The 1,153,433-nt window shown below is 44.4% G+C and overlaps 1 long non-coding RNA gene across 1 annotated transcript; it reads left to right on the top strand.

Moving 5' to 3' along the window:
- The first annotated feature begins 566,627 nt into the window (after window positions 1-566,627).
- On the top strand, window positions 566,628-1,146,247 carry LOC137217938 (uncharacterized). Its single transcript, XR_010940337.1, has 3 exons — window positions 566,628-566,692; window positions 664,609-664,694; window positions 1,146,166-1,146,247. It is a non-coding gene; the product is annotated as an uncharacterized lncRNA (long non-coding RNA).
- Window positions 1,146,248-1,153,433: the final 7,186 nt, after the last annotated feature.

Here is a 1,153,433-nt window from a genome sequence, read left to right as displayed (position 1 = left end):
CATGGTGGATCATACTCTGGGTTCCACATGCATGTTTTAGCTGAAGGAAGAATCCCTTAAACCTGGAGAGTTGAGAACCATGGAATGGGTACCATGCAATATGACTTCAAAGGGTCTGCATTTGCTCACCGAACCTCACCAATCCTATCACTGCTGCGTTTATGCCGCTGTACACACGCTGGATTCTCTTTCGGAGCCATATAAATCCATAGGTTTTAAGATTCTTACTAGTCAGGTATATTCTTAGGCGTTTAATATGGGGTGTTGAGTCCACTTCGTTGAGCAAGCAGTAGCTCTTGTCTATTACATATGTGGCTTATGGAAAGGTATCTGTGTTAATTTCAATCTCTGGTTTTATGCAGCACCCCAACTCACCTTTCCCCTTAAGCAAGCATAAGTTGGTTTTCTACATTTGAGACCCTATTCTGTTTTGTAATTCAGTTCCTGTGTAGCCAAGTTTACATTCCGTGTATTAGTGATACCTTATGATGTTTCTTTTTCTGTGTGACTTATTTTACTTAGAATCATCGTACCTGAATCCACTCATTATGATGCTACTGGCCTGATGACATAGATTTCATTGCTGAGTGATATTTCATTGTACGTAAGTACCACAACTTCTTTATCCATTTTTCGTTTTCTGCGATATTGAACTTGTATCGTAAATGAGGTTCTTGTAAACAGAGCTGTCCCAAACTTTGGGGTGGCTGTGTCTTTTTGATTTTAATTTCCCTAATCTATAGGACCAAAAATGGAAGTGCCTTAGGCTCTGTTGCTTTGTTTTTCAGATGTTTCAGGAAACACCATACACTTCTCCAGAGTGGCTGTTGGCAATTTACATCCCGCCCATCAGCCTAAGTAGGCTCCCAGTTCTCCATGGTCTGTCCTGACTTTCTGGATTTTACACTTTTTTCAGATGGCCCTTTTGACCGGGGGGCAGTGAGACTTCATTGTAGTGCAGATTTCCTTTGCAAGCTTGCTTGGTTGGCCAGAAAGGGCGTATGCGTTTTTTCCTGAATATATTCAGGAAAAAACGCATACGTCCTTTTTGGCCAAGTGCATCATTGTGGACGTTCTGCCTCTTTTCCTATGCTTTTCATGCAATTCCAGTCTACCTCCTGAAATCGGTTTCCTGCAATTCTGCCCCGCTTTCAAGTCCTCTTGGCAGCCTTACTTCAATATATTTTTGGACGATAGCTGTCATTTATAACTCTGCAGGTTTGTGAATTACAGTGCCCCTGAGCTTCTTTCTTCAACTCGCTTTCTTGTGAGCTGGCCGCAACACCGCAGGATTGCTTCAGGCCCTAGTGTGGTTTCGGCATGGCTCGCTGAGCCTTTGGTTAATTCCTCTTCCTGGTGGGAAATGAGAGTTAAATTTGCCCGTCCAGACACCTCCAGCTAGTCTGTCATTGGTTCTCCCTATTCCTGTTAATTTTCCACAGAAATTGCAAACTGGGCCAAACAGGAGGTTAAAGGCACTGACTCTCCAAGTGGGGAGAGTGTTAGTAAAGCGTCTGGAATGTTGCACCCGAGTACCAGGGGACGGAAACTGAGACACATATGAACACGTTTCCCGATCACACGGTGGATCATCCTCTGGGTTCCACATGCATGTTTTAGCTGAAGGAAGAATCCCTTACCTGGAGAGTTGAGACGCATGGAATGGGTACCATGCAATATGACTTCAAAGGGTCTGCATTTGCTCACCGAACCTCACCAATCCTATCACTGCTGCGTTTATGCTGCTGTACACACGCTTGATTCTCTTTCGGAGACATATAAATCCATAGGCTTTAAGATTCTTACTAGTCAGGTATATTCTTAGGCGTTTAATATGGGGTGTTGAGTCCACTTCGTTGAGCAAGCAGTAGCTCTTGTCTATTACATATTTGACTTATGGAAATGTATCTGTGCTAATTTCAATCTCTGGTTTTATGCAGCACCCCAACTCACCTTTCCCCTTAAGCAAGCATAAGTTGGTTTTCTACATTTGAGACCCTATTCTGTTTTGTAATTCAGTTCCTGTGTAGCCAAGTTTACATTCCGTGTATTAGTGATATCTTATGATGTTTCTTTTTCTGTGTGACTTATTTCACTTAGAATCATCGTACCTGAATCCACTCATTATGCTGCTACGGGCCTGATGACATAGATTTCATTGCTGAGTGATATTGCATTGTACGTAAGTACCACAACTTCTTTATCCATTTTTCCCTTTCTGCGATATTGAACTTGTACCGTAAATGAGGTTCTTGTAAACAGAGCCGTCCCAAACTTTGGGGTGGCTGTGTCTTTTTGATTTTAATTTCCCTAATCTATAGGACCATGAGTGTAAGTGCCCTAGGCTCTGTTGCTTTGTTTTTTAGATGTTTCAGGAAACACCATACACTTCTCCAGAGTGGCTGTTGGCAATTTACATCCCGCCCATCAGCATAACAAGGCTCCCAGTTCTCCATGGCCTGTCCTGCCTTTCTGGATTTTACACTTTTTTTAGATGGCCCTTTTGACCGGGGGGCAGTGAGACTTCATTGTAGTGCAGATTTCCTTTGCAAGCTTGCTTGGTTGGCCAAAAAGGGCGTATGCGTTTTTTCCTGAATATATTCAGGAATATATTCAGGAAAAAACGCATACGTCCTTTTTGGCCAAGTGCATCATTGTGGACGTTCTGCCTCTTTTCCTATGCTTTACATGCAATTCCAGTCTACCTCCTGAAATCGGTTTCCTGCAATTCTGCCCCGCTTTCAAGTCCTCTTGGCAGCCTTACTTCAATATATTTTTGGACGATAGCTGTCATTTATAACTCTGCAGGTTTGTGAATTACAGTGCCCCTGAGCTCCTTTCTTCAACTCGCTTTCTTGTGAGCTGGCCACAACACCGCAGGATTGCTTCAGGCCCTAGTGTGGTTCCAGCATGGCTCGCTGAGCCTTTGGTTAATTCCTCTTCCTGGTGGGAAATGAGAGTTAAATTTGCCCGTCCAGACACCTCCAGCTAGTCTCTCATTGGTTCTCCCTATTCCTGTTCATTTTCCACAGAAATTGCAAACTGGGCCAAACAGGAGGTTAAAGGCACTGACTCTCCAAGTGGGGAGAGTGTTAGTAAAGCGTCTGGAATGTTGCATCCGAGTACCAGGGGACGAAAACTGAGACACATTTGAACACGTTTCCCGATCACACGGTGGATCATACTCTGGGTTCCACATGCATGTTTTAGCTGAAGGAAGAATCCCTTAAACCTGGAGAGTTGAGACCCATGGAATGGGTACCATGCAATATGACTTCAAAGGGTCTGCATTTGCTCACCGAACCTCACCAATCCTATCACTGCTGCGTTTATGCCGCTGTACACACGCTGGATTCTCTTTCGGAGCCATATAAATCCATAGGTTTTAAGATTCTTACTAGTCAGGTATATTCTTAGGCGTTTAATATGGGGTGTTGAGTCCACTTCGTTGAGCAAGCAGTAGCTCTTGTCTATTACATATTTGGCTTATGGAAAGGTATCAGTGCTAATTTCAATCTCTGGTTTTATGCAGCACCCCAACTCACCTTTCCCCTTAAGCAAGCATAAGTTGGTTTTCTACATTTGAGACCCTATTCTGTTTTGTAATTCAGTTCCTGTGTAGCCAAGTTTACATTCCGTGTATTAGTGATACCTTATGATGTTTCTTTTTCTGTGTGACTTATTTCACTTAGAATCATCGTACCTGAATCCACTCATTATGCTGCTACTGGCCTGATGACATAGATTTCATTGCTGAGTGATATTGCATTGTACGTAAGTACCACAACTTCTTGATCCATTTTTCGCTTTCTGCGATATTGAACTTGTACCATAAACGAGGTTCTTGTAAACAGAGCCGACCCAAATTTTGGGGTGGCTGTGTCTTTTTGATTTTAATTTCCCTAAGCTATAGGACCATAAGTGGAAGTGCCCTAGGCTCTGTTGCTTTGTTTTTTAGATGCTTAAGGAAACACCATACACTTCTCCAGAGCGGCTGTTGGCAATTTACATCCCGCCCATCAGAATAAGAAGGCTCCCAGTTCTCCATGGCCTGTCTTGCCTTTCTGGATTTTACAGGTTTTTCAGATGGCCCTTTTGACCGGGGGGCAGTGAGACTTCATTGTAGTGCAGATTTCCTTTGCAAGCTTGCTTGGTTGGCCAAAAAGGGCTTATGCGTTTTTTCCTGAATATATTCAGGAAAAAACGCATAAGCCCTTTTTGGCCAAGTGCATCATTGTGGACGTTCTGCCTCTTTTCCTATGCTTTACATGCAATTCCAGTCTACCTCCTGAAGTCGGTTTACTGCAATTCTGCCCTGCTTTCAAGTCCTCTTGGCAGCCTTACTTCAATATATTTTTGGACGATAGCTGTCATTTATAACTCTGCAGGTTTGTGAATTACAGTGCCCCTGAGCTTCTTTCTTCAACTCGCTTTCTTGTGAGCTGGCCGCAACACCGCAGGATTGCTTCAAGCCTTAATGTAGTTTCGGCATGGCTCGCTGAGCCTTTGGTTAATTCCTCTTCCTGGTGGGAAATGAGAGTTAAATTTGCCCGTCCAGACACCTCCAGCTAGTCTGTCATTGGTTCTCCCTATTCCTGTTAATTTTCCACAGAAATTGCAAACTGGGCCAAACAGGAGGTTAAAGGCACTGACTCTCCAAGTGGGGAGAGTGTTAGTAAAGCGTCTGGAATGTTGCACCCGAGTACCAGGGGACGAAAACTGAGACACATTTGAACACGTTTCCCGATCACACGGTGGATCATACTCTGGGTTCCACATGCATGTTTTAGCTGAAGGAAGAATCCCTTACCTGGAGAGTTGAGACGCATGGAATGGGTACCATGCAATATGACTTCAAATGGTCTGCATTTGCTCACCGAACCTCACCAATCCTATCACTGCTGTGTTTATGCCGCTGTACACACGCTTGATTCTCTTTCGGAGACATATAAATCCATAGGCTTTAAGATTCTTACTAGTCAGGTATATTCTTAGGCATTTAATATGGGGTGTTGAGTCCACTTCGTTTAGCAAGCAGTAGCTCTTGTCTATTACATATTTGACTTATGGAAATGTATCTGTGCTAATTTAAATCTCTGGTTTTATGCAGCACCCCAACTCACCTTTCCCCTTAAGCAAGCATAAGTTGGTTTTCTGCATTTGAGACCCTATTCTGTTTTGTAATTCAGTTCCTGTGTAGCCAAGTTTACATTCCGTGTATTAGTGATACCTCATGATGTTTCTTTTTCTGTGTGACTTATTTTACTTAGAATCATCGTACCTGAATTCACTCATTATGCTGCTACTGGCCTGATGACATAGATTTCATTGCTGAGTGATATTGCATTGTACGTAAGTACCACAACTTCTTTATCCATTTTTCGCTTTCTGCGATATTGTACTTGTACCGTAAATGAGGTTCTTGTAAACAGAGCCGTCCCAAACTTTGGGGTGGCTGTGTCTTTTTGATTTTAATTTCCCTAAGCTATAGGACCATAAGTGGAAGTGCCCTAGGCTCTGTTGCTTTGTTTTTTAGATGTTTCAGGAAACACCATACACTTCTCCAGAGTGGCTGTTGGCAATTTACATCATGCCCATCAGCATAACAAGGCTCCCAGTTCTCCATGGCCTGTCCTGCCTTTCTGGATTTTACACTTTTTTCAGATGGCCCTTTTGACCGGGGGGCAGTGAGACTTCATTGTAGTGCAGATTTCCTTTGCAAGCTTGCTTGGTTGGCCAAAAAGGGCGTATGCGTTTTTTCCTGAATATATTCAGGAAAAAACGCATACGCCCTTTTTGGCCAAGTGCATCATTGTGGACGTTCTGCCTCTTTTCCTATGCTTTACATGCAATTCCATTCTACCTCCTGAAATCGGTTTACTGCAATTCTGCCCTCCTTTCAAGTCCTCTTGGCAGCCTTACTTCAATATATTTTTGGACGATAGCTGTCATTTATAACTCTGCAGGTTTGTGAATTACAGAGCCCCTGAGCTCCTTTCTTCAACTCGCTTTCTTGTGAGCTGGCCGCAACAGCGCAGGATTGCTTCAGGCCCTAGTGTGGTTCCAGCATGGCACGCTGAGCCTTTGGTTAATTCCTCTTCCTGGTGGGAAATGAGAGTTAAATTTACCCATCCAGACACCTCCAGCTAGTCTCTCGTTGGTTCTCCCTATTCCTGATCATTTTCCGCAGAAATTGCAAACTGGGTCAAACAGGAGGTTTAAGGCACTGATTCTCCAAGTGGGGAGAGTGTTAGTAAAGCGTCTGGAATGTTGCACCCGAGTACCAGGGGACGAAAACTGAGACACATTTGAACATGTTTCCCGATCACACGGTGGATCATACTCTGGGTTCCACATGCATGTTTTAGCTGAAGGAAGAATCCCTTAAACCTGGAGAGTTGAGAACCATGGAATGGGTACCATGCAATATGACTTCAAAGGGTATGCATTTGCTCACCGAACCTCACCAATCCTATCACTGCTGCGTTTATGCCGCTGTACACATGCTTGATTCTCTTTCGGAGACATATAAATCCATAGGTTTTAAGATTCTTACTAGTCAGGTATATTCTTAGGCTTTTAATATGGGGTGTTGAGTCCACTTCGTTGAGCAAGCAGTAGCTCTTGTCTATTACATATTTGGCTTATGGAAAGGTATCTGTGTTAATTTCAATCTCTGGTTTTATGCAGCACCCCAACTCACCTTTCCCCTTAAGCAAGCATTAGTTGGTTTTCTGCATTTGAGACCGTGTTCTGTTTTCTAATTCACTTCCTGTGTAGCCAAGCTGACATTCCGTGTATTAGTGATATCTTATGATGTTTCTTTTTCTGTGTGACTTATTTCACTTAGAATCATCGTACCTGAATCCACTCATTATCCTGCTATGGGCCTGATGACATAGATTTCATTGCTGAGTGATATTGCATTGTACGTTCGTACCACAACTTCTTTATCCATTTTTCGCTTTCTCTGATATTGAACTTGTACCGTAAATGAGGTTCTTGTAAACAGAGCCGTCCCAAATTTTGTGGTGGCTGTGTCTGTTTGATTTTAATTTCCCTAAGCTATAGGACCATAAGTGGAAGTACCCTAGGCTCTGTTGCTTTGTTTTTTAGATGTTTCAGGAAACACCATACACTTCTGCAGAGTGGCTGTTGGCAATTTACATCCCGCCCATCAGCCTAACTAGGCTCCCAGTTCTCCATGGCCTGTCCTGCCTTTCTGGATTTTACACTTTTTTTCAGATGGCCCTTTTGACCGGGGGGCAGTGAGACTTCATTGTAGTGCAGATTTCCTCTGCAAGCTTGCTTGGTTGGCCAAAAAGTGCGTATGTGTTTTTTCCTGAATATATTCAGGAAAAAACGTATACGCCCTTTTTGGCCAAGTGCATCATTGTGGACGTTCTGACTCTTTTCCTATGCTTTACATGCAATTCCAGTCTACCTCCTGAAATCGGTTTCCTGCAATTCTGCCCCACTTTCAAGTCCTCTTGGAAGCCTTACTTCAATATATTTTTGGACCATAGCTGTCATTTAGAACTCTGCAGGTTTGTGAATTACAGTGCCCCTGAGCTCCTTTCTTCAACTCGCTTTCTCGTGAGCTGGCCGCAACAGTGCAGGATTGCTTCAGGCTCTAGTTTGGTACTGGCGTGGCACGCTGAGCCTTTGGTTAATTCCTCTTCCTGGTGGGAAATGAGAGTTAAATTTGCCCGTCCAGACACCTCCAGCTAGTCTCTCATTGGTTCTCCCTATTCCTGTGCATTTTCCGCAGAAATTGCAAACTGTGCCAAAAAGGAGGTTAAAGGCACTGACTCTCCAAGTGGGGAGAGTGTTAGTAAAGCGTCTGGAATGTTGCACCCGAGTACCAGGGGTCGAAAACTGAGACACATTTGAACACGTTTCCCGATCACACGGTGGATCATACTCTGGGTTCCACATGCATGTTTTAGCTGAAGGAAGAATCCCTTAAACCTGGAGAGTTGAGAACCATGGAATGGGTACCATGCAATATGACTTCAAAGGGTCTGCATTTGCTCACCGAACCTCAACAATCCTTTCTCTGCTGTGTTTATGCCGCTGTACACACGCTTGATTCTCTTTCAGAGACATATAAATCCATAGGTTTTAAGATTCTTACTAGTCAGGTATATTCTTAGGCGTTTAATATGGGGTGTTGAGTCCACTTCGTTGAGCAAGCAGTAGCTCTTTTCTATTACATATTTGGCTTATGGAAAGGTATCTGTGCTAATTTCAATCTCTGGTTTTATGCAGCACCCCAACTCACCTTTCCCCTTAAGCAAGCATAAGTTGGTGTTCTACATTTGAGACCCTATTCTGTTTTGTAATTCAGTTCCTGTGTAGCCAAGTTTACATTCCGTGTATTAGTGATATCTTATGATGTTTCTTTTTCTGTGTGACTTATTTCACTTAGAATCATCGTACCTGAATCCACTCATTATGCTGCTACTGGCCTGATGACATAGATTTCATTGCTGAGTGATATTGCATTGTACGTAAGTACCACAACTTCTTTATCCATTTTTTGCTTTCTGCGATATTGAACTTGTACCGTAAACGAGGTTCTTGTAAACAGAGCTGTCCCAAACTTTGGGGTGGCTGTGTCTTTATTTTAATTTCCCTAAGCTATAGGACCATAAGTGGAAGTGCCCTAGGCTCTGTTGCTTTGTTTTTTAGATGTTTCAGGAAACACCATACACTTCTCCAGAGTGGCTGTTGGCAATTTACATCCCGCCCTTCAGCATAAGAAGGCTCCCAGTTCTCCATGGCCTGTCCTGCCTTTCTGGATTTTACACATTTTTCAGATGGCCCTTTTGACCGGGGGGCAGTGAGACTTCATTGTAGTGCAGATTTCCTTTGCAAGCTTGCTTGGTTGGCCAAAAAGGGCGTATGCGTTTTTTCCTGAATATATTCAGGGAAAAACGCATACGCCCTTTTTGGCCAAGTGCATCATTGTGGACGTTCTGCCTCTTTTCGTATGCTTTACATGCAATTCCAGTCTACCTCCTGAAATCGGTTTCCTGCAATTCTGCCCCGCTTTCAAGTCCTCTTGGCAGCCTTACTTCAATATATTTTTGGACGATAGCTGTCATTTACAACTCTGCAGGTGTGTGAATTACAGGGCCCCTGAGCTCCTTTATTCAACTCGCTTTCTTGTGAGCTGGCCACAACACCGCAGGATTGCTTCAGGCCCTAGTGTGGTTCCGGCATGGCTCGCTGAGCCTTTGGTTAATTCCTCTTCTTGGTGGGAAATGAGAGTTAAATTTACCCGTCCAGACACCTCCAGCTAGTCTCTCATTGGTTCTCCCTATTCCTGTTAATTTTCCACAGAAATTGCAAACTGGGCCAAACAGGAGGTTAAAGGCACTGACTCTCCAAGTGGGGAGAGTGTTAGTAAAGCGTCTGGAATGTTGCACCCGAGTACCAGGGGACGAAAACTGAGACACATTTGAACACGTTTCCCGATCACACGGTGGATCATCCTCTGGGTTCCACATGCATGTTTTAGCTGAAGGAAGAATCCCTTAAACCTGGAGAGTTGAGACCCATGGAATGGGTACCATGCAATACGACTTCAAAGGGTCTGCATTTGCTCACCGAACCTCACCAATCCTATCACTGCTGCGTTTATGCCGCTGTACACACGCTTGATTCTCCTTCGGAGACATATAAATCCATAGGTTTTAAGATTCTTACTAGTCAGGTATATTCTTAGGCGTTTAATATGGGGTGTTGAGTCCACTTCGTTGAGCAAGCAGTAGCTCTTGTCTATTACATATTTGGCTTATGGAAAGGTATCTGTGCTAATTTCAATCTCTGGTTTTATGCAGCACCACAACTCACCTTTCCCCTTAAGCAAGCATAAGTTGGTTTTCTACATTTGAGACCCTATTCTGTTTTGTAATTCAGTTCCTGTGTAGCCAAGTTTACATTCCGTGTATTAGTGATATCTTATGATGTTTCTTTTTCTGTGTGACTTATTTCACTTAGAATCATCGTACCTGAATCCACTCATTATGCTGCTACTGGCCTGATGACATAGATTTCATTGCTGAGTGATATTGCATTGTACGTAAGTACCACAACTTCTTTATCCATTTTTTGCTTTCTGCGATATTGAACTTGTACCGTAAATGAGGTTCTTGTAAACAGAGCTGTCCCAAACTTTGGGGTGGCTGTGTCTTTATTTTAATTTCCCTAAGCTATAGGACCATAAGTGGAAGTGCCCTAGGCTCTGTTGCTTTGTTTTTTAGATGTTTCAGGAAACACCATACACTTCTCCAGAGTGGCTGTTGGCAATTTACATCACGCCCATCAGCATAACAAGGCTTCCAGTTCTCCATGGCCTGTCCTGCCTTTCTGGATTTTACACTTTTTTCAGATGGCCCTTTTGACCGGGGGGCAGTGAGACTTCATTGTAGTGCAGATTTCCTTTGCAAGCTTGCTTGCTTGGCCAAAAAGGGCGTATGCGTTTTTTCCTGAATATATTCAGGAAAAAACGCATACGCCGTTTTTGGCCAAGTGCATCATTGTGGACGTTCTGCCTCTTTTCCTATGCTTTACATGCAATTCCAGTCTACCTCCTGAAATCGGTTTCCTGCAATTCTGCCCCGCTTTCAAGTCCTCTTGGCAGCCTTACTTCAATATATTTTTGGACGATAGCTGTCATTTACAACTCTGCAGGTGTGTGAATTACAGGGCCCCTGAGCTCCTTTCTTCAACTCGCTTTCTTGTGAGCTGGCCGCAACACCGCAGGATTGCTTCAGGCCCTAGTGTGGTTCCGGCATGGCTTGCTGAGCCTTTGGTTAATTCCTCTTCCTGGTGGGAAATGAGAGTTAAATTTGCCCGTCCAGACACCTCCAGCTAGTCTCTCATTGGTTCTCCCTATTCCTGTTCATTTTCCGCAGAAATTGCAAACTGGGCCAAACAGGAGGTTAAAGGCACTGACTCTCCAAGTGGGGAGAGTGTTAGTAAAGCATCTGGAATGTTGCACCCGAGTACCAGGGGACGAAAACTGAGACACATTTGAACACGTTTCCCTATCACACGGTGGATCATACTCTGGGTTCCACATGCATGTTTTAGCTGAAGGAAGAATCACTTAAACCTGGAGAGTTGAGAACCATGGAATGGGTACCATGCAATATGACTTCAAAGGGTCTGCATTTGCTCACCGAACCTCACCAATCCTATCACTGTTGCTTTTATGTCACTGTACACACGCTGGATTATCTTTTGGAGACATATAAATCCATACGTTTTAAGATTCTTACTAGTCAGGTGTATTCTTAGGCTTTTAATATGGGGTGTTGAGTCCACTTCGTTGAGCAAGGAGTAGTTCTTGTCTATTACATATTTGGCTTATGGAAAGGTATCTGTGTTAATTTCAATCTCTGGTTTTATGCAGCACCCCAACTCACCTTCCCCTTAAGCAAGCATAAGTTGGTTTTCTACATTTGAGACCCTATTCTGTTTTGTAATTCAGTTCCTGTGTAGCCAAGTTTACATTCCGTGTATTAGTGATACCTTATGATGTTTCTTTTTCTGTGTGACTTATTTCACTTAGAATCATTGTACCTGAATCCACTCATTATGCTGCTACTGGCCTGATGACATAGATTTCATTGCTGAGTGATATTGCATTGTACGTAAGTACCACAACTTCTTTATCCATTTTTTGCTTTCTGCGATATTGAACTTGTACCGTAAACGAGGTTCTTGTAAACAGAGCTGTCCCAAACTTTGGGGTGGCTGTGTCTTTATTTTAATTTCCCTAAGCTATAGGACCATAAGTGGAAGTGCCCTAGGCTCTGTTGCTTTGTTTTTTAGATGTTTCAGGAAACACCATACACTTCTCCAGAGTGGCTGTTGGCAATTTACATCACGCCCATCAGCATAACAAGGCTCCCAGTTCTCCATGGCCTGTCCTGCCTTTCTGGATTTTACACTTTTTTCAGATGGCCCTTTTGACCGGGGGGCAGTGAGACTTCATTGTAGTGCAGATTTCCTTTGCAAGCTTGCTTGGTTGGCCAAAAAGGGCGTATGCGTTTTTTCCTGAATATATTCAGGAAAAAACGCATACGCCCTTTTTGGCCAAGTGCATCATTGTGGACGTTCTGCCTCTTTTCCTATGCTTTACATGCAATTCCAGTCTACCTCCTGAAATCGGTTTCCTGCAATTCTGCCCCGCTTTCAAGTCCTCTTGGCAGCCTTACTTCAATATATTTTTGGACGATAGCTGTCATTTACAACTCTGCAGGTGTGTGAATTACAGGGCCCCTGAGCTCCTTTCTTCAACTCGCTTTCTTGTGAGCTGGCCGCAACACCGCAGGATTGCTTCAGGCCCTAGTGTGGTTCCGGCATGGCTCACTGAGCCTTTGGTTAATTCCTCTTCCTGGTGGGAAATGAGAGTTAAATTTACCCGTCCAGACACCTCCAGCTAGTCTCTCATTGGTTCTCCCTATTCCTGTTCATTTTCCGCAGAAATTGCAAACTGGGCCAAACAGGAGGTTAAAGGCACTGACTCTCCAGGTGGGGAGAGTGTTAGTAAAGCGTCTGGAATGTTGCACCCGAGTACCAGGGGACGAAAACTGAGACACATTTGAACACGTTTCCCGATCACACGGTGGATCATCCTCTGGGTTCCACATGCATGTTTTAGCTGAAGGAAGAATCCCTTAAACCTGGAGAGTTGAGACCCATGGAATGGGTACCATGCAATACGACTTCAAAGGGTCTGCATTTGCTCACCGAACCTCACCAATCCTATCACTTCTGCGTTTATGCCGCTGTACACATGCTTGATTCTCTTTAGGAGACATATAAATCCATAGGTTTTAAGATTCTTACTAGTCAGGTATATTCTTAGGCGTTTAATATGGGGTGTTGAGTCCACTTCGTTGAGCAAGCAGTAGCTCTTGTCTATTACATATTTGGCTTATGGAAAGGTATCTGTGCTAATTTCAATCTCTGGTTTTATGCAGCACCACAACTCACCTTTCCCCTTAAGCAAGCATAAGTTGGTTTTCTACATTTGAGACCCTATTCTGTTTTGTAATTCAGTTCCTGTGTAGCCAAGTTTACATTCCGTGTATTAGTGATATCTTATGATGTTTCTTTTTCTGTGTGACTTATTTCACTTAGAATCATCGTACCTGAATCCACTCATTATGCTGCTACTGGCCTGATGACATAGATTTCATTGCTGAGTGATATTGCATTGTACGTAAGTACCACAACTTCTTTATCCATTTTTTGCTTTCTGCGATATTGAACTTGTACCGTAAACGAGGTTCTTGTAAACAGAGCTGTCCCAAACTTTGGGGTGGCTGTGTCTTTATTTTAATTTCCCTAAGCTATAGGACCATAAGTGGAAGTGCCCTAGGCTCTGTTGCTTTGTTTTTTAGATGTTTCAGGAAACACCATACACTTCTCCAGAGTGGCTGTTGGCAATTTACATCCCGCCCTTCAGCATAAGAAGGCTCCCAGTTCTCCATGGCCTGTCCTGCCTTTCTGGATTTTACACATTTTTCAGATGGCCCTTTTGACCGGGGGGCAGTGAGACTTCATTGTAGTGCAGATTTCCTTTGCAAGCTTGCTTGGTTGGCCAAAAAGGGCGTATGCGTTTTTTCCTGAATATATTCAGGGAAAAACGCATACGCCCTTTTTGGCCAAGTGCATCATTGTGGACGTTCTGCCTCTTTTCGTATGCTTTACATGCAATTCCAGTCTACCTCCTGAAATCGGTTTCCTGCAATTCTGCCCCGCTTTCAAGTCCTCTTGGCAGCCTTACTTCAATATATTTTTGGACGATAGCTGTCATTTACAACTCTGCAGGTGTGTGAATTACAGGGCCCCTGAGCTCCTTTATTCAACTCGCTTTCTTGTGAGCTGGCCACAACACCGCAGGATTGCTTCAGGCCCTAGTGTGGTTCCGGCATGGCTCGCTGAGCCTTTGGTTAATTCCTCTTCTTGGTGGGAAATGAGAGTTAAATTTACCCGTCCAGACACCTCCAGCTAGTCTCTCATTGGTTCTCCCTATTCCTGTTCATTTTCCGCAGAAATTGCAAACTGGGCCAAACAGGAGGTTAAAGGCACTGACTCTCCAAGTGGGGAGAGTGTTAGTAAAGCGTCTGGAATGTTGCACCCGAGTACCAGGGGACGAAAACTGAGACACATTTGAACACGTTTCCCGATCACACGGTGGATCATCCTCTGGGTTCCACATGCATGTTTTAGCTGAAGGAAGAATCCCTTAAACCTGGAGAGTTGAGACCCATGGAATGGGTACCATGCAATACGACTTCAAAGGGTCTGCATTTGCTCACCGAACCTCACCAATCCTATCACTGCTGCGTTTATGCCGCTGTACACACGTTTGATTCTCCTTCGGAGACATATAAATCCATAGGTTTTAAGATTCTTACTAGTCAGGTATATTCTTAGGCGTTTAATATGGGGTGTTGAGTCCACTTCGTTGAGCAAGCAGTAGCTCTTGTCTATTACATATTTGGCTTATGGAAAGGTATCTGTGCTAATTTCAATCTCTGGTTTTATGCAGCACCACAACTCACCTTTCCCCTTAAGCAAGCATAAGTTGGTTTTCTACATTTGAGACCCTATTCTGTTTTGTAATTCAGTTCCTGTGTAGCCAAGTTTACATTCCGTGTATTAGTGATATCTTATGATGTTTCTTTTTCTGTGTGACTTATTTCACTTAGAATCATCGTACCTGAATCCACTCATTATGCTGCTACTGGCCTGATGACATAGATTTCATTGCTGAGTGATATTGCATTGTACGTAAGTACCACAACTTCTTTATCCATTTTTCGCTTTCTGCGATATTGAACTTGTACCGTAAACGAGGTTCTTGTAAACAGAGCTGTCCCAAACTTTGGGGTGGCTGTGTCTTTATTTTAATTTCCCTAAGCTATAGGACCATAAGTGGAAGTGCCCTAGGCTCTGTTGCTTTGTTTTTTAGATGTTTCAGGAAACACCATACACTTCTCCAGAGTGGCTGTTGGCAATTTACATCACGCCCATCAGCATAAGAAGGCTCCCAGTTCTCCATGGCCTGTCCTGCCTTTCTGGATTTTACACTTTTTTCAGATGGCCCTTTTGACCGGGGGGCAGTGAGACTTCATTGTAGTGCAGATTTCCTTTGCAAGCTTGCTTGGTTGGCCAAAAAGGGCGTATGCGTTTCTTCCTGAATATATTCAGGAAAAAACGCATACGCCCTTTTTGGCCAAGTGCATCATTGTGGACGTTCTGCCTCTTTTCGTATGCTTTACATGCAATTCCAGTCTACCTCCTGAAATCGGTTTCCTGCAATTCTGCCCCGCTTTCAAGTCCTCTTGGCAGCCTTACTTCAATATATTTTTGGACGATAGCTGTCATTTACAACTCTGCAGGTGTGTGAATTACAGGGCCCCTGAGCTCCTTTCTTCAACTCGCTTTCTTGTGAGCTGGCCGCAACACCGCAGGATTGCTTCAGGCCCTAGTGTGGTTCCGGCATGGCTCGCTGAGCCTTTGGTTAATTCCTCTTCTTGGTGGGAATTGAGAGTTAAATTTACCCGTCCAGACACCTCCAGCTAGTCTCTCATTGGTTCTCCCTATTCCTGTTCATTTTCCGCAGAAATTGCAAACTGGGCCAAACAGGAGGTTAAAGGCACTGACTCTCCAAGTGGGGAGAGTGTTAGTAAAGCGTCTGGAATGTTGCACCCGAGTACCAGGGGACGAAAACTGAGACACATTTGAACACGTTTCCCGATCACACGATGGATCATACTCTGGGTTCCACATGCATGTTTTAGCTGAAGGAAGAATCCCTTAAACCTGGAGAGTTGAGACCCATGGAATGGGTACCATGCAATACGACTTCAAAGGGTCTGCATTTGCTCACCGAACCTCACCAATCCTATCACTGCTGCGTTTATTCCGCTGTACACATGCTTGATTCTCTTTCGGAGACATATAAATCCATAGGTTTTAAGATTCTTACTAGTCAGGTATATTCTTAGGCATTTAATATGGGGTGTTGAGTCCACTTCGTTGAGCAAGCAGTAGCTCTTGTCTATTATATATTTGGCTTATGGAAAGGTATCTGTGCTAATTTCAATCTCTGGTTTTATGCAGCACCACAACTCACCTTTCCCCTTAAGCAAGCATAAGTTGGTTTTCTACATTTGAGACCCTATTCTGTTTTGTAATTCAGTTCCTGTGTAGCCAAGTTTACATTCCGTGTATTAGTGATATCTTATGATGTTTCTTTTTCTGTGTGACTTATTTCACTTAGAATCATCGTACCTGAATCCACTCATTATGCTGCTACTGGCCTGATGACATAGATTTCATTGCTGAGTGATATTGCATTGTACGTAAGTACCACAACTTCTTTATCCATTTTTTGCTTTCTGCGATATTGAACTTGTACCGTAAATGAGGTTCTTGTAAACAGAGCTGTCCCAAACTTTGGGGTGGCTGTGTCTTTATTTTAATTTCCCTAAGCTATAGGACCATAAGTGGAAGTGCCCTAGGCTCTGTTGCTTTGTTTTTTAGATGTTTCAGGAAACACCATACACTTCTCCAGAGTGGCTGTTGGCAATTTACATCACGCCCATCAGCATAACAAGGCTTCCAGTTCTCCATGGCCTGTCCTGCCTTTCTGGATTTTACACTTTTTTCAGATGGCCCTTTTGACCGGGGGGCAGTGAGACTTCATTGTAGTGCAGATTTCCTTTGCAAGCTTGCTTGCTTGGCCAAAAAGGGCGTATGCGTTTTTTCCTGAATATATTCAGGAAAAAACGCATACGCCGTTTTTGGCCAAGTGCATCATTGTGGACGTTCTGCCTCTTTTCCTATGCTTTACATGCAATTCCAGTCTACCTCCTGAAATCGGTTTCCTGCAATTCTGTCCCGCTTTCAAGTCCTCTTGGCAGCCTTACTTCAATATATTTTTGGACGATAGCTGTCATTTACAACTCTGCAGGTGTGTGAATTACAGGGCCCCTGAGCTCCTTTCTTCAACTCGCTTTCTTGTGAGCTGGCCGCAACACCGCAGGATTGCTTCAGGCCCTAGTGTGGTTCCGGCATGGCTCGCTGAGCCTTTGGTTAATTCCTCTTCCTGGTGGGAAATGAGAGTTAAATTTGCCCGTCCAGACACCTCCAGCTAGTCTCTCATTGGTTCTCCCTATTCCTGTTCATTTTCCGCAGAAATTGCAAACTGGGCCAAACAGGAGGTTAAAGGCACTGACTCTCCAAGTGGGGAGAGTGTTAGTAAAGCATCTGGAATGTTGCACCCGAGTACCAGGGGACGAAAACTGAGACACATTTGAACACGTTTCCCTATCACACGGTGCGTCATACTCTGGGTTCCACATGCATGTTTTAGCTGAAGGAAGAATCCTTTAAACCTGGAGAGTTGAGAACCATGGAATGGGTACCATGCAATATGACTTCAAAGGGTCTGCATTTGCTCACCGAACCTCACCAATCCTATCACTGTTGCTTTTATGTCACTGTACACACGCTGGATTATCTTTTGGAGACATATAAATCCATACGTTTTAAGATTCTTACTAGTCAGGTGTATTCTTAGGCTTTTAATATGGGGTGTTGAGTCCACTTCGTTGAGCAAGGAGTAGTTCTTGTCTATTACATATTTGGCTTATGGAAAGGTATCTGTGTTAATTTCAATCTCTGGTTTTATGCAGCACCCCAACTCACCTTCCCCTTAAGCAAGCATAAGTTGGTTTTCTACATTTGAGACCCTATTCTGTTTTGTAATTCAGTTCCTGTGTAGCCAAGTTTACATTCCGTGTATTAGTGATATCTTATGATGTTTCTTTTTCTGTGTGACTTATTTCACTTAGAATCATCGTACCTGAATCCACTCATTATGCTGCTACTGGCCTGATGACATAGATTTCATTGCTGAGTGATATTGCATTGTACGTAAGTACCACAACTTCTTTATCCATTTTTTGCTTTCTGCGATATTGAACTTGTACCGTAAACGAGGTTCTTGTAAACAGAGCTGTCCCAAACTTTGGGGTGGCTGTGTCTTTATTTTAATTTCCCTAAGCTATAGGACCATAAGTGGAAGTGCCCTAGGCTCTGTTGCTTTGTTTTTTAGATGTTTCAGGAAACACCATACACTTCTCCAGAGTGGCTGTTGGCAATTTACATCCCGCCCTTCAGCATAAGAAGGCTCCCAGTTCTCCATGGCCTGTCCTGCCTTTCTGGATTTTACACATTTTTCAGATGGCCCTTTTGACCGGGGGGCAGTGAGACTTCATTGTAGTGCAGATTTCCTTTGCAAGCTTGCTTGGTTGGCCAAAAAGGGCGTATGCGTTTTTTCCTGAATATATTCAGGAAAAAACGCATACGCCCTTTTTGGCCAAGTGCATCATTGTGGACGTTCTGCCTCTTTTCCTATGCTTTACATGCAATTCCAGTCTACCTCCTGAAATCGGTTTCCTGCAATTCTGCCCCGCTTTCAAGTCCTCTTGGCAGCCTTACTTCAATATATTTTTGGACGATAGCTGTCATTTATAACTCTGCAGGTGTGTGAATTACAGGGCCCCTGAGCTCCTTTCTTCAACTCGCTTTCTTGTGAGCTGGCCGCAACACCGCAGGATTGCTTCAGGCCCTAGTGTGGTTCCGGCATGGCTCGCTGAGCCTTTGGTTAATTCCTCTTCCTGTTGGGAAATGAGAGTGAAATTTGCCCGTCCAGACACCTCCAGCTAGTCTCTCATTAGTTCTCCCTATTCCTGTTCATTTTCCGCAGAAATTGCAAACTGGGCCAAACAGGAGGTTAAAGGCACTGACTCTCCAAGTGGGGAGAGTGTTAGTAAAGCGTCTGGAATGTTGCACCCGAGTACCAGGGGATGAAAACTGAGACACATATGAACACGTTTCCCGATCACACGGTGGATCATCCTCTGGGTTCCACATGCATGTTTTAGCTGAAGGAAGAATCCCTTAAACCTGGAGAGTTGAGAACCATGGAATGGGTACCATGCAATATGACTTCAAAGGGTCTGCATTTGCTCACCGAACCTCACCAATCCTATCACTGCTGCGTTTATGCCGCTGTACACACGCTTGATTCTCCGTCGGAGACATATAAATCCATAGGTTTTAAGATTCTTACTAGTCAGGTATATTTTTAGGCGGTTAATATGGGGTGTTGAGTCCACTTCGTTGAGCAAGCAGTAGCTCTTGTCTATTACATATTTGGCTTATGGAAAGGTATCTGTGCTAATTTCAATCTCTGGTTTTATGCAGCACCCCAACTCACCTTTCCCCTTAAGCAAGCATAAGTTGGTTTTCTACATTTGAGACCCTATTCTGTTTTGTAATTCAGTTCCTGTGTAGGCAAGTTTACATTCCGTGTATTAGTGATATCTTATGATGTTTCTTTTTCTGTGTGACTTATTTCACTTAGAATCATCGTACCTGAATCCACTCATTATGCTGCTACTGGCCTGATGACATAGATTTCATTGCTGAGTGATATTGCATTGTACGTAAGTACCACAACTTCTTTATCCATTTTTCGCTTTCTGCGATATTGAACTTGTACCGGAAACGAGGTTCCTGTAAACAGAGCCGTCCCAAACTTACTGGTGGCTGTGTCTTTTTGATTTTAATTTCCCTAATATATAGGACCATAAGTGGAAGTGCCCTAGGCTCTGTTGCTTTGTTTTTTAGATGTTTCAGGAAACACCATACACTTCTCCAGAGTGGCTGTTGGCAATTTACATCCCGCCCTTCAGCATAAGAAGGCTCCCAGTTCTCCATGGCCTGTCCTGCCTTTCTGGATTTTACACATTTTTCAGATGGCCCTTTTGACCGGGGGGCAGTGAGACTTCATTGTAGTGCAGATTTCCTTTGCAAGCTTGCTTGGTTGGCCAAAAAGGGCGTATGCGTTTTTTCCTGAATATATTCAGGAAAAAACGCATACGCCCTTTTTGGCCAAGTGCATCATTGTGGACGTTCTGCCTCTTTTCCTATGCTTTACATGCAATTCCAGTCTACCTCCTGAAATCGGTTTCCTGCAATTCTGCCCCGCTTTCAAGTCCTCTTGGCAGCCTTACTTCAATATATTTTTGGACGATAGCTGTCATTTAGAACTCTCCAGGTGTGTGAATTACAGGGCCCCTGAGCTCCTTTCTTCAACTCGCTTTCTTGTGAGCTGGCCGCAACACTGCAGGATTGCTTCAGGCCCTAGTGTGGTTCCGGCATGGCTCGCTGAGCCTTTGGTTAATTCCTCTTCCTGTTGGGAAATGAGAGTGAAATTTGCCCGTCCAGACACCTCCAGCTAGTCTCTCATTAGTTCTCCCTATTCCTGTTCATTTTCCGCAGAAATTGCAAACTGGGCCAAACAGGAGGTTAAAGGCACTGACTCTCCAAGTGGGGAGAGTGTTAGTAAAGCGTCTGGAATGTTGCACCCGAGTACCAGGGGACGAAAACTGAGACACATTTGAACACGTTTCCCGATCACACGGTGGATCATCCTCTGGGTTCCACATGCATGTTTTAGCTGAAGGAAGAATCCCTTAAACCTGGAGAGTTGAGAACCATGGAATGGGTACCATGCAATATGACTTCAAAGGGTCTGCATTTGCTCACCGAACCTCACCAATCCTATCACTGCTGCGTTTATGCCGCTGTACACACGCTTGATTCTCTTTCGAAGACATATAAATCCATAGGTTTTAAGATTCTTACTACTCAGGTATATTCTTAGGCGTTTAATATGGGGTGTTGAGTCCACTTCGTTGAGCAAGCAGTAGCTCTTGGCTATTACATATTTGGCTTATGGAAAGGTATCTGTGCTAATTTCAATCTCTGGTTTTATGCAGCACCCCAACTCACCTTTCCCCTTAAGCAAGCATAAGTTGGTTTTCTACATTTGAGACCGTATTCTGTTTTGTAATTCAGTTCCTGTGTAGCCAAGTTTACATTCCGTGTATTAGTGATATCTTATGATGTTTCTTTTTCTGTGTGACATATTTCACTTAGAATCATCGTACCTGAATCCACTCATTATGCTGCTATGGGCCTGATGACAGAGATTTCATTGCTGAGTGATATTGCATTGTACGTAAGTACCACAACTTCTTTATCCATTTTTCGCTTTCTGCGATATTGAACTTGTACCGGAAACGAGGTTCTTGTAAACAGAGCCGTCCCAAACTTTGGGGTTGCTGTGTCTTTTTGATTTTAATTTCCCTAAGCTATAGGACCATAAGTGGAAGTGCCCTAGGCTCTGTTGCTTTGTTTCTTAGATGTTTCAGGAAACACCATATACTTCTCCAGAGTGGCTGTTGGCAATTTACATCACGCCCATCAGCATAACAAGGCTCCCAGTTCTCCATGGCCTGTCCTGCCTTTCTGGATTTTACACTTTTTTCAGATGGCCCTTTTGACCGGGGGGCAGTGAGACTTCATTGTAGTGCAGATTTCCTTTGCAAGCTTGCTTGGTTGGCCAAAAAGGGCGTATGCGTTTTTTCCTGAATATATTCAGGAAAAAACGCATATGCCCTTTTTGGCCAACTGCATTATTGTGGACGTTCTGCCTCTTTTCCTATGCTTTACATGCAATTCCAGTCTACCTCCTGAAATCGGTTTCCTGCAATTCTGCCCCGCTTTCAAGTCGTCTTGGCAGCCTTACTTCAATATATTTTTGGACGATAGCTGTCATTTACAACTCTGCAGGTGTGTGAATTACAGGGCCCCTGAGCTCCTTTCTTCAACTCGCTTTCTTGTGAGCTGGCCGCAACACCGCAGGATTGCTTCAGGCCCTAGTGTGGTTCCGGCATGGCTCGCTGAGCCTTTGGTTAATTCCTCTTCCTGGTGGGAAATGAGAGTTAAATTTGCCCGTCCAGACACCTCCAGCTAGTCTCTCATTGGTTCTCCCTATTCCTGTTCATTTTCCACAGAAATTGCAAACTGGGCCAAACAGGAGGTTAAAGGCACTGACTCTCCAAGTGGGGAGAGTGTTAGTAAAGCGTCTGGAATGTTGCACCCGAGTACCAGGGGACGAAAACTGAGACACATTTGAACACGTTTCCCGATCACACGGTGGATCATACTCTGGGTTCCACATGCATGTTTTAGCTGAAGGAAGAATCCCTTAAACCTGGAGAGTTGAGAACCATGGAATGGGTACCATGCAATATGACTTCAAAGGGTCTGCATTTGCTCACCGAACCTCACCAATCCTATCACTGCTGCGTTTATGCCGCTGTACACACGCTGGATTCTCTTTCGGAGACATATAAATCCATAGGTTTTAAGATTCTTACTAGTCAGGTATATTCTTAGGCGTTTAATATGGGGTGTTGAGTCCACTTCGTTGAGCAAGCAGTAGCTCTTGTCTATTACATATTTGGCTTATGGAAAGGTATCTGTGTTAATTTCAATCTCTGGTTTTATGCAGCACCCCAACTCACCTTTCCCCTTAAGCAAGCATAAGTTGGTTTTCTACATTTGAGACCCTATTCTGTTTTGTAATTCAGTTCCTGTGTAGCCAAGTTTACATTCCGTGTATTAGTGATACCTTATGATGTTTCTTTTTCTGTGTGACTTATTTCACTTAGAATCATCGTACCTGAATCCACTCATTATGCTGCTACTGGCCTGATGACATAGATTTCATTGCTGAGTGATATTGCATTGTACGTAAGTACCACAACTTCTTTATCCATTTTTCGCTTTCTGCGATATTGAACTTGTATCGTAAATGAGGTTCTTGTAAACAGAGCTGTCCCAAACTTTGGGGTGGCTGTGTCTTTTTGATTTTAATTTCCCTAATCTATAGGACCAAAAATGGAAGTGCCCTAGGCTCTGATGCTTTGTTTTTCAGATGTTTCAGGAAACACCATACACTACTCCAGAGTGGCTGTTGGCAATTTACATCCCGCCCATCAGCCTAAGTAGGCTCCCAGTTCTCCATGGTCTGTCCTGCCTTTCTGGATTTTACACTTTTTTCAGATGGCCCTTTTGACCGGGGGGCAGTGAGACTTCATTGTAGTGCAGATTTCCTTTGCAAGCTTGCTTGGTTGGCCAAAAAGGGCGTATGTGTTTTTTCCTGAATATATTCAGGAAAAAACGCATACGCCCTTTTTGGCTAAGTGCATCATTGTGGACGGTCTGCCTCTTTTCTTATGCTTTACATGCAATTCCAGTCTACTTCCTGAAAATGGTTTCCTGCAATTCTGCCCCGCTTTCAAGTCCTCTTGGCAGCCTTACTTCAATATATTTTTGGACGATAGCTGTCATTTAGAACTCTGAAGGTTTGTGAATTACAGTGCCCCTGAGCTACTTTCTTCAACTCGCTTTCTTGTGAGCTGGCCGCAACACCGCAGGATTGCTTCAGGCCCTAGTGTGGTTCCGGCACGGCTCGGTGAGCCTTTGGTTAATTCCATTTCCTGGTGGGAAATGAGAGTAAAATTTGCCCGTCCAGACACCTCCAGCTAGTCTCTCATTGGTTCTCCCTATTCCTGTTCATTTTCCGCAGAAATTGCAAACTGGGCCAAACAGGATTCTAAAGGCACTGACTATCCAAGTGGGGAGAGTGTTAGTAAAGCATCTGGAATGTTGCACCCGAGTACCAGGGGACGAAAACTGAGACACATTTGAACACGTTTCCCGATCACACGGTGGATCATACTCTGGGTTCCACATGCATGTTTTAGCTGAAGGAAGAATCCCTTAAACCTGGAGAGTTGAGAACCATGGAATGGGTACCATGCAATATGACTTCAAAGGGTCTGCATTTGCTCACCGAACCTCACCAATCCTATCACTGCTGCGTTTATGCCGCTGTACACACGCTGGATTCTCTTTCGGAGACATATAAATCCATAGGTTTTAAGATTCTTACTAGTCAGGTATATTCTTAGGCGTTTAATATGGGGTGTTGAGTCCACTTCGTTGAGCAAGCAGTAGCTCTTGGCTATTACATATTTGGCTTATGGAAAGGTATCTGTGCTAATTTCAATCTCTGGTTTTATGCAGCACCCCAACTCACCTTTCCCCTTAAGCAAGCATAAGTTGGTTTTCTACATTTGAGACCCTATTCTGTTTTGTAATTCAGTTCCTGTGTAGCCAAGTTTACATTCCGTGTATTAGTGATATCTTATGATGTTTCTTTTTCTGTGTGACTTATTTCACTTAGAATCATCGTACCTGAATCCACTCATTATGCTGCTACTGGCCTGATGACATAGATTTCATTGCTGAGTGGTATTGCATTGTACGTAAGTACCACAACTTCTTTATCCATTTTTCGATTTCTGCAATATTGAACTTGTACCGTAAATGAGGTTCTTGTAAACAGAGCCGTCCCAAACTGTGGGGTGGCTGTGTCTTTTTGATTTTAATTTCCCTAATCTATAGGACCATAAGTGGAAGTGCCCTAGGCTCTGTTGCTTTGTTTTTTAGATATTTCAGGAAACACCATACACTTCTCCAGAGTGGCTGTTGGCAATTTACATCCCGCCCATCAGCATAAGAAGGCTCCCAGTTCTCCATGGCCTGTACTGCCTTTCTGGATTTTACACTTTTTTCAGATGGCCCTTTTGACCGGGGGGCAGTGAGACTTCATTGTAGTGCAGATTTCCTTTGCAAGCTTGCTTGGTTGGCCAAAAAGGGCTTATGCGTTTTTTCCTGAATATATTCAGGAAAAAACGCATAAGCCCTTTTTGGCCAAGTGCATCATTGTGGACGGTCTGCCTCTTTTCTTATGCTTTACATGCAATTCCAGTCTACCTCCTGAAATCGGTTTCCTGCAATTCTGCCCCGCTTTCAAGTCCTCTTGGCAGCCTTACTTCAATATATTTTTGGACGATAGCTGTCATTTAGAACTCTGAAGGTTTGTGAATTACAGTGCCCCTGAGCTCCTTTCTTCAACTCGCTTTCTTGTGAGCTGGCCGCAACACCGCAGGATTGCTTCAGGCCCTAGTGTGGTTCCGGCACGGCTCGGTGAGCCTTTGGTTAATTCCATTTCCTGGTGGGAAATGAGAGTAAAATTTGCCCGTCCAGACACCTCCAGCTAGTCTCTCATTGGTTCTCCCTATTCCTGTTCATTTTCCGCAGAAATTGCAAACTGGGCCCAACAGCAGGTTAAAGGCACTGACTCTCCAAGTGGGGAGAGTGTTAGTAAAGCGTCTGGAATGTTGCACCCGAGTACCAGGGGACGAAAACTGAGACACATATGAACATGTTTCCCGATCACACGGTGGATCATACTCTGGGTTCCACATGCATGTTTTAGCTGAAGGAAGAATCCCTTACCTGGAGAGTTGAGACGCATGGAATGGGTACCATGCAATATGACTTCAAAGGGTCTGCATTTGCTCACCGAACCTCACCAATCCTATCACTGCTGCGTTTATGCCGCTGTACACACGCTGGATTCTCTTTCAGAGACATATAAATCCATAGGTTTTAAGATTCTTACTAGTCAGGTATATTCTTAGGCGTTTAATATGGGGTGTTGAGTCCACTTCGTTGAGCAAGCAGTAGCTCTTGTCTATTACATATTTGGCTTATGGAAAGGTATCTGTGTTAATTTCAATCTCTGGTTTTATGCAGCACCCCAACTCACCTTTCCCCTTAAGCAAGCATAAGTTGGTTTTCTACATTTGAGACCCTATTCTGTTTTGTAATTCAGTTCCTCTGTAGCCAAGTTTACATTCCGTGTATTAGTGATATCTTATGATGTTTCTTTTTCTGTGTGACTTATTTCACTTAGAATCATCGTACCTGAATCCACTCATTATGCTGCTACTGGCCTGATGACATAGATTTCATTGCTGAGTGGTATTGCATTGTACGTAAGTACCACACCTTCTTTATCCATTTTTCGCTTTCTGCAATATTGAACTTGTACCGTAAATGAGGTTCTTGTAAACAGAGCCGTCCCAAACTCTGGGGTGGCTGGGTCTTTTTGATTTTAATTTCCCTAATCTATAGGACCATAAGTGGAAGTGCCCTAGGCTCTGTTGCTTTGTTTTTTAGATGTTTCAGGAAACACCATACACTTCTCCAGAGTGGCTGTTGGCAATTTACATCCCGCCCATCAGCATAAGAAGGCTCCCAGTTCTCCATGGCCTGTACTGCCTTTCTGGATTTTACACTTTTTTCAGATGGCCCTTTTGACCGAGGGGCAGTGAGACTTCATTGTAGTGCAGATTTCCTTTGCAAGCTTGCTTGGTTGGCCAAAAAGGGCGTATGCGTTTTTTCCTGAATATATTCAGGAAAAAACGCATACGTCCTTTTTGGCCAAGTGCATCATTGTGGACGTTCTGCCTCTTTTCCTATGCTTTTCATGCAATTCCAGTCTACCTCCTGAAATCGGTTTCCTGCAATTCTGCCCCGCTTTCAAGTCCTCTTGGCAGCCTTACTTCAATATATTTTTGGATGATAGCTGTCATTTATAACTCTGCAGGTTTGTGAATTACAGTGCCCCTGAGCTTCTTTCTTCAACTCGCTTTCTTGTGAGCTGGCCGCAACACCGCAGGATTGCTTCAGGCCCTAGTGTGGTTCCGGCATGGCTCGCTGAGCCTTTGGTTAATTCCTCTTCCTGTTGGGAAATGAGAGTTAAATTTGCCCGTCCAGACACCTCCAGCTAGTCTCTCATTGGTTCTCCCTATTCCTGTTAATTTTCCACAGAAATTGCAAACTGGGCCGAACAGGAGGTTAAAGGCACTGACTCTCCAAGTGGGGAGAGTGTTAGTAAAGCATCTGGAATGTTGCACCCGAGTACCAGGGGACGAAAACTGAGACACATATGAACATGTTTCCCGATCACACGGTGGATCATACTCTGGGTTCCACATGCATGTTTTAGCTGAAGGAAGAATCCCTTACCTGGAGAGTTGAGACGCATGGAATGGGTACCATGCAATATGACTTCAAAGGGTCTGCATTTGCTCACCGAACCTCACCAATCCTATCACTGCTGCGTTTATGCCGCTGTACACACGCTGGATTCTCTTTCGGAGACATATAAATCCATAGGTTTTAAGATTCTTACTAGTCAGGTATATTCTTAGGCGTTTAATATGGGGTGTTGAGTCCACTTCGTTGAGCAAGCAGTAGCTCTTGTCTATTACATATTTGGCTTATGGAAAGGTATCTGTGCTAATTTCAATCTCTGGTTTTATGCAGCACCCCAACTCACCTTTCCCCTTAAGCAAGCATAAGTTGGTTTTCTACATTTGAGACCCTATTCTGTTTTGTAATTCAGTTCCTGTGTAGCCAAGTTTACATTCCATGTATTAGTGATACCTTATGATGTTTCTTTTTCTGTGTGACTTATTTCACTTAGAATCATCGTACCTGAATCCACTCATTATGCTGCTACTGGCCTGATGACATAGATTTCATTGTTGAGTGATATTGCAGTGTACGTAAGTACCACAACTTCTTTATCCATTTTTCGCTTTCTGCGATATTGAACTTGTACCATAAACGAGGTTCTTGTAAACAGAGCCAACCCAAACTTTGGGGTGGCTGTGTCTTTTTGATTTTAATTTCCCTAAGCTATAGGACCATAAGTGGAAGTGCCCTAGGCTCTGTTGCTTTGTTTTTTAGATGTTGAAGGAAACACCATACACTTCTCCAGAGTGGCTGTTGGCAATTTACATCCCGCCCATCAGCATAAGAAGGCTCCCAGTTCTCCATGGCCTGTCCTGCCTTTCTGGATTTTACAGGTTTTTCAGATGGCCCTTTTGACCGGGGGGCAGTGAGACTTCATTGTAGTGCAGATTTCCTTTGCAAGCTTGCTTGGTTGGCCAAAAAGGGCTTATGCGTTTTTTCCTGAATATATTCAGGAAAAAACGCATAAGCCCTTTTTGGCCAAGTGCATCATTGTGGACGTTCTGCCTCTTTTCCTATGCTTTTCATGCAATTCCAGTCTACCTCCTGAAATCGGTTTACTGCAATTCTGCCCTGCTTTCAAGTCCTCTTGGCAGCCTTACTTCAATATATTTTTGGACGATAGCTGTCATTTATAACTCTGAAGGTTTGTGAATTACAGTGCCCCTGAGCTCCTTTTTTCAACTGGCTTTCTTGTGAGCTGGCCAAAACACCGCAGGATTGCTTCAGGTCCTAGTGTGGTTCCGGCATGGCTCGCTGAGCCTTTGGTTAATTCCTCTTCCTGGTGGGAAATGAGAGTTAAATTTGCCCGTCCAGACTCCTCCAGCTAGTCTCTCATTGGTTCTCCCTATTCCTGTTCATTTTCCGCAGAATTTGCAAACTGGGCCAAACAGGAGGTTAAAGGCACTGACTCTCCAAGTGGGGAGAGTGTTAGTAAAGCATCTGGAATGTTGCACCCGAGAACCAGGGGATGAAAACTGAGACACATTTGAACACGTTTCCCGATCACACGGTGGATCATACTCTGGGTTCCACATGCATGTTTTAGCTGAAGGAAGAATCCCTTAAACCTGGAGAGTTGAGACCCATGGAATGGGTACCATGCAATATGACTTCAAAGGGTCTGCATTTGCTCACCGAACCTCACCAATCCTATCACTGCTGCGTTTATGCCGCTGTACACACGCTTGATTCTCTTTCGGAGACATATAAATCCATAGGCTTTAAGATTCTTACTAGTCAGGTATATTCTTAGGCATTTAATATGGGGTGTTGAGTCCACTTCATTGAGCAAGCAGTAGCTCTTGTCTATTACATATTTGGCTTATGGAAAGGTATCTGTGCTAATTTCAATCTCTGGTTTTATGCAGCACCCCAACTCACCTTTCCCCTTAAGCAAGCATAAGTTGGTTTTCTACATTTGAGACCCTATTCTGTTTTGTAATTCAGTTCCTGTGTAGCCAAGTTTACATTCCGTGTATTAGTGATACCTTATGATGTTTCTTTTTCTGTGTGACTTATTTCACTTAGAATCATCGTACCTGAATCCACTCATTATGCTGCTACTGGCCTGATGACATAGATTTCATTGCTGAGTGATATTGCATTGTACGTAAGTACCACAACTTCTTTATCCATTTTTCGCTTTCTGCGATATTGAACTTGTACCGTAAACGAGGTTCTTGTAAACAGAGCTGTCCCAAACTTTGGGGTGGCTGTGTCTTTATTTTAATTTCCCTAAGCTATAGGACCATAAGTGGAAGTGCCCTAGGCTCTGTTGCTTTGTTTTTTAGATGTTTCAGGAAACACCATACACTTCTCCAGAGTGGCTGTTGGCAATTTACATCCCGCCCATCAGCATAACAAGGCTCCCAGTTCTCCATGGCCTGTCCTGCCTTTCTGGATTTTACACTTTTTTCAGATGGCCCTTTTGACCGGGGGGCAGTGAGACTTCATTGTAGTGCAGATTTCCTTTGCAAGCTTGCTTGGTTGGCCAAAAAGGGCGTATGCGTTTTTTTCCTGAATATATTCAGGAAAAAACGCATACGCACTTTTTGGCCAAGTGCATCATTGTGGACGGTCTGCCTCTTTTCTTATGCTTTACATGCAATTCCAGTCTACCTCCTGAAAAGTGTTTCCTGCAATTCTGCCCCGCTTTCAAGTCCTCTTGGCAGCCTTACTTCAATATATTTTTGGACGATAGCTGTCATTTAGAACTCTGAAGGTTTGTGAATTACAGTGCCCCTGAGCTTCTTTCTTCAACTCGCTTTCTTGTGAGCTGGCTGCAACACCGCAGGATTGCTTCAGGCCCAAGTGTGGTTCCGGCACGGCTCGCTGAGCCTTTGGTTAATTCCTCTTCCTGGTGGGAAATGAGAGTAAAATTTCCCCGTCCAGACACCTCCAGCTAGTCTCTCATTGGTTCTCCCTATTCCTGTTCATTTTCCGCAGAAATTGCAAACTGGGCCAAACAGGAGTTTAGAGGCACTGACTCTCCAAGTGGGGAGAGTGTTAGTAAAGCATCTGGAATGTTGCACCCGAGTACCAGGGGACGAAAACTGAGACACATTTGAACACGTTTCCCGATCACATGGTGGATCATACTCTGGGTTCCACATGCATGTTTTAGCTGAAGGAAGAATCCCTTAAACCTGGAGAGTTGAGAACCATGGAATGGGTACCATGCAATATGACTTCAAAGGGTCTGCATTTGCTCACCGAACCTCACCAATCCTATCACTGCTGCGTTTATGCCGCTGTACACACGCTGGATTCTCTTTCGGAGACATATAAATCCATAGGTTTTAAGATTCTTACTAGTCAGGTATATTCTTAGGCGTTTAATATGGGGTGTTGAGTCCACTTCGTTGAGCAAGCAGTAGCTCTTGTCTATTACATATTTGGCTTATGGAAAGGTATCTGTGCTAATTTCAATCTCTGGTTTTATGCAGCACCCCAACTCACCTTTCCCCTTAAGCAAGCATAAGTTGGTTTTCTACATTTGAGAACCTATTCTGTTTTGTAATTCAGTTCCTGTGTAGCCAAGTTTACATTCCGTGTATTAGTGATATCTTATGATGTTTCTTTTTCTGTGTGACATATTTCACTTAGAGTCATCGTACCTGAATCCACTCATTATGCTGCTACTGGCCTGATGACATAGATTTCATTGCTGAGTGGTATTGCATTGTACGTAAGTACCACAACTTCTTTATCCATTTTTCGCTTTCTGCAATATTGAACTTGTACCGTAAATGAGGTTCTTGTAAACAGAGCCGTCCCAAACTCTGGGGTGGCTGTGTCTTTTTGATTTTAATTTCCCTAATCTATAGGACCATAAGTGGAAGTGCCCTAGGCTCTGTTGCTTTGTTTTTTAGATGTTTCAGGAAACACCATACACTTCTCCAGAGTGGCTGTTGGCAATTTACATCCCGCCCATCAGCATAAGAAGGCTCCCAGTTCTCCATGGCCTGTCCTGCCTTTCTGGATTTTACACTTTTTTCAGATGTCCCTTTTGACCGGCGGGCAGTGAGACTTCATTGTAGTGCAGATTTCCTTTGCAAGCTTGCTTGGTTGGCCAAAAAGGGCGTATGCGTTTTTTCCTGAATATATTCAGGAAAAAACGCATACGCCCTTTTTGGCCAAGTGCATCATTGTGGACGTTCTGCCTCTTTTCCTATGCTTTTCATGCAATTCCAGTCTACCTCCTGAAATCGGTTTCCTGCAATTCTGCCCCGCTTTCAAGTCCTCTTGGCAGCCTTACTTCAATATATTTTTGGATGATAGCTGTCATTTATAACTCTGCAGGTTTGTGAATTACAGTGCCCCTGAGCTTCTTTCTTCAACTCGCTTTCTTGTGAGCTGGCCGCAACACCGCAGGATTGCTTCAGGCCCTAGTGTGGTTTGGGCATGGCTCGCTGAGCCTTTGGTTAATTCCTCTTCCTGGTGGGAAATGAGAGTTAAATTTGCCCGTCCAGACACCTCCAGGTAGTCTGTCATTGGTTCTCCCTATTCCTGTTAATTTTCCACAGAAATTGCAAACTGGGCCAAACAGGAGGTTAAAGGCACTGACTCTCCAAGTGGGGAGAGTGTTAGTAAAGCATCTGGAATGTTGCACCCGAGTACCAGGGGACGAAAACTGAGACACATTTGAACACGTTTCCCAATCACACGGTGGATCATACGCTGGGTTCCACATGCATGTTTTAGCTGAAGGAAGAATCCCTTAAACCTGGAGAGTTGAGACCCATGGAATGGGTACCATGCAATATGACTTCAAAGGGTCTGCATTTGCTCACCGAACCTCACCAATCCTATCACTGCTGCGTTTATGCCGCTGTTCACACGCTGGATTCTCTTTCGGAGACATATAAATCCATAGGTTTTAAGATTCTTACTAGTCAGGTATATTCTTAGGCGTTTAATATGGGGTGTTGAGTCCACTTCGTTGAGCAAGCAGTAGCTCTTGTCTATTACATATTTGGCTTATGGAAAGGTATCTGTGCTAATTTCAATCTCTGGTTTTATGCAGCACCCCAACTCACCTTTCCCCTTAAGCAAGCATAAGTTGGTTTTCTACATTTGAGACCCTATTCTGTTTTGTAATTCAGTTCCTGTGTAGCCAAGTTTACATTCCGTGTATTAGTGATACCTTATGATGTTTCTTTTTCTGTGTGACTTATTTCACTTAGAATCATCGTACCTGAATCCACTCATTATGCTGCTACTGGCCTGATGACATAGATTTCATTGCTGAGTGATATTGCATTGTACGTAAGTACCACAACTTCTTTATCCATTTTTCGCTTTCTGCGATATTGAACTTGTATCGTAAATGAGGTTCTTGTAAACAGAGCTGTCAGAAACTTTGGGGTGGCTGTGTCTTTTTGATTTTAATTTCCCTAATCTATAGGACCAAAAATGGAAGTGCCCTAGGCTCTGTTGCTTTGTTTTTCAGATGTTTCAGGAAACACCATACACTTCTCCAGGGTGGCTGTTGGCAATTTACATCCCGCTCATCAGCCTAAATAGGCTCCCAGTTCTCCATGGTCTGTCCTGCCTTTCTGGATTTTACACTTTTTTCAGATGGCCCTTTTGACCGGGGGGCAGTGAGACTTCATTGTAGTGCAGATTTCCTTTGCAAGCTTGCTTGGTTGGCCAAAAAGGGCGTATGCGTTTTTTCCTGAATATATTCAGGAAAAAACGCATACGCCCTTTTTGGCCAAGGGCATCATTGTGGTCGGTCTGCCTCTTTTCTTATGCTTTACATGCAATTCCAGTCTACCTCCTGAAAACGGTTTCCTGCAATTCTGACCCGCTTTCAAGTCCTCTTGGCAGCCTTACTTCAATATATTTTTGGACGATAGCTGTCATTTAGAACTCTGAAGGTTTGTGAATTACAGTGCCCCTGAGCTACTTTCTTCAACTCGCTTTCTTTCGAGCTGGCCGAAACACCGCAGGATTGCTTCAGGCCCTAGTGTGGTTCCGGCACGGCTCGCTGAGCCTTTGGTTAATTCCTCTTCCTGGTGGGAAATGAGAGTAAAATTTGCCCGTCCAGACACCTCCAGCTAGTCTCTCATTGTTTCTCCCTATTCCTGTTCATTTTCCGCAGAAATTGCAAACTGGGCCAAACAGGAGTTTAAAGGCACTGACTCTCCAAGTGGGGAGAGTGTTAGTAAAGCATCTGGAATGTTGCACCCGAGTACCAGGGGACGAAAACTGAGACACATTTGAACACGTTTCCCGATCACACGGTGGATCATACTCTGGGTTCCACATGCATGTTTTAGCTGAAGGAAGAATCCCTTACCTGGAGAGTTGAGACGCATGGAATGGGTACCATGCAATATGACTTCAAAGGGTCTGCATTTGCTCACCGAACCTCACCAATCCTATCACTGCTGCGTTTATGCCGCTGTACACACGCTTGATTCTCTTTCGGAGACATATAAATCCATAGGCTTTAAGATTCTTACTAGTCAGGTATATTCTTAGGCGTTTAATATGTGGTGTTGAGTCCACTTCGTTGAGCAAGCAGTAGCTCTTGTCTATTACATATTTGGCTTATGGAAAGGTATCTGTGCTAATTTCAATCTCTGGTTTTATGCAGCACCCCAACTCACCTTTCCCCTTAAGCAAGCATAAGTTGGTTTTCTACATTTGAGACCCTATTCTGTTTTGTAATTCATTTCCTGTGTATCCAAGTTTACATTCCGTGCATTAGTGATACCTTATGATGTTTCTTTTTCTGTGTGACTTATTTTACTTAGAATCATCATACCTGAATTCACTCATTATGCTGCTACTGGCCTGATGACATAGATTTCATTGCTGAGTGATATTGCATTGTACGTAAGTACCACAACTTCTTTATCCATTATTTGCTTTCTGTGATATTGAACTTGTACCATAAATGAGGTTCTTGTAAACATAGCCGTCCCAAACTTTGGGGTGGCTGTGTCTTTTTGATTTTAATTTCCCTAATCTATAGGACCATAAGTGGAAGTGCCCTAGGCTCTGTTGCTTTGTTTTTTAGATGTTTCAGGAAACACCATACACTTCTCCAGAGTGGCTGTTGGCAATTTACATCCCGCCCATCAGCATAACAAGGCTCCCAGTTCTCCATGGCCTGTCCTGCCTTTCTGGATTTTACACTTTTTTCAGATGGCCCTTTTGACCGGGGGTAGTGAGACTTCATTGTAGTGCAGATTTCCTTTGCAAGCTTGCTTGGTTGGCCAAAAAGGGCGTATGTGTTTTTTCCTGAATATATTCAGGAATATATTCAGGAAAAAACGCATACGCCCTTTTTGGCCAAGTGCATCATTGTGGACGTTCTGCCTCTTTTCCTATGCTTTACATGCAATTCCAGTCTACCTCCTGAAATCGGTTTCCTGCAATTCTGCCCTGCTTTCAAGTCCTCTTGCCAGCCTTACTTCAATATATTTTTGGATGATAGCTGTCATTTATAACTCTGCAGGTTTGTGAATGACAGTGCCCCTGAGCTCCTTTCTTCAACTCGCTTTCTTGTGAGCTGGCCGCAACACCGCAGGATTGCTTCAGGCCCTAGTGTGGTTCCGGCATGGCTCGCTGAGCCTTTGGTTAATTCCTCTTCCTGGTGGGAAATGAGAGTTAAATTTGCCCGTCCAGACACCTCCAGCTAGTCTCTCATTGGTTCTCCCTATTCCTGTTCATTTTCCGCAGAAATTGCAAACTGGGCCAAACAGGAGGTTAAAGGCACTGACTCTCCAAGTGGGGAGAGTGTTAGTAAAGCGTCTGGAATGTTGCACCCGAGAACCAGGGGACGAAAACTGAGACACATTGGAACACGTTTCCCGATCACACGGTGGATCATACTCTGGATTCCACATGCATGTTTTAGCTGAAGGAAGAATCCCTTAAACCTGGAGAGTTGAGAACCATGGAATGGGTACCATGCAATATGACTTCAAAGGGTCTGCATTTGCTCACCGAACCTCACCAATCCTATCACTGCTGCGTTTATGCCGCTGTACACACGCTGGATTCTCTTTCGGAGACATATAAATCCATAGGTTTTAAGATTCTTACTAGTCAGGTATATTCTTAGGCGTTTAATATGGGGTGTTGAGTCCACTTCGTTGAGCAAGCAGTAGCTCTTGTCTATTACATATTTGGCTTATGGAAAGCTTTCTGTGCTAATTTCAATCTCTGGTTTTATGCAGCACCCCAACTCACCTTTCCCCTTAAGCAAGCATAAGTTGGTTTTCTACATTTGAGACCCTATTCTGTTTTGTAATTCAGTTCCTGTGTAGCCAAGTTTACATTCCGTGTATTAGTGATACCTTATGATGTTTCCTTTTCTGTGTGACTTATTTCACTTAGAATCATCGTACCTGAATCCACTCATTATGCTGCTACTGGCCTGATGACATAGATTTCATTGCTGAGTGATATTGCATTGTACGTAAGTACCGCAACTTCTTTATCCATTTTTCGCTTTCTGCGATATTGAACTTGTACCGTAAACGAGGTTCTTGTAAACATAGTCATCCCAAACTTTGGGGTGGCTGTGTCTTTTTGATTTTAATTTCCCTAATCTATAGGACCATAAGTGGAAGTGCCCTAGGCTCTGTTGCTTTGGTTTTTTAGATGTTTCAGGAAACACCATACACTTCTCCTGAGTGGCTGTTGGCAATTTACATCCCGCCCATCAGCATAACAAGGCTCCCAGTTCTCCATGGCCTGTCCTGCCTTTCTGGAGTTTACACTTTTTTCAGATGGCCCTTTTGACCGGGGGGCAGTGAGACTTCATTGTAGTGCAGATTTCCTTTGCAAGCTTGCTTGGTTGGCCAGAAAGGGCGTATGCGTTTTTTCCTGAATATATTCAGGAAAAAACGCATACGCCCTTTTTGGCCAAGTGCATCATTGTGGACGTTCTGCCTCTTTTCCTATGCTTTACATGCAATTCCAGTCTACCTCCTGAAATCGGTTTCCTGCAATTCTGCCCCGCTTTCAAGTCCTCTTGGCAGCCTTACTTCAATATATTTTTGGACAATAGCTGTCATTTATAACTCTGAAGCTTTGTGAATTACAGTGCCCCTGAGCTCCTTTTTTCAACTGGCTTTTTTGTGAGCTGGCCGCAACACCGCAGGATTGCTTCAGGCCCTAGTGTGGTTCCGGCATGGCTCGCTGAGCCTTTGGTTAATTCCTCTTCCTGGTGGGAAATGAGAGTTAAATTTGCCCCTCCAGACACCTCCAGCTAGTCTCTCATTGGTTCTCCCTATTCCTGTTCATTTTCCGCAGAAATTGCAAACTGGGCCAAACAGGAGGTTAAAGGCACTGACTCTCCAAGTGGGGAGAGTGTTAGTAAAGCGTCTGGAATGTTGCACCCGAGTACCAGGGGACGAAAACTGAGACACATTTGAACACGTTTCCCGATCACACGGTGGATCATACTCTGGGTTCCACATGCATGTTTTAGCTGAAGGAAGAATCCCTTAAACCTGGAGAGTTGAGAACCATGGAATGGGTACCATGCAATATGACTTCAAAGGGTCTGCATTTGCTCACCGAACCTCACCAATGCTATCACTGCTGCGTTTATGCCGCTGTACACACGCTGGATTCTCTTTCAGAGACATATAAATCCATAGGTTTTAAGATTCTTACTAGTCAGGTATATTCTTAGGCGTTTAATATGGGGTGTTGAGTCCACTTCGTTGAGGAAGCAGTAGCTCTTGTCTATTACATATTTGACTTATGGAAAGGTATCTGTGCTAATTTCAATCTCTGGTTTTATGCAGCACCCCAACTCACCTTTCCCCTTAAGCAAGCATAAGTTGGTTTTCTACATTTGAGACCCTATTCTGTTTTGTAATTCAGTTCCTGTGTAGCCAAGTTTACATTCCGTGTATTAGTGATACCTTATGATGTTTCTTTTTCTGTGTGACTTATTTTACTTAGAATCATCGTACCTGAATTCACTCATTATGCTGCTACGGGCCTGATGACATAGATTTCTTTGCTGAGTGATATTGCATTGTACGTAAGTACCACAACTTCTTTATCCATTTTTCGCTTTCTGCGATATTGAACTTGTACCGTAAATGAGGTTCTTGTAAACATAGCCGTCCCAAACTTTGGGTTGGCTGTGTCTTTTTGATTTTAATTTCCCTAATCTATAGGACCATAAGTGGAAGTGCCCTAGGCTCTGTTGCTTTGTTTTTTAGATGTTTCAGGAAACACCATACACTTCTCCAGAGTGGCTTTTGGCAATTTACATCCCGCCCACCAGCATAAGAAGGCTCCCAGTTCTCCATGGCCTGTCCTGCCTTTCTGGATTTTACACTTTTTTCAGATGGCCCTTTTGACCGGGGGGCAGTGAGACTTCATTGTAGTGCAGATTTCCTTTGCAAGCTTGCTTGGTTGGCCAAAAAGGGCGTATGCATTTTTTCCTGAATATATTCAGGAAAAAACGCATACGCCCTTTTTGGCCAAGTGCATCATTGTGGAAGTTCTGCCTCTTTTCCTATGCTTTACATCCAATTCCAGTCTACCTCCTGAAATCGGTTTCCTGCAATTCTTCCCCGCTTTCAAGTCCTCTTGGCAGCCTTACTTCAATATATTTTTGGACGATAGCTGTCATTTATAACTCTGCAGGTTTGTGAATTACAGTGCCCCTGAGCTCCTTTCTTCAACTCGCTTTCTTGTGAGCTGGCCACAACAGCGCAGGATTGCTTCAGGCCCTAGTGTGGTTCCGGCATGGCTCGCTGAGCCTTTGGTTAATTCCTCTTCCTGGTGGGAAATGAGAGTTAAATTTGCCTGTCCAGACACCTCCAGCTAGTCTCTCATTGGTTCTCCCTATTCCTGTTCATTTTCCACAAAAATTGCAAACTGGGCCAAACAGGAGGTTAAAGGCACTGACTCTCCAAGTGGGGAGAGTGTTAGTAAAGCGTCTGGAATGTTGCACCCGAGTACCAGGGGACGAAAACTGAGACACATTTGAACACGTTTCCCGATCACACGGTGGATCATACTCTGGGTTCCACATGCATGTTTTAGCTGAAGGAAGAATCCCTTAAACCTGGAGAGTTGAGACCCATGGAATGGGTACCATGCAATATGACTTCAAAGGGTCTGCATTTGCTCACCGAACCTCACCAATCCTATCACTGCTACATTTATGCCGCTGTACACACGCTGGATTCTCTTTCGGAGACATATAAATCCATAGGTTTTAAGATTCTTACTAGTCAGGTATATTCTTAGGCGTTTAATATGGGGTGTTGAGTCCACTTCGTTGAGCAAGCAGTAGCTCTTGTCTATTACATATTTGGCTTATGGAAAGGTATCTGTGTTAATTTCAATCTCTGGTTTTATGCAGCACCCCAACTCACCTTTCCCCTTAAGCAAGCATAAGTTGGTTTTCTACATTTGAGACCCTATTCTGTTTTGTAATTCAGTTCCTGTGTAGCCAAGTTTACATTCCGTGTATTAGTGATACCTTATGATGTTTCTTTTTCTGTGTAACTTATTTCACTTAGAATCATCGTACCTGAATCCACTCATTATGCTGCTACTGGCCTGATGACATAGATTTCATTGCTGAGTGATATTGCATTTTACGTAAGTACCACAACTTCTTTATCCATTTTTCGCTTTCTGCGATATTGAACTTGTACCGTAAATGAGGTTCTTGTAAACAGAGCCGTCCCAAACTTTGGGGTGGCTGTGTCTTTTTGATTTTAATTTCCCTAATATATAGGACCAAAAATGGAAGTGCCCTAGGCTCTGTTGCTTTGTTTTTCAGATGTTTCAGGAAACACCATACACTTCTCCAGAGTGGCAGTTGGCAATTTACATCCCGCCCATCAGCCTAAGTAGGCTCCCAGTTCTCCATGGTCTGTCCTGCCTTTCTGGATTTTACACTTTTTTCAGATGGCCCTTTTGACCGGGGGGCAGTGAGACTTCATTGTAGTGCAGATTTCCTTTGCAAGCTTGCTTGGTTGGCCAAAAAGGGCGTATGCGTTTTTTCCTGAATATATTCAGGATAAAACGCATACGCCCTTTTTGGCCAAGTGCATCATTGTGGACGTTCTGCCTCTTTTCCTATGCTTTACATGCAATTCCAGTCTACCTCCTGAAAACGGTTTCCTGCAATTCTGCCCCGCTTTCAAGTCCTCTTGGCAGCCTTACTTCAATATATTTTTGGACGATAGCTGTCATTTACAACTCTGAAGGTTTGTGAATTACAGTGCCCCTGAGCTCCTTTCTTCAACTCGCTTTCTTGTGAGCTGGCCGCAACACCGCAGGATTGCTTCAAGCCCTAGTGTAGTTTCGGCATGGCTCGCTGAGCCTTTGGTTAATTGCTCTTCCTGGTGGGAAATGAGAGTTAAATTTGCCCGTCCAGACACCTCCAGCTAGTCTCTCATTGGTTCTCCCTATTCCTGTTAATTTTCCACAGAAATTGCAAACTGGGCCAAACAGGAGGTTAAAGGCACTGACTCTCCAAGTGGGGAGAGTGTTAGTAAAGCGTCTGGAATGTTGCACCCGAGTACCAGGGGACGAAAACTGAGACACATATGAACACGTTTCCCGATCACACGGTGGATCATACTCTGGGTTCCACATGCATGTTTTAGCTGAAGGAAGAATCCCTTACCTGGAGAGTTGAGACGCATGGAATGGGTACCATGCAATATGACTTCAAAGGGTCTGCATTTGCTCACCGAACCTCAACAATCCTATCACTGCTGCGTTTATGAAGCTGTAAACACGCTTGGTTCTCTTTTGGAGACATATAAATCCATAAGCTTTAAGATTCTTACTAGTCAGGTATATTCTTAGGCGTTTAATATGGGGTGTTGAGTCCACTTCGTTGAGCAAGCAGTAGCTCTTGTCTATTACATATTTGGCTTATGGAAAGGTATCTATGCTAATTTCAATCTCTGGTTTTATGCAGCACCCCAACTCACCTTTCCCCTTAAGCAAGCATAAGTTGGTTTTCTACATTTGAGACCCTATTCTGTTTTGTAATTCAGTTCCTGTGTAGGCAAGTTTACATTCCGTGTATTAGTGATATCTTATGATGTTTCTTTTTCTGTGTGACTTATTTCACTTAGAATCATCGTACCTGAATCCACTCATTATGCTGCTACTGGCCTGATGACATAGATTTCATTGCTGAGTGGTATTGCATTGTACGTAAGTACCACAACTTCTTTATCCATTTTTCGCTTTCTGCAATATTGAACTTGTACCGTAAATGAGGTTCTTGTAAACAGAGCCGTCCCAAACTTTGGGGTGGCTGTGTCTTTTTGATTTTAATTTCCCTAATCTATAGGACCATAAGTGGAAGTGCCCTAGGCTCTGTTGCTTTGTTTTTTAGATGTTTCAGGAAACACCATACACTTCTCCAGAGTGGCTGTTGGCAATTTACATCCCGCCCATCAGCATAACAAGGCTCCCAGTTCTCCATGGCCTGTCCTGCCTTTCTGGATTTTACACTTTTTTCAGATGGCCCTTTTGACCGGGGGGCAGTGAGACTTCATTGTAGTGCAGATTTCCTTTGCAAGCTTGCTTGGTTGGCCAAAAAGGGCGTATGCGTTTTTTCCTGAATATATTCAGGAATATATTCAGGAAAAAACGCATACGCCCTTTTTGGCCAAGTGCATCATTGTGGACGTTCTGCCTCTTTTCCTATGCTTTACATGCAATTCCAGTATACCTCCTGAAATCGGTTTCCTGCAATTCTTCCCCGCTTTCAAGTCCTCTTGGCAGCCTTACTTCAATATATTTTTGGACGATAGCTGTCATTTATAACTCTGAAGGTTTGTGAATTACAGTGCCCCTGAGCTCCTTTTTTCAACTGGCTTTCTTGTGAGCTGGCCGCAACACCGCAGGATTGCTTCAGGCCCTAGTGTGGTTCCGGCATGGCTCGCTGAGCCTTTGGTTAATTCCTCTTCCTGGTGGGAAATGAGAGTTAAATTTGCCCGTTCAGACACCTCCAGCTAGTCTCTCATTGGTTCTCCCTATTCCTGTTCATTTTCCGCAGAAATTGCACACTGGGCCAAACAGGAGGTTAAAGGCACTGACTCTCCAAGTGGGGAGAGTGTTAGTAAAGCGTCTGGAATGTTGCACCCGAGTACCAGGGGACGAAAACTGAGACACATTTGAACACGTTTCCCGATCACATGGTGGATCATACTCTGGGTTCCACATGCATGTTTTAGCTGAAGGAAGAATCCCTTAAACCTGGAGAGTTGAGACGCATGGAATGGGTACCATGCAATATGACTTCAAAGGGTCTGCATTTGCTCACCGAACCTCACCAATCCTATCACTGCTGCGTTTATGCCGCTGTACACACGCTGGATTCTCTTTCGGAGACATATAAATCCATAGGTTTTAAGATTCTTACTAGTCAGGTATATTCTTAGGCGTTTAATATGGGGTGTTGAGTCCACTTCGTTGAGCAAGCAGTAGCTCTTGTCTATTACATATTTGACTTATGGAAAGGTATCTATGCTAATTTCAATCTCTGGTTTTATGCAGCACCCCAACTCACCTTTCCCCTTAAGCAAGCATAAGTTGGTTTTCTACATTTGAGACCCTATTCTGTTTTGTAATTCAGTTCCTGTGTAGCCAAGTTTACATTCCGTGTATTAGTGATACCTTATGATGTTTCTTTTTCTGTTTGACTTATTTTACTTAGAATCATCGTACCTGAATCCATTCATTATGCTGCTACTGGCCTGATGACATAGATTTCATTGCTGAGTGATATTGCATTGTACGTAAGTACCACAAATTCTTTATCCATTTTTCGCTTTCTGCGATATTGAACTTGTACCGTAAATGAGGTTCTTGTAAACATAGCCGTCCCAAACTTTGGGGTGGCTGTGTCTTTTTGATTTTAATTTCCCTAATCTATAGGACCATAAGTGGAAGTGCCCTAGGCTCTGTTGCTTTGGTTTTTTAGATGTTTCAGGAAACACCATACACTTCTCCAGAGTGGCTGTTGGCAATTTACATCCCGCCCATCAGCATAACAAGGCTCCCAGTTCTCCATGGCCTGTCCTGCCTTTCTGGATTTTACACTTTTTTCAGATGGCCCTTTTGACCTGGGGGCAGTGAGACTTCATTGTAGTGCAGATTTCCTTTGCAAGCTTGCTTGGTTGGCCAAAAAGGGCGTATGCGTTTTTTCCTGAATATATTCAGGAAAAAACGCATACGCCCTTTTTGGCCAAGTGCATCATTGTGGACGTTCTGCCTCTTTTCCTATGCTTTACATGCAATTCCACTCTACCTCCTGAAATCGGTTTCCTGCAATTCTGCCCCACTTTCAAGTCCTCTTGGCAGCCTTACTTCAATATATTTTTGGACGATAGCTGTCATTTATAACTCTGAAGCTTTGTGAATTACAGTGCCCTTGAGCTCCTTTTTTCAACTGGCTTTCTTGTGAGCTGGCCGCAACACCGCAGGATTGCTTCAGGCCCTAGTGTGGTTCCGGCATGGCTCGCTGAGCCTTTGGTTAATTCCTCTTCCTGGTGGGAAATGAGAGTTAAATTTGCCCGTCCAGACACCTCCAGCTAGTCTGTCATTGGTTCTCCCTATTCCTGTTAATTTTCCGCAGAAATTGCAAACTGGGCCAAACAGGAGGTTAAAGGCACTGACTCTCCAAGTGGGGAGAGTGTTAGTAAAGTGTCTGGAATGTTGCACCCGAGTACCAGGGGACGAAAACTGAGACACATTTGAACACGTTTCCCGATCACACGGTGGATCATACTCTGGGTTCCACATGCATGTTTTAGCTGAAGGAAGAATCCCTTAAACCTGGAGAGTTGAGAACCATGGAATGGGTACCATGCAATATGACTTCAAAGGGTCTGCATTTGCTCACCGAACCTCACCAATCCTATCACTGCTGCGTTTATGCCGCTGTACACACGCTGGATTCTCTTTCAGAGACATATAAATCCATAGGTTTTAAGATTCTTACTAGTCAGGTATATTCTTAGGCGTTTAATATGGGGTGTTGAGTCCACTTCGTTGAGGAAGCAGTAGCTCTTGTCTATTACATATTTGACTTATGGAAAGGTATCTGTGTTAATTTCAATCTCTGGTTTTATGCAGCACCCCAACTCACCTTTCCCCTTAAGCAAGCATAAGTTGGTTTTCTACATTTGAGACCCTATTCTGTTTTGTAATTCAGTTCCTGTGTAGCCAAGTTTACATTCCGTGTATTAGTGATACCTTATGATGTTTCTTTTTCTGTGTGACTTATTTTACTTAGAATCATCGTACCTGAATTCACTCATTATGCTGCTACTGGCCTGATGACATAGATTTCATTGCTGAGTGATATTGCATTGTACGTAAGTACCACAACTTCTTTATCCATTTTTCGCTTTCTGCAATATTGAACTTGTACCGTAAATGAGGTTCTTGTAAACAGAGCCGTCCCAAACTTTGGGGTGGCTGTGTCTTTTTGATTTTAATTTCCCTAATATATAGGACCAAAAATGGAAGTGCCCTAGGCTCTGTTGCTTTGTTTTTCAGATGTTTCAGGAAACACCATACACTTCTCCAGAGTGGCAGTTGGCAATTTACTTCCCGCCCATCAGCCTAAGTAGGCTCCCAGTTCTCCATGGTCTGTCCTGCCTTTCTGGATTTTACACTTTTTTCAGATGGCCCTTTTGACCGGGGTGCAGTGAGACTTCATTGTAGTGCAGATTTCCTTTGCAAGCTTGCTTGCTTGGCCAAAAAGGGCGTATGCGTTTTTTCCTGAATATATTCAGGATAAAACGCATACGCCCTTTTTGGCCAAGTGCATCATTGTGGACGTTCTGCCTCTTTTCCTATGCTTTACATGCAATTCCAGTCTACCTCCTGAAAACGGTTTCCTGCAATTCTGCCCCGCTTTCAAGTCCTCTTGGCAGCCTTACTTCAATATATTTTTGGACGATAGCTGTCATTTACAACTCTGAAGGTTTGTGAATTACAGTGCCCCTGAGCTTCTTTCTTCAACTCGCTTTCTTGTGAGCTGGCCGCAACACCGCAGGATTGCTTCAGGCCCTAGTGTTGTTCCGGCACGGCTCGCTGAGCCTTTGGTTAATTCCTCTTTCTGGTGGGAAATGAGAGTAAAATTTGCCCGTCCAGACACCTCCAGCTAGCCTCTCATTGGTTCTCCCTATTCCTGTTCATTTTCCGCAGAAATTGCAAACTGGACCAAACAGGAGTTTAAAGGCACTGACTCTCCAAGTGGGGAGAGTGTTAGTAAAGCATCTGGAATGTTGCACCCGAGTACCAGGGGACGAAAACTGAGACACATTTGAACACGTTTCCCGATCACACGGTGGATCATACTCTGGGTTCCACATGCATGTTTTAGCTGAAGGAAGAATCCCTTAAACCTGGAGAGTTGAGAACCGTGGAATGGGTACCATGCAATATGACTTCAAAGGGTCTGCATTTGCTCACCGAACCTCAACAATCCTATCACTGCTGCGTTTATGCCGCTGTACACACGCTTGATTCTCTTTTGGAGACATATAAATCCATAGGTTTTAAGATTCTTACTAGTCAGGTATATTCTTAGGCGTTTAATATGGGGTGTTGAGTCCACTTCGTTGAGCAAGCAGTAGCTCTTGTCTATTACATATTTGGCTTATGGAAAGGTATCTGTGCTAATTTCAATCTCTGGTTTTATGCAGCACCCCAACTCACCTTTCCCCTTAAGCAAGCATAAGTTGGTTTTCTACATTTGAGACCCTCTTCTGTTTTGTAATTCAGTTCCTGTGTAGGCAAGTTTACATTCCGTGTATTAGTGATATCTTATGATGTTTCTTTTTCTGTGTGACTTATTTCACTTAGAATCATCGTACCTGAATTCACTCATTATGCTGCTACTGGCCTGATGACATAGATTTCATTGCTGAGTGGTATTGCATTGTACGTAAGTACCACAACTTCTTTATCCATTTTTCGCTTTCTGCAATATTGAACTTGTACCGTAAATGAGGTTCTTGTAAACCGAGCCGTCCCAAACTTTGGGGTGGCTGTGTCTTTTTGATTTTAATTTCCCTAATCTATAGGGCCATAAGTGGAAGTGCCCTAGGCTCTGTTGCTTTGTTTTTTAGATGTTTCAGGAAACACCATACACTTCTCCAGAGTGGCTGTTGGCAATTTACATCCCGCCCATCAGCATAAGAAGGCTCCCAGTTCTCCATGGCCTGTCCTGCCTTTCTGGATTTTACACTCTTTTCAGATGGCCCTTTTGACCCGGGGGCAGTGAGACTTCATTGTAGTGCAGATTTCCTTTGCAAGCTTGCTTGGTTGGCCAAAAAGGGCGTATGCGTTTTTTCCTGAATATATTCAGGATAAAACGCATACGCCCTTTTTGGCCAAGTGCATCATTGTGGACGTTCTGCCTCTTTTCCTATGCTTTTCATGCAATTCCAGTCTACCTCCTGAAATCGGTTTCCTGCAATTCTGCCCCGCTTTCAAGTCCTCTTGGCAGCCTTACTTCAATATATTTTTGGATGATAGCTGTCATTTATAACTCTGCAGGTTTGTGAATTACAGTGCCCCTGAGCTTCTTTCTTCAACTCGCTTTCTTGTGAGCTGGCCGCAACACCGCAGGATTGCTTCAAGCCCTAGTGTAGTTTCGGCATGGCTCGCTGAGCCTTTGGTTAATTCCTCTTCCTGGTGGGAAATGAGAGTTAAATTTGCCCGTCCAGACACCTCCAGCTAGTCTCTCATTGGTTCTCCCTATTCCTGTTAATTTTCCACAGAAATTGCAAACTGGGCCAAACAGGAGGTTAAAGGCACTGACTCTCCAAGTGGGGAGAGTGTTAGTAAAGCGTCTGGAATGTTGCACCCGAGTACCAGGGGACGAAAACTGAGACACATATGAACACGTTTCCCGATCACACGGTGGATCATACTCTGGGTTCCACATGCATGTTTTAGCTGAAGGAAGAATCCCTTACCTGGAGAGTTGAGACGCATGGAATGGGTACCATGCAATATGACTTCAAAGGGTCTGCATTTGCTCACCGAACCTCACCAATCCTATCACTGCTGCGTTTATGCCGCTGTACACATGCTTGATTCTCTTTCGGAGACATATAAATCCATAGGCTTTAAGATTCTTACTAGTCAGGTATATTCTTAGGCGTTTAATATGGGGTGTTGAGTCCACTTCGTTGAGCAAGCAGTAGCTCTTGTCTATTACATATTTGGCTTATGGAAAGGTATCTGTGCTAATTTCAATCTCTGGTTTTATGCAGCACCCCAACTCACCTTTCCCCTTAAGCAAGCATAAGTTGGTTTTCTACATTTGAGACCCTATTCTGTTTTGTAATTCAGTTCCTGTGTAGGCAAGTTTACATTCCGTGTATTAGTGATATCTTATGATGTTTCTTTTTCTGTGTGACTTATTTCACTTAGAATCATCGTACCTGAATCCACTCATTATGCTGCTACTGGCCTGATGACATAGATTTCATTGCTGAGTGGTATTGCATTGTACGTAAGTACCACAACTTCTTTATCCATTTTTCGCTTTCTGCAATATTGAACTTGTACCGTAAATGAGGTTCTTGTAAACAGAGCCGTCCCAAACTTTGGGGTGGCTTTGTCTTTTTGATTTTAATTTCCCTAATCTATAGGACCATAAGTGGAAGTGCCCTAGGCTCTGTTGCTTTGTTTTTTAGATGTTTCAGGAAACACCATACACTTCTCCAGAGTGGCTGTTGGCAATTTACATCCCGCCCATCAGCATAAGAAGGCTCCCAGTTCTCCATGGCCTGTCCTGCCTTTCTGGATTTTACACTTTTTTCAGATGGCCCTTTTGACCGGGGGGCTGTGAGACTTCATTGTAGTGCAGATTTCCTTTGCAAGCTTGCTTGGTTGGCCAAAAAGGGCGTATGCGTTTTTTCCTGAATATATTCAGGAATATATTCAGGAAAAAACGCATACGCCCTTTTTGGCCAAGTGCATCATTGTGGACGTTCTGCCTCTTTTCCTATGCTTTACATGCAATTCCAGTCTACCTCCTGAAATCGGTTTCCTGCAATTCTTCCCCGCTTTCAAGTCCTCTTGGCAGCCTTACTTCAATATATTTTTGGACGATAGCTGTCATTTATAACTCTGCAGTTTTGTGAATTACAGTGCCCCTGAGCTCCTTTTTTCAACTGGCTTTTTTGTGAGCTGGCCGCAACACCGCAGGATTGCTTCAGGCCCTAGTGTGGTTCCGGCATGGCTCGCTGAGCCTTTGGTTAATTCCTCTTCCTGGTGGGAAATGAGAGTTAAATTTGCCCGTCCAGACACCTCCAGCTAGTCTCTCATTGGTTCTCCCTATTCCTGTTCATTTTCCGCAGAAATTGCAAACTGGGCCAAACAGCAGGTTAAAGGCCCTGACTCTCCAAGTGGGGAGAGTGTTAGTAAAGCGTCTGGAATGTTGCACCCGAGTACCAGGGGACGAAAACTGAGACACATTTGAACACGTTTCCCGATCACACGGTGGATCATACTCTGGGTTCCACATGCATGTTTTAGCTGAAGGAAGAATCCCTTAAACCTGGAGAGTTGAGAACCATGGAATGGGTACCATGCAATATGACTTCAAAGGGTCTGCATTTGCTCACCGAACCTCACCAATCCTATCACTGCTGCGTTTATGCCGCTGTACACACGCTTGATTCTCTTTTGGAGACATATAAATCCATAAGCTTTAAGATTCTTACTAGTCAGGTATATTCTTAGGCGTTTAATATGGGGTGTTGAGTCCACTTCGTTGAGCAAGCAGTAGCTCTTGTCTATTACATATTTGGCTTATGGAAAGGTATCTGTGCTAATTTCAATCTCTGGTTTTATGCAGCACCCCAACTCACCTTTCCCCTTAAGCAAGCATAAGTTGGTTTTCTACATTTGAGACCCTATTCTCTTTTGTAATTCAGTTCCTGTGTAGGCAAGTTTACATTCCGTGTATTAGTGATATCTTATGATGTTTCTTTTTCTGTGTGACTTATTTCACTTAGAATCATCGTACCTGAATCCACTCATTATGCTGCTACTGGCCTGATGACATAGATTTCATTGCTGAGTGGTATTGCATTGTACGTAAGTACCACACCTTCTTTATCCATTTTTCGCTTTCTGCAATATTGAACTTGTACCGTAAATGAGGTTCTTGTAAACAGAGCCGTCCCAAACTTTGGGGTGGCTGTGTCTTTTTGATTTTAATTTCCCTAATCTATAGGACCATAAGTGGAAGTGCCCTAGGCTCTGTTGCTTTGTTTTTTAGATGTTTCAGGAAACACCATACACTTCTCCAGAGTGGCTGTTGGCAATTTACATCCCGCCCATCAGCATAAGAAGGCTCCCAGTTCTCCATGGCCTGTCCTGCCTTTCTGGATTTTACACTCTTTTCAGATGGCCCTTTTGACCCGGGGGCAGTGAGACTTCATTGTAGTGCAGATTTCCTTTGCAAGCTTGCTTGGTTGGCCAAAAAGGGCGTATGCGTTTTTTCCTGAATATATTCAGGATAAAACGCATACGCCCTTTTTGGCCAAGTGCATCATTGTGGACGTTCTGCCTCTTTTCCTATGCTTTTCATGCAATTCCAGTCTACCTCCTGAAATCGGTTTCCTGCAATTCTGCCCCGCTTTCAAGTCCTCTTGGCAGCCTTACTTCAATATATTTTTGGATGATAGCTGTCATTTATAACTCTGCAGGTTTGTGAATTACAGTGCCCCTGAGCTTCTTTCTTCAACTCGCTTTCTTGTGAGCTGGCCGCAACACCGCAGGATTGCTTCAAGCCCTAGTGTAGTTTCGGCATGGCTCGCTGAGCCTTTGGTTAATTCCTCTTCCTGGTGGGAAATGAGAGTTAAATTTGCCCGTCCAGACACCTCCAGCTAGTCTCTCATTGGTTCTCCCTATTCCTGTTAATTTTCCACAGAAATTGCAAACTGGGCCAAACAGGAGGTTAAAGGCACTGACTCTCCAAGTGGGGAGAGTGTTAGTAAAGCGTCTGGAATGTTGCACCCGAGTACCAGGGGACGAAAACTGAGACACATATGAACACGTTTCCCGATCACACGGTGGATCATACTCTGGGTTCCACATGCATGTTTTAGCTGAAGGAAGAATCCCTTACCTGGAGAGTTGAGACGCATGGAATGGGTACCATGCAATATGACTTCAAAGGGTCTGCATTTGCTCACCGAACCTCACCAATCCTATCACTGCTGCGTTTATGCCGCTGTACACATGCTTGATTCTCTTTCGGAGACATATAAATCCATAGGCTTTAAGATTCTTACTAGTCAGGTATATTCTTAGGCGTTTAATATGGGGTGTTGAGTCCACTTCGTTGAGCAAGCAGTAGCTCTTGTCTATTACATATTTGGCTTATGGAAAGGTATCTGTGCTAATTTCAATCTCTGGTTTTATGCAGCACCCCAACTCACCTTTCCCCTTAAGCAAGCATAAGTTGGTTTTCTACATTTGAGACCCTATTCTGTTTTGTAATTCAGTTCCTGTGTAGGCAAGTTTACATTCCGTGTATTAGTGATATCTTATGATGTTTCTTTTTCTGTGTGACTTATTTCACTTAGAATCATCGTACCTGAATCCACTCATTATGCTGCTACTGGCCTGATGACATAGATTTCATTGCTGAGTGGTATTGCATTGTACGTAAGTACCACAACTTCTTTATCCATTTTTCGCTTTCTGCAATATTGAACTTGTACCGTAAATGAGGTTCTTGTAAACAGAGCCGTCCCAAACTTTGGGGTGGCTTTGTCTTTTTGATTTTAATTTCCCTAATCTATAGGACCATAAGTGGAAGTGCCCTAGGCTCTGTTGCTTTGTTTTTTAGATGTTTCAGGAAACACCATACACTTCTCCAGAGTGGCTGTTGGCAATTTACATCCCGCCCATCAGCATAAGAAGGCTCCCAGTTCTCCATGGCCTGTCCTGCCTTTCTGGATTTTACACTTTTTTCAGATGGCCCTTTTGACCGGGGGGCTGTGAGACTTCATTGTAGTGCAGATTTCCTTTGCAAGCTTGCTTGGTTGGCCAAAAAGGGCGTATGCGTTTTTTCCTGAATATATTCAGGAATATATTCAGGAAAAAACGCATACGCCCTTTTTGGCCAAGTGCATCATTGTGGACGTTCTGCCTCTTTTCCTATGCTTTACATGCAATTCCAGTCTACCTCCTGAAATCGGTTTCCTGCAATTCTTCCCCGCTTTCAAGTCCTCTTGGCAGCCTTACTTCAATATATTTTTGGACGATAGCTGTCATTTATAACTCTGCAGTTTTGTGAATTACAGTGCCCCTGAGCTCCTTTTTTCAACTGGCTTTTTTGTGAGCTGGCCGCAACACCGCAGGATTGCTTCAGGCCCTAGTGTGGTTCCGGCATGGCTCGCTGAGCCTTTGGTTAATTCCTCTTCCTGGTGGGAAATGAGAGTTAAATTTGCCCGTCCAGACACCTCCAGCTAGTCTCTCATTGGTTCTCCCTATTCCTGTTCATTTTCCGCAGAAATTGCAAACTGGGCCAAACAGCAGGTTAAAGGCCCTGACTCTCCAAGTGGGGAGAGTGTTAGTAAAGCGTCTGGAATGTTGCACCCGAGTACCAGGGGACGAAAACTGAGACACATTTGAACACGTTTCCCGATCACACGGTGGATCATACTCTGGGTTCCACATGCATGTTTTAGCTGAAGGAAGAATCCCTTAAACCTGGAGAGTTGAGAACCATGGAATGGGTACCATGCAATATGACTTCAAAGGGTCTGCATTTGCTCACCGAACCTCACCAATCCTATCACTGCTGCGTTTATGCCGCTGTACACACGCTTGATTCTCTTTTGGAGACATATAAATCCATAAGCTTTAAGATTCTTACTAGTCAGGTATATTCTTAGGCGTTTAATATGGGGTGTTGAGTCCACTTCGTTGAGCAAGCAGTAGCTCTTGTCTATTACATATTTGGCTTATGGAAAGGTATCTGTGCTAATTTCAATCTCTGGTTTTATGCAGCACCCCAACTCACCTTTCCCCTTAAGCAAGCATAAGTTGGTTTTCTACATTTGAGACCCTATTCTCTTTTGTAATTCAGTTCCTGTGTAGGCAAGTTTACATTCCGTGTATTAGTGATATCTTATGATGTTTCTTTTTCTGTGTGACTTATTTCACTTAGAATCATCGTACCTGAATCCACTCATTATGCTGCTACTGGCCTGATGACATAGATTTCATTGCTGAGTGGTATTGCATTGTACGTAAGTACCACACCTTCTTTATCCATTTTTCGCTTTCTGCAATATTGAACTTGTACCGTAAATGAGGTTCTTGTAAACAGAGCCGTCCCAAACTTTGGGGTGGCTGTGTCTTTTTGATTTTAATTTCCCTAATCTATAGGACCATAAGTGGAAGTGCCCTAGGCTCTGTTGCTTTGTTTTTTAGATGTTTCAGGAAACACCATACACTTCTGCAGAGTGGCTGTTGGCAATTTACATCCCGCCCATCAGCCTAACTAGGCTCCCAGTTCTCCATAGCCTGTCCTGCCTTTCTGGATTTTACACTTTTTTCAGATGGCCCTTTTGACCGGGGGGCAGTGAGACTTCATTGTAGTGCAGATTTCCTTTGCAAGCTTGCTTGGTTGGCCAAAAAGGGTGTATGCGTTTTTTCCTGAATATATTCAGGAATATATTCAGGAAAAAACGCATACGCCCTTTTTGGCCAAGTGCATCATTGTGGACGTTCTGCCTCTTTTCCTATGCTTTACATGCAATTCCAGTCTACCTCCTGAAATCGGTTTCCTGCAATTCTGCCCCGCTTTCAAGTCCTCTTGGCAGCCTTACTTCAATATATTTTTGGACGATAGCTGTCATTTATAACTCTGAAGGTTTGTGAATTACAGTGCCCCTGAGCTCCTTTTTTCAACTGGCTTTCTTGTGAGCTGGCCGCAACACCGCAGGATTGCTTCAGGCCCTAGTGTGGTTCCGGCATGGCTCGCTGAGCCTTTGGTTAATTCCTCTTCCTGGTGGGAAATGAGAGTTAAATTTGCCCGTTCAGACACCTCCAGCTAGTCTCTCATTGGTTCTCCCTATTCCTGTTCATTTTCCGCAGAAATTGCACACTGGGCCAAACAGGAGGTTAAAGGCACTGACTCTCCAAGTGGGGAGAGTGTTAGTAAAGCGTCTGGAATGTTGCACCCGAGTACCAGGGGACGAAAACTGAGACACATTTGAACACGTTTCCCGATCACATGGTGGATCATACTCTGGGTTCCACATGCATGTTTTAGCTGAAGGAAGAATCCCTTAAACCTGGAGAGTTGAGACGCATGGAATGGGTACCATGCAATATGACTTCAAAGGGTCTGCATTTGCTCACCGAACCTCACCAATCCTATCACTGCTGCGTTTATGCCGCTGTACACACGCTGGATTCTCTTTCGGAGACATATAAATCCATAGGTTTTAAGATTCTTACTAGTCAGGTATATTCTTAGGCGTTTAATATGGGGTGTTGAGTCCACTTCGTTGAGCAAGCAGTAGCTCTTGTCTATTACATATTTGACTTATGGAAAGGTATCTATGCTAATTTCAATCTCTGGTTTTATGCAGCACCCCAACTCACCTTTCCCCTTAAGCAAGCATAAGTTGGTTTTCTACATTTGAGACCCTATTCTGTTTTGTAATTCAGTTCCTGTGTAGCCAAGTTTACATTCCGTGTATTAGTGATACCTTATGATGTTTCTTTTTCTGTTTGACTTATTTCTCTTAGAATCATCGCACCTAAATCCACTCATTATGCTGCTACTGGCCTGATGACATAGATTTCATTGCTGAGTGATATTGCATTGTACGTAAGTACCACAAATTCTTTATCCATTTTTCGCTTTCTGCGATATTGAACTTGTACCGTAAATGAGGTTCTTGTAAACATAGCCGTCCCAAACTTTGGGGTGGCTGTGTCTTTTTGATTTTAATTTCCCTAATATATAGGACCATAAGTGGAAGTGCCCTAGGCTCTGTTGCTTTGGTTTTTTAGATGTTTCAGGAAACACCATACACTTCTCCAGAGTGGCTGTTGGCAATTTACATCCCGCCCATCAGCATAACAAGGCTCCCAGTTCTCCATGGCCTGTCCTGCCTTTCTGGATTTTACACTTTTTTCAGATGGCCCTTTTGACCGGGGGGCAGTGAGACTTCATTGTAGTGCAGATTTCCTTTGCAAGCTTGCTTGGTTGGCCAAAAAGGGCGTATGCGTTTTTTCCTGAATATATTCAGGAAAAAACGCATACGCCCTTTTTGGCCAAGTGCATCATTGTGGACGTTCTGCCTCTTTTCCTATGCTTTACATGCAATTCCACTCTACCTCCTGAAATCGGTTTCCTGCAATTCTGCCCCGCTTTCAAGTCCTCTTGGCAGCCTTACTTCAATATATTTTTGGACGATAGCTGTCATTTATAACTCTGAAGGTTTGTGAATTACAGTGCCCCTGAGCTCCTTTTTTCAACTGGCTTTCTTGTGAGCTGGCCGCAACACCGCAGGATTGCTTCAGGCCCTAGTGTGGTTCCGGCATGGCTCGCTGAGCCTTTGGTTAATTCCTCTTCCTGGTGGGAAATGAGAGTTAAATTTGCCCGTCCAGACACCTCCAGCTAGTCTCTCATTGGTTCTCCCTATTCCTGTTAATTTTCCACAGAAATTGCAAACTGGGCCAAACAGGAGGTTAAAGGCACTATCTCTCCAAGTGGGGAGAGTGTTAGTAAAGCATCTGGAATGTTGCACCCGAGTACCAGGGGACGAAAACTGAGACACATTTGAACACGTTTCCCGATCACACGGTGGATCATACTCTGGGTTCCACATGCATGTTTTAGCTGAAGGAAGAATCCCTTAAACCTGGAGAGTTGAGAACCATGGAATGGGTACCATGCAATATGACTTCAAAGGGTCTGCATTTGCTCACCGAACCTCACCAATCCTATCACTGCTGCGTTTATGCCGCTGTACACACGCTTGATTCTCTTTCGTAGACATATCAATCCATAGGTTTTAAGATTCTTACTAGTCAGGTATATTCTTAGCCGTTTAATATGTGGTGTTGAGTCCACTTCGTTGAGCAAGCAGTAGCTCTTGTCTATTACATATTTGGCTTATGGAAAGGTATCTGTGGTAATTTCAATCTCTGGTTTTATGCAGCACCCCAACTCACCTTTCCCCTTAAGCAAGCATAAGTTGGTTTTCTACATTTGAGACCCTATTCTGTTTTGTAATTCAGTTCCTGTGTAGGCAAGTTTACATTCCGTGTATTAGTGATATCTTATGATGTTTCTTTTTCTGTGTGACTTATTTCACTTAGAATCATCGTACCTGAATCCACTCATTATGCTGCTACTGGCCTGATGACATAGATTTCATTGCTGAGTGATATTGCATTGTACGTAAGTACCACAACTTCTTTATCCATTTTTCGCTTTCTGCGATATTGAACTTGTACCGTAAATGAGGTTCTTGTAAACAGAGCCGTCCCAAACTTTGGGGTGGCTGTGTCTTTTTGATTTTAATTTCCCTAATCTATAGGACCATAAGTGGAAGTGCCCTAGGCTCTGTTGCTTTGTTTTTTAGATGTTTCAGGAAACACCATACACTTCTCCAGAGTGGCTGTTGGAAAATTACATCCCGCCCATCAGTCTAACTAGTCTCCCAGTTCTCCATGGCCTGTCCTGCCTTTCTGGATTTTACACTTTTTTCAGATGGCCCTTTTGACCGGGGGGCAGTGAGACTTCATTGTAGTGCAGATTTCCTTTGCAAGCTTGCTTGGTTGGCCAAAAAGGGCGTATGCGTTTTTTCCTGAATATATTCAGGAATATATTCAGGAAAAAACGCATACGCACTTTTTGGCCAAGTGCATCATTGTGGACGTTCTGCCTCTTTTCCTATGCTTTACATGCAATTCCAGTCTACCTCCTGAAATCGGTTTCCTGCAATTCTTCCCCGCTTTCAAGTCCTCTTGGCAGCCTTACTTCAATATATTTTTGGACGATAGCTGTCATTTATAACTCTGAAGGTTTGTAAATTACAGTGCCCCTGAGCTCCTTTTTTCAACTGGCTTTCTTGTGAGCTGGCCGCAACACCGCAGGATTGCTTCAGGCCCTAGTGTGGTTCCGGCATGGCTCGCTGAGCCTTTGGTTAATTCCTCTTCCTGGTGGGAAATGAGAGTTAAATTTGCCCGTCCAGACACCTCCAGCTAGTCTCTCATTGGTTCTCCCTATTCCTGTTCATTTTCCGCAGAAATTGCACACTGGGCCAAACAGGAGTATAAAGGTGCTGACTCTCCAAGTGGGGAGAGTGTTAGTAAAGCATCTGGAATGTTGCACCCGAGTACCAGGGGACGAAAACTGAGACACATTTGAACACGTTTCCCGATCACACGGTGGATCATACTCTGGGTTCCACATGCATGTTTTAGCTGAAAGAAGAATCCCTTAAACCTGGAGAGTTGAGAACCATGGAATGGGTACCATGCAATATGACTTCAAAGGGTCTGCATTTGCTCACCGAACCTCACCAATCCTATCACTGCTGCGTTTATGCCGCTGTACACACGCTGGATTCTCTTTCGGAGACATATAAATCCATAGGTTTTAAGATTCTTACTAGTCAGGTATATTCTTAGGCGTTTAATATGGGGTGTTGAGTCCACTTCGTTGAGCAAGCAGTAGCTCTTGTCTATTACATATTTGGCTTATGGAAAGGTATCTGTGCTAATTTCAATCTCTGGTTTTATGCAGCACCCGAACTCACCTTTCCCCTTAAGCAAGCATAAGTTGGTTTTCTACATTTGAGACCCTATTCTGTTTTGTAATTCAGTTCCTGTGTAGCCAAGTTTACATTCCGTGTATTAGTGATACCTTATGATGTTTCTTTTTCTGTGTGACTTATTTCACTTAGAATCTTCGTACCTGAATCCACTCATTATGCTGCTACTGGCCTGATGACATAGATTTCATTGCTGAGTGATATTGCATTGTACGTAAGTACCACAACTTCTTTATCCATTTTTCGCTTTCTGCGATATTGAACTTGTATCGTAAATGAGGTTCTTGTAAACAGAGCTGTCCCAAACTTTGGGGTGGCTGTGTCTTTTTGATTTTAATTTCCCTAATCTATAGGACTAAAAATGGAAGTGCCCTAGGCTCTGTTGCTTTGTTTTTCAGATGTTTCAGGAAACACCATACACTTCTCCAGAGTGGTTGTTGGCAATTTACATCCCACTCATCAGCCTAAGTAGGCTCCCAGTTCTCCATGGTCTGTCCTGCCTTTCTGGATTTTACACATTTTTCAGATGGCCGTTTTGACCGGGGGGCAGTGAGACTTCATTGTAGTGCAGATTTCCTTTGCAAGCTTGCTTGGTTGGCCAAAAAGGGCGTATGCGTTTTTTCCTGAATATATTCAGGAAAAAACGCATACGCACTTTTTGGCCAAGTGCATCATTGTGGACGGTCTGCCTCTTTTCTTATGCTTTACATGCAATTCCAGTCTACCTCCTGAAAACGGTTTCCTGCAATTCTGCCCCGCTTTCAAGTCCTCTTGGCAGCCTTACTTCAATATATTTTTGGACGATAGCTGTCATTTAGAACTCTGAAGGTTTGTGAATTACAGTGCCCCTGAGCTACTTTCTTCAACTCGCTTTCTTGTGAGCTGGCCGCAACACCGCAGGATTGCTTCAGGCCCTAGTGTGGTTCCGGCACGGCTCGCTGAGCCTTTGGTTAATTCCTCTTCCTGGTGGGAAATGAGAGTAAAATTTGCCCGTCCAGACACCTCCAGCTAGTCTCTCATTGGTTCTCCCTATTCCTGTTCATTTTCCGCAGAAATTGCAAACTGGGCCAAACAGGAGGATAAAGGCGCTGACTCTCCAAGTGGGGAGAGTGATAGTAAAGCGTCTGGAATGTTGCACCCGAGTACCAGGGGACGAAAACTGAGACAGATTTGAACACGTTTCCCGATCTCACGGTGGATCATATTCTGGGTTCCACATGCATGTTTTAGCTGAAGGAAGAATCCCTTAAACCTGGAGAGTTGAGAACCATGGAATGGGTACCATGCAATATGACTTCAAAGGGTCTGCATTTGCTCACCGAACCTCACCAATCCTATCACTGCTGCGTTTATGTCACTGTACACACGCTGTATTCTCTTTCGGAGACATATAAATCCATAGGTTTTAAGATTCTTACTAGTCAGGTATATTCGTAGGCGTTTAATATGTGGTGTTGAGTCCACTTCGTTGAGCAAGCAGTAGCTCTTGTCTATTACATATTTGACTTATGGAAATGTATCTGTGCCAATTTCAATCTCTGGTTTTATGCAGCACCCCAACTCACCTTTCCCCTTAAGCAAGCATAAGTTAGTTTTCTACATTTGAGACCCTATTCTGTTTTGTAATTCATTTCCTGTGTATCCAAGTTTACATTCCGTGTATTAGTGATACCTTATGATGTTTCTTTTTCTGTGTGACTTATTTTACTTAGAATCATCGTACCTGAATTCACTCATTATGCTGCTACTGGCCTGATGACATAGATTTCATTGCTGAGTGATATTGCATTGTACGTAAGTACCACAACTTCTTTATCCATTTTTCGCTTTCTGCAATATTGAACTTGTACCGTAAATGAGGTTCTTGTAAACAGAGCTGTCCCAAACTTTGGGGTGGCTGTGTCTTTTTGATTTTAATTTCCCTAATCTATAGGACCATAAGTGGAAGTGCCCTAGGCTCTGTTGCTTTGTTTTTTAGATGTTTCAGGAAACACCATACACTTCTCCAGAGTGGCTGTTGGCAATTAACATCCCGCCCATCAGCATAACAAGGCTCCCAGTTCTCCATGGCCTGTCCTGCCTTTCTGGATTTTACACTTTTTTCAGATGGCCCTTTTGACCGGGGGGCAGTGAGACTTCATTGTAGTGCAGATTTCCTTTGCAAGCTTGCTTGGTTGGCCAAAAAGGGCGTATGCGTTTCTTCCTGAATATATTCAGGAAAAAACGCATACGCCCTTTTTGGCCAAGTGCATCATTGTGGACGTTCTGCCTCTTTTCCTATGCTTTACATGCAATTCCAGTCTACCTCCTGAAATCGGTTTCCTGCAATTCTGCCCCGCTTTCAAGTCCTCTTGGCAGCCTTACTTCAATATATTTTTGGACGATAGCTGTCATTTATAACTCTGAAGGTTTGTGAATTACAGTGCCCCTGAGCTCCTTTTTTCAACTGGCTTTCTTGTGAGCTGGCCGCAACACCGCAGGATTGCTTCAGGCCCTAGTGTGGTTCCGGCATGGCTCGCTGAGCCTTTGGTTAATTCCTCTTCCTGGTGGGAAATGAGAGTTAAATTTGCCCGTTCAGACACCTCCAGCTAGTCTCTCATTGGTTCTCCCTATTCCTGTTCATTTTCCGCAGAAATTGCACACTGGGCCAAACAGGAGGTTAAAGGCACTGACTCTCCAAGTGGGGAGAGTGTTAGTAAAGCGTCTGGAATGTTGCACCCGAGTACCAGGGGACGAAAACTGAGACACATTTGAACACGTTTCCCGATCACATGGTGGATCATACTCTGGGTTCCACATGCATGTTTTAGCTGAAGGAAGAATCCCTTAAACCTGGAGAGTTGAGACGCATGGAATGGGTACCATGCAATATGACTTCAAAGGGTCTGCATTTGCTCACCGAACCTCACCAATCCTATCACTGCTGCGTTTATGCCGCTGTACACACGCTGGATTCTCTTTCGGAGACATATAAATCCATAGGTTTTAAGATTCTTACTAGTCAGGTATATTCTTAGGCATTTAATATGGGGTGTTGAGTCCACTTCGTTGAGCAAGCAGTAGCTCTTGTCTATTACATATTTGACTTATGGAAAGGTATCTATGCTAATTTCAATCTCTGGTTTTATGCAGCACCCCAACTCACCTTTCCCCTTAAGCAAGCATAAGTTGGTTTTCTACATTTGAGACCCTATTCTGTTTTGTAATTCAGTTCCTGTGTAGCCAAGTTTACATTCCGTGTATTAGTGATACCTTATGATGTTTCTTTTTCTGTTTGACTTATTTCTCTTAGAATCATCGCACCTAAATCCACTCATTATGCTGCTACTGGCCTGATGACATAGATTTCATTGCTGAGTGATATTGCATTGTACGTAAGTACCACAAATTCTTTATCCATTTTTCGCTTTCTGCGATATTGAACTTGTACCGTAAATGAGGTTCTTGTAAACATAGCCGTCCCAAACTTTGGGGTGGCTGTGTCTTTTTGATTTTAATTTCCCTAATATATAGGACCATAAGTGGAAGTGCCCTAGGCTCTGTTGCTTTGGTTTTTTAGATGTTTCAGGAAACACCATACACTTCTCCAGAGTGGCTGTTGGCAATTTACATCCCGCCCATCAGCATAACAAGGCTCCCAGTTCTCCATGGCCTGTCCTGCCTTTCTGGATTTTACACTTTTTTCAGATGGCCCTTTTGACCGGGGGGCAGTGAGACTTCATTGTAGTGCAGATTTCCTTTGCAAGCTTGCTTGGTTGGCCAAAAAGGGCGTATGCGTTTTTTCCTGAATATATTCAGGAAAAAACGCATACGCCCTTTTTGGCCAAGTGCATCATTGTGGACGTTCTGCCTCTTTTCCTATGCTTTACATGCAATTCCACTCTACCTCCTGAAATCGGTTTCCTGCAATTCTGCCCCGCTTTCAAGTCCTCTTGGCAGCCTTACTTCAATATATTTTTGGACGATAGCTGTCATTTATAACTCTGAAGCTTTGTGAATTACAGTGCCCTTGAGCTCCTTTTTTCAACTGGCTTTCTTGTGAGCTGGCCGCCACACCGCAGGATTGCTTCAGGCCCTAGTGTGGTTCCGGCATGGCTCGCTGAGCCTTTGGTTAATTCCTCTTCCTGGTGGGAAATGAGAGTTAAATTTGCCCGTCCAGACACCTCCAGCTAGTCTCTCATTGGTTCTCCCTATTCCTGTTAATTTTCCACAGAAATTGCAAACTGGGCCAAACAGGAGGTTAAAGGCACTATCTCTCCAAGTGGGGAGAGTGTTAGTAAAGCATCTGGAATGTTGCACCCGAGTACCAGGGGACGAAAACTGAGACACATTTGAACACGTTTCCCGATCACACGGTGGATCATACTCTGGGTTCCACATGCATGTTTTAGCTGAAGGAAGAATCCCTTAAACCTGGAGAGTTGAGAACCATGGAATGGGTACCATGCAATATGACTTCAAAGGGTCTGCATTTGCTCACCGAACCTCACCAATCCTATCACTGCTGCGTTTATGCCGCTGTACACACGCTTGATTCTCTTTCGTAGACATATCAATCCATAGGTTTTAAGATTCTTACTAGTCAGGTATATTCTTAGGCGTTTAATATGTGGTGTTGAGTCCACTTCGTTGAGCAAGCAGTAGCTCTTGTCTATTACATATTTGGCTTATGGAAAGGTATCTGTGGTAATTTCAATCTCTGGTTTTATGCAGCACCCCAACTCACCTTTCCCCTTAAGCAAGCATAAGTTGGTTTTCTACATTTGAGACCCTATTCTGTTTTGTAATTCAGTTCCTGTGTAGGCAAGTTTACATTCCGTGTATTAGTGATATCTTATGATGTTTCTTTTTCTGTGTGACTTATTTCACTTAGAATCATCGTACCTGAATCCACTCATTATGCTGCTACTGGCCTGATGACATAGATTTCATTGCTGAGTGATATTGCATTGTACGTAAGTACCACAACTTCTTTATCCATTTTTCGCTTTCTGCGATATTGAACTTGTACCGTAAATGAGGTTCTTGTAAACAGAGCCGTCCCAAACTTTGGGGTGGCTGTGTCTTTTTGATTTTAATTTCCCTAATCTATAGGACCATAAGTGGAAGTGCCCTAGGCTCTGTTGCTTTGTTTTTTAGATGTTTCAGGAAACACCATACACTTCTCCAGAGTGGCTGTTGGAAAATTACATCCCGCCCATCAGTCTAACTAGTCTCCCAGTTCTCCATGGCCTGTCCTGCCTTTCTGGATTTTACACTTTTTTCAGATGGCCCTTTTGACCGGGGGGCAGTGAGACTTCATTGTAGTGCAGATTTCCTTTGCAAGCTTGCTTGGTTGGCCAAAAAGGGCGTATGCGTTTTTTCCTGAATATATTCAGGAATATATTCAGGAAAAAACGCATACGCACTTTTTGGCCAAGTGCATCATTGTGGACGTTCTGCCTCTTTTCCTATGCTTTACATGCAATTCCAGTCTACCTCCTGAAATCGGTTTCCTGCAATTCTTCCCCGCTTTCAAGTCCTCTTGGCAGCCTTACTTCAATATATTTTTGGACGATAGCTGTCATTTATAACTCTGAAGGTTTGTAAATTACAGTGCCCCTGAGCTCCTTTTTTCAACTGGCTTTCTTGTGAGCTGGCCGCAACACCGCAGGATTGCTTCAGGCCCTAGTGTGGTTCCGGCATGGCTCGCTGAGCCTTTGGTTAATTCCTCTTCCTGGTGGGAAATGAGAGTTAAATTTGCCCGTCCAGACACCTCCAGCTAGTCTCTCATTGGTTCTCCCTATTCCTGTTCATTTTCCGCAGAAATTGCACACTGGGCCAAACAGGAGTATAAAGGTGCTGACTCTCCAAGTGGGGAGAGTGTTAGTAAAGCATCTGGAATGTTGCACCCGAGTACCAGGGGACGAAAACTGAGACACATTTGAACACGTTTCCCGATCACACGGTGGATCATACTCTGGGTTCCACATGCATGTTTTAGCTGAAAGAAGAATCCCTTAAACCTGGAGAGTTGAGAACCATGGAATGGGTACCATGCAATATGACTTCAAAGGGTCTGCATTTGCTCACCGAACCTCACCAATCCTATCACTGCTGCGTTTATGCCGCTGTACACACGCTGGATTCTCTTTCGGAGACATATAAATCCATAGGTTTTAAGATTCTTACTAGTCAGGTATATTCTTAGGCGTTTAATATGGGGTGTTGAGTCCACTTCGTTGAGCAAGCAGTAGCTCTTGTCTATTACATATTTGGCTTATGGAAAGGTATCTGTGCTAATTTCAATCTCTGGTTTTATGCAGCACCCGAACTCACCTTTCCCCTTAAGCAAGCATAAGTTGGTTTTCTACATTTGAGACCCTATTCTGTTTTGTAATTCAGTTCCTGTGTAGCCAAGTTTACATTCCGTGTATTAGTGATACCTTATGATGTTTCTTTTTCTGTGTGACTTATTTCACTTAGAATCTTCGTACCTGAATCCACTCATTATGCTGCTACTGGCCTGATGACATAGATTTCATTGCTGAGTGATATTGCATTGTACGTAAGTACCACAACTTCTTTATCCATTTTTCGCTTTCTGCGATATTGAACTTGTATCGTAAATGAGGTTCTTGTAAACAGAGCTGTCCCAAACTTTGGGGTGGCTGTGTCTTTTTGATTTTAATTTCCCTAATCTATAGGACTAAAAATGGAAGTGCCCTAGGCTCTGTTGCTTTGTTTTTCAGATGTTTCAGGAAACACCATACACTTCTCCAGAGTGGCTGTTGGCAATTTACATCCCACTCATCAGCCTAAGTAGGCTCCCAGTTCTCCATGGTCTGTCCTGCCTTTCTGGATTTTACACATTTTTCAGATGGCCGTTTTGACCGGGGGGCAGTGAGACTTCATTGTAGTGCAGATTTCCTTTGCAAGCTTGCTTGGTTGGCCAAAAAGGGCGTATGCGTTTTTTCCTGAATATATTCAGGAAAAAACGCATACGCACTTTTTGGCCAAGTGCATCATTGTGGACGGTCTGCCTCTTTTCTTATGCTTTACATGCAATTCCAGTCTACCTCCTGAAAACGGTTTCCTGCAATTCTGCCCCGCTTTCAAGTCCTCTTGGCAGCCTTACTTCAATATATTTTTGGACGATAGCTGTCATTTAGAACTCTGAAGGTTTGTGAATTACAGTGCCCCTGAGCTACTTTCTTCAACTCGCTTTCTTGTGAGCTGGCCGCAACACCGCAGGATTGCTTCAGGCCCTAGTGTGGTTCCGGCACGGCTCGCTGAGCCTTTGGTTAATTCCTCTTCCTGGTGGGAAATGAGAGTAAAATTTGCCCGTCCAGACACCTCCAGCTAGTCTCTCATTGGTTCTCCCTATTCCTGTTCATTTTCCGCAGAAATTGCAAACTGGGCCAAACAGGAGGATAAAGGCGCTGACTCTCCAAGTGGGGAGAGTGATAGTAAAGCGTCTGGAATGTTGCACCCGAGTACCAGGGGACGAAAACTGAGACAGATTTGAACACGTTTCCCGATCTCACGGTGGATCATATTCTGGGTTCCACATGCATGTTTTAGCTGAAGGAAGAATCCCTTAAACCTGGAGAGTTGAGAACCATGGAATGGGTACCATGCAATATGACTTCAAAGGGTCTGCATTTGCTCACCGAACCTCACCAATCCTATCACTGCTGCGTTTATGTCACTGTACACACGCTGTATTCTCTTTCGGAGACATATAAATCCATAGGTTTTAAGATTCTTACTAGTCAGGTATATTCGTAGGCGTTTAATATGTGGTGTTGAGTCCACTTCGTTGAGCAAGCAGTAGCTCTTGTCTATTACATATTTGACTTATGGAAATGTATCTGTGCCAATTTCAATCTCTGGTTTTATGCAGCACCCCAACTCACCTTTCCCCTTAAGCAAGCATAAGTTAGTTTTCTACATTTGAGACCCTATTCTGTTTTGTAATTCATTTCCTGTGTATCCAAGTTTACATTCCGTGTATTAGTGATACCTTATGATGTTTCTTTTTCTGTGTGACTTATTTTACTTAGAATCATCGTACCTGAATTCACTCATTATGCTGCTACTGGCCTGATGACATAGATTTCATTGCTGAGTGATATTGCATTGTACGTAAGTACCACAACTTCTTTATCCATTTTTCGCTTTCTGCAATATTGAACTTGTACCGTAAATGAGGTTCTTGTAAACAGAGCTGTCCCAAACTTTGGGGTGGCTGTGTCTTTTTGATTTTAATTTCCCTAATCTATAAGACCATAAGTGGAAGTGCCCTAGGCTCTGTTGCTTTGTTTTTTAGATGTTTCAGGAAACACCATACACTTCTCCAGAGTGGCTGTTGGCAATTAACATCCCGCCCATCAGCATAACAAGGCTCCCAGTTCTCCATGGCCTGTCCTGCCTTTCTGGATTTTACACTTTTTTCAGATGGCCCTTTTGACCGGGGGGCAGTGAGACTTCATTGTAGTGCAGATTTCCTTTGCAAGCTTGCTTGGTTGGCCAAAAAGGGCGTATGCGTTTCTTCCTGAATATATTCAGGAAAAAACGCATACGCCCTTTTTGGCCAAGTGCATCATTGTGGACGTTCTGCCTCTTTTCCTATGCTTTACATGCAATTCCAGTCTACCTCCTGAAATCGGTTTCCTGCAATTCTGCCCCGCTTTCAAGTCCTCTTGGCAGCCTTACTTCAATATATTTTTGGACGATAGCTGTCATTTAAAACTCTGCAGGTTTGTGAATTACAGTGTCCCTGAGCTCCTTTCTTCAACTCGCTTTCTTGTGAGCTGGCCACAACCCCGCAGTATTGCTTCAGGCCCTAGTGTGGTTCTGGCATGGCTCGCTGAGCCTTTGGTTAATTCGTCTTCCTGGTGGGAAATGAGAGTTAAATTTGCCCGTCCAGACACCTCCAGCTAGTCTCTCATTGGTTCTCCCTATTCCTGTTCATTTTCCGCAGAAATTGCAAACTGGGCCAAACAGGAGGTTAAAGGCACTGACTCTCCAAGTGGGGAGAGTGTTAGTAAAGCGTCTGGAATGTTGCACCCAAGTACCAGGGGACGAAAACTGAGACACATTTGAACACGTTTCCCGATCACACGGTGGATCATACTCTGGGTTCCACATGCATGTTTTAGCTGAAGGAAGAATCCCTTAAACCTGGAGAGTTGAGAACCATGGAATGGGTACCATGCAATATGACTTCAAAGGGTCTGCATTTGCTCACCGAACCTCAACAATCCTATCACTGCTGCGTTTATGTCGCTGTAAACACGCTTGGTTCTCTTTCGGAGACATATAAATCCATAGGTTTTAAGATTCTTACTAGTCAGGTATATTCTTAGGCGTTTAATATGGGGTGTTGAGTCCACTTCGTTGAGCAAGCAGTAGCTCTTGTCTATTACATATTTGGCTTATGGAAAGGTATCTGTGTTAATTTCAATCTCTGGTTTTATGCAGCACCCCAACTCACCTTTCCCCTTAAGCAAGCATAAGTTGGTTTTCTACATTTGAGACCCTATTCTGTTTTGTAATTCAGTTCCTGTGTAGCCAAGTTTACATTCCGTGTATTAGTGATATCTTATGATGTTTCTTTTTCTGTGTGACATATTTCACTTAGAATCATCGTACCTGAATCCACTCATTATGCTGCTATGAGCCTGATGACAGAGATTTCATTGCTGAGTGATATTGCATTGTACGTTAGTACCACAACTTCTTTATCCATTTTTCGCTTTCTGCGATATTGAACTTGTACCGTAAACGAGGTTCTTGTAAACAGAGCCGTCCCAAACTTTGGGGTGGCTGTGTCTTTTTGATTTTAATTTCCCTAAGCTATAGGACCATAAGTGGAAGTGCCCTAGGCTCTGTTGCTTTGTTTTTTAGATGTTTCAGGAAACACCATACACTTCTCCAGAGTGGCTGTTGGCAATTTACATCCCGCCCATCAGCATAAGAAGGCTCCCAGTTCTCCATGGCCTGTCCTGCCTTTCTGGATATTACACTTTTTTCAGATGGCCCTTTTGACCGGGGGGCAGTGAGACTTCATTGTAGTGCAGATTTCCTTTGCAAGCTTGCTTGGTTGGCCAAAAAGGGCGTATGCGTTTTTTTCTGAATATATTCAGGAAAAAACGCATACGCCCTTTTTGGCCAAGTGCATCATTGTGGACGTTCTGCCTCTTTTCCTATGCTTTACATGCAATTCCAGTCTACCTCCTGAAATCGGTTTCCTGCAATTCTGCCCCGCTTTCAAGTCCTCTTGGCAGCCTTACTTCAATATATTTTTGGACGATAGCTGTCATTTATAACTCTGCAGGTTTGTGAATTACAGGGCCCCTGAGCTTCTTTCTTCAACTCGCATTCTTGTGAGCTGGCCGCAACACCGCAGGATTGCTTCAGGCCCTAGTGTGGTTCTGGCATGGCTCGCTGAGCCTTTGGTTAATTCCTCTTCCTGGCGGGAAATGAGAGTTCAATTTACCCGTCCAGACACCTCCAGCTAGTCTCTCATTGGTTCTCCCTATTCCTGTTCATTTTCTGCAGAAATTGCAAACTGGGCCAAACAGGAGGTTAAAGGCACTGACTCTCCAAGTGGGGATAGTCTTAGTAAAGCTTCTGGAATGTTGCACCCAAGTACCAGGGGACGAAAACTGAGACACATTTGAACACGTTTCCCGATCACACGGTGGATCATACTCTGGGTTCCACATGCATGTTTTAGCTGAAGGAAGAATCCCTTAAACCTGGAGAGTTGAGAACCATAGAATGGGTACCATGCAATATGACTTCAAAGGGTCTGCATTTGCTCACCAAACCTCACCAATCCTATCACTGCTGCGTTTATGCCGCTGTACACACGCTTGATTCTCTTTCGGAGACATATAAATCCATTGGTTTTAAATTCTTACTAGTCAGGTATATTCTTAGGCGTTTCATATGGGGTGTTGAGTCCACTTCGTTGAGCAAGCAGTAGCTCTTGTCTATTACATATTTGGCTTATGGAAAGGTATCTGTGCTAATTTCAATCTCCGGTTTTATGCAGCACCCCAACTCACCTTTCCCCTTAAACAAGCATAAGTTGGTTTTCTACATTTGAGACCCTATTCTGTTTTGTAATTCAGTTCCTGTGTAGCCAAGTTTACATTCCGTGTATTAGTGATATCTTATGATGTTTCTTTTTCTGTGTGACTTATTTCACTTAGAATCATCGTACCTGAATCCACTCATTATGCTGCTACTGGCCTGATGACATAGATTTCATTGCTGAGTGATATTGCATTGTACGTAAGTACCACAACTTCTTTATCCATTTTTCGCTTTCTGCGATATTGAACTTGTACCGTAAACGAGTTTCTTGTAAACAGAGCCATCCCAAATTTTGGGATGGCTGTGTCTTTTTGATTGTAATTTCCCTAAGCTATAGGACCATAAGTGGAAGTGCCCTAGACTCTGTTGCTTTGTTTTTTAGATGTTTCAGGAAACACCATACACTTCTCCAGAGTGGCTGTTGGCAATTAACATCCCGCCCATCAGCATAAGAAGGCTCCCAGTTCTCCATGGCCTGTCCTGCTTTTCTGGATTTTACACTTTTTTCAGATGGCCCTTTTGACCGGGGGGCAGTGAGACTTCATTGTAGTGCAGATTTCCTTTGCAAGCTTGCTTGGTTGGCCAAAAAGGGCGTATGCGTTTTTTCCTGAATATATTCAGGAATATATTCAGGAAAAAACGCATACGCCCTTTTTGGCCAAGTGCATCATTGTGGACGTTCTGCCTCTTTTCCTATGCTTTACATGCAATTCCAGTCTACCTCCTGAAATCGGTTTCCTGCAATTCTGCCCCGCTTTCAAGTCCTCTTGGCAGCCTTACTTCAATATATTTTTGGACGATAGCTGTCATTTATAACTCTGCAGGTTTGTGAATTACAGTGCCCCTGAGCTCCTTTCTTCAACTCGCTTTCTTGTGAGCTGGCCGCAACTCCGCAGGATTGCTTCAGGCCCTAGTGTGGTTCTGGCATGGCTCGCTGAGCCTTTGGTTAATTCCTCTTCCTGGTGGGAAATGAGAGTTAAATTTGCCCGTCCAGACACCTCCAGCTAGTCTCTCATTGGTTCTCCCTATTCCTGTTCATTTTCCGCAGAAATTGCAAACTGGGCCCAACAGCAGGTTAAAGGCACTGACTCTCCAAGTGGGGAGAGTGTTAGTAAAGCGTCTGGAATGTTGCACCCGAGTACCAGGAGACGAAAACTGAGACACATTTGAACACGTTTCCCGATCACACACTGGAACATACTCTGGGTTCCACATGCATGTTTTAGCTGAAGGAAGAATCCCTTAAACCTGGAGAGTTGAGACCCGTGGAATGGGTACCATGCAATATGACTTCACAGGGTCTGCATTTGCTCACCGAACCTCACCAATCCTATCACTGCTGCGTTTATGCCACTGTACACACGCTTGATTCTCTTTCGGAGACATATAAATCCATTGGTTTTAAGATTCTTACTAGTCAGGTATATTCTTAGGCGTTTGATATGGGGTGTTGAGTCCACATCGTTGAGCAAGGAGTAGCTCTTTTCTATTACATATTTAGCTTATGGAAAGGTATCTGTGTTAATTTCAATCTCTGGTTTTATGCAGCACCCCAACTCACCTTTCCCCTTAAGCAAGCATAAGTTGTTTTTCTACATTTGAGACCCTATTCTGTTTTGTAATTCAGTTCCTGTGTAGCCAAGTTTACCTTCCGTGTATTAGTGATATCTTATGATGTTTCTTTTTCTGTGTGACTTATTTCACTTAGAATCATCGTACCTGAATCCACTCATTATGCTGCTAATGGCCTGATGACATAGATTTCATTGCTGAGTGATATTGCATTGTACGTAAGTACCACAACTTCTTTATCCATTTTTCGCTTTCTGCGATATTGAACTTGTACCGTAAACGAGGTTCTTGTAAACAGAGCCGTCCCAAACTTTGGGGTGGCTGTTTCTTTTTGATTTTAATTTCCCTAAGCTATAGGACCATAAGTAGAAGTGCCCTAGGCTCTGTTTCTTTGTTTTTTAGATGTTTCAGGAAACACCATACACTTCTCCAGAGTAGCTGTTGGCAATTTACATCCCGCCCCTCAGCATAACAAGGCTCCCAGTTGTCCATGGCCTGTCCTGCCTTGTAGGATTTTACACTTTTTTCAGATGGCCCTTTTGACAGGGGGGCAGTGAGACTTCATTGTAGTGCAGATATCCTTTGCAAGCTTGCTTGGTTGGCCAAAAAGGGCGTATGCGTTTTTTCCTGAATATATTCAGGAAAAAACGCATACGCCCTTTTTGGCCAAGTGCATCATTGTGGACGTTCTGCCTCTTTTCCTATGCTTTACATGCAATTCCAGTCTACCTCCTGAAATCGGTTTCCTGCAATTCTTCCCCGCTTTCAAGTCCTCTTGGCAGCCTTACTTCAATATATTTTTGGACGATAGCTGTCATTTATAACTCTGCAGGTTTGTGAATTACAGTGCCCCTGAGCTCCTTTCTTCAACTCGCTTTCTTGTGAGCTGGCCGCAACACCGCAGGATTGCTTCAGGCCCTAGTGTGGTTCCGGCATGGCTCGCTGAGCCTTTGGTTAATTCCTCTTCCTGGTGGGAAATGAGAGTTAAATTTGCCCGTCCAGACACCTCCAGCTAGTCTCTCATTGGTTCTCCCTATTCCTGTTCATTTTCCACAAAAATTGCAAACTGGGCCAAACAGGAGGTTAAAGGCACTGACTCTCCAAGTGGGGAGAGTGTTAGTAAAGCATCTGGAATGTTGCATCCGAGTACCAGGGGACGAAAACTGAGACACATTTGAACATGTTTCCCGATCACATGGTGGATCATACTCTGGGTTCCACATGCATGTTTTAGCTGAAGGAAGAATCCCTTAAACCTGGAGAGTTGAGACCCATGGAATGGGTACCATGCAATATGACTTCAAAGGGTCTGCATTTGCTCACCGAACCTCACCAATTCTATCACTGCTGCGTTTATGCCCTGTACACACGCTGGATTCTCTTTCGGAGACATATAAATCCATAGGTTTTAAGATTCTTACTAGTCAGGTATATACTTAGGCGTTTAATATGGGGTTTTGAGTCCACTTAGTTGAGCAAGCAGTAGCTCTTGTCTATTACATATTTGGCTTATGGAAAGGTATCTGTGTTAATTTCAATCTCTGGTTTTATGCAGCACCCCAACTCACCTTTCCCCTTAAGCAAGCATAAGTTGGTTTTCTACATTTGAGACCCTATTCTGTTTTGTAATTCAGTTCCTGTGTAGCCAACTTTACATTCCGTGTATTAGTGATACCTTATGATGTTTCTTTTTCTGTGTGACTTATTTTACTTAGAATCATCGTACCTGAATCCATTCATTATGCTGCTACTGGCCTGATGACATAGATTTCATTGCTGAGTGATATTGCATTGTACGTAAGTACCACAACTTCTTTATCCATTTTTCGCTTTCTGCGATATTGAACTTGTACCGTAAATGAGGTTCTTGTAAACAGAGCCGTCCCAAACTTTGTGGTGGCTGTGTCTTTTTGATTTTAATTTCCCTAATCTATAGGACCATAAGTGGAAGTGCCCTAGGCTCTGTTGCTTTGTTTTTTAGATGTTTCAGGAAACACCATACACTTCTCCAGAGTGGCTTTTGGCAATTTACATCCCACCCATCAGCATAAGAAGGCTCCCAGTTCTCCATGGCCTGTCCTGCCTTTCTGGATTTTACACTTTTTTCAGATGGCCCTTTTGACCGGGGGGCAGTGAGACTTCATTGTAGTGCAGATTTCCTTTGCAAGCTTGCTTGGTTGGCCAAAAAGGGCGTATGCGTTTTTTCCTGAATATATTCAGGAATATATTCAGGAAAAAACGCATACGCCCTTTTTGGCCAAGTGCATCATTGTGGACGTTCTGCCTCTTTTCCTATGCTTTACATGCAATTCCAGTCTACCTCCTGAAATCGGTTTCCTGCAATTCTGCCCCGCTTTCAAGTCCTCTTGGCAGCCTTACTTCAATATATTTTTGGACGATAGCTGTCATTTATAACTCTGGAGGTTTGTGAATTACAGTGCCCCTGAGCTCCTTTCTTCAACTCGCTTTCTTGTGAGCTGGCCGCAACTCCGCAGGATTGCTTCAGGCCCTAGTGTGGTTCTGGCATGGCTCGCTGAGCCTTTGGTTAATTCCTCTTCCTGGTGGGAAATGAGAGTTAAATTTGCCCGTCCAGACACCTCCAGCTAGTCTCTCATTGGTTCTCCCTATTCCTGTTCATTTTCCGCAGAAATTGCAAACTGGGCCCAACAGCAGGTTAAAGGCACTGACTCTCCAAGTGGGGAGAGTGTTAGTAAAGCGTCTGGAATGTTGCACCCGAGTACCAGGGGACGAAAACTGAGACACATTTGAACACGTTTCCCGATCACACACTGGAACATACTCTGGGTTCCACATGCATGTTTTAGCTGAAGGAAGAATCCCTTAAACCTGGAGAGTTGAGACCCATGGAATGGGTACCATGCAATATGACTTCACAGGGTCTGCATTTGCTCACCGAACCTCACCAATCCTATCACTGCTGCGTTTATGCCACTGTACACACGCTTGATTCTCTTTCGGAGACATATAAATCCATTGGTTTTAAGATTCTTACTAGTCAGGTATATTCTTAGGCGTTTAATATGGGGTGTTGAGTCCACATCGTTGAGCAAGGAGTAGCTCTTGTCTATTACATATTTAGCTTATGGAAAGGTATCTGTGTTAATTTCAATCTCTGGTTTTATGCAGCACCCCAACTCACCTTTCCCCTTAAGCAAGTATAAGTTGGTTTTCTACATTTGAGACCCTATTCTGTTTTGTAATTCAGTTCCTGTGTAGCCAAGTTTACCTTCCGTGTATTAGTGATATCTTATGATGTTTCTTTTTCTGTGTGACTTATTTCACTTAGAATCATCGTACCTGAATCCACTCATTATGCTGCTACTGGCCTGATGACATAGATTTCATTGCTGAGTGATATTGCATTGTACGTAAGTACCACAACTTCTTTATCCATTTTTCGCTTTCTGTGATATTGAACTTGTACCGTAAACGAGGTTCTTGTAAACAGAGCCGTCCCAAACTTTGGGGTGGCTGTTTCTTTTTGATTTTAATTTCCCTAAGCTATAGGACCATAAGTAGAAGTGCCCTAGGCTCTGTTTCTTTGTTTTTTAGATGTTTCAGGAAACACCATACACTTCTCCAGAGTGGTTCTTGGCAATTTACATCCCGCCCCTCAGCATAACAAGGCTCCCAGTTCTCCATGGCCTGTCCTGCCTTTCAGGATTTTACACTTTTTTCAGATGGCCCTTTTGACAGGGGGACAGTGAGACTTCATTGTAGTGCACATATCCTTTGCAAGCTTGCTTGGTTGGCCAAAAAGGGCGTATGCGTTTTTTCCTGAATATATTCAGGAAAAAACGCATACGCCCTTTTTGGCCAAGTGCATCATTGTGGACGTTCTGCCTCTTTTCCTATGCTTTACATGCAATTCCAGTCTACCTCCTGAAATCGGTTTCCTGCAATTCTTCCCCGCTTTCAAGTCCTCTTGGCAGCCTTACTTCAATATATTTTTGGACGATAGCTGTCATTTATAACTCTGCAGGTTTGTGAATTACAGTGCCCCTGAGCTCCTTTCTTCAACTCGCTTTCTTGTGAGCTGGCCGCAACACCGCAGGATTGCTTCAGGCCCTAGTGTGGTTCCGGCATGGCTCGCTGAGCCTTTGGTTAATTCCTCTTCCTGGTGGGAAATGAGAGTTAAATTTGCCCGTCCAGACACCTCCAGCTAGTCTCTCATTGTTTCTCCCTATTCCTGTTCATTTTCCGCAGAAATTGCAAACTGGGCCAAACAGGAGTTTAAAGGCACTGACTCTCCAAGTGGGGAGAGTGTTAGTAAAGCGTCTGGAATGTTGCACCCGAGTACCAGGGGACGAAAACTGAGACACATTTGAACACGTTTCCCGATCACACGTTGGATCATACTCTGGGTTCCACATGCATGTTTTAGCTGAAGGAAGAATCCCTTAAACCTAGAGAGTTGAGAACCATGGAATGGGTACCATGCAATATGACTTCAAACGGTCTTCATTTGCTCACCGAACCTCACCAATCCTTTCACTGCTGCCTTTATGCCGCTGTACACACGCTGGATTCTCTTTCGGAGACATATAAATCCATAGGTTTTAAGATTCTTACTAGTCAGGTATATTCTTAGGCGTTTAACATGGGGTGTTGAGTCCACTTCGTTGAGCAAGGAGTAGCTCTGGTCTATTACATATTTGTCTTATAGAAAGTTATCTGTGTTAATTTCAATCTCTGGTTTTATGCAGCACCCCAACTCACCTTTCCCCTTAAGCAAGCATAAGTTGGTTTTCTACATTTGAGACCCTGTTCTGTTTTGTAATTCAGTTCCTGTGTAGCCAAGCTTACATTCCGTGTATTAGTGATATCTTACGATGTTTCTTTTTCTGTGTGACTTATTTCACTTAGAATCATCGTACCTGAATCCACTCATTATGCTGCTACTGGCCTGATGACATAGATTTCATTGCTGAGTGATATTGCATTGTACGTAAGTACCACAACTTCTTTATCCATTTTTCGCTTTCTGCGATATTGAACTTGTATCGTAAATGAGGTTCATGTAAACAGAGCCCTCTCGAACTTTGGGGTGGCTGTGTCTTTTTGATTTTAATTTCCCTAAGCTATAGGACCATAAGTGGAAGTGCCCTAGGCTCTGGTGCTTTGTTTTTTAGATGTTTCAGGAAACACCATACACTACTCCAGAGTGGCTGTTGGCAATTTACATCATGCCCATCAGCATAACAAGGCTCCCAGTTCTCCATGGCCTGTCCTGCCTTTCTGGATTTTACACTTTCTTCAGATAGCCCTTTTGACCGGGGGGCAGTGAGACTTCATTGTAGTGCAGATTTCCTTTGCAAGCTTGCTTGGTTGGCCAAAAAGGGCGTATGCGTTTTTTCCTGAATATATTCAGGAAAAAACGCATACGCCCTTTTTGGCCAAGTGCATCATTGTGGACGTTCTGCCTCTTTTCCTATGCTTTACATGCAATTCCAGTCTACCTCCTGAAATCGGTTTCCTGCAATTCTGCCCCGCTTTCAAGTCCTCTTGGCAGCCTTACTTCAATATATTTTTGGACGATAGCTGTCATTTATAACTCTGCAGGTTTGTGAATTACAGTGCCCCTGAGCTCCTTTCTTCAACTCGCTTTCTTGTGAGCTGGCCGCAACTCTGCAGGATTGCTTCAGGCCCTAGTGTGTTTCTGGCATGGCTCGCTGAGCCTTTGGTTAATTCCTCTTCCTGGTGGGAAATGAGAGTTAAATTTGCCCGTCCAGACACCTCCAGCTAGTCTCTCATTGGTTCTCCCTATTCCTGTACATTTTCCGCAGAAATTGCAAACTGGGCCCAACAGCAGGTTAAAGGCACTGACTCTCCAAGTGGGGAGAGTGTTAGTAAAGCGTCTGGAATGTTGCACCCGAGTACCAGGGGACGAAAACTGAGACACATTTGAACACGTTTCCCGATCACACGGTGGATCATACTCTGGGTTCCACATGCATGTTTTAGCTGAAGGAAGAATCCCTTAAACCTGGAGAGTTGAGACCCATGGAATGGGTACCATGCAATATGACTTCACAGGGTCTGCATTTGCTCACCGAACCTCACCAATCCTATCACTGCTGCGTTTATGCCACTGTACACACGCTTGATTCTCTTTCGGAGACATATAAATCCATAGGTTTTAAGATTCTTACTAGTCAGGTATATTCTTAGGCGTTTAATATGGGGTGTTGAGTCCACATCGTTGAGCAAGGAGTAGCTCTTGTCTATTACATATTTAGCTTATGGAAAGGTATCTGTGTTAATTTCAATCTCTGGTTTTATGCAGCACCCCAACTCACCTTTCCCCTTAAGCAAGCATAAGTTGGTTTTCTACATTTGAGACCCTATTCTGTTTTGTAATTCAGTTCCTGTGTAGCCAAGTTTACCTTCCGTGTATTAGTGATATCTTATGATGTTTCTTTTTCTGTGTGACTTATTTCACTTAGAATCATTGTACCTGAATCCACTCATTATGCTGCTACTGGCCTGATGACATAGATTTCATTGCTGAGTGATATTGCATTGTACGTAAGTACCACAACTTCTTTATCCATTTTTCGCTTTCTGCGATATTGAACTTGTACCGTAAACGAGGTTCTTGTAAACAGAGCCGTCCCAAACTTTGGGGTGGCTGTTTCTTTTTGATTTTAATTTCCCTAAGCTATAGGACCATAAGTAGAAGTGCCCTAGGCTCTGTTTCTTTGTTTTTTAGATGTTTCAGGAAACACCATACACTTCTCCAGAGTGGTTCTTGGCAATTTACATCCCGCCCCTCAGCATAACAAGGCTCCCAGTTCTCCATGGCCTGTCCTGCCTTTCAGGATTTTACACTTTTTTCAGATGGCCCTTTTGACAGGGGGGCAGTGAGACTTCATTGTAGTGCAGATATCCTTTGCAAGCTTGCTTGGTTGGCCAAAAAGGGCGTATGCATTTTTTCCTGAATATATTCAGGAAAGAACGCATACGCCCTTTTTGGCCAAGTGCATCATTGTGGACGTTCTGCCTCTTTTCCTATGCTTTACATGCAATTCCAGTCTACCTCCTGAAATCGGTTTCCTGCAATTCTTCCCCGCTTTCAAGTCCTCTTGGCAGCCTTACTTCAATATATTTTTGGACGATAGCTGTCATTTATAACTCTGCAGGTTTGTGAATTACAGTGCCCCTGAGCTCCTTTCTTCAACTCGCTTTCTTGTGAGCTGGCCACAACACCGCAGGATTGCTTCAGGCCCTAGTGTGGTTCCGGCATGGCTCGCTGAGCCTTTGGTTAATTCCTCTTCCTGGTGGGAAATGAGAGTTAAATTTGCCCGTCCAGACACCTCCAGCTAGTCTCTCATTGGTTCTCCCTATTCCTGTTCATTTTCCACAAAAATTTCAAACTGGGCCAAACAGGAGGTTAAAGGCACTGACTCTCCAAGTGGGGAGAGTGTTAGTAAAGCATCTGGAATGTTGCATCCGAGTTCCAGGGGACGAAAACTGAGACACATTTGAACACGTTTCCCGATCACATGGTGGATCATACTCTGGGTTCCACATGCATGTTTTAGCTGAAGGAAGAATCCCTTAAACCTGGAGAGTTGAGAACCATGGAATGGGTACCATGCAATATGACTTCAAAGGGTCTGCATTTGCTCACCGAACCTCACCAATCCTATCACTGCTGCGTTTATGCCGCTGTACACACGCTGGATTCTCTTTCGGAGACATATAAATCCATAGGTTTTAAGATTCTTACTAGTTAGGTATATTCTTAGGCGTTTAATATGGGGTGTTGAGTCCACTTCGTTGAGCAAGCAGTAGCTCTTGTCTATTACATATTTGGCTTATGGAAAGGTATCTGTGTTAATTTCAATCTCTGGTTTTATGCAGCACCCCAACTCACCTTTCCCCTTAAGCAAGCATAAGTTGGTTTTCTACATTTGAGACCCTATTCTGTTTTGTAATTCAGTTCCTGTGTAGCCAAGTTTACATTCCGTGTATTAGTGATACCTTATGATGTTTCTTTTTCTGTGTGACTTATTTCACTTAGAATCATCGTACCTGAATCCACTCATTATGATGCTACTGGCCTGATGACATAGATTTCATTGCTGAGTGATATTTCATTGTACGTAAGTACCACAACTTCTTTATCCATTTTTCGCTTTCTGCGATATTGAACTTGTATCGTAAATGAGGTTCTTGTAAACAGAGCTGTCCCAAACTTTGGGGTGGCTGTGTCTTTTTGATTTTAATTTCCCTAAGCTATAGGACCAAAAATGGAAGTGCCCTAGGCTCTGTTGCTTTGTTTTTCAGATGTTTCAGGAAACACCATACACTTCTCCAGAGTGGCTGTTGGCAATTTACATCATGCCCATCAGCATAACAAGGCTCCCAGTTCTCCATGGCCTGTCCTGCCTTTATGGATTTTACACTTTTTTCAGATGGCCCTTTTGACCGGGGGGCAGTGAGACTTCATTGTAGTGCAGATTTCCTTTGCAAGCTTGCTTGGTTGGCCAGAAAGGGCGTATGCGTTTTTTCCTGAATATATTCAGGAAAAAACGCCTACGCCCTTTTTGGCCAAGTGCATCATTGTGGACGTTCTGCCTCTTTTCCTATGCTTTACATGCAATTCCAGTCTACCTCCTGAAATCGGTTTCCTGCAATTCTGCCCCGCTTTCAAGTCCTCTTGGCAGCCTTACTTCAATATATTTTTGGACGATAGCTGTCATTTAGAACTCTGCAGGTGTGTGAATTACAGGGACCCTGAGCTCCTTTCTTCAACTCGTTTTCTTGTGAGCTGGCCGCAACACCGCAGGATTGCTTCAGGCCCTAGTGTGGTTCCGGCATGGCTCGCTGAGCCTTTGGTTAATTCCTCTTCTTGGTGGGAAATGAGAGTTAAATTTACCTGTCCAGACACCTCCAGCTAGTCTCTCATTGGTTCTCCCTATTCCTGTTCATTTTCCGCAGAAATTGCAAACTGGGCCAAACAGGAGGTTAAAGGCACTGACTCTCCAAGTGGGGAGAGTGTTAGTAAAGCATCTGGAATGTTGCACCCGAGTATCAGGGGACGAAAACTGAGACACATTAGAACACGTTTCCCGATCACACGGTAGATCATCCTCTGGGTTCCACATGCATGTTTTAGCTGAAGGAAGAATCCCTTAAACCTGGAGAGTTGAGACCCATGGAATGGGTACCATGCAATATGACTTCAAAGTGTCTGCATTTGCTCACTGAACCTCACCAATCCTATCACTGTTGCGTTTATGCCGCTGTACACATGCTTGATTCTCTTTCGGAGACATATAAATCCATAGGTTTTAAGTTTCTTACTAGTCAAGTATATTCTTAGGCGTTTAATATGGGGTGTTGTGTCCACTTCGTTGAGCAAGCAGTAGCTCTTGGCTATTACATATTTGGCTTATGGAAAGGTATCTGTGCTAATTTCAATCTCTGGTTTTATGCAGCACCCCAACTCACCTTTCCCCTTAAGCAAGCATAAGTTGGTTTTCTACATTTGAGACCCTATTCTGTTTTGTAATTCAGTTCTTGTGTAGCCAACTTTACATTCCGTGTATTAGTGATATCTTATGATGTTTCTTTTTCTGTGTGACTTATTTCACTTAGAATCATCGTACCTGAATCCACTCATTATGCTGCTATGGGCCTGATGACAGAGATTTCATTGCTGAGTGATATTGCATTGTACGTTAGTACCACAACTTCTTTATCCATTTTTCGCTTTCTGCGATATTGAACTTGTTCCGGAAATGAGGTCCTTGTAAACAGAGCCGTCCCAAACTTTGGGGTGGCTGTGTCTTTTTGATTTTAATTTCCCTAAGCTATAGGACCATAAGTGGAAGTGCCCTAGGCTCTGTTGCTTTGTTTTTTAGATATTTCAGGAAACACCATACACTTCTCCAGAGTGGCTGTTGGCAATTTACATCACGCCCATCAGCATAACAAGGCTCCCAGTTCTCCATGGCCTGTCCTGCCTTTCTGGATTTTACTCTTTTTTCAGATGGCCCTTTTGACCGGGGGGCAGTGAGACTTCATTGTAGTGCAGATTTCCTTTGCAAGCTTGCTTGGTTGGCCAAAAAGGGCGTATGCGTTTTTTCCTGAATATATTCAGGAAAAAACGCATACGCCCTTTTTGGCCAAGTGCATCATTGTGGACGTTCTGCCTCTTTTCCTATGCTTTACATGCAATTCCAGTCTACCTCCTGAAATCGGTTTCCTGCAATTCTGCCCTGCTTTCAAGTCCTCTTGGCAGCCTTACTTCAATATATTTTTGGACGATAGCTGTCATTTATAACTCTGCAGGTGTGTGAATTACAGGGCCCCTGAGCTCCTTTCTTCAACTCGCTTTCTTGTGAGCTGGCCGCAACACCGCAGGATTGCTTCAGGCCCTAGTGTGGTTCCGGCATGGCTCGCTGAGCCTTTGGTTAATTCCTCTTCCTGGTGGGAAATGAGAGTTAAGTTTGCCCGTCCAGACTCCTCCAGCTAGTCTCTCATTGGTTCTCCCTATTCCTGTTCATTTTCCACAAAAATTGCAAACTGGGCCAAACAGGAGGTTAAAGGCACTGACTCTCCAAGTGGGGAGAGTGTTAGTAAAGCGTCTGGAATGTTGCACCCGAGTACCAGGGGACGAAAACTGAGACACATTTGAACACGTTTCCCGATCACACGGTGGATCATCCTCTGGGTTCCACATGCATGTTTTAGCTGAAGGAAGAATCCCTTAAACGTGGAGAGTTGAGACCCATGGAATGGGTCCCATGCAATATGACTTCAAAGGGTCTGCATTTGCTCACCGAACCTCACCAATCCTATCACTGCTGCGTTTATGCCGCTGTACACATGCTTGATTCTCTTTCGGAGACATATAAATCCATAGGTTTTAAGATTCTTACTAGTCAAGTATATTCTTAGGCGTTTAATATGGGGTGTTGAGTCCACTTCGTTGAGCAAGCAGTAGCTCTTGGCTATTACATATTTGGCTTATGGAAAGGTATCTGTGCTAATTTCAATCTCTGGTTTTATGCAGCACCCCAACTCACCTTTCCCCTTAAGCAAGCATAAGTTGGTTTTCTACATTTGAGACCCTATTCTGTTTTGTAATTCAGTTCCTGTGTAGCCAAGTTTACATTCCGTGTATTAGTGATATCTTATGATGTTTCTTTTTCTGTGTGACTTATTTCACTTAGAATCATCGTACCTGAATCCACTCATTATGCTGCTATGGGCCTGATGACAGAGATTTCATTGCTGAGTGATATTGCATTGTACGTTAGTACCACAACTTCTTTATCCATTTTTCGCTTTCTGCGATATTGAACTTGTACCGGAAACGAGGTTCTTGTAAACAGAGCCGTCCCAAACCTTGGGGTGGCTGTGTCTTTTTGATTTTAATTTCCCTAAGCTATAGGACCATAAGTGGAAGTGCCCTAGGCTCTGTTGCTTTGTTTTTTAGATGTTTCAGGAAACACCATACACTTCTCCAGAGTGGCTGTTGGCAATTTACATCACGCCCATCAGCATAACAAGGCTCCCAGTTCTCCATGGCCGGTACTGCCTTTCTGGATTTTACACTTTTTTCAGATGTCCCTTTTGACCGGGGGGCAGTGAGACTTCATTGTAGTGCAGATTTCCTTTGCAAGCTTGCTTGGTTGGCCAAAAAGGGCGTATGCGTTTTTTCCTGAATATATTCAGGAAAAAACGCATACGCCCTTTTTGGCCAAGTGCATCATTGTGGACGTTCTGCCTCTTTTCCTATGCTTTACATGCAATTCCAGTCTACCTCCTGAAATCGGTTTCCTGTAATTCTGCCCCGCTTTCAAGTCCTCTTGGCAGCCTTACTTCAATATATTTTTGGACGATAGCTGTCATTTAGAACTCTGCAGGTGTATGAATTACAGGGCCCCTGAGCTCCTTTCTTCAACTCGCTTTCTTGTGAGCTGGCCACAACACCGCAGGATTGCTTCAGGCCCTAGTGTGGTTCCGGCATGGCTCGCTGAGCCTTTGGTTAATTCCTCTTCCTGGTGGGAAATGAGAGTTAAATTTGCCCGTCCAGACTCCTCCAGCTAGTCTCTCATTGGTTCTCCCTATTCCTGTTCATTTTCCGCAGAAATTGCAAACTGGGCCAAACAGGAGGTTAAAGGCACTGACTCTCCAAGTGGGGAGAGTGTTAGTAAAGCATCTGGAATGTGGCACCCGAGTACCAGGGGACGAAAACTGAGACACATTTGAACACGTTTCCCGATCACACGGTGGATCATACTCTGGGTTCCACATGCATGTTTTAGCTGAAGGAAGAATCCCTTACACCTGGAGAGTTGAGACCCATGGAATGGGTACCATGCAATATGACTTCAAAGGGTCTGCGTTTGCTCACCGAACCTCACCAATCCTATCACTGCTGAGTTTATGCCACTGTACACATGCTGGTTTCTCTTTTGGAGACATATAAATCCATAGGTTTTAAGATTCTTACTAGTCAGGTATATTTTTAGGCGGTTAATATGGGGTGTTGAGTCCACTTCGTTGAGCAAGCAGTAGCTCTTGTCTATTACATATTTGGCTTATGGAAAGGTATCTGTGCTAATTTCAATCTCTGGTTTTATGCAGCACCCCAACTCACCTTTCCCCTTAAGCAAGCATAAGTTGGTTTTCTACATTTGAGACCCTATTCTGTTTTGTAATTCAGTTCCTGTGTAGCCAAGTTTACATTCCGTGTATTAGTGATATCTTATGATGTTTCTTTTTCTGTGTGACTTATTTCACTTAGAATCATCGTACCTGAATCCACTCATTATGCTGCTACGGGCATGATGACATAGATTTCATTGCTGAATGATATTGCATTGTACGTAAGTCCCACAACTTCTTTATCCATTTTTCGCTTTCTGCGATATTGAACTTGTACCGGAAACGAGGTTCTTGTAAACAGAGCCGTCCCAAACTTTGGGGTGGCTGTGTCTTTTTGATTTTAATTTCCCTAATCTATAGGACCATAAGTGGAAGTGCCCTAGGCTCTGTTGCTTTGTTTCTTAGATGTTTCAGGAAACACCATACACTTCTCCAGAGTGGCTGTTGGCAATTTACATCACGCCCATCAGCATAACAAGGCTCCCAGTTCTCCATGGCCTGTCCTGCCTTTCTGGATTTTACACTTTTTTCTGATGGCCCTTTTGACCGGGGGGCAGTGAGACTTCATTGTAGTGCAGATTTCCTTTGCAAGCTTGCTTGGTTGGCCAAAAAGGGCGTATGCGTTTTTTCCTGAATATATTCAGGAAAAAACGCATACGCCCTTTTTGGCCAAGTGCATCATTGTGGACGTTCTGCCTCTTTTCCTATGCTTTACATGCAATTCCAGTCTACCTCCTGAAATCGGTTTCCTGCAATTCTGCCCCGCTTTCAAGTCCTCTTGGCAGCCTTACTTCAATATATTTTTGGACGATAGCTGTCATTTACAACTCTGCAGGTGTGTGAATTACAGGGCCCCTGAGCTCCTTTCTTCAACTCGCTTTCTTGTGAGCTGGCCGCAACACCGCAGGATTGCTTCAGGCCCTAGTGTGGTTCCGGCATGGCTCGCTGAGCCTTTGGTTAATTCCTCTTCCTGGTGGGAAATGAGAGTTAAATTTGCCCGTCCAGACTCCTCCAGCTAGTCTCTCATTAGTTCTCCCTATTCCTGTTCATTTTCCGCAGAATTAGCAAACTGGGCCAAACAGGAGGTTAAAGGCACTGACTCTCCAAGTGGGGAGAGTGTTAGTAAAGCGTCTGGAATGTTGCACCCGAGTACCAGGGGACGAAAACTGAGACACATTTGAACACGTTTCCCGATCACACGGTGGATCATACTCTGGGTTCCACATGCATGTTTTAGCTGAAGGAAGAATCCCTTAAACCTGGAGAGTTGAGAACCATGGAATGGGTACCATGCAATATGACTTCAAAGGGTCTGCATTTGCTCACCGAACCTCACCAATCCTATCACTGCTGCGTTTATGCCACTGTAAACATGCTTGATTCTCTTTTGGAGACATATAAATCCATAGGTTTTAAGATTCTTACTAGTCAGGTATATTTTTAGGCGGTTAATATGGGGTGTTGAGTCCACTTCGTTGAGCAAGCAGTAGCTCTTGTCTATTACATATTTGGCTTATGGAAAGGTATCTGTGCTAATTTCAATCTCTGGTTTTATGCAGCACCCCAACTCACCTTTCCCCTTAAGCAAGCATAAGTTGGTTTTCTACATTTGAGACCCTATTCTGTTTTGTAATTCAGTTCCTGTGTAGCCAAGTTTACATTCCGTGTATTAGTGATATCTTATGATGTTTCTTTTTCTGTGTGACTTATTTCACTTAGAATCATCGTACCTGAATCCACTCATTATGCTGCTACGGGCATGATGACATAGATTTCATTGCTGAATGATATTGCATTGTACGTAAGTCCCACAACTTCTTTATCCATTTTTCGCTTTCTGCGATATTGAACTTGTACCGGAAACGAGGTTCCTGTAAACAGAGCCGTCCCAAACTTACTGGTGGCTGTGTCTTTTTGATTTTAATTTCCCTAATATATAGGACCATAAGTGGAAGTGCCCTAGGCTCTGTTGCTTTGTTTTTTAGATGTTTCAGGAAACACCATACACTTCTCCAGAGTGGCTGTTGGCAATTTACATCACGCCCATCAGCATAACAAGGCTCCCAGTTCTCCATGGCCTGTCCTGCCTTTCTGGATTTTACACTTTTTTCAGATGGCCCTTTTGACCGGGGGGCAGTGAGACTTCATTGTAGTGCAGATTTCCTTTGCAAGCTTGCTTGGTTGGCCAAAAAGGGCGTATGCGTTTTTTCCTGAATATATTCAGGAAAAAACGCATACGCCCTTTTTGGCCAAGTGCATCATTGTGGACGTTCTGCCTCTTTTCCTATGCTTTACATGCAATTCCAGTCTACCTCCTGAAATCGGTTTCCTGCAATTCTGCCCCGCTTTCAAGTCCTCTTGGCAGCCTTACTTCAATATATTTTTGGACGATAGCTGTCATTTACAACTCTGCAGGTGTGTGAATTACAGGGCCCTTGAGCTCCTTTCTTCAACTCGCTTTCTTGTGAGCTGGCCGCAACACCGCAGGATTGCTTCAGGCCCTAGTGTGGTTCCGGCATGGCTCGCTGAGCCTTTGGTTAATTCCTCTTCCTGTTGGGAAATGAGAGTTAAATTTGCCCGTCCAGACACCTCCAGCTTGTCTCTCATTAGTTCTCCCTATTCCTGTTCATTTTCCGCAGAAATTGCAAACTGGGCCAAACAGGAGGTTAAAGGCACTGACTCTCCAAGTGGGGAGAGTGTTAGTAAAGCGTCTGGAATGTTGCACCCGAGTACCAGGGGACGAAAACTGAGACACATTTGAACACGTTTCCCGATCACACGGTGGATCATCCTCTGGGTTCCACATGCATGTTTTAGCTGAAGGAAGAATCCCTTAAACCTGGAGAGTTGAGAACCATGGAATGGGTACCATGCAATATGACTTCAAAGGGTCTGCATTTGCTCACCGAACCTCACCAATCCTATCACTGCTGCGTTTATGCCGCTGTACACACGCTTGATTCTCTTTCGAAGACATATAAATCAATAGGTTTTAAGATTCTTACTAGTCAGGTATATTCTTAGGCGTTTAATATGGGGTGTTGAGTCCACTTCGTTGAGCAAGCAGTAGCTCTTGTCTATTACATATTTGGCTTATGGAAAGGTATCTGTGCTAATTTCAATCTCTGGTTTTATGCAGCACCACAACTCACCTTTCCCCTTAAGCAAGCATAAGTTGGTTTTCTACATTTGAGACCCTATTCTGTTTTGTAATTCAGTTCCTGTGTAGCCAAGTTTACATTCCGTGTATTAGTGATATCTTATGATGTTTCTTTTTCTGTGTGACTTATTTCACTTAGAATCATCGTACCTGAATCCACTCATTATGCTGCTATGGGCCTGATGACAGAGATTTCATTGCTGAGTGATATTGCATTGTACGTAAGTACCACAACTTCTTTATCCATTTTTCGCTTTCTGCGATATTGAACTTGTACCGGAAACGAGGTTCTTGTAAACAGAGCCGTCCCAAACTTTGGGGTTGCTGTGTCTTTTTGATTTTAATTTCCCTAAGCTATAGGACCATAAGTGGAAGTGCCCTAGGCTCTGTTGCTTTGTTTTTTAGATGTTTCAGGAAACACCATACACTTCTCCAGAGTGGCTGTTGGCAATTTACATCACGCCCATCAGCATAACAAGGCTCCCAGTTCTCCATGGCCTGTCCTGCCTTTCTGGATTTTACACGTTTTTCAGATGGCCCGTTTGACCGGAGGGCAGTGAGACTTCATTGTAGTGCAGATTTCCTTTGCAAGCTTGCTTGGTTGGCCAAAAAGGGCGTATGCGTTTTTTCCTGAATATATTCAGGAAAAAACGCATACGCCCTTTCTGGCCAAGTGCATCATTGTGGACGTTCTGCCTCTTTTCCTATGCTTTACATGCAATTCCAGTCTACCTCCTGAAATCGGTTTCCTGCAATTCTGCCCCGCTTTCAAGTCGTCTTGGCAGCCTTACTTCAATATATTTTTGGACGATAGCTGTCATTTACAACTCTGCAGCTGTGTGAATTACAGGGCCCCTGAGCTCCTTTCTTCAACTCGCTTTCTTGTGAGCTGGCCACAACACCGCAGGATTGCTTCAGCCCCTAGTGTGGTTCCAGCATGGCTCGCTGAGCCTTTGGTTAATTCCTCTTCCTGGTGGGAAATGAGAGTTAAATTTGCCCGTCCAGACACCTCCAGCTAGTCTCTCATTGGTTCTCCCTATTCCTGTTCATTTTCCGCAGAAATTGCAAACTGGGCCAAACAGGAGGTTAAAGGCACTGACTCTCCAAGTGGGGAGAGTGTTAGTAAAGCGTCTGGAATGTTGCACCCGAGTACCAGGGGACGAAACCTGAGACACATTTGAACACATTTCCCGATCACACGGTGGATCATCCTCTGGGTTCCACATGCATGTTTTAGCTGAAGGAAGAATCCCTTAAACCTGGAGAGTTGAGAACCATGGAATGGGTACCATGCAATATGACTTCAAAGGGTCTGCATTTGCTCACCGAACCTCACCAATCCTATCACTGCTGCATTTATGCCGCTGTACACATGCTTGATTTTGTTTCGGAGACATATAAATCCATAGGTTTTAAGATTCTTACTAGTCAAGTATATTCTTAGGCGTTTAATATGGGGTGTTGAGTCCACTTCGTTGAGCAAGCAGTAGCTCTTGGCTATTACATATTTGGCTTATGGAAAGGTATCTGTGGTAATTTCAATCTCTGGTTTTATGCAGCACCCCAACTCACCTTTCCCCTTAAGCAAGCATAAGTTGGTTTTCTACATTTGAGACCCTATTCTGTTTTGTAATTCAGTTCCTGTGTAGCCAAGTTTACATTCCGTCTATTAGTGATATCTTATGATGTTTCTTTTTCTGTGTGACTTATTTCACTTAGAATCATCGTACCTGAATCCACTCATTATGCTGCTAAGGGCCTGATTACATAGATTTCATTGCTGAGTGTTATTGCATTGTACGTAAGTACCTCAACTTCTTTATCCATTTCTCGCTTTCTGCGATATTGAACTTGTACCGTAAACGAGGTTCTTGTAAACAGAGCCGTCCAAAACTTTGGGGTTGCTGTGTCTTTTTGATTTTAATTTCCCTAAGCTATAGGACCATAAGTGGAAGTGCCCTAGGCTCTGTTGCTTTGTTTTTTAGATGTTTCAGGAAACACCATACACTTCTCCAGAGTGGCTGTTGGCAATTTACATCACGCCCATCAGCATAACAAGGCTCCCAGTTCTCCATGGCCTGTCCTGCCTTTCTGGATTTTACACTTTTTTCAGATGGCCCTTTTGACCGGGGGGCAGTGAGACTTCATTGTAGTGCAGATTTCCTTTGCAAGCTTGCTTGGTTGGCCAAAAAGGGCGTATGCGTTTTTTCCTGAATATATTCAGGAAAAAACGCATACGCCCTTTTTGGCCAAGTGCATCATTGTGGACGTTCTGCCTCTTTTCCTATGCTTTACATGCAATTCCAGTCTACCTCCTGAAATCGGTTTCCTGCAATTCTGCCCCGCTTTCAAGTCCTTTTGGCAGCCTTACTTCAATATATTTTTGGACGATAGCTGTCATTTAGAACTCTGCAGGTTTGTGAATTACAGGGCCCCTGAGCTCCTTTCTTCAACTCGCTTTCTTGTGAGCTGGCCACAACACCGCAGGATTGCTTCAGGCCCTAGTGTGGTTCCGGCATGGCTCGCTGAGCCTTTGGTTAATTCCTCTTCCTGGTGGGAAATGAGAGTTAAATTTGCCCGTCCAGACTCCTCCAGCTAGTCTCTCATTGGTTCTCCCTATTCCTGTTCATTTTCCGCAGAAATTGCAAACTGGGCCAAACAGGAGGTTAAAGGCACTGACTCTCCAAGTGGGGAGAGTGTTAGTAAAGCGTCTGGAATGTTGCACCCGAGTACCAGGGGACGAAAACTGAGACACATTTGAACACGTTTCCCGATCACACGGTGGATCATACTCTGGGTTCCACATGCATGTTTTAGCTGAAGGAAGAATCCCTTAAACGTGGAGAGTTGAGACCCATGGAATGGGTACCATGCAATATGACTTCAAAGGGTCTGCATTTGCTCACCGAACCTCACCAATCCTATCACTGCTGCGTTTATGCCGCTGTACACATGCTTGATTCTCTTTCGGAGACATATAAATCCATAGGTTTTAAGATTCTTACTAGTCAAGTACATTCTTAGGCGTTTAATATGGGGTGTTGAGTCCACTTCGTTGAGCAAGCAGTAGCTCTTGGCTATTACATATTTGGCTTATGGAAAGGTATCTGTGCTAATTTCAATCTCTGGTTTTATGCAGTACCCCAACTCACCTTTCCCCTTAAGCAAGCATAAGTTGGTTTTCTACATTTGAGACCCTATTCTGTTTTGTAATTCAGTTCCTGTGTAGCCAAGTTTACATTCCGTGTATTAGTGATATCTTATGATGTTTCTTTTTCTGTGTGACTTATTTCACTTAGAATCATCGTACCTGAATCCACTCATTATGCTGCTACTGGCCTGATGACATAGATTTCATTGCTGAGTGATATTGCATTGTACGTAAGTACCACAACTTCTTTATCCATTTTTTGCTTTCTGTGATATTGAACTTGTACCGTAAACAAGGTTCTTGTAAACAGAGCTGACCCAAACTTTGGGGTGGCTGTGTCTTTTTGATTTCAATTTCCCTAAGCTATAGGACCATAAGTGGAAGTGCCCTAGGCTCTGTTGCTTTGTTTTTTAGATGTTTCAGGAAACACCATACACTTCTCCAGAGTGGCTGTTGGCAATTTACATCACGCCCATCAGCATAACAAGGCTCCCAGTTCTCCATGGCCTGTCCTGCCTTTCTGGATTTTACACGTTTTTCAGATGGCCCGTTTGACCGGGGGGCAGTGAGACTTCATTGTAGTGCAGATTTCCTTTGCAAGCTTGCTTGGTTGGCCAAAAAGGGCGTATGCGTTTTTTCCTGAATATATTCAGGAAAAAACGCATACGCCCTTTCTGGCCAAGTGCATCATTGTGGACGTTCTGCCTCTTTTCCTATGCTTTACATGCAATTCCAGTCTACCTCCTGAAATCGGTTTCCTGCAATTCTGCCCCGCTTTCAAGTCGTCTTGGCAGCCTTACTTCAATATATTTTTAGACGATAGCTGTCATTTACAACTCTGCAGCTGTGTGAATTACAGGGCCCCTGAGCTCCTTTCTTCAACTCGCTTTCTTGTGAGCTGGCCACAACACCGCAGGATTGCTTCAGCCCCTAGTGTGGTTCCAGCATGGCTCGCTGAGCCTTTGGTTAATTCCTCTTCCTGGTGGGAAATGAGAGTTAAATTTGCCCGTCCAGACACCTCCAGCTAGTCTCTCATTGGTTCTCCCTATTCCTGTTCATTTTCCGCAGAAATTGCAAACTGGGCCAAACAGGAGGTTAAAGGCACTGACTCTCCAAGTGGGGAGAGTGTTAGTAAAGCGTCTGGAATGTTGCACCCGAGTACCAGGGGACGAAACCTGAGACACATTTGAACACATTTCCCGATCACACGGTGGATCATCCTCTGGGTTCCACATGCATGTTTTAGCTGAAGGAAGAATCCCTTAAACCTGGAGAGTTGAGAACCATGGAATGGGTACCATGCAATATGACTTCAAAGGGTCTGCATTTGCTCACCGAACCTCACCAATCCTATCACTGCTGCATTTATGCCGCTGTACACATGCTTGATTCTGTTTCGGAGACATATAAATCCATAGGTTTTAAGATTCTTACTAGTCAAGTATATTCTTAGGCGTTTAATATGGGGTGTTGAGTCCACTTCGTTGAGCAAGCAGTAGCTCTTGGCTATTACATATTTGGCTTATGGAAAGGTATCTGTGGTAATTTCAATCTCTGGTTTTATGCAGCACCCCAACTCACCTTTCCCCTTAAGCAAGCATAAGTTGGTTTTCTACATTTGAGACCCTATTCTGTTTTGTAATTCAGTTCCTGTGTAGCCAAGTTTACATTCCGTCTATTAGTGATATCTTATGATGTTTCTTTTTCTGTGTGACTTATTTCACTTAGAATCATCGTACCTGAATCCACTCATTATGCTGCTAAGGGCCTGATTACATAGATTTCATTGCTGAGTGTTATTGCATTGTACGTAAGTACCTCAACTTCTTTATCCATTTCTCGCTTTCTGCGATATTGAACTTGTACCGTAAACGAGGTTCTTGTAAACAGAGCCGTCCAAAACTTTGGGGTTGCTGTGTCTTTTTGATTTTAATTTCCCTAAGCTATAGGACCATAAGTGGAAGTGCCCTAGGCTCTGTTGCTTTGTTTTTTAGATGTTTCAGGAAACACCATACACTTCTCCAGAGTGGCTGTTGGCAATTTACATCACGCCCATCAGCATAACAAGGCTCCCAGTTCTCCATGGCCTGTCCTGCCTTTCTGGATTTTACACTTTTTTCAGATGGCCCTTTTGACCGGGGGGCAGTGAGACTTCATTGTAGTGCAGATTTCCTTTGCAAGCTTGCTTGGTTGGCCAAAAAGGGCGTATGCGTTTTTTCCTGAATATATTCAGGAAAAAACGCATACGCCCTTTTTGGCCAAGTGCATCATTGTGGACGTTCTGCCTCTTTTCCTATGCTTTACATGCAATTCCAGTCTACCTCCTGAAATCGGTTTCCTGCAATTCTGCCCCGCTTTCAAGTCCTTTTGGCAGCCTTACTTCAATATATTTTTGGACGATAGCTGTCATTTAGAACTCTGCAGGTTTGTGAATTACAGGGCCCCTGAGCTCCTTTCTTCAACTCGCTTTCTTGTGAGCTGGCCACAACACCGCAGGATTGCTTCAGGCCCTAGTGTGGTTCCGGCATGGCTCGCTGAGCCTTTGGTTAATTCCTCTTCCTGGTGGGAAATGAGAGTTAAATTTGCCCGTCCAGACTCCTCCAGCTAGTCTCTCATTGGTTCTCCCTATTCCTGTTCATTTTCCGCAGAAATTGCAAACTGGGCCAAACAGGAGGTTAAAGGCACTGACTCTCCAAGTGGGGAGAGTGTTAGTAAAGCGTCTGGAATGTTGCACCCGAGTACCAGGGGACGAAAACTGAGACACATTTGAACACGTTTCCCGATCACACGGTGGATCATACTCTGGGTTCCACATGCATGTTTTAGCTGAAGGAAGAATCCCTTAAACGTGGAGAGTTGAGACCCATGGAATGGGTACCATGCAATATGACTTCAAAGGGTCTGCATTTGCTCACCGAACCTCACCAATCCTATCACTGCTGCGTTTATGCCGCTGTACACATGCTTGATTCTCTTTCGGAGACATATAAATCCATAGGTTTTAAGATTCTTACTAGTCAAGTACATTCTTAGGCGTTTAATATGGGGTGTTGAGTCCACTTCGTTGAGCAAGCAGTAGCTCTTGGCTATTACATATTTGGCTTATGGAAAGGTATCTGTGCTAATTTCAATCTCTGGTTTTATGCAGCACCCCAACTCACCTTTCCCCTTAAGCAAGCATAAGTTGGTTTTCTACATTTGAGACCCTATTCTGTTTTGTAATTCAGTTCTTGTGTAGCCAAGTTTACATTCCGTGTATTAGTGATATCTTATGATGTTTCTTTTTCTGTGTGACTTATTTCACTTAGAATCATCGTACCTGAATCCACTCATTATGCTGCTACTGGCCTGATGACATAGATTTCATTGCTGAGTGATATTGCATTGTACGTAAGTACCACAACTTCTTTATCCATTTTTTGCTTTCTGTGATATTGAACTTGTACCGTAAACAAGGTTCTTGTAAACAGAGCTGACCCAAACTTTGGGGTGGCTGTGTCTTTTTGATTTCAATTTCCCTAAGCTATAGGACCATAAGTGGAAGTGCCCTAGGCTCTGTTGCTTTGTTTTTTAGATGTTTCAGGAAACACCATACACTTCTCCAGAGTGGCTGTTGGCAATTTACATCACGCCCATCAGCATAACAAGGCTCCCAGTTCTCCATGGCCTGTCCTGCCTTTCTGGATTTTACACTTTTTTCAGATATCCCTTTTGACCGGAGGGCAGTGAGACTTCATTGTAGTGCAGATATCATTTGCAAGCTTGCTTGGTTGGCCAAAAAGGGCGTATGCGTTTTTTCCTGAATATATTCAGGAAAAAACGCATACGCCCTTTTTGGCCAAGTGCATCATTGTGGACGTTCTGCCTCTTTTCGTATGCTTTACATGCAATTCCAGTCTACCTCCTGAAATCGCTTTCCTGCAATTCTGCCCCGCTTTCAAGTCCTCTTGGCAGCCTTACTTCAATATATTTTTGGACGATAGCTGTCATTTATAACTCTGCAGGTTTGTGAATTACAGTGCCCCTGAGCTCCTTTCTTCAATTCGCTTTCTAGTGAGCTGGCCGCAACACCGCAGGATTGCTTCAGGCCTTAGTGTGGTTCCGGCATGGCACGCTTAGCCTTTGGTTAATTCCACTTCCTACTGGGAAATGAGAGTTAAATTTGACCATCCAGACACCTCCAGCTAGTCTCTCATTGGTTCTCCCTATTCCTGTTCATTTTCCGCAGAAATTGCAAACTGCGCCAAACAGGAGGTTAAAGGCACTGACTCTCCAAGTGGGGAGAGTGTTCGTAAAGGGTCTGGAATGTTGCACCCGAGTACCAGGGGTCGAAAACTGAGACAAATTTGAACACGTTTCCCGATCACACGGTGGATCATACTCTGGGTTCCACATGCATGTTTTAGCTGAAGGAAGAATCCCTTAAACCTGGAGAGTTGAGACGCATGGAATGTGTACCATGCAATATGACTTCAAAGGGTCTGCATTTGCTCACCGAACCTCACCAATCCTATCACTGCTGCGTTTATTCCCCTGTACACATGCTTGATTCTCTTTCGGAGACATATAAATCCATAGGTTTTAAGATTCTTACTAGTCAGGTATATTCTTAGGCGTTTAATATGGGGTGTTGGGTCCACTTTGTTGAGCCAGGAGTAGCTCTTGTCTATTACATATTTGGCTTATGGAAAGGTATCTGTGTTAATTTCAATCTCTGGTTTTATGCAGCACCCCACCTCACCTTTCCCCTTAAGCAAGCATAAGTTGGTTTTCTACATTTGAGACCCTATTCTGTTTTGTAATTCAGTTCCTGTGTAGCCAAGTTTACATTCCGTGTATTAGTGATATCTTATGATGTTTCTTTTTCTGTGTGACTTATTTCACTTAGAATCATCGTAGCTGAATCCACTCATTATGCTGCTACGGGCCTGATGACATAGATTTCATTGCTGAGTGATATTGCATTGTACGTAAGTACCACAACTTCTTTATCCATTTTTCGCTTCTGCGATATTGAACTTGTACCGCAAACGAGGTTCTTGTAAACAGAGCCGTCCCAAACTTTGGGGTGGCTGTGTCTTTTTGATTTTAATTTCCCTAAGCTATAGGACCATAAGTAGAAGTGCCCTAGGCTCTGTTGCTTTGTTTTTTAGATGTTTCAGGAAACAGCATACACTTCTCCAGAGTGGCTGTTGGCAATTTACATCCCACCCATCAGCATAAGAAGGCTCCCAGTTCTCCATGGCCTGTCCTGCCTTTCTGGATTTTACAATTTTTTCAGATGGCCCTTTTGACCGTGGAGCAGTGAGACTTCATTGTAGTGCAGATTTCCTTTGCAAGCTTGCTTGGTTGGCCAAAAAGGGCGTATGCGTTTTTTCCTGAATATATTCAGGAAAAAACGCATACGAACTTTTTGGCCAAGTGCATCATTGTGGACGTTCTGCCTCTTTTCCTATGCTTTACATGCAATTCCAGTCTACCTCCTGAAATCGGTTTCCTGCAATTCTGCCCCACTTTCAAGTCGTCTTGACAGCGTTACTTTAATATATTTTTGGACGATAGCTGTCATTTAGAACTCTGCAGGTTTGTGAATTACAGGGCCCCTGAGCTCCTTTCTTCAACTCGCTTTCTTGTGAGCTGGCCCCAACACCGCAGGATTGCTTCAGGCCCTAGTGTGGTACCGGCATGGCACGCTGAGCCTTTGGTTAATTCCTCTTCCTGGTGGTAAATGAGAGTTAAATTTGCCCGTCCAGACACCTCCAGCTAGTCTCTCATTGGTTCTCCCTATTCCTGTTCATTTTCCGCAGAATTTGCAAACTGGGCCAAACAGGAGGTTAAAGGCACTGACTCTCCAAGTGGTGAGAGTGTTAGTAAAGCATCTGGAATGTGGCACCCGAGTACCAGGGGACGAAAACTGAGACACATTTGAACAGGTTTCCCGATCACACGCTGGATCATACTCTGGGTTCCACATGCATGTTTTAGCTGAAGGAAGAATCCCTTAAACCTGGAGAGTTGAGACCCATGGAACGGGTACCATGCAATATGACTTCAAAGAGTCTGCATTTGCTAACCGAACATCAGCAATCCTATCACTGCTGCGTTCATGCCGCTGTACACACTCTTGATTCGCTTTCGGAGACATATAAATCCATAGGTTTTAAGATTCTTACTAGTCAGGTATATTCTTAGGCGTTTAATATGTGGTGTTGTGTGTCCCTCGTTGAGCAAGGAGTAGCTCTTGTCTATTACATATTTGGCTTATGAAAAGGTATCTGTGTTAATCTCAATCTCTGGTTTTATGCAGCACCCCAACTCACCTTTCCCCTTAAGCAAGCATAAGTTGGTTTTCTACATTTGAGACCCTATTCTGTTTTGTAATTCAGTTCCTGTGTAGCCATGTTTACATTCCGTGTATTAGTGATACCTTATGATGTTTCTTTTTCTGTGTGACTTAAATCACTTAGAATCATCGTACCTGAATCCACTCATTATGATTCTACGGGCCTGATGACATAGATTTCATTGCTGAGTGATATTGCATTGTACGTAAGTTCCACAACTTCTTTATCCATTTTTCGCTTTCTGAGATATTGAACTTGTATCGTAAATGAGGTTCTTGTAAAGAGAGCCATCCCAAACCTTGGGGTGGCTGTGTCTTTTTGATTTTAATTTCCCTAAGCTATAAGATCATAAGTAGAAGTGCCCTAGGCTCTGTTGCTTTGTTTTATAGATGTTTCAGGAAACACCATACACTTCTCCAGAGTGACTGTTGGCAATTTACATCCCGCCCATCAGCATAACAAGGCTCCCAGTTCTCCATGGCCTGTCCTGCCTTTCTGGATTTTACACTTTTTTCAGATGGCCCTTTTGAACTGGGAGCAGTGAGAGTTCATTGTAGTGCAGATTTCCATTGCAAGCTTGCTTGGTTGGCCAAAAAGGACGTATGCGTTTTTTCCTGAATATATTCAGGAAAAAACGCATACGCCCTTTTTGGCTAAGTGCATCATTGTGGACGTTCTGCCTCTTTTCCTAGGCTTTACATGCAATTCCCCTCTGCCTCCTGAAATTGGTTTCCTACAATTCTGCCTCGCTTTCAAGTCCTCTTGGCAGCCTTACTTCAATATATTTTTGGACGATAGCTGTCATTTATAACTCTGCAGGTTTGTGAAATACAGTGCCCCTGAGCTCATTTCTTCAACTCGCTTTCTTGTGAGCTGGCCGCAACACCGCAGGATTGCTTCAGGCCCTAGTGTGGTTCCGGCACGGCACGCTGAGCCTTTGGTTAATTCCTCTTCCTGGTGGGCAATGAGAGTTAAATTTGCCCATCCAGACACCTCCAGCTAGTCTCTCATTGGTTCTCCCTATTCCTGTTCATCTTACGCAGAAATTTCAAACTGGGCCAAACAGGAGGTTAAAGGCACTGACTCTCCAAGTGGGGAGAGTGTTAGGAAAGCGTCTGGAATGTTGCACCCGAGTACCAGGGGACGAAAACTGAGACACATTTGAACACGTTTCCCGATCACACGGTGGATCATACTCGGGGTTCCACATACATGTTTTAGCTGAAGGAAGAATACCTTAAACCTGGAGAGTTGAGACCCATGGAATGTGTACCATGCAATATGACTTGAAAGGGTCTGCATTTGCTCACCGAACCTCACCAATCCTATCACTGCTGCGTTTATGCCGCTGTGCACACGCTTGATTCTCTTTTGGAGACATATCAATCCATAGGTTTTAAGATTCTTACTAGTCAGGTATATTCTTAGGCGTTTAATATGGGGTGTTGAGTCCACTTCGTTGAGCAAGCAGTAGCTCTTGTCTATTACATATTTGGCTTATGGAAAGGTATCTGTGCTAATTTCAATCTCTGGTTTTATGCAGCACCCCAACTCACCTTTCCCCTTAAGCAAGTATAAGTTGGTTATCGACATTTGAGACCCTATTCTGTTTTGTAATTCAGTTCCTGTGTAGCCAAGTTTACATTCCGTGTATTAGTGATACTTTATGATGTTTCTTTTTCTCTGTGACTTATTTCACTTAGAATCATTGTACCTGAATCCACTCATTATGCTGCTACTGGCCTGATGACATAGATTTCATTGCTGAGTGATATTGCATTGTACGTAAGTACCACAACTACTTTATCCATTTTTCGCTTTCTGCGATATTGAACTTGTACCGTAAACGAGGTTCTTGTAAACAGAGCCGTCCCAAACTTTGGGGTGGCTGTGTCTTTTTGATTTTAATTTCCCTAAGCTATAGGACCATAAGTGGAAGTGCCCTAGGCTCTGTTGCTTTGTTTTTTAGATGTTTCAGGAAACACCATACACTTCTCCAGAGTGGCTGTTGGCAATTTACATCACGCCCATCAGCATAAGAAGGCTCCCAGTTCTCCATGGCCTGTCCTGCCTTTCTGGATTTTACACTTTTTTCAGATAGCCCTTTTGACCGGGGGGCAGTGAGACTTCATTGTAGTGCAGATTTCCTTTGCAAGCTTCCTTGGTTGGCCAAAAAGGGCGTATGCGTTTTTTCCTGAATATATTCAGGATAAAACGCATACGCCCTTTTGGCCAAGTGCATCATTGTGGACGTTCTGCCTCTTTTCCTATGCTTTACATGCAATTCCTGTCTACCTCCTGAAATCGGTTTCCTGCAATTCTGCCCCACATTCAAGTCCTCTTGGCAGCCTTACTTCAATATATTTTTGGACGATAGCTGTCATTTATAACTCTGCAGGTTTGTGAATTACAGTGCCCCTGAGCTTCTTTCTTCAACTCGCTTTCTTGTGAGCTGGCCGCAACACCGCAGGATTGCTTCAGGCCCTAGTGTGGTTTCGGCATGGCTCGCTGAGCCTTTGGTTAATTCGTCTTCCTGGTGGGAAATGAGAGTTAAATTTGCCCGTCCAGACACCTCCAGCTAGTCTCTCATTGGTTCTCCCTATTCCTGTTCATTTTCCGCAGAAATTGCACACTGGGCCAAACAGGAGTATAAAGGCGCTGACTCTCCAAGTGGGGAGAGTGTTAGTAAAGCATCTGGAATGTTGCACCCGAGTACCAGGGGACGAAAACTGAGACACATTTGAACACGTTTCCCGATCACACGGTGGATCATACTCTGGGTTCCACATGCATGTTTTAGCTGAAGGAAGAATCCCTTAAACCTGGAGAGTTGAGAACCATGGAATGGGTACCATGCAATATGACTTCAAAGGGTCTGCATTTGCTCACCGAACCTCACCAATCCTATCACTGCTGCGTTTATGCCGCTGTACACACGCTGGATTCTCTTTCGGAGACATATAAATCCATAGGTTTTAAGATTCTTACTAGTCAGGTATATTCTTAGACGTTTAATATGGGGTGTTGAGTCCACTTCGTTGAGCAAGCAGTAGCTCTTGTCTATTACATATTTGGCTTATGGAAAGGTATCTGTGCTAATTTCAATCTCTGGTTTTATGCAGCACCCCAACTCACCTTTCCCCTTAAGCAAGCATAAGTTGGTTTTCTACATTTGAGACCCTATTCTGTTTTGTAATTCAGTTCCTGTGTAGCCAAGTTTACATTCCGTGTATTAGTGATACCTTATGATGTTTCTTTTTCTGTGTGACTTATTTCACTTAGAATCATCGTACCTGAATCCACTCATTATGCTGCTACTGGCCTGATGACATAGATTTCATTGCTGAGTGATATTGCATTGTACGTAAGTACCACAACTTCTTTATCCATTTTTCGCTTTCTGCGATATTGAACTTGTATAGTAAATGAGGTTCTTGTAAACAGAGCTGTCCCAAACTTTGGGGTGGCTGTGTCTTTTTGATTTTAATTTCCCTAATCTATAGGACCAAAAATGGAAGTGCCCTAGGCTCTGTTGCTTTGTTTTTCAGATGTTTCAGGAAACACCATACACTTCTCCAGAGTGGCTGTTGGCAATTTACATCCCGCCCATCAGCCTAAGTAGGCTCCCAGTTCTCCATGGTCTGTCCTGCCTTTCTGGATTTTACACTTTTTTCAGATGGCCCTTTTGACCGGGGGGCAGTGAGACTTCATTGTAGTGCAGATTTCCTTTGCAAGCTTGCTTGGTTGGCCAAAAAGGGCGTATGCGTTTTTTCCTGAATATATTCAGGAGAAAACGCATACGCCCTTTTTGGCCAAGTGCATCATTGTGGACGGTCTGCCTCTTTTCTTATGCTTTACATGCAATTCCAGTCTACCTCCTGAAAACGGTTTCCTGCAATTCTGCCCCGCTTTCAAGTCCTCTTGGCAGCCTTACTTCAATATATTTTTGGACGATAGCTGTCATTTAGAACTCTGAAGGTTTGTGAATTACAGTGCCCCTGAGCTACTTTCTTCAACTCGCTTTCTTGTGAGCTGGCCGCAACACCGCAGGATTGCTTCAGGCCCTAGTGTGGTTCCGGCACGGCTCGGTGAGCCTTTGGTTAATTCCATTTCCTGGTGGGAAATGAGAGTAAAATTTGCCCATCCAGACACCTCCAGCTAGTCTCTCATTGGTTCTCCCTATTCCTGTTCATTTTCCGCAGAAATTGCAAACTGGGCCAAACAGGAGGTTAAAGGCACTGACTCTCCAAGTGGGGAGAGTGTTAGTAAAGCATCTGGAATGTTGCACCCGAGTACCAGGGGACGAAAACTGAGACACATTTGAACACGTTTCCCGATCACACGGTGGATCATCCTCTGGGTTCCACATGCATGTTTTAGCTGAAGGAAGAATCCCTTAAACCTGGAGAGTTGAGAACCATGGAATGGGTACCATGCAATATGACTTCAAAGGGTCTGCATTTGCTCACCGAACCTCACCAATCCTATCACTGCTGCGTTTATGCCGCTGTACACACGCTTGATTCTCTTTCGGAGACATATAAATCAATAGGTTTTAAGATTCTTACTAGTCAGGTATATTCTTAGGCGTTTAATATGGGGTGTTGAGTCCACTTCGTTGAGCAAGCAGTAGCTCTTGTCTATTACATATTTGGCTTATGGAAAGGTATCTGTGCTAATTTCAATCTCTGGTTTTATGCAGCACCACAACTCACCTTTCCCCTTAAGCAAGCATAAGTTGGTTTTCTACATTTGAGACCCTATTCTGTTTTGTAATTCAGTTCCTGTGTAGCCAAGTTTACATTCCGTGTATTAGTGATATCTTATGATGTTTCTTTTTCTGTGTGACTTATTTCACTTAGAATCATCGTACCTGAATCCACTCATTATGCTGCTACTGGCCTGATGACATAGATTTCATTGCTGAGTGATATTGCATTGTACGTAAGTACCACAACTTCTTTATCCATTTTTTGCTTTCTGCGATATTGAACTTGTACCGTAAACGAGGTTCTTGTAAACAGAGCTGTCCCAAACTTTGGGGTGGCTGTGTCTTTATTTTAATTTCCCTAAGCTATAGGACCATAAGTGGAAGTGCCCTAGGCTCTGTTGCTTTGTTTTTTAGATGTTTCAGGAAACACCATACACTTCTCCAGAGTGGCTGTTGGCAATTTACATCACGCCCATCAGCATAAGAAGGCTCCCAGTTCTCCATGGCCTGTCCTGCCTTTCTGGATTTTACACTTTTTTCAGATGGCCCTTTTGACCGGGGGGCAGTGAGACTTCATTGTAGTGCAGATTTCCTTTGCAAGCTTGCTTGGTTGGCCAAAAAGGGCGTATGCGTTTTTTCCTGAATATATTCAGGAAAAAACGCATACGCCCTTTTTGGCCAAGTGCATCATTGTGGACGTTCTGCCTCTTTTCGTATGCTTTACATGCAATTCCAGTCTACCTCCTGAAATCGGTTTCCTGCAATTCTGCCCCACATTCAAGTCCTCTTGGCAGCCTTACTTCAATATATTTTTGGACGATAGCTGTCATTTATAACTCTGCAGGTTTGTGAATTACAGTGCCCCTGAGCTTCTTTCTTCAACTCGCTTTCTTGTGAGCTGGCCGCAACACCGCAGGATTGCTTCAGGCCCTAGTGTGGTTTCGGCATGGCTCGCTGAGCCTTTGGTTAATTCGTCTTCCTGGTGGGAAATGAGAGTTAAATTTGCCCGTCCAGACACCTCCAGCTAGTCTCTCATTGGTTCTCCCTATTCCTGTTCATTTTCCGCAGAAATTGCACACTGGGCCAAACAGGAGTATAAAGGCGCTGACTCTCCAAGTGGGGAGAGTGTTAGTAAAGCATCTGGAATGTTGCACCCGAGTACCAGGGGACGAAAACTGAGACACATTTGAACACGTTTCCCGATCACACGGTGGATCATACTCTGGGTTCCACATGCATGTTTTAGCTGAAGGAAGAATCCCTTAAACCTGGAGAGTTGAGAACCATGGAATGGGTACCATGCAATATGACTTCAAAGGGTCTGCATTTGCTCACCGAACCTCACCAATCCTATCACTGCTGCGTTTATGCCGCTGTACACACGCTGGATTCTCTTTCGGAGACATATAAATCCATAGGTTTTAAGATTCTTACTAGTCAGGTATATTCTTAGACGTTTAATATGGGGTGTTGAGTCCACTTCGTTGAGCAAGCAGTAGCTCTTGTCTATTACATATTTGGCTTATGGAAAGGTATCTGTGCTAATTTCAATCTCTGGTTTTATGCAGCACCCCAACTCACCTTTCCCCTTAAGCAAGCATAAGTTGGTTTTCTACATTTGAGACCCTATTCTGTTTTGTAATTCAGTTCCTGTGTAGCCAAGTTTACATTCCGTGTATTAGTGATACCTTATGATGTTTCTTTTTCTGTGTGACTTATTTCACTTAGAATCATCGTACCTGAATCCACTCATTATGCTGCTACTGGCCTGATGACATAGATTTCATTGCTGAGTGATATTGCATTGTACGTAAGTACCACAACTTCTTTATCCATTTTTCGCTTTCTGCGATATTGAACTTGTATAGTAAATGAGGTTCTTGTAAACAGAGCTGTCCCAAACTTTGGGGTGGCTGTGTCTTTTTGATTTTAATTTCCCTAATCTATAGGACCAAAAATGGAAGTGCCCTAGGCTCTGTTGCTTTGTTTTTCAGATGTTTCAGGAAACACCATACACTTCTCCAGAGTGGCTGTTGGCAATTTACATCCCGCCCATCAGCCTAAGTAGGCTCCCAGTTCTCCATGGTCTGTCCTGCCTTTCTGGATTTTACACTTTTTTCAGATGGCCCTTTTGACCGGGGGGCAGTGAGACTTCATTGTAGTGCAGATTTCCTTTGCAAGCTTGCTTGGTTGGCCAAAAAGGGCGTATGCGTTTTTTCCTGAATATATTCAGGAGAAAACGCATACGCCCTTTTTGGCCAAGTGCATCATTGTGGACGGTCTGCCTCTTTTCTTATGCTTTACATGCAATTCCAGTCTACCTCCTGAAAACGGTTTCCTGCAATTCTGCCCCGCTTTCAAGTCCTCTTGGCAGCCTTACTTCAATATATTTTTGGACGATAGCTGTCATTTAGAACTCTGAAGGTTTGTGAATTACAGTGCCCCTGAGCTACTTTCTTCAACTCGCTTTCTTGTGAGCTGGCCGCAACACCGCAGGATTGCTTCAGGCCCTAGTGTGGTTCTGGCACGGCTCGGTGAGCCTTTGGTTAATTCCATTTCCTGGTGGGAAATGAGAGTAAAATTTGCCCATCCAGACACCTCCAGCTAGTCTCTCATTGGTTCTCCCTATTCCTGTTCATTTTCCGCAGAAATTGCAAACTGGGCCAAACAGGAGGTTAAAGGCACTGACTCTCCAAGTGGGGAGAGTGTTAGTAAAGCATCTGGAATGTTGCACCCGAGTACCAGGGGACGAAAACTGAGACACATTTGAACACGTTTCCCGATCACATGGTGGATCATACTCTGGGTTCCACATGCATGTTTTAGCTGAAGGAAGAATCCCTTAAACCTGGAGAGTTGAGAACCATGGAATGGGTACCATGCAATATGACTTCAAAGGGTCTGCATTTGCTCACCGAACCTCACCAATCCTATCACTGCTGCGTTTATGCCGCTGTACACACGCTTGATTCTCTTTCGGAGACATATAAATCAATAGGTTTTAAGATTCTTACTAGTCAGGTATATTCTTAGGCGTTTAATATGGGGTGTTGAGTCCACTTCGTTGAGCAAGCAGTAGCTCTTGTCTATTACATATTTGGCTTATGGAAAGGTATCTGTGCTAATTTCAATCTCTGGTTTTATGCAGCACCACAACTCACCTTTCCCCTTAAGCAAGCATAAGTTGGTTTTCTACATTTGAGACCCTATTCTGTTTTGTAATTCAGTTCCTGTGTAGCCAAGTTTACATTCCGTGTATTAGTGATATCTTATGATGTTTCTTTTTCTGTGTGACTTATTTCACTTAGAATCATCGTACCTGAATCCACTCATTATGCTGCTACTGGCCTGATGACATAGATTTCATTGCTGAGTGATATTGCATTGTACGTAAGTACCACAACTTCTTTATCCATTTTTTGCTTTCTGCGATATTGAACTTGTACCGTAAACGAGGTTCTTGTAAACAGAGCTGTCCCAAACTTTGGGGTGGCTGTGTCTTTATTTTAATTTCCCTAAGCTATAGGACCATAAGTGGAAGTGCCCTAGGCTCTGTTGCTTTGTTTTTTAGATGTTTCAGGAAACACCATACACTTCTCCAGAGTGGCTGTTGGCAATTTACATCACGCCCATCAGCATAAGAAGGCTCCCAGTTCTCCATGGCCTGTCCTGCCTTTCTGGATTTTACACTTTTTTCAGATGGCCCTTTTGACCGGGGGGCAGTGAGACTTCATTGTAGTGCAGATTTCCTTTGCAAGCTTGCTTGGTTGGCCAAAAAGGGCGTATGCGTTTTTTCCTGAATATATTCAGGAAAAAACGCATACGCCCTTTTTGGCCAAGTGCATCATTGTGGACGTTCTGCCTCTTTTCGTATGCTTTACATGCAATTCCAGTCTACCTCCTGAAATCGGTTTCCTGCAATTCTGCCCCACATTCAAGTCCTCTTGGCAGCCTTACTTCAATATATTTTTGGACGATAGCTGTCATTTATAACTCTGCAGGTTTGTGAATTACAGTGCCCCTGAGCTTCTTTCTTCAACTCGCTTTCTTGTGAGCTGGCCGCAACACCGCAGGATTGCTTCAGGCCCTAGTGTGGTTTCGGCATGGCTCGCTGAGCCTTTGGTTAATTCGTCTTCCTGGTGGGAAATGAGAGTTAAATTTGCCCGTCCAGACACCTCCAGCTAGTCTCTCATTGGTTCTCCCTATTCCTGTTCATTTTCCGCAGAAATTGCACACTGGGCCAAACAGGAGTATAAAGGCGCTGACTCTCCAAGTGGGGAGAGTGTTAGTAAAGCATCTGGAATGTTGCACCCGAGTACCAGGGGACGAAAACTGAGACACATTTGAACACGTTTCCCGATCACACGGTGGATCATACTCTGGGTTCCACATGCATGTTTTAGCTGAAGGAAGAATCCCTTAAACCTGGAGAGTTGAGAACCATGGAATGGGTACCATGCAATATGACTTCAAAGGGTCTGCATTTGCTCACCGAACCTCACCAATCCTATCACTGCTGCGTTTATGCCGCTGTACACACGCTGGATTCTCTTTCGGAGACATATAAATCCATAGGTTTTAAGATTCTTACTAGTCAGGTATATTCTTAGACGTTTAATATGGGGTGTTGAGTCCACTTCGTTGAGCAAGCAGTAGCTCTTGTCTATTACATATTTGGCTTATGGAAAGGTATCTGTGCTAATTTCAATCTCTGGTTTTATGCAGCACCCCAACTCACCTTTCCCCTTAAGCAAGCATAAGTTGGTTTTCTACATTTGAGACCCTATTCTGTTTTGTAATTCAGTTCCTGTGTAGCCAAGTTTACATTCCGTGTATTAGTGATACCTTATGATGTTTCTTTTTCTGTGTGACTTATTTCACTTAGAATCATCGTACCTGAATCCACTCATTATGCTGCTACTGGCCTGATGACATAGATTTCATTGCTGAGTGATATTGCATTGTACGTAAGTACCACAACTTCTTTATCCATTTTTCGCTTTCTGCGATATTGAACTTGTATAGTAAATGAGGTTCTTGTAAACAGAGCTGTCCCAAACTTTGGGGTGGCTGTGTCTTTTTGATTTTAATTTCCCTAATCTATAGGACCAAAAATGGAAGTGCCCTAGGCTCTGTTGCTTTGTTTTTCAGATGTTTCAGGAAACACCATACACTTCTCCAGAGTGGCTGTTGGCAATTTACATCCCGCCCATCAGCCTAAGTAGGCTCCCAGTTCTCCATGGTCTGTCCTGCCTTTCTGGATTTTACACTTTTTTCAGATGGCCCTTTTGACCGGGGGGCAGTGAGACTTCATTGTAGTGCAGATTTCCTTTGCAAGCTTGCTTGGTTGGCCAAAAAGGGCGTATGCGTTTTTTCCTGAATATATTCAGGAGAAAACGCATACGCCCTTTTTGGCCAAGTGCATCATTGTGGACGGTCTGCCTCTTTTCTTATGCTTTACATGCAATTCCAGTCTACCTCCTGAAAACGGTTTCCTGCAATTCTGCCCCGCTTTCAAGTCCTCTTGGCAGCCTTACTTCAATATATTTTTGGACGATAGCTGTCATTTAGAACTCTGAAGGTTTGTGAATTACAGTGCCCCTGAGCTACTTTCTTCAACTCGCTTTCTTGTGAGCTGGCCGCAACACCGCAGGATTGCTTCAGGCCCTAGTGTGGTTCCGGCACGGCTCGGTGAGCCTTTGGTTAATTCCATTTCCTGGTGGGAAATGAGAGTAAAATTTGCCCATCCAGACACCTCCAGCTAGTCTCTCATTGGTTCTCCCTATTCCTGTTCATTTTCCGCAGAAATTGCAAACTGGGCCAAACAGGAGGTTAAAGGCACTGACTCTCCAAGTGGGGAGAGTGTTAGTAAAGCATCTGGAATGTTGCACCCGAGTACCAGGGGACGAAAACTGAGACACATTTGAACACGTTTCCCGATCACACGGTGGATCATCCTCTGGGTTCCACATGCATGTTTTAGCTGAAGGAAGAATCCCTTAAACCTGGAGAGTTGAGAACCATGGAATGGGTACCATGCAATATGACTTCAAAGGGTCTGCATTTGCTCACCGAACCTCACCAATCCTATCACTGCTGCGTTTATGCCGCTGTACACACGCTTGATTCTCTTTCGGAGACATATAAATCAATAGGTTTTAAGATTCTTACTAGTCAGGTATATTCTTAGGCGTTTAATATGGGGTGTTGAGTCCACTTCGTTGAGCAAGCAGTAGCTCTTGTCTATTACATATTTGGCTTATGGAAAGGTATCTGTGCTAATTTCAATCTCTGGTTTTATGCAGCACCACAACTCACCTTTCCCCTTAAGCAAGCATAAGTTGATTTTCTACATTTGAGACCCTATTCTGTTTTGTAATTCAGTTCCTGTGTAGCCAAGTTTACATTCCGTGTATTAGTGATATCTTATGATGTTTCTTTTTCTGTGTGACTTATTTCACTTAGAATCATCGTACCTGAATCCACTCATTATGCTGCTACTGGCCTGATGACATAGATTTCATTGCTGAGTGATATTGCATTGTACGTAAGTACCACAACTTCTTTATCCATTTTTTGCTTTCTGCGATATTGAACTTGTACCGAAAACGAGGTTCTTGTAAACAGAGCTGTCCCAAACTTTGGGGTGGCTGTGTCTTTATTTTAATTTCCCTAAGCTATAGGACCATAAGTGGAAGTGCCCTAGGCTCTGTTGCTTTGTTTTTTAGATGTTTCAGGAAACACCATACACTTCTCCAGAGTGGCTGTTGGCAATTTACATCACGCCCATCAGCATAAGAAGGCTCCCAGTTCTCCATGGCCTGTCCTGCCTTTCTGGATTTTACACTTTTTTCAGATGGCCCTTTTGACCGGGGGGCAGTGAGACTTCATTGTAGTGCAGATTTCCTTTGCAAGCTTGCTTGGTTGGCCAAAAAGGGCGTATGCGTTTTTTACTGAATATATTCAGGAAAAAACGCATACGCCCTTTTTGGCCAAGTGCATCATTGTGGACGTTCTGCCTCTTTTCGTATGCTTTACATGCAATTCCAGTCTACCTCCTGAAATCGGTTTCCTGCAATTCTGCCCCGCTTTCAAGTCCTCTTGGCAGCCTTACTTCAATATATTTTTGGACGATAGCTGTCATTTAGAACTCTGAAGGTTTGTGAATTACAGTGTCCCTGAGCTACTTTCTTCAACTCGCTTTCTTGTGAGCTGGCCGCAACACCGCAGGATTGCTTCAGGCCCTAGTGTGGTTCCGGCACGGCTCGGTGAGCCTTTGGTTAATTCCATTTCCTGGTGTGAAATGAGAGTAAAATTTGCCCGTCCAGACACCTCCAGCTAGTCTCTCATTGGTTCTCCCTATTCCTGTTCATTTTCCGCAGAAATTGCAAACTGGGCCAAACAGGAGTTTAAAGTCACTGACTCTCCAAGTGGGGAGAGTGTTAGTAAAGCATCTGGAATGTTGCACCCGAGTACCAGGGGACGAAAACTGAGACACATTTGAACACGTTTCCCGATCACACGGTGGATCATCCTCTGGGTTCCACATGCATGTTTTAGCTGAAGGAAGAATCCCTTAAACCTGGAGAGTTGAGAACCATGGAATGGGTACCATGCAATATGACTTCAAAGGGTCTGCATTTGCTCACCGAACCTCACCAATCCTATCACTGCTGCGTTTATGCCGCTGTACACACGCTTGATTCTCTTTCGGAGACATATAAATCAATAGGTTTTAAGATTCTTACTAGTCAGGTATATTCTTAGGCGTTTAATATGGGGTGTTGAGTCCACTTCGTTGAGCAAGCAGTAGCTCTTGTCTATTACATATTTGGCTTATGGAAAGGTATCTGTGCTAATTTCAATCTCTGGTTTTATGCAGCACCACAACTCACCTTTCCCCTTAAGCAAGCATAAGTTGGTTTTCTACATTTGAGACCCTATTCTGTTTTGTAATTCAGTTCCTGTGTAGCCAAGTTTACATTCCGTGTATTAGTGATATCTTATGATGTTTCTTTTTCTGTGTGACTTATTTCACTTAGAATCATCGTACCTGAATCCACTCATTATGCTGCTACTGGCCTGATGACATAGATTTCATTGCTGAGTGATATTGCATTGTACGTAAGTACCACAACTTCTTTATCCATTTTTTGCTTTCTGCGATATTGAACTTGTACCGTAAACGAGGTTCTTGTAAACAGAGCTGTCCCAAACTTTGGGGTGGCTGTGTCTTTATTTTAATTTCCCTAAGCTATAGGACCATAAGTGGAAGTGCCCTAGGCTCTGTTGCTTTGTTTTTTAGATGTTTCAGGAAACACCATACACTTCTCCAGAGTGGCTGTTGGCAATTTACATCACGCCCATCAGCATAAGAAGGCTCCCAGTTCTCCATGGCCTGTCCTGCCTTTCTGGATTTTACACTTTTTTCAGATGGCCCTTTTGACCGGGGGGCAGTGAGACTTCATTGTAGTGCAGATTTCCTTTGCAAGCTTGCTTGGTTGGCCAAAAAGGGCGTATGCGTTTTTTCCTGAATATATTCAGGAAAAAACGCATACGCCCTTTTTGGCCAAGTGCATCATTGTGGACGTTCTGCCTCTTTTCGTATGCTTTACATGCAATTCCAGTCTACCTCCTGAAATCGGTTTCCTGCAATTCTGCCCCGCTTTCAAGTCCTCTTGGCAGCCTTACTTCAATATATTTTTGGACGATAGCTGTCATTTAGAACTCTGAAGGTTTGTGAATTACAGTGTCCCTGAGCTACTTTCTTCAACTCGCTTTCTTGTGAGCTGGCCGCAACACCGCAGGATTGCTTCAGGCCCTAGTGTGGTTCCGGCACGGCTCGGTGAGCCTTTGGTTAATTCCATTTCCTGGTGGGAAATGAGAGTAAAATTTGCCCGTCCAGACACCTCCAGCTAGTCTCTCATTGGTTCTCCCTATTCCTGTTCATTTTCCGCAGAAATTGCAAACTGGGCCAAACAGGAGTTTAAAGGCACTGACTCTCCAAGTGGGGAGAGTGTTAGTAAAGCATCTGGAATGTTGCACCCGAGTACCAGGGGACGAAAACTGAGACACATTTGAACACGTTTCCCGATCACACGGTGGATCATCCTCTGGGTTCCACATGCATGTTTTAGCTGAAGGAAGAATCCCTTAAACCTGGAGAGTTGAGAACCATGGAATGGGTACCATGCAATATGACTTCAAAGGGTCTGCATTTGCTCACCGAACCTCACCAATCCTATCACTGCTGCGTTTATGCCGCTGTACACACGCTTGATTCTCTTTCGGAGACATATAAATCAATAGGTTTTAAGATTCTTACTAGTCAGGTATATTCTTAGGCGTTTAATATGGGGTGTTGAGTCCACTTCGTTGAGCAAGCAGTAGCTCTTGTCTATTACATATTTGGCTTATGGAAAGGTATCTGTGCTAATTTCAATCTCTGGTTTTATGCAGCACCACAACTCACCTTTCCCCTTAAGCAAGCATAAGTTGGTTTTCTACATTTGAGACCCTATTCTGTTTTGTAATTCAGTTCCTGTGTAGCCAAGTTTACATTCCGTGTATTAGTGATATCTTATGATGTTTCTTTTTCTGTGTGACTTATTTCACTTAGAATCATCGTACCTGAATCCACTCATTATGCTGCTACTGGCCTGATGACATAGATTTCATTGCTGAGTGATATTGCATTGTACGTAAGTACCACAACTTCTTTATCCATTTTTTGCTTTCTGCGATATTGAACTTGTACCGTAAATGAGGTTCTTGTAAACAGAGCTGTCCCAAACTTTGGGGTGGCTGTGTCTTTATTTTAATTTCCCTAAGCTATAGGACCATAAGTGGAAGTGCCCTAGGCTCTGTTGCTTTGTTTTTTAGATGTTTCAGGAAACACCATACACTTCTCCAGAGTGGCTGTTGGCAATTTACATCACGCCCATCAGCATAAGAAGGCTCCCAGTTCTCCATGGCCTGTCCTGCCTTTCTGGATTTTACACTTTTTTCAGATGGCCCTTTTGACCGGGGGGCAGTGAGACTTCATTGTAGTGCAGATTTCCTTTGCAAGCTTGCTTGGTTGGCCAAAAAGGGCGTATGCGTTTTTTCCTGAATATATTCAGGAAAAAACGCATACGCCCTTTTTGGCCAAGTGCATCATTGTGGACGTTCTGCCTCTTTTCGTATGCTTTATATGTAATTCCAGTCTACCTCCTGAAATCGGTTTCCTGCAATTCTGCCCCGCTTTCAAGTCCTCTTGGCAGCCTTACTTCAATATATTTTTGGACGATAGCTGTCATTTAGAACTCTGAAGGTTTGTGAATTACAGTGCCCCTGAGCTACTTTCTTCAACTCGCTTTCTTGTGAGCTGGCCGCAACACCGCAGGATTGCTTCAGGCCCTAGTGTGGTTCCGGCACGGCTCGGTGAGCCTTTGGTTAATTCCATTTCCTGGTGGGAAATGAGAGTAAAATTTGCCCGTCCAGACACCTCCAGCTAGTCTCTCATTGGTTCTCCCTATTCCTGTTCATTTTCCGCAGAAATTGCAAACTGGGCCAAACAGGAGTTTAAAGGCACTGACTCTCCAAGTGGGGAGAGTGTTAGTAAAGCATCTGGAATGTTGCACCCGAGTACCAGGGGACGAAAACTGAGACACATTTGAACACGTTTCCCGATCACACGGTGGATCATCCTCTGGGTTCCACATGCATGTTTTAGCTGAAGGAAGAATCCCTTAAACCTGGAGAGTTGAGAACCATGGAATGGGTACCATGCAATATGACTTCAAAGGGTCTGCATTTGCTCACCGAACCTCACCAATCCTATCACTGCTGCGTTTATGCCGCTGTACACACGCTTGATTCTCTTTCGGAGACATATAAATCAATAGGTTTTAAGATTCTTACTAGTCAGGTATATTCTTAGGCGTTTAATATGGGGTGTTGAGTCCACTTCGTTGAGCAAGCAGTAGCTCTTGTCTATTACATATTTGGCTTATGGAAAGGTATCTGTGCTAATTTCAATCTCTGGTTTTATGCAGCACCACAACTCACCTTTCCCCTTAAGCAAGCATAAGTTGGTTTTCTACATTTGAGACCCTATTCTGTTTTGTAATTCAGTTCCTGTGTAGCCAAGTTTACATTCCGTGTATTAGTGATATCTTATGATGTTTCTTTTTCTGTGTGACTTATTTCACTTAGAATCATCGTACCTGAATCCACTCATTATGCTGCTACTGGCCTGATGACATAGATTTCATTGCTGAGTGATATTGCATTGTACGTAAGTACCACAACTTCTTTATCCATTTTTTGCTTTCTGCGATATTGAACTTGTACCGTAAACGAGGTTCTTGTAAACAGAGCTGTCCCAAACTTTGGGGTGGCTGTGTCTTTATTTTAATTTCCCTAAGCTATAGGACCATAAGTGGAAGTGCCCTAGGCTCTGTTGCTTTGTTTTTTAGATGTTTCAGGAAACACCATACACTTCTCCAGAGTGGCTGTTGGCAATTTACATCACGCCCATCAGCATAACAAGGCTCCCAGTTCTCCATGGCCTGTCCTGCCTTTCTGGATTTTACACTTTTTTCAGATGGCCCTTTTGACCGGGGGGCAGTGAGACTTCATTGTAGTGCAGATTTCCTTTGCAAGCTTGCTTGGTTGGCCAAAAAGGGCGTATGCGTTTTTTCCTGAATATATTCAGGAAAAAACGCATACGCCCTTTTTGGCCAAGTGCATCATTGTGGACGTTCTGCCTCTTTTCGTATGCTTTACATGCAATTCCAGTCTACCTCCTGAAATCGGTTTCCTGCAATTCTGCCCCGCTTTCAAGTCCTCTTGGCAGCCTTACTTCAATATATTTTTGGACGATAGCTGTCATTTATAACTCTGCAGGTGTGTGAATTACAGGGCCCCTGAGCTCCTTTCTTCAACTCGCTTTCTTGTGAGCTGGCCGCAACACCGCAGGATTGCTTCAGGCCCTAGTGTGGTTCCGGCACGGCTCGGTGAGCCTTTGGTTAATTCCATTTCCTGGTGGGAAATGAGAGTAAAATTTGCCCGTCCAGACACCTCCAGCTAGTCTCTCATTGGTTCTCCCTATTCCTGTTCATTTTCCGCAGAAATTGCAAACTGGGCCAAACAGGAGTTTAAAGGCACTGACTCTCCAAGTGGGGAGAGTGTTAGTAAAGCATCTGGAATGTTGCACCCGAGTACCAGGGGACGAAAACTGAGACACATTTGAACACGTTTCCCGATCACACGGTGGATCATCCTCTGGGTTCCACATGCATGTTTTAGCTGAAGGAAGAATCCCTTAAACCTGGAGAGTTGAGAACCATGGAATGGGTACCATGCAATATGACTTCAAAGGGTCTGCATTTGCTCACCGAACCTCACCAATCCTATCACTGCTGCGTTTATGCCGCTGTACACACGCTTGATTCTCTTTCGGAGACATATAAATCAATAGGTTTTAAGATTCTTACTAGTCAGGTATATTCTTAGGCGTTTAATATGGGGTGTTGAGTCCACTTCGTTGAGCAAGCAGTAGCTCTTGTCTATTACATATTTGGCTTATGGAAAGGTATCTGTGCTAATTTCAATCTCTGGTTTTATGCAGCACCACAACTCACCTTTCCCCTTAAGCAAGCATAAGTTGGTTTTCTACATTTGAGACCCTATTCTGTTTTGTAATTCAGTTCCTGTGTAGCCAAGTTTACATTCCGTGTATTAGTGATATCTTATGATGTTTCTTTTTCTGTGTGACTTATTTCACTTAGAATCATCGTACCTGAATCCACTCATTATGCTGCTACTGGCCTGATGACATAGATTTCATTGCTGAGTGATATTGCATTGTACGTAAGTACCACAACTTCTTTATCCATTTTTTGCTTTCTGCGATATTGAACTTGTACCGTAAACGAGGTTCTTGTAAACAGAGCTGTCCCAAACTTTGGGGTGGCTGTGTCTTTATTTTAATTTCCCTAAGCTATAGGACCATAAGTGGAAGTGCCCTAGGCTCTGTTGCTTTGTTTTTTAGATGTTTCAGGAAACACCATACACTTCTCCAGAGTTGCTGTTGGCAATTTACATCACGCCCATCAGCATAACAAGGCTCCCAGTTCTCCATGGCCTGTCCTGCCTTTCTGGATTTTACACTTTTTTCAGATGGCCCTTTTGACCGGGGGGCAGTGAGACTTCATTGTAGTGCAGATTTCCTTTGCAAGCTTGCTTGGTTGGCCAAAAAGGGCGTATGCGTTTTTTCCTGAATATATTCAGGGAAAAACGCATACGCCCTTTTTGGCCAAGTGCATCATTGTGGACGTTCTGCCTCTTTTCGTATGCTTTACATGCAATTCCAGTCTACCTCCTGAAATCGGTTTCCTGCAATTCTGCCCCGCTTTCAAGTCCTCTTGGCAGCCTTACTTCAATATATTTTTGGACGATAGCTGTCATTTACAACTCTGCAGGTGTGTGAATTACAGGGCCCCTGAGCTCCTTTATTCAACTCGCTTTCTTGTGAGCTGGCCACAACACCGCAGGATTGCTTCAGGCCCTAGTGTGGTTCCGGCATGGCTCGCTGAGCCTTTGGTTAATTCCTCTTCTTGGTGGGAAATGAGAGTTAAATTTACCCGTCCAGACACCTCCAGCTAGTCTCTCATTGGTTCTCCCTATTCCTGTTCATTTTCCGCAGAAATTGCAAACTGGGCCAAACAGGAGGTTAAAGGCACTGACTCTCCAAGTGGGGAGAGTGTTAGTAAAGCATCTGGAATGTTGCACCCGAGTACCAGGGGACGAAAACTGAGACACATTTGAACACGTTTCCCGATCACACGGTGGATCATACTCTGGGTTCCACATGCATGTTTTAGCTGAAGGAAGAATCCCTTAAACCTGGAGAGTTGAGACCCATGGAATGGGTACCATGCAATACGACTTCAAAGGGTCTGCATTTGCTCACCGAACCTCACCAATCCTATCACTGCTGCGTTTATGCCGCTGTACACACGCTGGATTCTCTTTCGGAGACATATAAATCCATAGGTTTTAAGATTCTTACTAGTCAGGTATATTCTTAGACGTTTAATATGGGGTGTTGAGTCCACTTCGTTGAGCAAGCAGTAGCTCTTGTCTATTACATATTTGGCTTATGGAAAGGTATCTGTGCTAATTTCAATCTCTGGTTTTATGCAGCACCCCAACTCACCTTTCCCCTTAAGCAAGCATAAGTTGGTTTTCTACATTTGAGACCCTATTCTGTTTTGTAATTCAGTTCCTGTGTAGCCAAGTTTACATTCCGTGTATTAGTGATACCTTATGATGTTTCTTTTTCTGTGTGACTTATTTCACTTAGAATCATCGTACCTGAATCCACTCATTATGCTGCTACTGGCCTGATGACATAGATTTCATTGCTGAGTGATATTGCATTGTACGTAAGTACCACAACTTCTTTATCCATTTTTCGCTTTCTGCGATATTGAACTTGTATAGTAAATGAGGTTCTTGTAAACAGAGCTGTCCCAAACTTTGGGGTGGCTGTGTCTTTTTGATTTTAATTTCCCTAATCTATAGGACCAAAAATGGAAGTGCCCTAGGCTCTGTTGCTTTGTTTTTCAGATGTTTCAGGAAACACCATACACTTCTCCAGAGTGGCTGTTGGCAATTTACATCCCGCCCATCAGCCTAAGTAGGCTCCCAGTTCTCCATGGTCTGTCCTGCCTTTCTGGATTTTACACTTTTTTCAGATGGCCCTTTTGACCGGGGGGCAGTGAGACTTCATTGTAGTGCAGATTTCCTTTGCAAGCTTGCTTGGTTGGCCAAAAAGGGCGTATGCGTTTTTTCCTGAATATATTCAGGAGAAAACGCATACGCCCTTTTTGGCCAAGTGCATCATTGTGGACGGTCTGCCTCTTTTCTTATGCTTTACATGCAATTCCAGTCTACCTCCTGAAAACGGTTTCCTGCAATTCTGCCCCGCTTTCAAGTCCTCTTGGCAGCCTTACTTCAATATATTTTTGGACGATAGCTGTCATTTAGAACTCTGAAGGTTTGTGAATTACAGTGCCCCTGAGCTACTTTCTTCAACTCGCTTTCTTGTGAGCTGGCCGCAACACCGCAGGATTGCTTCAGGCCCTAGTGTGGTTCCGGCACGGCTCGGTGAGCCTTTGGTTAATTCCATTTCCTGGTGGGAAATGAGAGTAAAATTTGCCCATCCAGACACCTCCAGCTAGTCTCTCATTGGTTCTCCCTATTCCTGTTCATTTTCCGCAGAAATTGCAAACTGGGCCAAACAGGAGGTTAAAGGCACTGACTCTCCAAGTGGGGAGAGTGTTAGTAAAGCATCTGGAATGTTGCACCCGAGTACCAGGGGACGAAAACTGAGACACATTTGAACACGTTTCCCGATCACACGGTGGATCATCCTCTGGGTTCCACATGCATGTTTTAGCTGAAGGAAGAATCCCTTAAACCTGGAGAGTTGAGAACCATGGAATGGGTACCATGCAATATGACTTCAAAGGGTCTGCATTTGCTCACCGAACCTCACCAATCCTATCACTGCTGCGTTTATGCCGCTGTACACACGCTTGATTCTCTTTCGGAGACATATAAATCAATAGGTTTTAAGATTCTTACTAGTCAGGTATATTCTTAGGCGTTTAATATGGGGTGTTGAGTCCACTTCGTTGAGCAAGCAGTAGCTCTTGTCTATTACATATTTGGCTTATGGAAAGGTATCTGTGCTAATTTCAATCTCTGGTTTTATGCAGCACCACAACTCACCTTTCCCCTTAAGCAAGCATAAGTTGATTTTCTACATTTGAGACCCTATTCTGTTTTGTAATTCAGTTCCTGTGTAGCCAAGTTTACATTCCGTGTATTAGTGATATCTTATGATGTTTCTTTTTCTGTGTGACTTATTTCACTTAGAATCATCGTACCTGAATCCACTCATTATGCTGCTACTGGCCTGATGACATAGATTTCATTGCTGAGTGATATTGCATTGTACGTAAGTACCACAACTTCTTTATCCATTTTTTGCTTTCTGCGATATTGAACTTGTACCGAAAACGAGGTTCTTGTAAACAGAGCTGTCCCAAACTTTGGGGTGGCTGTGTCTTTATTTTAATTTCCCTAAGCTATAGGACCATAAGTGGAAGTGCCCTAGGCTCTGTTGCTTTGTTTTTTAGATGTTTCAGGAAACACCATACACTTCTCCAGAGTGGCTGTTGGCAATTTACATCACGCCCATCAGCATAAGAAGGCTCCCAGTTCTCCATGGCCTGTCCTGCCTTTCTGGATTTTACACTTTTTTCAGATGGCCCTTTTGACCGGGGGGCAGTGAGACTTCATTGTAGTGCAGATTTCCTTTGCAAGCTTGCTTGGTTGGCCAAAAAGGGCGTATGCGTTTTTTACTGAATATATTCAGGAAAAAACGCATACGCCCTTTTTGGCCAAGTGCATCATTGTGGACGTTCTGCCTCTTTTCGTATGCTTTACATGCAATTCCAGTCTACCTCCTGAAATCGGTTTCCTGCAATTCTGCCCCGCTTTCAAGTCCTCTTGGCAGCCTTACTTCAATATATTTTTGGACGATAGCTGTCATTTAGAACTCTGAAGGTTTGTGAATTACAGTGTCCCTGAGCTACTTTCTTCAACTCGCTTTCTTGTGAGCTGGCCGCAACACCGCAGGATTGCTTCAGGCCCTAGTGTGGTTCCGGCACGGCTCGGTGAGCCTTTGGTTAATTCCATTTCCTGGTGTGAAATGAGAGTAAAATTTGCCCGTCCAGACACCTCCAGCTAGTCTCTCATTGGTTCTCCCTATTCCTGTTCATTTTCCGCAGAAATTGCAAACTGGGCCAAACAGGAGTTTAAAGTCACTGACTCTCCAAGTGGAGAGAGTGTTAGTAAAGCATCTGGAATGTTGCACCCGAGTACCAGGGGACGAAAACTGAGACACATTTGAACACGTTTCCCGATCACACGGTGGATCATCCTCTGGGTTCCACATGCATGTTTTAGCTGAAGGAAGAATCCCTTAAACCTGGAGAGTTGAGAACCATGGAATGGGTACCATGCAATATGACTTCAAAGGGTCTGCATTTGCTCACCGAACCTCACCAATCCTATCACTGCTGCGTTTATGCCGCTGTACACACGCTTGATTCTCTTTCGGAGACATATAAATCAATAGGTTTTAAGATTCTTACTAGTCAGGTATATTCTTAGGCGTTTAATATGGGGTGTTGAGTCCACTTCGTTGAGCAAGCAGTAGCTCTTGTCTATTACATATTTGGCTTATGGAAAGGTATCTGTGCTAATTTCAATCTCTGGTTTTATGCAGCACCACAACTCACCTTTCCCCTTAAGCAAGCATAAGTTGGTTTTCTACATTTGAGACCCTATTCTGTTTTGTAATTCAGTTCCTGTGTAGCCAAGTTTACATTCCGTGTATTAGTGATATCTTATGATGTTTCTTTTTCTGTGTGACTTATTTCACTTAGAATCATCGTACCTGAATCCACTCATTATGCTGCTACTGGCCTGATGACATAGATTTCATTGCTGAGTGATATTGCATTGTACGTAAGTACCACAACTTCTTTATCCATTTTTTGCTTTCTGCGATATTGAACTTGTACCGTAAACGAGGTTCTTGTAAACAGAGCTGTCCCAAACTTTGGGGTGGCTGTGTCTTTATTTTAATTTCCCTAAGCTATAGGACCATAAGTGGAAGTGCCCTAGGCTCTGTTGCTTTGTTTTTTAGATGTTTCAGGAAACACCATACACTTCTCCAGAGTGGCTGTTGGCAATTTACATCACGCCCATCAGCATAAGAAGGCTCCCAGTTCTCCATGGCCTGTCCTGCCTTTCTGGATTTTACACTTTTTTCAGATGGCCCTTTTGACCGGGGGGCAGTGAGACTTCATTGTAGTGCAGATTTCCTTTGCAAGCTTGCTTGGTTGGCCAAAAAGGGCGTATGCGTTTTTTCCTGAATATATTCAGGAAAAAACGCATACGCCCTTTTTGGCCAAGTGCATCATTGTGGACGTTCTGCCTCTTTTCGTATGCTTTACATGCAATTCCAGTCTACCTCCTGAAATCGGTTTCCTGCAATTCTGCCCCGCTTTCAAGTCCTCTTGGCAGCCTTACTTCAATATATTTTTGGACGATAGCTGTCATTTAGAACTCTGAAGGTTTGTGAATTACAGTGTCCCTGAGCTACTTTCTTCAACTCGCTTTCTTGTGAGCTGGCCGCAACACCGCAGGATTGCTTCAGGCCCTAGTGTGGTTCCGGCACGGCTCGGTGAGCCTTTGGTTAATTCCATTTCCTGGTGGGAAATGAGAGTAAAATTTGCCCGTCCAGACACCTCCAGCTAGTCTCTCATTGGTTCTCCCTATTCCTGTTCATTTTCCGCAGAAATTGCAAACTGGGCCAAACAGGAGTTTAAAGGCACTGACTCTCCAAGTGGGGAGAGTGTTAGTAAAGCATCTGGAATGTTGCACCCGAGTACCAGGGGACGAAAACTGAGACACATTTGAACACGTTTCCCGATCACACGGTGGATCATCCTCTGGGTTCCACATGCATGTTTTAGCTGAAGGAAGAATCCCTTAAACCTGGAGAGTTGAGAACCATGGAATGGGTACCATGCAATATGACTTCAAAGGGTCTGCATTTGCTCACCGAACCTCACCAATCCTATCACTGCTGCGTTTATGCCGCTGTACACACGCTTGATTCTCTTTCGGAGACATATAAATCAATAGGTTTTAAGATTCTTACTAGTCAGGTATATTCTTAGGCGTTTAATATGGGGTGTTGAGTCCACTTCGTTGAGCAAGCAGTAGCTCTTGTCTATTACATATTTGGCTTATGGAAAGGTATCTGTGCTAATTTCAATCTCTGGTTTTATGCAGCACCACAACTCACCTTTCCCCTTAAGCAAGCATAAGTTGGTTTTCTACATTTGAGACCCTATTCTGTTTTGTAATTCAGTTCCTGTGTAGCCAAGTTTACATTCCGTGTATTAGTGATATCTTATGATGTTTCTTTTTCTGTGTGACTTATTTCACTTAGAATCATCGTACCTGAATCCACTCATTATGCTGCTACTGGCCTGATGACATAGATTTCATTGCTGAGTGATATTGCATTGTACGTAAGTACCACAACTTCTTTATCCATTTTTTGCTTTCTGCGATATTGAACTTGTACCGTAAATGAGGTTCTTGTAAACAGAGCTGTCCCAAACTTTGGGGTGGCTGTGTCTTTATTTTAATTTCCCTAAGCTATAGGACCATAAGTGGAAGTGCCCTAGGCTCTGTTGCTTTGTTTTTTAGATGTTTCAGGAAACACCATACACTTCTCCAGAGTGGCTGTTGGCAATTTACATCACGCCCATCAGCATAAGAAGGCTCCCAGTTCTCCATGGCCTGTCCTGCCTTTCTGGATTTTACACTTTTTTCAGATGGCCCTTTTGACCGGGGGGCAGTGAGACTTCATTGTAGTGCAGATTTCCTTTGCAAGCTTGCTTGGTTGGCCAAAAAGGGCGTATGCGTTTTTTCCTGAATATATTCAGGAAAAAACGCATACGCCCTTTTTGGCCAAGTGCATCATTGTGGACGTTCTGCCTCTTTTCGTATGCTTTATATGTAATTCCAGTCTACCTCCTGAAATCGGTTTCCTGCAATTCTGCCCCGCTTTCAAGTCCTCTTGGCAGCCTTACTTCAATATATTTTTGGACGATAGCTGTCATTTAGAACTCTGAAGGTTTGTGAATTACAGTGCCCCTGAGCTACTTTCTTCAACTCGCTTTCTTGTGAGCTGGCCGCAACACCGCAGGATTGCTTCAGGCCCTAGTGTGGTTCCGGCACGGCTCGGTGAGCCTTTGGTTAATTCCATTTCCTGGTGGGAAATGAGAGTAAAATTTGCCCGTCCAGACACCTCCAGCTAGTCTCTCATTGGTTCTCCCTATTCCTGTTCATTTTCCGCAGAAATTGCAAACTGGGCCAAACAGGAGTTTAAAGGCACTGACTCTCCAAGTGGGGAGAGTGTTAGTAAAGCATCTGGAATGTTGCACCCGAGTACCAGGGGACGAAAACTGAGACACATTTGAACACGTTTCCCGATCACACGGTGGATCATCCTCTGGGTTCCACATGCATGTTTTAGCTGAAGGAAGAATCCCTTAAACCTGGAGAGTTGAGAACCATGGAATGGGTACCATGCAATATGACTTCAAAGGGTCTGCATTTGCTCACCGAACCTCACCAATCCTATCACTGCTGCGTTTATGCCGCTGTACACACGCTTGATTCTCTTTCGGAGACATATAAATCAATAGGTTTTAAGATTCTTACTAGTCAGGTATATTCTTAGGCGTTTAATATGGGGTGTTGAGTCCACTTCGTTGAGCAAGCAGTAGCTCTTGTCTATTACATATTTGGCTTATGGAAAGGTATCTGTGCTAATTTCAATCTCTGGTTTTATGCAGCACCACAACTCACCTTTCCCCTTAAGCAAGCATAAGTTGGTTTTCTACATTTGAGACCCTATTCTGTTTTGTAATTCAGTTCCTGTGTAGCCAAGTTTACATTCCGTGTATTAGTGATATCTTATGATGTTTCTTTTTCTGTGTGACTTATTTCACTTAGAATCATCGTACCTGAATCCACTCATTATGCTGCTACTGGCCTGATGACATAGATTTCATTGCTGAGTGATATTGCATTGTACGTAAGTACCACAACTTCTTTATCCATTTTTTGCTTTCTGCGATATTGAACTTGTACCGTAAACGAGGTTCTTGTAAACAGAGCTGTCCCAAACTTTGGGGTGGCTGTGTCTTTATTTTAATTTCCCTAAGCTATAGGACCATAAGTGGAAGTGCCCTAGGCTCTGTTGCTTTGTTTTTTAGATGTTTCAGGAAACACCATACACTTCTCCAGAGTGGCTGTTGGCAATTTACATCACGCCCATCAGCATAACAAGGCTCCCAGTTCTCCATGGCCTGTCCTGCCTTTCTGGATTTTACACTTTTTTCAGATGGCCCTTTTGACCGGGGGGCAGTGAGACTTCATTGTAGTGCAGATTTCCTTTGCAAGCTTGCTTGGTTGGCCAAAAAGGGCGTATGCGTTTTTTCCTGAATATATTCAGGAAAAAACGCATACGCCCTTTTTGGCCAAGTGCATCATTGTGGACGTTCTGCCTCTTTTCGTATGCTTTACATGCAATTCCAGTCTACCTCCTGAAATCGGTTTCCTGCAATTCTGCCCCGCTTTCAAGTCCTCTTGGCAGCCTTACTTCAATATATTTTTGGACGATAGCTGTCATTTATAACTCTGCAGGTGTGTGAATTACAGGGCCCCTGAGCTCCTTTCTTCAACTCGCTTTCTTGTGAGCTGGCCGCAACACCGCAGGATTGCTTCAGGCCCTAGTGTGGTTCCGGCACGGCTCGGTGAGCCTTTGGTTAATTCCATTTCCTGGTGGGAAATGAGAGTAAAATTTGCCCGTCCAGACACCTCCAGCTAGTCTCTCATTGGTTCTCCCTATTCCTGTTCATTTTCTGCAGAAATTGCAAACTGGGCCAAACAGGAGTTTAAAGGCACTGACTCTCCAAGTGGGGAGAGTGTTAGTAAAGCATCTGGAATGTTGCACCCGAGTACCAGGGGACGAAAACTGAGACACATTTGAACACGTTTCCCGATCACACGGTGGATCATCCTCTGGGTTCCACATGCATGTTTTAGCTGAAGGAAGAATCCCTTAAACCTGGAGAGTTGAGAACCATGGAATGGGTACCATGCAATATGACTTCAAAGGGTCTGCATTTGCTCACCGAACCTCACCAATCCTATCACTGCTGCGTTTATGCCGCTGTACACACGCTTGATTCTCTTTCGGAGACATATAAATCAATAGGTTTTAAGATTCTTACTAGTCAGGTATATTCTTAGGCGTTTAATATGGGGTGTTGAGTCCACTTCGTTGAGCAAGCAGTAGCTCTTGTCTATTACATATTTGGCTTATGGAAAGGTATCTGTGCTAATTTCAATCTCTGGTTTTATGCAGCACCACAACTCACCTTTCCCCTTAAGCAAGCATAAGTTGGTTTTCTACATTTGAGACCCTATTCTGTTTTGTAATTCAGTTCCTGTGTAGCCAAGTTTACATTCCGTGTATTAGTGATATCTTATGATGTTTCTTTTTCTGTGTGACTTATTTCACTTAGAATCATCGTACCTGAATCCACTCATTATGCTGCTACTGGCCTGATGACATAGATTTCATTGCTGAGTGATATTGCATTGTACGTAAGTACCACAACTTCTTTATCCATTTTTTGCTTTCTGCGATATTGAACTTGTACCGTAAACGAGGTTCTTGTAAACAGAGCTGTCCCAAACTTTGGGGTGGCTGTGTCTTTATTTTAATTTCCCTAAGCTATAGGACCATAAGTGGAAGTGCCCTAGGCTCTGTTGCTTTGTTTTTTAGATGTTTCAGGAAACACCATACACTTCTCCAGAGTTGCTGTTGGCAATTTACATCACGCCCATCAGCATAACAAGGCTCCCAGTTCTCCATGGCCTGTCCTGCCTTTCTGGATTTTACACTTTTTTCAGATGGCCCTTTTGACCGGGGGGCAGTGAGACTTCATTGTAGTGCAGATTTCCTTTGCAAGCTTGCTTGGTTGGCCAAAAAGGGCGTATGCGTTTTTTCCTGAATATATTCAGGGAAAAACGCATACGCCCTTTTTGGCCAAGTGCATCATTGTGGACGTTCTGCCTCTTTTCGTATGCTTTACATGCAATTCCAGTCTACCTCCTGAAATCGGTTTCCTGCAATTCTGCCCCGCTTTCAAGTCCTCTTGGCAGCCTTACTTCAATATATTTTTGGACGATAGCTGTCATTTACAACTCTGCAGGTGTGTGAATTACAGGGCCCCTGAGCTCCTTTATTCAACTCGCTTTCTTGTGAGCTGGCCACAACACCGCAGGATTGCTTCAGGCCCTAGTGTGGTTCCGGCATGGCTCGCTGAGCCTTTGGTTAATTCCTCTTCTTGGTGGGAAATGAGAGTTAAATTTACCCGTCCAGACACCTCCAGCTAGTCTCTCATTGGTTCTCCCTATTCCTGTTCATTTTCCGCAGAAATTGCAAACTGGGCCAAACAGGAGGTTAAAGGCACTGACTCTCCAAGTGGGGAGAGTGTTAGTAAAGCATCTGGAATGTTGCACCCGAGTACCAGGGGACGAAAACTGAGACACATTTGAACACGTTTCCCGATCACACGGTGGATCATACTCTGGGTTCCACATGCATGTTTTAGCTGAAGGAAGAATCCCTTAAACCTGGAGAGTTGAGACCCATGGAATGGGTACCATGCAATACGACTTCAAAGGGTCTGCATTTGCTCACCGAACCTCACCAATCCTATCACTGCTGCGTTTATTCCACTGTACACATGCTTGATTCTCTTTCGGAGACATATAAATCCATAGGTTTTAAGATTCTTACTAGTCAGGTATATTCTTAGGCATTTAATATGGGGTGTTGAGTCCACTTCGTTGAGCAAGCAGTAGCTCTTGTCTATTACATATTTGGCTTATGGAAAGGTATCAGTGCTAATTTCAATCTCTGGTTTTATGCAGCACCACAACTCACCTTTCCCCTTAAGCAAGCATAAGTTGGTTTTCTACATTTGAGACCCTATTCTGTTTTGTAATTCAGTTCCTGTGTAGCCAAGTTTACATTCCGTGTATTAGTGATATCTTATGATGTTTCTATTTCTGTGTGACTTATTTCACTTAGAATCATCGTACCTGAATCCACTCATTATGCTGCTACTGGCCTGATGACATAGATTTCATTGCTGAGTGATATTGCATTGTACGTAAGTACCACAACTTCTTTATCCATTTTTTGCTTTCTGCGATATTGAACTTGTACCGTAAATGAGGTTCTTGTAAACAGAGCTGTCCCAAACTTTGGGGTGGCTGTGTCTTTATTTTAATTTCCCTAAGCTATAGGACCATAAGTGGAAGTGCCCTAGGCTCTGTTGCTTTGTTTTTTAGATGTTTCAGGAAACACCATACACTTCTCCAGAGTGGCTCTTGGCAATTTACATCACGCCCATCAGCATAACAAGGCTCCCAGTTCTCCACGGCCTGTCCTGCCTTTCTGGATTTTACACTTTTTTCAGATGGCCCTTTTGACCGGGGGGCAGTGAGACTTCATTGTAGTGCAGATTTCCTTTGCAAGCTTGCTTGCTTGGCCAAAAAGGGCGTATGCGTTTTTTCCTGAATATATTCAGGAAAAAACGCATACGCCGTTTTTGGCCAAGTGCATCATTGTGGACGTTCTGCCTCTTTTCCTATGCTTTACATGCAATTCCAGTCTACCTCCTGAAATCGGTTTCCTGCAATTCTGCCCCGCTTTCAAGTCCTCTTGGCAGCCTTACTTCAATATATTTTTGGACGATAGCTGTCATTTACAACTCTGCAGGTGTGTGAATTACAGGGCCCCTGAGCTCCTTTCTTCAACTCGCTTTCTTGTGAGCTGGCCGCAACACCGCAGGATTGCTTCAGGCCCTAGTGTGGTTCCGGCATGGCTCGCTGAGCCTTTGGTTAATTCCTCTTCCTGGTGGGAAATGAGAGTTAAATTTGCCCGTCCAGACACCTCCAGCTAGTCTCTCATTGGTTCTCCCTATTCCTGTTCATTTTCCGCAGAAATTGCAAACTGGGCCAAACAGGAGGTTAAAGGCACTGACTCTCCAAGTGGGGAGAGTGTTAGTAAAGCATCTGGAATGTTGCACCCGAGTACCAGGGGACGAAAACTGAGACACATTTGAACACGTTTCCCTATCACACGGTGGATCATACTCTGGGTTCCACATGCATGTTTTAGCTGAAGGAAGAATCACTTAAACCTGGAGAGTTGAGAACCATGGAATGGGTACCATGCAATATGACTTCAAAGGGTCTGCATTTGCTCACCGAACCTCACCAATCCTATCACTGTTGCTTTTATGTCACTGTACACACGCTGGATTATCTTTTGGAGACATATAAATCCATACGTTTTAAGATTCTTACTAGTCAGGTGTATTCTTAGGCTTTTAATATGGGGTGTTGAGTCCACTTCGTTGAGCAAGGAGTAGTTCTTGTCTATTACATATTTGGCTTATGGAAAGGTATCTGTGTTAATTTCAATCTCTGGTTTTATGCAGCACCCCAACTCACCTTCCCCTTAAGCAAGCATAAGTTGGTTTTCTACATTTGAGACCCTATTCTGTTTTGTAATTCAGTTCCTGTGTAGCCAAGTTTACATTCCGTGTATTAGTGATATCTTATGATGTTTCTTTTTCTGTGTGACTTATTTCACTTAGAATCATCGTACCTGAATCCACTCATTATGCTGCTACTGGCCTGATGACATAGATTTCATTGCTGAGTGATATTGCATTGTACGTAAGTACCACAACTTCTTTATCCATTTTTCGCTTTCTGCGATATTGAACTTGTACCGTAAACGAGGTTCTTGTAAACAGAGCTGTCCCAAACTTTGGGGTGGCTGTGTCTTTATTTTAATTTCCCTAAGCTATAGGACCATAAGTGGAAGTGCCCTAGGCTCTGTTGCTTTGTTTTTTAGATGTTTCAGGAAACACCATACACTTCTCCAGAGTGGCTGTTGGCAATTTACATCACGCCCATCAGCATAAGAAGGCTCCCAGTTCTCCATGGCCTGTCCTGCCTTTCTGGATTTTACACTTTTTTCAGATGGCCCTTTTGACCGGGGGGCAGTGAGACTTCATTGTAGTGCAGATTTCCTTTGCAAGCTTGCTTGGTTGGCCAAAAAGGGCGTATGCGTTTTTTCCTGAATATATTCAGGAAAAAACACATACGCCCTTTTTGGCCAAGTGCATCATTGTGGACGTTCTGCCTCTTTTCGTATGCTTTACATGCAATTCCAGTCTACCTCCTGAAATCGGTTTCCTGCAATTCTGCCCCGCTTTCAAGTCCTCTTGGCAGCCTTACTTCAATATATTTTTGGACGATAGCTGTCATTTAGAACTCTGCAGGTGTGTGAATTACAGGGCCCCTGAGCTCCTTTCTTCAACTCGCTTTCTTGTGAGCTGGCCGCAACACCGCAGGATTGCTTCAGGCCCTAGTGTGGTTCCGGCATGGCTCGCTGAGCCTTTGGTTAATTCCTCTTCTTGGTGGGAATTGAGAGTTAAATTTACCCGTCCAGACACCTCCAGCTAGTCTCTCATTGGTTCTCCCTATTCCTGTTCATTTTCCGCAGAAATTGCAAACTGGGCCAAACAGGAGGTTAAAGGCACTGACTCTCCAAGTGGGGAGAGTGTTAGTAAAGCGTCTGGAATGTTGCACCCGAGTACCAGGGGACGAAAACTGAGACACATTTGAACACGTTTCCGAATCACACGGTGGATCATACTCTGGGTTCCACATGCATGTTTTAGCTGAAGGAAGAATCCCTTAAACCTGGAGAGTTGAGACCCATGGAATGGGTACCATGCAATACGACTTCAAAGGGTCTGCATTTGCTCACCGAACCTCACCAATCCTATCACTGCTGCGTTTATGCCGCTGTACACATGCTTGATTCTCTTTCGGAGACATATAAATCCATAGGCTTTAAGATTCTTACTAGTCAGGTATATTCTTAGGCGTTTAATATGGGGTGTTGAGTCCACTTCATTGAGCAAGCAGTAGCTCTTGTCTATTACATATTTGGCTTATGGAAAGGTATCTGTGCTAATTTCAATCTCTGGTTTTATGCAGCACCCCAACTCACCTTTCCCCTTAAGCAAGCATATGTTGGTTTTCTACATTTGAGACCCTATTCTGTTTTGTAATTCAGTTCCTGTGTAGGCAAGTTTACATTCCGTGTATTAGTGATATCTTATGATGTTTCTTTTTCTGTGTGACTTATTTCACTTAGAATCATCGTACCTGAATCCACTCATTATGCTGCTACTGGCCTGATGACATAGATTTCATTGCTGAGTGGTATTGCATTGTACGTAAGTACCACAACTTCTTTATCCATTTTTCGCTTTCTGCGATATTGAACTTGTACCGTAAATGAGGTTCTTGTAAACAGAGCCGTTCCAAACTTTGGGGTGGCTGTGTCTTTTTGATTTTAATTTCCCTAATCTATAGGACCATAAGTGGAAGTGCCCTAGGCTCTGTTGCTTTGTTTTTTAGATGTTTCAGGAAACACCATACACTTCTCCAGAGTGGCTGTTGGCAATTTACATCCCGCCCATCAGCATAAGAAGGCTCCCAGTTCTCCATGGCCTGTCCTGCCTTTCTGGATTTTACACTTTTTTCAGATGGCCCTTTTGACCGGGGGGCTGTGAGACTTCATTGTAGTGAAGATTTCCTTTGCAAGCTTGCTTGGTTGGCCAAAAAGGGCGTATGCGTTTTTTCCTGAATATATTCAGGAATATATTCAGGAAAAAACGCATACGCCCTTTTTGGCCAAGTGCATCATTGTGGACGTTCTGCCTCTTTTCCTATGCTTTACATGCAATTCCAGTCTACCTCCTGAAATCGGGTTCCTGCAATTCTTCCCCGCTTTCAAGTCCTCTTGGCAGCCTTACTTCAATATATTTTTGGACGATAGCTGTCATTTATAACTCTGCAGTTTTGTGAATTACAGTGCCCCTGAGCTCCTTTTTTCAACTGGCTTTTTTGTGAGCTGGCCGCAACACCGCAGGATTGCTTCAGGCCCTAGTGTGGTTCCGGCATGGCTCGCTGAGCCTTTGGTTAATTCCTCTTCCTGGTGGGAAATGAGAGTTAAATTTGCCCGTCCAGACACCTCCAGCTAGTCTCTCATTGGTTCTCCCTATTCCTGTTCATTTTCCGCAGAAATTGCAAACTGGGCCAAACAGCAGGTTAAAGGCCCTGACTCTCCAAGTGGGGAGAGTGTTAGTAAAGCGTCTGGAATGTTGCACCCGAGTACCAGGGGACGAAAACTGAGACACATTTGAACACGTTTCCCGATCACACGGTGGATCATCCTCTGGGTTCCACATGCATGTTTTAGCTGAAGGAAGAATCCCTTAAACCTGGAGAGTTGAGAACCATGGAATGGGTACCATGCAATATGACTTCAAAGGGTCTGCATTTGCTCACCGAACCTCACCAATCCTATCACTGCTGCGTTTATGCCGCTGTACACACGCTTGATTCTCTTTTGGAGACATATAAATCCATAAGCTTTAAGATTCTTACTAGTCAGGTATATTCTTAGGCGTTTAATATGGGGTGTTGAGTCCACTTCGTTGAGCAAGCAGTAGCTCTTGTCTATTACATATTTGGCTTATGGAAAGGTATCTATGCTAATTTCAATCTCTGGTTTTATGCAGCACCCCAACTCACCTTTCCCCTTAAGCAAGCATAAGTTGGTTTTCTACATTTGAGACCCTATTCTGTTTTGTAATTCAGTTCCTGTGTAGGCAAGTTTACATTCCGTGTATTAGTGATATCTTATGATGTTTCTTTTTCTGTGTGACTTATTTCACTTAGAATCATCGTACCTGAATCCACTCATTATGCTGCTACTGGCCTGATGACATAGATTTCATTGCTGAGTGGTATTGCATTGTACGTAAGTACCACAACTTCTTTATCCATTTTTCGCTTTCTGCAATATTGAACTTGTACCGTAAATGAGGTTCTTGTAAACATAGCCGTCCCAAACTTTGGGGTGGCTGTGTCTTTTTGATTTTAATTTCCCTAATCTATAGGACCATAAGTGGAAGTGCCCTAGGCTCTGTTGCTTTGTTTTTTAGATGTTTCAGGAAACACCATACACTTCTCCAGAGTGGCTGTTGGCAATTTACATCCCGCCCATCAGCATAACAAGGCTCCCAGTTCTCCATGGCCTGTCCTGCCTTTCTGGATTTTACACTTTTTTCAGATGGCCCTTTTGACCGGGGGGCAGTGAGACTTCATTGTAGTGCAGATTTCCTTTGCAAGCTTGCTTGGTTGGCCAAAAAGGGCGTATGCGTTTTTTCCTGAATATATTCAGGAATATATTCAGGAAAAAACGCATACGCCCTTTTTGGCCAAGTGCATCATTGTGGACGTTCTGCCTCTTTTCCTATGCTTTACATGCAATTCCAGTCTACCTCCTGAAATCGGTTTCCTGCAATTCTTCCCCGCTTTCAAGTCCTCTTGGCAGCCTTGCTTCAATATATTTTTGGACGATAGCTGTCATTTATAACTCTGAAGGTTTGTGAATTACAGTGCCCCTGAGCTCCTTTTTTCAACTGGCTTTCTTGTGAGCTGGCCGCAACACCGCAGGATTGCTTCAGGCCCTAGTGTGGTTCCGGCATGGCTCGCTGAGCCTTTGGTTAATTCCTCTTCCTGGTGGGAAATGAGAGTTAAATTTGCCCGTCCAGACACCTCCAGCTAGTCTCTCATTGGTTCTCCCTATTCCTGTTCATTTTCCGCAGAAATTGCAAACTGGGCCAAACAGCAGGTTAAAGGCCCTGACTCTCCAAGTGGGGAGAGTGTTAGTAAAGCGTCTGGAATGTTGCACCCGAGTACCAGGGGACGAAAACTGAGACACATTTGAACACGTTTCCCGATCACATGGTGGATCATACTCTGGGTTCCACATGCATGTTTTAGCTGAAGGAAGAATCCCTTAAACCTGGAGAGTTGAGACGCATGGAATGGGTACCATGCAATATGACTTCAAAGGGTCTGCATTTGCTCACCGAACCTCACCAATCCTATCACTGCTGCGTTTATGCCGCTGTACACACGCTGGATTCTCTTTCGGAGACATATAAATCCATAGGTTTTAAGATTCTTACTAGTCAGGTATATTCTTAGGCGTTTAATATGGGGTGTTGAGTCCACTTCGTTGAGCAAGCAGTAGCTCTTGTCTATTACATATTTGACTTATGGAAAGGTATCTATGCTAATTTCAATCTCTGGTTTTATGCAGCACCCCAACTCACCTTTCCCCTTAAGCAAGCATAAGTTGGTTTTCTACATTTGAGACCCTATTCTGTTTTGTAATTCAGTTCCTGTGTAGCCAAGTTTACATTCCGTGTATTAGTGATACCTTATGATGTTTCTTTTTCTGTTTGACTTATTTTACTTAGAATCATCGTACCTGAATCCATTCATTATGCTGCTACTGGCCTGATGACATAGATTTCATTGCTGAGTGATATTGCATTGTACGTAAGTACCACAAATTCTTTATCCATTTTTCGCTTTCTGCGATATTGAACTTGTACCGTAAATGAGGTTCTTGTAAACATAGCCGTCCCAAACTTTGGGGTGGCTGTGTCTTTTTGATTTTAATTTCCCTAATATATAGGACCATAAGTGGAAGTGCCCTAGGCTCTGTTGCTTTGGTTTTTTAGATGTTTCAGGAAACACCATACACTTCTCCAGAGTGGCTGTTGGCAATTTACATCCCGCCCATCAGCATAACAAGGCTCCCAGTTCTCCATGGCCTGTCCTGCCTTTCTGGATTTTACACTTTTTTCAGATGGCCCTTTTGACCTGGGGGCAGTGAGACTTCATTGTAGTGCAGATTTCCTTTGCAAGCTTGCTTGGTTGGCCAAAAAGGGCGTATGCGTTTTTTCCTGAATATATTCAGGAAAAAACGCATACGCCCTTTTTGGCCAAGTGCATCATTGTGGACGTTCTGCCTCTTTTCCTATGCTTTACATGCAATTCCACTCTACCTCCTGAAATCGGTTTCCTGCAATTCTGCCCCGCTTTCAAGTCCTCTTGGCAGCCTTACTTCAATATATTTTTGGACGATAGCTGTCATTTATAACTCTGAAGCTTTGTGAATTACAGTGCCCTTGAGCTCCTTTTTTCAACTGGCTTTCTTGTGAGCTGGCCGCAACACCGCAGGATTGCTTCAGGCCCTAGTGTGGTTCCGGCATGGCTCGCTGAGCCTTTGGTTAATTCCTCTTCCTGGTGGGAAATGAGAGTTAAATTTGCCCGTCCAGACACCTCCAGCTAGTCTGTCATTGGTTCTCCCTATTCCTGTTAATTTTCCGCAGAAATTGCAAACTGGGCCAAACAGGAGGTTAAAGGCACTGACTCTCCAAGTGGGGAGAGTGTTAGTAAAGTGTCTGGAATGTTGCACCCGAGTACCAGGGGACGAAAACTGAGACACATTTGAACACGTTTCCCGATCACACGGTGGATCATACTCTGGGTTCCACATGCATGTTTTAGCTGAAGGAAGAATCCCTTAAACCTGGAGAGTTGAGAACCATGGAATGGGTACCATGCAATATGACTTCAAAGGGTCTGCATTTGCTCACCGAACCTCACCAATCCTATCACTGCTGCGTTTATGCCGCTGTACACACGCTGGATTCTCTTTCAGAGACATATAAATCCATAGGTTTTAAGATTCTTACTAGTCAGGTATATTCTTAGGCGTTTAATATGGGGTGTTGAGTCCACTTCGTTGAGGAAGCAGTAGCTCTTGTCTATTACATATTTGACTTATGGAAAGGTATCTGTGTTAATTTCAATCTCTGGTTTTATGCAGCACCCCAACTCACCTTTCCCCTTAAGCAAGCATAAGTTGGTTTTCTACATTTGAGACCCTATTCTGTTTTGTAATTCAGTTCCTGTGTAGCCAAGTTTACATTCCGTGTATTAGTGATACCTTATGATGTTTCTTTTTCTGTGTGACTTATTTTACTTAGAATCATCGTACCTGAATTCACTCATTATGCTGCTACTGGCCTGATGACATAGATTTCATTGCTGAGTGATATTGCATTGTACGTAAGTACCACAACTTCTTTATCCATTTTTCGCTTTCTGCGATATTGAACTTGTACCGTAAATGAGGTTCTTGTAAACAGAGCCGTCCCAAACTTTGGGGTGGCTGTGTCTTTTTGATTTTAATTTCCCTAATCTATAGGACCATAAGTGGAAGTGCCCTAGGCTCTGTTGCTTTGTTTTTTAGATGTTTCAGGAAACACCATACACTTCTCCAGAGTGGCTGTTGGCAATTTACATCCCGCCCATCAGCATAAGAAGGCTCCCAGTTCTCCAAGGCCTGTCCTGCCTTTCTGGATTTTACACTTTTTTCAGATGGCCCTTTTGACCGGGGGGCAGTGAGACTTCATTGTAGTGCAGATTTCCTTTGCAAGCTTGCTTGGTTGGCCAAAAAGGGCGTATGCGTTTTTTCCTGAATATATTCAGGAAAAAACGCATACGCCCTTTTTGGCCAAGTGCATCATTGTGGAAGTTCTGCCTCTTTTCCTATGCTTTACATCCAATTCCAGTCTACCTCCTGAAATCGGTTTCCTGCAATTCTTCCCCGCTTTCAAGTCCTCTTGGCAGCCTTACTTCAATATATTTTTGGACGATAGCTGTCATTTATAACTCTGCAGGTTTGTGAATTACAGTGCCCCTGAGCTCCTTTCTTCAACTCGCTTTCTTGTGAGCTGGCCACAACAGCGAAGGATTGCTTCAGGCCCTAGTGTGGTTCCGGCATGGCTCGCTGAGCCTTTGGTTAATTCCTCTTCCTGGTGGGAAATGAGAGTTAAATTTGCCCGTCCAGACACCTCCAGCTAGTCTCTAATTGGTTCTCCCTATTCCTGTTCATTTTCCACAAAAATTGCAAACTGGGCCAAACAGGAGGTTAAAGGCACTGACTCTCCAAGTGGGGAGAGTGTTAGTAAAGCGTCTGGAATGTTGCACCCGAGTACCAGGGGACGAAAACTGAGACACATTTGAACACGTTTCCCGATCACACGGTGGATCATACTCTGGGTTCCACATGCATGTTTTAGCTGAAGGAAGAATCCCTTAAACCTGGAGAGTTGAGACCCATGGAATGGGTACCATGCAATATGACTTCAAAGGGTCTGCATTTGCTCACCGAACCTCACCAATCCTATCACTGCTGCATTTATGCCGCTGTACACACGCTGGATTCTCTTTCGGAGACATATAAATCCATAGGTTTTAAGATTCTTACTAGTCAGGTATATTCTTAGGCGTTTAATATGGGGTGTTGAGTCCACTTCGTTGAGCAAGCAGTAGCTCTTGTCTATTACATATTTGGCTTATGGAAAGGTATCTGTGTTAATTTCAATCTCTGGTTTTATGCAGCACCCCAACTCACCTTTCCCCTTAAGCAAGCATAAGTTGGTTTTCTACATTTGAGACCCTATTCTGTTTTGTAATTCAGTTCCTGTGTAGCCAAGTTTACATTCCGTGTATTAGTGATACCTTATGATGTTTCTTTTTCTGTGTAACTTATTTCACTTAGAATCATCGTACCTGAATCCACTCATTATGCTGCTACTGGCCTGATGACATAGATTTCATTGCTGAGTGATATTGCATTGTACGTAAGTACCACAACTTCTTTATCCATTTTTCGCTTTCTGCGATATTGAACTTGTACCGTAAACGAGGTTCTTGTAAACAGAGCCGTCCCAAACTTTGGGGTGGCTGTGTCTTTTTGATTTTAATTTCCCTAATATATAGGACCAAAAATGGAAGTGCCCTAGGCTCTGTTGCTTTGTTTTTCAGATGTTTCAGGAAACACCATACACTTCTCCAGAGTGGCAGTTGGCAATTTACATCCCGCCCATCAGCCTAAGTAGGCTCCCAGTTCTCCATGGTCTGTCCTGCCTTTCTGGATTTTACACTTTTTTCAGATGGCCCTTTTGACCGGGGGGCAGTGAGACTTCATTGTAGTGCAGATTTCCTTTGCAAGCTTGCTTGGTTGGCCAAAAAGGGCGTATGCGTTTTTTCCTGAATATATTCAGGATAAAACGCATACGCCCTTTTTGGCCAAGTGCATCATTGTGGACGTTCTGTCTCTTTTCCTATGCTTTACATGCAATTCCAGTCTACCTCCTGAAAACGGTTTCCTGCAATTCTGCCCCGCTTTCAAGTCCTCTTGGCAGCCTTACTTCAATATATTTTTGGACGATAGCTGTCATTTACAACTCTGAAGGTTTGTGAATTACAGTGCCCCTGAGCTTCTTTCTTCAACTCGCTTTCTTGTGAGCTGGCCGCAACACCGCAGGATTGCTTCAGGCCCTAGTGTTGTTCCGGCACAGCTCGCTGAGCCTTTGGTTAATTCCTCTTTCTGGTGGGAAATGAGAGTAAAATTTGCCCGTCCAGACACCTCCAGCTAGCCTCTCATTGGTTCTCCCTATTCCTGTTCATTTTCCGCAGAAATTGCAAACTGGACCAAACAGGAGTTTAAAGGCACTGACTCTCCAAGTGGGGAGAGTGTTAGTAAAGCATCTGGAATGTTGCACCCGAGTACCAGGGGACGAAAACTGTGACACATTTGAACACGTTTCCCGATCACACGGTGGATCATACTCTGGGTTCCACATGCATGTTTTAGCTGAAGGAAGAATCCCTTAAACCTGGAGAGTTGAGAACCGTGGAATGGGTACCATGCAATATGACTTCAAAGGGTCTGCATTTGCTCACCGAACCTCAACAATCCTATCACTGCTGCGTTTATGCCGCTGTACACACGCTTGATTCTCTTTTGGAGACATATAAATCCATAGGTTTTAAGATTCTTACTAGTCAGGTATATTCTTAGGCGTTTAATATGGGGTGTTGAGTCCACTTCGTTGAGCAAGCAGTAGCTCTTGTCTATTACATATTTGGCTTATGGAAAGGTATCTGTGCTAATTTCAATCTCTGGTTTTATGCAGCACCCCAACTCACCTTTCCCCTTAAGCAAGCATAAGTTGGTTTTCTACATTTGAGACCCTCTTCTGTTTTGTAATTCAGTTCCTGTGTAGGCAAGTTTACATTCCGTGTATTAGTGATATCTTATGATGTTTCTTTTTCTGTGTGACTTATTTCACTTAGAATCATCGTACCTGAATTCACTCATTATGCTGCTACTGGCCTGATGACATAGATTTCATTGCTGAGTGGTATTGCATTGTACGTAAGTACCACAACTTCTTTATCCATTTTTCGCTTTCTGCAATATTGAACTTGTACCGTAAATGAGGTTCTTGTAAACCGAGCCGTCCCAAACTTTGGGGTGGCTGTGTCTTTTTGATTTTAATTTCCCTAATCTATAGGGCCATAAGTGGAAGTGCCCTAGGCTCTGTTGCTTTGTTTTTTAGATGTTTCAGGAAACACCATACACTTCTCCAGAGTGGCTGTTGGCAATTTACATCCCGCCCATCAGCATAAGAAGGCTCCCAGTTCTCCATGGCCTGTCCTGCCTTTCTGGATTTTACACTCTTTTCAGATGGCCCTTTTGACCCGGGGGCAGTGAGACTTCATTGTAGTGCAGATTTCCTTTGCAAGCTTGCTTGGTTGGCCAAAAAGGGCGTATGCGTTTTTTCCTGAATATATTCAGGATAAAACGCATACGCCCTTTTTGGCCAAGTGCATCATTGTGGACGTTCTGCCTCTTTTCCTATGCTTTTCATGCAATTCCAGTCTACCTCCTGAAATCGGTTTCCTGCAATTCTGCCCCGCTTTCAAGTCCTCTTGGCAGCCTTACTTCAATATATTTTTGGATGATAGCTGTCATTTATAACTCTGCAGGTTTGTGAATTACAGTGCCCCTGAGCTTCTTTCTTCAACTCGCTTTCTTGTGAGCTGGCCGCAACACCGCAGGATTGCTTCAAGCCCTAGTGTAGTTTCGGCATGGCTCGCTGAGCCTTTGGTTAATTCCTCTTCCTGGTGGGAAATGAGAGTTAAATTTGCCCGTCCAGACACCTCCAGCTAGTCTCTCATTGGTTCTCCCTATTCCTGTTAATTTTCCACAGAAATTGCAAACTGGGCCAAACAGGAGGTTAAAGGCACTGACTCTCCAAGTGGGGAGAGTGTTAGTAAAGCGTCTGGAATGTTGCACCCGAGTACCAGGGGACGAAAACTGAGACACATATGAACACGTTTCCCGATCACACGGTGGATCATACTCTGGGTTCCACATGCATGTTTTAGCTGAAGGAAGAATCCCTTACCTGGAGAGTTGAGACGCATGGAATGGGTACCATGCAATATGACTTCAAAGGGTCTGCATTTGCTCACCGAACCTCACCAATCCTATCACTGCTGCGTTTATGCCGCTGTACACATGCTTGATTCTCTTTCGGAGACATATAAATCCATAGGCTTTAAGATTCTTACTAGTCAGGTATATTCTTAGGCGTTTAATATGGGGTGTTGAGTCCACTTCGTTGAGCAAGCAGTAGCTCTTGTCTATTACATATTTGGCTTATGGAAAGGTATCTGTGCTAATTTCAATCTCTGGTTTTATGCAGCACCCCAACTCACCTTTCCCCTTAAGCAAGCATAAGTTGGTTTTCTACATTTGAGACCCTATTCTGTTTTGTAATTCAGTTCCTGTGTAGGCAAGTTTACATTCCGTGTATTAGTGATATCTTATGATGTTTCTTTTTCTGTGTGACTTATTTCACTTAGAATCATCGTACCTGAATCCACTCATTATGCTGCTACTGGCCTGATGACATAGATTTCATTGCTGAGTGGTATTGCATTGTACGTAAGTACCACATCTTCTTTATCCATTTTTCGCTTTCTGCAATATTGAACTTGTACCGTAAATGAGGTTCTTGTAAACAGAGCCGTCCCAAACTTTGGGGTGGCTGTGTCTTTTTGATTTTAATTTCCCTAATCTATAGGACCATAAGTGGAAGTGCCCTAGGCTCTGTTGCTTTGTTTTTTAGATGTTTCAGGAAACACCATACACTTCTCCAGAGTGGCTGTTGGCAATTTACATCCCGCCCATCAGCATAAGAAGGCTCCCAGTTCTCCATGGCCTGTCCTGCCTTTCTGGATTTTACACTTTTTTCAGATGGCCCTTTTGACCGGGGGGCTGTGAGACTTCATTGTAGTGCAGATTTCCTTTGCAAGCTTGCTTGGTTGGCCAAAAAGGGCGTATGCGTTTTTTCCTGAATATATTCAGGAATATATTCAGGAAAAAACGCATACGCCCTTTTTGGCCAAGTGCATCATTGTGGACGTTCTGCCTCTTTTCCTATGCTTTACATGCAATTCCAGTCTACCTCCTGAAATCGGTTTCCTGCAATTCTTCCCCGCTTTCAAGTCCTCTTGGCAGCCTTACTTCAATATATTTTTGGACGATAGCTGTCATTTATAACTCTGCAGTTTTGTGAATTACAGTGCCCCTGAGCTCCTTTTTTCAACTGGCTTTTTTGTGAGCTGGCCGCAACACCGCAGGATTGCTTCAGGCCCTAGTGTGGTTCCGGCATGGCTCGCTGAGCCTTTGGTTAATTCCTCTTCCTGGTGGGAAATGAGAGTTAAATTTACCCGTCCAGACACCTCCAGCTAGTCTCTCATTGGTTCTCCCTATTCCTGTTCATTTTCCGCAGAAATTGCAAACTGGGCCAAACAGCAGGTTAAAGGCCCTGACTCTCCAAGTGGGGAGAGTGTTAGTAAAGCGTCTGGAATGTTGCACCCGAGTACCAGGGGACGAAAACTGAGACACATTTGAACACGTTTCCCGATCACACGGTGGATCATACTCTGGGTTCCACATGCATGTTTTAGCTGAAGGAAGAATCCCTTAAACCTGGAGAGTTGAGAACCATGGAATGGGTACCATGCAATATGACTTCAAAGGGTCTGCATTTGCTCACCGAACCTCACCAATCCTATCACTGCTGCGTTTATGCCGCTGTACACACGCTTGATTCTCTTTTGGAGACATATAAATCCATAAGCTTTAAGATTCTTACTAGTCAGGTATATTCTTAGGCGTTTAATATGGGGTGTTGAGTCCACTTCGTTGAGCAAGCAGTAGCTCTTGTCTATTACATATTTGGCTTATGGAAAGGTATCTGTGCTAATTTCAATCTCTGGTTTTATGCAGCACCCCAACTCACCTTTCCCCTTAAGCAAGCATAAGTTGGTTTTCTACATTTGAGACCCTATTCTGTTTTGTAATTCAGTTCCTGTGTAGGCAAGTTTACATTCCGTGTATTAGTGATACCTTATGATGTTTCTTTTTCTGTGTGACTTATTTCACTTAGAATCTTCGTACCTGAATCCACTCATTATGCTGCTACTGGCCTGATGACATAGATTTCATTGCTGAGTGATATTGCATTGTACGTAAGTACCACAACTTCTTTATCCATTTTTCGCTTTCTGCGATATTGAACTTGTATCGTAAATGAGGTTCTTGTAAACAGAGCTGTCCCAAACTTTGGGGTGGCTGTGTCTTTTTGATTTTAATTTCCCTAATCTATAGGACTAAAAATGGAAGTGCCCTAGGCTCTGTTGCTTTGTTTTTCAGATGTTTCAGGAAACACCATACACTTCTCCAGAGTGGCTGTTGGCAATTTACATCCCACTCATCAGCCTAAGTAGGCTCCCAGTTCTCCATGGTCTGTCCTGCCTTTCTGGATTTTACACATTTTTCAGATGGCCGTTTTGACCGGGGGGCAGTGAGACTTCATTGTAGTGCAGATTTCCTTTGCAAGCTTGCTTGGTTGGCCAAAAAGGGCGTATGCGTTTTTTCCTGAATATATTCAGGAAAAAACGCATACGCCCTTTTTGGCCAAGTGCATCATTGTGGACGTTCTGCCTCTTTTCCTATGCTTTACATGCAATTCCAGTCTACCTCCTGAAATCGGTTTCCTGCAATTCTTCCCCACTTTCAAGTCCTCTTGGCAGCCTTACTTCAATATATTTTTGGACGATAGCTGTCATTTATAACTCTGCAGGTTTGTGAATTACAGTGCCCCTGAGCTCCTTTCTTCAACTCGCTTTCTTGTGAGCTGGCCGCAACACCGCAGGATTGCTTCAGGCCCTAGTGTGGTTCCGGCATGGCTCGCTGAGCCTTTGGTTAATTCCTCTTCCTGGTGGGAAATGAGAGTTAAATTTGCCCGTCCAGACACCTCCAGCTAGTCTCTCATTGGTTCTCCCTATTCCTGTTCATTTTCCACAAAAATTGCAAACTGGGCCAAACAGGAGGTTAAAGGCACTGACTCTCCAAGTGGGGAGAGTGTTAGTAAAGCATCTGGAATGTTGCATCCGAGTACCAGGGGACGAAAACTGAGACACATTTGAACACGTTTCCCGATCACATGGTGGATCATACTCTGGGTTCCACATGCATGTTTTAGCTGAAGGAAGAATCCCTTAAACCTGGAGAGTTGAGACCCATGGAATGGGTACCATGCAATATGACTTCAAAGGGTCTGCATTTGCTCACCGAACCTCACCAATCCTATCACTGCTGCGTTTATGCCCTGTACACACGCTGGATTCTCTTTCGGAGACATATAAATCCATAGGTTTTAAGATTCTTACTAGTCAGGTATATACTTAGTCGTTTAATATGGGGTTTTGAGTCCACTTCGTTGAGCAAGCAGTAGCTCTTGTCTATTACATATTTGGCTTATGGAAAGGTATCTGTGTTAATTTCAATCTCTGGTTTTATGCAGCACCCCAACTCACCTTTCCCCTTAAGCAAGCATAAGTTGGTTTTCTACATTTGAGACCCTATTCTGTTTTGTAATTCAGTTCCTGTGTAGCCAACTTTACATTCCGTGTATTAGTGATACCTTATGATGTTTCTTTTTCTGTGTGACTTATTTTACTTAGAATCATCGTACCTGAATCCATTCATTATGCTGCTACTGGCCTGATGACATAGATTTCATTGCTGAGTGATATTGCATTGTACGTAAGTACCACAACTTCTTTATCCATTTTTCGCTTTCTGCGATATTGAACTTGTACCGTAAATGAGGTTCTTGTAAACAGAGCCGTCCCAAACTTTGTGGTGGCTGTGTCTTTTTGATTTTAATTTCCCTAATCTATAGGACCATAAGTGGAAGTGCCCTAGGCTCTGTTGCTTTGTTTTTTAGATGTTTCAGGAAACACCATACACTTCTCCAGAGTGGCTTTTGGCAATTTACATCCCACCCATCAGCATAAGAAGGCTCACAGTTCTCCATGGCCTGTCCTGCCTTTCTGGATTTTACACTTTTTTCAGATGGCCCTTTTGACCGGGGGGCAGTGAGACTTCATTGTAGTGCAGATTTCCTTTGCAAGCTTGCTTGGTTGGCCAAAAAGGGCGTATGCGTTTTTTCCTGAATATATTCAGGAATATATTCAGGAAAAAACGCATACGCCCTTTTTGGCCAAGTGCATCATTGTGGACGTTCTGCCTCTTTTCCTATGCTTTACATGCAATTCCAGTCTACCTCCTGAAATCGGTTTCCTGCAATTCTGCCCCGCTTTCAAGTCCTCTTGGCAGCCTTACTTCAATATATTTTTGGACGATAGCTGTCATTTATAACTCTGCAGGTTTGTGAATTACAGTGCCCCTGAGCTCCTTTCTTCAACTCGCTTTCTTGTGAGCTGGCCGCAACTCCGCAGGATTGCTTCAGGCCCTAGTGTGGTTCTGGCATGGCTCGCTGAGCCTTTGGTTAATTCCTCTTCCTGGTGGGAAATGAGAGTTAAATTTGCCCGTCCAGACACCTCCAGCTAGTCTCTCATTGGTTCTCCCTATTCCTGTTCATTTTCCGCAGAAATTGCAAACTGGGCCCAACAGCAGGTTAAAGGCACTGACTCTCCAAGTGGGGAGAGTGTTAGTAAAGCGTCTGGAATGTTGCACCCGAGTACCAGGGGACGAAAACTGAGACACATTTGAACACGTTTCCCGATCACACACTGGAACATACTCTGGGTTCCACATGCATGTTTTAGCTGAAGGAAGAATCCCTTAAACCTGGAGAGTTGAGACCCATGGAATGGGTACCATGCAATATGACTTCACAGGGTCTGCATTTGCTCACCGAACCTCACCAATCCTATCACTGCTGCGTTTATGCCACTGTACACACGCTTGATTCTCTTTCGGAGACATATAAATCCATTGGTTTTAAGATTCTTACTAGTCAGGTATATTCTTAGGCGTTTAATATGGGGTGTTGAGTCCACATCGTTGAGCAAGGAGTAGCTCTTTTCTATTACATATTTAGCTTATGGAAAGGTATCTGTGTTAATTTCAATCTCTGGTTTTATGCAGCACCCCAACTCACCTTTCCCCTTAAGCAAGCATAAGTTGTTTTTCTACATTTGAGACCCTATTCTGTTTTGTAATTCAGTTCCTGTGTAGCCAAGTTTACCTTCCGTGTATTAGTGATATCTTATGATGTTTCTTTTTCTGTGTGACTTATTTCACTTAGAATCATCGTACCTGAATCCACTCATTATGCTGCTACTGGCCTGATGACATAGATTTCATTGCTGAGTGATATTGCATTGTACGTAAGTACCACAACTTCTTTATCCATTTTTCGCTTTCTGCGATATTGAACTTGTACCGTAAACGAGGTTCTTGTAAACAGAGCCGTCCCAAACTTTGGGGTGGCTGTTTCTTTTTGATTTTAATTTCCCTAAGCTATAGGACCATAAGTAGAAGTGCCCTAGGCTCTGTTTCTTTGTTTTTTAGATGTTTCAGGAAACACCATACACTTCTCCAGAGTGGCTGTTGGCAATTTACATCCCGCCCCTCAGCATAACAAGGCTCCCAGTTCTCCATGGCCTGTCCTGCCTTGTAGGATTTTACACTTTTTTCAGATGGCCCTTTTGACAGGGGGGCAGTGAGACTTCATTGTAGTGCAGATATCCTTTGCAAGCTTGCTTGGTTGGCCAAAAAGGGCGTATGCGTTTTTTCCTGAATATATTCAGGAAAAAACGCATACGCCCTTTTTGGCCAAGTGCATCATTGTGGACGTTCTGCCTCTTTTCCTATGCTTTACATGCAATTCCAGTCTACCTCCTGAAATCGGTTTCCTGCAATTCTTCCCCGCTTTCAAGTCCTCTTGGCAGCCTTACTTCAATATATTTTTGGACGATAGCTGTCATTTATAACTCTGCAGGTTTGTGAATTACAGTGCCCCTGAGCTCCTTTCTTCAACTCGCTTTCTTGTGAGCTGGCCGCAACACCGCAGGATTGCTTCAGGCCCTAGTGTGGTTCCGGCATGGCTCGCTGAGCCTTTGGTTAATTCCTCTTCCTGGTGGGAAATGAGAGTTAAATTTGCCCGTCCAGACACCTCCAGCTAGTCTCTCATTGGTTCTCCCTATTCCTGTTCATTTTCCACAAAAATTGCAAACTGGGCCAAACAGGAGGTTAAAGGCACTGACTCTCCAAGTGGGGAGAGTGTTAGTAAAGCATCTGGAATGTTGCATCCGAGTACCAGGGGACGAAAACTGAGACACATTTGAACACGTTTCCCGATCACATGGTGGATCATACTCTGGGTTCCACATGCATGTTTTAGCTGAAGGAAGAATCCCTTAAACCTGGAGAGTTGAGACCCATGGAATGGGTACCATGCAATATGACTTCAAAGGGTCTGCATTTGCTCACCGAACCTCACCAATCCTATCACTGCTGCGTTTATGCCCTGTACACATGCTGGATTCTCTTTCGGAGACATATAAATCCATAGGTTTTAAGATTCTTACTAGTCAGGTATATACTTAGGCGTTTAATATGGGGTTTTGAGTCCACTTAGTTGAGCAAGCAGTAGCTCTTGTCTATTACATATTTGGCTTATGGAAAGGTATCTGTGTTAATTTCAATCTCTGGTTTTATGCAGCACCCCAACTCACCTTTCCCCTTAAGCAAGCATAAGTTGGTTTTCTACATTTGAGACCCTATTCTGTTTTGTAATTCAGTTCCTGTGTAGCCAACTTTACATTCCGTGTATTAGTGATACCTTATGATGTTTCTTTTTCTGTGTGACTTATTTTACTTAGAATCATCGTACCTGAATCCATTCATTATGCTGCTACTGGCCTGATGACATAGATTTCATTGCTGAGTGATATTGCATTGTACGTAAGTACCACAACTTCTTTATCCATTTTTCGCTTTCTGCGATATTGAACTTGTACCGTAAATGAGGTTCTTGTAAACAGAGCCGTCCCAAACTTTGTGGTGGCTGTGTCTTTTTGATTTTAATTTCCCTAATCTATAGGACCATAAGTGGAAGTGCCCTAGGCTCTGTTGCTTTGTTTTTTAGATGTTTCAGGAAACACCATACACTTCTCCAGAGTGGCTTTTGGCAATTTACATCCCACCCATCAGCATAAGAAGGCTCCCAGTTCTCCATGGCCTGTCCTGCCTTTCTGGATTTTACACTTTTTTCAGATGGCCCTTTTGACCGGGGGGCAGTGAGACTTCATTGTAGTGCAGATTTCCTTTGCAAGCTTGCTTGGTTGGCCAAAAAGGGCGTATGCGTTTTTTCCTGAATATATTCAGGAATATATTCAGGAAAAAACGCATACGCCCTTTTTGGCCAAGTGCATCATTGTGGACGTTCTGCCTCTTTTCCTATGCTTTACATCCAATTCCAGTCTACCTCCTGAAATCGGTTTCCTGCAATTCTGCCCCGCTTTCAAGTCCTCTTGGCAGCCTTACTTCAATATATTTTTGGACGATAGCTGTCATTTATAACTCTGCAGGTTTGTGAATTACAGTGCCCCTGAGCTCCTTTCTTCAACTCGCTTTCTTGTGAGCTGGCCGCAACTCCGCAGGATTGCTTCAGGCCCTAGTGTGGTTCTGGCATGGCTCGCTGAGCCTTTGGTTAATTCCTCTTCCTGGTGGGAAATGAGAGTTAAATTTGCCCGTCCAGACACCTCCAGCTAGTCTCTCATTGGTTCTCCCTATTCCTGTTCATTTTCCGCAGAAATTGCAAACTGGGCCCAACAGCAGGTTAAAGGCACTGACTCTCCAAGTGGGGAGAGTGTTAGTAAAGCGTCTGGAATGTTGCACCCGAGTACCAGGGGACGAAAACTGAGACACATTTGAACACGTTTCCCGATCACACACTGGAACATACTCTGGGTTCCACATGCATGTTTTAGCTGAAGGAAGAATCCCTTAAACCTGGAGAGTTGAGACCCATGGAATGGGTACCATGCAATATGACTTCACAGGGTCTGCATTTGCTCACCGAACCTCACCAATCCTATCACTGCTGCGTTTATGCCACTGTACACACGCTTGATTCTCTTTCGGAGACATATAAATCCATTGGTTTTAAGATTCTTACTAGTCAGGTATATTCTTAGGCGTTTAATATGGGGTGTTGAGTCCACATCGTTGAGCAAGGAGTAGCTCTTGTCTATTACATATTTAGCTTATGGAAAGGTATCTGTGTTAATTTCAATCTCTGGTTTTATGCAGCACCCCAACTCACCTTTCCCCTTAAGCAAGCATAATTTGGTTTTCTACATTTGAGACCCTATTCTGTTTTGTAATTCAGTTCCTGTGTAGCCAAGTTTACCTTCCGTGTATTAGTGATATCTTATGATGTTTCTTTTTCTGTGTGACTTATTTCACTTAGAATCATCGTACCTGAATCCACTCATTATGCTGCTACTGGCCTGATGACATAGATTTCATTGCTGAGTGATATTGCATTGTACGTAAGTACCACAACTTCTTTATCCATTTTTCGCTTTCTGTGATATTGAACTTGTACCGTAAACGAGGTTCTTGTAAACAGAGCCGTCCCAAACTTTGGGGTGGCTGTTTCTTTTTGATTTTAATTTCCCTAAGCTATAGGACCATAAGTAGAAGTGCCCTAGGCTCTGTTTCTTTGTTTTTTAGATGTTTCAGGAAACACCATACACTTCTCCAGAGTGGTTCTTGGCAATTTACATCCCGCCCCTCAGCATAACAAGGCTCCCAGTTCTCCATGGCCTGTCCTGCCTTTCAGGATTTTACACTTTTTTCAGATGGCCCTTTTGACAGGGGGACAGTGAGACTTCATTGTAGTGCAGATATCCTTTGCAAGCTTGCTTGGTTGGCCAAAAAGGGCGTATGCGTTTTTTCCTGAATATATTCAGGAAAAAACGCATACGCCCTTTTTGGCCAAGTGCATCATTGTGGACGTTCTGCCTCTTTTCCTATGCTTTACATGCAATTCCAGTCTACCTCCTGAAATCGGTTTCCTGCAATTCTTCCCCGCTTTCAAGTCCTCTTGGCAGCCTTACTTCAATATATTTTTGGACGATAGCTGTCATTTATAACTCTGCAGGTTTGTGAATTACAGTGCCCCTGAGCTCCTTTCTTCAACTCGCTTTCTTGTGAGCTGGCCGCAACACCGCAGGATTGCTTCAGGCCCTAGTGTGGTTCCGGCATGGCTCGCTGAGCCTTTGGTTAATTCCTCTTCCTGGTGGGAAATGAGAGTTAAATTTGCCCGTCCAGACACCTCCAGCTAGTCTCTCATTGTTTCTCCCTATTCCTGTTCATTTTCCGCAGAAATTGCAAACTGGGCCAAACAGGAGTTTAAAGGCACTGACTCTCCAAGTGGGGAGAGTGTTAGTAAAGCGTCTGGAATGTTGCACCCGAGTACCAGGGGACGAAAACTGAGACACATTTGAACACGTTTCCCGATCACACGTTGCATCATACTCTGGGTTCCACATGCATGTTTTAGCTGAAGGAAGAATCCCTTAAACCTAGAGAGTTGAGAACCATGGAATGGGTACCATGCAATATGACTTCAAACGGTCTTCATTTGCTCACCGAACCTCACCAATCCTTTCACTGCTGCCTTTATGCCGCTGTACACACGCTGGATTCTCTTTCAGAGACATATAAATCCATAGGTTTTAAGATTCTTACTAGTCAGGTATATTCTTAGGCGTTTAACATGGGGTGTTGAGTCCACTTCGTTGAGCAAGGAGTAGCTCTGGTCTATTACATATTTGTCTTATAGAAAGTTATCTGTGTTAATTTCAATCTCTGGTTTTATGCAGCACCCCAACTCACCTTTCCCCTTAAGCAAGCATAAGTTGGTTTTCTACATTTGAGACCCTGTTCTGTTTTGTAATTCAGTTCCTGTGTAGCCAAGCTTACATTCCGTGTATTAGTGATATCTTACGATGTTTCTTTTTCTGTGTGACTTATTTCACTTAGAATCATCGTACCTGAATCCACTCATTATGCTGCTACTGGCCTGATGACATAGATTTCATTGCTGAGTGATATTGCATTGTACGTAAGTACCACAACTTCTTTATCCATTTTTCGCTTTCTGCGATATTGAACTTGTACCGTAAACGAGGTTCATGTAAACAGAGCCCTCTCGAACTTTGGGGTGGCTGTGTCTTTTTGATTTTAATTTCCCTAAGCTATAGGACCATAAGTGGAAGTGCCCTAGGCTCTGGTTCTTTGTTTTTTAGATGTTTCAGGAAACACCATACACTACTCCAGAGTGGCTGTTGGCAATTTACATCATGCCCATCAGCATAACAAGGCTCCCAGTTCTCCATGGCCTGTCCTGCCTTTCTGGATTTTACACTTTCTTCAGATAGCCCTTTTGACCGGGGGGCAGTGAGACTTCATTGTAGTGCAGATTTCCTTTGCAAGCTTGCTTGGTTGGCCAAAAAGGGCGTATGCGTTTTTTCCTGAATATATTCAGGAAAAAACGCATACGCCCTTTTTGGCCAAGTGCATCATTGTGGACGTTCTGCCTCTTTTCCTATGCTTTACATCCAATTCCAGTCTACCTCCTGAAATCGGTTTCCTGCAATTCTGCCCCGCTTTCAAGTCCTCTTGGCAGCCTTACTTCAATATATTTTTGGACGATAGCTGTCATTTATAACTCTGCAGGTTTGTGAATTACAGTGCCCCTGAGCTCCTTTCTTCAACTCGCTTTCTTGTGAGCTGGCCGCAACTCCGCAGGATTGCTTCAGGCCCTAGTGTGGTTCTGGCATGGCTCGCTGAGCCTTTGGTTAATTCCTCTTCCTGGTGGGAAATGAGAGTTAAATTTGCCCGTCCAGACACCTCCAGCTAGTCTCTCATTGGTTCTCCCTATTCCTGTTCATTTTCCGCAGAAATTGCAAACTGGGCCCAACAGCAGGTTAAAGGCACTGACTCTCCAAGTGGGGAGAGTGTTAGTAAAGCGTCTGGAATGTTGCACCCGAGTACCAGGGGACGAAAACTGAGACACATTTGAACACGTTTCCCGATCACACGGTGGATCATACTCTGGGTTCCACATGCATGTTTTAGCTGAAGGAAGAATCCCTTAAACCTGGAGAGTTGAGACCCATGGAATGGGTACCATGCAATATGACTTCACAGGGTCTGCATTTGCTCACCGAACCTCACCAATCCTATCACTGCTGCGTTTATGCCACTGTACACACGCTTGATTCTCTTTCGGAGACATATAAATCCATTGGTTTTAAGATTCTTACTAGTCAGGTATATTCTTAGGCGTTTAATATGGGGTGTTGAGTCCACATCGTTGAGCAAGGAGTAGCTCTTTTCTATTACATATTTAGCTTATGGAAAGGTATCTGTGTTAATTTCAATCTCTGGTTTTATGCAGCACCCCAACTCACCTTTCCCCTTAAGCAAGCATAAGTTGTTTTTCTACATTTGAGACCCTATTCTGTTTTGTAATTCAGTTCCTGTGTAGCCAAGTTTACCTTCCGTGTATTAGTGATATCTTATGATGTTTCTTTTTCTGTGTGACTTATTTCACTTAGAATCATCGTACCTGAATCCACTCATTATGCTGCTACTGGCCTGATGACATAGATTTCATTGCTGAGTGATATTGCATTGTACGTAAGTACCACAACTTCTTTATCCATTTTTCGCTTTCTGCGATATTGAACTTGTACCGTAAACGAGGTTCTTGTAAACAGAGCCGTCCCAAACTTTGGGGTGGCTGTTTCTTTTTGATTTTAATTTCCCTAAGCTATAGGACCATAAGTAGAAGTGCCCTAGGCTCTGTTTCTTTGTTTTTTAGATGTTTCAGGAAACACCATACACTTCTCCAGAGTGGCTGTTGGCAATTTACATCCCGCCCCTCAGCATAACAAGGCTCCCAGTTCTCCATGGCCTGTCCTGCCTTGTAGGATTTTACACTTTTTTCAGATGGCCCTTTTGACAGGGGGGCAGTGAGACTTCATTGTAGTGCAGATATCCTTTGCAAGCTTGCTTGGTTGGCCAAAAAGGGCGTATGCGTTTTTTCCTGAATATATTCAGGAAAAAACGCATACGCCCTTTTTGGCCAAGTGCATCATTGTGGACGTTCTGCCTCTTTTCCTATGCTTTACATGCAATTCCAGTCTACCTCCTGAAATCGGTTTCCTGCAATTCTTCCCCGCTTTCAAGTCCTCTTGGCAGCCTTACTTCAATATATTTTTGGACGATAGCTGTCATTTATAACTCTGCAGGTTTGTGAATTACAGTGCCCCTGAGCTCCTTTCTTCAACTCGCTTTCTTGTGAGCTGGCCGCAACACCGCAGGATTGCTTCAGGCCCTAGTGTGGTTCCGGCATGGCTCGCTGAGCCTTTGGTTAATTCCTCCTCCTGGTGGGAAATGAGAGTTAAATTTGCCCGTCCAGACACCTCCAGCTAGTCTCTCATTGGTTCTCCCTATTCCTGTTCATTTTCCACAAAAATTGCAAACTGGGCCAAACAGGAGGTTAAAGGCACTGACTCTCCAAGTGGGGAGAGTGTTAGTAAAGCATCTGGAATGTTGCATCCGAGTACCAGGGGACGAAAACTGAGACACATTTGAACACGTTTCCCGATCACATGGTGGATCATACTCTGGGTTCCACATGCATGTTTTAGCTGAAGGAAGAATCCCTTAAACCTGGAGAGTTGAGACCCATGGAATGGGTACCATGCAATATGACTTCAAAGGGTCTGCATTTGCTCACCGAACCTCACCAATCCTATCACTGCTGCGTTTATGCCCTGTACACACGCTGGATTCTCTTTCGGAGACATATAAATCCATAGGTTTTAAGATTCTTACTAGTCAGGTATATACTTAGGCGTTTAATATGGGGTTTTGAGTCCACTTAGTTGAGCAAGCAGTAGCTCTTGTCTATTACATATTTGGCTTATGGAAAGGTATCTGTGTTAATTTCAATCTCTGGTTTTATGCAGCACCCCAACTCACCTTTCCCCTTAAGCAAGCATAAGTTGGTTTTCTACATTTGAGACCCTATTCTGTTTTGTAATTCAGTTCCTGTGTAGCCAACTTTACATTCCGTGTATTAGTGATACCTTATGATGTTTCTTTTTCTGTGTGACTTATTTCACTTAGAATCTTCGTACCTGAATCCACTCATTATGCTGCTACTGGCCTGATGACATAGATTTCATTGCTGAGTGATATTGCATTGTACGTAAGTACCACAACTTCTTTATCCATTTTTCGCTTTCTGCGATATTGAACTTGTACCGTAAACGAGGTTCTTGTAAACAGAGCCGTCCCAAACTTTGGGGTGGCTGTTTCTTTTTGATTTTAATTTCCCTAAGCTATAGGACCATAAGTAGAAGTGCCCTAGGCTCTGTTTCTTTGTTTTTTAGATGTTTCAGGAAACACCATACACTTCTCCAGAGTGGCTGTTGGCAATTTACATCCCGCCCCTCAGCATAACAAGGCTCCCAGTTCTCCATGGCCTGTCCTGCCTTGTAGGATTTTACACTTTTTTCAGATGGCCCTTTTGACAGGGGGGCAGTGAGACTTCATTGTAGTGCAGATATCCTTTGCAAGCTTGCTTGGTTGGCCAAAAAGGGCGTATGCGTTTTTTCCTGAATATATTCAGGAAAAAACGCATACGCCCTTTTTGGCCAAGTGCATCATTGTGGACGTTCTGCCTCTTTTCCTATGCTTTACATGCAATTCCAGTCTACCTCCTGAAATCGGTTTCCTGCAATTCTTCCCCGCTTTCAAGTCCTCTTGGCAGCCTTACTTCAATATATTTTTGGACGATAGCTGTCATTTATAACTCTGCAGGTTTGTGAATTACAGTGCCCCTGAGCTCCTTTCTTCAACTCGCTTTCTTGTGAGCTGGCCGCAACACCGCAGGATTGCTTCAGGCCCTAGTGTGGTTCCGGCATGGCTCGCTGAGCCTTTGGTTAATTCCTCTTCCTGGTGGGAAATGAGAGTTAAATTTGCCCGTCCAGACACCTCCAGCTAGTCTCTCATTGGTTCTCCCTATTCCTGTTCATTTTCCACAAAAATTGCAAACTGGGCCAAACAGGAGGTTAAAGGCACTGACTCTCCAAGTGGGGAGAGTGTTAGTAAAGCATCTGGAATGTTGCATCCGAGTACCAGGGGACGAAAACTGAGACACATTTGAACACGTTTCCCGATCACATGGTGGATCATACTCTGGGTTCCACATGCATGTTTTAGCTGAAGGAAGAATCCCTTAAACCTGGAGAGTTGAGACCCATGGAATGGGTACCATGCAATATGACTTCAAAGGGTCTGCATTTGCTCACCGAACCTCACCAATCCTATCACTGCTGCGTTTATGCCCTGTACACACGCTGGATTCTCTTTCGGAGACATATAAATCCATAGGTTTTAAGATTCTTACTAGTCAGGTATATACTTAGGCGTTTAATATGGGGTTTTGAGTCCACTTAGTTGAGCAAGCAGTAGCTCTTGTCTATTACATATTTGGCTTATGGAAAGGTATCTGTGTTAATTTCAATCTCTGGTTTTATGCAGCACCCCAACTCACCTTTCCCCTTAAGCAAGCATAAGTTGGTTTTCTACATTTGAGACCCTATTCTGTTTTGTAATTCAGTTCCTGTGTAGCCAACTTTACATTCCGTGTATTAGTGATACCTTATGATGTTTCTTTTTCTGTGTGACTTATTTTACTTAGAATCATCGTACCTGAATCCATTCATTATGCTGCTACTGGCCTGATGACATAGATTTCATTGCTGAGTGATATTGCATTGTACGTAAGTACCACAACTTCTTTATCCATTTTTCGCTTTCTGCGATATTGAACTTGTACCGTAAATGAGGTTCTTGTAAACAGAGCCGTCCCAAACTTTGTGGTGGCTGTGTCTTTTTGATTTTAATTTCCCTAATCTATAGGACCATAAGTGGAAGTGCCCTAGGCTCTGTTGCTTTGTTTTTTAGATGTTTCAGGAAACACCATACACTTCTCCAGAGTGGCTTTTGGCAATTTACATCCCACCCATCAGCATAAGAAGGCTGCCAGTTCTCCATGGCCTGTCCTGCCTTTCTGGATTTTACACTTTTTTCAGATGGCCCTTTTGACCGGGGGGCAGTGAGACTTCATTGTAGTGCAGATTTCCTTTGCAAGCTTGCTTGGTTGGCCAAAAAGGGCGTATGCGTTTTTTCCTGAATATATTCAGGAATATATTCAGGAAAAAACGCATACGCCCTTTTTGGCCAAGTGCATCATTGTGGACGTTCTGCCTCTTTTCCTATGCTTTACATGCAATTCCAGTCTACCTCCTGAAATCGGTTTCCTGCAATTCTGCCCCGCTTTCAAGTCCTCTTGGCAGCCTTACTTCAATATATTTTTGGACGATAGCTGTCATTTATAACTCTGCAGGTTTGTGAATTACAGTGCCCCTGAGCTCCTTTCTTCAACTCGCTTTCTTGTGAGCTGGCCGCAACTCCGCAGGATTGCTTCAGGCCCTAGTGTGGTTCTGGCATGGCTCGCTGAGCCTTTGGTTAATTCCTCTTCCTGGTGGGAAATGAGAGTTAAATTTGCCCGTCCAGACACCTCCAGCTAGTCTCTCATTGGTTCTCCCTATTCCTGTTCATTTTCCGCAGAAATTGCAAACTGGGCCCAACAGCAGGTTAAAGGCACTGACTCTCCAAGTGGGGAGAGTGTTAGTAAAGCGTCTGGAATGTTGCACCCGAGTACCAGGGGACGAAAACTGAGACACATTTGAACACGTTTCCCGATCACACACTGGAACATACTCTGGGTTCCACATGCATGTTTTAGCTGAAGGAAGAATCCCTTAAACCTGGAGAGTTGAGACCCATGGAATGGGTACCATGCAATATGACTTCACAGGGTCTGCATTTGCTCACCGAACCTCACCAATCCTATCACTGCTGCGTTTATGCCACTGTACACACGCTTGATTCTCTTTCGGAGACATATAAATCCATTGGTTTTAAGATTCTTACTAGTCAGGTATATTCTTAGGCGTTTAATATGGGGTGTTGAGTCCACATCGTTGAGCAAGGAGTAGCTCTTGTCTATTACATATTTAGCTTATGGAAAGGTATCTGTGTTAATTTCAATCTCTGGTTTTATGCAGCACCCCAACTCACCTTTCCCCTTAAGCAAGCATAATTTGGTTTTCTACATTTGAGACCCTATTCTGTTTTGTAATTCAGTTCCTGTGTAGCCAAGTTTACCTTCCGTGTATTAGTGATATCTTATGATGTTTCTTTTTCTGTGTGACTTATTTCACTTAGAATCATCGTACCTGAATCCACTCATTATGCTGCTACTGGCCTGATGACATAGATTTCATTGCTGAGTGATATTGCATTGTACGTAAGTACCACAACTTCTTTATCCATTTTTCGCTTTCTGTGATATTGAACTTGTACCGTAAACGAGGTTCTTGTAAACAGAGCCGTCCCAAACTTTGGGGTGGCTGTTTCTTTTTGATTTTAATTTCCCTAAGCTATAGGACCATAAGTAGAAGTGCCCTAGGCTCTGTTTCTTTGTTTTTTAGATGTTTCAGGAAACACCATACACTTCTCCAGAGTGGTTCTTGGCAATTTACATCCCGCCCCTCAGCATAACAAGGCTCCCAGTTCTCCATGGCCTGTCCTGACTTTCAGGATTTTACACTTTTTTCAGATGGCCCTTTTGACAGGGGGACAGTGAGACTTCATTGTAGTGCAGATATCCTTTGCAAGCTTGCTTGGTTGGCCAAAAAGGGCGTATGCGTTTTTTCCTGAATATATTCAGGAAAAAACGCATACGCCCTTTTTGGCCAAGTGCATCATTGTGGACGTTCTGCCTCTTTTCCTATGCTTTACATGCAATTCCAGTCTACCTCCTGAAATCGGTTTCCTGCAATTCTTCCCCGCTTTCAAGTCCTCTTGGCAGCCTTACTTCAATATATTTTTGGACGATAGCTGTCATTTATAACTCTGCAGGTTTGTGAATTACAGTGCCCCTGAGCTCCTTTCTTCAACTCGCTTTCTTGTGAGCTGGCCGCAACACCGCAGGATTGCTTCAGGCCCTAGTGTGGTTCCGGCATGGCTCGCTGAGCCTTTGGTTAATTCCTCTTCCTGGTGGGAAATGAGAGTTAAATTTGCCCGTCCAGACACCTCCAGCTAGTCTCTCATTGTTTCTCCCTATTCCTGTTCATTTTCCGCAGAAATTGCAAACTGGGCCAAACAGGAGTTTAAAGGCACTGACTCTCCAAGTGGGGAGAGTGTTAGTAAAGCGTCTGGAATGTTGCACCCGAGTACCAGGGGACGAAAACTGAGACACATTTGAACACGTTTCCCGATCACACGTTGGATCATACTCTGGGTTCCACATGCATGTTTTAGCTGAAGGAAGAATCCCTTAAACCTAGAGAGTTGAGAACCATGGAATGGGTACCATGCAATATGACTTCAAACGGTCTTCATTTGCTCACCGAACCTCACCAATCCTTTCACTGCTGCCTTTATGCCGCTGTACACACGCTGGATTCTCTTTCGGAGACATATAAATCCATAGGTTTTAAGATTCTTACTAGTCAGGTATATTCTTAGGCGTTTAACATGGGGTGTTGAGTCCACTTCGTTGAGCAAGGAGTAGCTCTGGTCTATTACATATTTGTCTTATAGAAAGTTATCTGTGTTAATTTCAATCTCTGGTTTTATGCAGCACCCCAACTCACCTTTCCCCTTAAGCAAGCATAAGTTGGTTTTCTACATTTGAGACCCTGTTCTGTTTTGTAATTCAGTTCCTGTGTAGCCAAGCTTACATTCCGTGTATTAGTGATATCTTACGATGTTTCTTTTTCTGTGTGACTTATTTCACTTAGAATCATCGTACCTGAATCCACTCATTATGCTGCTACTGGCCTGATGACATAGATTTCATTGCTGAGTGATATTGCATTGTACGTAAGTACCACAACTTCTTTATCCATTTTTCGCTTTCTGCGATATTGAACTTGTACCGTAAACGAGGTTCATGTAAACAGAGCCCTCTCGAACTTTGGGGTGGCTGTGTCTTTTTGATTTTAATTTCCCTAAGCTATAGGACCATAAGTGGAAGTGCCCTAGGCTCTGGTTCTTTGTTTTTTAGATGTTTCAGGAAACACCATACACTACTCCAGAGTGGCTGTTGGCAATTTACATCATGCCCATCAGCATAACAAGGCTCCCAGTTCTCCATGGCCTGTCCTGCCTTTCTGGATTTTACACTTTCTTCAGATAGCCCTTTTGACCGGGGGGCAGTGAGACTTCATTGTAGTGCAGATTTCCTTTGCAAGCTTGCTTGGTTGGCCAAAAAGGGCGTATGCGTTTTTTCCTGAATATATTCAGGAAAAAACGCATACGCCCTTTTTGGCCAAGTGCATCATTGTGGACGTTCTGCCTCTTTTCCTATGCTTTACATCCAATTCCAGTCTACCTCCTGAAATCGGTTTCCTGCAATTCTGCCCCGCTTTCAAGTCCTCTTGGCAGCCTTACTTCAATATATTTTTGGACGATAGCTGTCATTTATAACTCTGCAGCTTTGTGAATTACAGTGCCCCTGAGCTCCTTTCTTCAACTCGCTTTCTTGTGAGCTGGCCGCAACTCTGCAGGATTGCTTCAGGCCCTAGTGTGTTTCTGGCATGGCTCGCTGAGCCTTTGGTTAATTCCTCTTCCTGGTGGGAAATGAGAGTTAAATTTGCCCGTCCAGACACCTCCAGCTAGTCTCTCATTGGTTCTCCCTATTCCTGTTCATTTTCCGCAGAAATTGCAAACTGGGCCCAACAGCAGGTTAAAGGCACTGACTCTCCAAGTGGGGAGAGTGTTAGTAAAGCGTCTGGAATGTTGCACCCGAGTACCAGGGGACGAAAACTGAGACACATTTGAACACGTTTCCCGATCACACGGTGGATCATACTCTGGGTTCCACATGCATGTTTTAGCTGAAGGAAGAATCCCTTAAACCTGGAGAGTTGAGACCCATGGAATGGGTACCATGCAATATGACTTCACAGGGTCTGCATTTGCTCACCGAACCTCACCAATCCTATCACTGCTGCGTTTATGCCACTGTACACACGCTTGATTCTCTTTCGGAGACATATAAATCCATAGGTTTTAAGATTCTTACTAGTCAGGTATATTCTTAGGCGTTTAATATGGGGTGTTGAGTCCACATCGTTGAGCAAGGAGTAGCTCTTGTCTATTACATATTTAGCTTATGGAAAGGTATCTGTGTTAATTTCAATCTCTGGTTTTATGCAGCACCCCAACTCACCTTTCCCCTTAAGCAAGCATAAGTTGGTTTTCTACATTTGAGACCCTATTCTGTTTTGTAATTCAGTTCCTGTGTAGCCAAGTTTACCTTCCGTGTATTAGTGATATCTTATGATGTTTCTTTTTCTGTGTGACTTATTTCACTTAGAATCATTGTACCTGAATCCACTCATTATGCTGCTACTGGCCTGATGACATAGATTTCATTGCTGAGTGATATTGCATTGTACGTAAGTACCACAACTTCTTTATCCATTTTTCGCTTTCTGCGATATTGAACTTGTACCGTAAACGAGGTTCTTGTAAACAGAGCCGTCCCAAACTTTGGGGTGGCTGTTTCTTTTTGATTTTAATTTCCCTAAGCTATAGGACCATAAGTAGAAGTGCCCTAGGCTCTGTTTCTTTGTTTTTTAGATGTTTCAGGAAACACCATACACTTCTCCAGAGTGGTTCTTGGCAATTTACATCCCGCCCCTCAGCATAACAAGGCTCCCAGTTCTCCATGGCCTGTCCTGCCTTTCAGGATTTTACACTTTTTTCAGATGGCCCTTTTGACAGGGGGGCAGTGAGACTTCATTGTAGTGCAGATATCCTTTGCAAGCTTGCTTGGTTGGCCAAAAAGGGCGTATGCATTTTTTCCTGAATATATTCAGGAAAGAACGCATACGCCCTTTTTGGCCAAGTGCATCATTGTGGACGTTCTGCCTCTTTTCCTATGCTTTACATGCAATTCCAGTCTACCTCCTGAAATCGGTTTCCTGCAATTCTGCCCCGCTTTCAAGTCCTCTTGGCAGCCTTACTTCAATATATTTTTGGACGATAGCTGTCATTTATAACTCTGAAGGTTTGTGAATTACAGTGCCCCTGAGCTCCTTTCTTCAACTCGCTTTCTTGTGAGCTGGCCACAACACCGCAGGATTGCTTCAGGCCCTAGTGTGGTTCCGGCATGGCTCGCTGATCCTTTGGTTAATTCCTCTTCCTGGTGGGAAATGAGAGTTAAATTTGCCCGTCCAGACACCTCCAGCTAGTCTCTCATTGGTTCTCCCTATTCCTGTTCATTTTCCACAAAAATTGCAAACTGGGCCAAACAGGAGGTTAAAGGCACTGACTCTCCAAGTGGGGAGAGTGTTAGTAAAGCATCTGGAATGTTGCATCCGAGTACCAGGGGACGAAAACTGAGACACATTTGAACACGTTTCCCGATCACATGGTGGATCATACTCTGGGTTCCACATGCATGTTTTAGCTGAAGGAAGAATCCCTTAAACCTGGAGAGTTGAGACCCATGGAATGGGTACCATGCAATATGACTTCAAAGGGTCTGCATTTGCTCACCGAAGCTCACCAATCCTATCACTGCTGCGTTTATGCCCTGTACACACGCTGGATTCTCTTTCGGAGACATATAAATCCATAGGTTTTAAGATTCTTACTAGTCAGGTATATACTTAGGCGTTTAATATGGGGTTTTGAGTCCACTTAGTTGAGCAAGCAGTAGCTCTTGTCTATTATATATTTGGCTTATGGAAAGGTATCTGTGGTAATTTCAATCTCTGGTTTTATGCAGCACCCCAACTCACCTTTCCCCTTAAGCAAGCATAAGTTGGTTTTCTACATTTGAGACCCTATTCTGTTTTGTAATTCAGTTCCTGTGTAGCCAAGTTTACATTCCGTGTATTAGTGATACCTTATGATGTTTCTTTTTCTGTGTGAATTATTTCACTTAGAATCATCGTACCTGAATCCACTCATTATGCTGCTACTGGCCTGATGACATAGATTTCATTGCTGAGTGATATTGCATTGTACGTAAGTACCACAACTTCTTTATCCATTTTTCACTTTCTGCGATATTGAACTTGTACCGTAAACGAGGTTCTTGTAAACAAAGCCGTCCCAAACTTTGGGGTGGCTGTGTCTTTTTGATTTTAATTTCCCTAATCTATAGGACCAAAAATGAAGTGCCCTAGGCTCTGTTGCTTTGTTTCTCAGATGTTTCAGGAAACACCATACACTTCTCCAGAGTGGCTGTTGGCAATTTACATCCCGCCCATCAGCCTAAGTAGGCTCCCAGTTTTCCATGGTCTGTCCTGCCTTTCTGGATTTTACACTTTTTTCAGATGGCCCTTTTGACCGGGGGGCAGTGAGATTTCATTGTAGTGCAGATTTCCTTTGCAAGCTTGCTTGGTTGGCCAAAAAGGGCGTATGCGTTTTTTTCTGAATATATTCAGGAAAAAACGCATATGCCCTTTTTGGCCAAGTGCATCATTGTGGACGTTCTGCCTCTTTTCCTATGCTTTACATGCAATTCCAGTGTACCTCCTGAAAACGGTTTCCTGCAATTCTGCCCCGCTTTCAAGTCCTCTTGGCAGCCTAACTTCAATATATTTTTGGACGATAGCTGTCATTTAGAACTCTGAAGGTTTGTGAATTACAGTGCCCCTGAGCTACTTTCTTCAACTCGCTTTCTTGTGAGCTGTCCGCAACACCGCAGGATTGCTTCAGGCCCTAGTGTGGTTCCGGCATGGCTCGCTGAGCCTTTGGTTAATTCCTCTTCCTGGTGGGAAATAAGAGTTAAATTTGCCCGTCCAGACACCTCCAGCTAGTCTCTCATTGGTTCTCCCTATTCCTGTTCATTTTCCACAGAAATTGCAAACTGGGCCAAACAGGAGGTTAAAGGCACTGACTCTGCAGGTGGGGAGAGTGTTAGTAAAGCGTCTGGAATGTTGCACCCGAGTACCAGGGGATGAAAACTGAGACACATTTGAACACGTTTCCCGATCACACGGTGGATCATACTCTGGGTTCCACATGCATGTTTTAGCTGAATGAAGAATCCCTTAAACCTGGAGAGTTGAGACCTATGGAATGGGTACCATGCAATATGACTTCAAAGGGTCTGCATTTGCTCACCGAACCTCACCAATCCTATCACTGCTGCGTTTATGCTGCTGAACACAAGCTTGATTCTCTTTCGGAGATATATAAATCCATAGGTTTTAAGATTCTTACTAGTCAGGTATATTCTTAGGCGTTTAATATGGGGTGTTGAGTCCACTTCGTTGAGCAAGCAGTAGCTCTTGTCTATTACATATTTGGCTTATGGAAAGGTATCTGTGCTAATTTCAATCTCTGGTTTTATGCAGCACCCCAACTCACCTTTCCCCTTAATCAAGCATAAGTTGGTTTTCTACATTTGAGACCCTATTCTGTTTTGTAATTCAGTTCCTGTGTAGCCAAGTTTACATTCCGTGTATTAGTGATATCTTATGATGTTTCTTTTTCTGTGTGACTTATTTCACTTAGAATCATCGTACCTGAATCCACTCATTATGCTGCTACTGGCCTGATGACATAGATTTCATTGCTGAGTGATATTGCATTGTACGTAAATACCACAACTTCTTTATCCATTTTTCGCTTTCTGTGATATTGAACTTGTACCGTAAACGAGGTTCTTGTAAACAGAGCCGTTCCAAACTTTGGGGTGGCTGTGTCTTTTTGATTTTAATTTCCCTAATCTATAGGACCATAAGTGGAAGTGCCCTAGGCTCTGTTGCTTTGTTTTTTAGATATTTCAGGAAACACCATACACTTCTGCAGAGTGGCTGTTGCCAATTTACATCCCGCCCATCAGTCTAACTAGGCTCCCAGTTCTCCATGGCCTGTCCTGCCTTTCTGGATTTTACACTTTTTTCAGATGGCCCTTTTGACCGGGGGGCAGTGAGACTTCATTGTAGTGCAGATTTCCTTTGCAAGCTTGCTTGGTTGGCCAAAAAGGGCGTATGCGTTTTTTCCTGAATATATTCAGGAAAAAACGCATACGCCCTTTTTGGCCAAGTGCATCATTGTGGACGTTCTGCCTCTTTTCCTATGCTTTACATGCAATTCCAGTCTACCTCCTGAAATCGGTTTCCTGCAATTCTGCCCCGCTTTCAAGTCCTCTTGGCAGCCTTACTTCAATATATTTTTGGACGATAGCTGTCATTTATAACTCTGCAGGTTTGTGAATTACAGTGCCCCTGAGCTCCTTTCTTCAACTCGCTTTCTTGTGAGCTGGCCGCAACTCTGCAGGATTGCTTCAGGCCCTAGTGTGTTTCTGGCATGGCTCGCTGAGCCTTTGGTTAATTCCTCTTCCTGGTGGGAAATGAGAGTTAAATTTGCCCGTCCAGACACCTCCAGCTAGTCTCTCATTGGTTCTCCCTATTCCTGTTCATTTTCCGCAGAAATTGCAAACTGGGCCCAACAGCAGGTTAAAGGCACTGACTCTCCAAGTGGGGAGAGTGTTAGTAAAGCGTCTGGAATGTTGCACCCGAGTACCAGGGGATGAAAACTGAGACACATTTGAACACGTTTCCCGATCACACGGTGGATCATACTCTGGGTTCCACATGCATGTTTTAGCTGAATGAAGAATCCCTTAAACCTGGAGAGTTGAGACCTATGGAATGGGTACCATGCAATATGACTTCAAAGGGTCTGCATTTGCTCACCGAACCTCACCAATCCTATCACTGCTGCGTTTATGCTGCTGAACACAAGCTTGATTCTCTTTCGGAGATATATAAATCCATAGGTTTTAAGATTCTTACTAGTCAGGTATATTCTTAGGCGTTTAATATGGGGTGTTGAGTCCACTTCGTTGAGCAAGCAGTAGCTCTTGTCTATTACATATTTGGCTTATGGAAAGGTATCTGTGCTAATTTCAATCTCTGGTTTTATGCAGCACCCCAACTCACCTTTCCCCTTAATCAAGCATAAGTTGGTTTTCTACATTTGAGACCCTATTCTGTTTTGTAATTCAGTTCCTGTGTAGCCAAGTTTACATTCCGTGTATTAGTGATATCTTATGATGTTTCTTTTTCTGTGTGACTTATTTCACTTAGAATCATCGTACCTGAATCCACTCATTATGCTGCTACTGGCCTGATGACATAGATTTCATTGCTGAGTGATATTGCATTGTACGTAAATACCACAACTTCTTTATCCATTTTTCGCTTTCTGTGATATTGAACTTGTACCGTAAACGAGGTTCTTGTAAACAGAGCCGTTCCAAACTTTGGGGTGGCTGTGTCTTTTTGATTTTAATTTCCCTAATCTATAGGACCATAAGTGGAAGTGCCCTAGGCTCTGTTGCTTTGTTTTTTAGATGTTTCAGGAAACACCATACACTTCTGCAGAGTGGCTGTTGCCAATTTACATCCCGCCCATCAGTCTAACTAGGCTCCCAGTTCTCCATGGCCTGTCCTGCCTTTCTGGATTTTACACTTTTTTCAGATGGCCCTTTTGACCGGGGGGCAGTGAGACTTCATTGTAGTGCAGATTTCCTTTGCAAGCTTGCTTGGTTGGCCAAAAAGGGCGTATGCGTTTTTTCCTGAATATATTCAGGAAAAAACGCATACGTACTTTTTGGCCAAGTGCATCATTGTGGACGTTCTGCCTCTTTTCCTATGCTTTACATGCAATTCCTGTCTACCTCCTGAAATCGGTTTCCTGCAATTCTGCCCCGCTTTCAAGTCCTCTTGGCAGCCTTACTTCAATATATTTTTGGACGATAGCTGTCATTTATAACTCTGCAGGTTTGTGAATGACAGTGCCCCTGAGCTCCTTTCTTCAACTCGCTTTCTTGTGAGCTGGCCGCAACACCGCAAGATTGATTCAGGCCCTAGTGTGGTTCCGGCATGGCTCGCTGAGCCTTTGGTTAATTCCTCTTCCTGGTGGGAAATGAGAGTTAAATTTGCCCGTCCAGACACCTCCAGCTAGTCTCTCATTGGTTCTCCCTATTCCTGTTCATTTTCCACAGAAATTGCAAACTGGGCCAAACAGGAGGTTAAAGGCACTGACTCTCCAAGTGGGGAGAATGTTAGTAAAGCATCTGGAATGTTGCACCCGAGTACCAGGGGACGAAAACTGAGACACATTTGAACACATTTCCCGATCACACGGTGGATCATACTCTGGGTTCCACATGCATGTTTTAGCTGAAGGAAGAATCCCTTAAACCTGGAGAGTTGAGAACCATGGAATGGTTACCATGCAATATGACTTCCAAGGGTCTGCATTTGCTCACCGAACCTCACCAATCCTATCACTGCTGCGTTTATGTCGCTGTACACACGCTTGGTTCTCTTTCGGAGACATATCAATCCATAGGTTTTAAGATTCTTACTAGTCAGGTATATTCTTAGGCGTTTAATATGGAGTGTTGAGTCCACTTTGTTGAGCAAGCAGTAGCTCTTGTCTATTACATATTTGGCTTATGGAAAGGTATCTGTGCTAATTTCAATCTCTGGTTTTATGCAGCACCCCAACTCACCTTTCCCCTTAAGCAAGCATAAGTTGGTTTTCTACATTTGAGACCCTATTCTGTTTTGTAATTCAGTTCCTGTGTAGCCAAGTTTACATTCCGTGTATTAGTGATACCTTATGATGTTTCTTTTTCTGTGGGACTTATTTCACTTAGAATCATCGTACCTGAATCCACTCATTATGCTGCTACTGGCCTGATGACATAGATTACATTGCTGAGTGATATTGCATTGTACGTAAGTACCACAACTTCTTTATCCATTTTTCGCTTTCTGCGATATTGAACTTGTACCGTAACCGAGGTTCTTGTAAACAGAGCCGTCCCAAACTTTGTGGTGGCTGTGTCTTTTTGATTTTAATTTCCCTAATCTATAGGACCATAAGTGGAAGTTCCCTAGGCTCTGTTGCTTTGTTTTTTAGATGTTTCAGGAAACGCCATACACTTCTCCAGAGTGGCTGTTGGCAATTTACATCCCACCCATCAGCCTAAGTAGGCTCCCAGTTCTCCATGGTCTGTCCTGCCTTTCTGGATTTTACACTTTTTTCAGATGGCCCTTTTGACCGGGGGGCAGTGAGACTTCATTGTAGTGCAGATTTCCTTTGCAAGCTTGCTTGGTTGGCCAAAAAGGGCGTATGCGTTTTTTCCTGAATATATTCAGGAAAAAAAGAATACGCCCTTTTTGGCCAAGTGCATCATTGTGGACGTTCTGCCTCTTTTCCTATGCTTTACATGCAATTCCAGTCTACCTTCTGAAATCGGTTTCCTGCAATTCTGCCCCGCTTTCAAGTCCTCTTGGCAGCCTTACTTCAATATATTTTTAGACGATAGCTGTCATTTATAACTCTGCAGGTTTGTGAATTACAGTGCCCCTGAGCTCCTTTCTTCAACTCGTTTTCTTGTGAGCTGGCCGCAACACCGCAGGATTGCTTCAGGCCCTAGTGTGGTTCTGGCACGGCAGGCTGAGCCTTTTGTTAATTCCTCTTCCTGGTGGGAAATGAGAGTAAAATTTGCCCGTCCAGACACCTCCAGCTAGTCTCTCATTGGTTCTCCCTCTTCCTGTTCATTTTCCGAAGAAATTGCAAACTGGGCCAAACAGGAGGTTAAAGGCACTGACTCTCCAAGTGGGGAGAGTGTTAGTAAAGCATCTGGAATGTTGCACCCGAGTACCAGGGGACGAAAACTGAGACACATTTGAACACGTTTCCCGATCACACGGTGGATCATACTCTGGGTTCCACATTCCTGTTTTAGCTGAAGGAAGAATCCCTTAAACCTGGAGAGTTGAGACCCATGGAATGGGTACCATGCAATATGACTTCAAAGGGTCTGCATTTGCTCACCGAACCTCACCAATCCTATCACTGCTGCGTTTATGCCGCTGTACACACGCTTGATTCTCTTTCATAGACATATCAATCCATAGGTTTTAAGATAATTACTAGTCAGGTATATTTTTAGGCGTTTAATATGGGGTGTTGAGTCCACTTAGTTGAGCAAGCAGTAGCTCTTGTCTATTACATATTTGGCTTATGGAAAGGTATCTGTGCTAATTTCCATCTCTGGTTTTATGCAGCACCCCAACTCACCTTTCCCCTTAAGCAAGCATAAGTTGGTTTTCTACATTCGAGACCCTATTCTGTTTTGTAATTCAGTTCCTGTGTAGGCAAGTTTACATTCCGTGTATTAGTGATATCTTATGATGTTTCTTTTTCTGTGGGACTTATTTCACTTAGAATCATCGTACCTGAATCCACTCATTATGCTGCTACTGGCCTGATGACATAGATTTCATTGCTGAGTGATATTGCATTGTACGTAAGTACCACAACTGCTTTATCCATTTTTCGCTTTCTGCAATATTGAACTTGTACCATAAACGAGGTTCTTGTAAACAGAGCCATCCCAAACTTTGGGGTGGCTGTGTCTTTTTGATTTTAATTTCCCTAATCTATAGGACCATAAGTGGAAGTCCCCTAGGCTCTGTTGCTTTGTTTTTTAGATGTTTCAAGAAACGCCATACACTTCTCCAGAGTGGCTGTTGGCAATTTACATCCCGCCCATCAGTCTAACTAGGCTCCCAGTTCTCCATGGCCTGTCCTGCCTTTCTGGATTTTACACTTTTTTCAGATGGCCCTTTTGACCGGGGGGCAGTGAGACTTCATTGTAGTGCAGATTTCCTTTGCAAGCTTGCTTGGTTGACCAAAAAGGACGTATGCGTTTTTTCCTGAATATATTCAGGAAAAAACGCATACGTCCTTTTTGGCCAAGTGCATCATTGTGGACGTTCTGCCTCTTTTCCTATGCTTTACATGCAATTCCAGTCTACCTCCTGAAATCGGTTTCCTGCAATTCTGCCCCGCTTTCAAGTCCTCTTGGCAGCCTTACTTCAATATATTTTTGGACGATAGCTGTCATTTATAACTCTGCAGGTTTGTGAATTACAGTGCCCCTGAGCTCCTTTCTTCAACTCGCTTTCTTGTGAGCTGGCCGCAACTCTGCAGGATTGCTTCAGGCCCTAGTGTGTTTCTGGCATGGCTCGCTGAGCCTTTGGTTAATTCCTCTTCCTGGTGGGAAATGAGAGTTAAATTTGCCCGTCCAGACACCTCCAGCTAGTCTCTCATTGGTTCTCCCTATTCCTGTTCATTTTCCGCAGAAATTGCAAACTGGGCCCAACAGCAGGTTAAAGGCACTGACTCTCCAAGTGGGGAGAGTGTTAGTAAAGCGTCTGGAATGTTGCACCCGAGTACCAGGGGATGAAAACTGAGACACATTTGAACACGTTTCCCGATCACACGGTGGATCATACTCTGGGTTCCACATGCATGTTTTAGCTGAATGAAGAATCCCTTAAACCTGGAGAGTTGAGACCTATGGAATGGGTACCATGCAATATGACTTCAAAGGGTCTGCATTTGCTCACCGAACCTCACCAATCCTATCACTGCTGCGTTTATGCTGCTGAACACAAGCTTGATTCTCTTTCGGAGATATATAAATCCATAGGTTTTAAGATTCTTACTAGTCAGGTATATTCTTAGGCGTTTAATATGGGGTGTTGAGTCCACTTCGTTGAGCAAGCAGTAGCTCTTGTCTATTACATATTTGGCTTATGGAAAGGTATCTGTGCTAATTTCAATCTCTGGTTTTATGCAGCACCCCAACTCACCTTTCCCCTTAATCAAGCATAAGTTGGTTTTCTACATTTGAGACCCTATTCTGTTTTGTAATTCAGTTCCTGTGTAGCCAAGTTTACATTCCGTGTATTAGTGATATCTTATGATGTTTCTTTTTCTGTGTGACTTATTTCACTTAGAATCATCGTACCTGAATCCACTCATTATGCTGCTACTGGCCTGATGACATAGATTTCATTGCTGAGTGATATTGCATTGTACGTAAATACCACAACTTCTTTATCCATTTTTCGCTTTCTGTGATATTGAACTTGTACCGTAAACGAGGTTCTTGTAAACAGAGCCGTTCCAAACTTTGGGGTGGCTGTGTCTTTTTGATTTTAATTTCCCTAATCTATAGGACCATAAGTGGAAGTGCCCTAGGCTCTGTTGCTTTGTTTTTTAGATGTTTCAGGAAACACCATACACTTCTGCAGAGTGGCTGTTGCCAATTTACATCCCGCCCATCAGTCTAACTAGGCTCCCAGTTCTCCATGGCCTGTCCTGCCTTTCTGGATTTTACACTTTTTTCAGATGGCCCTTTTGACCGGGGGGCAGTGAGACTTCATTGTAGTGCAGATTTCCTTTGCAAGCTTGCTTGGTTGGCCAAAAAGGGCGTATGCGTTTTTTCCTGAATATATTCAGGAAAAAACGCATACGTACTTTTTGGCCAAGTGCATCATTGTGGACGTTCTGCCTCTTTTCCTATGCTTTACATGCAATTCCTGTCTACCTCCTGAAATCGGTTTCCTGCAATTCTGCCCCGCTTTCAAGTCCTCTTGGCAGCCTTACTTCAATATATTTTTGGACGATAGCTGTCATTTATAACTCTGCAGGTTTGTGAATGACAGTGCCCCTGAGCTCCTTTCTTCAACTCGCTTTCTTGTGAGCTGGCCGCAACACCGCAAGATTGATTCAGGCCCTAGTGTGGTTCCGGCATGGCTCGCTGAGCCTTTGGTTAATTCCTCTTCCTGGTGGGAAATGAGAGTTAAATTTGCCCGTCCAGACACCTCCAGCTAGTCTCTCATTGGTTCTCCCTATTCCTGTTCATTTTCCACAGAAATTGCAAACTGGGCCAAACAGGAGGTTAAAGGCACTGACTCTCCAAGTGGGGAGAATGTTAGTAAAGCATCTGGAATGTTGCACCCGAGTACCAGGGGACGAAAACTGAGACACATTTGAACACGTTTCCCGATCACACGGTGGATCATACTCTGGGTTCCACATGCATGTTTTAGCTGAAGGAAGAATCCCTTAAACCTGGAGAGTTGAGAACCATGGAATGGTTACCATGCAATATGACTTCCAAGGGTCTGCATTTGCTCACCGAACCTCACCAATCCTATCACTGCTGCGTTTATGCCGCTGTACACACGCTTGGTTCTCTTTCGGAGACATATCAATCCATAGGTTTTAAGATTCTTACTAGTCAGGTATATTCTTAGGCGTTTAATATGGAGTGTTGAGTCCACTTTGTTGAGCAAGCAGTAGCTCTTGTCTATTACATATTTGGCTTATGGAAAGGTATCTGTGCTAATTTCAATCTCTGGTTTTATGCAGCACCCCAACTCACCTTTCCCCTTAAGCAAGCATAAGTTGGTTTTCTACATTTGAGACCCTATTCTGTTTTGTAATTCAGTTCCTGTGTAGCCAAGTTTACATTCCGTGTATTAGTGATACCTTATGATGTTTCTTTTTCTGTGGGACTTATTTCACTTAGAATCATCGTACCTGAATCCACTCATTATGCTGCTACTGGCCTGATGACATAGATTACATTGCTGAGTGATATTGCATTGTACGTAAGTACCACAACTTCTTTATCCATTTTTCGCTTTCTGCGATATTGAACTTGTACCGTAACCGAGGTTCTTGTAAACAGAGCCGTCCCAAACTTTGTGGTGGCTGTGTCTTTTTGATTTTAATTTCCCTAATCTATAGGACCATAAGTGGAAGTTCCCTAGGCTCTGTTGCTTTGTTTTTTAGATGTTTCAGGAAACGCCATACACTTCTCCAGAGTGGCTGTTGGCAATTTACATCCCACCCATCAGCCTAAGTAGGCTCCCAGTTCTCCATGGTCTGTCCTGCCTTTCTGGATTTTACACTTTTTTCAGATGGCCCTTTTGACCGGGGGGCAGTGAGACTTCATTGTAGTGCAGATTTCCTTTGCAAGCTTGCTTGGTTGGCCAAAAAGGGCGTATGCGTTTTTTCCTGAATATATTCAGGAAAAAAAGAATACGCCCTTTTTGGCCAAGTGCATCATTGTGGACGTTCTGCCTCTTTTCCTATGCTTTACATGCAATTCCAGTCTACCTTCTGAAATCGGTTTCCTGCAATTCTGCCCCGCTTTCAAGTCCTCTTGGCAGCCTTACTTCAATATATTTTTAGACGATAGCTGTCATTTATAACTCTGCAGGTTTGTGAATTACAGTGCCCCTGAGCTCCTTTCTTCAACTCGTTTTCTTGTGAGCTGGCCGCAACACCGCAGGATTGCTTCAGGCCCTAGTGTGGTTCTGGCACGGCAGGCTGAGCCTTTTGTTAATTCCTCTTCCTGGTGGGAAATGAGAGTAAAATTTGCCCGTCCAGACACCTCCAGCTAGTCTCTCATTGGTTCTCCCTCTTCCTGTTCATTTTCCGAAGAAATTGCAAACTGGGCCAAACAGGAGGTTAAAGGCACTGACTCTCCAAGTGGGGAGAGTGTTAGTAAAGCATCTGGAATGTTGCACCCGAGTACCAGGGGACGAAAACTGAGACACATTTGAACACGTTTCCCGATCACACGGTGGATCATACTCTGGGTTCCACATTCCTGTTTTAGCTGAAGGAAGAATCCCTTAAACCTGGAGAGTTGAGACCCATGGAATGGGTACCATGCAATATGACTTCAAAGGGTCTGCATTTGCTCACCGAACCTCACCAATCCTATCACTGCTGCGTTTATGCCGCTGTACACACGCTTGATTCTCTTTCATAGACATATCAATCCATAGGTTTTAAGATACTTACTAGTCAGGTATATTTTTAGGCGTTTAATATGGGGTGTTGAGTCCACTTAGTTGAGCAAGCAGTAGCTCTTGTCTATTACATATTTGGCTTATGGAAAGGTATCTGTGCTAATTTCCATCTCTGGTTTTATGCAGCACCCCAACTCACCTTTCCCCTTAAGCAAGCATAAGTTGGTTTTCTACATTCGAGACCCTATTCTGTTTTGTAATTCAGTTCCTGTGTAGGCAAGTTTACATTCCGTGTATTAGTGATATCTTATGATGTTTCTTTTTCTGTGGGACTTATTTCACTTAGAATCATCGTACCTGAATCCACTCATTATGCTGCTACTGGCCTGATGACATAGATTTCATTGCTGAGTGATATTGCATTGTACGTAAGTACCACAACTGCTTTATCCATTTTTCGCTTTCTGCAATATTGAACTTGTACCATAAACGAGGTTCTTGTAAACAGAGCCATCCCAAACTTTGGGGTGGCTGTGTCTTTTTGATTTTAATTTCCCTAATCTATAGGACCATAAGTGGAAGTCCCCTAGGCTCTGTTGCTTTGTTTTTTAGATGTTTCAAGAAACGCCATACACTTCTCCAGAGTGGCTGTTGGCAATTTACATCCCGCCCATCAGTCTAACTAGGCTCCCAGTTCTCCATGGCCTGTCCTGCCTTTCTGGATTTTACACTTTTTTCAGATGGCCCTTTTGACCGGGGGGCAGTGAGACTTCATTGTAGTGCAGATTTCCTTTGCAAGCTTGCTTGGTTGACCAAAAAGGACGTATGCGTTTTTTCCTGAATATATTCAGGAAAAAACGCATACGTCCTTTTTGGCCAAGTGCATCATTGTGGACGTTCTGCCTCTTTTCCTATGCTTTACATGCAATTCCAGTCTACCTCCTGAAATCGGTTTCCTGCAATTCTGCCCCGCTTTCAAGTCCTCTTGGCAGCCTTACTTCAATATATTTTTGGACGATAGCTGTCATTTATAACTCTGCAGGTTTGTGAATTACAGTGCCCCTGAGCTCCTTTCTTCAACTCGCTTTCTTGTGAGCTGGCCGCAACACCAAAGGATTGCTTCAGGCCCTAGTGTAGTTTCGGCATGGCTCGCTGAGCCTTTGGTTATTTCCTCTTCCTGTTGGGAAATGAGAGTTAAATTTGCCCGTCCAGACACCTCCAGCTAGTCTCTCATTGGTTCTCCCTATTCCTGTTCATTTTCCGCAGAAATTGCAAACTGGGCCAAACAGGAGGTTAAAGGCACTGATTCTCCAAGTGGGGAGAGTGTTAGTAAAGTGTCTGGAATGTTGCACCCGAGTACCAGGGGATGAAATCTGAGACACATTTGAAAACGTTTCTCGATCACACGGTGGATCATACTCTGGGTTCCACATGCATGTTTTAGCTGAAGGAAGAATCCCTTAAACCTGGAGAGTTGAGAACCATGGAATGGGTACCATGCAATATGACTTCCAAGGGTCTGCATTTGCTCACCGAACCTCACCAATCCTATCACTGCTGCGTTTATGCCGCTGTACACACGCTTGATTCTCTTTCGGAGACATATAAATCCATAGGCTTTAAGATTCTTACTAGTCAGGTATATTCTTAGGCGTTTAATATGGGGTGTTGAGTCCTCTTCGTTGAGCAAGCAGTAGCTCTTGTCTATTACATATTTGGCTTATGGAAAGGTATCTGTGCTAATTTCAATCTCTGGTTTTATGCAGCACCCCAACTCACCTTTCCCCTTAAGCAAGCATAAGTTGGTTTTCTACATTTGAGACCCTATTCTGTTTTGTAATTCAGTTCCTGTGTAGGCAAGTTTACATTCCGTGTATTAGTGATATCTTATGATGTTTCTTTTTCTGTGTGACTTATTTCACTTAGAATCATCGTACCTGAATCCACTCATTATGCTGCTACTGGCCTGATGACATAGATTTCATTGCTGAGTGGTATTGCATTGTACGTAAGTACCACAACTTCTTTATCCATTTTTCGCTTTCTGCGATATTGAACTTGTACCGTAAATGAGGTTCTTGTAAACAGAGCCGTCCCAAACTTTGGGGTGGCTGTGTCTTTTTGATTTTAATTTCCCTAATCTATAGGACCATAAGTGGAAGTGCCCTAGGCTCTGTTGCTTTGTTTTTTAGATGTTTCAGGAAACACCATACACTTCTCCAGAGTGGCTGTTGGCAATTTACATCCCGCCCATCAGCATAAGAAGGCTCCCAGTTCTCCATGGCCTGTCCTGCCTTTCTGGATTTTACAGTTTTTTCAGATGGCCCTTTTTAACCGGGGGGCAGTGAGACTTCATTGTAGTGCAGATTTCCTTTGCAAGCTTGCTTGGTTGGCCAAAAAGGGCGTATGCGTTTTTTCCTGAATATATTCAGGAAAAAACGCATACGCCCTTTTTGGCCAAGTGCATCATTGTGGACGTTCTGCCTCTTTTCCTATGCTTTACATGCAATTCCAGTCTACCTCCTGAAATCGGTTTCCTGCAATTCTGCCCCACTTTCAAGTCCTCTTGGCAGCCTTACTTCAATATATTTTTGGACGATAGCTGTCATTTATAACTCTGCAGGTTTGTGAATTACAGTGCCCCTGAGCTCCTTTCTTCAACTCGCTTTCTTGTGAGCTGGCCGCATCACCGCAGGATTGCTTCAGGCCTTAGTGTGGTTCCAGCATGGCTCGCTGAGCCTTTGGTTAATTCCTCTTCCTGGAGGGAAATGACAGTTAAATTTGCCCGTCCAGACACCTCCAGGTAGTCTCTCATTGGTTCTCCCTATTCCTGTTCATTTTCCGCAGAAATTGCAAACTGGGCCAAACAGGAGGTTAAAGGCACCTACTCTCCAAGTGGGGAGCGTGTTAGTAAAGTGTCTGGAATGTTGCACCCGAGTACCAGGGGACGAAATCTGAGACACATTTGAACACGTTTCCCGATCACACGGTGAATCATACTCTGGGTTCCACATGCATGTTTTAGCTGAAGGAAGAATCCCTTAAACCTGGAGAGTTGAGAACCATGGAATGGGTACCATGCAATATGACTTCCAAGGGTCTGCATTTGCTCACCGAACCTCACCAATCCTATCACTGCTGCGTTTATGCCGCTGTACACACGCTTGGTTCTCTTTCGGAGACATATCAATCCATAGGTTTTAAGATTCTTACTAGTCAGGTATATTCTTAGGCGTTTAATATGGGGTGTTGAGTCCACTTCGTTGAGCAAGGAGTAGCTCTTGTCTATTACATATTTGGCTTATGGAAAGGTATCTGTGCTAATTTCAATCTCTGGTTTTCTGCAGCACCCCAACTCACCTTTCCCCTTAAGCAAGCATAAGTTGGTTTTCTACATTTGAGACCCTATTCTGTTTTGTAATTCAGTTCCTGTGTAGCCAAGTTTACAATCCGTGTGTTAGTGATATCTGACGATGTTTCTTTTTCTGTGTGACTTATTTCACTTAGAATCATCGTACCTGAATCCACTCATTATGCTGCTACTGGCCTGAGGACATAGATTTCATTGCTGAGTGATATTGCATTGTACGTAAGTACCACAACTTCTTTATCCATTTTTCGCTTTCTGCGATATTGAACTTGAATCGTAAACGAGGTTCTTGTAAACAGAGCCATTCCAAAGTTTGGGGTGGCTGTGTCTTTTTGATTTTAATTTCCCTAATCTATAGGACCAAAAATGGAAGTGCCCTAGGCTCTGTTGCTTTGTTTTTCAGATGTTTCAGGAAACACCATACACTTCTCCAGAGTGGCTGTTGGCAATTTACATCCCGCCCATCAGCCTAAGTAGGTTCCCAGTTCTCCATGGTCTGTCCTGCCTTTCTGGATTTTACACTTTTTTCAGATGGCCCTTTTGACCGGGGGGCAGTGAGACTTCATTGTAGTGCAGATTTCCTTTGCAAGCCTGCTTGGTTGGCCAAAAAGGGCGTATGCGTTTTTTCCTGAATATATTCAGGAAAAAACGCATACGCCCTTTTTGGCCAAGTGCATCATTGTGGACGTTCTGCCTCTTTTCCTAAGCTTTACATGCAATTCCAGTCTACCTCCGGAAATCGGTTTCCTGCAATTCTGCCCCGCTTTCAAGTCCTCTTGGCAGCCTTACTTCAATATATTTTTGGACGATAGCTGTCATTTATAACTCTGCAGCTTTGTGAATTACAGTGCCCCTGAGCTCCTTTCTTCAACTCGCTTTCTTGTGAGCTGGCCGCAACACCGCAGGATTGCTTCAGGCCCTAGGGTGGTTCCGGCATGGCTCGCTGAGCCTTTGGTTAATTCCTCTTCCTGGTGGGAAATGAGAGTTAAATTTGCCCGTCCAGACACCTCCAGCTAGTCTCTCATTGGTTCTCCCAATTCCTGTTCATTTTCCGCAGAAATTGCAAACTGGGCCAAACAGGAGGTTAAAGGCACTGACTCTCCAAGTGGGGAGAGTGTTAGTAAAGCGTCTGGAATGTTGCACCCGAGTACCAGGGGACGAAAACTGAGACACATATGAACACGTTTCCCGATCACACGGTGGATCATACTCTGGGTTCCACATGCATGTTTTAGCTGAAGGAAGAATCCCTTACCTGGACAGTTGAGACGCATGGAATGGGTACCATGCAATATGACTTCAAAGGGTGTGCATTTGCTCATCGATCCTCACCAATCCTATCACTGCTGCGTTTATGTCGCTGTACACACGCTGGATTCTCTTTCGGAGAAATATAAATCCATAGGCTTTAAGATTCTTACTAGTCAGGTATATTCTTAGGCGTTTAATATGGAGTGTTGAGTCCAGTTCGTTGAGCAAGCAGTAGCTCTTGTCTATTACATATTTGGCTTATGGAAAGGTATCTGTGCTAATTTCAATCTCTGGTTTTATGCAGCACCCCAACTCACCTTTCCCCTTAAGCAAGCATAAGTTGGTTTTCTACATTTGAGACCCTATTCTGTTTTGTAATTCAGTTCCTGTGTAGGCAAGTTTACATTCCGTGTATTAGTGATATCTTATGATGTTTCTTTTTCTGTGTGACTTATTTCACTTAGAATCATCGTACCTGAATCCACTCATTATGCTGCTACTGGCCTGATGACATAGATTTCATTGCTGAGTGGTATTGCATTGTACGTAAGTACCACAACTTCTTTATCCATTTTTCGCTTTCTGCGATATTGAACTTGTACCGTAAATGAGGTTCTTGTAAACAGAGCCGTCCCAAACTTTGGGGTGGCTGTGTCTTTTTGATTTTAATTTCCCTAATCTATAGGACCATAAGTGGAAGCGCCCTAGGCTCTGTTGCTTTGTTTTTTAGATGTTTCAGGAAACACCATACACTTCTCCAGAGTGGCTGTTGGCAATTTACATCCCGCCCATCAGCATAAGAAGGCTCCCAGTTCTCCATGGCCTGTCCTGCCTTTCTGGATTTTACAGTTTTTTCAGATGGCCCTTTTGACCGGGGGGCAGTGAGACTTCATTGTAGTGCAGATTTCCTTTGCAAGCTTGCTTGGTTGGCCAAAAAGGGCGTATGCGTTTTTTCCTGAATATATTCAGGAATATATTCAGGAAAAAACGCATACGACCTTTTTGGCCAAGTGCATCATTGTGGACGTTCTGCCTCTTTTCCTATGCTTTACATGCAGTTCCAGTCTACCTCCTTAAATCGGTTTCCTGCAATTCTGCCCCGCTTTCAAGTCCGCTTGGCAGCCTTACTTCAATATATTTTTGGACGATAGCTGTCATTTATAACTCTGAAGGTTTGTGAATTACAGTGCCCCTGAGCTCCTTTTTTCAACTGGCTTTCTTGTGAGCTGGCCGCAACACCGCAGGATTGCTTCAGGCCCTAGTGTGGTTCCGGCATGGCTCGCTGAGCCTTTGGTTAATTCCTCTTCCTGGTGGGAAATGAGAGTTAAATTTGCCCGTCCAGACACCCCCAGCTAGTCTCTTATTGGTTCTCCCTATTCCTGTTCATTTTCCGCAGAAATTGCAAACTGGGCCAAACAGGAGGTTAAAGGCACTGACTCTCCAAGTGGGGAGAGTGTTAGTAAAGCGTCTGGAATGTTGCACCCGAGAACCAGGGGACGAAAACTGAGACACATTTGAACACGTTTCCCGATCACACGGTGGATCATACTCTGGGTTCCACATGCATGTTTTAGCTGAAGGAAGAATCCCTTAAACCTGGAGAGTTGAGACCCATGGAATGGGTACCATGCAATATGACTTCAAAGGGTCTGCATTTGCTCACCGAACCTCACCAATCCTATCACTGCTGCGTTTATGCCCTGTACACACGCTGGATTCTCTTTCGGAGACATATAAATCCATAGGTTTTAAGATTCTTACTAGTCAGGTATATTCTTAGGCGTTTAATATGGGGTGTTGAGTCCACTTCGTTGAGCAAGCAGTAGCTCTTGTCTATTACATATTTGGCTTATGGAAAGGTATCTGTGTTAATTTCAATCTCTGGTTTTATGCAGCACCCCAACTCACCTTTCCCCTTAAGCAAGCATAAGTTGGTTTTCTACATTTGAGACCCTATTCTGTTTTGTAATTCAGTTCCTGTGTAGCCAAGTTTACATTCCGTGTATTAGTGATACCTTATGATGTTTCTTTTTCTGTGTGACTTATTTTACTTAGAATCATCGTACCTGAATCCATTCATTATGCTGCTACTGGCCTGATGACATAGATTTCATTGCTGAGTGATATTGCATTGTACGTAAGTTCCACAACTTCTTTATCCATTTTTCGCTTTCTGCGATATTGAACTTGTACCGTAAATGAGGTTCTTGTAAACATAGCCATCCCAAACTTTGTGGTGGCTGTGTCTTTTTGATTTTAATTTCCCTAATCTATAGGACCATAAGTGGAAGTGCCCTAGGCTCTGTTGCTTTGGTTTTTTAGATGTTTCAGGAAACACCATACACTTCTCAAGAGTGGCTGTTGGCAATTTACATCCCGCCCATCAGCATAAGAAGGCTCCCAGTTCTCCATGGCCTGTCCTGCCTTTCTGGATTTTACACTTTTTTCAGATGGCTCTTTTGACCGGGGGGCAGTGAGACTTCATTGTAGTGCAGATTTCCTTTGCAAGCTTGCTTGGTTGGCCAAAAAGGGCGTATGCGTTTTTTCCTGGATATATTCAGGAAAAAACGCATACTCCCTTTTGGGCCAACTACATCATTGTCGAAATTCTGCCGCTTTTCATGTACTTTAAGGACGAGTCCAATCTATCTCTTGAAATCTGTTTCTTGCAATTCTGTCTTGCATTCCGATCCTCTTCTTTGCCTTACCTCAACATATTTTTGGACGTTAGTTTTCATTTATAACTCTGCAGGTTTGTGAATTGCAGTGACCCTGAGCTCCATTTTTTAAGTTGCTCTTTTGTGAGCTGGCCTCAAAGCCGCAGGATTGCTTCAGGCCCTATTTTGGCTCCGGCGAGGCGGGCTGAGCCTTTTTTTAATTCTTACTCTTAATGGGAAATTAGAGTGACATGTGCCCGTCCAAACCCCTACAACTATTCTCTCATTGGTTCCCCCTCTTCCCGTTCATCCTCCTCACAATTTGCAAAATGTGTGAAACAGAAGTTTAAATGTGCTGATTCTCTAAGTGGGGAGATTCTAAGTAACGTGGCTGGAATGATGAACAGGAGCACCAGGAGAGGATAAATGAGGTGCATTTTAGACACATCTCCCGATCACATGGTGTTTTCCATGCATGTTTTCCATGCATGTTTTAGCTGTAGGAAGATTCCTTGAACCTGCAGATTTGGGACCCATTGAATGGGTACCAGGTAGTATTACTTTAAAGGGTGTGCATTTCCTCACCCAACCTCACATTTCTCTTAGCGCGAACAGTTTCCAGCCTTATGTCTCATCCTGCTGTGGGTCTAGATGTGTTCAATCCATGTTGCATCACCGTCCCTGAGGAAAAGTTGTAAGAGGTTTTCTCTGTCTCTCTGTCGTTTATTTTTTTCAATTTATTACTATATTGGTTACAACTGATTTTCAAAGCTCTGTTTCTTGCTGCTGTACATCCACTTGATTCACGTACAGAGAGACATCAATAAATTCTTTTTCAGATTCTTACCAGTCATAGATATTCTTTTCCGGTGACTTGAGTGTGCTGAGTGCAGTTCTTTTAGCTACCGTGTAGGCCTTGTTGATTATCAGTTTGGTATTTGGAATGGTATCTTTGCTAATTTCAACCTCCTGGATGATGCCTCACCCCTCCCCACCTTTCCCGTTTAGCAGCCTTACGCGTGTTTTCTACATATTTGACTATGTTTTTGTTTTGTAATTTATTTCATGTGTAGCCATTTTGGATTCCACCTTTAAGTGATATCTTATGATATGTGTCTTTTTCTTTTTGAATTATGTCACTTAGAATGATCATACGTAACTCCTCCGGAGTTGTTACAACTGGCCATATTTCATTGATTTCCAGGCTGAGTAATATTCCACTCTACATAAGTACCACATCTCTATCCATTTTTTCCCTCCAGAGACATTTAAGTTATATCCTAGTCGAGGATCTTTTAAACAGAGAGGCAGTAAACATTGGGGTGCCTGTGTCCTCTCGATTTTTGTTTTTCCCAAGATATACGCCCATGAGTGCAAGTGCCCTATGCTCTGTAGCTCATTTTTTAGATGCTTTAGTAAACACAATACACTTCTCCAGAATGGCCGTTGGCAATATACATTTCCACTATAAGCCTCACAGGGCTCCCTCTTCTCCTTGCCCTGTCCTGCATTTCTGGTGTTTACACTTTATGAGGATGGCTTTTCTGACTGATGCGAAGTGATATCTTTTGTAGTATTGATTTCCAGTGCCCACCTGTTTGGTTGGCTAAAAAAGTGTATGCCCTTTTCTTGAATATATACAGAAAAAAACGCATACAGCCTTTTTGGCCAACTGCAATGTTGGCAATGTTCAGCCCCTTTTCTTGTGCTTAATGGCGAGTCCTTTCTACCTCCTCAAATCCCTTTCCTGCCATTCTCCCTTGCTTACCAATCCTTTTCTTTGACTTTCCTCAAGACATTTTTCAGTGATAGATATTTTCAACTCTGCAGTTTCGTGAATTTTACTGCCCCTGAGTTCCATTGTTCAACTTGTGTTTATGGGAACTGGCCACAAAGCAGTGGGATTTCCTCAAGCCCTATACTGTTTCCATGGGCAACCCTAGCCTTTGGTCAATTCGTCTTCCTGATTGGAAATTAGAGTGACATGTGCCTGTCTGAACACCTAGGACTTGTCTCTCATTGTTCCTCATCCTTCCGCTTCATCCTCTGGGCAAATTCCAAACTGTACGCAACAGGATGTTGACAGTGCTGACATCTCCAAGTGGGGAGACTGTTAGTAAAGACGCTGGAGGGGTGAACCCGAGCACCAGGAGATGAGGAGATGAGATGCCTTTTCCAAATTCTTCCCGATCAGACGGTATACCATCCTCTGGGTGTGACAGACATGTTTTAGCAGTAGGAAGGGTCCCATTCATGTAAGGAGAACACCAGGGCTTTTTCAAAATCAGTGTCTCCCCGAAACCCAAACTGGGGAAATTTTTAAGCTACGGCTACACATATGTTCATTAAGGGCCTTGGGAAGTAGGCAGAGTCCAAACTTTAGATGATTGAAGTCTTCAGGGTCAGAAGCACTCACCACCGGCTTCCCTTAGGTTACACTTTAACTGTCATTGATAGATGATGTCAATAAAAATATCTATTCTTTTTCCGATTATTTCCCCTTATAGGTTATTGCAAAATATTGAGTGTAGTTCCCTGTGCTATACAGTAGTTCCTTGTTGATGATCTATTTTATACATAGCAGTGTGTATGTTTTAATTCCAAACTGTTAATTTATCCCTCCTCCCACCTTTCCCCTTTGGTAATAATAAATTATAAGATTTTATACTTCTCAGAAATGGGGGAGCTGAAAGAGAGGTATCATTTTCAATGGAAAAGCATTTAAAACAAGATTGAAGCTTTAACCAAGATTATTAGATGTACATCCTTGGAAAGAAATCACTTCATTTCTCTAATATTGACCTGACAAATAAGACAAACCTTTTCACTGAACTTGCTTATAATAAAGTGATGGAAATATCAAATGGAAGTGTTAGAAACATCTTATTTTACCCGAGCCTTATAAACTGTTCTATGTTAACTACAGTTTGGCTCACACATCTGTTCATTGAAGTTACAGTAGTCTCAATTTCTGTTACTGATCCTCCAGAGTGGACCCCAACAAGTGTCCCCCTGCCCAGTGTCATTGGGGCCAACAGATCGAGACTGAGTTTGGTTCACAAGCAAAGGAAACTTTATATTTTGATCAGAGAATGGAGAGGTGAGAGCATGCACTACCCCGTGGGCTGTGGGCTGGGCTGCTGTGTAGAGATCCTGTCAGAGTCAGTGGGAGGGAGGGGGCGGAGCTCTCGAGGGCCGGGTTGGCTGCAGCTCAGGCTCTATATCTCGGAGTCTGCACTGGGCCCCAGGAGCTGAGGTGTCGACCCAGCCATTCTGCACTAGGAAATCTGGTCTGAAGTGCCGGGTGTGGAACCTCTGTATGCGGGACCCTAGGAGCACGTGAAATTAGACAAAGCACAAAGGATAAAAAAGGTCAGACTTGACTTTATTGCCCAGATTCTATTTTTATCTCCCAGGGATTTTTAATGGGCTTTGCTGGGGACAAACCCCTCCTCTGCCTTTTGTCCCATTCCTCATTCTTGGAGTGCTGAGGGTGCAGACCCTTCTTCTGTAACTGCTGAGTGCTGAGTTGGGAGCCCTCATACCAGGGGACGAGGGTCAGAACTTCTCCCCAGCAGCCTCCAGGTGACGTTGATTGGCCCCAGGACCCCTGCCTCCCTGCTCGTCCGCCTGAGCACCAGCATTGGAAGTGTTATAGATTCTAATGACCTTTAAGGGTCCAGGAAAGAGATGTGCAGAGACGCTGTGGGGGCCGGTTTCACCCCGCCCCACATTTGTTCGGCCACCTTAGGCTGACCGTTTCTGCCAGCCTAGATGCTCTGACCAGTAGTCTGCTCTTTCTTCAATTAGGTCCCTGAATTAATGTAAAAACAGCACCAGGTGTCAGAGCCCTGCCCGCTCAACTCCCAGACAGTCCAGGGTCAGTGGTGATCAAGGACCATGATGGCCACTGAGTCAACAGCCTTTTGAAGTAAACAGGAGTCCAGCCGGTCTTATTGGCCACCATCATCACGGTGTCTGTAGGCTTTTCTATGGTGACAGTGTGATATACGGTTCCCCCGCCAAGATTATTAGCTCCCCTCCGGGTGCAGTAAGTCCTGCAAGCAGTAGTCTACTCCTTCGGGACACACTATTGTTGTTTTATGAGAGAAACTCCAGGTCAAGTGATGTTCACACGAGTCGTCATGGTGCCCTGCTGCCCCCGGTTATCTCTCTGGATGTTGGAGTTGGAGGGCCTCCTCACTCGAGGTCGGTGTGCCCACGGAGCGAACCCTGCAACTTCAGGGCATGGTTGGTGATTAGGATCACCACGTGGGGTCCTTTTCCCTTAGGAGGGAGGTGGCCTTTTGGGCTGCTGATTTCCAGGTTTTTAGATACCGCCAGTATCTTGGCCAGATGTGGCAGTGGGCCAAGCCCCTTGGTGACTGTAGTTTATCCTACCTGGATGGCATTCTTGCGTTGTTCCATTTCAAGTGGTCCCAGTTTTTGCACTAATTCTCCAATGGCGATTCACCTTTCACCGGGAATGGAAAGGTCAAAGGGTTTAGCTCAATTAGGGAGTTCCAGGGCAAGGGTCTGAATTGACTGCTCTTTCCATTCTTGAAAGGCCACTTCTGGATTCTGTTCAAAAGGATCATCATCTTTTCCTTTCAGTGTTTCATATAGAGGCCCAGCTAGTAGACTGTAGTTAGGGATCCAGAAGCAGCAAACCCTGGCCTCCCCAGGAACCCCTAAGCTGTCTTCTCGTTTTAGAAAGGGGTAAGGCTGCAAATGGTTTCTTCCCTTTCCTGGGATGGGCTTCTCCGACCTTGTGTGAGAATGAAGCCCAGGCAGGTCACCGCAGTCTGTGATATTTGAGCTTTTTCTTGGACAACTTCTATCCTTTATTGGCTTGGTAGTTCAGAGGCCTCCTTAGTAGGGCTGGCGATCAGAATGTCGTCTGCATATTGAAGGAGGGTTTCCTTTTCCAGAGGTAGAACTTTTCGGTCTTTAGCTAAGCTTTCCCCAAAGATGGTGTGGGGATTTTTGAACCCTTGGGGCAAGACGGCCCGGAAGTATTGTTTTAGTTGTATGTTGAGTCCTGCCACTCACAAGCCAAAATTTCTTGTGACTCTGGGACTAATGGAATACAAAAGAAGGCATCATTGAAGACTAATACAGAATACCATGTCCTGGTGGTTGGTAGAATGACCAGCAGGGTGTAGGAATTAGGAGCAACTGGAGGTATATCCTCGGTGGCTTCACTGACTGTCCTGACATCCTTTACCAGGTCCCCAGCAGCCCATGGAGCTCTCGTGGTCAGGCCAATCCCAGGATATGGAGCTCTCCTGGGCAGGTACCCCACCCCCAACCCAGCCCACGGGGCTCTCGTGGTCAGGCCCCTCCCAGGATACAGAGCTACCCTTGCAGGTACCGTGGCAGGGCTGGGCACACAGGAACCGTGCACATAGCCCTCATTGAAGAGCACCCCCAGCTCACCTGTCGCTCAGAGCTGACACAGAGCACCTCAGAGCAGGACTTGAACTAACAAACAGCAGCTCCGACAGGTCTGTGACCCTGGGCATCACTCTGTGTGGCCTCCCTCCACCTGGTCTTCCAGAGACTTCCACTGCACCCGGGGCACCAGGCCTCTGTCTCCAACCACCACCCACCCCTCCTCTCCCTGACTCCTGGGTTCCTCTCATTAGGAGAGGGTTTTCTTGAAGTTGTCTCCCACTCATGGGCCAGATAAAATGATTAGAAAACAAGCCAAAGCTGCAGCCCCTTGTCTATCCTGACTCTCAGGAGCCCACACCTGTTCCTTGGACCTGGCCGGTTCAGCAAGTTCCATTTTCTGCAACTGTGAGCCCCTGAGGGGTGACCATTGGCTGACCTGGGCAGCCTTACGGTGCCGGCCAGCCCTCCCCAGGTGTGCCTGGGTTGAGATCAATATAAATACCACTCCAGGCAGCAAGAGCCCCTGCAGCTGTGTCTGACGCCATTTTCTCTGCCCTGTCAGCAGTCTCGGGGCTGGGCTGGTGGGAGGGAGTGAGAGGCCACGGCTTTGTGGGTGGCCCAGTGTGAGTGGGGCTCTGCTGGACTTTCTGCAGCAGTTGCCAGGCTGCCACCTGCTAAAGAAGAGGATGTGTCACCCATACCTGCTGCTGGAATTGCTCCCTGGGCAGAGGTGAGGAAGGAAAAAAGCAGTGGGGGCAGGGACAGGACGGGTATCTCAGGCAGGGAAATGGAAATCTTCCAGAAGAGCACCCAGGGCCAGGACCATCCTGGCTGGCCTGCAGGCACCAAGTCAGCTGGCATGCTGTCACTCGTGTGGCTCCATGGCCCTTCCTCTAGGCTTTCAAGTCCTTGTATATATTCAGGTGTTTTACCTGGGAAGGGTGGGAACAGTTCAGCAGCAACTGGCCTGGGGCTCAGCTCACGTTTACTCACAGATGCCTCGGCACGGTGCCCCAGCTTTGCAATGAGGACGCTTGTTGTGTGGGGGCTGCTGGCTGAATGGGAGACGATTCCCCACCACTGACCAACTTCAGAATTGTTTACAACTGGAGCAAGTGCCCTGATACGGTTTTCCTCTGAGTAACTGGTGGGTTCTGTTTTTTTTTTCTCTTTTTTGTTTTTGGTTCAAGGTAGATTTTATTCCTCTTTTTTGTATTTACAGATATAAGCATGGAAATAATTTATTCATATAAATACATGTATGTGAAGGGAATAATTGTTTTTTCTGTTTTATTTTTTAAATTTTATTTCTTTTTAATTTTGAATTTTATTTTATATTTTTATACAGCAGGTTCTTATTGGTTATCTATTTTATACATATAAATGTTTACATGCCAATCCCAATCTCTCAACTCCTCCCACCACCACCACCCCCAAGAGCTTTCCCCCCTTGTTGTCCATACGATTGTTGTCTACATCTGTTGCTCTATTTATGCCTTGCAAAACGGTTAATCTGTACAGTTTTTCTAGGTTCCACATATATGCATGAATATACAAGATTTGTTTTTCTCTTTCTGACTTACTTCACTCTGTATGACAGTCTCTAGATCCATCGACGTCTCTACAAATGACCCAATTTCATTCCTTTCATGGCTTAGTAATATTCCATTTTATATATGTACCACATCTTTATGCATTCGTCTGTCTGTGGGCATTTAGGTTGCTTCCATTACCTCGATATTGTAAATAGTGATGCAATGAACATTACGGTGAATGTCTCTTTTTGATTTATGGTTTTGTCTGGGTATATGTCCAGTACTGGGATTGCTGTATCATATGGTAATTCTATTATTAGTTTCTTAAGAAACTCCATATTGTTCTCCATAGTGACTGTATCAATTTATATTCCCAACAATAGTGGAAGAGGCTTCCTTTTCTCCACACCCTTTCCAGCATTTGTTGTTTGTAGATTTTCAGATGATGCCCATTCTAACAGGTGTGAGGTGATACCTCATTGTTGAGTCCATTTCGATGAACAAGGGGTAGGTCTTGTCTATTACATATTTGGCTTATGGAACGGTATCTGTGCTAATTTCAAACTCTGGTTTTATGCAGCACCCCAACTCACCTTTCCCCTTAAGCAAGCATAAGTTGGTTTTCTAAACTTGAGACCCTGTTCTGTTTTGTAATTCAGTTCATGTGTAGCCAAGTTTACATTCCGTGCATTAGTGATACCTTATGATGTTTCTTTTTCTGTGTTACTTATTTCACTTAGAATCACCGTGCCTCAATCCACTCATTATGCTGGTACAGGCATGGTGACACAGATTTCATTGCTGAGTGATATTGCATTGTACATAAGTACCACAACTTCTTTATCCAGTTTTTGCTCTCTGTGATATTGAACTTGGACCGTAAACGAGGTTCTTGTAAACAGAGCCGTCCCAAATTTTGGGGTGGCTGTGTCTTTTTGATTTTAATTTCCCTAAGCTATAGGACCATAAGTGGAAATGCCCTAGACTCTGTTGCTTTGTTTTTCAGATGTATCAGGAAACACCATACACTTCTCCAGAGTGGCTGTTGGCAATTTACATCCCGCCCATCAGCATAACAAGGCTCCTTTTTCCCCATGGCCTGTCTTGCCTTCCTGGATTTTACACTTTTTTCAGATGGCCCTTTAGACCGGGGGGAAGTGACACTTCATAGTAGTTCGGATTTCCATTGCAAGCTTGCTTGGTTTGCCAAAAAGGGCGTATGTGTTTTTTCCTGAATATATTCAGGAACAAACTCATACGCCCTTTTTTTGCCAAGTGCATCATTGTCGATGTTCTGCCTCTTTTCCTATGCTTTAAATGCAAATCCAGTCTACCTCCTGAAATCGGTTTCCTGAAATTCTGCCCCGCTTTCAAGTCCTCTTGGCAGCCTTACTTCAATATATTTTTGGACGTTATCTGTCATTTATAACTCTGCAGGTTTGTGAATTACAGGGCCCCTGAGCTCCTTTCTTCAACTCGCTTTCTTGTGAGCTGGCCGCAAACCCGCAAGACTGCTTCAGGCCCTAATCTGCTTCTGGCAGGGCACGCTGAGCCTTTGGTTAATTCCTCTTCCTGGTGGGAAATGAGTGTTAAATATGCCCGTCCAGACACCTACCTCACTCTCAACCCCTTGGTGATGTGGGTCCTCTGGTTTGTGGCCACCTTTGCTGGGTTCCTCACCTTTCGATGATGTGGCCCCACTAGTGTGAGGACACTCCTGCCTGGTTCTCATCTACGTGGTTATGTGGACCCCCTGGTGAGAGTCTGTTCCTGGCTGTGTTCCTCACCCTTCTGTGAGGGAGGTCACTGCTGATAGGTCACTCCTGCATGGCTGGCACACATTGCCTTGGTGAAGTCAGCCATGTGGTGGCAGTAGGAGCGTGCTGAGGATCTCCTCCCCTCGGTGATGAGGGCCCTCTTGCGTCAGGCCCTAACTGCTGGGCTCACCAACTTTTCTTAGTGAGCCCAATGATGCTTGGGCACTCCTCTTAGGATCCCATCTCGATGGGGATGTGGGCCTTCTGCTCTGAAGTCCCAACGGCTGGGTTGTTCACATTTTCATGATGTGGGCTCTCTGGTGTTAGTTCACAGAGGCCTGGATCCCATAGCCTCTGTGCTCTTGGCCACCTGTTGGGAGGTTCCAACTGCTGGATTCCTCACTTTTTTAATTTTTTGGGTCTTCTGTTGTGAGGATCCTCCTGCCTGCCTCACTCCCAGCCCCTTCGTGATGTGTGTCGTCTGGTCTGAGGCCACATGTGCTGGGTTCCTCACCTTTCGATGATGTGGGACCAATGGTCTTAGGAGACTCCTGCCTGGTTCACATCCCCTTGGTGATGTGGGCCCTCTGTTGAGAGTCTGATCCTGGCTGGGTTCCTCACCCATCTGTGAGGTGGGCCGTCTGCTGTGAGGTCACTCCTGCCTGGCTTGCTCACCTCGCCTTGTGGACATGAGCCCTCTGGTGGCACTTGGAGCCTGCTGGGAGCCTCCTCCCCTCGGTGATGAGGGCCCTCTGGCGTCAGGCCCTAACTGCTGGTCTCCCCACATTTTGTGATGTACGCCCAGTGGTGCGAGGACACTCCAGCCAGGTTCACCTCCCCATTGGGATGTGGGCCTTCTGCTCTGAGGTACCAACGCCTGGGTTGCTCACAGTTTCATGATGTGGGCTCTCTGCTATTAGTTCACTCCTGCCTGCATCCCATAGCTTCTGTGCTCTCGGCCACCTGCTGGGAGGTTCCAACTGCTGGATTCCTCACCTTTCTTATTCTTTGGGCCCTCTGTTTTTAGGCTACTCCTGCCTGCCTCACTCCCATTCCCTTTGTGATATGTGTCCTCTGATTTGAGGCCACATGTGCTGGGTTCCGCACCTTTCGATGATGTGGCCCCACTGGAGGGAAGACAGTCCTGACTGGTTCCCATCCCCTTGCTGATGTGGGCCCTCAGGTGAGAGTCTGATCCTGGCTGGGTTCCCCACCCGTCTGTGAGGTGGCCCCTCTGCTGTGAGGTCATTCATGCCTGTCTGGCACACGTCACCTTGGCGACGTGGGCCCTCTGGTGGCAGTTGGAGTGTGCTGGGATCCTCCTCCCCTCAGTGATGAGGGCCCTCTTGCCTTAGGCCATAACTGCTGGGCTCCCCACATTTTCTGATGTGTGCCAAGTGAGTGAGGACACTCTTGCCAGGTTCCCATTCCCATGGGGATATGGGCCTTCTGCTCTGAGGTCAAAACGGCTGGCTTGCTCACAGTACCATGATGTGGGCCCTCTGCTGTGAGTTCACTCCGGCAAGGATCCCTTATCATCGGTGCTCTGAGCCGCCTGCTGGGAGGTTCCAACTGCTGGATTCCTCAACTTTTTTATTCTATGTGCCCTCTGTTGTGAGGCTCCTCCTGCCTGCCTCACTGCCAGCCCCTTGGTGATGACTGTCCTATGGCTTGAGGCCACATGTGCTGCGTTCCTCACCTTTCGATGATGTGGCCCCACTCGTGTGAGGACACTCCTGCCTGGTTCCCATCCCCTTGGTGAGGTGGGCCCTCTGGCGAGAGTCTAATCCTGGCTGGGTTCCTCAACGTTCTGTGAGGTAGGCCCTCTGCTGTGAGGTCACTCCTGCCTGGCTGGCACACGTCACCTTGGAGACGTGAGCCCTCTGGTGGCAGTTGGAGCGTGCAGGGTGCCTCCTCCTCTCGGTGATGACGGCCCTCTGGCATCAGGCCCTAAATGGTGGGCTCCCCACATTTTCTGATGTGCGCCCAGTGGTGCGAGGACACTCCAGCCAGGTTCCCATTCCCATGGGGATGTGGGCCTTCTGCGCTGAGGTCCCAACACCTGGGTTGCTCACAGTTTTATGATGTGGGCCCTCTGCTGTGAGTTCACTGCGGCCTGGATCCCATAGCCTCGGTGTTCTGAGCCGCCTGCTGGAAGGTCTAAATGCTGGAATCCTCACGTTTTTTATATTATGTGCCCTGTGTTGTGAGGCTACTCCTGCCTGCCTCACTCCAAGGCCCTTGGTGATGTGGGTCCTCTGGTTTGAGGACACATGTGCTGGGTTCCTCACCTTAAGATGATGAGGCCCCACTGGTGTGAGGATAATCCTGACTGGTTCCCATCCCCTTTGTGATGTGGGCCCTCTGGTGAGAGTCTGATCCTGGCTGGGTTCCTCACCCATCTGTGAGGTGGGCCCTCTACTATCAGGTAACTCTTGCCTGGCTTGCTCACCTCGCCTTGTTAACATGAGCCCTCTGGTGGCACTTGGACCCTGCTGGGAGCCTCCTCACCTCTGTGATGAGGGCCCTCTGACGTCAGGCCCTAACTGCTGGGCTCCCCAACTTTTCTTAGTGAGCCCAGTGATGCTCGGGCACTCCTCTTAGGTTCCCATCTCCATGGGGATGTGGGCCTTCTGCTCTGAGGTTCCAACGGCTGGGTTGATCACAATTTCATGATGTGGGCTCTCTGGTGTTAGTTCACTGTGGCCTGGATCCCATAGCCTCTGTGCTCTTGGCCGCCTGCTGGGAGGTTCCAACTGCTGGATTCCTCACTTTTTTAATTTTTTAGGCCCTCTGTTGTGAGGATCCTCCTGCCTGCCTCACTCCCAGCCCCTTCGTGATGTGTGTCGTCTGGTTTGAGGCCACATGTGCTGGGTTCCTCACCTTTCGATGATGTGGGACCAATGGTCTTAGGAGACTCCTGCCTGGTTCACATCCCCTTGGTGATGTGGGCCCTCTGTTGAGAGTCTGATCCTGGCTGGGTTCCTCACCCTTCTGTGAGGTGGGCCGTCTGCTGTGAGGTCACTCCTGCTTGGCTTGCTCACCTCGCCTTGTGGACATGAGCCTTCGGTGGCACTTGGAGCCTGCTGGGAGCCTCCTCCCCTTGGTGATGAGGGCCCTCTGGCGTCAGGCCCTAACTGCTGGTCTCCCCACATTTTGTGATGTGTGCCCAGTGGTTCGAAGACACTCTATCCAGGTTCACATCCCCATTGGGATGTGGGTCTTCTGCTCTGAAGTCCCAACGGCTGGGTTGTTCACAGTTTCATGATGTGGGCTCTCTGCTGTTAGTTCACTCTGGCCTGGATGCCATAGCCTCTGTGCTCTGGGCCGCCTGCTGGGAGGTTCCAACTGCTCGATTCCTCAACTTTTGTATTCTATGGGTCCTGTGTTGCGATGCTCCTCCTGCCTGCCTCACTCGCAACCCCTTCGTGATGTGGGTCCTCTGGTTTGAGGCCACATGTGCTGGGTTCCGCAACTTTCAATGATGTGGCCCCACTGGTGTGAGGACACTCCTGCCTGGTTCCCATCCCCTTGGTGATGTGGGCCTTCTGGTGACAGTCTTATCCTGGCTGGGTTCCTCACTCTTCTGTGAGGTAGGCCCTCTGCTGTGAGGTCAATCCTGCCTGACTTGCACACATCACCTTGGCGACGTGGGCCCTCTGTTGGCACATGGAACCTGCTGGGAGCCTCCTGCCCTCGGTGATGACGGCCCTCTAGCATCAGGCCATAACTGCTGGGCTCCCCACGTTTTCTGATGTGAGCCCAGTGATGCCAGGACACTCCTGTCAGGTTCCCATCCCCATGGGGATGTGGGCTTTCTGCTCTGAGGTCCCAACGCCTGGGTTGCTCACAGTTTCATGATGTGGGCTCTCTGGTGTTAGTTCACTCCTGCCTGCATCCCATAGCTTCTGTGCTCTCGGCCGCCTGCTGGGAGGTTCCAAATGCTGGATTCCTCACCTTTTTTATTCTTTGGGCCCTCTGTATTTAGGCTACTCCTACCTGCCTCACTCCCATCCCCTTTGTGATGTATGTCCTCTGATATGAGGCCACATGTGCTGGGTTCCTCACCTTTCGATGATGTGGCCCCACTGGTGGGAGGACAGTCCTGACTGGTTTCCATCCCCTTGGTGTTGTGGGCCCTCTGGCGAGAGTCTCATCCTGCCTCGGTTCCTCACCCTTCTGTGAGATAGGCCCTCTGCTGTGAGGTCACTACTGCCTGGCTGACGCATGCCTCCTTGTAGACGTGGGCCCTCTGTTGGCAGTTGGAACCTGCTGGGAGTCTCCTCCCCTCAGTTATGAGGGCCCCCTGGCGTCAGGCCCTAACTGCTGGGCTCCTAACATTTTCTGATATGTGCTAAGTGGTGCGAGGCCACTCCTGCCAGGTTCCCATCCCAATGGGGATGTGGGCCTTCTGTTCTGAGGTCCCAACGGCTGGGCTGCTCACAGGTTCATGATGTGGGCCGTCTGTTGTGAGTTCACTGCGGCCTGGATCTCATAGCCTCGGTGCTCTGGGCCACTTGCTGGGAGGTTCCAACTGCTGGATTCCTCAACTTTTATATTCTATGGACCCTGTGTTGTGAGGCTGGTCCTGCCAGCCTCGTTCCGAACCCCTTAGTGATGTGGTTCCTCTGGTTTGAGGCTACATGTGCTGGGATCCTCACCTTTCGATGATGTTGTCCCACTGGTTTGGGGACACTCCTGCCTTGTTCCCATCCCCTTGGTGATGTGGACCCTCTGGTGAGAGTCTGATCCTGGCTGTGTTCCTCACCCTTCTGTGAGGTGGGCCCTCTGCTGTGAGGTCACTCCTCACCTTTCTTATTTTTGGGCCCTCTTTTGTGAGGCTCCTCCTGCCTGCCTCACTCCCAGCCCCTTGATGATGGGTGTCCTATGGTTTGAAGCCACATGTTCTGGGTTCCTCAGCTTTAGATGATGTGGCCCTACTCATGTGAGGACACTCCTGCCTGGTTCGAATCCATTTGGTGATGTGGGCCCTCTGGTGCGAGTGTGATCCTGACTGGGTTCATCACACTTCTCTGAGGTGGGCCCTCTGCTGTGAGGTCATTCGTGCCTGGTTGGCACACATCACCTTGGCGACGTCAGCCCTCTGGTGGCAGTTGGAGCCTGCTGGGAGCCTCCTTCCCTTGGTGATGAGGGTCCTCTGGCGTCAGGCCCTAACTGCTGGTCTCCCAAAATTTTCTGATACGTTCTCAGTGGTGCGAGGACACTCCTACCAGATTTATATCCCCATGGGGATGTGGGCCTCCTGCTCTGAGGTCCCAATGGCTGGGTTGCTCAGTTTCATGACATGGGCCCTCTTCTGTGAGTTCACTGTGGCCTGGATCCCATAGCCTCGGTGCTCTGGGCCGCCTGCTGGGAGGTTCCAACTGCTGGATTCCTCACTTTTTTGTTCTATGGGCCCAGTGTTGTGAGGCTACTCCTGCCTGCCTCACTCCGAGGCCCTTGGTGATGTGGGTCCTCTGGTTTGAGGACACATGTGCTGAGTACCTCACCTTTCGATGATGTGGCCCCACTGGTGTGAAGACACTCCTGCCTGGTTCCCATCCCCTTGGTGATGTGGGCCCTCTGGTGAGAGTCTGATGTTGGCTGATTTTCTCACCCTTCTGTGAGCTGGGACCTCTGCTGTGAGGTAACTCCTGCCTGGCTTGCTCACGTTGCCTTGACAACGTGAGCCTTCAGGTGGCAGTTGGAGCCTGCTGGGAATCTCCTCCCCTCGGTTATGAGAGCTCTGGATAAAACACATATGCCCTCTTTTGCCAAGTGCATTATTTTCCAAGTTCTGTCTCTTTTCCTATGCTTTAAGAGCGACTCCCGTGTACCTTCTGAAATCGGTTTCCAGCAATTCTGCACCGTTTTCAAGTCCTCTTCGCAGCCTTACTTCAGTATAATTTTGGATGATACCTGTCATTTATAACTCTGCAGGTTGTGAATTACAGTGCCCCTGAGCTCCTTTCTTCAACACACTTTCTTGTGAGCTGGCCGCAACACCGCAGGATTGCTTCAGGCCCTAGTGTGGTTCCGGCATGGCTCGCTGAGCGTTTGGTTAATTCCTCTTCCTGGTGGGAAATGAGAGTTAAATTTGCCCGTCCAGACTCCTCCAGCTAGTCTCTCATTGGTTCTCCCTATTCCTGTTCATTTTACGCAGAAATTGCAAACTGGGCCAAACAGGAGGTTAAAGGCACTGACTCTGCAAGTGGGGAGAGTGTTAGTAAAGCGTCTGGAATGTTGCACCCGAGTACCAGGGGACGAAAACTGAGACACATTTGAACACGTTTCCCGATCACACGGTGGATCATACTCTGGGTTCCACATGCATGTTTTAGCTGAAGGAAGAATCCCTTAAACCTGGAGAGTTGAGAACCATGGAATGGGTACCATGCAATATGACTTCAAAGGGTCTGCATTTGCTCACCGAACCTCACCAATCCTATCACTGCTGCGTTTATGCCGCTGTACACACGCTTGATTCTCTTTCGGAGACATATAAATCCATAGGTTTTAAGATTCTTACTAGTCAGGTATATTCTTAGGCATTTAATATGGGGTGTTGAGTCTACTTCGTTGAGCAAGCAGTAGCTCTTGTCTATTACATATTTGTCTTATGGAAAGGTATCTGTGCTAATTTCAATCTCTGGTTTTATGCAGCACCCCAACTCACCTTTCCCCTTAAGCAAGCATAAGTTGGTTTTCTACATTTGAGACCCTATTCTGTTTTGTAATTCAGTTCCTGTGTAGCCAAGTTTACATTCCGTGTATTAGTGATACCTTATGATGTTTCTTTTTCTGTGTGACTTATTTCACTTAGAATCATCGTACCTGAATCCACTCATTATGCTGCTACTGGCCTGATGACATAGATTTCATTGCTGAGTGATATTGCATTGTACGTAAGTACCACAACTTCTTTATCCATTTTTCGCTTTCTGCGATATTGAACTTGTACCGTAAACGAGGTTCTTGTAAACAGAGCCATCCCAAACTTTGGGGTGGCTGTGTCTTTTTGATTTTAATTTCCCTAATCTATAGGACCATAAGTGGAAGTGCCCTAGGCTCTGTTGCTTTGTTTTTTAGATGTTTCAGGAAACACCATACACTTCTCCAGAGTGGCTGTTGGCAATTTACATCCCGCCCATCAGCATAAGAAGGCTCCCAGTTCTCCATGGCCTGTCCTGCCTTTCTAGATTTTACAATTTTTTCAGAATGCCCTTTTGACCGGGGGCAGTGAGACTTCATTGTAGTGCAGATTTCCTTTGCAAGCTTGCTTGGTTGGCCAAAAAGGGCGTATGCGTTTTTTCCTGAATATATTCAGGAAAAAACTCATACGCCCTTTTTGGCCAAGTGCAACATTGTGGACGTTCTGCCTCTTTTCCTATGCTTTACATGCAATTCCAGTCTACCTCCTGAAATCGGTTTCCTGCAATTCTGCCCCGCTTTCAAGTCCTCTTGGCAGCCTTACTTCAATATATTTTTGGATGATAGCTGTCATTTATAACTCTGCAGGTTTGTGAATTACAGGGCCCCTTAGCTCTTTCTTCAACTCGCTTTCTTGTGAGCTGGCCGCAACACCGCAGGATTGCTTCAGGCCCTAGTGTGGTTCCAGCATGGCTCGCTGAGCCTTTGGTTAATTCCTCTTCCTGGTGGGAAATGAGAGTTAAATTTGCCCGTCCAGACACCTCCAGCTAGTCTCTCATTGGTTCTCCCTATTCCTGTTCATTTTCTGCAGAAATTGCAAACTAGGCCAACCAGGAGGTTAAAGGCACTGACTCTCCAAGTGGGGAGAGTGTTAGTAAAGCGTCTGGAATGTTGCACCCGAGTACCAGGGGACGAAAACTGAGACACATTTGAACACGTTTCCCGATCACACGGTGGATCATACTCTGGGTTCCACATGCATGTTTTAGGTGAAGGAAGAATCCCTTAAACCTGGAGAGTTGAGAACCATGGAATGGGTACCATGCAATATGACTTCAAACGGTCTTCATTTGCTCACAGAACCTCACCAATACTTTCACTGCTGCCTTTATGCCGCTGTACACACACTTGATTCTCTTTCGGAGACATATAAATCCATAGGTTTTTTAAGATTCTTACTAGTCAGGTATATTCTTAGGCGTTTAATATGGGGTGTTGAGTCCACTTCGTTGAGCAAGCAGTAGCTTGTCTATAACATATTTAGCTTATGGAAAGGTATCTGTGCTAATTTCAATCTCTGGTATTATGCAGCACCCCAACTCACCTTTCCCCTTAAGCAAGCATATGTTGGTTTTCTACATTTGAGACCCTATTCTGTTTTGTAATTCAGTTCCTGTGTAGCCAAGTTTACATTCCGTGTATTAGTGATATCTTATGATGTTTCTTTTTCTGTGTGACTTATTTCACTTAGAATCATCGTACCTGAATCCACTCATTATGCTGCTACTGGCCTGATGACATAGATTTCATTGCTGAGTGATATTGCATTGTACGTAAGTACCATAACTTCTTTATCCATTTTTCGCTTTCTGCGATATTGAACTTGTACCGTAAACGAGGTTCATGTAAACAGAGCCCTCTCAAACTTTGGGGTGGCTGTGACTTTTTGATTTTAATTTCCCTAAGCTATAGGACCATAAGTGGAAGTGCCCTAGGCTCTGGTGCTTTGTTTTTCAGATGTTTCAGGAAACACCATACACTACTCCAGAGTGGCTGTTGGCAATTTACATCACGCCCATCAGCATAACAAGGCTCCCAGTTCTCCATGGCCTGTCCTGCCTTTCTGGATTTTACACTTTTTTCAGATAGCCCTTTTGACCGGGGGGCAGTGAGACTTCATTGTAGTGCAGATTTCCTTTGCAATCTTGCTTGGTTGGCCAAAAAGGGCGTATGCGTTTTTTCCTGAATATATTCCGGAAAAAACGCATACGCACTTTTTGGCCAAGTGCATCATTGTGGACGTTCTGCCTCTTTTCCTATGCTTTACATGCAATTCCAGTCTACCTCCTGAAATCGGTTTCCTGCAATTCTGCCCCGTTTTCAAGTCCTCTTGGCAGCCTTACTTCAATATATTTTTGGATGATAGCTGTCATTTATAACTCTGCAGGTGTGTGAATTACAGGGCCCCTGAGCTCCTTTCTTCAACTTGCTTTTTTGTGAGCTGGCCGCAACACCGCAGGATTGCTTCAGGCCCTAGTGTGGTTCCGGCATGGCTCGCTGAGCCTTTGGTTAATTCCTCCTCCTGGTGGGAAATGAGAGTTAAATTTACCCGGCCAGACACCTCCAGGTAGTCTCTCATTGGTTCTCCCTATTCCTGTTCATTTTCCGCAGAAATTGCCAACTGGGCCAAACAGGAGGTTAAAGGCACTGACTCTCCAAGTGGGGAGAGTGTTAGTAAAGCATCTGGAATGTTGCACCCGAGTACCAGTGGACGAAAACTGAGACACATTTGAACACGTTTCCCGATCACACGGTGGATCATACTCTGGGTTCCACATGCATGTTTTAGCTGAAGGAAGAATACCTTAAACCTGGAGAGTTGAGACCCATGGAATGGGTACCATGCAATATGAATTCAAAGGGTCTGCATTTGCTCACCGAACCTCACCATTCCTATCACTGCTGCGTTTATGCCGCTGTACACACGCTTGATTCTCTTTCGGAGACATATCAATCCATAGGTTTTAAGATTCTTACTAGTCAGGTATATTCTTAGGCGTTTAATATGGGGTGTTGAGTCCACTTCGTTGAGCAAGCAGTAGCTCTTGTCTATTACGTATTTGGCTTATGGAAAGGTATCTGTGCTAATTTCAATCTCTGGTTTTATGCAGCACCCCAACTCACCTTTCCCCTTAAGCAAGCATAAGTTGGTTTTCTACATTTGAGACCCTATTCTGTTTTGTAATTCAGTTCCTGTGTAGCCAAGTTTACCTTCCGTGTATTAGTGATATCTTATGATGCTTCCTTTTCTGTGTGACTTATTTCACTTAGAATCATCGTACCTGAATCCACTCATTATGCTGCTACGGGCCTGATGGCATAGATTTAATTGCTGAGTGATATTGCATTGTACGTAAGGACCACAACTTCTTTATCCATTTTTCGCTTTCTGCGATATTGAACTTGTACCGTAAACGAGGTTCTTGTAAACAGAGCCGTTCCAAACTTTGGGGTGGCTGTGTCTTTTTGATTTTAATTTCCCTAATCTATAGGACCATAAGTGGAAGTGCCCTAGGCTCTGTTGCTTTGTTTTTTAGATGTTTCAGGAAACACCATACACTTCTCCAGAGTGGCTGTTGGCAATTTACATCCCGCCCCTCAGCATAACAAGGCTCCCAGTTCTCCATGGCCTGTCCTGCCTTTCAGGATTTTACACTTTTTTCAGATGGCCCTTTTGACCGGGGGGCAGTGGGACTTCATTGTAGTGCAGATATCCTTTGCAAGCTTGCTTGGTTGGCCAAAAAGGGCGTATGCGTTTTTTCCTGAATATATTCAGGAAAAAACGCATACGCCCTTTTTGGCCAAGTGCATCATTGTGGACGTTCTGCCTCTTTTCCTATGCTTTACATGGAATTCCAGTCTACCTCCTGAAATCGGTTTCCTGCAATTCTGCCCCGCTTTAAGTCCTCTTGGCAGCCTTACTTCAATATATTTGTGGACGATAGCTGTCATTTATAACTCTGCAGGTTTGTGAATTACAGTGCCCCTGAGCTCCTTTCTTCAACTCGCTTTCTTGTGAGCTGGCCGCAACACCGCAGGATTGCTTCAGGCCCTAGTGTGGTTCCGGCATGGCTCGCTGAGCCTTTGGTTAATTCCTCTTCATGATGGGAAATGAGAGTTAAATTTGCCCGTCCAGACACCTCCAGCTAGTCTCTCATTGGTTCTCCCTATTCCTGTTCATTTTCCGGAGAAATTGCCAACTGGGCCAAACAGGCGGTTAAAGGCACTGACTCTCCAAGTGGGGAGAGTGTTAGTAAAGCGTCTGGAATGTTGCACCCGAGTACCAGGGGACGAAAACTGAGACACATTGGAACACGTTTCCCGATCACACGGTGGATCATACTCTGGGTTCCACATGCATGTTTTAGCTGAAGGAAGAATCCCTTAAACCTGGAGAGTTGAGAACCATGGAATGGGTACCATGCAATATGACTTCAAAGGGTCTGCATTTGCTCACCGAACCTCACCAATCCTTTCTCTGCTGCGTTTATGCCGCTGTACACACGCTTGATTCTCTTTCGGAGACATATAAATCATAGGTTTTTTAAGATTCTTACTAGTCAGGTATATTCTTAGACGTTTAATATGGGGTGTTGAGTCCACTTCGTTGAGCAAGCAGTAGCTTGTCTATAACATATTTAGCTTATGGAAAGGTATCTGTGCTAATTTCAATCTCTGGTATTATGCAGCACCCCAACTCACCTTTCCCCTTTAGCAAGCATAAGTTGGTTTTCTACATTTGAGACCCTATTTTGTTTTGTAATTCAGTTCCTGTGTAGCCAAGTTTACATTCCGTGTATTAGTGATATCTTATGATGTTTCTTTTTCTGTGTGACTTATTTCACTTAGAATCATCGTACCTGAATCCACTCATTATGCTGCTACTGGCCTGATGACATAGATTTCATTGCTGAGTGATATTGCATTGTACGTAAGTACCATAACTTCTTTATCCATTTTTCGCTTTCTGCGATATTGAACTTGTACCGTAAACGAGGTTCATGTAAACAGAGCCCTCTCAAACTTTGGGGTGGCTGTGACTTTTTGATTTTAATTTCCCTAAGCTATAGGACCATAAGTGGAAGTGCCCTAGGCTCTGGTGCTTTGTTTTTTAGATGTTTCAGGAAACACCATACACTACTCCAGAGTGGCTGTTGGCAATTTACATCACGCCCATCAGCATAACAAGGCTCCCAGTTCTCCATGGCCTGTCCTGCCTTTCTGGATTTTACACTTTTTTCAGATAGCCCTTTTGACCGGGGGGCAGTGAGACTTCATTGTAGTGCAGATTTCCTTTGCAATCTTGCTTGGTTGGCCAAAAAGGGCGTATGCGTTTTTTCCTGAATATATTCCGGAAAAAACGCATACGCACTTTTTGGCCAAGTGCATCATTGTGGACGTTCTGCCTCTTTTCCTATGCTTTACATGCAATTCCAGTCTACCTCCTGAAATCGGTTTCCTGCAATTCTGCCCCGTTTTCAAGTCCTCTTGGCAGCCTTACTTCAATATATTTTTGGATGATAGCTGTCATTTATAACTCTGCAGGTGTGTGAATTACAGGGCCCCTGAGCTCCTTTCTTCAACTTGCTTTTTTGTGAGCTGGCCGCAACACCGCAGGATTGCTTCAGGCCCTAGTGTGGTTCTGGCATGGCTCGCTGAGCCTTTGGTTAATTCCTCCTCCTGGTGGGAAATGAGAGTTAAATTTACCCGGCCAGACACCTCCAGCTAGTCTCTCATTGGTTCTCCCTATTCCTGTTCATTTTCCGCAGAAATTGCCAACTGGGCCAAACAGGAGGTTAAAGGCACTGACTCTCCAAGTGGGGAGAGTGTTAGTAAAGCATCTGGAATGTTGCACCCGAGTACCAGTGGACGAAAACTGAGACACATTTGAACACGTTTCCCGATCACACGGTGGATCATACTCTGGGTTCCACATGCATGTTTTAGCTGAAGGAAGAATACCTTAAACCTGGAGAGTTGAGACCCATGGAATGGGTACCATGCAATATGAATTCAAAGGGTCTGCATTTGCTCACCGAACCTCACCATTCCTATCACTGCTGCGTTTATGCCGCTGTACACACGCTTGATTCTCTTTCGGAGACATATCAATCCATAGGTTTTAAGATTCTTACTAGTCAGGTATATTCTTAGGCGTTTAATATGGGGTGTTGAGTCCACTTCGTTGAGCAAGCAGTAGCTCTTGTCTATTACGTATTTGGCTTATGGAAAGGTATCTGTGCTAATTTCAATCTCTGGTTTTATGCAGCACCCCAACTCACCTTTCCCCTTAAGCAAGCATAAGTTGGTTTTCTACATTTGAGACCCTATTCTGTTTTGTAATTCAGTTCCTGTGTAGCCAAGTTTACCTTCCGTGTATTAGTGATATCTTATGATGCTTCTTTTTCTGTGTGACTTATTTCACTTAGAATCATCGTACCTGAATCCACTCATTATGCTGCTACGGGCCTGATGGCATAGATTTAATTGCTGAGTGATATTGCATTGTACGTAAGGACCACAACTTCTTTATCCATTTTTCGCTTTCTGCGATATTGAACTTGTACCGTAAACGAGGTTCTTGTAAACAGAGCCGTTCCAAACTTTGGGGTGGCTGTGTCTTTTTGATTTTAATTTCCCTAATCTATAGGACCATAAGTGGAAGTGCCCTAGGCTCTGTTGCTTTGTTTTTTAGATGTTTCAGGAAACACCATACACTTCTCCAGAGTGGCTGTTGGCAATTTACATCCCGCCCCTCAGCATAACAAGGCTCCCAGTTCTCCATGGCCTGTCCTGCCTTTCAGGATTTTACACTTTTTTCAGATGGCCCTTTTGACCGGGGGGCAGTGGGACTTCATTGTAGTGAAGATATCCTTTGCAAGCTTGCTTGGTTGGCCAAAAAGGGCGTATGCGTTTTTTCCTGAATATATTCAGGAAAAAACGCATACGCCCTTTTTGGCCAAGTGCATCATTGTGGACGTTCTGCCTCTTTTCCTATGCTTTACATGGAATTCCAGTCTACCTCCTGAAATCGGTTTCCTGCAATTCTGCCCCGCTTTAAGTCCTCTTGGCAGCCTTACTTCAATATATTTGTGGACGATAGCTGTCATTTATAACTCTGCAGGTTTGTGAATTACAGTGCCCCTGAGCTCCTTTCTTCAACTCGCTTTCTTGTGAGCTGGCCGCAACACCGCAGGATTGCTTCAGGCCCTAGTGTGGTTCCGGCATGGCTCGCTGAGCCTTTGGTTAATTCCTCTTCATGATGGGAAATGAGAGTTAAATTTGCCCGTCCAGACACCTCCAGCTAGTCTCTCATTGGTTCTCCCTATTCCTGTTCATTTTCCGGAGAAATTGCCAACTGGGCCAAACAGGCGGTTAAAGGCACTGACTCTCCAAGTGGGGAGAGTGTTAGTAAAGCGTCTGGAATGTTGCACCCGAGTACCAGGGGACGAAAACTGAGACACATTGGAACACGTTTCCCGATCACACGGTGGATCATACTCTGGGTTCCACATGCATGTTTTAGCTGAAGGAAGAATCCCTTAAACCTGGAGAGTTGAGAACCATGGAATGGGTACCATGCAATATGACTTCAAAGGGTCTGCATTTGCTCACCGAACCTCACCAATCCTTTCTCTGCTGCGTTTATGCCGCTGTACACACGCTTGATTCTCTTTCGGAGACATATAAATCATAGGTTTTTTAAGATTCTTACTAGTCAGGTATATTCTTAGACGTTTAATATGGGGTGTTGAGTCCACTTCGTTGAGCAAGCAGTAGCTTGTCTATAACATATTTAGCTTATGGAAAGGTATCTGTGCTAATTTCAATCTCTGGTATTATGCAGCACCCCAACTCACCTTTCCCCTTAAGCAAGCATAAGTTGGTTTTCTACATTTGAGACCCTATTCTGTTTTGTAATTCAGTTCCTGTGTAGCCAAGTTTACATTCCGTGTATTAGTGATATCTTATGATGTTTCTTTTTCTGTGTGACTTATTTCACTTAGAATCATCGTACCTGAATCCACTCATTATGCTGCTACTGGCCTGATGACATAGATTTCATTGCTGAGTGATATTGCATTGTACGTAAGTACCACAACTTCTTTATCCATTTTTCGCTTTCTGCGATATTGAACTTGTACCGTAAACGAGGTTCATGTAAACAGAGCCCTCTCAAACTTTGGGGTGGCTGTGACTTTTTGATTTTAATTTCCCTAAGCTATAGGACCATAAGTGGAAGTGCCCTAGGCTCTGGTGCTTTGTTTTTTAGATGTTTCAGGAAACACCATACACTTCTCCAGAGTGGCTGTTGGCAATTTACATCACGCCCATCAGCATAACAAGGCTCCCAGTTCTCCATGGCCTGTCCTGCCTTTCTGGATTTTACACTTTTTCAGATAGCCCTTTTGACCGGGGGGCAGTGAGACTTCATTGTAGTGCAGATTTCCTTTGCAATCTTGCTTGGTTGGCCAAAAAGGGCGTATGCGTTTTTTCCTGAATATATTCCGGAAAAAACGCATACGCCCTTTTTGGCCAAGTGCATCATTGTGGACGTTCTGCCTCTTTTCCTATGCTTTACATGCAATTCCAGTCTACCTCCTGAAATCGGTTTCCTGGAATTCTGCCCCGTTTTCAAGTCCTCTTGGCAGCCTTACTTCAATATATTTTTGGATGATAGCTGTCATTTATAACTCTGCAGGTGTGTGAATTACAGGGCCCCTGAGCTCCTTTCTTCAACTTGCTTTTTTGTGAGCTGGCCGCAACACCGCAGGACTGCTTCAGGCCCTAGTGTGGTTCCGGCATGGCTCGCTGAGCCTTTGGTTAATTCCTCCTCCTGGTGGGAAATGAGAGTTAAATTTACCCGGCCAGACACCTCCAGCTAGTCTCTCATTGGTTCTCCCTATTCCTGTTCATTTTCCGCAGAAATTGCCAACTGGGCCAAACAGGAGGTTAAAGGCACTGACTCTCCAAGTGGGGAGAGTGTTAGTAAAGCATCTGGAATGTTGCACCCGAGTACCAGGGGACGAAAACTGAGACACATTTGAACACGTTTCCCGATCACACGGTGGATCATACTCTGGGTTCCACATGCATGTTTTAGCTGAAGGAAGAATACCTTAAACCTGGAGAGTTGAGACCCATGGAATGGGTACCATGCAATATGAATTCAAAGGGTCTGCATTTGCTCACCGAACCTCACCATTCCTATCACTGCTGCGTTTATGCCGCTGTACACATGCTTGATTCTCTTTCGGAGACATATAAATCCATAGGTTTTAAGATTCTTACTAGTCAGGTATATTCTTAGGCGTTTAATATGGGGTGTTGAGTCCACTTCGTTGAGCAAGCAGTAGCTCTTGTCTATTACGTATTTGGCTTATGGAAAGGTATCTGTGCTAATTTCAATCTCTGGTTTTATGCAGCACCCCAACTCACCTTTCCCCTTAAGCAAGCATAAGTTGGTTTTCTACATTTGAGACCCTATTCTGTTTTGTAATTCAGTTCCTGTGTAGCCAAGTTTACCTTCCGTGTATTAGTGATATCTTATGATGCTTCTTTTTCTGTGTGACTTATTTCACTTAGAATCATCGTACCTGAATCCACTCATTATGCTGCTACGGGCCTGATGGCATAGATTTAATTGCTGAGTGATATTGCATTGTACGTAAGGACCACAACTTCTTTATCCATTTTTCACTTTCTGCGATATTGAACTTGTACCGTAAACGAGGTTCTTGTAAACAGAACCGTCCCAAATTTTGGGGTGGCTGTTTCTTTTTGATTTTAATTTCCCTAAGCTATAGGACCATAAGTAGAAGTGCCCTAGGCTCTGTTTCTTTGTTTTTTAGATGTTTCAGGAAACACCATACACTTCTCCAGAGTGGCTGTTGGCAATTTACATCCCGCCCCTCAGCATAACAAGGCTCCCAGTTCTCCATGGCCTGTCCTGCCTTTCAGGATTTTACACTTTTTTCAGATGGCCCTTTTGACCGGGGGGCAGTGAGACTTCATTGTAGTGCAGATATCCTTTGCAAGATTGCTTGGTTGGCCAAAAAGGGCGTATGCGTTTTTTCCTGAATATATTCAGGAAAAAACGCATACACCCTTTTTGGCCAAGTGCATCATTGTGGACGTTCTGCCTCTTTTCCTATGCTTTACATGGAATTCCAGTCTACCTCCTGAAATCGGTTTCCTGCAATTCTGCCCCGCTTTAAGTCCTCTTGGCAGCCTTACTTCAATATATTTGTGGACGATAGCTGTCATTTATAACTCTGCAGGTTTGTGAATTACAGTGCCCCTGAGCTCCTTTCTTCAACTCGCTTTCTTGTGAGCTGGCCGCAACACCGCAGGATTGCTTCAGGCCCTAGTGTGGTTCCGGCATGGCTCTCTGAGCCTTTGGTTAATTCCTATTCATGATGGGAAATGAGAGTTAAATTTGCCCGTCCAGACACCTCCAGCTAGTCTCTCATTGGTTCTCCCTATTCCTGTTCATTTTCCGGAGAAATTGCCAACTGGGCCAAACAGGCGGTTAAAGGTACTGACTCTCCAAGTGGGGAGAGTGTTAGTAAAGCGTCTGGAATGTTGCACCCGAGTACCAGGGGACGAAAACTGAGACACATTGGAACACGTTTCCCGATCACACGGTGGATCATACTCTGGGTTCCACATGCATGTTTTAGCTGAAGGAAGAATCCCTTAAACCTGGAGAGTTGAGAACCATGGAATGGGTACCATGCAATATGACTTCAAAGGGTCTGCATTTGCTCACCGAACCTCACCAATCCTTTCTCTGCTGCGTTTATGCCGCTGTACACACGCTTGATTCTCTTTCGGAGACATATAAATCCATAGGTTTTTTAAGATTCTTACTAGTCAGGTATATTCTTAGGCGTTTAATATGGGGTGTTGAGTCCACTTCGTTGAGCAAGCAGTAGCTTGTCTATAACATATTTAGCTTATGGAAAGGTATCTGTGCTAATTTCAATCTCTGGTATTATGCAGCACCCCAACTCACCTTTCCCCTTAAGCAAGCATATGTTGGTTTTCTACATTTGAGACCCTATTCTGTTTTGTAATTCAGTTCCTGTGTAGCCAAGTTTACATTCCGTGTATTAGTGATATCTTATGATGTTTCTTTTTCTGTGTGACTTATTTCACTTAGAATCATCGTACCTGAATCCACTCATTATGCTGCTACTGGCCTGATGACATAGATTTCATTGCTGAGTGATATTGCATTGTACGTAAGTACCACAACTTCTTTATCCATTTTTCGCTTTCTGCGATATTGAACTTGTACCGTAAACGAGGTTCATGTAAACAGAGCCCTCTCAAACTTTGGGGTGGCTGTGACTTTTTGATTTTAATTTCCCTAAGCTATAGGACCATAAGTGGAAGTGCCCTAGGCTCTGGTGCTTTGTTTTTTAGATGTTTCAGGAAACACCATACACTACTCCAGAGTGGCTGTTGGCAATTTACATCACGCCCATCAGCATAACAAGGCTCCCAGTTCTCCATGGCCTGTCCTGCCTTTCTGGATTTTACACTTTTTTCAGATAGCCCTTTTGACCGGGGGGCAGTGAGACTTCATTGTAGTGCAGATTTCCTTTGCAATCTTGCTTGGTTGGCCAAAAAGGGCGTATGCGTTTTTTCCTGAATATATTCCGGAAAAAACGCATACGCACTTTTTGGCCAAGTGCATCATTGTGGACGTTCTGCCTCTTTTCCTATGCTTTACATGCAATTCCAGTCTACCTCCTGAAATCGGTTTCCTGCAATTCTGCCCCGTTTTCAAGTCCTCTTGGCAGCCTTACTTCAATATATTTTTGGATGATAGCTGTCATTTATAACTCTGCAGGTGTGTGAATTACAGGGCCCCTGAGCTCCTTTCTTCAACTTGCTTTTTTGTGAGCTGGCCGCAACACCGCAGGATTGCTTCAGGCCCTAGTGTGGTTCCGGCATGGCTCGCTGAGCCTTTGGTTAATTCCTCTTCCTGGTGGGAAATGAGAGTTAAATTTGCCCGTCCAGACTCCTCCAGCTAGTCTCTCATTGGTTCTCCCTATTCCTGTTCATTTTCCGCAGAAATTTCAAACTGGGCCAAACAGGAGGTTAAAGGCACTGACTCTCCAAGTGGGGAGAGTGTTAGTAAAGCGTCTGGAATGTTGCACCCGAGTACCAGGGGACGAAAACTGAGACACATTTGAACACGTTTCCCGATCACACGGTGGATCATACTCTGGGTTCCACATGCATGTTTTAGCTGAAGGAAGAATCCCTTAAACCTGGAGAGTTGAGAACCATGGAATGGGTACCATGCAATATGACTTCAAAGGGTCTGCATTTGCTCACCGAACCTCACCACACCTATCACTGCTGCATTAATGCCGCTGTACACACGCTTGATTCTCTTTCGGAGACATATAAATCCATAGGTTTTAAGATTCTTACTAGTCAGGCACATTCTTAGGCGTTTAATATGGGGTGTTGTGTCCACTTCGTTCAGCAAGGAGTAGCTCTTGTCTATTATATATTTTTCTTATGGAAAGGTATCTGTGTTAATTTCAATCTCTGGTTTTATGCAGCACCCCAACTCACCTTTCCCCTTAAGCAAGCATAAGTTGGTTTTCTACATTTGAGACCCTATTCTGTTTTGTAATTCAGTTCCTATGTAGAGAAGTTTACATTCTGTGTATTAGTGATATCTTATGATGTTTCTTTTTCTGTGTGACTTATTTCACTTAGAATCATCGTACCTGAATCCACTCATTATGCTGCTACTGGCCTGATGACATAGATTTCATTGCTGAGTGATATTGCATTGTACGTAAGTACCACAACTTCTTTATCCATTTTTCGCCTTCTGCGATATTGAACTTGTACCGTAAACGAGGTTCTTGTAAACAGAGCCGTCCCAAACATTGGGTTGGCTGTGTCTTTTTGATTTTAATTTCCCTAAGCTATAGGACCATAAGTGGAAGTGCCCCAGGCTGTGTTGCTTTGTTTTTTAGATATTTCAGGAACCACCATACACTTCTCCTGAGTGGCTGTTGGCAATTTACATCACGCCCATTGGCATAACAAAACTCCCAGTTCTCCATGGCCTGTCCTGCCTTTCTGGATTTTACTCTTTTTTCAGATGGCCCTTTTGACCTGGGAGCAGTGAGTCTTCATTGTAGTGCAGATTTCCTTTGCAAGCTTGCTTGTTTGGCCAAAAAGGGCGTATGCATTTTTTCCTGAATATATTCAGGAAAAAACGCATACGCTCTTTTTGGCCAAGTGCATCATTGTGGACGTTCTGCCTCTTTTCCTATGCTTTACATGCAATTCCAGTCTACCTCCTGAAATTGGTTTCCTGCAATTCTGCCCCGCTTTCAAGTCCTCTTGGCAGCCTTACTTCAATATATTTTTGGATGATAGCTGTCATTTAGAACTCTGCAGGTGTGTGAATTACAGGGCCCCTGAGCTCCTTTCTTCAACTCGCTTTCTTGTGAGCTGGCCGCAACACCGCAGGATTGCTTCAGGCCCTAGTGTGGTTCCGGCATGGCTCGCTGAGCCTTTGGTTAATTCCTCTTCCTGGTGGGAAATGAGAGTTAAATTTGCCCGTCCAGACACCTCCAGCTAGTCTCTCATTCGTTCTGCCTATTCCTGTTCCTTTTCTGCAGAAATTGCAAACTGGGCCAAACAGGAGGTTAAAGGCACTGACTCTCCAAGTGGGGAGAGTGTTAGTAAAGCGTCTGGAATGTTGCACCCGAGTACCAGGGGATGAAAACTGAGACATATTTGAACACGTTTCCCGATCACACGTTGGATCATACTCTGGGTTCCACATGCATGTTTTAGCTGAAGGAAGAATCCCTTAAACCTGAAGAGTTGAGAACCATGAAATGGGAACCCTTCAATATGACTTCAAAGGGTCTGCATTTGCTCACCGAACCTCACCAATCCTATCACTGTTGCATTTATGCCACTGTACACATGCTTAATTCTCTTTCAGAGACATATAAATCCATAGGTTTGAAGATTCTTACTAGTCAGGTATATTCTTAGGCGTTTAATATGGGGTGTTGAGTCCACTTTGTTGAGCAAGCAGTAGCTCTTGCCTATTACATATTTGGCTTATGGAAAGGTATCTGTGCTAATTTCTATCTCTGGTTTTATGCAGCACCCCAACTCACCTTTCCCCTTAAGCAAGCATAAGTTGGTTTTCTACATTTGAGACCCTATTCTGTTTTGTAATTCAGTTCCTGTGTAACCAAGTTTACATTCCGTGTATTAGTGATATCTTTTGATGTTTCTTTTTCTGTGTGACTTATTTCACTTAGAATCATCGTACCTGAATCCACTCATTATGCTGCTACTGGCCTGATGACATACATTTCATTGCTGAGTGATATTGCATTGTACGTAAGTACCACAACTTCTTTATCCATTTTTCGCTTTCTGTGATATTGAACTTGTATTGTAAACGAAGTTCTTGTAAACGGAGCCGTCCCAAACATTGCTGTGGCTGTGTCTTTTTGATTTTAATTTCCCTAATCTATAGGACCATAAGTGGAAGTGCCTTAGGCTGTGTTGCTCTGTTTCTTAGATGTTTCAGGAAACACCATACACTTCTCCAGAGTGGCTGTTGGCAATTTACATCCCGCCCATCAGCATAACAAGGCTCCCAGTTCTCCTTGGCCTGTCCTGCCTTTCTGGATTTTACACTTTTTTCAGATGTCCCTTTTGACCGGGGGGCAGTGAGACTTTATTGTAGTGCAGATTTCCTTTGCAAGCTTGCTTGCTTGGCCAAAAAGGGCGTATGCGTTTTTTCCTGAGTATATTCAGGAAAAAACGCAGACGCCCTTTTTGGCCAAGTGCATCATTGTGGACGTTCTGCCTCTTTTCCTATGCTTTACATGCAATTCCAGTCTACCTCCTGAAATCGGTTTCCTGCAATTCTGCCCCGCTTTCAAGTCCTCTTGGCAGCCTTACTTCAATATATTTTTGGACGATAGCTGTCATTTAGAACTCTGCAGGTGTGTGAATTACAGTTCCCCTGAGCTCCTTTCTTCAACTCGCTTTCTTGTGAGCTGGCCGCAACACCGCAGGATTGCTTCAGGCCCTAGTGTGGTTCCGGCATGGCTCGCTGAGCCTTTCGATATTTCCTCTTCTTGGTGGGAAATGAGAGTTAAATTTGCCCGTCCATAACCCTCCAGCTAGTCTCTCATTTGTTCTCCCTATTCCTGTTCATTTTCCGCAGAAATTGCAAACTGGGCCAAACAGGAGGTTAAAGGCACTGACTCTCCAAGTGGGGGAGAGTGTTAGTAAAGCGTCTGGAATGTTGCACCCGATTACCAGGGGATGAAAACTGAGACACATTTGAACACGTTTCCGAATCACACGGTGGATCATACTCTGGGTTCCACATGCATGTTTTAGCTGAAGGAAGAATCCCTTAAACCTGGAGAGTTGAGAACCATGGAATGGGTACCATGCAATATGACTTCAAAGGGTCTGCATTTGCTCACCGAACCTCACCAATCCTATCACTGCTGCGTTTATGCCGCTGTAAACACGCTGGATTCTCTTTCGGAGACATATAAATCCATAGGTTTTAAGATTCTTACTAGTCAGGTATATTCTTAGGCGTTTAATATGTGGTGTTGAGTCCACTTCGTTGAGCAAGGAGTAGCTCTAGTCTATTACATATTTGGCTTATTGAACGGTATCTGTGCTCATTTCAATCTCTTGTTTTATGCAGCACACCAACTCACCTTTCCCCTTTAGCAAGCATAAGTTGGTTCTACATTTGAGACCCTGTTCTGTTTTGTAATTCATTTCCTGGGTAGCCAAGTTTACATTCCGTGTATTAGGGATATCTTATGATGTTTCTTTTTCTGTGTGACTTATTTCACTTAGAATCATCGTACCTGAATCCACTCATTATGCTGCTACGGGCCTGATGACATAGATTTCATTGCTGAATGATATTGCATTCTACGTATGTACCACAACTTCTTTATCCATTTTTTGCTTTCTACGATATTGAACTTGTACCGTAAACGAGGTTCTTGTAAACAGAGCCGTCCCAAACTTTGGGGTGGCTGTGTCTTTTTGATTTTAATTTCACTAAGCTATAGGACCATAAGTGGAAGTGCCCTAGGCTCTGTTGCTTTGTTTTTTAGATGTTTCAGGAAACACCATACACTTCTCCAGAGTGGCTGTTGGCAATTTACATCCTGCCCATAAGCACAAAAAGGCTCCCTGTTCTCCATGGCCTGTCCTGCCGTTCTGGATTTTACACTTTTTTCAGATGGCCCTTTTGACCGGGGGGCAGTGAGACTTCATTGTAGTGCAGATTTCCTTTGCAAGCTTGCTTGGTTGGCCAGAAAGGGCGTATGCGTTTCTTCCTGAATATATTCAGGAAGAAACGCATACGCCCTTTTTGGCCAAGTGCATCATTGTCGACGTTCTGAGTCTTTTCATATGTTTTCAATGCAGTTCCTGTCTACCTCTTGAAATCGGTTTCCTGCAATTCTGCCTTGCTGTCAGTGCCTCTTCATAGCCTTACCTCAATATACTTTTGGCAAATAGTTGGCCTTTATAACTCTGCAGGTTTTTGAATTGCAGTGGCCCTTAGCTCCATTTTTCAGCTCTTATTTTTGTGATCTTGCCTCATATCCACAGGATTTCTTCAGGCCCTATCCTTCTTCTGGGGCGCCTTGCTCTGCCTTTGGTTAATTCTTCTTCCTGATGTGAAATTAGAGTGACATGTGCCCATTGAAACCGCTACAGCTATTTTCTCACTGGTTCCCCCTATTCCCATTCATCCTCCGCACTAACTGCAGACTGTGCGATACCGGAACTTAAAGGCATTGACTCTCCATGTGGAGATGTTGTTAGTAAAGTGGCTGGAATGTTGATCCGGAGCCCCAGGAGAGGAAAATGAGGTGCGTTTTAGAAACCTTTCCCGATCATATGGTATACCATCTGCTGGATTCCCCATGCATGGTTTAGCTGTAGGAAGATTCCCTTCAACCTGGAGTGTTGGGACCCTTGGAATGAGTAGTATGAAGTATTGCATTAAACTTTCGGCAGTTGCTCACCAAAGCTCACCAATGCTCTCAGCCCCAAGTGTCCAGCCTTATGTCTTATCCAGCTGTGGGTTTATATGTGGTCATTCCAGGTTGCATCACAGCCCCTGAGCGAATTTTGTAAGAATTTTTCTCTCTTTCATTGTTTCTGCGTTTTGGTTTTAAAATTTATTTCTATAATGGGGTTTAGCTCATTTTCACTGCTGTGTTTGTGCCGCTCTGCACACACTTGATTCCCTTATGGAGATATATCAATACATGGGTTTTAAGATTCTTATTACTCAGATATATTTCTCTGCGGTGTATAGGGTGTGTTGAGGCCAGTTCATTGAGCAAGGTGTAGATCTTGTCTAATACCTATTTGGTTTATTGAACGGTATCTGTGCTAATTTCAAACTCTGGTTTTATGCATCACCCCACCTCTCCTTTCCCCTTAAGCTGACATAAGTGTGTTTTCTAAATGTGAGACACTGTTCTGTTTTGTAATTCATTTTTTGTGCAGCCATATTTATCCTCCCTCTATAAGTGATATCTTATGATATGTTTCTTTTTCTGTTTGACTTATTTCAAGTAGTATTATCGGACCTAAATCCACTCTTTATCCTTCTACTAGCCTTATTACATTGATTTCATGGTGAAGAGATATTCCATTGTACATAAGTACCACATTTTCTTTATCCATTGTTCTCTTTCCTGGGATATTTAAGGTGTACTGAAGTTGAGGTTCTTGTAAACAGAGTAGCCCTAAACTGTGGTGTGCTTGTGTCTTGTTGATTTTTAGACTTCCCTAGATATACTTCCATGATTGGAAGTGCCCTATGCTCTGTAGCTCTGTTTTTTAGATGATTTAGGAACCACCATACACTTCTCCAGAGTGGCTCTCGGCAGTTCACACACTGTCCATCAGCGTATAAAGGCTCCCTGTTCTCCATGGCCTGTCCTGCATTTCTGGTTTTTACAATTTTTTCGGATGGCCCTTTTGACCGGTGGGAAATGAGACTTCTTTGTTGTGCACATTTGCATTGCTTGCTTGCTTGGTTGCCCATAAAGTGCGTATGCGTTTTTTCCTGGATATATTCAGGAAAAAACGCATACTCCCTTTTGGGCCAACTACATCATTGTCGAAATTCTGCCGCTTTTCATGTACTTTAAGGACGAGTCCAATCTATCTCTTGAAATCTGTTTCTTGCAATTCTGTCTTGCATTCAGATCCTCTTCTTTGCCTTACCTCAACATATTTTTGGACGTTAGTTTTCATTTATAACTCTGCAGGTTTGTGAATTGCAGTGACCCTGAGCTCCATTTTTTAAGTTGCTCTTTTGTGAGCTGGCCTCAAAGCCGCAGGATTGCTTCAGGCCCTATTTTGGCTCTGGCGAGGCGGGCTGAGCCTTTTTTTAATTCTTACTCTTAATGGGAAATTAGAGTGACATGTGCCCGTCCAAACCCCTACAACTATTCTCTCATTGGTTCCCCCTCTTCCCGTTCATCCTCCTCACAATTTGCAAAATGTGTGAAACAGAAGTTTAAATGTGCTGATTCTCTAAGTGGGGAGATTCTAAGTAACGTGGCTGGAATGATGAACAGGAGCACCAGGAGAGGATAAATGAGGTGCATTTTAGACACATCTCCCGATCACATGGTGTTTTCCATGCATGTTTTCCATGCATGTTTTAGCTGTAGGAAGATTCCTTGAACCTGCAGATTTGGGACCCATTGAATGGGTACCAGGTAGTATTACTTTAAAGGGTGTGCATTTCCTCACCCAACCTCACATTTCTCTTAGCGCGAACAGTTTCCAGCCTTATGTCTCATCCTGCTGTGGGTCTAGATGTGTTCAATCCATGTTGCATCACCGTCCCTGAGGAAAAGTTGTAAGAGGTTTTCTCTGTCTCTCTGTCGTTTATTTTTTTCAATTTATTACTATATTGGTTACAACTGATTTTCAAAGCTCTGTTTCTTGCTGCTGTACATCCACTTGATTCACGTACAGAGAGACATCAATAAATTCTTTTTCAGATTCTTACCAGTCATAGATATTCTTTTCCGGTGACTTGAGTGTGCTGAGTGCAGTTCTTTTAGCTACCGTGTAGGCCTTGTTGATTATCAGTTTGGTATTTGGAATGGTATCTTTGCTAATTTCAACCTCCTGGATGATGCCTCACCCCTCCCCACCTTTCCCGTTTAGCAGCCTTACGCGTGTTTTCTACATATTTGACTATGTTTTTGTTTTGTAATTTATTTCATGTGTAGCCATTTTGGATTCCACCTTTAAGTGATATCTTATGATATGTGTCTTTTTCTTTTTGAATTATGTCACTTAGAATGATCATACGTAACTCCTCCGGAGTTGTTACAACTGGCCATATTTCATTGATTTCCAGGCTGAGTAATATTCCACTCTACATAAGTACCACATCTCTATCCATTTTTTCCCTCCAGAGACATTTAAGTTATATCCTAGTCGAGGATCTTTTAAACAGAGAGGCAGTAAACATTGGGGTGCCTGTGTCCTCTCGATTTTTGTTTTTCCCAAGATATACGCCCATGAGTGCAAGTGCCCTATGCTCTGTAGCTCATTTTTTAGATGCTTTAGTAAACACAATACACTTCTCCAGAATGGCCGTTGGCAATATACATTTCCACTATAAGCCTCACAGGGCTCCCTCTTCTCCTTGCCCTGTCCTGCATTTCTGGTGTTTACACTTTATGAGGATGGCTTTTCTGACTGATGCGAAGTGATATCTTTTGTAGTATTGATTTCCAGTGCCCACCTGTTTGGTTGGCTAAAAAAGTGTATGCCCTTTTCTTGAATATATACAGAAAAAAACGCATACAGCCTTTTTGGCCAACTGCAATGTTGGCAATGTTCAGCCCCTTTTCTTGTGCTTAATGGCGAGTCCTTTCTACCTCCTCAAATCCCTTTCCTGCCATTCTCCCTTGCTTACCAATCCTTTTCTTTGACTTTCCTCAAGACATTTTTCAGTGATAGATATTTTCAACTCTGCAGTTTCGTGAATTTTACTGCCCCTGAGTTCCATTGTTCAACTTGTGTTTATGGGAACTGGCCACAAAGCAGTGGGATTTCCTCAAGCCCTATACTGTTTCCATGGGCAACCCTAGCCTTTGGTCAATTCGTCTTCCTGATTGGAAATTAGAGTGACATGTGCCTGTCTGAACACCTAGGACTTGTCTCTCATTGTTCCTCATCCTTCCGCTTCATCCTCTGGGCAAATTCCAAACTGTACGCAACAGGATGTTGACAGTGCTGACATCTCCAAGTGGGGAGACTGTTAGTAAAGACGCTGGAGGGGTGAACCCGAGCACCAGGAGATGAGGAGATGAGATGCCTTTTCCAAATTCTTCCCGATCAGACGGTATACCATCCTCTGGGTGTGACAGACATGTTTTAGCAGTAGGAAGGGTCCCATTCATGTAAGGAGAACACCAGGGCTTTTTCAAAATCAGTGTCTCCCCGAAACCCAAACTGGGGAAATTTTTAAGCTACGGCTACACATATGTTCATTAAGGGCCTTGGGAAGTAGGCAGAGTCCAAACTTTAGATGATTGAAGTCTTCAGGGTCAGAAGCACTCACCACCGGCTTCCCTTAGGTTACACTTTAACTGTCATTGATAGATGATGTCAATAAAAATATCTATTCTTTTTCCGATTATTTCCCCTTATAGGTTATTGCAAAATATTGAGTGTAGTTCCCTGTGCTATACAGTAGTTCCTTGTTGATGATCTATTTTATACATAGCAGTGTGTATGTTTTAATTCCAAACTGTTAATTTATCCCTCCTCCCACCTTTCCCCTTTGGTAATAATAAATTATAAGATTTTATACTTCTCAGAAATGGGGGAGCTGAAAGAGAGGTATCATTTTCAATGGAAAAGCATTTAAAACAAGATTGAAGCTTTAACCAAGATTATTAGATGTACATCCTTGGAAAGAAATCACTTCATTTCTCTAATATTGACCTGACAAATAAGACAAACCTTTTCACTGAACTTGCTTATAATAAAGTGATGGAAATATCAAATGGAAGTGTTAGAAACATCTTATTTTACCCGAGCCTTATAAACTGTTCTATGTTAACTACAGTTTGGCTCACACATCTGTTCATTGAAGTTACAGTAGTCTCAATTTCTGTTACTGATCCTCCAGAGTGGACCCCAACAAGTGTCCCCCTGCCCAGTGTCATTGGGGCCAACAGATCGAGACTGAGTTTGGTTCACAAGCAAAGGAAACTTTATATTTTGATCAGAGAATGGAGAGGTGAGAGCATGCACTACCCCGTGGGCTGTGGGCTGGGCTGCTGTGTAGAGATCCTGTCAGAGTCAGTGGGAGGGAGGGGGCGGAGCTCTCGAGGGCCGGGTTGGCTGCAGCTCAGGCTCTATATCTCGGAGTCTGCACTGGGCCCCAGGAGCTGAGGTGTCGACCCAGCCATTCTGCACTAGGAAATCTGGTCTGAAGTGCCGGGTGTGGAACCTCTGTATGCGGGACCCTAGGAGCACGTGAAATTAGACAAAGCACAAAGGATAAAAAAGGTCAGACTTGACTTTATTGCCCAGATTCTATTTTTATCTCCCAGGGATTTTTAATGGGCTTTGCTGGGGACAAACCCCTCCTCTGCCTTTTGTCCCATTCCTCATTCTTGGAGTGCTGAGGGTGCAGACCCTTCTTCTGTAACTGCTGAGTGCTGAGTTGGGAGCCCTCATACCAGGGGACGAGGGTCAGAACTTCTCCCCAGCAGCCTCCAGGTGACGTTGATTGGCCCCAGGACCCCTGCCTCCCTGCTCGTCCGCCTGAGCACCAGCATTGGAAGTGTTATAGATTCTAATGACCTTTAAGGGTCCAGGAAAGAGATGTGCAGAGACGCTGTGGGGGCCGGTTTCACCCCGCCCCACATTTGTTCGGCCACCTTAGGCTGACCGTTTCTGCCAGCCTAGATGCTCTGACCAGTAGTCTGCTCTTTCTTCAATTAGGTCCCTGAATTAACGTAAAAACAGCACCAGGTGTCAGAGCCCTGCCCGCTCAACTCCCAGACAGTCCAGGGTCAGTGGTGATCAAGGACCATGATGGCCACTGAGTCAACAGCCTTTTGAAGTAAACAGGAGTCCAGCCGGTCTTATTGGCCACCATCATCACGGTGTCTGTAGGCTTTTCTATGGTGACAGTGTGATATACGGTTCCCCCGCCAAGATTATTAGCTCCCCTCCGGGTGCAGTAAGTCCTGCAAGCAGTAGTCTACTCCTTCGGGACACACTATTGTTGTTTTATGAGAGAAACTCCAGGTCAAGTGATGTTCACACGAGTCGTCATGGTGCCCTGCTGCCCCCGGTTATCTCTCTGGATGTTGGAGTTGGAGGGCCTCCTCACTCGAGGTCGGTGTGCCCACGGAGCGAACCCTGCAACTTCAGGGCATGGTTGGTGATTAGGATCACCACGTGGGGTCCTTTTCCCTTAGGAGGGAGGTGGCCTTTTGGGCTGCTGATTTCCAGGTTTTTAGATACCGCCAGTATCTTGGCCAGATGTGGCAGTGGGCCAAGCCCCTTGGTGACTGTAGTTTATCCTACCTGGATGGCATTCTTGCGTTGTTCCATTTCAAGTGGTCCCAGTTTTTGCACTAATTCTCCAATGGCGATTCACCTTTCACCGGGAATGGAAAGGTCAAAGGGTTTAGCTCAATTAGGGAGTTCCAGGGCAAGGGTCTGAATTGACTGCTCTTTCCATTCTTGAAAGGCCACTTCTGGATTCTGTTCAAAAGGATCATCATCTTTTCCTTTCAGTGTTTCATATAGAGGCCCAGCTAGTAGACTGTAGTTAGGGATCCAGAAGCAGCAAACCCTGGCCTCCCCAGGAACCCCTAAGCTGTCTTCTCGTTTTAGAAAGGGGTAAGGCTGCAAATGGTTTCTTCCCTTTCCTGGGATGGGCTTCTCCGACCTTGTGTGAGAATGAAGCCCAGGCAGGTCACCGCAGTCTGTGATATTTGAGCTTTTTCTTGGACAACTTCTATCCTTTATTGGCTTGGTAGTTCAGAGGCCTCCTTAGTAGGGCTGGCGATCAGAATGTCGTCTGCATATTGAAGGAGGGTTTCCTTTTCCAGAGGTAGAACTTTTCGGTCTTTAGCTAAGCTTTCCCCAAAGATGGTGTGGGGATTTTTGAACCCTTGGGGCAAGACGGCCCGGAAGTATTGTTTTAGTTGTATGTTGAGTCCTGCCACTCACAAGCCAAAATTTCTTGTGACTCTGGGACTAATGGAATACAAAAGAAGGCATCATTGAAGACTAATACAGAATACCATGTCCTGGTGGTTGGTAGAATGACCAGCAGGGTGTAGGAATTAGGAGCAACTGGAGGTATATCCTCGGTGGCTTCACTGACTGTCCTGACATCCTTTACCAGGTCCCCAGCAGCCCATGGAGCTCTCGTGGTCAGGCCAATCCCAGGATATGGAGCTCTCCTGGGCAGGTACCCCACCCCCAACCCAGCCCACGGGGCTCTCGTGGTCAGGCCCCTCCCAGGATACAGAGCTACCCTTGCAGGTACCGTGGCAGGGCTGGGCACACAGGAACCGTGCACATAGCCCTCATTGAAGAGCACCCCCAGCTCACCTGTCGCTCAGAGCTGACACAGAGCACCTCAGAGCAGGACTTGAACTAACAAACAGCAGCTCCGACAGGTCTGTGACCCTGGGCATCACTCTGTGTGGCCTCCCTCCACCTGGTCTTCCAGAGACTTCCACTGCACCCGGGGCACCAGGCCTCTGTCTCCAACCACCACCCACCCCTCCTCTCCCTGACTCCTGGGTTCCTCTCATTAGGAGAGGGTTTTCTTGAAGTTGTCTCCCACTCATGGGCCAGATAAAATGATTAGAAAACAAGCCAAAGCTGCAGCCCCTTGTCTATCCTGACTCTCAGGAGCCCACACCTGTTCCTTGGACCTGGCCGGTTCAGCAAGTTCCATTTTCTGCAACTGTGAGCCCCTGAGGGGTGACGATTGGCTGACCTGGGCAGCCTTACGGTGCCGGCCAGCCCTCCCCAGGTGTGCCTGGGTTGAGATCAATATAAATACCACTCCAGGCAGCAAGAGCCCCTGCAGCTGTGTCTGACGCCATTTTCTCTGCCCTGTCAGCAGTCTCGGGGCTGGGCTGGTGGGAGGGAGTGAGAGGCCACGGCTTTGTGGGTGGCCCAGTGTGAGTGGGGCTCTGCTGGACTTTCTGCAGCAGTTGCCAGGCTGCCACCTGCTAAAGAAGAGGATGTGTCACCCATACCTGCTGCTGGAATTGCTCCCTGGGCAGAGGTGAGGAAGGAAAAAAGCAGTGGGGGCAGGGACAGGACGGGTATCTCAGGCAGGGAAATGGAAATCTTCCAGAAGAGCACCCAGGGCCAGGACCATCCTGGCTGGCCTGCAGGCACCAAGTCAGCTGGCATGCTGTCACTCGTGTGGCTCCATGGCCCTTCCTCTAGGCTTTCAAGTCCTTGTATATATTCAGGTGTTTTACCTGGGAAGGGTGGGAACAGTTCAGCAGCAACTGGCCTGGGGCTCAGCTCACGTTTACTCACAGATGCCTCGGCACGGTGCCCCAGCTTTGCAATGAGGACGCTTGTTGTGTGGGGGCTGCTGGCTGAATGGGAGACGATTCCCCACCACTGACCAACTTCAGAATTGTTTACAACTGGAGCAAGTGCCCTGATACGGTTTTCCTCTGAGTAACTGGTGGGTTCTGTTTTTTTTTTCTCTTTTTTGTTTTTGGTTCAAGGTAGATTTTATTCCTCTTTTTTGTATTTACAGATATAAGCATGGAAATAATTTATTCATATAAATACATGTATGTGAAGGGAATAATTGTTTTTTCTGTTTTATTTTTTAAATTTTATTTCTTTTTAATTTTGAATTTTATTTTATATTTTTATACAGCAGGTTCTTATTGGTTATCTATTTTATACATATAAATGTTTACATGCCAATCCCAATCTCTCAACTCCTCCCACCACCACCACCCCCAAGAGCTTTCCCCCCTTGTTGTCCATAGGATTGTTGTCTACATCTGTTGCTCTATTTATGCCTTGCAAAACGGTTAATCTGTACAGTTTTTCTAGGTTCCACATATATGCATGAATATACAAGATTTGTTTTTCTCTTTCTGACTTACTTCACTCTGTATGACAGTCTCTAGATCCATCGACGTCTCTACAAATGACCCAATTTCATTCCTTTCATGGCTTAGTAATATTCCATTTTATATATGTACCACATCTTTATGCATTCGTCTGTCTGTGGGCATTTAGGTTGCTTCCATTACCTCGATATTGTAAATAGTGATGCAATGAACATTACGGTGAATGTCTCTTTTTGATTTATGGTTTTGTCTGGGTATATGTCCAGTACTGGGATTGCTGTATCATATGGTAATTCTATTATTAGTTTCTTAAGAAACTCCATATTGTTCTCCATAGTGACTGTATCAATTTATATTCCCAACAATAGTGGAAGAGGCTTCCTTTTCTCCACACCCTTTCCAGCATTTGTTGTTTGTAGATTTTCAGATGATGCCCATTCTAACAGGTGTGAGGTGATACCTCATTGTTGAGTCCATTTCGATGAACAAGGGGTAGGTCTTGTCTATTACATATTTGGCTTATGGAACGGTATCTGTGCTAATTTCAAACTCTGGTTTTATGCAGCACCCCAACTCACCTTTCCCCTTAAGCAAGCATAAGTTGGTTTTCTAAACTTGAGACCCTGTTCTGTTTTGTAATTCAGTTCATGTGTAGCCAAGTTTACATTCCGTGCATTAGTGATATCTTATGATGTTTCTTTTTCTGTGTTACTTATTTCACTTAGAATCACCGTGCCTCAATCCACTCATTATGCTGGTACAGGCATGGTGACACAGATTTCATTGCTGAGTGATATTGCATTGTACATAAGTACCACAACTTCTTTATCCAGTTTTTGCTCTCTGTGATATTGAACTTGGACCGTAAACGAGGTTCTTGTAAACAGAGCCGTCCCAAATTTTGGGGTGGCTGTGTCTTTTTGATTTTAATTTCCCTAAGCTATAGGACCATAAGTGGAAATGCCCTAGACTCTGTTGCTTTGTTTTTCAGATGTATCAGGAAACACCATACACTTCTCCAGAGTGGCTGTTGGCAATTTACATCCCGCCCATCAGCATAACAAGGCTCCTTTTTCCCCATGGCCTGTCTTGCCTTCCTGGATTTTACACTTTTTTCAGATGGCCCTTTAGACCGGGGGGAAGTGACACTTCATAGTAGTTCGGATTTCCATTGCAAGCTTGCTTGGTTTGCCAAAAAGGGCGTATGTGTTTTTTCCTGAATATATTCAGGAACAAACTCATACGCCCTTTTTTTGCCAAGTGCATCATTGTCGATGTTCTGCCTCTTTTCCTATGCTTTAAATGCAAATCCAGTCTACCTCCTGAAATCGGTTTCCTGAAATTCTGCCCCGCTTTCAAGTCCTCTTGGCAGCCTTACTTCAATATATTTTTGGACGTTATCTGTCATTTATAACTCTGCAGGTTTGTGAATTACAGGGCCCCTGAGCTCCTTTCTTCAACTCGCTTTCTTGTGAGCTGGCCGCAAACCCGCAAGACTGCTTCAGGCCCTAATCTGCTTCTGGCAGGGCACGCTGAGCCTTTGGTTAATTCCTCTTCCTGGTGGGAAATGAGTGTTAAATATGCCCGTCCAGACACCTACCTCACTCTCAACCCCTTGGTGATGTGGGTCCTCTGGTTTGTGGCCACCTTTGCTGGGTTCCTCACCTTTCGATGATGTGGCCCCACTAGTGTGAGGACACTCCTGCCTGGTTCTCATCTACGTGGTTATGTGGACCCCCTGGTGAGAGTCTGTTCCTGGCTGTGTTCCTCACCCTTCTGTGAGGGAGGTCACTGCTGATAGGTCACTCCTGCATGGCTGGCACACATTGCCTTGGTGAAGTCAGCCATGTGGTGGCAGTAGGAGCGTGCTGAGGATCTCCTCCCCTCGGTGATGAGGGCCCTCTTGCGTCAGGCCCTAACTGCTGGGCTCACCAACTTTTCTTAGTGAGCCCAATGATGCTTGGGCACTCCTCTTAGGATCCCATCTCGATGGGGATGTGGGCCTTCTGCTCTGAAGTCCCAACGGCTGGGTTGTTCACATTTTCATGATGTGGGCTCTCTGGTGTTAGTTCACAGAGGCCTGGATCCCATAGCCTCTGTGCTCTTGGCCACCTGTTGGGAGGTTCCAACTGCTGGATTCCTCACTTTTTTAATTTTTTGGGTCTTCTGTTGTGAGGATCCTCCTGCCTGCCTCACTCCCAGCCCCTTCGTGATGTGTGTCGTCTGGTCTGAGGCCACATGTGCTGGGTTCCTCACCTTTCGATGATGTGGGACCAATGGTCTTAGGAGACTCCTGCCTGGTTCACATCCCCTTGGTGATGTGGGCCCTCTGTTGAGAGTCTGATCCTGGCTGGGTTCCTCACCCATCTGTGAGGTGGGCCGTCTGCTGTGAGGTCACTCCTGCCTGGCTTGCTCACCTCGCCTTGTGGACATGAGCCCTCTGGTGGCACTTGGAGCCTGCTGGGAGCCTCCTCCCCTCGGTGATGAGGGCCCTCTGGCGTCAGGCCCTAACTGCTGGTCTCCCCACATTTTGTGATGTGCGCCCAGTGGTGCGAGGACACTCCAGCCAGGTTCACCTCCCCATTGGGATGTGGGCCTTCTGCTCTGAGGTACCAACGCCTGGGTTGCTCACAGTTTCATGATGTGGGCTCTCTGCTATTAGTTCACTCCTGCCTGCATCCCATAGCTTCTGTGCTCTCGGCCACCTGCTGGGAGGTTCCAACTGCTGGATTCCTCACCTTTCTTATTCTTTGGGCCCTCTGTTTTTAGGCTACTCCTGCCTGCCTCACTCCCATTCCCTTTGTGATATGTGTCCTCTGATTTGAGGCCACATGTGCTGGGTTCCGCACCTTTCGATGATGTGGCCCCACTGGAGGGAAGACAGTCCTGACTGGTTCCCATCCCCTTGCTGATGTGGGCCCTCAGGTGAGAGTCTGATCCTGGCTGGGTTCCCCACCCGTCTGTGAGGTGGCCCCTCTGCTGTGAGGTCATTCATGCCTGTCTGGCACACGTCACCTTGGCGACGTGGGCCCTCTGGTGGCAGTTGGAGTGTGCTGGGATCCTCCTCCCCTCAGTGATGAGGGCCCTCTTGCCTTAGGCCATAACTGCTGGGCTCCCCACATTTTCTGATGTGTGCCAAGTGAGTGAGGACACTCTTGCCAGGTTCCCATTCCCATGGGGATATGGGCCTTCTGCTCTGAGGTCAAAACGGCTGGCTTGCTCACAGTACCATGATGTGGGCCCTCTGCTGTGAGTTCACTCCGGCAAGGATCCCTTATCATCGGTGCTCTGAGCCGCCTGCTGGGAGGTTCCAACTGCTGGATTCCTCAACTTTTTTATTCTATGTGCCCTCTGTTGTGAGGCTCCTCCTGCCTGCCTCACTGCCAGCCCCTTGGTGATGACTGTCCTATGGCTTGAGGCCACATGTGCTGCGTTCCTCACCTTTCGATGATGTGGCCCCACTCGTGTGAGGACACTCCTGCCTGGTTCCCATCCCCTTGGTGAGGTGGGCCCTCTGGCGAGAGTCTAATCCTGGCTGGGTTCCTCAACGTTCTGTGAGGTAGGCCCTCTGCTGTGAGGTCACTCCTGCCTGGCTGGCACACGTCACCTTGGAGACGTGAGCCCTCTGGTGGCAGTTGGAGCGTGCAGGGTGCCTCCTCCTCTCGGTGATGACGGCCCTCTGGCATCAGGCCCTAAATGGTGGGCTCCCCACATTTTCTGATGTGCGCCCAGTGGTGCGAGGACACTCCAGCCAGGTTCCCATTCCCATGGGGATGTGGGCCTTCTGCGCTGAGGTCCCAACACCTGGGTTGCTCACAGTTTTATGATGTGGGCCCTCTGCTGTGAGTTCACCGCGGCCTGGATCCCATAGCCTCGGTGTTCTGAGCCGCCTGCTGGAAGGTCTAAATGCTGGAATCCTCACGTTTTTTATATTATGTGCCCTGTGTTGTGAGGCTACTCCTGCCTGCCTCACTCCAAGGCCCTTGGTGATGTGGGTCCTCTGGTTTGAGGACACATGTGCTGGGTTCCTCACCTTAAGATGATGAGGCCCCACTGGTGTGAGGATAATCCTGACTGGTTCCCATCCCCTTTGTGATGTGGGCCCTCTGGTGAGAGTCTGATCCTGGCTGGGTTCCTCACCCATCTGTGAGGTGGGCCCTCTACTATCAGGTAACTCTTGCCTGGCTTGCTCACCTCGCCTTGTTAACATGAGCCCTCTGGTGGCACTTGGACCCTGCTGGGAGCCTCCTCACCTCTGTGATGAGGGCCCTCTGACGTCAGGCCCTAACTGCTGGGCTCCCCAACTTTTCTTAGTGAGCCCAGTGATGCTCGGGCACTCCTCTTAGGTTCCCATCTCCATGGGGATGTGGGCCTTCTGCTCTGAGGTTCCAACGGCTGGGTTGATCACAATTTCATGATGTGGGCTCTCTGGTGTTAGTTCACTGTGGCCTGGATCCCATAGCCTCTGTGCTCTTGGCCGCCTGCTGGGAGGTTCCAACTGCTGGATTCCTCACTTTTTTAATTTTTTAGGCCCTCTGTTGTGAGGATCCTCCTGCCTGCCTCACTCCCAGCCCCTTCGTGATGTGTGTCGTCTGGTTTGAGGCCACATGTGCTGGGTTCCTCACCTTTCGATGATGTGGGACCAATGGTCTTAGGAGACTCCTGCCTGGTTCACATCCCCTTGGTGATGTGGGCCCTCTGTTGAGAGTCTGATCCTGGCTGGGTTCCTCACCCTTCTGTGAGGTGGGCCGTCTGCTGTGAGGTCACTCCTGCTTGGCTTGCTCACCTCGCCTTGTGGACATGAGCCTTCGGTGGCACTTGGAGCCTGCTGGGAGCCTCCTCCCCTTGGTGATGAGGGCCCTCTGGCGTCAGGCCCTAACTGCTGGTCTCCCCACATTTTGTGATGTGCGCCCAGTGGTTCGAAGACACTCTATCCAGGTTCACATCCCCATTGGGATGTGGGTCTTCTGCTCTGAAGTCCCAACGGCTGGGTTGTTCACAGTTTCATGATGTGGGCTCTCTGCTGTTAGTTCACTCTGGCCTGGATGCCATAGCCTCTGTGCTCTGGGCCGCCTGCTGGGAGGTTCCAACTGCTCGATTCCTCAACTTTTGTATTCTATGGGTCCTGTGTTGCGATGCTCCTCCTGCCTGCCTCACTCGCAACCCCTTCGTGATGTGGGTCCTCTGGTTTGAGGCCACATGTGCTGGGTTCCGCAACTTTCAATGATGTGGCCCCACTGGTGTGAGGACACTCCTGCCTGGTTCCCATCCCCTTGGTGATGTGGGCCTTCTGGTGACAGTCTTATCCTGGCTGGGTTCCTCACTCTTCTGTGAGGTAGGCCCTCTGCTGTGAGGTCAATCCTGCCTGACTTGCACACATCACCTTGGCGACGTGGGCCCTCTGTTGGCACATGGAACCTGCTGGGAGCCTCCTGCCCTCGGTGATGACGGCCCTCTAGCATCAGGCCATAACTGCTGGGCTCCCCACGTTTTCTGATGTGAGCCCAGTGATGCCAGGACACTCCTGTCAGGTTCCCATCCCCATGGGGATGTGGGCTTTCTGCTCTGAGGTCCCAACGCCTGGGTTGCTCACAGTTTCATGATGTGGGCTCTCTGGTGTTAGTTCACTCCTGCCTGCATCCCATAGCTTCTGTGCTCTCGGCCGCCTGCTGGGAGGTTCCAAATGCTGGATTCCTCACCTTTTTTATTCTTTGGGCCCTCTGTATTTAGGCTACTCCTACCTGCCTCACTCCCATCCCCTTTGTGATGTATGTCCTCTGATATGAGGCCACATGTGCTGGGTTCCTCACCTTTCGATGATGTGGCCCCACTGGTGGGAGGACAGTCCTGACTGGTTTCCATCCCCTTGGTGTTGTGGGCCCTCTGGCGAGAGTCTCATCCTGCCTCGGTTCCTCACCCTTCTGTGAGATAGGCCCTCTGCTGTGAGGTCACTACTGCCTGGCTGACGCATGCCTCCTTGTATACGTGGGCCCTCTGTTGGCAGTTGGAACCTGCTGGGAGTCTCCTCCCCTCAGTTATGAGGGCCCCCTGGCGTCAGGCCCTAACTGCTGGGCTCCTAACATTTTCTGATATGTGCTAAGTGGTGCGAGGCCACTCCTGCCAGGTTCCCATCCCAATGGGGATGTGGGCCTTCTGTTCTGAGGTCCCAACGGCTGGGCTGCTCACAGGTTCATGATGTGGGCCGTCTGTTGTGAGTTCACTGCGGCCTGGATCTCATAGCCTCGGTGCTCTGGGCCACTTGCTGGGAGGTTCCAACTGCTGGATTCCTCAACTTTTATATTCTATGGACCCTGTGTTGTGAGGCTGGTCCTGCCAGCCTCGTTCCGAACCCCTTAGTGATGTGGTTCCTCTGGTTTGAGGCTACATGTGCTGGGATCCTCACCTTTCGATGATGTTGTCCCACTGGTTTGGGGACACTCCTGCCTTGTTCCCATCCCCTTGGTGATGTGGACCCTCTGGTGAGAGTCTGATCCTGGCTGTGTTCCTCACCCTTCTGTGAGGTGGGCCCTCTGCTGTGAGGTCACTCCTCACCTTTCTTATTTTTGGGCCCTCTTTTGTGAGGCTCCTCCTGCCTGCCTCACTCCCAGCCCCTTGATGATGGGTGTCCTATGGTTTGAAGCCACATGTTCTGGGTTCCTCAGCTTTAGATGATGTGGCCCTACTCATGTGAGGACACTCCTGCCTGGTTCGAATCCATTTGGTGATGTGGGCCCTCTGGTGCGAGTGTGATCCTGACTGGGTTCATCACACTTCTCTGAGGTGGGCCCTCTGCTGTGAGGTCATTCGTGCCTGGTTGGCACACATCACCTTGGCGACGTCAGCCCTCTGGTGGCAGTTGGAGCCTGCTGGGAGCCTCCTTCCCTTGGTGATGAGGGTCCTCTGGCGTCAGGCCCTAACTGCTGGTCTCCCAAAATTTTCTGATACGTTCTCAGTGGTGCGAGGACACTCCTACCAGATTTATATCCCCATGGGGATGTGGGCCTCCTGCTCTGAGGTCCCAATGGCTGGGTTGCTCAGTTTCATGACATGGGCCCTCTTCTGTGAGTTCACTGTGGCCTGGATCCCATAGCCTCGGTGCTCTGGGCCGCCTGCTGGGAGGTTCCAACTGCTGGATTCCTCACTTTTTTGTTCTATGGGCCCAGTGTTGTGAGGCTACTCCTGCCTGCCTCACTCCGAGGCCCTTGGTGATGTGGGTCCTCTGGTTTGAGGACACATGTGCTGAGTACCTCACCTTTCGATGATGTGGCCCCACTGGTGTGAAGACACTCCTGCCTGGTTCCCATCCCCTTGGTGATGTGGGCCCTCTGGTGAGAGTCTGATGTTGGCTGATTTTCTCACCCTTCTGTGAGCTGGGACCTCTGCTGTGAGGTAACTCCTGCCTGGCTTGCTCACGTTGCCTTGACAACGTGAGCCTTCAGGTGGCAGTTGGAGCCTGCTGGGAATCTCCTCCCCTCGGTTATGAGAGCTCTGGATAAAACACATATGCCCTCTTTTGCCAAGTGCATTATTTTCCAAGTTCTGTCTCTTTTCCTATGCTTTAAGAGCGACTCCCGTGTACCTTCTGAAATCGGTTTCCAGCAATTCTGCACCGTTTTCAAGTCCTCTTCGCAGCCTTACTTCAGTATAATTTTGGATGATACCTGTCATTTATAACTCTGCAGGTTTGTGAATTACAGTGCCCCTGAGCTCCTTTCTTCAACACGCTTTCTAGTGAGCTGGCCGCAACACCGCAGGATTGCTTCAGGCCCTAGTGTGGTTCTGGCATGGCTCGCTGAGCGTTTGGTTAATTCCTCTTCCTGGTGGGAAATGAGAGTTAAATTTGCCTGTCCAGACTCCTCCAGCTAGTCTCTCATTGGTTCTCCCTATTCCTGTTCATTTTACGCAGAAATTGCAAACTGGGCCAAACAGGAGGTTAAAGGCACTGACTCTCCAAGTGGGGAGAGTGTTAGTAAAGCGTCTGGAATGTTGCACCCGAGTACCAGGGGACGAAAACTGAGACACATTTGAACACGTTTCCCGATCACACGGTGGATCATACTCTGGGTTCCACATGCATGTTTTAGCTGAAGGAAGAATCCCTTAAACCTGGAGAGTTGAGACCCATGGAATGGGTACCGTGCAATATGACATCAAACGGTCTTCATTTGCTCACAGAACCTCACCAATACTTTCACTGCTGCCTTTATGCCGCTGTACACACGCTTGATTCTCTTTCAGAGACATATAAATCCATAGGTTTTAAGATTCTTACTAGTCAGGTATATTCTTAGGCGTTTAATATGGGGTGTTGAGTCCACTTCGTTGAGCAAGGAGTAGCTCTTGTCTATTACATATTTGTCTTATGGAAAGGTATCTGTGTTAATTTCAATCTCTGGTTTTATGCAGCACCCCAACTCACCTTTCCCCTTAAGCAAGCATAAGTTGGTTTTCTACATTTGAGACCCTATTCTGTTTTGTAATTCAGTTCCTGTGTAGCCAAGCTTACATTCCGTGTATTAGTGATATCTTATGATGTTTCTTTTTCTGTGTGACTTATTTCACTTAGAATCATCGTACCTGAATTCACTCATTATCCTGCTATGGGCCTGATGATATAGATTTCATTTCTGAGTGATATTGCATTGTACGTTAGTACCACAACTTCTTTATCCATTTTTTGCTTTCTGTGATATTGAACTTGTACCGTAAATGAGGTTCCTGTAAACAGAGCCGACCCCAATTTTGGGGTGGCTGTGTCTTTTTGATTTTAATTTCCCTAAGCTATAAGACCATAAGTGGAAGTACACTAGGCTCTGTAGCTTTGTTTTTTAGATGTTTCAGGAAACACCATACACTTCTGCAGAGTGGCTGTTGGAAATTTACATCCCGCCCATCAGCCTAACTAGGCTCCCAGTTCTCCATGGCCTGTTCTGTCTTTCTGGGTTTTACACTTTTTTCAGATGGCCCTTCTGACCGTGGGGCTGTGAGACTTCATTGTAGTGCAGATTTCCTTTGCAAGCTTGCTTGGTTGGCCAAAAAGGGTGTATGCGTTTTTTCCTGAATATATTCAGGAAAAAACGCATACGCCCTTTTTGGCCAACTGCATCATTGTGGACGTTCTGCCTCTTTTCCTATGCTTTACATGCAATTCCAGTCTACCTCCTCAAATCGGTTTCCTGCAATTCTGCCCCGCTTTCAAGTCCTCTTGGCAGCCTTACTTCAATATATTTTTGGACGATAGCTGTCATTTATAACTCTGCAGGTTTGTGAATTACAGGGCCCCTGAGCTCCTTTCTTCAACTCGCTTTCTTGTGAGCTGGCCGCAACACCGCAGGATTGCTTCAGGCCCTAGTGTGGTTCTGGCATGGCTCGCTGAGCCTTTGGTTAATTCCTCTTCTTGGTGGGAAATGAGAGTTAAATTTACCCGTCCAGACATCTCCAGCTAGTCTCTCATTTGTTCTCCCTATTCCTGTTCATTTTCCGCAGAAATTGCAAACTGGGCCAAACAGGAGGTTAAAGGCACTGACTCTCCAAGTGGGGAGAGTGTTAGTAAAGCATCTGGAATGTTGCACCCGAGTACCAGGGGACGAAAACTGAGACACATTTGAACACGTTTCCCGATCACACGGTGGATCATACTCTGGGTTCCACATGCATGTTTTAGCGGAAGGAAGAATCCCTTAAACCTGGAGAGTTGAGAACCATGGAATGGGTACCATGCAATATGACTTCAAAGGGTCTGCATTTGCTCACCGAACCTCACCAATCCTATCACTGCTGCATTTATGCCGCTGTACACACGCTTGATTCTCTTTTGGAGACATATAAATCCATTGGTTTTAAGATTCTTACTAGTCAGGTATATTCTTAGGCGTTTAATATGGGGTGTTGAGTCCACTTCGTTGAGCAAGCAGTAGCTCTTGTCTATTACATATTTGGCTTATGGAAAGGTATCTGTGCTAATTTTAATCTCTGGTTTTATGCAGCACGCCAACTCACCTTTCCCCTTAAGAAAGCATAAGTTGGTTTTCTACATTTGAGACCCTATTCTGTTTTGTAATTCAGTTCCTGTCTAGCCAAGTTTACATTCCGTGTATTAGTGATATCTTATGATGTTTCTTTTTCTGTGTGACTTATTTCACTTAGAATCATCGTACCTGTATCCACTCATTATGCTGCTACTGGCCTGATGACATAGATTTCATTGCTGAGTGATATTGCATTGTACGTAAGTACCACAACTTCTTTATCCATTTTTCGCTTTCTGCGATATTGAACTTGTACCATAAACGAGGTTCTTGTAAACAGAGCCGTCCCAAACTTTGGGGTGGCTGTGTCTTTTTGATTTTAATTTCCCTAATCTATAGGACCATAAGTGGAAGTGCCCTAGGCTCTGTTGCTTTGTTTTTTAGATGTTTCAGGAAACACCATACACTTCTCCAGAGTGGCTGTTGGCAATTTACATCCCGCCTATCAGCATAAGAAGGCTCCCATTTCTCCATGGCCTGTCCTGCCTTTCTGGATTTTACACTTTTTTCAGATGTCCCTTTTGACCGCGGGGCAGTGAGACTTCATTGTAGTGCAGATTTCATTTGCAAGCTTGCTTGGTTGGCCAAAAAGGGCGTATGCGTTTTTTCCTGAATATATTCAGGAAAAAACGCATACGCCCTTTTTGGCCAAGTGCATCATTGTGGACGTTCTGCCTCTTTTCCTATGCTTTACATGCAATTCCAATCTACCTCCTGAAATCGGTTTCCTGCAATTCTGCCCCGCTTTCAAGTCCTCTTGGCACCCTTACTTCAATATATTTTTGGACGATAGCTGTCATTTATAACTCTGCAGGTGTGTGAATTACAGGGCCCCTGAGCTCCTTTCTTCAAGTCGCTTTCTTGTGAGCTGGCCGCAACACCGCAGGATTGCTTCAGGCCCTAGTGTGGTTCCGGCATGGCTCGCTGAGCCTTTGGTTAATTCCTCTTCTTGGTGGGAAATGAGAGTTAAATTTGTCCGTCCAGACACCTCCAGCTAGTCTCTCATTGGTTCTCCCTATTCCTGTTCATTTTCCGCAGAAATTGCAAACTGGGCCAAACAGGAGGTTAAAGGCACTGACTCTGCAAGTGGGGAGAGTGTTAGTAAAGCGTCTGGAATGTTGCACCCGAGTACCAGGGGACGAAATCTGAGACACATTTGAACACATTTCCCGATCACACGGTGGATCATACTCTGGGTTCCACATGCATGTTTTAGCTGAAGGAAGAATCCCTTAAACCTGGAGAGTTGAGAACCATGGAATGGGTACCATGCAGTATGACTTCAAAGGGTCTGCATTTGCTCACCGAACCTCACCAATCCTTTCACTGCTGCGTTTATGCCGCTGTACACACGCTTGATTCTCTTTCGGAGACATATAAATCCATAGGTTTTAAGATTCTTACTAGTCAGGTATATTCTTAGGCGTTTAATATGGGGTGTTGAGTCCACTTCGTTGAGCAGGGAGTAGCTCTTTTCTATTACATATTTGTCTTATGGAAAGGTATCTGTGCTAATTTCAATCTCTGGTTTTATGCAGCACCCCAACTCACCTTTCCCCTTAAGCAAGCATAAGTTGGTTTTCTACATTTGAGACCCTATTCTGTTTTGTAATTCAGTTCCTGTGTAGCCAAGTTTACATTCTGTGTATTAGTGATATCTTATGATGTTTCTTTTTCTGTGTGACTTATTTCACTTAGAATCATCGTACCTCAATCCACTCATTATGCTGCTACTGGCCTGATGACATAGATTTCATTGCTGAGTGATATTGCATTGTACGTAAGTACCACAACTTCTTTATCCATTTTTCGCTTTCTGCGATATTGAACTTGTACCGTAAACGAGGTTCTTGTAAACAGAGCCGTCCCAAACTTTGGGGTAGCTGTGTCTTTTTGATTTTAATTTCCCTAAGCTATAGCACCATAAGTGGAAGTGCCCTAGGCTCTGTTGCTTTGTTTTTTAGATGTTTCAGGAAACACCATACACTTCTCCAGAGTGGCTGTTGGCAATTTACATCACGCCCATTGGCATAACAAAACTCCCAGTTCTCCATGGCCTGTCCTGCCTTTCTGCATTTTACTCTTTTTTCAGATGGCCCTTTTGACCTGGGAGCAGTGAGACTTCATTGTAGTGCAGATTTCCTTTGCAAGCTTGCTTGTTTGGCCAAAAAGGGCGTATGCATTTTTTCCTGAAAATATTCAGGAAAAAACGCATACGCCCTTTTTGGCCAAGTGCATCATTGTGGACGTTCTGCCTCTTTTCCTATGCTTTACATGCAATTCCAGTCTACCTCCTGAAATTGGTTTCCTGCAATTCTGCCCCGCTTTCAAGTCCTCTTGGCAGCCTTACTTCAATATATTTTTGGACGATAGCTGTCATTTAGAACTCTGCAGGTTTGTGAATTACAGGGCCCCTGAGCTCCTTTCTTCAAGTCGCTTTCTTGTGAGCTGGCCGCAACACCGCAGGATTGCTTCAGGCCCTAGTGTGGTTCCGGCATGGCTCGCTGAGCCTTTGGTTAATTCCTCTTCCTGGTGGGAAATGAGAGTTAATTTTGCCCGTCCAGACACCTCCAGCTAGTCTCTCATTGGTTCTGCCTATTCCTGTTCCTTTTCTGCAGAAATTGCAAACTGGGCCAAACAGGAGGTTAAAGGCACTGACTCTCCAAGTGGGGAGAGTGTTAGTAAAGCGTCTGGAATGTTGCACCCGAGTACCAGGGGACGAAAACTGAGACACATTTGAACACGTTTCCCGATCACACGGTGGATTATACTCTGGGTTCCACATGCATGTTTTAGCTGAAGGAAGAATCCCTTAAACCTGGAGAGTTGAGAACCATGGAATGGGTACCATGCAATATGACTTCCAACGGTCTTCATTTGCTCACCGAACCTCACCAATCCTTTCACTGCTGCCTTTATGCCGCTGTACACACGCTTGATTCTCTTTCGGAGACATATAAATCCATAGGTTTTAAGATTCTTACTAGTCAGGTATATTCTTAGGCGTTTAATATGGGGTGTTGAGTCCGCTTCGTTGAGCAAGGAGTAGCTCTTGTCTATTACATATTTGTCTTATGGAAAGGTATCTGTGTTAATTTCAATCTCTGGTTTTCTGCAGCACCCCAACTCACCTTTCCCCTTAAGCAAGCATAAGTTGGTTTTCTACATTTGAGACCCTGTTCTGTTTTGTAATTCAGTTCCTGTGTAGCCAAGCTTACATTCCGTGTATTAGTGATATCTTATGATGTTTCTTTTTCTGTGTGACTTATTTCACTTAGAATCATCGTACCTGAATCCACTCATTATACTGCTATGAGCCTGATGATATAGATTTCATTGCTGAGTGATATTGCATTGTACATTAGTACCACAACTTCTTTATCCATTTTTCTCTTTCTGTGATATTGAACTTGTACCGTAAATGAGGTTCCTGTAAACAGAGCCGTCCCCAATTTTGGGGTGGCTGTGTCTTTTTGATTTTAATTTCCCTAAGCTATAGGACCATAAGTGGAAGTACCCAAGGCTCTGTTGCTTTGTTTTTTAGATGTTTCAGGAAACACCATACACTTCTGCAGAGTGGCTGTTGGCAATTTACATCCCGCCCATCAGCCTAACTAGGCTCCCAGTTCTCCATGACCTGTCCTGCCTTTCTGGATTTTACACTTTTTTCAGATGGCCCTTTTGACCGGGGGGCAGTGAGACTTCATTGTAGTGCAGATTTCCTTTGCAAGCTTGCTTGGGTGGCCAAAAAGGGCATATGCGTTTTTTCCTGAATATATTCAGGAAAAAACGCATACGCGCTTTTTGGCCAAGGGCATCATTGTGGACGTTCTGCCTCTTTTCCTATGCTTTACATGCAATTCCAGTCTACCTCCTGAAATCGGTTTCCTGCAATTCTGCCCCGCTTTCAAGTCCTCTTGGCACCCTTACTTCAATAGATTTTTGGACGATAGCTGTCATTTATATCTCTGCAGGTTTGTGAATTACAGTGCCCCTGAGCTCCTTTCTTCAACTCGCTTTCTTGTGAGCTGGCCGCAACACTGCAGGATTGCTTCAGGCCCTAGTGTGATACTGGCATGGCATGCTGAGCCTTTGGTTAATTCCTCTTCCTGTTGGGAAATGAGAGTTAAATTTGTCCTTCCAGACACCTCCAGCTAGTCTCTCATTGGTTCTCCCTATTCCTGTTCATTTTCGGCAGAAATTGCAAACTGGGCCCAACAGCAGATTAAAGGCACTGACTCTGCAAGTGGGAGAGTGTTAGTAAAGCGTCTGGAATGTTGCACCCGAGTACCAGGGGACGAAAACTGAGACACATTTGAACACGTTTCCCGATCACACGGTGGATCATACTCTGGGTTCCACATGCATGTTTTAGCTGAAGGAAGAATCCCTTAAACCTGGAGAGTTGAGAACCAATGAATGGGTACCATGCAATATGACTTCAAAGGGTCTTCATTTGCTCACCGAACCTCACCAATCCTATCACTGCTGCGTTTATGCCGCTGTACACACGCTTGATTCTCTTTCGGAGACATATAAATCCATAGGTTTTAAGATTCTTACTAGTCAGGTATATTCTTAGGCGTTTAATATGGGGTGTTGAGTCCACTTCGTTGAGCAGGGAGTAGCTCTTGTCTATTACATATTTGTCTTATGGAAAGGTATCTGTGCTAATTTCAATCTCTGGTTTTATGCAGCACCCCAACTCACCTTTCCCCTTAAGCAAGCATAAGTTGGTTTTCTACATTTGAGACCCTATTCTGTTTTGTAATTCAGTTCCTGTGTAGCCAAGTTTACATTCCGTGTATTAGTGATATCTTATGATGTTTCTTTTTCTGTGTGACTTATTTCACTTAGAATCATCGTACCTCAATCCACTCATTATGCTGCTACTGGCCTGATGACATAGATTTCTTTGCTGAGTGATATTGCATTGTACGTAAGTACAACAACTTCTTTATCCATTTTTCGCTTTCTGCGATATTGAACTTGTACCGTAAACGAGGTTCTTGTAAACAGAGCCGTCCCAAACTTTGGGGTGGCTGTGTCTTTTTTATTTTAATTTCCCTAATCTATAGCACCATAAGTGGAAGTGCCCTAGGCTCTGTTGCTTTGTTTTTTAGATGTTTCAGGAAACACCATACACTTCTCCAGAGTGGCTGTTGGCAATTTACATCACGCCCATTGGCATAACAAAACTCCCAGTTCTCCATGGCCTGTCCTGCATTTCTGGATTTTACTCTTTTTTCTGATGGCCCTTTTGACCGGGGGGCAGTGAGACTTCATTGTAGTGCAGATTTCCTTTGCAAGCTTGCTTGGTTGGCCAAAAAGTGCATATGCGTTTTTTCCTGAATATATTCAGGAAAAAACGCATACGCCCTTTTTGTCCAAGTGCATCATTGTGGACGTTCTGCCTCTTTTCCTATGCTTTACATGCAATTCCAGTCTACCTCCTGAAATCGGTTTCCTGCAATTCTGCCCCGCTTTCAAGTCCTCTTGGCACCCTTACTTCAATATATTTTTGGACGATAGCTGTCATTTATAACTCTGCAGGTGTGTGAATTACAGGGCCCCTGAGCTCCTTTCTTCAAGTCGCTTTCTTGTGAGCTGGCCGCAACACCGCAGGATTGCTTCAGGCCCTAGTGTGGTTCCGGCATGGCTCGCTGAGCCTTTGGTTAATTCCTCTTCTTGGTGGGAAATGAGAGTTAAATTTACCCGTGCAGACACCTCCAGCTAGTCTCTCATTGGTTCTCCCTATTCCTGTTCATTTTCCGCAGAAATTGCAAACTGGGCCAAACAGGAGGTTAAAGGCACTGACTCTGCAAGTGGGGAGAGTGTTAGTAAAGCGTCTGGAATGTTGCACCCGAGTACCAGGGGACGAAATCTGAGACACATTTGAACACATTTCCCGATCACACGGTGGATCATACTCTGGGTTCCACATGCATGTTTTAGCTGAAGGAAGAATCCCTTAAACCTGGAGAGTTGAGAACCATGGAATGGGTACCATGCAATATGACTTCAAAGGGTCTGCATTTGCTCACCGAACCTCACCAATCCTTTCACTGCTGCGTTTATGCCGCTGTACACACGCTTGATTCTCTTTCGGAGACATATAAATCCATAGGTTTTAAGATTCTTACTAGTCAGGTATATTCTTAGGCGTTTAATATGGGGTGTTGAGTCCACTTCGTTGAGCAGGGAGTAGCTCTTTTCTATTACATATTTGTCTTATGGAAAGGTATCTGTGCTAATTTCAATCTCTGGTTTTATGCAGCACCCCAACTCACCTTTCCCCTTAAGCAAGCATAAGTTGGTTTTCTACATTTGAGACCCTATTCTGTTTTGTAATTCAGTTCCTGTGTAGCCAAGTTTACATTCTGTGTATTAGTGATATCTTATGATGTTTCTTTTTCTGTGTGACTTATTTCACTTAGAATCATCGTACCTCAATCCACTCATTATGCTGCTACTGGCCTGATGACATAGATTTCATTGCTGAGTGATATTGCATTGTACGTAAGTACCACAACTTCTTTATCCATTTTTCGCTTTCTGCGATATTGAACTTGTACCGTAAACGAGGTTCTTGTAAACAGAGCCGTCCCAAACTTTGGGGTAGCTGTGTCTTTTTGATTTTAATTTCCCTAAGCTATAGCACCATAAGTGGAAGTGCCCTAGGCTCTGTTGCTTTGTTTTTTAGATGTTTCAGGAAACACCATACACTTCTCCAGAGTGGCTGTTGGCAATTTACATCACGCCCATTGGCATAACAAAACTCCCAGTTCTCCATGGCCTGTCCTGCCTTTCTGGATTTTACTCTTTTTTCAGATGGCCCTTTTGACCTGGGAGCAGTGAGACTTCATTGTAGTGCAGATTTCCTTTGCAAGCTTGCTTGTTTGGCCAAAAAGGGCGTATGCATTTTTTCCTGAAAATATTCAGGAAAAAACGCATACGCCCTTTTTGGCCAAGTGCATCATTGTGGACGTTCTGCCTCTTTTCCTATGCTTTACATGCAATTCCAGTCTACCTCCTGAAATTGGTTTCCTGCAATTCTGCCCCGCTTTCAAGTCCTCTTGGCAGCCTTACTTCAATATATTTTTGGACGATAGCTGTCATTTAGAACTCTGCAGGTTTGTGAATTACAGGGCCCCTGAGCTCCTTTCTTCAACTCGCTTTCTTGTGAGCTGGCCGCAACACCGCAGGATTGCTTCAGGCCCTAGTGTGGTTCCGGCATGGCTCGCTGAGCCTTTGGTTAATTCCTCTTCCTGGTGGGAAATGAGAGTTAATTTTGCCCGTCCAGACACCTCCAGCTAGTCTCTCATTGGTTCTGCCTATTCCTGTTCCTTTTCTGCAGAAATTGCAAACTGGGCCAAAGAGGAGGTTAAAGGCACTGACTCTCCAAGTGGGGAGAGTGTTAGTAAAGCGTCTGGAATGTTGCACCCGAGTACCAGGGGACGAAAACTGAGACACATTTGAACACGTTTCCCGATCACACGGTGGATTATACTCTGGGTTCCACATGCATGTTTTAGCTGAAGGAAGAATCCCTTAAACCTGGAGAGTTGAGAACCATGGAATGGGTACCATGCAATATGACTTCCAACGGTCTTCATTTGCTCACCGAACCTCACCAATCCTTTCACTGCTGCCTTTATGCCGCTGTACACACGCTTGATTCTCTTTCGGAGACATATAAATCCATAGGTTTTAAGATTCTTACTAGTCAGGTATATTCTTAGGCGTTTAATATGGGGTGTTGAGTCCGCTTCGTTGAGCAAGGAGTAGCTCTTGTCTATTACATATTTGTCTTATGGAAAGGTATCTGTGTTAATTTCAATCTCTGGTTTTCTGCAGCACCCCAACTCACCTTTCCCCTTAAGCAAGCATAAGTTGGTTTTCTACATTTGAGACCCTGTTCTGTTTTGTAATTCAGTTCCTGTGTAGCCAAGCTTACATTCCGTGTATTAGTGATATCTTATGATGTTTCTTTTTCTGTGTGACTTATTTCACTTAGAATCATCGTACCTGAATCCACTCATTATACTGCTATGAGCCTGATGATATAGATTTCATTGCTGAGTGATATTGCATTGTACATTAGTACCACAACTTCTTTATCCATTTTTCTCTTTCTGTGATATTGAACTTGTACCGTAAATGAGGTTCCTGTAAACAGAGCCGTCCCCAATTTTGGGGTGGCTGTGTCTTTTTGATTTTAATTTCCCTAAGCTATAGGACCATAAGTGGAAGTACCCAAGGCTCTGTTGCTTTGTTTTTTAGATGTTTCAGGAAACACCATACACTTCTCCAGAGTGGCTGTTGGCAATTTACATCCCGCCCATCAGCCTAACTAGGCTCCCAGTTCTCCATGACCTGTCCTGCCTTTCTGGATTTTACACTTTTTTCAGATGGCCCTTTTGACCGGGGGGCAGTGAGACTTCATTGTAGTGCAGATTTCCTTTGCAAGCTTGCTTGGGTGGCCAAAAAGGACGTATTCGTTTTTTCCTGAATATATTCAGGAAAAAACGCATACGCCCTTTTTGGCCAAGTGCATCATTGTGGACGTTCTGCCTCTTTTCCTATGCTTTACATGCAATTCCAGTCTACCTCCTGAAATCGGTTTCCTGCAATTCTGCCCCGCTTTCAAGTCCTCTTTGCACCCTTACTTCAATAGATTTTTGGACGATAGCTGTCATTTATATCTCTGCAGGTTTGTGAATTACAGTGCCCCTGAGCTCCTTTCTTCAACTCGCTTTCTTGTGAGCTGGCCGCAACACTGCAGGATTGCTTCAGGCCCTAGTGTGATACTGGCATGGCATGCTGAGCCTTTGGTTAATTCCTCTTCCTGTTGGGAAATGAGAGTTAAATTTGTCCTTCCAGACACCTCCAGCTAGTCTCTCATTGGTTCTCCCTATTCCTGTTCATTTTCCGCAGAAATTGCAAACTGGGCCCAACAGCAGATTAAAGGCACTGACTCTGCAAGTGGGGAGAGTGTTAGTAAAGCGTCTGGAATGTTGCACCCGAGTACCAGGGGACGAAAACTGAGACACATTTGAACACGTTTCCCGATCACACGGTGGATCATACTCTGGGTTCCACATGCATGTTTTAGCTGAAGGAAGAATCCCTTAAACCTGGAGAGTTGAGAACCAATGAATGGGTACCATGCAATATGACTTCAAAGGGTCTTCATTTGCTCACCGAACCTCACCAATCCTATCACTGCTGCGTTTATGCCGCTGTACACACGCTTGATTCTCTTTCGGAGACATATAAATCCATAGGTTTTAAGATTCTTACTAGTCAGGTATATTCTTAGGCGTTTAATATGGGGTGTTGAGTCCACTTCGTTGAGCAGGGAGTAGCTCTTGTCTATTACATATTTGTCTTATGGAAAGGTATCTGTGCTAATTTCAATCTCTGGTTTTATGCAGCACCCCAACTCACCTTTCCCCTTAAGCAAGCATAAGTTGGTTTTCTACATTTGAGACCCTATTCTGTTTTGTAATTCAGTTCCTGTGTAGCCAAGTTTACATTCTGTGTATTAGTGATATCTTATGATGTTTCTTTTTCTGTGTGACTTATTTCACTTAGAATCATCGTACCTCAATCCACTCATTATGCTGCTACTGGCCTGATGACATAGATTTCTTTGCTGAGTGATATTGCATTGTACGTAAGTACAACAACTTCTTTATCCATTTTTCGCTTTCTGCGATATTGAACTTGTACCGTAAACGAGGTTCTTGTAAACAGAGCCGTCCCAAACTTTGGGGTGGCTGTGTCTTTTTTATTTTAATTTCCCTAATCTATAGCACCATAAGTGGAAGTGCCCTAGGCTCTGTTGCTTTGTTTTTTAGATGTTTCAGGAAACACCATACACTTCTCCAGAGTGGCTGTTGGCAATTTACATCACGCCCATTGGCATAACAAAACTCCCAGTTCTCCATGGCCTGTCCTGCATTTCTGGATTTTACTCTTTTTTCTGATGGCCCTTTTTATCGGGGAGCAGTGAGACTTCATTGTAGTGCAGATTTCCTTTGCAAGCTTGCTTGGTTGGCCAAAAAGTGCATATGCGTTTTTTCCTGAATATATTCAGGAAAAAACGCATATGCCCTTTTTGTCCAAGTGCATCATTGTGGACGTTCTGCCTCTTTTCCTATGCTTTACATGCAATTCCAGTCTACCTCCTGAAATCGGTTTCCTGCATTTCTGCCCCACTTTCAAGTCCTCTTGGCAGCCTTACTTCAATATATTTTTGGACGATAGCTGTCATGTATAACTCTGCAGGTTTGTGAATTACAGGGCCCCTGAGCTCCTTTCTTCAACTCGCTTTCTTGTGAGCTGGTCGCAACACTGCAAGATTGCTTCAGGCCCTAGTGTGGTACCGGCATGGCACGCTGACCCTTTGGTTAATTCCTCTTCCTGGTGGGAAATGAGAGTTAAATTTGCCCGTCCAGACACCTCCAGCTAGCCTCTCATTGGTTCTCCCTATTCCTGTTAATTTTCCACAGAAATTGCAAACTGGGCCAAACAGTAGGTTAAAGGCACTGACTCTCCAAGTGGGGAGAGTGTTAGTAAAGCGTCTGTAATGTTGCACCCGAGTACCAGGGGACGAAAACTGAGACACATTTGAACACGTTTCCCGATCACACGTTGGATCATACTCTTGGTTCCACATGCATGTTTTAGCTGAAGGAAGAATCCCTTAAACCTGGAGAGTTGAGAACCATGGAATGGGTACCATGCAATATGACTTCAAAGGGTCTGCATTTGCTCACCGAACATCACCAACCCTTTCTCTGCTGCGTTTATGCCACTGTACACACACTTCCTTCTCTTTCGGAGACATATAAATCCATAGGTTTTAAGATTCTTACTAGTCAGGTATATTCTTAGGCGTTTAATATGGGGTGTTGAGTCCACTTCGTTGAGCAAGCAGTAGCTCTTGTCTATTACATATTTGGCTTATGGAAATGTATCTGTGCTAATTTCAATCTCTGGTTTTATGCAGCACCCCAACTCACCTTTCCCCTTAAGCAAGCATAAGTTGGTTTTCTAAATTTGAGACCCTATTCTGTTTTGTAATTCAGTTCCTGTGTAGCCAAGTTTACATTCCGTGTATTAGTGATATCTTATGATGTTTCTTTTTCTGTGTGACGTATTTCACTTAGAATCATCGTACCTGAATCCACTCATTATGCTGCTATGAGCCTGATGATATAGATTTCATTGCTGAGTGATATTGCATTGTACGTTAGTACCACAACTTCTTTATCCATTTTTCGCTTTCTGCGATATTGAACTTGTACCGGAAACGAGGTTCTTGTAAACAGAGCCGTCCCAAACTTTGGGGTGGCTGTGTCTTTTTAATTTTAATTTCCCTTAGCTATAGGACCATAAGTGCAAGTGCCCTAGGCTGTGTTGCTTTGTTTTTTAGATGTTTCAGGAAACACCATACACTTCTCCAGAGTGGCTGTTGGCAATTTACATCCCGCCCATCAGCATAAGAAGGCTCCCAGTTCTCCATGGCCTGTCCTGCCTTTCTGGATTTTACACTTTTTTCAGATGTCCCTTTTGACCGGGGGGCAGTGAGACTTCATTGTAGTGCAGATTTCCTTTGCAAGCTTGCTTGGTTGGCCAAAAAGGGCGTATGCGTTTTTTCCTGAATATATTCAGGAAAAAACGCATACGCCCTTTTTGGCCAAGTGCATCATTGTGGACGTTCTGCCTCTTTTCCTATGCTTTACATGCAATTCCAGTCTACCTCCTGAAATCGGTTTCCTGCAATTCTGCCCCGCTTTCAAGTCCTCTTGGCACCCTTACTTCAATATATTTTTGGACGATAGCTGTCATTTAGAACTCTGCAGGTGTGTGAATTACAGGGCCCCTGAGCTCCTTTCTTCAAGTCGCTTTCTTGTGAGCTGGCCGCAACACCGCAGGATTGCTTCAGGCCCTAGTGTGGTTCCGGCATGGCTCGCTGAGCCTTTGGTTAATTCCTCTTCTTGGTGGGAAATGAGAGTTAAATTTACCCGTGCAGACACCTCCAGCTAGTCTCTCATTGGTTCTGCCTATTCCTGTTCCTTTTCTGCAGAAATTGCAAACTGGGCCAAACAGGAGGTTAAAGGCACTGACTCTCCAAGTGGGGAGAGTGTTAGTAAAGCGTCTGGAATGTTGCACCCGAGTACCAGTGGACGAAAACTGAGACACATTTGAACACGTTTCCCGATCACACGGTGGATTATACTCTGGGTTCCACATGCATGTTTTAGCTGAAGGAAGAATCCCTTAAACCTGGAGAGTTGAGAACCATGGAATGGGTACCATGCAATATGACTTCAAAGGGTCTTCATTTGCTCACCGAACCTCACCAATCCTTTCACTGCTGCCTTTATGCCGCTGTACACACGCTTGATTCTCTTTCGGAGACATATAAATCCATAGGTTTTAAGATTCTTACTAGTCAGGTATATTCTTAGGCGTTTAATATGGGGTGTTGAGTCCGCTTCATTGAGCAAGGAGTAGCTCTTGTCTATTACATATTTGTCTTATGGAAAGGTATCTGTGCTAATTTCAATCTCTGGTTTTATGCAGCACCCCAACTCACCTTTCCCCTTAAGCAAGCATAAGTTGGTTTTCTACATTTGAGACCCTATTCTGTTTTGTAATTCAGTTCCTGTGTAGCCAAGTTTATATTCTGTGTATTAGTGATATCTTATGATGTTTCTTTTTCTGTGTGACTTATTTCACTTAGAATCATCGTACCTCAATCCACTCATTATGCAGCTACTGGCCTGATGACATAGATTTCTTTGCTGAGTGATATTGCATTGTACGTAAGTACAACAACTTCTTTATCCATTTTTCGCTTTCTGCGATATTGAACTTGTACCGTAAACGAGGTTCTTGTAAACAGAGCCGTCCCAAACTTTGGGGTGGCTGTGTCTTTTTGATTTTAATTTCCCTAAGCTATAGCACCATAAGTGGAAGTGCCCTAGGCTCTGTTGCTTTGTTTTTTAGATGTTTCAGGAAACACCATACACTTCTCCAGAGTGGCTGTTGGCAATTTACATCACGCCCATTGGCATAACAAAACTCCCAGTTCTCCATGGCCTGTCCTGCATTTCTGGATTTTACTCTTTTTGCAGATGGCCCTTTTTACCGGGGAGCAGTGAGACTTCATTGTAGTGCAGATTTCCTTTGCAAGCTTGCTTGGTTGGCCAAAAAGTGCATATGCGTTTTTTCCTGAATATATTCAGGAAAAAACGCATACGCCCTTTTTGGCCAAGTGCATCATTGTGGACGTTCTGCCTCTTTTCCTATGCTTTACATGCAATTCCAGTCTACCTCCTGAAATCGGTTTCCTGCAATTCTGCCCAAATTTCAAGTCCTCTTGGCAGCCTTACTTCAATATATTTTTGGACGATAGCTGTCATGTATAACTCTGCAGGTTTGTGAATTACAGGGCCCCTGAGCTCGTTTCTTCAACTCGCTTTCTTGTGAGCTGGTCGCAACACTGCAGGATTGCTTCAGGCCCTAGTGTGGTACCGGCATGGCACGCTGACCCTTTGGTTAATTCCTCTTCCTGGTGGGAAATGAGAGTTAAATTTGCCCGTCCAGACACCTCCAGCTAGCCTCTCATTGGTTCTCCCTATTCCTGTTAATTTTCCACAGAAATTGCAAACTGGGCCAAACAGTAGGTTAAAGGCACTGACTCTCCAAGTGGGGAGAGTGTTAGTAAAGCGTCTGGAATGTTGCACCCGAGTACCAGGGGACGAAAACTGAGACACATTTGAACACGTTTCCCGATCACACGTTGGATCATACTCTTGGTTCCACATGCATGTTTTAGCTGAAGGAAGAATCCCTTAAACCTGGAGAGTTGAGAACCATGGAATGGGTACCATGCAATATGACTTCAAAGGGTCTGCATTTGCTCACCGAACCTCACCAATCCTATCATTGCTGCGTTTATGCCGCTGTACACACGCTTGATTCTCTTTCGGAGACATATAAATCCATAGGTTTTAAGATTCTTACTAGTCAGGTATATTTTTAGGCGTTTAATATGGGGTGTTGAGTCCACTTCGTTGAGCAAGCAGTAGCTCTTGTCTATTACATAATTGGCTTATGGAAAGGTATCTGTGCTAATTTCAATCTCTGGTTTTATGCAGCACCCCAACTCACCTTTCCCCTTAAGCAAGCATAAGTTGGTTTTCTACATTTGAGACCCTATTCTGTTTTGTAATTCAGTTCCTGTGTAGGCAAGTTTACATTCCGTGTATTAGTGATATCTTATGATGTTTCTTTTTCTTTGTGACTTATTTCACTTAGAATCATCGTACCTGAATCCACTCATTATGCTGCTACTGGCCTGATGACATAGATTTCATTGCTGAGTGATATTGCATTGTACATTAGTACCACAACTTCTTTATCCATTTTTCGCTTTCTGTGATATTGAACTTTTACCGTAAACGAGGTTTTGTAAACAGAGCCGTCCCAAATTTTGGGGTGGCTGTGTCTTTTTGATTTTAATTTCCCTAAGCTATAGGACCATAAGTGGAAGTGCCCTAGGCTCTGTTGCTTTGTTTTTTAGATGTTTCAGGAAACACCATACACTTCTCCAGAGTGGCTGTTGGCAATTTACATCACGCCCATCAGCATAACAAGGCTCCCAGTTCTCCATGGACTGTCCTGCCTTTCTGGATTTTACACTTTTTTCAGATGGCCCTTTTGACCGGGGGGCAGTGAGACTTCATTGTAGTGTAGACTTCCTTTGCAAGCTTGCTTGGTTGGCCAAAAAGGGCGTATGCGTTTTTTCCTGAATATATTCAGGAAAAAACGCATACGCCCTTTTTGGCCAAGTGCATCATTGTGGACGTTCTGCCTCTTTTCCTATGCTTTACATGCAATTCCAGTCTACCTCCTGAAATCGGTTTCCTGCAATTCTGCCCCGCTTTCAAGTCCTCTTGGCACCCTTACTTCAATATATTTTTGGACGATAGCTGTCATGTATAACTCTGCAGGTGTGTGAATTACAGGGCCCCTGAGCTCCTTTCTTCAACTCGCTTTCTTGTGAGCTGGCCGCAACACCGCAGGATTGCTTCAGGCCCTAGTGTGGTTCCGGCATGGCTCGCTGAGCCTTTGGTTAATTCCTCTTCTTGGTGGGAAATGAGAGTTAAATTTACCCGGGCAGACACCTCCAGCTAGTCTCTCATTGGTTCTCCCTATTCCTGTTCATTTTCCGCAGAAATTGCAAACTGGGCCAAACAGGAGGTTAAAGGCACTGACTCTCCAAGTGGGGAGAGTGTTAGTAAAGCGTCTGGAATGTTGCACCCGAGTACCAGGGGACGAAAACTGAGACATATTTGAACACGTTTCCCGATCACACGGTGGATCATACTCTGGGTTCCACATGCATGTTTTAGCTGAAGGAAGAATCCCTTAAACCTGGAGAGTTGAGACCCATGGAATGGGTACCATGCAATATGACTTCAAAGGGTCTGCATTTGCTCACCGAACCTCACCAATCCTATCACTGCTGCGTTTATGCCGCTGTACACACGCTTGATTCTCTTTCGGAGACATATAAATCCATAGGTTTTAAGATTCTTACTAGTCAGGTATATTCTTAGGCGTTTAATATGGGGTGTTGAGTCCACTTCGTTGAGCAAGCAGTAGCTCTTGTCTATTACATATTTGGCTTATGGATAGGTATCTGTGCTAATTTCAATCTCTGGTTTTATGCAGCACCCCAACTCACCTTTCCCCTTAAGCAAGCATAAGTTGGTTTTCTACATTTGAGACCCTATTCTGTTTTGTAATTCAGTTCCTGTGTAGCCAAGTTTACATTCCGTGTATTAGTGATATCTTATGATGTTTCTTTTTCTGTGTGACATATTTCACTTAGAATCATCGTACCTAAATCCACTCATTATTCTGCTATGGGCCTGATGACATAGATTTCATTGCTGAGTGATATTGCATTGTACGTAAGTACCACAACTTCTTTATCCATTTTTCGCTTTCTGCGATATTGAACTTTTACCGTAAACAAGGTTCTTGTATACAGAGCCGTCCCAAACATTGGGGTGGCTGTGTCTTTTTGATTTTAATTTCCCTAAGCTATAGGACCATAAGTGGAAGTGCCCTAGGCTCTGTTGCTTTGTTTTTTAGATGTTTCAGGAAACACCATACACTTCTCCAGAGTGGCTGTTGGCAATTTGCATCACGCCCATCAGCATAACAAGGCTCCCAGTTCTCCATGGTCTGTCCTGCCTTTCTGGATTTTACACTTTTTTCAGATGGCCCTTTTGACCGGGGCGCAGTGAGACTTCATTGTAGTGCAGATTTCCTTTGCAAGCTTGCTTGGTTGGCCAAAAAGGGCATATGCGTTTTTTCCTGAATATATTCAGGAAAAAACGTATACGCCCTTTTTGGCCAAGGGCATCATTGTGGACGTTCTGCCTCTTTTCCTATGCTTTACATGCAATTCCAGTCTACCTCCTGAAATCGGTTTCCTGCAATTCTGCCCCGCTTTCAAGTCCTCTTGGCACCCTTACTTCAATATATTTTTGGACGATAGCTGTCATTTAGAACTCTGCAGGTGTGTGAATTACAGGGCCCCTGAGCTCCTTTCTTCAACTCGCTTTCTTGTGAGCTGGCCGCAACACCGCAGGATTGCTTCAGGCCCTAGTGTGGTTCCGGCATGGCTCGCTGAGCCTTTGGTTAATTCCTCTTCTTGGTGGGAAATGAGAGTTAAATTTACCCGGGCAGACACCTCCAGCTAGTCTCTCATTGGTTCTCCCTATTCCTGTTCATTTTCGGCAGAAATTGCAAACTGGGCCAAACAGGAGGTTAAAGGCACTGACTCACCAAGTGGGGAGAGTGTTAGTAAAGCGTCTGGAATGTTGCACCCGAGTACCAGGGGACGAAAACTGAGACACATTTGAACACGTTTCCCGATCACACGGTGGATCATCCTCTGGGTTCCACATGCATGTTTTAGCTGAAGGAAGAATCCCTTAAACCTGGAGAGTTGAGACCCATGGAATGGGTACCATGCAATATGACTTCAAAGGGTCTGCATGTGTTCACCGAACCTCACCAATCGTATCACTGTTGCTTTTATGCCGCTGTACACACGCTTGATTCTCTTTCGGAGACATATAAATCCATAGGTTTTAAGATTCTTACTAGTCAGGTATATTCTTAGGCCTTTAATATGGGGTGTTGAGTCCACTTCGTTGAGCAAGCAGTAGCTCTTGTCTATTACATATTTGGCTTATGGATAGGTATCTGTGCTAATTTCAATCTCTGGTTTTATGCAGCACCCCAACTCACCTTTCCCCTTAAGCAAGCATAAGTTGGTTTTCTACATTTGAGACCCTATTCTGTTTTGTAATTCAGTTCCTGTGTAGCCAAGTTTACATTCCGTGTATTAGTGATATCTTATGATGTTTCTTTTTCTGTGTGACGTATTTCACTTAGAATCATCGTACCTGAATCCACTCATTATGCTGCTACTGGCCTGATGACATAGATTTCATTGCTGAGTGATATTGCAGTGTACGTAAGTACCACAACTTCTTTATCCATTTTTCGCTTTCTGTGATATTGAACTTGTACCGTAAACGAGGTTCTTGTAAACAGAGCCATCCCAAACTTTGGGGTGGCTGTGTCTTTTTGATTTTAATTTCCCTAATCTATAGGACCATAAGTGGAAGTGCCGTAGGCTCTGTTGCTTTGTTTTTTAGATGTTTCAGGAAACACCATACACTTCTCCAGAGTGGCTGTTGGCAATTTACATCCCTCCCATCAGCATAACAAGGCTCCCAGTTCTCCATGGCCTGTCTTGCCTTTCTGGATTTTACACTTTTTTCAGATGGCCCTTTTGACCGGGGGGCAGTGAGACTTCATTGTAGTGCAGATTTCCTTTGCAAGCAAGCTTGGTTGGCCAAAAAGGGCGTATGCGTTTTTTCCTGAATATATTCAGGAAAAAACGCATACGCCCTTTTTGGCCAAGTGCATCATTGTGGACGTTCTGCCTCTTTTCCTATGCTTTACATGCAATTCCAGTCTACCTCCTGAAATCGGTTTCCTGCAATTCTGCCCCGCTTTCAAGTCCTCTTGGCAGCCTTACTTCAATATATTTTTGGACGATAGCTGTCATTTAGAACTCTGCAGGTGTGTGAATTACAGGGCCCCTGAGCTCCTTTCTTCAACTCGCTTTCTTGTGAGCTGGCCGCAACACCGCAGGATTGCTTCAGGCCCTAGTGTGGTTCCGGCATGGCTCGCTGAGCCTTTGGTTAATTCCTCTTCTTGGTGGCAAATGAGAGTTAAATTTACCCGTCCAGACACCTCCAGCTAGTCTCTCATTGGTTCTCCCTATTCCTGTTCATTTTCCGCAGAAATTGCAAACTGGGCCAAACAGGAGGTTAAAGGCACTGACTCTCCAAGTGGGGAGAGTGTTAGTAAAGCGTCTGGAATGTTGCACCCGAGTACCAGGGGACGAAAACTGAGACACATTTGAACACGTTTCCCGATCACACGGTGGATCATACTCTGGGTTCCACATGCATGTTTTAGCTGAAGGAAGAATCCCTTAAACCTGGAGAGTTGAGACCCATGGAAAGGGTACCATGCAATATGACTTCAAAGGGTCTGCATTTGCTCACCGAACCTCACCAATCCTATCACTGCTGCGTTTATGCCGCTGTACACACGCTTGATTCTCTTTCGGAGACATATAAATCCATAGGTTTTAAGATTCTTACTAGTCAGGTATATTCTTAGGCGTTTAATATGGGGTGTTGAGTCCACTTCGTTGAGCAAGCAGTAGCTCTTTTCTATTACGTATTTGGCTTATGGAAAGGTATCTGTGCTAATTTCAATCTCTGGTTTTATGCAGCACCTCAACTCACCTTTCCCCTTAAGCAAGCATAAGTTGGTTTTCTACATTTGAGACCCTATTCTGTTTTGTAATTCAGTTCCTGTGTAGCCAAGTTTACATTCCGTGTATTAGTGATATCTTATGATGTTTCTTTTTCTGTGTGACTTATTTCACTTAGAATCATCGTACCTGAATCCACTCATTATGCTGCTACTGGCCTGATGACATAGATTTCATTGCTGAGTGATATTGCATTGTACGTAAGTCCCACAACTTCTTTATCCATTTTTCGCTTTCTGCGATATTGAACTTGTACCGTAAACGAGGTTCTTGTAAACAGAGCCGTCCCAAACTTTGGGGTGGCTGTGTCTTTTTGATTTTAATTTCCCTAAGCTATAGGACCATAAGTGGAAGTGCCCTAGGCTCTGTTGCTTTGTTTTTTAGATGTTTCAGGAAACACCATACACTTCTCCAGAGTGGCTGTTGGCAATTTACATCACGCCCATCAGCATAACAAGGCTCCCAGTTCTCCATGGCCTGTCCTGCCTTTCTGGATTTTACACTTTTTTCAGATGGCCCTTTTGACCGGGGGGCAGTGAGACTTCATTGTAGTGCAGATTTCCTTTGCAAGCTTGCTTGGTTGGCCAAAAAGGGCGTATGCGTTTTTTCCTGAATATATTCAGGAAAAAACGCATATGCCCTTTTTGGCCAAGTGCATCATTGTGGACGTTCTGCCTCTTTTCCTATGCTTTACATGCAATTCCAGTCTACCTCCTGAAATCGGTTTCCTGCAATTCTGCCCCGCTTTCAAGTCCTCTTGGCAGCCTTACTTCAATATATTTTTGGACGATAGCTGTCATTTAGAACTCTGCAGGTGTGTGAATTACAGGGCCCCTGAGCTCCTTTCTTCAACTCGCTTTCTTGTGAGCTGGCCGCAACACCGCAGGATTGCTTCAGGCCCTAGTGTGGTTCCGGCATGGCTCGCTGAGCCTTTGGTTAATTCCTCTTCTTGGTGGGAATTGAGAGTTAAATTTACCCGTCCAGACACCTCCAGCTAGTCTCTCATTGGTTCTCCCTATTCCTGTTCATTTTCCGCAGAAATTGCAAACTGGGCCAAACAGGAGGTTAAAGGCACTGACTCTCCAAGTGGGGAGAGTGTTAGTAAAGCGTCTGGAATGTTGCACCCGAGTACCAGGGGACGAAAACTGAGACACATTTGAACACGTTTCCCGATCACACGGTGGATCATACTCTGGGTTCCACATGCATGTTTTAGCTGAAGGAAGAATCCCTTAAACCTGGAGAGTTGAGAACCATGGAATGGGTACCATGCAATATGACTACAAAGGGTCTGCATTTGCTCACCGAACCTCACCAATCCTATCACTGCTGCGTTTATCCCGCTGTACACATTCTTGATTCTCTTTCGGAGACATATAAATCCATAGGTTTTAAGATTCTTACTAGTCAGGTATATTCTTAGGCGTTTAATATGGGGTGTTGAGTCCACTTCGTTGAGAAAGCAGTACCTCTTGTCTATTACATATTTGGCTTATGGAAAGGTATCTGTGCTAATTTCAATCTCTGGTTTTGTGCAGCACCCCAACTCACCTTTCCCCTTAAGCAAGCATAAGTTGGTTTTCTACATTTGAGACCCTATTCTGTTTTGTAATTCAGTTCCTGTGTAGCCAAGTTTACATTCCATGTATTAGTGATATCTTATGATGTTTCTTTTTCTGTGTGACTTATTTCACTTAGAATCATCGTACCTGAATCCACTCATTATCCTGCTATGGGCCTGATGACATAGATTTCATTGCTGAGTGATATTGCATTGTACGTAAGTACCACAACTTCTTTATCCATTTTTCGCTTTCTGCGATATTGAACTTGTACCGTAAACGAGGTTCTTGTAAACAGAGCCGTCCCAAACTTTGGGGTGGCTGTGTCTTTTTGATTTTAATTTCCCTAAGCTATCGGACCATAAGTGGAAGTGCCCTAGGCTCTGTTGCTTTGTTTTTTAGATGTTTCAGGAAACACCATACACTTCTCCAGAGTGGCTGGTCGCAAATTACATCACGCCCATCAGCATAACAAGGCTCCCAGTTCTCCATGGCCTGTCCTGCCTTTCTGGATTTTACACTTTTTTCAGATGGCCCTTTTGACCGGGGGGCAGTGAGACTTCATTGTAGTGCAGATTTCCTTTTCAAGCTTGCTTGGTTGGCCAAAAAGGGCGTATGCGTTTTTTCCTGAATATATTCAGGAAAAAACGCATACGCCCTTTTTGGCCAAGTGCATCATTGTGGACGTTCTGCCTCTTTTCCTATGCTTTACATGCAATTCCAGTCTACCTCCTGAAATCGGTTTCCTGCAATTCTGCCCCGCTTTCAAGTCCTCTTGGCAGCCTTACTTCAATATATTTTTGGACGATAGCTGTCATTTAGAACTCTGCAGGTGTGTGAATTACAGGGCCCCTGAGCTCCTTTCTTCAACTCGCTTTCTTGTGAGCTGGCCGCAACACCGCAGGATTGCTTCAGGCCCTAGTGTGGTTCCGGCATGGCTCGCTGAGCCTTTGGTTAATTCCTCTTCTTGGTGGGAATTGAGAGTTAAATTTACCCGTCCAGACACCTCCAGCTAGTCTCTCATTGGTTCTCCCTATTCCTGTTCATTTTCCGCAGAAATTGCAAACTGGGCCAAACAGGAGGTTAAAGGCACTGACTCTCCAAGTGGGGAGAGTGTTAGTAAAGCGTCTGGAATGTTGCACCCGAGTACCAGGGGACGAAAACTGAGACACATTTGAACACGTTTCCCGATCACACGGTGGATCATACTCTGGGTTCCACATGCATGTTTTAGCTGAAGGAAGAATCCCTTAAACCTGGAGAGTTGAGAACCATGGAATGGGTACCATGCAATATGACTACAAAGGGTCTGCATTTGCTCACCGAACCTCACCAATCCTATCACTGCTGCGTTTATCCCGCTGTACACATGCTTGATTCTCTTTCGGAGACATATAAATCCATAGGTTTTAAGATTCTTACTAGTCAGGTATATTCTTAGGCGTTTAATATGGGGTGTTGAGTCCACTTCGTTGAGAAAGCAGTACCTCTTGTCTATTACATATTTGGCTTATGGAAAGGTATCTGTGCTAATTTCAATCTCTGGTTTTGTGCAGCACCCCAACTCACCTTTCCCCTTAAGCAAGCATAAGTTGGTTTTCTACATTTGAGACCCTATTCTGTTTTGTAATTCAGTTCCTGTGTAGCCAAGTTTACATTCCATGTATTAGTGATATCTTATGATGTTTCTTTTTCTGTGTGACTTATTTCACTTAGAATCATCGTACCTGAATCCACTCATTATCCTGCTATGGGCCTGATGACATAGATTTCATTGCTGAGTGATATTGCATTGTACGTAAGTACCACAACTTCTTTATCCATTTTTCGCTTTCTGCGATATTGAACTTGTACCGTAAACGAGGTTCTTGTAAACAGAGCCGTCCCAAACTTTGGGGTGGCTGTGTCTTTTTGATTTTAATTTCCCTAAGCTATCGGACCATAAGTGGAAGTGCCCTAGGCTCTGTTGCTTTGTTTTTTAGATGTTTCAGGAAACACCATACACTTCTCCAGAGTGGCTGGTCGCAAATTACATCACGCCCATCAGCATAACAAGGCTCCCAGTTCTCCATGGCCTGTCCTGCCTTTCTGGATTTTACACTTTTTTCAGATGGCCCTTTTGACCGGGGGGCAGTGAGACTTCATTGTAGTGCAGATTTCCTTTTCAAGCTTGCTTGGTTGGCCAAAAAGGGCGTATGCGTTTTTTCCTGAATATATTCAGGAAAAAACGCATACGCCCTTTTTGGCCAAGTGCATCATTGTGGACGTTCTGCCTCTTTTCCTATGCTTTACATGCAATTCCAGTCTACCTCCTGAAATCGGTTTCCTGCAATTCTGCCCCGCTTTCAAGTCCTCTTGGCAGCCTTACTTCAATATATTTTTGGACGATAGCTGTCATTTAGAACTCTGCAGGTGTGTGAATTACAGGGCCCCTGAGCTCCTTTCTTCAACTCGCTTTCTTGTGAGCTGGCCGCAACACCGCAGGATTGCTTCAGGCCCTAGTGTGGTTCCGGCATGGCTCGCTGAGCCTTTGGTTAATTCCTCTTCTTGGTGGGAATTGAGAGTTAAATTTACCCGTCCAGACACCTCCAGCTAGTCTCTCATTGGTTCTCCCTATTCCTGTTCATTTTCCGCAGAAATTGCAAACTGGGCCAAACAGGAGGTTAAAGGCACTGACTCTCCAAGTGGGGAGAGTGTTAGTAAAGCGTCTGGAATGTTGCACCCGAGTACCAGGGGACGAAAACTGAGACACATTTGAACACGTTTCCCGATCACACGGTGGATCATACTCTGGGTTCCACATGCATGTTTTAGCTGAAGGAAGAATCCCTTAAACCTGGAGAGTTGAGAACCTTGGAATGGGTACCATGCAATATGACTTCAAAGGGTCTGCATTTGCTCACCGAACCTCACCAATCCTATCACTGCTGCGTTTATGCCGCTGTACACATGCTTGATTCTCTTTCGGAGACATATAAATCCATAGGTTTTAAGATTCTTACTAGTCAGGTATATTCTTAGGCGTTTAATATGGGGTGTTGAGTCCACTTCGTTGAGAAAGCAGTAGCTCTTGTCTATTACATATTTGGCTTATGGAAAGGTATCTGTGCTAATTTCAATCTCTGGTTTTATGCAGCACCCCAACTCACCTTTCCCCTTAAGCAAGCATAAGTTGGTTTTCTACATTTGAGACCCTATTCTGTTTTGTAATTCAGTTCCTCTGTAGCCAAGTTTACATTCCATGTATTAGTGATATCTTATGATGTTTCTTTTTCTGTGTGACATATTTCACTTAGAGTCATCGTACCTGAATCCACTCATTATGCTGCTATGGGCCTGATGAAAGAGATTATATTGCTGAGTGATATTGCATTGTACGTTAGTACCACAACTTCTTTATCCACTTTTCGCTTTCTGCGATATTGAACTTTTACCGGAAACGAGGTTCTTGTAAACAGAGCCGTCCCAAACTTTGGGGTGGCTGTGTCTTTTTGATGTTAATTTCCCTAAGCTATAGGACCATAAGTGGAAGTGCCCTAGGCTCTGTTGCTTTGTTTTTTAGATGTTTCAGGAAACACCATACACTTCTCCAGAGTGGCTGTTGGCAATTTACATCACGCCCATCAGCATAACAAGGCTCCCAGTTCTCCATGGCCTGTCCTGCCTTTCTGGATTTTACACATTTTTCAGATGGCCCTTTTGACCGGGGGGCAGTGAGACTTCATTGTAGTGCAGATTTCCTTTGCAAGCTTGCTTGGTTGGCCAAAAAGGGCGTATGCGTTTTTTCCTGAATATATTCAGGAAAAAACGCATACGCCCTTTTTGGCCAAGTGCATCATTGTGGACGTTCTGCCTCTTTTCCAATGCTTTACATGCAATTCCAGTCTACCTCCTGAAATCGGTTTCCTGCAATTCTGCCCCGCTTTCAAGTCCTCTTGGCAACCTTACTTCAATATATTTTTGGACGATAGCTGTCATTTATAACTCTGCAGGTGTGTGAATTACAGGGACCCTGAGCTCCTTTCTTCAACTCGCTTTCTTGTGAGCTGGCCGCAACACCGCAGGATTGCTTCAGGCCCTAGTGTGGTTCCGGCATGGCTCGCTGAGCCTTTGGTTAATTCCTCTTCCTGGTGGGAAATGAGAGTTAAATTTGCCCGTCCAGACTCCTCCAGCTAGTCTCTCATTGGTTCTCCCTATTCCTGTTCATTTTCCGCAGAATTTGCAAACTGGGCCAAACAGGAGGTTAAAGGCACTGACTCTCCAAGTGGGGAGAGTGTTAGTAAAGCGTCTGGAATGTTGCACCCGAGTACCAGGGGACGAAAACTGAGACACATTTGAACACGTTTCCCGATCACACGGTGGATCATACTCTGGGTTCCACATGCATGTTTTAGCTGAAGGAAGAATCCCTTAAACCTGGAGAGTTGAGAACCATGGAATGGGTACCATGCAATATGACTTCAAAGGGTCTGCATTTGCTCACCGAACCTCACCAATCCTATCACTGCTGCGTTTATGCCGCTGTACACACGCTTGATTCTCCTTCGGAGACATATAAATCCATAGGTTTTAAGATTCTTACTAGTCAAGTATATTCTTAGGCGTTTAATATGGGGTGTTGAGTCCACTTCGTTGAGCAAGCAGTAGCTCTTGTCTATTACATATTTGGCTTATGGAAAGGTATCTGTGCTAATTTCCATCTCTGGTTTTATGCAGCACCCCAACTCACCTTTCCCCTTAAGCAAGCATAAGTTGGTTTTCTACATTTGAGACCCTATTCTGTTTTGTAATTCAGTTCCTGTGTAGCCAACTTTACATTCCGTGTATTAGTGATATCTTATGATGTTTCTTTTTCTGTGTGACATATTTCACTTAGAATCATCGTACCTGAATCCACTCATTATGCTGCTACGGGCATGATGACATAGATTTCATTGCTGAATGATATTGCATTGTACGTAAGTCCCACAACTTCTTTATCCATTTTTCGCTTTCTGCGATATTGAACTTGTACGGGAAACGAGGTTCTTGTAAACAGAGCCGTCCCAAACTTTGGGGTGGCTGTGTCTTTTTGATTTTAATTTCCCTAAGCTATAGGACCATAAGTGGAAGTGCCCTAGGCTCTGTTGCTTTGTTTTTTAGATGTTTCAGGAAACACCATACACTTCTCCAGAGTGGCTGTTGGCAATTTACATCACGCCCATCAGCATAACAAGGCTCCCAGTTCTCCATGGCCTGTCCTGCCTTTCTGGATTTTACTCTTTTTTCAGATGGCCCTTTTGACCGGGGGGCAGTGAGACTTCATTGTAGTGCAGATTTCCTTTGCAAGCTTGCTTGGTTGGCCAAAAAGGGCGTATGCGTTTTTTCCTGAATATATTCAGGAAAAAACGCATACGCCCTTTTTGGCCAAGTGCATCATTGTGGACGTTCTGCCTCTTTTCCTATGCTTTACATGCAATTCCAGTCTACCTCCTGAAATCGGTTTCCTGCAATTCTGCCCCGCTTTCAAGTCCTCTTGGCAGCCTTACTTCAATATATTTTTGGATGATTGCTGTCATTTAGAACTCTGCAGGTGTGTGAATTACAGGGCCCCTGAGCTCCTTTCTTCAACTCGCTTTCTTGTGAGCTGGCCGCAACACCGCAGGATTGCTTCAGGCCCTAGTGTGGTTCCGGCATGGCTCGCTGAGCCTTTGGTTAATTCCTCTTCTTGGTGGGAATTGAGAGTTAAATTTACCCGTCCAGACACCTCCAGCTAGTCTCTCATTGGTTCTCCCTATTCCTGTTCCTTTTCTGCAGAAATTGCAAACTGGGCCAAACAGGAGGTTAAAGGCACTGACTCTCCAAGTGGGGAGAGTGTTAGTAAAGCGTCTGGAATGTTGCACCCGAGTACCAGGGGACGAAAACTGAGACATATTTGAACACGTTTCCCGATCACACGGTGGAACATACTCGGGGTTCCACATGCATGTTTTAGCTGAAGAAAGAATCCCTTAAACCTGGAGAGTTGAGAACCATGGAATGGGTACCATGCAATATGACTTCAAAGGGTCTGCATTTGCTCACCGAACCTCACCAATCCTATCACTGCTGCATTTATGCCGCTGTACACATGCTTGATTCTCTTTTGGAGACATATAAATCCATAGGTTTTAAGATTCTTACTAGTCAGGTATATTCTTAGGCGTTTAATATGGGGTGTTGAGTCCACTTCGTTGAGAAAGCAATAGCTCTTGTCTGTTACATATTTGGCTTATGGAAAGGTATCTGTGCTAATTTCAATCTCTGGTTTTATGCAGCACCCCAACTCACCTTTCCCCTTAAGCAAGCATAAGTTGGTTTTCTACATTTGAGACCCTATTCTGTTTTGTAATTCAGTTCCTCTGTAGCCAAGTTTACATTCCATGTATTAGTGATATCTTATGATGTTTCTTTTTCTGTGTGACATATTTCACTTAGAATCATCGTACCTGAATCCACTCATTATGCTGCGATGGGCCTGATAAAAGAGATTTCATTGCTGAGTGATATTGCATTGTACGTAAGTACCACAACTTCTTTATCCACTTTTCGCTTTCTGCGATATTGAACTTTTACCGGAAACGAAGTTCTTGTAAACAGAGCCGTCCCAAACTTTGGGGTGGCTGTGTCTTTTTGATTTTAATTTCCCTAAGCTATAGGACCATAAGTGGAAGTGCCCTAGGCTCTGTTGCTTTGATTTTTAGATGTTTCAGGAAACACCATACACTTCTCCAGAGTGGCTGTTGGCAATTTACATCACGCCCATCAGCATAACAAGGCTCCCAGTTCTCCATGGCCTGTCCTGCCTTTCTGGATTTTACACATTTTTCAGATGGCCCTTTTGACCGGGGGGCAGTGAGACTTCATTGTAGTGCAGATTTCCTTTGCAAGCTTGCTTGGTTGGCCAAAAAGGGCGTATGCGTTTTTTCCTGAATATATTCAGGAAAAAACGCATACGCCCTTTTTGGCCAAGTGCATCATTGTGGACGTTCTGACTCTTTTCCAATGCTTTACATGCAATTCCAGTCTACCTCCTGAAATCGGTTTCCTGCAATTCTGCCCCGCTTTCAAGTCCTCTTGGCAACCTTACTTCAATATATTTTTGGACGATAGCTGTCATTTATAACTCTGCAGGTGTGTGAATTACAGGGACCCTGAGCTCCTTTCTTCAACTCGCTTTCTTGTGAGCTGGCCGCAACACCGCAGGATTGCTTCAGGCCCTAGTGTGGTTCCGGCATGGCTCGCTGAGCCTTTGGTTAATTCCTCTTCCTGGTGGGAAATGAGAGTTAAATTTGCCCGTCCAGACTCCTCCAGCTAGTCTCTCATTGGTTCTCCCTATTCCTGTTCATTTTCCGCAGAATTTGCAAACTGGGCCAAACAGGAGTTTAAAGGCACTGACTCTCCAAGTGGGGAGAGTGTTAGTAAAGCGTCTGGAATGTTGCACCCGAGTACCAGGGGAAGAAAACTGAGACACATTTGAACACGTTTCCCGATCACACGGTGGATCATACTCTGGGTTCCACATGCATGTTTTAGCTGAAGGAAGAATCCCTTAAACCTGGAGAGTTGAGAACCATGGAATGGGTACCATGCAATATGACTTCAAAGGGTCTGCATTTGCTCACCGAACCTCACCAATCCTATCACTGCTGCGTTTATGCCACTGTAAACATTCTTGATTCTCTTTCGGAGACATATAAATCCATAGGTTTTAAGATTCTTACTAGTCAGGTATATTTTTAGGCGTTTAATATGGGGTGTTGAGTCCACTTCGTTGAGAAAGCAGTAGCTCTTGTCTATTACATATTTGGCTTATGGAAAGGTATCTGTGCTAATTTCAATCTCTGGTTTTATGCAGCACCCCAACTCACCTTTCCCCTTAAGCAAGCATAAGTTGCTTTTTTGCATTTGAGACCCTGTTCTGTTTTGTAATTCAGTTCCTGTGTAGCCAACTTTACATTCCGTGTATTAGTGATATCTTATGATGTTTCTTTTTCGGTGTGACTTATTTCACTTAGAATCATCGTACCTGAATCCACTCATTATGCTGCTACGGGCATGATGACATAGATTTCATTGCTGAATGATATTGCATTGTACGTAAGTCCCACAACTTCTTTATCCATTTTTCGCTTTCTGCGATATTGAACTTGTACCGGAAACGAGGTTCTTGTAAACAGAGCCGTCCCAAACTTTGGGGTGGCTGTGTCTTTTTGATTTTAATTTCCCTAAGCTATAGGACCATAAGTGGAAGTGCCCTAGGCTCTGTTGCTTTGTTTTTTAGATGTTTCAGGAAACACCATACACTTCTCCAGAGTGGCTGTTGGCAATTAACATCCCGCCCATCAGCATAAGAAGGCTCCCAGTTCTCCATGGCCTGTCCTGCCTTTCTGGATTTTACTCTTTTTTCAGATGGCCCTTTTGACCGGGGGGCAGTGAGACTTCATTGTAGTGCAGATTTCCTTTGCAAGCTTGCTTGGTTGGCCAAAAAGGGCGTATGCGTTTTTTCCTGAATATATTCAGGAATATATTCAGGAAAAAACGCATACGCCCTTTTTGGCCAAGTGCATCATTGTGGACGTTCTGCCTCTTTTCCTATGCTTTACATGCAATTCCAGTCTACCTCCTGAAATCGGTTTCCTGCAATTCTGCCCCGCTTTCAAGTCCTCTTGGCAGCCTTACTTCAATATATTTTTGGACGATAGCTGTCATTTATAACTCTGCAGGTTTGTGAATTACAGTGCCCCTGAGCTCCTTTCTTCAACTCGCTTTCTTGTGAGCTGGCCGCAACTCCGCAGGATTGCTTCAGGCCCTAGTGTGGTTCTGGCATGGCTCGCTGAGCCTTTGGTTAATTCCTCTTCCTGGTGGGAAATGAGAGTTAAATTTGCCCGTCCAGACACCTCCAGCTAGTCTCTCATTGGTTCTCCCTATTCCTGTTCATTTTCCGCAGAAATTGCAAACTGGGCCCAACAGCAGGTTAAAGGCACTGACTCTCCAAGTGGGGAGAGTGTTAGTAAAGCGTCTGGAATGTTGCACCCGAGTACCAGGAGACGAAAACTGAGACACATTTGAACACGTTTCCCGATCACACACTGGAACATACTCTGGGTTCCACATGCATGTTTTAGCTGAAGGAAGAATCCCTTAAACCTGGAGAGTTGAGACCCATGGAATGGGTACCATGCAATATGACTTCACAGGGTCTGCATTTGCTCACCGAACCTCACCAATCCTATCACTGCTGCGTTTATGCCACTGTACACACGCTTGATTCTCTTTCGGAGACATATAAATCCATTGGTTTTAAGATTCTTACTAGTCAGGTATATTCTTAGGCGTTTGATATGGGGTGTTGAGTCCACATCGTTGAGCAAGGAGTAGCTCTTTTCTATTACATATTTAGCTTATGGAAAGGTATCTGTGTTAATTTCAATCTCTGGTTTTATGCAGCACCCCAACTCACCTTTCCCCTTAAGCAAGCATAAGTTGTTTTTCTACATTTGAGACCCTATTCTGTTTTGTAATTCAGTTCCTGTGTAGCCAAGTTTACCTTCCGTGTATTAGTGATATCTTATGATGTTTCTTTTTCTGTGTGACTTATTTCACTTAGAATCATCGTACCTGAATCCACTCATTATGCTGCTAATGGCCTGATGACATAGATTTCATTGCTGAGTGATATTGCATTGTACGTAAGTACCACAACTTCTTTATCCATTTTTCGCTTTCTGCGATATTGAACTTGTACCGTAAACGAGGTTCTTGTAAACAGAGCCGTCCCAAACTTTGGGGTGGCTGTTTCTTTTTGATTTTAATTTCCCTAAGCTATAGGACCATAAGTAGAAGTGCCCTAGGCTCTGTTTCTTTGTTTTTTAGATGTTTCAGGAAACACCATACACTTCTCCAGAGTAGCTGTTGGCAATTTACATCCCGCCCCTCAGCATAACAAGGCTCCCAGTTGTCCATGGCCTGTCCTGCCTTGTAGGATTTTACACTTTTTTCAGATGGCCCTTTTGACAGGGGGGCAGTGAGACTTCATTGTAGTGCAGATATCCTTTGCAAGCTTGCTTGGTTGGCCAAAAAGGGCGTATGCGTTTTTTCCTGAATATATTCAGGAAAAAACGCATACGCCCTTTTTGGCCAAGTGCATCATTGTGGACGTTCTGCCTCTTTTCCTATGCTTTACATGCAATTCCAGTCTACCTCCTGAAATCGGTTTCCTGCAATTCTTCCCCGCTTTCAAGTCCTCTTGGCAGCCTTACTTCAATATATTTTTGGACGATAGCTGTCATTTATAACTCTGCAGGTTTGTGAATTACAGTGCCCCTGAGCTCCTTTCTTCAACTCGCTTTCTTGTGAGCTGGCCGCAACACCGCAGGATTGCTTCAGGCCCTAGTGTGGTTCCGGCATGGCTCGCTGAGCCTTTGGTTAATTCCTCTTCCTGGTGGGAAATGAGAGTTAAATTTGCCCGTCCAGACACCTCCAGCTAGTCTCTCATTGGTTCTCCCTATTCCTGTTCATTTTCCACAAAAATTGCAAACTGGGCCAAACAGGAGGTTAAAGGCACTGACTCTCCAAGTGGGGAGAGTGTTAGTAAAGCATCTGGAATGTTGCATCCGAGTACCAGGGGACGAAAACTGAGACACATTTGAACACGTTTCCCGATCACATGGTGGATCATACTCTGGGTTCCACATGCATGTTTTAGCTGAAGGAAGAATCCCTTAAACCTGGAGAGTTGAGACCCATGGAATGGGTACCATGCAATATGACTTCAAAGGGTCTGCATTTGCTCACCGAACCTCACCAATCCTATCACTGCTGCGTTTATGCCCTGTACACACGCTGGATTCTCTTTCGGAGACATATAAATCCATAGGTTTTAAGATTCTTACTAGTCAGGTATATACTTAGGCGTTTAATATGGGGTTTTGAGTCCACTTAGTTGAGCAAGCAGTAGCTCTTGTCTATTACATATTTGGCTTATGGAAAGGTATCTGTGTTAATTTCAATCTCTGGTTTTATGCAGCACCCCAACTCACCTTTCCCCTTAAGCAAGCATAAGTTGGTTTTCTACATTTGAGACCCTATTCTGTTTTGTAATTCAGTTCCTGTGTAGCCAACTTTACATTCCGTGTATTAGTGATACCTTATGATGTTTCTTTTTCTGTGTGACTTATTTTACTTAGAATCATCGTACCTGAATCCATTCATTATGCTGCTACTGGCCTGATGACATAGATTTCATTGCTGAGTGATATTGCATTGTACGTAAGTACCACAACTTCTTTATCCATTTTTCGCTTTCTGCGATATTGAACTTGTACCGTAAATGAGGTTCTTGTAAACAGAGCCGTCCCAAACTTTGTGGTGGCTGTGTCTTTTTGATTTTAATTTCCCTAATCTATAGGACCATAAGTGGAAGTGCCCTAGGCTCTGTTGCTTTGTTTTTTAGATGTTTCAGGAAACACCATACACTTCTCCAGAGTGGCTTTTGGCAATTTACATCCCACCCATCAGCATAAGAAGGCTCCCAGTTCTCCATGGCCTGTCCTGCCTTTCTGGATTTTACACTTTTTTCAGATGGCCCTTTTGACCGGGGGGCAGTGAGACTTCATTGTAGTGCAGATTTCCTTTGCAAGCTTGCTTGGTTGGCCAAAAAGGGCGTATGCGTTTTTTCCTGAATATATTCAGGAATATATTCAGGAAAAAACGCATACGCCCTTTTTGGCCAAGTGCATCATTGTGGACGTTCTGCCTCTTTTCCTATGCTTTACATGCAATTCCAGTCTACCTCCTGAAATCGGTTTCCTGCAATTCTGCCCCGCTTTCAAGTCCTCTTGGCAGCCTTACTTCAATATATTTTTGGACGATAGCTGTCATTTATAACTCTGGAGGTTTGTGAATTACAGTGCCCCTGAGCTCCTTTCTTCAACTCGCTTTCTTGTGAGCTGGCCGCAACTCCGCAGGATTGCTTCAGGCCCTAGTGTGGTTCTGGCATGGCTCGCTGAGCCTTTGGTTAATTCCTCTTCCTGGTGGGAAATGAGAGTTAAATTTGCCCGTCCAGACACCTCCAGCTAGTCTCTCATTGGTTCTCCCTATTCCTGTTCATTTTCCGCAGAAATTGCAAACTGGGCCCAACAGCAGGTTAAAGGCACTGACTCTCCAAGTGGGGAGAGTGTTAGTAAAGCGTCTGGAATGTTGCACCCGAGTACCAGGGGACGAAAACTGAGACACATTTGAACACGTTTCCCGATCACACACTGGAACATACTCTGGGTTCCACATGCATGTTTTAGCTGAAGGAAGAATCCCTTAAACCTGGAGAGTTGAGACCCATGGAATGGGTACCATGCAATATGACTTCACAGGGTCTGCATTTGCTCACCGAACCTCACCAATCCTATCACTGCTGCGTTTATGCCACTGTACACACGCTTGATTCTCTTTCGGAGACATATAAATCCATTGGTTTTAAGATTCTTACTAGTCAGGTATATTCTTAGGCGTTTAATATGGGGTGTTGAGTCCACATCGTTGAGCAAGGAGTAGCTCTTGTCTATTACATATTTAGCTTATGGAAAGGTATCTGTGTTAATTTCAATCTCTGGTTTTATGCAGCACCCCAACTCACCTTTCCCCTTAAGCAAGTATAAGTTGGTTTTCTACATTTGAGACCCTATTCTGTTTTGTAATTCAGTTCCTGTGTAGCCAAGTTTACCTTCCGTGTATTAGTGATATCTTATGATGTTTCTTTTTCTGTGTGACTTATTTCACTTAGAATCATCGTACCTGAATCCACTCATTATGCTGCTACTGGCCTGATGACATAGATTTCATTGCTGAGTGATATTGCATTGTACGTAAGTACCACAACTTCTTTATCCATTTTTCGCTTTCTGTGATATTGAACTTGTACCGTAAACGAGGTTCTTGTAAACAGAGCCGTCCCAAACTTTGGGGTGGCTGTTTCTTTTTGATTTTAATTTCCCTAAGCTATAGGACCATAAGTAGAAGTGCCCTAGGCTCTGTTTCTTTGTTTTTTAGATGTTTCAGGAAACACCATACACTTCTCCAGAGTGGTTCTTGGCAATTTACATCCCGCCCCTCAGCATAACAAGGCTCCCAGTTCTCCATGGCCTGTCCTGCCTTTCAGGATTTTACACTTTTTTCAGATGGCCCTTTTGACAGGGGGACAGTGAGACTTCATTGTAGTGCACATATCCTTTGCAAGCTTGCTTGGTTGGCCAAAAAGGGCGTATGCGTTTTTTCCTGAATATATTCAGGAAAAAACGCATACGCCCTTTTTGGCCAAGTGCATCATTGTGGACGTTCTGCCTCTTTTCCTATGCTTTACATGCAATTCCAGTCTACCTCCTGAAATCGGTTTCCTGCAATTCTTCCCCGCTTTCAAGTCCTCTTGGCAGCCTTACTTCAATATATTTTTGGACGATAGCTGTCATTTATAACTCTGCAGGTTTGTGAATTACAGTGCCCCTGAGCTCCTTTCTTCAACTCGCTTTCTTGTGAGCTGGCCGCAACACCGCAGGATTGCTTCAGGCCCTAGTGTGGTTCCGGCATGGCTCGCTGAGCCTTTGGTTAATTCCTCTTCCTGGTGGGAAATGAGAGTTAAATTTGCCCGTCCAGACACCTCCAGCTAGTCTCTCATTGTTTCTCCCTATTCCTGTTCATTTTCCGCAGAAATTGCAAACTGGGCCAAACAGGAGTTTAAAGGCACTGACTCTCCAAGTGGGGAGAGTGTTAGTAAAGCGTCTGGAATGTTGCACCCGAGTACCAGGGGACGAAAACTGAGACACATTTGAACACGTTTCCCGATCACACGTTGGATCATACTCTGGGTTCCACATGCATGTTTTAGCTGAAGGAAGAATCCCTTAAACCTAGAGAGTTGAGAACCATGGAATGGGTACCATGCAATATGACTTCAAACGGTCTTCATTTGCTCACCGAACCTCACCAATCCTTTCACTGCTGCCTTTATGCCGCTGTACACACGCTGGATTCTCTTTCGGAGACATATAAATCCATAGGTTTTAAGATTCTTACTAGTCAGGTATATTCTTAGGCGTTTAACATGGGGTGTTGAGTCCACTTCGTTGAGCAAGGAGTAGCTCTGGTCTATTACATATTTGTCTTATAGAAAGTTATCTGTGTTAATTTCAATCTCTGGTTTTATGCAGCACCCCAACTCACCTTTCCCCTTAAGCAAGCATAAGTTGGTTTTCTACATTTGAGACCCTGTTCTGTTTTGTAATTCAGTTCCTGTGTAGCCAAGCTTACATTCCGTGTATTAGTGATATCTTACGATGTTTCTTTTTCTGTGTGACTTATTTCACTTAGAATCATCGTACCTGAATCCACTCATTATGCTGCTACTGGCCTGATGACATAGATTTCATTGCTGAGTGATATTGCATTGTACGTAAGTACCACAACTTCTTTATCCATTTTTCGCTTTCTGCGATATTGAACTTGTATCGTAAATGAGGTTCATGTAAACAGAGCCCTCTCGAACTTTGGGGTGGCTGTGTCTTTTTGATTTTAATTTCCCTAAGCTATAGGACCATAAGTGGAAGTGCCCTAGGCTCTGGTGCTTTGTTTTTTAGATGTTTCAGGAAACACCATACACTACTCCAGAGTGGCTGTTGGCAATTTACATCATGCCCATCAGCATAACAAGGCTCCCAGTTCTCCATGGCCTGTCCTGCCTTTCTGGATTTTACACTTTCTTCAGATAGCCCTTTTGACCGGGGGGCAGTGAGACTTCATTGTAGTGCAGATTTCCTTTGCAAGCTTGCTTGGTTGGCCAAAAAGGGCGTATGCGTTTTTTCCTGAATATATTCAGGAAAAAACGCATACGCCCTTTTTGGCCAAGTGCATCATTGTGGACGTTCTGCCTCTTTTCCTATGCTTTACATGCAATTCCAGTCTACCTCCTGAAATCGGTTTCCTGCAATTCTGCCCCGCTTTCAAGTCCTCTTGGCAGCCTTACTTCAATATATTTTTGGACGATAGCTGTCATTTATAACTCTGCAGGTTTGTGAATTACAGTGCCCCTGAGCTCCTTTCTTCAACTCGCTTTCTTGTGAGCTGGCCGCAACTCTGCAGGATTGCTTCAGGCCCTAGTGTGTTTCTGGCATGGCTCGCTGAGCCTTTGGTTAATTCCTCTTCCTGGTGGGAAATGAGAGTTAAATTTGCCCGTCCAGACACCTCCAGCTAGTCTCTCATTGGTTCTCCCTATTCCTGTACATTTTCCGCAGAAATTGCAAACTGGGCCCAACAGCAGGTTAAAGGCACTGACTCTCCAAGTGGGGAGAGTGTTAGTAAAGCGTCTGGAATGTTGCACCCGAGTACCAGGGGACGAAAACTGAGACACATTTGAACACGTTTCCCGATCACACGGTGGATCATACTCTGGGTTCCACATGCATGTTTTAGCTGAAGGAAGAATCCCTTAAACCTGGAGAGTTGAGACCCATGGAATGGGTACCATGCAATATGACTTCACAGGGTCTGCATTTGCTCACCGAACCTCACCAATCCTATCACTGCTGCGTTTATGCCACTGTACACACGCTTGATTCTCTTTCGGAGACATATAAATCCATAGGTTTTAAGATTCTTACTAGTCAGGTATATTCTTAGGCGTTTAATATGGGGTGTTGAGTCCACATCGTTGAGCAAGGAGTAGCTCTTGTCTATTACATATTTAGCTTATGGAAAGGTATCTGTGTTAATTTCAATCTCTGGTTTTATGCAGCACCCCAACTCACCTTTCCCCTTAAGCAAGCATAAGTTGGTTTTCTACATTTGAGACCCTATTCTGTTTTGTAATTCAGTTCCTGTGTAGCCAAGTTTACCTTCCGTGTATTAGTGATATCTTATGATGTTTCTTTTTCTGTGTGACTTATTTCACTTAGAATCATTGTACCTGAATCCACTCATTATGCTGCTACTGGCCTGATGACATAGATTTCATTGCTGAGTGATATTGCATTGTACGTAAGTACCACAACTTCTTTATCCATTTTTCGCTTTCTGCGATATTGAACTTGTACCGTAAACGAGGTTCTTGTAAACAGAGCCGTCCCAAACTTTGGGGTGGCTGTTTCTTTTTGATTTTAATTTCCCTAAGCTATAGGACCATAAGTAGAAGTGCCCTAGGCTCTGTTTCTTTGTTTTTTAGATGTTTCAGGAAACACCATACACTTCTCCAGAGTGGTTCTTGGCAATTTACATCCCGCCCCTCAGCATAACAAGGCTCCCAGTTCTCCATGGCCTGTCCTGCCTTTCAGGATTTTACACTTTTTTCAGATGGCCCTTTTGACAGGGGGGCAGTGAGACTTCATTGTAGTGCAGATATCCTTTGCAAGCTTGCTTGGTTGGCCAAAAAGGGCGTATGCATTTTTTCCTGAATATATTCAGGAAAGAACGCATACGCCCTTTTTGGCCAAGTGCATCATTGTGGACGTTCTGCCTCTTTTCCTATGCTTTACATGCAATTCCAGTCTACCTCCTGAAATCGGTTTCCTGCAATTCTTCCCCGCTTTCAAGTCCTCTTGGCAGCCTTACTTCAATATATTTTTGGACGATAGCTGTCATTTATAACTCTGCAGGTTTGTGAATTACAGTGCCCCTGAGCTCCTTTCTTCAACTCGCTTTCTTGTGAGCTGGCCACAACACTGCAGGATTGCTTCAGGCCCTAGTGTGGTTCCGGCATGGCTCGCTGAGCCTTTGGTTAATTCCTCTTCCTGGTGGGAAATGAGAGTTAAATTTGCCCGTCCAGACACCTCCAGCTAGTCTCTCATTGGTTCTCCCTATTCCTGTTCATTTTCCACAAAAATTTCAAACTGGGCCAAACAGGAGGTTAAAGGCACTGACTCTCCAAGTGGGGAGAGTGTTAGTAAAGCATCTGGAATGTTGCATCCGAGTTCCAGGGGACGAAAACTGAGACACATTTGAACACGTTTCCCGATCACATGGTGGATCATACTCTGGGTTCCACATGCATGTTTTAGCTGAAGGAAGAATCCCTTAAACCTGGAGAGTTGAGAACCATGGAATGGGTACCATGCAATATGACTTCAAAGGGTCTGCATTTGCTCACCGAACCTCACCAATCCTATCACTGCTGCGTTTATGCCGCTGTACACACGCTGGATTCTCTTTCGGAGACATATAAATCCATAGGTTTTAAGATTCTTACTAGTTAGGTATATTCTTAGGCGTTTAATATGGGGTGTTGAGTCCACTTCGTTGAGCAAGCAGTAGCTCTTGTCTATTACATATTTGGCTTATGGAAAGGTATCTGTGTTAATTTCAATCTCTGGTTTTATGCAGCACCCCAACTCACCTTTCCCCTTAAGCAAGCATAAGTTGGTTTTCTACATTTGAGACCCTATTCTGTTTTGTAATTCAGTTCCTGTGTAGCCAAGTTTACATTCCGTGTATTAGTGATACCTTATGATGTTTCTTTTTCTGTGTGACTTATTTCACTTAGAATCATCGTACCTGAATCCACTCATTATGATGCTACTGGCCTGATGACATAGATTTCATTGCTGAGTGATATTTCATTGTACGTAAGTACCACAACTTCTTTATCCATTTTTCGCTTTCTGCGATATTGAACTTGTATCGTAAATGAGGTTCTTGTAAACAGAGCTGTCCCAAACTTTGGGGTGGCTGTGTCTTTTTGATTTTAATTTCCCTAAGCTATAGGACCAAAAATGGAAGTGCCCTAGGCTCTGTTGCTTTGTTTTTCAGATGTTTCAGGAAACACCATACACTTCTCCAGAGTGGCTGTTGGCAATTTACATCATGCCCATCAGCATAACAAGGCTCCCAGTTCTCCATGGCCTGTCCTGCCTTTATGGATTTTACACTTTTTTCAGATGGCCCTTTTGACCGGGGGGCAGTGAGACTTCATTGTAGTGCAGATTTCCTTTGCAAGCTTGCTTGGTTGGCCAGAAAGGGCGTATGCGTTTTTTCCTGAATATATTCAGGAAAAAACGCCTACGCCCTTTTTGGCCAAGTGCATCATTGTGGACGTTCTGCCTCTTTTCCTATGCTTTACATGCAATTCCAGTCTACCTCCTGAAATCGGTTTCCTGCAATTCTGCCCCGCTTTCAAGTCCTCTTGGCAGCCTTACTTCAATATATTTTTGGACGATAGCTGTCATTTAGAACTCTGCAGGTGTGTGAATTACAGGGACCCTGAGCTCCTTTATTCAACTCGTTTTCTTGTGAGCTGGCCGCAACACCGCAGGATTGCTTCAGGCCCTAGTGTGGTTCCGGCATGGCTCGCTGAGCCTTTGGTTAATTCCTCTTCTTGGTGGGAAATGAGAGTTAAATTTACCTGTCCAGACACCTCCAGCTAGTCTCTCATTGGTTCTCCCTATTCCTGTTCATTTTCCACAAAAATTGCAAACTGGGCCAAACAGGAGGTTAAAGGCACTGACTCTCCAAGTGGGGAGAGTGTTAGTAAAGCGTCTGGAATGTTGCACCCGAGTACCAGGGGACGAAAACTGAGACACATTTGAACACGTTTCCCGATCACACGGTGGATCATCCTCTGGGTTCCACATGCATGTTTTAGCTGAAGGAAGAATCCCTTAAACGTGGAGAGTTGAGACCCATGGAATGGGTCCCATGCAATATGACTTCAAAGGGTCTGCATTTGCTCACCGAACCTCACCAATCCTATCACTGCTGCGTTTATGCCGCTGTACACATGCTTGATTCTCTTTCGGAGACATATAAATCCATAGGTTTTAAGATTCTTACTAGTCAAGTATATTCTTAGGCGTTTAATATGGGGTGTTGAGTCCACTTCGTTGAGCAAGCAGTAGCTCTTGGCTATTACATATTTGGCTTATGGAAAGGTATCTGTGCTAATTTCAATCTCTGGTTTTATGCAGCACCCCAACTCACCTTTCCCCTTAAGCAAGCATAAGTTGGTTTTCTACATTTGAGACCCTATTCTGTTTTGTAATTCAGTTCCTGTGTAGCCAAGTTTACATTCCGTGTATTAGTGATATCTTATGATGTTTCTTTTTCTGTGTGACTTATTTCACTTAGAATCATCGTACCTGAATCCACTCATTATGCTGCTATGGGCCTGATGACAGAGATTTCATTGCTGAGTGATATTGCATTGTACGTTAGTACCACAACTTCTTTATCCATTTTTCGCTTTCTGCGATATTGAACTTGTACCGGAAACGAGGTTCTTGTAAACAGAGCCGTCCCAAACCTTGGGGTGGCTGTGTCTTTTTGATTTTAATTTCCCTAAGCTATAGGACCATAAGTGGAAGTGCCCTAGGCTCTGTTGCTTTGTTTTTTAGATGTTTCAGGAAACACCATACACTTCTCCAGAGTGGCTGTTGGCAATTTACATCACGCCCATCAGCATAACAAGGCTCCCAGTTCTCCATGGCCGGTACTGCCTTTCTGGATTTTACACTTTTTTCAGATGTCCCTTTTGACCGGGGGGCAGTGAGACTTCATTGTAGTGCAGATTTCCTTTGCAAGCTTGCTTGGTTGGCCAAAAAGGGCGTATGCGTTTTTTCCTGAATATATTCAGGAAAAAACGCATACGCCCTTTTTGGCCAAGTGCATCATTGTGGACGTTCTGCCTCTTTTCCTATGCTTTACATGCAATTCCAGTCTACCTCCTGAAATCGGTTTCCTGTAATTCTGCCCCGCTTTCAAGTCCTCTTGGCAGCCTTACTTCAATATATTTTTGGACGATAGCTGTCATTTAGAACTCTGCAGGTGTATGAATTACAGGGCCCCTGAGCTCCTTTCTTCAACTCGCTTTCTTGTGAGCTGGCCACAACACCGCAGGATTGCTTCAGGCCCTAGTGTGGTTCCGGCATGGCTCGCTGAGCCTTTGGTTAATTCCTCTTCCTGGTGGGAAATGAGAGTTAAATTTGCCCGTCCAGACTCCTCCAGCTAGTCTCTCATTGGTTCTCCCTATTCCTGTTCATTTTCCGCAGAAATTGCAAACTGGGCCAAACAGGAGGTTAAAGGCACTGACTCTCCAAGTGGGGAGAGTGTTAGTAAAGCATCTGGAATGTGGCACCCGAGTACCAGGGGACGAAAACTGAGACACATTTGAACACGTTTCCCGATCACACGGTGGATCATACTCTGGGTTCCACATGCATGTTTTAGCTGAAGGAAGAATCCCTTACACCTGGAGAGTTGAGACCCATGGAATGGGTACCATGCAATATGACTTCAAAGGGTCTGCGTTTGCTCACCGAACCTCACCAATCCTATCACTGCTGAGTTTATGCCACTGTACACATGCTGGTTTCTCTTTTGGAGACATATAAATCCATAGGTTTTAAGATTCTTACTAGTCAGGTATATTTTTAGGCGGTTAATATGGGGTGTTGAGTCCACTTCGTTGAGCAAGCAGTAGCTCTTGTCTATTACATATTTGGCTTATGGAAAGGTATCTGTGCTAATTTCAATCTCTGGTTTTATGCAGCACCCCAACTCACCTTTCCCCTTAAGCAAGCATAAGTTGGTTTTCTACATTTGAGACCCTATTCTGTTTTGTAATTCAGTTCCTGTGTAGCCAAGTTTACATTCCGTGTATTAGTGATATCTTATGATGTTTCTTTTTCTGTGTGACTTATTTCACTTAGAATCATCGTACCTGAATCCACTCATTATGCTGCTACGGGCATGATGACATAGATTTCATTGCTGAATGATATTGCATTGTACGTAAGTCCCACAACTTCTTTATCCATTTTTCGCTTTCTGCGATATTGAACTTGTACCGGAAACGAGGTTCTTGTAAACAGAGCCGTCCCAAACTTTGGGGTGGCTGTGTCTTTTTGATTTTAATTTCCCTAATCTATAGGACCATAAGTGGAAGTGCCCTAGGCTCTGTTGCTTTGTTTCTTAGATGTTTCAGGAAACACCATACACTTCTCCAGAGTGGCTGTTGGCAATTTACATCACGCCCATCAGCATAACAAGGCTCCCAGTTCTCCATGGCCTGTCCTGCCTTTCTGGATTTTACACTTTTTTCTGATGGCCCTTTTGACCGGGGGGCAGTGAGACTTCATTGTAGTGCAGATTTCCTTTGCAAGCTTGCTTGGTTGGCCAAAAAGGGCGTATGCGTTTTTTCCTGAATATATTCAGGAAAAAACGCATACGCCCTTTTTGGCCAAGTGCATCATTGTGGACGTTCTGCCTCTTTTCCTATGCTTTACATGCAATTCCAGTCTACCTCCTGAAATCGGTTTCCTGCAATTCTGCCCCGCTTTCAAGTCCTCTTGGCAGCCTTACTTCAATATATTTTTGGACGATAGCTGTCATTTACAACTCTGCAGGTGTGTGAATTACAGGGCCCCTGAGCTCCTTTCTTCAACTCGCTTTCTTGTGAGCTGGCCGCAACACCGCAGGATTGCTTCAGGCCCTAGTGTGGTTCCGGCATGGCTCGCTGAGCCTTTGGTTAATTCCTCTTCCTGGTGGGAAATGAGAGTTAAATTTGCCCGTCCAGACTCCTCCAGCTAGTCTCTCATTAGTTCTCCCTATTCCTGTTCATTTTCCGCAGAATTAGCAAACTGGGCCAAACAGGAGGTTAAAGGCACTGACTCTCCAAGTGGGGAGAGTGTTAGTAAAGCGTCTGGAATGTTGCACCCGAGTACCAGGGGACGAAAACTGAGACACATTTGAACACGTTTCCCGATCACACGGTGGATCATACTCTGGGTTCCACATGCATGTTTTAGCTGAAGGAAGAATCCCTTAAACCTGGAGAGTTGAGAACCATGGAATGGGTACCATGCAATATGACTTCAAAGGGTCTGCATTTTCTCACCGAACCTCACCAATCCTATCACTGCTGCGTTTATGCCACTGTAAACATGCTTGATTCTCTTTTGGAGACATATAAATCCATAGGTTTTAAGATTCTTACTAGTCAGGTATATTTTTAGGCGGTTAATATGGGGTGTTGAGTCCACTTCGTTGAGCAAGCAGTAGCTCTTGTCTATTACATATTTGGCTTATGGAAAGGTATCTGTGCTAATTTCAATCTCTGGTTTTATGCAGCACCCCAACTCACCTTTCCCCTTAAGCAAGCATAAGTTGGTTTTCTACATTTGAGACCCTATTCTGTTTTGTAATTCAGTTCCTGTGTAGCCAAGTTTACATTCCGTGTATTAGTGATATCTTATGATGTTTCTTTTTCTGTGTGACTTATTTCACTTAGAATCATCGTACCTGAATCCACTCATTATGCTGCTACGGGCATGATGACATAGATTTCATTGCTGAATGATATTGCATTGTACGTAAGTCCCACAACTTCTTTATCCATTTTTCGCTTTCTGCGATATTGAACTTGTACCGGAAACGAGGTTCCTGTAAACAGAGCCGTCCCAAACTTACTGGTGGCTGTGTCTTTTTGATTTTAATTTCCCTAATATATAGGACCATAAGTGGAAGTGCCCTAGGCTCTGTTGCTTTGTTTTTTAGATGTTTCAGGAAACACCATACACTTCTCCAGAGTGGCTGTTGGCAATTTACATCACGCCCATCAGCATAACAAGGCTCCCAGTTCTCCATGGCCTGTCCTGCCTTTCTGGATTTTACACTTTTTTCAGATGGCCCTTTTGACCGGGGGGCAGTGAGACTTCATTGTAGTGCAGATTTCCTTTGCAAGCTTGCTTGGTTGGCCAAAAAGGGCGTATGCGTTTTTTCCTGAATATATTCAGGAAAAAACGCATACGCCCTTTTTGGCCAAGTGCATCATTGTGGACGTTCTGCCTCTTTTCCTATGCTTTACATGCAATTCCAGTCTACCTCCTGAAATCGGTTTCCTGCAATTCTGCCCCGCTTTCAAGTCCTCTTGGCAGCCTTACTTCAATATATTTTTGGACGATAGCTGTCATTTACAACTCTGCAGGTGTGTGAATTACAGGGCCCTTGAGCTCCTTTCTTCAACTCGCTTTCTTGTGAGCTGGCCGCAACACCGCAGGATTGCTTCAGGCCCTAGTGTGGTTCCGGCATGGCTCGCTGAGCCTTTGGTTAATTCCTCTTCCTGTTGGGAAATGAGAGTTAAATTTGCCCGTCCAGACACCTCCAGCTTGTCTCTCATTAGTTCTCCCTATTCCTGTTCATTTTCCGCAGAAATTGCAAACTGGGCCAAACAGGAGGTTAAAGGCACTGACTCTCCAAGTGGGGAGAGTGTTAGTAAAGCGTCTGGAATGTTGCACCCGAGTACCAGGGGACGAAAACTGAGACACATTTGAACACGTTTCCCGATCACACGGTGGATCATCCTCTGGGTTCCACATGCATGTTTTAGCTGAAGGAAGAATCCCTTAAACCTGGAGAGTTGAGAACCATGGAATGGGTACCATGCAATATGACTTCAAAGGGTCTGCATTTGCTCACCGAACCTCACCAATCCTATCACTGCTGCGTTTATGCCGCTGTACACACGCTTGATTCTCTTTCGAAGACATATAAATCAATAGGTTTTAAGATTCTTACTAGTCAGGTATATTCTTAGGCGTTTAATATGGGGTGTTGAGTCCACTTCGTTGAGCAAGCAGTAGCTCTTGTCTATTACATATTTGGCTTATGGAAAGGTATCTGTGCTAATTTCAATCTCTGGTTTTATGCAGCACCACAACTCACCTTTCCCCTTAAGCAAGCATAAGTTGGTTTTCTACATTTGAGACCCTATTCTGTTTTGTAATTCAGTTCCTGTGTAGCCAAGTTTACATTCCGTGTATTAGTGATATCTTATGATGTTTCTTTTTCTGTGTGACTTATTTCACTTAGAATCATCGTACCTGAATCCACTCATTATGCTGCTATGGGCCTGATGACAGAGATTTCATTGCTGAGTGATATTGCATTGTACGTAAGTACCACAACTTCTTTATCCATTTTTCGCTTTCTGCGATATTGAACTTGTACCGGAAACGAGGTTCTTGTAAACAGAGCCGTCCCAAACTTTGGGGTTGCTGTGTCTTTTTGATTTTAATTTCCCTAAGCTATAGGACCATAAGTGGAAGTGCCCTAGGCTCTGTTGCTTTGTTTTTTAGATGTTTCAGGAAACACCATACACTTCTCCAGAGTGGCTGTTGGCAATTTACATCACGCCCATCAGCATAACAAGGCTCCCAGTTCTCCATGGCCTGTCCTGCCTTTCTGGATTTTACACGTTTTTCAGATGGCCCGTTTGACCGGAGGGCAGTGAGACTTCATTGTAGTGCAGATTTCCTTTGCAAGCTTGCTTGGTTGGCCAAAAAGGGCGTATGCGTTTTTTCCTGAATATATTCAGGAAAAAACGCATACGCCCTTTCTGGCCAAGTGCATCATTGTGGACGTTCTGCCTCTTTTCCTATGCTTTACATGCAATTCCAGTCTACCTCCTGAAATCGGTTTCCTGCAATTCTGCCCCGCTTTCAAGTCGTCTTGGCAGCCTTACTTCAATATATTTTTGGACGATAGCTGTCATTTACAACTCTGCAGCTGTGTGAATTACAGGGCCCCTGAGCTCCTTTCTTCAACTCGCTTTCTTGTGAGCTGGCCACAACACCGCAGGATTGCTTCAGCCCCTAGTGTGGTTCCAGCATGGCTCGCTGAGCCTTTGGTTAATTCCTCTTCCTGGTGGGAAATGAGAGTTAAATTTGCCCGTCCAGACACCTCCAGCTAGTCTCTCATTGGTTCTCCCTATTCCTGTTCATTTTCCGCAGAAATTGCAAACTGGGCCAAACAGGAGGTTAAAGGCACTGACTCTCCAAGTGGGGAGAGTGTTAGTAAAGCGTCTGGAATGTTGCACCCGAGTACCAGGGGACGAAACCTGAGACACATTTGAACACATTTCCCGATCACACGGTGGATCATCCTCTGGGTTCCACATGCATGTTTTAGCTGAAGGAAGAATCCCTTAAACCTGGAGAGTTGAGAACCATGGAATGGGTACCATGCAATATGACTTCAAAGGGTCTGCATTTACTCACCGAACCTCACCAATCCTATCACTGCTGCATTTATGCCGCTGTACACATGCTTGATTCTGTTTCGGAGACATATAAATCCATAGGTTTTAAGATTCTTACTAGTCAAGTATATTCTTAGGCGTTTAATATGGGGTGTTGAGTCCACTTCGTTGAGCAAGCAGTAGCTCTTGGCTATTACATATTTGGCTTATGGAAAGGTATCTGTGGTAATTTCAATCTCTGGTTTTATGCAGCACCCCAACTCACCTTTCCCCTTAAGCAAGCATAAGTTGGTTTTCTACATTTGAGACCCTATTCTGTTTTGTAATTCAGTTCCTGTGTAGCCAAGTTTACATTCCGTCTATTAGTGATATCTTATGATGTTTCTTTTTCTGTGTGACTTATTTCACTTAGAATCATCGTACCTGAATCCACTCATTATGCTGCTAAGGGCCTGATTACATAGATTTCATTGCTGAGTGTTATTGCATTGTACGTAAGTACCTCAACTTCTTTATCCATTTCTCGCTTTCTGCGATATTGAACTTGTACCGTAAACGAGGTTCTTGTAAACAGAGCCGTCCAAAACTTTGGGGTTGCTGTGTCTTTTTGATTTTAATTTCCCTAAGCTATAGGACCATAAGTGGAAGTGCCCTAGGCTCTGTTGCTTTGTTTTTTAGATGTTTCAGGAAACACCATACACTTCTCCAGAGTGGCTGTTGGCAATTTACATCACGCCCATCAGCATAACAAGGCTCCCAGTTCTCCATGGCCTGTCCTGCCTTTCTGGATTTTACACTTTTTTCAGATGGCCCTTTTGACCGGGGGGCAGTGAGACTTCATTGTAGTGCAGATTTCCTTTGCAAGCTTGCTTGGTTGGCCAAAAAGGGCGTATGCGTTTTTTCCTGAATATATTCAGGAAAAAACGCATACGCCCTTTTTGGCCAAGTGCATCATTGTGGACGTTCTGCCTCTTTTCCTATGCTTTACATGCAATTCCAGTCTACCTCCTGAAATCGGTTTCCTGCAATTCTGCCCCGCTTTCAAGTCCTTTTGGCAGCCTTACTTCAATATATTTTTGGACGATAGCTGTCATTTAGAACTCTGCAGGTTTGTGAATTACAGGGCCCCTGAGCTCCTTTCTTCAACTCGCTTTCTTGTGAGCTGGCCACAACACCGCAGGATTGCTTCAGGCCCTAGTGTGGTTCCGGCATGGCTCGCTGAGCCTTTGGTTAATTCCTCTTCCTGGTGGGAAATGAGAGTTAAATTTGCCCGTCCAGACTCCTCCAGCTAGTCTCTCATTGGTTCTCCCTATTCCTGTTCATTTTCCGCAGAAATTGCAAACTGGGCCAAACAGGAGGTTAAAGGCACTGACTCTCCAAGTGGGGAGAGTGTTAGTAAAGCGTCTGGAATGTTGCACCCGAGTACCAGGGGACGAAAACTGAGACACATTTGAACACGTTTCCCGATCACACGGTGGATCATACTCTGGGTTCCACATGCATGTTTTAGCTGAAGGAAGAATCCCTTAAACGTGGAGAGTTGAGACCCATGGAATGGGTACCATGCAATATGACTTCAAAGGGTCTGCATTTGCTCACCGAACCTCACCAATCCTATCACTGCTGCGTTTATGCCGCTGTACACATGCTTGATTCTCTTTCGGAGACATATAAATCCATAGGTTTTAAGATTCTTACTAGTCAAGTACATTCTTAGGCGTTTAATATGGGGTGTTGAGTCCACTTCGTTGAGCAAGCAGTAGCTCTTGGCTATTACATATTTGGCTTATGGAAAGGTATCTGTGCTAATTTCAATCTCTGGTTTTATGCAGCACCCCAACTCACCTTTCCCCTTAAGCAAGCATAAGTTGGTTTTCTACATTTGAGACCCTATTCTGTTTTGTAATTCAGTTCCTGTGTAGCCAAGTTTACATTCCGTGTATTAGTGATATCTTATGATGTTTCTTTTTCTGTGTGACTTATTTCACTTAGAATCATCGTACCTGAATCCACTCATTATGCTGCTACTGGCCTGATGACATAGATTTCATTGCTGAGTGATATTGCATTGTACGTAAGTACCACAACTTCTTTATCCATTTTTTGCTTTCTGTGATATTGAACTTGTACCGTAAACAAGGTTCTTGTAAACAGAGCTGACCCAAACTTTGGGGTGGCTGTGTCTTTTTGATTTCAATTTCCCTAAGCTATAGGACCATAAGTGGAAGTGCCCTAGGCTCTGTTGCTTTGTTTTTTAGATGTTTCAGGAAACACCATACACTTCTCCAGAGTGGCTGTTGGCAATTTACATCACGCCCATCAGCATAACAAGGCTCCCAGTTCTCCATGGCCTGTCCTGCCTTTCTGGATTTTACACGTTTTTCAGATGGCCCGTTTGACCGGGGGGCAGTGAGACTTCATTGTAGTGCAGATTTCCTTTGCAAGCTTGCTTGGTTGGCCAAAAAGGGCGTATGCGTTTTTTCCTGAATATATTCAGGAAAAAACGCATACGCCCTTTCTGGCCAAGTGCATCATTGTGGACGTTCTGCCTCTTTTCCTATGCTTTACATGCAATTCCAGTCTACCTCCTGAAATCGGTTTCCTGCAATTCTGCCCCGCTTTCAAGTCGTCTTGGCAGCCTTACTTCAATATATTTTTGGACGATAGCTGTCATTTACAACTCTGCAGCTGTGTGAATTACAGGGCCCCTGAGCTCCTTTCTTCAACTCGCTTTCTTGTGAGCTGGCCACAACACCGCAGGATTGCTTCAGCCCCTAGTGTGGTTCCAGCATGGCTCGCTGAGCCTTTGGTTAATTCCTCTTCCTGGTGGGAAATGAGAGTTAAATTTGCCCGTCCAGACACCTCCAGCTAGTCTCTCATTGGTTCTCCCTATTCCTGTTCATTTTCCGCAGAAATTGCAAACTGGGCCAAACAGGAGGTTAAAGGCACTGACTCTCCAAGTGGGGAGAGTGTTAGTAAAGCGTCTGGAATGTTGCACCCGAGTACCAGGGGACGAAACCTGAGACACATTTGAACACATTTCCCGATCACACGGTGGATCATCCTCTGGGTTCCACATGCATGTTTTAGCTGAAGGAAGAATCCCTTAAACCTGGAGAGTTGAGAACCATGGAATGGGTACCATGCAATATGACTTCAAAGGGTCTGCATTTGCTCACCGAACCTCACCAATCCTATCACTGCTGCATTTATGCCGCTGTACACATGCTTGATTCTGTTTCGGAGACATATAAATCCATAGGTTTTAAGATTCTTACTAGTCAAGTATATTCTTAGGCGTTTAATATGGGGTGTTGAGTCCACTTCGTTGAGCAAGCAGTAGCTCTTGGCTATTACATATTTGGCTTATGGAAAGGTATCTGTGGTAATTTCAATCTCTGGTTTTATGCAGCACCCCAACTCACCTTTCCCCTTAAGCAAGCATAAGTTGGTTTTCTACATTTGAGACCCTATTCTGTTTTGTAATTCAGTTCCTGTGTAGCCAAGTTTACATTCCGTCTATTAGTGATATCTTATGATGTTTCTTTTTCTGTGTGACTTATTTCACTTAGAATCATCGTACCTGAATCCACTCATTATGCTGCTAAGGGCCTGATTACATAGATTTCATTGCTGAGTGTTATTGCATTGTACGTAAGTACCTCAACTTCTTTATCCATTTCTCGCTTTCTGCGATATTGAACTTGTACCGTAAACGAGGTTCTTGTAAACAGAGCCGTCCAAAACTTTGGGGTTGCTGTGTCTTTTTGATTTTAATTTCCCTAAGCTATAGGACCATAAGTGGAAGTGCCCTAGGCTCTGTTGCTTTGTTTTTTAGATGTTTCAGGAAACACCATACACTTCTCCAGAGTGGCTGTTGGCAATTTACATCACGCCCATCAGCATAACAAGGCTCCCAGTTCTCCATGGCCTGTCCTGCCTTTCTGGATTTTACACTTTTTTCAGATGGCCCTTTTGACCGGGGGGCAGTGAGACTTCATTGTAGTGCAGATTTCCTTTGCAAGCTTGCTTGGTTGGCCAAAAAGGGCGTATGCGTTTTTTCCTGAATATATTCAGGAAAAAACGCATACGCCCTTTTTGGCCAAGTGCATCATTGTGGACGTTCTGCCTCTTTTCCTATGCTTTACATGCAATTCCAGTCTACCTCCTGAAATCGGTTTCCTGCAATTCTGCCCCGCTTTCAAGTCCTTTTGGCAGCCTTACTTCAATATATTTTTGGACGATAGCTGTCATTTAGAACTCTGCAGGTTTGTGAATTACAGGGCCCCTGAGCTCCTTTCTTCAACTCGCTTTCTTGTGAGCTGGCCACAACACCGCAGGATTGCTTCAGGCCCTAGTGTGGTTCCGGCATGGCTCGCTGAGCCTTTGGTTAATTCCTCTTCCTGGTGGGAAATGAGAGTTAAATTTGCCCGTCCAGACTCCTCCAGCTAGTCTCTCATTGGTTCTCCCTATTCCTGTTCATTTTCCGCAGAAATTGCAAACTGGGCCAAACAGGAGGTTAAAGGCACTGACTCTCCAAGTGGGGAGAGTGTTAGTAAAGCGTCTGGAATGTTGCACCCGAGTACCAGGGGACGAAAACTGAGACACATTTGAACACGTTTCCCGATCACACGGTGGATCATACTCTGGGTTCCACATGCATGTTTTAGCTGAAGGAAGAATCCCTTAAACGTGGAGAGTTGAGACCCATGGAATGGGTACCATGCAATATGACTTCAAAGGGTCTGCATTTGCTCACCGAACCTCACCAATCCTATCACTGCTGCGTTTATGCCGCTGTACACATGCTTGATTCTCTTTCGGAGACATATAAATCCATAGGTTTTAAGATTCTTACTAGTCAAGTACATTCTTAGGCGTTTAATATGGGGTGTTGAGTCCACTTCGTTGAGCAAGCAGTAGCTCTTGGCTATTACATATTTGGCTTATGGAAAGGTATCTGTGCTAATTTCAATCTCTGGTTTTATGCAGCACCCCAACTCACCTTTCCCCTTAAGCAAGCATAAGTTGGTTTTCTACATTTGAGACCCTATTCTGTTTTGTAATTCAGTTCTTGTGTAGCCAAGTTTACATTCCGTGTATTAGTGATATCTTATGATGTTTCTTTTTCTGTGTGACTTATTTCACTTAGAATCATCGTACCTGAATCCACTCATTATGCTGCTACTGGCCTGATGACATAGATTTCATTGCTGAGTGATATTGCATTGTACGTAAGTACCACAACTTCTTTATCCATTTTTTGCTTTCTGTGATATTGAACTTGTACCGTAAACAAGGTTCTTGTAAACAGAGCTGACCCAAACTTTGGGGTGGCTGTGTCTTTTTGATTTCAATTTCCCTAAGCTATAGGACCATAAGTGGAAGTGCCCTAGGCTCTGTTGCTTTGTTTTTTAGATGTTTCAGGAAACACCATACACTTCTCCAGAGTGGCTGTTGGCAATTTACATCACGCCCATCAGCATAACAAGGCTCCCAGTTCTCCATGGCCTGTCCTGCCTTTCTGGATTTTACACTTTTTTCAGATATCCCTTTTGACCGGAGGGCAGTGAGACTTCATTGTAGTGCAGATATCATTTGCAAGCTTGCTTGGTTGGCCAAAAAGGGCGTATGCGTTTTTTCCTGAATATATTCAGGAAAAAACGCATACGCCCTTTTTGGCCAAGTGCATCATTGTGGACGTTCTGCCTCTTTTCGTATGCTTTACATGCAATTCCAGTCTACCTCCTGAAATCGGTTTCCTGCAATTCTGCCCCGCTTTCAAGTCCTCTTGGCAGCCTTACTTCAATATATTTTTGGACGATAGCTGTCATTTATAACTCTGCAGGTTTGTGAATTACAGTGCCCCTGAGCTCCTTTCTTCAATTCGCTTTCTAGTGAGCTGGCCGCAACACCGCAGGATTGCTTCAGGCCTTAGTGTGGTTCCGGCATGGCACGCTTAGCCTTTGGTTAATTCCACTTCCTACTGGGAAATGAGAGTTAAATTTGACCATCCAGACACCTCCAGCTAGTCTCTCATTGGTTCTCCCTATTCCTGTTCATTTTCCGCAGAAATTGCAAACTGCGCCAAACAGGAGGTTAAAGGCACTGACTCTCCAAGTGGGGAGAGTGTTCGTAAAGGGTCTGGAATGTTGCACCCGAGTACCAGGGGTCGAAAACTGAGACAAATTTGAACACGTTTCCCGATCACACGGTGGATCATACTCTGGGTTCCACATGCATGTTTTAGCTGAAGGAAGAATCCCTTAAACCTGGAGAGTTGAGACGCATGGAATGTGTACCATGCAATATGACTTCAAAGGGTCTGCATTTGCTCACCGAACCTCACCAATCCTATCACTGCTGCGTTTATTCCCCTGTACACATGCTTGATTCTCTTTCGGAGACATATAAATCCATAGGTTTTAAGATTCTTACTAGTCAGGTATATTCTTAGGCGTTTAATATGGGGTGTTGGGTCCACTTTGTTGAGCCAGGAGTAGCTCTTGTCTATTACATATTTGGCTTATGGAAAGGTATCTGTGTTAATTTCAATCTCTGGTTTTATGCAGCACCCCACCTCACCTTTCCCCTTAAGCAAGCATAAGTTGGTTTTCTACATTTGAGACCCTATTCTGTTTTGTAATTCAGTTCCTGTGTAGCCAAGTTTACATTCCGTGTATTAGTGATATCTTATGATGTTTCTTTTTCTGTGTGACTTATTTCACTTAGAATCATCGTAGCTGAATCCACTCATTATGCTGCTACGGGCCTGATGACATAGATTTCATTGCTGAGTGATATTGCATTGTACGTAAGTACCACAACTTCTTTATCCATTTTTCGCTTCTGCGATATTGAACTTGTACCGCAAACGAGGTTCTTGTAAACAGAGCCGTCCCAAACTTTGGGGTGGCTGTGTCTTTTTGATTTTAATTTCCCTAAGCTATAGGACCATAAGTAGAAGTGCCCTAGGCTCTGTTGCTTTGTTTTTTAGATGTTTCAGGAAACAGCATACACTTCTCCAGAGTGGCTGTTGGCAATTTACATCCCACCCATCAGCATAAGAAGGCTCCCAGTTCTCCATGGCCTGTCCTGCCTTTCTGGATTTTACAATTTTTTCAGATGGCCCTTTTGACCGTGGAGCAGTAAGACTTCATTGTAGTGCAGATTTCCTTTGCAAGCTTGCTTGGTTGGCCAAAAAGGGCGTATGCGTTTTTTCCTGAATATATTCAGGAAAAAACGCATACGAACTTTTTGGCCAAGTGCATCATTGTGGACGTTCTGCCTCTTTTCCTATGCTTTACATGCAATTCCAGTCTACCTCCTGAAATCGGTTTCCTGCAATTCTGCCCCACTTTCAAGTCGTCTTGACAGCGTTACTTTAATATATTTTTGGACGATAGCTGTCATTTAGAACTCTGCAGGTTTGTGAATTACAGGGCCCCTGAGCTCCTTTCTTCAACTCGCTTTCTTGTGAGCTGGCCCCAACACCGCAGGATTGCTTCAGGCCCTAGTGTGGTACCGGCATGGCACGCTGAGCCTTTGGTTAATTCCTCTTCCTGGTGGTAAATGAGAGTTAAATTTGCCCGTCCAGACACCTCCAGCTAGTCTCTCATTGGTTCTCCCTATTCCTGTTCATTTTCCGCAGAATTTGCAAACTGGGCCAAACAGGAGGTTAAAGGCACTGACTCTCCAAGTGGTGAGAGTGTTAGTAAAGCATCTGGAATGTGGCACCCGAGTACCAGGGGACGAAAACTGAGACACATTTGAACAGGTTTCCCGATCACACGCTGGATCATACTCTGGGTTCCACATGCATGTTTTAGCTGAAGGAAGAATCCCTTAAACCTGGAGAGTTGAGACCCATGGAACGGGTACCATGCAATATGACTTCAAAGAGTCTGCATTTGCTAACCGAACATCAGCAATCCTATCACTGCTGCGTTCATGCCGCTGTACACACTCTTGATTCGCTTTCGGAGACATATAAATCCATAGGTTTTAAGATTCTTACTAGTCAGGTATATTCTTAGGCGTTTAATATGTGGTGTTGTGTGTCCCTCGTTGAGCAAGGAGTAGCTCTTGTCTATTACATATTTGGCTTATGGAAAGGTATCTGTGTTAATTTCAATCTCTGGTTTTATGCAGCACCCCAACTCACCTTTCCCCTTAAGCAAGCATAAGTTGGTTTTCTACATTTGAGACCCTATTCTGTTTTGTAATTCAGTTCCTGTGTAGCCATGTTTACATTCCGTGTATTAGTGATACCTTATGATGTTTCTTTTTCTGTGTGACTTAAATCACTTAGAATCATCGTACCTGAATCCACTCATTATGATTCTACGGGCCTGATGACATAGATTTCATTGCTGAGTGATATTGCATTGTACGTAAGTTCCACAACTTCTTTATCCATTTTTCGCTTTCTGAGATATTGAACTTGTATCGTAAATGAGGTTCTTGTAAAGAGAGCCATCCCAAACCTTGGGGTGGCTGTGTCTTTTTGATTTTAATTTCCCTAAGCTATAAGATCATAAGTAGAAGTGCCCTAGGCTCTGTTGCTTTGTTTTATAGATGTTTCAGGAAACACCATACACTTCTCCAGAGTGACTGTTGGCAATTTACATCCCGCCCATCAGCATAACAAGGCTCCCAGTTCTCCATGGCCTGTCCTGCCTTTCTGGATTTTACACTTTTTTCAGATGGCCCTTTTGAACTGGGAGCAGTGAGAGTTCATTGTAGTGCAGATTTCCATTGCAAGCTTGCTTGGTTGGCCAAAAAGGACGTATGCGTTTTTTCCTGAATATATTCAGGAAAAAACGCATACGCCCTTTTTGGCTAAGTGCATCATTGTGGACGTTCTGCCTCTTTTCCTAGGCTTTACATGCAATTCCCCTCTGCCTCCTGAAATTGGTTTCCTACAATTCTGCCTCGCTTTCAAGTCCTCTTGGCAGCCTTACTTCAATATATTTTTGGACGATAGCTGTCATTTATAACTCTGCAGGTTTGTGAAATACAGTGCCCCTGAGCTCATTTCTTCAACTCGCTTTCTTGTGAGCTGGCCGCAACACCGCAGGATTGCTTCAGGCCCTAGTGTGGTTCCGGCACGGCACGCTGAGCCTTTGGTTAATTCCTCTTCCTGGTGGGCAATGAGAGTTAAATTTGCCCATCCAGACACCTCCAGCTAGTCTCTCATTGGTTCTCCCTATTCCTGTTCATCTTACGCAGAAATTTCAAACTGGGCCAAACAGGAGGTTAAAGGCACTGACTCTCCAAGTGGGGAGAGTGTTAGGAAAGCGTCTGGAATGTTGCACCCGAGTACCAGGGGACGAAAACTGAGACACATTTGAACACGTTTCCCGATCACACGGTGGATCATACTCGGGGTTCCACATACATGTTTTAGCTGAAGGAAGAATACCTTAAACCTGGAGAGTTGAGACCCATGGAATGTGTACCATGCAATATGACTTGAAAGGGTCTGCATTTGCTCACCGAACCTCACCAATCCTATCACTGCTGCGTTTATGCCGCTGTGCACACGCTTGATTCTCTTTTGGAGACATATCAATCCATAGGTTTTAAGATTCTTACTAGTCAGGTATATTCTTAGGCGTTTAATATGGGGTGTTGAGTCCACTTCGTTGAGCAAGCAGTAGCTCTTGTCTATTACATATTTGGCTTATGGAAAGGTATCTGTGCTAATTTCAATCTCTGGTTTTATGCAGCACCCCAACTCACCTTTCCCCTTAAGCAAGTATAAGTTGGTTATCGACATTTGAGACCCTATTCTGTTTTGTAATTCAGTTCCTGTGTAGCCAAGTTTACATTCCGTGTATTAGTGATACTTTATGATGTTTCTTTTTCTCTGTGACTTATTTCACTTAGAATCATTGTACCTGAATCCACTCATTATGCTGCTACTGGCCTGATGACATAGATTTCATTGCTGAGTGATATTGCATTGTACGTAAGTACCACAACTACTTTATCCATTTTTCGCTTTCTGCGATATTGAACTTGTACCGTAAACGAGGTTCTTGTAAACAGAGCCGTCCCAAACTTTGGGGTGGCTGTGTCTTTTTGATTTTAATTTCCCTAAGCTATAGGACCATAAGTGGAAGTGCCCTAGGCTCTGTTGCTTTGTTTTTTAGATGTTTCAGGAAACACCATACACTTCTCCAGAGTGGCTGTTGGCAATTTACATCACGCCCATCAGCATAAGAAGGCTCCCAGTTCTCCATGGCCTGTCCTGCCTTTCTGGATTTTACACTTTTTTCAGATAGCCCTTTTAACCGGGGGGCAGTGAGACTTCATTGTAGTGCAGATTTCCTTTGCAAGCTTCCTTGGTTGGCCAAAAAGGGCGTATGCGTTTTTTCCTGAATATATTCAGGATAAAACGCATACGCCCTTTTGGCCAAGTGCATCATTGTGGACGTTCTGCCTCTTTTCCTATGCTTTACATGCAATTCCTGTCTACCTCCTGAAATCGGTTTCCTGCAATTCTGCCCCACATTCAAGTCCTCTTGGCAGCCTTACTTCAATATATTTTTGGACGATAGCTGTCATTTATAACTCTGCAGGTTTGTGAATTACAGTGCCCCTGAGCTTCTTTCTTCAACTCGCTTTCTTGTGAGCTGGCCGCAACACCGCAGGATTGCTTCAGGCCCTAGTGTGGTTTCGGCATGGCTCGCTGAGCCTTTGGTTAATTCGTCTTCCTGGTGGGAAATGAGAGTTAAATTTGCCCGTCCAGACACCTCCAGCTAGTCTCTCATTGGTTCTCCCTATTCCTGTTCATTTTCCGCAGAAATTGCACACTGGGCCAAACAGGAGTATAAAGGCGCTGACTCTCCAAGTGGGGAGAGTGTTAGTAAAGCATCTGGAATGTTGCACCCGAGTACCAGGGGACGAAAACTGAGACACATTTGAACACGTTTCCCGATCACACGGTGGATCATACTCTGGGTTCCACATGCATGTTTTAGCTGAAGGAAGAATCCCTTAAACCTGGAGAGTTGAGAACCATGGAATGGGTACCATGCAATATGACTTCAAAGGGTCTGCATTTGCTCACCGAACCTCACCAATCCTATCACTGCTGCGTTTATGCCGCTGTACACACGCTGGATTCTCTTTCGGAGACATATAAATCCATAGGTTTTAAGATTCTTACTAGTCAGGTATATTCTTAGACGTTTAATATGGGGTGTTGAGTCCACTTCGTTGAGCAAGCAGTAGCTCTTGTCTATTACATATTTGGCTTATGGAAAGGTATCTGTGCTAATTTCAATCTCTGGTTTTATGCAGCACCCCAACTCACCTTTCCCCTTAAGCAAGCATAAGTTGGTTTTCTACATTTGAGACCCTATTCTGTTTTGTAATTCAGTTCCTGTGTAGCCAAGTTTACATTCCGTGTATTAGTGATACCTTATGATGTTTCTTTTTCTGTGTGACTTATTTCACTTAGAATCATCGTACCTGAATCCACTCATTATGCTGCTACTGGCCTGATGACATAGATTTCATTGCTGAGTGATATTGCATTGTACGTAAGTACCACAACTTCTTTATCCATTTTTCGCTTTCTGCGATATTGAACTTGTATAGTAAATGAGGTTCTTGTAAACAGAGCTGTCCCAAACTTTGGGGTGGCTGTGTCTTTTTGATTTTAATTTCCCTAATCTATAGGACCAAAAATGGAAGTGCCCTAGGCTCTGTTGCTTTGTTTTTCAGATGTTTCAGGAAACACCATACACTTCTCCAGAGTGGCTGTTGGCAATTTACATCCCGCCCATCAGCCTAAGTAGGCTCCCAGTTCTCCATGGTCTGTCCTGCCTTTCTGGATTTTACACTTTTTTCAGATGGCCCTTTTGACCGGGGGGCAGTGAGACTTCATTGTAGTGCAGATTTCCTTTGCAAGCTTGCTTGGTTGGCCAAAAAGGGCGTATGCGTTTTTTCCTGAATATATTCAGGAGAAAACGCATACGCCCTTTTTGGCCAAGTGCATCATTGTGGACGGTCTGCCTCTTTTCTTATGCTTTACATGCAATTCCAGTCTACCTCCTGAAAACGGTTTCCTGCAATTCTGCCCCGCTTTCAAGTCCTCTTGGCAGCCTTACTTCAATATATTTTTGGACGATAGCTGTCATTTAGAACTCTGAAGATTTGTGAATTACAGTGCCCCTGAGCTACTTTCTTCAACTCGCTTTCTTGTGAGCTGGCCGCAACACCGCAGGATTGCTTCAGGCCCTAGTGTGGTTCCGGCACGGCTCGGTGAGCCTTTGGTTAATTCCATTTCCTGGTGGGAAATGAGAGTAAAATTTGCCCATCCAGACACCTCCAGCTAGTCTCTCATTGGTTCTCCCTATTCCTGTTCATTTTCCGCAGAAATTGCAAACTGGGCCAAACAGGAGGTTAAAGGCACTGACTCTCCAAGTGGGGAGAGTGTTAGTAAAGCATCTGGAATGTTGCACCCGAGTACCAGGGGACGAAAACTGAGACACATTTGAACACGTTTCCCGATCACACGGTGGATCATCCTCTGGGTTCCACATGCATGTTTTAGCTGAAGGAAGAATCCCTTAAACCTGGAGAGTTGAGAACCATGGAATGGGTACCATGCAATATGACTTCAAAGGGTCTGCATTTGCTCACCGAACCTCACCAATCCTATCACTGCTGCGTTTATGCCGCTGTACACACGCTTGATTCTCTTTCGGAGACATATAAATCAATAGGTTTTAAGATTCTTACTAGTCAGGTATATTCTTAGGCGTTTAATATGGGGTGTTGAGTCCACTTCGTTGAGCAAGCAGTAGCTCTTGTCTATTACATATTTGGCTTATGGAAAGGTATCTGTGCTAATTTCAATCTCTGGTTTTATGCAGCACCACAACTCACCTTTCCCCTTAAGCAAGCATAAGTTGGTTTTCTACATTTGAGACCCTATTCTGTTTTGTAATTCAGTTCCTGTGTAGCCAAGTTTACATTCCGTGTATTAGTGATATCTTATGATGTTTCTTTTTCTGTGTGACTTATTTCACTTAGAATCATCGTACCTGAATCCACTCATTATGCTGCTACTGGCCTGATGACATAGATTTCATTGCTGAGTGATATTGCATTGTACGTAAGTACCACAACTTCTTTATCCATTTTTTGCTTTCTGCGATATTGAACTTGTACCGTAAACGAGGTTCTTGTAAACAGAGCTGTCCCAAACTTTGGGGTGGCTGTGTCTTTATTTTAATTTCCCTAAGCTATAGGACCATAAGTGGAAGTGCCCTAGGCTCTGTTGCTTTGTTTTTTAGATGTTTCAGGAAACACCATACACTTCTCCAGAGTGGCTGTTGGCAATTTACATCACGCCCATCAGCATAAGAAGGCTCCCAGTTCTCCATGGCCTGTCCTGCCTTTCTGGATTTTACACTTTTTTCAGATGGCCCTTTTGACCGGGGGGCAGTGAGACTTCATTGTAGTGCAGATTTCCTTTGCAAGCTTGCTTGGTTGGCCAAAAAGGGCGTATGCGTTTTTTCCTGAATATATTCAGGAAAAAACGCATACGCCCTTTTTGGCCAAGTGCATCATTGTGGACGTTCTGCCTCTTTTCGTATGCTTTACATGCAATTCCAGTCTACCTCCTGAAATCGGTTTCCTGCAATTCTGCCCCGCTTTCAAGTCCTCTTGGCAGCCTTACTTCAATATATTTTTGGACGATAGCTGTCATTTAGAACTCTGAAGGTTTGTGAATTACAGTGTCCCTGAGCTACTTTCTTCAACTCGCTTTCTTGTGAGCTGGCCGCAACACCGCAGGATTGCTTCAGGCCCTAGTGTGGTTCCGGCACGGCTCGGTGAGCCTTTGGTTAATTCCATTTCCTGGTGTGAAATGAGAGTAAAATTTGCCCGTCCAGACACCTCCAGCTAGTCTCTCATTGGTTCTCCCTATTCCTGTTCATTTTCCGCAGAAATTGCAAACTGGGCCAAACAGGAGTTTAAAGTCACTGACTCTCCAAGTGGGGAGAGTGTTAGTAAAGCATCTGGAATGTTGCACCCGAGTACCAGGGGACGAAAACTGAGACACATTTGAACACGTTTCCCGATCACACGGTGGATCATCCTCTGGGTTCCACATGCATGTTTTAGCTGAAGGAAGAATCCCTTAAACCTGGAGAGTTGAGAACCATGGAATGGGTACCATGCAATATGACTTCAAAGGGTCTGCATTTGCTCACCGAACCTCACCAATCCTATCACTGCTGCGTTTATGCCGCTGTACACACGCTTGATTCTCTTTCGGAGACATATAAATCAATAGGTTTTAAGATTCTTACTAGTCAGGTATATTCTTAGGCGTTTAATATGGGGTGTTGAGTCCACTTCGTTGAGCAAGCAGTAGCTCTTGTCTATTACATATTTGGCTTATGGAAAGGTATCTGTGCTAATTTCAATCTCTGGTTTTATGCAGCACCACAACTCACCTTTCCCCTTAAGCAAGCATAAGTTGGTTTTCTACATTTGAGACCCTATTCTGTTTTGTAATTCAGTTCCTGTGTAGCCAAGTTTACATTCCGTGTATTAGTGATATCTTATGATGTTTCTTTTTCTGTGTGACTTATTTCACTTAGAATCATCGTACCTGAATCCACTCATTATGCTGCTACTGGCCTGATGACATAGATTTCATTGCTGAGTGATATTGCATTGTACGTAAGTACCACAACTTCTTTATCCATTTTTTGCTTTCTGCGATATTGAACTTGTACCGTAAACGAGGTTCTTGTAAACAGAGCTGTCCCAAACTTTGGGGTGGCTGTGTCTTTATTTTAATTTCCCTAAGCTATAGGACCATAAGTGGAAGTGCCCTAGGCTCTGTTGCTTTGTTTTTTAGATGTTTCAGGAAACACCATACACTTCTCCAGAGTGGCTGTTGGCAATTTACATCACGCCCATCAGCATAAGAAGGCTCCCAGTTCTCCATGGCCTGTCCTGCCTTTCTGGATTTTACACTTTTTTCAGATGGCCCTTTTGACCGGGGGGCAGTGAGACTTCATTGTAGTGCAGATTTCCTTTGCAAGCTTGCTTGGTTGGCCAAAAAGGGCGTATGCGTTTTTTCCTGAATATATTCAGGAAAAAACGCATACGCCCTTTTTGGCCAAGTGCATCATTGTGGACGTTCTGCCTCTTTTCGTATGCTTTACATGCAATTCCAGTCTACCTCCTGAAATCGGTTTCCTGCAATTCTGCCCCGCTTTCAAGTCCTCTTGGCAGCCTTACTTCAATATATTTTTGGACGATAGCTGTCATTTAGAACTCTGAAGGTTTGTGAATTACAGTGTCCCTGAGCTACTTTCTTCAACTCGCTTTCTTGTGAGCTGGCCGCAACACCGCAGGATTGCTTCAGGCCCTAGTGTGGTTCCGGCACGGCTCGGTGAGCCTTTGGTTAATTCCATTTCCTGGTGGGAAATGAGAGTAAAATTTGCCCGTCCAGACACCTCCAGCTAGTCTCTCATTGGTTCTCCCTATTCCTGTTCATTTTCCGCAGAAATTGCAAACTGGGCCAAACAGGAGTTTAAAGGCACTGACTCTCCAAGTGGGGAGAGTGTTAGTAAAGCATCTGGAATGTTGCACCCGAGTACCAGGGGACGAAAACTGAGACACATTTGAACACGTTTCCCGATCACACGGTGGATCATCCTCTGGGTTCCACATGCATGTTTTAGCTGAAGGAAGAATCCCTTAAACCTGGAGAGTTGAGAACCATGGAATGGGTACCATGCAATATGACTTCAAAGGGTCTGCATTTGCTCACCGAACCTCACCAATCCTATCACTGCTGCGTTTATGCCGCTGTACACACGCTTGATTCTCTTTCGGAGACATATAAATCAATAGGTTTTAAGATTCTTACTAGTCAGGTATATTCTTAGGCGTTTAATATGGGGTGTTGAGTCCACTTCGTTGAGCAAGCAGTAGCTCTTGTCTATTACATATTTGGCTTATGGAAAGGTATCTGTGCTAATTTCAATCTCTGGTTTTATGCAGCACCACAACTCACCTTTCCCCTTAAGCAAGCATAAGTTGGTTTTCTACATTTGAGACCCTATTCTGTTTTGTAATTCAGTTCCTGTGTAGCCAAGTTTACATTCCGTGTATTAGTGATATCTTATGATGTTTCTTTTTCTGTGTGACTTATTTCACTTAGAATCATCGTACCTGAATCCACTCATTATGCTGCTACTGGCCTGATGACATAGATTTCATTGCTGAGTGATATTGCATTGTACGTAAGTACCACAACTTCTTTATCCATTTTTTGCTTTCTGCGATATTGAACTTGTACCGTAAACGAGGTTCTTGTAAACAGAGCTGTCCCAAACTTTGGGGTGGCTGTGTCTTTATTTTAATTTCCCTAAGCTATAGGACCATAAGTGGAAGTGCCCTAGGCTCTGTTGCTTTGTTTTTTAGATGTTTCAGGAAACACCATACACTTCTCCAGAGTGGCTGTTGGCAATTTACATCACGCCCATCAGCATAACAAGGCTCCCAGTTCTCCATGGCCTGTCCTGCCTTTCTGGATTTTACACTTTTTTCAGATGGCCCTTTTGACCGGGGGGCAGTGAGACTTCATTGTAGTGCAGATTTCCTTTGCAAGCTTGCTTGGTTGGCCAAAAAGGGCGTATGCGTTTTTTCCTGAATATATTCAGGAAAAAACGCATACGCCCTTTTTGGCCAAGTGCATCATTGTGGACGTTCTGCCTCTTTTCGTATGCTTTACATGCAATTCCAGTCTACCTCCTGAAATCGGTTTCCTGCAATTCTGCCCCGCTTTCAAGTCCTCTTGGCAGCCTTACTTCAATATATTTTTGGACGATAGCTGTCATTTATAACTCTGCAGGTGTGTGAATTACAGGGCCCCTGAGCTCCTTTCTTCAACTCGCTTTCTTGTGAGCTGGCCGCAACACCGCAGGATTGCTTCAGGCCCTAGTGTGGTTCCGGCACGGCTCGGTGAGCCTTTGGTTAATTCCATTTCCTGGTGGGAAATGAGAGTAAAATTTGCCCGTCCAGACACCTCCAGCTAGTCTCTCATTGGTTCTCCCTATTCCTGTTCATTTTCCGCAGAAATTGCAAACTGGGCCAAACAGGAGTTTAAAGGCACTGACTCTCCAAGTGGGGAGAGTGTTAGTAAAGCATCTGGAATGTTGCACCCGAGTACCAGGGGACGAAAACTGAGACACATTTGAACACGTTTCCCGATCACACGGTGGATCATCCTCTGGGTTCCACATGCATGTTTTAGCTGAAGGAAGAATCCCTTAAACCTGGAGAGTTGAGAACCATGGAATGGGTACCATGCAATATGACTTCAAAGGGTCTGCATTTGCTCACCGAACCTCACCAATCCTATCACTGCTGCGTTTATGCCGCTGTACACACGCTTGATTCTCTTTCGGAGACATATAAATCAATAGGTTTTAAGATTCTTACTAGTCAGGTATATTCTTAGGCGTTTAATATGGGGTGTTGAGTCCACTTCGTTGAGCAAGCAGTAGCTCTTGTCTATTACATATTTGGCTTATGGAAAGGTATCTGTGCTAATTTCAATCTCTGGTTTTATGCAGCACCACAACTCACCTTTCCCCTTAAGCAAGCATAAGTTGGTTTTCTACATTTGAGACCCTATTCTGTTTTGTAATTCAGTTCCTGTGTAGCCAAGTTTACATTCCGTGTATTAGTGATATCTTATGATGTTTCTTTTTCTGTGTGACTTATTTCACTTAGAATCATCGTACCTGAATCCACTCATTATGCTGCTACTGGCCTGATGACATAGATTTCATTGCTGAGTGATATTGCATTGTACGTAAGTACCACAACTTCTTTATCCATTTTTTGCTTTCTGCGATATTGAACTTGTACCGTAAACGAGGTTCTTGTAAACAGAGCTGTCCCAAACTTTGGGGTGGCTGTGTCTTTATTTTAATTTCCCTAAGCTATAGGACCATAAGTGGAAGTGCCCTAGGCTCTGTTGCTTTGTTTTTTAGATGTTTCAGGAAACACCATACACTTCTCCAGAGTGGCTGTTGGCAATTTACATCACGCCCATCAGCATAACAAGGCTCCCAGTTCTCCATGGCCTGTCCTGCCTTTCTGGATTTTACACTTTTTTCAGATGGCCCTTTTGACCGGGGGGCAGTGAGACTTCATTGTAGTGCAGATTTCCTTTGCAAGCTTGCTTGGTTGGCCAAAAAGGGCGTATGCGTTTTTTCCTGAATATATTCAGGGAAAAACGCATACGCCCTTTTTGGCCAAGTGCATCATTGTGGACGTTCTGCCTCTTTTCCTATGCTTTACATGCAATTCCAGTCTACCTCCTGAAATCGGTTTCCTGCAATTCTGCCCCGCTTTCAAGTCCTCTTGGCAGCCTTACTTCAATATATTTTTGGACGATAGCTGTCATTTACAACTCTGCAGGTGTGTGAATTACAGGGCCCCTGAGCTCCTTTATTCAACTCGCTTTCTTGTGAGCTGGCCGCAACACCGCAGGATTGCTTCAGGCCCTAGTGTGGTTCCGGCATGGCTCACTGAGCCTTTGGTTAATTCCTCTTCCTGGTGGGAAATGAGAGTTAAATTTACCCGTCCAGACACCTCCAGCTAGTCTCTCATTGGTTCTCCCTATTCCTGTTCATTTTCCGCAGAAATTGCAAACTGGGCCAAACAGGAGGTTAAAGGCACTGACTCTCCAGGTGGGGAGAGTGTTAGTAAAGCGTCTGGAATGTTGCACCCGAGTACCAGGGGACGAAAACTGAGACACATTTGAACACGTTTCCCGATCACACGGTGGATCATCCTCTGGGTTCCACATGCATGTTTTAGCTGAAGGAAGAATCCCTTAAACCTGGAGAGTTGAGACCCATGGAATGGGTACCATGCAATACGACTTCAAAGGGTCTGCATTTGCTCACCGAACCTCACCAATCCTATCAGTTCTGCGTTTATGCCGCTGTACACATGCTTGATTCTCTTTCGGAGACATATAAATCCATAGGTTTTAAGATTCTTACTAGTCAGGTATATTCTTAGGCGTTTAATATGGGGTGTTGAGTCCACTTCGTTGAGCAAGCAGTAGCTCTTGTCTATTACATATTTGGCTTATGGAAAGGTATCTGTGCTAATTTCAATCTCTGGTTTTATGCAGCACCACAACTCACCTTTCCCCTTAAGCAAGCATAAGTTGGTTTTCTACATTTGAGACCCTATTCTGTTTTGTAATTCAGTTCCTGTGTAGCCAAGTTTACATTCCGTGTATTAGTGATATCTTATGATGTTTCTTTTTCTGTGTGACTTATTTCACTTAGAATCATCGTACCTGAATCCACTCATTATGCTGCTACTGGCCTGATGACATAGATTTCATTGCTGAGTGATATTGCATTGTACGTAAGTACCACAACTTCTTTATCCATTTTTTGCTTTCTGCGATATTGAACTTGTACCGTAAACGAGGTTCTTGTAAACAGAGCTGTCCCAAACTTTGGGGTGGCTGTGTCTTTATTTTAATTTCCCTAAGCTATAGGACCATAAGTGGAAGTGCCCTAGGCTCTGTTGCTTTGTTTTTTAGATGTTTCAGGAAACACCATACACTTCTCCAGAGTTGCTGTTGGCAATTTACATCACGCCCATCAGCATAACAAGGCTCCCAGTTCTCCATGGCCTGTCCTGCCTTTCTGGATTTTACACTTTTTTCAGATGGCCCTTTTGACCGGGGGGCAGTGAGACTTCATTGTAGTGCAGATTTCCTTTGCAAGCTTGCTTGCTTGGCCAAAAAGGGCGTATGCGTTTTTTCCTGAATATATTCAGGGAAAAACGCATACGCCCTTTTTGGCCAAGTGCATCATTGTGGACGTTCTGCCTCTTTTCGTATGCTTTACATGCAATTCCAGTCTACCTCCTGAAATCGGTTTCCTGCAATTCTGCCCCGCTTTCAAGTCCTCTTGGCAGCCTTACTTCAATATATTTTTGGACGATAGCTGTCATTTACAACTCTGCAGGTGTGTGAATTACAGGGCCCCTGAGCTCCTTTATTCAACTCGCTTTCTTGTGAGCTGGCCACAACACCGCAGGATTGCTTCAGGCCCTAGTGTGGTTCCGGCATGGCTCGCTGAGCCTTTGGTTAATTCCTCTTCTTGGTGGGAAATGAGAGTTAAATTTACCCGTCCAGACACCTCCAGCTAGTCTCTCATTGGTTCTCCCTATTCCTGTTCATTTTCCGCAGAAATTGCAAACTGGGCCAAACAGGAGGTTAAAGGCACTGACTCTCCAAGTGGGGAGAGTGTTAGTAAAGCGTCTGGAATGTTGCACCCGAGTACCAGGGGACGAAAACTGAGACACATTTGAACACGTTTCCCGATCACACGGTGGATCATCCTCTGGGTTCCACATGCATGTTTTAGCTGAAGGAAGAATCCCTTAAACCTGGAGAGTTGAGACCCATGGAATGGGTACCATGCAATACGACTTCAAAGGGTCTGCATTTGCTCACCGAACCTCACCAATCCTATCACTGCTGCGTTTATGCCGCTGTACACACGCTTGATTCTCCTTCGGAGACATATAAATCCATAGGTTTTAAGATTCTTACTAGTCAGGTATATTCTTAGGCGTTTAATATGGGGTGTTGAGTCCACTTCGTTGAGCAAGCAGTAGCTCTTGTCTATTACATATTTGGCTTATGGAAAGGTATCTGTGCTAATTTCAATCTCTGGTTTTATGCAGCACCACAACTCACCTTTCCCCTTAAGCAAGCATAAGTTGGTTTTCTACATTTGAGACCCTATTCTGTTTTGTAATTCAGTTCCTGTGTAGCCAAGTTTACATTCCGTGTATTAGTGATATCTTATGATGTTTCTTTTTCTGTGTGACTTATTTCACTTAGAATCATCGTACCTGAATCCACTCATTATGCTGCTACTGGCCTGATGACATAGATTTCATTGCTGAGTGATATTGCATTGTACGTAAGTACCACAACTTCTTTATCCATTTTTCGCTTTCTGCGATATTGAACTTGTACCGTAAACGAGGTTCTTGTAAACAGAGCTGTCCCAAACTTTGGGGTGGCTGTGTCTTTATTTTAATTTCCCTAAGCTATAGGACCATAAGTGGAAGTGCCCTAGGCTGTGTTGCTTTGTTTTTTAGATGTTTCAGGAAACACCATACACTTCTCCAGAGTGGCTGTTGGCAATTTACATCACGCCCATCAGCATAAGAAGGCTCCCAGTTCTCCATGGCCTGTCCTGCCTTTCTGGATTTTACACTTTTTTCAGATGGCCCTTTTGACCGGGGGGCAGTGAGACTTCATTGTAGTGCAGATTTCCTTTGCAAGCTTGCTTGGTTGGCCAAAAAGGGCGTATGCGTTTTTTCCTGAATATATTCAGGAAAAAACGCATACGCCCTTTTTGGCCAAGTGCATCATTGTGGACGTTCTGCCTCTTTTCGTATGCTTTACATGCAATTCCAGTCTACCTCCTGAAATCGGTTTCCTGCAATTCTGCCCCGCTTTCAAGTCCTCTTGGCAGCCTTACTTCAATATATTTTTGGACGATAGCTGTCATTTATAACTCTGCAGGTGTGTGAATTACAGGGCCCCTGAGCTCCTTTCTTCAACTCGCTTTCTTGTGAGCTGGCCGCAACACCGCAGGATTGCTTCAGGCCCTAGTGTGGTTCCGGCACGGCTCGGTGAGCCTTTGGTTAATTCCATTTCCTGGTGGGAAATGAGAGTAAAATTTGCCCGTCCAGACACCTCCAGCTAGTCTCTCATTGGTTCTCCCTATTCCTGTTCATTTTCCGCAGAAATTGCAAACTGGGCCAAACAGGAGTTTAAAGGCACTGACTCTCCAAGTGGGGAGAGTGTTAGTAAAGCATCTGGAATGTTGCACCCGAGTACCAGGGGACGAAAACTGAGACACATTTGAACACGTTTCCCGATCACACGGTGGATCATCCTCTGGGTTCCACATGCATGTTTTAGCTGAAGGAAGAATCCCTTAAACCTGGAGAGTTGAGAACCATGGAATGGGTACCATGCAATATGACTTCAAAGGGTCTGCATTTGCTCACCGAACCTCACCAATCCTATCACTGCTGCGTTTATGCCGCTGTACACACGCTTGATTCTCTTTCGGAGACATATAAATCAATAGGTTTTAAGATTCTTACTAGTCAGGTATATTCTTAGGCGTTTAATATGGGGTGTTGAGTCCACTTCGTTGAGCAAGCAGTAGCTCTTGTCTATTACATATTTGGCTTATGGAAAGGTATCTGTGCTAATTTCAATCTCTGGTTTTATGCAGCACCACAACTCACCTTTCCCCTTAAGCAAGCATAAGTTGGTTTTCTACATTTGAGACCCTATTCTGTTTTGTAATTCAGTTCCTGTGTAGCCAAGTTTACATTCCGTGTATTAGTGATATCTTATGATGTTTCTTTTTCTGTGTGACTTATTTCACTTAGAATCATCGTACCTGAATCCACTCATTATGCTGCTACTGGCCTGATGACATAGATTTCATTGCTGAGTGATATTGCATTGTACGTAAGTACCACAACTTCTTTATCCATTTTTTGCTTTCTGCGATATTGAACTTGTACCGTAAACGAGGTTCTTGTAAACAGAGCTGTCCCAAACTTTGGGGTGGCTGTGTCTTTATTTTAATTTCCCTAAGCTATAGGACCATAAGTGGAAGTGCCCTAGGCTCTGTTGCTTTGTTTTTTAGATGTTTCAGGAAACACCATACACTTCTCCAGAGTGGCTGTTGGCAATTTACATCACGCCCATCAGCATAACAAGGCTCCCAGTTCTCCATGGCCTGTCCTGCCTTTCTGGATTTTACACTTTTTTCAGATGGCCCTTTTGACCGGGGGGCAGTGAGACTTCATTGTAGTGCAGATTTCCTTTGCAAGCTTGCTTGGTTGGCCAAAAAGGGCGTATGCGTTTTTTCCTGAATATATTCAGGAAAAAACGCATACGCCCTTTTTGGCCAAGTGCATCATTGTGGACGTTCTGCCTCTTTTCGTATGCTTTACATGCAATTCCAGTCTACCTCCTGAAATCGGTTTCCTGCAATTCTGCCCCGCTTTCAAGTCCTCTTGGCAGCCTTACTTCAATATATTTTTGGACGATAGCTGTCATTTATAACTCTGCAGGTGTGTGAATTACAGGGCCCCTGAGCTCCTTTCTTCAACTCGCTTTCTTGTGAGCTGGCCGCAACACCGCAGGATTGCTTCAGGCCCTAGTGTGGTTCCGGCACGGCTCGGTGAGCCTTTGGTTAATTCCATTTCCTGGTGGGAAATGAGAGTAAAATTTGCCCGTCCAGACACCTCCAGCTAGTCTCTCATTGGTTCTCCCTATTCCTGTTCATTTTCCGCAGAAATTGCAAACTGGGCCAAACAGGAGTTTAAAGGCACTGACTCTCCAAGTGGGGAGAGTGTTAGTAAAGCATCTGGAATGTTGCACCCGAGTACCAGGGGACGAAAACTGAGACACATTTGAACACGTTTCCCGATCACACGGTGGATCATCCTCTGGGTTCCACATGCATGTTTTAGCTGAAGGAAGAATCCCTTAAACCTGGAGAGTTGAGAACCATGGAATGGGTACCATGCAATATGACTTCAAAGGGTCTGCATTTGCTCACCGAACCTCACCAATCCTATCACTGCTGCGTTTATGCCGCTGTACACACGCTTGATTCTCTTTCGGAGACATATAAATCAATAGGTTTTAAGATTCTTACTAGTCAGGTATATTCTTAGGCGTTTAATATGGGGTGTTGAGTCCACTTCGTTGAGCAAGCAGTAGCTCTTGTCTATTACATATTTGGCTTATGGAAAGGTATCTGTGCTAATTTCAATCTCTGGTTTTATGCAGCACCACAACTCACCTTTCCCCTTAAGCAAGCATAAGTTGGTTTTCTACATTTGAGACCCTATTCTGTTTTGTAATTCAGTTCCTGTGTAGCCAAGTTTACATTCCGTGTATTAGTGATATCTTATGATGTTTCTTTTTCTGTGTGACTTATTTCACTTAGAATCATCGTACCTGAATCCACTCATTATGCTGCTACTGGCCTGATGACATAGATTTCATTGCTGAGTGATATTGCATTGTACGTAAGTACCACAACTTCTTTATCCATTTTTTGCTTTCTGCGATATTGAACTTGTACCGTAAACGAGGTTCTTGTAAACAGAGCTGTCCCAAACTTTGGGGTGGCTGTGTCTTTATTTTAATTTCCCTAAGCTATAGGACCATAAGTGGAAGTGCCCTAGGCTCTGTTGCTTTGTTTTTTAGATGTTTCAGGAAACACCATACACTTCTCCAGAGTGGCTGTTGGCAATTTACATCACGCCCATCAGCATAACAAGGCTCCCAGTTCTCCATGGCCTGTCCTGCCTTTCTGGATTTTACACTTTTTTCAGATGGCCCTTTTGACCGGGGGGCAGTGAGACTTCATTGTAGTGCAGATTTCCTTTGCAAGCTTGCTTGGTTGGCCAAAAAGGGCGTATGCGTTTTTTCCTGAATATATTCAGGGAAAAACGCATACGCCCTTTTTGGCCAAGTGCATCATTGTGGACGTTCTGCCTCTTTTCCTATGCTTTACATGCAATTCCAGTCTACCTCCTGAAATCGGTTTCCTGCAATTCTGCCCCGCTTTCAAGTCCTCTTGGCAGCCTTACTTCAATATATTTTTGGACGATAGCTGTCATTTACAACTCTGCAGGTGTGTGAATTACAGGGCCCCTGAGCTCCTTTATTCAACTCGCTTTCTTGTGAGCTGGCCGCAACACCGCAGGATTGCTTCAGGCCCTAGTGTGGTTCCGGCATGGCTCACTGAGCCTTTGGTTAATTCCTCTTCCTGGTGGGAAATGAGAGTTAAATTTACCCGTCCAGACACCTCCAGCTAGTCTCTCATTGGTTCTCCCTATTCCTGTTCATTTTCCGCAGAAATTGCAAACTGGGCCAAACAGGAGGTTAAAGGCACTGACTCTCCAGGTGGGGAGAGTGTTAGTAAAGCGTCTGGAATGTTGCACCCGAGTACCAGGGGACGAAAACTGAGACACATTTGAACACGTTTCCCGATCACACGGTGGATCATCCTCTGGGTTCCACATGCATGTTTTAGCTGAAGGAAGAATCCCTTAAACCTGGAGAGTTGAGACCCATGGAATGGGTACCATGCAATACGACTTCAAAGGGTCTGCATTTGCTCACCGAACCTCACCAATCCTATCAGTTCTGCGTTTATGCCGCTGTACACATGCTTGATTCTCTTTCGGAGACATATAAATCCATAGGTTTTAAGATTCTTACTAGTCAGGTATATTCTTAGGCGTTTAATATGGGGTGTTGAGTCCACTTCGTTGAGCAAGCAGTAGCTCTTGTCTATTACATATTTGGCTTATGGAAAGGTATCTGTGCTAATTTCAATCTCTGGTTTTATGCAGCACCACAACTCACCTTTCCCCTTAAGCAAGCATAAGTTGGTTTTCTACATTTGAGACCCTATTCTGTTTTGTAATTCAGTTCCTGTGTAGCCAAGTTTACATTCCGTGTATTAGTGATATCTTATGATGTTTCTTTTTCTGTGTGACTTATTTCACTTAGAATCATCGTACCTGAATCCACTCATTATGCTGCTACTGGCCTGATGACATAGATTTCATTGCTGAGTGATATTGCATTGTACGTAAGTACCACAACTTCTTTATCCATTTTTTGCTTTCTGCGATATTGAACTTGTACCGTAAACGAGGTTCTTGTAAACAGAGCTGTCCCAAACTTTGGGGTGGCTGTGTCTTTATTTTAATTTCCCTAAGCTATAGGACCATAAGTGGAAGTGCCCTAGGCTCTGTTGCTTTGTTTTTTAGATGTTTCAGGAAACACCATACACTTCTCCAGAGTTGCTGTTGGCAATTTACATCACGCCCATCAGCATAACAAGGCTCCCAGTTCTCCATGGCCTGTCCTGCCTTTCTGGATTTTACACTTTTTTCAGATGGCCCTTTTGACCGGGGGGCAGTGAGACTTCATTGTAGTGCAGATTTCCTTTGCAAGCTTGCTTGCTTGGCCAAAAAGGGCGTATGCGTTTTTTCCTGAATATATTCAGGGAAAAACGCATACGCCCTTTTTGGCCAAGTGCATCATTGTGGACGTTCTGCCTCTTTTCGTATGCTTTACATGCAATTCCAGTCTACCTCCTGAAATCGGTTTCCTGCAATTCTGCCCCGCTTTCAAGTCCTCTTGGCAGCCTTACTTCAATATATTTTTGGACGATAGCTGTCATTTACAACTCTGCAGGTGTGTGAATTACAGGGCCCCTGAGCTCCTTTATTCAACTCGCTTTCTTGTGAGCTGGCCACAACACCGCAGGATTGCTTCAGGCCCTAGTGTGGTTCCGGCATGGCTCGCTGAGCCTTTGGTTAATTCCTCTTCTTGGTGGGAAATGAGAGTTAAATTTACCCGTCCAGACACCTCCAGCTAGTCTCTCATTGGTTCTCCCTATTCCTGTTCATTTTCCGCAGAAATTGCAAACTGGGCCAAACAGGAGGTTAAAGGCACTGACTCTCCAAGTGGGGAGAGTGTTAGTAAAGCGTCTGGAATGTTGCACCCGAGTACCAGGGGACGAAAACTGAGACACATTTGAACACGTTTCCCGATCACACGGTGGATCATCCTCTGGGTTCCACATGCATGTTTTAGCTGAAGGAAGAATCCCTTAAACCTGGAGAGTTGAGACCCATGGAATGGGTACCATGCAATACGACTTCAAAGGGTCTGCATTTGCTCACCGAACCTCACCAATCCTATCACTGCTGCGTTTATGCCGCTGTACACACGCTTGATTCTCCTTCGGAGACATATAAATCCATAGGTTTTAAGATTCTTACTAGTCAGGTATATTCTTAGGCGTTTAATATGGGGTGTTGAGTCCACTTCGTTGAGCAAGCAGTAGCTCTTGTCTATTACATATTTGGCTTATGGAAAGGTATCTGTGCTAATTTCAATCTCTGGTTTTATGCAGCACCACAACTCACCTTTCCCCTTAAGCAAGCATAAGTTGGTTTTCTACATTTGAGACCCTATTCTGTTTTGTAATTCAGTTCCTGTGTAGCCAAGTTTACATTCCGTGTATTAGTGATATCTTATGATGTTTCTTTTTCTGTGTGACTTATTTCACTTAGAATCATCGTACCTGAATCCACTCATTATGCTGCTATGGGCCTGATGACATAGATTTCATTGCTGAGTGATATTGCATTGTACGTAAGTACCACAACTTCTTTATCCATTTTTCGCTTTCTGCGATATTGAACTTGTACCGTAAACGAGGTTCTTGTAAACAGAGCTGTCCCAAACTTTGGGGTGGCTGTGTCTTTATTTTAATTTCCCTAAGCTATAGGACCATAAGTGGAAGTGCCCTAGGCTGTGTTGCTTTGTTTTTTAGATGTTTCAGGAAACACCATACACTTCTCCAGAGTGGCTGTTGGCAATTTACATCACGCCCATCAGCATAAGAAGGCTCCCAGTTCTCCATGGCCTGTCCTGCCTTTCTGGATTTTACACTTTTTTCAGATGGCCCTTTTGACCGGGGGGCAGTGAGACTTCATTGTAGTGCAGATTTCCTTTGCAAGCTTGCTTGGTTGGCCAAAAAGGGCGTATGCGTTTTTTCCTGAATATATTCAGGAAAAAACACATACGCCCTTTTTGGCCAAGTGCATCATTGTGGACGTTCTGCCTCTTTTCGTATGCTTTACATGCAATTCCAGTCTACCTCCTGAAATCGGTTTCCTGCAATTCTGCCCCGCTTTCAAGTCCTCTTGGCAGCCTTACTTCAATATATTTTTGGACGATAGCTGTCATTTAGAACTCTGCAGGTGTGTGAATTACAGGGCCCCTGAGCTCCTTTCTTCAACTCGCTTTCTTGTGAGCTGGCCGCAACACCGCAGGATTGCTTCAGGCCCTAGTGTGGTTCCGGCATGGCTCGCTGAGCCTTTGGTTAATTCCTCTTCTTGGTGGGAATTGAGAGTTAAATTTACCCGTCCAGACACCTCCAGCTAGTCTCTCATTGGTTCTCCCTATTCCTGTTCATTTTCCGCAGAAATTGCAAACTGGGCCAAACAGGAGGTTAAAGGCACTGACTCTCCAAGTGGGGAGAGTGTTAGTAAAGCGTCTGGAATGTTGCACCCGAGTACCAGGGGACGAAAACTGAGACACATTTGAACACGTTTCCGAATCACACGGTGGATCATACTTTGGGTTCCACATGCATGTTTTAGCTGAAGGAAGAATCCCTTAAACCTGGAGAGTTGAGACCCATGGAATGGGTACCATGCAATACGACTTCAAAGGGTCTGCATTTGCTCACCGAACCTCACCAATCCTATCACTGCTGCGTTTATTCCGCTGTACACATGCTTGATTCTCTTTCGGAGACATATAAATCCATAGGTTTTAAGATTCTTACTAGTCAGGTATATTCTTAGGCATTTAATATGGGGTGTTGAGTCCACTTCGTTGAGCAAGCAGTAGCTCTTGTCTATTACATATTTGGCTTATGGAAAGGTATCTGTGCTAATTTCAATCTCTGGTTTTATGCAGCACCACAACTCACCTTTCCCCTTAAGCAAGCATAAGTTGGTTTTCTACATTTGAGACCCTATTCTGTTTTGTAATTCAGTTCCTGTGTAGCCAAGTTTACATTCCGTGTATTAGTGATATCTTATGATGTTTCTTTTTCTGTGTGACTTATTTCACTTAGAATCATCGTACCTGAATCCACTCATTATGCTGCTACTGGCCTGATGACATAGATTTCATTGCTGAGTGATATTGCATTGTACGTAAGTACCACAACTTCTTTATCCATTTTTTGCTTTCTGCGATATTGAACTTGTACCGTAAATGAGGTTCTTGTAAACAGAGCTGTCCCAAACTTTGGGGTGGCTGTGTCTTTATTTTAATTTCCCTAAGCTATAGGACCATAAGTGGAAGTGCCCTAGGCTCTGTTGCTTTGTTTTTTAGATGTTTCAGGAAACACCATACACTTCTCCAGAGTGGCTGTTGGCAATTTACATCACGCCCATCAGCATAACAAGGCTCCCAGTTCTCCATGGCCTGTACTGCCTTTCTGGATTTTACACTTTTTTCAGATGGCCCTTTTGACCAGGGGGCAGTGAGACTTCATTGTAGTGCAGATTTCCTTTGCAAGCTTGCTTGCTTGGCCAAAAAGGGCGTATGCGTTTTTTCCTGAATATATTCAGGAAAAAACGCATACGCCGTTTTTGGCCAAGTGCATCATTGTGGACGTTCTGCCTCTTTTCCTATGCTTTACATGCAATTCCAGTCTACCTCCTGAAATCGGTTTCCTGCAATTCTGCCCCGCTTTCAAGTCCTCTTGGCAGCCTTACTTCAATATATTTTTGGACGATAGCTGTCATTTACAACTCTGCAGGTGTGTGAATTACAGGGCCCCTGAGCTCCTTTCTTCAACTCGCTTTCTTGTGAGCTGGCCGCAACACCGCAGGATTGCTTCAGGCCCTAGTGTGGTTCCGGCATGGCTCGCTGAGCCTTTGGTTAATTCCTCTTCCTGGTGGGAAATGAGAGTTAAATTTGCCCGTCCAGACACCTCCAGCTAGTCTCTCATTGGTTCTCCCTATTCCTGTTCATTTTCCGCAGAAATTGCAAACTGGGCCAAACAGGAGGTTAAAGGCACTGACTCTCCAAGTGGGGAGAGTGTTAGTAAAGCATCTGGAATGTTGCACCCGAGTACCAGGGGACGAAAACTGAGACACATTTGAACACGTTTCCCTATCACACGGTGCGTCATACTCTGGGTTCCACATGCATGTTTTAGCTGAAGGAAGAATCACTTAAACCTGGAGAGTTGAGAACCATGGAATGGGTACCATGCAATATGACTTCAAAGGGTCTGCATTTGCTCACCGAACCTCACCAATCCTATCACTGTTGCTTTTATGTCACTGTACACACGCTGGATTATCTTTTGGAGACATATAAATCCATACGTTTTAAGATTCTTACTAGTCAGGTGTATTCTTAGGCTTTTAATATGGGGTGTTGAGTCCACTTCGTTGAGCAAGGAGTAGTTCTTGTCTATTACATATTTGGCTTATGGAAAGGTATCTGTGTTAATTTCAATCTCTGGTTTTATGCAGCACCCCAACTCACCTTCCCCTTAAGCAAGCATAAGTTGGTTTTCTACATTTGAGACCCTATTCTGTTTTGTAATTCAGTTCCTGTGTAGCCAAGTTTACATTCCGTGTATTAGTGATATCTTATGATGTTTCTTTTTCTGTGTGACTTATTTCACTTAGAATCATCGTACCTGAATCCACTCATTATGCTGCTATGGGCCTGATGACATAGATTTCATTGCTGAGTGATATTGCATTGTACGTAAGTACCACAACTTCTTTATCCATTTTTCGCTTTCTGCGATATTGAACTTGTACCGGAAACGAGGTTCTTGTAAACAGAGCCGTCCCAAACTTTGGGGTGGCTGTGTCTTTTTGATTTTAATTTCCCTAAGCTATAGGACCATAAGTGGAAGTGCCCTAGGCTCTGTTGCTTTGTTTTTTAGATGTTTCAGGAAACACCATACACTTCTCCAGAGTGGCTGTTGGCAATTTACATCACGCCCATCAGCATAACAAGGCTCCCAGTTCTCCATGGCCTGTCCTGCCTTTCTGGATTTTACACTTTTTTCAGATGGCCCTTTTGACCGGGGGGCAGTGAGACTTCATTGTAGTGCAGATTTCCTTTGCAAGCTTGCTTGGTTGGCCAAAAAGGGCGTATGCGTTTTTTCCTGAATATATTCAGGAAAAAACGCATATGCCCTTTTTGGCCAAGTGCATCATTGTGGACGTTCTGCCTCTTTTCCTATGCTTTACATGCAATTCCAGTCTACCTCCTGAAATCGGTTTCCTGCAATTCTGACCCGCTTTCAAGTCCTCTTGGCAGCCTTACTTCAATATATTTTTGGACGATAGCTGTCATTTACAACTCTGCAGGTGTGTGAATTACAGGGCCCCTGAGCTCCTTTCTTCAACTCGCTTTCTTGTGAGCTGGCCGCAACACCGCTGGATTGCTTCAGGCCCTAGTGTGGTTCCGGCATGGCTCGCTGAGCCTTTGGTTAATTCCTCTTCCTGGTGGGAAATGAGAGTTAAATTTGCCCGTCCAGACTCCTCCAGCTAGTCTCTCATTGGTTCTCCCTATTCCTGTTCATTTTCCGCAGAATTTGCAAACTGGGCCAAACAGGAGGTTAAAGGCACTGACTCTCCAAGTGGGGAGAGTGTTAGTAAAGCGTCTGGAATGTTGCACCCGAGTACCAGGGGACGAAAACTGAGACACATTTGAACACGTTTCCCGATCACACGGTGGATCATACTCTGGGTTCCACATGCATGTTTTAGCTGAAGGAAGAATCCCTTAAACCTGGAGAGTTGAGAACCATGGAATGGGTACCATGCAATATGACTTCAAAGGGTCTGCATTTGCTCACCGAACCTCACCAATCCTATCACTGCTGCGTTTATGCCACTGTAAACATGCTTGATTCTCTTTTGGAGACATATAAATCCATAGGTTTTAAGATTCTTACTAGTCAGGTATATTTTTAGGCGGTTAATATGGGGTGTTGAGTCCACTTCGTTGAGCAAGCAGTAGCTCTTATTACATATTTGGCTTATGGAAAGGTATCTGTGCTAATTTCAATCTCTGGTTTTATGCAGCACCCCAACTCACCTTTCCCCTTAAGCAAGCATAAGTTGGTTTTCTACATTTGAGACCCTATTCTGTTTTGTAATTCAGTTCCTGTGTAGCCAAGTTTACATTCCGTGTATTAGTGATATCTTATGATGTTTCTTTTTCTGTGTGACATATTTCACTTAGAATCATCGTACCTGAATCCACTCATTATGCTGCTACGGGCATGATGACATAGATTTCATTGCTGAATGATATTGCATTGTACGTAAGTCCCACAACTTCTTTATCCATTTTTCGCTTTCTGCGATATTGAACTTGTACCGGAAACGAGGTTCTTGTAAACAGAGCCGTCCCAAACTTTGGGGTGGCTGTGTCTTTTTGATTTTAATTTCCCTAAGCTATAGGACCATAAGTGGAAGTGCCCTAGGCTCTGTTGCTTTGTTTTTTAGATGTTTCAGGAAACACCATACACTTCTCCAGAGTGGCTGTTGGCAATTTACATCACGCCCATCAGCATAACAAGGCTCCCAGTTCTCCATGGCCTGTCCTGCCTTTCTGGATTTTACACTTTTTTCAGATGGCCCTTTTGACCGGGGGGCAGTGAGACTTCATTGTAGTGCAGATTTCCTTTGCAAGCTTGCTTGGTTGGCCAAAAAGGGCGTATGCGTTTTTTCCTGAATATATTCAGGAAAAAACGCATACGCCCTTTTTGGCCAAGTGCATCATTGTGGACGTTCTGCCTCTTTTCCTATGCTTTACATGCAATTCCAGTCTACCTCCTGAAATCGGTTTCCTGCAATTCTGCCCCGCTTTCAAGTCCTCTTGGCAGCCTTACTTCAATATATTTTTGGACGATAGCTGTCATTTAGAACTCTCCAGGTGTGTGAATTACAGGGCCCCTGAGCTCCTTTCTTCAACTCGCTTTCTTGTGAGCTGGCCGCAACACCGCAGGATTGCTTCAGGCCCTAGTGTGGTTCCGGCATGGCTCGCTGAGCCTTTGGTTAATTCCTCTTCCTGGTGGGAAATGAGAGTTAAATTTGCCCGTCCAGACTCCTCCAGCTAGTCTCTCATTGGTTCTCCCTATTCCTGTTCATTTTCCGCAGAATTTGCAAACTGGGCCAAACAGGAGGTTAAAGGCACTGACTCTCCAAGTGGGGAGAGTGTTAGTAAAGCGTCTGGAATGTTGCACCCGAGTACCAGGGGACGAAAACTGAGACACATTTGAACACGTTTCCCGATCACACGGTGGATCATACTCTGGGTTCCACATGCATGTTTTAGCTGAAGGAAGAATCCCTTAAACCTGGAGAGTTGAGAACCATGGAATGGGTACCATGCAATATGACTTCAAAGGGTCTGCATTTGCTCACCGAACCTCACCAATCCTATCACTGCTGCGTTTATGCCACTGTAAACATGCTTGATTCTCTTTTGGAGACATATAAATCCATAGGTTTTAAGATTCTTACTAGTCAGGTATATTTTTAGGCGGTTAATATGGGGTGTTGAGTCCACTTCGTTGAGCAAGCAGTAGCTCTTGTCTATTACATATTTGGCTTATGGAAAGGTATCTGTGCTAATTTCAATCTCTGGTTTTATGCAGCACCCCAACTCACCTTTCCCCTTAAGCAAGCATAAGTTGGTTTTCTACATTTGAGACCCTATTCTGTTTTGTAATTCAGTTCCTGTGTAGGCAAGTTTACATTCCGTGTATTAGTGATATCTTATGATGTTTCTTTTTCTGTGTGACTTATTTCACTTAGAATCATCGTACCTGAATCCACTCATTATGCTGCTACTGGCCTGATGACATAGATTTCATTGCTGAGTGATATTGCATTGTACGTAAGTACCACAACTTCTTTATCCATTTTTCGCTTTCTGAGATATTGAACTTGTACCGGAAACGAGGTTCCTGTAAACAGAGCCGTCCCAAACTTACTGGTGGCTGTGTCTTTTTGATTTTAATTTCCCTAATATATAGGACCATAAGTGGAAGTGCCCTAGGCTCTGTTGCTTTGTTTTTTAGATGTTTCAGGAAACACCATACACTTCTCCAGAGTGGCTGTTGGCAATTTACATCCCGCCCTTCAGCATAAGAAGGCTCCCAGTTCTCCATGGCCTGTCCTGCCTTTCTGGATTTTACACATTTTTCAGATGGCCCTTTTGACCGGAGGGCAGTGAGACTTCATTGTAGTGCAGATTTCCTTTGCAAGCTTGCTTGGTTGGCCAAAAAGGGCGTATGCGTTTTTTCCTGAATATATTCAGGAAAAAACGCATACGCCCTTTTTGGCCAAGTGTATCATTGTGGACGTTCTGCCTCTTTTCCTATGCTTTACATGCAATTCCAGTCTACCTCCTGAAATCGGTTTCCTGCAATTCTGCCCCGCTTTCAAGTCCTCTTGGCAGCCTTACTTCAATATATTTTTGGACGATAGCTGTCATTTACAACTCTGCAGGTGTGTGAATTACAGGGCCCCTGAGCTCCATTCTTCAACTCGCTTTCTTGTGAGCTGGCCGCAACACCGCAGGATTGCTTCAGGCTCTAGTGTGGTTCCGGCATGGCTCGGTGAGCCTTTGGTTAATTCCTCTTCTTGGTGGGAAATGAGAGTTAAATTTGCCCGTCCAGACACCTCCAGCTAGTCTCTCATTGGTTCTCCCTATTCCTGTTCATTTTCCGCAAAAATTGCAAACTGGGCCAAACAGGAGGTTAAAGGCACTGACTCTCCAAGTGGGGAGAGTGTTAGTAAAGCGTCTGGAATGTTGCACCCGAGTACCAGGGTGCGAAAACTGAGACACATTTGAACACGTTTCCCGATCACACGGTGGATCATACTCTGGGTTCCACATGCATGTTTTAGCTGAAGGAAGAATCCCTTAAACCTGGAGAGTTGAGAACCATGGAATGGGTACCATGCAATATGACTTCAAAGGGTCTGCATTTGCTCACCGAACCTCACCAATCCTATCACTGCTGCGTTTATGCCGCTGTACAAACGCTTGATTCTCCGTCGGAGACATATAAATCCATAGGTTTTAAGATTCTTACTAGTCAAGTATATTCTTAGGCGTTTAATATGGGGTGTTGAGTCCACTTCGTTGAGCAAGCAGTAGCTCTTGTCTATTACATATTTGGCTTATGGAAAGGTATCTGTGCTAATTTCCATCTCTGGTTTTATGCAGCACCCCAACTCACCTTTCCCCTTAAGCAAGCATAAGTTGGTTTTCTACATTTGAGACCCTATTCTGTTTTGTAATTCAGTTCCTGTGTAGCCAAGTTTACATTCCGTGTATTAGTGATATCTTATGATGTTTCTTTTTCTGTGTGACTTATTTCACTTAGAATCATCGTACCTGAATCCACTCATTATGCTGCTACGGGCATGATGACATAGATTTCATTGCTGAATGATATTGCATTGTATGTAAGTCCCACAACTTCTTTATCCATTTTTCGCTTTCTGCGATATTGAACTTGTACCGGAAACGAGGTTCTTTTAAACAGAGCTGTCCCAAACTTTGGGGTGGCTGTGTCTTTTTGATTTTAATTTCCCTAAGCTATAGGACCATAAGTGGAAGTGCCCTAGGCTCTGTTGCTTTGTTTTTTAGATGTTTCAGGAAACACCATACACTTCTCCAGAGTGGCTGTTGGCAATTTACATCACGCCCATCAGCATAACAAGGCTCCCAGTTCTCCATGGCCTGTCCTGCCTTTCTGGATTTTACACTTTTTTCAGATGGCCCTTTTGACCGGGGGGCAGTGAGACTTCATTGTAGTGCAGATTTCCTTTGCAAGCTTGCTTGGTTGGCCAAAAAGGGCGTATGCGTTTTTTCCTGAATATATTCAGGAAAAAACGCATACGCCCTTTTTGGCCAAGTGCATCATTGTGGACGTTCTGCCTCTTTTCCTATGCTTTACATGCAATTCCAGTCTACCTCCTGAAATCGGTTTCCTGCAATTCTGCCCCGCTTTCAAGTCCTCTTGGCAGCCTTACTTCAATATATTTTTGGACGATAGCTGTCATTTAGAACTCTGCAGGTGTGTGAATTACAGGGCCCCTGAGCTCCTTTCTTCAACTCGCTTTCTTGTGAGCTGGCCGCAACACCGCAGGATTGCTTCAGGCCCTAGTGTGGTTCCGGCATGGCTCGCTGAGCCTTTGGTTAATTCCTCTTCCTGGTGGGAAATGAGAGTTAAATTTGCCCGTCCAGACTCCTCCAGCTAGTCTCTCATTGGTTCTCCCTATTCCTGTTCATTTTCCGCAGAATTTGCAAACTGGGCCAAACAGGAGGTTAAAGGCACTGACTCTCCAAGTGGGGAGAGTGTTAGTAAAGCGTCTGGAATGTTGCACCCGAGTACCAGGGGATGAAAACTGAGACACATTTGAACACGTTTCCCGATCACACGGTGGATCATACTCTGGGTTCCACATGCATGTTTTAGCTGAAGGAAGAATCCCTTAAACCTGGAGAGTTGAGAACCATGGAATGGGTACCATGCAATATGACTTCAAAGGGTCTGCATTTGCTCACCGAACCTCACCAATCCTATCACTGCTGCGTTTATGCCACTGTAAACATGCTTGATTCTCTTTTGGAGACATATAAATCCATAGGTTTTAAGATTCTTACTAGTCAGGTATATTTTTAGGCGGTTAATATGGGGTGTTGAGTCCACTTCGTTGAGCAAGCAGTAGCTCTTGTCTATTACATATTTGGCTTATGGAAAGGTATCTGTGCTAATTTCAATCTCTGGTTTTATGCAGCACCCCAACTCACCTTTCCCCTTAAGCAAGCATAAGTTGGTTTTCTACATTTGAGACCCTATTCTGTTTTGTAATTCAGTTCCTGTGTAGCCAAGTTTACATTCCGTGTATTATTGATATCTTATGATGTTTCTTTTTCTGTGTGACTTATTTCACTTAGAATCATCGTACCTGAATCCACTCATTATGCTGCTACTGGCCTGATGACATAGATTTCATTGCTGAATGATATTGCATTGTACGTAAGTACCACAACTTCTTTATCCATTTTTCGCTTTCTGCGATATTGAACTTGTACCGGAAACGAGGTTCCTGTAAACAGAGCCGTCCCAAACTTACTGGTGGCTGTGTCTTTTTGATTTTAATTTCCCTAATATATAGGACCATAAGTGGAAGTGCCCTAGGCTCTGTTGCTTTGTTTTTTAGATGTTTCAGGAAACACCATACACTTCTCCAGAGTGGCTGTTGGCAATTTACATCCCGCCCTTCAGCATAAGAAGGCTCCCAGTTCTCCATGGCCTGTCCTGCCTTTCTGGATTTTACACATTTTTCAGATGGCCCTTTTGACCGGGGGGCAGTGAGACTTCATTGTAGTGCAGATTTCCTTTGCAAGCTTGCTTGGTTGGCCAAAAAGGGCGTATGCGTTTTTTCCTGAATATATTCAGGAAAAAACGCATACGCCATTTTTGGCCAAGTGCATCATTGTGGACGTTCTGCCTCTTTTCCTATGCTTTACATGCAATTCCAGTCTACCTCCTGAAATCGGTTTCCTGCAATTCTGCCCCGCTTTCAAGTCCTCTTGGCAGCCTTACTTCAATATATTTTTGGACGATAGCTGTCATTTAGAACTCTCCAGGTGTGTGAATTACAGGGCCCCTGAGCTCCTTTCTTCAACTCGCTTTCTTGTGAGCTGGCCGCAACACTGCAGGATTGCTTCAGGCCCTAGTGTGGTTCAGGCATGGCTCGCTGAGCCTTTGGTTAATTCCTCTTCCTGTTGGGAAATGAGAGTTAAATTTGCCCGTCCAGACACCTCCAGCTAGTCTCTCATTAGTTCTCCCTATTCCTGTTCATTTTCCGCAGAAATTGCAAACTGGGCCAAACAGGAGGTTAAAGGCACTGACTCTCCAAGTGGGGAGAGTGTTAGTAAAGCGTCTGGAATGTTGCACCCGAGTACCAGGGGACGAAAACTGAGACACATTTGAACACGTTTCCCGATCACACGGTGGATCATACTCTGGGTTCCACATGCATGTTTTAGCTGAAGGAAGAATCCCTTAAACCTGGAGAGTTGAGAACCATGGAATGGGTACCATGCAATATGACTTCAAAGGGTCTGCATTTGCTCACCGAACCTCACCAATCCTATCACTGCTGCGTTTATGCCACTGTAAACATGCTTGATTCTCTTTTGGAGACATATAAATCCATAGGTTTTAAGATTCTTACTAGTCAGGTATATTTTTAGGCGGTTAATATGGGGTGTTGAGTCCACTTCGTTGAGCAAGCAGTAGCTCTTGTCTATTACATATTTGGCTTATGGAAAGGTATCTGTGCTAATTTCAATCTCTGGTTTTATGCAGCACCCCAACTCACCTTTCCCCTTAAGCAAGCATAAGTTGGTTTTCTACATTTGAGACCCTATTCTGTTTTGTAATTCAGTTCCTGTGTAGCCAAGTTTACATTCCGTGTATTAGTGATATCTTATGATGTTTCTTTTTCTGTGTGACTTATTTCACTTAGAATCATCGTACCTGAATCCACTCATTATGCTGCTACTGGCCTGATGACATAGATTTCATTGCTGAGTGATATTGCATTGTACGTAAGTACCACAACTTCTTTATCCATTTTTCGCTTTCTGCGATATTGAAATTGTACCGGAAACGAGGTTCCTGTAAACAGAGCCGTCCCAAACTTTGGGGTTGCTGTGTCTTTTTGATTTTAATTTCCCTAATATATAGGACCATAAGTGGAAGTGCCCTAGGCTCTGTTGCTTTGTTTTTTAGATGTTTCAGGAAACACCATACACTTCTCCAGAGTGGCTGTTGGCAATTTACATAATGCCCATCAGCATAACAAGGCTCCCAGTTCTCCATGGCCTGTCCTGCCTTTCTGGATTTTACACTTTTTTCAGATGGCCCTTTTGATCGGGGGGCAGTGAGACTTCATTGTAGTGCAGATTTCCTTTGCAAGCTTGCTTGGTTGGCCAAAAAGGGCGTATGCGTTTTTTCCTGAATAAATTCAGAAAAAAACGCATACGCCCTTTTCGGCCAAGTGCATCATTGTGGACGTTCTGCCTCTTTTCCTATGCTTTACATGCAATTCCAGTCTACCTCCTGAAATCGGTTTCCTGCAATTCTGCCCCGCTTTCAAGTCCTCTTGGCAGCCTTACTTCAATATATTTTTGGACGATAGCTGTCATTTATAACTCTGCAGGTGTGTGAATTACAGGGCCCCTGAGCTCCTTTCTTCAACTCGCTTTCTTGTGAGCTGGCCGCAACACCGCAGGATTGCTTCAGGCCCTAGTGTGGTTCCGGCATGGCTCGCTGAGCCTTTGGTTAATTCCTCTTCTTGGTGGGAAATGAGAGTTAAATTTACCCGTCCAGACACCTCCAGCTAGTCTCTCATTGGTTCTCCCTATTCCTGTTCATTTTCCGCAGAAATTGCAAACTGGGCCAAACAGGAGGTGAAAGGCACTGACTCTCCAAGTGGGGAGAGTGTTAGTAAAGCTTCTGGAATGTTGCACCCGAGTACCAGGGGACGAAAACTGAGACACATTTGAACACGTTTCCCGATCACACGGTGGATCATCCTCTGGGTTCCACATGCATGTTTTAGCTGAAGGAAGAATCCCTTAAACCTGGAGAGTTGAGAACCATGGAATGGTTACCAGGCAATATGACTTCAAAGGGTCTGCATTTGCTCACCGAACCTCACCAAATCTATCAGTGCTGCGTTTATGCCACAGTACACATGCTTGATTCTCTTTCGGAGACATATAAATCCATAGGTTTTAAGATTCTTACTAGTCAAGTATATTCTTAGGCTTTTAATATGGGGTGTTGAGTCCACTTCGTTGAGCAAGCAGTAGCTCTTGGCTATTACATATTTGGCTTATGGAAAGGTATCTGTGCTAATTTCAATCTCTGGTTTTATGCAGCACCCCAACTCACCTTTCCCCTTAAGCAAGCATAAGTTGGTTTTCTACATTTGAGACCGTATTCTGTTTTGTAATTCAGTTCCTGTGTAGCCAAGTTTACATTCCGTGTATTAGTGATATCTTATGATGTTTCTTTTTCTGTGTGACATATTTCACTTAGAATCATCGTACCTGAATCCACTCATTATGCTGCTATGGGCCTGATGACAGAGATTTCATTGCTGAGTGATATTGCATTGTACGTAAGTACCACAACTTCTTTATCCATTTTTCGCTTTCTGCGATATTGAACTTGTACCGGAAACGAGGTTCTTGTAAACAGAGCCGTCCCAAACTTTGGGGTTGCTGTGTCTTTTTGATTTTAATTTCCCTAAGCTATAGGACCATAAGTGGAAGTGCCCTAGGCTCTGTTGCTTTGTTTCTTAGATGTTTCAGGAAACACCATATACTTCTCCAGAGTGGCTGTTGGCAATTTACATCACGCCCATCAGCATAACAAGGCTCCCAGTTCTCCATGGCCTGTCCTGCCTTTCTGGATTTTACACTTTTTTCAGATGGCCCTTTTGACCGGGGGGCAGTGAGACTTCATTGTAGTGCAGATTTCCTTTGCAAGCTTGCTTGGTTGGCCAAAAAGGGCGTATGCGTTTTTTCCTGAATATATTCAGGAAAAAACGCATACGCCCTTTTTGGCCAACTGCATTATTGTGGACGTTCTGCCTCTTTTCCTATGCTTTACATGCAATTCCAGTCTACCTCCTGAAATCGGTTTCCTGCAATTCTGCCCCGCTTTCAAGTCGTCTTGGCAGCCTTACTTCAATATATTTTTGGACGATAGCTGTCATTTACAACTCTGCAGGTGTGTGAATTACAGGGCCCCTGAGCTCCTTTCTTCAACTCGCTTTCTTGTGAGCTGGCCGCAACACCGCAGGATTGCTTCAGGCCCTAGTGTGGTTCCGGCATGGCTCGCTGAGCCTTTGGTTAATTCCTCTTCCTGGTGGGAAATGAGAGTTAAATTTGCCCGTCCAGACACCTCCAGCTAGTCTCTCATTGGTTCTCCCTATTCCTGTTCATTTTCCGCAGAAATTGCAAACTGGGCCAAACAGGAGGTTAAAGGCACTGACTCTCCAAGTGGGGAGAGTGTTAGTAAAGCGTCTGGAATGTTGCACCCGAGTACCAGGGGACGAAAACTGAGACACATTTGAACACGTTTCCCGATCACACGGTGGATCATACTCTGGGTTCCACATGCATGTTTTAGCTGAAGGAAGAATCCCTTAAACCTGGAGAGTTGAGAACCATGGAATGGGTACCATGCAATATGACTTCAAAGGGTCTGCATTTGCTCACCGAACCTCACCAATCCTATCACTGCTGCGTTTATGCCGCTGTACACATGCTTGATTCTCTTTCGGAGACATATAAATCCATAGGTTTTAAGATTCTTACTAGTCAAGTATATTCTTAGGCGTTTAATATGGGGTGTTGAGTCCACTTCGTTGAGCAAGCAGTAGCTCTTGGCTATTACATATTTGGCTTATGGAAAGGTATCTGTGGTAATTTCAATCTCTGGTTTTATGCAGCACCCCAACTCACCTTTCCCCTTAAGCAAGCATAAGTTGGTTTTCTACATTTGAGACCCTATTCTGTTTTGTAATTCAGTTCCTATGTAGCCAAGTTTACATTCCGTGTATTAGTGATATCTTATGATGTTTCTTTTTCTGTGTGACTTATTTCACTTAGAATCATCGTACCTGAATCCACTCATTATGCTGCTAAGGGCCTGATTACATAGATTTCATTGCTGAGTGTTATTGCATTGTACGTAAGTACCTCAACTTCTTTATCCATTTCTCGCTTTCTGCGATATTGAACTTGTACCATAAACGACGTTCTTGTAAACAGAGCCGTCCCAAACTTTGGGGTGGCTGTGTCTTTTTGATTTTAATTTCCCTAATCTATAGGACCATAAGTGGAAGTGCCCTAGGCTCTGTTGCTTTGTTTTTTAGATGTTTCAGGAAACACCATACACTTCTCCAGAGTGGCTGTTGGCAATTTACATCCCGCCCATCAGCATAAGAAGGCTCCCAGTTCTCCATGGCCTGTCCTGCCTTTCTGGATTTTACAGGTTTTTCAGATGGCCCTTTTGACCTGGGGGCAGTGAGACATCATTGTAGTGCAGATTTCCTTTGCAAGCTTGCTTGGTTGGCCAAAAAGGGCGTATGCGTTTTTTCCGGAATTTATTCAGGAAAAAACGCATACGCCCTTTATGGCCAAGTGCATCATTGTGGACGTTCTGCCACTTTTCCTATGCTTTACATGCAATTCCAGTCTACCTCCTGAAATCGGTTTCCTGCAATTCTTCCCCGCTTTCAAGTCCTCTTGGCAGCCTTGCTTCAATATATTTTTGGACGATAGCTGTCATTTATAACTCTGAAGGTTTGTGAATTACAGTGCCCCTGAGCTCCTTTTTTCAACTGGCTTTCTTGTGAGCTGGCCGCAACACCACAGGATTGCTTCAGGCCCTAGTGTGGTTCCAGCATGGCTCGCTGAGCCTTTGGTTAATTCCTCTTCCTGGTGGGAAATGAGAGTTAAATTTGCCCGTCCAGACACCTCCAGCTAGTCTCTCATTGGTTCTCCCTATTCCTGTTCATTTTCCGCAGAAATTGCACACTGGGCCAAACAGGAGTATAAAGGCGCTGACTCTCCAAGTGGGGAGAGTGTTAGTAAAGCATCTGGAATGTTGCACCCGAGTACCAGGGGACGAAAACTGAGACACATTTGAACACGTTTCCCGATCACACGGTGGATCATACTCTGGGTTCCACATGCATGTTTTAGCTGAAGGAAGAATCCCTTAAACCTGGAGAGTTGAGAACCATGGAATGGGTACCATGCAATATGACTTCAAAGGGTCTGCATTTGCTCACCGAACCTCACCAATCCTATCACTGCTGCGTTTATGCCGCTGTACACACGCTGGATTCTCTTTCGGAGACATATAAATCCATAGGTTTTAAGATTCTTACTAGTCAGGTATATTCTTAGGCGTTTAATATGGGGTGTTGAGTCCACTTCGTTGAGCAAGCAGTAGCTCTTGTCTATTACATATTTGGCTTATGGAAAGGTATCTGTGTTAATTTCAATCTCTGGTTTTATGCAGCACCCCAACTCACCTTTCCCCTTAAGCAAGCATAAGTTGGTTTTCTACATTTGAGACCCTATTCTGTTTTGTAATTCAGTTCCTGTGTAGCCAAGTTTACATTCCGTGTATTAGTGATACCTTATGATGTTTCTTTTTCTGTGTGACTTATTTCACTTAGAATCATCGTACCTGAATCCACTCATTATGCTGCTACTGGCCTGATGACATAGATTTCATTGCTGAGTGATATTGCATTGTACGTAAGTACCACAACTTCTTTATCCATTTTTCGCTTTCTGCGATATTGAACTTGTATCGTAAATGAGGTTCTTGTAAACAGAGCTGTCCCAAACTTTGGGGTGGCTGTGTCTTTTTGATTTTAATTTCCCTAATCTATAGGACCAAAAATGGAAGTGCCCTAGGCTCTGATGCTTTGTTTTTCAGATGTTTCAGGAAACACCATACACTACTCCAGAGTGGCTGTTGGCAATTTACATCCCGCCCATCAGCCTAAGTAGGCTCCCAGTTCTCCATGGTCTGTCCTGCCTTTCTGGATTTTACACTTTTTTCAGATGGCCCTTTTGACCGGGGGGCAGTGAGACTTCATTGTAGTGCAGATTTCCTTTGCAAGCTTGCTTGGTTGGCCAAAAAGGGCGTATGCGTTTTTTCCTGAATATATTCAGGAAAAAAAGAATACGTCCTTTTTGGCCAAGTGCATCATTGTGGACGTTCTGCCTCTTTTCTTATGCTTTACATGCAATTCCAGTCTACCTCCTGAAAATGGTTTCCTGCAATTCTGCCCCGCTTTCAAGTCCTCTTGGCAGCCTTACTTCAATATATTTTTGGACGATAGCTGTCATTTAGAACTCTGAAGGTTTGTGAATTACAGTGCCCCTGAGCTACTTTCTTCAACTCGCTTTCTTGTGAGCTGGCCGCAACACCGCAGGATTGCTTCAGGCCCTAGTGTGGTTCCGGCACGGCTCGGTGAGCCTTTGGTTAATTCCATTTCCTGGTGGGAAATGAGAGTAAAATTTGCCCGTCCAGACACCTCCAGCTAGTCTCTCATTGGTTCTCCCTATTCCTGTTCATTTTCCGCAGAAATTGCAAACTGGGCCAAACAGGATTCTAAAGGCACTGACTATCCAAGTGGGGAGAGTGTTAGTAAAGCATCTGGAATGTTGCACCCGAGTACCAGGGGACGAAAACTGAGACACATTTGAACACGTTTCCCGATCACACGGTGGATCATACTCTGGGTTCCACATGCATGTTTTAGCTGAAGGAAGAATCCCTTAAACCTGGAGAGTTGAGAACCATGGAATGGGTACCATGCAATATGACTTCAAAGGGTCTGCATTTGCTCACCGAACCTCACCAATCCTATCACTGCTGCGTTTATGCCGCTGTACACACGCTGGATTCTCTTTCGGAGACATATAAATCCATAGGTTTTAAGATTCTTACTAGTCAGGTATATTCTTAGGCGTTTAATATGGGGTGTTGAGTCCACTTCGTTGAGCAAGCAGTAGCTCTTGTCTATTACATATTTGGCTTATGGAAAGGTATCTGTGTTAATTTCAATCTCTGGTTTTATGCAGCACCCCAACTCACCTTTCCCCTTAAGCAAGCATAAGTTGGTTTTCTACATTTGAGACCCTATTCTGTTTTGTAATTCAGTTCCTGTGTAGCCAAGTTTACATTCCGTGTATTAGTGATATCTTATGATGTTTCTTTTTCTGTGTGACTTATTTCACTTAGAATCATCGTACCTGAATCCACTCATTATGCTGCTACTGGCCTGATGACATAGATTTCATTGCTGAGTGGTATTGCATTGTACGTAAGTACCACAACTTCTTTATCCATTTTTCGCTTTCTGCAATATTGAACTTGTACCGTAAATGAGGTTCTTGTAAACAGAGCCGTCCCAAACTGTGGGGTGGCTGTGTCTTTTTGATTTTAATTTCCCTAATCTATAGGACCATAAGTGGAAGTGCCCTAGGCTCTGTTGCTTTGTTTTTTAGATATTTCAGGAAACACCATACACTTCTCCAGAGTGGCTGTTGGCAATTTACATTCCGCCCATCAGCATAAGAAGGCTCCCAGTTCTCCATGGCCTGTACTGCCTTTCTGGATTTTACACTTTTTTCAGATGGCCCTTTTGACCGGGGGGCAGTGAGACTTCATTGTAGTGCAGATTTCCTTTGCAAGCTTGCTTGGTTGGCCAAAAAGGGCGTATGCGTTTTTTCCTGAATATATTCAGGAAAAAACGCATACGTCCTTTTTGGCCAAGTGCATCATTGTGGACGTTCTGCCTTTTTTCCTATGCTTTTCATGCAATTCCAGTCTACCTCCTGAAATCGGTTTCCTGCAATTCTGCCCCGCTTTCAAGTCCTCTTGGCAGCCTTACTTCAATATATTTTTGGATGATAGCTGTCATTTATAACTCTGCAGGTTTGTGAATTACAGTGCCCCTGAGCTTCTTTCTTCAACTCGCTTTCTTGTGAGCTGGCCGCAACACCGCAGGATTGCTTCAGGCCCTAGTGTGGTTCCGGCATGGCTCGCTGAGCCTTTGGTTAATTCCTCTTCCTGGTGGGAAATGAGAGTTAAATTTGCCCGTCCAGATACCTCTAGCTAGTCTGTCATTGGTTCTCCCTATTCCTGTTCATTTTCCACAGAAATTGCAAACTGGGCCAAACAGGAGGTTAAAGGCACTGACTCTCCAAGTGGGGAGAGTGTTAGTAAAGCGTCTGGAATGTTGCACCCGAGTACCAGGGGACGAAAACTGAGACACATTTGAACACGTTTCCCGATCACACGGTGGATCATACTCTGGGTTCCACATGCATGTTTTAGCTGAAGGAAGAATCCCTTAAACCTGGAGAGTTGAGAACCATGGAATGGGTACCATGCAATATGACTTCAAAGGGTCTGCATTTGCTCACCGAACCTCACCAATGCTATCACTGCTGCGTTTATGCCGCTGTACACACGCTGGATTCTCTTTCAGAGACATATAAATCCATAGGTTTTAAGATTCTTACTAGTCAGGTATATTCTTAGGCGTTTAATATGGGGTGTTGAGTCCACTTCGTTGAGGAAGCAGTAGCTCTTGTCTATTACATATTTGACTTATGGAAAGGTATCTGTGCTAATTTCAATCTCTGGTTTTATGCAGCACCCCAACTCACCTTTCCCCTTAAGCAAGCATAAGTTGGTTTTCTACATTTGAGACCCTATTCTGTTTTGTAATTCAGTTCCTGTGTAGCCAAGTTTACATTCCGTGTATTAGTGATACCTTATGATGTTTCTTTTTCTGTGTGACTTATTTTACTTAGAATCATCGTACCTGAATTCACTCATTATGCTGCTACTGGCCTGATGACATAGATTTCTTTGCTGAGTGATATTGCATTGTACGTAAGTACCACAACTTCTTTATCCATTTTTCGCTTTCTGCGATATTGAACTTGTACCGTAAATGAGGTTCTTCTAAACATAGCCGTCCCAAACTTTGGGTTGGCTGTGTCTTTTTGATTTTAATTTCCCTAATCTATAGGGCCATAAGTGGAAGTGCCCTAGGCTCTGTTGCTTTGTTTTTTAGATGTTTCAGGAAACACCATACACTTCTCCAGAGTGGCTTTTGGCAATTTACATCCCGCCCACCAGCATAAGAAGGCTCCCAGTTCTCCATGGCCTGTCCTGCCTTTCTGGATTTTACACTTTTTTCAGATGGCCCTTTTGACCGGGGGGCAGTGAGACTTCATTGTAGTGCAGATTTCCTTTGCAAGCTTGCTTGGTTGGCCAAAAAGGGTGTATGCGTTTTTTCCTGAATATATTCAGGAAAAAACGCATACGCCCTTTTTGGCCAAGTGCATCATTGTGGAAGTTCTGCCTCTTTTCCTATGCTTTACATCCAATTCCAGTCTACCTCCTGAAATCGGTTTCCTGCAATTCTTCCCCGCTTTCAAGTCCTCTTGGCAGCCTTACTTCAATATATTTTTGGACGATAGCTGTCATTTATAACTCTGCAGGTTTGTGAATTACAGTGCCCCTGAGCTCCTTTCTTCAACTCGCTTTCTTGTGAGCTGGCCACAACAGCGCAGGATTGCTTCAGGCCCTAGTGTGGTTCCGGCATGGCTCGCTGAGCCTTTGGTTAATTCCTCTTCCTGGTGGGAAATGAGAGTTAAATTTGCCCGTCCAGACACCTCCAGCTAGTCTCTCATTGGTTCTCCCTATTCCTGTTCATTTTCCACAAAAATTGCAAACTGGGCCAAACAGGAGGTTAAAGGCACTGACTCTCCAAGTGGGGAGAGTGTTAGTAAAGCGTCTGGAATGTTGCACCCGAGTACCAGGGGACGAAAACTGAGACACATTTGAACACGTTTCCCGATCACACGGTGGATCATACTCTGGGTTCCACATGCATGTTTTAGCTGAAGGAAGAATCCCTTAAACCTGGAGAGTTGAGACCCATGGAATGGGTACCATGCAATATGACTTCAAAGGGTCTGCATTTGCTCACCGAACCTCACCAATCCTATCACTGCTGCATTTATGCCGCTGTACACACGCTGGATTCTCTTTCGGAGACATATAAATCCATAGGTTTTAAGATTCTTACTAGTCAGGTATATTCTTAGGCGTTTAATATGGGGTGTTGAGTCCACTTCGTTGAGCAAGCAGTAGCTCTTGTCTATTACATATTTGGCTTATGGAAAGGTATCTGTGTTAATTTCAATCTCTGGTTTTATGCAGCACCCCAACTCACCTTTCCCCTTAAGCAAGCATAAGTTGGTTTTCTACATTTGAGACCCTATTCTGTTTTGTAATTCAGTTCCTGTGTAGCCAAGTTTACATTCCGTGTATTAGTGATACCTTATGATGTTTCTTTTTCTGTGTGACTTATTTCACTTAGAATCATCGTACCTGAATCCACTCATTATGCTGCTACTGGCCTGATGACATAGATTTCATTGCTGAGTGATATTGCATTGTACGTAAGTACCACAACTTCTTTATCCATTTTTCGCTTTCTGCGATATTGAACTTGTATCGTAAATGAGGTTCTTGTAAACAGAGCTGTCCCAAACTTTGGGGTGGCTGTGTCTTTTTGATTTTAATTTCCCTAATCTATAGGACCAAAAATGGAAGTGCCCTAGGCTCTGATGCTTTGTTTTTCAGATGTTTCAGGAAACACCATACACTACTCCAGAGTGGCTGTTGGCAATTTACATCCCGCCCATCAGCCTAAGTAGGCTCCCAGTTCTCCATGGTCTGTCCTGCCTTTCTGGATTTTACACTTTTTTCAGATGGCCCTTTTGACCGGGGGGCAGTGAGACTTCATTGTAGTGCAGATTTCCTTTGCAAGCTTGCTTGGTTGGCCAAAAAGGGCGTATGCGTTTTTTCCTGAATATATTCAGGAAAAAAAGAATACGTCCTTTTTGGCCAAGTGCATCATTGTGGACGTTCTGCCTCTTTTCTTATGCTTTACATGCAATTCCAGTCTACCTCCTGAAAATGGTTTCCTGCAATTCTGCCCCGCTTTCAAGTCCTCTTGGCAGCCTTACTTCAATATATTTTTGGACGATAGCTGTCATTTAGAACTCTGAAGGTTTGTGAATTACAGTGCCCCTGAGCTACTTTCTTCAACTCGCTTTCTTGTGAGCTGGCCGCAACACCGCAGGATTGCTTCAGGCCCTAGTGTGGTTCCGGCACGGCTCGGTGAGCCTTTGGTTAATTCCATTTCCTGGTGGGAAATGAGAGTAAAATTTGCCCGTCCAGACACCTCCAGCTAGTCTCTCATTGGTTCTCCCTATTCCTGTTCATTTTCCGCAGAAATTGCAAACTGGGCCAAACAGGATTCTAAAGGCACTGACTATCCAAGTGGGGAGAGTGTTAGTAAAGCATCTGGAATGTTGCACCCGAGTACCAGGGGACGAAAACTGAGACACATTTGAACACGTTTCCCGATAACACGGTGGATCATACTCTGGGTTCCACATGCATGTTTTAGCTGAAGGAAGAATCCCTTAAACCTGGAGAGTTGAGAACCATGGAATGGGTACCATGCAATATGACTTCAAAGGGTCTGCATTTGCTCACCGAACCTCACCAATCCTATCACTGCTGCGTTTATGCCGCTGTACACACGCTGGATTCTCTTTCGGAGACATATAAATCCATAGGTTTTAAGATTCTTACTAGTCAGGTATATTCTTAGGCGTTTAATATGGGGTGTTGAGTCCACTTCGTTGAGCAAGCAGTAGCTCTTGTCTATTACATATTTGGCTTATGGAAAGGTATCTGTGTTAATTTCAATCTCTGGTTTTATGCAGCACCCCAACTCACCTTTCCCCTTAAGCAAGCATAAGTTGGTTTTCTACATTTGAGACCCTATTCTGTTTTGTAATTCAGTTCCTGTGTAGCCAAGTTTACATTCCGTGTATTAGTGATATCTTATGATGTTTCTTTTTCTGTGTGACTTATTTCACTTAGAATCATCGTACCTGAATCCACTCATTATGCTGCTACTGGCCTGATGACATAGATTTCATTGCTGAGTGGTATTGCATTGTACGTAAGTACCACAACTTCTTTATCCATTTTTCGCTTTCTGCAATATTGAACTTGTACCGTAAATGAGGTTCTTGTAAACAGAGCCGTCCCAAACTGTGGGGTGGCTGTGTCTTTTTGATTTTAATTTCCCTAATCTATAGGACCATAAGTGGAAGTGCCCTAGGCTCTGTTGCTTTGTTTTTTAGATATTTCAGGAAACACCATACACTTCTCCAGAGTGGCTGTTGGCAATTTACATTCCGCCCATCAGCATAAGAAGGCTCCCAGTTCTCCATGGCCTGTACTGCCTTTCTGGATTTTACACTTTTTTCAGATGGCCCTTTTGACCGGGGGGCAGTGAGACTTCATTGTAGTGCAGATTTCCTTTGCAAGCTTGCTTGGTTGGCCAAAAAGGGCGTATGCGTTTTTTCCTGAATATATTCAGGAAAAAACGCATACGTCCTTTTTGGCCAAGTGCATCATTGTGGACGTTCTGCCTTTTTTCCTATGCTTTTCATGCAATTCCAGTCTACCTCCTGAAATCGGTTTCCTGCAATTCTGCCCCGCTTTCAAGTCCTCTTGGCAGCCTTACTTCAATATATTTTTGGATGATAGCTGTCATTTATAACTCTGCAGGTTTGTGAATTACAGTGCCCCTGAGCTTCTTTCTTCAACTCGCTTTCTTGTGAGCTGGCCGCAACACCGCAGGATTGCTTCAGGCCCTAGTGTGGTTCCGGCATGGCTCGCTGAGCCTTTGGTTAATTCCTCTTCCTGGTGGGAAATGAGAGTTAAATTTGCCCGTCCAGATACCTCCAGCTAGTCTGTCATTGGTTCTCCCTATTCCTGTTCATTTTCCACAGAAATTGCAAACTGGGCCAAACAGGAGGTTAAAGGCACTGACTCTCCAAGTGGGGAGAGTGTTAGTAAAGCGTCTGGAATGTTGCACCCGAGTACCAGGGGACGAAAACTGAGACACATTTGAACACGTTTCCCGATCACACGGTGGATCATACTCTGGGTTCCACATGCATGTTTTAGCTGAAGGAAGAATCCCTTAAACCTGGAGAGTTGAGAACCATGGAATGGGTACCATGCAATATGACTTCAAAGGGTCTGCATTTGCTCACCGAACCTCACCAATGCTATCACTGCTGCGTTTATGCCGCTGTACACACGCTGGATTCTCTTTCAGAGACATATAAATCCATAGGTTTTAAGATTCTTACTAGTCAGGTATATTCTTAGGCGTTTAATATGGGGTGTTGAGTCCACTTCGTTGAGGAAGCAGTAGCTCTTGTCTATTACATATTTGACTTATGGAAAGGTATCTGTGCTAATTTCAATCTCTGGTTTTATGCAGCACCCCAACTCACCTTTCCCCTTAAGCAAGCATAAGTTGGTTTTCTACATTTGAGACCCTATTCTGTTTTGTAATTCAGTTCCTGTGTAGCCAAGTTTACATTCCGTGTATTAGTGATACCTTATGATGTTTCTTTTTCTGTGTGACTTATTTTACTTAGAATCATCGTACCTGAATTCACTCATTATGCTGCTACTGGCCTGATGACATAGATTTCTTTGCTGAGTGATATTGCATTGTACGTAAGTACCACAACTTCTTTATCCATTTTTCGCTTTCTGCGATATTGAACTTGTACCGTAAATGAGGTTCTTCTAAACATAGCCGTCCCAAACTTTGGGTTGGCTGTGTCTTTTTGATTTTAATTTCCCTAATCTATAGGGCCATAAGTGGAAGTGCCCTAGGCTCTGTTGCTTTGTTTTTTAGATGTTTCAGGAAACACCATACACTTCTCCAGAGTGGCTTTTGGCAATTTACATCCCGCCCACCAGCATAAGAAGGCTCCCAGTTCTCCATGGCCTGTCCTGCCTTTCTGGATTTTACACTTTTTTCAGATGGCCCTTTTGACCGGGGGGCAGTGAGACTTCATTGTAGTGCAGATTTCCTTTGCAAGCTTGCTTGGTTGGCCAAAAAGGGTGTATGCGTTTTTTCCTGAATATATTCAGGAAAAAACGCATACGCCCTTTTTGGCCAAGTGCATCATTGTGGAAGTTCTGCCTCTTTTCCTATGCTTTACATCCAATTCCAGTCTACCTCCTGAAATCGGTTTCCTGCAATTCTTCCCCGCTTTCAAGTCCTCTTGGCAGCCTTACTTCAATATATTTTTGGACGATAGCTGTCATTTATAACTCTGCAGGTTTGTGAATTACAGTGCCCCTGAGCTCCTTTCTTCAACTCGCTTTCTTGTGAGCTGGCCACAACAGCGCAGGATTGCTTCAGGCCCTAGTGTGGTTCCGGCATGGCTCGCTGAGCCTTTGGTTAATTCCTCTTCCTGGTGGGAAATGAGAGTTAAATTTGCCCGTCCAGACACCTCCAGCTAGTCTCTCATTGGTTCTCCCTATTCCTGTTCATTTTCCACAAAAATTGCAAACTGGGCCAAACAGGAGGTTAAAGGCACTGACTCTCCAAGTGGGGAGAGTGTTAGTAAAGCGTCTGGAATGTTGCACCCGAGTACCAGGGGACGAAAACTGAGACACATTTGAACACGTTTCCCGATCACACGGTGGATCATACTCTGGGTTCCACATGCATGTTTTAGCTGAAGGAAGAATCCCTTAAACCTGGAGAGTTGAGACCCATGGAATGGGTACCATGCAATATGACTTCAAAGGGTCTGCATTTGCTCACCGAACCTCACCAATCCTATCACTGCTGCATTTATGCCGCTGTACACACGCTGGATTCTCTTTCGGAGACATATAAATCCATAGGTTTTAAGATTCTTACTAGTCAGGTATATTCTTAGGCGTTTAATATGGGGTGTTGAGTCCACTTCGTTGAGCAAGCAGTAGCTCTTGTCTATTACATATTTGGCTTATGGAAAGGTATCTGTGTTAATTTCAATCTCTGGTTTTATGCAGCACCCCAACTCACCTTTCCCCTTAAGCAAGCATAAGTTGGTTTTCTACATTTGAGACCCTATTCTGTTTTGTAATTCAGTTCCTGTGTAGCCAAGTTTACATTCCGTGTATTAGTGATACCTTATGATGTTTCTTTTTCTGTGTAACTTATTTCACTTAGAATCATCGTACCTGAATCCACTCATTATGCTGCTACTGGCCTGATGACATAGATTTCATTGCTGAGTGATATTGCATTGTACGTAAGTACCACAACTTCTTTATCCATTTTTCGCTTTCTGCGATATTGAACTTGTACCGTAAACGAGGTTCTTGTAAACAGAGCCGTCCCAAACTTTGGGGTGGCTGTGTCTTTTTGATTTTAATTTCCCTAATATATAGGACCAAAAATGGAAGTGCCCTAGGCTCTGTTGCTTTGTTTTTCAGATGTTTCAGGAAACACCATACACTTCTCCAGAGTGGCAGTTGGCAATTTACATCCCGCCCATCAGCCTAAGTAGGCTCCCAGTTCTCCATGGTCTGTCCTGCCTTTCTGGATTTTACACTTTTTTCAGATGGCCCTTTTGACCGGGGGGCAGTGAGACTTCATTGTAGTGCAGATTTCCTTTGCAAGCTTGCTTGGTTGGCCAAAAAGGGCGTATGCGTTTTTTCCTGAATATATTCAGGATAAAACGCATACGCCCTTTTTGGCCAAGTGCATCATTGTGGACGTTCTGCCTCTTTTCCTATGCTTTACATGCAATTCCAGTCTACCTCCTGAAAACGGTTTCCTGCAATTCTGCCCCGCTTTCAAGTCCTCTTGGCAGCCTTACTTCAATATATTTTTGGACGATAGCTGTCATTTACAACTCTGAAGGTTTGTGAATTACAGTGCCCCTGAGCTCCTTTCTTCAACTCGCTTTCTTGTGAGCTGGCCGCAACACCGCAGGATTGCTTCAAGCCCTAGTGTAGTTTCGGCATGGCTCGCTGAGCCTTTGGTTAATTGCTCTTCCTGGTGGGAAATGAGAGTTAAATTTGCCCGTCCAGACACCTCCAGCTAGTCTCTCATTGGTTCTCCCTATTCCTGTTAATTTTCCACAGAAATTGCAAACTGGGCCAAACAGGAGGTTAAAGGCACTGACTCTCCAAGTGGGGAGAGTGTTAGTAAAGCGTCTGGAATGTTGCACCCGAGTACCAGGGGACGAAAACTGAGACACATATGAACACGTTTCCCGATCACACGGTGGATCATACTCTGGGTTCCACATGCATGTTTTAGCTGAAGGAAGAATCCCTTACCTGGAGAGTTGAGACGCATGGAATGGGTACCATGCAATATGACTTCAAAGGGTCTGCATTTGCTCACCGAACCTCACCAATCCTATCACTGCTGCGTTTATGCCGCTGTACACATGCTTGATTCTCTTTCGGAGACATATAAATCCATAGGCTTTAAGATTCTTACTAGTCAGGTATATTCTTAGGCGTTTAATATGGGGTGTTGAGTCCACTTCATTGAGCAAGCAGTAGCTCTTGTCTATTACATATTTGGCTTATGGAAAGGTATCTGTGCTAATTTCAATCTCTGGTTTTATGCAGCACCCCAACTCACCTTTCCCCTTAAGCAAGCATATGTTGGTTTTCTACATTTGAGACCCTATTCTGTTTTGTAATTCAGTTCCTGTGTAGGCAAGTTTACATTCCGTGTATTAGTGATATGATGTTTCTTTTTCTGTGTGACTTATTTCACTTAGAATCATCGTACCTGAATCCACTCATTATGCTGCTACTGGCCTGATGACATAGATTTCATTGCTGAGTGGTATTGCATTGTACGTAAGTACCACAACTTCTTTATCCATTTTTCGCTTTCTGCGATATTGAACTTGTACCGTAAATGAGGTTCTTGTAAACAGAGCCGTTCCAAACTTTGGGGTGGCTGTGTCTTTTTGATTTTAATTTCCCTAATCTATAGGACCATAAGTGGAAGTGCCCTAGGCTCTGTTGCTTTGTTTTTTAGATGTTTCAGGAAACACCATACACTTCTCCAGAGTGGCTGTTGGCAATTTACATCCCGCCCATCAGCATAAGAAGGCTCCCAGTTCTCCATGGCCTGTCCTGCCTTTCTGGATTTTACACTTTTTTCAGATGGCCCTTTTGACCGGGGGGCTGTGAGACTTCATTGTAGTGAAGATTTCCTTTGCAAGCTTGCTTGGTTGGCCAAAAAGGGCGTATGCGTTTTTTCCTGAATATATTCAGGAATATATTCAGGAAAAAACGCATACGCCCTTTTTGGCCAAGTGCATCATTGTGGACGTTCTGCCTCTTTTCCTATGCTTTACATGCAATTCCAGTCTACCTCCTGAAATCGGGTTCCTGCAATTCTTCCCCGCTTTCAAGTCCTCTTGGCAGCCTTACTTCAATATATTTTTGGACGATAGCTGTCATTTACAACTCTGCAGGTGTGTGAATTACAGGGCCCCTGAGCTCCTTTCTTCAACTCGCTTTCTTGTGAGCTGGCCGCAACACCGCAGGATTGCTTCAGGCCCTAGTGTGGTTCTGGCATGGCTCACTGAGCCTTTGGTTAATTCCTCTTCCTGGTGGGAAATGAGAGTTAAATTTACCCGTCCAGACACCTCCAGCTAGTCTCTCATTGGTTCTCCCTATTCCTGTTCATTTTCCGCAGAAATTGCAAACTGGGCCAAACAGGAGGTTAAAGGCACTGACTCTCCAAGTGGGGAGAGTGTTAGTAAAGCGTCTGGAATGTTGCACCCGAGTACCAGGGGACGAAAACTGAGACACATTTGAACACGTTTCCCGATCACACGGTGGATCATCCTCTGGGTTCCACATGCATGTTTTAGCTGAAGGAAGAATCCCTTAAACCTGGAGAGTTGAGACCCATGGAATGGGTACCATGCAATACGACTTCAAAGGGTCTGCATTTGCTCACCGAACCTCACCAATCCTATCACTGCTGCGTTTATGCCGCTGTACACACGCTTGATTCTCCTTCGGAGACATATAAATCCATAGGTTTTAAGATTCTTACTAGTCAGGTATATTCTTAGGCGTTTAATATGGGGTGTTGAGTCCACTTCGTTGAGCAAGCAGTAGCTCTTGTCTATTACATATTTGGCTTATGGAAAGGTATCTGTGCTAATTTCAATCTCTGGTTTTATGCAGCACCACAACTCACCTTTCCCCTTAAGCAAGCATAAGTTGGTTTTCTACATTTGAGACCCTATTCTGTTTTGTAATTCAGTTCCTGTGTAGCCAAGTTTACATTCCGTGTATTAGTGATACCTTATGATGTTTCTTTTTCTGTGTGACTTATTTTACTTAGAATCATCGTACCTGAATTCACTCATTATGCTGCTACTGGCCTGATGACATAGATTTCTTTGCTGAGTGATATTGCATTGTACGTAAGTACCACAACTTCTTTATCCATTTTTCGCTTTCTGCGATATTGAACTTGTACCGTAAATGAGGTTCTTCTAAACATAGCCGTCCCAAACTTTGGGTTGGCTGTGTCTTTTTGATTTTAATTTCCCTAATCTATAGGGCCATAAGTGGAAGTGCCCTAGGCTCTGTTGCTTTGTTTTTTAGATGTTTCAGGAAACACCATACACTTCTCCAGAGTGGCTTTTGGCAATTTACATCCCGCCCACCAGCATAAGAAGGCTCCCAGTTCTCCATGGCCTGTCCTGCCTTTCTGGATTTTACACTTTTTTCAGATGGCCCTTTTGACCGGGGGGCAGTGAGACTTCATTGTAGTGCAGATTTCCTTTGCAAGCTTGCTTGGTTGGCCAAAAAGGGTGTATGCGTTTTTTCCTGAATATATTCAGGAAAAAACGCATACGCCCTTTTTGGCCAAGTGCATCATTGTGGAAGTTCTGCCTCTTTTCCTATGCTTTACATCCAATTCCAGTCTACCTCCTGAAATCGGTTTCCTGCAATTCTTCCCCGCTTTCAAGTCCTCTTGGCAGCCTTACTTCAATATATTTTTGGACGATAGCTGTCATTTATAACTCTGCAGGTTTGTGAATTACAGTGCCCCTGAGCTCCTTTCTTCAACTCGCTTTCTTGTGAGCTGGCCACAACAGCGCAGGATTGCTTCAGGCCCTAGTGTGGTTCCGGCATGGCTCGCTGAGCCTTTGGTTAATTCCTCTTCCTGGTGGGAAATGAGAGTTAAATTTGCCCGTCCAGACACCTCCAGCTAGTCTCTCATTGGTTCTCCCTATTCCTGTTCATTTTCCACAAAAATTGCAAACTGGGCCAAACAGGAGGTTAAAGGCACTGACTCTCCAAGTGGGGAGAGTGTTAGTAAAGCGTCTGGAATGTTGCACCCGAGTACCAGGGGACGAAAACTGAGACACATTTGAACACGTTTCCCGATCACACGGTGGATCATACTCTGGGTTCCACATGCATGTTTTAGCTGAAGGAAGAATCCCTTAAACCTGGAGAGTTGAGACCCATGGAATGGGTACCATGCAATATGACTTCAAAGGGTCTGCATTTGCTCACCGAACCTCACCAATCCTATCACTGCTGCATTTATGCCGCTGTACACACGCTGGATTCTCTTTCGGAGACATATAAATCCATAGGTTTTAAGATTCTTACTAGTCAGGTATATTCTTAGGCGTTTAATATGGGGTGTTGAGTCCACTTCGTTGAGCAAGCAGTAGCTCTTGTCTATTACATATTTGGCTTATGGAAAGGTATCTGTGTTAATTTCAATCTCTGGTTTTATGCAGCACCCCAACTCACCTTTCCCCTTAAGCAAGCATAAGTTGGTTTTCTACATTTGAGACCCTATTCTGTTTTGTAATTCAGTTCCTGTGTAGCCAAGTTTACATTCCGTGTATTAGTGATACCTTATGATGTTTCTTTTTCTGTGTAACTTATTTCACTTAGAATCATCGTACCTGAATCCACTCATTATGCTGCTACTGGCCTGATGACATAGATTTCATTGCTGAGTGATATTGCATTGTACGTAAGTACCACAACTTCTTTATCCATTTTTCGCTTTCTGCGATATTGAACTTGTACCGTAAACGAGGTTCTTGTAAACAGAGCCGTCCCAAACTTTGGGGTGGCTGTGTCTTTTTGATTTTAATTTCCCTAATATATAGGACCAAAAATGGAAGTGCCCTAGGCTCTGTTGCTTTGTTTTTCAGATGTTTCAGGAAACACCATACACTTCTCCAGAGTGGCAGTTGGCAATTTACATCCCGCCCATCAGCCTAAGTAGGCTCCCAGTTCTCCATGGTCTGTCCTGCCTTTCTGGATTTTACACTTTTTTCAGATGGCCCTTTTGACCGGGGGGCAGTGAGACTTCATTGTAGTGCAGATTTCCTTTGCAAGCTTGCTTGGTTGGCCAAAAAGGGCGTATGCGTTTTTTCCTGAATATATTCAGGATAAAACGCATACGCCCTTTTTGGCCAAGTGCATCATTGTGGACGTTCTGCCTCTTTTCCTATGCTTTACATGCAATTCCAGTCTACCTCCTGAAAACGGTTTCCTGCAATTCTGCCCCGCTTTCAAGTCCTCTTGGCAGCCTTACTTCAATATATTTTTGGACGATAGCTGTCATTTACAACTCTGAAGGTTTGTGAATTACAGTGCCCCTGAGCTCCTTTCTTCAACTCGCTTTCTTGTGAGCTGGCCGCAACACCGCAGGATTGCTTCAAGCCCTAGTGTAGTTTCGGCATGGCTCGCTGAGCCTTTGGTTAATTGCTCTTCCTGGTGGGAAATGAGAGTTAAATTTGCCCGTCCAGACACCTCCAGCTAGTCTCTCATTGGTTCTCCCTATTCCTGTTAATTTTCCACAGAAATTGCAAACTGGGCCAAACAGGAGGTTAAAGGCACTGACTCTCCAAGTGGGGAGAGTGTTAGTAAAGCGTCTGGAATGTTGCACCCGAGTACCAGGGGACGAAAACTGAGACACATATGAACACGTTTCCCGATCACACGGTGGATCATACTCTGGGTTCCACATGCATGTTTTAGCTGAAGGAAGAATCCCTTACCTGGAGAGTTGAGACGCATGGAATGGGTACCATGCAATATGACTTCAAAGGGTCTGCATTTGCTCACCGAACCTCACCAATCCTATCACTGCTGCGTTTATGCCGCTGTACACATGCTTGATTCTCTTTCGGAGACATATAAATCCATAGGCTTTAAGATTCTTACTAGTCAGGTATATTCTTAGGCGTTTAATATGGGGTGTTGAGTCCACTTCATTGAGCAAGCAGTAGCTCTTGTCTATTACATATTTGGCTTATGGAAAGGTATCTGTGCTAATTTCAATCTCTGGTTTTATGCAGCACCCCAACTCACCTTTCCCCTTAAGCAAGCATATGTTGGTTTTCTACATTTGAGACCCTATTCTGTTTTGTAATTCAGTTCCTGTGTAGGCAAGTTTACATTCCGTGTATTAGTGATATCTTATGATGTTTCTTTTTCTGTGTGACTTATTTCACTTAGAATCATCGTACCTGAATCCACTCATTATGCTGCTACTGGCCTGATGACATAGATTTCATTGCTGAGTGGTATTGCATTGTACGTAAGTACCACAACTTCTTTATCCATTTTTCGCTTTCTGCGATATTGAACTTGTACCGTAAATGAGGTTCTTGTAAACAGAGCCGTTCCAAACTTTGGGGTGGCTGTGTCTTTTTGATTTTAATTTCCCTAATCTATAGGACCATAAGTGGAAGTGCCCTAGGCTCTGTTGCTTTGTTTTTTAGATGTTTCAGGAAACACCATACACTTCTCCAGAGTGGCTGTTGGCAATTTACATCCCGCCCATCAGCATAAGAAGGCTCCCAGTTCTCCATGGCCTGTCCTGCCTTTCTGGATTTTACACTTTTTTCAGATGGCCCTTTTGACCGGGGGGCTGTGAGACTTCATTGTAGTGAAGATTTCCTTTGCAAGCTTGCTTGCTTGGCCAAAAAGGGCGTATGCGTTTTTTCCTGAATATATTCAGGAATATATTCAGGAAAAAACGCATACGCCCTTTTTGGCCAAGTGCATCATTGTGGACGTTCTGCCTCTTTTCCTATGCTTTACATGCAATTCCAGTCTACCTCCTGAAATCGGGTTCCTGCAATTCTTCCCCGCTTTCAAGTCCTCTTGGCAGCCTTACTTCAATATATTTTTGGACGATAGCTGTCATTTACAACTCTGCAGGTGTGTGAATTACAGGGCCCCTGAGCTCCTTTCTTCAACTCGCTTTCTTGTGAGCTGGCCGCAACACCGCAGGATTGCTTCAGGCCCTAGTGTGGTTCTGGCATGGCTCACTGAGCCTTTGGTTAATTCCTCTTCCTGGTGGGAAATGAGAGTTAAATTTACCCGTCCAGACACCTCCAGCTAGTCTCTCATTGGTTCTCCCTATTCCTGTTCATTTTCCGCAGAAATTGCAAACTGGGCCAAACAGGAGGTTAAAGGCACTGACTCTCCAAGTGGGGAGAGTGTTAGTAAAGCGTCTGGAATGTTGCACCCGAGTACCAGGGGACGAAAACTGAGACACATTTGAACACGTTTCCCGATCACACGGTGGATCATCCTCTGGGTTCCACATGCATGTTTTAGCTGAAGGAAGAATCCCTTAAACCTGGAGAGTTGAGACCCATGGAATGGGTACCATGCAATACGACTTCAAAGGGTCTGCATTTGCTCACCGAACCTCACCAATCCTATCACTGCTGCGTTTATGCCGCTGTACACACGCTTGATTCTCCTTCGGAGACATATAAATCCATAGGTTTTAAGATTCTTACTAGTCAGGTATATTCTTAGGCGTTTAATATGGGGTGTTGAGTCCACTTCGTTGAGCAAGCAGTAGCTCTTGTCTATTACATATTTGGCTTATGGAAAGGTATCTGTGCTAATTTCAATCTCTGGTTTTATGCAGCACCACAACTCACCTTTCCCCTTAAGCAAGCATAAGTTGGTTTTCTACATTTGAGACCCTATTCTGTTTTGTAATTCAGTTCCTGTGTAGCCAAGTTTACATTCCGTGTATTAGTGATATCTTATGATGTTTCTTTTTCTGTGTGACTTATTTCACTTAGAATCATCGTACCTGAATCCACTCATTATGCTGCTACTGGCCTGATGACATAGATTTCATTGCTGAGTGATATTGCATTGTACGTAAGTACCACAACTTCTTTATCCATTTTTCGCTTTCTGCGATATTGAAATTGTACCGTAAACGAGGTTCTTGTAAACAGAGCTGTCCCAAACTTTGGGGTGGCTGTGTCTTTATTTTAATTTCCCTAAGCTATAGGACCATAAGTGGAAGTGCCCTAGGCTCTGTTGCTTTGTTTTTTAGATGTTTCAGGAAACACCATACACTTCTCCAGAGTGGCTGTTGGCAATTTACATCACGCCCATCAGCATAAGAAGGCTCCCAGTTCTCCATGGCCTGTCCTGCCTTTCTGGATTTTACACTTTTTTCAGATGGCCCTTTTGACCGGGGGGCAGTGAGACTTCATTGTAGTGCAGATTTCCTTTGCAAGCTTGCTTGGTTGGCCAAAAAGGGCGTATGCGTTTTTTCCTGAATATATTCAGGAAAAAACGCATACGCCCTTTTTGGCCAAGTGCATCATTGTGGACGTTCTGCCTCTTTTCGTATGCTTTACATGCAATTCCAGTCTACCTCCTGAAATCAGTTTCCTGCAATTCTGCCCCGCTTTCAAGTCCTCTTGGCAGCCTTACTTCAATATATTTTTGGACGATAGCTGTCATTTAGAACTCTGCAGGTGTGTGAATTACAGGGCCCCTGAGCTCCTTTCTTCAACTCGCTTTCTTGTGAGCTGGCCGCAACACCGCAGGATTGCTTCAGGCCCTAGTGTGGTTCCGGCATGGCTCGCTGAGCCTTTGGTTAATTCCTCTTCTTGGTGGGAATTGAGAGTTAAATTTACCCGTCCAGACACCTCCAGCTAGTCTCTCATTGGTTCTCCCTATTCCTGTTCATTTTCCGCAGAAATTGCAAACTGGGCCAAACAGGAGGTTAAAGGCACTGACTCTCCAAGTGGGGAGAGTGTTAGTAAAGCGTCTGGAATGTTGCACCCGAGTACCAGGGGACGAAAACTGAGACACATTTGAACACGTTTCCCGATCACACGGTGGATCATACTCTGGGTTCCACATGCATGTTTTAGCTGAAGGAAGAATCCCTTAAACCTGGAGAGTTGAGACCCATGGAATGGGTACCATGCAATACGACTTCAAAGGGTCTGCATTTGCTCACCGAACCTCACCAATCCTATCACTGCTGCGTTTATTCCACTGTACACATGCTTGATTCTCTTTCGGAGACATATAAATCCATAGGTTTTAAGATTCTTACTAGTCAGGTATATTCTTAGGCATTTAATATGGGGTGTTGAGTCCACTTCGTTGAGCAAGCAGTAGCTCTTGTCTATTACATATTTGGCTTATGGAAAGGTATCTGTGCTAATTTCAATCTCTGGTTTTATGCAGCACCACAACTCACCTTTCCCCTTAAGCAAGCATAAGTTGGTTTTCTACATTTGAGACCCTATTCTGTTTTGTAATTCAGTTCCTGTGTAGCCAAGTTTACATTCCGTGTATTAGTGATATCTTATGATGTTTCTTTTTCTGTGTGACTTATTTCACTTAGAATCATCGTACCTGAATCCACTCATTATGCTGCTACTGGCCTGATGACATAGATTTCATTGCTGAGTGATATTGCATTGTACGTAAGTACCACAACTTCTTTATCCATTTTTTGCTTTCTGCGATATTGAACTTGTACCGTAAATGAGGTTCTTGTAAACAGAGCTGTCCCAAACTTTGGGGTGGCTGTGTCTTTATTTTAATTTCCCTAAGCTATAGGACCATAAGTTGAAGTGCCCTAGGCTCTGTTGCTTTGTTTTTTAGATGTTTCAGGAAACACCATACACTTCTCCAGAGTGGCTGTTGGCAATTTACATCACGCCCATCAGCATAACAAGGCTCCCAGTTCTCCATGGCCTGTCCTGCCTTTCTGGATTTTACACTTTTTTCAGATGGCCCTTTTGACCGGGGGGCAGTGAGACTTCATTGTAGTGCAGATTTCCTTTGCAAGCTTGCTTGGTTGGCCAAAAAGGGCGTATGCGTTTTTTCCTGAATATATTCAGGAAAAAACGCATATGCCCTTTTTGGCCAAGTGCATCATTGTGGACGTTCTGCCTCTTTTCCTATGCTTTACATGCAATTCCAGTCTACCTCCTGAAATCGGTTTCCTGCAATTCTGACCCGCTTTCAAGTCCTCTTGGCAGCCTTACTTCAATATATTTTTGGACGATAGCTGTCATTTACAACTCTGCAGGTGTGTGAATTACAGGGCCCCTGAGCTCCTTTCTTCAACTCGCTTTCTTGTGAGCTGGCCGCAACACCGCTGGATTGCTTCAGACCCTAGTGTGGTTCCGGCATGGCTCGCTGAGCCTTTGGTTAATTCCTCTTCCTGGTGGGAAATGAGAGTTAAATTTGCCCGTCCAGACTCCTCCAGCTAGTCTCTCATTGGTTCTCCCTATTCCTGTTCATTTTCCGCAGAATTTGCAAACTGGGCCAAACAGGAGGTTAAAGGCACTGACTCTCCAAGTGGGGAGAGTGTTAGTAAAGCGTCTGGAATGTTGCACCCGAGTACCAGGGGACGAAAACTGAGACACATTTGAACACGTTTCCCGATCACACGGTGGATCATACTCTGGGTTCCACATGCATGTTTTAGCTGAAGGAAGAATCCCTTAAACCTGGAGAGTTGAGAACCATGGAATGGGTACCATGCAATATGACTTCAAAGGGTCTGCATTTGCTCACCGAACCTCACCAATCCTATCACTGCTGCGTTTATGCCACTGTAAACATGCTTGATTCTCTTTTGGAGACATATAAATCCATAGGTTTTAAGATTCTTACTAGTCAGGTATATTTTTAGGCGGTTAATATGGGGTGTTGAGTCCACTTCGTTGAGCAAGCAGTAGCTCTTATTACATATTTGGCTTATGGAAAGGTATCTGTGCTAATTTCAATCTCTGGTTTTATGCAGCACCCCAACTCACCTTTCCCCTTAAGCAAGCATAAGTTGGTTTTCTACATTTGAGACCCTATTCTGTTTTGTAATTCAGTTCCTGTGTAGCCAAGTTTACATTCCGTGTATTAGTGATATCTTATGATGTTTCTTTTTCTGTGTGACATATTTCACTTAGAATCATCGTACCTGAATCCACTCATTATGCTGCTACGGGCATGATGACATAGATTTCATTGCTGAATGATATTGCATTGTACGTAAGTCCCACAACTTCTTTATCCATTTTTCGCTTTCTGCGATATTGAACTTGTACCGGAAACGAGGTTCTTGTAAACAGAGCCGTCCCAAACTTTGGGGTGGCTGTGTCTTTTTGATTTTAATTTCCCTAAGCTATAGGACCATAAGTGGAAGTGCCCTAGGCTCTGTTGCTTTGTTTTTTAGATGTTTCAGGAAACACCATACACTTCTCCAGAGTGGCTGTTGGCAATTTACATCACGCCCATCAGCATAACAAGGCTCCCAGTTCTCCATGGCCTGTCCTGCCTTTCTGGATTTTACACTTTTTTCAGATGGCCCTTTTGACCGGGGGGCAGTGAGACTTCATTGTAGTGCAGATTTCCTTTGCAAGCTTGCTTGGTTGGCCAAAAAGGGCGTATGCGTTTTTTCCTGAATATATTCAGGAAAAAACGCATACGCCCTTTTTGGCCAAGTGCATCATTGTGGACGTTCTGCCTCTTTTCCTATGCTTTACATGCAATTCCAGTCTACCTCCTGAAATCGGTTTCCTGCAATTCTGCCCCGCTTTCAAGTCCTCTTGGCAGCCTTACTTCAATATATTTTTGGACGATAGCTGTCATTTAGAACTCTGCAGGTGTGTGAATTACAGGGCCCCTGAGCTCCTTTCTTCAACTCGCTTTCTTGTGAGCTGGCCGCAACACTGCAGGATTGCTTCAGGCCCTAGTGTGGTTCCGGCATGGCTCGCTGAGCCTTTGGTTAATTCCTCTTCCTGGTGGGAAATGAGAGTTAAATTTGCCCGTCCAGACTCCTCCAGCTAGTCTCTCATTGGTTCTCCCTATTCCTGTTCATTTTCCGCAGAATTTGCAAACTGGGCCAAACAGGAGGTTAAAGGCACTGACTCTCCAAGTGGGGAGAGTGTTAGTAAAGCGTCTGGAATGTTGCACCCGAGTACCAGGGGACGAAAACTGAGACACATTTGAACACGTTTCCCGATCACACGGTGGATCATACTCTGGGTTCCACATGCATGTTTTAGCTGAAGGAAGAATCCCTTAAACCTGGAGAGTTGAGAACCATGGAATGGGTACCATGCAATATGACTTCAAAGGGTCTGCATTTGCTCACCGAACCTCACCAATCCTATCACTGCTGCGTTTATGCCACTGTAAACATGCTTGATTCTCTTTTGGAGACATATAAATCCATAGGTTTTAAGATTCTTACTAGTCAGGTATATTTTTAGGCGGTTAATATGGGGTGTTGAGTCCACTTCGTTGAGCAAGCAGTAGCTCTTGTCTATTACATATTTGGCTTATGGAAAGGTATCTGTGCTAATTTCAATCTCTGGTTTTATGCAGCACCCCAACTCACCTTTCCCCTTAAGCAAGCATAAGTTGGTTTTCTACATTTGAGACCCTATTCTGTTTTGTAATTCAGTTCCTGTGTAGGCAAGTTTACATTCCGTGTATTAGTGATATCTTATGATGTTTCTTTTTCTGTGTGACTTATTTCACTTAGAATCATCGTACCTGAATCCACTCATTATGCTGCTACTGGCCTGATGACATAGATTTCATTGCTGAGTGATATTGCATTGTACGTAAGTACCACAACTTCTTTATCCATTTTTCGCTTTCTGCGATATTGAACTTGTACCGGAAACGAGGTTCCTGTAAACAGAGCCGTCCCAAACTTACTGGTGGCTGTGTCTTTTTGATTTTAATTTCCCTAATATATAGGACCATAAGTGGAAGTGCCCTAGGCTCTGTTGCTTTGTTTTTTAGATGTTTCAGGAAACACCATACACTTCTCCAGAGTGGCTGTTGGCAATTTACATCCCGCCCTTCAGCATAAGAAGGCTCCCAGTTCTCCATGGCCTGTCCTGCCTTTCTGGATTTTACACATTTTTCAGATGGCCCTTTTGACCGGGGGGCAGTGAGACTTCATTGTAGTGCAGATTTCCTTTGCAAGCTTGCTTGGTTGGCCAAAAAGGGCGTATGCGTTTTTTCCTGAATATATTCAGGAAAAAACGCATACGCCCTTTTTGGCCAAGTGTATCATTGTGGACGTTCTGCCTCTTTTCCTATGCTTTACATGCAATTCCAGTCTACCTCCTGAAATCGGTTTCCTGCAATTCTGCCCCGCTTTCAAGTCCTCTTGGCAGCCTTACTTCAATATATTTTTGGACGATAGCTGTCATTTACAACTCTGCAGGTGTGTGAATTACAGGGCCCCTGAGCTCCTTTCTTCAACTCGCTTTCTTGTGAGCTGGCCGCAACACCGCAGGATTGCTTCAGGCTCTAGTGTGGTTCCGGCATGGCTCGCTGAGCCTTTGGTTAATTCCTCTTCTTGGTGGGAAATGAGAGTTAAATTTGCCCGTCCAGACACCTCCAGCTAGTCTCTCATTGGTTCTCCCTATTCCTGTTCATTTTCCGCAAAAATTGCAAACTGGGCCAAACAGGAGGTTAAAGGCACTGACTCTCCAAGTGGGGAGAGTGTTAGTAAAGCGTCTGGAATGTTGCACCCGAGTACCAGGGTGCGAAAACTGAGACACATTTGAACACGTTTCCCGATCACACGGTGGATCATACTCTGGGTTCCACATGCATGTTTTAGCTGAAGGAAGAATCCCTTAAACCTGGAGAGTTGAGAACCATGGAATGGGTACCATGCAATATGACTTTAAAGGGTCTGCATTTGCTCACCGAACCTCACCAATCCTATCACTGCTGCGTTTATGCCGCTGTACACACGCTTGATTCTCCGTCGGAGACATATAAATCCATAGGTTTTAAGATTCTTACTAGTCAAGTATATTCTTAGGCGTTTAATATGGGGTGTTGAGTCCACTTCGTTGAGCAAGCAGTAGCTCTTGTCTATTACATATTTGGCTTATGGAAAGGTATCTGTGCTAATTTCCATCTCTGGTTTTATGCAGCACCCCAACTCACCTTTCCCCTTAAGCAAGCATAAGTTGGTTTTCTACATTTGAGACCCTATTCTGTTTTGTAATTCAGTTCCTGTGTAGCCAAGTTTACATTCCGTGTATTAGTGATATCTTATGATGTTTCTTTTTCTGTGTGACTTATTTCACTTAGAATCATCGTACCTGAATCCACTCATTATGCTGCTACGGGCATGATGACATAGATTTCATTGCTGAATGATATTGCATTGTATGTAAGTCCCACAACTTCTTTATCCATTTTTCGCTTTCTGCGATATTGAACTTGTACCGGAAACGAGGTTCTTTTAAACAGAGCCGTCCCAAACTTTGGGGTGGCTGTGTCTTTTTGATTTTAATTTCCCTAAGCTATAGGACCATAAGTGGAAGTGCCCTAGGCTCTGTTGCTTTGTTTTTTAGATGTTTCAGGAAACACCATACACTTCTCCAGAGTGGCTGTTGGCAATTTACATCACGCCCATCAGCATAACAAGGCTCCCAGTTCTCCATGGCCTGTCCTGCCTTTCTGGATTTTACACTTTTTTCAGATGGCCCTTTTGACCGGGGGGCAGTGAGACTTCATTGTAGTGCAGATTTCCTTTGCAAGCTTGCTTGGTTGGCCAAAAAGGGCGTATGCGTTTTTTCCTGAATATATTCAGGAAAAAACGCATACGCCCTTTTTGGCCAAGTGCATCATTGTGGACGTTCTGCCTCTTTTCCTATGCTTTACATGCAATTCCAGTCTACCTCCTGAAATCGGTTTCCTGCAATTCTGCCCCGCTTTCAAGTCCTCTTGGCAGCCTTACTTCAATATATTTTTGGACGATAGCTGTCATTTAGAACTCTGCAGGTGTGTGAATTACAGGGCCCCTGAGCTCCTTTCTTCAACTCGCTTTCTTGTGAGCTGGCCGCAACACCGCAGGATTGCTTCAGGCCCTAGTGTGGTTCCGGCATGGCTCGCTGAGCCTTTGGTTAATTCCTCTTCCTGGTGGGAAATGAGAGTTAAATTTGCCCGTCCAGACTCCTCCAGCTAGTCTCTCATTGGTTCTCCCTATTCCTGTTCATTTTCCGCAGAATTTGCAAACTGGGCCAAACAGGAGGTTAAAGGCACTGACTCTCCAAGTGGGGAGAGTGTTAGTAAAGCGTCTGGAATGTTGCACCCGAGTACCAGGGGATGAAAACTGAGACACATTTGAACACGTTTCCCGATCACACGGTGGATCATACTCTGGGTTCCACATGCATGTTTTAGCTGAAGGAAGAATCCCTTAAACCTGGAGAGTTGAGAACCATGGAATGGGTACCATGCAATATGACTTCAAAGGGTCTGCATTTGCTCACCGAACCTCACCAATCCTATCACTGCTGCGTTTATGCCACTGTAAACATGCTTGATTCTCTTTTGGAGACATATAAATCCATAGGTTTTAAGATTCTTACTAGTCAGGTATATTTTTAGGCGGTTAATATGGGGTGTTGAGTCCACTTCGTTGAGCAAGCAGTAGCTCTTGTCTATTACATATTTGGCTTATGGAAAGGTATCTGTGCTAATTTCAATCTCTGGTTTTATGCAGCACCCCAACTCACCTTTCCCCTTAAGCAAGCATAAGTTGGTTTTCTACATTTGAGACCCTATTCTGTTTTGTAATTCAGTTCCTGTGTAGCCAAGTTTACATTCCGTGTATTATTGATATCTTATGATGTTTCTTTTTCTGTGTGACTTATTTCACTTAGAATCATCGTACCTGAATCCACTCATTATGCTGCTACTGGCCTGATGACATAGATTTCATTGCTGAGTGATATTGCATTGTACGTAAGTACCACAACTTCTTTATCCATTTTTCGCTTTCTGCGATATTGAACTTGTACCGGAAACGAGGTTCCTGTAAACAGAGCCGTCCCAAACTTACTGGTGGCTGTGTCTTTTTGATTTTAATTTCCCTAATATATAGGACCATAAGTGGAAGTGCCCTAGGCTCTGTTGCTTTGTTTTTTAGATGTTTCAGGAAACACCATACACTTCTCCAGAGTGGCTGTTGGCAATTTACATCCCGCCCTTCAGCATAAGAAGGCTCCCAGTTCTCCATGGCCTGTCCTGCCTTTCTGGATTTTACACATTTTTCAGATGGCCCTTTTGACCGGGGGGCAGTGAGACTTCATTGTAGTGCAGATTTCCTTTGCAAGCTTGCTTGGTTGGCCAAAAAGGGCGTATGCGTTTTTTCCTGAATATATTCAGGAAAAAACGCATACGCCATTTTTGGCCAAGTGCATCATTGTGGACGTTCTGCCTCTTTTCCTATGCTTTACATGCAATTCCAGTCTACCTCCTGAAATCGGTTTCCTGCAATTCTGCCCCGCTTTCAAGTCCTCTTGGCAGCCTTACTTCAATATATTTTTGGACGATAGCTGTCATTTAGAACTCTCCAGGTGTGTGAATTACAGGGCCCCTGAGCTCCTTTCTTCAACTCGCTTTCTTGTGAGCTGGCCGCAACACTGCAGGATTGCTTCAGGCCCTAGTGTGGTTCAGGCATGGCTCGCTGAGCCTTTGGTTAATTTCTCTTCCTGTTGGGAAATGAGAGTTAAATTTGCCCGTCCAGACACCTCCAGCTAGTCTCTCATTAGTTCTCCCTATTCCTGTTCATTTTCCGCAGAAATTGCAAACTGGGCCAAACAGGAGGTTAAAGGCACTGACTCTCCAAGTGGGGAGAGTGTTAGTAAAGCGTCTGGAATGTTGCACCCGAGTACCAGGGGACGAAAACTGAGACACATTTGAACACGTTTCCCGATCACACGGTGGATCATACTCTGGGTTCCACATGCATGTTTTAGCTGAAGGAAGAATCCCTTAAACCTGGAGAGTTGAGAACCATGGAATGGGTACCATGCAATATGACTTCAAAGGGTCTGCATTTGCTCACCGAACCTCACCAATCCTATCACTGCTGCGTTTATGCCACTGTAAACATGCTTGATTCTCTTTTGGAGACATATAAATCCATAGGTTTTAAGATTCTTACTAGTCAGGTATATTTTTAGGCGGTTAATATGGGGTGTTGAGTCCACTTCGTTGAGCAAGCAGTAGCTCTTGTCTATTACATATTTGGCTTATGGAAAGGTATCTGTGCTAATTTCAATCTCTGGTTTTATGCAGCACCCCAACTCACCTTTCCCCTTAAGCAAGCATAAGTTGGTTTTCTACATTTGAGACCCTATTCTGTTTTGTAATTCAGTTCCTGTGTAGCCAAGTTTACATTCCGTGTATTAGTGATATCTTATGATGTTTCTTTTTCTGTGTGACTTATTTCACTTAGAATCATCGTACCTGAATCCACTCATTATGCTGCTACTGGCCTGATGACATAGATTTCATTGCTGAGTGATATTGCATTGTACGTAAGTACCACAACTTCTTTATCCATTTTTCGCTTTCTGCGATATTGAACTTGTACCGGAAACGAGGTTCCTGTAAACAGAGCCGTCCCAAACTTACTGGTGGCTGTGTCTTTTTGATTTTATTTTCCCTAATATATAGGACCATAAGTGGAAGTGCCCTAGGCTCTGTTGCTTTGTTTTTTAGATGTTTCAGGAAACACCATACACTTCTCCAGAGTGGCTGTTGGCAATTTACATCCCGCCCTTCAGCAGAAGAAGGCTCCCAGTTCTCCATGGCCTGTCCTGCCTTTCTGGATTTTACAGTTTTTTCAGATGGCCCTTTTGTCCGGGGTGCAGTGAGACTTCATTGTAGTGCAGATTTCCTTTGCAAGCTTGCTTCGTTGGCCAAAAAGGGCGTATGCGTTTTTTCCTGAATATATTCAGGAAAAAACGCATACGCCCTTTTTGGCCAAGTGCATCATTGTGGACGTTCTGCCTCTTTTCCTATGCTTTACATGCAATTCCAGTCTACCTCCTGAAATCGGTTTCCTGCAATTCTGCCCCGCTTTCAAGTCCTCTTGGCAGCCTTACTTCAATATATTTTTGGACGATAGCTGTCATTTATAACTCTGCAGGTGTGTGAATTACAGGGCCCCTGAGCTCCTTTCTTCAACTCGCTTTCTTGTGAGCTGGCCGCAACACTGCAGGATTGCTTCAGGCCCTAGTGTGGTTCCGGCATGGCTCGCTGAGCCTTTGGTTAATTCCTCTTCCTGTTGGGAAATGAGAGTTAAATTTGCCCGTCCAGACACCTCCAGCTAGTCTCTCATTAGTTCTCCCTATTCCTGTTCATTTTCCGCAGAAATTGCAAACTGGGCCAAACAGGAGGTTAAAGGCACTGACTCTCCAAGTGGGGAGAGTGTTAGTAAAGCGTCTGGAATGTTGCACCCGAGTACCAGGGGACGAAAACTGAGACACATTTGAACACGTTTCCCGATCACACGGTGGATCATCCTCTGGGTTCCACATGCATGTTTTAGCTGAAGGAAGAATCCCTTAAACCTGGAGAGTTGAGAACCATGGAATGGGTACCATGCAATATGACTTCAAAGGGTCTGCATTTGCTCACCGAACCTCACCAATCCTATCACTGCTGCGTTTATGCCGCTGTACACACGCTTGATTCTCTTTCGAAGACATATAAATCCATAGGTTTTAAGATTCTTACTACTCAGGTATATTCTTAGGCGTTTAATATGGGGTGTTGAGTCCACTTCGTTGAGCAAGCAGTAGCTCTTGGCTATTACATATTTGGCTTATGGAAAGGTATCTGTGGTAATTTCAATCTCTGGTTTTATGCAGCACCCCAACTCACCTTTCCCCTTAAGCAAACATAAGTTGGTTTTCTACATTTGAGACCCTATTCTGTTTTGTAATTCAGTTCCTGTGTAGCCAAGTTTACATTCCGTGTATTAGTGATATCTTATGATGTTTCTTTTTCTGTGTGACATATTTCACTTAGAATCATCGTACCTGAATCCACTCATTATGCTGCTATGGGCCTGATGACAGAGATTTCATTGCTGAGTGATATTGCATTGTACGTAAGTACCACAACTTCTTTATCCATTTTTCGCTTTCTGCGATATTGAACTTGTACCGGAAACGAGGTTCTTGTAAACAGAGCCGTCCCAAACTTTGGGGTTGCTGTGTCTTTTTGATTTTAATTTCCCTAAGCTATAGGACCATAAGTGGAAGTGCCCTAGGCTCTGTTGCTTTGTTTCTTAGATGTTTCAGGAAACACCATATACTTCTCCAGAGTGGCTGTTGGCAATTTACATCACGCCCATCAGCATAACAAGGCTCCCAGTTCTCCATGGCCTGTCCTGCCTTTCTGGATTTTACACTTTTTTCAGATGGCCCTTTTGACCGGGGGGCAGTGAGACTTCATTGTAGTGCAGATTTCCTTTGCAAGCTTGCTTGGTTGGCCAAAAAGGGCGTATGCGTTTTTTCCTGAATATATTCAGGAAAAAACGCATACGCCCTTTTTGGCCAACTGCATTATTGTGGACGTTCTGCCTCTTTTCCTATGCTTTACATGCAATTCCAGTCTACCTCCTGAAATCGGTTTCCTGCAATTCTGCCCCGCTTTCAAGTCGTCTTGGCAGCCTTACTTCAATATATTTTTGGACGATAGCTGTCATTTACAACTCTGCAGGTGTGTGAATTACAGGGCCCCTGAGCTCCTTTCTTCAACTCGCTTTCTTGTGAGCTGGCCGCAACACCGCAGGATTGCTTCAGGCCCTAGTGTGGTTCCGGCATGGCTCGCTGAGCCTTTGGTTAATTCCTCTTCCTGGTGGGAAATGAGAGTTAAATTTGCCCGTCCAGACACCTCCAGCTAGTCTCTCATTGGTTCTCCCTATTCCTGTTCATTTTCCGCAGAAATTGCAAACTGGGCCAAACAGGAGGTTAAAGGCACTGACTCTCCAAGTGGGGAGAGTGTTAGTAAAGCGTCTGGAATGTTGCACCCGAGTACCAGGGGACGAAAACTGAGACACATTTGAACACGTTTCCCGATCACACGGTGGATCATACTCTGGGTTCCACATGCATGTTTTAGCTGAAGGAAGAATCCCTTAAACCTGGAGAGTTGAGAACCATGGAATGGGTACCATGCAATATGACTTCAAAGGGTCTGCATTTGCTCACCGAACCTCACCAATCCTATCACTGCTGCGTTTATGCCGCTGTACACATGCTTGATTCTCTTTCGGAGACATATAAATCCATAGGTTTTAAGATTCTTACTAGTCAAGTATATTCTTAGGCGTTTAATATGGGGTGTTGAGTCCACTTCGTTGAGCAAGCAGTAGCTCTTGGCTATTACATATTTGGCTTATGGAAAGGTATCTGTGGTAATTTCAATCTCTGGTTTTATGCAGCACCCCAACTCACCTTTCCCCTTAAGCAAGCATAAGTTGGTTTTCTACATTTGAGACCCTATTCTGTTTTGTAATTCAGTTCCTATGTAGCCAAGTTTACATTCCGTGTATTAGTGATATCTTATGATGTTTCTTTTTCTGTGTGACTTATTTCACTTAGAATCATCGTACCTGAATCCACTCATTATGCTGCTAAGGGCCTGATTACATAGATTTCATTGCTGAGTGTTATTGCATTGTACGTAAGTACCTCAACTTCTTTATCCATTTCTCGCTTTCTGCGATATTGAACTTGTACCATAAACGACGTTCTTGTAAACAGAGCCGTCCCAAACTTTGGGGTGGCTGTGTCTTTTTGATTTTAATTTCCCTAATCTATAGGACCATAAGTGGAAGTGCCCTAGGCTCTGTTGCTTTGTTTTTTAGATGTTTCAGGAAACACCATACACTTCTCCAGAGTGGCTGTTGGCAATTTACATCCCGCCCATCAGCATAAGAAGGCTCCCAGTTCTCCATGGCCTGTCCTGCCTTTCTGGATTTTACAGGTTTTTCAGATGGCCCTTTTGACCTGGGGGCAGTGAGACATCATTGTAGTGCAGATTTCCTTTGCAAGCTTGCTTGGTTGGCCAAAAAGGGCGTATGCGTTTTTTCCGGAATTTATTCAGGAAAAAACGCATACGCCCTTTATGGCCAAGTGCATCATTGTGGACGTTCTGCCACTTTTCCTATGCTTTACATGCAATTCCAGTCTACCTCCTGAAATCGGTTTCCTGCAATTCTTCCCCGCTTTCAAGTCCTCTTGGCAGCCTTGCTTCAATATATTTTTGGACGATAGCTGTCATTTATAACTCTGAAGGTTTGTGAATTACAGTGCCCCTGAGCTCCTTTTTTCAACTGGCTTTCTTGTGAGCTGGCCGCAACACCACAGGATTGCTTCAGGCCCTAGTGTGGTTCCAGCATGGCTCGCTGAGCCTTTGGTTAATTCCTCTTCCTGGTGGGAAATGAGAGTTAAATTTGCCCGTCCAGACACCTCCAGCTAGTCTCTCATTGGTTCTCCCTATTCCTGTTCATTTTCCGCAGAAATTGCACACTGGGCCAAACAGGAGGTTAAAGGCGCTGACTCTCCAAGTGGGGAGAGTGTTAGTAAAGCATCTGGAATGTTGCACCCGAGTACCAGGGGACGAAAACTGAGACACATTTGAACACGTTTCCCGATCACACGGTGGATCATACTCTGGGTTCCACATGCATGTTTTAGCTGAAGGAAGAATCCCTTAAACCTGGAGAGTTGAGAACCATGGAATGGGTACCATGCAATATGACTTCAAAGGGTCTGCATTTGCTCACCGAACCTCACCAATCCTATCACTGCTGCGTTTATGCCGCTGTACACACGCTGGATTCTCTTTCGGAGACATATAAATCCATAGGTTTTAAGATTCTTACTAGTCAGGTATATTCTTAGGCGTTTAATATGGGGTGTTGAGTCCACTTCGTTGAGCAAGCAGTAGCTCTTGTCTATTACATATTTGGCTTATGGAAAGGTATCTGTGTTAATTTCAATCTCTGGTTTTATGCAGCACCCCAACTCACCTTTCCCCTTAAGCAAGCATAAGTTGGTTTTCTACATTTGAGACCCTATTCTGTTTTGTAATTCAGTTCCTGTGTAGCCAAGTTTACATTCCGTGTATTAGTGATACCTTATGATGTTTCTTTTTCTGTGTGACTTATTTCACTTAGAATCATCGTACCTGAATCCACTCATTATGCTGCTACTGGCCTGATGACATAGATTTCATTGCTGAGTGATATTGCATTGTACGTAAGTACCACAACTTCTTTATCCATTTTTCGCTTTCTGCGATATTGAACTTGTATCGTAAATGAGGTTCTTGTAAACAGAGCTGTCCCAAACTTTGGGGTGGCTGTGTCTTTTTGATTTTAATTTCCCTAATCTATAGGACCAAAAATGGAAGTGCCCTAGGCTCTGATGCTTTGTTTTTCAGATGTTTCAGGAAACACCATACACTACTCCAGAGTGGCTGTTGGCAATTTACATCCCGCCCATCAGCCTAAGTAGGCTCCCAGTTCTCCATGGTCTGTCCTGCCTTTCTGGATTTTACACTTTTTTCAGATGGCCCTTTTGACCGGGGGGCAGTGAGACTTCATTGTAGTGCAGATTTCCTTTGCAAGCTTGCTTGGTTGGCCAAAAAGGGCGTATGTGTTTTTTCCTGAATATATTCAGGAAAAAACGCATACGCCCTTTTTGGCTAAGTGCATCATTGTGGACGGTCTGCCTCTTTTCTTATGCTTTACATGCAATTCCAGTCTACCTCCTGAAAATGGTTTCCTGCAATTCTGCCCCGCTTTCAAGTCCTCTTGGCAGCCTTACTTCAATATATTTTTGGACGATAGCTGTCATTTAGAACTCTGAAGGTTTGTGAATTACAGTGCCCCTGAGCTCCTTTCTTCAACTCGCTTTCTTGTGAGCTGGCCGCAACACCGCAGGATTGCTTCAGGCCCTAGTGTGGTTCCGGCACGGCTCGGTGAGCCTTTGGTTAATTCCATTTCCTGGTGGGAAATGAAAGTAAAATTTGCCCGTCCAGACACCTCCAGCTAGTCTCTCATTGGTTCTCCCTATTCCTGTTCATTTTCCGCAGAAATTGCAAACTGGGCCAAACAGGATTCTAAAGGCACTGACTATCCAAGTGGGGAGAGTGTTAGTAAAGCATCTGGAATGTTGCACCCGAGTACCAGGGGACGAAAACTGAGACACATTTGAACACGTTTCCCGATCACACGGTGGATCATACTCTGGGTTCCACATGCATGTTTTAGCTGAAGGAAGAATCCCTTAAACCTGGAGAGTTGAGAACCATGGAATGGGTACCATGCAATATGACTTCAAAGGGTCTGCATTTGCTCACCGAACCTCACCAATCCTATCACTGCTGCGTTTATGCCGCTGTACACACGCTGGATTCTCTTTCGGAGACATATAAATCCATAGGTTTTAAGATTCTTACTAGTCAGGTATATTCTTAGGCGTTTAATATGGGGTGTTGAGTCCACTTCGTTGAGCAAGCAGTAGCTCTTGTCTATTACATATTTGGCTTATGGAAAGGTATCTGTGTTAATTTCAATCTCTGGTTTTATGCAGCACCCCAACTCACCTTTCCCCTTAAGCAAGCATAAGTTGGTTTTCTACATTTGAGACCCTATTCTGTTTTGTAATTCAGTTCCTGTGTAGCCAAGTTTACATTCCGTGTATTAGTGATATCTTATGATGTTTCTTTTTCTGTGTGACTTATTTCACTTAGAATCATCGTACCTGAATCCACTCATTATGCTGCTACTGGCCTGATGACATAGATTTCATTGCTGAGTGGTATTGCATTGTACGTAAGTACCACAACTTCTTTATCCATTTTTCGCTTTCTGCAATATTGAACTTGTACCGTAAATGAGGTTCTTGTAAACAGAGCCGTCCCAAACTGTGGGGTGGCTGTGTCTTTTTGATTTTAATTTCCCTAATCTATAGGACCATAAGTGGAAGTGCCCTAGGCTCTGTTGCTTTGTTTTTTAGATATTTCAGGAAACACCATACACTTCTCCAGAGTGGCTGTTGGCAATTTACATTCCGCCCATCAGCATAAGAAGGCTCCCAGTTCTCCATGGCCTGTACTGCCTTTCTGGATTTTACACTTTTTTCAGATGGCCCTTTTGACCGGGGGGCAGTGAGACTTCATTGTAGTGCAGATTTCCTTTGCAAGCTTGCTTGGTTGGCCAAAAAGGGCGTATGCGTTTTTTCCTGAATATATTCAGGAAAAAACGCATACGTCCTTTTTGGCCAAGTGCATCATTGTGGACGTTCTGCCTTTTTTCCTATGCTTTTCATGCAATTCCAGTCTACCTCCTGAAATCGGTTTCCTGCAATTCTGCCCCGCTTTCAAGTCCTCTTGGCAGCCTTACTTCAATATATTTTTGGATGATAGCTGTCATTTATAACTCTGCAGGTTTGTGAATTACAGTGCCCCTGAGCTTCTTTCTTCAACTCGCTTTCTTGTGAGCTGGCCGCAACACCGCAGGATTGCTTCAGGCCCTAGTGTGGTTCCGGCATGGCTCGCTGAGCCTTTGGTTAATTCCTCTTCCTGGTGGGAAATGAGAGTTAAATTTGCCCGTCCAGATACCTCCAGCTAGTCTGTCATTGGTTCTCCCTATTCCTGTTCATTTTCCACAGAAATTGCAAACTGGGCCAAACAGGAGGTTAAAGGCACTGACTCTCCAAGTGGGGAGAGTGTTAGTAAAGCGTCTGGAATGTTGCACCCGAGTACCAGGGGACGAAAACTGAGACACATTTGAACACGTTTCCCGATCACACGGTGGATCATACTCTGGGTTCCACATGCATGTTTTAGCTGAAGGAAGAATCCCTTAAACCTGGAGAGTTGAGAACCATGGAATGGGTACCATGCAATATGACTTCAAAGGGTCTGCATTTGCTCACCGAACCTCACCAATGCTATCACTGCTGCGTTTATGCCGCTGTACACACGCTGGATTCTCTTTCAGAGACATATAAATCCATAGGTTTTAAGATTCTTACTAGTCAGGTATATTCTTAGGCGTTTAATATGGGGTGTTGAGTCCACTTCGTTGAGGAAGCAGTAGCTCTTGTCTATTACATATTTGACTTATGGAAAGGTATCTGTGCTAATTTCAATCTCTGGTTTTATGCAGCACCCCAACTCACCTTTCCCCTTAAGCAAGCATAAGTTGGTTTTCTACATTTGAGACCCTATTCTGTTTTGTAATTCAGTTCCTGTGTAGCCAAGTTTACATTCCGTGTATTAGTGATACCTTATGATGTTTCTTTTTCTGTGTGACTTATTTTACTTAGAATCATCGTACCTGAATTCACTCATTATGCTGCTACTGGCCTGATGACATAGATTTCTTTGCTGAGTGATATTGCATTGTACGTAAGTACCACAACTTCTTTATCCATTTTTCGCTTTCTGCGATATTGAACTTGTACCGTAAATGAGGTTCTTCTAAACATAGCCGTCCCAAACTTTGGGTTGGCTGTGTCTTTTTGATTTTAATTTCCCTAATCTATAGGGCCATAAGTGGAAGTGCCCTAGGCTCTGTTGCTTTGTTTTTTAGATGTTTCAGGAAACACCATACACTTCTCCAGAGTGGCTTTTGGCAATTTACATCCCGCCCACCAGCATAAGAAGGCTCCCAGTTCTCCATGGCCTGTCCTGCCTTTCTGGATTTTACACTTTTTTCAGATGGCCCTTTTGACCGGGGGGCAGTGAGACTTCATTGTAGTGCAGATTTCCTTTGCAAGCTTGCTTGGTTGGCCAAAAAGGGCGTATGCGTTTTTTCCTGAATATATTCAGGAAAAAACGCATACGCCCTTTTTGGCCAAGTGCATCATTGTGGAAGTTCTGCCTCTTTTCCTATGCTTTACATCCAATTCCAGTCTACCTCCTGAAATCGGTTTCCTGCAATTCTTCCCCGCTTTCAAGTCCTCTTGGCAGCCTTACTTCAATATATTTTTGGACGATAGCTGTCATTTATAACTCTGCAGGTTTGTGAATTACAGTGCCCCTGAGCTCCTTTCTTCAACTCGCTTTCTTGTGAGCTGGCCACAACAGCGCAGGATTGCTTCAGGCCCTAGTGTGGTTCCGGCATGGCTCGCTGAGCCTTTGGTTAATTCCTCTTCCTGGTGGGAAATGAGAGTTAAATTTGCCCGTCCAGACACCTCCAGCTAGTCTCTCATTGGTTCTCCCTATTCCTGTTCATTTTCCACAAAAATTGCAAACTGGGCCAAACAGGAGGTTAAAGGCACTGACTCTCCAAGTGGGGAGAGTGTTAGTAAAGCGTCTGGAATGTTGCACCCGAGTACCAGGGGACGAAAACTGAGACACATTTGAACACGTTTCCCGATCACACGGTGGATCATACTCTGGGTTCCACATGCATGTTTTAGCTGAAGGAAGAATCCCTTAAACCTGGAGAGTTGAGACCCATGGAATGGGTACCATGCAATATGACTTCAAAGGGTCTGCATTTGCTCACCGAACCTCACCAATCCTATCACTGCTGCATTTATGCCGCTGTACACACGCTGGATTCTCTTTCGGAGACATATAAATCCATAGGTTTTAAGATTCTTACTAGTCAGGTATATTCTTAGGCGTTTAATATGGGGTGTTGAGTCCACTTCGTTGAGCAAGCAGTAGCTCTTGTCTATTACATATTTGGCTTATGGAAAGGTATCTGTGTTAATTTCAATCTCTGGTTTTATGCAGCACCCCAACTCACCTTTCCCCTTAAGCAAGCATAAGTTGGTTTTCTACATTTGAGACCCTATTCTGTTTTGTAATTCAGTTCCTGTGTAGCCAAGTTTACATTCCGTGTATTAGTGATACCTTATGATGTTTCTTTTTCTGTGTAACTTATTTCACTTAGAATCATCGTACCTGAATCCACTCATTATGCTGCTACTGGCCTGATGACATAGATTTCATTGCTGAGTGATATTGCATTGTACGTAAGTACCACAACTTCTTTATCCATTTTTCGCTTTCTGCGATATTGAACTTGTACCGTAAACGAGGTTCTTGTAAACAGAGCCGTCCCAAACTTTGGGGTGGCTGTGTCTTTTTGATTTTAATTTCCCTAATATATAGGACCAAAAATGGAAGTGCCCTAGGCTCTGTTGCTTTGTTTTTCAGATGTTTCAGGAAACACCATACACTTCTCCAGAGTGGCAGTTGGCAATTTACATCCCGCCCATCAGCCTAAGTAGGCTCCCAGTTCTCCATGGTCTGTCCTGCCTTTCTGGATTTTACACTTTTTTCAGATGGCCCTTTTGACCGGGGGGCAGTGAGACTTCATTGTAGTGCAGATTTCCTTTGCAAGCTTGCTTGGTTGGCCAAAAAGGGCGTATGCGTTTTTTCCTGAATATATTCAGGATAAAACGCATACGCCCTTTTTGGCCAAGTGCATCATTGTGGACGTTCTGCCTCTTTTCCTATGCTTTACATGCAATTCCAGTCTACCTCCTGAAAACGGTTTCCTGCAATTCTGCCCCGCTTTCAAGTCCTCTTGGCAGCCTTACTTCAATATATTTTTGGACGATAGCTGTCATTTACAACTCTGAAGGTTTGTGAATTACAGTGCCCCTGAGCTCCTTTCTTCAACTCGCTTTCTTGTGAGCTGGCCGCAACACCGCAGGATTGCTTCAAGCCCTAGTGTAGTTTCGGCATGGCTCGCTGAGCCTTTGGTTAATTGCTCTTCCTGGTGGGAAATGAGAGTTAAATTTGCCCGTCCAGACACCTCCAGCTAGTCTCTCATTGGTTCTCCCTATTCCTGTTAATTTTCCACAGAAATTGCAAACTGGGCCAAACAGGAGGTTAAAGGCACTGACTCTCCAAGTGGGGAGAGTGTTAGTAAAGCGTCTGGAATGTTGCACCCGAGTACCAGGGGACGAAAACTGAGACACATATGAACACGTTTCCCGATCACACGGTGGATCATACTCTGGGTTCCACATGCATGTTTTAGCTGAAGGAAGAATCCCTTACCTGGAGAGTTGAGACGCATGGAATGGGTACCATGCAATATGACTTCAAAGGGTCTGCATTTGCTCACCGAACCTCACCAATCCTATCACTGCTGCGTTTATGCCGCTGTACACATGCTTGATTCTCTTTCGGAGACATATAAATCCATAGGCTTTAAGATTCTTACTAGTCAGGTATATTCTTAGGCGTTTAATATGGGGTGTTGAGTCCACTTCATTGAGCAAGCAGTAGCTCTTGTCTATTACATATTTGGCTTATGGAAAGGTATCTGTGCTAATTTCAATCTCTGGTTTTATGCAGCACCCCAACTCACCTTTCCCCTTAAGCAAGCATATGTTGGTTTTCTACATTTGAGACCCTATTCTGTTTTGTAATTCAGTTCCTGTGTAGGCAAGTTTACATTCCGTGTATTAGTGATATCTTATGATGTTTCTTTTTCTGTGTGACTTATTTCACTTAGAATCATCGTACCTGAATCCACTCATTATGCTGCTACTGGCCTGATGACATAGATTTCATTGCTGAGTGGTATTGCATTGTACGTAAGTACCACAACTTCTTTATCCATTTTTCGCTTTCTGCGATATTGAACTTGTACCGTAAATGAGGTTCTTGTAAACAGAGCCGTTCCAAACTTTGGGGTGGCTGTGTCTTTTTGATTTTAATTTCCCTAATCTATAGGACCATAAGTGGAAGTGCCCTAGGCTCTGTTGCTTTGTTTTTTAGATGTTTCAGGAAACACCATACACTTCTCCAGAGTGGCTGTTGGCAATTTACATCCCGCCCATCAGCATAAGAAGGCTCCCAGTTCTCCATGGCCTGTCCTGCCTTTCTGGATTTTACACTTTTTTCAGATGGCCCTTTTGACCGGGGGGCTGTGAGACTTCATTGTAGTGAAGATTTCCTTTGCAAGCTTGCTTGGTTGGCCAAAAAGGGCGTATGCGTTTTTTCCTGAATATATTCAGGAATATATTCAGGAAAAAACGCATACGCCCTTTTTGGCCAAGTGCATCATTGTGGACGTTCTGCCTCTTTTCCTATGCTTTACATGCAATTCCAGTCTACCTCCTGAAATCGGGTTCCTGCAATTCTTCCCCGCTTTCAAGTCCTCTTGGCAGCCTTACTTCAATATATTTTTGGACGATAGCTGTCATTTATAACTCTGCAGTTTTGTGAATTACAGTGCCCCTGAGCTCCTTTTTTCAACTGGCTTTTTTGTGAGCTGGCCGCAACACCGCAGGATTGCTTCAGGCCCTAGTGTGGTTCCGGCATGGCTCGCTGAGCCTTTGGTTAATTCCTCTTCCTGGTGGGAAATGAGAGTTAAATTTGCCCGTCCAGACACCTCCAGCTAGTCTCTCATTGGTTCTCCCTATTCCTGTTCATTTTCCGCAGAAATTGCAAACTGGGCCAAACAGCAGGTTAAAGGCCCTGACTCTCCAAGTGGGGAGAGTGTTAGTAAAGCGTCTGGAATGTTGCACCCGAGTACCAGGGGACGAAAACTGAGACACATTTGAACACGTTTCCCGATCACACGGTGGATCATCCTCTGGGTTCCACATGCATGTTTTAGCTGAAGGAAGAATCCCTTAAACCTGGAGAGTTGAGAACCATGGAATGGGTACCATGCAATATGACTTCAAAGGGTCTGCATTTGCTCACCGAACCTCACCAATCCTATCACTGCTGCGTTTATGCCGCTGTACACACGCTTGATTCTCTTTTGGAGACATATAAATCCATAAGCTTTAAGATTCTTACTAGTCAGGTATATTCTTAGGCGTTTAATATGGGGTGTTGAGTCCACTTCGTTGAGCAAGCAGTAGCTCTTGTCTATTACATATTTGGCTTATGGAAAGGTATCTATGCTAATTTCAATCTCTGGTTTTATGCAGCACCCCAACTCACCTTTCCCCTTAAGCAAGCATAAGTTGGTTTTCTACATTTGAGACCCTATTCTGTTTTGTAATTCAGTTCCTGTGTAGGCAAGTTTACATTCCGTGTATTAGTGATATCTTATGATGTTTCTTTTTCTGTGTGACTTATTTCACTTAGAATCATCGTACCTGAATCCACTCATTATGCTGCTACTGGCCTGATGACATAGATTTCATTGCTGAGTGGTATTGCATTGTACGTAAGTACCACAACTTCTTTATCCATTTTTCGCTTTCTGCAATATTGAACTTGTACCGTAAATGAGGTTCTTGTAAACATAGCCGTCCCAAACTTTGGGGTGGCTGTGTCTTTTTGATTTTAATTTCCCTAATCTATAGGACCATAAGTGGAAGTGCCCTAGGCTCTGTTGCTTTGTTTTTTAGATGTTTCAGGAAACACCATACACTTCTCCAGAGTGGCTGTTGGCAATTTACATCCCGCCCATCAGCATAACAAGGCTCCCAGTTCTCCATGGCCTGTCCTGCCTTTCTGGATTTTACACTTTTTTCAGATGGCCCTTTTGACCTGGGGGCAGTGAGACTTCATTGTAGTGCAGATTTCCTTTGCAAGCTTGCTTGGTTGGCCAAAAAGGGCGTATGCGTTTTTTCCTGAATATATTCAGGAAAAAACGCATACGCCCTTTTTGGCCAAGTGCATCATTGTGGACGTTCTGCCTCTTTTCCTATGCTTTACATGCAATTCCACTCTACCTCCTGAAATCGGTTTCCTGCAATTCTGCCCCGCTTTCAAGTCCTCTTGGCAGCCTTACTTCAATATATTTGTGGACGATAGCTGTCATTTATAACTCTGAAGCTTTGTGAATTACAGTGCCCTTGAGCTCCTTTTTTCAACTGGCTTTCTTGTGAGCTGGCCGCAACACCGCAGGATTGCTTCAGGCCCTAGTGTGGTTCCGGCATGGCTCGCTGAGCCTTTGGTTAATTCCTCTTCCTGGTGGGAAATGAGAGTTAAATTTGCCCGTCCAGACACCTCCAGCTAGTCTGTCATTGGTTCTCCCTATTCCTGTTAATTTTCCGCAGAAATTGCAAACTGGGCCAAACAGGAGGTTAAAGGCACTGACTCTCCAAGTGGGGAGAGTGTTAGTAAAGTGTCTGGAATGTTGCACCCGAGTACCAGGGGACGAAAACTGAGACACATTTGAACACGTTTCCCGATCACACGGTGGATCATACTCTGGGTTCCACATGCATGTTTTAGCTGAAGGAAGAATCCCTTAAACCTGGAGAGTTGAGAACCATGGAATGGGTACCATGCAATATGACTTCAAAGGGTCTGCATTTGCTCACCGAACCTCACCAATCCTATCACTACTGCGTTTATGCCGCTGTACACACGCTGGATTCTCTTTCAGAGACATATAAATCCATAGGTTTTAAGATTCTTACTAGTCAGGTATATTCTTAGGCGTTTAATATGGGGTGTTGAGTCCACTTCGTTGAGGAAGCAGTAGCTCTTGTCTATTACATATTTGACTTATGGAAAGGTATCTGTGTTAATTTCAATCTCTGGTTTTATGCAGCACCCCAACTCACCTTTCCCCTTAAGCAAGCATAAGTTGGTTTTCTACATTTGAGACCCTATTCTGTTTTGTAATTCAGTTCCTGTGTAGCCAAGTTTACATTCCGTGTATTAGTGATACCTTATGATGTTTCTTTTTCTGTGTGACTTATTTTACTTAGAATCATCGTACCTGAATTCACTCATTATGCTGCTACTGGCCTGATGACATAGATTTCATTGCTGAGTGATATTGCATTGTACGTAAGTACCACAACTTCTTTATCCATTTTTCGCTTTCTGCGATATTGAACTTGTACCGTAAATGAGGTTCTTGTAAACAGAGCCGTCCCAAACTTTGGGGTGGCTGTGTCTTTTTGATTTTAATTTCCCTAATCTATAGGACCATAAGTGGAAGTGCCCTAGGCTCTGTTGCTTTGTTTTTTAGATGTTTCAGGAAACACCATACACTTCTCCAGAGTGGCTGTTGGCAATTTACATCCCGCCCATCAGCATAAGAAGGCTCCCAGTTCTCCATGGCCTGTCCTGCCTTTCTGGATTTTACACTTTTTTCAGATGGCCCTTTTGACCGGGGGGCAGTGAGACTTCATTGTAGTGCAGATTTCCTTTGCAAGCTTGCTTGGTTGGCCAAAAAGGGCGTATGCGTTTTTTCCTGAATATATTCAGGAAAAAACGCATACGCCCTTTTTGGCCAAGTGCATCATTGTGGAAGTTCTGCCTCTTTTCCTATGCTTTACATCCAATTCCAGTCTACCTCCTGAAATCGGTTTCCTGCAATTCTTCCCCGCTTTCAAGTCCTCTTGGCAGCCTTACTTCAATATATTTTTGGACGATAGCTGTCATTTATAACTCTGCAGGTTTGTGAATTACAGTGCCCCTGAGCTCCTTTCTTCAACTCGCTTTCTTGTGAGCTGGCCACAACAGCGAAGGATTGCTTCAGGCCCTAGTGTGGTTCCGGCATGGCTCGCTGAGCCTTTGGTTAATTCCTCTTCCTGGTGGGAAATGAGAGTTAAATTTGCCCGTCCAGACACCTCCAGCTAGTCTCTAATTGGTTCTCCCTATTCCTGTTCATTTTCCACAAAAATTGCAAACTGGGCCAAACAGGAGGTTAAAGGCACTGACTCTCCAAGTGGGGAGAGTGTTAGTAAAGCGTCTGGAATGTTGCACCCGAGTACCAGGGGACGAAAACTGAGACACATTTGAACACGTTTCCCGATCACACGGTGGATCATACTCTGGGTTCCACATGCATGTTTTAGCTGAAGGAAGAATCCCTTAAACCTGGAGAGTTGAGACCCATGGAATGGGTACCATGCAATATGACTTCAAAGGGTCTGCATTTGCTCACCGAACCTCACCAATCCTATCACTGCTGCATTTATGCCGCTGTACACACGCTGGATTCTCTTTCGGAGACATATAAATCCATAGGTTTTAAGATTCTTACTAGTCAGGTATATTCTTAGGCGTTTAATATGGGGTGTTGAGTCCACTTCGTTGAGCAAGCAGTAGCTCTTGTCTATTACATATTTGGCTTATGGAAAGGTATCTGTGTTAATTTCAATCTCTGGTTTTATGCAGCACCCCAACTCACCTTTCCCCTTAAGCAAGCATAAGTTGGTTTTCTACATTTGAGACCCTATTCTGTTTTGTAATTCAGTTCCTGTGTAGCCAAGTTTACATTCCGTGTATTAGTGATACCTTATGATGTTTCTTTTTCTGTGTAACTTATTTCACTTAGAATCATCGTACCTGAATCCACTCATTATGCTGCTACTGGCCTGATGACATAGATTTCATTGCTGAGTGATATTGCATTGTACGTAAGTACCACAACTTCTTTATCCATTTTTCGCTTTCTGCGATATTGAACTTGTACCGTAAACGAGGTTCTTGTAAACAGAGCCGTCCCAAACTTTGGGGTGGCTGTGTCTTTTTGATTTTAATTTCCCTAATATATAGGACCAAAAATGGAAGTGCCCTAGGCTCTGTTGCTTTGTTTTTCAGATGTTTCAGGAAACACCATACACTTCTCCAGAGTGGCAGTTGGCAATTTACATCCCGCCCATCAGCCTAAGTAGGCTCCCAGTTCTCCATGGTCTGTCCTGCCTTTCTGGATTTTACACTTTTTTCAGATGGCCCTTTTGACCGGGGGGCAGTGAGACTTCATTGTAGTGCAGATTTCCTTTGCAAGCTTGCTTGGTTGGCCAAAAAGGGCGTATGCGTTTTTTCCTGAATATATTCAGGATAAAACGCATACGCCCTTTTTGGCCAAGTGCATCATTGTGGACGTTCTGCCTCTTTTCCTATGCTTTACATGCAATTCCAGTCTACCTCCTGAAAACGGTTTCCTGCAATTCTGCCCCGCTTTCAAGTCCTCTTGGCAGCCTTACTTCAATATATTTTTGGACGATAGCTGTCATTTACAACTCTGAAGGTTTGTGAATTACAGTGCCCCTGAGCTTCTTTCTTCAACTCGCTTTCTTGTGAGCTGGCCGCAACACCGCAGGATTGCTTCAGGCCCTAGTGTTGTTCCGGCACAGCTCGCTGAGCCTTTGGTTAATTCCTCTTTCTGGTGGGAAATGAGAGTAAAATTTGCCCGTCCAGACACCTCCAGCTAGCCTCTCATTGGTTCTCCCTATTCCTGTTCATTTTCCGCAGAAATTGCAAACTGGACCAAACAGGAGTTTAAAGGCACTGACTCTCCAAGTGGGGAGAGTGTTAGTAAAGCATCTGGAATGTTGCACCCGAGTACCAGGGGACGAAAACTGTGACACATTTGAACACGTTTCCCGATCACACGGTGGATCATACTCTGGGTTCCACATGCATGTTTTAGCTGAAGGAAGAATCCCTTAAACCTGGATAGTTGAGAACCGTGGAATGGGTACCATGCAATATGACTTCAAAGGGTCTGCATTTGCTCACCGAACCTCAACAATCCTATCACTGCTGCGTTTATGCCGCTGTACACACGCTTGATTCTCTTTTGGAGACATATAAATCCATAGGTTTTAAGATTCTTACTAGTCAGGTATATTCTTAGGCATTTAATATGGGGTGTTGAGTCCACTTCGTTGAGCAAGCAGTAGCTCTTGTCTATTACATATTTGGCTTATGGAAAGGTATCTGTGCTAATTTCAATCTCTGGTTTTATGCAGCACCCCAACTCACCTTTCCCCTTAAGCAAGCATAAGTTGGTTTTCTACATTTGAGACCCTCTTCTGTTTTGTACTTCAGTTCCTGTGTAGGCAAGTTTACATTCCGTGTATTAGTGATATCTTATGATGTTTCTTTTTCTGTGTGACTTATTTCACTTAGAATCATCGTACCTGAATTCACTCATTATGCTGCTACTGGCCTGATGACATAGATTTCATTGCTGAGTGGTATTGCATTGTACGTAAGTACCACAACTTCTTTATCCATTTTTCACTTTCTGCAATATTGAACTTGTACCGTAAATGAGGTTCTTGTAAACCGAGCCGTCCCAAACTTTGGGGTGGCTGTGTCTTTTTGATTTTAATTTCCCTAATCTATAGGGCCATAAGTGGAAGTGCCCTAGGCTCTGTTGCTTTGTTTTTTAGATGTTTCAGGAAACACCATACACTTCTCCAGAGTGGCTGTTGGCAATTTACATCCCGCCCATCAGCATAAGAAGGCTCCCAGTTCTCCATGGCCTGTCCTGCCTTTCTGGATTTTACACTCTTTTCAGATGGCCCTTTTGACCCGGGGGCAGTGAGACTTCATTGTAGTGCAGATTTCCTTTGCAAGCTTGCTTGGTTGGCCAAAAAGGGCGTATGCGTTTTTTCCTGAATATATTCAGGATAAAACGCATACGCCCTTTTTGGCCAAGTGCATCATTGTGGACGTTCTGCCTCTTTTCCTATGCTTTTCATGCAATTCCAGTCTACCTCCTGAAATCGGTTTCCTGCAATTCTGCCCCGCTTTCAAGTCCTCTTGGCAGCCTTACTTCAATATATTTTTGGATGATAGCTGTCATTTATAACTCTGCAGGTTTGTGAATTACAGTGCCCCTGAGCTTCTTTCTTCAACTCGCTTTCTTGTGAGCTGGCCGCAACACCGCAGGATTGCTTCAAGCCCTAGTGTAGTTTCGGCATGGCTCGCTGAGCCTTTGGTTAATTCCTCTTCCTGGTGGGAAATGAGAGTTAAATTTGCCCGTCCAGACACCTCCAGCTAGTCTCTCATTGGTTCTCCCTATTCCTGTTAATTTTCCACAGAAATTGCAAACTGGGCCAAACAGGAGGTTAAAGGCACTGACTCTCCAAGTGGGGAGAGTGTTAGTAAAGCGTCTGGAATGTTGCACCCGAGTACCAGGGGACGAAAACTGAGACACATATGAACACGTTTCCCGATCACACGGTGGATCATACTCTGGGTTCCACATGCATGTTTTAGCTGAAGGAAGAATCCCTTACCTGGAGAGTTGAGACGCATGGAATGGGTACCATGCAATATGACTTCAAAGGGTCTGCATTTGCTCACCGAACCTCACCAATCCTATCACTGCTGCGTTTATGCCGCTGTACACATGCTTGATTCTCTTTCGGAGACATATAAATCCATAGGCTTTAAGATTCTTACTAGTCAGGTATATTCTTAGGCGTTTAATATGGGGTGTTGAGTCCACTTCGTTGAGCAAGCAGTAGCTCTTGTCTATTACATATTTGGCTTATGGAAAGGTATCTGTGCTAATTTCAATCTCTGGTTTTATGCAGCACCCCAACTCACCTTTCCCCTTAAGCAAGCATAAGTTGGTTTTCTACATTTGAGACCCTATTCTGTTTTGTAATTCAGTTCCTGTGTAGGCAAGTTTACATTCCGTGTATTAGTGATATCTTATGATGTTTCTTTTTCTGTGTGACTTATTTCACTTAGAATCATCGTACCTGAATCCACTCATTATGCTGCTACTGGCCTGATGACATAGATTTCATTGCTGAGTGGTATTGCATTGTACGTAAGTACCACAACTTCTTTATCCATTTTTCGCTTTCTGCAATATTGAACTTGTACCGTAAATGAGGTTCTTGTAAACAGAGCCGTCCCAAACTTTGGGGTGGCTGTGTCTTTTTGATTTTAATTTCCCTAATCTATAGGACCATAAGTGGAAGTGCCCTAGGCTCTGTTGCTTTGTTTTTTAGATGTTTCAGGAAACACCATACACTTCTCCAGAGTGGCTGTTGGCAATTTACATCCCGCCCATCAGCATAAGAAGGCTCCCAGTTCTCCATGGCCTGTCCTGCCTTTCTGGATTTTACACTTTTTTCAGATGGCCCTTTTGACCGGGGGGCTGTGAGACTTCATTGTAGTGCAGATTTCCTTTGCAAGCTTGCTTGGTTGGCCAAAAAGGGCGTATGCGTTTTTTCCTGAATATATTCAGGAATATATTCAGGAAAAAACGCATACGCCCTTTTTGGCCAAGTGCATCATTGTGGACGTTCTGCCTCTTTTCCTATGCTTTACATGCAATTCCAGTCTACCTCCTGAAATCGGTTTCCTGCAATTCTTCCCCGCTTTCAAGTCCTCTTGGCAGCCTTACTTCAATATATTTTTGGACGATAGCTGTCATTTATAACTCTGCAGTTTTGTGAATTACAGTGCCCCTGAGCTCCTTTTTTCAACTGGCTTTTTTGTGAGCTGGCCGCAACACCGCAGGATTGCTTCAGGCCCTAGTGTGGTTCCGGCATGGCTCGCTGAGCCTTTGGTTAATTCCTCTTCCTGGTGGGAAATGAGAGTTAAATTTACCCGTCCAGACACCTCCAGCTAGTCTCTCATTGGTTCTCCCTATTCCTGTTCATTTTCCGCAGAAATTGCAAACTGGGCCAAACAGCAGGTTAAAGGCCCTGACTCTCCAAGTGGGGAGAGTGTTAGTAAAGCGTCTGGAATGTTGCACCCGAGTACCAGGGGACGAAAACTGAGACACATTTGAACACGTTTCCCGATCACACGGTGGATCATACTCTGGGTTCCACATGCATGTTTTAGCTGAAGGAAGAATCCCTTAAACCTGGAGAGTTGAGAACCATGGAATGGGTACCATGCAATATGACTTCAAAGGGTCTGCATTTGCTCACCGAACCTCACCAATCCTATCACTGCTGCGTTTATGCCGCTGTACACACGCTTGATTCTCTTTTGGAGACATATAAATCCATAAGCTTTAAGATTCTTACTAGTCAGGTATATTCTTAGGCGTTTAATATGGGGTGTTGAGTCCACTTCGTTGAGCAAGCAGTAGCTCTTGTCTATTACATATTTGGCTTATGGAAAGGTATCTGTGCTAATTTCAATCTCTGGTTTTATGCAGCACCCCAACTCACCTTTCCCCTTAAGCAAGCATAAGTTGGTTTTCTACATTTGAGACCCTATTCTGTTTTGTAATTCAGTTCCTGTGTAGGCAAGTTTACATTCCGTGTATTAGTGATACCTTATGATGTTTCTTTTTCTGTGTGACTTATTTCACTTAGAATCTTCGTACCTGAATCCACTCATTATGCTGCTACTGGCCTGATGACATAGATTTCATTGCTGAGTGATATTGCATTGTACGTAAGTACCACAACTTCTTTATCCATTTTTCGCTTTCTGCGATATTGAACTTGTATCGTAAATGAGGTTCTTGTAAACAGAGCTGTCCCAAACTTTGGGGTGGCTGTGTCTTTTTGATTTTAATTTCCCTAATCTATAGGACTAAAAATGGAAGTGCCCTAGGCTCTGTTGCTTTGTTTTTCAGATGTTTCAGGAAACACCATACACTTCTCCAGAGTGGCTGTTGGCAATTTACATCCCACTCATCAGCCTAAGTAGGCTCCCAGTTCTCCATGGTCTGTCCTGCCTTTCTGGATTTTACACATTTTTCAGATGGCCGTTTTGACCGGGGGGCAGTGAGACTTCATTGTAGTGCAGATTTCCTTTGCAAGCTTGCTTGGTTGGCCAAAAAGGGCGTATGCGTTTTTTCCTGAATATATTCAGGAAAAAACGCATACGCCCTTTTTGGCCAAGTGCATCATTGTGGACGTTCTGCCTCTTTTCCTATGCTTTACATGCAATTCCAGTCTACCTCCTGAAATCGGTTTCCTGCAATTCTTCCCCACTTTCAAGTCCTCTTGGCAGCCTTACTTCAATATATTTTTGGACGATAGCTGTCATTTATAACTCTGCAGGTTTGTGAATTACAGTGCCCCTGAGCTCCTTTCTTCAACTCGCTTTCTTGTGAGCTGGCCGCAACACCGCAGGATTGCTTCAGGCCCTAGTGTGGTTCCGGCATGGCTCGCTGAGCCTTTGGTTAATTCCTCTTCCTGGTGGGAAATGAGAGTTAAATTTGCCCGTCCAGACACCTCCAGCTAGTCTCTCATTGGTTCTCCCTATTCCTGTTCATTTTCCACAAAAATTGCAAACTGGGCCAAACAGGAGGTTAAAGGCACTGACTCTCCAAGTGGGGAGAGTGTTAGTAAAGCATCTGGAATGTTGCATCCGAGTACCAGGGGACGAAAACTGAGACACATTTGAACACGTTTCCCGATCACATGGTGGATCATACTCTGGGTTCCACATGCATGTTTTAGCTGAAGGAAGAATCCCTTAAACCTGGAGAGTTGAGACCCATGGAATGGGTACCATGCAATATGACTTCAAAGGGTCTGCATTTGCTCACCGAACCTCACCAATCCTATCACTGCTGCGTTTATGCCCTGTACACACGCTGGATTCTCTTTCGGAGACATATAAATCCATAGGTTTTAAGATTCTTACTAGTCAGGTATATACTTAGTCGTTTAATATGGGGTTTTGAGTCCACTTAGTTGAGCAAGCAGTAGCTCTTGTCTATTACATATTTGGCTTATGGAAAGGTATCTGTGTTAATTTCAATCTCTGGTTTTATGCAGCACCCCAACTCACCTTTCCCCTTAAGCAAGCATAAGTTGGTTTTCTACATTTGAGACCCTATTCTGTTTTGTAATTCAGTTCCTGTGTAGCCAACTTTACATTCCGTGTATTAGTGATACCTTATGATGTTTCTTTTTCTGTGTGACTTAGTTTACTTAGAATCATCGTACCTGAATCCATTCATTATGCTGCTACTGGCCTGATGACATAGATTTCATTGCTGAGTGATATTGCATTGTACGTAAGTACCACAACTTCTTTATCCATTTTTCGCTTTCTGCGATATTGAACTTGTACCGTAAATGAGGTTCTTGTAAACAGAGCCGTCCCAAACTTTGTGGTGGCTGTGTCTTTTTGATTTTAATTTCCCTAATCTATAGGACCATAAGTGGAAGTGCCCTAGGCTCTGTTGCTTTGTTTTTTAGATGTTTCAGGAAACACCATACACTTCTCCAGAGTGGCTGTTGGCAATTTACATCCCACCCATCAGCATAAGAAGGCTCACAGTTCTCCATGGCCTGTCCTGCCTTTCTGGATTTTACACTTTTTTCAGATGGCCCTTTTGACCGGGGGGCAGTGAGACTTCATTGTAGTGCAGATTTCCTTTGCAAGCTTGCTTGGTTGGCCAAAAAGGGCGTATGCGTTTTTTCCTGAATATATTCAGGAATATATTCAGGAAAAAACGCATACGCCCTTTTTGGCCAAGTGCATCATTGTGGACGTTCTGCCTCTTTTCCTATGCTTTACATGCAATTCCAGTCTACCTCCTGAAATCGGTTTCCTGCAATTCTGCCCCGCTTTCAAGTCCTCTTGGCAGCCTTACTTCAATATATTTTTGGACGATAGCTGTCATTTATAACTCTGCAGGTTTGTGAATTACAGTGCCCCTGAGCTCCTTTCTTCAACTCGCTTTCTTGTGAGCTGGCCGCAACTCCGCAGGATTGCTTCAGGCCCTAGTGTGGTTCTGGCATGGCTCGCTGAGCCTTTGGTTAATTCCTCTTCCTGGTGGGAAATGAGAGTTAAATTTGCCCGTCCAGACACCTCCAGCTAGTCTCTCATTGGTTCTCCCTATTCCTGTTCATTTTCCGCAGAAATTGCAAACTGGGCCCAACAGCAGGTTAAAGGCACTGACTCTCCAAGTGGGGAGAGTGTTAGTAAAGCGTCTGGAATGTTGCACCCGAGTACCAGGGGACGAAAACTGAGACACATTTGAACACGTTTCCCGATCACACACTGGAACATACTCTGGGTTCCACATGCATGTTTTAGCTGAAGGAAGAATCCCTTAAACCTGGAGAGTTGAGACCCATGGAATGGGTACCATGCAATATGACTTCACAGGGTCTGCATTTGCTCACCGAACCTCACCAATCCTATCACTGCTGCGTTTATGCCACTGTACACACGCTTGATTCTCTTTCGGAGACATATAAATCCATTGGTTTTAAGATTCTTACTAGTCAGGTATATTCTTAGGCGTTTAATATGGGGTGTTGAGTCCACATCGTTGAGCAAGGAGTAGCTCTTTTCTATTACATATTTAGCTTATGGAAAGGTATCTGTGTTAATTTCAATCTCTGGTTTTATGCAGCACCCCAACTCACCTTTCCCCTTAAGCAAGCATAAGTTGTTTTTCTACATTTGAGACCCTATTCTGTTTTGTAATTCAGTTCCTGTGTAGCCAAGTTTACCTTCCGTGTATTAGTGATATCTTATGATGTTTCTTTTTCTGTGTGACTTATTTCACTTAGAATCATCGTACCTGAATCCACTCATTATGCTGCTACTGGCCTGATGACATAGATTTCATTGCTGAGTGATATTGCATTGTACGTAAGTACCACAACTTCTTTATCCATTTTTCGCTTTCTGCGATATTGAACTTGTACCGTAAACGAGGTTCTTGTAAACAGAGCCGTCCCAAACTTTGGGGTGGCTGTTTCTTTTTGATTTTAATTTCCCTAAGCTATAGGACCATAAGTAGAAGTGCCCTAGGCTCTGTTTCTTTGTTTTTTAGATGTTTCAGGAAACACCATACACTTCTCCAGAGTGGCTGTTGGCAATTTACATCCCGCCCCTCAGCATAACAAGGCTCCCAGTTCTCCATGGCCTGTCCTGCCTTGTAGGATTTTACACTTTTTTCAGATGGCCCTTTTGACAGGGGGGCAGTGAGACTTCATTGTAGTGCAGATATCCTTTGCAAGCTTGCTTGGTTGGCCAAAAAGGGCGTATGCGTTTTTTCCTGAATATATTCAGGAAAAAACGCATACGCCCTTTTTGGCCAAGTGCATCATTGTGGACGTTCTGCCTCTTTTCCTATGCTTTACATGCAATTCCAGTCTACCTCCTGAAATCGGTTTCCTGCAATTCTTCCCCGCTTTCAAGTCCTCTTGGCAGCCTTACTTCAATATATTTTTGGACGATAGCTGTCATTTATAACTCTGCAGGTTTGTGAATTACAGTGCCCCTGAGCTCCTTTCTTCAACTCGCTTTCTTGTGAGCTGGCCGCAACACCGCAGGATTGCTTCAGGCCCTAGTGTGGTTCCGGCATGGCTCGCTGAGCCTTTGGTTAATTCCTCTTCCTGGTGGGAAATGAGAGTTAAATTTGCCCGTCCAGACACCTCCAGCTAGTCTCTCATTGGTTCTCCCTATTCCTGTTCATTTTCCACAAAAATTGCAAACTGGGCCAAACAGGAGGTTAAAGGCACTGACTCTCCAAGTGGGGAGAGTGTTAGTAAAGCATCTGGAATGTTGCATCCGAGTACCAGGGGACGAAAACTGAGACACATTTGAACACGTTTCCCGATCACATGGTGGATCATACTCTGGGTTCCACATGCATGTTTTAGCTGAAGGAAGAATCCCTTAAACCTGGAGAGTTGAGACCCATGGAATGGGTACCATGCAATATGACTTCAAAGGGTCTGCATTTGCTCACCGAACCTCACCAATCCTATCACTGCTGCGTTTATGCCCTGTACACACGCTGGATTCTCTTTCGGAGACATATAAATCCATAGGTTTTAAGATTCTTACTAGTCAGGTATATACTTAGGCGTTTAATATGGGGTTTTGAGTCCACTTAGTTGAGCAAGCAGTAGCTCTTGTCTATTACATATTTGGCTTATGGAAAGGTATCTGTGTTAATTTCAATCTCTGGTTTTATGCAGCACCCCAACTCACCTTTCCCCTTAAGCAAGCATAAGTTGGTTTTCTACATTTGAGACCCTATTCTGTTTTGTAATTCAGTTCCTGTGTAGCCAACTTTACATTCCGTGTATTAGTGATACCTTATGATGTTTCTTTTTCTGTGTGACTTATTTTACTTAGAATCATCGTACCTGAATCCATTCATTATGCTGCTACTGGCCTGATGACATAGATTTCATTGCTGAGTGATATTGCATTGTACGTAAGTACCACAACTTCTTTATCCATTTTTCGCTTTCTGCGATATTGAACTTGTACCGTAAATGAGGTTCTTGTAAACAGAGCCGTCCCAAACTTTGTGGTGGCTGTGTCTTTTTGATTTTAATTTCCCTAATCTATAGGACCATAAGTGGAAGTGCCCTAGGCTCTGTTGCTTTGTTTTTTAGATGTTTCAGGAAACACCATACACTTCTCCAGAGTGGCTTTTGGCAATTTACATCCCACCCATCAGCATAAGAAGGCTCCCAGTTCTCCATGGCCTGTCCTGCCTTTCTGGATTTTACACTTTTTTCAGATGGCCCTTTTGACCGGGGGGCAGTGAGACTTCATTGTAGTGCAGATTTCCTTTGCAAGCTTGCTTGGTTGGCCAAAAAGGGCGTATGCGTTTTTTCCTGAATATATTCAGGAATATATTCAGGAAAAAACGCATACGCCCTTTTTGGCCAAGTGCATCATTGTGGACGTTCTGCCTCTTTTCCTATGCTTTACATGCAATTCCAGTCTACCTCCTGAAATCGGTTTCCTGCAATTCTGCCCCGCTTTCAAGTCCTCTTGGCAGCCTTACTTCAATATATTTTTGGACGATAGCTGTCATTTATAACTCTGCAGGTTTGTGAATTACAGTGCCCCTGAGCTCCTTTCTTCAACTCGCTTTCTTGTGAGCTGGCCGCAACTCCGCAGGATTGCTTCAGGCCCTAGTGTGGTTCTGGCATGGCTCGCTGAGCCTTTGGTTAATTCCTCTTCCTGGTGGGAAATGAGAGTTAAATTTGCCCGTCCAGACACCTCCAGCTAGTCTCTCATTGGTTCTCCCTATTCCTGTTCATTTTCCGCAGAAATTGCAAACTGGGCCCAACAGCAGGTTAAAGGCACTGACTCTCCAAGTGGGGAGAGTGTTAGTAAAGCGTCTGGAATGTTGCACCCGAGTACCAGGGGACGAAAACTGAGACACATTTGAACACGTTTCCCGATCACACACTGGAACATACTCTGGGTTCCACATGCATGTTTTAGCTGAAGGAAGAATCCCTTAAACCTGGAGAGTTGAGACCCATGGAATGGGTACCATGCAATATGACTTCACAGGGTCTGCATTTGCTCACCGAACCTCACCAATCCTATCACTGCTGCGTTTATGCCACTGTACACACGCTTGATTCTCTTTCGGAGACATATAAATCCATTGGTTTTAAGATTCTTACTAGTCAGGTATATTCTTAGGCGTTTAATATGGGGTGTTGAGTCCACATCGTTGAGCAAGGAGTAGCTCTTGTCTATTACATATTTAGCTTATGGAAAGGTATCTGTGTTAATTTCAATCTCTGGTTTTATGCAGCACCCCAACTCACCTTTCCCCTTAAGCAAGCATAATTTGGTTTTCTACATTTGAGACCCTATTCTGTTTTGTAATTCAGTTCCTGTGTAGCCAAGTTTACCTTCCGTGTATTAGTGATATCTTATGATGTTTCTTTTTCTGTGTGACTTATTTCACTTAGAATCATCGTACCTGAATCCACTCATTATGCTGCTACTGGCCTGATGACATAGATTTCATTGCTGAGTGATATTGCATTGTACGTAAGTACCACAACTTCTTTATCCATTTTTCGCTTTCTGTGATATTGAACTTGTACCGTAAACGAGGTTCTTGTAAACAGAGCCGTCCCAAAGTTTGGGGTGGCTGTTTCTTTTTGATTTTAATTTCCCTAAGCTATAGGACCATAAGTAGAAGTGCCCTAGGCTCTGTTTCTTTGTTTTTTAGATGTTTCAGGAAACACCATACACTTCTCCAGAGTGGTTCTTGGCAATTTACATCCCGCCCCTCAGCATAACAAGGCTCCCAGTTCTCCATGGCCTGTCCTGCCTTTCAGGATTTTACACTTTTTTCAGATGGCCCTTTTGACAGGGGGACAGTGAGACTTCATTGTAGTGCAGATATCCTTTGCAAGCTTGCTTGGTTGGCCAAAAAGGGCGTATGCGTTTTTTCCTGAATATATTCAGGAAAAAACGCATACGCCCTTTTTGGCCAAGTGCATCATTGTGGACGTTCTGCCTCTTTTCCTATGCTTTACATGCAATTCCAGTCTACCTCCTGAAATCGGTTTCCTGCAATTCTTCCCCGCTTTCAAGTCCTCTTGGCAGCCTTACTTCAATATATTTTTGGACGATAGCTGTCATTTATAACTCTGCAGGTTTGTGAATTACAGTGCCCCTGAGCTCCTTTCTTCAACTCGCTTTCTTGTGAGCTGGCCGCAACACCGCAGGATTGCTTCAGGCCCTAGTGTGGTTCCGGCATGGCTCGCTGAGCCTTTGGTTAATTCCTCTTCCTGGTGGGAAATGAGAGTTAAATTTGCCCGTCCAGACACCTCCAGCTAGTCTCTCATTGTTTCTCCCTATTCCTGTTCATTTTCCGCAGAAATTGCAAACTGGGCCAAACAGGAGTTTAAAGGCACTGACTCTCCAAGTGGGGAGAGTGTTAGTAAAGCGTCTGGAATGTTGCACCCGAGTACCAGGGGACGAAAACTGAGACACATTTGAACACGTTTCCCGATCACACGTTGCATCATACTCTGGGTTCCACATGCATGTTTTAGCTGAAGGAAGAATCCCTTAAACCTAGAGAGTTGAGAACCATGGAATGGGTACCATGCAATATGACTTCAAACGGTCTTCATTTGCTCACCGAACCTCACCAATCCTTTCACTGCTGCCTTTATGCCGCTGTACACACGCTGGATTCTCTTTCGGAGACATATAAATCCATAGGTTTTAAGATTCTTACTAGTCAGGTATATTCTTAGGCGTTTAACATGGGGTGTTGAGTCCACTTCGTTGAGCAAGGAGTAGCTCTGGTCTATTACATATTTGTCTTATAGAAAGTTATCTGTGTTAATTTCAATCTCTGGTTTTATGCAGCACCCCAACTCACCTTTCCCCTTAAGCAAGCATAAGTTGGTTTTCTACATTTGAGACCCTGTTCTGTTTTGTAATTCAGTTCCTGTGTAGCCAAGCTTACATTCCGTGTATTAGTGATATCTTACGATGTTTCTTTTTCTGTGTGACTTATTTCACTTAGAATCATCGTACCTGAATCCACTCATTATGCTGCTACTGGCCTGATGACATAGATTTCATTGCTGAGTGATATTGCATTGTACGTAAGTACCACAACTTCTTTATCCATTTTTCGCTTTCTGCGATATTGAACTTGTACCGTAAACGAGGTTCATGTAAACAGAGCCCTCTCGAACTTTGGGGTGGCTGTGTCTTTTTGATTTTAATTTCCCTAAGCTATAGGACCATAAGTGGAAGTGCCCTAGGCTCTGGTTCTTTGTTTTTTAGATGTTTCAGGAAACACCATACACTACTCCAGAGTGGCTGTTGGCAATTTACATCATGCCCATCAGCATAACAAGGCTCCCAGTTCTCCATGGCCTGTCCTGCCTTTCTGGATTTTACACTTTCTTCAGATAGCCCTTTTGACCGGGGGGCAGTGAGACTTCATTGTAGTGCAGATTTCCTTTGCAAGCTTGCTTGGTTGGCCAAAAAGGGCGTATGCGTTTTTTCCTGAATATATTCAGGAAAAAACGCATACGCCCTTTTTGGCCAAGTGCATCATTGTGGACGTTCTGCCTCTTTTCCTATGCTTTACATGCAATTCCAGTCTACCTCCTGAAATCGGTTTCCTGCAATTCTGCCCCGCTTTCAAGTCCTCTTGGCAGCCTTACTTCAATATATTTTTGGACGATAGCTGTCATTTATAACTCTGCAGGTTTGTGAATTACAGTGCCCCTGAGCTCCTTTCTTCAACTCGCTTTCTTGTGAGCTGGCCGCAACTCCGCAGGATTGCTTCAGGCCCTAGTGTGGTTCTGGCATGGCTCGCTGAGCCTTTGGTTAATTCCTCTTCCTGGTGGGAAATGAGAGTTAAATTTGCCCGTCCAGACACCTCCAGCTAGTCTCTCATTGGTTCTCCCTATTCCTGTTCATTTTCCGCAGAAATTGCAAACTGGGCCCAACAGCAGGTTAAAGGCACTGACTCTCCAAGTGGGGAGAGTGTTAGTAAAGCGTCTGGAATGTTGCACCCGAGTACCAGGGGACGAAAACTGAGACACATTTGAACACGTTTCCCGATCACACACTGGAACATACTCTGGGTTCCACATGCATGTTTTAGCTGAAGGAAGAATCCCTTAAACCTGGAGAGTTGAGACCCATGGAATGGGTACCATGCAATATGACTTCACAGGGTCTGCATTTGCTCACCGAACCTCACCAATCCTATCACTGCTGCGTTTATGCCACTGTACACACGCTTGATTCTCTTTCGGAGACATATAAATCCATTGGTTTTAAGATTCTTACTAGTCAGGTATATTCTTAGGCGTTTAATATGGGGTGTTGAGTCCACATCGTTGAGCAAGGAGTAGCTCTTTTCTATTACATATTTAGCTTATGGAAAGGTATCTGTGTTAATTTCAATCTCTGGTTTTATGCAGCACCCCAACTCACCTTTCCCCTTAAGCAAGCATAAGTTGGTTTTCTACATTTGAGACCCTATTCTGTTTTGTAATTCAGTTCCTGTGTAGCCAAGTTTACCTTCCGTGTATTAGTGATATCTTATGATGTTTCTTTTTCTGTGTGACTTATTTCACTTAGAATCATCGTACCTGAATCCACTCATTATGCTGCTACTGGCCTGATGACATAGATTTCATTGCTGAGTGATATTGCATTGTACGTAAGTACCACAACTTCTTTATCCATTTTTCGCTTTCTGCGATATTGAACTTGTACCGTAAACGAGGTTCTTGTAAACAGAGCCGTCCCAAACTTTGGGGTGGCTGTTTCTTTTTGATTTTAATTTCCCTAAGCTATAGGACCATAAGTAGAAGTGCCCTAGGCTCTGTTTCTTTGTTTTTTAGATGTTTCAGGAAACACCATACACTTCTCCAGAGTGGCTGTTGGCAATTTACATCCCGCCCCTCAGCATAACAAGGCTCCCAGTTCTCCATGGCCTGTCCTGCCTTGTAGGATTTTACACTTTTTTCAGATGGCCCTTTTGACAGGGGGGCAGTGAGACTTCATTGTAGTGCAGATATCCTTTGCAAGCTTGCTTGGTTGGCCAAAAAGGGCGTATGCGTTTTTTCCTGAATATATTCAGGAAAAAACGCATACGCCCTTTTTGGCCAAGTGCATCATTGTGGACGTTCTGCCTCTTTTCCTATGCTTTACATGCAATTCCAGTCTACCTCCTGAAATCGGTTTCCTGCAATTCTTCCCCGCTTTCAAGTCCTCTTGGCAGCCTTACTTCAATATATTTTTGGACGATAGCTGTCATTTATAACTCTGCAGGTTTGTGAATTACAGTGCCCCTGAGCTCCTTTCTTCAACTCGCTTTCTTGTGAGCTGGCCGCAACACCGCAGGATTGCTTCAGGCCCTAGTGTGGTTCCGGCATGGCTCGCTGAGCCTTTGGTTAATTCCTCCTCCTGGTGGGAAATGAGAGTTAAATTTGCCCGTCCAGACACCTCCAGCTAGTCTCTCATTGGTTCTCCCTATTCCTGTTCATTTTCCACAAAAATTGCAAACTGGGCCAAACAGGAGGTTAAAGGCACTGACTCTCCAAGTGGGGAGAGTGTTAGTAAAGCATCTGGAATGTTGCATCCGAGTACCAGGGGACGAAAACTGAGACACATTTGAACACGTTTCCCGATCACATGGTGGATCATACTCTGGGTTCCACATGCATGTTTTAGCTGAAGGAAGAATCCCTTAAACCTGGAGAGTTGAGACCCATGGAATGGGTACCATGCAATATGACTTCAAAGGGTCTGCATTTGCACACCGAACCTCACCAATCCTATCACTGCTGCGTTTATGCCCTGTACACACGCTGGATTCTCTTTCGGAGACATATAAATCCATAGGTTTTAAGATTCTTACTAGTCAGGTATATACTTAGGCGTTTAATATGGGGTTTTGAGTCCACTTAGTTGAGCAAGCAGTAGCTCTTGTCTATTACATATTTGGCTTATGGAAAGGTATCTGTGTTAATTTCAATCTCTGGTTTTATGCAGCACCCCAACTCACCTTTCCCCTTAAGCAAGCATAAGTTGGTTTTCTACATTTGAGACCCTATTCTGTTTTGTAATTCAGTTCCTGTGTAGCCAACTTTACATTCCGTGTATTAGTGATACCTTATGATGTTTCTTTTTCTGTGTGACTTATTTCACTTAGAATCTTCGTACCTGAATCCACTCATTATGCTGCTACTGGCCTGATGACATAGATTTCATTGCTGAGTGATATTGCATTGTACGTAAGTACCACAACTTCTTTATCCATTTTTCGCTTTCTGCGATATTGAACTTGTACCGTAAACGAGGTTCTTGTAAACAGAGCCGTCCCAAACTTTGGGGTGGCTGTTTCTTTTTGATTTTAATTTCCCTAAGCTATAGGACCATAAGTAGAAGTGCCCTAGGCTCTGTTTCTTTGTTTTTTAGATGTTTCAGGAAACACCATACACTTCTCCAGAGTGGCTGTTGGCAATTTACATCCCGCCCCTCAGCATAACAAGGCTCCCAGTTCTCCATGGCCTGTCCTGCCTTTCAGGATTTTACACTTTTTTCAGATGGCCCTTTTGACAGGGGGACAGTGAGACTTCATTGTAGTGCAGATATCCTTTGCAAGCTTGCTTGGTTGGCCAAAAAGGGCGTATGCGTTTTTTCCTGAATATATTCAGGAAAAAACGCATACGCCCTTTTTGGCCAAGTGCATCATTGTGGACGTTCTGCCTCTTTTCCTATGCTTTACATGCAATTCCAGTCTACCTCCTGAAATCGGTTTCCTGCAATTCTTCCCCGCTTTCAAGTCCTCTTGGCAGCCTTACTTCAATATATTTTTGGACGATAGCTGTCATTTATAACTCTGCAGGTTTGTGAATTACAGTGCCCCTGAGCTCCTTTCTTCAACTCGCTTTCTTGTGAGCTGGCCGCAACACCGCAGGATTGCTTCAGGCCCTAGTGTGGTTCCGGCATGGCTCGCTGAGCCTTTGGTTAATTCCTCCTCCTGGTGGGAAATGAGAGTTAAATTTGCCCGTCCAGACACCTCCAGCTAGTCTCTCATTGGTTCTCCCTATTCCTGTTCATTTTCCACAAAAATTGCAAACTGGGCCAAACAGGAGGTTAAAGGCACTGACTCTCCAAGTGGGGAGAGTGTTAGTAAAGCATCTGGAATGTTGCATCCGAGTACCAGGGGACGAAAACTGAGACACATTTGAACACGTTTCCCGATCACATGGTGGATCATACTCTGGGTTCCACATGCATGTTTTAGCTGAAGGAAGAATCCCTTAAACCTGGAGAGTTGAGACCCATGGAATGGGTACCATGCAATATGACTTCAAAGGGTCTGCATTTGCTCACCGAACCTCACCAATCCTATCACTGCTGCGTTTATGCCCTGTACACACGCTGGATTCTCTTTCGGAGACATATAAATCCATAGGTTTTAAGATTCTTACTAGTCAGGTATATACTTAGGCGTTTAATATGGGGTTTTGAGTCCACTTAGTTGAGCAAGCAGTAGCTCTTGTCTATTACATATTTGGCTTATGGAAAGGTATGTGTGTTAATTTCAATCTCTGGTTTTATGCAGCACCCCAACTCACCTTTCCCCTTAAGCAAGCATAAGTTGGTTTTCTACATTTGAGACCCTATTCTGTTTTGTAATTCAGTTCCTGTGTAGCCAACTTTACATTCCGTGTATTAGTGATACCTTATGATGTTTCTTTTTCTGTGTGACTTATTTCACTTAGAATCTTCGTACCTGAATCCACTCATTATGCTGCTACTGGCCTGATGACATAGATTTCATTGCTGAGTGATATTGCATTGTACGTAAGTACCACAACTTCTTTATCCATTTTTCGCTTTCTGCGATATTGAACTTGTACCGTAAACGAGGTTCTTGTAAACAGAGCCGTCCCAAACTTTGGGGTGGCTGTTTCTTTTTGATTTTAATTTCCCTAAGCTATAGGACCATAAGTAGAAGTGCCCTAGGCTCTGTTTCTTTGTTTTTTAGATGTTTCAGGAAACACCATACACTTCTCCAGAGTGGCTGTTGGCAATTTACATCCCGCCCCTCAGCATAACAAGGCTCCCAGTTCTCCATGGCCTGTCCTGCCTTGTAGGATTTTACACTTTTATCAGATGGCCCTTTTGACAGGGGGGCAGTGAGACTTCATTGTAGTGCAGATATCCTTTGCAAGCTTGCTTGGTTGGCCAAAAAGGGCGTATGCGTTTTTTCCTGAATATATTCAGGAAAAAACGCATACGCCCTTTTTGGCCAAGTGCATCATTGTGGACGTTCTGCCTCTTTTCCTATGCTTTACATGCAATTCCAGTCTACCTCCTGAAATCGGTTTCCTGCAATTCTTCCCCGCTTTCAAGTCCTCTTGGCAGCCTTACTTCAATATATTTTTGGACGATAGCTGTCATTTATAACTCTGCAGGTTTGTGAATTACAGTGCCCCTGAGCTCCTTTCTTCAACTCGCTTTCTTGTGAGCTGGCCGCAACACCGCAGGATTGCTTCAGGCCCTAGTGTGGTTCCGGCATGGCTCGCTGAGCCTTTGGTTAATTCCTCTTCCTGGTGGGAAATGAGAGTTAAATTTGCCCGTCCAGACACCTCCAGCTAGTCTCTCATTGGTTCTCCCTATTCCTGTTCATTTTCCACAAAAATTGCAAACTGGGCCAAACAGGAGGTTAAAGGCACTGACTCTCCAAGTGGGGAGAGTGTTAGTAAAGCATCTGGAATGTTGCATCCGAGTACCAGGGGACGAAAACTGAGACACATTTGAACACGTTTCCCGATCACATGGTGGATCATACTCTGGGTTCCACATGCATGTTTTAGCTGAAGGAAGAATCCCTTAAACCTGGAGAGTTGAGACCCATGGAATGGGTACCATGCAATATGACTTCAAAGGGTCTGCATTTGCTCACCGAACCTCACCAATCCTATCACTGCTGCGTTTATGCCCTGTACACACGCTGGATTCTCTTTCGGAGACATATAAATCCATAGGTTTTAAGATTCTTACTAGTCAGGTATATACTTAGGCGTTTAATATGGGGTTTTGAGTCCACTTAGTTGAGCAAGCAGTAGCTCTTGTCTATTACATATTTGGCTTATGGAAAGGTATCTGTGTTAATTTCAATCTCTGGTTTTATGCAGCACCCCAACTCACCTTTCCCCTTAAGCAAGCATAAGTTGGTTTTCTACATTTGAGACCCTATTCTGTTTTGTAATTCAGTTCCTGTGTAGCCAACTTTACATTCCGTGTATTAGTGATACCTTATGATGTTTCTTTTTCTGTGTGACTTATTTTACTTAGAATCATCGTACCTGAATCCATTCATTATGCTGCTACTGGCCTGATGACATAGATTTCATTGCTGAGTGATATTGCATTGTACGTAAGTACCACAACTTCTTTATCCATTTTTCGCTTTCTGCGATATTGAACTTGTACCGTAAACGAGGTTCATGTAAACAGAGCCCTCTCGAACTTTGGGGTGGCTGTGTCTTTTTGATTTTAATTTCCCTAAGCTATAGGACCATAAGTGGAAGTGCCCTAGGCTCTGGTTCTTTGTTTTTTAGATGTTTCAGGAAACACCATACACTACTCCAGAGTGGCTGTTGGCAATTTACATCATGCCCATCAGCATAACAAGGCTCCCAGTTCTCCATGGCCTGTCCTGCCTTTCTGGATTTTACACTTTCTTCAGATAGCCCTTTTGACCGGGGGGCAGTGAGACTTCATTGTAGTGCAGATTTCCTTTGCAAGCTTGCTTGGTTGGCCAAAAAGGGCGTATGCGTTTTTTCCTGAATATATTCAGGAAAAAACGCATACGCCCTTTTTGGCCAAGTGCATCATTGTGGACGTTCTGCCTCTTTTCCTATGCTTTACATCCAATTCCAGTCTACCTCCTGAAATCGGTTTCCTGCAATTCTGCCCCGCTTTCAAGTCCTCTTGGCAGCCTTACTTCAATATATTTTTGGACGATAGCTGTCATTTATAACTCTGCAGGTTTGTGAATTACAGTGCCCCTGAGCTCCTTTCTTCAACTCGCTTTCTTGTGAGCTGGCCGCAACTCTGCAGGATTGCTTCAGGCCCTAGTGTGTTTCTGGCATGGCTCGCTGAGCCTTTGGTTAATTCCTCTTCCTGGTGGGAAATGAGAGTTAAATTTGCCCGTCCAGACACCTCCAGCTAGTCTCTCATTGGTTCTCCCTATTCCTGTTCATTTTCCGCAGAAATTGCAAACTGGGCCCAACAGCAGGTTAAAGGCACTGACTCTCCAAGTGGGGAGAGTGTTAGTAAAGCGTCTGGAATGTTGCACCCGAGTACCAGGGGACGAAAACTGAGACACATTTGAACACGTTTCCCGATCACACGGTGGATCATACTCTGGGTTCCACATGCATGTTTTAGCTGAAGGAAGAATCCCTTAAACCTGGAGAGTTGAGACCCATGGAATGGGTACCATGCAATATGACTTCACAGGGTCTGCATTTGCTCACCGAACCTCACCAATCCTATCACTGCTGCGTTTATGCCACTGTACACACGCTTGATTCTCTTTCGGAGACATATAAATCCATAGGTTTTAAGATTCTTACTAGTCAGGTATATTCTTAGGCGTTTAATATGGGGTGTTGAGTCCACATCGTTGAGCAAGGAGTAGCTCTTGTCTATTACATATTTAGCTTATGGAAAGGTATCTGTGTTAATTTCAATCTCTGGTTTTATGCAGCACCCCAACTCACCTTTCCCCTTAAGCAAGCATAAGTTGGTTTTCTACATTTGAGACCCTATTCTGTTTTGTAATTCAGTTCCTGTGTAGCCAAGTTTACCTTCCGTGTATTAGTGATATCTTATGATGTTTCTTTTTCTGTGTGACTTATTTCACTTAGAATCATTGTACCTGAATCCACTCATTATGCTGCTACTGGCCTGATGACATAGATTTCATTGCTGAGTGATATTGCATTGTACGTAAGTACCACAACTTCTTTATCCATTTTTCGCTTTCTGCGATATTGAACTTGTACCGTAAACGAGGTTCTTGTAAACAGAGCCGTCCCAAACTTTGGGGTGGCTGTTTCTTTTTGATTTTAATTTCCCTAAGCTATAGGACCATAAGTAGAAGTGCCCTAGGCTCTGTTTCTTTGTTTTTTAGATGTTTCAGGAAACACCATACACTTCTCCAGAGTGGTTCTTGGCAATTTACATCCCGCCCCTCAGCATAACAAGGCTCCCAGTTCTCCATGGCCTGTCCTGCCTTTCAGGATTTTACACTTTTTTCAGATGGCCCTTTTGACAGGGGGGCAGTGAGACTTCATTGTAGTGCAGATATCCTTTGCAAGCTTGCTTGGTTGGCCAAAAAGGGCGTATGCATTTTTTCCTGAATATATTCAGGAAAGAACGCATACGCCCTTTTTGGCCAAGTGCATCATTGTGGACGTTCTGCCTCTTTTCCTATGCTTTACATGCAATTCCAGTCTACCTCCTGAAATCGGTTTCCTGCAATTCTGCCCCGCTTTCAAGTCCTCTTGGCAGCCTTACTTCAATATATTTTTGGACGATAGCTGTCATTTATAACTCTGAAGGTTTGTGAATTACAGTGCCCCTGAGCTCCTTTCTTCAACTCGCTTTCTTGTGAGCTGGCCACAACACCGCAGGATTGCTTCAGGCCCTAGTGTGGTTCCGGCATGGCTCGCTGATCCTTTGGTTAATTCCTCTTCCTGGTGGGAAATGAGAGTTAAATTTGCCCGTCCAGACACCTCCAGCTAGTCTCTCATTGGTTCTCCCTATTCCTGTTCATTTTCCACAAAAATTGCAAACTGGGCCAAACAGGAGGTTAAAGGCACTGACTCTCCAAGTGGGGAGAGTGTTAGTAAAGCATCTGGAATGTTGCATCCGAGTTCCAGGGGACGAAAACTGAGACACATTTGAACACGTTTCCCGATCACATGGTGGATCATACTCTGGGTTCCACATGCATGTTTTAGCTGAAGGAAGAATCCCTTAAACCTGGAGAGTTGAGACCCATGGAATGGGTACCATGCAATATGACTTCAAAGGGTCTGCATTTGCTCACCGAAGCTCACCAATCCTATCACTGCTGCGTTTATGCCCTGTACACACGCTGGATTCTCTTTCGGAGACATATAAATCCATAGGTTTTAAGATTCTTACTAGTCAGGTATATACTTAGGCGTTTAATATGGGGTTTTGAGTCCACTTAGTTGAGCAAGCAGTAGCTCTTGTCTATTATATATTTGGCTTATGGAAAGGTATCTGTGGTAATTTCAATCTCTGGTTTTATGCAGCACCCCAACTCACCTTTCCCCTTAAGCAAGCATAAGTTGGTTTTCTACATTTGAGACCCTATTCTGTTTTGTAATTCAGTTCCTGTGTAGCCAAGTTTACATTCCGTGTATTAGTGATACCTTATGATGTTTCTTTTTCTGTGTGAATTATTTCACTTAGAATCATCGTACCTGAATCCACTCATTATGCTGCTACTGGCCTGATGACATAGATTTCATTGCTGAGTGATATTGCATTGTACGTAAGTACCACAACTTCTTTATCCATTTTTCACTTTCTGCGATATTGAACTTGTACCGTAAACGAGGTTCTTGTAAACAAAGCCGTCCCAAACTTTGGGGTGGCTGTGTCTTTTTGATTTTAATTTCCCTAATCTATAGGACCAAAAATGAAGTGCCCTAGGCTCTGTTGCTTTGTTTCTCAGATGTTTCAGGAAACACCATACACTTCTCCAGAGTGGCTGTTGGCAATTTACATCCCGCCCATCAGCCTAAGTAGGCTCCCAGTTTTCCATGGTCTGTCCTGCCTTTCTGGATTTTACACTTTTTTCAGATGGCCCTTTTGACCGGGGGGCAGTGAGATTTCATTGTAGTGCAGATTTCCTTTGCAAGCTTGCTTGGTTGGCCAAAAAGGGCGTATGCGTTTTTTTCTGAATATATTCAGGAAAAAACGCATATGCCCTTTTTGGCCAAGTGCATCATTGTGGACGTTCTGCCTCTTTTCCTATGCTTTACATGCAATTCCAGTGTACCTCCTGAAAACGGTTTCCTGCAATTCTGCCCCGCTTTCAAGTCCTCTTGGCAGCCTAACTTCAATATATTTTTGGACGATAGCTGTCATTTAGAACTCTGAAGGTTTGTGAATTACAGTGCCCCTGAGCTACTTTCTTCAACTCGCTTTCTTGTGAGCTGTCCGCAACACCGCAGGATTGCTTCAGGCCCTAGTGTGGTTCCGGCATGGCTCGCTGAGCCTTTGGTTAATTCCTCTTCCTGGTGGGAAATAAGAGTTAAATTTGCCCGTCCAGACACCTCCAGCTAGTCTCTCATTGGTTCTCCCTATTCCTGTTCATTTTCCACAGAAATTGCAAACTGGGCCAAACAGGAGGTTAAAGGCACTGACTCTGCAGGTCGGGAGAGTGTTAGTAAAGCGTCTGGAATGTTGCACCCGAGTACCAGGGGATGAAAACTGAGACACATTTGAACACGTTTCCCGATCACACGGTGGATCATACTCTGGGTTCCACATGCATGTTTTAGCTGAATGAAGAATCCCTTAAACCTGGAGAGTTGAGACCTATGGAATGGGTACCATGCAATATGACTTCAAAGGGTCTGCATTTGCTCACCGAACCTCACCAATCCTATCACTGCTGCGTTTATGCTGCTGAACACAAGCTTGATTCTCTTTCGGAGATATATAAATCCATAGGTTTTAAGATTCTTACTAGTCAGGTATATTCTTAGGCGTTTAATATGGGGTGTTGATTCCACTTCGTTGAGCAAGCAGTAGCTCTTGTCTATTACATATTTGGCTTATGGAAAGGTATCTGTGCTAATTTCAATCTCTGGTTTTATGCAGCACCCCAACTCACCTTTCCCCTTAATCAAGCATAAGTTGGTTTTCTACATTTGAGACCCTATTCTGTTTTGTAATTCAGTTCCTGTGTAGCCAAGTTTACATTCCGTGTATTAGTGATATCTTATGATGTTTCTTTTTCTGTGTGACTTATTTCACTTAGAATCATCGTACCTGAATCCACTCATTATGCTGCTACTGGCCTGATGACATAGATTTCATTGCTGAGTGATATTGCATTGTACGTAAATACCACAACTTCTTTATCCATTTTTCGCTTTCTGTGATATTGAACTTGTACCGTAAACGAGGTTCTTGTAAACAGAGCCGTTCCAAACTTTGGGGTGGCTGTGTCTTTTTGATTTTAATTTCCCTAATCTATAGGACCATAAGTGGAAGTGCCCTAGGCTCTGTTGCTTTGTTTTTTAGATGTTTCAGGAAACACCATACACTTCTGCAGAGTGGCTGTTGCCAATTTACATCCCGCCCATCAGTCTAACTAGGCTCCCAGTTCTCCATGGCCTGTCCTGCCTTTCTGGATTTTACACTTTTTTCAGATGGCCCTTTTGACCGGGGGGCAGTGAGACTTCATTGTAGTGCAGATTTCCTTTGCAAGCTTGCTTGGTTGGCCAAAAAGGGCGTATGCGTTTTTTCCTGAATATATTCAGGAAAAAACGCATACGCCCTTTTTGGCCAAGTGCATCATTGTGGACGTTCTGCCTCTTTTCCTATGCTTTACATGCAATTCCAGTCTACCTCCTGAAATCGGTTTCCTGCAATTCTGCCCCGCTTTCAAGTCCTCTTGGCAGCCTTACTTCAATATATTTTTGGACGATAGCTGTCATTTATAACTCTGCAGGTTTGTGAATTACAGTGCCCCTGAGCTCCTTTCTTCAACTCGCTTTCTTGTGAGCTGGCCGCAACTCTGCAGGATTGCTTCAGGCCCTAGTGTGTTTCTGGCATGGCTCGCGGAGCCTTTGGTTAATTCCTCTTCCTGGTGGGAAATGAGAGTTAAATTTGCCCGTCCAGACACCTCCAGCTAGTCTCTCATTGGTTCTCCCTATTCCTGTTCATTTTCCGCAGAAATTGCAAACTGGGCCCAACAGCAGGTTAAAGGCACTGACTCTCCAAGTGGGGAGAGTGTTAGTAAAGCGTCTGGAATGTTGCACCCGAGTACCAGGGGATGAAAACTGAGACACATTTGAACACGTTTCCCGATCACACGGTGGATCATACTCTGGGTTCCACATGCATGTTTTAGCTGAATGAAGAATCCCTTAAACCTGGAGAGTTGAGACCTATGGAATGGGTACCATGCAATATGACTTCAAAGGGTCTGCATTTGCTCACCGAACCTCACCAATCCTATCACTGCTGCGTTTATGCTGCTGAACACAAGCTTGATTCTCTTTCGGAGATATATAAATCCATAGGTTTTAAGATTCTTACTAGTCAGGTATATTCTTAGGCGTTTAATATGGGGTGTTGAGTCCACTTCGTTGAGCAAGCAGTAGCTCTTGTCTATTACATATTTGGCTTATGGAAAGGTATCTGTGCTAATTTCAATCTCTGGTTTTATGCAGCACCCCAACTCACCTTTCCCCTTAAGCAAGCATAAGTTGGTTTTCTACATTTGAGACCCTATTCTGTTTTGTAATTCAGTTCCTGTGTAGCCAAGTTTACATTCCGTGTATTAGTGATATCTTATGATGTTTCTTTTTCTGTGTGACTTATTTCACTTAGAATCATCGTACCTGAATCCACTCATTATGCTGCTACTGGCCTGATGACATAGATTTCATTGCTGAGTGATATTGCATTGTACGTAAATACCACAACTTCTTTATCCATTTTTCGCTTTCTGTGATATTGAACTTGTACCGTAAACGAGGTTCTTGTAAACAGAGCCGTTCCAAACTTTGGGGTGGCTGTGTCTTTTTGATTTTAATTTCCCTAATCTATAGGACCATAAGTGGAAGTGCCCTAGGCTCTGTTGCTTTGTTTTTTAGATGTTTCAGGAAACACCATACACTTCTGCAGAGTGGCTGTTGCCAATTTACATCCCGCCCATCAGTCTAACTAGGCTCCAGTTCTCCATGGCCTGTCCTGCCTTTCTGGATTTTACACTTTTTTCAGATGGCCCTTTTGACCGGGGGGCAGTGAGACTTCATTGTAGTGCAGATTTCCTTTGCAAGCTTGCTTGGTTGGCCAAAAAGGGCGTATGCGTTTTTTCCTGAATATATTCAGGAAAAAACGCATACGTACTTTTTGGCCAAGTGCATCATTGTGGACGTTCTGCCTCTTTTCCTATGCTTTACATGCAATTCCTGTCTACCTCCTGAAATCGGTTTCCTGCAATTCTGCCCCGCTTTCAAGTCCTCTTGGCAGCCTTACTTCAATATATTTTTGGACGATAGCTGTCATTTATAACTCTGCAGGTTTGTGAATGACAGTGCCCCTGAGCTCCTTTCTTCAACTCGCTTTCTTGTGAGCTGGCCGCAACACCGCAAGATTGATTCAGGCCCTAGTGTGGTTCCGGCATGGCTCGCTGAGCCTTTGGTTAATTCCTCTTCCTGGTGGGAAATGAGAGTTAAATTTGCCCGTCCAGACACCTCCAGCTAGTCTCTCATTGGTTCTCCCTATTCCTGTTCATTTTCCACAGAAATTGCAAACTGGGCCAAACAGGAGGTTAAAGGCACTGACTCTCCAAGTGGGGAGAATGTTAGTAAAGCATCTGGAATGTTGCACCCGAGTACCAGGGGACGAAAACTGAGACACATTTGAACACGTTTCCCGATCACACGGTGGATCATACTCTGGGTTCCACATGCATGTTTTAGCTGAAGGAAGAATCCCTTAAACCTGGAGAGTTGAGAACCATGGAATGGTTACCATGCAATATGACTTCCAAGGGTCTGCATTTGCTCACCGAACCTCACCAATCCTATCACTGCTGCGTTTATGTCGCTGTACACACGCTTGGTTCTCTTTCGGAGACATATCAATCCATAGGTTTTAAGATTCTTACTAGTCAGGTATATTCTTAGGCGTTTAATATGGAGTGTTGAGTCCACTTTGTTGAGCAAGCAGTAGCTCTTGTCTATTACATATTTGGCTTATGGAAAGGTATCTGTGCTAATTTCAATCTCTGGTTTTATGCAGCACCCCAACTCACCTTTCCCCTTAAGCAAGCATAAGTTGGTTTTCTACATTTGAGACCCTATTCTGTTTTGTAATTCAGTTCCTGTGTAGCCAAGTTTACATTCCGTGTATTAGTGATACCTTATGATGTTTCTTTTTCTGTGGGACTTATTTCACTTAGAATCATCGTACCTGAATCCACTCATTATGCTGCTACTGGCCTGATGACATAGATTACATTGCTGAGTGATATTGCATTGTACGTAAGTACCACAACTTCTTTATCCATTTTTCGCTTTCTGCGATATTGAACTTGTACCGTAACCGAGGTTCTTGTAAACAGAGCCGTCCCAAACTTTGTGGTGGCTGTGTCTTTTTGATTTTAATTTCCCTAATCTATAGGACCATAAGTGGAAGTTCCCTAGGCTCTGTTGCTTTGTTTTTTAGATGTTTCAGGAAACGCCATACACTTCTCCAGAGTGGCTGTTGGCAATTTACATCCCACCCATCAGCCTAAGTAGGCTCCCAGTTCTCCATGGTCTGTCCTGCCTTTCTGGATTTTACACTTTTTTCAGATGGCCCTTTTGACCGGGGGGCAGTGAGACTTCATTGTAGTGCAGATTTCCTTTGCAAGCTTGCTTGGTTGGCCAAAAAGGGCGTATGCGTTTTTTCCTGAATATATTCAGGAAAAAAAGAATACGCCCTTTTTGGCCAAGTGCATCATTGTGGACGTTCTGCCTCTTTTCCTATGCTTTACATGCAATTCCAGTCTACCTTCTGAAATCGGTTTCCTGCAATTCTGCCCCGCTTTCCAGTCCTCTTGGCAGCCTTACTTCAATATATTTTTAGACGATAGCTGTCATTTATAACTCTGCAGGTTTGTGAATTACAGTGCCCCTGAGCTCCTTTCTTCAACTCGTTTTCTTGTGAGCTGGCCGCAACACCGCAGGATTGCTTCAGGCCCTAGTGTAGTTCTGGCACGGCAGGCTGAGCCTTTTGTTAATTCCTCTTCCTGGTGGGAAATGAGAGTAAAATTTGCCCGTCCAGACACCTCCAGCTAGTCTCTCATTGGTTCTCCCTCTTCCTGTTCATTTTCCGAAGAAATTGCAAACTGGGCCAAACAGGAGGTTAAAGGCACTGACTCTCCAAGTGGGGAGAGTGTTAGTAAAGCATCTGGAATGTTGCACCCGAGTACCAGGGGACGAAAACTGAGACACATTTGAACACGTTTCCCGATCACACGGTGGATCATACTCTGGGTTCCACATTCCTGTTTTAGCTGAAGGAAGAATCCCTTAAACCTGGAGAGTTGAGACCCATGGAATGGGTACCATGCAATATGACTTCAAAGGGTCTGCATTTGCTCACCGAACCTCACCAATCCTATCACTGCTGCGTTTATGCCGCTGTACACACGCTTGATTCTCTTTCATAGACATATCAATCCATAGGTTTTAAGATACTTACTAGTCAGGTATATTTTTAGGCGTTTAATATGGGGTGTTGAGTCCACTTAGTTGAGCAAGCAGTAGCTCTTGTCTATTACATATTTGGCTTATGGAAAGGTATCTGTGCTAATTTCCATCTCTGGTTTTATGCAGCACCCCAACTCACCTTTCCCCTTAAGCAAGCATAAGTTGGTTTTCTACATTCGAGACCCTATTCTGTTTTGTAATTCAGTTCCTGTGTAGGCAAGTTTACATTCCGTGTATTAGTGATATCTTATGATGTTTCTTTTTCTGTGGGACTTATTTCACTTAGAATCATCGTACCTGAATCCACTCATTATGCTGCTACTGGCCTGATGACATAGATTTCATTGCTGAGTGATATTGCATTGTACGTAAGTACCACAACTGCTTTATCCATTTTTCGCTTTCTGCAATATTGAACTTGTACCATAAACGAGGTTCTTGTAAACAGAGCCATCCCAAACTTTGGGGTGGCTGTGTCTTTTTGATTTTAATTTCCCTAATCTATAGGACCATAAGTGGAAGTCCCCTAGGCTCTGTTGCTTTGTTTTTTAGATGTTTCAAGAAACGCCATACACTTCTCCAGAGTGGCTGTTGGCAATTTACATCCCGCCCATCAGTCTAACTAGGCTCCCAGTTCTCCATGGCCTGTCCTGCCTTTCTGGATTTTACACTTTTTTCAGATGGCCCTTTTGACCGGGGGGCAGTGAGACTTCATTGTAGTGCAGATTTCCTTTGCAAGCTTGCTTGGTTGACCAAAAAGGACGTATGCGTTTTTTCCTGAATATATTCAGGAAAAAACGCATACGTCCTTTTTGGCCAAGTGCATCATTGTGGACGTTCTGCCTCTTTTCCTATGCTTTACATGCAATTCCAGTCTACCTCCTGAAATCGGTTTCCTACAATTCTGCCCCGCTTTCAAGTCCTCTTGGCAGCCTTACTTCAATATATTTTTGGACGATAGCTGTCATTTATAACTCTGCAGGTTTGTGAATTACAGTGCCCCTGAGCTCCTTTCTTCAACTCGCTTTCTTGTGAGCTGGCCGCAACACCAAAGGATTGCTTCAGGCCCTAGTGTAGTTTCGGCATGGCTCGCTGAGCCTTTGGTTATTTCCTCTTCCTGTTGGGAAATGAGAGTTAAATTTGCCCGTCCAGACACCTCCAGCTAGTCTCTCATTGGTTCTCCCTATTCCTGTTCATTTTCCGCAGAAATTGCAAACTGGGCCAAACAGGAGGTTAAAGGCACTGATTCTCCAAGTGGGGAGAGTGTTAGTAAAGTGTCTGGAATGTTGCACCCGAGTACCAGGGGATGAAATCTGAGACACATTTGAACACGTTTCCCGATCACACGGTGGATCATACTCTGGGTTCCACATTCCTGTTTTAGCTGAAGGAAGAATCCCTTAAACCTGGAGAGTTGAGACCCATGGAATGGGTACCATGCAATATGACTTCAAAGGGTCTGCATTTGCTCACCGAACCTCACCAATCCTATCACTGCTGCGTTTATGCCGCTGTACACACGCTTGATTCTCTTTCGGAGACATATAAATCCATAGGCTTTAAGATTCTTACTAGTCAGGTATATTCTTAGGCGTTTAATATGGGGTGTTGAGTCCTCTTCGTTGAGCAAGCAGTAGCTCTTGTCTATTACATATTTGGCTTATGGAAAGGTATCTGTGCTAATTTCAATCTCTGGTTTTATGCAGCACCCCAACTCACCTTTCCCCTTAAGCAAGCATAAGTTGGTTTTCTACATTTGAGACCCTATTCTGTTTTGTAATTCAGTTCCTGTGTAGGCAAGTTTACATTCCGTGTATTAGTGATATCTTATGATGTTTCTTTTTCTGTGTGACTTATTTCACTTAGAATCATCGTACCTGAATCCACTCATTATGCTGCTACTGGCCTGATGACATAGATTTCATTGCTGAGTGGTATTGCATTGTACGTAAGTACCACAACTTCTTTATCCATTTTTCGCTTTCTGCGATATTGAACTTGTACCGTAAATGAGGTTCTTGTAAACAGAGCCGTCCCAAACTTTGGGGTGGCTGTGTCTTTTTGATTTTAATTTCCCTAATCTATAGGACCATAAGTGGAAGTGCCCTAGGCTCTGTTGCTTTGTTTTTTAGATGTTTCAGGAAACACCATACACTTCTCCAGAGTGGCTGTTGGCAATTTACATCCCGCCCATCAGCATAAGAAGGCTCCCAGTTCTCCATGGCCTGTCCTGCCTTTCTGGATTTTACAGTTTTTTCAGATGGCCCTTTTTAACCGGGGGGCAGTGAGACTTCATTGTAGTGCAGATTTCCTTTGCAAGCTTGCTTGGTTGGCCAAAAAGGGCGTATGCGTTTTTTCCTGAATATATTCAGGAAAAAACGCATACGCCCTTTTTGGCCAAGTGCATCATTGTGGACGTTCTGCCTCTTTTCCTATGCTTTACATGCAATTCCAGTCTACCTCCTGAAATCGGTTTCCTGCAATTCTGCCCCACTTTCAAGTCCTCTTGGCAGCCTTACTTCAATATATTTTTGGACGATAGCTGTCATTTATAACTCTGCAGGTTTGTGAATTACAGTGCCCCTGAGCTCCTTTCTTCAACTCGCTTTCTTGTGAGCTGGCCGCATCACCGCAGGATTGCTTCAGGCCTTAGTGTGGTTCCAGCATTGCTCGCTGAGCCTTTGGTTAATTCCTCTTCCTGGAGGGAAATGACAGTTAAATTTGCCCGTCCAGACACCTCCAGGTAGTCTCTCATTGGTTCTCCCTATTCCTGTTCATTTTCCGCAGAAATTGCAAACTGGGCCAAACAGGAGGTTAAAGGCACCTACTCTCCAAGTGGGGAGCGTGTTAGTAAAGTGTCTGGAATGTTGCACCCGAGTACCAGGGGACGAAATCTGAGACACATTTGAACACGTTTCCCGATCACACGGTGAATCATACTCTGGGTTCCACATGCATGTTTTAGCTGAAGGAAGAATCCCTTAAACCTGGAGAGTTGAGAACCATGGAATGGGTACCATGCAATATGACTTCCAAGGGTCTGCATTTGCTCACCGAACCTCACCAATCCTATCACTGCTGCGTTTATGCCGCTGTACACACGCTTGGTTCTCTTTCGGAGACATATAAATCCATAGGTTTTAAGATTCTTACTAGTCAGGTATATTCTTAGGCGTTTAATATGGGGTGTTGAGTCCACTTCGTTGAGCAAGGAGTAGCTCTTGTCTATTACATATTTGGCTTATGGAAAGGTATCTGTGCTAATTTCAATCTCTGGTTTTCTGCAGCACCCCAACTCACCTTTCCCCTTAAGCAAGCATAAGTTGGTTTTCTACATTTGAGACCCTATTCTGTTTTGTAATTCAGTTCCTGTGTAGCCAAGTTTACAATCCGTGTGTTAGTGATATCTGACGATGTTTCTTTTTCTGTGTGACTTATTTCACTTAGAATCATCGTACCTGAATCCACTCATTATGCTGCTACTGGCCTGAGGACATAGATTTCATTGCTGAGTGATATTGCATTGTACGTAAGTACCACAACTTCTTTATCCATTTTTCGCTTTCTGCGATATTGAACTTGAATCGTAAACGAGGTTCTTGTAAACAGAGCCATTCCAAAGTTTGGGGTGGCTGTGTCTTTTTGATTTTAATTTCCCTAATCTATAGGACCAAAAATGGAAGTGCCCTAGGCTCTGTTGCTTTGTTTTTCAGATGTTTCAGGAAACACCATACACTTCTCCAGAGTGGCTGTTGGCAATTTACATCCCGCCCATCAGCCTAAGTAGGTTCCCAGTTCTCCATGGTCTGTCCTGCCTTTCTGGATTTTACACTTTTTTCAGATGGCCCTTTTGACCGGGGGGCAGTGAGACTTCATTGTAGTGCAGATTTCCTTTGCAAGCCTGCTTGGTTGGCCAAAAAGGGCGTATGCGTTTTTTCCTGAATATATTCAGGAAAAAACGCATACGCCCTTTTTGGCCAAGTGCATCATTGTGGACGTTCTGCCTCTTTTCCTAAGCTTTACATGCAATTCCAGTCTACCTCCGGAAATCGGTTTCCTGCAATTCTGCCCCGCTTTCAAGTCCTCTTGGCAGCCTTACTTCAATATATTTTTGGACGATAGCTGTCATTTATAACTCTGCAGCTTTGTGAATTACAGTGCCCCTGAGCTCCTTTCTTCAACTCGCTTTCTTGTGAGCTGGCCGCAACACCGCAGGATTGCTTCAGGCCCTAGGGTGGTTCCGGCATGGCTCGCTGAGCCTTTGGTTAATTCCTCTTCCTGGTGGGAAATGAGAGTTAAATTTGCCCGTCCAGACACCTCCAGCTAGTCTCTCATTGGTTCTCCCAATTCCTGTTCATTTTCCGCAGAAATTGCAAACTGGGCCAAACAGGAGGTTAAAGGCACTGACTCTCCAAGTGGGGAGAGTGTTAGTAAAGCGTCTGGAATGTTGCACCCGAGTACCAGGGGACGAAAACTGAGACACATATGAACACGTTTCCCGATCACACGGTGGATCATACTCTGGGTTCCACATGCATGTTTTAGCTGAAGGAAGAATCCCTTACCTGGACAGTTGAGACGCATGGAATGGGTACCATGCAATATGACTTCAAAGGGTGTGCATTTGCTCATCGATCCTCACCAATCCTATCACTGCTGCGTTTATGTCGCTGTACACACGCTGGATTCTCTTTCGGAGACATATAAATCCATAGGCTTTAAGATTCTTACTAGTCAGGTATATTCTTAGGCGTTTAATATGGAGTGTTGAGTCCACTTCGTTGAGCAAGCAGTAGCTCTTGTCTATTACATATTTGGCTTATGGAAAGGTATCTGTGCTAATTTCAATCTCTGGTTTTATGCAGCACCCCAACTCACCTTTCCCCTTAAGCAAGCATAAGTTGGTTTTCTACATTTGAGACCCTATTCTGTTTTGTAATTCAGTTCCTGTGTAGGCAAGTTTACATTCCGTGTATTAGTGATATCTTATGATGTTTCTTTTTCTGTGTGACTTATTTCACTTAGAATCATCGTACCTGAATCCACTCATTATGCTGCTACTGGCCTGATGACATAGATTTCATTGCTGAGTGGTATTGCATTGTACGTAAGTACCACAACTTCTTTATCCATTTTTCGCTTTCTGCGATATTGAACTTGTACCGTAAATGAGGTTCTTGTAAACAGAGCCGTCCCAAACTTTGGGGTGGCTGTGTCTTTTTGATTTTAATTTCCCTAATCTATAGGACCATAAGTGGAAGCGCCCTAGGCTCTGTTGCTTTGTTTTTTAGATGTTTCAGGAAACACCATACACTTCTCCAGAGTGGCTGTTGGCAATTTACATCCCGCCCATCAGCATAAGAAGGCTCCCAGTTCTCCATGGCCTGTCCTGCCTTTCTGGATTTTACAGTTTTTTCAGATGGCCCTTTTGACCGGGGGGCAGTGAGACTTCATTGTAGTGCAGATTTCCTTTGCAAGCTTGCTTGGTTGGCCAAAAAGGGCGTATGCGTTTTTTCCTGAATATATTCAGGAATATATTCAGGAAAAAACGCATACGACCTTTTTGGCCAAGTGCATCATTGTGGACGTTCTGCCTCTTTTCCTATGCTTTACATGCAGTTCCAGTCTACCTCCTTAAATCGGTTTCCTGCAATTCTGCCCCGCTTTCAGGTCCGCTTGGCAGCCTTACTTCAATATATTTTTGGACGATAGCTGTCATTTATAACTCTGAAGGTTTGTGAATTACAGTGCCCCTGAGCTCCTTTTTTCAACTGGCTTTCTTGTGAGCTGGCCGCAACACCGCAGGATTGCTTCAGGCCCTAGTGTGGTTCCGGCATGGCTCGCTGAGCCTTTGGTTAATTCCTCTTCCTGGTGGGAAATGAGAGTTAAATTTGCCCGTCCAGACACCCCCAGCTAGTCTCTTATTGGTTCTCCCTATTCCTGTTCATTTTCCGCAGAAATTGCAAACTGGGCCAAACAGGAGGTTAAAGGCACTGACTCTCCAAGTGGGGAGAGTGTTAGTAAAGCGTCTGGAATGTTGCACCCGAGAACCAGGGGACGAAAACTGAGACACATTTGAACACGTTTCCCGATCACACGGTGGATCATACTCTGGGTTCCACATGCATGTTTTAGCTGAAGGAAGAATCCCTTAAACCTGGATAGTTGAGACCCATGGAATGGGTACCATGCAATATGACTTCAAAGGGTCTGCATTTGCTCACCGAACCTCACCAATCCTATCACTGCTGCGTTTATGCCCTGTACACACGCTGGATTCTCTTTCGGAGACATATAAATCCATAGGTTTTAAGATTCTTACTAGTCAGGTATATTCTTAGGCGTTTAATATGGGGTGTTGAGTCCACTTCGTTGAGCAAGCAGTAGCTCTTGTCTATTACATATTTGGCTTATGGAAAGGTATCTGTGTTAATTTCAATCTCTGGTTTTATGCAGCACCCCAACTCACCTTTCCCCTTAAGCAAGCATAAGTTGGTTTTCTACATTTGAGACCCTATTCTGTTTTGTAATTCAGTTCCTGTGTAGCCAAGTTTACATTCCGTGTATTAGTGATACCTTATGATGTTTCTTTTTCTGTGTGACTTATTTTACTTAGAATCATCGTACCTGAATCCATTCATTATGCTGCTACTGGCCTGATGACATAGATTTCATTGCTGAGTGATATTGCATTGTACGTAAGTTCCACAACTTCTTTATCCATTTTTCGCTTTCTGCGATATTGAACTTGTACCGTAAATGAGGTTCTTGTAAACATAGCCGTCCCAAACTTTGGGGTGGCTGTGTCTTTTTGATTTTAATTTCCCTAATCTATAGGACCATAAGTGAAAGTGCCCTAGGCTCTGTTGCTTTGGTTTTTTAGATGTTTCAGGAAACACCATACACTTCTCAAGAGTGGCTGTTGGCAATTTACATCCCGCCCATCAGCATAAGAAGGCTCCCAGTTCTCCATGGCCTGTCCTGCCTTTCTGGATTTTACACTTTTTTCAGATGGCTCTTTTGACCGGGGGGCAGTGAGACTTCATTGTAGTGCAGATTTCCTTTGCAAGCTTGCTTGGTTGGCCAAAAAGGGCGTATGCGTTTTTTCCTGGATATATTCAGGAAAAAACGCATACTCCCTTTTGGGCCAACTACATCATTGTCGAAATTCTGCCGCTTTTCATGTACTTTAAGGACGAGTCCAATCTATCTCTTGAAATCTGTTTCTTGCAATTCTGTCTTGCATTCCGATCCTCTTCTTTGCCTTACCTCAACATATTTTTGGACGTTAGTTTTCATTTATAACTCTGCAGGTTTGTGAATTGCAGTGACCCTGAGCTCCATTTTTTAAGTTGCTCTTTTGTGAGCTGGCCTCAAAGCCGCAGGATTGCTTCAGGCCCTATTTTGGCTCCGGCGAGGCGGGCTGAGCCTTTTTTTAATTCTTACTCTTAATGGGAAATTAGAGTGACATGTGCCCGTCCAAACCCCTACAACTATTCTCTCATTGGTTCCCCCTCTTCCCGTTCATCCTCCTCACAATTTGCAAAATGTGTGAAACAGAAGTTTAAATGTGCTGATTCTCTAAGTGGGGAGATTCTAAGTAACGTGGCTGGAATGATGAACAGGAGCACCAGGAGAGGATAAATGAGGTGCATTTTAGACACATCTCCCGATCACATGGTGTTTTCCATGCATGTTTTCCATGCATGTTTTAGCTGTAGGAAGATTCCTTGAACCTGCAGATTTGGGACCCATTGAATGGGTACCAGGTAGTATTACTTTAAAGGGTGTGCATTTCCTCACCCAACCTCACATTTCTCTTAGCGCGAACAGTTTCCAGCCTTATGTCTCATCCTGCTGTGGGTCTAGATGTGTTCAATCCATGTTGCATCACCGTCCCTGAGGAAAAGTTGTAAGAGGTTTTCTCTGTCTCTCTGTCGTTTATTTTTTTCAATTTATTACTATATTGGTTACAACTGATTTTCAAAGCTCTGTTTCTTGCTGCTGTACATCCACTTGATTCACGTACAGAGAGACATCAATAAATTCTTTTTCAGATTCTTACCAGTCATAGATATTCTTTTCCGGTGACTTGAGTGTGCTGAGTGCAGTTCTTTTAGCTACCGTGTAGGCCTTGTTGATTATCAGTTTGGTATTTGGAATGGTATCTTTGCTAATTTCAACCTCCTGGATGATGCCTCACCCCTCCCCACCTTTCCCGTTTAGCAGCCTTACGCGTGTTTTCTACATATTTGACTATGTTTTTGTTTTGTAATTTATTTCATGTGTAGCCATTTTGGATTCCACCTTTAAGTGATATCTTATGATATGTGTCTTTTTCTTTTTGAATTATGTCACTTAGAATGATCATACGTAACTCCTCCGGAGTTGTTACAACTGGCCATATTTCATTGATTTCCAGGCTGAGTAATATTCCACTCTACATAAGTACCACATCTCTATCCATTTTTTCCCTCCAGAGACATTTAAGTTATATCCTAGTCGAGGATCTTTTAAACAGAGAGGCAGTAAACATTGGGGTGCCTGTGTCCTCTCGATTTTTGTTTTTCCCAAGATATACGCCCATGAGTGCAAGTGCCCTATGCTCTGTAGCTCATTTTTTAGATGCTTTAGTAAACACAATACACTTCTCCAGAATGGCCGTTGGCAATATACATTTCCACTATAAGCCTCACAGGGCTCCCTCTTCTCCTTGCCCTGTCCTGCATTTCTGGTGTTTACACTTTATGAGGATGGCTTTTCTGACTGATGCGAAGTGATATCTTTTGTAGTATTGATTTCCAGTGCCCACCTGTTTGGTTGGCTAAAAAAGTGTATGCCCTTTTCTTGAATATATACAGAAAAAAACGCATACAGCCTTTTTGGCCAACTGCAATGTTGGCAATGTTCAGCCCCTTTTCTTGTGCTTAATGGCGAGTCCTTTCTACCTCCTCAAATCCCTTTCCTGCCATTCTCCCTTGCTTACCAATCCTTTTCTTTGACTTTCCTCAAGACATTTTTCAGTGATAGATATTTTCAACTCTGCAGTTTCGTGAATTTTACTGCCCCTGAGTTCCATTGTTCAACTTGTGTTTATGGGAACTGGCCACAAAGCAGTGGGATTTCCTCAAGCCCTATACTGTTTCCATGGGCAACCCTAGCCTTTGGTCAATTCGTCTTCCTGATTGGAAATTAGAGTGACATGTGCCTGTCTGAACACCTAGGACTTGTCTCTCATTGTTCCTCATCCTTCCGCTTCATCCTCTGGGCAAATTCCAAACTGTACGCAACAGGATGTTGACAGTGCTGACATCTCCAAGTGGGGAGACTGTTAGTAAAGACGCTGGAGGGGTGAACCCGAGCACCAGGAGATGAGGAGATGAGATGCCTTTTCCAAATTCTTCCCGATCAGACGGTATACCATCCTCTGGGTGTGACAGACATGTTTTAGCAGTAGGAAGGGTCCCATTCATGTAAGGAGAACACCAGGGCTTTTTCAAAATCAGTGTCTCCCCGAAACCCAAACTGGGGAAATTTTTAAGCTACGGCTACACATATGTTCATTAAGGGCCTTGGGAAGTAGGCAGAGTCCAAACTTTAGATGATTGAAGTCTTCAGGGTCAGAAGCACTCACCACCGGCTTCCCTTAGGTTACACTTTAACTGTCATTGATAGATGATGTCAATAAAAATATCTATTCTTTTTCCGATTATTTCCCCTTATAGGTTATTGCAAAATATTGAGTGTAGTTCCCTGTGCTATACAGTAGTTCCTTGTTGATGATCTATTTTATACATAGCAGTGTGTATGTTTTAATTCCAAACTGTTAATTTATCCCTCCTCCCACCTTTCCCCTTTGGTAATAATAAATTATAAGATTTTATACTTCTCAGAAATGGGGGAGCTGAAAGAGAGGTATCATTTTCAATGGAAAAGCATTTAAAACAAGATTGAAGCTTTAACCAAGATTATTAGATGTACATCCTTGGAAAGAAATCACTTCATTTCTCTAATATTGACCTGACAAATAAGACAAACCTTTTCACTGAACTTGCTTATAATAAAGTGATGGAAATATCAAATGGAAGTGTTAGAAACATCTTATTTTACCCGAGCCTTATAAACTGTTCTATGTTAACTACAGTTTGGCTCACACATCTGTTCATTGAAGTTACAGTAGTCTCAATTTCTGTTACTGATCCTCCAGAGTGGACCCCAACAAGTGTCCCCCTGCCCAGTGTCATTGGGGCCAACAGATCGAGACTGAGTTTGGTTCACAAGCAAAGGAAACTTTATATTTTGATCAGAGAATGGAGAGGTGAGAGCATGCACTACCCCGTGGGCTGTGGGCTGGGCTGCTGTGTAGAGATCCTGTCAGAGTCAGTGGGAGGGAGGGGGCGGAGCTCTCGAGGGCCGGGTTGGCTGCAGCTCAGGCTCTATATCTCGGAGTCTGCACTGGGCCCCAGGAGCTGAGGTGTCGACCCAGCCATTCTGCACTAGGAAATCTGGTCTGAAGTGCCGGGTGTGGAACCTCTGTATGCGGGACCCTAGGAGCACGTGAAATTAGACAAAGCACAAAGGATAAAAAAGGTCAGACTTGACTTTATTGCCCAGATTCTATTTTTATCTCCCAGGGATTTTTAATGGGCTTTGCTGGGGACAAACCCCTCCTCTGCCTTTTGTCCCATTCCTCATTCTTGGAGTGCTGAGGGTGCAGACCCTTCTTCTGTAACTGCTGAGTGCTGAGTTGGGAGCCCTCATACCAGGGGACGAGGGTCAGAACTTCTCCCCAGCAGCCTCCAGGTGACGTTGATTGGCCCCAGGACCCCTGCCTCCCTGCTCGTCCGCCTGAGCACCAGCATTGGAAGTGTTATAGATTCTAATGACCTTTAAGGGTCCAGGAAAGAGATGTGCAGAGACGCTGTGGGGGCCGGTTTCACCCCGCCCCACATTTGTTCGGCCACCTTAGGCTGACCGTTTCTGCCAGCCTAGATGCTCTGACCAGTAGTCTGCTCTTTCTTCAATTAGGTCCCTGAATTAATGTAAAAACAGCACCAGGTGTCAGAGCCCTGCCTGCTCAACTCCCAGACAGTCCAGGGTCAGTGGTGATCAAGGACCATGATGGCCACTGAGTCAACAGCCTTTTGAAGTAAACAGGAGTCCAGCCGGTCTTATTGGCCACCATCATCACGGTGTCTGTAGGCTTTTCTATGGTGACAGTGTGATATACGGTTCCCCCGCCAAGATTATTAGCTCCCCTCCGGGTGCAGTAAGTCCTGCAAGCAGTAGTCTACTCCTTCGGGACACACTATTGTTGTTTTATGAGAGAAACTCCAGGTCAAGTGATGTTCACACGAGTCGTCATGGTGCCCTGCTGCCCCCGGTTATCTCTCTGGATGTTGGAGTTGGAGGGCCTCCTCACTCGAGGTCGGTGTGCCCACGGAGCGAACCCTGCAACTTCAGGGCATGGTTGGTGATTAGGATCACCACGTGGGGTCCTTTTCCCTTAGGAGGGAGGTGGCCTTTTGGGCTGCTGATTTCCAGGTTTTTAGATACCGCCAGTATCTTGGCCAGATGTGGCAGTGGGCCAAGCCCCTTGGTGACTGTAGTTTATCCTACCTGGATGGCATTCTTGCGTTGTTCCATTTCAAGTGGTCCCAGTTTGTGCACTAATTCTCCAATGGCGATTCACCTTTCACCGGGAATGGAAAGGTCAAAGGGTTTAGCTCAATTAGGGAGTTCCAGGGCAAGGGTCTGAATTGACTGCTCTTTCCATTCTTGAAAGGCCACTTCTGGATTCTGTTCAAAAGGATCATCATCTTTTCCTTTCAGTGTTTCATATAGAGGCCCAGCTAGTAGACTGTAGTTAGGGATCCAGAAGCAGCAAACCCTGGCCTCCCCAGGAACCCCTAAGCTGTCTTCTCGTTTTAGAAAGGGGTAAGGCTGCAAATGGTTTCTTCCCTTTCCTGGGATGGGCTTCTCCGACCTTGTGTGAGAATGAAGCCCAGGCAGGTCACCGCAGTCTGTGATATTTGAGCTTTTTCTTGGACAACTTCTATCCTTTATTGGCTTGGTAGTTCAGAGGCCTCCTTAGTAGGGCTGGCGATCAGAATGTCGTCTGCATATTGAAGGAGGGTTTCCTTTTCCAGAGGTAGAACTTTTCGGTCTTTAGCTAAGCTTTCCCCAAAGATGGTGTGGGGATTTTTGAACCCTTGGGGCAAGACGGCCCGGAAGTATTGTTTTAGTTGTATGTTGAGTCCTGCCACTCACAAGCCAAAATTTCTTGTGACTCTGGGACTAATGGAATACAAAAGAAGGCATCATTGAAGACTAATACAGAATACCATGTCCTGGTGGTTGGTAGAATGACCAGCAGGGTGTAGGAATTAGGAGCAACTGGAGGTATATCCTCGGTGGCTTCACTGACTGTCCTGACATCCTTTACCAGGTCCCCAGCAGCCCATGGAGCTCTCGTGGTCAGGCCAATCCCAGGATATGGAGCTCTCCTGGGCAGGTACCCCACCCCCAACCCAGCCCACGGGGCTCTCGTGGTCAGGCCCCTCCCAGGATACAGAGCTACCCTTGCAGGTACCGTGGCAGGGCTGGGCACACAGGAACCGTGCACATAGCCCTCATTGAAGAGCACCCCCAGCTCACCTGTCGCTCAGAGCTGACACAGAGCACCTCAGAGCAGGACTTGAACTAACAAACAGCAGCTCCGACAGGTCTGTGACCCTGGGCATCACTCTGTGTGGCCTCCCTCCACCTGGTCTTCCAGAGACTTCCACTGCACCCGGGGCACCAGGCCTCTGTCTCCAACCACCACCCACCCCTCCTCTCCCTGACTCCTGGGTTCCTCTCATTAGGAGAGGGTTTTCTTGAAGTTGTCTCCCACTCATGGGCCAGATAAAATGATTAGAAAACAAGCCAAAGCTGCAGCCCCTTGTCTATCCTGACTCTCAGGAGCCCACACCTGTTCCTTGGACCTGGCCGGTTCAGCAAGTTCCATTTTCTGCAACTGTGAGCCCCTGAGGGGTGACCATTGGCTGACCTGGGCAGCCTTACGGTGCCGGCCAGCCCTCCCCAGGTGTGCCTGGGTTGAGATCAATATAAATACCACTCCAGGCAGCAAGAGCCCCTGCAGCTGTGTCTGACGCCATTTTCTCTGCCCTGTCAGCAGTCTCGGGGCTGGGCTGGTGGGAGGGAGTGAGAGGCCACGGCTTTGTGGGTGGCCCAGTGTGAGTGGGGCTCTGCTGGACTTTCTGCAGCAGTTGCCAGGCTGCCACCTGCTAAAGAAGAGGATGTGTCACCCATACCTGCTGCTGGAATTGCTCCCTGGGCAGAGGTGAGGAAGGAAAAAAGCAGTGGGGGCAGGGACAGGACGGGTATCTCAGGCAGGGAAATGGAAATCTTCCAGAAGAGCACCCAGGGCCAGGACCATCCTGGCTGGCCTGCAGGCACCAAGTCAGCTGGCATGCTGTCACTCGTGTGGCTCCATGGCCCTTCCTCTAGGCTTTCAAGTCCTTGTATATATTCAGGTGTTTTACCTGGGAAGGGTGGGAACAGTTCAGCAGCAACTGGCCTGGGGCTCAGCTCACGTTTACTCACAGATGCCTCGGCACGGTGCCCCAGCTTTGCAATGAGGACGCTTGTTGTGTGGGGGCTGCTGGCTGAATGGGAGACGATTCCCCACCACTGACCAACTTCAGAATTGTTTACAACTGGAGCAAGTGCCCTGATACGGTTTTCCTCTGAGTAACTGGTGGGTTCTGTTTTTTTTTTCTCTTTTTTGTTTTTGGTTCAAGGTAGATTTTATTCCTCTTTTTTGTATTTACAGATATAAGCATGGAAATAATTTATTCATATAAATACATGTATGTGAAGGGAATAATTGTTTTTTCTGTTTTATTTTTTAAATTTTATTTCTTTTTAATTTTGAATTTTATTTTATATTTTTATACAGCAGGTTCTTATTGGTTATCTATTTTATACATATAAATGTTTACATGCCAATCCCAATCTCTCAACTCCTCCCACCACCACCACCCCCAAGAGCTTTCCCCCCTTGTTGTCCATACGATTGTTGTCTACATCTGTTGCTCTATTTATGCCTTGCAAAACGGTTAATCTGTACAGTTTTTCTAGGTTCCACATATATGCATGAATATACAAGATTTGTTTTTCTCTTTCTGACTTACTTCACTCTGTATGACAGTCTCTAGATCCATCGACGTCTCTACAAATGACCCAATTTCATTCCTTTCATGGCTTAGTAATATTCCATTTTATATATGTACCACATCTTTATGCATTCGTCTGTCTGTGGGCATTTAGGTTGCTTCCATTACCTCGATATTGTAAATAGTGATGCAATGAACATTACGGTGAATGTCTCTTTTTGATTTATGGTTTTGTCTGGGTATATGTCCAGTACTGGGATTGCTGTATCATATGGTAATTCTATTATTAGTTTCTTAAGAAACTCCATATTGTTCTCCATAGTGACTGTATCAATTTATATTCCCAACAATAGTGGAAGAGGCTTCCTTTTCTCCACACCCTTTCCAGCATTTGTTGTTTGTAGATTTTCAGATGATGCCCATTCTAACAGGTGTGAGGTGATACCTCATTGTTGAGTCCATTTCGATGAACAAGGGGTAGGTCTTGTCTATTACATATTTGGCTTATGGAACGGTATCTGTGCTAATTTCAAACTCTGGTTTTATGCAGCACCCCAACTCACCTTTCCCCTTAAGCAAGCATAAGTTGGTTTTCTAAACTTGAGACCCTGTTCTGTTTTGTAATTCAGTTCATGTGTAGCCAAGTTTACATTCCGTGCATTAGTGATACCTTATGATGTTTCTTTTTCTGTGTTACTTATTTCACTTAGAATCACCGTGCCTCAATCCACTCATTATGCTGGTACAGGCATGGTGACACAGATTTCATTGCTGAGTGATATTGCATTGTACATAAGTACCACAACTTCTTTATCCAGTTTTTGCTCTCTGTGATATTGAACTTGGACCGTAAACGAGGTTCTTGTAAACAGAGCCGTCCCAAATTTTGGGGTGGCTGTGTCTTTTTGATTTTAATTTCCCTAAGCTATAGGACCATAAGTGGAAATGCCCTAGACTCTGTTGCTTTGTTTTTCAGATGTATCAGGAAACACCATACACTTCTCCAGAGTGGCTGTTGGCAATTTACATCCCGCCCATCAGCATAACAAGGCTCCTTTTTCCCCATGGCCTGTCTTGCCTTCCTGGATTTTACACTTTTTTCAGATGGCCCTTTAGACCGGGGGGAAGTGACACTTCATAGTAGTTCGGATTTCCATTGCAAGCTTGCTTGGTTTGCCAAAAAGGGCGTATGTGTTTTTTCCTGAATATATTCAGGAACAAACTCATACGCCCTTTTTTTGCCAAGTGCATCATTGTCGATGTTCTGCCTCTTTTCCTATGCTTTAAATGCAAATCCAGTCTACCTCCTGAAATCGGTTTCCTGAAATTCTGCCCCGCTTTCAAGTCCTCTTGGCAGCCTTACTTCAATATATTTTTGGACGTTATCTGTCATTTATAACTCTGCAGGTTTGTGAATTACAGGGCCCCTGAGCTCCTTTCTTCAACTCGCTTTCTTGTGAGCTGGCCGCAAACCCGCAAGACTGCTTCAGGCCCTAATCTGCTTCTGGCAGGGCACGCTGAGCCTTTGGTTAATTCCTCTTCCTGGTGGGAAATGAGTGTTAAATATGCCCGTCCAGACACCTACCTCACTCTCAACCCCTTGGTGATGTGGGTCCTCTGGTTTGTGGCCACCTTTGCTGGGTTCCTCACCTTTCGATGATGTGGCCCCACTAGTGTGAGGACACTCCTGCCTGGTTCTCATCTACGTGGTTATGTGGACCCCCTGGTGAGAGTCTGTTCCTGGCTGTGTTCCTCACCCTTCTGTGAGGGAGGTCACTGCTGATAGGTCACTCCTGCATGGCTGGCACACATTGCCTTGGTGAAGTCAGCCATGTGGTGGCAGTAGGAGCGTGCTGAGGATCTCCTCCCCTCGGTGATGAGGGCCCTCTTGCGTCAGGCCCTAACTGCTGGGCTCACCAACTTTTCTTAGTGAGCCCAATGATGCTTGGGCACTCCTCTTAGGATCCCATCTCGATGGGGATGTGGGCCTTCTGCTCTGAAGTCCCAACGGCTGGGTTGTTCACATTTTCATGATGTGGGCTCTCTGGTGTTAGTTCACAGAGGCCTGGATCCCATAGCCTCTGTGCTCTTGGCCACCTGTTGGGAGGTTCCAACTGCTGGATTCCTCACTTTTTTAATTTTTTGGGTCTTCTGTTGTGAGGATCCTCCTGCCTGCCTCACTCCCAGCCCCTTCGTGATGTGTGTCGTCTGGTCTGAGGCCACATGTGCTGGGTTCCTCACCTTTCGATGATGTGGGACCAATGGTCTTAGGAGACTCCTGCCTGGTTCACATCCCCTTGGTGATGTGGGCCCTCTGTTGAGAGTCTGATCCTGGCTGGGTTCCTCACCCATCTGTGAGGTGGGCCGTCTGCTGTGAGGTCACTCCTGCCTGGCTTGCTCACCTCGCCTTGTGGACATGAGCCCTCTGGTGGCACTTGGAGCCTGCTGGGAGCCTCCTCCCCTCGGTGATGAGGGCCCTCTGGCGTCAGGCCCTAACTGCTGGTCTCCCCACATTTTGTGATGTGCGCCCAGTGGTGCGAGGACACTCCAGCCAGGTTCACCTCCCCATTGGGATGTGGGCCTTCTGCTCTGAGGTACCAACGCCTGGGTTGCTCACAGTTTCATGATGTGGGCTCTCTGCTATTAGTTCACTCCTGCCTGCATCCCATAGCTTCTGTGCTCTCGGCCACCTGCTGGGAGGTTCCAACTGCTGGATTCCTCACCTTTCTTATTCTTTGGGCCCTCTGTTTTTAGGCTACTCCTGCCTGCCTCACTCCCATTCCCTTTGTGATATGTGTCCTCTGATTTGAGGCCACATGTGCTGGGTTCCGCACCTTTCGATGATGTGGCCCCACTGGAGGGAAGACAGTCCTGACTGGTTCCCATCCCCTTGCTGATGTGGGCCCTCAGGTGAGAGTCTGATCCTGGCTGGGTTCCCCACCCGTCTGTGAGGTGGCCCCTCTGCTGTGAGGTCATTCATGCCTGTCTGGCACACGTCACCTTGGCGACGTGGGCCCTCTGGTGGCAGTTGGAGTGTGCTGGGATCCTCCTCCCCTCAGTGATGAGGGCCCTCTTGCCTTAGGCCATAACTGCTGGGCTCCCCACATTTTCTGATGTGTGCCAAGTGAGTGAGGACACTCTTGCCAGGTTCCCATTCCCATGGGGATATGGGCCTTCTGCTCTGAGGTCAAAACGGCTGGCTTGCTCACAGTACCATGATGTGGGCCCTCTGCTGTGAGTTCACTCCGGCAAGGATCCCTTATCATCGGTGCTCTGAGCCGCCTGCTGGGAGGTTCCAACTGCTGGATTCCTCAACTTTTTTATTCTATGTGCCCTCTGTTGTGAGGCTCCTCCTGCCTGCCTCACTGCCAGCCCCTTGGTGATGACTGTCCTATGGCTTGAGGCCACATGTGCTGCGTTCCTCACCTTTCGATGATGTGGCCCCACTCGTGTGAGGACACTCCTGCCTGGTTCCCATCCCCTTGGTGAGGTGGGCCCTCTGGCGAGAGTCTAATCCTGGCTGGGTTCCTCAACGTTCTGTGAGGTAGGCCCTCTGCTGTGAGGTCACTCCTGCCTGGCTGGCACACGTCACCTTGGAGACGTGAGCCCTCTGGTGGCAGTTGGAGCGTGCAGGGTGCCTCCTCCTCTCGGTGATGACGGCCCTCTGGCATCAGGCCCTAAATGGTGGGCTCCCCACATTTTCTGATGTGCGCCCAGTGGTGCGAGGACACTCCAGCCAGGTTCCCATTCCCATGGGGATGTGGGCCTTCTGCGCTGAGGTCCCAACACCTGGGTTGCTCACAGTTTTATGATGTGGGCCCTCTGCTGTGAGTTCACTGCGGCCTGGATCCCATAGCCTCGGTGTTCTGAGCCGCCTGCTGGAAGGTCTAAATGCTGGAATCCTCACGTTTTTTATATTATGTGCCCTGTGTTGTGAGGCTACTCCTGCCTGCCTCACTCCAAGGCCCTTGGTGATGTGGGTCCTCTGGTTTGAGGACACATGTGCTGGGTTCCTCACCTTAAGATGATGAGGCCCCACTGGTGTGAGGATAATCCTGACTGGTTCCCATCCCCTTTGTGATGTGGGCCCTCTGGTGAGAGTCTGATCCTGGCTGGGTTCCTCACCCATCTGTGAGGTGGGCCCTCTACTATCAGGTAACTCTTGCCTGGCTTGCTCACCTCGCCTTGTTAACATGAGCCCTCTGGTGGCACTTGGACCCTGCTGGGAGCCTCCTCACCTCTGTGATGAGGGCCCTCTGACGTCAGGCCCTAACTGCTGGGCTCCCCAACTTTTCTTAGTGAGCCCAGTGATGCTCGGGCACTCCTCTTAGGTTCCCATCTCCATGGGGATGTGGGCCTTCTGCTCTGAGGTTCCAACGGCTGGGTTGATCACAATTTCATGATGTGGGCTCTCTGGTGTTAGTTCACTGTGGCCTGGATCCCATAGCCTCTGTGCTCTTGGCCGCCTGCTGGGAGGTTCCAACTGCTGGATTCCTCACTTTTTTAATTTTTTAGGCCCTCTGTTGTGAGGATCCTCCTGCCTGCCTCACTCCCAGCCCCTTCGTGATGTGTGTCGTCTGGTTTGAGGCCACATGTGCTGGGTTCCTCACCTTTCGATGATGTGGGACCAATGGTCTTAGGAGACTCCTGCCTGGTTCACATCCCCTTGGTGATGTGGGCCCTCTGTTGAGAGTCTGATCCTGGCTGGGTTCCTCACCCTTCTGTGAGGTGGGCCGTCTGCTGTGAGGTCACTCCTGCTTGGCTTGCTCACCTCGCCTTGTGGACATGAGCCTTCGGTGGCACTTGGAGCCTGCTGGGAGCCTCCTCCCCTTGGTGATGAGGGCCCTCTGGCGTCAGGCCCTAACTGCTGGTCTCCCCACATTTTGTGATGTGCGCCCAGTGGTTCGAAGACACTCTATCCAGGTTCACATCCCCATTGGGATGTGGGTCTTCTGCTCTGAAGTCCCAACGGCTGGGTTGTTCACAGTTTCATGATGTGGGCTCTCTGCTGTTAGTTCACTCTGGCCTGGATGCCATAGCCTCTGTGCTCTGGGCCGCCTGCTGGGAGGTTCCAACTGCTCGATTCCTCAACTTTTGTATTCTATGGGTCCTGTGTTGCGATGCTCCTCCTGCCTGCCTCACTCGCAACCCCTTCGTGATGTGGGTCCTCTGGTTTGAGGCCACATGTGCTGGGTTCCGCAACTTTCAATGATGTGGCCCCACTGGTGTGAGGACACTCCTGCCTGGTTCCCATCCCCTTGGTGATGTGGGCCTTCTGGTGACAGTCTTATCCTGGCTGGGTTCCTCACTCTTCTGTGAGGTAGGCCCTCTGCTGTGAGGTCAATCCTGCCTGACTTGCACACATCACCTTGGCGACGTGGGCCCTCTGTTGGCACATGGAACCTGCTGGGAGCCTCCTGCCCTCGGTGATGACGGCCCTCTAGCATCAGGCCATAACTGCTGGGCTCCCCACGTTTTCTGATGTGAGCCCAGTGATGCCAGGACACTCCTGTCAGGTTCCCATCCCCATGGGGATGTGGGCTTTCTGCTCTGAGGTCCCAACGCCTGGGTTGCTCACAGTTTCATGATGTGGGCTCTCTGGTGTTAGTTCACTCCTGCCTGCATCCCATAGCTTCTGTGCTCTCGGCCGCCTGCTGGGAGGTTCCAAATGCTGGATTCCTCACCTTTTTTATTCTTTGGGCCCTCTGTATTTAGGCTACTCCTACCTGCCTCACTCCCATCCCCTTTGTGATGTATGTCCTCTGATATGAGGCCACATGTGCTGGGTTCCTCACCTTTCGATGATGTGGCCCCACTGGTGGGAGGACAGTCCTGACTGGTTTCCATCCCCTTGGTGTTGTGGGCCCTCTGGCGAGAGTCTCATCCTGCCTCGGTTCCTCACCCTTCTGTGAGATAGGCCCTCTGCTGTGAGGTCACTACTGCCTGGCTGACGCATGCCTCCTTGTAGACGTGGGCCCTCTGTTGGCAGTTGGAACCTGCTGGGAGTCTCCTCCCCTCAGTTATGAGGGCCCCCTGGCGTCAGGCCCTAACTGCTGGGCTCCTAACATTTTCTGATATGTGCTAAGTGGTGCGAGGCCACTCCTGCCAGGTTCCCATCCCAATGGGGATGTGGGCCTTCTGTTCTGAGGTCCCAACGGCTGGGCTGCTCACAGGTTCATGATGTGGGCCGTCTGTTGTGAGTTCACTGCGGCCTGGATCTCATAGCCTCGGTGCTCTGGGCCACTTGCTGGGAGGTTCCAACTGCTGGATTCCTCAACTTTTATATTCTATGGACCCTGTGTTGTGAGGCTGGTCCTGCCAGCCTCGTTCCGAACCCCTTAGTGATGTGGTTCCTCTGGTTTGAGGCTACATGTGCTGGGATCCTCACCTTTCGATGATGTTGTCCCACTGGTTTGGGGACACTCCTGCCTTGTTCCCATCCCCTTGGTGATGTGGACCCTCTGGTGAGAGTCTGATCCTGGCTGTGTTCCTCACCCTTCTGTGAGGTGGGCCCTCTGCTGTGAGGTCACTCCTCACCTTTCTTATTTTTGGGCCCTCTTTTGTGAGGCTCCTCCTGCCTGCCTCACTCCCAGCCCCTTGATGATGGGTGTCCTATGGTTTGAAGCCACATGTTCTGGGTTCCTCAGCTTTAGATGATGTGGCCCTACTCATGTGAGGACACTCCTGCCTGGTTCGAATCCATTTGGTGATGTGGGCCCTCTGGTGCGAGTGTGATCCTGACTGGGTTCATCACACTTCTCTGAGGTGGGCCCTCTGCTGTGAGGTCATTCGTGCCTGGTTGGCACACATCACCTTGGCGACGTCAGCCCTCTGGTGGCAGTTGGAGCCTGCTGGGAGCCTCCTTCCCTTGGTGATGAGGGTCCTCTGGCGTCAGGCCCTAACTGCTGGTCTCCCAAAATTTTCTGATACGTTCTCAGTGGTGCGAGGACACTCCTACCAGATTTATATCCCCATGGGGATGTGGGCCTCCTGCTCTGAGGTCCCAATGGCTGGGTTGCTCAGTTTCATGACATGGGCCCTCTTCTGTGAGTTCACTGTGGCCTGGATCCCATAGCCTCGGTGCTCTGGGCCGCCTGCTGGGAGGTTCCAACTGCTGGATTCCTCACTTTTTTGTTCTATGGGCCCAGTGTTGTGAGGCTACTCCTGCCTGCCTCACTCCGAGGCCCTTGGTGATGTGGGTCCTCTGGTTTGAGGACACATGTGCTGAGTACCTCACCTTTCGATGATGTGGCCCCACTGGTGTGAAGACACTCCTGCCTGGTTCCCATCCCCTTGGTGATGTGGGCCCTCTGGTGAGAGTCTGATGTTGGCTGATTTTCTCACCCTTCTGTGAGCTGGGACCTCTGCTGTGAGGTAACTCCTGCCTGGCTTGCTCACGTTGCCTTGACAACGTGAGCCTTCAGGTGGCAGTTGGAGCCTGCTGGGAATCTCCTCCCCTCGGTTATGAGAGCTCTGGATAAAACACATATGCCCTCTTTTGCCAAGTGCATTATTTTCCAAGTTCTGTCTCTTTTCCTATGCTTTAAGAGCGACTCCCGTGTACCTTCTGAAATCGGTTTCCAGCAATTCTGCACCGTTTTCAAGTCCTCTTCGCAGCCTTACTTCAGTATAATTTTGGATGATACCTGTCATTTATAACTCTGCAGGTTGTGAATTACAGTGCCCCTGAGCTCCTTTCTTCAACACACTTTCTTGTGAGCTGGCCGCAACACCGCAGGATTGCTTCAGGCCCTAGTGTGGTTCCGGCATGGCTCGCTGAGCGTTTGGTTAATTCCTCTTCCTGGTGGGAAATGAGAGTTAAATTTGCCCGTCCAGACTCCTCCAGCTAGTCTCTCATTGGTTCTCCCTATTCCTGTTCATTTTACGCAGAAATTGCAAACTGGGCCAAACAGGAGGTTAAAGGCACTGACTCTGTAAGTGGGGAGAGTGTTAGTAAAGCGTCTGGAATGTTGCACCCGAGTACCAGGGGACGAAAACTGAGACACATTTGAACACGTTTCCCGATCACACGGTGGATCATACTCTGGGTTCCACATGCATGTTTTAGCTGAAGGAAGAATCCCTTAAACCTGGAGAGTTGAGAACCATGGAATGGGTACCATGCAATATGACTTCAAAGGGTCTGCATTTGCTCACCGAACCTCACCAATCCTATCACTGCTGCGTTTATGCCGCTGTACACACGCTTGATTCTCTTTCGGAGACATATAAATCCATAGGTTTTAAGATTCTTACTAGTCAGGTATATTCTTAGGCATTTAATATGGGGTGTTGAGTCTACTTCGTTGAGCAAGCAGTAGCTCTTGTCTATTACATATTTGTCTTATGGAAAGGTATCTGTGCTAATTTCAATCTCTGGTTTTATGCAGCACCCCAACTCACCTTTCCCCTTAAGCAAGCATAAGTTGGTTTTCTACATTTGAGACCCTATTCTGTTTTGTAATTCAGTTCCTGTGTAGCCAAGTTTACATTCCGTGTATTAGTGATACCTTATGATGTTTCTTTTTCTGTGTGACTTATTTCACTTAGAATCATCGTACCTGAATCCACTCATTATGCTGCTACTGGCCTGATGACATAGATTTCATTGCTGAGTGATATTGCATTGTACGTAAGTACCACAACTTCTTTATCCATTTTTCGCTTTCTGCGATATTGAACTTGTACCGTAAACGAGGTTCTTGTAAACAGAGCCATCCCAAACTTTGGGGTGGCTGTGTCTTTTTGATTTTAATTTCCCTAATCTATAGGACCATAAGTGGAAGTGCCCTAGGCTCTGTTGCTTTGTTTTTTAGATGTTTCAGGAAACACCATACACTTCTCCAGAGTGGCTGTTGGCAATTTACATCCCGCCCATCAGCATAAGAAGGCTCCCAGTTCTCCATGGCCTGTCCTGCCTTTCTAGATTTTACAATTTTTTCAGAATGCCCTTTTGACCGGGGGCAGTGAGACTTCATTGTAGTGCAGATTTCCTTTGCAAGCTTGCTTGGTTGGCCAAAAAGGGCGTATGCGTTTTTTCCTGAATATATTCAGGAAAAAACTCATACGCCCTTTTTGGCCAAGTGCAACATTGTGGACGTTCTGCCTCTTTTCCTATGCTTTACATGCAATTCCAGTCTACCTCCTGAAATCGGTTTCCTGCAATTCTGCCCCGCTTTCAAGTCCTCTTGGCAGCCTTACTTCAATATATTTTTGGATGATAGCTGTCATTTATAACTCTGCAGGTTTGTGAATTACAGGGCCCCTTAGCTCTTTCTTCAACTCGCTTTCTTGTGAGCTGGCCGCAACACCGCAGGATTGCTTCAGGCCCTAGTGTAGTTCTGGCACGGCAGGCTGAGCCTTTTGTTAATTCCTCTTCCTGGTGGGAAATGAGAGTAAAATTTGCCCGTCCAGACACCTCCAGCTAGTCTCTCATTGGTTCTCCCTCTTCCTGTTCATTTTCCGAAGAAATTGCAAACTGGGCCAAACAGGAGGTTAAAGGCACTGACTCTCCAAGTGGGGAGAGTGTTAGTAAAGCATCTGGAATGTTGCACCCGAGTACCAGGGGACGAAAACTGAGACACATTTGAACACGTTTCCCGATCACACGGTGGATCATACTCTGGGTTCCACATTCCTGTTTTAGCTGAAGGAAGAATCCCTTAAACCTGGAGAGTTGAGACCCATGGAATGGGTACCATGCAATATGACTTCAAAGGGTCTGCATTTGCTCACCGAACCTCACCAATCCTATCACTGCTGCGTTTATGCCGCTGTACACACGCTTGATTCTCTTTCATAGACATATCAATCCATAGGTTTTAAGATACTTACTAGTCAGGTATATTTTTAGGCGTTTAATATGGGGTGTTGAGTCCACTTAGTTGAGCAAGCAGTAGCTCTTGTCTATTACATATTTGGCTTATGGAAAGGTATCTGTGCTAATTTCCATCTCTGGTTTTATGCAGCACCCCAACTCACCTTTCCCCTTAAGCAAGCATAAGTTGGTTTTCTACATTCGAGACCCTATTCTGTTTTGTAATTCAGTTCCTGTGTAGGCAAGTTTACATTCCGTGTATTAGTGATATCTTATGATGTTTCTTTTTCTGTGGGACTTATTTCACTTAGAATCATCGTACCTGAATCCACTCATTATGCTGCTACTGGCCTGATGACATAGATTTCATTGCTGAGTGATATTGCATTGTACGTAAGTACCACAACTGCTTTATCCATTTTTCGCTTTCTGCAATATTGAACTTGTACCATAAACGAGGTTCTTGTAAACAGAGCCATCCCAAACTTTGGGGTGGCTGTGTCTTTTTGATTTTAATTTCCCTAATCTATAGGACCATAAGTGGAAGTCCCCTAGGCTCTGTTGCTTTGTTTTTTAGATGTTTCAAGAAACGCCATACACTTCTCCAGAGTGGCTGTTGGCAATTTACATCCCGCCCATCAGTCTAACTAGGCTCCCAGTTCTCCATGGCCTGTCCTGCCTTTCTGGATTTTACACTTTTTTCAGATGGCCCTTTTGACCGGGGGGCAGTGAGACTTCATTGTAGTGCAGATTTCCTTTGCAAGCTTGCTTGGTTGACCAAAAAGGACGTATGCGTTTTTTCCTGAATATATTCAGGAAAAAACGCATACGTCCTTTTTGGCCAAGTGCATCATTGTGGACGTTCTGCCTCTTTTCCTATGCTTTACATGCAATTCCAGTCTACCTCCTGAAATCGGTTTCCTACAATTCTGCCCCGCTTTCAAGTCCTCTTGGCAGCCTTACTTCAATATATTTTTGGACGATAGCTGTCATTTATAACTCTGCAGGTTTGTGAATTACAGTGCCCCTGAGCTCCTTTCTTCAACTCGCTTTCTTGTGAGCTGGCCGCAACACCAAAGGATTGCTTCAGGCCCTAGTGTAGTTTCGGCATGGCTCGCTGAGCCTTTGGTTATTTCCTCTTCCTGTTGGGAAATGAGAGTTAAATTTGCCCGTCCAGACACCTCCAGCTAGTCTCTCATTGGTTCTCCCTATTCCTGTTCATTTTCCGCAGAAATTGCAAACTGGGCCAAACAGGAGGTTAAAGGCACTGATTCTCCAAGTGGGGAGAGTGTTAGTAAAGTGTCTGGAATGTTGCACCCGAGTACCAGGGGATGAAATCTGAGACACATTTGAAAACGTTTCTCGATCACACGGTGGATCATACTCTGGGTTCCACATGCATGTTTTAGCTGAAGGAAGAATCCCTTAAACCTGGAGAGTTGAGAACCATGGAATGGGTACCATGCAATATGACTTCCAAGGGTCTGCATTTGCTCACCGAACCTCACCAATCCTATCACTGCTGCGTTTATGCCGCTGTACACACGCTTGATTCTCTTTCGGAGACATATAAATCCATAGGCTTTAAGATTCTTACTAGTCAGGTATATTCTTAGGCGTTTAATATGGGGTGTTGAGTCCTCTTCGTTGAGCAAGCAGTAGCTCTTGTCTATTACATATTTGGCTTATGGAAAGGTATCTGTGCTAATTTCAATCTCTGGTTTTATGCAGCACCCCAACTCACCTTTCCCCTTAAGCAAGCATAAGTTGGTTTTCTACATTTGAGACCCTATTCTGTTTTGTAATTCAGTTCCTGTGTAGGCAAGTTTACATTCCGTGTATTAGTGATATCTTATGATGTTTCTTTTTCTGTGTGACTTATTTCACTTAGAATCATCGTACCTGAATCCACTCATTATGCTGCTACTGGCCTGATGACATAGATTTCATTGCTGAGTGGTATTGCATTGTACGTAAGTACCACAACTTCTTTATCCATTTTTCGCTTTCTGCGATATTGAACTTGTACCGTAAATGAGGTTCTTGTAAACAGAGCCGTCCCAAACTTTGGGGTGGCTGTGTCTTTTTGATTTTAATTTCCCTAATCTATAGGACCATAAGTGGAAGTGCCCTAGGCTCTGTTGCTTTGTTTTTTAGATGTTTCAGGAAACACCATACACTTCTCCAGAGTGGCTGTTGGCAATTTACATCCCGCCCATCAGCATAAGAAGGCTCCCAGTTCTCCATGGCCTGTCCTGCCTTTCTGGATTTTACAGTTTTTTCAGATGGCCCTTTTTAACCGGGGGGCAGTGAGACTTCATTGTAGTGCAGATTTCCTTTGCAAGCTTGCTTGGTTGGCCAAAAAGGGCGTATGCGTTTTTTCCTGAATATATTCAGGAAAAAACGCATACGCCCTTTTTGGCCAAGTGCATCATTGTGGACGTTCTGCCTCTTTTCCTATGCTTTACATGCAATTCCAGTCTACCTCCTGAAATCGGTTTCCTGCAATTCTGCCCCACTTTCAAGTCCTCTTGGCAGCCTTACTTCAATATATTTTTGGACGATAGCTGTCATTTATAACTCTGCAGGTTTGTGAATTACAGTGCCCCTGAGCTCCTTTCTTCAACTCGCTTTCTTGTGAGCTGGCCGCATCACCGCAGGATTGCTTCAGGCCTTAGTGTGGTTCCAGCATGGCTCGCTGAGCCTTTGGTTAATTCCTCTTCCTGGAGGGAAATGACAGTTAAATTTGCCCGTCCAGACACCTCCAGGTAGTCTCTCATTGGTTCTCCCTATTCCTGTTCATTTTCCGCAGAAATTGCAAACTGGGCCAAACAGGAGGTTAAAGGCACCTACTCTCCAAGTGGGGAGCGTGTTAGTAAAGTGTCTGGAATGTTGCACCCGAGTACCAGGGGACGAAATCTGAGACACATTTGAACACGTTTCCCGATCACACGGTGAATCATACTCTGGGTTCCACATGCATGTTTTAGCTGAAGGAAGAATCCCTTAAACCTGGAGAGTTGAGAACCATGGAATGGGTACCATGCAATATGACTTCCAAGGGTCTGCATTTGCTCACCGAACCTCACCAATCCTATCACTGCTGCGTTTATGCCGCTGTACACACGCTTGGTTCTCTTTCGGAGACATATAAATCCATAGGTTTTAAGATTCTTACTAGTCAGGTATATTCTTAGGCGTTTAATATGGGGTGTTGAGTCCACTTCGTTGAGCAAGGAGTAGCTCTTGTCTATTACATATTTGGCTTATGGAAAGGTATCTGTGCTAATTTCAATCTCTGGTTTTCTGCAGCACCCCAACTCACCTTTCCCCTTAAGCAAGCATAAGTTGGTTTTCTACATTTGAGACCCTATTCTGTTTTGTAATTCAGTTCCTGTGTAGCCAAGTTTACAATCCGTGTGTTAGTGATATCTGACGATGTTTCTTTTTCTGTGTGACTTATTTCACTTAGAATCATCGTACCTGAATCCACTCATTATGCTGCTACTGGCCTGAGGACATAGATTTCATTGCTGAGTGATATTGCATTGTACGTAAGTACCACAACTTCTTTATCCATTTTTCGCTTTCTGCGATATTGAACTTGAATCGTAAACGAGGTTCTTGTAAACAGAGCCATTCCAAAGTTTGGGGTGGCTGTGTCTTTTTGATTTTAATTTCCCTAATCTATAGGACCAAAAATGGAAGTGCCCTAGGCTCTGTTGCTTTGTTTTTCAGATGTTTCAGGAAACACCATACACTTCTCCAGAGTGGCTGTTGGCAATTTACATCCCGCCCATCAGCCTAAGTAGGTTCCCAGTTCTCCATGGTCTGTCCTGCCTTTCTGGATTTTACACTTTTTTCAGATGGCCCTTTTGACCGGGGGGCAGTGAGACTTCATTGTAGTGCAGATTTCCTTTGCAAGCCTGCTTGGTTGGCCAAAAAGGGCGTATGCGTTTTTTCCTGAATATATTCAGGAAAAAACGCATACGCCCTTTTTGGCCAAGTGCATCATTGTGGACGTTCTGCCTCTTTTCCTAAGCTTTACATGCAATTCCAGTCTACCTCCGGAAATCGGTTTCCTGCAATTCTGCCCCGCTTTCAAGTCCTCTTGGCAGCCTTACTTCAATATATTTTTGGACGATAGCTGTCATTTATAACTCTGCAGCTTTGTGAATTACAGTGCCCCTGAGCTCCTTTCTTCAACTCGCTTTCTTGTGAGCTGGCCGCAACACCGCAGGATTGCTTCAGGCCCTAGGGTGGTTCCGGCATGGCTCGCTGAGCCTTTGGTTAATTCCTCTTCCTGGTGGGAAATGAGAGTTAAATTTGCCCGTCCAGACACCTCCAGCTAGTCTCTCATTGGTTCTCCCAATTCCTGTTCATTTTCCGCAGAAATTGCAAACTGGGCCAAACAGGAGGTTAAAGGCACTGACTCTCCAAGTGGGGAGAGTGTTAGTAAAGCGTCTGGAATGTTGCACCCGAGTACCAGGGGACGAAAACTGAGACACATATGAACACGTTTCCCGATCACACGGTGGATCATACTCTGGGTTCCACATGCATGTTTTAGCTGAAGGAAGAATCCCTTACCTGGACAGTTGAGACGCATGGAATGGGTACCATGCAATATGACTTCAAAGGGTGTGCATTTGCTCATCGATCCTCACCAATCCTATCACTGCTGCGTTTATGTCGCTGTACACACGCTGGATTCTCTTTCGGAGACATATAAATCCATAGGCTTTAAGATTCTTACTAGTCAGGTATATTCTTAGGCGTTTAATATGGAGTGTTGAGTCCACTTCGTTGAGCAAGCAGTAGCTCTTGTCTATTACATATTTGGCTTATGGAAAGGTATCTGTGCTAATTTCAATCTCTGGTTTTATGCAGCACCCCAACTCACCTTTCCCCTTAAGCAAGCATAAGTTGGTTTTCTACATTTGAGACCCTATTCTGTTTTGTAATTCAGTTCCTGTGTAGGCAAGTTTACATTCCGTGTATTAGTGATATCTTATGATGTTTCTTTTTCTGTGTGACTTATTTCACTTAGAATCATCGTACCTGAATCCACTCATTATGCTGCTACTGGCCTGATGACATAGATTTCATTGCTGAGTGGTATTGCATTGTACGTAAGTACCACAACTTCTTTATCCATTTTTCGCTTTCTGCGATATTGAACTTGTACCGTAAATGAGGTTCTTGTAAACAGAGCCGTCCCAAACTTTGGGGTGGCTGTGTCTTTTTGATTTTAATTTCCCTAATCTATAGGACCATAAGTGGAAGCGCCCTAGGCTCTGTTGCTTTGTTTTTTAGATGTTTCAGGAAACACCATACACTTCTCCAGAGTGGCTGTTGGCAATTTACATCCCGCCCATCAGCATAAGAAGGCTCCCAGTTCTCCATGGCCTGTCCTGCCTTTCTGGATTTTACAGTTTTTTCAGATGGCCCTTTTGACCGGGGGGCAGTGAGACTTCATTGTAGTGCAGATTTCCTTTGCAAGCTTGCTTGGTTGGCCAAAAAGGGCGTATGCGTTTTTTCCTGAATATATTCAGGAATATATTCAGGAAAAAACGCATACGACCTTTTTGGCCAAGTGCATCATTGTGGACGTTCTGCCTCTTTTCCTATGCTTTACATGCAGTTCCAGTCTACCTCCTTAAATCGGTTTCCTGCAATTCTGCCCCGCTTTCAGGTCCGCTTGGCAGCCTTACTTCAATATATTTTTGGACGATAGCTGTCATTTATAACTCTGAAGGTTTGTGAATTACAGTGCCCCTGAGCTCCTTTTTTCAACTGGCTTTCTTGTGAGCTGGCCGCAACACCGCAGGATTGCTTCAGGCCCTAGTGTGGTTCCGGCATGGCTCGCTGAGCCTTTGGTTAATTCCTCTTCCTGGTGGGAAATGAGAGTTAAATTTGCCCGTCCAGACACCCCCAGCTAGTCTCTTATTGGTTCTCCCTATTCCTGTTCATTTTCCGCAGAAATTGCAAACTGGGCCAAACAGGAGGTTAAAGGCACTGACTCTCCAAGTGGGGAGAGTGTTAGTAAAGCGTCTGGAATGTTGCACCCGAGAACCAGGGGACGAAAACTGAGACACATTTGAACACGTTTCCCGATCACACGGTGGATCATACTCTGGGTTCCACATGCATGTTTTAGCTGAAGGAAGAATCCCTTAAACCTGGATAGTTGAGACCCATGGAATGGGTACCATGCAATATGACTTCAAAGGGTCTGCATTTGCTCACCGAACCTCACCAATCCTATCACTGCTGCGTTTATGCCCTGTACACACGCTGGATTCTCTTTCGGAGACATATAAATCCATAGGTTTTAAGATTCTTACTAGTCAGGTATATTCTTAGGCGTTTAATATGGGGTGTTGAGTCCACTTCGTTGAGCAAGCAGTAGCTCTTGTCTATTACATATTTGGCTTATGGAAAGGTATCTGTGTTAATTTCAATCTCTGGTTTTATGCAGCACCCCAACTCACCTTTCCCCTTAAGCAAGCATAAGTTGGTTTTCTACATTTGAGACCCTATTCTGTTTTGTAATTCAGTTCCTGTGTAGCCAAGTTTACATTCCGTGTATTAGTGATACCTTATGATGTTTCTTTTTCTGTGTGACTTATTTTACTTAGAATCATCGTACCTGAATCCATTCATTATGCTGCTACTGGCCTGATGACATAGATTTCATTGCTGAGTGATATTGCATTGTACGTAAGTTCCACAACTTCTTTATCCATTTTTCGCTTTCTGCGATATTGAACTTGTACCGTAAATGAGGTTCTTGTAAACATAGCCGTCCCAAACTTTGGGGTGGCTGTGTCTTTTTGATTTTAATTTCCCTAATCTATAGGACCATAAGTGAAAGTGCCCTAGGCTCTGTTGCTTTGGTTTTTTAGATGTTTCAGGAAACACCATACACTTCTCAAGAGTGGCTGTTGGCAATTTACATCCCGCCCATCAGCATAAGAAGGCTCCCAGTTCTCCATGGCCTGTCCTGCCTTTCTGGATTTTACACTTTTTTCAGATGGCTCTTTTGACCGGGGGGCAGTGAGACTTCATTGTAGTGCAGATTTCCTTTGCAAGCTTGCTTGGTTGGCCAAAAAGGGCGTATGCGTTTTTTCCTGGATATATTCAGGAAAAAACGCATACTCCCTTTTGGGCCAACTACATCATTGTCGAAATTCTGCCGCTTTTCATGTACTTTAAGGACGAGTCCAATCTATCTCTTGAAATCTGTTTCTTGCAATTCTGTCTTGCATTCCGATCCTCTTCTTTGCCTTACCTCAACATATTTTTGGACGTTAGTTTTCATTTATAACTCTGCAGGTTTGTGAATTGCAGTGACCCTGAGCTCCATTTTTTAAGTTGCTCTTTTGTGAGCTGGCCTCAAAGCCGCAGGATTGCTTCAGGCCCTATTTTGGCTCCGGCGAGGCGGGCTGAGCCTTTTTTTAATTCTTACTCTTAATGGGAAATTAGAGTGACATGTGCCCGTCCAAACCCCTACAACTATTCTCTCATTGGTTCCCCCTCTTCCCGTTCATCCTCCTCACAATTTGCAAAATGTGTGAAACAGAAGTTTAAATGTGCTGATTCTCTAAGTGGGGAGATTCTAAGTAACGTGGCTGGAATGATGAACAGGAGCACCAGGAGAGGATAAATGAGGTGCATTTTAGACACATCTCCCGATCACATGGTGTTTTCCATGCATGTTTTCCATGCATGTTTTAGCTGTAGGAAGATTCCTTGAACCTGCAGATTTGGGACCCATTGAATGGGTACCAGGTAGTATTACTTTAAAGGGTGTGCATTTCCTCACCCAACCTCACATTTCTCTTAGCGCGAACAGTTTCCAGCCTTATGTCTCATCCTGCTGTGGGTCTAGATGTGTTCAATCCATGTTGCATCACCGTCCCTGAGGAAAAGTTGTAAGAGGTTTTCTCTGTCTCTCTGTCGTTTATTTTTTTCAATTTATTACTATATTGGTTACAACTGATTTTCAAAGCTCTGTTTCTTGCTGCTGTACATCCACTTGATTCACGTACAGAGAGACATCAATAAATTCTTTTTCAGATTCTTACCAGTCATAGATATTCTTTTCCGGTGACTTGAGTGTGCTGAGTGCAGTTCTTTTAGCTACCGTGTAGGCCTTGTTGATTATCAGTTTGGTATTTGGAATGGTATCTTTGCTAATTTCAACCTCCTGGATGATGCCTCACCCCTCCCCACCTTTCCCGTTTAGCAGCCTTACGCGTGTTTTCTACATATTTGACTATGTTTTTGTTTTGTAATTTATTTCATGTGTAGCCATTTTGGATTCCACCTTTAAGTGATATCTTATGATATGTGTCTTTTTCTTTTTGAATTATGTCACTTAGAATGATCATACGTAACTCCTCCGGAGTTGTTACAACTGGCCATATTTCATTGATTTCCAGGCTGAGTAATATTCCACTCTACATAAGTACCACATCTCTATCCATTTTTTCCCTCCAGAGACATTTAAGTTATATCCTAGTCGAGGATCTTTTAAACAGAGAGGCAGTAAACATTGGGGTGCCTGTGTCCTCTCGATTTTTGTTTTTCCCAAGATATACGCCCATGAGTGCAAGTGCCCTATGCTCTGTAGCTCATTTTTTAGATGCTTTAGTAAACACAATACACTTCTCCAGAATGGCCGTTGGCAATATACATTTCCACTATAAGCCTCACAGGGCTCCCTCTTCTCCTTGCCCTGTCCTGCATTTCTGGTGTTTACACTTTATGAGGATGGCTTTTCTGACTGATGCGAAGTGATATCTTTTGTAGTATTGATTTCCAGTGCCCACCTGTTTGGTTGGCTAAAAAAGTGTATGCCCTTTTCTTGAATATATACAGAAAAAAACGCATACAGCCTTTTTGGCCAACTGCAATGTTGGCAATGTTCAGCCCCTTTTCTTGTGCTTAATGGCGAGTCCTTTCTACCTCCTCAAATCCCTTTCCTGCCATTCTCCCTTGCTTACCAATCCTTTTCTTTGACTTTCCTCAAGACATTTTTCAGTGATAGATATTTTCAACTCTGCAGTTTCGTGAATTTTACTGCCCCTGAGTTCCATTGTTCAACTTGTGTTTATGGGAACTGGCCACAAAGCAGTGGGATTTCCTCAAGCCCTATACTGTTTCCATGGGCAACCCTAGCCTTTGGTCAATTCGTCTTCCTGATTGGAAATTAGAGTGACATGTGCCTGTCTGAACACCTAGGACTTGTCTCTCATTGTTCCTCATCCTTCCGCTTCATCCTCTGGGCAAATTCCAAACTGTACGCAACAGGATGTTGACAGTGCTGACATCTCCAAGTGGGGAGACTGTTAGTAAAGACGCTGGAGGGGTGAACCCGAGCACCAGGAGATGAGGAGATGAGATGCCTTTTCCAAATTCTTCCCGATCAGACGGTATACCATCCTCTGGGTGTGACAGACATGTTTTAGCAGTAGGAAGGGTCCCATTCATGTAAGGAGAACACCAGGGCTTTTTCAAAATCAGTGTCTCCCCGAAACCCAAACTGGGGAAATTTTTAAGCTACGGCTACACATATGTTCATTAAGGGCCTTGGGAAGTAGGCAGAGTCCAAACTTTAGATGATTGAAGTCTTCAGGGTCAGAAGCACTCACCACCGGCTTCCCTTAGGTTACACTTTAACTGTCATTGATAGATGATGTCAATAAAAATATCTATTCTTTTTCCGATTATTTCCCCTTATAGGTTATTGCAAAATATTGAGTGTAGTTCCCTGTGCTATACAGTAGTTCCTTGTTGATGATCTATTTTATACATAGCAGTGTGTATGTTTTAATTCCAAACTGTTAATTTATCCCTCCTCCCACCTTTCCCCTTTGGTAATAATAAATTATAAGATTTTATACTTCTCAGAAATGGGGGAGCTGAAAGAGAGGTATCATTTTCAATGGAAAAGCATTTAAAACAAGATTGAAGCTTTAACCAAGATTATTAGATGTACATCCTTGGAAAGAAATCACTTCATTTCTCTAATATTGACCTGACAAATAAGACAAACCTTTTCACTGAACTTGCTTATAATAAAGTGATGGAAATATCAAATGGAAGTGTTAGAAACATCTTATTTTACCCGAGCCTTATAAACTGTTCTATGTTAACTACAGTTTGGCTCACACATCTGTTCATTGAAGTTACAGTAGTCTCAATTTCTGTTACTGATCCTCCAGAGTGGACCCCAACAAGTGTCCCCCTGCCCAGTGTCATTGGGGCCAACAGATCGAGACTGAGTTTGGTTCACAAGCAAAGGAAACTTTATATTTTGATCAGAGAATGGAGAGGTGAGAGCATGCACTACCCCGTGGGCTGTGGGCTGGGCTGCTGTGTAGAGATCCTGTCAGAGTCAGTGGGAGGGAGGGGGCGGAGCTCTCGAGGGCCGGGTTGGCTGCAGCTCAGGCTCTATATCTCGGAGTCTGCACTGGGCCCCAGGAGCTGAGGTGTCGACCCAGCCATTCTGCACTAGGAAATCTGGTCTGAAGTGCCGGGTGTGGAACCTCTGTATGCGGGACCCTAGGAGCACGTGAAATTAGACAAAGCACAAAGGATAAAAAAGGTCAGACTTGACTTTATTGCCCAGATTCTATTTTTATCTCCCAGGGATTTTTAATGGGCTTTGCTGGGGACAAACCCCTCCTCTGCCTTTTGTCCCATTCCTCATTCTTGGAGTGCTGAGGGTGCAGACCCTTCTTCTGTAACTGCTGAGTGCTGAGTTGGGAGCCCTCATACCAGGGGACGAGGGTCAGAACTTCTCCCCAGCAGCCTCCAGGTGACGTTGATTGGCCCCAGGACCCCTGCCTCCCTGCTCGTCCGCCTGAGCACCAGCATTGGAAGTGTTATAGATTCTAATGACCTTTAAGGGTCCAGGAAAGAGATGTGCAGAGACGCTGTGGGGGCCGGTTTCACCCCGCCCCACATTTGTTCGGCCACCTTAGGCTGACCGTTTCTGCCAGCCTAGATGCTCTGACCAGTAGTCTGCTCTTTCTTCAATTAGGTCCCTGAATTAATGTAAAAACAGCACCAGGTGTCAGAGCCCTGCCTGCTCAACTCCCAGACAGTCCAGGGTCAGTGGTGATCAAGGACCATGATGGCCACTGAGTCAACAGCCTTTTGAAGTAAACAGGAGTCCAGCCGGTCTTATTGGCCACCATCATCACGGTGTCTGTAGGCTTTTCTATGGTGACAGTGTGATATACGGTTCCCCCGCCAAGATTATTAGCTCCCCTCCGGGTGCAGTAAGTCCTGCAAGCAGTAGTCTACTCCTTCGGGACACACTATTGTTGTTTTATGAGAGAAACTCCAGGTCAAGTGATGTTCACACGAGTCGTCATGGTGCCCTGCTGCCCCCGGTTATCTCTCTGGATGTTGGAGTTGGAGGGCCTCCTCACTCGAGGTCGGTGTGCCCACGGAGCGAACCCTGCAACTTCAGGGCATGGTTGGTGATTAGGATCACCACGTGGGGTCCTTTTCCCTTAGGAGGGAGGTGGCCTTTTGGGCTGCTGATTTCCAGGTTTTTAGATACCGCCAGTATCTTGGCCAGATGTGGCAGTGGGCCAAGCCCCTTGGTGACTGTAGTTTATCCTACCTGGATGGCATTCTTGCGTTGTTCCATTTCAAGTGGTCCCAGTTTGTGCACTAATTCTCCAATGGCGATTCACCTTTCACCGGGAATGGAAAGGTCAAAGGGTTTAGCTCAATTAGGGAGTTCCAGGGCAAGGGTCTGAATTGACTGCTCTTTCCATTCTTGAAAGGCCACTTCTGGATTCTGTTCAAAAGGATCATCATCTTTTCCTTTCAGTGTTTCATATAGAGGCCCAGCTAGTAGACTGTAGTTAGGGATCCAGAAGCAGCAAACCCTGGCCTCCCCAGGAACCCCTAAGCTGTCTTCTCGTTTTAGAAAGGGGTAAGGCTGCAAATGGTTTCTTCCCTTTCCTGGGATGGGCTTCTCCGACCTTGTGTGAGAATGAAGCCCAGGCAGGTCACCGCAGTCTGTGATATTTGAGCTTTTTCTTGGACAACTTCTATCCTTTATTGGCTTGGTAGTTCAGAGGCCTCCTTAGTAGGGCTGGCGATCAGAATGTCGTCTGCATATTGAAGGAGGGTTTCCTTTTCCAGAGGTAGAACTTTTCGGTCTTTAGCTAAGCTTTCCCCAAAGATGGTGTGGGGATTTTTGAACCCTTGGGGCAAGACGGCCCGGAAGTATTGTTTTAGTTGTATGTTGAGTCCTGCCACTCACAAGCCAAAATTTCTTGTGACTCTGGGACTAATGGAATACAAAAGAAGGCATCATTGAAGACTAATACAGAATACCATGTCCTGGTGGTTGGTAGAATGACCAGCAGGGTGTAGGAATTAGGAGCAACTGGAGGTATATCCTCGGTGGCTTCACTGACTGTCCTGACATCCTTTACCAGGTCCCCAGCAGCCCATGGAGCTCTCGTGGTCAGGCCAATCCCAGGATATGGAGCTCTCCTGGGCAGGTACCCCACCCCCAACCCAGCCCACGGGGCTCTCGTGGTCAGGCCCCTCCCAGGATACAGAGCTACCCTTGCAGGTACCGTGGCAGGGCTGGGCACACAGGAACCGTGCACATAGCCCTCATTGAAGAGCACCCCCAGCTCACCTGTCGCTCAGAGCTGACACAGAGCACCTCAGAGCAGGACTTGAACTAACAAACAGCAGCTCCGACAGGTCTGTGACCCTGGGCATCACTCTGTGTGGCCTCCCTCCACCTGGTCTTCCAGAGACTTCCACTGCACCCGGGGCACCAGGCCTCTGTCTCCAACCACCACCCACCCCTCCTCTCCCTGACTCCTGGGTTCCTCTCATTAGGAGAGGGTTTTCTTGAAGTTGTCTCCCACTCATGGGCCAGATAAAATGATTAGAAAACAAGCCAAAGCTGCAGCCCCTTGTCTATCCTGACTCTCAGGAGCCCACACCTGTTCCTTGGACCTGGCCGGTTCAGCAAGTTCCATTTTCTGCAACTGTGAGCCCCTGAGGGGTGACCATTGGCTGACCTGGGCAGCCTTACGGTGCCGGCCAGCCCTCCCCAGGTGTGCCTGGGTTGAGATCAATATAAATACCACTCCAGGCAGCAAGAGCCCCTGCAGCTGTGTCTGACGCCATTTTCTCTGCCCTGTCAGCAGTCTCGGGGCTGGGCTGGTGGGAGGGAGTGAGAGGCCACGGCTTTGTGGGTGGCCCAGTGTGAGTGGGGCTCTGCTGGACTTTCTGCAGCAGTTGCCAGGCTGCCACCTGCTAAAGAAGAGGATGTGTCACCCATACCTGCTGCTGGAATTGCTCCCTGGGCAGAGGTGAGGAAGGAAAAAAGCAGTGGGGGCAGGGACAGGACGGGTATCTCAGGCAGGGAAATGGAAATCTTCCAGAAGAGCACCCAGGGCCAGGACCATCCTGGCTGGCCTGCAGGCACCAAGTCAGCTGGCATGCTGTCACTCGTGTGGCTCCATGGCCCTTCCTCTAGGCTTTCAAGTCCTTGTATATATTCAGGTGTTTTACCTGGGAAGGGTGGGAACAGTTCAGCAGCAACTGGCCTGGGGCTCAGCTCACGTTTACTCACAGATGCCTCGGCACGGTGCCCCAGCTTTGCAATGAGGACGCTTGTTGTGTGGGGGCTGCTGGCTGAATGGGAGACGATTCCCCACCACTGACCAACTTCAGAATTGTTTACAACTGGAGCAAGTGCCCTGATACGGTTTTCCTCTGAGTAACTGGTGGGTTCTGTTTTTTTTTTCTCTTTTTTGTTTTTGGTTCAAGGTAGATTTTATTCCTCTTTTTTGTATTTACAGATATAAGCATGGAAATAATTTATTCATATAAATACATGTATGTGAAGGGAATAATTGTTTTTTCTGTTTTATTTTTTAAATTTTATTTCTTTTTAATTTTGAATTTTATTTTATATTTTTATACAGCAGGTTCTTATTGGTTATCTATTTTATACATATAAATGTTTACATGCCAATCCCAATCTCTCAACTCCTCCCACCACCACCACCCCCAAGAGCTTTCCCCCCTTGTTGTCCATACGATTGTTGTCTACATCTGTTGCTCTATTTATGCCTTGCAAAACGGTTAATCTGTACAGTTTTTCTAGGTTCCACATATATGCATGAATATACAAGATTTGTTTTTCTCTTTCTGACTTACTTCACTCTGTATGACAGTCTCTAGATCCATCGACGTCTCTACAAATGACCCAATTTCATTCCTTTCATGGCTTAGTAATATTCCATTTTATATATGTACCACATCTTTATGCATTCGTCTGTCTGTGGGCATTTAGGTTGCTTCCATTACCTCGATATTGTAAATAGTGATGCAATGAACATTACGGTGAATGTCTCTTTTTGATTTATGGTTTTGTCTGGGTATATGTCCAGTACTGGGATTGCTGTATCATATGGTAATTCTATTATTAGTTTCTTAAGAAACTCCATATTGTTCTCCATAGTGACTGTATCAATTTATATTCCCAACAATAGTGGAAGAGGCTTCCTTTTCTCCACACCCTTTCCAGCATTTGTTGTTTGTAGATTTTCAGATGATGCCCATTCTAACAGGTGTGAGGTGATACCTCATTGTTGAGTCCATTTCGATGAACAAGGGGTAGGTCTTGTCTATTACATATTTGGCTTATGGAACGGTATCTGTGCTAATTTCAAACTCTGGTTTTATGCAGCACCCCAACTCACCTTTCCCCTTAAGCAAGCATAAGTTGGTTTTCTAAACTTGAGACCCTGTTCTGTTTTGTAATTCAGTTCATGTGTAGCCAAGTTTACATTCCGTGCATTAGTGATACCTTATGATGTTTCTTTTTCTGTGTTACTTATTTCACTTAGAATCACCGTGCCTCAATCCACTCATTATGCTGGTACAGGCATGGTGACACAGATTTCATTGCTGAGTGATATTGCATTGTACATAAGTACCACAACTTCTTTATCCAGTTTTTGCTCTCTGTGATATTGAACTTGGACCGTAAACGAGGTTCTTGTAAACAGAGCCGTCCCAAATTTTGGGGTGGCTGTGTCTTTTTGATTTTAATTTCCCTAAGCTATAGGACCATAAGTGGAAATGCCCTAGACTCTGTTGCTTTGTTTTTCAGATGTATCAGGAAACACCATACACTTCTCCAGAGTGGCTGTTGGCAATTTACATCCCGCCCATCAGCATAACAAGGCTCCTTTTTCCCCATGGCCTGTCTTGCCTTCCTGGATTTTACACTTTTTTCAGATGGCCCTTTAGACCGGGGGGAAGTGACACTTCATAGTAGTTCGGATTTCCATTGCAAGCTTGCTTGGTTTGCCAAAAAGGGCGTATGTGTTTTTTCCTGAATATATTCAGGAACAAACTCATACGCCCTTTTTTTGCCAAGTGCATCATTGTCGATGTTCTGCCTCTTTTCCTATGCTTTAAATGCAAATCCAGTCTACCTCCTGAAATCGGTTTCCTGAAATTCTGCCCCGCTTTCAAGTCCTCTTGGCAGCCTTACTTCAATATATTTTTGGACGTTATCTGTCATTTATAACTCTGCAGGTTTGTGAATTACAGGGCCCCTGAGCTCCTTTCTTCAACTCGCTTTCTTGTGAGCTGGCCGCAAACCCGCAAGACTGCTTCAGGCCCTAATCTGCTTCTGGCAGGGCACGCTGAGCCTTTGGTTAATTCCTCTTCCTGGTGGGAAATGAGTGTTAAATATGCCCGTCCAGACACCTACCTCACTCTCAACCCCTTGGTGATGTGGGTCCTCTGGTTTGTGGCCACCTTTGCTGGGTTCCTCACCTTTCGATGATGTGGCCCCACTAGTGTGAGGACACTCCTGCCTGGTTCTCATCTACGTGGTTATGTGGACCCCCTGGTGAGAGTCTGTTCCTGGCTGTGTTCCTCACCCTTCTGTGAGGGAGGTCACTGCTGATAGGTCACTCCTGCATGGCTGGCACACATTGCCTTGGTGAAGTCAGCCATGTGGTGGCAGTAGGAGCGTGCTGAGGATCTCCTCCCCTCGGTGATGAGGGCCCTCTTGCGTCAGGCCCTAACTGCTGGGCTCACCAACTTTTCTTAGTGAGCCCAATGATGCTTGGGCACTCCTCTTAGGATCCCATCTCGATGGGGATGTGGGCCTTCTGCTCTGAAGTCCCAACGGCTGGGTTGTTCACATTTTCATGATGTGGGCTCTCTGGTGTTAGTTCACAGAGGCCTGGATCCCATAGCCTCTGTGCTCTTGGCCACCTGTTGGGAGGTTCCAACTGCTGGATTCCTCACTTTTTTAATTTTTTGGGTCTTCTGTTGTGAGGATCCTCCTGCCTGCCTCACTCCCAGCCCCTTCGTGATGTGTGTCGTCTGGTCTGAGGCCACATGTGCTGGGTTCCTCACCTTTCGATGATGTGGGACCAATGGTCTTAGGAGACTCCTGCCTGGTTCACATCCCCTTGGTGATGTGGGCCCTCTGTTGAGAGTCTGATCCTGGCTGGGTTCCTCACCCATCTGTGAGGTGGGCCGTCTGCTGTGAGGTCACTCCTGCCTGGCTTGCTCACCTCGCCTTGTGGACATGAGCCCTCTGGTGGCACTTGGAGCCTGCTGGGAGCCTCCTCCCCTCGGTGATGAGGGCCCTCTGGCGTCAGGCCCTAACTGCTGGTCTCCCCACATTTTGTGATGTGCGCCCAGTGGTGCGAGGACACTCCAGCCAGGTTCACCTCCCCATTGGGATGTGGGCCTTCTGCTCTGAGGTACCAACGCCTGGGTTGCTCACAGTTTCATGATGTGGGCTCTCTGCTATTAGTTCACTCCTGCCTGCATCCCATAGCTTCTGTGCTCTCGGCCACCTGCTGGGAGGTTCCAACTGCTGGATTCCTCACCTTTCTTATTCTTTGGGCCCTCTGTTTTTAGGCTACTCCTGCCTGCCTCACTCCCATTCCCTTTGTGATATGTGTCCTCTGATTTGAGGCCACATGTGCTGGGTTCCGCACCTTTCGATGATGTGGCCCCACTGGAGGGAAGACAGTCCTGACTGGTTCCCATCCCCTTGCTGATGTGGGCCCTCAGGTGAGAGTCTGATCCTGGCTGGGTTCCCCACCCGTCTGTGAGGTGGCCCCTCTGCTGTGAGGTCATTCATGCCTGTCTGGCACACGTCACCTTGGCGACGTGGGCCCTCTGGTGGCAGTTGGAGTGTGCTGGGATCCTCCTCCCCTCAGTGATGAGGGCCCTCTTGCCTTAGGCCATAACTGCTGGGCTCCCCACATTTTCTGATGTGTGCCAAGTGAGTGAGGACACTCTTGCCAGGTTCCCATTCCCATGGGGATATGGGCCTTCTGCTCTGAGGTCAAAACGGCTGGCTTGCTCACAGTACCATGATGTGGGCCCTCTGCTGTGAGTTCACTCCGGCAAGGATCCCTTATCATCGGTGCTCTGAGCCGCCTGCTGGGAGGTTCCAACTGCTGGATTCCTCAACTTTTTTATTCTATGTGCCCTCTGTTGTGAGGCTCCTCCTGCCTGCCTCACTGCCAGCCCCTTGGTGATGACTGTCCTATGGCTTGAGGCCACATGTGCTGCGTTCCTCACCTTTCGATGATGTGGCCCCACTCGTGTGAGGACACTCCTGCCTGGTTCCCATCCCCTTGGTGAGGTGGGCCCTCTGGCGAGAGTCTAATCCTGGCTGGGTTCCTCAACGTTCTGTGAGGTAGGCCCTCTGCTGTGAGGTCACTCCTGCCTGGCTGGCACACGTCACCTTGGAGACGTGAGCCCTCTGGTGGCAGTTGGAGCGTGCAGGGTGCCTCCTCCTCTCGGTGATGACGGCCCTCTGGCATCAGGCCCTAAATGGTGGGCTCCCCACATTTTCTGATGTGCGCCCAGTGGTGCGAGGACACTCCAGCCAGGTTCCCATTCCCATGGGGATGTGGGCCTTCTGCGCTGAGGTCCCAACACCTGGGTTGCTCACAGTTTTATGATGTGGGCCCTCTGCTGTGAGTTCACTGCGGCCTGGATCCCATAGCCTCGGTGTTCTGAGCCGCCTGCTGGAAGGTCTAAATGCTGGAATCCTCACGTTTTTTATATTATGTGCCCTGTGTTGTGAGGCTACTCCTGCCTGCCTCACTCCAAGGCCCTTGGTGATGTGGGTCCTCTGGTTTGAGGACACATGTGCTGGGTTCCTCACCTTAAGATGATGAGGCCCCACTGGTGTGAGGATAATCCTGACTGGTTCCCATCCCCTTTGTGATGTGGGCCCTCTGGTGAGAGTCTGATCCTGGCTGGGTTCCTCACCCATCTGTGAGGTGGGCCCTCTACTATCAGGTAACTCTTGCCTGGCTTGCTCACCTCGCCTTGTTAACATGAGCCCTCTGGTGGCACTTGGACCCTGCTGGGAGCCTCCTCACCTCTGTGATGAGGGCCCTCTGACGTCAGGCCCTAACTGCTGGGCTCCCCAACTTTTCTTAGTGAGCCCAGTGATGCTCGGGCACTCCTCTTAGGTTCCCATCTCCATGGGGATGTGGGCCTTCTGCTCTGAGGTTCCAACGGCTGGGTTGATCACAATTTCATGATGTGGGCTCTCTGGTGTTAGTTCACTGTGGCCTGGATCCCATAGCCTCTGTGCTCTTGGCCGCCTGCTGGGAGGTTCCAACTGCTGGATTCCTCACTTTTTTAATTTTTTAGGCCCTCTGTTGTGAGGATCCTCCTGCCTGCCTCACTCCCAGCCCCTTCGTGATGTGTGTCGTCTGGTTTGAGGCCACATGTGCTGGGTTCCTCACCTTTCGATGATGTGGGACCAATGGTCTTAGGAGACTCCTGCCTGGTTCACATCCCCTTGGTGATGTGGGCCCTCTGTTGAGAGTCTGATCCTGGCTGGGTTCCTCACCCTTCTGTGAGGTGGGCCGTCTGCTGTGAGGTCACTCCTGCTTGGCTTGCTCACCTCGCCTTGTGGACATGAGCCTTCGGTGGCACTTGGAGCCTGCTGGGAGCCTCCTCCCCTTGGTGATGAGGGCCCTCTGGCGTCAGGCCCTAACTGCTGGTCTCCCCACATTTTGTGATGTGCGCCCAGTGGTTCGAAGACACTCTATCCAGGTTCACATCCCCATTGGGATGTGGGTCTTCTGCTCTGAAGTCCCAACGGCTGGGTTGTTCACAGTTTCATGATGTGGGCTCTCTGCTGTTAGTTCACTCTGGCCTGGATGCCATAGCCTCTGTGCTCTGGGCCGCCTGCTGGGAGGTTCCAACTGCTCGATTCCTCAACTTTTGTATTCTATGGGTCCTGTGTTGCGATGCTCCTCCTGCCTGCCTCACTCGCAACCCCTTCGTGATGTGGGTCCTCTGGTTTGAGGCCACATGTGCTGGGTTCCGCAACTTTCAATGATGTGGCCCCACTGGTGTGAGGACACTCCTGCCTGGTTCCCATCCCCTTGGTGATGTGGGCCTTCTGGTGACAGTCTTATCCTGGCTGGGTTCCTCACTCTTCTGTGAGGTAGGCCCTCTGCTGTGAGGTCAATCCTGCCTGACTTGCACACATCACCTTGGCGACGTGGGCCCTCTGTTGGCACATGGAACCTGCTGGGAGCCTCCTGCCCTCGGTGATGACGGCCCTCTAGCATCAGGCCATAACTGCTGGGCTCCCCACGTTTTCTGATGTGAGCCCAGTGATGCCAGGACACTCCTGTCAGGTTCCCATCCCCATGGGGATGTGGGCTTTCTGCTCTGAGGTCCCAACGCCTGGGTTGCTCACAGTTTCATGATGTGGGCTCTCTGGTGTTAGTTCACTCCTGCCTGCATCCCATAGCTTCTGTGCTCTCGGCCGCCTGCTGGGAGGTTCCAAATGCTGGATTCCTCACCTTTTTTATTCTTTGGGCCCTCTGTATTTAGGCTACTCCTACCTGCCTCACTCCCATCCCCTTTGTGATGTATGTCCTCTGATATGAGGCCACATGTGCTGGGTTCCTCACCTTTCGATGATGTGGCCCCACTGGTGGGAGGACAGTCCTGACTGGTTTCCATCCCCTTGGTGTTGTGGGCCCTCTGGCGAGAGTCTCATCCTGCCTCGGTTCCTCACCCTTCTGTGAGATAGGCCCTCTGCTGTGAGGTCACTACTGCCTGGCTGACGCATGCCTCCTTGTAGACGTGGGCCCTCTGTTGGCAGTTGGAACCTGCTGGGAGTCTCCTCCCCTCAGTTATGAGGGCCCCCTGGCGTCAGGCCCTAACTGCTGGGCTCCTAACATTTTCTGATATGTGCTAAGTGGTGCGAGGCCACTCCTGCCAGGTTCCCATCCCAATGGGGATGTGGGCCTTCTGTTCTGAGGTCCCAACGGCTGGGCTGCTCACAGGTTCATGATGTGGGCCGTCTGTTGTGAGTTCACTGCGGCCTGGATCTCATAGCCTCGGTGCTCTGGGCCACTTGCTGGGAGGTTCCAACTGCTGGATTCCTCAACTTTTATATTCTATGGACCCTGTGTTGTGAGGCTGGTCCTGCCAGCCTCGTTCCGAACCCCTTAGTGATGTGGTTCCTCTGGTTTGAGGCTACATGTGCTGGGATCCTCACCTTTCGATGATGTTGTCCCACTGGTTTGGGGACACTCCTGCCTTGTTCCCATCCCCTTGGTGATGTGGACCCTCTGGTGAGAGTCTGATCCTGGCTGTGTTCCTCACCCTTCTGTGAGGTGGGCCCTCTGCTGTGAGGTCACTCCTCACCTTTCTTATTTTTGGGCCCTCTTTTGTGAGGCTCCTCCTGCCTGCCTCACTCCCAGCCCCTTGATGATGGGTGTCCTATGGTTTGAAGCCACATGTTCTGGGTTCCTCAGCTTTAGATGATGTGGCCCTACTCATGTGAGGACACTCCTGCCTGGTTCGAATCCATTTGGTGATGTGGGCCCTCTGGTGCGAGTGTGATCCTGACTGGGTTCATCACACTTCTCTGAGGTGGGCCCTCTGCTGTGAGGTCATTCGTGCCTGGTTGGCACACATCACCTTGGCGACGTCAGCCCTCTGGTGGCAGTTGGAGCCTGCTGGGAGCCTCCTTCCCTTGGTGATGAGGGTCCTCTGGCGTCAGGCCCTAACTGCTGGTCTCCCAAAATTTTCTGATACGTTCTCAGTGGTGCGAGGACACTCCTACCAGATTTATATCCCCATGGGGATGTGGGCCTCCTGCTCTGAGGTCCCAATGGCTGGGTTGCTCAGTTTCATGACATGGGCCCTCTTCTGTGAGTTCACTGTGGCCTGGATCCCATAGCCTCGGTGCTCTGGGCCGCCTGCTGGGAGGTTCCAACTGCTGGATTCCTCACTTTTTTGTTCTATGGGCCCAGTGTTGTGAGGCTACTCCTGCCTGCCTCACTCCGAGGCCCTTGGTGATGTGGGTCCTCTGGTTTGAGGACACATGTGCTGAGTACCTCACCTTTCGATGATGTGGCCCCACTGGTGTGAAGACACTCCTGCCTGGTTCCCATCCCCTTGGTGATGTGGGCCCTCTGGTGAGAGTCTGATGTTGGCTGATTTTCTCACCCTTCTGTGAGCTGGGACCTCTGCTGTGAGGTAACTCCTGCCTGGCTTGCTCACGTTGCCTTGACAACGTGAGCCTTCAGGTGGCAGTTGGAGCCTGCTGGGAATCTCCTCCCCTCGGTTATGAGAGCTCTGGATAAAACACATATGCCCTCTTTTGCCAAGTGCATTATTTTCCAAGTTCTGTCTCTTTTCCTATGCTTTAAGAGCGACTCCCGTGTACCTTCTGAAATCGGTTTCCAGCAATTCTGCACCGTTTTCAAGTCCTCTTCGCAGCCTTACTTCAGTATAATTTTGGATGATACCTGTCATTTATAACTCTGCAGGTTGTGAATTACAGTGCCCCTGAGCTCCTTTCTTCAACACACTTTCTTGTGAGCTGGCCGCAACACCGCAGGATTGCTTCAGGCCCTAGTGTGGTTCCGGCATGGCTCGCTGAGCGTTTGGTTAATTCCTCTTCCTGGTGGGAAATGAGAGTTAAATTTGCCCGTCCAGACTCCTCCAGCTAGTCTCTCATTGGTTCTCCCTATTCCTGTTCATTTTACGCAGAAATTGCAAACTGGGCCAAACAGGAGGTTAAAGGCACTGACTCTGTAAGTGGGGAGAGTGTTAGTAAAGCGTCTGGAATGTTGCACCCGAGTACCAGGGGACGAAAACTGAGACACATTTGAACACGTTTCCCGATCACACGGTGGATCATACTCTGGGTTCCACATGCATGTTTTAGCTGAAGGAAGAATCCCTTAAACCTGGAGAGTTGAGAACCATGGAATGGGTACCATGCAATATGACTTCAAAGGGTCTGCATTTGCTCACCGAACCTCACCAATCCTATCACTGCTGCGTTTATGCCGCTGTACACACGCTTGATTCTCTTTCGGAGACATATAAATCCATAGGTTTTAAGATTCTTACTAGTCAGGTATATTCTTAGGCATTTAATATGGGGTGTTGAGTCTACTTCGTTGAGCAAGCAGTAGCTCTTGTCTATTACATATTTGTCTTATGGAAAGGTATCTGTGCTAATTTCAATCTCTGGTTTTATGCAGCACCCCAACTCACCTTTCCCCTTAAGCAAGCATAAGTTGGTTTTCTACATTTGAGACCCTATTCTGTTTTGTAATTCAGTTCCTGTGTAGCCAAGTTTACATTCCGTGTATTAGTGATACCTTATGATGTTTCTTTTTCTGTGTGACTTATTTCACTTAGAATCATCGTACCTGAATCCACTCATTATGCTGCTACTGGCCTGATGACATAGATTTCATTGCTGAGTGATATTGCATTGTACGTAAGTACCACAACTTCTTTATCCATTTTTCGCTTTCTGCGATATTGAACTTGTACCGTAAACGAGGTTCTTGTAAACAGAGCCATCCCAAACTTTGGGGTGGCTGTGTCTTTTTGATTTTAATTTCCCTAATCTATAGGACCATAAGTGGAAGTGCCCTAGGCTCTGTTGCTTTGTTTTTTAGATGTTTCAGGAAACACCATACACTTCTCCAGAGTGGCTGTTGGCAATTTACATCCCGCCCATCAGCATAAGAAGGCTCCCAGTTCTCCATGGCCTGTCCTGCCTTTCTAGATTTTACAATTTTTTCAGAATGCCCTTTTGACCGGGGGCAGTGAGACTTCATTGTAGTGCAGATTTCCTTTGCAAGCTTGCTTGGTTGGCCAAAAAGGGCGTATGCGTTTTTTCCTGAATATATTCAGGAAAAAACTCATACGCCCTTTTTGGCCAAGTGCAACATTGTGGACGTTCTGCCTCTTTTCCTATGCTTTACATGCAATTCCAGTCTACCTCCTGAAATCGGTTTCCTGCAATTCTGCCCCGCTTTCAAGTCCTCTTGGCAGCCTTACTTCAATATATTTTTGGATGATAGCTGTCATTTATAACTCTGCAGGTTTGTGAATTACAGGGCCCCTTAGCTCTTTCTTCAACTCGCTTTCTTGTGAGCTGGCCGCAACACCGCAGGATTGCTTCAGGCCCTAGTGTGGTTCCAGCATGGCTCGCTGAGCCTTTGGTTAATTCCTCTTCCTGGTGGGAAATGAGAGTTAAATTTGCCCGTCCAGACACCTCCAGCTAGTCTCTCATTGGTTCTCCCTATTCCTGTTCATTTTCTGCAGAAATTGCAAACTAGGCCAACCAGGAGGTTAAAGGCACTGACTCTCCAAGTGGGGAGAGTGTTAGTAAAGCGTCTGGAATGTTGCACCCGAGTACCAGGGGACGAAAACTGAGACACATTTGAACACGTTTCCCGATCACACGGTGGATCATACTCTGGGTTCCACATGCATGTTTTAGGTGAAGGAAGAATCCCTTAAACCTGGAGAGTTGAGAACCGTGGAATGGGTACCATGCAATATGACTTCAAACGGTCTTCATTTGCTCACAGAACCTCACCAATACTTTCACTGCTGCCTTTATGCCGCTGTACACACACTTGATTCTCTTTCGGAGACATATAAATCCATAGGTTTTTTAAGATTCTTACTAGTCAGGTATATTCTTAGGCGTTTAATATGGGGTGTTGAGTCCACTTCGTTGAGCAAGCAGTAGCTTGTCTATAACATATTTAGCTTATGGAAAGGTATCTGTGCTAATTTCAATCTCTGGTATTATGCAGCACCCCAACTCACCTTTCCCCTTAAGCAAGCATATGTTGGTTTTCTACATTTGAGACCCTATTCTGTTTTGTAATTCAGTTCCTGTGTAGCCAAGTTTACATTCCGTGTATTAGTGATATCTTATGATGTTTCTTTTTCTGTGTGACTTATTTCACTTAGAATCATCGTACCTGAATCCACTCATTATGCTGCTACTGGCCTGATGACATAGATTTCATTGCTGAGTGATATTGCATTGTACGTAAGTACCATAACTTCTTTATCCATTTTTCGCTTTCTGCGATATTGAACTTGTACCGTAAACGAGGTTCATGTAAACAGAGCCCTCTCAAACTTTGGGGTGGCTGTGACTTTTTGATTTTAATTTCCCTAAGCTATAGGACCATAAGTGGAAGTGCCCTAGGCTCTGGTGCTTTGTTTTTCAGATGTTTCAGGAAACACCATACACTACTCCAGAGTGGCTGTTGGCAATTTACATCACGCCCATCAGCATAACAAGGCTCCCAGTTCTCCATGGCCTGTCCTGCCTTTCTGGATTTTACACTTTTTTCAGATAGCCCTTTTGACCGGGGGGCAGTGAGACTTCATTGTAGTGCAGATTTCCTTTGCAATCTTGCTTGGTTGGCCAAAAAGGGCGTATGCGTTTTTTCCTGAATATATTCCGGAAAAAACGCATACGCACTTTTTGGCCAAGTGCATCATTGTGGACGTTCTGCCTCTTTTCCTATGCTTTACATGCAATTCCAGTCTACCTCCTGAAATCGGTTTCCTGCAATTCTGCCCCGTTTTCAAGTCCTCTTGGCAGCCTTACTTCAATATATTTTTGGATGATAGCTGTCATTTATAACTCTGCAGGTGTGTGAATTACAGGGCCCCTGAGCTCCTTTCTTCAACTTGCTTTTTTGTGAGCTGGCCGCAACACCGCAGGATTGCTTCAGGCCCTAGTGTGGTTCCGGCATGGCTCGCTGAGCCTTTGGTTAATTCCTCCTCCTGGTGGGAAATGAGAGTTAAATTTACCCGGCCAGACACCTCCAGGTAGTCTCTCATTGGTTCTCCCTATTCCTGTTCATTTTCCGCAGAAATTGCCAACTGGGCCAAACAGGAGGTTAAAGGCACTGACTCTCCAAGTGGGGAGAGTGTTAGTAAAGCATCTGGAATGTTGCACCCGAGTACCAGTGGACGAAAACTGAGACACATTTGAACACGTTTCCCGATCACACGGTGGATCATACTCTGGGTTCCACATGCATGTTTTAGCTGAAGGAAGAATACCTTAAACCTGGAGAGTTGAGACCCATGGAATGGGTACCATGCAATATGAATTCAAAGGGTCTGCATTTGCTCACCGAACCTCACCATTCCTATCACTGCTGCGTTTATGCCGCTGTACACACGCTTGATTCTCTTTCGGAGACATATCAATCCATAGGTTTTAAGATTCTTACTAGTCAGGTATATTCTTAGGCGTTTAATATGGGGTGTTGAGTCCACTTCGTTGAGCAAGCAGTAGCTCTTGTCTATTACGTATTTGGCTTATGGAAAGGTATCTGTGCTAATTTCAATCTCTGGTTTTATGCAGCACCCCAACTCACCTTTCCCCTTAAGCAAGCATAAGTTGGTTTTCTACATTTGAGACCCTATTCTGTTTTGTAATTCAGTTCCTGTGTAGCCAAGTTTACCTTCCGTGTATTAGTGATATCTTATGATGCTTCTTTTTCTGTGTGACTTATTTCACTTAGAATCATCGTACCTGAATCCACTCATTATGCTGCTACGGGCCTGATGGCATAGATTTAATTGCTGAGTGATATTGCATTGTACGTAAGGACCACAACTTCTTTATCCATTTTTCGCTTTCTGCGATATTGAACTTGTACCGTAAACGAGGTTCTTGTAAACAGAGCCGTTCCAAACTTTGGGGTGGCTGTGTCTTTTTGATTTTAATTTCCCTAATCTATAGGACCATAAGTGGAAGTGCCCTAGGCTCTGTTGCTTTGTTTTTTAGATGTTTCAGGAAACACCATACACTTCTCCAGAGTGGCTGTTGGCAATTTACATCCCGCCCCTCAGCATAACAAGGCTCCCAGTTCTCCATGGCCTGTCCTGCCTTTCAGGATTTTACACTTTTTTCAGATGGCCCTTTTGACCGGGGGGCAGTGGGACTTCATTGTAGTGCAGATATCCTTTGCAAGCTTGCTTGGTTGGCCAAAAAGGGCGTATGCGTTTTTTCCTGAATATATTCAGGAAAAAACGCATACGCCCTTTTTGGCCAAGTGCATCATTGTGGACGTTCTGCCTCTTTTCCTATGCTTTACATGGAATTCCAGTCTACCTCCTGAAATCGGTTTCCTGCAATTCTGCCCCGCTTTAAGTCCTCTTGGCAGCCTTACTTCAATATATTTGTGGACGATAGCTGTCATTTATAACTCTGCAGGTTTGTGAATTACAGTGCCCCTGAGCTCCTTTCTTCAACTCGCTTTCTTGTGAGCTGGCCGCAACACCGCAGGATTGCTTCAGGCCCTAGTGTGGTTCCGGCATGGCTCGCTGAGCCTTTGGTTAATTCCTCTTCATGATGGGAAATGAGAGTTAAATTTGCCCGTCCAGACACCTCCAGCTAGTCTCTCATTGGTTCTCCCTATTCCTGTTCATTTTCCGGAGAAATTGCCAACTGGGCCAAACAGGCGGTTAAAGGCACTGACTCTCCAAGTGGGGAGAGTGTTAGTAAAGCGTCTGGAATGTTGCACCCGAGTACCAGGGGACGAAAACTGAGACACATTGGAACACGTTTCCCGATCACACGGTGGATCATACTCTGGGTTCCACATGCATGTTTTAGCTGAAGGAAGAATCCCTTAAACCTGGAGAGTTGAGAACCATGGAATGGGTACCATGCAATATGACTTCAAAGGGTCTGCATTTGCTCACCGAACCTCACCAATCCTTTCTCTGCTGCGTTTATGCCGCTGTACACACGCTTGATTCTCTTTCGGAGACATATAAATCATAGGTTTTTTAAGATTCTTACTAGTCAGGTATATTCTTAGACGTTTAATATGGGGTGTTGAGTCCACTTCATTGAGCAAGCAGTAGCTTGTCTATAACATATTTAGCTTATGGAAAGGTATCTGTGCTAATTTCAATCTCTGGTATTATGCAGCACCCCAACTCACCTTTCCCCTTTAGCAAGCATAAGTTGGTTTTCTACATTTGAGACCCTATTTTGTTTTGTAATTCAGTTCCTGTGTAGCCAAGTTTACATTCCGTGTATTAGTGATATCTTATGATGTTTCTTTTTCTGTGTGACTTATTTCACTTAGAATCATCGTACCTGAATCCACTCATTATGCTGCTACTGGCCTGATGACATAGATTTCATTGCTGAGTGATATTGCATTGTACGTAAGTACCATAACTTCTTTATCCATTTTTCGCTTTCTGCGATATTGAACTTGTACCGTAAACGAGGTTCATGTAAACAGAGCCCTCTCAAACTTTGGGGTGGCTGTGACTTTTTGATTTTAATTTCCCTAAGCTATAGGACCATAAGTGGAAGTGCCCTAGGCTCTGGTGCTTTGTTTTTTAGATGTTTCAGGAAACACCATACACTACTCCAGAGTGGCTGTTGGCAATTTACATCACGCCCATCAGCATAACAAGGCTCCCAGTTCTCCATGGCCTGTCCTGCCTTTCTGGATTTTACACTTTTTTCAGATAGCCCTTTTGACCGGGGGGCAGTGAGACTTCATTGTAGTGCAGATTTCCTTTGCAATCTTGCTTGGTTGGCCAAAAAGGGCGTATGCGTTTTTTCCTGAATATATTCCGGAAAAAACGCATACGCACTTTTTGGCCAAGTGCATCATTGTGGACGTTCTGCCTCTTTTCCTATGCTTTACATGCAATTCCAGTCTACCTCCTGAAATCGGTTTCCTGCAATTCTGCCCCGTTTTCAAGTCCTCTTGGCAGCCTTACTTCAATATATTTTTGGATGATAGCTGTCATTTATAACTCTGCAGGTGTGTGAATTACAGGGCCCCTGAGCTCCTTTCTTCAACTTGCTTTTTTGTGAGCTGGCCGCAACACCGCAGGATTGCTTCAGGCCCTAGTGTGGTTCCGGCATGGCTCGCTGAGCCTTTGGTTAATTCCTCCTCCTGGTGGGAAATGAGAGTTAAATTTACCCGGCCAGACACCTCCAGCTAGTCTCTCATTGGTTCTCCCTATTCCTGTTCATTTTCCGCAGAAATTGCCAACTGGGCCAAACAGGAGGTTAAAGGCACTGACTCTCCAAGTGGGGAGAGTGTTAGTAAAGCATCTGGAATGTTGCACCCGAGTACCAGTGGACGAAAACTGAGACACATTTGAACACGTTTCCCGATCACACGGTGGATCATACTCTGGGTTCCACATGCATGTTTTAGCTGAAGGAAGAATACCTTAAACCTGGAGAGTTGAGACCCATGGAATGGGTACCATGCAATATGAATTCAAAGGGTCTGCATTTGCTCACCGAACCTCACCATTCCTATCACTGCTGCGTTTATGCCGCTGTACACACGCTTGATTCTCTTTCGGAGACATATCAATCCATAGGTTTTAAGATTCTTACTAGTCAGGTATATTCTTAGGCGTTTAATATGGGGTGTTGAGTCCACTTCGTTGAGCAAGCAGTAGCTCTTGTCTATTACGTATTTGGCTTATGGAAAGGTATCTGTGCTAATTTCAATCTCTGGTTTTATGCAGCACCCCAACTCACCTTTCCCCTTAAGCAAGCATAAGTTGGTTTTCTACATTTGAGACCCTATTCTGTTTTGTAATTCAGTTCCTGTGTAGCCAAGTTTACCTTCCGTGTATTAGTGATATCTTATGATGCTTCTTTTTCTGTGTGACTTATTTCACTTAGAATCATCGTACCTGAATCCACTCATTATGCTGCTACGGGCCTGATGGCATAGATTTAATTGCTGAGTGATATTGCATTGTACGTAAGGACCACAACTTCTTTATCCATTTTTCGCTTTCTGCGATATTGAACTTGTACCGTAAACGAGGTTCTTGTAAACAGAGCCGTTCCAAACTTTGGGGTGGCTGTGTCTTTTTGATTTTAATTTCCCTAATCTATAGGACCATAAGTGGAAGTGCCCTAGGCTCTGTTGCTTTGTTTTTTAGATGTTTCAGGAAACACCATACACTTCTCCAGAGTGGCTGTTGGCAATTTACATCCCGCCCCTCAGCATAACAAGGCTCCCAGTTCTCCATGGCCTGTCCTGCCTTTCAGGATTTTACACTTTTTTCAGATGGCCCTTTTGACCGGGGGGCAGTGGGACTTCATTGTAGTGAAGATATCCTTTGCAAGCTTGCTTGGTTGGCCAAAAAGGGCGTATGCGTTTTTTCCTGAATATATTCAGGAAAAAACGCATACGCCCTTTTTGGCCAAGTGCATCATTGTGGACGTTCTGCCTCTTTTCCTATGCTTTACATGGAATTCCAGTCTACCTCCTGAAATCGGTTTCCTGCAATTCTGCCCCGCTTTAAGTTCTCTTGGCAGCCTTACTTCAATATATTTGTGGACGATAGCTGTCATTTATAACTCTGCAGGTTTGTGAATTACAGTGCCCCTGAGCTCCTTTCTTCAACTCGCTTTCTTGTGAGCTGGCCGCAACACCGCAGGATTGCTTCAGGCCCTAGTGTGGTTCCGGCATGGCTCGCTGAGCCTTTGGTTAATTCCTCTTCATGATGGGAAATGAGAGTTAAATTTGCCCGTCCAGACACCTCCAGCTAGTCTCTCATTGGTTCTCCCTATTCCTGTTCATTTTCCGGAGAAATTGCCAACTGGGCCAAACAGGCGGTTAAAGGCACTGACTCTCCAAGTGGGGAGAGTGTTAGTAAAGCGTCTGGAATGTTGCACCCGAGTACCAGGGGACGAAAACTGAGACACATTGGAACACGTTTCCCGATCACACGGTGGATCATACTCTGGGTTCCACATGCATGTTTTAGCTGAAGGAAGAATCCCTTAAACCTGGAGAGTTGAGAACCATGGAATGGGTACCATGCAATATGACTTCAAAGGGTCTGCATTTGCTCACCGAACCTCACCAATCCTTTCTCTGCTGCGTTTATGCCGCTGTACACACGCTTGATTCTCTTTCGGAGACATATAAATCATAGGTTTTTTAAGATTCTTACTAGTCAGGTATATTCTTAGACGTTTAATATGGGGTGTTGAGTCCACTTCGTTGAGCAAGCAGTAGCTTGTCTATAACATATTTAGCTTATGGAAAGGTATCTGTGCTAATTTCAATCTCTGGTATTATGCAGCACCCCAACTCACCTTTCCCCTTAAGCAAGCATAAGTTGGTTTTCTACATTTGAGACCCTATTCTGTTTTGTAATTCAGTTCCTGTGTAGCCAAGTTTACATTCCGTGTATTAGTGATATCTTATGATGTTTCTTTTTCTGTGTGACTTATTTCACTTAGAATCATCGTACCTGAATCCACTCATTATGCTGCTACTGGCCTGATGACATAGATTTCATTGCTGAGTGATATTGCATTGTACGTAAGTACCATAACTTCTTTATCCATTTTTCGCTTTCTGCGATATTGAACTTGTACCGTAAACGAGGTTCATGTAAACAGAGCCCTCTCAAACTTTGGGGTGGCTGTGACTTTTTGATTTTAATTTCCCTAAGCTATAGGACCATAAGTGGAAGTGCCCTAGGCTCTGGTGCTTTGTTTTTCAGATGTTTCAGGAAACACCATACACTACTCCAGAGTGGCTGTTGGCAATTTACATCACGCCCATCAGCATAACAAGGCTCCCAGTTCTCCATGGCCTGTCCTGCCTTTCTGGATTTTACACTTTTTTCAGATAGCCCTTTTGACCGGGGGGCAGTGAGACTTCATTGTAGTGCAGATTTCCTTTGCAATCTTGCTTGGTTGGCCAAAAAGGGCGTATGCGTTTTTTCCTGAATATATTCCGGAAAAAACGCATACGCACTTTTTGGCCAAGTGCATCATTGTGGACGTTCTGCCTCTTTTCCTATGCTTTACATGCAATTCCAGTCTACCTCCTGAAATCGGTTTCCTGCAATTCTGCCCCGTTTTCAAGTCCTCTTGGCAGCCTTACTTCAATATATTTTTGGATGATAGCTGTCATTTATAACTCTGCAGGTGTGTGAATTACAGGGCCCCTGAGCTCCTTTCTTCAACTTGCTTTTTTGTGAGCTGGCCGCAACACCGCAGGATTGCTTCAGGCCCTAGTGTGGTTCCGGCATGGCTCGCTGAGCCTTTGGTTAATTCCTCCTCCTGGTGGGAAATGAGAGTTAAATTTACCCGGCCAGACACCTCCAGGTAGTCTCTCATTGGTTCTCCCTATTCCTGTTCATTTTCCGCAGAAATTGCCAACTGGGCCAAACAGGAGGTTAAAGGCACTGACTCTCCAAGTGGGGAGAGTGTTAGTAAAGCATCTGGAATGTTGCACCCGAGTACCAGTGGACGAAAACTGAGACACATTTGAACACGTTTCCCGATCACACGGTGGATCATACTCTGGGTTCCACATGCATGTTTTAGCTGAAGGAAGAATACCTTAAACCTGGAGAGTTGAGACCCATGGAATGGGTACCATGCAATATGAATTCAAAGGGTCTGCATTTGCTCACCGAACCTCACCATTCCTATCACTGCTGCGTTTATGCCGCTGTACACACGCTTGATTCTCTTTCGGAGACATATCAATCCATAGGTTTTAAGATTCTTACTAGTCAGGTATATTCTTAGGCGTTTAATATGGGGTGTTGAGTCCACTTCGTTGAGCAAGCAGTAGCTCTTGTCTATTACGTATTTGGCTTATGGAAAGGTATCTGTGCTAATTTCAATCTCTGGTTTTATGCAGCACCCCAACTCACCTTTCCCCTTAAGCAAGCATAAGTTGGTTTTCTACATTTGAGACCCTATTCTGTTTTGTAATTCAGTTCCTGTGTAGCCAAGTTTACCTTCCGTGTATTAGTGATATCTTATGATGCTTCTTTTTCTGTGTGACTTATTTCACTTAGAATCATCGTACCTGAATCCACTCATTATGCTGCTACGGGCCTGATGGCATAGATTTAATTGCTGAGTGATATTGCATTGTACGTAAGGACCACAACTTCTTTATCCATTTTTCGCTTTCTGCGATATTGAACTTGTACCGTAAACGAGGTTCTTGTAAACAGAGCCGTTCCAAACTTTGGGGTGGCTGTGTCTTTTTGATTTTAATTTCCCTAATCTATAGGACCATAAGTGGAAGTGCCCTAGGCTCTGTTGCTTTGTTTTTTAGATGTTTCAGGAAACACCATACACTTCTCCAGAGTGGCTGTTGGCAATTTACATCCCGCCCCTCAGCATAACAAGGCTCCCAGTTCTCCATGGCCTGTCCTGCCTTTCAGGATTTTACACTTTTTTCAGATGGCCCTTTTGACCGGGGGGCAGTGGGACTTCATTGTAGTGCAGATATCCTTTGCAAGCTTGCTTGGTTGGCCAAAAAGGGCGTATGCGTTTTTTCCTGAATATATTCAGGAAAAAACGCATACGCCCTTTTTGGCCAAGTGCATCATTGTGGACGTTCTGCCTCTTTTCCTATGCTTTACATGGAATTCCAGTCTACCTCCTGAAATCGGTTTCCTGCAATTCTGCCCCGCTTTAAGTCCTCTTGGCAGCCTTACTTCAATATATTTGTGGACGATAGCTGTCATTTATAACTCTGCAGGTTTGTGAATTACAGTGCCCCTGAGCTCCTTTCTTCAACTCGCTTTCTTGTGAGCTGGCCGCAACACCGCAGGATTGCTTCAGGCCCTAGTGTGGTTCCGGCATGGCTCGCTGAGCCTTTGGTTAATTCCTCTTCATGATGGGAAATGAGAGTTAAATTTGCCCGTCCAGACACCTCCAGCTAGTCTCTCATTGGTTCTCCCTATTCCTGTTCATTTTCCGGAGAAATTGCCAACTGGGCCAAACAGGCGGTTAAAGGCACTGACTCTCCAAGTGGGGAGAGTGTTAGTAAAGCGTCTGGAATGTTGCACCCGAGTACCAGGGGACGAAAACTGAGACACATTGGAACACGTTTCCCGATCACACGGTGGATCATACTCTGGGTTCCACATGCATGTTTTAGCTGAAGGAAGAATCCCTTAAACCTGGAGAGTTGAGAACCATGGAATGGGTACCATGCAATATGACTTCAAAGGGTCTGCATTTGCTCACCGAACCTCACCAATCCTTTCTCTGCTGCGTTTATGCCGCTGTACACACGCTTGATTCTCTTTCGGAGACATATAAATCATAGGTTTTTTAAGATTCTTACTAGTCAGGTATATTCTTAGACGTTTAATATGGGGTGTTGAGTCCACTTCATTGAGCAAGCAGTAGCTTGTCTATAACATATTTAGCTTATGGAAAGGTATCTGTGCTAATTTCAATCTCTGGTATTATGCAGCACCCCAACTCACCTTTCCCCTTTAGCAAGCATAAGTTGGTTTTCTACATTTGAGACCCTATTTTGTTTTGTAATTCAGTTCCTGTGTAGCCAAGTTTACATTCCGTGTATTAGTGATATCTTATGATGTTTCTTTTTCTGTGTGACTTATTTCACTTAGAATCATCGTACCTGAATCCACTCATTATGCTGCTACTGGCCTGATGACATAGATTTCATTGCTGAGTGATATTGCATTGTACGTAAGTACCATAACTTCTTTATCCATTTTTCGCTTTCTGCGATATTGAACTTGTACCGTAAACGAGGTTCATGTAAACAGAGCCCTCTCAAACTTTGGGGTGGCTGTGACTTTTTGATTTTAATTTCCCTAAGCTATAGGACCATAAGTGGAAGTGCCCTAGGCTCTGGTGCTTTGTTTTTTAGATGTTTCAGGAAACACCATACACTACTCCAGAGTGGCTGTTGGCAATTTACATCACGCCCATCAGCATAACAAGGCTCCCAGTTCTCCATGGCCTGTCCTGCCTTTCTGGATTTTACACTTTTTTCAGATAGCCCTTTTGACCGGGGGGCAGTGAGACTTCATTGTAGTGCAGATTTCCTTTGCAATCTTGCTTGGTTGGCCAAAAAGGGCGTATGCGTTTTTTCCTGAATATATTCCGGAAAAAACGCATACGCACTTTTTGGCCAAGTGCATCATTGTGGACGTTCTGCCTCTTTTCCTATGCTTTACATGCAATTCCAGTCTACCTCCTGAAATCGGTTTCCTGCAATTCTGCCCCGTTTTCAAGTCCTCTTGGCAGCCTTACTTCAATATATTTTTGGATGATAGCTGTCATTTATAACTCTGCAGGTGTGTGAATTACAGGGCCCCTGAGCTCCTTTCTTCAACTTGCTTTTTTGTGAGCTGGCCGCAACACCGCAGGATTGCTTCAGGCCCTAGTGTGGTTCCGGCATGGCTCGCTGAGCCTTTGGTTAATTCCTCCTCCTGGTGGGAAATGAGAGTTAAATTTACCCGGCCAGACACCTCCAGCTAGTCTCTCATTGGTTCTCCCTATTCCTGTTCATTTTCCGCAGAAATTGCCAACTGGGCCAAACAGGAGGTTAAAGGCACTGACTCTCCAAGTGGGGAGAGTGTTAGTAAAGCATCTGGAATGTTGCACCCGAGTACCAGTGGACGAAAACTGAGACACATTTGAACACGTTTCCCGATCACACGGTGGATCATACTCTGGGTTCCACATGCATGTTTTAGCTGAAGGAAGAATACCTTAAACCTGGAGAGTTGAGACCCATGGAATGGGTACCATGCAATATGAATTCAAAGGGTCTGCATTTGCTCACCGAACCTCACCATTCCTATCACTGCTGCGTTTATGCCGCTGTACACACGCTTGATTCTCTTTCGGAGACATATCAATCCATAGGTTTTAAGATTCTTACTAGTCAGGTATATTCTTAGGCGTTTAATATGGGGTGTTGAGTCCACTTCGTTGAGCAAGCAGTAGCTCTTGTCTATTACGTATTTGGCTTATGGAAAGGTATCTGTGCTAATTTCAATCTCTGGTTTTATGCAGCACCCCAACTCACCTTTCCCCTTAAGCAAGCATAAGTTGGTTTTCTACATTTGAGACCCTATTCTGTTTTGTAATTCAGTTCCTGTGTAGCCAAGTTTACCTTCCGTGTATTAGTGATATCTTATGATGCTTCTTTTTCTGTGTGACTTATTTCACTTAGAATCATCGTACCTGAATCCACTCATTATGCTGCTACGGGCCTGATGGCATAGATTTAATTGCTGAGTGATATTGCATTGTACGTAAGGACCACAACTTCTTTATCCATTTTTCGCTTTCTGCGATATTGAACTTGTACCGTAAACGAGGTTCTTGTAAACAGAGCCGTTCCAAACTTTGGGGTGGCTGTGTCTTTTTGATTTTAATTTCCCTAATCTATAGGACCATAAGTGGAAGTGCCCTAGGCTCTGTTGCTTTGTTTTTTAGATGTTTCAGGAAACACCATACACTTCTCCAGAGTGGCTGTTGGCAATTTACATCCCGCCCCTCAGCATAACAAGGCTCCCAGTTCTCCATGGCCTGTCCTGCCTTTCAGGATTTTACACTTTTTTCAGATGGCCCTTTTGACCGGGGGGCAGTGGGACTTCATTGTAGTGAAGATATCCTTTGCAAGCTTGCTTGGTTGGCCAAAAAGGGCGTATGCGTTTTTTCCTGAATATATTCAGGAAAAAACGCATACGCCCTTTTTGGCCAAGTGCATCATTGTGGACGTTCTGCCTCTTTTCCTATGCTTTACATGGAATTCCAGTCTACCTCCTGAAATCGGTTTCCTGCAATTCTGCCCCGCTTTAAGTCCTCTTGGCAGCCTTACTTCAATATATTTGTGGACGATAGCTGTCATTTATAACTCTGCAGGTTTGTGAATTACAGTGCCCCTGAGCTCCTTTCTTCAACTCGCTTTCTTGTGAGCTGGCCGCAACACCGCAGGATTGCTTCAGGCCCTAGTGTGGTTCCGGCATGGCTCGCTGAGCCTTTGGTTAATTCCTCTTCATGATGGGAAATGAGAGTTAAATTTGCCCGTCCAGACACCTCCAGCTAGTCTCTCATTGGTTCTCCCTATTCCTGTTCATTTTCCGGAGAAATTGCCAACTGGGCCAAACAGGCGGTTAAAGGCACTGACTCTCCAAGTGGGGAGAGTGTTAGTAAAGCGTCTGGAATGTTGCACCCGAGTACCAGGGGACGAAAACTGAGACACATTGGAACACGTTTCCCGATCACACGGTGGATCATACTCTGGGTTCCACATGCATGTTTTAGCTGAAGGAAGAATCCCTTAAACCTGGAGAGTTGAGAACCATGGAATGGGTACCATGCAATATGACTTCAAAGGGTCTGCATTTGCTCACCGAACCTCACCAATCCTTTCTCTGCTGCGTTTATGCCGCTGTACACACGCTTGATTCTCTTTCGGAGACATATAAATCATAGGTTTTTTAAGATTCTTACTAGTCAGGTATATTCTTAGACGTTTAATATGGGGTGTTGAGTCCACTTCGTTGAGCAAGCAGTAGCTTGTCTATAACATATTTAGCTTATGGAAAGGTATCTGTGCTAATTTCAATCTCTGGTATTATGCAGCACCCCAACTCACCTTTCCCCTTAAGCAAGCATAAGTTGGTTTTCTACATTTGAGACCCTATTCTGTTTTGTAATTCAGTTCCTGTGTAGCCAAGTTTACATTCCGTGTATTAGTGATATCTTATGATGTTTCTTTTTCTGTGTGACTTATTTCACTTAGAATCATCGTACCTGAATCCACTCATTATGCTGCTACTGGCCTGATGACATAGATTTCATTGCTGAGTGATATTGCATTGTACGTAAGTACCACAACTTCTTTATCCATTTTTCGCTTTCTGCGATATTGAACTTGTACCGTAAACGAGGTTCATGTAAACAGAGCCCTCTCAAACTTTGGGGTGGCTGTGACTTTTTGATTTTAATTTCCCTAAGCTATAGGACCATAAGTGGAAGTGCCCTAGGCTCTGGTGCTTTGTTTTTTAGATGTTTCAGGAAACACCATACACTTCTCCAGAGTGGCTGTTGGCAATTTACATCACGCCCATCAGCATAACAAGGCTCCCAGTTCTCCATGGCCTGTCCTGCCTTTCTGGATTTTACACTTTTTCAGATAGCCCTTTTGACCGGGGGGCAGTGAGACTTCATTGTAGTGCAGATTTCCTTTGCAATCTTGCTTGGTTGGCCAAAAAGGGCGTATGCGTTTTTTCCTGAATATATTCCGGAAAAAACGCATACGCACTTTTTGGCCAAGTGCATCATTGTGGACGTTCTGCCTCTTTTCCTATGCTTTACATGCAATTCCAGTCTACCTCCTGAAATCGGTTTCCTGGAATTCTGCCCCGTTTTCAAGTCCTCTTGGCAGCCTTACTTCAATATATTTTTGGATGATAGCTGTCATTTATAACTCTGCAGGTGTGTGAATTACAGGGCCCCTGAGCTCCTTTCTTCAACTTGCTTTTTTGTGAGCTGGCCGCAACACCGCAGGACTGCTTCAGGCCCTAGTGTGGTTCCGGCATGGCTCGCTGAGCCTTTGGTTAATTCCTCCTCCTGGTGGGAAATGAGAGTTAAATTTACCCGGCCAGACACCTCCAGCTAGTCTCTCATTGGTTCTCCCTATTCCTGTTCATTTTCCGCAGAAATTGCCAACTGGGCCAAACAGGAGGTTAAAGGCACTGACTCTCCAAGTGGGGAGAGTGTTAGTAAAGCATCTGGAATGTTGCACCCGAGTACCAGGGGACGAAAACTGAGACACATTTGAACACGTTTCCCGATCACACGGTGGATCATACTCTGGGTTCCACATGCATGTTTTAGCTGAAGGAAGAATACCTTAAACCTGGAGAGTTGAGACCCATGGAATGGGTACCATGCAATATGAATTCAAAGGGTCTGCATTTGCTCACCGAACCTCACCATTCCTATCACTGCTGCGTTTATGCCGCTGTACACATGCTTGATTCTCTTTCGGAGACATATCAATCCATAGGTTTTAAGATTCTTACTAGTCAGGTATATTCTTAGGCGTTTAATATGGGGTGTTGAGTCCACTTCGTTGAGCAAGCAGTAGCTCTTGTCTATTACGTATTTGGCTTATGGAAAGGTATCTGTGCTAATTTCAATCTCTGGTTTTATGCAGCACCCCAACTCACCTTTCCCCTTAAGCAAGCATAAGTTGGTTTTCTACATTTGAGACCCTATTCTGTTTTGTAATTCAGTTCCTGTGTAGCCAAGTTTACCTTCCGTGTATTAGTGATATCTTATGATGCTTCTTTTTCTGTGTGACTTATTTCACTTAGAATCATCGTACCTGAATCCACTCATTATGCTGCTACGGGCCTGATGGCATAGATTTAATTGCTGAGTGATATTGCATTGTACGTAAGGACCACAACTTCTTTATCCATTTTTCACTTTCTGCGATATTGAACTTGTACCGTAAACGAGGTTCTTGTAAACAGAACCGTCCCAAATTTTGGGGTGGCTGTTTCTTTTTGATTTTAATTTCCCTAAGCTATAGGACCATAAGTAGAAGTGCCCTAGGCTCTGTTTCTTTGTTTTTTAGATGTCTCAGGAAACACCATACACTTCTCCAGAGTGGCTGTTGGCAATTTACATCCCGCCCCTCAGCATAACAAGGCTCCCAGTTCTCCATGGCCTGTCCTGCCTTTCAGGATTTTACACTTTTTTCAGATGGCCCTTTTGACCGGGGGGCAGTGAGACTTCATTGTAGTGCAGATATCCTTTGCAAGCTTGCTTGGTTGGCCAAAAAGGGCGTATGCGTTTTTTCCTGAATATATTCAGGAAAAAACGCATACACCCTTTTTGGCCAAGTGCATCATTGTGGACGTTCTGCCTCTTTTCCTATGCTTTACATGGAATTCCAGTCTACCTCCTGAAATCGGTTTCCTGCAATTCTGCCCCGCTTTAAGTCCTCTTGGCAGCCTTACTTCAATATATTTGTGGACGATAGCTGTCATTTATAACTCTGCAGGTTTGTGAATTACAGTGCCCCTGAGCTCCTTTCTTCAACTCGCTTTCTTGTGAGCTGGCCGCAACACCGCAGGATTGCTTCAGGCCCTAGTGTGGTTCCGGCATGGCTCGCTGAGCCTTTGGTTAATTCCTATTCATGATGGGAAATGAGAGTTAAATTTGCCCGTCCAGACACCTCCAGCTAGTCTCTCATTGGTTCTCCCTATTCCTGTTCATTTTCCGGAGAAATTGCCAACTGGGCCAAACAGGCGGTTAAAGGTACTGACTCTCCAAGTGGGGAGAGTGTTAGTAAAGCGTCTGGAATGTTGCACCCGAGTACCAGGGGACGAAAACTGAGACACATTGGAACACGTTTCCCGATCACACGGTGGATCATACTCTGGGTTCCACATGCATGTTTTAGCTGAAGGAAGAATCCCTTAAACCTGGAGAGTTGAGAACCATGGAATGGGTACCATGCAATATGACTTCAAAGGGTCTGCATTTGCTCACCGAACCTCACCAATCCTTTCTCTGCTGCGTTTATGCCGCTGTACACACGCTTGATTCTCTTTCGGAGACATATAAATCCATAGGTTTTTTAAGATTCTTACTAGTCAGGTATATTCTTAGGCGTTTAATATGGGGTGTTGAGTCCACTTCGTTGAGCAAGCAGTAGCTTGTCTATAACATATTTAGCTTATGGAAAGGTATCTGTGCTAATTTCAATCTCTGGTATTATGCAGCACCCCAACTCACCTTTCCCCTTAAGCAAGCATATGTTGGTTTTCTACATTTGAGACCCTATTCTGTTTTGTAATTCAGTTCCTGTGTAGCCAAGTTTACATTCCGTGTATTAGTGATATCTTATGATGTTTCTTTTTCTGTGTGACTTATTTCACTTAGAATCATCGTACCTGAATCCACTCATTATGCTGCTACTGGCCTGATGACATAGATTTCATTGCTGAGTGATATTGCATTGTACGTAAGTACCACAACTTCTTTATCCATTTTTCGCTTTCTGCGATATTGAACTTGTACCGTAAACGAGGTTCATGTAAACAGAGCCCTCTCAAACTTTGGGGTGGCTGTGACTTTTTGATTTTAATTTCCCTAAGCTATAGGACCATAAGTGGAAGTGCCCTAGGCTCTGGTGCTTTGTTTTTTAGATGTTTCAGGAAACACCATACACTACTCCAGAGTGGCTGTTGGCAATTTACATCACGCCCATCAGCATAACAAGGCTCCCAGTTCTCCATGGCCTGTCCTGCCTTTCTGGATTTTACACTTTTTTCAGATAGCCCTTTTGACCGGGGGGCAGTGAGACTTCATTGTAGTGCAGATTTCCTTTGCAATCTTGCTTGGTTGGCCAAAAAGGGCGTATGCGTTTTTTCCTGAATATATTCCGGAAAAAACGCATACGCACTTTTTGGCCAAGTGCATCATTGTGGACGTTCTGCCTCTTTTCCTATGCTTTACATGCAATTCCAGTCTACCTCCTGAAATCGGTTTCCTGCAATTCTGCCCCGTTTTCAAGTCCTCTTGGCAGCCTTACTTCAATATATTTTTGGATGATAGCTGTCATTTATAACTCTGCAGGTGTGTGAATTACAGGGCCCCTGAGCTCCTTTCTTCAACTTGCTTTTTTGTGAGCTGGCCGCAACACCGCAGGATTGCTTCAGGCCCTAGTGTGGTTCCGGCATGGCTCGCTGAGCCTTTGGTTAATTCCTCTTCCTGGTGGGAAATGAGAGTTAAATTTGCCCGTCCAGACTCCTCCAGCTAGTCTCTCATTGGTTCTCCCTATTCCTGTTCATTTTCCGCAGAAATTTCAAACTGGGCCAAACAGGAGGTTAAAGGCACTGACTCTCCAAGTGGGGAGAGTGTTAGTAAAGCGTCTGGAATGTTGCACCCGAGTACCAGGGGACGAAAACTGAGACACATTTGAACACGTTTCCCGATCACACGGTGGATCATACTCTGGGTTCCACATGCATGTTTTAGCTGAAGGAAGAATCCCTTAAACCTGGAGAGTTGAGAACCATGGAATGGGTACCATGCAATATGACTTCAAAGGGTCTGCATTTGCTCACCGAACCTCACCACACCTATCACTGCTGCATTAATGCCGCTGTACACACGCTTGATTCTCTTTCGGAGACATATAAATCCATAGGTTTTAAGATTCTTACTAGTCAGGCACATTCTTAGGCGTTTAATATGGGGTGTTGTGTCCACTTCGTTCAGCAAGGAGTAGCTCTTGTCTATTATATATTTTTCTTATGGAAAGGTATCTGTGTTAATTTCAATCTCTGGTTTTATGCAGCACCCCAACTCACCTTTCCCCTTAAGCAAGCATAAGTTGGTTTTCTACATTTGAGACCCTATTCTGTTTTGTAATTCAGTTCCTATGTAGAGAAGTTTACATTCTGTGTATTAGTGATATCTTATGATGTTTCTTTTTCTGTGTGACTTATTTCACTTAGAATCATCGTACCTGAATCCACTCATTATGCTGCTACTGGCCTGATGACATAGATTTCATTGCTGAGTGATATTGCATTGTACGTAAGTACCACAACTTCTTTATCCATTTTTCGCCTTCTGCGATATTGAACTTGTACCGTAAACGAGGTTCTTGTAAACAGAGCCGTCCCAAACATTGGGTTGGCTGTGTCTTTTTGATTTTAATTTCCCTAAGCTATAGGACCATAAGTGGAAGTGCCCCAGGCTGTGTTGCTTTGTTTTTTAGATATTTCAGGAACCACCATACACTTCTCCTGAGTGGCTGTTGGCAATTTACATCACGCCCATTGGCATAACAAAACTCCCAGTTCTCCATGGCCTGTCCTGCCTTTCTGGATTTTACTCTTTTTTCAGATGGCCCTTTTGACCTGGGAGCAGTGAGTCTTCATTGTAGTGCAGATTTCCTTTGCAAGCTTGCTTGTTTGGCCAAAAAGGGCGTATGCATTTTTTCCTGAATATATTCAGGAAAAAACACATACGCTCTTTTTGGCCAAGTGCATCATTGTGGACGTTCTGCCTCTTTTCCTATGCTTTACATGCAATTCCAGTCTACCTCCTGAAATTGGTTTCCTGCAATTCTGCCCCGCTTTCAAGTCCTCTTGGCAGCCTTACTTCAATATATTTTTGGATGATAGCTGTCATTTAGAACTCTGCAGGTGTGTGAATTACAGGGCCCCTGAGCTCCTTTCTTCAACTTGCTTTTTTGTGAGCTGGCCGCAACACCGCAGGATTGCTTCAGGCCCTAGTGTGGTTCCGGCATGGCTCGCTGAGCCTTTGGTTAATTCCTCTTCCTGGTGGGAAATGAGAGTTAAATTTGCCCGTCCAGACTCCTCCAGCTAGTCTCTCATTGGTTCTCCCTATTCCTGTTCATTTTCCGCAGAAATTTCAAACTGGGCCAAACAGGAGGTTAAAGGCACTGACTCTCCAAGTGGGGAGAGTGTTAGTAAAGCGTCTGGAATGTTGCACCCGAGTACCAGGGGACGAAAACTGAGACACATTTGAACACGTTTCCCGATCACACGGTGGATCATACTCTGGGTTCCACATGCATGTTTTAGCTGAAGGAAGAATCCCTTAAACCTGGAGAGTTGAGAACCATGGAATGGGTACCATGCAATATGACTTCAAAGGGTCTGCATTTGCTCACCGAACCTCACCACACCTATCACTGCTGCATTAATGCCGCTGTACACACGCTTGATTCTCTTTCGGAGACATATAAATCCATAGGTTTTAAGATTCTTACTAGTCAGGCACATTCTTAGGCGTTTAATATGGGGTGTTGTGTCCACTTCGTTCAGCAAGGAGTAGCTCTTGTCTATTATATATTTTTCTTATGGAAAGGTATCTGTGTTAATTTCAATCTCTGGTTTTATGCAGCACCCCAACTCACCTTTCCCCTTAAGCAAGCATAAGTTGGTTTTCTACATTTGAGACCCTATTCTGTTTTGTAATTCAGTTCCTATGTAGAGAAGTTTACATTCTGTGTATTAGTGATATCTTATGATGTTTCTTTTTCTGTGTGACTTATTTCACTTAGAATCATCGTACCTGAATCCACTCATTATGCTGCTACTGGCCTGATGACATAGATTTCATTGCTGAGTGATATTGCATTGTACGTAAGTACCACAACTTCTTTATCCATTTTTCGCCTTCTGCGATATTGAACTTGTACCGTAAACGAGGTTCTTGTAAACAGAGCCGTCCCAAACATTGGGTTGGCTGTGTCTTTTTGATTTTAATTTCCCTAAGCTATAGGACCATAAGTGGAAGTGCCCCAGGCTGTGTTGCTTTGTTTTTTAGATATTTCAGGAACCACCATACACTTCTCCTGAGTGGCTGTTGGCAATTTACATCACGCCCATTGGCATAACAAAACTCCCAGTTCTCCATGGCCTGTCCTGCCTTTCTGGATTTTACTCTTTTTTCAGATGGCCCTTTTGACCTGGGAGCAGTGAGTCTTCATTGTAGTGCAGATTTCCTTTGCAAGCTTGCTTGTTTGGCCAAAAAGGGCGTATGCATTTTTTCCTGAATATATTCAGGAAAAAACGCATACGCTCTTTTTGGCCAAGTGCATCATTGTGGACGTTCTGCCTCTTTTCCTATGCTTTACATGCAATTCCAGTCTACCTCCTGAAATTGGTTTCCTGCAATTCTGCCCCGCTTTCAAGTCCTCTTGGCAGCCTTACTTCAATATATTTTTGGATGATAGCTGTCATTTAGAACTCTGCAGGTGTGTGAATTACAGGGCCCCTGAGCTCCTTTCTTCAACTCGCTTTCTTGTGAGCTGGCCGCAACACCGCAGGATTGCTTCAGGCCCTAGTGTGGTTCCGGCATGGCTCGCTGAGCCTTTGGTTAATTCCTCTTCCTGGTGGGAAATGAGAGTTAAATTTGCCCGTCCAGACACCTCCAGCTAGTCTCTCATTCGTTCTGCCTATTCCTGTTCCTTTTCTGCAGAAATTGCAAACTGGGCCAAACAGGAGGTTAAAGGCACTGACTCTCCAAGTGGGGAGAGTGTTAGTAAAGCGTCTGGAATGTTGCACCCGAGTACCAGGGGATGAAAACTGAGACATATTTGAACACGTTTCCCGATCACACGTTGGATCATACTCTGGGTTCCACATGCATGTTTTAGCTGAAGGAAGAATCCCTTAAACCTGAAGAGTTGAGAACCATGAAATGGGAACCCTTCAATATGACTTCAAAGGGTCTGCATTTGCTCACCGAACCTCACCAATCCTATCACTGTTGCATTTATGCCGCTGTACACATGCTTAATTCTCTTTCAGAGACATATAAATCCATAGGTTTGAAGATTCTTACTAGTCAGGTATATTCTTAGGCGTTTAATATGGGGTGTTGAGTCCACTTCGTTGAGCAAGCAGTAGCTCTTGCCTATTACATATTTGGCTTATGGAAAGGTATCTGTGCTAATTTCTATCTCTGGTTTTATGCAGCACCCCAACTCACCTTTCCCCTTAAGCAAGCATAAGTTGGTTTTCTACATTTGAGACCCTATTCTGTTTTGTAATTCAGTTCCTGTGTAACCAAGTTTACATTCCGTGTATTAGTGATATCTTTTGATGTTTCTTTTTCTGTGTGACTTATTTCACTTAGAATCATCGTACCTGAATCCACTCATTATGCTGCTACTGGCCTGATGACATACATTTCATTGCTGAGTGATATTGCATTGTACGTAAGTACCACAACTTCTTTATCCATTTTTCGCTTTCTGTGATATTGAACTTGTATTGTAAACGAAGTTCTTGTAAACGGAGCCGTCCCAAACATTGCTGTGGCTGTGTCTTTTTGATTTTAATTTCCCTAATCTATAGGACCATAAGTGGAAGTGCCTTAGGCTGTGTTGCTCTGTTTCTTAGATGTTTCAGGAAACACCATACACTTCTCCAGAGTGGCTGTTGGCAATTTACATCCCGCCCATCAGCATAACAAGGCTCCCAGTTCTCCTTGGCCTGTCCTGCCTTTCTGGATTTTACACTTTTTTCAGATGTCCCTTTTGACCGGGGGGCAGTGAGACTTTATTGTAGTGCAGATTTCCTTTGCAAGCTTGCTTGCTTGGCCAAAAAGGGCGTATGCGTTTTTTCCTGAGTATATTCAGGAAAAAACGCAGACGCCCTTTTTGGCCAAGTGCATCATTGTGGACGTTCTGCCTCTTTTCCTATGCTTTACATGCAATTCCAGTCTACCTCCTGAAATCGGTTTCCTGCAATTCTGCCCCGCTTTCAAGTCCTCTTGGCAGCCTTACTTCAATATATTTTTGGACGATAGCTGTCATTTAGAACTCTGCAGGTGTGTGAATTACAGTTCCCCTGAGCTCCTTTCTTCAACTCGCTTTCTTGTGAGCTGGCCGCAACACCGCAGGATTGCTTCAGGCCCTAGTGTGGTTCCGGCATGGCTCGCTGAGCCTTTCGATATTTCCTCTTCTTGGTGGGAAATGAGAGTTAAATTTGCCCGTCCATAACCCTCCAGCTAGTCTCTCATTTGTTCTCCCTATTCCTGTTCATTTTCCGCAGAAATTGCAAACTGGGCCAAACAGGAGGTTAAAGGCACTGACTCTCCAAGTGGGGGAGAGTGTTAGTAAAGCGTCTGGAATGTTGCACCCGATTACCAGGGGATGAAAACTGAGACACATTTGAACACGTTTCCGAATCACACGGTGGATCATACTCTGGGTTCCACATGCATGTTTTAGCTGAAGGAAGAATCCCTTAAACCTGGAGAGTTGAGAACCATGGAATGGGTACCATGCAATATGACTTCAAAGGGTCTGCATTTGCTCACCGAACCTCACCAATCCTATCACTGCTGCGTTTATGCCACTGTAAACACGCTGGATTCTCTTTCGGAGACATATAAATCCATAGGTTTTAAGATTCTTACTAGTCAGGTATATTCTTAGGCGTTTAATATGTGGTGTTGAGTCCACTTCGTTGAGCAAGGAGTAGCTCTAGTCTATTACATATTTGGCTTATTGAACGGTATCTGTGCTCATTTCAATCTCTTGTTTTATGCAGCACACCAACTCACCTTTCCCCTTTAGCAAGCATAAGTTGGTTCTACATTTGAGACCCTGTTCTGTTTTGTAATTCATTTCCTGGGTAGCCAAGTTTACATTCCGTGTATTAGGGATATCTTATGATGTTTCTTTTTCTGTGTGACTTATTTCACTTAGAATCATCGTACCTGAATCCACTCATTATGCTGCTACGGGCCTGATGACATAGATTTCATTGCTGAATGATATTGCATTCTACGTATGTACCACAACTTCTTTATCCATTTTTTGCTTTCTACGATATTGAACTTGTACCGTAAACGAGGTTCTTGTAAACAGAGCCGTCCCAAACTTTGGGGTGGCTGTGTCTTTTTGATTTTAATTTCACTAAGCTATAGGACCATAAGTGGAAGTGCCCTAGGCTCTGTTGCTTTGTTTTTTAGATGTTTCAGGAAACACCATACACTTCTCCAGAGTGGCTGTTGGCAATTTACATCCTGCCCATAAGCACAAAAAGGCTCCCTGTTCTCCATGGCCTGTCCTGCCGTTCTGGATTTTACACTTTTTTCAGATGGCCCTTTTGACCGGGGGGCAGTGAGACTTCATTGTAGTGCAGATTTCCTTTGCAAGCTTGCTTGGTTGGCCAGAAAGGGCGTATGCGTTTCTTCCTGAATATATTCAGGAAGAAACGCATACGCCCTTTTTGGCCAAGTGCATCATTGTCGACGTTCTGAGTCTTTTCATATGTTTTCAATGCAGTTCCTGTCTACCTCTTGAAATCGGTTTCCTGCAATTCTGCCTTGCTGTCAGTGCCTCTTCATAGCCTTACCTCAATATACTTTTGGCAAATAGTTGGCCTTTATAACTCTGCAGGTTTTTGAATTGCAGTGGCCCTTAGCTCCATTTTTCAGCTCTTATTTTTGTGATCTTGCCTCATATCCACAGGATTTCTTCAGGCCCTATCCTTCTTCTGGGGCGCCTTGCTCTGCCTTTGGTTAATTCTTCTTCCTGATGTGAAATTAGAGTGACATGTGCCCATTGAAACCGCTACAGCTATTTTCTCACTGGTTCCCCCTATTCCCATTCATCCTCCGCACTAACTGCAGACTGTGCGATACCGGAACTTAAAGGCATTGACTCTCCATGTGGAGATGTTGTTAGTAAAGTGGCTGGAATGTTGATCCGGAGCCCCAGGAGAGGAAAATGAGGTGCGTTTTAGAAACCTTTCCCGATCATATGGTATACCATCTGCTGGATTCCCCATGCATGGTTTAGCTGTAGGAAGATTCCCTTCAACCTGGAGTGTTGGGACCCTTGGAATGAGTAGTATGAAGTATTGCATTAAACTTTCGGCAGTTGCTCACCAAAGCTCACCAATGCTCTCAGCCCCAAGTGTCCAGCCTTATGTCTTATCCAGCTGTGGGTTTATATGTGGTCATTCCAGGTTGCATCACAGCCCCTGAGCGAATTTTGTAAGAATTTTTCTCTCTTTCATTGTTTCTGCGTTTTGGTTTTAAAATTTATTTCTATAATGGGGTTTAGCTCATTTTCACTGCTGTGTTTGTGCCGCTCTGCACACACTTGATTCCCTTATGGAGATATATCAATACATGGGTTTTAAGATTCTTATTACTCAGATATATTTCTCTGCGGTGTATAGGGTGTGTTGAGGCCAGTTCATTGAGCAAGGTGTAGATCTTGTCTAATACCTATTTGGTTTATTGAACGGTATCTGTGCTAATTTCAAACTCTGGTTTTATGCATCACCCCACCTCTCCTTTCCCCTTAAGCTGACATAAGTGTGTTTTCTAAATGTGAGACACTGTTCTGTTTTGTAATTCATTTTTTGTGCAGCCATATTTATCCTCCCTCTATAAGTGATATCTTATGATATGTTTCTTTTTCTGTTTGACTTATTTCAAGTAGTATTATCGGACCTAAATCCACTCTTTATCCTTCTACTAGCCTTATTACATTGATTTCATGGTGAAGAGATATTCCATTGTACATAAGTACCACATTTTCTTTATCCATTGTTCTCTTTCCTGGGATATTTAAGGTGTACTGAAGTTGAGGTTCTTGTAAACAGAGTAGCCCTAAACTGTGGTGTGCTTGTGTCTTGTTGATTTTTAGACTTCCCTAGATATACTTCCATGATTGGAAGTGCCCTATGCTCTGTAGCTCTGTTTTTTAGATGATTTAGGAACCACCATACACTTCTCCAGAGTGGCTCTCGGCAGTTCACACACTGTCCATCAGCGTATAAAGGCTCCCTGTTCTCCATGGCCTGTCCTGCATTTCTGGTTTTTACAATTTTTTCGGATGGCCCTTTTGACCGGTGGGAAATGAGACTTCTTTGTTGTGCACATTTGCATTGCTTGCTTGCTTGGTTGCCCATAAAGTGCGTATGCGTTTTTTCCTGGATATATTCAGGAAAAAACGCATACTCCCTTTTGGGCCAACTACATCATTGTCGAAATTCTGCCGCTTTTCATGTACTTTAAGGACGAGTCCAATCTATCTCTTGAAATCTGTTTCTTGCAATTCTGTCTTGCATTCAGATCCTCTTCTTTGCCTTACCTCAACATATTTTTGGACGTTAGTTTTCATTTATAACTCTGCAGGTTTGTGAATTGCAGTGACCCTGAGCTCCATTTTTTAAGTTGCTCTTTTGTGAGCTGGCCTCAAAGCCGCAGGATTGCTTCAGGCCCTATTTTGGCTCTGGCGAGGCGGGCTGAGCCTTTTTTTAATTCTTACTCTTAATGGGAAATTAGAGTGACATGTGCCCGTCCAAACCCCTACAACTATTCTCTCATTGGTTCCCCCTCTTCCCGTTCATCCTCCTCACAATTTGCAAAATGTGTGAAACAGAAGTTTAAATGTGCTGATTCTCTAAGTGGGGAGATTCTAAGTAACGTGGCTGGAATGATGAACAGGAGCACCAGGAGAGGATAAATGAGGTGCATTTTAGACACATCTCCCGATCACATGGTGTTTTCCATGCATGTTTTCCATGCATGTTTTAGCTGTAGGAAGATTCCTTGAACCTGCAGATTTGGGACCCATTGAATGGGTACCAGGTAGTATTACTTTAAAGGGTGTGCATTTCCTCACCCAACCTCACATTTCTCTTAGCGCGAACAGTTTCCAGCCTTATGTCTCATCCTGCTGTGGGTCTAGATGTGTTCAATCCATGTTGCATCACCGTCCCTGAGGAAAAGTTGTAAGAGGTTTTCTCTGTCTCTCTGTCGTTTATTTTTTTCAATTTATTACTATATTGGTTACAACTGATTTTCAAAGCTCTGTTTCTTGCTGCTGTACATCCACTTGATTCACGTACAGAGAGACATCAATAAATTCTTTTTCAGATTCTTACCAGTCATAGATATTCTTTTCCGGTGACTTGAGTGTGCTGAGTGCAGTTCTTTTAGCTACCGTGTAGGCCTTGTTGATTATCAGTTTGGTATTTGGAATGGTATCTTTGCTAATTTCAACCTCCTGGATGATGCCTCACCCCTCCCCACCTTTCCCGTTTAGCAGCCTTACGCGTGTTTTCTACATATTTGACTATGTTTTTGTTTTGTAATTTATTTCATGTGTAGCCATTTTGGATTCCACCTTTAAGTGATATCTTATGATATGTGTCTTTTTCTTTTTGAATTATGTCACTTAGAATGATCATACGTAACTCCTCCGGAGTTGTTACAACTGGCCATATTTCATTGATTTCCAGGCTGAGTAATATTCCACTCTACATAAGTACCACATCTCTATCCATTTTTTCCCTCCAGAGACATTTAAGTTATATCCTAGTCGAGGATCTTTTAAACAGAGAGGCAGTAAACATTGGGGTGCCTGTGTCCTCTCGATTTTTGTTTTTCCCAAGATATACGCCCATGAGTGCAAGTGCCCTATGCTCTGTAGCTCATTTTTTAGATGCTTTAGTAAACACAATACACTTCTCCAGAATGGCCGTTGGCAATATACATTTCCACTATAAGCCTCACAGGGCTCCCTCTTCTCCTTGCCCTGTCCTGCATTTCTGGTGTTTACACTTTATGAGGATGGCTTTTCTGACTGATGCGAAGTGATATCTTTTGTAGTATTGATTTCCAGTGCCCACCTGTTTGGTTGGCTAAAAAAGTGTATGCCCTTTTCTTGAATATATACAGAAAAAAACGCATACAGCCTTTTTGGCCAACTGCAATGTTGGCAATGTTCAGCCCCTTTTCTTGTGCTTAATGGCGAGTCCTTTCTACCTCCTCAAATCCCTTTCCTGCCATTCTCCCTTGCTTACCAATCCTTTTCTTTGACTTTCCTCAAGACATTTTTCAGTGATAGATATTTTCAACTCTGCAGTTTCGTGAATTTTACTGCCCCTGAGTTCCATTGTTCAACTTGTGTTTATGGGAACTGGCCACAAAGCAGTGGGATTTCCTCAAGCCCTATACTGTTTCCATGGGCAACCCTAGCCTTTGGTCAATTCGTCTTCCTGATTGGAAATTAGAGTGACATGTGCCTGTCTGAACACCTAGGACTTGTCTCTCATTGTTCCTCATCCTTCCGCTTCATCCTCTGGGCAAATTCCAAACTGTACGCAACAGGATGTTGACAGTGCTGACATCTCCAAGTGGGGAGACTGTTAGTAAAGACGCTGGAGGGGTGAACCCGAGCACCAGGAGATGAGGAGATGAGATGCCTTTTCCAAATTCTTCCCGATCAGACGGTATACCATCCTCTGGGTGTGACAGACATGTTTTAGCAGTAGGAAGGGTCCCATTCATGTAAGGAGAACACCAGGGCTTTTTCAAAATCAGTGTCTCCCCGAAACCCAAACTGGGGAAATTTTTAAGCTACGGCTACACATATGTTCATTAAGGGCCTTGGGAAGTAGGCAGAGTCCAAACTTTAGATGATTGAAGTCTTCAGGGTCAGAAGCACTCACCACCGGCTTCCCTTAGGTTACACTTTAACTGTCATTGATAGATGATGTCAATAAAAATATCTATTCTTTTTCCGATTATTTCCCCTTATAGGTTATTGCAAAATATTGAGTGTAGTTCCCTGTGCTATACAGTAGTTCCTTGTTGATGATCTATTTTATACATAGCAGTGTGTATGTTTTAATTCCAAACTGTTAATTTATCCCTCCTCCCACCTTTCCCCTTTGGTAATAATAAATTATAAGATTTTATACTTCTCAGAAATGGGGGAGCTGAAAGAGAGGTATCATTTTCAATGGAAAAGCATTTAAAACAAGATTGAAGCTTTAACCAAGATTATTAGATGTACATCCTTGGAAAGAAATCACTTCATTTCTCTAATATTGACCTGACAAATAAGACAAACCTTTTCACTGAACTTGCTTATAATAAAGTGATGGAAATATCAAATGGAAGTGTTAGAAACATCTTATTTTACCCGAGCCTTATAAACTGTTCTATGTTAACTACAGTTTGGCTCACACATCTGTTCATTGAAGTTACAGTAGTCTCAATTTCTGTTACTGATCCTCCAGAGTGGACCCCAACAAGTGTCCCCCTGCCCAGTGTCATTGGGGCCAACAGATCGAGACTGAGTTTGGTTCACAAGCAAAGGAAACTTTATATTTTGATCAGAGAATGGAGAGGTGAGAGCATGCACTACCCCGTGGGCTGTGGGCTGGGCTGCTGTGTAGAGATCCTGTCAGAGTCAGTGGGAGGGAGGGGGCGGAGCTCTCGAGGGCCGGGTTGGCTGCAGCTCAGGCTCTATATCTCGGAGTCTGCACTGGGCCCCAGGAGCTGAGGTGTCGACCCAGCCATTCTGCACTAGGAAATCTGGTCTGAAGTGCCGGGTGTGGAACCTCTGTATGCGGGACCCTAGGAGCACGTGAAATTAGACAAAGCACAAAGGATAAAAAAGGTCAGACTTGACTTTATTGCCCAGATTCTATTTTTATCTCCCAGGGATTTTTAATGGGCTTTGCTGGGGACAAACCCCTCCTCTGCCTTTTGTCCCATTCCTCATTCTTGGAGTGCTGAGGGTGCAGACCCTTCTTCTGTAACTGCTGAGTGCTGAGTTGGGAGCCCTCATACCAGGGGACGAGGGTCAGAACTTCTCCCCAGCAGCCTCCAGGTGACGTTGATTGGCCCCAGGACCCCTGCCTCCCTGCTCGTCCGCCTGAGCACCAGCATTGGAAGTGTTATAGATTCTAATGACCTTTAAGGGTCCAGGAAAGAGATGTGCAGAGACGCTGTGGGGGCCGGTTTCACCCCGCCCCACATTTGTTCGGCCACCTTAGGCTGACCGTTTCTGCCAGCCTAGATGCTCTGACCAGTAGTCTGCTCTTTCTTCAATTAGGTCCCTGAATTAACGTAAAAACAGCACCAGGTGTCAGAGCCCTGCCCGCTCAACTCCCAGACAGTCCAGGGTCAGTGGTGATCAAGGACCATGATGGCCACTGAGTCAACAGCCTTTTGAAGTAAACAGGAGTCCAGCCGGTCTTATTGGCCACCATCATCACGGTGTCTGTAGGCTTTTCTATGGTGACAGTGTGATATACGGTTCCCCCGCCAAGATTATTAGCTCCCCTCCGGGTGCAGTAAGTCCTGCAAGCAGTAGTCTACTCCTTCGGGACACACTATTGTTGTTTTATGAGAGAAACTCCAGGTCAAGTGATGTTCACACGAGTCGTCATGGTGCCCTGCTGCCCCCGGTTATCTCTCTGGATGTTGGAGTTGGAGGGCCTCCTCACTCGAGGTCGGTGTGCCCACGGAGCGAACCCTGCAACTTCAGGGCATGGTTGGTGATTAGGATCACCACGTGGGGTCCTTTTCCCTTAGGAGGGAGGTGGCCTTTTGGGCTGCTGATTTCCAGGTTTTTAGATACCGCCAGTATCTTGGCCAGATGTGGCAGTGGGCCAAGCCCCTTGGTGACTGTAGTTTATCCTACCTGGATGGCATTCTTGCGTTGTTCCATTTCAAGTGGTCCCAGTTTTTGCACTAATTCTCCAATGGCGATTCACCTTTCACCGGGAATGGAAAGGTCAAAGGGTTTAGCTCAATTAGGGAGTTCCAGGGCAAGGGTCTGAATTGACTGCTCTTTCCATTCTTGAAAGGCCACTTCTGGATTCTGTTCAAAAGGATCATCATCTTTTCCTTTCAGTGTTTCATATAGAGGCCCAGCTAGTAGACTGTAGTTAGGGATCCAGAAGCAGCAAACCCTGGCCTCCCCAGGAACCCCTAAGCTGTCTTCTCGTTTTAGAAAGGGGTAAGGCTGCAAATGGTTTCTTCCCTTTCCTGGGATGGGCTTCTCCGACCTTGTGTGAGAATGAAGCCCAGGCAGGTCACCGCAGTCTGTGATATTTGAGCTTTTTCTTGGACAACTTCTATCCTTTATTGGCTTGGTAGTTCAGAGGCCTCCTTAGTAGGGCTGGCGATCAGAATGTCGTCTGCATATTGAAGGAGGGTTTCCTTTTCCAGAGGTAGAACTTTTCGGTCTTTAGCTAAGCTTTCCCCAAAGATGGTGTGGGGATTTTTGAACCCTTGGGGCAAGACGGCCCGGAAGTATTGTTTTAGTTGTATGTTGAGTCCTGCCACTCACAAGCCAAAATTTCTTGTGACTCTGGGACTAATGGAATACAAAAGAAGGCATCATTGAAGACTAATACAGAATACCATGTCCTGGTGGTTGGTAGAATGACCAGCAGGGTGTAGGAATTAGGAGCAACTGGAGGTATATCCTCGGTGGCTTCACTGACTGTCCTGACATCCTTTACCAGGTCCCCAGCAGCCCATGGAGCTCTCGTGGTCAGGCCAATCCCAGGATATGGAGCTCTCCTGGGCAGGTACCCCACCCCCAACCCAGCCCACGGGGCTCTCGTGGTCAGGCCCCTCCCAGGATACAGAGCTACCCTTGCAGGTACCGTGGCAGGGCTGGGCACACAGGAACCGTGCACATAGCCCTCATTGAAGAGCACCCCCAGCTCACCTGTCGCTCAGAGCTGACACAGAGCACCTCAGAGCAGGACTTGAACTAACAAACAGCAGCTCCGACAGGTCTGTGACCCTGGGCATCACTCTGTGTGGCCTCCCTCCACCTGGTCTTCCAGAGACTTCCACTGCACCCGGGGCACCAGGCCTCTGTCTCCAACCACCACCCACCCCTCCTCTCCCTGACTCCTGGGTTCCTCTCATTAGGAGAGGGTTTTCTTGAAGTTGTCTCCCACTCATGGGCCAGATAAAATGATTAGAAAACAAGCCAAAGCTGCAGCCCCTTGTCTATCCTGACTCTCAGGAGCCCACACCTGTTCCTTGGACCTGGCCGGTTCAGCAAGTTCCATTTTCTGCAACTGTGAGCCCCTGAGGGGTGACGATTGGCTGACCTGGGCAGCCTTACGGTGCCGGCCAGCCCTCCCCAGGTGTGCCTGGGTTGAGATCAATATAAATACCACTCCAGGCAGCAAGAGCCCCTGCAGCTGTGTCTGACGCCATTTTCTCTGCCCTGTCAGCAGTCTCGGGGCTGGGCTGGTGGGAGGGAGTGAGAGGCCACGGCTTTGTGGGTGGCCCAGTGTGAGTGGGGCTCTGCTGGACTTTCTGCAGCAGTTGCCAGGCTGCCACCTGCTAAAGAAGAGGATGTGTCACCCATACCTGCTGCTGGAATTGCTCCCTGGGCAGAGGTGAGGAAGGAAAAAAGCAGTGGGGGCAGGGACAGGACGGGTATCTCAGGCAGGGAAATGGAAATCTTCCAGAAGAGCACCCAGGGCCAGGACCATCCTGGCTGGCCTGCAGGCACCAAGTCAGCTGGCATGCTGTCACTCGTGTGGCTCCATGGCCCTTCCTCTAGGCTTTCAAGTCCTTGTATATATTCAGGTGTTTTACCTGGGAAGGGTGGGAACAGTTCAGCAGCAACTGGCCTGGGGCTCAGCTCACGTTTACTCACAGATGCCTCGGCACGGTGCCCCAGCTTTGCAATGAGGACGCTTGTTGTGTGGGGGCTGCTGGCTGAATGGGAGACGATTCCCCACCACTGACCAACTTCAGAATTGTTTACAACTGGAGCAAGTGCCCTGATACGGTTTTCCTCTGAGTAACTGGTGGGTTCTGTTTTTTTTTTCTCTTTTTTGTTTTTGGTTCAAGGTAGATTTTATTCCTCTTTTTTGTATTTACAGATATAAGCATGGAAATAATTTATTCATATAAATACATGTATGTGAAGGGAATAATTGTTTTTTCTGTTTTATTTTTTAAATTTTATTTCTTTTTAATTTTGAATTTTATTTTATATTTTTATACAGCAGGTTCTTATTGGTTATCTATTTTATACATATAAATGTTTACATGCCAATCCCAATCTCTCAACTCCTCCCACCACCACCACCCCCAAGAGCTTTCCCCCCTTGTTGTCCATAGGATTGTTGTCTACATCTGTTGCTCTATTTATGCCTTGCAAAACGGTTAATCTGTACAGTTTTTCTAGGTTCCACATATATGCATGAATATACAAGATTTGTTTTTCTCTTTCTGACTTACTTCACTCTGTATGACAGTCTCTAGATCCATCGACGTCTCTACAAATGACCCAATTTCATTCCTTTCATGGCTTAGTAATATTCCATTTTATATATGTACCACATCTTTATGCATTCGTCTGTCTGTGGGCATTTAGGTTGCTTCCATTACCTCGATATTGTAAATAGTGATGCAATGAACATTACGGTGAATGTCTCTTTTTGATTTATGGTTTTGTCTGGGTATATGTCCAGTACTGGGATTGCTGTATCATATGGTAATTCTATTATTAGTTTCTTAAGAAACTCCATATTGTTCTCCATAGTGACTGTATCAATTTATATTCCCAACAATAGTGGAAGAGGCTTCCTTTTCTCCACACCCTTTCCAGCATTTGTTGTTTGTAGATTTTCAGATGATGCCCATTCTAACAGGTGTGAGGTGATACCTCATTGTTGAGTCCATTTCGATGAACAAGGGGTAGGTCTTGTCTATTACATATTTGGCTTATGGAACGGTATCTGTGCTAATTTCAAACTCTGGTTTTATGCAGCACCCCAACTCACCTTTCCCCTTAAGCAAGCATAAGTTGGTTTTCTAAACTTGAGACCCTGTTCTGTTTTGTAATTCAGTTCATGTGTAGCCAAGTTTACATTCCGTGATTTAGTGATACCTTATGATGTTTCTTTTTCTGTGTTACTTATTTCACTTAGAATCACCGTGCCTCAATCCACTCATTATGCTGGTACAGGCATGGTGACACAGATTTCATTGCTGAGTGATATTGCATTGTACATAAGTACCACAACTTCTTTATCCAGTTTTTGCTCTCTGTGATATTGAACTTGGACCGTAAACGAGGTTCTTGTAAACAGAGCCGTCCCAAATTTTGGGGTGGCTGTGTCTTTTTGATTTTAATTTCCCTAAGCTATAGGACCATAAGTGGAAATGCCCTAGACTCTGTTGCTTTGTTTTTCAGATGTATCAGGAAACACCATACACTTCTCCAGAGTGGCTGTTGGCAATTTACATCCCGCCCATCAGCATAACAAGGCTCCTTTTTCCCCATGGCCTGTCTTGCCTTCCTGGATTTTACACTTTTTTCAGATGGCCCTTTAGACCGGGGGGAAGTGACACTTCATAGTAGTTCGGATTTCCATTGCAAGCTTGCTTGGTTTGCCAAAAAGGGCGTATGTGTTTTTTCCTGAATATATTCAGGAACAAACTCATACGCCCTTTTTTTGCCAAGTGCATCATTGTCGATGTTCTGCCTCTTTTCCTATGCTTTAAATGCAAATCCAGTCTACCTCCTGAAATCGGTTTCCTGAAATTCTGCCCCGCTTTCAAGTCCTCTTGGCAGCCTTACTTCAATATATTTTTGGACGTTATCTGTCATTTATAACTCTGCAGGTTTGTGAATTACAGGGCCCCTGAGCTCCTTTCTTCAACTCGCTTTCTTGTGAGCTGGCCGCAAACCCGCAAGACTGCTTCAGGCCCTAATCTGCTTCTGGCAGGGCACGCTGAGCCTTTGGTTAATTCCTCTTCCTGGTGGGAAATGAGTGTTAAATATGCCCGTCCAGACACCTACCTCACTCTCAACCCCTTGGTGATGTGGGTCCTCTGGTTTGTGGCCACCTTTGCTGGGTTCCTCACCTTTCGATGATGTGGCCCCACTAGTGTGAGGACACTCCTGCCTGGTTCTCATCTACGTGGTTATGTGGACCCCCTGGTGAGAGTCTGTTCCTGGCTGTGTTCCTCACCCTTCTGTGAGGGAGGTCACTGCTGATAGGTCACTCCTGCATGGCTGGCACACATTGCCTTGGTGAAGTCAGCCATGTGGTGGCAGTAGGAGCGTGCTGAGGATCTCCTCCCCTCGGTGATGAGGGCCCTCTTGCGTCAGGCCCTAACTGCTGGGCTCACCAACTTTTCTTAGTGAGCCCAATGATGCTTGGGCACTCCTCTTAGGATCCCATCTCGATGGGGATGTGGGCCTTCTGCTCTGAAGTCCCAACGGCTGGGTTGTTCACATTTTCATGATGTGGGCTCTCTGGTGTTAGTTCACAGAGGCCTGGATCCCATAGCCTCTGTGCTCTTGGCCACCTGTTGGGAGGTTCCAACTGCTGGATTCCTCACTTTTTTAATTTTTTGGGTCTTCTGTTGTGAGGATCCTCCTGCCTGCCTCACTCCCAGCCCCTTCGTGATGTGTGTCGTCTGGTCTGAGGCCACATGTGCTGGGTTCCTCACCTTTCGATGATGTGGGACCAATGGTCTTAGGAGACTCCTGCCTGGTTCACATCCCCTTGGTGATGTGGGCCCTCTGTTGAGAGTCTGATCCTGGCTGGGTTCCTCACCCATCTGTGAGGTGGGCCGTCTGCTGTGAGGTCAGTCCTGCCTGGCTTGCTCACCTCGCCTTGTGGACATGAGCCCTCTGGTGGCACTTGGAGCCTGCTGGGAGCCTCCTCCCCTCGGTGATGAGGGCCCTCTGGCGTCAGGCCCTAACTGCTGGTCTCCCCACATTTTGTGATGTGCGCCCAGTGGTGCGAGGACACTCCAGCCAGGTTCACCTCCCCATTGGGATGTGGGCCTTCTGCTCTGAGGTACCAACGCCTGGGTTGCTCACAGTTTCATGATGTGGGCTCTCTGCTATTAGTTCACTCCTGCCTGCATCCCATAGCTTCTGTGCTCTCGGCCACCTGCTGGGAGGTTCCAACTGCTGGATTCCTCACCTTTCTTATTCTTTGGGCCCTCTGTTTTTAGGCTACTCCTGCCTGCCTCACTCCCATTCCCTTTGTGATATGTGTCCTCTGATTTGAGGCCACATGTGCTGGGTTCCGCACCTTTCGATGATGTGGCCCCACTGGAGGGAAGACAGTCCTGACTGGTTCCCATCCCCTTGCTGATGTGGGCCCTCAGGTGAGAGTCTGATCCTGGCTGGGTTCCCCACCCGTCTGTGAGGTGGCCCCTCTGCTGTGAGGTCATTCATGCCTGTCTGGCACACGTCACCTTGGCGACGTGGGCCCTCTGGTGGCAGTTGGAGTGTGCTGGGATCCTCCTCCCCTCAGTGATGAGGGCCCTCTTGCCTTAGGCCATAACTGCTGGGCTCCCCACATTTTCTGATGTGTGCCAAGTGAGTGAGGACACTCTTGCCAGGTTCCCATTCCCATGGGGATATGGGCCTTCTGCTCTGAGGTCAAAACGGCTGGCTTGCTCACAGTACCATGATGTGGGCCCTCTGCTGTGAGTTCACTCCGGCAAGGATCCCTTATCATCGGTGCTCTGAGCCGCCTGCTGGGAGGTTCCAACTGCTGGATTCCTCAACTTTTTTATTCTATGTGCCCTCTGTTGTGAGGCTCCTCCTGCCTGCCTCACTGCCAGCCCCTTGGTGATGACTGTCCTATGGCTTGAGGCCACATGTGCTGCGTTCCTCACCTTTCGATGATGTGGCCCCACTCGTGTGAGGACACTCCTGCCTGGTTCCCATCCCCTTGGTGAGGTGGGCCCTCTGGCGAGAGTCTAATCCTGGCTGGGTTCCTCAACGTTCTGTGAGGTAGGCCCTCTGCTGTGAGGTCACTCCTGCCTGGCTGGCACACGTCACCTTGGAGACGTGAGCCCTCTGGTGGCAGTTGGAGCGTGCAGGGTGCCTCCTCCTCTCGGTGATGACGGCCCTCTGGCATCAGGCCCTAAATGGTGGGCTCCCCACATTTTCTGATGTGCGCCCAGTGGTGCGAGGACACTCCAGCCAGGTTCCCATTCCCATGGGGATGTGGGCCTTCTGCGCTGAGGTCCCAACACCTGGGTTGCTCACAGTTTTATGATGTGGGCCCTCTGCTGTGAGTTCACCGCGGCCTGGATCCCATAGCCTCGGTGTTCTGAGCCGCCTGCTGGAAGGTCTAAATGCTGGAATCCTCACGTTTTTTATATTATGTGCCCTGTGTTGTGAGGCTACTCCTGCCTGCCTCACTCCAAGGCCCTTGGTGATGTGGGTCCTCTGGTTTGAGGACACATGTGCTGGGTTCCTCACCTTAAGATGATGAGGCCCCACTGGTGTGAGGATAATCCTGACTGGTTCCCATCCCCTTTGTGATGTGGGCCCTCTGGTGAGAGTCTGATCCTGGCTGGGTTCCTCACCCATCTGTGAGGTGGGCCCTCTACTATCAGGTAACTCTTGCCTGGCTTGCTCACCTCGCCTTGTTAACATGAGCCCTCTGGTGGCACTTGGACCCTGCTGGGAGCCTCCTCACCTCTGTGATGAGGGCCCTCTGACGTCAGGCCCTAACTGCTGGGCTCCCCAACTTTTCTTAGTGAGCCCAGTGATGCTCGGGCACTCCTCTTAGGTTCCCATCTCCATGGGGATGTGGGCCTTCTGCTCTGAGGTTCCAACGGCTGGGTTGATCACAATTTCATGATGTGGGCTCTCTGGTGTTAGTTCACTGTGGCCTGGATCCCATAGCCTCTGTGCTCTTGGCCGCCTGCTGGGAGGTTCCAACTGCTGGATTCCTCACTTTTTTAATTTTTTAGGCCCTCTGTTGTGAGGATCCTCCTGCCTGCCTCACTCCCAGCCCCTTCGTGATGTGTGTCGTCTGGTTTGAGGCCACATGTGCTGGGTTCCTCACCTTTCGATGATGTGGGACCAATGGTCTTAGGAGACTCCTGCCTGGTTCACATCCCCTTGGTGATGTGGGCCCTCTGTTGAGAGTCTGATCCTGGCTGGGTTCCTCACCCTTCTGTGAGGTGGGCCGTCTGCTGTGAGGTCACTCCTGCTTGGCTTGCTCACCTCGCCTTGTGGACATGAGCCTTCGGTGGCACTTGGAGCCTGCTGGGAGCCTCCTCCCCTTGGTGATGAGGGCCCTCTGGCGTCAGGCCCTAACTGCTGGGCTCCCCACATTTTGTGATGTGCGCCCAGTGGTTCGAAGACACTCTATCCAGGTTCACATCCCCATTGGGATGTGGGTCTTCTGCTCTGAAGTCCCAACGGCTGGGTTGTTCACAGTTTCATGATGTGGGCTCTCTGCTGTTAGTTCACTCTGGCCTGGATGCCATAGCCTCTGTGCTCTGGGCCGCCTGCTGGGAGGTTCCAACTGCTCGATTCCTCAACTTTTGTATTCTATGGGTCCTGTGTTGCGATGCTCCTCCTGCCTGCCTCACTCGCAACCCCTTCGTGATGTGGGTCCTCTGGTTTGAGGCCACATGTGCTGGGTTCCGCAACTTTCAATGATGTGGCCCCACTGGTGTGAGGACACTCCTGCCTGGTTCCCATCCCCTTGGTGATGTGGGCCTTCTGGTGACAGTCTTATCCTGGCTGGGTTCCTCACTCTTCTGTGAGGTAGGCCCTCTGCTGTGAGGTCAATCCTGCCTGACTTGCACACATCACCTTGGCGACGTGGGCCCTCTGTTGGCACATGGAACCTGCTGGGAGCCTCCTGCCCTCGGTGATGACGGCCCTCTAGCATCAGGCCATAACTGCTGGGCTCCCCACGTTTTCTGATGTGAGCCCAGTGATGCCAGGACACTCCTGTCAGGTTCCCATCCCCATGGGGATGTGGGCTTTCTGCTCTGAGGTCCCAACGCCTGGGTTGCTCACAGTTTCATGATGTGGGCTCTCTGGTGTTAGTTCACTCCTGCCTGCATCCCATAGCTTCTGTGCTCTCGGCCGCCTGCTGGGAGGTTCCAAATGCTGGATTCCTCACCTTTTTTATTCTTTGGGCCCTCTGTATTTAGGCTACTCCTACCTGCCTCACTCCCATCCCCTTTGTGATGTATGTCCTCTGATATGAGGCCACATGTGCTGGGTTCCTCACCTTTCGATGATGTGGCCCCACTGGTGGGAGGACAGTCCTGACTGGTTTCCATCCCCTTGGTGTTGTGGGCCCTCTGGCGAGAGTCTCATCCTGCCTCGGTTCCTCACCCTTCTGTGAGATAGGCCCTCTGCTGTGAGGTCACTACTGCCTGGCTGACGCATGCCTCCTTGTAGACGTGGGCCCTCTGTTGGCAGTTGGAACCTGCTGGGAGTCTCCTCCCCTCAGTTATGAGGGCCCCCTGGCGTCAGGCCCTAACTGCTGGGCTCCTAACATTTTCTGATATGTGCTAAGTGGTGCGAGGCCACTCCTGCCAGGTTCCCATCCCAATGGGGATGTGGGCCTTCTGTTCTGAGGTCCCAACGGCTGGGCTGCTCACAGGTTCATGATGTGGGCCGTCTGTTGTGAGTTCACTGCGGCCTGGATCTCATAGCCTCGGTGCTCTGGGCCACTTGCTGGGAGGTTCCAACTGCTGGATTCCTCAACTTTTATATTCTATGGACCCTGTGTTGTGAGGCTGGTCCTGCCAGCCTCGTTCCGAACCCCTTAGTGATGTGGTTCCTCTGGTTTGAGGCTACATGTGCTGGGATCCTCACCTTTCGATGATGTTGTCCCACTGGTTTGGGGACACTCCTGCCTTGTTCCCATCCCCTTGGTGATGTGGACCCTCTGGTGAGAGTCTGATCCTGGCTGTGTTCCTCACCCTTCTGTGAGGTGGGCCCTCTGCTGTGAGGTCACTCCTCACCTTTCTTATTTTTGGGCCCTCTTTTGTGAGGCTCCTCCTGCCTGCCTCACTCCCAGCCCCTTGATGATGGGTGTCCTATGGTTTGAAGCCACATGTTCTGGGTTCCTCAGCTTTAGATGATGTGGCCCTACTCATGTGAGGACACTCCTGCCTGGTTCGAATCCATTTGGTGATGTGGGCCCTCTGGTGCGAGTGTGATCCTGACTGGGTTCATCACACTTCTCTGAGGTGGGCCCTCTGCTGTGAGGTCATTCGTGCCTGGTTGGCACACATCACCTTGGCGACGTCAGCCCTCTGGTGGCAGTTGGAGCCTGCTGGGAGCCTCCTTCCCTTGGTGATGAGGGTCCTCTGGCGTCAGGCCCTAACTGCTGGTCTCCCAAAATTTTCTGATACGTTCTCAGTGGTGCGAGGACACTCCTACCAGATTTATATCCCCATGGGGATGTGGGCCTCCTGCTCTGAGGTCCCAATGGCTGGGTTGCTCAGTTTCATGACATGGGCCCTCTTCTGTGAGTTCACTGTGGCCTGGATCCCATAGCCTCGGTGCTCTGGGCCGCCTGCTGGGAGGTTCCAACTGCTGGATTCCTCACTTTTTTGTTCTATGGGCCCAGTGTTGTGAGGCTACTCCTGCCTGCCTCACTCCGAGGCCCTTGGTGATGTGGGTCCTCTGGTTTGAGGACACATGTGCTGAGTACCTCACCTTTCGATGATGTGGCCCCACTGGTGTGAAGACACTCCTGCCTGGTTCCCATCCCCTTGGTGATGTGGGCCCTCTGGTGAGAGTCTGATGTTGGCTGATTTTCTCACCCTTCTGTGAGCTGGGACCTCTGCTGTGAGGTAACTCCTGCCTGGCTTGCTCACGTTGCCTTGACAACGTGAGCCTTCAGGTGGCAGTTGGAGCCTGCTGGGAATCTCCTCCCCTCGGTTATGAGAGCTCTGGATAAAACACATATGCCCTCTTTTGCCAAGTGCATTATTTTCCAAGTTCTGTCTCTTTTCCTATGCTTTAAGAGCGACTCCCGTGTACCTTCTGAAATCGGTTTCCAGCAATTCTGCACCGTTTTCAAGTCCTCTTCGCAGCCTTACTTCAGTATAATTTTGGATGATACCTGTCATTTATAACTCTGCAGGTTTGTGAATTACAGTGCCCCTGAGCTCCTTTCTTCAACACGCTTTCTAGTGAGCTGGCCGCAACACCGCAGGATTGCTTCAGGCCCTAGTGTGGTTCTGGCATGGCTCGCTGAGCGTTTGGTTAATTCCTCTTCCTGGTGGGAAATGAGAGTTAAATTTGCCTGTCCAGACTCCTCCAGCTAGTCTCTCATTGGTTCTCCCTATTCCTGTTCATTTTACGCAGAAATTGCAAACTGGGCCAAACAGGAGGTTAAAGGCACTGACTCTGCAAGTGGGGAGAGTGTTAGTAAAGCGTCTGGAATGTTGCACCCGAGTACCAGGGGACGAAAACTGAGACACATTTGAACACGTTTCCCGATCACACGGTGGATCATACTCTGGGTTCCACATGCATGTTTTAGGTGAAGGAAGAATCCCTTAAACCTGGAGAGTTGAGACCCATGGAATGGGTACCGTGCAATATGACATCAAACGGTCTTCATTTGCTCACAGAACCTCACCAATACTTTCACTGCTGCCTTTATGCCGCTGTACACACGCTTGATTCTCTTTCAGAGACATATAAATCCATAGGTTTTAAGATTCTTACTAGTCAGGTATATTCTTAGGCGTTTAATATGGGGTGTTGAGTCCACTTCGTTGAGCAAGGAGTAGCTCTTGTCTATTACATATTTGTCTTATGGAAAGGTATCTGTGTTAATTTCAATCTCTGGTTTTATGCAGCACCCCAACTCACCTTTCCCCTTAAGCAAGCATAAGTTGGTTTTCTACATTTGAGACCCTATTCTGTTTTGTAATTCAGTTCCTGTGTAGCCAAGCTTACATTCCGTGTATTAGTGATATCTTATGATGTTTCTTTTTCTGTGTGACTTATTTCACTTAGAATCATCGTACCTGAATTCACTCATTATCCTGCTATGGGCCTGATGATATAGATTTCATTTCTGAGTGATATTGCATTGTACGTTAGTACCACAACTTCTTTATCCATTTTTTGCTTTCTGTGATATTGAACTTGTACCGTAAATGAGGTTCCTGTAAACAGAGCCGACCCCAATTTTGGGGTGGCTGTGTCTTTTTGATTTTAATTTCACTAAGCTATAAGACCATAAGTGGAAGTACACTAGGCTCTGTAGCTTTGTTTTTTAGATGTTTCAGGAAACACCATACACTTCTGCAGAGTGGCTGTTGGAAATTTACATCCCGCCCATCAGCCTAACTAGGCTCCCAGTTCTCCATGGCCTGTTCTGTCTTTCTGGGTTTTACACTTTTTTCAGATGGCCCTTCTGACCGTGGGGCTGTGAGACTTCATTGTAGTGCAGATTTCCTTTGCAAGCTTGCTTGGTTGGCCAAAAAGGGTGTATGCGTTTTTTCCTGAATATATTCAGGAAAAAACGCATACGCCCTTTTTGGCCAACTGCATCATTGTGGACGTTCTGCCTCTTTTCCTATGCTTTACATGCAATTCCAGTCTACCTCCTCAAATCGGTTTCCTGCAATTCTGCCCCGCTTTCAAGTCCTCTTGGCAGCCTTACTTCAATATATTTTTGGACGATAGCTGTCATTTATAACTCTGCAGGTTTGTGAATTACAGGGCCCCTGAGCTCCTTTCTTCAACTCGCTTTCTTGTGAGCTGGCCGCAACACCGCAGGATTGCTTCAGGCCCTAGTGTGGTTCTGGCATGGCTCGCTGAGCCTTTGGTTAATTCCTCTTCTTGGTGGGAAATGAGAGTTAAATTTACCCGTCCAGACATCTCCAGCTAGTCTCTCATTTGTTCTCCCTATTCCTGTTCATTTTCCGCAGAAATTGCAAACTGGGCCAAACAGGAGGTTAAAGGCACTGACTCTCCAAGTGGGGAGAGTGTTAGTAAAGCATCTGGAATGTTGCACCCGAGTACCAGGGGACGAAAACTGAGACACATTTGAACACGTTTCCCGATCACACGGTGGATCATACTCTGGGTTCCACATGCATGTTTTAGCGGAAGGAAGAATCCCTTAAACCTGGAGAGTTGAGAACCATGGAATGGGTACCATGCAATATGACTTCAAAGGGTCTGCATTTGCTCACCGAACCTCACCAATCCTATCACTGCTGCATTTATGCCGCTGTACACACGCTTGATTCTCTTTTGGAGACATATAAATCCATTGGTTTTAAGATTCTTACTAGTCAGGTATATTCTTAGGCGTTTAATATGGGGTGTTGAGTCCACTTCGTTGAGCAAGCAGTAGCTCTTGTCTATTACATATTTGGCTTATGGAAAGGTATCTGTGCTAATTTTAATCTCTGGTTTTATGCAGCACGCCAACTCACCTTTCCCCTTAAGAAAGCATAAGTTGGTTTTCTACATTTGAGACCCTATTCTGTTTTGTAATTCAGTTCCTGTCTAGCCAAGTTTACATTCCGTGTATTAGTGATATCTTATGATGTTTCTTTTTCTGTGTGACATATTTCACTTAGAATCATCGTACCTGAATCCACTCATTATGCTGCTATGGGCCTGATGACAGAGATTTCATTGCTGAGTGACATTGCAGTGTACGTTAGTACCACAACTTCCTTATCCATTTTTAGCTTTCTGCGATATTGAACTTGTACTGTAAACGAGGTTCTTGTAAACAGAGCCGTCCCAAACTTTGGGTTAGCTGTGTCTTTTTGATTTTAATTTCCCTAAGCTATAGGACCATAAGTGGAAGTGCCCTTGGCTCTGTTGCTTTGTTTTTTAGATGTTTCAGGAAACACCATACACTTCTCCTGAGTGGCTGTTGGCAATTTACATCCCGCCCATCAGCATAACAAGGCTCCCAGTTCTCCATGGCCTGTCCTACCTTTCTAGATTTTACACTTTTTTCAGATGGCCCTTTTGACCGGGGGGCAGTGAGACTTCATTGTAGTGCAGATTTCCTTTGCAAGCTTGCTTGGTTGGCCAAAAAGGGCGTATGCGTTTTTTCCTGAATATATTCAGGAAAAAACGCATACGCCCTTTTTGGCCAAGTGCATCATTGTGGACGTTCTGCTTCTTTTCCTATGCTTTACATAGAATTCCAGTCTACCTCCTGAAATCGGTTTCCTGCAATTCTGTCCCACTTTCAAGTCCTCTTGGCAGCCTTACTTCAATATATTTTTGGACGATAGCTGTCATTTATAACTCTGCAGGTTTGTGAATTACAGTGCCCCTGAGCTCCTTTCTTCAACTCGCTTTCTTGTGAGCTGGCCGCAACACTGCAGGATTGCTTCAGGCCCTAGTGATGTCCTGGCATGGCATGCTGAGCCTTAGGTTAATTCCTCTTCCTGGTGGGAAATGAGAGTTAAATTTGCCCGTCCAGACACCTCCAGCTAGTCTCTCATTGGTTCTCCCTATTCCTGTTCATTTTCCGCAGAAATTGCAAACTGGGCCAAACAGGAGGTTAAAGGCACTGACTCTCCAAGTGGGGAGAGTGTTAGTAAAGCGTCTGGAATGTTGCACCCGAGTACCAGGGGACGAAAACTGAGACACATTTGAACACGTTTCCCGATCACACGGTGGATCATACTCTGGGTTCCACATGCATGTTTTAGCTGAAGGAAGAATCCCTTAAACCTGGAGAGTTGACACCCATGGAATGGGTACCATGCAATACGACTTCAAAGGGTCTGCATTTGCTCACCGAACCTCACCAATCCTATCACTGCTGCGTTTATGCCGCTGTACACACGCTTGATTCTCTTTCAGAGACATATAAATCCATAGGTTTTAAGATTCTTACTAGTCAGGTATATTCTTAGGCGTTTAATATGGGGTGTTGAGTCCACTTCGTGGAGCAAGCAGTAGCTCTTGTCTATTACATATTTGGCTTATGGAAAGGTATCTGTGGTAATTTCAAACTCTGGTTTTATGCAGCACCCCAACTCACCTTTCCCCTTAAGCAAGCATAAGTTGGTTTTCTACATTTGAGACCCTATTCTGTTTTGTAATTCAGTTCCTGTGTAGCCAAGTTTACATTCCGTGTATTAGTGATATCTTATGATGTTTCTTTTTCTGTGTGACTTATTTCACTTAGAATCATCGTACCTGAATCCACTCATTATGCTGCTACTGGCCTGATGACATAGATTTCATTGCTGAGTGATATTGCATTGTACGTAAGTACCACAACTTCTTTATCCATTTTTCGCTTTCTGCGATATTGAACTTGTACCGTAAACGAGGTTCTTGTAAACAGAGCCGTCCCAAACTTTGGGGTGGCTGTGTCTTTTTGATTTTAATTTCCCTAAGCTATAAGACCATAAGTGGAAGTGCCCTAGGCTCTGTTGCTTTGTTTTTTAGATGTTTCAGGAAACACCATAAACTTCTCCAGAGTGGCTGTTGGCAATTTACATCCCGCCCATCAGCCTAACTAGGCTCCCACTTCTCCATGGCCTGTCCTGCCTTTCTGGATTTTACACTTTTTTCAGATGGCCCTTTTGACCGGGGGGCAGTGAGACTTCATTGTAGTTCAGATTTCCTTTGCAAGCTTGCTTGGTTGCCCAAAAAGGGCGTATGCGCTTTTTCCTGAATATATTCAGGAAAAAACGCATACGCCCTTTTTGGCCAAGTGCATCATTGTGGACGTTCTGCCTCTTTTCCTATGCTTTACATGCAATTCCAGTCTACCTCCTGAAATCGGTTTCCTGCAATTCTGCCCCGCTTTCAAGTCCTCTTGGCAGCCTTACTTCAATATATTTGTGGACGATAGCTGTCATTTATAACTCTGCAGGTTTGTGAATTACAGTGCCCCTGAGCTCCTTTCTTCAACTGGCTTTCTTGTGAGCTGGCCGCAACACCGCAGGATTGCTTCAGGCCCTAGTGTGGTTCCGGCATGGCTCGTTGAGCCTTTGGTTAATTCCTCCTCCTGGTGGGAAATGAGAGTTAAATTTGCCTGGCCAGACACCTCCAGCTAGTCTCTCATTGGTTCTCCCTATTCCTGTTCATTTTCCGCAGAAATTGCCAACTGGGCCAAACAGGAGGTTAAAGGCACTGACTCTCCAAGTGGGGAGAGTGTTAGTAAAGCGTCTGGAATGTTGCAGCCGAGTACCAGGGGACGAAAACTGAGACACATTTGAACACGTTTCCCGATCACACGGTGGATCATACTCTGGGTTCCACATGCATGTTTTAGCTGAAGGAAGAATACCTTAAACCTGGAGAGTTGAGACCCATGGAATGGGTACCATGCAATATGAATTCAAAGGGTCTGCATTTGCTCACCGAACCTCACCATTCCTATCACTGCTGCGTTTATGCCGCTGTACACACGCTTGATTCTCTTTCGGAGACATATCAATCCATAGGTTTTAAGATTCTTACTAGTCAGGTATATTCTTAGGCGTTTAATATGGGGTGTTGAGTCCACTTCGTTGAGCAAGCAGTAGCTCTTGTCTATTACGTATTTGGCTTATGGAAAGGTATCTGTGCTAATTTCAATCTCTGGTATTATGCAGCACCCCAACTCACCTTTCCCCTTAAGCAAGCATATGTTGGTTTTCTACATTTGAGACCCTATTCTGTTTTGTAATTCAGTTCCTGTGTAGCCAAGTTTACATTCCGTGTATTAGTGATATCTTATGATGTTTCTTTTTCTGTGTGACTTATTTCACTTAGAATCATCGTACCTGAATCCACTCATTATGCTGCTACTGGCCTGATGACATAGATTTCATTGCTGAGTGATATTGCATTGTACGTAAGTACCACAACTTCTTTATCCATTTTTCGCTTTCTGCGATATTGAACTTGTACTGTAAACGAGGTTCTTGTAAACAGAGCCGTCCCAAACTTTGGGGTGGCTGTGTCTTTTTGATTTTAATTTCCCTAATCTATAGGACCATAAGTGGAAGTGCCCTAGGCTCTGTTGCTTTGTTTTTTAGATGTTTCAGGAAACACCATACACTTCTCCAGAGTGGCTGTTGGCAATTTACATCCCGCCCATCAGCATAAGAAGGCTCCCAGTTCTTCATGGCCTGTCCAGCCTTTCTAGATTTTACACTTTTTTCAGAATGCCCTTTTGACCGGGGGGCGGTGAGACTTCATTGTAGTGCAGATTTCCTTTGCAAGCTTACTTGGTTGGCCAAAAAGGGCGTATGCATTTTTTCCTGAATATATTCAGGAAAAAACGCATACGCCCTTTTTGGCCAAGTGCATCATTGTGGACGTTCTGCCTCTTTTCCTATGCTTTACATGCAATTCCAGTCTACCTCCTGAAATCGGTTTCCTGCAATTCTGCCCCGCTTTCAAGTCCTCTTGGCAGCCTTACTTCAATATATTTTTGGATGATAGCTGTCATTTAGAACTCTGCAGGTGTGTGAATTACAGGGCCCCTGAGCTCCTTTCTTCAACTCGCTGTCTTGTGAGCTGGCCGCAACACTGCAGGATTGCTTCAGGCCCTAGTGTGGTTCCGGCATGGCTTGCTGAGCCTTTGGTTAATTCCTCTTCCTGGTGGGAAATGAGAGTTAAATTTGCCCGTCCAGACACCTCCAGCTAGTCTCTCATTGGTTCTCCCTATTCCTGTTCATTTTCTGCAGAAATTGCAAACTGGGCCAAACAGGAGGTTAAAGGCACTGACTCTCCAAGTGGGGAGAGTGTTAGTAAACCATCTGGAATGTTGCACCCGAGTACCAGGGGACGAAAACTGAGACACATTTGAACACGTTTCCCGATCACACGGTGGATCATACTCTGGGTTCCACATGCATGTTTTAGCTGAAGGAAGAATCCCTTAAACCTGGAGAGTTGAGAACCATGGAATGGGTACCATGCAATATGACTTCAAAGGGTCTTCATTTGCTCACCGAACCTCACAAATCCTATCACTGCTGCGTTTATGCCGCTGTACACACGCTTGATTCTCTTTCGGAGACATATATATCCATAGGTTTTAAGATTCTTACTAGTCAGGCATATTCTTAGGCGTTTAATATGGGGTGTTGTGTCCACTTCGTTGAGCAAGGAGTAGCTCTTGTCTATTACATATTTTTCTTATGGAAAGGTATCTGTGTTAATTTCAATCTCTGGTTTTATGCAGCACCCCAACTCACCTTTCCCCTTAAGCAAGCATAAGTTGGTTTTCTACATTTGAGACCCTATTCTGTTTTGTAATTCAGTTCCTGTGTAGCGAAGTTTACATTCTGTGTATTAGTGATATCTTATGATGTTTGTTTTTCTGTGTGACTTATTTCACTTAGAATCATCGTACCTGAATCCACTCATTATGCTGCTACTGGCCTGATGACATAGATTTCATTGCTGAGTGATATTGCATTGTACGTAAGTACCACAACTTCTTTATCCATTTTTCGCTTTCTGCGATATTGAACTTGTACCGTAAACGAGGTTCTTGTAAACAGAGCCATCCCAAACATTGGGGTGGCTGTGTCTTTTTGATTTTAATTTCCCTAAGCTATAGGACCATAAGTGGAAGTGCCCTAGGCTGTGTTGCTTTGTTTTTTAGATATTTCAGGAACCACCATACACTTCTCCAGAGTGGCTGTTGGCAATTTACATCCCGCCCATCAGCATAACAAGGCTCCCAATTCTCCATGGCCTGTCCTGCCTTTCTGGATTTTACACATTTTTCAGATGGCCCTTTTGACGGGGGGGCAGTGAGACTTCATTGTAGTGCAGATTTCCTTTGCAAGCTTGCTTGGTTGGCCAAAAAGGGCGTATGCGTTTTTTCCTGAATATATTCAGGAAAAAAACGCATACGCCCTTTTTGGCCAAGTGCATCATTGTGGACGTTCTGCCTCTTTTCCTATGCTTTACATGCAATTCCAGTCTACCTCCTGAAATCGGTTTCCTGCAATTCTGCCCCGCTTTCAAGTCCTCTTGGCAGCCTTACTTGAATATATTTTTGGACGATAGCTGTCATGTATAACTCTGCATGTTTGTGAATTACAGGGCCCCTGAGCTCCTTTCTTCAACTCGCTTTCTTGTGAGCTGGCCGCAACACCGCAGGATTGCTTCAGGCCCTAGTGTGGTTCCGGCATTGCTCGCTGAGCCTTTGGTTAATTCCTCTTCCTGTTGGGAAATGAGAGTTAAATTTGTCCGTCCAGACACCTCTAGCTAGTCTCTCATTGGTTCTCCCTATTCCTGTTCATTTTCCGCAGAAATTGCAAACTGGGCCAAACAGGAGGTTAAAGGCACTGACTCTCCAAGTGGGGAGAGTGTTAGTAAAGCGTCTGGAATGTTGCACCCGAGTACCAGGGGACGAAAACTGAGACACATTTGAACACGTTTCCCGATCACACGGAGGATCATACTCTGGGTTCCACATGCATGTTTTAGCTGAAGGAAGAATCCCTTAAACCTGGAGAGTTGAGACCCATGGAATGGGTACCATGCAATATGACTTCAAAGGGTCTGCATTTGCTCACCGAACATCACCAACCCTTTCTCTGCTGCGTTTATGCCACTGTACACACACTTCCTTCTCTTTCGGAGACATATAAATCCATAGGTTTTAAGATTCTTACTAGTCAGGTATATTCTTAGGCGTTTAATATGGGGTGTTGAGTCCACTTCGTTGAGCAAGCAGTAGCTCTTGTCTATTACATATTTGGCTTATGGAAAGGTATCTGTGCTAATTTCAATCTCTGGTTTTATGCAGCACCCCAACTCACCTTTCCCCTTAAGCAAGCATAAGTTGGTTTTCTACATTTGAGACCCTATTCTGTTTTGTAATTCAGTTCCTGTGTAGGCAAGTTTACATTCCGTGTATTAGTGATATCTTATGATGTTTCTTTTTCTGTGTGACTTATTTCACTTAGAATCATCGTACCTGTATCCACTCATTATGCTGCTACTGGCCTGATGACATAGATTTCATTGCTGAGTGATATTGCATTGTACGTAAGTACCACAACTTCTTTATCCATTTTTCGCTTTCTGCGATATTGAACTTGTACCATAAACGAGGTTCTTGTAAACAGAGCCGTCCCAAACTTTGGGGTGGCTGTGTCTTTTTGATTTTAATTTCCCTAATCTATAGGACCATAAGTGGAAGTGCCCTAGGCTCTGTTGCTTTGTTTTTTAGATGTTTCAGGAAACACCATACACTTCTCCAGAGTGGCTGTTGGCAATTTACATCCCGCCTATCAGCATAAGAAGGCTCCCATTTCTCCATGGCCTGTCCTGCCTTTCTGGATTTTACACTTTTTTCAGATGTCCCTTTTGACCGCGGGGCAGTGAGACTTCATTGTAGTGCAGATTTCATTTGCAAGCTTGCTTGGTTGGCCAAAAATGGCGTATGCGTTTTTTCCTGAATATATTCAGGAAAAAACGCATACGCCCTTTTTGGCCAAGTGCATCATTGTGGACGTTCTGCCTCTTTTCCTATGCTTTACATGCAATTCCAATCTACCTCCTGAAATCGGTTTCCTGCAATTCTGCCCCGCTTTCAAGTCCTCTTGGCACCCTTACTTCAATATATTTTTGGACGATAGCTGTCATTTATAACTCTGCAGGTGTGTGAATTACAGGGCCCCTGAGCTCCTTTCTTCAAGTCGCTTTCTTGTGAGCTGGCCGCAACACCGCAGGATTGCTTCAGGCCCTAGTGTGGTTCCGGCATGGCTCGCTGAGCCTTTGGTTAATTCCTCTTCTTGGTGGGAAATGAGAGTTAAATTTGTCCGTCCAGACACCTCCAGCTAGTCTCTCATTGGTTCTCCCTATTCCTGTTCATTTTCCGCAGAAATTGCAAACTGGGCCAAACAGGAGGTTAAAGGCACTGACTCTGCAAGTGGGGAGAGTGTTAGTAAAGCGTCTGGAATGTTGCACCCGAGTACCAGGGGACGAAATCTGAGACACATTTGAACACATTTCCCGATCACACGGTGGATCATACTCTGGGTTCCACATGCATGTTTTAGCTGAAGGAAGAATCCCTTAAACCTGGAGAGTTGAGAACCATGGAATGGGTACCATGCAGTATGACTTCAAAGGGTCTGCATTTGCTCACCGAACCTCACCAATCCTTTCACTGCTGCGTTTATGCCGCTGTACACACGCTTGATTCTCTTTCGGAGACATATAAATCCATAGGTTTTAAGATTCTTACTAGTCAGGTATATTCTTAGGCGTTTAATATGGGGTGTTGAGTCCACTTCGTTGAGCAGGGAGTAGCTCTTTTCTATTACATATTTGTCTTATGGAAAGGTATCTGTGCTAATTTCAATCTCTGGTTTTATGCAGCACCCCAACTCACCTTTCCCCTTAAGCAAGCATAAGTTGGTTTTCTACATTTGAGACCCTATTCTGTTTTGTAATTCAGTTCCTGTGTAGCCAAGTTTACATTCTGTGTATTAGTGATATCTTATGATGTTTCTTTTTCTGTGTGACTTATTTCACTTAGAATCATCGTACCTCAATCCACTCATTATGCTGCTACTGGCCTGATGACATAGATTTCATTGCTGAGTGATATTGCATTGTACGTAAGTACCACAACTTCTTTATCCATTTTTCGCTTTCTGCGATATTGAACTTGTACCGTAAACGAGGTTCTTGTAAACAGAGCCGTCCCAAACTTTGGGGTAGCTGTGTCTTTTTGATTTTAATTTCCCTAAGCTATAGCACCATAAGTGGAAGTGCCCTAGGCTCTGTTGCTTTGTTTTTTAGATGTTTCAGGAAACACCATACACTTCTCCAGAGTGGCTGTTGGCAATTTACATCACGCCCATTGGCATAACAAAACTCCCAGTTCTCCATGGCCTGTCCTGCCTTTCTGCATTTTACTCTTTTTTCAGATGGCCCTTTTGACCTGGGAGCAGTGAGACTTCATTGTAGTGCAGATTTCCTTTGCAAGCTTGCTTGTTTGGCCAAAAAGGGCGTATGCATTTTTTCCTGAAAATATTCAGGAAAAAACGCATACGCCCTTTTTGGCCAAGTGCATCATTGTGGACGTTCTGCCTCTTTTCCTATGCTTTACATGCAATTCCAGTCTACCTCCTGAAATTGGTTTCCTGCAATTCTGCCCCGCTTTCAAGTCCTCTTGGCAGCCTTACTTCAATATATTTTTGGACGATAGCTGTCATTTAGAACTCTGCAGGTTTGTGAATTACAGGGCCCCTGAGCTCCTTTCTTCAAGTCGCTTTCTTGTGAGCTGGCCGCAACACCGCAGGATTGCTTCAGGCCCTAGTGTGGTTCCGGCATGGCTCGCTGAGCCTTTGGTTAATTCCTCTTCCTGGTGGGAAATGAGAGTTAATTTTGCCCGTCCAGACACCTCCAGCTAGTCTCTCATTGGTTCTGCCTATTCCTGTTCCTTTTCTGCAGAAATTGCAAACTGGGCCAAACAGGAGGTTAAAGGCACTGACTCTCCAAGTGGGGAGAGTGTTAGTAAAGCGTCTGGAATGTTGCACCCGAGTACCAGGGGACGAAAACTGAGACACATTTGAACACGTTTCCCGATCACACGGTGGATTATACTCTGGGTTCCACATGCATGTTTTAGCTGAAGGAAGAATCCCTTAAACCTGGAGAGTTGAGAACCATGGAATGGGTACCATGCAATATGACTTCCAACGGTCTTCATTTGCTCACCGAACCTCACCAATCCTTTCACTGCTGCCTTTATGCCGCTGTACACACGCTTGATTCTCTTTCGGAGACATATAAATCCATAGGTTTTAAGATTCTTACTAGTCAGGTATATTCTTAGGCGTTTAATATGGGGTGTTGAGTCCGCTTCGTTGAGCAAGGAGTAGCTCTTGTCTATTACATATTTGTCTTATGGAAAGGTATCTGTGTTAATTTCAATCTCTGGTTTTCTGCAGCACCCCAACTCACCTTTCCCCTTAAGCAAGCATAAGTTGGTTTTCTACATTTGAGACCCTGTTCTGTTTTGTAATTCAGTTCCTGTGTAGCCAAGCTTACATTCCGTGTATTAGTGATATCTTATGATGTTTCTTTTTCTGTGTGACTTATTTCACTTAGAATCATCGTACCTGAATCCACTCATTATACTGCTATGAGCCTGATGATATAGATTTCATTGCTGAGTGATATTGCATTGTACATTAGTACCACAACTTCTTTATCCATTTTTCTCTTTCTGTGATATTGAACTTGTACCGTAAATGAGGTTCCTGTAAACAGAGCCGTCCCCAATTTTGGGGTGGCTGTGTCTTTTTGATTTTAATTTCCCTAAGCTATAGGACCATAAGTGGAAGTACCCAAGGCTCTGTTGCTTTGTTTTTTAGATGTTTCAGGAAACACCATACACTTCTCCAGAGTGGCTGTTGGCAATTTACATCCCGCCCATCAGCCTAACTAGGCTCCCAGTTCTCCATGACCTGTCCTGCCTTTCTGGATTTTACACTTTTTTCAGATGGCCCTTTTGACCGGGGGGCAGTGAGACTTCATTGTAGTGCAGATTTCCTTTGCAAGCTTGCTTGGGTGGCCAAAAAGGACGTATTCGTTTTTTCCTGAATATATTCAGGAAAAAACGCATACGCCCTTTTTGGCCAAGTGCATCATTGTGGACGTTCTGCCTCTTTTCCTATGCTTTACATGCAATTCCAGTCTACCTCCTGAAATCGGTTTCCTGCAATTCTGCCCCGCTTTCAAGTCCTCTTTGCACCCTTACTTCAATAGATTTTTGGACGATAGCTGTCATTTATATCTCTGCAGGTTTGTGAATTACAGTGCCCCTGAGCTCCTTTCTTCAACTCGCTTTCTTGTGAGCTGGCCGCAACACTGCAGGATTGCTTCAGGCCCTAGTGTGATACTGGCATGGCATGCTGAGCCTTTGGTTAATTCCTCTTCCTGTTGGGAAATGAGAGTTAAATTTGTCCTTCCAGACACCTCCAGCTAGTCTCTCATTGGTTCTCCCTATTCCTGTTCATTTTCCGCAGAAATTGCAAACTGGGCCCAACAGCAGATTAAAGGCACTGACTCTGCAAGTGGGGAGAGTGTTAGTAAAGCGTCTGGAATGTTGCACCCGAGTACCAGGGGACGAAAACTGAGACACATTTGAACACGTTTCCCGATCACACGGTGGATCATACTCTGGGTTCCACATGCATGTTTTAGCTGAAGGAAGAATCCCTTAAACCTGGAGAGTTGAGAACCAATGAATGGGTACCATGCAATATGACTTCAAAGGGTCTGCATTTGCTCACCGAACATCACCAACCCTTTCTCTGCTGCGTTTATGCCACTGTACACACACTTCCTTCTCTTTCGGAGACATATAAATCCATAGGTTTTAAGATTCTTACTAGTCAGGTATATTCTTAGGCGTTTAATATGGGGTGTTGAGTCCACTTCGTTGAGCAAGCAGTAGCTCTTGTCTATTACATATTTGGCTTATGGAAAGGTATCTGTGCTAATTTCAATCTCTGGTTTTATGCAGCACCCCAACTCACCTTTCCCCTTAAGCAAGCATAAGTTGGTTTTCTACATTTGAGACCCTATTCTGTTTTGTAATTCAGTTCCTGTGTAGCCAAGTTTACATTCCGTGTATTAGTGATATCTTATGATGTTTCTTTTTCTGTGTGACTTATTTCACTTAGAATCATCGTACCTGTATCCACTCATTATGCTGCTACTGGCCTGATGACATAGATTTCATTGCTGAGTGATATTGCATTGTACGTAAGTACCACAACTTCTTTATCCATTTTTCGCTTTCTGCGATATTGAACTTGTACCATAAACGAGGTTCTTGTAAACAGAGCCGTCCCAAACTTTGGGGTGGCTGTGTCTTTTTGATTTTAATTTCCCTAATCTATAGGACCATAAGTGGAAGTGCCCTAGGCTCTGTTGCTTTGTTTTTTAGATGTTTCAGGAAACACCATACACTTCTCCAGAGTGGCTGTTGGCAATTTACATCCCGCCTATCAGCATAAGAAGGCTCCCATTTCTCCATGGCCTGTCCTGCCTTTCTGGATTTTACACTTTTTTCAGATGTCCCTTTTGACCGCGGGGCAGTGAGACTTCATTGTAGTGCAGATTTCATTTGCAAGCTTGCTTGGTTGGCCAAAAAGGGCGTATGCGTTTTTTCCTGAATATATTCAGGAAAAAACGCATACGCCCTTTTTGGCCAAGTGCATCATTGTGGACGTTCTGCCTCTTTTCCTATGCTTTACATGCAATTCCAATCTACCTCCTGAAATCGGTTTCCTGCAATTCTGCCCCGCTTTCAAGTCCTCTTGGCACCCTTACTTCAATATATTTTTGGACGATAGCTGTCATTTATAACTCTGCAGGTGTGTGAATTACAGGGCCCCTGAGCTCCTTTCTTCAAGTCGCTTTCTTGTGAGCTGGCCGCAACACCGCAGGATTGCTTCAGGCCCTAGTGTGGTTCCGGCATGGCTCGCTGAGCCTTTGGTTAATTCCTCTTCTTGGTGGGAAATGAGAGTTAAATTTGTCCGTCCAGACACCTCCAGCTAGTCTCTCATTGGTTCTCCCTATTCCTGTTCATTTTCCGCAGAAATTGCAAACTGGGCCAAACAGGAGGTTAAAGGCACTGACTCTGCAAGTGGGGAGAGTGTTAGTAAAGCGTCTGGAATGTTGCACCCGAGTACCAGGGGACGAAATCTGAGACACATTTGAACACATTTCCCGATCACACGGTGGATCATACTCTGGGTTCCACATGCATGTTTTAGCTGAAGGAAGAATCCCTTAAACCTGGAGAGTTGAGAACCATGGAATGGGTACCATGCAGTATGACTTCAAAGGGTCTGCATTTGCTCACCGAACCTCACCAATCCTTTCACTGCTGCGTTTATGCCGCTGTACACACGCTTGATTCTCTTTCGGAGACATATAAATCCATAGGTTTTAAGATTCTTACTAGTCAGGTATATTCTTAGGCGTTTAATATGGGGTGTTGAGTCCACTTCGTTGAGCAGGGAGTAGCTCTTTTCTATTACATATTTGTCTTATGGAAAGGTATCTGTGCTAATTTCAATCTCTGGTTTTATGCAGCACCCCAACTCACCTTTCCCCTTAAGCAAGCATAAGTTGGTTTTCTACATTTGAGACCCTATTCTGTTTTGTAATTCAGTTCCTGTGTAGCCAAGTTTACATTCTGTGTATTAGTGATATCTTATGATGTTTCTTTTTCTGTGTGACTTATTTCACTTAGAATCATCGTACCTCAATCCACTCATTATGCTGCTACTGGCCTGATGACATAGATTTCATTGCTGAGTGATATTGCATTGTACGTAAGTACCACAACTTCTTTATCCATTTTTCGCTTTCTGCGATATTGAACTTGTACCGTAAACGAGGTTCTTGTAAACAGAGCCGTCCCAAACTTTGGGGTAGCTGTGTCTTTTTGATTTTAATTTCCCTAAGCTATAGCACCATAAGTGGAAGTGCCCTAGGCTCTGTTGCTTTGTTTTTTAGATGTTTCAGGAAACACCATACACTTCTCCAGAGTGGCTGTTGGCAATTTACATCACGCCCATTGGCATAACAAAACTCCCAGTTCTCCATGGCCTGTCCTGCCTTTCTGCATTTTACTCTTTTTTCAGATGGCCCTTTTGACCTGGGAGCAGTGAGACTTCATTGTAGTGCAGATTTCCTTTGCAAGCTTGCTTGTTTGGCCAAAAAGGGCGTATGCATTTTTTCCTGAAAATATTCAGGAAAAAACGCATACGCCCTTTTTGGCCAAGTGCATCATTGTGGACGTTCTGCCTCTTTTCCTATGCTTTACATGCAATTCCAGTCTACCTCCTGAAATTGGTTTCCTGCAATTCTGCCCCGCTTTCAAGTCCTCTTGGCAGCCTTACTTCAATATATTTTTGGACGATAGCTGTCATTTAGAACTCTGCAGGTTTGTGAATTACAGGGCCCCTGAGCTCCTTTCTTCAAGTCGCTTTCTTGTGAGCTGGCCGCAACACCGCAGGATTGCTTCAGGCCCTAGTGTGGTTCCGGCATGGCTCGCTGAGCCTTTGGTTAATTCCTCTTCCTGGTGGGAAATGAGAGTTAATTTTGCCCGTCCAGACACCTCCAGCTAGTCTCTCATTGGTTCTGCCTATTCCTGTTCCTTTTCTGCAGAAATTGCAAACTGGGCCAAACAGGAGGTTAAAGGCACTGACTCTCCAAGTGGGGAGAGTGTTAGTAAAGCGTCTGGAATGTTGCACCCGAGTACCAGGGGACGAAAACTGAGACACATTTGAACACGTTTCCCGATCACACGGTGGATTATACTCTGGGTTCCACATGCATGTTTTAGCTGAAGGAAGAATCCCTTAAACCTGGAGAGTTGAGAACCATGGAATGGGTACCATGCAATATGACTTCCAACGGTCTTCATTTGCTCACCGAACCTCACCAATCCTTTCACTGCTGCCTTTATGCCGCTGTACACACGCTTGATTCTCTTTCGGAGACATATAAATCCATAGGTTTTAAGATTCTTACTAGTCAGGTATATTCTTAGGCGTTTAATATGGGGTGTTGAGTCCGCTTCGTTGAGCAAGGAGTAGCTCTTGTCTATTACATATTTGTCTTATGGAAAGGTATCTGTGTTAATTTCAATCTCTTGTTTTCTGCAGCACCCCAACTCACCTTTCCCCTTAAGCAAGCATAAGTTGGTTTTCTACATTTGAGACCCTGTTCTGTTTTGTAATTCAGTTCCTGTGTAGCCAAGCTTACATTCCGTGTATTAGTGATATCTTATGATGTTTCTTTTTCTGTGTGACTTATTTCACTTAGAATCATCGTACCTGAATCCACTCATTATACTGCTATGAGCCTGATGATATAGATTTCATTGCTGAGTGATATTGCATTGTACATTAGTACCACAACTTCTTTATCCATTTTTCTCTTTCTGTGATATTGAACTTGTACCGTAAATGAGGTTCCTGTAAACAGAGCCGTCCCCAATTTTGGGGTGGCTGTGTCTTTTTGATTTTAATTTCCCTAAGCTATAGGACCATAAGTGGAAGTACCCAAGGCTCTGTTGCTTTGTTTTTTAGATGTTTCAGGAAACACCATACACTTCTCCAGAGTGGCTGTTGGCAATTTACATCCCGCCCATCAGCCTAACTAGGCTCCCAGTTCTCCATGACCTGTCCTGCCTTTCTGGATTTTACACTTTTTTCAGATGGCCCTTTTGACCGGGGGGCAGTGAGACTTCATTGTAGTGCAGATTTCCTTTGCAAGCTTGCTTGGGTGGCCAAAAAGGACGTATTCGTTTTTTCCTGAATATATTCAGGAAAAAACGCATACGCCCTTTTTGGCCAAGTGCATCATTGTGGACGTTCTGCCTCTTTTCCTATGCTTTACATGCAATTCCAGTCTACCTCCTGAAATCGGTTTCCTGCAATTCTGCCCCGCTTTCAAGTCCTCTTTGCACCCTTACTTCAATAGATTTTTGGACGATAGCTGTCATTTATATCTCTGCAGGTTTGTGAATTACAGTGCCCCTGAGCTCCTTTCTTCAACTCGCTTTCTTGTGAGCTGGCCGCAACACTGCAGGATTGCTTCAGGCCCTAGTGTGATACTGGCATGGCATGCTGAGCCTTTGGTTAATTCCTCTTCCTGTTGGGAAATGAGAGTTAAATTTGTCCTTCCAGACACCTCCAGCTAGTCTCTCATTGGTTCTCCCTATTCCTGTTCATTTTCCGCAGAAATTGCAAACTGGGCCCAACAGCAGATTAAAGGCACTGACTCTGCAAGTGGGGAGAGTGTTAGTAAAGCGTCTGGAATGTTGCACCCGAGTACCAGGGGACGAAAACTGAGACACATTTGAACACGTTTCCCGATCACACGGTGGATCATACTCTGGGTTCCACATGCATGTTTTAGCTGAAGGAAGAATCCCTTAAACCTGGAGAGTTGAGAACCAATGAATGGGTACCATGCAATATGACTTCAAAGGGTCTTCATTTGCTCACCGAACCTCACCAATCCTATCACTGCTGCGTTTATGCCGCTGTACACACGCTTGATTCTCTTTCGGAGACATATAAATCCATAGGTTTTAAGATTCTTACTAGTCAGGTATATTCTTAGGCGTTTAATATGGGGTGTTGAGTCCACTTCGTTGAGCAGGGAGTAGCTCTTGTCTATTACATATTTGTCTTATGGAAAGGTATCTGTGCTAATTTCAATCTCTGGTTTTATGCAGCACCCCAACTCACCTTTCCCCTTAAGCAAGCATAAGTTGGTTTTCTACATTTGAGACCCTATTCTGTTTTGTAATTCAGTTCCTGTGTAGCCAAGTTTACATTCTGTGTATTAGTGATATCTTATGATGTTTCTTTTTCTGTGTGACTTATTTCACTTAGAATCATCGTACCTCAATCCACTCATTATGCTGCTACTGGCCTGATGACATAGATTTCTTTGCTGAGTGATATTGCATTGTACGTAAGTACAACAACTTCTTTATCCATTTTTCGCTTTCTGCGATATTGAACTTGTACCGTAAACGAGGTTCTTGTAAACAGAGCCGTCCCAAACTTTGGGGTGGCTGTGTCTTTTTTATTTTAATTTCCCTAATCTATAGCACCATAAGTGGAAGTGCCCTAGGCTCTGTTGCTTTGTTTTTTAGATGTTTCAGGAAACACCATACACTTCTCCAGAGTGGCTGTTGGCAATTTACATCACGCCCATTGGCATAACAAAACTCCCAGTTCTCCATGGCCTGTCCTGCATTTCTGGATTTTACTCTTTTTTCTGATGGCCCTTTTTACCGGGGAGCAGTGAGACTTCATTGTAGTGCAGATTTCCTTTGCAAGCTTGCTTGGTTGGCCAAAAAGTGCATATGCGTTTTTTCCTGAATATATTCAGGAAAAAACGCATACGCCCTTTTTGTCCAAGTGCATCATTGTGGACGTTCTGCCTCTTTTCCTATGCTTTACATGCAATTCCAGTCTACCTCCTGAAATCGGTTTCCTGCATTTCTGCCCCACTTTCAAGTCCTCTTGGCAGCCTTACTTCAATATATTTTTGGACGATAGCTGTCATGTATAACTCTGCAGGTTTGTGAATTACAGGGCCCCTGAGCTCCTTTCTTCAACTCGCTTTCTTGTGAGCTGGTCGCAACACTGCAAGATTGCTTCAGGCCCTAGTGTGGTACCGGCATGGCACGCTGACCCTTTGGTTAATTCCTCTTCCTGGTGGGAAATGAGAGTTAAATTTGCCCGTCCAGACACCTCCAGCTAGCCTCTCATTGGTTCTCCCTATTCCTGTTAATTTTCCACAGAAATTGCAAACTGGGCCAAACAGTAGGTTAAAGGCACTGACTCTCCAAGTGGGGAGAGTGTTAGTAAAGCGTCTGTAATGTTGCACCCGAGTACCAGGGGACGAAAACTGAGACACATTTGAACACGTTTCCCGATCACACGTTGGATCATACTCTTGGTTCCACATGCATGTTTTAGCTGAAGGAAGAATCCCTTAAACCTGGAGAGTTGAGAACCATGGAATGGGTACCATGCAATATGACTTCAAAGGGTCTGCATTTGCTCACCGAACATCACCAACCCTTTCTCTGCTGCGTTTATGCCACTGTACACACACTTCCTTCTCTTTCGGAGACATATAAATCCATAGGTTTTAAGATTCTTACTAGTCAGGTATATTCTTAGGCGTTTAATATGGGGTGTTGAGTCCACTTCGTTGAGCAAGCAGTAGCTCTTGTCTATTACATATTTGGCTTATGGAAATGTATCTGTGCTAATTTCAATCTCTGGTTTTATGCAGCACCCCAACTCACCTTTCCCCTTAAGCAAGCATAAGTTGGTTTTCTAAATTTGAGACCCTATTCTGTTTTGTAATTCAGTTCCTGTGTAGCCAAGTTTACATTCCGTGTATTAGTGATATCTTATGATGTTTCTTTTTCTGTGTGACGTATTTCACTTAGAATCATCGTACCTGAATCCACTCATTATGCTGCTATGAGCCTGATGATATAGATTTCATTGCTGAGTGATATTGCATTGTACGTTAGTACCACAACTTCTTTATCCATTTTTCGCTTTCTGCGATATTGAACTTGTACCGGAAACGAGGTTCTTGTAAACAGAGCCGTCCCAAACTTTGGGGTGGCTGTGTCTTTTTAATTTTAATTTCCCTTAGCTATAGGACCATAAGTGCAAGTGCCCTAGGCTGTGTTGCTTTGTTTTTTAGATGTTTCAGGAAACACCATACACTTCTCCAGAGTGGCTGTTGGCAATTTACATCCCGCCCATCAGCATAAGAAGGCTCCCAGTTCTCCATGGCCTGTCCTGCCTTTCTGGATTTTACACTTTTTTCAGATGTCCCTTTTGACCGGGGGGCAGTGAGACTTCATTGTAGTGCAGATTTCCTTTGCAAGCTTGCTTGGTTGGCCAAAAAGGGCGTATGCGTTTTTTCCTGAATATATTCAGGAAAAAACGCATACGCCCTTTTTGGCCAAGTGCATCATTGTGGACGTTCTGCCTCTTTTCCTATGCTTTACATGCAATTCCAGTCTACCTCCTGAAATCGGTTTCCTGCAATTCTGCCCCGCTTTCAAGTCCTCTTGGCACCCTTACTTCAATATATTTTTGGACGATAGCTGTCATTTAGAACTCTGCAGGTGTGTGAATTACAGGGCCCCTGAGCTCCTTTCTTCAAGTCGCTTTCTTGTGAGCTGGCCGCAACACCGCAGGATTGCTTCAGGCCCTAGTGTGGTTCCGGCATGGCTCGCTGAGCCTTTGGTTAATTCCTCTTCTTGGTGGGAAATGAGAGTTAAATTTACCCGTGCAGACACCTCCAGCTAGTCTCTCATTGGTTCTGCCTATTCCTGTTCCTTTTCTGCAGAAATTGCAAACTGGGCCAAACAGGAGGTTAAAGGCACTGACTCTCCAAGTGGGGAGAGTGTTAGTAAAGCGTCTGGAATGTTGCACCCGAGTACCAGTGGACGAAAACTGAGACACATTTGAACACGTTTCCCGATCACACGGTGGATTATACTCTGGGTTCCACATGCATGTTTTAGCTGAAGGAAGAATCCCTTAAACCTGGAGAGTTGAGAACCATGGAATGGGTACCATGCAATATGACTTCAAAGGGTCTTCATTTGCTCACCGAACCTCACCAATCCTTTCACTGCTGCCTTTATGCCGCTGTACACACGCTTGATTCTCTTTCGGAGACATATAAATCCATAGGTTTTAAGATTCTTACTAGTCAGGTATATTCTTAGGCGTTTAATATGGGGTGTTGAGTCCGCTTCATTGAGCAAGGAGTAGCTCTTGTCTATTACATATTTGTCTTATGGAAAGGTATCTGTGCTAATTTCAATCTCTGGTTTTATGCAGCACCCCAACTCACCTTTCCCCTTAAGCAAGCATAAGTTGGTTTTCTACATTTGAGACCCTATTCTGTTTTGTAATTCAGTTCCTGTGTAGCCAAGTTTATATTCTGTGTATTAGTGATATCTTATGATGTTTCTTTTTCTGTGTGACTTATTTCACTTAGAATCATCGTACCTCAATCCACTCATTATGCAGCTACTGGCCTGATGACATAGATTTCTTTGCTGAGTGATATTGCATTGTACGTAAGTACAACAACTTCTTTATCCATTTTTCGCTTTCTGCGATATTGAACTTGTACCGTAAACGAGGTTCTTGTAAACAGAGCCGTCCCAAACTTTGGGGTGGCTGTGTCTTTTTGATTTTAATTTCCCTAAGCTATAGCACCATAAGTGGAAGTGCCCTAGGCTCTGTTGCTTTGTTTTTTAGATGTTTCAGGAAACACCATACACTTCTCCAGAGTGGCTGTTGGCAATTTACATCACGCCCATTGGCATAACAAAACTCCCAGTTCTCCATGGCCTGTCCTGCATTTCTGGATTTTACTCTTTTTGCAGATGGCCCTTTTTACCGGGGAGCAGTGAGACTTCATTGTAGTGCAGATTTCCTTTGCAAGCTTGCTTGGTTGGCCAAAAAGTGCATATGCGTTTTTTCCTGAATATATTCAGGAAAAAACGCATACGCCCTTTTTGGCCAAGTGCATCATTGTGGACGTTCTGCCTCTTTTCCTATGCTTTACATGCAATTCCAGTCTACCTCCTGAAATCGGTTTCCTGCAATTCTGCCCAAATTTCAAGTCCTCTTGGCAGCCTTACTTCAATATATTTTTGGACGATAGCTGTCATGTATAACTCTGCAGGTTTGTGAATTACAGGGCCCCTGAGCTCGTTTCTTCAACTCGCTTTCTTGTGAGCTGGTCGCAACACTGCAGGATTGCTTCAGGCCCTAGTGTGGTACCGGCATGGCACGCTGACCCTTTGGTTAATTCCTCTTCCTGGTGGGAATTGAGAGTTAAATTTGCCCGTCCAGACACCTCCAGCTAGCCTCTCATTGGTTCTCCCTATTCCTGTTAATTTTCCACAGAAATTGCAAACTGGGCCAAACAGTAGGTTAAAGGCACTGACTCTCCAAGTGGGGAGAGTGTTAGTAAAGCGTCTGTAATGTTGCACCCGAGTACCAGGGGACGAAAACTGAGACACATTTGAACACGTTTCCCGATCACACGTTGGATCATACTCTTGGTTCCACATGCATGTTTTAGCTGAAGGAAGAATCCCTTAAACCTGGAGAGTTGAGAACCATGGAATGGGTACCATGCAATATGACTTCAAAGGGTCTGCATTTGCTCACCGAACCTCACCAATCCTATCATTGCTGCGTTTATGCCGCTGTACACACGCTTGATTCTCTTTCGGAGACATATAAATCCATAGGTTTTAAGATTCTTACTAGTCAGGTATATTTTTAGGCGTTTAATATGGGGTGTTGAGTCCACTTCGTTGAGCAAGCAGTAGCTCTTGTCTATTACATAATTGGCTTATGGAAAGGTATCTGTGCTAATTTCAATCTCTGGTTTTATGCAGCACCCCAACTCACCTTTCCCCTTAAGCAAGCATAAGTTGGTTTTCTACATTTGAGACCCTATTCTGTTTTGTAATTCAGTTCCTGTGTAGGCAAGTTTACATTCCGTGTATTAGTGATATCTTATGATGTTTCTTTTTCTTTGTGACTTATTTCACTTAGAATCATCGTACCTGAATCCACTCATTATGCTGCTACTGGCCTGATGACATAGATTTCATTGCTGAGTGATATTGCATTGTACATTAGTACCACAACTTCTTTATCCATTTTTCGCTTTCTGTGATATTGAACTTTTACCGTAAACAAGGTTTTGTAAACAGAGCCGTCCCAAATTTTGGGGTGGCTGTGTCTTTTTGATTTTAATTTCCCTAAGCTATAGGACCATAAGTGGAAGTGCCCTAGGCTCTGTTGCTTTGTTTTTTAGATGTTTCAGGAAACACCATACACTTCTCCAGAGTGGCTGTTGGCAATTTACATCACGCCCATCAGCATAACAAGGCTCCCAGTTCTCCATGGACTGTCCTGCCTTTCTGGATTTTACACTTTTTTCAGATGGCCCTTTTGACCGGGGGGCAGTGAGACTTCATTGTAGTGTAGACTTCCTTTGCAAGCTTGCTTGGTTGGCCAAAAAGGGCGTATGCGTTTTTTCCTGAATATATTCAGGAAAAAACGCATACGCCCTTTTTGGCCAAGTGCATCATTGTGGACGTTCTGCCTCTTTTCCTATGCTTTACATGCAATTCCAGTCTACCTCCTGAAATCGGTTTCCTGCAATTCTGCCCCGCTTTCAAGTCCTCTTGGCACCCTTACTTCAATATATTTTTGGACGATAGCTGTCATGTATAACTCTGCAGGTGTGTGAATTACAGGGCCCCTGAGCTCCTTTCTTCAACTCGCTTTCTTGTGAGCTGGCCGCAACACCGCAGGATTGCTTCAGGCCCTAGTGTGGTTCCGGCATGGCTCGCTGAGCCTTTGGTTAATTCCTCTTCTTGGTGGGAAATGAGAGTTAAATTTACCCGGGCAGACACCTCCAGCTAGTCTCTCATTGGTTCTCCCTATTCCTGTTCATTTTCCGCAGAAATTGCAAACTGGGCCAAACAGGAGGTTAAAGGCACTGACTCTCCAAGTGGGGAGAGTGTTAGTAAAGCGTCTGGAATGTTGCACCCGAGTACCAGGGGACGAAAACTGAGACATATTTGAACACGTTTCCCGATCACACGGTGGATCATACTCTGGGTTCCACATGCATGTTTTAGCTGAAGGAAGAATCCCTTAAACCTGGAGAGTTGAGACCCATGGAATGGGTACCATGCAATATGACTTCAAAGGGTCTGCATTTGCTCACCGAACCTCACCAATCCTATCACTGCTGCGTTTATGCCGCTGTACACACGCTTGATTCTCTTTCGGAGACATATAAATCCATAGGTTTTAAGATTCTTACTAGTCAGGTATATTCTTAGGCGTTTAATATGGGGTGTTGAGTCCACTTCGTTGAGCAAGCAGTAGCTCTTGTCTATTACATATTTGGCTTATGGATAGGTATCTGTGCTAATTTCAATCTCTGGTTTTATGCAGCACCCCAACTCACCTTTCCCCTTAAGCAAGCATAAGTTGGTTTTCTACATTTGAGACCCTATTCTGTTTTGTAATTCAGTTCCTGTGTAGCCAAGTTTACATTCCGTGTATTAGTGATATCTTATGATGTTTCTTTTTCTGTGTGACATATTTCACTTAGAATCATCGTACCTAAATCCACTCATTATTCTGCTATGGGCCTGATGACATAGATTTCATTGCTGAGTGATATTGCATTGTACGTAAGTACCACAACTTCTTTATCCATTTTTCGCTTTCTGCGATATTGAACTTTTACCGTAAACAAGGTTCTTGTATACAGAGCCGTCCCAAACATTGGGGTGGCTGTGTCTTTTTGATTTTAATTTCCCTAAGCTATAGGACCATAAGTGGAAGTGCCCTAGGCTCTGTTGCTTTGTTTTTTAGATGTTTCAGGAAACACCATACACTTCTCCAGAGTGGCTGTTGGCAATATGCATCACGCCCATCAGCATAACAAGGCTCCCAGTTCTCCATGGTCTGTCCTGCCTTTCTGGATTTTACACTTTTTTCAGATGGCCCTTTTGACCGGGGCGCAGTGAGACTTCATTGTAGTGCAGATTTCCTTTGCAAGCTTGCTTGGTTGGCCAAAAAGGGCATATGCGTTTTTTCCTGAATATATTCAGGAAAAAACGTATACGCCCTTTTTGGCCAAGGGCATCATTGTGGACGTTCTGCCTCTTTTCCTATGCTTTACATGCAATTCCAGTCTACCTCCTGAAATCGGTTTCCTGCAATTCTGCCCCGCTTTCAAGTCCTCTTGGCACCCTTACTTCAATATATTTTTGGACGATAGCTGTCATTTAGAACTCTGCAGGTGTGTGAATTACAGGGCCCCTGAGCTCCTTTCTTCAACTCGCTTTCTTGTGAGCTGGCCGCAACACCGCAGGATTGCTTCAGGCCCTAGTGTGGTTCCGGCATGGCTCGCTGAGCCTTTGGTTAATTCCTCTTCTTGGTGGGAAATGAGAGTTAAATTTACCCGGGCAGACACCTCCAGCTAGTCTCTCATTGGTTCTCCCTATTCCTGTTCATTTTCGGCAGAAATTGCAAACTGGGCCAAACAGGAGGTTAAAGGCACTGACTCACCAAGTGGGGAGAGTGTTAGTAAAGCGTCTGGAATGTTGCACCCGAGTACCAGGGGACGAAAACTGAGACACATTTGAACACGTTTCCCGATCACACGGTGGATCATCCTCTGGGTTCCACATGCATGTTTTAGCTGAAGGAAGAATCCCTTAAACCTGGAGAGTTGAGACCCATGGAATGGGTACCATGCAATATGACTTCAAAGGGTCTGCATGTGTTCACCGAACCTCACCAATCGTATCACTGTTGCTTTTATGCCGCTGTACACACGCTTGATTCTCTTTCGGAGACATATAAATCCATAGGTTTTAAGATTCTTACTAGTCAGGTATATTCTTAGGCCTTTAATATGGGGTGTTGAGTCCACTTCGTTGAGCAAGCAGTAGCTCTTGTCTATTACATATTTGGCTTATGGATAGGTATCTGTGCTAATTTCAATCTCTGGTTTTATGCAGCACCCCAACTCACCTTTCCCCTTAAGCAAGCATAAGTTGGTTTTCTACATTTGAGACCCTATTCTGTTTTGTAATTCAGTTCCTGTGTAGCCAAGTTTACATTCCGTGTATTAGTGATATCTTATGATGTTTCTTTTTCTGTGTGACGTATTTCACTTAGAATCATCGTACCTGAATCCACTCATTATGCTGCTACTGGCCTGATGACATAGATTTCATTGCTGAGTGATATTGCAGTGTACGTAAGTACCACAACTTCTTTATCCATTTTTCGCTTTCTGTGATATTGAACTTGTACCGTAAACGAGGTTCTTGTAAACAGAGCCATCCCAAACTTTGGGGTGGCTGTGTCTTTTTGATTTTAATTTCCCTAATCTATAGGACCATAAGTGGAAGTGCCGTAGGCTCTGTTGCTTTGTTTTTTAGATGTTTCAGGAAACACCATACACTTCTCCAGAGTGGCTGTTGGCAATTTACATCCCTCCCATCAGCATAACAAGGCTCCCAGTTCTCCATGGCCTGTCTTGCCTTTCTGGATTTTACACTTTTTTCAGATGGCCCTTTTGACCGGGGGGCAGTGAGACTTCATTGTAGTGCAGATTTCCTTTGCAAGCAAGCTTGGTTGGCCAAAAAGGGCGTATGCGTTTTTTCCTGAATATATTCAGGAAAAAACGCATACGCCCTTTTTGGCCAAGTGCATCATTGTGGACGTTCTGCCTCTTTTCCTATGCTTTACATGCAATTCCAGTCTACCTCCTGAAATCGGTTTCCTGCAATTCTGCCCCGCTTTCAAGTCCTCTTGGCACCCTTACTTCAATATATTTTTGGACGATAGCTGTCATTTAGAACTCTGCAGGTGTGTGAATTACAGGGCCCCTGAGCTCCTTTCTTCAACTCGCTTTCTTGTGAGCTGGCCGCAACACCGCAGGATTGCTTCAGGCCCTAGTGTGGTTCCGGCATGGCTCGCTGAGCCTTTGGTTAATTCCTCTTCTTGGTGGCAAATGAGAGTTAAATTTACCCGTCCAGACACCTCCAGCTAGTCTCTCATTGGTTCTCCCTATTCCTGTTCATTTTCCGCAGAAATTGCAAACTGGGCCAAACAGGAGGTTAAAGGCACTGACTCTCCAAGTGGGGAGAGTGTTAGTAAAGCGTCTGGAATGTTGCACCCGAGTACCAGGGGACGAAAACTGAGACACATTTGAACACGTTTCCCGATCACACGGTGGATCATACTCTGGGTTCCACATGCATGTTTTAGCTGAAGGAAGAATCCCTTAAACCTGGAGAGTTGAGACCCATGGAAAGGGTACCATGCAATATGACTTCAAAGGGTCTGCATTTGCTCACCGAACCTCACCAATCCTATCACTGCTGCGTTTATGCCGCTGTACACACGCTTGATTCTCTTTCGGAGACATATAAATCCATAGGTTTTAAGATTCTTACTAGTCAGGTATATTCTTAGGCGTTTAATATGGGGTGTTGAGTCCACTTCGTTGAGCAAGCAGTAGCTCTTTTCTATTACGTATTTGGCTTATGGAAAGGTATCTGTGCTAATTTCAATCTCTGGTTTTATGCAGCACCTCAACTCACCTTTCCCCTTAAGCAAGCATAAGTTGGTTTTCTACATTTGAGACCCTATTCTGTTTTGTAATTCAGTTCCTGTGTAGCCAAGTTTACATTCCGTGTATTAGTGATATCTTATGATGTTTCTTTTTCTGTGTGACTTATTTCACTTAGAATCATCGTACCTGAATCCACTCATTATGCTGCTACTGGCCTGATGACATAGATTTCATTGCTGAGTGATATTGCATTGTACGTAAGTCCCACAACTTCTTTATCCATTTTTCGCTTTCTGCGATATTGAACTTGTACCGTAAACGAGGTTCTTGTAAACAGAGCCGTCCCAAACTTTGGGGTGGCTGTGTCTTTTTGATTTTAATTTCCCTAAGCTATAGGACCATAAGTGGAAGTGCCCTAGGCTCTGTTGCTTTGTTTTTTAGATGTTTCAGGAAACACCATACACTTCTCCAGAGTGGCTGTTGGCAATTTACATCACGCCCATCAGCATAACAAGGCTCCCAGTTCTCCATGGCCTGTCCTGCCTTTCTGGATTTTACACTTTTTTCAGATGGCCCTTTTGACCGGGGGGCAGTGAGACTTCATTGTAGTGCAGATTTCCTTTGCAAGCTTGCTTGGTTGGCCAAAAAGGGCGTATGCGTTTTTTCCTGAATATATTCAGGAAAAAACGCATATGCCCTTTTTGGCCAAGTGCATCATTGTGGACGTTCTGCCTCTTTTCCTATGCTTTACATGCAATTCCAGTCTACCTCCTGAAATCGGTTTCCTGCAATTCTGCCCCGCTTTCAAGTCCTCTTGGCAGCCTTACTTCAATATATTTTTGGACGATAGCTGTCATTTAGAACTCTGCAGGTGTGTGAATTACAGGGCCCCTGAGCTCCTTTCTTCAACTGGCTTTCTTGTGAGCTGGCCGCAACACCGCAGGATTGCTTCAGGCCCTAGTGTGGTTCCGGCATGGCTCGCTGAGCCTTTGGTTAATTCCTCTTCTTGGTGGGAATTGAGAGTTAAATTTACCCGTCCAGACACCTCCAGCTAGTCTCTCATTGGTTCTCCCTATTCCTGTTCATTTTCCGCAGAAATTGCAAACTGGGCCAAACAGGAGGTTAAAGGCACTGACTCTCCAAGTGGGGAGAGTGTTAGTAAAGCGTCTGGAATGTTGCACCCGAGTACCAGGGGACGAAAACTGAGACACATTTGAACACGTTTCCCGATCACACGGTGGATCATACTCTGGGTTCCACATGCATGTTTTAGCTGAAGGAAGAATCCCTTAAACCTGGAGAGTTGAGAACCATGGAATGGGTACCATGCAATATGACTACAAAGGGTCTGCATTTGCTCACCGAACCTCACCAATCCTATCACTGCTGCGTTTATCCCGCTGTACACATGCTTGATTCTCTTTCGGAGACATATAAATCCATAGGTTTTAAGATTCTTACTAGTCAGGTATATTCTTAGGCGTTTAATATGGGGTGTTGAGTCCACTTCGTTGAGAAAGCAGTACCTCTTGTCTATTACATATTTGGCTTATGGAAAGGTATCTGTGCTAATTTCAATCTCTGGTTTTGTGCAGCACCCCAACTCACCTTTCCCCTTAAGCAAGCATAAGTTGGTTTTCTACATTTGAGACCCTATTCTGTTTTGTAATTCAGTTCCTGTGTAGCCAAGTTTACATTCCATGTATTAGTGATATCTTATGATGTTTCTTTTTCTGTGTGACTTATTTCACTTAGAATCATCGTACCTGAATCCACTCATTATCCTGCTATGGGCCTGATGACATAGATTTCATTGCTGAGTGATATTGCATTGTACGTAAGTACCACAACTTCTTTATCCATTTTTCGCTTTCTGCGATATTGAACTTGTACCGTAAACGAGGTTCTTGTAAACAGAGCCGTCCCAAACTTTGGGGTGGCTGTGTCTTTTTGATTTTAATTTCCCTAAGCTATCGGACCATAAGTGGAAGTGCCCTAGGCTCTGTTGCTTTGTTTTTTAGATGTTTCAGGAAACACCATACACTTCTCCAGAGTGGCTGGTCGCAAATTACATCACGCCCATCAGCATAACAAGGCTCCCAGTTCTCCATGGCCTGTCCTGCCTTTCTGGATTTTACACTTTTTTCAGATGGCCCTTTTGACCGGGGGGCAGTGAGACTTCATTGTAGTGCAGATTTCCTTTGCAAGCTTGCTTGGTTGGCCAAAAAGGGCGTATGCGTTTTTTCCTGAATATATTCAGGAAAAAACGCATACGCCCTTTTTGGCCAAGTGCATCATTGTGGACGTTCTGCCTCTTTTCCTATGCTTTACATGCAATTCCAGTCTACCTCCTGAAATCGGTTTCCTGCAATTCTGCCCCGCTTTCAAGTCCTCTTGGCAGCCTTACTTCAATATATTTTTGGACGATAGCTGTCATTTAGAACTCTGCAGGTGTGTGAATTACAGGGCCCCTGAGCTCCTTTCTTCAACTCGCTTTCTTGTGAGCTGGCCGCAACACCGCAGGATTGCTTCAGGCCCTAGTGTGGTTCCGGCATGGCTCGCTGAGCCTTTGGTTAATTCCTCTTCTTGGTGGGAATTGAGAGTTAAATTTACCCGTCCAGACACCTCCAGCTAGTCTCTCATTGGTTCTCCCTATTCCTGTTCATTTTCCGCAGAAATTGCAAACTGGGCCAAACAGGAGGTTAAAGGCACTGACTCTCCAAGTGGGGAGAGTGTTAGTAAAGCGTCTGGAATGTTGCACCCGAGTACCAGGGGACGAAAACTGAGACACATTTGAACACGTTTCCCGATCACACGGTGGATCATACTCTGGGTTCCACATGCATGTTTTAGCTGAAGGAAGAATCCCTTAAACCTGGAGAGTTGAGAACCATGGAATGGGTACCATGCAATATGACTACAAAGGGTCTGCATTTGCTCACCGAACCTCACCAATCCTATCACTGCTGCGTTTATCCCGCTGTACACATGCTTGATTCTCTTTCGGAGACATATAAATCCATAGGTTTTAAGATTCTTACTAGTCAGGTATATTCTTAGGCGTTTAATATGGGGTGTTGAGTCCACTTCGTTGAGAAAGCAGTACCTCTTGTCTATTACATATTTGGCTTATGGAAAGGTATCTGTGCTAATTTCAATCTCTGGTTTTGTGCAGCACCCCAACTCACCTTTCCCCTTAAGCAAGCATAAGTTGGTTTTCTACATTTGAGACCCTATTCTGTTTTGTAATTCAGTTCCTGTGTAGCCAAGTTTACATTCCATGTATTAGTGATATCTTATGATGTTTCTTTTTCTGTGTGACTTATTTCACTTAGAATCATCGTACCTGAATCCACTCATTATCCTGCTATGGGCCTGATGACATAGATTTCATTGCTGAGTGATATTGCATTGTACGTAAGTACCACAACTTCTTTATCCATTTTTCGCTTTCTGCGATATTGAACTTGTACCGTAAACGAGGTTCTTGTAAACAGAGCCGTCCCAAACTTTGGGGTGGCTGTGTCTTTTTGATTTTAATTTCCCTAAGCTATCGGACCATAAGTGGAAGTGCCCTAGGCTCTGTTGCTTTGTTTTTTAGATGTTTCAGGAAACACCATACACTTCTCCAGAGTGGCTGGTCGCAAATTACATCACGCCCATCAGCATAACAAGGCTCCCAGTTCTCCATGGCCTGTCCTGCCTTTCTGGATTTTACACTTTTTTCAGATGGCCCTTTTGACCGGGGGGCAGTGAGACTTCATTGTAGTGCAGATTTCCTTTTCAAGCTTGCTTGGTTGGCCAAAAAGGGCGTATGCGTTTTTTCCTGAATATATTCAGGAAAAAACGCATACGCCCTTTTTGGCCAAGTGCATCATTGTGGACGTTCTGCCTCTTTTCCTATGCTTTACATGCAATTCCAGTCTACCTCCTGAAATCGGTTTCCTGCAATTCTGCCCCGCTTTCAAGTCCTCTTGGCAGCCTTACTTCAATATATTTTTGGACGATAGCTGTCATTTAGAACTCTGCAGGTGTGTGAATTACAGGGCCCCTGAGCTCCTTTCTTCAACTCGCTTTCTTGTGAGCTGGCCGCAACACCGCAGGATTGCTTCAGGCCCTAGTGTGGTTCCGGCATGGCTCGCTGAGCCTTTGGTTAATTCCTCTTCTTGGTGGGAATTGAGAGTTAAATTTACCCGTCCAGACACCTCCAGCTAGTCTCTCATTGGTTCTCCCTATTCCTGTTCATTTTCCGCAGAAATTGCAAACTGGGCCAAACAGGAGGTTAAAGGCACTGACTCTCCAAGTGGGGAGAGTGTTAGTAAAGCGTCTGGAATGTTGCACCCGAGTACCAGGGGACGAAAACTGAGACACATTTGAACACGTTTCCCGATCACACGGTGGATCATACTCTGGGTTCCACATGCATGTTTTAGCTGAAGGAAGAATCCCTTAAACCTGGAGAGTTGAGAACCATGGAATGGGTACCATGCAATATGACTACAAAGGGTCTGCATTTGCTCACCGAACCTCACCAATCCTATCACTGCTGCGTTTATCCCGCTGTACACATGCTTGATTCTCTTTCGGAGACATATAAATCCATAGGTTTTAAGATTCTTACTAGTCAGGTATATTCTTAGGCGTTTAATATGGGGTGTTGAGTCCACTTCGTTGAGAAAGCAGTACCTCTTGTCTATTACATATTTGGCTTATGGAAAGGTATCTGTGCTAATTTCAATCTCTGGTTTTGTGCAGCACCCCAACTCACCTTTCCCCTTAAGCAAGCATAAGTTGGTTTTCTACATTTGAGACCCTATTCTGTTTTGTAATTCAGTTCCTGTGTAGCCAAGTTTACATTCCATGTATTAGTGATATCTTATGATGTTTCTTTTTCTGTGTGACTTATTTCACTTAGAATCATCGTACCTGAATCCACTCATTATCCTGCTATGGGCCTGATGACATAGATTTCATTGCTGAGTGATATTGCATTGTACGTAAGTACCACAACTTCTTTATCCATTTTTCGCTTTCTGCGATATTGAACTTGTACCGTAAACGAGGTTCTTGTAAACAGAGCCGTCCCAAACTTTGGGGTGGCTGTGTCTTTTTGATTTTAATTTCCCTAAGCTATCGGACCATAAGTGGAAGTGCCCTAGGCTCTGTTGCTTTGTTTTTTAGATGTTTCAGGAAACACCATACACTTCTCCAGAGTGGCTGGTCGCAAATTACATCACGCCCATCAGCATAACAAGGCTCCCAGTTCTCCATGGCCTGTCCTGCCTTTCTGGATTTTACACTTTTTTCAGATGGCCCTTTTGACCGGGGGGCAGTGAGACTTCATTGTAGTGCAGATTTCCTTTTCAAGCTTGCTTGGTTGGCCAAAAAGGGCGTATGGGTTTTTTCCTGAATATATTCAGGAAAAAACGCATACGCCCTTTTTGGCCAAGTGCATCATTGTGGACGTTCTGCCTCTTTTCCTATGCTTTACATGCAATTCCAGTCTACCTCCTGAAATCGGTTTCCTGCAATTCTGCCCCGCTTTCAAGTCCTCTTGGCAGCCTTACTTCAATATATTTTTGGATGATAGCTGTCATTTAGAACTCTGCAGGTGTGTGAATTACAGGGCCCCTGAGCTCCTTTCTTCAACTCGCTTTCTTGTGAGCTGGCCGCAACACCGCAGGATTGCTTCAGGCCCTAGTGTGGTTCCGGCATGGCTCGCTGAGCCTTTGGTTAATTCCTCTTCTTGGTGGGAATTGAGAGTTAAATTTACCCGTCCAGACACCTCCAGCTAGTCTCTCATTGGTTCTCCCTATTCCTGTTCATTTTCCGCAGAAATTGCAAACTGGGCCAAACAGGAGGTTAAAGGCACTGACTCTCCAAGTGGGGAGAGTGTTAGTAAAGCGTCTGGAATGTTGCACCCGAGTACCAGGGGACGAAAACTGAGACACATTTGAACACGTTTCCTGATCACACGGTGGATCATACTCTGGGTTCCACATGCATGTTTTAGCTGAAGGAAGAATCCCTTAAACCTGGAGAGTTGAGAACCTTGGAATGGGTACCATGCAATATGACTTCAAAGGGTCTGCATTTGCTCACCGAACCTCACCAATCCTATCACTGCTGCGTTTATGCCGCTGTACACATGCTTGATTCTCTTTCGGAGACATATAAATCCATAGGTTTTAAGATTCTTACTAGTCAGGTATATTCTTAGGCGTTTAATATGGGGTGTTGAGTCCACTTCGTTGAGAAAGCAGTAGCTCTTGTCTATTACATATTTGGCTTATGGAAAGGTATCTGTGCTAATTTCAATCTCTGGTTTTATGCAGCACCCCAACTCACCTTTCCCCTTAAGCAAGCATAAGTTGGTTTTCTACATTTGAGACCCTATTCTGTTTTGTAATTCAGTTCCTCTGTAGCCAAGTTTACATTCCATGTATTAGTGATATCTTATGATGTTTCTTTTTCTGTGTGACATATTTCACTTAGAGTCATCGTACCTGAATCCACTCATTATGCTGCTATGGGCCTGATGAAAGAGATTATATTGCTGAGTGATATTGCATTGTACGTTAGTACCACAACTTCTTTATCCACTTTTCGCTTTCTGCGATATTGAACTTTTACCGGAAACGAGGTTCTTGTAAACAGAGCCGTCCCAAACTTTGGGGTGGCTGTGTCTTTTTGATGTTAATTTCCCTAAGCTATAGGACCATAAGTGGAAGTGCCCTAGGCTCTGTTGCTTTGTTTTTTAGATGTTTCAGGAAACACCATACACTTCTCCAGAGTGGCTGTTGGCAATTTACATCACGCCCATCAGCATAACAAGGCTCCCAGTTCTCCATGGCCTGTCCTGCCTTTCTGGATTTTACACATTTTTCAGATGGCCCTTTTGTCCGGGGTGCAGTGAGACTTCATTGTAGTGCAGATTTCCTTTGCAAGCTTGCTTGGTTGGCCAAAAAGGGCGTATGCGTTTTTTCCTGAATATATTCAGGAAAAAACGCATACGCCCTTTTTGGCCAAGTGCATCATTGTGGACGTTCTGCCTCTTTTCCAATGCTTTACATGCAATTCCAGTCTACCTCCTGAAATCGGTTTCCTGCAATTCTGCCCCGCTTTCAAGTCCTCTTGGCAACCTTACTTCAATATATTTTTGGACGATAGCTGTCATTTATAACTCTGCAGGTGTGTGAATTACAGGGACCCTGAGCTCCTTTCTTCAACTCGCTTTCTTGTGAGCTGGCCGCAACACCGCAGGATTGCTTCAGGCCCTAGTGTGGTTCCGGCATGGCTCGCTGAGCCTTTGGTTAATTCCTCTTCCTGGTGGGAAATGAGAGTTAAATTTGCCCGTCCAGACTCCTCCAGCTAGTCTCTCATTGGTTCTCCCTATTCCTGTTCATTTTCCGCAGAATTTGCAAACTGGGCCAAACAGGAGGTTAAAGGCACTGACTCTCCAAGTGGGGAGAGTGTTAGTAAAGCGTCTGGAATGTTGCACCCGAGTACCAGGGGACGAAAACTGAGACACATTTGAACACGTTTCCCGATCACACGGTGGATCATACTCTGGGTTCCACATGCATGTTTTAGCTGAAGGAAGAATCCCTTAAACCTGGAGAGTTGAGAACCATGGAATGGGTACCATGCAATATGACTTCAAAGGGTCTGCATTTGCTCACCGAACCTCACCAATCCTATCACTGCTGCGTTTATGCCGCTGTACACACGCTTGATTCTCCTTCGGAGACATATAAATCCATAGGTTTTAAGATTCTTACTAGTCAAGTATATTCTTAGGCGTTTAATATGGGGTGTTGAGTCCACTTCGTTGAGCAAGCAGTAGCTCTTGTCTATTACATATTTGGCTTATGGACAGGTATCTGTGCTAATTTCCATCTCTGGTTTTATGCAGCACCCCAACTCACCTTTCCCCTTAAGCAAGCATAAGTTGGTTTTCTACATTTGAGACCCTATTCTGTTTTGTAATTCAGTTCCTGTGTAGCCAACTTTACATTCCGTGTATTAGTGATATCTTATGATGTTTCTTTTTCTGTGTGACATATTTCACTTAGAATCATCGTACCTGAATCCACTCATTATGCTGCTACGGGCATGATGACATAGATTTCATTGCTGAATGATATTGCATTGTACGTAAGTCCCACAACTTCTTTATCCATTTTTCGCTTTCTGCGATATTGAACTTGTACGGGAAACGAGGTTCTTGTAAACAGAGCCGTCCCAAACTTTGGGGTGGCTGTGTCTTTTTGATTTTAATTTCCCTAAGCTATAGGACCATAAGTGGAAGTGCCCTAGGCTCTGTTGCTTTGTTTTTTAGATGTTTCAGGAAACACCATACACTTCTCCAGAGTGGCTGTTGGCAATTTACATCACGCCCATCAGCATAACAAGGCTCCCAGTTCTCCATGGCCTGTCCTGCCTTTCTGGATTTTACTCTTTTTTCAGATGGCCCTTTTGACCGGGGGGCAGTGAGACTTCATTGTAGTGCAGATTTCCTTTGCAAGCTTGCTTGGTTGGCCAAAAAGGGCGTATGCGTTTTTTCCTGAATATATTCAGGAAAAAACGCATACGCCCTTTTTGGCCAAGTGCATCATTGTGGACGTTCTGCCTCTTTTCCTATGCTTTACATGCAATTCCAGTCTACCTCCTGAAATCGGTTTCCTGCAATTCTGCCCCGCTTTCAAGTCCTCTTGGCAGCCTTACTTCAATATATTTTTGGATGATTGCTGTCATTTAGAACTCTGCAGGTGTGTGAATTACAGGGCCCCTGAGCTCCTTTCTTCAACTCGCTTTCTTGTGAGCTGGCCGCAACACCGCAGGATTGCTTCAGGCCCTAGTGTGGTTCCGGCATGGCTCGCTGAGCCTTTGGTTAATTCCTCTTCTTGGTGGGAATTGAGAGTTAAATTTACCCGTCCAGACACCTCCAGCTAGTCTCTCATTGGTTCTCCCTATTCCTGTTCCTTTTCTGCAGAAATTGCAAACTGGGCCAAACAGGAGGTTAAAGGCACTGACTCTCCAAGTGGGGAGAGTGTTAGTAAAGCGTCTGGAATGTTGCACCCGAGTACCAGGGGACGAAAACTGAGACATATTTGAACACGTTTCCCGATCACACGGTGGATCATACTCGGGGTTCCACATGCATGTTTTAGCTGAAGAAAGAATCCCTTAAACCTGGAGAGTTGAGAACCATGGAATGGGTACCATGCAATATGACTTCAAAGGGTCTGCATTTGCTCACCGAACCTCACCAATCCTATCACTGCTGCATTTATGCCGCTGTACACATGCTTGATTCTCTTTTGGAGACATATAAATCCATAGGTTTTAAGATTCTTACTAGTCAGGTATATTCTTAGGCGTTTAATATGGGGTGTTGAGTCCACTTCGTTGAGAAAGCAATAGCTCTTGTCTGTTACATATTTGGCTTATGGAAAGGTATCTGTGCTAATTTCAATCTCTGGTTTTATGCAGCACCCCAACTCACCTTTCCCCTTAAGCAAGCATAAGTTGGTTTTCTACATTTGAGACCCTGTTCTGTTTTGTAATTCAGTTCCTCTGTAGCCAAGCTTACATTCCGTGTATTAGTGATATCTTATGATGTTTCTTTTTCGGTGTGACTTATTTCACTTAGAATCATCGTACCTGAATCCACTCATTATGCTGCTACTGGCCTGATGACATAGATTTCATTGCTGAGTGATATTGCATTGTACGTAAGTACCACAACTTCTTTATCCATTTTTCGCTTTCTGCGATATTGAACTTGTACCGTAAACGAGGTTCTTGTAAACAGAGCCGTCCCAAACTTTGGGGTGGCTGTGTCTTTTTGATTTTAATTTCCCTAAGCTATCGGACCATAAGTGGAAGTGCCCTAGGCTCTGTTGCTTTGTTTTTTAGATGTTTCAGGAAACACCATACACTTCTCCAGAGTGGCTGGTCGCAAATTACATCACGCCCATCAGCATAACAAGGCTCCCAGTTCTCCATGGCCTGTCCTGCCTTTCTGGATTTTACACTTTTTTCAGATGGCCCTTTTGACCGGGGGGCAGTGAGACTTCATTGTAGTGCAGATTTCCTTTTCAAGCTTGCTTGGTTGGCCAAAAAGGGCGTATGCGTTTTTTCCTGAATATATTCAGGAAAAAACGCATACGCCCTTTTTGGCCAAGTGCATCATTGTGGACGTTCTGCCTCTTTTCCTATGCTTTACATGCAATTCCAGTCTACCTCCTGAAATCGGTTTCCTGCAATTCTGCCCCGCTTTCAAGTCCTCTTGGCAGCCTTACTTCAATATATTTTTGGACGATAGCTGTCATTTAGAACTCTGCAGGTGTGTGAATTACAGGGCCCCTGAGCTCCTTTCTTCAACTCGCTTTCTTGTGAGCTGGCCGCAACACCGCAGGATTGCTTCAGGCCCTAGTGTGGTTCCGGCATGGCTCGCTGAGCCTTTGGTTAATTCCTCTTCTTGGTGGGAATTGAGAGTTAAATTTACCCGTCCAGACACCTCCAGCTAGTCTCTCATTGGTTCTCCCTATTCCTGTTCATTTTCCGCAGAAATTGCAAACTGGGCCAAACAGGAGGTTAAAGGCACTGACTCTCCAAGTGGGGAGAGTGTTAGTAAAGCGTCTGGAATGTTGCACCCGAGTACCAGGGGACGAAAACTGAGACACATTTGAACACGTTTCCCGATCACACGGTGGATCATACTCTGGGTTCCACATGCATGTTTTAGCTGAAGGAAGAATCCCTTAAACCTGGAGAGTTGAGAACCTTGGAATGGGTACCATGCAATATGACTTCAAAGGGTCTGCATTTGCTCACCGAACCTCACCAATCCTATCACTGCTGCATTTATGCCACTGTACATATGCTTGATTCTCTTTCAGAGACATATAAATCCATAGGTTTTAAGATTCTTACTAGTCAGGTATATTCTTAGGCGTTTAATATGGGGTGTTGAGTCCACTTCGTTGAGCAAGCAGTAGCTCTTGTCTATTACATATTTGGCTTATGGAAAGGTATCTGTGCTAATTTCAATCTCTGGTTTTATGCAGCACCCCAACTCACCTTTCCCCTTAAGCAAGCATAAGTTGGTTTTCTACATTTGAGACCCTATTCTGTTTTGTAATTCAGTTCCTCTGTAGCCAAGTTTACATTCCATGTATTAGTGATATCTTATGATGTTTCTTTTTCTGTGTGACATATTTCACTTAGAGTCATCGTACCTGAATCTACTCATTATGCTGCTATGGGCCTGATGAAAGAGATTTCATTGCTGAGTGATATTGCATTGTACGTTAGTACCACAACTTCTTTATCCACTTTTCGCTTTCTGCGATATTGAACTTTTACCGGAAACGAGGTTCTTGTAAACAGAGCCGTCCCAAACTTTGGGGTGCCTGTGTCTTTTTGATTTTAATTTCCCTAAACTATAGGACCATAAGTGGAAGTGCCCTAGGCTCTGTTGCTTTGTTTTTTAGATGTTTCAGGAAACACCATACACTTCTCCAGAGTGGCTGTTGGCAATTTACATCACGCCCATCAGCATAACAAGGCTCCCAGTTCTCCATGGCCTGTCCTGCCTTTCTGGATTTTACACATTTTTCAGATGGCCCTTTTGACCGGGGGGCAGTGAGACTTCATTGTAGTGCAGATTTCCTTTGCAAGCTTGCTTGGTTGGCCAAAAAGGGCGTATGCGTTTTTTCCTGAATATATTCAGGAAAAAACGCATACGCCCTTTTTGGCCAAGTGCATCATTGTGGACGTTCTGCCTCTTTTCCAATGCTTTACATGCAATTCCAGTCTACCTCCTGAAATCGGTTTCCTGCAATTCTGCCCCGCTTTCAAGTCCTCTTGGCAACCTTACTTCAATATATTTTTGGACGATAGCTGTCATTTATAACTCTGCAGGTGTGTGAATTACAGGGCCCCTGAGCTCCTTTCTTCAACTCGCTTTCTTGTGAGCTGGCCGCAACACCGCAGGATTGCTTCAGGCCCTAGTGTGGTTCCGGCATGGCTCGCTGAGCCTTTGGTTAATTCCTCTTCCTGGTGGGAAATGAGAGTTAAATTTGCCCGTCCAGACTCCTTCAGCTAGTCTCTCATTGGTTCTCCCTATTCCTGTTCATTTTCCGCAGAATTTGCAAACTGGGCCAAACAGGAGGTTAAAGGCACTGACTCTCCAAGTGGGGAGAGTGTTAGTAAAGCTTCTGGAATGTTGCACCCGAGTACCAGGGGATGAAAACTGAGACACATTTGAACACGTTTCCCGATCACACGGTGGATCATACTCTGGGTTCCACATGCATGTTTTAGCTGAAGGAAGATTCCCTTAAACCTGGAGAGTTGAGAACCATGGAATGGGTACCATGCAATATGACTTCAAAGGGTCTGCATTTGCTCACCGAACCTCACCAATCCTAACACTGCTGCGTTTATGCCGCTGTACACACGCTTGATTCTCCTTCGGAGACATATAAATCCATAGGTTTTAAGATTCTTACTAGTCAAGTATATTCTTAGGCGTTTAATATGGGGTGTTGAGTCCACTTCGTTGAGCAAGCAGTAGCTCTTGTCTATTACATATTTGGCTTATGGAAAGGTATCTGTGCTAATTTCAATCTCTGGTTTTATGCAGCACCCCAACTCACCTTTCCCCTTAAGCAAGCATAAGTTGGTTTTCTACATTTGAGACCCTATTCTGTTTTGTAATTCAGTTCCTCTGTAGCCAAGTTTACATTCCGTGTATTAGTGATATCTTATGATGTTTCTTTTTCTGTGTGACATATTTCACTTAGAATCATCGTACCTGAATCCACTCATTATGCTGCTACGGGCATGATGACATAGATTTCATTGCTGAATGATATTGCATTGTACGTAAGTCCCACAACTTCTTTATCCATTTTTCGCTTTCTGCGATATTGAACTTGTACCGGAAACGAGGTTCTTGTAAACAGAGCCGTCCCAAACTTTGGGGTGGCTGTGTCTTTTTGATTTTAATTTCCCTAAGCTATAGGACCATAAGTGGAAGTGCCCTAGGCTCTGTTGCTTTGTTTTTTAGATGTTTCAGGAAACACCATACACTTCTCCAGAGTGGCTGTTGGCAATTTACATCACGCCCATCAGCATAACAAGGCTCCCAGTTCTCCATGGCCTGTCCTGCCTTTCTGGATTTTACTCTTTTTTCAGATGGCCCTTTTGACCGGGGGGCAGTGAGACTTCATTGTAGTGCAGATTTCCTTTGCAAGCTTGCTTGGTTGGCCAAAAAGGGCGTATGCGTTTTTTCCTGAATATATTCAGGAAAAAACGCATACGCCCTTTTTGGCCAAGTGCATCATTGTGGACGTTCTGCCTCTTTTCCTATGCTTTACATGCAATTCCAGTCTACCTCCTGAAATCGGTTTCCTGCAATTCTGCCCCGCTTTCAAGTCCTCTTGGCAGCCTTACTTCAATATATTTTTGGACGATAGCTGTCATTTAGAACTCTGCAGGTGTGTGAATTACAGGGCCCCTGAGCTCCTTTCTTCAACTCACTTTCTTGTGAGCTGGCCGCAACACCGCAGGATTGCTTCAGGCCCTAGTGTGGTTCCGGCATGGCTCGCTGAGCCTTTGGTTAATTCCTCTTCTTGGTGGGAATTGAGAGTTAAATTTACCCGTCCAGACACCTCCAGCTAGTCTCTCATTGGTTCTCCCTATTCCTGTTCCTTTTCTGCAGAAATTGCAAACTGGGCCAAACAGGAGGTTAAAGGCACTGACTCTCCAAGTGGGGAGAGTGTTAGTAAAGCGTCTGGAATGTTGCACCCGAGTACCAGGGGACGAAAACTGAGACATATTTGAACACGTTTCCCGATCACACGGTGGATCATACTCGGGGTTCCACATGCATGTTTTAGCTGAAGGAAGAATCCCTTAAACCTGGAGAGTTGAGAACCATGGAATGGGTACCATGCAATATGACTTCAAAGGGTCTGCATTTGCTCACCGAACCTCACCAATCCTATCACTGCTGCATTTATGCCGCTGTACACATGCTTGATTCTCTTTTGGAGACATATAAATCCATAGGTTTTAAGATTCTAACTAGTCAGGTATATTCTTAGGCGTTTAATATGGGGTGTTGTGTCCACTTCGTTGAGAAAGCAGTAGCTCTTGTCTGTTACATATTTGGCTTATGGAAAGGTATCTGTGCTAATTTCAATCTCTGGTTTTATGCAGCACCCCAACTCACCTTTCCCCTTAAGCAAGCATAAGTTGGTTTTCTACATTTGAGACCCTATTCTGTTTTGTAATTCAGTTCCTCTGTAGCCAAGTTTACATTCCATGTATTAGTGATATCTTATGATGTTTCTTTTTCTGTGTGACATATTTCACTTAGAATCATCGTACCTGAATCCACTCATTATGCTGCTATGGGCCTGATAAAAGAGATTTCATTGCTGAGTGATATTGCATTGTACGTAAGTACCACAACTTCTTTATCCACTTTTCGCTTTCTGCGATATTGAACTTTTACCGGAAATGAAGTTCTTGTAAACAGAGCCGTCCCAAACTTTGGGGTGGCTGTGTCTTTTTGATTTTAATTTCCCTAAGCTATAGGACCATAAGTGGAAGTGCCCTAGGCTCTGTTGCTTTGATTTTTAGATGTTTCAGGAAACACCATACACTTCTCCAGAGTGGCTGTTGGCAATTTACATCACACCCATCAGCATAACAAGGCTCCCAGTTCTCCATGGCCTGTCCTGCCTTTCTGGATTTTACACATTTTTCAGATGGCCCTTTTGACCGGGGGGCAGTGAGACTTCATTGTAGTGCAGATTTCCTTTGCAAGCTTGCTTGGTTGGCCAAAAAGGGCGTATGCGTTTTTTCCTGAATATATTCAGGAAAAAACGCATATGCCCTTTTTGGCCAAGTGCATCATTGTGGACGTTCTGCCTCTTTTCCAATGCTTTACATGCAATTCCAGTCTACCTCCTGAAATCGGTTTCCTGCAATTCTGCCCCGCTTTCAAGTCCTCTTGGCAACCTTACTTCAATATATTTTTGGACGATAGCTGTCATTTATAACTCTGCAGGTGTGTGAATTACAGGGACCCTGAGCTCCTTTCTTCAACTCGCTTTCTTGTGAGCTGGCCGCAACACCGCAGGGTTGCTTCAGGCCCTTGTGTGGTTCCGGCATGGCTCGCTGAGCCTTTGGTTAATTCCTCTTCCTCGTGGGAAATGAGAGTTAAATTTGCCCGTCCAGACTCCTCCAGCTAGTCTCTCATTGGTTCTCCCTATTCCTGTTCATTTTCCGCAGAATTTGCAAACTGGGCCAAACAGGAGGTTAAAGGCACTGACTCTCCAAGTGGGGAGAGTGTTAGTAAAGCGTCTGGAATGTTGCACCCGAGTACCAGGGGAAGAAAACTGAGACACATTTGAACACGTTTCCCGATCACACGGTGGATCATACTCTGGGTTCCACATGCATGTTTTAGCTGAAGGAAGAATCCCTTAAACCTGGAGAGTTGAGAACCATGGAATGGGTACCATGCAATATGACTTCAAAGGGTCTGCATTTGCTCACCGAACCTCACCAATCCTATCACTGCTGCGTTTATGCCACTGTAAACATTCTTGATTCTCTTTCGGAGACATATAAATCCATAGGTTTTAAGATTCTTACTAGTCAGGTATATTTTTAGGCGTTTAATATGGGGTGTTGAGTCCACTTCGTTGAGAAAGCAGTAGCTCTTGTCTATTACATATTTGGCTTATGGAAAGGTATCTGTGCTAATTTCAATCTCTGGTTTTATGCAGCACCCCAACTCACCTTTCCCCTTAAGCAAGCATAAGTTGCTTTTTTGCATTTGAGACCCTGTTCTGTTTTGTAATTCACTTCCTGTGTAGCCAAGCTTACATTCCGTGTATTAGTGATATCTTATGATGTTTCTTTTTCGGTGTGACTTATTTCACTTAGAATCATCGTACCTGAATCCACTCATTATCCTGCTATGGGCCTGATGACATAGATTTCATTGCTGAGTGATATTGCATTGTACGTAAGTACCACAACTTCTTTATCCATTTTTCGCTTTCTGCGATATTGAACTTGTACCGTAAACGAGATTCTTGTAAACAGAGCCGTCACAAACTTTGGGGTGGCTGTGTCTTTTTGATTTTAATTTCCCTAAGCTATAGGACCATAAGTGGAAGTGCCCTAGGCTCTGTTGCTTTGTTTTTTAGATGTTTCAGGAAACACCATACACTTCTCCAGAGTGGCTGGTCGCAAATTACATCACGCCCATCAGCATAACAAGGCTCCCAGTTCTCCATGGCCTGTCCTGCCTTTCTGGATTTTACACTTTTTTCAGATGGCCCTTTTGACCGGGGGGCAGTGAGACTTCATTGTAGTGCAGATTTCCTTTGCAAGCTTGCTTGGTTGGCCGAAAAGGGCGTATGCGTTTTTTCCTGAATATATTCAGGAAAAAACGCATACGCCCTTTTTGGCCAAGTGCATCATTGTGGACGTTCTGCCTCTTTTCCTATGCTTTACATGCAATTCCAGTCTACCTCCTGAAATCGGTTTCCTGCAATTCTGCCCCGCTTTCAAGTCCTCTTGGCAGCCTTACTTCAATATATTTTTGGACGATAGCTGTCATTTACAACTCTGCAGGTGTGTGAATTACAGGGCCCCTGAGCTCCTTTCTTCAACTCGCTTTCTTGTGAGCTGGCCGCAACACCGCAGGATTGCTTCAGGCCCTAGTGTGGTTCCGGCATGGCTCGCTGAGCCTTTGGTTAATTCCTCTTCCTGGTGGGAAATGAGAGTTAAATTTGCCCGTCCAGACTCCTCCAGCTAGTCTCTCATTGGTTCTCCCTATTCCTGTTCATTTTCTGCAGAATTTGCAAACTGGGCCAAACAGGAGGTTAAAGGCACTGACTCTCCAAGTGGGGAGAGTGTTAGTAAAGCGTCTGGAATGTTGCACCCGAGTACCAGGGGACGAAAACTGAGACACATTTGAACACGTTTCCCGATCACACGGTGGATCATACTCTGGGTTCCACATGCATGTTTTAGCTGAAGGAAGAATCCCTTAAACCTGGAGAGTTGAGACCCATGGAATCGGTACCATGCAATATGACTTCAAAGGGTCTGCATTTGCTCACCGAACCTCACCAATCCTATCACTGCTGCGTTTATGCCACTGTAAACATGCTTGATTCTCTTTCGGAGACATATAAATCCATAGGTTTTAAGATTCTTACTAGTCAGGTATATTCTTAGGCGTTTAATATGGGGTGTTGAGTCCACTTCGTTGAGCAAGCAGTAGCTCTTGTCTATTACATATTTGGCTTATGGAAAGGTATCTGTGCTAATTTCAATCTCTGGTTTTATGCAGCACCTCAACTCACCTTTCCCCTTAAGCAAGCATAAGTTGGTTTTCTACATTTGAGACCCTATTCTGTTTTGTAATTCAGTTCCTGTGTAGCCAAGTTTACATTCCGTGTATTAGTGATATCTTATGATGTTTCTTTTTCTGTGTGACTTATTTCACTTAGAATCATCGTACCTGAATCCACTCATTATGCTGCTACTGGCCTGATGACATAGATTTCATTGCTGAGTGATATTGCATTGTACATAAGTACCACAACTTCTTTATCCATTTTTCGCTTTCTGCGATATTGAACTTGTACCGGAAACGAGGTTCTTGTAAACAGAGCCTTCCCAAACTTTGGGGTGGCTGTGTCTTTTTGATTTTAATTTCCCTAATCTATAGGACCATAAGTGGAAGTGCCCTAGGCTCTGTTGCTTTGTTTTTTAGATGTTTCAGGAAACACCATACACTTCTCCAGAGTGGCTGTTGGCAATTTACATCACGCCCATCAGCATAACAAGGCTCCCAGTTCTCCATGGCCTGTCCTGCCTTTCTGGATTTTACACTTTTTTCAGATGGCCCTTTTGACCGGGGGGCAGTGAGACTTCATTGTAGTGCAGATTTCCTTTGCAAGCTTGCTTGGTTGGCCAAAAAGGGCGTATGCGTTTTTTCCTGAATATATTCAGGAAAAAACACATACGCCCTTTTTCGCCAAGTGCATCATTGTGGACGTTCTGCCTCTTTTCCTATGCTTTACATGCAATTCCAGTCTACCTCCTGAAATCGGTTTCCTGCAATTCTGTCCCGCTTTCAAGTCCTCTTGGCAGCCTTACTTCAATATATTTTTGGACGATAGCTGTCATTTAGAACTCTGCAGGTGTGTGAATTACAGGGCCTCTGAGCTCCTTTCTTCAACTCAATTTCTTGTGAGCTGGCCGCAACACCGCAGGATTGCTTCAGGCTCTAGTGTGGTTCCGGCATGGCTCGCTGAGCCTTTGGTTAATTCCTCTTCTTGGTGGGAAATGAGAGTTAAATTTGCCCGTCCAGACACCTCCAGCTAGTCTCTCATTGGTTCTCCCTATTCCTGTTCATTTTCCGCAGAAATTGCAAACCGGGCCAAACAGGAGGTTAAAGGCACTGACTCTCCAAGTGGGGAGAGTGTTAGTAAAGCGTCTGGAATGTTGCACCCGAGTACCAGGGGACGAAAACTGAGACACATTTGAACACGTTTCCCGATCACACGGTGGATCATACTCTGGGTTCCACATGCATGTTTTAGCTGAAGGAAGAATCCCTTAAACCTGGAGAGTTGAGAACCATGGAATGGGTACCATGCAATATGACTTCAAAGGGTCTTCATTTGCTCACCGAACCTCACCAATCCTATCACTGCTGCGTTTATGCCGCTGTACACACGCTTGATTCTCCTTCGGAGACATATAAATCCATAGGTTTTAAGATTCTTACTAGTCAGGTATATTCTTAGGCGTTTAATATGGGGTGTTGTGTCCACTTCGTTGAGAAAGCAGTAGCTCTTGTCTGTTACATATTTGGCTTATGGAAAGGTATCTGTGCTAATTTCAATCTCTGGTTTTATGCAGCACCCCAACTCACCTTTCCCCTTAAGCAAGCATAAGTTGGTTTTCTACATTTGAGACCCTATTCTGTTTTGTAATTCAGTTCCTCTGTAGCCAAGTTTACATTCCATGTATTAGTGATATCTTATGATGTTTCTTTTTCTGTGTGACATATTTCACTTAGAATCATCGTACCTGAATCCACTCATTATGCTGCTATGGGCCTGATAAAAGAGATTTCATTGCTGAGTGATATTGCATTGTACGTAAGTACCACAACTTCTTTATCCACTTTTCGCTTTCTGCGATATTGAACTTTTACCGGAAACGAAGTTCTTGTAAACTGAGCCGTCCCAAACTTTGGGGTGGCTGTGTCTTTTTGATTTTAATTTCCCTAAGCTATAGGACCATAAGTGGAAGTGCCCTATGCTCTGTTGCTTTGATTTTTAGATGTTTCAGGAAACACCATACACTTCTCCAGAGTGGCTGTTGGCAATTTACATCACGCCCATCAGCATAACAAGGCTCCCAGTTCTCCATGGCCTGTCCTGCCTTTCTGGATTTTACACTTTTTTCAGATGGCCCTTTTGACCGGGGGGCAGTGAGACTTCATTGTAGTGCAGATTTCCTTTGCAAGCTTGCTTGGTTGGCCAAAAAGGGCGTATGCGTTTTTTCCTGAATATATTCAGGAAAAAACGCATATGCCCTTTTTGGCCAAGTGCATCATTGTGGACGTTCTGACTCTTTTCCAATGCTTTACATGCAATTCCAGTCTACCTCCTGAAATCGGTTTCCTGCAATTCTGCCCCGCTTTCAAGTCCTCTTGGCAACCTTACTTCAATATATTTTTGGACGATAGCTGTCATTTATAACTCTGCAGGTGTGTGAATTACAGGGACCCTGAGCTCCTTTCTTCAACTCGCTTTCTTGTGAGCTGGCCGCAACACCGCAGGATTGCTTCAGGCCCTAGTGTGGTTCCGGCATGGCTCGCTGAGCCTTTGGTTAATTCCTCTTCCTGGTGGGAAATGAGAGTTAAATTTGCCCGTCCAGACTCCTCCAGCTAGTCTCTCATTGGTTCTCCCTATTCCTGTTCATTTTCCGCAGAATTTGCAAACTGGGCCAAACAGGAGGTTAAAGGCACTGACTCTCCAAGTGGGGAGAGTGTTAGTAAAGCGTCTGGAATGTTGCACCCGAGTACCAGGGGAAGAAAACTGAGACACATTTGAACACGTTTCCCGATCACACGGTGGATCATACTCTGGGTTCCACATGCATGTTTTAGCTGAAGGAAGAATCCCTTAAACCTGGAGAGTTGAGAACCATGGAATGGGTACCATGCAATATGACTTCAAAGGGTCTGCATTTGCTCACCGAACCTCACCAATCCTATCACTGCTGCGTTTATGCCACTGTAAACATTCTTGATTCTCTTTCGGAGACATATAAATCCATAGGTTTTAAGATTCTTACTAGTCAGGTATATTTTTAGGCGTTTAATATGGGGTGTTGAGTCCACTTCGTTGAGAAAGCAGTAGCTCTTGTCTATTACATATTTGGCTTATGGAAAGGTATCTGTGCTAATTTCAATCTCTGGTTTTATGCAGCACCCCAACTCACCTTTCCCCTTAAGCAAGCATAAGTTGCTTTTTTGCATTTGAGACCCTGTTCTGTTTTGTAATTCACTTCCTGTGTAGCCAAGCTTACATTCCGTGTATTAGTGATATCTTATGATGTTTCTTTTTCGGTGTGACTTATTTCACTTAGAATCATCGTACCTGAATCCACTCATTATCCTGCTATGGGCCTGATGACATAGATTTCATTGCTGAGTGATATTGCATTGTACGTAAGTACCACAACTTCTTTATCCATTTTTCGCTTTCTGCGATATTGAACTTGTACCGTAAACGAGGTTCTTGTAAACAGAGCCGTCCCAAACTTTGGGGTGGCTGTGTCTTTTTGATTTTAATTTCCCTAAGCTATCGGACCATAAGTGGAAGTGCCCTAGGCTCTGTTGCTTTGTTTTTTAGATGTTTCAGGAAACACCATACACTTCTCCAGAGTGGCTGGTCGCAAATTACATCACGCCCATCAGCATAACAAGGCTCCCAGTTCTCCATGGCCTGTCCTGCCTTTCTGGATTTTACACTTTTTTCAGATGGCCCTTTTGACCGGGGGGCAGTGAGACTTCATTGTAGTGCAGATTTCCTTTGCAAGCTTGCTTGGTTGGCCAAAAAGGGCGTATGCGTTTTTTCCTGAATATATTCAGGAAAAAATGCATACGCCCTTTTTGGCCAAGTGCATCATTGTGGACGTTCTGCCTCTTTTCCTATGCTTTACATGCAATTCCAGTCTACCTCCTGAAATCGGTTTCCTGCAATTCTGCCCCACTTTCAAGTCCTCTTGGCAGCCTTACTTCAATATATTTTTGGACGATAGCTGTCATTTATAATTCTGCAGGTGTGTGAATTACAGTGCCCCTGAGCTCCTTTCTTCAACTCGCTTTCTTGTGAGCTGGCCGCAACACCGCAGGATTGCTTCAGGCCCTAGTGTGGTTCCTGCATGGCTCGCTGAGCCTTTGGTTAATTCCTCTTCCTGTTGGGAAATGAGAGTTAAATTTGCCCGTCCAGGCTCCTCCTGCTAGTCTCTCATTGGTTCTCACTATTCCTGTTCATTTTCCGCAGAAATTGCAAACTGGGCCAAACAGGAGGTTAAAGGCACTGACTCTCCAAGTGGGGAGAGTGTTAGTAAAGCATCTGGAATGTTGCACCCGAGTACCAGGGGACGAAAACTGAGACACATTGGAACACGTTTCCCGATCACACAGTGGATCATACTCTGGGTTCCAAATGCATGTTTTAGCTGAAGGAAGAATCCCTTAAACCTGGAGAGTTGAGAACCATGGAATGGGTACCATGCAATATGACTTCAAAGGGTCTGCATTTGCTCACCGAACCTCACCAATCCTATCACTGCTGCGTTTATGCCGCTGTACACACGCTGGATTCTCTTTCGGAGACATATAAATCCATAGGTTTTAAGATTCTTACTAGTCAGGTATATTCTTAGGCGTTTAATATGGGGTGTTGAGTCCACTTCGTTGAGCAAGCAGTAGCTCTTTTCTATTACATATTTGGCTTATGGAAAGGTATCTGTGCTAATTTCAATCTCTGGTTTTATGCAGCACCCCAACTCACCTTTCCCCTTAAGCAAGAATAAGTTGCTTTTTGGATTTGAGACCCTGTTCTGTTTTGTAATTAAGTTCCTGTGTAGCCAAGCTTACATTCCGTGTATTAGTGATATCTTATGATGTTTCTTTTTCTGTGTGACTTATTTCACTTAGAATCATCGTACCTGAATCCACTCATTATCCTGCTATGGGCCTGAGGACATAGATTTCATTGCTGAGTGATATTGCATTGTACGTAAGTACCACAACTTCTTTATCCATTTTTCGCTTTCTGCGATATTGAACTTGTACCGTAAATGAGGTTCTTGTAAACAGAGCCGTCCCAAACTTTGGGGTGGCTCTGTCTTTTTGATTTTAATTTCCCTAAGCTATAGGACCATAAGTGGAAGTGCCCTAGGCTCTGTTGCTTTGTTTTTTAGATGTTTCAGGAAACACCATACACTTCTCCAGAGTGGCTGTTGGCAATTTACATCACGCCCATCAGCATAACAAGGCTCCCAGTTCTCCATGGCCTGTCATGCCTTTCTGGATTTTACACTTTTTTCAGATGGCCCTTTTGACCGGGGGGCAGTGAGACTTCATTGTAGTGCAGATTTCCTTTGCAAGCTTGCTTGGTTGGCCAAAAAGGGCGTATGCGTTTTTTCCTGAATATATTCAGGAATATATTCAGGAAAAAACGCATACGCCCTTTTTGGCCAAGTGCATCATTGTGGACGTTCTGCCTCTTTTCCTATGCTTTACATGCAATTCCAGTCTACCTCCTGAAATCGGTTTCCTGCAATTCTGCCCCGCTTTCAAGTCCTCTTGGCAGCCTTACTTCAATATATTTTTGGACGATAGCTGTCATTTAGAACTCTGCAGGTGTGTGAATTACAGGGCCCCTGAGCTCCTTTCTTCAACTCGCTTTCTTGTGAGCTGGCCGCAACACCGCAGGATTGCTTCAGGCCCTAGTGTGGTTTCGGCATGGCTCGCTGAGCCTTTGGTTAATTCCTCTTCCTGTTGGGAAATGAGAGTTAAATTTGCCCGTCCAGACTCCTCCAGCTAGTCTCTCATTGGTTCTCCCTATTCCTGTTCATTTTCTGCAGAAATTGCAAACTTGGCCAAACAGGAGGTTAAAGGCACTGACTCTCCAAGTGGGGAGAGTGTTAGTAAAGCGTCTGTAATGTTGCACCCGAGTACCAGGGGACGAAAACTGAGACACATTTGAACACGTTTCCCGATCACATGGTGGATCATACTCTGGGTTCCACATACATGTTTTAGCTGAAGGAAGAATCCCTTACTCCTGGAGAGTTGAGACCCATGGAATGGGTACCATGCAATATGACTTCAAAGGGTCTGCGTTTGCTCACCGAACCTCACCAATCCTATCACTGCTGAGTTTATGCCGCTGTACACACGCTGGTTTCTCTTTCGGAGACATATAAATCCATAGGTTTTAAGATTCTTACTAGTCAGGTATATTCTTAGGCGTTTAATATGGGGTGATGGGTCCACTTCGTTGAGCAAGGAGTAGCTCTTGTTTATTACATATTTGGCTTATGGCAAGGTATCTGTGCTAATTTCAATCTCTGGTTTTATGCAGCACCCCAACTAACCTTTCCCCTTAAGCAAGCATAAGTTGGTTTTCTACATTTGAGACCCTGTTCTGTTTTGTAATTCAGTTCCTGTGTAGCCAAGTTTACATTCCATGTATTAGTGATATCTTATGATGTTTCTTTTTCTGTGTGACTTATTTCACTTAGAATTATCGTACCTGAATCCACTCATTATGCTGCTACTGGCCTGATGACATAGATTTCATTGCTGAGTGATATTGCATTGTACGTAAGTACCACAACTTCTTTATCCATTTTTCGCTTTCTGTGATATTGAACTTGTACCGTAAACAAGGTTCTTGTAAACAGAGCCGACCCAAACTTTGGGGTGGCTTGTCTTTTTGATTTCAATTTCCCTAAGCTATAGGATCATAAGTGGAAGTGCCCTAGGCTCTGTTGCTTTGTTTTTTAGATGTTTCAGGAAACACCATACACTTCTCCAGAGTGGCTGTTGGCAATTTACATCACGCCCATCAGCATAACAAGGTTCCCAGTTCTCCATGGCCTGTCCTGCCTTTCTGGATTTTACACTTTTTTCAGATGGCCCTTTTGACCGGGGGGCAGTGAGACTTCATTGTAGTGCAGATTTCCTTTGCAAGCTTGCTTGGTAGGCCAAAAAGGTCGTATGGGTTTTTTCCTGAATATATTCAGGAAAAAACGCATACGCCCTTTTTGGCCAAGTGCATCATTGTGGACGTTCTGCCTCTTTTCCTATGCTTTACATGAAATTCCAGTCTACCTCCTGAAATCGGTTTCCTGCAATTCTGCCCAACTTTCAAGTCCTCTTGGCTGCCTTACTTCAATATATTTTTTGACGATAGCTGTCATTTATAACTCTGCAGGTTTGTGAATTACAGTGCCCCTGAGCTCCTTTCTTCAACTCGTTTTCTTGTGAGCTGGCCGCAACACCGCAGGATTGCTTCAGGCCCTAGTGTGGTTCCGGCATGGCACGCTGAGCCTTTGTTTAATTCTTCTTCTTGGTGGGAAATGAGAGTTAAATTTGCCCGTCCAGACACCTCCAGCTAGTCTCTCATTGGTTCTCCCTATTCCTGTTCATTTTCCGCAGAAATTGCAAACTGGGCCAAACAGGAGGTTAAAGGCACTGACTCTCCAAGTGGGGAGAGTGTTAGTAAAGCGTCTGGAATGTTGCACCCAAGTACTAGGGGACGAAAACTGAGACACATTTGAACACGTTTCCCAATCACACGGTGGATCATACTCTGGGTTCCACAGGCATGTTTTAACTGAAGGAAGAATCCCTTAAACCTGGAGAGTTGAGAACCATGGAATGGGTACCATGCAATATGAATTCAAAGTGTCTGCATTTGCTTACCGAACCTCACCAATCCTATCACTGCTGCTTTTATGTCACTGTACACACGCTGGATTCTCTTTTGGAGACATATAAATCCATAGGTTTTAAGATTCTTACTAGTCAGGTATATTCTTAGGCGTTTAATATGGGGTGTTGAGTCCACTTCGTTGAGCAAGCAGTAGCTCTTGTCTATTACATATTTGTCTTATGGAAAGGTATCTGTGTTAATTTCAATCTCTGGTTTTATGCAGCACCCCAACTCACCTTTCCCCTTAAGCAAGCATAAGTTGGTTTTCTACATTTGAGACCCTATTCTGTTTTGTAATTCAGTTCCTGTGTATCCAAGTTTACATTCCGTGTATTAGTGATATCTTATGATGTTTCTTTTTCTGTGTGACTTATTTCACTTAGAATCATCGTACCTGAATCCATTCATTATGCTCCTACTGGCCTGATGACATAGATTTCATTGCTGAGTGATATTGCATTGTACGTAAGTACCACAACTTCTTTATCCATTTTTCGCTTTCTGCGATATTGAACTTGTACCGTAAACGAGGTTCTTGTAAACAGAGCCGTCCCAAACTTTGGGGTGGCTGTGTCTTTTTGATTTTAATTTCCCTAATCTATAGGACCATAAGTGGAAGTGCCCTAGGCTCTGTTGCTTTGTTTTTTAGATGTTTCAGGAAACACCATACACTTCTCCAGAGTGGCTGTTGGCAATTTACATCACGCCCATCAGCATAACAAGGCTCCCAGTTCTCCATGGCCTGTCCTGCCTTTCTGGATTTTACACTTTTTTCAGATGTCCCTTTTGACCGGGGGGCAGTGAGACTTCATTGTAGTGCAGATTTCCTTTGCAAGCTTGCTTGGTTGGCCAAAAAGGGCGTATGGGTTTTTTCCTGAATATATTCAGGAAAAAACGCATACGCCCTTTTTGGCCAAGTGCATCATTGTGGACGTTCTGCCTCTTTTCCTATGCTTTACATGAAATTCCAGTCTACCTCCTGAAATCGGTTTCCTGCAATTCTGCCCAACTTTCAAGTCCTCTTGGCTGCCTTACTTCAATATATTTTTTGACGATAGCTGTCATTTATAACTCTGCAGGTTTGTGAATTACAGTGCCCCTGAGCTCCTTTCTTCAACTCGTTTTCTTGTGAGCTGGCCGCAACACCGCAGGATTGCTTCAGGCCCTAGTGTGGTTCCGGCATGGCACGCTGAGCCTTTGTTTAATTCCTCTTCTTGGTGGGAAATGAGAGTTAAATTTGCCCGTCCAGACACCTCCAGCTAGTCTCTCATTGGTTCTCCCTATTCCTGTTCATTTTCCGCAGAAATTGCAAACTGGGCCAAACAGGAGGTTAAAGGCACTGACTCTCCAAGTGGGGAGAGTGTTAGTAAAGCGTCTGGAATGTTGCACCCAAGTACTAGGGGACGAAAACTGAGACACATTTGAACACGTTTCCCAATCACACGGTGGATCATACTCTGGGTTCCACATGCATGTTTTAACTGAAGGAAGAATCCCTTAAACCTGGAGAGTTGAGAACCATGGAATGGGTACCATGCAATATGACTTCAAAGGGTCTGCATTTGCTCACCGAACCTCACCAATCCTATCACTGCTGCTTTTATGTCACTGTACACACGCTGGATTCTCTTTTGGAGACATATAAATCCATAGGTTTTAAGATTCTTACTAGTCAGGTATATTCTTAGGCGTTTAATATGGGGTGATGGGTCCACTTCGTTGAGCAAGGAGTAGCTCTTGTTTATTACATATTTGGCTTATGGAAAGGTATCTGTGTTAATTTCAATCTCTGGTTTTATGCAGCACCCCAACTCACCTTTCCCCTTAAGCAAGCATAAGTTGGTTTTCTACATTTGAGACCCTATTCTGTTTTGTAATTCAGTTCCTGTGTAGCCAAGTTTACATTCCGTGTATTAGTGATATCTTATGATGTTTCTTTTTCTGTGTGACTTATTTCACTTAGAATCATCGTACCTGAATCCACTCATTATGCTGCTACTGGCCTGATGACATAGATTTCATTGCTGAGTGATATTGCATTGTACGTAAGTACCACAACTTCTTTATCCATTTTTCGCTTTCTGCGATATTGAACTTGTACCGTAAACGAGGTTCTTGTAAACAGAGCCGTCCCAAACTTTGGGGTGGCTGTGTCTTTTTGATTTTAATTTCCCTAATCTATAGGACCATAAGTGGAAGTGCCCTAGGCTCTGTTGCTTTGTTTTTTAGATGTTTCAGGAAACACCATACACTTCTCCAGAGTGGCTGTTGGCAATTTACATCCCGCCCATCAGCATAACAAGGTTCCCAGTTCTCCATGGCCTGTCCTGCCTTTCTGGATTTTACACTTTTTTCAGATGGCCCTTTTGACCGGGGGTCAGTGAGACTTCATTGTAGTGCAGATTTCCTTTGCAAGCTTGCTTGGTTGGCCAAAAAGGGCGTATGGGTTTTTTCCTGAATATATTCAGGAAAAAACGCATACGCCCTTTTTGGCCAAGTGCATCATTGTGGACGTTCTGCCTCTTTTCCTATGCTTTACATGAAATTCCAGTCTACCTCCTGAAATCGGTTTCCTGCAATTCTGCCCAACTTTCAAGTCCTCTTGGCTGCCTTACTTCAATATATTTTTTGACGATAGCTGTCATTTATAACTCTGCATGTTTGTGAATTACAGTGCCCCTGAGCTCCTTTCTTCAACTCGTTTTCTTGTGAGCTGGCCGCAACACCGCAGGATTGCTTCAGGCCCTAGTGTGGTTCCGGCATGGCACGCTGAGCCTTTGTTTAATTCCTCTTCTTGGTGGGAAATGAGAGTTAAATTTGCCCGTCCAGACACCTCCAGCTAGTCTCTCATTGGTTCTCTCTATTCCTGTTCATTTTCCGCAGAAATTGCAAACTGGGCCAAACAGGAGGTTAAAGGCACTGACTCTCCAAGTGGGGAGAGTGTTAGTAAAGCGTCTGGAATGTTGCACCCAAGTACTAGGGGACGAAAACTGAGACACATTTGAACACGTTTCCCAATCACACGGTGGATCATACTCTGGGTTCCACATGCATGTTTTTACTGAAGGAAGAATCCCTTAAACCTGGAGAGTTGAGAACCATGGAATGGGTACCATGCAATATGAATTCAAAGGGTCTGCATTTGCTCACCGAACCTCACCAATCCTATCACTGCTGCTTTTATGTCACTGTACACACGCTGGATTCTCTTTTGGAGACATATAAATCCATAGGTTTTAAGATTCTTACTAGTCAGGTATATTCTTAGGCGTTTAATATGGGGTGTTGAGTCCACTTCGTTGAGCAAGCAGTAGCTCTTGTCTATTACATATTTGGCTTATGGAAAGGTATCTGTGTTAATTTCAATCTCTGGTTTTATGCAGCACCCCAACTCACCTTTCCCCTTAAGCAAGCATAAGTTGGTTTTCTACATTTGAGACCCTATTCTGTTTTGTAATTCAGTTCCTGTGTAGCCAAGTTTACATTCCGTGTATTAGTGATATCTTATGATGTTTCTTTTTCTGTGTGACTTATTTCACTTAGAATCATCGTACCTGAATCCACTCATTATGCTGCTACTGGCCTGATGACATAGATTTCATTGCTGAGTGATATTGCATTGTACGTAAGTACCACAACTTCTTTATCCATTTTTCGCTTTCTGCGATATTGAACTTGTACCGTAAACGAGGTTCTTGTAAACAGAGCCGTCCCAAACTTTGGGGTGGCTGTGTCTTTTTGATTTTAATTTCCCTAATCTATAGGACCATAAGTGGAAGTGCCCTAGGCTCTGTTGCTTTGTTTTTTAGATGTTTCAGGAAACACCATACACTTCTCCAGAGTGGCTGTTGGCAATTTACATCACGCCCATCAGCATAACAAGGCTCCCAGTTCTCCATGGCCTGTCCTGCCTTTGTGGATTTTACACTTTTTTCAGATGGCCCTTTTGACCGGGGGGCAGTGAGACTTCATTGTAGTGCAGATTTCCTTTGCAAGCTTGCTTGGTTGGCCAAAAAGGGCGTATGGGTTTTTTCCTGAATATATTCAGGAAAAAACGCATACGCCCTTTTTGGCCAAGTGCATCATTGTGGACGTTCTGCCTCTTTTCCTATGCTTTACATGAAATTCCAGTCTACCTCCTGAAATCGGTTTCCTGCAATTCTGCCCATCTTTCAAGTCCTCTTGGCTGCCTTACTTCAATATATTTTTTGACGATAGCTGTCATTTATAACTCTGCAGGTTTGTGAATTACAGTGCCCCTGAGCTCCTTTCTTCAACTCGTTTTCTTGTGAGCTGGCCGCAACACCGCAGGATTGCTTCAGGCCCTAGTGTGGTTCCGGCATGGCACGCTGAGCCTTTGGTTAATTCCTCTTCTTGGTGGGAAATGAGAGTTAAATTTGCCCGTCCAGACACCTCCAGCTAGTCTCTCATTGGTTCTCCCTATTCCTGTTCATTTTCCGCAGAAATTGCAAACTGGGCCAAACAGGAGGTTAAAGGCACTGACTCTCCAAGTGGGGAGAGTGTTAGTAAAGCGTCTGGAATGTTGCACCCAAGTACTAGGGGACGAAAACTGAGACACATTTGAACACGTTTCCCAATCACACGGTGGATCATACTCTGGGTTCCACATGCATGTTTTAACTGAAGGAAGAATCCCTTAAACCTGGAGAGTTGAGACCCATGGAATGGGTACCATGCAATATGAATTCAAAGGGTCTGCATTTGCTCACCGAACCTCACCAATCCTTTCACTGCTGCTTTTATGTCACTGTACACACGCTGGATTCTCTTTTGGAGACATATAAATCCATAGGTTTTAAGATTCTTACTAGTCAGGTATATTCTTAGGCGTTTAATATGGGGTGTTGAGTCCACTTCGTTGAGCAAGCAGTAGCTCTTGTCTATTACATATTTGGCTTATGGAAAGGTATCTGTGTTAATTTCAATCTCTGGTTTTATGCAGCACCCCAACTCACCTTTCCCCTTAAGCAAGCATAAGTTGGTTTTCTACATTTGAGACCCTATTCTGTTTTGTAATTCAGTTCCTGTGTAGCCAAGTTTACATTCCGTGTATTAGTGATATCTTATGATGTTTCTTTTTCTGTGTGACTTATTTCACTTAGAATCATCGTACCTGAATCCACTCATTATGCTGCTACTGGCCTGATGACATAGATTTCATTGCTGAGTGATATTGCATTGTACGTAAGTACCACAACTTCTTTATCCATTTTTCGCTTTCTGCGATATTGAACTTGTACCGTAAACGAGGTTCTTGTAAACAGAGCCGTCCCAAACTTTGGGGTGGCTGTGTCTTTTTGATTTTAATTTCCCTAATCTATAGGACCATAAGTGGAAGTGCCCTAGGCTCTGTTGCTTTGTTTTTTAGATGTTTCAGGAAACACCATACACTTCTCCAGAGTGGCTGTTGGCAATTTACATCACGCCCATCAGCATAACAAGGCTCCCAGTTCTCCATGGCCTGTCCTGCCTTTCTGGATTTTACACTTTTTTCAGATGGCCCTTCTGACCGGGGCACAGTGAGACTTCATTGTAGTGCAGATTTCCTTTGCAAGCTTGCTTGGTTGGCCAAAAAGGGCGTATGTGTTTTTTCCTGAATATATTCAGGAAAAAACGCATACGCCCTTTTTGGCCAAGTGCATCATTGTGGACGTTCTGCCTCTTTTCCTATGCTTTACATGCAATTCCAGTCTACCTCCTGAAATCGGTTTCCTGCAATTCTGCCCCGCTTTCAAGTCCTCTTGGCAGCCTTACTTCAATATATTTTTGGATGATAGCTGTCATTTATAACTCTGCAGGTGTGTGAATTACAGGGCCCCTGAGCTCCTTTCTTCAACTCGCTTTCTTGTGAGCTGGCCGCAACACCGCAGGATTCCTTCAGGCCCTAGTGTGGTTCCGGCATGGCTCGCTGAGCCTTTGGTTAATTCCTCTTCCTGTTGGGAAATGAGCATTAAATTTGCCCGTCCAGACTCCTCCAGCTAGTCTCTCATTGGTTCTCCCTATTCCTGTTCATTTTCTGCAGAAATTGCAAACTGGGCCAAACAGGAGGTTTAAGGCACTGACTCTCCAAGTGGGGAGAGTGTTAGTAAAGCGTCTGGAATGTTGCACCCGAGTACCAGGGGACGAAAACTGAGACACATTTGAACATGTTTCCCGATCACACGGTGGATCATCCTCTGGGTTCCACATGCATGTTTTAGCTGAAGGAAGAATCCCTTAAACCTGGAGAGTTGAGAACCATGGAATGGGTACCATGCAATATGACTTCAAAGGGTCTGCATTTGCTCACCGAACCTCACCAATCCTATCACTGCTGCATTTATGCCGCTGTACACACGCTTGATTCTCTTTCGGAGACATATAAATCCATAGGTTTTAAGATTCTTACTAGTCAGGTATATTCTTAGGCGTTTAATATGGGGTGTTGAGTCCACTTCGTTGAGCAAGCAGTAGCTCTTGTCTATTACATATTTGTCTTATGGAAAGGTATCTGTGTTAATTTCAATCTCTGGTTTTATGCAGCACCCCAACTCACCTTTCCCCTTAAGCAAGCATTAGTTGGTTTTCTGCATTTGAGACCGTTTTCTGTTTTCTAATTCCGTTCCTGTGTAGCCAAGCTTACATTCCGTGTATTAGTGATATCTTATGATGTTTCTTTTTCTGTGTGACTTATTTCACTTAGAATCATAGTACCTGAATCCACTCATTATCCTGCTATGGGCCTGATGACATAGATTTCATTGCTGAGTGATATTGCATTGTACGTTAGTACCACAACTTCTTTATCCATTTTTCGCTTTCTGTGATATTGAACTTGTACCGTAAATGAGGTTCTTGTAAACAGAGCCGTCCCAAATTTTGTGGTGGCTGTGTCTGTTTGATTTTAATTTCCCTAAGCTATAGGACCATAAGTGGAAGTACCCTAGGCTCTGTTGCTTTGTTTTTTAGATGTTTCAGGAAACACCATACACTTCTGCAGATAGGCTGTTGGCAATTTACATCCCGCCCATCAGCCTAACTAGGCTCCCAGTTCTCCATGGCCTGTCCTGCCGTTCTGGATTTTACACTTTTTTCAGATGGCCCTTTTGACCGCGGGGCAGTGAGACTTCATTGTAGTGCAGATTTCCTCTGCAAGCTTGCTTGGTTGGCCAAAAAGGGCGTATGTGTTTTTTCCTGAATATATTCAGGAAAAAACGTATACGCCCTTTTTGGCCAAGTGCATCATTGTGGACGTTCTGACTCTTTTCCTATGCTTTACATCCAATTCCAGTCTACCTCCTGAAATCAGTTTCCTGCAATTCTGCTCCGCTTTCAAGTCCTCTTGGCAGACTTACTTCAATATATTTTTGGACGATAGCTGTCATTTAGAACTCTGCAGGTTTGTGAATTACAGTGCCCCTGAGCTCCTTTCTTCAACTCGCTTTCTCGTGAGCTGGCCGCAACAGTGCAGGATTGCTTCAGGCTGTAGTTTGCTACTGGCATGGCACGCTGAGGCTTTGGTTAATTCCTCTTCCTGGTGGGAAATGAGAGTTAAATTTGCCCGTCCAGACACCTCCAGCTAGTCTCTCATTGGTTCTCCCTATTCCTGTTCATTTTCTGCAGAAATTGCAAACTGTGCCAAACAGGAGGTTAAAGGCACTGACTCTCCAAGTGGGGAGAGTGTTAGTAAAGCGTCTGGAATGTTGCACCCGAGTACCAGGGGACGAAAACTGAGACACATTTGAACACGTTTCCCGATCACATGGTGGATCATACTCTGGGTTCCACATGCATGTTTTAGCTGAAGGAAGAATCCCTTAAACCTGGAGAGTTGAGACCCATGGAATGGGTACCATGCAATATGACTTCAAAGGGTCTGCATTTGCTCACCGAACCTCAACAATCCTTTGTCTGCTGCGTTTATGCCGCTGTACACACGCTTGATTCTCTTTCGGAGACATATAAATCCATAGGTTTTAAGATTCTTACTAGTCAGGTATATTCTTAGGCGTTTAATATGGGGTGTTGAGTCCACTTCGTTGAGCAAGCAGTAGCTCTTGTCTATTACATATTTGGCTTATGGAAAGGTATCTGTGCTAATTTCAATCTCTGGTTTTATGCAGCACCCCAACTCACCTTTCCCCTTAAGCAAGCATAAGTTGCTTTTTGGATTTGAGACCCTGTTCTGTTTTGTAATTAAGTTCCTGTGTAGCCAAGCTTACATTCCGTGTATTAGTGATATCTTATGATGTTTCTTTTTCTGTGTGACTTATTTCACTTAGAATCATCGTACCTGAATCCACTCATTATCCTGCTATGGGCCTGATGACATAGATTTCATTGCTGAGTGATATTGCATTGTACGTAAGTACAACAACTTCTTTATCCATTTTTCGCTTTCTGCGATATTGAACTTGTACCGTAAATGAGGTTCTTGTAAACAGAGCCGTCCCAAACTTTGGGGTGGCTGTGTCTTTTTGATTTTAATTTCCCTAAGCTATCGGACCATAAGTGGAAGTGCCCTAGGCTCTGTTGCTTTGTTTTTTACATGTTTCAGGAAACACCATACACTTCTCCAGAGTGGCTGTTGGCAAATTACATCACGCCCATCAGCATAACAAGGCTCCCAGTTCTCCATGGCCTGTCCTGCCTTTCTGGATTTTACACTTTTTTCAGATGGCCCTTTTGACCGGGGGGCAGTGAGACTTCATTGTAGTGCAGATTTCCTTTGCAAGCTTGCTTGGTTGGCCAAAAAGGGCATATGGGTTTTTTCCTGAATATATTCAGGAAAAAACGCATACGCCCTTTTTGGCCAAGTGCATCATTGTGGACGTTCTGCCTCTTTTCCTATGCTTTACATGCAATTCCAGTCTACCTCCTCAAATCGGTTTCCTGCAATTCTGCCCCGCTTTCAAGTCCTCTTGGCAGCCTTACTTCAATATATTTTTGGACGATAGCTGTCATTTAGAACTCTGCAGGTGTGTGAATTACAGGGCCCCTGAGCTCCTTTCTTCAACTCGCTTTCTTGTGAGCTGGCCGCAACACCGCAGGATTGCTTCAGGCCCTAGTGTTGTTCCGGCATGGCTCGCTGAGCCTTTGGTTAATTCCTCTTCTTGGTGAGAAATGAGAGTTAAATTTACCCGTCCAGACACCTCCAGCTAGTCTCTCATTGGTTCTCCCTATTCCTGTTCATTTTCCGCAGAAATTGCAAACTGGGCCAAACAGGAGGTTAAAGGCACTGACTCTCCAAGTGGGGAGAGTGTTAGTAAAGCGTCTGGAATGTTGCACCCGAGTACCAGGGGACGAAAACTGAGACACATTTGAACACGTTTCCCGATCACACGGTGGATCATACTCTGGGTTCCACATGCATGTTTTAGCTGAAGGAAGAATCCCTTAAACCTGGAGAGTTGAGAACCATGGAATGGGTACCATGCAATATGACTTCAAAGGGTCTGCATTTGCTCACCGAACCTCACCAATCCTATCACTGCTGCGTTTATGCCGCTGTACACACGCTTGATTCTCTTTCGGAGACATATAAATCCATAGGTTTTAAGATTCTTACTAGTCAGGTATATTCTTAGGCGGTTAATATGGGGTGTTGAGTCCACTTCGTTGAGCAAGCAGTAGCTCTTGTCTATTACATATTTGGCTTATGGAAAGGTATCTGTGCTAATTTCAATCTCTGGTTTTATGAAGCACCCCAACTCACCTTTCCCCTTAAGCAAGCATAAGTTGGTTTTCTACATTTGAGACCCTATTCTGTTTTGTAATTCAGTTCCTGTGTAGCCAAGTTTACATTCCGTGTATTAGTGATATCTTATGATGTTTCTTTTTCTGTGTGACTTATTTCACTTAGAATCATCGTACCTGAATCCACTCATTATGCTGCTACTGGCCTGATGACATAGATTTCATTGCTGAGTGATATTGCATTGTACGTAAGTTCCACAACTTCTTTATCCATTTTTCGCTTTCTGCGATATTGAACTTGTACCGTAAACGAGGTTCTTGTAAACAGAGCCGTCCCAAACTTTGGGGTGGCTGTGTCTTTTTGATTTTAATTTCCCTAATCTATAGGACCATAAGTGGAAGTGCCCTAGGCTCTGTTGCTTTGTTTTTTAGATGTTTCAGGAAACACCATACACTTCTCCAGAGTGGCTGTTGGCAATTTACATCCCGCCCATCAGTCTAACTAGGCTCCCAGTTCTCCATGGCCTGTCCTGCCTTTCTGGATTTTACACTTTTTTCAGATGGCCCTTTTGACCGGGGGGCAGTGAGACTTCATTGTAGTGCAGATTTCCTTTGCAAGCTTGCTTGGTTGGCCAAAAAGGGCGTATGCGTTTTTTCCTGACTATATTCAGGAAAAAACGCATACGCCCTTTTTGGCCAAGTGCATCATTGTGGACGTTCTGCCTCTTTTCCTATGCTTTACATGAAATTCCAGTCTACCTCCTGAAATCGGTTTCCTGCAATTCTGCCCCGCTTTCAAGTCCTCTTGGCACCCTTACTTCAATATATTTTTGGACGATAGCTGTCATGTATAACTCTGCAGGTGTGTGAATTACAGGGCCCCTGAGCTCCTTTCTTCAACTCGCTTTCTTGTGAGCTGGCCGCAACACCGCATGATTGCTTCAGGCCCTAGTGTGGTTCCGGCATGGCTCGCTGAGCCTTTGGTTAATTCCTCTTCTTGGTGGGAAATGAGACTTAAATTTACCCGGGCAGACACCTCCAGCTAGTCTCTCATTGGTTCTCCCTATTCCTGTTCATTTTCCGCAGAAATTGCAAACTGGGCCAAACAGGAGGTTAAAGGCACTGACTCTCCAAGTGGGGAGAGTGTTAGTAAAGCGTCTGGAATGTTGCACCCGAGTACCAGGGGACGAAAACTGAGACATATTTGAACACGTTTCCCAATCACACGGTGGATCATACTCTGGGTTCCACATGCATGTTTTAGCTGAAGGAAGAATCCCTTAAACCTGGAGAGTTGAGAACCATGGAATGGGTACCATGCAATATGACTTCAAAGGGTCTGCATTTGCTCACCGAACCTCACCAATCCTATCACTGCTGCGTTTATGCCGCTGTACATACGCTTGATTCTCTTTCGGAGACATATAAATCCATAGGTTTTAAGATTCTTACTAGTCAGGTATATTCTTAGGCCTTTAATATGGGGTGTTGAGTCCACTTCGTTGAGCAAGCAGTAGCTCTTTTCTATTACATATTTGGCTTATGGATAGGTATCTGTGCTAATTTCAATCTCTGGTTTTATGCAGCACCCCAACTCACCTTTCCCCTTAAGCAAGCATAAGTTGGTTTTCTACATTTGAGACCCTATTCTGTTTTGTAATTCAGTTCCTGTGTAGCCAAGTTTACATTCCGTGTATTAGTGATATCTTATGATGTTTCTTTTTCTGTGTGACATATTTCGCTTAGAATCATCGTACCTAAATCCACTCATTATTCTGCTATGGGCCTGATGACACAGATTTCATTGCTGAGTGATATTGCATTGTACGTAAGTACCACAACTTCTTTATCCATTTTTCGCTTTCTGCGATATTGAACTTGTACCGTAAACAAGGTTCTTGTAAACAGAGCCGTCCCAAACATTGGGGTGGCTGTGTCTTTTTGATTTTAATTTCCCTAAGCTATAGGACCATAAGTGGAAGTGCCCTAGGCTCTGTTGCTTTGTTTTTTAGATGTTTCAGGAAACACCATACACTTCTCCAGAGTGGCTGTTGGCAATTTGCATCACGCACATCAGCATAACAAGGCTCCCAGTTCTCCATGGCCTGTCCTGCCTTTCTGGATTTTACACTTTTTTCAGATGGCCCTTTTGACCGGGGGGCAGTGAGACTTCATTGTAGTGCAGATTTCCTTTTCAAGCTTGCTTGGTTGGCCAAAAAGGGCGTATGCGTTTTTTCCTGAATATATTCAGGAAAAAACGCATACGCCCTTTTTGGCCAAGTGCATCATTGTGGACGTTCTGCCTCTTTTCCTATGCTTTACATGCAATTCCAGTCTACCTCCTGAAATCGGTTTCCTGCAATTCTGCCCCGCTTTCAAGTCCTCTTGGCAGCCTTACTTCAATATATTTTTGGACGATAGCTGTCATTTAGAACTCTGCAGGTGTGTGAATTACAGGGCCCCTGAGCTCCTTTCTTCAACTCGCTTTCTTGTGAGCTGGCCGCAACACTGCAGGATTGCTTCAGGCCCTAGTGTGGTTCCGGCATGGCTCGCTGAGCCTTTGGTTAATTCCTCTTCCTGGTGGGAAATGAGAGTTAAATTTGCCCGTCCAGACACCTACAGCTAGTCTCTCATTGGTTCTCCCTATTCCTGTTCATTTTCTGCAGAAATTGCAAACTGGGCCAAACAGGAGGTTAAAGGCACTGACTCTCCAAGTGGGGAGAGTGTTAGTAAAGCATCTGGAATGTTGCACCCGAGTACCACGGGACGAAAACTGAGACACATTTGAACACGTTTCCCGATCACACGGTGGATCATCCTCTGGGTTCCACATGCATGTTTTAGCTGAAGGAAGAATCCCTTAAACCTGGAGAGTTGAGAACCATGGAATGGATACCATGCAATATGACTTCAAAGGGTCTTCATTTGCTCACCGAACCTCACCAATCCTATCACTGCTGCGTTTATGCCGCTGTACACACGCTTGATTCTCTTTCGGAGACATATATATCCATAGGTTTTAAGATTCTTACTCGTCAGGCATATTCTTAGGCGTTTAATATGGGGTGTTGTGTCCACTTCGTTGAGCAAGGAGTAGCTCTTGTCTATTACATATTTTTCTTATGGAAAGGTATCTGTGTTAATTTCAATCTCTGGTTTTATGCAGCACCCCAACTCACCTTTCCCCTTAAGCAAGCATAAGTTGGTTTTCTACATTTGAGACCCTATTCTGTTTTGTAATTCAGTTCCTATGTAGAGAAGTTTACATTCTGTGTATTAGTGATATCTTATGATGTTTCTTTTTCTGTGTGACTTATTTCACTTAGAATCATCGTACCTGAATACACTCATTATGCTGCTACTGGCCTGATGACATACATTTCATTGCTGAGTGATATTGCATTGTTCGGAAGTACCACAACTTCTTTATCCATTTTTCGCTTTCTGCGATATTGAACTTGTACCGTAAACGAGGTTCTTGTAAACAGAGCCGTCCCAAACATTGGGGTGGCTGTGTCTTTTTGATTTTAATTTCCCTAAGCTATAGGACCATAAGTGGAAGTGCCCTAGTCTGTGTTGCTTTGTTTTTTAGATATTTCAGGAACCACCATACACTTCTCCAGGGTGGCTGTTGGCAATTTACATCCTGCCCATCAGCATAACAAGGCTCCCAGTTCTCCATGGCCTGTCCTGCCTTTCTGGATTTTACACTTTTTTCAGATGGCCCTTTTGACCGGGGGGCAGTGAGACTTCATTGTAGTGCAGATTTCTTTGCAGGCTTGCTTGGGTGGCCAAAAAGGGCGTATGCGTTTTTTCCTGAATATATTCAGGAAAAAACGCATACGCCCTTTTTGGCCAAGTGCATCATTGTGGATGTTCTGCCTCTTTTCCTATGCTTTACATGCAATTCCTGTCTACCTCCTGAAATCGGTTTCCTGCAATTCTGCCCCGCTTTCAAGTCCTCTTGGCAGCCTTACTTCAATATATTTTTGGACGATAGCTGTCATTTATATCTCTGCAGGTTTGTGAATTACAGTGCCCCTGAGCTCCTTTCTTCAACTCGCTTTCTTGTGATCTGGCCGCAACACTGCAGGATTCTTCAGGCCCTAGTGTGATACTGGCATGGCATGCTGAGCCTTTGGTTAATTCCTCTTCCTGGTGAGAAATGAGAGTTAAATTTGCCCATCCAGACACCTCCAGCTAGTCTCTCATTGGTTCTCCCTATTCCTGTTCATTTTCCGCCGAAATTGCAAACTGGGCCCAGCAGCAGATTAAAGGCACTGACTCTCCAAGTGGGGAGAGTGTTAGTAAAGCGTCTGGAATGTTGCACCTGAGTACCAGGGGACGAAATCTGAGACACATTTGAACACATTTCCCGATCACACGGTGGATCATACTCTGGGTTCCACATGCATGTTTTAGCTGAAGGAAGAATCCCTTAAACCTGGAGAGTTGAGAACCATGGAATGGGTACCATGCAATATGACTTCAAAGGGTCTGCATTTGCTCACCGAACCTCACCAATCCTTTCACTGCTGCGTTTATGCCGCTGTACACACGCTTGATTCTCTTTCGGAGACATATAAATCCATAGGTTTTAAGATTCTTACTAGTCAGGTATATTCTTAGGCGTTTAATATGGGGTGTTGAGTCCACTTCGTTGAGCAGGGAGTAGCTCTTTTCTATTACATATTTGTCTTATGGAAAGGTATCTGTGCTAATTTCAATCTCTGGTTTTATGCAGCACCCCAACTCACCTTTCCCCTTAAGCAAGCATAAGTTGGTTTTCTACATTTGAGACCCTATTCTGTTTTGTAATTCAGTTCCTGTGTAGCCAAGTTTACATTCTGTGTAGTAGTGATATCTTATGATGTTTCTTTTTCTGTGTGACTTATTTCACTTAGAATCATCGTACCTGAATCCACTCATTATGCTGCTACTGGCCTGATGACATAGATTTCATTGCTGAGTGATATTGCATTGTACGTAAGTACAACAACTTCTTTATCCATTTTTCGCTTTCTGCGATATTGAACTTGTACAGTAAACGAGGTTCTTGTAAAGAGAGCCATCCCAAACTTTGGGGTGGCTGTGTCTTTTTTATTTTAATTTCCCTAAGCTATAGCACCATAAGTGGAAGTGCCCTAGGCTCTGTTGCTTTGTTTTTTAGATGTTTCAGGAAACACCATACACTTATCCAGAGTGGCTGTTGGCAATTTACATCACGCCCATTGGCATAACAAAACTCCCAGTTCTCCATGGCCTGTCCTGCCTTTCTGGATTTTACTCTTTTTTCAGATGGCCCTTTTGACCGGGGAGCAGTGAGACTTCATTGTAGTGCAGATTTCCTTTGCAAGCTTGCTTGTTTGGCCAAAAAGGGCGTATGCATTTTTTCCTGAATATATTCAGGAAAAAACGCATACGCCCTTTTTGGCCAAGTGCATCATTGTGGACGTTCTGCCTCTTTTCCTATGCTTTACATGCAATTCCAGTCTACCTCCTGAAATCGGTTTCCTGCAATTCTGCCCCGCTTTCAAGTCCTCTTGGCAGCCTTACTTCAATATATTTTTGGACGATAGCTGTCATTTAGAACTCTGCAGGTGTGTGAATTACAGGGCCCCTGAGCTCCTTTCTTCAACTTGCTTTCTTGTGAGCTGGCCGCAACACCGCAGGATTGCTTCAGGCCCTAGTGTGGTTCCGGCATGGCTCGCTGAGCCTTTGGTTAATTCCTCTTCCTGGTGGGAAATGAGAGTTAAATTTGCCCGTCCAGACACCTCCAGCTAGTCTCTCATTGGTTCTCCCTATTCCTGTTCCTTTTCTGCAGAAATTGCAAACTGGGCCAAACAGGAGGTTAAAGGCACTGACTCTCCAAGTGGGGAGAGTGTTAGTAAAGCGTCTGGAATGTTGCACCCGAGTACCAGGGGACGAAAACTGAGACACATTTGAACACGTTTCCCGATCACACGGTGGATTATACTCTGGGTTCCACATGCATGTTTTAGCTGAAGGAAGAATCCCTTAAACCTGGAGAGTTGAGAACCATGGAATGGGTACCATGCAATATGACTTCAAACGGTCTTCATTTGCTCACCGAACCTCACCAATCCTTTCACTGCTGCCTTTATGCCACTGTACACACGCTTGATTCTCTTTCGGAGACATATAAATCCATAGGTTTTAAGATTCTTACTAGTCAGGTATATTCTTAGGCGTTTAATATGGGGTGTTGAGTCCGCTTCGTTGAGCAAGGAGTAGCTCTTGTCTATTACATATTTGTCTTATGGAAAGGTATCTTTGTTAATTTCAATCTCTGGTTTTCTGCAGCACCCCAACTCACCTTTCCCCTTAAGCAAGCAGAAGTTGGTTTTCTACATTTGAGACCCTGTTCTGTTTTGTAATTCAGTTCCTGTGTAGCCAAGCTTACATTCCGTGTATTAGTGATATCTTATGATGTTTCTTTTTCTGTGTGACTTATTTCACTTAGAATCATCGTACCTGAATCCACTCATTATGCTGCTACGGGCCTGATGACATAGATTTCATTGCTGAGTGATATTGCATTTTACATTAGTACCAGAACTTCTTTATCCATTTTTCGCTTTCTGTGATATTGAACTTTTACCGTAAACGAGGTTTTGTAAACAGAGCCGTCCCCAATTTTGGGGTGGCTGTGTCTTTTTGATTTTAATTTCCCTAAGCTATAGGACCATAAGTGGAAGTGCCCTAGGCTCTGTTGCTTTGTTTTTTAGATGTTTCAGGAAACACCATACACTTCTCCAGAGTGGCTGTTGGCAATTTACATCACGCCCATCAGCATAACAAGGCTCCTAGTTTTCCATGGACTGTCCTGCCTTTCTGGATTTTACACTTTTTTCAGATGGCCCTTTTGACCGGGGGGCAGTGAGACTTCATTGTAGTGTAGATTTCCTTTGCAAGCTTGCTTGGTTGGCCAAAAAGGGCGTATGCGTTTTTTCCTGAATATATTCAGGAAAAAACGCATACGCCCTTTTTGGCCAAGTGCATCATTGTGGACGTTCTGCCTCTTTTCCTATGCTTTACATGCAATTCCAGTCTACCTCCTGAAATCGGTTTCCTGCAATTCTGCCCCGCTTTCAAGTCCTCTTGGCAGCCTTACTTCAATATATTTTTGGATGATAGCTGTCATTTATAACTCTGCAGGTGTGTGAATTACAGGGACCCTGAGCTCCTTTCTTCAACTCGCTTTCTTGTGAGCTGGCCGCAACACCGCAGGATTGCTTCAGGCCCTAGTGTGGTTCCGGCATGGCTCGCTGAGCCTTTGGTTAATTCCTCTTCCTGGTGGGAAATGAGAGTTAAATTTGCCTGTTCAGACACCTCCAGCTAGTCTCTCATTGGTTCTCCCTATTCCTGTTCATTTTCCGCAGAAATTGCAAACTGGGCCAAACAGGAGGTTAAAGGCACTGACTCTCCAAGTGGGGAGAGTGTTAGTAAAGCATCTGGAATGTTGCACCCGAGTACCAGTGGACGAAAAGTGAGACACATTTGAACACGTTTCCCGATCACACGGTGGATCATACTCTGGGTTCCACATGCATGTTTTAGCTGAAGGAAGAATCCCTTAAACCTGGAGAGTTGAGAACCATGGAATGGGTACCATGCAATACGACTTCAAAGGGTCTGCATTTGCTCACCGAACCTCACCAATCCTATCACTGCTGCGTTTATGCCGCTGTACACACGCTTGATTCTCTTTCAGAGACATATAAATCCATAGGTTTTAAGATTCTTACTAGTCAGGTATATTCTTAGGCGTTTAATATGGGGTGTTGAGTCCACTTCGTTGAGCAAGCAGTAGCTCTTGTCTATTACATATTTGGCTTATGGAAAGGTATCTGTGCTAATTTCAATCTCTGGTTTTATGCAGCACCCCAACTCACCTTTCACCTTAAGCAAGCATAAGTTGGTTTTCTACATTTGAGACCCTATTCTGTTTTGTAATTCAGTTCCTGTGTAGCCAAGTTTACATTCCGTGTATTAGTGATATCTTATGATGTTTCTTTTTCTGTGTGACTTATTTCACTTAGAATCATCGTACCTGAATCCACTCATTATGCTGCTACTGGCCTGATGACATAGATTTCATTGCTGAGTGATATTGCATTGTACGTAAGTACCACAACTTCTTTATCCATTTTTTGCTTTCTGCGATATTGAACTTGTACCGTAAACGAGGTTCTTGTAAACAGAGCTGTCCCAAACTTTGGGGTGGCTGTGTCTTTATTTTAATTTCCCTAAGCTATAGGACCATAAGTGGAAGTGCCCTAGGCTCTGTTTCTTTGTTTTTTAGATGTTTCAGGAAACACCATACACTTCTCCAGAGTGGCTGTTGGCAATTTACATCACGCCCATCAGCATAACAAGGCTCCCAGTTCTCCATGGCCTGTCCTGCCTTTCTGGATTTTACACTTTTTTCAGATGGCCCTTTTGACCGGGGGGCAGTGAGACTTCATTGTAGTGCAGATTTCCTTTGCAAGCTTGCTTGGTTGGCCAAAAAGGGCGTATGCGTTTTTTCCTGGGAAAAAACGCATACGCCCTTTTTGGCCAAGTGCATCATTGTGGACGTTCTGCCTCTTTTCCTATGCTTTACATGCAATTCCAGTCTACCTCCTGAAATCGGTTTCCTGCAATTCTGCCCCGCTTTCAAGTCCTCTTGGCAGCCTTACTTCAATATATTTTTGGACGATAGCTGTCATTTAGAACTCTGCAGGTGTGTGAATTACAGGGCCCCTGAGCTCCTTTCTTCAACTCGCTTTCTTGTGAGCTGGCCGCAACACCGCAGGATTGCTTCAGGCCCTAGTGTGGTTCCGGCATGGCTCGCTGAGCCTTTGGTTAATTCCTCTTCTTGGTGGGAAATGAGAGTTAAATTTACCCGGGCAGACACCTCCAGCTAGTCTCTCATTGGTTCTCCCTATTCCTGTTCATTTTCCGCAGAAATTGCAAACTGGGCCAAACAGGAGGTTAAAGGCACTGACTCTCCAAGTGGGGAGAGTGTTAGTAAAGCGTCTGGAATGTTGCACCCGAGTACCAGGGGACGAAAACTGAGACATATTTGAACACGTTTCCCGATCACACGGTGGATCATACTCTGGGTTCCACATGCATGTTTTAGCTGAAGGAAGAATCCCTTAAACCTGGAGAGTTGAGAACCATGGAATGGGTACCATGCAATATGACTTCAAAGGGTCTGCATTTGCTCACCGAACCTCACCAATCCTATCACTGCTGCGTTTATGCCGCTGTACACATGCTTGATTCTCTTTTGGAGACATATAAATCCATAGGTTTTAAGATTCTTACTTGTCAGGTAAATTCTTAGGCGTTTAATATGGGGTGTTGAGTCCACTTCGTTGAGAAAGCAGTAGCTCTTGTCTATTACATATTTGGCTTATGGATAGGTATCTGTGCTAATTTCAATCTCTGGTTTTATGCAGCACCCCAACTCACCTTTCCCCTTAAGCAAGCATAAGTTGGTTTTCTACATTTGAGACCCTATTCTGTTTTGTAATTCAGTTCCTGTGTAGCCAAGTTTACATTCCGTGTATTAGTGATATCTTATGATGTTTCTTTTTCTGTGTGACGTATTTCACTTAGAATCATCGTACCTGAATCCACTCATTATGCTGCTACTGGCCTGATGACATAGATTTCATTGCTGAGTGATATTGCAGTGTACGTAAGTACCACAACTTCTTTATCCATTTTTCGCTTTCTGTGATATTGAACTTGTACCGTAAACGAGGTTCTTGTAAACAGAGCCGTCCCAAACTTTGGGGTGGGTGTGTCTTTTTGATTTTAATTTCCCTAATCTATAGGACCATAAGTGGAAGTGCCCTAGGCTCTGTTGCTTTGTTTTTTAGATGTTTCAGGAAACACCATACACTTCTCCAGAGTGGCTGTTGGCAATTTACATCCCTCCCATCTGCATAACAAGGCTCCCAGTTCTCCATGGCCTGTCCTGCCTTTCTGGATTTTACACTTTTTTCAGATGGCCCTTTTGACCGGGGGGCAGTGAGACTTCATTGTAGTGCAGATTTCCTTTGCAAGCAAGCTTGGTTGGCCAAAAAGGGCGTATGCTTTTTTTCCTGAATATATTCAGGAAAAAACGCATACGCCCTTTTTGGCCAAGTGCATCATTGTGGACGTTCTGCCTCTTTTCCTATGCTTTACATGCAATTCCAGTCTACCTCCTGAAATCGGTTTCCTGCAATTCTGCCCCGCTTTCAAGTCCTCTTGGCAGCCTTACTTCAATATATTTTTGGACGATAGCTGTCATTTAGAACTCTGCAGGTGTGTGAATTACAGGGCCCCTGAGCTCCTTTCTTCAACTCGCTTTCTTGTGAGCTGGCCGCAACACCGCAGGATTGCTTCAGGCCCTAGTGTGGTTCCGGCATGGCTCGCTGAGCCTTTGGTTAATTCCTCTTCTTGGTGGGAAATGAGAGTTAAATTTACCCGTCCAGACACCTCCAGCTAGTCTCTCATTCGTTCTCCCTATTCCTGTTCATTTTCCGCAGAAATTGCAAACTGGGCCAAACAGGAGGTTAAAGGCACTGACTCTCCAAGTGGGGAGAGTGTTAGTAAAGCGTCTGGAATGTTGCACCCGAGTACCAGGGGACGAAAACTGAGACACATTTGAACACGTTTCCCGATCACACGGTGGATCATACTCTGGGTTCCACATGCATGTTTTAGCTGAAGGAAGAATCCCTTAAACCTGGAGAGTTGAGACCCATGGAAAGGGTACCATGCAATATGACTTCAAAGGGTCTGCATTTGCTCACCGAACCTCACCAATCCTATCACTGCTGCGTTTATGCCGCTGTACACACGCTTGATTCTCTTTCGGAGACATATAAATCCATAGGTTTTAAGATTCTTACTAGTCAGGTATATTCTTAGGCGTTTAATATGGGGTGTTGAGTCCACTTCGTTGAGCAAGCAGTAGCTCTTGTCTATTACGTATTTGGCTTATGGAAAGGTATCTGTGCTAATTTCAATCTCTGGTTTTATGCAGCACCTCAACTCACCTTTCCCCTTAAGCAAGCATAAGTTGGTTTTCTACATTTGAGACCCTATTCTGTTTTGTAATTCAGTTCCTGTGTAGCCAAGTTTACATTCCGTGTATTAGTGATATCTTATGATGTTTCTTTTTCTGTGTGACTTATTTCACTTAGAATCATCGTACCTGAATCCACTCATTATGCTGCTACTGGCCTGATGACATAGATTTCATTGCTGAGTGATATTGCATTGTACGTAAGTCCCACAACTTCTTTATCCATTTTTCGCTTTCTGCGATATTGAACTTGTACCGTAAACGAGGTTCTTGTAAACAGAGCCGTCCCAAACTTTGGGGTGGCTGTGTCTTTTTGATTTTAATTTCCCTAAGCTATAGGACCATAAGTGGAAGTGCCCTAGGCTCTGTTGCTTTGTTTTTTAGATGTTTCAGGAAACACCATACACTTCTCCAGAGTGGCTGTTGGCAATTTACATCACGCCCATCAGCATAACAAGGCTCCCAGTTCTCCATGGCCTGTCCTGCCTTTCTGGATTTTACACTTTTTTCAGATGGCCCTTTTGACCGGGGGGCAGTGAGACTTCATTGTAGTGCAGATTTCCTTTGCAAGCTTGCTTGGTTGGCCAAAAAGGGCGTATGCGTTTTTTCCTGAATATATTCAGGAAAAAACGCATACGCCCTTTTTGGCCAAGTGCATCATTGTGGACGTTCTGCCTCTTTTCCTATGCTTTACATGCAATTCCAGTCTACCTCCTGAAATCGGTTTCCTGCAATTCTGCCCCGCTTTCAAGTCCTCTTGGCAGCCTTACTTCAATATATTTTTGGACGATAGCTGTCATTTAGAACTCTGCAGGTGTGTGAATTACAGGGCCCCTGAGCTCCTTTCTTCAACTCGCTTTCTTGTGAGCTGGCCGCAACACCGCAGGATTGCTTCAGGCCCTAGTGTGGTTCCGGCATGGCTCGCTGAGCCTTTGGTTAATTCCTCTTCTTGGTGGGAATTGAGAGTTAAATTTACCCGTCCAGACACCTCCAGCTAGTCTCTCATTGGTTCTCCCTATTCCTGTTCATTTTCCGAAGAAATTGCAAACTGGGCCTAACAGGAGGTTAAAGGCACTGACTCTCCAAGTGGGGAGAGTGTTAGTAAAGCGTCTGGAATGTTGCACCCGAGTACCAGGGGACGAAATCTGAGACACATTTGAACATGTTTCCCGATCACACGGTGGATCATACTCTGGGTTCCACATGCATGTTTTAGCTGAAGGAAGAATCCCTTAAACCTGGAGAGTTGAGAACCATGGAATGGGTACCATGCAATATGACTACAAAGGGTCTGCATTTGCTCACCGAACCTCACCAATCCTATCACTGCTGCGTTTATCCCGCTGTACACATGCTTGATTCTCTTTCGGAGACATATAAATCCATAGGTTTTAAGATTCTTACTAGTCAGGTATATTCTTAGGCGTTTAATATGGGGTGTTGAGTCCACTTCGTTGAGAAAGCAGTACCTCTTGTCTATTACATATTTGGCTTATGGAAAGGTATCTGTGCTAATTTCAATCTCTGGTTTTATGCAGCACCCCAACTCACCTTTCCCCTTAAGCAAGCATAAGTTGGTTTTCTACATTTGAGACCCTATTCTGTTTTGTAATTCAGTTCCTGTGTAGCCAAGTTTACATTACATGTATTAGTGATATCTTATGATGTTTCTTTTTCTGTGTGACTTATTTCACTTAGAATCATCGTACCTGAATCCACTCATTATCCTGCTATGGGCCTGATGACATAGATTTCATTGCTGAGTGATATTGCATTGTACGTAAGTACCACAACTTCTTTATCCATTTTTCGCTTTCTGCGATATTGAACTTGTACCGTAAACGAGGTTCTTGTAAACAGAGCCGTCCCAAACTTTGGGGTGGCTGTGTCTTTTTGATTTTAATTTCCCTAAGCTATCGGACCATAAGTGGAAGTGCCCTAGGCTCTGTTGCTTTGTTTTTTAGATGTTTCAGGAAACACCATACACTTCTCCAGAGTGGCTGTTGGCAAATTACATCACGCCCATCAGCATAACAAGGCTCCCAGTTCTCCATGGCCTGTCCTGCCTTTCTGGATTTTACACTTTTTTCAGATGGCCCTTTTGACCGGGGGGCAGTGAGACTTCATTGTAGTGCAGATTTCCTTTTCAAGCTTGCTTGGTTGGCCAAAAAGGGCGTATGAGTTTTTTCCTGAATATATTCAGGAAAAAACGCATACGCCCTTTTTGGCCAAGTGCATCATTGTGGACGTTCTGCCTCTTTTCCTATGCTTTACATGCAATTCCAGTCTACCTCCTGAAATCGGTTTCCTGCAATTCTGCCCCGCTTTCAAGTCCTCTTGGCAGCCTTACTTCAATATATTTTTGGACGATAGCTGTCATTTAGAACTCTGCAGGTGTGTGATTTACAGGGCCCCTGAGCTCCTTTCTTCAACTCGATTTCTTGTGAGCTGGCCGCAACACCGCAGGATTGCTTCAGGCCCTAGTGTGTTTCCGGCATGGCTCGCTGAGCCTTTGGTTAATTCCTCTTCTTGGTGGGAATTGAGAGTTAAATTTACCCGTCCAGACACCTCCAGCTAGTCTCTCATTGGTTCTCCCTATTCCTGTTCATTTTCCGCAGAAATTGTAAACTGGGCCAAACAGGAGGTTAAAGGCACTGACTCTCCAAGTGGGGAGAGTGTTAGTAAAGCGTCTGGAATGTTGCACCCGAGTACCAGGGGACGAAAACTGAGACACATTTGAACACGTTTCCCGATCACACGGTGGATCATACTCTGGGTTCCACATGCATGTTTTAGCTGAAAGAAGAATCCCTTAAACCTGGAGAGTTGAGAACCATGGAATCGGTACCATGCAATATGACTTCAAAGGGTCTGCATTTGCTCACCGAACCTCACCAATCCTATCACTGCTGCGTTTATGCCACTGTAAACATGCTTGATTCTCTTTCGGAGACATATAAATCCATAGGTTTTAAGATTCTTACTAGTCAGGTATATTCTTTGGCGTTTAATATGGGGTGTTGAGTCCACTTCGTTGAGCAAGCAGTAGCTCTTGTCTATTACGTATTTGGCTTATGGAAAGGTATCTGTGCTAATTTCAATCTCTGGTTTTATGCAGCACCTCAACTCACCTTTCCCCTTAAGCAAGCATAAGTTGGTTTTCTACATTTGAGACCCTATTCTGTTTTGTAATTCAGTTCCTGTGTAGCCAAGTTTACATTCCGTGTATTAGTGATATCTTATGATGTTTCTTTTTCTGTGTGACTTATTTCACTTAGAATCATCGTACCTGAATCCACTCATTATGCTGCTACTGGCCTGATGACATAGATTTCATTGCTGAGTGATATTGCATTGTACGTAAGTACCACAACTTCTTTATCCATTTTTCGCTTTCTGCGATATTGAACTTGTACCGGAAACGAGGTTCTTGTAAACAGAGCCGTCCCAAACTTTGGGGTGCCTGTGTCTTTTTGATTTTAATTTCCCTAATCTATAGGACCGTAAGTGGAAGTGCCCTAGGCTCTGTTGCTTTGTTTTTTAGATGTTTCAGGAAACACCATACACTTCTCCAGAGTGGCTGTTGGCAATTTACATCACGCCCATCAGCATAACAATGCTCCCAGTTCTCCATGGCCTGTCCTGCCTTTCTGGATTTTACACTTTTTTCAGATGGCCCTTTTGACCGGGGGGCAGTGAGACTTCATTGTAGTGCAGATTTCCTTTGCAAGCTTGCTTGGTTGGCCAAAAAGGGCGTATGCGTTTTTTCCTGAATATATTCAGGAAAAAACGCATACGCCCTTTTTGGCCAAGTGCATCATTGTGGACGTTCTGCCTCTTTTCCTATGCTTTACATGCAATTCCAGTCTACCTCCTGAAATCGGTTTCCTGCAATTCTGCCCCGCTTTCAAGTCCTCTTGGCAGCCTTACTTCAATATATTTTTGGACGATAGCTGTCATTTAGAACTCTGCAGGTGTGTGAATTACAGGGCCCCTGAGCTCCTTTCTTCAACTCGCTTTCTTGTGAGCTGGCCGCAAAACCGCAGGATTGCTTCAGGCCCTAGTGTGGTTCCAGCATGGCTCGCTGAGCCTTTGGTTAATTCCTCTTCTTGGTGGGAAATGAGAGTTAAATTTGCCCGTCCAGACACCTCCAGCTAGTCTCTCATTGGTTCTCCCTATTCCTGTTCATTTTCCGCAGAAATTGCAAACCGGGCCAAACAGGAGGTTAAAGGCACTGACTCTCCAAGTGGGGAGAGTGTTAGTAAAGCGTCTGGAATGTTGCACCCGAGTACCAGGGGACGAAAACTGAGACACATTTGAACACGTTTCCCGATCACATGGTGGATCATACTCTGGGTTCCACATGCATGTTTTAGCTGAAGGAAGAATCCCTTAAACCTGGAGAGTTGAGAACCATGGAATGGGTACCATGCAATATGACTTCAAAGGGTCTGCATTTGCTCACCGAACCTCACCAATCCTATCACTGCTGCGTTTATGCCGCTGTACACACGCTTGATTCTCCTTCGGAGACATATAAATCCATAGGTTTTAAGATTCTTACTAGTCAAGTATATTCTTAGGCGTTTAATATGGGGTGTTGAGTCCACTTCGTTGAGCAAGCAGTAGCTCTTGTCTATTACATATTTGGCTTATGGAAAGGTATCTGTGCTAATTTCCATCTCTGGTTTTATGCAGCACCCCAACTCACCTTTCCCCTTAAGCAAGCATAAGTTGGTTTTCTACATTTGAGACCCTATTCTGTTTTGTAATTCAGTTCCTGTGTAGCCAACTTTACATTCCGTGTATTAGTGATATCTTATGATGTTTCTTTTTCTGTGTGACATATTTCACTTAGAATCATCGTACCTGAATCCACTCATTATGCTGCTTCGGGCATGATGACATAGATTTCATTGCTGAATGATATTGCATTGTACGTAAGTCCCACAACTTCTTTATCCATTTTTCGCTTTCTGCGATATTGAACTTGTACCGGAAACGAGGTTCTTGTAAACAGAGCCGTCCCAAACTTTGGGGTGGCTGTGTCTTTTTGATTTTAATTTCCCTAAGCTATAGGACCATAAGTGGAAGTGCCCTAGGCTCTGTTGCTTTGTTTTTTAGATGTTTCAGGAAACACCATACACTTCTCCAGAGTGGCTGTTGGCAATTTACATCACGCCCATCAGCATAACAAGGCTCCCAGTTCTCCATGGCCTGTCCTGCCTTTCTGGATTTTACTCTTTTTTCAGATGGCCCTTTTGACCGGGGGGCAGTGAGACTTCATTGTAGTGCAGATTTCCTTTGCAAGCTTGCTTGGTTGGCCAAAAAGGGCGTATGCGTTTTTTCCTGAATATATTCAGGAAAAAACGCATACGCCCTTTTTGGCCAAGTGCATCATTGTGGACGTTCTGCCTCTTTTCCTATGCTTTACATGCAATTCCAGTCTACCTCCTGAAATCGGTTTCCTGCAATTCTGCCCTGCTTTCAAGTCCTCTTGGCAGCCTTACTTCAATATATTTTTGGATGATAGCTGTCATTTAGAACTCTGCAGGTGTGTGAATTACAGGGCCCCTGAGCTCCTTTCTTCAACTCGCTTTCTTGTGAGCTGGCCGCAACACTGCAGGATTGCTTCAGGCCCTAGTGTGGTTCCGGCATGGCTCGCTGAGCCTTTGGTTAATTCCTCTTCTTGGTGGGAATTGAGAGTTAAATTTACCCGTCCAGACACCTCCAGCTAGTCTCTCATTGGTTCTCCCTATTCCTGTTCCTTTTCTGCAGAAATTGCAAACTGGGCCAAACAGGAGGTTAAAGGCACTGACTCTCCAAGTGGGGAGAGTGTTAGTAAAGCGTCTGGAATGTTGCACCCGAGTACCAGGGGACGAAAACTGAGACATATTTGAACACGTTTCCCGATCACACGGTGGATCATACTCGGGGTTCCACATGCATGTTTTAGCTGAAGAAAGAATCCCTTAAACCTGGAGAGTTGAGAACCATGGAATGGGTACCATGCAATATGACTTCAAAGGGTCTGCATTTGCTCACCGAACCTCACCAATCCTATCACTGCTGCATTTATGCCGCTGTACACATGCTTGATTCTCTTTTGGAGACATATAAATCCATAGGTTTTAAGATTCTTACTAGTCAGGTATATTCTTAGGCGTTTAATATGGGGTGTTGAGTCCACTTCGTTGATAAAGCAGTAGCTCTTGTCTGTTACATATTTGGCTTATGGAAAGGTATCTGTGCTAATTTCAATCTCTGGTTTTATGCAGCACCCCAACTCACCTTTCCCCTTAAGCAAGCATAAGTTGGTTTTCTACATTTGAGACCCTATTCTGTTTTGTAATTCAGTTCCTCTGTAGCCAAGTTTACATTCCATGTATTAGTGATATCTTATGATGTTTCTTTTTCTGTGTGACATATTTCACTTAGAATCATCGTACCTGAATCCACTCATTATGCTGCGATGGGCCTGATAAAAGAGATTTCATTGCTGAGTGATATTGCATTGTACGTAAGTACCACAACTTCTTTATCCACTTTTCGCTTTCTGCGATATTGAACTTTTCCCGGAAACGAAGTTCTTGTAAACAGAGCCGTCCCAAACTTTGGGGTGGCTGTGTCTTTTTGATTTTAATTTCCCTAAGCTATAGGACCATAAGTGGAAGTGCCCTAGGCTCTGTTGCTTTGATTTTTAGATGTTTCAGGAAACACCATACACTTCTCCAGAGTGGCTGTTGGCAATTTACATCACGCCCATCAGCATAACAAGGCTCCCAGTTCTCCATGGCCTGTCCTGCCTTTCTGGATTTTACACATTTTTCAGATGGCCCTTTTGACCGGGGGGCAGTGAGACTTCATTGTAGTGCAGATTTCCTTTGCAAGCTTGCTTGGTTGGCCAAAAAGGGCGTATGCGTTTTTTCCTGAATATATTCAGGAAAAAACGCATACGCCCTTTTTGGCCAAGTGCATCATTGTGGACGTTCTGCCTCTTTTCCAATGCTTTACATGCAATTCCAGTCTACCTCCTGAAATCGGTTTCCTGCAATTCTGCCCCGCTTTCAAGTCCTCTTGGCAACCTTACTTCAATATATTTTTGGATGATAGCTGTCATTTATAACTCTGCAGGTGTGTGAATTACAGGGACCCTGAGCTCCTTTCTTCAACTCGCTTTCTTGTGAGCTGGCCGCAACACCGCAGGATTGCTTCAGGCCCTAGTGTGGTTCCGGCATGGCTCGCTGAGCCTTTGGTTAATTCCTCTTCCTGGTGGGAAATGAGAGTTAAATTTGCCCGTCCAGACTCCTCCAGCTAGTCTCTCATTGGTTCTCCCTATTCCTGTTCATTTTCCGCAGAATTTGCAAACTGGGCCAAACAGGAGGTTAAAGGCACTGACTCTCCAAGTGGGGAGAGTGTTAGTAAAGCGTCTGGAATGTTGCACCCGAGTACCAGGGGACGAAAACTGAGACACATTTGAACACGTTTCCCGATCACACGGTGGATCATACTCTGGGTTCCACATGCATGTTTTAGCTGAAGGAAGAATCCCTTAAACCTGGAGAGTTGAGACCCATGGAATCGGTACCATGCAATATGACTTCAAAGGGTCTGCATTTGCTCACCGAACCTCACCAATCCTATCACTGCTGCGTTTATGCCACTGTAAACATGCTTGATTCTCTTTCGGAGACATATAAATCCATAGGTTTTAAGATTCTTACTAGTCAGGTATATTCTTAGGCGTTTAATATGGGGTGTTGAGTCCACTTCGTTGAGCAAGCAGTAGCTCTTGTCTATTACGTATTTGGCTTATGGAAAGGTATCTGTGCTAATTTCAATCTCTGGTTTTATGCAGCACCTCAACTCACCTTTCCCCTTAAGCAAGCATAAGTTGGTTTTCTACATTTGAGACCCTATTCTGTTTTGTAATTCAGTTCCTGTGTAGCCAAGTTTACATTCCGTGTATTAGTGATATCTTATGATGTTTCTTTTTCTGTGTGACTTATTTCACTTAGAATCATCGTACCTGAATCCACTCATTATGCTGCTACTGGCCTGATGACATAGATTTCATTGCTGAGTGATATTGCATTGTACGTAAGTACCACAACTTCTTTATCCATTTTTCGCTTTCTGCGATATTGAACTTGTACCGGAAACGAGGTTCTTGTAAACAGAGCCGTCCCAAACTTTGGGGTGCCTGTGTCTTTTTGATTTTAATTTCCCTAATCTATAGGACCGTAAGTGGAAGTGCCCTAGGCTCTGTTGCTTTGTTTTTTAGATGTTTCAGGAAACACCATACACTTCTCCAGAGTGGCTGTTGGAAATTTACATCACGCCCATCAGCCTAACAAGGCTCCCAGTTCTCCATGGCCTGTCCTGCCTTTCTGGATTTTACACTTTTTTCAGATGGCCCTTTGACCCGGGGGCAGTGAGTCTTCATTGTAGTGCAGATTTCATTTGCAAGCTTGCTTGGTTGGCCAAAAAGGGCGTATGCGTTTTTTCCTGAATATATTCAGGAAAAAACGCATACGCCCTTTTTGGCCAAGTGCATCATTGTGGATGTTCTGCCTCTTTTCCTATGCTTTACATGCAATTCCAGTTTACTTCCTGAAATCGGTTTCCTGCAATTCTGCCCCGCTTTCAAGTCCTCTTGGCAGCCTTACTTCAATATATTTTTGGACAATAGCTGTCATTTATAACTCTGCAGGTTTGTGAATTACAGGGCCCCTGAGCTCCTTTCTTCAACTCGCTTTCTTGTGAGCTGGCCGCAACACCGCAGGATTGCTTCAGGCCCTAGTGTGGTTCCGGCATGGCTCGCTGAGCCTTTGGTTAATTCCTCTTCCTGGTGGGAAATGAGAGTTAAATTTGCCCATCCAGAAACCTCCAGCTAGTCTCTCATTGGTTCTCCCTATTCCTGTTCATTTTCCGCAGAAATTGCAAACTGGGCCAAACTGGAGGTTAAAGGCACTGACTCTCCAAGAGGGGAGAGTGTTAGTAAAGCGTCTGGAATGTTGCACCCGAGTACCAGGGGACGAAAACTGAGACACATTTGAACACGTTTCCCGATCACACGGTGGATCATACTCTGGGTTCCACATGCATGTTTTAGCTGAAGGAAGAATCCCTTAAACCTGGAGAGTTGAGACCCATGGAATGGGTACCATGCCATATGACTTCAAAGGGTCTGCATTTGCTCACCGAACCTCACCAATCCTATCACTGCTGCGTTTATGCCGCTGTACACATGCTTGATTCTCTTTCGGAGACATATAAATCCATAGGTTTTAAGATTCTTACTAGTCAGGTATATTCTTAGGCGTTTAATATGGGGTGTTGAGTCCACTTCGTTGAGCAAGCAGTAGCTCTTGTCTATTACATATTTGTCTTATGGAAAGCTATCTGTGTTAATTTCAATCTCTGGTCTTATGCAGCACCCCAACTCACCTTTCCCCTTAAGCAAGCATTAGTTGGTTTTCTGCATTTGAGACCGTTTTCTGTTTTCTAATTCCGTTCCTGTGTAGCCAAGCTTACATTCCGTGTATTAGTGATATCTTATGATGTTTCTTTTTCTGTGTGACTTATTTCACTTAGAATCATAGTACCTGAATCCACTCATTATCCTGCTATGGGCCTGATGACATAGATTTCATTGCTTAGTGATATTGCATTGTACGTTAGTACCACAACTTCTTTATCCATTTTTCGCTTTCTGTGATATTGAACTTGTACCGTAAATGAGGTTCTTGTAAACAGAGCCGTCCCAAATTTTGTGGTGGCTGTGTCTGTTTGATTTTAATTTCCCTAAGCTATAGGACCATAAGTGGAAGTACCCTAGGCTCTCTTGCTGTGTTTTTTAGATGTTTCAGGAAACACCATACACTTCTGCAGATAGGCTGTTGGCAATTTACATCCCGCCCATCAGCCTAACTAGGCTCCCAGTTCTCCATGGCCTGTCCTGCCGTTCTGGATTTTACACTTTTTTCAGATGGCCCTTTTGACCGGGGGGCAGTGAGACTTCATTGTAGTGCAGATTTCCTCTGCAAGCTTGCTTGGTTGGCCAAAAAGGGCGTATGTGTTTTTTCCTGAATATATTCAGGAAAAAACGTATACGCCCTTTTTGGCCAAGTGCATCATTGTGGACGTTCTGACTCTTTTCCTATGCTTTACATACAATTCCAGTCTACCTCCTGAAATCAGTTTCCTGCAATTCTGCTCCGCTTTCAAGTCCTCTTGGCAGACTTACTTCAATATATTTTTGGACGATAGCTGTCATTTAGAACTCTGCAGGTTTGTGAATTACAGTGCCCCTGAGCTCCTTTCTTCAACTCGCTTTCTCGTGAGCTGGCCGCAACAGTGCAGGATTGCTTCAGGCTGTAGTTTGCTACTGGCATGGCACGCTGAGGCTTTGGTTAATTCCTCTTCCTGGTGGGAAATGAGAGTTAAATTTGCCCGTCCAGACACCTCCAGCTAGTCTCTCATTGGTTCTCCCTATTCCTGTTCATTTTCTGCAGAAATTGCAAACTGTGCCAAACAGGAGGTTAAAGGCACTGACTCTCCAAGTGGGGAGAGTGTTAGTAAAGCGTCTGGAATGTTGCACCCGAGTACCAGGGGACGAAAACTGAGACACATTTGAACACGTTTCCCGATCACATGGTGGATCATACTCTGGGTTCCACATGCATGTTTTAGCTGAAGGAAGAATCCCTTAAACCTGGAGAGTTGAGACCCATGGAATGGGTACCATGCAATATGACTTCAAAGGGTCTGCATTTGCTCACCGAACCTCAACAATCCTTTGTCTGCTGCGTTTATGCCGCTGTACACATGCTTGATTCTCTTTCGGAGACATATAAATCCATAGGTTTTAAGATTCTTACTAGTCAGGTATATTCTTAGGCGTTTAATATGGGGTGTTGAGTCCACTTCGTTGAGCAAGCAGTAGCTCTTGTCTATTACATATTTGGCTTATGGAAAGGTATCTGTGCTAATTTCAATCTCTGGTTTTATGCAACACCCAACTCACCTTTCCCCTTAAGCAAGCATAAGTTGGTGTTCTACATTTGAGACCCTATTCTGTTTTGTAATTCAGTTCTTGTGTAGCCAAGTTTACATTCCGTGTATTAGTGATATCTTATGATGTTTCTTTTTCTGTGTCACATATTTCACTTAGAATCATCGTACCTGAATCCACTCATTATGCTGCTATGGGCCTGATGACAGAGATTTCATTGCTGAGTGATATTGCATTGTACGTTAGTACCACAACTTCTTTATCCATTTTTCGCTTTCTGCGATATTGAACTTGTACCGTAAACGAGGTTCTTGTAAACAGAGCCGTCCCAAACTTTGGGGTGGCTGTGTCTTTTTGATTTTAATTTCCCTAAGCTATAGGACCATAAGTGGAAGTGCCCTAGGCTCTGTTGCTTTGTTTTTTAGATGTTTCAGGAAACACCATACACTTCTCCTGAGTGGCTGTTGGCAATTTACATCCCGCCCATCAGCATAAGAAGGCTCCCAGTTCTCCATGGCCTGTCCTGCCTTTCTGGATTTTACACATTATTCAGATGGCCCTTTTGACCGGGGGGCAGTGAGACTTCATTGTAGTGCAGATTTCCTTTGCAAGCTTGCTTGGGTGGCCAAAAAGGGCATATGCGTTTTTTCCTGAATATATTCAGGAAAAAACGCATACGCGCTTTTTGGCCAAGGGCATCATTGTGGACGTTCTGCCTCTTTTCCTATGCTTTACATGCAATTCCAGTCTACCTCCTGAAATTGGTTTCCTGCAATTCTGCCCCGCTTTCAAGTCCTCTTGGGAGCCTTACTTCAATATATTTTTGGACGATAGCTGTCATTTATAACTCTGCAGGTTTGTGAATTACAGGGCCCCTGAGCTCCTTTCTTCAACTCGCTTTCTTGTGAGCTGGCCGCAACAGCGCAGGATTGCTTCAGGCCCTAGTGTGGTTCCGGCATGGCTCGCTGAGCCTTTGGTTAATTCCTCTTCTTGGTGGGAAATGAGAGTTAAATTTGCCCGTCCAGACACCTCCAGCTAGTCTCTCATTAGTTCTCCCTATTCCTGTTCATTTTCCGCAGAAATTGCAAACTGGGCCAAACAGGAGGTTAAAGGCACTGACTCTCCAAGTGGGGAGAGTGTTAGTAAAGCGTCTGGAATGTTGCACCCGAGTACTAGGGGACGAAAACTGAGACACATTTGAACACGTTTCCCGATCACACGGTGGATCATACTCTGGGTTCCACATGCATGTTTTAGCTGAAGGAAGAATCCCTTAAACCTGGAGAGTTGAGAACCATGGAATGGGTACCATGCAATATGACTTCAAAGGGTCTGCATTTGCTCACCAAACCTCACCAATCCTATCACTGCTGCGTTTATGCCGCTGTACACACGCTTGATTCTCTTTCGGAGATATATACATCCATAGGTTTTAAGATTCTTACTAGTCAAGTATATTCTTAGGCGTTTAATATGGGGTGTTGAGTCCACTTCGTTGAGCAAGCAGTAGCTCTTCTCTATTACATATTTGGCTTATGGAAAGGTATCTGTGCTAATTTCAATCTCTGGTTTTATGCAGCACCCCAACTCACCTTTCCCCTTAAGCAAGCATAAGTTGGTTTTCGACATTTGAGACCCTATTCTGTTTTGTAATTCAGTTCCTGTGTAGCCAAGTTTACATTCCGTGTATTAGTGATATCTTATGATGTTTCTTTTTCTGTGTGACTTATTTCACTTAGAATCATCGTACCTGAATCCACTCATTATGCTGCTACTGGCCTGATGACATAGATTTCATTGCTGAGTGATATTGCATTGTACGTAAGTACCACAACTTCTTTATCCATTTTTCGCTTTCTGCGATATTGAACTTGTACCGGAAACGAGGTTCTTGTAAAGAGAGCCGTCCCAAACTTTGGGGTGGCTGTGTCTTTTTGATTTTAATTTACCTAATCTATAGGACCATAAGTGGAAGTGCCCTAGGCTCTGTTGCTTTGTTTTTTAGATGTTTCAGGAAACACCATACACTTCTCCAGAGTGGCTGTTGGAAATTTACATCACGCCCATCAGCCTAACAAGGCTCCCAGTTCTCCATGGCCTGTCCTGCCTTTCTGGATTTTACACTTTTTTCAGATGGCCCTTTGACCCGGGGGCAGTGAGTCTTCATTGTAGTGCAGATTTCATTTGCAAGCTTGCTTGGTTGGCCAAAAAGGGCGTATGCGTTTTTTCCTGAATATATTCAGGAAAAAACGCATACGCCCTTTTTGGCCAAGTGCATCATTGTGGATGTTCTGCCTCTTTTCCTATGCTTTACATGCAATTCCAGTTTACTTCCTGAAATCGGTTTCCTGCAATTCTGCCCCGCTTTCAAGTCCTCTTGGCAGCCTTACTTCAATATATTTTTGGACAATAGCTGTCATTTATAACTCTGCAGGTGTGTGAATTACAGGGCCCCTGAGCTCCTTTCTTCAACTCGCTTTCTTGTGAGCTGGCCGCAACACCGCAGGATTGCTTCAGGCCCTAGTGTGGCTCCGGCATGGCACGCTGAGCCTTTGGTTAATTCCTCTTCCTGGTGGGAAATGAGAGTTAAATTTGCCCATCCAGAAACCTCCAGCTAGTCTCTCATTGGTTCTCCCTATTCCTGTTTATTTTCCGCAGAAATTGCAAACTGGGCCAAACTGGAGGTTAAAGGCACTGACTCTCCAAGAGGGGAGAGTGTTAGTAAAGCGTCTGGAATGTTGCACCCGAGTACCAGGGGACGAAAACTGAGACACATTTGAACACGTTTCCCGATCACACGGTGGATCATACTCTGGGTTCCACATGCATGTTTTAGCTGAAGGAAGAATCCCTTAAACCTGGAGAGTTGAGAACCATGGAATGGGTACCATGCAATATGACTTCAAAGGTTCTGCATTTGCTCACCGAACCTCACCAATCCTATCACTGCTGCGTTTATGCCGCTGTACACACGCTGGATTCTCTTTCGGAGACATATAAATCCATAGGTTTTAAGATTCTTACTAGTCAGGTATATTCTTAGGCGTTTAATATGGGGTGTTGAGTCCACTTCGTTGAGCAAGCAGTAGCTCTTGTCTATTACATATTTGTCTTATGGAAAGCTATCTGTGTTAATTTCAATCTCTGGTCTTATGCAGCACCCCAACTCACCTTTCCCCTTAAGCAAGCATTAGTTGGTTTTCTGCATTTGAGACCGTTTTCTGTTTTCTAATTCCGTTCCTGTGTAGCCAAGCTTACATTCCGTGTATTAGTGATATCTTATGATGTTTCTTTTTCTGTGTGACTTATTTCACTTAGAATCATAGTACCTGAATCCACTCATTATCCTGCTATGGGCCTGATGACATAGATTTCATTGCTGAGTGATATTGCATTGTACGTTAGTACCACAACTTCTTTATCCATTTTTCGCTTTCTGTGATATTGAACTTGTACCGTAAATGAGGTTCTTGTAAACAGAGCCGTCCCAAATTTTGTGGTGGCTGTGTCTGTTTGATTTTAATTTCCCTAAGCTATAGGACCATAAGTGGAAGTACCCTAGGCTCTCTTGCTGTGTTTTTTAGATGTTTCAGGAAACACCATACACTTCTGCAGATAGGCTGTTGGCAATTTACATCCCGCCCATCAGCCTAACTAGGCTCCCAGTTCTCCATGGCCTGTCCTGCCGTTCTGGATTTTACACTTTTTTCAGATGGCCCTTTTGACCGGGGGGCAGTGAGACTTCATTGTAGTGCAGATTTCCTCTGCAAGCTTGCTTGGTTGGCCAAAAAGGGCGTATGTGTTTTTTCCTGAATATATTCAGGAAAAAACGTATACGCCCTTTTTGGCCAAGTGCATCATTGTGGACGTTCTGACTCTTTTCCTATGCTTTACATACAATTCCAGTCTACCTCCTGAAATCAGTTTCCTGCAATTCTGCTCCGCTTTCAAGTCCTCTTGGCAGACTTACTTCAATATATTTTTGGACGATAGCTGTCATTTAGAACTCTGCAGGTTTGTGAATTACAGTGCCCCTGAGCTCCTTTCTTCAACTCGCTTTCTCGTGAGCTGGCCGCAACAGTGCAGGATTGCTTCAGGCTGTAGTTTGCTACTGGCATGGCACGCTGAGGCTTTGGTTAATTCCTCTTCCTGGTGGGAAATGAGAGTTAAATTTGCCCGTCCAGACACCTCCAGCTAGTCTCTCATTGGTTCTCCCTATTCCTGTTCATTTTCTGCAGAAATTGCAAACTGTGCCAAACAGGAGGTTAAAGGCACTGACTCTCCAAGTGGGGAGAGTGTTAGTAAAGCGTCTGGAATGTTGCACCCGAGTACCAGGGGACGAAAACTGAGACACATTTGAACACGTTTCCCGATCACATGGTGGATCATACTCTGGGTTCCACATGCATGTTTTAGCTGAAGGAAGAATCCCTTAAACCTGGAGAGTTGAGACCCATGGAATGGGTACCATGCAATATGACTTCAAAGGGTCTGCATTTGCTCACCGAACCTCAACAATCCTTTGTCTGCTGCGTTTATGCCGCTGTACACATGCTTGATTCTCTTTCGGAGACATATAAATCCATAGGTTTTAAGATTCTTACTAGTCAGGTATATTCTTAGGCGTTTAATATGGGGTGTTGAGTCCACTTCGTTGAGCAAGCAGTAGCTCTTGTCTATTACATATTTGGCTTATGGAAAGGTATCTGTGCTAATTTCAATCTCTGGTTTTATGCAACACCCAACTCACCTTTCCCCTTAAGCAAGCATAAGTTGGTGTTCTACATTTGAGACCCTATTCTGTTTTGTAATTCAGTTCTTGTGTAGCCAAGTTTACATTCCGTGTATTAGTGATATCTTATGATGTTTCTTTTTCTGTGTCACATATTTCACTTAGAATCATCGTACCTGAATCCACTCATTATGCTGCTATGGGCCTGATGACAGAGATTTCATTGCTGAGTGATATTGCATTGTACGTTAGTACCACAACTTCTTTATCCATTTTTCGCTTTCTGCGATATTGAACTTGTACCGTAAACGAGGTTCTTGTAAACAGAGCCGTCCCAAACTTTGGGGTGGCTGTGTCTTTTTGATTTTAATTTCCCTAAGCTATAGGACCATAAGTGGAAGTGCCCTAGGCTCTGTTGCTTTGTTTTTTAGATGTTTCAGGAAACACCATACACTTCTCCTGAGTGGCTGTTGGCAATTTACATCCCGCCCATCAGCATAAGAAGGCTCCCAGTTCTCCATGGCCTGTCCTGCCTTTCTGGATTTTACACATTATTCAGATGGCCCTTTTGACCGGGGGGCAGTGAGACTTCATTGTAGTGCAGATTTCCTTTGCAAGCTTGCTTGGGTGGCCAAAAAGGGCATATGCGTTTTTTCCTGAATATATTCAGGAAAAAACGCATACGCGCTTTTTGGCCAAGGGCATCATTGTGGACGTTCTGCCTCTTTTCCTATGCTTTACATGCAATTCCAGTCTACCTCCTGAAATTGGTTTCCTGCAATTCTGCCCCGCTTTCAAGTCCTCTTGGGAGCCTTACTTCAATATATTTTTGGACGATAGCTGTCATTTATAACTCTGCAGGTTTGTGAATTACAGGGCCCCTGAGCTCCTTTCTTCAACTCGCTTTCTTGTGAGCTGGCCGCAACAGCGCAGGATTGCTTCAGGCCCTAGTGTGGTTCCGGCATGGCTCGCTGAGCCTTTGGTTAATTCCTCTTCTTAGTGGGAAATGAGAGTTAAATTTGCCCGTCCAGACACCTCCAGCTAGTCTCTCATTAGTTCTCCCTATTCCTGTTCATTTTCCGCAGAAATTGCAAACTGGGCCAAACAGGAGGTTAAAGGCACTGACTCTCCAAGTGGGGAGAGTGTTAGTAAAGCGTCTGGAATGTTGCACCCGAGTACCAGGGGACGAAAACTGAGACACATTTGAACACGTTTCCCGATCACACGGTGGATCATACTCTGGGTTCCACATGCATGTTTTAGCTGAAGGAAGAATCCCTTAAACCTGGAGAGTTGAGAACCATGGAATGGGTACCATGCAATATGACTTCAAAGGGTCTGCATTTGCTCACCAAACCTCACCAATCCTATCACTGCTGCGTTTATGCCGCTGTACACACGCTTGATTCTCTTTCGGAGATATATACATCCATAGGTTTTAAGATTCTTACTAGTCAGGTATATTCTTAGGCGTTTAATATGGGGTGTTGAGTCCACTTCGTTGAGCAAGCAGTAGCTCTTCTCTATTACATATTTGGCTTATGGAAAGGTATCTGTGCTAATTTCAATCTCTGGTTTTATGCAGCACCCCAACTCACCTTTCCCCTTAAGCAAGCATAAGTTGGTTTTCGACATTTGAGACCCTATTCTGTTTTGTAATTCAGTTCCTGTGTAGCCAAGTTTACATTCCGTGTATTAGTGATATCTTATGATGTTTCTTTTTCTGTGTGACTTATTTCACTTAGAATCATCGTACCTGAATCCACTCATTATGCTGCTACTGGCCTGATGACATAGATTTCATTGCTGAGTGATATTGCATTGTACGTAAGTACCACAACTTCTTTATCCATTTTTCGCTTTCTGCGATATTGAACTTGTACCGGAAACGAGGTTCTTGTAAAGAGAGCCGTCCCAAACTTTGGGGTGGCTGTGTCTTTTTGATTTTAATTTACCTAATCTATAGGACCATAAGTGGAAGTGCCCTAGGCTCTGTTGCTTTGTTTTTTAGATGTTTCAGGAAACACCATACACTTCTCCAGAGTGGCTGTTGGAAATTTACATCACGCCCATCAGCCTAACAAGGCTCCCAGTTCTCCATGGCCTGTCCTGCCTTTCTGGATTTTACACTTTTTTCAGATGGCCCTTTGACCCGGGGGCAGTGAGTCTTCATTGTAGGGCAGATTTCATTTGCAAGCTTGCTTGGTTGGCCAAAAAGGGCGTATGCGTTTTTTCCTGAATATATTCAGGAAAAAACGCATACGCCCTTTTTGGCCAAGTGCATCATTGTGGATGTTCTGCCTCTTTTCCTATGCTTTACATGCAATTCCAGTTTACTTCCTGAAATCGGTTTCCTGCAATTCTGCCCCGCTTTCAAGTCCTCTTGGCAGCCTTACTTCAATATATTTTTGGACAATAGCTGTCATTTATAACTCTGCAGGTGTGTGAATTACAGGGCCCCTGAGCTCCTTTCTTCAACTCGCTTTCTTGTGAGCTGGCCGCAACACCGCAGGATTGCTTCAGGCCCTAGTGTGGCTCCGGCATGGCACGCTGAGCCTTTGGTTAATTCCTCTTCCTGGTGGGAAATGAGAGTTAAATTTGCCCATCCAGAAACCTCCAGCTAGTCTCTCATTGGTTCTCCCTATTCCTGTTCATTTTCCGCAGAAATTGCAAACTGGGCCAAACTGGAGGTTAAAGGCACTGACTCTCCAAGAGGGGAGAGTGTTAGTAAAGCGTCTGGAATGTTGCACCCGAGTACCAGGGGACGAAAACTGAGACACATTTGAACACGTTTCCCGATCACACGGTGGATCATACTCTGGGTTCCACATGCATGTTTTAGCTGAAGGAAGAATCCCTTAAACCTGGAGAGTTGAGACCCATGGAATGGGTACCATGCCATATGACTTCAAAGGGTCTGCATTTGCTCACCGAACCTCACCAATCCTATCACTGCTGCGTTTATGCCGCTGTGCACATGCTTGATTCTCTTTTGGAGACATATAAATCCATAGGTTTTAAGATTCTTACTAGTCAGGTATATTCTTAGGCGTTTAATATGTGGTGTTGAGTCCACTTCGTTGAGCCAGGAGTAGCTCTTGTCTATTACATATTTGCCTTATGGAAAGGTATCTGAGTTAATTTCAATCTCTGGTTTTATGCAGCACCCCAACTCACCTTTCCCCTTAAGCAAGCATAAGTTGGTGTTCTACATTTGAGACCCTATTCTGATTTGTAATTCAGTTCCTGTGTAGCCAAGTTTACATTCCGTGTATTAGTGATATCTTATGATGTTTCTTTTTCTGTGTGACTTATTTCACTTAGAATTATCGTACCTGAATCCACTCATTATGCTGCTACTGGCCTGATGACATAGATTTCATTGCTGAGTGATATTGCACTGTACGTTAGTACCAAAACTTCTTTATCCATTTTTAGCTTTCTGCGATATTGAACTTGTACTGTAAACGAGGTTCTTGTAAACAGAGCCGTCCCAAACTTTGGGCTGGCTGTGTCTTTTTGATTTTAATTTCCCTAATCTATAGGACCATAATTGGAAGTGCCCTAGGCTCTGTTGCTTTGTTTTTTAGATGTTTCAGGAAACACCATACACTTCTCCAGAGTGGCTGTTGGCAATTTACATCACGCCCATCAGCATAACAAGGCTCCCATTTCTGCATGGCGTGTCCTGCCTTTCTGGATTTTACACTTTTTTCACATGGCCCTTTTGACCGGGGGGCAGTGAGACTTCATTGTAGTGCAGATTTCCTTTGCAAGCTTGCTTGGTTGGCCAAAAAGTGCGTATGCATTTTTTCCTGAATATATTCAGGAAAAAACGCATACGCCCTTTTTGGTCAAGTGCATCATTGTAGATGTTCTGCCTCTTTTCCTATGCTTTACATGCAATTCCACTCTACCTCCTGAAATCGGTTTCCTGCAATTCTGCCCCACTTTCAATTGTTCTTGGCAGCCTTACTTCAATATATTTTTGGACGATAGCTGTCATTTATAACTCTGCAGGTTTGTGAATTACAGTGCCCCTGAGCTCCTTTCTTCAATTCGCTTTCTTGTGAGCTGGCCGCAACACCGCAGGATTGCTTCAGGCCTTAGTGTGGTTCCGGCATGGCACGCATAGCCTTTGGTTAATTCCACTTCCTACTGGGAAATGGGAGTTAAATTTGACCATCCAGACACCTCCAGCTAGTCTCTCATTGGTTCTCCCTATTCCTGTTCATTTTCCGCAGAATTTGCAAACTGGGCCAAACAGGAGTTTAAAGGCACTGACTCTCCAAGTGGGGAGAGTGTTAGTAAAGCATCTGGAATGTGGCACCCGAGTACCAGGGGACGAAAACTGAGACACATTTGAACATGTTTCCCGATCACACGGTGGATCATACTCTGGGTTCCACATGCATGTTTTAGCTGAAGGAAGAATACCTTAAACCTGGAGAGTTGAGACCCATGGAACGGGTACCATGCAATATGACTTCAAAGGGTCTGCATTTGCTCAACGAACCTCACCAGTCCTATCACTGCTGCATTCATGCCGCTGTACACACTCTTGATTCGCTTTCAGAGACATATAAATCCATAGGTTTTAAGATTCTTACTAGTCAGGTATATTCTTAGGCGTTTAATATGTGGTGTTTAGTGTCCTTCGTTGAGCAAGGAGTAGCTCTTGTCTATTACATATTTGGCTTATGGAAAGGTATCTGTGTTAATTTCAATCTCTGGTTTTATGCAGCACCCCACCTCACCTTTCCCCTTAAGCAAGCATAAGTTGGTTTTCTACATTTGAGACCCTATTCTGTTTTGTAATTCAGTTCCTGTGTAGCCAAGTTTACATTCCGTGTATTAGTGATATCTTATGATGTTTCTTTTTCTGTGTGACTTATTTCACTTAGAATCATCGTAGGTGAATCCACTCATTATGCTGCTACTGGCCTGATGACATAGATTTCATTGCTGAGTGATATTGCATTGTACGTAAGTACCACAACTTCTTTATCCATTTTTGATTTCTGCGATATTGAACTTGTACCGTAAATGAGGTTCTTGTAAACAGAGCCGTCCCAAACTTTGGGGTGGCTGTGTCTTTTTGATTTTAATTTCCCTAAGCTATAGGACCATAAGTAGAAGTGCCCTAGGCTCTGTTGCTTTGTTTTATAGATGCTTCAGGAAACACCATACACTTCTCCAGAGTGGCTGTTGGCAATTTACATCCCGCCCATCAGCATAACAAGGCTCCCAGTTCTCCATGGCCTGTCCTGCCTTTCTGGATTTTACACTTTTTTCAGATGGCCCTTTTGAACGGGGAGCAGTGAGACTTCATTGTAGTGCAGATTTCCATTGCAAGCTTCCTTGGTTGGCCAAAAAGGGCGTATGCGTTTTTTCCTGAATATATTCAGGAAAAAACGCATACGCCCTTTTTGGCTAAGTGCATCATTGTGGACGTTCTGCCTCTTTTCCTATTCTTTACATGCAATTCCCCTCTGCCTCCTGAAATTGGTTTCCTACAATTCTGCCTCGCTTTCAAGTCCTCTTGGCAGCCTTACTTCAATATATTTTTGGACGATAGCTGTCATTTATAACTCTGCAGGTTTGTGAAATACAGTGCCCCTGAGCTCCTTTCTTCAACTCGCTTTCTTGTGAGCTGGCCGCAACACCGCAGGATTGCTTCAGGCCATAGTGTGGTTCCGGCACGGCACGCTGAGCCTTTGGTTAATTCCTCTTCCGGGTGGGCAATGAGAGTTAAATTTGCCCATCCAGACACCTCCAGCTAGTCTCTCATTGGTTCTCCCTATTCCTATTCATCTTACGCAGAAATTGCAAACTGGGCCAAACAGGAGGTTAAAGGCACTGACTCTCCAAGTGGGGAGAGTGTTAGTAAAGCGTCTGGAATGTTGCACCCGAGTACCAGGGGACGAAAACTGAGACACATTTGAACACGTTTCCCGATCACACGTTGGATCATACTCGGGGTTCCACATACATGTTTTAGCTGAAGGAAGAATACCTTAAACCTGGAGAGTTGAGACCCATGGAATGTGTACCATGCAATATGACTTGAAAGGGTCTGCATTTGCTCTCCGAACCTCACCAATCCTATCACTGCTGCGTTTATGCCGCTGTGCACACGCTTGATTCTCTTTCGGAGACATATAAATCCATAGGTTTTAAGATTCTTACTAGTCAGGTATATTCTTAGGCGTTTAATATGGGGTGTTGAGTCCGCTTCGTTGAGCAAGCAGTAGCTCTTGTCTATTACATATTTGGCTTATGGAAAGGTATCTGTGTTAATTTCAATCTCTGGTTTTATGCAGCACACCACCTCACCTTTCCCCTTAAGCAAGCATAAGTTGGTTTTCTACATTTGAGACCCTATTCTCTTTTGTAATTCACTTCCTGTGTAGCCAAGTTTACATTCCGTGTATTAGTGATATCTTATGATGTTTCTTTTTCTGTGTGATTTATTTCACTTAGAATCATCGTACCTGAATCCACTCATTATGCTGCTACGGGCCTGATGACATAGATTTCATTGCTGAGTGATATTGCATTGTACGTAAGTACCACAACTTCTTTATCCATTTTTGCTTTCTGCGATATTGAAGTTGTACCGTAAATGAGGTTCTTGTAAACAGGGCCGTCCCAAACGTTGGGGTTGCTGTGTCTTTTTGATTTTAATTTCCCTAAGCTATAGTACCATAAGTAGAAATGCCCTAGGGTCTGTTGCTTTGTTTTTTAGATGTTTCAGGAAACAGCATACACTTCTCCAGAGTGGCTGTTGGCAATTTACATCCCGCCCATCAGCATAAGAAGGCTCCCAGTTCTCCATGGCCTGTCCTGCCTTTCTGGATTTTACACTTTTTTCAGATGGCCCTTTTGACCGTGGAGCAGTGAGACTTCATTGTAGTGCAGATTTCCTTTGCAAGCTTGCTTGGTTGACCAAAAAGTGTGTATGCGTTTTTTCCTGAATATATTCAGGAAAAAACGCATACGAACTTTTTGGCCAAGTGCATCATTGTGGACGTTCTGCCTCTTTTCCTATGCTTTACATGCAATTCCAGTCTACCTCCTGAAATCGGTTTCCTGCAATTCTACCACACTTTCAAGTCATCTTGACAGCCTTACTTCAATATATTTTTGGACGATAGCTGTCATGTATAACTCTGCAGGTTTGGAATTACAGGGCCCCTGAGCTCCTTTCTTCAACTCGCTTTCTTGTGAGCTCGCCGCAACACTGCAGGATTGCTTCAGGCCCTAGTGTGGTTCTGGCATGGCACACTGAGCCTTTGGTTAATTCCTCTTCCTGGTGGGAAATGAGAGTTAAATTTTCCCGTCCAGACACCTCAAGCTAGTCTCTCATTGGTTCTCCCTATTCCTGTTCATTTTCCACAGAAATTGCAAACTGGGCCAAACAGGAGGTTAAAGGCACTGACTCTCCAAGTGGGGAGAGTGTTAGTAAAGCGTCTGGAATGTTGCACCCGAGTACCAGGGGGCGAAAACTGAGACACATTGGAACACGTTTCCCGATCACACGGTGGATCATACTCTGGGTTCCACATGCATGTTTTATCTGAAGGAAGAATCCCTTAAACCTGGAGAGTTGAGAACGATGGAATGGGTACCATGCAATATGTCTTCAAAGGGTCTGCATTTGCTCACCGAACCTCACCAATCCTATCACTGCTGCGTTTATGCCGCTGTACACACGCTTGATTCTCCTTCGGAGACATATAAATCCATAGGTTTGAAGATTCTTACTAGTCAGGTATATTCTTAGGCGTTTAATATGGGGTGTTGTGTCCACTTCGTTGAGCAAGCAGTAGCTCTTGTCTATTACATATTTGGCTTATGGAAAGGTATCTGTGCTAATTTCCATCTCTGGTTTTATGCAGCACCCCAACTCACCTTTCCCCTTAAGCAAGCATAAGTTGGTTTTCAACATTTGAGACCCTATTCTGTTTTGTAATTCAGTTCCTGTGTAGCCAACTTTACATTCCGTGTATTAGTGATATCTTATGATGTTTCTTTTTCTGTGTTACATATTTCACTTAGAATCATTGTACCTGAATCCACTCATTATGCTGCTACGGGCATGATGACATAGATTTCATTGCTGAATGATATTGCATTGTACGTAAGTCCCACAACTTCTTTATCCATTTTTCGCTTTCTGCGATATTGAACTTGTACCAGAAACGAGGTTCTTGTAAACAGAGCCGTCCCAAACTTTGGGGTGGCTGTGTCTTTTTGATTTTAATTTCCCTAAGCTATAGGACCATAAGTGGAAGTGCCCTAGGCTCTGTTGCTTTGTTTTTTAGATGTTTCAGGAAACACCATACACTTCTACAGAGTGGCTGTTGGCAATTTACATCACGCCCATCAGCATAACAAGGCTCCCAGTTCTCCATGGCCTGTCCTGCCTTTCTGGATTTTACACTTTTTTCAGATGGCCCTTTTGACCGGGGGGCAGTGAGACTTCATTGTAGTGCAGATTTCCTTTGCAAGCTTGCTTCCTTGGCCAAAAAGGGCGTATGCGTTTTTTCCTGAATGTATTCAGGAAAAAACGCATACGCCCTTTTTGACCAAGTGCATCATTGTGGACGTTCTGCCTCTTTTCCTATTCTTTACATGCAATTCCAGTCTACCTCCTGAAATCGGTTTCGTGCAATTCTGCCCCGCTTTCAAGTCCTCTTGGCAGCCTTACTTCAATATATTTTTGGACGATAGCTGTCATTTAGAACTCTGCAGGTGTGTGAATTACAGGGCCCCTGAGCTCCTTTCTTCAACTCGCTTTCTTGTGAGCTGGACGCAACACCGCAGGATTGCTTCAGGCTATAGTGTGGTTCCGGCATGGCTCGCTGAGCCTTTGGTTAATTCCTCTTCTTGGTGGGAAATGAGAGTTAAATTTGCCCGTCCAGACACCTCCAGCTAGTCTCTCATTGGTTCTCCCTATTCCTGTTCATTTTCCGCAGAAATTGCAAACTGGGCCAAACAGGAGGTTAAAGGCACTGACTCTCCAAGTGGGGAGAGTGTTAGTAAAGCGTCTGGAATGTTGCACCCGAGTACAAGGGGGCGAAAACTGAGACACATTTGAACACGTTTCCCGATCACACGGTGGATCATACTCTGGGTTCCACATGCATGTTTTAGCTGAAGGAAGAATCCCTTAAACCTGGAGAGTTGAGAACGATGGAATGGGTACCATGCAATATGTCTTCAAAGGGTCTGCATTTGCTCACCGAACCTCACCAATCCTATCACTGCTGCGTTTATGCCGCTGTACACACGCTTGATTCTCCTTCGGAGACATATAAATCCATAGGTTTGAAGATTCTTACTAGTCAGGTATATTCTTAGGCGTTTAATATGGGGTGTTGTGTCCACTTCGTTGAGCAAGCAGTAGCTCTTGTCTATTACATATTTGGCTTATGGAAAGGTATCTGTGCTAATTTCCATCTCTGGTTTTATGCAGCACCCCAACTCACCTTTCCCCTTAAGCAAGCATAAGTTGGTTTTCAACATTTGAGACCCTATTCTGTTTTGTAATTCAGTTCCTGTGTAGCCAACTTTACATTCCGTGTATTAGTGATATCTTATGATGTTTCTTTTTCTGTGTGACATATTTCACTTAGAATCATTGTACCTGAATCCACTCATTATGCTGCTACGGGCATGATGACATAGATTTCATTGCTGAATGATATTGCATTGTACGTAAGTCCCACAACTTCTTTATCCATTTTTCGCTTTCTGCGATATTGAACTTGTACCAGAAACGAGGTTCTTGTAAACAGAGCCGTCCCAAACTTTGGGGTGGCTGTGTCTTTTTGATTTTAATTTCCCTAAGCTATAGGACCATAAGTGGAAGTGCCCTAGGCTCTGTTGCTTTGTTTTTTAGATGTTTCAGGAAACACCATACACTTCTACAGAGTGGCTGTTGGCAATTTACATCACGCCCATCAGCATAACAAGGCTCCCAGTTCTCCATGGCCTGTCCTGCCTTTCTGGATTTTACACATTTTTCAGATGGCCCTTTTGACCGGGGGGCAGTGAGACTTCATTGTAGTGCAGATTTCCTTTGCAAGCTTGCTTGGTTGGCCAAAAAGGGCGTATGCGTTTTTTCCTGAATATATTCAGGAAAAAACGCATACGCCCTTTTTGGCCAAGTGCATCATTGTGGACTTTCTGCCTCTTTTCCAATGCTTTACATGCAATTCCAGTCTACCTCCTGAAATCGGTTTCCTGCAATTCTGCCCCGCTTTCAAGTCCTCTTGGCAACCTTACTTCAATATATTTTTGGACGATAGCTGTCATGTATAACTCTGCAGGTTTGTGAATGACAGTGCCCCTGAGCTCCTTTCCTCAACTCGCTTTCCTGTGAGCTGGCCGCAACACCGCAGGATTGCTTCAGGCCCTAGTGTGGTTCCGGCATATCTCAGTGAGCCTTTGGTTAATTCCTCTTCCTGGTGGGAAATGAGAGTTAAATTTGCCCGTCCAGACACCTCCAGCTAGTCTGTCATTGGTTCTCCCTATTCCTGTTCATTTTCCGCAGAAATTGCAAACTGGGCCAAACAGGAGGTTAAAGGCACTGACTCTCCAAGTGGGGAGAGTCTTAGTAAAGCGTCTGGAATGTTGCACCCGAGTATCAGGGGACGAAAACTGAGACACATTTGAACACGTTTCCCGATCACACGGTGGATCATACTCTGGGCTCCACATGCATGTTTTAGCTGAAGGAAGAATCCCTTAAACCTGGAGAGTTGAGACCCATGGAATGGGTACCATGCAATATGACTTCAAAGGGTCTGCATTTGCTCACCGAACCTCACCAATCCTATCACTGCTGCGTTTATGCCGCTGTACACACGCTGGATTCTCTTTCGGAGACATATAAATCCATAGGTTTTAAGATTCTTACTAGTCAGGTATATTCTTAGGCGTTTAATATGGGGTGTTGAGTCCACTTCGTTGAGCAAGCAGTAGCTCTTGTCTATTACATATTTGGCTTATGGAAAGGTATCTGTGCTAATTTCAATCTCTGGTTTTATGCAGCACCCCAACTCACCTTTCCCCTTAAGCAAGCATAAGTTGGTTTTCTACATTTGAGACCCTATTCTGTTTTGTACTTCAGTTCCTGTGTAGCCAAGTTTACATTCCGTGTATTAGTGATACCTTATGATGTTTCTTTTTCTGTTTGACTTATTTCTCTTAGAATCATCGCACCTAAATCCACTCATTATGCTGCTACTGGCCTGATGACATAGATTTCATTGCTGAGTGATATTGCATTGTACGTAAGTACCACAACTTCTTTATCCATTTTTCGCTTTCTGCGATATTGAACTTGTACCGTAAACGAGGTTCTTGTAAACAGAGCCGTCCCAAACTTTGGGGTGGCTGTGTCTTTTTGATTTTAATTTCCCTAATCTATAGGACCATAAGTGGAAGTGCCCTAGGCTCTGTTGCTTTGTTTTTTAGATGTTTCAGGAAACACCATACACTTCTCCAGAGTGGCTGTTGGCAATTTACATCCCGCGCATCAGCATAAGAAGGCTCCCAGTTCTCCATGGCCTGTCCTGCCTTTCTGGATTTTACACTTTTTTCAGATGGCCCTTTTGACCGGGGGGCAGTGAGACTTCATTGTAGTGCAGATTTCCTTTGCAAGCTTGCTTGGTTGGCCAAAAAGTGCGTATGCGTTTTTTCCTGAATATATTCAGGATAAAACGCATACGCCCTTTTGGCCAAGTGCATCATTGTGGACGTTCTGCCTCTTTTCCTATGCTTTACATGCAATTCCAGTCTACCTCCTGAAATCGGTTTCCTGCAATTCTGCCCCGCTTTCAAGTCCTCTTGGGAGCCTTACTTCAATATATTTTTGGACGATAGCTGTCATTTATAACTCTGCAGGTTTGTGAAATACAGTGCCCCTGAGCTCCTTTCTTCAACTGGCTTTCTTGTGAGCTGGCCGCAACACCGCAGGATTGCTTCAGGCCCTAGTGTGGTTCCGGCATATCTCAGTGAGCCTTTGGTTAATTCCTCTTCCTGGTGGGAAATGAGAGTTAAATTTGCCCGTCCAGACACCTCCAGCTAGTCTCTCATTTGTTCTCCCTATTCCTGTTCATTTTCCACAGAAATTGCAAACTGGGCCAAACAGGAGGTTAAAGGCACTGACTCTCCAAGTAGGGAGAGTGTTAGTAAAGCGTCTGGAATGTTGCACCCGAGTACCAGGGGACGAAAACTGAGACACATTTGAACACGTTTCCCGATCACACGTTGGATCATACTCTGGGTTCCACATGCATGTTTTAGCTGAAGGAAGAATCCCTTAAACCTGGAGAGTTGAGACCCATGGAATGGGTACCATGCAATATGACTTCAAAGGGTCTGCATTTGCTCACCGAACCTCACCAATCCTATCACTGCTGCGTTTATGCCGCTGTAAACACGCTTGATTCTCTTTCGGAGACATATAAATCCATAGGTTTTAAGATTCTTACTAGTCAGGTATATTCTTAGGCGTTTAATATGTGGTGTTGAGTCCACTTCGTTGAGCAAGCAGTAGCTCTTGTCTATTACATATTTGGCTTATGGAAAGGTATCTGTGCTAATTTCAATCTCTGGTTTTATGCAGCACCCCAACTGACCTTTCCTCTTAAGCAAGCGTAAGTTGGTTTTCTTCATTTGAGACCATATTCTGTTTTGTAATTCAGTTCCTGTGTAGCCATGTTTACATTCCGTGTATTAGTCATACCTTATGATGTTTCTTTTTCTGTGTGATTTATTTCACTTAGAATCATCGTACCTGAATCCACTCATTATGCTGCTACTGGCCTGATGACATAGATTTCATTGCTGAGTGATATTGCATTGTAAGTAAGTACCACAACTACTTTATCCATTTTTCGCTTTCTGCGATATTGAACTTGTACCGTAAACGAGGTTCTTGTAAACAGAGCCATCCCAAACTTTGGGGTGGCTGTGTCTTTTTGATTTTAATTTCCCTAAGCTATAGGACCATAAGTGGAAGTGCCCTAGGCTCTGTTGCTTTGTTTTTTAGATATTTCAGGAAACACCATACACTTCTCCAGAGTGGCTGTTGGCAATTTACATCCCACCCATCAGCATAAGAAGGCTCCCAGTTCTCCATGGCCTGTCCTGCCTTTCTGGATTTTACACTTTTTTCAGATGGCCCTTTTGACCGGGGGGCAGTGAGACTTCATTGTAGTGCAGATTTCCTTTGCAAGCTTGCTTGCTTGGCCAAAAAGGGCGTATGCGTTTTTTCCTGAATATATTCAGGAAAAAACGCATACGCCCTTTTTGGCCAAGTGCATCATTGTGGACGTTCTGCCTCTTTTCCTATGCTTTACATGCAATTCCAGTCTACCTCCTGAAATCGGTTTCCTGCAATTCTGCCCCGCTTTCAAGTCCTCTTGGCAGCCTTGCTTCAATATATTTTTGGACGATAGCTGTCATTTATAACTCTGCAGGTTTGTGAATTACAGTGCCCCTGAGCTCCTTTTTTCAACTGGCTTTCTTGTGAGCTGGCCGCAACACCGCAGGATTGCTTCAGGCCCTAGTGTGGTTCCGGCATGGCTCGCTGAGCCTTTGGTTAATTCCTCTTCCTGGTGGGAAATGAGAGTTAAATTTGCCCGTCCAGACTCCTCCAGCTAGTCTCTCATTGGTTCTCCCTATTCCTGTTCATTTTCCGCAGAAATTGCACACTGGGCCAAACAGGAGGTTAAAGGCGCTGACTCTCCAAGTGGGGAGAGTGTTAGTAAAGCGTCTGGAATGTTGCACCCAAGTACCAGGGGACGAAAACTGAGACACATTTGAACACGTTTCCCGATCACATGGTGGATCATACTCTGGGTTCCACATGCATGTTTTAGCTGAAGGAAGAATCCCTTAAACCTGGAGAGTTGAGAACCATGGAATGGGTACCATGAAATATGACTTCAAAGGGTCTGCATTTGCTCACCGAACCTCACCAATCCTATCACTGCTGCGTTTATGCCGCTGTACACACGCTGGATTCTCTTTCGGAGACATATAAATCCATAGGTTTTAAGATTCTTACTAGTCAGGTATATTCTTAGGCGTTTAATATGGGGTGTTGAGTCCTCTTCGTTGAGCAAGCAGTAGCTCTTGTCTATTACATATTTGGCTTATGGAAAGGTATCTGTGCTAATTTCAATCTCTGGTTTTATGCAGCACCCCAACTCACCTTTCCCCTTAAGCAAGCATAAGTTGGTTTTCTACATTTGAGACCCTATTCTGTTTTGTAATTCCGTTCCTGTGTAGCCAAGTTTACATTCCGTGTATTAGTGATACCTTATGATGTTTCTTTTTCTGTGTGACTTATTTTACTTAGAATCATCGTACCTGAATCCACTCATTATGCTGCTACTGGCCTGATGACATAGATTTCATTGCTGAGTGATATTTCATTGTACGTAAGTACCACAACTTCTTTATCCATTTTTTGCTTTCTGCGATATTGAACTTGTATCGTAAATGAGGTTCTTGTAAACAGAGCTGTCCCAAACTTTGGGGTGGCTGTGTCTTTTTGATTTTAATTTCCCTAATCTATAGGACCAAAAATGGAAGTGCCCTAGGCTCTGTTGCTTTGTTTTTCAGATGTTTCAGGAAACACCATACACTTCTCCAGAGTGGCTGTTGGCAATTTACATCCCGCCCATCAGCCTAAGTAGGCTCCCAGTTCTCCATGGTCTGTCCTGCCTTTCTGGATTTTACACTTTTTTCAGATGGCCCTTTTGACCGGGGGGCAGTGAGACTTCATTGTAGTGCAGATTTCCTTTGCAAGCTTGCTTGGTTGGCCAAAAAGGGCGTATGGGTTTTTTCCTGAATATATTCAGGAAAAAACGCATACGCCCTTTTTGGCCAAGTGCATCATTGTGGACGGTCTGCCTCTTTTCTTATGGTTTACATGCAATTCCAGTCTACCTCCTGAAAACGGTTTCCTGCAATTCTTCCCCGCTTTCAAGTCCTCTTGGCAGCCTTACTTCAATATATTTTTGGACGTTAGCTGTCATTTAGAACTCTGAAGTTTTGTGAATTACAGTGCCCCTGAGCTACTTTCTTCAACTCGCTTTCTTGTGAGCTGGCCGCAACACCGGAGGATTGATTCAGGCCCTAGTGTGGTTCCGGCACGGCTCGCTGAGCCTTTGGTTAATTCCTCTTCCTGGTGGGAAATGAGAGTTTAATTTGCCCGTCGAGACACCTCCAGCTAGTCTCTCATTGGTTCTCCCTATTCCTGTTCATTTTCCGCAGAAATTGCAAACTGGGCCAAACAGGAGGTTAAAGGCACTGACTCTCCAAGTGGGGAGAGTGTTAGTAAAGCATCTGGAATGTTGCACCCGAGTACCAGGGGACGAAAACTGAGACACATTTGAACACGTTTCCCGATCACACGGTGGATCATACTCTGGGTTCCACATGCATGTTTTAGCTGAAGGAAGAATCCCTTAAACCTGGAGAGTTGAGAACCTTGGAATGGGTACCATGCAATATGACTTCAAAGGGTCTGCATTTGCTCACCGAACCTCACCAATCCTATCACTGCTGCGTTTATGCCGCTGTACACATGCTGGATTCTCTTTCGGAGACATATAAATCCATAGGTTTTAAGATTCTTACTAGTCAGGTATATTCTTAGGCGTTTAATATGGGGTGTTGAGTCCACTTCGTTGAGCAAGCAGTAGCTCTTGTCTATTACATATTTGTCTTATGGAAAGGTATCTGTGCTAATTTCAATCTCTGGTTTTATGCAGCACCCCAACTCACCTTTCCCCTTAAGCAAGCATAAGTTGGTTTTCTACATTTGAGACCCTATTCTGTTTTGTAATTCAGTTCCTGTGTAGCCAAGTTTACATTCCGTGTATTAGTGATATCTTATGATGTTTCTTTTTCTGTGTGACATATTTCACTTAGAATCATCATACCTGAATCCACTCATTATGCTGCTACTGGCCTGATGACATAGATTTCATTGCTGAGTGGTATTGCATTGTACGTAAGTACCACAACTTCTTTATCCATTTTTCGCTTTCTGCAATATTGAACTTGTATCGTAAATGAGGTTCTTGTAAACAGAGCCGTCCCAAACTCTGGGGTGGCTGTGTCTTTTTGATTTTAATTTCCCTAATCTATAGGACCATATGTGGAAGTGCCCTAGGCTCTGTTGCTTTGTTTTTTAGATGTTTCAGGAAACACCAAACACTTCTCCAGAGTGGCTGTTGGCAATTTACATCCCGCCCATCAGCATAAGAAGGCTCCCAGTTCTCCATGGCCTGTCCTGCCTTTCTGGATTTTACACTTTTTTCAGATGGCCCTTTTGACCGGGGGGCAGTGAGACTTCATTGTAGTGCAGATTTCCTTTGCAAGCTTGCTTGGTTGGCCAAAAAGGGCGTATGCGTTTTTTCCTGAATATATTCAGGAAAAAACGCATACGCCCTTTTTGGCCAAGTGCATCATTGTGGACGTTCTGCCTCTTTTCCTATGCTTTTCATGCAATTCCAGTCTACCTCCTGAAATCGGTTTCCTGCAATTCTGCCCCGCTTTCAAGTCCTCTTGGCAGCCTTACTTCAATATATTTTTGGATGATAGCTGTCATTTATAACTCTGCAGGTTTGTGAATTACAGTGCCCCTGAGCTTCTTTCTTCAACTCGCTTTCTTGTGAGCTGGCCGCAACACCGCAGGATTGCTTCAGGCCCTAGTGTGGTTTCGGCATGGCTCGCTGAGCCTTTGGTTAATTCCTCTTCCTGGTGGGAAATGAGAGTTTAATTTGCCCGTCGAGACACCTCCAGCTAGTCTGTCAATGGTTCTCCCTATTCTTGTTAATTTTCCACAGAAATTGCAAACTGGGCCAAACAGGAGGTTAAAGGCACTGACTCTCCAAGTGGGGAGAGTGTTAGTAAAGCGTCTGGAATGTTGCACCCGAGTACCAGGGGACGAAAACTGAGACACATATGAACACGTTTCCCGATCACACGGTGGATCATACTCTGGGTTCCACATGCATGTTTTAGCTGAAGGAAGAATCCCTTACCTGGAGAGTTGAGACGCATGGAATGGGTACCATGCAATATGACTTCAAAGGGTCTGCATTTGCTCACCGAACCTCACCAATCCTATCACTGCTGCGTTTATGCCGCTGTACACACGCTTGATTCTCTTTCGGAGACATATAAATCCATAGGTTTTAAGATTCTTACTAGTCAGGTATATTCTTAGGCGTTTAATATGTGGTGTTGAGTCCACTTCGTTGAGCAAGCAGTAGCTCTTGTCTATTACATATTTGGCTTATGGAAATGTATCTGTGTTAATTTCAATCTCTGGTTTTATGCAGCACCCCAACTAACCTTTCCTCTTAAGCAAGCGTAAGTTGGTTTTCTTCATTTGAGACCCTATTCTGTTTTGTAATTCAGTTCCTGTGTAGCCATGTTTACATTCCGTGTATTAGTGATACCTTATGATGTTTCTTTTTCTGTGTGATTTATTTCACTTAGAATCATCGTACCTGAATCCACTCATTATGCTGCTACTGGCCTGAGGACATAGATTTCATTGCTGAGTGATATTGCATTGTACGTAAGTACCACAACTTCTTTATCCATTTTTCGCTTTCTGCGATATTGAACTTGTACCGTAAACGAGGTTCTTGTAAACAGAGCCGTCCCAAACTTTGGGGTGGCTGTGTCTTTTTGATTTTAATTTCCCTAAGCTATGGGACCATAAGTGGAAGTGCCCTAGGCTCTGTTGCTTTGTTTTTCAGATGTTTCAGGAAACACCATACACTTCTCCAGAGTGGCTGTTGGCAATTTACATCACACCCATCAGCATAACAAGGCTCCCAGTTCTCCATGGCCTGTCCTGCCTTTCTGGATTTTACACTTTTTTCAGATGGCCCTTTTGACCGGGGGGCAGTGAGACTTCATTGTAGTGCAGAATTCCTTTGCAAGCTTGCTTGGTTGGCCAAAAAGGGCGTATGCGTTTTTTCCTGAATATATTCAGGAAAAAACGCATACGCCCTTTTTGGCCAAGTGCATCATTGTGGACGTTCTGCCTCTTTTCCTATGCTTTACATGCAATTCCAGTCTACCTCCTGAAATCGGTTTCCTGCAATTCTGCCCCGCTTTCAAGTCCTCTTGGCAGCCTTACTTCAATATATTTTTGGACGATAGCTGTCATTTAGAACTCTGCAGGTGTGTGAATTACAGGGCCCCTGAGCTCCTTTCTTCAACTCGCTTTCTTGTGAGCTGGCCGCAACACCGCAGGATTGCTTCAGGCCCTAGTGTGGTTCCGGCATGGCTCGCTGAGCCTTTGGTTAATTCCTCTTCCTGTTGGGAAATGAGAGTTAAATTTGCCCGTCCAGACTCCTCCAGCTAGTCTCTCATTGGTTCTCCCTATTCGTGTTCATTTTCTGCAGAAATTGCAAACTGGGCCAAACAGGAGGTTAAAGGCACTGACTCTCCAAGTGGGGAGAGTGTTAGTAAAGCGTCTGGAATGTTGCACCCGAGTACCAGGGGACGAAAACTGAGACACATTTGAACACGTTTCCCGATCACATGGTGGATCATACTCTGGGTTCCACATGCATGTTTTAGCTGAAGGAAGAATCCCTTACTCCTGGAGAGTTGAGACCCATGGAATGGGTACCATGCAATATGACTTCAAAGGGTCTGCGTTTGCTCACCGAACCTCACCAATCCTATCACTGCTGAGTTTATGCCGCTGTACACACGCTGGATTCTCTTTCGGAGACATATAAATCCATAGGTTTTAAGATTCTTACTAGTCAGGTATATTCTTAGGCGTTTAATATGGGGTGTTGAGTCCACTTCGTTGAGCAAGCAGTAGCTCTTGTCTATTACATATTTGGCTTATGGAAAGGTATCTGTGTTAATTTCAATCTCTGGTTTTATGCAGCACCCCAACTCACCTTTCCCCTTAAGCAAGCATAAGTTGGTTTTCTACATTTGAGACCCTATTCTGTTTTGTAATTCAGTTCCTCTGTAGCCAAGTTTACATTCCGTGTATTAGTGATATCTTATGATGTTTCTTTTTCTGTGTGACTTATTTCACTTAGAATCATCGTACCTGAATCCACTCATTATGCTGCTACTGGCCTGATGACATAGATTTCATTGCTGAGTGATATTGCATTGTACATAAGTTCCACAACTTCTTTATCCATTTTTCGCTTACTGCGATATTGAACTTGTACCGTAAACGAGGTTCTTGTAAACAGAGCCGTCCCAAACTTTGGGGTGGCTGTGTCTTTTTGATTTTAATTTCCCTAATCTATAGGACCATAAGTGGAAGTGCCCTAGGCTCTGTTGCTTTGTTTTTTAGATGTTTCAGGAAACACCATACACTTCTCCAGAGTGGCTGTTGGCAAATTACATCACGCCCATCAGCATAACAAGGCTCCCAGTTCTCCATGGCCTGTCCTGCCTTTCTGGATTTTACACATTTTTCAGGTGGCCCTTTTGACCAGGGGGCAGTGAGACTTCATTGTAGTGCAGATTTCCTTTGCAAGCTTGCTTGGTTGGCCAAAAAGGGCGTATGCGTTTTTTCCTGAATATATTCAGGAAAAAACGCATACGCGCTTTTTGGCCAAGTGCATCATTGTGGACGTTCTGCCTCTTTTCCTATGCTTTACATGCAATTCCAGTCTACCTCCTGAAATTGGATTCCTGCAATTCTGCCCCGCTTTCAAGTCCTCTTGGCAACCTTACTTCAATATATTTTTGGACGATAGCTGTCATTTATAACTCTGCAGGTGTGTGAATTACAGGGACCCTGAGCTCCTTTCTTCAACTCGCTTTCTTGTGAGCTGGCCGCAACACCGCAGGATTGCTTCAGGCCCTAGTGTGGTTCCGGCATGGCTCGCTGAGCCTTTGGTTAATTCCTCTTCCTGGTGGGAAATGAGAGTTAAATTTGCCCGTCCAGACTCCTCCAGCTAGTCTCTCATTGGTTCTCCCTATTCCTGTTCATTTTCCGCAGAAATTGCAAACTGGGCCAAACAGGAGGTTAAAGGCACTGACTCTCCAAGTGGGGAGAGTGTTAGTAAAGCGTCTGGAATGTTGCACCCGAGTACCAGGGGACGAAAACTGAGACACATTTGAACACGTTTCCCGATCACACGGTGGATCATACTCTGGGTTCCACATGCATGTTTTAGCTGAAGGAAGAATCCCTTAAACCTGGAGAGTTGAGAACCATGGAATGGGTACCATGCAATATGACTTCAAAGGGTCTGCATTTGCTCACCGAACCTCACCAATCCTATCACTGCTGCGTTTATGCCGCTGTACACACGCTGGATTCTCTTTCGGAGACATATAAATCCATAGGTTTTAAGATTCTTACTAGTCAGGTATATTCTTAGGCGTTTAATATGGGGTGTTGAGTCCACTTCGTTGAGCAAGCAGTAGCTCTTGTCTATTACATATTTGGCTTATGGAAAGGTATCTGTGCTAATTTCAATCTCTGGTTTTATGCAGCACCCCAACTCACCTTTCCCCTTAAGCAAGCATAAGTTGCTTTTTGGATTTGAGACCCTATTCTGTTTTGTAATTAAGTTCCTGTGTAGCCAAGCTTACATTCCGTGTATTAGTGATATCTTATGATGTTTCTTTTTCTGTGTGACTTGTTTCACTTAGAATCATCGTACCTGAATCCACTCATTATCCTGCTATGGGCCTGAGGACATAGATTTCATTGCTGAGTGATATTGCATTGTACGTAAGTACCACAACTTCTTTATCCATTTTTCGCTTTCTGCGATATTGAACTTGTACCGTAAATGAGGTTCTTGTAAACAGAGCCGTCCCAAACTTTGGGGTGGCTGTGTCTTTTTGATTTTAATTTCCCTAAACTATCGGACCATAAGTGGAAGTGCCCTAGGCTCTGTTGCTTTGTTTTTTAGATGTTTCAGGAAACACCATACACTTCTCCAGAGTGGCTGTTGGCAAATTACATCACGCCCATCAGCATAACAAGGCTCCCAGTTCTCCATGGCCTGTCCTGCCTTTCTGGATTTTACAGTTTTTTCAGATGGCCCTTTTGACCGGGGGGCAGTGAGACTTCATTGTAGTGCAGATTTCCTTTGCAAGCTTGCTTGGTTGGCCAAAAAGGGCGTATGCGTTTTTTCCTGAATATATTCAGGAAAAAACGCATACGCCCTTTTTGGCCAAGTGCATCATTGTGGACGTTCTGCCTCTTTTCCTATGCTTTACATGCAATTCCAGTCTACCTCCTCAAATCGGTTTCCTGCAATTCTGCCCCGCTTTCAAGTCCTCTTGGCAGCCTTACTTCAATATATTTTTGGACGTTAGCTGTCATTTAGAACTCTGCAGGTGTGTGAATTACAGGGCCCCTGAGCTCCTTTCTTCAACTCGCTTTCTTGTGAGCTGGCCACAACACCGCAGGATTGCTTCAGGCCCTAGTGTTGTTCCGGCATGGCTCGCTGAGCCTTTGGTTAATTCCTCTTCTTGGTGAGAAATGAGAGTTAAATTTACCCGTCCAGACACCTCCAGCTAGTCTCTCATTGGTTCTCCCTATTCCTGTTCATTTTCCGCAGAAATTGCAAACTGGGCCAAACAGGAGGTTAAAGGCACTGACTCTCCAAGTGGGGAGAGTGTTAGTAAAGCGTCTGGAATGTTGCACCCGAGTACCAGGGGACGAAAACTGAGACACATTTGAACACGTTTCCCGATCACACGGTGGATCATACTCTGGGTTCCACATGCATGTTTTAGCTGAAGGAAGAATCCCTTAAACCTGGAGAGTTGAGAACCATGGAATGGGTACCATGCAATATGACTTCAAAGGGTCTGCATTTGCTCACCGAACCTCACCAATCCTATCACTGCTGCGTTTATGCCGCTGTACACACGCTTGATTCTCTTTCGGAGACATATAAATCCATAGGTTTTAAGATTCTTACTAGTCAGGTATATTCTTAGGCGGTTAATATGGGGTGTTGAGTCCACTTCGTTGAGCAAGCAGTAGCTCTTGTCTATTACATATTTGGCTTATGGAAAGGTATCTGTGCTAATTTCAATCTCTGGTTTTATGAAGCACCCCAACTCACCTTTCCCCTTAAGCAAGCATAAGTTGGTTTTCTACATTTGAGACCCTATTCTGTTTTGTAATTCAGTTCCTGTGTAGCCAAGTTTACATTCCGTGTATTAGTGATATCTTATGATGTTTCTTTTTCTGTGTGACTTATTTCACTTAGAATCATCGTACCTGAATCCACTCATTACGCTGCTACTGGCCTGATGACATAGATTTCATTGCTGAGTGATATTGCATTGTACATAAGTTCCACAACTTCTTTACCCATTTTTCGCTTACTGCGATATTGAACTTGTACCGTAAACGAGGTTCTTGTAAACAGAGCCGTCCCAAACTTTGGGGTGGCTGTGTCTTTTTGATTTTAATTTCCCTAATCTATAGGACCATAAGTGGAAGTGCCCTAGGCTCTGTTGCTTTGTTTTTTAGATGTTTCAGGAAACACCATACACTTCTCCAGAGTGGCTGTTGGCAAATTACATCACGCCCATCAGCATAACAAGGCTCCCAGTTCTCCATGGCCTGTCCTGCCTTTCTGGATTTTACACATTTTTCAGGTGGCCCTTTTGACCGGGGGGCAGTGAGACTTCATTGTAGTGCAGATTTCCTTTGCAAGCTTGCTTGGTTGGCCAAAAAGGGCGTATGCGTTTTTTCCTGAATATATTCAGGAAAAAACGCATACGCGCTTTTTGGCCAAGTGCATCATTGTGGACGTTCTGCCTCTTTTCCTATGCTTTACATGCAATTCCAGTCTACCTCCTGAAATTGGTTTCCTGCAATTCTGCCCCGCTTTCAAGTCCTCTTGGCAACCTTACTTCAATATATTTTTGGACGATAGCTGTCATTTATAACTCTGCAGGTGTGTGAATTACAGGGACCCTGAGCTCCTTTCTTCAACTCGCTTTCTTGTGAGCTGGCCGCAACACCGCAGGATTGCTTCAGGCCCTAGTGTGGTTCCGGCATGGCTCGCTGAGCCTTTGGTTAATTCCTCTTCCTGGCGGGAAATGAGAGTTAAATTTGCCCGTCCAGACTCCTCCAGCTAGTCTCTCATTGGTTCTCCCTATTCCTGTTCATTTTCCGCAGAATTTGCAAACTGGGCCAAACAGGAGGTTAAAGGCACTGACTCTCCAAGTGGGGAGAGTGTTAGTAAAGCGTCTGGAATGTTGCACCCGAGTACCAGGGGACGAAAACTGAGACACATTTGAACACGTTTCCCGATCACACGGTGGATCATACTCTGGGTTCCACATGCATGTTTTAGCTGAAGGAAGAATCCCTTAAACCTGGAGAGTTGAGAACCATGGAATGGGTACCATGCAATATGACTTCAAAGGGTCTGCATTTGCTCACCGAACCTCACCAATCCTATCACTGCTGCGTTTATGCCGCTGTACACACGCTGGATTCTCTTTCGGAGACATATAAATCCATAGGTTTTAAGATTCTTACTAGTCAGGTATATTCTTAGGCGTTTAATATGGGGTGTTGAGTCCACTTCGTTGAGCAAGCAGTAGCTCTTGTCTATTACATATTTGGCTTATGGAAAGGTATCTGTGCTAATTTCAATCTCTGGTTTTATGCAGCACCCCAACTCACCTTTCCCCTTAAGCAAGCATAAGTTGCTTTTTGGATTTGAGACCCTGTTCTGTTTTGTAATTATGTTCCTGTGTAGCCAAGCTTACATTCCGTGTATTAGTGATATCTTATGGTGTTTCTTTTTCTGTGTGACTTATTTCACTTAGAATCATCGTACCTGAATCCACTCGTTATGCTGCTACTGGCCTGATGACATAGATTTCATTGCTGAGTGATATTGCAGTGTACGTAAGTAACACAACTACTTTATCCATTTTTCGCTTTCTGTGATATTGAACTTGTACCGTAAACAAGGTTCTTGTAAACAGAGCCGACCCAAACTTTGGGGTGGCTTGTCTTTTTGATTTCAATTTCCCTAAGCTATAGGATCATAAGTGGAAGTGCCCTAGGCTCTGTTGCTTTGTTTTTTAGATGTTTCAGGAAACACCATACACTTCTCCAGAGTGGCTGTTGGCAATTTACATCCCGCCCATCAGCATAACAAGGTTCCCAGTTCTCCATGGCCTGTCCTGCCTTTCTGGATTTTACACTTTTTTCAGATGGCCCTTTTGACCGGGGGGCAGTGAGACATCATTGTAGTGCAGATTTCCTTTGCAAGCTTGCTTGGTTGGCCAAAAAGGTCGTATGGGTTTTTTCCTGAATATATTCAGGAAAAAACGCATACGCCCTTTTTGGCCAAGTGCATCATTGTGGACGTTCTGCCTCTTTTCCTATGCTTTACATGAAATTCCAGTCTACCTCCTGAAATCGGTTTCCTGCAATTCTGCCCAACTTTCAAGTCCTCTTGGCTGCCTTACTTCAATATATTTTTTGACGATAGCTGTCATTTATAACTCTGCAGGTTTGTGAATTACAGTGCCCCTGAGCTCCTTTCTTCAACTCGTTTACTTGTGAGCTGGCCGCAACACCGCAGGATTGCTTCAGGCCCTAGTGTGGTTCCGGCATGGCACACTGAGCCTTTGGTTAATTCCTTTTCTTGGTGGGAAATGAGAGTTAAATTTGCCCTTCCAGACACCTCCAGCTAGTCTCTCATTGGTTCTCCCTATTCCTGTTCATTTTCCGCAGAAATTGCAAACTGGGCCAAACAGGAGGTTAAAGGCACTGACTCTCCAAGTGGGGAGAGTGTTAGTAAAGCGTCTGGAATGTTGCACCCAAGTACCAGGGGACGAAAACTGAGACACATTTGAACACGTTTCCCAATCACACGGTGGATCATATTCTGGGTTCCACATGCATGTTTTAGCTGAAGGAAGAATCCCTTAAACCTGGAGAGTTGAGAACCATGGAATGGGTACCATGCAATATGAATTCAAAGGGTCTGCATTTGCTCACCGAACCTCACCAATCCTATCACTGCTGCTTTTATGTCACTGTACACACGCTGGATTCTCTTTTGGAGACATATAAATCCATAGGTTTTAAGATTCTTACTAGTCAGGTATATTCTTAGGCGTTTAATATGGGGTGTTGAGTACACTTCGTTGAGCAAGCAGTAGCTCTTGTCTATTACATATTTGGCTTATGGAAAGGTATCTGTGTTAATTTCAATCTCTGGTTTTATGCAGCACCCCAACTCACCTTTCCCCTTAAGCAAGCATAAGTTGGTTTTCTACATTTGAGACCCTATTCTCTTTTGTAATTCAGTTCCTGTGTAGCCAAGTTTACATTCCGTGTATTAGTGATATCTTATGATGTTTCTTTTTCTGTGTGACTTATTTCACTTAGAATCATCGTACCTGAATCCACTCATTATGCTGCTACTGGCCTGATGACATAGATTTCATTGCTGAGTGATATTGCATTGTACATAAGTTCCACAACTTCTTTATCCATTTTTCGCTTACTGCGATATTGAACTTGTACCGTAAACGAGGTTCTTGTAAACAGTGCCGTCCCAAACTTTGGGGTGGCTGTGTCTTTTTGATTTTAATTTCCCTAATCTATAGGACCATAAGTGGAAGTGCCCTAGGCTCTGTTGCTTTGTTTTTTAGATGTTTCAGGAAACACCATACACTTCTCCAGAGTGGCTGTTGGCAATTTACATCCCGCCCATCAGTCTAACTAGGCTCCCAGTTCTCCATGGCCTGTCCTGCCTTTCTGGATTTTACACTTTTTTCAGATGGCCCTTTTGACCGGGGGGCAGTGAGACTTCATTGTAGTGCAGATTTCCTTTGCAAGCTTGCTTGGTTGGCCAAAAAGGGCGTATGCGTTTTTTCCTGAATATATTCAGGAAAAAACGCATACGCCCTTTTTGGCCAAGTGCATCATTGTGGACGTTCTGCCTCTTTTCCTATGCTTTACATGAAATTCCAGTCTACCTCCTGAAATCGGTTTCCTGCAATTCTGCCCCACTTTCAAGTCCTCTTGGCAGACTTACTTCAATATATTTTTGGATGATAACTGTCATTTATAACTCTGCAGGTGTGTGAATTACAGGGCCCCTGAGCTCCTTTCTTCAACTCGCTTTCTTGTGAGCTGGCCGCAACACTGCAGGATTGCTTCAGGCCCTAGTGTGGTTCCGGCATGGCTCGCTGAGCCTTTGGTTAATTCCTCTTCTTGGTGGGAAATGAGAGTTAAATTTACCTGTCCAAACACCTCCAGCTAGTCTCTCATTGGTTCTCCCTATTCCTGTTCATTTTCCGCAGAAATTGCAAACTGGGCCAAACAGGAGGTTAAAGGCACTGACTCTCCAAGTGGGGAGAGTGTTAGTAAAGCGTCTGGAATGTTGCACCCGAGTACCAGGGGACGAAAACTGAGACACATTTGAACACGTTTCCCGATCACACGGTGGATCATCCTCTGGGTTCCACATGCATGTTTTAGCTGAAGGAAGAATCCCTTAAACCTGGAGAGTTGAGACCCATGGAATGAGTACCATGCAATATGACTTCAAAGGGTCTGCATTTGCTCACCGAACCTCACCAATCCTATCACTGCTGAGTTTATGCCGCTGTACACACGCTGGTTTCTCTTTCAGAGACATATAAATCCATAGGTTTTAAGATTCTTACTAGTCAGGTATATTCTTAGGCGTTTAATATGGGGTGTTGGGTCCACTTCGTTGAGCAAGGAGTAGCTCTTGTTTATTACATATTTGGCTTATGGAACGGTATCTGTGCTAATTTCAATCTCTGGTTTTATGCAGCACCCCAACTAACCTTTCCCCTTAAGCAAGCATAAGTTGGTTTTCTACATTTGAGACCCTGTTCTGTTTTGTAATTCAGTTCCTGTGTAGCCAAGTTTACATTCCATGTATTAGTGATATCTTATGATGTTTCTTTTTCTGTGTGACTTATTTCACTTAGAATCATCGTAGGTGAATCCACTCATTATGCTGCTACTGGCCTGATGACATAGATTTCATTGCTGAGTGATATTGCAGTGTACGTAAGTACCACAACTTCTTTATCCATTTTTCGCTTTCTGTGATATTGAACTTGTACCGTAAACAAGGTTCTTGTAAACAGAGCCGACCCAAACTTTGGGGTGGCTTGTCTTTTTGATTTCAATTTCCCTAAGCTATAGGATCATAAGTGGAAGTGCCCTAGGCTCTGTTGCTTTGTTTTTTAGATGTTTCAGGAAACACCATACACTTCTCCAGAGTGGCTGTTGGCAATTTACATCCCGCCCATCAGCATAACAAGGTTCCCAGTTCTCCATGGCCTGTCCTGCCTTTCTGGATTTTACACTTTTTTCAGATGGCCCTTTTGACCGGGGGGCAGTGAGACTTCATTGTAGTGCAGATTTCCTTTGCAAGCTTGCTTGGTTGGCCAAAAAGGTCGTATGGGTTTTTTCCTGAATATATTCAGGAAAAAATGCATACGCCCTTTTTGGCCAAGTGCATCATTGTGGACGGTCTGCCTCTTTTCCTATGCTTTACATGAAATTCCAGTCTACCTCCTGAAATCGGTTTCCTGCAATTCTGCCCAACTTTCAAGTCCTCTTGGCTGCCTTACTTCAATATATTTTTTGACGATAGCTGTCATTTATAACTCTGCAGGTTTGTGAAATACAGAGCCCCTGAGCTCCTTTCTTCAACTCGCTTTCTTGTGAGCTGGCCTCAACACTGCAGGATTGCTTCAGGCCCTAGTGTGGTTCCGGCACGGCACGCTGAGCCTTTGGTTAATTCCTCTTCCGGGTGGGAAATGAGAGTTAAATTTGCCCATCCAGACACCTCCAGCTAGTCTCTCATTGGTTCTCCCTATTCCTATTCATCTTACGCAGAAATTGCAAACTGGGCCAAACAGGAGGTTAAAGGCACTGACTCTCCAAGTGGGGAGAGTGTTAGGAAAGCGTCTGGAATGTTGCACCCGAGTACCAGGGGACAAAAACTGAGACACATTTGAACACGTTTTCCGATCACACGTTGGATCATACTCGGGGTTCCACATACATGTTTTAGCTGAAGGAAGAATACCTTAAACCTGGAGAGTTGAGACCCATGGAATGGGTACCATGCAATATGACTTCAAAGGGTCTGCATTTGCTCACCGAACCTCACCAATCCTATCACTGCTGCGTTTATGCCGCTGTGCACACGCTTGATTCTCTTTCGGAGACATATAAATCCATAGGTTTTAAGATTCTTACTAGTCAGGTATATTCTTAGGCGTTTAATATGGGGTGTTGAGTCCACTTCGTTGAGCAAGCAGTAGCTCTTGTCTATTACATATTTGGCTTATGGAAAGGTATCTGTGCTAATTTCAATCTCTGGTTTTATGCAGCACCCCAACTCACCTTTCCCCTTACGCAAGCATAAGTTGGTTTTCTGCATTTGAGAACCTATCCTGTTTTGTACTTCAGTTCCTGTGTAGCCAAGTTTACATTCCGTTTATTAGTGATACCTTATGATGTTTCTTTTTCTGTTTGACTTATTTCTCTTAGAATCATCGCAACTAAATCCACTCATTATGCTGCTACTGGCCTGATGACATAGATTTCATTGCTGAGTGATATTGCATTGTACGTAAGTACCACAACTTCTTTATCCATTTTTCGCTTTCTGCGATATTGAACTTGTACCGTAAACGAGGTTCTTGTAAACAGAGCCGTCCCAAACTTTGGGGTGGCTGTGTCTTTTTGATTTTAATTTCCCTAATCTATAGGACCATAAGTGGAAGTGCCCTAGGCTCTGTTGCTTTGTTTTTTAGATGTTTCAGGAAACACCATACACTTCTCCAGAGTGGCTGTTGGCAATTTACATCACGCCCATCAGCATAAGAAGTCTCCCAGTTCTCCATGGCCTGTCCTGCCTTTCCGGATTTTACACTTTTTTCAGATGGCCCTTTTGACCGGGGGGCAGTGAGACTTCATTGTAGTGCAGATTTCCTTTGCAAGCTTGCTTGGTTGGCCAAAAAGGGCGTATGCGTTTTTTCCTGAATATATTCAGGAAAAAACGCATACGCCCTTTTTGGCCAAGTGCATCATTGTGGACGTTCTGCCTCTTTTCCTATGCTTTACATGCAATTCCAGTCTACCTCCTGAAATCGGTTTCCTGCAATTCTTCCCCGCTTTCAAGTCCTCTTGGCAGCCTTGCTTCAATATATTTTTGGACGATAGCTGTCATTTATAACTCTGAAGGTTTGTGAATTACAGTGCCCCTGAGCTCCTTTTTTCAACTGGCTTTCTTGTGAGCTGGCTGCAACACCGCAGGATTGCTTCAGGCCCTAGTGTGGTTCCGGCATGGCTCGCTGAGCCTTTGGTTAATTCCTCTTCCTGGTGGGAAATGAGAGTTAAATTTGCCCGTCCAGACACCTTCAGCTAGTCTCTCATTGGTTCTCCCTATTCCTGTTCATTTTCCGCAGAAATTGCAAACTGGGCCAAACAGGAGGTTAAAGGCACTGACTCTCCAAGTGGGGAGAGTCTTAGTAAAGCGTCTGGAATGTTGCACCCGAGTATCAGGGGACGAAAACTGAGACACATTTGAACACGTTTCCCGATCACACGGTGGATCATACTCTGGGCTCCACATGCATGTTTTAGCTGAAGGAAGAATCCCTTAAACCTGGAGAGTTGAGACCAATGGAATGGGTACCATGCAATATGACTTCAAAGGGTCTGCATTTGCTCACCGAACCTCACCAATCCTATCACTGCTGCATTTATGCCGCTGTACACACGCTTGATTCTCTTTCAGAGACATATCAATCCATAGGTTTTAAGATTCTTACTAGTCAGGTATATTCTTAGGCGTTTAATATGTGGTGTTGAGTCCACTTCGTTGAGCAAGCAGTAGCTCTTGTCTATTACATATTTGGCTTATGGAAAGGTATCTGTGCTAATTTCAATCTCTGGTTTTATGCAGCACCCCAACTCACCTTTCCCCTTAAGCAAGCATAAGTTGGTTTTCGACATTTGAGACCCTATTCTGTTTTGTAATTCAGTTCCTGTGTAGCCAAGTTTACATTCCGTGTATTAGTGATACCTTATGATGTTTCTTTTTCTCTGTGACTTATTTCACTTAGAATCATTGTACCTGAATCCACTCATTATGCTGCTACTGGCCTGATGACATAGATTTCATTGCTGAGTGATATTTCATTGTACGTAAGTACCACAACTACTTTATCCATTTTTCGCTTTCTGCGATATTGAACTTGTACCGTAAACGAGGTTCTTGTAAACAGAGCCGTCCCAAACTTTGGGGTGGCTGTGTCTTTTTGATTTTAATTTCCCTAATCTATAGGACCATAAGTGGAAGTGCCCTAGGCTCTGTTGCTTTGTTTCTTAGATGTTTCAGGAAACACCATACACTTCTCCAGAGTGGCTGTTGGCAATTTACATCCCGCCCATCAGCATAAGAAGGCTCCCAGTTCTCCATGGCCTGTCCTGCCTTTCTGGATTTTACACTTTTTTCAGATAGCCCTTTTAACCGGGGGGCAGTGAGACTTCATTGTAGTGCAGATTTCCTTTGCAAGCTTGCTTGGTTGGCCAAAAAGGGCGTATGCGTTTTTTCCTGAATATATTCAGGAAAAAACGCATACGCCCTTTTGGCCAAGTGCATCATTGTGGACGTTCTGCCTCTTTTCCTATGCTTTACATGCAATTCCAGTCTACCTCCTGAAATCGGTTTCCTGCAATTCTGCCCCGCTTTCAAGTCCTCTTGGCAGCCTTACTTCAATATATTTTTGGACGATAGCTGTCATTTATAACTCTGCAGGTTTGTGAAATACAGTGCCCCTGAGCTCCTTTCTTCAACTGGCTTTCTTGTGAGCTGGCCGCAACACTGCAGGATTGCTTCAGGCCCTAGTGTGGTTCCGGCATATCTCAGTGAGCCTTTGGTTAATTCCTCTTCCTGGTGGGAAATGAGAGTTAAATTTGCCCGTCCAGACACCTCCAGCTAGTCTCTCATTGGTTCTCCCTATTCCTGTTCATTTTCCACAAAAATTGCAAACTGGGCCAAACAGGAGGTTAAAGGCACTGACTCTCCAAGTGGGGAGAGTGTTAGTAAAGCATCTGGAATGTTGCACCCGAGTACCAGGGGACGAAAACTGAGACACATTTGAACACGTTTCCCGATCACGCGTTGGATCGTACTCTGGGTTCCACATGCATGTTTTAGCTGAAGGAAGAATCCCTTAAACCTGGAGAGTTGAGACCCATGGAATGGGTACCATGCAATATGACTTCAAAGGGTCTGCATTTGCTCACCGAACCTCACCAATCCTATCACTGCTGCGTTTATGCCGCTGTACACACGCTGGATTCTCTTTCGGAGACATATAAATCCATAGGTTTTAAGATTCTTACTAGTCAGGTATATTCTTAGGCGTTTAATATGGGGTGTTGAGTCCACTTCGTTGAGCAAGCAGTAGCTCTTGTCTATTACATATTTGGCTTATGGAAAGGTATCTGTGTTAATTTCAATCTCTGGTTTTATGCAGCACCCCAACTCACCTTTCCCCTTAAGCAAGCATAAGTTGGTTTTCTACATTTGAGACCCTATTCTGTTTTGTAATTCAGTTCCTGTGTAGCCAAGTTTACATTCCGTGTATTAGTGATACCTTATGATGTTTCTTTTTCTGTGTGACTTATTTCACTTAGAATCATCGTACCTGAATCCACTCATTATGCTGCTACTGGCCTGATGACATACATTTCATTGCTGAGTGATATTGCATTGTACGTAAGTACCACAACTTCTTTATCCATTTTTCGCTTTCTGCGATATTGAACTTGTACCGTAAACGAGGTTCTTGTAAACAGAGCCGTCCCAAACTTTGGGGTGGCTGTGTCTTTTTGATTTTAATTTCCCTAATCTATAGGACTAAAAATGGAAGTGCCCTAGGCTCTGTTGCTTTGTTTTTCAGATGTTTCAGGAAACACCAAACACTTCTCCAGAGTTGCTGTTGGCAATTTACATCCCGCCCATCAGCCTAAGTAGGCTCCCAGTTCTCCATGGTCTGTCCTGCCTTTCTGGATTTTACACTTTTTTCAGATGGCCCTTTTGACCGGGGGGCAGTGAGACTTCATTGTAATGCAGATTTCCTTTGCAAGCTTGCTTCCTTGGGCAAAAAGGGCGTATGCGTTTTTTCCTGAATGTATTCAGGAAAAAACGCCTACGCCCTTTTTGGCCAAGTGCATCATTGTGGACGTTCTGCCTCTTTTCCTATGCTTTTCATGCAATTCCAGTCTACCTCCTGAAATCGGTTTCCTGCAATTCTGCCCCGCTTTCAAGTCCTCTTGGCAGCCTTTCTTCAATATATTTTTGGACGATAGCTGTCATGTATAACTCTGCAGGTTTGTGAATGACAGTGCCCCTGAGCTCCTTTTTTCAACTGGCTTTCTTGTGAGCTGGCCGCAACACCGCAGGATTGCTTCAGGCCCTAGTGTGGTTCCGGCATATCTCAGTGAGCCTTTGGTTAATTCCTCTTCCTGGTGGGAAATGAGAGTTTAATTTGCCCGTCCAGACACCTCCAGCTAGTCTGTCATTGGTTCTCCCTATTCTTGTTAATTTTCCACAGAAATTGCAAACTGGGCCAAACAGGAGGTTAAAGGCACTGACTCTCCAAGTGGGGAGAGTGTTAGTAAAGCGTCTGGAGTGTTGCACCCGAGTACCAGGGGACGAAAACTGAGACACATATGAACACGTTTCCCGATCACACGGTGGATCATACTCTGGGTTCCACATGCATGTTTTAGCTGAAGGAAGAATCCCTTACCTGGAGAGTTGAGACGCATGGAATGGGTACCATGCAATATGACTTCAAAGGGTCTGCATTTGCTCACCGAACCTCACCAATCCTATCACTGCTGCGTTTATGCCGCTGTACACACGCTTGATTCTCTTTCGGAGACATATAAATCCATAGGCTTTAAGATTCTTACTAGTCAGGTATATTCTTAGGCGTTTAATATGGGGTGTTGAGTCCACTTCGTTGAGCAAGCAGTAGCTCTTGTCTATTACATATTTGACTTATGGAAATGTATCTGTGCTAATTTCAATCTCTGGTTTTATGCAGCACCCCAACTCACCTGTCCCCTTAAGCAAGCATAAGTTGGTTTTCTACATTTGAGAACCTATTCTGTTTTGTACTTCAGTTCCTGTGTAGCCAAGTTTACATTCCGTGTATTAGTGATACCTCATGATATTTCTTTTTCTGTGTGACTTATTTTACTTAGAATCATCGTACCTGAATTCACTCATTATGCTGCTACTGGCCTGATGACATAGATTTCATTGCTGAGTGATATTGCATTGTACGTAAGTACCACAACTTCTTTATCCATTTTTCGCTTTCTGCGATATTGAACTTGTACCGTAAATGAGGTTCTTGTAAACAGAGCCGTCCCAAACTTTGGGGTGGCTGTGTCTTTTTGATTTTAATTTCCCTAATCTATAGGACCATAAGTGTAAGTGCCCTAGGCTCTGTTGCTTTGTTTTTTAGATGTTTCAGGAAACACCATACACTTCTCCAGAGTGGCCGTTGGAAATTTACATCCTGCTCATCAGTCTAACTAGGCTCTCAGTTCTCCATGGCCTGTCCTGCCTTTCTGGATTTTACACTTTTTTTCAGATGGCCCTTTTGACCGGGGGGCAGTGAGACTTCATTGTAGTGCAGATTTCCTTTGCAAGCTTGCTTCCTTGGCCAAAAAGGGCGTATGCGTTTTTTCCTGAATGTATTCAGGAAAAAACGCATACGCCCTTTTTGGCCAAGTGCATCATTGAGGACGTTCTGCCTCTTTTCCTATGCTTTACATGCAATTCCAGTCTACCTCCTGAAATCGGTTTCCTGCAATTCTTCCCCGCTTTCAAGTCCTCTTGGCAGCCTTGCTTCAATATATTTTTGGACGAAAGCTGTCATGTATAACTCTGCAGGTTTGTGAATTACAGTGCCCCTGAGCTCCTTTTTTCAACTGGCTTTCTTGTGAGCTGGCCGCAACACCGCAGGATTGCTTCAGGCCCTAGTGTGGTTCCGGCATGGCTCGCTGAGCCTTTGGTTAATTCCTCTTCCTGGTGGGAAATGAGAGTTAAATTTGCCCGTCCAGACACCTCCAGCTAGTCTCTCATTGGTTCTCCCTATTCCTGTTCATTTTCCGCAGAAATTGCACACTGGGCCAAACAGGAGGTTAAAGGCGCTGACTCTCCAAGTGGGGAGAGTGTTAGTAAAGCGTCTGGAATGTTGCACCCGAGTACCAGGGGACGAAAACTGAGACACATTTGAACACGTTTCCCGATCACATGGTGGATCATACTCTGGGTTCCACATGCATGTTTTAGCTGAAGGAAGAATCCCTTAAACCTGGAGAGTTGAGAACCATGGAATGGGTACCATGCAATATGACTTCAAAGGGTCTGCATTTGCTCACCGAACCTCACCAATCCTATCACTGCTGCGTTTATGCCGCTGTACACACGCTGGATTCTCTTTCGGAGACATATAAATCCATAGGTTTTAAGATTCTTACTAGTCAGGTATATTCTTAGGCGTTTAATATGGGGTGTTGAGTCCTCTTCGTTGCGCAAGCAGTAGCTCTTGTCTATTACATATTTGGCTTATGGAAATGTATCTGTGCTAATTTCAATCTCTGGTTTTATGCAGCACCCCAACTCACCTTTCCCCTTAAGCAAGCATAAGTTGGTTTTCTACATTTGAGACCCCATTCTGTTTTGTAATTCAGTTCCTGTGTAGCCAAGTTTACATTCCGTGTATTAGTGATACCTTATGATGTTTCTTTTTCTGTGTGACTTATTTCACTTAGAATCATCGTACCTGAATCCACTCATTATGCTGCTACTGGCCTGATGACATAGATTTCATTGCTGAGTGATATTTCATTGTACATAAGTACCACAACTTCTTTATCCATTTTTCGATTTCTGCGATATTGAACTTGTATCGTAAATGAGGTTCTTGTAAACAGAGCTGTCCCAAACTTTGGGGTGGCTGTGTCTTTTTGATTTTAATTTCCCTAATCTATAGGACCAAAAATGGAAGTGCCCTAGGCTCTGTTGCTTTGTTTTTCAGATGTTTCAGGAAACACCATACACTTCTCCAGAGTGGCTGTTGGCAATTTACATCCCGCCCATCAGCCTAAGTAGGCTCCCAGTTCTCCATGGTCTGTCCTGACTTTCTGGATTTTACACTTTTTTCAGATGGCCCTTTTGACCGGGGGGCAGTGAGACTTCATTGTAGTGCAGATTTCCTTTGCAAGCTTGCTTGGTTGGCCAAAAAGGGCGTATGCGTTTTTTCCTGAATATATTCAGGAAAAAACGCATATGCCCTTTTTGGCCAAGTGCATCATTGTGGACGGTCTGCCTCTTTTCTTATGCTTTACATGCAATTCCAGTCTACCTCCTGAAAACGGTTTCCTGCAATTCTGCCCCGCTTTCAAGTCCTCTTGGCAGCCTTACTTCAATATATTTTTGGACGTTAGCTGTCATTTAGAACTCTGAAGTTTTGTGAATTACAGTGCCCCTGAGCTACTTTCTTCAACTCGCTTTCTTGTGAGCTGGCCGCAACACCGCAGGATTGATTCAGGCCCTAGTGTGGTTCCGGCATGGCTCGCTGAGCCTTTGGTTAATTCCTCTTCCTGGTGGGAAATGAGAGTAAAATTTGCCCGTCCAGACACCTCCAGCTAGTCTCTCATTGGTTCTCCCTATTCCTGTTCATTTTCCGCAGAAATTGCAAACTGGGCCAAACAGGAGTTTAAAGGCACTGACTCTCCAAGTGGGGAGAGTGTTAGTAAAGCATCTGGAATGTTGCACCCGAGTACCAGGGGACGAAAACTGAGACACATTTGAACACGTTTCCCGATCACACGGTGGATCATACTCTGGGTTCCACATGCATGTTTTAGCTGAAGGAAGAATCCCTTAAACCTGGAGAGTTGAGAACCTTGGAATGGGTAGCATGCAATATGACTTCAAAGGGTCTGCATTTGCTCACCGAACCTCACCAATCCTATCACTGCTGCGTTTATGCCGCTGTACACACGCTGGATTCTCTTTCGGAGACATATAAATCCATAGGTTTTAAGATTCTTACTAGTCAGGTATATTCTTAGGCGTTTAATATGGGGTGTTGAGTCCACTTCGTTGAGCAAGCAGTAGCTCTTGTCTATTACATATTTGGCTTATGGAAAGGTATCTGTGCTAATTTCAATCTCTGGTTTTATGCAGCACCCCAACTCACCTTTCCCCTTAAGCAAGCATAAGTTGGTTTTCTACATTTGAGACCCTATTCTGTTTTGTAATTCAGTTCCTGTGTAGCCAAGTTTACATTCCGTGTATTAGTGATATCTTATGATGTTTCTTTTTCTGTGTGACATATTTCACTTAGAATCATCGTACCTGAATCCACTCATTATGCTGCTACTGGCCTGATGACATAGATTTCATTGCTGAGTGGTATTGCATTGTACGTAAGTACCACAACTTCTTTATCCATTTTTCACTTTCTGCAATATTGAACTTGTACCGTAAATGAGGTTCTTGTAAACAGAGCCGTCCCAAACTCTGGGGTGGCTGTGTCTTTTTGATTTTAATTTCCCTAATCTATAGGACCATAAGTGGAAGTGCCCTAGGCTCTGTTGCTTTGTTTTTTAGATGTTTCAGGAAACACCATACACTTCTCCAGAGTGGCTGTTGGCAATTTACATCCCGCCCATCAGCATAAGAAGGCTCCCAGTTCTCCATGGCCTGTCCTGCCTTTCTGGATTTTACACTTTTTTCAGATGGCCCTTTTGACCGGGGGGCAGTGAGACTTCATTGTAGTGCAGATTTCCTTTGCAAGCTTGCTTGGTTGGCCAAAAAGGGCGTATGCGTTTTTTCCTGAATATATTCAGGAAAAAACGCATACGTACTTTTTGGCCAAGTGCATCATTGTGGACGTTCTGCCTCTTTTCCTATGCTTTTCATGCAATTCCAGTCTACCTCCTGAAATCGGTTTCCTGCAATTCTGCCCCGCTTTCAAGTCCTCTTGGCAGCCTTACTTCTATATATTTTTGGATGATAGCTGTCATTTATAACTCTGCAGGTTTGTGAATTACAGTGCCCCTGAGCTTCTTTCTTCAACTCGCTTTCTTGTGAGCTGGCCGCAACACCGCAGGATTGCTTCAGGCCCTAGTGTGGTTTCGGCATGGCTCACTGAGCCTTTGGTTAATTCCTCTTCCTGGTGGGAAATGAGAGTTTAATTTGCCCGTCCAGACACCTCCAGCTAGTCTGTCATTGGTTCTCCCTATTCTTGTTAATTTTCCACAGAAATTGCAAACTGGGCCAAACAGGAGGTTAAAGGCACTGACTCTCCAAGTGGGGAGAGTGTTAGTAAAGCGTCTGGAGTGTTGCACCCGAGTACCAGGGGACGAAAACTGAGACACATATGAACACGTTTCCCGATCACACGGTGGATCATACTCTGGGTTCCACATGCATGTTTTAGCTGAAGGAAGAATCCCTTACCTGGAGAGTTGAGACGCATGGAATGGGTACCATGCAATATGACTTCAAAGGGTCTGCATTTGCTCACCGAACCTCACCAATCCTATCACTGCTGCGTTTATGCCGCTGTACACACGCTTGATTCTCTTTCGGAGACATATAAATCCATAGGCTTTAAGATTCTTACTAGTCAGGTATATTCTTAGGCGTTTAATATGGGGTGTTGAGTCCACTTCGTTGAGCAAGCAGTAGCTCTTGTCTATTACATATTTGACTTATGGAAATGTATCTGTGCTAATTTCAATCTCTGGTTTTATGCAGCACCCCAACTCACCTTTCCCCTTAAGCAAGCATAAGTTGGTTTTCTACATTTGAGACCCTATTCTGTTTTGTACTTCAGTTCCTGTGTAGCCAAGTTTACATTCCGTGTATTAGTGATACCTCATGATGTTTCTTTTTCTGTGTGACTTATTTTACTTAGAATCATCGTACCTGAATCCACTCATTATGCTGCTACTGGCCTGATGACATAGATTTCATTGCTGAGTGATATTGCATTGTACGTAAGTACCACAACTTCTTTATCCATTTTTCGCTTTCTGCGATATTGAACTTGTACCGTAAATGAGGTTCTTGTAAACAGAGCCGTCCCAAACTTTGGGGTGGCTGTGTCTTTTTGATTTTAATTTCCCTAATCTATAGGACCATAAGTGTAAGTGCCCTAGGCTCTGTTGCTTTGTTTTTTAGATGTTTCAGGAAACACCATACACTTCTCCAGAGTGGCCGTTGGAAATTTACATCCTGCCCATCAGTCTAACTAGGCTCTCAGTTCTCCATGGCCTGTCCTGCCTTTCTGGATTTTACACTTTTTTTCAGATGGCCCTTTTGACCGGGGGGCAGTGAGACTTCATTGTAGTGCAGATTTCCTTTGCAAGCTTGCTTCCTTGGCCAAAAAGGGCGTATGCGTTTTTTCCTGAATGTATTCAGGAAAAAACGCATACGCCCTTTTTGGCCAAGTGCATCATTGAGGACGTTCTGCCTCTTTTCCTATGCTTTACATGCAATTCCAGTCTACCTCCTGAAATCGGTTTCCTGCAATTCTGCCCCGCTTTCAAGTCCTCTTGGCAGCCTTACTTCAATATATTTTTGGACGATAGCTGTCATGTATAACTCTGCAGGTTTGTGAATGACAGTGCCCCTGAGCTGCTTTCTTCAACTCGCTTTCTTGTGAGCTGGCCGCAACACCGCAGGATTGCTTCAGGCCCTAGTGTGGTTTCGGCATGGCTCGCTGAGCCTTTGGTTAATTCCTCTTCCTGGTGGGAAATGAGAGTTAAATTTGCCCGTCCAGACACCTCCAGCTAGTCTCTCATTGGTTCTCCCTATTCCTCTTCATTTTCCACAGAAATTGCAAACTGGGCCAAACAGGAGGTTAAAGGCACTGACTCTCCAAGTGGGGAGAGTGTTAGTAAAGCGTCTGGAATGTTGCACCCGAGTACCAGGGGACGAAAACTGAGACACATTTGAACACGTTTCCCGATCACATGGTGGATCATACTCTGGGTTCCACATGCATGTTTTAGCTGAAGGAAGAATCCCTTAAACCTGGAGAGTTGAGAACCATGGAATGGGTACCATGCAATATGACTTCAAAGGTTCTGCATTTGCTCACCGAACCTCACCAATCCTATCACTGCTGCGTTTATGCCGCTGTACACACGCTTGATTCTCTTTCGGAGACATATAAATCCATAGGCTTTAAGATTCTTACTAGTCAGGTATATTCTTAGGCGTTTAATATGGGGTGTTGAGTCCACTTCGTTGAGCAAGCAGTAGCTCTTGTCTATTACATATTTGACTTATGGAAATGTATCTGTGCTAATTTCAATCTCTGGTTTTATGCAGCACCCCAACTCACCTTTCCCCTTAAGCAAGCATAAGTTGGTTTTCTACATTTGAGAACCTATTCTGTTTTGTACTTCAGTTCCTGTGTAGCCAAGTTTACATTCCGTGTATTAGTGATACCTCATGATGTTTCTTTTTCTGTGTGACTTATTTTACTTAGAATCATCGTACCTGAATTCACTCATTATGCTGCTACTGGCCTGATGACATAGATTTCATTGCTGAGTGATATTGCATTGTACGTAAGTACCACAACTTCTTTATCCATTTTTCGCTTTCTGCGATATTGAACTTGTACCGTAAATGAGGTTCTTGTAAACAGAGCCGTCCCAAACTTTGGGGTGGCTGTGTCTTTTTGATTTTAATTTCCCTAATCTATAGGACCATAAGTGTAAGTGCCCTAGGCTCTGTTGCTTTGTTTTTTAGATGTTTCAGGAAACACCATACACTTCTCCAGAGTGGCCGTTGGAAATTTACATCCTGCTCATCAGTCTAACTAGGCTCTCAGTTCTCCATGGCCTGTCCTGCCTTTCTGGATTTTACACTTTTTTTCAGATGGCCCTTTTGACCGGGGGGCAGTGAGACTTCATTGTAGTGCAGATTTCCTTTGCAAGCTTGCTTCCTTGGCCAAAAAGGGCGTATGCGTTTTTTCCTGAATGTATTCAGGAAAAAACGCATACGCCCTTTTTGGCCAAGTGCATCATTGAGGACGTTCTGCCTCTTTTCCTATGCTTTACATGCAATTCCAGTCTACCTCCTGAAATCGGTTTCCTGCAATTCTTCCCCGCTTTCAAGTCCTCTTGGCAGCCTTGCTTCAATATATTTTTGGACGATAGCTGTCATGTATAACTCTGCAGGTTTGTGAATTACAGTGCCCCTGAGCTCCTTTTTTCAACTGGCTTTCTTGTGAGCTGGCCGCAACACCGCAGGATTGCTTCAGGCCCTAGTGTGGTTCCGGCATGGCTCGCTGAGCCTTTGGTTAATTCCTCTTCCTGGTGGGAAATGAGAGTTAAATTTGCCCGTCCAGACACCTCCAGCTAGTCTGTCATTGGTTCTCCCTATTCCTGTTCATTTTCCGCAGAAATTGCACACTGGGCCAAACAGGAGGTTAAAGGCGCTGACTCTCCAAGTGGGGAGAGTGTTAGTAAAGCGTCTGGAATGTTGCACCCGAGTACCAGGGGACGAAAACTGAGACACATTTGAACACGTTTCCCGATCACATGGTGGATCATACTCTGGGTTCCACATGCATGTTTTAGCTGAAGGAAGAATCCCTTAAACCTGGAGAGTTGAGAACCATGGAATGGGTACCATGCAATATGACTTCAAAGGGTCTGCATTTGCTCACCGAACCTCACCAATCCTATCACTGCTGCGTTTATGCCGCTGTACACACGCTGGATTCTCTTTCGGAGACATATAAATCCATAGGCTTTAAGATTCTTACTAGTCAGGTATATTCTTAGGCGTTTAATATGGGGTGTTGAGTCCTCTTCGTTGCGCAAGCAGTAGCTCTTGTCTATTACATATTTGGCTTATGGAAAGGTATCTGTGTTAATTTCAATCTCTGGTTTTATGCAGCACCCCAACTCACCTTTCCACTTAAGCAAGCATAAGTTGGTTTTCTACATTTGAGACCCTATTCTGTTTTGTAATTCAGTTCCTGTGTAGCCAAGTTTACATTCTGTGTATTAGTGATACCTTATGATGTTTCTTTTTCTGTGTGACTTATTTTACTTAGAATCATCGTACCTGAATCCACTCATTATGCTGCTACTGGCCTGATGACATAGATTTCATTGCTGAGTGATATTGCATTGTACATAAGTACCACAACTTCTTTATCCATTTTTCGATTTCTGCGATATTGAACTTGTATCGTAAATGAGGTTCTTGTAAACAGAGCTGTCCCAAATTTTGGGGTGGCTGTGTCTTTTTGATTTTAATTTCCCTAATCTATAGGACCAAAAATGGAAGTGCCCTAGGCTCTGTTGCTTTGTTTTTCAGATGTTTCAGGAAACACCATACACTTCTCCAGAGTGGCTGTTGGCAATTTACATCCCGCCCATCAGCCTAAGTAGGCTCCCAGTTCTCCATGGTCTGTCCTGACTTTCTGGATTTTACACTTTTTTCAGATGGCCCTTTTGACCGGGGGGCAGTGAGACTTCATTGTAGTGCAGATTTCCTTTGCAAGCTTGCTTGGTTGGCCAAAAAGGGCGTATGCGTTTTTTCCTGAATATATTCAGGAAAAAACGCATATGCCCTTTTTGGCCAAGTGCATCATTGTGGACGTTCTGCCTCTTTTCCTATGCTTTACATGCAATTCCAGTCTACCTCCTGAAATCGGTTTCCTGCAATTCTGCCCCGCTTTCAAGTCCTCTTGGCAGCCTTACTTCAATATATTTTTGGACGTTAGCTGTCATTTAAAACTCTGAAGTTTTGTGAATTACAGTGCCCCTGAGCTACTTTCTTCAACTCGCTTTCTTGTGAGCTGGCCGCAACACCGCAGGATTGATTCAGGCCCTAGTGTGGTTCCGGCACGGCTCGCTGAGCCTTTGGTTAATTCCTCTTCCTGGTGGGAAATGAGAGTAAAATTTGCCCGTCCAGACACCTCCAGCTAGTCTCTCATTGGTTCTCCCTATTCCTGTTCATTTTCCGCAGAAATTGCAAACTGGGCCAAACAGGAGTTTAAAGGCACTGACTCTCCAAGTGGGGAGAGTGTTAGTAAAGCATCTGGAATGTTGCACCCGAGTACCAGGGGACGAAAACTGAGACACATTTGAACACGTTTCCCGATCACACGGTGGATCATACTCTGGGTTCCACATGCATGTTTTAGCTGAAGGAAGAATCCCTTAAACCTGGAGAGTTGAGAACCTTGGAATGGGTAGCATGCAATATGACTTCAAAGGGTCTGCATTTGCTCACCGAACCTCACCAATCCTATCACTGCTGCGTTTATGCCGCTGTACACACGCTGGATTCTCTTTCGGAGACATATAAATCCATAGGTTTTAAGATTCTTACTAGTCAGGTATATTCTTAGGCGTTTAATATGGGGTGTTGAGTCCACTTCGTTGAGCAAGCAGTAGCTCTTGTCTATTACATATTTGGCTTATGGAAAGGTATCTGTGCTAATTTCAATCTCTGGTTTTATGCAGCACCCCAACTCACCTTTCCCCTTAAGCAAGCATAAGTTGGTTTTCTACATTTGAGACCCTATTCTGTTTTGTAATTCAGTTCCTGTGTAGCCAAGTTTACATTCCGTGTATTAGTGATATCTTATGATGTTTCTTTTTCTGTGTGACATATTTCACTTAGAATCATCGTACCTGAATCCACTCATTATGCTGCTACTGGCCTGATGACATAGATTTCATTGCTGAGTGGTATTGCATTGTACGTAAGTACCACAACTTCTTTATCCATTTTTCACTTTCTGCAATATTGAACTTGTACCGTAAATGAGGTTCTTGTAAACAGAGCCGTCCCAAACTCTGGGGTGGCTGTGTCTTTTTGATTTTAATTTCCCTAATCTATAGGACCATAAGTGGAAGTGCCCTAGGCTCTGTTGCTTTGTTTTTTAGATGTTTCAGGAAACACCATACACTTCTCCAGAGTGGCTGTTGGCAATTTACATCCCGCCCATCAGCATAAGAAGGCTCCCAGTTCTCCATGGCCTGTCCTGCCTTTCTGGATTTTACACTTTTTTCAGATGGCCCTTTTGACCGGGGGGCAGTGAGACTTCATTGTAGTGCAGATTTCCTTTGCAAGCTTGCTTGGTTGGCCAAAAAGGGCGTATGCGTTTTTTCCTGAATATATTCAGGAAAAAACGCATACGTACTTTTTGGCCAAGTGCATCATTGTGGACGTTCTGCCTCTTTTCCTATGCTTTTCATGCAATTCCAGTCTACCTCCTGAAATCGGTTTCCTGCAATTCTGCCCCGCTTTCAAGTCCTCTTGGCAGCCTTACTTCTATATATTTTTGGATGATAGCTGTCATTTATAACTCTGCAGGTTTGTGAATTACAGTGCCCCTGAGCTTCTTTCTTCAACTCGCTTTCTTGTGAGCTGGCCGCAACACCGCAGGATTGCTTCAGGCCCTAGTGTGGTTTCGGCATGGCTCACTGAGCCTTTGGTTAATTCCTCTTCCTGGTGGGAAATGAGAGTTTAATTTGCCCGTCCAGACACCTCCAGCTAGTCTGTCATTGGTTCTCCCTATTCTTGTTAATTTTCCACAGAAATTGCAAACTGGGCCAAACAGGAGGTTAAAGGCACTGACTCTCCAAGTGGGGAGAGTGTTAGTAAAGCGTCTGGAGTGTTGCACCCGAGTACCAGGGGACGAAAACTGAGACACATATGAACACGTTTCCCGATCACACGGTGGATCATACTCTGGGTTCCACATGCATGTTTTAGCTGAAGGAAGAATCCCTTACCTGGAGAGTTGAGACGCATGGAATGGGTACCATGCAATATGACTTCAAAGGGTCTGCATTTGCTCACCGAACCTCACCAATCCTATCACTGCTGCGTTTATGCCGCTGTACACACGCTTGATTCTCTTTCGGAGACATATAAATCCATAGGCTTTAAGATTCTTACTAGTCAGGTATATTCTTAGGCGTTTAATATGGGGTGTTGAGTCCACTTCGTTGAGCAAGCAGTAGCTCTTGTCTATTACATATTTGACTTATGGAAATGTATCTGTGCTAATTTCAATCTCTGGTTTTATGCAGCACCCCAACTCACCTTTCCCCTTAAGCAAGCATAAGTTGGTTTTCTACATTTGAGACCCTATTCTGTTTTGTACTTCAGTTCCTGTGTAGCCAAGTTTACATTCCGTGTATTAGTGATACCTCATGATGTTTCTTTTTCTGTGTGACTTATTTTACTTAGAATCATCGTACCTGAATCCACTCATTATGCTGCTACTGGCCTGATGACATAGATTTCATTGCTGAGTGATATTGCATTGTACGTAAGTATCACAACTTCTTTATCCATTTTTCGCTTTCTGCGATATTGAACTTGTACCGTAAATGAGGTTCTTGTAAACAGAGCCGTCCCAAACTTTGGGGTGGCTGTGTCTTTTTGATTTTAATTTCCCTAATCTATAGGACCATAAGTGTAAGTGCCCTAGGCTCTGTTGCTTTGTTTTTTAGATGTTTCAGGAAACACCATACACTTCTCCAGAGTGGCCGTTGGAAATTTACATCCTGCTCATCAGTCTAACTAGGCTCTCAGTTCTCCATGGCCTGTCCTGCCTTTCTGGATTTTACACTTTTTTTCAGATGGCCCTTTTGACCGGGGGGCAGTGAGACTTCATTGTAGTGCAGATTTCCTTTGCAAGCTTGCTTCCTTGGCCAAAAAGGGCGTATGCGTTTTTTCCTGAATGTATTCAGGAAAAAACGCATACGCCCTTTTTGGCCAAGTGCATCATTGAGGACGTTCTGCCTCTTTTCCTATGCTTTACATGCAATTCCAGTCTACCTCCTGAAATCGGTTTCCTGCAATTCTTCCCCGCTTTCAAGTCCTCTTGGCAGCCTTGCTTCAATATATTTTTGGACGATAGCTGTCATGTATAACTCTGCAGGTTTGTGAATTACAGTGCCCCTGAGCTCCTTTTTTCAACTGGCTTTCTTGTGAGCTGGCCGCAACACCGCAGGATTGCTTCAGGCCCTAGTGTGGTTCCGGCATGGCTCGCTGAGCCTTTGGTTAATTCCTCTTCCTGGTGGGAAATGAGAGTTAAATTTGCCCGTCCAGACACCTCCAGCTAGTCTGTCATTGGTTCTCCCTATTCCTGTTCATTTTCCGCAGAAATTGCACACTGGGCCAAACAGGAGGTTAAAGGCGCTGACTCTCCAAGTGGGGAGAGTGTTAGTAAAGCGTCTGGAATGTTGCACCCGAGTACCAGGGGACGAAAACTGAGACACATTTGAACACGTTTCCCGATCACATGGTGGATCATACTCTGGGTTCCACATGCATGTTTTAGCTGAAGGAAGAATCCCTTAAACCTGGAGAGTTGAGAACCATGGAATGGGTACCATGCAATATGACTTCAAAGGGTCTGCATTTGCTCACCGAACCTCACCAATCCTATCACTGCTGCGTTTATGCCGCTGTACACACGCTGGATTCTCTTTCGGAGACATATAAATCCATAGGTTTTAAGATTCTTACTAGTCAGGTATATTCTTAGGCGTTTAATATGGGGTGTTGAGTCCTCTTCGTTGCGCAAGCAGTAGCTCTTGTCTATTACATATTTGGCTTATGGAAAGGTATCTGTGTTAATTTCAATCTCTGGTTTTATGCAGCACCCCAACTCACCTTTCCACTTAAGCAAGCATAAGTTGGTTTTCTACATTTGAGACCCTATTCTGTTTTGTAATTCAGTTCCTGTGTAGCCAAGTTTACATTCTGTGTATTAGTGATACCTTATGATGTTTCTTTTTCTGTGTGACTTATTTTACTTAGAATCATCGTACCTGAATCCACTCATTATGCTGCTACTGGCCTGATGACATAGATTTCATTGCTGAGTGATATTTCATTGTACATAAGTACCACAACTTCTTTATCCATTTTTCGATTTCTGCGATATTGAACTTGTATCGTAAATGAGGTTCTTGTAAACAGAGCTGTCCCAAACTTTGGGGTGGCTGTGTCTTTTTGATTTTAATTTCCCTAATCTATAGGACCAAAAATGGAAGTGCCCTAGGCTCTGTTGCTTTGTTTTTCAGATGTTTCAGGAAACACCATACACTTCTCCAGAGTGGCTGTTGGCAATTTACATCCCGCCCATCAGCCTAAGTAGGCTCCCAGTTCTCCATGGTCTGTCCTGACTTTCTGGATTTTACACTTTTTTCAGATGGCCCTTTTGACCGGGGGGCAGTGAGACTTCATTGTAGTGCAGATTTCCTTTGCAAGCTTGCTTGGTTGGCCAAAAAGGGCGTATGCGTTTTTTCCTGAATATATTCAGGAAAAAACGCATATGCCCTTTTTGGCCAAGTGCATCATTGTGGACGTTCTGCCTCTTTTCCTATGCTTTACATGCAATTCCAGTCTACCTCCTGAAATCGGTTTCCTGCAATTCTGCCCCGCTTTCAAGTCCTCTTGGCAGCCTTACTTCAATATATTTTTGGACGTTAGCTGTCATTTAAAACTCTGAAGTTTTGTGAATTACAGTGCCCCTGAGCTACTTTCTTCAACTCGCTTTCTTGTGAGCTGGCCGCAACACCGCAGGATTGATTCAGGCCCTAGTGTGGTTCCGGCACGGCTCGCTGAGCCTTTGGTTAATTCCTCTTCCTGGTGGGAAATGAGAGTAAAATTTGCCCGTCCAGACACCTCCAGCTAGTCTCTCATTGGTTCTCCCTATTCCTGTTCATTTTCCGCAGAAATTGCAAACTGGGCCAAACAGGAGTTTAAAGGCACTGACTCTCCAAGTGGGGAGAGTGTTAGTAAAGCATCTGGAATGTTGCACCCGAGTACCAGGGGACGAAAACTGAGACACATTTGAACACGTTTCCCGATCACACGGTGGATCATACTCTGGGTTCCACATGCATGTTTTAGCTGAAGGAAGAATCCCTTAAACCTGGAGAGTTGAGAACCTTGGAATGGGTAGCATGCAATATGACTTCAAAGGGTCTGCATTTGCTCACCGAACCTCACCAATCCTATCACTGCTGCGTTTATGCCGCTGTACACACGCTGGATTCTCTTTCGGAGACATATAAATCCATAGGTTTTAAGATTCTTACTAGTCAGGTATATTCTTAGGCGTTTAATATGGGGTGTTGAGTCCACTTCGTTGAGCAAGCAGTAGCTCTTGTCTATTACATATTTGGCTTATGGAAAGGTATCTGTGCTAATTTCAATCTCTGGTTTTATGCAGCACCCCAACTCACCTTTCCCCTTAAGCAAGCATAAGTTGGTTTTCTACATTTGAGACCCTATTCTGTTTTGTAATTCAGTTCCTGTGTAGCCAAGTTTACATTCCGTGTATTAGTGATATCTTATGATGTTTCTTTTTCTGTGTGACATATTTCACTTAGAATCATCGTACCTGAATCCACTCATTATGCTTCTACTGGCCTGATGACATAGATTTCATTGCTGAGTGGTATTGCATTGTACGTAAGTACCACAACTTCTTTATCCATTTTTCACTTTCTGCAATATTGAACTTGTACCGTAAATGAGGTTCTTGTAAACAGAGCCGTCCCAAACTCTGGGGTGGCTGTGTCTTTTTGATTTTAATTTCCCTAATCTATAGGACCATAAGTGGAAGTGCCCTAGGCTCTGTTGCTTTGTTTTTTAGATGTTTCAGGAAACACCATACACTTCTCCAGAGTGGCTGTTGGCAATTTACATCCCGCCCATCAGCATAAGAAGGCTCCCAGTTCTCCATGGCCTGTCCTGCCTTTCTGGATTTTACACTTTTTTCAGATGGCCCTTCTGACCGGGGCACAGTGAGACTTCATTGTAGTGCAGATTTCCTTTGCAAGCTTGCTTGGTTGGCCAAAAAGGGCGTATGCGTTTTTTCCTGAATATATTCAGGAAAAAACGCATACGTACTTTTTGGCCAAGTGCATCATTGTGGACGTTCTGCCTCTTTTCCTATGCTTTTCATGCAATTCCAGTCTACCTCCTGAAATCGGTTTCCTGCAATTCTGCCCCGCTTTCAAGTCCTCTTGGCAGCCTTACTTCTATATATTTTTGGATGATAGCTGTCATTTATAACTCTGCAGGTTTGTGAATTACAGTGCCCCTGAGCTTCTTTCTTCAACTCGCTTTCTTGTGAGCTGGCCGCAACACCGCAGGATTGCTTCAGGCCCTAGTGTGGTTTCGGCATGGCTCGCTGAGCCTTTGGTTAATTCCTCTTCCTGGTGGGAAATGAGAGTTTAATTTGCCCGTCCAGACACCTCCAGCTAGTCTGTCATTGGTTCTCCCTATTCTTGTTAATTTTCCACAGAAATTGCAAACTGGGCCAAACAGGAGGTTAAAGGCACTGACTCTCCAAGTGGGGAGAGTGTTAGTAAAGCGTCTGGAGTGTTGCACCCGAGTACCAGGGGACGAAAACTGAGACACATATGAACACGTTTCCCGATCACACGGTGGATCATACTCTGGGTTCCACATGCATGTTTTAGCTGAAGGAAGAATCCCTTACCTGGAGAGTTGAGACGCATGGAATGGGTACCATGCAATATGACTTCAAAGGGTCTGCATTTGCTCACCGAACCTCACCAATCCTATCACTGCTGCGTTTATGCCGCTGTACACACGCTTGATTCTCTTTCGGAGACATATAAATCCATAGGCTTTAAGATTCTTACTAGTCAGGTATATTCTTAGGCGTTTAATATGGGGTGTTGAGTCCACTTCGTTGAGCAAGCAGTAGCTCTTGTCTATTACATATTTGACTTATGGAAATGTATCTGTGCTAATTTCAATCTCTGGTTTTATGCAGCACCCCAACTCACCTTTCCCCTTAAGCAAGCATAAGTTGGTTTTCTACATTTGAGACCCTATTCTGTTTTGTACTTCAGTTCCTGTGTAGCCAAGTTTACATTCCGTGTATTAGTGATACCTCATGATGTTTCTTTTTCTGTGTGACTTATTTTACTTAGAATCATCGTACCTGAATCCACTCATTATGCTGCTACTGGCCTGATGACATAGATTTCATTGCTGAGTGATATTGCATTGTACGTAAGTACCACAACTTCTTTATCCATTTTTCGCTTTCTGCGATATTGAACTTGTACCGTAAATGAGGTTCTTGTAAACAGAGCCGTCCCAAACTTTGGGGTGGCTGTGTCTTTTTGATTTTAATTTCCCTAATCTATAGGACCATAAGTGTAAGTGCCCTAGGCTCTGTTGCTTTGTTTTTTAGATGTTTCAGGAAACACCATACACTTCTCCAGAGTGGCCGTTGGAAATTTACATCCTGCCCATCAGTCTAACTAGGCTCTCAGTTCTCCATGGCCTGTCCTGCCTTTCTGGATTTTACACTTTTTTTCAGATGGCCCTTTTGACCGGGGGGCAGTGAGACTTCATTGTAGTGCAGATTTCCTTTGCAAGCTTGCTTCCTTGGCCAAAAAGGGCGTATGCGTTTTTTCCTGAATGTATTCAGGAAAAAACGCATACGCCCTTTTTGGCCAAGTGCATCATTGAGGACGTTCTGCCTCTTTTCCTATGCTTTACATGCAATTCCAGTCTACCTCCTGAAATCGGTTTCCTGCAATTCTGCCCCGCTTTCAAGTCCTCTTGGCAGCCTTACTTCAATATATTTTTGGACGATAGCTGTCATGTATAACTCTGCAGGTTTGTGAATGACAGTGCCCCTGAGCTGCTTTCTTCAACTCGCTTTCTTGTGAGCTGGCCGCAACACCGCAGGATTGCTTCAGGCCCTAGTGTGGTTTCGGCATGGCTCGCTGAGCCTTTGGTTAATTCCTCTTCCTGGTGGGAAATGAGAGTTAAATTTGCCCGTCCAGACACCTCCAGCTAGTCTCTCATTGGTTCTCCCTATTCCTCTTCATTTTCCACAGAAATTGCAAACTGGGCCAAACAGGAGGTTAAAGGCACTGACTCTCCAAGTGGGGAGAGTGTTAGTAAAGCGTCTGGAATGTTGCACCCGAGTACCAGGGGACGAAAACTGAGACACATTTGAACACGTTTCCCGATCACATGGTGGATCATACTCTGGGTTCCACATGCATGTTTTAGCTGAAGGAAGAATCCCTTAAACCTGGAGAGTTGAGAACCATGGAATGGGTACCATGCAATATGACTTCAAAGGGTCTGCATTTGCTCACCGAACCTCACCAATCCTATCACTGCTGCGTTTATGCCGCTGTACACACGCTGGATTCTCTTTCGGAGACATATAAATCCATAGGTTTTAAGATTCTTACTAGTCAGGTATATTCTTAGGCGTTTAATATGGGGTGTTGAGTCCTCTTCGTTGAGCAAGCAGTAGCTCTTGTCTATTACATATTTGGCTTATGGAAAGGTATCTGTGTTAATTTCAATCTCTGGTTTTATGCAGCACCCCAACTCACCTTTCCCCTTAAGCAAGCATAAGTTGGTTTTCTACATTTGAGACCCTATTCTGTTTTGTAATTCAGTTCCTGTGTAGCCAAGTTTACATTCCGTGTATTAGTGATACCTTATGATGTTTCTTTTTCTGTGTGACTTATTTTACTTAGAATCATCGTACCTGAATCCACTCATTATGCTGCTACTGGCCTGATGACATAGATTTCATTGCTGAGTGATATTTCATTGTACGTAAGTACCACAACTTCTTTATCCATTTTTCGCTTTCTGCGATATTGAACTTGTATCGTAAATGAGGTTCTTGTAAACAGAGCTGTCCCAAACTTTGGGGTGGCTGTGTCTTTTTGATTTTAATTTCCCTAATCTATAGGACCAGAAATGGAAGTGCCCTAGGCTCTGTTGCTTTGTTTTTCAGATGTTTCAGGAAACACCATACACTTCTCCAGAGTGGCTGTTGGCAATTTACATCCCGCCCATCAGCCTAAGTAGGCTCCCAGTTCTCCATGGTCTGTCCTGCCTTTCTGGATTTTACACTTTTTTCAGACGGCCCTTTTGACCGGGGGGGGTGAGACTTCATTGTAGTGCAGATTTCCTTTGCAAGCTTGCTTGGTTGGCCAAAAAGGGCGTATGCGTTTTTTCCTGAATATATTCAGGAAAAAACGCATATGCCCTTTTTGGCCAAGTGCATCATTGTGGACGGTCTGCCTCTTTTCTTATGCTTTACATGCAATTCCAGTCTACCTCCTGAAAACGGTTTCCTGCAATTCTGCCCCGCTTTCAAGTCCTCTTGGCAGCCTTACTTCAATATATTTTTGGACGTTAGCTGTCATTTAGAACTCTGAAGTTTTGTGAATTACAGTGTCCCTGAGCTACTTTCTTCAACTCGCTTTCTTGTGAGCTGGCCGCAACACCGCAGGATTGATTCAGGCCCTAGTGTTGTTCCGGCACGGCTCGCTGAGCTTTTGGTTAATTCCTCTTCCTGGTGGGAAATGAGAGTAAAATTTGCCCGTCCAGACACCTCCAGCTAGTCTCTCATTGGTTCTCCCTATTCCTGTTCATTTTCCGCAGAAATTGCAAACTGGGCCAAACAGGAGTTTAAAGGCACTGACTCTCCAAGTGGGGAGAGTGTTAGTAAAGCATCTGGAATGTTGCACCCGAGTACCAGGGGACGAAAACTGAGACACATTTGAACACGTTTCCCGATCACACGGTGGATCATACTCTGGGTTCCACATGCATGTTTTAGCTGAAGGAAGAATCCCTTAAACCTGGAGAGTTGAGAACCTTGGAATGGGTAGCATGCAATATGACTTCAAAGGGTCTGCATTTGCTCACCGAACCTCACCAATCCTATCACTGCTGCGTTTATGCCGCTGTACACACGCTGGATTCTCTTTCGGAGACATATAAATCCATAGGTTTTAAGATTCTTACTAGTCAGGTATATTCTTAGGCGTTTAATATGGGGTGTTGAGTCCACTTCGTTGAGCAAGCAGTAGCTCTTGTCTATTACATATTTGGCTTATGGAAAGGTATCTGTGCTAATTTCAATCTCTGGTTTTATGCAGCACCCCAACTCACCTTTCCCCTTAAGCAAGCATAAGTTGGTTTTCTACATTTGAGACCCTATTCTGTTTTGTAATTCAGTTCCTGTGTAGCCAAGTTTACATTCCGTGTATTAGTGATATCTTATGATGTTTCTATTTCTGTGTGATATATTTCACTTAGAATCATCGTACCTGAATCCACTCATTATGCTGCTACTGGCCTGATGACATAGATTTCATTGCTGAGTGGTATTGCATTGTACGTAAGTACCACAACTTCTTTATCCATTTTTCGCTTTCTGCAATATTGAACTTGTATCGTAAATGAGGTTCTTGTAAACAGAGCCGTCCCAAACTCTGGGGTGGCTGTGTCTTTTTGATTTTAATTTCCCTAATCTATAGGACCATAAGTGGAAGTGCCCTAGGCTCTGTTGCTTTGTTTTTTAGATGTTTCAGGAAACACCATACACTTCTCCAGAGTGGCTGTTGGCAATTTACATCCCGCCCATCAGCATAAGAAGGCTCCCAGTTCTCCATGGCCTGTTCTGCCTTTCTGGATTTTACACTTTTTTCAGATGGCCCTTTTGACCGGGGGGCAGTGAGACTTCATTGTAGTGCAGATTTCCTTTGCAAGCTTGCTTGGTTGGCCAAAAAGGGCGTATGCGTTTTTTCCTGAATATATTCAGGAAAAAACGCATACGTACTTTTTGGCCAAGTGCATCATTGTGGACGTTCTGCCTCTTTTCCTATGCTTTTCATGCAATTCCAGTCTACCTCCTGAAATCGGTTTCCTGCAATTCTGCCCCGCTTTCAAGTCCTCTTGGCAGCCTTACTTCTATATATTTTTGGATGATAGCTGTCATTTATAACTCTGCAGGTTTGTGAATTACAGTGCCCCTGAGCTTCTTTCTTCAACTCGCTTTCTTGTGAGCTGGCCGCAACACCGCAGGATTGCTTCAGGCCCTAGTGTGGTTTCGGCATGGCTCGCTGAGCCTTTGGTTAATTCCTCTTCCTGGTGGGAAATGAGAGTTTAATTTGCCCGTCCAGACACCTCCAGCTAGTCTGTCATTGGTTCTCCCTATTCTTGTTAATTTTCCACAGAAATTGCAAACAGGGCCAAACAGGAGGTTAAAGGCACTGACTCTCCAAGTGGGGAGAGTGTTAGTAAAGCGTCTGGAGTGTTGCACCCGAGTACCAGGGGATGAAAACTGAGACACATATGAACACGTTTCCCGATCACACGGTGGATCATACTCTGGGTTCCACATGCATGTTTTAGCTGAAGGAAGAATCCCTTACCTGGAGAGTTGAGACGCATGGAATGGGTACCATGCAATATGACTTCAAAGGGTCTGCATTTGCTCACCGAACCTCACCAATCCTATCACTGCTGCGTTTATGCCGCTGTACACACGCTTGATTCTCTTTCGGAGACATATAAATCCATAGGCTTTAAGATTCTTACTAGTCAGGTATATTCTTAGGCGTTTAATATGGGGTGTTGAGTCCACTTCGTTGAGCAAGCAGTAGCTCTTGTCTATTACATATTTGACTTATGGAAATGTATCTGTGCTAATTTCAATCTCTGGTTTTATGAAGCACCCCAACTCACCTTTCCCCTTAAGCAAGCATAAGTTGGTTTTCTACATTTGAGAACCTATTCTGTTTTGTAATACAGTTCCTGTGTAGCCAAGTTTACATTCCGTGTATTAGTGATACCTCATGATGTTTCTTTTTCTGTGTGACTTATTTTACTTAGAATCATCGTACCTGAATTCACTCATTATGCTGCTACTGGCCTGATGACATAGATTTCATTGCTGAGTGATATTGCATTGTACGTAAGTACCACAACTTCTTTATCCATTTTTCGCTTTCTGCGATATTGAACTTGTACCGTAAATGAGGTTCTTGTAAACAGAGCCGTCCCAAACTTTGGGGTGGCTGTGTCTTTTTGATTTTAATTTCCCTAATATATAGGACCATAAGTGTAAGTGCCCTAGGCTCTGTTGCTTTGTTTTTTAGATGTTTCAGGAAACACCATACACTTCTCCAGAGTGGCCGTTGGAAATTTACATCCCGCCCATCAGTCTAACTAGGCTCTCAGTTCTCCATGGCCTGTCCTGCCTTTCTGGATTTTACACTTTTTTCAGATAGCCCTTTTGACCAGGGGGCAGTGAGACTTCATTGTAGTGCAGATTTCCTTTGCAAGCTTGCTTCCTTGGCCAAAAAGGGCGTATGCGTTTTTTCCTGAATGTATTCAGGAAAAAACGCATACGCCCTTTTTGGCCAAGTGCATCATTGAGGACGTTCTGCCTCTTTTCCTATGCTTTACATGCAATTCCAGTCTACCTCCTGAAATCGGTTTCCTGCAATTCTGCCCCGCTTTCAAGTCCTCTTGGCAGCCTTACTTCAATATATTTTTGGACGATAGCTGTCATGTATAACTCTGCAGGTTTGTGAATGACAGTGCCCCTGAGCTCCTTTCTTCAACTCGCTTTCTTGTGAGCTGGCCGCAACACCGCAGGATTGCTTCAGGCCCTAGTGTGGTTTCGGCATGGCTCGCTGAGCCTTTGGTTAATTCCTCTTCCTGGTGGGAAATGAGAGTTAAATTTGCCCGTCCAGACACCTCCAGCTAGTCTCTCATTGGTTCTCCCTATTCCTCTTCATTTTCCACAGAAATTGCAAACTGGGCCAAACAGGAGGTTAAAGGCACTGACTCTCCAAGTGGGGAGAGTGTTAGTAAAGCGTCTGGAATGTTGCACCCGAGTACCAGGGGACGAAAACTGAGACACATTTGAACACGTTTCCCGATCACACGGTGGATCATACTCTGGGTTCCACATGCATGTTTTAGCTGAAGGAAGAATCCCTTAAACCTGGAGAGTTGAGAACCATGGAATGGGTACCATGCAATATGACTTCAAAGGGTCTGCATTTGCTCACCGAACCTCACCAATCCTATCACTGCTGCGTTTATGCCGCTGTAAACACGCTTGATTCTCTTTCGGAGACATATAAATCCATAGGTTTTAAGATTCTTACTAGTCAGGTATATTCTTAGGCGTTTAATATGTGGTGTTGAGTCCACTTCGTTGAGCAAGCAGTAGCTCTTGTCTATTACATATTTGGCTTATGGAAAGGTATCTGTGTTAATTTCAATCTCTGGTTTTATGCAGCACCCCAACTAAACTTTCCTCTTAAGCAAGCGTAAGTTGGTTTTCTTCATTTGAGACCCTATTCTGTTTTGTAATTCAGTTCCTGTGTAGCCATGTTTACATTCCGTGTATTAGTGATACCTTATGATGTTTCTTTTCTGTGTGATTTATTTCACTTAGAATCATCGTACCTGAATCCACTCATTATGCTGCTACTGGCCTGATGACATAGATTTCATTGCTGAGTGATATTGCATTGTACGTAAGTACCACAACTTCTTTATCCATTTTTCGCTTTCTGCGATATTGAACTTGTACCGTAAACGAGGTTCTTGTAAACAGAGCCGTCCCAAACTTGGGGTGGCTGTGTCTTTTTGATTTTAATTTCCCTAAGCTATAGGACCATAAGTGGAAGTGCCCTAGGCTCTGTTGCTTTGTTTTTTAGATATTTCAGGAAACACCATACACTTCTCCAGAGTGGCTGTTTGCAATTTACATCCCACCCATCAGCATAAGAAGGCTCCCAGTTCTCCATGGCCTGTCCTGCCTTTCTGGATTTTACACTTTTTTCAGATGGCCCTTTTGACCGGGGGGCAGTGAGACTTCATTGTAGTGCAGATTTCCTTTGCAAGCTTGCTTGGTTGGCCAAAAAGGGTGTATGCGATTTTTCCTGAATATATTCAGGAAAAAACGCATACGCACTTTTTGGCCAAGTGCATCATTGTGGACGTTCTGCCTCTTTTCCTATGCTTTACATGCAATTCCAGTCTACCTCCTGAAATCGGTTTCCTGCAATTCTTTCCCGCTTTAAAGTCCTCTTGGCAGCCTTACTTCAATATATTTTTGGACGATAGCTGTCATTTATAACTCTGCAGGTTTGTGAATTACAGTGCCCCTGAGCTCCTTTCTTCAACTCGCTTTCTTGTGAGCTGGCCACAACACCGCAGGATTGCTTCAGGCCCTAGTGTGGTTCCAGCATGGCTCGCTGAGCCTTTGGTTAATTCCTCTTCCTGGTGGGAAATGAGAGTTAAATTTGCCCGTCCAGACACCTCCAGCTAGTCTCTCATTGGTTCTCCCTATTCCTGTTCATTTTCCACAAAAATTGCAAACTGGGCCAAACAGGAGGTTAAAGGCACTGACTCTCCAAGTGGGGAGAGTGTTAGTAAAGCGTCTGGAATGTTGCATCCGAGTACCAGGGGACGAAAACTGAGACACATTTGAACACGTTTCCCGATCACACGGTGGATCATACTCTGGGTTCCACATGCATGTTTTAGCTGAAGGAAGAATCCCTTAAACCTGGAGAGTTGAGACCCATGGAATGGGTACCATGCAATATGACTTCAAAGGGTCTGCATTTGCTCACCGAACCTCACCAATCCTATCACTGCTGCGTTTATGCCACTGTACACACGCTGGATTCTCTTTCGGAGACATATAAATCCATAGGTTTTAAGATTCTTACTAGTCAGGTATATTCTTAGGCGTTTCATATGGGGTGTTGAGTCCACTTCGTTGAGCAAGCAGTAGCTCTTGTCTATTACATATTTGGCTTATGGAAAGGTATCTGTGCTAATTTCAATCTCTGGTTTTATGCAGCACCCCAACTCACCTTTCCCCTTAAGCAAGCATAAGTTGGTTTTCCACATTTGAGACCCTATTCTGTTTTGTAATTCAGTTCCTGTGTAGCCAAGTTTACATTCCGTGTATTAGTGATACCTTATGATGTTTCTTTTTCTGTGTGACTTATTTCACTTAGAATCATCGTACCTGAATCCACTCATTATGCTGCTACTGGCCTGATGACATAGATTTCATTGCTGAGTGATATTGCATTGTACGTAAGTACCACAACTTCTTTATCCATTTTTCGCTTTCTGCGATATTGAACTTGTACTATAAACGAGGTTCTTGTAAACAGAGCCGACCCAAACTTTGGGGTGGCTGTGTCTTTTTGATTTTAATTTCCCTAAGCTATAGGACCATAAGTGGAAGTGCCCTAGGCTCTGTTGCTTTGTTTTTTAGATGTTTAAGGAAACACCATACACTTCTCCAGAGTGGCTGTTGGCAATTTACATCCCGCCCATCAGCATAAGAAGGCTCCCAGTTCTCCATGGCCTGTCCTGCCTTTCTGGATTTTACAGGTTTTTCAGATGTCCCTTTTGACCTGGGGGCAGTGAGACTTCATTGTAGTGCAGATTTCCTTTGCAAGCTTGCTTGGTTGGCCAAAAAGGGCTTATGCGTTTTTTCCTGAATATATTCAGGAAAAAACGCATACGCCCTTTTTGGCCAAGTGCATCATTGTGGACGTTCTGCCTCTTTTCCTATGCTTTACATGCAATTCCAGTCTACCTCCTGAAATCGGTTTACTGCAATTCTGCCCTGCTTTCAAGTCCTCTTGGCAGCCTTACTTCAATATATTTTTGGACGATAGCTGTCATTTATAACTCTGAAGGTTTGTGAATTACAGTGCCCCTGAGCTCCTTTCTTCAACTGGCTTTCTTGTGAGCTGGCCGCAACACCGCAGGATTGCTTCAGGCCCTAGTGTGGTTCCGGCATGGCTCGCTGAGCCTTTGGTTAATTCCTCTTCCTGGTGGGAAATGAGAGTTAAATTTGCCCGTCCAGACACCTCCAGCTAGTCTCTCATTGGTTCTCCCTATTCCTCTTCATTTTCCACAGAAATTGCAAACTGGGCCAAACAGGAGGTTAAAGGCACTGACTCTCCAAGTGGGGAGAGTGTTAGTAAAGCATCTGGAATGTTGCACCCGAGTACCAGGGGACGAAAACTGAGACACATTTGAACATGTTTCCCGATCACACGGTGGATCATACTCTGGGTTCCACATGCATGTTTTAGCTGAAGGAAGAATCCCTTAAACCTGGAGAGTTGAGACCCATGGAATGGGTACCATGCAATATGACTTCAAAGGGTCTGCATTTGCTCACCGAACCTCACCAATCCTATCACTGCTGCGTTTATGCCGCTGTACACACGCTGGATTCTCTTTCGGAGACATATAAATCCATAGGTTTTAAGATTCTTACTAGTCAGGTATATTCTTAGGCGTTTAATATGGGGTGTTTGGTCCACTTCGTTGAGCAAGCAGTAGCTCTTGTCTATTACATATTTGGCTTATGGAAAGGTATCTGTGCTAATTTCAATCTCTGGTTTTATGCAGCACCCCAACTCACCTTTCCCCTTAAGCAAGCATAAGTTGGTTTTCTACATTTGAGACCCTATTCTGTTTTGTAATTCAGTTCCTGTGTAGCCAAGTTTACATTCCGTGTATTAGTGATATCTTATGATGTTTCTTTTTCTGTGTGACATATTTCACTTATAATCATCGTACGTGAATCCACTCATTATGCTGCTACTGGCCTGATGACATAGATTTCATTGCTGAGTGATATTGCATTGTACGTAAGTACCACAACTTCTTTATCCATTTTTCGCTTTCTGCAATATTGAACTTGTACCGTAAATGAGGTTCTTGTAAACAGAGCCGTCCCAAACTTTGGGGTGGCTGTGTCTTTTTGATTTTAATTTCCCTAATCTATAGGACCATAAGTGGAAGTGCCCTAGGCTCTGTTGCTTTGTTTTTTAGATGTTTCAGGAAACACCATACACTTCTCCTGAGTGGCTGTTGGCAATTTACATCCCGCCCATCAGCATAAGAAGGCTCCCAGTTCTCCATGGCCTGTCCTAACTTTCTGGATTTTACACTTTTTTCAGATGGCCCTTTTGACCGGGGGGCAGTGAGACTTCATTGTAGTGCAGATTTCCTTTGCAAGCTTGCTTGGTTGGCCAAAAAGGGCGTATGCGTTGTTTCCTGAATATATTCAGGAAACAACGCATACGCCCTTTTTGGCCAAGTGCATCATTGTGGACATTCTGCGTCTTTTCCTATGCTTTTCATGCAATTCCAGTCTACCTCCTGAAATCGGTTTCCTGCAATTCTGCCCCACTTTCAAGCCCTCTTGGCAGCCTTACTTCAATATATTTTTGGATGATAGCTGTCATTTATAACTCTGCAGGCTTGTGAATTACAGTGCCCCTGAGCTTCTTTCTTCAACTCGCTTTCTTGTGAGCTGGCCGCAACACCGCAGGATTGCTTCAGGCCCTAGTGTGGTTTCGGCATGGCTCGCTGAGCCTTTGGTTAATTCCTCTTCCTGGTGGGAAATGAGAGTTAAATTTGCCCGTCCAGACACCTCCAGCTAGTCTGTCATTGGTTCTCCCTATTCCTGTTCATTTTCCACAAAAATTGCAAACTGGGCCAAATAGGAGGTTAAAGGCACTGACTCTCCAAGTGGGGAGAGTGTTAGTAAAGCGTCTGGAATGTTGCATCCGAGTACCAGTGGACGAAAACTGAGACACATTTGAACACGTTTCCCGATCACACGGTGGATCATACTCTGGGTTCCACATGCATGTTTTAGCTGAAGGAAGAATCCCTTAAACCTGGAGAGTTGAGACCCATGGAATGGGTACCATGCAATATGACTTCAAAGGGTCTGCATTTGCTCACCGAACCTCACCAATCCTATCACTGCTGCGTTTATGCCGCTGTACACACGCTGGATTCTCTTTCGGAGACATATAAATCCATAGGTTTTAAGATTCTTACTAGTCAGGTATATTCTTAGGCGTTTAATATGTGGTGTTGAGTCCACTTCGTTGAGCAAGCAGTAGCTCTTGTCTATTACATATTTGGCTTATGGAAAGGTATCTGTGCTAATTTCAATCTCTGGTTTTATGCAGCACCCCAACTCACCTTTCCCCTTAAGCAAGCATTAGTTGGTTTTCTACATTTGAGACCCTATTCTGTTTTGTAATTCAGTTCCTGTGTAGCCAAGTTTACATTCCGTGTATTAGTGATACCTTATGATGTTTCTTTTTCTGTGTGACTTATTTCACATAGAATCATCGTACCTGAATCCACTCATTATGCTGCTACTGGCCTGATGACATAGATTTCATTGCTGAGTGATATTGCATTGTACGTAAGTACCACAACTTCTTTATCCATTTTTCGCTTTCTGCGATATTGAACTTGTACCATAAACGAGGTTCTTGTAAACAGAGCCGACCCAAACTTTGGGGTGGCTGTGTCTTTTTGATTTTAATTTCCCTAAGCTATAGGACCAAAAGTGGAAGTGCCCTAGGCTCTGTTGCTTTGTTTTTTAGATGTTTAAGGAAACACCATACACTTCTCCAGAGTGGCTGTTGGCAATTTACATCCCGCCCATCAGCATAAGAAGGCTCCCAGTTCTCCATGGCCTGTCCTGCCTTTCTGGATTTTACAGGTTTTTCAGATGGCCCTTTTGACCGGGGGGCAGTGAGACTTCATTGTAGTGCAGATTTCCTTTGCAAGCTTGCTTGGTTGGCCAAAAAGGGCGTATGCGTTTTTTCCTGAATATATTCAGGAAAAAACGCATACGCCCTTTTTGGCCAAGTGCATCATTGTGGACGTTCTGCCTCTTTTCCTATGCTTTACATGCAATTCCAGTCTACCTCCTGAAATCGTTTTACTGCAATTCTGCCCTGCTTTCAAGTCCTCTTGGCAGCCTTACTTCAATATATTTTTGGACGATAGCTGTCATTTATAACTCTGCAGGTTTGTGAATTACAGAGCCCCTGAGCTCCTTTCTTCAACTCGCTTTCTTGTGAGCTGGCCGCAACAGCGCAGGATTGCTTCAGGCCCTAGTGTGGTTCCAGCATGGCACGCTGAGCCTTTGGTTAATTCCTCTTCCTGGTGGGAAATGAGAGTTAAATTTGCCCGTCCAGACACCTCCAGCTAGTCTCTCATTGGTTCTCCCTATTCCTGTTCATTTTCCGCAGAAATTGCAAACTGGGCCAAACAGGAGGTTAAAGGCACTGACTCTCCAAGTGGGGAGAGTGTTAGTAAAGCGTCTGGAATGTTGCACCCGAGTACCAGGGAACGAAAATTGAGACACATTTGAACACGTTTCCCGATCACACGGTGGATCATACTCTGGGTTCCACATGCATGTTTTAGCTGAAGGAAGAATCCCTTAAACCTGGAGAGTTGAGAACCATGGAATGGGTACCATGCAATATGACTTCAAAGGGTCTGCATTTGCTCACCGAACCTCACCAATCCTATCACTGCTGCGTTTATGCCGCTGTACACATGCTTGATTCTCTTTCGGAGACATATAAATCCATAAGTTTTAAGATTCTTCCTAGTCAGGTATATTCTTAGGCGTTTAATATGGGGTGTTGAGTCCACTTCGTTGAGGAAGCAGTAGCTCTTCTCTATTACATATTTGGCTTATGGAAAGGTATCTGTGCTAATTTCAATCTCTGGTTTTATGCAGCACCCCAAGTCACCTTTCACCTTAAGCAAGCATAAGTTGGTTTTCTACATTTGAGACCCTATTCTGTTTTGTAATTCAGTTCCTGTGTAGCCAAGTTTACATTCCGTGTATTAGTGATATCTTATGATGCTTCTTTTTATGTGTGACTTATTTCACTTAGAATCATCGTACCTGAATCCACTCATTATGCTGCTACTGGCCTGATGACATAGATTTCATTGCTGAGTGATATTGCATTGTACGTAAGTACCGCAACTTCTTTATCCATTTTTCGCTTTCTGCGATATTGAACTTGTACCGTAAACGAGGTTCTTGTAAACATAGCCGTCCCAAACTTTGGGGTGGCTGTGTCTTTTTGATTTTAATTTCCCTAATCTATAGGACCATAAGTGGAAGTGCCCTAGGCTCTGTTGCTTTGTTTTTCAGATGTTTCAGGAAACACCATACACTTCTCCAGAGTGGCTGTTGGCAATTTACATCCCGCCCATCAGCCTAAGTAGGCTCCCATTTCTCCATGGTCTGTCCTGCCTTTCTGGATTTTACACTTTTTTCAGATGGCCCTTTTGACCGGGGGGCAGTGAGACTTCATTGTAGTGCAGATTTCCTTTGCAAGCTTGCTTGGTTGGCCAAAAAGGGCGTATGCGTTTTTTCCTGAATATATTCAGGAAAAAACGCATACGCCCTTTTTGGCCAAGTGCATCATTGTGGACGTTCTGCCTCTTTTCCTATGCTTTACATGCAATTCCAGTCTACCTCCTGAAAACGGTTTCCTGCAATTCTACCCGGCTTTCAAGTCCTCTTGGCAGCCTTACTTCAATATATTTTTGGACGATAGCTGTCATTTAGAACTCTGAAGGTTTGTGAATTACAGTGCCCCTGAGCTACTTTCTTCAACTCGCTTTCTTGTGAGCTGGCTGTAACACCGCAGGATTGCTTCAGGCCCTAGTGTGGTTCCGGCACGGCTCGCTGAGCCTTTGGATAATTCCTCTTCCTGGTGGGAAATGAGAGTAAAATTTGCCCATCCAGACACCTCCAGCTAGTCTCTCATTGGTTCTCCCTATTCCTGTTCATTTTCCGCAGAAATTGCAAACTGGGCCAAACAGGAGTTTAAAGGCACTGACTCTCCAAGTGGGGAGAGTGTTAGTAAAGCGTCTGGAATGTTGCACCCGAGTACCAGGGGACGAAAACTGAGACACATTTGAACACGTTTCCCGATCACACGGTGGATCATAATCTGGGTTCCACATGCATGTTTTAGCTGAAGGAAGAATCCCTTAAACCTGGAGAGTTGAGAACCATGGAATGGGTACCATGCAATATGACTTCAAAGGGTCTGCATTTGCTCACCGAACCTCACCAATCTTATCACTGCTGCGTTTATGCCGCTGTACACACGCTTGATTCTCTTTCGTAGACATATCAATCCATAGGTTTTAAGATTCTTACTAGTCAGGTATATTCTTAGGCGTTTAATATGGGGTGTTGAGTCCACTTCGTTGAGCAAGCAGTAGCTCTTGTCTATTACATATTTGGCTTATGGACAGGTATCTGTGCTAATTTCAATCTCTGGTTTTATGCAGCACCCCAACTCACCGTTCCCCTTAAGCAAGCATAAGTTGGTTTTCTACATTTGAGACCCTATTCTGTTTTGTAATTCAGTTCCTGTGTAGGCAAGTTTACATTCCGTGTATTAGTGATATCTTATGATGTTTCTTTTTCTGTGTGACTTATTTCACTTAGAATCATCGTACCTGAATCCACTCATTATGCTGCTACTGGCCTGATGACATAGATTTCATTGCTGAGTGGTATTGCATTGTACGTAAGTACCACAACTTCTTTATCCATTTTTCGCTTTCTGCAATATTGAACTTCTACCGTAAATGAGGTTCTTGTAAACAGAGCCGTCCCAAACTTTGGGGTGGCTGTGTCTTTTTGATTTTAATTTCCCTAATCTATAGGACCATAAGTGGAAGTGCCCTAGGCTCTGTTGCTTTGGTTTTTAGATGTTTCAGGAAACACCATACACTTCTCCAGAGTGGCTGTTGGAAATTTACATCCCGCACATCAGTCTAACTAGGCTCCCAGTTCTCCATGGCCTGTCCTGCCTTTCTGGATTTTACACTTTTTTCAGATGGCCCTTTTGACCGGGGGGCAGTGAGACTTCATTGTAGTGCAGATTTCCTTTGCAAGCTTGCTTGTTGGCCAAAAAGGGCATATGCGTTTTTTCCTGAATATATTCAGGAAAAAAAGCATACGTCTTTTTTGGCCAAGTGCATCATTGTGGACGTTCTGCCTCTTTTCCTATGCTTTTCATGCAATTCCAGTCTACCTCCTGAAATCGGTTTCCTGCAATTCTGCCCCGCTTTCAAGTCCTCTTGGCAGCCTTACTTCAATATATTTTTGGATGATAGCTGTCATTTATAACTCTGAAGGTTTGTGAATTACAGTGCCCCTGAGCTTCTTTCTTCAACTCACTTTCTTGTGAGCTGGCCGCAACACCGCAGGATTGCTTCAGGCCCTAGTGTAGTTTCGGCATGGCTCGCTGAGCCTTTGGTTAATTCCTCTTCCTGGTGGGAAATGAGAGTTAAATTTGCCCGTCCAGACACCTCCAGCTAGTCTGTCATTGGTTCTCCCTATTCCTGTTAATTTTCCACAGAAATTGCAAAGTGGGCCAAACAGGAGGTTAAAGGCACTGCTCTCCAAGTGGGGAGAGTGTTAGTAAAGCGTCTGGAATGTTGCACCCGAGTACCAGGGGACGAAAACTGAGACACATATGAACACGTTTCCCGATCACATGGTGGATCATACTCTGGGTTCCACATGCATGTTTTAGCTGAAGGAAGAATCCCTTACCTGGAGAGTTGAGAACCATGGAATGGGTACCATGCAATATGACTTCAAAGGGTCTGCATTTGCTCACCGAACCTCACCAATCCTATCACTGCTGCGTTTATGCCGCTGTACACACGCTTGATTCTCTTTTGGAGACATATAAATTCATAGGCTTTAAGATTCTTACTAGTCAGGTATATTCTTAGGCGTTTAATATGGGGTGTTGAGTCCACTTCGTTGAGCAAGCAGTAGCTCTTGTCTATTACATATTTGACTTATGGAAATGTATCTGTGCTAATTTCAATCTCTGGTTTTATGCAGCACCCCAACTCACCTTTCCCCTTAAGCAAGCATAAGTTGGTTTTCTACATTTGAGACCCTATTCTGTTTTGTAATTCAGTTCCTGTGTAGCCAAGTTTACATTCCGTGTATTAGTGATACCTTATGATGTTTCTTTTTCTCTGTGACTTATTTTACTTAGAATCATCGTACCTGAATTCACTCATTATGCTGCTACTGGCCTGATGACATAGATTTCATTGCTGAGTGATATTGCATTGTACGTAAGTACCACAATTTCTTTATCCATTTTTCGCTTTCTGCGATATTGAACTTGTACCGTAAATGAGGTTCTTGTAAACATAGCCGTCCCAAACTTTTGGGTGGCTGTGTCTTTTTGATTTTAATTTCCCTAATCTATAGGACCATAAGTGGAAGTGCCCTAGGCTCTGTTGCTTTGTTTTTTAGATGTTTCAGGAAACACCATACACTTCTCCAGAGTGGCTGTTGGCAATTTACATCCCGCCCATCAGCATAACAAGGCTCCCAGTTCTCCATGGCCTGTCCTGCCTTTCTGGATTTTACACTTTTTTCAGATGGCCCTTTTGACCGGGGGGCAGTGAGACTTCATTGTAGTGCAGATTTCCTTTGCAAGCTTGCTTGGTTGGCCAAAAAGGGCGTATGCGTTTTTTCCTGAATATATTCAGGAATATATTCAGGAAAAAACGCATACGCCCTTTTTGGCCAAGTGCATCATTGTGGACATTCTGCCTCTTTTCCTATGCTTTACATGCAATTCCAGTCTACCTCCTGAAATCGGTTTCCTGCAATTCTTCCCCGCTTTCAAGTCCTCTTGGCAGCCTTACTTCAATATATTTTAGGACGATAGCTGTCATTTATAACTCTGAAGGTTTGTGAATTACAGTGCCCCTGAGCTCCTTTTTTCAACTGGCTTTCTTGTGAGCTGGCCGCAACACCGCAGGATTGCTTCAGGCCCTAGTGTGGTTCCGGCATGGCTCGCTGAGCTTTTGGTTAATTCCTCTTCCTGGTGGGAAATGAGAGTTAAATTTGCCCGTCCAGACACCTCCAGCTAGTCTGTCATTGGTTCTCCCTATTCCTGTTCATTTTCCGCAGAAATTGCACACTGGGCCAAACAGGAGGTTAAAGGCGCTGACTCTCCAAGTGGGGAGAGTGTTAGTAAAGCGTCTGGAATGTTGCACCCGAGTACCAGGGGACGAAAACTGAGACACATTTGAACACGTTTCCCGATCACACGGTGGATCATACTCTGGGTTCCACATGCATGTTTTAGCTGAAGGAAGAATCCCTTAAACCTGGAGAGTTGAGAACCATGGAATGGGTACCATGCAATATGACTTCAAAGGGTCTGCATTTGCTCACCGAACCTCACCAATCCTATCACTGCTGCGTTTATGCCGCTGTACACACGCTGGATTCTCTTTCGGAGACATATAAATCCATAGGTTTTAAGATTCTTACTAGTCAGGTTTATTCTTAGGCGTTTAATATGGGGTGTTGAGTCCACTTCGTTGAGCAAGCAGTAGCTCTTGTCTATTACATATTTGGCTTATGGAAAGGTATCTGTGTTAATTTCAATCTCTGGTTTTATGCAGCACCCAACTCACCTTTCCCCTTAAGCAAGCATAAGTTGGTTTTCTACATTTGAGACCCTATTCTGTTTTGTAATTCAGTTCCTGTGTAGCCAAGTTTACATTCCGTGTATTAGTGATATCTTATGATGCTTCTTTTTATGTGTGATTTATTTCACTTAGAATCATCGTACCTGAATCCACTCATTATGCTGCTACTGGCCTGATGACATAGATTTCATTGCTGAGTGATATTGCATTGTACGTAAGTACCACAACTTCTTTATCCATTTTTCGCTTTCTGCGATATTGAACTTGTACCGTAAACGAGGTTCTTGTAAACACAGCCGTCACAAATTTTGGGGTGGCTGTGTCTTTTTGATTTTAATTTCCCTAATCTATAGGACCATAAGTGGAAGTGCCCTAGGCTCTGTTGCTTTGTTTTTTAGATGTTTCAGGAAACACCATACACTTCTCCAGAGTGGCTGTTTGCAATTTACATCCTGCCCATCAGCATAAGAAGGCTCCCAGTTCTCCATGGCCTGTCCTGCCTTTCTGGATTTTACACTTTTTTCAGATGGCCCTTTTGACCGGGGGGCAGTGAGACTTCATTGTAGTGCAGATTTCCTTTGCAAGCTTGCTTGGTTGGTCAAAAAGGGCGTATGCGTTTTTTCCTGAATATATTCAGGAAAAAACGCATACGCCCTTTTTGGCCAAGTGCATCATTGTGGACGTTCTGCCTCTTTTCCTATGCTTTACATGCAATTCCAGTCTACCTCCTGAAATCGGTTTCCTGCAATTCCGCCCCGCTTTCAAGTCCTCTTGGCAGGCTTACTTCAATATATTTTTGGACGATAGCTGTCATTTATAACTCTGAAGGTTTGTGAATTACAGTGCCCCTGAGCTCCTTTCTTCAACTCGCTTTCTTGTGAGCTGGCCACAACACCGCAGGATTGCTTCAGGCCCTAGTGTGGTTCCAGCATGGCTCGCTGAGCCTTTGGTTAATTCCTCTTCCTGGTGGGAAATGAGAGTTAAATTTGCCCGTCCAGACACCTCCAGCTAGTCTGTCATTGGTTCTCCCTATTCCTGTTCATTTTCCGCAGAAATTTCAAACTGGGCCAAACAGGAGGTTAAAGGCACTGACTCTCCAAGTGGGGAGAGTGTTAGTAAAGCGTCTGGAATGTTGCACCCGAGTACCAGGGGACGAAAACTGAGACACATTTGAACACGTTTCCCGATCACACGGTGGATCATAATCTGGGTTCCACATGCATGTTTTAGCTGAAGGAAGAATCCCTTAAACCTGGAGAGTTGAGAACCATGGAATGGGTACCATGCAATATGACTTCAAAGGGTCTGCATTTGCTCACCGAACCTCACCAATCTTATCACTGCTGCGTTTATGCCGCTGTACACACGCTTGATTCTCTTTCGTAGACATATCAATCCATAGGTTTTAAGATTCTTACTAGTCAGGTATATTCTTAGGCGTTTAATATGGGGTGTTGAGTCCACTTCGTTGAGCAAGCAGTAGCTCTTGTCTATTACATATTTGGCTTATGGACAGGTATCTGTGCTAATTTCAATCTCTGGTTTTATGCAGCACCCCAACTCACCTTTCCCCTTAATCAAGCATAAGTTGGTTTTCTACATTTGAGACCCTATTCTGTTTTGTAATTCAGTTCCTGTGTAGGCAAGTTTACATTCCGTGTATTAGTGATATCTTATGATGTTTCTTTTTCTGTGTGACTTATTTCACTTAGAATCATCGTACCTGAATCCACTCATTATGCTGCTACTGGCCTGATGACATAGATTTCATTGCTGAGTGGTATTGCATTGTACGTAAGTACCACAACTTCTTTATCCATTTTTCGCTTTCTGCAATATTGAACTTCTACCGTAAATGAGGTTCTTGTAAACAGAGCCGTCCCAAACTTTGGGGTGGCTGTGTCTTTTTGATTTTAATTTCCCTAATCTATAGGACCATAAGTGGAAGTGCCCTAGGCTCTGTTGCTTTGTTTTTTAGATGTTTCAGGAAACACCATACACTTCTCCAGAGTGGCTGTTTGCAATTTACATCCCGCCCATCAGCATAAGAAGGCTCCCAGTTCTCCATGGCCTGTCCTGCCTTTCTGGATTTTACACTATTTCAGATGGCCCTTTTGACCGGGGGGCAGTGAGACTTCATTGTAGTGCAGATTTCCTTTGCAAGCTTGCTTGGTTGGCCAAAAAGTGCGTATGCGTTTTTTCCTGAATATATTCAGGAAAAAACGCATACGCCCTTTTTGGCCAAGTGCATCATTGTGGACGTTCTGCCTCTTTTCCTATGCTTTTCATGCAATTCCAGTCTACCTCCTGAAATCGGTTTCCTGCAATTCTGCCCCGTTTTCAAGTCCTCTTGGCAGCCTTACTTCAATATATTTTTGGATGATAGCTGTCATTTATAACTCTGCAGGTTTGTGAATTACAGTGCCCCTGAGCTTCTTTCTTCAACTCACTTTCTTGTGAGCTGGCCGCAACACCGCAGGATTGCTTCAGGCCCTAGTGTAGTTTCGGCATGGCTCGCTGAGCCTTTGGTTAATTCCTCTTCCTGGTGGGAAATGAGAGTTAAATTTGCCCGTCCAGACACCTCCAGCTAGTCTGTCATTGGTTCTCCCTATTCCTGTTAATTTTCCACAGAAATTGCAAACTGGGCCAAAAAGGAGGTTAAAGGCACTGACTCTCCAAGTGGGGAGAGTGTTAGTAAAGCGTCTGGAATGTTGCACCCGAGTACCAGGGGACGAAAACTGAGACACATATGAACACGTTTCCCGATCACATGGTGGATCATACTCTGGGTTCCACATGCATGTTTTAGCTGAAGGAAGAATCCCTTAAACCTGGAGAGTTGAGAACCATGGAATGGGTACCATGCAATATGACTTCAAAGGGTCTGCATTTGCTCACCGAACCTCACCAATCCTATCACTGCTGCGTTTATACCGCTGTACACACGCTTGATTCTCTTTTGGAGACATATAAATTCATAGGCTTTAAGATTCTTACTAGTCAGGTATATTCTTAGGCGTTTAATATGGGGTGTTGAGTCCACTTCGTTGAGCAAGCAGTAGCTCTTGTCTATTACATATTTGACTTATGGAAATGTATCTGTGCTAATTTCAATCTCTGGTTTTATGCAGCACCCCAACTCACCTTTCCCCTTAAGCAAGCATAAGTTGGTTTTCTACATTTGAGACCCTATTCTGTTTTGTAATTCAGTTCCTGTGTAGCCAAGTTTACATTCCGTGTATTAGTGATACCTTATGATGTTTCTTTTTCTCTGTGACTTATTTTACTTAGAAACATCGTACCTGAATTCACTCATTATGCTGCTACTGGCCTGATGACATAGATTTCATTGCTGAGTGATATTGCATTGTACGTAAGTACCACAACTTCTTTATCCATTTTTCGCTTTCTGCGATATTGAACTTGTACCGTAAATGAGGTTCTTGTAAACATAGCCGTCCCAAACTTTGGGGTGGCTGTTTCTTTTTGATTTTAATTTCCCTAATCTATAGGACCATAAGTGGAAGTGTCCTAGGCTCTGTTGCTTTGTTTTTTAGATGTTTCAGGAAACACCATACACTTCTCCAGAGTGGCTGTTGGCAATTTACATACCGCCCATCAGCATTACAAGGCTCCCAGTTCTCCATGGCCTGTCCTGCCTTTCTGGATTTTACACTTTTTTCAGATGGCCCTTTTGACCGGGGGGCAGTGAGACTTCATTGTAGTGCAGATTTCCTTTGCAAGCTTGCTTGGTTGGCCAAAAAGGGTGTATGCGATTTTTCCTGAATATATTCAGGAAAAAACGCATACGCACTTTTTGGCCAAGTGCATCATTGTGGACGTTCTGCCTCTTTTCCTATGCTTTACATCCAATTCCAGTCTACCTCCTGAAATCGGTTTCCTGCAATTCTGCCCCGCTTTCAAGTCCTCTTGGCAGCCTTACTTCAATATATTTTTGGACGATAGCTGTCATTTATAACTCTGCAGGTTTGTGAATTACAGTGCCCCTGAGCTCCTTTCTTCAACTCGCTTTCTTGTGAGCTGGCCACAACACCGCAGGATTGCTTCAGGCCTAGTGTGGTTCCGGCATGGCTCGCTGAGCCTTTGGTTAATTCCTCTTCCTGGTGGGAAATGAGAGTTAAATTTGCCCGTCCAGACACCTCCAGCTAGTCTCTCATTGGTTCTCCCTATTCCTGTTCATTATCCGCAGAAATTGCAAACTGGGCCAAATAGGAGGTTAAAGGCACTGACTCTCCAAGTGGGGAGAGTGTTAGTAAAGCGTCTGGAATGTTGCACCCGAGTACCAGGGGACGAAAACTGAGACACATTTGAACACGTTTCCTGATCACACGGTGGATCATACTCTGGGTTCCACATGCATGATTTAGCTGAAGGAAGAATCCCTTAAACCTGGAGAGTTGAGACCCATGGAATGGGTACCATGCAATATGACTTCAAAGGGTCTGCATTTGCTCACCGAACCTCACCAATCCTATCACTGCTGCGTTTATGCCGCTGTACACACGCTGGATTCTCTTTCGGAGACATATAAATCCATAGGTTTTAAGATTCTTACTAGTCAGGTATATTCTTAGGCGTTTAATATGGGGTGTTGAGTCCACTTCGTTGAGCAAGCAGTAGCTCTTGTCTATTACATATTTGGCTTATGGAAAGGTATCTGTGTTAATTTCTATCTCTGGTTTTATGCAGCACCCAACTCACCTTTCCCCTTAAGCAAGCATAAGTTGGTTTTCTACATTTGAGACCCTATTCTGTTTTGTAATTCAGTTCCTGTGTAGGCAAGTTTACATTCCGTGTATTAGTGATATCTTATGATGTTTCTTTTTCTGTGTGACTTATTTCACTTAGAATCATCGTACCTGAATCCACTCATTATGCTGCTACTGGCCTGATGACATAGATTTCATTGCTGAGTGGTATTGCATTGTACGTAAGTACCACAACTTCTTTATCCATTTTGCGCTTTCTGCAATATTGAACTTGTACCGTAAATGAGGTTCTTGTAAACAGAGCCGTCCCAATTTTTGGGGTGGCTGTGTCTTTTTGATTTTAATTTCCCTAATCTATAGGACCATAAGTGGAAGGGCCCTAGGCTCTGTTGCTTTGTTTTTTAGATGTTTCAGGAAACACCATAGACTTCTGCAGAGTGGCTGTTGGCAATTTACATCCCACCCATCAGCATAAGAAGGCTCCCAGTTCTCCATGGCCTGTCCTGCCTTTCTGGATTTTACAATTTTTTCAGATGGCCCTTTTGACCGGGGGGCAGTGAGACTTCATTGTAGTGCAGATTTCCTTTGCAAGCTTGCTTCGTTGGCCAAAAAGTGCGTATGCGTTTTTTCCTGAATATATTCAGGAATATATTTAGGAAAAAACGCATACGCCCTTTTTGGCCAAGTGCATCATTGTGGACGTTCTGCCTCTTTTCCTATGCTTTACATGCAATTCCAGTCTACCTCCTGAAATCGGTTTCCTGCAATTCTGCCCCGCTTTCAAGTCCTCTTGGCAGCCTTACTTCAATATATTTTTGGACGATAGCTGTCATTTATAACTCTGAAGGTTTGTGAATTACAGTGCCCCTGAGCTCCTTTTTTCAACTGGCTTTCTTGTGAGCTGGCCGCAACACCGCAGGATTGCTTCAGGCCCTAGTGTGGTTCCGGCATGGCTCGCTGAGCCTTTGGTTAATTCCTCTTCCTGGTGGGAAATGAGAGTTAAATTTGCCCGTCCAGACACCTCCAGCTAGTCTGTCATTGGTTCTCCCTATTCCCGTTCATTTTCCGCAGAAATTGCACACTGGGCCAAACAGGAGGTTAAAGGCGCTGACTCTCCAAGTGGGGAGAGTGTTAGTAAAGCGTCTGGAATGTTGCACCCGAGTACCAGGGGACGAAAACTGAGACACATTTGAACACGTTTCCCGATCACACGGTGGATCATACTCTGGGTTCCACATGCATGTTTTAGCTGAAGGAAGAATCCCTTAAACCTGGAGAGTTGAGAACCATGGAATGGGTACCATGCAATATGACTTCAAAGGTTCTGCATTTGCTCACCGAACCTCACCAATCCCATCACTGCTGCGTTTATGCCGCTGTACACACGCTGGATTCTCTTTCGGAGACATATAAATCCATAGGTTTTAAGATTCTTACTAGTCAGGTATATTCTTAGGCGTTTAATATGGGGTGTAGAGTCCACTTCGTTGAGAAAGCAGTAGCTCTTGTCTATTACATATTTGACTTATGGAAAGGTATCTATGCTAATTTCAATCTCTGGTTTTATGCAGCACCCCAACTCACCTTTCCCCTTAAGCAAGCATAAGTTGGTTTTCTACATTTGAGACCCTATTCTGTTTTGTAATTCAGTTCCTGTGTAGCCAAGTTTACATTCCGTGTATTAGTGATACCTTATGATGTTTCTTTTTCTGTGTGACTTATTTTACTTAGAATCATCGTACCTGAATCCATTCATTATGCTGCTACTGGCCTGATGACATAGATTTCATTGCTGAGTGATATTGAATTGTACGTAAGTACCACAACTTCTTTATCCATTTTTCGCTTTCTGCAATATTGAACTTCTACCGTAAATGAGGTTCTTGTAAACAGAGCCGTCCCAAACTTTGGGGTGGCTGTGTCTTTTTGATTTTAATTTCCCTAATCTATAGGACCATAAGTGGAAGTGCCCTAGGCTCTGTTGCTTTGGTTTTTAGATGTTTCAGGAAACACCATACACTTCTCCAGAGTGGCTGTTTGCAATTTACATCCCGCCCATCAGCATAAGAAGGCTCCCAGTTCTCCATGGCCTGTCCTGCCTTTCTGGATTTTACACTATTTCAGATGGCCCTTTTGACCGGGGGGCAGTGAGACTTCATTGTAGTGCAGATTTCCTTTGCAAGCTTGCTTGGTTGGCCAAAAAGTGCGTATGCGTTTTTTCCTGAATATATTCAGGAAAAAACGCATACGCCCTTTTTGGCCAAGTGCATCATTGTGGACGTTCTGCCTCTTTTCCTATGCTTTTCATGCAATTCCAGTCTACCTCCTGAAATCGGTTTCCTGCAATTCTGCCCCGTTTTCAAGTCCTCTTGGCAGCCTTACTTCAATATATTTTTGGATGATAGCTGTCATTTATAACTCTGCAGGTTTGTGAATTACAGTGCCCCTGAGCTTCTTTCTTCAACTCACTTTCTTGTGAGCTGGCCGCAACACCGCAGGATTGCTTCAGGCCCTAGTGTAGTTTCGGCATGGCTCGCTGAGCCTTTGGTTAATTCCTCTTCCTGGTGGGAAATGAGAGTTAAATTTGCCCGTCCAGACACCTCCAGCTAGTCTGTCATTGGTTCTCCCTATTCCTGTTAATTTTCCACAGAAATTGCAAACTGGGCCAAAAAGGAGGTTAAAGGCACTGACTCTCCAAGTGGGGAGAGTGTTAGTAAAGCGTCTGGAATGTTGCACCCGAGTACCAGGGGACGAAAACTGAGACACATATGAACACGTTTCCCGATCACATGGTGGATCATACTCTGGGTTCCACATGCATGTTTTAGCTGAAGGAAGAATCCCTTAAACCTGGAGAGTTGAGAACCATGGAATGGGTACCATGCAATATGACTTCAAAGGGTCTGCATTTGCTCACCGAACCTCACCAATCCTATCACTGCTGCGTTTATACCGCTGTACACACGCTTGATTCTCTTTTGGAGACATATAAATTCATAGGCTTTAAGATTCTTACTAGTCAGGTATATTCTTAGGCGTTTAATATGGGGTGTTGAGTCCACTTCGTTGAGCAAGCAGTAGCTCTTGTCTATTACATATTTGACTTATGGAAATGTATCTGTGCTAATTTCAATCTCTGGTTTTATGCAGCACCCCAACTCACCTTTCCCCTTAAGCAAGCATAAGTTGGTTTTCTACATTTGAGACCCTATTCTGTTTTGTAATTCAGTTCCTGTGTAGCCAAGTTTACATTCCGTGTATTAGTGATACCTTATGATGTTTCTTTTTCTCTGTGACTTATTTTACTTAGAAACATCGTACCTGAATTCACTCATTATGCTGCTACTGGCCTGATGACATAGATTTCATTGCTGAGTGATATTGCATTGTACGTAAGTACCACAACTTCTTTATCCATTTTTCGCTTTCTGCGATATTGAACTTGTACCGTAAATGAGGTTCTTGTAAACATAGCCGTCCCAAACTTTGGGGTGGCTGTTTCTTTTTGATTTTAATTTCCCTAATCTATAGGACCATAAGTGGAAGTGTCCTAGGCTCTGTTGCTTTGTTTTTTAGATGTTTCAGGAAACACCATACACTTCTCCAGAGTGGCTGTTGGCAATTTACATACCGCCCATCAGCATTACAAGGCTCCCAGTTCTCCATGGCCTGTCCTGCCTTTCTGGATTTTACACTTTTTTCAGATGGCCCTTTTGACCGGGGGGCAGTGAGACTTCATTGTAGTGCAGATTTCCTTTGCAAGCTTGCTTGGTTGGCCAAAAAGGGTGTATGCGATTTTTCCTGAATATATTCAGGAAAAAACGCATACGCACTTTTTGGCCAAGTGCATCATTGTGGACGTTCTGCCTCTTTTCCTATGCTTTACATCCAATTCCAGTCTACCTCCTGAAATCGGTTTCCTGCAATTCTGCCCCGCTTTCAAGTCCTCTTGGCAGCCTTACTTCAATATATTTTTGGACGATAGCTGTCATTTATAACTCTGCAGGTTTGTGAATTACAGTGCCCCTGAGCTCCTTTCTTCAACTCGCTTTCTTGTGAGCTGGCCACAACACCGCAGGATTGCTTCAGGCCTAGTGTGGTTCCGGCATGGCTCGCTGAGCCTTTGGTTAATTCCTCTTCCTGGTGGGAAATGAGAGTTAAATTTGCCCGTCCAGACACCTCCAGCTAGTCTCTCATTGGTTCTCCCTATTCCTGTTCATTATCCGCAGAAATTGCAAACTGGGCCAAATAGGAGGTTAAAGGCACTGACTCTCCAAGTGGGGAGAGTGTTAGTAAAGCGTCTGGAATGTTGCACCCGAGTACCAGGGGACGAAAACTGAGACACATTTGAACACGTTTCCTGATCACACGGTGGATCATACTCTGGGTTCCACATGCATGATTTAGCTGAAGGAAGAATCCCTTAAACCTGGAGAGTTGAGACCCATGGAATGGGTACCATGCAATATGACTTCAAAGGGTCTGCATTTGCTCACCGAACCTCACCAATCCTATCACTGCTGCGTTTATGCCGCTGTACACACGCTGGATTCTCTTTCGGAGACATATAAATCCATAGGTTTTAAGATTCTTACTAGTCAGGTATATTCTTAGGCGTTTAATATGGGGTGTTGAGTCCACTTCGTTGAGCAAGCAGTAGCTCTTGTCTATTACATATTTGGCTTATGGAAAGGTATCTGTGTTAATTTCTATCTCTGGTTTTATGCAGCACCCAACTCACCTTTCCCCTTAAGCAAGCATAAGTTGGTTTTCTACATTTGAGACCCTATTCTGTTTTGTAATTCAGTTCCTGTGTAGGCAAGTTTACATTCCGTGTATTAGTGATATCTTATGATGTTTCTTTTTCTGTGTGACTTATTTCACTTAGAATCATCGTACCTGAATCCACTCATTATGCTGCTACTGGCCTGATGACATAGATTTCATTGCTGAGTGGTATTGCATTGTACGTAAGTACCACAACTTCTTTATCCATTTTGCGCTTTCTGCAATATTGAACTTGTACCGTAAATGAGGTTCTTGTAAACAGAGCCGTCCCAATTTTTGGGGTGGCTGTGTCTTTTTGATTTTAATTTCCCTAATCTATAGGACCATAAGTGGAAGGGCCCTAGGCTCTGTTGCTTTGTTTTTTAGATGTTTCAGGAAACACCATAGACTTCTGCAGAGTGGCTGTTGGCAATTTACATCCCACCCATCAGCATAAGAAGGCTCCCAGTTCTCCATGGCCTGTCCTGCCTTTCTGGATTTTACAATTTTTTCAGATGGCCCTTTTGACCGGGGGGCAGTGAGACTTCATTGTAGTGCAGATTTCCTTTGCAAGCTTGCTTCGTTGGCCAAAAAGTGCGTATGCGTTTTTTCCTGAATATATTCAGGAATATATTTAGGAAAAAACGCATACGCCCTTTTTGGCCAAGTGCATCATTGTGGACGTTCTGCCTCTTTTCCTATGCTTTACATGCAATTCCAGTCTACCTCCTGAAATCGGTTTCCTGCAATTCTGCCCCGCTTTCAAGTCCTCTTGGCAGCCTTACTTCAATATATTTTTGGACGATAGCTGTCATTTATAACTCTGAAGGTTTGTGAATTACAGTGCCCCTGAGCTCCTTTTTTCAACTGGCTTTCTTGTGAGCTGGCCGCAACACCGCAGGATTGCTTCAGGCCCTAGTGTGGTTCCGGCATGGCTCGCTGAGCCTTTGGTTAATTCCTCTTCCTGGTGGGAAATGAGAGTTAAATTTGCCCGTCCAGACACCTCCAGCTAGTCTGTCATTGGTTCTCCCTATTCCCGTTCATTTTCCGCAGAAATTGCACACTGGGCCAAACAGGAGGTTAAAGGCGCTGACTCTCCAAGTGGGGAGAGTGTTAGTAAAGCGTCTGGAATGTTGCACCCGAGTACCAGGGGACGAAAACTGAGACACATTTGAACACGTTTCCCGATCACACGGTGGATCATACTCTGGGTTCCACATGCATGTTTTAGCTGAAGGAAGAATCCCTTAAACCTGGAGAGTTGAGAACCATGGAATGGGTACCATGCAATATGACTTCAAAGGTTCTGCATTTGCTCACCGAACCTCACCAATCCCATCACTGCTGCGTTTATGCCGCTGTACACACGCTGGATTCTCTTTCGGAGACATATAAATCCATAGGTTTTAAGATTCTTACTAGTCAGGTATATTCTTAGGCGTTTAATATGGGGTGTAGAGTCCACTTCGTTGAGAAAGCAGTAGCTCTTGTCTATTACATATTTGACTTATGGAAATGTATCTGTGCTAATTTCAATCTCTGGTTTTATGCAGCACCCCAACTCACCTTTCCCCTTAAGCAAGCATAAGTTGGTTTTCTACATTTGAGACCCTATTCTGTTTTGTAATTCAGTTCCTGTGTAGCCAAGTTTACATTCCGTGTATTAGTGATACCTTATGATGTTTCTTTTTCTCTGTGACTTATTTTACTTAGAAACATCGTACCTGAATTCACTCATTATGCTGCTACTGGCCTGATGACATAGATTTCATTGCTGAGTGATATTGCATTGTACGTAAGTACCACAACTTCTTTATCCATTTTTCGCTTTCTGCGATATTGAACTTGTACCGTAAATGAGGTTCTTGTAAACATAGCCGTCCCAAACTTTGGGGTGGCTGTTTCTTTTTGATTTTAATTTCCCTAATCTATAGGACCATAAGTGGAAGTGTCCTAGGCTCTGTTGCTTTGTTTTTTAGATGTTTCAGGAAACACCATACACTTCTCCAGAGTGGCTGTTGGCAATTTACATACCGCCCATCAGCATTACAAGGCTCCCAGTTCTCCATGGCCTGTCCTGCGTTTCTGGATTTTACACTTTTTTCAGATGGCCCTTTTGACCGGGGGGCAGTGAGACTTCATTGTAGTGCAGATTTCCTTTGCAAGCTTGCTTGGTTGGACAAAAAGGGTGTATGCGATTTTTCCTGAATATATTCAGGAAAAAACGCATACGCACTTTTTGGCCAAGTGCATCATTGTGGACGTTCTGCCTCTTTTCCTATGCTTTACATCCAATTCCAGTCTACCTCCTGAAATCGGTTTCCTGCAATTCTGCCCCGCTTTCAAGTCCTCTTGGCAGCCTTACTTCAATATATTTTTGGACGATAGCTGTCATTTATAACTCTGCAGGTTTGTGAATTACAGTGCCCCTGAGCTCCTTTCTTCAACTCGCTTTCTTGTGAGCTGGCCACAACACCGCAGGATTGCTTCAGGCCTAGTGTGGTTCCGGCATGGCTCGCTGAGCCTTTGGTTAATTCCTCTTCCTGGTGGGAAATGAGAGTTAAATTTGCCCGTCCAGACACCTCCAGCTAGTCTCTCATTGGTTCTCCCTATTCCTGTTCATTATCCGCAGAAATTGCAAACTGGGCCAAATAGGAGGTTAAAGGCACTGACTCTCCAAGTGGGGAGAGTGTTAGTAAAGCGTCTGGAATGTTGCACCCGAGTACCAGGGGACGAAAACTGAGACACATTTGAACACGTTTCCTGATCACACGGTGGATCATACTCTGGGTTCCACATGCATGATTTAGCTGAAGGAAGAATCCCTTAAACCTGGAGAGTTGAGACCCATGGAATGGGTACCATGCAATATGACTTCAAAGGGTCTGCATTTGCTCACCGAACCTCACCAATCCTATCACTGCTGCGTTTATGCCGCTGTACACACGCTGGATTCTCTTTCGGAGACATATAAATCCATAGGTTTTAAGATTCTTACTAGTCAGGTATATTCTTAGGCGTTTAATATGGGGTGTTGAGTCCACTTCGTTGAGCAAGCAGTAGCTCTTGTCTATTACATATTTGGCTTATGGAAAGGTATCTGTGTTAATTTCTATCTCTGGTTTTATGCAGCACCCAACTCACCTTTCCCCTTAAGCAAGCATAAGTTGGTTTTCTACATTTGAGACCCTATTCTGTTTTGTAATTCAGTTCCTGTGTAGGCAAGTTTACATTCCGTGTATTAGTGATATCTTATGATGTTTCTTTTTCTGTGTGACTTATTTCACTTAGAATCATCGTACCTGAATCCACTCATTATGCTGCTACTGGCCTGATGACATAGATTTCATTGCTGAGTGGTATTGCATTGTACGTAAGTACCACAACTTCTTTATCCATTTTGCGCTTTCTGCAATATTGAACTTGTACCGTAAATGATGTTCTTGTAAACAGAGCCGTCCCAATTTTTGGGGTGGCTGTGTCTTTTTGATTTTAATTTCCCTAATCTATAGGACCATAAGTGGAAGGGCCCTAGGCTCTGTTGCTTTGTTTTTTAGATGTTTCAGGAAACACCATAGACTTCTGCAGAGTGGCTGTTGGCAATTTACATCCCACCCATCAGCATAAGAAGGCTCCCAGTTCTCCATGGCCTGTCCTGCCTTTCTGGATTTTACAATTTTTTCAGATGGCCCTTTTGACCGGGGGGCAGTGAGACTTCATTGTAGTGCAGATTTCCTTTGCAAGCTTGCTTCGTTGGCCAAAAAGTGCGTATGCGTTTTTTCCTGAATATATTCAGGAATATATTTAGGAAAAAACGCATACGCCCTTTTTGGCCAAGTGCATCATTGTGGACGTTCTGCCTCTTTTCCTATGCTTTACATGCAATTCCAGTCTACCTCCTGAAATCGGTTTCCTGCAATTCTGCCCCGCTTTCAAGTCCTCTTGGCAGCCTTACTTCAATATATTTTTGGACGATAGCTGTCATTTATAACTCTGAAGGTTTGTGAATTACAGTGCCCCTGAGCTCCTTTTTTCAACTGGCTTTCTTGTGAGCTGGCCGCAACACCGCAGGATTGCTTCAGGCCCTAGTGTGGTTCCGGCATGGCTCGCTGAGCCTTTGGTTAATTCCTCTTCCTGGTGGGAAATGAGAGTTAAATTTGCCCGTTCAGACACCTCCAGCTAGTCTCTCATTGGTTCTCCCTATTCCCGTTCATTTTCCGCAGAAATTGCACAATGGGCCAAACAGGAGGTTAAAGGCGCTGACTCTCCAAGTGGGGAGAGTGTTAGTAAAGCGTCTGGAATGTTGCACCCGAGTACCAGGGGACGAAAACTGAGACACATTTGAACACGTTTCCCGATCACATGGTGGATCATACTCTGGGTTCCACATGCATGTTTTAGCTGAAGGAAGAATCCCTTAAACCTGGAGAGTTGAGAACCATGGAATGGGTACCATGCAATATGACTTCAAAGGGTCTGCATTTGCTCACCGAACCTCACCAATCCCATCACTGCTGCATTTATGCCGCTGTACACACACTGGATTCTCTTTCGGAGACATATAAATCCATAGGTTTTAAGATTCTTACTAGTCAGGTATATTCTTAGGCGTTTAATATGGGGTGTTGAGTCCACTTCGTTGAGCAAGCAGTAGCTCTTGTCTATTACATATTTGACTTATGGAAAGGTATCTATGCTAATTTCAATCTCTGGTTTTATGCAGCACCCCAACTCACCTTTCCCCTTAAGCAAGCATAAGTTGGTTTTCTACATTTGAGACCCTATTCTGTTTTGTAATTCAGTTCCTGTGTAGCCAAGTTTACATTCCGTGTATTAGTGATACCTTATGATGTTTCTTTTTCTGTGTGACTTATTTTACTTAGAATCATCGTACCTGAATCCACTCATTATGCTTCTACTGGCCTGATGACATAGATTTCATTGCTGAGTGATATTGCATTGTACGTAAGTACCACAAGTTCTTTATCCATTTTTCGCTTTCTGCGATATTGAACTTGTACCGTAAATGAGGTTCTTGTAAACAGAGCCGTCCCAAACTTTGGGGTGGCTGTGTCTTTTTGATTTTAATTTCCCTAATCTATAGGACCATAAGTGGAAGTGCCCTAGGCTCTGTTGTTTTGTTTTTTAGATGTTTCAGGAAACACCATACACTTCTCCAGAGTGGCTGTTGGCAATTTACATCCCGCCCATCAGCATAACAAGGCTCCCAGTTCTCCATGGCCTGTCCTGCTTTTCTGGATTTTACACTTTTTTCAGATGGCCCTTTTGACCGGGGGGCAGTGAGACTTCATTGTAGTGCAGATTTCCTTTGCAAGCTTGCTTGGTTGGCCAAAAAGGGCGTATGCGATTTTTCCTGAATATATTCAGGAAAAAACGCATACGCCCTTTTTGGCCAAGTGCATCATTGTGGACGTTCTGCCTCTTTTCCTATGCTTTACATCCAATTCCAGTCTACCTCCTGAAATCGGTTTCCTGCAATTCTGCCCCGCTTTCAAGTCCTCTTGGCAGCCTTACTTCAATATATTTTTGGACGATAGCTGTCATTTATAACTCTGCAGGTTTGTGAATTACAGTGCCCCTGAGCTCCTTTCATCAACTCGCTTTCTTGTGAGCTGGCCACAACACCGCAGGATTGCTTCAGGCCTAGTGTGGTTCCGGCATGGCTCGCTGAGCCTTTGGTTAATTCCTCTTCCTGGTGGGAAATGAGAGTTAAATTTGCCCGTCCAGACACCTCCAGCTAGTCTCTCATTGGTTCTCCCTATTCCTGTTCATTTTCCCCAGAAATTGCAAACTGGGCCAAATAGGAGGTTAAAGGCACTGACTCTCCAAGTGGGGAGAGTGTTAGTAAAGCGTCTGGAATGTTGCACCCGAGTACCAGGGGACGAAAACTGAGACACATTTGAACACGTTTCCCGATCACACGGTGGATCATACTCTGGGTTCCACATGCATGTTTTAGCTGAAGGAAGAATCCCTTAAACCTGGAGAGTTGAGACCCATGGAATGGGTACCATGCAATATGACTTCAAAGGGTCTGCATTTGCTCACCGAACCTCACCAATCCTATCACTGCTGCGTTTATGCCGCTGTACACATGCTTGATTCTCTTTCGGAGACATATAAATCCATAGGTTTTAAGATTCTTACTAGTCAGGTATATTCTTAGGCGTTTAATATGGGGTGTTGAGTCCACTTCGTTGAGCAAGCAGTAGCTCTTGTCTATTACATATTTGGCTTATGGAAAGGTATCTGTGTTAATTTCAATCTCTGGTTTTATGCAGCACCCAACTCACCTTTGCCCTTAAGCAAGCATAAGTTGGTTTTCTACATTTGAGACCCTATTCTGTTTTGTAATTCAGTTCCTGTGTAGCCAAGTTTACATTCCGTGTATTAGTGATACCTTATGATGTTTCTTTTTCTGTGTGACTTATTTCACTTAGAATCATCGTACCTGAATCCACTCATTATGCTGCTACTGGCCTGATGACATAGATTTCATTGCTGAGTGGGATTGCATTGTACGTAAGTACCACAACTTCTTTATCCATTTTTCGCTTTCTGCAATATTGAACTTGTACCGTAAATGAGGTTCTTGTAAACAGAGCCGTCCCAAACTTTGGGGTGGCTGTGTCTTTTAGATTTTAATTTCCCTAAGCTATAGGAACATAAGTGGAAGTGCCCTAGGCTCTGTTGCTTTGTTTTTTAGATGTTTCAGGAAACACCATACACTTCTCCAGATTGGCTGTTGGCAATTTACATCCCGCCCATAAGCATAACAAGGCTCCCAGTTCTCCATGGCCTGTCCTGCCTTTCTGGATTTTACACTTTTTTCAGATGGCCCTTTTGACCGGGGGGCAGTGAGACTTCATTGTAGTGCAGATTTCCTTTGCAAGCTTGCTTGGTTGGCCAAAAAGGGCGTATGCGTTTTTTCCTGAATATATTCAGGAAAAAACGCATACGCCCTTTTTGGCCAAGTGCATCATTGTGGACGTTCTGCCTCTTTTCCTATGCTTTTCATGCAATTCCAGTCTACCTCCTGAAATCGGTTTCCTGCAATTCTGCCCCGCTTTCAAGTCCTCTTGGCAGCCTTACTTCAATATATTTTTGGATGATAGCTGTCATTTATAACTCTGCAGGTTTGTGAATTACAGTGCCCCTGAGCTTCTTTCTTCAACTCGCTTTCTTGTGAGCTGGCCGCAACACCGCAGGATTGCTTCAAGCCCTAGTGTAGTTTTGGCATGGCTCGCTGAGCCTTTGGTTAATTCCTCTTCCTGGTGGGAAATGAGAGTTAAATTTGCCCGTCCAGACACCTCCAGCTAGTCTGTCATTGGTTCTCCCTATTCCTGTTAATTTTCCACAGAAATTGCAAACTGGGCCAAACAGGAGGTTAAAGGCACTGACTCTCCAAGTGGGGAGAGTGTTAGTAAAGTGTCTGGAATGTTGCACCCGAGTACCAGGGGACGAAAACTGAGACACATATGAACACGTTTCCCGATCACACGGTAGATCATACTCTGGGTTCCACATGCATGTTTTAGCTGAAGGAAGAATCCCTTACCTGGAGAGTTGAGACGCATGGAATGGGTACCATGCAATATGACTTCAAAGGGTCTGCATTTGCTCACCGAACCTCACCAATCCTATCACTGCTGCGTTTATGCCGCTGTACACACGCTTGATTCTCTTTCGGAGACATAGAAATCCATACGCTTTAAGATTCTTACTAGTCAGGTATATTCTTAGGCGTTTAATATGGGGTGTTGAGTCCACTTCGTTGAGCAAGCAGTAGCTCTTGTCTATTACATATTTGGCTTATGGAAAGGTATCTGTGATAATTTCAATCTCTGGTTTTATGCAGCACCCCAACTCACCTTTCCCCTTAATCAAGCATAAGTTGGTTTTCTACATTTGAGACCCTATTCTGTTTTGTAATTCAGTTCCTGTGTAGGCAAGTTTACATTCCGTGTATTAGTGATATCTTATGATGTTTCTTTTTCTGTGTGACTTATTTCACTTAGAATCATCGTACCTGAATCCACTCATTATGCTGCTACTGGCCTGATGACATAGATTTCATTGCTGAGTGGTATTGCATTGTACGTAAGTACCACAACTTCTTTATCCATTTTTCGCTTTCTGCAATATTGAACTTCTACCGTAAATGAGGTTCTTGTAAACAGAGCCGTCCCAAAGTTTGGGGTGGCTGTGTCTTTTTGATTTTAATTTCCCTAATCTATAGGACCATAAGTGGAAGTGCCCTAGGCTCTGTTGCTTTGGTTTTTAGATGTTTCAGGAAACACCATACACTTCTCCAGAGTGGCTGTTTGCAATTTACATCCCGCCCATCAGCATAAGAAGGCTCCCAGTTCTCCATGGCCTGTCCTGCCTTTCTGGATTTTACACTATTTCAGATGGCCCTTTTGACCGGGGGGCAGTGAGACTTCATTGTAGTGCAGATTTCCTTTGCAAGCTTGCTTGGTTGGCCAAAAAGTGCGTATGCGTTTTTTCCTGAATATATTCAGGAAAAAACGCATACGCCCTTTTTGGCCAAGTGCATCATTGTGGACGTTCTGCCTCTTTTCCTATGCTTTTCATGCAATTCCAGTCTACCTCCTGAAATCGGTTTCCTGCAATTCTGCCCCGCTTTCAAGTCCTCTTGGCAGCCTTACTTCAATATATTTTTGGATGATAGCTGTCATTTATAACTCTGCAGGTTTGTGAATTACAGTGCCCCTGAGCTTCTTTCTTCAACTCACTTTCTTGTGAGCTGGCCGCAACACCGCAGGATTGCTTCAGGCCCTAGTGTAGTTTCGGCATGGCTCGCTGAGCCTTTGGTTAATTCCTCTTCCTGGTGGGAAATGAGAGTTAAATTTGCCCGTCCAGACACCTCCAGCTAGTCTGTCATTGGTTCTCCCTATTCCTGTTAATTTTCCACAGAAATTGCAAACTGGGCCAAAAAGGAGGTTAAAGGCACTGACTCTCCAAGTGGGGAGAGTGTTAGTAAAGCGTCTGGAATGTTGCACCCGAGTACCAGGGGACGAAAACTGAGACACATATGAACACGTTTCCCGATCACATGGTGGATCATACTCTGGGTTCCACATGCATGTTTTAGCTGAAGGAAGAATCCCTTAAACCTGGAGAGTTGAGAACCATGGAATGGGTACCATGCAATATGACTTCAAAGGGTCTGCATTTGCTCACCGAACCTCACCAATCCTATCACTGCTGCGTTTATACCGCTGTACACACGCTTGATTCTCTTTTGGAGACATATAAATTCATAGGCTTTAAGATTCTTACTAGTCAGGTATATTCTTAGGCGTTTAATATGGGGTGTTGAGTCCACTTCGTTGAGCAAGCAGTAGCTCTTGTCTATTACATATTTGACTTATGGAAATGTATCTGTGCTAATTTCAATCTCTGGTTTTATGCAGCACCCCAACTCACCTTTCCCCTTAAGCAAGCATAAGTTGGTTTTCTACATTTGAGACCCTATTCTGTTTTGTAATTCAGTTCCTGTGTAGCCAAGTTTACATTCCGTGTATTAGTGATACCTTATGATGTTTCTTTTTCTCTGTGACTTATTTTACTTAGAAACATCGTACCTGAATTCACTCATTATGCTGCTACTGGCCTGATGACATAGATTTCATTGCTGAGTGATATTGCATTGTACGTAAGTACCACAACTTCTTTATCCATTTTTCGCTTTCTGCGATATTGAACTTGTACCGTAAATGAGGTTCTTGTAAACATAGCCGTCCCAAACTTTGGGGTGGCTGTTTCTTTTTGATTTTAATTTCCCTAATCTATAGGACCATAAGTGGAAGTGTCCTAGGCTCTGTTGCTTTGTTTTTTAGATGTTTCAGGAAACACCATACACTTCTCCAGAGTGGCTGTTGGCAATTTACATACCGCCCATCAGCATTACAAGGCTCCCAGTTCTCCATGGCCTGTCCTGCCTTTCTGGATTTTACACTTTTTTCAGATGGCCCTTTTGACCGGGGGGCAGTGAGACTTCATTGTAGTGCAGATTTCCTTTGCAAGCTTGCTTGGTTGGCCAAAAAGGGTGTATGCGATTTTTCCTGAATATATTCAGGAAAAAACGCATACGCACTTTTTGGCCAAGTGCATCATTGTGGACGTTCTGCCTCTTTTCCTATGCTTTACATCCAATTCCAGTCTACCTCCTGAAATCGGTTTCCTGCAATTCTGCCCCGCTTTCAAGTCCTCTTGGCAGCCTTACTTCAATATATTTTTGGACGATAGCTGTCATTTATAACTCTGCAGGTTTGTGAATTACAGTGCCCCTGAGCTCCTTTCTTCAACTCGCTTTCTTGTGAGCTGGCCACAACACCGCAGGATTGCTTCAGGCCTAGTGTGGTTCCGGCATGGCTCGCTGAGCCTTTGGTTAATTCCTCTTCCTGGTGGGAAATGAGAGTTAAATTTGCCCGTCCAGACTCCTCCAGCTAGTCTCTCATTGGTTCTCCCTATTCCTGTTCATTATCCGCAGAAATTGCAAACTGGGCCAAATAGGAGGTTAAAGGCACTGACTCTCCAAGTGGGGAGAGTGTTAGTAAAGCGTCTGGAATGTTGCACCCGAGTACCAGGGGACGAAAACTGAGACACATTTGAACACGTTTCCTGATCACACGGTGGATCATACTCTGGGTTCCACATGCATGATTTAGCTGAAGGAAGAATCCCTTAAACCTGGAGAGTTGAGACCCATGGAATGGGTACCATGCAATATGACTTCAAAGGGTCTGCATTTGCTCACCGAACCTCACCAATCCTATCACTGCTGCGTTTATGCCGCTGTACACACGCTGGATTCTCTTTCGGAGACATATAAATCCATAGGTTTTAAGATTCTTACTAGTCAGGTATATTCTTAGGCGTTTAATATGGGGTGTTGAGTCCACTTCGTTGAGCAAGCAGTAGCTCTTGTCTATTACATATTTGGCTTATGGAAAGGTATCTGTGTTAATTTCTATCTCTGGTTTTATGCAGCACCCAACTCACCTTTCCCCTTAAGCAAGCATAAGTTGGTTTTCTACATTTGAGACCCTATTCTGTTTTGTAATTCAGTTCCTGTGTAGGCAAGTTTACATTCCGTGTATTAGTGATATCTTATGATGTTTCTTTTTCTGTGTGACTTATTTCACTTAGAATCATCGTACCTGAATCCACTCATTATGCTGCTACTGGCCTGATGACATAGATTTCATTGCTGAGTGGTATTGCATTGTACGTAAGTACCACAACTTCTTTATCCATTTTGCGCTTTCTGCAATATTGAACTTGTACCGTAAATGAGGTTCTTGTAAACAGAGCCGTCCCAATTTTTGGGGTGGCTGTGTCTTTTTGATTTTAATTTCCCTAATCTATAGGACCATAAGTGGAAGGGCCCTAGGCTCTGTTGCTTTGTTTTTTAGATGTTTCAGGAAACACCATAGACTTCTGCAGAGTGGCTGTTGGCAATTTACATCCCACCCATCAGCATAAGAAGGCTCCCAGTTCTCCATGGCCTGTCCTGCCTTTCTGGATTTTACAATTTTTTCAGATGGCCCTTTTGACCGGGGGGCAGTGAGACTTCATTGTAGTGCAGATTTCCTTTGCAAGCTTGCTTCGTTGGCCAAAAAGTGCGTATGCGTTTTTTCCTGAATATATTCAGGAATATATTTAGGAAAAAACGCATACGCCCTTTTTGGCCAAGTGCATCATTGTGGACGTTCTGCCTCTTTTCCTATGCTTTACATGCAATTCCAGTCTACCTCCTGAAATCGGTTTCCTGCAATTCTGCCCCGCTTTCAAGTCCTCTTGGCAGCCTTACTTCAATATATTTTTGGACGATAGCTGTCATTTATAACTCTGAAGGTTTGTGAATTACAGTGCCCCTGAGCTCCTTTTTTCAACTGGCTTTCTTGTGAGCTGGCCGCAACACCGCAGGATTGCTTCAGGCCCTAGTGTGGTTCCGGCATGGCTCGCTGAGCCTTTGGTTAATTCCTCTTCCTGGTGGGAAATGAGAGTTAAATTTGCCCGTTCAGACACCTCCAGCTAGTCTCTCATTGGTTCTCCCTATTCCCGTTCATTTTCCGCAGAAATTGCACAATGGGCCAAACAGGAGGTTAAAGGCGCTGACTCTCCAAGTGGGGAGAGTGTTAGTAAAGCGTCTGGAATGTTGCACCCGAGTACCAGGGGACGAAAACTGAGACACATTTGAACACGTTTCCCGATCACATGGTGGATCATACTCTGGGTTCCACATGCATGTTTTAGCTGAAGGAAGAATCCCTTAAACCTGGAGAGTTGAGAACCATGGAATGGGTACCATGCAATATGACTTCAAAGGGTCTGCATTTGCTCACCGAACCTCACCAATCCCATCACTGCTGCATTTATGCCACTGTACACACACTGGATTCTCTTTCGGAGACATATAAATCCATAGGTTTTAAGATTCTTACTAGTCAGGTATATTCTTAGGCGTTTAATATGGGGTGTTGAGTCCACTTCGTTGAGCAAGCAGTAGCTCTTGTCTATTACATATTTGACTTATGGAAAGGTATCTATGCTAATTTCAATCTCTGGTTTTATGCAGCACCCCAACTCACCTTTCCCCTTAAGCAAGCATAAGTTGGTTTTCTACATTTGAGACCCTATTCTGTTTTGTAATTCAGTTCCTGTGTAGCCAAGTTTACATTCCGTGTATTAGTGATACCTTATGATGTTTCTTTTTCTGTGTGACTTATTTTACTTAGAATCATCGTACCTGAATCCATTCATTATGCTGCTACTGGCCTGATGACATAGATTTCATTGCTGAGTGATATTGAATTGTACGTATGTACCACAACTTCTTTATCCATTTTTCGCTTTCTGCGATATTGAACTTGTACCGTAAATGAGGTTCTTGTAAACATAGCCGTCCCAAACTTTGGGGTGGCTGTGTCTTTTTGATTTTAATTTCCCTAATCTATAGTACCATAAGTGGAAGTGCCCTAGGCTCTGTTGTTTTGTTTTTTAGATGTTTCAGGAAACACCATACACTTCTCCAGAGTGGCTGTTGGCAATTTACATCCCGCCCATAAGCATAACAAGGCTCCCAGTTCTCCATGGCCTGTCCTGCCTTTCTGGATTTTACACTTTTTTCAGATGGCCCTTTTGACCGGGGGGCAGTGAGACTTCATTGTAGTGCAGATTTCCTTTGCAAGCTTGCTTGGTTGGCCAAAAAGGGCGTATGCGTTTTTTCCTGAATATATTCAGGAAAAAACGCATACGCCCTTTTTGGCCAAGTGCATCATTGTGGACGTTCTGCCTCTTTTCCTATGCTTTTCATGCAATTCCAGTCTACCTCCTGAAATCGGTTTCCTGCAATTCTGCCCCGCTTTCAAGTCCTCTTGGCAGCCTTACTTCAATATATTTTTGGATGATAGCTGTCATTTATAACTCTGCAGGTTTGTGAATTACAGTGCCCCTGAGCTTCTTTCTTCAACTCGCTTTCTTGTGAGCTGGCCGCAACACCGCAGGATTGCTTCAAGCCCTAGTGTAGTTTTGGCATGGCTCGCTGAGCCTTTGGTTAATTCCTCTTCCTGGTGGGAAATGAGAGTTAAATTTGCCCGTCCAGACACCTCCAGCTAGTCTGTCATTGGTTCTCCCTATTCCTGTTAATTTTCCACAGAAATTGCAAACTGGGCCAAACAGGAGGTTAAAGGCACTGACTCTCCAAGTGGGGAGAGTGTTAGTAAAGCGTCTGGAATGTTGCACCCGAGTACCAGGGGACGAAAACTGAGACACATATGAACACGTTTCCCGATCACACGGTAGATCATACTCTGGGTTCCACATGCATGTTTTAGCTGAAGGAAGAATCCCTTACCTGGAGAGTTGAGACGCATGGAATGGGTACCATGCAATATGACTTCAAAGGGTCTGCATTTGCTCACCGAACCTCACCAATCCTATCACTGCTGCGTTTATGCCGCTGTACACACGCTTGATTCTCTTTCGGAGACATAGAAATCCATACGCTTTAAGATTCTTACTAGTCAGGTATATTCTTAGGCGTTTAATATGGGGTGTTGAGTCCACTTCGTTGAGCAAGCAGTAGCTCTTGTCTATTACATATTTGGCTTATGGAAAGGTATCTGTGATAATTTCAATCTCTGGTTTTATGCAGCACCCCAACTCACCTTTCCCCTTAAGCAAGCATAAGTTGGTTTTCTACATTTGAGACCCTATTCTGTTTTGTAATTCAGTTCCTGTGTAGGCAAGTTTCCATTCCGTGTATTAGTGGTATCTTATGATGTTTCTTTTTCTGTGTGACTTATTTCACTTAGAATCATCGTACCTGAATCCACTCATTATGCTGCTACTGGCCTGATGACATAGATTTCATTGCTGAGTGGTATTGCATTGTACGTAAGTACCACAACTTCTTTATCCATTTTGCGCTTTCTGCGATATTGAACTTGTACCGTAAATGATGTTCTTGTAAACAGAGCCGTCCCAATTTTTGGGGTGGCTGTGTCTTTTTGATTTTAATTTCCCTAATCTATAGGACCATAAGTGGAAGGGCCCTAGGCTCTGTTGCTTTGTTTTTTAGATGTTTCAGGAAACACCATAGACTTCTGCAGAGTGGCTGTTGGCAATTTACATCCCACCCATCAGCATAAGAAGGCTCCCAGTTCTCCATGGCCTGTCCTGCCTTTCTGGATTTTACAATTTTTTCAGATGGCCCTTTTGACCGGGGGGCAGTGAGACTTCATTGTAGTGCAGATTTCCTTTGCAAGCTTGCTTCGTTGGCCAAAAAGTGCGTATGCGTTTTTTCCTGAATATATTCAGGAATATATTTAGGAAAAAACGCATACGCCCTTTTTGGCCAAGTGCATCATTGTGGACGTTCTGCCTCTTTTCCTATGCTTTACATGCAATTCCAGTCTACCTCCTGAAATCGGTTTCCTGCAATTCTGCCCCGCTTTCAAGTCCTCTTGGCAGCCTTACTTCAATATATTTTTGGACGATAGCTGTCATTTATAACTCTGAAGGTTTGTGAATTACAGTGCCCCTGAGCTCCTTTTTTCAACTGGCTTTCTTGTGAGCTGGCCGCAACACCGCAGGATTGCTTCAGGCCCTAGTGTGGTTCCGGCATGGCTCGCTGAGCCTTTGGTTAATTCCTCTTCCTGGTGGGAAATGAGAGTTAAATTTGCCCGTTCAGACACCTCCAGCTAGTCTCTCATTGGTTCTCCCTATTCCCGTTCATTTTCCGCAGAAATTGCACAATGGGCCAAACAGGAGGTTAAAGGCGCTGACTCTCCAAGTGGGGAGAGTGTTAGTAAAGCGTCTGGAATGTTGCACCCGAGTACCAGGGGACGAAAACTGAGACACATTTGAACACGTTTCCCGATCACATGGTGGATCATACTCTGGGTTCCACATGCATGTTTTAGCTGAAGGAAGAATCCCTTAAACCTGGAGAGTTGAGAACCATGGAATGGGTACCATGCAATATGACTTCAAAGGGTCTGCATTTGCTCACCGAACCTCACCAATCCCATCACTGCTGCATTTATGCCGCTGTACACACACTGGATTCTCTTTCGGAGACATATAAATCCATAGGTTTTAAGATTCTTACTAGTCAGGTATATTCTTAGGCGTTTAATATGGGGTGTTGAGTCCACTTCGTTGAGCAAGCAGTAGCTCTTGTCTATTACATATTTGACTTATGGAAAGGTATCTATGCTAATTTCAATCTCTGGTTTTATGCAGCACCCCAACTCACCTTTCCCCTTAAGCAAGCATAAGTTGGTTTTCTACATTTGAGACCCTATTCTGTTTTGTAATTCAGTTCCTGTGTAGCCAAGTTTACATTCCGTGTATTAGTGATACCTTATGATGTTTCTTTTTCTGTGTGACTTATTTTACTTAGAATCATCGTACCTGAATCCATTCATTATGCTGCTACTGGCCTGATGACATAGATTTCATTGCTGAGTGATATTGAATTGTACGTATGTACCACAACTTCTTTATCCATTTTTCGCTTTCTGCGATATTGAACTTGTACCGTAAATGAGGTTCTTGTAAACAGAGCCGTCCCAAACTTTGGGGTGGCTGTGTCTTTTTGATTTTAATTTCCCTAATCTATAGGACCATAAGTGGAAGTGCCCTAGGCTCTGTTGTTTTGTTTTTTAGATGTTTCAGGAAACACCATACACTTCTCCAGAGTGGCTGTTGGCAATTTACATCCCGCCCATCAGCATAACAAGGCTCCCAGTTCTCCATGGCCTGTCCTGCTTTTCTGGATTTTACACTTTTTTCAGATGGCCCTTTTGACCGGGGGGCAGTGAGACTTCATTGTAGTGCAGATTTCCTTTGCAAGCTTGCTTGGTTGGCCAAAAAGGGCGTATGCGATTTTTCCTGAATATATTCAGGAAAAAACGCATACGCCCTTTTTGGCCAAGTGCATCATTGTGGACGTTCTGCCTCTTTTCCTATGCTTTACATCCAATTCCAGTCTACCTCCTGAAATCGGTTTCCTGCAATTCTGCCCCGCTTTCAAGTCCTCTTGGCAGCCTTACTTCAATATATTTTTGGACGATAGCTGTCATTTATAACTCTGCAGGTTTGTGAATTACAGTGCCCCTGAGCTCCTTTCATCAACTCGCTTTCTTGTGAGCTGGCCACAACACCGCAGGATTGCTTCAGGCCTAGTGTGGTTCCGGCATGGCTCGCTGAGCCTTTGGTTAATTCCTCTTCCTGGTGGGAAATGAGAGTTAAATTTGCCCGTCCAGACACCTCCAGCTAGTCTCTCATTGGTTCTCCCTATTCCTGTTCATTTTCCCCAGAAATTGCAAACTGGGCCAAATAGGAGGTTAAAGGCACTGACTCTCCAAGTGGGGAGAGTGTTAGTAAAGCGTCTGGAATGTTGCACCCGAGTACCAGGGGACGAAAACTGAGACACATTTGAACACGTTTCCCGATCACACGGTGGATCATACTCTGGGTTCCACATGCATGTTTTAGCTGAAGGAAGAATCCCTTAAACCTGGAGAGTTGAGACCCATGGAATGGGTACCATGCAATATGACTTCAAAGGGTCTGCATTTGCTCACCGAACCTCACCAATCCTATCACTGCTGCGTTTATGCCGCTGTACACATGCTTGATTCTCTTTCGGAGACATATAAATCCATAGGTTTTAAGATTCTTACTAGTCAGGTATATTCTTAGGCGTTTAATATGGGGTGTTGAGTCCACTTCGTTGAGCAAGCAGTAGCTCTTGTCTATTACATATTTGGCTTATGGAAAGGTATCTGTGTTAATTTCAATCTCTGGTTTTATGCAGCACCCAACTCACCTTTGCCCTTAAGCAAGCATAAGTTGGTTTTCTACATTTGAGACCCTATTCTGTTTTGTAATTCAGTTCCTGTGTAGCCAAGTTTACATTCCGTGTATTAGTGATACCTTATGATGTTTCTTTTTCTGTGTGACTTATTTCACTTAGAATCATCGTACCTGAATCCACTCATTATGCTGCTACTGGCCTGATGACATAGATTTCATTGCTGAGTGGTATTGCATTGTACGTAAGTACCACAACTTCTTTATCCATTTTTCGCTTTCTGCAATATTGAACTTGTACCGTAAATGAGGTTCTTGTAAACAGAGCCGTCCCAAACTTTGGGGTGGCTGTGTCTTTTAGATTTTAATTTCCCTAAGCTATAGGAACATAAGTGGAAGTGCCCTAGGCTCTGTTGCTTTGTTTTTTAGATGTTTCAGGAAACACCATACACTTCTCCAGATTGGCTGTTGGCAATTTACATCCCGCCCATAAGCATAACAAGGCTCCCAGTTCTCCATGGCCTGTCCTGCCTTTCTGGATTTTACACTTTTTTCAGATGGCCCTTTTGACCGGGGGGCAGTGAGACTTCATTGTAGTGCAGATTTCCTTTGCAAGCTTGCTTGGTTGGCCAAAAAGGGCGTATGCGTTTTTTCCTGAATATATTCAGGAAAAAACGCATACGCCCTTTTTGGCCAAGTGCATCATTGTGGACGTTCTGCCTCTTTTCCTATGCTTTTCATGCAATTCCAGTCTACCTCCTGAAATCGGTTTCCTGCAATTCTGCCCCGCTTTCAAGTCCTCTTGGCAGCCTTACTTCAATATATTTTTGGATGATAGCTGTCATTTATAACTCTGCAGGTTTGTGAATTACAGTGCCCCTGAGCTTCTTTCTTCAACTCGCTTTCTTGTGAGCTGGCCGCAACACCGCAGGATTGCTTCAAGCCCTAGTGTAGTTTTGGCATGGCTCGCTGAGCCTTTGGTTAATTCCTCTTCCTGGTGGGAAATGAGAGTTAAATTTGCCCGTCCAGACACCTCCAGCTAGTCTGTCATTGGTTCTCCCTATTCCTGTTAATTTTCCACAGAAATTGCAAACTGGGCCAAACAGGAGGTTAAAGGCACTGACTCTCCAAGTGGGGAGAGTGTTAGTAAAGCGTCTGGAATGTTGCACCCGAGTACCAGGGGACGAAAACTGAGACACATATGAACACGTTTCCCGATCACACGGTAGATCATACTCTGGGTTCCACATGCATGTTTTAGCTGAAGGAAGAATCCCTTACCTGGAGAGTTGAGACGCATGGAATGGGTACCATGCAATATGACTTCAAAGGGTCTGCATTTGCTCACCGAACCTCACCAATCCTATCACTGCTGCGTTTATGCCGCTGTACACACGCTTGATTCTCTTTCGGAGACATAGAAATCCATACGCTTTAAGATTCTTACTAGTCAGGTATATTCTTAGGCGTTTAATATGGGGTGTTGAGTCCACTTCGTTGAGCAAGCAGTAGCTCTTGTCTATTACATATTTGGCTTATGGAAAGGTATCTGTGATAATTTCAATCTCTGGTTTTATGCAGCACCCCAACTCACCTTTCCCCTTAATCAAGCATAAGTTGGTTTTCTACATTTGAGACCCTATTCTGTTTTGTAATTCAGTTCCTGTGTAGCCAACTTTACATTCCGTGTATTAGTGATATCTTATGATGTTTCTTTTTCTGTGTGACTTATTTCACTTAGAATCATCGTACCTGAATCCACTCATTATGCTGCTACTGGCCTGATGACATAGATTTCATTGCTGAGTGATATTGCATTGTACGTAAGTACCACAACTTCTTTATCCATTTTTCGCTTTCTGCAATATTGAACTTCTACCGTAAATGAGGTTCTTGTAAACAGAGCCGTCCCAAACTTTGGGGTGGCTGTGTCTTTTTGATTTTAATTTCCCTAATCTATAGGACCATAAGTGGAAGTGCCCTAGGCTCTGTTGCTTTGGTTTTTAGATGTTTCAGGAAACACCATACACTTCTCCAGAGTGGCTGTTTGCAATTTACATCCCGCCCATCAGCATAAGAAGGCTCCCAGTTCTCCATGGCCTGTCCTGCCTTTCTGGATTTTACACTATTTCAGATGGCCCTTTTGACCGGGGGGCAGTGAGACTTCATTGTAGTGCAGATTTCCTTTGCAAGCTTGCTTGGTTGGCCAAAAAGTGCGTATGCGTTTTTTCCTGAATATATTCAGGAAAAAACGCATACGCCCTTTTTGGCCAAGTGCATCATTGTGGACGTTCTGCCTCTTTTCCTATGCTTTTCATGCAATTCCAGTCTACCTCCTGAAATCGGTTTCCTGCAATTCTGCCCCGTTTTCAAGTCCTCTTGGCAGCCTTACTTCAATATATTTTTGGATGATAGCTGTCATTTATAACTCTGCAGGTTTGTGAATTACAGTGCCCCTGAGCTTCTTTCTTCAACTCACTTTCTTGTGAGCTGGCCGCAACACCGCAGGATTGCTTCAGGCCCTAGTGTAGTTTCGGCATGGCTCGCTGAGCCTTTGGTTAATTCCTCTTCCTGGTGGGAAATGAGAGTTAAATTTGCCCGTCCAGACACCTCCAGCTAGTCTGTCATTGGTTCTCCCTATTCCTGTTAATTTTCCACAGAAATTGCAAACTGGGCCAAAAAGGAGGTTAAAGGCACTGACTCTCCAAGTGGGGAGAGTGTTAGTAAAGCGTCTGGAATGTTGCACCCGAGTACCAGGGGACGAAAACTGAGACACATATGAACACGTTTCCCGATCACATGGTGGATCATACTCTGGGTTCCACATGCATGTTTTAGCTGAAGGAAGAATCCCTTAAACCTGGAGAGTTGAGAACCATGGAATGGGTACCATGCAATATGACTTCAAAGGGTCTGCATTTGCTCACCGAACCTCACCAATCCTATCACTGCTGCGTTTATACCGCTGTACACACGCTTGATTCTCTTTTGGAGACATATAAATTCATAGGCTTTAAGATTCTTACTAGTCAGGTATATTCTTAGGCGTTTAATATGGGGTGTTGAGTCCACTTCGTTGAGCAAGCAGTAGCTCTTGTCTATTACATATTTGACTTATGGAAATGTATCTGTGCTAATTTCAATCTCTGGTTTTATGCAGCACCCCAACTCACCTTTCCCCTTAAGCAAGCATAAGTTGGTTTTCTACATTTGAGACCCTATTCTGTTTTGTAATTCAGTTCCTGTGTAGCCAAGTTTACATTCCGTGTATTAGTGATACCTTATGATGTTTCTTTTTCTCTGTGACTTATTTTACTTAGAAACATCGTACCTGAATTCACTCATTATGCTGCTACTGGCCTGATGACATAGATTTCATTGCTGAGTGATATTGCATTGTACGTAAGTACCACAACTTCTTTATCCATTTTTCGCTTTCTGCGATATTGAACTTGTACCGTAAATGAGGTTCTTGTAAACATAGCCGTCCCAAACTTTGGGGTGGCTGTTTCTTTTTGATTTTAATTTCCCTAATCTATAGGACCATAAGTGGAAGTGTCCTAGGCTCTGTTGCTTTGTTTTTTAGATGTTTCAGGAAACACCATACACTTCTCCAGAGTGGCTGTTGGCAATTTACATACCGCCCATCAGCATTACAAGGCTCCCAGTTCTCCATGGCCTGTCCTGCCTTTCTGGATTTTACACTTTTTTCAGATGGCCCTTTTGACCGGGGGGCAGTGAGACTTCATTGTAGTGCAGATTTCCTTTGCAAGCTTGCTTGGTTGGCCAAAAAGGGTGTATGCGATTTTTCCTGAATATATTCAGGAAAAAACGCATACGCACTTTTTGGCCAAGTGCATCATTGTGGACGTTCTGCCTCTTTTCCTATGCTTTACATCCAATTCCAGTCTACCTCCTGAAATCGGTTTCCTGCAATTCTGCCCCGCTTTCAAGTCCTCTTGGCAGCCTTACTTCAATATATTTTTGGACGATAGCTGTCATTTATAACTCTGCAGGTTTGTGAATTACAGTGCCCCTGAGCTCCTTTCTTCAACTCGCTTTCTTGTGAGCTGGCCACAACACCGCAGGATTGCTTCAGGCCTAGTGTGGTTCCGGCATGGCTCGCTGAGCCTTTGGTTAATTCCTCTTCCTGGTGGGAAATGAGAGTTAAATTTGCCCGTCCAGACACCTCCAGCTAGTCTCTCATTGGTTCTCCCTATTCCTGTTCATTATCCGCAGAAATTGCAAACTGGGCCAAATAGGAGGTTAAAGGCACTGACTCTCCAAGTGGGGAGAGTGTTAGTAAAGCGTCTGGAATGTTGCACCCGAGTACCAGGGGACGAAAACTGAGACACATTTGAACACGTTTCCTGATCACACGGTGGATCATACTCTGGGTTCCACATGCATGATTTAGCTGAAGGAAGAATCCCTTAAACCTGGAGAGTTGAGACCCATGGAATGGGTACCATGCAATATGACTTCAAAGGGTCTGCATTTGCTCACCGAACCTCACCAATCCTATCACTGCTGCGTTTATGCCGCTGTACACACGCTGGATTCTCTTTCGGAGACATATAAATCCATAGGTTTTAAGATTCTTACTAGTCAGGTATATTCTTAGGCGTTTAATATGGGGTGTTGAGTCCACTTCGTTGAGCAAGCAGTAGCTCTTGTCTATTACATATTTGGCTTATGGAAAGGTATCTGTGTTAATTTCTATCTCTGGTTTTATGCAGCACCCAACTCACCTTTCCCCTTAAGCAAGCATAAGTTGGTTTTCTACATTTGAGACCCTATTCTGTTTTGTAATTCAGTTCCTGTGTAGGCAAGTTTACATTCCGTGTATTAGTGATATCTTATGATGTTTCTTTTTCTGTGTGACTTATTTCACTTAGAATCATCGTACCTGAATCCACTCATTATGCTGCTACTGGCCTGATGACATAGATTTCATTGCTGAGTGGTATTGCATTGTACGTAAGTACCACAACTTCTTTATCCATTTTGCGCTTTCTGCAATATTGAACTTGTACCGTAAATGAGGTTCTTGTAAACAGAGCCGTCCCAATTTTTGGGGTGGCTGTGTCTTTTTGATTTTAATTTCCCTAATCTATAGGACCATAAGTGGAAGGGCCCTAGGCTCTGTTGCTTTGTTTTTTAGATGTTTCAGGAAACACCAAAGACTTCTGCAGAGTGGCTGTTGGCAATTTACATCCCACCCATCAGCATAAGAAGGCTCCCAGTTCTCCATGGCCTGTCCTGCCTTTCTGGATTTTACAATTTTTTCAGATGGCCCTTTTGACCGGGGGGCAGTGAGACTTCATTGTAGTGCAGATTTCCTTTGCAAGCTTGCTTCGTTGGCCAAAAAGTGCGTATGCGTTTTTTCCTGAATATATTCAGGAATATATTTAGGAAAAAACGCATACGCCCTTTTTGGCCAAGTGCATCATTGTGGACGTTCTGCCTCTTTTCCTATGCTTTACATGCAATTCCAGTCTACCTCCTGAAATCGGTTTCCTGCAATTCTGCCCCGCTTTCAAGTCCTCTTGGCAGCCTTACTTCAATATATTTTTGGACGATAGCTGTCATTTATAACTCTGAAGGTTTGTGAATTACAGTGCCCCTGAGCTCCTTTTTTCAACTGGCTTTCTTGTGAGCTGGCCGCAACACCGCAGGATTGCTTCAGGCCCTAGTGTGGTTCCGGCATGGCTCGCTGAGCCTTTGGTTAATTCCTCTTCCTGGTGGGAAATGAGAGTTAAATTTGCCCGTTCAGACACCTCCAGCTAGTCTCTCATTGGTTCTCCCTATTCCCGTTCATTTTCCGCAGAAATTGCACAATGGGCCAAACAGGAGGTTAAAGGCGCTGACTCTCCAAGTGGGGAGAGTGTTAGTAAAGCGTCTGGAATGTTGCACCCGAGTACCAGGGGACGAAAACTGAGACACATTTGAACACGTTTCCCGATCACATGGTGGATCATACTCTGGGTTCCACATGCATGTTTTAGCTGAAGGAAGAATCCCTTAAACCTGGAGAGTTGAGAACCATGGAATGGGTACCATGCAATATGACTTCAAAGGGTCTGCATTTGCTCACCGAACCTCACCAATCCCATCACTGCTGCATTTATGCCACTGTACACACACTGGATTCTCTTTCGGAGACATATAAATCCATAGGTTTTAAGATTCTTACTAGTCAGGTATATTCTTAGGCGTTTAATATGGGGTGTTGAGTCCACTTCGTTGAGCAAGCAGTAGCTCTTGTCTATTACATATTTGACTTATGGAAAGGTATCTATGCTAATTTCAATCTCTGGTTTTATGCAGCACCCCAACTCACCTTTCCCCTTAAGCAAGCATAAGTTGGTTTTCTACATTTGAGACCCTATTCTGTTTTGTAATTCAGTTCCTGTGTAGCCAAGTTTACATTCCGTGTATTAGTGATACCTTATGATGTTTCTTTTTCTGTGTGACTTATTTTACTTAGAATCATCGTACCTGAATCCATTCATTATGCTGCTACTGGCCTGATGACATAGATTTCATTGCTGTGTGATATTGCATTGTACGTAAGTACCACAACTTCTTTATCCATTTTTCGCTTTCTGCGATATTGAACTTGTACCGTAAATGAGGTTCTTGTAAACATAGCCATCCCAAACTTTGGGGTGGCTGTGTCTTTTTGATTTTAATTTCCCTAATCTATAGGATCATAAGTGGAAGTGCCCTAGGCTCTGTTGCTTTGGTTTTTTAGATGTTTCAGGAAACACCATACACTTCTCCAGAGTGGCTGTTGGCAATTTACATCCCGCCCATCAGCCTAAGTAGGCTCCCATTTCTCCATGGCCTGTCCTGCCTTTCTGGATTTTACACTTTTTTCAGATGGCCCTTTTGACAGGGGGACAGTGAGACTTCATTGTAGTGCAAATTTCCTTTGCAAGCTTGCTTGGTTGGCCAAAAAGGGCGTATGCGTTTTTTCCTGAATATATTCAGGAAAAAACGCATACGCACTTTTTGGCCAAGTGCATCATTGTGGACGTTCTGCCTCTTTTCCTATGCTTTACATGCAATTCCAGTCTACCTCCTGAAATCGGTTTCCTGCAATTCTGCCCCGCTTTCAAGTCCTCTTGGCAGCCTTACTTCAATATATTTTTGGACGATAGCTGTCATGTATAACTCTGCAGGTTTGTGAATTACAGGGTCCCTGAGCTCCTTTCTTCAACTCGATTTCTTGTGAGCTGGCCGCAACACCGCAGGATTGCTTCAGGCCCTAGTGTGGTTCCGGCATGGCTCGCTGAGCCTTTGGTTAATTCCTCTTCCTGGTGGGAAATGAGAGTTAAATTTGCCCGTCCAGACACCTCCAGCTAGTCTCTCATTGGTTCTCCCTATTCCTGTTCATTTTCCGCAGAAATTGCACACTGGGCCAAACAAGAGGATAAAGGCGCTGACTCTCCAAGTGGGGAGAGTGTTAGTAAAGCGTCTGGAATGTTGCACCCGAGTACCAGGGGACGAAAACTGAGACACATTTGAACACGTTTCCCGATCACATGGTGGATCATACTCTGGGTTCCACATGCATGTTTTAGCTGAAGTAAGAATCTCTTAAACCTGGAGAGTTGAGAACCATGGAATGGGAACCATGCAATATGACTTCAAAGGGTCTGCATTTGCTCACCAAACCTCACCAATCCTATCACTGCTGCGTTTATGCCGCTGTACACACGCTTGATTCTCTTTCGGAGACATATAAATCCATAGGCTTTAAGATTCTTACTAGTCAGATATATTCTTAGGCGTTTAATATGGGGTGTTGAGTCCACTTCGTTGAGCAAGCAGTAGCTCTTGTCTATTACATATTTGACATATGGAAATGTATCTGTGCTAATTTCAATCTCTGGTTTTATGCAGCACCCCAACTCACCTTTCCCCTTAAGCAAGCATAAGTTGGTTTTCTACATTTGAGACCCTATTCTGTTTTGTAATTCAGTTCCTGTGTAGCCAAGTTTACATTCCGTGTATTAGTGATACCTTATGATGTTTCTTTTTCTGTGTGACTTATTTTACTTAGAATCATCGTACCTGAATCCACTCATTATGCTGCTACTGGCCTGATGACATAGATTTCATTGCTGAGTGATATTGCATTGTACGTAAGTACCACAACTTCTTTATCCATTTTTCGCTTTCTGCGATATTGAACTTGTACCGTAAATGAGGTTCTTGTAAACAGAGCCGTCCCAAACTTTGGGGTGGCTGTGTCTTTTTGATTTTAATTTCCCTAATCTATAGGACCATAAGTGGAAGTGCCCTAGGCTCTGTTGCTTTGTTTTTTAGATGTTTCAGGAAACACCATACACTTCTCCAGAGTGGCTGTTGGCAATTTACATCCCGCCCATCAGCATAACAAGGCTCCCAGTTCTCCATGGCCTGTCCTGCCTTTCTGGATTTTACACTTTTTTCAGATGGCCCTTTTGACCGTGGGGGCAGTGAGACTTCATTGTAGTGCAGATTTCCTTTGCAAGCTTGCTTGGTTGGCCAAAAAGGGCGTATGCGTTTTTTCCTGAATATATTCAGGAAAAAACGCATACGCCCTTTTTGGCCAAGTGCATCGTTGTGTACGTTCTTCCTCTTTTCCTATGCTTTACATCCAATTCCAGTCTACCTCCTGAAATCGGTTTCCTGCAATTCTGCCCCGGTTTCAAGTCCTCTTGGCAGCCTTACTTCAATATATTTTTGGACGATAGCTGTCATTTATAACTCTGAAGCTTTGTGAATTACAGTGCCCCTGAGCTCCTTTCTTCAACTCGCTTTCTTCTGAGCTGCCCGCAACACCGCAGGATTGCTTCAGGCCCTAGTGTGGTTTCGGCATGGCTCGCTGAGCCTTTGGTTAATTCCTCTTCCTGGTGGGAAATGAGAGTTAAATTTGCCAGTCCAGACACCTCCAGCTAGTCTCTCATTGGTTCTCCCTATTCCTGTTCATTTTCCGCAGAAATTGCAAACTGGGCCAAACAGGAGTTTAAAGGCACTGACTCTCCAAGTGGGGAGAGTGTTAGTAAAGCGTCTGGAATGTTGCACCCGAGTACCAGGGGACGAAAACTGAGACACATTTGAACACGTTTCCCGATCACACGGTGGATCATACTCTGGGTTCCACATGCATGTTTTAGCTGAAGGAAGAATCCCTTAAACCTGGAGAGTTGAGAACCATGGAATGGTTACCATGCAATATGACTTCCAAGGGTCTGCATTTGCTCACCGAACCTCACCAATCCTATCACTGCTGCGTTTATGCTGCTGTACACACGCTTGGTTCTCTTTCGGAGACATATCAATCCATAGGTTTTAAGATTCTTACTAGTCAGGTATATTCTTAGGCGTTTAATATGGGGTGTTGAGTCCACTTTGTTGAGCAAGCAGTAGCTCTTGTCTATTACATATTTGGCTTATGGAAAGGTATCTGTGCTAATTTCAATCTCTGGTTTTATGCAGCACCCCAACTCACCTTTCCCCTTAAGCAAGCATAAGTTGGTTTTCTACATTTGAGACCCTATTCTGTTTTGTAATTCAGTTCCTGTGTAGCCAAGTTTACCTTCCGTGTATTAGTGATATCTTATGATGTTTCTTTTTCTGTGGGACTTATTTCACTTAGAATCATCGTACCTGAATCCACTCATTATGCTGCTACTGGCCTGATGACATAGATTTCATTGCTGAGTGATATTGCATTGTACGTAAGTACCACAACTTCTTTATCCATTTTTCGCTTTCTGCGATATTGAACTTCTACCGTAAATGAGGTTCTTGTAAACAGAGCCGTCCCAAACTTTGGGGTGGCTGTGTCTTTTTTATTTTAATTTCCCTAATCTATAGGAGCATAAGTGGAATTTCCCTAGGCTCTGTTGCTTTGTTTTTTAGATGTTTCAGGAAACGCCATACACTTCTCCAGAGTGGCTGTTGGCAATTTACATCCCGCCCATCAGTCTAACTAGACTCCCAGTTCTCCATGGCCTGTCCTGCCTTTCTGGATTTTGCACTTTTTCAGATGGCCCTTTTGACCGGGGGGCAGTGAGACTTCATTGTAGTGCAGATTTCCTTTGCAAGCTTGCTTGGTTGACCAAAAATGGTGTATGCGTTTTTTCCTGAATATATTCAGGATAAAACGCATACGTCCTTTTTGGCCAAGTGCATCATTGTGGACGTTCTGCCTCTTTTCCTATGCTTTACATGCAATTCCAGTCTACCTCCTGAAATTGGTTTCCTGCAATTCTGCCCCACTTTCAAGTCCTCTTGGCAGCCTTACTTCAATATATTTTTGGACGATAGCTGTCATTTAGAACTCTGCAGGTTTGTGAATTACAGTGTCCCTGAGCTCCTTTCTTCAACTCGCTTTCTTGTGAGCTGGCCGCAACATCGCAGGATTGCTTCAGTCCCTAGTGTGGTTCCAGCATGGCTCACTGAGCCTTTGGTTAATTCCTCTTCCTGGTGGGAAATGAGAGTTAAATTTGCCCGTCCAGACACCTCCGGGTAGTCTCTCATTGGTTCTCCCTATTCCTGTTCATTTTCCGCAGAAATTGCAAACTGGGCCAAACAGGAGGTTAAAGGCACTGACTCTCCAAGTGGGGAGAGTGTTAGTAAAGTGTCTGGAATGTTGCACCCGAGTACCAGGGGACGAAATCTGAGACACATTTGAACACGTTTCCCGATCACACGGTGAATCATACTCTGGGTTCCACATGCATGTTTTAGCTGAAGGAAGAATCCCTTAAACCTGGAGAGTTGAGAACCATGGAATGGGTACCATGCAATATGACTTCCAAGGGTCTGCATTTGCTCACCGAACCTCACCAATCCTATCACTGCTGCGTTTATGCCGCTGTACACACGCTTGGTTCTCTTTTGGAGACATATAAATCCATAGGTTTTAAGATTCTTACTAGTCAGGTATATTCTTAGGCGTTTAATATGGGGTGTTGAGTCCACTTCGTTGAGCAAGGAGTAGCTCTTGTCTATTACATATTTGGCTTATGGAAAGGTATCTGTGCTAATTTCAATCTCTGGTTTTATGCAGCACGCCAACTCACCTTTCCCCTTAAGCAAGCATAAGTTGGTTTTCTACATTTGAGACCCTATTCTGTTTTGTAATTCAGTTCCTGTGTAGCCAAGTTTACAATCCGTGTGTTAGTGATATCTTACGATGTTTCTTTTTCTGTGTGACTTATTTCACTTAGAATCATCATACCTGAATCCACTCATTATTCTGCTACTGGCCTGATGACATAGATTTCATTGCTGAGTGATATTGCATTGTACTTAAGTACCAGAACTTCTTTATCCATTTTTCGCTTTCTGCGATATTGAACTTGAACCGTAAACGAGGTTCTTGTAAACAGAGCCGTTCCAAACTTTGGGGTGGCTGTGTCTTTTTGATTTTAATTTCCCTAATCTATAGGACCAAAAATGGAAGTGCCCTAGGCTCTATTGCTTTGTTTTTCAGATGTTTCAGGAAACACCATACACTTCTCCAGAGTGGCTGTTGGCAATTTACATCCCGCCCATCAGCCTAAGTAGGCCCCCAGTTCTCCATGGTCTGTCCTGCCTTTCTGGATTTTACACATTTTTCAGATGGCCCTTTTGACCGGGGGGCAGTGAGACTTCATTGTAGTGCAGATTTCCTTTGCAAGCTTGCTTGGTTGGCCAAAAAGGGCGTATGCGTTTTTTCCTGAATATATTCAGGAAAAAAAGAATACACCCTTTTTGGCCAAGTGCATCATTGTGGACGTACTGCCTCTTTTCCTGTGCTTTACATGCAATTCCAGTCTACCTCCTGAAATCGGTTTCCTGCAATTCTGCCCCGTTTTCAAGTCCTCTTGGCAGCCTTATTTCAATATATTTTTGGACGATAGCTGTCATTTATAACTCTGCAGCTTTGTGAATTACAGTGCCCCTGAGCTCCTTTCTTCAACTCGCTTTCTTGTGAGCTGGCCACAACACCAAAGGATTGCTTCAGGCCCTAGTGTGGTTCTGGCACGGCTCGCTTAGACTTTGGGTAATTCCTCTTCCTGGTGGGAAATGAGAGTAAAATTTGCCCGTCCAGACACCTCCAGCTAGTCTCTCATTGGTTCTCCCTATTCCTGTTCATTTTCCGAAGAAATTGCAAACTGGGCCAAACAGGAGGTTAAAGGCACTGACTCTCCAAGTGGGGAGAGTGTTAGTAAAGCATCTGGAATGTTGCACCCGAGTACCAGGGGAAGAAAACTGAGACACATTTGAACACGTTTCCCGATCACACGGTGGATCATACTCTGGGTTCCACGTGCATGTTTTAGCTGAAGGAAGAATCCCTTAAACCTGGAGAGTTGAGACCCATGGAATGGGTACCATGCAATATGACTTCAAAGGGTCTGCATTTGCTCACCGAACCTCACCATTCCTATCACTGCTGCGTTTATGCCGCTGTACACACGCTTGATTCTCTTTCGTAGACATATCAATCCATAGGTTTTAAGATACTTACTAGTCACGTATATTTTTAGGCGTTTAATATGGGGTGTTGAGTCCACTTCGTTGAGCAAGCAGTAGCTCTTGTCTATTACATATTGGGTTATGGAAAGGTATCTGTGCTAATTTCAATCTCTGGTTTTATGCAGCACCCCAACTCACCTTTCCCCTTAAGCAAGCATAAGTTGGTTTTCTACATTTGAGACCCTATTCTGTTTTGTAATTCAGTTCCTGTGTAGGCAAGTTTACATTCCGTGTATTAGTGATATCTTATGATGTTTCTTTTTCTGTGGGACTTATTTCACTTAGAATCATTGTACCTGAATCCACTCATTATGCTGCTACTGGCCTGATGACATAGATTTCATTGCTGAGTGATATTGCATTGTACGTAAGTACCACAACTTCTTTATCCATTTTTCGCTTTCTGCGATATTGAACTTGTACCGTAACTGAGGTTCTTGTGAACAGAGCCGTCCCAAATTTTGGGGTGGCTGTGTCTTTTTGATTTTAATTTCCCTAATCTATAGGACCATAAGTGGAAGTGCCCTAGGCTCTGTTGCTTTGTTTTTCAGATGTTTCAGGAAACACCATACACTTCTCCAGAGTGGCTGTTGGCAATTTACATCCCGCCCATCAGCATAACAAGGCTCCCAGTTCTCCTTGGCCTGTCCTGCTTTTCTGGATTTTACACTTTTTTCAGATGGCCCTTTTGACCAGGGGGCAGTGAGTCTTCATTGTAGTGCAGATTTCCTTTGCAAGCTTGCTTGCTAGGCCAAAAAGGGAGTATGCGTTTTTTCCTGAGTATATTCAGGAAAAAACGCAGACGCCCTTTTTGGCCAAGTGCATCATTGTGGACGTTCTGCCTCTTTTCCTATGCTTTACATGCAATTCCAGTCTACCTCCTGAAATCGGTTTCCTGCAATTCTGCCCCGCTTTCAAGTCCTCTTGGCAGCCTTACTTCAATATATTTTTGGACGATAGCTGTCATTTAGAACTCTGAAGGTTTGTGAATTACAGTGCCCCTGAGCTCCTTTCTTCAACTCGCTTTCTTGTGAGCTGGCCGCAACACCGCAGGATTGCTTCAGGCCCTAGTGTGGTTCCGGCATGGCTCGCTGAGCCTTTCGATAATTCCTCTTCTTGGTGGGAAATGAGAGTTAAATTTGCCCGTCCATAACCCTCCAGCTAGTCTCTCATTGGTCCTCCCTATTCCTGTTCATTTTCCGCAGAAATTGCAAACTGGGCCAAACAGGAGGTTAAAGGCACTGACTCTCCAAGTGGGGGAGAGTGTTAGTAAAGCGTCTGGAATGTTGCACCTGATTACCAGGGGATGAAAACTGAGACACATTTGAACACGTTTCCCGATCACACGGTGGATCATACTCTGGGTTCCACATGCATGTTTTAGCTGAAGGAAGAATCCCTTAAACCTGGAGAGTTGAGAACCATGGAATGGGTACCATGCAATATGACTTCAAAGGGTCTGCATTTGCTCACCGAACCTCACCAATCCTATCACTGCTGCGTTTATGCCGCTGTAAACACGCTGGATTCTCTTTCGGAGACATATAAATCCATAGGTTTTAAGATTCTTACTAGTCAGGTATATTCTTAGGCGTTTAATATGTGGTGTTGAGTCCACTTCGTTGAGCAAGGAGTAGCTCTAGTCTATTACATATTTGGCTTATTGAACGGTATCTGTGCTCATTTCAATCTCTTGTTTTATGCAGCACACCAACTCACCTTTCCCCTTTAGCAAGCATAAGTTGGTTCTACATTTGAGACCCTGTTCTGTTTTGTAATTCATTTCCTGGGTAGCCAAGTTTACATTCCGTGTATTAGGGATATCTTATGATGTTTCTTTTTCTGTGTGACTTATTTCACTTAGAATCATCGTACCTGAATCCACTCATTATGCTGCTACGGGCCTGATGACATAGATTTCATTGCTGAATGATATTGCATTCTACGTATGTACCACAACTTCTTTATCCATTTTTTGCTTTCTACGATATTGAACTTGTACCGTAAACGAGGTTCTTGTAAACAGAGCCGTTCCAAACTTTGGGGTGGCTGTGTCTTTTTGATTTTAATTTCACTAAGCTATAGGACCATAAGTGGAAGTGCCCTAGGCTCTGTTGCTTTGTTTTTTAGATGTTTCAGGAAACACCATACACTTCTCCAGAGTGGCTGTTGGCAATTTACATCCTGCCCATAAGCACAAAAAGGCTCCCTGTTCTCCATGGCCTGTCCTGCCGTTCTGGATTTTACACTTTTTTCAGATGGCCCTTTTGACCGGGGGGCAGTGAGACTTCATTGTAGTGCAGATTTCCTTTGCAAGCTTGCTTGGTTGGCCAGAAAGGGCGTATGCGTTTCTTCCTGAATATATTCAGGAAGAAACGCATACGCCCTTTTTGGCCAAGTGCATCATTGTCGACGTTCTGAGTCTTTTCATATGTTTTCAATGCAGTTCCTGTCTACCTCTTGAAATCGGTTTCCTGCAATTCTGCCTTGCTGTCAGTGCCTCTTCATAGCCTTACCTCAATATACTTTTGGCAAATAGTTGGCCTTTATAACTCTGCAGGTTTTTGAATTGCAGTGGCCCTTAGCTCCATTTTTCAGCTCTTATTTTTGTGATCTTGCCTCATATCCACAGGATTTCTTCAGGCCCTATCCTTCTTCTGGGGCGCCTTGCTCTGCCTTTGGTTAATTCTTCTTCCTGATGTGAAATTAGAGTGACATGTGCCCATTGAAACCGCTACAGCTATTTTCTCACTGGTTCCCCCTATTCCCATTCATCCTCCGCACTAACTGCAGACTGTGCGATACCGGAACTTAAAGGCATTGACTCTCCATGTGGAGATGTTGTTAGTAAAGTGGCTGGAATGTTGATCCGGAGCCCCAGGAGAGGAAAATGAGGTGCGTTTTAGAAACCTTTCCCGATCATATGGTATACCATCTGCTGGATTCCCCATGCATGGTTTAGCTGTAGGAAGATTCCCTTCAACCTGGAGTGTTGGGACCCTTGGAATGAGTAGTATGAAGTATTGCATTAAACTTTCGGCAGTTGCTCACCAAAGCTCACCAATGCTCTCAGCCCCAAGTGTCCAGCCTTATGTCTTATCCAGCTGTGGGTTTATATGTGGTCATTCCAGGTTGCATCACAGCCCCTGAGCGAATTTTGTAAGAATTTTTCTCTCTTTCATTGTTTCTGCGTTTTGGTTTTAAAATTTATTTCTATAATGGGGTTTAGCTCATTTTCACTGCTGTGTTTGTGCCGCTCTGCACACACTTGATTCCCTTATGGAGATATATCAATACATGGGTTTTAAGATTCTTATTACTCAGATATATTTCTCTGCGGTGTATAGGGTGTGTTGAGGCCAGTTCATTGAGCAAGGTGTAGATCTTGTCTAATACCTATTTGGTTTATTGAACGGTATCTGTGCTAATTTCAAACTCTGGTTTTATGCATCACCCCACCTCTCCTTTCCCCTTAAGCTGACATAAGTGTGTTTTCTAAATGTGAGACACTGTTCTGTTTTGTAATTCATTTTTTGTGCAGCCATATTTATCCTCCCTCTATAAGTGATATCTTATGATATGTTTCTTTTTCTGTTTGACTTATTTCAAGTAGTATTATCGGACCTAAATCCACTCTTTATCCTTCTACTAGCCTTATTACATTGATTTCATGGTGAAGAGATATTCCATTGTACATAAGTACCACATTTTCTTTATCCATTGTTCTCTTTCCTGGGATATTTAAGGTGTACTGAAGTTGAGGTTCTTGTAAACAGAGTAGCCCTAAACTGTGGTGTGCTTGTGTCTTGTTGATTTTTAGACTTCCCTAGATATACTTCCATGATTGGAAGTGCCCTATGCTCTGTAGCTCTGTTTTTTAGATGATTTAGGAACCACCATACACTTCTCCAGAGTGGCTCTCGGCAGTTCACACACTGTCCATCAGCGTATAAAGGCTCCCTGTTCTCCATGGCCTGTCCTGCATTTCTGGTTTTTACAATTTTTTCGGATGGCCCTTTTGACCGGTGGGAAATGAGACTTCTTTGTTGTGCACATTTGCATTGCTTGCTTGCTTGGTTGCCCATAAAGTGCGTATGCGTTTTTTCCTGGATATATTCAGGAAAAAACGCATACTCCCTTTTGGGCCAACTACATCATTGTCGAAATTCTGCCGCTTTTCATGTACTTTAAGGACGAGTCCAATCTATCTCTTGAAATCTGTTTCTTGCAATTCTGTCTTGCATTCAGATCCTCTTCTTTGCCTTACCTCAACATATTTTTGGACGTTAGTTTTCATTTATAACTCTGCAGGTTTGTGAATTGCAGTGACCCTGAGCTCCATTTTTTAAGTTGCTCTTTTGTGAACTGGCCTCAAAGCCGCAGGATTGCTTCAGGCCCTATTTTGGCTCCGGCGAGGCGGGCTGAGCCTTTTTTTAATTCTTACTCTTAATGGGAAATTAGAGTGACATGTGCCCGTCCAAACCCCTACAACTATTCTCTCATTGGTTCCCCCTCTTCCCGTTCATCCTCCTCACAATTTGCAAAATGTGTGAAACAGAAGTTTAAATGTGCTGATTCTCTAAGTGGGGAGATTCTAAGTAACGTGGCTGGAATGATGAACAGGAGCACCAGGAGAGGATAAATGAGGTGCATTTTAGACACATCTCCCGATCACATGGTGTTTTCCATGCATGTTTTCCATGCATGTTTTAGCTGTAGGAAGATTCCTTGAACCTGCAGATTTGGGACCCATTGAATGGGTACCAGGTAGTATTACTTTAAAGGGTGTGCATTTCCTCACCCAACCTCACATTTCTCTTAGCGCGAACAGTTTCCAGCCTTATGTCTCATCCTGCTGTGGGTCTAGATGTGTTCAATCCATGTTGCATCACCGTCCCTGAGGAAAAGTTGTAAGAGGTTTTCTCTGTCTCTCTGTCGTTTATTTTTTTCAATTTATTACTATATTGGTTACAACTGATTTTCAAAGCTCTGTTTCTTGCTGCTGTACATCCACTTGATTCACGTACAGAGAGACATCAATAAATTCTTTTTCAGATTCTTACCAGTCATAGATATTCTTTTCCGGTGACTTGAGTGTGCTGAGTGCAGTTCTTTTAGCTACCGTGTAGGCCTTGTTGATTATCAGTTTGGTATTTGGAATGGTATCTTTGCTAATTTCAACCTCCTGGATGATGCCTCACCCCTCCCCACCTTTCCCGTTTAGCAGCCTTACGCGTGTTTTCTACATATTTGACTATGTTTTTGTTTTGTAATTTATTTCATGTGTAGCCATTTTGGATTCCACCTTTAAGTGATATCTTATGATATGTGTCTTTTTCTTTTTGAATTATGTCACTTAGAATGATCATACGTAACTCCTCCGGAGTTGTTACAACTGGCCATATTTCATTGATTTCCAGGCTGAGTAATATTCCACTCTACATAAGTACCACATCTCTATCCATTTTTTCCCTCCAGAGACATTTAAGTTATATCCTAGTCGAGGATCTTTTAAACAGAGAGGCAGTAAACATTGGGGTGCCTGTGTCCTCTCGATTTTTGTTTTTCCCAAGATATACGCCCATGAGTGCAAGTGCCCTATGCTCTGTAGCTCATTTTTTAGATGCTTTAGTAAACACAATACACTTCTCCAGAATGGCCGTTGGCAATATACATTTCCACTATAAGCCTCACAGGGCTCCCTCTTCTCCTTGCCCTGTCCTGCATTTCTGGTGTTTACACTTTATGAGGATGGCTTTTCTGACTGATGCGAAGTGATATCTTTTGTAGTATTGATTTCCAGTGCCCACCTGTTTGGTTGGCTAAAAAAGTGTATGCCCTTTTCTTGAATATATACAGAAAAAAACGCATACAGCCTTTTTGGCCAACTGCAATGTTGGCAATGTTCAGCCCCTTTTCTTGTGCTTAATGGCGAGTCCTTTCTACCTCCTCAAATCCCTTTCCTGCCATTCTCCCTTGCTTACCAATCCTTTTCTTTGACTTTCCTCAAGACATTTTTCAGTGATAGATATTTTCAACTCTGCAGTTTCGTGAATTTTACTGCCCCTGAGTTCCATTGTTCAACTTGTGTTTATGGGAACTGGCCACAAAGCAGTGGGATTTCCTCAAGCCCTATACTGTTTCCATGGGCAACCCTAGCCTTTGGTCAATTCGTCTTCCTGATTGGAAATTAGAGTGACATGTGCCTGTCTGAACACCTAGGACTTGTCTCTCATTGTTCCTCATCCTTCCGCTTCATCCTCTGGGCAAATTCCAAACTGTACGCAACAGGATGTTGACAGTGCTGACATCTCCAAGTGGGGAGACTGTTAGTAAAGACGCTGGAGGGGTGAACCCGAGCACCAGGAGATGAGGAGATGAGATGCCTTTTCCAAATTCTTCCCGATCAGACGGTATACCATCCTCTGGGTGTGACAGACATGTTTTAGCAGTAGGAAGGGTCCCATTCATGTAAGGAGAACACCAGGGCTTTTTCAAAATCAGTGTCTCCCCGAAACCCAAACTGGGGAAATTTTTAAGCTACGGCTACACATATGTTCATTAAGGGCCTTGGGAAGTAGGCAGAGTCCAAACTTTAGATGATTGAAGTCTTCAGGGTCAGAAGCACTCACCACCGGCTTCCCTTAGGTTACACTTTAACTGTCATTGATAGATGATGTCAATAAAAATATCTATTCTTTTTCCGATTATTTCCCCTTATAGGTTATTGCAAAATATTGAGTGTAGTTCCCTGTGCTATACAGTAGTTCCTTGTTGATGATCTATTTTATACATAGCAGTGTGTATGTTTTAATTCCAAACTGTTAATTTATCCCTCCTCCCACCTTTCCCCTTTGGTAATAATAAATTATAAGATTTTATACTTCTCAGAAATGGGGGAGCTGAAAGAGAGGTATCATTTTCAATGGAAAAGCATTTAAAACAAGATTGAAGCTTTAACCAAGATTATTAGATGTACATCCTTGGAAAGAAATCACTTCATTTCTCTAATATTGACCTGACAAATAAGACAAACCTTTTCACTGAACTTGCTTATAATAAAGTGATGGAAATATCAAATGGAAGTGTTAGAAACATCTTATTTTACCCGAGCCTTATAAACTGTTCTATGTTAACTACAGTTTGGCTCACACATCTGTTCATTGAAGTTACAGTAGTCTCAATTTCTGTTACTGATCCTCCAGAGTGGACCCCAACAAGTGTCCCCCTGCCCAGTGTCATTGGGGCCAACAGATCGAGACTGAGTTTGGTTCACAAGCAAAGGAAACTTTATATTTTGATCAGAGAATGGAGAGGTGAGAGCATGCACTACCCCGTGGGCTGTGGGCTGGGCTGCTGTGTAGAGATCCTGTCAGAGTCAGTGGGAGGGAGGGGGCGGAGCTCTCGAGGGCCGGGTTGGCTGCAGCTCAGGCTCTATATCTCGGAGTCTGCACTGGGCCCCAGGAGCTGAGGTGTCGACCCAGCCATTCTGCACTAGGAAATCTGGTCTGAAGTGCCGGGTGTGGAACCTCTGTATGCGGGACCCTAGGAGCACGTGAAATTAGACAAAGCACAAAGGATAAAAAAGGTCAGACTTGACTTTATTGCCCAGATTCTATTTTTATCTCCCAGGGATTTTTAATGGGCTTTGCTGGGGACAAACCCCTCCTCTGCCTTTTGTCCCATTCCTCATTCTTGGAGTGCTGAGGGTGCAGACCCTTCTTCTGTAACTGCTGAGTGCTGAGTTGGGAGCCCTCATACCAGGGGACGAGGGTCAGAACTTCTCCCCAGCAGCCTCCAGGTGACGTTGATTGGCCCCAGGACCCCTGCCTCCCTGCTCGTCCGCCTGAGCACCAGCATTGGAAGTGTTATAGATTCTAATGACCTTTAAGGGTCCAGGAAAGAGATGTGCAGAGACGCTGTGGGGGCCGGTTTCACCCCGCCCCACATTTGTTCGGCCACCTTAGGCTGACCGTTTCTGCCAGCCTAGATGCTCTGACCAGTAGTCTGCTCTTTCTTCAATTAGGTCCCTGAATTAACGTAAAAACAGCACCAGGTGTCAGAGCCCTGCCCGCTCAACTCCCAGACAGTCCAGGGTCAGTGGTGATCAAGGACCATGATGGCCACTGAGTCAACAGCCTTTTGAAGTAAACAGGAGTCCAGCCGGTCTTATTGGCCACCATCATCACGGTGTCTGTAGGCTTTTCTATGGTGACAGTGTGATATACAGTTCCCCCGCCAAGATTATTAGCTCCCCTCCGGGTGCAGTAAGTCCTGCAAGCAGTAGTCTACTCCTTCGGGACACACTATTGTTGTTTTATGAGAGAAACTCCAGGTCAAGTGATGTTCACACGAGTCGTCATGGTGCCCTGCTGCCCCCGGTTATCTCTCTGGATGTTGGAGTTGGAGGGCCTCCTCACTCGAGGTCGGTGTGCCCACGGAGCGAACCCTGCAACTTCAGGGCATGGTTGGTGATTAGGATCACCACGTGGGGTCCTTTTCCCTTAGGAGGGAGGTGGCCTTTTGGGCTGCTGATTTCCAGGTTTTTAGATACCGCCAGTATCTTGGCCAGATGTGGCAGTGGGCCAAGCCCCTTGGTGACTGTAGTTTATCCTACCTGGATGGCATTCTTGCGTTGTTCCATTTCAAGTGGTCCCAGTTTTTGCACTAATTCTCCAATGGCGATTCACCTTTCACCGAGAATGGAAAGGTCAAAGGGTTTAGCTCAATTAGGGAGTTCCAGGGCAAGGGTCTGAATTGACTGCTCTTTCCATTCTTGAAAGGCCACTTCTGGATTCTGTTCAAAAGGATCATCATCTTTTCCTTTCAGTGTTTCATATAGAGGCCCAGCTAGTAGACTGTAGTTAGGGATCCAGAAGCAGCAAACCCTGGCCTCCCCAGGAACCCCTAAGCTGTCTTCTTGTTTTAGAAAGGGGTAAGGCTGCAAATGGTTTCTTCCCTTTCCTGGGATGGGCTTCTCCGACCTTGTGTGAGAATGAAGCCCAGGCAGGTCACCGCAGTCTGTGATATTTGAGCTTTTTCTTGGACAACTTCTATCCTTTATTGGCTTGGTAGTTCAGAGGCCTCCTTAGTAGGGCTGGCGATCAGAATGTCGTCTGCATATTGAAGGAGGGTTTCCTTTTCCAGAGGTAGAACTTTTCGGTCTTTAGCTAAGCTTTCCCCAAAGATGGTGTGGGGATTTTTGAACCCTTGGGGCAAGACGGCCCGGAAGTATTGTTTTAGTTGTATGTTGAGTCCTGCCACTCACAAGCCAAAATTTCTTGTGACTCTGGGACTAATGGAATACAAAAGAAGGCATCATTGAAGACTAATACAGAATACCATGTCCTGGTGGTTGGTAGAATGACCAGCAGGGTGTAGGAATTAGGAGCAACTGGAGGTATATCCTCGGTGGCTTCACTGACTGTCCTGACATCCTTTACCAGGTCCCCAGCAGCCCATGGAGCTCTCGTGGTCAGGCCAATCCCAGGATATGGAGCTCTCCTGGGCAGGTACCCCACCCCCAACCCAGCCCACGGGGCTCTCGTGGTCAGGCCCCTCCCAGGATACAGAGCTACCCTTGCAGGTACCGTGGCAGGGCTGGGCACACAGGAACCGTGCACATAGCCCTCATTGAAGAGCACCCCCAGCTCACCTGTCGCTCAGAGCTGACACAGAGCACCTCAGAGCAGGACTTGAACTAACAAACAGCAGCTCCGACAGGTCTGTGACCCTGGGCATCACTCTGTGTGGCCTCCCTCCACCTGGTCTTCCAGAGACTTCCACTGCACCCGGGGCACCAGGCCTCTGTCTCCAACCACCACCCACCCCTCCTCTCCCTGACTCCTGGGTTCCTCTCATTAGGAGAGGGTTTTCTTGAAGTTGTCTCCCACTCATGGGCCAGATAAAATGATTAGAAAACAAGCCAAAGCTGCAGCCCCTTGTCTATCCTGACTCTCAGGAGCCCACACCTGTTCCTTGGACCTGGCCGGTTCAGCAAGTTCCATTTTCTGCAACTGTGAGCCCCTGAGGGGTGACGATTGGCTGACCTGGGCAGCCTTACGGTGCCGGCCAGCCCTCCCCAGGTGTGCCTGGGTTGAGATCAATATAAATACCACTCCAGGCAGCAAGAGCCCCTGCAGCTGTGTCTGACGCCATTTTCTCTGCCCTGTCAGCAGTCTCGGGGCTGGGCTGGTGGGAGGGAGTGAGAGGCCACGGCTTTGTGAGTGGCCCAGTGTGAGTGGGGCTCTTCTGGACTTTCTGCAGCAGTTGCCAGGCTGCCACCTGCTAAAGAAGAGGATGTGTCACCCATACCTGCTGCTGGAATTGCTCCCTGGGCAGAGGTGAGGAAGGAAAAAAGCAGTGGGGGCAGGGACAGGACGGGTATCTCAGGCAGGGAAATGGAAATCTTCCAGAAGAGCACCCAGGGCCAGGACCATCCTGGCTGGCCTGCAGGCACCAAGTCAGCTGGCATGCTGTCACTCGTGTGGCTCCATGGCCCTTCCTCTAGGCTTTCAAGTCCTTGTATATATTCAGGTGTTTTACCTGGGAAGGGTGGGAACAGTTCAGCAGCAACTGGCCTGGGGCTCAGCTCACGTTTACTCACAGATGCCTCGGCACGGTGCCCCAGCTTTGCAATGAGGACGCTTGTTGTGTGGGGGCTGCTGGCTGAATGGGAGACGATTCCCCACCACTGACCAACTTCAGAATTGTTTACAACTGGAGCAAGTGCCCTGATACGGTTTTCCTCTGAGTAACTGGTGGGTTCTGTTTTTTTTTTCTCTTTTTTGTTTTTGGTTCAAGGTAGATTTTATTCCTCTTTTTTGTATTTACAGATATAAGCATGGAAATAATTTATTCATATAAATACATGTATGTGAAGGGAATAATTGTTTTTTCTGTTTTATTTTTTAAATTTTATTTCTTTTTAATTTTGAATTTTATTTTATATTTTTATACAGCAGGTTCTTATTGGTTATCTATTTTATACATATAAATGTTTACATGCCAATCCCAATCTCTCAACTCCTCCCACCACCACCACCCCCAAGAGCTTTCCCCCCTTGTTGTCCATACGATTGTTGTCTACATCTGTTGCTCTATTTATGCCTTGCAAAACGGTTAATCTGTACAGTTTTTCTAGGTTCCACATATATGCATGAATATACAAGATTTGTTTTTCTCTTTCTGACTTACTTCACTCTGTATGACAGTCTCTAGATCCATCGACGTCTCTACAAATGACCCAATTTCATTCCTTTCATGGCTTAGTAATATTCCATTTTATATATGTACCACATCTTTATGCATTCGTCTGTCTGTGGGCATTTAGGTTGCTTCCATTACCTCGATATTGTAAATAGTGATGCAATGAACATTACGGTGAATGTCTCTTTTTGATTTATGGTTTTGTCTGGGTATATGTCCAGTACTGGGATTGCTGTATCATATGGTAATTCTATTATTAGTTTCTTAAGAAACTCCATATTGTTCTCCATAGTGACTGTATCAATTTATATTCCCAACAATAGTGGAAGAGGCTTCCTTTTCTCCACACCCTTTCCAGCATTTGTTGTTTGTAGATTTTCAGATGATGCCCATTCTAACAGGTGTGAGGTGATACCTCATTGTTGAGTCCATTTCGATGAACAAGGGGTAGGTCTTGTCTATTACATATTTGGCTTATGGAACGGTATCTGTGCTAATTTCAAACTCTGGTTTTATGCAGCACCCCAACTCACCTTTCCCCTTAAGCAAGCATAAGTTGGTTTTCTAAACTTGAGACCCTGTTCTGTTTTGTAATTCAGTTCATGTGTAGCCAAGTTTACATTCCGTGCATTAGTGATACCTTATGATGTTTCTTTTTCTGTGTTACTTATTTCACTTAGAATCACCGTGCCTCAATCCACTCATTATGCTGGTACAGGCATGGTGACACAGATTTCATTGCTGAGTGATATTGCATTGTACATAAGTACCACAACTTCTTTATCCAGTTTTTGCTCTCTGTGATATTGAACTTGGACCGTAAACGAGGTTCTTGTAAACAGAGCCGTCCCAAATTTTGGGGTGGCTGTGTCTTTTTGATTTTAATTTCCCTAAGCTATAGGACCATAAGTGGAAATGCCCTAGACTCTGTTGCTTTGTTTTTCAGATGTATCAGGAAACACCATACACTTCTCCAGAGTGGCTGTTGGCAATTTACATCCCGCCCATCAGCATAACAAGGCTCCTTTTTCCCCATGGCCTGTCTTGCCTTCCTGAATTTTACACTTTTTTCAGATGGCCCTTTAGACCGGGGGGAAGTGACACTTCATAGTAGTTCGGATTTCCATTGCAAGCTTGCTTGGTTTGCCAAAAAGGGCGTATGTGTTTTTTCCTGAATATATTCAGGAACAAACTCATACGCCCTTTTTTTGCCAAGTGCATCATTGTCGATGTTCTGCCTCTTTTCCTATGCTTTAAATGCAAATCCAGTCTACCTCCTGAAATCGGTTTCCTGAAATTCTGCCCCGCTTTCAAGTCCTCTTGGCAGCCTTACTTCAATATATTTTTGGACGTTATCTGTCATTTATAACTCTGCAGGTTTGTGAATTACAGGGCCCCTGAGCTCCTTTCTTCAACTCGCTTTCTTGTGAGCTGGCCGCAAACCCGCAAGACTGCTTCAGGCCCTAATCTGCTTCTGGCAGGGCACGCTGAGCCTTTGGTTAATTCCTCTTCCTGGTGGGAAATGAGTGTTAAATATGCCCGTCCAGACACCTACCTCACTCTCAACCCCTTGGTGATGTGGGTCCTCTGGTTTGTGGCCACCTTTGCTGGGTTCCTCACCTTTCGATGATGTGGCCCCACTAGTGTGAGGACACTCCTGCCTGGTTCTCATCTACGTGGTTATGTGGACCCCCTGGTGAGAGTCTGTTCCTGGCTGTGTTCCTCACCCTTCTGTGAGGGAGGTCACTGCTGATAGGTCACTCCTGCATGGCTGGCACACATTGCCTTGGTGAAGTCAGCCATGTGGTGGCAGTAGGAGCGTGCTGAGGATCTCCTCCCCTCGGTGATGAGGGCCCTCTTGCGTCAGGCCCTAACTGCTGGGCTCACCAACTTTTCTTAGTGAGCCCAATGATGCTTGGGCACTCCTCTTAGGATCCCATCTCGATGGGGATGTGGGCCTTCTGCTCTGAAGTCCCAACGGCTGGGTTGTTCACATTTTCATGATGTGGGCTCTCTGGTGTTAGTTCACAGAGGCCTGGATCCCATAGCCTCTGTGCTCTTGGCCACCTGTTGGGAGGTTCCAACTGCTGGATTCCTCACTTTTTTAATTTTTTGGGTCTTCTGTTGTGAGGATCCTCCTGCCTGCCTCACTCCCAGCCCCTTCGTGATGTGTGTCGTCTGGTCTGAGGCCACATGTGCTGGGTTCCTCACCTTTCGATGATGTGGGACCAATGGTCTTAGGAGACTCCTGCCTGGTTCACATCCCCTTGGTGATGTGGGCCCTCTGTTGAGAGTCTGATCCTGGCTGGGTTCCTCACCCATCTGTGAGGTGGGCCGTCTGCTGTGAGGTCACTCCTGCCTGGCTTGCTCACCTCGCCTTGTGGACATGAGCCCTCTGGTGGCACTTGGAGCCTGCTGGGAGCCTCCTCCCCTCGGTGATGAGGGCCCTCTGGCGTCAGGCCCTAACTGCTGGTCTCCCCACATTTTGTGATGTGCGCCCAGTGGTGCGAGGACACTCCAGCCAGGTTCACCTCCCCATTGGGATGTGGGCCTTCTGCTCTGAGGTACCAACGCCTGGGTTGCTCACAGTTTCATGATGTGGGCTCTCTGCTATTAGTTCACTCCTGCCTGCATCCCATAGCTTCTGTGCTCTCGGCCACCTGCTGGGAGGTTCCAACTGCTGGATTCCTCACCTTTCTTATTCTTTGGGCCCTCTGTTTTTAGGCTACTCCTGCCTGCCTCACTCCCATTCCCTTTGTGATATGTGTCCTCTGATTTGAGGCCACATGTGCTGGGTTCCGCACCTTTCGATGATGTGGCCCCACTGGAGGGAAGACAGTCCTGACTGGTTCCCATCCCCTTGCTGATGTGGGCCCTCAGGTGAGAGTCTGATCCTGGCTGGGTTCCCCACCCGTCTGTGAGGTGGCCCCTCTGCTGTGAGGTCATTCATGCCTGTCTGGCACACGTCACCTTGGCGACGTGGGCCCTCTGGTGGCAGTTGGAGTGTGCTGGGATCCTCCTCCCCTCAGTGATGAGGGCCCTCTTGCCTTAGGCCATAACTGCTGGGCTCCCCACATTTTCTGATGTGTGCCAAGTGAGTGAGGACACTCTTGCCAGGTTCCCATTCCCATGGGGATATGGGCCTTCTGCTCTGAGGTCAAAACGGCTGGCTTGCTCACAGTACCATGATGTGGGCCCTCTGCTGTGAGTTCACTCCGGCAAGGATCCCTTATCATCGGTGCTCTGAGCCACCTGCTGGGAGGTTCCAACTGCTGGATTCCTCAACTTTTTTATTCTATGTGCCCTCTGTTGTGAGGCTCCTCCTGCCTGCCTCACTGCCAGCCCCTTGGTGATGACTGTCCTATGGCTTGAGGCCACATGTGCTGCGTTCCTCACCTTTCGATGATGTGGCCCCACTCGTGTGAGGACACTCCTGCCTGGTTCCCATCCCCTTGGTGAGGTGGGCCCTCTGGCGAGAGTCTAATCCTGGCTGGGTTCCTCAACGTTCTGTGAGGTAGGCCCTCTGCTGTGAGGTCACTCCTGCCTGGCTGGCACACGTCACCTTGGAGACGTGAGCCCTCTGGTGGCAGTTGGAGCGTGCAGGGTGCCTCCTCCTCTCGGTGATGACGGCCCTCTGGCATCAGGCCCTAAATGGTGGGCTCCCCACATTTTCTGATGTGCGCCCAGTGGTGCGAGGACACTCCAGCCAGGTTCCCATTCCCATGGGGATGTGGGCCTTCTGCGCTGAGGTCCCAACACCTGGGTTGCTCACAGTTTTATGATGTGGGCCCTCTGCTGTGAGTTCACTGCGGCCTGGATCCCATAGCCTCGGTGTTCTGAGCCGCCTGCTGGAAGGTCTAAATGCTGGAATCCTCATGTTTTTTATATTATGTGCCCTGTGTTGTGAGGCTACTCCTGCCTGCCTCACTCCAAGGCCCTTGGTGATGTGGGTCCTCTGGTTTGAGGACACATGTGCTGGGTTCCTCACCTTAAGATGATGAGGCCCCACTGGTGTGAGGATAATCCTGACTGGTTCCCATCCCCTTTGTGATGTGGGCCCTCTGGTGAGAGTCTGATCCTGGCTGGGTTCCTCACCCATCTGTGAGGTGGGCCCTCTACTATCAGGTAACTCTTGCCTGGCTTGCTCACCTCGCCTTGTTAACATGAGCCCTCTGGTGGCACTTGGACCCTGCTGGGAGCCTCCTCACCTCTGTGATGAGGGCCCTCTGACGTCAGGCCCTAACTGCTGGGCTCCCCAACTTTTCTTAGTGAGCCCAGTGATGCTCGGGCACTCCTCTTAGGTTCCCATCTCCATGGGGATGTGGGCCTTCTGCTCTGAGGTTCCAACGGCTGGGTTGATCACAATTTCATGATGTGGGCTCTCTGGTGTTAGTTCACTGTGGCCTGGATCCCATAGCCTCTGTGCTCTTGGCCGCCTGCTGGGAGGTTCCAACTGCTGGATTCCTCACTTTTTTAATTTTTTAGGCCCTCTGTTGTGAGGATCCTCCTGCCTGCCTCACTCCCAGCCCCTTCGTGATGTGTGTCGTCTGGTTTGAGGCCACATGTGCTGGGTTCCTCACCTTTCGATGATGTGGGACCAATGGTCTTAGGAGACTCCTGCCTGGTTCACATCCCCTTGGTGATGTGGGCCCTCTGTTGAGAGTCTGATCCTGGCTGGGTTCCTCACCCTTCTGTGAGGTGGGCCGTCTGCTGTGAGGTCACTCCTGCTTGGCTTGCTCACCTCGCCTTGTGGACATGAGCCTTCGGTGGCACTTGGAGCCTGCTGGGAGCCTCCTCCCCTTGGTGATGAGGGCCCTCTGGCGTCAGGCCCTAACTGCTGGTCTCCCCACATTTTGTGATGTGCGCCCAGTGGTTCGAAGACACTCTATCCAGGTTCACATCCCCATTGGGATGTGGGTCTTCTGCTCTGAAGTCCCAACGGCTGGGTTGTTCACAGTTTCATGATGTGGGCTCTCTGCTGTTAGTTCACTCTGGCCTGGATGCCATAGTCTCTGTGCTCTGGGCCGCCTGCTGGGAGGTTCCAACTGCTCGATTCCTCAACTTTTGTATTCTATGGGTCCTGTGTTGCGATGCTCCTCCTGCCTGCCTCACTCGCAACCCCTTCGTGATGTGGGTCCTCTGGTTTGAGGCCACATGTGCTGGGTTCCGCAACTTTCAATGATGTGGCCCCACTGGTGTGAGGACACTCCTGCCTGGTTCCCATCCCCTTGGTGATGTGGGCCTTCTGGTGACAGTCTTATCCTGGCTGGGTTCCTCACTCTTCTGTGAGGTAGGCCCTCTGCTGTGAGGTCAATCCTGCCTGACTTGCACACATCACCTTGGCGACGTGGGCCCTCTGTTGGCACATGGAACCTGCTGGGAGCCTCCTGCCCTCGGTGATGACGGCCCTCTAGCATCAGGCCATAACTGCTGGGCTCCCCACGTTTTCTGATGTGAGCCCAGTGATGCCAGGACACTCCTGTCAGGTTCCCATCCCCATGGGGATGTGGGCTTTCTGCTCTGAGGTCCCAACGCCTGGGTTGCTCACAGTTTCATGATGTGGGCTCTCTGGTGTTAGTTCACTCCTGCCTGCATCCCATAGCTTCTGTGCTCTCGGCCGCCTGCTGGGAGGTTCCAAATGCTGGATTCCTCACCTTTTTTATTCTTTGGGCCCTCTGTATTTAGGCTACTCCTACCTGCCTCACTCCCATCCCCTTTGTGATGTATGTCCTCTGATATGAGGCCACATGTGCTGGGTTCCTCACCTTTCGATGATGTGGCCCCACTGGTGGGAGGACAGTCCTGACTGGTTTCCATCCCCTTGGTGTTGTGGGCCCTCTGGCGAGAGTCTCATCCTGCCTCGGTTCCTCACCCTTCTGTGAGATAGGCCCTCTGCTGTGAGGTCACTACTGCCTGGCTGACGCATGCCTCCTTGTAGACGTGGGCCCTCTGTTGGCAGTTGGAACCTGCTGGGAGTCTCCTCCCCTCAGTTATGAGGGCCCCCTGGCGTCAGGCCCTAACTGCTGGGCTCCTAACATTTTCTGATATGTGCTAAGTGGTGCGAGGCCACTCCTGCCAGGTTCCCATCCCAATGGGGATGTGGGCCTTCTGTTCTGAGGTCCCAACGGCTGGGCTGCTCACAGGTTCATGATGTGGGCCGTCTGTTGTGAGTTCACTGCGGCCTGGATCTCATAGCCTCGGTGCTCTGGGCCACTTGCTGGGAGGTTCCAACTGCTGGATTCCTCAACTTTTATATTCTATGGACCCTGTGTTGTGAGGCTGGTCCTGCCAGCCTCGTTCCGAACCCCTTAGTGATGTGGTTCCTCTGGTTTGAGGCTACATGTGCTGGGATCCTCACCTTTCGATGATGTTGTCCCACTGGTTTGGGGACACTCCTGCCTTGTTCCCATCCCCTTGGTGATGTGGACCCTCTGGTGAGAGTCTGATCCTGGCTGTGTTCCTCACCCTTCTGTGAGGTGGGCCCTCTGCTGTGAGGTCACTCCTCACCTTTCTTATTTTTGGGCCCTCTTTTGTGAGGCTCCTCCTGCCTGCCTCACTCCCAGCCCCTTGATGATGGGTGTCCTATGGTTTGAAGCCACATGTTCTGGGTTCCTCAGCTTTAGATGATGTGGCCCTACTCATGTGAGGACACTCCTGCCTGGTTCGAATCCATTTGGTGATGTGGGCCCTCTGGTGCGAGTGTGATCCTGACTGGGTTCATCACACTTCTCTGAGGTGGGCCCTCTGCTGTGAGGTCATTCGTGCCTGGTTGGCACACATCACCTTGGCGACGTCAGCCCTCTGGTGGCAGTTGGAGCCTGCTGGGAGCCTCCTTCCCTTGGTGATGAGGGTCCTCTGGCGTCAGGCCCTAACTGCTGGTCTCCCAAAATTTTCTGATACGTTCTCAGTGGTGCGAGGACACTCCTACCAGATTTATATCCCCATGGGGATGTGGGCCTCCTGCTCTGAGGTCCCAATGGCTGGGTTGCTCAGTTTCATGACATGGGCCCTCTTCTGTGAGTTCACTGTGGCCTGGATCCCATAGCCTCGGTGCTCTGGGCCGCCTGCTGGGAGGTTCCAACTGCTGGATTCCTCACTTTTTTGTTCTATGGGCCCAGTGTTGTGAGGCTACTCCTGCCTGCCTCACTCCGAGGCCCTTGGTGATGTGGGTCCTCTGGTTTGAGGACACATGTGCTGAGTACCTCACCTTTCGATGATGTGGCCCCACTGGTGTGAAGACACTCCTGCCTGGTTCCCATCCCCTTGGTGATGTGGGCCCTCTGGTGAGAGTCTGATGTTGGCTGATTTTCTCACCCTTCTGTGAGCTGGGACCTCTGCTGTGAGGTAACTCCTGCCTGGCTTGCTCACGTTGCCTTGACAACGTGAGCCTTCAGGTGGCAGTTGGAGCCTGCTGGGAATCTCCTCCCCTCGGTTATGAGAGCTCTGGATAAAACACATATGCCCTCTTTTGCCAAGTGCATTATTTTCCAAGTTCTGTCTCTTTTCCTATGCTTTAAGAGCGACTCCCGTGTACCTTCTGAAATCGGTTTCCAGCAATTCTGCACCGTTTTCAAGTCCTCTTCGCAGCCTTACTTCAGTATAATGTTGGATGATACCTGTCATTTATAACTCTGCAGGTTGTGAATTACAGTGCCCCTGAGCTCCTTTCTTCAACACGCTTTCTTGTGAGCTGGCCGCAACACCGCAGGATTGCTTCAGGCCCTAGTGTGGTTCCGGCATGGCTCGCTGAGCGTTTGGTTAATTCCTCTTCCTGGTGGGAAATGAGAGTTAAATTTGCCCGTCCAGACTCCTCCAGCTAGTCTCTCATTGGTTCTCCCTATTCCTGTTCATTTTACGCAGAAATTGCAAACTGGGCCAAACAGGAGGTTAAAGGCACTGACTCTGCAAGTGGGGAGAGTGTTAGTAAAGCGTCTGGAATGTTGCACCCGAGTACCAGGGGACGAAAACTGAGACACATTTGAACACGTTTCCCGATCACACGGTGGATCATACTCTGGGTTCCACATGCATGTTTTAGCTGAAGGAAGAATCCCTTAAACCTGGAGAGTTGAGAACCATGGAATGGGTACCATGCAATATGACTTCAAAGGGTCTGCATTTGCTCACCGAACCTCACCAATCCTATCACTGCTGCGTTTATGCCGCTGTACACACGCTTGATTCTCTTTCGGAGACATATAAATCCATAGGTTTTAAGATTCTTACTAGTCAGGTATATTCTTAGGCATTTAATATGGGGTGTTGAGTCTACTTCGTTGAGCAAGCAGTAGCTCTTGTCTATTACATATTTGTCTTATGGAAAGGTATCTGTGCTAATTTCAATCTCTGGTTTTATGCAGCACCCCAACTCACCTTTCCCCTTAAGCAAGCATAAGTTGGTTTTCTACATTTGAGACCCTATTCTGTTTTGTAATTCAGTTCCTGTGTAGCCAAGTTTACATTCCGTGTATTAGTGATACCTTATGATGTTTCTTTTTCTGTGTGACTTATTTCACTTAGAATCATCGTACCTGAATCCACTCATTATGCTGCTACTGGCCTGATGACATAGATTTCATTGCTGAGTGATATTGCATTGTACGTAAGTACCACAACTTCTTTATCCATTTTTCGCTTTCTGCGATATTGAACTTGTACCGTAAACGAGGTTCTTGTAAACAGAGCCATCCCAAACTTTGGGGTGGCTGTGTCTTTTTGATTTTAATTTCCCTAATCTATAGGACCATAAGTGGAAGTGCCCTAGGCTCTGTTGCTTTGTTTTTTAGATGTTTCAGGAAACACCATACACTTCTCCAGAGTGGCTGTTGGCAATTTACATCCCGCCCATCAGCATAAGAAGGCTCCCAGTTCTCCATGGCCTGTCCTGCCTTTCTAGATTTTACAATTTTTTCAGAATGCCCTTTTGACCGGGGGCAGTGAGACTTCATTGTAGTGCAGATTTCCTTTGCAAGCTTGCTTGGTTGGCCAAAAAGGGCGTATGCGTTTTTTCCTGAATATATTCAGGAAAAAACTCATACGCCCTTTTTGGCCAAGTGCAACATTGTGGACGTTCTGCCTCTTTTCCTATGCTTTACATGCAATTCCAGTCTACCTCCTGAAATCGGTTTCCTGCATTTCTGCCCCACTTTCAAGTCCTCTTGGCAGCCTTACTTCAATATATTTTTGGACGATAGCTGTCATGTATAACTCTGCAGGTTTGTGAATTACAGGGCCCCTTAGCTCTTTCTTCAACTCGCTTTCTTGTGAGCTGGCCGCAACACCGCAGGATTGCTTCAGGCCCTAGTGTGGTTCCAGCATGGCTCGCTGAGCCTTTGGTTAATTCCTCTTCCTGGTGGGAAATGAGAGTTAAATTTGCCCGTCCAGACACCTCCAGCTAGTCTCTCATTGGTTCTCCCTATTCCTGTTCATTTTCTGCAGAAATTGCAAACTAGGCCAACCAGGAGGTTAAAGGCACTGACTCTCCAAGTGGGGAGAGTGTTAGTAAAGCGTCTGGAATGTTGCACCCGAGTACCAGGGGACGAAAACTGAGACACATTTGAACACGTTTCCCGATCACACGGTGGATCATACTCTGGGTTCCACATGCATGTTTTAGGTGAAGGAAGAATCCCTTAAACCTGGAGAGTTGAGAACCGTGGAATGGGTACCATGCAATATGACTTCAAACGGTCTTCATTTGCTCACAGAACCTCACCAATACTTTCACTGCTGCCTTTATGCCGCTGTACACACACTTGATTCTCTTTCGGAGACATATAAATCCATAGGTTTTTTAAGATTCTTACTAGTCAGGTATATTCTTAGGCGTTTAATATGGGGTGTTGAGTCCACTTCGTTGAGCAAGCAGTAGCTTGTCTATAACATATTTAGCTTATGGAAAGGTATCTGTGCTAATTTCAATCTCTGGTATTATGCAGCACCCCAACTCACCTTTCCCCTTAAGCAAGCATATGTTGGTTTTCTACATTTGAGACCCTATTCTGTTTTGTAATTCAGTTCCTGTGTAGCCAAGTTTACATTCCGTGTATTAGTGATATCTTATGATGTTTCTTTTTCTGTGTGACTTATTTCACTTAGAATCATCGTACCTGAATCCACTCATTATGCTGCTACTGGCCTGATGACATAGATTTCATTGCTGAGTGATATTGCATTGTACGTAAGTACCATAACTTCTTTATCCATTTTTCGCTTTCTGCGATATTGAACTTGTACCGTAAACGAGGTTCATGTAAACAGAGCCCTCTCAAACTTTGGGGTGGCTGTGACTTTTTGATTTTAATTTCCCTAAGCTATAGGACCATAAGTGGAAGTGCCCTAGGCTCTGGTGCTTTGTTTTTTAGATGTTTCAGGAAACACCATACACTACTCCAGAGTGGCTGTTGGCAATTTACATCACGCCCATCAGCATAACAAGGCTCCCAGTTCTCCATGGCCTGTCCTGCCTTTCTGGATTTTACACTTTTTTCAGATAGCCCTTTTGACCGGGGGGCAGTGAGACTTCATTGTAGTGCAGATTTCCTTTGCAATCTTGCTTGGTTGGCCAAAAAGGGCGTATGCGTTTTTTCCTGAATATATTCCGGAAAAAACGCATACGCACTTTTTGGCCAAGTGCATCATTGTGGACGTTCTGCCTCTTTTCCTATGCTTTACATGCAATTCCAGTCTACCTCCTGAAATCGGTTTCCTGCAATTCTGCCCCGTTTTCAAGTCCTCTTGGCAGCCTTACTTCAATATATTTTTGGATGATAGCTGTCATTTATAACTCTGCAGGTGTGTGAATTACAGGGCCCCTGAGTTCCTTTCTTCAACTTGCTTTTTTGTGAGCTGGCCGCAACACCGCAGGATTGCTTCAGGCCCTAGTGTGGTTCCGGCATGGCTCGCTGAGCCTTTGGTTAATTCCTCCTCCTGGTGGGAAATGAGAGTTAAATTTACCCGGCCAGACACCTCCAGGTAGTCTCTCATTGGTTCTCCCTATTCCTGTTCATTTTCCGCAGAAATTGCCAACTGGGCCAAACAGGAGGTTAAAGGCACTGACTCTCCAAGTGGGGAGAGTGTTAGTAAAGCATCTGGAATGTTGCACCCGAGTACCAGTGGACGAAAACTGAGACACATTTGAACACGTTTCCCGATCACACGGTGGATCATACTCTGGGTTCCACATGCATGTTTTAGCTGAAGGAAGAATACCTTAAACCTGGAGAGTTGAGACCCATGGAATGGGTACCATGCAATATGAATTCAAAGGGTCTGCATTTGCTCACCGAACCTCACCATTCCTATCACTGCTGCGTTTATGCCGCTGTACACACGCTTGATTCTCTTTCGGAGACATATCAATCCATAGGTTTTAAGATTCTTACTAGTCAGGTATATTCTTAGGCGTTTAATATGGGGTGTTGAGTCCACTTCGTTGAGCAAGCAGTAGCTCTTGTCTATTACGTATTTGGCTTATGGAAAGGTATCTGTGCTAATTTCAATCTCTGGTTTTATGCAGCACCCCAACTCACCTTTCCCCTTAAGCAAGCATAAGTTGGTTTTCTACATTTGAGACCCTATTCTGTTTTGTAATTCAGTTCCTGTGTAGCCAAGTTTACCTTCCGTGTATTAGTGATATCTTATGATGCTTCTTTTTCTGTGTGACTTATTTCACTTAGAATCATCGTACCTGAATCCACTCATTATGCTGCTACGGGCCTGATGGCATAGATTTAATTGCTGAGTGATATTGCATTGTACGTAAGGACCACAACTTCTTTATCCATTTTTCGCTTTCTGCGATATTGAACTTGTACCGTAAACGAGGTTCTTGTAAACAGAGCCGTTCCAAACTTTGGGGTGGCTGTGTCTTTTTGATTTTAATTTCCCTAATCTATAGGACCATAAGTGGAAGTGCCCTAGGCTCTGTTGCTTTGTTTTTTAGATGTTTCAGGAAACACCATACACTTCTCCAGAGTGGCTGTTGGCAATTTACATCCCGCCCCTCAGCATAACAAGGCTCCCAGTTCTCCATGGCCTGTCCTGCCTTTCAGGATTTTACACTTTTTTCAGATGGCCCTTTTGACCGGGGGGCAGTGGGACTTCATTGTAGTGCAGATATCCTTTGCAAGCTTGCTTGGTTGGCCAAAAAGGGCGTATGCGTTTTTTCCTGAATATATTCAGGAAAAAACGCATACGCCCTTTTTGGCCAAGTGCATCATTGTGGACGTTCTGCCTCTTTTCCTATGCTTTACATGGAATTCCAGTCTACCTCCTGAAATCGGTTTCCTGCAATTCTGCCCCGCTTTAAGTCCTCTTGGCAGCCTTACTTCAATATATTTGTGGACGATAGCTGTCATTTATAACTCTGCAGGTTTGTGAATTACAGTGCCCCTGTGCTCCTTTCTTCAACTCGCTTTCTTGTGAGCTGGCCGCAACACCGCAGGATTGCTTCAGGCCCTAGTGTGGTTCCGGCATGGCTCGCTGAGCCTTTGGTTAATTCCTCTTCATGATGGGAAATGAGAGTTAAATTTGCCCGTCCAGACACCTCCAGCTAGTCTCTCATTGGTTCTCCCTATTCCTGTTCATTTTCCGGAGAAATTGCCAACTGGGCCAAACAGGCGGTTAAAGGCACTGACTCTCCAAGTGGGGAGAGTGTTAGTAAAGCGTCTGGAATGTTGCACCCGAGTACCAGGGGACGAAAACTGAGACACATTGGAACACGTTTCCCGATCACACGGTGGATCATACTCTGGGTTCCACATGCATGTTTTAGCTGAAGGAAGAATCCCTTAAACCTGGAGAGTTGAGAACCATGGAATGGGTACCATGCAATATGACTTCAAAGGGTCTGCATTTGCTCACCGAACCTCACCAATCCTTTCTCTGCTGCGTTTATGCCGCTGTACACACGCTTGATTCTCTTTCGGAGACATATAAATCATAGGTTTTTTAAGATTCTTACTAGTCAGGTATATTCTTAGACGTTTAATATGGGGTGTTGAGTCCACTTCGTTGAGCAAGCAGTAGCTTGTCTATAACATATTTAGCTTATGGAAAGGTATCTGTGCTAATTTCAATCTCTGGTATTATGCAGCACCCCAACTCACCTTTCCCCTTTAGCAAGCATAAGTTGGTTTTCTACATTTGAGACCCTATTTTGTTTTGTAATTCAGTTCCTGTGTAGCCAAGTTTACATTCCGTGTATTAGTGATATCTTATGATGTTTCTTTTTCTGTGTGACTTATTTCACTTAGAATCATCGTACCTGAATCCACTCATTATGCTGCTACTGGCCTGATGACATAGATTTCATTGCTGAGTGATATTGCATTGTACGTAAGTACCATAACTTCTTTATCCATTTTTCGCTTTCTGCGATATTGAACTTGTACCGTAAACGAGGTTCATGTAAACAGAGCCCTCTCAAACTTTGGGGTGGCTGTGACTTTTTGATTTTAATTTCCCTAAGCTATAGGACCATAAGTGGAAGTGCCCTAGGCTCTGGTGCTTTGTTTTTTAGATGTTTCAGGAAACACCATACACTACTCCAGAGTGGCTGTTGGCAATTTACATCACGCCCATCAGCATAACAAGGCTCCCAGTTCTCCATGGCCTGTCCTGCCTTTCTGGATTTTACACTTTTTTCAGATAGCCCTTTTGACCGGGGGGCAGTGAGACTTCATTGTAGTGCAGATTTCCTTTGCAATCTTGCTTGGTTGGCCAAAAAGGGCGTATGCGTTTTTTCCTGAATATATTCCGGAAAAAACGCATACGCACTTTTTGGCCAAGTGCATCATTGTGGACGTTCTGCCTCTTTTCCTATGCTTTACATGCAATTCCAGTCTACCTCCTGAAATCGGTTTCCTGCAATTCTGCCCCGTTTTCAAGTCCTCTTGGCAGCCTTACTTCAATATATTTTTGGATGATAGCTGTCATTTATAACTCTGCAGGTGTGTGAATTACAGGGCCCCTGAGCTCCTTTCTTCAACTTGCTTTTTTGTGAGCTGGCCGCAACACCGCAGGATTGCTTCAGGCCCTAGTGTGGTTCCGGCATGGCTCGCTGAGCCTTTGGTTAATTCCTCCTCCTGGTGGGAAATGAGAGTTAAATTTACCCGGCCAGACACCTCCAGGTAGTCTCTCATTGGTTCTCCCTATTCCTGTTCATTTTCCGCAGAAATTGCCAACTGGGCCAAACAGGAGGTTAAAGGCACTGACTCTCCAAGTGGGGAGAGTGTTAGTAAAGCATCTGGAATGTTGCACCCGAGTACCAGTGGACGAAAACTGAGACACATTTGAACACGTTTCCCGATCACACGGTGGATCATACTCTGGGTTCCACATGCATGTTTTAGCTGAAGGAAGAATACCTTAAACCTGGAGAGTTGAGACCCATGGAATGGGTACCATGCAATATGAATTCAAAGGGTCTGCATTTGCTCACCGAACCTCACCATTCCTATCACTGCTGCGTTTATGCCGCTGTACACACGCTTGATTCTCTTTCGGAGACATATCAATCCATAGGTTTTAAGATTCTTACTAGTCAGGTATATTCTTAGGCGTTTAATATGGGGTGTTGAGTCCACTTCGTTGAGCAAGCAGTAGCTCTTGTCTATTACGTATTTGGCTTATGGAAAGGTATCTGTGCTAATTTCAATCTCTGGTTTTATGCAGCACCCCAACTCACCTTTCCCCTTAAGCAAGCATAAGTTGGTTTTCTACATTTGAGACCCTATTCTGTTTTGTAATTCAGTTCCTGTGTAGCCAAGTTTACCTTCCGTGTATTAGTGATATCTTATGATGCTTCTTTTTCTGTGTGACTTATTTCACTTAGAATCATCGTACCTGAATCCACTCATTATGCTGCTACGGGCCTGATGGCATAGATTTAATTGCTGAGTGATATTGCATTGTACGTAAGGACCACAACTTCTTTATCCATTTTTCGCTTTCTGCGATATTGAACTTGTACCGTAAACGAGGTTCTTGTAAACAGAGCCGTTCCAAACTTTGGGGTGGCTGTGTCTTTTTGATTTTAATTTCCCTAATCTATAGGACCATAAGTGGAAGTGCCCTAGGCTCTGTTGCTTTGTTTTTTAGATGTTTCAGGAAACACCATACACTTCTCCAGAGTGGCTGTTGGCAATTTACATCCCGCCCCTCAGCATAACAAGGCTCCCAGTTCTCCATGGCCTGTCCTGCCTTTCAGGATTTTACACTTTTTTCAGATGGCCCTTTTGACCGGGGGGCAGTGGGACTTCATTGTAGTGAAGATATCCTTTGCAAGCTTGCTTGGTTGGCCAAAAAGGGCGTATGCGTTTTTCCTGAATATATTCAGGAAAAAACGCATACGCCCTTTTTGGCCAAGTGCATCATTGTGGACGTTCTGCCTCTTTTCCTATGCTTTACATGGAATTCCAGTCTACCTCCTGAAATCGGTTTCCTGCAATTCTGCCCCGCTTTAAGTCCTCTTGGCAGCCTTACTTCAATATATTTGTGGACGATAGCTGTCATTTATAACTCTGCAGGTTTGTGAATTACAGTGCCCCTGAGCTCCTTTCTTCAACTCGCTTTCTTGTGAGCTGGCCGCAACACCGCAGGATTGCTTCAGGCCCTAGTGTGGTTCCGGCATGGCTCGCTGAGCCTTTGGTTAATTCCTATTCATGATGGGAAATGAGAGTTAAATTTGCCCGTCCAGACACCTCCAGCTAGTCTCTCATTGGTTCTCCCTATTCCTGTTCCTTTTCCGGAGAAATTGCCAACTGGGCCAAACAGGCGGTTAAAGGTACTGACTCTCCAAGTGGGGAGAGTGTTAGTAAAGCGTCTGGAATGTTGCACCCGAGTACCAGGGGACGAAAACTGAGACACATTGGAACACGTTTCCCGATCACACGGTGGATCATACTCTGGGTTCCACATGCATGTTTTAGCTGAAGGAAGAATCCCTTAAACCTGGAGAGTTGAGAACCATGGAATGGGTACCATGCAATATGACTTCAAAGGGTCTGCATTTGCTCACCGAACCTCACCAATCCTTTCTCTGCTGCGTTTATGCCGCTGTACACACGCTTGATTCTCTTTCGGAGACATATAAATCCATAGGTTTTTTAAGATTCTTACTAGTCAGGTATATTCTTAGGCGTTTAATATGGGGTGTTGAGTCCACTTCGTTGAGCAAGCAGTAGCTTGTCTATAACATATTTAGCTTATGGAAAGGTATCTGTGCTAATTTCAATCTCTGGTATTATGCAGCACCCCAACTCACCTTTCCCCTTAAGCAAGCATATGTTGGTTTTCTACATTTGAGACCCTATTCTGTTTTGTAATTCAGTTCCTGTGTAGCCAAGTTTACATTCCGTGTATTAGTGATATCTTATGATGTTTCTTTTTCTGTGTGACTTATTTCACTTAGAATCATCGTACCTGAATCCACTCATTATGCTGCTACTGGCCTGATGACATAGATTTCATTGCTGAGTGATATTGCATTGTACGTAAGTACCACAACTTCTTTATCCATTTTTCGCTTTCTGCGATATTGAACTTGTACCGTAAACGAGGTTCATGTAAACAGAGCCCTCTCAAACTTTGGGGTGGCTGTGACTTTTTGATTTTAATTTCCCTAAGCTATAGGACCATAAGTGGAAGTGCCCTAGGCTCTGGTGCTTTGTTTTTTAGATGTTTCAGGAAACACCATACACTACTCCAGAGTGGCTGTTGGCAATTTACATCACGCCCATCAGCATAACAAGGCTCCCAGTTCTCCATGGCCTGTCCTGCCTTTCTGGATTTTACACTTTTTTCAGATAGCCCTTTTGACCGGGGGGCAGTGAGACTTCATTGTAGTGCAGATTTCCTTTGCAATCTTGCTTGGTTGGCCAAAACGGGCGTATGCGTTTTTTCCTGAATATATTCCGGAAAAAACGCATACGCACTTTTTGGCCAAGTGCATCATTGTGGACGTTCTGCCTCTTTTCCTATGCTTTACATGCAATTCCAGTCTACCTCCTGAAATCGGTTTCCTGCAATTCTGCCCCGTTTTCAAGTCCTCTTGGCAGCCTTACTTCAATATATTTTTGGATGATAGCTGTCATTTATAACTCTGCAGGTGTGTGAATTACAGGGCCCCTGAGCTCCTTTCTTCAACTTGCTTTTTTGTGAGCTGGCCGCAACACCGCAGGATTTCTTCAGGCCCTAGTGTGGTTCCGGCATGGCTCGCTGAGCCTTTGGTTAATTCCTCTTCCTGGTGGGAAATGAGAGTTAAATTTGCCCGTCCAGACTCCTCCAGCTAGTCTCTCATTGGTTCTCCCTATTCCTGTTCATTTTCCGCAGAAATTTCAAACTGGGCCAAACAGGAGGTTAAAGGCACTGACTCTCCAAGTGGGGAGAGTGTTAGTAAAGCGTCTGGAATGTTGCACCCGAGTACCAGGGGACGAAAACTGAGACACATTTGAACACGTTTCCCGATCACACGGTGGATCATACTCTGGGTTCCACATGCATGTTTTAGCTGAAGGAAGAATCCCTTAAACCTGGAGAGTTGAGAACCATGGAATGGGTACCATGCAATATGACTTCAAAGGGTCTGCATTTGCTCACCGAACCTCACCAATCCTTTCTCTGCTGCGTTTATGCCGCTGTACACACGCTTGATTCTCTTTCGGAGACATATAAATCCATAGGTTTTTTAAGATTCTTACTAGTCAGGTATATTCTTAGGCGTTTAATATGGGGTGTTGAGTCCACTTCGTTGAGCAAGCAGTAGCTTGTCTATAACATATTTAGCTTATGGAAAGGTATCTGTGCTAATTTCAATCTCTGGTATTATGCAGCACCCCAACTCACCTTTCCCCTTAAGCAAGCATATGTTGGTTTTCTACATTTGAGACCCTATTCTGTTTTGTAATTCAGTTCCTGTGTAGCCAAGTTTACATTCCGTGTATTAGTGATATCTTATGATGTTTCTTTTTCTGTGTGACTTATTTCACTTAGAATCATCGTACCTGAATCCACTCATTATGCTGCTACTGGCCTGATGACATAGATTTCATTGCTGAGTGATATTGCATTGTACGTAAGTACCACAACTTCTTTATCCATTTTTCGCTTTCTGCGATATTGAACTTGTACCGTAAACGAGGTTCATGTAAACAGAGCCCTCTCAAACTTTGGGGTGGCTGTGACTTTTTGATTTTAATTTCCCTAAGCTATAGGACCATAAGTGGAAGTGCCCTAGGCTCTGGTGCTTTGTTTTTTAGATGTTTCAGGAAACACCATACACTACTCCAGAGTGGCTGTTGGCAATTTACATCACGCCCATCAGCATAACAAGGCTCCCAGTTCTCCATGGCCTGTCCTGCCTTTCTGGATTTTACACTTTTTTCAGATAGCCCTTTTGACCGGGGGGCAGTGAGACTTCATTGTAGTGCAGATTTCCTTTGCAATCTTGCTTGGTTGGCCAAAAAGGGCGTATGCGTTTTTTCCTGAATATATTCCGGAAAAAACGCATACGCACTTTTTGGCCAAGTGCATCATTGTGGACGTTCTGCCTCTTTTCCTATGCTTTACATGCAATTCCAGTCTACCTCCTGAAATCGGTTTCCTGCAATTCTGCCCCGTTTTCAAGTCCTCTTGGCAGCCTTACTTCAATATATTTTTGGATGATAGCTGTCATTTATAACTCTGCAGGTGTGTGAATTACAGGGCCCCTGAGCTCCTTTCTTCAACTTGCTTTTTTGTGAGCTGGCCGCAACACCGCAGGATTGCTTCAGGCCCTAGTGTGGTTCCGGCATGGCTCGCTGAGCCTTTGGTTAATTCCTCTTCCTGGTGGGAAATGAGAGTTAAATTTGCCCGTCCAGACTCCTCCAGCTAGTCTCTCATTGGTTCTCCCTATTCCTGTTCATTTTCCGCAGAAATTTCAAACTGGGCCAAACAGGAGGTTAAAGGCACTGACTCTCCAAGTGGGGAGAGTGTTAGTAAAGCGTCTGGAATGTTGCACCCGAGTACCAGGGGACGAAAACTGAGACACATTTGAACACGTTTCCCGATCACACGGTGGATCATACTCTGGGTTCCACATGCATGTTTTAGCTGAAGGAAGAATCCCTTAAACCTGGAGAGTTGAGAACCATGGAATGGGTACCATGCAATATGACTTCAAAGGGTCTGCATCTGCTCACCGAACCTCACCACACCTATCACTGCTGCATTAATGCCGCTGTACACACGCTTGATTCTCTTTCGGAGACATATAAATCCATAGGTTTTAAGATTCTTACTAGTCAGGCACATTCTTAGGCGTTTAATATGGGGTGTTGTGTCCACTTCGTTCAGCAAGGAGTAGCTCTTGTCTATTATATATTTTTCTTATGGAAAGGTATCTGCGTTAATTTCAATCTCTGGTTTTATGCAGCACCCCAACTCACCTTTCCCCTTAAGCAAGCATAAGTTGGTTTTCTACATTTGAGACCCTATTCTGTTTTGTAATTCAGTTCCTATGTAGAGAAGTTTACATTCTGTGTATTAGTGATATCTTATGATGTTTCTTTTTCTGTGTGACTTATTTCACTTAGAATCATCGTACCTGAATCCACTCATTATGCTGCTACTGGCCTGATGACATAGATTTCATTGCTGAGTGATATTGCATTGTACGTAAGTACCACAACTTCTTTATCCATTTTTCGCCTTCTGCGATATTGAACTTGTACCGTAAACGAGGTTCTTGTAAACAGAGCCGTCCCAAACATTGGGTTGGCTGTGTCTTTTTGATTTTAATTTCCCTAAGCTATAGGACCATAAGTGGAAGTGCCCCAGGCTGTGTTGCTTTGTTTTTTAGATATTTCAGGAACCACCATACACTTCTCCTGAGTGGCTGTTGGCAATTTACATCACGCCCATTGGCATAACAAAACTCCCAGTTCTCCATGGCCTGTCCTGCCTTTCTGGATTTTACTCTTTTTTCAGATGGCCCTTTTGACCTGGGAGCAGTGAGTCTTCATTGTAGTGCAGATTTCCTTTGCAAGCTTGCTTGTTTGGCCAAAAAGGGCGTATGCATTTTTTCCTGAATATATTCAGGAAAAAACGCATACGCCCTTTTTGGCCAAGTGCATCATTGTGGACGTTCTGCCTCTTTTCCTATGCTTTACATGCAATTCCAGTCTACCTCCTGAAATTGGTTTCCTGCAATTCTGCCCCGCTTTCAAGTCCTCTTGGCAGCCTTACTTCAATATATTTTTGGATGATAGCTGTCATTTAGAACTCTGCAGGTGTGTGAATTACAGGGCCCCTGAGCTCCTTTCTTCAACTCGCTTTCTTGTGAGCTGGCCGCAACACCGCAGGATTGCTTCAGGCCCTAGTGTGGTTCCGGCATGGCTCGCTGAGCCTTTGGTTAATTCCTCTTCCTGGTGGGAAATGAGAGTTAAATTTGCCCGTCCAGACACCTCCAGCTAGTCTCTCATTCGTTCTGCCTATTCCTGTTCCTTTTCTGAAGAAATTGCAAACTGGGCCAAACAGGAGGTTAAAGGCACTGACTCTCCAAGTGGGGAGAGTGTTAGTAAAGCGTCTGGAATGTTGCACCCGAGTACCAGGGGATGAAAACTGAGACATATTTGAACACGTTTCCCGATCACACGTTGGATCATACTCTGGGTTCCACATGCATGTTTTAGCTGAAGGAAGAATCCCTTAAACCTGAAGAGTTGAGAACCATGAAATGGGAACCCTTCAATATGACTTCAAAGGGTCTGCATTTGCTCACCGAACCTCACCAATCCTATCACTGTTGCATTTATGCCGCTGTACACATGCTTAATTCTCTTTCAGAGACATATAAATCCATAGGTTTGAAGATTCTTACTAGTCAGGTATATTCTTAGGCGTTTAATATGGGGTGTTGAGTCCACTTCGTTGAGCAAGCAGTAGCTCTTGCCTATTACATATTTGGCTTATGGAAAGGTATCTGTGCTAATTTCTATCTCTGGTTTTATGCAGCACCCCAACTCACCTTTCCCCTTAAGCAAGCATAAGTTGGTTTTCTACATTTGAGACCCTATTCTGTTTTGTAATTCAGTTCCTGTGTAACCAAGTTTACATTCCGTGTATTAGTGATATCTTTTGATGTTTCTTTTTCTGTGTGACTTATTTCACTTAGAATCATCGTACCTGAATCCACTCATTATGCTGCTACTGGCCTGATGACATACATTTCATTGCTGAGTGATATTGCATTGTACGTAAGTACCACAACTTCTTTATCCATTTTTCGCTTTCTGTGATATTGAACTTGTATTGTAAACGAAGTTCTTGTAAACGGAGCCGTCCCAAACATTGCTGTGGCTGTGTCTTTTTGATTTTAATTTCCCTAATCTATAGGACCATAAGTGGAAGTGCCTTAGGCTGTGTTGCTCTGTTTCTTAGATGTTTCAGGAAACACCATACACTTCTCCAGAGTGGCTGTTGGCAATTTACATCCCGCCCATCAGCATAACAAGGCTCCCAGTTCTCCTTGGCCTGTCCTGCCTTTCTGGATTTTACACTTTTTTCAGATGTCCCTTTTGACCGGGGGGCAGTGAGACTTCATTGTAGTGCAGATTTCCTTTGCAAGCTTGCTTGCTTGGCCAAAAAGGGCGTATGCGTTTTTTCCTGAGTATATTCAGGAAAAAACGCAGACGCCCTTTTTGGCCAAGTGCATCATTGTGGACGTTCTACCTCTTTTCCTATGCTTTACATGCAATTCCAGTCTACCTCCTGAAATCGGTTTCCTGCAATTCTGCCCCGCTTTCAAGTCCTCTTGGCAGCCTTACTTCAATATATTTTTGGACGATAGCTGTCATTTAGAACTCTGCAGGTGTGTGAATTACAGTTCCCCTGAGCTCCTTTCTTCAACTCGCTTTCTTGTGAGCTGGCCGCAACACCGCAGGATTGCTTCAGGCCCTAGTGTGGTTCCGGCATGGCTCGCTGAGCCTTTCGATATTTCCTCTTCTTGGTGGGAAATGAGAGTTAAATTTGCCCGTCCATAACCCTCCAGCTAGTCTCTCATTTGTTCTCCCTATTCCTGTTCATTTTCCGCAGAAATTGCAAACTGGGCCAAACAGGAGGTTAAAGGCACTGACTCTCCAAGTGGGGGAGAGTGTTAGTAAAGCGTCTGGAATGTTGCACCCGATTACCAGGGGATGAAAACTGAGACACATTTGAACACGTTTCCGAATCACACGGTGGATCATACTCTGGGTTCCACATGCATGTTTTAGCTGAAGGAAGAATCCCTTAAACCTGGAGAGTTGAGAACCATGGAATGGGTACCATGCAATATGACTTCAAAGGGTCTGCATTTGCTCACCGAACCTCACCAATCCTATCACTGCTGCGTTTATGCCGCTGTAAACATGCTTGATTCTCTTTCGGAGACATATAAATCCATAGGTTTTAAGATTCTTACTAGTCAGGTATATTCTTAGGCGTTTAATATGTGGTGTTGAGTCCACTTCGTTGAGCAAGGAGTAGCTCTAGTCTATTACATATTTGGCTTATTGAACGGTATCTGTGCTCATTTCAATCTCTTGTTTTATGCAGCACACCAACTCACCTTTCCCCTTTAGCAAGCATAAGTTGGTTCTACATTTGAGACCCTGTTCTGTTTTGTAATTCATTTCCTGGGTAGCCAAGTTTACATTCCGTGTATTAGGGATATCTTATGATGTTTCTTTTTCTGTGTGACTTATTTCACTTAGAATCATCGTACCTGAATCCACTCATTATGCTGCTACGGGCCTGATGACATAGATTTCATTGCTGAATGATATTGCATTCTACGTATGTACCACAACTTCTTTATCCATTTTTTGCTTTCTACGATATTGAACTTGTACCGTAAACGAGGTTCTTGTAAACAGAGCCGTCCCAAACTTTGGGGTGGCTGTGTCTTTTTGATTTTAATTTCACTAAGCTATAGGACCATAAGTGGAAGTGCCCTAGGCTCTGTTGCTTTGTTTTTTAGATGTTTCAGGAAACACCATACACTTCTCCAGAGTGGCTGTTGGCAATTTACATCCTGCCCATAAGCACAAAAAGGCTCCCTGTTCTCCATGGCCTGTCCTGCCGTTCTGGATTTTACACTTTTTTCAGATGGCCCTTTTGACCGGGGGGCAGTGAGACTTCATTGTAGTGCAGATTTCCTTTGCAAGCTTGCTTGGTTGGCCAGAAAGGGCGTATGCGTTTCTTCCTGAATATATTCAGGAAGAAACGCATACGCCCTTTTTGGCCAAGTGCATCATTGTCGACGTTCTGAGTCTTTTCATATGTTTTCAATGCAGTTCCTGTCTACCTCTTGAAATCGGTTTCCTGCAATTCTGCCTTGCTGTCAGTGCCTCTTCATAGCCTTACCTCAATATACGTTTGGAAAATAGTTGGCCTTTATAACTCTGCAGGTTTTTGAATTGCAGTGGCCCTTAGCTCCATTTTTCAGCTCTTATTTTTGTGATCTTGCCTCATATCCACAGGATTTCTTCAGGCCCTATCCTTCTTCTGGGGCGCCTTGCTCTGCCTTTGGTTAATTCTTCTTCCTGATGTGAAATTAGAGTGACATGTGCCCATTGAAACCGCTACAGCTATTTTCTCACTGGTTCCCCCTATTCCCATTCATCCTCCGCACTAACTGCAGACTGTGCGATACCGGAACTTAAAGGCATTGACTCTCCATGTGGAGATGTTGTTAGTAAAGTGGCTGGAATGTTGATCCGGAGCCCCAGGAGAGGAAAATGAGGTGCGTTTTAGAAACCTTTCCCGATCATATGGTATACCATCTGCTGGATTCCCCATGCATGGTTTAGCTGTAGGAAGATTCCCTTCAACCTGGAGTGTTGGGACCCTTGGAATGAGTAGTATGAAGTATTGCATTAAACTTTCGGCAGTTGCTCACCAAAGCTCACCAATGCTCTCAGCCCCAAGTGTCCAGCCTTATGTCTTATCCAGCTGTGGGTTTATATGTGGTCATTCCAGGTTGCATCACAGCCCCTGAGCGAATTTTGTAAGAATTTTTCTCTCTTTCATTGTTTCTGCGTTTTGGTTTTAAAATTTATTTCTATAATGGGGTTTAGCTCATTTTCACTGCTGTGTTTGTGCCGCTCTGCACACACTTGATTCCCTTATGGAGATATATCAATACATGGGTTTTAAGATTCTTATTACTCAGATATATTTCTCTGCGGTGTATAGGGTGTGTTGAGGCCAGTTCATTGAGCAAGGTGTAGATCTTGTCTAATACCTATTTGGTTTATTGAACGGTATCTGTGCTAATTTCAAACTCTGGTTTTATGCATCACCCCACCTCTCCTTTCCCCTTAAGCTGACATAAGTGTGTTTTCTAAATGTGAGACACTGTTCTGTTTTGTAATTCATTTTTTGTGCAGCCATATTTATCCTCCCTCTATAAGTGATATCTTATGATATGTTTCTTTTTCTGTTTGACTTATTTCAAGTAGTATTATCGGACCTAAATCCACTCTTTATCCTTCTACTAGCCTTATTACATTGATTTCATGGTGAAGAGATATTCCATTGTACATAAGTACCACATTTTCTTTATCCATTGTTCTCTTTCCTGGGATATTTAAGGTGTACTGAAGTTGAGGTTCTTGTAAACAGAGTAGCCCTAAACTGTGGTGTGCTTGTGTCTTGTTGATTTTTAGACTTCCCTAGATATACTTCCATGATTGGAAGTGCCCTATGCTCTGTAGCTCTGTTTTTTAGATGATTTAGGAACCACCATACACTTCTCCAGAGTGGCTCTCGGCAGTTCACACACTGTCCATCAGCGTATAAAGGCTCCCTGTTCTCCATGGCCTGTCCTGCATTTCTGGTTTTTACAATTTTTTCGGATGGCCCTTTTGACCGGTGGGAAATGAGACTTCTTTGTTGTGCACATTTGCATTGCTTGCTTGCTTGGTTGCCCATAAAGTGCGTATGCGTTTTTTCCTGGATATATTCAGGAAAAAACGCATACTCCCTTTTGGGCCAACTACATCATTGTCGAAATTCTGCCGCTTTTCATGTACTTTAAGGACGAGTCCAATCTATCTCTTGAAATCTGTTTCTTGCAATTCTGTCTTGCATTCAGATCCTCTTCTTTGCCTTACCTCAACATATTTTTGGACGTTAGTTTTCATTTATAACTCTGCAGGTTTGTGAATTGCAGTGACCCTGAGCTCCATTTTTTAAGTTGCTCTTTTGTGAGCTGGCCTCAAAGCCGCAGGATTGCTTCAGGCCCTATTTTGGCTCTGGCGAGGCGGGCTGAGCCTTTTTTTAATTCTTACTCTTAATGGGAAATTAGAGTGACATGTGCCCGTCCAAACCCCTACAACTATTCTCTCATTGGTTCCCCCTCTTCCCGTTCATCCTCCTCACAATTTGCAAAATGTGTGAAACAGAAGTTTAAATGTGCTGATTCTCTAAGTGGGGAGATTCTAAGTAACGTGGCTGGAATGATGAACAGGAGCACCAGGAGAGGATAAATGAGGTGCATTTTAGACACATCTCCCGATCACATGGTGTTTTCCATGCATGTTTTCCATGCATGTTTTAGCTGTAGGAAGATTCCTTGAACCTGCAGATTTGGGACCCATTGAATGGGTACCAGGTAGTATTACTTTAAAGGGTGTGCATTTCCTCACCCAACCTCACATTTCTCTTAGCGCGAACAGTTTCCAGCCTTATGTCTCATCCTGCTGTGGGTCTAGATGTGTTCAATCCATGTTGCATCACCGTCCCTGAGGAAAAGTTGTAAGAGGTTTTCTCTGTCTCTCTGTCGTTTATTTTTTTCAATTTATTACTATATTGGTTACAACTGATTTTCAAAGCTCTGTTTCTTGCTGCTGTACATCCACTTGATTCACGTACAGAGAGACATCAATAAATTCTTTTTCAGATTCTTACCAGTCATAGATATTCTTTTCCGGTGACTTGAGTGTGCTGAGTGCAGTTCTTTTAGCTACCGTGTAGGCCTTGTTGATTATCAGTTTGGTATTTGGAATGGTATCTTTGCTAATTTCAACCTCCTGGATGATGCCTCACCCCTCCCCACCTTTCCCGTTTAGCAGCCTTACGCGTGTTTTCTACATATTTGACTATGTTTTTGTTTTGTAATTTATTTCATGTGTAGCCATTTTGGATTCCACCTTTAAGTGATATCTTATGATATGTGTCTTTTTCTTTTTGAATTATGTCACTTAGAATGATCATACGTAACTCCTCCGGAGTTGTTACAACTGGCCATATTTCATTGATTTCCAGGCTGAGTAATATTCCACTCTACATAAGTACCACATCTCTATCCATTTTTTCCCTCCAGAGACATTTAAGTTATATCCTAGTCGAGGATCTTTTAAACAGAGAGGCAGTAAACATTGGGGTGCCTGTGTCCTCTCGATTTTTGTTTTTCCCAAGATATACGCCCATGAGTGCAAGTGCCCTATGCTCTGTAGCTCATTTTTTAGATGCTTTAGTAAACACAATACACTTCTCCAGAATGGCCGTTGGCAATATACATTTCCACTATAAGCCTCACAGGGCTCCCTCTTCTCCTTGCCCTGTCCTGCATTTCTGGTGTTTACACTTTATGAGGATGGCTTTTCTGACTGATGCGAAGTGATATCTTTTGTAGTATTGATTTCCAGTGCCCACCTGTTTGGTTGGCTAAAAAAGTGTATGCCCTTTTCTTGAATATATACAGAAAAAAACGCATACAGCCTTTTTGGCCAACTGCAATGTTGGCAATGTTCAGCCCCTTTTCTTGTGCTTAATGGCGAGTCCTTTCTACCTCCTCAAATCCCTTTCCTGCCATTCTCCCTTGCTTACCAATCCTTTTCTTTGACTTTCCTCAAGACATTTTTCAGTGATAGATATTTTCAACTCTGCAGTTTCGTGAATTTTACTGCCCCTGAGTTCCATTGTTCAACTTGTGTTTATGGGAACTGGCCACAAAGCAGTGGGATTTCCTCAAGCCCTATACTGTTTCCATGGGCAACCCTAGCCTTTGGTCAATTCGTCTTCCTGATTGGAAATTAGAGTGACATGTGCCTGTCTGAACACCTAGGACTTGTCTCTCATTGTTCCTCATCCTTCCGCTTCATCCTCTGGGCAAATTCCAAACTGTACGCAACAGGATGTTGACAGTGCTGACATCTCCAAGTGGGGAGACTGTTAGTAAAGACGCTGGAGGGGTGAACCCGAGCACCAGGAGATGAGGAGATGAGATGCCTTTTCCAAATTCTTCCCGATCAGACGGTATACCATCCTCTGGGTGTGACAGACATGTTTTAGCAGTAGGAAGGGTCCCATTCATGTAAGGAGAACACCAGGGCTTTTTCAAAATCAGTGTCTCCCCGAAACCCAAACTGGGGAAATTTTTAAGCTACGGCTACACATATGTTCATTAAGGGCCTTGGGAAGTAGGCAGAGTCCAAACTTTAGATGATTGAAGTCTTCAGGGTCAGAAGCACTCACCACCGGCTTCCCTTAGGTTACACTTTAACTGTCATTGATAGATGATGTCAATAAAAATATCTATTCTTTTTCCGATTATTTCCCCTTATAGGTTATTGCAAAATATTGAGTGTAGTTCCCTGTGCTATACAGTAGTTCCTTGTTGATGATCTATTTTATACATAGCAGTGTGTATGTTTTAATTCCAAACTGTTAATTTATCCCTCCTCCCACCTTTCCCCTTTGGTAATAATAAATTATAAGATTTTATACTTCTCAGAAATGGGGGAGCTGAAAGAGAGGTATCATTTTCAATGGAAAAGCATTTAAAACAAGATTGAAGCTTTAACCAAGATTATTAGATGTACATCCTTGGAAAGAAATCACTTCATTTCTCTAATATTGACCTGACAAATAAGACAAACCTTTTCACTGAACTTGCTTATAATAAAGTGATGGAAATATCAAATGGAAGTGTTAGAAACATCTTATTTTACCCGAGCCTTATAAACTGTTCTATGTTAACTACAGTTTGGCTCACACATCTGTTCATTGAAGTTACAGTAGTCTCAATTTCTGTTACTGATCCTCCAGAGTGGACCCCAACAAGTGTCCCCCTGCCCAGTGTCATTGGGGCCAACAGATCGAGACTGAGTTTGGTTCACAAGCAAAGGAAACTTTATATTTTGATCAGAGAATGGAGAGGTGAGAGCATGCACTACCCCGTGGGCTGTGGGCTGGGCTGCTGTGTAGAGATCCTGTCAGAGTCAGTGGGAGGGAGGGGGCGGAGCTCTCGAGGGCCGGGTTGGCTGCAGCTCAGGCTCTATATCTCGGAGTCTGCACTGGGCCCCAGGAGCTGAGGTGTCGACCCAGCCATTCTGCACTAGGAAATCTGGTCTGAAGTGCCGGGTGTGGAACCTCTGTATGCGGGACCCTAGGAGCACGTGAAATTAGACAAAGCACAAAGGATAAAAAAGGTCAGACTTGACTTTATTGCCCAGATTCTATTTTTATCTCCCAGGGATTTTTAATGGGCTTTGCTGGGGACAAACCCCTCCTCTGCCTTTTGTCCCATTCCTCATTCTTGGAGTGCTGAGGGTGCAGACCCTTCTTCTGTAACTGCTGAGTGCTGAGTTGGGAGCCCTCATACCAGGGGACGAGGGTCAGAACTTCTCCCCAGCAGCCTCCAGGTGACGTTGATTGGCCCCAGGACCCCTGCCTCCCTGCTCGTCCGCCTGAGCACCAGCATTGGAAGTGTTATAGATTCTAATGACCTTTAAGGGTCCAGGAAAGAGATGTGCAGAGACGCTGTGGGGGCCGGTTTCACCCCGCCCCACATTTGTTCGGCCACCTTAGGCTGACCGTTTCTGCCAGCCTAGATGCTCTGACCAGTAGTCTGCTCTTTCTTCAATTAGGTCCCTGAATTAACGTAAAAACAGCACCAGGTGTCAGAGCCCTGCCCGCTCAACTCCCAGACAGTCCAGGGTCAGTGGTGATCAAGGACCATGATGGCCACTGAGTCAACAGCCTTTTGAAGTAAACAGGAGTCCAGCCGGTCTTATTGGCCACCATCATCACGGTGTCTGTAGGCTTTTCTATGGTGACAGTGTGATATACGGTTCCCCCGCCAAGATTATTAGCTCCCCTCCGGGTGCAGTAAGTCCTGCAAGCAGTAGTCTACTCCTTCGGGACACACTATTGTTGTTTTATGAGAGAAACTCCAGGTCAAGTGATGTTCACACGAGTCGTCATGGTGCCCTGCTGCCCCCGGTTATCTCTCTGGATGTTGGAGTTGGAGGGCCTCCTCACTCGAGGTCGGTGTGCCCACGGAGCGAACCCTGCAACTTCAGGGCATGGTTGGTGATTAGGATCACCACGTGGGGTCCTTTTCCCTTAGGAGGGAGGTGGCCTTTTGGGCTGCTGATTTCCAGGTTTTTAGATACCGCCAGTATCTTGGCCAGATGTGGCAGTGGGCCAAGCCCCTTGGTGACTGTAGTTTATCCTACCTGGATGGCATTCTTGCGTTGTTCCATTTCAAGTGGTCCCAGTTTTTGCACTAATTCTCCAATGGCGATTCACCTTTCACCGGGAATGGAAAGGTCAAAGGGTTTAGCTCAATTAGGGAGTTCCAGGGCAAGGGTCTGAATTGACTGCTCTTTCCATTCTTGAAAGGCCACTTCTGGATTCTGTTCAAAAGGATCATCATCTTTTCCTTTCAGTGTTTCATATAGAGGCCCAGCTAGTAGACTGTAGTTAGGGATCCAGAAGCAGCAAACCCTGGCCTCCCCAGGAACCCCTAAGCTGTCTTCTCGTTTTAGAAAGGGGTAAGGCTGCAAATGGTTTCTTCCCTTTCCTGGGATGGGCTTCTCCGACCTTGTGTGAGAATGAAGCCCAGGCAGGTCACCGCAGTCTGTGATATTTGAGCTTTTTCTTGGACAACTTCTATCCTTTATTGGCTTGGTAGTTCAGAGGCCTCCTTAGTAGGGCTGGCGATCAGAATGTCGTCTGCATATTGAAGGAGGGTTTCCTTTTCCAGAGGTAGAACTTTTCGGTCTTTAGCTAAGCTTTCCCCAAAGATGGTGTGGGGATTTTTGAACCCTTGGGGCAAGACGGCCCGGAAGTATTGTTTTAGTTGTATGTTGAGTCCTGCCACTCACAAGCCAAAATTTCTTGTGACTCTGGGACTAATGGAATACAAAAGAAGGCATCATTGAAGACTAATACAGAATACCATGTCCTGGTGGTTGGTAGAATGACCAGCAGGGTGTAGGAATTAGGAGCAACTGGAGGTATATCCTCGGTGGCTTCACTGACTGTCCTGACATCCTTTACCAGGTCCCCAGCAGCCCATGGAGCTCTCGTGGTCAGGCCAATCCCAGGATATGGAGCTCTCCTGGGCAGGTACCCCACCCCCAAGCCAGCCCACGGGGCTCTCGTGGTCAGGCCCCTCCCAGGATACAGAGCTACCCTTGCAGGTACCGTGGCAGGGCTGGGCACACAGGAACCGTGCACATAGCCCTCATTGAAGAGCACCCCCAGCTCACCTGTCGCTCAGAGCTGACACAGAGCACCTCAGAGCAGGACTTGAACTAACAAACAGCAGCTCCGACAGGTCTGTGACCCTGGGCATCACTCTGTGTGGCCTCCCTCCACCTGGTCTTCCAGAGACTTCCACTGCACCCGGGGCACCAGGCCTCTGTCTCCAACCACCACCCACCCCTCCTCTCCCTGACTCCTGGGTTCCTCTCATTAGGAGAGGGTTTTCTTGAAGTTGTCTCCCACTCATGGGCCAGATAAAATGATTAGAAAACAAGCCAAAGCTGCAGCCCCTTGTCTATCCTGACTCTCAGGAGCCCACACCTGTTCCTTGGACCTGGCCGGTTCAGCAAGTTCCATTTTCTGCAACTGTGAGCCCCTGAGGGGTGACGATTGGCTGACCTGGGCAGCCTTACGGTGCCGGCCAGCCCTCCCCAGGTGTGCCTGGGTTGAGATCAATATAAATACCACTCCAGGCAGCAAGAGCCCCTGCAGCTGTGTCTGACGCCATTTTCTCTGCCCTGTCAGCAGTCTCGGGGCTGGGCTGGTGGGAGGGAGTGAGAGGCCACGGCTTTGTGGGTGGCCCAGTGTGAGTGGGGCTCTGCTGGACTTTCTGCAGCAGTTGCCAGGCTGCCACCTGCTAAAGAAGAGGATGTGTCACCCATACCTGCTGCTGGAATTGCTCCCTGGGCAGAGGTGAGGAAGGAAAAAAGCAGTGGGGGCAGGGACAGGACGGGTATCTCAGGCAGGGAAATGGAAATCTTCCAGAAGAGCACCCAGGGCCAGGACCATCCTGGCTGGCCTGCAGGCACCAAGTCAGCTGGCATGCTGTCACTCGTGTGGCTCCATGGCCCTTCCTCTAGGCTTTCAAGTCCTTGTATATATTCAGGTGTTTTACCTGGGAAGGGTGGGAACAGTTCAGCAGCAACTGGCCTGGGGCTCAGCTCACGTTTACTCACAGATGCCTCGGCACGGTGCCCCAGCTTTGCAATGAGGACGCTTGTTGTGTGGGGGCTGCTGGCTGAATGGGAGACGATTCCCCACCACTGACCAACTTCAGAATTGTTTACAACTGGAGCAAGTGCCCTGATACGGTTTTCCTCTGAGTAACTGGTGGGTTCTGTTTTTTTTTTCTCTTTTTTGTTTTTGGTTCAAGGTAGATTTTATTCCTCTTTTTTGTATTTACAGATATAAGCATGGAAATAATTTATTCATATAAATACATGTATGTGAAGGGAATAATTGTTTTTTCTGTTTTATTTTTTAAATTTTATTTCTTTTTAATTTTGAATTTTATTTTATATTTTTATACAGCAGGTTCTTATTGGTTATCTATTTTATACATATAAATGTTTACATGCCAATCCCAATCTCTCAACTCCTCCCACCACCACCACCCCCAAGAGCTTTCCCCCCTTGTTGTCCATAGGATTGTTGTCTACATCTGTTGCTCTATTTATGCCTTGCAAAACGGTTAATCTGTACAGTTTTTCTAGGTTCCACATATATGCATGAATATACAAGATTTGTTTTTCTCTTTCTGACTTACTTCACTCTGTATGACAGTCTCTAGATCCATCGACGTCTCTACAAATGACCCAATTTCATTCCTTTCATGGCTTAGTAATATTCCATTTTATATATGTACCACATCTTTATGCATTCGTCTGTCTGTGGGCATTTAGGTTGCTTCCATTACCTCGATATTGTAAATAGTGATGCAATGAACATTACGGTGAATGTCTCTTTTTGATTTATGGTTTTGTCTGGGTATATGTCCAGTACTGGGATTGCTGTATCATATGGTAATTCTATTATTAGTTTCTTAAGAAACTCCATATTGTTCTCCATAGTGACTGTATCAATTTATATTCCCAACAATAGTGGAAGAGGCTTCCTTTTCTCCACACCCTTTCCAGCATTTGTTGTTTGTAGATTTTCAGATGATGCCCATTCTAACAGGTGTGAGGTGATACCTCATTGTTGAGTCCATTTCGATGAACAAGGGGTAGGTCTTGTCTATTACATATTTGGCTTATGGAACGGTATCTGTGCTAATTTCAAACTCTGGTTTTATGCAGCACCCCAACTCACCTTTCCCCTTAAGCAAGCATAAGTTGGTTTTCTAAACTTGAGACCCTGTTCTGTTTTGTAATTCAGTTCATGTGTAGCCAAGTTTACATTCCGTGCATTAGTGATACCTTATGATGTTTCTTTTTCTGTGTTACTTATTTCACTTAGAATCACCGTGCCTCAATCCACTCATTATGCTGGTACAGGCATGGTGACACAGATTTCATTGCTGAGTGATATTGCATTGTACATAAGTACCACAACTTCTTTATCCAGTTTTTGCTCTCTGTGATATTGAACTTGGACCGTAAACGAGGTTCTTGTAAACAGAGCCGTCCCAAATTTTGGGGTGGCTGTGTCTTTTTGATTTTAATTTCCCTAAGCTATAGGACCATAAGTGGAAATGCCCTAGACTCTGTTGCTTTGTTTTTCAGATGTATCAGGAAACACCATACACTTCTCCAGAGTGGCTGTTGGCAATTTACATCCCGCCCATCAGCATAACAAGGCTCCTTTTTCCCCATGGCCTGTCTTGCCTTCCTGGATTTTACACTTTTTTCAGATGGCCCTTTAGACCGGGGGGAAGTGACACTTCATAGTAGTTCGGATTTCCATTGCAAGCTTGCTTGGTTTGCCAAAAAGGGCGTATGTGTTTTTTCCTGAATATATTCAGGAACAAACTCATACGCCCTTTTTTTGCCAAGTGCATCATTGTCGATGTTCTGCCTCTTTTCCTATGCTTTAAATGCAAATCCAGTCTACCTCCTGAAATCGGTTTCCTGAAATTCTGCCCCGCTTTCAAGTCCTCTTGGCAGCCTTACTTCAATATATTTTTGGACGTTATCTGTCATTTATAACTCTGCAGGTTTGTGAATTACAGGGCCCCTGAGCTCCTTTCTTCAACTCGCTTTCTTGTGAGCTGGCCGCAAACCCGCAAGACTGCTTCAGGCCCTAATCTGCTTCTGGCAGGGCACGCTGAGCCTTTGGTTAATTCCTCTTCCTGGTGGGAAATGAGTGTTAAATATGCCCGTCCAGACACCTACCTCACTCTCAACCCCTTGGTGATGTGGGTCCTCTGGTTTGTGGCCACCTTTGCTGGGTTCCTCACCTTTCGATGATGTGGCCCCACTAGTGTGAGGACACTCCTGCCTGGTTCTCATCTACGTGGTTATGTGGACCCCCTGGTGAGAGTCTGTTCCTGGCTGTGTTCCTCACCCTTCTGTGAGGGAGGTCACTGCTGATAGGTCACTCCTGCATGGCTGGCACACATTGCCTTGGTGAAGTCAGCCATGTGGTGGCAGTAGGAGCGTGCTGAGGATCTCCTCCCCTCGGTGATGAGGGCCCTCTTGCGTCAGGCCCTAACTGCTGGGCTCACCAACTTTTCTTAGTGAGCCCAATGATGCTTGGGCACTCCTCTTAGGATCCCATCTCGATGGGGATGTGGGCCTTCTGCTCTGAAGTCCCAACGGCTGGGTTGTTCACATTTTCATGATGTGGGCTCTCTGGTGTTAGTTCACAGAGGCCTGGATCCCATAGCCTCTGTGCTCTTGGCCACCTGTTGGGAGGTTCCAACTGCTGGATTCCTCACTTTTTTAATTTTTTGGGTCTTCTGTTGTGAGGATCCTCCTGCCTGCCTCACTCCCAGCCCCTTCGTGATGTGTGTCGTCTGGTCTGAGGCCACATGTGCTGGGTTCCTCACCTTTCGATGATGTGGGACCAATGGTCTTAGGAGACTCCTGCCTGGTTCACATCCCCTTGGTGATGTGGGCCCTCTGTTGAGAGTCTGATCCTGGCTGGGTTCCTCACCCATCTGTGAGGTGGGCCGTCTGCTGTGAGGTCAGTCCTGCCTGGCTTGCTCACCTCGCCTTGTGGACATGAGCCCTCTGGTGGCACTTGGAGCCTGCTGGGAGCCTCCTCCCCTCGGTGATGAGGGCCCTCTGGCGTCAGGCCCTAACTGCTGGTCTCCCCACATTTTGTGATGTGCGCCCAGTGGTGCGAGGACACTCCAGCCAGGTTCACCTCCCCATTGGGATGTGGGCCTTCTGCTCTGAGGTACCAACGCCTGGGTTGCTCACAGTTTCATGATGTGGGCTCTCTGCTATTAGTTCACTCCTGCCTGCATCCCATAGCTTCTGTGCTCTCGGCCACCTGCTGGGAGGTTCCAACTGCTGGATTCCTCACCTTTCTTATTCTTTGGGCCCTCTGTTTTTAGGCTACTCCTGCCTGCCTCACTCCCATTCCCTTTGTGATATGTGTCCTCTGATTTGAGGCCACATGTGCTGGGTTCCGCACCTTTCGATGATGTGGCCCCACTGGAGGGAAGACAGTCCTGACTGGTTCCCATCCCCTTGCTGATGTGGGCCCTCAGGTGAGAGTCTGATCCTGGCTGGGTTCCCCACCCGTCTGTGAGGTGGCCCCTCTGCTGTGAGGTCATTCATGCCTGTCTGGCACACGTCACCTTGGCGACGTGGGCCCTCTGGTGGCAGTTGGAGTGTGCTGGGATCCTCCTCCCCTCAGTGATGAGGGCCCTCTTGCCTTAGGCCATAACTGCTGGGCTCCCCACATTTTCTGATGTGTGCCAAGTGAGTGAGGACACTCTTGCCAGGTTCCCATTCCCATGGGGATATGGGCCTTCTGCTCTGAGGTCAAAACGGCTGGCTTGCTCACAGTACCATGATGTGGGCCCTCTGCTGTGAGTTCACTCCGGCAAGGATCCCTTATCATCGGTGCTCTGAGCCGCCTGCTGGGAGGTTCCAACTGCTGGATTCCTCAACTTTTTTATTCTATGTGCCCTCTGTTGTGAGGCTCCTCCTGCCTGCCTCACTGCCAGCCCCTTGGTGATGACTGTCCTATGGCTTGAGGCCACATGTGCTGCGTTCCTCACCTTTCGATGATGTGGCCCCACTCGTGTGAGGACACTCCTGCCTGGTTCCCATCCCCTTGGTGAGGTGGGCCCTCTGGCGAGAGTCTAATCCTGGCTGGGTTCCTCAACGTTCTGTGAGGTAGGCCCTCTGCTGTGAGGTCACTCCTGCCTGGCTGGCACACGTCACCTTGGAGACGTGAGCCCTCTGGTGGCAGTTGGAGCGTGCAGGGTGCCTCCTCCTCTCGGTGATGACGGCCCTCTGGCATCAGGCCCTAAATGGTGGGCTCCCCACATTTTCTGATGTGCGCCCAGTGGTGCGAGGACACTCCAGCCAGGTTCCCATTCCCATGGGGATGTGGGCCTTCTGCGCTGAGGTCCCAACACCTGGGTTGCTCACAGTTTTATGATGTGGGCCCTCTGCTGTGAGTTCACCGCGGCCTGGATCCCATAGCCTCGGTGTTCTGAGCCGCCTGCTGGAAGGTCTAAATGCTGGAATCCTCACGTTTTTTATATTATGTGCCCTGTGTTGTGAGGCTACTCCTGCCTGCCTCACTCCAAGGCCCTTGGTGATGTGGGTCCTCTGGTTTGAGGACACATGTGCTGGGTTCCTCACCTTAAGATGATGAGGCCCCACTGGTGTGAGGATAATCCTGACTGGTTCCCATCCCCTTTGTGATGTGGGCCCTCTGGTGAGAGTCTGATCCTGGCTGGGTTCCTCACCCATCTGTGAGGTGGGCCCTCTACTATCAGGTAACTCTTGCCTGGCTTGCTCACCTCGCCTTGTTAACATGAGCCCTCTGGTGGCACTTGGACCCTGCTGGGAGCCTCCTCACCTCTGTGATGAGGGCCCTCTGACGTCAGGCCCTAACTGCTGGGCTCCCCAACTTTTCTTAGTGAGCCCAGTGATGCTCGGGCACTCCTCTTAGGTTCCCATCTCCATGGGGATGTGGGCCTTCTGCTCTGAGGTTCCAACGGCTGGGTTGATCACAATTTCATGATGTGGGCTCTCTGGTGTTAGTTCACTGTGGCCTGGATCCCATAGCCTCTGTGCTCTTGGCCGCCTGCTGGGAGGTTCCAACTGCTGGATTCCTCACTTTTTTAATTTTTTAGGCCCTCTGTTGTGAGGATCCTCCTGCCTGCCTCACTCCCAGCCCCTTCGTGATGTGTGTCGTCTGGTTTGAGGCCACATGTGCTGGGTTCCTCACCTTTCGATGATGTGGGACCAATGGTCTTAGGAGACTCCTGCCTGGTTCACATCCCCTTGGTGATGTGGGCCCTCTGTTGAGAGTCTGATCCTGGCTGGGTTCCTCACCCTTCTGTGAGGTGGGCCGTCTGCTGTGAGGTCACTCCTGCTTGGCTTGCTCACCTCGCCTTGTGGACATGAGCCTTCGGTGGCACTTGGAGCCTGCTGGGAGCCTCCTCCCCTTGGTGATGAGGGCCCTCTGGCGTCAGGCCCTAACTGCTGGGCTCCCCACATTTTGTGATGTGCGCCCAGTGGTTCGAAGACACTCTATCCAGGTTCACATCCCCATTGGGATGTGGGTCTTCTGCTCTGAAGTCCCAACGGCTGGGTTGTTCACAGTTTCATGATGTGGGCTCTCTGCTGTTAGTTCACTCTGGCCTGGATGCCATAGCCTCTGTGCTCTGGGCCGCCTGCTGGGAGGTTCCAACTGCTCGATTCCTCAACTTTTGTATTCTATGGGTCCTGTGTTGCGATGCTCCTCCTGCCTGCCTCACTCGCAACCCCTTCGTGATGTGGGTCCTCTGGTTTGAGGCCACATGTGCTGGGTTCCGCAACTTTCAATGATGTGGCCCCACTGGTGTGAGGACACTCCTGCCTGGTTCCCATCCCCTTGGTGATGTGGGCCTTCTGGTGACAGTCTTATCCTGGCTGGGTTCCTCACTCTTCTGTGAGGTAGGCCCTCTGCTGTGAGGTCAATCCTGCCTGACTTGCACACATCACCTTGGCGACGTGGGCCCTCTGTTGGCACATGGAACCTGCTGGGAGCCTCCTGCCCTCGGTGATGACGGCCCTCTAGCATCAGGCCATAACTGCTGGGCTCCCCACGTTTTCTGATGTGAGCCCAGTGATGCCAGGACACTCCTGTCAGGTTCCCATCCCCATGGGGATGTGGGCTTTCTGCTCTGAGGTCCCAACGCCTGGGTTGCTCACAGTTTCATGATGTGGGCTCTCTGGTGTTAGTTCACTCCTGCCTGCATCCCATAGCTTCTGTGCTCTCGGCCGCCTGCTGGGAGGTTCCAAATGCTGGATTCCTCACCTTTTTTATTCTTTGGGCCCTCTGTATTTAGGCTACTCCTACCTGCCTCACTCCCATCCCCTTTGTGATGTATGTCCTCTGATATGAGGCCACATGTGCTGGGTTCCTCACCTTTCGATGATGTGGCCCCACTGGTGGGAGGACAGTCCTGACTGGTTTCCATCCCCTTGGTGTTGTGGGCCCTCTGGCGAGAGTCTCATCCTGCCTCGGTTCCTCACCCTTCTGTGAGATAGGCCCTCTGCTGTGAGGTCACTACTGCCTGGCTGACGCATGCCTCCTTGTAGACGTGGGCCCTCTGTTGGCAGTTGGAACCTGCTGGGAGTCTCCTCCCCTCAGTTATGAGGGCCCCCTGGCGTCAGGCCCTAACTGCTGGGCTCCTAACATTTTCTGATATGTGCTAAGTGGTGCGAGGCCACTCCTGCCAGGTTCCCATCCCAATGGGGATGTGGGCCTTCTGTTCTGAGGTCCCAACGGCTGGGCTGCTCACAGGTTCATGATGTGGGCCGTCTGTTGTGAGTTCACTGCGGCCTGGATCTCATAGCCTCGGTGCTCTGGGCCACTTGCTGGGAGGTTCCAACTGCTGGATTCCTCAACTTTTATATTCTATGGACCCTGTGTTGTGAGGCTGGTCCTGCCAGCCTCGTTCCGAACCCCTTAGTGATGTGGTTCCTCTGGTTTGAGGCTACATGTGCTGGGATCCTCACCTTTCGATGATGTTGTCCCACTGGTTTGGGGACACTCCTGCCTTGTTCCCATCCCCTTGGTGATGTGGACCCTCTGGTGAGAGTCTGATCCTGGCTGTGTTCCTCACCCTTCTGTGAGGTGGGCCCTCTGCTGTGAGGTCACTCCTCACCTTTCTTATTTTTGGGCCCTCTTTTGTGAGGCTCCTCCTGCCTGCCTCACTCCCAGCCCCTTGATGATGGGTGTCCTATGGTTTGAAGCCACATGTTCTGGGTTCCTCAGCTTTAGATGATGTGGCCCTACTCATGTGAGGACACTCCTGCCTGGTTCGAATCCATTTGGTGATGTGGGCCCTCTGGTGCGAGTGTGATCCTGACTGGGTTCATCACACTTCTCTGAGGTGGGCCCTCTGCTGTGAGGTCATTCGTGCCTGGTTGGCACACATCACCTTGGCGACGTCAGCCCTCTGGTGGCAGTTGGAGCCTGCTGGGAGCCTCCTTCCCTTGGTGATGAGGGTCCTCTGGCGTCAGGCCCTAACTGCTGGTCTCCCAAAATTTTCTGATACGTTCTCAGTGGTGCGAGGACACTCCTACCAGATTTATATCCCCATGGGGATGTGGGCCTCCTGCTCTGAGGTCCCAATGGCTGGGTTGCTCAGTTTCATGACATGGGCCCTCTTCTGTGAGTTCACTGTGGCCTGGATCCCATAGCCTCGGTGCTCTGGGCCGCCTGCTGGGAGGTTCCAACTGCTGGATTCCTCACTTTTTTGTTCTATGGGCCCAGTGTTGTGAGGCTACTCCTGCCTGCCTCACTCCGAGGCCCTTGGTGATGTGGGTCCTCTGGTTTGAGGACACATGTGCTGAGTACCTCACCTTTCGATGATGTGGCCCCACTGGTGTGAAGACACTCCTGCCTGGTTCCCATCCCCTTGGTGATGTGGGCCCTCTGGTGAGAGTCTGATGTTGGCTGATTTTCTCACCCTTCTGTGAGCTGGGACCTCTGCTGTGAGGTAACTCCTGCCTGGCTTGCTCACGTTGCCTTGACAACCTGAGCCTTCAGGTGGCAGTTGGAGCCTGCTGGGAATCTCCTCCCCTCGGTTATGAGAGCTCTGGATAAAACACATATGCCCTCTTTTGCCAAGTGCATTATTTTCCAAGTTCTGTCTCTTTTCCTATGCTTTAAGAGCGACTCCCGTGTACCTTCTGAAATCGGTTTCCAGCAATTCTGCACCGTTTTCAAGTCCTCTTCGCAGCCTTACTTCAGTATAATTTTGGATGATACCTGTCATTTATAACTCTGCAGGTTTGTGAATTACAGTGCCCCTGAGCTCCTTTCTTCAACACGCTTTCTAGTGAGCTGGCCGCAACACCGCAGGATTGCTTCAGGCCCTAGTGTGGTTCTGGCATGGCTCGCTGAGCGTTTGGTTAATTCCTCTTCCTGGTGGGAAATGAGAGTTAAATTTGCCTGTCCAGACTCCTCCAGCTAGTCTCTCATTGGTTCTCCCTATTCCTGTTCATTTTACGCAGAAATTGCAAACTGGGCCAAACAGGAGGTTAAAGGCACTGACTCTCCAAGTGGGGAGAGTGTTAGTAAAGCGTCTGGAATGTTGCACCCGAGTACCAGGGGACGAAAACTGAGACACATTTGAACACGTTTCCCGATCACACGGTGGATCATACTCTGGGTTCCACATGCATGTTTTAGGTGAAGGAAGAATCCCTTAAACCTGGAGAGTTGAGACCCATGGAATGGGTACCGTGCAATATGACATCAAACGGTCTTCATTTGCTCACAGAACCTCACCAATACTTTCACTGCTGCCTTTATGCCGCTGTACACACGCTTGATTCTCTTTCAGAGACATATAAATCCATAGGTTTTAAGATTCTTACTAGTCAGGTATATTCTTAGGCGTTTAATATGGGGTGTTGAGTCCACTTCGTTGAGCAAGGAGTAGCTCTTGTCTATTACATATTTGTCTTATGGAAAGGTATCTGTGTTAATTTCAATCTCTGGTTTTATGCAGCACCCCAACTCACCTTTCCCCTTAAGCAAGCATAAGTTGGTTTTCTACATTTGAGACCCTATTCTGTTTTGTAATTCAGTTCCTGTGTAGCCAAGCTTACATTCCGTGTATTAGTGATATCTTATGATGTTTCTTTTTCTGTGTGACTTATTTCACTTAGAATCATCGTACCTGAATTCACTCATTATCCTGCTATGGGCCTGATGATATAGATTTCATTTCTGAGTGATATTGCATTGTACGTTAGTACCACAACTTCTTTATCCATTTTTTGCTTTCTGTGATATTGAACTTGTACCGTAAATGAGGTTCCTGTAAACAGAGCCGACCCCAATTTTGGGGTGGCTGTGTCTTTTTGATTTTAATTTCCCTAAGCTATAAGACCATAAGTGGAAGTACACTAGGCTCTGTAGCTTTGTTTTTTAGATGTTTCAGGAAACACCATACACTTCTGCAGAGTGGCTGTTGGAAATTTACATCCCGCCCATCAGCCTAACTAGGCTCCCAGTTCTCCATGGCCTGTTCTGTCTTTCTGGGTTTTACACTTTTTTCAGATGGCCCTTCTGACCGTGGGGCTGTGAGACTTCATTGTAGTGCAGATTTCCTTTGCAAGCTTGCTTGGTTGGCCAAAAAGGGCGTATGCGTTTTTTCCTGAATATATTCAGGAAAAAACGCATACGCCCTTTTTGGCCAACTGCATCATTGTGGACGTTCTGCCTCTTTTCCTATGCTTTACATGCAATTCCAGTCTACCTCCTCAAATCGGTTTCCTGCAATTCTGCCCCGCTTTCAAGTCCTCTTGGCAGCCTTACTTCAATATATTTTTGGACGATAGCTGTCATTTATAACTCTGCAGGTTTGTGAATTACAGGGCCCCTGAGCTCCTTTCTTCAACTCGCTTTCTTGTGAGCTGGCCGCAACACCGCAGGATTGCTTCAGGCCCTAGTGTGGTTCTGGCATGGCTCGCTGAGCCTTTGGTTAATTCCTCTTCTTGGTGGGAAATGAGAGTTAAATTTACCCGTCCAGACATCTCCAGCTAGTCTCTCATTTGTTCTCCCTATTCCTGTTCATTTTCCGCAGAAATTGCAAACTGGGCCAAACAGGAGGTTAAAGGCACTGACTCTCCAAGTGGGGAGAGTGTTAGTAAAGCATCTGGAATGTTGCACCCGAGTACCAGGGGACGAAAACTGAGACACATTTGAACACGTTTCCCGATCACACGGTGGATCATACTCTGGGTTCCACATGCATGTTTTAGCGGAAGGAAGAATCCCTTAAACCTGGAGAGTTGAGAACCATGGAATGGGTACCATGCAATATGACTTCAAAGGGTCTGCATTTGCTCACCGAACCTCACCAATCCTATCACTGCTGCATTTATGCCGCTGTACACACGCTTGATTCTCTTTTGGAGACATATAAATCCATTGGTTTTAAGATTCTTACTAGTCAGGTATATTCTTAGGCGTTTAATATGGGGTGTTGAGTCCACTTCGTTGAGCAAGCAGTAGCTCTTGTCTATTACATATTTGGCTTATGGAAAGGTATCTGTGCTAATTTTAATCTCTGGTTTTATGCAGCACGCCAACTCACCTTTCCCCTTAAGAAAGCATAAGTTGGTTTTCTACATTTGAGACCCTATTCTGTTTTGTAATTCAGTTCCTGTCTAGCCAAGTTTACATTCCGTGTATTAGTGATATCTTATGATGTTTCTTTTTCTGTGTGACATATTTCACTTAGAATCATCGTACCTGAATCCACTCATTATGCTGCTATGGGCCTGATGACAGAGATTTCATTGCTGAGTGACATTGCAGTGTACGTTAGTACCACAACTTCCTTATCCATTTTTAGCTTTCTGCGATATTGAACTTGTACTGTAAACGAGGTTCTTGTAAACAGAGCCGTCCCAAACTTTGGGTTAGCTGTGTCTTTTTGATTTTAATTTCCCTAAGCTATAGGACCATAAGTGGAAGTGCCCTTGGCTCTGTTGCTTTGTTTTTTAGATGTTTCAGGAAACACCATACACTTCTCCTGAGTGGCTGTTGGCAATTTACATCCCGCCCATCAGCATAACAAGGCTCCCAGTTCTCCATGGCCTGTCCTACCTTTCTAGATTTTACACTTTTTTCAGATGGCCCTTTTGACCGGGGGGCAGTGAGACTTCATTGTAGTGCAGATTTCCTTTGCAAGCTTGCTTGGTTGGCCAAAAAGTGCGTATGCGTTTTTTCCTGAATATATTCAGGAAAAAACGCATACGCCCTTTTTGGCCAAGTGCATCATTGTGGACGTTCTGCTTCTTTTCCTATGCTTTACATAGAATTCCAGTCTACCTCCTGAAATCGGTTTCCTGCAATTCTGTCCCACTTTCAAGTCCTCTTGGCAGCCTTACTTCAATATATTTTTGGACGATAGCTGTCATTTATAACTCTGCAGGTTTGTGAATTACAGTGCCCCTGAGCTCCTTTCTTCAACTCGCTTTCTTGTGAGCTGGCCGCAACACTGCAGGATTGCTTCAGGCCCTAGTGATGTCCTGGCATGGCATGCTGAGCCTTAGGTTAATTCCTCTTCCTGGTGGGAAATGAGAGTTAAATTTGCCCGTCCAGACACCTCCAGCTAGTCTCTCATTGGTTCTCCCTATTCCTGTTCATTTTCCGCAGAAATTGCAAACTGGGCCAAACAGGAGGTTAAAGGCACTGACTCTCCAAGTGGGGAGAGTGTTAGTAAAGCGTCTGGAATGTTGCACCCGAGTACCAGGGGACGAAAACTGAGACACATTTGAACACGTTTCCCGATCACACGGTGGATCATACTCTGGGTTCCACATGCATGTTTTAGCTGAAGGAAGAATCCCTTAAACCTGGAGAGTTGACACCCATGGAATGGGTACCATGCAATACGACTTCAAAGGGTCTGCATTTGCTCACCGAACCTCACCAATCCTATCACTGCTGCGTTTATGCCGCTGTACACACGCTTGATTCTCTTTCAGAGACATATAAATCCATAGGTTTTAAGATTCTTACTAGTCAGGTATATTCTTAGGCGTTTAATATGGGGTGTTGAGTCCACTTCGTGGAGTAAGCAGTAGCTCTTGTCTATTACATATTTGGCTTATGGAAAGGTATCTGTGGTAATTTCAAACTCTGGTTTTATGCAGCACCCCAACTCACCTTTCCCCTTAAGCAAGCATAAGTTGGTTTTCTACATTTGAGACCCTATTCTGTTTTGTAATTCAGTTCCTGTGTAGCCAAGTTTACATTCCGTGTATTAGTGATATCTTATGATGTTTCTTTTTCTGTGTGACTTATTTCACTTAGAATCATCGTACCTGAATCCACTCATTATGCTGCTACTGGCCTGATGACATAGATTTCATTGCTGAGTGATATTGCATTGTACGTAAGTACCACAACTTCTTTATCCATTTTTCGCTTTCTGCGATATTGAACTTGTACCGTAAACGAGGTTCTTGTAAACAGAGCCGTCCCAAACTTTGGGGTGGCTGTGTCTTTTTGATTTTAATTTCCCTAAGCTATAAGACCATAAGTGGAAGTGCCCTAGGCTCTGTTGCTTTGTTTTTTAGATGTTTCAGGAAACACCATAAACTTCTCCAGAGTGGCTGTTGGCAATTTACATCCCGCCCATCAGCCTAACTAGGCTCCCACTTCTCCATGGCCTGTCCTGCCTTTCTGGATTTTACACTTTTTTCAGATGGCCCTTTTGACCGGGGGGCAGTGAGACTTCATTGTAGTTCAGATTTCCTTTGCAAGCTTGCTTGGTTGCCCAAAAAGGGCGTATGCGCTTTTTCCTGAATATATTCAGGAAAAAACGCATACGCCCTTTTTGGCCAAGTGCATCATTGTGGACGTTCTGCCTCTTTTCCTATGCTTTACATGCAATTCCAGTCTACCTCCTGAAATCGGTTTCCTGCAATTCTGCCCCGCTTTCAAGTCCTCTTGGCAGCCTTACTTCAATATATTTGTGGACGATAGCTGTCATTTATAACTCTGCAGGTTTGTGAATTACAGTGCCCCTGAGCTCCTTTCTTCAACTCGCTTTCTTGTGAGCTGGCCGCAACACCGCAGGATTGCTTCAGGCCCTAGTGTGGTTCCGGCATGGCTCGTTGAGCCTTTGGTTAATTCCTCCTCCTGGTGGGAAATGAGAGTTAAATTTGCCTGGCCAGACACCTCCAGCTAGTCTCTCATTGGTTCTCCCTATTCCTGTTCATTTTCCGCAGAAATTGCCAACTGGGCCAAACAGGAGGTTAAAGGCACTGACTCTCCAAGTGGGGAGAGTGTTAGTAAAGCGTCTGGAATGTTGCAGCCGAGTACCAGGGGACGAAAACTGAGACACATTTGAACACGTTTCCCGATCACACGGTGGATCATACTCTGGGTTCCACATGCATGTTTTAGCTGAAGGAAGAATACCTTAAACCTGGAGAGTTGAGACCCATGGAATGGGTACCATGCAATATGAATTCAAAGGGTCTGCATTTGCTCACCGAACCTCACCATTCCTATCACTGCTGCGTTTATGCCGCTGTACACACGCTTGATTCTCTTTCGGAGACATATCAATCCATAGGTTTTAAGATTCTTACTAGTCAGGTATATTCTTAGGCGTTTAATATGGGGTGTTGAGTCCACTTCGTTGAGCAAGCAGTAGCTCTTGTCTATTACGTATTTGGCTTATGGAAAGGTATCTGTGCTAATTTCAATCTCTGGTATTATGCAGCACCCCAACTCACCTTTCCCCTTAAGCAAGCATATGTTGGTTTTCTACATTTGAGACCCTATTCTGTTTTGTAATTCAGTTCCTGTGTAGCCAAGTTTACATTCCGTGTATTAGTGATATCTTATGATGTTTCTTTTTCTGTGTGACTTATTTCACTTAGAATCATCGTACCTGAATCCACTCATTATGCTGCTACTGGCCTGATGACATAGATTTCATTGCTGAGTGATATTGCATTGTACGTAAGTACCACAACTTCTTTATCCATTTTTCGCTTTCTGCGATATTGAACTTGTACTGTAAACGAGGTTCTTGTAAACAGAGCCGTCCCAAACTTTGGGGTGGCTGTGTCTTTTTGATTTTAATTTCCCTAATCTATAGCACCATAAGTGGAAGTGCCCTAGGCTCTGTTGCTTTGTTTTTTAGATGTTTCAGGAAACACCATACACTTCTCCAGAGTGGCTGTTGGCAATTTACATCCCGCCCATCAGCATAAGAAGGCTCCCAGTTCTTCATGGCCTGTCCAGCCTTTCTAGATTTTACACTTTTTTCAGAATGCCCTTTTGACCGGGGGGCGGTGAGACTTCATTGTAGTGCAGATTTCCTTTGCAAGCTTACTTGGTTGGCCAAAAAGGGCGTATGCATTTTTTCCTGAATATATTCAGGAAAAAACGCATACGCCCTTTTTGGCCAAGTGCATCATTGTGGACGTTCTGCCTCTTTTCCTATGCTTTACATGCAATTCCAGTCTACCTCCTGAAATCGGTTTCCTGCAATTCTGCCCCGCTTTCAAGTCCTCTTGGCAGCCTTACTTCAATATATTTTTGGATGATAGCTGTCATTTAGAACTCTGCAGGTGTGTGAATTACAGGGCCCCTGAGCTCCTTTCTTCAACTCGCTGTCTTGTGAGCTGGCCGCAACACTGCAGGATTGCTTCAGGCCCTAGTGTGGTTCCGGCATGGCTCGCTGAGCCTTTGGTTAATTCCTCTTCCTGGTGGGAAATGAGAGTTAAATTTGCCCGTCCAGACACCTCCAGCTAGTCTCTCATTGGTTCTCCCTATTCCTGTTCATTTTCTGCAGAAATTGCAAACTGGGCCAAACAGGAGGTTAAAGGCACTGACTCTCCAAGTGGGGAGAGTGTTAGTAAACCATCTGGAATGTTGCACCCGAGTACCAGGGGACGAAAACTGAGACACATTTGAACACGTTTCCCGATCACACGGTGGATCATACTCTGGGTTCCACATGCATGTTTTAGCTGAAGGAAGAATCCCTTAAACCTGGAGAGTTGAGAACCATGGAATGGGTACCATGCAATATGACTTCAAAGGGTCTTCATTTGCTCACCGAACCTCACAAATCCTATCACTGCTGCGTTTATGCCGCTGTACACACGCTTGATTCTCTTTCGGAGACATATATATCCATAGGTTTTAAGATTCTTACTAGTCAGGCATATTCTTAGGCGTTTAATATGGGGTGTTGTGTCCACTTCGTTGAGCAAGGAGTAGCTCTTGTCTATTACATATTTTTCTTATGGAAAGGTATCTGTGTTAATTTCAATCTCTGGTTTTATGCAGCACCCCAACTCACCTTTCCCCTTAAGCAAGCATAAGTTGGTTTTCTACATTTGAGACCCTATTCTGTTTTGTAATTCAGTTCCTGTGTAGCGAAGTTTACATTCTGTGTATTAGTGATATCTTATGATGTTTGTTTTTCTGTGTGACTTATTTCACTTAGAATCATCGTACCTGAATCCACTCATTATGCTGCTACTGGCCTGATGACATAGATTTCATTGCTGAGTGATATTGCATTGTACGTAAGTACCACAACTTCTTTATCCATTTTTCGCTTTCTGCGATATTGAACTTGTACCGTAAACGAGGTTCTTGTAAACAGAGCCATCCCAAACATTGGGGTGGCTGTGTCTTTTTGATTTTAATTTCCCTAAGCTATAGGACCATAAGTGGAAGTGCCCTAGGCTGTGTTGCTTTGTTTTTTAGATATTTCAGGAACCACCATACACTTCTCCAGAGTGCCTGTTGGCAATTTACATCCTGCCCATCAGCATAACAAGGCTCCCAATTCTCCATGGCCTGTCCTGCCTTTCTGGATTTTACACATTTTTCAGATGGCCCTTTTGACGGGGGGGCAGTGAGACTTCATTGTAGTGCAGATTTCCTTTGCAAGCTTGCTTGGTTGGCCAAAAAGGGCGTATGCGTTTTTTCCTGAATATATTCAGGAAAAAAACGCATACGCCCTTTTTGGCCAAGTGCATCATTGTGGACGTTCTGCCTCTTTTCCTATGCTTTACATGCAATTCCAGTCTACCTCCTGAAATCGGTTTCCTGCAATTCTGCCCCGCTTTCAAGTCCTCTTGGCAGCCTTACTTGAATATATTTTTGGACGATAGCTGTCATGTATAACTCTGCATGTTTGTGAATTACAGGGCCCCTGAGCTCCTTTCTTCAACTCGCTTTCTTGTGAGCTGGCCGCAACACCGCAGGATTGCTTCAGGCCCTAGTGTGGTACCGGCATTGCTCGCTGAGCCTTTGGTTAATTCCTCTTCCTGTTGGGAAATGAGAGTTAAATTTGTCCGTCCAGACACCTCTAGCTAGTCTCTCATTGGTTCTCCCTATTCCTGTTCATTTTCCGCAGAAATTGCAAACTGGGCCAAACAGGAGGTTAAAGGCACTGACTCTCCAAGTGGGGAGAGTGTTAGTAAAGCGTCTGGAATGTTGCACCCGAGTACCAGGGGACGAAAACTGAGACACATTTGAACACGTTTCCCGATCACACGGAGGATCATACTCTGGGTTCCACATGCATGTTTTAGCTGAAGGAAGAATCCCTTAAACCTGGAGAGTTGAGACCCATGGAATGGATACCATGCAATATGACTTCAAAGGGTCTGCATTTGCTCACCGAACATCACCAACCCTTTCTCTGCTGCGTTTATGCCACTGTACACACACTTCCTTCTCTTTCGGAGACATATAAATCCATAGGTTTTAAGATTCTTACTAGTCAGGTATATTCTTAGGCGTTTAATATGGGGTGTTGAGTCCACTTCGTTGAGCAAGCAGTAGCTCTTGTCTATTACATATTTGGCTTATGGAAAGGTATCTGTGCTAATTTCAATCTCTGGTTTTATGCAGCACCCCAACTCACCTTTCCCCTTAAGCAAGCATAAGTTGGTTTTCTACATTTGAGACCCTATTCTGTTTTGTAATTCAGTTCCTGTGTAGGCAAGTTTACATTCCGTGTATTAGTGATATCTTATGATGTTTCTTTTTCTGTGTGACTTATTTCACTTAGAATCATCGTACCTGTATCCACTCATTATGCTGCTACTGGCCTGATGACATAGATTTCATTGCTGAGTGATATTGCATTGTACGTAAGTACCACAACTTCTTTATCCATTTTTCGCTTTCTGTGATATTGAACTTGTACCATAAACGAGGTTCTTGTAAACAGAGCCGTCCCAAACTTTGGGGTGGCTGTGTCTTTTTGATTTTAATTTCCCTAATCTATAGGACCATAAGTGGAAGTGCCCTAGGCTCTGTTGCTTTGTTTTTTAGATGTTTCAGGAAACACCATACACTTCTCCAGAGTGGCTGTTGGCAATTTACATCCCGCCTATCAGCATAAGAAGGCTCCCATTTCTCCATGGCCTGTCCTGCCTTTCTGGATTTTACACTTTTTTCAGATGTCCCTTTTGACCGCGGGGCAGTGAGACTTCATTGTAGTGCAGATTTCATTTGCAAGCTTGCTTGGTTGGCCAAAAAGGGCGTATGCGTTTTTTCCTGAATATATTCAGGAAAAAACGCATACGCCCTTTTTGGCCAAGTGCATCATTGTGGACGTTCTGCCTCTTTTCCTATGCTTTACATGCAATTCCAATCTACCTCCTGAAATCGGTTTCCTGCAATTCTGCCCCGCTTTCAAGTCCTCTTGGCACCCTTACTTCAATATATTTTTGGACGATAGCTGTCATTTATAACTCTGCAGGTGTGTGAATTACAGGGCCCCTGAGCTCCTTTCTTCAAGTCGCTTTCTTGTGAGCTGGCCGCAACACCGCAGGATTGCTTCAGGCCCTAGTGTGGTTCCGGCATGGCTCGCTGAGCCTTTGGTTAATTCCTCTTCTTGGTGGGAAATGAGAGTTAAATTTGTCCGTCCAGACACCTCCAGCTAGTCTCTCATTGGTTCTCCCTATTCCTGTTCATTTTCCGCAGAAATTGCAAACTGGGCCAAACAGGAGGTTAAAGGCACTGACTCTGCAAGTGGGGAGAGTGTTAGTAAAGCGTCTGGAATGTTGCACCCGAGTACCAGGGGACGAAATCTGAGACACATTTGAACACATTTCCCGATCACACGGTGGATCATACTCTGGGTTCCACATGCATGTTTTAGCTGAAGGAAGAATCCCTTAAACCTGGAGAGTTGAGAACCATGGAATGGGTACCATGCAATATGACTTCAAAGGGTCTGCATTTGCTCACCGAACCTCACCAATCCTTTCACTGCTGCGTTTATGCCGCTGTACACACGCTTGATTCTCTTTCGGAGACATATAAATCCATAGGTTTTAAGATTCTTACTAGTCAGGTATATTCTTAGGCGTTTAATATGGGGTGTTGAGTCCACTTCGTTGAGCAGGGAGTAGCTCTTTTCTATTACATATTTGTCTTATGGAAAGGTATCTGTGCTAATTTCAATCTCTGGTTTTATGCAGCACCCCAACTCACCTTTCCCCTTAAGCAAGCATAAGTTGGTTTTCTACATTTGAGACCCTATTCTGTTTTGTAATTCAGTTCCTGTGTAGCCAAGTTTACATTCTGTGTATTAGTGATATCTTATGATGTTTCTTTTTCTGTGTGACTTATTTCACTTAGAATCATCGTACCTCAATCCACTCATTATGCTGCTACTGGCCTGATGACATAGATTTCATTGCTGAGTGATATTGCATTGTACGTAAGTACCACAACTTCTTTATCCATTTTTCGCTTTCTGCGATATTGAACTTGTACCGTAAACGAGGTTCTTGTAAACAGAGCCGTCCCAAACTTTGGGGTAGCTGTGTCTTTTTGATTTTAATTTCCCTAAGCTATAGCACCATAAGTGGAAGTGCCCTAGGCTCTGTTGCTTTGTTTTTTAGATGTTTCAGGAAACACCATACACTTCTCCAGAGTGGCTGTTGGCAATTTACATCACGCCCATTGGCATAACAAAACTCCCAGTTCTCCATGGCCTGTCCTGCCTTTCTGCATTTTACTCTTTTTTCAGATGGCCCTTTTGACCTGGGAGCAGTGAGACTTCATTGTAGTGCAGATTTCCTTTGCAAGCTTGCTTGTTTGGCCAAAAAGGGCGTATGCATTTTTTCCTGAAAATATTCAGGAAAAAACGCATACGCCCTTTTTGGCCAAGTGCATCATTGTGGACGTTCTGCCTCTTTTCCTATGCTTTACATGCAATTCCAGTCTACCTCCTGAAATTGGTTTCCTGCAATTCTGCCCCGCTTTCAAGTCCTCTTGGCAGCCTTACTTCAATATATTTTTGGACGATAGCTGTCATTTAGAACTCTGCAGGTTTGTGAATTACAGGGCCCCTGAGCTCCTTTCTTCAAGTCGCTTTCTTGTGAGCTGGCCGCAACACCGCAGGATTGCTTCAGGCCCTAGTGTGGTTCCGGCATGGCTCGCTGAGCCTTTGGTTAATTCCTCTTCCTGGTGGGAAATGAGAGTTAATTTTGCCCGTCCAGACACCTCCAGCTAGTCTCTCATTGGTTCTGCCTATTCCTGTTCCTTTTCTGCAGAAATTGCAAACTGGGCCAAACAGGAGGTTAAAGGCACTGACTCTCCAAGTGGGGAGAGTGTTAGTAAAGCGTCTGGAATGTTGCACCCGAGTACCAGGGGACGAAAACTGAGACACATTTGAACACGTTTCCCGATCACACGGTGGATTATACTCTGGGTTCCACATGCATGTTTTAGCTGAAGGAAGAATCCCTTAAACCTGGAGAGTTGAGAACCATGGAATGGGTACCATGCAATATGACTTCCAACGGTCTTCATTTGCTCACCGAACCTCACCAATCCTTTCACTGCTGCCTTTATGCCGCTGTACACACGCTTGATTCTCTTTCGGAGACATATAAATCCATAGGTTTTAAGATTCTTACTAGTCAGGTATATTCTTAGGCGTTTAATATGGGGTGTTGAGTCCGCTTCGTTGAGCAGGGAGTAGCTCTTGTCTATTACATATTTGTCTTATGGAAAGGTATCTGTGTTAATTTCAATCTCTGGTTTTCTGCAGCACCCCAACTCACCTTTCCCCTTAAGCAAGCATAAGTTGGTTTTCTACATTTGAGACCCTGTTCTGTTTTGTAATTCAGTTCCTGTGTAGCCAAGCTTACATTCCGTGTATTAGTGATATCTTATGATGTTTCTTTTTCTGTGTGACTTATTTCACTTAGAATCATCGTACCTGAATCCACTCATTATACTGCTATGAGCCTGATGATATAGATTTCATTGCTGAGTGATATTGCATTGTACATTAGTACCACAACTTCTTTATCCATTTTTCTCTTTCTGTGATATTGAACTTGTACCGTAAATGAGGTTCCTGTAAACAGAGCCGTCCCCAATTTTGGGGTGGCTGTGTCTTTTTGATTTTAATTTCCCTAAGCTATAGGACCATAAGTGGAAGTACCCAAGGCTCTGTTGCTTTGTTTTTTAGATGTTTCAGGGAACACCATACACTTCTGCAGAGTGGCTGTTGGCAATTTACATCCCGCCCATCAGCCTAACTAGGCTCCCAGTTCTCCATGACCTGTCCTGCCTTTCTGGATTTTACACTTTTTTCAGATGGCCCTTTTGACCGGGGGGCAGTGAGACTTCATTGTAGTGCAGATTTCCTTTGCAAGCTTGCTTGGGTGGCCAAAAAGGGCATATGCGTTTTTTCCTGAATATATTCAGGAAAAAACGCATACGCGCTTTTTGGCCAAGGGCATCATTGTGGACGTTCTGCCTCTTTTCCTATGCTTTACATGCAATTCCAGTCTACCTCCTGAAATCGGTTTCCTGCAATTCTGCCCCGCTTTCAAGTCCTCTTGGCACCCTTACTTCAATAGATTTTTGGACGATAGCTGTCATTTATATCTCTGCAGGTTTGTGAATTACAGTGCCCCTGAGCTCCTTTCTTCAACTCGCTTTCTTGTGAGCTGGCCGCAACACTGCAGGATTGCTTCAGGCCCTAGTGTGATACTGGCATGGCATGCTGAGCCTTTGGTTAATTCCTCTTCCTGTTGGGAAATGAGAGTTAAATTTGTCCTTCCAGACACCTCCAGCTAGTCTCTCATTGGTTCTCCCTATTCCTGTTCATTTTCCGCAGAAATTGCAAACTGGGCCCAACAGCAGATTAAAGGCACTGACTCTGCAAGTGGGAGAGTGTTAGTAAAGCGTCTGGAATGTTGCACCCGAGTACCAGGGGACGAAAACTGAGACACATTTGAACACATTTCCCGATCACACGGTGGATCATACTCTGGGTTCCACATGCATGTTTTAGCTGAAGGAAGAATCCCTTAAACCTGGAGAGTTGAGAACCAATGAATGGGTACCATGCAATATGACTTCAAAGGGTCTTCATTTGCTCACCGAACCTCACCAATCCTATCACTGCTGCGTTTATGCCGCTGTACACACGCTTGATTCTCTTTCGGAGACATATAAATCCATAGGTTTTAAGATTCTTACTAGTCAGGTATATTCTTAGGCGTTTAATATGGGGTGTTGAGTCCACTTCGTTGAGCAGGGAGTAGCTCTTGTCTATTACATATTTGTCTTATGGAAAGGTATCTGTGCTAATTTCAATCTCTGGTTTTATGCAGCACCCCAACTCACCTTTCCCCTTAAGCAAGCATAAGTTGGTTTTCTACATTTGAGACCCTATTCTGTTTTGTAATTCAGTTCCTGTGTAGCCAAGTTTACATTCCGTGTATTAGTGATATCTTATGATGTTTCTTTTTCTGTGTGACTTATTTCACTTAGAATCATCGTACCTCAATCCACTCATTATGCTGCTACTGGCCTGATGACATAGATTTCTTTGCTGAGTGATATTGCATTGTACGTAAGTACAACAACTTCTTTATCCATTTTTCGCTTTCTGCGATATTGAACTTGTACCGTAAACGAGGTTCTTGTAAACAGAGCCGTCCCAAACTTTGGGGTGGCTGTGTCTTTTTTATTTTAATTTCCCTAATCTATAGCACCATAAGTGGAAGTGCCCTAGGCTCTGTTGCTTTGTTTTTTAGATGTTTCAGGAAACACCATACACTTCTCCAGAGTGGCTGTTGGCAATTTACATCACGCCCATTGGCATAACAAAACTCCCAGTTCTCCATGGCCTGTCCTGCATTTCTGGATTTTACTCTTTTTTCTGATGGCCCTTTTTACCGGGGAGCAGTGAGACTTCATTGTAGTGCAGATTTCCTTTGCAAGCTTGCTTGGTTGGCCAAAAAGTGCATATGCGTTTTTTCCTGAATATATTCAGGAAAAAACGCATACGCCCTTTTTGTCCAAGTGCATCATTGTGGACGTTCTGCCTCTTTTCCTATGCTTTACATGCAATTCCAGTCTACCTCCTGAAATCGGTTTCCTGCAATTCTGCCCCGCTTTCAAGTCCTCTTGGCACCCTTACTTCAATATATTTTTGGACGATAGCTGTCATTTATAACTCTGCAGGTGTGTGAATTACAGGGCCCCTGAGCTCCTTTCTTCAAGTCGCTTTCTTGTGAGCTGGCCGCAACACCGCAGGATTGCTTCAGGCCCTAGTGTGGTTCCGGCATGGCTCGCTGAGCCTTTGGTTAATTCCTCTTCTTGGTGGGAAATGAGAGTTAAATTTACCCGTGCAGACACCTCCAGCTAGTCTCTCATTGGTTCTCCCTATTCCTGTTCATTTTCCGCAGAAATTGCAAACTGGGCCAAACAGGAGGTTAAAGGCACTGACTCTGCAAGTGGGGAGAGTGTTAGTAAAGCGTCTGGAATGTTGCACCCGAGTACCAGGGGACGAAATCTGAGACACATTTGAACACATTTCCCGATCACACGGTGGATCATACTCTGGGTTCCACATGCATGTTTTAGCTGAAGGAAGAATCCCTTAAACCTGGAGAGTTGAGAACCATGGAATGGGTACCATGCAATATGACTTCAAAGGGTCTGCATTTGCTCACCGAACATCACCAACCCTTTCTCTGCTGCGTTTATGCCACTGTACACACACTTCCTTCTCTTTCGGAGACATATAAATCCATAGGTTTTAAGATTCTTACTAGTCAGGTATATTCTTAGGCGTTTAATATGGGGTGTTGAGTCCACTTCGTTGAGCAAGCAGTAGCTCTTGTCTATTACATATTTGGCTTATGGAAATGTATCTGTGCTAATTTCAATCTCTGGTTTTATGCAGCACCCCAACTCACCTTTCCCCTTAAGCAAGCATAAGTTGGTTTTCTAAATTTGAGACCCTATTCTGTTTTGTAATTCAGTTCCTGTGTAGCCAAGTTTACATTCCGTGTATTAGTGATATCTTATGATGTTTCTTTTTCTGTGTGACGTATTTCACTTAGAATCATCGTACCTGAATCCACTCATTATGCTGCTACTGGCCTGATGACATAGATTTCATTGCTGAGTGATATTGCATTGTACATTAGTACCACAACTTCTTTATCCATTTTTCGCTTTCTGTGATATTGAACTTTTACCGTAAACGAGGTTTTGTAAACAGAGCCGTCCCAAATTTTGGGGTGGCTGTGTCTTTTTGATTTTAATTTCCCTAAGCTATAGGACCATAAGTGGAAGTGCCCTAGGCTCTGTTGCTTTGTTTTTTAGATGTTTCAGGAAACACCATACACTTCTCCAGAGTGGCTGTTGGCAATTTACATCACGCCCATCAGCATAACAAGGCTCCCAGTTCTCCATGGACTGTCCTGCCTTTCTGGATTTTACACTTTTTTCAGATGGCCCTTTTGACCGGGGGGCAGTGAGACTTCATTGTAGTGTAGACTTCCTTTGCAAGCTTGCTTGGTTGGCCAAAAAGGGCGTATGCGTTTTTTCCTGAATATATTCAGGAAAAAACGCATACGCCCTTTTTGGCCAAGTGCATCATTGTGGACGTTCTGCCTCTTTTCCTATGCTTTACATGCAATTCCAGTCTACCTCCTGAAATCGGTTTCCTGCAATTCTGCCCCGCTTTCAAGTCCTCTTGGCACCCTTACTTCAATATATTTTTGGACGATAGCTGTCATGTATAACTCTGCAGGTGTGTGAATTACAGGGCCCCTGAGCTCCTTTCTTCAACTCGCTTTCTTGTGAGCTGGCCGCAACACCGCAGGATTGCTTCAGGCCCTAGTGTGGTTCCGGCATGGCTCGCTGAGCCTTTGGTTAATTCCTCTTCTTGGTGGGAAATGAGAGTTAAATTTACCCGGGCAGACACCTCCAGCTAGTCTCTCATTGGTTCTCCCTATTCCTGTTCATTTTCCGCAGAAATTGCAAACTGGGCCAAACAGGAGGTTAAAGGCACTGACTCTCCAAGTGGGGAGAGTGTTAGTAAAGCGTCTGGAATGTTGCACCCGAGTACCAGGGGACGAAAACTGAGACATATTTGAACACGTTTCCCGATCACACGGTGGATCATACTCTGGGTTCCACATGCATGTTTTAGCTGAAGGAAGAATCCCTTAAACCTGGAGAGTTGAGACCCATGGAATGGGTACCATGCAATATGACTTCAAAGGGTCTGCATTTGCTCACCGAACCTCACCAATCCTATCACTGCTGCGTTTATGCCGCTGTACACACGCTTGATTCTCTTTCGGAGACATATAAATCCATAGGTTTTAAGATTCTTACTAGTCAGGTATATTCTTAGGCGTTTAATATGGGGTGTTGAGTCCACTTCGTTGAGCAAGCAGTAGCTCTTGTCTATTACATATTTGGCTTATGGATAGGTATCTGTGCTAATTTCAATCTCTGGTTTTATGCAGCACCCCAACTCACCTTTCCCCTTAAGCAAGCATAAGTTGGTTTTCTACATTTGAGACCCTATTCTGTTTTGTAATTCAGTTCCTGTGTAGCCAAGTTTACATTCCGTGTATTAGTGATATCTTATGATGTTTCTTTTTCTGTGTGACATATTTCACTTAGAATCATCGTACCTAAATCCACTCATTATTCTGCTATGGGCCTGATGACATAGATTTCATTGCTGAGTGATATTGCATTGTACGTAAGTACCACAACTTCTTTATCCATTTTTCGCTTTCTGCGATATTGAACTTTTACCGTAAACAAGGTTCTTGTATACAGAGCCGTCCCAAACATTGGGGTGGCTGTGTCTTTTTGATTTTAATTTCCCTAAGCTATAGGACCATAAGTGGAAGTGCCCTAGGCTCTGTTGCTTTGTTTTTTAGATGTTTCAGGAAACACCATACACTTCTCCAGAGTGGCTGTTGGCAATTTACATCCCGCCCATCAGCATAAGAAGGCTCCCAGTTCTCCATGGCCTGTCCTGCCTTTCTGGATTTTACACTTTTTTCAGATGTCCCTTTTGACCGGGGGGCAGTGAGACTTCATTGTAGTGCAGATTTCCTTTGCAAGCTTGCTTGGTTGGCCAAAAAGTGCGTATGCGTTTTTTCCTGAATATATTCCGGAAAAAACGCATACGCCCTTTTTGGCCAAGTGCATCATTGTGGACGTTCTGCCTCTTTTCCTATGCTTTACATGCAATTCCAGTCTACCTCCTGAAATCGGTTTCCTGCAATTCTGCCCCGCTTTCAAGTCCTCTTGGCAGCCTTACTTCAATATATTTTTGGACGATAGCTGTCATTTAGAACTCTGCAGGTGTGTGAATTACAGGGCCCCTGAGCTCCTTTCTTCAACTCGCTTTCTTGTGAGCTGGCCGCAACACCGCAGGATTGCTTCAGGCCCTAGTGTGGTTCTGGCATGGCTCGCTGAGCCTTTGGTTAATTCCACTTCTTGGTGGGAAATGAGAGTTAAATTTACCCGGGCAGACACCTCCAGCTAGTCTCTCATTGGTTCTCCCTATTCCTGTTCATTTTCCGCAGAAATTGCAAACTGGGCCAAACAGGAGGTTAAAGGCACTGACTCTCCAAGTGGGGAGAGTGTTAGTAAAGCGTCTGGAATGTTGCACCCGAGTACCAGGGGACGAAAACTGAGACATATTTGAACACGTTTCCCGATCACACGGTGGATCATACTCTGGGTTCCACATGCACGTTTTAGCTGAAGGAAGAATCCCTTAAACCTGGAGAGTTGAGAACCATGGAATGGGTACCATGCAATACGACTTCAAAGGGTCTGCATTTGCTCACCGAACCTCACCAATCCTATCACTGCTGCGTTTATGCCGCTGTACACACGCTTGATTCTCTTTCGGAGATATATATATCCATAGGTTTTAAGATTCTTACTAGTCAGGCATATTCTTAGGCGTTTAATATGGGGTGTTGTGTCCACTTCGTTGAGCAAGGAGTAGCTCTTGTCTATTACATATTTTTCTTATGGAAAGGTATCTGTGTTAATTTCAATCTCTGGTTTTATGCAGCACCCCAACTCACCTTTCCCCTTAAGCAAGCATAAGTTGGTTTTCTACATTTGAGACCCTATTCTGTTTTGTAATTCAGTTCCTATGTAGAGAAGTTTACATTCTGTGTATTAGTGATATCTTATGATGTTTCTTTTTCTGTGTGACTTATTTCACTTAGAATCATCGTACCTGAATACACTCATTATGCTGCTACTGACCTGATGACATACATTTCATTGCTGAGTGATATTGCATTGTACGGAAGTACCACAACTTCTTTATCCATTTTTCGCTTTCTGCGATATTGAACTTGTACCGTAAACGAGGTTCTTGTAAACGGAGCCGTCCCAAACATTGGGGTGGCTGTGTCTTTTTGATTTTAATTTCCCTAAGCTATAGGACCATAAGTGGAAGTGCCCTAGTCTGTGTTGCTTTGTTTTTTAGATATTTCAGGAACCACCATACACTTCTCCAGGGTGGCTGTTGGCAATTTACATCCTGCCCATCAGCATAACAAGGCTCCCAGTTCTCCATGGCCTGTCCTGCCTTTCTGGATTTTACACTTTTTTCAGATGGCCCTTTTGACCGGGGGGCAGTGAGACTTCATTGTAGTGCAGATTTCTTTGCAAGCTTGCTTGGGTGGCCAAAAAGGTCGTATGGGTTTTTTCCTGAATATATTCAGGAAAAAACGCATACGCCCTTTTTGGCCAAGTGCATCATTGTGGACGTTCTGCCTCTTTTCCTATGCTTTACATGCAATTCCTGTCTACCTCCTGAAATCGGTTTCCTGCAATTCTGCCCCGCTTTCAAGTCCTCTTGGCAGCCTTACTTCAATATATTTTTGGACGATAGCTGTCATTTATATCTCTGCAGGTTTGTGAATTACAGTGCCCCTGAGCTCCTTTCTTCAACTCGCTTTCTTGTGATCTGGCCGCAACACTGCAGGATTCTTCAGGCCCTAGTGTGATACTGGCATGGCATGCTGAGCCTTTGGTTAATTCCTCTTCCTGGTGAGAAATGAGAGTTAAATTTGCCCATCCAGACACCTCCAGCTAGTCTCTCATTGGTTCTCCCTATTCCTGTTCCTTTTCTGCAGAAATTGCAAACTGGGCCCAACAGCAGATTAAAGGCACTGACTCTGCAAGTGGGGAGAGTGTTAGTAAAGCGTCTGGAATGTTGCACCTGAGTACCAGGGGACGAAATCTGAGACACATTTGAACACATTTCCCGATCACACGGTGGATCATACTCTGGGTTCCACATGCATGTTTTAGCTGAAGGAAGAATCCCTTAAACCTGGAGAGTTGAGAACCATGGAATGGGTACCATGCAATATGACTTCAAAGGGTCTGCATTTGCTCACCGAACCTCACCAATCCTTTCACTGCTGCCTTTATGCCGCTGTACACACGCTTGATTCTCTTTCGGAGACATATAAATCCATAGGTTTTAAGATTCTTACTAGTCAGGTATATTCTTAGGCGTTTAATATGGGGTGTTGAGTCCACTTCGTTGAGCAGGGAGTAGCTCTTTTCTATTACATATTTGTCTTATGGAAAGGTATCTGTGCTAATTTCAATCTCTGGTTTTATGCAGCACCCCAACTCACCTTTCCCCTTAAGCAAGCATAAGTTGGTTTTCTACATTTGAGACCCTATTCTGTTTTGTAATTCAGTTCCTGTGTAGCCAAGTTTACATTCTGTGTAGTAGTGATATCTTATGATGTTTCTTTTTCTGTGTGACTTATTTCACTTAGAATCATCGTACCTGAATCCACTCATTATGCTGCTACTGGCCTGATGACATAGATTTCATTGCTGAGTGATATTGCATTGTACGTAAGTACAACAACTTCTTTATCCATTTTTCGCTTTCTGCGATATTGAACTTGTACAGTAAACGAGGTTCTTGTAAAGAGAGCCATCCCAAACTTTGGGGTGGCTGTGTCTTTTTTATTTTAATTTCCCTAAGCTATAGCACCATAAGTGGAAGTGCCCTAGGCTCTGTTGCTTTGTTTTTTAGATGTTTCAGGAAACACCATACACTTATCCAGTGTGGCTGTTGGCAATTTACATCACGCCCATTGGCAAAACAAAACTCCCAGTTCTCCATGGCCTGTCCTGCCTTTCTGGATTTTACTCTTTTTTCAGATGGCCCTTTTGACCGTGGAGCAGTGAGACTTCATTGTAGTGCAGATTTCCTTTGCAAGCTTGCTTGTTTGGGCAAAAAGGGCGTATGCATTTTTTCCTGAATATATTCAGGAAAAAACGCATACGCCCTTTTTGGCCAAGTGCATCATTGTGGACGTTCTGCCTCTTTTCCTATGCTTTACATGCAATTCCAGTCTACCTCCTGAAATCGGTTTCCTGCAATTCTGCCCCGCTTTCAAGTCCTCTTGGCAGCCTTACTTCAATATATTTTTGGACGATAGCTGTCATTTAGAACTCTGCAGGTGTGTGAATTACAGGGCCCCTGAGCTCCTTTCTTCAACTTGCTTTCTTGTGAGCTGGCCGCAACACCGCAGGATTGCTTCAGGCCCTAGTGTGGTTCCGGCATGGCTCGCTGAGCCTTTGGTTAATTCCTCTTCCTGGTGGGAAATGAGAGTTAAATTTGCCCGTCCAGACACCTCCAGCTAGTCTCTCATTGGTTCTCCCTATTCCTGTTCCTTTTCTGCAGAAATTGCAAACTGGGCCAAACAGGAGGTTAAAGGCACTGACTCTCCAAGTGGGGAGAGTGTTAGTAAAGCGTCTGGAATGTTGCACCCGAGTACCAGGGGACGAAAACTGAGACACATTTGAACACGTTTCCCGATCACACGGTGGATTATACTCTGGGTTCCACATGCATGTTTTAGCTGAAGGAAGAATCCCTTAAACCTGGAGAGTTGAGAACCATGGAATGGGTACCATGCAATATGACTTCAAAGGGTCTGCATTTGCTCACCGAACCTCACCAATCCTTTCACTGCTGCCTTTATGCCGCTGTACACACGCTTGATTCTCTTTCGGAGACATATAAATCCATAGGTTTTAAGATTCTTACTAGTCAGGTATATTCTTAGGCGTTTAATATGGGGTGTTGAGTCCACTTCGTTGAGCAGGGAGTAGCTCTTTTCTATTACATATTTGTCTTATGGAAAGGTATCTGTGCTAATTTCAATCTCTGGTTTTATGCAGCACCCCAACTCACCTTTCCCCTTAAGCAAGCATAAGTTGGTTTTCTACATTTGAGACCCTATTCTGTTTTGTAATTCAGTTCCTGTGTAGCCAAGTTTACATTCTGTGTAGTAGTGATATCTTATGATGTTTCTTTTTCTGTGTGACTTATTTCACTTAGAATCATCGTACCTGAATCCACTCATTATGCTGCTACTGGCCTGATGACATAGATTTCATTGCTGAGTGATATTGCATTGTACGTAAGTACAACAACTTCTTTATCCATTTTTCGCTTTCTGCGATATTGAACTTGTACAGTAAACGAGGTTCTTGTAAAGAGAGCCATCCCAAACTTTGGGGTGGCTGTGTCTTTTTTATTTTAATTTCCCTAAGCTATAGGACCATAAGTGGAAGTGCCCTAGGCTCTGTTGCTTTGTTTTTTAGATGTTTCAGGAAACACCATACACTTATCCAGAGTGGCTGTTGGCAATTTACATCACGCCCATTGGCAAAACAAAACTCCCAGTTCTCCATGGCCTGTCCTGCCTTTCTGGATTTTACTCTTTTTTCAGATGGCCCTTTTGACCGGGGAGCAGTGAGACTTCATTGTAGTGCAGATTTCCTTTGCAAGCTTGCTTGTTTGGGCAAAAAGGGCGTATGCATTTTTTCCTGAATATATTCAGGAAAAAACGCATACGCCCTTTTTGGCCAAGTGCATCATTGTGGACGTTCTGCCTCTTTTCCTATGCTTTACATGCAATTCCAGTCTACCTCCTGAAATCGGTTTCCTGCAATTCTGCCCCGCTTTCAAGTCCTCTTGGCAGCCTTACTTCAATATATTTTTGGACGATAGCTGTCATTTAGAACTCTGCAGGTGTGTGAATTACAGGGCCCCTGAGCTCCTTTCTTCAACTTGCTTTCTTGTGAGCTGGCCGCAACACCGCAGGATTGCTTCAGGCCCTAGTGTGGTTCCGGCATGGCTCGCTGAGCCTTTGGTTAATTCCTCTTCCTGGTGGGAAATGAGAGTTAAATTTGCCCGTCCAGACACCTCCAGCTAGTCTCTCATTGGTTCTCCCTATTCCTGTTCCTTTTCTGCAGAAATTGCAAACTGGGCCAAACAGGAGGTTAAAGGCACTGACTCTCCAAGTGGGGAGAGTGTTAGTAAAGCGTCTGGAATGTTGCACCCGAGTACCAGGGGACGAAAACTGAGACACATTTGAACACGTTTCCCGATCACACGGTGGATTATACTCTGGGTTCCACATGCATGTTTTAGCTGAAGGAAGAATCCCTTAAACCTGGAGAGTTGAGAACCATGGAATGGGTACCATGCAATATGACTTCAAACGGTCTTCATTTGCTCACCGAACCTCACCAATCCTTTCACTGCTGCCTTTATGCCGCTGTACACACGCTTGATTCTCTTTCGGAGACATATAAATCCATAGGTTTTAAGATTCTTACTAGTCAGGTATATTCTTAGGCGTTTAATATGGGGTGTTGAGTCCGCTTCATTGAGCAAGGAGTAGCTCTTGTCTATTACATATTTGTCTTATGGAAAGGTATCTGTGCTAATTTCAATCTCTGGTTTTATGCAGCACCCCAACTCACCTTTCCCCTTAAGCAAGCATAAGTTGGTTTTCTACATTTGAGACCCTGTTCTGTTTTGTAATTCAGTTCCTGTGTAGCCAAGCTTACATTCCGTGTATTAGTGATATCTTATGATGTTTCTTTTTCTGTGTGACTTATTTCACTTAGAATCATCGTACCTGAATCCACTCATTATGCTGCTACGGGCATGATGACATAGATTTCATTGCTGAGTGATATTGCATTGTACATTAGTACCAGAACTTCTTTATCCATTTTTCGCTTTCTGTGATATTGAACTTTTACCGTAAACGAGGTTTTGTAAACAGAACCGTCCCCAATTTTGGGGTGGCTGTGTCTTTTTGATTTTAATTTCCCTAAGCTATAGGACCATAAGTGGAAGTGCCCTAGGCTCTGTTGCTTTGTTTTTTAGATGTTTCAGGAAACACCATACACTTCTCCAGAGTGGCTGTTGGCAATTTACATCACGCCCATCAGCACAACAAGGCTCCCAGTTCTCCATGGACTGTCCTGCCTTTCTGGATTTTACACTTTTTTCAGATGGCCCTTTTGACCGGGGGGCAGTGAGACTTCATTGTAGTGCAGATTTCCTTTGCAAGCTTGCTTGGTTGGCCAAAAAGGGCGTATGCGTTTTTTCCTGGGAAAAAACGCATACGCCCTTTTTGGCCAAGTGCATCATTGTGGACGTTCTGCCTCTTTTCCTATGCTTTACATGCAATTCCAGTCTACCTCCTGAAATCGGTTTCCTGCAATTCTGCCCCGCTTTCAAGTCCTCTTGGCAGCCTTACTTCAATATATTTTTGGACGATAGCTGTCATTTAGAACTCTGCAGGTGTGTGAATTACAGGGCCCCTGAGCTCCTTTCTTCAACTCGCTTTCTTGTGAGCTGGCCGCAACACCGCAGGATTGCTTCAGGCCCTAGTGTGGTTCCGGCATGGCTCGCTGAGCCTTTGGTTAATTCCTCTTCTTGGTGGCAAATGAGAGTTAAATTTACCCGTCCAGACACCTCCAGCTAGTCTCTCATTGGTTCTCCCTATTCCTGTTCATTTTCCGCAGAAATTGCAAACTGGGCCAAACAGGAGGTTAAAGGCACTGACTCTCCAAGTGGGGAGAGTGTTAGTAAAGCGTCTGGAATGTTGCACCCGAGTACCAGGGGACGAAAACTGAGACACATTTGAACACGTTTCCCGATCACACGGTGGATCATACTCTGGGTTCCACATGCATGTTTTAGCTGAAGGAAGAATCCCTTAAACCTGGAGAGTTGAGACCCATGGAAAGGGTACCATGCAATATGACTTCAAAGGGTCTGCATTTGCTCACCGAACCTCACCAATCCTATCACTGCTGCGTTTATGCCGCTGTACACACGCTTGATTCTCTTTCGGAGACATATAAATCCATAGGTTTTAAGATTCTTACTAGTCAGGTATATTCTTAGGCGTTTAATATGGGGTGTTGAGTCCACTTCGTTGAGCAAGCAGTAGCTCTTTTCTATTACGTATTTGGCTTATGGAAAGGTATCTGTGCTAATTTCAATCTCTGGTTTTATGCAGCACCTCAACTCACCTTTCCCCTTAAGCAAGCATAAGTTGGTTTTCTACATTTGAGACCCTATTCTGTTTTGTAATTCAGTTCCTGTGTAGCCAAGTTTACATTCCGTGTATTAGTGATATCTTATGATGTTTCTTTTTCTGTGTGACTTATTTCACTTAGAATCATCGTACCTGAATCCACTCATTATGCTGCTACTGGCCTGATGACATAGATTTCATTGCTGAGTGATATTGCATTGTACGTAAGTCCCACAACTTCTTTATCCATTTTTCGCTTTCTGCGATATTGAACTTGTACCGTAAACGAGGTTCTTGTAAACAGAGCCGTCCCAAACTTTGGGGTGGCTGTGTCTTTTTGATTTTAATTTCCCTAAGCTATAGGACCATAAGTGGAAGTGCCCTAGGCTCTGTTGCTTTGTTTTTTAGATGTTTCAGGAAACACCATACACTTCTCCAGAGTGGCTGTTGGCAATTTACATCACGCCCATCAGCATAACAAGGCTCCCAGTTCTCCATGGCCTGTCCTGCCTTTCTGGATTTTACACTTTTTTCAGATGGCCCTTTTGACCGGGGGGCAGTGAGACTTCATTGTAGTGCAGATTTCCTTTGCAAGCTTGCTTGGTTGGCCAAAAAGGGCGTATGCGTTTTTTCCTGAATATATTCAGGAAAAAACGCATATGCCCTTTTTGGCCAAGTGCATCATTGTGGACGTTCTGCCTCTTTTCCTATGCTTTACATGCAATTCCAGTCTACCTCCTGAAATCGGTTTCCTGCAATTCTGCCCCGCTTTCAAGTCCTCTTGGCAGCCTTACTTCAATATATTTTTGGACGATAGCTGTCATTTAGAACTCTGCAGGTGTGTGAATTACAGGGCCCCTGAGCTCCTTTCTTCAACTCGCTTTCTTGTGAGCTGGCCGCAACACCGCAGGATTGCTTCAGGCCCTAGTGTGGTTCCGGCATGGCTCGCTGAGCCTTTGGTTAATTCCTCTTCTTGGTGGGAATTGAGAGTTAAATTTACCCGTCCAGACACCTCCAGCTAGTCTCTCATTGGTTCTCCCTATTCCTGTTCATTTTCCGCAGAAATTGCAAACTGGGCCAAACAGGAGGTTAAAGGCACTGACTCTCCAAGTGGGGAGAGTGTTAGTAAAGCGTCTGGAATGTTGCACCCGAGTACCAGGGGACGAAAACTGAGACACATTTGAACACGTTTCCCGATCACACGGTGGATCATACTCTGGGTTCCACATGCATGTTTTAGCTGAAGGAAGAATCCCTTAAACCTGGAGAGTTGAGAACCATGGAATGGGTACCATGCAATATGACTACAAAGGGTCTGCATTTGCTCACCGAACCTCACCAATCCTATCACTGCTGCGTTTATCCCGCTGTACACATTCTTGATTCTCTTTCGGAGACATATAAATCCATAGGTTTTAAGATTCTTACTAGTCAGGTATATTCTTAGGCGTTTAATATGGGGTGTTGAGTCCACTTCGTTGAGAAAGCAGTACCTCTTGTCTATTACATATTTGGCTTATGGAAAGGTATCTGTGCTAATTTCAATCTCTGGTTTTGTGCAGCACCCCAACTCACCTTTCCCCTTAAGCAAGCATAAGTTGGTTTTCTACATTTGAGACCCTATTCTGTTTTGTAATTCAGTTCCTGTGTAGCCAAGTTTACATTCCATGTATTAGTGATATCTTATGATGTTTCTTTTTCTGTGTGACTTATTTCACTTAGAATCATCGTACCTGAATCCACTCATTATCCTGCTATGGGCCTGATGACATAGATTTCATTGCTGAGTGATATTGCATTGTACGTAAGTACCACAACTTCTTTATCCATTTTTCGCTTTCTGCGATATTGAACTTGTACCGTAAACGAGGTTCTTGTAAACAGAGCCGTCCCAAACTTTGGGGTGGCTGTGTCTTTTTGATTTTAATTTCCCTAAGCTATCGGACCATAAGTGGAAGTGCCCTAGGCTCTGTTGCTTTGTTTTTTAGATGTTTCAGGAAACACCATACACTTCTCCAGAGTGGCTGGTCGCAAATTACATCACGCCCATCAGCATAACAAGGCTCCCAGTTCTCCATGGCCTGTCCTGCCTTTCTGGATTTTACACTTTTTTCAGATGGCCCTTTTGACCGGGGGGCAGTGAGACTTCATTGTAGTGCAGATTTCCTTTTCAAGCTTGCTTGGTTGGCCAAAAAGGGCGTATGCGTTTTTTCCTGAATATATTCAGGAAAAAACGCATACGCCCTTTTTGGCCAAGTGCATCATTGTGGACGTTCTGCCTCTTTTCCTATGCTTTACATGCAATTCCAGTCTACCTCCTGAAATCGGTTTCCTGCAATTCTGCCCCGCTTTCAAGTCCTCTTGGCAGCCTTACTTCAATATATTTTTGGACGATAGCTGTCATTTAGAACTCTGCAGGTGTGTGAATTACAGGGCCCCTGAGCTCCTTTCTTCAACTCGCTTTCTTGTGAGCTGGCCGCAACACCGCAGGATTGCTTCAGGCCCTAGTGTGGTTCCGGCATGGCTCGCTGAGCCTTTGGTTAATTCCTCTTCTTGGTGGGAATTGAGAGTTAAATTTACCCGTCCAGACACCTCCAGCTAGTCTCTCATTGGTTCTCCCTATTCCTGTTCATTTTCCGCAGAAATTGCAAACTGGGCCAAACAGGAGGTTAAAGGCACTGACTCTCCAAGTGGGGAGAGTGTTAGTAAAGCGTCTGGAATGTTGCACCCGAGTACCAGGGGACGAAAACTGAGACACATTTGAACACGTTTCCCGATCACACGGTGGATCATACTCTGGGTTCCACATGCATGTTTTAGCTGAAGGAAGAATCCCTTAAACCTGGAGAGTTGAGAACCATGGAATGGGTACCATGCAATATGACTACAAAGGGTCTGCATTTGCTCACCGAACCTCACCAATCCTATCACTGCTGCGTTTATCCCGCTGTACACATGCTTGATTCTCTTTCGGAGACATATAAATCCATAGGTTTTAAGATTCTTACTAGTCAGGTATATTCTTAGGCGTTTAATATGGGGTGTTGAGTCCACTTCGTTGAGAAAGCAGTACCTCTTGTCTATTACATATTTGGCTTATGGAAAGGTATCTGTGCTAATTTCAATCTCTGGTTTTGTGCAGCACCCCAACTCACCTTTCCCCTTAAGCAAGCATAAGTTGGTTTTCTACATTTGAGACCCTATTCTGTTTTGTAATTCAGTTCCTGTGTAGCCAAGTTTACATTCCATGTATTAGTGATATCTTATGATGTTTCTTTTTCTGTGTGACTTATTTCACTTAGAATCATCGTACCTGAATCCACTCATTATCCTGCTATGGGCCTGATGACATAGATTTCATTGCTGAGTGATATTGCATTGTACGTAAGTACCACAACTTCTTTATCCATTTTTCGCTTTCTGCGATATTGAACTTGTACCGTAAACGAGGTTCTTGTAAACAGAGCCGTCCCAAACTTTGGGGTGGCTGTGTCTTTTTGATTTTAATTTCCCTAAGCTATCGGACCATAAGTGGAAGTGCCCTAGGCTCTGTTGCTTTGTTTTTTAGATGTTTCAGGAAACACCAAACACTTCTCCAGAGTGGCTGGTCGCAAATTACATCACGCCCATCAGCATAACAAGGCTCCCAGTTCTCCATGGCCTGTCCTGCCTTTCTGGATTTTACACTTTTTTCAGATGGCCCTTTTGACCGGGGGGCAGTGAGACTTCATTGTAGTGCAGATTTCCTTTTCAAGCTTGCTTGGTTGGCCAAAAAGGGCGTATGCGTTTTTTCCTGAATATATTCAGGAAAAAACGCATACGCCCTTTTTGGCCAAGTGCATCATTGTGGACGTTCTGCCTCTTTTCCTATGCTTTACATGCAATTCCAGTCTACCTCCTGAAATCGGTTTCCTGCAATTCTGCCCCGCTTTCAAGTCCTCTTGGCAGCCTTACTTCAATATATTTTTGGACGATAGCTGTCATTTAGAACTCTGCAGGTGTGTGAATTACAGGGCCCCTGAGCTCCTTTCTTCAACTCGCTTTCTTGTGAGCTGGCCGCAACACCGCAGGATTGCTTCAGGCCCTAGTGTGGTTCCGGCATGGCTCGCTGAGCCTTTGGTTAATTCCTCTTCTTGGTGGCAAATGAGAGTTAAATTTACCCGTCCAGACACCTCCAGCTAGTCTCTCATTGGTTCTCCCTATTCCTGTTCATTTTCCGCAGAAATTGCAAACTGGGCCAAACAGGAGGTTAAAGGCACTGACTCTCCAAGTGGGGAGAGTGTTAGTAAAGCGTCTGGAATGTTGCACCCGAGTACCAGGGGACGAAAACTGAGACACATTTGAACACGTTTCCCGATCACACGGTGGATCATACTCTGGGTTCCACATGCATGTTTTAGCTGAAGGAAGAATCCCTTAAACCTGGAGAGTTGAGACCCATGGAAAGGGTACCATGCAATATGACTTCAAAGGGTCTGCATTTGCTCACCGAACCTCACCAATCCTATCACTGCTGCGTTTATGCCGCTGTACACACGCTTGATTCTCTTTCGGAGACATATAAATCCATAGGTTTTAAGATTCTTACTAGTCAGGTATATTCTTAGGCGTTTAATATGGGGTGTTGAGTCCACTTCGTTGAGCAAGCAGTAGCTCTTTTCTATTACGTATTTGGCTTATGGAAAGGTATCTGTGCTAATTTCAATCTCTGGTTTTATGCAGCACCTCAACTCACCTTTCCCCTTAAGCAAGCATAAGTTGGTTTTCTACATTTGAGACCCTATTCTGTTTTGTAATTCAGTTCCTGTGTAGCCAAGTTTACATTCCGTGTATTAGTGATATCTTATGATGTTTCTTTTTCTGTGTGACTTATTTCACTTAGAATCATCGTACCTGAATCCACTCATTATGCTGCTACTGGCCTGATGACATAGATTTCATTGCTGAGTGATATTGCATTGTACGTAAGTCCCACAACTTCTTTATCCATTTTTCGCTTTCTGCGATATTGAACTTGTACCGTAAACGAGGTTCTTGTAAACAGAGCCGTCCCAAACTTTGGGGTGGCTGTGTCTTTTTGATTTTAATTTCCCTAAGCTATAGGACCATAAGTGGAAGTGCCCTAGGCTCTGTTGCTTTGTTTTTTAGATGTTTCAGGAAACACCATACACTTCTCCAGAGTGGCTGTTGGCAATTTACATCACGCCCATCAGCATAACAAGGCTCCCAGTTCTCCATGGCCTGTCCTGCCTTTCTGGATTTTACACTTTTTTCAGATGGCCCTTTTGACCGGGGGGCAGTGAGACTTCATTGTAGTGCAGATTTCCTTTGCAAGCTTGCTTGGTTGGCCAAAAAGGGCGTATGCGTTTTTTCCTGAATATATTCAGGAAAAAACGCATATGCCCTTTTTGGCCAAGTGCATCATTGTGGACGTTCTGCCTCTTTTCCTATGCTTTACATGCAATTCCAGTCTACCTCCTGAAATCGGTTTCCTGCAATTCTGCCCCGCTTTCAAGTCCTCTTGGCAGCCTTACTTCAATATATTTTTGGACGATAGCTGTCATTTAGAACTCTGCAGGTGTGTGAATTACAGGGCCCCTGAGCTCCTTTCTTCAACTCGCTTTCTTGTGAGCTGGCCGCAACACCGCAGGATTGCTTCAGGCCCTAGTGTGGTTCCGGCATGGCTCGCTGAGCCTTTGGTTAATTCCTCTTCTTGGTGGGAATTGAGAGTTAAATTTACCCGTCCAGACACCTCCAGCTAGTCTCTCATTGGTTCTCCCTATTCCTGTTCATTTTCCGCAGAAATTGCAAACTGGGCCAAACAGGAGGTTAAAGGCACTGACTCTCCAAGTGGGGAGAGTGTTAGTAAAGCGTCTGGAATGTTGCACCCGAGTACCAGGGGACGAAAACTGAGACACATTTGAACACGTTTCCCGATCACACGGTGGATCATACTCTGGGTTCCACATGCATGTTTTAGCTGAAGGAAGAATCCCTTAAACCTGGAGAGTTGAGAACCATGGAATGGGTACCATGCAATATGACTACAAAGGGTCTGCATTTGCTCACCGAACCTCACCAATCCTATCACTGCTGCGTTTATCCCGCTGTACACATTCTTGATTCTCTTTCGGAGACATATAAATCCATAGGTTTTAAGATTCTTACTAGTCAGGTATATTCTTAGGCGTTTAATATGGGGTGTTGAGTCCACTTCGTTGAGAAAGCAGTACCTCTTGTCTATTACATATTTGGCTTATGGAAAGGTATCTGTGCTAATTTCAATCTCTGGTTTTGTGCAGCACCCCAACTCACCTTTCCCCTTAAGCAAGCATAAGTTGGTTTTCTACATTTGAGACCCTATTCTGTTTTGTAATTCAGTTCCTGTGTAGCCAAGTTTACATTCCATGTATTAGTGATATCTTATGATGTTTCTTTTTCTGTGTGACTTATTTCACTTAGAATCATCGTACCTGAATCCACTCATTATCCTGCTATGGGCCTGATGACATAGATTTCATTGCTGAGTGATATTGCATTGTACGTAAGTACCACAACTTCTTTATCCATTTTTCGCTTTCTGCGATATTGAACTTGTACCGTAAACGAGGTTCTTGTAAACAGAGCCGTCCCAAACTTTGGGGTGGCTGTGTCTTTTTGATTTTAATTTCCCTAAGCTATCGGACCATAAGTGGAAGTGCCCTAGGCTCTGTTGCTTTGTTTTTTAGATGTTTCAGGAAACACCATACACTTCTCCAGAGTGGCTGGTCGCAAATTACATCACGCCCATCAGCATAACAAGGCTCCCAGTTCTCCATGGCCTGTCCTGCCTTTCTGGATTTTACACTTTTTTCAGATGGCCCTTTTGACCGGGGGGCAGTGAGACTTCATTGTAGTGCAGATTTCCTTTTCAAGCTTGCTTGGTTGGCCAAAAAGGGCGTATGCGTTTTTTCCTGAATATATTCAGGAAAAAACGCATACGCCCTTTTTGGCCAAGTGCATCATTGTGGACGTTCTGCCTCTTTTCCTATGCTTTACATGCAATTCCAGTCTACCTCCTGAAATCGGTTTCCTGCAATTCTGCCCCGCTTTCAAGTCCTCTTGGCAGCCTTACTTCAATATATTTTTGGACGATAGCTGTCATTTAGAACTCTGCAGGTGTGTGAATTACAGGGCCCCTGAGCTCCTTTCTTCAACTCGCTTTCTTGTGAGCTGGCCGCAACACCGCAGGATTGCTTCAGGCCCTAGTGTGGTTCCGGCATGGCTCGCTGAGCCTTTGGTTAATTCCTCTTCTTGGTGGGAATTGAGAGTTAAATTTACCCGTCCAGACACCTCCAGCTAGTCTCTCATTGGTTCTCCCTATTCCTGTTCATTTTCCGCAGAAATTGCAAACTGGGCCAAACAGGAGGTTAAAGGCACTGACTCTCCAAGTGGGGAGAGTGTTAGTAAAGCGTCTGGAATGTTGCACCCGAGTACCAGGGGACGAAAACTGAGACACATTTGAACACGTTTCCCGATCACACGGTGGATCATACTCTGGGTTCCACATGCATGTTTTAGCTGAAGGAAGAATCCCTTAAACCTGGAGAGTTGAGAACCATGGAATGGGTACCATGCAATATGACTACAAAGGGTCTGCATTTGCTCACCGAACCTCACCAATCCTATCACTGCTGCGTTTATCCCGCTGTACACATGCTTGATTCTCTTTCGGAGACATATAAATCCATAGGTTTTAAGATTCTTACTAGTCAGGTATATTCTTAGGCGTTTAATATGGGGTGTTGAGTCCACTTCGTTGACAAAGCAGTACCTCTTGTCTATTACATATTTGGCTTATGGAAAGGTATCTGTGCTAATTTCAATCTCTGGTTTTGTGCAGCACCCCAACTCACCTTTCCCCTTAAGCAAGCATAAGTTGGTTTTCTACATTTGAGACCCTATTCTGTTTTGTAATTCAGTTCCTGTGTAGCCAAGTTTACATTCCATGTATTAGTGATATCTTATGATGTTTCTTTTTCTGTGTGACTTATTTCACTTAGAATCATCGTACCTGAATCCACTCATTATGCTGCTACGGGCATGATGACATAGATTTCATTGCTGAATGATATTGCATTGTACGTAAGTCCCACAACTTCTTTATCCATTTTTCGCTTTCTGCGATATTGAACTTGTACGGGAAACGAGGTTCTTGTAAACAGAGCCGTCCCAAACTTTGGGGTGGCTGTGTCTTTTTGATTTTAATTTCCCTAAGCTATAGGACCATAAGTGGAAGTGCCCTAGGCTCTGTTGCTTTGTTTTTTAGATGTTTCAGGAAACACCATACACTTCTCCAGAGTGGCTGTTGGCAATTTACATCACGCCCATCAGCATAACAAGGCTCCCAGTTCTCCATGGCCTGTCCTGCCTTTCTGGATTTTACTCTTTTTTCAGATGGCCCTTTTGACCGGGGGGCAGTGAGACTTCATTGTAGTGCAGATTTCCTTTGCAAGCTTGCTTGGTTGGCCAAAAAGGGCGTATGCGTTTTTTCCTGAATATATTCAGGAAAAAACGCATACGCCCTTTTTGGCCAAGTGCATCATTGTGGACGTTCTGCCTCTTTTCCTATGCTTTACATGCAATTCCAGTCTACCTCCTGAAATCGGTTTCCTGCAATTCTGTCCCGCTTTCAAGTCCTCTTGGCAGCCTTACTTCAATATATTTTTGGATGATTGCTGTCATTTAGAACTCTGCAGGTGTGTGAATTACAGGGCCCCTGAGCTCCTTTCTTCAACTCGCTTTCTTGTGAGCTGGCCGCAACACCGCAGGATTGCTTCAGGCCCTAGTGTGGTTCCGGCATGGCTCGCTGAGCCTTTGGTTAATTCCTCTTCTTGGTGGGAATTGAGAGTTAAATTTACCCGTCCAGACACCTCCAGCTAGTCTCTCATTGGTTCTCCCTATTCCTGTTCCTTTTCTGCAGAAATTGCAAACTGGGCCAAACAGGAGGTTAAAGGCACTGACTCTCCAAGTGGGGAGAGTGTTAGTAAAGCGTCTGGAATGTTGCACCCGAGTACCAGGGGACGAAAACTGAGACATATTTGAACACGTTTCCCGATCACACGGTGGATCATACTCGGGGTTCCACATGCATGTTTTAGCTGAAGAAAGAATCCCTTAAACCTGGAGAGTTGAGAACCATGGAATGGGTACCATGCAATATGACTTCAAAGGGTCTGCATTTGCTCACCGAACCTCACCAATCCTATCACTGCTGCATTTATGCCGCTGTACACATGCTTGATTCTCTTTTGGAGACATATAAATCCATAGGTTTTAAGATTCTTACTAGTCAGGTATATTCTTAGGCGTTTAATATGGGGTGTTGAGTCCACTTCGTTGAGAAAGCAATAGCTCTTGTCTGTTACATATTTGGCTTATGGAAAGGTATCTGTGCTAATTTCAATCTCTGGTTTTATGCAGCACCCCAACTCACCTTTCCCCTTAAGCAAGCATAAGTTGGTTTTCTACATTTGAGACCCTATTCTGTTTTGTAATTCAGTTCCTCTGTAGCCAAGTTTACATTCCATGTATTAGTGATATCTTATGATGTTTCTTTTTCTGTGTGACATATTTCACTTAGAATCATCGTACCTGAATCCACTCATTATGCTGCGATGGGCCTGATAAAAGAGATTTCATTGCTGAGTGATATTGCATTGTACGTAAGTACCACAACTTCTTTATCCACTTTTCGCTTTCTGCGATATTGAACTTTTACCGGAAACGAAGTTCTTGTAAACAGAGCCGTCCCAAACTTTGGGGTGGCTGTGTCTTTTTGATTTTAATTTCCCTAAGCTATAGGACCATAAGTGGAAGTGCCCTAGGCTCTGTTGCTTTGATTTTTAGATGTTTCAGGAAACACCATACACTTCTCCAGAGTGGCTGTTGGCAATTTACATCACGCCCATCAGCATAACAAGGCTCCCAGTTCTCCATGGCCTGTCCTGCCTTTCTGGATTTTACACATTTTTCAGATGGCCCTTTTGACCGGGGGGCAGTGAGACTTCATTGTAGTGCAGATTTCCTTTGCAAGCTTGCTTGGTTGGCCAAAAAGGGCGTATGCGTTTTTTCCTGAATATATTCAGGAAAAAACGCATACGCCCTTTTTGGCCAAGTGCATCATTGTGGACGTTCTGACTCTTTTCCAATGCTTTACATGCAATTCCAGTCTACCTCCTGAAATCGGTTTCCTGCAATTCTGCCCCGCTTTCAAGTCCTCTTGGCAACCTTACTTCAATATATTTTTGGACGATAGCTGTCATTTATAACTCTGCAGGTGTGTGAATTACAGGGACCCTGAGCTCCTTTCTTCAACTCGCTTTCTTGTGAGCTGGCCGCAACACCGCAGGATTGCTTCAGGCCCTAGTGTGGTTCCGGCATGGCTCGCTGAGCCTTTGGTTAATTCCTCTTCCTGGTGGGAAATGAGAGTTAAATTTGCCCGTCCAGACTCCTCCAGCTAGTCTCTCATTGGTTCTCCCTATTCCTGTTCATTTTCCGCAGAATTTGCAAACTGGGCCAAACAGGAGTTTAAAGGCACTGACTCTCCAAGTGGGGAGAGTGTTAGTAAAGCGTCTGGAATGTTGCACCCGAGTACCAGGGGAAGAAAACTGAGACACATTTGAACACGTTTCCCGATCACACGGTGGATCATACTCTGGGTTCCACATGCATGTTTTAGCTGAAGGAAGAATCCCTTAAACCTGGAGAGTTGAGAACCATGGAATGGGTACCATGCAATATGACTTCAAAGGGTCTGCATTTGCTCACCGAACCTCACCAATCCTATCACTGCTGCGTTTATGCCACTGTAAACATTCTTGATTCTCTTTCGGAGACATATAAATCCATAGGTTTTAAGATTCTTACTAGTCAGGTATATTTTTAGGCGTTTAATATGGGGTGTTGAGTCCACTTCGTTGAGAAAGCAGTAGCTCTTGTCTATTAAATATTTGGCTTATGGAAAGGTATCTGTGCTAATTTCAATCTCTGGTTTTATGCAGCACCCCAACTCACCTTTCCCCTTAAGCAAGCATAAGTTGGTTTTCTACATTTGAGACCCTATTCTGTTTTGTAATTCAGTTCCTCTGTAGCCAAGTTTACATTCCATGTATTAGTGATATCTTATGATGTTTCTTTTTCTGTGTGACATATTTCACTTAGAGTCATCGTACCTGAATCTACTCATTATGCTGCTATGGGCCTGATGAAAGAGATTTCATTGCTGAGTGATATTGCATTGTACGTTAGTACCACAACTTCTTTATCCACTTTTCGCTTTCTGCGATATTGAACTTTTACCGGAAACGAGGTTCTTGTAAACAGAGCCGTCCCAAACTTTGGGGTGCCTGTGTCTTTTTGATTTTAATTTCCCTAAGCTATAGGACCATAAGTGGAAGTGCCCTAGGCTCTGTTGCTTTGTTTTTTAGATGTTTCAGGAAACACCATACACTTCTCCAGAGTGGCTGTTGGCAAATTACATCACGCCCATCAGCATAACAAGGCTCCCAGTTCTCCATGGCCTGTCCTGCCTTTCTGGATTTTACACATTTTTCAGATGGCCCTTTTGACCGGGGGGCAGTGAGACTTCATTGTAGTGCAGATTTCCTTTGCAAGCTTGCTTGGTTGGCCAAAAAGGGCGTATGCGTTTTTTCCTGAATATATTCAGGAAAAAACGCATACGCCCTTTTTGGCCAAGTGCATCATTGTGGACGTTCTGCCTCTTTTCCAATGCTTTACATGCAATTCCAGTCTACCTCCTGAAATCGGTTTCCTGCAATTCTGCCCCGCTTTCAAGTCCTCTTGGCAACCTTACTTCAATATATTTTTGGACGATAGCTGTCATTTATAACTCTGCAGGTGTGTGAATTACAGGGCCCCTGAGCTCCTTTCTTCAACTCGCTTTCTTGTGAGCTGGCCGCAACACCGCAGGATTGCTTCAGGCCCTAGTGTGGTTCCGGCATGGCTCGCTGAGCCTTTGGTTAATTCCTCTTCCTGGTGGGAAATGAGAGTTAAATTTGCCCGTCCAGACTCCTTCAGCTAGTCTCTCATTGGTTCTCCCTATTCCTGTTCATTTTCCGCAGAATTTGCAAACTGGGCCAAACAGGAGGTTAAAGGCACTGACTCTCCAAGTGGGGAGAGTGTTAGTAAAGCTTCTGGAATGTTGCACCCGAGTACCAGGGGATGAAAACTGAGACACATTTGAACACGTTTCCCGATCACACGGTGGATCATACTCTGGGTTCCACATGCATGTTTTAGCTGAAGGAAGATTCCCTTAAACCTGGAGAGTTGAGAACCATGGAATGGGTACCATGCAATATGACTTCAAAGGGTCTGCATTTGCTCACCGAACCTCACCAATCCTAACACTGCTGCGTTTATGCCGCTGTACACACGCTTGATTCTCCTTCGGAGACATATAAATCCATAGGTTTTAAGATTCTTACTAGTCAAGTATATTCTTAGGCGTTTAATATGGGGTGTTGAGTCCACTTCGTTGAGCAAGCAGTAGCTCTTGTCTATTACATATTTGGCTTATGGAAAGGTATCTGTGCTAATTTCAATCTCTGGTTTTATGCAGCACCCCAACTCACCTTTCCCCTTAAGCAAGCATAAGTTGGTTTTCTACATTTGAGACCCTATTCTGTTTTGTAATTCAGTTCCTGTGTAGCCAACTTTACATTCCGTGTATTAGTGATATCTTATGATGTTTCTTTTTCTGTGTGACATATTTCACTTAGAATCATCGTACCTGAATCCACTCATTATGCTGCTACGGGCATGATGACATAGATTTCATTGCTGAATGATATTGCATTGTACGTAAGTCCCACAACTTCTTTATCCATTTTTCGCTTTCTGCGATATTGAACTTGTACTGGAAACGAGGTTCTTGTAAACAGAGCCGTCCCAAACTTTGGGGTGGCTGTGTCTTTTTGATTTTAATTTCCCTAAGCTATAGGACCATAAGTGGAAGTGCCCTAGGCTCTGTTGCTTTGTTTTTTAGATGTTTCAGGAAACACCATACACTTCTCCAGAGTGGCTGTTGGCAATTTACATCACGCCCATCAGCATAACAAGGCTCCCAGTTCTCCATGGCCTGTCCTGCCTTTCTGGATTTTACTCTTTTTTCAGATGGCCCTTTTGACCGGGGGGCAGTGAGACTTCATTGTAGTGCAGATTTCCTTTGCAAGCTTGCTTGGTTGGCCAAAAAGGGCGTATGCGTTTTTTCCTGAATATATTCAGGAAAAAACGCATACGCCCTTTTTGGCCAAGTGCATCATTGTGGACGTTCTGCCTCTTTTCCTATGCTTTACATGCAATTCCAGTCTACCTCCTGAAATCGGTTTCCTGCAATTCTGCCCCGCTTTCAAGTCCTCTTGGCAGCCTTACTTCAATATATTTTTGGACGATAGCTGTCATTTAGAACTCTGCAGGTGTGTGAATTACAGGGCCCCTGAGCTCCTTTCTTCAACTCACTTTCTTGTGAGCTGGCCGCAACACCGCAGGATTGCTTCAGGCCCTAGTGTGGTTCCGGCATGGCTCGCTGAGCCTTTGGTTAATTCCTCTTCTTGGTGGGAATTGAGAGTTAAATTTACCCGTCCAGACACCTCCAGCTAGTCTCTCATTGGTTCTCCCTATTCCTGTTCCTTTTCTGCAGAAATTGCAAACTGGGCCAAACAGGAGGTTAAAGGCACTGACTCTCCAAGTGGGGAGAGTGTTAGTAAAGCGTCTGGAATGTTGCACCCGAGTACCAGGGGACGAAAACTGAGACATATTTGAACACGTTTCCCGATCACACGGTGGATCATACTCGGGGTTCCACATGCATGTTTTAGCTGAAGAAAGAATCCCTTAAACCTGGAGAGTTGAGAACCATGGAATGGGTACCATGCAATATGACTTCAAAGGGTCTGCATTTGCTCACCGAACCTCACCAATCCTATCACTGCTGCATTTATGCCGCTGTACACATGCTTGATTCTCTTTTGGAGACATATAAATCCATAGGTTTTAAGATTCTTACTAGTCAGGTATATTCTTAGGCGTTTAATATGGGGTGTTGTGTCCACTTCGTTGAGAAAGCAGTAGCTCTTGTCTGTTACATATTTGGCTTATGGAAAGGTATCTGTGCTAATTTCAATCTCTGGTTTTATGCAGCACCCCAACTCACCTTTCCCCTTAAGCAAGCATAAGTTGGTTTTCTACATTTGAGACCCTATTCTGTTTTGTAATTCAGTTCCTCTGTAGCCAAGTTTACATTCCATGTATTAGTGATATCTTATGATGTTTCTTTTTCTGTGTGACATATTTCACTTAGAATCATCGTACCTGAATCCACTCATTATGCTGCTATGGGCCTGATAAAAGAGATTTCATTGCTGAGTGATATTGCATTGTACGTAAGTACCACAACTTCTTTATCCACTTTTCGCTTTCTGCGATATTGAACTTTTACCGGAAACGAAGTTCTTGTAAACAGAGCCGTCCCAAACTTTGGGGTGGCTGTGTCTTTTTGATTTTAATTTCCCTAAGCTATAGGACCATAAGTGGAAGTGCCCTAGGCTCTGTTGCTTTGATTTTTAGATGTTTCAGGAAACACCATACACTTCTCCAGAGTGGCTGTTGGCAATTTACATCACACCCATCAGCATAACAAGGCTCCCAGTTCTCCATGGCCTGTCCTGCCTTTCTGGATTTTACACATTTTTCAGATGGCCCTTTTGACCGGGGGGCAGTGAGACTTCATTGTAGTGCAGATTTCCTTTGCAAGCTTGCTTGGTTGGCCAAAAAGGGCGTATGCGTTTTTTCCTGAATATATTCAGGAAAAAACGCATATGCCCTTTTTGGCCAAGTGCATCATTGTGGACGTTCTGCCTCTTTTCCAATGCTTTACATGCAATTCCAGTCTACCTCCTGAAATCGGTTTCCTGCAATTCTGCCCCGCTTTCAAGTCCTCTTGGCAACCTTACTTCAATATATTTTTGGACGATAGCTGTCATTTATAACTCTGCAGGTGTGTGAATTACAGGGACCCTGAGCTCCTTTCTTCAACTCGCTTTCTTGTGAGCTGGCCGCAACACCGCAGGGTTGCTTCAGGCCCTTGTGTGGTTCCGGCATGGCTCGCTGAGCCTTTGGTTAATTCCTCTTCCTCGTGGGAAATGAGAGTTAAATTTGCCCGTCCAGACTCCTCCAGCTAGTCTCTCATTGGTTCTCCCTATTCCTGTTCATTTTCCGCAGAATTTGCAAACTGGGCCAAACAGGAGGTTAAAGGCACTGACTCTCCAAGTGGGGAGAGTGTTAGTAAAGCGTCTGGAATGTTGCACCCGAGTACCAGGGGAAGAAAACTGAGACACATTTGAACACGTTTCCCGATCACACGGTGGATCATACTCTGGGTTCCACATGCATGTTTTAGCTGAAGGAAGAATCCCTTAAACCTGGAGAGTTGAGAACCATGGAATGGGTACCATGCAATATGACTTCAAAGGGTCTGCATTTGCTCACCGAACCTCACCAATCCTATCACTGCTGCGTTTATGCCACTGTAAACATTCTTGATTCTCTTTCGGAGACATATAAATCCATAGGTTTTAAGATTCTTACTAGTCAGGTATATTTTTAGGCGTTTAATATGGGGTGTTGAGTCCACTTCGTTGAGCAAGCAGTAGCTCTTGTCTATTACATATTTGGCTTATGGAAAGGTATCTGTGCTAATTTCAATCTCTGGTTTTATGCAGCACCCCAACTCACCTTTCCCCTTAAGCAAGCATAAGTTGCTTTTTTGCATTTGAGACCCTGTTCTGTTTTGTAATTCACTTCCTGTGTAGCCAAGCTTACATTCCGTGTATTAGTGATATCTTATGATGTTTCTTTTTCGGTGTGACTTATTTCACTTAGAATCATCGTACCTGAATCCACTCATTATCCTGCTATGGGCCTGATGACATAGATTTCATTGCTGAGTGATATTGCATTGTACGTAAGTACCACAACTTCTTTATCCATTTTTCGCTTTCTGCGATATTGAACTTGTACCGTAAACGAGATTCTTGTAAACAGAGCCGTCACAAACTTTGGGGTGGCTGTGTCTTTTTGATTTTAATTTCCCTAAGCTATAGGACCATAAGTGGAAGTGCCCTAGGCTCTGTTGCTTTGTTTTTTAGATGTTTCAGGAAACACCATACACTTCTCCAGAGTGGCTGGTCGCAAATTACATCACGCCCATCAGCATAACAAGGCTCCCAGTTCTCCATGGCCTGTCCTGCCTTTCTGGATTTTACACTTTTTTCAGATGGCCCTTTTGACCGGGGGGCAGTGAGACTTCATTGTAGTGCAGATTTCCTTTGCAAGCTTGCTTGGTTGGCCGAAAAGGGCGTATGCGTTTTTTCCTGAATATATTCAGGAAAAAACGCATACGCCCTTTTTGGCCAAGTGCATCATTGTGGACGTTCTGCCTCTTTTCCTATGCTTTACATGCAATTCCAGTCTACCTCCTGAAATCGGTTTCCTGCAATTCTGTCCCGCTTTCAAGTCCTCTTGGCAGCCTTACTTCAATATATTTTTGGACGATAGCTGTCATTTATAATTCTGCAGGTGTGTGAATTACAGTGCCCCTGAGCTCCTTTCTTCAACTCGCTTTCTTGTGAGCTGGCCGCAACACCGCAGGATTGCTTCAGGCCCTAGTGTGGTTCCTGCATGGCTCGCTGAGCCTTTGGTTAATTCCTCTTCCTGTTGGGAAATGAGAGTTAAATTTGCCCGTCCAGGCTCCTCCTGCTAGTCTCTCATTGGTTCTCACTATTCCTGTTCATTTTCCGCAGAAATTGCAAACTGGGCCAAACAGGAGGTTAAAGGCACTGACTCTCCAAGTGGGGAGAGTGTTAGTAAAGCATCTGGAATGTTGCACCCGAGTACCAGGGGACGAAAACTGAGACACATTGGAACACGTTTCCCGATCACACAGTGGATCATACTCTGGGTTCCAAATGCATGTTTTAGCTGAAGGAAGAATCCCTTAAACCTGGAGAGTTGAGAACCATGGAATGGGTACCATGCAATATGACTTCAAAGGGTCTGCATTTGCTCACCGAACCTCACCAATCCTATCACTGCTGCGTTTATGCCGCTGTACACACGCTGGATTCTCTTTCGGAGACATATAAATCCATAGGTTTTAAGATTCTTACTAGTCAGGTATATTCTTAGGCGTTTAATATGGGGTGTTGAGTCCACTTCGTTGAGCAAGCAGTAGCTCTTTTCTATTACATATTTGGCTTATGGAAAGGTATCTGTGCTAATTTCAATCTCTGGTTTATGCAGCACCCCAACTCACCTTTCCCCTTAAGCAAGAATAAGTTGCTTTTTGGATTTGAGACCCTGTTCTGTTTTGTAATTAAGTTCCTGTGTAGCCAAGCTTACATTCTGTGTATTAGTGATATCTTATGATGTTTCTTTTTCTGTGTGACTTATTTCACTTAGAATCATCGTACCTGAATCCACTCATTATCCTGCTATGGGCCTGAGGACATAGATTTCATTGCTGAGTGATATTGCATTGTACGTAAGTACCACAACTTCTTTATCCATTTTTCGCTTTCTGCGATATTGAACTTGTACCGTAAATGAGGTTCTTGTAAACAGAGCCGTCCCAAACTTTGGGGTGGCTCTGTCTTTTTGATTTTAATTTCCCTAAGCTATAGGACCATAAGTGGAAGTGCCCTAGGCTCTGTTGCTTTGTTTTTTAGATGTTTCAGGAAACACCATACACTTCTCCAGAGTGGCTGTTGGCAATTTACATCACGCCCATCAGCATAACAAGGCTCCCAGTTCTCCATGGCCTGTCATGCCTTTCTGGATTTTACACTTTTTTCAGATGGCCCTTTTGACCGGGGGGCAGTGAGACTTCATTGTAGTGCAGATTTCCTTTGCAAGCTTGCTTGGTTGGCCAAAAAGGGCGTATGCGTTTTTTCCTGAATATATTCAGGAATATATTCAGGAAAAAACGCATACGCCCTTTTTGGCCAAGTGCATCATTGTGGACGTTCTGCCTCTTTTCCTATGCTTTACATGCAATTCCAGTCTACCTCCTGAAATCGGTTTCCTGCAATTCTGCCCCGCTTTCAAGTCCTCTTGGCAGCCTTACTTCAATATATTTTTGGACGATAGCTGTCATTTAGAACTCTGCAGGTGTGTGAATTACAGGGCCCCTGAGCTCCTTTCTTCAACTCGCTTTCTTGTGAGCTGGCCACAACACCGCAGGATTGCTTCAGGCCCTAGTGTGGTTTCGGCATGGCTCGCTGAGCCTTTGGTTAATTCCTCTTCCTGTTGGGAAATGAGAGTTAAATTTGCCCGTCCAGACTCCTCCAGCTAGTCTCTCATTGGTTCTCCCTATTCCTGTTCATTTTCTGCAGAAATTGCAAACTTGGCCAAACAGGAGGTTAAAGGCACTGACTCTCCAAGTGGGGAGAGTGTTAGTAAAGCGTCTGGAATGTTGCACCCGAGTACCAGGGGACGAAAACTGAGACACATTTGAACACGTTTCCCGATCACATGGTGGATCATACTCTGGGTTCCACATACATGTTTTAGCTGAAGGAAGAATCCCTTACTCCTGGAGAGTTGAGACCCATGGAATGGGTTCCATGCAATATGACTTCAAAGGGTCTGCGTTTGCTCACCGAACCTCACCAATCCTATCACTGCTGAGTTTATGCCGCTGTACACACGCTGGTTTCTCTTTCGGAGACATATAAATCCATAGGTTTTAAGATTCTTACTAGTCAGGTATATTCTTAGGCGTTTAATATGGGGTGATGGGTCCACTTCGTTGAGCAAGGAGTAGCTCTTGTTTATTACATATTTGGCTTATGGAAAGGTATCTGTGCTAATTTCAATCTCTGGTTTTATGCAGCACCCCAACTAACCTTTCCCCTTAAGCAAGCATAAGTTGGTTTTCTACATTTGAGACCCTGTTCTGTTTTGTAATTCAGTTCCTGTGTAGCCAAGTTTACATTCCATGTATTAGTGATATCTTATGATGTTTCTTTTTCTGTGTGACTTATTTCACTTAGAATTATCGTACCTGAATCCACTCATTATGCTGCTACTGGCCTGATGACATAGATTTCATTGCTGAGTGATATTGAATTGTACGTAAGTACCACAACTTCTTTATCCATTTTTCGCTTTCTGTGATATTGAACTTGTACCGTAAACAAGGTTCTTGTAAACAGAGCCGACCCAAACTTTGGGGTGGCTTGTCTTTTTGATTTCAATTTCCCTAAGCTATAGGATCATAAGTGGAAGTGCCCTAGGCTCTGTTGCTTTGTTTTTTAGATGTTTCAGGAAACACCATACACTTCTCCAGAGTGGCTGTTGGCAATTTACATCACGCCCATCAGCATAACAAGGTTCCCAGTTCTCCATGGCCTGTCCTGCCTTTCTGGATTTTACACTTTTTTCAGATGGCCCTTTTGACCGGGGGGCAGTGAGACTTCATTGTAGTGCAGATTTCCTTTGCAAGCTTGCTTGGTAGGCCAAAAAGGTCGTATGGGTTTTTTCCTGAATATATTCAGGAAAAAACGCATACGCCCTTTTTGGCCAAGTGCATCATTGTGGACGTTCTGCCTCTTTTCCTATGCTTTACATGAAATTCCAGTCTACCTCCTGAAATCGGTTTCCTGCAATTCTGCCCAACTTTCAAGTCCTCTTGGCTGCCTTACTTCAATATATTTTTTGACGATAGCTGTCATTTAGAACTCTGCAGGTGTGTGAATTACAGGGCCCCTGAGCTCCTTTCTTCAACTCGCTTTCTTGTGAGCTGGCCGCAACACCGCAGGATTGCTTCAGGCCCTAGTGTGGTTCCGGCATGGCTCGCTGAGCCTTTGGTTAATTCCTCTTCTTGGTGGGAAATGAGAGTTAAATTTGCCCGTCCAGACACCTCCAGCTAGTCTCTCATTGGTTCTCCCTATTCCTGTTCATTTTCCGCAGAAATTGCAAACTGGGCCAAACAGGAGGTTAAAGGCACTGACTCTCCAAGTGGGGAGAGTGTTAGTAAAGCGTCTGGAATGTTGCACCCAAGTACTAGGGGACGAAAACTGAGACACATTTGAACACGTTTCCCAATCACACGGTGGATCATACTCTGGGTTCCACATGCATGTTTTAACTGAAGGAAGAATCCCTTAAACCTGGAGAGTTGAGAACCATGGAATGGGTACCATGCAATATGACTTCAAAGGGTCTGCATTTGCTCACCGAACCTCACCAATCCTATCACTGCTGCTTTTATGTCACTGTACACACGCTGGATTCTCTTTTGGAGACATATAAATCCATAGGTTTTAAGATTCTTACTAGTCAGGTATATTCTTAGGCGTTTAATATGGGGTGTTGAGTCCACTTCGTTGAGCAAGCAGTAGCTCTTGTCTATTACATATTTGGCTTATGGAAAGGTATCTGTGTTAATTTCAATCTCTGGTTTTATGCAGCACCCCAACTCACCTTTCCCCTTAAGCAAGCATAAGTTGGTTTTCTACATTTGAGACCCTATTCTGTTTTGTAATTCAGTTCCTGTGTAGCCAAGTTTACATTCCGTGTATTAGTGATATCTTATGATGTTTCTTTTTCTGTGTGACTTATTTCACTTAGAATCATCGTACCTGAATCCACTCATTATGCTGCTACTGGCCTGATGACATAGATTTCATTGCTGAGTGATATTGCATTGTACGTAAGTACCACAACTTCTTTATCCATTTTTCGCTTTCTGCGATATTGAACTTGTACCGTAAACGAGGTTCTTGTAAACAGAGCCGTCCCAAACTTTGGGGTGGCTGTGTCTTTTTGATTTTAATTTCCCTAATCTATAGGACCATAAGTGGAAGTGCCCTAGGCTCTGTTGCTTTGTTTTTTAGATGTTTCAGGAAACACCATACACTTCTCCAGAGTGGCTGTTGGCAATTTACATCCCGCCCATCAGCATAACAAGGTTCCCAGTTCTCCATGGCCTGTCCTGCCTTTCTGGATTTTACACTTTTTTCAGATGGCCCTTTTGACCGGGGGTCAGTGAGACTTCATTGTAGTGCAGATTTCCTTTGCAAGCTTGCTTGGTTGGCCAAAAAGGGCGTATGGGTTTTTTCCTGAATATATTCAGGAAAAAACGCATACGCCCTTTTTGGCCAAGTGCATCATTGTGGACGTTCTGCCTCTTTTCCTATGCTTTACATGAAATTCCAGTCTACCTCCTGAAATCGGTTTCCTGCAATTCTGCCCAACTTTCAAGTCCTCTTGGCTGCCTTACTTCAATATATTTTTTGACGATAGCTGTCATTTATAACTCTGCATGTTTGTGAATTACAGTGCCCCTGAGCTCCTTTCTTCAACTCGTTTTCTTGTGAGCTGGCCGCAACACCGCAGGATTGCTTCAGGCCCTAGTGTGGTTCCGGCATGGCACGCTGAGCCTTTGTTTAATTCCTCTTCTTGGTGGGAAATGAGAGTTAAATTTGCCCGTCCAGACACCTCCAGCTAGTCTCTCATTGGTTCTCCCTATTCCTGTTCATTTTCCGCAGAAATTGCAAACTGGGCCAAACAGGAGGTTAAAGGCACTGACTCTCCAAGTGGGGAGAGTGTTAGTAAAGCGTCTGGAATGTTGCACCCAAGTACTAGGGGACGAAAACTGAGACACATTTGAACACGTTTCCCAATCACACGGTGGATCATACTCTGGGTTCCACATGCATGTTTTAACTGAAGGAAGAATCCCTTAAACCTGGAGAGTTGAGAACCATGGAATGGGTACCATGCAATATGAATTCAAAGGGTCTGCATTTGCTCACCGAACCTCACCAATCCTATCACTGCTGCTTTTATGTCACTGTACACACGCTGGATTCTCTTTTGGAGACATATAAATCCATAGGTTTTAAGATTCTTACTAGTCAGGTATATTCTTAGGCGTTTAATATGGGGTGTTGAGTCCACTTCGTTGAGCAAGCATTAGCTCTTGTCTATTACATATTTGGCTTATGGAAAGGTATCTGTGTTAATTTCAATCTCTGGTTTTATGCAGCACCCCAACTCACCTTTCCCCTTAAGCAAGCATAAGTTGGTTTTCTACATTTGAGACCCTATTCTGTTTTGTAATTCAGTTCCTGTGTAGCCAAGTTTACATTCCGTGTATTAGTGATATCTTATGATGTTTCTTTTTCTGTGTGACTTATTTCACTTAGAATCATCGTACCTGAATCCACTCATTATGCTGCTACTGGCCTGATGACATAGATTTCATTGCTGAGTGATATTGCATTGTACGTAAGTACCACAACTTCTTTATCCATTTTTCGCTTTCTGCGATATTGAACTTGTACCGTAAACGAGGTTCTTGTAAACAGAGCCGTCCCAAACTTTGGGGTGGCTGTGTCTTTTTGATTTTAATTTCCCTAATCTATAGGACCATAAGTGGAAGTGCCCTAGGCTCTGTTGCTTTGTTTTTTAGATGTTTCAGGAAACACCATACACTTCTCCAGAGTGGCTGTTGGCAATTTACATCACGCCCATCAGCATAACAAGGCTCCCAGTTCTCCATGGCCTGTCCTGCCTTTGTGGATTTTACACTTTTTTCAGATGGCCCTTTTGACCGGGGGGCAGTGAGACTTCATTGTAGTGCAGATTTCCTTTGCAAGCTTGCTTGGTTGGCCAAAAAGGGCGTATGGGTTTTTTCCTGAATATATTCAGGAAAAAACGCATACGCCCTTTTTGGCCAAGTGCATCATTGTGGACGTTCTGCCTCTTTTCCTATGCTTTACATGAAATTCCAGTCTACCTCCTGAAATCGGTTTCCTGCAATTCTGCCCATCTTTCAAGTCCTCTTGGCTGCCTTACTTCAATATATTTTTTGACGATAGCTGTCATTTATAACTCTGCAGGTTTGTGAATTACAGTGCCCCTGAGCTCCTTTCTTCAACTCGTTTTCTTGTGAGCTGGCCGCAACACCGCAGGATTGCTTCAGGCCCTAGTGTGGTTCCGGCATGGCACGCTGAGCCTTTGGTTAATTCCTCTTCTTGGTGGGAAATGAGAGTTAAATTTGCCCGTCCAGACACCTCCAGCTAGTCTCTCATTGGTTCTCCCTATTCCTGTTCATTTTCCGCAGAAATTGCAAACTGGGCCAAACAGGAGGTTAAAGGCACTGACTCTCCAAGTGGGGAGAGTGTTAGTAAAGCGTCTGGAATGTTGCACCCAAGTACTAGGGGACGAAAACTGAGACACATTTGAACACGTTTCCCAATCACACGGTGGATCATACTCTGGGTTCCACATGCATGTTTTAACTGAAGGAAGAATCCCTTAAACCTGGAGAGTTGAGAACCATGGAATGGGTACCATGCAATATGAATTCAAAGGGTCTGCATTTGCTCACCGAACCTCACCAATCCTTTCACTGCTGCTTTTATGTCACTGTACACACGCTGGATTCTCTTTTGGAGACATATAAATCCATAGGTTTTAAGATTCTTACTAGTCAGGTATATTCTTAGGCGTTTAATATGGGGTGTTGAGTCCACTTCGTTGAGCAAGCAGTAGCTCTTGTCTATTACATATTTGGCTTATGGAAAGGTATCTGTGTTAATTTCAATCTCTGGTTTTATGCAGCACCCCAACTCACCTTTCCCCTTAAGCAAGCATAAGTTGGTTTTCTACATTTGAGACCCTATTCTGTTTTGTAATTCAGTTCCTGTGTAGCCAAGTTTACATTCCGTGTATTAGTGATATCTTATGATGTTTCTTTTTCTGTGTGACTTATTTCACTTAGAATCATCGTACCTGAATCCACTCATTATGCTGCTACTGGCCTGATGACATAGATTTCATTGCTGAGTGATATTGCATTGTACGTAAGTACCACAACTTCTTTATCCATTTTTCGCTTTCTGCGATATTGAACTTGTACCGTAAACGAGGTTCTTGTAAACAGAGCCGTCCCAAACTTTGGGGTGGCTGTGTCTTTTTGATTTTAATTTCCCTAATCTATAGGACCATAAGTGGAAGTGCCCTAGGCTCTGTTGCTTTGTTTTTTAGATGTTTCAGGAAACACCATACACTTCTCCAGAGTGGCTGTTGGCAATTTACATCACGCCCATCAGCATAACAAGGCTCCCAGTTCTCCATGGCCTGTCCTGCCTTTCTGGATTTTACACTTTTTTCAGATGGCCCTTCTGACCGGGGCACAGTGAGACTTCATTGTAGTGCAGATTTCCTTTGCAAGCTTGCTTGGTTGGCCAAAAAGGGCGTATGTGTTTTTTCCTGAATATATTCAGGAAAAAACGCATACGCCCTTTTTGGCCAAGTGCATCATTGTGGACGTTCTGCCTCTTTTCCTATGCTTTACATGCAATTCCAGTCTACCTCCTGAAATCGGTTTCCTGCAATTCTGCCCCGCTTTCAAGTCCTCTTGGCAGCCTTACTTCAATATATTTTTGGATGATAGCTGTCATGTATAACTCTGCAGGTGTGTGAATTACAGGGCCCCTGAGCTCCTTTCTTCAACTCGCTTTCTTGTGAGCTGGCCGCAACACCGCAGGATTCCTTCAGGCCCTAGTGTGGTTCCGGCATGGCTCGCTGAGCCTTTGGTTAATTCCTCTTCCTGTTGGGAAATGAGCATTAAATTTGCCCGTCCAGACTCCTCCAGCTAGTCTCTCATTGGTTCTCCCTATTCCTGTTCATTTTCTGCAGAAATTGCAAACTGGGCCAAACAGGAGGTTTAAGGCACTGACTCTCCAAGTGGGGAGAGTGTTAGTAAAGCGTCTGGAATGTTGCACCCGAGTACCAGGGGACGAAAACTGAGACACATTTGAACATGTTTCCCGATCACACGGTGGATCATCCTCTGGGTTCCACATGCATGTTTTAGCTGAAGGAAGAATCCCTTAAACCTGGAGAGTTGAGAACCATGGAATGGGTACCATGCAATATGACTTCAAAGGGTCTGCATTTGCTCACCGAACCTCACCAATCCTATCACTGCTGCATTTATGCCGCTGTACACACGCTTGATTCTCTTTCGGAGACATATAAATCCATAGGTTTTAAGATTCTTACTAGTCAGGTATATTCTTAGGCGTTTAATATGGGGTGTTGAGTCCACTTCGTTGAGCAAGCAGTAGCTCTTGTCTATTACATATTTGTCTTATGGAAAGGTATCTGTGTTAATTTCAATCTCTGGTTTTATGCAGCACCCCAACTCACCTTTCCCCTTAAGCAAGCATTAGTTGGTTTTCTGCATTTGAGACCGTTTTCTGTTTTCTAATTCCGTTCCTGTGTAGCCAAGCTTACATTCCGTGTATTAGTGATATCTTATGATGTTTCTTTTTCTGTGTGACTTATTTCACTTAGAATCATAGTACCTGAATCCACTCATTATCCTGCTATGGGCCTGATGACATAGATTTCATTGCTGAGTGATATTGCATTGTACGTTAGTACCACAACTTCTTTATCCATTTTTCGCTTTCTGTGATATTGAACTTGTACCGTAAATGAGGTTCTTGTAAACAGAGCCGTCCCAAATTTTGTGGTGGCTGTGTCTGTTTGATTTTAATTTCCCTAAGCTATAGGACCATAAGTGGAAGTACCCTAGGCTCTGTTGCTTTGTTTTTTAGATGTTTCAGGAAACACCATACACTTCTGCAGATAGGTTGTTGGCAATTTACATCCCGCCCATCAGCCTAACTAGGCTCCCAGTTCTCCATGGCCTGTCCTGCCGTTCTGGATTTTACACTTTTTTCAGATGGCCCTTTTGACCGCGGGGCAGTGAGACTTCATTGTAGTGCAGATTTCCTCTGCAAGCTTGCTTGGTTGGCCAAAAAGGGCGTATGTGTTTTTTCCTGAATATATTCAGGAAAAAACGTATACGCCCTTTTTGGCCAAGTGCATCATTGTGGACGTTCTGACTCTTTTCCTATGCTTTACATCCAATTCCAGTCTACCTCCTGAAATCAGTTTCCTGCAATTCTGCTCCGCTTTCAAGTCCTCTTGGCAGACTTACTTCAATATATTTTTGGACGATAGCTGTCATTTAGAACTCTGCAGGTTTGTGAATTACAGTGCCCCTGAGCTCCTTTCTTCAACTCGCTTTCTCGTGAGCTGGCCGCAACAGTGCAGGATTGCTTCAGGCTGTAGTTTGCTACTGGCATGGCACGCTGAGGCTTTGGTTAATTCCTCTTCCTGGTGGGAAATGAGAGTTAAATTTGCCCGTCCAGACACCTCCAGCTAGTCTCTCATTGGTTCTCCCTATTCCTGTTCATTTTCTGCAGAAATTGCAAACTGTGCCAAACAGGAGGTTAAAGGCACTGACTCTCCAAGTGGGGAGAGTGTTAGTAAAGCGTCTGGAATGTTGCACCCGAGTACCAGGGGACGAAAACTGAGACACATTTGAACACGTTTCCCGATCACATGGTGGATCATACTCTGGGTTACACATGCATGTTTTAGCTGAAGGAAGAATCCCTTAAACCTGGAGAGTTGAGACCCATGGAATGGGTACCATGCAATATGACTTCAAAGGGTCTGCATTTGCTCACCGAACCTCAACAATCCTTTGTCTGCTGCGTTTATGCCGCTGTACACACGCTTGATTCTCTTTCGGAGACATATAAATCCATAGGTTTTAAGATTCTTACTAGTCAGGTATATTCTTAGGCGTTTAATATGGGGTGTTGAGTCCACTTCGTTGAGCAAGCAGTAGCTCTTGTCTATTACATATTTGGCTTATGGAAAGGTATCTGTGCTAATTTCAATCTCTGGTTTTATGCAGCACCCCAACTCACCTTTCCCCTTAAGCAAGCATAAGTTGCTTTTTGGATTTGAGACCCTGTTCTGTTTTGTAATTATGTTCCTGTGTAGCCAAGCTTACATTCCGTGTATTAGTGATATCTTATGATGTTTCTTTTTCTGTGTGACTTATTTCACTTAGAATCATCGTACCTGAATCCACTCATTATCCTGCTATGGGCCTGATGACATAGATTTCATTGCTGAGTGATATTGCATTGTACGTAAGTACAACAACTTCTTTATCCATTTTTCGCTTTCTGCGATATTGAACTTGTACCGTAAATGAGGTTCTTGTAAACAGAGCCGTCCCAAACTTTGGGGTGGCTGTGTCTTTTTGATTTTAATTTCCGTAAGCTATCGGACCATAAGTGGAAGTGCCCTAGGCTCTGTTGCTTTGTTTTTTACATGTTTCAGGAAACACCATACACTTCTCCAGAGTGGCTGTTGGCAAATTACATCACGCCCATCAGCATAACAAGGCTCCCAGTTCTCCATGGCCTGTCCTGCCTTTCTGGATTTTACACTTTTTTCAGATGGCCCTTTTGACCGGGGGGCAGTGAGACTTCATTGTAGTGCAGATTTCCTTTGCAAGCTTGCTTGGTTGGCCAAAAAGGGCATATGGGTTTTTTCCTGAATATATTCAGGAAAAAACGCATACGCCCTTTTTGGCCAAGTGCATCATTGTGGACGTTCTGCCTCTTTTCCTATGCTTTACATGCAATTCCAGTCTACCTCCTCAAATCGGTTTCCTGCAATTCTGCCCCGCTTTCAAGTCCTCTTGGCAGCCTTACTTCAATATATTTTTGGACGATAGCTGTCATTTAGAACTCTGCAGGTGTGTGAATTACAGGGCCCCTGAGCTCCTTTCTTCAACTCGCTTTCTTGTGAGCTGGCCGCAACACCGCAGGATTGCTTCAGGCCCTAGTGTTGTTCCGGCATGGCTCGCTGAGCCTTTGGTTAATTCCTCTTCTTGGTGAGAAATGAGAGTTAAATTTACCCGTCCAGACACCTCCAGCTAGTCTCTCATTGGTTCTCCCTATTCCTGTTCATTTTCCGCAGAAATTGCAAACTGGGCCAAACAGGAGGTTAAAGGCACTGACTCTCCAAGTGGGGAGAGTGTTAGTAAAGCGTCTGGAATGTTGCACCCGAGTACCAGGGGACGAAAACTGAGACACATTTGAACACGTTTCCCGATCACACGGTGGATCATACTCTGGGTTCCACATGCATGTTTTAGCTGAAGGAAGAATCCCTTAAACCTGGAGAGTTGAGAACCATGGAATGGGTACCATGCAATATGACTTCAAAGGGTCTGCATTTGCTCACCGAACCTCACCAATCCTATCACTGCTGCGTTTATGCCGCTGTACACACGCTTGATTCTCTTTCGGAGACATATAAATCCATAGGTTTTAAGATTCTTACTAGTCAGGTATATTCTTAGGCGGTTAATATGGGGTGTTGAGTCCACTTCGTTGAGCAAGCAGTAGCTCTTGTCTATTACATATTTGGCTTATGGAAAGGTATCTGTGCTAATTTCAATCTCTGGTTTTATGAAGCACCCCAACTCACCTTTACCCTTAAGCAAGCATAAGTTGGTTTTCTACATTTGAGACCCTATTCTGTTTTGTAATTCAGTTCCTGTGTAGCCAAGTTTACATTCCGTGTATTAGTGATATCTTATGATGTTTCTTTTTCTGTGTGACTTATTTCACTTAGAATCATCGTACCTGAATCCACTCATTATGCTGCTACTGGCCTGATGACATAGATTTCATTGCTGAGTGATATTGCATTGTACGTAAGTTCCACAACTTCTTTATCCATTTTTCGCTTTCTGCGATATTGAACTTGTACCGTAAACGAGGTTCTTGTAAACAGAGCCGTCCCAAACTTTGGGGTGGCTGTGTCTTTTTGATTTTAATTTCCCTAATCTATAGGACCATAAGTGGAAGTGCCCTAGGCTCTGTTGCTTTGTTTTTTAGATGTTTCAGGAAACACCATACACTTCTCCAGAGTGGCTGTTGGCAATTTACATCCCGCCCATCAGTCTAACTAGGCTCCCAGTTCTCCATGGCCTGTCCTGCCTTTCTGGATTTTACACTTTTTTCAGATGGCCCTTTTGACCGGGGGGCAGTGAGACTTCATTGTAGTGCAGATTTCCTTTGCAAGCTTGCTTGGTTGGCCAAAAAGGGCGTATGCGTTTTTTCCTGAATATATTCAGGAAAAAACGCATACGCCCTTTTTGGCCAAGTGCATCATTGTGGACGTTCTGCCTCTTTTCCTATGCTTTACATGAAATTCCAGTCTACCTCCTGAAATCGGTTTCCTGCAATTCTGCCCCGCTTTCAAGTCCTCTTGGCACCCTTACTTCAATATATTTTTGGACGATAGCTGTCATGTATAACTCTGCAGGTGTGTGAATTACAGGGCCCCTGAGCTCCTTTCTTCAACTCGCTTTCTTGTGAGCTGGCCGCAACACCGCATGATTGCTTCAGGCCCTAGTGTGGTTCCGGCATGGCTCGCTGAGCCTTTGTTTAATTCCTCTTCTTGGTGGGAAATGAGACTTAAATTTACCCGGGCAGACACCTCCAGCTAGTCTCTCATTGGTTCTCCCTATTCCTGTTCATTTTCCGCAGAAATTGCAAACTGGGCCAAACAGGAGGTTAAAGGCACTGACTCTCCAAGTGGGGAGAGTGTTAGTAAAGCGTCTGGAATGTTGCACCCGAGTACCAGGGGACGAAAACTGAGACATATTTGAACACGTTTCCCGATCACACGGTGGATCATACTCTGGGTTCCACATGCATGTTTTAGCTGAAGGAAGAATCCCTTAAACCTGGAGAGTTGAGAACCATGGAATGGGTACCATGCAATATGACTTCAAAGGGTCTGCATTTGCTCACCGAACCTCACCAATCCTATCACTGCTGCGTTTATGCCGCTGTACACATGCTTGATTCTCTTTTGGAGACATATAAATCCATAGGTTTTAAGATTCTTACTAGTCAGGTAAATTCTTAGGCGTTTAATATGGGGTGTTGAGTCCACTTCGTTGAGAAAGCAGTAGCTCTTGTCTATTACATATTTGGCTTATGGATAGGTATCTGTGCTAATTTCAATCTCTGGTTTTATGCAGCACCCCAACTCACCTTTCCCCTTAAGCAAGCATAAGTTGGTTTTCTACATTTGAGACCCTATTCTGTTTTGTAATTCAGTTCCTGTGTAGCCAAGTTTACATTCCGTGTATTAGTGATATCTTATGATGTTTCTTTTTCTGTGTGACGTATTTCACTTAGAATCATCGTACCTGAATCCACTCATTATGCTGCTACTGGCCTGATGACATAGATTTCATTGCTGAGTGATATTGCAGTGTACGTAAGTACCACAACTTCTTTATCCATTTTTCGCTTTCTGTGATATTGAACTTGTACCGTAAACGAGGTTCTTGTAAACAGAGCCGTCCCAAACTTTGGGGTGGGTGTGTCTTTTTGATTTTAATTTCCCTAATCTATAGGACCATAAGTGGAAGTGCCCTAGGCTCTGTTGCTTTGTTTTTTAGATGTTTCAGGAAACACCATACACTTCTCCAGAGTGGCTGTTGGCAATTTACATCCCTCCCATCTGCATAACAAGGCTCCCAGTTCTCCATGGCCTGTCCTGCCTTTCTGGATTTTACACTTTTTTCAGATGGCCCTTTTGACCGGGGGGCAGTGAGACTTCATTGTAGTGCAGATTTCCTTTGCAAGCAAGCTTGGTTGGCCAAAAAGGGCGTATGCTTTTTTTCCTGAATATATTCAGGAAAAAACGCATACGCCCTTTTTGGCCAAGTGCATCATTGTGGACGTTCTGCCTCTTTTCCTATGCTTTACATGCAATTCCAGTCTACCTCCTGAAATCGGTTTCCTGCAATTCTGCCCCGCTTTCAAGTCCTCTTGGCAGCCTTACTTCAATATATTTTTGGACGATAGCTGTCATTTAGAACTCTGCAGGTGTGTGAATTACAGGGCCCCTGAGCTCCTTTCTTCAACTCGCTTTCTTGTGAGCTGGCCGCAACACCGCAGGATTGCTTCAGGCCCTAGTGTGGTTCCGGCATGGCTCGCTGAGCCTTTGGTTAATTCCTCTTCTTGGTGGGAAATGAGAGTTAAATTTACCCGTCCAGACACCTCCAGCTAGTCTCTCATTGGTTCTCCCTATTCCTGTTCATTTTCCGCAGAAATTGCAAACTGGGCCAAACAGGAGGTTAAAGGCACTGACTCTCCAAGTGGGGAGAGTGTTAGTAAAGCGTCTGGAATGTTGCACCCGAGTACCAGGGGACGAAAACTGAGACACATTTGAACACGTTTCCCGATCACACGGTGGATCATACTCTGGGTTCCACATGCATGTTTTAGCTGAAGGAAGAATCCCTTAAACCTGGAGAGTTGAGACCCATGGAAAGGGTACCATGGAATATGACTTCAAAGGGTCTGCATTTGCTCACCGAACCTCACCAATCCTATCACTGCTGCGTTTATGCCGCTGTACACACGCTTGATTCTCTTTCGGAGACATATAAATCCATAGGTTTTAAGATTCTTACTAGTCAGGTATATTCTTAGGCGTTTAATATGGGGTGTTGAGTCCACTTCGTTGAGCAAGCAGTAGCTCTTGTCTATTACGTATTTGGCTTATGGAAAGGTATCTGTGCTAATTTCAATCTCTGGTTTTATGCAGCACCTCAACTCACCTTTCCCCTTAAGCAAGCATAAGTTGGTTTTCTACATTTGAGACCCTATTCTGTTTTGTAATTCAGTTCCTGTGTAGCCAAGTTTACATTCCGTGTATTAGTGATATCTTATGATGTTTCTTTTTCTGTGTGACTTATTTCACTTAGAATCATCGTACCTGAATCCACTCATTATGCTGCTACTGGCCTGATGACATAGATTTCATTGCTGAGTGATATTGCATTGTACGTAAGTCCCACAACTTCTTTATCCATTTTTCGCTTTCTGCGATATTGAACTTGTACCGTAAACGAGGTTCTTGTAAACAGAGCCGTCCCAAACTTTGGGGTGGCTGTGTCTTTTTGATTTTAATTTCCCTAAGCTATAGGACCATAAGTGGAAGTGCCCTAGGCTCTGTTGCTTTGTTTTTTAGATGTTTCAGGAAACACCATACACTTCTCCAGAGTGGCTGTTGGCAATTTACATCACGCCCATCAGCATAACAAGGCTCCCAGTTCTCCATGGCCTGTCCTGCCTTTCTGGATTTTACACTTTTTTCAGATGGCCCTTTTGACCGGGGGGCAGTGAGACTTCATTGTAGTGCAGATTTCCTTTGCAAGCTTGCTTGGTTGGCCAAAAAGGGCGTATGCGTTTTTTCCTGAATATATTCAGGAAAAAACGCATACGCCCTTTTTGGCCAAGTGCATCATTGTGGACGTTCTGCCTCTTTTCCTATGCTTTACATGCAATTCCAGTCTACCTCCTGAAATCGGTTTCCTGCAATTCTGCCCCGCTTTCAAGTCCTCTTGGCAGCCTTACTTCAATATATTTTTGGACGATAGCTGTCATTTAGAACTCTGCAGGTGTGTGAATTACAGGGCCCCTGAGCTCCTTTCTTCAACTCGCTTTCTTGTGAGCTGGCCGCAACACCGCAGGATTGCTTCAGGCCCTAGTGTGGTTCCGGCATGGCTCGCTGAGCCTTTGGTTAATTCCTCTTCTTGGTGGGAATTGAGAGTTAAATTTACCCGTCCAGACACCTCCAGCTAGTCTCTCATTGGTTCTCCCTATTCCTGTTCATTTTCCGAAGAAATTGCAAACTGGGCCTAACAGGAGGTTAAAGGCACTGACTCTCCAAGTGGGGAGAGTGTTAGTAAAGCGTCTGGAATGTTGCACCCGAGTACCAGGGGACGAAATCTGAGACACATTTGAACATGTTTCCCGATCACACGGTGGATCATACTCTGGGTTCCACATGCATGTTTTAGCTGAAGGAAGAATCCCTTAAACCTGGAGAGTTGAGAACCATGGAATGGGTACCATGCAATATGACTACAAAGGGTCTGCATTTGCTCACCGAACCTCACCAATCCTATCACTGCTGCGTTTATCCCGCTGTACACATGCTTGATTCTCTTTCGGAGACATATAAATCCATAGGTTTTAAGATTCTTACTAGTCAGGTATATTCTTAGGCGTTTAATATGGGGTGTTGAGTCCACTTCGTTGAGCAAGCAGTAGCTCTTGTCTATTACATATTTGGCTTATGGAAAGGTATCTGTGCTAATTTCAATCTCTGGTTTTATGCAGCACCCCAACTCACCTTTCCCCTTAAGCAAGCATAAGTTGGTTTTCTACATTTGAGACCCTATTCTGTTTTGTAATTCAGTTCCTGTGTAGCCAAGTTTACATTACATGTATTAGTGATATCTTATGATGTTTCTTTTTCTGTGTGACTTATTTCACTTAGAATCATCGTACCTGAATCCACTCATTATCCTGCTATGGGCCTGATGACATAGATTTCATTGCTGAGTGATATTGCATTGTACGTAAGTACCACAACTTCTTTATCCATTTTTCGCTTTCTGCGATATTGAACTTGTACCGTAAACGAGGTTCTTGTAAACAGAGCCGTCCCAAACTTTGGGGTGGCTGTGTCTTTTTGATTTTAATTTCCCTAAGCTATCGGACCATAAGTGGAAGTGCCCTAGGCTCTGTTGCTTTGTTTTTTAGATGTTTCAGGAAACACCATACACTTCTCCAGAGTGGCTGGTCGCAAATTACATCACGCCCATCAGCATAACAAGGCTCCCAGTTCTCCATGGCCTGTCCTGCCTTTCTGGATTTTACACTTTTTTCAGATGGCCCTTTTGACCGGGGGGCAGTGAGACTTCATTGTAGTGCAGATTTCCTTTTCAAGCTTGCTTGGTTGGCCAAAAAGGGCGTATGAGTTTTTTCCTGAATATATTCAGGAAAAAACGCATATGCCCTTTTTGGCCAAGTGCATCATTGTGGACGTTCTGCCTCTTTTCCTATGCTTTACATGCAATTCCAGTCTACCTCCTGAAATCGGTTTCCTGCAATTCTGCCCCGCTTTCAAGTCCTCTTGGCAGCCTTACTTCAATATATTTTTGGACGATAGCTGTCATTTAGAACTCTGCAGGTGTGTGAATTACAGGGCCCCTGAGCTCCTTTCTTCAACTCGCTTTCTTGTGAGCTGGCCGCAACACCGCAGGATTGCTTCAGGCCCTAGTGTGGTTCCGGCATGGCTCGCTGAGCCTTTGGTTAATTCCTCTTCTTGGTGGGAATTGAGAGTTAAATTTACCCGTCCAGACACCTCCAGCTAGTCTCTCATTGGTTCTCCCTATTCCTGTTCATTTTCCGCAGAAATTGTAAACTGGGCCAAACAGGAGGTTAAAGGCACTGACTCTCCAAGTGGGGAGAGTGTTAGTAAAGCGTCTGGAATGTTGCACCCGAGTACCAGGGGACGAAAACTGAGACACATTTGAACACGTTTCCCGATCACACGGTGGATCATACTCTGGGTTCCACATGCATGTTTTAGCTGAAGGAAGAATCCCTTAAACCTGGAGAGTTGAGAACCTTGGAATGGGTACCATGCAATATGACTTCAAAGGGTCTGCATTTGCTCAGCGAACCTCACCAATCCTATCACTGCTGCGTTTATGCCGCTGTACACATGCTTGATTCTCTTTCGGAGACATATAAATCCATAGGTTTTAAGATTCTTACTAGTCAGGTATATTCTTAGGCGTTTAATATGGGGTGTTGAGTCCACTTCGTTGAGAAAGCAGTAGCTCTTGTCTATTACATATTTGGCTTATGGAAAGGTATCTGTGCTAATTTCAATCTCTGGTTTTATGCAGCACCCCAACTCACCTTTCCCCTTAAGCAAGCATAAGTTGGTTTTCTACATTTGAGACCCTATTCTGTTTTGTAATTCAGTTCCTCTGTAGCCAAGTTTACATTCCATGTATTAGTGATATCTTATGATGTTTCTTTTTCTGTGTGACATATTTCACTTAGAGTCATCGTACCTGAATCCACTCATTATGCTGCTATGGGCCTGATGAAAGAGATTTCATTGCTGAGTGATATTGCATTGTACGTTAGTACCACAACTTCTTTATCCACTTTTCGCTTTCTGCGATATTGAACTTTTACCGGAAACGAGGTTCTTGTAAACAGAGCCGTCCCAAACTTTGGGGTGGCTGTGTCTTTTTGATTTTAATTTCCCTAAGCTATAGGACCATAAGTGGAAGTGCCCTAGGCTCTGTTGCTTTGTTTTTTAGATGTTTCAGGAAACACCATACACTTCTCCAGAGTGGCTGTTGGCAATTTACATCACGCCCATCAGCATAACAAGGCTCCCAGTTCTCCATGGCCTGTCCTGCCTTTCTGGATTTTACACATTTTTCAGATGGCCCTTTTGACCGGGGGGCAGTGAGACTTCATTGTAGTGCAGATTTCCTTTGCAAGCTTGCTTGGTTGGCCAAAAAGGGCGTATGCGTTTTTTCCTGAATATATTCAGGAAAAAACGCATACGCCCTTTTTGGCCAAGTGCATCATTGTGGACGTTCTGCCTCTTTTCCAATGCTTTACATGCAATTCCAGTCTACCTCCTGAAATCGGTTTCCTGCAATTCTGCCCCGCTTTCAAGTCCTCTTGGCAACCTTACTTCAATATATTTTTGGACGATAGCTGTCATTTATAACTCTGCAGGTGTGTGAATTACAGGGACCCTGAGCTCCTTTCTTCAACTCGCTTTCTTGTGAGCTGGCCGCAACACCGCAGGATTGCTTCAGGCCCTAGTGTGGTTCCGGCATGGCTCGCTGAGCCTTTGGTTAATTCCTCTTCCTGGTGGGAAATGAGAGTTAAATTTCCCGTCCAGACTCCTCCAGCTAGTCTCTCATTGGTTCTCCCTATTCCTGTTCATTTTCCGCAGAATTTGCAAACTGGGCCAAACAGGAGGTTAAAGGCACTGACTCTCCAAGTGGGGAGAGTGTTAGTAAAGCGTCTGGAATGTTGCACCCGAGTACCAGGGGACGAAAACTGAGACACATTTGAACACGTTTCCCGATCACACGGTGGATCATACTCTGGGTTCCACATGCATGTTTTAGCTGAAAGAAGAATCCCTTAAACCTGGAGAGTTGAGAACCATGGAATCGGTACCATGCAATATGACTTCAAAGGGTCTGCATTTGCTCACCGAACCTCACCAATCCTATCACTGCTGCGTTTATGCCACTGTAAACATGCTTGATTCTCTTTCGGAGACATATAAATCCATAGGTTTTAAGATTCTTACTAGTCAGGTATATTCTTTGGCGTTTAATATGGGGTGTTGAGTCCACTTCGTTGAGCAAGCAGTAGCTCTTGTCTATTACGTATTTGGCTTATGGAAAGGTATCTGTGCTAATTTCAATCTCTGGTTTTATGCAGCACCTCAACTCACCTTTCCCCTTAAGCAAGCATAAGTTGGTTTTCTACATTTGAGACCCTATTCTGTTTTGTAATTCAGTTCCTGTGTAGCCAAGTTTACATTCCGTGTATTAGTGATATCTTATGATGTTTCTTTTTCTGTGTGACTTATTTCACTTAGAATCATCGTACCTGAATCCACTCATTATGCTGCTACTGGCCTGATGACATAGATTTCATTGCTGAGTGATATTGCATTGTACGTAAGTACCACAACTTCTTTATCCATTTTTCGCTTTCTGCGATATTGAACTTGTACCGGAAACGAGGTTCTTGTAAACAGAGCCGTCCCAAACTTTGGGGTGCCTGTGTCTTTTTGATTTTAATTTCCCTAATCTATAGGACCGTAAGTGGAAGTGCCCTAGGCTCTGTTGCTTTGTTTTTTAGATGTTTCAGGAAACACCATACACTTCTCCAGAGTGGCTGTTGGCAATTTACATCACGCCCATCAGCATAACAATGCTCCCAGTTCTCCATGGCCTGTCCTGCCTTTCTGGATTTTACACTGTTTTCAGATGGCCCTTTTGACCGGGGGGCAGTGAGACTTCATTGTAGTGCAGATTTCCTTTGCAAGCTTGCTTGGTTGGCCAAAAAGGGCGTATGCGTTTTTTCCTGAATATATTCAGGAAAAAACGCATACGCCCTTTTTGGCCAAGTGCATCATTGTGGACGTTCTGCCTCTTTTCCTATGCTTTACATGCAATTCCAGTCTACCTCCTGAAATCGGTTTCCTGCAATTCTGCCCCGCTTTCAAGTCCTCTTGGCAGCCTTACTTCAATATATTTTTGGACGATAGCTGTCATTTAGAACTCTGCAGGTGTGTGAATTACAGGGCCCCTGAGCTCCTTTCTTCAACTCGCTTTCTTGTGAGCTGGCCGCAAAACCGCAGGATTGCTTCAGGCCCTAGTGTGGTTCCAGCATGGCTCGCTGAGCCTTTGGTTAATTCCTCTTCTTGGTGGGAAATGAGAGTTAAATTTGCCCGTCCAGACACCTCCAGCTAGTCTCTCATTGGTTCTCCCTATTCCTGTTCATTTTCCGCAGAAATTGCAAACCGGGCCAAACAGGAGGTTAAAGGCACTGACTCTCCAAGTGGGGAGAGTGTTAGTAAAGCGTCTGGAATGTTGCACCCGAGTACCAGGGGACGAAAACTGAGACACATTTGAACACGTTTCCCGATCACACGGTGGATCATACTCTGGGTTCCACATGCATGTTTTAGCTGAAGGAAGAATCCCTTAAACCTGGAGAGTTGAGAACCATGGAATGGGTACCATGCAATATGACTTCAAAGGGTCTGCATTTGCTCACCGAACCTCACCAATCCTATCACTGCTGCGTTTATGCCGCTGTACACACGCTTGATTCTCCTTCGGAGACATATAAATCCATAGGTTTTAAGATTCTTACTAGTCAAGTATATTCTTAGGCGTTTAATATGGGGTGTTGAGTCCACTTCGTTGAGCAAGCAGTAGCTCTTGTCTATTACATATTTGGCTTATGGAAAGGTATCTGTGCTAATTTCCATCTCTGGTTTTATGCAGCACCCCAACTCACCTTTCCCCTTAAGCAAGCATAAGTTGGTTTTCTACATTTGAGACCCTATTCTGTTTTGTAATTCAGTTCCTGTGTAGCCAACTTTACATTCCGTGTATTAGTGATATCTTATGATGTTTCTTTTTCTGTGTGACATATTTCACTTAGAATCATCGTACCTGAATCCACTCATTATGCTGCTTCGGGCATGATGACATAGATTTCATTGCTGAATGATATTGCATTGTACGTAAGTCCCACAACTTCTTTATCCATTTTTCGCTTTCTGCGATATTGAACTTGTACCGGAAACGAGGTTCTTGTAAACAGAGCCGTCCCAAACTTTGGGGTGGCTGTGTCTTTTTGATTTTAATTTCCCTAAGCTATAGGACCATAAGTGGAAGTGCCCTAGGCTCTGTTGCTTTGTTTTTTAGATGTTTCAGGAAACACCATACACTTCTCCAGAGTGGCTGTTGGCAATTTACATCACGCCCATCAGCATAACAAGGCTCCCAGTTCTCCATGGCCTGTCCTGCCTTTCTGGATTTTACTCTTTTTTCAGATGGCCCTTTTGACCGGGGGGCAGTGAGACTTCATTGTAGTGCAGATTTCCTTTGCAAGCTTGCTTGGTTGGCCAAAAAGGGCGTATGCGTTTTTTCCTGAATATATTCAGGAAAAAACGCATACGCCCTTTTTGGCCAAGTGCATCATTGTGGACGTTCTGCCTCTTTTCCTATGCTTTACATGCAATTCCAGTCTACCTCCTGAAATCGGTTTCCTGCAATTCTGCCCCGCTTTCAAGTCCTCTTGGCAGCCTTACTTCAATATATTTTTGGATGATAGCTGTCATTTAGAACTCTGCAGGTGTGTGAATTACAGGGCCCCTGAGCTCCTTTCTTCAACTCGCTTTCTTGTGAGCTGGCCGCAACACTGCAGGATTGCTTCAGGCCCTAGTGTGGTTCCGGCATGGCTCGCTGAGCCTTTGGTTAATTCCTCTTCTTGGTGGGAATTGAGAGTTAAATTTACCCGTCCAGACACCTCCAGCTAGTCTCTCATTGGTTCTCCCTATTCCTGTTCCTTTTCTGCAGAAATTGCAAACTGGGCCAAACAGGAGGTTAAAGGCACTGACTCTCCAAGTGGGGAGAGTGTTAGTAAAGCGTCTGGAATGTTGCACCCGAGTACCAGGGGACGAAAACTGAGACATATTTGAACACGTTTCCCGATCACACGGTGGATCATACTCGGGGTTCCACATGCATGTTTTAGCTGAAGAAAGAATCCCTTAAACCTGGAGAGTTGAGAACCATGGAATGGGTACCATGCAATATGACTTCAAAGGGTCTGCATTTGCTCACCGAACCTCACCAATCCTATCACTGCTGCATTTATGCCGCTGTACACATGCTTGATTCTCTTTTGGAGACATATAAATCCATAGGTTTTAAGATTCTTACTAGTCAGGTATATTCTTAGGCGTTTAATATGGGGTGTTGAGTCCACTTCGTTGATAAAGCAGTAGCTCTTGTCTGTTACATATTTGGCTTATGGAAAGGTATCTGTGCTAATTTCAATCTCTGGTTTTATGCAGCACCCCAACTCACCTTTCCCCTTAAGCAAGCATAAGTTGGTTTTCTACATTTGAGACCCTATTCTGTTTTGTAATTCAGTTCCTCTGTAGCCAAGTTTACATTCCATGTATTAGTGATATCTTATGATGTTTCTTTTTCTGTGTGACATATTTCACTTAGAATCATCGTACCTGAATCCACTCATTATGCTGCGATGGGCCTGATAAAAGAGATTTCATTGCTGAGTGATATTGCATTGTACGTAAGTACCACAACTTCTTTATCCACTTTTCGCTTTCTGCGATATTGAACTTGTACCGTAAATGAGGTTCTTGTAAACAGAGCCGTCCCAAAATTTGGGGTGGCTCTGTCTTTTTGATTTTAATTTCCCTAAGCTATAGGACCATAAGTGGAAGTGCCCTAGGCTCTGTTGCTTTGTTTTTTAGATGTTTCAGGAAACACCATACACTTCTCCAGAGTGGCTGTTGGCAATTTACATCCCGCCCATCAGCATAAGAAGGCTCCCAGTTCTCCATGGCCTGTCCTGCCTTTCTGGATTTTACACATTTTTCAGATGGCCCTTTTGACCGGGGGGCAGTGAGACTTCATTGTAGTGCAGATTTCCTTTGCAAGCTTGCTTGGGTGGCCAAAAAGGGCATATGCGTTTTTTCCTGAATATATTCAGGAAAAAACGCATACGCGCTTTTTGGCCAAGGGCATCATTGTGGACGTTCTGCCTCTTTTCCTATGCTTTACATGCAATTCCAGTCTACCTCCTGAAATTGGTTTCCTGCAATTCTGCCCCGCTTTCAAGTCCTCTTGGGAGCCTTACTTCAATATATTTTTGGACGATAGCTGTCATTTATAACTCTGCAGGTTTGTGAATTACAGGGCCCCTGAGCTCCTTTCTTCAACTCGCTTTCTTGTGAGCTGGCCGCAACAGCGCAGGATTGCTTCAGGCCCTAGTGTGGTTCCGGCATGGCTCGCTGAGCCTTTGGTTAATTCCTCTTCTTGGTGGGAAATGAGAGTTAAATTTGCCCGTCCAGACACCTCCAGCTAGTCTCTCATTAGTTCTCCCTATTCCTGTTCATTTTCCGCAGAAATTGCAAACTGGGCCAAACAGGAGGTTAAAGGCACTGACTCTCCAAGTGGGGAGAGTGTTAGTAAAGCGTCTGGAATGTTGCACCCGAGTACTAGGGGACGAAAACTGAGACACATTTGAACACGTTTCCCGATCACACGGTGGATCATACTCTGGGTTCCACATGCATGTTTTAGCTGAAGGAAGAATCCCTTAAACCTGGAGAGTTGAGAACCATGGAATGGGTACCATGCAATATGACTTCAAAGGGTCTGCATTTGCTCACCAAACCTCACCAATCCTATCACTGCTGCGTTTATGCCGCTGTACACACGCTTGATTCTCTTTCGGAGATATATACATCCATAGGTTTTAAGATTCTTACTAGTCAGGTATATTCTTAGGCGTTTAATATGGGGTGTTGAGTCCACTTCGTTGAGCAAGCAGTAGCTCTTCTCTATTACATATTTGGCTTATGGAAAGGTATCTGTGCTAATTTCAATCTCTGGTTTTATGCAGCACCCCAACTCACCTTTCCCCTTAAGCAAGCATAAGTTGGTTTTCGACATTTGAGACCCTATTCTGTTTTGTAATTCAGTTCCTGTGTAGCCAAGTTTACATTCCGTGTATTAGTGATATCTTATGATGTTTCTTTTTCTGTGTGACTTATTTCACTTAGAATCATCGTAGCTGAATCCACTCATTATGCTGCTACTGGCCTGATGACATAGATTTCATTGCTGAGTGATATTGCATTGTACGTAAGTACCACAACTTCTTTATCCATTTTTCGCTTTCTGCGATATTGAACTTGTACCGGAAACGAGGTTCTTGTAAAGAGAGCCGTCCCAAACTTTGGGGTGGCTGTGTCTTTTTGATTTTAATTTACCTAATCTATAGGACCATAAGTGGAAGTGCCCTAGGCTCTGTTGCTTTGTTTTTTAGATGTTTCAGGAAACACCATACACTTCTCCAGAGTGGCTGTTGGAAATTTACATCACGCCCATCAGCCTAACAAGGCTCCCAGTTCTCCATGGCCTGTCCTGCCTTTCTGGATTTTACACTTTTTTCAGATGGCCCTTTGACCCGGGGGCAGTGAGTCTTCATTGTAGTGCAGATTTCATTTGCAAGCTTGCTTGGTTGGCCAAAAAGGGCGTATGCGTTTTTTCCTGAATATATTCAGGAAAAAACGCATACGCCCTTTTTGGCCAAGTGCATCATTGTGGATGTTCTGCCTCTTTTCCTATGCTTTACATGCAATTCCAGTTTACTTCCTGAAATCGATTTCCTGCAATTCTGCCCCGCTTTCAAGTCCTCTTGGCAGCCTTACTTCAATATATTTTTGGACAATAGCTGTCATTTATAACTCTGCAGGTGTGTGAATTACAGGGCCCCTGAGCTCCTTTCTTCAACTCGCTTTCTTGTGAGCTGGCCGCAACACCGCAGGATTGCTTCAGGCCCTAGTGTGGCTCCGGCATGGCACGCTGAGCCTTTGGTTAATTCCTCTTCCTGGTGGGAAATGAGAGTTAAATTTGCCCATCCAGAAACCTCCAGCTAGTCTCTCATTGGTTCTCCCTATTCCTGTTCATTTTCCGCAGAAATTGCAAACTGGGCCAAACTGGAGGTTAAAGGCACTGACTCTCCAAGAGGGGAGAGTGTTAGTAAAGCGTCTGGAATGTTGCACCCGAGTACCAGGGGACGAAAACTGAGACACATTTGAACACGTTTCCCGATCACACGGTGGATCATACTCTGGGTTCCACATGCATGTTTTAGCTGAAGGAAGAATCCCTTAAACCTGGAGAGTTGAGAACCATGGAATGGGTACCATGCAATATGACTTCAAAGGTTCTGCATTTGCTCACCGAACCTCACCAATCCTATCACTGCTGCGTTTATGCCGCTGTACACACGCTGGATTCTCTTTCGGAGACATATAAATCCATAGGTTTTAAGATTCTTACTAGTCAGGTATATTCTTAGGCGTTTAATATGGGGTGTTGAGTCCACTTCGTTGAGCAAGCAGTAGCTCTTGTCTATTACATATTTGTCTTATGGAAAGCTATCTGTGTTAATTTCAATCTCTGGTCTTATGCAGCACCCCAACTCACCTTTACCCTTAAGCAAGCATTAGTTGGTTTTCTGCATTTGAGACCGTTTTCTGTTTTCTAATTCCGTTCCTGTGTAGCCAAGCTTACATTCCGTGTATTAGTGATATCTTATGATGTTTCTTTTTCTGTGTGACTTATTTCACTTAGAATCATAGTACCTGAATCCACTCATTATCCTGCTATGGGCCTGATGACATAGATTTCATTGCTGAGTGATATTGCATTGTACGTTAGTACCACAACTTCTTTATCCATTTTTCGCTTTCTGTGATATTGAACTTGTACCGTAAATGAGGTTCTTGTAAACAGAGCCGTCCCAAATTTTGTGGTGGCTGTGTCTGTTTGATTTTAATTTCCCTAAGCTATAGGACCATAAGTGGAAGTACCCTAGGCTCTCTTGCTGTGTTTTTTAGATGTTTCAGGAAACACCATACACTTCTGCAGATAGGCTGTTGGCAATTTACATCCCGCCCATCAGCCTAACTAGGCTCCCAGTTCTCCATGGCCTGTCCTGCCGTTCTGGATTTTACACTTTTTTCAGATGGCCCTTTTGACCGGGGGGCAGTGAGACTTCATTGTAGTGCAGATTTCCTCTGCAAGCTTGCTTGGTTGGCCAAAAAGGGCGTATGTGTTTTTTCCTGAATATATTCAGGAAAAAACGTATACGCCCTTTTTGGCCAAGTGCATCATTGTGGACGTTCTGACTCTTTTCCTATGCTTTACATACAATTCCAGTCTACCTCCTGAAATCAGTTTCCTGCAATTCTGCTCCGCTTTCAAGTCCTCTTGGCAGACTTACTTCAATATATTTTTGGACGATAGCTGTCATTTAGAACTCTGCAGGTTTGTGAATTACAGTGCCCCTGAGCTCCTTTCTTCAACTCGCTTTCTCGTGAGCTGGCCGCAACAGTGCAGGATTGCTTCAGGCTGTAGTTTGCTACTGGCATGGCACGCTGAGGCTTTGGTTAATTCCTCTTCCTGGTGGGAAATGAGAGTTAAATTTGCCCGTCCAGACACCTCCAGCTAGTCTCTCATTGGTTCTCCCTATTCCTGTTCATTTTCTGCAGAAATTGCAAACTGTGCCAAACAGGAGGTTAAAGGCACTGACTCTCCAAGTGGGGAGAGTGTTAGTAAAGCGTCTGGAATGTTGCACCCGAGTACCAGGGGACGAAAACTGAGACACATTTGAACACGTTTCCCGATCACATGGTGGATCATACTCTGGGTTCCACATGCATGTTTTAGCTGAAGGAAGAATCCCTTAAACCTGGAGAGTTGAGACCCATGGAATGGGTACCATGCAATATGACTTCAAAGGGTCTGCATTTGCTCACCGAACCTCAACAATCCTTTGTCTGCTGCGTTTATGCCGCTGTACACATGCTTGATTCTCTTTCGGAGACATATAAATCCATAGGTTTTAAGATTCTTACTAGTCAGGTATATTCTTAGGCGTTTAATATGGGGTGTTGAGTCCACTTCGTTGAGCAAGCAGTAGCTCTTGTCTATTACATATTTGGCTTATGGAAAGGTATCTGTGCTAATTTCAATCTCTGGTTTTATGCAACACCCAACTCACCTTTCCCCTTAAGCAAGCATAAGTTGGTGTTCTACATTTGAGACCCTATTCTGTTTTGTAATTCAGTTCTTGTGTAGCCAAGTTTACATTCCGTGTATTAGTGATATCTTATGATGTTTCTTTTTCTGTGTCACATATTTCACTTAGAATCATCGTAACTGAATCCACTCATTATGCTGCTATGGGCCTGATGACAGAGATTTCATTGCTGAGTGATATTGCATTGTACGTTAGTACCACAACTTCTTTATCCATTTTTCGCTTTCTGCGATATTGAACTTGTACCGTAAACGAGGTTCTTGTAAACAGAGCCGTCCCAAACTTTGGGGTGGCTGTGTCTTTTTGATTTTAATTTCCCTAAGCTATAGGACCATAAGTGGAAGTGCCCTAGGCTCTGTTGCTTTGTTTTTTAGATGTTTCAGGAAACACCATACACTTCTCCAGAGTGGCTGTTGGCAATTTACATCCCGCCCATCAGCATAAGAAGGCTCCCAGTTCTCCATGGCCTGTCCTGCCTTTCTGGATTTTACACATTTTTCAGATGGCCCTTTTGACCGGGGGGCAGTGAGACTTCATTGTAGTGCAGATTTCCTTTGCAAGCTTGCTTGGGTGGCCAAAAAGGGCATATGCGTTTTTTCCTGAATATATTCAGGAAAAAACGCATACGCGCTTTTTGGCCAAGGGCATCATTGTGGACGTTCTGCCTCTTTTCCTATGCTTTACATGCAATTCCAGTCTACCTCCTGAAATTGGTTTCCTGCAATTCTGCCCCGCTTTCAAGTCCTCTTGGGAGCCTTACTTCAATATATTTTTGGACGATAGCTGTCATTTATAACTCTGCAGGTTTGTGAATTACAGGGCCCCTGAGCTCCTTTCTTCAACTCGCTTTCTTGTGAGCTGGCCGCAACAGCGCAGGATTGCTTCAGGCCCTAGTGTGGTTCCGGCATGGCTCGCTGAGCCTTTGGTTAATTCCTCTTCTTGGTGGGAAATGAGAGTTAAATTTGTCCGTCCAGACACCTCCAGCTAGTCTCTCATTAGTTCTCCCTATTCCTGTTCATTTTCCGCAGAAATTGCAAACTGGGCCAAACAGGAGGTTAAAGGCACTGACTCTCCAAGTGGGGAGAGTGTTAGTAAAGCGTCTGGAATGTTGCACCCGAGTACCAGGGGACGAAAACTGAGACACATTTGAACACGTTTCCCGATCACACGGTGGATCATACTCTGGGTTCCACATGCATGTTTTAGCTGAAGGAAGAATCCCTTAAACCTGGAGAGTTGAGAACCATGGAATGGGTACCATGCAATATGACTTCAAAGGGTCTGCATTTGCTCACCAAACCTCACCAATCCTATCACTGCTGCGTTTATGCCACTGTACACACGCTTGATTCTCTTTCGGAGATATATACATCCATAGGTTTTAAGATTCTTACTAGTCAGGTATATTCTTAGGCGTTTAATATGGGGTGTTGAGTCCACTTCGTTGAGCAAGCAGTAGCTCTTCTCTATTACATATTTGGCTTATGGAAAGGTATCTGTGCTAATTTCAATCTCTGGTTTTATGCAGCACCCCAACTCACCTTTCCCCTTAAGCAAGCATAAGTTGGTTTTCGACATTTGAGACCCTATTCTGTTTTGTAATTCAGTTCCTGTGTAGCCAAGTTTACATTCCGTGTATTAGTGATATCTTATGATGTTTCTTTTTCTGTGTGACTTATTTCACTTAGAATCATCGTACCTGAATCCACTCATTATGCTGCTACTGGCCTGATGACATAGATTTCATTGCTGAGTGATATTGCATTGTACGTAAGTACCACAACTTCTTTATCCATTTTTCGCTTTCTGCGATATTGAACTTGTACCGGAAACGAGGTTCTTGTAAAGAGAGCCGTCCCAAACTTTGGGGTGGCTGTGTCTTTTTGATTTTAATTTACCTAATCTATAGGACCATAAGTGGAAGTGCCCTAGGCTCTGTTGCTTTGTTTTTTAGATGTTTCAGGAAACACCATACACTTCTCCAGAGTGGCTGTTGGAAATTTACATCACGCCCATCAGCCTAACAAGGCTCCCAGTTCTCCATGGCCTGTCCTGCCTTTCTGGATTTTACACTTTTTTCAGATGGCCCTTTGACCCGGGGGCAGTGAGTCTTCATTGTAGTGCAGATTTCATTTGCAAGCTTGCTTGGTTGGCCAAAAAGGGCGTATGCGTTTTTTCCTGAATATATTCAGGAAAAAACGCATACGCCCTTTTTGGCCAAGTGCATCATTGTGGATGTTCTGCCTCTTTTCCTATGCTTTACATGCAATTCCAGTTTACTTCCTGAAATCGGTTTCCTGCAATTCTGCCCCGCTTTCAAGTCCTCTTGGCAGCCTTACTTCAATATATTTTTGGACAATAGCTGTCATTTATAACTCTGCAGGTGTGTGAATTACAGGGCCCCTGAGCTTCTTTCTTCAACTCGCTTTCTTGTGAGCTGGCCGCAACACCGCAGGATTGCTTCAGGCCCTAGTGTGGCTCCGGCATGGCACGCTGAGCCTTTGGTTAATTCCTCTTCCTGGTGGGAAATGAGAGTTAAATTTGCCCATCCAGAAACCTCCAGCTAGTCTCTCATTGGTTCTCCCTATTCCTGTTCATTTTCCGCAGAAATTGCAAACTGGGCCAAACTGGAGGTTAAAGGCACTGACTCTCCAAGAGGGGAGAGTGTTAGTAAAGCGTCTGGAATGTTGCACCCGAGTACCAGGGGACGAAAACTGAGACACATTTGAACACGTTTCCCGATCACACGGTGGATCATACTCTGGGTTCCACATGCATGTTTTAGCTGAAGGAAGAATCCCTTAAACCTGGAGAGTTGAGACCCATGGAATGGGTACCATGCCATATGACTTCAAAGGGTCTGCATTTGCTCACCGAACCTCACCAATCCTATCACTGCTGCGTTTATGCCGCTGTGCACATGCTTGATTCTCTTTTGGAGACATATAAATCCATAGGTTTTAAGATTCTTACTAGTCAGGTATATTCTTAGGCGTTTAATATGGGGTGTTGAGTCCACTTCGTTGAGCCAGGAGTAGCTCTTGTCTATTACATATTTGCCTTATGGAAAGGTATCTGTGTTAATTTCAATCTCTGGTTTTATGCATCACCCCAACTCACCTTTCCCCTTAAGCAAGCATAAGTTGGTGTTCTACATTTGAGACCCTATTCTGATTTGTAATTCAGTTCCTGTGTAGCCAAGTTTACATTCCGTGTATTAGTGATATCTTATGATGTTTCTTTTTCTGTGTGACTTATTTCACTTAGAATTATCGTACCTGAATCCACTCATTATGCTGCTACTGGCCTGATGACATAGATTTCATTGCTGAGTGATATTGCACTGTACGTTAGTACCAAAACTTCTTTATCCATTTTTAGCTTTCTGCGATATTGAACTTGTACTGTAAACGAGGTTCTTGTAAACAGAGCCGTCCCAAACTTTGGGCTGGCTGTGTCTTTTTGATTTTAATTTCCCTAATCTATAGGACCATAATTGGAAGTGCCCTAGGCTCTGTTGCTTTGTTTTTTAGATGTTTCAGGAAACACCATACACTTCTCCAGAGTGGCTGTTGGCAATTTACATCACGCCCATCAGCATAACAAGGCTCCCATTTCTGCATGGCGTGTCCTGCCTTTCTGGATTTTACACTTTTTTCACATGGCCCTTTTGACCGGGGGGCAGTGAGACTTCATTGTAGTGCAGATTTCCTTTGCAAGCTTGCTTGGTTGGCCAAAAAGTGCGTATGCATTTTTTCCTGAATATATTCAGGAAAAAACGCATACGCCCTTTTTGGTCAAGTGCATCATTGTAGATGTTCTGCCTCTTTTCCTATGCTTTACATGCAATTCCACTCTACCTCCTGAAATCGGTTTCCTGCAATTCTGCCCCACTTTCAATTGTTCTTGGCAGCCTTACTTCAATATATTTTTGGACGATAGCTGTCATTTATAACTCTGCAGGTTTGTGAATTACAGTGCCCCTGAGCTCCTTTCTTCAATTCGCTTTCTTGTGAGCTGGCCGCAACACCGCAGGATTGCTTCAGGCCTTAGTGTGGTTCCGGCATGGCACGCATAGCCTTTGGTTAATTCCACTTCCTACTGGGAAATGGGAGTTAAATTTGACCATCCAGACACCTCCAGCTAGTCTCTCATTGGTTCTCCCTATTCCTGTTCATTTTCCGCAGAATTTGCAAACTGGGCCAAACAGGAGTTTAAAGGCACTGACTCTCCAAGTGGGGAGAGTGTTAGTAAAGCATCTGGAATGTGGCACCCGAGTACCAGGGGACGAAAACTGAGACACATTTGAACATGTTTCCCGATCACACGGTGGATCATACTCTGGGTTCCACATGCATGTTTTAGCTGAAGGAAGAATCCCTTAAACCTGGAGAGTTGAGACCCATGGAACGGGTACCATGCAATATGACTTCAAAGGGTCTGCATTTGCTCAACGAACCTCACCAGTCCTATCACTGCTGCGTTCATGCCGCTGTACACACTCTTGATTCGCTTTCAGAGACATATAAATCCATAGGTTTTAAGATTCTTACTAGTCAGGTATATTCTTAGGCGTTTAATATGTGGTGTTTAGTGTCCTTCGTTGAGCAAGGAGTAGCTCTTGTCTATTACATATTTGGCTTATGGAAAGGTATCTGTGTTAATTTCAATCTCTGGTTTTATGCAGCACCCCACCTCACCTTTCCCCTTAAGCAAGCATAAGTTGGTTTTCTACATTTGAGACCCTATTCTGTTTTGTAATTCAGTTCCTGTGTAGCCAAGTTTACATTCCGTGTATTAGTGATATCTTATGATGTTTCTTTTTCTGTGTGACTTATTTCACTTAGAATCATCGTAGGTGAATCCACTCATTATGCTGCTACTGGCCTGATGACATAGATTTCATTGCTGAGTGATATTGCATTGTACGTAAGTACCACAACTTCTTTATCCATTTTTGATTTCTGCGATATTGAACTTGTACCGTAAATGAGGTTCTTGTAAACAGAGCCGTCCCAAACTTTGGGGTGGCTGTGTCTTTTTGATTTTAATTTCCCTAAGCTATAGGACCATAAGTAGAAGTGCCCTAGGCTCTGTTGCTTTGTTTTATAGATGCTTCAGGAAACACCATACACTTCTCCAGAGTGGCTGTTGGCAATTTACATCCCGCCCATCAGCATAACAAGGCTCCCAGTTCTCCATGGCCTGTCCTGCCTTTCTGGATTTTACACTTTTTTCAGATGGCCCTTTTGAACGGGGAGCAGTGAGACTTCATTGTAGTGCAGATTTCCATTGCAAGCTTGCTTGGTTGGCCAAAAAGGGCGTATGCGTTTTTTCCTGAATATATTCAGGAAAAAACGCATACGCCCTTTTTGGCTAAGTGCATCATTGTGGACGTTCTGCCTCTTTTCCTATTCTTTACATGCAATTCCCCTCTGCCTCCTGAAATTGGTTTCCTACAATTCTGCCTCGCTTTCAAGTCCTCTTGGCAGCCTTACTTCAATATATTTTTGGACGATAGCTGTCATTTATAACTCTGCAGGTTTGTGAAATACAGTGCCCCTGAGCTCCTTTCTTCAACTCGCTTTCTTGTGAGCTGGCCGCAACACCGCAGGATTGCTTCAGGCCATAGTGTGGTTCCGGCACAGCACGCTGAGCCTTTGGTTAATTCCTCTTCCGGGTGGGCAATGAGAGTTAAATTTGCCCATCCAGACACCTCCAGCTAGTCTCTCATTGGTTCTCCCTATTCCTATTCATCTTACGCAGAAATTGCAAACTGGGCCAAACAGGAGGTTAAAGGCACTGACTCTCCAAGTGGGGAGAGTGTTAGTAAAGCGTCTGGAATGTTGCACCCGAGTACCAGGGGACGAAAACTGAGACACATTTGAACACGTTTCCCGATCACACGTTGGATCATACTCGGGGTTCCACATACATGTTTTAGCTGAAGGAAGAATACCTTAAACCTGGAGAGTTGAGACCCATGGAATGTGTACCATGCAATATGACTTGAAAGGGTCTGCATTTGCTCACCGAACCTCACCAATCCTATCACTGCTGCGTTTATGCCGCTGTGCACACGCTTGATTCTCTTTCGGAGACATATAAATCCATAGGTTTTAAGATTCTTACTAGTCAGGTATATTCTTAGGCGTTTAATATGGGGTGTTGAGTCCGCTTCGTTGAGCAAGCAGTAGCTCTTGTCTATTACATATTTGGCTTATGGAAAGGTATCTGTGTTAATTTCAATCTCTGGTTTTATGCAGCACACCACCTCACCTTTCCCCTTAAGCAAGCATAAGTTGGTTTTCTACATTTGAGACCCTATTCTGTTTTGTAATTCAGTTCCTGTGTAGCCAAGTTTACCTTCCGTGTATTAGTGATATCTTATGATGCTTCTGTTTCTGTGTGACTTATTTCACTTAGAATCATCGTACCTGAATCCACTCATTATGCTGCTACGGGCCTGATGACATAGATTTCATTGCTGAGTGATATTGCATTGTACGTAAGTACCACAACTTCTTTATCCATTTTTGCTTTCTGCGATATTGAAGTTGTACCGTAAATGAGGTTCTTGTAAACAGGGCCGTCCCAAACGTTGGGGTTGCTGTGTCTTTTTGATTTTAATTTCCCTAAGCTATAGTACCATAAGTAGAAATGCCCTAGGGTCTGTTGCTTTGTTTTTTAGATGTTTCAGGAAACAGCATACACTTCTCCAGAGTGGCTGTTGGCAATTTACATCCCGCCCATCAGCATAAGAAGGCTCCCAGTTCTCCATGGCCTGTCCTGCCTTTCTGGATTTTACACTTTTTTCAGATGGCCCTTTTGACCGTGGAGCAGTGAGACTTCATTGTAGTGCAGATTTCCTTTGCAAGCTTGCTTGGTTGACCAAAAAGTGTGTATGCGTTTTTTCCTGAATATATTCAGGAAAAAACGCATACGAACTTTTTGGCCAAGTGCATCATTGTGGACGTTCTGCCTCTTTTCCTATGCTTTACATGCAATTCCAGTCTACCTCCTGAAATCGGTTTCCTGCAATTCTACCACACTTTCAAGTCATCTTGACAGCCTTACTTCAATATATTTTTGGACGATAGCTGTCATGTATAACTCTGCAGGTTTGTGAATTACAGGGCCCCTGAGCTCCTTTCTTCAACTCGCTTTCTTGTGAGCTCGCCGCAACACTGCAGGATTGCTTCAGGCCCTAGTGTGGTTCTGGCATGGCACACTGAGCCTTTGGTTAATTCCTCTTCCTGGTGGGAAATGAGAGTTAAATTTTCCCGTCCAGACACCTCAAGCTAGTCTCTCATTGGTTCTCCCTATTCCTGTTCATTTTCCACAGAAATTGCAAACTGGGCCAAACAGGAGGTTAAAGGCACTGACTCTCCAAGTGGGGAGAGTGTTAGTAAAGCGTCTGGAATGTTGCACCCGAGTACCAGGGGGCGAAAACTGAGACACATTGGAACACGTTTCCCGATCACACGGTGGATCATACTCTGGGTTCCACATGCATGTTTTATCTGAAGGAAGAATCCCTTAAACCTGGAGAGTTGAGAACGATGGAATGGGTACCATGCAATATGTCTTCAAAGGGTCTGCATTTGCTCACCGAACCTCACCAATCCTATCACTGCTGCGTTTATGCCGCTGTACACACGCTTGATTCTCCTTCGGAGACATATAAATCCATAGGTTTGAAGATTCTTACTAGTCAGGTATATTCTTAGGCGTTTAATATGGGGTGTTGTGTCCACTTCGTTGAGCAAGCAGTAGCTCTTGTCTATTACATATTTGGCTTATGGAAAGGTATCTGTGCTAATTTCCATCTCTGGTTTTATGCAGCACCCCAACTCACCTTTCCCCTTAAGCAAGCATAAGTTGGTTTTCAACATTTGAGACCCTATTCTGTTTTGTAATTCAGTTCCTGTGTAGCCAACTTTACATTCCGTGTATTAGTGATATCTTATGATGTTTCTTTTTCTGTGTGACATATTTCACTTAGAATCATTGTACCTGAATCCACTCATTATGCTGCTACGGGCATGATGACATAGATTTCATTGCTGAATGATATTGCATTGTACGTAAGTCCCACAACTTCTTTATCCATTTTTCGCTTTCTGCGATATTGAACTTGTACCAGAAACGAGGTTCTTGTAAACAGAGCCGTCCCAAACTTTGGGGTGGCTGTGTCTTTTTGATTTTAATTTCCCTAAGCTATAGGACCATAAGTGGAAGTGCCCTAGGCTCTGTTGCTTTGTTTTTTAGATGTTTCAGGAAACACCATACACTTCTACAGAGTGGCTGTTGGCAATTTACATCACGCCCATCAGCATAACAAGGCTCCCAGTTCTCCATGGCCTGTCCTGCCTTTCTGGATTTTACACATTTTTCAGATGGCCCTTTTGACCGGGGGGCAGTGAGACTTCATTGTAGTGCAGATTTCCTTTGCAAGCTTGCTTGGTTGGCCAAAAAGGGCGTATGCGTTTTTTCCTGAATATATTCAGGAAAAAACGCATACGCCCTTTTTGGCCAAGTGCATCATTGTGGACTTTCTGCCTCTTTTCCAATGCTTTACATGCAATTCCAGTCTACCTCCTGAAATCGGTTTCCTGCAATTCTGCCCCGCTTTCAAGTCCTCTTGGCAACCTTACTTCAATATATTTTTGGACGATAGCTGTCATGTATAACTCTGCAGGTTTGTGAATGACAGTGCCCCTGAGCTCCTTTCCTCAACTCGCTTTCCTGTGAGCTGGCCGCAACACCGCAGGATTGCTTCAGGCCCTAGTGTGGTTCCGGCATATCTCAGTGAGCCTTTGGTTAATTCCTCTTCCTGGTGGGAAATGAGAGTTAAATTTGCCCGTCCAGACACCTCCAGCTAGTCTGTCATTGGTTCTCCCTATTCCTGTTCATTTTCCGCAGAAATTGCAAACTGGGCCAAACAGGAGGTTAAAGGCACTGACTCTCCAAGTGGGGAGAGTCTTAGTAAAGCGTCTGGAATGTTGCACCCGAGTATCAGGGGACGAAAACTGAGACACATTTGAACACGTTTCCCGATCACACGGTGGATCATACTCTGGGCTCCACATGCATGTTTTAGCTGAAGGAAGAATCCCTTAAACCTGGAGAGTTGAGACCCATGGAATGGGTACCATGCAATATGACTTCAAAGGGTCTGCATTTGCTCACCGAACCTCACCAATCCTATCACTGCTGCGTTTATGCCGCTGTACACACGCTGGATTCTCTTTCGGAGACATATAAATCCATAGGTTTTAAGATTCTTACTAGTCAGGTATATTCTTAGGCGTTTAATATGGGGTGTTGAGTCCACTTCGTTGAGCAAGCAGTAGCTCTTGTCTATTACATATTTGGCTTATGGAAAGGTATCTGTGCTAATTTCAATCTCTGGTTTTATGCAGCACCCCAACTCACCTTTCCCCTTAAGCAAGCATAAGTTGGTTTTCTACATTTGAGACCCTATTCTGTTTTGTACTTCAGTTCCTGTGTAGCCAAGTTTACATTCCGTGTATTAGTGATACCTTATGATGTTTCTTTTTCTGTTTGACTTATTTCTCTTAGAATCATCGCACCTAAATCCACTCATTATGCTGCTACTGGCCTGATGACATAGATTTCATTGCTGAGTGATATTGCATTGTACGTAAGTACCACAACTTCTTTATCCATTTTTCGCTTTCTGCGATATTGAACTTGTACCGTAAACGAGGTTCTTGTAAACAGAGCCGTCCCAAACTTTGGGGTGGCTGTGTCTTTTTGATTTTAATTTCCCTAATCTATAGGACCATAAGTGGAAGTGCCCTAGGCTCTGTTGCTTTGTTTTTTAGATGTTTCAGGAAACACCATACACTTCTCCAGAGTGGCTGTTGGCAATTTACATCCCGCGCATCAGCATAAGAAGGCTCCCAGTTCTCCATGGCCTGTCCTGCCTTTCTGGATTTTACACTTTTTTCAGATGGCCCTTTTGACCGGGGGGCAGTGAGACTTCATTGTAGTGCAGATTTCCTTTGCAAGCTTGCTTGGTTGGCCAAAAAGTGCGTATGCGTTTTTTCCTGAATATATTCAGGATAAAACGCATACGCCCTTTTGGCCAAGTGCATCATTGTGGACGTTCTGCCTCTTTTCCTATGCTTTACATGCAATTCCAGTCTACCTCCTGAAATCGGTTTCCTGCAATTCTGCCCCGCTTTCAAGTCCTCTTGGGAGCCTTACTTCAATATATTTTTGGACGATAGCTGTCATTTATAACTCTGCAGGTTTGTGAAATACAGTGCCCCTGAGCTCCTTTCTTCAACTGGCTTTCTTGTGAGCTGGCCGCAACACCGCAGGATTGCTTCAGGCCCTAGTGTGGTTCCGGCATATCTCAGTGAGCCTTTGGTTAATTCCTCTTCCTGGTGGGAAATGAGAGTTAAATTTGCCCGTCCAGACACCTCCAGCTAGTCTCTCATTTGTTCTCCCTATTCCTGTTCATTTTCCACAGAAATTGCAAACTGGGCCAAACAGGAGGTTAAAGGCACTGACTCTCCAAGTAGGGAGAGTGTTAGTAAAGCGTCTGGAATGTTGCACCCGAGTACCAGGGGACGAAAACTGAGACACATTTGAACACGTTTCCCGATCACACGTTGGATCATACTCTGGGTTCCACATGCATGTTTTAGCTGAAGGAAGAATCCCTTAAACCTGGAGAGTTGAGACCCATGGAATGGGTACCATGCAATATGACTTCAAAGGGTCTGCATTTGCTCACCGAACCTCACCAATCCTATCACTGCTGCGTTTATGCCGCTGTAAACACGCTTGATTCTCTTTCGGAGACATATAAATCCATAGGTTTTAAGATTCTTACTAGTCAGGTATATTCTTAGGCGTTTAATATGTGGTGTTGAGTCCACTTCGTTGAGCAAGCAGTAGCTCTTGTCTATTACATATTTGGCTTATGGAAAGGTATCTGTGCTAATTTCAATCTCTGGTTTTATGCAGCACCCCAACTGACCTTTCCTCTTAAGCAAGCGTAAGTTGGTTTTCTTCATTTGAGACCATATTCTGTTTTGTAATTCAGTTCCTGTGTAGCCATGTTTACATTCCGTGTATTAGTCATACCTTATGATGTTTCTTTTTCTGTGTGATTTATTTCACTTAGAATCATCGTACCTGAATCCACTCATTATGCTGCTACTGGCCTGATGACATAGATTTCATTGCTGAGTGATATTGCATTGTAAGTAAGTACCACAACTACTTTATCCATTTTTCGCTTTCTGCGATATTGAACTTGTACCGTAAACGAGGTTCTTGTAAACAGAGCCATCCCAAACTTTGGGGTGGCTGTGTCTTTTTGATTTTAATTTCCCTAAGCTATAGGACCATAAGTGGAAGTGCCCTAGGCTCTGTTGCTTTGTTTTTTAGATATTTCAGGAAACACCATACACTTCTCCAGAGTGGCTGTTGGCAATTTACATCCCACCCATCAGCATAAGAAGGCTCCCAGTTCTCCATGGCCTGTCCTGCCTTTCTGGATTTTACACTTTTTTCAGATGGCCCTTTTGACCGGGGGGCAGTGAGACTTCATTGTAGTGCAGATTTCCTTTGCAAGCTTGCTTGCTTGGCCAAAAAGGGCGTATGCGTTTTTTCCTGAATATATTCAGGAAAAAACGCATACGCCCTTTTTGGCCAAGTGCATCATTGTGGACGTTCTGCCTCTTTTCCTATGCTTTACATGCAATTCCAGTCTACCTCCTGAAATCGGTTTCCTGCAGTTCTGCCCCGCTTTCAAGTCCTCTTGGCAGCCTTGCTTCAATATATTTTTGGACGATAGCTGTCATTTATAACTCTGCAGGTTTGTGAATTACAGTGCCCCTGAGCTCCTTTTTTCAACTGGCTTTCTTGTGAGCTGGCCGCAACACCGCAGGATTGCTTCAGGCCCTAGTGTGGTTCCGGCATGGCTCGCTGAGCCTTTGGTTAATTCCTCTTCCTGGTGGGAAATGAGAGTTAAATTTGCCCGTCCAGACTCCTCCAGCTAGTCTCTCATTGGTTCTCCCTATTCCTGTTCATTTTCCGCAGAAATTGCACACTGGGCCAAACAGGAGGTTAAAGGCGCTGACTCTCCAAGTGGGGAGAGTGTTAGTAAAGCGTCTGGAATGTTGCACCCAAGTACCAGGGGACGAAAACTGAGACACATTTGAACACGTTTCCCGATCACATGGTGGATCATACTCTGGGTTCCACATGCATGTTTTAGCTGAAGGAAGAATCCCTTAAACCTGGAGAGTTGAGAACCATGGAATGGGTACCATGCAATATGACTTCAAAGGGTCTGCATTTGCTCACCGAACCTCACCAATCCTATCACTGCTGCGTTTATGCCGCTGTACACACGCTGGATTCTCTTTCGGAGACATATAAATCCATAGGTTTTAAGATTCTTACTAGTCAGGTATATTCTTAGGCGTTTAATATGGGGTGTTGAGTCCTCTTCGTTGAGCAAGCAGTAGCTCTTGTCTATTACATATTTGGCTTATGGAAAGGTATCTGTGCTAATTTCAATCTCTGGTTTTATGCAGCACCCCAACTCACCTTTCCCCTTAAGCAAGCATAAGTTGGTTTTCTACATTTGAGACCCTATTCTGTTTTGTAATTCCGTTCCTGTGTAGCCAAGTTTACATTCCGTGTATTAGTGATACCTTATGATGTTTCTTTTTCTGTGTGACTTATTTTACTTAGAATCATCGTACCTGAATCCACTCATTATGCTGCTACTGGCCTGATGACATAGATTTCATTGCTGAGTGATATTTCATTGTACGTAAGTACCACAACTTCTTTATCCATTTTTTGCTTTCTGCGATATTGAACTTGTATCGTAAATGAGGTTCTTGTAAACAGAGCTGTCCCAAACTTTGGGGTGGCTGTGTCTTTTTGATTTTAATTTCCCTAATCTATAGGACCAAAAATGGAAGTGCCCTAGGCTCTGTTGCTTTGTTTTTCAGATGTTTCAGGAAACACCATACACTTCTCCAGAGTGGCTGTTGGCAATTTACATCCCGCCCATCAGCCTAAGTAGGCTCCCAGTTCTCCATGGTCTGTCCTGCCTTTCTGGATTTTACACTTTTTTCAGATGGCCCTTTTGACCGGGGGGCAGTGAGACTTCATTGTAGTGCAGATTTCCTTTGCAAGCTTGCTTGGTTGGCCAAAAAGGGCGTATGGGTTTTTTCCTGAATATATTCAGGAAAAAACGCATACGCCCTTTTTAGCCAAGTGCATCATTGTGGACGGTCTGCCTCTTTTCTTATGCTTTACATGCAATTCCAGTCTACCTCCTGAAAACGGTTTCCTGCAATTCTGCCCCGCTTTCAAGTCCTCTTGGCAGCCTTACTTCAATATATTTTTGGACGTTAGCTGTCATTTAGAACTCTGAAGTTTTGTGAATTACAGTGCCCCTGAGCTACTTTCTTCAACTCGCTTTCTTGTGAGCTGGCCGCAACACCGCAGGATTGATTCAGGCCCTAGTGTGGTTCCGGCACGGCTCGCTGAGCCTTTGGTTAATTCCTCTTCCTGGTGGGAAATGAGAGTTTAATTTGCCCGTCGAGACACCTCCAGCTAGTCTCTCATTGGTTCTCCCTATTCCTGTTCATTTTCCGCAGAAATTGCAAACTGGGCCAAACAGGAGTTTAAAGGCACTGACTCTCCAAGTGGGGAGAGTGTTAGTTAAGCATCTGGAATGTTGCACCCGAGTACCAGGGGACGAAAACTGAGACACATTTGAACACGTTTCCCGATCACACGGTGGATCATACTCTGGGTTCCACATGCATGTTTTAGCTGAAGGAAGAATCCCTTAAACCTGGAGAGTTGAGAACCTTGGAATGGGTGCCATGCAATATGACTTCAAAGGGTCTGCATTTGCTCACCGAACCTCACCAATCCTATCACTGCTGCGTTTATGCCGCTGTACACATGCTGGATTCTCTTTCGGAGACATATAAATCCATAGGTTTTAAGATTCTTACTAGTCAGGTATATTCTTAGGCGTTTAATATGGGGTGTTGAGTCCACTTCGTTGAGCAAGCAGTAGCTCTTGTCTATTACATATTTGTCTTATGGAAAGGTATCTGTGCTAATTTCAATCTCTGGTTTTATGCAGCACCCCAACTCACCTTTCCCCTTAAGCAAGCATAAGTTGGTTTTCTACATTTGAGACCCTATTCTGTTTTGTAATTCAGTTCCTGTGTAGCCAAGTTTACATTCCGTGTATTAGTGATATCTTATGATGTTTCTTTTTCTGTGTGACATATTTCACTTAGAATCATCGTACCTGAATCCACTCATTATGCTGCTACTGGCCTGATGACATAGATTTCATTGCTGAGTGGTATTGCATTGTACGTAAGTACCACAACTTCTTTATCCATTTTTCGCTTTCTGCAATATTGAACTTGTATCGTAAATGAGGTTCTTGTAAACAGAGCCGTCCCAAACTCTGGGGTGGCTGTGTCTTTTTGATTTTAATTTCCCTAATCTATAGGACCATATGTGGAAGTGCCCTAGGCTCTGTTGCTTTGTTTTTTAGATGTTTCAGGAAACACCAAACACTTCTCCAGAGTGGCTGTTGGCAATTAACATCCCGCCCATCAGCATAAGAAGGCTCCCAGTTCTCCATGGCCTGTCCTGCCTTTCTGGATTTTACACTTTTTTCAGATGGCCCTTTTGACCGGGGGGCAGTGAGACTTCATTGTAGTGCAGATTTCCTTTGCAAGCTTGCTTGGTTGGCCAAAAAGGGCGTATGCGTTTTTTCCTGAATATATTCAGGAAAAAACGCATACGCCCTTTTTGGCCAAGTGCATCATTGTGGACGTTCTGCCTCTTTTCCTATGCTTTTCATGCAATTCCAGTCTACCTCCTGAAATCGGTTTCCTGCAATTCTGCCCCGCTTTCAAGTCCTCTTGGCAGCCTTACTTCAATATATTTTTGGACGATAGCTGTCATTTAGAACTCTGCAGGTGTGTGAATTACAGGGCCCCTGAGCTCCTTTCTTCAACTCGCTTTCTTGTGAGCTGGCCGCAACACCGCAGGATTGCTTCAGGCCCTAGTGTGGTTCCGGCATGGCTCGCTGAGCCTTTGGTTAATTCCTCTTCCTGTTGGGAAATGAGAGTTAAATTTGCCCGTCCAGACTCCTCCAGCTAGTCTCTCATTGGTTCTCCCTATTCGTGTTCATTTTCTGCAGAAATTGCAAACTGGGCCAAACAGGAGGTTAAAGGCACTGACTCTCCAAGTGGGGAGAGTGTTAGTAAAGCGTCTGGAATGTTGCACCCGAGTACCAGGGGACGAAAACTGAGACACATTTGAACACGTTTCCCGATCACATGGTGGATCATACTCTGGGTTCCACATGCATGTTTTAGCTGAAGGAAGAATCCCTTACTCCTGGAGAGTTGAGACCCATGGAATGGGTACCATGCAATATGACTTCAAAGGGTCTGCGTTTGCTCACCGAACCTCACCAATCCTATCACTGCTGAGTTTATGCCGCTGTACACACGCTGGATTCTCTTTCGGAGACATATAAATCCATAGGTTTTAAGATTCTTACTAGTCAGGTATATTCTTAGGCGTTTAATATGGGGTGTTGAGTCCACTTCGTTGAGCAAGCAGTAGCTCTTGTCTATTACATATTTGGCTTATGGAAAGGTATCTGTGTTAATTTCAATCTCTGGTTTTATGCAGCACCCCAACTCACCTTTCCCCTTAAGCAAGCATAAGTTGGTTTTCTACATTTGAGACCCTATTCTGTTTTGTAATTCAGTTCCTCTGTAGCCAAGTTTACATTCCGTGTATTAGTGATATCTTATGATGTTTCTTTTTCTGTGTGACTTATTTCACTTAGAATCATCGTACCTGAATCCACTCATTATGCTGCTACTGGCCTGATGACATAGATTTCATTGCTGAGTGATATTGCATTGTACATAAGTTCCACAACTTCTTTATCCATTTTTCGCTTACTGCGATATTGAACTTGTACCGTAAACGAGGTTCTTGTAAACAGAGCCGTCCCAAACTTTGGGGTGGCTGTGTCTTTTTGATTTTAATTTCCCTAATCTATAGGACCATAAGTGGAAGTGCCCTAGGCTCTGTTGCTTTGTTTTTTAGATGTTTCAGGAAACACCATACACTTCTCCAGAGTGGCTGTTGGCAAATTACATCACGCCCATCAGCATAACAAGGCTCCCAGTTCTCCATGGCCTGTCCTGCCTTTCTGGATTTTACACATTTTTCAGGTGGCCCTTTTGACCAGGGGGCAGTGAGACTTCATTGTAGTGCAGATTTCCTTTGCAAGCTTGCTTGGTTGGCCAAAAAGGGCGTATGCGTTTTTTCCTGAATATATTCAGGAAAAAACGCATACGCGCTTTTTGGCCAAGTGCATCATTGTGGACGTTCTGCCTCTTTTCCTATGCTTTACATGCAATTCCAGTCTACCTCCTGAAATTGGATTCCTGCAATTCTGCCCCGCTTTCAAGTCCTCTTGGCAACCTTATTTCAATATATTTTTGGACGATAGCTGTCATTTATAACTCTGCAGGTGTGTGAATTACAGGGACCCTGAGCTCCTTTCTTCAACTCGCTTTCTTGTGAGCTGGCCGCAACACCGCAGGATTGCTTCAGGCCCTAGTGTGGTTCCGGCATGGCTCGCTGAGCCTTTGGTTAATTCCTCTTCCTGGTGGGAAATGAGAGTTAAATTTGCCCGTCCAGACTCCTCCAGCTAGTCTCTCATTGGTTCTCCCTATTCCTGTTCATTTTCCGCAGAAATTGCAAACTGGGCCAAACAGGAGGTTAAAGGCCCTGACTCTCCAAGTGGGGAGAGTGTTAGTAAAGCGTCTGGAATGTTGCACCCGAGTACCAGGGGACGAAAACTGAGACACATTTGAACACGTTTCCCGATCACACGGTGGATCATACTCTGGGTTCCACATGCATGTTTTAGCTGAAGGAAGAATCCCTTAAACCTGGAGAGTTGAGAACCATGGAATGGGTACCATGCAATATGACTTCAAAGGGTCTGCATTTGCTCACCGAACCTCACCAATCCTATCACTGCTGCGTTTATGCCGCTGTACACACGCTGGATTCTCTTTCGGAGACATATAAATCCATAGGTTTTAAGATTCTTACTAGTCAGGTATATTCTTAGGCGTTTAATATGGGGTGTTGAGTCCACTTCGTTGAGCAAGCAGTAGCTCTTGTCTATTACATATTTGGCTTATGGAAAGGTATCTGTGCTAATTTCAATCTCTGGTTTTATGCAGCACCCCAACTCACCTTTCCCCTTAAGCAAGCATAAGTTGCTTTTTGGATTTGAGACCCTATTCTGTTTTGTAATTAAGTTCCTGTGTAGCCAAGCTTACATTCCGTGTATTAGTGATATCTTATGATGTTTCTTTTTCTGTGTGACTTGTTTCACTTAGAATCATCGTACCTGAATCCACTCATTATCCTGCTATGGGCCTGAGGACATAGATTTCATTGCTGAGTGATATTGCATTGTACGTAAGTACCACAACTTCTTTATCCATTTTTCGCTTTCTGCGATATTGAACTTGTACCGTAAATGAGGTTCTTGTAAACAGAGCCGTCCCAAACTTTGGGGTGGCTGTGTCTTTTTGATTTTAATTTCCCTAAACTATCGGACCATAAGTGGAAGTGCCCTAGGCTCTGTTGCTTTGTTTTTTAGATGTTTCAGGAAACACCATACACTTCTCCAGAGTGGCTGTTGGCAAATTACATCACGCCCATCAGCATAACAAGGCTCCCAGTTCTCCATGGCCTGTCCTGCCTTTCTGGATTTTACAGTTTTTTCAGATGGCCCTTTTGACCGGGGGGCAGTGAGACTTCATTGTAGTGCAGATTTCCTTTGCAAGCTTGCTTGGTTGGCCAAAAAGGGCGTATGCGTTTTTTCCTGAATATATTCAGGAAAAAACGCATACGCCCTTTTTGGCCAAGTGCATCATTGTGGACGTTCTGCCTCTTTTCCTATGCTTTACATGCAATTCCAGTCTACCTCCTCAAATCGGTTTCCTGCAATTCTGCCCCGCTTTCAAGTCCTCTTGGCAGCCTTACTTCAATATATTTTTGGACGTTAGCTGTCATTTAGAACTCTGCAGGTGTGTGAATTACAGGGCCCCTGAGCTCCTTTCTTCAACTCGCTTTCTTGTGAGCTGGCCACAACACCGCAGGATTGCTTCAGGCCCTAGTGTTGTTCCGGCATGGCTCGCTGAGCCTTTGGTTAATTCCTCTTCTTGGTGAGAAATGAGAGTTAAATTTACCCGTCCAGACACCTCCAGCTAGTCTCTCATTGGTTCTCCCTATTCCTGTTCATTTTCCGCAGAAATTGCAAACTGGGCCAAACAGGAGGTTAAAGGCACTGACTCTCCAAGTGGGGAGAGTGTTAGTAAAGCGTCTGGAATGTTGCACCCGAGTACCAGGGGACGAAAACTGAGACACATTTGAACACGTTTCCCGATCACACGGTGGATCATACTCTGGGTTCCACATGCATGTTTTAGCTGAAGGAAGAATCCCTTAAACCTGGAGAGTTGAGAACCATGGAATGGGTACCATGCAATATGACTTCAAAGGGTCTGCATTTGCTCACCGAACCTCACCAATCCTATCACTGCTGCGTTTATGCCGCTGTACACACGCTTGATTCTCTTTCGGAGACATATAAATCCATAGGTTTTAAGATTCTTACTAGTCAGGTATATTCTTAGGCGGTTAATATGGGGTGTTGAGTCCACTTCGTTGAGCAAGCAGTAGCTCTTGTCTATTACATATTTGGCTTATGGAAAGGTATCTGTGCTAATTTCAATCTCTGGTTTTATGAAGCACCCCAACTCACCTTTCCCCTTAAGCAAGCATAAGTTGGTTTTCTACATTTGAGACCCTATTCTGTTTTGTAATTCAGTTCCTGTGTAGCCAAGTTTACATTCCGTGTATTAGTGATATCTTATGATGTTTCTTTTTCTGTGTGACTTATTTCACTTAGAATCATCGTACCTGAATCCACTCATTACGCTGCTACTGGCCTGATGACATAGATTTCATTGCTGAGTGATATTGCATTGTACATAAGTTCCACAACTTCTTTACCCATTTTTCGCTTACTGCGATATTGAACTTGTACCGTAAACGAGGTTCTTGTAAACAGAGCCGTCCCAAACTTTGGGGTGGCTGTGTCTTTTTGATTTTAATTTCCCTAATCTATAGGACCATAAGTGGAAGTGCCCTAGGCTCTGTTGCTTTGTTTTTTAGATGTTTCAGGAAACACCATACACTTCTCCAGAGTGGCTGTTGGCAAATTACATCACGCCCATCAGCATAACAAGGCTCCCAGTTCTCCATGGCCTGTCCTGCCTTTCTGGATTTTACACATTTTTCAGGTGGCCCTTTTGACCGGGGGGCAGTGAGACTTCATTGTAGTGCAGATTTCCTTTGCAAGCTTGCTTGGTTGGCCAAAAAGGGCGTATGCGTTTTTTCCTGAATATATTCAGGAAAAAACGCATACGCGCTTTTTGGCCAAGTGCATCATTGTGGACGTTCTGCCTCTTTTCCTATGCTTTACATGCAATTCCAGTCTACCTCCTGAAATTGGTTTCCTGCAATTCTGCCCCGCTTTCAAGTCCTCTTGGCAACCTTACTTCAATATATTTTTGGACGATAGCTGTCATTTATAACTCTGCAGGTGTGTGAATTACAGGGACCCTGAGCTCCTTTCTTCAACTCGCTTTCTTGTGAGCTGGCCGCAACACCGCAGGATTGCTTCAGGCCCTAGTGTTGTTCCGGCATGGCTCGCTGAGCCTTTGGTTAATTCCTCTTCCTGGCGGGAAATGAGAGTTAAATTTGCCCGTCCAGACTCCTCCAGCTAGTCTCTCATTGGTTCTCCCTATTCCTGTTCATTTTCCGCAGAATTTGCAAACTGGGCCAAACAGGAGGTTAAAGGCACTGACTCTCCAAGTGGGGAGAGTGTTAGTAAAGCGTCTGGAATGTTGCACCCGAGTACCAGGGGACGAAAACTGAGACACATTTGAACACGTTTCCCGATCACACGGTGGATCATACTCTGGGTTCCACATGCATGTTTTAGCTGAAGGAAGAATCCCTTAAACCTGGAGAGTTGAGAACCATGGAATGGGTACCATGCAATATGACTTCAAAGGGTCTGCATTTGCTCACCGAACCTCACCAATCCTATCACTGCTGCGTTTATGCCGCTGTACACACGCTGGATTCTCTTTCGGAGACATATAAATCCATAGGTTTTAAGATTCTTACTAGTCAGGTATATTCTTAGGCGTTTAATATGGGGTGTTGAGTCCACTTCGTTGAGCAAGCAGTAGCTCTTGTCTATTACATATTTGGCTTATGGAAAGGTATCTGTGCTAATTTCAATCTCTGGTTTTATGCAGCACCCCAACTCACCTTTCCCCTTAAGCAAGCATAAGTTGCTTTTTGGATTTGAGACCCTGTTCTGTTTTGTAATTAAGTTCCTGTGTAGCCAAGCTTACATTCCGTGTATTAGTGATATCTTATGGTGTTTCTTTTTCTGTGTGACTTATTTCACTTAGAATCATCGTACCTGAATCCACTCGTTATGCTGCTACTGGCCTGATGACATAGATTTCATTGCTGAGTGATATTGCAGTGTACGTAAGTAACACAACTACTTTATCCATTTTTCGCTTTCTGTGATATTGAACTTGTACCGTAAACAAGGTTCTTGTAAACAGAGCCGACCCAAACTTTGGGGTGGCTTGTCTTTTTGATTTCAATTTCCCTAAGCTATAGGATCATAAGTGGAAGTGCCCTAGGCTCTGTTGCTTTGTTTTTTAGATGTTTCAGGAAACACCATACACTTCTCCAGAGTGGCTGTTGGCAATTTACATCCCGCCCATCAGCATAACAAGGTTCCCAGTTCTCCATGGCCTGTCCTGCCTTTCTGGATTTTACACTTTTTTCAGATGGCCCTTTTGACCGGGGGGCAGTGAGACATCATTGTAGTGCAGATTTCCTTTGCAAGCTTGCTTGGTTGGCCAAAAAGCTCGTATGGGTTTTTTCCTGAATATATTCAGGAAAAAACGCATACGCCCTTTTTGGCCAAGTGCATCATTGTGGACGTTCTGCCTCTTTTCCTATGCTTTACATGAAATTCCAGTCTACCTCCTGAAATCGGTTTCCTGCAATTCTGCCCAACTTTCAAGTCCTCTTGGCTGCCTTACTTCAATATATTTTTTGACGATAGCTGTCATTTATAACTCTGCAGGTTTGTGAATTACAGTGCCCCTGAGCTCCTTTCTTCAACTCGTTTTCTTGTGAGCTGGCCGCAACACCGCAGGATTGCTTCAGGCCCTAGTGTGGTTCCGGCATGGCACACTGAGCCTTTGGTTAATTCCTCTTCTTGGTGGGAAATGAGAGTTAAATTTGCCCTTCCAGACACCTCCAGCTAGTCTCTCATTGGTTCTCCCTATTCCTGTTCATTTTCCGCAGAAATTGCAAACTGGGCCAAACAGGAGGTTAAAGGCACTGACTCTCCAAGTGGGGAGAGTGTTAGTAAAGCGTCTGGAATGTTGCACCCAAGTACCAGGGGACGAAAACTGAGACACATTTGAACACGTTTCCCAATCACACGGTGGATCATACTCTGGGTTCCACATGCATGTTTTAGCTGAAGGAAGAATCCCTTAAACCTGGAGAGTTGAGAACCATGGAATGGGTACCATGCAATATGAATTCAAAGGGTCTGCATTTGCTCACCGAACCTCACCAATCCTATCACTGCTGCTTTTATGTCACTGTACACACGCTGGATTCTCTTTTGGAGACATATAAATCCATAGGTTTTAAGATTCTTACTAGTCAGGTATATTCTTAGGCGTTTAATATGGGGTGTTGAGTACACTTCGTTGAGCAAGCAGTAGCTCTTGTCTATTACATATTTGGCTTATGGAAAGGTATCTGTGTTAATTTCAATCTCTGGTTTTATGCAGCACCCCAACTCACCTTTCCCCTTAAGCAAGCATAAGTTGGTTTTCTACATTTGAGACCCTATTCTCTTTTGTAATTCAGTTCCTGTGTAGCCAAGTTTACATTCCGTGTATTAGTGATATCTTATGATGTTTCTTTTTCTGTGTGACTTATTTCACTTAGAATCATCGTACCTGAATCCACTCATTATGCTGCTACTGGCCTGATGACATAGATTTCATTGCTGAGTGATATTGCATTGTACATAAGTTCCACAACTTCTTTATCCATTTTTCGCTTACTGCGATATTGAACTTGTACCGTAAACGAGGTTCTTGTAAACAGTGCCGTCCCAAACTTTGGGGTGGCTGTGTCTTTTTGATTTTAATTTCCCTAATCTATAGGACCATAAGTGGAAGTGCCCTAGGCTCTGTTGCTTTGTTTTTTAGATGTTTCAGGAAACACCATACACTTCTCCAGAGTGGCTGTTGGCAATTTACATCCCGCCCATCAGTCTAACTAGGCTCCCAGTTCTCCATGGCCTGTCCTGCCTTTCTGGATTTTACACTTTTTTCAGATGGCCCTTTTGACCGGGGGGCAGTGAGACTTCATTGTAGTGCAGATTTCCTTTGCAAGCTTGCTTGGTTGGCCAAAAAGGGCGTATGCGTTTTTTCCTGAATATATTCAGGAAAAAACGCATACGCCCTTTTTGGCCAAGTGCATCATTGTGGACGTTCTGCCTCTTTTCCTATGCTTTACATGAAATTCCAGTCTACCTCCTGAAATCGGTTTCCTGCAATTCTGCTCCACTTTCAAGTCCTCTTGGCAGACTTACTTCAATATATTTTTGGATGATAGCTGTCATTTATAACTCTGCAGGTGTGTGAATTACAGGGCCCCTGAGCTCCTTTCTTCAACTCGCTTTCTTGTGAGCTGGCCGCAACACCGCAGGATTGCTTCAGGCCCTAGTGTGGTTCCGGCATGGCTCGCTGAGCCTTTGGTTAATTCCTCTTCTTGGTGGGAAATGAGAGTTAAATTTACCTGTCCAAACACCTCCAGCTAGTCTCTCATTGGTTCTCCCTATTCCTGTTCATTTTCCGCAGAAATTGCAAACTGGGCCAAACAGGAGGTTAAAGGCACTGACTCTCCAAGTGGGGAGAGTGTTAGTAAAGCGTCTGGAATGTTGCACCCGAGTACCAGGGGACGAAAACTGAGACACATTTGAACACGTTTCCCGATCACACGGTGGATCATCCTCTGGGTTCCACATGCATGTTTTAGCTGAAGGAAGAATCCCTTAAACCTGGAGAGTTGAGACCCATGGAATGGGTACCATGCAATATGACTTCAAAGGGTCTGCATTTGCTCACCGAACCTCACCAATCCTATCACTGCTGAGTTTATGCCGCTGTACACACGCTGGTTTCTCTTTCAGAGACATATAAATCCATAGGTTTTAAGATTCTTACTAGTCAGGTATATTCTTAGGCGTTTAATATGGGGTGTTGGGTCCACTTCGTTGAGCAAGGAGTAGCTCTTGTTTATTACATATTTGGCTTATGGAACGGTATCTGTGCTAATTTCAATCTCTGGTTTTATGCAGCACCCCAACTAACCTTTCCCCTTAAGCAAGCATAAGTTGGTTTTCTACATTTGAGACCCTGTTCTGTTTTGTAATTCAGTTCCTGTGTAGCCAAGTTTACATTCCATGTATTAGTGATATCTTATGATGTTTCTTTTTCTGTGTGACTTATTTCACTTAGAATCATCGTAGGTGAATCCACTCATTATGCTGCTACTGGCCTGATGACATAGATTTCATTGCTGAGTGATATTGCAGTGTACGTAAGTACCACAACTTCTTTATCCATTTTTCGCTTTCTGTGATATTGAACTTGTACCGTAAACAAGGTTCTTGTAAACAGAGCCGACCCAAACTTTGGGGTGGCTTGTCTTTTTGATTTCAATTTCCCTAAGCTATAGGATCATAAGTGGAAGTGCCCTAGGCTCTGTTGCTTTGTTTTTTAGATGTTTCAGGAAACACCATACACTTCTCCAGAGTGGCTGTTGGCAATTTACATCCCGCCCATCAGCATAACAAGGTTCCCAGTTCTCCATGGCCTGTCCTGCCTTTCTGGATTTTACACTTTTTTCAGATGGCCCTTTTGACCGGGGGGCAGTGAGACTTCATTGTAGTGCAGATTTCCTTTGCAAGCTTGCTTGGTTGGCCAAAAAGGTCGTATGGGTTTTTTCCTGAATATATTCAGGAAAAAATGCATACGCCCTTTTTGGCCAAGTGCATCATTGTGGACGGTCTGCCTCTTTTCCTATGCTTTACATGCAATTCCAGTCTACCTCCTGAAATCGGTTTCCTGCAATTCTGCCCCGCTTTCAAGTCCTCTTGGCAGCCTTACTTCAATATATTTTTGGACGATAGCTGTCATTTAGAACTCTGCAGGTGTGTGAATTACAGGGCCCCTGAGCTCCTTTCTTCAACTCGCTTTCTTGTGAGCTGGCCGCAACACCGCAGGATTGCTTCAGGCCCTAGTGTGGTTCCGGCATGGCTCGCTGAGCCTTTGGTTAATTCCTCTTCTTGGTGGGAATTGAGAGTTAAATTTACCCGTCCAGACACCTCCAGCTAGTCTCTCATTGGTTCTCCCTATTCCTGTTCATTTTCCGCAGAAATTGCAAACTGGGCCAAACAGGAGGTTAAAGGCACTGACTCTCCAAGTGGGGAGAGTGTTAGTAAAGCGTCTGGAATGTTGCACCCGAGTACCAGGGGACGAAAACTGAGACACATTTGAACACGTTTCCCGATCACACAGTGGATCATACTCTGGGTTCCACATGCATGTTTTAGCTGAAGGAAGAATCCCTTAAACCTGGAGAGTTGAGAACCTTGGAATGGGTACCATGCAATATGACTTCAAAGGGTCTGCATTTGCTCACCGAACCTCACCAATCCTATCACTGCTGCGTTTATGCCACTGTACATATGCTTGATTCTCTTTCAGAGACATATAAATCCATAGGTTTTAAGATTCTTACTAGTCAGGTATATTCTTAGGCGTTTAATATGGGGTGTTGAGTCCACTTCGTTGAGAAAGCAGTAGCTCTTGTCTATTACATATTTGGCTTATGGAAAGGTATCTGTGCTAATTTCAATCTCTGGTTTTATGCAGCACCCCAACTCACCTTTCCCCTTAAGCAAGCATAAGTTGGTTTTCTACATTTGAGACCCTATTCTGTTTTGTAATTCAGTTCCTCTGTAGCCAAGTTTACATTCCATGTATTAGTGATATCTTATGATGTTTCTTTTTCTGTGTGACATATTTCACTTAGAGTCATCGTACCTGAATCTACTCATTATGCTGCTATGGGCCTGATGAAAGAGATTTCATTGCTGAGTGATATTGCATTGTACGTTAGTACCACAACTTCTTTATCCACTTTTCGCTTTCTGCGATATTGAACTTTTACCGGAAACGAGGTTCTTGTAAACAGAGCCGTCCCAAACTTTGGGGTGCCTGTGTCTTTTTGATTTTAATTTCCCTAAGCTATAGGACCATAAGTGGAAGTGCCCTAGGCTCTGTTGCTTTGTTTTTTAAATGTTTCAGGAAACACCATACACTTCTCCAGAGTGGCTGTTGGCAAATTACATCACGCCCATCAGCATAACAAGGCTCCCAGTTCTCCATGGCCTGTCCTGCCTTTCTGGATTTTACACATTTTTCAGATGGCCCTTTTGACCGGGGGGCAGTGAGACTTCATTGTAGTGCAGATTTCCTTTGCAAGCTTGCTTGGTTGGCCAAAAAGGGCGTATGCGTTTTTTCCTGAATATATTCAGGAAAAAACGCATACGCCCTTTTTGGCCAAGTGCATCATTGTGGACGTTCTGCCTCTTTTCCAATGCTTTACATGCAATTCCAGTCTACCTCCTGAAATCGGTTTCCTGCAATTCTGCCCCGCTTTCAAGTCCTCTTGGCAACCTTACTTCAATATATTTTTGGACGATAGCTGTCATTTATAACTCTGCAGGTGTGTGAATTACAGGGCCCCTGAGCTCCTTTCTTCAACTCGCTTTCTTGTGAGCTGGCCGCAACACCGCAGGATTGCTTCAGGCCCTAGTGTGGTTCCGGCATGGCTCGCTGAGCCTTTGGTTAATTCCTCTTCCTGGTGGGAAATGAGAGTTAAATTTGCCCGTCCAGACTCCTTCAGCTAGTCTCTCATTGGTTCTCCCTATTCCTGTTCATTTTCCGCAGAATTTGCAAACTGGGCCAAACAGGAGGTTAAAGGCACTGACTCTCCAAGTGGGGAGAGTGTTAGTAAAGCTTCTGGAATGTTGCACCCGAGTACCAGGGGATGAAAACTGAGACACATTTGAACACGTTTCCCGATCACACGGTGGATCATACTCTGGGTTCCACATGCATGTTTTAGCTGAAGGAAGATTCCCTTAAACCTGGAGAGTTGAGAACCATGGAATGGGTACCATGCAATATGACTTCAAAGGGTCTGCATTTGCTCACCGAACCTCACCAATCCTAACACTGCTGCGTTTATGCCGCTGTACACACGCTTGATTCTCCTTCGGAGACATATAAATCCATAGGTTTTAAGATTCTTACTAGTCAAGTATATTCTTAGGCGTTTAATATGGGGTGTTGAGTCCACTTCGTTGAGCAAGCAGTAGCTCTTGTCTATTACATATTTGGCTTATGGAAAGGTATCTGTGCTAATTTCAATCTCTGGTTTTATGCAGCACCCCAACTCACCTTTCCCCTTAAGCAAGCATAAGTTGGTTTTCTACATTTGAGACCCTATTCTGTTTTGTAATTCAGTTCCTGTGTAGCCAACTTTACATTCCGTGTATTAGTGATATCTTATGATGTTTCTTTTTCTGTGTGACATATTTCACTTAGAATCATCGTACCTGAATCCACTCATTATGCTGCTACGGGCATGATGACATAGATTTCATTGCTGAATGATATTGAATTGTACGTAAGTCCCACAACTTATTTATCCATTTTTCGCTTTCTGCGATATTGAACTTGTACCGGAAACGAGGTTCTTGTAAACAGAGCCGTCCCAAACATTGGGGTGGCTGTGTCTTTTTGATTTTAATTTCCCTAAGCTATAGGACCATAAGTGGAAGTGCCCTAGGCTCTGTTGCTTTGTTTTTTAGATGTTTCAGGAAACACCATACACTTCTCCAGAGTGGCTGTTGGCAATTTACATCACGCCCATCAGCATAACAAGGCTCCCAGTTCTCCATGGCCTGTCCTGCCTTTCTGGATTTTACTCTTTTTTCAGATGGCCCTTTTGACCGGGGGGCAGTGAGACTTCATTGTAGTGCAGATTTCCTTTGCAAGCTTGCTTGGTTGGCCAAAAAGGGCGTATGCGTTTTTTCCTGAATATATTCAGGAAAAAACGCATACGCCCTTTTTGGCCAAGTGCATCATTGTGGACGTTCTGCCTCTTTTCCTATGCTTTACATGCAATTCCAGTCTACCTCCTGAAATCGGTTTCCTGCAATTCTGCCCCGCTTTCAAGTCCTCTTGGCAGCCTTACTTCAATATATTTTTGGACGATAGCTGTCATTTAGAACTCTGCAGGTGTGTGAATTACAGGGCCCCTGAGCTCCTTTCTTCAACTCACTTTCTTGTGAGCTGGCCGCAACACCGCAGGATTGCTTCAGGCCCTAGTGTGGTTCCGGCATGGCTCGCTGAGCCTTTGGTTAATTCCTCTTCTTGGTGGGAATTGAGAGTTAAATTTACCCGTCCAGACACCTCCAGCTAGTCTCTCATTGGTTCTCCCTATTCCTGTTCCTTTTCTGCAGAAATTGCAAACTGGGCCAAACAGGAGGTTAAAGGCACTGACTCTCCAAGTGGGGAGAGTGTTAGTAAAGCGTCTGGAATGTTGCACCCGAGTACCAGGGGACGAAAACTGAGACATATTTGAACACGTTTCCCGATCACACGGTGGATCATACTCGGGGTTCCACATGCATGTTTTAGCTGAAGAAAGAATCCCTTAAACCTGGAGAGTTGAGAACCATGGAATGGGTACCATGCAATATGACTTCAAAGGGTCTGCATTTGCTCACCGAACCTCACCAATCCTATCACTGCTGCATTTATGCCGCTGTACACATGCTTGATTCTCTTTTGGAGACATATAAATCCATAGGTTTTAAGATTCTTACTAGTCAGGTATATTCTTAGGCGTTTAATATGGGGTGTTGTGTCCACTTCGTTGAGAAAGCAGTAGCTCTTGTCTGTTACATATTTGGCTTATGGAAAGGTATCTGTGCTAATTTCAATCTCTGGTTTTATGCAGCACCCCAACTCACCTTTCCCCTTAAGCAAGCATAAGTTGGTTTTCTACATTTGAGACCCTATTCTGTTTTGTAATTCAGTTCCTCTGTAGCCAAGTTTACATTCCATGTATTAGTGATATCTTATGATGTTTCTTTTTCTGTGTGACATATTTCACTTAGAATCATCGTACCTGAATCCACTCATTATGCTGCTATGGGCCTGATAAAAGAGATTTCATTGCTGAGTGATATTGCATTGTACGTAAGTACCACAACTTCTTTATCCACTTTTCGCTTTCTGCGATATTGAACTTTTACCGGAAACGAAGTTCTTGTAAACAGAGCCGTCCCAAACTTTGGGGTGGCTGTGTCTTTTTGATTTTAATTTCCCTAAGCTATAGGACCATAAGTGGAAGTGCCCTAGGCTCTGTTGCTTTGATTTTTAGATGTTTCAGGAAACACCATACACTTCTCCAGAGTGGCTGTTGGCAATTTACATCACACCCATCAGCATAACAAGGCTCCCAGTTCTCCATGGCCTGTCCTGCCTTTCTGGATTTTACACATTTTTCAGATGGCCCTTTTGACCGGGGGGCAGTGAGACTTCATTGTAGTGCAGATTTCCTTTGCAAGCTTGCTTGGTTGGCCAAAAAGGGCGTATGCGTTTTTTCCTGAATATATTCAGGAAAAAACGCATATGCCCTTTTTGGCCAAGTGCATCATTGTGGACGTTCTGCCTCTTTTCCAATGCTTTACATGCAATTCCAGTCTACCTCCTGAAATCGGTTTCCTGCAATTCTGCCCCGCTTTCAAGTCCTCTTGGCAACCTTACTTCAATATATTTTTGGACGATAGCTGTCATTTATAACTCTGCAGGTGTGTGAATTACAGGGACCCTGAGCTCCTTTCTTCAACTCGCTTTCTTGTGAGCTGGCCGCAACACCGCAGGGTTGCTTCAGGCCCTTGTGTGGTTCCGGCATGGCTCGCTGAGCCTTTGGTTAATTCCTCTTCCTCGTGGGAAATGAGAGTTAAATTTGCCCGTCCAGACTCCTCCAGCTAGTCTCTCATTGGTTCTCCCTATTCCTGTTCATTTTCCGCAGAATTTGCAAACTGGGCCAAACAGGAGGTTAAAGGCACTGACTCTCCAAGTGGGGAGAGTGTTAGTAAAGCGTCTGGAATGTTGCACCCGAGTACCAGGGGAAGAAAACTGAGACACATTTGAACACGTTTCCCGATCACACGGTGGATCATACTCTGGGTTCCACATGCATGTTTTAGCTGAAGGAAGAATCCCTTAAACCTGGAGAGTTGAGAACCATGGAATGGGTACCATGCAATATGACTTCAAAGGGTCTGCATTTGCTCACCGAACCTCACCAATCCTATCACTGCTGCGTTTATGCCACTGTAAACATTCTTGATTCTCTTTCGGAGACATATAAATCCATAGGTTTTAAGATTCTTACTAGTCAGGTATATTTTTAGGCGTTTAATATGGGGTGTTGAGTCCACTTCGTTGAGAAAGCAGTAGCTCTTGTCTATTACATATTTGGCTTATGGAAAGGTATCTGTGCTAATTTCAATCTCTGGTTTTATGCAGCACCCCAACTCACCTTTCCCCTTAAGCAAGCATAAGTTGCTTTTTTGCATTTGAGACCCTGTTCTGCTTTGTAATTCACTTCCTGTGTAGCCAAGCTTACATTCCGTGTATTAGTGATATCTTATGATGTTTCTTTTTCGGTGTGACTTATTTCACTTAGAATCATCGTACCTGAATCCACTCATTATCCTGCTATGGGCCTGATGACATAGATTTCATTGCTGAGTGATATTGCATTGTACGTAAGTACCACAACTTCTTTATCCATTTTTCGCTTTCTGCGATATTGAACTTGTACCGTAAACGAGATTCTTGTAAACAGAGCCGTCACAAACTTTGGGGTGGCTGTGTCTTTTTGATTTTAATTTCCCTAAGCTATAGGACCATAAGTGGAAGTGCCCTAGGCTCTGTTGCTTTGTTTTTTAGATGTTTCAGGAAACACCATACACTTCTCCAGAGTGGCTGGTCGCAAATTACATCACGCCCATCAGCATAACAAGGCTCCCAGTTCTCCATGGCCTGTCCTGCCTTTCTGGATTTTACACTTTTTTCAGATGGCCCTTTTGACCGGGGGGCAGTGAGACTTCATTGTAGTGCAGATTTCCTTTGCAAGCTTGCTTGGTTGGCCGAAAAGGGCGTATGCGTTTTTTCCTGAATATATTCAGGAAAAAACGCATACGCCCTTTTTGGCCAAGTGCATCATTGTGGACGTTCTGCCTCTTTTCCTATGCTTTACATGCAATTCCAGTCTACCTCCTGAAATCGGTTTCCTGCAATTCTGTCCCGCTTTCAAGTCCTCTTGGCAGCCTTACTTCAATATATTTTTGGACGATAGCTGTCATTTAGAACTCTGCAGGTGTGTGAATTACAGGGCCTCTGAGCTCCTTTCTTCAACTCAATTTCTTGTGAGCTGGCCGCAACACCGCAGGATTGCTTCAGGCTCTAGTGTGGTTCCGGCATGGCTCGCTGAGCCTTTGGTTAATTCCTCTTCTTGGTGGGAAATGAGAGTTAAATTTGCCCGTCCAGACACCTCCAGCTAGTCTCTCATTGGTTCTCCCTATTCCTGTTCATTTTCCGCAGAAATTGCAAACCGGGCCAAACAGGAGGTTAAAGGCACTGACTCTCCAAGTGGGGAGAGTGTTAGTAAAGCGTCTGGAATGTTGCACCCGAGTACCAGGGGACGAAAACTGAGACACATTTGAACACGTTTCCCGATCACACGGTGGATCATACTCTGGGTTCCACATGCATGTTTTAGCTGAAGGAAGAATCCCTTAAACCTGGAGAGTTGAGAACCATGGAATGGGTACCATGCAATATGACTTCAAAGGGTCTTCATTTGCTCACCGAACCTCACCAATCCTATCACTGCTGCGTTTATGCCGCTGTACACACGCTTGATTCTCCTTCGGAGACATATAAATCCATAGGTTTTAAGATTCTTACTAGTCAGGTATATTCTTAGGTGTTTAATATGGGGTGTTGTGTCCACTTCGTTGAGAAAGCAGTAGCTCTTGTCTGTTACATATTTGGCTTATGGAAAGGTATCTGTGCTAATTTCAATCTCTGGTTTTATGCAGCACCCCAACTCACCTTTCCCCTTAAGCAAGCATAAGTTGGTTTTCTACATTTGAGACCCTATTCTGTTTTGTAATTCAGTTCCTCTGTAGCCAAGTTTACATTCCATGTATTAGTGATATCTTATGATGTTTCTTTTTCTGTGTGACATATTTCACTTAGAATCATCGTACCTGAATCCACTCATTATGCTGCTATGGGCCTGATAAAAGAGATTTCATTGCTGAGTGATATTGCATTGTACGTAAGTACCACAACTTCTTTATCCACTTTTCGCTTTCTGCGATATTGAACTTTTACCGGAAACGAAGTTCTTGTAAACTGAGCCGTCCCAAACTTTGGGGTGGCTGTGTCTTTTTGATTTTAATTTCCCTAAGCTATAGGACCATAAGTGGAAGTGCCCTATGCTCTGTTGCTTTGATTTTTAGATGTTTCAGGAAACACCATACACTTCTCCAGAGTGGCTGTTGGCAATTTACATCACGCCCATCAGCATAACAAGGCTCCCAGTTCTCCATGGCCTGTCCTGCCTTTCTGGATTTTACACTTTTTTCAGATGGCCCTTTTGACCGGGGGGCAGTGAGACTTCATTGTAGTGCAGATTTCCTTTGCAAGCTTGCTTGGTTGGCCAAAAAGGGCGTATGCGTTTTTTCCTGAATATATTCAGGAAAAAACGCATATGCCCTTTTTGGCCAAGTGCATCATTGTGGACGTTCTGACTCTTTTCCAATGCTTTACATGCAATTCCAGTCTACCTCCTGAAATCGGTTTCCTGCAATTCTGCCCCGCTTTCAAGTCCTCTTGGCAACCTTACTTCAATATATTTTTGGACGATAGCTGTCATTTATAACTCTGCAGGTGTGTGAATTACAGGGACCCTGAGCTCCTTTCTTCAACTCGCTTTCTTGTGAGCTGGCCGCAACACCGCAGGATTGCTTCAGGCCCTAGTGTGGTTCCGGCATGGCTCGCTGAGCCTTTGGTTAATTCCTCTTCCTGGTGGGAAATGAGAGTTAAATTTGCCCGTCCAGACTCCTCCAGCTAGTCTCTCATTGGTTCTCCCTATTCCTGTTCATTTTCCGCAGAATTTGCAAACTGGGCCAAACAGGAGGTTAAAGGCACTGACTCTCCAAGTGGGGAGAGTGTTAGTAAAGCGTCTGGAATGTTGCACCCGAGTACCAGGGGAAGAAAACTGAGACACATTTGAACACGTTTCCCGATCACACGGTGGATCATACTCTGGGTTCCACATGCATGTTTTAGCTGAAGGAAGAATCCCTTAAACCTGGAGAGTTGAGAACCATGGAATGGGTACCATGCAATATGACTTCAAAGGGTCTGCATTTGCTCACCGAACCTCACCAATCCTATCACTGCTGCGTTTATGCCACTGTAAACATTCTTGATTCTCTTTCGGAGACATATAAATCCATAGGTTTTAAGATTCTTACTAGTCAGGTATATTTTTAGGCGTTTAATATGGGGTGTTGAGTCCACTTCGTTGAGAAAGCAGTAGCTCTTGTCTATTACATATTTGGCTTATGGAAAGGTATCTGTGCTAATTTCAATCTCTGGTTTTATGCAGCACCCCAACTCACCTTTCCCCTTAAGCAAGCATAAGTTGCTTTTTTGCATTTGAGACCCTGTTCTGTTTTGTAATTCACTTCCTGTGTAGCCAAGCTTACATTCCGTGTATTAGTGATATCTTATGATGTTTCTTTTTCGGTGTGACTTATTTCACTTAGAATCATCGTACCTGAATCCACTCATTATCCTGCTATGGGCCTGATGACATAGATTTCATTGCTGAGTGATATTGCATTGTACGTAAGTACCACAACTTCTTTATCCATTTTTCGCTTTCTGCGATATTGAACTTGTACCGTAAACGAGGTTCTTGTAAACAGAGCCGTCCCAAACTTTGGGGTGGCTGTGTCTTTTTGATTTTAATTTCCCTAAGCTATCGGACCATAAGTGGAAGTGCCCTAGGCTCTGTTGCTTTGTTTTTTAGATGTTTCAGGAAACACCATACACTTCTCCAGAGTGGCTGGTCGCAAATTACATCACGCCCATCAGCATAACAAGGCTCCCAGTTCTCCATGGCCTGTCCTGCCTTTCTGGATTTTACACTTTTTTCAGATGGCCCTTTTGACCGGGGGGCAGTGAGACTTCATTGTAGTGCAGATTTCCTTTGCAAGCTTGCTTGGTTGGCCAAAAAGGGCGTATGCGTTTTTTCCTGAATATATTCAGGAAAAAATGCATACGCCCTTTTTGGCCAAGTGCATCATTGTGGACGTTCTGCCTCTTTTCCTATGCTTTACATGCAATTCCAGTCTACCTCCTGAAATCGGTTTCCTGCAATTCTGCCCCACTTTCAAGTCCTCTTGGCAGCCTTACTTCAATATATTTTTGGACGATAGCTGTCATTTATAATTCTGCAGGTGTGTGAATTACAGTGCCCCTGAGCTCCTTTCTTCAACTCGCTTTCTTGTGAGCTGGCCGCAACACCGCAGGATTGCTTCAGGCCCTAGTGTGGTTCCTGCATGGCTCGCTGAGCCTTTGGTTAATTCCTCTTCCTGTTGGGAAATGAGAGTTAAATTTGCCCGTCCAGGCTCCTCCTGCTAGTCTCTCATTGGTTCTCACTATTCCTGTTCATTTTCCGCAGAAATTGCAAACTGGGCCAAACAGGAGGTTAAAGGCACTGACTCTCCAAGTGGGGAGAGTGTTAGTAAAGCATCTGGAATGTTGCACCCGAGTACCAGGGGACGAAAACTGAGACACATTGGAACACGTTTCCCGATCACACAGTGGATCATACTCTGGGTTCCAAATGCATGTTTTAGCTGAAGGAAGAATCCCTTAAACCTGGAGAGTTGAGAACCATGGAATGGGTACCATGCAATATGACTTCAAAGGGTCTGCATTTGCTCACCGAACCTCACCAATCCTATCACTGCTGCGTTTATGCCGCTGTACACACGCTGGATTCTCTTTCGGAGACATATAAATCCATAGGTTTTAAGATTCTTACTAGTCAGGTATATTCTTAGGCGTTTAATATGGGGTGTTGAGTCCACTTCGTTGAGCAAGCAGTAGCTCTTTTCTATTACATATTTGGCTTATGGAAAGGTATCTGTGCTAATTTCAATCTCTGGTTTTATGCAGCACCCCAACTCACCTTTCCCCTTAAGCAAGAATAAGTTGCTTTTTGGATTTGAGACCCTGTTCTGTTTTGTAATTAAGTTCCTGTGTAGCCAAGCTTACATTCCGTGTATTAGTGATATCTTATGATGTTTCTTTTTCTGTGTGACTTATTTCACTTAGAATCATCGTACCTGAATCCACTCATTATCCTGCTATGGGCCTGAGGACATAGATTTCATTGCTGAGTGATATTGCATTGTACGTAAGTACCACAACTTCTTTATCCATTTTTCGCTTTCTGCGATATTGAACTTGTACCGTAAATGAGGTTCTTGTAAACAGAGCCGTCCCAAACTTTGGGGTGGCTCTGTCTTTTTGATTTTAATTTCCCTAAGCTATAGGACCATAAGTGGAAGTGCCCTAGGCTCTGTTGCTTTGTTTTTTAGATGTTTCAGGAAACACCATACACTTCTCCAGAGTGGCTGTTGGCAATTTACATCACGCCCATCAGCATAACAAGGCTCCCAGTTCTCCATGGCCTGTCATGCCTTTCTGGATTTTACACTTTTTTCAGATGGCCCTTTTGACCGGGGGGCAGTGAGACTTCATTGTAGTGCAGATTTCCTTTGCAAGCTTGCTTGGTTGGCCAAAAAGGGCGTATGCGTTTTTTCCTGAATATATTCAGGAATATATTCAGGAAAAAACGCATACGCCCTTTTTGGCCAAGTGCATCATTGTGGACGTTCTGCCTCTTTTCCTATGCTTTACATGCAATTCCAGTCTACCTCCTGAAATCGGTTTCCTGCAATTCTGCCCCGCTTTCAAGTCCTCTTGGCAGCCTTACTTCAATATATTTTTGGACGATAGCTGTCATTTAGAACTCTGCAGGTGTGTGAATTACAGGGCCCCTGAGCTCCTTTCTTCAACTCGCTTTCTTGTGAGCTGGCCGCAACACCGCAGGATTGCTTCAGGCCCTAGTGTGGTTTCGGCATGGCTCGCTGAGCCTTTGGTTAATTCCTCTTCCTGTTGGGAAATGAGAGTTAAATTTGCCCGTCCAGACTCCTCCAGCTAGTCTCTCATTGGTTCTCCCTATTCCTGTTCATTTTCTGCAGAAATTGCAAACTTGGCCAAACAGGAGGTTAAAGGCACTGACTCTCCAAGTGGGGAGAGTGTTAGTAAAGCGTCTGGAATGTTGCACCCGAGTACCAGGGGACGAAAACTGAGACACATTTGAACACGTTTCCCGATCACATGGTGGATCATACTCTGGGTTCCACATACATGTTTTAGCTGAAGGAAGAATCCCTTACTCCTGGAGAGTTGAGACCCATGGAATGGGTACCATGCAATATGACTTCAAAGGGTCTGCGTTTGCTCACCGAACCTCACCAATCCTATCACTGCTGAGTTTATGCCGCTGTACACACGCTGGTTTCTCTTTCGGAGACATATAAATCCATAGGTTTTAAGATTCTTACTAGTCAGGTATATTCTTAGGCGTTTAATATGGGGTGATGGGTCCACTTCGTTGAGCAAGGAGTAGCTCTTGTTTATTACATATTTGGCTTATGGAAAGGTATCTGTGCTAATTTCAATCTCTGGTTTTATGCAGCACCCCAACTCACCTTTCCCCTTAAGCAAGCATAAGTTGGTTTTCTACATTTGAGACCCTGTTCTGTTTTGTAATTCAGTTCCTGTGTAGCCAAGTTTACATTCCATGTATTAGTGATATCTTATGATGTTTCTTTTTCTGTGTGACTTATTTCACTTAGAATTATCGTACCTGAATCCACTCATTATGCTGCTACTGGCCTGATGACATAGATTTCATTGCTGAGTGATATTGCATTGTACGTAAGTACCACAACTTCTTTATCCATTTTTCGCTTTCTGTGATATTGAACTTGTACCGTAAACAAGGTTCTTGTAAACAGAGCCGACCCAAACTTTGGGGTGGCTTGTCTTTTTGATTTCAATTTCCCTAAGCTATAGGATCATAAGTGGAAGTGCCCTAGGCTCTGTTGCTTTGTTTTTTAGATGTTTCAGGAAACACCATACACTTCTCCAGAGTGGCTGTTGGCAATTTACATCACGCCCATCAGCATAACAAGGTTCCCAGTTCTCCATGGCCTGTCCTGCCTTTCTGGATTTTACACTTTTTTCAGATGGCCCTTTTGACCGGGGGGCAGTGAGACTTCATTGTAGTGCAGATTTCCTTTGCAAGCTTGCTTGGTAGGCCAAAAAGGTCGTATGGGTTTTTTCCTGAATATATTCAGGAAAAAACGCATACGCCCTTTTTGGCCAAGTGCATCATTGTGGACGTTCTGCCTCTTTTCCTATGCTTTACATGAAATTCCAGTCTACCTCCTGAAATCGGTTTCCTGCAATTCTGCCCAACTTTCAAGTCCTCTTGGCTGCCTTACTTCAATATATTTTTTGACGATAGCTGTCATTTAGAACTCTGCAGGTGTGTGAATTACAGGGCCCCTGAGCTCCTTTCTTCAACTCGCTTTCTTGTGAGCTGGCCGCAACACCGCAGGATTGCTTCAGGCCCTAGTGTGGTTCCGGCATGGCTCGCTGAGCCTTTGGTTAATTCCTCTTCTTGGTGGGAAATGAGAGTTAAATTTGCCCGTCCAGACACCTCCAGCTAGTCTCTCATTGGTTCTCCCTATTCCTGTTCATTTTCCGCAGAAATTGCAAACTGGGCCAAACAGGAGGTTAAAGGCACTGACTCTCCAAGTGGGGAGAGTGTTAGTAAAGCGTCTGGAATGTTGCACCCAAGTACTAGGGGACGAAAACTGAGACACATTTGAACACGTTTCCCAATCACACGGTGGATCATACTCTGGGTTCCACATGCATGTTTTAACTGAAGGAAGAATCCCTTAAACCTGGAGAGTTGAGAACCATGGAATGGGTACCATGCAATATGACTTCAAAGGGTCTGCATTTGCTCACCGAACCTCACCAATCCTATCACTGCTGCTTTTATGTCACTGTACACACGCTGGATTCTCTTTTGGAGACATATAAATCCATAGGTTTTAAGATTCTTACTAGTCAGGTATATTCTTAGGCGTTTAATATGGGGTGTTGAGTCCACTTCGTTGAGCAAGCAGTAGCTCTTGTCTATTACATATTTGGCTTATGGAAAGGTATCTGTGTTAATTTCAATCTCTGGTTTTATGCAGCACCCCAACTCACCTTTCCCCTTAAGCAAGCATAAGTTGGTTTTCTACATTTGAGACCCTATTCTGTTTTGTAATTCAGTTCCTGTGTAGCCAAGTTTACATTCCGTGTATTAGTGATATCTTATGATGTTTCTTTTTCTGTGTGACTTATTTCACTTAGAATCATCGTACCTGAATCCACTCATTATGCTGCTACTGGCCTGATGACATAGATTTCATTGCTGAGTGATATTGCATTGTACGTAAGTACCACAACTTCTTTATCCATTTTTCGCTTTCTGCGATATTGAACTTGTACCGTAAACGAGGTTCTTGTAAACAGAGCCGTCCCAAACTTTGGGGTGGCTGTGTCTTTTTGATTTTAATTTCCCTAATCTATAGGACCATAAGTGGAAGTGCCCTAGGCTCTGTTGCTTTGTTTTTTAGATGTTTCAGGAAACACCATACACTTCTCCAGAGTGGCTGTTGGCAATTTACATCCCGCCCATCAGCATAACAAGGTTCCCAGTTCTCCATGGCCTGTCCTGCCTTTCTGGATTTTACACTTTTTTCAGATGGCCCTTTTGACCGGGGGTCAGTGAGACTTCATTGTAGTGCAGATTTCCTTTGCAAGCTTGCTTGGTTGGCCAAAAAGGGCGTATGGGTTTTTTCCTGAATATATTCAGGAAAAAACGCATACGCCCTTTTTGGCCAAGTGCATCATTGTGGACGTTCTGCCTCTTTTCCTATGCTTTACATGAAATTCCAGTCTACCTCCTGAAATCGGTTTCCTGCAATTCTGCCCAACTTTCAAGTCCTCTTGGCTGCCTTACTTCAATATATTTTTTGACGATAGCTGTCATTTATAACTCTGCATGTTTGTGAATTACAGTGCCCCTGAGCTCCTTTCTTCAACTCGTTTTCTTGTGAGCTGGCCGCAACACCGCAGGATTGCTTCAGGCCCTAGTGTGGTTCCGGCATGGCACGCTGAGCCTTTGTTTAATTCCTCTTCTTGGTGGGAAATGAGAGTTAAATTTGCCCGTCCAGACACCTCCAGCTAGTCTCTCATTGGTTCTCCCTATTCCTGTTCATTTTCCGCAGAAATTGCAAACTGGGCCAAACAGGAGGTTAAAGGCACTGACTCTCCAAGTGGGGAGAGTGTTAGTAAAGCGTCTGGAATGTTGCACCCAAGTACTAGGGGACGAAAACTGAGACACATTTGAACACGTTTCCCAATCACACGGTGGATCATACTCTGGGTTCCACATGCATGTTTTAACTGAAGGAAGAATCCCTTAAACCTGGAGAGTTGAGAACCATGGAATGGGTACCATGCAATATGAATTCAAAGGGTCTGCATTTGCTCACCGAACCTCACCAATCCTATCACTGCTGCTTTTATGTCACTGTACACACGCTGGATTCTCTTTTGGAGACATATAAATCCATAGGTTTTAAGATTCTTACTAGTCAGGTATATTCTTAGGCGTTTAATATGGGGTGTTGAGTCCACTTCGTTGAGCAAGCAGTAGCTCTTGTCTATTACATATTTGGCTTATGGAAAGGTATCTGTGTTAATTTCAATCTCTGGTTTTATGCAGCACCCCAACTCACCTTTCCCCTTAAGCAAGCATAAGTTGGTTTTCTACATTTGAGACCCTATTCTGTTTTGTAATTCAGTTCCTGTGTAGCCAAGTTTACATTCCGTGTATTAGTGATATCTTATGATGTTTCTTTTTCTGTGTGACTTATTTCACTTAGAATCATCGTACCTGAATCCACTCATTATGCTGCTACTGGCCTGATGACATAGATTTCATTGCTGAGTGATATTGCATTGTACGTAAGTACCACAACTTCTTTATCCATTTTTCGCTTTCTGCGATATTGAACTTGTACCGTAAACGAGGTTCTTGTAAACAGAGCCGTCCCAAACTTTGGGGTGGCTGTGTCTTTTTGATTTTAATTTCCCTAATCTATAGGACCATAAGTGGAAGTGCCCTAGGCTCTGTTGCTTTGTTTTTTAGATGTTTCAGGAAACACCATACACTTCTCCAGAGTGGCTGTTGGCAATTTACATCACGCCCATCAGCATAACAAGGCTCCCAGTTCTCCATGGCCTGTCCTGCCTTTCTGGATTTTACACTTTTTTCAGATGGCCCTTTTGACCGGGGGGCAGTGAGACTTCATTGTAGTGCAGATTTCCTTTGCAAGCTTGCTTGGTTGGCCAAAAAGGGCGTATGGGTTTTTTCCTGAATATATTCAGGAAAAAACGCATACGCCCTTTTTGGCCAAGTGCATCATTGTGGACGTTCTGCCTCTTTTCCTATGCTTTACATGAAATTCCAGTCTACCTCCTGAAATCGGTTTCCTGCAATTCTGCCCATCTTTCAAGTCCTCTTGGCTGCCTTACTTCAATATATTTTTTGACGATAGCTGTCATTTATAACTCTGCAGGTTTGTGAATTACAGTGCCCCTGAGCTCCTTTCTTCAACTCGTTTTCTTGTGAGCTGGCCGCAACACCGCAGGATTGCTTCAGGCCCTAGTGTGGTTCCGGCATGGCACGCTGAGCCTTTGGTTAATTCCTCTTCTTGGTGGGAAATGAGAGTTAAATTTGCCCGTCCAGACACCTCCAGCTAGTCTCTCATTGGTTCTCCCTATTCCTGTTCATTTTCCGCAGAAATTGCAAACTGGGCCAAACAGGAGGTTAAAGGCACTGACTCTCCAAGTGGGGAGAGTGTTAGTAAAGCGTCTGGAATGTTGCACCCAAGTACTAGGGGACGAAAACTGAGACACATTTGAACACGTTTCCCAATCACACGGTGGATCATACTCTGGGTTCCACATGCATGTTTTAACTGAAGGAAGAATCCCTTAAACCTGGAGAGTTGAGAACCATGGAATGGGTACCATGCAATATGAATTCAAAGGGTCTGCATTTGCTCACCGAACCTCACCAATCCTTTCACTGCTGCTTTTATGTCACTGTACACACGCTGGATTCTCTTTTGGAGACATATAAATCCATAGGTTTTAAGATTCTTACTAGTCAGGTATATTCTTAGGCGTTTAATATGGGGTGTTGAGTCCACTTCGTTGAGCAAGCAGTAGCTCTTGTCTATTACATATTTGGCTTATGGAAAGGTATCTGTGTTAATTTCAATCTCTGGTTTTATGCAGCACCCCAACTCACCTTTCCCCTTAAGCAAGCATAAGTTGGTTTTCTACATTTGAGACCCTATTCTGTTTTGTAATTCAGTTCCTGTGTAGCCAAGTTTACATTCCGTGTATTAGTGATATCTTATGATGTTTCTTTTTCTGTGTGACTTATTTCACTTAGAATCATCGTACCTGAATCCACTCATTATGCTGCTACTGGCCTGATGACATAGATTTCATTGCTGAGTGATATTGCATTGTACGTAAGTACCACAACTTCTTTATCCATTTTTCGCTTTCTGCGATATTGAACTTGTACCGTAAACGAGGTTCTTGTAAACAGAGCCGTCCCAAACTTTGGGGTGGCTGTGTCTTTTTGATTTTAATTTCCCTAATCTATAGGACCATAAGTGGAAGTGCCCTAGGCTCTGTTGCTTTGTTTTTTAGATGTTTCAGGAAACACCATACACTTCTCCAGAGTGGCTGTTGGCAATTTACATCACGCCCATCAGCATAACAAGGCTCCCAGTTCTCCATGGCCTGTCCTGCCTTTCTGGATTTTACACTTTTTTCAGATGGCCCTTCTGACCGGGGCACAGTGAGACTTCATTGTAGTGCAGATTTCCTTTGCAAGCTTGCTTGGTTGGCCAAAAAGGGCGTATGTGTTTTTTCCTGAATATATTCAGGAAAAAACGCATACGCCCTTTTTGGCCAAGTGCATCATTGTGGACGTTCTGCCTCTTTTCCTATGCTTTACATGCAATTCCAGTCTACCTCCTGAAATCGGTTTCCTGCAATTCTGCCCCGCTTTCAAGTCCTCTTGGCAGCCTTACTTCAATATATTTTTGGATGATAGCTGTCATTTATAACTCTGCAGGTGTGTGAATTACAGGGCCCCTGAGCTCCTTTCTTCAACTCGCTTTCTTGTGAGCTGGCCGCAACACCGCAGGATTCCTTCAGGCCCTAGTGTGGTTCCGGCATGGCTCGCTGAGCCTTTGGTTAATTCCTCTTCCTGTTGGGAAATGAGCATTAAATTTGCCCGTCCAGACTCCTCCAGCTAGTCTCTCATTGGTTCTCCCTATTCCTGTTCATTTTCTGCAGAAATTGCAAACTGGGCCAAACAGGAGGTTTAAGGCACTGACTCTCCAAGTGGGGAGAGTGTTAGTAAAGCGTCTGGAATGTTGCACCCGAGTACCAGGGGACGAAAACTGAGACACATTTGAACATGTTTCCCGATCACACGGTGGATCATCCTCTGGGTTCCACATGCATGTTTTAGCTGAAGGAAGAATCCCTTAAACCTGGAGAGTTGAGAACCATGGAATGGGTACCATGCAATATGACTTCAAAGGGTCTGCATTTGCTCACCGAACCTCACCAATCCTATCACTGCTGCATTTATGCCGCTGTACACACGCTTGATTCTCTTTCGGAGACATATAAATCCATAGGTTTTAAGATTCTTACTAGTCAGGTATATTCTTAGGCGTTTAATATGGGGTGTTGAGTCCACTTCGTTGAGCAAGCAGTAGCTCTTGTCTATTACATATTTGTCTTATGGAAAGGTATCTGTGTTAATTTCAATCTCTGGTTTTATGCAGCACCCCAACTCACCTTTCCCCTTAAGCAAGCATTAGTTGGTTTTCTGCATTTGAGACCGTTTTCTGTTTTCTAATTCCGTTCCTGTGTAGCCAAGCTTACATTCCGTGTATTAGTGATATCTTATGATGTTTCTTTTTCTGTGTGACTTATTTCACTTAGAATCATAGTACCTGAATCCACTCATTATCCTGCTATGGGCCTAATGACATAGATTTCATTGCTGAGTGATATTGCATTGTACGTTAGTACCACAACTTCTTTATCCATTTTTCGCTTTCTGTGATATTGAACTTGTACCGTAAATGAGGTTCTTGTAAACAGAGCCGTCCCAAATTTTGTGGTGGCTGTGTCTGTTTGATTTTAATTTCCCTAAGCTATAGGACCATAAGTGGAAGTACCCTAGGCTCTGTTGCTTTGTTTTTTAGATGTTTCAGGAAACACCATACACTTCTGCAGATAGGTTGTTGGCAATTTACATCCCGCCCATCAGCCTAACTAGGCTCCCAGTTCTCCATGGCCTGTCCTGCCGTTCTGGATTTTACACTTTTTTCAGATGGCCCTTTTGACCGCAGGGCAGTGAGACTTCATTGTAGTGCAGATTTCCTCTGCAAGCTTGCTTGGTTGGCCAAAAAGGGCGTATGTGTTTTTTCCTGAATATATTCAGGAAAAAACGTATACGCCCTTTTTGGCCAAGTGCATCATTGTGGACGTTCTGACTCTTTTCCTATGCTTTACATCCAATTCCAGTCTACCTCCTGAAATCAGTTTCCTGCAATTCTGCTCCGCTTTCAAGTCCTCTTGGCAGACTTACTTCAATATATTTTTGGACGATAGCTGTCATTTAGAACTCTGCAGGTTTGTGAATTACAGTGCCCCTGAGCTCCTTTCTTCAACTCGCTTTCTCGTGAGCTGGCCGCAACAGTGCAGGATTGCTTCAGGCTGTAGTTTGCTACTGGCATGGCACGCTGAGGCTTTGGTTAATTCCTCTTCCTGGTGGGAAATGAGAGTTAAATTTGCCCGTCCAGACACCTCCAGCTAGTCTCTCATTGGTTCTCCCTATTCCTGTTCATTTTCTGCAGAAATTGCAAACTGTGCCAAACAGGAGGTTAAAGGCACTGACTCTCCAAGTGGGGAGAGTGTTAGTAAAGCGTCTGGAATGTTGCACCCGAGTACCAGGGGACGAAAACTGAGACACATTTGAACACGTTTCCCGATCACATGGTGGATCATACTCTGGGTTCCACATGCATGTTTTAGCTGAAGGAAGAATCCCTTAAACCTGGAGAGTTGAGACCCATGGAATGGGTACCATGCAATATGACTTCAAAGGGTCTGCATTTGCTCACCGAACCTCAACAATCCTTTGTCTGCTGCGTTTATGCCGCTGTACACACGCTTGATTCTCTTTCGGAGACATATAAATCCATAGGTTTTAAGATTCTTACTAGTCAGGTATATTCTTAGGCGTTTAATATGGGGTGTTGAGTCCACTTCGTTGAGCAAGCAGTAGCTCTTGTCTATTACATATTTGGCTTATGGAAAGGTATCTGTGCTAATTTCAATCTCTGGTTTTATGCAGCACCCCAACTCACCTTTCCCCTTAAGCAAGCATAAGTTGCTTTTTGGATTTGAGACCCTGTTCTGTTTTGTAATTAAGTTCCTGTGTAGCCAAGCTTACATTCCGTGTATTAGTGATATCTTATGATGTTTCTTTTTCTGTGTGACTTATTTCACTTAGAATCATCGTACCTGAATCCACTCATTATCCTGCTATGGGCCTGATGACATAGATTTCATTGCTGAGTGATATTGCATTGTACGTAAGTACAACAACTTCTTTATCCATTTTTCGCTTTCTGCGATATTGAACTTGTACCGTAAATGAGGTTCTTGTAAACAGAGCCGTCCCAAACTTTGGGGTGGCTGTGTCTTTTTGATTTTAATTTCCCTAAGCTATCGGACCATAAGTGGAAGTGCCCTAGGCTCTGTTGCTTTGTTTTTTACATGTTTCAGGAAACACCATACACTTCTCCAGAGTGGCTGTTGGCAAATTACATCACGCCCATCAGCATAACAAGGCTCCCAGTTCTCCATGGCCTGTCCTGCCTTTCTGGATTTTACACTTTTTTCAGATGGCCCTTTTGACCGGGGGGCAGTGAGACTTCATTGTAGTGCAGATTTCCTTTGCAAGCTTGCTTGGTTGGCCAAAAAGGGCATATGGGTTTTTTCCTGAATATATTCAGGAATAAACGCATACGCCCTTTTTGGCCAAGTGCATCATTGTGGACGTTCTGCCTCTTTTCCTATGCTTTACATGCAATTCCAGTCTACCTCCTCAAATCGGTTTCCTGCAATTCTGCCCCGCTTTCAAGTCCTCTTGGCAGCCTTACTTCAATATATTTTTGGACGATAGCTGTCATTTAGAACTCTGCAGGTGTGTGAATTACAGGGCCCCTGAGCTCCTTTCTTCAACTCGCTTTCTTGTGAGCTGGCCGCAACACCGCAGGATTGCTTCAGGCCCTAGTGTTGTTCCGGCATGGCTCGCTGAGCCTTTGGTTAATTCCTCTTCTTGGTGAGAAATGAGAGTTAAATTTACCCGTCCAGACACCTCCAGCTAGTCTCTCATTGGTTCTCCCTATTCCTGTTCATTTTCCGCAGAAATTGCAAACTGGGCCAAACAGGAGGTTAAAGGCACTGACTCTCCAAGTGGGGAGAGTGTTAGTAAAGCGTCTGGAATGTTGCACCCGAGTACCAGGGGACGAAAACTGAGACACATTTGAACACGTTTCCCGATCACACGGTGGATCATACTCTGGGTTCCACATGCATGTTTTAGCTGAAGGAAGAATCCCTTAAACCTGGAGAGTTGAGAACCATGGAATGGGTACCATGCAATATGACTTCAAAGGGTCTGCATTTGCTCACCGAACCTCACCAATCCTATCACTGCTGCGTTTATGCCGCTGTACACACGCTTGATTCTCTTTCGGAGACATATAAATCCATAGGTTTTAAGATTCTTACTAGTCAGGTATATTCTTAGGCGGTTAATATGGGGTGTTGAGTCCACTTCGTTGAGCAAGCAGTAGCTCTTGTCTATTACATATTTGGCTTATGGAAAGGTATCTGTGCTAATTTCAATCTCTGGTTTTATGAAGCACCCCAACTCACCTTTCCCCTTAAGCAAGCATAAGTTGGTTTTCTACATTTGAGACCCTATTCTGTTTTGTAATTCAGTTCCTGTGTAGCCAAGCTTACATTCCGTGTATTAGTGATATCTTATGATGTTTCTTTTTCTGTGTGACTTATTTCACTTAGAATCATCGTACCTGAATCCACTCATTATGCTGCTACTGGCCTGATGACATAGATTTCATTGCTGAGTGATATTGCATTGTACGTAAGTTCCACAACTTCTTTATCCATTTTTCGCTTTCTGCGATATTGAACTTGTACCGTAAACGAGGTTCTTGTAAACAGAGCCGTCCCAAACTTTGGGGTGGCTGTGTCTTTTTGATTTTAATTTCCCTAATCTATAGGACCATAAGTGGAAGTGCCCTAGGCTCTGTTGCTTTGTTTTTTAGATGTTTCAGGAAACACCATACACTTCTCCAGAGTGGCTGTTGGCAATTTACATCCCGCCCATCAGTCTAACTAGGCTCCCAGTTCTCCATGGCCTGTCCTGCCTTTCTGGATTTTACACTTTTTTCAGATGGCCCTTTTGACCGGGGGGCAGTGAGACTTCATTGTAGTGCAGATTTCCTTTGCAAGCTTGCTTGGTTGGCCAAAAAGGGCGTATGCGTTTTTTCCTGAATATATTCAGGAAAAAACGCATACGCCCTTTTTGGCCAAGTGCATCATTGTGGACGTTCTGCCTCTTTTCCTATGCTTTACATGAAATTCCAGTCTACCTCCTGAAATCGGTTTCCTGCAATTCTGCCCCGCTTTCAAGTCCTCTTGGCACCCTTACTTCAATATATTTTTGGACGATAGCTGTCATGTATAACTCTGCAGGTGTGTGAATTACAGGGCCCCTGAGCTCCTTTCTTCAACTCGCTTTCTTGTGAGCTGGCCGCAACACCGCATGATTGCTTCAGGCCCTAGTGTGGTTCCGGCATGGCTCGCTGAGCCTTTGTTTAATTCCTCTTCTTGGTGGGAAATGAGACTTAAATTTACCCGGGCAGACACCTCCAGCTAGTCTCTCATTGGTTCTCCCTATTCCTGTTCATTTTCCGCAGAAATTGCAAACTGGGCCAAACAGGAGGTTAAAGGCACTGACTCTCCAAGTGGGGAGAGTGTTAGTAAAGCGTCTGGAATGTTGCACCCGAGTACCAGGGGACGAAAACTGAGACATATTTGAACACGTTTCCCAATCACACGGTGGATCATACTCTGGGTTCCACATGCATGTTTTAGCTGAAGGAAGAATCCCTTAAACCTGGAGAGTTGAGAACCATGGAATGGGTACCATGCAATATGACTTCAAAGGGTCTGCATTTGCTCACCGAACCTCACCAATCCTATCACTGCTGCGTTTATGCCGCTGTACATATGCTTGATTCTCTTTCGGAGACATATAAATCCATAGGTTTTAAGATTCTTACTAGTCAGGTATATTCTTAGGCCTTTAATATGGGGTGTTGAGTCCACTTCGTTGAGCAAGCAGTAGCTCTTTTCTATTACATATTTGGCTTATGGATAGGTATCTGTGCTAATTTCAATCTCTGGTTTTATGCAGCACCCCAACTCACCTTTCCCCTTAAGCAAGCATAAGTTGGTTTTCTACATTTGAGACCCTATTCTGTTTTGTAATTCAGTTCCTGTGTAGCCAAGTTTACATTCCGTGTATTAGTGATATCTTATGATGTTTCTTTTTCTGTGTGACATATTTCGCTTAGAATCATCGTACCTAAATCCACTCATTATTCTGCTATGGGCCTGATGACACAGATTTCATTGCTGAGTGATATTGCATTGTACGTAAGTACCACAACTTCTTTATCCATTTTTCGCTTTCTGCGATATTGAACTTGTACCGTAAACAAGGTTCTTGTAAACAGAGCCGTCCCAAACATTGGGGTGGCTGTGTCTTTTTGATTTTAATTTCCCTAAGCTATAGGACCATAAGTGGAAGTGCCCTAGGCTCTGTTGCTTTGTTTTTTAGATGTTTCAGGAAACACCATACACTTCTCCAGAGTGGCTGTTGGCAATTTGCATCACGCACATCAGCATAACAAGGCTCCCAGTTCTCCATGGCCTGTCCTGCCTTTCTGGATTTTACACTTTTTTCAGATGGCCCTTTTGACCGGGGGGCAGTGAGACTTCATTGTAGTGCAGATTTCCTTTTCAAGCTTGCTTGGTTGGCCAAAAAGGGCGTATGCGTTTTTTCCTGAATATATTCAGGAAAAAACGCATACGCCCTTTTTGGCCAAGTGCATCATTGTGGACGTTCTGCCTCTTTTCCTATGCTTTACATGCAATTCCAGTCTACCTCCTGAAATCGGTTTCCTGCAATTCTGCCCCGCTTTCAAGTCCTCTTGGCAGCCTTACTTCAATATATTTTTGGACGATAGCTGTCATTTAGAACTCTGCAGGTGTGTGAATTACAGGGCCCCTGAGCTCCTTTCTTCAACTCGCTTTCTTGTGAGCTGGCCGCAACACTGCAGGATTGCTTCAGGCCCTAGTGTGGTTCCGGCATGGCTCGCTGAGCCTTTGGTTAATTCCTCTTCCTGGTGGGAAATGAGAGTTAAATTTGCCCGTCCAGACACCTACAGCTAGTCTCTCATTGGTTCTCCCTATTCCTGTTCATTTTCTGCAGAAATTGCAAACTGGGCCAAACAGGAGGTTAAAGGCACTGACTCTCCAAGTGGGGAGAGTGTTAGTAAAGCATCTGGAATGTTGCACCCGAGTACCACGGGACGAAAACTGAGACACATTTGAACACGTTTCCCGATCACACGGTGGATCATCCTCTGGGTTCCACATGCATGTTTTAGCTGAAGGAAGAATCCCTTAAACCTGGAGAGTTGAGAACCATGGAATGGATACCATGCAATATGACTTCAAAGGGTCTTCATTTGCTCACCGAACCTCACCAATCCTATCACTGCTGCGTTTATGCCGCTGTACACACGCTTGATTCTCTTTCGGAGACATATATATCCATAGGTTTTAAGATTCTTACTCGTCAGGCATATTCTTAGGCGTTTAATATGGGGTGTTGTGTCCACTTCGTTGAGCAAGGAGTAGCTCTTGTCTATTACATATTTTTCTTATGGAAAGGTATCTGTGTTAATTTCAATCTCTGGTTTTATGCAGCACCCCAACTCACCTTTCCCCTTAAGCAAGCATAAGTTGGTTTTCTACATTTGAGACCCTATTCTGTTTTGTAATTCAGTTCCTATGTAGAGAAGTTTACATTCTGTGTATTAGTGATATCTTATGATGTTTCTTTTTCTGTGTGACTTATTTCACTTAGAATCATCGTACCTGAATACACTCATTATGCTGCTACTGGCCTGATGACATACATTTCATTGCTGAGTGATATTGCATTGTTCGGAAGTACCACAACTTCTTTATCCATTTTTCGCTTTCTGCGATATTGAACTTGTACCGTAAACGAGGTTCTTGTAAACAGAGCCGTCCCAAACATTGGGGTGGCTGTGTCTTTTTGATTTTAATTTCCCTAAGCTATAGGACCATAAGTGGAAGTGCCCTAGTCTGTGTTGCTTTGTTTTTTAGATATTTCAGGAACCACCATACACTTCTCCAGGGTGGCTGTTGGCAATTTACATCCTGCCCATCAGCATAACAAGGCTCCCAGTTCTCCATGGCCTGTCCTGCCTTTCTGGATTTTACACTTTTTTCAGATGGCCCTTTTGACCGGGGGGCAGTGAGACTTCATTGTAGTGCAGATTTCTTTGCAGGCTTGCTTGGGTGGCCAAAAAGGGCGTATGCGTTTTTTCCTGAATATATTCAGGAAAAAACGCATACGCCCTTTTTGGCCAAGTGCATCATTGTGGATGTTCTGCCTCTTTTCCTATGCTTTACATGCAATTCCTGTCTACCTCCTGAAATCGGTTTCCTGCAATTCTGCCCCGCTTTCAAGTCCTCTTGGCAGCCTTACTTCAATATATTTTTGGACGATAGCTGTCATTTATATCTCTGCAGGTTTGTGAATTACAGTGCCCCTGAGCTCCTTTCTTCAACTCGCTTTCTTGTGATCTGGCCGCAACACTGCAGGATTCTTCAGGCCCTAGTGTGATACTGGCATGGCATGCTGAGCCTTTGGTTAATTCCTCTTCCTGGTGAGAAATGAGAGTTAAATTTGCCCATCCAGACACCTCCAGCTAGTCTCTCATTGGTTCTCCCTATTCCTGTTCATTTTCCGCCGAAATTGCAAACTGGGCCCAGCAGCAGATTAAAGGCACTGACTCTCCAAGTGGGGAGAGTGTTAGTAAAGCGTCTGGAATGTTGCACCTGAGTACCAGGGGACGAAATCTGAGACACATTTGAACACATTTCCCGATCACACGGTGGATCATACTCTGGGTTCCACATGCATGTTTTAGCTGAAGGAAGAATCCCTTAAACCTGGAGAGTTGAGAACCATGGAATGGGTACCATGCAATATGACTTCAAAGGGTCTGCATTTGCTCACCGAACCTCACCAATCCTTTCACTGCTGCGTTTATGCCGCTGTACACACGCTTGATTCTCTTTCGGAGACATATAAATCCATAGGTTTTAAGATTCTTACTAGTCAGGTATATTCTTAGGCGTTTAATATGGGGTGTTGAGTCCACTTCGTTGAGCAGGGAGTAGCTCTTTTCTATTACATATTTGTCTTATGGAAAGGTATCTGTGCTAATTTCAATCTCTGGTTTTATGCAGCACCCCAACTCACCTTTCCCCTTAAGCAAGCATAAGTTGGTTTTCTACATTTGAGACCCTATTCTGTTTTGTAATTCAGTTCCTGTGTAGCCAAGTTTACATTCTGTGTAGTAGTGATATCTTATGATGTTTCTTTTTCTGTGTGACTTATTTCACTTAGAATCATCGTACCTGAATCCACTCATTATGCTGCTACTGGCCTGATGACATAGATTTCATTGCTGAGTGATATTGCATTGTACGTAAGTACAACAACTTCTTTATCCATTTTTCGCTTTCTGCGATATTGAACTTGTACAGTAAACGAGGTTCTTGTAAAGAGAGCCATCCCAAACTTTGGGGTGGCTGTGTCTTTTTTATTTTAATTTCCCTAAGCTATAGCACCATAAGTGGAAGTGCCCTAGGCTCTGTTGCTTTGTTTTTTAGATGTTTCAGGAAACACCATACACTTATCCAGAGTGGCTGTTGGCAATTTACATCACGCCCATTGGCATAACAAAACTCCCAGTTCTCCATGGCCTGTCCTGCCTTTCTGGATTTTACTCTTTTTTCAGATGGCCCTTTTGACCGGGGAGCAGTGAGACTTCATTGTAGTGCAGATTTCCTTTGCAAGCTTGCTTGTTTGGCCAAAAAGGGCGTATGCATTTTTTCCTGAATATATTCAGGAAAAAACGCATACGCCCTTTTTGGCCAAGTGCATCATTGTGGACGTTCTGCCTCTTTTCCTATGCTTTACATGCAATTCCAGTCTACCTCCTGAAATCGGTTTCCTGCAATTCTGCCCCGCTTTCAAGTCCTCTTGGCAGCCTTACTTCAATATATTTTTGGACGATAGCTGTCATTTAGAACTCTGCAGGTGTGTGAATTACAGGGCCCCTGAGCTCCTTTCTTCAACTTGCTTTCTTGTGAGCTGGCCGCAACACCGCAGGATTGCTTCAGGCCCTAGTGTGGTTCCGGCATGGCTCGCTGAGCCTTTGGTTAATTCCTCTTCCTGGTGGGAAATGAGAGTTAAATTTGCCCGTCCAGACACCTCCAGCTAGTCTCTCATTGGTTCTCCCTATTCCTGTTCCTTTTCTGCAGAAATTGCAAACTGGGCCAAACAGGAGGTTAAAGGCACTGACTCTCCAAGTGGGGAGAGTGTTAGTAAAGCGTCTGGAATGTTGCACCCGAGTACCAGGGGACGAAAACTGAGACACATTTGAACACGTTTCCCGATCACACGGTGGATTATACTCTGGGTTCCACATGCATGTTTTAGCTGAAGGAAGAATCCCTTAAACCTGGAGAGTTGAGAACCATGGAATGGGTACCATGCAATATGACTTCAAACGGTCTTCATTTGCTCACCGAACCTCACCAATCCTTTCACTGCTGCCTTTATGCCACTGTACACACGCTTGATTCTCTTTCGGAGACATATAAATCCATAGGTTTTAAGATTCTTACTAGTCAGGTATATTCTTAGGCGTTTAATATGGGGTGTTGAGTCCGCTTCGTTGAGCAAGGAGTAGCTCTTGTCTATTACATATTTGTCTTATGGAAAGGTATCTTTGTTAATTTCAATCTCTGGTTTTCTGCAGCACCCCAACTCACCTTTCCCCTTAAGCAAGCAGAAGTTGGTTTTCTACATTTGAGACCCTGTTCTGTTTTGTAATTCAGTTCCTGTGTAGCCAAGCTTACATTCCGTGTATTAGTGATATCTTATGATGTTTCTTTTTCTGTGTGACTTATTTCACTTAGAATCATCGTACCTGAATCCACTCATTATGCTGCTACGGGCCTGATGACATAGATTTCATTGCTGAGTGATATTGCATTGTACATTAGTACCAGAACTTCTTTATCCATTTTTCGCTTTCTGTGATATTGAACTTTTACCGTAAACGAGGTTTTGTAAACAGAGCCGTCCCCAATTTTGGGGTGGCTGTGTCTTTTTGATTTTAATTTCCCTAAGCTATAGGACCATAAGTGGAAGTGCCCTAGGCTCTGTTGCTTTGTTTTTTAGATGTTTCAGGAAACACCATACACTTCTCCAGAGTGGCTGTTGGCAATTTACATCACGCCCATCAGCATAACAAGGCTCCTAGTTTTCCATGGACTGTCCTGCCTTTCTGGATTTTACACTTTTTTCAGATGGCCCTTTTGACCGGGGGGCAGTGAGACTTCATTGTAGTGTAGATTTCCTTTGCAAGCTTGCTTGGTTGGCCAAAAAGGGCGTATGCGTTTTTTCCTGAATATATTCAGGAAAAAACGCATACGCCCTTTTTGGCCAAGTGCATCATTGTGGACGTTCTGCCTCTTTTCCTATGCTTTACATGCAATTCCAGTCTACCTCCTGAAATCGGTTTCCTGCAATTCTGCCCCGCTTTCAAGTCCTCTTGGCAGCCTTACTTCAATATATTTTTGGATGATAGCTGTCATTTATAACTCTGCAGGTGTGTGAATTACAGGGACCCTGAGCTCCTTTCTTCAACTCGCTTTCTTGTGAGCTGGCCGCAACACCGCAGGATTGCTTCAGGCCCTAGTGTGGTTCCGGCATGGCTCGCTGAGCCTTTGGTTAATTCCTCTTCCTGGTGGGAAATGAGAGTTAAATTTGCCCGTTCAGACACCTCCAGCTAGTCTCTCATTGGTTCTCCCTATTCCTGTTCATTTTCCGCAGAAATTGCAAACTGGGCCAAACAGGAGGTTAAAGGCACTGACTCTCCAAGTGGGGAGAGTGTTAGTAAAGCATCTGGAATGTTGCACCCGAGTACCAGTGGACGAAAAGTGAGACACATTTGAACACGTTTCCCGATCACACGGTGGATCATACTCTGGGTTCCACATGCATGTTTTAGCTGAAGGAAGAATCCCTTAAACCTGGAGAGTTGAGAACCATGGAATGGGTACCATGCAATACGACTTCAAAGGGTCTGCATTTGCTCACCGAACCTCACCAATCCTATCACTGCTGCGTTTATGCCGCTGTACACACGCTTGATTCTCTTTCAGAGACATATAAATCCATAGGTTTTAAGATTCTTACTAGTCAGGTATATTCTTAGGCGTTTAATATGGGGTGTTGAGTCCACTTCGTTGAGCAAGCAGTAGCTCTTGTCTATTACATATTTGGCTTATGGAAAGGTATCTGTGCTAATTTCAATCTCTGGTTTTATGCAGCACCCCAACTCACCTTTCACCTTAAGCAAGCATAAGTTGGTTTTCTACATTTGAGACCCTATTCTGTTTTGTAATTCAGTTCCTGTGTAGCCAAGTTTACATTCCGTGTATTAGTGATATCTTATGATGTTTCTTTTTCTGTGTGACTTATTTCACTTAGAATCATCGTACCTGAATCCACTCATTATGCTGCTACTGGCCTGATGACATAGATTTCATTGCTGAGTGATATTGCATTGTACGTAAGTACCACAACTTCTTTATCCATTTTTTGCTTTCTGCGATATTGAACTTGTACCGTAAACGAGGTTCTTGTAAACAGAGCTGTCCCAAACTTTGGGGTGGCTGTGTCTTTATTTTAATTTCCCTAAGCTATAGGACCATAAGTGGAAGTGCCCTAGGCTCTGTTTCTTTGTTTTTTAGATGTTTCAGGAAACACCATACACTTCTCCAGAGTGGCTGTTGGCAATTTACATCACGCCCATCAGCATAACAAGGCTCCCAGTTCTCCATGGCCTGTCCTGCCTTTGTGGATTTTACACTTTTTTCAGATGGCCCTTTTGACCGGGGGGCAGTGAGACTTCATTGTAGTGCAGATTTCCTTTGCAAGCTTGCTTGGTTGGCCAAAAAGGGCGTATGCGTTTTTTCCTGAATATATTCAGGAAAAAACGCATATGCACTTTTTGGCCAAGTGCATCATTGTGGACGTTCTGCCTCTTTTCCTATGCTTTACATGCAAATCCAGTCTACCTCCTGAAATCGGTTTCCTGCAATTCTGCCCCGCTTTCAAGTCCTCTTGGCAACCTTACTTCAATATATTTTTGGACTATAGCTGTCATTTATAACTCTGCAGGTGTGTGAGTTACAGGGCCCCTGAGCTCCTTTCTTCAACTCGCTTTCTTGTGAGCTGGCCGCAACACCGCAGGATTGCTTCAGGCCCTAGTGTGGTTCCGGCATGGCTCGCTGAGCCTTTGGTTAATTCCTCTTCCTGGTGGGAAATGAGAGTTAAATTTGCCCGTCCAGACTCCTCCAGCTAGTCTCTCATTGGTTCTCCCTATTCCTGTTCATTTTCCGCAGAAATTGCAAACTGGGCCAAACAGGAGGTTAAAGGCACTGACTCTCCAAGTGGGGAGAGTGTTAGTAAAGCGTCTGGAATGTTGCACCCGAGTACCAGGGGACGAAAACTGAGACACATTTGAACACGTTTCCCGATCACACGGTGGATCATACTCTGGGTTCCACATGCATGTTTTAGCTGAAGGAAGAATCCCTTAAACCTGGAGAGTTGAGAACCATGGAATGGGTACCATGCAATATGACTTCAAAGGGTCTGCATTTGCTCACCGAACCTCACCAATCCTATCACTGCTGCGTTTATGCCGTTGTACACACGCTTGATTCTCTTTCGGAGACGTATAAATCCATAGGTTTTAAGATTCTTACTAGTCAGGTATATTCTTAGGCGTTTAATATGGGGTGTTGAGTCCACTTCGTTGAGCAAGCAGTAGCTCTTGTCTATTACATATTTGGCTTATGGAAAGGTATCTGTGCTAATTTCAATCTCTGGTTTTATGCAGCACCACAACTCACCTTTCCCCTTAAGCAAGCATAAGTTGGTTTTCTACATTTGAGACCCTATTCTGTTTTGTAATTCAGTTCCTGTGTAGCCAAGTTTACATTCCGTGTATTAGTGATATCTTATGATGTTTCTTTTTCTGTGTGACTTATTTCACTTAGAATCATCGTACCTGAATCCACTCATTATGCTGCTACGGGCCTGATGACATAGATTTCATTGCTGAGTGATATTGCATTGTACGTAAGTACAACAACTTCTTTATCCATTTTTCGCTTTCTGCGATATTGAACTTGTACCGTAAACGAGGTTCTTGTAAACAGAGCCGTCCCAAACTTTGGGGTGCCTGTGTCTTTTTGATTTTACTTCCCTAATCTATAGGACCATAAGTGGAAGTGCCCTAGGCTCTGTTGCTTTGTTTTTTAGATGTTTCAGGAAACACCATACACTTCTCCAGAGTGGCTTTTGGCAATTTACATCACGCCCATCAGCATAACAAGGCTCCCAGTTCTCCATGGCCTGTCCTGCCTTTCTGGATTTTACACTTTTTTCAGATGGCCCTTTTGACCGGGGGGCAGTGAGACTTCATTGTAGTGCAGATTTCCTTTGCAAGCTTGCTTGGTTGGCCAAAAAGGGCGTATGCGTTTTTTCCTGGGAAAAAACGCATACGCCCTTTTTGGCCAAGTGCATCATTGTGGACGTTCTGCCTCTTTTCCTATGCTTTACATGCAATTCCAGTCTACCTCCTGAAATCGGTTTCCTGCAATTCTGCCCCGCTTTCAAGTCCTCTTGGCAGCCTTACTTCAATATATTTTTGGACGATAGCTGTCATTTAGAACTCTGCAGGTGTGTGAATTACAGGGCCCCTGAGCTCCTTTCTTCAACTCGCTTTCTTGTGAGCTGGCCGCAACACCGCAGGATTGCTTCAGGCCCTAGTGTGGTTCCGGCATGGCTCGCTGAGCCTTTGGTTAATTCCTCTTCTTGGTGGGAAATGAGAGTTAAATTTACCCGGGCAGACACCTCCAGCTAGTCTCTCATTGGTTCTCCCTATTCCTGTTCATTTTCCGCAGAAATTGCAAACTGGGCCAAACAGGAGGTTAAAGGCACTGACTCTCCAAGTGGGGAGAGTGTTAGTAAAGCGTCTGGAATGTTGCACCCGAGTACCAGGGGACGAAAACTGAGACATATTTGAACACGTTTCCCGATCACACGGTGGATCATACTCTGGGTTCCACATGCATGTTTTAGCTGAAGGAAGAATCCCTTAAACCTGGAGAGTTGAGAACCATGGAATGGGTACCATGCAATATGACTTCAAAGGGTCTGCATTTGCTCACCGAACCTCACCAATCCTATCACTGCTGCGTTTATGCCGCTGTACACATGCTTGATTCTCTTTTGGAGACATATAAATCCATAGGTTTTAAGATTCTTACTAGTCAGGTAAATTCTTAGGCGTTTAATATGGGGTGTTGAGTCCACTTCGTTGAGAAAGCAGTAGCTCTTGTCTATTACATATTTGGCTTATGGATAGGTATCTGTGCTAATTTCAATCTCTGGTTTTATGCAGCACCCCAACTCACCTTTCCCCTTAAGCAAGCATAAGTTGGTTTTCTACATTTGAGACCCTATTCTGTTTTGTAATTCAGTTCCTGTGTAGCCAAGTTTACATTCCGTGTATTAGTGATATCTTATGATGTTTCTTTTTCTGTGTGACGTATTTCACTTAGAATCATCGTACCTGAATCCACTCATTATGCTGCTACTGGCCTGATGACATAGATTTCATTGCTGAGTGATATTGCAGTGTACGTAAGTACCACAACTTCTTTATCCATTTTTCGCTTTCTGTGATATTGAACTTGTACCGTAAACGAGGTTCTTGTAAACAGAGCCGTCCCAAACTTTGGGGTGGGTGTGTCTTTTTGATTTTAATTTCCCTAATCTATAGGACCATAAGTGGAAGTGCCCTAGGCTCTGTTGCTTTGTTTTTTAGATGTTTCAGGAAACACCATACACTTCTCCAGAGTGGCTGTTGGCAATTTACATCCCTCCCATCTGCATAACAAGGCTCCCAGTTCTCCATGGCCTGTCCTGCCTTTCTGGATTTTACACTTTTTTCAGATGGCCCTTTTGACCGGGGGGCAGTGAGACTTCATTGTAGTGCAGATTTCCTTTGCAAGCAAGCTTGGTTGGCCAAAAAGGGCGTATGCTTTTTTTCCTGAATATATTCAGGAAAAAACGCATACGCCCTTTTTGGCCAAGTGCATCATTGTGGACGTTCTGCCTCTTTTCCTATGCTTTACATGCAATTCCAGTCTACCTCCTGAAATCGGTTTCCTGCAATTCTGCCCCGCTTTCAAGTCCTCTTGGCAGCCTTACTTCAATATATTTTTGGACGATAGCTGTCATTTAGAACTCTGCAGGTGTGTGAATTACAGGGCCCCTGAGCTCCTTTCTTCAACTCGCTTTCTTGTGAGCTGGCCGCAACACCGCAGGATTGCTTCAGGCCCTAGTGTGGTTCCGGCATGGCTCGCTGAGCCTTTGGTTAATTCCTCTTCTTGGTGGGAAATGAGAGTTAAATTTACCCGTCCAGACACCTCCAGCTAGTCTCTCATTGGTTCTCCCTATTCCTGTTCATTTTCCGCAGAAATTGCAAACTGGGCCAAACAGGAGGTTAAAGGCACTGACTCTCCAAGTGGGGAGAGTGTTAGTAAAGCGTCTGGAATGTTGCACCCGAGTACCAGGGGACGAAAACTGAGACACATTTGAACACGTTTCCCGATCACACGGTGGATCATACTCTGGGTTCCACATGCATGTTTTAGCTGAAGGAAGAATCCCTTAAACCTGGAGAGTTGAGACCCATGGAAAGGGTACCATGCAATATGACTTCAAAGGGTCTGCATTTGCTCACCGAACCTCACCAATCCTATCACTGCTGCGTTTATGCCGCTGTACACACGCTTGATTCTCTTTCGGAGACATATAAATCCATAGGTTTTAAGATTCTTACTAGTCAGGTATATTCTTAGGCGTTTAATATGGGGTGTTGAGTCCACTTCGTTGAGCAAGCAGTAGCTCTTGTCTATTACGTATTTGGCTTATGGAAAGGTATCTGTGCTAATTTCAATCTCTGGTTTTATGCAGCACCTCAACTCACCTTTCCCCTTAAGCAAGCATAAGTTGGTTTTCTACATTTGAGACCCTATTCTGTTTTGTAATTCAGTTCCTGTGTAGCCAAGTTTACATTCCGTGTATTAGTGATATCTTATGATGTTTCTTTTTCTGTGTGACTTATTTCACTTAGAATCAACGTACCTGAATCCACTCATTATGCTGCTACTGGCCTGATGACATAGATTTCATTGCTGAGTGATATTGCATTGTACGTAAGTCCCACAACTTCTTTATCCATTTTTCGCTTTCTGCGATATTGAACTTGTACCGTAAACGAGGTTCTTGTAAACAGAGCCGTCCCAAACTTTGGGGTGGCTGTGTCTTTTTGATTTTAATTTCCCTAAGCTATAGGACCATAAGTGGAAGTGCCCTAGGCTCTGTTGCTTTGTTTTTTAGATGTTTCAGGAAACACCATACACTTCTCCAGAGTGGCTGTTGGCAATTTACATCACGCCCATCAGCATAACAAGGCTCCCAGTTCTCCATGGCCTGTCCTGCCTTTCTGGATTTTACACTTTTTTCAGATGGCCCTTTTGACCGGGGGGCAGTGAGACATCATTGTAGTGCAGATTTCCTTTGCAAGCTTGCTTGGTTGGCCAAAAAGGGCGTATGCGTTTTTTCCTGAATATATTCAGGAAAAAACGCATACGCCCTTTTTGGCCAAGTGCATCATTGTGGACGTTCTGCCTCTTTTCCTATGCTTTACATGCAATTCCAGTCTACCTCCTGAAATCGGTTTCCTGCAATTCTGCCCCGCTTTCAAGTCCTCTTGGGAGCCTTACTTCAATATATTTTTGGACGATAGCTGTCATTTAGAACTCTGCAGGTGTGTGAATTACAGGGCCCCTGAGCTCCTTTCTTCAACTCGCTTTCTTGTGAGCTGGCCGCAACACCGCAGGATTGCTTCAGGCCCTAGTGTGGTTCCGGCATGGCTCGCTGAGCCTTTGGTTAATTCCTCTTCTTGGTGGGAATTGAGAGTTAAATTTACCCGTCCAGACACCTCCAGCTAGTCTCTCATTGGTTCTCCCTATTCCTGTTCATTTTCCGAAGAAATTGCAAACTGGGCCTAACAGGAGGTTAAAGGCACTGACTCTCCAAGTGGGGAGAGTGTTAGTAAAGCATCTGGAATGTTGCACCCGAGTACCAGGGGACGAAATCTGAGACACATTTGAACATGTTTCCCGATCACACGGTGGATCATACTCTGGGTTCCACATGCATGTTTTAGCTGAAGGAAGAATCCCTTAAACCTGGAGAGTTGAGAACCATGGAATGGGTACCATGCAATATGACTACAAAGGGTCTGCATTTGCTCACCGAACCTCACCAATCCTATCACTGCTGCGTTTATCCCGCTGTACACATGCTTGATTCTCTTTCGGAGACATATAAATCCATAGGTTTTAAGATTCTTACTAGTCAGGTATATTCTTAGGCGTTTAATATGGGGTGTTGAGTCCACTTCGTTGAGAAAGCAGTACCTCTTGTCTATTACATATTTGGCTTATGGAAAGGTATCTGTGCTAATTTCAATCTCTGGTTTTATGCAGCACCCCAACTCACCTTTCCCCTTAAGCAAGCATAAGTTGGTTTTCTACATTTGAGACCCTATTCTGTTTTGTAATTCAGTTCCTGTGTAGCCAAGTTTACATTACATGTATTAGTGATATCTTATGATGTTTCTTTTTCTGTGTGACTTATTTCACTTAGAATCATCGTACCTGAATCCACTCATTATCCTGCTATGGGCCTGATGACATAGATTTCATTGCTGAGTGATATTGCATTGTACGTAAGTACCACAACTTCTTTATCCATTTTTCGCTTTCTGCGATATTGAACTTGTACCGTAAACGAGGTTCTTGTAAACAGAGCCGTCCCAAACTTTGGGGTGGCTGTGTCTTTTTGATTTTAATTTCCCTAAGCTATCGGACCATAAGTGGAAGTGCCCTAGGCTCTGTTGCTTTGTTTTTTAGATGTTTCAGGAAACACCATACACTTCTCCAGAGTGGCTGGTCGCAAATTACATCACGCCCATCAGCATAACAAGGCTCCCAGTTCTCCATGGCCTGTCCTGCCTTTCTGGATTTTACACTTTTTTCAGATGGCCCTTTTGACCGGGGGGCAGTGAGACTTCATTGTAGTGCAGATTTCCTTTTCAAGCTTGCTTGGTTGGCCAAAAAGGGCGTATGAGTTTTTTCCTGAATATATTCAGGAAAAAACGCATACGCCCTTTTTGGCCAAGTGCATCATTGTGGACGTTCTGCCTCTTTTCCTATGCTTTACATGCAATTCCAGTCTACCTCCTGAAATCGGTTTCCTGCAATTCTGCCCCGCTTTCAAGTCCTCTTGGCAGCCTTACTTCAATATATTTTTGGACGATAGCTGTCATTTAGAACTCTGCAGGTGTGTGAATTACAGGGCCCCTGAGCTCCTTTCTTCAACTCGCTTTCTTGTGAGCTGGCCGCAACACCGCAGGATTGCTTCAGGCCCTAGTGTGGTTCCGGCATGGCTCGCTGAGCCTTTGGTTAATTCCTCTTCTTGGTGGGAATTGAGAGTTAAATTTACCCGTCCAGACACCTCCAGCTAGTCTCTCATTGGTTCTCCCTATTCCTGTTCATTTTCCGCAGAAATTGTAAACTGGGCCAAACAGGAGGTTAAAGGCACTGACTCTCCAAGTGGGGAGAGTGTTAGTAAAGCGTCTGGAATGTTGCACCCGAGTACCAGGGGACGAAAACTGAGACACATTTGAACACGTTTCCCGATCACACGGTGGATCATACTCTGGGTTCCACATGCATGATTTAGCTGAAGGAAGAATCCCTTAAACCTGGAGAGTTGAGAACCTTGGAATGGGTACCATGCAATATGACTTCAAAGGGTCTGCATTTGCTCAGCGAACCTCACCAATCCTATCACTGCTGCGTTTATGCCGCTGTACACATGCTTGATTCTCTTTCGGAGACATATAAATCCATAGGTTTTAAGATTCTTACTAGTCAGGTATATTCTTAGGCGTTTAATATGGGGTGTTGAGTCCACTTCGTTGAGAAAGCAGTAGCTCTTGTCTATTACATATTTGGCTTATGGAAAGGTATCTGTGCTAATTTCAATCTCTGGTTTTATGCAGCACCCCAACTCACCTTTCCCCTTAAGCAAGCATAAGTTGGTTTTCTACATTTGAGACCCTATTCTGTTTTGTAATTCAGTTCCTCTGTAGCCAAGTTTACATTCCATGTATTAGTGATATCTTATGATGTTTCTTTTTCTGTGTGACATATTTCACTTAGAGTCATCGTACCTGAATCCACTCATTATGCTGCTATGGGCCTGATGAAAGAGATTTCATTGCTGAGTGATATTGCATTGTACGTTAGTACCACAACTTCTTTATCCACTTTTCGCTTTCTGCGATATTGAACTTTTACCGGAAACGAGGTTCTTGTAAACAGAGCCGTCCCAAACTTTGGGGTGGCTGTGTCTTTTTGATTTTAATTTCCCTAAGCTATAGGACCATAAGTGGAAGTGCCCTAGGCTCTGTTGCTTTGTTTTTTAGATGTTTCAGGAAACACCATACACTTCTCCAGAGTGGCTGTTGGCAATTTACATCACGCCCATCAGCATAACAAGGCTCCCAGTTCTCCATGGCCTGTCCTGCCTTTCTGGATTTTACACATTTTTCAGATGGCCCTTTTGACCGGGGGGCAGTGAGACTTCATTGTAGTGCAGATTTCCTTTGCAAGCTTGCTTGGTTGGCCAAAAAGGGCGTATGCGTTTTTTCCTGAATATATTCAGGAAAAAACGCATACGCCCTTTTTGGCCAAGTGCATCATTGTGGACGTTCTGCCTCTTTTCCAATGCTTTACATGCAATTCCAGTCTACCTCCTGAAATCGGTTTCCTGCAATTCTGCCCCGCTTTCAAGTCCTCTTGGCAACCTTACTTCAATATATTTTTGGACGATAGCTGTCATTTATAACTCTGCAGGTGTGTGAATTACAGGGACCCTGAGCTCCTTTCTTCAACTCGCTTTCTTGTGAGCTGGCCGCAACACCGCAGGATTGCTTCAGGCCCTAGTGTGGTTCCGGCATGGCTCGCTGAGCCTTTGGTTAATTCCTCTTCCTGGTGGGAAATGAGAGTTAAATTTCCCGTCCAGACTCCTCCAGCTAGTCTCTCATTGGTTCTCCCTATTCCTGTTCATTTTCCGCAGAATTTGCAAACTGGGCCAAACAGGAGGTTAAAGGCACTGACTCTCCAAGTGGGGAGAGTGTTAGTAAAGCGTCTGGAATGTTGCACCCGAGTACCAGGGGACGAAAACTGAGACACATTTGAACACGTTTCCCGATCACACGGTGGATCATACTCTGGGTTCCACATGCATGTTTTAGCTGAAGGAAGAATCCCTTAAACCTGGAGAGTTGAGAACCATGGAATCGGTACCATGCAATATGACTTCAAAGGGTCTGCATTTGCTCACCGAACCTCACCAATCCTATCACTGCTGCGTTTATGCCACTGTAAACATGCTTGATTCTCTTTCGGAGACATATAAATCCATAGGTTTTAAGATTCTTACTAGTCAGGTATATTCTTTGGCGTTTAATATGGGGTGTTGAGTCCACTTCGTTGAGCAAGCAGTAGCTCTTGTCTATTACGTATTTGGCTTATGGAAAGGTATCTGTGCTAATTTCAATCTCTGGTTTTATGCAGCACCTCAACTCACCTTTCCCCTTAAGCAAGCATAAGTTGGTTTTCTACATTTGAGACCCTATTCTGTTTTGTAATTCAGTTCCTGTGTAGCCAAGTTTACATTCCGTGTATTAGTGATATCTTATGATGTTTCTTTTTCTGTGTGACTTATTTCACTTAGAATCATCGTACCTGAATCCACTCATTATGCTGCTACTGGCCTGATGACATAGATTTCATTGCTGAGTGATATTGCATTGTACGTAAGTACCACAACTTCTTTATCCATTTTTCGCTTTCTGCGATATTGAACTTGTACCGGAAACGAGGTTCTTGTAAACAGAGCCGTCCCAAACTTTGGGGTGCCTGTGTCTTTTTGATTTTAATTTCCCTAATCTATAGGACCGTAAGTGGAAGTGCCCTAGGCTCTGTTGCTTTGTTTTTTAGATGTTTCAGGAAACACCATACACTTCTCCAGAGTGGCTGTTGGCAATTTACATCACGCCCATCAGCATAACAATGCTCCCAGTTCTCCATGGCCTGTCCTGCCTTTCTGGATTTTACACTTTTTTCAGATGGCCCTTTTGACCGGGGGGCAGTGAGACTTCATTGTAGTGCAGATTTCCTTTGCAAGCTTGCTTGGTTGGCCAAAAAGGGCGTATGCGTTTTTTCCTGAATATATTCAGGAAAAAACGCATACGCCCTTTTTGGCCAAGTGCATCATTGTGGACGTTCTGCCTCTTTTCCTATGCTTTACATGCAATTCCAGTCTACCTCCTGAAATCGGTTTCCTGCAATTCTGCCCCGCTTTCAAGTCCTCTTGGCAGCCTTACTTCAATATATTTTTGGACGATAGCTGTCATTTAGAACTCTGCAGGTGTGTGAATTACAGGGCCCCTGAGCTCCTTTCTTCAACTCGCTTTCTTGTGAGCTGGCCGCAAAACCGCAGGATTGCTTCAGGCCCTAGTGTGGTTCCAGCATGGCTCGCTGAGCCTTTGGTTAATTCCTCTTCTTGGTGGGAAATGAGAGTTAAATTTGCCCGTCCAGACACCTCCAGCTAGTCTCTCATTGGTTCTCCCTATTCCTGTTCATTTTCCGCAGAAATTGCAAACCGGGCCAAACAGGAGGTTAAAGGCACTGACTCTCCAAGTGGGGAGAGTGTTAGTAAAGCGTCTGGAATGTTGCACCCGAGTACCAGGGGATGAAAACTGAGACACATTTGAACACGTTTCCCGATCACACGGTGGATCATACTCTGGGTTCCACATGCATGTTTTAGCTGAAGGAAGAATCCCTTAAACCTGGAGAGTTGAGAACCATGGAATGGGTACCATGCAATATGACTTCAAAGGGTCTGCATTTGCTCACCGAACCTCACCAATCCTATCACTGCTGCGTTTATGCCGCTGTACACACGCTTGATTCTCCTTCGGAGACATATAAATCCATAGGTTTTAAGATTCTTACTAGTCAAGTATATTCTTAGGCGTTTAATATGGGGTGTTGAGTCCACTTCGTTGAGCAAGCAGTAGCTCTTGTCTATTACATATTTGGCTTATGGAAAGGTATCTGTGCTAATTTCCATCTCTGGTTTTATGCAGCACCCCAACTCACCTTTCCCCTTAAGCAAGCATAAGTTGGTTTTCTACATTTGAGACCCTATTCTGTTTTGTAATTCAGTTCCTGTGTAGCCAACTTTACATTCCGTGTATTAGTGATATCTTATGATGTTTCTTTTTCTGTGTGACATATTTCACTTAGAATCATCGTACCTGAATCCACTCATTATGCTGCTTCGGGCATGATGACATAGATTTCATTGCTGAATGATATTGCATTGTACGTAAGTCCCACAACTTCTTTATCCATTTTTCGCTTTCTGCGATATTGAACTTGTACCGGAAACGAGGTTCTTGTAAACAGAGCCGTCCCAAACTTTGGGGTGGCTGTGTCTTTTTGATTTTAATTTCCCTAAGCTATAGGACCATAAGTGGAAGTGCCCTAGGCTCTGTTGCTTTGTTTTTTAGATGTTTCAGGAAACACCATACACTTCTCCAGAGTGGCTGTTGGCAATTTACATCACGCCCATCAGCATAACAAGGCTCCCAGTTCTCCATGGCCTGTCCTGCCTTTCTGGATTTTACTCTTTTTTCAGATGGCCCTTTTGACCGGGGGGCAGTGAGACTTCATTGTAGTGCAGATTTCCTTTGCAAGCTTGCTTGGTTGGCCAAAAAGGGCGTATGCGTTTTTTCCTGAATATATTCAGGAAAAAACGCATACGCCCTTTTTGGCCAAGTGCATCATTGTGGACGTTCTGCCTCTTTTCCTATGCTTTACATGCAATTCCAGTCTACCTCCTGAAATCGGTTTCCTGCAATTCTGCCCCGCTTTCAAGTCCTCTTGGCAGCCTTACTTCAATATATTTTTGGATGATAGCTGTCATTTAGAACTCTGCAGGTGTGTGAATTACAGGGCCCCTGAGCTCCTTTCTTCAACTCGCTTTCTTGTGAGCTGGCCGCAACACTGCAGGATTGCTTCAGGCCCTAGTGTGGTTCCGGCATGGCTCGCTGAGCCTTTGGTTAATTCCTCTTCTTGGTGGGAATTGAGAGTTAAATTTACCCGTCCAGACACCTCCAGCTAGTCTCTCATTGGTTCTCCCTATTCCTGTTCCTTTTCTGCAGAAATTGCAAACTGGGCCAAACAGGAGGTTAAAGGCACTGACTCTCCAAGTGGGGAGAGTGTTAGTAAAGCGTCTGGAATGTTGCACCCGAGTACCAGGGGACGAAAACTGAGACATATTTGAACACGTTTCCCGATCACACGGTGGATCATACTCGGGGTTCCACATGCATGTTTTAGCTGAAGAAAGAATCCCTTAAACCTGGAGAGTTGAGAACCATGGAATGGGTACCATGCAATATGACTTCAAAGGGTCTGCATTTGCTCACCGAACCTCACCAATCCTATCACTGCTGCATTTATGCCGCTGTACACATGCTTGATTCTCTTTCGGAGACATATAAATCCATAGGTTTTAAGATTCTTACTAGTCAGGTATATTCTTAGGCGTTTAATATGGGGTGTTGAGTCCACTTCGTTGATAAAGCAGTAGCTCTTGTCTGTTACATATTTGGCTTATGGAAAGGTATCTGTGCTAATTTCAATCTCTGGTTTTATGCAGCACCCCAACTCACCTTTCCCCTTAAGCAAGCATAAGTTGGTTTTCTACATTTGAGACCCTATTCTGTTTTGTAATTCAGTTCCTCTGTAGCCAAGTTTACATTCCATGTATTAGTGATATCTTATGATGTTTCTTTTTCTGTGTGACATATTTCACTTAGAATCATCGTACCTGAATCCACTCATTATGCTGCGATGGGCCTGATAAAAGAGATTTCATTGCTGAGTGATATTGCATTGTACGTAAGTACCACAACTTCTTTATCCACTTTTCGCTTTCTGCGATATTGAACTTTTCCCGGAAACGAAGTTCTTGTAAACAGAGCCGTCCCAAACTTTGGGGTGGCTGTGTCTTTTTGATTTTAATTTCCCTAAGCTATAGGACCATAAGTGGAAGTGCCCTAGGCTCTGTTGCTTTGATTTTTAGATGTTTCAGGAAACACCATACACTTCTCCAGAGTGGCTGTTGGCAATTTACATCACGCCCATCAGCATAACAAGGCTCCCAGTTCTCCATGGCCTGTCCTGCCTTTCTGGATTTTACACATTTTTCAGATGGCCCTTTTGACCGGGGGGCAGTGAGACTTCATTGTAGTGCAGATTTCCTTTGCAAGCTTGCTTGGTTGGCCAAAAAGGGCGTATGCGTTTTTTCCTGAATATATTCAGGAAAAAACGCATACGCCCTTTTTGGCCAAGTGCATCATTGTGGACGTTCTGCCTCTTTTCCAATGCTTTACATGCAATTCCAGTCTACCTCCTGAAATCGGTTTCCTGCAATTCTGCCCCGCTTTCAAGTCCTCTTGGCAACCTTACTTCAATATATTTTTGGATGATAGCTGTCATTTATAACTCTGCAGGTGTGTGAATTACAGGGACCCTGAGCTCCTTTCTTCAACTCGCTTTCTTGTGAGCTGGCCGCAACACCGCAGGATTGCTTCAGGCCCTAGTGTGGTTCCGGCATGGCTCGCTGAGCCTTTGGTTAATTCCTCTTCCTGGTGGGAAATGAGAGTTAAATTTGCCCGTCCAGACTCCTCCAGCTAGTCTCTCATTGGTTCTCCCTATTCCTGTTCATTTTCCGCAGAATTTGCAAACTGGGCCAAACAGGAGGTTAAAGGCACTGACTCTCCAAGTGGGGAGAGTGTTAGTAAAGCGTCTGGAATGTTGCACCCGAGTACCAGGGGACGAAAACTGAGACACATTTGAACACGTTTCCCGATCACACGGTGGATCATACTCTGGGTTCCACATGCATGTTTTAGCTGAAGGAAGAATCCCTTAAACCTGGAGAGTTGAGACCCATGGAATCGGTACCATGCAATATGACTTCAAAGGGTCTGCATTTGCTCACCGAACCTCACCAATCCTATCACTGCTGCGTTTATGCCACTGTAAACATGCTTGATTCTCTTTCGGAGACATATAAATCCATAGGTTTTAAGATTCTTACTAGTCAGGTATATTCTTAGGCGTTTAATATGGGGTGTTGAGTCCACTTCGTTGAGCAAGCAGTAGCTCTTGTCTATTACGTATTTGGCTTATGGAAAGGTATCTGTGCTAATTTCAATCTCTGGTTTTATGCAGCACCTCAACTCACCTTTCCCCTTAAGCAAGCATAAGTTGGTTTTCTACATTTGAGACCCTATTCTGTTTTGTAATTCAGTTCCTGTGTAGCCAAGTTTACATTCCGTGTATTAGTGATATCTTATGATGTTTCTTTTTCTGTGTGACTTATTTCACTTAGAATCATCGTACCTGAATCCACTCATTATGCTGCTACTGGCCTGATGACATAGATTTCATTGCTGAGTGATATTGCATTGTACGTAAGTACCACAACTTCTTTATCCATTTTTCGCTTTCTGCGATATTGAACTTGTACCGGAAACGAGGTTCTTGTAAACAGAGCCGTCCCAAACTTTGGGGTGCCTGTGTCTTTTTGATTTTAATTTCCCTAATCTATAGGACCGTAAGTGGAAGTGCCCTAGGCTCTGTTGCTTTGTTTTTTAGATGTTTCAGGAAACACCATACACTTCTCCAGAGTGGCTGTTGGAAATTTACATCACGCCCATCAGCCTAACAAGGCTCCCAGTTCTCCATGGCCTGTCCTGCCTTTCTGGATTTTACACTTTTTTCAGATGGCCCTTTGACCCGGGGGCAGTGAGTCTTCATTGTAGTGCAGATTTCATTTGCAAGCTTGCTTGGTTGGCCAAAAAGGGCGTATGCGTTTTTTCCTGAATATATTCAGGAAAAAACGCATACGCCCTTTTTGGCCAAGTGCATCATTGTGGATGTTCTGCCTCTTTTCCTATGCTTTACATGCAATTCCAGTTTACTTCCTGAAATCGGTTTCCTGCAATTCTGCCCCGCTTTCAAGTCCTCTTGGCAGCCTTACTTCAATATATTTTTGGACAATAGCTGTCATTTATAACTCTGCAGGTTTGTGAATTACAGGGCCCCTGAGCTCCTTTCTTCAACTCGCTTTCTTGTGAGCTGGCCGCAACACCGCAGGATTGCTTCAGGCCCTAGTGTGGTTCCGGCATGGCTCGCTGAGCCTTTGGTTAATTCCTCTTCCTGGTGGGAAATGAGAGTTAAATTTGCCCATCCAGAAACCTCCAGCTAGTCTCTCATTGGTTCTCCCTATTCCTGTTCATTTTCCGCAGAAATTGCAAACTGGGCCAAACTGGAGGTTAAAGGCACTGACTCTCCAAGAGGGGAGAGTGTTAGTAAAGCGTCTGGAATGTTGCACCCGAGTACCAGGGGACGAAAACTGAGACACATTTGAACACGTTTCCCGATCACACGGTGGATCATACTCTGGGTTCCACATGCATGTTTTAGCTGAAGGAAGAATCCCTTAAACCTGGAGAGTTGAGACCCATGGAATGGGTACCATGCCATATGACTTCAAAGGGTCTGCATTTGCTCACCGAACCTCACCAATCCTATCACTGCTGCGTTTATGCCGCTGTACACATGCTTGATTCTCTTTCGGAGACATATAAATCCATAGGTTTTAAGATTCTTACTAGTCAGGTATATTCTTAGGCGTTTAATATGGGGTGTTGAGTCCACTTCGTTGAGCAAGCAGTAGCTCTTGTCTATTACATATTTGTCTTATGGAAAGCTATCTGTGTTAATTTCAATCTCTGGTCTTATGCAGCACCCCAACTCACCTTTCCCCTTAAGCAAGCATTAGTTGGTTTTCTGCATTTGAGACCGTTTTCTGTTTTCTAATTCCGTTCCTGTGTAGCCAAGCTTACATTCCGTGTATTAGTGATATCTTATGATGTTTCTTTTTCTGTGTGACTTATTTCACTTAGAATCATAGTACCTGAATCCACTCATTATCCTGCTATGGGCCTGATGACATAGATTTCATTGCTGAGTGATATTGCATTGTACGTTAGTACCACAACTTCTTTATCCATTTTTCGCTTTCTGTGATATTGAACTTGTACCGTAAATGAGGTTCTTGTAAACAGAGCCGTCCCAAATTTTGTGGTGGCTGTGTCTGTTTGATTTTAATTTCCCTAAGCTATAGGACCATAAGTGGAAGTACCCTAGGCTCTCTTGCTGTGTTTTTTAGATGTTTCAGGAAACACCATACACTTCTGCAGATAGGCTGTTGGCAATTTACATCCCGCCCATCAGCCTAACTAGGCTCCCAGTTCTCCATGGCCTGTCCTGCCGTTCTGGATTTTACACTTTTTTCAGATGGCCCTTTTGACCGGGGGGCAGTGAGACTTCATTGTAGTGCAGATTTCCTCTGCAAGCTTGCTTGGTTGGCCAAAAAGGGCGTATGTGTTTTTTCCTGAATATATTCAGGAAAAAACGTATACGCCCTTTTTGGCCAAGTGCATCATTGTGGACGTTCTGACTCTTTTCCTATGCTTTACATACAATTCCAGTCTACCTCCTGAAATCAGTTTCCTGCAATTCTGCTCCGCTTTCAAGTCCTCTTGGCAGACTTACTTCAATATATTTTTGGACGATAGCTGTCATTTAGAACTCTGCAGATTTGTGAATTACAGTGCCCCTGAGCTCCTTTCTTCAACTCGCTTTCTCGTGAGCTGGCCGCAACAGTGCAGGATTGCTTCAGGCTGTAGTTTGCTACTGGCATGGCACGCTGAGGCTTTGGTTAATTCCTCTTCCTGGTGGGAAATGAGAGTTAAATTTGCCCGTCCAGACACCTCCAGCTAGTCTCTCATTGGTTCTCCCTATTCCTGTTCATTTTCTGCAGAAATTGCAAACTGTGCCAAACAGGAGGTTAAAGGCACTGACTCTCCAAGTGGGGAGAGTGTTAGTAAAGCGTCTGGAATGTTGCACCCGAGTACCAGGGGACGAAAACTGAGACACATTTGAACACGTTTCCCGATCACATGGTGGATCATACTCTGGGTTCCACATGCATGTTTTAGCTGAAGGAAGAATCCCTTAAACCTGGAGAGTTGAGACCCATGGAATGGGTACCATGCAATATGACTTCAAAGGGTCTGCATTTGCTCACCGAACCTCAACAATCCTTTGTCTGCTGCGTTTATGCCGCTGTACACATGCTTGATTCTCTTTCGGAGACATATAAATCCATAGGTTTTAAGATTCTTACTAGTCAGGTATATTCTTAGGCGTTTAATATGGGGTGTTGAGTCCACTTCGTTGAGCAAGCAGTAGCTCTTGTCTATTACATATTTGGCTTATGGAAAGGTATCTGTGCTAATTTCAATCTCTGGTTTTATGCAACACCCAACTCACCTTTCCCCTTAAGCAAGCATAAGTTGGTGTTCTACATTTGAGACCCTATTCTGTTTTGTAATTCAGTTCTTGTGTAGCCAAGTTTACATTCCGTGTATTAGTGATATCTTATGATGTTTCTTTTTCTGTGTCACATATTTCACTTAGAATCATCGTACCTGAATCCACTCATTATGCTGCTATGGGCCTGATGACAGAGATTTCATTGCTGAGTGATATTGCATTGTACGTTAGTACCACAACTTCTTTATCCATTTTTCGCTTTCTGCGATATTGAACTTGTACCGTAAACGAGGTTCTTGTAAACAGAGCCGTCCCAAACTTTGGGGTGGCTGTGTCTTTTTGATTTTAATTTCCCTAAGCTATAGGACCATAAGTGGAAGTGCCCTAGGCTCTGTTGCTTTGTTTTTTAGATGTTTCAGGAAACACCATACACTTCTCCTGAGTGGCTGTTGGCAATTTACATCCCGCCCATCAGCATAAGAAGGCTCCCAGTTCTCCATGGCCTGTCCTGCCTTTCTGGATTTTACACATTTTTCAGATGGCCCTTTTGACCGGGGGGCAGTGAGACTTCATTGTAGTGCAGATTTCCTTTGCAAGCTTGCTTGGGTGGCCAAAAAGGGCATATGCGTTTTTTCCTGAATATATTCAGGAAAAAACGCATACGCGCTTTTTGGCCAAGGGCATCATTGTGGACGTTCTGCCTCTTTTCCTATGCTTTACATGCAATTCCAGTCTACCTCCTGAAATTGGTTTCCTGCAATTCTGCCCCGCTTTCAAGTCCTCTTGGGAGCCTTACTTCAATATATTTTTGGACGATAGCTGTCATTTATAACTCTGCAGGTTTGTGAATTACAGGGCCCCTGAGCTCCTTTCTTCAACTCGCTTTCTTGTGAGCTGGCCGCAACAGCGCAGGATTGCTTCAGGCCCTAGTGTGGTTCCGGCATGGCTCGCTGAGCCTTTGGTTAATTCCTCTTCTTGGTGGGAAATGAGAGTTAAATTTGCCCGTCCAGACACCTCCAGCTAGTCTCTCATTAGTTCTCCCTATTCCTGTTCATTTTCCGCAGAAATTGCAAACTGGGCCAAACAGGAGGTTAAAGGCACTGACTCTCCAAGTGGGGAGAGTGTTAGTAAAGCGTCTGGAATGTTGCACCCGAGTACTAGGGGACGAAAACTGAGACACATTTGAACACGTTTCCCGATCACACGGTGGATCATACTCTGGGTTCCACATGCATGTTTTAGCTGAAGGAAGAATCCCTTAAACCTGGAGAGTTGAGAACCATGGAATGGGTACCATGCAATATGACTTCAAAGGGTCTGCATTTGCTCACCAAACCTCACCAATCCTATCACTGCTGCGTTTATGCCGCTGTACACACGCTTGATTCTCTTTCGGAGATATATACATCCATAGGTTTTAAGATTCTTACTAGTCAGGTATATTCTTAGGCGTTTAATATGGGGTGTTGAGTCCACTTCGTTGAGCAAGCAGTAGCTCTTCTCTATTACATATTTGGCTTATGGAAAGGTATCTGTGCTAATTTCAATCTCTGGTTTTATGCAGCACCCCAACTCACCTTTCCCCTTAAGCAAGCATAAGTTGGTTTTCGACATTTGAGACCCTATTCTGTTTTGTAATTCAGTTCCTGTGTAGCCAAGTTTACATTCCGTGTATTAGTGATATCTTATGATGTTTCTTTTTCTGTGTGACTTATTTCACTTAGAATCATCGTACCTGAATCCACTCATTATGCTGCTACTGGCCTGATGACATAGATTTCATTGCTGAGTGATATTGCATTGTACGTAAGTACCACAACTTCTTTATCCATTTTTCGCTTTCTGCGATATTGAACTTGTACCGGAAACGAGGTTCTTGTAAAGAGAGCCGTCCCAAACTTTGGGGTGGCTGTGTCTTTTTGATTTTAATTTACCTAATCTATAGGACCATAAGTGGAAGTGCCCTAGGCTCTGTTGCTTTGTTTTTTAGATGTTTCAGGAAACACCATACACTTCTCCAGAGTGGCTGTTGGAAATTTACATCACGCCCATCAGCCTAACAAGGCTCCCAGTTCTCCATGGCCTGTCCTGCCTTTCTGGATTTTACACTTTTTTCAGATGGCCCTTTGACCCGGGGGCAGTGAGTCTTCATTGTAGTGCAGATTTCATTTGCAAGCTTGCTTGGTTGGCCAAAAAGGGCGTATGCGTTTTTTCCTGAATATATTCAGGAAAAAACGCATACGCCCTTTTTGGCCAAGTGCATCATTGTGGATGTTCTGCCTCTTTTCCTATGCTTTACATGCAATTCCAGTTTACTTCCTGAAATCGGTTTCCTGCAATTCTGCCCCGCTTTCAAGTCCTCTTGGCAGCCTTACTTCAATATATTTTTGGACAATAGCTGTCATTTATAACTCTGCAGGTGTGTGAATTACAGGGCCCCTGAGCTCCTTTCTTCAACTCGCTTTCTTGTGAGCTGGCCGCAACACCGCAGGATTGCTTCAGGCCCTAGTGTGGCTCCGGCATGGCACGCTGAGCCTTTGGTTAATTCCTCTTCCTGGTGGGAAATGAGAGTTAAATTTGCCCATCCAGAAACCTCCAGCTAGTCTCTCATTGGTTCTCCCTATTCCTGTTCATTTTCCGCAGAAATTGCAAACTGGGCCAAACTGGAGGTTAAAGGCACTGACTCTCCAAGAGGGGAGAGTGTTAGTAAAGCGTCTGGAATGTTGCACCCGAGTACCAGGGGACGAAAACTGAGACACATTTGAACACGTTTCCCGATCACACGGTGGATCATACTCTGGGTTCCACATGCATGTTTTAGCTGAAGGAAGAATCCCTTAAACCTGGAGAGTTGAGAACCATGGAATGGGTACCATGCAATATGACTTCAAAGGTTCTGCATTTGCTCACCGAACCTCACCAATCCTATCACTGCTGCGTTTATGCCGCTGTACACACGCTGGATTCTCTTTCGGAGACATATAAATCCATAGGTTTTAAGATTCTTACTAGTCAGGTATATTCTTAGGCGTTTAATATGGGGTGTTGAGTCCACTTCGTTGAGCAAGCAGTAGCTCTTGTCTATTACATATTTGTCTTATGGAAAGCTATCTGTGTTAATTTCAATCTCTGGTCTTATGCAGCACCCCAACTCACCTTTCCCCTTAAGCAAGCATTAGTTGGTTTTCTGCATTTGAGACCGTTTTCTGTTTTCTAATTCCGTTCCTGTGTAGCCAAGCTTACATTCCGTGTATTAGTGATATCTTATGATGTTTCTTTTTCTGTGTGACTTATTTCACTTAGAATCATAGTACCTGAATCCACTCATTATCCTGCTATGGGCCTGATGACATAGATTTCATTGCTGAGTGATATTGCATTGTACGTTAGTACCACAACTTCTTTATCCATTTTTCGCTTTCTGTGATATTGAACTTGTACCGTAAATGAGGTTCTTGTAAACAGAGCCGTCCCAAATTTTGTGGTGGCTGTGTCTGTTTGATTTTAATTTCCCTAAGCTATAGGACCATAAGTGGAAGTACCCTAGGCTCTCTTGCTGTGTTTTTTAGATGTTTCAGGAAACACCATACACTTCTGCAGATAGGCTGTTGGCAATTTACATCCCGCCCATCAGCCTAACTAGGCTCCCAGTTCTCCATGGCCTGTCCTGCCGTTCTGGATTTTACACTTTTTTCAGATGGCCCTTTTGACCGGGGGGCAGTGAGACTTCATTGTAGTGCAGATTTCCTCTGCAAGCTTGCTTGGTTGGCCAAAAAGGGCGTATGTGTTTTTTCCTGAATATATTCAGGAAAAAACGTATACGCCCTTTTTGGCCAAGTGCATCATTGTGGACGTTCTGACTCTTTTCCTATGCTTTACATACAATTCCAGTCTACCTCCTGAAATCAGTTTCCTGCAATTCTGCTCCGCTTTCAAGTCCTCTTGGCAGACTTACTTCAATATATTTTTGGACGATAGCTGTCATTTAGAACTCTGCAGGTTTGTGAATTACAGTGCCCCTGAGCTCCTTTCTTCAACTCGCTTTCTCGTGAGCTGGCCGCAACAGTGCAGGATTGCTTCAGGCTGTAGTTTGCTACTGGCATGGCACGCTGAGGCTTTGGTTAATTCCTCTTCCTGGTGGGAAATGAGAGTTAAATTTGCCCGTCCAGACACCTCCAGCTAGTCTCTCATTGGTTCTCCCTATTCCTGTTCATTTTCTGCAGAAATTGCAAACTGTGCCAAACAGGAGGTTAAAGGCACTGACTCTCCAAGTGGGGAGAGTGTTAGTAAAGCGTCTGGAATGTTGCACCCGAGTACCAGGGGACGAAAACTGAGACACATTTGAACACGTTTCCCGATCACATGGTGGATCATACTCTGGGTTCCACATGCATGTTTTAGCTGAAGGAAGAATCCCTTAAACCTGGAGAGTTGAGACCCATGGAATGGGTACCATGCAATATGACTTCAAAGGGTCTGCATTTGCTCACCGAACCTCAACAATCCTTTGTCTGCTGCGTTTATGCCGCTGTACACATGCTTGATTCTCTTTCGGAGACATATAAATCCATAGGTTTTAAGATTCTTACTAGTCAGGTATATTCTTAGGCGTTTAATATGGGGTGTTGAGTCCACTTCGTTGAGCAAGCAGTAGCTCTTGTCTATTACATATTTGGCTTATGGAAAGGTATCTGTGCTAATTTCAATCTCTGGTTTTATGCAACACCCAACTCACCTTTCCCCTTAAGCAAGCATAAGTTGGTGTTCTACATTTGAGACCCTATTCTGTTTTGTAATTCAGTTCTTGTGTAGCCAAGTTTACATTCCGTGTATTAGTGATATCTTATGATGTTTCTTTTTCTGTGTCACATATTTCACTTAGAATCATCGTAACTGAATCCACTCATTATGCTGCTATGGGCCTGATGACAGAGATTTCATTGCTGAGTGATATTGCATTGTACGTTAGTACCACAACTTCTTTATCCATTTTTCGCTTTCTGCGATATTGAACTTGTACCGTAAACGAGGTTCTTGTAAACAGAGCCGTCCCAAACTTTGGGGTGGCTGTGTCTTTTTGATTTTAATTTCCCTAAGCTATAGGACCATAAGTGGAAGTGCCCTAGGCTCTGTTGCTTTGTTTTTTAGATGTTTCAGGAAACACCATACACTTCTCCAGAGTGGCTGTTGGCAATTTACATCCCGCCCATCAGCATAAGAAGGCTCCCAGTTCTCCATGGCCTGTCCTGCCTTTCTGGATTTTACACATTTTTCAGATGGCCCTTTTGACCGGGGGGCAGTGAGACTTCATTGTAGTGCAGATTTCCTTTGCAAGCTTGCTTGGGTGGCCAAAAAGGGCATATGCGTTTTTTCCTGAATATATTCAGGAAAAAACGCATACGCGCTTTTTGGCCAAGGGCATCATTGTGGACGTTCTGCCTCTTTTCCTATGCTTTACATGCAATTCCAGTCTACCTCCTGAAATTGGTTTCCTGCAATTCTGCCCCGCTTTCAAGTCCTCTTGGGAGCCTTACTTCAATATATTTTTGGACGATAGCTGTCATTTATAACTCTGCAGGTTTGTGAATTACAGGGCCCCTGAGCTCCTTTCTTCAACTCGCTTTCTTGTGAGCTGGCCGCAACAGCGCAGGATTGCTTCAGGCCCTAGTGTGGTTCCGGCATGGCTCGCTGAGCCTTTGGTTAATTCCTCTTCTTGGTGGGAAATGAGAGTTAAATTTGCCCGTCCAGACACCTCCAGCTAGTCTCTCATTAGTTCTCCCTATTCCTGTTCATTTTCCGCAGAAATTGCAAACTGGGCCAAACAGGAGGTTAAAGGCACTGACTCTCCAAGTGGGGAGAGTGTTAGTAAAGCGTCTGGAATGTTGCACCCGAGTACCAGGGGACGAAAACTGAGACACATTTGAACACGTTTCCCGATCACACGGTGGATCATACTCTGGGTTCCACATGCATGTTTTAGCTGAAGGAAGAATCCCTTAAACCTGGAGAGTTGAGAACCATGGAATGGGTACCATGCAATATGACTTCAAAGGGTCTGCATTTGCTCACCAAACCTCACCAATCCTATCACTGCTGCGTTTATGCCGCTGTACACACGCTTGATTCTCTTTCGGAGATATATACATCCATAGGTTTTAAGATTCTTACTAGTCAGGTATATTCTTAGGCGTTTAATATGGGGTGTTGAGTCCACTTCGTTGAGCAAGCAGTAGCTCTTCTCTATTACATATTTGGCTTATGGAAAGGTATCTGTGCTAATTTCAATCTCTGGTTTTATGCAGCACCCCAACTCACCTTTCCCCTTAAGCAAGCATAAGTTGGTTTTCGACATTTGAGACCCTATTCTGTTTTGTAATTCAGTTCCTGTGTAGCCAAGTTTACATTCCGTGTATTAGTGATATCTTATGATGTTTCTTTTTCTGTGTGACTTATTTCACTTAGAATCATCGTACCTGAATCCACTCATTATGCTGCTACTGGCCTGATGACATAGATTTCATTGCTGAGTGATATTGCATTGTACGTAAGTACCACAACTTCTTTATCCATTTTTCGCTTTCTGCGATATTGAACTTGTACCGGAAACGAGGTTCTTGTAAAGAGAGCCGTCCCAAACTTTGGGGTGGCTGTGTCTTTTTGATTTTAATTTACCTAATCTATAGGACCATAAGTGGAAGTGCCCTAGGCTCTGTTGCTTTGTTTTTTAGATGTTTCAGGAAACACCATACACTTCTCCAGAGTGGCTGTTGGAAATTTACATCACGCCCATCAGCCTAACAAGGCTCCCAGTTCTCCATGGCCTGTCCTGCCTTTCTGGATTTTACACTTTTTTCAGATGGCCCTTTGACCCGGGGGCAGTGAGTCTTCATTGTAGTGCAGATTTCATTTGCAAGCTTGCTTGGTTGGCCAAAAAGGGCGTATGCGTTTTTTCCTGAATATATTCAGGAAAAAACGCATACGCCCTTTTTGGCCAAGTGCATCATTGTGGATGTTCTGCCTCTTTTCCTATGCTTTACATGCAATTCCAGTTTACTTCCTGAAATCGGTTTCCTGCAATTCTGCCCCGCTTTCAAGTCCTCTTGGCAGCCTTACTTCAATATATTTTTGGACAATAGCTGTCATTTATAACTCTGCAGGTGTGTGAATTACAGGGCCCCTGAGCTCCTTTCTTCAACTCGCTTTCTTGTGAGCTGGCCGCAACACCGCAGGATTGCTTCAGGCCCTAGTGTGGCTCCGGCATGGCACGCTGAGCCTTTGGTTAATTCCTCTTCCTGGTGGGAAATGAGAGTTAAATTTGCCCATCCAGAAACCTCCAGCTAGTCTCTCATTGGTTCTCCCTATTCCTGTTCATTTTCCGCAGAAATTGCAAACTGGGCCAAACTGGAGGTTAAAGGCACTGACTCTCCAAGAGGGGAGAGTGTTAGTAAAGCGTCTGGAATGTTGCACCCGAGTACCAGGGGACGAAAAGTGAGACACATTTGAACACGTTTCCCGATCACACGGTGGATCATACTCTGGGTTCCACATGCATGTTTTAGCTGAAGGAAGAATCCCTTAAACCTGGAGAGTTGAGACCCATGGAATGGGTACCATGCCATATGACTTCAAAGGGTCTGCATTTGCTCACCGAACCTCACCAATCCTATCACTGCTGCGTTTATGCCGCTGTGCACATGCTTGATTCTCTTTTGGAGACATATAAATCCATAGGTTTTAAGATTCTTACTAGTCAGGTATATTCTTAGGCGTTTAATATGTGGTGTTGAGTCCACTTCGTTGAGCCAGGAGTAGCTCTTGTCTATTACATATTTGCCTTATGGAAAGGTATCTGTGTTAATTTCAATCTCTGGTTTTATGCAGCACCCCAACTCACCTTTCCCCTTAAGCAAGCATAAGTTGGTGTTCTACATTTGAGACCCTATTCTGATTTGTAATTCAGTTCCTGTGTAGCCAAGTTTACATTCCGTGTATTAGTGATATCTTATGATGTTTCTTTTTCTGTGTGACTTATTTCACTTAGAATTATCGTACCTGAATCCACTCATTATGCTGCTACTGGCCTGATGACATAGATTTCATTGCTGAGTGATATTGCACTGTACGTTAGTACCAAAACTTCTTTATCCATTTTTAGCTTTCTGCGATATTGAACTTGTACTGTAAACGAGGTTCTTGTAAACAGAGCCGTCCCAAACTTTGGGCTGGCTGTGTCTTTTTGATTTTAATTTCCCTAATCTATAGGACCATAATTGGAAGTGCCCTAGGCTCTGTTGCTTTGTTTTTTAGATGTTTCAGGAAACACCATACACTTCTCCAGAGTGGCTGTTGGCAATTTACATCACGCCCATCAGCATAACAAGGCTCCCATTTCTGCATGGCGTGTCCTGCCTTTCTGGATTTTACACTTTTTTCACATGGCCCTTTTGACCGGGGGGCAGTGAGACTTCATTGTAGTGCAGATTTCCTTTGCAAGCTTGCTTGGTTGGCCAAAAAGTGCGTATGCATTTTTTCCTGAATATATTCAGGAAAAAACGCATACGCCCTTTTTGGTCAAGTGCATCATTGTAGATGTTCTGCCTCTTTTCCTATGCTTTACATGCAATTCCACTCTACCTCCTGAAATCGGTTTCCTGCAATTCTGCCCCACTTTCAATTGTTCTTGGCAGCCTTACTTCAATATATTTTTGGACGATAGCTGTCATTTATAACTCTGCAGGTTTGTGAATTACAGTGCCCCTGAGCTCCTTTCTTCAATTCGCTTTCTTGTGAGCTGGCCGCAACACCGCAGGATTGCTTCAGGCCTTAGTGTGGTTCCGGCATGGCACGCATAGCCTTTGGTTAATTCCACTTCCTACTGGGAAATGGGAGTTAAATTTGACCATCCAGACACCTCCAGCTAGTCTCTCATTGGTTCTCCCTATTCCTGTTCATTTTCCGCAGAATTTGCAAACTGGGCCAAACAGGAGTTTAAAGGCACTGACTCTCCAAGTGGGGAGAGTGTTAGTAAAGCATCTGGAATGTGGCACCCGAGTACCAGGGGACGAAAACTGAGACACATTTGAACATGTTTCCCGATCACACGGTGGATCATACTCTGGGTTCCACATGCATGTTTTAGCTGAAGGAAGAATCCCTTAAACCTGGAGAGTTGAGACCCATGGAACGGGTACCATGCAATATGACTTCAAAGGGTCTGCATTTGCTCAACGAACCTCACCAGTCCTATCACTGCTGCGTTCATGCCGCTGTACACACTCTTGATTCGCTTTCAGAGACATATAAATCCATAGGTTTTAAGATTCTTACTAGTCAGGTATATTCTTAGGCGTTTAATATGTGGTGTTTAGTGTCCTTCGTTGAGCAAGGAGTAGCTCTTGTCTATTACATATTTGGCTTATGGAAAGGTATCTGTGTTAATTTCAATCTCTGGTTTTATGCAGCACCCCACCTCACCTTTCCCCTTAAGCAAGCATAAGTTGGTTTTCTACATTTGAGACCCTATTCTGTTTTGTAATTCAGTTCCTGTGTAGCCAAGTTTACATTCCGTGTATTAGTGATATCTTATGATGTTTCTTTTTCTGTGTGACTTATTTCACTTAGAATCATCGTAGGTGAATCCACTCATTATGCTGCTACTGGCCTGATGACATAGATTTCATTGCTGAGTGATATTGCATTGTACGTAAGTACCACAACTTCTTTATCCATTTTTGATTTCTGCGATATTGAACTTGTACCGTAAATGAGGTTCTTGTAAACAGAGCCGTCCCAAACTTTGGGGTGGCTGTGTCTTTTTGATTTTAATTTCCCTAAGCTATAGGACCATAAGTAGAAGTGCCCTAGGCTCTGTTGCTTTGTTTTATAGATGCTTCAGGAAACACCATACACTTCTCCAGAGTGGCTGTTGGCAATTTACATCCCGCCCATCAGCATAACAAGGCTCCCAGTTCTCCATGGCCTGTCCTGCCTTTCTGGATTTTACACTTTTTTCAGATGGCCCTTTTGAACGGGGAGCAGTGAGACTTCATTGTAGTGCAGATTTCCATTGCAAGCTTGCTTGGTTGGCCAAAAAGGGCGTATGCGTTTTTTCCTGAATATATTCAGGAAAAAACGCATACGCCCTTTTTGGCTAAGTGCATCATTGTGGACGTTCTGCCTCTTTTCCTATTCTTTACATGCAATTCCCCTCTGCCTCCTGAAATTGGTTTCCTACAATTCTGCCTCGCTTTCAAGTCCTCTTGGCAGCCTTACTTCAATATATTTTTGGACGATAGCTGTCATTTATAACTCTGCAGGTTTGTGAAATACAGTGCCCCTGAGCTCCTTTCTTCAACTCGCTTTCTTGTGAGCTGGCCGCAACACCGCAGGATTGCTTCAGGCCATAGTGTGGTTCCGGCACGGCACGCTGAGCCTTTGGTTAATTCCTCTTCCGGGTGGGCAATGAGAGTTAAATTTGCCCATCCAGACACCTCCAGCTAGTCTCTCATTGGTTCTCCCTATTCCTATTCATCTTACGCAGAAATTGCAAACTGGGCCAAACAGGAGGTTAAAGGCACTGACTCTCCAAGTGGGGAGAGTGTTAGTAAAGCGTCTGGAATGTTGCACCCGAGTACCAGGGGACGAAAACTGAGACACATTTGAACACGTTTCCCGATCACACGGTGGATCATACTCGGGGTTCCACATACATGTTTTAGCTGAAGGAAGAATACCTTAAACCTGGAGAGTTGAGACCCATGGAATGTGTACCATGCAATATGACTTGAAAGGGTCTGCATTTGCTCACCGAACCTCACCAATCCTATCACTGCTGCGTTTATGCCGCTGTGCACACGCTTGATTCTCTTTCGGAGACATATAAATCCATAGGTTTTAAGATTCTTACTAGTCAGGTATATTCTTAGGCGTTTAATATGGGGTGTTGAGTCCGCTTCGTTGAGCAAGCAGTAGCTCTTGTCTATTACATATTTGGCTTATGGAAAGGTATCTGTGTTAATTTCAATCTCTGGTTTTATGCAGCACACCACCTCACCTTTCCCCTTAAGCAAGCATAAGTTGGTTTTCTACATTTGAGACCCTATTCTCTTTTGTAATTCACTTCCTGTGTAGCCAAGTTTACATTCCGTGTATTAGTGATATCTTATGATGTTTCTTTTTCTGTGTGATTTATTTCACTTAGAATCATCGTACCTGAATCCACTCATTATGCTGCTACGGGCCTGATGACATAGATTTCATTGCTGAGTGATATTGCATTGTACGTAAGTACCACAACTTCTTTATCCATTTTTGCTTTCTGCGATATTGAAGTTGTACCGTAAATGAGGTTCTTGTAAACAGGGCCGTCCCAAACGTTGGGGTTGCTGTGTCTTTTTGATTTTAATTTCCCTAAGCTATAGTACCATAAGTAGAAATGCCCTAGGGTCTGTTGCTTTGTTTTTTAGATGTTTCAGGAAACAGCATACACTTCTCCAGAGTGGCTGTTGGCAATTTACATCCCGCCCATCAGCATAAGAAGGCTCCCAGTTCTCCATGGCCTGTCCTGCCTTTCTGGATTTTACACTTTTTTCAGATGGCCCTTGTGACCGTGGAGCAGTGAGACTTCATTGTAGTGCAGATTTCCTTTGCAAGCTTGCTTGGTTGACCAAAAAGTGTGTATGCGTTTTTTCCTGAATATATTCAGGAAAAAACGCATACGAACTTTTTGGCCAAGTGCATCATTGTGGACGTTCTGCCTCTTTTCCTATGCTTTACATGCAATTCCAGTCTACCTCCTGAAATCGGTTTCCTGCAATTCTACCACACTTTCAAGTCATCTTGACAGCCTTACTTCAATATATTTTTGGACGATAGCTGTCATGTATAACTCTGCAGGTTTGTGAATTACAGGGCCCCTGAGCTCCTTTCTTCAACTCGCTTTCTTGTGAGCTCGCCGCAACACTGCAGGATTGCTTCAGGCCCTAGTGTGGTTCTGGCATGGCACACTGAGCCTTTGGTTAATTCCTCTTCCTGGTGGGAAATGAGAGTTAAATTTTCCCGTCCAGACACCTCAAGCTAGTCTCTCATTGGTTCTCCCTATTCCTGTTCATTTTCCACAGAAATTGCAAACTGGGCCAAACAGGAGGTTAAAGGCACTGACTCTCCAAGTGGGGAGAGTGTTAGTAAAGCGTCTGGAATGTTGCACCCGAGTACCAGGGGGCGAAAACTGAGACACATTGGAACACGTTTCCCGATCACACGGTGGATCATACTCTGGGTTCCACATGCATGTTTTATCTGAAGGAAGAATCCCTTAAACCTGGAGAGTTGAGAACGATGGAATGGGTACCATGCAATATGTCTTCAAAGGGTCTGCATTTGCTCACCGAACCTCACCAATCCTATCACTGCTGCGTTTATGCCGCTGTACACACGCTTGATTCTCCTTCGGAGACATATAAATCCATAGGTTTGAAGATTCTTACTAGTCAGGTATATTCTTAGGCGTTTAATATGGGGTGTTGTGTCCACTTCGTTGAGCAAGCAGTAGCTCTTGTCTATTACATATTTGGCTTATGGAAAGGTATCTGTGCTAATTTCCATCTCTGGTTTTATGCAGCACCCCAACTCACCTTTCCCCTTAAGCAAGCATAAGTTGGTTTTCAACATTTGAGACCCTATTCTGTTTTGTAATTCAGTTCCTGTGTAGCCAACTTTACATTCCGTGTATTAGTGATATCTTATGATGTTTCTTTTTCTGTGTGACATATTTCACTTAGAATCATTGTACCTGAATCCACTCATTATGCTGCTACGGGCATGATGACATAGATTTCATTGCTGAATGATATTGCATTGTACGTAAGTCCCACAACTTCTTTATCCATTTTTCGCTTTCTGCGATATTGAACTTGTACCAGAAACGAGGTTCTTGTAAACAGAGCCGTCCCAAACTTTGGGGTGGCTGTGTCTTTTTGATTTTAATTTCCCTAAGCTATAGGACCATAAGTGGAAGTGCCCTAGGCTCTGTTGCTTTGTTTTTTAGATGTTTCAGGAAACACCATACACTTCTACAGAGTGGCTGTTGGCAATTTACATCACGCCCATCAGCATAACAAGGCTCCCAGTTCTCCATGGCCTGTCCTGCCTTTCTGGATTTTACACTTTTTTCAGATGGCCCTTTTGACCGGGGGGCAGTGAGACTTCATTGTAGTGCAGATTTCCTTTGCAAGCTTGCTTCCTTGGCCAAAAAGGGCGTATGGGTTTTTTCCTGAATGTATTCAGGAAAAAACGCATACGCCCTTTTTGACCAAGTGCATCATTGTGGACGTTCTGCCTCTTTTCCTATTCTTTACATGCAATTCCAGTCTACCTCCTGAAATCGGTTTCGTGCAATTCTGCCCCGCTTTCAAGTCCTCTTGGCAGCCTTACTTCAATATATTTTTGGACGATAGCTGTCATTTAGAACTCTGCAGGTGTGTGAATTACAGGGCCCCTGAGCTCCTTTCTTCAACTCGCTTTCTTGTGAGCTGGACGCAACACCGCAGGATTGCTTCAGGCTATAGTGTGGTTCCGGCATGGCTCGCTGAGCCTTTGGTTAATTCCTCTTCTTGGTGGGAAATGAGAGTTAAATTTGCCCGTCCAGACACCTCCAGCTAGTCTCTCATTGGTTCTCCCTTTTCCTGTTCATTTTCCGCAGAAATTGCAAACTGGGCCAAACAGGAGGTTAAAGGCACTGACTCTCCAAGTGGGGAGAGTGTTAGTAAAGCGTCTGGAATGTTGCACCCGAGTACAAGGGGGCGAAAACTGAGACACATTTGAACACGTTTCCCGATCACACGGTGGATCATACTCTGGGTTCCACATGCATGTTTTAGCTGAAGGAAGAATCCCTTAAACCTGGAGAGTTGAGAACGATGGAATGGGTACCATGCAATATGTCTTCAAAGGGTCTGCATTTGCTCACCGAACCTCACCAATCCTATCACTGCTGCGTTTATGCCGCTGTACACACGCTTGATTCTCCTTCGGAGACATATAAATCCATAGGTTTGAAGATTCTTACTAGTCAGGTATATTCTTAGGCGTTTAATATGGGGTGTTGTGTCCACTTCGTTGAGCAAGCAGTAGCTCTTGTCTATTACATATTTGGCTTATGGAAAGGTATCTGTGCTAATTTCCATCTCTGGTTTTATGCAGCACCCCAACTCACCTTTCCCCTTAAGCAAGCATAAGTTGGTTTTCAACATTTGAGACCCTATTCTGTTTTGTAATTCAGTTCCTGTGTAGCCAACTTTACATTCCGTGTATTAGTGATATCTTATGATGTTTCTTTTTCTGTGTGACATATTTCACTTAGAATCATTGTACCTGAATCCACTCATTATGCTGCTACGGGCATGATGACATAGATTTCATTGCTGAATGATATTGCATTGTACGTAAGTCCCACAACTTCTTTATCCATTTTTCGCTTTCTGCGATATTGAACTTGTACCAGAAACGAGGTTCTTGTAAACAGAGCCGTCCCAAACTTTGGGGTGGCTGTGTCTTTTTGATTTTAATTTCCCTAAGCTATAGGACCATAAGTGGAAGTGCCCTAGGCTCTGTTGCTTTGTTTTTTAGATGTTTCAGGAAACACCATACACTTCTACAGAGTGGCTGTTGGCAATTTACATCACGCCCATCAGCATAACAAGGCTCCCAGTTCTCCATGGCCTGTCCTGCCTTTCTGGATTTTACACATTTTTCAGATGGCCCTTTTGACCGGGGGGCAGTGAGACTTCATTGTAGTGCAGATTTCCTTTGCAAGCTTGCTTGGTTGGCCAAAAAGGGCGTATGCGTTTTTTCCTGAATATATTCAGGAAAAAACGCATACGCCCTTTTTGGCCAAGTGCATCATTGTGGACTTTCTGCCTCTTTTCCAATGCTTTACATGCAATTCCAGTCTACCTCCTGAAATCGGTTTCCTGCAATTCTGCCCCGCTTTCAAGTCCTCTTGGCAACCTTACTTCAATATATTTTTGGACGATAGCTGTCATGTATAACTCTGCAGGTTTGTGAATGACAGTGCCCCTGAGCTCCTTTCCTCAACTCGCTTTCCTGTGAGCTGGCCGCAACACCGCAGGATTGCTTCAGGCCCTAGTGTGGTTCCGGCATATCTCAGTGAGCCTTTGGTTAATTCCTCTTCCTGGTGGGAAATGAGAGTTAAATTTGCCCGTCCAGACACCTCCAGCTAGTCTGTCATTGGTTCTCCCTATTCCTGTTCATTTTCCGCAGAAATTGCAAACTGGGCCAAACAGGAGGTTAAAGGCACTGACTCTCCAAGTGGGGAGAGTCTTAGTAAAGCGTCTGGAATGTTGCTCCCGAGTATCAGGGGACGAAAACTGAGACACATTTGAACACGTTTCCCGATCACACGGTGGATCATACTCTGGGCTCCACATGCATGTTTTAGCTGAAGGAAGAATCCCTTAAACCTGGAGAGTTGAGACCCATGGAATGGGTACCATGCAATATGACTTCAAAGGGTCTGCATTTGCTCACCGAACCTCACCAATCCTATCACTGCTGCGTTTATGCCGCTGTACACACGCTGGATTCTCTTTCGGAGACATATAAATCCATAGGTTTTAAGATTCTTACTAGTCAGGTATATTCTTAGGCGTTTAATATGGGGTGTTGAGTCCACTTCGTTGAGCAAGCAGTAGCTCTTGTCTATTACATATTTGGCTTATGGAAAGGTATCTGTGCTAATTTCAATCTCTGGTTTTATGCAGCACCCCAACTCACCTTTCCCCTTAAGCAAGCATAAGTTGGTTTTCTACATTTGAGACCCTATTCTGTTTTGTACTTCAGTTCCTGTGTAGCCAAGTTTACATTCCGTGTATTAGTGATACCTTATGATGTTTCTTTTTCTGTTTGACTTATTTCTCTTAGAATCATCGCACCTAAATCCACTCATTATGCTGCTACTGGCCTGATGACATAGATTTCATTGCTGAGTGATATTGCATTGTACGTAAGTACCACAACTTCTTTATCCATTTTTCGCTTTCTGCGATATTGAACTTGTACCGTAAACGAGGTTCTTGTAAACAGAGCCGTCCCAAACTTTGGGGTGGCTGTGTCTTTTTGATTTTAATTTCCCTAATCTATAGGACCATAAGTGGAAGTGCCCTAGGCTCTGTTGCTTTGTTTTTTAGATGTTTCAGGAAACACCATACACTTCTCCAGAGTGGCTGTTGGCAATTTACATCCCGCGCATCAGCATAAGAAGGCTCCCAGTTCTCCATGGCCTGTCCTGCCTTTCTGGATTTTACACTTTTTTCAGATGGCCCTTTTGACCGGGGGGCAGTGAGACTTCATTGTAGTGCAGATTTCCTTTGCAAGCTTGCTTGGTTGGCCAAAAAGTGCGTATGCGTTTTTTCCTGAATATATTCAGGATAAAACGCATACGCCCTTTTGGCCAAGTGCATCATTGTGGACGTTCTGCCTCTTTTCCTATGCTTTACATGCAATTCCAGTCTACCTCCTGAAATCGGTTTCCTGCAATTCTGCCCCGCTTTCAAGTCCTCTTGGGAGCCTTACTTCAATATATTTTTGGACGATAGCTGTCATTTATAACTCTGCAGGTTTGTGAAATACAGTGCCCCTGAGCTCCTTTCTTCAACTGGCTTTCTTGTGAGCTGGCCGCAACACCGCAGGATTGCTTCAGGCCCTAGTGTGGTTCCGGCATATCTCAGTGAGCCTTTGGTTAATTCCTCTTCCTGGTGGGAAATGAGAGTTAAATTTGCCCGTCCAGACACCTCCAGCTAGTCTCTCATTTGTTCTCCCTATTCCTGTTCATTTTCCACAGAAATTGCAAACTGGGCCAAACAGGAGGTTAAAGGCACTGACTCTCCAAGTAGGGAGAGTGTTAGTAAAGCGTCTGGAATGTTGCACCCGAGTACCAGGGGACGAAAACTGAGACACATTTGAACACGTTTCCCGATCACACGTTGGATCATACTCTGGGTTCCACATGCATGTTTTAGCTGAAGGAAGAATCCCTTAAACCTGGAGAGTTGAGACCCATGGAATGGGTACCATGCAATATGACTTCAAAGGGTCTGCATTTGCTCACCGAACCTCACCAATCCTATCACTGCTGCGTTTATGCCGCTGTAAACACGCTTGATTCTCTTTCGGAGACATATAAATCCATAGGTTTTAAGATTCTTACTAGTCAGGTATATTCTTAGGCGTTTAATATGTGGTGTTGAGTCCACTTCGTTGAGCAAGCAGTAGCTCTTGTCTATTACATATTTGGCTTATGGAAAGGTATCTGTGCTAATTTCAATCTCTGGTTTTATGCAGCACCCCAACTGACCTTTCCTCTTAAGCAAGCGTAAGTTGGTTTTCTTCATTTGAGACCATATTCTGTTTTGTAATTCAGTTCCTGTGTAGCCATGTTTACATTCCGTGTATTAGTCATACCTTATGATGTTTCTTTTTCTGTGTGATTTATTTCACTTAGAATCATCGTACCTGAATCCACTCATTATGCTGCTACTGGCCTGATGACATAGATTTCATTGCTGAGTGATATTGCATTGTAAGTAAGTACCACAACTACTTTATCCATTTTTCGCTTTCTGCGATATTGAACTTGTACCGTAAACGAGGTTCTTGTAAACAGAGCCATCCCAAACTTTGGGGTGGCTGTGTCTTTTTGATTTTAATTTCCCTAAGCTATAGGACCATAAGTGGAAGTGCCCTAGGCTCTGTTGCTTTGTTTTTTAGATATTTCAGGAAACACCATACACTTCTCCAGAGTGGCTGTTGGCAATTTACATCCCACCCATCAGCATAAGAAGGCTCCCAGTTCTCCATGGCCTGTCCTGCCTTTCTGGATTTTACACTTTTTTCAGATGGCCCTTTTGACCGGGGGGCAGTGAGACTTCATTGTAGTGCAGATTTCCTTTGCAAGCTTGCTTGCTTGGCCAAAAAGGGCGTATGCGTTTTTTCCTGAATATATTCAGGAAAAAACGCATACGCCCTTTTTGGCCAAGTGCATCATTGTGGACGTTCTGCCTCTTTTCCTATGCTTTACATGCAATTCCAGTCTACCTCCTGAAATCGGTTTCCTGCAGTTCTGCCCCGCTTTCAAGTCCTCTTGGCAGCCTTGCTTCAATATATTTTTGGACGATAGCTGTCATTTATAACTCTGCAGGTTTGTGAATTACAGTGCCCCTGAGCTCCTTTTTTCAACTGGCTTTCTTGTGAGCTGGCCGCAACACCGCAGGATTGCTTCAGGCCCTAGTGTGGTTCCGGCATGGCTCGCTGAGCCTTTGGTTAATTCCTCTTCCTGGTGGGAAATGAGAGTTAAATTTGCCCGTCCAGACTCCTCCAGCTAGTCTCTCATTGGTTCTCCCTATTCCTGTTCATTTTCCGCAGAAATTGCACACTGGGCCAAACAGGAGGTTAAAGGCGCTGACTCTCCAAGTGGGGAGAGTTTTAGTAAAGCGTCTGGAATGTTGCACCCAAGTACCAGGGGACGAAAACTGAGACACATTTGAACACGTTTCCCGATCACATGGTGGATCATACTCTGGGTTCCACATGCATGTTTTAGCTGAAGGAAGAATCCCTTAAACCTGGAGAGTTGAGAACCATGGAATGGGTACCATGCAATATGACTTCAAAGGGTCTGCATTTGCTCACCGAACCTCACCAATCCTATCACTGCTGCGTTTATGCCGCTGTACACACGCTGGATTCTCTTTCGGAGACATATAAATCCATAGGTTTTAAGATTCTTACTAGTCAGGTATATTCTTAGGCGTTTAATATGGGGTGTTGAGTCCTCTTCGTTGAGCAAGCAGTAGCTCTTGTCTATTACATATTTGGCTTATGGAAAGGTATCTGTGCTAATTTCAATCTCTGGTTTTATGCAGCACCCCAACTCACCTTTCCCCTTAAGCAAGCATAAGTTGGTTTTCTACATTTGAGACCCTATTCTGTTTTGTAATTCCGTTCCTGTGTAGCCAAGTTTACATTCCGTGTATTAGTGATACCTTATGATGTTTCTTTTTCTGTGTGACTTATTTTACTTAGAATCATCGTACCTGAATCCACTCATTATGCTGCTACTGGCCTGATGACATAGATTTCATTGCTGAGTGATATTTCATTGTACGTAAGTACCACAACTTCTTTATCCATTTTTTGCTTTCTGCGATATTGAACTTGTATCGTAAATGAGGTTCTTGTAAACAGAGCTGTCCCAAACTTTGGGGTGGCTGTGTCTTTTTGATTTTAATTTCCCTAATCTATAGGACCAAAAATGGAAGTGCCCTAGGCTCTGTTGCTTTGTTTTTCAGATGTTTCAGGAAACACCATACACTTCTCCAGAGTGGCTGTTGGCAATTTACATCCCGCCCATCAGCCTAAGTAGGCTCCCAGTTCTCCATGGTCTGTCCTGCCTTTCTGGATTTTACACTTTTTTCAGATGGCCCTTTTGACCGGGGGGCAGTGAGACTTCATTGTAGTGCAGATTTCCTTTGCAAGCTTGCTTGGTTGGCCAAAAAGGGCGTATGGGTTTTTTCCTGAATATATTCAGGAAAAAACGCATACGCCCTTTTTGGCCAAGTGCATCATTGTGGACGGTCTGCCTCTTTTCTTATGCTTTACATGCAATTCCAGTCTACCTCCTGAAAACGGTTTCCTGCAATTCTGCCCCGCTTTCAAGTCCTCTTGGCAGCCTTACTTCAATATATTTTTGGACGTTAGCTGTCATTTAGAACTCTGAAGTTTTGTGAATTACAGTGCCCCTGAGCTACTTTCTTCAACTCGCTTTCTTGTGAGCTGGCCGCAACACCGCAGGATTGATTCAGGCCCTAGTGTGGTTCCGGCACGGCTCGCTGAGCCTTTGGTTAATTCCTCTTCCTGGTGGGAAATGAGAGTTTAATTTGCCCGTCGAGACACCTCCAGCTAGTCTCTCATTGGTTCTCCCTATTCCTGTTCATTTTCCGCAGAAATTGCAAACTGGGCCAAACAGGAGTTTAAAGGCACTGACTCTCCAAGTGGGGAGAGTGTTAGTAAAGCATCTGGAATGTTGCACCCGAGTACCAGGGGACGAAAACTGAGACACATTTGAACACGTTTCCCGATCACACGGTGGATCATACTCTGGGTTCCACATGCATGTTTTAGCTGAAGGAAGAATCCCTTAAACCTGGAGAGTTGAGAACCTTGGAATGGGTACCATGCAATATGACTTCAAAGGGTCTGCATTTGCTCACCGAACCTCACCAATCCTATCACTGCTGCGTTTATGCCGCTGTACACATGCTGGATTCTCTTTCGGAGACATATAAATCCATAGGTTTTAAGATTCTTACTAGTCAGGTATATTCTTAGGCGTTTAATATGGGGTGTTGAGTCCACTTCGTTGAGCAAGCAGTAGCTCTTGTCTATTACATATTTGTCTTATGGAAAGGTATCTGTGCTAATTTCAATCTCTGGTTTTATGCAGCACCCCAACTCACCTTTCCCCTTAAGCAAGCATAAGTTGGTTTTCTACATTTGAGACCCTATTCTGTTTTGTAATTCAGTTCCTGTGTAGCCAAGTTTACATTCCGTGTATTAGTGATATCTTATGATGTTTCTTTTTCTGTGTGACATATTTCACTTAGAATCATCGTACCTGAATCCACTCATTATGCTGCTACTGGCCTGATGACATAGATTTCATTGCTGAGTGGTATTGCATTGTACGTAAGTACCACAACTTCTTTATCCATTTTTCGCTTTCTGCAATATTGAACTTGTATCGTAAATGAGGTTCTTGTAAACAGAGCCGTCCCAAACTCTGGGGTGGCTGTGTCTTTTTGATTTTAATTTCCCTAATCTATAGGACCATATGTGGAAGTGCCCTAGGCTCTGTTGCTTTGTTTTTTAGATGTTTCAGGAAACACCAAACACTTCTCCAGAGTGGCTGTTGGCAATTAACATCCCGCCCATCAGCATAAGAAGGCTCCCAGTTCTCCATGGCCTGTCCTGCCTTTCTGGATTTTACACTTTTTTCAGATGGCCCTTTTGACCGGGGGGCAGTGAGACTTCATTGTAGTGCAGATTTCCTTTGCAAGCTTGCTTGGTTGGCCAAAAAGGGCGTATGCGTTTTTTCCTGAATATATTCAGGAAAAAACGCATACGCCCTTTTTGGCCAAGTGCATCATTGTGGACGTTCTGCCTCTTTTCCTATGCTTTTCATGCAATTCCAGTCTACCTCCTGAAATCGGTTTCCTGCAATTCTGCCCCGCTTTCAAGTCCTCTTGGCAGCCTTACTTCAATATATTTTTGGACGATAGCTGTCATTTAGAACTCTGCAGGTGTGTGAATTACAGGGCCCCTGAGCTCCTTTCTTCAACTCGCTTTCTTGTGAGCTGGCCGCAACACCGCAGGATTGCTTCAGGCCCTAGTGTGGTTCCGGCATGGCTCGCTGAGCCTTTGGTTAATTCCTCTTCCTGTTGGGAAATGAGAGTTAAATTTGCCCGTCCAGACTCCTCCAGCTAGTCTCTCATTGGTTCTCCCTATTCGTGTTCATTTTCTGCAGAAATTGCAAACTGGGCCAAACAGGAGGTTAAAGGCACTGACTCTCCAAGTGGGGAGAGTGTTAGTAAAGCGTCTGGAATGTTGCACCCGAGTACCAGGGGACGAAAACTGAGACACATTTGAACACGTTTCCCGATCACATGGTGGATCATACTCTGGGTTCCACATGCATGTTTTAGCTGAAGGAAGAATCCCTTACTCCTGGAGAGTTGAGACCCATGGAATGGGTACCATGCAATATGACTTCAAAGGGTCTGCGTTTGCTCACCGAACCTCACCAATCCTATCACTGCTGAGTTTATGCCGCTGTACACACGCTGGATTCTCTTTCGGAGACATATAAATCCATAGGTTTTAAGATTCTTACTAGTCAGGTATATTCTTAGGCGTTTAATATGGGGTGTTGAGTCCACTTCGTTGAGCAAGCAGTAGCTCTTGTCTATTACATATTTGGCTTATGGAAAGGTATCTGTGTTAATTTCAATCTCTGGTTTTATGCAGCACCCCAACTCACCTTTCCCCTTAAGCAAGCATAAGTTGGTTTTCTACATTTGAGACCCTATTCTGTTTTGTAATTCAGTTCCTCTGTAGCCAAGTTTACATTCCGTGTATTAGTGATATCTTATGATGTTTCTTTTTCTGTGTGACTTATTTCACTTAGAATCATCGTACCTGAATCCACTCATTATGCTGCTACTGGCCTGATGACATAGATTTCATTGCTGAGTGATATTGCATTGTACATAAGTTCCACAACTTCTTTATCCATTTTTCGCTTACTGCGATATTGAACTTGTACCGTAAACGAGGTTCTTGTAAACAGAGCCGTCCCAAACTTTGGGGTGGCTGTGTCTTTTTGATTTTAATTTCCCTAATCTATAGGACCATAAGTGGAAGTGCCCTAGGCTCTGTTGCTTTGTTTTTTAGATGTTTCAGGAAACACCATACACTTCTCCAGAGTGGCTGTTGGCAAATTACATCACGCCCATCAGCATAACAAGGCTCCCAGTTCTCCATGGCCTGTCCTGCCTTTCTGGATTTTACACATTTTTCAGGTGGCCCTTTTGACCAGGGGGCAGTGAGACTTCATTGTAGTGCAGATTTCCTTTGCAAGCTTGCTTGGTTGGCCAAAAAGGGCGTATGCGTTTTTTCCTGAATATATTCAGGAAAAAACGCATACGCGCTTTTTGGCCAAGTGCATCATTGTGGACGTTCTGCCTCTTTTCCTATGCTTTACATGCAATTCCAGTCTACCTCCTGAAATTGGATTCCTGCAATTCTGCCCCGCTTTCAAGTCCTCTTGGCAACCTTACTTCAATATATTTTTGGACGATAGCTGTCATTTATAACTCTGCAGGTGTGTGAATTACAGGGACCCTGAGCTCCTTTCTTCAACTCGCTTTCTTGTGAGCTGGCCGCAACACCGCAGGATTGCTTCAGGCCCTAGTGTGGTTCCGGCATGGCTCGCTGAGCCTTTGGTTAATTCCTCTTCCTGGTGGGAAATGAGAGTTAAATTTGCCCGTCCAGACTCCTCCAGCTAGTCTCTCATTGGTTCTCCCTATTCCTGTTCATTTTCCGCAGAAATTGCAAACTGGGCCAAACAGGAGGTTAAAGGCACTGACTCTCCAAGTGGGGAGAGTGTTAGTAAAGCGTCTGGAATGTTGCACCCGAGTACCAGGGGACGAAAACTGAGACACATTTGAACACGTTTCCCGATCACACGGTGGATCATACTCTGGGTTCCACATGCATGTTTTAGCTGAAGGAAGAATCCCTTAAACCTGGAGAGTTGAGAACCATGGAATGGGTACCATGCAATATGACTTCAAAGGGTCTGCATTTGCTCACCGAACCTCACCAATCCTATCACTGCTGCGTTTATGCCGCTGTACACACGCTGGATTCTCTTTCGGAGACATATAAATCCATAGGTTTTAAGATTCTTACTAGTCAGGTATATTCTTAGGCGTTTAATATGGGGTGTTGAGTCCACTTCGTTGAGCAAGCAGTAGCTCTTGTCTATTACATATTTGGCTTATGGAAAGGTATCTGTGCTAATTTCAATCTCTGGTTTTATGCAGCACCCCAACTCACCTTTCCCCTTAAGCAAGCATAAGTTGCTTTTTGGATTTGAGACCCTATTCTGTTTTGTAATTAAGTTCCTGTGTAGCCAAGCTTACATTCCGTGTATTAGTGATATCTTATGATGTTTCTTTTTCTGTGTGACTTGTTTCACTTAGAATCATCGTACCTGAATCCACTCATTATCCTGCTATGGGCCTGAGGACATAGATTTCATTGCTGAGTGATATTGCATTGTACGTAAGTACCACAACTTCTTTATCCATTTTTCGCTTTCTGCGATATTGAACTTGTACCGTAAATGAGGTTCTTGTAAACAGAGCCGTCCCAAACTTTGGGGTGGCTGTGTCTTTTTGATTTTAATTTCCCTAAACTATCGGACCATAAGTGGAAGTGCCCTAGGCTCTGTTGCTTTGTTTTTTAGATGTTTCAGGAAACACCATACACTTCTCCAGAGTGGCTGTTGGCAAATTACATCACGCCCATCAGCATAACAAGGCTCCCAGTTCTCCATGGCCTGTCCTGCCTTTCTGGATTTTACAGTTTTTTCAGATGGCCCTTTTGACCGGGGGGCAGTGAGACTTCATTGTAGTGCAGATTTCCTTTGCAAGCTTGCTTGGTTGGCCAAAAAGGGCGTATGCGTTTTTTCCTGAATATATTCAGGAAAAAACGCATACGCCCTTTTTGGCCAAGTGCATCATTGTGGACGTTCTGCCTCTTTTCCTATGCTTTACATGCAATTCCAGTCTACCTCCTCAAATCGGTTTCCTGCAATTCTGCCCCGCTTTCAAGTCCTCTTGGCAGCCTTACTTCAATATATTTTTGGACGTTAGCTGTCATTTAGAACTCTGCAGGTGTGTGAATTACAGGGCCCCTGAGCTCCTTTCTTCAACTCGCTTTCTTGTGAGCTGGCCACAACACCGCAGGATTGCTTCAGGCCCTAGTGTTGTTCCGGCATGGCTCGCTGAGCCTTTGGTTAATTCCTCTTCTTGGTGAGAAATGAGAGTTAAATTTACCCGTCCAGACACCTCCAGCTAGTCTCTCATTGGTTCTCCCTATTCCTGTTCATTTTCCGCAGAAATTGCAAACTGGGCCAAACAGGAGGTTAAAGGCACTGACTCTCCAAGTGGGGAGAGTGTTAGTAAAGCGTCTGGAATGTTGCACCCGAGTACCAGGGGACGAAAACTGAGACACATTTGAACACGTTTCCCGATCACACGGTGGATCATACTCTGGGTTCCACATGCATGTTTTAGCTGAAGGAAGAATCCCTTAAACCTGGAGAGTTGAGAACCATGGAATGGGTACCATGCAATATGACTTCAAAGGGTCTGCATTTGCTCACCGAACCTCACCAATCCTATCACTGCTGCGTTTATGCCGCTGTACACACGCTTGATTCTCTTTCGGAGACATATAAATCCATAGGTTTTAAGATTCTTACTAGTCAGGTATATTCTTAGGCGGTTAATATGGGGTGTTGAGTCCACTTCGTTGAGCAAGCAGTAGCTCTTGTCTATTACATATTTGGCTTATGGAAAGGTATCTGTGCTAATTTCAATCTCTGGTTTTATGAAGCACCCCAACTCACCTTTCCCCTTAAGCAAGCATAAGTTGGTTTTCTACATTTGAGACCCTATTCTGTTTTGTAATTCAGTTCCTGTGTAGCCAAGTTTACATTCCGTGTATTAGTGATATCTTATGATGTTTCTTTTTCTGTGTGACTTATTTCACTTAGAATCATCGTACCTGAATCCACTCATTACGCTGCTACTGGCCTGATGACATAGATTTCATTGCTGAGTGATATTGCATTGTACATAAGTTCCACAACTTCTTTACCCATTTTTCGCTTACTGCGATATTGAACTTGTACCGTAAACGAGGTTCTTGTAAACAGAGCCGTCCCAAACTTTGGGGTGGCTGTGTCTTTTTGATTTTAATTTCCCTAATCTATAGGACCATAAGTGGAAGTGCCCTAGGCTCTGTTGCTTTGTTTTTTAGATGTTTCAGGAAACACCATACACTTCTCCAGAGTGGCTGTTGGCAAATTACATCACGCCCATCAGCATAACAAGGCTCCCAGTTCTCCATGGCCTGTCCTGCCTTTCTGGATTTTACACATTTTTCAGGTGGCCCTTTTGACCGGGGGGCAGTGAGACTTCATTGTAGTGCAGATTTCCTTTGCAAGCTTGCTTGGTTGGCCAAAAAGGGCGTATGCGTTTTTTCCTGAATATATTCAGGAAAAAACGCATACGCGCTTTTTGGCCAAGTGCATCATTGTGGACGTTCTGCCTCTTTTCCTATGCTTTACATGCAATTCCAGTCTACCTCCTGAAATTGGTTTCCTGCAATTCTGCCCCGCTTTCAAGTCCTCTTGGCAACCTTACTTCAATATATTTTTGGACGATAGCTGTCATTTATAACTCTGCAGGTGTGTGAATTACAGGGACCCTGAGCTCCTTTCTTCAACTCGCTTTCTTGTGAGCTGGCCGCAACACCGCAGGATTGCTTCAGGCCCTAGTGTGGTTCCGGCATGGCTCGCTGAGCCTTTGGTTAATTCCTCTTCCTGGCGGGAAATGAGAGTTAAATTTGCCCGTCCAGACTCCTCCAGCTAGTCTCTCATTGGTTCTCCCTATTCCTGTTCATTTTCCGCAGAATTTGCAAACTGGGCCAAACAGGAGGTTAAAGGCACTGACTCTCCAAGTGGGGAGAGTGTTAGTAAAGCGTCTGGAATGTTGCACCCGAGTACCAGGGGACGAAAACTGAGACACATTTGAACACGTTTCCCGATCACACGGTGGATCATACTCTGGGTTCCACATGCATGTTTTAGCTGAAGGAAGAATCCCTTAAACCTGGAGAGTTGAGAACCATGGAATGGGTACCATGCAATATGACTTCAAAGGGTCTGCATTTGCTCACCGAACCTCACCAATCCTATCACTGCTGCGTTTATGCCGCTGTACACACGCTGGATTCTCTTTCGGAGACATATAAATCCATAGGTTTTAAGATTCTTACTAGTCAGGTATATTCTTAGGCGTTTAATATGGGGTGTTGAGTCCACTTCGTTGAGCAAGCAGTAGCTCTTGTCTATTACATATTTGGCTTATGGAAAGGTATCTGTGCTAATTTCAATCTCTGGTTTTATGCAGCACCCCAACTCACCTTTCCCCTTAAGCAAGCATAAGTTGCTTTTTGGATTTGAGACCCTGTTCTGTTTTGTAATTAAGTTCCTGTGTAGCCAAGCTTACATTCCGTGTATTAGTGATATCTTATGGTGTTTCTTTTTCTGTGTGACTTATTTCACTTAGAATCATCGTACCTGAATCCACTCGTTATGCTGCTACTGGCCTGATGACATAGATTTCATTGCTGAGTGATATTGCAGTGTACGTAAGTAACACAACTACTTTATCCATTTTTCGCTTTCTGTGATATTGAACTTGTACCGTAAACAAGGTTCTTGTAAACAGAGCCGACCCAAACTTTGGGGTGGCTTGTCTTTTTGATTTCAATTTCCCTAAGCTATAGGATCATAAGTGGAAGTGCCCTAGGCTCTGTTGCTTTGTTTTTTAGATGTTTCAGGAAACACCATACACTTCTCCAGAGTGGCTGTTGGCAATTTACATCCCGCCCATCAGCATAACAAGGTTCCCAGTTCTCCATGGCCTGTCCTGCCTTTCTGGATTTTACACTTTTTTCAGATGGCCCTTTTGACCGGGGGGCAGTGAGACATCATTGTAGTGCAGATTTCCTTTGCAAGCTTGCTTGGTTGGCCAAAAAGGTCGTATGGGTTTTTTCCTGAATATATTCAGGAAAAAACGCATACGCCCTTTTTGGCCAAGTGCATCATTGTGGACGTTCTGCCTCTTTTCCTATGCTTTACATGAAATTCCAGTCTACCTCCTGAAATCGGTTTCCTGCAATTCTGCCCAACTTTCAAGTCCTCTTGGCTGCCTTACTTCAATATATTTTTTGACGATAGCTGTCATTTATAACTCTGCAGGTTTGTGAATTACAGTGCCCCTGAGCTCCTTTCTTCAACTCGTTTTCTTGTGAGCTGGCCGCAACACCGCAGGATTGCTTCAGGCCCTAGTGTGGTTCCGGCATGGCACACTGAGCCTTTGGTTAATTCCTCTTCTTGGTGGGAAATGAGAGTTAAATTTGCCCTTCCAGACACCTCCAGCTAGTCTCTCATTGGTTCTCCCTATTCCTGTTCATTTTCCGCAGAAATTGCAAACTGGGCCAAACAGGAGGTTAAAGGCACTGACTCTCCAAGTGGGGAGAGTGTTAGTAAAGCGTCTGGAATGTTGCACCCAAGTACCAGGGGACGAAAACTGAGACACATTTGAACACGTTTCCCAATCACACGGTGGATCATACTCTGGGTTCCACATGCATGTTTTAGCTGAAGGAAGAATCCCTTAAACCTGGAGAGTTGAGAACCATGGAATGGGTACCATGCAATATGAATTCAAAGGGTCTGCATTTGCTCACCGAACCTCACCAATCCTATCACTGCTGCTTTTATGTCACTGTACACACGCTGGATTCTCTTTTGGAGACATATAAATCCATAGGTTTTAAGATTCTTACTAGTCAGGTATATTCTTAGGCGTTTAATATGGGGTGTTGAGTACACTTCGTTGAGCAAGCAGTAGCTCTTGTCTATTACATATTTGGCTTATGGAAAGGTATCTGTGTTAATTTCAATCTCTGGTTTTATGCAGCACCCCAACTCACCTTTCCCCTTAAGCAAGCATAAGTTGGTTTTCTACATTTGAGACCCTATTCTGTTTTGTAATTCAGTTCCTGTGTAGGCAAGTTTACATTCCGTGTATTAGTGATATCTTATGATGTTTCTTTTTCTGTGTGACTTATTTCACTTAGAATCATCGTACCTGAATCCACTCATTATGCTGCTACTGGCCTGATGACATAGATTTCATTGCTGAGTGATATTGCATTGTACATAAGTTCCACAACTTCTTTATCCATTTTTCGCTTACTGCGATATTGAACTTGTACCGTAAACGAGGTTCTTGTAAACAGTGCCGTCCCAAACTTTGGGGTGGCTGTGTCTTTTTGATTTTAATTTCCCTAATCTATAGGACCATAAGTGGAAGTGCCCTAGGCTCTGTTGCTTTGTTTTTTAGATGTTTCAGGAAACACCATACACTTCTCCAGAGTGGCTGTTGGCAATTTACATCCCGCCCATCAGTCTAACTAGGCTCCCAGTTCTCCATGGCCTGTCCTGCCTTTCTGGATTTTACACTTTTTTCAGATGGCCCTTTTGACCGGGGGGCAGTGAGACTTCATTGTAGTGCAGATTTCCTTTGCAAGCTTGCTTGGTTGGCCAAAAAGGGCGTATGCGTTTTTTCCTGAATATATTCAGGAAAAAACGCATACGCCCTTTTTGGCCAAGTGCATCATTGTGGACGTTCTGCCTCTTTTCCTATGCTTTACATGAAATTCCAGTCTACCTCCTGAAATCGGTTTCCTGCAATTCTGCTCCACTTTCAAGTCCTCTTGGCAGACTTACTTCAATATATTTTTGGATGATAGCTGTCATTTATAACTCTGCAGGTGTGTGAATTACAGGGCCCCTGAGCTCCTTTCTTCAACTCGCTTTCTTGTGAGCTGGCCGCAACACCGCAGGATTGCTTCAGGCCCTAGTGTGGTTCCGGCATGGCTCGCTGAGCCTTTGGTTAATTCCTCTTCTTGGTGGGAAATGAGAGTTAAATTTACCTGTCCAAACACCTCCAGCTAGTCTCTCATTGGTTCTCCCTATTCCTGTTCATTTTCCGCAGAAATTGCAAACTGGGCCAAACAGGAGGTTAAAGGCACTGACTCTCCAAGTGGGGAGAGTGTTAGTAAAGCGTCTGGAATGTTGCACCCGAGTACCAGGGGACGAAAACTGAGACACATTTGAACACGTTTCCCGATCACACGGTGGATCATCCTCTGGGTTCCACATGCATGTTTTAGCTGAAGGAAGAATCCCTTAAACCTGGAGAGTTGAGACCCATGGAATGGGTACCATGCAATATGACTTCAAAGGGTCTGCATTTGCTCACCGAACCTCACCAATCCTATCACTGCTGAGTTTATGCCGCTGTACACACGCTGGTTTCTCTTTCAGAGACATATAAATCCATAGGTTTTAAGATTCTTACTAGTCAGGTATATTCTTAGGCGTTTAATATGGGGTGTTGGGTCCACTTCGTTGAGCAAGGAGTAGCTCTTGTTTATTACATATTTGGCTTATGGAACGGTATCTGTGCTAATTTCAATCTCTGGTTTTATGCAGCACCCCAACTAACCTTTCCCCTTAAGCAAGCATAAGTTGGTTTTCTACATTTGAGACCCTGTTCTGTTTTGTAATTCAGTTCCTGTGTAGCCAAGTTTACATTCCATGTATTAGTGATATCTTATGATGTTTCTTTTTCTGTGTGACTTATTTCACTTAGAATCATCGTAGGTGAATCCACTCATTATGCTGCTACTGGCCTGATGACATAGATTTCATTGCTGAGTGATATTGCAGTGTACGTAAGTACCACAACTTCTTTATCCATTTTTCGCTTTCTGTGATATTGAACTTGTACCGTAAACAAGGTTCTTGTAAACAGAGCCGACCCAAACTTTGGGGTGGCTTGTCTTTTTGATTTCAATTTCCCTAAGCTATAGGATCATAAGTGGAAGTGCCCTAGGCTCTGTTGCTTTGTTTTTTAGATGTTTCAGGAAACACCATACACTTCTCCAGAGTGGCTGTTGGCAATTTACATCCCGCCCATCAGCATAACAAGGTTCCCAGTTCTCCATGGCCTGTCCTGCCTTTCTGGATTTTACACTTTTTTCAGATGGCCCTTTTGACCGGGGGGCAGTGAGACTTCATTGTAGTGCAGATTTCCTTTGCAAGCTTGCTTGGTTGGCCAAAAAGGTCGTATGGGTTTTTTCCTGAATATATTCAGGAAAAAATGCATACGCCCTTTTTGGCCAAGTGCATCATTGTGGACGGTCTGCCTCTTTTCCTATGCTTTACATGAAATTCCAGTCTACCTCCTGAAATCGGTTTCCTGCAATTCTGCCCAACTTTCAAGTCCTCTTGGCTGCCTTACTTCAATATATTTTTTGACGATAGCTGTCATTTATAACTCTGCAGGTTTGTGAAATACAGAGCCCCTGAGCTCCTTTCTTCAACTCGCTTTCTTGTGAGCTGGCCTCAACACTGCAGGATTGCTTCAGGCCCTAGTGTGGTTCCGGCACGGCACGCTGAGCCTTTGGTTAATTCCTCTTCCGGGTGGGCAATGAGAGTTAAATTTGCCCATCCAGACACCTCCAGCTAGTCTCTCATTGGTTCTCCCTATTCCTATTCATCTTACGCAGAAATTGCAAACTGGGCCAAACAGGAGGTTAAAGGCACTGACTCTCCAAGTGGGGAGAGTGTTAGTAAAGCGTCTGGAATGTTGCACCCGAGTACCAGGGGACAAAAACTGAGACACATTTGAACACGTTTTCCGATCACACGTTGGATCATACTCGGGGTTCCACATACATGTTTTAGCTGAAGGAAGAATACCTTAAACCTGGAGAGTTGAGACCCATGGAATGGGTACCATGCAATATGACTTCAAAGGGTCTGCATTTGCTCACCGAACCTCACCAATCCTATCACTGCTGCGTTTATGCCGCTGTGCACACGCTTGATTCTCTTTCGGAGACATATAAATCCATAGGTTTTAAGATTCTTACTAGTCAGGTATATTCTTAGGCGTTTAATATGGGGTGTTGAGTCCACTTCGTTGAGCAAGCAGTAGCTCTTGTCTATTACATATTTGGCTTATGGAAAGGTATCTGTGCTAATTTCAATCTCTGGTTTTATGCAGCACCCCAACTCACCTTTCCCCTTATGCAAGCATAAGTTGGTTTTCTGCATTTGAGAACCTATCCTGTTTTGTACTTCAGTTCCTGTGTAGCCAAGTTTACATTCCGTTTATTAGTGATACCTTATGATGTTTCTTTTTCTGTTTGACTTATTTCTCTTAGAATCATCGCACCTAAATCCACTCATTATGCTGCTACTGGCCTGATGACATAGATTTCATTGCTGAGTGATATTGCATTGTACGTAAGTACCACAACTTCTTTATCCATTTTTCGCTTTCTGCGATATTGAACTTGTACCGTAAACGAGGTTCTTGTAAACAGAGCCGTCCCAAACTTTGGGGTGGCTGTGTCTTTTTGATTTTAATTTCCCTAATCTATAGGACCATAAGTGGAAGTGCCCTAGGCTCTGTTGCTTTGTTTTTTAGATGTTTCAGGAAACACCATACACTTCTCCAGAGTGGCTGTTGGCAATTTACATCCCGCCCATCAGCATAAGAAGTCTCCCAGTTCTCCATGGCCTGTCCTGCCTTTCCGGATTTTACACTTTTTTCAGATGGCCCTTTTGACCGGGGGGCAGTGAGACTTCATTGTAGTGCAGATTTCCTTTGCAAGCTTGCTTGGTTGGCCAAAAAGGGCGTATGCGTTTTTTCCTGAATATATTCAGGAAAAAACGCATACGCCCTTTTTGGCCAAGTGCATCATTGTGGACGTTCTGCCTCTTTTCCTATGCTTTACATGCAATTCCAGTCTACCTCCTGAAATCGGTTTCCTGCAATTCTTCCCCGCTTTCAAGTCCTCTTGGCAGCCTTGCTTCAATATATTTTTGGACGATAGCTGTCATTTATAACTCTGAAGGTTTGTGAATTACAGTGCCCCTGAGCTCCTTTTTTCAACTGGCTTTCTTGTGAGCTGGCTGCAACACCGCAGGATTGCTTCAGGCCCTAGTGTGGTTCCGGCATGGCTCGCTGAGCCTTTGGTTAATTCCTCTTCCTGGTGGGAAATGAGAGTTAAATTTGCCCGTCCAGACACCTTCAGCTAGTCTCTCATTGGTTCTCCCTATTCCTGTTCATTTTCCGCAGAAATTGCAAACTGGGCCAAACAGGAGGTTAAAGGCACTGACTCTCCAAGTGGGGAGAGTCTTAGTAAAGCGTCTGGAATGTTGCACCCGAGTATCAGGGGACGAAAACTGAGACACATTTGAACACGTTTCCCGATCACACGGTGGATCATACTCTGGGCTCCACATGCATGTTTTAGCTGAAGGAAGAATCCCTTAAACCTGGAGAGTTGAGACCAATGGAATGGGTACCATGCAATATGACTTCAAAGGGTCTGCATTTGCTCACCGAACCTCACGAATCCTATCACTGCTGCGTTTATGCCGCTGTACACACGCTTGATTCTCTTTCAGAGACATATCAATCCATAGGTTTTAAGATTCTTACTAGTCAGGTATATTCTTAGGCGTTTAATATGTGGTGTTGAGTCCACTTCGTTGAGCAAGCAGTAGCTCTTGTCTATTACATATTTGGCTTATGGAAAGGTATCTGTGCTAATTTCAATCTCTGGTTTTATGCAGCACCCCAACTCACCTTTCCCCTTAAGCAAGCATAAGTTGGTTTTCGACATTTGAGACCCTATTCTGTTTTGTAATTCAGTTCCTGTGTAGCCAAGTTTACATTCCGTGTATTAGTGATACCTTATGATGTTTCTTTTTCTCTGTGACTTATTTCACTTAGAATCATTGTACCTGAATCCACTCATTATGCTGCTACTGGCCTGATGACATAGATTTCATTGCTGAGTGATATTTCATTGTACGTAAGTACCACAACTACTTTATCCATTTTTCGCTTTCTGCGATATTGAACTTGTACCGTAAACGAGGTTCTTGTAAACAGAGCCGTCCCAAACTTTGGGGTGGCTGTGTCTTTTTGATTTTAATTTCCCTAATCTATAGGACCATAAGTGGAAGTGCCCTAGGCTCTGTTGCTTTGTTTCTTAGATGTTTCAGGAAACACCATACACTTCTCCAGAGTGGCTGTTGGCAATTTACATCCCGCCCATCAGCATAAGAAGGCTCCCAGTTCTCCATGGCCTGTCCTGCCTTTCTGGATTTTACACTTTTTTCAGATAGCCCTTTTAACCGGGGGGCAGTGAGACTTCATTGTAGTGCAGATTTCCTTTGCAAGCTTGCTTGGTTGGCCAAAAAGGGCGTATGCGTTTTTTCCTGAATATATTCAGGAAAAAACGCATACGCCCTTTTGGCCAAGTGCATCATTGTGGACGTTCTGCCTCTTTTCCTATGCTTTACATGCAATTCCAGTCTACCTCCTGAAATCGGTTTCCTGCAATTCTGCCCCGCTTTCAAGTCCTCTTGGCAGCCTTACTTCAATATATTTTTGGACGATAGCTGTCATTTATAACTCTGCAGGTTTGTGAAATACAGTGCCCCTGAGCTCCTTTCTTCAACTGGCTTTCTTGTGAGCTGGCCGCAACACTGCAGGATTGCTTCAGGCCCTAGTGTGGTTCCGGCATATCTCAGTGAGCCTTTGGTTAATTCCTCTTCCTGGTGGGAAATGAGAGTTAAATTTGCCCGTCCAGACACCTCCAGCTAGTCTCTCATTGGTTCTCCCTATTCCTGTTCATTTTCCACAAAAATTGCAAACTGGGCCAAACAGGAGGTTAAAGGCACTGACTCTCCAAGTGGGGAGAGTGTTAGTAAAGCATCTGGAATGTTGCACCCGAGTACCAGGGGACGAAAACTGAGACACATTTGAACACGTTTCCCGATCACGCGTTGGATCGTACTCTGGGTTCCACATGCATGTTTTAGCTGAAGGAAGAATCCCTTAAACCTGGAGAGTTGAGACCCATGGAATGGGTACCATGCAATATGACTTCAAAGGGTCTGCATTTGCTCACCGAACCTCACCAATCCTATCACTGCTGCGTTTATGCCGCTGTACACACGCTGGATTCTCTTTCGGAGACATATAAATCCATAGGTTTTAAGATTCTTACTAGTCAGGTATATTCTTAGGCGTTTAATATGGGGTGTTGAGTCCACTTCGTTGAGCAAGCAGTAGCTCTTGTCTATTACATATTTGGCTTATGGAAAGGTATCTGTGTTAATTTCAATCTCTGGTTTTATGCAGCACCCCAACTCACCTTTCCCCTTAAGCAAGCATAAGTTGGTTTTCTACATTTGAGACCCTATTCTGTTTTGTAATTCAGTTCCTGTGTAGCCAAGTTTACATTCCGTGTATTAGTGATACCTTATGATGTTTCTTTTTCTGTGTGACTTATTTCACTTAGAATCATCGTACCTGAATCCACTCATTATGCTGCTACTGGCCTGATGACATACATTTCATTGCTGAGTGATATTGCATTGTATGTAAGTACCACAACTTCTTTATCCATTTTTCGCTTTCTGCGATATTGAACTTGTACCGTAAACGAGGTTCTTGTAAACAGAGCCGTCCCAAACTTTGGGGTGGCTGTGTCTTTTTGATTTTAATTTCCCTAATCTATAGGACTAAAAATGGAAGTGCCCTAGGCTCTGTTGCTTTGTTTTTCAGATGTTTCAGGAAACACCAAACACTTCTCCAGAGTTGCTGTTGGCAATTTACATCCCGCCCATCAGCCTAAGTAGGCTCCCAGTTCTCCATGGTCTGTCCTGCCTTTCTGGATTTTACACTTTTTTCAGATGGCCCTTTTGACCGGGGGGCAGTGAGACTTCATTGTAATGCAGATTTCCTTTGCAAGCTTGCTTCCTTGGGCAAAAAGGGCGTATGCGTTTTTTCCTGAATGTATTCAGGAAAAAACGCCTACGCCCTTTTTGGCCAAGTGCATCATTGTGGACGTTCTGCCTCTTTTCCTATGCTTTTCATGCAATTCCAGTCTACCTCCTGAAATCGGTTTCCTGCAATTCTGCCCCGCTTTCAAGTCCTCTTGGCAGCCTTTCTTCAATATATTTTTGGACGATAGCTGTCATGTATAACTCTGCAGGTTTGTGAATGACAGTGCCCCTGAGCTCCTTTTTTCAACTCGCTTTCTTGTGAGCTGGCCGCAACACCGCAGGATTGCTTCAGGCCCTAGTGTGGTTTCGGCATGGCTCGCTGAGCCTTTGGTTAATTCCTCTTCCTGGTGGGAAATGAGAGTTAAATTTGCCCGTCCAGACACCTCCAGCTAGTCTCTCATTGGTTCTCCCTATTCCTGTTCATTTTCCACAGAAATTGCAAACTGGACCAAACAGGAGGTTAAAGGCACTGACTCTCCAAGTGGGGAGAGTGTTAGTAAAGCGTCTGGAATGTTGCACCCGAGTACCAGGGGACGAAAAGTGAGACACATTTGAACACGTTTCCCGATCACACGGTGGATCATACTCTGGGTTCCACATGCATGTTTTAGCTGAAGGAAGAATCCCTTAAACCTGGAGAGTTGAGAACCATGGAATGGGTACCATGCAATATGACTTCAAAGGGTCTGCATTTGCTCACCGAACCTCACCAATCCTATCACTGCTGCGTTTATGCCGCTGTAAACACGCTTGATTCTCTTTCGGAGACATATAAATCCATAGGTTTTAAGATTCTTACTAGTCAGGTATATTCTTAGGCGTTTAATATGTGGTGTTGAGTCCACTTCGTTGAGCAAGCAGTAGCTCTTGTCTATTACATATTTGGCTTATGGAAATGTATCTGTGTTAATTTCAATCTCTGGTTTTATGCAGCACCCCAACTAACCTTTCCTCTTAAGCAAGCGTAAGTTGGTTTTCTTCATTTGAGACCCTATTCTGTTTTGTAATTCAGTTCCTGTGTAGCCATGTTTACATTCCGTGTATTAGTGATACCTTATGATGTTTCTTTTTCTGTGTGATTTATTTCACTTAGAATCATCGTACCTGAATCCACTCATTATGCTGCTACTGGCCTGATGACATAGATTTCATTGCTGAGTGATATTGCATTGTACGTAAGTACCACAACTTCTTTATCCATTTTTCGCTTTCTGCGATATTGAACTTGTACCGTAAACGAGGTTCTTGTAAACAGAGCCGTCCCAAACTTTGGGGTGGCTGTGTCTTTTTGATTTTAATTTCCCTCAGCTATAGGACCATAAGTGGAAGTGCCCTAGGCTCTGTTGCTTTGTTTTTTAGATATTTCAGGAAACACCATACACTTCTCCAGAGTGGCTGTTTGCAATTTACATCCCACCCATCAGCATAAGAAGGCTCCCAGTTCTCCATGGCCTGTCCTGCCTTTCTGGATTTTACACTTTTTTCAGATGGCCCTTTTGACCGGGGGGCAGTGAGACTTCATTGTAGTGCAGATTTCCTTTCCAAGCTTGCTTCCTTGGCCAAAAAGGGCGTATGCGTTTTTTCCTGAATATATTCAGGAAAAAACGCATACGCCCTTTTTGGCCAAGTGCATCATTGTGGACGGTCTGCCTCTTTTCTTATGCTTTACATGCAATTCCAGTCTACCTCCTGAAAACGGTTTCCTGCAATTCTGCCCCGCTTTCAAGTCCTCTTGGCAGCCTTACTTCAATATATTTTTGGACGTTAGCTGTCATTTAGAACTCTGAAGTTTTGTGAATTACAGTGCCCCTGAGCTACTTTCTTCAACTCGCTTTCTTGTGAGCTGGCCGCAACACCGCAGGATTGATTCAGGCCCTAGTGTGGTTCCGGCATGGCTCGCTGAGCCTTTGGTTAATTCCTCTTCCTGGTGGGAAATGAGAGTAAAATTTGCCCGTCCAGACACCTCCAGCTAGTCTCTCATTGGTTCTCCCTATTCCTGTTCATTTTCCGCAGAAATTGCAAACTGGGCCAAACAGGAGTTTAAAGGCACTGACTCTCCAAGTGGGGAGAGTGTTAGTAAAGCATCTGGAATGTTGCACCCGAGTACCAGGGGACGAAAACTGAGACACATTTGAACACGTTTCCCGATCACACGGTGGATCATACTCTGGGTTCCACATGCATGTTTTAGCTGAAGGAAGAATCCCTTAAACCTGGAGAGTTGAGAACCTTGGAATGGGTAGCATGCAATATGACTTCAAAGGGTCTGCATTTGCTCACCGAACCTCACCAATCCTATCACTGCTGCGTTTATGCCGCTGTACACACGCTGGATTCTCTTTCGGAGACATATAAATCCATAGGTTTTAAGATTCTTACTAGTCAGGTATATTCTTAGGCGTTTAATATGGGGTGTTGAGTCCACTTCGTTGAGCAAGCAGTAGCTCTTGTCTATTACATATTTGGCTTATGGAAAGGTATCTGTGCTAATTTCAATCTCTGGTTTTATGCAGCACCCCAACTCACCTTTCCCCTTAAGCAAGCATAAGTTGGTTTTCTACATTTGAGACCCTATTCTGTTTTGTAATTCAGTTCCTGTGTAGCCAAGTTTACATTCCGTGTATTAGTGATATCTTATGATGTTTCTTTTTCTGTGTGACATATTTCACTTAGAATCATCGTACCTGAATCCACTCATTATGCTGCTACTGGCCTGATGACATAGATTTCATTGCTGAGTGGTATTGCATTGTACGTAAGTACCACAACTTCTTTATCCATTTTTCACTTTCTGCAATATTGAACTTGTACCGTAAATGAGGTTCTTGTAAACAGAGCCGTCCCAAACTCTGGGGTGGCTGTGTCTTTTTGATTTTAATTTCCCTAATCTATAGGACCATAAGTGGAAGTGCCCTAGGCTCTGTTGCTTTGTTTTTTAGATGTTTCAGGAAACACCATACACTTCTCCAGAGTGGCTGTTGGCAATTTACATCCCGCCCATCAGCATAAGAAGGCTCCCAGTTCTCCATGGCCTGTCCTGCCTTTCTGGATTTTACACTTTTTTCAGATGGCCCTTTTGACCGGGGGGCAGTGAGACTTCATTGTAGTGCAGATTTCCTTTGCAAGCTTGCTTGGTTGGCCAAAAAGGGCGTATGCGTTTTTTCCTGAATATATTCAGGAAAAAACGCATACGTACTTTTTGGCCAAGTGCATCATTGTGGACGTTCTGCCTCTTTTCCTATGCTTTTCATGCAATTCCAGTCTACCTCCTGAAATCGGTTTCCTGCAATTCTGCCCCGCTTTCAAGTCCTCTTGGCAGCCTTACTTCTATATATTTTTGGATGATAGCTGTCATTTATAACTCTGCAGGTTTGTGAATTACAGTGCCCCTGAGCTTCTTTCTTCAACTCGCTTTCTTGTGAGCTGGCCGCAACACCGCAGGATTGCTTCAGGCCCTAGTGTGGTTTCGGCATGGCTCGCTGAGCCTTTGGTTAATTCCTCTTCCTGGTGGGAAATGAGAGTTTAATTTGCCCGTCCAGACACCTCCAGCTAGTCTGTCATTGGTTCTCCCTATTCTTGTTAATTTTCCACAGAAATTGCAAACTGGGCCAAACAGGAGGTTAAAGGCACTGACTCTCCAAGTGGGGAGAGTGTTAGTAAAGCGTCTGGAGTGTTGCACCCGAGTACCAGGGGACGAAAACTGAGACACATATGAACACGTTTCCCGATCACACGGTGGATCATACTCTGGGTTCCACATGCATGTTTTAGCTGAAGGAAGAATCCCTTACCTGGAGAGTTGAGACGCATGGAATGGGTACCATGCAATATGACTTCAAAGGGTCTGCATTTGCTCACCGAACCTCACCAATCCTATCACTGCTGCGTTTATGCCGCTGTACACACGCTTGATTCTCTTTCGGAGACATATAAATCCATAGGCTTTAAGATTCTTACTAGTCAGGTATATTCTTAGGCGTTTAATATGGGGTGTTGAGTCCACTTCGTTGAGCAAGCAGTAGCTCTTGTCTATTACATATTTGACTTATGGAAATGTATCTGTGCTAATTTCAATCTCTGGTTTTATGCAGCACCCCAACTCACCTTTCCCCTTAAGCAAGCATAAGTTGGTTTTCTACATTTGAGACCCTATTCTGTTTTGTACTTCAGTTCCTGTGTAGCCAAGTTTACATTCCGTGTATTAGTGATACCTCATGATGTTTCTTTTTCTGTGTGACTTATTTTACTTAGAATCATCGTACCTGAATCCACTCATTATGCTGCTACTGGCCTGATGACATAGATTTCATTGCTGAGTGATATTGCATTGTACGTAAGTACCACAACTTCTTTATCCATTTTTCGCTTTCTGCGATATTGAACTTGTACCGTAAATGAGGTTCTTGTAAACAGAGCCGTCCCAAACTTTGGGGTGGCTGTGTCTTTTTGATTTTAATTTCCCTAATCTATAGGACCATAAGTGTAAGTGCCCTAGGCTCTGTTGCTTTGTTTTTTAGATGTTTCAGGAAACACCATACACTTCTCCAGAGTGGCCGTTGGAAATTTACATCCTGCCCATCAGTCTAACTAGGCTCTCAGTTCTCCATGGCCTGTCCTGCCTTTCTGGATTTTACACTTTTTTTCAGATGGCCCTTTTGACCGGGGGGCAGTGAGACTTCATTGTAGTGCAGATTTCCTTTGCAAGCTTACTTCCTTGGCCAAAAAGGGCGTATGCGTTTTTTCCTGAATGTATTCAGGAAAAAACGCATACGCCCTTTTTGGCCAAGTGCATCATTGAGGACGTTCTGCCTCTTTTCCTATGCTTTACATGCAATTCCAGTCTACCTCCTGAAATCGGTTTCCTGCAATTCTGCCCCGCTTTCAAGTCCTCTTGGCAGCCTTACTTCTATATATTTTTGGACGATAGCTGTCATGTATAACTCTGCAGGTTTGTGAATGACAGTGCCCCTGAGCTGCTTTCTTCAACTCGCTTTCTTGTGAGCTGGCCGCAACACCGCAGGATTGCTTCAGGCCCTAGTGTGGTTTCGGCATGGCTCGCTGAGCCTTTGGTTAATTCCTCTTCCTGGTGGGAAATGAGAGTTAAATTTGCCCGTCCAGACACCTCCAGCTAGTCTCTCATTGGTTCTCCCTATTCCTCTTCATTTTCCACAGAAATTGCAAACTGGGCCAAACAGGAGGTTAAAGGCACTGACTCTCCAAGTGGGGAGAGTGTTAGTAAAGCGTCTGGAATGTTGCACCCGAGTACCAGGGGACGAAAACTGAGACACATTTGAACACGTTTCCCGATCACATGGTGGATCATACTCTGGGTTCCACATGCATGTTTTAGCTGAAGGAAGAATCCCTTAAACCTGGAGAGTTGAGAACCATGGAATGGGTACCATGCAATATGACTTCAAAGGTTCTGCATTTGCTCACCGAACCTCACCAATCCTATCACTGCTGCGTTTATGCCGCTGTACACACGCTTGATTCTCTTTCGGAGACATATAAATCCATAGGCTTTAAGATTCTTACTAGTCAGGTATATTCTTAGGCGTTTAATATGGGGTGTTGAGTCCACTTCGTTGAGCAAGCAGTAGCTCTTGTCTATTACATATTTGACTTATGGAAATGTATCTGTGCTAATTTCAATCTCTGGTTTTATGCAGCACCCCAACTCACCTTTCCCCTTAAGCAAGCATAAGTTGGTTTTCTACATTTGAGAACCTATTCTGTTTTGTACTTCAGTTCCTGTGTAGCCAAGTTTACATTCCGTGTATTAGTGATACCTCATGATGTTTCTTTTTCTGTGTGACTTATTTTACTTAGAATCATCGTACCTGAATTCACTCATTATGCTGCTACTGGCCTGATGACATAGATTTCATTGCTGAGTGATATTGCATTGTACGTAAGTACCACAACTTCTTTATCCATTTTTCGCTTTCTGCGATATTGAACTTGTACCGTAAATGAGGTTCTTGTAAACAGAGCCGTCCCAAACTTTGGGGTGGCTGTGTCTTTTTGATTTTAATTTCCCTAATCTATAGGACCATAAGTGTAAGTGCCCTAGGCTCTGTTGCTTTGTTTTTTAGATGTTTCAGGAAACACCATACACTTCTCCAGAGTGGCCGTTGGAAATTTACATCCTGCTCATCAGTCTAACTAGGCTCTCAGTTCTCCATGGCCTGTCCTGCCTTTCTGGATTTTACACTTTTTTTCAGATGGCCCTTTTGACCGGGGGGCAGTGAGACTTCATTGTAGTGCAGATTTCCTTTGCAAGCTTGCTTCCTTGGCCAAAAAGGGCGTATGCGTTTTTTCCTGAATGTATTCAGGAAAAAACGCATACGCCCTTTTTGGCCAAGTGCATCATTGAGGACGTTCTGCCTCTTTTCCTATGCTTTACATGCAATTCCAGTCTACCTCCTGAAATCGGTTTCCTGCAATTCTTCCCCGCTTTCAAGTCCTCTTGGCAGCCTTGCTTCAATATATTTTTGGACGATAGCTGTCATGTATAACTCTGCAGGTTTGTGAATTACAGTGCCCCTGAGCTCCTTTTTTCAACTGGCTTTCTTGTGAGCTGGCCGCAACACCGCAGGATTGCTTCAGGCCCTAGTGTGGTTCCGGCATGGCTCGCTGAGCCTTTGGTTAATTCCTCTTCCTGGTGGGAAATGAGAGTTAAATTTGCCCGTCCAGACACCTCCAGCTAGTCTGTCATTGGTTCTCCCTATTCCTGTTCATTTTCCGCAGAAATTGCACACTGGGCCAAACAGGAGGTTAAAGGCGCTGACTCTCCAAGTGGGGAGAGTGTTAGTAAAGCGTCTGGAATGTTGCACCCGAGTACCAGGGGACGAAAACTGAGACACATTTGAACACGTTTCCCGATCACATGGTGGATCATACTCTGGGTTCCACATGCATGTTTTAGCTGAAGGAAGAATCCCTTAAACCTGGAGAGTTGAGAACCATGGAATGGGTACCATGCAATATGACTTCAAAGGGTCTGCATTTGCTCACCGAACCTCACCAATCCTATCACTGCTGCGTTTATGCCGCTGTACACACGCTGGATTCTCTTTCGGAGACATATAAATCCATAGGTTTTAAGATTCTTACTAGTCAGGTATATTCTTAGGCGTTTAATATGGGGTGTTGAGTCCTCTTCGTTGCGCAAGCAGTAGCTCTTGTCTATTACATATTTGGCTTATGGAAAGGTATCTGTGTTAATTTCAATCTCTGGTTTTATGCAGCACCCCAACTCACCTTTCCACTTAAGCAAGCATAAGTTGGTTTTCTACATTTGAGACCCTATTCTGTTTTGTAATTCAGTTCCTGTGTAGCCAAGTTTACATTCTGTGTATTAGTGATACCTTATGATGTTTCTTTTTCTGTGTGACTTATTTTACTTAGAATCATCGTACCTGAATCCACTCATTATGCTGTTACTGGCCTGATGACATAGATTTCATTGCTGAGTGATATTTCATTGTACATAAGTACCACAACTTCTTTATCCATTTTTCGATTTCTGCGATATTGAACTTGTATCGTAAATGAGGTTCTTGTAAACAGAGCTGTCCCAAACTTTGGGGTGGCTGTGTCTTTTTGATTTTAATTTCCCTAATCTATAGGACCAAAAATGGAAGTGCCCTAGGCTCTGTTGCTTTGTTTTTCAGATGTTTCAGGAAACACCATACACTTCTCCAGAGTGGCTGTTGGCAATTTACATCCCGCCCATCAGCCTAAGTAGGCTCCCAGTTCTCCATGGTCTGTCCTGACTTTCTGGATTTTACACTTTTTTCAGATGGCCCTTTTGACCGGGGGGCAGTGAGACTTCATTGTAGTGCAGATTTCCTTTGCAAGCTTGCTTGGTTGGCCAAAAAGGGCGTATGCGTTTTTTCCTGAATATATTCAGGAAAAAACGCATATGCCCTTTTTGGCCAAGTGCATCATTGTGGACGTTCTGCCTCTTTTCCTATGCTTTACATGCAATTCCAGTCTACCTCCTGAAATCGGTTTCCTGCAATTCTGCCCCGCTTTCAAGTCCTCTTGGCAGCCTTACTTCAATATATTTTTGGACGTTAGCTGTCATTTAAAACTCTGAAGTTTTGTGAATTACAGTGCCCCTGAGCTACTTTCTTCAACTCGCTTTCTTGTGAGCTGGCCGCAACACCGCAGGATTGATTCAGGCCCTAGTGTGGTTCCGGCACGGCTCGCTGAGCCTTTGGTTAATTCCTCTTCCTGGTGGGAAATGAGAGTAAAATTTGCCCGTCCAGACACCTCCAGCTAGTCTCTCATTGGTTCTCCCTATTCCTGTTCATTTTCCGCAGAAATTGCAAACTGGGCCAAACAGGAGTTTAAAGGCACTGACTCTCCAAGTGGGGAGAGTGTTAGTAAAGCATCTGGAATGTTGCACCCGAGTACCAGGGGACGAAAACTGAGACACATTTGAACACGTTTCCCGATCACACGGTGGATCATACTCTGGGTTCCACATGCATGTTTTAGCTGAAGGAAGAATCCCTTAAACCTGGAGAGTTGAGAACCTTGGAATGGGTAGCATGCAATATGACTTCAAAGGGTCTGCATTTGCTCACCGAACCTCACCAATCCTATCACTGCTGCGTTTATGCCGCTGTACACACGCTGGATTCTCTTTCGGAGACATATAAATCCATAGGTTTTAAGATTCTTACTAGTCAGGTATATTCTTAGGCGTTTAATATGGGGTGTTGAGTCCACTTCGTTGAGCAAGCAGTAGCTCTTGTCTATTACATATTTGGCTTATGGAAAGGTATCTGTGCTAATTTCAATCTCTGGTTTTATGCAGCACCCCAACTCACCTTTCCCCTTAAGCAAGCATAAGTTGGTTTTCTACATTTGAGACCCTATTCTGTTTTGTAATTCAGTTCCTGTGTAGCCAAGTTTACATTCCGTGTATTAGTGATATCTTATGATGTTTCTTTTTCTGTGTGACATATTTCACTTAGAATCATCGTACCTGAATCCACTCATTATGCTGCTACTGGCCTGATGACATAGATTTCATTGCTGAGTGGTATTGCATTGTACGTAAGTACCACAACTTCTTTATCCATTTTTCACTTTCTGCAATATTGAACTTGTACCGTAAATGAGGTTCTTGTAAACAGAGCCGTCCCAAACTCTGGGGTGGCTGTGTCTTTTTGATTTTAATTTCCCTAATCTATAGGACCATAAGTGGAAGTGCCCTAGGCTCTGTTGCTTTGTTTTTTAGATGTTTCAGGAAACACCATACACTTCTCCAGAGTGGCTGTTGGCAATTTACATCCCGCCCATCAGCATAAGAAGGCTCCCAGTTCTCCATGGCCTGTCCTGCCTTTCTGGATTTTACACTTTTTTCAGATGGCCCTTTTGACCGGGGGGCAGTGAGACTTCATTGTAGTGCAGATTTCCTTTGCAAGCTTGCTTGGTTGGCCAAAAAGGGCGTATGCGTTTTTTCCTGAATATATTCAGGAAAAAACGCATACGTACTTTTTGGCCAAGTGCATCATTGTGGACGTTCTGCCTCTTTTCCTATGCTTTTCATGCAATTCCAGTCTACCTCCTGAAATCGGTTTCCTGCAATTCTGCCCCGCTTTCAAGTCCTCTTGGCAGCCTTACTTCTATATATTTTTGGATGATAGCTGTCATTTATAACTCTGCAGGTTTGTGAATTACAGTGCCCCTGAGCTTCTTTCTTCAACTCGCTTTCTTGTGAGCTGGCCGCAACACCGCAGGATTGCTTCAGGCCCTAGTGTGGTTTCGGCATGGCTCACTGAGCCTTTGGTTAATTCCTCTTCCTGGTGGGAAATGAGAGTTTAATTTGCCCGTCCAGACACCTCCAGCTAGTCTGTCATTGGTTCTCCCTATTCTTGTTAATTTTCCACAGAAATTGCAAACTGGGCCAAACAGGAGGTTAAAGGCACTGACTCTCCAAGTGGGGAGAGTGTTAGTAAAGCGTCTGGAGTGTTGCACCCGAGTACCAGGGGACGAAAACTGAGACACATATGAACACGTTTCCCGATCACACGGTGGATCATACTCTGGGTTCCACATGCATGTTTTAGCTGAAGGAAGTATCCCTTACCTGGAGAGTTGAGACGCATGGAATGGGTACCATGCAATATGACTTCAAAGGGTCTGCATTTGCTCACCGAACCTCACCAATCCTATCACTGCTGCGTTTATGCCGCTGTACACACGCTTGATTCTCTTTCGGAGACATATAAATCCATAGGCTTTAAGATTCTTACTAGTCAGGTATATTCTTAGGCGTTTAATATGGGGTGTTGAGTCCACTTCGTTGAGCAAGCAGTAGCTCTTGTCTATTACATATTTGACTTATGGAAATGTATCTGTGCTAATTTCAATCTCTGGTTTTATGCAGCACCCCAACTCACCTTTCCCCTTAAGCAAGCATAAGTTGGTTTTCTACATTTGAGACCCTATTCTGTTTTGTACTTCAGTTCCTGTGTAGCCAAGTTTACATTCCGTGTATTAGTGATACCTCATGATGTTTCTTTTTCTGTGTGACTTATTTTACTTAGAATCATCGTACCTGAATCCACTCATTATGCTGCTACTGGCCTGATGACATAGATTTCATTGCTGAGTGATATTGCATTGTACGTAAGTACCACAACTTCTTTATCCATTTTTCGCTTTCTGCGATATTGAACTTGTACCGTAAATGAGGTTCTTGTAAACAGAGCCGTCCCAAACTTTGGGGTGGCTGTGTCTTTTTGATTTTAATTTCCCTAATCTATAGGACCATAAGTGTAAGTGCCCTAGGCTCTGTTGCTTTGTTTTTTAGATGTTTCAGGAAACACCATACACTTCTCCAGAGTGGCCGTTGGAAATTTACATCCTGCCCATCAGTCTAACTAGGCTCTCAGTTCTCCATGGCCTGTCCTGCCTTTCTGGATTTTACACTTTTTTTCAGATGGCCCTTTTGACCGGGGGGCAGTGAGACTTCATTGTAGTGCAGATTTCCTTTGCAAGCTTGCTTCCTTGGCCAAAAAGGGCGTATGCGTTTTTTCCTGAATGTATTCAGGAAAAAACGCATACGCCCTTTTTGGCCAAGTGCATCATTGAGGACGTTCTGCCTCTTTTCCTATGCTTTACATGCAATTCCAGTCTACCTCCTGAAATCGGTTTCCTGCAATTCTGCCCCGCTTTCAAGTCCTCTTGGCAGCCTTACTTCAATATATTTTTGGACGATAGCTGTCATGTATAACTCTGCAGGTTTGTGAATGACAGTGCCCCTGAGCTGCTTTCTTCAACTCGCTTTCTTGTGAGCTGGCCGCAACACCGCAGGATTGCTTCAGGCCCTAGTGTGGTTTCGGCATGGCTCGCTGAGCCTTTGGTTAATTCCTCTTCCTGGTGGGAAATGAGAGTTAAATTTGCCCGTCCAGACACCTCCAGCTAGTCTCTCATTGGTTCTCCCTATTCCTCTTCATTTTCCACAGAAATTGCAAACTGGGCCAAACAGGAGGTTAAAGGCACTGACTCTCCAAGTGGGGAGAGTGTTAGTAAAGCGTCTGGAGTGTTGCACCCGAGTACCAGGGGACGAAAACTGAGACACATTTGAACACATTTCCCGATCACATGGTGGATCATACTCTGGGTTCCACATGCATGTTTTAGCTGAAGGAAGAATCCCTTAAACCTGGAGAGTTGAGAACCATGGAATGGGTACCATGCAATATGACTTCAAAGGTTCTGCATTTGCTCACCGAACCTCACCAATCCTATCACTGCTGCGTTTATGCCGCTGTACACACGCTTGATTCTCTTTCGGAGACATATAAATCCATAGGCTTTAAGATTCTTACTAGTCAGGTATATTCTTAGGCGTTTAATATGGGGTGTTGAGTCCACTTCGTTGAGCAAGCAGTAGCTCTTGTCTATTACATATTTGACTTATGGAAATGTATCTGTGCTAATTTCAATCTCTGGTTTTATGCAGCACCCCAACTCACCTTTCCCCTTAAGCAAGCATAAGTTGGTTTTCTACATTTGAGAACCTATTCTGTTTTGTACTTCAGTTCCTGTGTAGCCAAGTTTACATTCCGTGTATTAGTGATACCTCATGATGTTTCTTTTTCTGTGTGACTTATTTTACTTAGAATCATCGTACCTGAATTCACTCATTATGCTGCTACTGGCCTGATGACATAGATTTCATTGCTGAGTGATATTGCATTGTACGTAAGTACCACAACTTCTTTATCCATTTTTCGCTTTCTGCGATATTGAACTTGTACCGTAAATGAGGTTCTTGTAAACAGAGCCGTCCCAAACTTTGGGGTGGCTGTGTCTTTTTGATTTTAATTTCCCTAATCTATAGGACCATAAGTGTAAGTGCCCTAGGCTCTGTTGCTTTGTTTTTTAGATGTTTCAGGAAACACCATACACTTCTCCAGAGTGGCCGTTGGAAATTTACATCCTGCTCATCAGTCTAACTAGGCTCTCAGTTCTCCATGGCCTGTCCTGCCTTTCTGGATTTTACACTTTTTTTCAGATGGCCCTTTTGACCGGGGGGCAGTGAGACTTCATTGTAGTGCAGATTTCCTTTGCAAGCTTGCTTCCTTGGCCAAAAAGGGCGTATGCGTTTTTTCCTGAATGTATTCAGGAAAAAACGCATACGCCCTTTTTGGCCAAGTGCATCATTGAGGACGTTCTGCCTCTTTTCCTATGCTTTACATGCAATTCCAGTCTACCTCCTGAAATCGGTTTCCTGCAATTCTTCCCCGCTTTCAAGTCCTCTTGGCAGCCTTGCTTCAATATATTTTTGGACGATAGCTGTCATGTATAACTCTGCAGGTTTGTGAATTACAGTGCCCCTGAGCTCCTTTTTTCAACTGGCTTTCTTGTGAGCTGGCCGCAACACCGCAGGATTGCTTCAGGCCCTAGTGTGGTTCCGGCATGGCTCGCTGAGCCTTTGGTTAATTCCTCTTCCTGGTGGGAAATGAGAGTTAAATTTGCCCGTCCAGACACCTCCAGCTAGTCTCTCATTGGTTCTCCCTATTCCTGTTCATTTTCCGCAGAAATTGCACACTGGGCCAAACAGGAGGTTAAAGGCGCTGACTCTCCAAGTGGGGAGAGTGTTAGTAAAGCGTCTGGAATGTTGCACCCGAGTACCAGGGGACGAAAACTGAGACACATTTGAACACGTTTCCCGATCACATGGTGGATCATACTCTGGGTTCCACATGCATGTTTTAGCTGAAGGAAGAATCCCTTAAACCTGGAGAGTTGAGAACCATGGAATGGGTACCATGCAATATGACTTCAAAGGGTCTGCATTTGCTCACCGAACCTCACCAATCCTATCACTGCTGCGTTTATGCCGCTGTACACACGCTGGATTCTCTTTCGGAGACATATAAATCCATAGGTTTTAAGATTCTTACTAGTCAGGTATATTCTTAGGCGTTTAATATGGGGTGTTGAGTCCTCTTCGTTGCGCAAGCAGTAGCTCTTGTCTATTACATATTTGGCTTATGGAAAGGTATCTGTGTTAATTTCAATCTCTGGTTTTATGCAGCACCCCAACTCACCTTTCCACTTAAGCAAGCATAAGTTGGTTTTCTACATTTGAGACCCTATTCTGTTTTGTAATTCAGTTCCTGTGTAGCCAAGTTTACATTCTGTGTATTAGTGATACCTTATGATGTTTCTTTTTCTGTGTGACTTATTTTACTTAGAATCATCGTACCTGAATCCACTCATTATGCTGCTACTGGCCTGATGACATAGATTTCATTGCTGAGTGATATTTCATTGTACATAAGTACCACAACTTCTTTATCCATTTTTCGATTTCTGCGATATTGAACTTGTATCGTAAATGAGGTTCTTGTAAACAGAGCTGTCCCAAACTTTGGGGTGGCTGTGTCTTTTTGATTTTAATTTCCCTAATCTATAGGACCAAAAATGGAAGTGCCCTAGGCTCTGTTGCTTTGTTTTTCAGATGTTTCAGGAAACACCATACACTTCTCCAGAGTGGCTGTTGGCAATTTACATCCCGCCCATCAGCCTAAGTAGGCTCCCAGTTCTCCATGGTCTGTCCTGACTTTCTGGATTTTACACTTTTTTCAGATGGCCCTTTTGACCGGGGGGCAGTGAGACTTCATTGTAGTGCAGATTTCCTTTGCAAGCTTGCTTGGTTGGCCAAAAAGTGCGTATGCGTTTTTTCCTGAATATATTCAGGAAAAAACGCATATGCCCTTTTTGGCCAAGTGCATCATTGTGGACGTTCTGCCTCTTTTCCTATGCTTTACATGCAATTCCAGTCTACCTCCTGAAATCGGTTTCCTGCAATTCTGCCCCGCTTTCAAGTCCTCTTGGCAGCCTTACTTCAATATATTTTTGGACGTTAGCTGTCATTTAAAACTCTGAAGTTTTGTGAATTACAGTGCCCCTGAGCTACTTTCTTCAACTCGCTTTCTTGTGAGCTGGCCGCAACACCGCAGGATTGATTCAGGCCCTAGTGTGGTTCCGGCACGGCTCGCTGAGCCTTTGGTTAATTCCTCTTCCTGGTGGGAAATGAGAGTAAAATTTGCCCGTCCAGACACCTCCAGCTAGTCTCTCATTGGTTCTCCCTATTCCTGTTCATTTTCCGCAGAAATTGCAAACTGGGCCAAACAGGAGTTTAAAGGCACTGACTCTCCAAGTGGGGAGAGTGTTAGTAAAGCATCTGGAATGTTGCACCCGAGTACCAGGGGACGAAAACTGAGACACATTTGAACACGTTTCCCGATCACACGGTGGATCATACTCTGGGTTCCACATGCATGTTTTAGCTGAAGGAAGAATCCCTTAAACCTGGAGAGTTGAGAACCTTGGAATGGGTAGCATGCAATATGACTTCAAAGGGTCTGCATTTGCTCACCGAACCTCACCAATCCTATCACTGCTGCGTTTATGCCGCTGTACACACGCTGGATTCTCTTTCGGAGACATATAAATCCATAGGTTTTAAGATTCTTACTAGTCAGGTATATTCTTAGGCGTTTAATATGGGGTGTTGAGTCCACTTCGTTGAGCAAGCAGTAGCTCTTGTCTATTACATATTTGGCTTATGGAAAGGTATCTGTGCTAATTTCAATCTCTGGTTTTATGCAGCACCCCAACTCACCTTTCCCCTTAAGCAAGCATAAGTTGGTTTTCTACATTTGAGACCCTATTCTGTTTTGTAATTCAGTTCCTGTGTAGCCAAGTTTACATTCCGTGTATTAGTGATATCTTATGATGTTTCTTTTTCTGTGTGACATATTTCACTTAGAATCATCGTACCTGAATCCACTCATTATGCTGCTACTGGCCTGATGACATAGATTTCATTGCTGAGTGGTATTGCATTGTACGTAAGTACCACAACTTCTTTATCCATTTTTCACTTTCTGCAATATTGAACTTGTACCGTAAATGAGGTTCTTGTAAACAGAGCCGTCCCAAACTCTGGGGTGGCTGTGTCTTTTTGATTTTAATTTCCCTAATCTATAGGACCATAAGTGGAAGTGCCCTAGGCTCTGTTGCTTTGTTTTTTAGATGTTTCAGGAAACACCATACACTTCTCCAGAGTGGCTGTTGGCAATTTACATCCCGCCCATCAGCATAAGAAGGCTCCCAGTTCTCCATGGCCTGTCCTGCCTTTCTGGATTTTACACTTTTTTCAGATGGCCCTTTTGACCGGGGGGCAGTGAGACTTCATTGTAGTGCAGATTTCCTTTGCAAGCTTGCTTGGTTGGCCAAAAAGGGCGTATGCGTTTTTTCCTGAATATATTCAGGAAAAAACGCATACGTCCTTTTTGGCCAAGTGCATCATTGTGGACGTTCTGCCTCTTTTCCTATGCTTTTCATGCAATTCCAGTCTACCTCCTGAAATCGGTTTCCTGCAATTCTGCCCCGCTTTCAAGTCCTCTTGGCAGCCTTACTTCTATATATTTTTGGATGATAGCTGTCATTTATAACTCTGCAGGTTTGTGAATTACAGTGCCCCTGAGCTTCTTTCTTCAACTCGCTTTCTTGTGAGCTGGCCGCAACACCGCAGGATTGCTTCAGGCCCTAGTGTGGTTTCGGCATGGCTCGCTGAGCCTTTGGTTAATTCCTCTTCCTGGTGGGAAATGAGAGTTTAATTTGCCCGTCCAGACACCTCCAGCTAGTCTGTCATTGGTTCTCCCTATTCTTGTTAATTTTCCACAGAAATTGCAAACTGGGCCAAACAGGAGGTTAAAGGCACTGACTCTCCAAGTGGGGAGAGTGTTAGTAAAGCGTCTGGAGTGTTGCACCCGAGTACCAGGGGACGAAAACTGAGACACATATGAACACGTTTCCCGATCACACGGTGGATCATACTCTGGGTTCCACATGCATGTTTTAGCTGAAGGAAGAATCCCTTACCTGGAGAGTTGAGACGCATGGAATGGGTACCATGCAATATGACTTCAAAGGGTCTGCATTTGCTCACCGAACCTCACCAATCCTATCACTGCTGCGTTTATGCCGCTGTACACACGCTTGATTCTCTTTCGGAGACATATAAATCCATAGGCTTTAAGATTCTTACTAGTCAGGTATATTCTTAGGCGTTTAATATGGGGTGTTGAGTCCACTTCGTTGAGCAAGCAGTAGCTCTTGTCTATTACATATTTGACTTATGGAAATGTATCTGTGCTAATTTCAATCTCTGGTTTTATGCAGCACCCCAACTCACCTTTCCCCTTAAGCAAGCATAAGTTGGTTTTCTACATTTGAGAACCTATTCTGTTTTGTACTTCAGTTCCTGTGTAGCCAAGTTTACATTCCGTGTATTAGTGATACCTCATGATGTTTCTTTTTCTGTGTGACTTATTTTACTTAGAATCATCGTACCTGAATCCACTCATTATGCTGCTACTGGCCTGATGACATAGATTTCATTGCTGAGTGATATTGCATTGTACGTAAGTACCACAACTTCTTTATCCATTTTTCGCTTTCTGCGATATTGAACTTGTACCGTAAATGAGGTTCTTGTAAACAGAGCCGTCCCAAACTTTGGGGTGGCTGTGTCTTTTTGATTTTAATTTCCCTAATCTATAGGACCATAAGTGTAAGTGCCCTAGGCTCTGTTGCTTTGTTTTTTAGATGTTTCAGGAAACACCATACACTTCTCCAGAGTGGCCGTTGGAAATTTACATCCTGCCCATCAGTCTAACTAGGCTCTCAGTTCTCCATGGCCTGTCCTGCCTTTCTGGATTTTACACTTTTTTTCAGATGGCCCTTTTGACCGGGGGGCAGTGAGACTTCATTGTAGTGCAGATTTCCTTTGCAAGCTTGCTTCCTTGGCCAAAAAGGGCGTATGCGTTTTTTCCTGAATGTATTCAGGAAAAAACGCATACGCCCTTTTTGGCCAAGTGCATCATTGAGGACGTTCTGCCTCTTTTCCTATGCTTTACATGCAATTCCAGTCTACCTCCTGAAATCGGTTTCCTGCAATTCTGCCCCGCTTTCAAGTCCTCTTGGCAGCCTTACTTCAATATATTTTTGGACGATAGCTGTCATGTATAACTCTGCAGGTTTGTGAATGACAGTGCCCCTGAGCTGCTTTCTTCAACTCGCTTTCTTGTGAGCTGGCCGCAACACCGCAGGATTGCTTCAGGCCCTAGTGTGGTTTCGGCATGGCTCGCTGAGCCTTTGGTTAATTCCTCTTCCTGGTGGGAAATGAGAGTTAAATTTGCCCGTCCAGACACCTCCAGCTAGTCTCTCATTGGTTCTCCCTATTCCTCTTCATTTTCCACAGAAATTGCAAACTGGGCCAAACAGGAGGTTAAAGGCACTGACTCTCCAAGTGGGGAGAGTGTTAGTAAAGCGTCTGGAATGTTGCACCCGAGTACCAGGGGACGAAAACTGAGACACATTTGAACACGTTTCCCGATCACATGGTGGATCATACTCTGGGTTCCACATGCATGTTTTAGCTGAAGGAAGAATCCCTTAAACCTGGAGAGTTGAGAACCATGGAATGGGTACCATGCAATATGACTTCAAAGGGTCTGCATTTGCTCACCGAACCTCACCAATCCTATCACTGCTGCGTTTATGCCGCTGTACACACGCTGGATTCTCTTTCGGAGACATATAAATCCATAGGTTTTAAGATTCTTACTAGTCAGGTATATTCTTAGGCGTTTAATATGGGGTGTTGAGTCCTCTTCGTTGAGCAAGCAGTAGCTCTTGTCTATTACATATTTGGCTTATGGAAAGGTATCTGTGTTAATTTCAATCTCTGGTTTTATGCAGCACCCCAACTCACCTTTCCCCTTAAGCAAGCATAAGTTGGTTTTCTACATTTGAGACCCTATTCTGTTTTGTAATTCAGTTCCTGTGTAGCCAAGTTTACATTCCGTGTATTAGTGATACCTTATGATGTTTCTTTTTCTGTGTGACTTATTTTACTTAGAATCATCGTACCTGAATCCACTCATTATGCTGCTACTGGCCTGATGACATAGATTTCATTGCTGAGTGATATTTCATTGTACGTAAGTACCACAACTTCTTTATCCATTTTTCGCTTTCTGCGATATTGAACTTGTATCGTAAATGAGGTTCTTGTAAACAGAGCTGTCCCAAACTTTGGGGTGGCTGTGTCTTTTTGATTTTAATTTCCCTAATCTATAGGACCAGAAATGGAAGTGCCCTAGGCTCTGTTGCTTTGTTTTTCAGATGTTTCAGGAAACACCATACACTTCTCCAGAGTGGCTGTTGGCAATTTACATCCCGCCCATCAGCCTAAGTAGGCTCCCAGTTCTCCATGGTCTGTCCTGCCTTTCTGGATTTTACACTTTTTTCAGATGGCCCTTTTGACCGGGGGGGGTGAGACTTCATTGTAGTGCAGATTTCCTTTGCAAGCTTGCTTGGTTGGCCAAAAAGGGCGTATGCGTTTTTTCCTGAATATATTCAGGAAAAAACGCATATGCCCTTTTTGGCCAAGTGCATCATTGTGGACGGTCTGCCTCTTTTCTTATGCTTTACATGCAATTCCAGTCTACCTCCTGAAAACGGTTTCCTGCAATTCTGCCCCGCTTTCAAGTCCTCTTGGCAGCCTTACTTCAATATATTTTTGGACGTTAGCTGTCATTTAGAACTCTGAAGTTTTGTGAATTACAGTGCCCCTGAGCTACTTTCTTCAACTCGCTTTCTTGTGAGCTGGCCGCAACACCGCAGGATTGATTCAGGCCCTAGTGTTGTTCCGGCACGGCTCGCTGAGCTTTTGGTTAATTCCTCTTCCTGGTGGGAAATGAGAGTAAAATTTGCCCGTCCAGACACCTCCAGCTAGTCTCTCATTGGTTCTCCCTATTCCTGTTCATTTTCCGCAGAAATTGCAAACTGGGCCAAACAGGAGTTTAAAGGCACTGACTCTCCAAGTGGGGAGAGTGTTAGTAAAGCATCTGGAATGTTGCACCCGAGTACCAGGGGACGAAAACTGAGACACATTTGAACACGTTTCCCGATCACACGGTGGATCATACTCTGGGTTCCACATGCATGTTTTAGCTGAAGGAAGAATCCCTTAAACCTGGAGAGTTGAGAACCTTGGAATGGGTAGCATGCAATATGACTTCAAAGGGTCTGCATTTGCTCACCGAACCTCACCAATCCTATCACTGCTGCGTTTATGCCGCTGTACACACGCTGGATTCTCTTTCGGAGACATATAAATCCATAGGTTTTAAGATTCTTACTAGTCAGGTATATTCTTAGGCGTTTAATATGGGGTGTTGAGTCCACTTCGTTGAGCAAGCAGTAGCTCTTGTCTATTACATATTTGGCTTATGGAAAGGTATCTGTGCTAATTTCAATCTCTGGTTTTATGCAGCACCCCAACTCACCTTTCCCCTTAAGCAAGCATAAGTTGGTTTTCTACATTTGAGACCCTATTCTGTTTTGTAATTCAGTTCCTGTGTAGCCAAGTTTACATTCCGTGTATTAGTGATATCTTATGATGTTTCTATTTCTGTGTGATATATTTCATTTAGAATCATCGTACCTGAATCCACTCATTATGCTGCTACTGGCCTGATGACATAGATTTCATTGCTGAGTGGTATTGCATTGTACGTAAGTACCACAACTTCTTTATCCATTTTTCGCTTTCTGCAATATTGAACTTGTATCGTAAATGAGGTTCTTGTAAACAGAGCCGTCCCAAACTCTGGGGTGGCTGTGTCTTTTTGATTTTAATTTCCCTAATCTATAGGACCATAAGTGGAAGTGCCCTAGGCTCTGTTGCTTTGTTTTTTAGATGTTTCAGGAAACACCATACACTTCTCCAGAGTGGCTGTTGGCAATTTACATCCCGCCCATCAGCATAAGAAGGCTCCCAGTTCTCCATGGCCTGTTCTGCCTTTCTGGATTTTACACTTTTTTCAGATGGCCCTTTTGACCGGGGGGCAGTGAGACTTCATTGTAGTGCAGATTTCCTTTGCAAGCTTGCTTGGTTGGCCAAAAAGGGCGTATGCGTTTTTTCCTGAATATATTCAGGAAAAAACGCATACGTCCTTTTTGGCCAAGTGCATCATTGTGGACGTTCTGCCTCTTTTCCTATGCTTTTCATGCAATTCCAGTCTACCTCCTGAAATCGGTTTCCTGCAATTCTGCCCCGCTTTCAAGTCCTCTTGGCAGCCTTACTTCTATATATTTTTGGATGATAGCTGTCATTTATAACTCTGCAGGTTTGTGAATTACAGTGCCCCTGAGCTTCTTTCTTCAACTCGCTTTCTTGTGAGCTGGCCGCAACACCGCAGGATTGCTTCAGGCCCTAGTGTGGTTTCGGCATGGCTCGCTGAGCCTTTGGTTAATTCCTCTTCCTGGTGGGAAATGAGAGTTTAATTTGCCCGTCCAGACACCTCCAGCTAGTCTGTCATTGGTTCTCCCTATTCTTGTTAATTTTCCACAGAAATTGCAAACAGGGCCAAACAGGAGGTTAAAGGCACTGACTCTCCAAGTGGGGAGAGTGTTAGTAAAGCGTCTGGAGTGTTGCACCCGAGTACCAGGGGATGAAAACTGAGACACATATGAACACGTTTCCCGATCACACGGTGGATCATACTCTGGGTTCCACATGCATGTTTTAGCTGAAGGAAGAATCCCTTACCTGGAGAGTTGAGACGCATGGAATGGGTACCATGCAATATGACTTCAAAGGGTCTGCATTTGCTCACCGAACCTCACCAATCCTATCACTGCTGCGTTTATGCCGCTGTACACACGCTTGATTCTCTTTCGGAGACATATAAATCCATAGGCTTTAAGATTCTTACTAGTCAGGTATATTCTTAGGCGTTTAATATGGGGTGTTGAGTCCACTTCGTTGAGCAAGCAGTAGCTCTTGTCTATTACATATTTGACTTATGGAAATGTATCTGTGCTAATTTCAATCTCTGGTTTTATGAAGCACCCCAACTCACCTTTCCCCTTAAGCAAGCATAAGTTGGTTTTCTACATTTGAGAACCTATTCTGTTTTGTAATACAGTTCCTGTGTAGCCAAGTTTACATTCCGTGTATTAGTGATACCTCATGATGTTTCTTTTTCTGTGTGACTTATTTTACTTAGAATCATCGTACCTGAATTCACTCATTATGCTGCTACTGGCCTGATGACATAGATTTCATTGCTGAGTGATATTGCATTGTACGTAAGTACCACAACTTCTTTATCCATTTTTCGCTTTCTGCGATATTGAACTTGTACCGTAAATGAGGTTCTTGTAAACAGAGCCGTCCCAAACTTTGGGGTGGCTGTGTCTTTTTGATTTTAATTTCCCTAATCTATAGGACCATAAGTGTAAGTGCCCTAGGCTCTGTTGCTTTGTTTTTTAGATGTTTCAGGAAACACCATACACTTCTCCAGAGTGGCCGTTGGAAATTTACATCCCGCCCATCAGTCTAACTAGGCTCTCAGTTCTCCATGGCCTGTCCTGCCTTTCTGGATTTTACACTTTTTTCAGATAGCCCTTTTGACCAGGGGGCAGTGAGACTTCATTGTAGTGCAGATTTCCTTTGCAAGCTTGCTTCCTTGGCCAAAAAGGGCGTATGCGTTTTTTCCTGAATGTATTCAGGAAAAAACGCATACGCCCTTTTTGGCCAAGTGCATCATTGAGGACGTTCTGCCTCTTTTCCTATGCTTTACATGCAATTCCAGTCTACCTCCTGAAATCGGTTTCCTGCAATTCTGCCCCGCTTTCAAGTCCTCTTGGCAGCCTTACTTCAATATATTTTTGGACGATAGCTGTCATGTATAACTCTGCAGGTTTGTGAATGACAGTGCCCCTGAGCTCCTTTCTTCAACTCGCTTTCTTGTGAGCTGGCCGCAACACCGCAGGATTGCTTCAGGCCCTAGTGTGGTTTCGGCATGGCTCGCTGAGCCTTTGGTTAATTCCTCTTCCTGGTGGGAAATGAGAGTTAAATTTGCCCGTCCAGACACCTCCAGCTAGTCTCTCATTGGTTCTCCCTATTCCTCTTCATTTTCCACAGAAATTGCAAACTGGGCCAAACAGGAGGTTAAAGGCACTGACTCTCCAAGTGGGGAGAGTGTTAGTAAAGCGTCTGGAATGTTGCACCCGAGTACCAGGGGACGAAAACTGAGACACATTTGAACACGTTTCCCGATCACACGGTGGATCATACTCTGGGTTCCACATGCATGTTTTAGCTGAAGGAAGAATCCCTTAAACCTGGAGAGTTGAGAACCATGGAATGGGTACCATGCAATATGACTTCAAAGGGTCTGCATTTGCTCACCGAACCTCACCAATCCTATCACTGCTGCGTTTATGCCGCTGTAAACACGCTTGATTCTCTTTCGGAGACATATAAATCCATAGGTTTTAAGATTCTTACTAGTCAGGTATATTCTTAGGCGTTTAATATGTGGTGTTGAGTCCACTTCGTTGAGCAAGCAGTAGCTCTTGTCTATTACATATTTGGCTTATGGAAAGGTATCTGTGTTAATTTCAATCTCTGGTTTTATGCAGCACCCCAACTAAACTTTCCTCTTAAGCAAGCGTAAGTTGGTTTTCTTCATTTGAGACCCTATTCTGTTTTGTAATTCAGTTCCTGTGTAGCCATGTTTACATTCCGTGTATTAGTGATACCTTATGATGTTTCTTTTCTGTGTGATTTATTTCACTTAGAATCATCGTACCTGAATCCACTCATTATGCTGCTACTGGCCTGATGACATAGATTTCATTGCTGAGTGATATTGCATTGTACGTAAGTACCACAACTTCTTTATCCATTTTTCGCTTTCTGCGATATTGAACTTGTACCGTAAACGAGGTTCTTGTAAACAGAGCCGTCCCAAACTTGGGGTGGCTGTGTCTTTTTGATTTTAATTTCCCTAAGCTATAGGACCATAAGTGGAAGTGCCCTAGGCTCTGTTGCTTTGTTTTTTAGATATTTCAGGAAACACCATACACTTCTCCAGAGTGGCTGTTTGCAATTTACATCCCACCCATCAGCATAAGAAGGCTCCCAGTTCTCCATGGCCTGTCCTGCCTTTCTGGATTTTACACTTTTTTCAGATGGCCCTTTTGACCGGGGGGCAGTGAGACTTCATTGTAGTGCAGATTTCCTTTGCAAGCTTGCTTGGTTGGCCAAAAAGGGTGTATGCAATTTTTCCTGAATATATTCAGGAAAAAACGCATACGCACTTTTTGGCCAAGTGCATCATTGTGGACGTTCTGCCTCTTTTCCTATGCTTTACATGCAATTCCAGTCTACCTCCTGAAATCGGTTTCCTGCAATTCTTTCCCGCTTTAAAGTCCTCTTGGCAGCCTTACTTCAATATATTTTTGGACGATAGCTGTCATTTATAACTCTGCAGGTTTGTGAATTACAGTGCCCCTGAGCTCCTTTCTTCAACTCGCTTTCTTGTGAGCTGGCCACAACACCGCAGGATTGCTTCAGGCCCTAGTGTGGTTCCAGCATGGCTCGCTGAGCCTTTGGTTAATTCCTCTTCCTGGTGGGAAATGAGAGTTAAATTTGCCCGTCCAGACACCTCCAGCTAGTCTCTCATTGGTTCTCCCTATTCCTGTTCATTTTCCACAAAAATTGCAAACTGGGCCAAACAGGAGGTTAAAGGCACTGACTCTCCAAGTGGGGAGAGTGTTAGTAAAGCGTCTGGAATGTTGCATCCGAGTACCAGGGGACGAAAACTGAGACACATTTGAACACGTTTCCCGATCACACGGTGGATCATACTCTGGGTTCCACATGCATGTTTTAGCTGAAGGAAGAATCCCTTAAACCTGGAGAGTTGAGACCCATGGAATGGGTACCATGCAATATGACTTCAAAGGGTCTGCATTTGCTCACCGAACCTCACCAATCCTATCACTGCTGCGTTTATGCCACTGTACACACGCTGGATTCTCTTTCGGAGACATATAAATCCATAGGTTTTAAGATTCTTACTAGTCAGGTATATTCTTAGGCGTTTAATATGGGGTGTTGAGTCCACTTCGTTGAGCAAGCAGTAGCTCTTGTCTATTACATATTTGGCTTATGGAAAGGTATCTGTGCTAATTTCAATCTCTGGTTTTATGCAGCACCCCAACTCACCTTTCCCCTTAAGCAAGCATAAGTTGGTTTTCCACATTTGAGACCCTATTCTGTTTTGTAATTCAGTTCCTGTGTAGCCAAGTTTACATTCCGTGTATTAGTGATACCTTATGATGTTTCTTTTTCTGTGTGACTTATTTCACTTAGAATCATCGTACCTGAATCCACTCATTATGCTGCTACTGGCCTGATGACATAGATTTCATTGCTGAGTGATATTGCATTGTACGTAAGTACCACAACTTCTTTATCCATTTTTCGCTTTCTGCGATATTGAACTTGTACCATAAACGAGGTTCTTGTAAACAGAGCCGACCCAAACTTTGGGGTGGCTGTGTCTTTTTGATTTTAATTTCCCTAAGCTATAGGACCATAAGTGGAAGTGCCCTAGGCTCTGTTGCTTTGTTTTTTAGATGTTTAAGGAAACACCATACACTTCTCCAGAGTGGCTGTTGGCAATTTACATCCCGCCCATCAGCATAAGAAGGCTCCCAGTTCTCCATGGCCTGTCCTGCCTTTCTGGATTTTACAGGTTTTTCAGATGGCCCTTTTGACCTGGGGGCAGTGAGACTTCATTGTAGTGCAGATTTCCTTTGCAAGCTTGCTTGGTTGGCCAAAAAGGGCTTATGCGTTTTTTCCTGAATATATTCAGGAAAAAACGCATACGCCCTTTTTGGCCAAGTGCATCATTGTGGACGTTCTGCCTCTTTTCCTATGCTTTACATGCAATTCCAGTCTACCTCCTGAAATCGGTTTACTGCAATTCTGCCCTGCTTTCAAGTCCTCTTGGCAGCCTTACTTCAATATATTTTTGGACGATAGCTGTCATTTATAACTCTGAAGGTTTGTGAATTACAGTGCCCCTGAGCTCCTTTCTTCAACTGGCTTTCTTGTGAGCTGGCCGCAACACCGCAGGATTGCTTCAGGCCCTAGTGTGGTTCCGGCATGGCTCGCTGAGCCTTTGGTTAATTCCTCTTCCTGGTGGGAAATGAGAGTTAAATTTGCCCGTCCAGACACCTCCAGCTAGTCTCTCATTGGTTCTCCCTATTCCTCTTCATTTTCCACAGAAATTGCAAACTGGGCCAAACAGGAGGTTAAAGGCACTGACTCTCCAAGTGGGGAGAGTGTTAGTAAAGCATCTGGAATGTTGCACCCGAGTACCAGGGGACGAAAACTGAGACACATTTGAACATGTTTCCCGATCACACGGTGGATCATACTCTGGGTTCCACATGCATGTTTTAGCTGAAGGAAGAATCCCTTAAACCTGGAGAGTTGAGACCCATGGAATGGGTACCATGCAATATGACTTCAAAGGGTCTGCATTTGCTCACCGAACCTCACCAATCCTATCACTGCTGCGTTTATGCCGCTGTACACACGCTGGATTCTCTTTCGGAGACATATCAATCCATAGGTTTTAAGATTCTTACTAGTCAGGTATATTCTTAGGCGTTTAATATGGGGTGTTTGGTCCACTTCGTTGAGCAAGCAGTAGCTCTTGTCTATTACATATTTGGCTTATGGAAAGGTATCTGTGCTAATTTCAATCTCTGGTTTTATGCAGCACCCCAACTCACCTTTCCCCTTAAGCAAGCATAAGTTGGTTTTCTACATTTGAGACCCTATTCTGTTTTGTAATTCAGTTCCTGTGTAGCCAAGTTTACATTCCGTGTATTAGTGATATCTTATGATGTTTCTTTTTCTGTGTGACATATTTCACTTAGAATCATCGTACGTGAATCCACTCATTATGCTGCTACTGGCCTGATGACATAGATTTCATTGCTGAGTGATATTGCATTGTACGTAAGTACCACAACTTCTTTATCCATTTTTCGCTTTCTGCAATATTGAACTTGTACCGTAAATGAGGTTCTTGTAAACAGAGCCGTCCCAAACTCTGGGGTGGCTGTGTCTTTTTGATTTTAATTTCCCTAATCTATAGGACCATAAGTGGAAGTGCCCTAGGCTCTGTTGCTTTGTTTTTTAGATGTTTCAGGAAACACCATACACTTCTCCAGAGTGGCTGTTGGCAATTTACATCCCGCCCATCAGCATAAGAAGGCTCCCAGTTCTCCATGGCCTGTCCTAACTTTCTGGATTTTACACTTTTTTCAGATGGCCCTTTTGACCGGGGGGCAGTGAGACTTCATTGTAGTGCAGATTTCCTTTGCAAGCTTGCTTGGTTGGCCAAAAAGGGCGTATGCGTTGTTTCCTGAATATATTCAGGAAACAACGCATACGCCCTTTTTGGCCAAGTGCATCATTGTGGACATTCTGCGTCTTTTCCTATGCTTTTCATGCAATTCCAGTCTACCTCCTGAAATCGGTTTCCTGCAATTCTGCCCCACTTTCAAGCCCTCTTGGCAGCCTTACTTCAATATATTTTTGGATGATAGCTGTCATTTATAACTCTGCAGGCTTGTGAATTACAGTGCCCCTGAGCTTCTTTCTTCAACTCGCTTTCTTGTGAGCTGGCCGCAACACCGCAGGATTGCTTCAGGCCCTAGTGTGGTTTCGGCATGGCTCGCTGAGCCTTTGGTTAATTCCTCTTCCTGGTGGGAAATGAGAGTTAAATTTGCCCGTCCAGACACCTCCAGCTAGTCTGTCATTGGTTCTCCCTATTCCTGTTCATTTTCCACAAAAATTGCAAACTGGGCCAAATAGGAGGTTAAAGGCACTGACTCTCCAAGTGGGGAGAGTGTTAGTAAAGCGTCTGGAATGTTGCATCCGAGTACCAGTGGACGAAAACTGAGACACATTTGAACACGTTTCCCGATCACACGGTGGATCATACTCTGGGTTCCACATGCATGTTTTAGCTGAAGGAAGAATCCCTTAAACCTGGAGAGTTGAGACCCATGGAATGGGTACCATGCAATATGACTTCAAAGGGTCTGCATTTGCTCACCGAACCTCACCAATCCTATCACTGCTGCGTTTATGCCGCTGTACACACGCTGGATTCTCTTTCGGAGACATATAAATCCATAGGTTTTAAGATTCTTACTAGTCAGGTATATTCTTAGGCGTTTAATATGTGGTGTTGAGTCCACTTCGTTGAGCAAGCAGTAGCTCTTGTCTATTACATATTTGGCTTATGGAAAGGTATCTGTGCTAATTTCAATCTCTGGTTTTATGCAGCACCCCAACTCACCTTTCCCCTTAAGCAAGCATTAGTTGGTTTTCTACATTTGAGACCCTATTCTGTTTTGTAATTCAGTTCCTGTGTAGCCAAGTTTACATTCCGTGTATTAGTGATACCTTATGATGTTTCTTTTTCTGTGTGACTTATTTCACATAGAATCATCGTACCTGAATCCACTCATTATGCTGCTACTGGCCTGATGACATAGATTTCATTGCTGAGTGATATTGCATTGTACGTAAGTACCACAACTTCTTTATCCATTTTTCGCTTTCTGCGATATTGAACTTGTACCATAAACGAGGTTCTTGTAAACAGAGCCGACCCAAACTTTGGGGTGGCTGTGTCTTTTTGATTTTAATTTCCCTAAGCTATAGGACCAAAAGTGGAAGTGCCCTAGGCTCTGTTGCTTTGTTTTTTAGATGTTTAAGGAAACACCATACACTTCTCCAGAGTGGCTGTTGGCAATTTACATCCCGCCCATCAGCATAAGAAGGCTCCCAGTTCTCCATGGCCTGTCCTGCCTTTCTGGATTTTACAGGTTTTTCAGATGGCCCTTTTGACCGGGGGGCAGTGAGACTTCATTGTAGTGCAGATTTCCTTTGCAAGCTTGCTTGGTTGGCCAAAAAGGGCGTATGCGTTGTTTCCTGAATATATTCAGGAAACAACGCATACGCCCTTTTTGGCCAAGTGCATCATTGTGGACATTCTGCGTCTTTTCCTATGCTTTTCATGCAATTCCAGTCTACCTCCTGAAATCGGTTTCCTGCAATTCTGCCCCACTTTCAAGCCCTCTTGGCAGCCTTACTTCAATATATTTTTGGATGATAGCTGTCATTTATAACTCTGCAGGCTTGTGAATTACAGTGCCCCTGAGCTTCTTTCTTCAACTCGCTTTCTTGTGAGCTGGCCGCAACACCGCAGGATTGCTTCAGGCCCTAGTGTGGTTTCGGCATGGCTCGCTGAGCCTTTGGTTAATTCCTCTTCCTGGTGGGAAATGAGAGTTAAATTTGCCCGTCCAGACACCTCCAGCTAGTCTGTCATTGGTTCTCCCTATTCCTGTTCATTTTCCACAAAAATTGCAAACTGGGCCAAATAGGAGGTTAAAGGCACTGACTCTCCAAGTGGGGAGAGTGTTAGTAAAGCGTCTGGAATGTTGCATCCGAGTACCAGTGGACGAAAACTGAGACACATTTGAACACGTTTCCCGATCACACGGTGGATCATACTCTGGGTTCCACATGCATGTTTTAGCTGAAGGAAGAATCCCTTAAACCTGGAGAGTTGAGACCCATGGAATGGGTACCATGCAATATGACTTCAAAGGGTCTGCATTTGCTCACCGAACCTCACCAATCCTATCACTGCTGCGTTTATGCCGCTGTACACACGCTGGATTCTCTTTCGGAGACATATAAATCCATAGGTTTTAAGATTCTTACTAGTCAGGTATATTCTTAGGCGTTTAATATGTGGTGTTGAGTCCACTTCGTTGAGCAAGCAGTAGCTCTTGTCTATTACATATTTGGCTTATGGAAAGGTATCTGTGCTAATTTCAATCTCTGGTTTTATGCAGCACCCCAACTCACCTTTCCCCTTAAGCAAGCATTAGTTGGTTTTCTACATTTGAGACCCTATTCTGTTTTGTAATTCAGTTCCTGTGTAGCCAAGTTTACATTCCGTGTATTAGTGATACCTTATGATGTTTCTTTTTCTGTGTGACTTATTTCACATAGAATCATCGTACCTGAATCCACTCATTATGCTGCTACTGGCCTGATGACATAGATTTCATTGCTGAGTGATATTGCATTGTACGTAAGTACCACAACTTCTTTATCCATTTTTCGCTTTCTGCGATATTGAACTTGTACCATAAACGAGGTTCTTGTAAACAGAGCCGACCCAAACTTTGGGGTGGCTGTGTCTTTTTGATTTTAATTTCCCTAAGCTATAGGACCAAAAGTGGAAGTGCCCTAGGCTCTGTTGCTTTGTTTTTTAGATGTTTAAGGAAACACCATACACTTCTCCAGAGTGGCTGTTGGCAATTTACATCCCGCCCATCAGCATAAGAAGGCTCCCAGTTCTCCATGGCCTGTCCTGCCTTTCTGGATTTTACAGGTTTTTCAGATGGCCCTTTTGACCGGGGGGCAGTGAGACTTCATTGTAGTGCAGATTTCCTTTGCAAGCTTGCTTGGTTGGCCAAAAAGGGTGTATGCGTTTTTTCCTGAATATATTCAGGAAAAAACGCATACGCCCTTTTTGGCCAAGTGCATCATTGTGGACGTTCTGCCTCTTTTCCTATGCTTTACATGCAATTCCAGTCTACCTCCTGAAATCGGTTTCCTGCAATTCTGCCCCTCTTTCAAGTCCTCTTGCCAGCCTTACTTCAATATATTTTTGGATGATAGCTGTCATTTATAACTCTGCAGGTTTGTGAATGACAGTGCCCCTGAGCTCCTTTCTTCAACTCGCTTTCTTGTGAGCTGGCCGCAACACCGCAGGATTGCTTCAGGCCCTAGTGTGGTTCCGGCATGGCTCGCTGAGCCTTTGGTTAATTCCTCTTCTTGGTGGGAAATGAGAGTTAAATTTGCCCGTCCAGACACCTCCAGCTAGTCTCTCATTGGTTCTCCCCATTCCTGTTCATTTTCCGCAGAAATTGCAAACTGGGCCAAACAGGAGGTTAAAGGCACTGACTCTCCAAGTGGGGAGAGTGTTAGTAAAGCGTCTGGAATTTTGCACCCGAGTACCAGGGGACAAAAAGTGAGACACATTGGAACACGTTTCCCGATCACACGGTGGATCATACTCTGGGTTCCACATGCATGTTTTAGCTGAAGGAAGAATCCCTTAAACCTGGAGAGTTGAGAACCATGGAATGGGTACCATGCAATATGACTTCAAAGGGTCTGCATTTGCTCACCGAACCTCACCAATCCTATCACTGCTGCGTTTATGCCGCTGTACACATGCTGGATTCTCTGTCGGAGACATATAAATCCATAGGTTTTAAGATTCTTACTAGTCAGGTATATTCTTAGGCGTTTAATATGGGGTGTTGAGTCCACTTCGTTGAGGAAGCAGTAGCTCTTGTCTATACATATTTGGCTTATGGAAAGGTATCTGTGCTAATTTCAATCTCTGGTTTTATGCAGCACCCCAAGTCACCTTTCACCTTAAGCAAGCATAAGTTGGTTTTCTACATTTGAGACCCTATTCTGTTTTGTAATTCAGTTCCTGTGTAGCCAAGTTTACATTCCGTGTATTAGTGATATCTTATGATGCTTCTTTTTATGTGTGACTTATTTCACTTAGAATCATCGTACCTGAATCCACTCATTATGCTGCTACTGGCCTGATGACATAGATTTCATTGCTGAGTGATATTGCATTGTACGTAAGTACCGCAACTTCTTTATCCATTTTTCGCTTTCTGCGATATTGAACTTGTACCGTAAACGAGGTTCTTGTAAACATAGCCGTCCCAAACTTTGGGGTGGCTGTGTCTTTTTGATTTTAATTTCCCTAATCTATAGGACCATAAGTGGAAGTGCCCTAGGCTCTGTTGCTTTGTTTTTCAGATGTTTCAGGAAACACCATACACTTCTCCAGAGTGGCTGTTGGCAATTTACATCCCGCCCATCAGCCTAAGTAGGCTCCCATTTCTCCATGGTCTGTCCTGCCTTTCTGGATTTTACACTTTTTTCAGATGGCCCTTTTGACCGGGGGGCAGTGAGACTTCATTGTAGTGCAGATTTCCTTTGCAAGCTTGCTTGGTTGGCCAAAAAGGGCGTATGCGTTTTTTCCTGAATATATTCAGGAAAAAACGCATACGCCCTTTTTGGCCAAGTGCATCATTGTGGACGTTCTGCCTCTTTTCCTATGCTTTACATGCAATTCCAGTCTACCTCCTGAAAACGGTTTCCTGCAATTCTACCCGGCTTTCAAGTCCTCTTGGCAGCCTTACTTCAATATATTTTTGGACGATAGCTGTCATTTAGAACTCTGAAGGTTTGTGAATTACAGTGCCCCTGAGCTCCTTTCTTCAACTCGCTTTCTTGTGAGCTGGCTGTAACACCGCAGGATTGCTTCAGGCCCTAGTGTGGTTCCGGCACGGCTCGCTGAGCCTTTGGTTAATTCCTCTTCCTGGTGGGAAATGAGAGTAAAATTTGCCCATCCAGACACCTCCAGCTAGTCTCTCATTGGTTCTCCCTATTCCTGTTCATTTTCCGCAGAAATTGCAAACTGGGCCAAACAGGAGTTTAAAGGCACTGACTCTCCAAGTGGGGAGAGTGTTAGTAAAGCGTCTGGAATGTTGCACCCGAGTACCAGGGGACGAAAACTGAGACACATTTGAACACGTTTCCCGATCACACGGTGGATCATAATCTGGGTTCCACATGCATGTTTTAGCTGAAGGAAGAATCCCTTAAACCTGGAGAGTTGAGAACCATGGAATGGGTACCATGCAATATGACTTCAAAGGGTCTGCATTTGCTCACCGAACCTCACCAATCTTATCACTGCTGCGTTTATGCCGCTGTACACACGCTTGATTCTCTTTCGTAGACATATCAATCCATAGGTTTTAAGATTCTTACTAGTCAGGTATATTCTTAGGCGTTTAATATGGGGTGTTGAGTCCACTTCGTTGAGCAAGCAGTAGCTCTTGTCTATTACATATTTGGCTTATGGACAGGTATCTGTGCTAATTTCAATCTCTGGTTTTATGCAGCACCCCAACTCACCGTTCCCCTTAAGCAAGCATAAGTTGGTTTTCTACATTTGAGACCCTATTCTGTTTTGTAATTCAGTTCCTGTGTAGGCAAGTTTACATTCCGTGTATTAGTGATATCTTATGATGTTTCTTTTTCTGTGTGACTTATTTCACTTAGAATCATCGTACCTGAATCCACTCATTATGCTGCTACTGGCCTGATGACATAGATTTCATTGCTGAGTGGTATTGCATTGTACGTAAGTACCACAACTTCTTTATCCATTTTTCGCTTTCTGCAATATTGAACTTCTACCGTAAATGAGGTTCTTGTAAACAGAGCCGTCCCAAACTTTGGGGTGGCTGTGTCTTTTTGATTTTAATTTCCCTAATCTATAGGACCATAAGTGGAAGTGCCCTAGGCTCTGTTGCTTTGGTTTTTAGATGTTTCAGGAAACACCATACACTTCTCCAGAGTGGCTGTTGGAAATTTACATCCCGCACATCAGTCTAACTAGGCTCCCAGTTCTCCATGGCCTGTCCTGCCTTTCTGGATTTTACACTTTTTTCAGATGGCCCTTTTGACCGGGGGGCAGTGAGACTTCATTGTAGTGCAGATTTCCTTTGCAAGCTTGCTTGTTGGCCAAAAAGGGCATATGCGTTTTTTCCTGAATATATTCAGGAAAAAAAGCATACGTCCTTTTTGGCCAAGTGCATCATTGTGGACGTTCTGCCTCTTTTCCTATGCTTTACATGCAATTCCAGTCTACCTCCTGAAAACGGTTTCCTGCAATTCTACCCGGCTTTCAAGTCCTCTTGGCAGCCTTACTTCAATATATTTTTGGACGATAGCTGTCATTTAGAACTCTGAAGGTTTGTGAATTACAGTGCCCCTGAGCTACTTTCTTCAACTCGCTTTCTTGTGAGCTGGCTGTAACACCGCAGGATTGCTTCAGGCCCTAGTGTGGTTCCGGCACGGCTCGCTGAGCCTTTGGTTAATTCCTCTTCCTGGTGGGAAATGAGAGTAAAATTTGCCCATCCAGACACCTCCAGCTAGTCTCTCATTGGTTCTCCCTATTCCTGTTCATTTTCCGCAGAAATTGCAAACTGGGCCAAACAGGAGTTTAAAGGCACTGACTCTCCAAGTGGGGAGAGTGTTAGTAAAGCGTCTGGAATGTTGCACCCGAGTACCAGGGGACGAAAACTGAGACACATTTGAACACGTTTCCCGATCACACGGTGGATCATAATCTGGGTTCCACATGCATGTTTTAGCTGAAGGAAGAATCCCTTAAACCTGGAGAGTTGAGAACCATGGAATGGGTACCATGCAATATGACTTCAAAGGGTCTGCATTTGCTCACCGAACCTCACCAATCTTATCACTGCTGCGTTTATGCCGCTGTACACACGCTTGATTCTCTTTCGTAGACATATCAATCCATAGGTTTTAAGATTCTTACTAGTCAGGTATATTCTTAGGCGTTTAATATGGGGTGTTGAGTCCACTTCGTTGAGCAAGCAGTAGCTCTTGTCTATTACATATTTGGCTTATGGACAGGTATCTGTGCTAATTTCAATCTCTGGTTTTATGCAGCACCCCAACTCACCGTTCCCCTTAAGCAAGCATAAGTTGGTTTTCTACATTTGAGACCCTATTCTGTTTTGTAATTCAGTTCCTGTGTAGGCAAGTTTACATTCCGTGTATTAGTGATATCTTATGATGTTTCTTTTTCTGTGTGACTTATTTCACTTAGAATCATCGTACCTGAATCCACTCATTATGCTGCTACTGGCCTGATGACATAGATTTCATTGCTGAGTGGTATTGCATTGTACGTAAGTACCACAACTTCTTTATCCATTTTTCGCTTTCTGCAATATTGAACTTCTACCGTAAATGAGGTTCTTGTAAACAGAGCCGTCCCAAACTTTGGGGTGGCTGTGTCTTTTTGATTTTAATTTCCCTAATCTATAGGACCATAAGTGGAAGTGCCCTAGGCTCTGTTGCTTTGGTTTTTAGATGTTTCAGGAAACACCATACACTTCTCCAGAGTGGCTGTTGGAAATTTACATCCCGCACATCAGTCTAACTAGGCTCCCAGTTCTCCATGGCCTGTCCTGCCTTTCTGGATTTTACACTTTTTTCAGATGGCCCTTTTGACCGGGGGGCAGTGAGACTTCATTGTAGTGCAGATTTCCTTTGCAAGCTTGCTTGTTGGCCAAAAAGGGCATATGCGTTTTTTCCTGAATATATTCAGGAAAAAAAGCATACGTCTTTTTTGGCCAAGTGCATCATTGTGGACGTTCTGCCTCTTTTCCTATGCTTTTCATGCAATTCCAGTCTACCTCCTGAAATCGGTTTCCTGCAATTCTTCCCCGCTTTCAAGTCCTCTTGGCAGCCTTACTTCAATATATTTTAGGACGATAGCTGTCATTTATAACTCTGAAGGTTTGTGAATTACAGTGCCCCTGAGCTCCTTTTTTCAACTGGCTTTCTTGTGAGCTGGCCGCAACACCGCAGGATTGCTTCAGGCCCTAGTGTGGTTCCGGCATGGCTCGCTGAGCTTTTGGTTAATTCCTCTTCCTGGTGGGAAATGAGAGTTAAATTTGCCCGTCCAGACACCTCCAGCTAGTCTGTCATTGGTTCTCCCTATTCCTGTTCATTTTCCGCAGAAATTGCACACTGGGCCAAACAGGAGGTTAAAGGCGCTGACTCTCCAAGTGGGGAGAGTGTTAGTAAAGCGTCTGGAATGTTGCACCCGAGTACCAGGGGACGAAAACTGAGACACATTTGAACACGTTTCCCGATCACACGGTGGATCATACTCTGGGTTCCACATGCATGTTTTAGCTGAAGGAAGAATCCCTTAAACCTGGAGAGTTGAGAACCATGGAATGGGTACCATGCAATATGACTTCAAAGGTTCTGCATTTGCTCACCGAACCTCACCAATCCTATCACTGCTGCGTTTATGCCGCTGTACACACGCTGGATTCTCTTTCGGAGACATATAAATCCATAGGTTTTAAGATTCTTACTAGTCAGGTATATTCTTAGGCGTTTAATATGGGGTGTAGAGTCCACTTCGTTGAGAAAGCAGTAGCTCTTGTCTATTACATATTTGACTTATGGAAAGGTATCTATGCTAATTTCAATCTCTGGTTTTATGCAGCACCCCAACTCACCTTTCCCCTTAAGCAAGCATAAGTTGGTTTTCTACATTTGAGACCCTATTCTGTTTTGTAATTCAGTTCCTGTGTAGCCAAGTTTACATTCCGTGTATTAGTGATACCTTATGATGTTTCTTTTTCTGTGTGACTTATTTTACTTAGAATCATCGTACCTGAATCCATTCATTATGCTGCTACTGGCCTGATGACATAGATTTCATTGCTGAGTGATATTGAATTGTACGTAAGTACCACAACTTCTTTATCCATTTTTCGTTTTCTGCGATATTGAACTTGTACCGTAAATGAGGTTCTTGTAAACAGAGCCGTCCCCAATTTTGGGGTGGCTGTGTCTTTTTGATTTTAATTTCCCTAATCTATAGGACCATAAGTGGAAGTGCCCTAGGCTCTGTTGTTTTGTTTTTTAGATGTTTCAGGAAACACCATACACTTCTCCAGAGTGGCTGTTGGCAATTTACATCCCGCCCATCAGCATAACAAGGCTCCCAGTTCTCCATGGCCTGTCCTGCTTTTCTGGATTTTACACTTTTTTCAGATGTACCTTTTGACCGGGGGACAGTGAGACTTCATTGTAGTGCAGATTTCCTTTGCAAGCTTGCTTGGTTGGCCAAAAAGGGCGTATGCGTTTTTTCCTGAATATATTCAGGAAAAAACGCATACGCCCTTTTTGGCCAAGTGCATCATTGTGGACGTTCTGCCTCTTTTCCTATGCTTTACATCCAATTCCAGTCTACCTCCTGAAATCGGTTTCCTGCAATTCTGCCCCGCTTTCAAGTCCTCTTGGCAGCCTTACTTCAATATATTTTTGGACGATAGCTGTTATTTATAACTCTGCAGGTTTGTGAATTACAGTGCCCCTGAGCTCCTTTCTTCAACTCGATTTCTTGTGAGCTGGCCACAACACCGCAGGATTGCTTCAGGCCCTAGTGTGGTTCCGGCATGGCTCGCTGAGCCTTTGGTTAATTCCTCTTCCTGGTGGGAAATGAGAGTTAAATTTGCCCGTCCAGACACCTCCAGCTAGTCTCTCATTGGTTCTCCCTATTCCTGTTCATTTTCCGCAGAAATTGCAAACTGGGCCAAATAGGAGGTTAAAGGCACTGACTCTCCAAGTGGGGAGAGTGTTAGTAAAGCGTCTGGAATGTTGCACCCGAGTACCAGGGGACGAAAACTGAGACACATTTGAACACGTTTCCCGATCACACGGTGGATCATACTCTGGGTTCCACATGCATGTTTTAGCTGAAGGAAGAATCCCTTAAACCTGGAGAGTTGAGACCCATGGAATGGGTACCATGCAATATGACTTCAAAGGGTCTGCATTTGCTCACCGAACCTCACCAATCTTATCACTGCTGCGTTTATGCCGCTGTACACACGCTGGATTCTCTTTCGGAGACATATAAATCCATAGGTTTTAAGATTCTTACTAGTCAGGTTTATTCTTAGGCGTTTAATATGGGGTGTTGAGTCCACTTCGCTGAGCAAGCAGTAGCTCTTGTCTATTACATATTTGGCTTATGGAAAGGTATCTGTGTTAATTTCAATCTCTGGTTTTATGCAGCACCCAACTCACCTTTCCCCTTAAGCAAGCATAAGTTGGTTTTCTACATTTGAGACCCTATTCTGTTTTGTAATTCAGTTCCTGTGTAGCCAAGTTTACATTCCGTGTATTAGTGATATCTTATGATGCTTCTTTTTATGTGTGATTTATTTCACTTAGAATCATCGTACCTGAATCCACTCATTATGCTGCTACTGGCCTGATGACATAGATTTCATTGCTGAGTGATATTGCATTGTACGTAAGTACCACAACTTCTTTATCCATTTTTCGCTTTCTGCGATATTGAACTTGTACCGTAAATGAGGTTCTTGTAAACACAGCCGTCACAAATTTTGGGGTGGCTGTGTCTTTTTGATTTTAATTTCCCTAATCTATAGGACCATAAGTGGAAGTGCCCTAGGCTCTGTTGCTTTGTTTTTTAGATGTTTCAGGAAACACCATACACTTCTCCAGAGTGGCTGTTTGCAATTTACATCCTGCCCATCAGCATAAGAAGGCTCCCAGTTCTCCATGGCCTGTCCTGCCTTTCTGGATTTTACACTTTTTTCAGATGGCCCTTTTGACCGGGGGGCAGTGAGACTTCATTGTAGTGCAGATTTCCTTTGCAAGCTTGCTTGGTTGGTCAAAAAGGGCGTATGCGTTTTTTCCTGAATATATTCAGGAAAAAACGCATACGCCCTTTTTGGCCAAGTGCATCATTGTGGACGTTCTGCCTCTTTTCCTATGCTTTACATGCAATTCCAGTCTACCTCCTGAAATCGGTTTCCTGCAATTCCGCCCCGCTTTCAAGTCCTCTTGGCAGGCTTACTTCAATATATTTTTGGACGATAGCTGTCATTTATAACTCTGAAGGTTTGTGAATTACAGTGCCCCTGAGCTCCTTTCTTCAACTCGCTTTCTTGTGAGCTGGCCACAACACCGCAGGATTGCTTCAGGCCCTAGTGTGGTTCCAGCATGGCTCGCTGAGCCTTTGGTTAATTCCTCTTCCTGGTGGGAAATGAGAGTTAAATTTGCCCGTCCAGACACCTCCAGCTAGTCTGTCATTGGTTCTCCCTATTCCTGTTCATTTTCCGCAGAAATTTCAAACTGGGCCAAACAGGAGGTTAAAGGCACTGACTCTCCAAGTGGGGAGAGTGTTAGTAAAGCGTCTGGAATGTTGCACCCGAGTACCAGGGGACGAAAACTGAGACACATTTGAACACGTTTCCCGATCACACGGTGGATCATAATCTGGGTTCCACATGCATGTTTTAGCTGAAGGAAGAATCCCTTAAACCTGGAGAGTTGAGAACCATGGAATGGGTACCATGCAATATGACTTCAAAGGGTCTGCATTTGCTCACCGAACCTCACCAATCTTATCACTGCTGCGTTTATGCCGCTGTACACACGCTTGATTCTCTTTCGTAGACATATCAATCCATAGGTTTTAAGATTCTTACTAGTCAGGTATATTCTTAGGCGTTTAATATGGGGTGTTGAGTCCACTTCGTTGAGCAAGCAGTAGCTCTTGTCTATTACATATTTGGCTTATGGACAGGTATCTGTGCTAATTTCAATCTCTGGTTTTATGCAGCACCCCAACTCACCTTTCCCCTTAATCAAGCATAAGTTGGTTTTCTACATTTGAGACCCTATTCTGTTTTGTAATTCAGTTCCTGTGTAGGCAAGTTTACATTCCGTGTATTAGTGATATCTTATGATGTTTCTTTTTCTGTGTGACTTATTTCACTTAGAATCATCGTACCTGAATCCACTCATTATGCTGCTACTGGCCTGATGACATAGATTTCATTGCTGAGTGGTATTGCATTGTACGTAAGTACCACAACTTCTTTATCCATTTTTCGCTTTCTGCAATATTGAACTTCTACCGTAAATGAGGTTCTTGTAAACAGAGCCGTCCCAAACTTTGGGGTGGCTGTGTCTTTTTGATTTTAATTTCCCTAATCTATAGGACCATAAGTGGAAGTGCCCTAGGCTCTGTTGCTTTGGTTTTTAGATGTTTCAGGAAACACCATACACTTCTCCAGAGTGGCTGTTTGCAATTTACATCCCGCCCATCAGCATAAGAAGGCTCCCAGTTCTCCATGGCCTGTCCTGCCTTTCTGGATTTTACACTATTTCAGATGGCCCTTTTGACCGGGGGGCAGTGAGACTTCATTGTAGTGCAGATTTCCTTTGCAAGCTTGCTTGGTTGGCCAAAAAGTGCGTATGCGTTTTTTCCTGAATATATTCAGGAAAAAACGCATACGCCCTTTTTGGCCAAGTGCATCATTGTGGACGTTCTGCCTCTTTTCCTATGCTTTTCATGCAATTCCAGTCTACCTCCTGAAATCGGTTTCCTGCAATTCTGCCCCGTTTTCAAGTCCTCTTGGCAGCCTTACTTCAATATATTTTTGGATGATAGCTGTCATTTATAACTCTGCAGGTTTGTGAATTACAGTGCCCCTGAGCTTCTTTCTTCAACTCACTTTCTTGTGAGCTGGCCGCAACACCGCAGGATTGCTTCAGGCCCTAGTGTAGTTTCGGCATGGCTCGCTGAGCCTTTGGTTAATTCCTCTTCCTGGTGGGAAATGAGAGTTAAATTTGCCCGTCCAGACACCTCCAGCTAGTCTGTCATTGGTTCTCCCTATTCCTGTTAATTTTCCACAGAAATTGCAAACTGGGCCAAAAAGGAGGTTAAAGGCACTGACTCTCCAAGTGGGGAGAGTGTTAGTAAAGCGTCTGGAATGTTGCACCCGAGTACCAGGGGACGAAAACTGAGACACATATGAACACGTTTCCCGATCACATGGTGGATCATACTCTGGGTTCCACATGCATGTTTTAGCTGAAGGAAGAATCCCTTAAACCTGGAGAGTTGAGAACCATGGAATGGGTACCATGCAATATGACTTCAAAGGGTCTGCATTTGCTCACCGAACCTCACCAATCCTATCACTGCTGCGTTTATACCGCTGTACACACGCTTGATTCTCTTTCGGAGACATATAAATTCATAGGCTTTAAGATTCTTACTAGTCAGGTATATTCTTAGGCGTTTAATATGGGGTGTTGAGTCCACTTCGTTGAGCAAGCAGTAGCTCTTGTCTATTACATATTTGACTTATGGAAATGTATCTGTGCTAATTTCAATCTCTGGTTTTATGCAGCACCCCAACTCACCTTTCCCCTTAAGCAAGCATAAGTTGGTTTTCTACATTTGAGACCCTATTCTGTTTTGTAATTCAGTTCCTGTGTAGCCAAGTTTACATTCCGTGTATTAGTGATACCTTATGATGTTTCTTTTTCTCTGTGACTTATTTTACTTAGAAACATCGTACCTGAATTCACTCATTATGCTGCTACTGGCCTGATGACATAGATTTCATTGCTGAGTGATATTGCATTGTACGTAAGTACCACAACTTCTTTATCCATTTTTCGCTTTCTGCGATATTGAACTTGTACCGTAAATGAGGTTCTTGTAAACATAGCCGTCCCAAACTTTGGGGTGGCTGTTTCTTTTTGATTTTAATTTCCCTAATCTATAGGACCATAAGTGGAAGTGTCCTAGGCTCTGTTGCTTTGTTTTTTAGATGTTTCAGGAAACACCATACACTTCTCCAGAGTGGCTGTTGGCAATTTACATACCGCCCATCAGCATTACAAGGCTCCCAGTTCTCCATGGCCTGTCCTGCCTTTCTGGATTTTACACTTTTTTCAGATGGCCCTTTTGACCGGGGGGCAGTGAGACTTCATTGTAGTGCAGATTTCCTTTGCAAGCTTGCTTGGTTGGCCAAAAAGGGTGTATGCGATTTTTCCTGAATATATTCAGGAAAAAACGCATACGCACTTTTTGGCCAAGTGCATCATTGTGGACGTTCTGCCTCTTTTCCTATGCTTTACATCCAATTCCAGTCTACCTCCTGAAATCGGTTTCCTGCAATTCTGCCCCGCTTTCAAGTCCTCTTGGCAGCCTTACTTCAATATATTTTTGGACGATAGCTGTCATTTATAACTCTGCAGGTTTGTGAATTACAGTGCCCCTGAGCTCCTTTCTTCAACTCGCTTTCTTGTGAGCTGGCCACAACACCGCAGGATTGCTTCAGGCCTAGTGTGGTTCCGGCATGGCTCGCTGAGCCTTTGGTTAATTCCTCTTCCTGGTGGGAAATGAGAGTTAAATTTGCCCGTCCAGACACCTCCAGCTAGTCTCTCATTGGTTCTCCCTATTCCTGTTCATTATCCGCAGAAATTGCAAACTGGGCCAAATAGGAGGTTAAAGGCACTGACTCTCCAAGTGGGGAGAGTGTTAGTAAAGCGTCTGGAATGTTGCACCCGAGTACCAGGGGACGAAAACTGAGACACATTTGAACACGTTTCCTGATCACACGGTGGATCATACTCTGGGTTCCACATGCATGATTTAGCTGAAGGAAGAATCCCTTAAACCTGGAGAGTTGAGACCCATGGAATGGGTACCATGCAATATGACTTCAAAGGGTCTGCATTTGCTCACCGAACCTCACCAATCCTATCACTGCTGCGTTTATGCCGCTGTACACACGCTGGATTCTCTTTCGGAGACATATAAATCCATAGGTTTTAAGATTCTTACTAGTCAGGTATATTCTTAGGCGTTTAATATGGGGTGTTGAGTCCACTTCGTTGAGCAAGCAGTAGCTCTTGTCTATTACATATTTGGCTTATGGAAAGGTATCTGTGTTAATTTCTATCTCTGGTTTTATGCAGCACCCAACTCACCTTTCCCCTTAAGCAAGCATAAGTTGGTTTTCTACATTTGAGACCCTATTCTGTTTTGTAATTCAGTTCCTGTGTAGGCAAGTTTACATTCCGTGTATTAGTGATATCTTATGATGTTTCTTTTTCTGTGTGACTTATTTCACTTAGAATCATCGTACCTGAATCCACTCATTATGCTGCTACTGGCCTGATGACATAGATTTCATTGCTGAGTGGTATTGCATTGTACGTAAGTACCACAACTTCTTTATCCATTTTGCGCTTTCTGCAATATTGAACTTGTACCGTAAATGAGGTTCTTGTAAACAGAGCCGTCCCAATTTTTGGGGTGGCTGTGTCTTTTTGATTTTAATTTCCCTAATCTATAGGACCATAAGTGGAAGGGCCCTAGGCTCTGTTGCTTTGTTTTTTAGATGTTTCAGGAAACACCATAGACTTCTGCAGAGTGGCTGTTGGCAATTTACATCCCACCCATCAGCATAAGAAGGCTCCCAGTTCTCCATGGCCTGTCCTGCCTTTCTGGATTTTACAATTTTTTCAGATGGCCCTTTTGACCGGGGGGCAGTGAGACTTCATTGTAGTGCAGATTTCCTTTGCAAGCTTGCTTCGTTGGCCAAAAAGTGCGTATGCGTTTTTTCCTGAATATATTCAGGAATATATTTAGGAAAAAACGCATACGCCCTTTTTGGCCAAGTGCATCATTGTGGACGTTCTGCCTCTTTTCCTATGCTTTACATGCAATTCCAGTCTACCTCCTGAAATCGGTTTCCTGCAATTCTGCCCCGCTTTCAAGTCCTCTTGGCAGCCTTACTTCAATATATTTTTGGACGATAGCTGTCATTTATAACTCTGAAGGTTTGTGAATTACAGTGCCCCTGAGCTCCTTTTTTCAACTGGCTTTCTTGTGAGCTGGCCGCAACACCGCAGGATTGCTTCAGGCCCTAGTGTGGTTCCGGCATGGCTCGCTGAGCCTTTGGTTAATTCCTCTTCCTGGTGGGAAATGAGAGTTAAATTTGCCCGTCCAGACACCTCCAGCTAGTCTGTCATTGGTTCTCCCTATTCCCGTTCATTTTCCGCAGAAATTGCACACTGGGCCAAACAGGAGGTTAAAGGCGCTGACTCTCCAAGTGGGGAGAGTGTTAGTAAAGCGTCTGGAATGTTGCACCCGAGTACCAGGGGACGAAAACTGAGACACATTTGAACACGTTTCCCGATCACACGGTGGATCATACTCTGGGTTCCACATGCATGTTTTAGCTGAAGGAAGAATCCCTTAAACCTGGAGAGTTGAGAACCATGGAATGGGTACCATGCAATATGACTTCAAAGGTTCTGCATTTGCTCACCGAACCTCACCAATCCCATCACTGCTGCGTTTATGCCGCTGTACACACGCTGGATTCTCTTTCGGAGACATATAAATCCATAGGTTTTAAGATTCTTACTAGTCAGGTATATTCTTAGGCGTTTAATATGGGGTGTAGAGTCCACTTCGTTGAGAAAGCAGTAGCTCTTGTCTATTACATATTTGACTTATGGAAAGGTATCTATGCTAATTTCAATCTCTGGTTTTATGCAGCACCCCAACTCACCTTTCCCCTTAAGCAAGCATAAGTTGGTTTTCTACATTTGAGACCCTATTCTGTTTTGTAATTCAGTTCCTGTGTAGCCAAGTTTACATTCCGTGTATTAGTGATACCTTATGATGTTTCTTTTTCTGTGTGACTTATTTTACTTAGAATCATCGTACCTGAATCCATTCATTATGCTGCTACTGGCCTGATGACATAGATTTCATTGCTGAGTGATATTGAATTGTACGTAAGTACCAAAACTTCTTTATCCATTTTTCGTTTTCTGCGATATTGAACTTGTACCGTAAATGAGGTTCTTGTAAACAGAGCCATCCCCAATTTTGGGGTGGCTGTGTCTTTTTGATTTTAATTTCCCTAATCTATAGGACCATAAGTGGAAGTGCCCTAGGCTCTGTTGTTTTGTTTTTTAGATGTTTCAGGAAACACCATACACTTCTCCAGAGTGGCTGTTGGCAATTTACATCCCGCCCATCAGCATAACAAGGCTCCCAGTTCTCCATGGCCTGTCCTGCTTTTCTGGATTTTACACTTTTTTCAGATGTACCTTTTGACCGGGGGACAGTGAGACTTCATTGTAGTGCAGATTTCCTTTGCAAGCTTGCTTGGTTGGCCAAAAAGGGCGTATGCGTTTTTTCCTGAATATATTCAGGAAAAAACGCATACGCCCTTTTTGGCCAAGTGCATCATTGTGGACGTTCTGCCTCTTTTCCTATGCTTTACATCCAATTCCAGTCTACCTCCTGAAATCGGTTTCCTGCAATTCTGCCCCGCTTTCAAGTCCTCTTGGCAGCCTTACTTCAATATATTTTTGGACGATAGCTGTTATTTATAACTCTGCAGGTTTGTGAATTACAGTGCCCCTGAGCTCCTTTCTTCAACTCGATTTCTTGTCAGCTGGCCACAACACCGCAGGATTGCTTCAGGCCCTAGTGTGGTTCCGGCATGGCTCGCTGAGCCTTTGGTTAATTCCTCTTCCTGGTGGGAAATGAGAGTTAAATTTGCCCGTCCAGACACCTCCAGCTAGTCTCTCATTGGTTCTCCCTATTCCTGTTCATTTTCCGCAGAAATTGCAAACTGGGCCAAATAGGAGGTTAAAGGCACTGACTCTCCAAGTGGGGAGAGTGTTAGTAAAGCGTCTGGAATGTTGCACCCGAGTACCAGGGGACGAAAACTGAGACACATTTGAACACGTTTCCCGATCACACGGTGGATCATACTCTGGGTTCCACATGCATGTTTTAGCTGAAGGAAGAATCCCTTAAACCTGGAGAGTTGAGACCCATGGAATGGGTACCATGCAATATGACTTCAAAGGGTCTGCATTTGCTCACCGAACCTCACCAATCCTATCACTGCTGCGTTTATGCCGCTGTACACACGCTGGATTCTCTTTCGGAGACATATAAATCCATAGGTTTTAAGATTCTTACTAGTCAGGTTTATTCTTAGGCGTTTAATATGGGGTGTTGAGTCCACTTCGTTGAGCAAGCAGTAGCTCTTGTCTATTACATATTTGGCTTATGGAAAGGTATCTGTGTTAATTTCAATCTCTGGTTTTATGCAGCACCCAACTCACCTTTCCCCTTAAGCAAGCATAAGTTGGTTTTCTACATTTGAGACCCTATTCTGTTTTGTAATTCAGTTCCTGTGTAGCCAAGTTTACATTCCGTGTATTAGTGATATCTTATGATGCTTCTTTTTATGTGTGATTTATTTCACTTAGAATCATCGTACCTGAATCCACTCATTATGCTGCTACTGGCCTGATGACATAGATTTCATTGCTGAGTGATATTGCATTGTACGTAAGTACCACAACTTCTTTATCCATTTTTCGCTTTCTGCGATATTGAACTTGTACCGTAAACGAGGTTCTTGTAAACACAGCCGTCACAAATTTTGGGGTGGCTGTGTCTTTTTAATTTTAATTTCCCTAAGCTATAGGACCATAAGTGCAAGTGCCCTAGGCTGTGTTGCTTTGTTTTTTAGATGTTTCAGGAAACACCATTCACTTCTCCAGAGTGGCTGTTTGCAATTTACATCCTGCCCATCAGCATAAGAAGGCTCCCAGTTCTCCATGGCCTGTCCTGCCTTTCTGGATTTTACACTTTTTTCAGATGGCCCTTTTGACCGGGGGGCAGTGAGACTTCATTGTAGTGCAGATTTCCTTTGCAAGCTTGCTTGGTTGGCCAAAAAGGGCGTATGCGTTTTTTCCTGAATATATTCAGGAAAAAACGCATACGCCCTTTTTGGCCAAGTGCATCATTGTGGACGTTCTGCCTCTTTTCCTATGCTTTACATGCAATTCCAGTCTACCTCCTGAAATCGGTTTCCTGCAATTCCGCCCCGCTTTCAAGTCCTCTTGGCAGGCTTACTTCAATATATTTTTGGACGATAGCTGTCATTTATAACTCTGAAGGTTTGTGAATTACAGTGCCCCTGAGCTCCTTTCTTCAACTCGCTTTCTTGTGAGCTGGCCACAACACCGCAGGATTGCTTCAGGCCCTAGTGTGGTTCCAGCATGGCTCGCTGAGCCTTTGGTTAATTCCTCTTCCTGGTGGGAAATGAGAGTTAAATTTGCCCGTCCAGACACCTCCAGCTAGTCTGTCATTGGTTCTCCCTATTCCTGTTCATTTTCCGCAGAAATTTCAAACTGGGCCAAACAGGAGGTTAAAGGCACTGACTCTCCAAGTGGGGAGAGTGTTAGTAAAGCGTCTGGAATGTTGCACCCGAGTACCAGGGGACGAAAACTGAGACACATTTGAACACGTTTCCCGATCACACGGTGGATCATAATCTGGGTTCCACATGCATGTTTTAGCTGAAGGAAGAATCCCTTAAACCTGGAGAGTTGAGAACCATGGAATGGGTACCATGCAATATGACTTCAAAGGGTCTGCATTTGCTCACCGAACCTCACCAATCTTATCACTGCTGCGTTTATGCCGCTGTACACACGCTTGATTCTCTTTCGTAGACATATCAATCCATAGGTTTTAAGATTCTTACTAGTCAGGTATATTCTTAGGCGTTTAATATGGGGTGTTGAGTCCACTTCGTTGAGCAAGCAGTAGCTCTTGTCTATTACATATTTGGCTTATGGAAAGGTATCTGTGCTAATTTCAATCTCTGGTTTTATGCCGCACCCCAACTCACCTTTCCCCTTAATCAAGCATAAGTTGGTTTTCTACATTTGAGACCCTATTCTGTTTTGTAATTCAGTTCCTGTGTAGGCAAGTTTACATTCCGTGTATTAGTGATATCTTATGATGTTTCTTTTTCTGTGTGACTTATTTCACTTAGAATCATCGTACCTGAATCCACTCATTATGCTGCTACTGGCCTGATGACATAGATTTCATTGCTGAGTGGTATTGCATTGTACGTAAGTACCACAACTTCTTTATCCATTTTTCGCTTTCTGCAATATTGAACTTCTACCGTAAATGAGGTTCTTGTAAACAGAGCCGTCCCAAACTTTGGGGTGGCTGTGTCTTTTTGATTTTAATTTCCCTAATCTATAGGACCATAAGTGGAAGTGCCCTAGGCTCTGTTGCTTTGGTTTTTAGATGTTTCAGGAAACACCATACACTTCTCCAGAGTGGCTGTTTGCAATTTACATCCCGCCCATCAGCATAAGAAGGCTCCCAGTTCTCCATGGCCTGTCCTGCCTTTCTGGATTTTACACTATTTCAGATGGCCCTTTTGACCGGGGGGCAGTGAGACTTCATTGTAGTGCAGATTTCCTTTGCAAGCTTGCTTGGTTGGCCAAAAAGTGCGTATGCGTTTTTTCCTGAATATATTCAGGAAAAAACGCATACGCCCTTTTTGGCCAAGTGCATCATTGTGGACGTTCTGCCTCTTTTCCTATGCTTTTCATGCAATTCCAGTCTACCTCCTGAAATCGGTTTCCTGCAATTCTGCCCCGCTTTCAAGTCCTCTTGGCAGCCTTACTTCAATATATTTTTGGATGATAGCTGTCATTTATAACTCTGCAGGTTTGTGAATTACAGTGCCCCTGAGCTTCTTTCTTCAACTCACTTTCTTGTGAGCTGGCCGCAACACCGCAGGATTGCTTCAGGCCCTAGTGTAGTTTCGGCATGGCTCGCTGAGCCTTTGGTTAATTCCTCTTCCTGGTGGGAAATGAGAGTTAAATTTGCCCGTCCAGACACCTCCAGCTAGTCTGTCATTGGTTCTCCCTATTCCTGTTAATTTTCCACAGAAATTGCAAACTGGGCCAAAAAGGAGGTTAAAGGCACTGACTCTCCAAGTGGGGAGAGTGTTAGTAAAGCGTCTGGAATGTTGCACCCGAGTACCAGGGGACGAAAACTGAGACACATATGAACACGTTTCCCGATCACATGGTGGATCATACTCTGGGTTCCACATGCATGTTTTAGCTGAAGGAAGAATCCCTTAAACCTGGAGAGTTGAGAACCATGGAATGGGTACCATGCAATATGACTTCAAAGGGTCTGCATTTGCTCACCGAACCTCACCAATCCTATCACTGCTGCGTTTATACCGCTGTACACACGCTTGATTCTCTTTTGGAGACATATAAATTCATAGGCTTTAAGATTCTTACTAGTCAGGTATATTCTTAGGCGTTTAATATGGGGTGTTGAGTCCACTTCGTTGAGCAAGCAGTAGCTCTTGTCTATTACATATTTGACTTATGGAAATGTATCTGTGCTAATTTCAATCTCTGGTTTTATGCAGCACCCCAACTCACCTTTCCCCTTAAGCAAGCATAAGTTGGTTTTCTACATTTGAGACCCTATTCTGTTTTGTAATTCAGTTCCTGTGTAGCCAAGTTTACATTCCGTGTATTAGTGATACCTTATGATGTTTCTTTTTCTCTGTGACTTATTTTACTTAGAAACATCGTACCTGAATTCACTCATTATGCTGCTACTGGCCTGATGACATAGATTTCATTGCTGAGTGATATTGCATTGTACGTAAGTACCACAACTTCTTTATCCATTTTTCACTTTCTGCGATATTGAACTTGTACCGTAAATGAGGTTCTTGTAAACATAGCCGTCCCAAACTTTGGGGTGGCTGTTTCTTTTTGATTTTAATTTCCCTAATCTATAGGACCATAAGTGGAAGTGTCCTAGGCTCTGTTGCTTTGTTTTTTAGATGTTTCAGGAAACACCATACACTTCTCCAGAGTGGCTGTTGGCAATTTACATACCGCCCATCAGCATTACAAGGCTCCCAGTTCTCCATGGCCTGTCCTGCCTTTCTGGATTTTACACTTTTTTCAGATGGCCCTTTTGACCGGGGGGCAGTGAGACTTCATTGTAGTGCAGATTTCCTTTGCAAGCTTGCTTGGTTGGACAAAAAGGGTGTATGCGATTTTTCCTGAATATATTCAGGAAAAAACGCATACGCACTTTTTGGCCAAGTGCATCATTGTGGACGTTCTGCCTCTTTTCCTATGCTTTACATCCAATTCCAGTCTACCTCCTGAAATCGGTTTCCTGCAATTCTGCCCCGCTTTCAAGTCCTCTTGGCAGCCTTACTTCAATATATTTTTGGACGATAGCTGTCATTTATAACTCTGCAGGTTTGTGAATTACAGTGCCCCTGAGCTCCTTTCTTCAACTCGCTTTCTTGTGAGCTGGCCACAACACCGCAGGATTGCTTCAGGCCTAGTGTGGTTCCGGCATGGCTCGCTGAGCCTTTGGTTAATTCCTCTTCCTGGTGGGAAATGAGAGTTAAATTTGCCCGTCCAGACACCTCCAGCTAGTCTCTCATTGGTTCTCCCTATTCCTGTTCATTATCCGCAGAAATTGCAAACTGGGCCAAATAGGAGGTTAAAGGCACTGACTCTCCAAGTGGGGAGAGTGTTAGTAAAGCGTCTGGAATGTTGCACCCGAGTACCAGGGGACGAAAACTGAGACACATTTGAACACGTTTCCTGATCACACGGTGGATCATACTCTGGGTTCCACATGCATGATTTAGCTGAAGGAAGAATCCCTTAAACCTGGAGAGTTGAGACCCATGGAATGGGTACCATGCAATATGACTTCAAAGGGTCTGCATTTGCTCACCGAACCTCACCAATCCTATCACTGCTGCGTTTATGCCGCTGTACACACGCTGGATTCTCTTTCGGAGACATATAAATCCATAGGTTTTAAGATTCTTACTAGTCAGGTATATTCTTAGGCGTTTAATATGGGGTGTTGAGTCCACTTCGTTGAGCAAGCAGTAGCTCTTGTCTATTACATATTTGGCTTATGGAAAGGTATCTGTGTTAATTTCTATCTCTGGTTTTATGCAGCACCCAACTCACCTTTCCCCTTAAGCAAGCATAAGTTGGTTTTCTACATTTGAGACCCTATTCTGTTTTGTAATTCAGTTCCTGTGTAGGCAAGTTTACATTCCGTGTATTAGTGATATCTTATGATGTTTCTTTTTCTGTGTGACTTATTTCACTTAGAATCATCGTACCTGAATCCACTCATTATGCTGCTACTGGCCTGATGACATAGATTTCATTGCTGAGTGGTATTGCATTGTACGTAAGTACCACAACTTCTTTATCCATTTTGCGCTTTCTGCAATATTGAACTTGTACCGTAAATGATGTTCTTGTAAACAGAGCCGTCCCAATTTTTGGGGTGGCTGTGTCTTTTTGATTTTAATTTCCCTAATCTATAGGACCATAAGTGGAAGGGCCCTAGGCTCTGTTGCTTTGTTTTTTAGATGTTTCAGGAAACACCATAGACTTCTGCAGAGTGGCTGTTGGCAATTTACATCCCACCCATCAGCATAAGAAGGCTCCCAGTTCTCCATGGCCTGTCCTGCCTTTCTGGATTTTACAATTTTTTCAGATGGCCCTTTTGACCGGGGGGCAGTGAGACTTCATTGTAGTGCAGATTTCCTTTGCAAGCTTGCTTCGTTGGCCAAAAAGTGCGTATGCGTTTTTTCCTGAATATATTCAGGAATATATTTAGGAAAAAACGCATACGCCCTTTTTGGCCAAGTGCATCATTGTGGACGTTCTGCCTCTTTTCCTATGCTTTACATGCAATTCCAGTCTACCTCCTGAAATCGGTTTCCTGCAATTCTGCCCCGCTTTCAAGTCCTCTTGGCAGCCTTACTTCAATATATTTTTGGACGATAGCTGTCATTTATAACTCTGAAGGTTTGTGAATTACAGTGCCCCTGAGCTCCTTTTTTCAACTGGCTTTCTTGTGAGCTGGCCGCAACACCGCAGGATTGCTTCAGGCCCTAGTGTGGTTCCGGCATGGCTCGCTGAGCCTTTGGTTAATTCCTCTTCCTGGTGGGAAATGAGAGTTAAATTTGCCCGTTCAGACACCTCCAGCTAGTCTCTCATTGGTTCTCCCTATTCCCGTTCATTTTCCGCAGAAATTGCACAATGGGCCAAACAGGAGGTTAAAGGCGCTGACTCTCCAAGTGGGGAGAGTGTTAGTAAAGCGTCTGGAATGTTGCACCCGAGTACCAGGGGACGAAAACTGAGACACATTTGAACACGTTTCCCGATCACATGGTGGATCATACTCTGGGTTCCACATGCATGTTTTAGCTGAAGGAAGAATCCCTTAAACCTGGAGAGTTGAGAACCATGGAATGGGTACCATGCAATATGACTTCAAAGGGTCTGCATTTGCTCACCGAACCTCACCAATCCCATCACTGCTGCATTTATGCCGCTGTACACACACTGGATTCTCTTTCGGAGACATATAAATCCATAGGTTTTAAGATTCTTACTAGTCAGGTATATTCTTAGGCGTTTAATATGGGGTGTTGAGTCCACTTCGTTGAGCAAGCAGTAGCTCTTGTCTATTACATATTTGACTTATGGAAAGGTATCTATGCTAATTTCAATCTCTGGTTTTATGCAGCACCCCAACTCACCTTTCCCCTTAAGCAAGCATAAGTTGGTTTTCTACATTTGAGACCCTATTCTGTTTTGTAATTCAGTTCCTGTGTAGCCAAGTTTACATTCCGTGTATTAGTGATACCTTATGATGTTTCTTTTTCTGTGTGACTTATTTTACTTAGAATCATCGTACCTGAATCCACTCATTATGCTTCTACTGGCCTGATGACATAGATTTCATTGCTGAGTGATATTGCATTGTACGTAAGTACCACAAGTTCTTTATCCATTTTTCGCTTTCTGCGATATTGAACTTGTACCGTAAATGAGGTTCTTGTAAACAGAGCCGTCCCAAACTTTGGGGTGGCTGTGTCTTTTTGATTTTAATTTCCCTAATCTATAGGACCATAAGTGGAAGTGCCCTAGGCTCTGTTGTTTTGTTTTTTAGATGTTTCAGGAAACACCATACACTTCTCCAGAGTGGCTGTTGGCAATTTACATCCCGCCCATCAGCATAACAAGGCTCCCAGTTCTCCATGGCCTGTCCTGCTTTTCTGGATTTTACACTTTTTTCAGATGGCCCTTTTGACCGGGGGGCAGTGAGACTTCATTGTAGTGCAGATTTCCTTTGCAAGCTTGCTTGGTTGGCCAAAAAGGGCGTATGCGATTTTTCCTGAATATATTCAGGAAAAAACGCATACGCCCTTTTTGGCCAAGTGCATCATTGTGGACGTTCTGCCTCTTTTCCTATGCTTTACATCCAATTCCAGTCTACCTCCTGAAATCGGTTTCCTGCAATTCTGCCCCGCTTTCAAGTCCTCTTGGCAGCCTTACTTCAATATATTTTTGGACGATAGCTGTCATTTATAACTCTGCAGGTTTGTGAATTACAGTGCCCCTGAGCTCCTTTCATCAACTCGCTTTCTTGTGAGCTGGCCACAACACCGCAGGATTGCTTCAGGCCTAGTGTGGTTCCGGCATGGCTCGCTGAGCCTTTGGTTAATTCCTCTTCCTGGTGGGAAATGAGAGTTAAATTTGCCCGTCCAGACACCTCCAGCTAGTCTCTCATTGGTTCTCCCTATTCCTGTTCATTTTCCCCAGAAATTGCAAACTGGGCCAAATAGGAGGTTAAAGGCACTGACTCTCCAAGTGGGGAGAGTGTTAGTAAAGCGTCTGGAATGTTGCACCCGAGTACCAGGGGACGAAAACTGAGACACATTTGAACACGTTTCCCGATCACACGGTGGATCATACTCTGGGTTCCACATGCATGTTTTAGCTGAAGGAAGAATCCCTTAAACCTGGAGAGTTGAGACCCATGGAATGGGTACCATGCAATATGACTTCAAAGGGTCTGCATTTGCTCACCGAACCTCACCAATCCTATCACTGCTGCGTTTATGCCGCTGTACACATGCTTGATTCTCTTTCGGAGACATATAAATCCATAGGTTTTAAGATTCTTACTAGTCAGGTATATTCTTAGGCGTTTAATATGGGGTGTTGAGTCCACTTCGTTGAGCAAGCAGTAGCTCTTGTCTATTACATATTTGGCTTATGGAAAGGTATCTGTGTTAATTTCAATCTCTGGTTTTATGCAGCACCCAACTCACCTTTGCCCTTAAGCAAGCATAAGTTGGTTTTCTACATTTGAGACCCTATTCTGTTTTGTAATTCAGTTCCTGTGTAGCCAAGTTTACATTCCGTGTATTAGTGATACCTTATGATGTTTCTTTTTCTGTGTGACTTATTTCACTTAGAATCATCGTACCTGAATCCACTCATTATGCTGCTACTGGCCTGATGACATAGATTTCATTGCTGAGTGGTATTGCATTGTACGTAAGTACCACAACTTCTTTATCCATTTTTCGCTTTCTGCAATATTGAACTTGTACCGTAAATGAGGTTCTTGTAAACAGAGCCGTCCCAAACTTTGGGGTGGCTGTGTCTTTTAGATTTTAATTTCCCTAAGCTATAGGAACATAAGTGGAAGTGCCCTAGGCTCTGTTGCTTTGTTTTTTAGATGTTTCAGGAAACACCATACACTTCTCCAGATTGGCTGTTGGCAATTTACATCCCGCCCATAAGCATAACAAGGCTCCCAGTTCTCCATGGCCTGTCCTGCCTTTCTGGATTTTACACTTTTTTCAGATGGCCCTTTTGACCGGGGGGCAGTGAGACTTCATTGTAGTGCAGATTTCCTTTGCAAGCTTGCTTGGTTGGCCAAAAAGGGCGTATGCGTTTTTTCCTGAATATATTCAGGAAAAAACGCATACGCCCTTTTTGGCCAAGTGCATCATTGTGGACGTTCTGCCTCTTTTCCTATGCTTTTCATGCAATCCCAGTCTACCTCCTGAAATCGGTTTCCTGCAATTCTGCCCCGCTTTCAAGTCCTCTTGGCAGCCTTACTTCAATATATTTTTGGATGATAGCTGTCATTTATAACTCTGCAGGTTTGTGAATTACAGTGCCCCTGAGCTTCTTTCTTCAACTCGCTTTCTTGTGAGCTGGCCGCAACACCGCAGGATTGCTTCAAGCCCTAGTGTAGTTTTGGCATGGCTCGCTGAGCCTTTGGTTAATTCCTCTTCCTGGTGGGAAATGAGAGTTAAATTTGCCCGTCCAGACACCTCCAGCTAGTCTGTCATTGGTTCTCCCTATTCCTGTTAATTTTCCACAGAAATTGCAAACTGGGCCAAACAGGAGGTTAAAGGCACTGACTCTCCAAGTGGGGAGAGTGTTAGTAAAGCGTCTGGAATGTTGCACCCGAGTACCAGGGGACGAAAACTGAGACACATATGAACACGTTTCCCGATCACACGGTAGATCATACTCTGGGTTCCACATGCATGTTTTAGCTGAAGGAAGAATCCCTTACCTGGAGAGTTGAGACGCATGGAATGGGTACCATGCAATATGACTTCAAAGGGTCTGCATTTGCTCACCGAACCTCACCAATCCTATCACTGCTGCGTTTATGCCGCTGTACACACGCTTGATTCTCTTTCGGAGACATAGAAATCCATACGCTTTAAGATTCTTACTAGTCAGGTATATTCTTAGGCGTTTAATATGGGGTGTTGAGTCCACTTCGTTGAGCAAGCAGTAGCTCTTGTCTATTACATATTTGGCTTATGGAAAGGTATCTGTGATAATTTCAATCTCTGGTTTTATGCAGCACCCCAACTCACCTTTCCCCTTAATCAAGCATAAGTTGGTTTTCTACATTTGAGACCCTATTCTGTTTTGTAATTCAGTTCCTGTGTAGGCAAGTTTACATTCCGTGTATTAGTGATATCTTATGATGTTTCTTTTTCTGTGTGACTTATTTCACTTAGAATCATCGTACCTGAATCCACTCATTATGCTGCTACTGGCCTGATGACATAGATTTCATTGCTGAGTGGTATTGCATTGTACGTAAGTACCACAACTTCTTTATCCATTTTTCGCTTTCTGCAATATTGAACTTCTACCGTAAATGAGGTTCTTGTAAACAGAGCCGTCCCAAACTTTGGGGTGGCTGTGTCTTTTTGATTTTAATTTCCCTAATCTATAGGACCATAAGTGGAAGTGCCCTAGGCTCTGTTGCTTTGGTTTTTAGATGTTTCAGGAAACACCATACACTTCTCCAGAGTGGCTGTTTGCAATTTACATCCCACCCATCAGCATAAGAAGGCTCCCAGTTCTCCATGGCCTGTCCTGCCTTTCTGGATTTTACACTATTTCAGATGGCCCTTTTGACCGGGGGGCAGTGAGACTTCATTGTAGTGCAGATTTCCTTTGCAAGCTTGCTTGGTTGGCCAAAAAGTGCGTATGCGTTTTTTCCTGAATATATTCAGGAAAAAACGCATACGCCCTTTTTGGCCAAGTGCATCATTGTGGACGTTCTGCCTCTTTTCCTATGCTTTTCATGCAATTCCAGTCTACCTCCTGAAATCGGTTTCCTGCAATTCTGCCCCGCTTTCAAGTCCTCTTGGCAGCCTTACTTCAATATATTTTTGGATGATAGCTGTCATTTATAACTCTGCAGGTTTGTGAATTACAGTGCCCCTGAGCTTCTTTCTTCAACTCACTTTCTTGTGAGCTGGCCGCAACACCGCAGGATTGCTTCAGGCCCTAGTGTAGTTTCGGCATGGCTCGCTGAGCCTTTGGTTAATTCCTCTTCCTGGTGGGAAATGAGAGTTAAATTTGCCCGTCCAGACACCTCCAGCTAGTCTGTCATTGGTTCTCCCTATTCCTGTTAATTTTCCACAGAAATTGCAAACTGGGCCAAAAAGGAGGTTAAAGGCACTGACTCTCCAAGTGGGGAGAGTGTTAGTAAAGCGTCTGGAATGTTGCACCCGAGTACCAGGGGACGAAAACTGAGACACATATGAACACGTTTCCCGATCACATGGTGGATCATACTCTGGGTTCCACATGCATGTTTTAGCTGAAGGAAGAATCCCTTAAACCTGGAGAGTTGAGAACCATGGAATGGGTACCATGCAATATGACTTCAAAGGGTCTGCATTTGCTCACCGAACCTCACCAATCCTATCACTGCTGCGTTTATACCGCTGTACACACGCTTGATTCTCTTTTGGAGACATATAAATTCATAGGGTTTAAGATTCTTACTAGTCAGGTATATTCTTAGGCGTTTAATATGGGGTGTTGAGTCCACTTCGTTGAGCAAGCAGTAGCTCTTGTCTATTACATATTTGACTTATGGAAATGTATCTGTGCTAATTTCAATCTCTGGTTTTATGCAGCACCCCAACTCACCTTTCCCCTTAAGCAAGCATAAGTTGGTTTTCTACATTTGAGACCCTATTCTGTTTTGTAATTCAGTTCCTGTGTAGCCAAGTTTACATTCCGTGTATTAGTGATACCTTATGATGTTTCTTTTTCTCTGTGACTTATTTTACTTAGAAACATCGTACCTGAATTCACTCATTATGCTGCTACTGGCCTGATGACATAGATTTCATTGCTGAGTGATATTGCATTGTACGTAAGTACCACAACTTCTTTATCCATTTTTCGCTTTCTGCGATATTGAACTTGTACCGTAAATGAGGTTCTTGTAAACATAGCCGTCCCAAACTTTGGGGTGGCTGTTTCTTTTTGATTTTAATTTCCCTAATCTATAGGACCATAAGTGGAAGTGTCCTAGGCTCTGTTGCTTTGTTTTTTAGATGTTTCAGGAAACACCATACACTTCTCCAGAGTGGCTGTTGGCAATTTACATACCGCCCATCAGCATTACAAGGCTCCCAGTTCTCCATGGCCTGTCCTGCCTTTCTGGATTTTACACTTTTTTCAGATGGCCCTTTTGACCGGGGGGCAGTGAGACTTCATTGTAGTGCAGATTTCCTTTGCAAGCTTGCTTGGTTGGCCAAAAAGGGTGTATGCGATTTTTCCTGAATATATTCAGGAAAAAACGCATACGCACTTTTTGGCCAAGTGCATCATTGTGGACGTTCTGCCTCTTTTCCTATGCTTTACATCCAATTCCAGTCTACCTCCTGAAATCGGTTTCCTGCAATTCTGCCCCGCTTTCAAGTCCTCTTGGCAGCCTTACTTCAATATATTTTTGGACGATAGCTGTCATTTATAACTCTGCAGGTTTGTGAATTACAGTGCCCCTGAGCTCCTTTCTTCAACTCGCTTTCTTGTGAGCTGGCCACAACACCGCAGGATTGCTTCAGGCCTAGTGTGGTTCCGGCATGGCTCGCTGAGCCTTTGGTTAATTCCTCTTCCTGGTGGGAAATGAGAGTTAAATTTGCCCGTCCAGACACCTCCAGCTAGTCTCTCATTGGTTCTCCCTATTCCTGTTCATTATCCGCAGAAATTGCAAACTGGGCCAAATAGGAGGTTAAAGGCACTGACTCTCCAAGTGGGGAGAGTGTTAGTAAAGCGTCTGGAATGTTGCACCCGAGTACCAGGGGACGAAAACTGAGACACATTTGAACACGTTTCCTGATCACACGGTGGATCATACTCTGGGTTCCACATGCATGATTTAGCTGAAGGAAGAATCCCTTAAACCTGGAGAGTTGAGACCCATGGAATGGGTACCATGCAATATGACTTCAAAGGGTCTGCATTTGCTCACCGAACCTCACCAATCCTATCACTGCTGTGTTTATGCCGCTGTACACACGCTGGATTCTCTTTCGGAGACATATAAATCCATAGGTTTTAAGATTCTTACTAGTCAGGTATATTCTTAGGCGTTTAATATGGGGTGTTGAGTCCACTTCGTTGAGCAAGCAGTAGCTCTTGTCTATTACATATTTGGCTTATGGAAAGGTATCTGTGTTAATTTCTATCTCTGGTTTTATGCAGCACCCAACTCACCTTTCCCCTTAAGCAAGCATAAGTTGGTTTTCTACATTTGAGACCCTATTCTGTTTTGTAATTCAGTTCCTGTGTAGGCAAGTTTACATTCCGTGTATTAGTGATATCTTATGATGTTTCTTTTTCTGTGTGACTTATTTCACTTAGAATCATCGTACCTGAATCCACTCATTATGCTGCTACTGGCCTGATGACATAGATTTCATTGCTGAGTGGTATTGCATTGTACGTAAGTACCACAACTTCTTTATCCATTTTGCGCTTTCTGCAATATTGAACTTGTACCGTAAATGAGGTTCTTGTAAACAGAGCCGTCCCAATTTTTGGGGTGGCTGTGTCTTTTTGATTTTAATTTCCCTAATCTATAGGACCATAAGTGGAAGGGCCCTAGGCTCTGTTGCTTTGTTTTTTAGATGTTTCAGGAAACACCATAGACTTCTGCAGAGTGGCTGTTGGCAATTTACATCCCACCCATCAGCATAAGAAGGCTCCCAGTTCTCCATGGCCTGTCCTGCCTTTCTGGATTTTACAATTTTTTCAGATGGCCCTTTTGACCGGGGGGCAGTGAGACTTCATTGTAGTGCAGATTTCCTTTGCAAGCTTGCTTCGTTGGCCAAAAAGTGCGTATGCGTTTTTTCCTGAATATATTCAGGAATATATTTAGGAAAAAACGCATACGCCCTTTTTGGCCAAGTGCATCATTGTGGACGTTCTGCCTCTTTTCCTATGCTTTACATGCAATTCCAGTCTACCTCCTGAAATCGGTTTCCTGCAATTCTGCCCCGCTTTCAAGTCCTCTTGGCAGCCTTACTTCAATATATTTTTGGACGATAGCTGTCATTTATAACTCTGAAGGTTTGTGAATTACAGTGCCCCTGAGCTCCTTTTTTCAACTGGCTTTCTTGTGAGCTGGCCGCAACACCGCAGGATTGCTTCAGGCCCTAGTGTGGTTCCGGCATGGCTCGCTGAGCCTTTGGTTAATTCCTCTTCCTGGTGGGAAATGAGAGTTAAATTTGCCCGTTCAGACACCTCCAGCTAGTCTCTCATTGGTTCTCCCTATTCCCGTTCATTTTCCGCAGAAATTGCACAATGGGCCAAACAGGAGGTTAAAGGCGCTGACTCTCCAAGTGGGGAGAGTGTTAGTAAAGCGTCTGGAATGTTGCACCCGAGTACCAGGGGACGAAAACTGAGACACATTTGAACACGTTTCCCGATCACATGGTGGATCATACTCTGGGTTCCACATGCATGTTTTAGCTGAAGGAAGAATCCCTTAAACCTGGAGAGTTGAGAACCATGGAATGGGTACCATGCAATATGACTTCAAAGGGTCTGCATTTGCTCACCGAACCTCACCAATCCCATCACTGCTGCATTTATGCCACTGTACACACACTGGATTCTCTTTCGGAGACATATAAATCCATAGGTTTTAAGATTCTTACTAGTCAGGTATATTCTTAGGCGTTTAATATGGGGTGTTGAGTCCACTTCGTTGAGCAAGCAGTAGCTCTTGTCTATTACATATTTGACTTATGGAAAGGTATCTATGCTAATTTCAATCTCTGGTTTTATGCAGCACCCCAACTCACCTTTCCCCTTAAGTAAGCATAAGTTGGTTTTCTACATTTGAGACCCTATTCTGTTTTGTAATTCAGTTCCTGTGTAGCCAAGTTTACATTCCGTGTATTAGTGATACCTTATGATGTTTCTTTTTCTGTGTGACTTATTTTACTTAGAATCATCGTACCTGAATCCATTCATTATGCTGCTACTGGCCTGATGACATAGATTTCATTGCTGAGTGATATTGAATTGTACGTATGTACCACAACTTCTTTATCCATTTTTCGCTTTCTGCGATATTGAACTTGTACCGTAAATGAGGTTCTTGTAAACATAGCCGTCCCAAACTTTGGGGTGGCTGTGTCTTTTTGATTTTAATTTCCCTAATCTATAGTACCATAAGTGGAAGTGCCCTAGGCTCTGTTGTTTTGTTTTTTAGATGTTTCAGGAAACACCATACACTTCTCCAGAGTGGCTGTTGGCAATTTACATCCCGCCCATAAGCATAACAAGGCTCCCAGTTCTCCATGGCCTGTCCTGCCTTTCTGGATTTTACACTTTTTTCAGATGGCCCTTTTGACCGGGGGGCAGTGAGACTTCATTGTAGTGCAGATTTCCTTTGCAAGCTTGCTTGGTTGGCCAAAAAGGGCGTATGCGTTTTTTCCTGAATATATTCAGGAAAAAACGCATACGCCCTTTTTGGCCAAGTGCATCATTGTGGACGTTCTGCCTCTTTTCCTATGCTTTTCATGCAATTCCAGTCTACCTCCTGAAATCGGTTTCCTGCAATTCTGCCCCGCTTTCAAGTCCTCTTGGCAGCCTTACTTCAATATATTTTTGGATGATAGCTGTCATTTATAACTCTGCAGGTTTGTGAATTACAGTGCCCCTGAGCTTCTTTCTTCAACTCGCTTTCTTGTGAGCTGGCCGCAACACCGCAGGATTGCTTCAAGCCCTAGTGTAGTTTTGGCATGGCTCGCTGAGCCTTTGGTTAATTCCTCTTCCTGGTGGGAAATGAGAGTTAAATTTGCCCGTCCAGACACCTCCAGCTAGTCTGTCATTGGTTCTCCCTATTCCTGTTAATTTTCCACAGAAATTGCAAACTGGGCCAAACAGGAGGTTAAAGGCACTGACTCTCCAAGTGGGGAGAGTGTTAGTAAAGCGTCTGGAATGTTGCACCCGAGTACCAGGGGACGAAAACTGAGACACATATGAACACGTTTCCCGATCACACGGTAGATCATACTCTGGGTTCCACATGCATGTTTTAGCTGAAGGAAGAATCCCTTACCTGGAGAGTTGAGACGCATGGAATGGGTACCATGCAATATGACTTCAAAGGGTCTGCATTTGCTCACCGAACCTCACCAATCCTATCACTGCTGCGTTTATGCCGCTGTACACACGCTTGATTCTCTTTCGGAGACATAGAAATCCATACGCTTTAAGATTCTTACTAGTCAGGTATATTCTTAGGCGTTTAATATGGGGTGTTGAGTCCACTTCATTGAGCAAGCAGTAGCTCTTGTCTATTACATATTTGGCTTATGGAAAGGTATCTGTGATAATTTCAATCTCTGGTTTTATGCAGCACCCCAACTCACCTTTCCCCTTAAGCAAGCATAAGTTGGTTTTCTACATTTGAGACCCTATTCTGTTTTGTAATTCAGTTCCTGTGTAGGCAAGTTTCCATTCCGTGTATTAGTGATATCTTATGATGTTTCTTTTTCTGTGTGACTTATTTCACTTAGAATCATCGTACCTGAATCCACTCATTATGCTGCTACTGGCCTGATGACATAGATTTCATTGCTGAGTGGTATTGCATTGTACGTAAGTACCACAACTTCTTTATCCATTTTGCGCTTTCTGCAATATTGAACTTGTACCGTAAATGATGTTCTTGTAAACAGAGCCGTCCCAATTTTTGGGGTGGCTGTGTCTTTTTGATTTTAATTTCCCTAATCTATAGGACCATAAGTGGAAGGGCCCTAGGCTCTGTTGCTTTGTTTTTTAGATGTTTCAGGAAACACCATAGACTTCTGCAGAGTGGCTGTTGGCAATTTACATCCCACCCATCAGCATAAGAAGGCTCCCAGTTCTCCATGGCCTGTCCTGCCTTTCTGGATTTTACAATTTTTTCAGATGGCCCTTTTGACCGGGGGGCAGTGAGACTTCATTGTAGTGCAGATTTCCTTTGCAAGCTTGCTTCGTTGGCCAAAAAGTGCGTATGCGTTTTTTCCTGAATATATTCAGGAATATATTTAGGAAAAAACGCATACGCCCTTTTTGGCCAAGTGCATCATTGTGGACGTTCTGCCTCTTTTCCTATGCTTTACATGCAATTCCAGTCTACCTCCTGAAATCGGTTTCCTGCAATTCTGCCCCGCTTTCAAGTCCTCTTGGCAGCCTTACTTCAATATATTTTTGGACGATAGCTGTCATTTATAACTCTGAAGGTTTGTGAATTACAGTGCCCCTGAGCTCCTTTTTTCAACTGGCTTTCTTGTGAGCTGGCCGCAACACCGCAGGATTGCTTCAGGCCCTAGTGTGGTTCCGGCATGGCTCGCTGAGCCTTTGGTTAATTCCTCTTCCTGGTGGGAAATGAGAGTTAAATTTGCCCGTTCAGACACCTCCAGCTAGTCTCTCATTGGTTCTCCCTATTCCCGTTCATTTTCCGCAGAAATTGCACAATGGGCCAAACAGGAGGTTAAAGGCGCTGACTCTCCAAGTGGGGAGAGTGTTAGTAAAGCGTCTGGAATGTTGCACCCGAGTACCAGGGGACGAAAACTGAGACACATTTGAACACGTTTCCCGATCACATGGTGGATCATACTCTGGGTTCCACATGCATGTTTTAGCTGAAGGAAGAATCCCTTAAACCTGGAGAGTTGAGAACCATGGAATGGGTACCATGCAATATGACTTCAAAGGGTCTGCATTTGCTCACCGAACCTCACCAATCCCATCACTGCTGCATTTATGCCGCTGTACACACACTGGATTCTCTTTCGGAGACATATAAATCCATAGGTTTTAAGATTCTTACTAGTCAGGTATATTCTTAGGCGTTTAATATGGGGTGTTGAGTCCACTTCGTTGAGCAAGCAGTAGCTCTTGTCTATTACATATTTGGCTTATGGAAAGGTATCTGTGTTAATTTCAATCTCTGGTTTTATGCAGCACCCAACTCACCTTTGCCCTTAAGCAAGCATAAGTTGGTTTTCTACATTTGAGACCCTATTCTGTTTTGTAATTCAGTTCCTGTGTAGCCAAGTTTACATTCCGTGTATTAGTGATACCTTATGATGTTTCTTTTTCTGTGTGACTTATTTCACTTAGAATCATCGTACCTGAATCCACTCATTATGCTGCTACTGGCCTGATGACATAGATTTCATTGCTGAGTGGTATTGCATTGTACGTAAGTACCACAACTTCTTTATCCATTTTTCGCTTTCTGCAATATTGAACTTGTACCGTAAATGAGGTTCTTGTAAACAGAGCCGTCCCAAACTTTGGGGTGGCTGTGTCTTTTAGATTTTAATTTCCCTAAGCTATAGGAACATAAGTGGAAGTGCCCTAGGCTCTGTTGCTTTGTTTTTTAGATGTTTCAGGAAACACCATACACTTCTCCAGATTGGCTGTTGGCAATTTACATCCCGCCCATAAGCATAACAAGGCTCCCAGTTCTCCATGGCCTGTCCTGCCTTTCTGGATTTTACACTTTTTTCAGATGGCCCTTTTGACCGGGGGGCAGTGAGACTTCATTGTAGTGCAGATTTCCTTTGCAAGCTTGCTTGGTTGGCCAAAAAGGGCGTATGCGTTTTTTCCTGAATATATTCAGGAAAAAACGCATACGCCCTTTTTGGCCAAGTGCATCATTGTGGACGTTCTGCCTCTTTTCCTATGCTTTTCATGCAATTCCAGTCTACCTCCTGAAATCGGTTTCCTGCAATTCTGCCCCGCTTTCAAGTCCTCTTGGCAGCCTTACTTCAATATATTTTTGGATGATAGCTGTCATTTATAACTCTGCAGGTTTGTGAATTACAGTGCCCCTGAGCTTCTTTCTTCAACTCGCTTTCTTGTGAGCTGGCCGCAACACCGCAGGATTGCTTCAAGCCCTAGTGTAGTTTTGGCATGGCTCGCTGAGCCTTTGGTTAATTCCTCTTCCTGGTGGGAAATGAGAGTTAAATTTGCCCGTCCAGACACCTCCAGCTAGTCTGTCATTGGTTCTCCCTATTCCTGTTAATTTTCCACAGAAATTGCAAACTGGGCCAAACAGGAGGTTAAAGGCACTGACTCTCCAAGTGGGGAGAGTGTTAGTAAAGCGTCTGGAATGTTGCACCCGAGTACCAGGGGACGAAAACTGAGACACATATGAACACGTTTCCCGATCACACGGTAGATCATACTCTGGGTTCCACATGCATGTTTTAGCTGAAGGAAGAATCCCTTACCTGGAGAGTTGAGACGCATGGAATGGGTACCATGCAATATGACTTCAAAGGGTCTGCATTTGCTCACCGAACCTCACCAATCCTATCACTGCTGCGTTTATGCCGCTGTACACACGCTTGATTCTCTTTCGGAGACATAGAAATCCATACGCTTTAAGATTCTTACTAGTCAGGTATATTCTTAGGCGTTTAATATGGGGTGTTGAGTCCACTTCGTTGAGCAAGCAGTAGCTCTTGTCTATTACATATTTGGCTTATGGAAAGGTATCTGTGATAATTTCAATCTCTGGTTTTATGCAGCACCCCAACTCACCTTTCCCCTTAATCAAGCATAAGTTGGTTTTCTACATTTGAGACCCTATTCTGTTTTGTAATTCAGTTCCTGTGTAGGCAAGTTTACATTCCGTGTATTAGTGATATCTTATGATGTTTCTTTTTCTGTGTGACTTATTTCACTTAGAATCATCGTACCTGAATCCACTCATTATGCTGCTACTGGCCTGATGACATAGATTTCATTGCTGAGTGGTATTGCATTGTACGTAAGTACCACAACTTCTTTATCCATTTTTCGCTTTCTGCAATATTGAACTTCTACCGTAAATGAGGTTCTTGTAAACAGAGCCGTCCCAAACTTTGGGGTGGCTGTGTCTTTTTGATTTTAATTTCCCTAATCTATAGGACCATAAGTGGAAGTGCCCTAGGCTCTGTTGCTTTGGTTTTTAGATGTTTCAGGAAACACCATACACTTCTCCAGAGTGGCTGTTTGCAATTTACATCCCGCCCATCAGCATAAGAAGGCTCCCAGTTCTCCATGGCCTGTCCTGCCTTTCTGGATTTTACACTATTTCAGATGGCCCTTTTGACCGGGGGGCAGTGAGACTTCATTGTAGTGCAGATTTCCTTTGCAAGCTTCCTTGGTTGGCCAAAAGTGCGTATGCGTTTTTTCCTGAATATATTCAGGAAAAAACGCATACGCCCTTTTTGGCCAAGTGCATCATTGTGGACGTTCTGCCTCTTTTCCTATGCTTTTCATGCAATTCCAGTCTACCTCCTGAAATCGGTTTCCTGCAATTCTGCCCCGCTTTCAAGTCCTCTTGGCAGCCTTACTTCAATATATTTTTGGATGATAGCTGTCATTTATAACTCTGCAGGTTTGTGAATTACAGTGCCCCTGAGCTTCTTTCTTCAACTCACTTTCTTGTGAGCTGGCCGCAACACCGCAGGATTGCTTCAGGCCCTAGTGTAGTTTCGGCATGGCTCGCTGAGCCTTTGGTTAATTCCTCTTCCTGGTGGGAAATGAGAGTTAAATTTGCCCGTCCAGACACCTCCAGCTAGTCTGTCATTGGTTCTCCCTATTCCTGTTAATTTTCCACAGAAATTGCAAACTGGGCCAAAAAGGAGGTTAAAGGCACTGACTCTCCAAGTGGGGAGAGTGTTAGTAAAGCGTCTGGAATGTTGCACCCGAGTACCAGGGGACGAAAACTGAGACACATATGAACACGTTTCCCGATCACATGGTGGATCATACTCTGGGTTCCACATGCATGTTTTAGCTGAAGGAAGAATCCCTTAAACCTGGAGAGTTGAGAACCATGGAATGGGTACCATGCAATATGACTTCAAAGGGTCTGCATTTGCTCACCGAACCTCACCAATCCTATCACTGCTGCGTTTATACCGCTGTACACACGCTTGATTCTCTTTTGGAGACATATAAATTCATAGGCTTTAAGATTCTTACTAGTCAGGTATATTCTTAGGCGTTTAATATGGGGTGTTGAGTCCACTTCGTTGAGCAAGCAGTAGCTCTTGTCTATTACATATTTGACTTATGGAAATGTATCTGTGCTAATTTCAATCTCTGGTTTTATGCAGCACCCCAACTCACCTTTCCCCTTAAGCAAGCATAAGTTGGTTTTCTACATTTGAGACCCTATTCTGTTTTGTAATTCAGTTCCTGTGTAGCCAAGTTTACATTCCGTGTATTAGTGATACCTTATGATGTTTCTTTTTCTCTGTGACTTATTTTACTTAGAAACATCGTACCTGAATTCACTCATTATGCTGCTACTGGCCTGATGACATAGATTTCATTGCTGAGTGATATTGCATTGTACGTAAGTACCACAACTTCTTTATCCATTTTTCGCTTTCTGCGATATTGAACTTGTACCGTAAATGAGGTTCTTGTAAACATAGCCGTCCCAAACTTTGGGGTGGCTGTTTCTTTTTGATTTTAATTTCCCTAATCTATAGGACCATAAGTGGAAGTGTCCTAGGCTCTGTTGCTTTGTTTTTTAGATGTTTCAGGAAACACCATACACTTCTCCAGAGTGGCTGTTGGCAATTTACATACCGCCCATCAGCATTACAAGGCTCCCAGTTCTCCATGGCCTGTCCTGCCTTTCTGGATTTTACACTTTTTTCAGATGGCCCTTTTGACCGGGGGGCAGTGAGACTTCATTGTAGTGCAGATTTCCTTTGCAAGCTTGCTTGGTTGGCCAAAAAGGGTGTATGCGATTTTTCCTGAATATATTCAGGAAAAAACGCATACGCACTTTTTGGCCAAGTGCATCATTGTGGACGTTCTGCCTCTTTTCCTATGCTTTACATCCAATTCCAGTCTACCTCCTGAAATCGGTTTCCTGCAATTCTGCCCCGCTTTCAAGTCCTCTTGGCAGCCTTACTTCAATATATTTTTGGACGATAGCTGTCATTTATAACTCTGCAGGTTTGTGAATTACAGTGCCCCTGAGCTCCTTTCTTCAACTCGCTTTCTTGTGAGCTGGCCACAACACCGCAGGATTGCTTCAGGCCTAGTGTGGTTCCGGCATGGCTCGCTGAGCCTTTGGTTAATTCCTCTTCCTGGTGGGAAATGAGAGTTAAATTTGCCCGTCCAGACACCTCCAGCTAGTCTCTCATTGGTTCTCCCTATTCCTGTTCATTATCCGCAGAAATTGCAAACTGGGCCAAATAGGAGGTTAAAGGCACTGACTCTCCAAGTGGGGAGAGTGTTAGTAAAGCGTCTGGAATGTTGCACCCGAGTACCAGGGGACGAAAACTGAGACACATTTGAACACGTTTCCTGATCACACGGTGGATCATACTCTGGGTTCCACATGCATGATTTAGCTGAAGGAAGAATCCCTTAAACCTGGAGAGTTGAGACCCATGGAATGGGTACCATGCAATATGACTTCAAAGGGTCTGCATTTGCTCACCGAACCTCACCAATCCTATCACTGCTGCGTTTATGCCGCTGTACACACGCTGGATTCTCTTTCGGAGACATATAAATCCATAGGTTTTAAGATTCTTACTAGTCAGGTATATTCTTAGGCGTTTAATATGGGGTGTTGAGTCCACTTCGTTGAGCAAGCAGTAGCTCTTGTCTATTACATATTTGGCTTATGGAAAGGTATCTGTGTTAATTTCTATCTCTGGTTTTATGCAGCACCCAACTCACCTTTCCCCTTAAGCAAGCATAAGTTGGTTTTCTACATTTGAGACCCTATTCTGTTTTGTAATTCAGTTCCTGTGTAGGCAAGTTTACATTCCGTGTATTAGTGATATCTTATGATGTTTCTTTTTCTGTGTGACTTATTTCACTTAGAATCATCGTACCTGAATCCACTCATTATGCTGCTACTGGCCTGATGACATAGATTTCATTGCTGAGTGGTATTGCATTGTACGTAAGTACCACAACTTCTTTATCCATTTTGCGCTTTCTGCAATATTGAACTTGTACCGTAAATGAGGTTCTTGTAAACAGAGCCGTCCCAATTTTTGGGGTGGCTGTGTCTTTTTGATTTTAATTTCCCTAATCTATAGGACCATAAGTGGAAGGGCCCTAGGCTCTGTTGCTTTGTTTTTTAGATGTTTCAGGAAACACCATAGACTTCTGCAGAGTGGCTGTTGGCAATTTACATCCCACCCATCAGCATAAGAAGGCTCCCAGTTCTCCATGGCCTGTCCTGCCTTTCTGGATTTTACAATTTTTTCAGATGGCCCTTTTGACCGGGGGGCAGTGAGACTTCATTGTAGTGCAGATTTCCTTTGCAAGCTTGCTTCGTTGGCCAAAAAGTGCGTATGCGTTTTTTCCTGAATATATTCAGGAATATATTTAGGAAAAAACGCATACGCCCTTTTTGGCCAAGTGCATCATTGTGGACGTTCTGCCTCTTTTCCTATGCTTTACATGCAATTCCAGTCTACCTCCTGAAATCGGTTTCCTGCAATTCTGCCCCGCTTTCAAGTCCTCTTGGCAGCCTTACTTCAATATATTTTTGGACGATAGCTGTCATTTATAACTCTGAAGGTTTGTGAATTACAGTGCCCCTGAGCTCCTTTTTTCAACTGGCTTTCTTGTGAGCTGGCCGCAACACCGCAGGATTGCTTCAGGCCCTAGTGTGGTTCCGGCATGGCTCGCTGAGCCTTTGGTTAATTCCTCTTCCTGGTGGGAAATGAGAGTTAAATTTGCCCGTTCAGACACCTCCAGCTAGTCTCTCATTGGTTCTCCCTATTCCCGTTCATTTTCCGCAGAAATTGCACAATGGGCCAAACAGGAGGTTAAAGGCGCTGACTCTCCAAGTGGGGAGAGTGTTAGTAAAGCGTCTGGAATGTTGCACCCGAGTACCAGGGGACGAAAACTGAGACACATTTGAACACGTTTCCCGATCACATGGTGGATCATACTCTGGGTTCCACATGCATGTTTTAGCTGAAGGAAGAATCCCTTAAACCTGGAGAGTTGAGAACCATGGAATGGGTACCATGCAATATGACTTCAAAGGGTCTGCATTTGCTCACCGAACCTCACCAATCCCATCACTGCTGCATTTATGCCGCTGTACACACACTGGATTCTCTTTCGGAGACATATAAATCCATAGGTTTTAAGATTCTTACTAGTCAGGTATATTCTTAGGCGTTTAATATGGGGTGTTGAGTCCACTTCGTTGAGCAAGCAGTAGCTCTTGTCTATTACATATTTGACTTATGGAAAGGTATCTATGCTAATTTCAATCTCTGGTTTTATGCAGCACCCCAACTCACCTTTCCCCTTAAGCAAGCATAAGTTGGTTTTCTACATTTGAGACCCTATTCTGTTTTGTAATTCAGTTCCTGTGTAGCCAAGTTTACATTCCGTGTATTAGTGATACCTTATGATGTTTCTTTTTCTGTGTGACTTATTTTACTTAGAATCATCGTACCTGAATCCATTCATTATGCTGCTACTGGCCTGATGACATAGATTTCATTGCTGAGTGATATTGAATTGTACGTATGTACCACAACTTCTTTATCCATTTTTCGCTTTCTGCGATATTGAACTTGTACCGTAAATGAGGTTCTTGTAAACAGAGCCGTCCCAAACTTTGGGGTGGCTGTGTCTTTTTGATTTTAATTTCACTAATCTATAGGACCATAAGTGGAAGTGCCCTAGGCTCTGTTGTTTTGTTTTTTAGATGTTTCAGGAAACACCATACACTTCTCCAGAGTGGCTGTTGGCAATTTACATCCCGCCCATAAGCATAACAAGGCTCCCAGTTCTCCATGGCCTGTCCTGCCTTTCTGGATTTTACACTTTTTTCAGATGGCCCTTTTGACCGGGGGGCAGTGAGACTTCATTGTAGTGCAGATTTCCTTTGCAAGCTTGCTTGGTTGGCCAAAAAGGGCGTATGCGTTTTTTCCTGAATATATTCAGGAAAAAACGCATACGCCCTTTTTGGCCAAGTGCATCATTGTGGACGTTCTGCCTCTTTTCCTATGCTTTTCATGCAATTCCAGTCTACCTCCTGAAATCGGTTTCCTGCAATTCTGCCCCGCTTTCAAGTCCTCTTGGCAGCCTTACTTCAATATATTTTTGGATGATAGCTGTCATTTATAACTCTGCAGGTTTGTGAATTACAGTGCCCCTGAGCTTCTTTCTTCAACTCGCTTTCTTGTGAGCTGGCCGCAACACCGCAGGATTGCTTCAAGCCCTAGTGTAGTTTTGGCATGGCTCGCTGAGCCTTTGGTTAATTCCTCTTCCTGGTGGGAAATGAGAGTTAAATTTGCCCGTCCAGACACCTCCAGCTAGTCTGTCATTGGTTCTCCCTATTCCTGTTAATTTTCCACAGAAATTGCAAACTGGGCCAAACAGGAGGTTAAAGGCACTGACTCTCCAAGTGGGGAGAGTGTTAGTAAAGCGTCTGGAATGTTGCACCCGAGTACCAGGGGACGAAAACTGAGACACATATGAACACGTTTCCCGATCACACGGTAGATCATACTCTGGGTTCCACATGCATGTTTTAGCTGAAGGAAGAATCCCTTACCTGGAGAGTTGAGACGCATGGAATGGGTACCATGCAATATGACTTCAAAGGGTCTGCATTTGCTCACCGAACCTCACCAATCCTATCACTGCTGCGTTTATGCCGCTGTACACACGCTTGATTCTCTTTCGGAGACATAGAAATCCATACGCTTTAAGATTCTTACTAGTCAGGTATATTCTTAGGCGTTTAATATGGGGTGTTGAGTCCACTTCGTTGAGCAAGCAGTAGCTCTTGTCTATTACATATTTGGCTTATGGAAAGGTATCTGTGATAATTTCAATCTCTGGTTTTATGCAGCACCCCAACTCACCTTTCCCCTTAAGCAAGCATAAGTTGGTTTTCTACATTTGAGACCCTATTCTGTTTTGTAATTCAGTTCCTGTGTAGGCAAGTTTCCATTCCGTGTATTAGTGATATCTTATGATGTTTCTTTTTCTGTGTGACTTATTTCACTTAGAATCATCGTACCTGAATCCACTCATTATGCTGCTACTGGCCTGATGACATAGATTTCATTGCTGAGTGGTATTGCATTGTACGTAAGTACCACAACTTCTTTATCCATTTTTCGCTTTCTGCAATATTGAACTTGTACCGTAAATGAGGTTCTTGTAAACAGAGCCGTCCCAATTTTTGGGGTGGCTGTGTCTTTTTGATTTTAATTTCCCTAATCTATAGGACCATAAGTGGAAGGGCCCTAGGCTCTGTTGCTTTGTTTTTTAGATGTTTCAGGAAACACCATACACTTCTGCAGAGTGGCTGTTGGCAATTTACATCCCACCCATCAGCATAAGAAGGCTCCCAGTTCTCCATGGCCTGTCCTGCCTTTCTGGATTTTACACTTTTTTCAGATGGCCCTTTTGACCGGGGGGCAGTGAGACTTCATTGTAGTGCAGATTTCCTTTGCAAGCTTGCTTCGTTGGCCAAAAAGGGCGTATGCGTTTTTTCCTGAATATATTCAGGAATATATTTAGGAAAAAACGCATACGCCCTTTTTGGCCAAGTGCATCATTGTGGACGTTCTGCCTCTTTTCCTATGCTTTACATGCAATTCCAGTCTACCTCCTGAAATCGGTTTCCTGCAATTCTGCCCCGCTTTCAAGTCTTTTTGGCAGCCTTACTTCAATATATTTTTGGACGATATCTGTCATTTATAACTCTGAAGGTTTGTGAATTACAGTGCCCCTGAGCTCCTTTTTTCAACTGGCTTTCTTGTGAGCTGGCCGCAACACCGCAGGATTGCTTCAGGCCCTAGTGTGGTTCCGGCATGGCTCGCTGAGCCTTTGGTTAATTCCTCTTCCTGGTGGGAAATGAGAGTTAAATTTGCCCGTTCAGACACCTCCAGCTAGTCTCTCATTGGTTCTCCCTATTCCCGTTCATTTTCCGCAGAAATTGCACACTGGGCCAAACAGGAGGTTAAAGGCGCTGACTCTCCAAGTGGGGAGAGTGTTAGTAAAGCGTCTGGAATGTTGCACCCGAGTACCAGGGGACGAAAACTGAGACACATTTGAACACGTTTCCCGATCACATGGTGGATCATACTCTGGGTTCCACATGCATGTTTTAGCTGAAGGAAGAATCCCTTAAACCTGGAGAGTTGAGAACCATGGAATGGGTACCATGCAATATGACTTCAAAGGGTCTGCATTTGCTCACCGAACCTCACCAATCCTATCACTGCTGCGTTTATGCCGCTGTACACACACTGGATTCTCTTTCGGAGACATATAAATCCATAGGTTTTAAGATTCTTACTAGTCAGGTATATTCTTAGGCGTTTAATATGGGGTGTTGAGTCCACTTCGTTGAGCAAGCAGTAGCTCTTGTCTATTACATATTTGACTTATGGAAAGGTATCTATGCTAATTTCAATCTCTGGTTTTATGCAGCACCCCAACTCACCTTTCCCCTTAAGCAAGCATAAGTTGGTTTTCTACATTTGAGACCCTATTCTGTTTTGTAATTCAGTTCCTGTGTAGCCAAGTTTACATTCCGTGTATTAGTGATACCTTATGATGTTTCTTTTTCTGTGTGACTTATTTTACTTAGAATCATCGTACCTGAATCCATTCATTATGCTGCTACTGGCCTGATGACATAGATTTCATTGCTGTGTGATATTGCATTGTACGTAAGTACCACAACTTCTTTATCCATTTTTCGCTTTCTGCGATATTGAACTTGTACCGTAAATGAGGTTCTTGTAAACATAGCCATCCCAAACTTTGGGGTGGCTGTGTCTTTTTGATTTTAATTTCCCTAATCTATAGGATCATAAGTGGAAGTGCCCTAGGCTCTGTTGCTTTGGTTTTTTAGATGTTTCAGGAAACACCATACACTTCTCCAGAGTGGCTGTTGGCAATTTACATCCCGCCCATCAGCCTAAGTAGGCTCCCATTTCTCCATGGCCTGTCCTGCCTTTCTGGATTTTACACTTTTTTCAGATGGCCCTTTTGACAGGGGGACAGTGAGACTTCATTGTAGTGCAAATTTCCTTTGCAAGCTTGCTTGGTTGGCCAAAAAGGGCGTATGCGTTTTTTCCTGAATATATTCAGGAAAAAACGCATACGCACTTTTTGGCCAAGTGCATCATTGTGGACGTTCTGCCTCTTTTCCTATGCTTTACATGCAATTCCAGTCTACCTCCTGAAATCGGTTTCCTGCAATTCTGCCCCGCTTTCAAGTCCTCTTGGCAGCCTTACTTCAATATATTTTTGGACGATAGCTGTCATGTATAACTCTGCAGGTTTGTGAATTACAGGGTCCCTGAGCTCCTTTCTTCAACTCGATTTCTTGTGAGCTGGCCGCAACACCGCAGGATTGCTTCAGGCCCTAGTGTGGTTCCGGCATGGCTCGCTGAGCCTTTGGTTAATTCCTCTTCCTGGTGGGAAATGAGAGTTAAATTTGCCCGTCCAGACACCTCCAGCTAGTCTCTCATTGGTTCTCCCTATTCCTGTTCATTTTCCGCAGAAATTGCACACTGGGCCAAACAAGAGGATAAAGGCGCTGACTCTCCAAGTGGGGAGAGTGTTAGTAAAGCGTCTGGAATGTTGCACCCGAGTACCAGGGGACGAAAACTGAGACACATTTGAACACGTTTCCCGATCACATGGTGGATCATACTCTGGGTTCCACATGCATGTTTTAGCTGAAGTAAGAATCTCTTAAACCTGGAGAGTTGAGAACCATGGAATGGGTACCATGCAATATGACTTCAAAGGGTCTGCATTTGCTCACCAAACCTCACCAATCCTATCACTGCTGCGTTTATGCCGCTGTACACACGCTTGATTCTCTTTCGGAGACATATAAATCCATAGGCTTTAAGATTCTTACTAGTCAGATATATTCTTAGGCGTTTAATATGGGGTGTTGAGTCCACTTCGTTGAGCAAGCAGTAGCTCTTGTCTATTACATATTTGACATATGGAAATGTATCTGTGCTAATTTCAATCTCTGGTTTTATGCAGCACCCCAACTCACCTTTCCCCTTAAGCAAGCATAAGTTGGTTTTCTACATTTGAGACCCTATTCTGTTTTGTAATTCAGTTCCTGTGTAGCCAAGTTTACATTCCGTGTATTAGTGATACCTTATGATGTTTCTTTTTCTGTGTGACTTATTTTACTTAGAATCATCGTACCTGAATCCACTCATTATGCTGCTACTGGCCTGATGACATAGATTTCATTGCTGAGTGATATTGCATTGTACGTAAGTACCACAACTTCTTTATCCATTTTTCGCTTTCTGCGATATTGAACTTGTACCGTAAATGAGGTTCTTGTAAACAGAGCCGTCCCAAACTTTGGGGTGGCTGTGTCTTTTTGATTTTAATTTCCCTAATCTATAGGACCATAAGTGGAAGTGCCCTAGGCTCTGTTGCTTTGTTTTTTAGATGTTTCAGGAAACACCATACACTTCTCCAGAGTGGCTGTTGGCAATTTACATCCCGCCCATCAGCATAACAAGGCTCCCAGTTCTCCATGGCCTGTCCTGCCTTTCTGGATTTTACACTTTTTTCAGATGGCCCTTTTGACCGTGGGGGCAGTGAGACTTCATTGTAGTGCAGATTTCCTTTGCAAGCTTGCTTGGTTGGCCAAAAAGGGCGTATGCGTTTTTTCCTGAATATATTCAGGAAAAAACGCATACGCCCTTTTTGGCCAAGTGCATCGTTGTGTACGTTCTTCCTCTTTTCCTATGCTTTACATCCAATTCCAGTCTACCTCCTGAAATCGGTTTCCTGCAATTCTGCCCCGGTTTCAAGTCCTCTTGGCAGCCTTACTTCAATATATTTTTGGACGATAGCTGTCATTTATAACTCTGAAGCTTTGTGAATTACAGTGCCCCTGAGCTCCTTTTTTCAACTGGCTTTCTTGTGAGCTGGCCGCAACTCCGCAGGATTGCTTCAGGCCCTAGTGTGGTTCCGGCATGGCTCACTGAGCCTTTGGTTAATTCCTCTTCCTGGTGGGAAATGAGAGTTAAATTTGCCCGTCCAGACTCCTCCAGCTAGTCTCTCATTGGTTATCCCTATTCCTGTTCATTTTCCGCAGAAATTGCACACTGGGCCAAACAGGAGGATAAAGGCGCTGACTCTCCAAGTGGGGAGAGTGTTAGTAAAGCGTCTGGAATGTTGCACCCGAGTACCAGGGGACGAAAACTGAGACACATTTGAACACGTTTCCCGATCACATGGTGGATCATACTCTGGGTTCCACATGCATGTTTTAGCTGAAGGAAGAATCCCTTAAACCTGGAGAGTTGAGAACCATGGAATGGGTACCATGCAATATGACTTCAAAGGGTCTGCATTTGCTCACCAAACCTCACCAATCCTATCACTGCTGCGTTTATGCCGCTGTACACACGCTGGATTCTCTTTCGGAGACATATAAATCCATAGGTTTTAAGATTCTTACTAGTCAGGTATATTCTTAGGCGTTTAATATGGGGTGTTGAGTCCACTTCATTGAGCAAGCAGTAGCTCTTGTCTATTACATATTTGGCTTATGGAAAGGTATCTGTGCTAATTTCAATCTCTGGTTTTATGCAGCACCCCAACTCACCTTTCCCCTTAAGCAAGCATAAGTTGGTTTTCTACATTTGAGACCCTATTCTGTTTTGTAATTCAGTTCCTGTGTAGCCACGTTTACATTCCGTGTATTGGTGATACCTTATGATGTTTCTTTTTCTGTGTGACTTATTTCACTTAGAATCATCGTACCTGAATCCACTCATTATGCTGCTACTGGCCTGATGACATAGATTTCATTGCTGAGTGATATTGCATTGTACGTAAGTACCACAACTTCTTTATCCATTTTTCGCTTTCTGCGATATTGAACTTGTACCGTAAACGAGGTTCTTGTAAACAGAGCCGTCCCAAACTTTGTGGTGGCTGTGTCTTTTTGATTTTAATTTCCCTAATCTATAGGACCAAAAATGAAGTGCCCTAGGCTCTGTTGCTTTGTTTTTCAGATGTTTCAGGAAACACCATACACTTCTGCAGAGTGGCTGTTGGCAATTTACATCCCGCCCATCAGCCTAAGTAGGCTCCCAGTTCTCCATGGCCTGTCCTGCCTTTCTGGATTTTACACTTTTTTCAGATGGTCCTTTTGACCGGGGGGCAGTGAGACTTCATTGTAGTGCAGATTTCCTTTGCAAGCTTGCTTGGTTGGCCAAAAAGGGCGTATGCGTTTTTTCCTGAATATATTCAGGAAAAAACGCATACGCCCTTTTTGGCCAAGTGCATCATTGTGGACGTTCTGCCTCTTTTCCTATGCTTTACATGCAATTCCAGTCTACCTCCTGAAAACGGTTTCCTGCAATTCTGCCCCGCTTTCAAGTCCTCTTGGCAGCCTTACTTCAATATATTTTTGGACGATAGCTGTCATTTAGAACTCTGAAGGTTTGTGAATTACAGTGCCCCTGAGCTACTTTCTTCAACTCGCTTTCTTGTGAGCTGTCCGCAACACCGCAGGATTGCTTCAGGCCCTAGTGTGGTTCCGGCACGGCTCACTGAGCCTTTGGTTAATTCCTCTTCCTGGTGGGAAATGAGAGTTAAATTTGCCCGTCCAGACACCTCCAGCTAGTCTCTCATTGGTTCTCCCTATTCCTGTTCATTTTCCGCAGAAATTGCAAACTGGGCCAAACAGGAGGTTAAAGGCACTGACTCTCCAAGTGGGGAGAGTGTTAGTAAAGCGTCTGGAATGTTGCACCCGAGTACCAGGGGATGAAAACTGAGACACATTTGAACACGTTTCCCAATCACACGGTGGATCATACTCTGGGTTCCACATGCATGTTTTAACTGAAGGAAGAATCCCTTAAACCTGGAGAGTTGAGACCCATGGAATGGGTACCATGCAATATGACTTCAAAGGGTCTGCATTTGCTCACCGAACCTCACCAATCCTATCACTGCTGCGTTTATGCTGCTGTACACACGCTTGATTCTCTTTCGGAGACATATAAATCCATAGGTTTTAAGATTCTTACTAGTCAGGTATATTCTTAGCCTTTTAATATGGGGTGTTGAGTCCACTTCGTTGAGCAAGCAGTAGCTCTTGTCTATTACATATTTGGCTTATGGAAAGGTATCTGTGCTAATTTCAATCTCTGGTTTTATGCAACACCCAACTCACCTTTCCCCTTAAGCAAGCATAAGTTGGTTTTCCACATTTGAGACCCTATTCTGTTTTGTAATTCAGTTCCTGTGTAGCCAAGTTTACACTCCGTGTATTAGTGATTCCTTATGATGTTTCTTTTTCTCTGTGACTTATTTCACTTAGAAACATCGTACCTGAATCCACTCATTATGCTGCTACTGGCCTGATGACATAGATTTCATTGCTGAGTGATATTGCATTGTACGTAAGTACCACAACTACTTTATCCATTTTTCGCTTTCTGCGATATTGAACTTGTACCGTAAACGAGGTTCTTGTAAACAGAGCCGTCCCAAACTTTGGGGTGGCTGTGTCTTTTTGATTTTAATTTCCCTAATCTATAGGACCATAAGTGGAAGTGCCCTAGGCTCTGTTGCTTTGTTTTTTAGATGTTTCAGGAAACACCATACACTTCTCCAGAGTGGCTGTTGGCAATTTACATCCCGCCCATCAGCATAAGAAGGCTCCCAGTTCTCCATGGCCTGTCCTGCCTTTCTGGATTTTACACTTTTTTCAGATGGCCCTTTTAACCGGGGGGCAGTGAGACTTCATTGTAGTGCAGATTTCCTTTGCAAGCTTGCTTGGTTGGCCAAAAAGCGCGTACGCGTTTTTTCCTAAATATATTCAGGATAAAACGCATACGCCCTTTTGGCCAAGTGCATCATTGTGGACGTTCTGCCTCTTTTCCTATGCTTTACATGCAATTCCAGTCTACCTCCTGAAATCGGTTTCCTGCAATTCTGCCCCGCTTTCAAATCCTCTTGGCAGCATTACTTCAATATATTTTTGGAAGATAACTGTCATTTATAACTCTGCAGGTTTGTGAAATACAGTGCCCCTGAGCTCCTTTCTTCAACTGGCTTTCTTGTGAGCTCGCCGCAACACCGCAGGATTGCTTCAGGCCCTAGTGTCGTTCCGGCATATCTCAGTGAGCCTTTGGTTAATTCCTCTTCCTGGTGGGAAATGAGAGTTAAATTTGCCCGTCCAGACACCTCCAGCTAGTCTCTCATTGGTTCTCCCTATTCCTGTTCATTTTCTGCAGAAATTGCAAACTGGGCCAAACAGGAGTTTAAAGGCACTGACTCTGCAAGTGGGGAGAGTGTTAGTAAAGCGTCTGGAATGTTGCACCCAAGTACCAGGGGACGAAAACTGAGACACATTTGAACACGTTTCCCGATCACACGGTGGATCATACTCTGGGTTCCTCATGCATGTTTTAGCTGAAGGAAGAATCCCTTAAACCTGGAGAGTTGAGACCCATGGAATGGGTACCATGCAATATGACTTCAAAGGGTCTGCATTTGCTCACCGAACTTCACCAATCCTATCACTGCTGCGTTTATGCCACTGTACACACGCTTGATTCTCTTTCGTAGACATATCAATCCATAGGTTTTAAGATTCTTACTAGTCAGGTATATTCTTAGGCGTTTAATATGGGGTGTTGAGTCCACTTCGTTGAGCAAGCAGTAGCTCTTGTCTATTACATATTTGGCTTATGGAAAGGTATCTGTGCTAATTTCAATCTCTGGTTTTATGCAGCACCCCAACTCACCTTTCCCCTTAAGTAAGCATAAGTTGGTTTTCTACATTTGAGACCCTATTCTGTTTTGTAATTCAGTTCCTGTGTAGCAAAGTTTACATTCCGTGTATTAGTGATACCTTATGATGCTTCTTTTTCTGTGTGACTTATTTCACTTAGAATCATCGTACCTGAATCCACTCATCATGCTGCTACTGGCCTGATGACATGGATTTCATTGCTGAGTGATATTGCATTGTACGTAAGTACCACAACTTCTTTATCCATTTTTCGCTTTCTGCAATATTGAACTTGTACCGTAAATGAGGTTCTTGTAAACAGAGCCGTCCCAATTTTTGGGGTGGCTGTGTCTTTTTGATTTTAATTTCCCTAATCTATAGGACCATAAGTGGAATGGCCCTAGGCTCTGTTGCTTTGTTTTTTAGATGTTTCAGGAAACACCATACACTTCTGCAGAGTGGCTGTTGGCAATTTACATCCCACCCATCAGCATAAGAAGGCTCCCAGTTCTCCATGGCCTGTCCTGCCTTTCTGGATTTTACAATTTTTTCAGATGGCCCTTTTGACCGGGGGGCAGTGAGACTTCATTGTAGTGCAGATTTCCTTTGCAAGCTTGCTTCGTTGGCCAAAAAGGGCGTATGCGTTTTTTCCTGAATATATTCAGGAATATATTTAGGAAAAAACGCATACGCCCTTTTTGGCCAAGTGCATCATTGTGGACGTTCTGCCTCTTTTCCTATGCTTTACATGCAATTCCAGTCTACCTCCTGAAATCGGTTTCCTGCAATTCTGCCCCGCTTTCAAGTCCTCTTGGCAGCCTTACTTCAATATATTTTTGGACGATAGCTGTCATTTATAACTCTGAAGGTTTGTGAATTACAGTGCCCCTGAGCTCCTTTTTTCAACTGGCTTTCTTGTGAGCTGGCCGCAACACCGCAGGATTGCTTCAGGCCCTAGTGTGGTTCCGGCATGGCTCGCTGAGCCTTTGGTTAATTCCTCTTCCTGGTGGGAAATGAGAGTTAAATTTGCCCGTCCAGACACCTCCAGCTAGTCTCTCATTGGTTCTCCCTATTCCCGTTCATTTTCCGCAGAAATTGCAAACTGGGCCAAATAGGAGGTTAAAGGCACTGACTCTCCAAGTGGGGAGAGTGTTAGTAAAGCGTCTGGAATGTTGCACCCGAGTACCAGGGGACGAAAACTGATACACATTTGAACACGTTTCCCGATCACACGGTGGATCATACTCTGGGTTCCACATGCATGTTTTAGCTGAAGGAAGAATCCCTTAAACCTGGAGAGTTGAGACCCATGGAATGGGTACCATGCAATATGACTTCAAAGGGTCTGCATTTGCTCACCGAACCTCACCAATCCTATCACTGCTGCGTTTATGCCGCTGTACACACGCTGGATTCTCTTTCGGAGACATATAAATCCATAGGTTTTAAGATTCTTACTAGTCAGGTATATTCTTAGGCGTTTAATATGGGGTGTTGAGTCCACTTCGTTGAGCAAGCAGTAGCTCTTGTCTATTACATATTTGGCTTATGGAAAGGTATCTGTGTTAATTTCAATCTCTGGTTTTATGCAGCACCCAACTCACCTTTCCCCTTAAGCAAGCATAAGTTGGTTTTCTACATTTGAGACCCTATTCTGTTTTGTAATTCAGTTCCTGTGTAGCCAAGTTTACATTCCGTGTATTAGTGATACCTTATGATGTTTCTTTTTCTGTGTGACTTATTTCACTTAGAATCATCGTACCTGAATCCACTCATTATGCTGCTACTGGCCTGATGACATAGATTTCATTGCTGAGTGGTATTGCATTGTACGTAAGTACCACAACTTCTTTATCCATTTTTCACTTTCTGCAATATTGAACTTGTACCGTAAATGAGGTTCTTGTAAACAGAGCTGTCCCAAACTTTGGGGTGGCTGTGTCTTTTAGATTTTAATTTCCCTAATCTATAGGACCATAAGTGGAAGTGCCCTAGGCTCTGTTGCTTTGTTTTTTAGATGTTTCAGGAAACACCATACACTTCTCCAGAGTGGCTGTTGGCAATTTACATCCCGCCCATCAGCATAACAAGGCTCCCAGTTCTCCATGGCCTGTCCTGCCTTTCTGGATTTTACACTTTTTTCAGATGGCCCTTTTGACCGGGGGGCAGTGAGACTTCATTGTAGTGCAGATTTCCTTTGCAAGCTTGCTTGGTTGGCCAAAAAGGGCGTATGCGTTTTTTCCTGAATATATTCAGGAAAAAACGCATACGCCCTTTTTGGCCAAGTGCATCATTGTGGACGTTCTGCCTCTTTTCCTATGCTTTACATGCAATTCCAGTCTACCTCCTCAAATCGGTTTCCTGCAATTCTGCCCCGCTTTCAAGTCCTCTTGGCAGCCTTACTTCAATATATTTTTGGATGATAGCTGTCATTTATAACTCTGCAGGTTTGTGAATTACAGTGCCCCTGAGCTTCTTTCTTCAACTCGCTTTCTTGTGAGCTGGCCGCAACACCGCAGGATTGCTTCAAGCCCTAGTGTAGTTTCGGCATGGCTCGCTGAGCCTTTGGTTAATTCATCTTCCTGGTGGGAAATCAGAGTTAAATTTGCCCGTCCAGACACCTCCAGCTAGTCTGTCATTGGTTCTCCCTATTCCTGTTAATTTTCCACAGAAATTGCAAACCGGGCCAAACAGGAGGTTAAAGGCACTGACTCTCCAAGTGGGGAGAGTGTTAGTAAAGCGTCTGGAATGTTGCACCTGAGTACCAGGGGACGAAAACTGAGACACATATGAACACGTTTCCCGATCACACGGTAGATCATACTCTGGGTTCCACATGCATGTTTTAGCTGAAGGAAGAATCCCTTACCTGGAGAGTTGAGACTCATGGAATGGGTACCATGCAATATGACTTCAAAGGGTCTGCATTTGCTCACCGAACCTCACCAATCCTATCACTGCTGCGTTTATGCCGCTGTACACACGCTTGATTCTCTTTCGGAGACATATAAATCCATACGCTTTAAGATTCTTACTAGTCAGGTATATTCTTAGGCGTTTAATATGGGGTGTTGAGTCCACTTCGTTGAGCAAGCAGTAGCTCTTGTCTATTACATATTTGGCTTATGGAAAGGTATCTGTGCTAATTTCAATCTCTGGTTTTATGCAGCACCCCAACTCACCTTTCCCCTTAAGCAAGCATAAGTTGGTTTTCTACATTTGAGACCCTATTCTGTTTTGTAATTCAGTTCCTGTGTAGGCAAGTTTACATTCCGTGTATTAGTGATATCTTATGATGCTTCTTTTTCTGTGTGACTTATTTCACGTAGAATCATCGTACCTGAATCCACTCATTATGCTGCTACTGGCCTGATGACATAGATTTCATTGCTGAGTGATATTGCATTGTACGTAAGTACCACAACTTCTTTATCCATTTTTCGCTTTCTGCGATATTGAACTTGTACCGTAAACGAGGTTCTTGTAAACAGAGCCGTCCCAAACTTTGTGGTGGCTGTGTCTTTTTGATTTTAATTTCCCTAATCTATAGGACCAAAAATGAAGTGCCCTAGGCTCTGTTGCTTTGTTTTTCAGATGTTTCAGGAAACACCATACACTTCTGCAGAGTGGCTGTTGGCAATTTACATCCCGCCCATCAGCCTAAGTAGGCTCCCAGTTCTCCATGGCCTGTCCTGCCTTTCTGGATTTTACACTTTTTTCAGATGGTCCTTTTGACCGGGGGGCAGTGAGACTTCATTGTAGTGCAGATTTCCTTTGCAAGCTTGCTTGGTTGGCCAAAAAGGGCGTATACGTTTTTTCCTGAATATATTCAGGAAAAAACGCATACGCCCTTTTTGGCCAAGTGCATCATTGTGGACGTTCTGCCTCTTTTCCTATGCTTTACATGCAATTCCAGTCTACCTCCTGAAAACGGTTTCCTGCAATTCTGCCCCGCTTTCAAGTCCTCTTGGCAGCCTTACTTCAATATATTTTTGGACGATAGCTGTCATTTAGAACTCTGAAGGTTTGTGAATTACAGTGCCCCTGAGCTACTTTCTTCAACTCGCTTTCTTGTGAGCTGTCCGCAACACCGCAGGATTGCTTCAGGCCCTAGTGTGGTTCCGGCACGGCTCACTGAGCCTTTGGTTAATTCCTCTTCCTGGTGGGAAATGAGAGTTAAATTTGCCCGTCCAGACACATCCAGCTAGTCTCTCATTGGTTCTCCCTATTCCTGTTCATTTTCCGCAGAAATTGCAAACTGGGCCAAACAGGAGGTTAAAGGCACTGACTCTCCAAGTGGGGAGAGTGTTAGTAAAGCGTCTGGAATGTTGCACCCGAGTACCAGGGGATGAAAACTGAGACACATTTGAACACGTTTCCCAATCACACGGTGGATCATACTCTGGGTTCCACATGCATGTTTTAACTGAAGGAAGAATCCCTTAAACCTGGAGAGTTGAGAACCATGGAATGGGTACCATGCAATATGACTTCAAAGGGTCTGCATTTGCTCACCGAACCTCACCAATCCTATCACTGCTGCGTTTATGCTGCTGTACACACGCTTGATTCTCTTTCGGAGACATATAAATCCATAGGTTTTAAGATTCTTACTAGTCAGGTATATTCTTAGGCTTTTAATATGGGGTGTTGAGTCCACTTCGTTGAGCAAGCAGTAGCTCTTGTCTATTACATATTTGGCTTATGGAAAGGTATCTGTGCTAATTTCAATCTCTGGTTTTATGCAACACCCAACTCACCTTTCCCCTTAAGCAAGCATAAGTTGGTTTTCCACATTTGAGACCCTATTCTGTTTTGTAATTCAGTTCCTGTGTAGCCAAGTTTACACTCCGTGTATTAGTGATTCCTTATGATGTTTCTTTTTCTCTGTGACTTATTTCACTTAGAAACATCGTACCTGAATCCACTCATTATGCTGCTACTGGCCTGATGACATAGATTTCATTGCTGAGTGGTATTGCATTGTACGTAAGTACCACAACTTCTTTATCCATTTTTCACTTTCTGCAATATTGAACTTGTACCGTAAATGAGGTTCTTGTAAACAGAGCTGTCCCAAACTTTGGGGTGGCTGTGTCTTTTAGATTTTAATTTCCCTAATCTATAGGACCATAAGTGGAAGTGCCCTAGGCTCTGTTGCTTTGTTTTTTAGATGTTTCAGGAAACACCATACACTTCTCCAGAGTGGCTGTTGGCAATTTACATCCCGCCCATCAGCATAACAAGGCTCCCAGTTCTCCATGGCCTGTCCTGCCTTTCTGGATTTTACACTTTTTTCAGATGGCCCTTTTGACCGGGGGGCAGTGAGACTTCATTGTAGTGCAGATTTCCTTTGCAAGCTTGCTTGGTTGGCCAAAAAGGGCGTATGCGTTTTTTCCTGAATATATTCAGGAAAAAACGCATACGCCCTTTTTGGCCAAGTGCATCATTGTGGACGTTCTGCCTCTTTTCCTATGCTTTACATGCAATTCCAGTCTACCTCCTCAAATCGGTTTCCTGCAATTCTGCCCCGCTTTCAAGTCCTCTTGGCAGCCTTACTTCAATATATTTTTGGATGATAGCTGTCATTTATAACTCTGCAGGTTTGTGAATTACAGTGCCCCTGAGCTTCTTTCTTCAACTCGCTTTCTTGTGAGCTGGCCGCAACACCGCAGGATTGCTTCAAGCCCTAGTGTAGTTTCGGCATGGCTCGCTGAGCCTTTGGTTAATTCATCTTCCTGGTGGGAAATCAGAGTTAAATTTGCCCGTCCAGACACCTCCAGCTAGTCTGTCATTGGTTCTCCCTATTCCTGTTAATTTTCCACAGAAATTGCAAACCGGGCCAAACAGGAGGTTAAAGGCACTGACTCTCCAAGTGGGGAGAGTGTTAGTAAAGCGTCTGGAATGTTGCACCCGAGTACCAGGGGACGAAAACTGAGACACATATGAACACGTTTCCCGATCACACGGTAGATCATACTCTGGGTTCCACATGCATGTTTTAGCTGAAGGAAGAATCCCTTACCTGGAGAGTTGAGACTCATGGAATGGGTACCATGCAATATGACTTCAAAGGGTCTGCATTTGCTCACCGAACCTCACCAATCCTATCACTGCTGCGTTTATGCCGCTGTACACACGCTTGATTCTCTTTCGGAGACATATAAATCCATACGCTTTAAGATTCTTACTAGTCAGGTATATTCTTAGGCGTTTAATATGGGGTGTTGAGTCCACTTCGTTGAGCAAGCAGTAGCTCTTGTCTATTACATATTTGGCTTATGGAAAGGTATCTGTGCTAATTTCAATCTCTGGTTTTATGCAGCACCCCAACTCACCTTTCCCCTTAAGCAAGCATAAGTTGGTTTTCTACATTTGAGACCCTATTCTGTTTTGTAATTCAGTTCCTGTGTAGGCAAGTTTACATTCCGTGTATTAGTGATATCTTATGATGCTTCTTTTTCTGTGTGACTTATTTCACGTAGAATCATCGTACCTGAATCCACTCATTATGCTGCTACTGGCCTGATGACATAGATTTCATTGCTGAGTGATATTGCATTGTACGTAAGTACCACAACTTCTTTATCCATTTTTCGCTTTCTGCGATATTGAACTTGTACCGTAAACGAGGTTCTTGTAAACAGAGCCGTCCCAAACTTTGGGGTGGCTGTGTCTTTTTGATTTTAATTTCCCTAATCTATAGGACCAAAAATGAAGTGCCCTAGGCTCTGTTGCTTTGTTTTTCAGATGTTTCAGGAAACACCATACACTTCTGCAGAGTGGCTGTTGGCAATTTACATCCCGCCCATCAGCCTAAGTAGGCTCCCAGTTCTCCATGGCCTGTCCTGCCTTTCTGGATTTTACACTTTTTTCAGATGGTCCTTTTGACCGGGGGGCAGTGAGACTTCATTGTAGTGCAGATTTCCTTTGCAAGCTTGCTTGGTTGGCCAAAAAGGGCGTATGCGTTTTTTCCTGAATATATTCAGGAAAAAACGCATACGCCCTTTTTGGCCAAGTGCATCATTGTGGACGTTCTGCCTCTTTTCCTATGCTTTACATGCAATTCCAGTCTACCTCCTGAAAACGGTTTCCTGCAATTCTGCCCCGCTTTCAAGTCCTCTTGGCAGCCTTACTTCAATATATTTTTGGACGATAGCTGTCATTTAGAACTCTGAAGGTTTGTGAATTACAGTGCCCCTGAGCTACTTTCTTCAACTCGCTTTCTTGTGAGCTGTCCGCAACACCGCAGGATTGCTTCAGGCCCTAGTGTGGTTCCGGCACGGCTCACTGAGCCTTTGGTTAATTCCTCTTCCTGGTGGGAAATGAGAGTTAAATTTGCCCGTCCAGACACCTCCAGCTAGTCTCTCATTGGTTCTCCCTATTCCTGTTCATTTTCCGCAGAAATTGCAAACTGGGCCAAACAGGAGGTTAAAGGCACTGACTCTCCAAGTGGGGAGAGTGTTAGTAAAGCGTCTGGAATGTTGCACCCGAGTACCAGGGGATGAAAACTGAGACACATTTGAACACGTTTCCCAATCACACGGTGGATCATACTCTGGGTTCCACATGCATGTTTTAACTGAAGGAAGAATCCCTTAAACCTGGAGAGTTGAGAACCATGGAATGGGTACCATGCAATATGACTTCAAAGGGTCTGCATTTGCTCACCGAACCTCACCAATCCTATCACTGCTGCGTTTATGCTGCTGTACACACGCTTGATTCTCTTTCGGAGACATATAAATCCATAGGTTTTAAGATTCTTACTAGTCAGGTATATTCTTAGGCTTTTAATATGGGGTGTTGAGTCCACTTCGTTGAGCAAGCAGTAGCTCTTGTCTATTACATATTTGGCTTATGGAAAGGTATCTGTGCTAATTTCAATCTCTGGTTTTATGCAACACCCAACTCACCTTTCCCCTTAAGCAAGCATAAGTTGGTTTTCCACATTTGAGACCCTATTCTGTTTTGTAATTCAGTTCCTGTGTAGCCAAGTTTACACTCCGTGTATTAGTGATTCCTTATGATGTTTCTTTTTCTCTGTGACTTATTTCACTTAGAAACATCGTACCTGAATCCACTCATTATGCTGCTACTGGCCTGATGACATAGATTTCATTGCTGAGTGATATTGCATTGTACGTAAGTACCACAACTACTTTATCCATTTTTCGCTTTCTGCGATATTGAACTTGTACCGTAAACGAGGTTCTTGTAAACAGAGCCGTCCCAAACTTTGGGGTGGCTGTGTCTTTTTGATTTTAATTTCCCTAATCTATAGGACCATAAGTGGAAGTGCCCTAGGCTCTGTTGCTTTGTTTTTTAGATGTTTCAGGAAACACCATACACTTCTCCAGAGTGGCTGTTGGCAATTTACATCCCGCCCATCAGCATAAGAAGGCTCCCAGTTCTCCATGGCCTGTCCTGCCTTTCTGGATTTTACACTTTTTTCAGATGGCCCTTTTAACCGGGGGGCAGTGAGACTTCATTGTAGTGCAGATTTCCTTTGCAAGCTTGCTTGGTTGGCCAAAAAGCGCGTACGCGTTTTTTCCTAAATATATTCAGGATAAAACGCATACGCCCTTTTGGCCAAGTGCATCATTGTGGACGTTCTGCCTCTTTTCCTATGCTTTACATGCAATTCCAGTCTACCTCCTGAAATCGGTTTCCTGCAATTCTGCCCCGCTTTCAAATCCTCTTGGCAGCATTACTTCAATATATTTTTGGAAGATAACTGTCATTTATAACTCTGCAGGTTTGTGAAATACAGTGCCCCTGAGCTCCTTTCTTCAACTGGCTTTCTTGTGAGCTCGCCGCAACACCGCAGGATTGCTTCAGGCCCTAGTGTCGTTCCGGCATATCTCAGTGAGCCTTTGGTTAATTCCTCTTCCTGGTGGGAAATGAGAGTTAAATTTGCCCGTCCAGACACCTCCAGCTAGTCTCTCATTGGTTCTCCCTATTCCTGTTCATTTTCTGCAGAAATTGCAAACTGGGCCAAACAGGAGTTTAAAGGCACTGACTCTGCAAGTGGGGAGAGTGTTAGTAAAGCGTCTGGAATGTTGCACCCGAGTACCAGGGGACGAAAACTGAGACACATTTGAACACGTTTCCCGATCACACGGTGGATCATACTCTGGGTTCCTCATGCATGTTTTAGCTGAAGGAAGAATCCCTTAAACCTGGAGAGTTGAGACCCATGGAATGGGTACCATGCAATATGACTTCAAAGGGTCTGCATTTGCTCACCGAACTTCACCAATCCTATCACTGCTGCGTTTATGCCGCTGTACACACGCTTGATTCTCTTTCGTAGACATATCAATCCATAGGTTTTAAGATTCTTACTAGTCAGGTATATTCTTAGGCGTTTAATATGGGGTGTTGAGTCCACTTCGTTGAGCAAGCAGTAGCTCTTGTCTATTACATATTTGGCTTATGGAAAGGTATCTGTGCTAATTTCAATCTCTGGTTTTATGCAGCACCCCAACTCACCTTTCCCCTTAAGTAAGCATAAGTTGGTTTTCTACATTTGAGACCCTATTCTGTTTTGTAATTCAGTTCCTGTGTAGCAAAGTTTACATTCCGTGTATTAGTGATACCTTATGATGCTTCTTTTTCTGTGTGACTTATTTCACTTAGAATCATCGTACCTGAATCCACTCATCATGCTGCTACTGGCCTGATGACATGGATTTCATTGCTGAGTGATATTGCATTGTACGTAAGTACCACAACTTCTTTATCCATTTTTCGCTTTCTGCAATATTGAACTTGTACCGTAAATGAGGTTCTTGTAAACAGAGCCGTCCCAATTTTTGGGGTGGCTGTGTCTTTTTGATTTTAATTTCCCTAATCTATAGGACCATAAGTGGAATGGCCCTAGGCTCTGTTGCTTTGTTTTTTAGATGTTTCAGGAAACACCATACACTTCTGCAGAGTGGCTGTTGGCAATTTACATCCCACCCATCAGCATAAGAAGGCTCCCAGTTCTCCATGGCCTGTCCTGCCTTTCTGGATTTTACAATTTTTTCAGATGGCCCTTTTGACCGGGGGGCAGTGAGACTTCATTGTAGTGCAGATTTCCTTTGCAAGCTTGCTTCGTTGGCCAAAAAGAGCGTATGCGTTTTTTCCTGAATATATTCAGGAATATATTTAGGAAAAAACGCATACGCCCTTTTTGGCCAAGTGCATCATTGTGGACGTTCTGCCTCTTTTCCTATGCTTTACATGCAATTCCAGTCTACCTCCTGAAATCGGTTTCCTGCAATTCTGCCCCGCTTTCAAGTCCTCTTGGCAGCCTTACTTCAATATATTTTTGGACGATAGCTGTCATTTATAACTCTGAAGGTTTGTGAATTACAGTGCCCCTGAGCTCCTTTTTTCAACTGGCTTTCTTGTGAGCTGGCCGCAACACCGCAGGATTGCTTCAGGCCCTAGTGTGGTTCCGGCATGGCTCGCTGAGCCTTTGGTTAATTCCTCTTCCTGGTGGGAAATGAGAGTTAAATTTGCCCGTCCAGACACCTCCAGCTAGTCTCTCATTGGTTCTCCCTATTCCCGTTCATTTTCCGCAGAAATTGCAAACTGGGCCAAATAGGAGGTTAAAGGCACTGACTCTCCAAGTGGGGAGAGTGTTAGTAAAGCGTCTGGAATGTTGCACCCGAGTACCAGGGGACGAAAACTGATACACATTTGAACACGTTTCCCGATCACACGGTGGATCATACTCTGGGTTCCACATGCATGTTTTAGCTGAAGGAAGAATCCCTTAAACCTGGAGAGTTGAGACCCATGGAATGGGTACCATGCAATATGACTTCAAAGGGTCTGCATTTGCTCACCGAACCTCACCAATCCTATCACTGCTGCGTTTATGCCGCTGTACACACGCTGGATTCTCTTTCGGAGACATATAAATCCATAGGTTTTAAGATTCTTACTAGTCAGGTATATTCTTAGGCGTTTAATATGGGGTGTTGAGTCCACTTCGTTGAGCAAGCAGTAGCTCTTGTCTATTACATATTTGGCTTATGGAAAGGTATCTGTGTTAATTTCAATCTCTGGTTTTATGCAGCACCCAACTCACCTTTCCCCTTAAGCAAGCATAAGTTGGTTTTCTACATTTGAGACCCTATTCTGTTTTGTAATTCAGTTCCTGTGTAGCCAAGTTTACATTCCGTGTATTAGTGATACCTTATGATGTTTCTTTTTCTGTGTGACTTATTTCACTTAGAATCATCGTACCTGAATCCACTCATTATGCTGCTACTGGCCTGATGACATAGATTTCATTGCTGAGTGGTATTGCATTGTACGTAAGTACCACAACTTCTTTATCCATTTTTCGCTTTCTGCAATATTGAACTTGTACCGTAAATGAGGTTCTTGTAAACAGAGCTGTCCCAAACTTTGGGGTGGCTGTGTCTTTTAGATTTTAATTTCCCTAATCTATAGGACCATAAGTGGAAGTGCCCTAGGCTCTGTTGCTTTGTTTTTTAGATGTTTCAGGAAACACCATACACTTCTCCAGAGTGGCTGTTGGCAATTTACATCCCGCCCATCAGCATAACAAGGCTCCCAGTTCTCCATGGCCTGTCCTGCCTTTCTGGATTTTACACTTTTTTCAGATGGCCCTTTTGACCGGGGGGCAGTGAGACTTCATTGTAGTGCAGATTTCCTTTGCAAGCTTGCTTGGTTGGCCAAAAAGGGCGTATGCGTTTTTTCCTGAATATATTCAGGAAAAAACGCATACGCCCTTTTTGGCCAAGTGCATCATTGTGGACGTTCTGCCTCTTTTCCTATGCTTTACATGCAATTCCAGTCTACCTCCTCAAATCGGTTTCCTGCAATTCTGCCCCGCTTTCAAGTCCTCTTGGCAGCCTTACTTCAATATATTTTTGGATGATAGCTGTCATTTATAACTCTGCAGGTTTGTGAATTACAGTGCCCCTGAGCTTCTTTCTTCAACTCGCTTTCTTGTGAGCTGGCCGCAACACCGCAGGATTGCTTCAAGCCCTAGTGTAGTTTCGGCATGGCTCGCTGAGCCTTTGGTTAATTCATCTTCCTGGTGGGAAATCAGAGTTAAATTTGCCCGTCCAGACACCTCCAGCTAGTCTGTCATTGGTTCTCCCTATTCCTGTTAATTTTCCACAGAAATTGCAAACCGGGCCAAACAGGAGGTTAAAGGCACTGACTCTCCAAGTGGGGAGAGTGTTAGTAAAGCGTCTGGAATGTTGCACCTGAGTACCAGGGGACGAAAACTGAGACACATATGAACACGTTTCCCGATCACACGGTAGATCATACTCTGGGTTCCACATGCATGTTTTAGCTGAAGGAAGAATCCCTTACCTGGAGAGTTGAGACTCATGGAATGGGTACCATGCAATATGACTTCAAAGGGTCTGCATTTGCTCACCGAACCTCACCAATCCTATCACTGCTGCGTTTATGCCGCTGTACACACGCTTGATTCTCTTTCGGAGACATATAAATCCATACGCTTTAAGATTCTTACTAGTCAGGTATATTCTTAGGCGTTTAATATGGGGTGTTGAGTCCACTTCGTTGAGCAAGCAGTAGCTCTTGTCTATTACATATTTGGCTTATGGAAAGGTATCTGTGCTAATTTCAATCTCTGGTTTTATGCAGCACCCCAACTCACCTTTCCCCTTAAGCAAGCATAAGTTGGTTTTCTACATTTGAGACCCTATTCTGTTTTGTAATTCAGTTCCTGTGTAGGCAAGTTTACATTCCGTGTATTAGTGATATCTTATGATGCTTCTTTTTCTGTGTGACTTATTTCACGTAGAATCATCGTACCTGAATCCACTCATTATGCTGCTACTGGCCTGATGACATAGATTTCATTGCTGAGTGATATTGCATTGTACGTAAGTACCACAACTTCTTTATCCATTTTTCGCTTTCTGCGATATTGAACTTGTACCGTAAACGAGGTTCTTGTAAACAGAGCCGTCCCAAACTTTGTGGTGGCTGTGTCTTTTTGATTTTAATTTCCCTAATCTATAGGACCAAAAATGAAGTGCCCTAGGCTCTGTTGCTTTGTTTTTCAGATGTTTCAGGAAACACCATACACTTCTGCAGAGTGGCTGTTGGCAATTTACATCCCGCCCATCAGCCTAAGTAGGCTCCCAGTTCTCCATGGCCTGTCCTGCCTTTCTGGATTTTACACTTTTTTCAGATGGTCCTTTTGACCGGGGGGCAGTGAGACTTCATTGTAGTGCAGATTTCCTTTGCAAGCTTGCTTGGTTGGCCAAAAAGGGCGTATGCGTTTTTTCCTGAATATATTCAGGAAAAAACGCATACGCCCTTTTTGGCCAAGTGCATCATTGTGGACGTTCTGCCTCTTTTCCTATGCTTTACATGCAATTCCAGTCTACCTCCTGAAAATGGTTTCCTGCAATTCTGCCCCGCTTTCAAGTCCTCTTGGCAGCCTTACTTCAATATATTTTTGGACGATAGCTGTCATTTAGAACTCTGAAGGTTTGTGAATTACAGTGCCCCTGAGCTACTTTCTTCAACTCGCTTTCTTGTGAGCTGTCCGCAACACCGCAGGATTGCTTCAGGCCCTAGTGTGGTTCCGGCACGGCTCACTGAGCCTTTGGTTAATTCCTCTTCCTGGTGGGAAATGAGAGTTAAATTTGCCCGTCCAGACACCTCCAGCTAGTCTCTCATTGGTTCTCCCTATTCCTGTTCATTTTCCGCAGAAATTGCAAACTGGGCCAAACAGGAGGTTAAAGGCACTGACTCTCCAAGTGGGGAGAGTGTTAGTAAAGCGTCTGGAATGTTGCACCCGAGTACCAGGGGATGAAAACTGAGACACATTTGAACACGTTTCCCAATCACACGGTGGATCATACTCTGGGTTCCACATGCATGTTTTAACTGAAGGAAGAATCCCTTAAACCTGGAGAGTTGAGAACCATGGAATGGGTACCATGCAATATGACTTCAAAGGGTCTGCATTTGCTCACCGAACCTCACCAATCCTATCACTGCTGCGTTTATGCTGCTGTACACACGCTTGATTCTCTTTCGGAGACATATAAATCCATAGGTTTTAAGATTCTTACTAGTCAGGTATATTCTTAGGCTTTTAATATGGGGTGTTGAGTCCACTTCGTTGAGCAAGCAGTAGCTCTTGTCTATTACATATTTGGCTTATGGAAATGTATCTGTGCTAATTTCAATCTCTGGTTTTATGCAACACCCAACTCACCTTTCCCCTTAAGCAAGCATAAGTTGGTTTTCCACATTTGAGACCCTATTCTGTTTTGTAATTCAGTTCCTGTGTAGCCAAGTTTACACTCCGTGTATTAGTGATTCCTTATGATGTTTCTTTTTCTCTGTGACTTATTTCACTTAGAAACATCGTACCTGAATCCACTCATTATGCTGCTACTTGCCTGATGACATAGATTTCATTGCTGAGTGATATTGCATTGTACGTAAGTACCACAACTACTTTATCCATTTTTCGCTTTCTGCGATATTGAACTTGTACCGTAAACGAGGTTCTTGTAAACAGAGCCGTCCCAAACTTTGGGGTGGCTGTGTCTTTTTGATTTTAATTTCCCTAATCTATAGGACCATAAGTGGAAGTGCCCTAGGCTCTGTTGCTTTGTTTTTTAGATGTTTCAGGAAACACCATACACTTCTCCAGAGTGGCTGTTGGCAATTTACATCCCGCCCATCAGCATAAGAAGGCTCCCAGTTCTCCATGGCCTGTCCTGCCTTTCTGGATTTTACACTTTTTTCAGATGGCCCTTTTAACCGGGGGGCAGTGAGACTTCATTGTAGTGCAGATTTCCTTTGCAAGCTTGCTTGGTTGGCCAAAAAGCGCGTACGCGTTTTTTCCTAAATATATTCAGGATAAAACGCATACGCCCTTTTGGCCAAGTGCATCATTGTGGACGTTCTGCCTCTTTTCCTATGCTTTACATGCAATTCCAGTCTACCTCCTGAAATCGGTTTCCTGCAATTCTGCCCCGCTTTCAAATCCTCTTGGCAGCATTACTTCAATATATTTTTGGAAGATAACTGTCATTTATAACTCTGCAGGTTTGTGAAATACAGTGCCCCTGAGCTCCTTTCTTCAACTGGCTTTCTTGTGAGCTCGCCGCAACACCGCAGGATTGCTTCAGGCCCTAGTGTCGTTCCGGCATATCTCAGTGAGCCTTTGGTTAATTCCTCTTCCTGGTGGGAAATGAGAGTTAAATTTGCCCGTCCAGACACCTCCAGCTAGTCTCTCATTGGTTCTCCCTATTCCTGTTCATTTTCTGCAGAAATTGCAAACTGGGCCAAACAGGAGTTTAAAGGCACTGACTCTGCAAGTGGGGAGAGTGTTAGTAAAGCGTCTGGAATGTTGCACCCGAGTACCAGGGGACGAAAACTGAGACACATTTGAACACGTTTCCCGATCACACGGTGGATCATACTCTGGGTTCCTCATGCATGTTTTAGCTGAAGGAAGAATCCCTTAAACCTGGAGAGTTGAGACCCATGGAATGGGTACCATGCAATATGACTTCAAAGGGTCTGCATTTGCTCACCGAACTTCACCAATCCTATCACTGCTGCGTTTATGCCGCTGTACACACGCTTGATTCTCTTTCGTAGACATATCAATCCATAGGTTTTAAGATTCTTACTAGTCAGGTATATTCTTAGGCGTTTAATATGGGGTGTTGAGTCCACTTCGTTGAGCAAGCAGTAGCTCTTGTCTATTACATATTTGGCTTATGGAAAGGTATCTGTGCTAATTTCAATCTCTGGTTTTATGCAGCACCCCAACTCACCTTTCCCCTTAAGTAAGCATAAGTTGGTTTTCTACATTTGAGACCCTATTCTGTTTTGTAATTCAGTTCCTGTGTAGCAAAGTTTACATTCCGTGTATTAGTGATACCTTATGATGCTTCTTTTTCTGTGTGACTTATTTCACTTAGAATCATCGTACCTGAATCCACTCATCATGCTGCTACTGGCCTGATGACATGGATTTCATTGCTGAGTGATATTGCATTGTACGTAAGTACCACAACTTCTTTATCCATTTTTCGCTTTCTGCAATATTGAACTTGTACCGTAAATGAGGTTCTTGTAAACAGAGCCGTCCCAATTTTTGGGGTGGCTGTGTCTTTTTGATTTTAATTTCCCTAATCTATAGGACCATAAGTGGAATTGCCCTAGGCTCTGTTGCTTTGTTTTTTAGATGTTTCAGGAAACACCATACACTTCTGCAGAGTGGCTGTTGGCAATTTACATCCCACCCATCAGCATAAGAAGGCTCCCAGTTCTCCATGGCCTGTCCTGCCTTTCTGGATTTTACAATTTTTTCAGATGGCCCTTTTGACCGGGGGGCAGTGAGACTTCATTGTAGTGCAGATTTCCTTTGCAAGCTTGCTTCGTTGGCCAAAAAGGGCGTATGCGTTTTTTCCTGAATATATTCAGGAATATATTTAGGAAAAAACGCATACGCCCTTTTTGGCCAAGTGCATCATTGTGGACGTTCTGCCTCTTTTCCTATGCTTTACATGCAATTCCAGTCTACCTCCTGAAATCGGTTTCCTGCAATTCTGCCCCGCTTTCAAGTCCTCTTGGCAGCCTTACTTCAATATATTTTTGGACGATAGCTGTCATTTAGAACTCTGAAGGTTTGTGAATTACAGTGCCCCTGAGCTCCTTTTTTCAACTGGCTTTCTTGTGAGCTGGCCGCAACACCGCAGGATTGCTTCAGGCCCTAGTGTGGTTCCGGCATGGCTCGCTGAGCCTTTGGTTAATTCCTCTTCCTGGTGGGAAATGAGAGTTAAATTTGCCCGTCCAGACACCTCCAGCTAGTCTCTCATTGGTTCTCCCTATTCCCGTTCATTTTCCGCAGAAATTGCAAACTGGGCCAAATAGGAGGTTAAAGGCACTGACTCTCCAAGTGGGGAGAGTGTTAGTAAAGCGTCTGGAATGTTGCACCCGAGTACCAGGGGACGAAAACTGATACACATTTGAACACGTTTCCCGATCACACGGTGGATCATACTCTGGGTTCCACATGCATGTTTTAGCTGAAGGAAGAATCCCTTAAACCTGGAGAGTTGAGACCCATGGAATGGGTACCATGCAATATGACTTCAAACGGTCTGCATTTGCTCACCGAACCTCACCAATCCTATCACTGCTGCGTTTATGCCGCTGTACACACGCTGGATTCTCTTTCGGAGACATATAAATCCATAGGTTTTAAGATTCTTACTAGTCAGGTATATTCTTAGGCGTTTAATATGGGGTGTTGAGTCCACTTCGTTGAGCAAGCAGTAGCTCTTGTCTATTACATATTTGGCTTATGGAAAGGTATCTGTGTTAATTTCAATCTCTGGTTTTATGCAGCACCCAACTCACCTTTCCCCTTAAGCAAGCATAAGTTGGTTTTCTACATTTGAGACCCTATTCTGTTTTGTAATTCAGTTCCTGTGTAGCCAAGTTTACATTCCGTGTATTAGTGATACCTTATGATGTTTCTTTTTCTGTGTGACTTATTTCACTTAGAATCATCGTACCTGAATCCACTCATTATGCTGCTACTGGCCTGATGACATAGATTTCATTGCTGAGTGGTATTGCATTGTACGTAAGTACCACAACTTCTTTATCCATTTTTCGCTTTCTGCAATATTGAACTTGTACCGTAAATGAGGTTCTTGTAAACAGAGCTGTCCCAAACTTTGGGGTGGCTGTGTCTTTTAGATTTTAATTTCCCTAATCTATAGGACCATAAGTGGAAGTGCCCTAGGCTCTGTTGCTTTGTTTTTTAGATGTTTCAGGAAACACCATACACTTCTCCAGAGTGGCTGTTGGCAATTTACATCCCGCCCATCAGCATAACAAGGCTCCCAGTTCTCCATGGCCTGTCCTGCCTTTCTGGATTTTACACTTTTTTCAGATGGCCCTTTTGACCGGGGGGCAGTGAGACTTCATTGTAGTGCAGATTTCCTTTGCAAGCTTGCTTGGTTGGCCAAAAAGGGCGTATGCGTTTTTTCCTGAATATATTCAGGAAAAAACGCATACGCCCTTTTTGGCCAAGTGCATCATTGTGGACGTTCTGCCTCTTTTCCTATGCTTTACATGCAATTCCAGTCTACCTCCTCAAATCGGTTTCCTGCAATTCTGCCCCGCTTTCAAGTCCTCTTGGCAGCCTTACTTCAATATATTTTTGGATGATAGCTGTCATTTATAACTCTGCAGGTTTGTGAATTACAGTGCCCCTGAGCTTCTTTCTTCAACTCGCTTTCTTGTGAGCTGGCCGCAACACCGCAGGATTGCTTCAAGCCCTAGTGTAGTTTCGGCATGGCTCGCTGAGCCTTTGGTTAATTCATCTTCCTGGTGGGAAATCAGAGTTAAATTTGCCCGTCCAGACACCTCCAGCTAGTCTGTCATTGGTTCTCCCTATTCCTGTTAATTTTCCACAGAAATTGCAAACCGGGCCAAACAGGAGGTTAAAGGCACTGACTCTCCAAGTGGGGAGAGTGTTAGTAAAGCGTCTGGAATGTTGCACCTGAGTACCAGGGGACGAAAACTGAGACACATATGAACACGTTTCCCGATCACACGGTAGATCATACTCTGGGTGCCACATGCATGTTTTAGCTGAAGGAAGAATCCCTTACCTGGAGAGTTGAGACTCATGGAATGGGTACCATGCAATATGACTTCAAAGGGTCTGCATTTGCTCACCGAACCTCACCAATCCTATCACTGCTGCGTTTATGCCGCTGTACACACGCTTGATTCTCTTTCGGAGACATATAAATCCATACGCTTTAAGATTCTTACTAGTCAGGTATATTCTTAGGCGTTTAATATGGGGTGTTGAGTCCACTTCGTTGAGCAAGCAGTAGCTCTTGTCTATTACATATTTGGCTTATGGAAAGGTATCTGTGCTAATTTCAATCTCTGGTTTTATGCAGCACCCCAACTCACCTTTCCCCTTAAGCAAGCATAAGTTGGTTTTCTACATTTGAGACCCTATTCTGTTTTGTAATTCAGTTCCTGTGTAGGCAAGTTTACATTCCGTGTATTAGTGATATCTTATGATGCTTCTTTTTCTGTGTGACTTATTTCACGTAGAATCATCGTACCTGAATCCACTCATTATGCTGCTACTGGCCTGATGACATAGATTTCATTGCTGAGTGATATTGCATTGTACGTAAGTACCACAACTTCTTTATCCATTTTTCGCTTTCTGCGATATTGAACTTGTACCGTAAACGAGGTTCTTGTAAACAGAGCCGTCCCAAACTTTGTGGTGGCTGTGTCTTTTTGATTTTAATTTCCCTAATCTATAGGACCAAAAATGAAGTGCCCTAGGCTCTGTTGCTTTGTTTTTCAGATGTTTCAGGAAACACCATACACTTCTGCAGAGTGGCTGTTGGCAATTTACATCCCGCCCATCAGCCTAAGTAGGCTCCCAGTTCTCCATGGCCTGTCCTGCCTTTCTGGATTTTACACTTTTTTCAGATGGTCCTTTTGACCGGGGGGCAGTGAGACTTCATTGTAGTGCAGATTTCCTTTGCAAGCTTGCTTGGTTGGCCAAAAAGGGCGTATGCGTTTTTTCCTGAATATATTCAGGAAAAAACGCATACGCCCTTTTTGGCCAAGTGCATCATTGTGGACGTTCTGCCTCTTTTCCTATGCTTTACATGCAATTCCAGTCTACCTCCTGAAAACGGTTTCCTGCAATTCTGCCCCGCTTTCAAGTCCTCTTGGCAGCCTTACTTCAATATATTTTTGGACGATAGCTGTCATTTAGAACTCTGAAGGTTTGTGAATTACAGTGCCCCTGAGCTACTTTCTTCAACTCGCTTTCTTGTGAGCTGTCCGCAACACCGCAGGATTGCTTCAGGCCCTAGTGTGGTTCCGGCACGGCTCACTGAGCCTTTGGTTAATTCCTCTTCCTGGTGGGAAATGAGAGTTAAATTTGCCCGTCCAGACACCTCCAGCTAGTCTCTCATTGGTTCTCCCTATTCCTGTTCATTTTCCGCAGAAATTGCAAACTGGGCCAAACAGGAGGTTAAAGGCACTGACTCTCCAAGTGGGGAGAGTGTTAGTAAAGCGTCTGGAATGTTGCACCCGAGTACCAGGGGATGAAAACTGAGACACATTTGAACACGTTTCCCAATCACACGGTGGATCATACTCTGGGTTCCACATGCATGTTTTAACTGAAGGAAGAATCCCTTAAACCTGGAGAGTTGAGAACCATGGAATGGGTACCATGCAATATGACTTCAAAGGGTCTGCATTTGCTCACCGAACCTCACCAGTCCTATCACTGCTGCGTTTATTCTGCTGTACACACGCTTGATTCTCTTTCGGAGACATATAAATCCATAGGTTTTAAGATTCTTACTAGTCAGGTATATTCTTAGGCTTTTAATATGGGGTGTTGAGTCCACTTCGTTGAGCAAGCAGTAGCTCTTGTCTATTACATATTTGGCTTATGGAAAGGTATCTGTGCTAATTTCAATCTCTGGTTTTATGCAACACCCAACTCACCTTTCCCCTTAAGCAAGCATAAGTTGGTTTTCCACATTTGAGACCCTATTCTGTTTTGTAATTCAGTTCCTGTGTAGCCAAGTTTACACTCCGTGTATTAGTGATTCCTTATGATGTTTCTTTTTCTCTGTGACTTATTTCACTTAGAAACATCGTACCTGAATCCACTCATTATGCTGCTACTGGCCTGATGACATAGATTTCATTGCTGAGTGATATTGCATTGTACGTAAGTACCACAACTACTTTATCCATTTTTCGCTTTCTGCGATATTGAACTTGTACCGTAAACGAGGTTCTTGTAAACAGAGCCGTCCCAAACTTTGGGGTGGCTGTGTCTTTTTGATTTTAATTTCCCTAATCTATAGGACCATAAGTGGAAGTGCCCTAGGCTCTGTTGCTTTGTTTTTTAGATGTTTCAGGAAACACCATACACTTCTCCAGAGTGGCTGTTGGCAATTTACATCCCGCCCATCAGCATAAGAAGGCTCCCAGTTCTCCATGGCCTGTCCTGCCTTTCTGGATTTTACACTTTTTTCAGATGGCCCTTTTAACCGGGGGGCAGTGAGACTTCATTGTAGTGCAGATTTCCTTTGCAAGCTTGCTTGGTTGGCCAAAAAGCGCGTACGCGTTTTTTCCTAAATATATTCAGGATAAAACGCATACGCCCTTTTGGCCAAGTGCATCATTGTGGACGTTCTGCCTCTTTTCCTATGCTTTACATGCAATTCCAGTCTACCTCCTGAAATCGGTTTCCTGCAATTCTGCCCCGCTTTCAAATCCTCTTGGCAGCATTACTTCAATATATTTTTGGAAGATAACTGTCATTTATAACTCTGCAGGTTTGTGAAATACAGTGCCCCTGAGCTCCTTTCTTCAACTGGCTTTCTTGTGAGCTCGCCGCAACACCGCAGGATTGCTTCAGGCCCTAGTGTCGTTCCGGCATATCTCAGTGAGCCTTTGGTTAATTGCTCTTCCTGGTGGGAAATGAGAGTTAAATTTGCCCGTCCAGACACCTCCAGCTAGTCTCTCATTGGTTCTCCCTATTCCTGTTCATTTTCTGCAGAAATTGCAAACTGGGCCAAACAGGAGTTTAAAGGCACTGACTCTGCAAGTGGGGAGAGTGTTAGTAAAGCGTCTGGAATGTTGCACCCGAGTACCAGGGGACGAAAACTGAGACACATTTGAACACGTTTCCCGATCACACGGTGGATCATACTCTGGGTTCCTCATGCATGTTTTAGCTGAAGGAAGAATCCCTTAAACCTGGAGAGTTGAGACCCATGGAATGGGTACCATGCAATATGACTTCAAAGGGTCTGCATTTGCTCACCGAACTTCACCAATCCTATCACTGCTGCGTTTATGCCGCTGTACACACGCTTGATTCTCTTTCGTAGACATATCAATCCATAGGTTTTAAGATTCTTACTAGTCAGGTATATTCTTAGGCGTTTAATATGGGGTGTTGAGTCCACTTCGTTGAGCAAGCAGTAGCTCTTGTCTATTACATATTTGGCTTATGGAAAGATATCTGTGCTAATTTCAATCTCTGGTTTTATGCAGCACCCCAACTCACCTTTCCCCTTAAGTAAGCATAAGTTGGTTTTCTACATTTGAGACCCTATTCTGTTTTGTAATTCAGTTCCTGTGTAGCAAAGTTTACATTCCGTGTATTAGTGATACCTTATGATGCTTCTTTTTCTGTGTGACTTATTTCACTTAGAATCATCGTACCTGAATCCACTCATCATGCTGCTACTGGCCTGATGACATGGATTTCATTGCTGAGTGATATTGCATTGTACGTAAGTACCACAACTTCTTTATCCATTTTTCGCTTTCTGCAATATTGAACTTGTACCGTAAATGAGGTTCTTGTAAACAGAGCCGTCCCAATTTTTGGGGTGGCTGTGTCTTTTTGATTTTAATTTCCCTAATCTATAGGACCATAAGTGGAATGGCCCTAGGCTCTGTTGCTTTGTTTTTTAGATGTTTCAGGAAACACCATACACTTCTGCAGAGTGGCTGTTGGCAATTTACATCCCACCCATCAGCATAAGAAGGCTCCCAGTTCTCCATGGCCTGTCCTGCCTTTCTGGATTTTACAATTTTTTCAGATGGCCCTTTTGACCGGGGGGCAGTGAGACTTCATTGTAGTGCAGATTTCCTTTGCAAGCTTGCTTCGTTGGCCAAAAAGGGCGTATGCGTTTTTTCCTGAATATATTCAGGAATATATTTAGGAAAAAACGCATACGCCCTTTTTGGCCAAGTGCATCATTGTGGACGTTCTGCCTCTTTTCCTATGCTTTACATGCAATTCCAGTCTACCTCCTGAAATCGGTTTCCTGCAATTCTGCCCCGCTTTCAAGTCCTCTTGGCAGCCTTACTTCAATATATTTTTGGACGATAGCTGTCATTTATAACTCTGAAGGTTTGTGAATTACAGTGCCCCTGAGCTCCTTTTTTCAACTGGCTTTCTTGTGAGCTGGCCGCAACACCGCAGGATTGCTTCAGGCCCTAGTGTGGTTCCGGCATGGCTCGCTGAGCCTTTGGTTAATTCCTCTTCCTGGTGGGAAATGAGAGTTAAATTTGCCCGTCCAGACACCTCCAGCTAGTCTCTCATTGGTTCTCCCTATTCCCGTTCATTTTCCGCAGAAATTGCAAACTGGGCCAAATAGGAGGTTAAAGGCACTGACTCTCCAAGTGGGGAGAGTGTTAGTAAAGCGTCTGGAATGTTGCACCCGAGTACCAGGGGACGAAAACTGATACACATTTGAACACGTTTCCCGATCACACGGTGGATCATACTCTGGGTTCCACATGCATGTTTTAGCTGAAGGAAGAATCCCTTAAACCTGGAGAGTTGAGACCCATGGAATGGGTACCATGCAATATGACTTCAAAGGGTCTGCATTTGCTCACCGAACCTCACCAATCCTATCACTGCTGCGTTTATGCCGCTGTACACACGCTGGATTCTCTTTCGGAGACATATAAATCCATAGGTTTTAAGATTCTTACTAGTCAGGTATATTCTTAGGCGTTTAATATGGGGTGTTGAGTCCACTTCGTTGAGCAAGCAGTAGCTCTTGTCTATTACATATTTGGCTTATGGAAAGGTATCTGTGTTAATTTCAATCTCTGGTTTTATGCAGCACCCAACTCACCTTTCCCCTTAAGCAAGCATAAGTTGGTTTTCTACATTTGAGACCCTATTCTGTTTTGTAATTCAGTTCCTGTGTAGCCAAGTTTACATTCCGTGTATTAGTGATACCTTATGATGTTTCTTTTTCTGTGTGACTTATTTCACTTAGAATCATCGTACCTGAATCCACTCATTATGCTGCTACTGGCCTGATGACATAGATTTCATTGCTGAGTGGTATTGCATTGTACGTAAGTACCACAACTTCTTTATCCATTTTTCGCTTTCTGCAATATTGAACTTGTACCGTAAATGAGGTTCTTGTAAACAGAGCTGTCCCAAACTTTGGGGTGGCTGTGTCTTTTAGATTTTAATTTCCCTAATCTATAGGACCATAAGTGGAAGTGCCCTAGGCTCTGTTGCTTTGTTTTTTAGATGTTTCAGGAAACACCATACACTTCTCCAGAGTGGCTGTTGGCAATTTACATCCCGCCCATCAGCATAACAAGGCTCCCAGTTCTCCATGGCCTGTCCTGCCTTTCTGGATTTTACACTTTTTTCAGATGGCCCTTTTGACCGGGGGGCAGTGAGACTTCATTGTAGTGCAGATTTCCTTTGCAAGCTTGCTTGGTTGGCCAAAAAGGGCGTATGCGTTTTTTCCTGAATATATTCAGGAAAAAACGCATACGCCCTTTTTGGCCAAGTGCATCATTGTGGACGTTCTGCCTCTTTTCCTATGCTTTACATGCAATTCCAGTCTACCTCCTCAAATCGGTTTCCTGCAATTCTGCCCCGCTTTCAAGTCCTCTTGGCAGCCTTACTTCAATATATTTTTGGATGATAGCTGTCATTTATAACTCTGCAGGTTTGTGAATTACAGTGCCCCTGAGCTTCTTTCTTCAACTCGCTTTCTTGTGAGCTGGCCGCAACACCGCAGGATTGCTTCAAGCCCTAGTGTAGTTTCGGCATGGCTCGCTGAGCCTTTGGTTAATTCATCTTCCTGGTGGGAAATCAGAGTTAAATTTGCCCGTCCAGACACCTCCAGCTAGTCTGTCATTGGTTCTCCCTATTCCTGTTAATTTTCCACAGAAATTGCAAACCGGGCCAAACAGGAGGTTAAAGGCACTGACTCTCCAAGTGGGGAGAGTGTTAGTAAAGCGTCTGGAATGTTGCACCTGAGTACCAGGGGACGAAAACTGAGACACATATGAACACGTTTCCCGATCACACGGTAGATCATACTCTGGGTTCCACATGCATGTTTTAGCTGAAGGAAGAATCCCTTACCTGGAGAGTTGAGACTCATGGAATGGGTACCATGCAATATGACTTCAAAGGGTCTGCATTTGCTCACCGAACCTCACCAATCCTATCACTGCTGCGTTTATGCCGCTGTACACACGCTTGATTCTCTTTCGGAGACATATAAATCCATACGCTTTAAGATTCTTACTAGTCAGGTATATTCTTAGGCGTTTAATATGGGGTGTTGAGTCCACTTCGTTGAGCAAGCAGTAGCTCTTGTCTATTACATATTTGGCTTATGGAAAGGTATCTGTGCTAATTTCAATCTCTGGTTTTATGCAGCACCCCAACTCACCTTTCCCCTTAAGCAAGCATAAGTTGGTTTTCTACATTTGAGACCCTATTCTGTTTTGTAATTCAGTTCCTGTGTAGGCAAGTTTACATTCCGTGTATTAGTGATATCTTATGATGCTTCTTTTTCTGTGTGACTTATTTCACGTAGAATCATCGTACCTGAATCCACTCATTATGCTGCTACTGGCCTGATGACATAGATTTCATTGCTGAGTGATATTGCATTGTACGTAAGTACCACAACTTCTTTATCCATTTTTCGCTTTCTGCGATATTGAACTTGTACCGTAAACGAGGTTCTTGTAAACAGAGCCGTCCCAAACTTTGTGGTGGCTGTGTCTTTTTGATTTTAATTTCCCTAATCTATAGGACCAAAAATGAAGTGCCCTAGGCTCTGTTGCTTTGTTTTTCAGATGTTTCAGGAAACACCATACACTTCTGCAGAGTGGCTGTTGGCAATTTACATCCCGCCCATCAGCCTAAGTAGGCTCCCAGTTCTCCATGGCCTGTCCTGCCTTTCTGGATTTTACACTTTTTTCAGATGGTCCTTTTGACCGGGGGGCAGTGAGACTTCATTGTAGTGCAGATTTCCTTTGCAAGCTTGCTTGGTTGGCCAAAAAGGGCGTATGCGTTTTTTCCTGAATATATTCAGGAAAAAACGCATACGCCCTTTTTGGCCAAGTGCATCATTGTGGACGTTCTGCCTCTTTTCCTATGCTTTACATGCAATTCCAGTCTACCTCCTGAAAACGGTTTCCTGCAATTCTGCCCCGCTTTCAAGTCCTCTTGGCAGCCTTACTTCAATATATTTTTGGACGATAGCTGTCATTTAGAACTCTGAAGGTTTGTGAATTACAGTGCCCCTGAGCTACTTTCTTCAACTCGCTTTCTTGTGAGCTGTCCGCAACACCGCAGGATTGCTTCAGGCCCTAGTGTGGTTCCGGCACGGCTCACTGAGCCTTTGGTTAATTCCTCTTCCTGGTGGGAAATGAGAGTTAAATTTGCCCGTCCAGACACCTCCAGCTAGTCTGTCATTGGTTCTCCCTATTCCTGTTCATTTTCCGCAGAAATTGCAAACTGGGCCAAACAGGAGGTTAAAGGCACTGACTCTCCAAGTGGGGAGAGTGTTAGTAAAGCGTCTGGAATTTTGCACCCGAGTACCAGGGGACGAAAACTGAGACACATTTGAACACGTTTCCCAATCACACGGTGGATCATACTCTGGGTTCCACATGCATGTTTTAACTGAAGGAAGAATCCCTTAAACCTGGAGAGTTGAGAACCATGGAATGGGTACCATGCAATATGACTTCAAAGGGTCTGCATTTGCTCACCGAACCTCACCAATCCTATCACTGCTGAGTTTATGCCGCTGTACACACGCTTGATTCTCTTTCGGAGACATATAAATCCATAGGTTTTAAGATTCTTACTAGTCAGGTATATTCTTAGGCGTTTAATATGTGGTGTTGAGTCCACTTCGTTGAGCAAGCAGTAGCTCTTGTCTATTACATATTTGGCTTATGGAAAGGTATCTGTGCTAATTTCAATCTCTGGTTTTATGCAGCACCCCAACTCACCTTTCCCCTTAAGCAAGCATAAGTTGGTTTTCGACATTTGAGACTCTATTCTGTTTTGTAATTCAGTTCCTGTGTAGCCAAGTTTACATTCCGTGTATTATTGATACCTTATGATGTTTCTTTTTCTGTGTGACTTATTTTACTTAGAATCATCGCACCTGAATCCACTCATTATGCTGCTACTGGCCTGATGACATGGATTTCATTGCTGAGTGATATTGCATTGTACGTAAGTACCACAACTTCTTTATCCATTTTTCGCTTTCTGCGATATTGAACTTGTACCGTAAATGAGGTTCTTGTAAACAGAGCCGTCCCAAACTTTGGGCTGGCTGTGTCTTTTTGATTTTAATTTCCCTAATCTATAGGACCATAAGTGGAAGGGCCCTAGGCTCTGTTGCTTTGGTTTTTTAGATGTTTCAGGAAACACCATACACTTCTCCAGCGTGGCTGTTGGCAATTTACATCCCGCCCATCAGCATAACAAGGCTCCCAGTTCTCCATGGCCTGTCCTGCCTTTCTGGATTTTACACTTTTTTCAGATGGCCCTTTTGACCGGGGGGCAGTGAGACTTCATTGTAGTGCAGATTTCCTTTGCAAGCTTGCTTGGTTGGCCTAAAAGGGCGTATGCGTTTTTTCCTGAATATATTCAGGAAAAAACGCATACGCACTTTTTGGCCAAGTGCATCATTGTGGACGTTCTGCCTCTTTTCCTATGCTTTACATGCAATTCCAGTCTACCTCCTGAAATCGGTTTCCTGCAATTCTGCCCCGCTTTCAAGTCCTCTTGGCAGCCTTACTTCAATATATTTTTGGATGATAGCTGTCATTTATAACTCTGAAGCTATGTGAATTACAGTGCCCCTGAGCTCCTTTTTTCAACTGGCTTTCTTGTGAGCTGGCCGCAACACCGCAGGATTGCTTCAGGCCCTAGCGTGGTTCCGGCACGGCTCGCTGAGCCTTTGGTTAATTCCTCTTTCTGGTGGGAAATGAGAGTTAAATTTGCCCGTCCAGACACCTCCAGCTAGTCTCTCATTGGTTCTCCCTATTCCTGTTCATTTTCCGCAGAAATTGCAAACTGGGCCAAACAGGAGTTTAAAGGCACTGACTCTCCAAGTGGGGAGAGTGTTAGTAAAGCATCTGGAATGTTGCACCCGAGTACCAGGGGACGAAAACTGAGACACATTTGAACACGTTTCCCGATCACACGGTGGATCATACTCTGGGTTCCACATGCATGTTTTAGCTGAAGGAAGAATCCCTTAAACCTGGAGAGTTGAGAACCATGGAATGGGTACCATGCAATATGACTTCCAAGGGTCTGCATTTGCTCACCGAACCTCACCAATCCTATCACTGCTGCGTTTATGCCGCTGTACACACGCTTGATTCTCTTTCGTAGACATATCAATCCATAGGTTTTAAGATTCTTACTAGTCAGGTATATTCTTAGGCGTTTAATATGGGGTGTTGAGTCCACTTCGTTGAGCAAGCAGTAGCTCTTGTCTATTACATATTTGGCTTATGGAAAGGTATCTGTGCTAATTTCAATCTCTGGTTTTATACAGCACCCCAACTCACCTTTCCCCTTAAGCAAGCATAAGTTGGTTTTCTACATTTGAGACCCTATTCTGTTTTGTAATTCAGTTCCTGTGTAGCCAAGTTTACATTCCGTGTATTAGTGATATCTTATGATGCTTCTTTTTCTGTGTGACTTATTTCACGTAGAATCATCGTACCTGAATCCACTCATTATGCTGCTACTGGCCTGATGACATAGATTTCATTGCTGAGTGATATTGCATTGTACGTAAGTACCACAACTTCTTTATCCATTTTTCGCTTTCTGCGATATTGAACTTGTACCGTAAACGAGGTTCTTGTAAACAGAGCCGTCCCAAACTTTGTGGTGGCTGTGTCTTTTTGATTTTAATTTCCCTAATCTATAGGACCAAAAATGAAGTGCCCTAGGCTCTGTTGCTTTGTTTTTCAGATGTTTCAGGAAACACCATACACTTCTGCAGAGTGGCTGTTGGCAATTTACATCCCGCCCATCAGCCTAAGTAGGCTCCCAGTTCTCCATGGCCTGTCCTGCCTTTCTGGATTTTACACTTTTTTCAGATGGTCCTTTTGACCGGGGGGCAGTGAGACTTCATTGTAGTGCAGATTTCCTTTGCAAGCTTGCTTGGTTGGCCAAAAAGGGCGTATGCGTTTTTTCCTGAATATATTCAGGAAAAAACGCATACGCCCTTTTTGGCCAAGTGCATCATTGTGGACGTTCTGCCTCTTTTCCTATGCTTTACATGCAATTCCAGTCTACCTCCTGAAAACGGTTTCCTGCAATTCTGCCCCGCTTTCAAGTCCTCTTGGCAGCCTTACTTCAATATATTTTTGGACGATAGCTGTCATTTAGAACTCTGAAGGTTTGTGAATTACAGTGCCCCTGAGCTACTTTCTTCAACTCGCTTTCTTGTGAGCTGTCCGCAACACCGCAGGATTGCTTCAGGCCCTAGTGTGGTTCCGGCACGGCTCACTGAGCCTTTGGTTAATTCCTCTTCCTGGTGGGAAATGAGAGTTAAATTTGCCCGTCCAGACACCTCCAGCTAGTCTGTCATTGGTTCTCCCTATTCCTGTTCATTTTCCGCAGAAATTGCAAACTGGGCCAAACAGGAGGTTAAAGGCACTGACTCTCCAAGTGGGGAGAGTGTTAGTAAAGCGTCTGGAATTTTGCACCCGAGTACCAGGGGACGAAAACTGAGACACATTTGAACACGTTTCCCAATCACACGGTGGATCATACTCTGGGTTCCACATGCATGTTTTAACTGAAGGAAGAATCCCTTAAACCTGGAGAGTTGAGAACCATGGAATGGGTACCATGCAATATGACTTCAAAGGGTCTGCATTTGCTCACCGAACCTCACCAATCCTATCACTGCTGAGTTTATGCCGCTGTACACACGCTTGATTCTCTTTCGGAGACATATAAATCCATAGGTTTTAAGATTCTTACTAGTCAGGTATATTCTTAGGCGTTTAATATGTGGTGTTGAGTCCACTTCGTTGAGCAAGCAGTAGCTCTTGTCTATTACATATTTGGCTTATGGAAAGGTATCTGTGCTAATTTCAATCTCTGGTTTTATGCAGCACCCCAACTCACCTTTCCCCTTAAGCAAGCATAAGTTGGTTTTCGACATTTGAGACTCTATTCTGTTTTGTAATTCAGTTCCTGTGTAGCCAAGTTTACATTCCGTGTATTATTGATACCTTATGATGTTTCTTTTTCTGTGTGACTTATTTTACTTAGAATCATCGCACCTGAATCCACTCATTATGCTGCTACTGGCCTGATGACATGGATTTCATTGCTGAGTGATATTGCATTGTACGTAAGTACCACAACTTCTTTATCCATTTTTCGCTTTCTGCGATATTGAACTTGTACCGTAAATGAGGTTCTTGTAAACAGAGCCGTCCCAAACTTTGGGCTGGCTGTGTCTTTTTGATTTTAATTTCCCTAATCTATAGGACCATAAGTGGAAGTGCCCTAGGCTCTGTTGCTTTGGTTTTTTAGATGTTTCAGGAAACACCATACACTTCTCCAGCGTGGCTGTTGGCAATTTACATCCCGCCCATCAGCATAACAAGGCTCCCAGTTCTCCATGGCCTGTCCTGCCTTTCTGGATTTTACACTTTTTTCAGATGGCCCTTTTGACCGGGGGGCAGTGAGACTTCATTGTAGTGCAGATTTCCTTTGCAAGCTTGCTTGGTTGGCCTAAAAGGGCGTATGCGTTTTTTCCTGAATATATTCAGGAAAAAACGCATACGCACTTTTTGGCCAAGTGCATCATTGTGGACGTTCTGCCTCTTTTCCTATGCTTTACATGCAATTCCAGTCTACCTCCTGAAATCGGTTTCCTGCAATTCTGCCCCGCTTTCAAGTCCTCTTGGCAGCCTTACTTCAATATATTTTTGGATGATAGCTGTCATTTATAACTCTGAAGCTATGTGAATTACAGTGCCCCTGAGCTCCTTTTTTCAACTGGCTTTCTTGTGAGCTGGCCGCAACACCGCAGGATTGCTTCAGGCCCTAGCGTGGTTCCGGCACGGCTCGCTGAGCCTTTGGTTAATTCCTCTTTCTGGTGGGAAATGAGAGTTAAATTTGCCCGTCCAGACACCTCCAGCTAGTCTCTCATTGGTTCTCCCTATTCCTGTTCATTTTCCGCAGAAATTGCAAACTGGGCCAAACAGGAGTTTAAAGGCACTGACTCTCCAAGTGGGGAGAGTGTTAGTAAAGCATCTGGAATGTTGCACCCGAGTACCAGGGGACGAAAACTGAGACACATTTGAACACGTTTCCCGATCACACGGTGGATCATACTCTGGGTTCCACATGCATGTTTTAGCTGAAGGAAGAATCCCTTAAACCTGGAGAGTTGAGAACCATGGAATGGGTACCATGCAATATGACTTCCAAGGGTCTGCATTTGCTCACCGAACCTCACCAATCCTATCACTGCTGCGTTTATGCCGCTGTACACACGCTTGATTCTCTTTCGTAGACATATCAATCCATAGGTTTTAAGATTCTTACTAGTCAGGTATATTCTTAGGCGTTTAATATGGGGTGTTGAGTCCACTTCGTTGAGCAAGCAGTAGCTCTTGTCTATTACATATTTGGCTTATGGAAAGGTATCTGTGCTAATTTCAATCTCTGGTTTTATACAGCACCCCAACTCACCTTTCCCCTTAAGCAAGCATAAGTTGGTTTTCTACATTTGAGACCCTATTCTGTTTTGTAATTCAGTTCCTGTGTAGCCAAGTTTACATTCCGTGTATTAGTGATATCTTATGATGTTTCTTTTTCTGTGTGACTTATTTCACTTAGAATCATCGTACCTGAATCCACTCATTATGCTGCTACTGGCCTGATGACATAGATTTCATTGCTGAGTGGTATTGCATTGTACGTAAGTACCACAACTTCTTTATCCATTTTTCGCTTTCTGCAATATTGAACTTGTACCATAAATGAGGTTCTTGTAAACAGAGCCGTCCCAAACTTTGGGGTGGCTGTGTCTTTTTGATTTTAATTTCCCTAATCTATAGGACCATAAGTGGAAGTGCCCTAGGCTCTGTTGCTTTGTTTTTTAGATGTTTCAGGAAACACCATACACTTCTCCAGAGTGGCTGTTGGCAATATACATCCAGCCAATCAGCATAAGAAGGCTCCCAGTTCTCCATGGCCTGTTCTGCCTTTCTGGATTTTACACTTTTTTCAGATGGCCCTTTTGACCGGGGGGCAGTGAGACTTCATTGTAGTGCAGATTTCCTTTGCAAGCTTGCTTGGTTGGCCAAAAAGGGCGTATGCGTTTTTTCCTGAATATATTCAGGAATATATTCAGGAAAAAACGCATATGTCCTTTTTGGCCAAGTGCATCATTGTGGACGTTCTGCCTCTTTTCCTATGTTTTACATGCAATTCCAGTCTACCTCCTGAAATCGGTTTCCTGCAATTCTGCCCCGCTTTCAAGTCCTCTTGGCAGCCTTACTTCAATATATTTTTGGACGATCGCTGTCATTTAGAACACTGCAGGTTTGTGAATTACAGGACCCCTGAGCTCCTTTCTTCAACTGGCTTTCTTGTGAGCTGGCCGCAACACCGCAAGATTGCTTCAGGCCCTAGTGTGGTTCTGGCATGGCTCGCTAAGCCTTTGGTTAATTCCTCTTCCTGGCAGGAAATGAGAGTTCAATTTACCCGTCCAGACACCTCCAGCTAGTCTCTCATTGGTTCTCCCTATTCCTGTTCATTTTCCGCAGAAATTGCAAACTGGGCCAAACAGGAGGTTAAAGGCACTGACTCTCCAAGTGGGGAGAGTGTTAGTAAAGCGTCTGGAATGTTGCACCCGAGTACCAGGGGACGAAAACTGAGACACATTTGAACACGTTTCCCGATCACACGGTGGATCATACTCTGGGTTCCACATGCATGTTTTAGCTGAAGGAAGAATCCCTTAAACCTGGAGAGTTGAGAACCATGGAATGGGTACCATGCAATATGACTTCAAAGGGTCTGCATTTGCTCACCGAACCTCACCAATCCTATCACTGCTGCGTTTATGCCGCTGTACACACGCTTGATTCTCTTTCGGAGACATATAAATCCATTGGTTTTAAGATTCTTACTAGTCAGGTATATTCTTAGGCGTTTAATATGCGGTGTTGAGTCCACTTCGTTGACCAAGCAGTAGCTCTTGTCTATTACATATTTGGCTTATGGAAAGGTATCTGTGCTAATTTCAATCTCTGGTTTTATGCAGCACCCCAACTCACCTTTCCCCTTAAGCAAGCATATGTTGGTGTTCTACATTTGAGACCCTATTCTGTTTTGTAATTCAGTTCCTGTGTAGCCAAGTTTACATTCCGTGTATTAGTGATATCTTATGATGTTTCTTTTTCTGTTTGACTTATTTCACTTAGAATCATCGTACCTGAATCCACTCATTATGCTGCTACTGGCCTGATGACATAGATTTCATTGCTGAGTGATATTGCATTGTACGTAAGTACCACAACTTCTTTATCCATTTTTCACTTTCTGCGATATTGAACTTGTACCGTAAACGAGGTTCTTGTAAACAGAGCCATCCCAAACTTTGGGGTGGCTGTGTCTTTTTGATTTTAATTTCCCTAAGCTATAGGACCATAAGTGGAAGTGCCCTAGACTCTGTTGCTTTGTTTTTTAGATGTTTCAGGAAACACCATACACTTCTCCAGAGTGGCTGTTGGCAATTAACATCCCACCCATCAGCATAAGAAGGCTGCCAGTTCTCCATGGCCTGTCCTGCCTTTCTGGATTTTACACTTTTTTCAGATGGCCCTTTTGACCGGGGGGTAGTGAGACTTCATTGTAGTGCAGATTTCCTTTGCAAGCTTGCTTGGTTGGCCAAAAAGGGCGTATGCGTTTTTTCCTGAATATATTCAGGAAAAAACGCATACGCCCTTTTTGGCCAAGTGCATCATTGTGGACGTTCTGCCTCTTTTCCTATGCTTTATATGCAATTCCAGTCTACCTCCTGAAATCGGTTTCCTGCAATTCTGCCCCGCTTTCAAGTCCTCTTGGCAGCCTTACTTCAATATATTTTTGGACGATAGCTGTCATTTAGAACTCTGCAGGTTTGTGAATTACAGTGCCCCTGAGCTCCTGTCTTCAACTCGCTTTCTTGTGAGCTGGCAGCAACACCGCAGGATTGCTTCAGGCCCTAGTGTGGTTCCGGCATGGCTCGCTGAGCCTTTGGTTAATTCCTCTTCTTGTTGGGAAATGAGAGTTAAATTTGCCTGTCCAGACACCTCCAGCTAGTCTCTCATTGGTTCTCCCTATTCCTGTTCATTTTCCGCAGAAATTGCCAACTGGGCCAAACAGGAGGTTAAAGGCACTGACTCTCCAAGTGGGGAGAGTGTTAGTAAAGCATCTGGAATGTTGCACCCGAGTACCAGGGGACGAAAACTGAGACACGTTTGAACACGTTTCCCGATCACACGGTGGATCATACTCTGGGTTCTTCATGCATGTTTTAGCTGAAGGAAGAATCCCTTAAACCTGGAGAGTTGAGACCCATGGAATGGGTACCATGCAATATGACTTCAAAGGGTCTGCATTTGCTCACCGAACTTCACCAATCCTATCACTGCTGCGTTTATGCCGCTGTACACACGCTTGATTCTCTTTCGTAGACATATCAATCCATAGGTTTTAAGATTCTTACTAGTCAGGTATATTCTTAGGCGTTTAATATGGGGTGTTGAGTCCACTTCGTTGAGCAAGCAGTAGCTCTTGTCTATTACATATTTGGCTTATGGAAAGGTATCTGTGCTAATTTCAATCTCTGGTTTTATGCAGCACCCCAACTCACCTTTCCCCTTAAGTAAGCATAAGTTGGTTTTCTACATTTGAGACCCTATTCTGTTTTGTAATTCAGTTCCTGTGTAGCCAAGTTTACATTCCGTGTATTAGTGATATCTTATGATGCTTCTTTTTCTGTGTGACTTATTTCACGTAGAATCATCGTACCTGAATCCACTCATTATGCTGCTACTGGCCTGATGACATAGATTTCATTGCTGAGTGATATTGCATTGTACGTAAGTACCACAACTTCTTTATCCATTTTTCGCTTTCTGCGATATTGAACTTGTACCGTAAACGAGGTTCTTGTAACCAGAGCCGTCCCAAACTTTGGGGTGGCTGTGTCTTTTTGATTTTAATTTCCCTAAGCTATAGGACCATAAGTGGAGGTGCCGAAGGCTCTGTTGCTTTGTTTTTTAGATGTTTCAGGAAACACCATACACTTCTCCAGAGTGGCTGTTGGCAATTTACATCACGCCCATCAGCATAACAAGGCTCCCAGTTCTCCATGGCCTGTCCTGCCTTTCTGGATTTTACACTTTTTTCAGATGGCCCTTTTGACCGGGGGGCAGTGAGACTTCATTGTAGTGCAGATTTCCTTTGCAAGCTTGCTTGGTTGGCCAAAAAGGGCGTATGCGTTTTTTCCTGAATATATTCAGGAAAAAACGCATACGCCCTTTTTGGCCAAGTGCATCATTGTGGACGTTCTGCCTCTTTTCCTATGCTTTACATGCAATTCCAGTCTACCTCCTGAAATCGGTTTCCTGCAATTCTGCCCCGCTTTCAAGTCCTCTTGGCAGCCTTACTTCAATATATTTTTGGACGATAGCTGTCATTTATAACTCTGCAGGTTTGTGAATTACAGTGCCCCTGAGCTCCTTTCTTCAACTCGCTTTTTGTGAGCTGGCCGCAACACCGCAGGATTGCTTCAGGCACTAGTGTCGTTCCGGCATGGCAGGCTGAGCCTTTGGTTAATTCCTCTTCCTGGTGGGCAATGAGAGTTAAATTTGCCCTTCCAGACACCTCCAGCTAGTCTCTCATTGGTTCTCCCTATTCCTGTTCATTTTCGGCAGAATTTGCAAGTTGCGCCAAATAGGAGGTTAAAGGCACTGACTCTCCAAGTGGGGAGAGTGTTAGTAACGTGTCTGGAATGTTGCACCCGAGTACCAGGGGACGAAATGTGAGACACATTTGAACACGTTTCCCGATCACACGGTGGATCATACTCTGGGTTCCACATGCATGTTTTAGCTGAAGGAAGAATCCCTTAAACCTGGAGAGTTGAGACCCATGGAATGGGTACCATGCAATATGACTTCCAAGGGTCTGCATTTGCTCACCGAACCTCACCAATCCTATCACTGCTGCGTTTATGCCGCTGTACACACGCTTGATTCTCTTTCGGAGACATATCAATCCATAGGTTTTAAGATTTTTACTAGTCAGGTATATTCTTAGGCGTTTAATATGGGGTGTTGAGTCCACTTCGTTGAGCAAGCAGTAGCTCTTGTCTATTACATATTTGGCTTATGGAAAGGTATCTGTGCTAATTTCAATCTCTGGTTTTCTGCAGCACTCCAACTCACCTTTCCCCTTAAGCAAGCATAAGTTGGTTTTCTACATTTGAGACCCTATTCTGTTTTGTAATTCAGTTCCTGTGTAGCCAAGTTTACAATCCGTGTATTAGTGATATCTTATGATGTTTCTTTTTCTGTGTGACTTATTTCACTTAGAATCATCATACCTGAATCCACTCATTATGCTGCTACTGGCCTGAAGACATAGATTTCATTGCTGAGTGATATTGCATTGTACGTAAGTACCAGAACTTCTTTATCCATTTTTCGCTTTCTGCGATATTGAACTTGAACCGTAAATGAGGTTCTTGTAAACAGAGCCGTTCCAAACTTTGGGGTGGCTGTGTCTTTTTGATTTTAATTTCACTAATCTATAGGACCAAAAATGGAAGTGCCCTAGGCTCTGTTGCTTTGTTTTTCAGATGTTTCAGGAAACACCATACACTTGTCCAGAGTGGCTGTTGGCAATTTACATCCCGCCCATCAGCCTAAGTAGGCTCCCAGTTCTCCATGGCCTGTCCTGCCTTTCTGGATTTTACACTTTTTTCAGATGGCCCTTTTGACTGGGGGGCAGTGAGACTTCATTGTAGTGCAGATTTCCTTTGCAAGCTTGCTTGGTTGGCCAAAAAGGGCGTATGCGTTTTTTCCTGAATATATTCAGGAAAAAAAGAATACGCCCTTTTTGGCCAAGTGCATCATTGTGGACGTTCTGCCTCTTTTCCTATGCTTTACATGCAATTCCAGTCTACCTCCTGAAATCGGTTTCCTGCAATTCTGCCCCGCTTTCAAGTCCTCTTGGCAGCCTTACTTCAATATATTTTTGGACGATAGCTGTCATTTATAACTCTGCAGGTTTGTGAATTACAGTGCCCCTGAGCTCCTTTCTTCAACTCGCTTTCTTGTGAGCTGGCCGCAACACCGCAGGATTGCTTCAGGCCCTAGTGTGGTTCTGGCACGGCAGGCTGAGCCTTTGGTTAATTCCTCTTCCTGGTGGGAAATGAGAGTAAAATTTGCCCGTCCAGACACCTCCAGCTAGTCTCTCATTGGTTCTCCCTATTCCTGTTCATTTTCCGAAGAAATTGCAAACTGGGCCAAACAGGAGGTTAAAGGCACTGACTCTCCAAGTGGGGAGAGTGTTAGTAAAGCATCTGGAATGTTGCACCCGAGTACCAGGGGACGAAAACTGAGACACATTTGAACACGTTTCCCGATCACACGGTGGATCATCCTCTGGGTTCCACATGCATGTTTTAGCTGAAGGAAGAATCCCTTAAACTTGGAGAGTTGAGAACCATGGAATGGGTACCATGCAATATGACTTCAAAGGGTCTGCATTTGCTCACCGAACCTCACCAATCCTATCACTGCTGCGTTTATGCCGCTGTACACACGCTTGATTCTCTTTCGTAGACATATCAATCCATAGGTTTTAAGATTCTTCCTAGTCAGGTATATTTTTAGGCGTTTAATATGGGGTGTAGAGTCCACTTCGTTGAGCAAGCAGTAGCTCTTGTCTATTACATATTTGGCTTATGGAAAGGTATCTGTGCTAATTTCAATCTCTGGTTTTATGCAGCACCCCAACTCACCTTTCCCCTTAAGCAAGCATAAGTTGGTTTTCTACATTTGAGACCCTATTCTGTTTTGTAATTCAGTTCCTGTGTAGGCAAGTTTACATTCCGTGTATTAGTGATATCTTATGATGTTTCTTTTTCTGTGTGACTTATTTCACTTAGAATCATCGTACCTGAATCCACTCATTATGCTGCTACTGGCCTGATGACATAGATTTCATTGCTGAGTGATATTGCATTGTACGTAAGTACCACAACTTCTTTATCCATTTTTCGCTTTCTGCGATATTGAACTTGTACCGTAACCGAGGTTCTTGTAAACAGAGCCGTCCCAAACTTTGGGGTGGCTGTGTCTTTTTGATTTTAATTTCCCTAATCTATAGGACCATATGTGGAAGTGCCCTAGGCTCTGTTGCTTTGTTTTTTAGATGTTTCAGGAAACACCATACACTTCTCCAGAGTGGCTGTTGGCAATTTACATCCCGCCCATCAGCCTAAGTAGGCTCCCAGTTCTCCATGGTCTGTCCTGCCTTTCTGGATTTTACACTTTTTTCAGATGGCCCTTTTGACCGGGGGGCAGTGAGACTTCATTGTAGTGCAGATTTCTTTGCAAGCTTGCTTGGGTGGCCAAAAAGGGCGTATGCGTTTTCTCCTGAATATATTCAGGAAAAAACCCATACGCCCTTTTTGGCCAAGTGCATCATTGTGGACGTTCTGCCTCTTTTCCTATGCTTTACATGCAATTCCAGTCTACCTCCTGAAATCGGTTTCCTGCAATTCTGCCCCGCTTTCAAGTCCTCTTGGCAGCCTTACTTCAATATATTTTTGGACGATAGCTGTCATTTATATCTCTGCAGGTTTGTGAATTACAGTGCCCCTGAGCTCCTTTCTTCAACTCGCTTTCTTGTGAGCTGGCCGCAACACCGCAGGATTGCTTCAGGCCCTAGTGTGATACTGGCATGGCATGCTGAGCCTTTGGTTAATTCCTCTTCCTGGTGAGAAATGAGAGTTAAATTTGCCCATCCAGACACCTCCAGCTAGTCTCTCATTGGTTCTCCCTATTCCTGTTCATTTTCCGCCGAAATTGCAAACTGGGCCCAACAGCAGATTAAAGGCACTGACTCTGCAAGTGGGGAGAGTGTTAGTAAAGCGTCTGGAATGTTGCACCCGAGTACCAGGGGACGAAATCTGAGACACATTTGAGCACATTTCCCGATCACACGGTGGATCATACTCTGGGTTCCACATGCATGTTTTAGCTGAAGGAAGAATCCCTTAAACCTGGAGAGTTGAGAACCATGGAATGGGTACCATGCAATATGACTTCAAAAGGTCTGCATTTGCTCACCGAACCTCACCAATCCTTTCACTGCTGCGTTTTTGCCGCTGTACACACGCTTGATTCTCTTTCGGAGACATATAAATCCATAGGTTTTAAGATTCTTACTAGTCAGGTATATTCTTAGGCGTTTAATATGGGGTGTTGAGTCCACTTCGTTGAGCAGGGAGTAGCTCTTTTCTATTACATATTTGTCTTATGGAAAGGTATCAGTGCTAATTTCAATCTCTGGTTTTATGCAGCACCCCAACTCACCTTTCCCCTCAAGCAAGCATAAGTTGGTTTTCTACATTTGAGACCCTATTCTGTTTTGTAATTCAGTTCCTGTGTAGCCAAGTTTACATTCTGTGTATTAGTGATATCTTATGATGTTTCTTTTTCTGTGTGACTTATTTCACTTAGAATCATCGTACCTCAATCCACTCATTATGCTGCTACTGGCCTGATGAGATAGATTTCATTGCTGAGTGATATTGCATTGTACGTAAGTACCACAACTTCTTTATCCATTTTTCGCTTTCTGCGATATTGAACTTGTACCGTAAACGAGGTTCTTGTAAACAGAGCCGTCCCAAACTTTGGGGTAGCTGTGTCTTTTTGATTTTAATTTCCCTAAGCTATAGCACCATAAGTGGAAGTGCCCTAGGCTCTGTTGCTTTGTTTTTTAGATGTTTCAGGAAACACCATACACTTCTGCAGAGTGGCTGTTGGCAATTTACATCACGCCCATCAGCATAACAAGGCTCCCAGTTCTCCATGGCCTGTTCTGCCTTTCTGGATTTTACACGTTTTTCAGATGGCCCTTTTGACCGGGGGGCAGTGAGACTTCATTGTAGTGTAGATTTCCTTTGCAAGCTTGCTTGGTTGGCCAAAAAGGGCGTATGCGTTTTTTCCTGAATATATTCAGGAAAAAACGCATACGCCCTTTTTGGCCAAGTGCATCATTGTGGACGTTCTGCCTCTTTTCCTATGCTTTACATGCAATTCCAGTCTACCTCCTGAAATCGGTTTCCTGCAATTCTGCCCTGCTTTAAAGTCCTCTTGGCAGCCTTACTTCAATATATTTTTGGACGATAGCTGTCATGTATAACTCTGCAGGTTTGTGAATTACAGGGCCCCTGAGCTCCTTTCTTCAACTCGCTTTCTTGTGAGCTGGCCGCAGCACCGCAGGATTGCTTCAGGCCCTAGTGTGGTTCCGGCATGGCTCGCTGAGCCTTTGCTTAATTCCTCTTCTTGGTGGGAAATGAGAGTTAAATTTGCCCGTCCAGACACCTCCAGCTAGTCTCTCATTGGTTCTCCCTATTCCTGTTCATTTTCCGCAGAAATTGGAAACTGGGCCAAACAGGAGGTTAAAGGCACTGACTCTCCAAGTGGGGAGAGTGTTAGTAAAGCGTCTGGAATGTTGCACCCGAGTACCAGGGGACGAAAACTGAGACACATTTGAACACGTTTCCCGATCACACGGAGGATCATACTCTGGGTTCCACATGCATGTTTTAGCTGAAGGAAGAATCCCTTAAACCTGGAGAGTTGAGAACCATGGAATGGGTACCATGCAATATGACTTCAAAGGGTCTGCATTTGCTCACCGAACCTCACAAATCCTATCACTGCTGCGTTTATGCCGCTGTACACATGCTTGATTCTCTTTCGGAGACATATAAATCCATAGGTTTTAAGATTCTTACTAGTCAGGTATATTCTTAGGCGTTTAATATGGGGTGTTGAGTCCACTTCGTTGAGCAAGCAGTAGCTCTTGTCTATTACATATTTGGCTTATGGAAAGGTATCTGTGCTAATTTCAATCTCTGGTTTTATGCAGCACCCCAACTCACCTTTCCCCTTAAGCAAGCATAAGTTGGTTTTCGACATTTGAGACCCTATTCTGTTTTGTAATTCAATTCCTGTGTAGCCAAGTTTACATTCCGTGTATTAGTGATATCTTATGATGTTTCTTTTTCTGTGTGACTTATTTCACTTAGAATCATCGTACCTGAATCCACTCATTATGCTGCTACTGGCCTGATGACATAGATTTCATTGCTGAGTGATATTGCATTGTACGTAAGTACCACAACTTCTTTATCCATTTTTCGCTTTCTGCCATATTGAACTTGTACCGTAAACGAGGTTCTTGTAAACATAGCCGTCCCAAACTTTGGGGTGGCTGTGTCTTTTTGATTTTAATTTCCCTAAGCTATAGGACCATAAGTGGAAGTGCCCTAGGCTCTGTTGCTTTGTTTTTTAGATGTTTCAGGAAACACCATACACTTCTCCAGAGTGGCTGTTGGCAATTTACATCCCGCCCATCAGCATAACAAGGCTCCCAGTTCTCCATGGCCTGTCCTGCCTTTCTGGATTTTACACTTTTTTCAGATGGCCCTTTTGACCGGGGGGCAGTGAGACTTCATTGTAGTGCAGATTTCCTTTGCAAGCTTGCTTGGTTGGCCAAAAAGGGCGTATGCGTTTTTTCCTGAATATATTCAGGAAAAAACGCATACGCCCTTTTTGGCCAAGTGCATCATTGTGGACGTTCTGCCTCTTTTCCTATGCTTTACATGCAAATCCAGTCTACCTCCTGAAATCGGTTTCCTGCAATTCTGCCCCGCTTTCAAGTCCTCTTGGCAGCCTTACTTCAATATATTTTTGGACGATAGCTGTCATTTATAACTCTGCAGGTTTGTGAATTACAGTGCCCCTGAGCTCCTTTCTTCAACTCGCTTTCTTGTGAGCTGGCCGCAACACTGCAGGATTGCTTCAGGCCGTAGTGTCGTTCCGGCACGGCAGGCTGAGCCTTTGGTTAATTCCTCTTCCTGGTGGGAAATGAGAGTTAAATTTGCCCGTCCAGACACCTCCAGCTAGTCTCTCATTGGTTCTCCCTATTCCTGTTCATCTTCAGCAGAATTTGCAAATTGGGCCAAATAGGAGGTTAAAGGCACTGACTCTCCAAGTGGGGAGAGTGTTAGTAAAGTGTCTGGAATGTTGCACCCGAGTACCAGGGGACGAAAACAGAGACACATTTGAACACGTTTCCCGATCACACGGTGGATCATACTCTGGGTTCCTCATGCATGTTTTAGCTGAAGGAAGAATCCCTTAAACCTGGAGAGTTGAGACCCATGGAATGGGTACCATGCAATATGACTTCAAAGGGTCTGCATTTGCTCACCGAACTTCACCAATCCTATCACTGCTGCGTTTATGCCGCTGTACACACGCTTGATTCTCTTTCGTAGACATATCAATCCATAGGTTTTAAGATTCTTACTAGTTAGGTATATTCGTAGGCGTTTAATATGGGGTGTTGAGTCCACTTCGTTGAGCAAGCAGTAGCTCTTGTCTATTACATATTTGGCTTATGGAAAGGTATCTGTGCTAATTTCAATCTCTGGTTTTATGCAGCACCCCAACTCACCTTTCCCCTTAAGTAAGCATAAGTTGGTTTTCTACATTTGAGACCCTATTCTGTTTTGTAATTCAGTTCCTGTGTAGCAAAGTTTACATTCCGTGTATTAGTGATATCTTATGATGCTTCTTTTTCTGTGTGACTTATTTCACTTAGAATCATCGTACCTGAATCCACTCATTATGCTGCTACTGGCCTGATGACATAGATTTCATTGCTGAGTGATATTGCATTGTACGTAAGTACCACAACTTCTTTATCCATTTTTCGCTTTCTGCGATATTGAACTTGAACCGTAAATGAGGTTCTTGTAAACAGAGCCGTTCCAAACTTTGGGGTGGCTGTGTCTTTTTGATTTTAATTTCACTAATCTATAGGACCAAAAATGGAAGTGCCCTAGGCTCTGTTGCTTTGTTTTTCAGATGTTTCAGGAAACACCATACACTTGTCCAGAGTGGCTGTTGGCAATTTACATCCCGCCCATCAGCATAATAAGGCTCCCAGTTCTCCATGGCCTGTCCTGCCTTTCTGGATTTTACACTTTTTTCAGATGTCCCTTTTGACTGGGGGGCAGTGAGACTTCATTGTAGTGCAGATTTCCTTTGCAAGCTTGCTTGGTTGGCCAAAAAGGGCGTATGCGTTTTTTCCTGAATATATTCAGGAAAAAAAGAATACGCCCTTTTTGGCCAAGTGCATCATTGTGGACGTTCTGCCTCTTTTCCTATGCTTTACATGCAATTCCAGTCTACCTCCTGAAATCGGTTTCCTGCAATTCTGCCCCGCTTTCAAGTCCTCTTGGCAGCCTTACTTCAATATATTTTTGGACGATAGCTGTCATTTATAACTCTGCAGGTTTGTGAATTACAGTGCCCCTGAGCTCCTTTCTTCAACTCGCTTTCTTGTGAGCTGGCCGCAACACCGCAGGATTGCTTCAGGCCCTAGTGTGGTTCCGGCACGGCAGGCTGAGCCTTTGGTTAATTCCTCTTCCTGGTGGGAAATGAGAGTAAAATTTGCCCGTCCAGACACCTCCAGCTAGTCTCTCATTGGTTCTCCCTATTCCTGTTCATTTTCCGAAGAAATTGCAAACTGGGCCAAACAGGAGGTTAAAGGCACTGACTCTCCAAGTGGGGAGAGTATTAGTAAAGCATCTGGAATGTTGCACCCGAGTACCAGGGGACGAAAACTGAGACACATTTGAACACGTTTCCCGATCACACGGTGGATCATCCTCTGGGTTCCACATGCATGTTTTAGCTGAAGGAAGAATCCCTTAAACGTGGAGAGTTGAGAACCATGGAATGGGTACCATGCAATATGACTTCAAAGGGTCTGCATTTGCTCACCGAACCTCACCAATCCTATCACTGCTGCGTTTATGCTGCTGTACACACGCTTGATTCTCTTTCGTAGACATATCAATCCATAGGTTTTAAGATTCTTACTAGTCAGGTATATTTTTAGGCGTTTAATATGGGGTGTAGAGTCCACTTCGTTGAGCAAGCAGTAGCTCTTGTCTATTACATATTTGGCTTATGGAAAGGTATCTGTGCTAATTTCAATCTCTGGTTTTATGCAGCACCCCAACTCACCTTTCCCCTTAAGCAAGCATAAGTTGGTTTTCTACATTTGAGACCCTATTCTGTTTTGTAATTCAGTTCCTGTGTAGGCAAGTTTACATTCCGTGTATTAGTGATATCTTATGATGTTTCTTTTTCTGTGTGACTTATTTCATTTAGAATCATCGTACCTGAATCCACTCATTATGCTGCTACTGGCCTGATGACATAGATTTCATTGCTGAGTGATATTGCATTGTACGTAAGTACCACAACTTCTTTATCCATTTTTCGCTTTCTGCGATATTGAACTTGTACCGTAACCGAGGTTCTTGTAAACAGAGCCGTCCCAAACTTTGGGGTGGCTGTGTCTTTTTGATTTTAATTTCCCTAATCTATAAGACCATAAGTGGAAGTGCCCTAGGCTCTGTTGCTTTGTTTTTTAGATGTTTCAGGAAACACCATACACTTCTCCAGAGTGGCTGTTGGCAATTTACATCCCGCCCATCAGCCTAAGTAGGCTCCCAGTTCTCCATGGTCTGTCCTGCCTTTCTGGATTTTACACTTTTTTCAGATGGCCCTTTTGACCGGGGGGCAGTGAGACTTCATTGTAGTGCAGATTTCCTTTGCAAGCTTGCTTGGTTGGCCAAAAAGTGCGTATGCGTTTTTTCCTGAACATATTCAGGAAAAAAAGAATACGCCCTTTTTGGCCAAGTGCATCATTGTGGACGTTCTGCCTCTTTTCCTATGCTTTACATGCAATTCCAGTCTACCTCCGGAAATCGGTTTCCTGCAATTCTGCCCCGCTTTCAAGTCCTCTTGGCAGCCTTACTTCAATATATTTTTGGACGATAGCTGTCATTTATAACTCTGCAGGTTTGTGAATTACAGTGCCCCTGAGCTCCTTTCTTCAACTCGCTTTCTTCTGAGCTGTCCGCAACACCGCAGGATTGCTTCAGGCCCTAGTGTGATTTCGGCATGGCTCGCTGAGCCTTTGGTTAATTTCTCTTCCTGGTGGGAAATGAGAGTTAAATTTGCCCGTCCAGACAGCTCGGGCTACTCTCTCATTGGTTCTCCCTATTCCTGTTCATTTTCCGCAGAAATTGCAAACTGGGCCAAACAGGACGTTAAAGGCACTGACTCTCCAAGGGGGGAGAGTGTTAGTAAAGCGTCTGGAATGTTGTACCCGAGTTCCAGGGGACGAAAACTGAGACACATTTGAACACGTTTCCCGATCACACGGTGGATCATACTCTGGGTTCCACATGCATGTTTTAGCTGAAGGAAGAATCCCTTATACCTGGAGAGTTGAGAACCATGGAATGGGTACATTGCAATATGACTTCAAAGGGTCTGCATTTGCTCACCGAACCTCACCAATCCTATCACTGCTGTGTTTATGCCGCTGTAAACACGCTTGATTCTCTTTCTGAGACATATAAATCCATAGGTTTTAAGATTCTTACTAGTCAGGTATATTCTTAGGCGTTTAATATGTGGTGTTGAGTCCACTTCGTTGAGCAAGCAGTAGCTCTTGTCTATTACATATTTGGCTTATGGAAAGGTATCTGTGCTAATTTCAATCTCTGGTTTTATGCAGCACCCCAACTCACCTTTCCCCTTAAGCAAGCATAAGTTGGTTTTCTACATTTGAGACCCTATTCTGTTTTGTAATTCAGTTCCTGTGTAGGCAAGTTTACATTCCGTGTATTAGTGATATCTTATGATGTTTCTTTTTCTGTGTGACTTATTTCACTTAGAATCATCGTACCTGAATCCACTCATTATGCTGCTACTGGCCTGATGACATAGATTTCATTGCTGAGTGATATTGCATTGTACGTAAGTACCACAACTTCTTTATCCATTTTTCGCTTTCTGCGATATTGAACTTGTACCGTAAACGAGGTTCTTGTAAACAGAGCTGTTCCAAACTTTGGGGTGGCTGTGTCTTTTTGATTTTAATTTCCCTAATCTATAGGACCATAAGTGGAAGTGCCCTAGGCTCTGTTGCTTTGTTTTTTAGATGTTTCAGGAAACACCATACACTTCTCCAGAGTGGCTGTTGGCAATTTACATCACGACCATCAGCATAACAAGGCTCCCAGTTCTCCATGGCCTGTCCTGCCTTTCTGGATTTTACACTTTTTTCAGATGGCCCTTTTGACCGGGGGGCAGTGAGACTTCATTGTAGTGCAGATTTCCTTTGCAAGCTTGCTTGGTTGGCCAAAAAGGGCGTATGCGTTTTTTCCTGAGTATATTCAGGAAAAAACGCAGACGCCCTTTTTGGCCAAGTGCATCATTGTGGACGTTCTGCCTCTTTTCCTATGCTTTACATGCAATTCCAGTCTACCTCCTGAAATCGGTTTCCTGCAATTCTGCCCCGCTTTCAAGTCCTCTTGGCAGCCTTACTTCAATATATTTTTGGACGATAGCTGTCATTTATAACTCTGCAGGTTTGTGAATTACAGTGCCCCTGAGCTCCTTTCTTCAACTCGCTTTCTTGTGAGCTGGCCGCAACACCGCAGGATTGCTTCAGGCCCTAGTGTGGTTCCGGCACAGCAGGCTGAGCCTTTGGTTAATTCCTCTTCCTGGTGGGAAATGAGAGTAAAATTTGCCCGTCCAGACACCTCCAGCTAGTCTCTCATTGGTTCTCCCTATTCCTGTTCATTTTCCGAAGAAATTGCAAACTGGGCCAAACAGGAGGTTAAAGGCACTGACTCTCCAAGTGGGGAGAGTATTAGTAAAGCATCTGGAATGTTGCACCCGAGTACCAGGGGACGAAAACTGAGACACATTTGAACACGTTTCCCGATCACACGGTGGATCATCCTCTGGGTTCCACATGCATGTTTTAGCTGAAGGAAGAATCCCTTAAACGTGGAGAGTTGAGAACCATGGAATGGGTACCATGCAATATGACTTCAAAGGGTCTGCATTTGCTCACCGAACCTCACCAATCCTATCACTGCTGCGTTTATGCTGCTGTACACACGCTGGATTCTCTTTCGTAGACATATCAATCCATAGGTTTTAAGATTCTTACTAGTCAGGTATATTTTTAGGCGTTTAATATGGGGTGTAGAGTCCACTTCGTTGAGCAAGCAGTAGCTCTTGTCTATTACATATTTGGCTTATGGAAAGGTATCTGTGCTAATTTCAATCTCTGGTTTTATGCAGCACCCCAACTCACCTTTCCCCTTAAGCAAGCATAAGTTGGTTTTCTACATTTGAGACCCTATTCTGTTTTGTAATTCAGTTCCTGTGTAGGCAAGTTTACATTCCGTGTATTAGTGATATCTTATGATGTTTCTTTTTCTGTGTGACTTATTTCATTTAGAATCATCGTACCTGAATCCACTCATTATGCTGCTACTGGCCTGATGACATAGATTTCATTGCTGAGTGATATTGCATTGTACGTAAGTACCACAACTTCTTTATCCATTTTTCGCTTTCTGCGATATTGAACTTGTACCGTAACCGAGGTTCTTGTAAACAGAGCCGTCCCAAACTTTGGGGTGGCTGTGTCTTTTTGATTTTAATTTCCCTAATCTATAAGACCATAAGTGGAAGTGCCCTAGGCTCTGTTGCTTTGTTTTTTAGATGTTTCAGGAAACACCATACACTTCTCCAGAGTGGCTGTTGGCAATTTACATCCCGCCCATCAGCCTAAGTAGGCTCCCAGTTCTCCATGGTCTGTCCTGCCTTTCTGGATTTTACACTTTTTTCAGATGGCCCTTTTGACCGGGGGGCAGTGAGACTTCATTGTAGTGCAGATTTCCTTTGCAAGCTTGCTTGGTTGGCCAAAAAGTGCGTATGCGTTTTTTCCTGAACATATTCAGGAAAAAAAGAATACGCCCTTTTTGGCCAAGTGCATCATTGTGGATGTTCTGCCTCTTTTCCTATGCTTTACATGCAATTCCAGTCTACCTCCGGAAATCGGTTTCCTGCAATTCTGCCCCGCTTTCAAGTCCTCTTGGCAGCCTTACTTCAATATATTTTTGGACGATAGCTGTCATTTATAACTCTGCAGGTTTGTGAATTACAGTGCCCCTGAGCTCCTTTCTTCAACTCGCTTTCTTCTGAGCTGGCCGCAACACCGCAGGATTGCTTCAGGCCCTAGTGTGATTTCGGCATGGCTCGCTGAGCCTTTGGTTAATTTCTCTTCCTGGTGGGAAATGAGAGTTAAATTTGCCCGTCCAGACAGCTCGGGCTACTCTCTCATTGGTTCTCCCTATTCCTGTTCATTTTCCGCAGAAATTGCAAACTGGGCCAAACAGGACGTTAAAGGCACTGACTCTCCAAGGGGGGAGAGTGTTAGTAAAGCGTCTGGAATGTTGTACCCGAGTACCAGGGGACGAAAACTGAGACACATTTGAACACGTTTCCCGATCACACGGTGGATCATACTCTGGGTTCCACATGCATGTTTTAGCTGAAGGAAGAATCCCTTATACCTGGAGAGTTGAGAACCATGGAATGGGTACATTGCAATATGACTTCAAAGGGTCTGCATTTGCTCACCGAACCTCACCAATCCTATCACTGCTGTGTTTATGCCGCTGTAAACACGCTTGATTCTCTTTCTGAGACATATAAATCCATAGGTTTTAAGATTCTTACTAGTCAGGTATATTCTTAGGCGTTTAATATGTGGTGTTGAGTCCACTTCGTTGAGCAAGCAGTAGCTCTTGTCTATTACATATTTGGCTTATGGAAAGGTATCTGTGCTAATTTCAATCTCTGGTTTTATGCAGCACCCCAACTCACCTTTCCCCTTAAGCAAGCATAAGTTGGTTTTCTACATTTGAGACCCTATTCTGTTTTGTAATTCAGTTCCTGTGTAGGCAAGTTTACATTCCGTGTATTAGTGATATCTTATGATGTTTCTTTTTCTGTGTGACTTATTTCACTTAGAATCATCGTACCTGAATCCACTCATTATGCTGCTACTGGCCTGATGACATAGATTTCATTGCTGAGTGATATTGCATTGTACGTAAGTACCACAACTTCTTTATCCATTTTTCGCTTTCTGCGATATTGAACTTGTACCGTAAACGAGGTTCTTGTAAACAGAGCTGTTCCAAACTTTGGGGTGGCTGTGTCTTTTTGATTTTAATTTCCCTAATCTATAGGACCATAAGTGGAAGTGCCCTAGGCTCTGTTGCTTTGTTTTTTAGATGTTTCAGGAAACACCATACACTTCTCCAGAGTGGCTGTTGGCAATTTACATCACGACCATCAGCATAACAAGGCTCCCAGTTCTCCATGGCCTGTCCTGCCTTTCTGGATTTTACACTTTTTTCAGATGGCCCTTTTGACCGGGGGGCAGTGAGACTTCATTGTAGTGCAGATTTCCTTTGCAAGCTTGCTTGGTTGGCCAAAAAGGGCGTATGCGTTTTTTCCTGAATATATTCAGGAAAAAACGCATATGTCCTTTTTGGCCAAGTGCATCATTGTGGACGTTCTGCCTCTTTTCCTATGCTTTACATGCAATTCCAGTCTACCTCCTGAAATCGGTTTCCTGCAATTCTGCCCCGCTTTCAAGTCCTCTTGGCAGCCTTACTTCAATATATTTTTGGACGATAGCTGTCATTTATAACTCTGCAGGTTTGTGAATTACAGTGCCCCTGAGCTCCTTTCTTCAACTCGCTTTCTTGTGAGCTGGCCGCAACACCGCAGGATTGCTTCAGGCCCTAGTGTGGTTCCGGCACGGCAGGCTGAGCCTTTGGTTAATTCCTCTTCCTGGTGGGAAATGAGAGTAAAATTTGCCCGTCCAGACACCTCCAGCTAGTCTCTCATTGGTTCTCCCTATTCCTGTTCATTTTCCGAAGAAATTGCAAACTGGGCCAAACAGGAGGTTAAAGGCACTGACTCTCCAAGTGGGGAGAGTATTAGTAAAGCATCTGGAATGTTGCACCCGAGTACCAGGGGACGAAAACTGAGACACATTTGAACACGTTTCCCGATCACACGGTGGATCATCCTCTGGGTTCCACATGCATGTTTTAGCTGAAGGAAGAATCCCTTAAACGTGGAGAGTTGAGAACCATGGAATGGGTACCATGCAATATGACTTCAAAGGGTCTGCATTTGCTCACCGAACCTCACCAATCCTATCACTGCTGCGTTTATGCTGCTGTACACACGCTTGATTCTCTTTCGTAGACATATCAATCCATAGGTTTTAAGATTCTTACTAGTCAGGTATATTTTTAGGCGTTTAATATGGGGTGTAGAGTCCACTTCGTTGAGCAAGCAGTAGCTCTTGTCTATTACATATTTGGCTTATGGAAAGGTATCTGTGCTAATTTCAATCTCTGGTTTTATGCAGCACCCCAACTCACCTTTCCCCTTAAGCAAGCATAAGTTGGTTTTCTACATTTGAGACCCTATTCTGTTTTGTAATTCAGTTCCTGTGTAGGCAAGTTTACATTCCGTGTATTAGTGATATCTTATGATGTTTCTTTTTCTGTGTGACTTATTTCACTTAGAATCATCGTACCTGAATCCACTCATTATGCTGCTACTGGCCTGATGACATAGATTTCATTGCTGAGTGATATTGCATTGTACGTAAGTACCACAACTTCTTTATCCATTTTTCGCTTTCTGCGATATTGAACTTGTACCGTAACCGAGGTTCTTGTAAACAGAGCTGTCCCAAACTTTGGGGTGGCTGTGTCTTTTTGATTTTAATTTCCCTAATCTATAAGACCATAAGTGGAAGTGCCCTAGGCTCTGTTGCTTTGTTTTTTAGATGTTTCAGGAAACACCATACACTTCTCCAGAGTGGCTGTTGGCAATTTACATCCCGCCCATCAGCCTAAGTAGGCTCCCAGTTCTCCATGGTCTGTCCTGCCTTTCTGGATTTTACACTTTTTTCAGATGGCCCTTTTGACCGGGGGGCAGTGAGACTTCATTGTAGTGCAGATTTCCTTTGCAAGCTTGCTTGGTTGGCCAAAAAGTGCGTATGCGTTTTTTCCTGAACATATTCAGGAAAAAAAGAATACGCCCTTTTTGGCCAAGTGCATCATTGTGGACGTTCTGCCTCTTTTCCTATGCTTTACATGCAATTCCAGTCTACCTCCGGAAATCGGTTTCCTGCAATTCTGCCCCGCTTTCAAGTCCTCTTGGCAGCCTTACTTCAATATATTTTTGGATGATAGCTGTCATTTATAACTCTGCAGGTTTGTGAATTACAGTGCCCCTGAGCTCCTTTCTTCAACTCGCTTTCTTCGGAGCTGGCCGCAACACCACAGGATTGCTTCAGGCCCTAATGTCGTTCTGGCACGGCAGGCTGAGGTTTGGTTAATTCCTCTTCCTGGTGGGAAATGAGAGTTAAATTTGACCATCCAGACACCTCCAGCTAGTCTCTCATTGGTTCTCCCTATTCCTGTTCATCTTCAGCAGAATTTGCAAATTGGGCCAAATAGGAGGTTAAAGGCACTGACTCTCCAAGTGGGGAGAGTGTTAGTAAAGTGTCTGGAATGTTGCACCCGAGTACCAGGGGACGAAATCTGAGACACATTTGAACACGTTTCCCGATCACACGGTGGATCATACTCTGGGTTCCACATGCATGTTTTAGCTGAAGGAAGAATCCCTTAAACCTGGAGAGTTGAGAACCATGGAATGGGTACCATGCAATATGACTTCAAAGGGTCTGCATTTGCTCACCGAACCTCACCAATCCTATCACTGCTGCTTTTATGCCGCTGTACACACGCTTGATTCTCTTTCGGAGACATATATATCCATAGGTTTTAAGATTCTTACTAGTCAGGCATATTCTTAGGCGTTTAATATGGGGTGTTGTGTCCACTTCTTTGAGCAAGGAGTAGCTCTTGTCTATTATATATTTTTCTTATGGAAAGGTATCTGTGTTAATTTCAATCTCTGGTTTTATGCAGCACCCCAACTCACCTTTCCCCTTAAGCAAGCATAAGTTGGTTTTCTACATTTGAGACCCTATTCTGTTTTGTAATTCAGTTCCTATGTAGAGAAGTTTACATTCTGTGTATTAGTGATATCTTATGATGTTTCTTTTTCTGTGTGACTTATTTCACTTAGAATCATCGTACCTGAATCCACTCATTATGCTGCTACTGGTCTGATGACATACATTTCATTGCTGAGTGATATTGCATTGTACGTAAGTACCACAACTTCTTTATCCATTTTTCGCCTTCTGCGATATTGAACTTGTACCGTAAATGAGGTTCTTGTAAACAGAGCCGTCCCAAACATTGGGGTGGCTGTGTCTTTTTGATTTTAATTTCCCTAAGCTATAGGACCATAAGTGGAAGTGCCCTAGGCTGTGTTGCTTTGTTTTTTAGATATTTCAGGAACCACCATACACTTCTCCAGAGTGGCTGTTGGCAATTTACATCCTGACCATCAGCATAACAAGGCTCCCAGTTCTCCATGGCCTGTCCTGCCTTTCTGGATTTTACACTTTTTTCAGATGGCCCTTTTGACCGGGGGGCAGTGAGACTTCATTGTATTGCAGATTTCTTTGCAAGCATGCTTGGGTGGCCAAAAAGGGCGTATGCGTTTTTTCCTGAATATATTCAGGAAAAAACGCATACGCCCTTTTTGGCCAAGTGCATCATTGTGGACATTCTGCCTCTTTTCCTATGCTTTACATGCAATTCCAGTCTACCTCCTGAAATCGGTTTCCTGCAATTCTGCCCCGCTTTCAAGTCCTCTTGGCAGCCTTACTTCAATATATTTTTGGACGATAGCTGTCATTTATATCTCTGCAGTTTTGTGAATTACAGTGCCCCTGAGCTCCTTTCTTCAACTCGCTTTCTTGTGAGCTGGCCGCAACACTGCAGGATTGCTTCAGGCCCTAGTGTGATACTGGCATGGCATGCTGAGCCTTACGTTAATTCCTCTTCCTGGTGAGAAATGAGAGTTAAATTTGCCCATCCAGACACCTCCAGCTAGTCTCTCATTGGTTCTCCCTATTCCTGTTCATTTTCCGCCGAAATTGCAAACTGGGCCCAACAGCAGATTAAAGGCACTGACTCTGCAAGTGGGGAGAGTGTTAGTAAAGCGTCTGGAATGTTGCACCCGAGTACCAGGGGACGAAATCTGAGACACATTTGAACACATTTCCCGATCACACGGTGGATCATACTCTGGGTTCCACATGCATGTTTTAGCTGAAGGAAGAATCCCTTAAACCTGGAGAGTTGAGAACCATGGAGTGGGTACCCTGCAATATGATTTCATTGCTGAGTGATATTGCATTGTACGTAAGTACCACAACTTCTTTATCCATTTTTCGCTTTCTGCGATATTGAACTTGTACCGTAAACAAGGTTCTTGTAAACAGAGCTGTCCCAAACTTTGGGGTGGCTGTGTCTTTTTTATTTTAATTTCCCTTATCTATAGGACCATAAGTGGAAGTGCCCTAGGCTCTTTTGCTTGTTTTTTAGATGTTTCAGGAAACACCATACACTTCTCCAGAGTGGCTGTTGGCAATTTACATCCCGCCCGTCAGCATAAGAAGGCTCCCAGTTCTCCATGGCCTGTCCTGCCTTTCTGGATTTTACACTTTTTTCAGATGGCCCTTTTGAACGGGGGGCAGTGAGACTTCATTGTAGTGCAGATTTCCTTTGCAAGCTTGCTTGGTGGGCCAAAAAGGGTGTCTGCGTTTTGTCCTGAGTATATTCAGGAAAAAACGCATACGCCCTTTTTGGCCAAGTGCATCATTGAGGACGTTCTGCCTCTTTTCCTATGCTTTACATGCAATTCCAGTCTACCTCCTGAAATCGGTTTCCTGCAATTCTGCCCCGCTTTCAAGTCCTCTTGGCAGCCTTACTTCAATATATTTTTGGACGATAGCTGTCATTTATAACTCTGCAGGTTTGTGAATTACAGGGCCCCTGAGTTCCTTTCTTCAACTCGCTTTCTTGTGAGCTGGCCACAACACCGCAGGATTGCTTCAGGCCCTAGTGTGGTTCCGGCATGGCACGCTGAGCCTTTGGTTAATTCCTCTTCCTGGTGGGAAATGAGAGTTAAATTAGCCCGTCCAGACTCCTCCAGCTAGTCTCTCATTTGTTCTCCCTATTCCTGTTCATTTTCCGCAGAAATTGCAAACTGGGCCAAACAGGAGGTTAAAGGCACTGACTCTCCAAGTGGGGAGAGTGTTAGTAAAGCGTCTGGAATGTTGCACCCGAGTACCAGGGGATGAAAACTGAGACATATTTGAACACGTTTCCCGATCACACGTTGGATCATACTCTGGGTTCCACATGCATGTTTTAGCTGAAGGAAGAATCCCTTAAACCTGAAGAGTTGAGAACCATGGAATGGGAACCCTGCAATATGACTTCAAAGGGTCTGCATTTGCTCACCGAACCTCACCAATCCTTTCACTGCTGCGTTTATGCCGCTGTACACACGCTTGATTCTCTTTCGGAGACATATCAATCCATAGGTTTTAAGATTCTTACTAGTCAGGTATATTCTTAGGCGTTTAATATGGGGTGTTGAGTCCACTTCGTTGAGCAGGGAGTAGCTCTTTTCTATTACATATTTGTCTTATGGAAAGGTATCTGTGCTAATTTCAATCTCTGGTTTTATGCAGCACCCCAACTCACCTTTCCCCTTAAGCAAGCATATGTTGGTTTTCTACATTTGAGACCCTATTCTGTTTTGTAATTCAGTTCCTGTGTAGCCAAGTTTACAATTTGTGTATTAGTGATATCTTATGATGTTTCTTTTTCTGTGTGACTTATTTCACTTAGAATCATCGTACCTCAATCCACTCATTATGCTGCTACTGGCCTGATGAGATAGATTTCATTGCTGAGTGATATTGCATTGTACGTAAGTACCACAACTTCTTTATCCATTTTTCGCTTTCTGCGATATTGAACTTGTACCGTAAACGAGGTTCTTGTAAACAGAGCCGTCCCAAACTTTGGGGTAGCCGTGTCTTTTTGATTTTAATTTCCCTAAGCTATAGGACCATAAGTGGAAGTGCTCTAGGCTCTGTTGCTTTGTTTTTTAGATGTTTCAGGAAACACCATACACTTCTCCAGAGTGGCTGTTGGCAATTTACATCACGCCCATCAGCATAAGAAAACTACCAGTTCTCCATGGCCTGTCCTGCCTTTCTGGATTTTACTCTTTTTTCAGATGGCCCTTTTGACCTGGGAGCAGTGAGACTTCATTGTAGTGCAGATTTCCTTTGCAAGCTTGCTTGGTTGGCCAAAAAGGGCGTATGGGTTTTTTCCTGAATATATTCAGGAAAAAACGCATACGCCCTTTTTGGCCAAGTGCATCATTGTGGACGTTCTGCCTCTTTTCCTATGCTTTACATGCAATTCCAGTCTACCTCCTGAAATCGGTTTCCTGCAATTCTGCCCCGCTTTCAAGTCCTCTTGGCAGCCTTACTTCAATATATTTTTGGACGATAGCTGTCATTTAGAACTCTGCAGGTGTGTGAATTACAGGGCCCCTGAGCTCCTTTCTTCAACTCGCTTTCTTGTGAGCTGGCCGCAACACCGCAGGATTGCTTCAGGCCCTAGTGTGGTTCCGGCATGGCTCGCTGAGCCTTTGGTTAATTCCTCTTCCTGGTGGGAAATGAGAGTTAAATTTGCCCGTCCAGACACCTCCAGCTAGTCTCTCATTCGTTCTGCCTATTCCTGTTCCTTTTCTGCAGAAATTGCAAACTGGGCCAAACAGGAGGTTAAAGGCAGTGACTCTCCAAGTGGGGAGAGTGTTAGTAAAGCGTCTGGAATGTTGCACCCGAGTACCAGGAGACGAAAACTGAGACACATTTGAACACGTTTCCCGATCACACGGTGGATTATACTCTGGGTTCCACATGCATGTTTTAGCTGAAGGAAGAATCCCTTAAACCTGGAGAGTTGAGAACCATGGAGTGGGTACCATGCAATATGACTTCAAACGGTCTTCATTTGCTCACCGAACCTCACCAATCCTTTCACTGCTGCCTTTATGCCGCTGTACACACGCTTGATTCTCTTTCGGAGACATATAAATCCATAGGTTTTAAGATTCTTACTAGTCAGGTATATTCTTAGGCGTTTAATATGGGGTGTTGAGTCCGCTTCGTTGAGCAAGGAGTAGCTCTTGTCTATTACATATTTGTCTTATGGAAAGCTATCTGTGTTAATTTCAATCTCTGGTTTTCTGCAGCACCCCAACTCACCTTTCCCCTTAAGCAAGCATAAGTTGGTGTTCTACATTTGAGACCCTATTCTGTTTTGTAATTCAGTTCCTGTGTAACCAAGTTTACATTCCGTGTATTAGTGATATCTTATGATGTTTCTTTTTCTGTGTGACTTATTTCACTTAGAATCATCGTACCTGAATCCACTCATTATGCTGCTACTGGCCTGATGACATAGATTTCATTGCTGAGTGATATTGCATTGTACGTAAGTACCACAACTTCTTTATCCATTTTTCGCTTTCTGTGATATTGAACTTGTATTGTAAACGAGGTTCTTGTAAACAGAGCCGTCCCAAACATTGCGGTGTCTGTGTCTTTTTGATTTTAATTTCCCTAATCTATAGGACCATAAGTGGAAGTGCCTTAGGCTGTGTTGCTCTGTTTCTTAGATGTTTCAGGAAACACCATACACTTCTCCAGAGTGGCTGTTGGCAATTTACATCCCGCCCATCAGCATAACAAGGCTCCCAGTTCTCCTTGGCCTGTCCTGCCTTTTTGGATTTTACACTTTTTTCAGATGGCCCTTTTGACCGGGGGGCAGTGAGACTTCATTGTAATGCAGATTTCCTTTGCAAGCTTGCTTGGTTGGCCAAAAAGGGCGTATGCGTTTTTTCCTGAATATATTCAGGAAAAAAAGAATACGCCCTTTTTGGCCAAGTGCATCATTGTGGACGTTCTGCCTCTTTTCCTATGCTTTACATGCAATTCCAGTCTACCTCCTGAAATCGGTTTCCTGCAATTCTGCCCCGCTTTCAAGTCCTCTTGGCAGCCTTACTTCAATATATTTTTGGACGATAGCTGTCATATAGAACTCTGCAGGTTTGTGAATTACAGTGCCCCTGAGCTCCTTTCTTCAACTCGCTTTCTTGTGAGCTGGCCGCAACACCGCAGGATTGCTTCAGGCCCTAGTGTGGTTCCGGCACGGCAGGCTGAGCCTTTGGTTAATTCCTCTTCCTGGTGGGAAATGAGAGTAAAATTTGCCCGTCCAGACACCTCCAGCTAGTCTCTCATTGGTTCTCCCTATTCCTGTTCATTTTCCGAAGAAATTGCAAACTGGGCCAAACAGGAGTTTAAAGGCACTGACTCTCCAAGTGGGGAGAGTATTAGTAAAGCATCTGGAATGTTGCACCCGAGTACCAGGGGACGAAAACTGAGACACATTTGAACACGTTTCCCGATCACACGGTGGATCATCCTCTGGGTTCCACATGCATGTTTTAGCTGAAGGAAGAATCCCTTAAACGTGGAGAGTTGAGAACCATGGAATGGGTACCATGCAATATGACTTCAAAGGGTCTGCATTTGCTCACCGAACCTCACCAATCCTATCACTGCTGCGTTTATGCTGCTGTACACACGCTTGATTCTCTTTCGTAGACATATCAATCCATAGGTTTTAAGATTCTTACTAGTCAGGTATATTTTTAGGCGTTTAATATGGGGTGTAGAGTCCACTTCGTTGAGCAAGCAGTAGCTCTTGTCTATTACATATTTGGCTTATGGAAAGGTATCTGTGCTAATTTCAATCTCTGGTTTTATGCAGCACCCCAACTCACCTTTCCCCTTAAGCAAGCATAAGTTGGTTTTCTACATTTGAGACCCTATTCTGTTTTGTAATTCAGTTCCTGTGTAGGCAAGTTTACATTCCGTGTATTAGTGATATCTTATGATGTTTCTTTTTCTGTGTGACTTATTTCATTTAGAATCATCGTACCTGAATCCACTCATTATGCTGCTACTGGCCTGATGACATAGATTTCATTGCTGAGTGATATTGCATTGTACGTAAGTACCACAACTTCTTTATCCATTTTTCGCTTTCTGCGATATTGAACTTGTACCGTAACCGAGGTTCTTGTAAACAGAGCCGTCCCAAACTTTGGGGTGGCTGTGTCTTTTTGATTTTAATTTCCCTAATCTATAAGACCATAAGTGGAAGTGCCCTAGGCTCTGTTGCTTTGTTTTTTAGATGTTTCAGGAAACACCATACACTTCTCCAGAGTGGCTGTTGGCAATTTACATCCCGCCCATCAGCCTAAGTAGGCTCCCAGTTCTCCATGGTCTGTCCTGCCTTTCTGGATTTTACACTTTTTTCAGATGGCCCTTTTGACCGGGGGGCAGTGAGACTTCATTGTAGTGCAGATTTCCTTTGCAAGCTTGCTTGGTTGGCCAAAAAGTGCGTATGCGTTTTTTCCTGAACATATTCAGGAAAAAAAGAATACGCCCTTTTTGGCCAAGTGCATCATTGTGGATGTTCTGCCTCTTTTCCTATGCTTTACATGCAATTCCAGTCTACCTCCGGAAATCGGTTTCCTGCAATTCTGCCCCGCTTTCAAGTCCTCTTGGCAGCCTTACTTCAATATATTTTTGGACGATAGCTGTCATTTATAACTCTGCAGGTTTGTGAATTACAGTGCCCCTGAGCTCCTTTCTTCAACTCGCTTTCTTCTGAGCTGGCCGCAACACCGCAGGATTGCTTCAGGCCCTAGTGTGATTTCGGCATGGCTCGCTGAGCCTTTGGTTAATTTCTCTTCCTGGTGGGAAATGAGAGTTAAATTTGCCCGTCCAGACAGCTCGGGCTACTCTCTCATTGGTTCTCCCTATTCCTGTTCATTTTCCGCAGAAATTGCAAACTGGGCCAAACAGGACGTTAAAGGCACTGACTCTCCAAGGGGGGAGAGTGTTAGTAAAGCGTCTGGAATGTTGTACCCGAGTACCAGGGGACGAAAACTGAGACACATTTGAACACGTTTCCCGATCACACGGTGGATCATACTCTGGGTTCCACATGCATGTTTTAGCTGAAGGAAGAATCCCTTATACCTGGAGAGTTGAGAACCATGGAGTGGGTACCCTGCAATATGATTTCATTGCTGAGTGATATTGCATTGTACGTAAGTACCACAACTTCTTTATCCATTTTTCGCTTTCTGCGATATTGAACTTGTACCGTAAACAAGGTTCTTGTAAACAGAGCTGTCCCAAACTTTGGGGTGGCTGTGTCTTTTTTATTTTAATTTCCCTTATCTATAGGACCATAAGTGGAAGTGCCCTAGGCTCTTTTGCTTGTTTTTTAGATGTTTCAGGAAACACCATACACTTCTCCAGAGTGGCTGTTGGCAATTTACATCCCGCCCGTCAGCATAAGAAGGCTCCCAGTTCTCCATGGCCTGTCCTGCCTTTCTGGATTTTACACTTTTTTCAGATGGCCCTTTTGAACGGGGGGCAGTGAGACTTCATTGTAGTGCAGATTTCCTTTGCAAGCTTGCTTGGTGGGCCAAAAAGGGTGTCTGCGTTTTGTCCTGAGTATATTCAGGAAAAAACGCATACGCCCTTTTTGGCCAAGTGCATCATTGAGGACGTTCTGCCTCTTTTCCTATGCTTTACATGCAATTCCAGTCTACCTCCTGAAATCGGTTTCCTGCAATTCTGCCCCGCTTTCAAGTCCTCTTGGCAGCCTTACTTCAATATATTTTTGGACGATAGCTGTCATTTATAACTCTGCAGGTTTGTGAATTACAGGGCCCCTGAGTTCCTTTCTTCAACTCGCTTTCTTGTGAGCTGGCCACAACACCGCAGGATTGCTTCAGGCCCTAGTGTGGTTCCGGCATGGCACGCTGAGCCTTTGGTTAATTCCTCTTCCTGGTGGGAAATGAGAGTTAAATTAGCCCGTCCAGACTCCTCCAGCTAGTCTCTCATTTGTTCTCCCTATTCCTGTTCATTTTCCGCAGAAATTGCAAACTGGGCCAAACAGGAGGTTAAAGGCACTGACTCTCCAATTGGGGAGAGTGTTAGTAAAGCGTCTGGAATGTTGCACCCGAGTACCAGGGGATGAAAACTGAGACATATTTGAACACGTTTCCCGATCACACGTTGGATCATACTCTGGGTTCCACATGCATGTTTTAGCTGAAGGAAGAATCCCTTAAACCTGAAGAGTTGAGAACCATGGAATGGGAACCCTGCAATATGACTTCAAAGGGTCTGCATTTGCTCACCGAACCTCACCAATCCTTTCACTGCTGCGTTTATGCCGCTGTACACACGCTTGATTCTCTTTCGGAGACATATCAATCCATAGGTTTTAAGATTCTTACTAGTCAGGTATATTCTTAGGCGTTTAATATGGGGTGTTGAGTCCACTTCGTTGAGCAGGGAGTAGCTCTTTTCTATTACATATTTGTCTTATGGAAAGGTATCTGTGCTAATTTCAATCTCTGGTTTTATGCAGCACCCCAACTCACCTTTCCCCTTAAGCAAGCATAAGTTGGTTTTCTACATTTGAGACCCTATTCTGTTTTGTAATTCAGTTCCTGTGTAGCCAAGTTTACATTCTGTGTATTAGTGATATCTTATGATGTTTCTTTTTCTGTGTGACTTATTTCACTTAGAATCATCGTACCTCAATCCACTCATTATGCTGCTACTGGCCTGATGAGATAGATTTCATTGCTGAGTGATATTGCATTGTACGTAAGTACCACAACTTCTTTATCCATTTTTCGCTTTCTGCGATATTGAACTTGTACCGTAAACGAGGTTCTTGTAAACAGAGCCGTCCCAAACTTTGGGGTAGCCGTGTCTTTTTGATTTTAATTTCCCTAAGCTATAGCACCATAAGTGGAAGTGCCCTAGGCTCTGTTGCTTTGTTTTTTAGATGTTTCAGGAAACACCATACACTTCTCCAGAGTGGCTGTTGGCAATTTACATCACGCCCATCAGCATAACAAAACTACCAGTTCTCCATGGCCTGTCCTGCCTTTCTGGATTTTACTCTTTTTTCAGATGGCCCTTTTGACCTGGGAGCAGTGAGACTTCATTGTAGTGCAGATTTCCTTTGCAAGCTTGCTTGGTTGGCCAAAAAGGGCGTATGGGTTTTTTCCTGAATATATTCAGGAAAAAACGCATACGCCCTTTTTGGCCAAGTGCATCATTGTGGACGTTCTGCCTCTTTTCCTATGCTTTACATGCAATTCCAGTCTACCTCCTGAAATCGGTTTCCTGCAATTCTGCCCCGCTTTCAAGTCCTCTTGGCAGCCTTACTTCAATATATTTTTGGACGATAGCTGTCATTTAGAACTCTGCAGGTGTGTGAATTACAGGGCCCCTGAGCTCCTTTCTTCAACTCGCTTTCTTGTGAGCTGGCCGCAACACCGCAGGATTGCTTCAGGCCCTAGTGTGGTTCCGGCATGGCTCGCTGAGCCTTTGGTTAATTCCTCTTCCTGGTGGGAAATGAGAGTTAAATTTGCCCGTCCAGACACCTCCAGCTAGTCTCTCATTCGTTCTGCCTATTCCTGTTCCTTTTCTGCAGAAATTGCAAACTGGGCCAAACAGGAGGTTAAAGGAACTGACTCTCCAAGTGGGGAGAGTGTTAGTAAAGCGTCTGGAATGTTGCACCCGAGTACCAGGAGACGAAAACTGAGACACATTTGAACACGTTTCCCGATCACACGGTGGATTATACTCTGGGTTCCACATGCATGTTTTAGCTGAAGGAAGAATCCCTTAAACCTGGAGAGTTGAGAACCATGGAGTGGGTACCATGCAATATGACTTCAAACGGTCTTCATTTGCTCACCGAACCTCACCAATCCTTTCACTGCTGCCTTTATGCCGCTGTACACACGCTTGATTCTCTTTCGGAGACATATAAATCCATAGGTTTTAAGATTCTTACTAGTCAGGTATATTCTTAGGCGTTTAATATGGGGTGTTGAGTCCGCTTCGTTGAGCAAGGAGTAGCTCTTGTCTATTACATATTTGTCTTATGGAAAGCTATCTGTGTTAATTTCAATCTCTGGTTTTCTGCAGCACCCCAACTCACCTTTCCCCTTAAGCAAGCATAAGTTGGTTTTCTACATTTGAGACCCTGTTCTGTTTTGTAATTCAGTTCCTGTGTAGCCAAGTTTACATTCCGTGTATTAGTGATACCTTATGATGTTTCTTTTTCTGTGTGACTTATTTCACTTAGAATCATCGTACCTGAATCCACTCATTATGCTGCTACTGGCCTGATGACATAGATTTCATTGCTGAGTGATATTGCATTGTACGTAAGTACCACAACTTCTTTATCCATTTTTCGCTTTCTGTGATATTGAACTTGTATTGTAAACGAGGTTCTTGTAAACAGAGCCGTCCCAAACATTGCGGTGTCTGTGTCTTTTTGATTTTAATTTCCCTAATCTATAGGACCATAAGTGGAAGTGCCTTAGGCTGTGTTGCTCTGTTTCTTAGATGTTTCAGGAAACACCATACACTTCTCCAGAGTGGCTGTTGGCAATTTACATCCCGCCCATCAGCATAACAAGGCTCCCAGTTCTCCTTGGCCTGTCCTGCCTTTTTGGATTTTACACTTTTTTCAGATGGCCCTTTTGACCGGGGGGCAGTGAGACTTCATTGTAGTGCAGATTTCCTTTGCAAGCTTGCTTGGTTGGCCAAAAAGGGCGTATGCGTTTTTTCCTGAGTATATTCAGGAAAAAACGCAGACGCCCTTTTTGGCCAAGTGCATCATTGTGGACGTTCTGCCTCTTTTCCTATGCTTTACATGCAATTCCAGTCTACCTCCTGAAATCGGTTTCCTGCAATTCTGCCCCGCTTTCAAGTCCTCTTGGCAGCCTTACTTCAATATATTTTTGGACGATAGCTGTCATTTATAACTCTGCCGGTTTGTGAATTACATTGCCCCTGAGCTCCTTTCTTCAACTCGCTTTCTTGTGAGCTGGCCGCAACACCGCAGGATTGCTTCAGGCCCTAGTGTGGTTCCGGCATGGCTCGCTGAGCCTTTGGTTAATTCCTCTTCCTGGTGGGAAATGAGAGTTAAATTTTCCCGTCCAGACACCCCCAGCTAGTCTCTCATTGGTTCTCCCTATTCCTGTTCATTTTCCGCAGAAATTGCAAACTGGGCCAAACAGGAGGTTAAAGGCACTGACTCTCCAAGTGGGGGAGAGTGTTAGTAAAGCGTCTGGAATGTTGCACCCGATTACCAGGGGATGAAAACTGAGACACATTTGAACACGTTTCCCGATCACACGGTGGATCATACTCTGGGTTCCACATGCATGTTTTAGCTGAAGGAAGAATCCCTTAAACCTGGAGAGTTGAGAACCATGGAATGGGTACCATGCAATATGACTTCAAAGGGTCTGCATTTGCTCACCGAACCTCACCAATCCTATCACTGCTGCGTTTATGCCGCTGTACACACGCTTGATTCTCTTTCGGAGACATATAAATCCATAGGTTTTAAGATTCTTACTAGTCAGGTATATTCTTAGGCGTTTAATATGTGGTGTTGAGTCCACTTCATTGAGCAAGGAGTAGCTCTAGTCTATTACGTATTTGGCTTATTGAACGGTATCTGTGCTCATTTCAATCTCTTGTTTTATGCAGCACACCAACTCACCTTTCCCCTTTAGCAAGCATATGTTGGTTCTACATTTGAGACCCTGTTCTGTTTTGTAATTCATTTCCTGGGTAGCCAAGTTTACATTCCGTGTATTAGGGATATCTTATGATGTTTCTTTTTCTGTGTGACTTATTTCACTTAGAATCATCATACCTGAATCCACTCATTATGCTGCTACGGGCCTGATGACATAGATTTCATTGCTGAATGATATTCCATTTTACGTATGTACCACAACTTCTTTATCCATTTTTTGCTTTCTACGATATTGAACTTGTACCGTAAACGAGGTTCTTGTAAACAGAGCCGTTCCAAACTTTGGGGTGGCTGTGTCTTTTTGATTTTAATTTCACTAAGCTATAGGACCATAAGTAGAAGTGCCCTAGGCTCTGTTGCTTTGTTTTTTAGATGTTTCAGGAAACACCATACACTTCTCCAGAGTGGCTGTTGGCAAGTTACATCCTGCCCATAAGCACAAAAAGGCTCCCAGTTCTCCATGGCCTGTCCTGCCGTTCTGGATTTTACACTTTTTTCAGATGGCCCTTTTGACCGGGGGGCAGTGAGACTTCATTGTAGTGCAGATTTCCTTTGCAAGCTTGCTTGGTTGGCCAGAAAGGGCGTATGCGTTTCTTCCTGAATATATTCAGGAAGAAACGCATACGCCCTTTTTGGCCAAGTGCATCATTGTCGACGTTCTGAGTCTTTTCATATGTTTTCAATGCAGTTCCTGTCTACCTCTTGAAATCGGTTTCCTGCAATTCTGCCTTGCTGTCAGTGCCTCTTCATAGCCTTACCTCAATATACGTTTGGAAAATAGTTGGCCTTTATAACTCTGCAGGTTTTTGAATTGCAGTGGCCCTTAGCTCCATTTTTCAGCTCTTATTTTTGTGATCTTGCCTCATATCCACAGGATTTCTTCAGGCCCTATCCTTCTTCTGGGGCGCCTTGCTCTGCCTTTGTTTAATTCTTCTTCCTGATGTGAAATTAGAGTGACATGTGCCCATTGAAACCGCTACAGCTATTTTCTCACTGGTTCCCCCTATTCCCATTCATCCTCCGCACTAACTGCAGACTGTGCGATACCGGAACTTAAAGGCATTGACTCTCCATGTGGAGATGTTGTTAGTAAAGTGGCTGGAATGTTGATCCGGAGCCCCAGGAGAGGAAAATGAGGTGCGTTTTAGAAACCTTTCCCGATCATATGGTATACCATCTGCTGGATTCCCCATGCATGGTTTAGCTGTAGGAAGATTCCCTTCAACCTGGAGTGTTGGGACCCTTGGAATGAGTAGTATGAAGTATTGCATTAAACTTTCGGCAGTTGCTCACCAAAGCTCACCAATGCTCTCAGCCCCAAGTGTCCAGCCTTATGTCTTATCCAGCTGTGGGTTTATATGTGGTCATTACAGGTTGCATCACAGCCCCTGAGCGAATTTTGTAAGAATTTTTCTCTCTTTCATTGTTTCTGCGTTTTGGTTTTAAAATTTATTTCTATAATGGGGTTTAGCTCATTTTCACTGCTGTGTTTGTGCCGCTCTGCACACACTTGATTCCCTTATGGAGATATATCAATACATGGGTTTTAAGATTCTTATTACTCAGATATATTTCTCTGCGGTGTATAGGGTGTGTTGAGGCCAGTTCATTGAGCAAGGTGTAGATCTTGTCTAATACCTATTTGGTTTATTGAACGGTATCTGTGCTAATTTCAAACTCTGGTTTTATGCATCACCCCACCTCTCCTTTCCCCTTAAGCTGACATAAGTGTGTTTTCTAAATGTGAGACACTGTTCTGTTTTGTAATTCATTTTTTGTGCAGCCATATTTATCCTCCCTCTATAAGTGATATCTTATGATATGTTTCTTTTTCTGTTTGACTTATTTCAAGTAGTATTATCGGACCTAAATCCACTCTTTATCCTTCTACTAGCCTTATTACATTGATTTCATGGTGAAGAGATATTCCATTGTACATAAGTACCACATTTTCTTTATCCATTGTTCTCTTTCCTGGGATATTTAAGGTGTACTGAAGTTGAGGTTCTTGTAAACAGAGTAGCCCTAAACTGTGGTGTGCTTGTGTCTTGTTGATTTTTAGACTTCCCTAGATATACTTCCATGATTGGAAGTGCCCTATGCTCTGTAGCTCTGTTTTTTAGATGATTTAGGAACCACCATACACTTCTCCAGAGTGGCTCTCGGCAGTTCACACACTGTCCATCAGCGTATAAAGGCTCCCTGTTCTCCATGGCCTGTCCTGCATTTCTGGTTTTTACAATTTTTTCGGATGGCCCTTTTGACCGGTGGGAAATGAGATTTCTTTGTTGTGCACATTTGCATTGCTTGCTTGCTTGGTTGCCCATAAAGTGCGTATGCGTTTTTTCCTGGATATATTCAGGAAAAAACGCATACTCCCTTTTGGGCCAACTACATCATTGTCGAAATTCTGCCGCTTTTCATGTACTTTAAGGACGAGTCCAATCTATCTCTTGAAATCTGTTTCTTGCAATTCTGTCTTGCATTCAGATCCTCTTCTTTGCCTTACCTCAACATATTTTTGGACGTTAGTTTTCATTTATAACTCTGCAGGTTTGTGAATTGCAGTGACCCTGAGCTCCATTTTTTAAGTTGCTCTTTTGTGAGCTGGCCTCAAAGCCGCAGGATTGCTTCAGGCCCTATTTTGGCTCCGGCGAGGCGGGCTGAGCCTTTTTTTAATTCTTACTCTTAATGGGAAATTAGAGTGACATGTGCCCGTCCAAACCCCTACAACTATTCTCTCATTGGTTCCCCCTCTTCCCGTTCATCCTCCTCACAATTTGCAAAATGTGTGAAACAGAAGTTTAAATGTGCTGATTCTCTAAGTGGGGAGATTCTAAGTAACGTGGCTGGAATGATGAACAGGAGCACCAGGAGAGGATAAATGAGGTGCATTTTAGACACATCTCCCGATCACATGGTGTTTTCCATGCATGTTTTCCATGCATGTTTTAGCTGTAGGAAGATTCCTTGAACCTGCAGATTTGGGACCCATTGAATGGGTACCAGGTAGTATTACTTTAAAGGGTGTGCATTTCCTCACCCAACCTCACATTTCTCTTAGCACGAACAGTTTCCAGCCTTATGTCTCATCCTGCTGTGGGTCTAGATGTGTTCAATCCATGTTGCATCACCGTCCCTGAGGAAAAGTTGTAAGAGGTTTTCTCTGTCTCTCTGTCGTTTATTTTTTTCAATTTATTACTATATTGGTTACAACTGATTTTCAAAGCTCTGTTTCTTGCTGCTGTACATCCACTTGATTCACGTACAGAGAGACATCAATAAATTCTTTTTCAGATTCTTACCAGTCATAGATATTCTTTTCCGGTGACTTGAGTGTGCTGAGTGCAGTTCTTTTAGCTACCGTGTAGGCCTTGTTGATTATCAGTTTGGTATTTGGAATGGTATCTTTGCTAATTTCAACCTCCTGGATGATGCCTCACCCCTCCCCACCTTTCCCATTTAGCAGCCTTACGCGTGTTTTCTACATATTTGACTATGTTTTTGTTTTGTAATTTATTTCATGTGTAGCCATTTTGGATTCCACCTTTAAGTGATATCTTATGATATGTGTCTTTTTCTTTTTGAATTATGTCACTTAGAATGATCATACGTAACTCCTCCGGAGTTGTTACAACTGGCCATATTTCATTGATTTCCAGGCTGAGTAATATTCCACTCTACATAAGTACCACATCTCTATCCATTTTTTCCCTCCAGAGACATTTAAGTTATATCCTAGTCGAGGATCTTTTAAACAGAGAGGCAGTAAACATTGGGGTGCCTGTGTCCTCTCGATTTTTGTTTTTCCCAAGATATACGCCCATGAGTGCAAGTGCCCTATGCTCTGTAGCTCATTTTTTAGATGCTTTAGTAAACACAATACACTTCTCCAGAATGGCCGTTGGCAATATACATTTCCACTATAAGCCTCACAGGGCTCCCTCTTCTCCTTGCCCTGTCCTGCATTTCTGGTGTTTACACTTTATGAGGATGGCTTTTCTGACTGATGCGAAGTGATATCTTTTGTAGTATTGATTTCCAGTGCCCACCTGTTTGGTTGGCTAAAAAAGTGTATGCCCTTTTCTTGAATATATACAGAAAAAAATGCATACAGCCTTTTTGGCCAACTGCAATGTTGGCAATGTTCAGCCCCTTTTCTTGTGCTTAATGGCGAGTCCTTTCTACCTCCTCAAATCCCTTTCCTGTCATTCTCCCTTGCTTACCAATCCTTTTCTTTGACTTTCCTCAAGACATTTTTCAGTGATAGATATTTTCAACTCTGCAGTTTCGTGAATTTTACTGCCCCTGAGTTCCATTGTTCAACTTGTGTTTATGGGAACTGGCCACAAAGCAGTGGGATTTCCTCAAGCCCTATACTGTTTCCATGGGCAACCCTAGCCTTTGGTCAATTCGTCTTCCTGATTGGAAATTAGAGTGACATGTGCCTGTCTGAACACCTAGGACTTGTCTCTCATTGTTCTTCATCCTTCCGCTTCATCCTCTGGGCAAATTCCAAACTGTACGCAACAGGATGTTGACAGTGCTGACATCTCCAAGTGGGGAGACTGTTAGTAAAGACGCTGGAGGGGTGAACCCGAGCACCAGGAGATGAGGAGATGAGATGCCTTTTCCAAATTCTTCCCGATCAGACGGTATACCATCCTCTGGGTGTGACAGACATGTTTTAGCAGTAGGAAGGGTCCCATTCATGTAAGGAGAACACCAGGGCTTTTTCAAAATCAGTGTCTCCCCGAAACCCAAACTGGGGAAATTTTTAAGCTACGGCTACACATATGTTCATTAAGGGCCTTGGGAAGTAGGCAGAGTCCAAACTTTAGATGATTGAAGTCTTCAGGGTCAGAAGCACTCACCACCGGCTTCCCTTAGGTTACACTTTAACTGTCATTGATAGATGATGTCAATAAAAATATCTATTCTTTTTCCGATTATTTCCCCTTATAGGTTATTGCAAAATATTGAGTGTAGTTCCCTGTGCTATACAGTAGTTCCTTGTTGATGATCTATTTTATACATAGCAGTGTGTATGTTTTAATTCCAAACTGTTAATTTATCCCTCCTCCCACCTTTCCCCTTTGGTAATAATAAATTATAAGATTTTATACTTCTCAGAAATGGGGGAGCTGAAAGAGAGGTATCATTTTCAATGGAAAAGCATTTAAAACAAGATTGAAGCTTTAACCAAGATTATTAGATGTACATCCTTGGAAAGAAATCACTTCATTTCTCTAATATTGACCTGACAAATAAGACAAACCTTTTCACTGAACTTGCTTATAATAAAGTGATGGAAATATCAAATGGAAGTGTTAGAAACATCTTATTTTACCCGAGCCTTATAAACTGTTCTATGTTAACTACAGTTTGGCTCACACATCTGTTCATTGAAGTTACAGTAGTCTCAATTTCTGTTACTGATCCTCCAGAGTGGACCCCAACAAGTGTCCCCCTGCCCAGTGTCATTGGGGCCAACAGATCGAGACTGAGTTTGGTTCACAAGCAAAGGAAACTTTATATTTTGATCAGAGAATGGAGAGGTGAGAGCATGCACTACCCCGTGGGCTGTGGGCTGGGCTGCTGTGTAGAGATCCTGTCAGAGTCAGTGGGAGGGAGGGGGCGGAGCTCTCGAGGGCCGGGTTGGCTGCAGCTCAGGCTCTATATCTCGGAGTCTGCACTGGGCCCCAGGAGCTGAGGTGTCGACCCAGCCATTCTGCACTAGGAAATCTGGTCTGAAGTGCCGGGTGTGGAACCTCTGTATGCGGGACCCTAGGAGCACGTGAAATTAGACAAAGCACAAAGGATAAAAAAGGTCAGACTTGACTTTATTGCCCAGATTCTATTTTTATCTCCCAGGGATTTTTAATGGGCTTTGCTGGGGACAAACCCCTCCTCTGCCTTTTGTCCCATTCCTCATTCTTGGAGTGCTGAGGGTGCAGACCCTTCTTCTGTAACTGCTGAGTGCTGAGTTGGGAGCCCTCATACCAGGGGACGAGGGTCAGAACTTCTCCCCAGCAGCCTCCAGGTGACGTTGATTGGCCCCAGGACCCCTGCCTCCCTGCTCGTCCGCCTGAGCACCAGCATTGGAAGTGTTATAGATTCTAATGACCTTTAAGGGTCCAGGAAAGAGATGTGCAGAGACGCTGTGGGGGCCGGTTTCACCCCGCCCCACATTTGTTCGGCCACCTTAGGCTGACCGTTTCTGCCAGCCTAGATGCTCTGTCCAGTAGTCTGCTCTTTCTTCAATTAGGTCCCTGAATTAACGTAAAAACAGCACCAGGTGTCAGAGCCCTGCCCGCTCAACTCCCAGACAGTCCAGGGTCAGTGGTGATCAAGGACCATGATGGCCACTGAGTCAACAGCCTTTTGAAGTAAACAGGAGTCCAGCCGGTCTTATTGGCCACCATCATCACGGTGTCTGTAGGCTTTTCTATGGTGACAGTGTGATATACGGTTCCCCCGCCAAGATTATTAGCTCCCCTCCGGGTGCAGTAAGTCCTGCAAGCAGTAGTCTACTCCTTCGGGACACACTATTGTTGTTTTATGAGAGAAACTCCAGGTCAAGTGATGTTCACACGAGTCGTCATGGTGCCCTGCTGCCCCCGGTTATCTCTCTGGATGTTGGAGTTGGAGGGCCTCCTCACTCGAGGTCGGTGTGCCCACGGAGCGAACCCTGCAACTTCAGGGCATGGTTGGTGATTAGGATCACCACGTGGGGTCCTTTTCCCTTAGGAGGGAGGTGGCCTTTTGGGCTGCTGATTTCCAGGTTTTTAGATACCGCCAGTATCTTGGCCAGATGTGGCAGTGGGCCAAGCCCCTTGGTGACTGTAGTTTATCCTACCTGGATGGCATTCTTGCGTTGTTCCATTTCAAGTGGTCCCAGTTTTTGCACTAATTCTCCAATGGCGATTCACCTTTCACCGGGAATGGAAAGGTCAAAGGGTTTAGCTCAATTAGGGAGTTCCAGGGCAAGGGTCTGAATTGACTGCTCTTTCCATTCTTGAAAGGCCACTTCTGGATTCTGTTCAAAAGGATCATCATCTTTTCCTTTCAGTGTTTCATATAGAGGCCCAGCTAGTAGACTGTAGTTAGGGATCCAGAAGCAGCAAACCCTGGCCTCCCCAGGAACCCCTAAGCTGTCTTCTCGTTTTAGAAAGGGGTAAGGCTGCAAATGGTTTCTTCCCTTTCCTGGGATGGGCTTCTCCGACCTTGTGTGAGAATGAAGCCCAGGCAGGTCACCGCAGTCTGTGATATTTGAGCTTTTTCTTGGACAACTTCTATCCTTTATTGGCTTGGTAGTTCAGAGGCCTCCTTAGTAGGGCTGGCGATCAGAATGTCGTCTGCATATTGAAGGAGGGTTTCCTTTTCCAGAGGTAGAACTTTTCGGTCTTTAGCTAAGCTTTCCCCAAAGATGGTGTGGGAATTTTTGAACCCTTGGGGCAAGACGGCCCGGAAGTATTGTTTTAGTTGTATGTTGAGTCCTGCCACTCACAAGCCAAAATTTCTTGTGACTCTGGGACTAATGGAATACAAAAGAAGGCATCATTGAAGACTAATACAGAATACCATGTCCTGGTGGTTGGTAGAATGACCAGCAGGGTGTAGGAATTAGGAGCAACTGGAGGTATATCCTCGGTGGCTTCACTGACTGTCCTGACATCCTTTACCAGGTCCCCAGCAGCCCATGGAGCTCTCGTGGTCAGGCCAATCCCAGGATATGGAGCTCTCCTGGGCAGGTACCCCACCCCCAAGCCAGCCCACGGGGCTCTCGTGGTCAGGCCCCTCCCAGGATACAGAGCTACCCTTGCAGGTACCGTGGCAGGGCTGGGCACACAGGAACCGTGCACATAGCCCTCATTGAAGAGCACCCCCAGCTCACCTGTCGCTCAGAGCTGACACAGAGCACCTCAGAGCAGGACTTGAACTAACAAACAGCAGCTCCGACAGGTCTGTGACCCTGGGCATCACTCTGTGTGGCCTCCCTCCACCTGGTCTTCCAGAGACTTCCACTGCACCCGGGGCACCAGGCCTCTGTCTCCAACCACCACCCACCCCTCCTCTCCCTGACTCCTGGGTTCCTCTCATTAGGAGAGGGTTTTCTTGAAGTTGTCTCCCACTCATGGGCCAGATAAAATGATTAGAAAACAAGCCAAAGCTGCAGCCCCTTGTCTATCCTGACTCTCAGGAGCCCACACCTGTTCCTTGGACCTGGCCGGTTCAGCAAGTTCCATTTTCTGCAACTGTGAGCCCCTGAGGGGTGACGATTGGCTGACCTGGGCAGCCTTACGGTGCCGGCCAGCCCTCCCCAGGTGTGCCTGGGTTGAGATCAATATAAATACCACTCCAGGCAGCAAGAGCCCCTGCAGCTGTGTCTGACGCCATTTTCTCTGCCCTGTCAGCAGTCTCGGGGCTGGGCTGGTGGGAGGGAGTGAGAGGCCACGGCTTTGTGGGTGGCCCAGTGTGAGTGGGGCTCTGCTGGACTTTCTGCAGCAGTTGCCAGGCTGCCACCTGCTAAAGAAGAGGATGTGTCACCCATACCTGCTGCTGGAATTGCTCCCTGGGCAGAGGTGAGGAAGGAAAAAAGCAGTGGGGGCAGGGACAGGACGGGTATCTCAGGCAGGGAAATGGAAATCTTCCAGAAGAGCACCCAGGGCCAGGACCATCCTGGCTGGCCTGCAGGCACCAAGTCAGCTGGCATGCTGTCACTCGTGTGGCTCCATGGCCCTTCCTCTAGGCTTTCAAGTCCTTGTATATATTCAGGTGTTTTACCTGGGAAGGGTGGGAACAGTTCAGCAGCAACTGGCCTGGGGCTCAGCTCACGTTTACTCACAGATGCCTCGGCACAGTGCCCCAGCTTTGCAATGAGGACGCTTGTTGTGTGGGGGCTGCTGGCTGAATGGGAGACGATTCCCCACCACTGACCAACTTCAGAATTGTTTACAACTGGAGCAAGTGCCCTGATACGGTTTTCCTCTGAGTAACTGGTGGGTTCTGTTTTTTTTTTCTCTTTTTTGTTTTTGGTTCAAGGTAGATTTTATTCCTCTTTTTTGTATTTACAGATATAAGCATGGAAATAATTTATTCATATAAATACATGTATGTGAAGGGAATAATTGTTTTTTCTGTTTTATTTTTTAAATTTTATTTCTTTTTAATTTTGAATTTTATTTTATATTTTTATACAGCAGGTTCTTATTGGTTATCTATTTTATACATATAAATGTTTACATGCCAATCCCAATCTCTCAACTCCTCCCACCACCACCACCCCCAAGAGCTTTCCCCCCTTGTTGTCCATACGATTGTTGTCTACATCTGTTGCTCTATTTATGCCTTGCAAAACGGTTAATCTGTACAGTTTTTCTAGGTTCCACATATATGCATGAATATACAAGATTTGTTTTTCTCTTTCTGACTTACTTCACTCTGTATGACAGTCTCTAGATCCATCGACGTCTCTACAAATGACCCAATTTCATTCCTTTCATGGCTTAGTAATATTCCATTTTATATATGTACCACATCTTTATGCATTCGTCTGTCTGTGGGCATTTAGGTTGCTTCCATTACCTCGATATTGTAAATAGTGATGCAATGAACATTACGGTGAATGTCTCTTTTTGATTTATGGTTTTGTCTGGGTATATGTCCAGTACTGGGATTGCTGTATCATATGGTAATTCTATTATTAGTTTCTTAAGAAACTCCATATTGTTCTCCATAGTGACTGTATCAATTTATATTCCCAACAATAGTGGAAGAGGCTTCCTTTTCTCCACACCCTTTCCAGCATTTGTTGTTTGTAGATTTTCAGATGATGCCCATTCTAACAGGTGTGAGGTGATACCTCATTGTTGAGTCCATTTCGATGAACAAGGGGTAGGTCTTGTCTATTACATATTTGGCTTATGGAACGGTATCTGTGCTAATTTCAAACTCTGGTTTTATGCAGCACCCCAACTCACCTTTCCCCTTAAGCAAGCATAAGTTGGTTTTCTAAACTTGAGACCCTGTTCTGTTTTGTAATTCAGTTCATGTGTAGCCAAGTTTACATTCCGTGCATTAGTGATACCTTATGATGTTTCTTTTTCTGTGTTACTTATTTCACTTAGAATCACCGTACCTCAATCCACTCATTATGCTGGTACAGGCCTGGTGACACAGATTTCATTGCTGAGTGATATTGCATTGTACATAAGTACCACAACTTCTTTATCCAGTTTTTGCTCTCTGTGATATTGAACTTGGACCGTAAACGAGGTTCTTGTAAACAGAGCCGTCCCAAATTTTGGGGTGGCTGTGTCTTTTTGATTTTAATTTCCCTAAGCTATAGGACCATAAGTGGAAATGCCCTAGACTCTGTTGCTTTGTTTTTCAGATGTTTCAGGAAACACCATACACTTCTCCAGAGTGGCTGTTGGCAATTTACATCCCGCCCATCAGCATAACAAGGCTCCTTTTTCCCCATGGCCTGTCTTGCCTTTCTGGATTTTACACTTTTTTCAGATGGCCCTTTAGACCGGGGGGAAGTGACACTTCATAGTAGTTCGGATTTCCATTGCAAGCTTGCTTGGTTTGCCAAAAAGGGCGTATGTGTTTTTTCCTGAATATATTCAGGAACAAACTCATACGCCCTTTTTTTGCCAAGTGCATCATTGTCGATGTTCTGCCTCTTTTCCTATGCTTTAAATGCAAATCCAGTCTACCTCCTGAAATCGGTTTCCTGAAATTCTGCCCCGCTTTCAAGTCCTCTTGGCAGCCTTACTTCAATATATTTTTGGACGTTATCTGTCATTTATAACTCTGCAGGTTTGTGAATTACAGGGCCCCTGAGCTCCTTTCTTCAACTCGCCTTCTTGTGAGCTGGCCGCAAACCCGCAAGACTGCTTCAGGCCCTAATCTGCTTCTGGCAGGGCACGCTGAGCCTTTGGTTAATTCCTCTTCCTGGTGGGAAATGAGTGTTAAATATGCCCGTCCAGACACCTACCTCACTCTCAACCCCTTGGTGATGTGGGTCCTCTGGTTTGTGGCCACCTTTGCTGGGTTCCTCACCTTTCGATGATGTGGCCCCACTAGTGTGAGGACACTCCTGCCTGGTTCTCATCTACGTGGTTATGTGGACCCCCTGGTGAGAGTCTGTTCCTGGCTGTGTTCCTCACCCTTCTGTGAGGGAGGTCACTGCTGATAGGTCACTCCTGCATGGCTGGCACACATTGCCTTGGTGAAGTCAGCCATGTGGTGGCAGTAGGAGCGTGCTGAGGATCTCCTCCCCTCGGTGATGAGGGCCCTCTTGCGTCAGGCCCTAACTGCTGGGCTCACCAACTTTTCTTAGTGAGCCCAATGATGCTTGGGCACTCCTCTTAGGATCCCATCTCGATGGGGATGTGGGCCTTCTGCTCTGAAGTCCCAACGGCTGGGTTGTTCACATTTTCATGATGTGGGCTCTCTGGTGTTAGTTCACAGAGGCCTGGATCCCATAGCCTCTGTGCTCTTGGCCACCTGTTGGGAGGTTCCAACTGCTGGATTCCTCACTTTTTTAATTTTTTGGGTCTTCTGTTGTGAGGATCCTCCTGCCTGCCTCACTCCCAGCCCCTTCGTGATGTGTGTCGTCTGGTCTGAGGCCACATGTGCTGGGTTCCTCACCTTTCGATGATGTGGGACCAATGGTCTTAGGAGACTCCTGCCTGGTTCACATCCCCTTGGTGATGTGGGCCCTCTGTTGAGAGTCTGATCCTGGCTGGGTTCCTCACCCATCTGTGAGGTGGGCCGTCTGCTGTGAGGTCAGTCCTGCCTGGCTTGCTCACCTCGCCTTGTGGACATGAGCCCTCTGGTGGCACTTGGAGCCTGCTGGGAGCCTCCTCCCCTCGGTGATGAGGGCCCTCTGGCGTCAGGCCCTAACTGCTGGTCTCCCCACATTTTGTGATGTGCGCCCAGTGGTGCGAGGACACTCCAGCCAGGTTCACCTCCCCATTGGGATGTGGGCCTTCTGCTCTGAGGTACCAACGCCTGGGTTGCTCACAGTTTCATGATGTGGGCTCTCTGCTATTAGTTCACTCCTGCCTGCATCCCATAGCTTCTGTGCTCTCGGCCACCTGCTGGGAGGTTCCAACTGCTGGATTCCTCACCTTTCTTATTCTTTGGGCCCTCTGTTTTTAGGCTACTCCTGCCTGCCTCACTCCCATTCCCTTTGTGATATGTGTCCTCTGATTTGAGGCCACATGTGCTGGGTTCTGCACCTTTCGATGATGTGGCCCCACTGGAGGGAAGACAGTCCTGACTGGTTCCCATCCCCTTGCTGATGTGGGCCCTCAGGTGAGAGTCTGATCCTGGCTGGGTTCCCCACCCGTCTGTGAGGTGGCCCCTCTGCTGTGAGGTCATTCATGCCTGTCTGGCACACGTCACCTTGGCGACGTGGGCCCTCTGGTGGCAGTTGGAGTGTGCTGGGATCCTCCTCCCCTCAGTGATGAGGGCCCTCTTGCCTTAGGCCATAACTGCTGGGCTCCCCACATTTTCTGATGTGTGCCAAGTGAGTGAGGACACTCTTGCCAGGTTCCCATCCCCATGGGGATATGGGCCTTCTGCTCTGAGGTCAAAACGGCTGGCTTGCTCACAGTACCCTGATGTGGGCCCTCTGCTGTGAGTTCACTCCGGCAAGGATCCCTTATCATCGGTGCTCTGAGCCGCCTGCTGGGAGGTTCCAACTGCTGGATTCCTCAACTTTTTTATTCTATGTGCCCTCTGTTGTGAGGCTCCTCCTGCCTGCCTCACTGCCAGCCCCTTGGTGATGACTGTCCTATGGCTTGAGGCCACATGTGCTGCGTTCCTCACCTTTCGATGATGTGGCCCCACTCGTGTGAGGACACTCCTGCCTGGTTCCCATCCCCTTGGTGAGGTGGGCCCTCTGGCGAGAGTCTAATCCTGGCTGGGTTCCTCAACGTTCTGTGAGGTAGGCCCTCTGCTGTGAGGTCACTCCTGCCTGGCTGGCACACGTCACCTTGGAGACGTGAGCCCTCTGGTGGCAGTTGGAGCGTGCAGGGTGCCTCCTCCTCTCGGTGATGACGGCCCTCTGGCATCAGGCCCTAAATGGTGGGCTCCCCACATTTTCTGATGTGCGCCCAGTGGTGCGAGGACACTCCAGCCAGGTTCCCATTCCCATGGGGATGTGGGCCTTCTGCGCTGAGGTCCCAACGCCTGGGTTGCTCACAGTTTTATGATGTGGGCCCTCTGCTGTGAGTTCACTGCGGCCTGGATCCCATAGCCTCGGTGTTCTGAGCCGCCTGCTGGAAGGTCTAAATGCTGGAATCCTCACGTTTTTTATATTATGTGCCCTGTGTTGTGAGGCTACTCCTGCCTGCCTCACTCCAAGGCCCTTGGTGATGTGGGTCCTCTGGTTTGAGGACACATGTGCTGGGTTCCTCACCTTAAGATGATGAGGCCCCACTGGTGTGAGGATAATCCTGACTGGTTCCCATCCCCTTTGTGATGTGGGCCCTCTGGTGAGAGTCTGATCCTGGCTGGGTTCCTCACCCATCTGTGAGGTGGGCCCTCTACTATCAGGTAACTCTTGCCTGGCTTGCTCACCTCGCCTTGTTAACATGAGCCCTCTGGTGGCACTTGGACCCTGCTGGGAGCCTCCTCACCTCTGTGATGAGGGCCCTCTGACGTCAGGCCCTAACTGCTGGGCTCCCCAACTTTTCTTAGTGAGCCCAGTGATGCTCGGGCACTCCTCTTAGGTTCCCATCTCCATGGGGATGTGGGCCTTCTGCTCTGAGGTTCCAACGGCTGGGTTGATCACAATTTCATGATGTGGGCTCTCTGGTGTTAGTTCACTGTGGCCTGGATCCCATAGCCTCTGTGCTCTTGGCCGCCTGCTGGGAGGTTCCAACTGCTGGATTCCTCACTTTTTTAATTTTTTAGGCCCTCTGTTGTGAGGATCCTCCTGCCTGCCTCACTCCCAGCCCCTTCGTGATGTGTGTCGTCTGGTTTGAGGCCACATGTGCTGGGTTCCTCACCTTTCGATGATGTGGGACCAATGGTCTTAGGAGACTCCTGCCTGGTTCACATCCCCTTGGTGATGTGGGCCCTCTGTTGAGAGTCTGATCCTGGCTGGGTTCCTCACCCTTCTGTGAGGTGGGCCATCTGCTGTGAGGTCACTCCTGCTTGGCTTGCTCACCTCGCCTTGTGGACATGAGCCTTCGGTGGCACTTGGAGCCTGCTGGGAGCCTCCTCCCCTTGGTGATGAGGGCCCTCTGGCGTCAGGCCCTAACTGCTGGGCTCCCCACATTTTGTGATGTGCGCCCAGTGGTTCGAAGACACTCTATCCAGGTTCACATCCCCATTGGGATGTGGGTCTTCTGCTCTGAAGTCCCAACGGCTGGGTTGTTCACAGTTTCATGATGTGGGCTCTCTGCTGTTAGTTCACTCTGGCCTGGATGCCATAGCCTCTGTGCTCTGGGCCGCCTGCTGGGAGGTTCCAACTGCTCGATTCCTCAACTTTTGTATTCTATGGGTCCTGTGTTGCGATGCTCCTCCTGCCTGCCTCACTCGCAACCCCTTCGTGATGTGGGTCCTCTGGTTTGAGGCCACATGTGCTGGGTTCCGCAACTTTCAATGATGTGGCCCCACTGGTGTGAGGACACTCCTGCCTGGTTCCCATCCCCTTGGTGATGTGGGCCTTCTGGTGACAGTCTTATCCTGGCTGGGTTCCTCACTCTTCTGTGAGGTAGGCCCTCTGCTGTGAGGTCAATCCTGCCTGACTTGCACACATCACCTTGGCGACGTGGGCCCTCTGTTGGCACATGGAACCTGCTGGGAGCCTCCTGCCCTCGGTGATGACGGCCCTCTAGCATCAGGCCATAACTGCTGGGCTCCCCACGTTTTCTGATGTGAGCCCAGTGATGCCAGGACACTCCTGTCAGGTTCCCATCCCCATGGGGATGTGGGCTTTCTGCTCTGAGGTCCCAACGCCTGGGTTGCTCACAGTTTCATGATGTGGGCTCTCTGGTGTTAGTTCACTCCTGCCTGCATCCCATAGCTTCTGTGCTCTCGGCCGCCTGCTGGGAGGTTCCAAATGCTGGATTCCTCACCTTTTTTATTCTTTGGGCCCTCTGTATTTAAGCTACTCCTACCTGCCTCACTCCCATCCCCTTTGTGATGTATGTCCTCTGATATGAGGCCGCATGTGCTGGGTTCCTCACCTTTCGATGATGTGGCCCCACTGGTGGGAGGACAGTCCTGACTGGTTTCCATCCCCTTGGTGTTGTGGGCCCTCTGGCGAGAGTCTCATCCTGCCTCGGTTCCTCACCCTTCTGTGAGATAGGCCCTCTGCTGTGAGGTCACTACTGCCTGGCTGACGCATGCCTCCTTGTAGACGTGGGCCCTCTGTTGGCAGTTGGAACCTGCTGGGAGTCTCCTCCCCTCAGTTATGAGGGCCCCCTGGCGTCAGGCCCTAACTGCTGGGCTCCTAACATTTTCTGATATGTGCTAAGTGGTGCGAGGCCACTCCTGCCAGGTTCCCATCCCAATGGGGATGTGGGCCTTCTGTTCTGAGGTCCCAACGGCTGGGCTGCTCACAGGTTCATGATGTGGGCCGTCTGTTGTGAGTTCACTGCGGCCTGGATCTCATAGCCTCGGTGCTCTGGGCCACTTGCTGGGAGGTTCCAACTGCTGGATTCCTCAACTTTTATATTCTATGGACCCTGTGTTGTGAGGCTGGTCCTGCCAGCCTCGTTCCGAACCCCTTAGTGATGTGGTTCCTCTGGTTTGAGGCTACATGTGCTGGGATCCTCACCTTTCGATGATGTTGTCCCACTGGTTTGGGGACACTCCTGCCTTGTTCCCATCCCCTTGGTGATGTGGACCCTCTGGTGAGAGTCTGATCCTGGCTGTGTTCCTCACCCTTCTGTGAGGTGGGCCCTCTGCTGTGAGGTCACTCCTCACCTTTCTTATTTTTGGGCCCTCTTTTGTGAGGCTCCTCCTGCCTGCCTCACTCCCAGCCCCTTGATGATGGGTGTCCTATGGTTTGAAGCCACATGTTCTGGGTTCCTCAGCTTTAGATGATGTGGCCCTACTCATGTGAGGACACTCCTGCCTGGTTCGAATCCATTTGGTGATGTGGGCCCTCTGGTGCGAGTGTGATCCTGACTGGGTTCATCACACTTCTCTGAGGTGGGCCCTCTGCTGTGAGGTCATTCGTGCCTGGTTGGCACACATCACCTTGGCGACATCAGCCCTCTGGTGGCAGTTGGAGCCTGCTGGGAGCCTCCTTCCCTTGGTGATGAGGGTCCTCTGGCGTCAGGCCCTAACTGCTGGTCTCCCAAAATTTTCTGATACATTCTCAGTGGTGCGAGGACACTCCTACCAGATTTATATCCCCATGGGGATGTGGGCTTCCTGCTCTGAGGTCCCAATGGCTGGGTTGCTCAGTTTCATGACATGGGCCCTCTTCTGTGAGTTCACTGTGGCCTGGATCCCATAGCCTCGGTGCTCTGGGCCGCCTGCTGGGAGGTTCCAACTGCTGGATTCCTCACTTTTTTGTTCTATGGGCCCAGTGTTGTGAGGCTACTCCTGCCTGCCTCACTCCGAGGCCCTTGGTGATGTGGGTCCTCTGGTTTGAGGACACATGTGCTGAGTACCTCACCTTTCGATGATGTGGCCCCACTGGTGTGAAGACACTCCTGCCTGGTTCCCATCCCCTTGGTGATGTGGGCCCTCTGGTGAGAGTCTGATGTTGGCTGATTTTCTCACCCTTCTGTGAGCTGGGACCTCTGCTGTGAGGTAACTCCTGCCTGGCTTGCTCACGTTGCCTTGACAACGTGAGCCTTCAGGTGGCAGTTGGAGCCTGCTGGGAATCTCCTCCCCTCGGTTATGAGAGCTCTGGATAAAACACATATGCCCTCTTTTGCCAAGTGCATTATTTTCCAAGTTCTGTCTCTTTTCCTATGCTTTAAGAGCGACTCCCGTGTACCTTCTGAAATCGGTTTCAAGCAATTCTGCACCGTTTTCAAGTCCTCTTCGCAGCCTTACTTCAGTATAATTTTGGATGATACCTGTCATTTATAACTCTGCAGGTTTGTGAATTACAGTGCCCCTGAGCTCCTTTCTTCAACACGCTTTCTTGTGAGCTGGCCGCAACACCGCAGGATTGCTTCAGGCCCTAGTGTGGTTCTGGCATGGCTCGCTGAGCGTTTGGTTAATTCCTCTTCCTGGTGGGAAATGAGAGTTAAATTTGCCCGTCGAGACTCCTCCAGCTAGTCTCTCATTGGTTCTCCCTATTCCTGTTCATTTTACGCAGAAATTGCAAACTGGGCCAAACAGGAGGTTAAAGGCACTGACTCTCCAAGTGGGGAGAGTGTTAGTAAAGCGTCTGGAATGTTGCACCCGAGTACCAGGGGACGAAACCTGAGACACATTTGAACACGTTTCCCGATCACACGGTGGATCATACTCTGGGTTCCAGATGCATGTTTTAGCTGAAAGAAAAATCCCTTAAACCTGGAGAGTTGAGAACCATGGAAGGGGTACCATGCAATATGACTTCAAAGGGTCTGCATTTGCTCACCGAACCTCACCAATCCTATCACTGCTGCGTTTATGCCACTGTACACACGCTTGATTCTCTTTCGGAGACATATAAATCCATAGGTTTTAAGATTCTTACTAGTCAGGTATATTCTTAGGCGTTTAATATGGGGTGTTGAGTCTACTTCGTTGAGCAAGCAGTAGCTCTTGTCTATTACATATTTGGCTTATGGAAAGGTATCTGTGCTAATTTTAATCTCTGATTTTATGCAGCACCCCAACTCACCTTTCCCCTTAAGAAAGCATAAGTTGGTTTTCTACATTTGAGACCCTATTCTGTTTTGTAATTCAGTTCCTGTGTAGCCAAGTTTACATTCCGTGTATTAGTGATATCTTATGATGTTTCTTTTTCTGTGTGACATATTTCACTTAGAATCATCGTACCTGAATCCACTCATTATGCTGCTATGGGCCTGATGACAGAGATTTCATTGCTGAGTGACATTGCAGTGTACGTTAGTACCACAACTTCCTTATCCATTTTTAGCTTTCTGCGATATTGAACTTGTACTGTAAACGAGGTTCTTGTAAACAGAGCCGTCCCAAACTTTGGGGTAGCTGTGTCTTTTTGATTTTAATTTCCCTAAGCTATAGGACCATAAGTGGAAGTGCCCTTGGCTCTGTTGCTTTGTTTTTTAGATGTTTCAGGAAACACCATACACTTCTCCAGAGTGGCTGTTGGCAATTTACATCCCGCCCATCAGCATAACAAGGCTCCCAGTTCTCCATGACCTGTCCTACCTTTCTAGATTTTACACTTTTTTCAGATGGCCCTTTTGACCGGGGGGCAGTGAGACTTCATTGTAGTGCAGATTTCCTTTGCAAGCTTGCTTGGTTGGCCAAAAAGGGCGTATGTGTTTTTTCCTGAATATATTCAGGAAAAAACGCATACGCCCTTTTTGGCCAAGTGCATCATTGTGGACGTTCTGCTTCTTTTCGTATGCTTTACATGGAATTCCAGTCTACCTCCTGAAATCGGTTTCCTGCAATTCTGCCCCACTTTCAAGTCCTCTTGGCAGCCTTACTTCAATATATTTTTGGACGATAGCTGTCATTTATAACTCTGCAGGTTTGTGAATTACAGTGCCCCTGAGCTCCTTTCTTCAACTCGCTTTCTTGTGAGCTGGACGCAACACTGCAGGATTGCTTCAGGCCCTAGTGTGGTCCTGGCATGGCATGCTGAGCCTTAGGTTAATTCCTCTTCCTGGTGGGAAATGAGAGTTAAATTTGCCCGTCCAGACACCTCCAGCTAGTCTCTCATTGGTTCTCCCTATTCCTGTTCATTTTCTGCAGAAATTGCAAACTGGGCCAAACAGGAGGTTAAAGGCACTGACTCTCCAAGTGGGGAGAGTGTTAGTAAAGCGTCTGGAATGTTGCACCCGAGTACCAGGGGACGAAAACTGAGACACATTTGAACACGTTTCCCGATCACACGGTGGATCATACTCTGGGTTCCACATGCATGTTTTAGCTGAAGGAAGAATACCTTAAACCTGGAGAGTTGAGACCCATGGAATGGGTACCATGCAATATGAATTCAAAGGGTCTGCATTTGCTCACCGAACCTCACCATTCCTATCACTGCTGCGTTTATGCCGCTGTACACACGCTTGATTCTCTTTCGGAGACATATCAATCCATAGGCTTTAAGATTCTTACTAGTCAGGTATATTCTTAGGCGTTTAATATGGGGTGTTGAGTCCACTTCGTTGAGCAAGCAGTAGCTCTTGTCTATTACGTATTTGGCTTATGGAAAGGTATCTGTGCTAATTTCAATCTCTGGTTTTATGCAGCACCCCAACTCACCTTTCCCCTTAAGCAAGCATAAGTTGGTTTTCTACATTTGAGACCCTATTCTGTTTTGTAATTCAGTTCCTGTGTAGCCAAGTTTACCTTCCGTGTATTAGTGATATCTTATGATGCTTCTGTTTCTGTGTGACTTATTTCACTTAGAATCATCGTACCTGAATCCACTCATTATGCTGCTACGGGCCTGATGACATAGATTTAATTGCTGAGTGATATTGCATTGTACGTAAGGACCACAACTTCTTTATCCATTTTTCGCTTTCTGCGATATTGAACTTGAACCGTAAACGAGGTTCTTGTAAACAGAACCGTCCCAAACTTTGGGGTGGCTGTTTCTTTTTGATTTTAATTTCCCTAAGCTATAGGACCATAAGTAGAAGTGCCCTAGGCTCTGTTTCTTTGTTTTTTAGATGTTTCAGGAAACACCATACACTTCTCCAGAGTGTTTGTTGGCAATTTACATCCCGCCCCTCAGCATAACAAGGCTTCCAGTTCTCCATGGCCTGTCCTGCCTTTCAGGATTTTACACTTTTTTCAGATGGCCCTTTTGACCGGGGGACAGTGAGACTTCATTGTAGTGAAGATATTCTTTGCAAGCTTGCTTGGTTGGCCAAAAAGGGCGTATGCGTTTTTTCCTGAATATATTCAGGAAAAAACGCATACGCCCTTTTTGGCCAAGTGCATCATTGTGGACGTTCTGCCTCTTTTCCTATGCTTTACATGGAATTCCAGTCTACCTCCTGAAATCGGTTTCCTGCAATTCTGCCCCGCTTTCAAGTCCTCTTGGCAGCCTTACTTCAATATATTTGTGGACGATAGCTGTCATTTATAACTCTGCAGGTTTGTAAATTACAGTGCCCCTGAGCTCCTTTCTTCAACTCGCTTTCTTGTGAGCTGGCCGCAACATCGCAGGATTGCTTCAGGCCCTAGTGTGGTTCCGGCATGGCTCTCTGAGCCTTTGGTTAATTCCTCTTCATGATGGGAAATGAGAGTTAAATTTGCCCGTCCAGACACCTCCAGCTAGTCTCTCATTGGTTCTCCCTATTCCTGTTCATTTTCCGGAGAAATTGCCAACTGGGCCAAACAGGAGGTTAAAAGCACTGACTCTCCAAGTGGGGAGAGTGTTAGTAAAGCGTCTGGAATGTTGCACCCGAGTACCAGGGGACGAAACCTGAGACACATTTGAACACGTTTCCCGATCACACGGTGGATCATACTCTGGGTTCCAGATGCATGTTTTAGCTGAAAGAAAAATCCCTTAAACCTGGAGAGTTGAGAACCATGGAAGGGGTACCATGCAATATGACTTCAAAGGGTCTGCATTTGCTCACCGAACCTCACCAATCCTATCACTGCTGCGTTTATGCCACTGTACACACGCTTGATTCTCTTTCGGAGACATATAAATCCATAGGTTTTAAGATTCTTACTAGTCAGGTATATTCTTAGGCGTTTAATATGGGGTGTTGAGTCCACTTCGTGGAGCAAGCAGTAGCTCTTGTCTATTACATATTTGGCTTATGGAAATGTATCTGTGGTAATTTCAAACTCTGGTTTTATGCAGCACCCCAACTCACCTTTCCCCTTAAGCAAGCATAAGTTGGTTTTCTACATTTGAGACCCTATTCTGTTTTGTAATTCAGTTCCTGTGTAGCCAAGTTTACATTCCGTGTATTAGTGATATCTTATGATGTTTCTTTTTCTTTGTGACTTATTTCACTTAGAATCATCGTACCTGAATCCACTCATTATGCTGCTACTGGCCTGATGACATAGATTTCATTGCTGAGTGATATTGCATTGTACGTAAGTACCACAACTTCTTTATCCATTTTTCACTTTCTGCGATATTGAACTTGTACCGTAAACGAGGTTCTTGTAAACAGAGCCGTCCCAAACTTTGGGGTGGCTGTGTCTTTTTGATTTTAATTTCCCTAAGCTATAAGACCATAAGTGGAAGTGCCCTAGGCTCTGTTGCTTTGTTTTTTAGATGTTTCAGGAAACACCATACACTTCTCCAGAGTGGCTGTTGGCAATTTACATCCCGCCCATCAGCCTAACTAGGCTCCCACTTCTCCATGGCCTGTCCTGCCTTTCTGGATTTTACACTCTTTTCAGATGGCCCTTTTGACCGGGGGGCAGTGAGACTTCATTGTAGTGCAGATTTCCTTTGCAAGCTTGCTTGGTTGCCCAAAAAGGGCGTATGCGCTTTTTCCTGAATATATTCAGGAAAAAACGCATACGCCCTTTTTGGCCAAGTGCATCATTGTGGACGTTCTGCCTCTTTTCCTATGCTTTACATGCAATTCCAGTCTACCTCCTGAAATCGGTTTCCTGCAATTCTGCCCCGCTTTCAAGTCCTCTTGGCAGCCTTACTTCAATATATTTTTGGACGATAGCTTTCATTTATAACTCTGCAGGTTTGTGAATTACAGAGCCCCTGAGCTCCTTTCTTCAACTCGCTTTCTTGTGAGCTGTCCGCAACACCGCAGGATTGCTTCAGGCCCTAGTGTGGTTCCGGCATGGCTCGCTGAGCCTTTGGTTAATTCCTCCTCCTGGTGGGAAATGAGAGTTAAATTTGCCCGGCCAGACACCTCCAGCTAGTCTCTCATTGGTTCTCCCTATTCCTGTTCATTTTCCGCAGAAATTGCCAACTGGGCCAAACAGGAGGTTAAAGGCACTGACTTTCCAAGTGGGGAGAGTGTTAGTAAAGCGTCTGGAATGTTGCACCCGAGTACCAGGGGATGAAAACTGAGACACATTTGAACACGTTTCCCGATCACACGGTGGATCATACTCTGGGTTCCACATGCCTGTTTTAGCTGAAGGAAGAATACCTTAAACCTGGAGAGTTGAGACCCATGGAATGGGTACCATGCAATATGAATTCAAAGGGTCTGCATTTGCTCACCGAACCTCACCATTCCTATCACTGCTGCGTTTATGTCGCTGTACACACGCTTGATTCTCTTTCGGAGACATATCAATCCATAGGCTTTAAGATTCTTACTAGTCAGGTATATTCTTAGGCGTTTAATATGGGGTGTTGAGTCCACTTCGTTGAGCAAGCAGTAGCTCTTGTCTATTACGTATTTGGCTTATGGAAAGGTATCTGTGCTAATTTCAATCTCTGGTTTTATGCAGCACCCCAACTCACCTTTCCCCTTAAGCAAGCATAAGTAGGTTTTCTACATTTGAGACCCTATTCTGTTTTGTAATTCAGTTCCTGTGTAGCCAAGTTTACCTTCCGTGTATTAGTGATATCTTATGATGCTTCTGTTTCTGTGTGACTTATTTCACTTAGAATCATCGTACCTGAATCCACTCATTATGCTGCTACGGGCCTGATGACATAGATTTAATTGCTGAGTGATATTGCATTGTACGTAAGGACCACAACTTCTTTATCCATTTTTCGCTTTCTGCGATATTGAACTTGTACCGTAAACGAGGTTCTTGTAAACAGAACCGTCCCAAACTTTGGGGTGGCTGTTTCTTTTTGATTTTAATTTCCCTAAGCTATAGTACCATAAGTAGAAGTGCCCTAGGCTCTGTTTCTTTGTTTTTTAGATGTTTCAGGAAACACCATACACTTCTCCAGAGTGTTTGTTGGCAATTTACATCCCGCCCCTCAGCATAACAAGGCTTCCAGTTCTCCATGGCCTGTCCTGCCTTTCAGGATTTTACACTTTTTTCAGATGGCCCTTTTGACCGGGGGGCAGTGAGACTTCATTGTAGTGAAGATATTCTTTGCAAGCTTGCTTGGTTGGCCAAAAAGGGCGTATGCGTTTTTTCCTGAATATATTCAGGAAAAAACGCATACGCCCTTTTTGGCCAAGTGCATCATTGTGGACGTTCTGCCTCTTTTCCTATGCTTTACATGGAATTCCAGTCTACCTCCTGAAATCGGTTTCCTGCAATTCTGCCCCGCTTTCAAGTCCTCTTGGCAGCCTTACTTCAATATATTTGGGGACGATAGCTGTCATTTATAACTCTGCAGGTTTGTAAATTACAGTGCCCCTGAGCTCCTTTCTTCAACTCGCTTTCTTGTGAGCTGGCCGCAACACCGCAGGATTGCTTCAGGCCCTTGTGTGGTTCCGGCATGGCTCGCTGAGCCTTTGGTTAATTCCTCTTCATGATGGGAAATGAGAGTTAAATTTGCCCGTCCAGACACCTCCAGCTAGTCTCTCATTGGTTCTCCCTATTCCTGTTCATTTTCCGGAGAAATTGCCAACTGGGCCAAACAGGAGGTTAAAAGCACTGACTCTCCAAGTGGGGAGAGTGTTAGTAAAGCGTCTGGAATGTTGCACCCGAGTACCAGGGGACGAAAACTGAGACACATTTGAACACGTTTCCCGATCACACGGTGGATCATACTCTGGGTTCCACATGCATGTTTTAGCTGAAGGAAGAATCCCTTAAACCTGGAGAGTTGAGAACCATGGAATGGGTACCATGCAATATGACTTCAAAGGGTCTGCATTTGCTCACCGAACCTCACCAATCCTATCACTGCTGCTTTTATGCCGCTGTACACACGCTTGATTCTCTTTCGGAGACATATATATCCATAGGTTTTAAGATTCTTACTAGTCAGGCATATTCTTAGGCGTTTAATATGGGGTGTTGTGTCCACTTCTTTGAGCAAGGAGTAGCTCTTGTCTATTATATATTTTTCTTATGGAAAGGTATCTGTGTTAATTTCAATCTCTGGTTTTATGCAGCACCCCAACTCACCTTTCCCCTTAAGCAAACATAAGTTGGTTTTCTACATTTGAGACCCTATTCTGTTTTGTAATTCAGTTCCTATGTAGAGAAGTTTACATTCTGTGTATTAGTGATATCTTATGATGTTTCTTTTTCTGTGTGACTTATTTCACTTAGAATCATCGTACCTGAATCCACTCATTATGCTGCTACTGGCCTGATGACATACATTTCATTGCTGAGTGATATTGCATTGTACGTAAGTACCACAACTTCTTTATCCATTTTTCGCCTTCTGCGATATTGAACTTGTACCGTAAACGAGGTTCTTGTAAACAGAGCCGTCCCAAACATTGTGGTGGCTGTGTCTTTTTGATTTTAATTTCCCTAAGCTATAGGACCATAAGTGGAAATGCCCTAGGCTGTGTTGCTTTGTTTTTTAGATATTTCAGGAACCACCATACACTTCTCCAGAGTGGCTGTTGGCAATTTACATCCTGCCCATCAGCATAACAAGGCTCCCAGTTCTCCATGGCCTGTCCTGCCTTTCTGGATTTTACACTTTTTTCAGATGGCCCTTTTGACCGGGGGGCAGTGAGACTTCATTGTAGTGCAGATTTCTTTGCAAGCTTGCTTGGGTGGCCAAAAAGGGCGTATGCGTTTTTTCCTGAATATATTCAGGAAAAAACGCATACGCCCTTTTTGGCCAAGTGCATCATTGTGGACGTTCTGCCTCTTTTCCTATGCTTTACATGCAATTCCAGTCTACCTCCTGAAATCGGTTTCCTGCAATTCTGCCCCGCTTTCAAGTCCTCTTGGCAGCCTTACTTCAATATATTTTTGGACGATAGCTGTCATTTATATCTCTGCAGGTTTGTGAATTACAGGGACCCTGAGCTCCTTTCTTCAACTCGCTTTCTTGTGAGCTGGCCGCAACACTGCAGGATTGCTTCAGGCCCTAGTGTGATACTGGCATGGCATGCTGAGCCTTACGTTAATTCCTCTTCCTGGTGAGAAATGAGAGTTAAATTTGCCCATCCAGACACCTCCAGCTAGTCTCTCATTGGTTCTCCCTATTCCTGTTCATTTTCCGTCGAAATTGCAAACTGGGCCCAACAGCAGATTAAAGGCACTGACTCTGCAAGTGGGGAGAGTGTTAGTAAAGCGTCTGGAATGTTGCACCCGAGTACCAGGGGACGAAATCTGAGACACATTTGAACACATTTCCCGATCACACGGTGGATCATACTCTGGGTTCCACATGCATGTTTTAGCTGAAGGAAGAATCCCTTAAACCTGGAGAGTTGAGAACCATGGAATGGGTACCATGCAATATGACTTCAAAGGGTCTGCATTTGCTCACCGAACCTCACCAATCCTATCACTGCTGCGTTTATGCCGCTGTACACACGCTTGATTCTCTTTCGGAGACATATAAATCCATAGGTTTTAAGATTCTTACTAGTCAGGTATATTCTTAGGCGTTTAATATGGGGTGTTGAGTCCACTTCGTTGAGCAGGGAGTAGCTCTTTTCTATTACATATTTGTCTTATGGAAAGGTATCTGTGCTAATTTCAATCTCTGCTTTTATGCAGCACCCCAACTCACCTTTCCCCTTAAGCAAGCATAAGTTGGTTTTCTACATTTGAGACCCTATTCTGTTTTGTAATTCAGTTCCTGTGTAGCCAAGTTTACATTCTGTGTATTAGTGATATCTTATGATGTTTCTTTTTCTGTGTGACTTATTTCACTTAGAATCATCGTACCTCAATCCACTCATTATGCTGCTACTGGCCTGATGAGATAGATTTCATTGCTGAGTGATATTGCATTGTACGTAAGTACCACAACTTCTTTATCCATTTTTCGCTTTCTGCGATATTGAACTTGTACCGTAAACGAGGTTCTTGTAAACAGAGCCGTCCCAAACTTTGGGGTAGCTGTGTCTTTTTTATTTTAATTTCCCTAAGCTATAGCACCATAAGTGGAAGTGCCCTAGGCTCTGTTGCTTTGTTTTTTAGATGTTTCAGGAAACACCATACACTTCTCCAGAGTGGCTGTTGGCAATTTACATCACGCCCATTGGCATAACAAAACTACCAGTTCTCCATGGCCTGTCTTGCCTTTCTGGATTTTACTCTTTTTTCAGATGGCCCTTTTGACCTGGGAGCAGTGAGACTTCATTGTAGTGCAGATTTCCTTTGCAAGCTTGCTTGTTTGGCCAAAAAGGGCGTATGCATTTTTTCCTGAATATATTCAGGTAAAAACGCATACGCCCTTTTTGGCCAAGTGCATCATTGTGGACGTTCTGCCTCTTTTCCTATGCTTTACATGCAATTCCAGTCTACCTCCTGAAATCGGTTTCCTGCAATTCTGACCCGCTTTCAAGTCCTCTTGGCAGCCTTACTTCAATATATTTTTGGACGATAGCTGTCATGTATAACTCTGCAGGTTTGTGAATTACAGGGCCCCTGAGCTCCTTTCTTCAACTCGCATTCTTGTGAGCTGGCCGCAACACCGCAGGATTGCTTCAGGCCCTAGTGTGGTTCCGGCACGGCACGCTGAGCCTTTGGTTAATTCCTCTTCCGGGTGGGCAATGAGAGTTAAATTTGCCCATCCAGACACCTCCAGCTAGTCTCTCATTGGTTCTCCCTATTCCTGTTCATCTTACGCAGAAATTGCAAACTGGGCCAAACAGGAGGTTAAAGGCACTGACTCTCCAAGTGGGGAGAGTGTTAGGAAAGCGTCTGGAATGTTGCACCCGAGTACCAGGGGACGAAACCTGAGACACATTTGAACACATTTCCCGATCACACGTTGGATCATACTCGGGGTTCCACATACATGTTTTAGCTGAAGGAAGAATACCTTAAACCTGGAGAGTTGAGACCCATGGAATGTGTACCATGCAATATGACTTGAAAGGGTCTGCATTTGCTCACCGAACCTCACCAATCCTATCACTGCTGCGTTTATGCCGCTGTGCACACGCTTGATTCTCTTTTGGAGACATATAAATCCATAGGTTTTAAGATTCTTACTAGTCAGGTATATTCTTAGGCGTTTAATATGTGGTGTTGAGTCCACTTCGTTGAGCAAGCAGTAGCTCTTGTCTATTACATATTTGGCTTATGGAAAGGTATCTGTGTTAATTTCAATCTCTGGTTTTATGCAGCACCCCAACTCACCTTTCCCCTTTAGCAAGCATAAGTTGGTTCTACATTTGAGACCCTGTTCTGTTTTGTAATTCATTTCCTGGGTAGCCAAGTTTACATTCCGTGTATTAGGGATATCTTATGATGTTTCTTTTTCTGTGTGACTTATTTCACTTAGAATCATCGTACCTGAATCCACTCATTATGCTGCTACGGGCCTGATGACATAGATTTCATTGCTGAATGATATTGCATTCTACGTATGTACCACAACTTCTTTATCCATTTTTTGCTTTCTACGATATTGAACTTGTACCGTAAACGAGGTTCTTGTAAACAGAGCCGTCCCAAACTTTGGGGTGGCTGTGTCTTTTTGATTTTAATTTCACTAAGCTATAGGACCATAAGTGGAAGTGCCCTAGGCTCTGTTGCTTTGTTTTTTAGATGTTTCAGGAAACACCATACACTTCTCCAGAGTGGCTGTTGGCAATTTACATCCTGCCCATAAGCACAAAAAGGCTCCCAGTTCTCCTTGGCCTGTCCTGCCTTTCTGGATTTTACACTTTTTTCAGATGGCCCTTTTGACCGGGGGGCAGTGAGACTTCATTGTAGTGCAGATTTCCTTTGCAAGCTTGCTTGGTTGGCCAGAAAGGGCGTATGCGTTTCTTCCTGAATATATTCAGGAAGAAACGCATACGCCCTTTTTGGCCAAGTGCATCATTGTCGACGTTCTGAGTCTTTTCATATGTTTTCAATGCAGTTCCTGTCTACCTCTTGAAATCGGTTTCCTGCAATTCTGCCTTGCTGTCAGTGCCTCTTCATAGCCTTACCTCAATATACTTTTGGCAAATAGTTGGCCTTTATAACTCTGCAGGTTTTTGAATTGCAGTGGCCCTTAGCTCCATTTTTCAGCTCTTATTTTTGTGATCTTGCCTCATATCCACAGGATTTCTTCAGGCCCTATCCTTCTTCTGGGGCGCCTTGCTCTGCCTTTGTTTAATTCTTCTTCCTGATGTGAAATTAGAGTGACATGTGCCCATTGAAACCGCTACAGCTATTTTCTCACTGGTTCCCCCTATTCCCATTCATCCTCCGCACTAACTGCAGACTGTGCGATACCGGAACTTAAAGGCATTGACTCTCCATGTGGAGATGTTGTTAGTAAAGTGGCTGGAATGTTGATCCGGAGCCCCAGGAGAGGAAAATGAGGTGCGTTTTAGAAACCTTTCCCGATCATATGGTATACCATCTGCTGGATTCCCCATGCATGGTTTAGCTGTAGGAAGATTCCCTTCAACCTGGAGTGTTGGGACCCTTGGAATGAGTAGTATGAAGTATTGCATTAAACTTTCGGCAGTTGCTCACCAAAGCTCACCAATGCTCTCAGCCCCAAGTGTCCAGCCTTATGTCTTATCCAGCTGTGGGTTTATATGTGGTCATTACAGGTTGCATCACAGCCCCTGAGCGAATTTTGTAAGAATTTTTCTCTCTTTCATTGTTTCTGCGTTTTGGTTTTAAAATTTATTTCTATAATGGGGTTTAGCTCATTTTCACTGCTGTGTTTGTGCCGCTCTGCACACACTTGATTCCCTTATGGAGATATATCAATACATGGGTTTTAAGATTCTTATTACTCAGATATATTTCTCTGCGGTGTATAGGGTGTGTTGAGGCCAGTTCATTGAGCAAGGTGTAGATCTTGTCTAATACCTATTTGGTTTATTGAACGGTATCTGTGCTAATTTCAAACTCTGGTTTTATGCATCACCCCACCTCTCCTTTCCCCTTAAGCTGACATAAGTGTGTTTTCTAAATGTGAGACACTGTTCTGTTTTGTAATTCATTTTTTGTGCAGCCATATTTATCCTCCCTCTATAAGTGATATCTTATGATATGTTTCTTTTTCTGTTTGACTTATTTCAAGTAGTATTATCGGACCTAAATCCACTCTTTATCCTTCTACTAGCCTTATTACATTGATTTCATGGTGAAGAGATATTCCATTGTACATAAGTACCACATTTTCTTTATCCATTGTTCTCTTTCCTGGGATATTTAAGGTGTACTGAAGTTGAGGTTCTTGTAAACAGAGTAGCCCTAAACTGTGGTGTGCTTGTGTCTTGTTGATTTTTAGACTTCCCTAGATATACTTCCATGATTGGAAGTGCCCTATGCTCTGTAGCTCTGTTTTTTAGATGATTTAGGAACCACCATACACTTCTCCAGAGTGGCTCTCGGCAGTTCACACACTGTCCATCAGCGTATAAAGGCTCCCTGTTCTCCATGGCCTGTCCTGCATTTCTGGTTTTTACAATTTTTTCGGATGGCCCTTTTGACCGGTGGGAAATGAGACTTCTTTGTTGTGCACATTTGCATTGCTTGCTTGCTTGGTTGCCCATAAAGTGCGTATGCGTTTTTTCCTGGATATATTCAGGAAAAAACGCATACTCCCTTTTGGGCCAACTACATCATTGTCGAAATTCTGCCGCTTTTCATGTACTTTAAGGACGAGTCCAATCTATCTCTTGAAATCTGTTTCTTGCAATTCTGTCTTGCATTCAGATCCTCTTCTTTGCCTTACCTCAACATATTTTTGGACGTTAGTTTTCATTTATAACTCTGCAGGTTTGTGAATTGCAGTGACCCTGAGCTCCATTTTTTAAGTTGCTCTTTTGTGAGCTGGCCTCAAAGCCGCAGGATTGCTTCAGGCCCTATTTTGGCTCCGGCGAGGCGGGCTGAGCCTTTTTTTAATTCTTACTCTTAATGGGAAATTAGAGTGACATGTGCCCGTCCAAACCCCTACAACTATTCTCTCATTGGTTCCCCCTCTTCCCGTTCATCCTCCTCACAATTTGCAAAATGTGTGAAACAGAAGTTTAAATGTGCTGATTCTCTAAGTGGGGAGATTCTAAGTAACGTGGCTGGAATGATGAACAGGAGCACCAGGAGAGGATAAATGAGGTGCATTTTAGACACATCTCCCGATCACATGGTGTTTTCCATGCATGTTTTCCATGCATGTTTTAGCTGTAGGAAGATTCCTTGAACCTGCAGATTTGGGACCCATTGAATGGGTACCAGGTAGTATTACTTTAAAGGGTGTGCATTTCCTCACCCAACCTCACATTTCTCTTAGCGCGAACAGTTTCCAGCCTTATGTCTCATCCTGCTGTGGGTCTAGATGTGTTCAATCCATGTTGCATCACCGTCCCTGAGGAAAAGTTGTAAGAGGTTTTCTCTGTCTCTCTGTCGTTTATTTTTTTCAATTTATTACTATATTGGTTACAACTGATTTTCAAAGCTCTGTTTCTTGCTGCTGTACATCCACTTGATTCACGTACAGAGAGACATCAATAAATTCTTTTTCAGATTCTTACCAGTCATAGATATTCTTTTCCGGTGACTTGAGTGTGCTGAGTGCAGTTCTTTTAGCTACCGTGTAGGCCTTGTTGATTATCAGTTTGGTATTTGGAATGGTATCTTTGCTAATTTCAACCTCCTGGATGATGCCTCACCCCTCCCCACCTTTCCCGTTTAGCAGCCTTACGCGTGTTTTCTACATATTTGACTATGTTTTTGTTTTGTAATTTATTTCATGTGTAGCCATTTTGGATTCCACCTTTAAGTGATATCTTATGATATGTGTCTTTTTCTTTTTGAATTATGTCACTTAGAATGATCATACGTAACTCCTCCGGAGTTGTTACAACTGGCCATATTTCATTGATTTCCAGGCTGAGTAATATTCCACTCTACATAAGTACCACATCTCTATCCATTTTTTCCCTCCAGAGACATTTAAGTTATATCCTAGTCGAGGATCTTTTAAACAGAGAGGCAGTAAACATTGGGGTGCCTGTGTCCTCTCGATTTTTGTTTTTCCCAAGATATACGCCCATGAGTGCAAGTGCCCTATGCTCTGTAGCTCATTTTTTAGATGCTTTAGTAAACACAATACACTTCTCCAGAATGGCCGTTGGCAATATACATTTCCACTATAAGCCTCACAGGGCTCCCTCTTCTCCTTGCCCTGTCCTGCATTTCTGGTGTTTACACTTTATGAGGATGGCTTTTCTGACTGATGCGAAGTGATATCTTTTGTAGTATTGATTTCCAGTGCCCACCTGTTTGGTTGGCTAAAAAAGTGTATGCCCTTTTCTTGAATATATACAGAAAAAAACGCATACAGCCTTTTTGGCCAACTGCAATGTTGGCAATGTTCAGCCCCTTTTCTTGTGCTTAATGGCGAGTCCTTTCTACCTCCTCAAATCCCTTTCCTGCCATTCTCCCTTGCTTACCAATCCTTTTCTTTGACTTTCCTCAAGACATTTTTCAGTGATAGATATTTTCAACTCTGCAGTTTCGTGAATTTTACTGCCCCTGAGTTCCATTGTTCAACTTGTGTTTATGGGAACTGGCCACAAAGCAGTGGGATTTCCTCAAGCCCTATACTGTTTCCATGGGCAACCCTAGCCTTTGGTCAATTCGTCTTCCTGATTGGAAATTAGAGTGACATGTGCCTGTCTGAACACCTAGGACTTGTCTCTCATTGTTCCTCATCCTTCCGCTTCATCCTCTGGGCAAATTCCAAACTGTACGCAACAGGATGTTGACAGTGCTGACATCTCCAAGTGGGGAGACTGTTAGTAAAGACGCTGGAGGGGTGAACCCGAGCACCAGGAGATGAGGAGATGAGATGCCTTTTCCAAATTCTTCCCGATCAGACGGTATACCATCCTCTGGGTGTGACAGACATGTTTTAGCAGTAGGAAGGGTCCCATTCATGTAAGGAGAACACCAGGGCTTTTTCAAAATCAGTGTCTCCCCGAAACCCAAACTGGGGAAATTTTTAAGCTACGGCTACACATATGTTCATTAAGGGCCTTGGGAAGTAGGCAGAGTCCAAACTTTAGATGATTGAAGTCTTCAGGGTCAGAAGCACTCACCACCGGCTTCCCTTAGGTTACACTTTAACTGTCATTGATAGATGATGTCAATAAAAATATCTATTCTTTTTCCGATTATTTCCCCTTATAGGTTATTGCAAAATATTGAGTGTAGTTCCCTGTGCTATACGTAGTTCCTTGTTGATGATCTATTTTATACATAGCAGTGTGTATGTTTTAATTCCAAACTGTTAATTTATCCCTCCTCCCACCTTTCCCCTTTGGTAATAATAAATTATAAGATTTTATACTTCTCAGAAATGGGGGAGCTGAAAGAGAGGTATCATTTTCAATGGAAAAGCATTTAAAACAAGATTGAAGCTTTAACCAAGATTATTAGATGTACATCCTTGGAAAGAAATCACTTCATTTCTCTAATATTGACCTGACAAATAAGACAAACCTTTTCACTGAACTTGCTTATAATAAAGTGATGGAAATATCAAATGGAAGTGTTAGAAACATCTTATTTTACCCGAGCCTTATAAACTGTTCTATGTTAACTACAGTTTGGCTCACACATCTGTTCATTGAAGTTACAGTAGTCTCAATTTCTGTTACTGATCCTCCAGAGTGGACCCCAACAAGTGTCCCCCTGCCCAGTGTCATTGGGGCCAACAGATCGAGACTGAGTTTGGTTCACAAGCAAAGGAAACTTTATATTTTGATCAGAGAATGGAGAGGTGAGAGCATGCACTACCCCGTGGGCTGTGGGCTGGGCTGCTGTGTAGAGATCCTGTCAGAGTCAGTGGGAGGGAGGGGGCGGAGCTCTCGAGGGCCGGGTTGGCTGCAGCTCAGGCTCTATATCTCGGAGTCTGCACTGGGCCCCAGGAGCTGAGGTGTCGACCCAGCCATTCTGCACTAGGAAATCTGGTCTGAAGTGCCGGGTGTGGAACCTCTGTATGCGGGACCCTAGGAGCACGTGAAATTAGACAAAGCACAAAGGATAAAAAAGGTCAGACTTGACTTTATTGCCCAGATTCTATTTTTATCTCCCAGGGATTTTTAATGGGCTTTGCTGGGGACAAACCCCTCCTCTGCCTTTTGTCCCATTCCTCATTCTTGGAGTGCTGAGGGTGCAGACCCTTCTTCTGTAACTGCTGAGTGCTGAGTTGGGAGCCCTCATACCAGGGGACGAGGGTCAGAACTTCTCCCCAGCAGCCTCCAGGTGACGTTGATTGGCCCCAGGACCCCTGCCTCCCTGCTCGTCCGCCTGAGCACCAGCATTGGAAGTGTTATAGATTCTAATGACCTTTAAGGGTCCAGGAAAGAGATGTGCAGAGACGCTGTGGGTGCCGGTTTCACCCCGCCCCACATTTGTTCGGCCACCTTAGGCTGACCGTTTCTGCCAGCCTAGATGCTCTGTCCAGTAGTCTGCTCTTTCTTCAATTAGGTCCCTGAATTAACGTAAAAACAGCACCAGGTGTCAGAGCCCTGCCCGCTCAACTCCCAGACAGTCCAGGGTCAGTGGTGATCAAGGACTATGATGGCCACTGAGTCAACAGCCTTTTGAAGTAAACAGGAGTCCAGCCGGTCTTATTGGCCACCATCATCACGGTGTCTGTAGGCTTTTCTATGGTGACAGTGTGATATACGGTTCCCCCGCCAAGATTATTAGCTCCCCTCCGGGTGCAGTAAGTCCTGCAAGCAGTAGTCTACTCCTTCGGGACACACTATTGTTGTTTTATGAGAGAAACTCCAGGTCAAGTGATGTTCACACGAGTCGTCATGGTGCCCTGCTGCCCCCGGTTATCTCTCTGGATGTTGGAGTTGGAGGGCCTCCTCACTCGAGGTCGGTGTGCCCACGGAGCGAACCCTGCAACTTCAGGGCATGGTTGGTGATTAGGATCACCACGTGGGGTCCTTTTCCCTTAGGAGGGAGGTGGCCTTTTGGGCTGCTGATTTCCAGGTTTTTAGATACCGCCAGTATCTTGGCCAGATGTGGCAGTGGGCCAAGCCCCTTGGTGACTGTAGTTTATCCTACCTGGATGGCATTCTTGCGTTGTTCCATTTCAAGTGGTCCCAGTTTTTGCACTAATTCTCCAATGGCGATTCACCTTTCACCGGGAATGGAAAGGTCAAAGGGTTTAGCTCAATTAGGGAGTTCCAGGGCAAGGGTCTGAATTGACTGCTCTTTCCATTCTTGAAAGGCCACTTCTGGATTCTGTTCAAAAGGATCATCATCTTTTCCTTTCAGTGTTTCATATAGAGGCCCAGCTAGTAGACTGTAGTTAGGGATCCAGAAGCAGCAAACCCTGGCCTCCCCAGGAACCCCTAAGCTGTCTTCTCGTTTTAGAAAGGGGTAAGGCTGCAAATGGTTTCTTCCCTTTCCTGGGATGGGCTTCTCCGACCTTGTGTGAGAATGAAGCCCAGGCAGGTCACCGCAGTCTGTGATATTTGAGCTTTTTCTTGGACAACTTCTATCCTTTATTGGCTTGGTAGTTCAGAGGCCTCCTTAGTAGGGCTGGCGATCAGAATGTCGTCTGCATATTGAAGGAGGGTTTCCTTTTCCAGAGGTAGAACTTTTCGGTCTTTAGCTAAGCTTTCCCCAAAGATGGTGTGGGAATTTTTGAACCCTTGGGGCAAGACGGCCCGGAAGTATTGTTTTAGTTGTATGTTGAGTCCTGCCACTCACAAGCCAAAATTTCTTGTGACTCTGGGACTAATGGAATACAAAAGAAGGCATCATTGAAGACTAATACAGAATACCATGTCCTGGTGGTTGGTAGAATGACCAGCAGGGTGTAGGAATTAGGAGCAACTGGAGGTATATCCTCGGTGGCTTCACTGACTGTCCTGACATCCTTTACCAGGTCCCCAGCAGCCCATGGAGCTCTCGTGGTCAGGCCAATCCCAGGATATGGAGCTCTCCTGGGCAGGTACCCCACCCCCAAGCCAGCCCACGGGGCTCTCGTGGTCAGGCCCCTCCCAGGATACAGAGCTACCCTTGCAGGTACCGTGGCAGGGCTGGGCACACAGGAACCGTGCACATAGCCCTCATTGAAGAGCACCCCCAGCTCACCTGTCGCTCAGAGCTGACACAGAGCACCTCAGAGCAGGACTTGAACTAACAAACAGCAGCTCCGACAGGTCTGTGACCCTGGGCATCACTCTGTGTGGCCTCCCTCCACCTGGTCTTCCAGAGACTTCCACTGCACCCGGGGCACCAGGCCTCTGTCTCCAACCACCACCCACCCCTCCTCTCCCTGACTCCTGGGTTCCTCTCATTAGGAGAGGGTTTTCTTGAAGTTGTCTCCCACTCATGGGCCAGATAAAATGATTAGAAAACAAGCCAAAGCTGCAGCCCCTTGTCTATCCTGACTCTCAGGAGCCCACACCTGTTCCTTGGACCTGGCCGGTTCAGCAAGTTCCATTTTCTGCAACTGTGAGCCCCTGAGGGGTGACGATTGGCTGACCTGGGCAGCCTTACGGTGCCGGCCAGCCCTCCCCAGGTGTGCCTGGGTTGAGATCAATATAAATACCACTCCAGGCAGCAAGAGCCCCTGCAGCTGTGTCTGACGCCATTTTCTCTGCCCTGTCAGCAGTCTCGGGGCTGGGCTGGTGGGAGGGAGTGAGAGGCCACGGCTTTGTGGGTGGCCCAGTGTGAGTGGGGCTCTGCTGGACTTTCTGCAGCAGTTGCCAGGCTGCCACCTGCTAAAGAAGAGGATGTGTCACCCATACCTGCTGCTGGAATTGCTCCCTGGGCAGAGGTGAGGAAGGAAAAAAGCAGTGGGGGCAGGGACAGGACGGGTATCTCAGGCAGGGAAATGGAAATCTTCCAGAAGAGCACCCAGGGCCAGGACCATCCTGGCTGGCCTGCAGGCACCAAGTCAGCTGGCATGCTGTCACTCGTGTGGCTCCATGGCCCTTCCTCTAGGCTTTCAAGTCCTTGTATATATTCAGGTGTTTTACCTGGGAAGGGTGGGAACAGTTCAGCAGCAACTGGCCTGGGGCTCAGCTCACGTTTACTCACAGATGCCTCGGCACGGTGCCCCAGCTTTGCAATGAGGACGCTTGTTGTGTGGGGGCTGCTGGCTGAATGGGAGACGATTCCCCACCACTGACCAACTTCAGAATTGTTTACAACTGGAGCAAGTGCCCTGATACGGTTTTCCTCTGAGTAACTGGTGGGTTCTGTTTTTTTTTTCTCTTTTTTGTTTTTGGTTCAAGGTAGATTTTATTCCTCTTTTTTGTATTTACAGATATAAGCATGGAAATAATTTATTCATATAAATACATGTATGTGAAGGGAATAATTGTTTTTTCTGTTTTATTTTTTAAATTTTATTTCTTTTTAATTTTGAATTTTATTTTATATTTTTATACAGCAGGTTCTTATTGGTTATCTATTTTATACATATAAATGTTTACATGCCAATCCCAATCTCTCAACTCCTCCCACCACCACCACCCCCAAGAGCTTTCCCCCCTTGTTGTCCATACGATTGTTGTCTACATCTGTTGCTCTATTTATGCCTTGCAAAACGGTTAATCTGTACAGTTTTTCTAGGTTCCACATATATGCATGAATATACAAGATTTGTTTTTCTCTTTCTGACTTACTTCACTCTGTATGACAGTCTCTAGATCCATCGACGTCTCTACAAATGACCCAATTTCATTCCTTTCATGGCTTAGTAATATTCCATTTTATATATGTACCACATCTTTATGCATTCGTCTGTCTGTGGGCATTTAGGTTGCTTCCATTACCTCGATATTGTAAATAGTGATGCAATGAACATTACGGTGAATGTCTCTTTTTGATTTATGGTTTTGTCTGGGTATATGTCCAGTACTGGGATTGCTGTATCATATGGTAATTCTATTATTAGTTTCTTAAGAAACTCCATATTGTTCTCCATAGTGACTGTATCAATTTATATTCCCAACAATAGTGGAAGAGGCTTCCTTTTCTCCACACCCTTTCCAGCATTTGTTGTTTGTAGATTTTCAGATGATGCCCATTCTAACAGGTGTGAGGTGATACCTCATTGTTGAGTCCATTTCGATGAACAAGGGGTAGGTCTTGTCTATTACATATTTGGCTTATGGAACGGTATCTGTGCTAATTTCAAACTCTGGTTTTATGCAGCACCCCAACTCACCTTTCCCCTTAAGCAAGCATAAGTTGGTTTTCTAAACTTGAGACCCTGTTCTGTTTTGTAATTCAGTTCATGTGTAGCCAAGTTTACATTCCGTGCATTAGTGATACCTTATGATGTTTCTTTTTCTGTGTTACTTATTTCACTTAGAATCACCGTGCCTCAATCCACTCATTATGCTGGTACAGGCCTGGTGACACAGATTTCATTGCTGAGTGATATTGCATTGTACATAAGTACCACAACTTCTTTATCCAGTTTTTGCTCTCTGTGATATTGAACTTGGACCGTAAACGAGGTTCTTGTAAACAGAGCCGTCCCAATTTTTGGGGTGGCTGTGTCTTTTTGATTTTAATTTCCCTAAGCTATAGGACCATAAGTGGAAATGCCCTAGACTCTGTTGCTTTGTTTTTCAGATGTATCAGGAAACACCATACACTTCTCCAGAGTGGCTGTTGGCAATTTACATCCCGCCCATCAGCATAACAAGGCTCCTTTTTCCCCATGGCCTGTCTTGCCTTTCTGGATTTTACACTTTTTTCAGATGGCCCTTTAGACCGGGGGGAAGTGACACTTCATAGTAGTTCGGATTTCCATTGCAAGCTTGCTTGGTTTGCCAAAAAGGGCGTATGTGTTTTTTCCTGAATATATTCAGGAACAAACTCATACGCCCTTTTTTTTGCCAAGTGCATCATTGTCGATGTTCTGCCTCTTTTCCTATGCTTTAAATGCAAATCCAGTCTACCTCCTGAAATCGGTTTCCTGAAATTCTGCCCCGCTTTCAAGTCCTCTTGGCAGCCTTACTTCAATATATTTTTGGACGTTATCTGTCATTTATAACTCTGCAGGTTTGTGAATTACAGGGCCCCTGAGCTCCTTTCTTCAACTCGCTTTCTTGTGAGCTGGCCGCAAACCCGCAAGACTGCTTCAGGCCCTAATCTGCTTCTGGCAGGGCACGCTGAGCCTTTGGTTAATTCCTCTTCCTGGTGGGAAATGAGTGTTAAATATGCCCGTCCAGACACCTACCTCACTCTCAACCCCTTGGTGATGTGGGTCCTCTGGTTTGTGGCCACCTTTGCTGGGTTCCTCACCTTTCGATGATGTGGCCCCACTAGTGTGAGGACACTCCTGCCTGGTTCTCATCTACGTGGTTATGTGGACCCCCTGGTGAGAGTCTGTTCCTGGCTGTGTTCCTCACCCTTCTGTGAGGGAGGTCACTGCTGATAGGTCACTCCTGCATGGCTGGCACACATTGCCTTGGTGAAGTCAGCCATGTGGTGGCAGTAGGAGCGTGCTGAGGATCTCCTCCCCTCGGTGATGAGGGCCCTCTTGCGTCAGGCCCTAACTGCTGGGCTCACCAACTTTTCTTAGTGAGCCCAATGATGCTTGGGCACTCCTCTTAGGATCCCATCTCGATGGGGATGTGGGCCTTCTGCTCTGAAGTCCCAACGGCTGGGTTGTTCACATTTTCATGATGTGGGCTCTCTGGTGTTAGTTCACAGAGGCCTGGATCCCATAGCCTCTGTGCTCTTGGCCACCTGTTGGGAGGTTCCAACTGCTGGATTCCTCACTTTTTTAATTTTTTGGGTCTTCTGTTGTGAGGATCCTCCTGCCTGCCTCACTCCCAGCCCCTTCGTGATGTGTGTCGTCTGGTCTGAGGCCACATGTGCTGGGTTCCTCACCTTTCGATGATGTGGGACCAATGGTCTTAGGAGACTCCTGCCTGGTTCACATCCCCTTGGTGATGTGGGCCCTCTGTTGAGAGTCTGATCCTGGCTGGGTTCCTCACCCATCTGTGAGGTGGGCCGTCTGCTGTGAGGTCAGTCCTGCCTGGCTTGCTCACCTCGCCTTGTGGACATGAGCCCTCTGGTGGCACTTGGAGCCTGCTGGGAGCCTCCTCCCCTCGGTGATGAGGGCCCTCTGGCGTCAGGCCCTAACTGCTGGTCTCCCCACATTTTGTGATGTGCGCCCAGTGGTGCGAGGACACTCCAGCCAGGTTCACCTCCCCATTGGGATGTGGGCCTTCTGCTCTGAGGTACCAACGCCTGGGTTGCTCACAGTTTCATGATGTGGGCTCTCTGCTATTAGTTCACTCCTGCCTGCATCCCATAGCTTCTGTGCTCTCGGCCACCTGCTGGGAGGTTCCAACTGCTGGATTCCTCACCTTTCTTATTCTTTGGGCCCTCTGTTTTTAGGCTACTCCTGCCTGCCTCACTCCCATTCCCTTTGTGATATGTGTCCTCTGATTTGAGGCCACATGTGCTGGGTTCCGCACCTTTCGATGATGTGGCCCCACTGGAGGGAAGACAGTCCTGACTGGTTCCCATCCCCTTGCTGATGTGGGCCCTCAGGTGAGAGTCTGATCCTGGCTGGGTTCCCCACCCGTCTGTGAGGTGGCCCCTCTGCTGTGAGGTCATTCATGCCTGTCTGGCACACGTCACCTTGGCGACGTGGGCCCTCTGGTGGCAGTTGGAGTGTGCTGGGATCCTCCTCCCCTCAGTGATGAGGGCCCTCTTGCCTTAGGCCATAACTGCTGGGCTCCCCACATTTTCTGATGTGTGCCAAGTGAGTGAGGACACTCTTGCCAGGTTCCCATCCCCATGGGGATATGGGCCTTCTGCTCTGAGGTCAAAACGGCTGGCTTGCTCACAGTACCATGATGTGGGCCCTCTGCTGTGAGTTCACTCCGGCAAGGATCCCTTATCATCGGTGCTCTGAGCCGCCTGCTGGGAGGTTCCAACTGCTGGATTCCTCAACTTTTTTATTCTATGTGCCCTCTGTTGTGAGGCTCCTCCTGCCTGCCTCACTGCCAGCCCCTTGGTGATGACTGTCCTATGGCTTGAGGCCACATGTGCTGCGTTCCTCACCTTTCGATGATGTGGCCCCACTCGTGTGAGGACACTCCTGCCTGGTTCCCATCCCCTTGGTGAGGTGGGCCCTCTGGCGAGAGTCTAATCCTGGCTGGGTTCCTCAACGTTCTGTGAGGTAGGCCCTCTGCTGTGAGGTCACTCCTGCCTGGCTGGCACACGTCACCTTGGAGACGTGAGCCCTCTGGTGGCAGTTGGAGCGTGCAGGGTGCCTCCTCCTCTCGGTGATGACGGCCCTCTGGCATCAGGCCCTAAATGGTGGGCTCCCCACATTTTCTGATGTGCGCCCAGTGGTGCGAGGACACTCCAGCCAGGTTCCCATTCCCATGGGGATGTGGGCCTTCTGCGCTGAGGTCCCAACGCCTGGGTTGCTCACAGTTTTATGATGTGGGCCCTCTGCTGTGAGTTCACTGCGGCCTGGATCCCATAGCCTCGGTGTTCTGAGCCGCCTGCTGGAAGGTCTAAATGCTGGAATCCTCACGTTTTTTATATTATGTGCCCTGTGTTGTGAGGCTACTCCTGCCTGCCTCACTCCAAGGCCCTTGGTGATGTGGGTCCTCTGGTTTGAGGACACATGTGCTGGGTTCCTCACCTTAAGATGATGAGGCCCCACTGGTGTGAGGATAATCCTGACTGGTTCCCATCCCCTTTGTGATGTGGGCCCTCTGGTGAGAGTCTGATCCTGGCTGGGTTCCTCACCCATCTGTGAGGTGGGCCCTCTACTATCAGGTAACTCTTGCCTGGCTTGCTCACCTCGCCTTGTTAACATGAGCCCTCTGGTGGCACTTGGACCCTGCTGGGAGCCTCCTCACCTCTGTGATGAGGGCCCTCTGACGTCAGGCCCTAACTGCTGGGCTCCCCAACTTTTCTTAGTGAGCCCAGTGATGCTCGGGCACTCCTCTTAGGTTCCCATCTCCATGGGGATGTGGGCCTTCTGCTCTGAGGTTCCAACGGCTGGGTTGATCACAATTTCATGATGTGGGCTCTCTGGTGTTAGTTCACTGTGGCCTGGATCCCATAGCCTCTGTGCTCTTGGCCGCCTGCTGGGAGGTTCCAACTGCTGGATTCCTCACTTTTTTAATTTTTTAGGCCCTCTGTTGTGAGGATCCTCCTGCCTGCCTCACTCCCAGCCCCTTCGTGATGTGTGTCGTCTGGTTTGAGGCCACATGTGCTGGGTTCCTCACCTTTCGATGATGTGGGACCAATGGTCTTAGGAGACTCCTGCCTGGTTCACATCCCCTTGGTGATGTGGGCCCTCTGTTGAGAGTCTGATCCTGGCTGGGTTCCTCACCCTTCTGTGAGGTGGGCCGTCTGCTGTGAGGTCACTCCTGCTTGGCTTGCTCACCTCGCCTTGTGGACATGAGCCTTCGGTGGCACTTGGAGCCTGCTGGGAGCCTCCTCCCCTTGGTGATGAGGGCCCTCTGGCGTCAGGCCCTAACTGCTGGGCTCCCCACATTTTGTGATGTGCGCCCAGTGGTTCGAAGACACTCTATCCAGGTTCACATCCCCATTGGGATGTGGGTCTTCTGCTCTGAAGTCCCAACGGCTGGGTTGTTCACAGTTTCATGATGTGGGCTCTCTGCTGTTAGTTCACTCTGGCCTGGATGCCATAGCCTCTGTGCTCTGGGCCGCCTGCTGGGAGGTTCCAACTGCTCGATTCCTCAACTTTTGTATTCTATGGGTCCTGTGTTGCGATGCTCCTCCTGCCTGCCTCACTCGCAACCCCTTCGTGATGTGGGTCCTCTGGTTTGAGGCCACATGTGCTGGGTTCCACAACTTTCAATGATGTGGCCCCACTGGTGTGAGGACACTCCTGCCTGGTTCCCATCCCCTTGGTGATGTGGGCCTTCTGGTGACAGTCTTATCCTGGCTGGGTTCCTCACTCTTCTGTGAGGTAGGCCCTCTGCTGTGAGGTCAATCCTGCCTGACTTGCACACATCACCTTGGCGACGTGGGCCCTCTGTTGGCACATGGAACCTGCTGGGAGCCTCCTGCCCTCGGTGATGACGGCCCTCTAGCATCAGGCCATAACTGCTGGGCTCCCCACGTTTTCTGATGTGAGCCCAGTGATGCCAGGACACTCCTGTCAGGTTCCCATCCCCATGGGGATGTGGGCTTTCTGCTCTGAGGTCCCAACGCCTGGGTTGCTCACAGTTTCATGATGTGGGCTCTCTGGTGTTAGTTCACTCCTGCCTGCATCCCATAGCTTCTGTGCTCTCGGCCGCCTGCTGGGAGGTTCCAAATGCTGGATTCCTCACCTTTTTTATTCTTTGGGCCCTCTGTATTTAGGCTACTCCTACCTGCCTCACTCCCATCCCCTTTGTGATGTATGTCCTCTGATATGAGGCCGCATGTGCTGGGTTCCTCACCTTTCGATGATGTGGCCCCACTGGTGGGAGGACAGTCCTGACTGGTTTCCATCCCCTTGGTGTTGTGGGCCCTCTGGCGAGAGTCTCATCCTGCCTCGGTTCCTCACCCTTCTGTGAGATAGGCCCTCTGCTGTGAGGTCACTACTGCCTGGCTGACGCATGCCTCCTTGTAGACGTGGGCCCTCTGTTGGCAGTTGGAACCTGCTGGGAGTCTCCTCCCCTCAGTTATGAGGGCCCCCTGGCGTCAGGCCCTAACTGCTGGGCTCCTAACATTTTCTGATATGTGTTAAGTGGTGCGAGGCCACTCCTGCCAGGTTCCCATCCCAATGGGGATGTGGGCCTTCTGTTCTGAGGTCCCAACGGCTGGGCTGCTCACAGGTTCATGATGTGGGCCGTCTGTTGTGAGTTCACTGCGGCCTGGATCTCATAGCCTCGGTGCTCTGGGCCACTTGCTGGGAGGTTCCAACTGCTGGATTCCTCAACTTTTATATTCTATGGACCCTGTGTTGTGAGGCTGGTCCTGCCAGCCTCGTTCCAAACCCCTTAGTGATGTGGTTCCTCTGGTTTGAGGCTACATGTGCTGGGATCCTCACCTTTCGATGATGTTGTCCCACTGGTTTGGGGACACTCCTGCCTTGTTCCCATCCCCTTGGTGATGTGGACCCTCTGGTGAGAGTCTGATCCTGGCTGTGTTCCTCACCCTTCTGTGAGGTGGGCCCTCTGCTGTGAGGTCACTCCTCACCTTTCTTATTTTTGGGCCCTCTTTTGTGAGGCTCCTCCTGCCTGCCTCACTCCCAGCCCCTTGATGATGGGTGTCCTATGGTTTGAAGCCACATGTTCTGGGTTCCTCAGCTTTAGATGATGTGGCCCTACTCATGTGAGGACACTCCTGCCTGGTTCGAATCCATTTGGTGATGTGGGCCCTCTGGTGCGAGTGTGATCCTGACTGGGTTCATCACACTTCTCTGAGGTGGGCCCTCTGCTGTGAGGTCATTCGTGCCTGGTTGGCACACATCACCTTGGCGACGTCAGCCCTCTGGTGGCAGTTGGAGCCTGCTGGGAGCCTCCTTCCCTTGGTGATGAGGGTCCTCTGGCGTCAGGCCCTAACTGCTGGTCTCCCAAAATTTTCTGATATGTTCTCAGTGGTGCGAGGACACTCCTACCAGATTTATATCCCCATGGGGATGTGGGCCTCCTGCTCTGAGGTCCCAATGGCTGGGTTGCTCAGTTTCATGACATGGGCCCTCTTCTGTGAGTTCACTGTGGCCTGGATCCCATAGCCTCGGTGCTCTGGGCCGCCTGCTGGGAGGTTCCAACTGCTGGATTCCTCACTTTTTTGTTCTATGGGCCCAGTGTTGTGAGGCTACTCCTGCCTGCCTCACTCCGAGGCCCTTGGTGATGTGGGTCCTCTGGTTTGAGGACACATGTGCTGAGTACCTCACCTTTCGATGATGTGGCCCCACTGGTGTGAAGACACTCCTGCCTGGTTCCCATCCCCTTGGTGATGTGGGCCCTCTGGTGAGAGTCTGATGTTGGCTGATTTTCTCACCCTTCTGTGAGCTGGGACCTCTGCTGTGAGGTAACTCCTGCCTGGCTTGCTCACGTTGCCTTGACAACGTGAGCCTTCAGGTGGCAGTTGGAGCCTGCTGGGAATCTCCTCCCCTCGGTTATGAGAGCTCTGGATAAAACACATATGCCCTCTTTTGCCAAGTGCATTATTTTCCAAGTTCTGTCTCTTTTCCTATGCTTTAAGAGCGACTCCCGTGTACCTTCTGAAATCGGTTTCAAGCAATTCTGCACCGTTTTCAAGTCCTCTTCGCAGCCTTACTTCAGTATAATTTTCGATGATACCTGTCATTTATAACTCTGCAGGTTTGTGAATTACAGTGCCCCTGAGCTCCTTTCTTCAACACGCTTTCTTGTGAGCTGGCCGCAACACCGCAGGATTGCTTCAGGCCCTAGTGTGGTTCTGGCATGGCTCGCTGAGCCTTTGGTTAATTCCTCTTCCTGGTGGGAAATGAGAGTTAAATTTGCCCGTCCAGACTCCTCCAGCTAGTCTCTCATTGGTTCTCCCTATTCCTGTTCATTTTACGCAGAAATTGCAAACTGGGCCAAACAGGAGGTTAAAGGCACTGACTCTCCAAGTGGGGAGAGTGTTAGTAAAGCGTCTGGAATGTTGCACCCGAGTACCAGGGGACGAAAACTGAGACACATTTGAACACGTTTCCCGATCACACGGTGGATCATACTCTGGGTTCCACATGCATGTTTTAGCTGAAAGAAGAATCCCTTAAACCTGGAGAGTTGAGAACCATGGAATGGGTACCATGCAATATGACTTCAAAGGGTCTGCATTTGCTCACCGAACCTCACCAATCCTATCACTGCTGCGTTTATGCCGCTGTACACACGCTTGATTCTCTTTCGGAGACATATAAATCCATAGGTTTTAAGATTCTTACTAGTCAGGTATATTCTTAGGCGTTTAATATGGGGTGTTGAGTCTACTTCGTTGAGCAAGCAGTAGCTCTTGTCTATTACATATTTGGCTTATGGAAAGGTATCTGTGCTAATTTCAATCTCTGGTTTTATGCAGCACCCCAACTCACCTTTCCCCTTAAGCAAGCATAAGTTGGTTTTCTACATTTGAGACCCTATTCTGTTTTGTAATTCAGTTCCTGAGTAGCCAAGTTTACATTCCGTGTATTAGTGATACCTTATGATGTTTCTTTTTCTGTGTGACTTATTTCACTTAGAATCATCGTACCTGAATCCACTCATTATGCTGCTACTGGCCTGATGACATAGATTTCATTGCTGAGTGACATTGCATTGTACGTAAGTACCACAACTTCTTTATCCATTTTTCGCTTTCTGCGATATTGAACTTGTACCGTAAACGAGGTTCTTGTAAACAGAGCCGTCCCAAACTTTGGGGTGGCTGTGTCTTTTTGATTTTAATTTCCCTAATCTATAGGACCATAAGTGGAAGTGCCCTAGGCTCTGTTGCTTTGTTTTTTAGATGTTTCAGGAAACACCATACACTTCTCCAGAGTGGCTGTTGGCAATTTACATCCCGCCCATCAGCATAAGAAGGCTCCCAGTTCTCCATGGCCTGTCCTGCCTTTCTAGATTTTACAATTTTTTCAGAATGCCCTTTTGACCGGGGGCAGTGAGACGTCATTGTAGTGCAGATTTCATTTGCAAGCTTGCTTGGTTGGCCAAAAAGGGCGTATGCGTTTTTTCCTGAATATATTCAGGAAAAAACGCATACGCCCTTTTTGGCCAAGTGCATCATTGTGGACGTTCTGCCTCTTTTCCTATGCTTTACATGCAATTCCAGTCTACCTCCTGAAATCGGTTTCCTGCAATTCTGCCCCGCTTTCAAGTCCTCTTGGCAGCCTTACTTCAATATATTTTTGGACGATAGCTGTCATTTAGAACTCTGCAGGTGTGTGAATTACAGGGCCCCTTAGCTCTTTCTTCAACTCGCTTTCTTGTGAGGTGGCCGCAACACTGCAGGATTGCTTCAGGCCCTAGTGTGGTTCCGGCATGGCACGCTCAGCCTTTGGTTAATTCCTCTTCCTGGTGGGAAATGAGAGTTAAATTTGCCCGTCCAGACACCTCCAGCTAGTCTCTCATTGGTTCTCCCTATTCCTGTTCATTTTCCACAGAAATTGCAAACGGGGCCAAACAGGAGGTTAAAGGCACTGACTCTCCAAGTGGGGAGAGTGTTAGTAAAGCATCTGGAATGTTGCACCCGAGTACAAGGGGAAGAAACCTGAGACACATTTGAACACGTTTCCTGATCACTCGGTGGATCATACTCTGGGTTCCACATGCATGTTTTAGCTGAAGGAAGAATCCCTTAAACCTGGAGAGTTGAGAACCATGGAATGGGTACCATGCAATATGACTTCAAAGGGTCTGCATTTGCTCACCGAACCTCACCAATCTTATCACTGCTGCGTTTATTCTGCTGTACACACGCTTGATTCTCTTTCGGAGACATATAAATCCATAGGTTTTAAGATTCTTACTAGTCAGGTATATTCTTAGGCGTTTAATATGGGGTGTTGAGTCCACTTCGTTGAGCAAGCAGTAGCTCTTGTCTATTACATATTTGGCTTATGGAAAGGTATCTGTGCTAATTTCAATCTCTGGTTTTATGCAGCACCCCAACTCACCTTTCCCCTTAAGCAAGCATAAGTTGGTTTTCTACATTTGAGACCCTATTCTGTTTTGTAATTCAGTTCCTGTGTAGCCAAGTTTACATTCCGTGTATTAGTGATATCTTATGATGTTTCTTTTTCTGTGTGACTTATTTCACTTAGAATCATCGTACCTGAATCCACTCATTATGCTGCTACTGGCCTGATGACATAGATTTCATTGCTGAGTGATATTGCATTGTACGTAGGTACCACAACTTCTTTATCCATTTTTCGCTTTCTGCGATATTGAACTTGTACCGTAAACGAGGTTCTTGTAAACCGAGTTGTCCCAACCTTTGGGGTGGCTGTGTCTTTTTGATTTTAATTTCCCTAAGCTATAGGACCATAAGTGGAAGTGCCCTAGGCTCTGTTGCTTTGTTTTTTAGATGTTTCAGGAAACACCATACACTTCTGCAGAGTGGCTGTTGGCAATTTACATCCCGCCCATCAGCCTAACTAGGCTCCCAGTTCTCCATGGCCTGTCCTGCCTTTCTGGGTTTTACACTTTTTTCAGATGGCCCTTCTGACCGGGGGGCAGTGAGACATCATTGTAGTGCAGATTTCCTTTGCAAGCTTGCTTGGTTGGCCAAAAAGGGCGTATGCGTTTTTTCCTGAATATATTCAGGAAAAAACGCATACACCGTTTTTGGCCAAGTGCATCACTGTGGACGTTCTGCCTCTTTTCCTATGCTTTACATGCAATTCCAGTCTACCTCCTGAAATCGGTTTCCTGCAATTTGCCCCGCATTCAAGTCCTCTTGGCAGCCTTACTTCAATATATTTTTGGATGATAGCTGTCATTTATAACTCTGCAGGTTTGTGAATTACAGTGCCCCTGAGCTCCTTTCTTCAACTCGCTTTCTTGTGAGCTGGCCGCAACACTGCAGGATTGCTTCAGGCCCTAGTGTGGTAATGGCATGGCACGCTGAGCCTTTGGTTAATTCCTCTTCCTGGTGGGAAATGAGAGTTAAATTTGCCCGTCCAGACACCTCCAGCTAGTCTCTCATTGGTTCTCCCTATTCCTGTTCATTTTCTGCAGAAATTGCAAACTGGGCCAAACAGGAGGTTAAAGGCACTGACTCTCCAAGTGGGGAGAGTGTTAGTAAAGCGTCTGGAATGTTGCACCCGAGTACCAGGGGATGAAAACTGAGACACATTTGAAGACGTTTCCCGATCACACGTTGGATCATACTCTGGGTTCCACATGCATGTTTTAGCTGAAGGAAGAATCCCTTAAACCTGGAGAGTTGAGACCCATGGAATGGGTACCATGCAATATGACTTCACAGGGTCTGCATTTGCTCACCGAACCTCACCAATCCTATCACTGCTGCGTTTATGCCACTGTACACACGCTTGATTCTCTTTCGGAGACATATAAATCCATAGGTTTTAAGATTCTTACTAGTCAGGTATATTCTTAGGCGTTTAATATGGGGTGTTGAGTCCACATCATTGAGCAAGGAGTAGCTCTTGTCTATTACATATTTAGCTTATGGAAAGGTATCTGTGCTAATTTCAATCTCTGGTTTTATGCAGCACCCCAACTCACCATTCCCCTTAAGCAAGCATAAGTTGGTTTTCTACATTTGAGACACTATTCTGTTTTCTAATTCAGTTCCTGTGTAGCCAAGTTTACCTTCCGTGTATTAGTGATATCTTATGATGTTTCTTTTTCTGTGTGACTTATTTCACATAGAATCATCGTACCTGAATCCACTCATTATGCTGCTACGGGCCTGATGACATAGATTTAATTGCTGAGTGATATTGCATTGTACGTAAGGACCACAACTTCTTTATCCATTTTTCGCTTTCTGCGATATTGAACTTGTACCGTAAATGAGGTTCTTGTAAACAGAGCCGTCCCAAACTTTGGGGTGGCTGTTTCTTTTTGATTTTAATTTCCCTAAGCTATAGGACCATAAGTAGAAGTGCCCTAGGCTCTGTTTCTTTGTTTTTTAGATGTTTCAGGAAACACCATACACTTCTCCAGAGTGGTTCTTGGCAATTTACATCCCGCCTCTCAACATAACAAGGCTCCCAGTTCTCCATGGCCTGTCCTGCCTTTCAGGATTTTACACTTTTTTCAGATGGCCCTTTTGACAGGGGGGCAGTGAGACTTCATTGTAGTGCAGATATCCTTTGCAAGCTTGCTTGGTTGGCCAAAAAGGGCGTATGCGTTTTTTCCTGAATATATTCAGGAAAAAACGCATACGCCCTTTTTGGCCAAGTGCATCATTGTGGACGTTCTGCCTCTTTTCCTATGCTTTACATGCAATTCCAGTCTACCTCCTGAAATCGGTTTCCTGCAATTCTGCCCCGCTTTCAAGTCCTCTTGGCAGCCTTACTTCAATATATTTTTGGACGATAGCTGTCATTTATAACTCTGCAGGTTTGTGAATTACAGTGCCCCTGAGCTCCTTTCTTCAACTCGCTTTCTTGTGAGCTGGCCGCAACACCGCAGGATTGCTTCAGGCCCTAGTGTGGTTCCGGCATGGCTCGCTGAGCCTTTGGTTAATTCCTCTTCCTGGTGGGAAATGAGAGTTAAATTTGCCCGTCCAGACACCTCCAGCTAGTCTCTCATTGGTTCTCCCTATTCCTGTTCATTTTCCGCAGAAATTGCAAACTGGGCAAAACAGGAGGTTAAAGGCACTGACTCTCCAAGTGGGGAGAGTGTCAGTAAAGCGTCTGGAATGTTGCACCCGAGTACCAGGGGACGAAAACTGAGACACATTAGAACACGTTTCCCGATCACACGGTGGATCATACTCTGGGTTCCACATGCATGTTTTAGCTGAAGGAAGAATCCCTTAAACCTGGAGAGTTGAGAACCATGGAATGTGTACCATGCAATATGACTTCAAAGGGTCTGCATTTGCTCACCGTAAAGGCACTGACTCTCCAAGTGGGGAGAGTGTTAGTAAAGCGTCTGGAATGTTGCACCCGAGTACCAGGGGACGAAAACTGAGACACATTAGAACACGTTTCCCGATCACACGGTGGATCATACTCTGGGGTCCACATGCATGTTTTAGCTGAAGGAAGAATCCCTTAAACCTGGAGAGTTGAGAACCATGGAATGGGTACCATGCAATATGACTTCAAAGGGTCTGCATTTGCTCACCGAACCTCACCACACCTATCACTGCTGCATTTATGCCGCTGTACACACGCTTGATTCTCTTTCGGAGACATATAAATCAATAGGTTTTAAGATTCTTACTAGTCAGGGATATTCTTAGACGTTTAATATGGGGTGTTGAGTCCACTTCGTTGAGCAAGCAGTAGCTCTTGTCTATTACATATTTGGCTTATGGAAATGTATCTGTGTTAATTTCAATCTCTGGTTTTATGCAGCACCCCAACTCACCTTTCCCCTTAAGCAAGCATAAGTTGGTTTTCTACATTTGAGACCCTATTCTGTTTTGTAATTCAGTTCCTGTGTAGCCAAGTTTACATTCCGTGTATTAGTGATATCTTATGATGTTTCTTTTTCTGTGTGACTTATTTCACTTAGAATCATCGTACCTGAATCCACTCATTATGCTGCTACTGGCCTGATGACATAGATTTCATTGCTGAGTGATATTGCATTGTACGTAAGTACCACAACTTCTTTATCCATTTTTCGCTTTCTGCGATATTGAACTTGTACCGTAAACGAGGTTCTTGTAAACAGAGCCGTCCCAAACTTTGGGGTGGCTGTGTCTTTTTGATTTTAATTTCCCTAATCTATAGGACCATAAGTGGAAGTGCCCTAGGCTCTGTTGCTTTGTTTTTTAGATGTTTCAGGAAACACCATACACTTCTCCAGAGTGGCTGTTGGCAATTTACATCCCGCCCATCAGCCTAACTAGGCTCCCAGTTCTCCATGGCCTGTCCTGCCTTTCTGGGTTTTACACTTTTTTCAGATGGCCCTTTTGACGGGGGGGCAGTGAGACTTATTGTAGTGCAGATTTCCTTTGCAAGCTTGCTTGGTTGGCCAAAAAGGGCGTATGCGTTTTTTCCTGAATATATTCAGGAAAAAACGCATACGCCCTTTTTGGCCAAGTGCATCATTGTGGACGTTCTGCCTCTTTTCCTATGCTTTACATGCAATTCCAGTCTACCTCCTGAAATCGGTTTCCTGCAATTCTGCCCCGCTTTCAAGTCCTCTTGGCAGCCTTACTTCAATATATTTTTGGACGATAGCTGTCATGTATAACTCTGCAGGTTTGTGAATTACAGGGTCCCTGAGCTCCTTTCTTCAACTCGATTTCTTGTGAGCTGGCCGCAACACCGCAGGATTGCTTCAGGCCCTAGTGTGGTTCCGGCATGGCTCGCTGAGCCTTTGGTTAATTCCTCTTCTTGGTGGGAAATGAGAGTTAAATTTACCCGTCCAGACACCTCCAGTTAGTCTCTCATTGGTTCTCCCTATTCCTGTTCATTTTCCGCAGAAATTGCAAACTGGGCCAAACAGGAGGTTAAAGGCACTGACTCTCCAAGTGGGGAGAGTGTAAGTAAAGCGTCTGGAATGTTGCACCTGAGTACCAGGGGACAAAAACTGAGACACATTTGAACACGTTTCCCGATCACACGGTGGATCATACTCTGGGTTCCACATGCATGTTTTAGCTGAAGGAAGAATCCCTTAAACATGGAGAGTTGAGAACCATGGAATGGGTACCATGCAATATGACTTCAAAGGGTCTGCATTTGCTCACCGAACCTCACCAATCCTATCACTGCTGCGTTTATTCCGCTTTACACACGCTTGATTCTCTTTCGGAGACATATAAATCCATAGGTTTTAAGATTCTTACTAGTCAGGTATATTCTTAGGCGTTTAATATGGGGTGTTGAGTCCACTTCGTTGAGCAAGCAGTAGCTCTTGTCTATTACATATTTGTCTTATGGAAAGGTATCTGTGCTAATTTCAATCTCTGGTTTTATGCAGCACCCCAACTCACCTTTCCCCTTAAGCAAGCATAAGTTGGTTTTCTACATTTGAGACCCTATTCTGTTTTGTAATTCAGTTCCTGTGTAGCCAAGTTTACATTCCGTGTATTAGTGATATCTTATGATGTTTCTTTTTCTGTGTGACATATTTCACTTAGAATCATCGTACCTGAATCCACTCATTATGCTGCTATGGGCCTGATGACATAGATTTCATTGCTGAGTGATATTGCATTGTATGTTAGTACCACAACTTCTTTATCCATTTTTCGCTTTCTGTGATATTGAACTTGTACCGTAAACGAGGTTCTTTTAAACAGAGCTGTCCCAAACTTTGGGGTGGCTGTGTCTTTTTTATTTTAATTTCCCTAAGCTATAGGACCATAAGTGGAAGTGCCCTAGGCTCTGTTGCTTTGTTTTTTAGATGTTTCAGGAAACACCATACACTTCTGCAGAGTGGCTGTTGGCAGTTTACATCCCGGCCATCAGCATAACAAGGCTCCCAGTTCTCCATGGACTGTCCTGCCTTTCTGGATTTTACACTTTTTTCAGATGGCCCTTTTGACCGGGGGGCAGTGAGACTTCATTGTAGTGCAGATTTCCTTTGCAAGCTTGCTTGGTTGGCCAAAAAGGGCGTATGCGTTTTTTCCTGAATATATTCAGGAAAAAACGCATACGCCCTTTTTGGCCAAGTGCATCATTGTGGACGTTCTGCCTCTTTTCCTATGCTTTACATGCAATTCCAGTCTACCTCCTGAAATCGGTTTCCTGCAATTCTGCCCCGCTTTCAAGTCCTCTTGGCAGCCTTACTTCAATATATTTTTGGACGATAGCTGTCATGTATAACTCTGCAGGTTTGTGAATTACAGGGCCCCTGAGCTCCTTTCTTCAACTCGCTTTCTTGTGAGCTGGCCGCAACACCGCAGGATTGCTTCAGGCCCTAGTGTGGTTCCGGCATGGCTCGCTGAGCCTTTGGTTAATTCCTCTTCTTGGTGGGAAATGAGAGTTAAATTTGCCCGTCCAGACACCTCCAGCTAGTCTCTCATGTGTTCTCCCTATTCCTGTTCATTTTCCGCAGAAATTGCAAACTGTGCCAAACAGGAGGTTAAAGGCACTGACTCTCCAAGTGGGGAGAGTGTTAGTAAAGCGTCTGGAATGTTGCACCCGAGTACCAGGGGACGAAAACTGAGACACATTTGAACACGTTTCCCGATCACACATTGGATCATACTCTGGGTTCCTCATGCATGTTTTACCTGAAGGAAGAATCCCTTAAACCTGGAGAGTTGAGAACCATGGAATGGGTACCATGCAATATGACTTCAAAGGGTCTTCATTTGCTCACCGAACCTCACCAATCCTATCACTGCTGCGTTTATGCCGCTGTACACACGCTTGATTCTCTTTCGGAGACATATATATCCATAGGTTTTAAGATTCTTACTAGTCAGGTATATTCTTAGGCGTTTAATATGGGGTGTTGAGTCCACTTCGTTGAGCAAGCAGTAGCTCTTGTCTATTACATATTTGTCTTATGGAAAGGTATCTTTGTTAATTTCAATCTCTGGTTTTATGAAGCACCCCAACTCACCTTTCCCCTTAAGCAAGCATAAGTTGGTTTTCTACATTTGAGACCCTATTCTGTTTTGTAATTCAGTTCCTACGTAGACAAGTTTACATTCTGTGTATTAGTGATATCTTATGATGTTTCTTTTTCTGTGTGACTTATTTCACTTAGAATCATCGTACCTGAATACACTCATTATGCTGCTACTGGCCTGATGACATAGATTTCATTGCTGAGTGATATTGCATTGTAGGTAAGTACCACAACTTCTTTATCCATTTTTCGCTTTCTGCGATATTGAACTTGTACCGTAAATGAGGTTTTTGTAAACAGAGCCGTTCCAAACTTTGGGGTGGCTGTGTCTTTTTGATTTTAATTTCCCTAAGCTATAGGACCATAAGTGGAAGTGCCCTAGGCTCTGTTTCTTTGTTTTTTAGATGTTTCAGGAAACACCATACACTTCTCCAGAGTGGCTGTTGGCAATTTACATCACGCCCATTGGCATAACAAAACTCCCAGTTCTCCATGGCCTGTCCTGCCTTTCTGGATTTTACACTTTTTTCAGATGGCCCTTTTGACCGGGGAGCTGTGAGACTTCATTGTAGTGCAGATTTCCTTTGCAAGCTTGCTTGGTTGGCCAAAAAGTGCATATGCGTTTTTTCCTGAATATATTCAGGAAAAAACGCATACGCCGTTTTTGGCCAAGTGCATCATTGTGGACGTTCTGCCTCTTTTCCTATGCTTTACATGCAATTCCAGTCTACCTCCTGAAATCGGTTTCCTGCAATTCTGCCCCACTTTCAAGTCCTCTTGGCAGCCTTACTTCAATATATTTTTGGACGATAGCTTTCATTTATAACTCTGCAGGTTTGTGAATTACAGGGTCCCTGAGCTCCTTTCTTCAACTCGCTTTCTTGTGAGCTGGCCGCAACACTGCAGGATTGCTTCAGGCCCTAGTGTGGTACCGGCATGGCATGCTGAGCCTTTGGTTAATTCCTCTTCCTGGTGGGAAATGAGAGTTAAATTTGCCCGTCCAGACACCTCCAGCTAGTCTCTCATTGGTTCTCCCTATTCCTGTTCATTTTCCGCAGAAATTGCAAACTGGGCCAAACAGGAGGTTAAAGGCACTGACTCTCCAAGTGGGGAGAGTGTTAGTAAAGCATCTGGAATGTTGCACCCGAGTACAAGGGGAAGAAACCTGAGACACATTTGAACACGTTTCCCGATCACTCGGTGGATCATAGTCTGGGTTCCACATGCATGTTTTAGCTGAAGGAAGAATCCCTTAAACCTGGAGAGTTGAGAACCATGGAATGGGTACCATGCAATATGACTTCAAAGGGTCTGCATTTGCTCACCGAACCTCACCAGTCTTATCACTGCTGCGTTTATGCCGCTGTACACACACTTGATTCTCTTTCGGAGACATATAAATCCATAGGTTTTAAGATTCTTACTAGTCAGGTATATTCTTAGGCGTTTAATATGGGGTGTTGAGTCCACTTCGTTGAGCAAGCAGTAGCTCTTGTCTATTACATATTTGGCTTATGGAAAGGTATCTGTGCTAATTTCAATCTCTGGTTTTATGCAGCACCCCAACTCACCTTTCCCCTTAAGCAAGCATAAGTTGGTTTTCTACATTTGAGACCCTATTCTGTTTTGTAATTCAGTTCCTGTGTAGCCAAGTTTACATTCCGTGTATTAGTGATATCTTATGATGTTTCTTTTTCTGTGTGACTTATTTCACTTAGAATCATCGTACCTGAATCCACTCATTATGCTGCTACTGGCCTGATGACATAGATTTCATTGCTGAGTGATATTGCATTGTACGTAAGTACCACAACTTCTTTATCCATTTTTCGCTTTCTGCGATATTGAACTTGTACCATAAACGAGGTTCTTGTAAACCGAGCTGTCCCAAACTTTGGGGTGGCTGTGTCTTTTTGATTTTAATTTCCCTAAGCTATAGGACCATAAGTGGAAGTGCCCTAGGCTCTGTTGCTTTGTTTTTTAGATGTTTCAGGAAACACCATACACTTCTCCAGAGTGGCTGTTGGCAATTTACATCCCGCCCATCAGCATAAGAAGGCTCTCAGTTCTCCATGGCCTGTCTTGCCTTTCTGGATTTTACACTTTTTTCAGATGGCCCTTTTGACCGGGGGGCAGTGAGACTTCATTGTAGTGCAGATTTCCTTTGCAAGCTTGCTTGGGTGGCCAAAAAGGGCATATGCGTTTTTTCCTGAATATATTCAGGAAAAAACGCATACGCGCTTTTTGGCCAAGTGCATCATTGTGGACGTTCTGCCTCTTTTCCTATGCTTTACATGCAATTCCAGTCTACCTCCTGAAATCGGTTTCCTGCAATTCGGCCCCGCTTTCAAGTCCTCTTGGCAGCCTTACTTCAATATATTTTTGGATGATAGCTGTCATGTATAACTCTGCAGGTTTGTGAATTACAGGGCCCCTGAGCTCCTTTCTTCAACTCGCTTTCTTGTGAGCTGGCCGCAACACCGCAGGATTGCTTCAGGCCCTAGTGTGGTTCCGGCATGGCTCGCTGAGCTTTTGGTTAATTCCTCTTCCTGGTGGGAAATGAGAGTTAAATTTGCCCGTCCAGACACCTCCAGCTAGTCTCTCATTGGTTCTCCCTATTCCTGTTCATTTTCCGCAGAAATTGCAAACTGGGCCAAACAGGAGGTTAAAGGCACTGACTCTCCAAGTGGGGAGAGTGTTAGTAAAGCGTCTGGAATGTTGCACCCGAGTACCAGGGGACGAAAACTGAGACACATTTGAACATGTTTCCCGATCACACGGTGGATCATACTCTGGGTTCCACATGCATGTTTTAGCTGAAGGAAGAATCCCTTAAACCTGGAGATTTGAGAACCATGGAATGGGTACCATGCAATATGACTTCAAAGGGTCTGCATGTGCTCACCGAACCTCACCAATCCTATCACTGCTGCGTTTATGCCGCTCTACACACGCTTGATTCTCTTTCGGAGACATATAAATCCATAGGTTTTAAGATTCTTACTAGTCAGGTATATTCTTAGGCGTTTAATATGGGGTGTTGAGTCCACTTCGTTGAGCAAGCAGTAGCTCTTGTCTATTACATATTTGTCTTATGGAAAGGTATCTTTGTTAATTTCAATCTCTGGTTTTATGAAGCACCCCAACTCACCTTTCCCCTTAAGCAAGCATAAGTTGGTTTTCTACATTTGAGACCCTATTCTGTTTTGTAATTCAGTTCCTACGTAGACAAGTTTACATTCTGTGTATTAGTGATATCTTATGATGTTTCTTTTTCTGTGTGACTTATTTCACTTAGAATCATCGTACCTGAATCCACTCATTATGCTGCTACTGGCCTGATGACATACATTTCATTGCTGAGTGATATTGCATTGTACGTAAGTACCACAACTTCTTTATCCATTTTTCGCTTTCTGCGATATTGAACTTGTACCGTAAAAGAGCTTCTTGTAAACAGAGCCGTCCCAAACTTTGGGGTGGCTGTTTCTTTTTGATTTTAATTTCCCTAAGCTATAGGACCATAAGTGGAAGTGCCCTAGGCTCTGTTTCTTTGTTTTTTAGATGTTTCAGGAAACACCATACACTTCTGCAGAGTGGCTGTTGGCAATTTACATCCCGCCCATCAGCATAACAAGGCTCCCAGTTCTCCATGGACTGTCCTGCCTTTCTGGATTTTACACTTTTTTCAGATGGCCCTTTTGACCGGGGGGCAGTGAGACTTCATTGTAGTGCAGATTTCCTTTGCAAGCTTGCTTGGGTGGCCAAAAAGGGCATATGCGTTTTTTCCTGAATATATTCAGGAAAAAACGCATATGCCCTTTTTGGCCAAGTGCATCATTGTGGACGTTCTGCCTCTTTTCCTATGCTTTACATGCAATTCCAGTCTACCTCCTGAAATCGGTTTCCTGCAATTCTGCCCCGCTTTCAAGTCCTCTTGGCAGCCTTACTTCAATATATTTTTGGACGATAGCTGTCATGTATAACTCTGCAGGTTTGTGAATTACAGGGTCCCTGAGCTCCTTTCTTCAACTCGATTTCTTGTGAGCTGGCCGCAACACCGCAGGATTGCTTCAGGCCCTAGTGTGGTTCCGGCATGGCTCGCTCAGCCTTTGGTTAATTCCTCTTCCTGGTGGGAAATGAGAGTTAAATTTGCCCGTCCAGACACCTCCAGCTAGTCTCTCATTGGTTCTCCCTATTCCTGTTCATTTTCCGCAGAAATTGCAAACTGGGCCAAACAGGAGGTTAAAGGCACTGACTCTCCAAGTGGGGAGAGTGTTAGTAAAGCGTCTGGAATGTTGCACCCGAGTACCAGGGGACGAAAACTGAGACACATTTGAACATGTTTCCCGATCACACGGTGGATCATACTCTGGGTTCCACATGCATGTTTTAGCTGAAGGAAGAATCCCTTAAACCTGGAGAGTTGAGAACCATGGAATGGGTACCATGCAATATGACTTCAAAGGGTCTGCATTTGCTCACCGAACCTCACCAATCCTATCACTGCTGCGTTTATGCCGCTGTACACACGCTTGATTCTCTTTCGGAGACATATAAATCCATAGGTTTTAAGATTCTTACTAGTCAGGTATATTCTTAGGCGTTTAATATGGGGTGTTGAGTCCACTTCGTTGAGCAAGCAGTAGCTCTTGTCTATTACATATTTGGCTTATGGAAAGGTATCTGTGCTAATTTCAATCTCTGGTTTTATGCAGCACCCCAACTCACCTTTCTCCTTAAGCAAGCATAAGTTGGTTTTCTACATTTGAGACCCTATTCTGTTTTGTAATTCAGTTCCTGTGTAGCCAAGTTTACATTCCGTGTATTAGTGATATCTTATGATGTTTCTTTTTCTGTGTGACATATTTCACTTAGAATCATAGTACCTGAATCCACTCATTATGCTGCTATGGGCCTGATGACATAGATTTAATTGCTGAGTGATATTGCATTGTACGTTAGTACCACAACTTCTTTATCCATTTTTCGCTTTCTGTGATATTGAACTTGTACCGTAAACGAGGTTCTTGTAAACAGAGCTGTCCCAAACTTTGAGGTGCCTGTGTCTTTTTGATTTTAATTTCCCTAAGGTATAGGACCATAAGTGGAAGTGCCCTAGGCTCTGTTGCTTTGTTTTTTAGATGTTTCAGGAAACACCATACACTTCTGCAGAGTGGCTGTTGGCAATTTAAATCCCGCCCATCAGCATAAGAAGGCTCCCAGTTCTCCATGGCCTGTCCTGCCTTTCTGGATTTTACACTTTTTTCAGATGGCCCTTTTGACCGGGGGGCAGTGAGACTTCATTGTAGTGCAGATTTCCTTTGCAAGCTTGCTTGGTTGGCCAAAAAGGGCGTATGCGTTTTTTCCTGAATATATTCAGGAAAAAACGCATACGCCCTTTTTGGCCAAGTGCATCATTGTGGACGTTCTGCCTCTTTTCCTATGCTTTACATGCAATTCCAGTCTACCTCCTGAAATCGGTTTCCTGCAATTCTGACCCGCTTTCAAGTCCTCTTGGCAGCCTTACTTCAATATATTTTTGGACGATAGCTGTCATGTATAACTCTGCAGGTTTGTGAATTACAGGGCCCCTGAGCTCCTTTCTTCAACTCGCTTTCTTGTGAGCTGGCCGCAACACCGCAGGATTGCTTCAGTCCCTAGTGTGGTTCCGGCATGGCTCGCTGAGCCTTTGGTTAATTCCTCTTCTTGGTGGGAAATGAGAGTTAAATTTGCCCGTCCAGACACCTCCAGCTAGTCTCTCATTGGTTCTCCCTATTCCTGTTCATTTTCCGCAGAAATTGCAAACTGGGCCAAACAGGAGGTTAAAGGCACTGACTCTCCAAGTAGGGAGAGTGTTAGTAAAGCGTCTGGAATGTTGCACCCGAGTACCAGGGGACGAAAACTGAGACACATTTGAACACGTTTCCTGATCACACGTTGGATCATACTCTGGGTTCCTCATGCATGTTTTACCTGAAGGAAGAATCCCTTAAACCTGGAGAGTTGAGAACCATGGAATGGGTACCATGCAATATGACTTCAAAGGGTCTTCATTTGCTCACCGAACCTCAGCAATCCTATCACTGATGCGTTTATGCTGCTGTACACACGCTTGATTCTCTTTTGGAGACATATATATCCATAGGTTTTAAGATTCTTACTAGTCAGGTATATTCTTAGGCGTTTAATATGGGGTGTTGAGTCCACTTCGTTGAGCAAGCAGTAGCTCTTGTCTATTACATATTTGTATTATGGAAATGTATCTGTGCTAATTTCAATCTCTGGTTTTATGCAACACCCCAACTCACCTTTCCCCTTAAGCAAGCATAAGTTGTTTTTCTACATTTGAGACCCTATTCTGTTTTGTAATTCAGTTCCTGTGTAGCCAAGTTTACATTCCGTGTATTAGTGATATCTTATGATGTTTCTTTTTCTGTGTGACATATTTCACTTACAATCATCGTACCTGAATCCACTCATTATGCTGCTACTGGCCTGATGACATACATTTCATTGCTGAGTGATATTGCATTGTACGTAAGTACCACAACTTCTTTATCCATTTTTCGCTTTCTGCGATATTGAACTTGTACCGTAAACGAGGTTCTTGTAAACCGAGCTGTCCCAAACTTTGGGGTGGGTGTGTCTTTTTGATTTTAATTTCCCTAAGCTATAGGACCATAAGTGGAAGTGCCCTAGGCTCTGTTGCTTTGTTTTTTAGATGTTTCAGGAAACACCATACACTTCTACAGAGTGGCTGTTGGCAATTTACATCCCGCCCATCAGCATAACAAGGCTCCCAGTTCTCCATGGCCTGTCCTGCCTTTCTGGGTTTTACACTTTTTTCAGATGGCCCTTCTGACCGGGGGGCAGTGAGACTTCATTGTAGTGCAGATTTCCTTTGCAAGCTTGCTTGGTTGGCCAAAAAGGGCGTATGCGTTTTTTCCTGAATATATTCAGGAAGAAACGCTACGCACTTTTTGGCCAAGTGCATCATTGTGGACGTTCTGCCTCTTTTCCTATGCTTTACATGCAATTCCAGTCTACCTCCTGAAATCGGTTTCCTGCAATTCTGCCCCGCTTTCAAGTCCTCTTGGCAGCCTTACTTCAATATATTTTTGGACGATAGCTGTCATGTATAACTCTGTAGGTTTGTGAATTACAGGGTCCCTGAGCTCCTTTCTTCAACTCGCTTTCTTGTGAGCTGGCCGCAACACCGCAGGATTGCTTCAGGCCCTAGTGTGGTTCCGGCATGGCTCGCTGAGCCTTTGGTTAATTCCTCTTCTTGGTGGGAAATGAGAGTTAAATTTACCCGTCCAGACACCTCCAGTTAGTCTCTCATTGGCTCTCCCTATTCCTGTTCATTTTCCGCAGAAATTGCAAACTGGGCCAAACAGGAGGTTAAAGGCACTGACTCTCCAAGTGGGGAGAGTGTTAGTAAAGCGTCTGGAATGTTGCACCCGAGTACCAGGGGACGAAAACTGAGACACATTTGAACACGTTTCCCGATCACACGTTGGATCATACTCTGGGTTCCACATGCATGTTTTAGCTGAAGGAAGAATCCCTTAAACCTGGAGAGTTGAGAACCGTGGAATGGGTACCATGCAATATGACTTCAAAGGGTCTTCATTTTCTCACCGAACCTCACCAATCCTTTCACTGCTACGTTTATGCCACTGTACACACGCTTGATTCTCTTTCGGAGACCTATAAATCCATAGGTTTTAAGATTCTTACTAGTCAGGTATATTCGTAGGCGTTTAATATGGGGTGTTGAGTCCACTTCGTTGAGCAAGGAGTAGCTCTTGTCTATTACATATTTGGCTTATGGAAAGGTATCTGTGTTAATTTCAATCTCTGGTTTTATGCAGCACCCCAACTCACCTTTCCCCTTAAGCAAGCATAAGTTGGTTTTCTACATTTGAGACACTATTCTGTTTTGTAATTCAGTTCCTGTGTAGCCAAGTTTACATTCCATGTATTAGTGATATCTTATGAGGTTTCTTTTTCTGTGTGACTTATTTCACTTAGAATCATCGTACCTGAATCCACTCATTATGCTGCTACTGGCCTGATGACATACATTTCATTGCTGAGTGATATTGCATTGTACGTAAGTACCACAACTTCTTTATCCATTTTTCGCTTTCTGCGATATTGAACTTGTACCGTAAAAGAGCTTCTTGTAAACAGAGCCGTCCCAAACTTTGGGGTGGCTGTGTCTTTTTGATTTTAATTTCCCTAAGCTATAGGACCATAAGTGGAAGTGCCCTAGGCTCTGTTGCTTTGTTTTTTAGATGTTTCAGGAAACACCATACACTTCTGCAGAGTGGCTGTTGGCAATTTACATCCCGCCCATCAGCATAACAAGGCTCCCAGTTCTCCATGGCCTGTCCTGCCTTTCTGGGTTTTACACTTTTTTCAGATGGCCCTTCTAACCGGGGGGCAGTGAGACTTCATTGTAGTGCAGATTTCCTTTGCAAGCTTGCTTGGTTGGCCAAAAAGGGCGTATGCGTTTTTTCCTGAATATATTCAGGAAAAAACGCTACGCCCTTTTTGGCCAAGTGCATCATTGTGGACGTTCTGCCTCTTTTCCTATGCTTTACATGCAATTCCAGTCTACCTCCTGAAATCGGTTTCCTGCAATTCTGCCCCGCTTTCAAGTCCTCTTGGCAGCCTTACTTCAATATATTTTTGGACGATAGCTGTCATGTATAACTCTGTAGGTTTGTGAATTACAGGGTCCCTGAGCTCCTTTCTTCAACTCGATTTCTTGTGAGCTGGCCACAACACCGCAGGATTGCTTCAGGCCCTAGTGTGGTTCCGGCATGGCTCGCTGAGCCTTTGGTTAATTCCTCTTCTTGGTGGGAAATGAGAGTTAAATTTACCCGTCCAGACACCTCCAGTTAGTCTCTCATTGGTTCTCCATATTCCTGTTCATTTTCCGCAGAAATTGCAAACTGGGCCAAACAGGAGGTTAAAGGCACTGACTTTCCAAGTGGGGAGAGTGTTAGTAAAGCGTCTGGAATGTTACACCCGAGTACCATGGGACGAAAACTGAGACACATTTGAACACGTTTCCCGATCACACGGTGGATCATACTCTGGGTTCCACATGCATGTTTTAGCTGAAGGAAGAATCCCTTAAACATGGAGAGTTGAGAACCATGGAATGGGTACCATGCAATATGACTTCAAAGGGTCTGCATTTGCTCACCGAACCTCACCAATCCTATCACTGCTGCGTTTATGCCGCTGTACACACACTTGATTCTCTTTCGGAGACATATAAATCAATAGGTTTTAAGATTCTTACTAGTCAGGTATATCCTTAGGCGTTTAATATGGGGTGTTGAGTCCACTTCGTTGAGCAAGCAGTAGCTCTTGTCTATTACATATTTGGCTTATGGAAAGGTATCTGTGCTAATTTCAATCTCTGGTTTTATGCAGCACCCCAACTCACCTTTCCCCTTAAGCAAGCATAAGTTGGTTTTCTACATTTGAGACCCTATTCTGTTTTGTAATTCAGTTCCTGTGTAGCCAAGTTTACATTCCGTGTATTAGTGATATCTTATGATGTTTCTTTTTCTGTGTGACATATTTCACTTAGAATCATCGTACCTGAATCCACTCATTATGCTGCTATGGACCTGATGACATAGATTTAATTGCTGAGTGATATTGCATTGTACGTTAGTACCACAACTTCTTTATCCATTTTTCGCTTTCTGTGATATTGAACTTGTACCGTAAATGAGGTTCCTGTAAACAGAGCCGTCCCAAATTTTGGGGTGGCTGTGTCTTTTTGATTTTAATTTCCCTAAGCTATAGGACCATAAGTGGAAGTGCTCTAGGCTCTGTTGCTTTGTTTTTTAGATGTTTCAGGAAACACCATACACTTCTCCAGAGTGGCTGTTGGCAATTTACATCCCGCCCATCAGCCTAACTAGGCTCCCAGTTCTCCATTGCCTGTCCTGCCTTTCTGGGTTTTACACTTTTTTCAAATGGCCCTTTTGACGGGGGGGCAGTGAGACTTCATTGTAGTGCAGATTTCCTTTGCAAGCTTGCTTGGTTGGCCAAAAAGGGCGTATGCGTTTTTTCCTGAATATATTCAGGAAAAAACGCATACGCCCTTTTTGGCCAAGTGCATCATTGTGGACGTTCTGCCTCTTTTCCTATGCTTTACATGCAATTCCAGTCTACCTCCTGAAATCGGTTTCCTGCAATTCTGCCCCGCTTTCAAGTCCTCTTGGCAGCCTTACTTCAATATATTTTTGGACTATAGCTGTCATGTATAACTCTGCAGGTTTGTGAATTACAGGGTCCCTGAGCTCCTTTCTTCAACTCGATTTCTTGTGAGCTGGCCGCAACACCGCAGGATTGCTTCAGGCCCTATTGTGGTTCCGGCATGGCTCGCTGAGCCTTTGGTTAATTCCTCTTCTTGGTGGGAAATGAGAGTTAAATTTACCCGTCCAGACACCTCCAGTTATTCTCTCATTGGTTCTCCCTATTCCTGTTCATTTTCCGCAGAAATTGCAAACTGGGCCAAACAGGAGGTTAAAGGCACTGACTCTCCAAGTGGGGAGAGTTTTAGTAAAGCGTCTGGAATGTTGCACCCGAGTACCAGGGGACAAAAACTGAGACACATTTGAACACGTTTCCCGATCACACGGTGGATCATACTCTGGGTTCCACATGCATGTTTTAGCTGAAGGAAGAATCCCTTAAACATGGAGAGTTGAGAACCATGGAATGGGTACCATGCAATATGACTTCAAAGGGTCTGCATTTGCTCACCGAACCTCACCAATCCTATCACTGCTGCGTTTATTCCGCTGTACACACACTTGATTCTCTATCGGAGACATATAAATCCATAGGTTTTAAGATTCTTACTAGTCAGGTATATTCTTAGGCGTTTAATATGGGGTGTTGAGTCCACTTCGTTGAGCAAGCAGTAGCTCTTGTCTATTACATATTTGTCTTATGGAAAGGTATCTGTGCTAATTTCAATCTCTGGTTTTATGCAGCACCCCAACTCACCTTTCCCCTTAAGCAAGCATAAGTTGGTTTTCTACATTTGAGACCCTATTCTGTTTTGTAATTCAGTTCCTGTGTAGCCAAGTTTACATTCCATGTATTAGTGATATCTTATGATGTTTCTTTTTCTGTGTGACATATTTCACTTAGAATCGTCGTACCTGAATCCACTCATTATGCTGCTATGGGCCTGATGACATAGATTTCATTGCTGAGTGATATTGCATTGTATGTTAGTACCACAACTTCTTTATCCATTTTTTGCTTTCTGTGATATTGAACTTGTACCGTAAACGAGGCTCTTTTAAACAGAGCTGTCCCAAACTTTGGGGTGGCTGTGTCTTTTTTATTTTAATTTCCCTAAGCTATAGGACCATAAGTGGAAGTGCCCTAGGCTCTGTTGCTTTGTTTTTTAGATGTTTCAGGAAACACCATACACTTCTGCAGAGTGGCTGTTGGCAATTTACATCCCGCCCATCAGCATAACAAGGCTCCCAGTTCTCCATGGACTGTCCTGCCTTTCTGGATTTTACACTTTTTTCAGATGGCCCTTTTGACCGGGGGGCAGTGAGACTTCATTGTAGTGCAGATTTCCTTTGCAAGCTTGCTTGGTTGGCCAAAAAGTTCGTATGCGTTTTTTCCTGAATATATTCAGGAAAAAACGCATACGCCCTTTTTGGCCAAGTGCATCATTGTGGACGTTCTGCCTCTTTTCCTATGCTTTACATGCAATTCCAGTCTACCTCCTGAAATCGGTTTCCTGCAATTCTGCCCCGCTTTCAAGTCCTCTTGGCAGCCTTACTTCAATATATTTTTGGACGATAGCTGTCATTTATAACTCTGAAGGTTTGTGAATTACAGTGCCCCTGAGCTCCTTTTTTCAACTGGCTTTCTTGTGAGCTGGCCGCAACACCGCAGGATTGCTTCAGGCCCTAGTGTGGTTCCGGCATGGCTCGCTGAGCCTTTGGTTAATTCCTCTTCCTGGTGGGAAATGAGAGTTAAATTTGCCCGTCCAGACACCTCCAGCTAGTCTCTCATTGGTTCTCCCTATTCCCGTTCATTTTCCGCAGAAATTGCAAACTGGGCCAAACAGGAGGTTAAAGGCACTGACTCTCCAAGTGGGGAGAGTGTTAGTAAAGCGTCTGGAATGTTGCACCCGAGTACCAGGGGACGAAAACTGAGACACATTTGAACACGTTTCCCGATCACACGGTGGATCATACTCTGGGTTCCACATGCATGTTTTAGCTGAAGGAAGAATCCCTTAAACATGGAGAGTTGAGAACCATGGAATGGGTACCATGCAATATGACTTCAAAGGGTCTGCATTTGCTCACCGAACCTCACCAATCCTATCACTGCTGCGTTTATTCCGCTGTACACACACTTGATTCTCTATCGGAGACATATAAATCCATAGGTTTTAAGATTCTTACTAGTCAGGTATATTCTTAGGCGTTTAATATGGGGTGTTGAGTCCACTTCGTTGAGCAAGCAGTAGCTCTTGTCTATTACATATTTGTCTTATGGAAAGGTATCTGTGCTAATTTCAATCTCTGGTTTTATGCAGCACCCCAACTCACCTTTCCCCTTAAGCAAGCATAAGTTGGTTTTCTACATTTGAGACCCTATTCTGTTTTGTAATTCAGTTCCTGTGTAGCCAAGTTTACATTCCATGTATTAGTGATATCTTATGATGTTTCTTTTTCTGTGTGACATATTTCACTTAGAATCGTCGTACCTGAATCCACTCATTATGCTGCTATGGGCCTGATGACATAGATTTCATTGCTGAGTGATATTGCATTGTATGTTAGTACCACAACTTCTTTATCCATTTTTTGCTTTCTGTGATATTGAACTTGTACCGTAAACGAGGCTCTTTTAAACAGAGCTGTCCCAAACTTTGGGGTGGCTGTGTCTTTTTTATTTTAATTTCCCTAAGCTATAGGACCATAAGTGGAAGTGCCCTAGGCTCTGTTGCTTTGTTTTTTAGATGTTTCAGGAAACACCATACACTTCTGCAGAGTGGCTGTTGGCAATTTACATCCCGCCCATCAGCATAACAAGGCTCCCAGTTCTCCATGGACTGTCCTGCCTTTCTGGATTTTACACTTTTTTCAGATGGCCCTTTTGACCGGGGGGCAGTGAGACTTCATTGTAGTGCAGATTTCCTTTGCAAGCTTGCTTGGTTGGCCAAAAAGTTCGTATGCGTTTTTTCCTGAATATATTCAGGAAAAAACGCATACGCCCTTTTTGGCCAAGTGCATCATTGTGGACGTTCTGCCTCTTTTCCTATGCTTTACATGCAATTCCAGTCTACCTCCTGAAATCGGTTTCCTGCAATTCTGCCCCGCTTTCAAGTCCTCTTGGCAGCCTTACTTCAATATATTTTTGGATGATAGCTGTCATGTATAACTCTGCAGGTTTGTGAATTACAGGACCCCTGAGCTCCTTTCTTCAACTCGCTTTCTTGTGAGCTGGCCGCAACACTGCAGGATTGCTTCAGGCCCTAGTGTGGTACTGGCATGGCACGCTGAGCCTTTGGTTAATTCCTCTTCCTGGTGGGAAATGAGAGTTAAATTTGCCCGTCCAGACACCTCCAGCTAGTCTCTCATTGGTTCTCCCTATTCCTGTTCATTTTCTGCAGAAATTGCAAACTGGGCCAAACAGGAGGTTAAAGGCACTGACTCTCCAAGTGGGGAGAGTGTTAGTAAAGCGTCTGGAATGTTGCACCCGAGTACCAGGGGACGAAAACTGAGACACATTTGAACACGTTTCCCGATCACACGGTGGATCATACTCTGGGTTCCACATGCATGTTTTAGCTGAAGGAAGAATCCCTTAAACCTGGAGAGTTGAGACCCATGGAATGGGTACCATGCAATATGACTTCAAAGGGTCTGCATTTGCTCACCGAACCTCACCAATCCTTTCACTGCTGTGTTTATGCCGCTATACACACGCTTGATTCTCTTTCGGAGACATATATATCCATAGGTTTTAAGATTCTTACTAGTCAGGTATATTCTTAGGCGTTTAATATGGGGTGTTGAGTCCACTTCGTTGAGCAAGCAGTAGCTCTTGTCTATTACATATTTGTCTTATGGAAAGGTATCTTTGTTAATTTCAATCTCTGGTTTTATACAGCACCCCAACTCACCTTTCCCCTTAAGCAAGCATAAGTTGGTTTTCTACATTTGAGACCCTATTCTGTTTTGTAATTCAGTTCCTACGTAGACAAGTTTACATTCTGTGTATTAGTGATATCTTATGATGTTTCTTTTTCTGTGTGACTTTTTTCACTTAGAATCATCGTACCTGAATACACTCATTATGCTGCTACTGGCCTGATGACATAGATTTCATTGCTGAGTGATATTGCATTGTAGGTAAGTACCACAACTTCTTTATCCATTTTTCGCTTTCTGCGATATTGAACTTGTACCGTAAATGAGGTTTTTGTAAACAGAGCCGTTCCAAACTTTGGGGTGGCTGTGTCTTTTTGATTTTAATTTCCCTAAGCTATAGGACCATAAGTGGAAGTGCCCTAGGCTCTGTTGCTTTGTTTTTTAGATGTTTCAGGAAACACCATACACTTCTCCAGAGTGGCTGTTGGCAATTTACATCACGCCCATTGGCATAACAAAACTCCCAGTTCTCCATGGCCTGTCCTGCCTTTCTGGATTTTACACTTTTTTCAGATGGCCCTTTTGACCGGGGAGCTGTGAGACTTCATTGTAGTGCAGATTTCCTTTGCAAGCTTGCTTGGTTGGCCAAAAAGTGCATATGCGTTTTTTCCTGAATATATTCAGGAAAAAACGCATACGCTGTTTTTGGCCAAGTGCATCATTGTGGACGTTCTGCCTCTTTTCCTATGCTTTACATGCAATTCCAGTCTACCTCCTGAAATCGGTTTCCTGCAATTCTGCCCCACTTTCAAGTCCTCTTGGCAGCCTTACTTCAATATATTTTTGGACGATAGCTTTCATTTATAACTCTGCAGGTTTGTGAATTACAGGGTCCCTGAGCTCCTTTCTTCAACTCGCTTTCTTGTGAGCTGGCCGCAACACTGCACGATTGCTTCAGGCCCTAGTGTGGTACCGGCATGGCATGCTGAGCCTTTGGTTAATTCCTCTTCCTGGTGGGAAATGAGAGTTAAATTTGCCCGTCCAGACACCTCCAGCTAGTCTCTCATTGGTTCTCCCTATTCCTGTTCATTTTCCGCAGAAATTGCAAACTGGGCCAAACAGGAGGTTAAAGGCACTGACTCTCCAAGTGGGGAGAGTGTTAGTAAAGCGTCTGGAATGTTGCACCCGAGTACAAGGGGAAGAAACCTGAGACACATTTGAACACGTTTCCCGATCACTCGGTGGATCATAGTCTGGGTTCCACATGCATGTTTTAGCTGAAGGAAGAATCCCTTAAACCTGGAGAGTTGAGAACCATGGAATGGGTACCATGCAATATGACTTCAAAGGGTCTGCATTTGCTCACCGAACCTCACCAGTCTTATCACTGCTGCGTTTATGCCGCTGTACACACACTTGATTCTCTTTCGGAGACATATAAATCCATAGGTTTTAAGATTCTTACTAGTCAGGTATATTCTTAGGCGTTTAATATGGGGTGTTGAGTCCACTTCGTTGAGCAAGCAGTAGCTCTTGTCTATTACATATTTGGCTTATGGAAAGGTATCTGTGCTAATTTCAATCTCTGGTTTTATGCAGCACCCCAACTCACCTTTCCCCTTAAGCAAGCATAAGTTGGTTTTCTACATTTGAGACCCTATTCTGTTTTGTAATTCAGTTCCTGTGTAGCCAAGTTTACATTCCGTGTATTAGTGATATCTTATGATGTTTCTTTTTCTGTGTGACTTATTTCACTTAGAATCATCGTACCTGAATCCACTCATTATGCTGCTACTGGCCTGATGACATAGATTTCATTGCTGAGTGATATTGCATTGTACGTAAGTACCACAACTTCTTTATCCATTTTTCGCTTTCTGCGATATTGAACTTGTACCGTAAACGAGGTTCTTGTAAACCGAGCTGTCCCAAACTTTGGGGTGGCTGTGTCTTTTTGATTTTAATTTCCCTAAGCTATAGGACCATAAGTGGAAGTGCCCTAGGCTCTGTTGCTTTGTTTTTTAGATGTTTCAGGAAACACCATACACTTCTCCAGAGTGGCTGTTGGCAATTTACATCCCGCCCATCAGCATAAGAAGGCTCTCAGTTCTCCATGGCCTGTCTTGCCTTTCTGGATTTTACACTTTTTTCAGATGGCCCTTTTGACCGGGGGGCAGTGAGACTTCATTGTAGTGCAGATTTCCTTTGCAAGCTTGCTTGGGTGGCCAAAAAGGGCATATGCGTTTTTTCCTGAATATATTCAGGAAAAAACGCATACGCGCTTTTTGGCCAAGTGCATCATTGTGGACGTTCTGCCTCTTTTCCTATGCTTTACATGCAATTCCAGTCTACCTCCTGAAATCGGTTTCCTGCAATTCGGCCCCGCTTTCAAGTCCTCTTGGCAGCCTTACTTCAATATATTTTTGGATGATAGCTGTCATGTATAACTCTGCAGGTTTGTGAATTACAGGGCCCCTGAGCTCCTTTCTTCAACTCGCTTTCTTGTGAGCTGGCCGCAACACCGCAGGATTGCTTCAGGCCCTAGTGTGGTTCCGGCATGGCTCGCTGAGCTTTTGGTTAATTCCTCTTCCTGGTGGGAAATGAGAGTTAAATTTACCCGTCCAGACACCTCCAGCTAGTCTCTCATTGGTTCTCCCTATTCCTGTTCATTTTCCGCAGAAATTGCAAACTGGGCCAAACAGGAGGTTAAAGGCACTGACTCTCCAAGTGGGGAGAGTGTTAGTAAAGCGTCTGGAATGTTGCACCCGAGTACCAGGGGACGAAAACTGAGACACATTTGAACATGTTTCCCGATCACACGGTGGATCATACTCTGGGTTCCACATGCATGTTTTAGCTGAAGGAAGAATCCCTTAAACCTGGAGAGTTGAGAACCATGGAATGGGTACCATGCAATATGACTTCAAAGGGTCTGCATTTGCTCACCGAACCTCACCAATCCTATCACTGCTGCGTTTATGCCGCTGTACACACGCTTGATTCTCTTTCGGAGACATATAAATCCATAGGTTTTAAGATTCTTACTAGTCAGGTATATTCTTAGGCGTTTAATATGGGGTGTTGAGTCCACTTCGTTGAGCAAGCAGTAGCTCTTGTCTATTACATATTTGTCTTATGGAAAGGTATCTTTGTTAATTTCAATCTCTGGTTTTATGCAGCACCCCAACTCACCTTTCCCCTTAAGCAAGCATAAGTTGGTTTTCTACATTTGAGACCCTATTCTGTTTTGTAATTCAGTTCCTACGTAGACAAGTTTACATTCTGTGTATTAGTGATATCTTATGATGTTTCTTTTTCTGTGTGACTTATTTCACTTAGAATCATCGTACCTGAATACACTCATTATGCTGCTACTGGCCTGATGACATAGATTTCATTGCTGAGTGATATTGCATTGTAGGTAAGTACCACAACTTCTTTATCCATTTTTCGCTTTCTGCGATATTGAACTTGTACCGTAAATGAGGTTTTTGTAAACAGAGCCGTTCCAAACTTTGGGGTGGCTGTGTCTTTTTGATTTTAATTTCCCTAAGCTATAGGACCATAAGTGGAAGTGCCCTAGGCTCTGTTGCTTTGTTTTTTAGATGTTTCAGGAAACACCATACACTTCTCCAGAGTGGCTGTTGGCAATTTACATCACGCCCATTGGCATAACAAAACTCCCAGTTCTCCATGGCCTGTCCTGCCTTTCTGGATTTTACACTTTTTTCAGATGGCCCTTTTGACCGGGGAGCTGTGAGACTTCATTGTAGTGCAGATTTCCTTTGCAAGCTTGCTTGGTTGGCCAAAAAGTGCATATGCGTTTTTTCCTGAATATATTCAGGAAAAAACGCATACGCCGTTTTTGGCCAAGTGCATCATTGTGGACGTTCTGCCTCTTTTCCTATGCTTTACATGCAATTCCAGTCTACCTCCTGAAATCGGTTTCCTGCAATTCTGCCCCACTTTCAAGTCCTCTTGGCAGCCTTACTTCAATATATTTTTGGACGATAGCTTTCATTTATAACTCTGCAGGTTTGTGAATTACAGGGTCCCTGAGCTCCTTTCTTCAACTCGCTTTCTTGTGAGCTGGCCGCAACACTGCAGGATTGCTTCAGGCCCTAGTGTGGTACCGGCATGGCATGCTGAGCCTTTGGTTAATTCCTCTTCCTGGTGGGAAATGAGAGTTAAATTTGCCCGTCCAGACACCTCCAGCTAGTCTCTCATTGGTTCTCCCTATTCCTGTTCATTTTCCGCAGAAATTGCAAACTGGGCCAAACAGGAGGTTAAAGGCACTGACTCTCCAAGTGGGGAGAGTGTTAGTAAAGCGTCTGGAATGTTGCACCCGAGTACAAGGGGAAGAAACCTGAGACACATTTGAACACGTTTCCCGATCACTCGGTGGATCATAGTCTGGGTTCCACATGCATGTTTTAGCTGAAGGAAGAATCCCTTAAACCTGGAGAGTTGAGAACCATGGAATGGGTACCATGCAATATGACTTCAAAGGGTCTGCATTTGCTCACCGAACCTCACCAGTCTTATCACTGCTGCGTTTATGCCGCTGTACACACACTTGATTCTCTTTCGGAGACATATAAATCCATAGGTTTTAAGATTCTTACTAGTCAGGTATATTCTTAGGCGTTTAATATGGGGTGTTGAGTCCACTTCGTTGAGCAAGCAGTAGCTCTTTTCTATTACATATTTGGCTTATGGAAAGGTATCTGTGCTAATTTCAATCTCTGGTTTTATGCAGCACCCCAACTCACCTTTCCCCTTAAGCAAGCATAAGTTGGTTTTCTACATTTGAGACCCTATTCTGTTTTGTAATTCAGTTCCTGTGTAGCCAAGTTTACATTCCGTGTATTAGTGATATCTTATGATGTTTCTTTTTCTGTGTGACTTATTTCACTTAGAATCATCGTACCTGAATCCACTCATTATGCTGCTACTGGCCTGATGACATAGATTTCATTGCTGAGTGATATTGCATTGTACGTAAGTACCACAACTTCTTTATCCATTTTTCGCTTTCTGCGATATTGAACTTGTACCATAAACGAGGTTCTTGTAAACCGAGCTGTCCCAAACTTTGGGGTGGCTGTGTCTTTTTGATTTTAATTTCCCTAAGCTATAGGACCATAAGTGGAAGTGCCCTAGGCTCTGTTGCTTTGTTTTTTAGATGTTTCAGGAAACACCATACACTTCTCCAGAGTGGCTGTTGGCAATTTACATCCCGCCCATCAGCATAAGAAGGCTCTCAGTTCTCCATGGCCTGTCTTGCCTTTCTGGATTTTACACTTTTTTCAGATGGCCCTTTTGACCGGGGGGCAGTGAGACTTCATTGTAGTGCAGATTTCCTTTGCAAGCTTGCTTGGGTGGCCAAAAAGGGCATATGCGTTTTTTCCTGAATATATTCAGGAAAAAACGCATACGCGCTTTTTGGCCAAGTGCATCATTGTGGACGTTCTGCCTCTTTTCCTATGCTTTACATGCAATTCCAGTCTACCTCCTGAAATCGGTTTCCTGCAATTCGGCCCCGCTTTCAAGTCCTCTTGGCAGCCTTACTTCAATATATTTTTGGATGATAGCTGTCATGTATAACTCTGCAGGTTTGTGAATTACAGGGCCCCTGAGCTCCTTTCTTCAACTCGCTTTCTTGTGAGCTGGCCGCAACACCGCAGGATTGCTTCAGGCCCTAGTGTGGTTCCGGCATGGCTCGCTGAGCTTTTGGTTAATTCCTCTTCCTGGTGGGAAATGAGAGTTAAATTTGCCCGTCCAGACACCTCCAGCTAGTCTCTCATGTGTTCTCCCTATTCCTGTTCATTTTCCGCAGAAATTGCAAACTGGCCCAAACAGGAGGTTAAAGGCACTGACTCTCCAAGTGGGGAGAGTGTTAGTAAAGCGTCTGGAATGTTGCACCCGAGTACCAGGGGACGAAAACTGAGACACATTTGAACATGTTTCCCGATCACACGGTGGATCATACTCTGGGTTCCACATGCATGTTTTAGCTGAAAGAAGAATCCCTTAAACCTGGAGAGTTGAGACCCATGGAATGGGTACCATGCAATATGACTTCAAAGGGTCTGCATTTGCTCACCGAACCTCACCAATCCTATCACTGCTGCGTTTATGCCGCTGTACACACACTTGATTCTCTTTCGGAGACATATAAATCCATAGGTTTTAAGATTCTTACTAGTCAGGTATATTCTTAGGCGTTTAATATGGGGTGTTGAGTCCACTTCGTTGAGCAAGGAGTAGCTCTTGTCTATTACATATTTGGCTTATGGAAAGGTATCTGTGTTAATTTCAATCTCTGGTTTTATGCAGCACCCCAACTCACCTTTCCCCTTAAGCAAGCATAAGTTGGTTTTCTACATTTGAGACCCTATTCTGTTTTGTAATTCAGTTCCTGTGTAGCCAAGTTTACATTCCGTGTATTAGTGATATCTTATGATGTTTCTTTTTCTGTGTGACTTGTTTCACTTAGAATCATCGTACCTGAATCCACTCATTATGCTGCTACTGGCCTGATGACATACATTTCATTGCTGAGTGATATTGCATTGTATGTAAGTACCACAACTTCTTTATCCATTTTTCGCTTTCTGCGATATTGAACTTGTACCGTAAAAGAGCTTCTTGTAAACAGAGCCGTCCCAAACTTTGGGGTGGCTGTTTCTTTTTGATTTTAATTTCCCTAAGCTATAGGACCATAAGTGGAAGTGCCCTAGGCTCTGTTTCTTTGTTTTTTAGATGTTTCAGGAAACACCATACACTTCTCCAGAGTGGCTGTTGGCAATTTACATCCCGCCCATCAGCATAACAAGGCTCCCAGTTCTCCATGGACTGTCCTGCCTTTCTGGATTTTACACTTTTTTCAGATGGCCCTTTTGACCGGGGGGCAGTGAGACTTCATTGTAGTGCAGATTTCCTTTGCAAGCTTGCTTGGTTGGCCAAAAAGGGCATATGCGTTTTTTCCTGAATATATTCAGGAAAAAACGCATATGCCCTTTTTGGCCAAGTGCATCATTGTGGACGTTCTGCCTCTTTTCCTATGCTTTACATGCAATTCCAGTCTACCTCCTGAAATCGGTTTCCTGCAATTCTGCCCCGCTTTCAAGTCCTCTTGGCAGCCTTACTTCAATATATTTTTGGACGATAGCTGTCATGTATAACTCTGCAGGTTTGTGAATTACAGGGTCCCTGAGCTCCTTTCTTCAACTCGATTTCTTGTGAGCTGGCCGCAACACCGCAGGATTGCTTCAGGCCCTAGTGTGGTTCCGGCATGGCACGCTGAGCCTTTGGTTAATTCCTCTTCCTGGTGGGAAATGAGAGTTAAATTTGCCCGTCCAGACACCTCCAGCTAGTCTCTCATTGGTTCTCCCTATTCCTGTTCATTTTCCGCAGAAATTGCAAACTGGGCCAAACAGGAGGTTAAAGGCACTGACTCTCCAAGTGGGGAGAGTGTTAGTAAAGCGTCTGGAATGTTGCACCCGAGTACCAGGGGACGAAAACTGAGACACATTTGAACATGTTTCCCGATCACACGGTGGATCATACTCTGGGTTCCACATGCATGTTTTAGCTGAAGGAAGAATCCCTTAAACCTGGAGAGTTGAGAACCATGGAATGGGTACCATGCAATATGACTTCAAAGGGTCTGCATTTGCTCACCGAACCTCACCAATCCTATCACTGCTGCGTTTATGCCGCTGTACACACGCTTGATTCTCTTTCGGAGACATATAAATCCATAGGTTTTAAGATTCTTACTAGTCAGGTATATTCTTAGGCGTTTAATATGGGGTGTTGAGTCCACTTCGTTGAGCAAGCAGTAGCTCTTGTCTATTACATATTTGTCTTATGGAAAGGTATCTGTGCTAATTTCAATCTCTGGTTTTATGCAGCACCCCAACTCACCTTTCTCCTTAAGCAAGCATAAGTTGGTTTTCTACATTTGAGACCCTATTCTGTTTTGTAATTCAGTTCCTGTGTAGCCAAGTTTACATTCCGTGTATTAGTGATATCTTATGATGTTTCTTTTTCTGTGTGACATATTTCACTTAGAATCATAGTACCTGAATCCACTCATTATGCTGCTACTGGCCTGATGACATAGATTTAATTGCTGAGTGATATTGCATTGTACGTTAGTACCACAACTTCTTTATCCATTTTTCGCTTTCTGTGATATTGAACTTGTACCGTAAACGAGGTTCTTGTAAACAGAGCTGTCCCAAATTTTGAGGTGCCTGTGTCTTTTTGATTTTAATTTCCCTAAGATATAGGACCATAAGTGGAAGTGCCCTAGGCTCTGTTGCTTTGTTTTTTAGATGTTTCAGGAAACACCATACACTTCTGCAGAGTGGCTGTTGGCAATTTACATCCCGCCCATCAGCATAAGAAGGCTCCCAGTTCTCCATGGACTGTCCTGCCTTTCTGGATTTTACACTTTTTTCAGATGGCCCTTTTGACCGGGGGGCAGTGAGACTTCATTGTAGTGCAGATTTCCTTTGCAAGCTTGCTTGGTTGGCCAAAAAGGGCGTATGCGTTTTTTCCTGAATATATTCAGGAAAAAACGCATACGCCCTTTTTGGCCAAGTGCATCATTGTGGACGTTCTGCCTCTTTTCCTATGCTTTACATGCAATTCCAGTCTACCTCCTGAAATCGGTTTCCTGCAATTCTGCCCCGCTTTCAAGTCCTCTTGGCAGCCTTACTTCAATATATTTTTGGACGATAGCTGTCATGTATAACTCTGCAGGTTTGTGAATTACAGGGCCCCTGAGCTCCTTTCTTCAACTCGCTTTCTTGTGAGCTGGCCGCAACACCGCAGGATTGCTTCAGGCCCTAGTGTGGTTCCGGCATGGCTCGCTGAGCCTTTGGTTAATTCCTCTTCTTGGTGGGAAATGAGAGTTAAATTTGCCCGTCCAGACACCTCCAGCTAGTCTCTCATTGGTTCTCCCTATTCCTGTTCATTTTCCGCAGAAATTGCAAACTGGGCCAAACAGGAGGTTAAAGGCACTGACTCTCCAAGTAGGGAGAGTGTTAGTAAAGCGTCTGGAATGTTGCACCCGAGTACCAGGGGACGAAAACTGAGACACATTTGAACACGTTTCCTGATCACACGTTGGATCATACTCTGGGTTCCTCATGCATGTTTTACCTGAAGGAAGAATCCCTTAAACCTGGAGAGTTGAGAACCATGGAATGGGTACCATGCAATATGACTTCAAAGGGTCTTCATTTGCTCACCGAACCTCAGCAATCCTATCACTGATGCGTTTATGCTGCTGTACACACGCTTGATTCTCTTTTGGAGACATATATATCCATAGGTTTTAAGATTCTTACTAGTCAGGTATATTCTTAGGCGTTTAATATGGGGTGTTGAGTCCACTTCGTTGAGCAAGCAGTAGCTCTTGTCTATTACATATTTGTCTTATGGAAAGGTATCTTTGTTAATTTCAATCTCTGGTTTTATGCAGCACCCCAACTCACCTTTCCCCTTAAGCAAGCATAAGTTGGTTTTCTACATTTGAGACCCTATTCTGTTTTGTAATTCAGTTCCTATGTAGACAAGTTTACATTCTGTGTATTAGTGATATCTTATGATGTTTCTTTTTCTGTGTGACTTATTTCACTTAGAATCATCGTACCTGAATCCACTCATTATGCTGCTACTGGCCTGATGACATAGATTTCATTGCTGAGTGATATTGCATTGTACGTAAGTACCACAACTTCTTTATCCATTTTTCGCTTTCTGCGATATTGAACTTGTACCGTAAATGAGGTTTTTGTAAACAGAGCCATCCCAAACTTTGGGGTGGCTGTGTCTTTTTGATTTTAATTTCCCTAAGCTATAGGACCATAAGTGGAAGTGCCCTAGGCTCCGTTGCTTTGTTTTTTAGATGTTTCAGGAAACACCATACACTTCTCCAGAGTGGCTGTTGGCAATTTACATCACGCCCATTGGCATAACAAAACTCCCAGTTCTCCATGGCCTGTCCTGCCTTTCTGGATTTTACACTTTTTTCAGATTGCCCTTTTGACCGGGGAGCTGTGAGACTTCATTGTAGTGCAGATTTCCTTTGCAAGCTTGCTTGGGTGGCCAAAAAGGGCATATGCGTTTTTTCCTGAATACATTCAGGAAAAAACGCATACGCGCTTTCTGGCCAAGTGCATCATTGTGGACGTTCTGCCTCTTTTCCTATGCTTTACATGCAATTCCAGTCTACCTCCTGAAATCGGCTTCCTGCAATTCTGCCCCGCTTTCAAGTCCTCTTGGCAGCCTTACTTCAATATATTTTTGGACGATAGCTGTCATGTATAACTCTGTAGGTTTGTGAATTACAGGGTCCCTGAGCTCCTTTCTTCAACTCGATTTCTTGTGAGCTGGCCGCAACACCGCAGGATTGCTTCAGGCCCTAGTGTGGTTCCGGCATGGCTCGCTGAGCCTTTGGTTAATTCCTCTTCTTGGTGGGAAATGAGAGTTAAATTTACCCGTCCAGACACCTCCAGTTAGTCTCTCATTGGTTCTCCCTATTCCTGTTCATTTTCCGCAGAAATTGCAAACTGGGCCAAACAGGAGGTTAAAGGCACTGACTTTCCAAGTGGGGAGAGTGTTAGTAAAGCGTCTGGAATGTTACACCCGAGTACCATGGGACGAAAACTGAGACACATTTGAACACGTTTCCCGATCACACGGTGGATCATACTCTGGGTTCCACGTGCATGTTTTAGCTGAAGGAAGAATCCCTTAAACATGGAGAGTTGAGAACCATGGAATGGGTACCATGCAATATGACTTCAAAGGGTCTGCATTTGCTCACCGAACCTCACCAATCCTATCACTGCTGCGTTTATGCCGCTGTACACACACTTGATTCTCTTTCGGAGACATATAAATCAATAGGTTTTAAGATTCTTACTAGTCAGGTATATCCTTAGGCGTTTAATATGGGGTGTTGAGTCCACTTCGTTGAGCAAGCAGTAGCTCTTGTCTATTACATATTTGGCTTATGGAAAGGTATCTGTGCTAATTTCAATCTCTGGTTTTATGCAGCACCCCAACTCACCTTTCCCCTTAAGCAAGCATAAGTTGGTTTTCTACATTTGAGACCCTATTCTGTTTTGTAATTCAGTTCCTGTGTAGCCAAGTTTACATTCCGTGTATTAGTGATATCTTATGATGTTTCTTTTTCTGTGTGACATATTTCACTTAGAATCATCGTACCTGAATCCACTCATTATGCTGCTATGGACCTGATGACATAGATTTAATTGCTGAGTGATATTGCATTGTACGTTAGTACCACAACTTCTTTATCCATTTTTCGCTTTCTGTGATATTGAACTTGTACCGTAAATGAGGTTCCTGTAAACAGAGCCGTCCCAAATTTTGGGGTGGCTGTGTCTTTTTGATTTTAATTTCCCTAAGCTATAGGACCATAAGTGGAAGTGCTCTAGGCTCTGTTGCTTTGTTTTTTAGATGTTTCAGGAAACACCATACACTTCTCCAGAGTGGCTGTTGGCAATTTACATCCCGCCCATCAGCCTAACTAGGCTCCCAGTTCTCCATGGCCTGTCCTGCCTTTCTGGGTTTTACACTTTTTTCAGATGGCCCTTCTGACCGGGGGGCAGTGAGAGTTCATTGTAGTGCAGATTTCCTTTGCAAGCTTGCTTGGTTGGCCAAAAAGGGCGTATGCGTTTTTTCCTGAATATATTCAGGAAAAAACGCATACGCGCTTTTTGGCCAAGTGCATCATTGTGGACGTTCTGCCTCTTATCCTATGTTTTACATGAAATTCCAGTCTACCTCCTGAAATCGGTTTCCTGCAATTCTGCCCCACTTTCAAGTCCTCTTGGCAGCCTTACTTCAATATATTTTTGGACGATAGCTGTCATTTATAACTCTGCAGGTTTGTGAATTACAGTGCCCCTGAGCTCCTTTCTTCAACTCGTTTTCTTGTGAGCTGGCCGCAACACTGCAGGATTGCTTCAGGCCCTAGTGTGGTACTGGCATGGCACGCTGAGCCTTTGGTTAATTCCTCTTCCTGGTGGGAAATGAGAGTTAAATTTGCCCGTCCAGACACCTCCAGCTAGTCTCTCATTGGTTCTCCCTATTCCTGTTCATTTTCTGCAGAAATTGCAAACTGGGCCAAACAGGAGGTTAAAGGCACTGACTCTCCAAGTGGGGAGAGTGTTAGTAAAGCGTCTGGAATGTTGCACCCGAGTACCAGGGGACGAAAACTGAGACACATTTGAACACGTTTCCCGATCACACGTTGGATCATACTCTGGGTTCCACATGCATGTTTTAGCTGAAGGAAGAATCCCTTAAACCTGGAGAGTTGAGAACCGTGGAATGGGTACCATGCAATATGACTTCAAAGGGTCTTCATTTGCTCACCGAACCTCACCAATCCTTTCACTGCTGCGTTTATGCCGCTGTACACACGCTTGATTCTCTTTCGGAGACATATAAATCCATAGGTTTTAAGATTCTTACTAATCAGGTATATTCTTAGGCGTTTAATATGGGGTGTTGAGTCCACTTCGTTGAGCAAGCAGTAGCTCTTGTCTATTACATATTTGTCTTATGGAAAGGTATCTGTGCTAATTTCAATCTCTGGTTTTATGCAGCACCCCAACTCACCTTTCCCCTTAAGCAAGCATAAGTTGGTTTTCTACATTTGAGACCCTATTCTGTTTTGTAATTCAGTTCCTGTGTAGCCAAGTTTACATTCCATGTATTAGTGATATCTTATGATGTTTCATTTTCTGTGTGACATATTTCACTTAGAATCGTCGTACCTGAATCCACTCATTATGCTGCTATGGGCCTGATGACATAGATTTCATTGCTGAGTGATATTGCATTGTACCAAAGTACCACAACTTCTTTATCCATTTTTCGCTTTCTGTGATATTGAACTTGTACCGTAAACGAGGTTCTTGTAAACAGAGCTGTCCCAAACTTTGGGGTGGCTGTGTCTTTTTTATTTTAATTTCCCTAAGCTATAGGACCATAAGTGGAAGTGCCCTAGCCTCTGTTGCTTTGTTTTTTAGATGTTTCAGGAAACACCATACACTTCTCCAGAGTGGCTGTTGGCAATTTACATCCCGCCCATCAGCATAACAAGGCTCCCAGTTCTCCATGGACTGTCCTGCCTTTCTGGATTTTACACTTTTTTCAGATGGCCCTTTTGACCGGGGGGCAGTGAGACTTCATTGTAGTGCAGATTTCCTTTGCAAGCTTGCTTGGTTGGCCAAAAAGTTCGTATGCGTTTTTTCCTGAATATATTCAGGAAAAAACGCATACGCCCTTTTTGGCCAAGTGCATCATTGTGGACGTTCTGCCTCTTTTCCTATGCTTTACATGCAATTCCAGTCTACCTCCTGAAATCGGTTTCCTGCAATTCTGCCCCGCTTTCAAGTCCTCTTGGCAGCCTTACTTCAATATATTTTTGGACGATAGCTGTCATGTATAACTCTGTAGGTTTGTGAATTACAGGGCCCCTGAGCTCCTTTCTTCAACTCGCTTTCTTGTGAGCTGGCCGCAACACCGTAGGATTGCTTCAGGCCCTAGTGTGGTTCCGGCATGGCTCGCTGAGCCTTTGGTTAATTCCTCTTCCTGGTGGGAAATGAGAGTTAAATTTGCCCGTCCAGACACCTCCAGCTAGTCTCTCATTGGTTCTCCCTATTCCTGTTCATTTTCCGCAGAAATTGCAAACTGGGCCAAACAGGAGGTTAAAGGCACTGACTCTCCAAGTGGGGAGAGTGTTAGTAAAGCGTCTGGAATGTTGCACCCGAGTACCAGGGGACGAAAACTGAGACATATTTGAACATGTTTCCCGATCACATGGTGGATCATACTCTGGGTTCCACATGCATGTTTTAGCTGAAGGAAGAATCCCTTAAACCTGGAGAGTTGAGAACCATGGAATGGGTACCATGCAATATGACTACAAAGGGTCTGCATTTGCTCACCGAACATCACCAATCCTTTCACTGCTACGTTTATGCCACTGTACACACGCTTGATTCTCTTTCGGAGACATATAAATCCATAGGTTTTAAGATTCTTACTAGTCAGGTATATTCGTAGGCGTTTAATATGGGGTGTTGAGTCCACTTCGTTGAGCAAGGAGTAGCTCTTGTCTATTACATATTTGGCTTATGGAAAGGTATCTGTGTTAATTTCAATCTCTGGTTTTATGCAGCACCCCAACTCACCTTTCCCCTTAAGCAAGCATAAGTTGGTTTTCTACATTTGAGACACTATTCTGTTTTGTAATTCAGTTCCTGTGTAGCCAAGTTTACATTCCATGTATTAGTGATATCTTATGATGTTTCTTTTTCTGTGTGACTTATTTCACTTAGAATCATCGTACCTGAATCCACTCATTATGCTGCTACTGGCCTGATGACATACATTTCATTGCTGAGTGATATTGCATTGTACGTAAGTACCACAACTTCTTTATCCATTTTTCGCTTTCTGCGATATTGAACTTGTACCGTAAAAGAGCTTCTTGTAAACAGAGCCGTCCCAAACTTTGGGGTGGCTGTGTCTTTTTGATTTTAATTTCCCTAAGCTATAGGACCATAAGTGGAAGTGCCCTAGGCTCTGTTGCTTTGTTTTTTAGATGTTTCAGGAAACACCATACACTTCTCCAGAGTGGCTGTTGGCAATTTACATCCCGCCCATCAGCATAACAAGGCTCCCAGTTCTCCATGGCCTGTCCTGCCTTTCTGGGTTTTACACTTTTTTCAGATGGCCCTTCTGACCGGGGGGCAGTGAGACTTCATTGTAGTGCAGATTTCCTTTGCAAGCTTGCTTGGTTGGCCAAAAAGGGCGTATGCGTTTTTTCCTGAATATATTCAGGAAAAAACGCTACGCCCTTTTTGGCCAAGTGCATCATTGTGGACGTTCTGCCTCTTTTCCTATGCTTTACATGCAATTCCAGTCTACCTCCTGAAATCGGTTTCCTGCAATTCTGCCCAGCTTTCAAGTCCTCTTGGCAGCCTTACTTCAATATATTTTTGGACGATAGCTGTCATGTATAACTCTGTAGGTTTGTGAATTACAGGGTCCCTGAGCTCCTTTCTTCAACTCGATTTCTTGTGAGCTGGCCGCAACACCGCAGGATTGCTTCAGGCCCTAGTGTGGTTCCGGCATGGCTCGCTGAGCCTTTGGTTAATTCCTCTTCTTGGTGGGAAATGAGAGTTAAATTTACCCGTCCAGACACCTCCAGTTAGTCTCTCATTGGTTCTCCCTATTCCTGTTCATTTTCCGCAGAAATTGCAAACTGGGCCAAACAGGAGGTTAAAGGCACTGACTTTCCAAGTGGGGAGAGTGTTAGTAAAGCGTCTGGAATGTTACACCCGAGTACCATGGGACGAAAACTGAGACACATTTGAACACGTTTCCCGATCACACGTTGGATCATACTCTGGGTTCCACATGCATGTTTTAGCTGAAGGAAGAATCCCTTAAACATGGAGAGTTGAGAACCATGGAATGGGTACCATGCAATATGACTTCAAAGGGTCTGCATTTGCTCACCGAACCTCACCAATCCTATCACTGCTGCGTTTATGCCGCTGTACACACACTTGATTCTCTTTCGGAGACATATAAATCCATAGGTTTTAAGATTCTTACTAGTCAGGTATATCCTTAGGCGTTTAATATGGGGTGTTGAGTCCACTTCGTTGAGCAAGCAGTAGCTCTTGTCTATTACATATTTGGCTTATGGAAAGGTATCTGTGCTAATTTCAATCTCTGGTTTTATGCAGCACCCCAACTCACCTTTCCCCTTAAGCAAGCATAAGTTGGTTTTCTACATTTGAGACCCTATTCTGTTTTGTAATTCAGTTCCTGTGTAGCAAAGTTTACATTCCGTGTATTAGTGATATCTTATGATGTTTCTTTTTCTGTGTGACATATTTCACTTAGAATCATCGTACCTGAATCCACTCATTATGCTGCTATGGGCCTGATGACATAGATTTAATTGCTGAGTGATATTGCATTGTACGTTAGTACCACAACTTCTTTATCCATTTTTCGCTTTCTGTGATATTGAACTTGTACCGTAAATGAGGTTCCTGTAAACAGAGCCGTCCCAAATTTTGGGGTGGCTGTGTCTTTTTGATTTTAATTTCCCTAAGCTATAGGACCATAAGTGGAAGTGCCCTAGGCTCTGTTGCTTTGTTTTTTAGATGTTTCAGGAAACACCATACACTTCTGCAGAGTGGCTGTTGGCAATTTACATCCCGCCCATCAGCATAACAAGGCTCCCAGTTCTCCATGGACTGTCCTGCCTTTCTGGATTTTACACTTTTTTCAGATGGCCCTTTTGACCGGGGGGCAGTGAGACTTCATTGTAGTGCAGATTTCCTTTGCAAGCTTGCTTGGTTGGCCAAAAAGTTCGTATGCGTTTTTTCCTGAATATATTCAGGAAAAAACGCATACGCCCTTTTTGGCCAAGTGCATCATTGTGGACGTTCTGCCTCTTTTCCTATGCTTTACATGCAATTCCAGTCTACCTCCTGAAATCGGTTTCCTGCAATTCTGCCCCGCTTTCAAGTCCTCTTGGCAGCCTTACTTCAATATATTTTTGGACGATAGCTGTCATGTATAACTCTGCAGGTTTGTGAATTACAGGGCCCCTGAGCTCCTTTCTTCAACTCGCTTTCTTGTGAGCTGGCCGCAACACCGTAGGATTGCTTCAGGCCCTAGTGTGGTTCCGGCATGGCTCGCTGAGCCTTTGGTTAATTCCTCTTCCTGGTGGGAAATGAGAGTTAAATTTGCCCGTCCAGACACCTCCAGCTAGTCTCTCATTGGTTCTCCCTATTCCTGTTCATTTTCCGCAGAAATTGCAAACTGGGCCAAACAGGAGGTTAAAGGCACTGACTCTCCAAGTGGGGAGAGTGTTAGTAAAGCGTCTGGAATGTTGCACCCGAGTACCAGGGGACGAAAACTGAGACACATTTGAACACGTTTCCCGATCACACGGTGGATCATACTCTGGGTTCCACATGCATGTTTTAGCTGAAGGAAGAATCCCTTAAACCTGGAGAGTTGAGAACCATGGAATGGGTACCATGCAATATGACTTCAAAGGGTCTGCATTTGCTCACCGAACCTCACCAATCCTATCACTGCTGCGTTTATGCCGCTGTACACACGCTAGATTCTCTTTCGGAGACATATAAATCCATAGGTTTTAAGATTCTTACTAGTCAGGTATATTCTTAGGCGTTTAATATGGGGTGTTGAGTCCACTTCGTTGAGCAAGCAGTAGCTCTTGTCTATTACATATTTGGCTTATGGAAAGGTATCTGTGCTAATTTCAATCTCTGGTTTTATGCAGCACCCCAACTCACCTTTCCCCTTAAGCAAGCATAAGTTGGTTTTCTACATTTGAGACCCTGTTCTGTTTTGTAATTCAGTTCCTGTGTAGCCAAGATTACATTCCGTGTATTAGTGATATCTTATGATGTTTCTTTTTCTGTGTGACTTATTTCACTTAGAATCATCGTACCTGAATCCACTCATTATGCTGTACTGGCCTGATGACATACATTTCATTGCTGAGTGATATTGCATTGTACGTAAGTACCACAACTTCTTTATCCATTTTTCGCTTTCTGCGATATTGAACTTGTACCGTAAATGAGGTTTTTGTAAACAGAGCCGTCCCAAACTTTGGGGTGGCTGTGTCTTTTTGATTTTAATTTCCCTAAGCTATAGGACCATAAGTGGAAGTGCCCTAGGCTCTGTTGCTTTGTTTTTTAGATGTTTCAGGAAACACCATACACTTCTCCAGAGTGGCTGTTGGCAATTTACATCACGCCCATTGGCATAACAAAACTCCCAGTTCTCCATGGCCTGTCCTGCCTTTCTGGATTTTACACTTTTTTCAGATGGCCCTTTTGACCGGGGAGCTGTGAGACTTCATTGTAGTGCAGATTTCCTTTGCAAGCTTGCTTGGTTGGCCAAAAAGTGCATATGCGTTTTTTCCTGAATATATTCAGGAAAAAACGCATACGCCCTTTTTGGCCAAGTGCATCATTGTGGACGTTCTGCCTCTTTTCCTATGCTTTACATGCAATTCCAGTCTACCTCCTGAAATCGGTTTCCTGCAATTCTGCCCCACTTTCAAGTCCTCTTGGCAGCCTTACTTCAATATATTTTAGGACGATAGCTTTCATTTATAACTCTGCAGGTTTGTGAATTACAGGGTCCCTGAGCTCCTTTCTTCAACTCGCTTTCTTGTGAGCTGGCCGCAACACTGCAGGATTGCTTCAGGCCCTAGTGTGGTACCGGCATGGCACGCTGAGCCTTTGGTTAATTCCTCTTCCTGGTGGGAAATGAGAGTTAAATTTGCCCGTCCAGACACCTCCAGCTAGTCTCTCATTGGTTCTCCCTATTCCTGTTCATTTTCCGCAGAAATTGCAAACTGGGCCAAACAGGAGGTTAAAGGCACTGACTCTCCAAGTGGGGAGAGTGTTAGTAAAGCGTCTGGAATGTTGCACCCGAGTACAAGGGGAAGAAACCTGAGACACATTTGAACACGTTTCCCGATCACTCGGTGGATCATAGTCTGTGTTCCACATGCATGTTTTAGCTGAAGGAAGAATCCCTTAAACCTGGAGAGTTGAGAACCATGGAATGGGTACCATGCAATATGACTTCAAAGGGTCTGCATTTGCTCACCGAACCTCACCAATCTTATCACTGCTGCGTTTATGCCGCTGTACACACACTTGATTCTCTTTCGGAGACATATAAATCCATAGGTTTTAAGATTCTTACTAGTCAGGTATATTCTTAGGCGTTTAATATGGGGTGTTGAGTCCACTTCGTTGAGCAAGCAGTAGCTCTTGTCTATTACATATTTGGCTTATGGAAAGGTATCTGTGCTAATTTCAATCTCTGGTTTTATGCAGCACCCCAACTCACCTTTCCCCTTAAGCAAGCATAAGTTGGTTTTCTACATTTGAGACCCTATTCTGTTTTGTAATTCAGTTCCTGTGTAGCCAAGTTTACATTCCGTGTATTAGTGATATCTTATGATGTTTCTTTTTCTGTGTGACTTATTTCACTTAGAATCATCGTACCTGAATCCACTCATTATGCTGCTACTGGCCTGATGACATAGATTTCATTGCTGAGTGATATTGCATTGTACGTAAGTACCACAACTTCTTTATCCATTTTTCGCTTTCTGCGATATTGAACTTGTACCGTAAACGAGGTTCTTGTAAACCGAGCTGTCCCAAACTTTGGGGTGGCTGTGTCTTTTTGATTTTAATTTCCCTAAGCTATAGGACCATAAGTGGAAGTGCCCTAGGCTCTGTTGCTTTGTTTTTTAGATGTTTCAGGAAACACCATACACTTCTCCAGAGTGGCTGTTGGCAATTTACATCCCGCCCATCAGCATAAGAAGGCTCTCAGTTCTCCATGGCCTGTCTTGCCTTTCTGGATTTTACACTTTTTTCAGATGGCCGTTTTGACCGGGGGCAGTGAGACTTCATTGTAGTGCAGATTTCCTTTGCAAGCTTGCTTGGGTGGCCAAAAAGGGCATATGCGTTTTTTCCTGAATATATTCAGGAAAAAACGCATACGCGCTTTTCGGCCAAGTGCATCATTGTGGACGTTCTGCCTCTTTTCCTATGCTTTACATGCAATTCCAGTCTACCTCCTGAAATCGGTTTCCTGCAATTCGGCCCCGCTTTCAAGTCCTCTTGGCAGCCTTACTTCAATATATTTTTGGATGATAGCTGTCATGTATAACTCTGCAGGTTTGTGAATTACAGGGACCCTGAGCTCCTTTCTTCAACTCGCTTTCTTGTGAGCTGGCCGCAACACCGCAGGATTGCTTCAGGCCCTAGTGTAGTTCCGGCATGGCTCGCTGAGCCTTTGGTTAATTCCTCTTCCTGGTGGGAAATGAGAGTTAAATTTGCCCGTCCAGACACCTCCAGCTAGTCTCTCATGTGTTCTCCCTATTCCTGTTCATTTTCCGCAGAAATTGCAAACTGGGCCAAACAGGAGGTTAAAGGCACTGACTCTCCAAGTGGGGAGAGTGTTAGTAAAGCGTCTGGAATGTTGCACCCGAGTACCAGGGGACGAAAACTGAGACACATTTGAACATGTTTCCCGATCACACGGTGGATCATACTCTGGGTTCCACATAAATGTTTTAGCTGAAAGAAGAATCCCTTAAACCTGGAGAGTTGAGACCCATGGAATGGGTACCATGCAATATGACTTCAAAGGGTCTGCATTTGCTCACCGAGCCTCACCAATCCTATCACTGCTGCGTTTATGCCGCTGTACACACACTTGATTCTCTTTCGGAGACATATAAATCCATAGGTTTTAAGATTCTTACTAATCAGGTATATTCTTAGGCGTTTAATATGGGGTGTTGAGTCCACTTCGTTGAGCAAGCAGTAGCTCTTGTCTATTACATATTTGGCTTATGGAAAGGTATCTGTGCTAATTTCAATCTCTGGTTTTATGCAGCACCCCAACTCACCTTACCCCTTAAGCAAGCATAAGTTGGTTTTCTACATTTGAGACCCTATTCTGTTTTGTAATTCAGTTCCTGTGTAGCCAAGTTTACATTCCATGTATTAGTGATATCTTATGATGTTTCATTTTCTGTGTGACATATTTCACTTAGAATCGTCGTACCTGAATCCACTCATTATGCTGCTATGGGCCTGATGACATAGATTTCATTGCTGAGTGATATTGCATTGTACCAAAGTACCACAACTTCTTTATCCATTTTTTGCTTTCTGTGATATTGAACTTGTACCGTAAACGAGGTTCTTGTAAACAGAGCTGTCCCAAACTTTGGGGTGGCTGTTTCTTTTTTATTTTAATTTCCCTAAGCTATAGGACCATAAGTGGAAGTGCCCTAGGCTCTGTTGCTTTGTTTTTTATATGTTTCAGGAAACACCATACACTTCTGCAGAGTGGCTGTTGGCAATTTACATCCCGCCCATCAGCATAACAAGGCTCCCAGTTCTCCATGGACTGTCCTGCCTTTCTGGATTTTACACTTTTTTCAGATGGCCCTTTTGACCGGGGGGCAGTGAGACTTCATTGTAGTGCAGATTTCCTTTGCAAGCTTGCTTGGTTGGCCAAAAAGTTCGTATGCGTTTTTTCCTGAATATATTCAGGAAAAAACGCATACGCCCTTTTTGGCCAAGTGCATCATTGTGGACGTTCTGCCTCTTTTCCTATGCTTTACATGCAATTCCAGTCTACCTCCTGAAATCGGTTTCCTGCAATTCTGCCCCGCTTTCAAGTCCTCTTGGCAGCCTTACTTCAATATATTTTTGGACGATAGCTGTCATGTATAACTCTGCAGGTTTGTGAATTACAGGGCCCCTGAGCTCCTTTCTTCAACTCGCTTTCTTGTGAGCTGGCCGCAACACCGTAGGATTGCTTCAGGCCCTAGTGTGGTTCCGGCATGGCTCGCTGAGCCTTTGGTTAATTCCTCTTCCTGGTGGGAAATGAGAGTTAAATTTGCCCGTCCAGACACCTCCAGCTAGTCTCTCATTGGTTCTCCCTATTCCTGTTCATTTTCCGCAGAAATTGCAAACTGGGCCAAACAGGAGGTTAAAGGCACTGACTCTCCAAGTGGGGAGAGTGTTAGTAAAGCGTCTGGAATGTTGCACCCGAGTACCAGGGGACGAAAACTGAGACACATTTGAACATGTTTCCCGATCACATGGTGGATCATACTCTGGGTTCCACATGCATGTTTTAGCTGAAGGAAGAATCCCTTAAACCTGGAGAGTTGAGAACCATGGAATGGGTACCATGCAATATGACTTCAAAGGGTCTGCATTTGCTCACCGAACATCACCAATCCTATCACTGCTGCGTTTATGCCGCTGTACACACGCTAGATTCTCTTTCGGAGACATATAAATCCATAGGTTTTAAGATTCTTACTAGTCAGGTATATTCTTAGGCGTTTAATATGGGGTGTTGAGTCCACTTCGTTGAGCAAGCAGTAGCTCTTGTCTATTACATATTTGGCTTATGGAAAGGTATCTGTGCTAATTTCAATCTCTGGTTTTATGCAGCACCCCAACTCACCTTTCCCCTTAAGCAAGCATAAGTTGGTTTTCTACATTTGAGACCCTGTTCTGTTTTGTAATTCAGTTCCTGTGTAGCCAAGATTACATTCCGTGTATTAGTGATATCTTATGATGTTTCTTTTTCTGTGTGACTTATTTCACTTAGAATCATCGTACCTGAATCCACTCATTATGCTGCTACTGGCCTGATGACATAGATTTCATTGCTGAGTGATATTGCATTGTACGTAAGTACCACAACTTCTTTATCCATTTTTCGCTTTCTGCGATATTGAACTTGTACCGTAAACGAGGTTCTTGTAAACCGAGCTGTCCCAAACTTTGGGGTGGCTGTGTCTTTTTGATTTTAATTTCCCTAAGCTATAGGACCATAAGTGGAAGTGCCCTAGGCTCTGTTGCTTTGTTTTTTAGATGTTTCAGGAAACACCATACACTTCTCCAGAGTGGCTGTTGGCAATTTACATCCCGCCCATCAGCATAAGAAGGCTCTCAGTTCTCCATGGCCTGTCTTGCCTTTCTGGATTTTACACTTTTTTCAGATGGCCCTTTAGACCGGGGGGCAGTGAGACTTCATTGTAGTGCAGATTTCCTTTGCAAGCTTGCTTGGGTGGCCAAAAAGGGCATATGCGTTTTTTCCTGAATATATTCAGGAAAAAAGGCATACGCGCTTTTCGGCCAAGTGCATCATTGTGGACGTTCTGCCTCTTTTCCTATGCTTTACATGCAATTCCAGTCTACCTCCTGAAATCGGTTTCCTGCAATTCTGCCCCACTTTCAAGTCCTCTTGGCAGCCTTACTTCAATATATTTTTGGACGATAGCTGTCATTTATAACTCTGCAGGTTTGTGAATTACAGTGCCCCTGAGCTCCTTTCTTCAACTCGTTTTCTTGTGAGCTGGCCGCAACACTGCAGGATTGCTTCAGGCCCTAGTGTGGTACTGGCATGGCACGCTGAGCCTTTGGTTAATTCCTCTTCCTGGTGGGAAATGAGAGTTAAATTTGCCCGTCCAGACACCTCCAGCTAGTCTCTCATTGGTTCTCCCTATTCCTGTTCATTTTCTGCAGAAATTGCAAACTGGGCCAAACAGGAGGTTAAAGGCACTGACTCTCCAAGTGGGGAGAGTGTTAGTAAAGCGTCTGGAATGTTGCACCCGAGTACCAGGGGACGAAAACTGAGACACATTTGAACACGTTTCCCGATCACACGTTGGATCATACTCTGGGTTCCACATGCATGTTTTAGCTGAAGGAAGAATCCCTTAAACCTGGAGAGTTGAGAACCGTGGAATGGGTACCATGCAATATGACTTCAAAGGGTCTTCATTTGCTCACCGAACCTCACCAATCCTTTCACTGCTGCGTTTATGCCGCTGTACACACGCTTGATTCTCTTTCGGAGACATATAAATCCATAGGTTTTAAGATTCTTACTAATCAGGTATATTCTTAGGCGTTTAATATGGGGTGTTGAGTCCACTTCGTTGAGCAAGCAGTAGCTCTGGTCTATTACATATTTGTCTTATGGAAAGGTATCTGTGCTAATTTCAATCTCTGGTTTTATGCAGCACCCCAACTCACCTTACCCCTTAAGCAAGCATAAGTTGGTTTTCTACATTTGAGACCCTATTCTGTTTTGTAATTCAGTTCCTGTGTAGCCAAGTTTACATTCCATGTATTAGTGATATCTTATGATGTTTCATTTTCTGTGTGACATATTTCACTTAGAATCGTCGTACCTGAATCCACTCATTATGCTGCTATGGGCCTGATGACATAGATTTCATTGCTGAGTGATATTGCATTGTACCAAAGTACCACAACTTCTTTATCCATTTTTCGCTTTCTGTGATATTGAACTTGTACCGTAAACGAGGTTCTTGTAAACAGAGCTGTCCCAAACTTTGGGGTGGCTGTTTCTTTTTTATTTTAATTTCCCTAAGCTATAGGACCATAAGTGGAAGTGCCCTAGGCTCTGTTGCTTTGTTTTTTAGATGTTTCAGGAAACACCATACACTTCTGCAGAGTGGCTGTTGGCAATTTACATCCCGCCCATCAGCATAACAAGGCTCCCAGTTCTCCATGGACTGTCCTGCCTTTCTGGATTTTACACTTTTTTCAGATGGCCCTTTTGACCGGGGGGCAGTGAGACTTCATTGTAGTGCAGATTTCCTTTGCAAGCTTGCTTGGTTGGCCAAAAAGTTCGTATGCGTTTTTTCCTGAATATATTCAGGAAAAAACGCATACGCCCTTTTTGGCCAAGTGCATCATTGTGGACGTTCTGCCTCTTTTCCTATGCTTTACATGCAATTCCAGTCTACCTCCTGAAATCGGTTTCCTGCAATTCTGCCCCGCTTTCAAGTCCTCTTGGCAGCCTTACTTCAATATATTTTTGGACGATAGCTGTCATGTATAACTCTGCAGGTTTGTGAATTACAGGGCCCCTGAGCTCCTTTCTTCAACTCGCTTTCTTGTGAGCTGGCCGCAACACCGTAGGATTGCTTCAGGCCCTAGTGTGGTTCCGGCATGGCTCGCTGAGCCTTTGGTTAATTCCTCTTCCTGGTGGGAAATGAGAGTTAAATTTGCCCGTCCAGACACCTCCAGCTAGTCTCTCATTGGTTCTCCCTATTCCTGTTCATTTTCCGCAGAAATTGCAAACTGGGCCAAACAGGAGGTTAAAGGCACTGACTCTCCAAGTGGGGAGAGTGTTAGTAAAGCGTCTGGAATGTTGCACCCGAGTACCAGGGGACGAAAACTGAGACACATTTGAACATGTTTCCCGATCACATGGTGGATCATACTCTGGGTTCCACATGCATGTTTTAGCTGAAGGAAGAATCCCTTAAACCTGGAGAGTTGAGAACCATGGAATGGGTACCATGCAATATGACTTCAAAGGGTCTGCATTTGCTCACCGAACATCACCAATCTTATCACTGCTGCATTTATGCCGCTGTACACACGCTAGATTCTCTTTCGGAGACATATAAATCCATAGGTTTTAAGATTCTTACTAGTCAGGTATATTCTTAGGCGTTTAATATGGGGTGTTGAGTCCACTTCGTTGAGCAAGCAGTAGCTCTTGTCTATTACATATTTGGCTTATGGAAAGGTATCTGTGCTAATTTCAATCTCTGGTTTTATGCAGCACCCCAACTCACCTTTCCCCTTAAGCAAGCATAAGTTGGTTTTCTACATTTGAGACCCTGTTCTGTTTTGTAATTCAGTTCCTGTGTAGCCAAGCTTACATTCCGTGTATTAGTGATATCTTATGATGTTTCTTTTTCTGTGTGACTTATTTCACTTAGAATCATCGTACCTGAATCCACTCATTATGCTGTACTGGCCTGATGACATACATTTCATTGCTGAGTGATATTGCATTGTACGTAAGTACCACAACTTCTTTATCCATTTTTCGCTTTCTGCGATATTGAACTTGTACCGTAAATGAGGTTTTTGTAAACAGAGCCGTCCCAAACTTTGGGGTGGCTGTGTCTTTTTGATTTTAATTTCCCTAAGCTATAGGACCATAAGTGGAAGTGCCCTAGGCTCTGTTGCTTTGTTTTTTAGATGTTTCAGGAAACACCATACACTTCTCCAGAGTGGCTGTTGGCAATTTACATCACGCCCATTGGCATAACAAAACTCCCAGTTCTCCATGGCCTGTCCTGCCTTTCTGGATTTTACACTTTTTTCAGATGGCCCTTTTGACCGGGGAGCTGTGAGACTTCATTGTAGTGCAGATTTCCTTTGCAAGCTTGCTTGGTTGGCCAAAAAGTGCATATGCGTTTTTTCCTGAATATATTCAGGAAAAAACGCATATGCCCTTTTTGGCCAAGTGCATCATTGTGGACGTTCTGCCTCTTTTCCTATGCTTTACATGCAATTCCAGTCTACCTCCTGAAATCGGTTTCCTGCAATTCTGCCCCACTTTCAAGTCCTCTTGGCAGCCTTACTTCAATATATTTTTGGACGATAGCTTTCATTTATAACTCTGCAGGTTTGTGAATTACAGGGTCCCTGAGATCCTTTCTTCAACTCGCTTTCTTGTGAGCTGGCCGCAACACTGCAGGATTGCTTCAGGCCCTAGTGTGGTTCCGGCATGGCTCGCTGAGCCTTTGATTAATTCCTCTTCCTGGTGAGAAATGAGAGTTAAATTTGCCCGTCCAGACACCTCCAGCTAGTCTCTCATGTGTTCTCCCTATTCCTGTTCATTTTCCGCAGAAATTGCAAACTGGGCCAAACAGGAGGTTAAAGGCACTGACTTTCCAAGTGGGGAGAGTGTTAGTAAAGCGTCTGGAATGTTACACCCGAGTACCATGGGACGAAAACTGAGACACATTTGAACACGTTTCCCGATCACACGGTGGATCATACTCTGGGTTCCACATGCATGTTTTAGCTGAAGGAAGAATCCCTTAAACCTGGAGAGTTGAGAACCATGGAATGGGTACCATGCAATATGACTTCAAAGGGTCTGCATTTGCTCACCGAACCTCACCAATCCTATCACTGCTGCGTTTATGCCGCTGTACACACACTTGATTCTTTTTCGGAGACATATAAATCCATAGGTTTTAAGATTCTTACTAGTCAGGTATATCCTTAGGCGTTTAATATGGGGTGTTGAGTCCACTTCGTTGAGCAAGCAGTAGCTCTTGTCTATTACATATTTGGCTTATGGAAAGGTATCTGTGCTAATTTCAATCTCTGGTTTTATGCAGCACCCCAACTCACCTTTCCCCTTAAGCAAGCATAAGTTGGTTTTCTACATTTGAGACCCTATTCTGTTTTGTAATTCAGTTCCTGTGTAGCCAAGTTTACATTCCGTGTATTAGTGATATCTTATGATGTTTCTTTTTCTGTGCTACATATTTCACTTAGAATCATCGTACCTGAATCCACTCATTATGCTGCTATGGGCCTGATGACATAGATTTAATTGCTGAGTGATATTGCATTGTACGTTAGTACCACAACTTCTTTATCCATTTTTCGCTTTCTGTGATATTGAACTTGTACCGTAAATGAGGTTCCTGTAAACAGAGCCGTCCCAAATTTTGGGGTGGCTGTGTCTTTTTGATTTTAATTTCCCTAAGCTATAGGACCATAAGTGGAAGTGCTCTAGGCTCTGTTGCTTTGTTTTTTAGATGTTTCAGGAAACACCATACACTTCTCCAGAGTGGCTGTTGGCAATTTACATCCCGCCCATCAGCCTAACTAGGCTCCCAGTTCTCCATGGCCTGTCCTGCCTTTCTGGGTTTTACACTTTTTTCAGATGGCCCTTCTGACCGGGGGGCAGTGAGAGTTCATTGTAGTGCAGATTTCCTTTGCAAGCTTGCTTGGTTGGCCAAAAAGCGCGTATGCGTTTTTTCCTGAATATATTCAGGAAAAAACGCATACGCGCTTTTTGGCCAAGTGCATCATTGTGGACGTTCTGCCTCTTATCCTATGCTTTACATGCAATTCCAGTCTACCTCCTGAAATCGGTTTCCTGCAATTCTGCCCCGCTTTCAAGTCCTCTTGGCAGCCTTACTTCAATATATTTTTGGACGATAGCTGTCATTTATAACTCTGCAGGTTTGTGAATTACAGTGCCCCTGAGCTCCTTTCTTCAACTCGTTTTCTTGTGAGCTGGCCGCAACACTGCAGGATTGCTTCAGGCCCTAGTGTGGTACTGGCATGGCACGCTGAGCCTTTGGTTAATTCCTCTTCCTGGTGGGAAATGAGAGTTAAATTTGCCCGTCCAGACACCTCCAGCTAGTCTCTCATTGGTTCTCCCTATTCCTGTTCATTTTCTGCAGAAATTGCAAACTGGGCCAAACAGGAGGTTAAAGGCACTGACTCTCCAAGTGGGGAGAGTGTTAGTAAAGCATCTGGAATGTTGCACCCGAGTACCAGGGGACGAAAACTGAGACACATTTGAACACGTTTCCCGATCACACGTTGGATCATACTCTGGGTTCCACATGCATGTTTTAGCTGAAGGAAGAATCCCTTAAACCTGGAGAGTTGAGAACCGTGGAATGGGTACCATGCAATATGACTTCAAAGGGTCTTCATTTGCTCACCGAACCTCACCAATCCTTTCACTGCTGCGTTTATGCCGCTGTACACACGCTTGATTCTCTTTCGGAGACATATAAATCCATAGGTTTTAAGATTCTTACTAATCAGGTATATTCTTAGGCGTTTAATATGGGGTGTTGAGTCCACTTCGTTGAGCAAGCAGTAGCTCTTGTCTATTACATATTTGTCTTATGGAAAGGTATGTGTGCTAATTTCAATCTCTGGTTTTATGCAGCACCCCAACTCACCTTACCCCTTAAGCAAGCATAAGTTGGTTTTCTACATTTGAGACCCTATTCTGTTTTGTAATTCAGTTCCTGTGTAGCCAAGTTTACATTCCATGTATTAGTGATATCTTATGATGTTTCATTTTCTGTGTGACATATTTCACTTAGAATCGTCGTACCTGAATCCACTCATTATGCTGCTATGGGCCTGATGACATAGATTTCATTGCTGAGTGATATTGCATTGTACCAAAGTACCACAACTTCTTTATCCATTTTTCGCTTTCTGCGATATTGAACTTGTACCGTAAACGAGGTTCTTGTAAACCGAGCTGTCCCAAACTTTGGGGTGGCTGTGTCTTTTTGATTTTAATTTCCCTAAGCTATAGGACCATAAGTGGAAGTGCCCTAGGCTCTGTTGCTTTGTTTTTTAGATGTTTCAGGAAACACCATACACTTCTCCAGAGTGGCTGTTGGCAATTTACATCCCGCCCATCAGCATAAGAAGGCTCTCAGTTCTCCATGGCCTGTCTTGCCTTTCTGGATTTTACACTTTTTTCAGATGGCCCTTTAGACCGGGGGGCAGTGAGACTTCATTGTAGTGCAGATTTCCTTTGCAAGCTTGCTTGGGTGGCCAAAAAGGGCATATGCGTTTTTTCCTGAATATATTCAGGAAAAAAGGCATACGCGCTTTTCGGCCAAGTGCATCATTGTGGACGTTCTGCCTCTTTTCCTATGCTTTACATGCAATTCCAGTCTACCTCCTGAAATCGGTTTCCTGCAATTCTGCCCCACTTTCAAGTCCTCTTGGCAGCCTTACTTCAATATATTTTTGGACGATAGCTGTCATTTATAACTCTGCAGGTTTGTGAATTACAGTGCCCCTGAGCTCCTTTCTTCAACTCGTTTTCTTGTGAGCTGGCCGCAACACTGCAGGATTGCTTCAGGCCCTAGTGTGGTACTGGCATGGCACGCTGAGCCTTTGGTTAATTCCTCTTCCTGGTGGGAAATGAGAGTTAAATTTGCCCGTCCAGACACCTCCAGCTAGTCTCTCATTGGTTCTCCCTATTCCTGTTCATTTTCTGCAGAAATTGCAAACTGGGCCAAACAGGAGGTTAAAGGCACTGACTCTCCAAGTGGGGAGAGTGTTAGTAAAGCGTCTGGAATGTTGCACCCGAGTACCAGGGGACGAAAACTGAGACACATTTGAACACGTTTCCCGATCACACGTTGGATCATACTCTGGGTTCCACATGCATGTTTTAGCTGAAGGAAGAATCCCTTAAACCTGGAGAGTTGAGAACCGTGGAATGGGTACCATGCAATATGACTTCAAAGGGTCTTCATTTGCTCACCGAACCTCACCAATCCTTTCACTGCTGCGTTTATGCCGCTGTACACACGCTTGATTCTCTTTCGGAGACATATAAATCCATAGGTTTTAAGATTCTTACTAATCAGGTATATTCTTAGGCGTTAAATATGGGGTGTTGAGTCCACTTCGTTGAGCAAGCAGTAGCTCTTGTCTATTACATATTTGGCTTATGGAAAGGTATCTGTGCTAATTTCAATCTCTGGTTTTATGCAGCACCCCAACTCACCTTACCCCTTAAGCAAGCATAAGTTGGTTTTCTACATTTGAGACCCTATTCTGTTTTGTAATTCAGTTCCTGTGTAGCCAAGTTTACATTCCATGTATTAGTGATATCTTATGATATTTCATTTTCTGTGTGACATATTTCACTTAGAATCGTCGTACCTGAATCCACTCATTATGCTGCTATGGGCCTGATGACATAGATTTCATTGCTGAGTGATATTGCATTGTACCAAAGTACCACAACTTCTTTATCCATTTTTCGCTTTCTGTGATATTGAACTTGTACCGTAAATGAGGTTCTTGTAAACAGAGCTGTCCCAAACTTTGGGGTGGCTGTGTCTTTTTTATTTTAATTTCCCTAAGCTATAGGACCATAAGTGGAAGTGCCCTAGGCTCTGTTGCTTTGTTTTTTAGATGTTTCAGGAAACACCATACACTTCTGCAGAGTGGCTGTTGGCAATTTACATCCCACCCATCAGCATAACAAGGCTCCCAGTTCTCCATGGACTGTCCTGCCTTTCTGGATTTTACACTTTTTTCAGATGGCCCTTTTGACCGGGGGGCAGTGAGACTTCATTGTAGTGCAGATTTCCTTTGCAAGCTTGCTTGGTTGGCCAAAAAGTTCGTATGCGTTTTTTCCTGAATATATTCAGGAAAAAACGCATACGCCCTTTTTGGCCAAGTGCATCATTGTGGACGTTCTGCCTCTTTTCCTATGCTTTACATGCAATTCCAGTCTACCTCCTGAAATCGGTTTCCTGCAATTCTGCCCCGCTTTCAAGTCCTCTTGGCAGCCTTACTTCAATATATTTTTGGACGATAGCTGTCATGTATAACTCTGCAGGTTTGTGAATTACAGGGCCCCTGAGCTCCTTTCTTCAACTCGCTTTCTTGTGAGCTGGCCGCAACACCGTAGGATTGCTTCAGGCCCTAGTGTGGTTCCGGCATGGCTCGCTGAGCCTTTGGTTAATTCCTCTTCCTGGTGGGAAATGAGAGTTAAATTTGCCCGTCCAGACACCTCCAGCTAGTCTCTCATTGGTTCTCCCTATTCCTGTTCATTTTCCGCAGAAATTGCAAACTGGGCCAAACAGGAGGTTAAAGGCACTGACTCTCCAAGTGGGGAGAGTGTTAGTAAAGCGTCTGGAATGTTGCACCCGAGTACCAGGGGACGAAAACTGAGACACATTTGAACACGTTTCCCGATCACACGGTGGATCATACTCTGGGTTCCACATGCATGTTTTAGCTGAAGGAAGAATCCCTTAAACCTGGAGAGTTGAGAACCATGGAATGGGTACCATGCAATATGACTTCAAAGGGTCTGCATTTGCTCACCGAACATCACCAATCCTATCACTGCTGCGTTTATGCCGCTGTACACACGCTAGATTCTCTTTCGGAGACATATAAATCCATAGGTTTTAAGATTCTTACTAGTCAGGTATATTCTTAGGCGTTTAATATGGGGTGTTGAGTCCACTTCGTTGAGCAAGCAGTAGCTCTTGTCTATTACATATTTGGCTTATGGAAAGGTATCTGTGCTAATTTCAATCTCTGGTTTTATGCAGCACCCCAACTCACCTTTCCCCTTAAGCAAGCATAAGTTGGTTTTCTACATTTGAGACCCTGTTCTGTTTTGTAATTCAGTTCCTGTGTAGCCAAGATTACATTCCGTGTATTAGTGATATCTTATGATGTTTCTTTTTCTGTGTGACTTATTTCACTTAGAATCATCGTACCTGAATCCACTCATTATGCTGTACTGGCCTGATGACATACATTTCATTGCTGAGTGATATTGCATTGTACGTAAGTACCACAACTTCTTTATCCATTTTTCGCTTTCTGCGATATTGAACTTGTACCGTAAATGAGGTTTTTATAAACAGAGCCGTCCCAAACTTTGGGGTGGCTGTGTCTTTTTGATTTTAATTTCCCTAAGCTATAGGACCATAAGTGGAAGTGCCCTAGGCTCTGTTGCTTTGTTTTTTAGATGTTTCAGGAAACACCATACACTTCTCCAGAGTGGCTGTTGGCAATTTACATCACGCCCATTGGCATAACAAAACTCCCAGTTCTCCATGGCCTGTCCTGCCTTTCTGGATTTTACACTTTTTTCAGATGGCCCTTTTGACCGGGGAGCTGTGAGACTTCATTGTAGTGCAGATTTCCTTTGCAAGCTTGCTTGGTTGGCCAAAAAGTGCATATGCGTTTTTTCCTGAATATATTCAGGAAAAAACGCATACGCCCTTTTTGGCCAAGTGCATCATTGTGGACGTTCTGCCTCTTTTCCTATGCTTTACATGCAATTCCAGTCTACCTCCTGAAATCGGTTTCCTGCAATTCTGCCCCACTTTCAAGTCCTCTTGGCAGCCTTACTTCAATATATTTTAGGACGATAGCTTTCATTTATAACTCTGCAGGTTTGTGAATTACAGGGTCCCTGAGCTCCTTTCTTCAACTCGCTTTCTTGTGAGCTGGCCGCAACACTGCAGGATTGCTTCAGGCCCTAGTGTGGTACCGGCATGGCACGCTGAGCCTTTGGTTAATTCCTCTTCCTGGTGGGAAATGAGAGTTAAATTTGCCCGTCCAGACACCTCCAGCTAGTCTCTCATTGGTTCTCCCTATTCCTGTTCATTTTCCGCAGAAATTGCAAACTGGGCCAAACAGGAGGTTAAAGGCACTGACTCTCCAAGTGGGGAGAGTGTTAGTAAAGCGTCTGGAATGTTGCACCCGAGTACAAGGGGAAGAAACCTGAGACACATTTGAACACGTTTCCCGATCACTCGGTGGATCATAGTCTGTGTTCCACATGCATGTTTTAGCTGAAGGAAGAATCCCTTAAACCTGGAGAGTTGAGAACCATGGAATGGGTACCATGCAATATGACTTCAAAGGGTCTGCATTTGCTCACCGAACCTCACCAATCTTATCACTGCTGCGTTTATGCCGCTGTACACACACTTGATTCTCTTTCGGAGACATATAAATCCATAGGTTTTAAGATTCTTACTAGTCAGGTATATTCTTAGGCGTTTAATATGGGGTGTTGAGTCCACTTCGTTGAGCAAGCAGTAGCTCTTGTCTATTACATATTTGGCTTATGGAAAGGTATCTGTGCTAATTTCAATCTCTGGTTTTATGCAGCACCCCAACTCACCTTTCCCCTTAAGCAAGCATAAGTTGGTTTTCTACATTTGAGACCCTATTCTGTTTTGTAATTCAGTTCCTGTGTAGCCAAGTTTACATTCCGTGTATTAGTGATATCTTATGATGTTTCTTTTTCTGTGTGACTTATTTCACTTAGAATCATCGTACCTGAATCCACTCATTATGCTGCTACTGGCCTGATGACATAGATTTCATTGCTGAGTGATATTGCATTGTACGTAAGTACCACAACTTCTTTATCCATTTTTCGCTTTCTGCGATATTGAACTTGTACCGTAAACGAGGTTCTTGTAAACCGAGCTGTCCCAAACTTTGGGGTGGCTGTGTCTTTTTGATTTTAATTTCCCTAAGCTATAGGACCATAAGTGGAAGTGCCCTAGGCTCTGTTGCTTTGTTTTTTAGATGTTTCAGGAAACACCATACACTTCTCCAGAGTGGCTGTTGGCAATTTACATCCCGCCCATCAGCATAAGAAGGCTCTCAGTTCTCCATGGCCTGTCTTGCCTTTCTGGATTTTACACTTTTTTCAGATGGCCGTTTTGACCGGGGGCAGTGAGACTTCATTGTAGTGCAGATTTCCTTTGCAAGCTTGCTTGGGTGGCCAAAAAGGGCATATGCGTTTTTTCCTGAATATATTCAGGAAAAAACGCATACGCGCTTTTCGGCCAAGTGCATCATTGTGGACGTTCTGCCTCTTTTCCTATGCTTTACATGCAATTCCAGTCTACCTCCTGAAATCGGTTTCCTGCAATTCGGCCCCGCTTTCAAGTCCTCTTGGCAGCCTTACTTCAATATATTTTTGGATGATAGCTGTCATGTATAACTCTGCAGGTTTGTGAATTACAGGGACCCTGAGCTCCTTTCTTCAACTCGCTTTCTTGTGAGCTGGCCGCAACACCGCAGGATTGCTTCAGGCCCTAGTGTAGTTCCGGAATGGCTCGCTGAGCCTTTGGTTAATTCCTCTTCCTGGTGGGAAATGAGAGTTAAATTTGCCCGTCCAGACACCTCCAGCTAGTCTCTCATGTGTTCTCCCTATTCCTGTTCATTTTCCGCAGAAATTGCAAACTGGGCCAAACAGGAGGTTAAAGGCACTGACTCTCCAAGTGGGGAGAGTGTTAGTAAAGCGTCTGGAATGTTGCACCCGAGTACCAGGGGACGAAAACTGAGACACATTTGAACATGTTTCCCGATCACACGGTGGATCATACTCTGGGTTCCACATAAATGTTTTAGCTGAAAGAAGAATCCCTTAAACCTGGAGAGTTGAGACCCATGGAATGGGTACCATGCAATATGACTTCAAAGGGTCTGCATTTGCTCACCGAGCCTCACCAATCCTATCACTGCTGCGTTTATGCCGCTGTACACACACTTGATTCTCTTTCGGAGACATATAAATCCATAGGTTTTAAGATTCTTACTAATCAGGTATATTCTTAGGCGTTAAATATGGGGTGTTGAGTCCACTTCGTTGAGCAAGCAGTAGCTCTTGTCTATTACATATTTGGCTTATGGAAAGGTATCTGTGCTAATTTCAATCTCTGGTTTTATGCAGCACCCCAACTCACCTTACCCCTTAAGCAAGCATATGTTGGTTTTCTACATTTGAGACCCTATTCTGTTTTGTAATTCAGTTCCTGTGTAGCCAAGTTTACATTCCATGTATTAGTGATATCTTATGATGTTTCATTTTCTGTGTGACATATTTCACTTAGAATCGTCGTACCTGAATCCACTCATTATGCTGCTATGGGCCTGATGACATAGATTTCATTGCTGAGTGATATTGCATTGTACCAAAGTACCACAACTTCTTTATCCATTTTTCGCTTTCTGTGATATTGAACTTGTACCGTAAACGAGGTTCTTGTAAACAGAGCTGTCCCAAACTTTGGGGTGGCTGTTTCTTTTTTATTTTAATTTCCCTAAGCTATAGGACCATAAGTGGAAGTGCCCTAGGCTCTGTTGCTTTGTTTTTTATATGTTTCAGGAAACACCATACACTTCTGCAGAGTGGCTGTTGGCAATTTACATCCCGCCCATCAGCATAACAAGGCTCCCAGTTCTCCATGGACTGTCCTGCCTTTCTGGATTTTACACTTTTTTCAGATGGCCCTTTTGACCGGGGGGCAGTGAGACTTCATTGTAGTGCAGATTTCCTTTGCAAGCTTGCTTGGTTGGCCAAAAAGTTCGTATGCGTTTTTTCCTGAATATATTCAGGAAAAAACGCATACGCCCTTTTTGGCCAAGTGCATCATTGTGGACGTTCTGCCTCTTTTCCTATGCTTTACATGCAATTCCAGTCTACCTCCTGAAATCGGTTTCCTGCAATTCTGCCCCGCTTTCAAGTCCTCTTGGCAGCCTTACTTCAATATATTTTTGGACGATAGCTGTCATGTATAACTCTGCAGGTTTGTGAATTACAGGGCCCCTGAGCTCCTTTCTTCAACTCGCTTTCTTGTGAGCTGGCCGCAACACCGTAGGATTGCTTCAGGCCCTAGTGTGGTTCCGGCATGGCTCGCTGAGCCTTTGGTTAATTCCTCTTCCTGGTGGGAAATGAGAGTTAAATTTGCCCGTCCAGACACCTCCAGCTAGTCTCTCATTGGTTCTCCCTATTCCTGTTCATTTTCCGCAGAAATTGCAAACTGGGCCAAACAGGAGGTTAAAGGCACTGACTCTCCAAGTGGGGAGAGTGTTAGTAAAGCGTCTGGAATGTTGCACCCGAGTACCAGGGGACGAAAACTGAGACACATTTGAACATGTTTCCCGATCACATGGTGGATCATACTCTGGGTTCCACATGCATGTTTTAGCTGAAGGAAGAATCCCTTAAACCTGGAGAGTTGAGAACCATGGAATGGGTACCATGCAATATGACTTCAAAGGGTCTGCATTTGCTCACCGAACATCACCAATCCTATCACTGCTGCGTTTATGCCGCTGTACACACGCTAGATTCTCTTTCGGAGACATATAAATCCATAGGTTTTAAGATTCTTACTAGTCAGGTATATTCTTAGGCGTTTAATATGGGGTGTTGAGTCCACTTCGTTGAGCAAGCAGTAGCTCTTGTCTATTACATATTTGGCTTATGGAAAGGTATCTGTGCTAATTTCAATCTCTGGTTTTATGCAGCACCCCAACTCACCTTTCCCCTTAAGCAAGCATAAGTTGGTTTTCTACATTTGAGACCCTGTTCTGTTTTGTAATTCAGTTCCTGTGTAGCCAAGATTACATTCCGTGTATTAGTGATATCTTATGATGTTTCTTTTTCTGTGTGACTTATTTCACTTAGAATCATCGTACCTGAATCCACTCATTATGCTGCTACTGGCCTGATGACATAGATTTCATTGCTGAGTGATATTGCATTGTACGTAAGTACCACAACTTCTTTATCCATTTTTCGCTTTCTGCGATATTGAACTTGTACCGTAAACGAGGTTCTTGTAAACCGAGCTGTCCCAAACTTTGGGGTGGCTGTGTCTTTTTGATTTTAATTTCCCTAAGCTATAGGACCATAAGTGGAAGTGCCCTAGGCTCTGTTGCTTTGTTTTTTAGATGTTTCAGGAAACACCATACACTTCTCCAGAGTGGCTGTTGGCAATTTACATCCCGCCCATCAGCATAAGAAGGCTCTCAGTTCTCCATGGCCTGTCTTGCCTTTCTGGATTTTACACTTTTTTCAGATGGCCCTTTTGACCGGGGGCAGTGAGACTTCATTGTAGTGCAGATTTCCTTTGCAAGCTTGCTTGGGTGGCCAAAAAGGGCATATGCGTTTTTTCCTGAATATATTCAGGAAAAAACGCATACGCGCTTTTTGGCCAAGTGCATCATTGTGGACGTTCTGCCTCTTTTCCTATGCTTTACATGCAATTCCAGTCTACCTCCTGAAATCGGTTTCCTGCAATTCGGCCCCGCTTTCAAGTCCTCTTGGCAGCCTTACTTCAATATATTTTTGGATGATAGCTGTCATGTATAACTCTGCAGGTTTGTGAATTACAGGGACCCTGAGCTCCTTTCTTCAACTCGCTTTCTTGTGAGCTGGCCGCAACACCGCAGGATTGCTTCAGGCCCTAGTGTAGTTCCGGCATGGCTCGCTGAGCCTTTGGTTAATTCCTCTTCCTGGTGGGAAATGAGAGTTAAATTTGCCCGTCCAGACACCTCCAGCTAGTCTCTCATGTGTTCTCCCTATTCCTGTTCATTTTCCGCAGAAATTGCAAACTGGGCCAAACAGGAGGTTAAAGGCACTGACTCTCCAAGTGGGGAGAGTGTTAGTAAAGCGTCTGGAATGTTGCACCCGAGTACCAGGGGACGAAAACTGAGACACATTTGAACATGTTTCCCGATCACACGGTGGATCATACTCTGGGTTCCACATAAATGTTTTAGCTGAAAGAAGAATCCCTTAAACCTGGAGAGTTGAGACCCATGGAATGGGTACCATGCAATATGACTTCAAAGGGTCTGCATTTGCTCACCGAGCCTCACCAATCCTATCACTGCTGCGTTTATGCCGCTGTACACACACTTGATTCTCTTTCGGAGACATATAAATCCATAGGTTTTAAGATTCTTACTAGTCAGGTATATTCTTAGGCGTTTAATATGGGGTGTTGAGTCCACTTCGTTGAGCAAGGAGTAGCTCTTGTCTATTACATATTTGGCTTATGGAAAGGTATCTGTGTTAATTTCAATCTCTGGTTTTATGCAGCACCCCAACTCACCTTTCCCCTTAAGCAAGCATAAGTTGGTTTTCTACATTTGAGACCCTATTCTGTTTTGTAATTCAGTTCCTGTGTAGCCAAGTTTACATTCCGTGTATTAGTGATATCTTATGATGTTTCTTTTTCTGTGTGACTTGTTTCACTTAGAATCATCGTACCTGAATCCACTCATTATGCTGCTACTGGCCTGATGACATAGATTTAATTGCTGAGTGATATTGCATTGTACGTAAGTACCACAACTTCTTTATCCATTTTTCGCTTTCTGCGATATTGAACTTGTACCGTAAATGAGGTTCCTGTAAACAGAGCCGTCCCAAATTTTGGGGTGGCTGTGTCTTTTTGATTTTAATTTCCCTAAGCTATAGGACCATAAGTGGAAGTGCTCTAGGCTCTGTTGCTTTGTTTTTTAGATGTTTCAGGAAACACCATACACTTCTCCAGAGTGGCTGTTGGCAATTTACATCCCGCCCTTCAGCCTAACTAGGCTCCCAGTTCTCCATGGCCTGTCCTGCCTTTCTGGATTTTACACTTTTTTCAGATGGCCCTTTTTACCGGGGGGCAGTGAGACTTCATTGTAGTGCAGATTTCCTTTGCAAGCTTGCTTGGGTGGCCAAAAAGGGCATATGCGTTTTTTCCTGAATATATTTAGGAAAAAACGCATACGCCCTTTTTGGCCAAGTGCATCATTGTGGACGTTCTGCCTCTTTTCCTATGCTTTACATGCAATTCCAGTCTACCTCCTGAAATCGGTTTCCTGCAATTCTGCCCCGCTTTCAACTCCTCTTGGCAGCCTTACTTCAATATATTTTTGGACGATAGCTGTCATGTATAACTCTGCAGGTTTGTGAATTACAGGGTCCCTGAGCTCCTTTCTTCAACTCGATTTCTTGTGAGCTGGCCGCAACACTGCAGGATTGCTTCAGGCCCTAGTGTGGTTCCGGCATGGCTCGCTGAGCCTTTGGTTAATTCCTCTTCCTGGTGGGAAATGAGAGTTAAATTTGCCCGTCCAGACACCTCCAGCTAGTCTCTCATTGGTTCTCCCTATTCCTGTTCATTTTCTGCAGAAATTGCAAACTGGGCCCAACAGCAGGTTAAAGGCACTGACTCTCCAAGTGGGGAGAGTGTTAGTAAAGCGTCTGGAATGTTGCACCCGAGTACCAGGGGACGAAAACTGAGACACATTTGAACATGTTTCCCGATCACACGGTGGATCATACTCTGGGTTCCACATGCATGTTTTTGCTGAAGGAAGAATCCCTTAAACCTGGAGAGTTGAGAACCATGGAATGGGTACCATGCAATATGACTTCAAAGGGTCTGCATTTGCTCACCGAACCTCACCAATCCTATCACTGCTGCATTTATGCCGCTGTACACACGCTTGATTCTCTTTCGGAGACATATAAATCCATAGGTTTTAAGATTCTTACTAGTCAGGTATATTCTTAGGCGTTTAATATGGGGTGTTGAGTCCACTTCGTTGAGCAAGCAGTAGCTCTTGTCTATTACATATTTGTCTTATGGAAAGGTATCTGTGCTAATTTCAATCTCTGGTTTTATGCAGCACCCCAACTCACCTTTCCCCTTAAGCAAGCATAAGTTGGTTTTCTACATTTGAGACCCTATTCTGTTTTGTAATTCAGTTCTTGTGTAGCCAAGTTTACATTCCGTGTATTAGTGATATCTTATGATGTTTCTTTTTCTGTGTGACATATTTCACTTAGAATCATAGTACCTGAATCCACTCATTATGCTGCTACTGGCCTGATGACATAGATTTCATTGCTGAGTGATATTGCATTGTACGTAAGTACCACAACTTCTTTATCCATTTTTCGCTTTCTGCGATATTGAACTTGTACCGTAAACGAGGTTCTTGTAAACAGAGCTGTCCCAAACTTTGGGGTGGCTGTGTCTTTTTGATTTTAATTTCCCTAAGATATAGGACCATAAGTGGAAGTGCCCTAGGCTCTGTTGCTTTGTTTTTTAGATGTTTCAGGAAACACCATACACTTCTCCAGAGTGGCTGTTGGCAATTTACATCCCGCCCATCAGCATAAGAAGGCTCCCAGTTCTCCATGGCCTGTCTTGCCTTTCTGGATTTTACACTTTTTTCAGATGGCCCTTTTGACCGGGGGGAAGTGAGACTTCATTGTAGTGCAGATTTCCTTTGCAAGCTTGCTTGGGTGGCCAAAAAGGGCATATGCGTTTTTTCCTGAATATATTCAGGAAAAAACGCATACGCGCTTTCTGGCCAAGTGCATCATTGTGGACGTTCTGCCTCTTTTCCTATGCTTTACATGCAATTCCAGTCTACCTCCTGAAATCGGTTTCCTGCAATTCTGCCCCGCTTTCAAGTCCTCTTGGCAGCCTTACTTCAATATATTTTTGGACGATAGCTGTCATGTATAACTCTGCAGGTTTGTGAATTACAGGGCCCCTGAGCTCCTTTCTTCAACTCGTTTTCTTGTGAGCTGGCCGCAACACCGCAGGATTGCTTCAGGCCCTAGTGTGGTTCCGGCATGGCTCGCTGAGCCTTTGGTTAATTCCTCTTCCTGGTGGGAAATGAGAGTTAAATTTGCCCGTCCAGACACCTCCAGCTAGTCTCTCATTGGTTCTCCCTATTCCTGTTCATTTTCCGCTGAAATTGCAAACTGGGCCAAACAGGAGGTTAAAGGCACTGACTCTCCAAGTGGGGAGAGTGTTAGTAAAGCTTCTGGAATGTTGCACCCCAGTACCAGGGGACGAAAACTGAGACACATTTGAACATGTTTCCCGATCACACGGTGGATCATACTCTGGGTTCCACATGCATGTTTTAGCTGAAGGAAGAATCCCTTAAACCTGGAGAGTTGAGAACCATGGAATGGGTACCATGCAATATGACTTCAAAGGGTCTGCATTTGCTCACCGAACCTCACCAATCCTATCACTGCTGCGTTTATGCCGCTGTACACACACTTGATTCTCTTTCGGAGACATATGAATCCATAGGTTTTAAGATTCTTACTAATCAGGTATATTCTTAGGCGTTTAATATGGGGTGTTGAGTCCACTTCGTTGAGCAAGCAGTAGCTCTTGTCTATTACATATTTGTATTATGGAAATGTATCTGTGCTAATTTCAATCTCTGGTTTTATGCAGCACCCCAACTCACCTTTCCCCTTAAGCAAGCATAAGTTGGTTTTCTACATTTGAGACCCTATTTTGTTTTGTAATTCAGTTCCTGTGTAGCCAAGTTTACATTCCGTGTATTAGTGATATCTTATGATGTTTCTTTTTCTGTGTGACATATTTCACTTACAATCATCGTACCTGAATCCACTCATTATGCTGCTATGGGCCTGATGACATAGATTTAATTGCTGAGTGATATTGCATTGTACGTTAGTACCACAACTTCTTTATCCATTTTTCGCTTTCTGTGATATTGAACTTGTACCGTAAATGAGGTTCCTGTAAACAGAGCCGTCCCAAACTTTGGGGTGGCTGTGTCTTTTTGATTTTAATTTCCCTAATCTATAGTTCCAAAAATGGAAGTGCCCTAGGCTCTGTTGCTTTGTTTTTTAGATGTTTCAGGAAACACCATACACTTCTGCAGAGTGGCTGTTGGCAATTTACATCCCGCCCATCAGCCTAACTAGGCTCCCAGTTCTCCATGGCCTGTCCTGCCTTTCTGGGTTTTACACTTTTTTCAGATGGCCCTTCTGACCGGGGGGCAGTGAGACTTCATTGCAGTGCAGATTTCATTTGCAAGCTTGCTTCGTTGGCCAAAAAGGGCGTATGCGTTTTTTCCTGAATATATTCAGGAAAAAACGCATACGCCCTTTTTGTCCAAGTGCATCATTGTGGACGTTCTGCCTCTTTTCCTATGCTTTACATGCAATTCCAGTCTACCTCCTGAAATCGGTTTCCTGCAATTCTGCCCCGCTTTCAAGTCCTCTTGGCAGCCTTACTTCAATATATTTTTGGACGATAGCTGTCATGTATAACTCTGCAGGTTTGTGAATTACAGGGCCCCTGAGCTCCTTTCTTCAACTCGCTTTCTTGTGAGCTGGCCGCAACACCGTAGGATTGCTTCAGGCCCTAGTGTGGTTCCGGCATGGCTCGCTGAGCCTTTGGTTAATTCCTCTTCCTGGTGGGAAATGAGAGTTAAATTTGCCCGTCCAGACACCTCCAGCTAGTCTCTCATTGGTTCTCCCTATTCCTGTTCATTTTCCGCAGAAATTGCAAACTGGGCCAAACAGGAGGTTAAAGGCACTGACTCTCCAAGTGGGGAGAGTGTTAGTAAAGCGTCTGGAATGTTGCACCCGAGTACCAGGGGACGAAAACTGAGACACATTTGAACATGTTTCCCGATCACATGGTGGATCATACTCTGGGTTCCACATGCATGTTTTAGCTGAAGGAAGAATCCCTTAAACCTGGAGAGTTGAGAACCATGGAATGGGTACCATGCAATATGACTACAAAGGGTCTGCATTTGCTCACCGAACATCACCAATCCTTTCACTGCTACGTTTATGCCACTGTACACACGCTTGATTCTCTTTCGGAGACATATAAATCCATAGGTTTTAAGATTCTTACTAGTCAGGTATATTCGTAGGCGTTTAATATGGGGTGTTGAGTCCACTTCGTTGAGCAAGGAGTAGCTCTTGTCTATTACATATTTGGCTTATGGAAAGGTATCTGTGTTAATTTCAATCTCTGGTTTTATGCAGCACCCCAACTCACCTTTCCCCTTAAGCAAGCATAAGTTGGTTTTCTACATTTGAGACACTATTCTGTTTTGTAATTCAGTTCCTGTGTAGCCAAGTTTACATTCCATGTATTAGTGATATCTTATGATGTTTCTTTTTCTGTGTGACTTATTTCACTTAGAATCATCGTACCTGAATCCACTCATTATGCTGCTACTGGCCTGATGACATACATTTCATTGCTGAGTGATATTGCATTGTACGTAAGTACCACAACTTCTTTATCCATTTTTCGCTTTCTGCGATATTGAACTTGTACCGTAAAAGAGCTTCTTGTAAACAGAGCCGTCCCATACTTTGGGGTGGCTGTGTCTTTTTGATTTTAATTTCCCTAAGCTATAGGACCATAAGTGGAAGTGCCCTAGGCTCTGTTGCTTTGTTTTTTAGATGTTTCAGGAAACACCATACACTTCTCCAGAGTGGCTGTTGGCAATTTACATCCCGCCCATCAGCATAACAAGGCTCCCAGTTCTCCATGGCCTGTCCTGCCTTTCTGGGTTTTACACTTTTTTCAGATGGCCCTTCTGACCAGGGGGCAGTGAGACTTCATTGTAGTGCAGATTTCCTTTGCAAGCTTGCTTGGTTGGCCAAAAAGTGCGTATGCGTTTTTTCCTGAATATATTCAGGAAAAAACGCTACGCCCTTTTTGGCCAAGTGCATCATTGTGGACGTTCTGCCTCTTTTCCTATGCTTTACATGCAATTCCAGTCTACCTCCTGAAATCGGTTTCCTGCAATTCTGCCCCGCTTTCAAGTCCTCTTGGCAGCCTTACTTCAATATATTTTTGGACGATAGCTGTCATGTATAACTCTGTAGGTTTGTGAATTACAGGGTCCCTGAGCTCCTTTCTTCAACTCGATTTCTTGTGAGCTGGCCGCAACACCGCAGGATTGCTTCAGGCCCTAGTGTGGTTCCGGCATGGCTCGCTGAGCCTTTGGTTAATTCCTCTTCTTGGTGGGAAATGAGAGTTAAATTTACCCATCCAGACACCTCCAGTTAGTCTCTCATTGGTTCTCCCTATTCCTGTTCATTTTCCGCAGAAATTGCAAACTGGGCCAAACAGGAGGTTAAAGGCACTGACTTTCCAAGTGGGGAGAGTGTTAGTAAAGCGTTTGGAATGTTACACCCGAGTACCATGGGACGAAAACTGAGACACATTTGAACACATTTCCCGATCACACGGTGGATCATACTCTGGGTTCCACATGCATGTTTTAGCTGAAGGAAGAATCCCTTAAACATGGAGAGTTGAGAACCATGGAATGGGTACCATGCAATATGACTTCAAAGGGTCTGCATTTGCTCACCGAACCTCACCAATCCTATCACTGCTGCGTTTATGCCGCTGTACACACACTTGATTCTCTTTCGGAGACATATAAATCCATAGGTTTTAAGATTCTTACTAGTCAGGTATATCCTTAGGCGTTTAATATGGGGTGTTGAGTCCACTTCGTTGAGCAAGCAGTAGCTCTTGTCTATTACATATTTGGCTTATGGAAAGGTATCTGTGCTAATTTCAATCTCTGGTTTTATGCAGCACCCCAACTCACCTTTCCCCTTAAGCAAGCATAAGTTGGTTTTCTACATTTGAGACCCTATTCTGTTTTGTAATTCAGTTCCTGTGTAGCCAAGTTTACATTCCGTGTATTAGTGATATCTTATGATGTTTCTTTTTCTGTGTGACATATTTCACTTAGAATCATCATACCTGAATCCACTCATTATGCTGCTATGGGCCTGATGACATAGATTTCATTGCTGAGTGATATTGCATTGTACGTTAGTACCACAACTTCTTTATCCATTTTTCGCTTTCTGTGATATTGAACTTGTACCGTAAATGAGGTTCCTGTAAACAGAGCCGTCCCAAATTTTGGGGTGGCTGTGTCTTTTTGATTTTAATTTCCCTAAGCTATAGGACCATAAGTGGAAGTGCCCTAGGCTCTGTTGCTTTGTTTTTTAGATGTTTCAGGAAACACCATACACTTCTCCAGAGTGGCTGTTGGCAATTTACATCCCGCCCATCAGCCTAACTAGGCTCCCAGTTCTCCATGGCCTGTCTTGCCTTTCTGGGTTTTACACTTTTTTCAGATGGCCCTTCTGACCGGGGGGCAGTGAGAGTTCATTGTAGTGCAGATTTCCTTTGCAAGCTTGCTTGGTTGGCCAAAAAGTGCGTATGCGTTTTTTCCTGAATATATTCAGGAAAAAACACATACGCGCTTTTTGGCCAAGTGCATCATTGTGGACGTTCTGCCTCTTATCCTATGCTTTACATGCAATTCCAGTCTACCTCCTGAAATCGGTTTCCTGCAATTCTGCCCCGCTTTCAAGTCCTCTTGGCAGCCTTACTTCAATATATTTTTGGACGATAGCTGTCATTTATAACTCTGCAGGTTTGTGAATTACAGTGCCCCTGAGCTCGTTTCTTCAACTCGTTTTCTTGTGAGCTGGCCGCAACACTGCAGGATTGCTTCAGGCCCTAGTGTGGTACTGGCATGGCACGCTGAGCCTTTGGTTAATTCCTCTTCCTGGTGGGAAATGAGAGTTAAATTTGCCCGTCCAGACACCTCCAGCTAGTCTCTCATTGGTTCTCCCTATTGCTGTTCATTTTCTGCAGAAATTGCAAACTGGGCCAAACAGGAGGTTAAAGGCACTGACTCTCCAAGTGGGGAGAGTGTTAGTAAAGCGTCTGGAATGTTGCACCCGAGTACCAGGGGACGAAAACTGAGACACATTTGAACACGTTTCCCTATCACACGTTGGATCATACTCTGGGTTCCACATGCATGTTTTAGCTGAAGGAAGAATCCCTTAAACCTGGAGAGTTGAGAACCGTGGAATGGGTACCATGCAATATGACTTCAAAGGGTCTTCATTTGCTCACCGAACCTCACCAATCCTTTCACTGCTGCGTTTATGCCGCTGTACACACGCTTGATTCTCTTTCGGAGACATATAAATCCATAGGTTTTAAGATTCTTACTAATCAGGTATATTCTTAGGCGTTTAATATGGGGTGTTGAGTCCACTTCGTTGAGCAAGCAGGAGCTCTTGTCTATTACATATTTGTCTTATGGAAAGGTATCTGTGCTAATTTCAATCTCTGGTTTTATGCAGCACCCCAACTCACCTTACCCCTTAAGCAAGCATAAGTTGGTTTTCTACATTTGAGACCCTATTCTGTTTTGTAATTCAGTTCCTGTGTAGCCAAGTTTACATTCCATGTATTAGTGATATCTTATGATGTTTCATTTTCTGTGTGACATATTTCACTTAGAATCGTCGTACCTGAATCCACTCATTATGCTGCTATGGGCCTGATGACATAGATTTCATTGCTGAGTGATATTGCATTGTACCAAAGTACCACAACTTCTTTATCCATTTTTCGCTTTCTGTGATATTGAACTTGTACCGTAAACGAGGTTCTTGTAAACAGAGCTGTCCCAAACTTTGGGGTGGCTGTGTCTTTTTTATTTTAATTTCCCTAAGCTATAGGACCATAAGTGGAAGTGCCCTAGGCTCTGTTGCTTTGTTTTTTAGATGTTTCAGGAAACACCATACACTTCTGCAGAGTGGCTGTTGGCAATTTACATCCCGCCCATCAGCATAACAAGGCTCCCAGTTCTCCATGGACTGTCCTGCCTGTCTGGATTTTACACTTTTTTCAGATGGCCCTTTTGACCGGGGGGCAGTGAGACTTCATTGTAGTGCAGATTTCCTTTGCAAGCTTGCTTGGTTGGCCAAAAAGTTCGTATGCGTTTTTTCCTGAATATATTCAGGAAAAAACGCATACGCCCTTTTTGGCCAAGTGCATCATTGTGGACGTTCTGCCTCTTTTCCTATGCTTTACATGCAATTCCAGTCTACCTCCTGAAATCGGTTTCCTGCAATTCTGCCCCGCTTTCAAGTCCTCTTGGCAGCCTTACTTCAATATATTTTTGGACGATAGCTGTCATGTATAACTCTGCAGGTTTGTGAATTACAGGGCCCCTGAGCTCCTTTCTTCAACTCGCTTTCTTGTGAGCTGGCCGCAACACCGTAGGATTGCTTCAGGCCCTAGTGTGGTTCCGGCATGGCTCGCTGAGCCTTTGGTTAATTCCTCTTCCTGGTGGGAAATGAGAGTTAAATTTGCCCGTCCAGACACCTCCAGCTAGTCTCTCATTGGTTCTCCCTATTCCTGTTCATTTTCCGCAGAAATTGCAAACTGGGCCAAACAGGAGGTTAAAGGCACTGACTCTCCAAGTGGGGAGAGTGTTAGTAAAACGTCTGGAATGTTGCACCCGAGTACCAGGGGACGAAAACTGAGACACATTTGAACATGTTTCCCGATCACATGGTGGATCATATTCTGGGTTCCACATGCATGTTTTAGCTGAAGGAAGAATCCCTTAAACCTGGAGAGTTGAGAACCATGGAATGTGTACCATGCAATATGACTTCAAAGGGTCTGCATTTGCTCACCGAACATCACCAATCCTATCACTGCTGCGTTTATGCCGCTGTACACACGCTAGATTCTCTTTCGGAGACATATAAATCCATAGGTTTTAAGATTCTTACTAGTCAGGTATATTCTTAGGCGTTTAATATGGGGTGTTGAGTCCACTTCGTTGAGCAAGCAGTAGCTCTTGTCTATTACATATTTGGCTTATGGAAAGGTATCTGTGCTAATTTCAATCTCTGGTTTTATGCAGCACCCCAACTCACCTTTCCCCTTAAGCAAGCATAAGTTGGTTTTCTACATTTGAGACCCTGTTCTGTTTTGTAATTCAGTTCCTGTGTAGCCAAGCTTACATTCCGTGTATTAGTGATATCTTATGATGTTTCTTTTTCTGTGTGACTTATTTCACTTAGAATCATCGTACCTGAATCCACTCATTATGCTGTACTGGCCTGATGACATACATTTCATTGCTGAGTGATATTGCATTGTACGTAAGTACCACAACTTCTTTATCCATTTTTCGCTTTCTGCGATATTGAACTTGTACCGTAAATGAGGTTTTTGTAAACAGAGCCGTCCCAAACTTTGGGGTGGCTGTGTCTTTTTGATTTTAATTTCCCTAAGCTATAGGACCATAAGTGGAAGTGCCCTAGGCTCTGTTGCTTTGTTTTTTAGATGTTTCAGGAAACACCATACACTTCTCCAGAGTGGCTGTTGGCAATTTACATCCCGCCCATCAGCATAAGAAGGCTCCCAGTTCTCCATGGACTGTCCTGCCTTTCTGGATTTTACACTTTTTTCAGATGGCCCTTTTGACCGGGGGGCAGTGAGACTTCATTGTAGTGCAGATTTCCTTTGCAAGCTTGCTTGGTTGGCCAAAAAGGGCGTATGCGTTTTTTCCTGAATATATTCAGGAAAAAACGCATACGCCCTTTTTGGCCAAGTGCATCATTGTGGACGTTCTGCCTCTTTTCCTATGCTTTACATGCAATTCCAGTCTACCTCCTGAAATCGGTTTCCTGCAATTCTGACCCGCTTTCAAGTCCTCTTGGCAGCCTTACTTCAATATATTTTTGGACGATAGCTGTCATGTATAACTCTGCAGGTTTGTGAATTACAGGGCCCCTGAGCTCCTTTCTTCAACTCGCTTTCTTGTGAGCTGGCCGCAACACCGCAGGATTGCTTCAGGCCCTAGTGTGGTTCCGGCATGGCTCGCTGAGCCTTTGGTTAATTCCTCTTCCTGGTGGGAAATGAGAGTTAAATTTGCCCGTCCAGACACCTCCAGCTAGTCTCTCATTGGTTCTCCCTATTCCTGTTCATTTTCCGCAGAAATTGCAAACTGGGCCAAACAGGAGTTTAAAGGCACTGACTCTCCAAGTAGGGAGAGTGTTAGTAAAGCGTCTGGAATGTTGCACCCGAGTACCAGGGGATGAAAACTGAGACACATTTGAACACGTTTCCTGATCACACGTTGGATCATACTCTGGGTTCCTCATGTATGTTTTACCTGAAGGAAGAATCCCTTAAACCTGGAGAGTTGAGAATCATGGAATGGGTACCATGCAATATGACTTCAAAGGGTCTTCATTTGCTCACCGAACCTCAGCAATCCTATCACTGATGCGTTTATGCTGCTGTACACACGCTTGATTCTCTTTTGGAGACATATATATCCATAGGTTTTAAGATTCATACTAGTCAGGTATATTCTTAGGCGTTTAATATGGGGTGTTGAGTCCACTTCGTTGAGCAAGCAGTAGCTCTTGTCTTTTACATATTTGTCTTATGGAAAGGTATCTTTGTTAATTTCAATCTCTGGTTTTATGCAGCACCCCAACTCACCTTTCCCCTTAAGCAAGCATAAGTTGGTTTTCTACATTTGAGACCCTATTCTGTTTTGTAATTCAGTTCCTATGTAGACAAGTTTACATTCTGTGTATTAGTGATATCTTATGATGTTTCTTTTTCTGTGTGACTTATTTCACTTAGAATCATCGTACCTGAATCCACTCATTATGCTGCTACTGGCCTGATGACATAGATTTCATTGCTGAGTGATATTGCATTGTACGTAAGTACCACAACTTCTTTATCCATTTTTCGCTTTCTGCGATATTGAACTTGTACCGTAAATGAGGTTTTTGTAAACAGAGCCATCCCAAACTTTGGGGTGGCTGTGTCTTTTTGATTTTAATTTCCCTAATCTATAGGACCATAAGTGGAAGTGCCCTAGGCTCTGTTGCTTTCTTTTTTAGATGTTTCAGGAAACACCATACACTTCTCCAGAGTGGCTGTTGGCAGTTTACATCCCGCCCATCAGCATAAGAAGGCTCCCAGTTCTCCATGGCCTGTCTTGCCTTTCTGGATTTTACACTTTTTTCAGATGGCCCTTTTGACCGGGGGGAAGTGAGACTTCATTGTAGTGCAGATTTCCTTTGCAAGCTTGCTTGGGTGGCCAAAAAGGGCATATGCGTTTTTTCCTGAATATATTCAGGAAAAAACGCATACGCGCTTTCTGGCCAAGTGCATCATTGTGGACGTTCTGCCTCTTTTCCTATGCTTTACATGCAATTCCAGTCTACCTCCTGAAATCGGTTTCCTGCAATTCTGCCCCGCTTTCAAGTCCTCTTGGCAGCCTTACTTCAATATATTTTTGGATGATAGCTGTCATGTATAACTCTGCAGGTTTGTGAATTACAGGGCCCCTGAGCTCCTTTCTTCAACTCGCTTTCTTGTGAGCTGGCCGCAACACCGCAGGATTGCTTCAGGCCCTAGTGTGGTTCCGGCATGGCTCGCTGAGCCTTTGGTTAATTCCTCTTCCTGGTGGGAAATGAGAGTTAAATTTGCCCGTCCAGACACCTCCAGCTAGTCTCTCATTGGTTCTCCCTATTCCTGTTCATTTTCCGCAGAAATTGCAAACTGGGCCAAACAGGACGTTAAAGGCACTGACTCTCCAAGTAGGGAGAGTGTTAGTAAAGCTTCTGGAATGTTGCACCCCAGTACCAGGGGACGAAAACTGAGACACATTTGAACATGTTTCCCGATCACACGGTGGATCATACTCTGGGTTCCACATGCATGTTTTAGCTGAAGGAAGAATCCCTTAAACCTGGAGAGTTGAGAACCATGGAATGGGTACCATGCAATATGACTTCAAAGGGTCTGCATTTGCTCACCGAACCTCACCAATCCTATCACTGCTGCGTTTATGCCGCTGTACACACACTTGATTCTCTTTCGGAGACATATGAATCCATAGGTTTTAAGATTCTTACTAATCAGATATATTCTTAGGCGTTTAATATGGGGTGTTGAGTCCACTTCGTTGAGCAAGCAGTAGCTCTTGTCTATTACATATTTGTATTATGGAAATGTATCTGTGCTAATTTCAATCTCTGGTTTTATGCAGCACCCCAACTCACCTTTCCCCTTAAGCAAGCATAAGTTGGTTTTCTACATTTGAGACCCTATTCTGTTTTGTAATTCAGTTCCTGTGTAGCCAAGTTTACATTCCGTGTATTAGTGATATCTTATGATGTTTCTTTTTCTGTGTGACATATTTCACTTAGAATCATCGTACCTGAATCCACTCATTATGCTGCTATGGGCCTGATGACATAGATTTAATTGCTGAGTGATATTGCATTGTACGTTAGTACCACAACTTCTTTATCCATTTTTCGCTTTCTGTGATATTGAACTTGTACCGTAAATGAGGTTCCTGTAAACAGAGCCGTCCCAAATTTTGGGGTGGCTGTGTCTTTTTGATTTTAATTTCCCTAAGCTATAGGACCATAAGTGGAAGTGCCCTAGGCTCTGTTGCTTTGTTTTTTAGATGTTTCAGGAAACACCATACACTTCTGCAGAGTGGCTGTTGGCAATTTACATCCCGCCCATCAGCCTAACTAGGCTCCCAGTTCTCCATGGCCTGTCCTGCCTTTCTGGGCTTTTCACTTTTTTCAGATGGCCCTTCTGACCGGGGGGCAGTGAGACTTCATTGTAGTGCAGATTTCATTTGCAAGCTTGCTTCGTTGGCCAAAAAGGGCGTATGCGTTTTTTCCTGAATATATTCAGGAAAAAACGCATACGCCCTTTTTGTCCAAGTGCATCATTGTAGACGTTCTGCCTCTTTTCCTATGCTTTACATGCAATTCCAGTCTACCTCCTGAAATCGGTTTCCTGCAATTCTGCCCCGCATTCAAGTCCTCTTGGCAGCCTTACTTCAATATATTTTTGGATGATAGCTGTCATTTATAACTCTGCAGGTTTGTGAATTACAGTGCCCCTGAGCTCCTTTCTTCAACTCGCTTTCTTGTGAGCTGGCTGCAACACTGCAGGATTGCTTCAGGCCCTAGTGTGGTAGTGGCATGGCACACTGAGCCTTTGGTTAATTCCTCTTCCTGGTGGGAAATGAGAGTTAAATTTGCCCGTCCAGACACCTCCAGCTAGTCTCTCATTGGTTCTCCCTATTCCTGTTCATTTTCTGCAGAAATTGCAAACTGGGCCAAACAGGAGGTT

Source organism: Pseudorca crassidens, assembly GCF_039906515.1.
Source record: "Pseudorca crassidens isolate mPseCra1 chromosome 1 unlocalized genomic scaffold, mPseCra1.hap1 SUPER_1_unloc_6, whole genome shotgun sequence".
NCBI lineage: Eukaryota > Metazoa > Chordata > Mammalia > Artiodactyla > Delphinidae > Pseudorca > Pseudorca crassidens.
Note: the sequence above shows the minus strand (reverse complement) of the source record. Positions and strands in the feature narration are given on the sequence as shown.